This window comes from Scyliorhinus canicula, chromosome 13 (assembly GCF_902713615.1).
Source record: "Scyliorhinus canicula chromosome 13, sScyCan1.1, whole genome shotgun sequence".
NCBI lineage: Eukaryota > Metazoa > Chordata > Chondrichthyes > Carcharhiniformes > Scyliorhinidae > Scyliorhinus > Scyliorhinus canicula.
Window position 1 is genome coordinate 127,646,194 of NC_052158.1, and position 941,271 is coordinate 128,587,464.

Below are 941,271 nucleotides of genomic sequence, written 5' to 3' on the forward strand. Positions count from 1 at the left end.
GCATCTCCAGAACCATCACGTGTTTGAATGCTTGGACACATGGTGGACGAACCTTTGTTGGCTGTGCTGGACCTATCCAGACCATTGAAATGGTCAAGTACGCCAGTGACCTGGGGTAGGGGCAGTGTTACTAGTCGTTCAGCATTTTGAAGTCTGTGTTTGGCATGACAAAAACCAAAGCTTAGTTTATACAGACTATAATCCACTATGTTTATACGAAAAGTTTAAAACATGGAATGTGAGATTATTCTGTTGGTGTTTATGATTACAACGGTTCAATGTTAAAATTGTGTACATTCCTGGAAAGGATAATGTTATTGTGGATGCTTTGTCACACTTTCAAGAGCTGACTAGTTTCCAATGTAGAGACTGGGAAGGGAACTATATGATGGGGATGGATGGATAGATATGTGTTTGTGATTAATGTCTTGCAGTCTTGCAGCAGGGTAGCATGGTGGTTAGCATAAATGCTTCACAGCTCCAGGGTCCCAGGTTCAATTCCCGGCTGGGTCACTGTCTGTGTGGAGTCTGCCCGTCCGCCCCCTGTGTGCGTGGGTTTCCTCCGGGTGCTCCGGTTTCCTCCCACAGTCCAAAGATGTGCAGGTTAGGTGGATTGGCCATGCTAAATTGCCCGTAGTGTCCTAATAAAAGCAAGGTTAAGGGGGGGTTGTTGGGTTACGGGTATAGGGTGGATACGTGGGTTGAGTAGGGTGATCATGGCTCGGCACAACATTGAGGGCCGAAGGGCCTGTTCTGTGCTGTACTGTTCTATGTTCTATGTTCTATTCCTCATAATGAAACGTCCATTCCCTGATGTTTCATTCCTTTTAGGGAGGGAGTAATGTAAGTGCAATGAACTCCAATTGGCTTTATTGGTTGGCCAATTGGAGAATGAGCTCCCTCCTAGTATGGACTGCTAGCAGCACTGTTTGTAGCTGCTCCTGTAATATCGTTATTGTAAATAAATATTGGTGTGGTGACGGAACTCCTGCCTCCCGTGGATTACTACAGTGGCGAAGAGGTAAACTACGAATTTTGCGGAGACCAACTGCCGCACTCGGAGGGTAAGACTTGCCATTTTTAAAATGCCGTTTTTTGGGAGGTTAGAGGCATTTGGCCCAGCTATTGAGGACTGGTCCCAGTATGTGGAGAGAATGTGTTACTTCTTCCGGGCAAATGATATACTGACGGACGAAAGGAGACGGCTTATCCTGCTGTTGGCTGCGGACCCTCTGCTTTCACCATTATACGTAGTCTGACTTATCCCGATGCGCCGGACACGAAAACTTTCCAAGAAGTAACGGAATTCGTGAAAGAGCACTACGACCCAAAACCACCCCTCATTTTGCATAGGTACAGATTCTACACAGCGAAGTGGGAAGACAGGGAGTCAGTCACAAATTTCTTGACCCTCCTGAGAAGGCTGGCGGAAACGGAGCTAGACTGCAGGCAGGCGTTACAGCTCGCACTGTCCCTAGAAAAGACAGCAAGTGAGGCCCAATGCAGGGGGCATGATAATAGTCGGCAGCAGAGACATTTCCAGGTGGGGGCACCGGTTTGGGTCAAGAATTATGGGAATGGACCAACGTGGGTCAAAGGCACGGTAGAGTCCCAAACAGGGCCCATATCCTATGAGGTTTCAATAGGAGGTAAGGTGCTGAAGAAACACCTAGACCAAATAAGGGCAGCGGAACCACACCTGGAGGCAGGCGAAGCAGGACCGCCTCAAGCTGGGATAGCCCAGACGGAAAGGATACCCACACACCAGCCACGAGCAATTTCTCCAGACCCCGTCATCCAGTCATCAGAGTCGGAGATGGACACACTCGACGAGGCCGCCGCGACACCTCTCCCCGGAGGAGGAAAACAACTTCCAAGAACAACTTCCAAGGAGGTCGTCAAGGAAAAGACGGGCACCTATAAGGTACCACTTCGGAGAACGACCCGGCGGACAACACAGAGGTGACAGACCCAGACATGAGGAGCAGGAAGAAGCTGAGAGGAATGCCAGCTGGCAGGAATTCCTCGGACCTTGGGGGGGAGGGGTGTAATGAACTCCAATTGGCTTTATTGGTTGGCCAATTGGAGTATGAGCTCCCTCAATGATAGCTCATTGAGGGGGCCCATATAATCACCTGTGTAGGCTTTGTGAGCCAGTCTTGAGTTGACTGGACTGCTAGCAGCACTGTTTGTAGCTGCTCCTGTAATATCGTTATTGTAAATAAATATTGGTGTGGTGACGGAACTTCTGCCTCCCGTGGATTACTACAGTAAGGATCCTTCCTGTTGATTCCTTTTTACCCCTTTCTTTATTTTTGCCATTATCATTTTTGATCCATGGATGCTTAATGGACATGTATCTTTAAATCAAGTGGCAGAGAGAATAAGGTATTCAAGAAGTTGCACCATTGTATATGGTGCTGCTGGTGATGAACAGAAGAACTCCGACTTCTCGGCACCCGAGAGATGGGTGGGACTTGGTTCGATTGGCCAATTAATTGGTCAAAGTGGCGTATTCTGTCCAGTAATAGCTGGTAATTGGGTCCTGCTTGAGTGGGATGATTTCCAGAGAACAAAGCAGAGCAGAGTTTGACTCCTGAAAGCACAGGTTCAAGGTCTCCCCTGTATCTGCCACTGCCTCTGTCTCTGTCTCTCTCTAGCCCCCAGCAGATTGTACTCTGCCTGGTGTTAAAATGCACTCATGTCCTAATTGCTCTTGAGAAGGTGGTATGTGAACAGCTTTCTTGAGTTGCTGCAGTTGACATGGTGTAAATACATCCATATTGCTGTTAGCTAGAGTGTTCTGGGATTTTGATCCAGCAACTGTGAAGGAATGGTGATATGGACCAGCAACTTCCACGGAGTGACAATTACCAGTGGATTCCCACTCTAGAGACACTTAGCCTCATTGAAATTCCAAAACCCCTGCAACAATGCGGTGTAACTGGAGCACAGAGAGGAAACACATGCATATTTTTATGGCACTAAAGGACAATTTAAAGAGAGAAAGTAAATGATTGTTCAAACATCGAAACATCGGGGGGGGGGGAGACCAGGGTGGGGCTGAGGTGGGGGAGTTGTGTGGCAGAGGAGACCCAGTGGAAGGGGAGTCAGAACGTGGGGAGAATTGGAATGGCGGAGGAGATCCAGTGAGAGGTGGGAATTGGAATAGTGGGCGTGACCCAGTTCATTAGGGAAGAGTCGGAACGGCGGGGGAGACCTGAGAAGGATGGAATTTTAGTGGTTAACACTATGGCTTCACAGCACTAGGGTCCCAGTTTTGATTCCTGACTTGGGTCACTGTCTGTGCAGAGAATGCACATTCTCCTCGTATCTGCGTGGGTTTCCTCCAGATGCTCCGGTTTCCTCCCACAAGTCCCAATTGACATCTATTACGTAATTTGGACATTCTGAATTCTCCCTCTGTGTACCCAAATAGGCACCGGAATGTGGCGAAAAGGGGCTTTTCAAAGTAACTTCATTGCACTGTTAATGTAAGCCTACTTGTGACCATAAAAATTATTATTATTAATACTAGGTGGAGTTGGACCAGGAGTGGAACAGGGGTGGGGTCAGACCGGTGAAGGGGCATGAGGGGCAAACTGGTAAGGGGAGGGGGGGGGGGGGCGTTGTTTCGGACTGGGAAAGTGGGGGGCTGGGAGAGTGGGTTGAAAGGGTCTGACTGGGAAGGTAGATGTCGGATCGGGGTGTCTGCTTGTTGGGGTGGGGGTTGTACTTTGGGAGTTGTGGGTGTGTGAGTGTCCTGTATGGACCGCGGTCTGGGTTGTTAAAATAATTACTTTGGAGTTAGAAGTGCTTTTTTGCCTTTTAATTCTTTTAGAACATATGAGTAAAACTGGCAGAACCATCCAAAATACTTTTTTTTAAATTTAGAGTAGCCAATTATTTTTTTCTAATTAAGGGGCAATTTAGTGTGGCCTGTCCACATCTTTGGGTTGTGGGGGTGAGACTCACACAGACACAGGGAGAATGTGCAAACTCCGCACAGACAGTGACACAGGGCTACGACTGAACCCGGGTCCTCAGCGCCATGAATCCAACCGAAATTAGCGATTTAAATCAGGCTCCATCTTGGTCCATGGGTGCTTTATTCTTTTTTTCATTTTGTGGTTGTTGCCCCCCTGGTTTTGCCGCGGGGACTCTCTGCCCACCCCGACTTCACTTCCTGATACTTCCCTGGGTACCTTCCTTGCCGCCCTCCCCCCTTGTTCATATCAGTTCTGTGTGATCATATTTGCCCTTGTTGGTCCCCCGACGACCACCCTTCCTATCTGCTAATGGCTTCGAGCAGGTCTTGGACCAGGCTGATGAATTGCCTCCACGCTTTGTGGGAGCCCTCGTCCAACCCTTAAATGGTGTACTTGATCTTCTCCATTGGAGAAATTCCGACAGGTCTGCCAGCTGGTGCTGCTGATTGTCAGCCAAGCAGGATTTTCCGGTGTGCAGTTGAAGGAAGCAATAGCCAGGGCATCAGCTCCCTTCCCCATGTGTTTCTGGCTGGTCCGATGCCCCGAACACTGCCATTCTCGGGCACGGTTCCACCCTCACCCCACAACCTTGGACATTGCCTCAAGAAGGCAGTCCAGACCCCGACAAGTCTGAGGCAGGCCCAGAACATGTGGATGTGGTTGGCCTTGCCTCCCTGACACTGTTCACATTTATCTTCCACCTCCGGGAAGCAACTGTTTATTCGAGTTCTGGTTGGGTGCGCTCTGTGCGCTACTTTAAACTTCATGAGGCTTAGCCTTGTGCAGAAGGAGCTGGAGTTCACCCTACTTACTGCTTCACTCCAGTCTGCACCCTACTTTTGTCCCAAGTTCATCCTCCCATTTGTGACTTGCTCCGTCTAATGGTGCTCTCGCCCTTGCTAAAAGTTGTTTGTAAATGTCCTCACAGTTCCCCTTCTCCATACTGTCCACATCAGTAATTCCTCCAGCAATGTGCCTCTTGGGGCTCGTTGTCTCCTTGCTGGATGTTCGGGCTGGTTTAGCACACTGGGCTAAATCACTGGCTTTTAAAGCAGACCAAGGCAGGCCAGCAGCACGGTTCAATTCCCGTACCAGCCTCCCCGAACAGGCGCCGGAATGTGGCGACTAGGGGCTTTTCACAGTAACTTCATTGAAGCTTACTCATGACAATAAGCGATTTTCATATCATTTTTCATATACCACCTTCAGTTGTATCAGCCCCAACCTCGCGCACAAGGTGGAGGTGTTCACTCTCCGGAGCACCTCCCAACTCTTCCTCTCACTTTGCTTTGAACCCTTCCAGTTGTCCAAAATAGCCCCGTAAACCGCCAACACTACCCCTTCTCCAGTCCCCCTGTCGTCAGCACCTCCTCCAGCAATATGGAGGCCGGCTCCACCGGGAAGCTCTGTATCTCCTTTATGGCAAAATCTTGAACCTGCATCTATCTAAACATTTTCCCTTGCTCCAACCCATACTTCCTTCGCTTCCAGCTGCTTCAATCCTGCAAACCGACCCCCAAGAAAAAAATCTTTTAGTGTCTTAATCCCCTTCTCCTCCCATTTCCGAAAATTTCTGTCCCACTTTGGCCCTGAACTCTTTCAAGAGCCTCATGTTCTCCTTCAAACCATTCCGTGGGTCAGAGATGTAGATGAGCAGGTCACCCACATAGAGTGAAACTTTGTGCTCTCTGCCACCTCTTTGGATGCCCTTCCAGCCTCTAGCGTCTCGCAGAGCAATTGCCAGGGGCTCATTTGCCAGGGCGAATAGCAGTGGGAATAGCGGGCATCCCTACCTTATGCCTCTGTGCAGCTGAAAGTATTCAGACTTGATGGCGTTGGTCCGAACGCTTGTCTTGGGGGCGTTGTACAGGAGTTTCACCCACGTGTTTTTTTTGGTTCGACTACCAGTCTGCCTCTGTTGTCCTTCACCTGCTATCTCTCTCTCGTGGCTGTCTGCTTTCTCAGCTGGTGAGCCAGCAGGCGGCTAGCCTTCTCTACATGTTCATAAAAGGTCCTTCCCCCACTTAGGGCGGCATGTGGTGCAGTGGTTAGCACTGGGACTATGGCGCTGAGGACCCAGGTTCGAATCCTGCCCCTGGGTCACTGTCCATGTGGAGTTTGCACATTCTCCCCATTACTGCTCTGTTGTGGGCAGCACGGTAGCACAGTGGTTAGCTTAACAGTGGCAGGGTCCAAGGTTTGATTCCCTGCTGGGTCACTATCTGTGCGGAGTCTGCACATCCTCCCCGTGTGTGCGTGGGGTTCCTCCGGGTGCTTCGGTTTCCTCCCACAGTCCAAAGATGTGCAGGTTGAGTGGATTGCCCTTAGTGTCCAAAATTATTCGGAGGGGTTGTTGGATTGCGGGGATAGGGTGGAGGTGAGGGCTTGAGTGGGTCGGTGCAGACTCGATGAGCCAAATCGCCTGCTTCTGCACAGCATGTTCTATGTGTCTGTTTCGGTTTCACACCCCACAACCCAAAGATGTGCAGGTTAGGGGGATTGGCCACGCTAAATTTCCCTTAATTTGGAAAAAAAATAATTGGGTACTCTAAATGTATTAAATACATAAACAAAAGGCCCCCCTTGTCTGCCGGAGTTGGTGCACTGCCTTCCTGGTGGATGGCAGGTTAAAGTCCATTTGCCGCTTTTTTCTCTCCATCAGAAGCTCCACAGTCAAGGCCTCAGCCTTTTTTCTGTTGACCTCCAAGATGTAGTCGACCAGTTGTTGCCTCGCCACCCTCTCTTCCCTATCTCTACGAGCCTTGTAGGCTATCATCTCTCCCCGAATCACAGCCTTCAGTGCCTCCCAGAACGTGGACGGTGAGAGTCACCTGTGATGATTTCTGGCAGAAAACCTTGTCGGCCAAGAGGCCGTGTCCAACCACCAAGTAGGGCATTGTGCCTGTCCCGTCTCCAATCCCACACTCATAAAATGTGGAGTCTGGTCTGAGATGACTATTGTGGGAGGAAACCGGAGCACCCGGAGGAAACCCACGCACACACGGGACTATTCCTGGAAGCACCGATTTCCCCACTGCAAAGACGACAATATAGGTGTATACTTGTGCACTGGAGAGAAGAATGAGAATTCTTTCTCACCAGGATTAGGAACTGCCATGGGTCCACTGCCCCCATCTGCTCCATGAATGCTCCCAATTCCCGAGCTATGTCTGTCTTTTTCACCGTTCTGGGATTTGATCGGTCTGTCAGTGTGCCCTGTACACAGTTAAAGTCCACCCCCATGATCAGTCAGTGTGTGTCGATGTTGAGGACATCCGCCATGGTCTTTTTTATAAAGTCCGTGTTGTACCAGGGAGAGTACACATTTACCAGGCTTACCAGTGCCCCGTCTAGCGCACTGCCGACCATGAAGTACTGTCACCTTGTGTCCGTGATCGTCCTTGTCGTCATAAACACTGTCCTCTTACTAATCAGTATTGCCACACCTCCGGCTCTTGTTCTGTAGCATGAATGGTATGTCTGTCCCAACCATCCCTTCCTTACCCGAAGTGGGTCTTTTTCCCTCAGATGCGTTCTTGGAGGCAGACTATGTCGGCTTTCCAACTTCTTAAATGGACAAAGACTCTGTATCTTTTCACTGAGCCGTGAAGTCCCCTGACATTCCAGTAACAATCCTGGTGGGTTTTATTTGTCCCCCCACTTACTGCAGAATCAATCATACTTACCTGGTGGAAGCGGCCCTGCACTCCGGGGTTACCCTTTGGTCGCAGGCTCTCCAAAATGGCCATGGTTGCTGCTCTCACCATGAGGCCGGGCCCCTGTGCTCCGGAGTTTCCCTTTGTCCAGGGGGCATCCAACATGGCCGCCAACTGTGTGTACGCCAGGTCGGTGCGCCCCTGCACACCGGGGTTTCCCTTTGCTCAGGGCCCTTCCAAAGTGGCTGCTTGCACCATCTTGTACCATCAACCTGCACCTTCCCTTTTGAAATCAATCTGAGACCCTTACCATTCTTCCTCTTGTGTTCCTTTTATGTTCCTTCTCCCACCCGTAGCACCTTGGCAGTTCTAACCTGGCAATTCCCATGCCAGCGCTGGTAGTGCCACCTGGGCGCTTGCAAATGTCAGGCTGGCACCCAGGTGGCAATGCCAGGGTGCAAAGTTGGCACTTCCAGAGAACCCAGATGGCACCACCCGGGCATGCAGCTGAGGGCCTTTGATCCTTTTGGGAGACCACCACAAGTGCCGTTGTGTCTGGTTCCTGTTTGTGGGGACCAGCACGAAACAGCACAAGCCCGAGGTTTCTGAGGCGAAGGTTGAATCCCAAAGCCTCAGGTACATCGGCACATTGAAGAAAAGCTTACTGCTTCGCTCTAATATGCAGATTTGCCAAAAAGTGATCCCACCTATTGTGGGAAGGATTCACCTCACAACGTCCCGCGAGATCGCGCTGAAGCACGCGAGGCATTGCAAACCAGGTAGATCCAGAGAGCAGCGTCTCCCGGCTTTCAACCACCATATCCAGTCCCATTGTGTAGGTGTGCTGGTGGTGCTGTGCTGTCGTTTTTGGGCTGTTTGGGCCATTTACATTTTAACACATAATGCCAATGACAATCCCTGCAACTATCATACAAAAAATAATCAGAAAATGTATAGGATTACATATTTCTGTATTACAACAATATGTCCAGCCCAATATGAGCAAATAAATTGTACCTTTCTCAATGACTTATAGTAACAAATGAGTTAAAAGCAGCGTGAAGACCTTTTTGTTTAGGTCTCGCCAAAAAGAAAAAGGAAGCATTTGTCAGGGCTAGAAGGCTGGGAACAGACGACGCCTGTGTAAAATATAAGGAAAGTAGGAAGGAACTTAAGCAAGGTGTCAGGAGGGATTGGATTGGATTGTTTATTGTCACATGTACTGGGGTACAGTGAAAAGTATTTTTCTGCAAGCAGCTCAACAGATCATTAAGGACATGGGAAGAAAAGGGAATAAAAGAAAATACATAATGGGGCAACACAAGGTATACAATGTAACAACATAAGCACTGGCATCGGATGAAGCATACAGGGTGTAGTGTTAATGAGGTCAGTCCATAAGAGGGTCATTTAGGAGTCTGGTAACAGTGGGGAAGAAGCTGTTTTTGAGTCTGTTTGTGCGTGTTCTCAGACTTCTGTATCTCCTGCCTGATGGAAGAAATTGGAAGAGTGAGTTGTCATAATATACACATAAGTATATGATGGTGCACAGACACACACTGACTGACACACTGCAAGACCAATCAACACACACAACACAGCAGCCAATCACCAGATAGGGCACGGTCACTATAAAGCCAGAGGGCACTAGTTTTCCCGCTAATTCGGGATACAGCCTCTGAGACAGACAGAGCCTGCAGTCAGTAGCACAAACCTCTACCATGTGCTAGCAGTATAGGCTGGTCAGGTTAGGCATAGGTCTTCATTCATCCTAACATAGTGTCGACCCACAGTGCAAGTATGTTGAACAGCTCATAGTTAAATAAAATAGAGTTGTACTTCTACAAGTGTTGATAGCCCGTCTATGTTACTGCTCTGGTAAACGCGGTCTTCACAGATCCAGAGTACCCAACACATCATGAGTAAGCCGGGTGGGAGGGGTCTTTGATTATGCTGCCAGCTTTCCCCAGGCAGCAGGAGGTGTAAATGGAGTCAATGGATGGGAGGCAGGTTCGTGTGATGGACTGGGCGGTGTTCACGACTCTCTGAAGTGTCTTGCGGACCTGGGCTGAGCAGTTGCCATACCAGGCTGTGATACAGCCAGATAAGATGCTTTCTATGGTGCATCTGTAAAAGTTGGTAAGAGTTAATGTGGGCATGCCGAATTTCCGTAGTTTCCTGAGAAAGTATAGGCCCTGTTGCGCTTTCTTGGTAGTAGCATCGATGTGGGTGGACCTGGACATATTTTTGGAGATGTGCACCCCAAGGAATTTGAAACTGCTAACCATCTCCACCTCGGCCCCGTTGATGCTGACAGGGGTGTGTACAGTACTTTGCTTCCTGAAGTCAATGACCAGCTCTTTAGTTTTGCTGGCATTGAGGGAGAGATTGTTGTCGTTGCACCACTCCACTAGGTTCTCTATCTCCCTCCTGTATTCTAACTCCTTGTTATTCGAGATCCGGCCCACTATGGTCGTACCGTCAGCAAACCTGTAGATGGAGTTGGAACCAAATTTTGCCACGCAGTCGTGTGTGTACAGGGATAGAGTATGGGGCTAAGTACACAGCCTTGCGGGGCCCCGGTATTGAGGACAATTGTGGAGGAGTGTTGTGGTTCATTCTTACTGATTGTAGTCAGTTGGTTAGAAAATTGAGGATCCAGTGCAGAGTGGGGCCAAGTCCTAGGTTTTGGAGCTTTGATATGAGCTTGGCTGGGATTATGGTATTGAAGGCAGAGCAGTAGTCAATAAATAGGAGTCTGATGTAGGAGTCCTTGTTGTCGAGATGCTCGAGGGATGAGTGTAGGGCCAGGGAAATGGGGTCTGCTGTGGACCGGTTGCGACGGTATGCGAATTGCAGTGGATCAAGGTGTTCTGGGAGTATGGAGGTAATGCACTTCATGATAAACCTCTCAAAGCACTTCATTATGACTGAAGTCAGGGCCACCGGATGGTTTGGCATTGAGGCACGTTGCCTGGTTCTTCTTTGGCAACGGTATAATGGTGGTCTTCTTGAAGCAAGTGGGACCTCGGAGTGGAGTAGGGATAGGTTAAAGATGTCCGCGAATACCTCTGCCAGCTGGTCCGCGCAGGCTCTGAGTGCACGACCAGGATCCCGTCCAGGCCCGTTGCCTTCTGAGGTTCACTTTCAGGAAGGCCGATCTGACTTCGGAAACTGTGATGGTGGGTATGTGTGAGTTATGGGCTGCTGGGGCACTCAACAGCGGATTGTTGGTTACCTGCTCGAACAGAGCATAGAATGCAGAGTTCATCGGGGAGGGGTGCGCTGCTGCCAGAGATACTGCTCGGCTTCACTTTGTAGCTCGTTATGTTGTTTAGTCCTCGCCACAATCGCCGAGAGTCTGTCTGTGACTCGAGCTTGAGGCTAAAAGAGTCACGAAAAATCATTGGCAAATCAAGTTGAGGAAAGTCCCAAGGCTTTTTCCACGTACGTAAAAAGCAAGAGGGTAGCCAGGGAAAGGATTGGCCCACTGAAGGACAGGGGAGGTAATCTATGTGTGGAACCAGAGGAAATGGGCGAAGTACCAAGTGAATACTTTGCATCAGTATTCACCAAAAAGAAAAATTGGTGGATGTTAAGTCTGGAGAAGGGTGTGTAAATAGCCTGGGTCACATTGAGATCTAAAAAGACGAGGTGTTGGGCGTCTTGAAAAATATTAAGGTGGATAAGTCCCCAGAGCCTGATGGGATCTACCCCAGAATACTGAAAGGAGGCAAGGGAGAAAATTGCTGAGGCCTTGACAAAGAATCTTTGGATCCTCACTGTCTTCATGTAATGTCCCGTAGGACTGCAGAATAGCCAATGTTGTTCCTTTGTTTAAGAAGGGCATCAAGGACAATCCAGGGAACGACAGGCTGGTGAGCCTTAGGTCAGTGGTAGGCAAATTACTGAGAGAATTCTTCGAGACAGGATCTACTCCCATTTGGAAGCAAGTGGACGTATTAGCGAGAGGCAGCATGGTTTTGTGACGGGGAGGTTGTGTCTCACGAACTTGATGGAGTTTATCGAAGAGGTCACAAAGATGATTGATGCAGATAGGGCAGTGGATGTTGTCTATATGGACTTCAGTAAGGCCTTTTACAAGGTCCCTCATGGCAAACTGGTGCAAAAGGTGAAGTCACACGGGATCAGAGGTGAGCTGGCAAGATGGATACAGAACTGCCTAGCTCATAGAAGGCAGAGAGTAGCAATGGAAGGGTGCTTTTCTAATTGGAGGGCTGTGACTAGTGGTGTTCCGTAGGGTTCAGTGCTGGGGCCTTGGTTGTTGGTGGTATAAAAAATGATTTGGAGGAAAATGTAACTGGTCTGATTAGTAAGTTTGCAGATGACACAAAGGTTAGTGGAATTGCGGATAGTGATGAGGTCTGTCAGAGGATACAGCAGGATTTAGATCATTTGGAGACTTGGGTGGAGATATGGAAGATGGACAAATGTGAGGTAATGCATTTTGGAAGGTCTAATGCAGGTAGGGAATATACAGTGAATGGTAGAACCCTCAAGAGTATTGACAATCAGAGAGATCTAGGTGTACAGGTCCACAGGTCACTGAAAGGGGCAACACAGTGGAGAAGCAAGTCAAGAAGGCATGCGGCATGCTTGCCTTCATTGGCCGGGCAGTGAATATAAAAATTGGCAAGTCATGTTGCAGCTGTATAGAATCTTAGTTCGGTCACACTTGGAGTATAGTGTTCAATTCTGGTTGCCACACTACCAGAAGGATGTGGAGTCTGTAGAGAGGGTACGAAGATATTTACCAGGATGTTACCTGGTATGGAGGGCATTAGCTATGAGGAGAGGTTGAATAAACTTGGTTTATTCTCACTGGAACGAAGGAGGTTGAGGGGCAACCTGATAGAGGTCTACAAAATTATGAGGAGCATAGACAGAGTGGATAGTCAGAGACTTTATCCCAGGGTAGAGGGGTCAATTACTAGGGGCATAGGTTTAAGGTGCGAGAGGCAAGGTTTAGAGGAGATGTACAAGGCAAGTTTTTTACACAGAGGGTAGTGGGTGCCTGGAACTCGCTGCCGGAGGAGTTGGTGGAAGCAAGGACTATAGTGACGTTTAAGGGCATCTTGACAAATACATGAATAGGATGGAATAGAGGGATACGGACCCCGAAGTGTAGAAGACTTTAGTTTAGACGGGCAGCATGGTCAGCGCAGGCTTGGATGGCCGAAGGGCCTGTTCCCGTGCTGTACTTTTCTTTCTCTTTTTTCTTTATACCATGGACCCTATGTAAGAATCTAAGTTTCCATGTCTGAGATATTAGTTTACAGAGTTTTGAGCCTGAGAATGTAGGATATTAAATTAATGAACGTAATTCAACCAAATAATGCAGAATATCAGTTAAGTGTAAGAAATTAAGTTCAGGTTCATCAACTTTAATATTAACAAGTATTACACTGTTAAATTCAAGAAGTTTATCTATTTATACCAATGTTTTGATATCATTCTGTGAAAAGAGTTACTTGGACAAAAGGTATTATTCTGAAAGGGAATAAAATAAAGTGAACTCTTTAATAATGTTTCTGGCTCTGTCATTACAGCTACTGAACGTTGCACACCCGCAGCTGCACAAATGCGAAATGTGTCATTATCTCTAATCAACCTAAATGTTCGTGTACTACAGGATACAAAATGGATGACTCAGGCGAAGTCTGCAGAGGTGGGTTATTATATAATACTATTTTTACTGGTTGTAAATGTATAAGGCATGAAATGGACTGGTGTTACAAAACCTTTCCTGGGTGCACTGCAATGCTGGCTGCCTCTGGCACTGTGCATGTAGTGTTCTGCGAGGAGAAAACCACATATGGTCCTCCTTGTATGCAGAGCAGGACTTTCATCAATGTAATTCTGCCGTCACCCAGTCCAACCATTTTGTGACCCTCGAACCCCAAATTTGGACTGCGGGGGACAAGGCCACAAATTCATAGATCACTCTGAAAACAATAAGCAGCTACTTCAAGACAGGTCTTGAATGAATGTTCTTCCAGGCATTCAGTTTGCAGATAAAGTAACTTTTTAGAATCATTCTCTGTTGCAAATTATCTGAAAGGGTTCTGGAGTGATTTTGGAAATGCTGCAATGCCTGGATTTGTGATGGATTGCCGCTGCATCCTCAGAGGGAGAGTGGACCAGTAGTGCAGTGCCTCAGGAACTTCTGCACAAGGAAATGGACAAGGAAAGGGCAAGTTATGCATCTTTATCACTGCCAATTTGAAGCTAGAATCGTCTGAGTTCCTTGGCATTGACAGGAGGCTTCCAGGTTGGCCAGCCAATGCACCCAGTATTTTAGTGTGGATGTCCATCAGCACACTTCTATATGGAACCCTATCCAAGTTCTCATTTGATTCCCCTGTGGCAGATCTTACCCTCCAATGATCTGCACATGAACCATCCATTCCCTTGGCCTGGCTGCGGCCCATTCAATCACATGTGGCTTACCAGATGCTGAACCCAACTCTAAACAAATCTCCAAGGAAGTATCAGTGATTGGGAAGCAAGTATCAAATTAGGTTTTTGTGGCTTTGTTGTAAGTGCCTGGGCTCTCTTGGGCTGTTGTTCCTCGGTATCTCGGTATGACCACCTCTGAAAGATAATTAGACTTTCTGTGGCATTGCTGAAGATCCAGACTCTAATTGACCTCTGTCCTGTGGCCACTAGCTTCCACACCTCTCTGAAAGTGATCCTTGAGGGCATCCGGTGTCCCCCAATTCTTAATGAGGAACCATATGATCTCTCCTCCTGACCATATCCATGCCTTCAGCACTGCATCCACCAACTGGAATCCTTTCTCGTCCCTGGTCTTTACTTTCCCATCATTTAAATTACAGTAACATTTTTATTGCTGCCTCTTTTTAAGAGGCACAGGGCGTGATTCTCCGAGGCTGCGCCGGAGCAAACTCGCCGTCGTGAACTCCGTCGAATTTCACAATGGCGCGAAACGGCTCCAATCGCGATCGATTTTGGCCCCGGAAAATGGGCTAGTATCAGGGCCGCGAGAAACACGGGGGGGGGGGGGGGGGGGGGGGGGGGGGGTGGCGCGAAATCAGTGTTGTCAGCGCATGACGCCGCACCGCATCCTAAAGGGCAGGATCCGCGCACGGAAGGACCCGGGAGCAGAAGAAGGAGGAGAATGGCTGAGCCCGAAGAGCCGCCCCGAGGTTCCAGGACATGGACCTGGACCACCCTCCTCGATGAGGTGGAGCTAGGTAAGGCCATCCTCTGCCCAAGACGTAGGCATCGCCAGCCGTCCAGCACAGGGAGACGACCTGGCGTGAGGTTGGCACCGCAGTGAGTGCTGTGGGGCACCACCCCCCCCCCCCCCCCCCCCCCCCGGCCGGGGAGCAGTGCAGAAAGAAGCTCCACAACCTCACTATGGGCTGCCAGGCTAAGTGCCACGAGTGTACCCCAGGTCACAACCAACCCCGCCCCCCCCCATGGCCCTCAACAACCACCCCCCCCCCCCCCCCCCCCCCCCCCGGGCACGAGGGAGAGGGGAGGCGAGGGTGAGTGGAGGGGGGTGAACAACATTGTACCCGACCCACATGAGCACCGTGACCCCCTGGAGAGATGCCATGGTGTGGTTCCAAAGTACCCCCCACCCATATATCTGATCGCCCTTGATGATACCCACCTAATTGTGATGCGTGATGCTCTATCCATGCCCCCCCCCCCCCCCCCCCCACCTCCCAACAGGACAAGACAGCTCACAACAACAGCGAGCGTATGAGAACCGGAGGGGGTTCGCCTGTGCTGCACCCCCTAACCGTTTACGAACAGAGGGCACTGGACCTCGCTGGGGGATCAGCCACCCAGGAGGTCACGCAATGCGAGGTTGGAGGCACAGAAGCAAGTGAGACAAACCTACATGCCCCCCAGCCCATCATCGCCCCCCTCAGACTCTGCCCACTGTACCACCCATCCTCTCCCCCTCACACTCTGCCCACTGTACCACCCATCCTCCCTCTCACACACTCTGCCCACTGTACCACCCATCCTTCTCCCTCACACTCTGCCCACTGTACCACCCATCCTCTCCCCCCTCACACTCTGCCCACTGTACCACCCATCCTCTCCCCCTCACATTCTGCCCACTGTACCACACATCCTCCCCCTCATCACATTCTGCCCACTGTAACACCATACACCCGCCGAGTGTGTCTAACGAACCTCGTATCATTGTGTTCCTCAGGGCCAGCCAGGGTCGTCTCGGCCAACACAGCGCCGACCATCCGCAATGTCACCCGCACCCTGGGTCGCACGCCAGAGGGTGGCAGGAGGTTGGCCAGGAGGGCCATCCTCTCATTCCGGGACTCTGGAGGGGGACGCACAGAGGACGGACAGAGACGATACTGCTGCCCATAGGATGGACAGTGACGATAGTCATGGCTGTGCGTTGCCCAAAGGTCGGGCCATGAGCCATGACAGTGACGGGGACAGGACGGGGACAGTGGACGTAAACGCACAGAGGGCGGCCACACAGTCAACGGAGTTACCCGGTGCGGAACATTACATGGGCCGCGTGCGCCCTGCGCTGGGCCATGTGTGGGAACAGAACACACCGGACTTCCTAACAGACGATGATCTAGAGCTTGCGGCACTGCTGTCTCCCACACCATCCACCATCACAGAGACACTCACATCGTTTGGGCAATTAAGTGATGAGGCTCCTGGGTCACGGTCTGGTGTGCACCTCACAGCTGAGCCGGTACAGCAGGTGGAGTTCGGAACAGCCGAGGAGCTGGACGGTCAGAGGGCAGCCCAGGACAAGCATCCAGCTGCTGCCCAGATGGTTCCTGGGTTCCTGGATGTACTTGACCCAGCCGGACACCCGATGAATGTGGAAATCCAGGGACACAATAGCGGGATGAGGGCCATCTTCCAGCAGTTGCAGATGCAGTTGGTGGAGTCCATCCACATCCAGGAGCAGGGATTGGTGCCGCTCATTGCAGCCACCCAGGCTGACAACGCACATGTGGCGTCCGCGGTCGAGGCAATGGGTGAAAAGGTTTCGGCCATGGGTCGGGTTCTGCAAGGCATTGGGCTTCACGTGCACGCGTCATCCATGGCCCTGGAGAGGGCTGCCCTCTCACAGGCAACCATGTGCCAGAGTCAAAAACGACATTGCCGCCACACTCCGGGCCCTGGCCGAGTCTCACCGGGCCATGGCACAGTCCCAGCAGTCAGTCGCGGAGAGCATCAACCGCCTGACGCACGTGCTGGATGGCGTAGCGCACTCATAGGTTGAGGTCGCACAGTCCCTGGCGGGAATGTCTCACTCCCTGGGCTCCGTCTCTGCGAACATTCGGACCCTGGTCGATACCGTTGCAGGATTCCAAGACTGGCAGCGCCAGGTGTTGGTGATGCGACAGGGCATGGCTCCATTCGCACCTCCGTCCCACAGTGAGGCCCGGGGGCCACAGAGCTCCCCGAGGGAGGAGAAGGTTCTGGGGCACGTCCCATTAACTCCATCACGGGGCGTCCCTGAACACTCGGCCTCCCTCCTTTCCGTCCCTGGCGCATCTGGTGGGCAGCGGGCAGAGCAGGGTGGCACCATGTCATCCAGCACGCCCGCCAAGCAGCCTGGCCCATCGAGGCCGGGTCGCCCCGAGAAACACGTGCCGACGGGGAGCCATGTCGCAGGGCGTGATTCTCAGCAGTCCGCCTCACCCCCGTTGTACCATCTGGGGATACACCTAGGCGTAGTGGTAGGGCCCGTAAGGCAAGGAAGTTGCACACATAGTAAGTTGGCACGGGTGCAGGGCACAGTTTAGTTGTAGGGGCTAGGGCATCTGTATGTTACTTTCACTATTAAACTCACTGTTGCACCTAACTTGTAAGACTCTGTGCTATGTCCAGTGCCACGGGACTCCTCATGGTGACCGAGTGTTGCTGGGTTTGACGAGCGGTTCAACGTCGGTGTCGGGTGTGCAGTCCCCCCCCCCCCCCCCGCGCTCCCACAGTCGGACACTGTAGTCCTCGGCACTCCGACGCCAGCTACCCACCACGTGCACGTGATGGAGTGTCCGTGACGAACGCAGTGACCACCGAGATGGATGGTTCAGCTATTGCCATGAGTCAGACTTTGTCTAACAGATCTGAGCTCACAGCTCATTGCACATCGGGCTGTCATCATATAACATGGCACTGATCACGCCTGCTTACACAGTCATCAATGTAGTGCTATACCGTAGTGCCACAGTGGTAAGGTGATATGGATTTGGTGCCGTGTACGCGGAGCGGGGGTGCGGGGCGGGTAGTGGGGGCTGTGTAATGCCCGTGTGCATGACTGGCTATGCAAGTGGTAGTGTTCAGTGAGCCCCTCCCACGCGGTGCGTGAACCTTGCGGCCATCAACGTGTCGCGTGCCCGCTGTCCTCGACGTGCCGCCGTTCAGCTTCCTGGACATTACCGGCACCCGGGTTGTGTCTGTGTCCTGCGCCCCACCCTGCTGTATGCCATCCTCCTCCTCCTCTTCGTTAGTGTTAGCACCGCTGCCATCGGCTTCTCCCTCTGACTCCTCCACCAGGGCATCTCCCCTCTGCATAGCAATGTTGTGCAGCGCACAGCATACCGCAACAATGCGACCGACCCTGTCGGGCCGGTACTGCAGGGCCCCTCCGGAGCGTTCCCCGCATCTGAATCGCATCTTCAGCAAGCCAAAGCACCGCTCCACCACACCTCTGGTTGCTGCATGGGCCTCGTTGTATAGGGTCTCCACTGTGGTCTGAGGCCTCCATATCGGCGTCACCAGCCATGATCTCAACGGATAACCCCTGTCACCTAGCAACCAGCCCCTCAGAAGGGGGGAGGGGGGGGCGTCCCTCGAACATTGCGGGGATGAACGACTGCGCACGAATGTAGGCGTCATGCATACTCCCGGGGAACCTTGCACACACATGATCGCAGACCACCTGGATGTTCATGGAGTATGTGCCCTTTCTGTTAGTGAACACTTCTCTGTTGTCTGCAGGCAGGCGCATGGGGATGTGAACACCATTGATCACTCTCTGGACCATCGGTATCCCGGCCACCTTGGCGAATCCACGGGCTCATGCTTCCTGATGTGTGTGGTGGTATGATTAGCATAGCTGCCTGCCATTGGTGCAGAACACCGGCTTACCATTGGCCCTGGTCGGTCATGTGCCTCTCGACCGGTTGGTTGAGACCAGTCATGTGACGGCTCCCCGATTGGTCGAGAGGCTGAGTTAACCCCGCCTCCAGGGTGGGGTTTAAATACCCAGTACTGCCAGCGGTCGTCCTTAGACTGTAATCGACTGCAGGGCTAACATCTAGTAGATTAAAGCCATACTTTTGTTCAGCAACTCGTCTCACGTTCAATTGATGGCACATCAATTTAATCTACTAGAAATTTGAAGATGGAGCTCCGGATCAAGCCCGAATGCCTCCGCATCAGCCCGCAAACTCCGAACGCATCGGAAATCTTCAAGCATTGGCTGGCGTGTTTCGATGGCTACCTGGCGACCGCAAGCAGCCCCCCCCACCGTGGCACAGAAGCTTCATATTCTCCATTCCAGCATGGGCATGGCAGCCTACGCGATGATAGGGGAAGAAAAGGAATACGACGTGGCCATGGATACGCTAAAAGGACAATTTCTTAAGCCGGTAAACCGAGTGTTCGCCCGACATCTGCTGACTACCAGACAACAGTTGCCTGGTGAGTCCTTAGATGATTTTCACCGGGCCCTCGCTATTCCTGGGGTGGAATTGCACCTGCCTCCAAGTTTCAGCCACGGAGCACATGGAACTTTTAATCAGAGATGCTTACGTAGCTGGGATGCAGTCCGCCGCAATCCGCCAGCGGATGCTGGAAAAAGATGACCTCAGCCTAACTGAGGCACAGACTCTCTCCACCTCCCTGGAGGTCGCCGACTTAAACGCCCGCGCCTATGTCCCCAGCCGCGCTGCAGCGCCCTGGGCCTCCTGGCACGCTTCCCCACCGCCATCCGCCGCTCCCGACCCCCCTCAGGCCTGCACCGCGGGATGCCCCGACAGGTCCGCGGGGCCCTGCTGCTATTTCTGTGGGTTTGCCAAACACCCTCGCCCGCGCTGCCCGGCCTGTTCCGCCCTTTGTAAGAGCTGCGGGAAGAAGGGCCATTTTTCGTCGGTCTGCCTGGTCGCTGTTGTGCCACGCAGCGACCGGCGATCTCCTCCTCTGGGCCCTTCCAGGCCCTTCCAGCGCACCGTGCCAATCTCTCCCCCCCCCCCCCCCCCCCCCCCCCCCCCCCCCCCCCCGCCCCCGGACAACAACGCAAATCCATCTTAACAGGCACGAGACGGGCTGCCTGCTGGACTCCGGGAGCACGGAAAGCTTCGTACACCCTGACACGTTAAGACGCTGCGCACTCCCTGTCCACCCTGTAAAACACAAAATAGAGTTAGCCTCAGGTTCGCACTCCATCCGCATCACCGGGTGCTGCATCGCGGACCTCACGGTCCAGGGGAAGGTTTTAAAAAATTATAAACTCCTTATCCTCCCCGACCTTTGTGCACCGGCACTCCTAGGACTGGACTTCCAGTGCAACCTGCAGAGCTTGACCTTCAAATTCGGCGGCCCTATACCCCCCCTCACTTTCTGCAGCCCCGCGTCCCTCAAAGTGGACCCCCCTCCTTGTTTGCTAATCTCACCCCCAATTGCAAACCCGTTGCGACCCGGAGCAGACGGTACAGCGCCCAGGACCGGACCTTCATCAGGTCCGAGGTCCATAGGTTGCTGAAGGAAGGGGTCATCGAGGCCAGCAACAGTCCCTGGCGAGCCCAAGTGCTGGTGGTCCGGACTGGGGAGAAAAACCGGATGGTCATCGACTACAGCCAGACCATCAACCGGTTTACGCAACTGGACGCGTATCCTCTCCCCCGTATTTCCACCACGGTAAACGAGATTGCGAAATACAAAGTCTTCTCCACGGTGGACCTTAAGTCTGCTTATCACCAGCTCCCCATCCGCGCGAGTGACCGCAAGTACACCGCGATCGAGGCAGATGGGCGCCTCTACCACTTCCTCAGGGTTCCATTCGGTGTCACAAATGGGGTCTCGGTCTTCCAACAGGAGATGGACCGAATGGTCGACAAGAACGGATTACGGACTACCTTCCCGTATCTCGATAATGTCACCATCTGCGGCCACGACCAGCAGGGCCATGACACCAACCTCCGAAAATTCCTCCAAACCGCAAAATTCCTTAACCTAACTTACAATAAGGATAAGTGCGCGTTTAGCACCGACCGTCTAGCCATCCTCAGCTACGTAGTGCGTAACGGAGTGATAGGCCTCGACCCCGAACGCATGCGCCCCCTGATGGAACTCCCTCTCCCCAATACCCTCAAATCCCTTAAACGCTGCCTGGGTTTCTTCGCTTACTACGCCCAATGGGTTCCCAATTACGCCAACAAGGCCCGTCCCCTCATCCAGTCCACGACCTTCCCACCGTCGTCAGAGGCCTGCCAGGCCTTTAGCCGCATCAAAGCGGACAGCGCAAAGGCCACGTTGCGCGCCATCGACGAGTCCCTCCCCTTCCAGGTCGAGAGCGACGTATCAGATGTAGCTCTGGCGGCCACCCTGAACCAAGCGGGCAGACCCGTGGCCTTCTTCTCCGGAACCCTGCAGGCTTCCGAACTCCCCCACGCCTCTGTGGAAAAGGAAGCCCAGGCCATAGTCGAAGCTGTGTGACATTGGAGGCACTATTTGGCCGGCATGAAGTTTACCCTCCTCACAGACCAACAGTCAGTAGCCTTCATGTTCGATAATGCACAGAGGGGCAAGATTTTAGAACGACAAGATCTTGCGGTTGCGGATCAAGTTGTCCACGAACAACTACGATATCTTGTATCGTCCTGGGAAGCTCAATAAGCCTCCTGGCATCCCGCCTCTTCGAACGTCTCAGCATAGACTTCAAGGGGCCCCTTCCCTCTAGCAGCCGCAACATTTACTTCCTGACGATGATCGATGAATACTCCCGCTTCCCCTTCTCCATTCCCTGCCCCGACATGACCACATCGACCGTCATTAAGGCCCTCCTCTCCATCTTCTCCCTGTTCAGCTACCCTGCGTACATACGCAGCGATCGGGAGTCCTCCTTTATGAGCAACGAGCTGCGTCAATTCCTGCTCAGCAGGGGCATTGCCTCTAGCAGGACGACCAGCTATAACCCCCGGGGTAACGGACAGGTCGAGCGGGAGAATGGTACCATCTGGAAGACCATACTACTGGCCCTCCGGTCCAGAGATCTCCCTATTTCCCGATGGCAAGAGGTTATCCCCGATGCCCTACATTCTATCCACTCATTCCTCTGTACCACAACTAATCAGATACCTCATGAACGTCTTCTTGTTTTCCCCCGGAAGTCGTCCTCCGGATCCCCTCTCCCGACGTGGCTGGCCGCCCCCAGACCCATCTTGCCCCGGAAGCATGTGCGGGTGCACAAGTACGACCCGTTGTTGGAACACGTCCAGTTACTCCACGCTAACGCACAGTATGCGTATGTGGAGTACCCCGACGGTCGGCAGGACACTGTCTCCCTCCGGGACCTGGCACCCGCCAGCGTGCGGCCCTCCTCCCCCTTCACTACAGACCCCCTCCCCCGTCCCTTTTCCCCCAGCGCCCCACCCAGGCCACCCCTCCCCCATCCATTGGCCCTGGTCGGTCATGTGCCTCTCGACCGGTTGGTTGAGACCAGTCATGTGACGGCTCCCCGATTGGTCGAGAGGCTGAGTTAACCCTGCCTCCAGGGCGGGGTATAAATACCCAGTACTCCCGGCGGTCGTCCTTATACTGTAATCGACCGCAGGGCTAACATCTAGCTGATTAAAGCCATACTTTTGTTCAGCAACTCGTCTCGCGTTCAATTGATGGTACATCAATGTGCTCGGTCTTCGGGGAATATAATGTAATGGTCCGCGATGGCGAACAAGGCGTCGGTCACGTCCCAGCTGCACCTGTGGACCGATGCCTGTGATATCCCAGATAGGTCCCCGCTCGGAGCCTGGAAGGAACCGGCAGCGTAGAAGTTTAGGACCACCGTCACCTTGAAGGATACCGGTATAGCGTGTCCTCCTCCTGTTCCACGTGGTGCGACCGTCTCCCTGCTAAACCGTAGTCTCCTCCTGCAGGTGATGTCCGGTAGGGCCTCGAACGACATTCGGTCACGGTACACCCTCGGCTTTGATGGCCGCCTGTGGTGCCCTGGCTCCACCATCAGTGGCTCCTCCTCCTCCTCCTCCCCCCCATGCTGCTCGACATCAGTGCCCGCATCCTGTGCCTTCCTCACCGTTTGGGGGTCAATGTTCCCCTCGGCATCCCCCTGAACCTACCGGCCATGTGCGCCTGCGGCCTGCTCGGCGACAACAGGCCACTCCGCGGCCATCCCCTCTGCTGCAGCAGCAGCCCCTGCATCTGCATCCACTGTGGGCTGTTGCAGTCGACGCTACTGAATGGCCAACTGCACTGCAGCGGCTCCAACCACTGCGGTGAACATCGCTGCCTGGTTGGCATACATGGTGACCTGCAGAAGGGTGGTGGGGGGCAGATAAACAACATGTTACATTGAGGTTCTTTGACACCTCAGCAGCCGGCTGCCATGGGATACCTGTGTGCCCCGGTAGCCTGGTTGCTGTGCTGGCATGCGGCCAGCCTAACCTCTGGTCACTGTCTGCGTCCAACGGTCAGTTAACACCATCCTGCTCACCGGTGCGGCAGTCGGCTCTGCCCATCAGCCACACGACAACCTGCGGGTGTGTCCTCATCACCGTCCTGCCATGGCAGGGTGGCTGACATATGGCATCTGCGGATGGACAACCCCCTCCATCCCTCCCTCTCCCCCTCCCACCTCTAATCCCTCCCTCCCCCCTCCCTTCCACCCCCTCCCACCTCACTCCCCCAACTCCCTCCCCCCTCCATTTCCTCCCACCCCCCTCCCACCTCCACTCAATCCCTCCCTCCACCCTCACTCCCCCCCCACCTCCAATCCCTCCCTCTCCTCCTCCCACCTCACTCTCTTCCCCCCCCTCCCACTCCCCCTCCCCCCTTCCCCCCCTTTGGCCACAGCGCTCTCAGGGAAGCTTTCCCTAGTCTGCGGAGACTCCGGGACAGTCCGCTCACCTCCTCTGTGCTCAGCGTCAGCCAGCACGACTGGCTGATGACTGTATATAGCAGGTGTGAACGGCTATATATCAGGTGTGTATATGGCAGGTGTGACCCCAGTTCACGTCGTCGGGACTTCGGCCCATCCGGGCCGGAGAATAGCGGGGGTACCGGAGAATCTCCGTTTTGGGTGTTTCGGGCGATTCTCCGGCTTGCGCCACGCGGAACCCGACGGGACTGATTTCGCCTCTTGGGAGAATCGCGGGAGTGCGTCGGACCGGTGTCGCGTGGAAAACTGGAGCGGCCGGCGATTCTCCCAACCGGTGCAGCCTCGGAGAATCGCGCTCACAGTCTTCTGTTAAGAGGAGCAGGTAAGCTGCGTCATGTCTGAGAAATTCTATTGATCCCTACTGCTGAGTGCAGAGGCAGCTGACACCATTAAGGAGAAGCCAGCAGCATGGGACCTACCTGGCCAAATGCTGCAGCCATTCAGGTCATGTTGATGCCCCAAATTTACACGCTGCACATCTCAACTTGAATGGGCATTGGTAAGTTACGAATTGTGATCTTGTTCTGAAAAAATGGCATAACCCAATTTCTAGCCCATAAATATTTAATGCTACAAAACATTTATTCCTAGGTCTGCATAATATTACCTTTGCGATTTTCTGTCTGTAACATTCTGAACAAGAGTCTGAATAGGTGGAAAGCACTGAAGTTTGGGAAAGTCAGAAGTTTGGTGAATTTTATTGCCCTAGTGTCTTTGACAACTATTAACTGTGCTGTATTTGTGTTACTGTTTTAAATATATAGTTCATAGTTTACAGTAATATCTTAGAGGTAAATCTTTGTTCTGCTCAAATTAAAGTTAACTCTCGAAAATGGGATAAGTACAAGGCAGCTATCGGCTATTATACATAAAAGGTCGGGGCCATGTTAACTTAAGAGGATAACAGCCAAAAAAGATATGGTCAACCTCACCATGGAGATAGGTGGAGCTTAAAAATCTCCAGTTTGTCAATTTACCTGTTTGTTTGCTGAGGGAGTAAGTTTTCTACAGCAAGCAAAAATGCCAAACTGAAAAGGTGTTACTGTTCCTGGGTGCCAAGCATGAAAAAGCTTCCTTGCTGTTAGCTGGCTCTGTGCAGTTGGGGCTCATAAGAAGTCTTGAGAACTGAGAAGGTGGCAGAAGGTCACTGGCTCTGGGTTGGAAAGGGTAGGTGTCAGAAGAGTAGGCGTCAGAAGACGTCATTTCTAGCTTGGTGCAGCTGGAAAGATTCTAACTTAGCGAAATCCAGCAAAGCCAGCCAGGTACTAAAGAGCTGAAATTGTGTCAGTTAGTAGAGACTGGTGTGCACACTGATTAATCAAGAAGAATGAAGACTCAGAAGACGAGGTTGAAACAAGTGCACAGTCATTGAAGGAGTTTGAGTCAGACCGGCCTTTGAAGGAATTCAGTGGTTTGATCTTCAAAACTGAAAGTTTTGGACTCCCTTATGAAAGAGACGTCCAAAGATATGCAGGTTAGGTGGATTGGCCATGTTGAATTGCCCTTAGTATCCAAAAACGTTAGGAGGGGTTATTGGGGTAGGGAGATAAAGTTGAAGTGAGGACTTAAGCGAGTTAGTGCAGACTCGATGGGCTGAATGGCCTCCTTCTGCATTGTATGTTCTATGTCTACCAGACAGATCTTCAATTAAATTTGTTGGCTCACGGTGTTTACCTACATTTGGATGGATATTGAAAAATCTTTGCACACTGTCACCATTGCATTTATTATTTATTGTACAGTTTGTTTGATCAAAGTCTGCCTTTACTTCACATGTGCTCATGGTAGCACAGTGGTTAGTACTGTTGCCAGGGACACTGGTTCGATTCCCAGCTTGATTCACTGTCTGTGAGACATCTACACGTTCTCCGGGTGCTCCAGTTTCCTCCCACAAATCCCGAAAGACATGTTTGTTAGGTGTTGGACATTCTGAATTCTCCCTCAGTGTACCCGAACAGGCACTGAAGTGTAGCGACTAGGGGATTTTCACAGTAACTTCATTGAAATGTTAATGTAAGCCTACTTGTGACACCAATAAAGATTATTATTAATCCTGAATGTTAGAGTATGATATAGATATTGTGGATTGTTTCAGCATCTAAATCTTTGTTCAGAAAACAAAAGTAGATTTAAGGGACTTAGATCTGTATTGATAAACATTAGAAAGAATGTTTCTGTACCTCGAAGGGTGAAGCCTGTAGTTTGATTCATGCTGGACAAAGGTGTTTGTATGTGTGTGGGTTTGTTAAGTTTCTACTGTGCTCACTGAGAGCTAAGTACATAAGTAAATGGTTAAGGAAATAAGTGCAAAGTTTGAAGCGCTTCCATTAAGAATCTAGAGAAATGAAGACAAGTTTCCAAGACTTCTGAGGTTAAAGGTGCTACAACAGGGATCTGTTCGGTAAAGTCATAGGGAGTTGAAAAGGCAATGGATCATGAGAGAAAGCTATCTGAAGTGATTTCAGGTTTGTGAGATTTTACTACAGCCTGTGGAACATGCGTTAAAAGTGAATCGGTGTGAAACTATGTGAATGGATGGCTGGAACTCGGAGTTTCTGTAAAAGGAGTTAAGGCAAAGAAAACCTAAAAGGGTGTGGATAAAATCGTGGACTGGATTAACTCTTAACATTGGATCAGAAGCATTGTTTAAAAGTGGACTAGGTTTTGTTCATTAGAGGATTTTAAAGTGTGTGAAAGTGGACTTTGGAAACTCTCATAGAAGCATCATCTGGGGGAGGTTAAATCCTCAGATTCTAACTTGGGTTCAGAGCGGCATTTGACCACATTCATCTTATGTGCTTAACATAGGACTTTTTGTGTTAATGAAACCATTCTAGCTCAAGATGTACTTTGTATACCATGTTAATCTTTACATCTGCGTGCATGTGTTAAGCTATATGGGGAGTAAAGGAATTTTGTATAATATTCCAACTTTTTGTGTTTAATAAATGTTATTTTCTTCTTGTTAAAACTAATTTGCAATCCTGTAACTCTGTTCCTCCACATTTTGTGAAATGTTATTGCTAACACAGTATTACTAAATTTATCATAAAAACACATAGGTTTTAATTACCAGTTAAACAATGCTTAACAACACAATGAGACAATCCTAACCACTGTCTTTATCTCTCCTCAAAGATAAGATCTCTCCTCGTCTCGGGACAAAATCCACTTTTAAATACAGTTAGCAGACTCAGGAATGTTAGTTAAATATAGGATAGAAATCTTTTTAGACTGCTTGGTGAGAAACATAGCAGAATAATGCAGAATCTCTAGCTGTATTCTACAGAAACTGCTTCTGAGTTTGCCTTCCAGCCAAAAAACTAAAGCTGAAAAAAACACACTTCCTGACTCCTTCAGCTCCTATCTCCTCCGTTTAACTGCATCACCTTATTAAGCTGAATACTTTGGGCATGAGCCCCATTTTGAGCACAAATAGCTGGGTGTCCTTTGGAGCCTGCGGCACCGAAAACAACCCCGCTACCAAACTGGACTTAGTTTTTTTCGGCTCGTCAGTGCAGGAAGAAATCGGGACGCTATTTTTAGTTCCGCCCCGATCTCTAGACCCCCCAACCCCGGCCTCCTGACTCCCCGCCCCCCAACTCTCCAATTTACCGATTAGGGGTCCTGGAGCCCCTACCTCATGCCAACTCATAAGGGGCAGGGCACTCCCTAGACCAATCCCCAGCATGGACACCCAGGCACCTCAGCACTGCCAGCCTGATACCCTGCCGGTGGCACTGCCAGGTTGCCCAGTTGGCATCAGGGTGCCAGGGTAGTATCGTGCCCAGAGCCTCACCATCCGTTGCTAAAGGGCGCCAAGGCAAGGTCTCCCAGATGCGGGTGTTTGATTCCGGGTTTGGGCTACTCTGGCGTAGACATATCTACGTGATGCTAACTGTTCACTTAATTATGCAAATCTGGATCCCGCCTGGGAGACCTTGTTAGATTTCATGAAGCATGCCGCACGACGTAAACCTCACGAGAGGTTCAGGGCCTCATCATGTCACCATGTCAGGCATGACGCGGCCGTTCAATCGCATCCAATGTCTCTAATTATCTACTCCCCAGAGAGCCCTCCTGATATGAACAGAAGTTTAAAGAGCCCAAACTTTTACAATGCTTGAATTGCAACTCAGTCTCCAAAACGCGTAGCTGTCTTTCCAACCAAGATTTTAAAAACACTACTGCAGCAGTCACACACACTAACCCAGCTGGGCAGCACGGTAGCACGGTGGTTAGCACAGTTGCTTCACAGCTCCAGGGTCCCAGGTTCTATTCCCAGCTTGGGTCACTGTCTGTGCGGAGTCTGCAGTTTCTCCCCGTGTCTGTGTGGGTTTCCTCCGGCTGCTCCGGTTTCCTCCCACTGTCCAAACATGTGCAGGGTTAGGTGGATTGGCCATGCTAAATTGCCCTGAGTGTCCAAAAGGTGAGGTGTGGTTACTGGGTTACGGGGATAGGGTGGAAGCTTGGGCTTAAGTAGGGTGCTCTTTCCAAGGGCTGGTGCAGACTCGATGGGCTGAATGGCCTCCTTCTGCAGTGTAAATTCTATGAACCCAGGCATTTAACCCTTACTGCACCAAATACATATAATACAACGTCTGAAATTCCTACATTAATCACAGTATATCCAGTTTTTTTTCTCTCTGCTGACTGGCTTATTATTCATGCCAGCCTGTGCACTGAAATGGAGGATTAACTAGCATTAAACAAATTATATGAAAGAATAATCACTCAGATTTTATCTCACAATAGAAGAAAGTAGATGTGCAATAGCTGCACGAATACTGACAACGTAAAAATAGAATTAGTTACCAATAAATGCACCTTTTCTTTCTGCGAAATATGTCATGTGACTTAAAGCAACAAGAAGCCTGTTTGATTTTTTTCCTTTTTGTTTCACGAAATTATATTAGAAAAACACTAATATTTAGCTGAATGCAGGAATTTTACAAAACAATCTTATTCTATGCTGTAACCAGCTGTCAAATGATATTTCTTCTTTCTTTACACAGATATCAATGAATGCAAGTCACAATCAAACAATTGTAGCCAAACTTGTAAAAATTCCCTTGGTAGTTTTGAATGTTTCTGTCAGTTTGGTTACCAATTGAATCAAGGAGACAAAAAAAGTTGTGATGGTGAGTTTTAATTTCACTGAAATATATGGAAAAGACAAATGTCACATAGTAATTTATGAGACAGTATATTTTTTGACATCAAACTGAACCTTAGTTTATTCTATGACTCAATTGTTCAATCTTAATCAGAGAATCTCTGATAAGAGTGTACTAGTATTTTTTCACTTGTGTGTCCCAAATTACTGTGTGGTCTAATAATCATTAAGGGAAGATATCTGATTTTTATATCATTTTTAATACTTCCCAATCTATGGGAATACATAGTCCCAGATATCCAAAGAAAGCTTTAAAATGCTGGGTAGTTTCACCAGCCATTTCTATATTGCAGTAATACCCATGTAGTAAGTATCAGCAAGTCAGTATATAACTCTTATTCAGATTAACAATCATAATTGCAGAGGACAAGTGATCAATACAATGAATGTCGAGTTGTCAAAATGCAATAGAAATACCTGAAATATTAAATGTTTTTAAGGAACAGTCTTTGTCAGTAATTATGATGCAAAACTCTAGAGATCTCTTTAGTAATACCATTTATATTTGATCAATGCCTGTTGCAATTAAAAGTCATTACATCAGTTAGTACAACTGACCAAAGCTTTCTCCACATTTTCATGCATTCCATGGGTAAAGTCATACATTTGATAATTGTAGCTCTTAACTATATGAAGACTTCTCTAAACTTACATTCAGTAAAAATAATATAGAAATCCTTTTTCACAGCTATTTTTGTCAGTAGTTAGCAAAGTTAGACTATACAAATTGGTACTCACAGGAATAACTCGTACAATTTGCCCTATACTAGCAATACTAAACTTACCCATAGGCAGAACCATTTTTATATGAATAAATTATTTTAACATTCCTGTTCAAAAGACACACCTTAAGTATTACATATGATATTTTAGTTTGAGTCATATTAAAAAGTGTGAAATGATGTTGCTATAAGATTGTTAATGTATCAAAAAGAATGGTGATTGGCATAACTTACAGAATATTTATGAATTTAGGAACTGAGTGTCAAAGCATAATGAAATCAGAGCATTTTTTGTGACATTTTCGTTTTACTAATTGATATTCATGAAATCACAAACAAATACTTTGAATATTCTTTGGAACAATTTTTTTGTTGTTTTAATTGTAAAAGATCTCCCTGTGTCAACAGAGGATGTCTCAATGCTAATAATTATTATTTATTGAATTTGTATAGTAATAAAGTTCCAGTATTTATCTGAATACAAGAATCTTATTGAGCAATCTTACTCTATTCTGCAAACAGGTGTCAAATTGTATCAATTCTTTTTCTCTTTACTCAGATGTCAATGAATGTGGTGATTCAGGATTAAACAATTGTGACCATATTTGTCAAAATACTCTTGGCAGTTATAATTGTTCATGCCAACTTGGTTATCTATTGGATAAAAGCGACCAAAGAAGTTGCCATGGTGAGTCTCAATTTCACTACAATGTATGGAAAAGATATAAACATCACATGCAACTTAATTTCACACTTCCCTGCTGACGGGTTTTGGGTGGACGGGGGTGGACGGGGGGGGTGGGGGGGGGGGTGATGGTAAAGAGTGAAATGGGATGAATGGGCTTTCCACTAGATTCCCACCTGGCACAAGCTTTGAGCAATTTTACATTGGGTGGGCAAGACCATGAATGGACCACTTGTCCTTACCCAATTGAGATTCTTCTCTGGAGATTATTGACCACTTAAGGTCCGTTTCCTGCTCAGCCTCAATTTTTAGGCTAGCGGGAGGATTTCCTGGGGAGGCCAAAAACACAAATCCCTGGGTGGGTAAGTAAAGGGTGATGATGTCTCAATCAGAAGCCCCCTTCTAACGTTTCAGGTGTTGCCTCTTTGTGGCTGCTGGACCGACCTCCCTTCTCTCCTGGCCTCTCCGCTGACACCTCCAGCCCTCATTATCCATACCCTCGGCCTTCCCTACCATTCCTGCCCTGAAATCCCAAAATCTAACCTTTCCACCCTGTCCAGGACTTAGGTTCCATTTTATCTTGAAGCTCCTTGTGGTGAATGTATAAGCACTAGTAATTCTCCAGTATACTGTGTTGCATGATGCCATGCCAATAACCTTGTGGGCTCCATCTATGGGCCACTGTGTGGCTTCACCCACAGGGGGAGATGTGGAGCATGTACAGGCTCCGCCCATGGCTCCACCCCTTATAGGAAGTATAAGAGCAGCTGACCTGTGGGACCGCCTTCAGTAATGTACCAGTCACAGGCAGGCAAAGTTGTAAGCTGATTAAAACCACTGTTTACTTCGACTGGAGTCTCCGAGTGAATTGATGGTCGTATCACTCCTTTTCTGCCCACTGCAGGCTCTGTCACTACAGAGACTGATTTGCTGGCAGTTCACTAAGGTGAGATTTTCACCGAAGTGAAATGGCTGATGGGCAGGCAGTGTTGGTGAGGAAAAGAGCAGAGGATGCTGGAAAAAATTAGCAGGTCTGCCAGCATCTATCAGGAGAGAAACCAGATATATTCCCCACCAACTCTTCAGATGGTGGAATAGGAAACCCTGACATCCAAAATATCTTGGTCACAGTAATTTGTGAATGACAGTGAATGGTTTTGACATCAAAACTGAAGGTTGTAATTGTTGGACTGGTTGGAAAAGAATACAGTGTGATGAAGGTTAGTTTATACACAGTAGGAATCAAAAGTAAAGTGAGAGCAGTTTGTTAAGTCCTTTTTTTCAGTACTTCAAGGTATGATTTCTCTAATTAAACTATGTTGAATAATAAACCTCCCAGAAAACAAAACACTTAAACTAGCCAAGAATTACTTCAATGTAACCGTTCTACCCAATAACACAGTTCCACATAATATTTGATCAAGGCGTTTTTATTGATTCGTATTGGTTAAAACTGAAGACAACACAAAGGCTATTGGTCCCATTTACCATACAATAAAATGGGAGGGATTTTCAGGCCCAGTCCCACCAAAGGCAACCCCAGGCAGCAGGTTCCCCGGTGGCATGGCTGCGCTACGCTAATAGCCATTGACCTCAACAGGAATGGAAAATGCTGCCAGCGGCCAACGGTGAGTTTCCTCTGACACTGGAAAACCCGCCGCAGGGGAATGCCGAAAATCCCAGCCTGTGACTCAGCAGATTTATCAAGCAAGTATTTCAAGCTGACACAATCATTACACATTTTAATCCCGATTCTGTGTGACTCATTGATCAACCATGATCTTATTGAATGGCGGTGCAGGCTCGAAGAAGGCCTACTCCTTTTCCTAGTTCTTATGTTCTTATTTCAGTCAGAATGGTAGGAGAGTTGCAAAAATTCACATCAGCATTATATGGAATGGCAAAGTTGGCTGGAGTTGTTGTAATTGGATACTATCTCGCAATATGTGTTGGAACTATTTTAGTATATTTGTATGGATGTCAAATGAGGACAAAATTAGATTCTATTCCTTTTCTTAAATATTTTTATTCTCCTCATTTTCAACATTTTCATCAAATAAACAATAAAAGAAAAAGAAACAAACACAAATACAATAACAATCCCCCAAACAAAATCAACACTCCACTCAATATACAGACCAGAACATCCACCCGTACATGCCAGGTAAAAAGAAAATGAAGTCAATCAGTAAACAGTGTAATCAAAAACAACAATAACCCTAACCTCCCCTTTCTCCCTCCCCCATAATGTTCGATGGCAACCAATTCTCAAAAGTGCATAATAAACAGTCCTCATGAATTGTGGAACCCTTCCTTCATCCCCCTCAAACTTCACCTTCTCAAGTGTCACAGGTTCAAGTAAATTCCCCCCCGCCAAGCTGAAGCACAGGGTGGGGAAAGGTGACCTCCACCCCAACAGGACCCCCCTCCGGGAAATCAGCGTGGCAAAGGATAAAACATCTGCCCCCACACCCGCCTGCAGCCCGGGCCGGTCCAACACCTCGAGAATGGCTTCTAGGGGCTCTGGTTCCAAGTTCACGTACACTACCCCCGAGATAACACTGAAAATCTCCCTCCTGTACATCTCCAGCTTTGGACAGGCCTAAAACATATGTACATGGTTTGTGAGGTTCCTCCAACAACGCTCACATGTGTTGTCCACTCCCTCAAAGAGTCAGCAACTCGCCCTTGTGAGGTAAACCCTATACACGACCTTCAACTGTATCAGCCCAAACCTTGCCTATGAGGTTGAGGCATTCACCCTCTGGAGCAACTCACACCACAAACAATCTTCCATAACCTCCCACAACTCTTTCTTGGCTTGGCTTTGTCCCCTCCATGGACACGCCGTCCTCCCCCAAATCCTCCCATTGATCGCTGACACCACCCCCTTCTCCATTCTCCCTGCTGTCAATACCTCTTCCAACAATGAGGCAGTCGCATTATCGGTAAGCTCTGAAAGTCCTTCCTAGCGAAGTCCCGGAGCTGCAAGTACCTAAACCCTTCCCCTTGCCCAAGTCCATATTTTTCTCTCAACTCTTGCAACCTCGCAAAACACCCCCCAGGAACTGGATTTTTAGTTTCCTGATCCCCCTCTCCTCCCATCTTGGAAACCTCCCGTCCAGCCTCCCTGGCTCAAACCTATGGTTCTCCCTAATCGGCATCTCCCCTGGCCTCAACTGCCTCCAATTCTTCTGTGTTGCCGCCACCATCGGACTCCCAGAGTATTTACCCGGGGCCATCGGGAGCTAGGCTGTTACCAACACCCTCAACCGTCAACCCTGACCCCCCTATACAGACGCTCCTCCATTCTAACCCAGTGAAACTCCTCCCAACCCCTTCAAACCCACTCCTCACCTTTTCAGCATTTGCCGCCCAATATTCATATCAATTCGGGAGACCTAACCCCCTCGCCTGCCATCCTCTCTGCAGGACCACCTTCCTAACCCAAGCTGCCTCCTCCCCCTAAGTAAACAAAGTGATCGACTTGTCCACTTACTTTGGCAAAAAGACAACAGAAATAAAAACAGAAATCACGGGAATACTTTCATTTTAATCGCCTGCACCCAACCTGGCTGTGACAGAGTGAGGCTATCCCACCTTGCCAATCCACTTTCACCCTTCCCACCAAGATAGTAAAAGTGTACCTACGGAGCCCTCCCTGCCCCCCGCCGCCTGCACCCCGAAATACCTGAAGTGGGTAAATGGCAGTCCTCCGACCCCCGCATCCTCTCCCGGCCAGGACACCACAAAATATTCACTCTTTTCCAGGTTTAATTTGTTTCCTTAAAAATACCCAAAATTTCGGAGAACACGTAGCACAGTGGTTAGCACTATTGCTTCACAATGCCAGAGTCCCAGGTTTGATTCTAGCTTGGGTCACTGCCTGTGCGAAGTCTGCACATTCTCCCCGGGTCTGCGTGGGTTTCCTCCGGGTGCTCCGGTTTCCTCCCACAAGTCCCGAAAAACGTGCTGTTGGGTAATTTGGACATTCTGAATTCTCCCTCCGTGTACCCTAACAGGCGGCGGGATGTGGCAACTAGGGGCTTTTCACAGTAACTTCATTGTAGTGTTAATGTAAGCCTACTTGTGACAATAAAGATTATTACTATTATGTTTCCCATCGACGCACTCAGCTCGGATACATATAACAATATATAACAATAAATCATCTGCTTACAGAGACTTTCCTACCACAGAGCTTCTTAAAGCGGTGGCTAAAGGCTCTATCGCTAATGCAAATAACAGAGGGGACACAGGACACTCCTGCCTGGTCCCCCGCTGCAGTGCAAAGTACTCGAAACTCATACTGTTTATGCAGATACTCGCACTCGGTTCCTCATATAATAGCTACTCTGTGAATCTCGGCCAGATCCCAAACCTCTCAAGAACCGCCATCAAATACCCCCATTCTACTCGATCAAATGTCTTTTCCCCGTCAGGTGCAACCACCACCTCCGTCACCTTTCCCTCAGTTCCCTCAGCCAGCGTCATGATTACATTTAATACCCTCCTAATCTTTGAGAATATCTGCCTTCCTTTCATGAAACCTGTCTCGTCCTCCTCTATCACCTTTGCTAAGGCCCCCTCCCATGAAGCTGCCAGTACCTTCGCCAGTATCTTTGTGACAACATTCTGTCGCAATATCAGCCTGTTCGACGCACACTTTGTCGGGTCCTTCTTTAACAGCAAGGAGATTTAAGCCTGCCCCAATGTTGTGCTGGCAACCTCTTCCCCATTGCTTCCTTAAATATTCCCACCAACAGCGGCGCAAATTTGACCTTAAATTTTTTGTGGTACTTCACTGGGAGCCCATCTACCCCTGCCACCTTCCCCGGTTGCATCCGCCCAATTACCTTCTTTGCCTCCTGTTCCCCCACCAACTGCTCCAGTGTGGCCCTGTCTTCCTCCTTCAACCTTGGATACTCAAATCCGTCCAGGAACTCCCGCATCCCCTGATCCTCCTCTGGTGGCTCCGACTGATGTGTTGGGTGCTCTGGATCCATGGAACACATACAGGCCACCAACACTTAAAATAGTACAACACTATTTTATTAAACTATAAACAGTTGAACATACTCTCACTGTGGGTTAACACGATGTTAGATTAACTAAAGACCTGTGCCTATCCTAACCAGTCTAATCACTCAGCGCATGGTGAGGGTCTGTGCTGTAAACTATACGCTCTTGTACTTCTGAAAGGCTGCATCCCGAATGAGCGGGAAAAGTGATGCCCTCTGTCTTTATAGTGAGTGTGCTCTAACTGGTGATTGGCTGCGGTGTTATGCATGTTGATTGGTCCTACTCTATGTCCATCAGTGTGTGTGTCTGCACCATGACACACTGGTGTATATTATGACACCGACCTATACAAATTTTCATAAAACTACTCAAACACCTTATTAATCTGATCTGGGGCCATCATGACGTTTCCCCTCCTATCCAGCACCTGGACAATTTCCCTCTCCGCCACCTCTCTCAGAAGTTGGGAAAGGTTCCAGCATTCTCCAGACACTCATAAATTGCTCCCCTCGCTCGCCTCAGTTGGCTTAATACCTTCCCCAAGGACAACCGATCAAAGCTAGCCTGTAGCTCCCTCCTTCTGCTCAAATGGGCCGGATTTGCATCCCCTGTGTACCTCCTGTCCACCTCCAACATCGCATCAATCAGCCTTTGACATTCTCCCCTCTCTTTATCCATCTTGGCCTTAAATAATATCACCTCCCCCCTTCAGGGCCTCTCATGCTACCGCATGTGATACTTCCCCCTGCCCTCTGGGCTTGACCTACCCCATCCCTTTGTTGCCATTAAACCTCTTCCCCGACCCCCTCCCCCCCAGAATCCCCTCATCTGCTTCCTCTCGAAAACACCTTATTCCCCCCCAATTTTCACATCTCCGAGCCCATTGAAACCTGTTCGACCAGGTTCCAATGGCTGCAGCCCCTCCCCCCACCACACTCCCGTTCACTAGCCAGCTTGAACTTACTGGTGTGGGGATCCCTGCCCAGGCTCTACTCCCCTCCAATCCCCTGCCCCCACATGGTCCCAGGAAAACAAAGATATTCCCTTCAAACAAACAAACCCAGTGTAAACACACAAACCCCAGAAAAACGTCATTGCATAAAATCCCAACCCCTACCTTATCCAAATGGGCAATTTCACCCCATTGAACACAAATAACAACATTAAATAAAAAATAGAACTATATCCAATCTTCCATCCCCCAGACCCTCAGTCCAAGACCAATCTTCAGTCCCATTTCTCACTTCTGCCCCAGTCCTTCTGCCTTCACAAACACCTCTGCCGCTTCCACAGTCACAAAATAAATGTCTTCAGAGGTGTAGGTCGCCCTCAACTCAGCTGGGTACACAACGCTAAACCGCACATCACTGTTCTACAGTGCAGTCTTCACTCGGCTGCCCATCTCCACAGTTAAGTCCTGGGATATACGTAAACTAGCTCCAACCCACTGCTCCTCCCGCTTTTGCTTTGCCCAACTCAGGACCTTTTCCTTCACGTGGTACCTATGGAAATAAATATTCACTGCATTTGGTGGCTCATTCACATTTGGTTTAGGCCTCAACGACCGATTAGCCTAATCCAGTTCGTACTGGGATCTTCCCCCTCCCCCAACAGCTCTGCAAAGACCTTGGTAAAGTATTCTGTTGGCCTCGGGCTCTCCACCCTTTCGCGCAGACCCACAATCCTCAACTATTGCTGCCTTGATCTGCTTTCCAGCTCTTCTATCTTGGCTCACTGATCTTTGTTGGCCTCCACCATCCTCTGCAGCTCCTCACCCATCGAGGTGAGCTAATCACTGTGTTGCGACAAGGCCTCTTCCACTCCCTTCAGTTTCTCACCCTGCTCCCGCACCTCAGCTGATGTTCTCGACACCGCCGCCTTCACCGGAGCAATCACCTCCTCCACCAGCACCTTCAATGCCTCCATCATCTCCTTCCTCATCACCTCCATGTGCTTTGCAAACTGTTTTTCAAATTGCAAAACCATGACCTTGGTCACCTTTTCTGCTGTGAAAAGTGCAGCCCCATCCAGCGACCCAGCCTCAGCCTTCTTTCCAGTTGCCGAGCTGACCTTTTCGCTCAACAGCGAACCTTCATTCTCGCCCTTCTTCACGGCGGCTTTCTTTTTGTTTTTGGACATCCTCCTCATTCCTTATGTCTTCCTGAACTTATTTAATGAAAAATTGTCCCTGGGACTGGGCATTAAATTCTAAAAAGTCAAGCCTCGAGCAGGAGCCACCCAACGTGCGACTTCCTCCGACATGCCGCCACTGGAAGTCCATTCGTTTCTATTCTGATGTCATGTTTCCTCTTGCCTCCTGGAGTCAAGTCTCTTGCCAATAACGAGCCTTGTGTGTGAATAGGCACATAGACCTTGTACTGGAGTGATCATTGCCTATATCATAGCAATTTTTTAATAATTAGGAACAGGACAAAAAAAAGTTGAAAATGAATAAGTTTTGTTTTAAATGTCATTATATTTTTCATATGTTGTAATTTCCCCCCAGATATCGATGAGTGCGCATCAAATCCATGCAATGGGAAAGGTTCCTGCATCAATACACAGGGTTCCTATAATTGTAAATGTGTAACTGGCTGGACTGGGAAAACATGTTTAGAAGGTAAGATATTCCATTGAGGAGACTGTGGATGGAATCATACTATGTTTTTTCAAAGTGACAAGCACAGACCGAAAACTGGCATCTTGTTGGTTTTCACCCCAGATCTTGAGACTCTTTAAAGAAAAAAATGAGTGGGAATGGGTTTATGTTGTTACTCTAGCGGGTCAGGACCTGATGGAGCCGGTAACAAACTCTACCGAGTTCAAGACACCGGGCGCGATTCTCCAACCCCCATGTCGGGTGGGAGAATCGCGGGAGTGCCGGGTGATTCCTGCCACGCCGCCTGGCACCCGCACGCGATTCTCCCAGCCCCCCCAAAATGGCGTGCCGAGTTTTACGACAGGCCGCTCAGAGAATCGCCACTCGCCGTTTCCAACGGTCAAGCGGCGATTCTCCGGCCTGGATGGGCCGAGCGGCCTGCCCAATCTGACCGGTTCACACCGACGCCAACCACACCTGGTCGCTGCCGACGTGAACAGCGCGCGAACGCTGTGTGTGCGATCTGTGGGAGGGGGGAGGGAGGATCGAGCACCAGGGGGGTGCTCAGTGGGGGTCTGGCCTGCGATTCGTGCCCACCGATCGGCGGGCCGCATCTCTGAAAGATGCACTCTTTTTCCTCCGCCGCCCTACAAGATCATTCCGACATGTCTTGCGGGGCGCCCGCGGGGAGGACGGCAACCGCGCATGCTTTACTTGCTTGGGTGCCCTTGGAGGGAGTTCTCACACTGAATCTCATTTTTAAAAAGCTGTTGTAAATCTTGCCGACGTGAGAAATAAATATTTTGTGAGTAGAGTGGGGGGGGGGGGGGGGGGGGGGGGGGGGGGGGGGGGGGGGGGGGGGGGGGGGGGGGGGGGGGTCATATTGCAGGGACATTCCTGTCCCTTGGGAGCACGAACTTGTGAGGTCTCCAGTGAGGAGCCGGGAAAATCGTGAAAAACAACCTCCAGATTTTCCACCCGTGTCACCGTTCTCTCTGATGGTGATCGCAGGCTGAAAATTACACCCTGTATATCAAATACAGATTTTCATATTTCTTTTCCCTTCCTCAGAGTAGAATTTTGGTTAAAAAAAACATTATGAAATACCTGCTGAAGATAACTTTCCACTTTTAACAATCTAACGCATGCAAAAGACTGTGGTTGGCCAGGCTGCACTTTTATTATGATATTTGTGGAAGAAAATTACAAATGAAATGTCAATTATAAATATTGCCTAACTCAGCAGACTCCAAGTCAAAGCTGACTCAATGGTGCATTGTTATCTTCTGCCCAATATCCAAATCGTGACTGATTTTGTGGTGTCGTTTTTACTTGATGTGGCTGAGTTTCCAGTCAGCTTTGAGCCCGGCATTTGAGGCTGCTCAGAGTGATTGATGGGCGAAATTTAAAGGTAGTGGCCACTTTAATAAAGTGGCTGCTCAAATTGGAACAACATGTTGCTTTTGCAAGTGCCTCTACTATTTGATTGCCACTCCCAAGATTACAACCCTCCCCCAATTGTTTCCTCTATAGAGGAACATATAGAACACAACGTGTACAAATACCATTATTATTGAGTCAATTGATAATCACATATAATACAGAATTTTACTTTTAAATAGTATTAGATTTGTGACATGGACACTAATTGTGACTTTTGTTTTTAGATGTCAATGAATGTTTGTCGAATCCATGTATGAATGGAACATGTTTGAACAGTCGAGGAAGTTACCAATGCCAATGTTACGGAGGCTTCACAGGAAGGAACTGTGAAACTAGTAAGCAGTACATTCTTAACTTTTTTAAAGACCATGGCCAAAATGTTCCAGCTTATCAAGCTGTCCTGCTGATGTGAATGGTGACACACGAGAGAACCAATGGTATGGGGCTGGAAATACCGGCCATCATGATTCAAGATCCTGCCATACAACAAGCATACTAAGAATTCAGCATTTGGGAACAATCCAGTGACAGTCAAATAAAATTATCTGCACTTGATATGCACATACAAACATATGAATCTCTTTAAAGTTCCGTGTGGAGTTTGCACATTCTCCCCGTCTGCTTGGGTCTCACCCTCACAACCCAAAAGATGTGCAGGGTAGGTGGATTGGCTATGCTAAATTGGCCCTTATTTAGAAAAAAAAATTGGGTACTTTAAATTTTTAAAAAAGATTTGACCGAGTTATAATTATGTTCCTTTTACTGTTTTTCATTGTATTGTCTTTTTCTATTGATGTAGAAACAAAACTAAGAATTTATTTTAGTAGTGAATATTTTTGTATATTTTATTTTGTTTATCTTATCAGATATTGATGAATGTTCCAGCCAACCATGCTTTCATGAAGCCACCTGCAGAGACTCCATAAATGACTTTGTCTGTGATTGTTCACCTGGATATACTGGTCGACTCTGCCAAGAAAGTGCGTTATGTATCAATTTTCCGTTGAGTGGACTAGAGAAATGGTTCATTATAATATATAGAGAGAAGAATAATACTTCATTGTACAATTTGATTGAGGGTTTTGTATCTTCTCCATGACTATATTTTTATTTGACTTTAGCACCATGTGTCTTTCTCATCCCTCAATATTTCCTGGGGCCGGTTTAGCTCAGTTGGCTGGACAGCTGGTTTATGATGCAAAGCAAGACCTACAGCTCGGGTTCAATTTACTGAGGTTATCCACGAAAAGGCCCCCCCCCCCCCCCGACCCCCCCCGGCCCCCCCCCCCCCCCGGCCCCCCCCCCCCCCCCCCCCGGCCCCCCCCCCCGGCCCCCCCCCCCCGCCCCCCCGCCCCCCGCCCCCCCCGGCCCCCCCCCGGCCCCCCCGCCCCCCCGCCCCCCCCGGCCCCCCCCCGGCCCCCCCGCCCCCCCCCCCCCCCCCCGCCCCCCGCCCCCCCCCCCCCCCCCTTTTACCCAACCTTGGCCCCTCGCCTGTGGTTGGGTTAAAACACCACCATTCAGCTCCCCCCTCAGAGCAGAAAGCAGCCAATGTTCAACTGGGATTACGGCAGCTTTACTTTAGTATTTCCTGCCTCCTCTTCTGTCTCTTAAAGGGTCTCAACCTTAGTGGTTACATTAGTTTGATCACCTGATTTCAGGAAATCATTTAGTTGATGAGCGGCTAAATTAAAATATTCAACATGAAGCCATGGCACCCTTAGACTTCAGCTCCACATTTAACAGAAATAGGGCTTTTGTTTTCAAGATACCGGAAACAGAATGGTAGCTAAAAGGCCTTTCATTGATTGCTGACTCCCCATAGCTTAACTACCACCTATAAGGTACAAGTTAGGAGTGTGATGGAATTGTCCCCATTTGTCTGGATGAGGTGCAGCTCCAACCAAACTAAACAAATCTCAGTGCCATCCAGAAACTGCAGTCCACTTGATCAAAACCACTTCCACTACCTTAAACATTCACTCTCTCCAGCACTGACACACAGTTCTAAAAGTCTGTTTCATCAATAAGATGTATTGCAGAAACTGAGCAAGGCTTCTTTAACAACACTAGCTCAACTACCTGAAGGACAAGGGGAGCAGGCACATTCACTTCTATGTTACACACCATTATGGCTTAAGAACAAAAGAACATAAGAAGTTGGAACTGAAGTTCCATTGTTCAGTGCGATCATTACTAGTCAACTTCACCTTCCTGCATTATCCCCAGATGCCATAATTCCTTTAAAAACACAAACTATTTTAGACATTGCCATGAAAACACTCAACAACTGAGCATCCACTTGAAATACTTTGAAATATAATGTTGCCCCTCCATTGTTGTAGGGTCAGCTCAGGAATTCCCTCAGCAGTATCCTCCTCACGGTTTGCATTCCCACCTTTCTTTGTGCTACTTAGCAATTATAGCCCAGTTATGAGACAAGCATGATGAAGAGAAATATGAGGAGAAAGGGAGGAAGCAACCAACATATATTTTCTGGTCGGGCTATCAATTATTCTATAATCCGATTCCGATAAAAGTGAACATTACCCCAATTTCTCATTCTACACACCGTGGGCAAAACTTTGTGCTCTAACTGATGGTGGGTTTGGAAGCAGGAAGGGCAGATCCTTACGCAGGATGGTGACCTACCCAAACCCCACGACCTCTTGCCTCCATCCAAATTGCGTTCTGGGCAAAAAAGCCTGTTGTCAATTTCCTGTCCCACTCCTATTTGAGGTCCCAAAGTAGCTAATTGAGGACCTTTTCAAGGCTACATCCTACAACCGCTGGGATTGACCCAGCTGCGGGTGGACTGGTCACCATGTTGTGCCATGATTTAAAAGTAATTTGAAGAAAATTTAATTGTAACACTCCCCTAACTGTATTAAAGTCTGATAAACTTTTCCTTTGTTTAAATACAGTAATTAATAACTGTGCGAGGAAGCCATGCCAACATAATGGGTTCTGCCAGAACCTCATTAATGACTATTTTTGCATATGCCCAATCAATTGGAAAGGCAAAGACTGCAGTACAGGTACAATGTATTTCACTTCATTCATTTTGTTTTAATACTAAAACCAAAGAAACAAGATCATCGATGCAAAGAATCAGAAAATGAGAATTATATCAAAGCAACTCAATAATTGGTTGATATGTAGTTTTACCAGGTATGAGAATTGTTGCCCTCCTAATTATTTGTCCTCTTAATTATTGAACAAATAATTAAGTATATCTAGAACTTATTGTGTGGCTATCAAATAGCGTTCATTGATAATCAGCTGAAAATTCCTCTGATTAATGTTGACTGGTGTGAGCACAATGGAGCATAACCCTCTCTCCCAAAATCAGTGACCTTGAAGTAGGTCATTTTCATGGCAGGGGATTGTAACTGGTATCTGCAAGAATGAATCAGTGCCAGCTGTCCAAATCAGTCCACCCTTCAGAGGTGAGTGTCATCATTCAGAGGTCCAAATTGGCCAAGGATTAACAACAGCAACATTCTCAGCTCCCAATTGGAAATCCTCTCAGCTCCCAATTGGAAATCCTCTTGAATTTAGTTTATTAACAATTAGTTAACAAATGATTTAGAGACTTCAAAATGCCTCAAATGGAATCACATTCCAGGCCCAAATGGTACAAGTTCTCCGAAGGCTTTACAAGCTGCAATTGGAAGAATTTGCCTTGTAAATTTGGTAACTCAGCGTTCCTCTTTGTTTAAAAGATGGGTGGAAGGTGCACTGATAGTTCGCTGTGACCCTTCAGAATTTAAAGGTTTGGTCCAAATGGGGCAGAATTGCAATGGAGCCTGGATGAAATAGAACATATCCAGTGAGACCACTCTATCAGAAAGTTTTAGTTGGATCCAGGATTTGGAATGGATGAGTTGCCAAAACCAGCTCCATTATTTGGGTCAGAAAACAGGCTTTTGCTGTTGGTGTTGCAAGAGAAGGAAATAGCTTAATACACTTGCCACTGATCTATCTGTTCAGCATCAGATCCCATTAGAGCGTGGTTATATCTGAAGGGAATGAAATAGAAAACTGGTACTTTGCAAAAGTTTATTTTCAGTTTGTTTCTGTCTGAAAGCAGCTTAACACAAACGCATTTGATTGCTTTAGCACATCACACAATGATTACTCCCATAAATGTTAATTTTAATTTAGTTTTAATCTTTGTTGTCACAAGGAGGCTTGCACCAACATTGCAATGAAGTTACTGTGAAAATCCCTGAGTCGCCACACTATGGCGCCTCTTCGGCGACGCAGAATGTCTAATTCACCTAACAAACATCACAATCTACATATTATATAGATAGTTGTGATACAGAGCAATTCCTTTCAGATTGTTATTTTTTGTTGCTTATTAATAGATAATATAAAACAAACTCTTTTCATGTTATCATCTTTCTGATTCAGATGTGGATGAATGTTCCACTGGCAGTCACAATTGTGACCGGCATGCTGGAAACTGTACAAATACAAATGGATTCTACACATGTTCCTGTAAGGATGGGTATGAAGGTGACGGCATCATTTGCCGAGGTATGATTACATGAGAGAATTAGCGTGATCAATATGGTAATAAAGGGTGGGATTCTGCGGGAATCGGCGGGGTGGGCAACTCCAACGCGAAGGAATCGTGTGAACCACTCCGCCGTCGGGCCGCCCCAAAGGTGCGGAATCCTCTGTACCTTCAGGGGCTCGGCCGGCGCCGGAGTGGTTTAAGCTGTGCCAGCCGGCGGAGAAGGAGCTTGGCGCCATGCCAACTGGTGCGGAAGGGCCTCTGCCGGCCAGTGTGAGTTGGCGCATGCGCGGGAGCGCCAGTGTATGCTGGCTCAACCCCGCACATGCTCAGGGGAGGTTCATCCCCGCGTTGGCCATCGCGGAGGACCACAGCGGCCAACGGGGAAGAATAGAGTGCCACCACGGCATAGGCCCGCCTGAGGATCGGTGTGCCCTGATAGCGGGCCAGGCCACCTTGAGGGCACCTCTCGGGGCCAGATCCCCTTGCGCCCCCCAACTCCGATGATACCAGAGGCCGCCCGCACAGCCAGGTCCGGCCGGCAAATACCTGGTATAATATACACTGGCGGGACTGGCCAGAAATGGGAGGCCACTGAGCCCATCGCCGGCCGGAGAATCTCCCTGGGGGCCGCTGCTAGTGGCCGCCGACCAGCGCGGTGAGATTCCCGCCCTGCCAAATACCCGGCACTAGAGAATTTGGCAGCCGGCGGGGGCAGGATTCACCCCCCCCCCCCGGCAATTCTCCGACCCATTCCGCCCAAAATGTGCTCACAATTTAGTCTCTGGATTTCACATCTTTGTCCGTAAATTGCAAAGTCAATACACAACAGAATTCATACATCCACATTATTATTTTTTTATAGTAATCTTTGGGATTGATCATTTGAATGATAACTTATTAAAGCATAAAATGGATTATAATTTCTTGAAATAGCTCAATTAATTTTAACTCATCAATATTAATTTTATGAAAATTCAAAGTACCATGCAATCATCTGCTGCATTATACAGGTTTAATAACATTCCTATATTAATCTTAGAGTGAGATGTGCATAATTTTTATTGGTTCTATCTTTCACATTTATCCTTCCAACATTGACTGTGATTTTGCGCTTTCATTCGCATTTTCCATAAATGGCGATGAGAATGGGAAATCCTGCGAAATGGCTAAATAGTCTTTCATGCTGATGTAAAGGTGTGACACGATTGATCCTGCTCCCCAATGACCTAACGGAATTCACCACATTCATTGACTGGAACCCATCATATTAAATTTGAAACTAATTATGGGCCTCTGATTGGCCTCCCATGGCATGCACCTGGACGTTTTATTAAAATGGCACGCCTATTTTTAAAAAATCTAAGTTGTTGGTGGGGCAACCCATCCCTTGGCTTTTTTTCTATGTCGCTAACATATTGGCAGAGAAAGTCGGCACAGCTTTTCCAGCCTGGTCCAACACACTGCCTGAAAAAGTGAAAATTCTAGCCATTGCTTTTAAAAACACTGTCAATATAATAAATATTCACCAAACAAAACTAATAAGTACGTAAAAAAAGAACTGACCCTATATTGTGGTTGTAAACATGTATAAGACGCGTCCACACCCTGGGGAAGAAATTAATTCATGTATTACCCCTTCAAAGCTGCGATAAGTAGACTACATAGATTCTCAAGGGCAGACAACACCTTCAGTTGCGACCTGCACAGCCCATGCACATGGGCCATGCAGGTAGAAGCCCACAGCAGTGTTATCCTCTGAGGAATCTGCACAGCAACACTTTAATCAGTGCTATGCAAAATAATTTTCTTCCACAAGTTTTCACTATCCCTTGCAACAATTTTTTTTCTGACCAGTAACAAAACCCTGGAGAGAACAAGTTTTAATTAAAGTGTTGAACAACCAGGAGAACCCGTTTACTCTTTCATTTATAAGCTGCACAGAATGGCTGAAGGCTGTGACTTCAGTGGCCTTAGATTAGAGGTTATAAGAGACATAATTGTTATTGGAGTGGCAGATAATATTCTTGTCAGACATGCTTCAAGTAAAGGAAGGTTTGACCCTTGAAAAGGCCACTCAGATTGTCAGGCAATCTGAAATCTGTTTACAGTAGAGATCCGCCTTGAGGAGCCAAAACAAAATCAGATAAACAGAAGAGGAGCTGGGACACTCCATACCCAAGGGAAACAATACTCTTAACTAACCACAAGAAGCTGGGCAACCATGCCAGCACTATGGAGCCAAGTGACTCCCAGGCATGATCAATGCCCAGCACTCTGTTAATTGCAACCATATGGGGTACTTCAGAAAGTTATGCAAAGCTAAAACAGCCAGACAGAGGAAGGCAAGATGATTCATGAGATTGAAGTACCACCCAAAGAGGAAACACACCAATGTTTCTTGAATACGATGAAAGATCCTGGATTTCATAGAATCATTGCAGAGCAGAAGGAGGCCATTCAGCCCATTGAGTCTGCACCAATCCTCTGAAAGAGCACCCTACTAATGTCCATGCCCCACCCTATCCCAGTAACCCCACCTTACCTTTTGTACACAAAGGAGCAAATTATCATAGCCAATCCATATTTTTCAGTTGATAATCAGGTGCAAAGACAAATGAAACCAGAGACCTCGCTCGTCGTCCACAATATAGAACGTTGCCTTTTAAGTCAAAGAGCCTGTGTTGACCTCAACCTCCTACAGGAAACTGATGAGGTGTATCAGCAAGAGCCTGGTTCCAGATTTAGAAAGGAGTTCCCAAATCTCATTACCAGATTGGAGTGATGGAAGACCACGTACTGAATTACATTGAATGAGGATGCTGGGCCCCTGTACCTGTTCAAGCCACATAAAATAGTCCACTCTCTCATGAAATAACTGCAGAAACAGATAGACAAGATGACCAAAATGGCTGTCATCTTCCCCATTGCTCAGCCAACCGAATACTGTCCCCCAAGAGGTTCCAGGCCCAAAACAAAACGGGTCAACCAGAATCTGCATCAACTTGATGCAGCTCAATAAAGCCATGGTGAAAGTCATCCAACCACGTCCTTGGTGGACAACCGGCTGATCAAACCTCAGAAGAGCACAGTGTTTTCAAAGCTCAATGCTAACAGCAACATATGGCAACTTCAAATTGATGGAAAGTCCAGATTTCTGACCACATTCATCACCCACTTTGGTGGCTTCTGTTTCAACTGCTTGCTGTTCAGAATTACTTCAGCACCAAATATCTTTCAACGTATGATGTTGGCATTCTGCAAGGCCTAGAGGGTGTCACCTGCCATAGGGATGATGTTTTGGTCAATAACACAGCAGTGTAATAATACGACAAAAGACTCTCAGAACTCGTGCTTGCAGGAAGCACCGAATGAGAAATGCCGATTCGCCAAGACTTTGGTTCTTAGGATACATCGTCAGCAACAAAAGCATTACAGGCGACTTATGGGAAAACAAAACCTTCCAGCAAGTTCCCAACCCCCTCCTTGATTCTAGGTCTCCAGAGTTTCCTGGGTATGGTGAACCATTTGACAAATTATTTATCTAATCTCACACAGGTCACCGAACCCTTGTAGCATCTTTTCAAGAAAGACCAAGCATGGTGCTGCGACTGGTACCAGGAGCAAGCATATCATTGTATAAATGCCATGCTGCTCTTGATTGAAAAGCTCTTGTCGCCACAAGGGCACGGGAGATATTTTCTGACTATCTTAGCCTGAAAGTCACCATTGAAACAGACGATAACCCAATATAATTTCTTTGCATTTATATTCTATCCTCAATGTTGTTATGGGCCAGGGTTTAGAGAACCCAAAGTGTATCATGGAGTTCACCTGACCCACAACTTTTACTAGATTGTGGTATGGGGTACAAACGTCCCACTCTACAGGGGTGGTACAGCAGAAATGGAAAAGTGTTTTGCTTTAAAAAATAATGTTTATTCTAGGAACTTAAGTTAACCTTTTTAAAACATACAGTGAACATCTTAGCAACCATTAATTCAAATATAACCCCCAAAGACTACAACACTAAGTAATCCTTTAAACTTTCCTTTTAACATCCATATGACTTAAAAACAAAACCTTTTAACAGAAGCGCACATCAGGTTAAAGTCACGACTGAAAACATTTATACTTCTGAATTCAGCAAATGATCAAGAGATAGTCTTTTGATGGCAGAGAGAACAGCAGTACACCTGCTTGGTCTGGCTTCAGCTCTAACACTGATAACGAAACTAAAACACACCCTGCAGCAAACAGCCTAAAACAAAAGTACCTCTCGCCCTCTCTGCTTACCTCTCTGTTAAGAATGTAACCTTGTGGAGTTTGGGTCCATTGTTGGTTTCCCCAAAGTTACATTCCCATATTGTACTAACCAGCAAACTATTCAAACACAAAAGGAAGTTACATCTTTTTTAAAAACTAAGATCAGAAGTCAAATACACCTGCCCAAAGATTTAGATTTCTGGAATAAATTACCTGGAAATTAGTATCAAAATAAAACTGAACTTTTATTTTTGCAACCCTCCCCCTCCCCAACTCCACCTAACCTGTGCATTCCCTGAACACTAAGGGGCAACTTTATCATGGCAGTCTACCTAACCTGCACATCTTTGGACTGTGGGAGGAATCCAGAGCACCCGGAGGACACCCATGCAGTCACTGGGAGAAAGTGCAAACACCACACAAACAGCCACCCAAGGCTGAATTTGAATCCGGATCCCTGACGCTATGAGGCAGCATTGCTGACTACTGTGTTGACATGTCGCCACTTGTTCTTCTTTTCCCGACTTAGACATTAATATTGTCAACAATTGAAAATGAATGAATGCAAAATTAGGGTTTACTCTTCAATATGATTTTGTAACAATTATATGATTGCATTTGATTTTAAATGACGTAATTGTGCTTTTTCCTTTATAGAGAAGCGACTATTTAACTATGGAACAGAAGTTAACGATGTACAACTCCAAGGAAGAGCAAATGATATCATCTCCCCAGTCATCAGCATCCCAACTGGCTTTCCTTTTGATGATGCATTTTACTACAGATTATATGTAGGTTTAAGAATTTTATTTTGAAACAGTTAATTTTACAGTAGTAGCATTAAAAATTTCTAAGGTGCTTATTTATACTACAGTGAGTAAACCACTTTTTAAACCTTTTATCATGTATTTAATACACAAATTCAGCAATGTTTCATATTTAAAATGTTGGGTATCAGGAGTTCACAATGATTCATTTATTGTGTGCAGTGATTCAGGTGGAATTAAGCCACACATGGAGAACAAAAGACATAGGTTTGGTTCACAATCAGGACAGAGGATAATGATAGGGACACGAGCAGTCTAGGCTGCAGAGCAGAAAAATCGACAGAGCTCCCACTCTTAAGTATTTTGGGAATGTATGCTTGTGGATATTCACCAAAGATACATTGGTCTTAGACTTCTGACAGTCAGTGTGTAAGCTGTCATAAAACTATAAAGCACAGGAGGCATCTAATCAAATCTGCTGTGTCTGTGTCCAGCTCTGAAATAGTTGTCCAATAATACCCACTTTCCTGCTCTTTCCCTACAGCCCTGCAAATCTCTCATTTTCGAGTAAATATCAACTTTCCTTTAGGAAATTATGATTGATTATGATTTGTTACGGGCCAAGTTTTAGAGAACTCCAAAGTGTATCATGAGTTCACCTGACCCACAACTTTTAATAGTTTGTGGTATGGGGAGCACACGGCCCACTCTACAGGGGTGGGACAGCAGAAATGGAAAAGTATTTTTTAGAGCAAAACAATGTTTATTCTATGAACTCAAGTTACCCTTTTGCAGTGAACATCAAACGGGAGTGCAACATGGCTAGTGGGTACAGTGAACATCTTAGCAACCGTCAATTCAAATACAACCCCCAAAGACCACAACACTAAGTAATCCTTTAAGCTTTCCTTTTTAACATCCATCCAACTTTAAAACAAAACCTTTATCAGAAGCACATCAGGTTAAAGTCACTACTGAAAACATTTATAATTCTGAATTCACCAAATGATCAAGAGATAGTCTTTTGATGACAGAGAGAACAGCAGTACACCTGCTTGGTCTGGCTTCAGATCTAACACCGAAAACTAAACTAAACTAAAAACACAACCTGCAGCCTGCTCATAAACAAAAGTTAAAAGCTGACAGACAGCCCAGCTCCACCCACTCTGACATCACTGCAATAGTAAACACCCATTTCTTAAAGGTACTCTCACATTACAGCTTCTATCACCCTTTTAGGTGATGCATTCCAGATCTTAGGAATGTGTTACAGCCAGTTAAATTTGCTTCTGCTCAGCAGGAAAGCCAGTGTGGCTCTCTCACTCGGGTTGTAATTGAATTAGCTGCTTTAATGGTTTGATTGATACAATTTTAATGATAACCCTAACAGATATAGACCATGACCAAAATTTTCCAGTCATTCCCACTTGTGGGATCTTCCTGTCTTGCCGACAATGACCCCCCCCCCCCCCCCCCCCCCCCCCCCCCCCCACCCACCGTGTGTACCTCGGCAGGAGAGGGTGAGCACATGGAAAATCTCATTGACAGCAGCGGGACCGGAAGTAAAATCCCACCCCGTGGTTTTAACACCACATGCGGGATTTTCCGACTCGTCACATCGGGTGGGAAGGGAAAACCTGTAGAACTGTGGTCAACAGCTTTCCGAATTTCTCCAATCCGCTCACAATTATGACTGCCAGTGTCAGAGCAATAAAATCCTGTCTTTTGTTAGTTTGGATGGGTGAGAAACAGACCTAGAGCTCCAAAGTTGAGGCCCTGAATTAACTCCAAAGCCTTATTTGCCACCTGTCCGCTGATTGTCTGATCCTTCGAAGCAGCTTTTTAATATTCATGGAATGCAAGTGTCACTGGTCTGAATCATAGAATCCCTACAGTGCAGAAGAAGGCCATTCAACTCATCTGGTCTGCACAAGCCCCTGCTCCGCAGAGCACCCTACCTAGGTCCAGTCCCCTGCCCTATCCCTACAACGCCGCCCAACATTTGGACACTAAGGGGCAATTTAACATAGCTAATTCACGTCACATAGCTCGTGTTCCATTGTAACATTTGCTTTGAGGCCAGAAGTTCTTGCTTTGTGGTCGCGGCAGGAAGTGGCTGCAAAATTCCACTAGCAGTAATTCAGATAAGATTTTATGGCAAAAAGAGGCCCGAAAAGACTGAGGGAGCGATCTAATGGAAAGGTTTTGAGGTGTCATTTGTGGCAGGACCTGCACAGCTTTGGACTGTGGTAGGAAACTGGAGACCCAGAGGAAACCCATGCAGATACGGGGAGAAACTCAAAAACTACACATAGACAGTCACCCGAGGTCAGAATCGAACCAGAGTCCCTGGAGCTTTGAGGCAGCAGTGCTAACCACTGTGCCAGCCAGCATTTCTTTGTCCATCATTAATTGCTCTTGAAAATGTGCTGGTGTGCTGCTTTGTTGAACCGCTGCAGCCCATGTGTTGTAGGAAAACCTACCGTGCTGTCCAGAAAGGCTTTGACTCAGCAACAGTGAAGGACTTGATGGGAAGTGACAGGCAATCACGTGCCATCTGACAGCAGCAGGCAAGTGACGGTACTGTTGGGGCGAGATATACCGGCATAATTGCCTTCGAACGGGAATGCAACGTGGCTAGTGGGTGCAGGGAGAAACCTCCCTCTGGCTTCCTGGCAGCCATTATGCCTCACTGGATCTACCCAAGTCCCGCAAGGAGTCAAGATCAGGGACCTACCCACAGTGGGCGTGACCAAACTGCGCTCACGCAAGTCGGCCTTAAACCTACTAAGGTCTACACATCCAGGATCTACCAGCCTCCTAGCATCTAACGGCATCCCCTGGGAGTCCCCAGCCGGGTGCTGATCCACACAAACGTGGATCAGGTGGAACAGCACCCGGGGGGGGGGGATCTTCGAGGTTATTGGATGGGCGGTCAGGGATAGGACAGGGTGGCCCTCTTCCTATAACGCGGCCATCTTGGCTTTGCCAGCCTGGGTCAGGGCCCAAGGTAAACCATGCCCAATAAAGGAGGGTGGAGTGGAGGTATGGAGGGTGGTGAATTCTGGCAGGTAAGATGGGGCCTCTTTGAGGCTGGGGTGGGGGTCCTGGAAGAAGTGTGCCTGTAGGAGTTGGAGCTGAAGAGGGAGCCTCCAGGGACCCATAGCAGGGCATCCTCACTTGGGGGGGGGAGAGACATTGCCCATGGGTGGGTGTTTGGGGGATCCAGAAGCTCTTTTAGAAGTGGGGCACCCTTTCCAAACGGCAGCCCAATGTCTTGAGTTCAGCACCCCAGTTATGAACAAAATTCTAAGTGTGCCCTGAACTTCCCAGGGCCACAAAAAGTGACTTAAGTGTTGGGTGGATAACGATGCGGAACTCGGGGAAACTCCCAGAAAATCCTGCCACAAATGACACCTCGAAATATCTCCATTGGATCGCTCCCTCAGTCTTTTCGAGCCTCTTTTTGCCATAAAATCTCATCTGAATTACTGCGAGTGAGAATTTTGCAGCCACTTCCTGCCACGGCCACAAAGCAAGAACGTCTGGCCTCAAAAAGCAAATGTTACAATGGAACACTAGCCAGATGGTGTTCTTATCTGAGCAGCAACTTGAAGGAATTTTTATGGGTCACCATTTAAGGTTGAAATTGCTCCTGTAGCAATTTAACTTTTATCTATCATTATTCCAGGCAATAGCATTGCTGGAAATTCCACAGGAATCATATCCAAATTAATCAAAAGCACAGAGGAAAGATTTGCTCTCTGTTGAAATTAAACCAACATGATTGTATAATAAACTGTCTTCATTTAGTTTTCAGATAATGGACTGATTATATTTCAAAGACAAAATGAGTACTTTCAGTATGTATACCCAAGTCCATTCTGGGCATTCGGGCGCAGCTATTATTTCCTACCACCAATGATTGCTGTTTTCTGGGATGATGCAGACTTGACAAGAGGAACAGGACGCATTTATTACCAGGTACAGAGAATCATACTTCACCTTTACCGCAGATATTATTTTATAACCATCCGAGAATATATGAATAAAAAAAGCCATAAGTTGAAACTAGCTTTCAAATTGGAGATGTTGCTTGCAAAACTTTACCAGTGTTAAAATTAATGAAAAGTTAAACTTGATTTATAACCTGTTCCGACTTGAAATTTAATTTGGATGTTCTTTCAAGGCCAAATCTTAACACAAAAGCTTCTCTCGCTGCTCTCGATACTGTCAACAGAAATCTGTGTGGGGGAGCTATTTCTACTCCCTTTTTTTGGGGGGGGGGGGGGGGCGATAAGACTGGAGGGGACAGAGAATCAAATTGGAGACCCAAAACAGCGGATGCGATCTAACAAATGTTTTGAAGTGAACTTCTGGCTGGTTTTGCTGGGAGTTTCCTACCGGCTCTGTCCATGGGTTCTCCAACAGTATTTAACCTCATTTTTGGGGGGCTCTAGGGAGTTCTCCCTGGTTTAGCCCACACTTAAGGCGCAATTTAATGGCCGTGTTACACTTAAGCAAGAGCGCAACGAACCACAGGAGAGGCCAAAATGGAGAACCGTGGCAGGCACCAATCTGTTTGAGATCTAACTCGCCTGCTCACGTTGGCGAAATCGGGAATCCATCATGATGTTATGAGAAACATGGCAACCCCAGCCCATTTGCCTCACCATCCACCCATATCTCCCACTGGCCGTGAATGTCTGGTATATAGGGTGTGGGGCTTTGGGAGCAGAGACCCCCCACTTCAGTCGGAGGATGCGTGAGCAGGAGGTTTTGGGTGGCAGGGGATAGGTAGAGCATTGAGGGATGTGGAGGGACCTGGGGCGGAAGACACCGCTGGTTGTCAGTCTCACACCCTCTCCAATTCTGACAGTAATGAACGATATCTTGGAGCCCGCAGAAGCTACACTTGGTGGTGCTACTGGCAGGCCGGGCAGTGTAGAAGGCGGCAGCAGCATCATTGACAGAGGCTCAAGGCAGCGGCCCATGTTCAGGGCTACCCCCCACACCCTGAGGACCCGACTGCCCATCAGGCCACAGTCGGGCCCAGAGGGGGAGGCCAGCGATGGCACAAGGAGTACAGGTGTCGCTGGTCTTTGAAACAGACCATTGAACGCACATGGAGTTGGAGGATGAAGATGGCGGCGCCCATGGTGGGGCGGCGAAAGATGGCGGCGCCCACTGATCGCACGTGGAGTCGGGGAAGGAAGATGGCGACACCCACTGATCGCACGTGGCCCCGGGAGCAGCGGATGGCAGGGCCCATTGCGCGATCGGCTGAGGCGAAGGGGAGAGTTCGGGCGTGATAGCGGCAACGGCGCGGGCCTGACACACCGCTGCAAAGTGGCCTTTCGTGCCACAGGATTTGCAGGTCACAGAATTTGCGGGCCGGGCAGCGCTGGCAGTGGTGCTTCTGCTGACCGCAGAAGTAGCAGCGGGGACCCCCAGGGTGTGCTGTGCGGCGAGCAGCGCGGGCATACTGCATGGGAGCAGCCCCAGTCGGGGGGGTCGATTGCAGGGTCCACGAGGGGTAGGATGGGTGGGCCGTGCGGAGGGCGGGGTAGGATTGCATATTACGGGAAGCAGCCATCATTGACAGTCTTTGTTGCCGCAAGGTCGAGAGTGGCCCCTTCCAGCAGCCGTTGCCAGATGGAGTCCGATGCAATACCCGTCACAAAGGCATCCCGCATGAGGAGATTCGAATTTTCCATGGCCGAGATGGCCTGGCAGTCACAGTCCAGTACCAGAGGGATAAGGGCCCGCCAGAAGTCCTCAATCGACTCACTGAACGCGAGTGGCGAGTACATGTCTCGTAAACAGTGTTCGTCGACTGGCTGTAATTCTCTTTGAGAAGTTCCATGGCTCGGGCGTAGTTAGGCGCTTCTTGAATCAGCGGGAACACGCTGGAGCTCAACCTTAAGTATAGGAGTTGTACCTTCTGAGCCTCCGATGGTGATGGGTCCGCTGAGGTGATGTAGGCCTCGAAAACAGCCAGCCAGTGGTTAAAGTCTTTCCTGGCGTGCGGCGACTGCGGATCCAGCTGCCGGTGATCAGGCTTAATTCTGATGACCATGATGTTGGAAAATCTCACTGTAATAAATTGTGGTGCTAACAATTGCACACAGACTCGAATCGGTACAAGAGAGGCTTTATTACAGTGAGATGCTATTCCTTCGGCTGCAGCTGTAGAATGGCATCTCAGGGAAACTTATGAATATTTATACTGCTCCCTGTGGGCGGAGCTACCACAGTCCGGCAATCCCGGAGGGCAAGTGAGCCCTCATCCTCACCCGCTTTACATATCACGTGGCCTCATCCATCATTTCCCTCCTGGCATCGAGCACCTCCATGTCCAGGAAGCTGGGGCATGGCATTGGTGCCAGAGGCATCATATTTCTCGAGGCAAATGTTTCATAATGTTATAAACACGTGTCCCCAACTGCCCCAATCTCCAGATAGTGCTGCCCCATTCTTTCCAACCCTCCCACAACGCAGCCTCCCCCTTCCCCCCCCCCCCCCCCCCCCCCCCCCCCCCCCCCCCCCCCAAGTGCCCTCTGTGATCCTCGTCCTGCTTAGCCTTCCGTTCTCTACTGCTGTGTGTCTGTGTGTCCTCATTATGCACATCAGTGGTGGAGGCAGCCTGCTGCCTACCACATCCCTTGACCTTCGGTGCTCCTGGCAGTCATCCTGTGGGGTCCTGGGACTGGTGAGCCCCATCGCATTACCGGAGAAACATGCCCCACTATGTCACCCTGTTCCATGTGCTAAATACGAGATGTGCCGTTGTCACTCCAGAGGGTGGCTCTGGTTGGCGCCCAGCGCTCCCTCTCGGTCTGTGCCCATATTGCCCTGGGATTTCCCTCGGGACAGATGGATAAAACCCCGGCTGCCCTTGCACCATCTGCCAGTCCTGGCGGTTCCCAATGTCTGCAACACAGTGTCAATGCCCTCTGCGATGCTCCTCAGTGACTGGGACCTGCTCTGGAGCATCCCGGCAATGCTCACCTGCGACTGGGACATACTCTACAGCGCCCCAGCTATGCCTATCTGACATGGAGACATGTTCCGCAGTGCCTCAGCTATGCCCACCAGTAACTGGGACATGCTGTCAAGGCACTCAGCCATGACCATCGCTGACTGAGCTACGACGCGGACACTTCCACTCATGCTGCCGACGTTGTGCACCAGGTTCTCCACTGCAGTCGCCAACCCAGCATTGTTAGCCTCGAGGCCAAGCATTGCTGGCACAAACTTTGTCGCCCATAGCCTCTGGAACTCCTCCAATCGGCTATGGACCTGCTGGAGTGTTGCTGACATCCCCTTTTGAATCTCTCATGCACACCATAGTGTCTGCCTCAGCTCTTGGTAAACCTGGTCCAGAGGCTCAGCATCTGACTGGGACCTAGTTGGGTCCTGGGATCCAGCAGATCAGACCGATGTGTCGCCTGGGCATTCCTGCCTCCACCTGATGTACATCAGCAACTTTGTGATGTTCAACAGAATGTGCAGCAGAAGCCTGTCCACTATTGTCACCCACCGAGGTGTGTGTCTCTGCACTGGTGCAGGGTGAAGATGATAGCTGTGCCTTGAATGCAGTTCAATGTCCTCTGAGCCCCCGTCCAAGGTGTTCTCATGGGAGTCATTGGGGGAAGGGGAGGGGTGACCTGATAGAGGTCTACAAAATTATGAGGGGCATAGACAGAGTGGATAGTCAGAGGCTTTTTCCCATGGTAGAGGGTTCAATTACTCAGGGGCAAGGTTTAGAGGAGATAGAACATAGATATACGAGGAAAGTTTTTTACACAGAGGGTAGTGGGTGCCTGGAACTCGCTGCCGGAGGAGGTGGCGGAAGCAGAGACGATAGTGACATTTAAGGGGCATCTTGGAAAATACATGAATAGGATGGGAATAGAGGGATACGGACCCAGGAAGTGTAGAAGATTTTAGTTTAGATGGGCAGCATGGTCGGCAAAGGCTTGGAGGACCGAGGGGCCTGTTCCTGTGCTATATATTTCTTTGTTCTTTGTTCGATTATTTATTTTATTTTTATTTTTTTTAAATCAGGCGCTCCTTTTTGCCCCACCAGCATGACATTGACAGGAAAAGCTGATGGGCAGCCCTCTGTTTTATCTGCCCAAGCGAACATTTTGGAAAAAAATCAGAACATTTTGGCTTGGAAGCAATGGCTTCGGAAATAAAGTGAGCCCAATCCCGAGTCCTAGTGTATCTCATTTCCACCCTGAGAGGACTCCAAGAATCATTCATCCTGAGTTAATTTGCAATCTGACACAACAGGATCCTTTTCACAAAATATCAGCTCCATAAGCACTGAAGGGTGACCACTTTATAAGGCCCAAGCTGTTTCGCTAAATGGCTTCATCAGGTCTTTAACAATTGCTGTTACACACCTTGCAATAAATGAACAACTAGCCTAATCCAGTTGGTCAGATGCAAGTGAAACTGCTTCACCAAATCACATAAGGCTAGCATACCAATGCAAGCTGGTTCCAACTGCTCCACCTCATGATTGTAAAATTAGCCATCTAAACTAACAGGTAATAAAGAACAAAGAAAAATACAGCATATGAACAGGCCCTTTGGCCCTCCAAGCCTGCGCTGACCATGCTGCCCGTCTAGAATACAATCTTCTCCACTTCCGGGTCCGTATCCCTCTATTCCCATCCTATTCATGTATTTGTCAAGATGGCCCTTAAACGTCACTGTCGTTCCTGCTTCAACCACCTCCTCCGGCAGTGAGTTCCAGGCACCGACTGCCATCTGTGTAAAAAAAAACTTGCCTCGTACATCTCCTCTCAACCTTGCCCCCTGCACCGTAAACCTGTGCCCCCTAGTAATTGACCCCTCTACCCTGGGAAAAAGTCTCTGACTATCCACTCTGTCTATGCCCCTCATAATTTTGAGGACCCCTATCAGGTCGTTCCTCAACCTCCTTCATTCTAGTGAGAACAAACCAAGTTTATTCAACCTCTCCTCATGGCTAATGCCCTCCATACCAGGCAACATCCTGGCAAACATTGGGGCAGCACCGTAGCATTGTGGATAGCACAATCGCTTCACAGCTCCAGGGTCCCAGGTTCGATTCCGGCTTGGGTCACTGTCTGTGCGGAGTCTGCACATCCTCCCCGTGTGTGCGTGGGTTTCCTCCGGGTGCTCCGGTTTCCTCCCACAGTCCGAAGATGTGCAGGTTAGGTGGATTGGCCATGATGAATTGCCCTTAGTGTCCAAAATTGCCTTTAGTGTTGGGTGGGGTTACTGGGTTATGGGGATAGGGAGGAGGTGTTAACCTTGGGTAGGGTGCTCTTTCCAGGAGCCGGTGCAGACTCGATGGGCCGAATGGCCTCCTTCTGCACTGTAAATTCTATGTACTATGTACAAATCTCTTCTACACCCTCTCTAAAGCCTCCACATCCTTCTGGTCGTGTGGCGACCAGAATTGAACACTATACTCCAAGTGTGGCCTAACTAAGGTTCTATACAGCTGCTTGGAACATGACTTGCCAATTTTTATACTCAATGCCCCGGCCACTGAAGGCAAGCATGCCGCATGCCTTCTTGACCAACTTCTCCACCTGTGTTGCCCCTTTCAGTGACCTGTGGACCTGTACACCTAGATCTCGCTGATTGTCAATACTTTCTGCCTTCTATGACCTAGCCAGTTCTGTATCCATCTTGCCCGCTCACCTCTGATCACGTGTGCCTTCACCTTTTTGTACCAGTCTGCCATGTCAAAGGCCTTACTGAATTCCATATACCTGCATCAATCATCTTTGTGACATCATAAATAAATACTGAGCAAGTGCTCAGAAACGCTACAAAAAGTAAGGAACTTGGAATCATCTATTGATTGCATTATTTGCCTTTTACTGTTGGTGAGTGGAGGGCTTATAGCCAACAGGCCGTCTCCTATAAATGTTCCTTCATCGTCCAGTATCCAGCCATTCTGGACAGTAGTCCAGGAGAGGATGATGTCGCAGAACAAGCTTTGTCACTTTTACAAAAAAAAGCTAGGGTTTAGAGAACACAAAGTATATCACTGAGTTCACCTGACCTACAACTTTAATAGATTTTGGTTATGAGGAGTACAAGGGCCATTTTCCAGGTGTTATGCAACAAAGATCTTAATTATTTTTAAACAAAACAATGTGTATTCTATGAATCCAGTTAACATTTTATAAACACACAGTAAACATCTTGTCAACTGCCAACACAAATATCCCCCCAAAGATACAGTAGCCTATAGGTAATCCTTAGTAACTTTCCTAACAACATTCATAAGCCAAACACCCTTTTCTCCCTCCAAAACAGTAGGTTTGCATTCCTTACAGAAACAGGTATTACTTTGGAGTTATTACGTAGTCTGGAGACATTCTCTGGCATGCAGAGGAGAGAGAGACCAAAATACACCTTCCTGGTTTGAATGCAGCTCCCCAACTGAAAAACGAAACCAAACAAAAACTCAGAGCCACAAAGCAGCTTCCAGCTCAAAAGAAAGTAAAAGACAGAATCACAACCAGCTCTACCCACACAATGACATCACTGCAGCCATTTGATAAAACATCCTTTTCTTAAAGGCACCCTCACATGACACCAATCAGTTTTTTAAAAAATGGAGTTGACTGTAACGGATTCAAGAATAGTTATGTAGTTACTGTAAGAGCAAAATACTATGAATGATTATTTCTGGTGAAAGGTCATCAACGTGAATAATAACTTTGTTTCCCTCTCCATGTGGGAGTTATGTCTGTGGGACAAATGTCTGTCCTGCAGAGTATTTCCAGCATTTGATGTTGTTATAGTTACTGCATTTACTGACTCTCATTTGCTGTACCATATACGAGTTGTTAATTATAAATTTCCTATAGTGAGCAGTTTTACATAATTAGTTACATAATACATTTTCTCTCGGGAGGCAAAGTAAAGGTGAACTAACAACAGCACTTTTTTTTTCAGGTGTTTGATTTCCAAGACAGGACTGATCTTCATAGTCGGAATTTCCAGAATGATCTTAAAACACAAGTGAACGAATACTATGGGTCAGAACAAGACATTTCAAGCTTCACCCCTAAATGGGCACTCAAGATCACCTGGGAAAATGTCCTGCCATTCTCTGGATATCGAAATGCAGATCCTGATGGTGTATGTATCCCTTACCTCCCCATTGCTGTGCCCAAATTCTTGTTGGCTATCTCTTTGCACCCTAAAAGAAGTCTGCCTATCGATTAATGCCCAAATGTCTGGTACCTACTAAACCCTATACCCAACCCCGAACATATTCTCCGAAGCCTCCTAAGCTGATCAGGTTAAATTAAGAAGGTTAAAATCTTTGGTGGGGTCCATATTTGCCTTACTGAAGGCCTTCACATCCCCACTCTTCATGCCAGCTTTCCGGTTAAAATCAAGGCATATGGCCGATACCATAGCCTCCTAAGCTGATCAGGTTAAATTAAGAAGGTTAAAATCTTTGGTGGGGTCTATATTTGCCTTACTGAAGCCCTCCACATCCCCACTCTTATTGCCAGCTTTCCAGGGAAAGGTCAAACCCCTTTCCGGTTAAAATCAAGGCATATGGCCGATACCATAATTATATGATTCATGTGGAATTTTAAACCACCTAAATTAATTTCTACAACATTCAGCCAAACTCTGTCCACTTAGTTATGTTGTTTATTTCTATGTATGTTAATAAGTCACACACTCTAATTGCCCTTGCAAGTGCAGCATAAAGCTAACCAAAGTTAAAAGCAAACTAGACCATGGCCAGAATTATATGACCCCTTACAAGTTCTGACCCATGTTTCAGCATTTAGATGTGAATGAATATAAAAATACAGAGGACTGGATTCTCTGGTCCCCAGTCACGTGTTTCTTGGCGGCGGGGCAACGCACCGTTCACTGGTGATGGGATTCTCTATTCCTGCAGCTGTCAATGGTATTTCCCATTGAAACCACCCTACCCAGCCAGGAAACCTGCGGGTGGGGGCGCACTGCCAGCGGAGCCAGAGCATCCCGCTGCCAGTGATCAGCCACAGAATTCCAGTTGCAGTATATTGTGTCGAGTTAATACATATGCAGCTGCTTTTAACATAAACATTTATTTATTTTCATTAACATTCCTAAGTTTATGTTATTTCTTATGATAGCTTTGGCACAATAGTTTTTTTCTACTGAGTCGGATTTTTCTTTGAAATTTGAAATGTACCCTTTCACTTTAATTCCACGTTAATAGAATGACAAATGTAACATTTTCTTTTTCAGACCAACACTTACCAGGCAGTTCTAACAACTGATGGCATCTTCTCCTTCTGTTTAATTCAATTCAAAGATGGTGGAATGAACTGGAAATATTACCTAAGGCCTTACTACATAAACTATGCTCTCATGGGATATTATAGGTATTTGCAACTTACAGTCTGTGATGTACTTCAAAACAGTGATTTCCAAGCGATTGGTTAACTATTCTTATTTGATTATAGCAGAATGCAATATTTCTTTGTAACACCCAAAGCAATTTCTGCTGCAGGCCTGTGGATATGATCTTTAATCAATCTCAACACCACCCACTTGACAGATTTTCTAAACCCCAGTCCTTCTTGAATTTATTTAAACATTCCGATGAATGCCCTTCCCTGTGAACATATTCCACAACTGAATTAGTCTGCATTAGTTTTGGGACAAAATAAAACTGAAGCTGGAATCTCATTATTCAAATTTGTAACTTGTGTTTCTTGGTATTCAAATTTTCGTCATGATGAATTATTTATCTATCTAGAACTTTTTCATTGTTGCAATGTCCAGTCTCTGCTTGGCTCAGGTACCAGGGGCTGTTTAGCTCACAGGGCTAATCGCTGGCTTTGAAAGCAGACCAAGGCAAGCCAGCAGCACGGTTCGATTCCCGTAACAGCCTCCCCGAACAGGCGCCGGAATGTGGCGACTAGGGGCTTTTCACAGTGACTTCATTTGAAGCCTACTCGTGACAATAAGCGATTTTCAGTGTTGAATTTTAGTTCATTCATTGTCTTACAAATTGATACTATTTCACTTTTATTTAATTTGCAGCGGATCGATAAGCTCATCCGAAGATTCAAATGCATTTCCAGCATTTAATGACCCTCACACCAGATTTTCTGTGTCATCTTATAAAATTTACCACCCAGATCAATACCCAGGATTTAAAACAGGTTGGTCATGTTTATAGCAATATAACAAAAATCCATGTTGTTTTAAAGGGCTTGCATTCCACAGAAAATATCCCCTTGAAAATGGCAGTCGACAAAGTTTGCGCTCCCCCTTTTTGAGAGAGAGCTGACTGGTGATGATTTAACCCGAGGGCCACCACTCCTCAGATGAGGGGCAAGGTTGAGAAGGCGGGACCTTAATGAATAACTTCAGCGTTACACTGTTAGCGTCGCTCCGCCTCAAAAAACAGCCACAAGCCAACTCAGCTAACCGACCCGAATCCCCTTGAATAGCGTAATGTAAATTGGGAAAACCAATTGATATTCAAGACTTTCAGCATTTAATACAATTTAGTTTTAGTGACAATGCTTGCAATGATCATTCAATTGTAATAATAAATCTGGTTCTTTCACAAGTTGCAACCCAAGGGTAACTGCATGATGGCATTTATTTATAATAATGACAACGTTCAGAATTTTAACCGGGTTTGCATCTGCTCCAAAGGCCTCTTTGATTTCCAACAGTCAAATAGATTTTTTTCCAACTCACTTCAAACTGGCTGTAGGGACAAGGCCAAGGCAGGCTGGGTTTTGAGGAATGGAATTGAGAACATTGATGTTGTTATGTGTCTTTAAGGGATAACATGTAGCATGGACAGAACTACTATCATTTCATTGCAAATCATTTTCAGGCTGTGTTTATTTGTGCTGCAACACTAGGGGAACACTTTCTGCACATGTGCAGTGTCAATCTGAGGCCGAGACTTTCCGATTCCATCGTGGCAGGATGCGCCACCTGAGATTCGGCAATGGGTGGGGTGAAGGGGGGCACAGGAAACCTATAGGCGTGGGGGCACAGGGCGTGGGGGTTTGGGTGGGGTGTAGTGTGAGGGGTACCTCGGCGGTGGTGGTGGATACTGCAGGCGCTAGGTCCCGGAGGGAAACGGTGTCCTGACGGCCGTTGGGGTATTCAACAAAGGCGTAGTGTGGGTCCAGGTGTAGCAGTAGTACCCTCTCTACTAGTGGGTCCGTTTTGTGTGTCCGGACGTGCTTCCAGAGGAGAACCGGGCCCGGTGTCCTCAACCAAGATGGGAGCGAAGCCCCCGTGGTAGTGCCCCTAGGGAAAACAAATAGTCGTCCGTGAGGGGTCTGATTGGTGGCAGTGCACAGGAGGGACCTAACTGCATAGAACGCGTCGGGGAGGAACTCCTGCCAATGGGAGGTCAGGAGATTCCTGGACTGGAGGGTCAGTAGGACGGTCTTCCAGACCATTGCGTTCTCCCTCTCCACCTGGCCGTTCCCCCTGGGGTTATAGCTGGTAGTCCTGCTCGAGGCGATGCCCTTGTCGAGCAGGTACTGACGCAACTCGTCGCTCATGAAGGACGAACCCCTGTTGCTGTGTACGTAGCTGGGGAAACCGAACAGGGTGAAGACACTATGCAGGGCTCTGATGACTGTGTGGGGGGTCATATCGGGGCACGGGATTACATAGAATTGACAATGCAGAAGGAGGCCATTCGGCCCATCGAGACTGCACCGGCTCTTGGAAAGAGCACCCTACCCAAGGTCAACACCTCCACCCTATCCCCACAACCCAGTTACCCCACCCAACACTAAGGGAAATTTTGGACACTAAGGGAAATTTATCATGGCCAATCCACCTAACACAGACATCTTTGGACTGTGGGAGGAAACCGGAGCACCCGGAGGAAACCCACGCACACACAGGGAGGATGTGCAGACTCTGCACAGACAGTGACCCAAGCCGGAATCGAACCTGGAACCCTGGAGCTGTGAAGCGATTGTGCTATCCACAATGCAAAGGGGAAGTGGGAGAATTCGTCTATGACATTGAGGAAGTACACATTTCGATTTGTCGAGGGGAGCGGCCCTTTGAAATCGATGCTCAGGCGTTCAAAGGGCCGGGATGCCTTTACCAGGTGGGCCTTGACTGGTTTATAGAAGTGCGGTTTGCACTCAGTGCAGATCGGGCAATCCATGGTGATGGCTTTTACCTCCTCAGTGGAGAAAGGCAGATTTCAGGCTTTGACGTAGTGGGGGAGCCGGGTGACCCCCGGGTGGCAGATGTCATTGTGGATAGCCTTTAGGTGGTCGTCTTGCGCGCTGGCGCATGTGCCACAGGACAGGGCATCTGGGGGCTTGTTGCACTTTCCCGGTCGATATATGATGTCATAATTATAGGTGGCGAGTTCGATCCTCCACCTCAAGATTTTATTGTTTTTTATTTTGCCCCTTTGCGAGTTGTCGAACATGAAGGCAACCGATCTTTGGTCGGTGATGAGGGTGAACCTCCTACCTGCGAGGTAGTGCCTCCAGTGCCGTACGGCTTCCACAATGGCTTAAGCTTCTTTTTCGACTGAGTATTGAAGTTCCGAAGCAGAGTGGGTTCAGGAGAAGAAGGCTACTGGTCTCCCTGCCTGATTCAGAGTGGCAGCGAGAGTGACCTCTGAGGCGTCGCTCTCCACCTGAAAGGGGACGGATTCATCCACTGCCCACATGGTGGTTTTGGCGATGTCCTCCTTGATGCAGTTGAAGGCCTGGCGGGCCTCAGCTGACAGAGGGAAGAGTGTGGTCTTAAGTGGGAGGGCTTTGTCCGCATACTGGGGGACCCACTGAGCGTAATAAGAGAAGAATCCCAGACACCTCTTGAGGGCCCTGGGACAATGAGGGAGAGGGAGTTGTAAGAGTGGGCATACGGTCTGGTTCGGGGCCCAGGACTCCGTTTTCCACGACATAGCCGAGGATGGCTAGTCTGGTAGTGCGAAAAATGCATTTTTCCTTATTGTAGGTGTGATTGAGTTTCTGGGAGGTTTGGAGAAATCGGTGGAGGTTGGAGTCGTGGTCCTGCTGATCATGGCCACAGATGGTGACATTGTCCAAGTACGGAAACGTGGCCTGCAGCCTGTACTGGTCCACCATTCGGTCCATTGCTCATTGGAACACCGAGACCCCATTCGTGGCGCCAAATGGGACCCGGAGGAAATGGAAGAAGCGGCCATCTGCCTCGAACGCCATGTAGTGGCGGTCCTCCGGGCGGATTGGGAGCTGCCGATATGCGGTACTGGGCGATCTGGTTGACCATGTCTGCAATTCTGGGAAGGGGGTGCGTGAACCAGTTAATGGTTTGGCTGTAATCAACCACCATCCGGAACTTTTCCCCGGTCTTGACGACCACAACCTGAGCTCTCCAGGGGCTATTACTGGCCTCTATGACTCCCTTACGTAGGAGCCGCTGGACTTTGGCTCGGATGAGTACTCTGTCCTGCAGGCTGTACCGCCTGCTGCGGGTGGCTACTGGTTTACAGTTAGCCGTTAGGTTAGCGGAAAGTGGAGGGGGGTTGAGTTTTATATTTGCTAAGCTGCATATAGTGAGAGGAGGTAGGGGTCCGCCGAAGCTGAGTGTGATGCTCTTGAGTTTGCATTGAAAGTCGAGCCCAAGTAAGAGTGGGGCGCAGAGGCCGGGGAGTACGTACAGCTGGGAATTAGAGTAGCTGGCACCCTGAATCGTTAGGGTCGCAATGGTGCGCCCTTGTATTTGGCCCGTGTGCAAGCCCGAGGCGAGGGAGATACGTTTGCCGTGCAGAGAAGATAGGGAGCGAACAGCGTCTTCCCAGGTCAGGATGTACGAAGCTCTCGGTGCTCCCTGAGTCGATGAGGCACGGTGTCTTGTATCCGTTGATTTGAACGGACGTCATTGAGCTCTGGAGGTGCTTCGGTCGCGACTGGTCCAATGTAACTGCGTTGAGTTGCGGGTAGTCGGCGGACCGATCAGCAATGCTGGATTGGCCCCATGAAGACTGTCCGCGGAGGTCGTAGTCGTCGAGGTGAACAGCGGGTGATGGCCAAGATGGCGGCCCCCGTTGATCGCACGTGGCGGACGATGAAGAAGATGGCCGCACCCGTGGGTTATACATGGCGGGTAGCGATGAAGATGGTGCCCAAGATGGCGGCCCCATTACTCGTACATGGCCGGCCACGTGGGAGGGAATTGCCAAGATGGCGGCCCCCATGAGTCGCACATGTCAGGCGGAGTCGGCAGACACGCTGCAACGTTGCGGGACCTGCGGGCCTGCGAGTTGGAGGAGCGATTGCTCTGGACTGTGGGGGAGTTAGAGGGTTTTGATTTCGCCAGGCAAACTTTGGCATAAAATCCTTTTCGACCGCAGCTGCTGCAGGTCGCGTTGCGGGCCGGGCAGTGCTGCCGTGGGTGTTGGGGCTGGCAACAAAAATGGCAAGCTGGTGCTCCATAGTGGGTGGGTGGCCGTGCGGCGCAGGCCTGGGCAGTCGCTGGTCGGGGGTCCACGATGGGGTCGCTTGGTCTGCGGGGAATGAGTTGAGACTTTGAAACGCGACCTCCATTGTGGTTGCTAGTGTTACCGTGACCTCCCAAGTTCTGGGCCCCTTTTCGAGTAGTTTCTGGCGCACATAGTTAGACCGGACCCCCGCAACGTACAAATCACGGACAGCGAGTTCCAAATGCTGGGAGGCAGTTACAGCCTGAAAGTTGCATTCCCGAGCAAAGGGCTTTTAAGTCGCACAGGAAGTCCTCTAGCGACTCTGCGGGGCGCTAGCGGCGGGTAGCGAAAATGTGCCGCACGTAGACCTCGTTTACCGGCCGCACGTATAATCGGTCAAGCATAGCGAGGGCCTCGGTATACGAGTCGGTACAGTTGAGTTGCGTAGAGATACAATGGCTCACCCGTGCGTGCAGTAGGCTGAGTTTCTGCTCCTCTGTAGTCTCGGAGGTGGTTGATGCAGCCAGGTAGGCCTTGAAACACCGAAGCCAGTGTAGAAAGATTTCCTTCGCCTCTGCAGGCTGCGGGTCGAGTTCTAGTCGATCAGGTTTGAGGGCTGATTCCATAGCCGATTTCTTAAGTCTATTAAATTGATGTGACCATCAATTCACTCGAGACACGATAGGAAGTAAACTGTGGTTTTAATAGACTTACAACAGAGCCTGCCTGCGACCAGAAGAACTGAGGGCAGGCTCACAAGGCTGCAGCACTTTATACTTCCGGTAGTAGGAGGGGCCATGGGCGGAGCCGAGGGTGGAGCCTTGTACAAGCTCCTCATCTCCCCCTGTGGGCAGAGCCACGCAACGGCTCACAGACAGAGCCCACAAGGACACCATACTATACAGTGTGAATTACATGAAGTACATTCACCACAATAGAATTCCTACCTTCCAATGATCTCAGGACTATAGAGAGTTGATGGTAATTTATTCTTGGTATTCAAAACATTTCCCTTGGAATTAAGAGTTCAACTATCATTCAACTGAGCAACCTGGACTGTGAAGGATTCCCTGCACAAACCCTCAACAGGCTGAGGTGAAAATAGCATTTTAATAAACTTATTTATGTTGTTTATTTTTATGTTCCGATTCCTTATGTATTGTGGTAAATTATTTGGAACTGGCTGAATGTCTTGAATTCCACCACCTCAATCGATGGAATTAATCCCACTGTCGATGCAGGTCTGATGCAACAGAATTCCATTCTGTCGCCAGCATTAGGAACAGTTGTACATATGATGTCAGGCACAGTGGGGGTCGAGTGCACATATGTAAATGTAGCTTTTGTACACAATAATTGCACTTTGCTGCTTCAATGCACTGTTATTTTGTTCCGAAATTCTGGCTCATTAAATCGTTTACTATCAGGTGACTGAAGTCCATGTCTATTCCAAGTCTTCGCCATCACCTTAGTTGAATTGAATGTCATTTTATTTTGAGCATTGTCCTTTATGTTGAATTACTGTAATTTTTATATTATTTATAGGCAAAAATGGACGTTGGGCTTACCGCTTGGAAAGAAACAATCAATTTACAAGAAACCCAAGACAAAAATGCTTTGATTGGTATTTGAGTGAACCTGTGCCATACTGGAGATTCAACGCTCCCCCTTGTCCCTGCTCGATTTGGCAGGCTATTTTTGATAATGCCTTTACATGGGGAAACAACATATATTCCTATGGATTTGATGTGAAACAACCTCAAGGTAATGAGCGAAAATGTGATAGCGTCCACTTTGGACCCAAGAAAGCCAAATTGGAACTTTCATTAATAGCAAGTGACTTTGGAGTTGCAAAGAAATTGGAGTATTTATTCGTGTCCCATTGAATTTTTCTCTTGTTGTGCGTGGCCTGTTCTTTTACAGAACCTGTAATTTTTTTGAGCTACTGTATGCATTGATGTCATCTTAAAGAGGATGACCTGAGCATGATCTGCATGATAACCTCCCAGGATCACACTGCCTAGACGAACCTTAAATAAAATCATAAAATACTGAATGAAGCATTTTATTTGCTCCACCCCCCCCCCCCCCAACCACTCCACACGCAATGGGATCATCCAATTTTTATTTTAGAATTCCAGTATTTGCAGTAATTTATTTTAATTACTTGAGGAAACCTTTGTGCCGTTGTACAGAAATTATTAAAAGCTAATGCACAAAGTAATGAAAAGGGTAAAGGAATTGAGGCTCTGATAGAAAAGGAAATAAGTAATGCTGCCCTGGACAGAGCCTTGGTCCTACACCATCTGTAGTAGTGTGTACTTTGGGCGCATCTCCTCGGGAAGAATACATTTGGTTTTGGTGATGATACAGCACAGATTCAGCAGAATGAAGCCCGAGTGAGACGGTTGTGTGAACATGGCTTTATTCCCATAAGATAAGAATGCTAAGGAGTGGTGTTCAAAAATTATAAATGGATATGATTTGGAGAAACTATTTCACTTGATGGAGGCATCCGGAACAAGAGGACACAATTCAAAATTAAACTCAGCCATTTATCAACAAAAGCAGGACCCACCATTTCCCACAAAGCCAAGTAGAAAATTGGAACTCTTGCACAAAAGGCTCTGAATGTGGGGTCAATTGTCAAGACAGGAGTAGATAAATTTTTGTTAGGCAAGGTTGGCAAAGGATATAGAGTAAGTATGGTTAAATGGAGTTGAGATGTATATCAACAATTATCAAATTGAACGGGGAAACATGCTGGAATGACCTATTCTTTTGGGTATATTTTCTTGTTAATTCAAGAGATGTGGATGAAGCTGTCTCGGCCAGCATTTATTGCCCATCCATAATTACCAAAGAGAAGGTGATGACATCTGCCTAATTTGGGATGGTGAACAGTTTGGAGGGGAACTTCCAGGTGGTGGTATTGCCGAGATGATATTCTGCTGCAGTCAAATAGCTTCCTCCGAGCAGACTGCAGTGAAAGAAAGTAGCTTCTCCATGTGTCTGTGGGGCGGGAAGAAATTAGTAAGAATAATAAAAAGTTGAGTGAAGCATGTTTTGAGGAGGTTTTAAAGGTGTAATATTGAAGAGATACAGATAGGAAGCTACTGGAGGTAGTTAGTTATCAGACAGTTTAAGGCTCTGCCTTCAATGGTGATCTGAGTGACAAGAGATCCAAGTCAAAGATTAGGCTACGATTTAGTGGCCCGTGAGCTGTGGGTGCAAATCCCATAATACCCAGGAAGGGCACAAGCCCGATTAGCATAGATTATATTTAAATATCATTAATGGGCTTAACGCTGTCATTCCTACCCTCAAAATATTGTTCCACCCAACCAGTGTGACATGCCAGCACAAATCGCTGCTGATTTTCATAAGCAAAAAACAGTTGTCAAGACCACTTCAGGGGCACACATGTTAGTATAACCCTCGGGTGGTGAGGGACATCTTGTGTGGTTGGGGTGAGGGGGGAATTGCACTCCAATGCCTGTGAATGGAGGGAATGTCTGAGAAGGTGGGGGAGGAGTGCACCCATGTTTGCATGCCGGGGGTGGGGGGGGGGGGTTAATGCTCTGATGCTTGTATGTGAGAGGGGCAGCAGTTTGGGCCTATCCCCCATTAGTGTGGGAGGAGTTTATTTGTAACACTGATCGGGGTGCATTTTAGAGATGGTGCCCGATCTCTCTGGAGTAGCCTTGCCGGTTCTATCTGGCCCTGCCCAGCCAGAGTAATGCCACAAATCACTGAGTGGCAGATAATCTGGAATGAAAACACGGCTGTACATCTGGAAAAATACATGCTGGTATTCAGTTTAAACTGACGCTCTGCGAAACTTTGGGAAAATTCCACCCATAGAGTTTGGAGTTGGATGGAAATAATGTGGGCGTGCTATGGTGGAAATTGAGGACAATGTCACAAAAAGATTTAAAAGTTGGATTGAGAATTATAAGCTTGAAACATTGAGGGATCAGGAACCTATGCAAATCAGAGATGCCTGGACTGCTCGACAAATCGGACTTAAAGTTCACTTACAGAATTCTGCTGCTCAATATTTTTGTTGGTGAAGATCATAAGAAAAGTGAGGAGATTGAACAACAGACAGCAAATTAAATGTGAAAAATAATTACTTCTTTCCCCAGCGTTTTACCTCACAATGCAAAGCAGATTTCCTCGGAGAGGTTCTGGAGTGAGATGTTACTATTCGTTCAATGGCGGTTTAATCTATGGTGAAAAAGAAAGATTCCTCCCAACACCATGGACTAGCTACAACTGGTGGTTTTGGTGGTGGAGGGGATTCTTTTATTATAGACAGCAGAGGAACCATTTTTTACAAGTTCTCTTACCATCCCTGCAAAAAGAATACAAAGGTAAGAAAAATACCTTCTGCTTAATGTACTGTTTTAAGTTACTCAAAAAAAATCCAAGGAAAAGTATTGTACTTTTGAAATAAAAACAGAAAATTCGAGAAATACTTTGAGTGCCATGATGAATCCTGCAAGCAGCATTTCCACCTTACCCACTCATGGGCACCAAACTACAGTGGTAGCATCTGTTCCTCCATGATCGCAACCAGGAATCTGACATTTCTAAATATGTGAAATGCTGACCTTCACTCCTCCTCCATCACTAATTTGTAGCTTGCATTATGGCCAATAAGGTGCTGATTTGCCAGTGCTGGAGAGCCTCTCAGTGACCCTCTAGCTTTGGGAGCCTACCTGCCATCCTTAATTGGAGGGCAAGTCTCCTTTCCCACCATTATCTGGCTTATTCCTTTAAAAATCCGAGTTTAACACCCTGGTTGTCGTGCTGAACACCTTCACAACAAAATTAGTTAATTATACCAACAAATGGCACTTATTTACCAAGCTTCCCACCAATGGTTAGTTTGGTCACCAAAACTACCTCCAGACCTTGTCACGGGATTCATTCAGATAAATATACACGAGTGAAAAGCTGAAGAGGTGATAACAGAAACAGAAAATGCTGGACAATCTCAGCAGGTCAGATAGCATTTGTTGAGAGAGAAGTGAGACACCATTTTGAGTCTAGATGACTCTTTTTCAAAGCTAGAGAGAGCTGAACATAGGATCCAATTTATATTGTAAATTAGTGGAGGATTTGTGGGTTGCTTATCAGTCCATTTGAAGCATATTATTAATGCTCCTTCTGTGACCAACAAGTCCTGACAGGGACTTGAACCGAGACCTTCTAGCCAAGGCGGAGAGACGCTGCCACAAGACCTCTGGAGAGTCAGATTGAAGGTCGAGGTTTTTCTGGAGCATCCGTTCCCCAACAGTAGAAGTCTAATCACGAGGGTCATTGACAGATTGTGATGGACCAGGAGAAACACTTCTGCCCACCTGGCTCACAAGCAATTCTGGAAAAACACTTGGCTTTTCCAACCAGCATTTCTCACCTCCCTTCAACCATCAAGATTCCAAAGGCCTTAGAAACCCAGTATTAAGGCTGAACAGACATAAAAGGTGGAATCTTACCAGAATTTGGTAAAGTATCAGGTTCAGACTGAAAAGTCTGAAGACACACTTGTTAGATGAATTGGACGTTCTGAATTCTCTATCAGTGTATGCGATCAGGTTCTGGAGTGTGGCAACTAGGGGATTTTCATAGTAACTTAATTACAGTGTTAATGTAAGCCAGCTTGTGACACTAATAAAGATTATTGGGCGGGATTCACCAACCCCCCCGCCGGGTCAGAGAATCGGCGGGGGTGGGGGGGGGGGGGCGTGAATCCCGCCCCCGCTGCTCCAATGCCGGCTACCAAATTCTCGGGCGCTGATTTTCCGGCGGGGGCAGGAATTACATTGCGCCGGTCGGGGGCTGTTGGCAGTGCCCCCCCCCCACAGCGATGGGCCAAGCGGCCACTCATTTTCGGCCAGTCCCGCCAGCGTAAATCAAACCAGGTCCGTACCGGTGGGACCTGGCTCTGCGGGCGGCCTGTAGAGTCCTCGGGGACAGGGGGGGGGGATCTGGCCCCGGAGGGTGCCCTGGCCCATGATTGGGGCTCACTGATCTGCAGGCGTGCCTGTGCCGTGGGGGCACTTTTCCCTCCGCGCCAGCTGTAGTCAACCTCCACCATGGCTGGTGCGGAGAAGAATCCCCCTGAGCATGCACTGGGATGATGCCAGCACACGATGGCACAGCACCAACCCTGCTGGCGCCGACCTAGCCCCTGAAGGTGCAGAGGATTTCGCACCTTCCGGGCGGCCTGATGCCCAAGTGGTTCATGCCACTCCTCAGCGCCGGTACGGCCCACCCCGCTGGGTAGAAGAGAATCCCGCTTATTAGTATTATTATTAGTATCATTATCAGTATTATCATTATCAGTATTATTAGTATTAGTATTATTAGTATTATTAGTATTATTATTAGTATTATTATTATTTATTGAAATGAAAATCGCTTATTGTCACAAGTAGGCTTCAAATGAAGATACTGTGAAAAGCCCCTAGTCGCCACATTCCGGCACCTGTTCAGGGTGGCTGGTATGGGAATTGAACCGTGCTGCTGGCCTGCCTTGGTCTGCTTTCAAAGCCAGCGATTTAGCCCTTATTACATTTACTACACTCCAATCTGTCAGAACTTCTCCAGAGTCTATAGAATATGTGAAAGTGACCACCAATGCACCCAATATTTCCAGGGCCATTTACTTTAATAAACTGGGATGTAGCTTATCAGATCCTGGGCATTTGTCAGCCTTTAACCCTGTTAATGCATAAACAACAATGAACAAGTGTCCCAATGTTACAGCACATTTTCATCCAATAAATACAAAGGCTATTGAAAGTAATAGAATGGGGTGGGTCTGATTAATAATCAACACTTGCTACTATGTAATTCAAAATATGATGTCTTAAATATTAAAATGGAAATATTAAAACTGGCATGTAATTCTCCAGTTGCACAGACTAGTTTTTTCTCCGAATATTGAGCCTCTTGGGGAAAATAAAATGAGTGGATGGGGTTTATGCTGTCACTCTTCTGGGGCAGAGCCTCAGACCAAGCGACCGGCGCAACAGAGGTCAGGGTGCCCTTTATAAAGGATGTCCCTATCATAACAACAGCCTTATGCCTCCAGTCCCCATCATGGAGGTATTGGGGGCTTACCCACCCTCTACCATTCCCTGTATATATTTCCACCACAGAACTATAGTCAGCGCTCTTTTTCTCCCCCCACCCCCACCACTAGACATTTAATACACCCCCCCTCCCCACCACCATCCCCCCCCCCCTCCAACCCCCACCATATTGGGGCTCCCGCATGGCACCGCTCCACACTTTTTAACTTTTAATTTCCAAACCAGCCCAAGGAATTGTATAGGTTCAAATTGGCAACATTATTATAGCCCTGGGATTATGCTACAATCTGACCAGGCATTGGCCAGTTGAAGGATTTCTGATACTAAGGGGTCCACAGTCTGCCTTGAGGATCATAAATAATCAGTAGGATAGTGAAACTAAATGCTGACTGGTCTGCTGTCAGTTTCTGGCAAATATTCTTTTCATTTCAATATGTCCAGTTACCTATGGATATTAATGTAATAAAACATGAATGGTGTTTTGCTTAGGATAAGGCAACCTTTTTGGGAAAAGCTCCTTTCTTACTCGGGACATACCTGGAAACTAAAGTGGAACAGGGAATTTGAGGATTATTCTCATATCTAATACTAGTGTAGAACATGTTTCCTGTTAATCATGATTAGTTATTTTTGTCAAATTATTTTTCTCTGTCACTTTTCAGAAAAGGAAGTTGAGCCATACCATGACTGCTGCAGAGATTCTGGTGATCCTTATTACTGTAATCTTTTCCGATCGCGGAGACCCCTGGACTACTGCTTTGGATACTTTCCTCCACGGATAGGTATTTTATTTAAAGAATACGATCACTTTGAGTACATTTTTCTATTCAGCAACTACTTTCCATCTGTATTTCATCCACCTTAATTTACCAGTTTTATTCTCATTGTAATTTATATCACCTTTTTCACAATAAAAGAGATTTCTAAAGTGTTAGAACATATCCAATTGACTTCATATAACAATGTGCATGTCAGAATTTATGTTTGAGTAGATTATAAGCAAATTATTCAATCTTGACCATCAATTCTAATCTGCATCAGCCCGAATAGGGGAGTGGTAACATGGAGTCCAATTTGGGTCCCATTTCAAATGCATTATAGATCCTATTGCTTTCATTGAACTTTCGAGTATTTATTTATATAGGAGAATTCTTATGGAGTGTCGCAGGTTCCTCATCCAACCCAAAGCCAGCAATGGTAAAATGGGAAGGAATCGGGCAGAAAATTGAGTCCCTCAATTTTAATTACATGCTGAGTCCACTCACAGCCAGCAAGGATGGTTAGACTTTCCCCCAAATGTTTCCATTTTAACTTAAAGAAAAGATTTGTGAGGTGATTTCTTGTCAACTTTCCAGGTTGTTTCTATGGGGATCCTCATGTCGTGACCATGGATGATGTAAAATATACCTTCAATGGCCTGGGAGAATTCATCCTATTGAATGTGAAGGATGATAATGATACGCTGACATTCAGCTTACAAGGACGAACCCTCAGGGCTGGAGAAAATAGAACATCACAGGCGACAAGCTTTGTAGCATTGGCAGCGCAAGGATCAACTGGAACAAAGGTAATTGGTGCTGGATATAAGAAATTCACATTTGTACTGTGCACGGCATGATGTAAATTACTATGATGTGGTACTAACCTCAGTGATATCACTCATACCTTACAGTTAGAAGATCTATAGGTTCAAGTCCAACTTAAAAAGAACAGAGAAACTCTTCTGGTGTTCTGGCCAGCATTCCTCTTCGCAGGCATCAATAAAAATAGATTAACTGGTTACTTTGTTTGTTGCTTTTTCTGGGATGTTGCTGTGAAAAGATCAGAGGCTGGATTCTCCTTTCCTGAGGCTAAAGTGTTGACGCCAGTGCAGGATTCATGGAGTTCCATGACAGCAAAACTTGCGGCGCCCCTGGACCGATTTAGCGACTGTGGAGGTGCTAGCCCCAACACCACGTGGGACACAATGGATTCCAATGAAAAACGGTGGCAGATTTGCAATTAACACTCTGGAGTCTGCCAAGATGCAGTCGCACATATACACTTCTCTCCCCACAAGATGGCACTGGTCGTGCTACAGCACGCCCATCTTGTTGATGGATTGCTTGGGGCCAGAAGGCACCTCGGGAGGTGGCCTGGGGGCGACACCATACGATCCATGGCACAAAGTTCACAGTAGGCAGTCAGCCCATGCACAGCTGCATGGTTGCCTTTCCGGCTACGGCAATGGTGTTCTGTGCCCGTCCACCCCAACCCCACTGCCCACTTCCTGGCCGCTCCTCGTTACTCTACCCAGCCCTGGAAGAAGCATCCGGCTAGTGGAACAACGGTCAGCACACAATGACAATGTTGACACATTCCATACCTCCTCTCTCTCTCTCTCCCTCAGCAGTCACGACACCTGTTTCACAATTTTTAAAAGCACAAGTGAACCACACTGTCGGTAATTTAGCCCATCGGAGGTGGAGAATCATGGAGGCCCTGGAGAATACCGGATCAGGCCCGAACATTATACAGTATGTGCATTCCAGAACACATTGAAACCGCTGTCGATGCAACAAAGAATTGCGATTTGCCGTCAAATTGGCACCCACCGCAATTTTGGTGTCTGAACTGATTCCCCGCCCAATTGCATTTCCCAATTTTGGCATGGGCCAACTGAGAATCCTGCCCGGATTTTGCCTACTCAGGAGCAGTGACTACACTTGAAAATTAATTAATTAGTTGTGAGGAGCTGGAGAAATCCCAAGGAATTAAAATGTGCCACATAAATGCAGTCCCTTTTTTTTTTACACTTTTTACTAACTAGAAAACTAACCCTTGAATGTAAATGTGGTCAAGACCCATCCCACCAACATCCTGAGAAAAAATAAAAGAATGACTTGTATTTGCACGGTGTCTTTCATGACTACTTGCTATCCCAAAGCTCTTTACATCAAATAAAGATGTAAGTACTGTTGCTATGGTAGCAAGTTCCCTCACAGAGCAACATGATAGCTAGATAATCTGCTTTGGCAATGCTAATTGAGGGATGAAAATTGGCCAGGACAGAAGGGATAAAACCTCTACTCTATTTCAAAAAGATGCAATACTCGCTTTCACATTCTCAGGAGAGAGCAGACCATGATTTAATGTTTCAATAATGCAAGGCAGCACCTTCGACAGTACAGCATTCCCTCATTTAAGCACTCGAGTGTGAACCTTGATTTTAGTGCTCAAGTCCTAACTAACTGAATGATTACTAAGTCTGGAAGCAATGTTCTATTTTATGCTGTTGAAACGGTAATATGCAATTCAATGTTTATTTGGCTGCGATATGCCTGGGGTCAGATTTTTGTCTGCAGTTCGGGAATCACAGTTCCGGTCATTTCCTGATGTTGAGGTTCGGACACCTAAATGTCAGCCCACACATCTGGTGCTTTGATTCCATGGTATTGGGTGTGGGCTGGAATTGTGTCCACCACTTCCCAAGACAGCAATAGAGGTGGGGAGATGGCGAGGCATTCCGGTTAGAAAGAAAGCCCGCCGCCGTTTACTGAGAAATTAGCACTTCTTTTATTTAATTTATGGGATGTTGGCATTGCTGACTGGGCCAGCATTTATTTCCCATCCCTAAGTCCCCTGAGAAGGTAGTGGTGAGCTGTCTTCGCAAATCGCTGAAGGAATAGCCACAGTGCTGTTCGAAAGGGAGCTCCAGCATTTTGACCCAGCAACAATGAAAGAAAAGCGATATAGTTCCAAGTCAGGATGGTGCATGGCTTGAAGGGAAATGGCTTCCCTTATCCTCTTAGGTAGTAGAGCTCACAGGTTTGGAAGGGTCTATCAAAGGAGCCTTGGTGCATTGCTGCAGTGTATCGTGTAAATGTGGTGGAGGGAGTGAAAACACAGTCGGGCATTCAAAATTTCCTCTGAAGAAACCTTTCATTTCATCCATATAAACACATAAACCGCTTCAAATAAAGATGTCTATAGTCATTCTTGGAGCTCAGTGAAGCATTCATAGGGGATGCCATCATGAAACTCTATCAATAGAATCAGGTTGACCAGGTAACCAGACATCGTTTTTGTCAGATGGCAGACTATGAACATTGGCCAGGCTTGAAGACTGATTAAAGGACTTGGCCCAGCAAGAGTCTATTTACACAGTTTCAAAGGAGAGTCTGAGCTCCATTTGACAAGTTTATTATCTTTTAATAACTTGATCTGTGTTTGAAGTGGTTTAGCAATGCATATGTGTTAATTTAGACATAATTTTTTTCAAAGGGAATGTTGAATGCCTGATTGTTATTTTTTAAAGTTCATGAGCATTTCAAATACTTGCCAGCGTGCTTATTTTGCTCATTGGTTCTGTACCTAGTGGATACTGTAAGAATGCTACAAAGGCACCACAGATGTCAAGACAGTAAATCAATTTGAAAATCAAACCACTGCATTGAAAGCAGATTCAAATCATTGTAAACCATTACATTGTGACAACTGAAGTTGCCAAGAGCTTTTAAATTTACCTATAAATAAATTTGCTGCTTCCACAGCATCTTCCCACAAGATTCACTCACTGGTATGGTTCCCACAGCCCTCTACTTACCTACAGAAAAAGACCAAAGGAACAGCAAACCCGAAGCCACTTTTTTAAAAAAAAAATTTCATTCTCCTCCTTTTACACATTTTCTCCAGAATTTACACCCACCAACAATAAACAATAATCAGTAACAGATATGTCAATCCCCATAACAATAACAACGATCCCATCCTAACACCAACCCCCAAACATCAGCCCGCATGTTTACAGAAACAAATGACAAAAAGGAATCTGGGATTACCCATAGTCACCCTTAATATACAGAGCCCCCCATCCACCACCCAACTAATGTTCGATGTTATCCAGTTCTTGAAAGTGCATAATAAATAATGCTCATGACTTGTAGAACCCCTCCGAGCTTCCCCTCCGTTCAAACTTAACCGCCTCAAGGGTCAAGTATTCCAACAGGTCCACCCGCCATGCCAGGGCACAGGGTGGAGAGGCTGCTCTCCATCCCATCAGGATCCGTCTTCGGGCGATCAATGAGGCGAAGGCTATGATATCTGCCTCCGCACCCGTTTCCGACCCTGGCTGGTCCGACACCCCGAATATAACCTCCTGGGGACCCGGGTCTAGCCGCCCCCCCCCCCGCTATGCTCACACACATCTTCTACTCCTTCAAATAATCGGCTCATCCTCACCCTTGTGAGGTGCGCTCTGTATACTACGTTCAGCTGTATCAGCTCCAACCTCGCACATGAGGTGGAGTCATTTACTCTCCGGAGCACCTCAAACCAGACCTCCTCCTCTGTAACCTCTCCCAACTCTTCCTCCCACTTTGCTTTGATCCCTTCTGGTGGTGCCTTATCCTCTTCCAAAATAGCTCCGTACACCGCTGACACTAGCCCCTTCCCCAGTCTCCTTGTCGTCAGCACCTCCTCCAGCAATGTGGAGGCCAGTTCCTCCGGGAAGCTCTGTATCTCCTTCCTGGCAAAATCCCGAACCTGCATATGTCGAAACATTTCTCCCTGCTCCTACCTATACTCCGCTTCCAGCTCCCTAAATCCTGCAAACCAACCCCTAAGAAACAAATCTTTTAGCGTCTTAATCCCCTTCTCTTCCCATTTCCGAAAACTTCCATCCCACTTTTCTGACTCAAATCTGTGCTTCCCCCGAATCAGCATTTCCCTTGACCCTGCCCCAACCCGAAATCGGCAGGCATTGAAAAATAAACAGAAATCGCGGCAACACATTCATTTTGACCACGTGTACCCGACCTACCAGTGACAGAGGGAGACCATCCCACCTCGCCAGGTTGGCTTTCACTCTCCCCACCAAACTAGTGATGTTGTATCTGCGAAGCCTCCCCCACTCCTGGGCAACCTGCACCCCAGATACCTAAAGCGAGTCCCTGCCCTACGGAATGTCAGCCCCACCCACCCCCGGCCGAGACACCACAAAATACTCACTCGTCCAGGTTCAGCTTGTATCCCGAGAACAACCCAAATACTCGCAGTAGCTCCAATATTCCCCCTATCGATCCAATCAGTTCCGACACATACAGCAGCAAGTCTTGGCACATAAGGACACCCTATGCTCCCGAACTTCTTAATGCAATGGCCAACGGCTCAATCTCAAGTGCAAACAGCAGGGGGACATGGGACGTCCCTGCCTCTGCCACGGTGGGGAGAAAAGTATCTCGAGCTCTTATTGTTCGTACGGACATTGGTCTTTGGCTCCTTTATATAATAGCTTTACCAAGTTCACAAATCTTGGTCCAATTCTAAACCACTCCAGGACTGCCATCAGGTACCCTCATTCTACCCAGTCAAATGCCTTCTCGGCGTCCAATGCCACAACCACCTCTGTTTCCTTCCCTTCCGCCGGTGCCATAACGACGTTCAAAACCCTCCTAATGTTCAAAAACATCTGCCTCCCTTTCACGAACCTCGTCTGATCCTCACCTATCACCTTTGGGAGGCACTCCTCCAGCCTGCCCACCAGTACCTTCGCCAATCTTTTGCAAACCCGATGTCACTCTACGTATGTGTTGGTTGCAACCCACCATAATTCACAACCCAAGAAACTGGCAAAAATCAGAGGGTAAATTTTAAATATAATGGCAAATGCCTCCCATTTTGTCTTCAAAATTTAGCCCCGGATTTTGCTAATTACTAATTTAAATGGGAATATGCTGGATACAGTCCTGATAAATACCATTGACATCCATTTGGTTGATCCAAGCACATACAGGCATTCTTCGGACTTACAACACAATTGGTTCCTGAAAACAGTGTCGTAAATCTAAACATCGTAAATTGGAACTGGTTTTCCCCATAGAAATAATGTTATAAATGAGAGATTGGTTCCTGAACCAAGGTGTGATATCCTATATTCACTGAATAGTCAAAGATTTGTGAGATCTTGATTCAGTGGGCTCGATTATCCAGTCCCCTGGCCTCTGCTTTCTCGGGCGGTGTACAGAATTCTATACTCCCGCTGCTTGTCAGTGAGATTTCCCACTGAAGCCACTCCACACCACCAGAAAACCCACATGCGGGGGTGCGCTGCCACTGGGAAAAACGAAAGTCCGGTCAGTATAACGGTAGTGTAATTCACAGAATACAACAGTGCCTAAAATTTCTATACTGTATCAGAGAAGCAAATTTATTTGTGAAAGGTAGAACATAACAGTTGGTAACGACCAACTGCTCCCTAATGTGGCATTATAAAGTTAAAACCAGCGTTGTAAAGCCAAAATGGAGACTAAGTGTTCCCGCCGTCATGGACAGCGCCGCGTTTCACGATGGCGCGAACAGGGCCTGGGCACGACCTATTCTGGCCCCCATAGGCATGTGTGGGGAACTTCTTATGCACGCTGGCCCCTCACCTACATGACGCCGGTGTTCTGGGGCAATCCGCGGAAGGATGTAGACCCGGGAGGGGGGGGAGAGGCCGGACCTCGTCAGACGCCAGTCCCAGTGAAGGAGCCCCCCCTCCCCGCCCTCCAGAGTTCCCGCCGGCAGCGACCAGGGTTGGTCGGCGCCGGTGGGAACCTGTCGTGTCGTCACGGCCGCTCAGCCCATCTGGGCCGGCGCATCGCCGCTCGCCGTTTGCGGAGGCTCTCCGAGCGGCCCACCGCGAATCACGCGGCGCTGGTTTTGGGGGGGTGGGAGAATCGCGTGCGGGGGTTGAGGCGGCATGGTGCAATTCGCACGGCGCCCCAGGGATTCCCCCCCCCCCCCCCAGTGTGGGGGGTAGAATCCCGCCTGGGGTGTCGATTATATAAACGTCGTAAGTGCTGTTTGGTTAGTGTCCTCCCCCTGTGTGCGTGGGTTTCCTCCGGGTGCTCCGGTTTCCTCCCACAGTCCAAAGATGTGTGGGTTAGGTGGATTGGCCATGCTAAATTGCCCGTAGTGTCCTAATAAAAGTAAGGTTAAGGGGGGGGTTGTTGGGTTACGGGTATGGGGTGGATACGTGGGTTTGAGTAGGGTGATCATGGCTCGGCACAACATTGAGGGCCGAAGGGCCTGTTCTGTGCTGTACTGTTCTATGTCTATGTTCTATAACTCAAATGTCAGAAAGTCGAGGACTGCCTTAACCAGCAAGCTGCAGTTGGGAAATAATTTTTCTGGCTCCTCTATTTGTTAGAAACCCAGTAAAATAGTAACGTGTTTCTCTTTAATTGTAGGTACTTCGAATTAATTTACAATTTCACTGGCAATCGTGGTGGAAATCATTCTGCTCTGTTTAGAAGTTAACTGATTCACAGTGAACAGAATGTATCCTCGTTCTTTATTTTAAATCCAATTCTGATATTCCTTACCAGGCTCCCTTTAATGCAAGCTAACATTTTTTAGCACACTTTGGCAGCAAGGAATCCAAATTGCAAAATTACAGACATTTTAAAAATTTGCATTTGAGAAACTCCTGGTCCACATGTGAACTTCTCTTCCATGCCGTCAATCCAAGTCCTGGCAGATGATCTGATGGAGAAGCATCACTGCTCAGGCCTCAGATTAAAATTGTAAATCAAACCATCATGAAGTCATTTGTGCCTGATCTGAATGTTTAAAGAGGCCCCGACAGCTTAGGGAAGGTTTCATTCCCATCTGCATTATAAAATTGTGTTCAGTCAAATCACAGTGGGAAAGGTATGGATAAGTTCCCAGCTCCATTTTAACTCTTCCTCTCCATCCCACTTCACCTCTGCTTAGTTTCTGTCAAACGGAGGGTAGTGAAAATGAATATAGGCTCAGAAACTTGACTCCAGATGACCAAAGGACATTTTACTTTTTGTTCTTCAATTCCTGCATGAGTCGAAACTTTACAATCAAGGTTTTTTTTTAAAAAGAGTGCACACGATTGTATTTGCAAATCTTTGCTAACCATCAGTAGTTACATACAGGTAGTGAAATTATTTTCTTATTACAGACTCAGTGGAACATCAATGATAACGATGAAATAATTGTCAGGGTCGATGGAAATATTGTAAATGTTACAGGTGAGAGTGAATAATTGTTCTTTGACTTAATTCATTCTTATCTGTGCCAGCCACAAGCTAATTGCCTAAACTTGTAAGGAATCTAAGGTGGTAATAAGAAAAATCAAAGCAGATATTTGGTGAAATGTATGGGATAGACACTTAATTCTGGTGCAGAATGAATGTGAAGTTGTTGGCAGGCCCACAGTGCCTTCCCAACTCTCCATTGGAAGGCACAGACTTCTTTCAAGTTGAGGACTGATTTAAATATTTTCTCTGGGCTGCTTTATTGAGTCAGAATATTGGCACTGTTCAGTTTGCTGTTCGAAGGGTGCTTTGGGGGATGGTGAGAATGGGAAAAATAGAAGATTATGGGGTCCCAAGGAGACACATTCTTCTGCCCCACAAAAATCTTTGATGGATACCCCCACAAAAGGGGTAAAATCCTTCTCAACATAAGTATATTCATCACATTTCTATAGTTTACAGAACTATGACGTTGATTCTATTCACAGGAAAATGATCCACAGCAGGATTTGATTTTCATACATCGATTGCAGTATCTACTCCGATTGTCCTTTTTTACAATGTTTTGTTTTTATGTGGGATTTAATTTAAACAAAATATATTCCTTATGAAGGCCCTGCTAAAATTATTCACAAAACTGTAAATATTTTATATTTGTACTGGCCAAAATATTAGATAAAACATTAGATTTTTGTGATCATTCTTTGCTCTAGAAAATACTACCTTTATAAATCAAGTGACCCTACAAAAGACGGACAACAATGAAACAGTGGCTACTTTTGAAGATGGAACATCCGTCACTGTCTCAGGAACAAAAGGGACGTTGTCTTTCATTGCGACATTGGATAATTCTCTAAAAAATAAAACAGAAGGTCTCCTGGGTGAGTAATGATACCACTTTGAAACTCTGTCTTCATAACTTCACAATCCTAAAAAATGTTGCATTTGTTACATTTCTTAATCCAAAGAACAGAGTAATTTTAATGCTGGAAGTCTTAATTAAAAAAAGAGGCTTGAAACTACTCAGCAGGTCTGGCAGCATCTATGGAAAGAGAAACGGATTAAGCCCAATTTTAACACTGCAAGTGGCTGATGTTTTGAACGAGTTAAAATTGCATCCATTAACTTCAGGTCCATTAACTGTGTTTTTCTATCTGTACACCTGACAGACCATAGACCATAAGATATACGAGCAGACTTAGGCCATTCTCCCCATCAAGTCTGCTCCGCCATTCAATCATGGCTGAAGATGCTATGATTTTATGTTCTTTAAAGAGTCAAGATCAATTATAATATAGGTTGTCTGGTCTGTCGGTTATTAGAAAGAGGCAGGAACCCTTTATCTCCAACATTAAGGGCGGCACGGTGGAACAGTGGTTAGCACTGCTGTCTCAGCACTAGGGACTCGGGTCCAATTCTGGCCGTGGGTGACTGTCAGTGTGGAGTTTGCACATTCTTCCCATGTCTGCATGGATTTCCAGTGCTCCGGTTTCCTCCCACATTCCAAAGATGTGCAGGTTAGGTAGACTGGCCATGCTAAATTGCCCCTTAGTATTCAAAAGGATAGGTGGGGCCTCACGGTAGCATGGTGGTTAGCATCAATGCTTCACAGCTCCAGGGTCCCAGGTTCGATTCCCGGCTGGGTCACTGTCTGTGTGGAGTCTGCACGTCCTCCCTGTGTGTGCGTGGGTTTCCTCCGGGTGCTCCGGTTTCCTCCCACAGTCCAAAGATGTGCGGGTTAGGTGGATTGGCCATGCTAAATTGCCCGTAGTGTAAGGTTAATGGGGGGATTGTTGGGTTACGGGTATACGGGTTACGTGGGTTTAAAGTAGGGTGATCATTGCTCGGCACAACATCGAGGGCCGAAGGGCCTGTTCTGTGCTGTACTGTTCTATGTTCTATGTTCTATGTGGGATTACTGGGTTACGGGGTTAGGGTGTGGGACTGACCCTATTGGGGCGCTCTTTCAGAGGATCTGTGCAGACTCGATGGGCTGAATGACCTCTTTCTGCACTGTAGGGATTCATTATTCTATGATTCCATGATTTATGTTCTTCAAAGATTCAAGATCAATTATAATATAGGTTGGTTGGTCTGTCAGTTATTAGAAAGGGACAGGAATCCTTTCCCTGCAAATAAAAAATGATACACTTGTAGACTGAGCAGAGGACGGCAACTATGGTTTTTCCAGGCCTACGACAGCATAAGAAACAAATACAAGGGGTAAATTTAAATTTCAGCAATGGTTTAAAATGGGCGATGTCCATTTGGCTTCCCTTTATACACCCCACTTGAAATTTGCCAATTTGTGTATAACAGATGCTTGATCCAAAAATATCACTGAAAGCTAAAATGGCCCTAAGACAGGTAATTTTTGATTGATTGATATTTATTGTCACATGTAACGGAGCATAGTGAAAAGTATTTTTCTGCGGCCAAGGGAACGTACACAGTATGTATATAGTAGACAAAAGAATAATCAACAGAGTACATTGACAGTGGTGCATCAACAACTAGTGATTGGTTACAGTGTGGAACAAGGCCAAACAAGAGCAGCATAGGGCATCATGATTAGTGTTCTTACAGAGAAGAAATCAGGGAGTCATTGAGGAGTCTAGTAGTTGTGGGGAAAAGCTATTCCTATGTCTGGATGTGCGGGTCTTCAGTATTCTGTATCTTCTGCCTGATGAAAGGGTCTGGAAGAGAGCAAAGCCTGGATAGGAGTGGTCTCTGACAATGCGGCCTGCCTTTCTGAGGCAGCGGGAGGTGTATACAGAACCAATGGGAGGATGGCAAGCTTGTGTGATGCGTTGGGCTGAGTTCACCACACTGTAGTTTCTTGTGATCTTGGGCTGAACAGTTGCCATACCAAGCTGTGATGCAGCAGGATAGGATGTTCTGGCACATCTGTAGAAGTTTAACTTTAATCTTCGGGCAAAAGAAACAAGCAATAGCAAAACAGGCACTCATTTTGCACCCAAACAATTTTTGAAACCAAATGGTTGATTCGCTACAACTCATTGCGAGCTGCTGAAATTATCCCAACCAATTTTTCACCAGGTGACCTAATTTGTAATACCATGGCCCTTTAAGGACAGTGAATGTATTGTGCAGACTATTTATGGTTGCCAAATCTGCAGCATAGTAACTCTGTTAACTTTCTCAATTGAACAACGTACGCAGACTAAGACAAAGGTTTTCTCAGAATTAGTAACAATTCCACACATTTGAAAATGGCACATGAATAATGTTGTACCATGCAAACATTTTCAATGAAACATGGTCCCATATGAATCATAAGTTGAGCTGAAAAATTAAATTAGTATCATAAAATATTAGAAAGCTCTGGGTAAAATAATTTTATTACTGATTGATGTTGTTGACTCGACGTGTGTAAAATAGAACTGAACAATCCAGACATTTCAACAGAGAGTTAAGATAAGGCTCAATCAAGGCTTTTCTTTAATCTTTGAGATGAAACTCAAGTGCCAGTAAATAATCCATTGGAAGAAGTGTATGTAAAGTTTCCCTGGTGACCTGGCCAATATGTTCTCCCCACCAACATCACTAAAAACAGTTTATCCGCTCATTATCACTTTGCTGGTTGGAGGAAACTTGCTATATTCAAATTGGCAGCCATGTTTCCGACATGTGACTTTACATTTGAAAGAAGTACTTAATTAGCTGTAAAGCACTCTGGAATGTTCTGAGGTCATGAAAGGGTCTATATAAATGTTTGATTATTCTTTCTTTTAGTGTCTAAACAAATGCTGTCAATGAGATGGAACTGAGAGGCATTAGTTTTGACATTCTATCTCAACACTGGCTCGGGTATTACTTTACCTTTTTATATATTTATGCGATCCAGATTTAAGTGGTAATATGAGTTAATTAATATAGCAATCCAGAAGTAGAATTAACTGTAGAATTTAGTCCTAGTTTTCTAGGTACTACATCATTGTCTACAATATTGTTTTCCATTTCTACATCTAGGTGTCTGGAATGATGATAAAACGGACGATTTTAAAGCTGCCAATGGAACATTCCTCGACTTTGATGGAACAAATTCGCCCAATGAAAGTCAGATATTCTTTGACTTTGGCCTGACGTGTAAGCCATATATTTTACATATTTCAAAATCTTGTTGCTAAGTGATAAGTAATGAATAATATGAATAACTGGCTCAGCATCTACCCAATTGTATGACAATATCATTCTTGTTACATTTATTTCTTGTTTGTGTTTTTTTAGGGAAAATAACTGTGAACAACAGTGTGTTCACATATAACACAACCCCAGAAGAGTCTTGGTACACCTATAACAACAATAGTTTTGTACCTAAGTTTTATGACCAGCTTTTGCTAACCACAGCACCGGAGAAAATCGACAAAGCTAATGAAACTTGTCAAGGAAATGATGACTGCATATTTGATGCTTTAAGTACAGATGATTTATCTTTTGGAGCAGCGACATTACAAAGTCTGACAACGTTCGTAGCACAGAACAGCACAATGAGTATGTATGCACATTGTTAAATGTTGAAGTATTAGTGACACAATCATTCACAATGTTCGATAGAGCAGTGGTTCTCATGCCTTTTTGGTTGAAGGACCCCTTTTCAAATGGATGAATATTCACAGGCCTTCTATCTAAATTATACAACTAAATACTACTCAGAATATGAAATCACTGTATGTAAAGACTATTTAAATAATGTTTCAAGAAAACACTTATTGACTTGAAGGGCTTACCTGCATCCACCACCAGACTTAGTACCAGAAGTTTTACCTGGTAAACTTCAAGCCACTCTCAGCACTCCTGTATGCATGCTCTGCTCCAAGGCAAAATAGTCACCCTGCTCTGCACTGCATGTTGTAGCCACATTGTACTCCAACATCCTGGCTCTCATCAAGCCCACCACCATCCATTGCTCATTTGCTTGTGCTCTGGGCAGTCGGAGACACCAATCACCCATGTAGCCACCCCTGCCTGATAAACACTTCCACATTATTTTGTTGGGTCTCCACAGACCCCAGCTTGAGAACTGCTGTGACAGGGGATTGCTAATAACAAACTATGGACCCAGATTTTGCTGTGGCAAGACATCTAATGGCATCTGCTGATTATTAAACTTAACCTTTCAGATTTAATTTCTTAGAATGTTTTGTGTGGCAAGTTGCTGAAAGTATCAATTGCTAACAGCACAGTTGGGAAAATGGGCATCAGCAACCTAAGTGAACAGGACAAGCAATTGTTTATCTCCTTAACAAATCAGATCGAAGGATTGTGAAATAAATAGCAAAGGACTGAGAAGGAATTGTAAATGTTGAAATTCCGTGTCAAAACATCCACAGAAGTAAATAGGAAAAAAAGAGGGGTTACATGACAGAGAAAAAATAGACATAAAGGAATATTAATTCTTTTTTTTAAATTGACGTATGATATTATTAAAATCCTAACAACAATTAGTACCCAATGGAATGAGACTGTGCATTTGCAGTGGTTAATTTCTCACTGCCACAGAGTTTGAAAAACAGTAATTAACCCATCACATAAATTAAAGACTAGTTAGACTTGAAATAACAAGATTTTACTTTCTGTTAATTTGTGTGCACCCCACAAGTACAGCAACCTCATGCCATTTAATGTATTTCAGTAATGAGGCAGGCGTTGGAGAAGTGCATCCTGGGCAGTAACGTTTGGATATTCCTGTTCACTGGCATCAATTTTTTGTTTCAAGTTGTTGTACCATTTGTTTGCCAGAAGAACTCTGGGATTTGACACAAACAGCATGGCTGTACCTGATGAGAGGATTGACCTTTAATTGAAGGGCCTGGCACAAGCCCAGCAAAGCACCAACCCAAAACCATTCCACTCGGACAGCTCTCTGCAAGGGAGAAGTGACAGAATCAGAGTGAGATACATGAGGCGGTATTCCCCCCCCCCCTCCCCCCCCCCCCCCCCCCCCAATCAGCATGATGTAAGCCTGAGTGGCGGCAGGCGTGGCTTATGGAACCTCAGTCTGAACAAAGGCTGGATTTACTGGAAGCTGAGACAACGCCACCAGATGCTCCTCCACAGCTGGGTCCATAAGCGTTTTCATAGTAAACCACCATTTCCACCATGAAAGGATTAGATTCCACACTGCACAGTGCCCTGTGCTACTTTAGAGCTGGATTGCACCATATTCCTTGACAGTGACAAGAGGCCATCTGGCAGTCCTGCGAATGTAGCAAACATATTAAGAGTGCCTGCTCAAGGGACAGATCTTCTTCCTTAGTGGCGTGGTGGTGCTTTCACCTTTCCTGTCAAGGTTTCTGTGATGGACCACTGAAAGCAGGAAAAACAGAAGTAGATATTTAGGGTGAGGAGAGGAGTATTAAGATGTGAAGCAAGAGGTCCATCGTTCCACCAACAGACTGCTTTTGTGACCTGGAACACATGCTACCCTTCCACATTGTTGGAACATCTGTTCCCTGTTCAATCAGACAATAGCACAGGAATGAGGGAGGAGCAAAAGGTTTGTGTGTTGTCTGCCTCCATGGGACCAGACATGGGCAGATAACAAATTGTAATTCCCTGAATGTGAGGAGACCAATTTTTAGCTGTCCCTCTTTTAATATATTTTAATTTCTGATGTCTGAAAATAATGCATCATGGTGTACATTACCTTAAGTTTGTTTGTAAATTAAAAATGACTTCACACTGAGGGCTTTCAGTAACATGGGCTTTCAGTAACATTAATGTGACATTCACAGATAATTTTCCACCTAACATCACTGGCACGTCAACTATTCAAACTCGTCTGAATGAATCGATATTCTTTCTTTTCACGGCAACTGATAAAAACAATGATGAGGTGACGTTTTCAGTGTTGACTGATTCTCCAGATATCACAATGACAGGTAATGTTGGACTAACAATGTTTTTTTTCGGGTGCATTTACAGCCCTATCTAATTACTATTTTGGTATTAAATAGACTAAAAATTATACTTTGAATATGCATTGATGTTTTACATGGCATATTAGTAGGAAGGGATAGTCAAGAAACAGTGAGGAAATAGGAGAATATTGGGCAGGATTCTCCATTGGCTGTCGGCAAAATCGTTAAACATGATTCGGCGCGAATAGATTCCAATGCTAAAATCGCGGCGGGCACCGATTTGATGCCAAAGCGCAATTCTCAGTATCCGGCCATCTGCTCTAACTGCTGCCCAATAGCGGGATTCCAAACAGAATCCCAGTGACCTCCCCTCCTTGCATAGATTTACATGGCAAGGGAGAGTGAACTCTCCTGGGCGCTCCGGTTGAACGTACAGTAAACACCGTTTGCAAGTCATTAGTGGGCCCAATCCAGTATTCCTCAAAGTCTCCATATTGCTCAGCCTCTGATGGGCCGAATTCTCGATGCCTTGGTTCACTTGTGCTTTTAAAAATCATGAAACCGCATCGTGGCTGCTAAGGAAGAGAGAGAATATGGAAAGTGTCCAACATCACCACAGTTTTCTGACAGTTATGCTGCTGGCCGGGGGACTTCTGCCAGGGCCAGGGGAGTAGCGGGGGGGGTAACCAGGAGGTGGGCTTTGCGGTCAGGATGGATCGGTATGGAACACTCTTATTGGAGTCGGCAAGGCAGCCATGCAACTGCACACGGCACTAACAGCCCATTGTGTACTTAGGGCCACGGTTCGTACAGGTGCCCATCCCAGGCCACCCCCTAGGTGCCCTCTGGCCCCAGCCGACCCATCAGCTGTATGGGTGCGCTCCAGCACAACCAATGCCATCTTAATGGCTGGGGTGAGTGTGTGTGGGGATTGTAATGTGTATTTGCGGCTACAGCTTGTCAGCTTCCCGAGTGTCAATCATGGATCCCACACTGTTTTTCATTGGACTCGATTGTGTTCAATGTGGCACCATTGCTAGCCCATCCACAATTGCTGAATCAATCCTGGTTCGACGCCAGTTTTGCTGTCATGATAATCCATGAATTCTGTGTTGCCGTCAATACACAGTCTCAGAAACTGAGATTCCCGCCCAATAAATGTGTTTTGTCTCAGTTTTCACAAAAGAGTTGGATATTGAAATGTAGAACTGCCAGAGGTGGGTGTTGAATGTGTGAAATATTGGGTGAGAGTCTCCGACCATTCTCTGGCGGGATTCTTTGATCCTCTGGCAGCACACCCCACCCATGGGTTTCCTGACCCATCAGGTGGTTTCAGTAAAGAATCCCACCGCCAGTGAATGGCACGCCAAATTCTCCGCTCCCATGAGCAGCAGTCGCAGGCCATTATTATCTTTATTATTCAAACTATTGATAACAGCAACTCCTGGCAGATTCCGAAATGAAGAATCCTGCCCAGGGAGAACAACAGGGAATCTAAGTTCTCATGCCAGCGCAGAATGGTTCCTGGTCTGCACTGGTGCTAGGAGGAGCTACCAGGAGAGTTTACTCTCCCTTGGCATGCAAATCTGTGCATGGTGGGGTGGTCACATGATTCTGTTTGGAATCCCGCTATCGGGCCACCATTTAGAGCAGGTGGCCGGATACTGCAGTCCAATGGCTCACCTGCCTCCTCGCCTCAATGCAAATCCTGCTCCCCCCCACCATCAGTGATTACGGGTCAACCCCCTCTTCCCACCACACGCACGGTGACCTGACCTCTCGCTGCCCCCCCCCCCCCCCCCCCCCCCCCCCCAGTAATCAGAGACCCCTGCCTGGAAACTAAAGAGCAGTACAGGCAGAAACAGTGAATAATCTCAGTTTTTTCTCTCTCGCCAGCCCCTTACACCTGCTGCCTCAGACAGAAGTTTTGTTTTATATTCGTTCATGGGATGTCTGCTTCTCGGACTGTGCCAGCATTTATTGACCATCCCTTGATTTGAACCTGGGTTCCCAGAGAATTACTTTAAGTCTCTGAGATGTATTAGCGATAACACAACTGTACCACAGCCTCCCCCAGTGTTGATAGAATCTGGTGTTACAGGTGTCCTGGGCGTCATGGAAAGCCAAAACACATCACAAGGCTTTAAACCCTCTCAAATCCTTTTGCATGGATTTCTTTTCACTTTCAAGGCTTCTTTTCACTTTCAAAGTGAAATAGCATCTGGTATGTTGTACCTGGCAGGGTAATAGACATTCAGGCATCTGGATTGTTTATTTTAATTTCCCTTGATATTTGAATGCATCTCAAGCACCCTGCTGTTACACTAACCATAATGTTTATAAACATCTCAGAGATAAGTGCCTTAATTTCCTCTTTCTCAACAGAAAGCCTTGACTTCCTTTGACGTGGTTAAGGCCTGTCAATCATAAGCAGATCTTTAGGAAAATTGTTGGGGGTCTGATGGGGTGGGGTGGGCAGGATTTGTGTTGTTGGTGGGACGGGGCCCCTCCGATAGACTTTGGAGGCACCAACATAAGAACATAAGAACATAAGAACTAGGAGCAGGAGTAGGCCATCTGGCCCCTCGAGCCTGATCCGCCATTCAATTAGATCATGGCTGATCTTTTGTGGACTCAGCTCCACTTTCCAGCCCGAACACCATAACCCTTAAACCCTTTATTCTTCAAAAAACTATCTATCTTTACCTTAAAAACATGTAATGAAGGAGCCTCAACTGCTTCACTGGGCAAGGAATTCCATAGATTCACAACCCTTTGGGTGAAGAAGTTCCTCCTAAACTCAGTCCTAAATCTACTTCCCCTTATTTTGAGGCTATGTCCCCTAGTTCTGCTGTCACCCGCCAGTGGAAACAACCTGCCCGCATCTATCCTATCTATTCCCTTCATACTTTTAAATGTTTCTATAAGATCCCCCCTCATCCTTCTAAATTCCAATGAGTACAGTCCCAGTCTACTCAACCTCTCCTCATAATCCAACCCCTTCAACTCTGGGATTAACCTAGTGAATCTCCTCTGCACACCCTCTAGCGCCAGTACATCCTTTCTCAAGTAAGGAGACCAAAACTGAACACAATACTCCAGGTGTGGCCTCACTAACACCTTATACAATTGCAACATAACCTCCCTAGTCTTAAACTCCATCCCTCTAGCAATGAAGGTCAAAATTCCATTTGCCTTCTTAATCACCTGTTGCACTTGTAAACCAACCTTCTGTGACTCATGCACTAGCACACCCAAGTCTCTTTGAACAGCGGCATGCTTTAATATTTTATCGTTTAAATAATAATCCCGTTTGCTGTTATTCCTACCAAAATGGATAACCTCACATTTGTCAACATTGTATTCCATCTGCCAGACCCCAGCCCATTCACCCAACCCATCCAAATCCCTCTGCAGACCTCCAGTATCCTCTGCACCCTTCGCCCCACCACCCATCCCAGTGTCATCCGCAAACCTGGACACACTGCCCCTGGTCCCCAACTCCAAACCATCCACGCAAACTGTGAACAACCGTGGGCCCAACACGGATCCCTGAGGGACACCACTAGCCACTGACTGCCAACCAGAGAAACACCCATCAATCCCAACTCTTTGCTCTATCCTCTATCCATGCAACGTTAAATACTTACTTCCTTGACCCACTGGGGTGTCCACGCCATGCTTGAAAACACTTGTACCAATCCATGCCCAAGTGAATCCTGGCCGAGAGGAGGGGAGCATCACAGGGGTGTAAAGAATCGGGCTTCCAACCCGTTAATCAGATGCAAATGGTTTAAATTATCTATTTGCATCCTCCCAACAGTACAAGATGTGTAGCTCACTGCCGCCACTAGTGGGTGACCAGAGCATCGGAACAGGGGGTGTTGATCCCGTTTATAGCCCGATGCTTGATTATCCAATAGATCGGGAAACCCAGTACCGGCAGCAGATAACCCACCCCCATATATAACCTTCTATGAAGTAGTGGCTGTTCTCCCTAAAATTCAAATTCCTTCTGCTGAGATAAATACATTTCTGAACGAATATATTTAATTAGGTGCCTGAGTGGCAGAATATTGTGATTGACTCTTAGCCACGGTCCTGGGCTACAACATAGTCACAATATAAGAGGGATGAGAAACAGGCAGTCAGATTTGACGTACAGACACAAACAATATGATTAAACATTCAGCCACTTATATTTGGCAGTTTGATTATTATTATAATATGGTGTTTGGGGGAACTTTTCATATGGCAAAAGATATCCAACAATCATCATCACGAGGGCATCACGTTGGCGCAGTGGCTAGCACTGCTGTCCCACAGCACGAGGTCCCAGGTTCAATCTCGGCTCTGGGTCACTGCTTGTGTGGAGTTTGCACATTCTCCCTATGTTTACGTGAGTTTGGCCTCCACAACCCAAAGATGTGCAGGGTAGGTGGATTAGAACATAGAACATAGAACAGTACAGCACAGAACAGGCCCTTCGGCCCTCAATGTTGTGCCGAACCATGATCACCCTACTCAAACCCACGTATCCATCCTATACCCGTAACCCAACAACCCCCCCCTTAACCTTACTTTTATTAGGACACTACAGGCAATTTAGCATGGCCAATCCACCTAACCCGCACATCTTTGGGTTAGTGGATAGTGTGGGTAGATTGGGTAGTGTGGATTGACCATACTAAATTGCCCCTTAATTGGAAAAAATGAATTGGGCACTCTAAAATTAAAAAACAATCATCATCAGTAAACAGATTATTTGCCATGATTTCAAATTTGTTTGTAGGACCCTGCAAATTGGTTGCTGTATTTTCTGACATTATATCAGTAACTTCAAAATTACTTCATTAGCTGAAAGTGCTCTAGGATTTCCTGAGATCATGGAAGACACCACATAATGCCATTTCTATTCTCGTTTGTGCCAATCCTGGATAGAGGGTATAATATCACAATATCACGTTATATATAGAGCCCTTTGATCCAACTGATGCTATCTTTTGAAATGACTTCAAAATCTTAAGAGGAACTTAGGAGGAATCTGAGGAAAAACATCTTCACCCAAAGGATCGTGAATCAGTGGAATTCCCTGCCCAGTGAAACAGTTGAGGCTACCTTGTTAAATGTTTTTAAGGCAAAGGTAGATAGATTTTTGAACAGTAAGGAATAAAAGATTACGGTGAGCGGGTGGGTAAGTGGAGCTGTCCACAAAAAGATTAGCCAAGACCTTATTGAATGGCGGAGCAGGCTTGAGTGGCTAGATGGTCTATTCTTGCTCCAGTTCTCATGAGCGCGATTCTCCGATCGCGGGACTAAGTGTCCGCGCCGTCGTGAACGCCTTTGCCTTTCATGACGGCATGTTATGGGCGCGGGCACTAGCGATTCTGTCCCCCACAGGGGGCCATCACGGCGCTGGAGCGGTTCACACCACTCCAGCCTCACTTCCTGCCATGCACTGGGGGTGACGCCAACCCGTGCATGCACAGAGGCGACACGCCAACCCGCGCATGCGCGTTGGCTTTACAGAATGTACCGACGCCTACGCAACATGGCGTGGGAGTTCTGGGGCTGGACGCGCAACAAAGTAGGCCCGGCGTGGGGGAGAGGCCACTCCCCGATCGATGGGTCCCGATCGTGGGCCAGACCCCATCGGACCCCCCCCCCCCCCCAACACACAGGCTGCCCCCCGACCCTTCGCCCAGAGTTCCCGCCGGCAGCGACCAGGTGCCAGCGAGACTCTGCTCTTTTCCGCGCAGTCGCTCGGACCATTCAGGCTGGAGAATCGGCGGCCCAGCCTCGTACACCAACCCAGCATGCGCGGGTTGGCGTGTCGCCTCTGTGCATGCACGGGTTGGCGCCATCCCCAGTGCATGGCAGGAAGTGTACAGCAGCCCGCGTCCGGCTCCTCGCCAAACGCGCCGGCACAAATGGTGCCGATTCTCCGCACCTCGGAGAATCATGCGCCAGCATCAGGGTGGCGTGGCGCGTTTGCGGCGATTCTCCGCCCGGCGCGGCACGGGGCTGGGAGAATCGCGCCCCATGTTCTTATGTTATTCCATTGGATATTAATATCTACATTAGTTCCTTATAAGGTCTTCCAGGTTGGCATGAATATTGTATTATCATAAACGTGTGAATAAAATTGTGTTCTGTGATAGCATTGACCAAGAAAAAGATTAAGATTAATCCATTAACTTAAAAACCTATATATAACTGGGAGGTGATAGTGTAAAGGTTAATATTGAGCCAGAATTGTGCATATGGTACCTCACTAGCTACAGAATGGTGAATTATTTAGATTGTACTTTAGTGAGAATTCAATGGTCATCATCATTAGACCTTTCATTGCAGATTTTTCAAATTCAATTCCGCTACATCACCACCTCCCCTTAAAATAATCTCTTGGTTCTAGTGTTCTAATGTTCTTCAGAGTATTTTGTGTTTGAGAGAATTGGCATTTTGTAATTTTAATAAAGAAAAGTATTTAGATATGAATGCATTGCATTTATAAAAAACATCTATTTTATGCCTATAGAAAATGGAAACTTTTCTTGGAATCCAACAAGCTCCACTCCTGTGTTTGCCATTGTACAAGCTAATGATTCCAAGGCTGTTTCTGTGTTAGGACTGACACTTACATTGTGCAACTGTAGCATCAATTCAACCTGTGATTATTCCAGAACAACTTTAAGCATAGACAAAAACAATTCCATCTTTACGGTAAGTGAAATCAAAGTCATTGCTTATTTCATGTTTTAGTTCTGTAATTAGAACACGGAGAGAAAGCCCAAAAGTTTTGCTCATCTATCTTTATCTGGAAATGTTATGAGGGGAGGGGGAAGTCGGCACGGAGTAAAGACTTTCCATTGACAAGCGGCTCAAGTAGAGAATCACAGCACCAGCGAACATCGTGCCAATTTCTCCGTCCTTGCTAGCAGTAGTAGCAGGGCAGACTTGCAGTGGAGAATCCCGGTATTCAAAGGCATCCCATGCTAGAAAAGAAAACATTTCCCTACCCAAATCGCATATCCGTCTAAATTATGTTTGTGTAAAATTTAGATACCAGCATGTAACTGTACCCCTGCTTACACGGGCGTTTACTGCACTGAAAACTTTGATGCTTGTCAAGACAACCAATGTTTCCTGAATGACACTTGCAAAGACAATCCTGCACCACTGGAAGGCTACGAGTGTGGTCCATGCCCAGACAATTTGATGGGGGACGGACAAAAATGTTTTGGTAAGGAACAGTTTTTTCTTCTTATCTCCTTAAATTACCTACAGAACAATCATAGAATCACTAAAGTGCAAAAGGAGTTCATTCGGCCCATCAAATCTGCACTGACCCTTTGAAAGATCACCCGACCCAGGATCCTGCCCTACCCCACAACCCCACCTAACCCGCATATCATTGGACACTAAGGGACAATTTAGCATGGCCATTCCATCTTTGGACTGTGGATGGAAACCAGAGCACGCAGAGGAAACCGACACAGGCGAAAGTGCAAATTTCACACAGTCACCCAAGGCCAGAATTGAACCCGGGTCCCTGGCCCTGTGAGGTAGCAGTACCACTCGCTGTGCCATAACAAAAATTAAGAATAATATAACAATCCGTCAACAGAAAGCAAGATTCTGTTGAGATACATAGAGGGGCAGTTGGGTTACGGGTATAGGGTGGATACGTAGGTTTGAGTAGGGTGATCATTGCTCGGCACAACATCGAGGGCCGAAGGGCCTGTTCTGTGCTGTACTGTTCTATGTTCTATATATCCATGCTATGGATATGTTCTGAATATCTGTTCTTGAATGTAGTACTAATGTTCATAGAATTTATGGAATACAAGGGACCAGATTTTCATGGCCGGATGTGGGAACTCAGAAGTGGGACTAATACTACCATTGCATTACTACCTCTGTCTCGAGACTGCTAGTGGGCAGGGTCGTTCCGTGGTACAGGCCTTTAGTGGCCTAAAGTGCCTATCCCTAAAGGGAGCACACCCAAGGCAAAAGTAAAAGTGGGCCATGTTCAGAGAAAGCAGATTGAATGGCCGGAATTCCTATCCAAAACGCCTCACTGGTGCTTCCAAGGTAATCGGCAACTTGATATAGACAATTGACAACTTTAATCTTCCCTCACACAACACCTAAACCCTTTTTTCCCCTCACCCATTATGAACAGAATTCACCAGTCCAATTATAATAGTTGGAAGCCATTGAATATCCCATAACTTTCCATAAGTAGAAGATTGAAAGTAGTTGTATAAGAATTGTGAAACACTTGTGAAATTGTAAGAGTTCAATTGCAACCAAAAACCAATCGAACTCTTGAGTAAACAAACAGATTTCAGAACTGTCATCTTAAAGATATCGAGACTGACTACATAAAGACAATGGGAAAAGATGCAACATTTACACGCGGCCATCATACCAGACTACCCTTTCAATAGTGTGAAATAAATTCTACCTTTGCATCCACGAGATGTATTATTTTTAAACTCATCTGAAATCTATGTTGACTTTTTGTTTGACAACTTGCCAGTTGACTATAAACACATTTGCAAACACATGTTTAAGTAGTTACATCTTCCAAACACAGCACTGCCACAGCTCACCTTAATAAACACACACCACTCATGCTACAGCATTTAATGTTGAACTGTAAAGGAGGCAAAACCATTTTATTTAGCTTTTACTCTCTTCCCAACTCTAATCAGTATTTATGCCTCTATTCAGGAGATGTTGGATTTCCGCCACTCCATGATAATTAAAAGAAACCTACTGGGGTGGGTTCTCAATGAACCCACACGCTGTCAGCTTCAATTATCATAGGAGCAAGAATTTTCCAGGCCCAATTCCCCCTCTGCTCTCTCAAAAATGGCTGAGGGAGGGCTGCTTGGTCCACTTGGGAGGGGGGGGGATTTTTTTCGGTCCCATACCTGATCAGTCCTGATCAGGACTGCGAAAATCTGGCTCAAGATATTTATTCAAGGTATCCTCATTCAAGTAGTATTAATGTCACAGCCGGAACTTACAGCATCCACTTAAAGCTAAAAATGTTTCTTTCTGGACTGGGATTTGCAGAACACATATAACCCCCCCCCCGCCACCCCAACGGAAACGGGGTAGAATCCAATCTGCCAAAACCTAGCTGCCCGACAATCTTTCCAGACTTGGAATAGTTTTAATTACTCTGTAATGCCACTGTTGACTGTTGGAAATATCGCCACTCACTACCAAGGGAACATTATGGAGCAGGACTCCAGAGTAATTCAAGGATACCGACCAGGCCTAATTGGCATTCCAAGAAGGGCATGTGGAGCCTGGTTGGAGAAGCTGTTAAAGGGTGGTGGGGGGATAATTACCTTGGGAGGAGTATGTCTGATGGGAAGAGGGGACCCCAAAAGGAAGCCCAGCCCTCTTGAGCAACATCGGCCTGCACAGTAAAAGTGGCCGGGCCACCTAGGGAAAATAATGAGGCAATTGAATGGCTACTAGTTGGCCAATTAAAAGACCTCAAGAGGTCCACGGGCAGGCCGGCTGGCCAAAGCCACCACCACTCCTGTGAGATGGTAGACAGGTCGAACCAGATGGGTAACCAGCAGAAAGGCAATGTGCTGGACTTTATGAAACCCCCCGCTTTGCAACACACCAGGAGGGTCCTTAAAATCCCACTAATGATCTTCATAAAAACCCATTTTGGTGAAATGCAAAATGCATTTCAGTAGGTCTAGCATAAGAGGGTAAATGGTAAAACTCTTAGGAATATAGACAGTCAGAAATCTGGGCATGCAGGTCCACAGATCTTTAAGTGGGAGCACAAATGGACAAGATAGTCAAGAAAGCAAATGGAATGCTTGCCTTCATTGGATGCAGCATCGAGTGTAACAAGTGGCAGGTCATGCTATAGTTGTATGGAACCTTAGTAAGGCCGCAGTTGGAGTATTACGCACAATTCTGGTCGCCACACTACCAGAAGGATGTGGAGGCTTTGGAGGGGGTGCAGAGGAGGCTTACCAGGATGTTGTCTGGTCTGGAGGGTGTTAGCTATGTGGAGAAGCTGAATAGACTCAGACTGTTTTCATTAGAAAGACGGAGGTTGAGGGATGACCTGATAGAGATCTACAAGATTATGAGGGGCATGGACAGAGTGGATGGGCAGGCACTCTTTCCCAGGGTGGAGGGGTCAGTCACCAGGGGCATAGGTTTAAGGTCCGTGGGGCAATGTCTAGAGGAGATGTGCGAGGCAGGTGTTTTACGCAGAGGGTTGTGAGTGCCTGGAACGTGTTGCCAGGGGAGGTTGTGGAAGCAGATCCATTAACGGCCTTCAAAAGGGATCTTGATAAGCACGTGGATAGGATGGGTATAGAGGGATACGGCACAAGGAAATGCTGAGGGTTTTGGCAAAGATTGGTATCATGATCGGTACAGGCTTGGAGGGCCAAAGGGCCTGATCCCGTGCTGTATTGTTCTTTGTTCATTTCTTTCTTTATTTGTCTGTCGGTATATTTATTTTATACAGTTGAATATATCACAGTTCATAAGGTTTTGTTCTTTTTGCTTCTATTCTCTTCATTTCAATTCACCATTTGAATTTATAAATAGAACACGTAACGTTCTGTACCGTGCCTGTATTGTGAACTACTGTAAATCTATAAATTACATTATATCACAATTTGAGCAAACGATCTGCAAAATTATTTTGAAAAATAATTGAAATTTATTGAATACTGCCAGTCAATACAAATTACTGTGCAGAAGCAGGAATTAATGTGTAGGAAATCTGTTTAAAGAGCTTGACTATTCTAATTCAAACCCAATAATTGTGATGACACAGCACACATACTTTAAGAACCTTCCATATTAAAATAGAATCAGTAATTATTTTAGATGTACCTATTTATTGCTTTGTGTAGCATTAACAAATTATTAATTCTTTAATGATATTCATTCTCACCTTTTAGTAGATCCCCTCATTAAAACTGACAGATAATGAATTTATGCTTAGTGAGAAAGATTCATCATATTACATTGAAATATTGATGCCGACCAAGGAATAGGCCCATTTGGCTCATCAAATCCGCACCACCTCTGAAGTAGAGTTTATTTCTCCCCTCGTTTTGATTTCTCCCAAATTGAATCCCCTGTTTCTTCCTCCTCCTAAATATGATCTTCTTCCAGACAGAAAAGTTTCCTTTTTTCTCAAAGTGGTCTTGTAGCTCCTGCACAGGGAAGCAAAGCCAAGAAAATCAATGTTTGGAATACATCATACATTTTACTTCAGTGATATACAGAAGGCGCAATTTATCCGAATGGGAACACAGTCCTGTAATGAAACCCCACACTATCGAACGGGACTCTGATCCCATTAGGGTAGATTTGGGGCCTCAGCGGGGAACTCCCCGATGAGGCCACACTTAGTCCCTTTTTCTGCACTGTAGGAGTTCAGATAGCCGGAACTCCTCAGTGCACAAGGAGATCGGGACATCATTTTTAAATGGCGTCCCAATGCGCCCCCCCCCCCACCCCACCCCCAGACGCAACCACTGAACCCCCCCTCCCAAAAGCTCCAGCTTACCTATATGGGGGTCCTCAGGCACCTCCGCACCTCCTGAACCCACGCAAGGCGGACCCAGGTCCCAATCCCATTGTGAGAAAAATGCTGGCTTGGCACCTTGACAGTGTCCCTGACAGCTGGAAGTGCCACATGGGCAATTTTGCAGTGCAAGGCTGGCACCCACATGGCACTGTCAGGGTGCCACCCTGCCCAGAGGGCAAGCAACCAGGGGCATTCAATCCCCTGGGAGACCCCACGAGTGCCATTCCATCTGGTCTCCATTTGTGGAGGCCAGCTCTGAATGGCACTTATCCAAGATATTCAAGACGAAGCGGTTTGATCGTGGCAATGCATATTAGAGCGAGATGAGCCATTTCGCTTGAATGTGCAGATTAGCTAAAAAGTGATTCACCTACAATGGGTGGGATTCACATTGTGAAGTCTCGCAAGATCGTATTAGAGCCGGCGAGCCGGGCAGATCCCAGAAAAGGGATCTCTGGGCATCTACCAGCCGTATCGTGCCACGCTGCCTTTCGGGCGTAATGTGGCCAGTAAATCGCATGCACAATTATTATGTGAGGAATTGTCGTCATTGTTGCTGCATTAGTGGAACTTGGATAGGGTGGAAAATTTTAATGATGCAATATCTATCATTTAACGTGAAGAATACGTAATGATGGTGAGGCGGCACAGTGGTTAGCACTGCTGCCTCACAGCACCAGCGACCCGGGTTTATTTCTGACCTTCAGTAACTGTTTTGAAACAAAATAGTCAAGTCGTCAGAAGCTAAGTTCCATCACAATTAACAGATTTTGTTTAGCTGCAAAGAAAGTTTTTTGATACAACTGATTTACATGTGTTTGTTCGGCATTCTAGACGTTGATGAGTGCCAAAATGAAACGGACTCTTGTGAACAGATTTGTACAAATGTTTTTGGAGGATTCAACTGTAGCTGCAACAAGGGTTACACAGTAAATCCATTAAACAGCTCCCTGTGCATTGGTAAGCAGCAATATTTATTTTGTGACTTAAATATATGTTTTGTACAAGAAAACAATGGCTCAGGCAAAAAAAAATATCAATTTTACAATTTAAAATTAGCTTTATTCAAATTACACTGTCGTCGTTAATTGTAAAAGTTGCTGCCAATAAATTTGGTCCGTCATTTGATTGGACCATGAAACCATTTTGTTTTTAAACACGATAAAAGGTGGTCAATAGACCGTTACATGGTCTGTGTCCCGTCCGTGACGATCCTGCGGCGGGTGCCAGGAACAAGAAAATTGCACCCAATACCCAAAAGACACGCTGAGCTGGATTCTTTGGCCGCACCCACCGCAGGATCATCACGGACAGGACGCAGACCATGTAACAATCCATTGACCGCGGGCGGGAATTTTGGGCCAGCGGGCAGTCGCGACCGAAAAATCACAAAATATTTTGCCCTTCCCTCTGCTTACTTTTTGAATCCAAATCACAGACTTTATTTTACTTGCATTTTATGATTTTATTTCTTCAGCCATTGTTTACATCAGCGTTTTTGCCATTTGGGGAAGCTGCATATTTATAAAACTATGGCTGGGGTTTTGTCAGAACGATGGAGTCTCGCCTGTTGTTGAAGAACTAGCGGGGTGCCCAATCATTTCCCTAGGGATGTCCCAATGGAATCAATTGCCCTCAGTCACTTGTGTGGTCACATTGGGCCCTCCCCATGAGGTCCCAGCAACACAGGTTTGCGAGCTATTGGCCAGTCAGAGGCTAGCAACTCCAATTGGTCCCAACAAATGCATTGACTGTTGATGGCAATGCATTCACCAGGGACCCAGGAACATCAGGGCACCCTGGACGAAAAGTGGGTAAATGTGTAATGGGGGGGTTGCAAGGTAGGGGGACACTGGACGAGGGATGGGGGAAAGTTTCAGAGGTAAGGGCATGGGTGGCTTTCAGCAGCTACCTCCAGCCTAATGCCAGATTCCACAGGGGACTTTGCTGGGCAGCCTTCCAAGTGTACGGTAAAACCATGTGGCCTCCATTTAATCCCAGTGCCAGAGCTAAATGACGTGGAGCTCAAGGGTAATGGATGCAGCCAGCTGACATGCAGCCACCAACCAGGAATCCTTCATCAGCTCCTTTCACTCTCTGACTTAATCAAGGGAGGTTTTACTGCTGCTGCTGGATGATTGATGATAGGACTATCCTGCAATTAAATGGGCTTGGCCACCATGATCCAGCCACATTAAATCTAACACAACTTCCTTCTCCTCCAGAGAGGAAATCAAGCATTCCTATTAAAACTGTTGAAGTCTTATATTCTGTTCAAGTGAAAGGAACTCCTTATAAATCCTGCACATAAAAATACAACCAATGTGTATTAAAGAGGAACAGGAATCTATGAATGTGAGCATTGACTTGATGGTCATGATTTCAATCCTATTTCAGACATTGATGAATGCAAAAATTCTTCTGCGTGCCCCCAAAATGCAGTCTGTGTGAATTCAGTGGGGAACTACTCATGCATGTGCAAGTCTGGATATGAAGGAGAGCCATACAGGTTCTGCGTGGGTATGTTTTTTATTTCACTAATTAAGTATATGACTGTGAATATTTTAAAAAATTACCAATATAGTAACATTTAAAAAATATGTTAAATGAGTTACTTCACCCTTTGTCTCACCATTGCCAACAACATTAAATTCTGCCCATTGGAAACACAAAACTCTCCCATTGGACTTTTGAGATACAATCTATTTCCTCTCAAGTAGGTAGAAGTATTATAGTTATTGCTTGAATGCTTAATACAAATACTCCTACAGGAGATTAAAGTCATTTTTATATTAATCATAGCAGTACAAATAAAACGTCTTAGATTATTAAAAAATATTTGGAGCACAACAGACTTCGGAGCAAAGTAATAGCTCATAGAATAAAAGGGACAGTAGCAACATGGATACAAAATTGTTTGAGTGACACGTAACGTAGTGTAGGGATTATTAGATGTTTCAAGGCTGGTTAAAGGTTTGTAGTTCCCCAGCATTCATTGTTGGGACCCTTGCCATTTCTGATATATGTTAATGATCTAAAATTTGCGGTACAGGGCAGAATTAGTAGACAAAACTCAGAAGTTTTGTGAATTGAGCAGAGGATAGTATAAAGCTTTCAAAGAAATAGACAAGTTTGTGAAATGGAACAAGTGAAGTTCAGTGTAGAGAATATGAAGTAATTCATTTTGGCATAAATAACATGGAGAGACAATATAAAATAAAGGACACAACTCTAAAGAATGTGCAGGAACAGAAGGATCTTGGTGCATATACACATATCATGGTAGTAGGCAGGATTGGTTGAGCATGATTAATGAAACAGAGTATGTTGGGCTTAGGCGATTACAAGAGTGTAAGAGTAAGGAGACTATGTTGAACTTGTACAAGACACCTGCTTGGCCTTAGTATTGCATCCAAGGTATTGGCAAGAGAGCAAACAAAATTCACTGGAATAGTTCCAGGGATAAAGACCTTCTGTTGTGAAGATAAATTGGAGATGTTAGGACTGTTTTCCTTGCAGAAAAGAACACTGAAAGGAGATTTGACAGAGACATTCACAATCATGAGGAATCTAGACGGAATATCTATGAAGAATCTGTTCCCATTCAAGAACAAGAGGTCACAGATTTAAAGTAATTGGCAAGAGAGTAAAAGTGATGAGAAAAATAATTTCTTCATGCAGAGTGGTTAAGGTCTGGAATGCACTGCTTGTGACTGTGATGGAAGTAGGTTCAACAGAAGCATTCAATTGGGCTGATCACAGAATTGTTACGACGCAGAAAGAGGCCATTTGTCTGCACTGGCTCGCCCAACGTGCATCATGGCTCAATACCATTCCCTTGTACCCCTGCACATTACATGGTTATCTGAAAAGGAAGAATGCACTGGGTTCCAGGGAAAAGGTGGGAGAATGACACTAAAGTGAATTACCTTTTCAGAGAGCTGGTACAGACACGAGGAGCCAAATGCCCGCCTTCTGAAGTGTAAAGAAATTAATGGGAATGTTAGTTAGGGCTTGGCTGTTCACATGCAAGTTATTATTTTTACATAGTGATAAGTCTTAATTACAGTTAAACTACATTGCAGGCAGTGAAAATTTACATTATTGCAGATTTTTATTCCTGTAATCTTGCTTTTATCTCTCTTAATTCCATCTTTCTTTCCCCTTTTCTTTCTGTATAAATCATTGAATTAATTATTCTCGGAACAGTTGCTGCTCTGGACTGTACATCCTGATACTATAATGTGCCATTATTTGCTCAATTCACCCATGTTCCAGATTCACCAGCTGTTTTGATTATCTGGCGATCATAAACTGTGGCACAAAAGTCCACAGAAAGCCTGTGGTAAATAGTGGAATTAAATGTAAGAACCCTCCCTTCCCCATTACCTGGTCAAAATGTGGTCAAAATTATTTTTTAGAATTTTGCACTGTACAAACTTCTATATTAACATTTTGTTTCAATGTTCTTATTTTTGCAGACATAGATGAATGTCTGAATGCTAGTTCGTGTCCAGGCAATTCCTTCTGTACTAACACGAATAGCTCTTTCAACTGTACATGTCAAAGAGGATATGAAAAACCCAATTGCATGGGTAAGGAATTCATCAGGTTGTGCCCCTGGAAAAATGGATCTCATAATAGTGGATGTTCATACTGTTGGCCTGCTCAAATTGAAATGATTAATCTCGTCACTTTTTAGAGGTCTTATGGAACAAAGAGTAGCATCCCTGCTTTAGTTCGAATGATTTTTATTAGTGTCAGAAATAGGCTTACATTAACGCTGCAAAGAAGTTACTATGAACATCCCCGAGTCGCTACACTCCGGCTTTTCGGGTACACTGTGGGAGAATTCAAAATGTCCAATTCACCTAACAAGCACGTCGTTCAGGACTTGTGGGAGGAAACCAGAGAAAAATACAATTCCATTGTCACAATCTTTACCCGCACTTGCCGTCCGTGGGATCACTGGCGTGGGCAGAAAATATCTTGAGAATCAGGAAACATGATTCTTGCCATGTGTTTCTCAGCAGGGTGCCGTTCATTGGCGGTGGGATTCCCTACTACCGCTGCTTGTCAATGAGATTTCCAGGAAACCTGCAGTCGGGGTTATGCTGCTGGCGGGAACAGGGAATCACAACGGCCGGAAAATCCACGCCCATGTTTTCCAATTTTCCCTGCCCCTTGCCAGCGATGTCACGAGATTCACGACCACAAACAGCGCAAACCTAATTAATAAACTTGAATGCATTTAAGTGCTATTAGCGTCCCCTTCAAATTATCCCCCCTCACTAAATATTCAGACCTCACGTCAGGAGGTTTACAACAGCCTTAATCAGGCATGAAGCAGTTGAAATGAAATGAAATGAAATGAAAATCGCTTATTGTCACGAGTAGGCTTCAATGAAGTTACTGTGAAAAGCCCCTAGTCGCCACATTCCGGCGCCTGTCCGGGGAGGCTGGTACGGGAATCGAACCGTGCTGCTGGCCTGCTTGGTCTGCTTTAAAAGCCAGCGATTTAGCCAAGTGAGCTAAACCAGCCCCTGGCAGTTGAGGGGATCCCTCCAAGAGCATAGAGGTAAGTATAGCCCCTCAGGGCTAAGAGTGACATACTCTCACACAGCCCCTGACACAGGTTGGCACTGCCTGGCTGACTCCACTGGGAGCCCCATGGAGGGAGAGGGGTATCCAAGATATGAATATCTGAGGGTGGGGGTGAAAGAGTTACTGGTTTCCGGCTAATGTTGGGAAGGGGTGGGGGGGAGGGGCAGAATAAGCCCCCGATACATCCATGATGGGGACTGGGAGCCGTTGGACTGCAGCATTGATCAGGGCGCGCTTTAAAGATGGAGCCCCGATCAGTATGGAGTTGGTTCCTGACTTTAATGAAGGCCCACCCCACCAGAGTGAGTGTAAACCATGCCCACTCTTTTGTCAAAGAGGCTCAAGATTGTGTAAGAAAACTGGCCTGTACAACTGGAGAGTTATATTCAAGTTTTCTGTCTGAGCCTGCCATTTCCAACATTCTGTTAAGTTTTCTCCCTAAGTCTTGATGGCCAGGAAAGGTGCATTCATAATGTAGCCAAATAGGTTCAGTATTAACTTGTAATTGCCAATAAATGCCAATGGCTTGGAGCATCTACAATCAGGCTGAACCAGGTAAAAGTCACAGCAACTCGGTGCGGGAGTCAGGAATCCCCCCCACCCCTCGCCCCACCTCATGGCCTCTCCCATCCCCCATCCCAGGAGCGGACGTTCCAGTCCCACCGATGTCAACGGTTCTATGGTTCACATCTTCTGCTTTCGGAGAATCAGACGCAGGGATTGATCAGCAGGAACTGAAGATATCACCTGTGGGAAGGGCAGGAAATTGTGGCCTCGGACATCTGGGTGCAGCAGTTGGAGTGGATCTGATCCCTGTTCGAACAGGGTGAATTCGGGACCTCAGGGTGATTTAGACCTTATGGGGTAGATTCTCTAGGGCACAAAAATAGAAATAAAAATTGGACAAGTTTCAAGAACAGCTGGTTAAAAATCAATGTGTTTCCAGTGGGATATATTATTTACTTCCTCTCATTTATTCCATGCAAACTGTGCTCTTGCAGGTTCTTTTATCTGACTCTACCCATGTTTGACAAGGCTCCGTCCCCTTTTACATGTAGGGAGACAATATTGTTGGCAACTTTATTCTAACCTTAGTATTACTGTCCCAAAGGACTCTTTGCTATTTCAATTAACACATGCATTTTAAGTAATTAATCAATACTTCCATCAAAATGGTGTAAAGTATGTTTGACACAAGCTCACAAACGTTACATTGTCATAGCTCTTAAATTCGCCATTGTTTTTGGAATCAGGAAATATTGTGCATATGGGGGGGAACAAAGTGCAGAAAGGCATTTTTAACTTCCAGCAGATTTCTATGAGAACTGTAACATTATAGTTAGATTCCCACCATATGCAGCAGAATTAAGTCATGATGATTTTAGTCATGAGTATTTATTAACATGCTGCTGGCTGATTTCTTGCTTTGAACAGGTGAATTTACTGCCAGCTGCAGAAATGCCAGCACTGGTTCTAATATTTCTGGGAGTCCCCTGGTCCAGGTGGTGGGATGACTCTGAGGCCTGACCCTTAACCATTATTAATGACATCCACATTTATGCTGAATGGTCACTTATACTTTTTCTCACTTAACTCTATGGGGCAGGAAAGCCATAGTGACCTCACCACAATTTCAGTCAGTCGTAGGTGTTTAAACCCTGTGGTGAGTTTGGTGGCAGAAAGTAATTTAATCAGTAGCTGGTGTGTGCATGTTGGAGGAGGGGGGGGGGGGGGGGGGGGGGGGGGGAGGGGTGAGAGCCATTCCCTTGCCCTTACTGTTTCATCCCACTTCCCTGCAATTCCCACATTGTGACCTCCATTCCCATCATCACTCAACCAGTGACCTGGAATCCAGCAGTTATACTAGGTCTTGGTGGGTGTAATACTACAGCAGCCATGACTTCCCAGTGGCGCTGCTATTCAGGAGACCTGCAAGCCTACAATTGGCCAACAGCCTCAGTGGGAGGACTTTGGGGTCCTTGACCCTGGGGAAGGCCCCGCCCGTGAACCGTTTTGTGTCTTAATGATGCCAAATTCGGCAGGTCTTCCCTGTAAGGTTCTTGGTTCTCACTGTTGTCCAGCTGGCAGGTGAGACCCTCCTCATCTCCATTAAATAATGCCCTAATCTTCATATATTAAAATGAGTAGGATTAAATTGAAGACAACTGAATATCAGTGTGTACGTCACCTGGCCAATTTTAATTACCTACTTTCCTGACCTCCTGTGGATAGGTACAGTTAAAAATCAGTATCCAAATCCCCCATTTGTTCCTGGCCCATGAGATTTTCAGCCCTCATGTATTTTCCGGGTGGTCAATATCCATTCACAATATTTCAGAGATTCCCAAGTGTTTTCTTTCATCTCCCATTGACCCAAGCCCCATCATCTGAAGCGCAGCATCCTGCAAGGTTACAGACCGAGTGGCACATTGGTTAGCACCACTGTCTCACAACACCAGGAACCCAGGTTCAATTCTGGACTTGGGCAAGTGTGTGTGAAATTTACATGTTCTCTCTGTGTCTGCATGGGTTTCTTCTGGGTGCTCCGGTTTCCTCCCACAGTCCAAACATGTGCAGGTTAAGTGGGGTTATGGGGATAGGGTCTTATTCGGGTGCTCTTTTCATAGAATTTACAGTGCAGAAGGAGGCCATTTGGCCCATCGAGTCTGCACTGGCTCTTGGAAAGAGCACCCTACCCAAGGTCAACACCTCCACCCCATCCCCATAACCCAGCAACCCTACCCAACACTAAGGGCAATTTTGAACACTAAGGGCAATTTATCATGGCCAATCCACCTAACCTGCACATCTTTGGACTGTGGGAGGAAACCGGAGCACCCGGAGGAAACCCACGCACACACGGGGAGAATGTGCAGACTCCGCACAGACAGTGACCCAAGCCAGAATCGAACCTGGGACCCTGGAACTGTGAAGCGATTGTGCTATCCACAATGCTACCGTGCTGCCCACTTTTGGAGAGTTGGTGCAGACTTGATGGGCCAAATGGCCTCCTTCTCCATTGCAGGGATTCTATGATTCTAGGTGCTGGAAAATGGGATTTAAATGAACAGCTAGTTTTGTTTTTCTCTTTTTTTGGCGACGCACAGTTGATGGGCTGAATGGCCTCTTTCTGTACTGTAATGTTCCATGGGTCTATCTTTTGAGAATGCCCAACACTTCCATTCTTTTCTATTTCATATTTTCTAAAACACATCTACTACATCCTTCCACATGTTTCCCCTGCCCTCCACTCTTCTTGTCCCTGAACATTTGTACATTCTGCACAAATGCATGAAGTAACTGCTGCTGATAACTCATGTCTTTTCAAAAAATGTTATTCCTTTCTCCAAAGCCAATGTGATTGATTGATTTATTGTCACATGTACCGAAGTACAGTGAAAAGTATTTTTTTTGCAGCCAAGGGAATGTACACAGTAGACAAAAAGAATAATCGACTTAGTACGTCAACAAATAGTGATTGGTTACAATGCGGAATAAGGGTCAAACAAAGCAAATACATGAGCAAGAGCAGCATAGGGCATCGTGAATAGTGTTCTTATAGGGAACAGATCAGTCCCAGGGAGAGTCGTAGAGGAGTCTAGTAGCTGTGGAGAAGAAGCTAGTCCTATGTCTGGATGTGCAGGTCTTCAGACTTCTGTACCTTCTGCCTGATGGAAGGGTCTGGAAGAGGGTCTGTGTGTGAAGGGTCTCTCTCAATGCTGTCTGCCTTCCTGAGGCAGCTGGAGGTGTAGACAGAATCATTGGCAGAGTGACAAGCTTGGATGATGCGTTGGGCTGAATTCACTACACTTTGAAGTTTCTTGCAATCTTGGGGCGAGCAGTTGCCATACCAAGCTGTGATGCAGCCGGATAGATGCAGACATGACAAATTTCTTTAACTTCCGTAGGAAGTAGAGAAGTTGTTGGGCTTTCTTGACTGTTGCATCAACATGAGTGGACCAGGACAGACTGTTGGTGATGATGGCCCCCAGGAACTTAAAAGCTATCGACCATCTTCACTTCAGAGCCAATGATGTAGATGTAGATGTGGGTGTGTATCGTGGTATACTTCCTGAACTCGACGATCAGTTCCTTGGTTTTGCTGACATTTAGAGAGGTTTTTTTTTGGTACACCATGCAACCAAGTGATCCATCTCCCTTCTGTTGTCTGATTCATCGTTGTTTAAGATATGACCTACCATAGTCGTATCATCCGCAAATTTACAGATAGAACTAGATTGATCCTTGCCACACAGTCGTGTATGTACAGGGAGTACAGTAGAGGACTGAACACACATCCTTGCGGGACCTGGTGTTGAGGACTATTGTGGAGGTGGTGCTGTTACCTATCCTTAGGGCGGTCTGTTGGTGAGGAAGTCAAGGATCCAGCGGCATAGCGAGGGGTCAAGTGCAAGATTGCAGAGTCTGGTTATTAATCTTGTCGGGATAATGGTGTTAAAGGCGGAGCTATAGTCTATGAACAGCAGTATGCCGTAACCCAACCTCACCGCCCCACGAGACCAGACTGGCCCACGCACAACCCTCTCCAGTGATCCTGACACTGTCACCATCTAACCCCTCCGAACGCAATCACCTACCTTACACAAAGCCTGCCTTACAAGCCGAGAGCCGCCGTCGACCCAGGGAGAGGGGAAAACACACTGGCCTGAAGGTGAAATTTAAATTATGCGGCTTCAAGACTCCTCTCCCCAGCGTACTCCTGGCGAACGTCCAAGCGATTGAGAACAAGCTGGATGACCTTAACGCTAGACTTACCCCCCAGAGTGAAGTAAGAAACTGCAGTGTGCTTTGCTTCACCGAGACATGGCTCACTCCAGCCACACCAGATTGTGCGATCCACCGAATGAATCGCACGAAGGCCTCCGGCAAGTCGAAACACCCTGGACCACTGCTACACAAGTGTTTGGCTCTTGATCAACACCTCCTGGTGCTCTGATGTGGTGTCCCTAGCGGGCCATTTCTCCCCAGACCTAGAATACCTAACCGTGAAGTGTTGCCCCTTCTACCTCCCACGTGAATTTACCTCTGTGCTCATCACAGCAGTCTACATCCCACCCCAGGCTGAAGTGAAGAAAACACTTGATGAACTACATTCCACCATCAGCAACCAAGAAACAAATCACCCCGAAGCCCTGACAATCGTGGCTGGAGACTTCAACCAGGCCAACCTCAAGAAGGACCTACCCAAACTCTATCAACATATCTCCTGCTCCACCAGAGGTGGAAACACCCTGGACCACTGCTACACAAGTATCAAAGGAGCCTACTGCTCCATTCCCTGACCTCACTTTGGCAAATCCGACCACAAGTCGGTATTCCTACTTCCGTGTTACAAACAGCAACTCAAGCGTGCTGAGCCAGTCAAGAAAACCATGCAGTACTGGTCTGAGGAATCCTCCGTGACTGCTTGGAGACTGTGGATTGGTCCATATTCAAGGCCGCAGAAGCTAACCTGGATGAGTACGCAAACATCGTCACAGACTTCATTAGTAAGTGTGTCGAGAACTGTGTACCGAAGAAGGCAATACGGGTGTTCCCCAATCGGAAACCCTGGCTCAACCAAAAGGTTCGCTCCCTGCTGAAGTTCCGGACGGAGGCGTTCAAGTCTGACGACCCTGATCTATATAAGAAATCCAGGTACAACATACGGAAAGCCATCAGGGATGCAAAAAGACAATAGAACATCAAACAAGAGTCCCAGGCCAACGACACTAATCCACAACGACTATGGCAGGGCCTACACAAGATCACAGGCTATAAAGCAAGGTCGGGCGGAATATCTGTGTCTGGAGCATCCGCTCTGAGGGCCCCACCTCCTTCAAGAAGACCACCATAATACCAGCACCAAAGAAGAACAAGGTAGCCTGTCTCAATGACTACCGATGGGTGGCCCTAACGTCTGTTATCATGAAATGCTTTGAGCGGCTAGTCATGAGACGGATCGCTGCCAGCCTCCCAGATGGTCTCGATCCACTGCAGTTTTCCGCAACCGGTCCACAGCAGACACTATCTCACTGGCTCTGCAATCAACACTCGAACACCTCGAGAACAACGACACCTATGTGAGACTGCTGTTCATAGACTACAGATCCGCCTTCAACACCATTATCTCAACAAGACTAATAACCAAACTCCATAATCTTGGACGTGACCCCTCCCTATGCAGCTGGATCCTCAACTTCCTCACCAACAGACTGCAATCTGTCAGGATAGGCAACAGCACCTCCTCCACAATAGTCCTCAACACCGGAGCCCCGCAAGGTTGCGTGCTCAGTCCTCTACTGTACTCTCTGTACACCCATGACTCTGTGGCAACATTTAACTCCAACTCAATCTATAAGTTTGCAGATGATGGGGCTGCATCTCAAACAACAACGTTTCCGACTACAAGAGGGTGTAAAATCACTTGGTTGCATGGTGTACCGAAAACAACCTCTCTCAAAATGTTGGAAAGACCAAGGAATTGATCATCGAATTCAGGAAGCGCAGCACGACACACACTCCCGTCTGCATCAATGGCTCCGAAGTGGAGATGGTCGCTAGCTTTAAGTTCCTGGGGGTCACCATCACCAACCGTCTGTCCTGGTCCACTCACGTTGATGCAACAGTCAAGAAAGCCCAACAACGTCTCCACTTCCTGCGGAAGCTAAACTCCTCAGCGACACCCTCTCGGACTGATCTGTTCCCTGTTCACAACGCCCTATGCTGCTCTTGCTCATGTATTTGCTTTGTTTGGCCCCTTGTTCCGCACTGTAACCACTGTTTTGTCAATGTACCATTTGTCAATGTTCCCTGTTGATTATTCTTGTGTCTACTGTGTACATTCCTCGGCCGCAGAGAAAAATACTTCGGTACACTTGACGATAAATCAAATCCTTGTTGTCGAGGTATTCGAGTGTTGATTGTAGGGCCAGGGAGATAACGTCTACTGTGGACCGGTTGCAGCGATAGGCGAACTGCAATGGATCGAGACCGTCTGGGATGCTAACGTTGATTTGTTTCATGACTAGCCGCTCGAAGCATTTCATGGTCGCAAATGTTAGGGCCACTGCTCGGTAATCATTGAGGCACGCTACCTGATGTGCAGAGTGGCCCAGGGCACTTCCTTGCTCCAAAAAAACAATTCAAATTCAAATTTAATCCAATTGATAGTCTGTGCAAGATGAACATACTAGATCCAAGCTGATAAGAACAGTACGCATATATCGTCACAGACTTCATCAGTAAGTGTGTCAAGGACTGTGTGCCGAAGAAGACAATACAGGTATTCCCCAATCGGGGATCAATCCAGTTTGATCCTCCACTTAATCTTAGCCAAAACATGATACCCCATGTCGCCACCTACTCATTGTCTTCAAGGTTTCAACTATCATTCATATTTCTGAAATGTTTTTGCCCTTTCGGATCTTTTTGTCCACATGTTTTCAATATTCCTTCACACCTTCAGCCTCGTGCATTAAATTGGTTATGTCACAAGCCATTTGCACCTGCTAATCCATATTCAGTTATTGCTTCTGACTACCTTTTTTGTTGCCAAGAATCCTCTCCCACATTCTTACTGCCCTAACATGAGCATTAACCAATTATTTTTAACCATATCACTGGCATTTACAATGCTGGGATATCCCTGTCCCCATAATCCTTCATACAAGTGAAAGGAAAGGTCAATATGGGGCATTAATAGGAACCAAAGAGAGAACTGCAGTGGTAGGTGGTAGGATGAAGGGGCTGATCCAAATGTCTTGAAACTTTTACTACTGCGCTTTAAGCTCGTCATATTTTTTCTTAATTTTGAGAGATTTAATATTTTCTGCTTTCCCTTTTTAAATGAATAGATATCAATGAATGTGCACAATTTCCACACAATTGTCCCTTGAATTCTGTGTGCAACAATACAGTTGGATCATTCACGTGTCAGTGTAATAAAGGATATGAAGACACTAACTGCACTGATGTTGACGAATGCCAGAAATTTCTGTTTGATTGTCCTAATCACGCTGGCTGTCAAAACATACCGGGTTCATTTACATGCTCCTGTCTGCCTGGATATAAAGGAAATGAAACATTCTGTGAAGGTATGGACTGCAAAATCATATTCGTTACCATATTACAAACAACTTTAATGAATAGTTTTTTGTTGTCAAGAATCCTCTTTCACATTCTATTGTAAAGAGGTTAACACGTTTTTAAAATAATGTGCAATAGAATATTGTACAAGTGTTGAAGTTCTGAATCAAGTCATTATGCATTCTAAACCTTTTTATACAAATGTAACCAACTAAAAAAGTCTGTCAAGTACAGATGCAGATATTGAAATTTGAAATAAAAACAGACAATGCTGGAAACGGTCTAGCTGTATCTGTGGAGAAAAGAAATAGAAAACAATTCAGGTCATCGCCTTTTGATCCGTTCTGATGAAAGGTCAGCAACATAAACAGTTGGGTTAAATTATTATTTGTGGATCCCATTCCTGCCATTGGGAGGGTTGGTGGATCAGGAACTCACCTGCCAGTACTGGGGCGCAGAGGGCAACTTTTGTGGTGGTGGCTATTTAATTAGCAGGTGCGTTTCCAAGGCTGGAGGACCAATAGGAGTTCTTCTGGCATTGAGAAATCAGGAGTCCCAACAGAGATGGAAGCTTTCGACATAGGTAGGAGAAAGAGAGAGAACCTCAAAATTAAGGTCTTGTTCGAAGAGATTTAACATTTTAAAATCAACGGTGTGAATTTTTATTTTCTGGGATTAAGTAGTTGGAAGTAATTTAAATGTAGTGAATAAGTTTGTATCAATGAGCGTGCTTTTTGTAAATAGTTAGGACGAATAAACATTTTGAACTTTATATCAGCTAGATGTGATAGCATGAAAGGTGCAAGAGAAAAGGGTGATGGGTGGGGGTGGCTAGGTTGTCATGAGGTTGCACTAAGTTGGCTTAGGGCTAGAGAGATTCATGGGAAGTGTGTGGAGGGCTATAATGGCCAAGAGCCAATTAGAGACCATAGGTTGGCATGGAAGATATGAGGAGTACAGGAGTGGGGGTGGAATGTTAAGAGATTGTAAGGGTGAGAGCCAAAGGCCTGTGTTTTTTTCCCCTCTGTCTTACAAGTCTTGGAGAACCAAGGAGAGCCTCTACACCTATACCCAGCAGCCCATGTGGCTGCCTCCCATGGGGCTGTTTCTCAGACGTCAGTTGTTTGTGGAGTGGGATCTTTTCCCGATTCTGTCCTCTGTTCGGAGAGTGAAAAATCCAGGGCAAAGATGCCGCTGCTTCCGTTATTGTGAAGGAGCACCACTCCAATGGATGGTCAGCGACCACAGCTGTGGCCCTATGGCTATAGCAGCGTGTGGTAGTAGGGGAAGGGAGGGCCTGTTTGTAGTTAGGTGGAGTGCTGTCACCACATCCCCCAGCTCTGTTAGTTGGGTTGTCACCTTCAACTCTCAAGCTGTATTTTGGTCTCAGCAGGAGCCCTGTACTTCGAAAGCAAAATTCCAGTCTATGTCCACAGAGAGACTTTTTACAAGCCCTTTCCTTGGCCTAATTGGCTACCCACTACTTGCAGGATATTCATGCTGCCTCCATGAAAATTGCCTGGAGACACTTGGATCCATGGTGGCAGACCTGCAGATCACCTTGTAGTCAGAAATCATGGCTTCAACCACCTCCAGTCCTGCCTCCACATCCGAGTGAAAATTCAGTCTGTTCAATTTGTTTCTCCCTGCACAGATATTGCCTGGCCTGCTAAGCACAGACTAACCAATAGCGATTCACATTTTTAAGAACAAAGCAAAATCTATAAGGCTACATCAACGCAACTGCAAAAATAATTATGCTAAATATAAAGCAGTTTCTTCATCTTAACAGTTGTAAATACCCAGAGAATTAGAAAAGATTTTCCTTCTGTCAACTTCGAGAGAAAATCAGGTAGGGTTAGTGAATATGTACTTCTCCACACCCAATTTTCCTCCGTTTGCTGCAGTCAGCCAATCCGTTAGCCTCAGTCACACTATTTGGAACATCTGCCCCTGAATATCCTCGAAGTAGCTCAGTTGTGGATTTAATATTGGCAAAATCAAATTTGTTTTAATAATGTGCATCATCTAATGAACCGTCTTTGTTGCAGATATTGATGAGTGTGCAGATGGTACTGGAATGTGTCCTTCAAACGAGGTCTGTGAAAACACGATGGGAAATTATACTTGCAATTGCCCTACGGGATCTGAAAGGATAAATGGTTCTTGCCAAGGTAAATGTCAAAAAGGTTGTTAATTTGTGCCTTTAAAATGAACATATGACATAGGTACACAATATGGTACAAAGATTCCACGTAGGACATTATAAGGTACCTGCAGCTGATCTCGAAATAAACTAGGACAGGCTTTACAACCTTTATTTGCTCATAAGGGGACACATTTGCTTATTTTTCTCACTCAAGCGGCTAATGAAATCCTTTTGAAAAGACAAGGGCCGGGGGTCGGAGAATCCCCGGGGAGGGGCGCGAGAATAGTTTCAGGCACCCACGGGATTCCTGCCAACGCCAGTCGGGGGGCCATTAACAGATTGCCCCCCCCCCCCCCGGCGATTCTCAGGGCCCTGATGGGCCGAGTGGCCGACGTGTTTGGCCGAATCCCGCAGGTGTGGATTACTCACCTCCCACATGGCAGGACTTGGAAGGTGAGTGTGCGGGACCATCCTGGAGGTGGTGTGGAGGGATCCGATCCCGGGGGGCCCCCCACGGTGGCCTGGCCCGCGATCGGGGCCTACCGATCGGCGGGCAGGCTGGTTCTGTAGGGCCCTACATTACTCCGCGCCGGGGCTCTGTAGTGCTCTGCTATATTGCCCAGAATGCGCGGAAATACCTTGGCCGTTCTGCTGATGTGTGGAGTCGCCCGGGCCGTTCCCCGCCGGATGGAGCTGCAGGGATGACGCCGACGACAACCTAGCACCCTAGAAAGTTGAGAATTCTTCACTTTCTGGGACCGTTGACGCCGGAATCGGTGGCGCCGGTTTTCACGCCGACGTGGGGACAAATCCCCATTATTAGAGAATCCCGCCCGCCCAAGATTTGGCACAACAGTGAACTGAATTTCAAATAAATGTTGGAGGTTTTAAGGAAAGAAACAATTGCTGAACACAAGTAGAGTAATGCCACACACACAGCCTCTGTGCATGTGGATTTCCCTAGATCTGTCATGTGACTTCAGACAATCCTTTATGTATAAAGGGTTGAACACCTGGAAGTGTCAGGAGTGTGCAGCTGGAATTGGGTGGTGTTTGATAGCTATAAAAGAGAACTAGACATTATAAGAAACAACAGAGAATAATTTAATTGGGTGTCTGGAAATTTGTATAGGATAAATCCAGTGGGTGGATTAGTTTCTCTTTGAATATTCCACTACCTGCTCCTGTAGAGATGAGGGGAGATTTGGAAATAATTGGTCATTCTTCCAGTCTCAATGGTAGAACTATGAAATTCCCACAGAGTTAAATCACAAACATGAATAAATAAGAATAGCAAAGAGTGCTACACGCTGTATTGCACCCAAGACCTCACTGAGGAGTGGAAAATTGACCAGTATGACTGCACCGAGATGTCTTACTGAATCTTGAGAGTTTTGGGAACTGAATGATGATCAAGGACAAGAGAGCCAACCATAGAGCACATCTGCTCAGAATCTAGGCCGGAAATCTCTGGCCATTCATTGGCGGCGGATTCTCTGGTCCCACCTGCAGTGCAGCCTCACCTGCAGGATTCCTGGCAGCTTTCGGTGTCTTCACTGGGAATTCCCAGTGACAACGGCGGGAACAGAGAATCTCTTATTGTCATGAATCCGTCTAGCAACAGCAGCAAAACAAAAGTGAAAAACAGAGCAGGATACGAGATGTCCACCAACTGGTAGAAATCTGCCTCGATACAGCAATAAACAGTCTTCAAAAGGCCCCATTAGAATAGAACAGTACAGCACAGAACAGGCCCTTCGGCCCTCAATGTTGTGCCGAGCAATGATCACCCTACTTTTAAACCCACGTAACCCGTATACCTGTAACCCAACAATCCCCCCATTAACCTTACACTACGGGCAATTTAGCATGGCCAATCCACCTAACCCGCACATCTTTGGACTGTGGGAGGAAACCGGAGCACCCGGAGGAAACCCACGCACACACGGGGAGGACGTGCAGACTCCACACAGACAGTGACCCAGCCGGGAATCGAACCTGGGACCCTGGAGCTGTGAAGCATTGATGCTAACCACCATGCTACCGTGAGGCCCCGTGAGTTCATGAGAATTACTCCAACAACAATAATGTTTTGGAAAATTGACAATTGATCAATAATACTACATTCCAATCTATCCCAGTTCAAATTCAATTTTTAAAACCAAACTTATTGCACAATTATTTTGTTGTGTTTTAATTTCAGATATCAATGAATGCCTAAATCCAATCTATTGTCCAAAGAACGGGCAACGTTGTGTCAATACTGAACTCTCATTTAAATGTGAATGCAAGAATGGATTTAAAAATGTCAATGGAACATGTCAAGGTACCTAAAAATTGTAAAATTGCTTCACCTGAAATTATTGACAATTAGAAACTTATGGTAAATGCCAAGTCAGTATTGCACTAGTGTAATGGGATCTTTGAATCAATAGGTCAATCACAGTACAGTAGTTCTAAAATTACCACAACTGTTATTTTCAATTCATTCAGCTACTTATTTGATTTAACCTTTAATATTAAAGCAAAAGTGGCAAGTAATTTTATCTCATCACAGTTTATCAGCTGGGAGGACAGGCGACGAGGTGGGAGACCTTGTAAAATAATGGTAAATGTATTTGGAGGGAAACCAGAAATCTTCCTGAAACAACAGAATATTATTAATGCCTGGGATGGCAGCGGATTTGTGCAGCCAAGTAATTAGTCAGTTAATGGCCACTTCCCAGTAAGCCCACTACGTATATTGAGATATCCTTCCATCGGGTTCCTGGAAGTGCCATTCCATTATGGCCGGCCCATAGCCTATGCAGGCGGCCTCCTGTGGCTGCTCTTTGTTGCTGGAGAGTTCATCCTCCAATTGCGAGGGCCTGCCTACCTGCCAAGTGAAAAACAAAATGTCCTGGCCTTGGACGGCACTTCATCTAGGCATCAGCATCTTCCCCCTTCAGCCTCACTGTTGATGGTGCTGCTGAGACTGTGAAGCCACTGGCCTCCTGCCTGTGCTGACAGCTCTGAGGGGCAAGCCACCTTCCTCAATTGGATGGCAGCCCTGGCATCAGCCTCTTAATTGGCCCCCCGTATCCTACTGTCCTTCTATGAAGGCCCCGGATGCAGCTGTTGTCCCAGTGATGGGAATCCCTAGTTTTTGGTTAAAAAAAATAAAGCCTGGACGTGCATGCTTGAAGAGTGAAACTGGCTATGATTTCACGAGAATCATTCAGCTAAGCCCATATAGAACTTTCCATACAATAATGTATGTGCACACTGAGTAGGAATCCTGAAAAGTTTTCCTCTCAATAACTTTATGCGGAACTCAACTATAGAGCCAAGACCGGTCATTGTCTTTGCTGAGAAAGCAATAGCAATAAACAACAAATTTGGACTTTTCTATGTTTGTCTGAGCTGATTTCTTTGGGTGGGAGGGGGTGGTGGTGGTAGAAATATGTATGTTGTTGGTGCAGAAATGTGGAAAATTAAACCCATTTATTTCTGTTAATTTTTAAAAGTTTAATAAAGTCACATAAGATAGTTTTTTTGAAATTAAATGACCCACTGCCACATGAGGCCTATATGAGTGGATGCCCATTTACTAATATCAGAAATTATACTCTGCAGATATAGATGAATGCCTTAATGAAGAATTAAATAACTGCTCCAAAAAAGGTCTCTGTGCTAACCTTGACGGTACATACGATTGCCAGTGCAAGACTGGTTATTCTGGAAATGGCACTACTTGCGATGGTAAGCATAAAATCACTCAAAAGTATCATTTTGCATGTTAGCTTTGTTATGGGAAAATAAATCGGGCCCAAACTAAAATTGGCTCAAATCTTCTCATGACCAAGTCATCAGGGGAGGGTTGAGTGTGCCAGGACACACCTACGGCCATACTAGTCTGAAAACGCCCAATCTCGTCCGAGTGTGCCAGGACACTACGGATATCCTGATAAATTGCCTGAGAACTTCAAACTTCTGATGGAGTGATTTACACTGTGCAGAACCCTCGAGGAATGTCTCATTTGAGCAAGATAACCTACCTGCATACTTACCTTGGAAGTAACACATAATATACCTGGTTTAATTCCAGTGGTCAGTCAGCGTAACACAACTGGGCACCGTATCCAATCCACTCCACCCCCCCCCCTCCAATCACCTGACAATGCCCCAAATATACCCCCATCACCTGACTATTCATCTGACTTGATCCAAGATCCGGCCACCTGCTCCGACCATGCCCTTCTGCCTACTCTATTCTGACAACCCAACTGCCCCACCAACCTAACAAACGTCCCCTCTAATCCCGCCACCCATTTACCCACCTCATCCACTCAGCCACCTACCCGTTGATTCAATCAGTTACTGAAAGACTTGGACCTTCAAAAGAAAATCTTACCCATAGATAGCAGCCACTGGTAGTGAAAAGTGGAGTGTCTTTCTTCTTCCATCTCTTCATGCACCTAAATGACCTCCTCCTAGAGAAAGGCTGCAATGGACCTTGAGACTTCAACGAGGATCAGAAGACATGGCTGAAAAATCATGAAAGAGTTGTGTGCCACAGAAACCTTTGTGGGCAATATGAATGTGCTCAGCATTGACAGACTGGAAGATTTAGGCCATCAATTGTATCTTAACTCCATGGATAATTATCCAGGACAAGCAATCAAATTAGTTATTTTTGAAAGCAATTTAATTCATCATTTGGATGAACATTTAGGTTTAGTCCATAGCCAACATATGGAAAAGCAGGGATGGTGGATATTTATCAGATGTGAATCTTTGACATGTTAAGAGCTGTAATTTTCTATATGTCTCAGGAAGAACACAGAGAGAAATACTATTAATATAACCTTAGATTATCCAGATTCTCTTGGGAGTTAATAACTTTATATTCTGCACTATTCCATTAGATAACAATGAGTGTCTTGACAGCAATGTCTGTTCAGAGAACAATACCAAGTGTGTCAATTCTGAAGGCTCATTCAACTGTATTTGTTTAGAGGGACATGAAGGGCACAGCTGCACAGGCGAGGAATTTAATTATATATAGAAATATCTTTGAAACAATTGGTCCCACAACAGCTATTGTTTACAGTAGTCTGTCAACGCTGAATATGATGGCAAAATTAGTCAGATAATATCACAATGTTTTTAAAAAGCACACAGAAATGCATTAGAATGTGGTCCCATGCAGTCATGTTGTACAAACACACAGGCAACATTACTGTCACCCAGTGTATTAACAGATGTGTTATCCATTTAGAAAACTGAACAATGGTTACTTTGAAAGTGTGGGTAAAAGGAATTTAAGAATTTTAGTATACCTACAGTAATACTTTCAAGAGTAACGCTGAAATACTGACCCTGATATTCCTTAATTTGGTACTCGGGAAAGATTTGTTCGAACATTATCCGACGCATGATCTTCGGGCCTCTCCACATCAACAAGTGCAGAGCCCACGGCAGCAGGAACGGAAGCTGGAGCACTGTCATGTGAACAATTGGAGATGTTACCAGGCATACTGCCTCAGCTTTCCTCTGATCAAGGGCATCCACATCCAGCAGCACCTTTGGTATTGGTGATCCGATGGATGATGGATGATAAGACTACCAGGCTTAATAACAGAAAGGTTATGAGGACAGTGTCATGTGAGAGTACCTTTAATAAATAGGTGTTTATAAATGGGTGTATATATAAATATCTGTAGTGAGAGTACCTTTAAGAAATGATGTTTATTAGTGCAGTAATGTCAGAGAGTGGGTGGAGCTGGGCTGTCTGTCAGCGTTTTACGTTTATTTTAGGCTGTTTGCTGCAGGGTGTGTTTTAATTTTGTTTTCAGAGCTGGATAGCTGCAGTCACAGCTAGAAGGTGTGTTGGAGTCTCTCTCTGTAACCTAAAGACTGTAAATCGATCCTGGTGATTTAAAACTAATGACAGTAGTGAATTTTAACCTGATGTACTTCTGGTAAAAGGTGATTTAAGTCTTGTGACCTGATGTGCTTCTGGTAAAAGGTGATTTAAGTCTTGTGGATGTTAAAAGGAAAGCTTAAAGTATTCTTTGGGGGTTTTATTTGAATTAACGGTTGCTAAGATGTTCACTATGTTTCAAAAAGGTTAACTTGAGTTCATAGAATAAACGTTGTTTTGCTTTAAAAAGCACTTTTCCATTTTTGTTGTGCCACACCTGTAGAGTGGGACGTGTGCTCCCCATACCACAATCTATTAAAATTGTGGGTCAGGTGAACTCATGATATACTTTGGGGTTCTCTAAACTCTGGCCCATAACAACAGTCAGAGTTGCTAAATAATGAGGTTTTGGGCTTGCTTGAAAAGTAATAATGCTGCAGGACCAATTATATGACTTTTATTTAGTCAAAAAGATGACCCATCAATATTGAGAAGCATGGCATGTTCTTTTTTTTATTGCATTTCATTAAGTTAATTTGCACAATTGATGAAAGTGAATATGATCATAACTATTACCCCATGAGAAGTAATGCAATCTAAGGTTGGCATCAAGTCTGACCCAATCATTCATCAGAAAATTCTAAATTGCTGATGAAGTAATTATGCTTTTTTTTTTACAAGGGATGCATGAATAAACATCAGAATAAAGGGGGGAGGGAGTAATCCCAGAATAATATCCTGATGAGTTATATACAATTAAAGAGGCCAGTACAATAAAAGAGGCCAGTATTTAAAGATATCTTTGACATTTTTATCACTCTGAATTTGAAAATGTTGTCTCCTCCATGTTCACCGACCCACACCATGTAATCATTTCACTCTGCCTGCTTCAAATATCTGAAGGTCGACCACCTCATCCTTCCAGAATTTGGACACAGCTGCCTCAAAATCCTCTTCTCCCCATCTCGCTATAGTTGAATTCAGATTATCCCAATACCAAGTAATGTGCATCACGACTGCATCCTCACACCCCTCTTCAGGCAGTAGAACGCTCCACACCCAATACTTCCTCCTTAAACTGCCATGTTCATTTTTGAAGTCAAATCTATGATGGAAATTTTCATTTCTAATCGATATATTTTCTTGCAATTTTTACCATGAGCGCAGCAGGAAAAATACAATTTCTATCTATCGATCATATTGAATAGCTTTGGAATTAATAACAATATTCCTTCAGATGTGGATGAGTGCCTTGATGGGAATGTTCATTCATTGAGTGTGTGTCAATACAGAGGGTTTAATTCATTCCGCGTTCAAAACCCAGTGGAGGAATCTTCACTCCTCTGTTAAATAGAAAAAATAATAATTGTACAGCAATGGATAATACCAGTACAAGCACAACAGAAAGGGAGATTAGTTCACAGGGTTTCCAGAATACAAGAAATCAAAGTGCAGAGGGTGTTTCCTTCCTGGCAGGGTTCAGTCCCAATGGGTTTCTTGTTGGAGACATGAACATGAATATTGTTTAACTGAATGGGGCTGCTGCACAAGGAGCTGTGATTATAATATCACCCTCCCCCCGTAGGCCATCCTCGGGTCTGACCTAGCGGCTGCGCTAGATGGGCACAAATTCCAAAATGGCCCTCAAATCTCATGAGTGGCCAAAAACAGGATTTTCGCCGGCAAGATCTCAGTTTGAGATTTTCCCTGCTCCCCAACCCCCTGCGATGGCGAATATACATACTTCAAAATAATTTATTTAAATTTAGAATACCCAATTCATTTTTTCAAATTAAGGGACAATTTAGTGTGGCCAATCCACCTACACTGCGCATGTTTGGGTTGTGGGGGGAAACGCACGCAAACACGGGGAGGATGTGCAAATTCCACTTGGACAGTGACCCAAAGATGTGCATGTGGATTGGCCATTGTAAATTGCCCCTTAATTGGAAAAAATTAATTGGATACTCTAAATTTATTAAAAAAACATTATATACAGAAAAAAGAATATGTAACATCATTCCCCCCCTGCCCCCCCCCCCCCCCCCCCCCCCCCACGAGTTGCTGCTGCTGCTGACATTTAGTGCTCTCCTAGAAAGACGAGGAACGGCTGCCACCTCCAAGAGAACCCCGTCATGGACCCTCTCGAGGCAAACTTTATTTTCTCGAGACTGAGAAACCCAGCCATGTCACCAATCCAGGTCTCCACACTGGGGGGGCTTCGAGGATCCGTCTCCGGACTACCAGGGAGGCAAAGGCCAATATGTCGGCCTCTTTTGCTTCCTGAACTCCCGGATCATCTGACACACCAAATATCGCTATCTCTGGACTCGGCACCACCTAAGATCTTGGACATTGCTTTAGCAAATCCCTGCCAGAATCCCTTCAGAGCCGGGCATGCCCAGAACATCTGGACATGGTCTGCTGGGCTTCCCGCACACCTTGCACATCTATCCTCAACCCCAAAGAACTTGCTCATTCTGGTTGCCGTCATGTATGCCCAGTGGACCACCTCAAACTGGATTAAGCTAAGCCTGGCACATGATGATGAGGAATTAACCCTGTTTCGGGCATCTGCCCACAGGCCTTCATCCAGCTCCCCGCCTAGCTCCTCCTCCCACTTGCCCTTAAGTTCCCCCACTGGGGTTTCCTCCGCCTCCTGTAGTTCCTGGAAGATGTCCGACACCTTCCCCTCACCTACCCAGGTGCCGGAGACCACCCTATCTTGTATCCTGCGTGGGGGTAGCAACGGAAATGTCACCACCTGTTTTTTAAGAAAGGCGCTTACCTGAAGGCATCTGAAGGCATTTCCAGGGGGCAAATTGAATTTATCCTCCTGCGCTTTCAAGCTGGAAAAAGTCCCGTCTATGAACAGGTCCCCCATCCTTTTAATACCTGCCCTATGCCAGCTTTGAAACCCTCCGTCTCTCTTGCCCGGGAAAAATCTGTGATTGTTGCGCATTGGCGTCCAAACTGAGGCTCCCTCCACCCCCCGTGTCTTCTCCACTGACCCCAGATCCTTAATGTCGCCGCCACCATGGACTTGAGGAGTAGCGCGCCGGCGAGAACAGCAGAGGTGCTGTTACAAGTGCCCCTAAGCTGGTGCCTTTGCATGAGGACACCTCTAACCGCTCCCATGTCGACCCTCGCCCAGTACCCATTTCCTAATCATGGCTATGTTAGCCGCCCAATAATAGCTGTAAACATTCAGCAGCAGCAGCAGCCCACCCCCCTCTCCCCACCCTCCGACTACGCTCTAGATACAGTCTCTTTACTCGCGGGGTCTGACTACAAATCCCGAGATGATCTTGTTCACCCGCTTAAAGAAGGACTTGGGGATGAAGATGGGAAGACGAACAGAAATCTGGGGAGGACCATCATCTTAAAGGCCTGCACCCTCCCCGCTAGAGATAGTGGGAGCATATCCCACCTTTTAAAGTCCCCCTCCATCTGCTCTACCAGCCGGGATAAATTAAGCTTGTGGAGTGCATCCCAGTTTTGAGCCGTATGCCTAGGTACTGAAAGCTCTTCTCCACCATCTCAAGCGGAAGCTCTCCCAGTCTCTTCTCTTGTCCTTTAGCTTGGATCACAAACATCTCGCTTTTCTTCTCGTTTAATTTGTACCTCGAAAAATTGCCGAAGTCCCTCAAAATCTGCATGACCTCCCCCATCCCCTCACGTGGGTCCGAAATGTACAGGAGCAGATCGTTCGCATAGAGCGAGACCCGATGAACCTCACCAACCCCTGCCAGATCTTTGAAGCCCGCAGCGCTATGGCCAACGGCTCTATTGCAAGGCCAAATAATAACGGGGAGAGGGAGAACCCTAAAGTATTCCGACCTCACCCTGTTCGTGCATACACTTGCTACGGGGGCCTGATAAAGTAGCTGGACCCACTCTATGAATCCCTCACCGAATCCAAACCTTCTTAGTGTTTCCCACAGGTACTCCCATTACATCCGGTCAAAGGCTTTCTCTGCATCCATCGCAGCCACTACTTCTGCCTCCCCTCCCTTTGAGCGCATCATAATAATGTTTAGGAGCCTCCGTACATTGGTGTTCAATTGCCTGCCCTTAACAAAGCCTGTCTGATCCTCCCCTATCATCCCTGGGACACAGTCCTCAATTCTAGCAGCCAAAATCTTGGCCAGCAATTTGGCATCCACGTTCAAGAGCGATATCGGTCTATAGGACCCACATTGTAGCGGATCTTTCTCCCACTTGAGGATGAGTGAAATCAAAGCCTGTGACATTGTTGGGGGAAGGGTCCCTCTTTCTTTAGCCTCATTGAAGGTCCTTAGCAGGAGTGGACTCAACAGTTCTGAAAATGTATTGTAGAATTCTACAGGATAGCCGTCCAGCCCCAGGGCCTTGCTCTACTGCATGCTCCCTAGACCCTTAATAATGTCCTCCATCTCTATCGGACCTCCAAGTCCCTCCACCAGATCCTCTTCCACCTTTGGGGAACCTCAGTTGACCCATGAATTGCTTCATCCCTTCCCCTCCCGCCGGGGATTTTTACTCATACAATTTACCATAAAACACCCTAAAGACTTTGTTCAACCCCTCTGGGTCTATGACCATGTTACCATCCTTATCCCGAACTTCCCTGGCCACCTCCCTCCTATGAAGTTGGTGCACCAGCATTCTACTCGCTTTCTCCCCATGTCCATAGACAGCCTCTTTTACCTTCCTCAGCTGTGCTACCCCTGTGGTCAGCAGATCAAATTCCGCCTGCAGTCTCCGGCGCTCTTTCAGTAGCCCCGTCTCGGGGGTCTCCACGTAACTCCTGTCTACTCTGAGTATCTCCTCAACTAGCCTCTCTCTCTCCGCTCTTTCTTTCTTCTCCCTAATGGGATCTGATGAAGATTAACTTCCCTCTAATAACTGCCTTCAGAGCCTCCCAAACCGTTGTCGCCGTTACCTCTCCTGTATCATTAGTTTCCAAGTAATTTTGAATGTTCCTCTTTATCCGCCCACAAACCTCGTCATCCGCTAGTGTTGTATTTTATATTTTCCCCGCGTCTTGACTGTGATAGAGAAATTCAAACAGCATTCATTAGGTAAGCAAAACTGAACTTTATTCCGAATTAGAGCTGACTGCTAGCAGTATATGGCTGATACTTGGAGTCGGAAAGCAGTCAAGTACAAACTGCTGAGTCCGTCTCAAGTCTGCGATAGTACAGAAAAGAAGGCGATTCTTATACATTATAGGATCAAGATAACATGAATACAGCTTGGTCAGGAATTTGATCGAAAGTAAAACATAAGTAATAATCGTTACAATGGCGTCACCTTCTGACCTTTAGGGGACTGGAGTCGCATATCATTATCTTGTCTTTGTTTTAAGAAAGGGAAGAAGTTGTTTACATACAGGCAGAGACTGTTGTTCAGCTTGTTATTTATTGAGACTACATTTAGGCGAATGATGAAAACACCTTATCTTAGAATTTTAGAGTCACTCGGTTCTTAGGTCAAGTCGACCTCGGCTCTGTATATCTGTGTATTTTGAATCTGTGTCTTAGGTTAAATTCAATTGTACCAAGAAGACTTGACTAGTTTTCCCATCATGCCATTATTTGCTTCACACAATACCACACTAGCAGTCCCCCATCTAACCTCCATAATGGGTGCTGTCCTCTCTCTTCACCAAGTCGCAAATCCACCCATTGCGGAGCATGACAGAGACTGCAATGGCCGAGTATTCCGTCCCCTCCAGCCTTGGGATTAATGCCGTGCTCACAACAAAGAAATCTATACGGGAATAAACTTTGTGGACGTGGGAGAAAAAAAGAGATCTCCTACGCCCTCGGCCGAGCGAACCTCCATGGGTCTACACCCCCCACCTGTTCCATGAAGCCCCTCAGTTCCTTAGGAAACCTGGGCTTTGACCTGTCCAATATAGGGTCAATGACTGTGTTGAAATCACCCCCCATGTTCAAATTGTGAGGAGCCGCTAAAGCTCCTTAAAAGGGCCCGTTAGTCTGTTTGCGGCAGGAGCTGCCGATTACGCGACCTACCCGCCACCAGAAGTCTCGGGAGCCATTTAAAAAGTGTGCGCCAGACTTCCGGTGGCGGCTACCGTATGAGCGCCGCACATTTGGTGGCTCCCGCCCGTGGTGGACTTTCTGGACCTTTTCCCTGGCTAATGGTGGAACTGAGAGATTGTAAAAGATGCCGGAGGGGTGGAAGAAGAGAGTATCCCACTGGTGTATGGATTCGTGGACCAGAAGTTGTCGAAAAAGGAGGGAACAATTGTTGAAAGCTGTTGTAGAGCCTGCGACACAGGGGAAGATGGCGGAGGGTCAGGGTTTGAGCCTGCCTGCTTAGTGGTCAACAGATCAGCTAGTGAGTTTCTTCCATGAGAAATTTTCACAGCAGTGGAAGGAGAACTTGGAGGATCTGGCCAGGGTGGTGGACCCAATAAAGACAGGGATCAACCGCTTGAAGATGAGGTTAGATGCCCAGGGCAAGGCGATCCAGAAAGTGGAGGAGATGGTGGGGGAGCACAAGGAGCAGCTTGCCTCGATGGCTCCAGAGATGGGCTTGATGCGAGATCAACAAAGATGGACACAGGAGAAGGTGGAGGACCTGGAGAATTGATCACGCAGGCAGAACGTTCATCAGCCTGCTGACAACCATCGACTTGCCGGAGGGCAGTGAGGGAGTAGAAGTCAGCACATATGTGGTCCAGATGTTCAAGAGCTACTGGGTGAAGAGGCATTTGCTCGGCCCCTGGAGGTGGACCGGGTGCTAATGAGGGAGCCGCAAGGGAACGAGCCACCGAGGACGATGGCAGTGTGGCTGCACCGGTTCCTGGATAAGGAACAGATTTTGAGGTGGGCCAGGCAGATGAGGCGCTGTAGTTGTACTATCAGGACCTGAGTGCAGAGCTGGGATGTTTAGGAACTTTTACTGTAGGTTATAGAAGTCGTAACCTCCAGCCGATGTGCAGGGGATGAGGAGGTTTTTGTAGAGATTGGAGTTTTGGGGGGGGGTGGAAGAAGAGCTGGTGGAGGGCTAGGGGCCCCAATTGAACTGGTTAAAGTGGTGGAGGGGCTGGAGGCGTTGCAGGCGGGCAAGGCCCTGGGGCCAGATGGGTACCCAATGGAGTTCTAACAAAGGTTTTCAGCAGTGCTGAGGCCCATGCTGGTAAGGGCGTTTAAGAGGCTAGGGAACAAGTGGTATTCTCTCCGACGATGTCACAGGCCTTGATTTCTCTCATCCTGAAGCGGGATAAGGATACGGAACAATGTGGGTCGTACAGGCCAATCTCCCTTCTAAATGTAGATGCCAAGCTACTGGCCAAGATCTTGGCCTCGAGAATAGAGGATTGTGTGCCAGGGTGTAAGGGGAGGACCAGAAGGGGCTTGTGATGGGGAGGCATTTAGCAGCAAACATTAGATGCCCGCTAAATGTGATTATGATGCCCTCTTGAGGGAAGGGAGGTGGAGGTTGCCATGGACGCGAGAAGGCCTTTGATCAGGTTGAGTGGGAGTATTTATGGGAGGTCCTGGTTCCTGTTGCTTCACCAGGCACCGGTGGCAAGCGTGCAGATGAACCAAGTGAAAATAATAAAATATTTTCAAATAAATAGAAAGAGAGCATTCCGATATCAGATTGCCAGCATTGCCATCAAGTTTAGACCCATCCCTCCAGCACTTTGAAATTGCAGTGTTGTTAAATCACACAGTTTCACACAGCTGTTCTCAACTGATCCAACACTGCACAACTTGGGAAGATTGTACCCTTGGTCTTGGAACAGTTGTTGTTGTCCGCATTTGTCTTTCTGCTCTGACTTGTAGTCACATCATATACACAATTTTAAAAACAAAAACAAAAGATGGCACAATCTTTGTCATATTATGTCACTTTGCAATTACAGCTGCAGATCATCAGCAATTGTTTTGGAATAAGTAACAATTTTGTTTTCCTGCTTTATTTTTTTCAGATGTGGATGAATGCCTTGACAGTAATGCATGTTCATTGAAAAACAATTCCATCTGCATCAATACCAAGGGGTCTTTCACCTGTACATGTCAAAATGGATATGAAGGACCCAACTGCACAAGTGAGGATCAAATCTGTATTCTAAACTGCAACCTTGTTAGCAATCCTGTCTCAGCTTTGTTAACAGAGGCATTAATAGAATAAATTCTAAATAGTTTCTTCAAAATGCGAGCAAATGAAATGTAATTGCTCCGCTTGAAGAATATTCAGTGACCATGCCTCCACTGCCCTCTGGGGAAAGGAATCTATACCTGAATTTCACATTTGATTTATGTACCGAGGACACCGGTTCCTATATACCTCAGAGCTCTGTGATCTTTCTTCATTTAAAATGTATACTGCTTTTCTCTTCTTCCTGCCACAAGGGGAAAAATTCACAATTTTACACATTACACTCCAACTGCCAATTCTTTTCCCACTCACTTGAGCTGTCCATATCTCTTTGTGGTCTCCTTTGTCTTCTGCACAATGTACTCTTCTGCAGCATATGTTTGGATCAGCAGTGAAGTTAACAAACAGGCAATCTGTCCCTTCATCCAAGTCATTTATTTAGATTGCAAATAGTTGATCCCTGAAAACCTATTGGCTCTGCCTGTTGTGTCAATATATTCTTACTGCTCAATAATAGATTGCAATTTTATCATTTCCCACAAGACAAATGTTCGGCAAACATTTGTTGAATAGAGGGGTTACACTCACTATTTTCAAGTTCAGGGACCATTCCTGAAACTCCGAGAGATTTAAAAAAATGTACAACCAAAGCATCTACTATCTCAGCAGTCACTTCTTTTAAGACTATGATGCAAGCCATCGGGTCCTGGGGACATTTTCAGTTCGGAGTTTTCTCAGTACCCTTTTCCCAGGGATTGTAATTACTTTAAATTCCTCTCTTCCACTCACCTCTTTGATTTGCAAGAATTTCTGGTGATTTCTTTGTGTCCTATATGGTAATGACAGACAGATAGTCTGTTCCATTAATTCCTTATTTCCCCCTATTAATTTCTCAGGTGGTCACTTTAGTTCTGCTTTTCCTTTTTAATTTGTAGAAACATTTTTTGTATTTCTTCATTTCATACTTCAAATTTTTCTCACCTGCTTGTTTAATTATTCTTTGCTGGTTTTAGAATTATGTCCAACCTTCTGACCAAAGTTCCCAGAATTGGACTTTTTTCCAATTTCATACTATCCTTAGATAGGGATTACTGGTGTCTCTTCTCGGTCTTTCTCACCAGTATGTGTCTTTGCAGAGAGTTATGAAATTTCTGAAATGTCTGCAACGGCAACTGTAATACTCTATTCTTAACTTACATTCCCAGTTCACTTTAGCCAGCTGTCTTCATGGACAGGATTCTCCGAACCTCTGCCGGGCCGGAGAATTGGCGGGGTGCGGCATGAATCCCGCCCCGACGCTGGCTGCCGGATTCTCCGACACCTGTTTTTCAGCGGGGTCGGGAATCGCGTTGTATCGTTGGCAGTGCCCCCACCCGGCGATCCACCACTCCGTGATGGGCCGAGTGGCCGCCCGTTTTTGGCCAGTCCCGCCGGCGTAAATCAAACAAGGTCCTTACCAGCAGGACCTGGCCTGCGGGTGGCCGGTGGAGTCCTCGGAGGGGGTGCACAGGGAAGAACCTCCCTGCGCATGCGCTGAGATCATGCCAGCACACGCTGGCACTACCGTGCAATGCAGCAACTCGCGCCAGTTGGTGGAGGCCCTTCGGCACTGGTTGGCACGGCACCAACCCTTCGGCACCAGTTGGCGCGGCACCAACCCTGCCGGTGCCGGCCTGGCCCTGAAGGTGCGGAGAATTCCGCACCTTCCAGGTGGTTCGATGCCGGAGTGGTTCACTCCACTCCTTGCCGCTGGTACGGCCTGCCCCGCCGGTTAGGGGAGAATCCATATCTTTGGAATTGCCTTTATTTAAATTCAAAACACTTGTCTTAGACCCAGACACATACTTCTCACCCTCAAACTGGAAGTGAAAATCAACCATGTTCTGATTGCTGATGGAGGCTCCTTTAAGATCATTAATCAACTCATTTCACCATTTTTGAAAAGTTTGCTCTCTGGTTGGCTCTAAATATATTGCGCAAAGAAACTGTCCCAAATATATTCAATTATCTTCCATGCTACTTTGCCAATCTGATTTGTCCTGTATATGAATTTCCCTGCATATGTAGACTTGAATCACCTCTCTGACAAGGTCCATTACTTCTTTGTGCATATTTTGTCCCACAATGTGGCTATTAGAGGACTTACAAACTACACCATACTTCCTTTGTTACGTTGCAACGACATATCTGTAATGCCCATCATGTCATATATATTTATATCTATTTGTGTTGACAATTTAAATGTGTTACAAATGCCATGCACCAAATACAAAGCCTTTAGCGGCAATTCTTTTACTATTTTGGCGCTCTATGGCCTTACTTTTGTCACCATCGCTTTTATGTTTTGTTCCTTCCTGCCATGCTTAAATTACCATTATCCTTATTTCTACCTTGCTCTACCTTATCCTCGTCATTTAAATTTACAGTATCATCTTCCACATGATTCCCGATACTCTCTGCCATCGTAGTTACATGACTAACCATGACATTGGTCCCAGCACACGACAGGTGAAGACTATTCCAACTGTACATTTCCCACTTTCCCCACTGTTAGTGCCAGCACCTCATGAATTGAAACCGATTCGTCCCACACCAATCTATCAGCCACATATTCAAATTCCTCATCTTATTTACTCCATGTCAAGTTACTTGTTGCTCAGGTAGTAATCTAAAGATTATTCAGAGGGAAGGAGATACAAAGGGCTCAGAACATGCACTAACAAGTTCAAAAACACCTTTTCCCCCATTGTTACCAGACTCCTATTCCTGATATATCTCTGTGGCACAACTCATTGCTTCTTTTAAATCATATCATAGTCAATACATCTCCCTATGGCTGCACTTCTGCCACAGTTTGGTCCAAAGTTTCATTTCTGACTTCCTCCTATTCCTCATCTACATATTCCCACTCAAGAGCATGATCAACAGGTATGTGAGCAATTTCCATGTTTATTGTTCCTGTCCCGCTTACTGCACTGACCTCAACACCAACACCACAATTGTAATTGTGTCAATTCATATCTGTTCACCAATAACTCAGGGGTGAACCAGAACCTCCCCCAGCCCAATGATGGCAAGACTGAAGATATCAAAGAATTCCACACCTTTATTCCTGATTCCAATCCTCCTACCTCAGTAAGATGATTGTGTTGTCAACAATGTTATCAACTGGCACTTCATAATAACAGAGGCTCACCGATGCCCAGTTTAGGTTGTGTGAGGCCTTTTAACTTCGAAGACTCATTACAGCCTTATTCCAAACATGGATAAAGAACTGACTTCCAGAGTTGAGTTGAGTGTGACGCTTGATTGGATTGCGTCCTACCGAACACAAAGAAAGATTGTTTGAAGTCAATCATTCGAGCCACAGGAAATCACAGCACAAGTACTTGAGAATAGTGTCCCAGGCCCAACCATCCTCAGCTGCTTCTGCAATTGTAAGGTTGGAAGTGGGAATGTTCACTAATGATTGTGTAAATGTACAGTACCATTTGTAGCTCCTCAGATATCAAAGCAGGCCATGGCAGCAAGCAGCAAGCTCTGGACAAAATTCAGATTTCGTCTAGTATGTGTCGAAAATTATTTGCCAGATAAGTGCCAGACAATGACTATCCCCAGCAAAAGATAATCTAATCATTTGCCTATGACTTTGAATGGTATTCTATTGCTGAATCCCCCATTATCAACAACCTGGGGGTTACCATTGATCAAAAACAGAACTGGACTAGCCATATAAATATTGTGACTATAAGAAGAGATAAGAAGCTGTAAAACTCACAACAAGTAACTCATTTGCTGATTCCCTAAAGCCTGTCCACTATCGACAAGGCGTAAATCAGGTGTGGGATGGAATACTCTGCACTTGCCTGGATGAATGCAGCTCCAACAACACTTACGAAGCTTGACACCATCGAGGACAAAAGTAGTTGCTTGATTGGTACTCATCAGCCATCTTAAACATCTGATGCACAGCGATAGCAGTATATATTATTCACGAGATGCATTATGGCAACTTGCCAAAAGTTGTTCAAAAGCAGCTTCCAAACCCACAAGGGGGTGGGGGGGAGAACAAGGGCAGCAGATACATGGGAATACAATCACCTATAAGTTCTTTTTCAAGTCAGAGTGTTCAGATTTGGAATTAAGTGACTGAAGGAATAGTAACAGAGGGCCTTGTTGCTCTCGGCAAAACAAGGCTAGAGAATAGCGAGGGGCGAAATCGAGAACCGCACCAGGCTACAAAATGTTTGTGATGTAACTGGCCTGCTCCTGGAGATGAAATCAGGATCCACAGTAGCATGAGGAGAAACTAATCACGACCACTTAAGCCATATTTCCAAACAATTAACTGGAGCCACCCCATCTCCAACAGTCTCCCGTGATCCAGTGGCCTCCCCAACAAGTGGTTACGCTGAAGCCGATCAGTACACCGATTGAAAATCGTGAACCTGACGGATGGGCTGCTGTAGGGAGCCAAGAAGGTGAGCAGCCATCTTCACTCACAGGCAGTCAGCCCGGGTCACTGGGAATGCTGAGACATCTTGCACGTGCAGGTCGTTCACCTTCTTGCCACATTGAAGTCCAGTCCTCCTGGGCTTCCCGAGCTGACGGCCGCTGCCACTTCATCCCAGGCGCCATTGGCTGCCCTGTAGCTCCTTCTCCGCGATCCTCTGTGACCAGGACAACCCTCCTGGCCTCGATTGTATTTATGAGCCTCCCCAGGTCTGTGTCTCCAAACCTTCTGTCATCTTGGCACCATGGCTGCGAGCTGACTGCGGTTGGTTGTGCAAGTGCTGCTCGTCCTTGTTAGCGGGTTGAGGATTGACGAGCGCAGTCCCTGCAAATCGGTCGGCGAGACTTCATTTGCAGCATAAAGTCGGTGAGGCCTCGTTAAGTGGACCAATTAACATTGAATAGCATTGCCAGCCTCGTCAGGCCAAGTGCCAGGTTGCTCGCAGCAGTTCCCGCTCACTAGCACACATGGAAATCTTTCCGGAGATTTGCCCAGAGTCAAAAACCTGGATCTCTCTTCCTAACAGCACTGCAGGTGTACCTACACCAGATGGAGTACAATGTTCAAAACAGCTCATTACCACCTTTGAAAGTACAATTATCACAGGCAATAATGCAGCCCCTACTGGCGAGCACACCCCCCGTGAACAATTTGAAAACTTTGAAACAAAAATTCTCACTGAGACAGAGCCTGAGTGCACAATCTTTGCCATTGCTCTATATTTCAAATGGCAACACATCAACGAGATTGTTTTTCTCCAGCTGCAAAGCTTACATTTTCACAGTAACTTCTTTGCAGTGTTAACATAGAACATAGAACAGTACAGCACAGAACAGGCCCTTCGGCCCTCAATGTTGTGCCGAGCCATGATCACCCTACTCAAACTCACCCTATACCCGTAAACCAACAACCCCCCCTTAACCTTACTTTTATTAGGACACTACGGGCAATTTAGCATGGCCAATCCACCTAACCCACACATCTTTGGACTGTTAACGTAAGCCAACTTGTGACAATAATAAAGATTATAATTATTACCTCACTGAGTTAACCTTTTGGATACTTCAGCGATTTTGATTTTCAGTTCCACTGTTTTTCGTTCTGAACTTCCTCCGGTGCACATTTTCTCATCTGCACATTCCTCTGCATGCCTAATATTGAAACCTTCTCTAGTTTCCTAATTAATACATCCCACTCTTTTGACCGCTTGCTTCAATACCTCCTCAAAATGTACCTCTTTGATCAGAGCCTTAATTTCCCGAAAACCTTGTATTTTGGATCTTTCAAAATTGAAGTAATTATACATTGAAATACTTTACAGGTCTTCCCACCATTTCGACATTGAGTCCTACATCGTCACGTGTACCCTCAACAGACAGTATAATGACAAGAACAGAGGAAACCTCAAAAACAAGTACAACCAGAGCAACAGTTCCTTCAGTTACACCATCTAAGACAGTCAGTCCGACAACCACAGGAATTCACACAACAACTTCAACACCCGGAATTACTTCAAGCAAAATACCCACAACTCCAATTACAACTACTTCAGTTACGTCAACACCCAGAATTACTTCAAGCAAAATACCCACAACTCCAATTACAACTACTTCAGTTACTTCAACACCCAGAATTACTTCAAGCAAAATACCCACAACTCCAATTACAACTACTTCAGTTACGTCAACACCCGGAATTACTTCAAGCAATTTACCCACAACTCCAATTACAACTACTTCAGTTACATCAACACGCGGAATTACTTCAAGCCAAATACCCACAAATTCAATTACACCCAATTCGGATACTGCAATCCCCAGAATTACTTCATCCAATTTACCCACCACTCCAACTCCAACTAATTCAGGTACTGTAGTTGAGGGGGGGGGATGGGGGGGAGGGGGGTGAGGGTGGGGGGGGGGTGTGCAGCCCCGGTTGGGGGCGTGCGGACATGCACCGGTCTGCCATGCCAACACCTGGACTGTGTGTTCCTGCACTGGGGGCAACATCAGCCCCTGCCAGTCTGCCCCACTGACCACCCATCACTCAATCTGACTGTAGAGGCCTTTGAGCACGCGGCTGAACTCTATTGCTAATTGGATATTGGCAATCATGGTTAAACAGAGCACTTCACACATCCCAAGTGGATCACCGTGGGTGGCCGTCCCATGTAACATGGGGGGCTCATTTCAATCACATCACAATCGCAGCTTGTTCCATGGACACTGTTCTTGAGCACTGCGGAAGGCTGCACCACAAGACGCAATGGTCAACCTTCGATCACCCAGAGGATGGGACCCAGGCACGAGTTCATGGCCGGATGTGTATGGGCCAGGCGTGTTGGGTGGAGGGGGGGGGGAGGGGGGGGGGGGGGGGGGCATGTTTGCGGGATGGGGCATAGGATGGGTGGTTGGCCGACATCGCGGAAAAAAGAGCCAGAGAGGCTATGCTGGTTGTGGTGAGGTTATTTTAATGTTCCTCATACAAGCGTACACCACTGCTCCACTATTCCCCACCCCACTATACCCACCCTCCCTCTCTTGCCCCCTTCCAACACATGTTCCCCTTACCCCCAAAGTACACACCCCCTCCCCTCAGTGATGCTCGATGTACTTGGCCGTCCTTGCTCCACCGCTATGTCTAGTTGTGTCCGCAGGAAGCACATCAGAGGTGGAGGCAGCCAACTGCTTACTACGTCCCGTGGCCTTCAATGCCCGTGGCAGCCGTCCTCTGGGGCCAGAGGCCTCCTCCACACTTGTCGGTGGCACATGCACAGACATGCCGCCCTGTTCTAGGTGCAAGACGCTGCCTCATAAGAGGGGTGAAATGCAGGGTAGCTGGTGCCCACCATCACCAGTGCATAGGATGGTACCTGGGCACCAATTAGCGCCCCCTTCTCCCAGCCAGTGTCAATAGGGCCCTGGGGTTCACCACGGGAAGGAGGGGCAGCTGCTTTGAGCCCCGTCTGCCCCTGCGTCATCTCCCCAATGTCTGCATCATGGTGTCAACGCCATTGGCAATGTTCCTCAGTGATTGGGCCATGCTCTGTAGTGTCTCGACAATGCCCACCTGTGTCAGGAACAACTTTGCACCGTCTCGGCCATTCCCATCTGAGAATAGGACATGTAAGTTGTACATTCTGCCAAGGCCCTCAGCCATGGCCTTCTCCGCCTGCGCGATGCCTTGGAGACCTTCACTCGTGCTGCCGACATAGTGCACCAGCTGCGCAACTGCAGCTGTTTACCTAGCAGTGTTGGCCTCGATGCAATGTATAGCCGGTGACATCTCCTGCGCCTGTAGTCTCTGGAACTTTTCCAAATGGCCAATTGGACCTGGAGTGTCGCTGACATCTCCCTCTGGCAGTTCCGACCGCTCCCCAGCGTCTCCATCAGCCTCCATTAAACCTGTTGCAAAGGCTCAGTATCTGACTGGGACCCAGCTGTGTCCTGGGATCCAGCAGCCCTCCGACTGCTGTCTTGCCTTTGCATTCCTGCCTGCGCCTGATGTACATCAGCGACTGTGTAGTGCTCACCAGAATGTGTCCCAAAAGCATGTCCACTAACGTTTCCCACTGAGTTACATATTTTTGAGCTGGGGGTGACAGCTGTGATGCATAGGCTGTGGCATCCTCGGAGCTCTCCTTTGAGTTGGTCACATGGGAGAGAGTGCAGGGGACCACGCCGGATGGCTCGACGCCGTCAGTTGGAGGGCCTGCCGGCAAATGAATATGTCAGTCGGAGAGATGGGTGAGTCTGTATGGCAATAACAATTCACATGAGACAGGCCATCCGGGTGGGGTCCGGTGGATCCTCACCTCTGCGGCATGCGTCGAGCTCCGCATTGGTGACCGCACTATCCTCGACCACCCCCTGTAACCTCCAGGGCCCGTTCCGCCAAGGTTGTGAGGATTCTCACATCCAGCACCCTTCTGCCGGTATGGGCGAGTGATTTTGGGAGAGCTTGTCCTGCACAAACACAGAGGGGTGTCACCTTTCCCGTGCTTATAGGTGTAGGTCATTAACCGTCTTGTCACACTCAAGTCCAGTCCTTATTGGCTTCCCGAGCTAATGGCCACTGCCACTTCGTCCCAGGCTGCCCTGTACATACATCAACAAGATTGTTTTTCTCCAGCTGCAAAGCTTACAATTTCACAGTAACTTCTTTGCAGTGTTAACGTAAGCCAACTTGTGACAATAATAAAGATTATAATTATTACCTCACTGAGTTAACCTTTTGGATACTTCAGCGATTTTGATTTTCAGTTCCACTGTTTTTCGCTCTGAACTTCCTCCGGTGCCCATTTTCTCATCTGCACATTCCTCTGCATGCCTAATATTGAAACCTTCTCTAGTTTCCTAATTAATACATCCCACTCTTTTGACCGCTTGCTTCAATACCTCCTCAAAATGTACCTCTTTGATCAGAGCCTTAATTTCCCTAAAACCTTGTATTTTGGATCTTTCAACATTGAAGTAATTATACATTGAAATACTTTACAGGTCTTCCCACCATTTCGACATTGAGTCCTACATCGTCACGTGTACCCTCAACAGACAGTATAATGACAAGAACAGAGGAAACCTCAAAAACAAGTACAACCAGAGCAACAGTTCCTTCAGTTACACCATCTAAGACAGTCAGTCCGACAACCACAGGAATTCACACAACTACTTCAACACCCGGAATTACTTCAACCAATTTACCCACAACTCCAATTACAACTACTTCAGTTACTTCAACACCCGGAATTACTTCAAGCAAAATACCCACAACTCCAATTACAACTACTTCAGTTACGTCAACACCCGGAATTACTTCAAGCAATTTACCCACAACTCCAATTACAACTACTTCAGTTACGTCAACACCCGGAATTACTTCAAGCAATTTACCCACAACTCCAATTACAACTACTTCAGTTACGTCAACACCCGGAATTACTTCAAGCCAAATACCCACAAATTCAATTACACCCAATTCGGGTACTGCAATCCCCAGAATTACTTCATCCAATTTACCCACCACTCCAACTCCAACTAATTCAGGTACTGCAGTTGAGGGGGGGGATGGGGGGGAGGGGGGTGAGGGTGGGGGGGGTGCAGCCCCGGTTGGGGGGCGTGCGGACATGCATCGGTCTGCCATGCCAACACCTGGACTGTGTGTTCCTGCACTGGGGGCAACATCAGCCCCTGCCAGTCTGCCCCACTGACCACCCATCACTCAATCTGACTGTAGAGGCCTTTGAGCACGCGGCTGAACTCTATTGCTAATTGGATATTGGCAATCATGGTTAACAGAGCACTTCACACATCCCAAGTGGATCACCGTGGGTGGCCGTCCCATGTAACATGTGGGGCTCATTTCAATCACATCACAATCGCAGCTTGTTCCATGGACACTGTTCTTGAGCACTGCGGAAGGCTGCACCACAAGACGCAATGGTCAACCTTCGATCACCCAGAGGATGGGACCCAGGCACGAGTTCATGGCCGGATGTGTATGGGCCAGGCGTGTTGGGTGGAGGGGGGGGGTGGGGGGGGGGGGGCATGTTTGCGGGATGGGGCATAGGATGGGTGGTTGGCCGACATCGCGGAAAAAAGAGCCAGAGAGGCTATGCTGGTTGTGGTGAGGTTATTTTAATGTTCCTCATACAAGCGTACACCACTGCTCCACTATTTCCCACCCCACTATCCCCACCCTCCCTCTCTTGCCCCCTTCCAACACACGTTCCCCTTACCCCCAAAGTACACACCCCCTCCCCTCAGTGATGCTCGATGTACTTGGCCGTCCTTGCTCCACCGCTATGTCTAGTTGTGTCCGCAGGAAGCACATCAGAGGTGGAGGCAGCCAACTGCTTACTACGTCCCGTGGCCTTCAATGCCCGTGGCAGCCGTCCTCTGGGGCCAGAGGCCTCCTCCACACTTGTCGGTGGCACATGCACAGACATGCCGCCCTGTTCTAGGTGCAAGACGCTGCCTCATAAGAGGGATGAAATGCAGGGTAGCTGGTGCCCACCATCACCAGTGCATAGGATGGTACCTGGGCACCAATTAGCGCCCCCTTCTCCCGGCCAGTGTCAATAGGGCCCTGGGGTTCACCACGGGAAGGAGGGGCAGCTGCTTTGAGCCCCGTCTGCCCCTGTGTCATCTCCCCAATGTCTGCATCATGGTGTCAACGCCATTGGCAATGTTCCTCAGTGATTGGGCCATGCTCTGTAGTGTCTCGACAATGCCCACCTGTGTCAGGAACAACTTTGCACCGTCTCGGCCATTCCCATCTGAGAATAGGACATGTAAGTTGTACATTCTGCCAAGGCCCTCAGCCATGGCCTTCTCCACCTGCGCGATGCCTTGGAGACCTTCACTCGTGCTGCCGACATAGTGCACCAGGTGCGCAACTGCAGCTGTTTACCTAGCAGTGTTGGCCTCGATGCAATGTATAGCCGGTGACATCTCCTGCGCCTGTAGTCTCTGGAACTTTTCCAAATGGCCAATTGGACCTGGAGTGTTGCTGACATCTCCCTCTGGCAGTTCCGACCGCTCCCCAGCGTCTCCATCAGCCTCCATTAAACCTGTTGCAAAGGCTCAGTATCTGACTGGGACCCAGCTGTGTCCTGGGATCCAGCAGCCCTCCGACTGCTGTCTCGCCTTTGCATTCCTGCCTGCGCCTGATGTACATCAGCGACTGTGTAGTGCTCACCAGAATGTGTCCCAAAAGCATGTCCACTAACGTTTCCCACTGAGTTACATATTTTTGAGCTGGGGGTGACAGCTGTGATGCATAGGCTGTGGCATCCTCGGAGCTCTCCTTTGAGTTGGTCATATGGGAGAGAGTGGAGGGGACCACGCCGGATGGCTCGACGCCGTCAGTTGGAGGGCCTGCCGGCAAATGAATATGTCAGTCGGAGAGATGGGTCAGTCTGTATGGCAATAACAATTCACATGAGACAGGCCATCCGGGTGGGGTCCGGTGGATCCTCACCTCTGCGGCATGCGTCGAGCTCCGCATTGGTGACCGCACTATCCTCGACCACCCCCTGTAACCTCCAGGGCCCGTTCCGCCAAGGTTGTGAGGATTCTCACATCCAGCACCCTTCTGCCGGTATGGGCGAGTGATTTTGGGAGAGCTTGTCCTGCACAAACACAGAGGGGTGTCACCTTTCCCGTGCTTATAGGTGTAGGTCATTAACCGTCTTGTCACACTCAAGTCCAGTCCTTATTGGCTTCCCGAGCTAATGGCCACTGCCACTTCGTCCCAGGCTGCCCTGTACATACATCAACAAGATTGTTTTTCTCCAGCTGCAAAGCTTACATTTTCACAGTAACTTCTTTGCAGTGTTAACGTAAGCCAACTTGTGACAATAATAAAGATTATAATTATTACCTCACTGAGTTAACCTTTTGGATACTTCAGCGATTTTGATTTTCAGTTCCACTGTTTTTCGTTCTGAACTTCCTCCGGTGCCCATTTTCTCATCTGCACATTCCTCTGCATGCCTAATATTGAAACCTTCTCTAGTTTCCTAATTAATACATCCCACTCTTTTGACCTGCTTGCTTCAATACCTCCTCAAAATGTACCTCTTTGATCAGAGCCTTAATTTCCCTAAAACCTTGTATTTTGGATCTTTCAACATTGAAGTAATTATACATTGAAATACTTTACAGGTCTTCCCACCATTTCGACATTGAGTCCTACATCGTCACGTGTACCCTCAACAGACAGTATAATGACAAGAACAGAGGAAACCTCAAAAACAAGTACAACCAGAGCAACAGTTCCTTCAGTTACACCATCTAAGACAGTCAGTCCGACAACCACAGGAATTCACACAACTACTTCAACACCCGGAATTACTTCAAGCAAAATACCCACAACTCCAATTACAACTACTTCAGTTACGTCAACACCCGGAATTACTTCAAGCAATTTACCCACAACTCCAATTACAACTACTTCAGTTACGTCAACACCCGGAATTACTTCAAGCCAAATACCCACAAATTCAATTACACCCAATTCGGATACTGCAATCCCCAGAATTACTTCATCCAATTTACCCACCACTCCAACTCCAACTAATTCAGGTACTGCAGTTGAGGGGGGGGATGGGGGGGAGGGGGGTGAGGGTGGGGGGGGGGGGGTGCAGCCCCGGTTGGGGGCGTGCGGACATGCACCGGTCTGCCATGCCAACACCTGGACTGTGTGTTCCTGCACTGGGGGCAACATCAGCCCCTGCCAGTCTGCCCCACTGACCACCCATCACTCAATCTGACTGTAGAGGCCTTTAAGCACGCGGCTGAACTCTATTGCTAATTGGATATTGGCAATCATGGTTAACAGAGCACTTCACACATCCCAAGTGGATCACCGTGGGTGGCCGTCCCATGTAACATGTGGGGCTCATTTCAATCACATCACAATCGCAGCTTGTTCCATGGACACTGTTCTTGAGCACTGCGGAAGGCTGCACCACAAGACGCAATGGTCAACCTTCGATCACCCAGAGGATGGGACCCAAGCACGAGTTCATGGCCGGATGTGTATGGGCCAGGCGTGTTGGGTGGAGGGGGGGGGGGGCATGTTTGCGGGATGGGGCATAGGATGGGTGGTTGGCCGACATCGCGGAAAAAAAGAGCCAGAGAGGCTATGCTGGTTGTGGTGAGGTTATTTTAATGTTCCTCATACAAGCGTACACCACTGCTCCACTATTTCCCACCCCACTATCCCCACCCTCCCTCTCTTGCCCCCTTCCAACACACGTTCCCCTTACCCCCAAAGTACACACCCCCTCCCCTCAGTGATGCTCGATGTACTTGGCCGTCCTTGCTCCACCGCTATGTCTAGTTGTGTCCGCAGGAAGCACATCAGAGGTGGAGGCAGCCAACTGCTTACTACGTCCCGTGGCCTTCAATGCCCGTGGCAGCCGTCCTCTGGGGCCAGAGGCCTCCTCCACACTTGTCGGTGGCACATGCACAGACATGCCGCCCTGTTCTAGGTGCAAGACGCTGCCTCATAAGAGGGGTGAAATGCAGGGTAGCTGGTGCCCACCATCACCAGTGCATAGGATGGTACCTGGGCACCAATTAGCGCCCCCTTCTCCCGGCCAGTGTCAATAGGGCCCTGGGGTTCACCACGGGAAGGAGGGGCAGCTGCTTTGAGCCCCGTCTGCCCCTGCGTCATCTCCCCAATGTTCTGCATCATGGTGTCAACGCCATTGGCAATGTTCCTCAGTGATTGGGCCATGCTCTGTAGTGTCTCGACAATGCCCACCTGTGTCAGGAACAACTTTGCACCGTCTCGGCCATTCCCATCTGAGAATAGGACATGTAAGTTGTACATTCTGCCAAGGCCTTCAGCCATGGCCTTCTCCGCCTGCGCGATGCCTTGGAGACCTTCACTCGTGCTGCCGACATAGTGCACCAGGTGCGCAACTGCAGCTGTTTACCTAGCAGTGTTGGCCTCGATGCAATGTATAGCCGGTGACATCTCCTGCGCCTGTAGTCTCTGGAACTTTTCCAAATGGCCAATTGGACCTGGAGTGTTGCTGACATCTCCCTCTGGCAGTTCCGACCGCTCCCCAGCGTCTCCATCAGCCTCCATTAAACCTGTTGCAAAGGCTCAGTATCTGACTGGGACCCAGCTGTGTCCTGGGATCCAGCAGCCCTCCGACTGCTGTCTCGCCTTTGCATTCCTGCCTGCGCCTGATGTACATCAGCGACTGTGTAGTGCTCACCAGAATGTGTCCCAAAAGCATGTCCACTAACGTTTCCCACTGAGTTACATATTTTTGAGCTGGGGGTGACAGCTGTGATGCATAGGCTGTGGCATCCTCGGAGCTCTCCTTTGAGTTGGTCACATGGGAGAGAGTGGAGGGGACCACGCCGGATGGCTCGACGCCGTCAGTTGGAGGGCCTGCCGGCAAATGAATATGTCAGTCGGAGAGATGGGTCAGTCTGTATGGCAATAACAATTCACATGAGACAGGCCATCCGGGTGGGGTCCGGTGGATCCTCACCTCTGCGGCATGCGTCGAGCTCCGCATTGGTGACCGCACTATCCTCGACCACCCCCTGTAACCTCCAGGGCCCGTTCCGCCAAGGTTGTGAGGATTCTCACATCCAGCACCCTTCTGCCGGTATGGGCGAGTGATTTTGGGAGAGCTTGTCCTGCACAAACACAGAGGGGTGTCACCTTTCCCGTGCTTATAGGTGTAGGTCATTAACCGTCTTGTCACACTCAAGTCCAGTCCTTATTGGCTTCCCGAGCTAATGGCCACTGCCACTTCGTCCCAGGCTGCCCTGTACATACATCAACAAGATTGTTTTTCTCCAGCTGCAAAGCTTACATTTTCACAGTAACTTCTTTGCAGTGTTAACGTAAGCCAACTTGTGACAATAAGAAAGATTATAATTATTACCTCACTGAGTTAACCTTTTGGATACTTCAGCGATTTTGATTTTCAGTTCCACTGTTTTTCGTTCTGAACTTCCTCCGGTGCCCATTTTCTCATCTGCACATTCCTCTGCATGCCTAATATTGAAACCTTCTCTAGTTTCCTAATTAATACATCCCACTCTTTTGACCGCTTGCTTCAATACCTCCTCAAAATGTACCTCTTTGATCAGAGCCTTAATTTCCCTAAAACCTTGTATTTTGGATCTTTCAACATTGAAGTAATTATACATTGAAATACTTTACAGGTCTTCCCACCATTTCGACATTGAGTCCTACATCGTCACGTGTACCCTCAACAGACAGTATAATGACAAGAACAGAGGAAACCTCAAAAACAAGTACAACCAGAGCAACAGTTCCTTCAGTTACACCATCTAAGACAGTCAGTCCGACAACCACAGGAATTCACACAACTACTTCAACACCCGGAATTACTTCAAGCAAAATACCCACAACTCCAATTACAACTACTTCAGTTACGTCAACACCCAGAATTACTTCAAGCAAAATACCCACAACTCCAATTACAACTACTTCAGTTACTTCAACACCCGGAATTACTTCAAGCAAAATACCCACAACTCCAATTACAACTACTTCAGTTACGTCAACACCCGGAATTACTTCAAGCAATTTACCCACAACTCCAATTACAACTACTTCAGTTACGTCAACACCCGGAATTACTTCAAGCCAAATACCCACAAATTCAATTACACCCAATTCGGATACTGCAATCCCCAGAATTACTTCATCCAATTTACCCACCACGCCAACTCCAACTAATTCAGGTACTGCAGTTGAGGGGGGGGATGGGGGGGAGGGGGGTGAGGGTGGGGGGGGGTGCAGCCCCGGTTGGGGACGTGCGGACATGCACCGGTCTGCCATGCCAACACCTGGACAGTGTGTTCCTGCACTGGGGGCAACATCAGCCCCTGCCAGTCTGCCCCACTGACCACCCATCACTCAATCTGACTGTAGAGGCCTTTGAGCACGCGGCTGAACTCTATTGCTAATTGGATATTGGCAATCATGGTTAACAGAGCACTTCACACATCCCAAGTGGATCACCGTGGGTGGCCGTCCCATGTAACATGTGGGGCTCATTTCAATCACATCACAATCGCAGCTTGTTCCATGGACACTGTTCTTGAGCACTGCGGAAGGCTGCACCACAAGACGCAATGGTCAACCTTCGATCACCCAGATGATGGGACCCAGGCACGAGTTCATGGCCGGATGTGTATGGGCCAGGCGTGTTGGGTGGAGGGGGGGGGGGGGGGGGGCATGTTTGCGGGATGGGGCATAGGATGGGTGGTTGGCCGACATCGCGGAAAAAAGAGCCAGAGAGGCTATGCTGGTTGTGGTGAGGTTATTTTAATGTTCCTCATACAAGCGTACACCACTGCTCCACTATTCCCCACCCCACTATCCCCACCCTCCCTCTCTTGCCCCCTTCCAACACACGTTCCCCTTACCCCCAAAGTACACACCCCCTCCCCTCAGTGATGCTCGATGTACTTGGCCGTCCTTGCTCCACCGCTATGTCTAGTTGTGTCCGCAGGAAGCACATCAGAGGTGGAGGCAGCCAACTGCTTACTACGTCCCGTGGCCTTCAATGCCCGTGGCAGCCGTCCTCTGGGGCCAGAGGCCTCCTCCACACTTGTCGGTGGCACATGCACAGACATGCCGCCCTGTTCTAGGTGCAAGACGCTGCCTCATAAGAGGGGTGAAATGCAGGGTAGCTGGTGCCCACCATCACCAGTGCATAGGATGGTACCTGGGCACCAATTAGCGCCCCCTTCTCCCGGCCAGTGTCAATAGGGCCCTGGGGTTCACCACGGGAAGGAGGGGCAGCTGCTTTGAGCCCCGTCTGCCCCTGCGTCATCTCCCCAATGTCTGCATCATGGTGTCAACGCCATTGGCAATGTTCCTCAGTGATTGGGCCATGCTCTGTAGTGTCTCGACAATGCCCACCTGTGTCAGGAACAACTTTGCACCGTCTCGGCCATTCCCATCTGAGAATAGGACATGTAAGTTGTACATTCTGCCAAGGCCCTCAGCCATGGCCTTCTCCGCCTGCGCGATGCCTTGGAGACCTTCACTCGTGCTGCCGACATAGTGCACCAGGTGCGCAACTGCAGCTGTTTACCTAGCAGTGTTGGCCTCGATGCAATGTATAGCCGGTGACATCTCCTGCGCCTGTAGTCTCTGGAACTTTTCCAAATGGCCAATTGGACCTGGAGTGTCGCTGACATCTCCCTCTGGCAGTTCCGACCGCTCCCCAGCGTCTCCATCAGCCTCCATTAAACCTGTTGCAAAGGCTCAGTATCTGACTGGGACCCAGCTGTGTCCTGGGATCCAGCAGCCCTCCGACTGCTGTCTCGCCTTTGCATTCCTGCCTGCGCCTGATGTACATCAGCGACTGTGTAGTGCTCACCAGAATGTGTCCCAAAAGCATGTCCACTAACGTTTCCCACTGAGTTACATATTTTTGAGCTGGGGGTGACAGCTGTGATGCATAGGCTGTGGCATCCTCGGAGCTCTCCTTTGAGTTGGTCACATGGGAGAGAGTGGAGGGGACCACGCCGGATGGCTCGACGCCGTCAGTTGGAGGGCCTGCCGGCAAATGAATATGTCAGTCGGAGAGATGGGTCAGTCTGTATGGCAATAACAATTCACATGAGACAGGCCATCCGGGTGGGGTCCGGTGGATCCTCACCTCTGCGGCATGCGTCGAGCTCCGCATTGGTGACCGCACTATCCTCGACCACCCCCTGTAACCTCCAGGGCCCGTTCCGCCAAGGTTGTGAGGATTCTCACATCCAGCACCCTTCTGCCGGTATGGGCGAGTGATTTTGGGAGAGCTTGTCCTGCACAAACACAGAGGGGTGTCACCTTTCCCGTGCTTATAGGTGTAGGTCATTAACCGTCTTGTCACACTCAAGTCCAGTCCTTATTGGCTTCCCGAGCTAATGGCCACTGCCACTTCGTCCCAGGCTGCCCTGTACATACATCAACAAGATTGTTTTTCTCCAGCTGCAAAGCTTACATTTTCACAGTAACTTCTTTGCAGTGTTAACGTAAGCCAACTTGTGACAATAAGAAAGATTATAATTATTACCTCACTGAGTTAACCTTTTGGATACTTCAGCGATTTTGATTTTCAGTTCCACTGTTTTTCGTTCTGAACTTCCTCCGGTGCCCATTTTCTCATCTGCACATTCCTCTGCATGCCTAATATTGAAACCTTCTCTAGTTTCCTAATTAATACATCCCACTCTTTTGACCGCTTGCTTCAATACCTCCTCAAAATGTACCTCTTTGATCAGAGCCTTAATTTCCCTAAAACCTTGTATTTTGGATCTTTCAACATTGAAGTAATTATACATTGAAATACTTTACAGGTCTTCCCACCATTTCGACATTGAGTCCTACATCGTCACGTGTACCCTCAACAGACAGTATAATGACAAGAACAGAGGAAACCTCAAAAACAAGTACAACCAGAGCAACAGTTCCTTCAGTTACACCATCTAAGACAGTCAGTCCGACAACCACAGGAATTCACACAACAACTTCAACACCCGGAATTACTTCAAGCAAAATACCCACAACTCCAATTACAACTACTTCAGTTACGTCAACACCCGGAATTACTTCAAGCAATTTACCCACAACTCCAATTACAACTACTTCAGTTACGTCAACACCCGGAATTACTTCAAGCAATTTACCCACAACTCCAATTACAACTACTTCAGTTACGTCAACACCCGGAATTACTTCAAGCCAAATACCCACAAATTCAATTACACCCAATTCGGGTACTGCAATCCCCAGAATTACTTCATCCAATTTACCCACCACTCCAACTCCAACTAATTCAGGTACTGCAGTTGAGGGGGGGGATGGGGGGGAGGGGGGTGAGGGTGGGGGGGGGGGTGCAGCCCCGGTTGGGGGCGTGCGGACATGCACCGGTCTGCCATGCCAACACCTGGACTGTGTGTTCCTGCACTGGGGGCAACATCAGCCCCTGCCAGTCTGCCCCACTGACCACCCATCACTCAATCTGACTGTAGAGGCCTTTGAGCACGCGGCTGAACTCTATTGCTAATTGGATATTGGCAATCATGGTTAACAGAGCACTTCACACATCCCAAGTGGATCACCGTGGGTGGCCGTCCCATGTAACATGTGGGGCTCATTTCAATCACATCACAATCGCAGCTTGTTCCATGGACACTGTTCTTGAGCACTGCGGAAGGCTGCACCACAAGACGCAATGGTCAACCTTCGATCACCCAGAGGATGGGACCCAGGCACGAGTTCATGGCCGGATGTGTATGGGCCAGGCGTGTTGGGTGGAGGGGGGGGGGGGGGGGGCATGTTTGCGGGATGGGGCATAGGATGGGTGGTTGGCCGACATCGCGGAAAAAAGAGCCAGAGAGGCTATGCTGGTTGTGGTGAGGTTATTTTAATGTTCCTCATACAAGCGTACACCACTGCTCCACTATTCCCCACCCCACTATCCCCACCCTCCCTCTCTTGCCCCCTTCCAACACACGTTCCCCTTACCCCCAAAGTACACACCCCCTCCCCTCAGTGATGCTCGATGTACTTGGCCGTCCTTGCTCCACCGCTATGTCTAGTTGTGTCCGCAGGAAGCACATCAGAGGTGGAGGCAGCCAACTGCTTACTACGTCCCGTGGCCTTCAATGCCCGTGGCAGCCGTCCTCTGGGGCCAGAGGCCTCCTCCACACTTGTCGGTGGCACATGCACAGACATGCCGCCCTGTTCTAGGTGCAAGACGCTGCCTCATAAGAGGGGTGAAATGCAGGGTAGCTGGTGCCCACCATCACCAGTGCATAGGATGGTACCTGGGCACCAATTAGCGCCCCCTTCTCCCGGCCAGTGTCAATAGGGCCCTGGGGTTCACCACGGGAAGGAGGGGCAGCTGCTTTGAGCCCCGTCTGCCCCTGCGTCATCTCCCCAATGTCTGCATCATGGTGTCAACGCCATTGGCAATGTTCCTCAGTGATTGGGCCATGCTCTGTAGTGTCTCGACAATGCCCACCTGTGTCAGGAACAACTTTGCACCGGCTCGGCCATTCCCATCTGAGAATAGGACATGTAAGTTGTACATTCTGCCAAGGCCCTCAGCCATGGCCTTCTCCGCCTGCGCGATGCCTTGGAGACCTTCACTCGTGCTGCCGACATAGTGCACCAGGTGCGCAACTGCAGCTGTTTACCTAGCAGTGTTGGCCTCGATGCAATGTATAGCCGGTGACATCTCCTGCGCCTGTAGTCTCTGGAACTTTTCCAAATGGCCAATTGGACCTGGAGTGTCGCTGACATCTCCCTCTGGCAGTTCCGACCGCTCCCCAGCGTCTCCATCAGCCTCCATTAAACCTGTTGCAAAGGCTCAGTATCTGACTGGGACCCAGCTGTGTCCTGGGATCCAGCAGCCCTCCGACTGCTGTCTCGCCTTTGCATTCCTGCCTGCGCCTGATGTACATCAGCGACTGTGTAGTGCTCACCAGAATGTGTCCCAAAAGCATGTCCACTAACGTTTCCCACTGAGTTACATATTTTTGAGCTGGGGGTGACAGCTGTGATGCATAGGCTGTGGCATCCTCGGAGCTCTCCTTTGAGTTGGTCACATGGGAGACAGTGGAGGGGACCACGCCGGATGGCTCGACGCCGTCAGTTGGAGGGCCTGCCGGCAAATGAATATGTCAGTCGGAGAGATGGGTCAGTCTGTATGGCAATAACAATTCACATGAGACAGGCCATCCGGGTGGGGTCCGGTGGATCCTCACCTCTGCGGCATGCGTCGAGCTCCGCATTGGTGACCGCACTATCCTCGACCACCCCCTGTAACCTCCAGGGCCCGTTCCGCCAAGGTTGTGAGGATTCTCACATCCAGCACCCTTCTGCCGGTATGGGCGAGTGATTTTGGGAGAGCTTGTCCTGCACAAACACAGAGGGGTGTCACCTTTCCCGTGCTTATAGGTGTAGGTCATTAACCGTCTTGTCACACTCAAGTCCAGTCCTTATTGGCTTCCCGAGCTAATGGCCACTGCCACTTCGTCCCAGGCTGCCCTGTACATACATCAACAAGATTGTTTCTCTCCAGCTGCAAAGCTTACATTTTCACAGTAACTTCTTTGCAGTGTTAACGTAAGCCAACTTGTGACAATAATAAAGATTATAATTATTACCTCACTGAGTTAACCTTTTGGATACTTCAGCGATTTTGATTTTCAGTTCCACTGTTTTTCGTTCTGAACTTCCTCCGGTGCCCATTTTCTCATCTGCACATTCCTCTGCATGCCTAATATTGAAACCTTCTCTAGTTTCCTAATTAATACATCCCACTCTTTTGACCGCTTGCTTCAATACCTCCTCAAAATGTACCTCTTTGATCAGAGCCTTAATTTCCCTAAAACCTTGTATTTTGGATCTTTCAACATTGAAGTAATTATACATTGAAATACTTTACAGGTCTTCCCACCATTTCGACATTGAGTCCTACATCGTCACGTGTACCCTCAACAGACAGTATAATGACAAGAACAGAGGAAACCTCAAAAACAAGTACAACCAGAGCAACAGTTCCTTCAGTTACACCATCTAAGACAGTCAGTCCGACAACCACAGGAATTCACACAACAACTTCAACACCCGGAATTACTTCAAGCAAAATACCCACAACTCCAATTACAACTACTTCAGTTACGTCAACACCCGGAATTACTTCAAGCAATTTACCCACAACTCCAATTACAACTACTTCAGTTACGTCAACACCCGGAATTACTTCAAGCAATTTACCCACAACTCCAATTACAACTACTTCAGTTACGTCAACACCCGGAATTACTTCAAGCCAAATACCCACAAATTCAATTACACCCAATTCGGGTACTGCAATCCCCAGAATTACTTCATCCAATTTACCCACCACTCCAACTCCAACTAATTCAGGTACTGCAGTTGAGGGGGGGGATGGGGGGGAGGGGGGTGAGGGTGGGGGGGGTGTGCAGCCCCGGTTGGGGGCGTGCGGACATGCACCGGTCTGCCATGCCAACACCTGGACTGTGTGTTCCTGCACTGGGGGCAACATCAGCCCCTGCCAGTCTGCCCCACTGACAACCCATCACTCAATCTGACTGTAGAGGCCTTTGAGCACGCGGCTGAACTCTATTGCTAATTGGATATTGGCAATCATGGTTAACAGAGCACTTCACACATCCCAAGTGGATCACCGTGGGTGGCCGTCCCATGTAACATGTGGGGCTCATTTCAATCACATCACAATCGCAGCTTGTTCCATGGACACTGTTCTTGAGCACTGCGGAAGGCTGCACCACAAGACGCAATGGTCAACCTTCGATCACCCAGAGGATGGGACCCAGGCACGAGTTCATGGCCGGATGTGTATGGGCCAGGCGTGTTGGGTGGAGGGGGGGGGGGGGGGGGGGGGGGGGCATGTTTGCGGGATGGGGCATAGGATGGGTGGTTGGCCGACATCGCGGAAAAAAGAGCCAGAGAGGCTATGCTGGTTGTGGTGAGGTTATTTTAATGTTCCTCATACAAGCGTACACCACTGCTCCACTATTTCCCACCCCACTATCCCCACCCTCCCTCTCTTGCCCCCTTCCAACACACGTTCCCCTTACCCCCAAAGTACACACCCCCTCCCCTCAGTGATGCTCGATGTACTTGGCCGTCCTTGCTCCACCGCTATGTCTAGTTGTGTCCGCAGGAAGCACATCAGAGGTGGAGGCAGCCAACTGCTTACTACGTCCCGTGGCCTTCAATGCCCGTGGCAGCCGTCCTCTGGGGCCAGAGGCCTCCTCCACACTTGTCGGTGGCACATGCACAGACATGCCGCCCTGTTCTAGGTGCAAGACGCTGCCTCATAAGAGGGGTGAAATGCAGGGTAGCTGGTGCCCACCATCACCAGTGCATAGGATGGTACCTGGGCACCAATTAGCGCCCCCTTCTCCCGGCCAGTGTCAATAGGGCCCTGGGGTTCACCACGGGAAGGAGGGGCAGCTGCTTTGAGCCCCGTCTGCCCCTGCGTCATCTCCCCAATGTCTGCATCATGGTGTCAACGCCATTGGCAATGTTCCTCAGTGATTGGGCCATGCTCTGTAGTGTCTCGACAATGCCCACCTGTGTCAGGAACAACTTTGCACCGTCTCGGCCATTCCCATCTGAGAATAGGACATGTAAGTTGTACATTCTGCCAAGGCCCTCAGCCATGGCCTTCTCCGCCTGCGCGATGCCTTGGAGACCTTCACTCGTGCTGCCGACATAGTGCACCAGGTGCGCAACTGCAGCTGTTTACCTAGCAGTGTTGGCCTCGATGCAATGTATAGCCGGTGACATCTCCTGCGCCTGTAGTCTCTGGAACTTTTCCAAATGGCCAATTGGACCTGGAGTGTCGCTGACATCTCCCTCTGGCAGTTCCGACCGCTCCCCAGCGTCTCCATCAGCCTCCATTAAACCTGTTGCAAAGGCTCAGTATCTGACTGGGACCCAGCTGTGTCCTGGGATCCAGCAGCCCTCCGACTGCTGTCTCGCCTTTGCATTCCTGCCTGCGCCTGATGTACATCAGCGACTGTGTAGTGCTCACCAGAATGTGTCCCAAAAGCATGTCCACTAACGTTTCCCACTGAGTTACATATTTTTGAGCTGGGGGTGACAGCTGTGATGCATAGGCTGTGGCATCCTCGGAGCTCTCCTTTGAGTTGGTCACATGGGAGAGAGTGGAGGGGACCACGCCGGATGGCTCGACGCCGTCAGTTGGAGGGCCTGCCGGCAAATGAATATGTCAGTCGGAGAGATGGGTCAGTCTGTATGGCAATAACAATTCAAATGAGACAGGCCATCCGGGTGGGGTCCGGTGGATCCTCACCTCTGCGGCATGCGTCGAGCTCCGCATTGGTGACCGCACTATCCTCGACCACCCCCTGTAACCTCCAGGGCCCTTTCCGCCAAGGTTGTGAGGATTCTCACATCCAGCACCCTTCTGCCGGTATGGGCGAGTGATTTTGGGAGAGCTTGTCCTGCACAAACACAGAGGGGTGTCACCTTTCCCGTGCTTATAGGTGTAGGTCATTAACCGTCTTGTCACACTCGAGTCCAGTCCTTATTGGCTTCCCGAGCTAATGGCCACTGCCGCTTCGTCCCAGGCTGCCCTGTAGCTCCTCCTCCGGGACCCTCAGTCAACAGGATGACCCTCCTGGCTGCAATCGTATTTAGGAGCCTCCCCAGGTCCACGTCTCCAAATCTTGGGGCAGGTCACCTTGGCACCATGTCTGCGAGATGAGTGCGGTTGGTTGTGCAGGTGATGCTCGGCTTTGTTAGCGAGGTGGGGATTGGCGAGCGCAGTCCCTGTAAATCGGTTGGCGAGACTTCATTTGTGGCATGAAGTCGGTGAGGCCTCGTTAAGTGGACCAATTAACATTGAACAGCATTGCCAGCCTCGTCAGGCCAAGTGCCAGGAAGCTCGGGGCAGTTCCCGCTCACTACCACACATTGAAATCTTTCTGGAGAATCACGCCCAGAGTCAAAAACCTGGATCTCTCTTCCTAACAGCACTGTAGGTGTACCTACACCAGATGGAGTACAATGTTCAAAGCAGCTCGTTACCTCCTTTGAAAGTACAATTATGACAGGCAATAATGCAGCCCATACTGGCGAGCACACATCCCGTGAACAATTTGAAAACTTTGAAACAAAAATTCTCACTGAGACAGAGCCTGAGTGCAAAATCTTTGCCATTGCTCTGTATTTCAAATGGCAACACATCAACAAGATTGTTTTTCTCCAGCTGCAAAGCTTACATTTTCACAGTAACTTCTTTGCAGTGTTAACGTAAGCCAACTTGTGACAATAATAAAGATTATAATTATTACCTCACTGAGTTAACCTTTTGGATACTTCAGCGATTTTGATTTTCAGTTCCACTGTTTTTCGTTCTGAACTTCCTCCGGTGCCCATTTTCTCATCTGCACATTCCTCTGCATGCCTAATATTGAAACCTTCTCTAGTTTCCTAATTAATACATCCCACTCTTTTGACCGCTTGCTTCAATACCTCCTCAAAATGTATCTCTTTGATCAGAGCCTTAATTTCCCGAAAACCTTGTATTTTGGATCTTTCAACATTGAAGTAATTATACATTGAAATACTTTACAGGTCTTCCCACCATTTCGACATTGAGTCCTACATCGTCACGTGTACCCTCAACAGACAGTATAATGACAAGAACAGAGGAAACCTCAAAAACAAGTACAACCAGAGCAACAGTTCCTGCAGTTATACCATCTACAACAGTCAGTCCTACAACCACAGGAATTCACACAACTACTTCAACACCCGGAATTACTTCAACCAATTTACCCACAACTCCAATTACAACTACTTCAGTTACTTCAACACCCAGAATTACTTCAAGCAAAATACCCACAACTCCAATTACAACTACTTCAGTTACGTCAACACCCGGAATTACTTCAAGCAATTTACCCACAACTCCAATTACAACTACTTCAGTTACGTCAACACCCGGAATTACTTCAAGCAATTTACCCACAACTCCAATTACAACTACTTCAGTTACGTCAACACCCGGAATTACTTCAAGCCAAATACCCACAAATTCAATTACACCCAATTCGGGTACTGCAATCCCCAGAATTACTTCATCCAATTTACCCACCACTCCAACTCCAACTAATTCAGGTACTGCAGTTGAGGGGGGGGGTGGGGGGGAGGGGGGTGAGGGTGGGGGGGGTGTGCAGCCCCGGTTGGGGGCGTGCGGACATGCACCGGTCTGCCATGCCAACACCTGGACTGTGTGTTCCTGCACTGGGGGCAACATCAGCCCCTGCCAGTCTGCCCCACTGACCACCCATCACTCAATCTGACTGTAGAGGCCTTTGAGCACGCGGCTGAACTCTATTGCTAATTGGATATTGGCAATCATGGTTAACAGAGCACTTCACACATCCCAAGTGGATCACCGTGGGTGGCCGTCCCATGTAACATGTGGGGCTCATTTCAATCACATCACAATCGCAGCTTGTTCCATGGACACTGTTCTTGAGCACTGCGGAAGGCTGCACCACAAGACGCAATGGTCAACCTTCGATCACCCAGAGGATGGGACCCAGGCACGAGTTCATGGCCGGATGTGTATGGGCCAGGCGTGTTGGGTGGAGGGGGGGGGGGGGGGGGGGGGGGGGGGGGGGGGCATGTGTGCGGGATGGGGCATAGGATGGGTGGTTGGCCGACATCGCGGAAAAAAGAGCCAGAGAGGCTATGCTGGTTGTGGTGAGGTTATTTTAATGTTCCTCATACAAGCGTACACCACTGCTCCACTATTCCCCACCCCACTATCCCCACCCTCCCTCTCTTGCCCCCTTCCAACACACGTTCCCCTTACCCCCAAAGTACACACCCCCTCCCCTCAGTGATGCTCGATGTACTTGGCCGTCCTTGCTCCACCGCTATGTCTAGTTGTGTCCGCAGGAAGCACATCAGAGGTGGAGGCAGCCAACTGCTTACTACGTCCCGTGGCCTTCAATGCCCGTCCTCTGGGGCCAGAGGCCTCCTCCACACTTGTCGGTGGCACATGCACAGACATGCCGCCCTGTTCTATGTGCAAGACGCTGCCTCATAAGAGGGGTGAAATGCAGGGTAGCTGGTGCCCACCATCACCAGTGCATAGGATGGTACCTGGGCACCAATTAGCGCCCCCTTCTCCCGGCCAGTGTCAATAGGGCCCTGGGGTTCACCACGGGAAGGAGGGGCAGCTGCTTTGAGCCCCGTCTGCCCCTGCGTCATCTCCCCAATGTCTGCATCATGGTGTCAACGCCATTGGCAATGTTCCTCAGTGATTGGGCCATGCTCTGTAGTGTCTCGACAATGCCCACCTGTGTCAGGAACAACTTTGCACCGTCTCGGCCATTCCCATCTGAGAATAGGACATGTAAGTTGTACATTCTGCCAAGGCCCTCAGCCATGGCCTTCTCCGCCTGCGCGATGCCTTGGAGACCTTCACTCGTGCTGCCGACATAGTGCACCAGGTGCGCAACTGCAGCTGTTTACCTAGCAGTGTTGGCCTCGATGCAATGTATAGCCGGTGACATCTCCTGCGCCTGTAGTCTCTGGAACTTTTCCAAATGGCCAATTGGACCTGGAGTGTCGCTGACATCTCCCTCTGGCAGTTCCGACCGCTCCCCAGCGTCTCCATCAGCCTCCATTAAACCTGTTGCAAAGGCTCAGTATCTGACTGGGACCCAGCTGTGTCCTGGGATCCAGCAGCCCTCCGACTGCTGTCTCGCCTTTGCATTCCTGCCTGCGCCTGATGTACATCAGCGACTGTGTAGTGCTCACCAGAATGTGTCCCAAAAGCATGTCCACTAACGTTTCCCACTGAGTTACATATTTTTGAGCTGGGGGTGACAGCTGTGATGCATAGGCTGTGGCATCCTCGGAGCTCTCCTCTGAGTTGGTCACATGGGAGAGAGTGGAGGGGACCACGCCGGATGGCTCGACGCCGTCAGTTGGAGGGCCTGCCGGCAAATGAATATGTCAGTCGGAGAGATGGGTCAGTCTGTATGGCAATAACAATTCAAATGAGACAGGCCATCCGGGTGGGGTCCGGTGGATCCTCACCTCTGCGGCATGCGTCGAGCTCCGCATTGGTGACCGCACTATCCTCGACCACCCCCTGTAACCTCCAGGGCCCTTTCCGCCAAGGTTGTGAGGATTCTCACATCCAACACCCTTCTGCCGGTATGGGCGAGTGATTTTGGGAGAGCTTGTCCTGCACAAACACAGAGGGGTGTCACCTTTCCCGTGCTTATAGGTGTAGGTCAGTAACCGTCTTGTCACACTCAAGTCCAGTCCTTATTGGCTTCCCGAGCTAATGGCCACTGCCACTTCGTCCCAGGCTGCCCTGTAGCTCCTCCTCCGGGACCCTCAGTGAACAGGATGACCCTCCTGGCTGCAATCGTATTTAGGAGCCTCCCCAGGTCCACGTCTCCAAATCTTGGGGCAGGTCACCTTGGCACCATGTCTGCGAGATGAGTGCGGTTGGTTGTGCAGGTGATGCTCGGCTTTGTTAGCGAGGTGGGGATTGGCGAGCGCAGTCCCTGTAAATCGGTTGGCGAGACTTCATTTGCGGCATGAAGTCGGTGAGGCCTCGTTAAGTGGACCAATTAACATTGAACAGCATTGCCAGCCTCGTCAGGCCAAGTGCCAGGAAGCTCGGGGCAGTTCCCGCTCACTACCACACATTGAAATCTTTCTGGAGAATCACGCCCAGAGTCAAAAACCTGGATCTCTCTTCCTAACAGCACTGTAGGTGTACCTACACCAGATGGAGTACAATGTTCAAAGCAGCTCGTTACCACCTTTGAAAGTACAATTATGACAGGCAATAATGCAGCCCATACTGGCGAGCACACATCCCGTGAACAATTTGAAAACTTTGAAACAGAAATTCTCACTGAGACAGAGCCTGAGTGCACAATCTTTGCCATTGCTCTGTATTTCAAATGGCAACACATCAACAAGATTGTTTTTCTCCAGCTGCAAAGCTTACATTTTCACAGTAACTTCTTTGCAGTGTTAACGTAAGCCAACTTGTGACAATAATAAAGATTATAATTATTACCTCACTGAGTTAACCTTTTGGATACTTCAGCGATTTTGATTTTCAGTTCCACTGTTTTTCGTTCTGAACTTCCTCCGGTGCCCATTTTCTCATCTGCACATTCCTCTGCATGCCTAATATTGAAACCTTCTCTAGTTTTCTAATGAATACATCCCACTCTTTTGACCGTTTGCTTCAATACCTCCTCAAAATGTACCTCTTTGATCAGAGCCTTAATTTCCCTAAAACCTTGTATTTTGGATCTTTCAACATTGAAGTAATTATACATTGAAATACTTTACAGGTCTACCCTCCATTTTGACATTGAGTCCTACATCGTCACGTGTACCCTCAACAGACAGTATAATGACAAGAACAGAGGAAACCTCAAAAACAAGTACAACCAGAGCAACAGTTCCTTCAGTTACGCCATCTACAACAGTCAGTCCTACAACCACAGGAATTCACACAACAACTTCAACACCCGGAATTACTTCAAGCAATTTACCCACAACTCCAATTACAATTACTTCAGTTACTTCAACACCCAGAATTACTTCAAGCAATTTACCCACAACTCCAATTACAACTTCTTCAGTTACGTCAACACCCGGAATTACTTCAAGCAAAATACCCACAAATTCAATTACACCTAATTCAGGTGCTGCAGTGCCCAGAAGTACTTCATCCAATTTACCCACCACTCCAACTACAACTACTTCAGGTACTGCAGTTGAGGGGGGGGGGGGGGGGTGCAGCCCCGGTCGGGGGTGTGCGGACATGCACCGATCTGCCATGCCAACACCTGGACTGTGTGTTCCTGCACTGGGGGCAACCTCAGCCCCTGCCAGTCTGCCCCACTGACCACCCATCACTCAATCTGACTGTAGAGGCCTTTGAGCATGCGGCTGAACTCTATTGCTAATTGGAAATTGGAAATCATGGTTAACAGAGCACATCCCAAGTGGATCACCGTGGGTGGGAATCCCATGTAACATGAGGGGCTCATTTCAATCACATCCCAATCGCAGCTTGTTCCATGGACACTGTTCTTGAGCACTGTGGAAGGCTGCACCACAAGACGCAATGGTCAGTCTTCGATCACCCAGAGGATGGGATCCAGGCACAAGTTCATGGCCGGATGTGTGTGGGCCAGGCATGTTGGGTGGGAGGGGAGGGGGGGGGGGGGGGGGGGTGGGGGGGGGGGGGGGGGAGGTGGGTGAGGGGGGGAGGGGAGGGAGGAGGGGGGGCATGTCTAGGGGATGGGGCATGTCTGGGGGATGGGGCATAGGATGGGTGGTTGGCCACCATCACGGAAAAAAGACCCAGAGAGGTAATGCTGGTTGTGGTGAGGGTATTTTAATGTTCCTCATACAAGCGTACACCACTGCCCCCCTATTCCCAACCCCACTATCCACACCCTCCCTCTCTTGCCCCCTTCCAACACACGTTCCCCTTACCCCCAACGTACACACCCCCTCCCCTCCCCTCCAGCTGCAATGCTTACATTTTCACAGTAATTCTATTGCAGGTTAATGTAAGCCTGCTTGTGACAATAATAAAGATTATTACTACCTTGCTCAGTTCACCTTTGGATTCTTCAGCGGTTTGGATTTTCAGTTCAATTGTTTTTCTTTCTGAACTTCCTCCAGTGCCCGTTTCCTCATATGCACATTCCTCTACAGTCTCTAATTTTGAAACTTTCTCTGGTTTCCTAATTAATGCATCCCATTATTTTGACCATTTGCTTCAAAAACCGCCTCAAAATGTACCTCTTTGACCAGAGCCTTAATTTCCCTTAAATCATGTCTGTATTTTGTTGATCTGATTACATTGAAGTAATTATACTTTGAAATACTTTACAGGTCTTCCCACCATTTCAACGTCAAGTCCTACATCGTCACGTGTACCCTCAACAGACAGTAAAATGACAACAGCAGAGGAAACCTCAAAAACAAGTACAACTAGAGCAACAGTTTCTACAGTTATACCATCTACAACAGTCAGTCCTACAACTACAGGAATTCACACAACAACTTCAACACCCAGAATTACTTCAAATAAAATACCCACAACTTCAATTACAACTACTTCAACTACCACAGTGCAGACAAGCACCGCCACCGCAGCTGCAATGACTACTACGCCATCAACAGTCCAAACAACTGGACGGAAACAAAGTAAGTACTTTCATTATCAATGTTAAACTGAAACAAAGTTTGATATAAAAAAACAGGGGGGTTGAGCCATGCCCTTTGAGGCAGGTTTGGCAGCAGGGGAGTAAGCAATATTGGAGAAAAATATTTTGGGCTGGATCCCTAACAAGTTCCCACATCTTCCCTCTTTTCTCTGTGACGAAGGGGACTCACCTTGGGAGCCGCAAGAAGCCAATTAAGTTTGTTAAGTAGACAAATAACAGCTGGTTTCAAAAAGCAATGCAATTTTGAGAGTGTCACACGGGCCTCCTACTGTGTCAGTACCTCAGCTACTCAGAGGGCAGCTTCACAGCGGGAGGTCAGAGTGGCATAACAACAAGATGCTCCTTGACAATTTTATGGTGCACATGGCCTGCTGAAGGGTGTTCACAGCCAGAAACATGCCTTGACAATAGGAACTCCTGGAGACTTTGCTCATATGTAGTTCCAGGGGTGCAGAGATGTCCTCCTATTCCTTCAGTCTTTTCTCACAGCTATTTTATTTTGTCCTGCTTTGAGATTTTCATCTCCGCAGCACATTGATGCACCAGCTACAATGTATGCAGTCAAAGGATGAGGAATGCCTTTGCAGATGCCTTAGGCCTACCAGAGGCAACCCCCTACCAATGTCATCCTACCTTAAAGCCTCTTGAATCTGCCACCTATCCTTCTTGACCTCAAAAGCAATTAATGCTGTTCCCACAGTTTAATTGCTCCAGGAAAGCCATCAAGAAGGTAAGCAAGCTCCCCCTCTCCAATCTTTCAGCCAGGGACATAGACTGTAGTGTTCCATAAAAGCCAGCCCAGTGCATTGAAATTTCAGCCCACCAATTATTTTGCAGTGATGATGGGGTCAGTCTTTTTCTTTAGTGTTCCATGTCACATATCAGAATTCTGGCTGCATGCCTCTCAGCACGCTTTTCCATTTTAATAGATGGAAAATCATGAGGGAGGTGCAACTGTCTTTGAATTATCAATAGGTGTGATTTCACGTTACCGTACCTGTGGTAAATTACCTTGAGAAATAAATCAAAGGTGTCCAGTGGGTGGAAATTCCCCAGCTGCTTGTCTCTGATACCCCATTCTGGGAGTGCCATATCACCAAATGGGCTCCTGCCCACATTGTTCTGAATGAGAAGCATGAAACACCATGGTGGTGAATTTACACCACCAAAACTTTCAGTTTTGCACTACGGTGTGAGACTGGACTTTTAACCCCCTGGTGAATTTAAATCCACAATCTTCTAGCTCAGAGGTAACAAGGGCTACCAACTGAGCCACAGCTGATATTATATACTTAAAAAGGAGAAATCTTAGTGCACTGCTGCCTCACGGCGCCGAGGCCCCAGGTTCGATCCCAGCTCTGGGTCACTGTCCAAGTGGAGTTTGAACATTCTCCCTGTGTCTGCGTGGGTTTCGCCCCCACAACCCAAAGATGTGCAGGGTAGGTGGATGGCCCATGCTAAATTGCCCCTTAATTGGAAAAAATTAATTGGATACTCTAAATTTATTTTAAAAAAGGAGAAATCTGCACAGCTTTAGGGGAAGAGCACAGGAACAGAACAATGTGGATAATTAATTCAAGGAAATGGCCCAACACAATGGAATGAATGGTCCCTTTCTATGCTGTATCATTGTCTGAACTTCCACACCAATATGATTGACTCTTAACTGTTCTCTGAAGTGGGCAAGCAACCCAGATGTATCAAACATGCAGTGGTTCAAGGAAATGCCCAACCGGCACCTTCTCAGGCAATTACAAATGGGCAATTAATGTCAGCCTTGCTAACAAAACCAATAACTTGAGAATGAATTTAAAGAAACAAGTTTCTATCATATTTTTGTGAAAATGTTTCTCTTATTTCACGTTCACATTTTTGCTTTTATTAGATGCCACACTTTTTGAATATGGAACGCACGTTAATGATTCAAAGCTGACAGTAACTGGAACTGATGTCACCTCTCCTGTTTTTAAGCCAGAAATTGACTTTCCTTTTGGGAACACTCGATTGTCTTTGCTTTATGTAAGTATTGGAAGTGACTATAACTAAAAGTTTTCATTCATCACAGATTGAATACCAGCATAAAAATTATTAATATCTAAAGCAGTGGAGCAGGTCAGCAACATATTGCCAGAGAGAATTGAGCTGGCAGGTTTGAAAGTGGACTTCACTGCCTCTCTGTTCAGTATCCCCTCAATCACCATTTTATTAACAATAGGGACACCAGAGGGTAAACTACCTTCTAGTGGACCAATTGAGGCTTCTAACTAGGCAACTAATGTTCACTTAAAGGCCTTTCCTATGACTGTCAGATTTACCTGGTTGTTGGAGAGACCCACACCACGTAGCTGCCCAGCAGATTTCTCTGCATGGGTTATTGGTTGGCAGAGGCACCCTTCCTTAATGCACCCCTTCTGCCATTGGAGCGCCCATTAGAAGTCCCCTACCTATCCCAGCTTCTCACTGTGGCCAGCCAGCTTGACCCCAAATAATTATGCTCCTATTCCTTTGCTGTTTCTGCAGTGACCACCATCACCCTTGGCACTGCCATTAAAGGAGAGCTGCTGGCCTCTGATTGGCTTACACCTTTCTGAGACGGGAACTTTTGCTCCTGAGAGGTGAAAGTCTCCCTGAATGAATGAACAATTGACTCTTCAGTGGTTGCGGGGCAGTTGTGCTTTTGCTGGTTCGGCTCTCCCCCACCACCCTGAATACAGTTTAGCTACGGATGGGGGGGGGGGGTGCATGGCTAAAATCCAACCCATAGAAAACCCAGAAAATGTACAGCACAGAGGAAGCTATTTGTCCCTTTGTCTGTCTCGCTTTGTGTCGACTGAAAAGGTTTTGTCCAGCCAAATCCCACTTTTCAGCTCTTCGAGGTTACAGCACATCAACTATCCATCCAAATAATTTTTCAATATAATTTGGATTTTTACAATACTGCCCTATTGGGCAGTGAGTTCCAGATACCCACCGCACTCCAAATGAAAACATTTCTACTCGACTCTCCTATAATCCTTCTACTAATTATTTTGAACCAACATCTTCCAGTAATTGATCTCTCTGCTGAGGGAAATGGATCATAGAAGCATTGAAAATAGAAGCAGGAGGAGGCTATTCGCCCCTTTGAGCCTATTCGCCCCTTTGAGCCTGCTCCGCCTTCATTATGATCATAGCTGATCATCACGTTCAATACGCAGATTCCACCATTCTCCTACATCCCTTGATCCCTTTATTTCCAAAAGCTATATCTAATTTCTTCTTGAAATTACACATTGTGGCCTCAACTACTTGTTGTGGTAGTGAATTTCGCAAGTTCACCACTCTCTACGTGAAGACATTTCTCCTCCCTTCAGTCCTAAAAGGTTTACCCCGTGTCCTCAAACTATGCCCACTGGTTCTGGACTGCCCCACCATCGGGAACATTCTTTCTGAATCTACCCTGTCTAATCCTGTTAGAATTTTGTAAGTTTCTACTCACTCTCGCTCTCCTAAACTCCAATGAATATAATCCTGGGGATGGGACAATTGGGCGCGGCCGTTTGGGCGCGGCCGTTTGGACGCAGCCGTTTGGGCGCCATGGGACAATTGGGCGCAGCCAATTTGGCGCGGCCGTTTGGGCGCAGACGACAGAAATTCTTGTATTCAGAAAACTATTGTATTTGTTGTTGAAACATTCAATTTACTATTTTGAACTGTCAGTTGTGTCAATTTCAGCGGCCGGCTCACTTTGATCCGGAGAGGGAAGCTGCTCTCTCACTGAAGCAATCAGCCGGCCGCTGAAATTGACACTGCCCACTGCTCTCTCCCTCCAATCCAACTTTTAAGTTTTAATGTTTCTGATTGGAGGGAGAGAGCAGCCGGCAGTGTCAATTTCAGCGGCCGGCTGATTGCTTCAGTGAGAGAGCAGCTTCCCTCTCCAGATCAAAGTGATCTGGCCGCTGAAATTGACACTGCCGGCTGCTCTCTCCCTCCAATCAGAAACATTAAAACTTAAAAGTTGGATTGGAGGGAGAGAGCAGTGGGCAGTGTCAATTTCAGCGGCCGGCTCACTTTGATCCGGAGAGGGAAGCTGCTCTCTCACTGAAACAATCAGCCGGCCGCTGAAATTGACACTGCCGAGGGGGGGGCGGGTGTTGGGGGGGAGAAGAGGGGGGGGCGGGTGTTGGGGGGGAGAAGAGGGGGGGGCGGGTGTTGGGGGGGAGAAGAGGAGGGGGGCGGGTGTTGGGGGGGAGAGGAGGGGGCGGGTGTTGGGGGGGAGAGGAGGGGGGCGGGTGTTGGGGGGGAGAGGAGGGCCCTGCGGGTGTTGGGGGGGAGAGGAGGGCCCTGCGGGTGTTGGGGGAGAGAGGAGGGCCCTGCGGGTGTTGGGGGAGAGGGGAGGGGGGAGGGCCCTGCGGGTGTTGGGGGAGAGAGGGGGGCCCTGCGGGTGTTGGGGGACGGGGGAAGAGAGGGGGGGGAGAGGGGAGGGGGGAGGGGGCGAGCCGGAGGGTGTGGGGAGGGGGCGAGCCGGAGGGTGTGGGGGGAGAGGGGGTCTATTTGGAGGGTGTGGGGGGAGAGGGGTCTAGTTGGAGGATGTGGGGGGAGAGGGGGCAAGCCGGAGGAAAAAAAAAGAAATTGACACTGCCGGCTGCTCTCTTCCTCCAATCAGAAACATTAAAACTTAAAAGTTGGATTGGAGGGAGAGAGCAGCGGGCGGTGTCAATTTCAGCGGCCAGCTGATTTCAGTGAGAGCAGCTTCCCTCTCCGGATCAAAGTGAGCCGGCCGCTGAAATTTTAATTGGATCCACGATGGGGGTTTTAAATTTATTTAAAAATCTATGCTAGCGCTTCCCATTGTGAGTCTACGGGGGTCTGACCTCTCCCCCCGCCCCCCCGTAGACTCTCAATGGGAAGCGCATGCATAGATTTTTAAATAAATTTAAAACACCCATCATGGATATCCGCGGCTCCGATACAACGCGGGTGGCTGTCTTGGACCCCAACACCCGCGTTATAAAGGGGGACTACTGTATCATGTATAAGTAAGAACACTGGTTTTTAAACAAAATGTAACAATGTTTGTGCGACTACTAAATTTGATGAACACACCTCCCTCATGTTGACCCCAAAACGTCCGGCGCCAAAACGGTTGGCGCCAAAACGGCCGCCCCAAAACGGCCGCGCCCAAATGGCTGCGCCAAAACGTACCTAACCCTATAATCCTAACTGACTTAGTCTCTCCTCATATGACAGTCCCACCATCCGAAGAATCAGCCTGATAAACCTTCACTGCTCTCCTATAAGCTTTATACCAATTTCAGCAGATTTACTATAAAGGTATTTGAAATCTTCTATTACTTTTGTTCCAAGCATCCACTGTGCCCTCAGCTCATCTGGTATATTCACAAGAGGTATATTCCTTTAATCACAAATAATGCCATTGTTGTATATTTTCTAGATTTACTTTCCTCGACCTTCCATTCCTACTTAGAATTTCCTTTTATTCCAGCTTTGTTTCTCTCCCTCCTGAATCTACACTCAAGTTTATATACCCTGCCAAGTCAGTTTCAACCTTCGCTAACAGTATGGCATTATTGGTTTCAGCTTTTTTGAGGCACAGCCCTTCCATCTTAAACAGGTCACACTCCTCCCAATGCCTCGGGTACCTAAAACCATCCCTCCTATAAAATCTCTCACAAGAACATAAAGGTTAGGAGCAGGAGTAGATTATTTTCCCCCTTCAAGCCTGCACCACCATTTAATGGCTGATTAATTGTCGCTTTAACAGCACTTTACCATCTTCCCCCAATAACCTTTCACCCTCTTTTCAATCAAAATCTATGTAACTCAGCCTTGAATCTATTCAATGATCTGGCACCACTGCCTTCTTGATAAAAACATACCACATACAAATGACACTCTAACACAAAATAATTATTTTCCTCTCTTGTATTAAATGGGATTATGCTAATTTTTAAACATTGTCGCTTCCTTCCAGATTCCCCCACAAGATAAAACACTCCCTCAACATCCACTCCATTAAGCCCCCTCAGGATCTTATATGTTTCAATAAGGTCCCCTTCAAAATTTCAATGGATACAAGCCCAGCATGTTTACACAGCACTTCAGACATGGCTTCACTCCGGACTTGTGCAACTTTTCTACATATATTTGTGTCATCAGCAAATTAACTCCCTTATATTATGTCAATTAGGAATAGCCTGTAGTTGAAACCCCAGCACTGATCCCTGTGGCACTCCACTAGTTACAGCTTGCCAATCTGAACACATTCGTCAGCAACACATTCATCTCCACTACCCTCTTATTTCTGTACCCAGTTGTGCATGGCACCAAGAGCAAGCTGGAGAGTACCATCTCTGAGGTTCTCCTTTTTAATTTATTTTTTAACTTCCTGAAATCTGCCTTCAGGATCTCATCCCTCTTTTTATCTCGAACTTTAATCTGAAATAGACCACAACCTCTGGTTTCCTACCATGCCCACTCAGAATTCTCTGTAGCCGCTCAGTAAGATATCTTGACCCTGGCATCAGGGAAACAACATATCATCCCGGAATCATGTCTGAGACCACAGAAACACGGTCTGACCACAAACTATAGAATCTTCTATCAAAATTGCTTTTCTGTCCTTCTTTCTCCTGCTCTGTGCAGCTGAGATACGTTTATTGCTATGGCCTTGACTCCGGCTTTACTTCCCTGGAGGAAAACATTGCCCTCACCACTATTCTGAAATGAATACCAACTCCGGCATTGTCTACTTGTCCTCCTTGTGTGTTTGGCAGTCACCCATTCCCTCTCTACTTACGGACACTGTAAGATAACCACTTCCTGAAGCATGCTATCCATGTGGCTCTCAGCCTCACGATTCACCACAGTGACACCAACTGCTGCTTAAGCTCCAAAACCTGCAGCTCAAGTTACTAACACTTCCAGCACGTGTAAATGTCCAGGACATAAGAAGCATTCCTTGAGTTCCTAAATGGCACAGGATGACCATTCAACAGTATTAAGATATCGTGGAAATCTGCAAATAACAAACGGCAGTTTTTGCCTGTCCTCACTCTTTTGAATGGTTGGTAAGTTGGTATTTTGGGAGGAGCCTGGCAAAGGCGGAGGCATATGAGGTGCACTGAGGGCGCCATATAATACACTTATCACAGTTGGCAAAAATTGGTGATAGTGACAGCGATGGGTTGATGGAGAAAAAATGTAGTGGAAGGCAAGGAGAATCCAATAACAAAGTTACCCTCTCCTCCAATACCCCTGGTCAGCATATGTGGCTAGCATTTGGTTGGGTGGCTTGTGAGAGGATGGGGTACATGGGATAGAAAGAATTGTAAGTGGAGAAAGATGGCATAGGTGGGAGGACATTATGGGGAGGTGGAGGAACAATTAGCTGGGGTGGCATTAAAGGGGTGACAGCAGGGGGTGGTGCGATGGGAATGACATGGGAGAAAAGGGATGGTATGGGAGGAGAATTAGAATGTCGAGCGATTAAAGTGGCTTGAGAGGGAGAGGATGTGTGGGTTGAATATGGTGGAGTTGGTTACATTTGCTAATTTGACTGCTGCTGTTTTGTGGGATTCTGCTGGCAATTGTTTAGATCTCCTTGATCCTACTTCTCCCGTGCAATATAATTAAGCCACTAAAAGGTCTTTGTTTTGTTTGGCAGTTCACAGACAATGGCCTGATTGTTTTTCCATCATCAAAGACTGAAATTTTCAATTATACTAACCCACCTGCAAAGTCACCTGCATTTCCTGACGTTTCTCTACCTCCCGTGATTGCTGTATTTTGGAGCGACGCAGACCTCTCGGAGAATGTTGGAACAATTTTCTATCAGGTACAATCACCATTGAACAATGATAGTAATTAAATATTGTGAATCAGTGGAATTAAATTAACATTTTCACAAAGTTTGAGAACAGCTCAAAAAGAACGAAGTTGCAATTAATACAGCACCTTTCTCATGTCTCAATGTCACTACTTGCTTCATGACCAGCCAGTTAGGCATATTGGAAATCTCATAGTTGTAGATATTTAAATATGGAAACCAATATATAAACAGAAAAGTCTCACAACTAGCAACACGAGAATTGACTGTAACACCTGTTTTAATGCTGTTTTGAGAGATAAATAATGACTAAAGTATCAGGAAATTCCCTTAATTATCTTCGAATAGAACCACGGGATTTTTACATTGAGTAGGGAGGGCCACAGTTTAATGTGTAATGCAAAAGGTAACACCATCAGGTGTGTAGCATTTCCCCAATAGTGAACTGAAACATGAGCTTGTATTATAAAATCGATGGGTTGGAAATTGGATGGCTCTGTTGTTCGCGTGCCTGGTACACAAGTCATGAGCTGCTCAAACACATTCAGATCAAGGTGTGCAACATAAAAAATACATATACTCACCTGTCTGAATGATTATCGATCTGGCTGCTCTGCCTCCAGTATTGCAGCCTGCTCTGGTACGCTGCCAGTAAGCTCTACACAAAGCAAGACAATGCTGTTTGCAGTCCACCTCGGACCAGCAGCCTGTTGCTCTAAAAGGCAGGCTGTATTCAAAAGGGGCCCCGCACAAACAGATTGCGGCAATGTAAATTCTTGAAAAGTGAACACAAAGGCAGTCAGAGGGATCCATGGAGACGGTTGTGGCACTGGAGGCATCAGTGATGCAGGTGGATAGAGGAGAGATGCTAATGATCCCCACGTGAACAGGAATCCTGCAATAATCTGATGCTTTTTGGGAAGAACTTGCCTTTTATGTTGGGGTGTTGGTCCTCTGGTTTCAAATGATGTTTCCTCCAAACCACTTCAATGTGGTATACTCCCACTCACACAGCAGCACCTGCAGCACTCAGGACTCATTTATAATCTCCACAGATTATGGGCGGAATTCTCCGCTCCCCACGTGGCGTGGGAGAATCGCGGGAGGACCTCCCGACATTTTTCACGCCCCCCTGGCGCCCCCCGCGATTCTCCCTCCCCCCCCCCCCGGGGCTCGGAAGAATCGCCACTCGCCGTTTTTAACGGCGAACGGCGATTTTACGACCCCGATGGGCCGAGCGGCCGGTTGTTTGCATCCGTTTCACGACGGCGGCAAACACACCTGGACGCTGCTGTCGTGAAACGGGCGCCAGATGCCCGTTTGGGGCTTCTAGGGGGCCGTTTGCGGCAAGAGCACCACGACTGTGCTTGGCAGGGACAGGCCCACGATCGGTGCCCAGGCTGCTCCGCGGGCGTTTCGGATGACTCTGCCCGCTGCCCACCCGATGCACCAGAGATGGGACGGGGGGAGGCCGAGCGTTCAGGGACGTCCTGTGATGGAGTTAATGGGACGGGCCCCAGAACCACCTCCTCCCTCGGTGAGCCCGGTGATCCCCGGGCCTCACTGTGGGACGGAGTTGCGAGCGGGGAGGTGCCCCGTCGCCCCACCAACACCTGGCTCTGCCAGTCCTGGAGGCCTGCAACCGTATCCATCAGGGTCCGAAGGTTCGATGAGACAGAGTCCAGGGAGTGAGACATTCCCGCCAGGGACTGTGCGACCTCAAACTGTGAATGTGCGACTCCATCCAGCACGTGCGTCAGGCGGTTGATGCTCTCCGCGACTGACTGCTGGGACTGTGCCATGACCTGGTGAGACTCGGCCAGGGCCCGTAGCGCGCCGGCAATGTCATTTTGGCTCTGGCGACTGCTGTCTGTGAGAGGGCAGCCCTCTCCAGGCCTATGGATGATGCATGCACATTAAGCCCGACCCATGACCGAAACCGGTTCACACATTGCCTCGACTGCGGACGCCACCCATGCGGTGCTGGCCTGGGTGGCTGCCATGAGCGGCACCACTCCCTGCTCCTGGACGCGGTTTGACTCCTCTAACTGAGTCTGCAGCTGCTGGAAGACGGCCCTCATCCCGTCATTGTGTCCCTGGGTTTCAAAATGCATCGGCTGTGCAGGTGGGTCGAGTAAATCCAGGAACCCGGGAAACGTCTGGGAGCTAGCTGAATGCTGGGCCTGGGCTGCCCTCCGACAGTCCAGGCCCTCGGCTGCTCCGACCTCCACCTGCTGTACCGGCTCAGCTGTGTGGTGCACACCAGACCGTGACCCAGGAGCCTCATCACTTAATTGGCCAACTGAGGTGAGTGTCTCTGGGATGGTGGATGGTGTGGGAGACAGCAGTGCCACAAGCTCTAGGTCCTTGTCCGTCATGATATCCGCAGTGTCATCGTCCCATTCATATCCGGCCACAGAGTGCACGCGGCCCATGTCTGGTTCTCCCTCATGTGAGTCTGCTGACTGTGTCGCCGTCATGTGTGCGTCCTGCTCGACAGCCCCGGGTTGGGAGGATGGCACTCCTGGCTGACCTCCTGCCACCCTCTGGCGTGCGGCCCTGGGTGCGGTGGTGGTGGCGGATGTTCGGCTGTGTGTCGCAGCAGACAGCCCTGGATGTTCGGCAGCACGGCCGAGGGAACAGAATAAGACGGGATTATTTAGACACGCACGGCCGGGTGTTGGATGGTCCAGTGGGCAGAGTGTGAGGGGAGAGAGGATGGGGGGTCCAGTGGGTAGAGAGGATGGATGGTCCAATGGGCAGAGTGTAAGGGGAGAGAGGATGGATGGTCCAATGGGCAGAGTGTGAGGGGAGAGAGGATGGATGGTCCAATAGGCAGAGTGTGAGGGGAGAGAGGATGGATGGTCCAATAGGCAGAGTGTAAGGGGAGAGAGGATGGGGGGTCCAGTGGGCAGAGTGTGAGGGGAGAGAGGATGGATGGTCCAATGGGCAGAGTGTGAGGGGAGAGAGGATGGGGGGTCCAGTGGGCAGAGTGTAAGGGGAGAGAGGATGGGGGGTCCAGTGGGCAGAGTGTGAGGGGAGAGAGGATGGATGGTCCAATGGGCAGAGTGTGAGGGGAGAGAGGATGGGGGGTCCAGTGGGTAGAGAGGATGGATGGTCCAATGGGCAGAGTGTGAGGGGAGAGAGGATGGATGGTCCAATAGGCAGAGTGTGAGGGGAGAGAGGATGGATGGTCCAATAGGCAGAGTGTAAGGGGAGAGAGGATGGGGGGTCCAGTGGGCAGAGTGTGAGGGGAGAGAGGATGGATGGTCCAATGGGCAGAGTGTGAGGGGAGAGAGGATGGGGGGTCCAGTGGGCAGAGTGTGAGGGGAGAGAGGATGGGGGGTCCAGTGGGCAGAGTGTGAGGGGAGAGAGGATGGATGGTCCAATGGGCAGAGTGTGAGGGGAGAGTGGATGGATGGTCCAGTGGGCAGAGTGTGAGGGGAGAGAGGATGGGGGTCCAGTGGGCAGAGTGTGAGGGGAGAGAGGATGGGGGGGGTCCAGTGGGCAGAGTGTGAGGGCACAGACGATGGACTGGTGGGGGGGGGGGGGGGGGGGGGGGGGGGGTTGTCATGCAGGGTTGTCTCACTTGGTTCTGCACCACCAACCTCGCATTGCGCGATCTCCTGCGTGGCAGATCCCCCAACAAGGTCCAGTGCCCTCTGCTCACACACGGTCGGGGGTGCAGAATGGATGGACCCCCTCCGGTCCTGTTGCGCTCCCGGTTGTTGTGAGCAGTCTTGTCCTGTTGGGGGGGCATAGATAGATCATGACAATTCGGCAGGTATCATCAGGGCGTTCAGATATTGGCACAGGTTGGGGGGAAAGTTGCAGCTAAACCATGGCATCTCTCCAGGGGGTCACAGCGCTCATGTGGGTCTGTGACAACTTGGTTAACCACTCTCGCTCCGCGCTCCCCCTCATGCACGGGGGGAGGTGGGTGATGAGGGACATGGGGGGGGGGGGATTGTTGTGACCCGGGGCCACCCTCTTGGCACTTACCCTGGCAGCCCTGGTGAGGTCGTGGAGCTTCTTCTGGCACTGCTCCCCAGACCAAGGGGTCTGCCCCACAGCACTCACAGCCTTGCCCACCTCACGCCAGGCCCGTCACACAACGCTGGCAGGGTAGCGAGGCGCTCTTCTAGGGCAGATGATGCCCCTCCGTTGCTCCACCTCATCGAGGAGGGTCTCGAGGTCAGTCTCACCGAACCTCGGGGCGGCCCTCCGTGGCTCCGTCATCTTCTCCGCCTCACTAGTTTTCATCGCTCATGCCTTTTTACGACGTGGAGTGGCGTCATTCTGTCGTCATTCGAGCGTCGCTGGTTTCTGGTGTCATCCCCCGCGTGGTTCCCGTGGTCCCGCTCCTAGCCCATTTCCCGGGCCTGAATCGCTCGTGAACGGCACCTTTTCGGGCCGTCGTGAAACTCAGCCGAGTTCACGACGGCCTTCCCAATGCCGCGCGGGAGCGGAGAATCGCGCCCATAAAGTATGCGCCTTGCCCTAAATAACCTTTGTGTAGCTTCTGGATCTATGTCACCCTTTCTGTATCTTGTCACCCTTTAATCTCTCCAAGTTCTTCTTGGAACAGTTCTTGATACTTCATCAAGACCTCATTCAGGCCCCCCTCTTTAATCTTTTTTAAAAATAAATTTAGAGTACCCAATTCATTTTTTCCAATTAAGGGTCAATTTAGCATCGCCATTCCACCTACCCTACACGTAGAACATAGAACATAGAACGATACAGCGCAGTACAGGCCCTTCGGCCCTCGATGTTGCACCGACATGGAAAAAAACTAAAGGCCATCTAACCTACACTATGCCCTTATCATCCATATGCTTATCCAATAAACTTTTAAATGCCCTCAATGTTGGCAAGTTCACTACTGTTGCAGGTAGGGCATTCCACGGCCTCACCACTCTTTGCGTAAAAAACCCACCTCTGACCTCTGTCCTATATCTATTACCCCTCAATTTAAGGCTATTTCCCTTCGTGCTAGCCACCTCCATCCACGGGAGAAGGCTCTCGCTGTCCACCCTATCTAACCCTCTGATCATTTTGTATGCCTCTATTAAGTCACCTCTTAACCTTCTTCTCTCTAACGAAAACAACCTCAAGTCCATCAGCCTTTCCTCATAAGATTTTCCCTCCATACCAGGCAACATCCTGGTAAATCTCCTCTGCACCCGTTCCAAAGCTTCCACGTCCTTCCTATAATGAGGCGACCAGAACTGTACGCAATACTCCAAATGCGGCTGTACTAGACTTTTGTACAACTGCAACATGACCTCATGGCTCCGGAACTTAATCCCTCTACCAATAAAAGCCAACACACCATAGGCCTTCTTCACAACCCTATCAACCTGTGTGGCAACTTTCAGGGATCTATGTACATGGACACCGAGATCCCTCTGCTCATCCACACTACCAAGAATTTTACCATTAGCCAAATATTCCGCATTCCTATTATTCTTTCCAAAGTGAATCACCTCACACTTCTCCACATTAAACTCCATTTGCCACCTCTCAGCCCAGCTCTGCAGCTTATCTATGTCCCTCTGTAACCTGCAACATCCTTCCGCACTGTCTACAACTCCACCGACTTTAGTGTTGTCTGCAAATTTACTCACCCATCCTTCTGCGCCCTCCTCTAGGTCATTTATAAAAATGACAAACAGCAACGGCCCCAGAACAGATCTTTGTGGTACGCCACTCGTAACTGAACTCCATTCTGAACATTTCCCATCAACTACCACTCTCTGTCTTCTTTCAACTAGCCAATTTCTGATTCACATCTCTAAATCACCCTCAATCCCCAGCCTCCGTATTTTCTGCAATAGCCGACCGTGGGGAACCTTATCAAATGCATCTTTGGGTTGTGGGGGCGAAACCCACACAAACACGGGGAGAATGTTCAAACTCCACATGGTCAGAGCCGGGAACGAAACTGGGACCTCAGCGTCATGAGGCAGCAATGCTAACCACTGCCACCGGGCTGCCCCTTCCTTCTTTAATCTTAAAGATATCCAGTCAGTTTAATTTTATCTCCCGGAGACAATAATGTTCCATCAAGCTTGGTCCTTAGCCTGACACCACCATAAATGGAGGACCTGCTGACTACTGTCCGTAACTCACAAAGGCTGTATTTGTTCCCACTGGCTTTCTAGCCTCTCCGGTATACATAGCTATTTTTGCTGTAGTGTTCAGAAACTTTAGGTGTTCATCTCCTCCTTTCAGATACCGGTACATATGTTCATTTATAACAGTAGCTGATGTCCCGGTGTCCACCTCCATTTACTATCAGCACTAGTGTTATGAGGGACTATCTTGCCCTCAGCCACATTGTTTAAGGACATCGCATTACACTCCCCAATGGACAATTCCCCATATTATTCATTGATGCTTGATTACTTGCTTTGTTTGTACTGGGCTGGCCCTGCTTGCTTCTGAATTTTTGCCTCAGATGGCCTGTTTTCTTGCACTCTGCTCACTTGAATTTACACATTTCTTGGGAATGGCATCCCCACATCGAAAGCATTCTGTGATGTTTACACTATAAAGATACAAGTTTGACACGACGGGGAAAACCCATGGGACACTATCACAGTATTTGTAGCCAGGATAAAGCAGATTATAAAGTGCTGCAACTTTAAATTATACAATCATATATAGGCTGAATCTTCGGTTTCTGGTGATTCTTGCCGCATCTGCATTCAACTCTCTGCCTGAATTTGATCCCGTGATCTTGCTTCTGGTGCCATTACTTTCAAAGGGGCAATTTAGCGTGGCCAATTCACCTACCCTGCGCATCTTTTGGGTTGTGGGGGTGAAACCCACGCAAACATGGGGAGAATGTGCAAATTCCACATGGACAGTGACCCAGAGCCAGGATAGAACCTGGGACATCGGTGCCGTGAGGCAGCAATGCTAACCACTACGCCACCGTGCTGCCGTTACTACTCATGGTTTCCCACCCTATCTTGTGGATTTCAAAGCTTTGCTCACCTTGATACTCATGAGCTCCCCTTTTGGCAGCCTTGATTGCTGCCGCCAATTCTAACGCTTTCTTGAAAGTCAACTCAGACTCCTCCACGAGTCTGCATGGGTTTCACCCCACAATCCAAAGATGTGCAGAGTAGGTGGATTGGCCACGCAAAATTTCTCCTTAATTGGGAAAAAAAAATGGTTGGCCACACTAAATTTATGGAGAAACAAAAAGGCCCCAACGAAAGGTAAAATGCTGGAAAATCTCAGCAAGTCTGGCAGCATCTGTAGGGACAGAAAAGAGCTAACATTTCAAGTCCGATAACTCTTTGTCAAAGCTAACAGGCAGAGAAAATGGGAACTATGTAAACTGTGGAGTGAGAATGAAAGATGAGTCATAGCCACAGAAACCCAGGGAAACTGGGTGCTAATGGCCACAGGAGAAAGAGTGTTAATGGCAGTCCCCAGAGAGGACAAAAGATGTGAAAGGTCAAACAGCAGGGAAACTAACATCAGAGGATGAACTGTGGGTGTGGGGGAGGGTAAGGGGGAAGCAAAGAGGAGAAAGGTGCAGGAAAGGTGGATAAGATTGGGGGGGGGGGGATTAAATATATATTAAGAAAGAAATGGTAAAAGACCGTTAAAATGAAATGAAAACAAATGGGTCGAGGTGGGGCTGATCATCTGAAGTTGTTGAATTCGATGTTCAGGCTGGAAGGCTGTAGCGTGCCTAACCGGAAGATGAGATGTTGTTCCTCCAGTTTGTGTTGCGCTTCACTGGAACATTGCAGCAGGCCAAGAACAGACATGTGGGCATGGGAGCAGGGTCTTTTGTTAAAATGGCAGGCAACAGGAATGTCAGGATTCTGAATGCGCACAGACCGAAGATGCTCCTAATTTGTACAGAATAATGGAATCCCTCGAGTGCAAAAGGATGCCATTTGGTCCATTGAACCTGCACCGACCCTACCTAGGCTCACTCCTCCGCCTTATCTCCCATACCCCACCGAACCTTTGGACACTAAGGGACAATTTATCATGGGCAATCCACCTAACCTGTGCACCTTTGGACTGTGGGAGATAACTAGGAAATCTGGAGAAAACACATGCAGACACGGGAAGAGCATGTAAACATCACACAGTCACCCAAAGTCTGAATCAAACAAGGATCCATGGCACTATGAGGCAGCAATGCTAACCACTGTGCTACCATGACACCCTATATATAAATATATATTTGTAGAGCCAAGTAGTTGATGACCCACAGGCTTTTGGTGAAAAACTTATTTTATGTTGGAGTTTTGGTCCTTTTAAGAACTAGGTTTCTATAGGAGATGATGAAGATCAGGGCACCATGCTTCCAGAAACTGGTGTGACAAAACCCCACTGCTGTTAAGTGTGGGAGTGTTCCAACCTGAAACACTGGTTTCGCGTGGTGTATTATTTTGGGATATCAGTGAGACACGCCTGTGGAAACATTAAACAACAATAAACGTATTTATTAAATAGAAAAAAAATAATGAAACACTGCAAAGAACAATCTTATACTTCGATACATTAACAATAAGCACTTAGTCCCTCAAAGACTGAAAATCCAAAAGTATCTACTTTCCCCATAGTCTTAAATTCTGCTGAGACCCCTTGATTCCCAAGCAACAACCATAAATCTCTTTGTCAACTCTAGCCAGTGACTACAACACTGGACAGTTTAAATGACCAGGACTTGGAAATGGTCTTCAGTTCAGCAAAGATATTTTGCACAAGCTGACTTTTTGCCTTCAGCACTGCATGTCTAGCTGAGTTGTTTCCTGAGGATAGCTGCCCCTTTCTCTCGCTTTGCTTCTTTAACACCTTGTATGTGACTGATAGGCTTCCTGGCTTAAAGAATTCTGACTACAAAATGTTTCCATTGCAAAGAGCAACCAGTTCCCTATTGTTTCCTTCCTTTCTATTAGCAACATGACATTTTCTACAAAAGAATATGGGCGAGATTCTCCCATATGGGGAGAAATCGTAAGGCTGGCGTCAAACCCGGGCGGGCAGGTTTGACGCCAGCGCGCCCCTTCCCGACCGGGAACCGATTCTGGTCCCCGGTCGGGGCTAGCAGCCCGACGCCGTAAGCTCCGGCATCACGGGCTTAACGAATTTCGTTAAGCCCGCTTGCCGGAGTTAGCGCCGGCTGACGCGTCATATGACGTCAGGCACGGATTGGAAGACTCCAACCCGCGCATGCGCGGATGACGTCATCGCGCATTTGCGCGAAACCCGCGCATGCGCGGGCCGGGTTGCCCCTCAGCCGCCCCACGAATGGATACTGCGGGGCGGCGGAAGGAGAAATAGTGCGCGGGCATCGGGCCCGCTGCCCGCGATCGGTGCCCACCGTGGTACTGCCGTGCCAATCGGTGCCATGGTTATAAAATGCGAGTGTTTACGGCTGTTTTTACGAACGGCCAGATCAGGTGTGTTTGCCGTTCGTAAAAACAGCCGTAAAGGGCTGGGAACTCGGCCCATCTATCAGCTGTGAATCGCTGCCCGCCGTAAAAAAACGGCGGCAGCGATTCGTGTCGGGAGTTGGGCGTGGGGGGGGAGAGAATAGCGGGAGGACGTCGGAACAGCGTGGCCGTAAAATTTTACGAGCCACGCTATTCTCCGCACCGTCGGGAGTGCGGAGAATCTCGCCCTACATTTATTTTAATGTAATCCTACCGTTTTGTGACACTGAACATGTGACCGAGTTACCTGGGAGATAAACAATACAAAAATGATCAGCAAGATGTTAATTATAACGGATGAATGGATTGTGAGTGTAACTGTGATCTCAAGCAGGGTTTTTAGTTTTGGACCAAGCTTACTGCTTGAAATTCTGGATTCTGGTTAAAGATTTTCAGCCTCTTGTTAACTCTTAACAGTGAAGTGAATGTCTTTGATAGTCAAGCTGAGAACGGGGAGAGAGTGAGTTTCAGATGAAAGGCATCAGAGTTAAAGAATATTAGAACCAGAAGAGTTCTGACCATGCATGTGACACCTGGGAATCTACAACTATCGGATGATTGCAGGAGCAACCTGGAGCAGAGAAGGTCCAGTGGAAAAAATGATCAATTATGAAATTAAATTAAATGAAAATCGCTTATTGTCACAAGTAGGCTTCAAATGAAGTTACTGTGAAAAGCCCCTAGTCACCACATTCCGGCGCCTGTTCGGGGAGGCTGGTACGGGAATTGAACCATGCTGCAGGCCTGCCATGGTCTGCTTTCAAATCCAGCGTTTAGCCCTGTGCTAATCCAGCCTTGTGAAAGACCCTTAAGGGTTGAATAAAGTGAATCTTGATGATATGCTCGAGTTCCCACAAAATCTAGAACCAGAAGTCATAAACTCAAGCATAACATATTTCAAATGTAACTACTTTAAGCAAAAGAGGGTGAAAGTGATATTGCAAAATTCAATTTTAATGTGGAAATGTTTAATGAATAAGACTTTGGAGGTGCAGCCCTTTTTCACTGCAACTCCACGACTGACTTGAAAGATGTCAACAATGTTTGCTCATTTTTGGAACTTGCCATGGATCTCCTCCAGGCCTGTAATTTCTTATGTTCCAAATGTAATAATTTAAAACTAGATAATATACATGCTATGATCATTGTACTTTTATCTTGTAGGAATACAAAACATATGGTAATGAATGTTTTAATCTAACACATCAAGTGGAATCAACAATAAACGGGCAAATTGGTGAGAAATATGATGCCAAATGGACTTTAAAGATAACCTGGGAAAAAGTACCTGCATTCAGCAATGCTAAAACAAAAGAACAGGTATTATTATGTAATTTAAGTGAATTATTCTATGATTACTTCACCAATAGCCTTCAGCTCAACCTAATTGGAAACAAGAATAATTTGAATAAACTAAATTTTTGTGTTCAAATAAACTATTAAGAAATTTATTACACCCCCAGTATTTGGTGTTCTCTGTTTTGAAATGCTGTGTCTATTTTTTCTGATGGTTTACGGTGGAGCTTGTGGTATCTGGCTTTGGATTTGTATTCCTTTCTCTGTAATACCCAATTCTATAATTGTTCAGTACCGTTCCACCACTATTTGTGCAGAGAATTTGCAGCATAGGAACAGACTATTCCAATCCAAGTCGGGCTGCGATTCTCCCGAATGAAGACTAAGTGCTCTCGTCAGCGGGATAATGGGGGTGATTCCCGCTGGCGCTAGGAGTGAACCTGATGTGCCATACAATGGTATTTCAAATTGTTTTTATCCGTATGGCATTGTCATGCCATTCTATGGCACTTCATAAATTTTTCAAGAGGACCAAAGTTTTCGATGGACTTCAGAGAGACAGGGTCTAATCTCTCTGATCGATCACACTCCTCAGAGATTGGGGTGCCATTTTTAATGGGTGTCCCAGAGTCCCCCTCGCTGAGGCATCTGCAGCTTCTAGGAAGCTGTTCAGGACAAAAAAACTACAGTTAGAAAAACAGCTACTCAAAAGAGTAAATATTTGAGCATTACTGGAGCCCTGATGTGGTATATGAATAAGCAACCATAATACTTCCTTTGATTTGACCTGTCAATCAAAAGACTTTTAAAAGGCAATGGTTTATGAAATTGAATGTCAACAATGCAATTCAAAGCTTTTCAGCTTCTCGGCAAGTTCACAGACTTGAAACGAATAAAGGGCAATGATGTTGACAGCGAAAAGAACACTTCAAAGGTTTCCACCACATTAAAGGGAATACTTTTACCTTCCTATCACAGAATTCTGAATTTAGCATGCTGACAGACAATTTAAAGGGTTTAAGGCTGCAGATGGAACACTTCACTCTCTTCTCAGAGATCTTTAATTTTGAGATGATGCTTGGGGCAGCACGTTCGCACAGTGGTTAGCATAGTTGCTTCACAACTCGAAGGTCCCAGATTTGATTTCTGGCTTGGGTCACTGTCTGTGTGGCTTCTGCACGGTCTTCTCGTGTCTGCGTGGGTTTCATCCGGGTGCTCCGATTTCCACCCACAGTCCAAAGATGCGCAGGTGAGGTGGATTGGCCATGATAAAATTGGCCTTAGTGTCCAAAACGTTTAGGTGGGGTTACTGGGTTACGGGGATAGGGTGGAGCTATGGGCTTAAGTGGGGTGCTGTTTCCAAGGGCCGATGCAGACTCGATGGACCGAATGGCCTCCTTTTGCACTGTAAATTCTATGATTCTATGACATTTTAACGGGTTTAAAGGCTGCAGATGGATAAGGCAGATGGGAAGGCAAGCCAAATGGCCCCCATCGCAGGGAAGACCTCCGACCTGAGCTCCTCCAGTCCAGCTCAAGTGCCCTCGGCCCCACTTCCCATGAAAGACCCCCTTTAGCAGGTGTAGGGAGGATAGTCATGCCCATGCCACCCCTCGAAATGCAAGCTGCCAGTTCTCCATTTGTCAGAACTAGCACCAAATCACGCCAGCGGGACTCCAACTGTGGAGGTTGGAGCGTCCCAGGAGGCAGGTGCATCAGCTGCCCTTCCTCACAATATTCAAGTTAAGGTTAATCAGGTATTTGCATGTTCTTGCTCGATCTGGGGTAGGAACCTAGTCTGGGTTGGTAGGACGGCGCAGGAGATTCGCAACAGGTTCCAGGACCGGCGTGAAACCTGTTTTCTTCCCAGCGCCTGATTCACCGAACTATCGGGGCTCCTGCTGCTGACTGGTGTCCCCAGAGAATCCTTGCCTTGCTGTTTATGCTGCACATGATCCTACTTCATCCAATCCTGTCCCACTCCTTTCTCTCTCATGTACTTACCTAGCTTCCCCTTGCATGCATCTGCGCACTTAAACTCAACTACTTCACATAGTATTTGAGATGCTTGATTTAAATTCGTAACTAATGAAAAGATTTTCTGCTTTTCCGGTTTCGAAAAATGATCTGCTGCATAGGGGGCATAACCACTTTCAACTTCAAGATTGAAGACAGCAAAACCATATTTTCTTCTGTTCAAGAACCTTTAATAAGCTGCAATTAACCCCTGAAAGTTTGAATTATACACCTGCATTAAAATTTGATATTTTGATATCATCTAAGCACAACAAACTTTACATTATTAACAATATTTCCTGTTCACAATTAACGCCAGAATTAATTTTATTGTTTAATATCAAACTAAAAGTCTAACAATTATATTCATTGCCTTAATTGTAGACCAACACCTACCAAGCAGTGGTAACTACAGATGGCGAAACTTCATTTGTTATAATTAAGTATCAGTCTGAAGAAATGAAATGGAATGTATCAACACTTGGTTCTGACAAAGTTGTTATTGGCTTCGACAGGTAAGTTTAGCCTTTTGTGCACATAAAAATGGCACTTTCAGAAACTGTTCAGCGATAGACTATAAAACCATTACATCACATTTTTGATATAATCAAACATTTTATCACAACTATATTGCTCTTCACAATTTTTTTTTTTAAACGGTAATATTTTACTTAAAGGCCCACCTGTTTTGTTTGGATGAATCAAATTGACAAAGTGGCTAGAGGGTTAGTTCAGAGAGCGTTTCTTCGAACAGTACATTCTTGACCAGCAGCAATGGACTATTTTAGATGTATACTGAGAAGGCACAGATTAATTAATGACCTCACAATAAAGGAAATTCTTGTCAGCGCGGCATGGTGGGACAGTGGTTAGCACTGCTGCCTTACAGTGGCAGGGACCAGGGTTCGATTCCGACCTTGAGTAACTGTCTGTGTGGAGTTTGCACACTCTACCCATGACTGCGTGGGTTTCCTCCGCGTTCTCTGGTTTCTTTCCATAGTCCAAAGATGTGCAGATTAGGTGAATTGGTCACGCTAAATTTCCTCTGAGGGTGTGGTTGCAAGAAAAGGATGGGGAATTGGGCCATGGTAGGGTGGTCTTTCAAAGGGTCTATGCAGACTTGATAGGCCAAATGGCCTTCCCCTGCACTATGGGATTCTATGATTCTCAGAGTGATCATAACAGAATACAATTTCATGTTCAGTTTGAGGGCAAGATACATCTCCAGATGATGTGGTATATCAAATGTGTTAACATGGAGAGCAGTGTGTCATGGTTAGTCTGCTTCTCATGTCTTTCTTTCAGCTCTCAGCACTGCCTAGCAATACAAGTATTGTGAGAAAGAGGTTTGGGTATGCAAGCCCCTCCCTGCCAATACATAGCGTATCCATCAGGGAGCCGTAGTTAGTGCCTCTTGGTGGAAACATACTTAAATCTGGGTGTAGCACAGTCTAAGGCTAAACTACAGTGTACTCAGAGGAGATCTGACCCTCATGCGCATGCCATAAAAGTCCATCAGCATGTGGTTACGCCCTGATGCCCATGAGCCAGAGCTTGGCTAACGGTAAGTTGTCCCACTACCTTGTAGGTATCTCAGGAGAGAAGATGACTAAGGGTGTAAACATTGGCACAGAAAATCCAGGTGGAAACCTATAGCAGGTAACCTGTCATCTGTCAGGTAGCTTTCTGGAAACCCCTGCAGCAGAGCTGGTACAAAACAGGACTGGTTTCATCCTTTTCTGTGAACTGTACTAAAAATGCTGAGAGGATTGCCTGTTGCTTCTGCAACTCAGGGTTGCATACTATGTTCATATATAATGTTGCAAGGGACACTTCAGCTTTGTGGTTTACATTGGTATGATGTGGGAAGCAAAAGTTACTGGTTATAAGCAATTGTTTAATTGGAATCATTTATGAGCCCAAGAAGTTATTTTCGACAGCAAGAGAAATCATCGTTACTCATTGAATCACTACTGCCGATCCAAAGTTGGACAGTCCACAGTCAGTTAGATGCTGTCCTGCCACTGCCTGTTTGCTTCAATGGATACTTGGAGCTTAGAGAGTCATCTCTCAATGGGCGTGCTCTAATCGATATACCAATTGATATACATCAAGACAAACTAGACAAAGAAGACACTAGTTTTTCACATCACATGCTACAAAGTGAGGAACATGCAACGTGGCATTTCCAATGATGCAAGATGGCTGTGATTGACAAAAAACATACAAAGCTCAATGTGAACATTGTTGCACGGCAAAGAATTATACTCTTTCAAAGAGAAACACTACATGTGACAGGGGGATGGGAACCGATGCAGGAAGTGGGAAGGTAGTAAAACAGGGACAGAAACAAAAGGCAGTAAGGGGGAAAAGTGTAAGGCAGAGAAGCCATAGTCAAAAATCAAAAGGGCGACAGTACAAGGTACAGTGACTGAGGGGAGCTCAGTGACTAGGCCCAGTAATACTGAATGGAATAAAACGGGAAGTAAATACATTAATGGTAAGCGACGCAGCAGGTTGTTACATGAAGACATGGGTTCAACGACAAGGAAAATTAGGAGAAATGTTAAGAGGAAATATAACTTAGTAGAGGTTACATATTGAGGTGTTAAGATTCGAAACAGAGGTAATAAAGCCAACATAAGTGTACTTTACCTGAATGCTTGTAGTATTCGGAATAAGGTAAATGAGTTGATGGCACAAATCAGCGTGAATTACTATGATTTAGTGGCCATTACTGAAACATGGTTAAAGGATGGTCACGACTGGGAGTTAAATATCCAAGGGTATCAAACTATTCAGAAGGACAGAGTGGATGGTAAGGGAGGCGGTGTAGCTCTGTTATTTAAGGATGATATCTGGGCAATAGTAAGGGATGACATCGGTACTATGGAGGATAAGGTTGATTCCATTTGGGTGGAAATCAGGAATAGTAAGGTGAAAAAGTCACTGATAGGAGTAGTCTATAGGCCAGCAAATAGTAACATTATGGTGGGGCAGGCAATAAACAAAGAAATAACTGATGCATGTAGAAATGGTACAGCAGTTATCATGGGGGATTTTAATCTACATGTCGATTGGTTTAACCAGGTCGGTCAAGGCAGCCTTGAGGAGGCATTTATAGAATGTATCCGCGATAGTTTCCTAGAACAGTATGTAATGGAACCTACGAGGGAACAAGTGGTCCTAGATCTGGTCCTGTGTAATGAGACAGGATTGATTAATGATCTCATAGTTAGGGATCCTCTCAGAAGGAGCGATCACAATATGGTGGAATTTAAAATACAGATGGAGGGTGAGAAAGTAAAATCAAACACTGATGTTTTGTGCTTAAACAAAGGAGATTACAATGGGATGAGAGAAGAACTAGTTAAGGTAGACCGGGAGCCAAGACTTTATGGTGAAAAAGTTGAGGAACAGTGGAGAACCTTCCAAGCGATTTTTCACAGTGCTCAGCAAAGGTTTATACCAACAAAAAGGAAGGACGGTAGAAAGAGGGAAAATCGACCGTGGATATCTAAGGAAATAAGGGAGAGTATCAAATTGAAGAAAAAAGCATACAAAGTGACAAAGATTAGTGAGAGACTAGAGGACTGGGAAATCTTTAGGGGGCAACGGAAAGCTACTAAAAAAAAGCTATAAAGAAGAGTAAGATAGAGTATGAGAGTAAACTTGTTCAGAATATAAAAACAGATAGTAAAAGTTTCTACAAATATATAAAACAAGAAAGAGTGGCTAAGGTGAATATTGGTCCTTTAGAGGATGAGAAGGGAGATTTAATAATGGGAGATGAGGAAATGGCTGAGGAACTGAACAGGTTTTTTGGGTCTGTCTTCACAGTGGAAGACACAAATAACATGCCAGTGACTGATAGAAATGAGGCTATGACAGGTGAGGACCTTGAGAGGATTGATATCACTAAGGAGGTAGTGATGAGCAAGCTAATGGGGATTAATGGGTGTTTCTCTGGTTGGCAATCAGTAGCTAGCGGTGTCCCTCAGGGATCAGTGTTGGGCCCACAATTGTTCACGATTTACATAGATGATTTGGAGTTGGGGACCAAGGGCAATGTGTCCAAGTTTGCATACGACACGAAGATAAGTGGTAAAGCAAAAAGTGCAGAGGATACTGGGGGCGAAATTCTCCCAAAGGGAGACAAAGTGCTAACGCCGGAGTGAAAACTGGAATGTTTCACTCTGGCATCGGAGGCCGTTCATCGCCCCCTATTCTCTTCCCCCCCACCCCCCCTGGGGGGCTAGGAGCGGCGGCGCGTCAATCTCACACGCCGGGCCTTGACACTTGCGTAAAAGCGGCGCCACCTGAATGACGCGGCCGGCGGTGTCTGAATGACGTCACCCGCACATGCGCGGTTGGCGTCTTCCCCTCCGCTGCCCCGCAAGTCATGGAGGATTGTTTTTGCAGAGTGGCGGAGGGAAAAGAGTGCGTCCTTCAGAGACACCGGCCCGACAATCCGTGGGCACCAATCACAGGCCAGACCCCTCCTGAGCACCCCCTTGGTGCTCGATTCTCCCTCCGCCCCCTACAGGCCCCACACGCAACGGTCGCATGCTCTTTATGCCGGCAGCGACCAGGTGTGGTTGGCGCCGGTGAACCGGTCGGGTTCGGCAGGCTGCTCGGCCCATCCAGGCCGGAGAATCACCGCCCATTCTCCGAGCGGCCTGTCGCAAAACGCGGCACGCCATTTTGGGGGGTGGGAGAATTGCGTGCGGGTGCCAGGGCGGCATGGCATGATTCGCCCGGCACTCCCGCGATTCTCCCGCCCGGCGTGGGGTCGGAGAATCGCGTCCTGGAAGTCTGCAGAGGGATTTGGATAGGTTAAGTGAATGGGCTAGGGTCTGGCAGATGGAATATAATGTTGACAAATGTGAGGTTATCCATTTTGGTAGGAATAACAGCAAAAGGGATTATTATTTAAATGATAAAATATTAAAACATGCCGCTGTGCAGAGAGACCTGGGTGTGTTGGTGCATAAGTCGCAAAAAGTTAGTTTACAGGTGGAACAGGTGATTAAGAAGGCAAATGGAATTTTGTCCTTCATTGCTAGAGGGATGGAGTTTAAGACTAGGGAGGTTATGCTGCAATTGTATGAGGTGTTAGTGAGGCCACACTTGGAGTATTGTCTTCAGTTTTGGTCTCCTTACTTGGAAAGGACGTACTGGAACTGGAGGGTGTGCAGAGGAGATTCACTCGGTTAATCCCAGAGCTGAAGGGGTTGGATTACGAGGAGAGGTTGAGTAGACTGGGACTGTACTTGTTGGAATTTAGAAGGATGAGGGGGGATCTTATAGAAACATATAAAATTATGAAGGGAATAGATAGGAGAGATGCGGGCAGGTTGTTTCCACAGCCGGGAGACTAGGGGGGCATAGCCTCAAAATAAGGGGAAGTAGATTCAGGACTGAGTTTAGGAGGAACCTCTTCACCCAAAGGGTTGTGAATCTATGGAATTCCTTGCCCAGTGAAGCAGTAGAGGCTCCTTCATTAAATGTTTTTAAGACAAAGATAGATAGTTTTTTGAAGAATAAAGGGATTAAGGGTTATGGTGTTCGGGCCAGAAAGTGGAGCTGAGTCCACAAAAGATCAGCCATGATCTCATTGAATGGTGGAGCAGGCTCGAGGGGCCAGATAGCCTACTCCTGCTCCTAGTTCTTATGTTCTTCTGACAATGGAAATCCCAAGGGGAAACGCAGAAGCACAGTGGGTAGCACTGTGTGGAGCACAGGGAAAAGCAAAGGTACCCTCAAGATAGGCACATAGGAAATGCACAAAGTGAAGAATTCATTTTTGTTTTATAAGTGGACATGTTTTTGGATAATATTTTAATGGACTTTTGCTCAAGGATTAGTCGATGGGGCATTGTAATGAGTGCCCTCATTGTGATGAATGGTAAGGTAGGGTATTTGTGTTGCTGAGGGGAGGTTGCCTTTTGGGAAGTGGAGTCGGATCAGGTGCACTCAAGCGCCCCTTTAGACCAATGATGTTCCTGATGGCTCCTCACTGCTTCCTCTTTCTCCTGCTCTTACTACTCCTCATCTTCATTCCCTACCTCCTCCTCCTCCTCACCCCAAGTTGGCTTCAGGATTCCTGGTGGCAGTGGCCGTTGTGGAGTCCCGGGGTCCCGTCGTACCGGAGTGGCGCCAACTACTCCGGCGTTGGGCCTCCCCAAAGGTGCGGAATTCTCTGCACCTTTGGGGGCTAGGTCCGCGCCGGAGTGATTGGCGCCACGCCGACTGGCGCCAAGACCAGCGCCAGCGGCCTTTGAAGTCCGGCGCCAGGGCTGGCCGAAAGGACTTCGACGGTTCGCGCATGCGCCGGCGATGACGTCTGCGTCCAGCTGCTGCTGACATCACCACTGGTGCATGCGTGCTGCGGGCTTCTCTTCCGCCTCCGCCATGGTGGAGACCGTGGCGGTGGTGGAAGAGAAAGAATGCCCCCACGGCACTGGCCTACCCGCCGATCGGTGGGCCCCGATTGCGGGCCTGGCCACATTGGGGGTACCCCCCGGGGTCCGTTCGCCCCGCGCCCCCCTCAGGACCCCGGGGACCCGCTCGCGCCGCCGATCCCACCGCCACCAGAGGTAGTTCAAACCACGGTGGCGGGAGAGGCCCCCCAGCGGCGATACTTCGGCCCATCACGGGCCGGAGAATCGCCGCAGGGAGCTCGCCGCTCGGCGTGGCGCGATTCCCGCCCCTGCCAATTCCCGGGTGGCGGAGAATTTCTGCCACAGCGGGGGCAGGATTTTCGGCAGCCCCTGGCGATTCTCCGACCCTGTGGGGGGTAGGAGAATTTCGCCCCTGGTGTTATTAACATGAAGGATTTATATCTGAGAAAATAAAGCCAGACTATTTGGTAACTTTTAAGAATATTGAGGAGTTTTGGGTAGGTGTACACACTGATAGTACAACAATCATTTATTGCACTCAGCACTTTGAGTGAACCAACAATGGCTGGATATTTCTGTCTTGCAATCACATCAAACAGAACGAATTTTGAACCTTTCATGAAAAGAACATCAATTGCATAACTATTCTGTGCACAATTGGCAGTCTGGCAGGGAGGCTGCACAGAGGGACAGCCTGGCAGGGAGGCTACACAGGGCGACAGTGGCAGGGAGGATGCACAACTGGCAGCCTGGCAGGGAGGCGGCACAGGGCATCAGCCCGGCAGGGAGGTTGCACAGGGTGACAGCCTGGCGTTGAGGCTGCCTGACGGGGAGGCTGCACAGGGTCGCAGTCTGACGGGGAGGCTGCACAGGGTCGCAGCCTGACGGGGAGGCTGCACAGGGTCGCAGCCTGACGGGGAGGCTGCACAGGGTTGCAGCCTGACGGCGAGGCTGCACAAGGGGACAGCCTGACTGGGAGGCTGCACAAGGGGACAGCCTGACAGGGAGATTGCACAGGGTGACAGCCTGACGGGGAGGCTGCACAGGGTGACAGCCTGACGGGGAGGCTGCACAGGGTCGCAGCCTGACGGGGAGGCTGCACAGGGTCGCAGCCTGACGGGGAGGCTGCACAGGGTCGCAGCCTGACGGGGAGGCTGCACAGGGTCGCAGTCTGACGGGGAGGCTGCACAGGGTCGCAGCCTGACTGGGAGGCTGCACAAGGGGACAGCCTGACTGGGAGGCTGCACAGGGTCGCAGCCTGACGGGGAGGCTGCAAGGGGTCGCAGTCTGACGGGGAGGCTGCACAAGGGGACAGCCTGACGGGGAGGCTGCACAGGGTCGCAATCTGACGGGGAGGCTGCACAGGGTGACAGCCTGACGGGGAGGCTGCACAGGGTCGCAGCCTGACTGGGAGGCTGCACAAGGGGACAGCCTGACTGGGAGGCTGCACAGGGTCGCAGCCTGACGGGGAGGCTGCACAGGGTCGCAGTCTGACGGGGAGGCTGCACAAGGGGACAGCCTGACTGGGAGGCTGCACAGGGTCCCAGTCTGACGGGGAGGCTGCACAGGGTGACAGTCTGACGGGGAGGCTGCACAGGGTCGCAGCCTGACGGGGAGGCTGCACAGGGTGACAGCCTGACGGGGAGGCTGCACAGGGTCGCAGCCTGACGGGGAGGCTGCACAGGGTGACAGCCTGACGGGGAGGCTGCACAGGGTCGCAGCCTGACGGGGAGGCTGCACAGGGTGACAGCCTGACGGGGAGGCTGCACAGGGTCGCAATCTGACGGGGAGGCTGCACAGGGTCCCAGCCTGACGGGGAGGCTGCACAGGGTGACAGCCTGACGGGGAGGCTGCACAGGGTCGCAATCTGACGGGGAGGCTGCACAGGGTCGCAGTCTGACGGGGAGGCTGCACAGGGTGACAGCCTGACGGGGAGGCTGCACAGGGTCGCAGCCTGACGGGGAGGCTGCACAGGGTCGCAGTCTGACGGGGAGGCTGCACAGGGTCGCAGCCTGACGGGGAGGCTGCACAGGGTCGCAGCCTGACGGGGAGGCTGCAAGGGGTCGCAGCCTGACGGGGAGGCTGCACAAGGGGACAGCCTGACTGGGAGGCTGCACAGGGTTGCAGCCTGACGGGGAGGCTGCACAGGGTCCCAGTCTGACGGGGAGGCTGCAAGGGGTCGCAGCCTGACGGGGAGGCTGCACAGGGTCACAGTCTGATGGGGAGGCTGCACAGAGTGACAGCCTGACTGGGAGGCTGCACAGGGTGACAGCCTGACTGGGAGGCTGCACAGGGTGACAGCCTGACGGGGAGGCTGCACAGGGTCGCAATCTAACGGGGAGGCTGCACAGGGTGACAGCCTGACGGGGAGGCTGTACAGGGTCACAGCCTGACGGGGAGGCTGCACAGGGTCGCAATCTGACGGGGAGGCTGCACAGGGTGACAGCCTGACGGGGAGGCTGCCTGACGGGGAGGCTGCACAGGGTCGCAGTCTGACGGGGAGGCTGCACAGGGTCGCAGTCTGACGGGGAGGCTGCACAGGGTGACAGCCTGACGGGGAGGCTGCACAGGGTCGCAGCCTGACGGGGAGGCTGCACAGGGTCGCAGCCTGACGGGGAGGCTGCACAGGGTCGCAGTCTGACGGGGAGGCTGCACAGGGTGACAGCCTGACGGGGAGGCTGCACAGGGTCGCAGCCTGACGGGGAGGCTGCACAGGGTCGCAGCCTGACGGGGAGGCTGCACAGGGTCGCAGTCTGACGGGGAGGCTGCACAGGGTCGCAGCCTGACGGGGAGGCTGCACAGGGTCGCAGCCTGACGGGGAGGCTGCACAGGGTGACAGCCTGACGGGGAGGCTGCACAGGGTGACAGCCTGACGGGGAGGCTGCACAGGGTCGCAATCTGACGGGGAGGCTGCACAGGGTCGCAGTCTGACGGGGAGGCTGCACAGGGTCACAGTCTGACGGGGAGGCTGCACAGGGTCGCAATCTGACGGGGAGGCTGCACAGGGTCGCAGCCTGACGGGGAGGCTGCACAGGGTCGCAGCCTGACGGGGAGGCTGCACAGGGTCGCAGCCTGACGGGGAGGCTGCACAGGGTCGCAGCCTGACGGGGAGGCTGCACAGGGTCGCAGCCTGACGGGGAGGCTGCACAGGGTCGCAGCCTGACGGGGAGGCTGCACAGGGTCACAGTGTGATGGGGAGGCTGCACAGGGTCACAGTCTGATGGGGAGGCTGCACAGGGTCGCAATCTGACGGGGAGGCTGCACAGGGTCGCAGCCTGACGGGGAGGCTGCACAGGGTCGCAATCTGACGGGGAGGCTGCACAGGGTCACAGTCTGACGGGGAGGCTGCACAGGGTCGCAGCCTGACGGGGAGGCTGCACAGGGTCACAGTCTGATGGGGAGGCTGCACAGGGTCGCAGCCTGAAGGGAAGGCTGCACAGGGTCGCAGTCTGACGGGTGGCTGCACAGGGTCGCAGTCTGACGGGGAGGCTGCACAGGGTCACAGTCTGACGGGGAGGCTGCACAGGGTCGCAGCCTGACGGGGAGGCTGCACAGGGTCGCAGCCTGACGGGGAGGCTGCACAGGGTCGCAGCCTGACGGGGAGGCTGCACAGGGTCGCAGCCTGACGGGGAGGCTGCACAGGGTCGCAGCCTGACGGGGAGGCTGCACAGGGTCGCAGCCTGACGGGGAGCTGCACAGGGTCTCAGCCTGACTGGGAGGCTGCACAGGGTCGCAGTCTGACAGGGAGGCTGCACAGGGTGACAGCCTGACGGGGAGGCTGCACAGGGTCGCAGCCTGACGGGGAGGCTGCACAGGGTCGCAGCCTGACGGGGAGGTTGCAGAGGTTACAGTCTGGTGGGGAAGTTGCAAAGGGCATCAATTTGGAAGGGAGGTTGCACAGAGTCCCAGCCTGGCAGGGAGGTTGCACAGGGACCCAGCCTGGCAGGGAGGTTGCACAGGGACCCAGCCTGGCAGGGAGGTTGCACAGGACTGAGACTGATGGGGAGGTTGCACAGGGTCCCAGCCTGACAGGGAGGCTGCACAGGGTCGCAGCCTGACGGGGAGGCTGCACAGGGTCACAGTCTGACAGGGAGGCTGTACCGGGTCGCAGCCTGACGGGGAGGCTGCACAGGGTCGCAGCCTGACGGGGAGGCTGCACAGGGTCCCAGCCTGACAGGGAGGCTGTACAGGGTCGCAGCCTGACGGGGAGGCTGCACAGGGTCCCAGCCTGACGGGGAGGCTGCACAGGGTCCCAGCCTGACAGGGAGGCTGTACAGGGTCGCAGCCTGACGGGGAGGCTGCACAGGGTCCCAGCCTGACAGGGAGGCTGTACAGGGTCGCAGCCTGACGGGGAGGCTGCACAGGGTCCCAGCCTGACAGGGAGGCTGTACAGGGTCGCAGCCTGACGGGGAGGCTGCACAGGGTCGCAGTCTGACGGGGAGGCTGCACAGGGTCGCAGCCTGACAGGGAGGCTGTACAGGGTCGCAGCCTGACGGGGAGGCTACACAAGGGGACAGCCTTGCAGGGTGGTCGCACAGGGCAAAGCCTGGTGGGGAGACTGGTTGGAATGCAGCACAGGTGTCAGCAACATTGGGAAATATCTCAGATCAGGTTGCAAAACACAGCACAGCCCCAACAGTGTGGAAACCCTAGAGGAACCAGTGCTTCCAGAATCTGTGAACAAAATATCCCTCTGAATTCCATGCTAAAAGTCTTCCAAAACCAATTTTGAGCTATTTTCCTGAATTTGACACGTGTAAATGACCTAATATATTGTTTCTTTGGTTTATGGCAGTGGTAACGGACACTATAAGAACGAAGAAGATAGACAATCAGCTGCTGAAAACTTTCGTCCTAATAAATATCCCGGATCAAATACAGGTTTTCATTTTATTCTATGTTAACAAAAAATGTTAGTCATGGACTTTTTTCAGACTGCCTAAATTACAAAAAACTCTGCAGTCACATTTTATCAAAATTAAGTAGACATGAGATGATTGAAAGCACTGAGGTTTTCTAATTTGGTGCTCAATGTCTAATGTATTATAGCTTAACTAATATATTCCAATTTCAAAATCAGATCACATAATTTTCTAATATCCCAATACATTCATGACACGTAATACCCGACGTGTATGGGGAATTCCAGTTTCGTCAGTTCCGTCACATCCCTGACCATTTCGCGTCAAGAGCTTGTTTAGCACTTGGTGAGGGGTTTCTGCTCCCAATCAGACCACAGAAATTCCTAAACCTGACACATCCTCCGTCCAGTTTAGTTTACAGCCTTTCCACTGCACTCTTTAATCCAGGAATAGGCCAGGCGATTCAAGCACTTTTGATCCCAAAATGTTAACATTGAAATTTGTAACTATATTTGACAATTCAATTTTAATGCAAGATTATGGGCGCGATTCTCCGCTCCCCACGCTGGGTGGGAGAATCGCCGGAGGGCCGGGCGACTCCGACACACTGCCCTCCCTGGCACCCCCCGCGATTCTCCCACCCCCCGCTCGCAGAATCGCCGCTTGCTGTTTTTCCCGGCGACCGGCGATGCTCCAGCCCGAATGCGCCGAGCGGCCTGACGTTCCCGACCGGTTCACGATGGCAGCAACCACACCTGGTCGCTGCCGTCGTGAACATGGCACCAAAGTTCCGTTTGTGGCTTGTGGGGGGGGGGAGGGGAGGGAGCACCACGACCATGCTCGGGAGGGGACTGGCCCGACGATCGGTGCCCACAAATCGTCGGGCCGGCGTCTCAAAGGGACGCACTCTTTCCCCTCCGGCGCCCACAAGATCAAGCCGCCATGTCTTGCGGGGCAGCGGAGGGGAAGACGGCAACCGCGCATGCGCGGCTGACGTCACTTAGGTGCCGCCGTCGTGTGATTCTCGGCACGCCGCCTTGACGCCAGCGTCAAGGCCCGGCGGCCGAGATCTACGGAGTGCCGCTCCTAGCCTCCCTGGGCGGTGGGGGGGGGGGGGGGGGGGCGGGGGGGGGGGGGTGAATAGGGTGCGAGGAGCGGCCTCCGAGGCCATTGTGAAACTCGGCCGAGTACACAACGGCCTTCTCAATGCCGCGCGGGAGCGGCGAATTTCACCCTATGGGCCTGATTTCAGAGGGTGGCAAATAGAGTCAGATTGCCACTATCCTCCTAGTTTCTTACTTCAAAATCCAGGTGGTCATTTCTGCCTGACATTCCAATTCAGACCACTGGTTGTCTGGGGGAGTAGGTCAGGGGGGAGGGGGGACGGTTGGCAGGTGGTCAGTGTGGGGTAGGTAGGGGGTCACTGGGGGGTGGGGTGGCAATCAGGAGGGGCTGTAGTTGGGGTGGAGGGGGTGCGTGGTGTATCCAGTAGGTCCCATGCAGGTCAGGGCGCCCCCTGGGTGGGAGAATAGTCAGGACGGGTGGAGGTCTAGTGGGGAGGTGAGAGGGTGGGGTGAGCGGCCGTCGGGGATCTTATGCGGGGTCAGGAGCAGAGTGGGAGGAGTCCCAAAGGGGGGTCAGGGTACCTCCCGAATACACTGCCGCAGACCTCTTAACTATATAGAAAACATAAAAGCATTAACTTTTTAAATTTGCACTGAAATTTGCTGACATTTATTCCAATCTACTTTGTATTCCTGTAGTTTTGAATGGCTTACGACTGTATAAATTGACTAGCACTACTCTATCAGAAAATTTCAAAGAAAAATGCCTGAGCTGGTATGCAAAAGAGCCAGATGCATCTTCGTGGAACGAAGGCTTACTTCCCTGTCCATGCACCTTTCCTCAAGGACAAGCAGACAATCGATACCAAACCTCCAGTTCAGGTATGGATTTTTTAGGCTGATCTCGAACTTTTGAATAGAAACCATGGCCAAGTTATTATTTCCTTTAAAATGGAAATGAACAAATTCTTAAATGCTGGGCCAAATTCAATGGAATAATTGCTAAGTTCATTTGTGGCGGGTTTTGCTGGGAGTTTCCCACCGGCTCTGCCAACGTGTTTTCCACCACTATCCAAAGATATTTAGTCACTTTTTTGGGCTCTGGGGAGTTTCTCATCTGTTTAGCACACACTTAAAATTTCTTTCCATGTTGGGAGCTGAACTCAAGAGATCAGGCCACCATTTTGAAAGGATGCACTGATCTCTAAGTATGCTTGCAGATCCTCCACATACCACCCATGGGGACTACCCCCCCCCCCCCCCCCCCCCCCCCCCCCCCCCCACTCCCAAGTGAGGGCACCACACTATAGGGTCCCTGGGCCTCTCCCTTCAGGCCCCCGAACATCTCTTTCAGCACCACCCCCCCCCCTTCCAGGACCCCCACCGGTCTTACCCCTCCCCACCAACCTCCCAGAAGGCCACTTCTTACCTGCCCTGCACACCCTCACCCTTCAACACCTCCCCCCCCCCCCCCAATCCTCTTTCCATGGTCATGCCCCCCCCCCCCCCCCCCCCGGGGCCTGATCCTTGGCAGTGCAACCCAGGAAGTGCTCCTGCCAGTGTGGCAGTGCGTCCTGGGTACCTTGGCAGTGCCATGGTGCTAGCTGGGCAGTGCCAATGTGCCCACATTCCCGATAGAGAGCCAGGGAGCCACCTTACACTAACCCCGACCACCCAGGCGTCTCCATGGACCAGGACTGATCAGCAACTGACTGCAACCTCCTTGGGGTGGCCGGTAGATTGAGGGAGGCTAGTAGATTCAGGTAGGTTTAAATTCTACTTTCGCGAGCGCTGTTTGGTCCTGCACCTTTTCGGCAGTGTTCCAGTTCCGCTGCCTCATGGGACTTGGGAAGATCCCTTGAGGCGCTAATTCTGCCAGAAGGCCGGCGAGAGGCTTCACCCGGGATTTACCGACCGGGTTCTACTCTCGCCCGAGTGCACGATTTCCCAAGACAGCGGGAGGTGTAGACAGAGTCAATGGATGGGAGACAGCTTTGCGTGATGGACTGGGCTGTGTTCACGGCTCTCTGTCGTTTCTTACGGTCTTGGGCCGATTAGTTGCCATACCAAGCTATGATGCAGCCAGATATTTTCTATGCTGCATCTGTAAAAATGTGTACGAGTCAATGTGGACATGCAAAATTCCTTAGTATCCTGAGGACATATAGGCACTGTTGTGCTTTCTTGGTCGTAGCATTAGCGTGGGTGCACCATCTCGGCACCATTGATGCTGACGGGTGTGTACGACACCTTGCTTCCTGAAGTCAATTATTTTTTTTCTTTCTTTGTTCTTGGGCTGTGGGTGTCACAGGCAAGGCCAGCATTTATTGCCAGTCCCCAATTGCCTTTGAACTGAGTGGCCTTTTAAGAGGCAACCACATTGCTGTGGGTCTAGACTCACATGTAGGCCAGGCCCAGTAAGGACGGCAGATCTCCTTCCCCAAAGGACATTAGCGAGCCAGAAGGTTTCACGGTCATCATTAGACTTTTTTTAAATTCCCGATTTGTTTTTATTGAATTCACATTTCACCATTTGCCCTGGTTGGATTCGAAGAAAGATCTCCAGGCAGGACAGCACTGGCTGTCTGGATTTCTAGTCCAGTGACAATACCAGTATGCCACCACCTCTCTAATGATCAGCTCCTTAATTTTGCTGACATTGAGGGAGAGATTGTTATTGTTACACCATGCCACTAGATTCTCTATCTCACTCCTGTACTCTGACTCATTGTTATTTGCGATCTGACCCATGACCTATTGTCGTGTCATCAGCAAACCTGTAGACAGTAGTTCCAATTCATCAGCAAAATTGCAATGAGTTGTGTCATTATATTTAGTGGCCTTTGTTGAATTTACCCAGATGCTTCAACCAAGGTTCTTCGTAGTACCAGTCAAAACGCATTTAATGCTAGTCAAAGATGTATTTACACAAAGAGGAATGCATTAATTGAAGGTTGGCAGGAACGATACTGGAATTCAATCAACAACCAAGGTAGGTTTTTTTATTTGAAATTGTTACAAAATATTTTTCCATTTTGTTTTCCATCTTTACAGGTGCACGAGTGCACAATTCATATACATTATCTATATTCCCTCACAGAATTCGACCTAGATCCATACAGATGGTGCTGCGAAGACGTTGACGACCCATCATTCTGTGAATATTACAGAACTAAAAGACCAAGCATTAACTGTAGAAACTACAGGCCACCAACCAGAGGTAATTTATTTCAGCAACAAAGTTGATAATCTCAATAAAATTGTGACTAAAAGTTATGATTGAGTTGCAACATGCTGCGCCAATATCCATTGTAAACTATCTTAGAGGAGATTTACTAGGATGTTGCCTGGTATGGAGGGAAGGTCTTACGAGGAAAGGCTCAGGGACTTGAGGTTGTTTTCGTTAGAGAGGAGAAGGCTGAGAGGTGACTTAATAGAGACATATAAGATAGTTAGAGGGTTAGATAGGGTGGACAGTGAGAGTCTTTTTCCTCGGATGGTGATGACCAACACGAGGGGACATAGCTTTAAATTGAGGGGTGGTAGATATAGGACAGATGTCAGAGGCAGTGTCTTTACTCAGAGAGTAGTAGGGGTGTGGAACGCCCTGCCTGCAACAGTAGTAGACTCGCCAACTTTAAGGGCATTTAAGTGGTCACTGGATAGACATATGGATGAAAATGGAATAGCGTATGTCAGATAGGCTTCAGATGGTTTCACAGGTCGGCGCAACATCGAGGGCCGAAGGGCCCGTACTGCGCTGTAATGTTCTATGTTCTATTAGTCTCGGTCTATGACAAAAATTAATTAAATAGTACAAATTCCTGAAGACAATGCTGTGATATACTTTTACAATGCTTACAAATGCTATCATGCAATATTAGTTGCACAAACTATAACTGGTACTGACCCAGTGCCACATGTACTACAAAAGCACTTGTGTGGCTATGCTGGATTTGTAAAACCTATCTCAAATGACGTTAATGCCAAGTGCAAATGATCTTGCCTTATTTTTTTTTAAATCGATTCTTCTGAAATTCAAGCCTCCAATTCATTTAAAATTCAAATCAATTGCAGTCAAAGCAGATGGTCAATTTATGTTTCAGCTGAGCACATCCTGACCCCATCACTAAACTGTACATGTATCCTGGCCAGCAAAGTTTATCACTCACAATGGGCGGTATCCCCCCCCCACCCCGCCCCTCCCGGGTGGGATAATCACTGGGGTGCCGCATGGATCGCACCACGCCGCTCCGACACCCGCACGCGATTCTCCCCCCCCCCCCCCCCGAATCCAGCACCGCGCGAATCGCGCCAGGCCACTCGGAGAATCGTCGCAAACGGCGAGCGCCGATTCTCCGGCCCGGATGGGCTGAGCGGCTGCGTGTAAACGGCCGAGTCCCGCCAGTGCCATCCACACCTGGTCGGTGCCGGCGGGTACTCGTCGCGAAGGCTTGGGGGGGGCGGCCTATGAGGGTGGGAGGGAAGAGGGGGGGGTCCGTTCCCGGGGGGGCTCCGATGGGGTGTGGCCCATGATCGGGGCTCACCGATCGGCGGGCCAGCCTCTCACCCCCCGGGCCTACTTACTTCCGCGGCCGGCCCCAGAACCCTGGCATCATGTTGGTGAGAAGCCGAAGCGCTCTGTGAGGTAACCGCGCATGTGCTAGTTGGCTCCGGCCCAACTGCACATGTGGGGGACCCAAGGCGCTGCGTCTTTTTCGTGGCACCGGGTCTTTGACGCCATGCCGAGGCCCCGCCCCTATAAATTGTGCGGCGCCCTGACTAGCCCCACAGAGGGGTAGAATAGGGGTATGGGAACGGGCGCCACGCCGGAGTAAAAGACTCCGGTTTTTACTCCGGCGTCGGCACTTAGAATCTTGGTGGGAGAATCCCGCCCATTAATGACTCTACCATTTTTGAGTTGGTTGTCCCATGCCTCCAGCCACTAACTGTTCCAGCACTGATGTACTTTTGCTGCCTAAGCATCTGAGCAAATTATTCTCAGACAATATTTGCATTGGCTGTTCTCACCTGCAGTGTCTCAATTTTCCACACAAGTTCAATGATTGGGATTCTTCAGGTTGCACCCCCACCCCTCCAACCCCGAACAGAGGGTGGGAATTCTGTTAGCTGCAAGGAATTCACCTGCGTGCTGTAAACTTCCAAAGACACTTCTTTGGAAGGCCCACCAGATCTGATGCCAATCAGGCATAGCCAAGGACGCCAGCAAGCATTCTCCTAATCAAGTCTCCTGAGATAGAAACCACTCATCCAGACCTGCTGCCTAATCAGAGGCCAGAGTCTCCTGTTGACAGCACCACAGAGAACACCATATCTGCTTTTGGTACAGTAACCCCCATTCCCACGATTCTGTAAAGTTATGCCAAGGAGGTTTTTTTGCTTGGGCAAGTGAGTTGCAGGGATGGGGGACTTCAGGTGGGGGCGGGGTCAAATGGACATGGGGCTCATAGGGAAGGGAGTGGTTTTTAGCAGGTATCCCACTTCCTCCTTGCCCGATAACCATGCCCTCAATTAAGCATTTAATGTAGGGACTACCCTATCACCACCCGCAGCCCTGCCCCAACAGGCGACAGGCAAAATGCATTCTTTTACCAGTCATGCAGGTTGCATAGAATTTACAGTGCAGAAGGAGGCCATTCAGCCCATCAAGTCTGCACCGGCTCTTGGAAAGAGCACCCTACCCAAGATCAACAACGCCACCCTATCCCCATAACCCAGTAACCCCACCCAACACTAAGGGCAATTTCGGACACTAAGGGCAATTTATCATGGCCAATCCATCTAACCTGCACATCTTTGGACTGTGGGAGGAAACCGGAGCACCCGGAGGAAACCCACGCACACACGGGGAGGATGTGCAGACTCCGCACAGACAGTGACCCAAGCCGGAATCGAACCTGGGACCCTGGAGCTGTGAAGCCATTGTGCTATCCACAATGCTACCGTGCTGCATGTCGACAAACTGATCCAAGAACTGGGCTAATTCCTTGAGCCGCAGGAAGAGTCCCATAATTGGTCTTTAATTGACCACAAGAATAAAATTTCTAGATGTTGGACAACAAAAAATAGAATTATTAACATATTACAAAACTCAGTTCGGCCGATGAGCTGATTTCGCCCCATGCTGAGCAGAATTTGCAACCTCAAAGGGGGTAGTTGAATCACAATATCGACCTTGCCTGATTCAAAGAAAAGGGTGGAAAATCAATGTTATCCTTTTTCTCATGAAGTGTAAAAAATACCCTGAGTGAAGGGAAAGCAACCTGTCTGCAGACATCTCACTGACTACACCCCACAGTGGACTTACTGCTGCAATGCAAATTGGAGCCTGTGGAAGTCAAGACTAGTTATATGTCACAACTTTCCCATTTAGATAGCTTTCCTGTTCTTGCCAACGTCTAACTCTCCACGCTGCCCTCCACTTGACCCTTGCTTCCCTCCTCCCTTTTTAATTTCCTCAGTCTCTTTCATCTCCTCTGCCCTTCTTCTGCCCCTTCACCACATCCTGATTTTTCATTATCCCATTCTCCCCCATTATCTTCTCCAATGCCATCTCGGTCTACAAATTCCTCCAACTCTAACGCTTCCTCGCCTCCTTGGCCTCAATCAAATAGTTGACATCCAAGATATTGGTTTAATTGTTTCTGTGATAGTTTGTTCTTTGATCATCAATGCAAAAGTTATGAAAAAAATCTGTATTTAATAGGAATGAAGGTTAAGATTGAGGCTGGAGGGCAGCATGGTGGCACAGTGGTTAGCATTGCTGCCTACGGCGCTGAGGACCCGGGTTCGAATCCCGGCCCTGGGTCACTGTCCGTGTGGAGTTTGCACATTCTCCCCGTGTCTGTGTGGGTTTCGCCCCCACAACCCAAAAGATGTGCAGGTTAGGTGAATTGGCCACGCTAAATTGCCCCTTAATTGGAAAAAATAATTGGGTACTCTAAAATTTAAAAAAAAAAAAAAAAAGATTGAGGCTGGAATTCTCCTGCCGTTTTCTGGCAGCGGGATTCTCTGAACCTTCCGGCAGTGCAACCCTGGTTTCCTGACGGTGTGGAGTGGCTTCGATGAGAATTTCCATTCACAGTGGTGGGAACAGAGAATCCTGTATCCTGGTAACAAAGAATCCCGTAGCCAGCGAAGAATGTGATACCTCAACACGCGGCTAAGAGCTGGAGAATCCAACCTAAATCGCATTCTGAATTCAAATCAATTTTGATGACATATGCATTTTAAAACAGTTGCCAGCTATAGGCTCAAAAGGGGGGAAAAAGGCTTAAAATTTCATTTTCTTTTGAAGTCTACTGCATTGTTAAATCTTCACATGTTCTTTTTTTGTGTTAACATGATAGCCATTATGCTTGGCGACCCCCACTTTACCACTCTCGATGGACTTTCCTTCACTTTTAATGGCCTTGGCGATTTTGTGCTACTTAATGTTAATGAATCCAATGGCAACACCACTTTTAAGCTTCACGGTCGCACAATACAAACTGGTACCGCTCTCGCCACAAACTTCAAGGCATTCGCAGCCCAACACACATTTGACAAAACTACCACGGTAAGTAAAACATTTGCTTAAAGACTGAAAAGCCGAAGAATAAATGCAACTTTGCCTTTCCTGGGAATGATATGTACCAGGAATGGAAGTACAAGTTCTGTGACAATTATTTTAATTGACGATGTTCTGTTATTTCTCACCAGGTCCAGATGGTTCTCAAAGGCAACGATTCAATTAATGTGCTATTAATAATGACACGGTGAAGTTTCTACCTTCTACTGAGGGTGAGGCTAATTTATTATTCTTACTGCGTCAAAAATATACAGATTATTTGCAAAATGATTACAAATGTTGCAATTTTTTATAATTTCCAACTTCCATGAAAGTTAAATGTCAAACAACTGTAATTAAACTTACACCAAGGGCATGATCTAACGGTTGCGTCACACCGGGCATGAATCTGCAGGAGCCAGTTAGATTGCAACAGAGTCCGAAATTAGGAACCGTGCCAAGCGCCATTAGTTTCTGACCTAACAGCCCGCTCCTGTTGGCGAGACCTGGATGCCGTCACCACTTGGCGATAAACTAATAATCATCAATTAAGGCTAATCTCCATCCCATTAACGAGAAGGACCATCTATCAAATGGCCTCCCTTAAACTAACCAGCTCCCCAGTGAGCGGTCACGCGGGTGACCTTTAGTACACCTATTTAAAAACGTGAAGCTAGCGCAATGGTTGCTGGGGGGATCGAAGCAGGTGAGTAGCCATTTTCGCAATCAGCCCAGGGGCACCAGGGCTGCTGATCAAGTGCCCAGGCAGCTGGGGGACCCCCTCCATGGGAGGAGACCTGATCAGTGGGGTCAGTCGCCATCGGTCGGGGTCACCCCTGGGCTGTGGGGTGATGTGCTCAGCATCTGCGGGTCCAACATGCCACCCCCTGGAACGTATACTCCCATACCAGAGGCAACTTCAGCTGCTGTCCATAGTTCACCCAAACACACCCAGGACAGAGCCCTGTCCGTGGTAATATGGTGCACGTCAGTTTCACTCCCACTGACTGCGGCAGTCTCTGGCTGCACACTGAATGCTATTGCTAATAGGGCATTGTCAATGTTAATTATGTAAGCACTCCCCAGTCCTCAAGTAGATTCCCATGGTTAGACATGCCATGTCGCAGGCGAGAGTTATTGTCTCAGGTCCCACAAGACCATGAGGCCTGGAGACTTGGCCTGACCACTGGAGGCATCAACACCACAGAGGCAGCAGTCAACAGTCAAACTCCCAAGTGCTGGGCCTCAGCACTGGGGACATCCCTGCCACCATAGGGTGAGTGTGTGGATTGGGTAGCGCCTGGTCCAAGATGTTCCCGGCAGGCGTCTGGGGATTGGGATCTGGGATCCGGTGCCCAGGGGCCCCTGCTATGGCTGGAGGTGTGTGTTCAAGGCAGGGTCCCCCAGCTAAACCAACTTGGTCGATGGCATCCTGAGAAATTTTTTTTGCAATATTTTTATTATGTTTTTGACATTTAAAAAAAAATAACACATCTGACCCCAAGCTTAACCAGTACAAAAAGAAACCCCCACAACAACCCTCCACCCCCACAGGACCCCAATCAGCGAGGCGAAGGCTAATACATCCACCGACACCCTTGTCTGCAACTCCGGCAGATCCGACACTTCAAATATGGCCCCAAGGGTATTGGGCTCCAAATCCATTTGCAAGATTGCTGACATGGTACTGAAGAATGAGTCCTAAAACCTCCCCAGCTCAGGGCAAGACCAGAACATGTGAATTGGCTGGATCCCTCCCTCACACTTGTCCTCCACTCCCTGAAACAACCAGCTCATCCTCGTTAAATGTCCCCTATGCACCACCTTTAATTGAGTCAACTCTAATCATGCACACAAAGTCGTGGCGTTCACCCTGCACAGCACCTCACACCACACCCACTCCTCCAGTGACATTCCCAACTCCTCCTCCCACTTCCCTTAACCCCCTCCGTCGGTACCCTATCTTCCTCCTATTAGTCCCCGAGGCACACCCCTTCCTCCATGCCGACCACAGACAGCACTCTCTAACAGTGAGGAGTGCGACATCACCGGTAGATCTTCCTCTCAAAATCCCACACCTGCATGGACCGGAATGTTTTGGTCCTTGGGATTCCATACTTCTCCATCAACTCCTTCAAGCTCATGAATTACCTCTCCCAGAAACAAAACCCTCATTCCTCCCACCTCATTGCTCTCCCAGCCCTGGAACCTAGCATCTAATCTAGCCAGTTCAAACAGGTGATTTGCACAGATCAGCGCCATCTTCAACACTGCCTTTAACTTAAAATGCTGCCGAAATTCCCTCCAAATCTTCAGAGTCGCTACCACCACCGGATTGCCCAAGTATTTCCCTGGGAAGAACGGGAGTTGGGCCTTCACCAGAGCCCGTAACCCCAACTCCTTACATGAAATCCAACTTAACCCAGATTTACTCTTGGCCCCTATACCATCCCACCACCGTCTCAGCGTTCGCCGCCCAGTAATAATAAATCAAATTTGGCAAAGCCATAACACCCGACTGCCAAACCTTCTGAAGCACCTGTTTCTGAATTCTAGCTATCTGCTTCACCCAAATAACGATGTGATCAAACACTCCAGCCCTTGAAAAAATGCCTTTGGCAGGCATTGGCTTAAGAATACAAAACGTGGTAAAATATTCATCTTTATCATGGAGTCATGGATGTTTACAGCATGGAAACAGACCCTTCGGCCCAGCTTGTCCATGCCATCCAGTTTCTATCACTAAGCGAGTCCCACTTGTCTGCATTTGGCCCCTATCACTCCATACCCACCCTGCCCATGTAACCGTCTAACTGCTTATTAAAAGGCAAAATCGTACTCTTCTCTACCACTGCCGCTGGCAGCCCGTTCCAGATGCTCACCAACCTCTGAAGAAATTTCCCCTCTGATCTCTTTTGTATCTCTTCCTCTCACCTTAAACCGATGCCCTCTAGTTCTAGGCTCCTCTACCTTTGGGAAAGGATGTTGATTATCCACCTTATCTATGCTCCTCATTAATTTATAGACCTCTTGTGGTGACTGTATTATGCCAATAATCCAACATTGTATTTGTATCAGTGCTGTTGCTCTTGTATTTGTATCTGTGCTATGCTATTGCTCTTGTGGGCTCCTCCTATGAGCCATTGTATGGCATTATCCATAGGGGAACATGTTGGGGCATGTATGGGCTCTGCCCATGGCTCCTCCCCTTGAAGGAAGGTATAATGAGCAGTCGACCTGTAGGCGGTTCTCAGTATTGGATCAGTCGCAGGCAGACACTGTTCTAAGTTGATTAAAGCCACGGTTTACTTCTACTCATGTCTCAAGTGAATTGATGGTCACATCAATTTAATCAACTTAAACGCAACTATGGAATCGGCCCTCAAACCTGACCGACTGGAACTCGATCCGCAGGCCGCGGAGGCGAAATAAATTTTTTTGCACTGGCTCCACTGCTTCAAAGCTGATCTCGCAGCCTTCTCGACGTCTTCCGTCACCAATGGACAGAAGCTGAGCCTCCTCCACGCACGGGTGAGCCATCGAATCTCTGTTCAATTCGAAGGGGCCTCCTCCTACGCAGACGCCCTCGCGACGCTCGAACATCTCTATGTACGGCCCGTGAACGAGGTCGACGCACGACACATCCTCATCACTCGCCGCCAGCATCCCGGGGAACCACTAGAAGACTACCTACACGACCTCAAAGTCCTCGCACGCAGCTGCAACTACCAGGCCGTTACGGCCACTCAACATATGGAACTCGCTGTTCGAGTCGTCTACGTGGCGGGTGTCCAGTCCAACTAGGTGAGACAGCGCCTATTCGAAGAACAAAGAACAAAGAAAGAAAAAAGAAAATTATAGCACAGGAACAGGCCCTTCGGTCCTCCCAGCCTGCGCCGATCCAGATCCTTTATCTAAACCTGTCTCCTATTTTCCAAGGTCTACTTCTCTCTGTTCCCCACCCGTTCATATACCTGTCCAGGTGCATCTTAAATTATGCTATCGTACCCGCCTCTACCACCTCCGCTGGTAAAGCATTCCAGGCACCCACCACCCTCTGCGTAAAAAACTTTCCACGCACATCTCCCTTAAACTTTTCACCTCTCACCTTGAAATCGTGACCCTTTGTAACTGACACCCCCAATCTTGGAAAAAGCTTGTTGCTATCCACCCTGTCCATACCTCTCATAATTTTGTAGACCTCAATCAGGTCCCCCCTCAACCTCCGTCTTTCCAACGAAAACAATCCTAATCTACTCAACCTTTCTTCATAGCTAGCACCCTCCATAACAGGCAACATCCTGGTGAACCTCCTCTGCACCCTCTCCAAGGCATCCACACCCTTCTGGTAATGTGGCGACCAGAACTGCACACAGTATTCCAAATGTGGCCGAACCAAAGTCCTATACAACTGTAACATGACCTGCCAACTCTTGTACTCAATACCCCGTCCGATGAAGGCAAGCATGCTGTATGCCTTCTTGACCACTCTATCACCCTGCGTTTCCACCTTCAGGGTACAATGGACCTGAAGTCCCAGATCTCTCTGCACATCAATTTTCCCCAAGACCCTTCCATTGACCATATAATCCGCTCTTGAATTTGATCTTCCAAAATGCATGACCTCGCATTTGCCTGGATTGAACTCCATCTGCCATTTCTCTGCCCAACTCTCCAATCTATCTATATTTTGTTGTATTCTCTGACAGTCCTCCTCGCTATCTGCAACTCCATCAATCTTAGTATCATCTGCAAACTTGCTAATCAGACCACCTATACCTTCCTCCAGGTCATTTATGTATATCACAAACAACAGTGGTCCGAGCACGAATCCCTGTGGAACACCACTAGTCACGCTTCTCCATTTTGAGACACTCCCTTCCACCACTACTCTGTCTCCTGTTGCCCAGCCAGTTCTTTATTCATCTAGCTAGTACACCCTGAACCCCATACGACTTCACTTTTTCCATCAACCTGCCATGGGAAACCTTATCAAACGCCTTACTAAAGTCCATGGTTCCCTAATCTTGCCATTTCTATCTTTCATTTTCACAGGAACATGTCTGTCCTGCACCTTAATCCACCTTTCCTTAAAAGACTCCCACATTTCAAATGTGGATTTACCCTTAAACAGCTGCTCCCAATCCACATTCCCTAGCTCCTGCCGAATTTTGTTATAGTCTGCCTTTCCCCAATTTAGCACTCTTCCTTTCGGACCACTCTTGTCCTTGTCCATGAGTATTCTAAAACTTACGGAATTGTGATCGCTATTCCCAAAGTAATCACCGACTGAAACATCAACCACCTGACCGGGATCATTCCCCAATACCAGGTCCAGTATGGCCCCTTCCCGAGTTGGACTATTTACATACTGCTGTAAAAAATTCTCCTGGATGCTCCTTACAAACTCTGCTCCATCTACGCCTCCAACACTACACGAATCCCATTCAATGTTGGGGAAGTTAAAATCTCCCATCACAACCACCCTATTGCTCCTACATTTTTCTATAATCTGTCTGCATATTTGTACCTCTACTTCATGCTCGCTTTTGGGAGGCCTGTAGTAAAGTCCCAGCAATGTTACTGCACCTTTCCTATTTCTCAGCTCCACCCATATTGCCTCAGTGCTCGAATCCTCCATCGTGCCCTCCTTAATCACAGCTGTGATATCATCTCTGACGAGTAATGCAACTCCTCCACCCCTTCTACCTCCCTCTCTATCCCTCCTGAAGCATCTATACCCTGGGATATTCAGTTGCCAGTCCTGCCCTTCCCTCAACCAAGTCTCAGTAATACCAATAGCATCATATTCCCAGGTACTGATCCAAGCCCTAAGTTCATCTGCCTTACCTGCTACACTTCTCGCATTAAAACAAATGCACCTCAGACCACCTTTGCATTCATCATCTCTTCCCTGTCTACTCTTCCCCTTAGTCACATTGAGTTTATTGTCTCATACCTTACTGGCTTTAGTTGCTGCCTCTTTACTGACCTCTAACTTCCTAATCTGGTTCCCATCCCCCTGCCACATTAGTTTAAAACCTCCCCAACAGTGTTAGCAAAAGCATGTGCTTTTGGTGGGCTTGGACCTGGATCAGACGGTAAAGTTAGCTTCCTCTCTGGAAGTAGCGTTCCAGAGCCTTAACGCGTTCCCGGCTGACCACACGACCCCCTCATGGACCCCCGACCAAAGACTACCCGAGGCCTGTGCAGCGCGGCCGCCCGCCCCTCATGGGGCTACCCTGCTATTTCTGCAGCCAGTCCCAACACCCCCCGGCAGCACTGCCCGGCCCGTAACACGAACTGCAGCAGCTGCGGGAGAAAAGGACATTTCGCCAAAATTTGCCTGGCCAGGTCCAAGAACTCTAACTCACAGGCCCGATCCTCAGACTCACAGGCCCGCAGAACCCGCAGTGTGGCAGCATCTCTGCAGATGCCCCCTGCAGATGCGTCATCAGCCTCGTGCGATCCGTGAGGGCAGCCATCTTCCAGCCCTCACAGCACGTGTGACTCAGGGCGTCATCTTGGCCATCCTCCCCCACGCGGCCGGCCACGTGCGAACCATGGGGGCCACCATCCTACTTTGCACGTGCGGCCCCAGAACCCCTGCGCCATGTTGCGTTGGGGCGGCGCGTTCCGTAAAGCCACTGCGCATGCGCGGGTTGGCGCCGCCCCCAGTGCACGCCAGGAAGTGAGGCTGGAGCAGTGTGAACCGTTCCAGCGCCATGCTGGCCCACGCCCATTTCATGCTGTTGTGTAACGCGACAGCGTTCACGACGGCGCGGACACTCTGTCCCGCGATCGGACAATCGCGCCCCCACGTCCGCGAGCAACCCCACGTCCAAACTCCATGCCAGCCACTGTGGCATCTCACTCTCCAATACTACATCCACCACACATGAAGCATGATCAGAAATGACGATTGCTGAATACTCCGCCCTCCACACTCCCCGGCAACAAGGACCGTCCCATGATTAAAATATCAATCCGAGAATATGCGTTGTGCACCAAAGAAAAGAAAGAGTACACTCTGTGCCCTCCCCCCACCCCCGGATATGGAAATCTCCACTTGTCTAGTCCCCCCATCCCCTTCATTGATGCCGCCAACACCTTTGCGCCCCGATGGAGCCAAAGACCCCGCCTTAGACTCTCGTGTTCAAGACCATATTCATTCCTCCAACTAATGTGTGCCCATGTTGGGGATGGCCACCAACATCTTCTTTGTGAACCCTACATCATCCCAATTGGGGGCATATACACTAAATCACACCACTGACCTAACCTCCAAAGTACCTTCAAATTTCACGTATCTGGCCCTAATCTGCCACCACGTTCTCAATCTGGAATCACACTCCCTTGATAATCAGTATCGCTACCCTCTGGGCCCTACTATCAAAGCTCGAGTGAAACAGCTGAATAACCCAGCCCTTAAGATGACTTACCTGGTCTTTCACTCACAAATAGGTCTCCTGCAACAGCAGCACATTGACCCTCAAGCTCTTCAAGTGGGAGAAAACCCTCGCCTGCTTTACTGGCCCTCCAAATCCATTGTACTAACCGAACCTAGGGGTCTCTCACCCCTCCCCCCGCCCCACCCCTGTATATTAGCCATATCCGCTGTGAGGGATAAACTGAACCCCCACTCCCCGCCCGAGTCCTAAAACCAGAGCCCACCCAAGATGGCCCCCAGCCCCACGCCACGAATGGGACCAAGAACTACTCCCAGTCACCGTCAGCCAACTACCCCCCACCCGATTCCAGAAGCCTCCCAAGTGCTTCCACTAGAAACACTTTCTCTCTTTAATCCCTCCCTCTCCATTCACACCTTTGAGGCAAGCCAAAATCTGCCTCTCCAGATCCGGCCGACTCCTGCCCCACCTCACTCCCATTCACTAGCCAACTCGAATTTGCTCGTGAGGTGGCCCCCCACCAGAGTCCCTGTCCCCCACACCAATAACAAAGGAACTAAAAACAAATACTCTACACCCAAACCATCCACCTCGCGTGTCAAACTCCCCCCCCCCCACTAACTCATCCCAAAACTACCCCGCTCCTCACTCCCCCCCCCCCCCCTCCCACCCCACCTGCATACCCTTTCCAGCCCAAATCAACACCCCGAGAGGAGAATGGCAGCCCATGTCACAAGCATACCTCAAACTGCATTAAACTTTAATGATAACAGTTGTATTCTAAGTTTAGGGAGTGGAGTTGGGTGGATACTTCAGGGACCTGTTTATTGGGATGTTGGAGGTTTGCGAGGTTGGAGGAATTGGAGGCGACATATCAATTACCCAAGGGAAATGGGATCCAGTACCTGCAAATTAGGCACTCTATGAGAAAGGAGCTGGCCTCGTTCTCGAAGCTGCTGCCCTCGGTGCTACAGGATAAGATTTTTTCTGAGGAGGAGATAGGCGAGGGCAGGGTGTCAGACATATGGGGAGGGAGAGAGTGAGAGAGAGAGAGAGTGAGAGAGAGAATGAGAGAGAGAGAGAGAGCTTCGGTGGACGAAGTTAGGCCAACCATGTCCGTGTCTTGTGGGCATGTCCGCAGCTGGAGGAATTTTGGAAAGTGTTTGCAGACACAATGTCAAAGATTCTGGGGGTGAAGGTGGTTCTGAGCAATATTTGGACTGTCGAAGGATCCTGGAGTACAAATGTGAAGAGAGGCCGACTTGTTGGCTGGCCTTTGATTCCCTCCAATATCCTTGAATGGACCAACCCTTTCTCTGGCTTGCATCTTGCTCTTTACATATGTACAAAACGACTTAGGATTTTCCTTAATCTTGTTTGCCAAGGCATTTCATGACCTCTTTTAGCCTTCCTAACTCCTACCTTAAGTTCCTTCCTACTTGCTTTATGTTCTTCAAGAGCTTCATCAGTCCTAAGCCTCTTAGACCTTATGAATCCATCCTTTTTCCTTTTAGAACAGTACAGCACAGAACAGGCCCTTCGGCCCTCAATGTTGTGCCGAGCCATGATCACCCTACTCAAACCCACGTATCTACCCTATACCCGTAACCCAACAACCCCCCCCTTAACCTTACTTTTATTAGGACACTACGGGCAATTTAGCATGGCCAATCCACCTAACCCGCACATCTTTGGACTGTGGGAGGAAACCGGAGCACCCGGAGGAAACCCACGCACACAGGGGGAGGACGTGCAGACTCCACACAGACAGTGACCCAGCCGGGAATCGAACCTGGGACCCTGGAGCTGTGAAGCATGTATGCTAACCACCATGCTACCCTGCTGCCCTGACAAGATTCATAATATCCCTCATTATCCAGGATTCCCTATACTTGCAACCCTTATCTTTCATCCTCCCAGGTACATGCCAGTCCCGAATTCTAATTAACAAACATTTGAAAGCCTCCCATATGCCGGATGTTGATTTTCCCTCAAACAGCTTCACCCAGTCTGATCCTGCCTAATGCTGTTGTAATTAGGTTGCCCCCAGTCTAACACCTTCACCTGAGGACAACTCTTTTCCATAAGCAGCTTAAAACTCACAGAATTATGATCACTGTTCCGAAATGATCTCCTACTGAAACTTCGATCACCTGGCTGGGCTCATTTCCCAGCACCGGGTCTAATATGGCCCCTTCCCGAGTTCGGCTATTTAAGATATTGTTTCAAGAAACCCTCATGGACACTCCTTACAAATTCTGCTCCATCCATGCCTCTGGCAGCAAGTGTGGCCCAGTCAATATAGGGAAAGTTAAAATCACCCACCACGACAACACTATTGTTTATGCATCGTTCCAAGATCTGTCCACATATCTGCTCCTCTATCTCCCGCTGGCTGTTCGGAGGTCTGTAGTAAACCCCCAACATTGTGACAGCACCCTTCCTATTCCTGAGCTCTACCGAGATTGCCTCGCTGCCTGAACCCTCCAAGGTGTCCTCCCTCAGCACAGCTGTGATATTCCCCTTAACCAATAATGCAACTCCCCCGCCCATTTTGCATCCCCTTCTATCCTGCCTGAAGCATCTGAATCCTGAAACACTTAGTTGCCAATCCTGTCCCTCTTTCAACCAAGTTTCTGTAGCAGCAACATCATCATAATTCCATGTACCTGAAATACTCCTCGCATTGAAACTAATACACTTCAGCCCACCAGCCCCGTTACATTGACCAACCACTCCCTGCCTGTTCTTCCTCTTAATCTTACAGACCTTAGTCTGTAGCTCTCCCTCAATTTATTTCTTCTGTTGATCTACTGCTCTGGTTTCCGCCCCCCTGCCATACAAGGCAGTTCAATCTGATTTCTCTACTTACTAGCTTTTTTTTCTGTCCCCTCTTTACTACACTCTGACTTTCTGCATTGGTTCCCATCCCCCTGCCACATTAGTTTAAACCCTCCCCTACAGCGCTCGCAAACAAACCCCCTAGGACATTGGTTCCAGTCCTGCCCAGGTGTAGACCGTCCAATTTGTAATGGTCCCACGTCTCCCAGAACCCGTTCCAATGTTACAAAAATCTAAATCCCTCCCCTCGTACCATCTCTCATGCCACGCATTCATCCTGTCTATCCTGCCATTCCTACTCTGACTAGCATGTGACACTGGTAGCAATCCTGAGAATACTACTTTTGAGGTCCTACTTTTTAGTTTACCTCCTAACTCCCTAAATTCAGCATGTAGGACCTCATCCCATTTTTTACCTATATCGTTGGTGCCTATATGCACCATGACAGCTGGCTGTTCACCCTCCCCCTTTAGAATGTCCTGCAGCTGCTCTGAGACATCCGGGACCCTTGCACCCAGGAGGCAACATATCTTCCTGAAGTCTCATTTGCGTCCGCAGAAATGCCTGTCTACTCCTCTTACAATCAAATCCCCTATTATTATAGCTCTACCATTCTTTTTCCTGCCCTCCTGCGCAGCATAGCCAGTCACGATGCCATGAACCTGGCTACTGCTGCCTTCCCCTGGTGAGCCATCTCCCTCAACAGTTTGGAAGGAAATGACAGCAGGGGACCCCTGCACAGCCTTCCTACTCTTCTTCTGCCTAGTGGTCACCCATTTCCTATCTCCCTCAGTATTCTTTATCTGCGGTGTGACCAACTCGCTAAACGTGCTATCCACGATGCTCTAAAGTGAGACTATCCGCAGCTGCAGAGCTGTCAAGCGGTCAAACAGGAGCTGCAGCTGGACACACTTCTTGCACATGAAGGAACCAGGGACAGTGGACGTGTCGCTGAACTCCCACATCGCACACGAGGAGCATGACATGGGCCTGGGATCTCCTGCCATGTCTAAACCCTTAAGTTAACTTACAACAACAAACTACAATGCCAAGAGAAAAATGAAAGGAAAAACAACTTACCAGTCACCAGCCAATTTCTTACCTGCTGGTCGAGGCAACCAAATCTGACATGCTACCCTCTGGTAAGCGTGAGAACAAAAAACACAAAACAAAACTCTTACCTTACAAATTATAGCTCGGAATGTACTCCAGTGAGTAGCTCAGAATCGACTCTGGTGAGCTTGGGAATGAAATGGTTAAGTACACGAGTAGCCGGTGGTACATTTTAGAATTAGAACAGTACAGCACAGAACAGGCCCTTCGGCCCTCAATGTTGTGCCGAGCCATGATCACCCTACTCAAACCCACGTATCCACCCTATACCCGTAACCCAACAACCTCCCCCTTAACCTTACTTTTATTAGGACACTACGGGCAATTTAGCATGGCCAATCCACCTAACCCGCACATCTTTGGACTGTGGGAGGAAACCGGAGCACCCGGAGGAAACCCACGCACACAGGGGGAGGACGTGCAGACTCCACACAGACAGTGACCCAGCCGAGAATCGAACCTGGGACCCTGGAGCTGTGAAGCATTTATGCTAACCACCATGCTACCCTGCTGCCCCCTATTTCTTATACTACTTGTTTGTTTCTTGTATTAACTTGTTTAGTTACTAAACTCAGTAGTCGCACAACCTTGAATTATTGCAGAGTTTCTGGCTGGAAGCACCCTGCTCCCTCAGCCCATTCTGTCAAATGAAGCCTAAACATATATCCGTTAATTTGTTCTCACAGGTAACAAAGAAATATATCGTAACGGTACCTTCTATATGGAGAAAAACGGAAATTCATCAATAACAGCTTCATTCGGGAGTGGAATCTCATTTTCAGTAAAAGCAAGATATGGGATGTTACTTGCAATCACCAATTTGCCAGAAAAGTATATGAACAAAACAAAGGGTCTCCTTGGTAAGTCAGCTTTTTCTGATGGCAAATGTGATTTCCCTTCTCAACCTTTTGTAAGAATAGGGCCGAATCTTCCACGGAGTAGTAATCACCACGGGCAGTGGAGCTGCACATTTCTCAGCCAGGCGTCCTGGTAAAGGTGCAGTGCAGAACCACCTGGAGTGCTTTCTATGCAATGCAGGATTATGGAGGAAGCCACCCCCCCCCCCCCCCCCCACCACCCTTTTACGGCACTAGCTGCCTTAAAGCAGGTAAGTCTCAGCCACTATGCAAAGCCAGGGAGGAGAGGTAAGTGCATCAGGTAAGGTGGTAGGGGGAGTGGGTGGGGGTGAGGGGGGGGGGGGGGGGGGCATTGTGTAGCTTGTTAGTCGGGGGAGGGCTGGGGTGGTTAGTTGGTTCTGTTCAGGCCATCAGTGGAATGGATAATGGGATGGTATAGGGATAGTCAGGAGTTGGGAGGGCGTTTGGGGGTTATGTGAATAGAATACTGGGGAGTGGGCAGCACGGTGGTGCAGTTGTTAGCACAGCTGCCCCATGGCGCCGAGGTCCCAGGTTCGATCCCAGCTCTGGGTCACTGTCCGCGTGGAATTTGCACATTCTCCCCGTTTGCGTGGGTTTCACCCCCACAAGCCAAAGAAGTGCATGGTAGGTGTATTGGCCTCGCCAAATTGTCCCTAATTAGAAAAAATGAATTTGTTACTCTAAATTTTTTTTAAAAGTAACTCATGAGTTAGAAGTGGTTTTAATTGTTTTTGTTTTCCCTGGCTAACTATTTCACTAAGCGACTTGGAACCATCTGAATTCTCCAGTTTAAATCTGAATTTTGGATGGTTCCCAATGCAGCATAATGGTCCATTGTAAGTTTGAACCTCCCGGGGAATTTCAGTGCAGTACTTACATGGTGACTTCCAGGAAGAACATAGGGCGGAATTCTCCGCTCCCAGGAAAAATCAGGAGGGCCGTCGTGAACTCGGCCAAGTTTCACGACGGCCTCGGAGGCCGCTCCTCGCCCCCTATTCTCCCCTCCCGGCGAGGCTAGGAGCGGCGCTCCGTAACTCTCGGCCACCGGGCGGCGTGCCGAGAGTGACGCGATTGCGGCGCCTATGTGACGTCAGCCGCGCATGCGCAGGTTGGCCGGCTCCAACCCGCGCATGCGTGGCTGACGTCACGATGGCTGACAGCTCAAACCCGCGCATGTGCGGTGGCCGTCTTCCCCTCGGCCGCCCCGCAAGACGTGGTGGATTGATCTTACGGGGCGGCGGAGGGGAAATAGTGCGTCCAAGTGAGACGCCGGCCCGATGATCGGTGGGCACCGATCGCGGGCCTGTCCCCTTCAGAGCACAATTGTGGTGCTCATTCCCCACCAGGCCCCCTACAAGCCCCAAAACGGGCATCTCACGGCAATTTCACGACGGCAGCGACCAGGTGTGGTTGCCGCCGTCGTGAAACGGTCGCGAATGGCAGGTCGCTCGGCCCATCCGGGTCGGAGAATCGCCGGTCGCCGTGAAAAACGGCGAGCGCCGATTCTTCCGAGCAGGAGGTGGGAGAATTGCGGGGGGCGCCAGGGGGTCGTGAAATTAGTCGGGGGGCCCTCCCGCGATTCTCCCACCCGGCGTGGGGAGCGGAGAATCGCGCGCATACTTTTTTTTGGTGGAAGGAAATGCAACAAGTGTAACTTATCCATCACTTTATATTCCATAATTCTATTTGGCAATAACCTGACTTTATTTTTGGGTTGGTTCAACAATATCATAATCGTAGGAAATTTGTATGAAGATCCTGAAAATAATCCAGGGCTCTACCTAAATATTAACCGATACAGGGATTTTGAAGATGGTCTCCCCCAAGCTCCTTTCGTTGCTTCACCTTTTTGGTTCCAAAACATTTTTTATTTCTAACTTTCTGTACCTACCTGTTATTATCCAGAGCTTTTTCATTGCTGTACATGGAAATGCAAATGACTTGGGAAGTTAGTTCAATAGGTAGCTATCTGGGACATTGGTACTGTTAAAAAGTAGAATCGGTTCCAATTGTATTTGGGAAATTTGTGCAGACTTTCAGAGAAACCTTTGTCATATTTTTGTAGCACGGTCAAAATCCAAACCCATTACAAATTTATTTCATTTCTTTGTTTGCTTCTAGGTGTATGGAATGGCAATCAAACTGATGACTTTACAATGCCTAATGGTTCTGTTATTCCAACTAATAGCAAGGAATCTACAATTTTCAATTATGGAAAAACTTGTGAGTTTATTAAAGATTCTGAAGTAACCGTTCAGCTGGGTGAAAACATGGCTGGATAAGACAAAAACAACTTTACGTTTATGTACGAGGGGGAGATTTGATCTGTTGAAGCCAGAAAGTGTTTGTTGTTCAAAACATTTTTGGATTTTGGTCTTTCAGGAAGTTTAACTGCCCATTGTGAACTAAGATTTTGTGAAATGTCATTTACAACATATAATTTGTAATTAATTCATTCATTCATTTATTGTGTAAAACGGTGAGCCACAAAATCATGGGTTGTGGAGGATTTTTAAGGAGGATATTGTATGGGTGGAGAAGTGAAGGCTCTGATAATAATAATCTTTTATTGTCACAAGTATGAAGTTACTGTGAAAAGCCCCTAGTCGCCACATTCCGGCACCTGTTCGGGTGAGCTGGCATGGGAATTGAACCCGCGCTGCTGGCCTTGTTCTGCATCACAAACCAGCTGTCTAGCTCAGCGATAGCAAATCCCAAATAGTTTCTTTGTCATCAAATGATAAAACTAAATTTTCTGTCTGTCATGCTGCATGAAGTTGCATAAAATGAAAACTTCCTTTGACCACAATATTCATTTTTATTATTGGCTGAGGCAGAAAAAGTACAGGATCTCCTTGATTATCAGCTTATGACATACTCTAATGTGGAACATCCAGAGCTCCGACCAGATAAATTGCTATTCTCTGTATATTCAATTCAAAGCAATAAACAGAATTAAAATTTTCTGTTATCTGGCCTATTAACAGCAGTTGGGATGGATATCATCGTAGTACCTTTGATAAAAATGTTCATTAAAATGTACCTGTTCTCAGAATGCAGTGGTTATTTTGTAATTTAATTTTGAAATAATGAGATTGGCTCCACCAATTCCCTCAATTATTAAAGAGGAAAGTAGATGAATCATAAATGACCAGCGAGTGCTGATCTAACCAATCCTAGTTGGGAGAGTCATAATGTCACTACATTCAACTTACAACCACCTGGCTGGGTGGAGTGTGAAAAATTAGTGCTGCTGATTAGTGCTGCTATCCAACAACCCCTAATGAAACATTTGAATAGTGTTGGATTGAATTTGACATGTCAGGCCGTATCATCTATTAACCTGCTAGCACTATGGAGAATAACCATTTGAATGAAATTTTAGAGGCTTTATGGATTTATACATAAACAACAATCAGCGCTTTATGGAGAGAAGAAAATAAAGTATGAAAATAAAATCTTTCTCTCTTTCACTTACTGTTTGTTTTATGTAGCCTACATCACCTATATCTTGAGCTGGGAATTGACTGATTTTTTTTTCAATCATAAATTTGTATGAGTTAGCAAACAGATTTAAGTCAATAGTGGCATGCTTTAGCTTTAAGCTGATGGCTCAAGTTTGAGCTTTCTGGTAAGTGTATGAACTTTTTAATGGGGCTGAAATTAATCCTGTGTGGTAGATGGAAATGGAAAAGCAAATTAGGTCACGAATTGTCCATCACCCTGCTTTGTGCCATGCAGAACACAAATTTCACCCCCAAGTGGCTTTAACTATTAATACAAAATGGATGTAGAAATGTAAAAGAAAATGGATTTCCTACCTTTTATCATGTCTTCTTGTTGGTTTGATTTATTGTCTCGTGTACTGAGGTACAGTGAAAAGTATTGTTCCACGTATAGTCCATACAGATCATTCCATACATAATAAAACATAGGACATTCATAAATACACAATATAAATATGTAGACACAGGCATCGGGTGAAGCATACAGAGTGTAGTACTACTCAGTAGAGAAGATGTATGAATAGATCAGTTCAGTCCATAAGAGAGTCATTCAGGGGACTGGTAACAGCGGAGAAGAAGCTGCTTTTGAACCTTGCGTGTTCTCAGACTTTTGTACAGTATCTCCTATCCGAAGGAATAGGTTGGAAGAGAAGAGAACCCGGGTGGGAGGGGGTCTTTGATTATGCTGTCCGTTTTCCCAAGGCAGCGGGAGGTGTAGACAGAGTCAATGGATTGGAGGCTGTTTCGCGTGATGGACTGGGCTGTGGTCACGACTCTATAGTTTCCTACAGTCTTGGGTTGAGCAGTTGCAATACCAGGCTGTGATGCAGCCAGACAGGATGCTTTCTGTGGTGCATCTGTAAAAATTGGCAAGAGGCAATGTGGACATGCCAAATTTCCTTAGTTTCCTGAGGAAGTATAGGCACTGTGGTGCTTTCTTGGTTGTAGCATCAACATGGGTGGACCAGGACAGATTGTTGGTGATGTGCACACCTTGGAATTTGACTCTGTCAACCATCTCCACCTCAAACCATTGATGCAGACAGGGGTGTGTACGATAGTTCACTTCCTGAAGTCAATGACCAGCTCCTTAGTTTTGCTGATGTTGAGAGGGAGATTCTTGCACCAGGTCACTGGGTTCTCTATCTCCCTCCTGTTCTTTGACTCATCGTTGTTCGAGATCCGACCTACTATGGTCATGTCATAAGCAAACATGTAATTGGAGTTGGAGCCAAATTTTGCCACACAGTTGTGTGTATATAGGGAGTATAGTAGGGGGCCAAGTACGCAGTCTTGTGGAGCTCCGGTGTTGAGGACTATCGTGGAGGAGGTGTTGTTTATCCTTGTTGATTGTGGTATATAGTTCAGGATATTGACGATTCAGTTGCAGAGGGAGGAGCCAAGTCCTCGGTTTTGAAGTTTTGATATGAGTTTGGCTGGGATTATGGTGCTGAAGGCAGACCTGTAGTCAATGAATAGGTGTCTGACATAGGAGTCCTTGTTGTCGAGATGCTTCAGGGATGAGTGTCGGGCCAGGGAGATCGTGTCTGCTGTGGACCCGTTGTGTCGGTATGCGAATTGCAGTGGATCAAGGCTTTCAAGGAATATGGAGTTGAGGTATCTCATGAACAACCTCTCGAAGCACTTCATAAAGATAGATGTCAATGACACCGGATGATAGTCATTGAGGCACGTTGCCTGGTTCTTCTTTGTCTTCTTAAAACAGGTGGGAACCTGCTTCTTTCTTTCGAGTGAAATATTCTTCACGCACCAGAAGAAACTAACTCTATAATTGGTCATTCAGGAAAATTAAATGAGTGACTCGAAGAATGTGACATCATGAGACAATCAGTTGTTCACACCACGATAGTATAACGAGGGCTAGTTCATCATAGTATCTGGATAGTAATATATCATAATTGTAAAGAAAACAATCTAATTTCACAGATTGTAGAAATGCATGGGAGTTTGTGAAATATACTTCACATGTAGAATGTAACACCCCTTGCCAAAACAGATAGCACTTTCTTGCACTTCTCACATCCTCCAGTGGCTAAAATCGGTCATGCCCATCTAACATTGAATATCAATATGGTGTTTCGAACCTTTTTTCAGAATTGGCAAAATCATCATGATTACTTTACTGACTATTTCCTCCTTTTTCTTAAAGGACAAAGCTGATGGGGGGGGGGGGGGGGGGGGGGGGATGAAGAAATAATCATCAGCTTAGCTTGTAATCAGGTTGAGTAGTGTGTGACTTGAAAAGTATGAATGGAAAATTGTTATTCAAACATATTCAACCACGGTAGCATGGTGGTTAGCATAATTGCTTCACAGCTCCAGGGTCCCAGGTTCAATTCCCGGCTGGGTAACTGTCTGTGCGGAGTCTGCACGTCCTCCCCGTGTGTGCGTGGGTTTCCTCCGGGTGCTCTGGTTTCCTCCCACAGTCCAAAGATGTGCGGGTTAGGTGGATTGGCTATGCTAAATTGCCCGTAGTGTCCTAAAAAGTAAGGTTAAGGGGGGGGTTGTTGGGTTAAGGGTATAGGGTGGATACATGGGTTTGAGTAGGGTGATCATTGCTCGGCACAACATTGAGGGCCGAAGGGCCTGTTCTGTGCTGTACTATGTTCTATAATGGGCGGAATTCTTCTGTCTCTGAAGCCGAAACCACGTTCGGCGATTAGCCGACAAATCCCCCATGGTGCCGATATCGGGGTCGGCACCACATTTGTGATGCTCCGCCCCCCCACCAAAATGGCGTACTCGCAGAATACGGCGCACGCCGTTGGGTCGGCTTCCGGACATCACCAGATGCCCTCCACTGATGCTCTGCCCCCGATAGGCCGTGTTCCCAATGGCGTGGGACACGTGTGCTTTTTTTTTGTGGAAACCCACGTGACGTCTGCAGACTGAGTCCAGCGCCGCCTCAGTTGGGTGGGAGCCATTCCGCAGGCAGGGGGGACTTTAGCAAAGGCTTGGGACACTGATAGGGGGTTGCCTAGGGATGGCGAGCCTGAACAAAGGGGAGTATTATTTGGCAGGCCTGGTCTGTACACGGCCGATGCCATGTTGCACGGCACGGACGCTGCAGGCCGCCACCGTGTGTATGCACGGCCAAGGACCCGGCAATTTTCCATCCATATCTGCAGGACCGGGGCTCTGTGCTGCATGCCTGCTAGCCCCCCACCAGACGGCGGATCGGTGAAGCTTTTGCGCTGTTTTTTCAGGTGTAAAACGCCACTGTTCCCACGCCGGCATCAGCACATAGTTTCCCAAACGGAGAATCCAGCCCAATGTATAAATAAAATTCTTGTGTATGGGTTGGAGTTTGAATGTGAAGAATACAACTTTCATTTGAGTTCTTTTCACTAGGTTGTAGATGCAACATCACCTAATCCATTGCTCATGTCGCTCTCTTGACCAACAGGGGAGGTGCCCTGGAACAGTTCCATTTTCACAATTGGAAGAAGCACACCAAACAATTCATTTACGCCTCGCTATCTGGATGATCTCGAACAACAGGATCAGATCTTGTATAACACATTGGCCATTGCGTGCAAGAATAACACTCGATGCATTTTTGATGCAATAAGTACAGGACGAAAAGAGATCGGACTGGCTACAGAAATGGAAAATGAAAACTTTGAGGAAGTCAACGAAAAACTAAGTAAGCAATTATCACTTTCTAAAATAAAGAACCATAGCTTGCTATTTATCTGTTTACGGTAGAAAACAAAAACCTTCCTATTCATATCTGGGCTGACATTTGTTTATCTTGAATAGGCATTATTTAGCTGGAGAGTAGCTAGTTTGTCTGAAAACCTTCTTGTGTTGCGCCAGCCTCGCGTCACTGACATTATACTCATAAAAAATTAACATTCGGAGCATTGTGTGCAATTTTGGTCGCCGCATTATAGGAAGGATGCAGAAGTATTGGAAAGGGTGCAGAGGTGATTTACCAGAATGTTGCCTGGTGTAGAGGGAAGATCTTATGAGGGAAGGCTGAGGGACTTGAGGCTGTTTTCGTTAGAGAGAAGAAGGTTAAGAGGTGACTTAATTGAGGCATAAAAGATGATCAGAGGATTAGATAGGGTGGACAGTGAGAGCCTTTTTCCTCGGATGGTGATGGCTAGCATGAGGGGACATAGCTTTAAATTGAGGGGAGATAGATATAGGACAGATGTCAGAGGTAGGTTCTTTACTCAGAGAGTAGTAAGGGCGTGGAATGCCCTGCCTGCAACAGTAGTGGACTCGCCAACACTAAGGACATTCAAATGGTCATTGGATAGACATATGGACGATAAGGGAATAGTGTAGATGGGCTTGAGAGTGGTTTCACAGGTCGGCGCAACATCAAGGGCCGAAAGGCCTGTACTGCGCTGTAATGTTCTATGTTCTAACATATGGCTATTTTCCAGTGTTTAATCATTCATTTAATATTTCCATCCTATTTTAGATTCATTTCCACCAACCATTGAAGGACCAAATGTGATTTATGCAGAACTGTTTCAGCAAGTAATTTCTTACTACACGGCAACAGGAAATAATGCCACATTTATTGTTCAGAAGAGCAAAGATCTGAATGTAACAGGTAATTGAAGTGCACTGGGGAGAATCCAGGAATTGAGGTTTGGGGAATGTGGTGTAAGGGATTAATTCTAACTGTGTGGTATCTAATGACACACAGCATACACCATCACTGGAAGTGATGCAGTGTCTCATGATCTTGCTCTGTCTTGTTGAATCTCATGGCACAATGACGCTACTGTAAGATGGTTCTCAGCAAAGTTAGTGTTTTCTTTACCTTGACAGACTCTGTAAGTATTCTGAGTCAGCACATAACAAGACCAAAAATACTATGATAATGTATTTTCAAACATGGGTTGATTTCAAAACATTGTAGCTTATAAAAACAAGCTCTGTGTTTACAATTCCAGTTTAGCTCAGTGAGTTCAATGTACCTTGCATGCACTGCTCTGAATAGATTGAACCTGCTTTATTTTAATCACATTAACCAGTAAAGATGAGTTTATAGCATGAAATGTCTCATGAGTTGGACATTCTAGTGCAGAGAATTAGATTGAATACTCACACTGAATACTCCTCATCCAGGACAATTATTATCCTTCAAAAGAGTGTGCTGGTACGCCATCATCATCTAAAACCGAGCCCAATTAGTGTACATTCCATGGCACTTGTAGTAGATAAACTTATGGGTGGTAAATACCTTGATTAAAATCATCCTGCTTTGAATAATAAGTTGTTACCAAACTAGGTAAACTTTACTGTTTGAAGGAAAACTAAATATAAAATTGAGATTTTAATATTTTGCAGATTCTACAAATAAGGTCATTAACTAATTGATAAGAATGTATAAAATTTACTCTAGCTTAATTGATATTGCCTAATTCAGTGGAATAAACTTGTTATCCAGCAACCTTTCATGCAAGTTTATTCATTTAGTCAAAGCCAATTATTTACAAAATGTGCATTTACAAAGTGTGAGTAACCAAGTGAATTTTCTTTTTAAACCCACCTATTTTAACAATGCCTTTAACTTTTTGTTAAACTCAACAGAAAATGGAACATTGACCTGGCATCCGAAGAGCATCAATGCAATAACATTAGAAATTGAAGCAGTCGGGTCCAATAATCTGACCTCAGTTCTTACACCCCGGTTGGTGATATTTAACTGTAGTGAAAATGGAACACGTATTAACAATGAAACCAGTCGAATTAAAGGCTCTTCAGTCTATGTGAGTGTGTAAATAAAAAGTATAGAGATAACTGATTAACAAGTTCAGTAATATCATATTGAGCTGAAATACAAATGGTATTGAATATGAAATGTAATTAAACTGGTGAACGCTAATATTTACAAGGGAATCCTGGAACAGCTAACTCATTCCAGTGTTAGAAAACATAGAATTGTGAGGCATCAGGGGGGCGACTCTCTGTTCCTGAGACGAAGTGTTGATGCCAGTGCAGGATCCGTGGACTTCCACAACAGCAAAAATGGACTGATCCAACGATTGTTAAGGGGCTAGCACCACATGGAACACAATCAATTCCAATGAGAAATAGTGCAGTATTCACCGGATTCACGATTGACACTCAGGAGGCTGACAAGCTGCAGCCGCATATACACACTTCACTCCCCACACACACCATCCTAGCCAACAAGATGGCAGCAAGATGCGCGACCTCACGATTCACGGGCACCGAGCTGAAGCCCTGGCTAGATGCGGTGGGCAAAAGCAAGACCACTCTGTACCCTAGCCCAGGAAGGAGGCTGCCAGCTGCTGCCATTTACCGTGCCTGAGTGGCAGAGGCAGTCAGTGCCGCCAGCAACACCATCCGGAACGGCCAGCAGTGCCGTAGAAAACTGCACAACCTCTTCAGGGCAGCCAGGGTGAGTTGCCAACACTATGCGTCTGACACCAAGCCCGTCCCACACACCATAACTCCTCCCCCCCCCCCCCCCCGCCCAATCCAGTGTGCAGGCAAACTCCCATCCTGCACCACATGTCAGCCACCATAGCCCAGTGTCCTGGCCGCTGAGGCCACTAGTTACCACCCACTGGGCTGCATGCGCCGGGCGGACTGTCTATCACTTGTCGGTTTCCTTTTTCCGCCCCCCCCCCCCCACCCCCCCACAAGGAGAAGGCCTCCCATAACTGCCAGGAGCGGGGTCTGCAGACCTGTGGCCCCTCACCATGGCTGAGCAGAGGGCCCTGGATGTGGTCTGCAGCCCAGCTGAAAAGGAGGCCGTTGAAGTGGGGATCGGCCATGGGCAAGGAAGTGAGACCTCGCTGAATTGCAGTTCCCCGTGATACGTGCATCAACCCCCAATTCCCCCCCGATTCAGTACAGAAGGTGACACTGCTCACATGGACAGGCTTTACATCTCAACATTTCGTAAGATCGCGTTAGATCTCGCAAGGTGTTGCGAGCTGGGTAGATCCCGGGAGGGGGTCTTCCAGCTTCTATAGGGCGCACTGCACCAGAAAAGGAAATCACCACGACACACTGCTTTTTCAGTGTGGCTGTAAAATCGCGGACTGCATACCAAGTTGCTGCGATTCATGATCAAAGACACCCAGATCAGTCTGCCCAGGTGCATCTTGAATCTGGTTTTCATTTCGTTAATAATTTGCCTTTCTATTTTTTCAGCCAAATTGACAACCTCACATTTATCTACATTCACTTCCATCTGCCAAACTTTGGCCCAATCTTCTATCCTATCTATCTCTGTCCGCAAAATCGTTAACTGCTCTTCACTGCCTGCTTTCCCACCTACTTTAGTATCATCTGCAAATTTTGCTATGTTACACTCATTTATATATAAATTGTAAATATATATATATATATCAATTTATATAAAATGTAAACAGTTGAAGTCTGAGGACTGACCTCTGTGGCACCCCACAAGTTACAGTTCGCCAGCCAGAGAAGGACCCATTTATCCCGACCCTCTGCTTTCTGTCACTCAGCCAATCCTCAATCCAATGTAGTACTCTACCCCCAATGCTATCTCACCTTCTGGATCAGAATTTTATGCAACACCTGGTCAAGCGCCTTCTGGAAGTCTATATCACATTCACAAGTTCCCCATTATCCACCTTGCTGTTTACATCCTCAAAGAACTCAAGCAAGTTTGTCAATCATGACTTACACTTTATACAACCATGCTGGCAATGGTGGATTGAGCTTTGTCTTTCCAAATGTTCAGCCATCTCCTCCTTAATGATTGATTTCAGCAATTCTCCACCACAGAGGTCAAGCTAACCGGTCTATAGTTTCCTATTTTTTTGCCTCTCCCCTTTTTGAAGGGGCGTCAAGTTGGGTTTCTTGACTTCAACCCAAGTCTGGCAGATATATCCTTCATGACTTGGTCAGCTCAGTCAATAGCAGTTCTACTGAGCCACCCTTGGTGACGGATGTTGAAATTCCCCAACCAGATTACATTCTGTGCACTTGCTAATCTCAGGGATTCTATGAAGTAGTGTCAAAATTGGAGGATAAATCACTAACAGAAGGAAGATGGTAGGTGGTAATCAGCTCAATGTTTGCTTTACCATGTTTGATCTGATGCGATGAGTCTTGATGAGGTCTATTATTAATGCTGAGGACTCATAGGACCACTCTTTCTCATCTCTCTATTGCTGCCACATCAGGTGGGTCCTTCCTGCTGGTAGAACAGTACATTCTTGTGGATGTTAATGCTGGTGTCTGGAACATTACCTGTGTTATGGGCCAGGGCTTAGAAACTCCACAGCGTATTATGAAGTTCACCTGACCTACAACCTTTATTTTGAATTTGGCTAGGATGAGCACAAAAGCCTCGAAATGGAGAAATTCCAACAGGTCTGCCAGACAGTCTGCAACTGTGGGTAGTGCTGCTGATTTCCAACCGAGCAGGATTCTCCAGCGGGTGATTAGGAAGCAAAGGCATCGGCCCTCTTCCCCAAATGAAGTTCTGGCTGGTCCGATACCCTTACACGGCTACTTTAGGACACAGCTCCATCCTCACCCCACAACCTTGGACATCACCTTAAAGAAGCTGTCCATAAGCTGACAAGTCTGGGGCAGGCCCAGAACATGTGAGCATGGTTGGTCGGGCCTTCCTTGCACTGTTCACACTCGGCCTCCACCTCCGTTAAGAACCTACTCATTTGGGTTATGATCAGTGCATAGGTGCACTCCATGCATCACTTTAAACTGTATGAGGCCTAGTCTTGTGCAGGAGCAGGTGGAGTTGGCCCTACCTAATGCTTTGCTCCAGAGTCCCCACTCTACTTCTGTCCCAAGTTAATTTTTCCATTTCTATCTTGTCCCGTCTAGTGGTGTTCTCGCTCTTTCTAAAAGTCGTCAGCATGTGTCCCCACAGTTCCCTTTCTCCATACTGTCGGTGTCTAGTATCTCCTCCGGCATTGTGTCTATCGGGGCCCTAGTCTTCTCGTCTTCTTGCAGAGAACGTTTTTGACTTGTAAATGTCAGAGCTCCTGTCCGTTCTGTAGTTCCAGTCTCGCTGTCAGCTCATCCAAAGTTACAAGTCTGTCCCCCGTGGAGAAGTCCCTCATCCCTAGCATCCCCCCGTCCTGTCTCCACCTCTTGAAGGTGGTGTCTAGCATGGCAGGTGGGAATCTACGGTTACCACAGGTGGGGGCCATGGTGGACACCTTGTTTCAGCCGAAGTGTTGCCTCATCTGGTTCCAGGGTTTTAGCGTTGCTACAACCACTGGGCGGGATGTGTACTTTGCTGGCGGGGATGGGACTGCCGTTATGACTAGGGCACGGAGGGTCATTCCCATGCAGGAGGACTCCTCCATTCTCACCCATTCCTTGCTCGGTTCCCTTACCCGTCCCCTCACCCTTCCACCTGTGGCTGCACAGTGGTAGTATTACAAGGTCAGCAGGAGCAGGCCACCCATGCTTCTTCTCCTCTGCAGAGTTGTCTTGGGGATTGTTGAATTCTTCCCCCCCACCCCCCCTCATACAAATGCCATTATCATGTTATGTATACTTTGGAAAAAGGCCTTGGGGAAGAAGATTGGTATGGACCTAAACAGGGAAAGCGGGAGTGCAGCACATCTCTGCAGGTCCTTTTTAACTTCCTCTGACAGATTGGTCAGATTCCACTTGTGGATCCGTGTCCAGTTGTGGGCTATCTGAATCCCCAGTTAGTGGAATTTGTTTTGGGCGATTTTGAATGGTAGACCTTCCAGCTCTGTCCCTCTCCCTGTTCGGGTTCACTGGGAATACCTCACTTTTGCCCAGATTGAGTTTGTAGCCCGAGAAGGCCCCAAACTCTTCCAGGAGGTCCAAGATGTAGAGGAACAGGTCATCCACATAGAGTGAGATTCTGTGCTCTCTGCCTTCTCTTCGGATATCCTACCAACCGCTCGCGTCACCCAGGGCGATCGCAAGGGGTTCAATTGCCGGGGCGAGCAGCAGGGATAGGGGGCATACCTGCCTTTTGCCTCTGTGCAATTTGGAAATATTGAGAGCTGGTCATGTTGGTCCAAACGCTTGCCTTGGGGATGTTGTACAGGAGTTTCACCCACAATGTGATTCATCAGACTTCCTACACATTTTAGCAAAACAAGGTTTATTCTTGTTAATAAATGATTTGGAGGAAAATGTAACTGGTCTGATTAGTAAGTTTGCAGATGACACAAAGGTTGTTAGAATTGCGGATAGCGATGAGGACTGTCAGAGGATACAGCAGGATTTAGATAGTTTGGAGACTTGGGCGGTGAGATGGCAGATGGAGTTTAATCCGGACAAATGTGAGATAATGCATTTTGGAAGGTCTAATACAGATAGGGAATATAAAGTGAATGGTAGAACCCTCAAGAGTATTGACAGTCAGAGAGATTTTGGTGTACAGGTCCACAGGTCACTGAAAGGGGCAACACAGGTGGAGAAGGTAGTCAAGAAGGCGTACGGCATGCTTGCCTTCATTGGCCAGCGCATTGAGTATAAAAAACCGGCATGCTTGCCTTTGTTGTCCGGGGCATTGAGTATAAAAATTGGCAAGTCATGTTGCAGCTGTGTAGAACCTTAGTTAGGCCACACTTGGGAGTATAGTGTTCAATTTGGGTCGCCACACTACCAGGAGGATGTGGAGGCTTTAGAGATGGTGCAGAAGAGATTTACCAAGATGTTTCCTGGTATGAAGGGCATTAGATAGAGAGGTTGAATAAACTTGGTTGTTCTCACTGGAACAAAGGAAGTTGAGGGGCGACCTGATAGAGGTCTACAGAATTATGAGGGGCATAGACAGAGTGGATAGTCAGAGACTTTTTCCCCAGGGTAGAGGGGTCAATTACTAGGGGGCATAGGTTTAAGGTGCGAGGGGCAAGGTTTAGAGGTAAGTTTTTTTTTTAACATAGAGGGTAGTGGGTGCCTGGAACTCAATGCCGGAGGAGGTGGTGGAAGCAGGGACGATAGTGATGTTTATGGGGCATTTGACAAATACAGATACGGACCCCAGAAGTGTAGAAGTTTTTAGTTTAGATGGGCAGCATGGTCGGCGCAGGCCTGAAGGGCCGAAGGGCCTGCTCCTGTGCTGTACTTTTCTTTGTTCTTTGTTCTAAGAATGTAGTTGACATCCTAGCCCAAACCGCTCCGGAACCTGAATGAGGTACTTCCATTCAGCTCTTCTGCATCCAGTGAGACTATCACTTCTGGTTTCCGATGGGGTCAGTATCCTACTCAGCAGCAGTCTCATGTTCGCAGTTAGCTGTCTACCCTTAATAAATCCATCTGGTCCTCTGCATCCACTTCTGGTACGCATTTCTCCAGTCTCTTGGCCAGAACTTTGCGAGTATTTTCGCATCTACATTAAGCAGCAAAATGGGTCTATGTGATCTGCATTCCGTCGAGTCTTTGTCTTTTTTGGGTATCAGCGATATGGTGGCCTGTGTTAGTGTAGGAGGCAATGTGCCCCTTGCTAGCGAGACTGCGAACACCTCCTGTCGGTGCAGAGCAAGAGCTGGTGTGAATTTATTATAGAAGTCTGCTGGGAACCCATTGGGTCCCAATGCCTTCCCTGCCTGCATGGAGTTGAAAATCTCAATGTCCTCACTCAGTCCTATTGGTGCTTCCAGCGCCCTCTGTCTTTCATCCCCCAGGATTGGCATGTCCAGTTCGTTAAGGAACTGTTTCATTCCGTGTCCCCGTCGGGCGGCTCGGAAGTGTACAATCTTCGGTTGAAGGCCTCAAATGCTTGGTTAACCTTTTTTATTTCAGCTACCAGTCCGCCTCTGCTGTCTTTTACCTGGACTATCTACCTCGTGGCTGCTGCTTTCTCAGCTCGTGAACCAACAGATGCTATGTTCAGAAAAGGTCCCCTGTGTCTGGCGAACTTGGTGCACTGCTTTCCTGGTGGATAGCAGGTTAAAGTCCATTTGCAGCTTTTTCTTCTCCAGCAATAGTTCTACGGTCGGGGCCTTGAAATATCTTCTGTCGACCTCCAGGGTGGAGCCGGTCCTCAATTGTTGCCGAGCAGCCCTCTCTTCCCTATCTCTACGTGCCTGGTAGTCTATAACCCCTCACCTAATCACTGCCTTCAATGCCTCCCAGAACGTGGAAAGTGAGACTTCCCCATTCTGGTTGTTAGTAATGTCCTTACTTGCCCATGGCCTGTGATGTGATAGGCACTTTGAGAGAGACTTTAACGTGATCCACATTGCTGTGTGTTGGAGTCACTTGTAGATCAGAACTGTAAATTTCCATCTCTACAGAGCAATTAGTGCTCTGGATTCTCCGAAATCGCAATCGGCGCGGAGGGGCAAGAATGGGCGTCAACCGCGAAATCCGGCCCAACGCCACTCCCGCGATTCTCCGGTCCCCGGAGATTCACCACAAATCATGAGCGCGGTCTACGGGGGTGCGCGCGGTCTACGGGGCACGGGTGGGTGACTATTAACAGAGACCCCCGCGGTGGTTCTCTGACGAAAACTGGCACTCTGGACTTTCTTCAGGAAAGTCCAGAGTGCAACTCCCGCGTTTTGACACTGGATTGGGGACATAGTCCCATTATTGGAGAATCCCGTCCCTGGTTTTATCACAAACTTCCTGGTCATTATTGCTGATACCGGCTATTCATTCCATATTATTTAAGTGCTGAATTTTGATTTCCCTTCTCTCATGGTGAAATATGAACCCATATTTTTGGATCATTCATTCAGATCTGTGGATTTCTAGACCAGTAACAGAATCATTGCTGTCATACTCTGTCATACTCTTAAAATCTACCGTAGAGAAACCTGGGGCAAAAATTCATCATGCTTTGGGTACAGCAAACTGTCAAATATTTCTTTATAACTTCCATATAAAACTACTGTTCATTACTGAATTGTAATGTATTCTGTAATGGTATACACAATAGATCTTTACATCCGAGAGCGGCGAAATATTTGAAACATATCAGCCAAGATTGGATGGCAGAGAAAACTCGATGGGCCAAATGGCCTAATTCTGATCCAATGTCTTCTGGTCCTACGGGATTGGATTTAAAAAAAAAATTATAAAGCATGTTATTGTTCTGGTGCTCACAGGGATCCTTCAATGCATTTTAATCCTTCAATTTAATTGGAAGAAGTGTCAACCATGTTATTTTCAGCTGAATTATACTTTCTTCCCTTCGGCTCTAAAGCCGATTGCAGATGTGTGTGTGTAGAATCAGCCAAGATAGCTTGCATTCTATTATTCCAGGAACGTTTCCCGACGGCGTCAACATCGCCTCAGGATTAGCAATTCTGGCCCCTACAGGGGGTCAGCATGGCATTGGAATGGCCCTCACCGCTCGGAGTCAGATGAGCGCCGCAGGTCCACGCATGCACAGTGTGTGCACGGTGTCTCCCTTCTCCATGCCGGCCCCGACACAACTGGTGTAGGGCTACAGGGGCTGGTGAGGAACAAAGGAGGCCCGCAGCCCGAGAAGCCCGCCCACTAATCGGTGGGCCCCCCGGGGTTGGATACCCCTCTCGCCCCACAGGCCGCCCCCGGATTCTTCCACGCTGAGGTCTCACCGGGGAAGACTAGGTTAGAACGGCGCCGGCGGGACACAGGGTTTTTGGTATGGCCGCTCGGCCCAACCCGGGCGGAGAATCGCCATGGGGGCCCCCGTAGAGCGGCCGGCGCCACACCAACCGCGCCGGTGCCAATGAGGCCGATTCTCCGCTCTGTGGAGAATCATGTCCCGCTGTCGGGGCAGCATGGCGCGATTCGCGCCAGTCGCGGTGATTCTCCGGCCCGACCCCGTGGTTAGAGAATCCCGCCCATTAAATGTAGAACGTCATTGTGTTTGACCTAACTGTTAGTCCAGCTTCAGCGGTTTCTGTGCAACACGTTAAATTCATTATTGCTCAGAAAAATACCAGAACACAACTAATCAATTCTGGCATCATTGTTTTTCCTACTTGAGCACATGTATCGAGTGATATGGCTTTGACGAACAAATTAATATATATACTAACTCATTACTGAGTCAGCAAGTTGTGCATTCATGTAAGCCTGCACTTAGTTTTATTTAAAATGCGAACTCTCAATTTCCTCATGAAAGACTTTGTGTTTTACTTTTCTACAGAGGGCTGCTTGTAGGTGTGATTCTCAATTCACTGGCAGCGACTGTCAATTTGCAATTAATCCCTGTCAAGGTGTCAGTTGTTTCGAGGGAGCAAATTGTTCCTCTGATGGGGGTTGTGGTGCCTGTCCCGCTGGATTGACTGGAGACGGCATACATTGCTCTGGTAACCTACATTTAACGACCATTTTTCACAGATATTAAACAAAATGTATACATATATATATTACACAGACAATTTAATTTATATTTCCGAACAGATATTAATGAATGTGAAAATGAGAACTCGTGTTTTCCAAATGCAATATGTACCAATACTGTGGGAAGTTATCATTGTAGCTGCAAAGAAGGATTTTCAGGTATGTGTAATGAGAATTACAGGTGATATAATTACATACATATTTTTGGTGTAATTATTTACATTCCTTAAACAAAATGCAGTAAATTAAGAGGCTGAGAGATGACTTCCGGTGGCGGCCATGAAGGAGTCGGTCGCACATTTGCTAGCTCCCGCCTGTGACGGACTTTTGGACCTTTTCCCCTGTTTTTTTCTGGATTTTATGGGATAAATCGGTGAAGAGTGAGACAGTGAGGAGAAATCCCCCTCCGATGTATGGAGAATTGGACCAGAAGTGGCCGTGTGAGAAGACAAAGTCCTATAAGGAAGACGCTGTCATAATATACACATCAGTATATAATTGTGCAGACACACACTGACTGACACACTGCCTGACACACTGCAAGACCAATCAACACACAAAACACAGCAGCCAATCACCAGTTAGAGCATGCTCACTATAAAGCCAGAGGGCACTAGTTTTCATTCGGGATGCAGCCACTGAGAAGGACAGAGCTCACAGCTTGTAGCACAGATCTTCACCGTGTGCTAACAGTCTAGACTGGTCAGGATAGGCATTGGTCTTCAGTTTAATCTAACATAATGTCGACCCACAGTGAAAGTATGTTCAACAGTTCCTAGCTTCATAAAATAGTGTTGTATTATTTCAAGTGTTGGTAGCCTGTATATGTTACTGCTAAGGTAAACGCAGTCTTCACAGATCCAGAGTACCCAACACATCATGGTACCAGTACGTGATGTTAGAACATATTAGACCTACCTTCAAGTGATCTGCCTTCGACCAGCAATCAGCCATCCTGCAAAATGGACAGCATCCGCCCCCCAACCGCCGCTCCGCATCACCGGAAACCTCGGGGCCAACTGGAAAATCTTCAAACAACGATTCCAGCTTTACCTTTAAGCCACAGATCTGGAAGCTGCTTCAGACGCCAGGAAGATTGCTCTCTTCCTTTCCACGGACGGGGCCCACGCCATCCCACATCTGCAACTCTCTCACTTTTGCTGATGGTGAAGACAAATCAAAATTCAAGACGGTCCTTCTCAAATTTGACAGTCACTGCGACATCGAGGTAAATGAAAGTTTCGAGCGCTATGTCTTCCAACAGCGTTTGCAGGGTAAGGATGAACCTTTCCAGTCCTTTCTCACCCACCTCCGCATCCTTGCGCAGTCCTGTAATTATGGGTCCACCTCTGACTCCATGATACGCGACCAGATTGTTTTTGGTGTTCAGTCGGACCCCTTACTCCAGCAGCTCCTCAAGGTTAAACAGCTCACCCCTGCGATTGCCATCGAGACCTGCGTTCTGCATGAACACGCCACTGACCGATACTCGCACATCCAAGTGGCTGAAACGGCGCAGCAAGGTCCCCACGAGGCAGAACGGGTACAAGCAATCAAACAACTCCAGGGCCTCAGCCTGGATGAGGGCGACCATTTTGTGCACTTTTCACGGCCTCCCACGCATGCGAGCACTGAATGAGGGGATGGCGACGCCGAAGATCGCACCGCGCAGGCGTGCACCACGTGCGACCGCACCGCGCATGTGTGGTGGTGCAATGAGCGTCTTGACGTAACAACATGCGGCAACTGTGGCTCCACCCACTTAAAGCGGCAATGTCCTGCAAAATCCCGACGTTGCCTATAATGTGGCAAACTGGGCCACCAAGCTGCTTTATGCAGGTCTGCTCAGCCTGCCAACTCTTGCCGCTCCAACCAGCTACGCAGGGATATCCGTGCCATCCAACCCCCGGTCACCGAATCCGATTCTGATCTGCTGCCTGACCTTGACACCGAGGACCCTAAAGCACCTTTTCGAGTCGGTATCATTACCAAACACAGGGTGCGGAATTCTCCGCAAGGCCAGACGCCGTCGTGAAACCCGGAGAGGTTCGCGACGGCGTCGGAGGCCACTCCTTGCCCCCTATTCTCCCCCCCCCCCCCCCCCCCCGGGGGGCTAGGAGGCCGTGCCATAAATCTCGGCCGCGGGGCCTTGTCGCTGGCGTCAAGGCCCGGCGCGCCGAGAATGACGCGGCCGGCACGTCTAATGACATCAGCTGTGCATGCGCAGGTTGGCTGGCTCCAACCCGCGCATGCGCGGCTGACGTCACGACGGCTGACGGTTCAAACCCGCGCATACGCGGTTGCCGTCTTCCCCTCTGCTGCCCCGCAAGATGTGGCGGCTTGATCTTGCGGGGCAGCGGAGGGGAAGGAGTGCGCCCCTTTGAGATGCCGGCCCGACGATCGGTGGGCACCGATCGCGGGCCAGTCCCCTCCCGAGCACGGTCGTGACACAAACCAGGTATTGGCGCCATGTTCATGCCGGCAGCGACCAGGTGTGGTTGCCGCCGGCGTGAACCGGTCGGGAACGGCAGGCCGCTCGCCCCATCCGGGTCGGAGAATCGCGGGCCGCCATGAAAAATGGAGGCCCGCGATTCTCCGAGCGGCGTGTCCTAAAACCCGACATTGGGGGGGTGGGAGAATCGCAGGGGTGCCAGAGCGGCCCTCCCGTGATTCTCCCACCTGGCGTGCGAGCGGAGAATCGTGTCCAGGGTGCCCCCGAAGCAAAAAGTCCAGCCCCTCCAGGTATACAGCATTGATCCGGACGACGGGTGGTGTGCCACCCTCACGGTCAACCAGAATTTGTCGCCCACCTCAGAGACTAAATTTATGAACTTTTTGAATTCATAGACTCTCTGAATTGTTTTGTTGCTTTGTTTAGTGGGCTCACTGGTTTGTGTTGCTCTAGTTACTCGTTTGTTGCAGACTGTCCATCTGCACTAGACACCTTCCAATGTAAATAGCTTAGTGTTTATGTACATAGTCTTATAAATATGCTTCCACATACCACACGTAGTTAGGAACATTCTCACCACAAATTATTTATTACACACATTTTTTTTATAAAAGGGGGATGTCATAATATACACATCAGTATATAATGGTGCAGACACACACCGACTGACACACTGCCTGACACACTGCAAGACCAATCAACACACACAACACAGCAGCCAATCACCAGTTAGAGCATGCTCACTATAAAGCCAGAGGGCACTAGTTTTCCCACTCATTCGGGATGCAACCTCTGAGAAGGACAGAGCTCACAGCTTGTAGCACAGATCTTCACCATGTGCTAACAGTCTAGACTGGTCAGGATAGGCATAGGTCTTCAGTTTAATCTAACATAGTGTAGACCCACAGTGAAAGTATGTTCAACAGTTCCTAGCTTAATAAAATAGAGTTGTACTATTTCAAGTGTTGGTAGCCTGTATATGTTACTGCTAAGGTAAATGCAGTCTTCACAGATCCAGAGTACCCAACACATCAGACGCGAGCAGAGCTGGTGATGCAGGAAAGCATGGCGGAGAGCAAGGGCCGTGGGGAGACGGCACAGTGGTCGACGGAGCAGCTGGTGAAGTTTTTCGAAGATTGCTTCGCCAAGCTGAAGAAGGACACGCTGGACCCGATTAAGGCTTCGATTGATCAAGTGGTTCAGAATCAGGAAACCAACGGGAGAGTGATCCAGGAGGTTCCACAGAGATTACATAACCTTGCTGGAAAACAAGGTGGGGATGATGAACGACCACCAGTAAAGAATGAAGTGGAAGCTGGAGGACCTGGAGAATAGGTCCTGGAGGCACAATCTTAGAATTGTCGGCCTCCCTGAAGGCAGTGAGGGATCAAATGCGAGGACTTATGTGACGGACATGCTGGAGAAGTTGATGGGGGCTGAGGCGTTCCCTCGGCCCCTGGAAATGGATAGAGCGCACAGAGTCCTCGCGAAGAAGTCCCGAGCGAACGAGCCACCAAGGGCCATGGTGGTACGCTTTCACCATTTCCTGGATAAGGAATGGAGCAGAAAATGGGAGAACTATGATTTGAGCATTTATCAGGACCTGGGCGTGAATCTGGCAAAGAGGCGAGCTGGGTTTAATTGGGCAAAAACGGCCCTATTTAAGAATAAGGTGTGAAGTTTGGGATGCTGTACCCAGCCCTCCTGTGGGTCACACATGAGGAAAGGGGCTTCTACTTTGAAACAACAGTCAAAGTATGGACTTTTATCAAAGAAAAGAGGCTGGAGGCTAATTAAAAGACACTAAAGCCTTGGAGAAGTACTGTGGCGGCGATTTGTTGTGCTTGGTTGTATAAATTTAAGTAGTGCTGTGTGTAATAAGGGACTGTTTGGATGGCTAAAGGTAACTTTGTCTTGCAGGGAGCTGGTTAGAGGGAGGAATGGGCTTTGGGGTTGGTTCTGCTTTTTGGGTGATTATTTTTCTAAAGTGGCTGTTTCTTCACTGTTTTTTCTGATGTTTGATAACTGGGGACTGTGATGCTTTTAAAATGTTTGTCCATGTGGGGGAGAGAGGAGAGAACAATGGGGAGACCGACTGCTTGGTGCCGGAGCGGAAGCTATCAAGTCAGCATGGGTCAGCTGACTCTTGGAAGCACAGTGGAGGGTGAGCAGGTGCAAGCTGGAGCTTGACTTGGGGGGTTGGGTTTCTAGTGTTGTTGCTAGGGGGAAAGGGAGAGGGGGAGCACATTTGCTGACAGGGGAGAAACTGTTACTAGGGGACAAATGGGAGATCGGGAACGGCGAATGCCCGAGGGCGGCGACGGGGTGGTGGTGGGGGGGTGGGGGGGGGGGGGGGGGGGGGGGGCTCAAGGAGGTGGAGGGTGTGAGTTAGAAGCTAGCCTAAAAAGGATTATGGCTAGTCGGCAGGGGGTGGGGGGCTGGAAGTCCCCTGACCAGGCTGACTACATGGCCATGCAGTCGGGGAAAGCCCCAGGGCCGGATGGATACCCAGTAGAGTTTTACAAGAAGTTCTCAGAGTTAGTGGGACCGGTCTTGACAAGGGTTTTAAATGAGGCAAGGGACAGAGGGACCCTGCCGCCGCCGATGTCGCAAGCCACCATCTCGCTGATAGTGAAGCAGGACAAGGACCCGGAATCCTGTGGGTCATACAGGCCAATCTCCCTGATCAATGTGGTGCCAAGCTCCTGGCAAAGGTCCTGGTGATTCGAATAAAGGACTGCGTACTGGAGGTGATTGGAGACGATCAGACAGGGTTTGTGAAAGGCAGGCAGCTGACAGCTAACTTGAGAAGATTGCTTAATGTGATCATGATGCCCCCGACGGACAAGGAGGTGGAGGTAGTGGTGGCAATGGACACTGAGAAGGCCTTCGATCAGGTGGAGTGGGGCTATCTGTGGGAGGTGCTTGGACGGTTTGGGTTCGGGGAGGGACTGGTGAATTGGGACAGACTACTGTACCAGGCCCCAAAAGCTAGCGTTAGGACGAACAGGGTGCTGTCAGATTATTTCGGACTACATCGCGGGACCAGACAGGGATGCCCACTCTCCCCGTTCCTGTTTGCGCTGGCCATAGAGCCGTTGGCGATTGCGTTGAGAGCTGCAAAGGTATAGAAGGGAATGACCAGGGGCGGGGTGGAACATAGGGTCTCTCTCTATGCGGACGACCTGCTCCTGTACGTGTCGGACCCACTGGCCGGGATGGAAAATATACTGGAAACACCGAGGAAGTTCGGCCGGTTTTCAGGGTGCAAATTAAATATGGCCAAGAGTGAGATGTTTGTGGTGCAGGCAAGGGGCCAGGAGAATAGACTGAAGGAGCTTCCATTTAGGCTGGTTGAGGAAAGTTTCCGGCACTTGGGGATACAGGTCGCACGAGACTGGGGCAGATTGCACAAGTTAAATTTGGCCAGGGTGGTGGAACAAATGAAGAGGGAGTTTCGGAGATGGGATGCACTCCTGCTGTCACTGGCGGGGAGGGTGCAGACTGTAAAGATGACAATCCTTCCTAGATTCCTGTTCATATTCCAGTGCCTCCCGATCTTTATCCCACAGTCCTTCTTCAAAAGGACTGGCAAAATCATCATGAGCTTTGTCTGGGCGGGAAAATCCCCGCGGGTGAAGAAGGCGATGCTTGAGACGAGCCGCAGCGATGGCATTGACAAGGGTTTTTAATGAGGCAAGGGACAGAGGGACCCTGCCGCCGCCGATGTCGCAAGCCACCATCTCGCTGATAGTGAAGCGGGACAAGGACCCGGAATCCTGTGGGTCATACAGGCCAATCTCCCTGATCAATGTGGTGCCAGGGGTGGCATTGCCGAGTCTGATCAACTACTACTGGGCGGCTAACATAGCCATGATAAGGAAGTGGATGGTGGGTACGGGGTCTATCTGGGAGCGGGTGGAGGCGGCTTCGTGCAGGGGCACCAGTTTGGCAGCCCTGGTCACGGCTCCCCTACCGCTGTCGCCAGCCAGGTACTCCACCAGCCCGGTAGTGGGGGCGGCTCTGCGGATATGGGGCCAGTGCAGGAGGCATGTAGGGGAGGTGGGTGCGTTTGTCTGGGCTCCAGTATGTGATAACCATCGATTTTCCCCCGGGAACATGGATGGGGGGGTTTCGAACATGGCAGCGGGCGGGGGTGAGGAGGGTGGGCGATATGTTCCTGGAGGGGAGCTTTGCGTGTTTGCGGGGTTGGCAGGAGAAATTTGGTCTGGTAAGGGGAAATTACTTCAGGTACTTACAGATGCGGGACTTTGTCCGCAGACAGGTCCCATCCTTCCGACGCCTCCCGTCAATAGGGATCCAAGACAATAGTCTCTAGAGGAGGAGGAGGAGAGGTTAGAGTCTCAGATATTTATAAGGTGCTCATGAAGGGGGAAGAGTCCCAGACGGAAAAACTGAAACTCAAATGGGAGGAGGAACTTGGCGGGGAGATGAAGGACGGGCTGTGGGCAGAAGCCCTGAGTAGGGTAAACTCAGCCGCAACATGTGCCAGGCCCAGCCTGATTCAATTTAAGGTCATTCACCGGGCCCACATGACGGTAGCTCGGATAAGCAACTTCTTTGGGGTAGAGGATAAGTGCGCTAGATGGGGGGGGGAGACCAGCAAACCACGTTCACATGTAATGGGCATGTCCTAAGCTTAGGGGGTAGTAGGAGGGATTTGCGGGAATCATGTCCTGGGTGCTAAGTCCAGGGGGTGGCAATATTTGGGGTTTCGGAAGACCCGTGTTTTGCAAAGGCAATTTCCATGGTGCTCAAAACACGGGTGGTGCTGAGTCCGGAGGTAGCGATCTTTGGAGTGTCGGAAGAGCCGGGGGTTCAGGGGGCGAAAGAGGCTGACGCTTTGCCTCCCTGGTTACCCCGAGATGGATCTTGTTAATGTGGAACGACACAAAGCCCCCGAGTCTAGAGACCTGGGTTAGTGACATGGCTGGGTTTATCAATCTCGAAAAGATAAAGTTCGCCTCAAGAGGGTCAATGGTCGGGTTCACACAGAGGTGGCAGCCATTCATCGCCTTTCTCGGGGAAAATTAAAATGTCAGCAGATGCAGGATTCCAAGGGGAGGGGGAGGGGCGGTTTGTTGTTTTATTATTGGGGTGTGTGAAGATTGAGATCGGCTGCGAAATGTTTATTATACCATGTTGATGTCATTGTCTATGATATTTTTATAAAAATTTTCAAATACCTTAATAAAATATTTTTTTTTAAAAGGGGTTGAGATTTCCAGAATGTCAGAGAAAATTAGCAGAAGAACATTAATCACACATACGTATTTAAGATAACATTCCAATACTAAATTCCAATGTTGCATTTCTCATACAATTCTCGGCAACAGAACATTTTGGGAGTGCCATTAGCGGTCCATGATGTTCATCCAATACTGATGTTGGCTGCACATGTAACAAACTCACAGATAAAACCGTCTGATTAGTTTTTACCTGCTTATTCAAATAATACTGCACAGCCCGAGTTGTTGCTTTTCTTCAAGATATTGCAGTTATTGCTCAAAATGTTGTTTATTTTGGAAGTCCAAACATCATTATGCATTAAAGTTGCTAATATTTCAAAAACGTAATAATTTTCAGAATTTATGTTTGATGCAAACAGCTCAATATGAAAATCTAATGCTCCATTTCTCATACAATTCCAGGCAATGGAACGTTCTGCACTGTCATTGATCCATGTGACAATTCATCATGTTCACCAAATGCTACCTGTCAAGACACAAACGGGAACATCACCTGCAGCTGTAAAGAAAGATTCACAGGTAAAATAGCAACCAATCCAATCAGCTTCAGCATGCTCCTGAAAATTGAACTTGCACATAAAAGTTAAGGAACTCGCCAGAGGTGTCCAATTTGAAATGTATTAGTTATTGCTTGAATTTTTATTTTCCTTGATGTATACCCTCAAGTTGTTCACCAAGTACTTGTTATCTTCTATCATTGCTCTGAGAAAATCAGATGCCAACCATATTATTAATGTTTGGAATGTCACAGATTATCACAGTGAACCTGAATATTCTGAAGAGCCGGAGTGTGATTCCAATTAGATGGTTGGCAATTAGATGGCCCGCATTGCTCCGGATCCATCTCCCGTTTCAGGATCACTAAAATTGAGGCCTGCAACATTGTTGGGGGGAGGACTCCCTTCTCTCTTGCTTCATTAAATGTCCTCACCAGCAGTGGGCTCAATATCTCGGATGTCAGCAGATGCAGGATTCCAAGAGGAGGGAATCCCCTGACATCCTACGGTTACAGGCGGAGTTTGGGCTGCTGACCACAGGGAAAGCGGTGGAACAGTTGAGGAAGGCAAGGGTGGCAATTTATGAGTACGGGGAAAGGCAAGCAGAATGTTGGTGCACCGGCTCAAGAAAAGGGAGGCGGCCAGTTAGATAGGTAAAGTAGAGGCGGGAATACTGTCCTTGACCCAGAGGGGGTGAACGAAATGTTTAAGGACATCCATGGTAAATTATGAGTCAGAAGCCCGGCTGGTAGGGAGGGTTTGAGGCAGTTCTTGGATCAGTTGAGGTCCTGAAGGTAGATGAGGTTCTGGTGGAAGGGCTGGGAGCCCCAATTGAGATTGAGGAAATAAAAAGGGGCTGGAGGGCATGCAGTCGGGCAAGGCCTCAGGGCCTGACGGCTACCCGATGGATTTCTATAAGAAGGTTTCAGAGATATTGAGCCCACTGCTGGTGAGGACATTTAATGAAGCAAGAGAGATGGGGGCCTTCCCCCCAACAATGTTGCAGGCATCAATTTTAGTGATGCTGAAACGGGAGAAGGATCTGGAGCAATGCGGGTCATGCAGGCCAATTTCTCAACTGAATGTGGACGCCAAACTGCTGGCTGAGATACATGGCCACAAGGACTGTGTCCCGGGGGTGATGGGGAAAGACCAGACTGGATTTGTAAAGGGCAGGCAACTCAAGGCCAATGTTCAAAGGCTTTTAAATGTTATTATGGTGTCCTCAGAAGGAGTGGAGGTGGAGGTGGTGGCAGCGATGCATGCGGAGAAGGCTTTTGATCAGGTGGAGTGGAATTATCTGTGGGAGGCGTTGGGAAGATTTGGGTTTGGTGAGGGCTTTATTGACTGGTTTTCTGTTGCTCCATCAGGCACCAGTTGCTAGTGTGCTTATGAGCCGGCTGAGGTCGGGGTGCTTTAAACTACACCGAGGGACGAGGCAAGGGTGCCCCCTCTCCCCGTTACTGTATGCTCCGGCCATGGAGCCATTGGCCATGGCGTTAAGAGCCTCTCGGAACTGGAAAGGGCTGGTTCAGAGTGGGTGGATCACCGGGTCTCGCTTTACGCAGATGACCTGCTCTTCTATATTTCAGACCCATTGGAGGGGATGGGGGAAGTAATGCGACTCCTGGGGGAATTTGGTAATTTCCCAGGGTACAAATTGAACATGGGGAAAAGCGAGATGTTCGCGATCCAGGCAAGAGGACAGAAGAGACTGGGAGAACTGCCGCTTAGACTGGTAGGGAACAGCTTTTGATATCTGGGAATCCAGATGGCCCGGGAATGGGAGGCACTGCACAAGTTAAACCTATCCCGGTTGGTAGAACAAATGGAAGGGGACTTTAAGACATGGGACATGCTCCCACTATTACCGTGGCGGAGGGTACACACCTTGAAAATGACGGTCCTACCCAGATTTCTGTTCCTCTTTCAGTGCCTCCCGATCTTCATCCCAAAGGCTTTTTCAAGCGGGTGAATAAGGTTATTTCGGACTTTGTGTGGGCGGTAAAACCCTGCGAGTGAAGAAAGTGTTGCAAGAGCGCAGTCGGGGGGATGGTGGGTTGCCGCTGCCGAACTTTTGCAATTACTACTGGGCGGCTAATATAGCCGTGATTAGGAAGTGGGTAGTGGCGCAGGGGTTGGCATGGGAGTGGATGGAGGCGGCATCATGCAAAGACACCAGTTTGGGAGCACTGATAACGGCACCTCTTCCGTTCTCGCCGGCCTGATACACCACCGGTGTGGTGGAGGCTCTGAGAATCTGGGGGCAATGGAGGAGACATAAGAGAGTGGAGGGAGCAGCAGTTTGGACCCCGATTTATGATCATCGGTTTGTACCGGGTAGGCTAGATGGTGGGCTCCGGAGTTGGCATAGGGCAGGAATTAGAAGGATGGGGGATCTATTTATACATGGGAGCTTTCCCAGCTTGAAGGCCTTGGTGGATAAATTTGAATTGCCAGCAGGGAACGGGTTTAGGTATTTGCAGGTGCGACACTTCCTGAGAAAATAGGTGCCGGCCTTTCCGCTGTTGCTGCCATGGGGGATACAGGATAAAGTTGTCTCCAGTATCAGAAGGCCAGCAGATTGCTAGCGCAACAACTCAGGAAGAGGGAGGCGGCCAGGGAAATAAGTAGAGTGATTGATGGGGAGGGAAGCAGAGTGGAGGACCTGGCAGAACTGAATAAGGTATTTTGGGACTTCTATAGTAGGCTGTATACTTCAGAACCCCCGGAAGAGCCGGAGGAGATGAAAAGGTTCCTGGACGGGCTAACATTCCCAAAAGTAGACGGGGGACTAGTGGATGGGCTGGGGGCCCCAATTAGATTGGAGAAGGTATTGGGGGGCCTAAAGGCCATGCAGTCGGGGAAAGCCCCAGGGCCGGATAGATACCCAGTAGAGTTTTACATGAAGTTCTCGGAGTTAGTGGGACCGGTCTTGACGAGCGTTTTTAATGAGGCAATGGACAGAGAAACCCTGCCGCCGAACATGTTGCAAGCCACCATCTCGCTGATACTGAAGGGGGACAAGGATCTGGAATCCTGCGGGTCATACAGGCCAATCTCCCTGATCAATGTGGATGCCAAGCTCCTGGCAAAGGTCCTGGCGATTAGAATTGAGGACTGCGTACCGGAGGTGATTGGAGACGATCAGACAGGGTTTGTGAAAGGCAGGCAGCTGACAGCTAACTTGAGAAGATTGCTTAATGTGATCATGATGCTCCCGACGGGCAAGGAGGTGGAGGTAGTGGTGGCAATGGACGCTGAGAAGGCCTTCGATCGGGTGGAGTGGGGCTATCTGTGGGAGGTGCTCGGACGGTTTGGGTTCGGGGAGGGACTGGTGAATTGGGACGGACTACTGTACCAGGCCCCAAAAGCTAGCGTTAGGACGAACAGGGTAATGTCAGATTATTTCAGACTACATCGCGGGACCAGACAGGGATGCCCACTCTCCCCATTGCTGTTTGTGCTGGCCAGAGAGCCGTTGGCGATTGCGTTGGGAGCTACAAAGGGATGGAAGGGAATGACCAGGGGCGGGGTGGAACATAGGGTCTCTCTCTATGCGGACGACCGGCTCCTGTACGTGTCGGACTCACTGGCCGGGATGGAAAATATACTGGAAACACTGAGGAAGTTCGGCTGGTTTTCAGGGTACAAATTAAATATGGCCAAGAGTGAGATGTTTGTGGTGCAGGCAAGGGGCCAAGAGAATAGACTGAAGGAGCTGCCATTTAGGCTGGTTGAGGAAAGTTTCCGGTACTTGGGGTTACAAGTGGCACGAGACTGAGGCAGGTTGCACAAGTTAAATTTGACCAGGGTGGTGGAACAAATGAAGAGGGAGTTTTGGAGATGGGATGCACTCCTGCTGTCACTGGCGGGGAGGGTGCAGACTGTAAAGATGACAATCCTCCCTAGATTCCTGTTCATCTTCCGGTGCCTCCCGATCTTTATCCCACAGTCCTTCTTCAAAAGGACTGGCAAAATGATCATGAGCCACAGCGAGGGAGGGCTGGCATTGCCGAGTCTGATCAACTACTAATGAGCGGCTAACAAAGCCATGATAAGGAAGTGGATGGTGGGTAAGGGGTGTATCTGGGAGCGGGTGGAGGCGACTTTGGCAGCCCTGGTCACGGCTCCCCTACCGCTGTCGCCAGCCAGGTACTCCACCAGCCCGGTAGTGGGGGCGGCCCTGCGGATATGGGGCCAGTGGAGGAGGCATGTAGGGGAGGTGGGTGCGTCTGTCTGAGCTCCAATATGTGATATCCATCGATTTGCCCCCGGGAACATGGATGGGGGGGTTTCGAACATGGCGGCGGGCGGGGGTGAGGAGAGTGGGCGATATGTTCCTGGAGGGGAGCTTTGCGAGTTTGAGGGGTTGGCAGGAGAAATTTGGTCTGGTAAGGGGAAATGACTTCAGGTACTTACAGATGCGGGACTTTGTCTGCAGACAGGTCCCATCCTTCCCACGCCTCCCGTCAATAGGGATCCAAGACAGTATAGTCGCTAGAGGAAAAGGAGGAGAGGGTAGAGTCTCAGATATTTATAAGGTGCTCATGAAGGGGGAGGAGTCGCAGACGGAGGAACTGAAAATCAAATGGGAGGAGGAGCTTGGCGGGGAGATGGAGGACAGGCTGTGGGCAGAAGCCCTGAGTAGGGTAAACTCAGCCGCAACATGTGCTAGGCTCGGCCTGATTCCATTTAAGGTCGTTCACCGGGCCCACATGACGGTAGCTCGGATGAGCAACTTCTTTGGGGTAGAGGATAAGTGCGCTAGATGCGGGGGAGGACCAGAAAACCACTTTCACATGTTTTGGGCATGTCCTAAACTTAGGGGGTACTGGGAGGGATTTGCGGGGATCATGTCCCGGGTGTTAAAAACAAGGGTGGTGATGAGTCCAGGGGTGGCAATTTTTGGGGTTTCGGAAGACCCGGGAGTCCAGGGCGAGAAAGAGGCCGATGGTTCTGGCCTTTGCTTCCCTGATAGCCCGGCGATGAATACTGCTGGCATGGAGGGACTCAAAACCCCCGAAGACCGAGCTATGGCTTTCGGACATGTCATGTTTTCTGGGTATGGAAAAAATTAAGTTCACCTTGAGGGGATCTGTACTGGGGTTCGCCCGAAGATGGCAACCATTCATCGACTTCTTCGCGGGAGAGTGAACGTCAGCAGGGGGAGAGTTTACAGCAGAGTAGGAGGGATAAATAGGCGGGTAGTGTCGATGGGAGAGGAGCTGGCTTGTGCAGTATGGTTCGATTGAAGTATTGATTTTACGTTGATGTTTGCACATTTTTGCCTTTTTTGGGTTTTTTTTGTTCTTAACTCTAACTGTTTACAATGCCGAAAAATACATCAATATAATTGTTGGATCAAAAAAAAGTAGTCTCCAGTATCTGGGTGGGAGAGGGGAAGGTGGCTGATATTTACCAGGAGTTTTCGGAGGTGGAGGAAACTCTTGTGGAGAAGCTTAAGGGCAAGTGGGAGGACAAGCTAGGAGGAGAGATAGAGGCTGGTCTATGGGCGGATGCCCTAAGCAGGGTTAATACCTCCTCATCATGTGCCAGGCTCAGCCTGATACAATTTGAAGTAGTCCGCCGGCCACACATGTCAGTGGCTGGGATGAGAAGGTTTATTGGGGTAGAAGATAGGTGTGCAAGGTGCGCGGGAAGCCCTGCAAATCATGTCCACATGTTTTGGGCATGCCCGAAGCTCAAGAGGGTTTTGGTCGGGTTTTGCGAAGGCAATTTCCACGGTGCTAAAAACACGGGTGGTGCCGAGTCCGGAGGTAGCGATCTTTGGAGTGTCGGAAGAGCCGGGGGTTCAGGGGGCGAAAGAGGATGATGTCTTGGCCTTTGCCTCCCTGGTTGCCCCGAGACAGATCTTGTTAATGTGGAACGACACAAAGCCCCCGAGTCTAGAGACCTGGGTTAGTGACATGGCTGGGTTTATCAGTCTCGAGAAGATAAAGTTCGCCTTAAGAGGGTCAGTGGTCGGGTTCATCCGGAGGTGGCAGCCGTTCGTCGCCTTTCTCGGGGAAAATTAAAATGTCAGCAGATGCAGGATTCCAAGAGTAGGGGGAGGGGCGGATTGTTGTTTTATGATTGGGGTGTGTGAAGATTGAGATCGGCTGCGAAATGTTTATGATACCATGTTGATGTCATTGTCTATGTTATTTTTATAAAAGTTTTCAAATACCTTAATAAAATATATATTTTAAAAAGAGGCTGAGAGATTCCCAGAATGTCAGAGAAAATTAGCAGAAGAACGTTAATCACACATACGTAATTAAGATAACATTCCAATACAAAATTCCAATGTTGCATTTCTCATTCAATTCTAGGCAACAGAACATTTTGGGAGTGCCATTAATAGATATAGCGGTCCATGATGTTCATCCAATACTGTCTGTGGTAACATCGCAGGGAATATTGGCTGCACATGTAACAAACTCACAGATAAAACCGTCTGATTAGTTTTTACCTGCTTATTGAAATAATACTGCACAGCCCAAGTTGTTGCTTTTCTTCAAGATATTGCAGTTATTGCTCAAAATGTTGTTTATTTTGGATGTCCAAACATCATTATGCATTAAAGTTGCTAATATTTCAAAAACTTAAGAATTTTCAGAATTTATGTGAATGCGAACAGCTCAATATGAAAATCTAATGCTCCATTTCTCATACAATTCCAGGCAATGGAACGTTCTGCACTGTCATTGATCCATGTGACAATTCACCATGTTCACCAAATGCTACCTGTCAAGACACAAACGGGAACATCACCTGCAGCTGTAAAGAAAGATTCACAGGTAAAATAGCAACCAATCCAATCAGCTTCAGCATGCTCCTGAAAATTGAACTTGCACATTTAAGTTAAGGAACTTGCCAGAGGTGTCCAATTTGAAATGTATTAGTTATTGCTTGAATTTTTATTTTCCCTGATGTATACCCTCAAGTTGTTCACCAAGTACTTGTTATCTTCTATCATTGCTCTGAGAAAATCAGATGCCAAGCATATTATTAATGTTTGGAATGTCACAGATTATCACAGTGAACCTGAATATTCTGAAGAGCTGGAGTGTGATTCCAATTAGATGGTTGGCAATTAGATGGCCCGCATTGCTCCGGATCCTTCTCCCGTTTCAGGATCACTAAAATTGAGGCCTGCAACATTGTTGGGGGGAGGACTCCCTTCTCTCTTGCTTCATTAAATGTCCGCACCAGCAGTGGGCTCAATATCTCGGATGTCAGCAGATGCAGGATTCCAAGAGGAGGGAATCCCCTGACATCCTACGGTTACAGGCGGAGTTTGGGCTGCTGACCACAGGGAAAGCAGTGGAACAGTTGAGGAAGGCAAGGGTGGCGATTTATGAGTACGGGGAAATGGCAAGCAGAATGTTGGTGCACCAGCTCAAGAAAAGGGAGGCGGCCAGTTAGATAGGTAAAGTAGAGGCGGGAATACTGTCCTTGACCCAGAGGGGGTGAACGAGATGTTTAAGGACATCCATGGTAAATTATGAGTCAGAAGCCCGGCTGATAGGGAGGGTTTGAGGCAGTTCTTGGATCAGTTGAGGTCCCGAAGGTAGATGAGGATCTGGTGGAAGGGCTGGGAGCCCCAATTGAGATTGAAGGAAATAATAAAGGGGCTGGAGTGCATGCAGTCGAGCAAGGCCCCGGGGCCTGACGGCTACCCGGTGGATTTCTATAAGAAGGTTTCAGAGATATTGAGCCCACTGCTGGTGAGGACATTTAATGAAGCAAGAGAGATGGGAGTCCTCCCCCCAACAATGTTACAGGCATCAATTTTGGTGATCCTGAAACGGGAGAAGGATCTGGAGCAATGCGGGTCATGCAGGCCAATTTCTCAACTGAATGTGGACGCCAAACTGCTGGCTAAGATACATGGCCACAAGGACTGTGTCCCGGGGGTGCTGGGGAAAGACCAGACTGGATTTGTAAAGGGCAGGCAACTCAAGGCCAATGTTCAAAGGCTTTTAAATGTTATTATGGTGTCCTCACAAGGAGTGGAGGTGGTGGCAGCGATGCATGCGGAGAAGGCTTTTGATCGGGTGGAGTGGAATTACCTGTGGAAGGCGCTGGAAAGATTTGGGTTTGGTGAGGGCTTTATTGACTGGGTGTTGTTGCTCTATCAGTAACCAGTTGCCAGTGTGCGTACGAGACGGCTGAGGTTGGGGTACTTTAAACTACACCGAGGGATGAGGCAAGGGTGCCCCCTCTCCCCGTTCCTGTATGCTCCAGCCATAGAGCCATTGGCCATGGCGTTAGAGCCTCTAGGAACTGGAAAGGGCTGGTTCAGAGTGGGTGGATCACCGGGTCTCGCTTTACGCAGATGACCTGCTCTTCTATATTTCAGACCCATTGGAGGGGATGTGGGGAAGTAATGCGACTCCTGGGGGAATTTGGTAATTTCTCAGGGTACAACTTGAACATGGGGAAAAGCAAAATGTTCGCGATCCGGGCAAGAGGACAGAAGAGACTGGGAGAACTGCTGCTTAGACTGGTAGGGAACAGCTTTTGATATCTGGGAATCCAGATGGCCCGGGAATGGGAGGCACTGCACAAGTTAAACCTATCCCAGTTGGTAGAACAAATGGAAGGGGACTTTAAGACATGGGACATGCTCCCACTATCACCGTGGCGGAGGGTACACACCGTGAAAATGACGGTCCGACCCAGATTTCTGTTCGTCTTTCAGTGCCTCCGCGTCTTCATCCCAAAGGCTTTTTCAAGCGGGTGAATAAGGTTATTTCGGGCTTTGTGTGGGCGGTAAAACCCTGCGAGTGAAGAAAGTGTTGCAAGAGCGCAGTCGGGGGGATGTGGGTTGCCGCTGCCGAACTTCTGCAAGTACTACTGGGCGGCTAATATAGCCGTGATTAGGAAGTGGGTAGTGGCGCAGGGGTTGGCATGTGAGTGGATGGAGGCGGCATCATGCAAAGACACCAGTTTGGGAGCACTGATAACGGCACCTCTTCCGTTCTCGCCGGCCTGATACACCACCAGTCCGGTGGTGGTGGCGGCTCTGAGAATCTGGGGGCAATGGAGGAGACATAAGAGAGTGGAGGGAGCAGTGGTTTGGACCCCGATTTATAATGATCATCGGTTTGTACCGGGTAGGCTAGATGGTGGGTTCCGGAGTTGGCAAAGTTCAGGAATTAGAAGGATGGCGGATCTATTTATAGATGGGAGCTTTCCCAGCTTGAAAGCCTTGGTGGATAAATTGAATTGCCAGCAGGGAACGGGTTTAGGTATTTGCAGGTGCGAGACTTCCTGAGACGTCCGCTGTTGCTGTCATGGGGTATACAGGATAGAGTAGTCTCCAGTATCTGGGTGGGAGAGGGGAAGGTGTCTGATATTTACCAGGAACTTTCGGAGGCGGAGGAAACTCTGGTTGAGGAACTTATGGGCAAGTGGGAGGAGAGACAGAGGCGGGTTTATGGGCGGTTGCCCTAAGCATGGTTAATACCTCCTCATCATGTGCCAGGATCAGCCTGATACAATTTGAAGTAGTCCGCCGGCCACACATGTCAGTGGCTGGGATGAGAAGGTTTATTGGGGTAGAAGATAGGTGTGCGAGGTGCGCGGGAAGCCCAGCAAATCATGTCCACATGTTTTGGGCATGCCCGAAGCTCAAGAGGGTTTTGGTCGGGTTTTGCGAAGGCAATTTCCACGGTGCTAAAAACACGGGTGGTGCCGAGTCCGGAGGTAGCGATCTTTGGAGTGTCGGCAGAGCCGGGGGTTCAGGGGGCGAAGAGGCCGACGTCTTGGCCTTTGCCTCCCTGGTTGCCCCGAGACAGATCTTGTTAATGTGGAACGACACAAAGCCCCCGAGTCTAGAGACCTGGGTTAGTGACATGGCTGGGTTTATCAGTCTCGAGAAGATAAAGTTCGCCTTAAGAGGGTCAGTGGTCGGGTTCATCCGGAGGTGGCAGCCGTTCGTCGCCTTTCTCGGGGAAAATTAAAATGTCAGCAGATGCAGGATTCCAAGAGTAGGGGGAGGGGCGGATTGTTGTTTTATGATTGGGGTGTGTGAAGATTGAGATCGGCTGCGAAATGTTTATGATACCATGTTGATGTCATTGTCTATGTTATTTTTATAAAAGTTTTCAAATACCTTAATAAAATATATATTTTTAAAAAGAGGCTGAGAGATTCCCAGAATGTCAGAGAAAATTAGCAGAAGAACGTTAATCACACATACGTAATTAAGATAACATTCCAATACAAAATTCCAATGTTGCATTTCTCATACAATTCTAGGCAACAGAACATTTTGGGAGTGCCATTAATAGATATAGCGGTCCATGATGTTCATCCAATACTGTCTGTGGTAACATCGCAGGGAATATTGGCTGCACATGTAACAAACTCACAGATAAAACCGTCTGATTAGTTTTTACCTGCTTATTGAAATAATACTGCACAGCCCGAGTTGTTGCTTTTCTTCAAGATATTGCAGTTATTGCTCAAAATGTTGTTTATTTTGGATGTCCAAACATCATTATGCATTAAAGTTGCTAATATTTCAAAAACTTAAGAATTTTCAGAATTTATGTGAATGCGAACAGCTCAATATGAAAATCTAATGCTCCATTTCTCATACAATTCCAGGCAATGGAACGTTCTGCACTGTCATTGATCCATGTGACAATTCACCATGTTCACCAAATGCTACCTGTCAAGACACAAACGGGAACATCACCTGCAGCTGTAAAGAAAGATTCACAGGTAAAATAGCAACCAATCCAATCAGCTTCAGCATGCTCCTGAAAATTGAACTTGCACATTTAAGTTAAGGAACTTGCCAGAGGTGTCCAATTTGAAATGTATTAGTTATTGCTTGAATTTTTATTTTCCCTGATGTATACCCTCAAGTTGTTCACCAAGTACTTGTTATCTTCTATCATTGCTCTGAGAAAATCAGATGCCAAGCATATTATTAATGTTTGGAATGTCACAGATTATCACAGTGAACCTGAATATTCTGAAGAGCTGGAGTGTGATTCCAATTAGATGGTTTGCAGTGGACCAGCAGAGTCAGGTCCCAGACCTGACTCTTAGATCGAAACGAAAACAAGGAAAGTTTCCAGGGGCAGGGAAAATGGCTCAATCCACTGAATTCCTGACTGGTTAGCTTAGTTGTTCTTCACTCACAGCATGTTAAACAGCACGGCGTAACAGTACCTGACATCTTACGCTCCCTGTGAAAATACCGCCATCACACACCAAAAACAACCACCCTCCACATGTCAAAATTAAACCATCCTCCACATATATTTGTGGAACCGCCAAAATTCTCCACTAAGAAATTCCATATTGCATCGATTTAAATGTAGGTTTCTTTCTGACATTTGGTATCTATCTTATTCCCATTTGTAGGTACCAATTATTTCATTCTGTCTTTGTAAAATATGATTAAAAGTGAATGTCAATCACTGCCTTTCATTTACTGGTTTTGCATCTGCGAGAATGCTTCAATGTGATAGGTTGCTTAGCTCTTTGGTGACATTGCAATTGCTGAAGCCTGCGAGCTCCTTGATTGGGCACCAGATTTAAATCAACAATGTGAAAGGCCAGTTTATGACCCCAGCCAGAAAGAGGCTGAGACCCCTCTCCAGAATGTCAGAGAAAATTAGCGTAAGAACGTTATTAACACATATGTAACAAATAGCCCAGGATGAAGCATACAGTTGGTTTTCCTCTTGTGCTTACATTTACTTTTAAATATTCATTTCTAAGTATTTGTAACTCACGATGAAGTTGATAACTTCTTCAATTATCCACGAAGAGCATCATGCACATCAAGGGGGAAAGCAGCTTGTTAAAATTTAAGATAAACATTTCAACACTAAAATCCAATGTTGCATTTCTCATACAGTTCTCGGCATTGGAATGTTTCTGGGAGTGCCAATGATGGATACAGCGGTCCATGATATTCATCCAATACTGCCTTGTTTATTTTTATAATCTTTATTTTCACAAATATGTTTACATTAACACTGCAATGAAGTTACTAGAGGGCCATTGCTCGCTGGCACCAAAACATTAATTTGCATATTTGTGGAATTGCCAAATTTCTCCATTACGAAAAATTTCATATTACGTTTTGTTTTAAGTACCGTTTATTTCTGATATTTGGCTTCTGCTTTAATCCAATGTGTAGGTCACAAACGTGTATTTCCCTCTCTGTAAAATTTATTTAAAGGTTAAGGTTAATGAGTGCCCTTTGCTTACTGCTATGTGATTGGCTGCTTACAATGGCTGAAGTCCTGGTTGGACACCGGAATCAAAGTAACAATGGGAAAGGAGAAAATTAAGCCACAGGCTTCATTCCACCCTGAGGGCAGCTGTCTTTGAGGTCAGCAGTGAACAACGTCATTTCGCCAATGACTGAAAATCCGGTCCAATGTAACAAACGGCAACCCGGAATTTCTTTAATTGGTTTTGCTCTGAAGTTAAAGGTGGGGAACTGACAAAATCACATGAGAAACTGCATTAATGACAGGTTTCGAACACTTACATTATCTCCTTGTATGTTCTGACAGTATCCTGCCAGAGCAATAGGAGACTAAGAAAACCAGTGCAGAATTTCAGGGCCAATTGGTGAAACAACATTATTAATATACACGTTAAGAACTGATCCAGGATGGTGATACAGAGTGTTTACTTTCAACTGATTACTTCTACTTTTAAAGGAATAAAAATGTATCTTAACTCGTATGTAAAAGGAAAAGTAATGAATCAGTTAAAAATAAGTTGAATCCAAGCATTTATTTCACAATGCCCATCTGTATATCTTTGAAATATTTATTTAATTACTTTGGCCTACTTTACTTTAGGAAATGGTACAGTCTGCTCTCCATTGCCTGACCCATGTGGCTCTGACCAATGCCTGCCCTCGTTCTGCAATAATAGAGGAAACTGTAAAACCAACCCTGCCGATAACTGCCGACGATTCTGCGTATGTTCAAGTCAGTACAAAGGAGAGCAGTGCACGGAAGCAGCATCGCAATTCATTGCACAACCTTCGCCAAGTATGTTTAATATCTGATGCTCCATAGCTTTAGATAAAAGGTTGTAGATTCATCTTGTAATTATTCATAGTTGTAAACACAAAGAGGACTGTTCTCATTGCTTTAAACTATGAGTCAGATATTTGACTTTTGCTGAAATAAGAGATAGTTATAAAATGTAACTGAAAATAGAAAGAAGATGTTGCCCTCATAAAGCACATTTCACATATTCAAGTTGCCTTGTCTTGTCTTCACATCCAATTAGTCAGCAAGGTCCCACAAAGAGCAAATGATAGTAATTACTTTGTTAGTGAAACGTGGTAGTCTGGAAAATCCAAAGTGCAACAGAATACATTTTGTTTAGATTAGATTGCACATCTTTTTTTAAATTCTTGTTTAGAGTTACAATGTATTTTAAGGACAGTAGGGGTAAATCTATTTATGAATATGTTTTGATCCATTGAAGCCACCCCATGCTGCTGGTCAGACTGAAGAATCCCAATGGCTTGGGAATTCCAGTCCATATATAAATTATTTTTATTTACATACGTTATCCTACTTAGCAGGAGCAATTCTTCTTGGCCTTTTATATATTTGTCTGATTCAGGCATGTTAGAGTTTTATCAAAAATTATCAGTTACAACCAGCTCCAAGGAACTGAAAAATTGTTGGAATTCTGAATGTGTAGAGAAAATATATTCTAAAAGGGTTATTATTAGAAATGGTATATTTTAATTCCGAAATGGAGCCTTTTTCCTACTAGGCTGATGAAATAAACATTTTTTCAAAGATTTTTTAAAAAGAGGCTTGTTTCATGTCCTGCAGATTGGAGGATAGCTCATGTCACTCCAATATTCAAAAAGGGAGGTAGAGAGAAAGCAGGAAATTATAGACCAGTAAGTCTGACATCAGTGGTGGGGAAAATTCTTGAATCCATTAATAAAGGACTTTATAGCGAAACATTTAGAAAGCAGTGGCAGGATCAGCATGGATTTATGAAGGGTAAATCATGCTTGACAAATCTGTTGGAATTCTTTCAAGATGTAACCAGTACAGTTGACAAGGGGGAGCCAGTCGATGTGGCATATTTGGACTTTCAGAAGGAGTTTGACAAAGTACCACATAAGAGATTATTGTGCAAAATTAAAGTGCATGGGATTGGGGGAAGTGTATTGAGGTGGATAGAAAACTGGTTGGCAGAGAGGAAACAAAGAGTAGGAATTAATGGGTCCTTTTCAAATTGGCAGACAGTAACTAGTGGGGTGCCACAGGGATCAGTGCTGGGACCCCAGCTATTCACAATGTATTAATGATTTGGATGAGGGAACAAAATGTAACCTCTCAAAGTTTGCAGATGATATGAAGTTGGGTGGGAGGTGATGTGTTGGGTGCTCTGGATCGTGAAACACATACAGGTCACCAACACTTAAAATAGTACAACACTATTTTATTAAACTATAAACTGCTGAATATACTATTACTGTGGGTTACACAATGTTAGATTAACTAAAGACCTGTCCCTGTCCTAACCAGTCGAATAACTCTGCACGTGGTGAGAATCTGTGCTGTAAACTATAAGCTCTGGTGCTTCTGAAAGGCTACATCCCGAATGAGCGGGAAAAGTGATGCCCTCTGTCTTTATAGTGAGTGTGCTCTAACTGGTGATTGGCTGCGGTGTTTGTGCATGTTGATTGGTCCTATTATATGTCCATCAGTGTGTGCGTCTGCACCATGATATGCTGGTGTATATTATGACATCCCCCCGCTTTAAAAAAACATTTGTATGTATGTGTCAATAAATAGTGTGAGTGCGTAGACAATGTTCCTAACTATATGTATGGTGCGAAGATGTATTTACAGGACTATGTACAGGAAAACTAAGCTATATACAAGGGAAGGTGCCTGGTGCAGAGAACTGGTATGCAACAAAATGAACGAGAACAATACTATATACAAACCAAGAAAAACGATCAAACAAGGCAGGGAAACAACTCAGAGAGTCCATAAGTTTGTAAAGTTCATAAATTCAGTCTCTGAGGTGGGCGACGAATTCTGGTTGACCGCCTCAAGGGTGGGTCGAGAGCCGCCAGGTCATGAGCTGGTTGGACTGCATCACAGTCAGGAGGAGGCAGAGTGACCGGAAGCTCTGCACCGTCCATTGCAGGCTCAGCAGGGGAGTGACCCGGAGGATCCCGTGGCGAGTGTGGAACGAGGCGAAGGGCACGCCGATTGCTGCGCAGAATGGATCCATCTGGTAGCCAAACCAGGAACGAGCGGGGGGGGGCCACCTGCCTAAGGACAACAGCAGTTGCAGACCAGCCACCATCCGGGAGATGGACGTGAACATTGTCGTTCAGCTGGATAGCAGAGAGATCAGCAGCACATGAATCATGTGTCTCCTTTTGCTGCGCCCGAGACCTCTGCATTTCACGAAGAACTGGAACATGGTCGAGATTTGGTACATGGATAGACGGCACTGTCATCCTCAGGGTGCGATTCATTAACAACTGTGCGGGCGACAGACCAGTGGACAGCGGGGCGGAGCGAATGACCAGTGGACAGCGGGGCGGAGCGAATGACCAGTGGACAGCGGGGCGGAGCGACAGACCAGTGGACAGCGGGGCAGAGCAACAGACCAGTGGACAGCGGAGCGATAGACCAGTGGACAGCGGGGCGGAGCGACAGACCAGTGGACAGCGGGGCAGAGCGACAGACCAGTGGACAGCGGGGTGGAGCGATAGACCAGTGGACAGCGGGGTGGAGCGATAGACCAGTGGACAGCGGGGCGGAGCGATAGACCAGTGGACAGCGGGGCGGAGCGATAGACCAGTGGATTCGGGGTGGAGCGACAGACCAGTGGACAGCGGGGCGGAGCGATAGACCAGTGGACAGTGGGGCGGAGCGATAGACCAGTGGACAGCGGGGCGGAGCGATAGACCAGTGGACAGCGGAGCGGAGCGATAGACCAGTGGACAGCGGAGCGGAGCGATAGACCAGTGGACAGTGGGGCGGAGCGATAGACCAGTGGACAGCGGGGCGGAGCGATAGACCAGTGGACAGCGGAGCGGAGCGATAGACCAGTGGACAGCGGAGCGGAGCGATAGACCAGTGGACAGCGGAGCGGAGCGATAGACCAGTGGACAGCGGAGCGGAGCGATAGACCAGTGGACAGCGGGGCGGAGCGACAGACCAGTGGACAGTGGGGCGGAGCGATAGACCAGTGGACAGCGGGGCGGAGCGATAGACCAGTGGACAGTGGGGCGGAGCGATAGACCAGTGGACAGCGGGGCGGAGCGATAGACCAGTGGACAGCGGAGCGGAGCGATAGTCCAGTGGACAGCGGGGTGGAGCGATAGACCAGTGGACAGTGGAGCGGAGCGATAGACCAGTGGACAGTGGGGCGGAGCGATAGACCAGTGGACAGCGGGGCGGAGCGATAGACCAGTGGACAGCGGAGCGGAGCGATAGACCAGTGGACAGCGGAGCGGAGCGATAGACCAGTGGACAGCGGAGCGGAGCGATAGACCAGTGGACAGCGGAGCGGAGCGATAGACCAGTGGACAGTGGGGCGGAGCGATAGACCAGTGGAGAGCGGGGCGGAGCGATAGACCAGTGGACAGCGGAGCGGAGCGATAGACCAGTGGACAGCGGAGCGGAGCGATAGACCAGTGGACAGCGGAGCGGAGCGATAGACCAGTGGACAGCGGAGCGGAGCGATAGACCAGTGGACAGCGGGGCGGAGCGATAGACCAGTGGACAGCGGAGCGGAGCGATAGTCCAGTGGACAGCGGGGTGGAGCGATAGACCAGTGGACAGTGGAGCGGAGCGATAGACCAGTGGACAGTGGGGCGGAGCGATAGACCAGTGGACAGCGGGGCGGAGCGATAGACCAGTGGACAGCGGAGCGGAGCGATAGACCAGTGGACAGCGGAGCGGAGCGATAGACCAGTGGACAGCGGAGCGGAGCGATAGACCAGTGGACAGCGGAGCGGAGCGATAGACCAGTGGACAGCGGGGCGGAGCGACAGACCAGTGGACAGTGGGGCGGAGCGATAGACCAGTGGACAGCGGGGCGGAGCGATAGACCAGTGGACAGTGGGGCGGAGCGTTAGACCAATGGACATCGGGGCGGAGCGATAGACCAGTGGACAGCGGAGCGGAGCGACAGACCAATGGACAGCGGAGCGGAGCGATAGACCAATGGACAGCGGAGCGGAGCGATAGACCAGTGGACAGCGGAGCGGAGCGACAGACCAGTGGACAGCGGAGCGGAGCGACAGACCAGTGGACAGCGGGGCGGAGCGATAGGCCAACAGGGCTAGATAGAAGTCAGACCCGGCATCGGCAGCCTTGCAGAGGAGCCTCTTGACTATGTGAACCCTGTTTTATGCTTTGCCATTGGACTGAGGGTACAGGGGACTGGATGTCACATGGGCGAAATTGTACCGCCGGGCGAAGCTGGCCCATTCCTGGCTGGTGAAGCAGGGGCCATTGTCCAACATCACCGTGAGCTGGATGCCATGCCGAGCAAATGTTTATTTTCACGCCCGAATGACTGCGGACGAAGTGAGGTCGTGCAATCGGATTACCTCCGGGAAGTTTGTAAAGTAGTCGACAATCAGGACATAGTCCCTACCCAATGCTTGGAACAGGTCAATGCCCACCTTGGTCCAAGGCGATGTGACCAACTCATGGGGCAGCAGAGTCTCCCGTGGTTGGGCCGGCTGAAAGCGCTGGCAGGTGGGACAGTTGAATACTGCGTTGGCAATGTCGTCATTGATACCGGGCCAGTACACAGACTCACGGGCCCGTCGGCGACACTTTTCAACGCCCAGAGGGCCCTCGTGTAACTGTTCCAGGACATGCTGGCGCATGCTATGCGGGATAACAATGCGATCTAGTTTCATGAGAACTCCATCAACGACTGCCAGATAGTCTCGTACGTTATAAAACTGCGGGCATTGGCCCTTGAGCCACCCGTCCGTCATGTGGCGCATGACACACTGTAGCAAGGGTCAGCCGCTGTTTCGCAGCGAATTTGGATCAGGCGTTCATCCGATGCAGGTAAATGGGAGGCTGCGAATTCAACCTGGGCGTCAACCTGGCAAACGAACCCCTCGGGGTCACACGGAGTGGTGACTGACCTGGAGAGGGCTTCCGCAACTATGAGGTCCTTGCCTGGGTGTACACCAGTTGGAAATCATACCGCCAGAGCTTGAGCAGGATGCGTTGGAGGCGAGGCATCATGTCGTTCAAGTCCTTCTGTATTATATTGACCAGCGGGCGATGGTCAGTCTCGACAGTGAATTGGGGAAGCCCATAAACATAATCGTGAAACTTCACACAGGTCAGAAGGCCCAGGCACTCCTTTTCTATCTGCGTGTAGCGCTGTTCCGTGGGGGTCATTGCCCGTGACACATACGCAAGAGGGGCCCATGACGAGGCCTCATCACGCTGCAAAAGCATGGCTCCAATGCCAGACTGACTGACAGATGTCCGTAGAGATTTTTGTCTCCTTTGCCGGATCAAAGAAGGGCAGAACTGGGGCCGTGGTTAGTTTAGCCTTTAGTTCCCTCCATTCGAGCTCGTGGGCAGGGAGCCACTGGAAGTCCATTGTCTTCCTGACCAGGTTCCTGAGAGCCGTGGTATGAGAGGCGAGGTTAGGGATGAACTTCCCTAAAAAATTTACCATCCCCAAGAATCGGAGGACCACTTTCTTATCATCTGGCGTTTTGCCCTCTATCTTTATAGTGAGTGTGCTCTAACTGGTGATTGGCTGCGGTGTTTGTGCATGTTGATTGGTCCTATTATATGTCCATCAGTGTGTGCGTCTGCACCATGATATGCTGGTGTATATTATGACATCCCCCCGCTTTAAAAAAACATTTGTATGTATGTGTCAATAAATAGTGTGAGTGCGTAGACAATGTTCCTAACTATATGTATGGTGCGAAGATGTATTTACAGGACTATGTACAGGAAAACTAAGCTATATACAAGGGAAGGTGCCTGGTGCAGAGAACTGGTATGCAACAAAATGAACGAGAACAATACTATATACAAACCAAGAAAAACGATCAAACAAGGCAGGGAAACAACTCAGAGAGTCCATAAGTTTGTAAAGTTCATAAATTCAGTCTCTGAGGTGGGCGACGAATTCTGGTTGACCGCCTCAAGGGTGGGTCGAGAGCCGCCAGGTCATGAGCTGGTTGGACTGCATCACAGTCAGGAGGAGGCAGAGTGACCGGAAGCTCTGCACCGTCCATTGCAGGCTCAGCAGGGGAGTGACCCGGAGGATCCCGTGGCGAGTGTGGAACGAGGCGAAGGGCACGCCGATTGCTGCGCAGAATGGATCCATCTGGTAGCCAAACCAGGAACGAGCGGGGGGGGGGCCACCTACCTAAGGACAACAGCAGTTGCAGACCAGCCACCATCCGGGAGATGGACGTGAACATTGTCGTTCAGCTGGATAGCAGAGAGATCAGCAGCACATGAATCATGTGTCTCCTTTTGCTGCGCCCGAGACCTCTGCATTTCACGAAGAACTGGAACATGGTCGAGATTTGGTACATGGATAGACGGCACTGTCATCCTCAGGGTGCGATTCATTAACAACTGTGCGGGCGACAGACCAGTGGACAGCGGGGCGGAGCGAATGACCAGTGGACAGCGGGGCGGAGCGAATGACCAGTGGACAGCGGGGCGGAGCGACAGACCAGTGGACAGCGGGGCAGAGCAACAGACCAGTGGACAGCGGAGCGATAGACCAGTGGACAGCGGGGTGGAGCGATAGACCAGTGGACAGCGGGGCGGAGCGATAGACCAGTGGACAGCGGGGCGGAGCGATAGACCAGTGGATTCGGGGTGGAGCGACAGACCAGTGGACAGTGGGGCGGAGCGACAGACCAGTGGACAGTGGGGTGGAGCGATAGACCAGTGGACTGCGGGGTGGAGCGACAGACCAGTGGACAGCGGGGCGGAGCGATAGACCAGTGGACAGCGGAGCGGAGCGATAGACCAGTGGACAGCGGGGTGGAGCGATAGACCAGTGGACAGCGGGGTGGAGCGACAGACCAGTGGACAGCGGGGCGGAGCGATAGACCAGTGGACAGCGGAGCGGTGCGATAGACCAGTGGACAGCGGGGAGGAGCGATAGACCAGTGGATAGCGGGGTGGAGCGACAGACCAGTGGACAGCGGGGCAGAGCGACAGACCAGTGGACAGCGGGGCGGAGTGATAGACCAGTGGACAGCGGGGCGGAGCGATAGACCAGTGGACAGTGGGGCGGAGCGACAGACCAGCGACAGCGGGGTGGAGCGATAGACCAGTGGACAGCGGAGCGGAGCGATAGACCAGTGGACAGCGGAGCGGAGCGATAGACCAGTGGACAGTGGGGCGGAGCGATAGACCAGTGGACAGCGGGGCGGAGCGATAGACCAGTGGACAGCGGAGCGGAGCGATAGACCAGTGGACAGCGGAGCGGAGCGATAGACCAGTGGACAGCGGAGCGGAGCGATAGACCAGTGGACAGCGGAGCGGAGCGATAGACCAGTGGACAGCGGGGCGGAGCGACAGACCAGTGGACAGTGGGGCGGAGCGATAGACCAGTGGACAGCGGGGCGGAGCGATAGACCAGTGGACAGTGGGGCGGAGCGATAGACCAGTGGACAGCGGGGCGGAGCGATACACCAGTGGACAGTGGAGCGGAGCGATAGTCCAGTGGACAGCGGGGTGGAGCGATAGACCAGTGGACAGTGGAGCGGAGCGATAGACCAGTGGACAGTGGGGCGGAGCGATAGACCAGTGGACAGCGGGGCGGAGCGATAGACCAGTGGACAGCGGAGCGGAGCGATAGACCAGTGGACAGCGGAGCGGAGCGATAGACCAGTGGACAGCGGAGCGGAGCGATAGACCAGTGGACAGCGGAGCGGAGCGATAGACCAGTGGACAGCGGGGCGGAGCGACAGACCAGTGGACAGTGGGGCGGAGCGATAGACCAGTGGACAGCGGGGCGGAGCGATAGACCAGTGGACAGTGGGGCGGAGCGATAGACCAATGGACATCGGGGCGGAGCGATAGACCAGTTGACAGCGGAGCGGAGCGACAGACCAATGGACAGCGGAGCGGAGCGATAGACCAATGGACAGCGGAGCGGAGCGATAGACCAGTGGACAGCGGAGCGGAGCGACAGACCAGTGGACAGCGGAGCGGAGCGACAGACCAGTGGACAGCGGGGCGGAGCGATAGGCCAACAGGGCTAGATAGAAGTCAGACCCGGCATCGGCAGCCTTGCAGAGGAGCCTCTTGACTATGTGAACCCTGTTTTATGCTTTGCCATTGGACTGAGGGTACAGGGGACTGGATGTCACATGGGCGAAATTGTACCGCCGGGCGAAGCTGGCCCATTCCTGGCTGGTGAAGCAGGGGCCATTGTCCAACATCACCGTGAGCTGGATGCCATGCCGAGCAAATGTTTATTTTCACGCCCGAATGACTGCGGACGAAGTGAGGTCGTGCAATCGGATTACCTCCGGGAAGTTTGTAAAGTAGTCGACAATCAGGACATAGTCCCTACCCAATGCTTGGAACAGGTCAATGCCCACCTTGGTCCAAGGCGATGTGACCAACTCATGGGGCAGCAGAGTCTCCCGTGGTTGGGCCGGCTGAAAGCGCTGGCAGGTGGGACAGTTGAATACTGCGTTGGCAATGTCGTCATTGATACCGGGCCAGTACACAGACTCACGGGCCCGTCGGCGACACTTTTCAACGCCCAGAGGGCCCTCGTGTAACTGTTCCAGGACATGCTGGCGCATGCTATGCGGGATAACAATGCGATCTAGTTTCATGAGAACTCCATCAACGACTGCCAGATAGTCTCGTACGTTATAAAACTGCGGGCATTGGCCCTTGAGCCACCCGTCCGTCATGTGGCGCATGACACACTGTAGCAAGGGTCAGCCGCTGTTTCGCAGCGAATTTGGATCAGGCGTTCATCCGATGCAGGTAAATGGGAGGCTGCGAATTCAACCTGGGCGTCAACCTGGCAAAAGAACCCCTCGGGGTCACACGGAGTGGTGACTGACCTGGAGAGGGCTTCCGCAACTATGAGGTCCTTGCCTGGGTGTACACCAGTTGGAAATCATACCGCCAGAGCTTGAGCAGGATGCGTTGGAGGCGAGGCATCATGTCGTTCAAGTCCTTCTGTATTATATTGACCAGCGGGCGATGGTCAGTCTCGACAGTGAATTGGGGAAGCCCATAAACATAATCGTGAAACTTCACACAGGTCAGAAGGCCCAGGCACTCCTTTTCTATCTGCGTGTAGCGCTGTTCCGTGGGGGTCATTGCCCGTGACACATACGCAAGAGGGGCCCATGACGAGGCCTCATCACGCTGCAAAAGCATGGCTCCAATGCCAGACTGACTGACAGATGTCCGTAGAGATTTTTGTCTCCTTTGCCGGATCAAAGAAGGGCAGAACTGGGGCCGTGGTTAGTTTAGCCTTTAGTTCCCTCCATTCGAGCTCGTGGGCAGGGAGCCACTGGAGGTCCATTGTCTTCCTGACCAGGTTCCTGAGAGCCGTGGTATGAGAGGCGAGGTTAGGGATGAACTTCCCTAAAAAATTTACCATCCCCAAGAATCGGAGGACCGCTTTCTTATCATCTGGCGTTTTGCCCTCTATCTTTATAGTGAGTGTGCTCTAACTGGTGATTGGCTGCGGTGTTTGTGCATGTTGATTGGTCCTATTGTATGTCCAGTGTGTGTGTCTGCACCATGATATACTGGTGTATATTATGACAGGAGGGTGAATGACGAGGATGCAGGGATCCTACAGCATGATCAGGACAGGTTGACTGAGTGGGCAAATCAATGGCAGATACAGTATAATTTGGATAAATGTGAAGTTATTCACTTTGGAAGCAAAAAACAGGAAGGCAGATTACTACCTGAATGGTTGTAAATTGTGAGAGGGGAGTGTGCAGCGGGACCTGGGTGTCCTTGTGCACCAGTTGCTGAAGGTATGCATGCAGGTGCAGCAGGCAAAGAAGGCTAATGGTATTTTGGCCTTCATTGTGAGAGGTTTCGAGTACAAAAGCAGAGATCTGTTGCTGCAATTATACAGGGCCTTGGTGAGGCCACACCTGGAGTACTGTGTGCAGTTTGGTCTCCTTTTGTGAGGAAGGATGGTCTTGCCTCAAGGGAGTGAGGAGAAAGTTTACCAGACTGATTCCAGGGATGGCGGGACTGTCATATGTGGAGAGATTGACTCGGTTGGAATAGTTCTCACTGGAGTTCCGAAGAATGATGGGGGATCTCATAGAGACTTATAAAATTCTAACAGGACTAGATAGGATAGATGCAGGGAAGATGTTCCCAATGATGGGTGTGTCCAGAACCAGGGGCCACAGTCTGAGGATTCAGGATAAACCATTTCGGACAGAGATGAGGGAACATTTCTTCGCCCAAAGAGTGATGAGCATGTGGAATTCATCACCACAGGAAGTAGTTGGTGTTAAAATATTGAATATATTCAAGAGGCAGCTAGTAATAGCACTTGGGGAGAATGGGATCAAATGCTATGAGGAGAAAGCAGGATTAGGCAATTGAGTTGGATGATCAGCCATTATCGTGATAAATGGCAGAGCAGGCTAGAAAGCACCAAAAAGCCTCCTCCTGCTCCTATCTTCTATGTATCTATGGATGTAAATCATTCTACAGTATCATTTTATAATGGAATTTAATGCATTCATGGCCTTTGAGGATTATGTTTCAGACACTGGACTCTGGATGATGAACGATTGCAATGGGAGGTGATGGTGCAGTAGTATTGTCACTGGACTCGGAATCCAGAGGCCCAGAAAAATGCTCTGGGGACTCAAATCTCAACATGGCAGGTGGTGAAATTTGAGTTTAATAAAAATCTGGAATGGTGAATAATGACCATGAAACCATTGCTGAATGTCGCTAATGTCCTTTGTGGGAAGAAATCTGCTCTCCTCACCTAGCCGCGTCTACATGTAACTCCAGATCCACAGCATTGTGGTTGATTCTTAAAAATGCCCTCTGGCTTGCCAGGCCACTTCATTCAGTTAAAGGGTAACTAGTGATGGGCAATAAATGTTGTTTCAACCAGTGACACCCACGTCACATGAATGAATAAAATATAGTACACTGTAATATCACAGTGGTGTTGCTCAGAGGTTGGAATTACACTGCATTATCTTACAAGAGCTATAAAAGAACTTTCGGCGGGATTCTCCGAGCCTCCGTGCCGAAATCATAATCGGCGAGGGGACAGAGAATGTGCATCGACCCTGAAATCCGCCCGACGCCGCAAATCGCACGCTTGCGGTCTACACAGTGCAAGCACGGGACCATTGACAAAGGCCCCCGCGGTGATTCTCCAAGCGTTACTGGCCGAGTTCCCGACGACGTGGTTCTCTCATGGTCCCACCCGTCGGGAACTCGGCGTGGCGGCTGCGGACTCAGTCCAGAGCCGCCCTGGTGGGGGGCAGGGGGATCCTTCACCGGGCCGAGGCCTCACAGACAGCCAGGCTATCGATCGGGGGCCACCGATCTGCGGGTGCGCACACTCTCGGGAGAGCCTATGTTCTTGGTGTGGGTTCGCCATGTCGTGCAGGGCTCTGTGCGGGAGACAGAGCTGCGAGGACTATTCCGGGGTCCTGCTACACCCCTCCAGGTAGGAGAATCACTCTGGATTTTCTTCAGGAAAGTCCAGGGTGATTCGCCCGCGTTTTCACCCTGGAGTGGGGACATAGCTCCATTATTGGAGAATCCTGCCCTTTATCTTTCCCATCAGAAGTTTGCATTGTGAGTGGGTAGAAACATAGAAACAAATTGTCAATATATTCTTCTTTTACCTCAAGCAGCAATTACATAAACAATATTATAAATTATTGGAAAATATTTTTTGATTTTGTTTTTCAGCTCTACCAAAGAGATCTGTCAATATTACATTGAGAGTAGAAAATAACAGAAACAGCTTAGGCAATCTATCTCAGCCAAATAACATCACAAAAAAGGTAACATTTTTCTAATGCTTGTTAAACATTTGATTAGTGGAAATCAATAGGATTTCACAGACTATGCATATAAATTGTTGCGAGACGAAAAATTCTTACAAATCTTCACTGATGTTCTGAAAATGCTTACTGTAATGCTTATTTTTAATCTTTTAATGTCAGCCGACAGTGGCATGAATTATTTCTCAACATTATAAATGTGGTCCATATTTGGAAGCCAGTGAATAAAGTTGTCACTGGTGCATTTTCACTGACACTAAGCTCAGAAGGGCTGAGGAACAGACAGTAAAATGTAGGTCAATGGGCCATTGCAGTATCCAGATGTCAGCTCTGACAGTGTCAACCAACAATTGGCATCTCAATAAAAGTTGAATGACATCTGTGTGGTAGTATGACTAGAGGTACTACGGTACTGGAAGTGTGAGCTACTATTGGTGGAGAAGGCTCGCTGCTCATTGGCTGAAGTGTTGCTTTCTCATTGGTCAAGATGAAGGTAGCTCCGCCCAATGAGGCGGGGTATAAGTATCCGTGTTTCCCAGCAGCCATCGTTCTTTCTGTACTCAAGCTGCTGGGGAAACATCTTGTAGATTAAAGCCTTCAATTCAGACTACTCCTTCGTTTCAGTAGTTAATGATCGCGCATCAATCTGTTGAGAAAAGTGAACAATAGTTAGAGATATTTAACTCTCTGGGCCATAATGTCCAAGCTGTCACGGTCGGAATTGGAGCACCTTCAGTAAGGGTTTATCTAGGATGTACAAACATCCCCAGGCAATTGTCCTGTGCAGGGAACAATCAGAAAATGCAAAATAAATCACACATCACATGGTTACAAAAAGAGTCACCCTGAAAATGTTAGAAGAATTAAAATCTCTTCTAACTTCCGGTTATCTATTGTAAAGATCAAAACTGAAACCCCTTGCGATTCCCAAGATCTCGATCACAATCCGAACCCATGGGTGTTTCCCCTAACAACTCACATGATATCCACTGTCCCCCACTAACTCTTTGGTATTCCTATCCCCACATTCACCATGGCCCATGGGATTCCCCTGACCCAACCAGATCACCACCCTCGCACCCATACCCAATCTGACCGGACATACCCCCAAGCTCTGACACCCCTCAACCTCTTTCCCTTCCGATCTCAACTCCCCCACCCCTCAGACCTCAAACACCTCCATAGTCTGCAACACCTGGTGGCTCCATCCCCAATTTCCGACCTCTGCAGTAACCCCCTCCCTAAGGTCCTATCCACTCCACTATCCAAGGTCACCCCCCCTGCTCCCTGATGCTTGACCCACATGCAACCCTCAACCCCCTGCCCCTGTCCAGGGTCCTAACCCCAGCTGCCGCTGATGTCCGACCCCCACCCCACCCCTACCCTCTTCCCCCAAGGTCCAATAAATGCCCTTACCCTTCACCCCGAGGTCTGATTGCCATTCCAAATCAGTTACAGGCCAATATGATTAAGCTTTCACAAATCTGAATGGAAGGTAATATCCAGAAAGTCAGAGGTCAACTTGCCATGATAGAATGAAAACTGTTTAGTCGTTTTGTATTCCTCTTGCCTTACTACATTTTTGGAATGTGCCCATTGTCCTCAATAAAACACCTGAGCCGAAATGAAACATAAGCTATTGTCGGGATTTAACTAAATAGGAATAGGAACAAAGTCTCAAAGCAAGCAGGTTTAGCCGCATGTTTCCTGGTACTCAGAGCGCTGAGAAACAATGCTGTTAAGTGGCACTCTGGTTAGACAGGGGCCTTCAGTGGGGAACTCACAGCCGAGGCCGCACTTATCCCCATTTTCTGCATGGAGGAGCTTCACTCGCTGGAACTCCTCAGTGCAGTGAGAGATCGGACGCCGTTTTTAAAAGGGGTTCCCAATCTCTGGATCCCCGGTTTTATTTTCCCAAGCTTGAGTTCACGTACACGAGAGATGAGATCTGGATGCTTGCCAAGATCTATCACAAAACATTGATTAAAAACACATCAATTATACAATTTCCAAAGATCAATAGCCCATCAAAGTTGGACTTGATCCAATCCGTTAAGCTGTCACGTTCAAACTTTATCCAATCAAATTGCGATCAACCCGTGATTGAACCTCATCCTGTTACTTGTTGTTTACCAAAGATTGTTAGGTCAATTTTTTTAAATTTAGAGTACCCAATTCATTTTTTCCAATTAAGAGGCAATTTAGCGTGGCCAATCCACCTACCCTGCACATCTTTGGGTTGTGGGGGGCGAAACCCACGCAGACACGGGGAAAATGTGCAAACTCCACGGACAGTGACCCAAAGCCGCGATCGAACGTGGCACCTCGGCGCCGTGAGGCCACAGGGCCAACCCACTGCGCCACCATGCTGCCCTTTTTATGTCAATTTTAAGTTATTTTCTCCATCATAACTTCCTGCGATCCCTTTGTTCAATAGGGACAGGATGGCAGAATTGGCATCCTCTTTACACCATGGATTGTTTCAGAGGGACAGGATATCAGAAGTGGCTTCCTTTTCACTTCATAGATTGTTCCAGGGGATATTGGAGGCAACTGATAAAACTTATTTACTATATAATCTGCTGACCATACATCTCGTGTGTCTCAAAAACATGGGCAAATTAGCTAGCCTACATCCCATCACGCATTGTGTCCACTGCTTAGCTAGGGTTTACATGATTATCACTACAATGTCCTAAAATACAGGTTTAATGGTTAATAATGATTACCCAGTACAATGTCTATAATTAATCTCAATCCTTAATAAATTAATTTATGTAAAACTACTCTCGTGGCATCCTAGCTATTCAGTTTTAAGAGGTCTCGTCGCTGGACACCCTCTTCAGCGAGAATACTAGGACTTACCTGCAGCTGTCGCCACTGTCCCCGAAAGCCAACATCCCTGTGGCTCAAAACTCGTCCACTTTGCATTCACAGCTGGCAATCTGGACCCAAATGGGGTCCAGGCCTCAAAACTTTGGTTTTGTTGGTCAGTCCAAAAGTCAAAAGCTACCGGGCTGGATTCTCCGCAGCTCCGCGCCAAAATCTAGTTTGGCGCTGGGACGGAGAATCTAATTTCACGCCGAAATCAGGCCCAGCGCAGGTCCAGCGATTCTCCAGGACCTATGAATCGGTGTGTTCGCGGAGTAGTCCAGATTGCGCCCATTGCCAGAGGTCAGCCCAGCGATCCTCTGCTCCTGACTGGCCGAGTTTCCGACGGCGTGGTTCTAACCACCTAGCGCCATTCGGGAAGCTTGCCTGGCGGCTGTTGACTCAGTCCACCGCCGCCCTGGTGGGGGGCGGGGGGGATCAGACACCGGGTGAGGCCTTATAGGTGGCCGTATAGGGGGACAGTTCGGCACGGCCGATCGGGGGGCCTACATTCTTCATCTGCCTCCGCGGTCTGAGTCCACCATGGCGCGGCTGTGTGTATGCGCAGACTCAAAACCAGAAGTGCTGGGTTCCATATCCCCAGCTAAAGCTATGTGAACTACTCTGGGTCCCTTCTGGCCCCCTGCAAGTCAGTGAATCGACTCCACTTTTCTCAAGGAATCTTGAGAGTGAAACGCCAGGGGACATTGTCCCATTTTGGGAGAATCCAGCCCACCAGTGTCTTCTCCATGAAAATATTCAAATAAGAAATTGTTCATACTTTTTCAAGCAAATACTTGGCTTAATGAACTGCTGCATGGTGTACAGAATGTACAGTGCAGTCACTACAGACTGTGATCCAAGATGTTATTGTAGATTATTTCAAAGAATCTGAGAGTTTCTGAAATATTTTACAAAGAATATGTAATACAGTTTCTAATTACAGTATTAATTTACCTGATAATCAGACAATCAGAATATGAAGATAAACATTTAGCCAACTGTTCCTTTAAATTTTTCAGGTGCATGAAATTCTGTCGGGGGTGGACTATTTTTTCAATGATTCAGAATATGTTTTCTGGTTGGTACAATTTTACGTTTTAATTAATATTCTTAGAACACACAATCGTACAATAAAATATTATCAAGTCAAGCATGAGTAAGCCTCCTGATGATTGCCACTCTGTTCCCCCCCCACCCCCGATGTATCAGTAATCCCCGATGTAGAACATCACTTGGAAGAAGCACTGAGACTGGCAAGGGCACAGGATGTGCTTTGATTGGCAGATTTCAATGTCCATCACCAAAAGTATCATTGTAAAATTGAACACACTCCCAGGTTTTTACTTTCATTTCAATGTCTTCCCATTTTTCTCCCCAAATCCTTTCTATCAAGGCGAACAAATTGATATTCCCTTTTATTGGGCAGGTAAGAATCCCAGAATCCATATCATAGAATCATAGAATTCATGGTGCAGAAGGAGGCCATTCAGCCCATCGAGTCTGCACCAGCTCTTGGAAAGAGCACCCTATCCAAGGTCTACTCCTCTACCCTATCCCCATAACGCAGTAACCTCACCTAACACTAAGGGCAATTTTGGGCACTGAGGGCAATTTACCACGGCCAATCCACCTAACCTGCACATCTTTGGACTGTGGGAGGAAACCAGAACACGCAGAGGAAACCCAAGCGCACACTGGGAGAATGTGAAGACTCCGCACAGACAGTGACCCAAGCCAGGAATCGAACTTGGGACACTGGAGCTGTGAAGCAATTGTGCTATCCATAATGCTACCTTGCTGCCCTTAAAACAGGGGTGGGCAAACTACGGCCCCAAGGTCTTTATGCGACCCACCAAGTCATTTTTTAAAAAAAACAATTAAAAAAAAATTTTTTTTATTTAAAAAAATTGTTTTGTTTTTTTAAGGTTAATGGGGGGGTGGGTGGGGGGGGGGGGGGGGGGGGGGGGTACTTACCGGTATAGGGTGGATACGTTGACTTGAGTAGGGTGATCATTGCTCGGCACAACATCGAGGGCCGAAGGGCCTGTTTTGTGCTGTACTGTCCTATATTCTATATGAGGCGCCCAGAATCATAACCGGGTGAAGTAATTATTTTACTTAATATACTATGCGGCCCTTTAAAATTGTGAATTTCTGAATGTGGCCCTTGCACGGAAAAGTTTGCCCACCCCGCCTTAAAATATAGTTCTGCTGCAAAGGGATAGACAGTCAGGGGGCTTGGCACTCCCCAATTTATTGTTTTATTATTGGGCTCCTAACATGCAAAAAGGTTGGGGACAAATGGAGGCAGCAGAATTGTACTCAATCACAATTTATAACCTCATGTCCCAGCATATCTCCCACTCTACCACTAGCACCAAGTCAGGGGGTCAACCCTGGTTGAATGAAGAGTGTAACAGGCAAATCTAAAAATTAGATGTCAACCTGGTGAAGCTACCAAAAGGGATTACTTGCTTTATTATTATTGGCACAGCATGTAATAGTTAGAACCAAACAATTCCACAACCAGCATAAAACAGATCTGAGCCTTGCAGTCCTGTCACACCCAGTCATAAATGGTGGCACAGCTGCACGGTGGTTAGCACAGTTACTTCACAGCGCCAAGGTCGCATGTTCGATTACTGCTTCCGTCACTGTCTGTGCGGAGTCCCGCACGTTCTCCAAGTGTCTGCGTGGGTTTCCTCCGGGTGCTCCGGTTTCCTCCTACAAGCCCCGATAGACGTGCTTGTTAGGTGTATTGGACATTCTGAATTCTCCCTCAGTGTACCAGAATAGCTGCCAGTATGTGGCGACTAGGGGATTTTCACAGTAACTTCATTGCAGTGTTAATGTAAGCCTACTTGTGACAATAATAAAGATTATTATTACTATTTTATTATTATTGTGGTGCACAATTAAACAACTGACTGGAGGAGCAAACTCGACAAATATTCCTATTCTCAGTGATAGGGAAGCCCAGCACATTGGTGCAAACGTCAAAGCTAAAATATTTGCAGTGATTTTCAGATAGAGATGTCATGTGGATGATCCATCTTTGCCTCCTCTTGAGGTCCCCAGCTTCACAGATGCTAATATAAAATCAAAATACTGTGGATGCTGGAATCTGAAAAAAACAGAAAATGCTGGAAAAATGCAGGCGGCCTGGCAGCATCTGCAGAGAAAGAAAATAGAGTTAACGTTTCAAGTCCGTAGGACTCTTCTTCCGAGCTATTGTGAATGCAGAAACGGTTACAAGAATGGCTCCAAGGAGTCACATGGGTAAATTCGAGAAGCTGGGATTGTTCTCCGAAAAGAAAGGAGATACTTTAGATATATTTTAAATGATGAGAGATCTAGACAGAGCAGATAGAAAATGACAATTTTCATCTACGAAAAGATCGAGAACCAGAGATTAGATATAAAGTGATTGGCAAAAGAGTCAAAGGCAACATGAGGGGGAAACCTTTTTTACACAAGGTGTGATTAGAATATGGAACACACTGCCTGAAAGGCTGATGGAGGATGTCTCAATCATGGCTTTCAAATGGGAATGGAATAAGTTTGCACGGCTATAGGAAAAGATGGAGGAGTGGGAGTATCTAAATTGATCTTGCAGAGAGCCAGTATGGGCCGATGGTCAAATGGCTTCTCGCTGTGATGTAATCATTATGATCCTACGATATGTAAACAACTTGACTAATTTATTACTCTGCTGCACACCAACAGGTCAAACGGAGAAAGAGTGACGACTGCTGTTGTTTCATTATTCAGTTACGATGGAAATAAAACTACAATTGATTTCCTTAATGATGATTTGCATGAAGCAATTCAAAATGCTTTTAATAATAGGTTGACTCGGCGTGTTGTGGTGAACATTGAGTTTGACCGTTTAAATGAAACAGACATTGAAGATATAACTAAATGTAAGTGTAAGATTTTGACATTTGATAGTTGATATATATGATAACAATGCTTATCAGATTTATTTCAAATTGGATTTGGTGCCCAGCTGACCCCAGAACTAATACAAAAATATCAAAAGAGAGAGTAGCTGTAATCAACAATATGGATGCAATCATCAATTACCTTCAAACACCCAACTTTTGTAAAACAAATCTTCAGCTGGTTTCGTCAGCTTCTTATTTATAAAGTATGAAAGTAACTGATCCTTCAATAATTGCCACTATTTAAGAAGGCAGCACCCAATCATCTTCTGAAGGGCAATTAGGGATGGGCAGTTAATTCTGGCCGAGCAATGTTGTGACACCCACATCTCATGAATGTAAAGTAAACCGATACTTCAAATGTTTATCTTCCATAACATTACCCTTAATATCGACCATAATCCAATATCAGTACAATATTTCACTTGACACATTGGCTAAAAATACTGATTGATTTATTTTACAGTACCAAACAATGAACTAGTGAAGTACTTCAACTGTAGCAACACTGAATTTGCTGGTTTCAAAGTTGGATGGGATGAGCAAGTTGGAGTGGTTTGCCGATCTCCCTGTGGAATGAATTACTGTCTCAACCAGGGAACGTGCCAACATCTGGTGACTGGACCTATGTGCAAGTACGAAATCCTTAATTTAAAAACATTGGGCACTTACGAAAGTACAATGAAATTGTAAAGTGAAATAAAAATTCCACTCAACATTTCTTCCTCAAAATCTAATCCTCACCTTTTTATAGGTTATTCAAAATTCTAGTCAGTGAAACATGTCCACCAAAATAAAGACCAGAAATTACTGTAAATACTCAGCAAGTCAGGTATTGTTGGAAAGGCTTTCAAATGTTTTTAGAAATTACTGAGGTGACCACAACTTTGTTTCTTTAAACATTGTATAATGAAGCAACTAATATAATGGGACAATAAGGTAATGTAGTTCTGATGTGGACCTCTTAATTTATAGAAGATCTTCAAATATTGGATTATATATCGCTAAACAGACAAGTTTACCTAGTTGGTCAGTCGGCATGGTGCAGGGACAACCTGCCCCAAAAATGAGAATCCCTAGTGGCTATTCATTTCAGTGTGAGGAAGGGAGGTGTCCTCAGGAATATCTATTGTGGTACCCACCTTGGGATCCTGCTAGGATTTAGCCTAAAGAGTCTGAAAGAAAGGACAGTGCTTTTTTAACTTTCAACTTGTAGCTCACTTACAACTGGAGTCATTGTATTGGAAGAGCTGTGGAAACTCCCAAAGTTGGAACGCCTTGTTCAGCTGCATCTCCATCTCCAGTTCCATGTCCTCAGGGACAAATACCTTTTTTGAGGTGGTGGGGACTTCTACCCCACCACCCATCTCTGCAACAAAAGCCATCGGGAATTCTCATGCTTTTCATTTCAAAATTATAATTTACTTACCTATCCATAATCAATAAACACTGAAAATGGAAATAGTAATTATTGTTTTATGGCCAGTGCCCTTGACATGGTTAACCTCAATCTTCCATAATTATAAAATGAGGAGCTTCCAAAGAAATGGTTTAAACCATTAAGTGTCTCACTATTTGGAATTTCAATAACAGTGCCTAATGCTGTTTAGTGTTTATTTCCAGATGTGTTCCACGCACAATTTATTTCAGTGCTGGAGATCGCTGTGAAAACCTAACCTTGAACCTGAGGGCATTTTTTGGCATTCTATTTGGAGCCTTAGCTTTCCTGCTCTTACTGATGTTGGCCATATTTTTCATTGTATGGAAATGCAAGCAATCTGGAAGGGAAAGACTCTTAAATGACACCAGCAGGTATACTATACTGTTTTATATCTCGGAATATTGCAGAGGTTATACAAAATGTTGCTACTTTTCTATCTTAGACTGTGTGCAGAATTAAAACAGAGTTTTCTAACCTAATGGGTACAGTTATTTAATATTTATCACCAAACCATGAATCATAAAATTATGCCGTAAATTAATGTTACACTGCCAAAGTATCTGAATTCAAACTGTTAAAACAAAATCTGAATATAGATTTTATTCATAGAATTTACAGTGCAGAAGGTGGCCATTCGGCCCATCGAGTCTGCACCGGCTCTTGGAAAGAGCACTCTACCCAAGGTCAACACCTCCACCCTATCCCCATAACCCACCCAACACTAAGGGCAATTTTAGACACTAAGGGCAATTTATCATGGCCAATCCACCTAACCTGCACATCTTTGGACTATGGGAGGAAACCGGAGCACCCGGAGGAAACCCACGCACACACGGGGAGGATGTGCAGACTCCGCACAAACAGTGACCCAAGCCGGAATCGAACCTGGGACCCTGGAGCTGTGAAGCAATTGTGCTATCCACAATGCTACCGTGCTGCCCGTCAAGGGATCCCCACCCCACCACCAAAATGAAAAAGGATCATGTCTAAGGGAATTTTCTGGATATCCCAACAATTCTGCTTTTCACATCTGCTGTTTATTTTGACTGTTCTGTACACATTTATATATATTTGTAGATGAAAATGCAATAGTGCCGATATAAAAGTCCACTATAATGTGTGAATAAATTTCAAGTTTTGGGAAGTGAAATACTGGTCCAGTTCAAGACAAAAATAAGGAAGGTTTGCAGTCAAGGGACCTGGAATCCCCACCCCACCACCAAAATGGAAAAGGATCATGTCTAAGGGAATTTTCTGGATATCCCAACAATTCTGATTTTCACATCTGCTGTTGGGCTCAGTAGCCCTTCGGCCATTGAGATTTGTAAAAATTTTCCAAATATTTGCAAGGACAAGATGATCAGTTCCAGAGGAGATCATCAACTTCCTTAAGAGACTTGCATGTTCCATTGGGATCAGAATCTCGCTGGGCTGCCTTTTGCTGAAAATACAAAACAATTGCTGACATACCTTTGCAAGCTTCATTTTGCAAATGTACCCATATCTGAGACCTGGGATGTGGTTTTTAGCCCACGGTAGGGGTTCCAACAGAATGGATTTCCCAACAATTCCTAACCCTTAGAGAATTAAAATGGTCGGAACCATAAGGTTAAATTGAAAATAATTGTTTATTTCTCAGAGTAGTCATTAATAACCCAGAACATGGACTTCCAGTGGCGGCAATGCGGAGCTAAGCCACACGTTCGGCAGTTCCTGCTTTTTTTGGACTTTCGGGCTCTTTTAAGAGCCCGCAACGGCGCTTTTTAAAAACTTTTCCCCGGGGGGAAACACAGCCAGAGTGCCCAGCAGCTGGTGGATGGACTGGACTCGCAGTGGAGCGGTCCAAAAGTCAGCTCTACAGCAGAGGAAGGCGAGAGGCAGAAAAGGCAAGATGGCGGCGGGCGGGGAAGCAGCAGCAGCGTGGCAGCAGTGGGCGCGGGAGCAGCAGGAGCGGCTTCAGCGCTCCTTCAAGGAGCTTGGAGCCATTTAAGGCCTCGCTGGACAAGCTGGTGGTGGCTCAGACGGCCCAGGGCATGGAGATTCGGGAGCTGCAGCAAAAGGCTTCGGACAACGAGGATGAGCTTTTGGGCCTGGTAGTGAAAGTGGAGTCGCACGAGGCGCTGCACAAGAAATGGCTGGCGAGGATGGAGGAGATGGAGAACCGCTCCCGTCGGAAGAATCTGCGGATTTTGGGCCTCTCGGAGGGGCTGGAAGGCTCGGATTTGGGGGCCTATGTGGTCCTAATGTTGAACTCGCTGATGGGTGCGGGGTCGTTCCGTGGTCCCCTGGAGCTGGGGGGCGCCCATCGAGTGCTGCAGCGAAAGCCGAGGCTGAATGAGCCGGCCAGGGCGGTACTGGTCCGTTTTCACCGCTTGGTCAACCGGGAGTGCGTGTTGAGATGGGCGAAGAAGGAGAAGAGCAGCAGGTGGGAGAACACGGACATTAGGATTTATCAGGACTGGAGCGCGGAGGTGGCGAAGAGAAGGGCTGGCTTCAATCGAGCGAAGGGAGTGCTTCATAGGAAGGGGGTGAAGTTTGGCCTTCTACAGCGGGCTCGCCTCTGGGTCACTTACAAGGACCGCCAGCTCTATTTTGACTCTCCGGAGGAGGCCTGGGCTTTTGTCCAGGCAGAGAACTTGGACTCGAACTGAGGACTAGGGGGCTGGGGAAAAATGTACTTTGTTTGGAGGCTTTGCCCTCCTGGGTATCCTGTCGTTTATATTGGCTGCGTTTGCTGATTGATGTTGCCTGTTCGTTTTCGCTATTTTGATTTTATCGGGGTTGTTTTCTGGGCTGTTGTTTATTTACTGTGGTGTTTTTTTTTGTTTTGTCCACTGGTGGGTTGGGAGTAGTTTGGGGTCCCGATGGGTCATGTGTCCGTCTTTTCCCCGCGTGTTGGGTTGAGGGGCGGAGCTCGGGTTGGAAGCGCGGGCTTTCTTCCCGCGCCGGAGGAATTGGGGTCGGAGCCGGTGCTTGTAGGGAGGGATTGGTGGCTGTGTTGCAACGGGGGGAGGCGGGGGGGGGTGTTGTGGTTATGGCAGGAGTAGCCAGGGTCAGCAGAAGTCAGCTGACTCACGGAAGCACAATGTTAGGGGTAACGCAGCTAGGAGGGGCCCTAGCTTTGGGGGGGGGGAGGAAGAAGGGGGGTACCGGGTTGTTGCTGCAGGGACTGTGAGGGAATGGATGGTGAAGGGGGGGCGGCGGGGGGGGGGGGGGGGGTGGGGGGGGTCTTCCGCCGTGGGGAGCGGGCTTGGGGCGTTCCTGGGCGCATGGCGGGTTGAGAAAGAGCTATGGCTGATCGGCGTAGGGGGAGGGGTATGGCCCCCCCGGGTTCGGCTGGTCACATGGAACGTGAGGGGGCTGAATGGTCCGGTGAAGCGATCCCGGGTCTTGGCTCACTTGTGGGGGTTGGGAGCGGATGTGGCTATGCTCCAGGAGACGCACCTCAGGGTTACAGACCAGGTGAGGCTAAGAAAAAGTTGGGTGGGACAGGTATTTCACTCGGGGCTTGATGTGAAGAACTGTGGGGTGGCAATCTTGGTCGGTAAGAGCCTGTCGTTTGTTGCGTCCAAAGTGGTGGCAGATAGTGCAGGTAGATATGTGATGGTGAGTGGGAGACTTCAGGGGGAGCGGGTGGTCTTGGTTAATGTTTATGCTCCCAACTGGGACGATGCGGGCTTCATGCGGCGAATGCTGGACCTGATCCCGGACCTGGAGACAGGAGGATTGATCCTGGGTGGGGACTTTAACACGGTGCTGGATCCGGCTCTGGATCGCTCGAAGTCTAGGACGGACAGGAGGCCGGCAGCGGCCTCGGTGCTGAGGGGGTTCATGGTACGAGGGGCTGTACCGGGCGGTGCCCCCCAGAGAAGCAGGTGGGATGGACCGCTTTTTGGATAGGCTGGAGTTCCCAAGAGTAGGGGACGAGCGGGTGGAGGGTATGGGGCCCCCAATCGAGTTGGAGGAGCTGGTGGAGTCGTTGGGAAGTATGCAGACAGGGAAAGCACCGGGGCCTGTCGGGTTCCCGGTGGAATTTTACAAGACATTTTCAGATTTGCTGGGCCCTCTGCTTGTGAGGACCCTGAATGAGGCTAGGGAGGGGGGCTCTGCCCCTAACGGTGTCCAGGGCAATTATCTCTTTGCTCCTGAAGCGGGACAAGGACCCCCTTCAGTGTGGGTTTTACAGGCCGATCTCGCTCCTTAATGTAGATGTCAAGTTGTTGGCAAAGGTGCTGTCCAGGAGGGTGGAGGATGTGGTCCCGACGGTGATTCATGAGGATCAAACGGGGTTTGTAAAAGGGAGACAACTGAATGCCAACGTGCGGAGGCTCCTTAATGTCATGGTGATGGCGCCGGCGGCTGGGGAGTCAGAAATAGTGGCGCCCATGGATGCGGAGAAAGCTTTTGATAGGGTGGAGTGGAGCTACCTGTGGGAAGTGTTGCAGAGGTTTGGGTTTGGTGAGGGGTTCATCAGCTGGGTGAGATTGCTGTACAGCTCCCTAGTGGCGAGTGTGGTGACGAATGGGAGGAGGTCGGCGGACTTTCGGCTTTCCAGGGGGATGAGGAAGGGGTGCCCCTTGTCTCCCCTGCTCTTTGCGTTAGCAATTGAGCCCCTGGCCATGGCGCTGAGGGACTCGAAGAGTTGGAGGGGGATTGTGCGGGGGGGGGGGGGGGGGGGGGGGAGGAGCACCGGTTGTCGCTATACGCAGATGTTCTGCTGTTGTATGTCGCGGATCCAGCTGAGGGGATGCCAGAGGTGCTGAAGATACTTGAGGAGTTTGGGGACTTTTCGGGCTATAAGCTCAAATTGGGGAAAAGTGAGCTGTTTGTCCTGCACCCGGGGGATCAGGAGAGGGAGATAGGTTATCTCCCATTGAAGAGGGCTGAGAGGAGCTTTAGGTATCTTGTGGTCCAGGTGGCTAGGACCTGGGGGGCCATGCATAGGCTTAACTTTTCGAGGCTGGTGGGGCAGATGGAGGAGGAGTTTAGGAGGTGGGACGCGCTGCCACTCTCGTTGGCGGGCAGGGTCCAGTCGATTAAGATGATGGTGCTCCCGAGGTTTTTGTTTCTTTTCCAGTGCCTCCCCATATTGATCCCAAAGGCTTTTTTCAGAAGGGTGAATAAGTCGATTCTGGGGTCCGTGTGGGCGCGGAAGGCCCCGAGAGTAAGGAGGGTATTTTTGGAGCAAAGAAGGGAGGCAGGCGGTTTGGAGCTGCCCAACCTGTGGGTGGATATTATTGGGCGGCGAACGTGGCGATGATTCGCAGGTGGGTGATGGAAGGGGAGGGTGACGCATGGAAGAGATTGGAGGTGGCGTCCTATGCGGGTACGGGTCTGGAGGCTTTGGTGACGGCCCACTCCCACTCCCCCTGGCAAAGTACTCTGAGTCCGGTGGTGGTTGCGTCCCTTAAAATCTGGGGACAGTGGAGGCGTCATAGGGGGGAAGTGAAGGCCTCAGTTTGGGCCCCGATACGGGGCAATCACCATTTTGCGCCGGGGAGAACGGATGGGGATTTGGCAGTTGGCACAGGGCAGGCATCAGACAGTTTGGGGACCTCTTCCTGGATGGGAAGTTCGCGACTCTGGAGGAGCTGGTGGAACCTACCCCCTGGGAACACTTTTAGGTATATGCAGGTCAGGGCATTTGTTAAGAGGCAGGTGGTGGAGTTTCCGTGGCTGCCGCCAAGGGGGGTGCAAGATAGGGTGCTTTCGGGGACGTGAATTGGTGCAGGAAAGATCTCGGCTATTTACCAGCTGATGCAGGAGGAGGAGGAGGAGGCCTCAGTAGAAGAGCTCAAAGCGAAGTGGGAGGAAGAGCTAGGGGAAGAGATTGAAGATGGAACGTGGTTGGACGCCCTGGAGAGGGTGAATTCCTCCTCCTCTTGCGCACGGCTCAGCCTAATTCAGCTGAAGGTGCTGCATAGGGCCCACATGACAGGGGCAAGGATGAGCCGGTTCTTCGGAGGGGAAGACAGGTGCGGGAGGTGTTCGGGAGGCCCGGCGAACCACACCCATATGTTCTGGGCTTGTCCGGCCTTGGAGAGGTTTTGGAAGGGGGTGGGGGGACTTTGTCGGAGGTGGTCGGGTCTAGGGTCAAGCCGGGCTGGGGGCTCGCGATCTTTGTGGTAGCTTCGAAGCCGGGAGTGCAGGAGGAGAGAGAGGCCGGCATTCTGGCCTTTGTGTCTCTAGTAGCCCGGCGCAGGATTCTGTTACAGTGGAGGGATACGCGGCCCCCGAGTTCGGAGGCCTGGATCAACAACATGGCTGGGTTCATCAAGTTGGAGAGGATGAAGTTTACCCTGAGGGTGTCGGTACAGGGGTTCTTTCATCGGTGGCAGCCCTTTCTCGACTTCCTGGCGAAGGGGTAGAGTGGTCGGTCTTAGCAGCAATTTGGGGCGGGGGGGGGTGGGGTTTGGGGATGGTTGGGGGGGTGGGGTTTGGGGATGGTTGGGGGGTTTGTTTTTGCAGCGGTGGGTTTGCTATGTTGTTATTTTCTTCTTTCTTGTATTGCTGTTGGTTTTTTGTTATTATTTATTTTGGGGGGGTGAGTTCTTTGCTTGTGTTGGTGTGGAAACACGCCTTGTTTGTTTTAAATTGTGGGGAGAAAATTTGTTATTGAAAAACTTGAATAAAAATTATTTTAAAAAAAAACCCAGAACATGATTAACTAGTTATAATGTTTCCTTTGTCTCATTACGATTTACTGACAGCTCAGAATTTTGTTTTACAGCATCGAAGATATCCACACAACATTCTCCATTAAAAATCATCCATGTGAGTATTATAATTACCAGCTTCTTTGTTTATGCCTCAGACTCCAGTTGAGCTTTTTGTCTGTCATCATGTGTAACTCAGCCATTGTAAAGCTGTTTAATTTATTTGATTGTATGTTTGTTTAAGATGTAGAGCCGAATTTTGCATTCCGGCACAGACTGGGTGGGAATGATCCAGTCGGGCCTTTATATGTACCCAATTAACGGGATTCAAAATTATTCCACACCCGCCTCTGGCGTGATTGGCGACCCTCCATGATGTGTGGGTGTGGGGGGGGGGGGGGAGTGGCAGAGTGGAAAATTCCATCTGCAATGTAACCTATAGGATTCATGAATAGTGGGTGGTTAATTTCTGTTACATTTGCAAAACAAGTAATTGTTTTAGTTTAATACTAAGCATTCCATTATCCTTTTGGTAATAAGACCTAATAGAGTACAAACTCACAAGTTGACCAGACCTCCTAACTTGACCATGGGCATGATATTACACTCCCTCTCTGGCAGGTAAGCGGAAAATTTGTCAGCTGACTTTCCTGACAGATTCCCACTCACCCGGACGGACCTCTCCACAGTTTTACACTGAGTCAGCTGAGGCCCCAATTAAGGCCCCCAAAGTCGCCAATTATTGATCATTTAAGGTCTGTTTCCCATCCCAGTTACCCTGGCGACACCCCAATCCCCCTCTGTCCACCAGCTCTGCCCTACCCTGAGACTTCCAAAACTGACCTGTTCCTGAAATCCTGGGATTTGGGCTTCGGGGACTGCTTGCAGTACCAGTCCTCCTTACTGCAGCTTCTGGTATTGCACATACCGTGGAACTGTCAGTTAATCAGATTGTTCGACAGCTCTCTCAGACAAGACTTCCTTTCTAGTCAGGGACAGAAGCCCCTTCTCCTGACAATTAACACTTGTTGGAGCATGAAATCAAAATGGCAGAGTAGGCAGTGTTGGCAGGGATGTGTTCCCTGCCGACTCTTCAGATGGCGGTAAGGAAAACCCTGCCATCCTATCAATCCTGGCCCATGTTGTGAAGTTGACTCTCTCTCTTTCTTTAAATCCTGGTTTAAAATTATCAGGAAATCAACTTAGTCCCATTAACTCAAAAGCCTCTCGTATTCGGAAACTGGATTTAATAATATAATAATAATCGCTTATTGTCACAAGTAGGCTTCAATGAAGTTACTTTTGGGCAGCAGTTAGGAGGTTTGGGGCATGAGATGAAGCAGGAGTTTCCCAGAATCTGCCACCAGTTTCAGAAATTCCAGCTGGAAGTAACAACAACAATGGAAATTGTCTGACCAGAGTTGGGCAGCTCATTTAAATCAGACAGTAACGAAGGAAAAGCATGCTCATGACCCAATCGATCCACCCAGAGGGGTTCTCCCTCCACCTCAAGGGGCCTAACTACTTTGGCCTGAATTATTTAACTTCAACACATGCCTTTGAGAGCGCCTCCATGTCCTGGTTATGCTGCCATGATTACGAAGTTGCTGGTCCTCTGATTGGACCAGCAGCATCGAGAGGCAGCAACAGTGAGTGCAGAGACAGCAATTAGGAGGCTGGTTTCAGGAATATTGTGCCATGGGGCAGGCTGAAAGTTAAGTATGGGCTTGGGATTATCATTTGTTCCCAATGTCAGTGCCCCAAAGCCCATGGTAAAATCCAGCCTGTCAATTGCTAAACAGTAGAGGGAAATTGTAAGCGAAGGAGCTACCTTGTTCAGTGTAGATCAGCTAGTTGTAATGGGCAAGGACAAAGTCAAATCTTAGCCAGCATCACCAACCATACGACAGCAGAAAGAAACGCAATGTCTTTCAGCAACCATTTAAGTTACTGCCAGTAATACTGGCATAATAAGTGATTCCGTTATGCATAAAATACATTGAACATGTGTTCTGAAATTTCTGGTGTTCTTTTTATGTATTGTAAGCGTATTATTTAAAAAATGTCACATTATTATTTTTCTTGGTGCCTTGAGCTTACATAACTGTCCACTGAAACTTAATCATTGCGTAATAAATATAATTTTAATGTCATTTATTTGCCATTTCAGTTTCTTCCAAGATGAAAAGTACCTACATCTTGCCTTCTTTGGGTGATCAGGATCTGACTCCTGTAGGCTGGATACCAAATTTTGATCATGTCAAACCAGCTGCAGAGGTATTAAATCGCATAGAATTTAGCATTGCTTCTCAAAATGATGTGTATAATGTGCAGTTGGAAAATAACAGACATTTTTCTATGGCATAGTTAATTGGAATAGTTTTGAATCCTGTTTCAGGAATATGGTCGTGAAAGAACTAATGCCACAATCCACACTATTGTGCTGATTCTCACTTTCAATCTGACATAAAAAGGAACAAGCACAGTGGAGACTTTAGTGCTCCATATTTAGACTAAACCTAAGGTATAAAAGTGATATTCTTTACTTGAGTGCAAAAGAACAGCTGCCCAAAATGGTCCAGCTTCACTATCTTATTCTACATTTTTATTGCTTCATTGGCCTGCAACATCCACAGAGTCACAATCTCTATTGGATTGGCACTCTCGCTAGACTTAACCATGCTGGGATTCATCAGCCCCTGGGCTGGATTCTTCAGTTCCCCAGCCGCTTGTTTCCAGACAGCGTGCCATTTGCAGGCACGGTGATTCTCTCTTACCCATTGAAACCACCCTACGCTGCCAGAAAACCCGCTGGCAGGGGTGTGCTGCCAGAGAGAAAAGTGAATCACCACGGTCGGAGAATTCCGCCCCCTGTCTTGCCCAACCTTCCTCACTCAGGCTGGGTGAGACAGGAGCAGCGAAGCTCGCCCTTGGCAAGATGATCATGGAGCAACTGGGGCACAGCGAGGTAAGTCACTCCTTTTTATGGCAGTAACTGCTGTAAAGGAGAAGTGTAAAGGGAAAATGTACAGAGAGCAGGTAAGAAAGCTCGGGGGAGGGGGGGTGGGGTGATATCAGTTAGACCGGCTGGTGGGTTGAGGCAGGGGGGGTGTGGCCAGCATCACTAACCATACAACAGCAGAAAGAAACGCAACGTCTTTCTTCCCTTCAATTCCGACGGGTAATCCAGCAACCATTTAACTTATACTTTAACAGTAATACTGGCATAATAAATGATTCTGTTATGCATAAAATACATTGGACATGTGTTCTGAAACTTCTGGTGTTCTTTTAATGTATTATAAGCGTAGTATTAAAAAATGTCACTTATTATTATTTATCTTGGTGCCCGGTCTGGGATTTTTAAATAGTTACTCTGGAGATCGAAGTTTTATTTTCTGTCTAACGGTTTCAGAGTAACTATCAGGGTAAAACTGGCAGAACCATCCGACGTTAGCAATTTAAATCACTTTTGACGGATGGTTCCCAGCGCAATGCCATTGTCCAGAGGATATTAGCATTTCTGGGAAATTGCCAGTAAATCTTTATGTGGGAACTTCCTCGAGGGATTCCCAACACATCATAGGGGCCTAAATACGACGCTGGGGAATGCGGAAGTGATGGGCCATTGTATTTTGCAATTCCATCTCTTTCATTCATGCACACAACAAACTACAAAAGTCTATAATAGTTGAACATTTTTAAATGATTGTTATTATTTAGTATAAATGTGAATAAACTATTATCTGATCTCAAGAAGCTAATGACGGTTTTTTATGATTTTGAAACTGGTATGAATTTCATGAAATTGTCAATGGTCCCCTTCCACTCCTGGGATTACTCTTTCCTACTTACGGCATGTATGCAAGACTTGACCTCCATTCTGCTCGAATGATCTTTGAGATTTCGCTATCTTCATCATATCTTTGAAATCTACCACTGCCTCTGAGGCATTGGAATCCTCGATGTTGTTTGTGACTGTCAACTCCTGTCTGTACCCCTGAGAATCTAAAACACAGGAGTGCATTAAACCATGAAGTCAAGAGTGGTCCCTTGGTGGGATGAAATGGCTGAGAAATATCAGATACAGACAGGCCAGGAACAATGTGAGATAGAGAAAATAGAGAAGTCCAAAACAAAGGATGAGAGATTTCAGAAACAAAATAAGGTGTAAAATTTATCCACAGCAAGTGTAAACAAGCTCATAGATGTTCAATAGTTGATGATTCAATCTGCCCAACCTTCTTTTCATTGAAGTTCTCAAAATGATATTTCAAGCTCTATTTGGAGACTAGGTTTACCATCACTTTTGCTTGGTTTGAAATTCAAAGTTTTGCTAATCCTGCTGATTTGCTTCAAGTATGTTTTGCGCTGCTGACATAGACCCATTTCTTTTCTTTTGAAGATCTCATTGTTTCTTTGCTTTAAATTCCTTTCTCTCACCATGTCTAAAACTGTGACTGGCCTTTGCTTATCTGAGATTTCCAGGGCCTTTCACATTGCCATGTTGCCATGGGTCTGTTCCAAGCTCCACGTTTTCTTTACACACTCCTTCCTCTAGCATTTTAAAGATTTACTCTGAGTCATAAAAACACTCTCTTATTTCCACAACTCTAAACTTATTTCATATGACAGAAGACAAAGGGTGGTTGTAGAGGGTTGTTTTTCAAACTGGAGGCCTGTGACCAGCGGTGTGCCTCAGGGGTCAGTGCTGCATCTACTGTTATTTGTAATTTATGTGAATGATTTGGATGAGAATTTAGAAGGCATGGTTAGTAGGTTTGAAGATAACACCAAGATTGGTGGCATAGTGGACAGTGAAAAAGGTTATCTAGGATTGCAATGGGATCTTGATAAATTGGGCCAGTGGGCCGATGAATGGCAGTTGGAGTTTAATTTAGATAAATGTGAGGTGATGCAATTTGGTAGATCGAATCGGGGCAGGACCTATTCAGTTAATGGTAGGGAGTGGGGAGAGTTATAGAACAAAGTGATCTAGGAGTATAGGTTCATAGCTCCTTGAAAGTGGAGTCACAGGTGGACAGGGTGGTGAAGAAGGCAATCGGCAAGCTAGGTTTTATTGGCCAGAATATCGAATACAGGAGTTGGGACATCTTGCTGAAGTTGTACAAGACATTACTTAGTAAGGCCACACTTGGAATACTTTTGTTTTATAAATTTAGAGTATTCATAATTTTATTTCCAATTAAAGGGCAATTTAGCATGACCAATCTACCTACCCTGCACATCTTTGTGTTGTGGGGGTGAGACCCACGCAGACACGGGGAGAATGTGCAAACTCCACATGGCCAGTGACCCAGGGCCAGGATCAAACCTGGGACCTTGGCGCTGTGAGGCAGCAGTGCTAACCACTGCACCACCGTGCCGCCCACACTGTTGGAATACTGTGAACAGTTCTGGTCACCCTAATATAGAAAGGATATCATTAAACTAGAAAGAGTGAAGAAAAGAGTTACTAGGATGCTGCCGGAACTTGATGGTTTAGGCTGGATCGATTAGGAATATTTGCCCTGGAGCGTAGGAGCTTAGTGGTGATCTTGCAGAGGGGCATAGATAAGGTCAACATCTTTTCCCAAAATCTGGAGATGCCGGCGTTGGATTGGGGTGAGCACAGTAAGAAGTCTTACAACACCAGATTAAAGTCCAACAGGTTTGTTTCAACTGAGGATCATTCACCTGAGGAAGGAGAAGTGCTCCGAAAGCTCGTGTTTGAAACAAACCTGTTGGACTTTAACCTGGTGTTATAAGACTTCTTACCCTTTTCCCCAAAGGTAGGGGAGTCTGGAACTAAAGGGCATCGGTGTAAGGTAAGAGGGGAGAGATACAAAAGGGTCAAGAGGAGCAATTTTTTCACACGGAAGGCGGTGAGTGTCTGAAACGAGCTGCCAGAGGCAGTAGTAGAGGCGGGTCCAATTTTTTCTTTTAAAAAGCATTTAGACAGGTTTATAGGAAAGCTGGGTAGAGAGGGCTATGGGCCAAATGCGGGCAATTGGGACTAGCTTAGTGGTAGAAACTGGGCGGCATGGACAAATTGGGCTGATGGGCCTGTTTTCGTGCTGTAAATCTCGATGACTCTATATCTCCGACACCTTATGATGTGTTGGGTATTCTGGGTCTGTAAGGACTGCGTTTACCAGAGCAGTAACATAGACAGGCTACCAACACTAGTAGAAGTACAACTCTATTTTATTTAACTATGAAATGTTAAACATACTTGCACTGTGGGTCGACACTATGTTAGGTTGACTGAAGACCTATGGCTAACCTGACCAGCCTATACTGCTATCACATGGTAGATGTTTGTGCTACTTACTGCGGATTTTGTCTGTCTCAAGGCTGCATCCCGAATGAGCGGGAAAACTAGTGCCCTCTGGTTTTATCGTGACCGTGCCCTATCTGGTGATTGGCTGCTGTGTTGTGTGTGTTGATTGGTCTTGCAGTGTGTCAGTCAGTGTGTGTCTATGCACCATCATATACTTATGTGTATATTATGACACCTTATTTGCATGTTTACACAATTCATGCAATTTTAGTTTCAAGCTCAAGAGTCCACCCACTCGCTGATCCTATTTGCTCCATTTGTGTTCTTGAACCTTCCTCCTTACTAATTGGGAGAGCTAGCTCACAGACTAGTCAAGCAACAGCCTGACATAGTTATTCTCACGGAATCATACCTTAAAGATAATATCCCAGACATCACCATCTCTGTGTAAATCCTGTCCCACCAGCAGGACAGACACAGCAGAGGTGGTGGAACAGAGGTATATAAGTGGGAGGGAGTTGCCTTGGGAGTTCTCACCATTAACTCCGGACCCCATGATGACTCATGGCATCAAATCAAACATGGGCAAATAAACCTGCTGCTGGTGACCACATACTGCGCCACCTGCCACAGCTGATGAATCAGTGCTCCTTCATGTTAAGTACCACTTGGTGGCAACGGTGCATAATGTACTCTAGGTGGGGCTTCAATACCCATACCCAGTGGCTTGGTAGCACTACTACCGTCCGAGCTGGCCACTGAGCTGCTAGATTAGGGGCCTGAATCTCCGGCCGCGTTGGGCACTCACTTGAGCCGGTGAATGTTGGGAAAGCCCTCCAGCGAGTCTCCCAACAGCCTCTACACCTCGTGAGATTGTCCATCTCCCCACAAGGCGACTGAGTTGGAACGCCACCCCAAATAGACGTGACCTAATGATGCTCACAGAAGTAGGTCATAAACCTATTTAAGACCAACCTGTGTGGGAACCACCGGCCTCCGCAAGGCGGCTGCAGCCGGGTGCTGATCCAAACAAACATGGACCAGGCAGAACGGCACCCAGGGGGTATCCTGGGCCACCAGAGATCCCAGGGTGGTCAGGGTAACCCGGGCACCTTGGCACTGCACCTTGGCACTGTAAAGTGCCTGGGTAGCACTGCCAAGCCAGCAAGAGCACTGTCTGGGAGCCAGGGTGACAATGCAAGGGTGCCCGGGTGTCAGGGTTGCACTTCCAAGGGCCAGGAGGCAAGAGTTGAAATTCCCATGAAATGAGGGTAGAGGGGTGGTATGAAGGGTGAGGGAGTGCAGAGCAGATAAGAAGGTGCCTTCAGGAAGTTGGGGGAGTGATATGTGGGGGGTTCCTGGAAGGGAAGGGTGCTATAAAGGGGCTTGGGGGGGCCTGAAGAGGGGGGAACCTGTAGCGGGTGTCCTCACTTGAAGGTCTGGGGGACCCACAAACTCACTTAGAAATCGGGGCACCCTTTCAAAATGGCGGCCCAATCTGAGTTCAGCTCCCTGCAAAAAATTGTAAGTGTGGCCTAAACCGGTGAGAAACTCCCTAGGGCCCAAAATAGTGACTAAGTGTTATTCCTACTGAGGCTGCAGCTGGGAGACAATCAGTGCTGGTCCAAACAAACGTGTTATTGAATAGCGGTGGGGAACTCCCTGAAAAATCCACCACAAATTAACATAGAAATCGTTTGGGGGAATTGAGCCCAAGTCTGTGGCAGGTGGTGAGGGAACCAGTAGATGTGCAGAGTAGCCATGCTAAATTGCCCTTTAGTGTCCAAAAGTTTAGGTGGGGTTACTGAGATAGGGCAGGAGCATGGGCCTGGGTAAGGTGTTCTTTCAGAGGGTCGTTGCAAACCCGATGGGCCAAATAGCCTCCATCACTGTAATGATTCTATGAGTCAATAAGAGAGAAAAACATACTTGACTTCAATCTATATGTCACAGGTGCATCTGTCCATGACAGTATCAGTAGGAATGACCATCACACAGCACACAGTTCTTGTGGAGATGAAGACCCGTCTTTTGAGACAACCTCCATTGTGTTGTATGGCTCTACTATCGTGCAAACGGGGATTGATTTCAAATAGGTCTAGCAACTCAAGACATGGTTATGAGGCACTGTGGACTATCAGCAGCAACAGAATTGTACTCAACCGTAATCTAATCTCATGGCCTAACCAAACCATGGGATAAACAGTGGTTCAATGAGCAATGTAGGAGGGCATGCCAGGAGCAGCACCAGGTGTAATGATGGATATTTTGACTGGGATGTAAAGAGTTAACAAGTTAATGATGATGCTTCTTACCAGTAGAGGGAAACGCAGTACAGTCATATATATATCCTGTGACTTTGGGGATTCTGGGAATCAGGAGTTAGAAGGCAGCAGGAAGAGGACCAGGCATGGGAGCAGTTGTATTTGAGAAGTCTGTTAGTTAGAGATAGCATAGTTTAATATAGAAACGTTCTACTTTAGGAATGTGAACAAATCTTAGTTAGTACTGTAATAAATTTATAGTTTTGTTTGTCAACAAAGCTTTGTGTTCAAATCCTGGCCTTGGGTCACTGTCCGGATGGAGTTTGCACTTTCTCCCCGTTTCTGCGTGGGTTTCACCCCCACAACCAAAGATGTGCAGGTTAGGTGGATTAGCCACACTAAATTGCCCCTTAATTCGAAAATTTATAATTGGGTACTCTAAATTTATTTAAAAAACAAAAATGAATGTTGGGGGAGCCTAACACATCAGTGTGAAAGATATGGTGGAAGCATTTGCAACAATCTTTGTGGTGATATGCCTGTAAGCAGTATCATAGATGGATGGTGTGCGACCTCCAACCAGTAGGTGGCGGTGCAGCCACACCATGCGCTCTCAAGACCGTGGTCATGTGACCAGGGACTCCCATATAAGTGGACGCACATCTGGCCATCGGCAGATGGTGAAGGAGATGGTAGCAAGACATACAGTCGGGTGAGGTGTAGTTCCAGAGGAGTACAAAGAAACTCCATGATAACTTGCTCTGTAACAGATCGCTATCTTACCACGTGTGATTCAACAAAGACAAGTCAAGGTGTTTGGCAGATTCCTTTGCAAGACATAGGAGACCAAACACAACAAATCTTCAGCCAGAAATGCTGAGTGGATGATCCACCTCAGCCACCCTCAGAGGTCCCCAGCATTACAAATGTCAGTCTTCAGCCAATTTGTTGAATTCCATGTGATATCAAGAAGTGGCTAAAGGTGCTGGATACTGCAAAGGCAATGGGCCTTGGCAATATTCCAACAATAGTACTGAAGTCTTGTGCTCAAGGAGTTGCCAAGCTGTTTCAATACAACTACAACTCTGACATATACCCGGCAATGAGAAAGGATTCTCAGGTATGTCCTGCACATAAAAAACAGGACAAATCCAACTCTGTCAATGATCATCCCATCAGTTTACTCTCGATCAACAGCAAATTGATGGAGTAGGTCATCAACAGTACAATGAAGTGACACTTGTTTAGCAATAACATGTTCACAGACACTCGGGTCCACGGTCACTCAACTCCTGACCTCCCAGCCTTGGCTTAAACATGGATGAAAAGTTGAACATCAGGGGCTGGATTCTCCCCTACCCGGCAGGGTGGGGGGTTCCGGCGGGATGGAGTGGCGTGAACCACTCCAGCGTCGGGCCGCCTCAAAGGTGCCGATTTCTCCCACCTTTGGCGCCACACCAGCCGGGGCCGAAGGGACTTCGCCCCCACGGCACAGCCGATCGCGGGCCAGGCCACCATGGGAGCACCCCCTGGGGCCAGATCACCCCGCGCCCCCCCCCCCCTCCCCAGGATTCCGGAGCCCGCCCGTGCCGTCACTCCTGCCGGTAAGGGAGGTGGTTTGATTCACACCGGCAGGACAGACATTACAGCAGCGGGACTTCGGCCCATCGCGAGCCGGAGAATCGCCGGGGGCCCGCTGACTGGCGCGGTGCGATTCCCGCCCCCGCCAAATCTCTGGTGCCGGGGGGGGGGTTGGAGAATCCAGCCCCAGAGGTGAGGTGGCAGTGACTGCCCTTAACACCAAGGCAGCATTCGAGCATTAGGTGGATTGGCCATGATAAATTGCCCTTAGTGTCCAAAATTACTCTTAGTGTTGGGTGGGGTTACTGGGTTATGGGGATAGGGTGGAGGTGTTGACCTTGGGTCGGGTGCTCTTTCCAAGAGCCGGTGCAGACTCGATGGGCCGAATGGCCTCCTTCTGCACTGTAAATTCTATGAAACTCTATGAGCCCAGCAATACTGCAGTCTGTGGATTGTTGTGCTTGTTGGAGGTCAGTCTTCTCAGCTCCAGGTCATCACTGCAGGAGTTCCTCAGAGTAGTGTCCTAGCCCCAAACATCTTCAGCTGCTTCATCAATGACCTTTTTTCCACCATAAAGTCAGAAGTGGGAATGTTCGCTGATGATTGTGCAATGTTCATCACCATTCACAACTCCTAAAATACTGAAGCAGTCAATTTCCAAATGCAGCAAGACCTGGACAATATCCAGGCTTGGGCTGACAAGTGGCAAGTAACATTCATGCCACACACGTGCGAGGCAATGACCATTCAACAAGAGAAGATCTTGGCTTTGCTCCTTTACATTCAATGCAACTGCCACTGCCGAATCCTCGGCGCACTATCAACATCCTGGAGGTTACCATTGACCAGGAACTGACTGGACTAGTCATATAAATAATGTAGCTACAAGTGCAGGTCAGAGGCGAGGAATTCTGCGGTGGATAATTCACCTCTTGACTGGGCAAAGCCTGCACACAATCTACTAGGCACAAGTCAGGAATGCCTGGATGAGTGCAGTTCCAACAACACTAAAGAAGTTTGACATGATCCTGGACAAAGCAGCCCACATGATTGTCACCCCTTCCCACTAACATTCACTGCTAATACCAGCGCACAGTGGCAACAATGTGTATCATCTAAAAGATGCACTGCAGGAGCTCATCATGGCTCCTTAGATAGCACCTTCAAAGTCCATGATCACTACAATCTAGGACAAGAGCAGAAGGCACATGGGAACAACGCCACCTCGAATTTCCCCTCCACACCACTCACCATCCTGACTCAGAAATATATCGCAGATTCTTCACTGTCTCTGGGTCAAAATCCTGGAACTCCAACCCTAACAGCAAGAAAGGAGCTCACCGTCATCTTCCCACGGGCATTTAGGGATGGGTAATAAATGCTGGCCTAGCCAGTGACATTCACATCCCATGAATGAATTTAAAAAACCCTTCCTCAAGTATGGCGCCCAGAACTCAAGATACTATTGTTTCAATAAATTTCTTTACACCCACATGGCTTTGAAATCTTTCCTAAGGCAAACCACTCACAGTTCAAACTGTAGCTAATCAATAATTTCTACAGATTTAGAATAACTTGTTTGTTTGCTCGATACCCCATTTACATAACATTGCATCCTATACACAAAGTTTATACTGCAAAATTAACTTGCCCTTGTTGCTGACTATTGAATATTTATAAAATGATGTTTGTTAAATTATGTTCACAGCAAAATTGAAAAAAAACATTGAAAACTGAAGATTCAACATAATATATAAATAATTTGCAGGAGGTATATATTTGCAATATGGCTGCATTACATTTAGCAGACAGGAACCAAAAGGTTGGAATTTCGCAGTCAGGTAGCAAAAAGTTGGAATAAATTGATTATTTTCTGATTGGCAGGCAGTGAATAGGGGATAATGCAGAAATCTGTGCTGGGAACCCAACTGTTCACATTATATATTAATGATTTGGACGAGGGAACTAAAAGTATTATCTCCTAATTTACAGATAATACAAAGTTGGGTCGGAGGGTGCGCTGTGAGGAGGATGCAGAGATGCTTCAGCGGGATTTGGGCAGGCTCAGTGAGTGGGCATATGCATGGCAGATGCAGTATAATGTGAGGTTATCTGCTTCGGTAGCAAAAATAAGAAGGCAGATTATTATTTGAATGGTTGTAAATTTAGAGAGGTGACCACTCAGTGAGACCTTGGTGTCCTTATGCATGAGTCATTGAAAGTAAACAGGTGGGTGCAGAAGGCAGTAAAGGTGGCAAATGGTATGTTGGCCTCAATAGCGAGAGGACTTAAGTTAAGGAACAGGGATGTTTTACTGCAATTGTATCGGATGTTGGTGAGGCCACACCTGAAGTATTGTGTGCAGTTTTGGTGTCCTTATCTGAGGGAGGATATTCTTGCTGTGGAGGGAGTGCAGCAAAGGTTTACCAGGCTGATTCCTGTGATGGAGGGACGGTCCTATGAGGAGAGAATAAGTCAGTTCGAATTATATTCATTGGAGTTTAGAAGAGTGAGAGGGGATCTCATAGAACATAGAACTGTATAGCACAATACAGGCCCACGATGTTGTGCCGAACTAGTCTGAAATTAAGATCAAATCAACCTACTCTCAATCATTCTAGTGCACTCCATATGCCTACCAATAACCGCTTGAAAGTTCCTAAAGTGTACGACTCTACTACCGTATCTGGGAGTGCGTTCCACGCCCTAACCACTCTGAGTAAAGAACCTACCTCTGACATCCCTCCTATATCTTCCACCATGAAACTTACAGTTATGTCCCCTGTTACAGCTACATCCACCTGAGGTGACCTGAACTGCACACAATGCTCCAAATGTGGTCTAACCAAGGTCTTGTACAGTTGCAGAATAACCTCAAGGCTCTTGAACTCAATCGCCCTGTTAATAAATGCTAACACTCGATAGGCTTTCTTCATGGCTCTGTCCACTTGGGTGGCAACTTTCAGAGATCTATGGACATGAACTCCGAGATCTCTCTGCTCCTCCACATTCTTCAGAACCCTGCTGTTAACCCTGTAATTCACATTCAAATTTGTCGTACCAAAATGAATCACCTCACACTTATCAGGATTAAACTCCATCTGCCACTTTTCAGCCCAGCTCTGCATCCTGTCAATGTCGCTTTGCAGCCGACAACAGCCCTCCACATTATCCACTACTCCACCAGTCTTGGTGTCATCAGCAAATTTACTAACCCAACCTTCAAATCCATCATCCAAGTCATTGATAAAATTCACAAATAGCAGAGAACCCAGCACTGATCCCTGTGGTACACCGCTGGTGACTGGGCTCCAGGATGAAAATTTATCATCTGCCACCGCCCTCTGTCTTTTATGTGATAGCCAGTTACTGATCCAATCGGACAAATGTCCCTTTATGCCATGCCTCCTATGGCATGAGCCACCCATGGGGCAACTTATCAAACGCCTTACGAAAATCCATGTGTACGACATCAACTGCTCTACCTTCATCTGTGTACTTAGTTACCTCCTCAAAGAATACAATCAAACTTGTGAGGCAAGACTTGCCCCTCACAAATCCGTGCTGACTATCCTGGATTAAGCTGTACCTTTCCAAATGATCATAAATCCTATCCCTCAGGACCCTTTCCAATAATTTACCCATGACCGAAGTGAGACTAACCGGCCTATAATTCCTAGGGTTATACCTATTCCCTTTCTTGAACAAGAGGACAACATTTCCCTCTCTCCAGTCTTCTGGCACTATTCCTGTAGACAGTGAGGACGTAAAGATCAAAGACAAAGGCTCTGCAATCTCATCCCTCGCCTCCCAAAGAATCCTAGGATATATCCCATCAGGCCCAGGGGACTTATCTATCCTCGGGCTTCTCAAAATTTCTAACACATCTTCCTTCCGAATATCTACCTCCTCCAGCCTACCAGCCTGTATCGCACTTTCCTCCTCAACAACATGGCCTTTGTGGACACTGAAGAAAAGTATTCATTTAGGGCCTCTCCTATACCTTCAGGCTCCATGCACACGTTCCCACTACTATCCTTGACCAGCCCTAACTTCACCTTGGTCATTCTTTTATTCCTCACATAAGTGTAAAAAGCCTTCGGGTTTTCCTTGATCCTACCCGCCAAGGACTTCTCATGCCCCCTCCTAGCTCTCCTGAGCCCTTTCGTGAGTTCCTTCCTTGCTACCTTGTATCCCTCAAGTGCCCTAACTGAACCTTGTTTTCTCATCCTTACTTAAGCCCCCTGCTTCCTCTTGACAAGACATTCAATCTCTTTTGTAAATCATGGTTCCCTCACTCGACCATTTCCTCCCTGCCTGACAGGGACATGCATATCAAGGACATGCAGTATTTGCTCCTTGAACAAGCTCCACATCTCAATTGTGCCTATCCCTGACAGTACCTGTATCCATCTGATGTTCCCCAATTTTTGCCTAATCGCATCGTAATGACCCTTCCCCCAGTTATAAACCTTGCCCTGCCATATGTTCCGATCCCTCTCCATTGCTATAGTGAAAGTCAACAAATTGTGGTCACTATCTCCAAAGTGCTTTCCCACAAACAAATCTAACACTTGGCCCAGTTCATTAGCCAGTACTAAATCCAATGTGGCCCCCAACCCTCCTGAACACACTGGATAAAAACAGCCCCATCCAAACTATTCGAATTATAGTGGTTCCAATCAATATTTGGAAAGTTAAAGTCACCCATGACAACTACCCTGTGACTACCGCACCTATCCAAAATCTGCATTGCAATCTTTTTCTCCACATCTCGGTTACTGTTTGGGGGCCTATAGAAAACTCCTAACAAAGTGACCGCTCTTTTTCTCTTTCTAACTTCAGCCACACTACCTCAGTAGACAGATCCTCCTCAAACTGCCTTTCTGCAGCCATTATACTATCCTTGATTAACAATGCTACTGCGCCACCTCTTTTACCACCTTCCCTAATCTTACTGAAACGTCTAAACCCTGGAACCTCCAGCAACCATTCCTGCCCCTGTTCTATCCACGTCTCCGTAATGGCCACAACATCGTAGTCCCAGGTACCAATCCATGCTTCAAGCTCACCAACCTTATTCCTGATGCTCCTCGCATTGAAGTGGACACACCTCAAACCACCTTCATGCCTGCTGGTCCACTCTTCTGACCTTGGTACCTTCCTCAGTACTGCACTACCCTCAACTTCCTGAACTCCTGCAACACTATCTCCTGGGCTACAAATCAGTTTCCCATCCCCCTGCCAAATTAGTTTAAACCCCCCCCCCCCCCCCCCCCCCCGAAGAGCTGTTGCAAATTTCCTTCCCAGGATATTGGTGCCCCTCTGGGTCAGGTGTAACCCGTCCTGTTTGTACAGGTTCCACCTTCCCCAGAATGTGCTCTCATTTTCCAAGTAACTGAAACCCTCCCTCCTCCCTCCCTCCTCACCATCCCTGTGGCTACGTGTTTAACTGCACTCGCTCCCTGTTCCTCACTTCGCTAACAAGTGGCACTGGCAGCAAACCAGAGATGACAACACGGTCTGTCCTGGCTCTCAGCTTCCACCCTAGCTCCCTGAATTCCTGTTTACATCCCCGTCCTTTTCCTACATTTGTCATTGGTACCAATGTGTACCACGACTTGTGGCTGCTCCCCCTCCCCCTTAAGGATCCTGAAAACATGATTGGAGACATCACGGACCTTGGCACCCAGGAGGTAACACACCAACCGTGAGTCTCTCATAGAAACTTATAAAATTGTAACAGAATCAAACAGGATAGATTTAGAAATAATTTTCCCAATGGTGGGCGAGTCCAGAACTAGGGGTCATAGTTTAAGTATAAGGGGTAAACATTTTAAGAATGACGTGAGGAAAAATTTCTACACCCAGAGAGTGGTGAATCTGTGGAATTCACTACCACAGTATGTAGCTGAGGCTAAAACATTGTGTAGTTTCAGGAAGGAATTAAATATAGCTCTTGGGGCTAAAGGGATCAAGGGATATGGGGGGGAAGGCGGGATCAGGGTATTGAACTTCATGCTCAACCATGATCACAATGAATGGTGCAGCAGGTTGGAAGGGCCAAATGGCTCCACCTGCTTGTATTTTCTATGTATCATTTTAGCCACTATTCCAAAGCTATGATCCCTCTGAGCAAATTTTCCCTTTGGAAGCTTGAAAACATCTCATATTCCATGTCTGAAGTTAAACCATACATGACAGCTTGAAATCTTAAGTATAGTATTTACCATACGTAATGAATATAATCTTTTCCAGATGAAAATTGAAAGACCGTCATTCAAGAGAAATGGTACTGAATCCGAAATACCGTAAATCCATCAGCTTGGCATTGAGGAACTTAAGCTTCTGCCGAAAGCTTATGAAGAGAGACACACTGGCATGAAGGAGTTATTGTGCCAAGAATGTACTATTATCGATACGGGTTCATTAGAAATGCATACAGGAATAGTGATTTATTAGAAATCTATACTTGAATCAATTTTCAGTTACCTATACTCTAAATCAACAAAACCATCCAAAATTCTGGTTTCATTAATATATAACACTTGGATAGAATTTGTACAGCCCCTCCTACCAGTCGGTTTTCCCTGTCCAGCCGAAGTCAGTGGACTTCAGAATGGCTCACCGCATCTTCTGGCCTCATCCCCATCAGAACAGGGCTGTAAAATTCTGCCGATTATGTTCGTTCAGAAGCAATACTCTTCATAATAATACTGTCAGTAAATTCCATCGAGGTTCATGTGAATTAAAGGGTATATTGGTGCCTGAAAATATCAGTACCTCACAGTTAATTCCCATTCTTTACAATTTATGAGAGTTATCACTGAGATAAGTTATCATTGAGATATTATCCTAATATATAAAGCCTCAATATTTCTTCCAAGTTGAAACCGACAAATCAAGATTACAATAATCATTAAAACTTTCCATATATATTCACTTAGAGTACTATTTTTATATGAAGATTGGGTCATCAAATTGCACATGCCATGTTAATATATTCGAATCCGATTTCTGTGGTAAGCCACAATATGAATGTATAAGGCCTTTGGTGAAGGGTAATAGAATGTATCTCTGTGAAAAGCACTGGAGCAGTCCTGTAACTAAAATAATCTGAAACATGTCATTTTAAAATTGTATACAAAATTTACATAAGAATTCTATAAACATTTTAAAGATTTAAATAAATAAAACAATTAACTGATCTAATCAATGGTAGTTTTTTATTTGCTACTGATGCAGATAACATTAGCAATATCACATACCTATAGCTGCCCTGGGGTCATTAGAAGTGAACCATATCACAGACGGTTGGGGTCTTGGTTAGTTCAGACAGTTAGGGATGGTAATATCAAGTTAGGATTCTTCTTGTAGCTTCCAATCATTTTTCCTCATGCCACCCAGTAACTATCAGATTTATTGGGTTGGATTTTACGCTCCTGTATCAGTGGGATTATAGGCATTGGAGCGGGGTGGGCACAAAGAGTCCAGAGAGTGACCATCTAACCATACTCGACCACTCCCAACCTGTCTGAAGTTTTATGGTGAGGTGTCCAACAGCCCTCCTGCCCTTGTGCTTATTGCGGCCCACATGCAATCAATGAATGGCCACTTGAAGGCCTCTTTCCACCACCAGCTGCATTTTACCAACAGTGGTGGGTGAGAGCTAAAACATGGGGAAATCCCGGCAACTTTAGCTACATAGACTGGTGTCAGGTGAGGGGTAGCACAGACGAGAGCCTCTTTTGCAAATCCCTGGGCTGATCAAAGGCCAACCCACAGATTATCCTGACCCTTAACACCTCCCCCTTTAAACTCAGTCCCTCCAATACCCACACCTGCCCCACTAAGAACGTCAGTTATGGGCTCTTCAGCATTGAGATGAATGCAAAATACTGCAAATGCTGGAGATACGAGATAAAAACAAAGTGCTGGAAAAACCCAGTACTAACAGAATCCGTGGAGAGATAAACAGAGGCCAGAATGCTTCAGGTTTTCGGTGCTTGCAATCGGCCTGTCGGAAAGTGGTAGCAAAACATGCTTCCGGCCGTGATCAGCCCCGGAACGCGATTTCACACTGGCTGGCCAATTCAGAAGTTCTGAAGTGGAACCACAAACACATTAAAACGTTATGGCACATTGAGGTGTAGCTAAACCGGATTGCATGATGAGAAATTTGGTCACGTAATGAAATAACCTAACTCATTTGGACAATAAAAAATGAACAATGATGGAAACCACAGGATATCAGACACAAGAGACAGGATTTTCAGATCCTGGGGCTAAGTGTTGACAGCATAGTAAACGCCGAAGCGTTTTACAACGGTGTCATCCGGCCCCTAGGAGCAGCGATGCTGGGGGTCAGCACAGCACTGCAGCGCCTCACGCAGCTCCAGCTGCCGATATGGGCGCCAGCACGGCCAGTACAGGCGCGTGCATGCGAGCCACGGCCGGCGCGGGTTCGTGCATGCCTTCTCCACGCCGGCCCCCGAACAATATGGCGGAGCCCTACAGGGGCCCGGCGAGAAGGAACATAGGTCCCCCTCCGGGATACGCCCCCCTGCCGATCGGTAGGCCCCACCCCAGAGTCAGATTCCCCTCCTCCCCCACACCAGGACGTTCCCCTAGCATGAACGGCAAGGTCCCGCCCGGTAGGACCACACGCGAACGAAGCCAACGGGACACAGGCATTTGGCCTGTTGAGCGCAGAGAATCGCTGGGCGGGAGCCACGTTGAGCGGCCCCCGACCAATGCCGAGGCAACCTCTGAGGCGCCAGTGCCACCGATTCTCCGGCGACCGGAGAATCGACCGACCGGCGTCATGTGATTTGTGCCCCACCAGCGATTCTCTGCCCCGGTGCGGGGCCGGAGAATCCCGCCCCAGACCTGCCGTGGTGAACTACAAGAAAGGTCAGCTACAAAAGAACTTCATTGCGAAAAGGAGGAAAGGACATTGAAGCTGGACAACTGCAGACATTTGCCGAGCCTGAGCAGGAAGATCATCAACGTTTTACATAGATTACATAGAACATACAGTGCTGAAGGAGGCCATTCGGCCCATCGACCCACTTAAGGCCTCACTCCTACCCTATCCGGGTAACCCAATAAACCCTCCTGACTTTTTTGGTTACTAAGGGCAATTTGTCATGGCCAATTCACCTAACCTGCACGTCTTTGGACTGTGGGAGGAATCCGGAGCACTCGGAGGAAACCCATGCAGACACAGGGAGAACGTGCAGACTCCGCACAGACAGTGACCCAGCGGGGAATCAAACCTGGGACCCTGGCGCTGTGAAGCCACAGTGCTATCCACTTGTGCTACCGTACTGCCGATTTTGTATTTGCAAAGGGCTGTTAAGGTGGAAACTTCACAGGGATAATGAAACAGATGCATCCTGTTTACTAAACCTTTGAGAAGAATGACCTCAGCCACACCTTCGGGAAGAATGACCTCAGCCAAATAAGAATCATATACATACGTCATTGAACATTCAAGAAGAATGAAGAAATTGGTGTAAAGGTAAGAGAGATCGAAACATCAGGAATAAAAAGCCTGGGAAAAACCATCACAGAAAACGACCCCGAGTGAGTGGCTCAGAGATCAGTGAAGCACTCCACAGAAAAGAACCTGGCTTGCTGTTTTGCGAAGGTGATACTTCTGTTTGCTTTGTGAGTTGGGTTTATTAGCATATTGAGTTAAAGAGTCTGTGTGGCATTCATTGAATTAAGTGACATTCATTCAGTTAAAGATTCTGTGTTACATTTATGGAGTTTCAAATCTGTGTTACGTAAGAGTACAAATAAAGAGTCTTTAAGTGAATACCTATTTAGTCTTCTGTAGATTGTGTAGCGCATCAGTTGTGAAGTCTCAAGGGGTGGAGGGGGAAATATTTTGGTGTCTCTGGGGAAGGCCCCTGTAAAATCAAGTGATTGGATTACAGGCTAAACGGGTGTCCAACCACCGACATGTCACACAGGGATTGAGTTAATTTTTTTTTAATGGAAGAGTGGAAAGATAGCTACTTGCTTATTTGACTATGAAACTACCTTGACTGAGCGAAAGGGAGCTGGGCACCTCGGCAGAACAGTTTTCAGAATAGACCCTGGGGACCTAGAGCAAAAAGTCATCCAAGTTGTCAATGGAGATCGCTACTTGTATTGTAAGGAACTTGTTTACTCTTTGTCTAATCCTTGCGTCATTTTGATGCCTGTCTTGCAGACTGGTTTTAAAATCACAGACTTTTGGCGTTGAGCTGACCTCCCTGCTCCCCCCCCCCCCCCCCCTCCCTGCAAGCTGCTATGTGGACTGATCTGGCAGATCCCCACTGATTCTTCATGCTGTGGCACAGCCCATGGTGTTATTTTGATGGACTTGGCTGACAGCCAATTGGCTACTTTCATTTCCCAGACGTGGTAGATTTTCGATGCAGATTGGCCCCGATTATTCTCGAATGTCCTGCTGGTGACTGTGTTTTTACTTTCAGTTTGTTTGGGAACTGCAGAGCGAAGCAGAATTGTTTTGAATATCTCTCCCAGAAGAGGAGAATTCTCTCTCAAATCTCAATTGGAACTCCCTTCAGGTATACAGAGCAGTCAGTGAGTACTCAAAACTGAAGATAGAGCTGGGGAAGCGGAACTTTCGTATTCCTCTCCCATTAAACGTACCAGATCACTTGAAGGCCTCACAAAAACTGCTGCTCTGATGTCATGTTTAACTGAGACAAGCTGTTGGTGAGTCTGCTGAAGTTAACCACATATCAGAAACTGAGCAGTCCTGAAGTGCAGCTTCCATGTTTAAGGCTCAGCCCAACAATAGTTAGAGTGTGTCCTCAGAGGGGATCCCAAGCCTCAATGTCCGGCCTCAGTGATCCACCTTGACGATCCAAACCTACCGACGGTTCAATACCTCGCATTCTGAAGAGATCGCCTCCTACAAATTCCTCAACCCCAGCAGCGAAGATCCTCAAATCTTTCAATCTGTGTTATTTTGAATCCTTCCCCTACTCCTACCCTATGGTTGTCTTGTGTGTGTCTGGGTGGAGGGTGGGTCGAGGTTTTGGGAATAGGTAGACAAGTAGACTTTCGTTCCATTATATGTTCACCTTTTACTCTTGTTATAAATAAACATTTTTTTCATGTTTTACTTATAAAGCTAGTGCCTGTAACTCATTGGAGCAGTCAAGGATTAATGATCTCCGGAAAATACTCTAATTATTGGTTAATTCACATATATTGGGACTCCAGGGTCTTTGGTCAGGAACTGACTGCACACTTGTAACAGTATGGCATAATGCAATATCAAAAATTAAGAGATTAAATCACTAAAACTTAGAACAAAGGAAGAAATTAGGAACAAGAATGAAGAAATTGAAATACTTCATTTAAGACTTGAGACTGAGCTTCAAAATAAAGATGAGGAAATTGAGTTGTTAAAGGCGTAAAGTAAAAGACTTAATGCTGAGGCAATAGAGTCCCTTAGGTGTGCTCACATTGCCGGCCATAGATATTAAATTAATATGATACATCCAACAGTGTGAGAAAGCTTATAGGGAAAGAAACCATGCCAAACAGGATGGGGAAGGAAAGGATTAACAGATCAGCTCAATTGAGGGAAAATGTGATAACGTACAGGCGGTCCTTATGGTCTTACATCAGACGGTGCTCGACAATGCCAGTACTGGTACCAACCATTCAAAATGTCAAAAGAGATTGATAGGTTAAGACACCAATTGTCGGTCAAGGAAAGGCTGATTTGTGCTTTTAGCACCCAACAGGAATCAGGAGATGGTCGGAATGATGGAGTAGATTAGAGTTTCCTAGGCAACTCTGCACCTAAGTATGAGGAAAAGGAAGAGTAACGGGTAATGTGATTCACCGCCCTCGTCCTATGATGAATCCCCGACCCCCACTTCCCCTTTGCCCATGAACCCCTGAACAACCCAAAGAACTGACCCAAACCATAACCTATTTGGCCCCATATACAGTAGCTTTAGGAAATTGTGAAACAAATTGCTATCTGCCATCCCGTATAAGACCCCAATGAGTTATTTGATCGGATCCACCAGCAGTGGACTCTGCATGGTTTGGACAATGCAGTACAGAGGAAACTATTACTCGTGTGTATTGATCACTTTATACACTTGGCCCTCCTGACGGCTGTGAACACGGGAGGCAGAACGCTGTCACAATTAAAAGCTGAAATCCTAACATCCATAGGTCATTCCCAGGGAAACCAGTTAATGGTATAGAGAAAAGTAAGGTGAGAATCCTATGTCATTCGCAAACCACCTGTGGAACCACTTTGACAGGATTAAAGGGCTAGCTGTCAATCGACACAATCTTGCAGGCCCAAACTGCACGAGGCAGACCCGGACATTAGTATCTCATGCAACACAAGAGGGCCAAAGAGTGTGTGAGGCATTCAACCCCACTGATCCAACCCACACAGAGGCCTAGGTTCTCCGCCATTTAAGGCAGGCACTCAGTTTGGGTTCCGCCCGGTCCACTCAGCTCCTGACCTCTGTGGTGAATGTAACATGATAATTCACACTATATCTTTGTAAGCGCAGTAGCGTTATCCGACCACTAGGGGGAGTAGCTCTGGGAATGCTCTGGAGCTTGTACGGGGCTCCACCCTTGGATCCGCCCATGACTCCTCCCCTTAGTGCTGCTGTATAAATACCCTTGTCCAGAGTCAGCCTGCAGTTCACTGAGAGTTCATCAACGGGTAACAGGCTGTCTCTGTAGTAAATAGATTAAAGCCTATATTCATATCGGAAACACGTGTCTGGTGAATTGATGGTTCCATCAACCTCATAATAGCCTTGGTTCAAACATGGACAAAAGTGCTGAATGCCAGAGGTAAGGTGAGAGTGACTGTCCTTGATATCAAGGCAGCATTTGACTGAGTATGGCATCAAAGAACCCTAGCTAAACTGGAGTCAATGGGAATCAGGGGAAAAAATCTCCGCTGGTTGGATTCATTCCTGGAACAAAGGAAGATGGGTGTGGTGGTTGGAGGTCAATCATCTCAGCTCCAGGACATCACTGCAGGGTAGTGTCTTAGGTCCAAACATCTTCAGCTGCTTCATCAATGACCTGCCTTCCATCATAAGGTCAGAAGGGGGGATGTTTGCAGATGACTGAATCATCACTGAATCCCCCACAATCAACATCCTGGGGGTTACCATTGATAATAAACTGAACTGGACTAGCCACATTAATACTGTGGCTACCAGGGAAGATCAAAGGCTAGGAATCCTACGGCGACTAACTCACCTCCTGACCGCGCCCCCCCCCCCCCCCCCCCCCAAAAAGCCTGTCCACCATCTACAAGGCACAATGGAATACACTCCCACTTGCCTGGGTGAGTGCAGCTCCAACAACACTCAAGAAGCTCTACACCACCCAGGACACAGCAGCCGTTTATAATGATAATAATAGCTTTTTGTCACAAGTCAGCTTCAATGAAGTTACTATAAAAAGCCTCTGGTCGCCACATTCCGGCGCCTGTTCGGGGAGACAGGTACGGGAATTGAACCTGTGCTGCTGACCTTGTTCTGCATTACAAGCCAGCTATTTAGCCCACTGCGCTAAACCAGCCCCTTTTGCTCCTCTTTCCACAAACATTCAAAACCCTCCATCACCAACGAACAGTGGCAGCCTTGTGTACCATCTGCAAGATGCACTGCAGTAACTCACCAAGTTTCCTTTGACAGCACCTTCCAAACCCACACCGCTACCATCAGAAGGACAATAGCAGCAGATACCTGGGAACCCCATCACCTGGAGGTTCCCCTCCGCGTCACTCACCACCCGGACTTGGAAATATATCGCCGTCCCTTCACTGTCACTGGGGCAACATCTTGGAACTCCCTCCCTGACAGCACAGTGGGTGTACACACATTTGAACGACTGCAGCGGTTCAAGAAGGCAACTCACCACCACCTTCTGAAAGGCAGCTAGGGATGGGCAATAAATGCTGGCCCAACCAGCAAAGCCCACATCCCATCAATGAACTAAGAAAAAGAGAAACCCAGTCAGCAGCAGGTCAACCTCAAGGGCACCAGAACCCTCCACCTCAGGGACAGAGACCAGTGTGGAAAAATGAGGGAGGACAAAGAGACCCACTAAACAAGGGGCTGCAACCACCACATCAGGAAAGGCAGGGGCAAGGTCAGGGAAAGGGTCGACCAATGGATAGAGGAAACTTTGCACTCCAGTAGCAGAGCCTAATGGCCAATGATCGATGTTACAATTGCGGTCAGTTTGGCCATTTTGCCCGAGAATGTCATGAGTCCACGCAAATTATTTAAGGTCCCCAAAGGACAACCCCAGCCCTGAGAGGGATCTGGAGGAGCCTGGATGGTACTGGTAACCATAACTGAAGAGTGGTCAAAATGTGATGGTGCAAACCCCTCTGATTCAATATACCCCTGGTCCCGGGTGGTAATCGATGATGGTGTCAGGCCTCTCCTGAGTGGATTTGCAGTGCCAAATGGGATGATGTAGAGCCCCTTTGACAGAATATTTGGGCAGGAGGCACCCAGCTGAATTCCTCTGGGATACTGGAGGGCCCTGCACCACCCTTAACACCAGTTTTGAGTAGATTCACAGGCCACCCCCAACAAAGTAAAGAAACAGGGGCTGGATTCTCCGCTTCCTGACGCCGAAATCGAGTTCGGCGACAGGATGGAGAATCCGTTTTGGCCCCGAAATCAGAAGCTGCGGCGGTTTTCAAACTCTCCGTGCCCAAAAATCGGCGTACTCATGGAGTAAGCCGCGTCCAGTGTCCACCTCCTCAGACCATTGCCTGAGCCCCACCCCGCGATGCTCCGTTACCGACCGGCTGAATTCCCGAGGGCGTGGGACGAGTGTGGTCTCACCGTCCGGGATCCTCGCACGGCTGTCACAGGCAGGGGAGGGCCGATCAGCTGGAGGGGCGGCTTCATTCGGGGCTGGGGGGCAATGTGGGTAGGCGGTCCGGGGCGCGCCAGCAGCTGATGCGGGGCACTATTTTGCCTGTCCCACGGCTGAGTCCGTCATGGAGCATGGCGCAGCCACTGCAGATCACCGCCGTGAGCATGCACGACCTCTGATCCAGATGTCCTGGGGGCCGAATTGACAGCTACAATGACTGCCTGATGGCCCCCAGCAAAACGGTAATCTGTGGCCTTTTGATGCCAGTTTTCCTGGCATAAAAGACCATAGTTTCCACAACGGCATCGGGACTTGGTCCCAAAAACGGAGAATCCAGCCCCAGATATATTTGAGTTTTAAGTCCGGTAGAACAGGCATTCTTGGCATGGGAACGCCACCTACTGGCAGGTTTCAGGGCTGTTCAAAATTTCAGATACATTGTTGGAGTGAGTCTAATAACAATTTTAGTAGTACACACACCGCTCCGGTTAATGATAGACGGACGAATAATAAACAGAACTATTAGTCAAAATAGTATAACCCGGTGGACCTTAATGCCACAAGGAAAGACGTAGCAGTCAAAGGAACCAAAACACCCACTGAGATGTTTATTCAGCTTTACAGTGGCACAGACATGGGTCGGTTACACATTTCCGGATCCTTACTCCTTTCTCTCAGCTACTACAGAGGCTGACCTATTATACAAATGCTGGTTAATTCCCGGTCCAATCAGGACAAGGCAACAATCATCTTCAGCTGGATGAACCTCATGCATGTCCCATGCAGATTATTTCACTTTTCTTGCAGACAACACCAGCTACAGGGAGGAACCACATCAATATCAGCTGGTGTTAGCACCCAATCCCAAAGGACCATTTGTGCCAAAATAAAAGGGGACAGTAGTGACTAAAGGAACAGTAGAAATAAGTGAACAGGGAGAGACGGACATACAAACCCCACTAAAAATGTTTTAGATGGATTCTCGATTGCTGAGGATGGAGTAAGAAAGACGGGATGTGGCATTTATGTGAAAAACAACCAAGGACAAGTGCTGGGAGAAATGGGGCACGATTCTCCGATGCAGCGCCGCAACGGGAAAGCCGTCGTGAACTCAGTCGAGTTCAACGATGGCGCGAAACGGCCCCGATCTCGACCTATTCTGGCCCCGGGAATGGGCTAGCATCGGGGCCGCGCGAAACACGGGGGTGACGTCGGAAGCGTGCGGCCCCCGAATGACGCTGCTCCGCGTCGTAAAAGGGCGCGATCCACGCACAGAAAGGAGGGGGGGGAATGTCGGAGCCACGGAGGACCGCCCCGAGGTTCCGTGATACGGACCTAGAGACCTAGTGACCCTCCTCGATGAGGTGGAGCAGCGCAGGGGCATCATCTGCCCAAGACGAGGGCATCGCCACCCTTCCAGCATTGTGCGACGGGCCTGGCGTGAGGTGGGCACAGCAGTCAGTGCTGTGGGGCAGATCCCTCGGTCTGGGGAGCAGTGCCGCAAGAAGCTCCACGACCTCACCAGGGCTGCCAGGGTAAGTTCCACGAGGGTGCACCCGGATCACAACCCCCCCCCCCCCCCCCCCCCCCCCCATGTCCCTTGGCACGAGGGGGAGAGGGGGGGGGGGGGGGCGGTTAACAAAGTTGTCACAGACCCACATGAGCGCTGCTACCCCCTGGAGAGATGCCATGGTGTAGCTGCAACTTTCCCCCCAACCTGTGCCAATATCTGAAGCCCCCTATGCCCCCCGCAACAGGACAAGACTGCTCACAACAGCCGGGGGCACAACAGAACTGGAGGGGGTTCACCCATTATGCACCTCCTGACAGTGTTTGAGCAGAGGGCACTGGACCTTGCTGGGGGATCTGCCACCCGGGAGGTCGCGCAATGCGAGGTTGGAGGTGCAGAACCAAGTGAGACAACCCTGCATGACAACCCCCCCCCCCCCCCCCCCCCCGCCCCATCCTCTGTCCCCTCAGACTCTACCCACTGGACCATCCTACGAGCGTGTCTAACTAACCATGTATTATTCTGTTCCCTAGGACGTGCTGACGAACGTCCAGGGCCATCTGCTGCCACACACAGCCGAACATCCACGACAACCACCGCACCCAGGGCTGCACACCAGAGGGTGGCAGGAGGTCGGCAGGAGGTGCCATCCTCCAAATCCGGGGCTCTTGTGCAGACGTAGAGGACGGACAGTGACGACTTTCATGGCTGTGCGTTGCCCGAAGGTCGGGCCGTGAGACAGGACAGGACGGGGTCAGTGGACCCAGACGCACAGAGGACGGCGACGCAGTCAACGGACTCACCTGACGCAGAACCAGACATGGTCCACGTGCGCCCTGCGCTGGGACATGACTGGGACCAGGGCACTCCTAAATTTCTGACGGGCAAGGACCTAGAGCTTGCGGCACTGCTGTCACCCACAACATCCACCATCCCAGATACACTCACCTCGGTTGGGCAATTAAGTGATGAGGCTCCTGGGTCACGGTCTGGTGTGCACCACACAGCTGAGCCGGTACAGCAGGTGGAGGTCGGAGCAGCCGAGGGGCTGGACTGTCGGAGGGCAGCCCAGGCCCAGCATTCAGCTAGCTCCCAGACGTTTACCGGGTTCCTGGATTTACTCGACCCACCTGGACAGCCGATGCATTTTGAAACCCAGGGACACAATGACGGGATGAGGGCCGTCTTCCAGGAGCTGCAGACGCAGTTAGAGGAGTCAAACCGCGTCCAGGAGCAGGGAGTGGTGCCGCTCATGGCAGCCACCCAGGCCGACACCGCACGGGTGGCGCCTGCGGTTGGGGCAATGGGTGAAACGGATTCGGCCATGGGTCAGGTTCTGCAAGGCGTTGGGATTCACGTGCACGCGTCATCCATGGCCCTGGAGAGAGCTGCCCTCTCACAGGCAGCAATGCGCCAGAGCCAACATGACATTGCCGGCGCGCTATGGGCCCTGGCCGAGTCTCACCAGGCCATGGCACAGTCCCAGCAGTCAGTCGCGGAGAGCATCAACCGCCTGATGCACGTGCTGGATGGAGTCGTGCACTCACAGGTTGAGGTCGCACAGTCCCTGGCGGGAATGTCTCACTCCCTGGACTCCGTCTCTGCAAATCTTCGGACCCTGGTGGAGACCGTTGCAGGCCTCCAGGACTGGCAGCGCCAGGTGTCGGTGGGGCGACGGGGCACCTCCCCACTCGCATCTCCGTCCCACAGTGAGGCCCGGGGCCACCAGGCTCCCCGAGGGAGGAGGAGATTTCAGGGCCCATCCCATTAACTCCATCACGGGACGTCCCTGAACGCTCAGACTCCCCCCGTCCCATCCCTAGTGCATTGGGTGGGCAGCGGGCAGAGCAGGGTGGCACCACGTCATCCGAAACGCCCGCAGAGCAGCCCGGCCCATTAAGGCCGGGTCGCCCCCGGAAACGAGTGCCGACGGGGGACATGTCGTGGGGCGTGATTCTCAGCAGTCCGCCTCCACTCCTGCTGTACCATCTGGGGATTCACTTAGAATTGTGGTAGGGCCCGTAAGGCAATGAAGAGAGACACATAGTAAGTTGGCACGGGTGAAGGGCACAGTTTAGTTGTAGGGGCTAGGGCATGTGTACTTAATCTTTCCCATTAAACTCACTGTTGCACCTAACTTGTAAGACTGTATGATTTTTCCGTTGCCACGGGGATCATGATGGTGACCGAGTGTGAAACTTTGGTGCCGGGTGTGCAGTCCCTTCCCCCCCCCCACCCCTCCCACAGCTACCCCACGCGGGCACGTGATGGAGTGTCCCTGATGAACTCAGCGGCCACCGAGGTGGATGGTTCAGGTATTGCCATGAGTCAGACTCTCTCTAACGATTCTGAGCTCACAGCTCATCGCAGAGCGGGCTGTCATCATTCCACATGGCACTGATCACACCCGCTGACACAGCCATCAATGTCGTGCCATACCGTTGTGCCGCAGTGGTAAGGGTGATCTTGAAGTGGAGCAGTGTACACGGAGCGGGGGTGCGGGGGGGGATAGTGGTGGGAGTTGTGTGCTGACAGTCTGCACGACTGGCGATGCAGGTGGTAGTGGTAGTGTTCAGCGATGCCGTCGCACGCGATGCGGGAATCTTGCAGCCACCAACGCGTTGCGTGCCCGCTGTCCTCGCCGGTGCCGTCGTGCAGCCTCCTGGACATTACCTGCACCCGGGTCGTGTGTGTGTGCTGCGCTCGACGCACCACCAACCTCCTCCACCTCCTCCTCCTCCTCCTCCGTGTTGGCACCACTGCCAGTGGCTTCTCCCTCCTACTCCTCCACCAGGGCAACTCCCCTCTGCATCGCGATGTTGTGCAGCGCACAGCAGACTGCAACAATGCGAGCGACCCTCTCAGGCTGGTACTGCAGGGCCCCTCCGGAGAGGTCCAGGCACTTGAATCTCATTTTCAGAAGACCAAAGCAGCGCTCCACCACACCCCTGGTTGCTGCATGAGCCTCATTGTAAAGGGTCTCCGCGTTGGTCTGAGGCCTCCGTATGGGCGTCATCAGCCAAGACCTCAGTGGATAACCCCTGTCGCCCAGCAACCAGCCCCTCAGCTGGGAGGTCCGTCTCTCAAACATATCAGGGATGAACGACTGCGCAAGAATGTACGCATCATGCACACTTCCAGGAAATCTTGGGTACATGTGCATGATCTTCATGTGGGTGTCGCATACCACCTGGATGTTCATGGAGTATGTCCCCCTCCTGTTTGTGAACACTTCCCTGTTGCCTGCAGGCGGGCGCATGGGGACGTGAACACAATGAATGACTCCCTGGACCATCGGTATCCTGGCCATGTTGGCAAATCCATGGGCTCATGCTTCTTGACTTGCTCGGTCCTCGGGAAAGGTGATGTAGCGGTCGCCAATGGCAAACAGGGCGTCGGTCACATCCCGGATGCACCTGTGCACTGATGCCTGCGATATCCCGGATAGGTTCCCACTCGGAGACTGGAAGGAGGCGGTAGCATAAAAGTTAAGTGCCACCGTCACCTTGACGACAACCGGCATCGCGTGTCCTCCTCCCGTTCCACGTGGGGCGAGGTGCGACACGAGTTGGCAGATATGTGCGACCGTCTCTCTGCTGAACCGGAGTCTCCTCCTCCAGGTGATATCCGGCAGCGTCTCAAAACTGATCAGGGCACGGTACACCCTAGGCCTCGATTGTCGCCTCTGGCGCCCTGGCTCCACCATCAGTGTCCCCGCCTCCTCCCCCATGCTGCTCGACATCAGTGCCCGCATCCCGTGCCGTCCTCAGCATTTGGGGGTCAGTGTTCCCCTCGGCATCCCCCTGAACATATCGACCATGAGCGCCTGCGGCCTGTACGGCGATGACGGGCCACTCCGCGGCCATTCCCTCTGCTGCTGCTGCTGCCCCTGCATCCACTGTGGGATGTCGCTGTGGACGCTGCTAGATGTCCAACTGCAGTGCAGCGGCCCCAACCACTGCGCTGAACATCGCCATTCTGTTCGAATACATTATGGTCACCTACAGAAGGGTGGTGGGGGCAGAGAAACGACATGTTAGACGGAGGTTAGTCGACACCTCGGCAGCCGCCTGCCACGGGATACCCGTGTGTCCCGGTGGCCTGGTCGTGCTGCTGACACGCGGCCAGCCTAACCCTTGGTCACTTTCTGCATCCAACGGTCAGTTAACAACACGTCCTCCTCACCGGTGCGACAGTGGCCTGTGCCCATCAGCCACAGGGCAAACCGTGTCCCCGTCACCGTCCTGCCATGGCAGGGCGGCTGAGATGCTGCATCTGGGGTGGACGACCCACTCCACTCACTCCCTCTCCCCCCTCCCACCTCCACTCCGCCCTTCTCCCCATCCAACCTCCACTCCCTCTCCCCCCACCTCCACTCACTCCCTCTCTCCCATCCAACCTCCACTCCCTCTCCCCCCACCTCCACTCCCTCCCTCTCTCCCATCCAACCTCCACTCACTCCCTCTCCCCCACCTCCACTCACTCACTCTCTCCCATCCAACCTCCACTCCGCCCTTCTCTCCATCCAACCTCCACTCCCTCTCCCCCCACCTCCACTCCCTCCCTCTCTCCCATCCAACCTCCACTCACTCCCTCTCCCCCCTCCCACCTCCACTCCGCCCTTCTCTCCATCCAACCTCCACTCCCTCTCTCCCATCCAACCTCCACTCACTCCCTCTCTCCCATCCCACCTCCATTCCCTCTCCCCCCACCTCCACTCCCTCCCTCTCTCCAATCCAACCTCCACTCACTCACTCTCCCCCCTCCACCTCCACTCCCTCTCCCCCCTCCCACTTCCACTCCCTCTCCCCTCCCACTACTCGCTCTCCCCCCCCACCCACTACTCCCTCTCTCCCCCTCCCACTACTCCCTCTCTCCCCCCCTCTCTCACCCTCCCACTACTCCCTCTCTCCCCCTCCCACTACTCCCTCTCTCCCCCCTCCCACTACTCCCTCTCTCCCCCTCCCATGACTCCTCTCTCCCCCCCTCCAACCACTCCCTCTCTGCCCCCCCACTACTCACTCTCACCCCCCCCACTACTCGCTCTCCCCCCCCTCCCAATACTCCCTCTCCCCCTCCCACTACTCCCTCTCTCCCACCACCCACTACTCGCTCTCTCCCCCCCCACTACTCGCTCTCTCCCCTCCCACTACTCCCTCTTTCCCCCCTCCCACTACTCCCCACTCTCCCACTACTCCCTCTCTCCCCCCCCCACTACTCCCCCCTCCCACTACTCCCTCTCTCCCCCTCCTCCCAATACTCCCTCTCTCCCCCCCTCCCACTACTCCCTCTCTCTCCCTCCTCCCAATACTCCCTCTCTCCCCCCCTCCCACTACTCCCTCTCTCCCCCCTCCCACTACTCCCTCTCCCCCTCCCACTACTCCCTCTCCCCCTCCCACTACTCCCTCTCCCCCCCTCCCACTACTCCCTCTCTCCCCCCTCCCACTACTCCCTCTCTCCCCCCCTCCCACTACTCCCTCTCTCCCCCTCCCACTACTCCCTCTCCCCTCCCTCCCACTACTCCCTCCCCCCCCACTACTCCCTCTCTCCCCCCTCACTACTCGCTCTCTCCCCCCCCCTCCCAATACTCCCTCTCTCCCCCCTCACTACTCGCTCTCTCCCCCCCTCCCAATACTCCCTCTCTCCCCCCTCCCACTACTCCTCCCCCCCCCCCTCCCTCCACTGGCCGCTGCGTTCTTGGAGATGCCTTCCCCAGTTTGCGGAGACTCCGGGACGGTCCACTCACCTCCTCACTGCTCGTCAGCCAGCACGACTGGCTGACGACTTTAAAAAACAGGTGTGGACGGCGACGGCGTGAACTGGGGTCATCCGGGCCGGAGAATAGCGGCGGTTCCGGAGAGCCGCCATTTCGGGCGTTTCTCCAGGTTTTAATTAGAATAGGTCATACAATGTACCAGTTACTTACGAGCCAATGAACTTACCGTTTTCCTTATGATGCCATTCCTCGATTGTTTTTCAAACTCAGCCCACTAACTTGAAACTTACTAATTGTTTGGCATTTCATTTGATCCCTTTTTAAACAGTGTTTAAACAACATGCTTCCACTCTATCTATTCCCTTCAGAATTTTATATGTTTCTATAAGATCCTCCCCTCATTCTTCTAAATTCCAATGCGCATAGTCCGAGTCTACTTAGTCTCTCCTCATAAACTAATCCACTCAATTTCTCACAATATTTGGTGTTACACACAAGTGCCATTATGCAAGTCTTTACTTGTCCCTTAGTTTCAGGATGTTTCTATAGATACATCTTCCAATTAATTCATGGCAATACACAAATCAACAATCAACTTGCCACACACAAATGCGGAAGCAATTTGTTTATTGCCCAACTGAGAGATACATTTCCAAAGTTTTTTCATTTGCACTCACCAGTGCAAAGGTCAGATGAAAGTGAGATAAAAACCTCGGCGACAGGTCTCCATTTTCCATGTGTTAGGTTTCAGAGAATAGTGCTACGATATGGCGCCAGCAGGGAGGTTGTTTCCACTGGTGGGTGAAACTAGCACGAGGGGGGCATAGCCTTAAAATAAGGGGGAGCAGATTTCGGACTGAGTTGAGGAGGAACTTCTTCACCTAAAGGGCTGTGAACCTGTGGAATTCCCTACCCAGTGAAGCATTTGAGCTACCCTTAAAAGCATACTATTTCCCAAGGTGGTTTACAGACGCATAATCAGACATAGATTGACACTGCACGAAAGGTAGAGACATTAGGAACAATCAAAGAGCTCGTTTTTAAGAAGCATCTTAAAAGAGAAAAATGATTGATTAGATTTTATTAGAATTTCGCAATGACCAGTGTTAGATGAAAGGAAATGTTTGGATGACAATGCAGTATCTGCATCAATTAAGAATTTGACAGCTATTCGTGATTATGAAGCCCAGAAACAGATTAGCCATTTAATATAATTCAATACTTAGCGGGAGTGAAATTCTTCTTTCTTCACGGACATTGTATTAATAGGGCGGGTCTCGCTTGAAATGTATAATTAAGAAGGTGACAAAGCCTTTAAACTGTTAAGACAGGTAACTGCAAGAAATGAAATAAGCTGAGTAAATGAAACTGAAAAAGAAAGCTCAGTCTAAATGTTGGGAATAAATAAAGTTATGGAACAGGAGTTCAAAAAGATGGTTAAAGATAAAGTGAGTGAAACTGCCATTAAAAATGAATTAGACTGTCTGTATGGTAATGCACACAAGTGTCCAAAATAAAACTGGGGAAATGGAGGCGATAATACATTGCAAGGAACTAAAGTAGTTGAGATAATTAAGACCTGACTGCAGAAAAATCAGTGCTTAGAGTTAAACATTACAAAATATAGCATATCTAGAAAAGATAGAGAGGAAAAAAAACAGACGTTGAGTTTCTGTAATTAGAATCATACAATCCCTACTGCACAGAAGGAGGCCATTCGGCCCATCGTGTCTGCACCGACTCTCTGACTGAGCACCCCGGCCCATCCCCGTAACCTAACCTGCACATCACTGGACACTAAGGCCAATTTAGCATGGCCAATCCACCTAACCTGCACATCTTTGGACTGTGGGAGGAAACTGGAGGACCCGGAGGAAACCCACACAGACACAGAGAAAGTTCAGACTCCACAGAATCACCGTGGCAGGAATCAAGACCCACGTCCCTGGCGCTATGAAGCTGCAGTTCTAACCACTGTGCCACCCTAGTATCTTAGAGATACTGTAATTGCCATAGACTAAAGTGAATACCGTAGGATAAAGTAGTAAGATATGATTAGTCATAGTCGAAGGAAGATCTAGGAAGAAATATACAACAAATAAGAAATGTTTCTTTGAATGGAAAATAATTATGGGCGATTTCAACTACCCTGAAGTAAACTAGCCAGAAGAGATAGGTAAAGTGAATAAGGGAATAGAGTTTCTATCAAAGTGTACAGAATCCCTTTATAACCCAGTAGATAAGACGACCAACAAGGATGGGTTTTCTACTGGATCAAATAGTGCAGAATGAACCAGAGCATTTAGCAAAAAGAAAAGTTGCGGTACAGTTAGACAATAGTGACCATAATGTAATATGCATTAAGGTAATAAAGGAAAATTACATAAGCATGAAGGAGACCTGGGGAACATATTGAAGAAAAACTGATTTTGAGGGACAAAGAACCCAAAATAAAATGGACAATAGTGGCAAGCAATAATGTAGAACAGCAATGGAAAATATTTAAATAGTACGTTCAACAGAGGCCAAGAAAAATATATTCCCACTAAAAAGCAAGAATATACTAAGTACTAAGTGACACCATAAACAAATAAGGACAGAAAACATACATTCGGGGAAAGAAAGAGGCATACACGAAGGCTGGGATTGTCTAGATGAGTCAGCAAACCAGTCAGAAGCCTTCAATGGGACTGGAAGATCCCTCCAGTAAGTGGGGTCAGAATATCCCACATCGAGTACATAGAGAGCAGGGGAGAGCGCTGTAGGCCTGCAGTTGGCAATCACTCATTTTTGTCATTTTATTTCTGCTTCACTTTTGATTTTTGACCCTAGTCCCTCTTAGGATCTGGTCTGGGATGGTAATAAAAGGAACGCAATCAATGTGCTGGGAAGCCCCGGACTGAGTATTCTGCTTTTATCTTGTGTAGAAATCAGGTTTTCATTTCAGAATGACAGGAGCACAGATCACCAGCACAAGGAGCCATAGAAAAGGCATCCGGTTTTCAGGGTCCTGCATAGGGCAGTGCCACCCTCTTTGGTCTGTGGAGCGGGAGCTGATGTGGTCACAGGAAGAAGGGATGCGGATGCGCAGGAAATCTGGGGTGTGCAGCAGCTTTCCAAGGGTGCCTTTATGGCTGGGCGTGTCTTGAGCGGTCATTGACCGTGGCTGTTTGGGCTATCTGAGCAAAGGGAGTGGCGCCGGTTAGTCTGCATCTTATTCGGTTACCTGAGTACAGTCCTTTTGTTTGGGGAAATGGGCCATTAGAATGCAAACGAGCGGGGGTTTCGATTGCGTCTAGCTATCTGGGTTGCAAATACACACACAAGCTCTGAGTGTGTCTGAGTCCTGGGTTGGCCATCATTTCCATGGTCCTTTGCAGGTGGCCATCTGAGATGGCTACACCACGTAGACACGGTGAGAATGTGCAGACTCAGCACAGACAGTGACCCAAGCCAGGAATTGAACCTGGTACCCTGGTGCTGTGAAGCAACAGTGCTAACCACTGTTCTACACTTAGTACCAACTCATGCCAACCCTTACCCTTCCACCATCTATGCCAATGTTTCAACATCCACCGTAGGCAGACATCAAGAGCCATGCTGAGATGAAATAAAATAAAGTTCCAAATATTTAATACAGACTTCACAACATCAAAAACCCTCTCTCATTCTTGATAGCCCTGTTCAATAACATTCAAAAAACACTTCTTTACCCAAGGAGCAAGGAAGATGTGGAACTCACCACCACAGGAAGTTGAGGAGAATTGCATTGATGCCTTTAAGGGGAGCCAGATAGGAAAGAATGTGAGGGAGAAAGAAGAAGAGCATTATGCTGACAGAGTCAGATGAGGAAGGAGCGGAGGGTGCTTGCATGGTGTATAAATCTAGCATGAACTGGTTGGGATGAATGGTCTGATTCTGTGCTGTATATTTTATGTAATCCTGTGTAATAGCAGTGTTCTTTCTTTCCACTGCAACTTGCAATTTGTACTTACAAGATCGCAGTTACATGGCCAAAATATTTTGGGAACCACTGAAATGCAGAAGATGCTAATTAGAAGAATCAAAACAGCTGTGTAAGAGGGATTGTCGTGCTGAAGTAGGTGACAGAAATAGAAATGAATCTAAATACAGGAAGAAAAACATTTCATTTGAAGCATTGAAAATGGGGAGCAATGCACGGCAGCAAATAACTGAGTGAATGATTAGCAGGGCTTGGTGCTGGGTAGAATACAGAGAGCACAGCTCATTCCTAGTTAACAATCAAAGGTGTAGGGGAGAGAAAATGGATGTGACAGGATTGAAAGCAAGGGATTAAAAGCAGTAATTCAATCTGGACCTTTCAGCTGTATCAAAAATTCAATTGCTCAAATTTCACTTTAGATTTCCAGTAACACTATAACTCCCTCAATTAGATGACTTCCTTGTACTTTACTCCATTGTCTCTAGTATCAACCCCAACACCACCTCACTCACACCCATACACGTGGAAAACAGTTTTTTCAAAAATGATGAAGGAAAGTACACACACTGTGGCCTGGATTTTAACTGAGTCAAATTGACTCAAGAGACCTTTAAAAATGGCAAGTGGGTCTCGATTACGGGATTCCCGACTCCATTCCCAGCCTGTATAATTTTTGGGAGTGTCTTTAAAGGCTGGGGGCTACTTCCTGTCAGACGCTGGCACTCCTAACTCGGCCGTCTCCATTGCAGAGATGAGCATCTTCTACTCCTGTGCAATTTTCATTGAGTTGGACCATGTTTGAAGGACCATGGTCCAAAGATGTGCAGGTTAGGTAGAATGGCCGTGATAAAATTGCCCCTTAGTGTCCAGACGTGTGAACGTTTGGTGGGGTTATCGTGTTACAGGGAGAGGCCAGCGGAGAGGGGTAGAGTGCTCTTTCAGAGGGTTGGTGTGCACTCGATGGACCGAATGGCCTCCTTCTGCACTGTAGGGATTCTATAATCATGGTCCCTAGAACATAGTATGCATGACTGGGTGATATGAAAGATAAATTCAAAAGCTCTCCCTCATGTCAATTTATATCCTTATCCACCAGGTCCATTCATGCAGTGGCGTGCAGAGGTCTGGTGATGCCCGGGGCAAATCTTGATTGTATGCCCCAAAGCCCCACGTAAATATTTCATTAAATATCACCAAAAAACCTATAGAAAACGTAGTTGCACCCGTTCTAGAGCTATTCACTGATCTCTTTATCTTTAGAACATAGAACAATACAGCGCAGTACAGGCCCTTCGGCCCTCGATGTTGCACCGACATGGAAAGAAAACTAAAGGCCATCTAACCTACACTATGCCCTTATCATCCATATGCTTATCCAATAAACTTTTAAATGCCCTCAATGTTGGCGAGTTCACTACTGTTGCAGGTAGGCCATTCCACGGTCTCACCACTCTTTGCGTAAAAAACCCACCTCTGACCTCTGTCCTATATCTATTACCCCTCAATTTAAGGCTATGTCCCCTCGTGCTAGCCACCTCCATCCGCAGGAGAAGGCTCTCGCTGTCCACCCTATCTAACCATCTGATCATTTTGTATGCCTCTATTAAGTCACCTCTTAACCTTCTTCTCTCTAACGAAAACAACCTCAGGTCCATCAGCCTTTCCTCATAAGATTTTCCCTCCATACCAGGCAACATCCTGTTAAATCTCCTCTGCACCCGTTCCAAAGCTTCCACGTCCTTCCTATAATGAGGCGACCAGAACTCTACGCAATACTCCAAATGCGGCCGTACTAGAGTTTTGTACAACTGCAACATGACCTCATGGCTCCGGAACTCAATCCCTCTACCAATAAAGGCCAACACACCACAGGCCTTCTTCACAACCCTATCAACCTGGGTGGCAACTTTCAGGGATCTATGTACATGGACACCGAGATCCCTCTGCTCATCCACACTACCAAGAATTTTACCATTAGCCAAATATTCCGCATTCCTGTTATTCTTTCCAAAGTGAATCACCTCACACTTCTCCACATTAAACTCCATTTGCCACCTCTCAGCCCAGCTCTGCAGCTTATCTATGTCCCTCTGTAACCTGCAACATCCTTCCGCACTGTCTACAACTCCACCGACTTTAGTGTCGTCTGCAAATTTACTCACCCATCCTTCTGCGCCCTCCTCTAGGTCATTTATAAAAATGACAAACAGCAACGGCCCCAGAACAGATCCTTGTGGTACGCCACTCGTAACTGAACTCCATTCTGAACATTTACCATCAACTACCACTCTCTGTCTTCTTTCAACTAGCCAATTTCTGATCCACATCTCTAAATCACCCTCAATCCCCAGCCTCCGTATTTTCTGCAATAGCCGACCGTGGGGAACCTTATCAAACGCTTTACTGAAATCCATATACACCACATCAACTGCCCTACCCTTGTCTACCTGTTCAGTCACCTTCTCAAAGAACTCGATAAGGTTTGTGAGGCATGGCCTACCCTTCACAAAACCATGCTGACTATCCCTAATCATATAATTCCTATCTAGATGATTATAAATTGTATCTTTTATAATCCTCTCCAAGACTTTACCCACCACAGACGTTAGGCTCACCGGCCTATAGTTACCGGGGTTATCTCTACTCCCCTTCTTGAACAAAGGGACCACATTTGCTATCCTCCAGTCCTCTGGCACTATTCCTGTAGCCAATGATGACCTAAAAATCAAAGCCAAAGGCTCAGCAATCTCTTCCCTGGCTTCCCAGAGAATCCTAGGATAAATCCCATCAGGCCCCGGGGACTTATCTATTTTCACCTTGTCCAGAATTGCCAACACTTCTTCGCTACGCACCTCAATGCCATCTATTCTAATAGCCTGGATCTCAGCATTCTCCTCCACAATATTATCTTTTTCCTGAGTGAATACTGACGAAAAGTATTCATTTAGTATCTCGCTTATCTCCTCAGCCTCCACACACAACTTCCCACCACTGTCCTCGACTGGCCCTACTCTTACCCTAGTCATTCCTTTATTCCTGACATACCTATAGAAAGCTTTTGGGTTTTCCTTGATCCTACCTGCCAAAGACTTCTCATGTCCCCTCCTTGCTCGTCTTAGCTCTCTCTTTAGATCCTTCCTCGCTTCCTTGTAACTATCAAGTGCCCCAACTGAAACTTCACGCCTCATCTTCACATAGGCCTCCTTCTTCCTCTTAACAAGAGATTCCACTTCTTTGGTAAACCACGGTTCCCTCGCTCGACCCCTTCCTCCCTGCCTGACTGGTACGTACTTATCAAGAACATGCAATAGCTGTTCCTTGAACAAGCTCCACATATCCAGTGTGCCCAACCCTTGCAGCCTACTTCTCCAACCTACACATCCTAAGTCATGTCTAATGGCATCATAATTGCCCTTCCCCCAGCTATAACTCTTGCCCTGCGGGGTATACTTATCCCTTTCCATCACTAACGTAAAGGTCACCGAATTGTGGTCACTGTTTCCAAAGTGCTCACCTACCTCCAGATCTAACACCTGGCCTGGTTCATTACCCAAAACCAAATCCAATGTGGCCTCGCCTCTTGTTGGCCTGTCAACATATTGTGTCAGGAAACCCTCCTGCACACATTGTACAAAGAACGACCCATCTAATGTACTCAAACTATATCTTTTCCAGTCAATATTTGGAAAGTTAAAGTCTCCCATAACAACTACCCTGTTACTTTCGCTCTTTTCCAGAATCATCTTCGCCATCCTTTCCTCTACATCCCTGGAACTATTAGGTGGCCTATAGAAAACTCCCAACAGGGTGACCTCTCCTTTCCTGTTTCTAACCTCAGCCCATATTACCTCGGATGAAGAGTCCCCAACTAACATCCTTTCCGCCACTGTAATACTGTCCTTGACAAGCAGCGCCACACCTCCCCCTCTTTTGCCCCCTTCTCTGACCTTACTAAAACACCTAAACCCCGGAACCTGCAACAACCATTCCTGTCCCTGCTCCATCCATGTCTCTGAAATGGCCACAACATCGAAGTCCCAGGTACCAACCCATGCTGCCAGTTCCCCTACCCTATTTCGTATACTCCTGGCATTGAAGTAGACACACTTCAAACCACCTACCTGAACACTGGCACCCTCCTGCGAAGTCAAATCTGTGCTCCTGACCTCTATACTCTCAATCTCCCGTACCCCAAAACGATAATCCAGGTTCCCATGCCCCTGCTGAATTAGTTTAAAACCCCCCCCCCCAAAGAGCACTAACAAATCTCACCCCCAGGATATTGGTGCCCCTCAGGTTCAGATGTAGACCATCCTGTCTATAGAGGTCCCACCTTCCCCAGAAAGAGCCCCAGTTATCCAGAAATCTGAATCCCTCCCGCCTGCACCATCCCTGTAGCCACGTGTTTAATTGCTCTCTCTCCCTATTCCTCGTCTCACTATCACGTGGCACGGGCAACAACCCAGAGATAACAACTCTGTTTGTTCTCGCTCTGAGCTTCCATCCTAGCTCCCTAAAGGCCTGCTTGACATCCTTGTCCCCTTTCCTACCTATGTCGTTAGTGCCAATGTGGACAACGACTTGGGGCTGCTCCCCTCCCCCTTAAGGTCCCGGAAAACACGATCCGAGACATCACGTACCCTTGCACCTGGGAGGCAACATACCAAACGTGAGTCTCTCTCGCTCCCACAAAATCTCCTATCTGTGCCCCTGACTATTGAGTACCCAATTACTAATGTTCTACTCCTTTCCCCCCTTCCCTTCTGAGCAAAAGGGACAGACTCCGTGCCAGAGGCCCGTACCCCATGGCTTACCCCTGTTAAGTCCCCCCCCCTCCCCCACAAGTATCCAAAACGGTATACTTGTTACTCAGGGGAACGACCGCAGGGGGTCCCTGCACTGACTGCTTCTTCCCAGTTCCTCTTACAGTTACCCATCTATCTCCAGTCTTTGGTGTAACTACTTCCCTGAAGCTCCTATCTATGACCCCCTCTGCCTCCCGAATGATCCGAAGTTCATCCAGCTCAAGCTCCAGGTCCCTAACACAGTTTTTGAGGAGCAGGAGTTGGGTGCACTTCCCACAGATGAAATCAGCAGGGACACTGACGGCGTCCCTCACCTCAAACATTCTGCAGGAGGAGCATTGTACTGCCTTCCCTGACATCACCTCTAGATTTAAAAAAAAACAAGAAGAAGAAAAAGAAACGAAGAGCTTACCTGATATTCCCTCAAACCCTGCTCCCGGTGAAAGGTAAGCAAATTTAAAGGCACTCACTCACCTTCACGACAGGCCCCAAGCTGCCTCTAGGTCATCTCTAAGGTATAGGACGGCTGTCTGAGGTTAAATTGCGCTGTAAGAGTTAGTCAATTTCCCCTTAGCGCTGGGATTCTAGGGATATTGTTCTCTTCTTCAGTCATTTTGCTTTGCAGCAATGGGTGAGATGTTGTGTCTCGAACGTTGTGCCTCCCTCCTCTGCAACCCCCATGGAGAAGGATAAGAGCAGCAACGTCATGGAAATACTGTTATGACCCTTGTGGAAACAAACTACAAACAACCCAACTAAGACCAATATACAAGACTTCACTTTTATATTAGCAATCACACCAAAATCAACGTAAATTAAACATGAATTAACAGGAAAATTGCAATAATATGACCAATAAATTACACATACATATCTCACACATTTCTCAGTCAGCCCATTCAGCACGTATCGCATTCATTTCAGCCACAATATCCTTCAAAACGTTGAACGTCTTCAAATCAAATTCCATCTTCATTTCTCTAAAGCTTTCACACCAAGTCTCATCAAACACCGGCATTACCACCCAATTTCCACAAATATAATTTTCACAGTCGACACATTTCCAGATCCCTTCTTCTTCACAAAACCCTGGTCATGTGGGGCCTGTTTGTGCACTATGCCAGTGCATAAAGTGTCCCCAAATCCAGATATAAAGCTCTGTTCAAGATCCGAGCTCCAGCAGCTTGCAGTTAAGTAGAACATAGAACATAGACCAGTACATCACAGAACAGGCCCTTCAGCCCTCGATGTTGTGCCGAGCAATGATCACCCTACTCAAACCCACGTATCCACCCTATACCCGTAACCCAACAACCCCCCCCCCCCCCGCCCAACCTTACTTTTTTAGGACACTACGGGCAATTTAGCATGGCCAATCCACCTAACCCGCACACCTTTGGACTGTGGGAGGAAACCGGAGCACCCGGAGGAAACCCACGCACACACGGGGAGGACGTGCAGACTCCGCATAGACAGTGACCCAGCCGGGAATCGAACCTGGGACCCTGGAGCTGTGAAGCATTTATGCTAACCACCATGCTACCGTGCTGCCCCTGTCTCTGAGAATCTCCCATTTATAGGACCCTGGGCTTTAAGTATAAAGGGTAAGAGGGCAAAAGTTAAGAGGCCATGATGAATCATCATAAAATACTGGTTCTGTCCCAAATGGGTGCCCCTGGCCCAAATGTCAAATTCTGGGCACGACAGTTTAGTAAGTTGACAACTATAGAGAGGGTGCAGAGAAGAGTTTAAAAATGGATCAAAAGATAAAGATAAAGAATAAATAAAACTCACCCATGGTGGCATTGATTGCCGTTGATTCGGGAGAAGAATTTGCGCCCTTTTTGTTCACGCTCCTGCCGCCGAGTGCAAAGCCGCCTCTTCACCAGCGGCGACCGCGGTGCGCAGGCGCGCTCTGGCCGACCACGGTGCGCAGGCGCGCTCCGGCCGACCGCGGTGCGCAGGCGCGCTCCGGCCGACCGCGGTGCACAGGTGCGCTCTGGCCGATCGCGGTGCGCAGGCGCGCTCTGGCCGACCGCGGTGCGCAGGCGCGCTCCGGCCGCCCGCGGTGCGCAAGCACGCTCTGGCCAACCGCGGTGCGCAAGCACGCTCTGGCCAACTGCGGTGCGCGCTTCGTTCTCTTCACGCTGCTGCCCCCATCCAATCGATGCCCGGGGCCAGCGCACCGTCGGCCCCCCCCTCTGCACGCCACTGCATTCATGCCCCCTAAAACAACCTCTGCCTTTCCTGTACAATTTCTAAAACTAATCAATACCAGTGTTCATTATGAAACGATAGGGAAAATGCTGGAAATCCCAGCAAGTCTGGCAGCATCTGTAGGGAGAAAAAAGAGCTAACGTTTCGAGTCCGATAACTCTTTGTCAAAGCTAACAGACAGAGAGAGTGGGAAATATTTATATGGTGGAGTGAGAATGTAAGATAAATCATAGCCACAGAAACCCAGGGAAACTGGGTGCTTATGACCACAGATACCAAGGTGAAAGAGTGCTAATGGCAGTCCCCAGAGAGGACAAAAGATGTGAAAGGTCAAACAGCAGGGAAACTAACATCAGAGGATGAACTGTGTGTGTGGGGGGAGGGGAAGGGGAAAGCAAAGAGGAGAAAGGTGCAGGAAAGGTGGATAAGATTGGGCGGGGGAAAATTAAATGTATATTAAGAAAGAAATGGTAAAAGACAGTTAAAATGAAATGAAAACAAATGGGTCGAAGTGGGGCTGATCATCTGAAGTTGTTGAATTCGATGTTCAGGCCGGAAGGCTGTAGTGTGCCTAACTGGAAGATCGGTAAGAAGTCTTACAACACCAGGTTAAAGTCCAACAGGTTTGTTTCAAACACGAGCTTTCGGAGCGCAGCTCCTTCTTCAGGTGACTGGAGAGGTATGATCCAGAAACATTTATATAGACAAAGTCAGCGATGCCGGACAATGCTTGGAATGCGAGAATTTGCAGGTAATCAAATCATTACGGATCCAGAGAGTGAGATAATCACAGGTTAAAGAGGTGTGAATTGTCTCAAGCCAGAACAGTTGGTGGAAGTGGTGAAAGTATGTTCAACAGTTTCTAGCTTAATAAAATAGTGTTGTACTATTTCAAGTGTTGGTAGCTGTATGTGTTACTGCTGAGGTAAACGCAGTCTCCACGGATCCAGAGTACCCAACACATCAACCCCCCTCCGTTAGGTCTTTCCCTAAATCGCCAACAGGGCAGCAGCTCCTTAGTTCTGCATTATCTATCAGTCTATGTTATGTTGCTCTGGAGTGTTGGTGCAAAATTCACACCCTAGCTTATAACTTGAAATTGTGGGATTCTAAATGGTGAATACTGGTTAATACTGTGAAACACTGTGACTGCTTTTAAAAACAAAGGGTTTTCACAGAATTGAGAGCAACTATCAAGGCAGTTTGGGGAATGAATTAGCACCTGACGTGACTGGGATTTGCAGCTACTAACAACTTGATCTACCAGGGGCACGTATAGCAATTTGAGTTGTTGGAACCATGTGTTAAATTGGTCAATAGAATGGAGCGTGGATGTAAAGGATATTTAAGAGGGTGTTTTAACACACCTTCAAGCTTTGATTTTTTTGTGCCTTTGTTTATTTTCTTGGCTTGTTTGTTTCTCTGTTTCAGAGTATATACCAGGGTGGGTTTAAAAAGGTGGAAGTACAAAGTACAACACTGACAAATGTAGAGCTAGACGTCAGACTGCATGGTCATACCAGGCAATGATCAGCTGATGTAGAAGTGTTACTCTTCTTTTTCACTGTATTTCCCACGCTGCTGTCCACCTTGATGATGCTCTGGACATGGGTGACAAAATATTTCTTTCCCCAGTTTGGAACCAGCAGGTGTGGCTGTGGTGGGCCTCAGGCCATTATTGCAGTATAGGTCCACCATTGGCTTCCAGTATTAGCCCCAAAGGCATCTGTGAAGAACTTTCCCCCCACCACAACAACCACCAGCTCCCCCCTGCACCCCCACAACCCCAGCACCCCCACACCCCCTGCACCCCCACACCCCCTGCACCCCCCCCACACCCCGACCCCTGCACCCCCCGCACCCCCCACACCCCCGCACCCCCCGCACGCACCCACCCCCCGCACCCCCCCACCCCCGCACCCCCACACCCCCTGACCCCCTGCAACCCCCACACCACAACAACCACCAGCTCCCCCCTGCACCCCCACAACCCCTGCACCCCCACACCCCCTGCACCCCCACACCCCCTGCACCCCCCCACACCCGACCCCCGCACCCCCCGCACCCCCCCGCACCCCCCCCACCCCCCCGCACCCCCCGCACCCACCCCCCGCACCTCCCGCACCCCCACACCCACCCCCCGCACCTCCCGCACCCCCACACCCCCTGCAACCCCCACACCCCCTGCAACCCCCAGCTCCCTCTGCACCCCCACACCCCCTGCACCCCCACACCCCCTACACCCCCACACCCCCTGCACCCCCACGCACCCCCTGCACCCCCTGCACCCCCTGCACCCCCACACCCCCCTGCACCCCACACCCCCTGCACCCCCACACCCCCTGCACCCCCACACCCCCTGCACCCCCACACCCCTGCACCCCCACACCCCCTGCACCCCCACATCCCCTGCACCCCCACACCCCCTGCACCCCCACATCCCCTGCACCCCCACACCCCCTGCCCCCATTCCCTGCCTCCCCAAATACAAATATTCAACCTACATGGAGATAGTTTGCAATGGAAGCATTTGGCATATCTCATCAATAGCTTGCCTTGTGAACTCTAATGGAGGACAGAACATTATGGGCAGCAGGTCCCTAACCTTTCCACCTGTATTTCTGTAACCTCCGCATTGGAAACAAGCTGATTACAGAATCAGTTTGATTGAACATTTAAATTCAGCTCAAAGAAACAGTGGCAATTATTAGTGAGCGGTTCTTCAGTAAACTAACACACCAAGGCTAAAAATGCAATTGAAACTCCTCCATTTGCAATGATTAGTATTTTTACTTATGTGATGTAGATCAATGTAATAACTAAATTATTAAGCAGTGCCACATAAGTTCTGCATGCCTCACTTTTTGTTAATTTTACAGCTGGAGGTTCAATATCACAGGAAGGTGCCTTACACATTCAAGAATCATGAAGAAAGAATGTAGCAATAATGCATTCACTAATCAGGAGTATTGACAGCAATAACCTGCTCACATGGATTCTGTAACTGCCACTCAGCTCTTGATCTCATTACAATCTTGGTCCAAACATGGACAAAAGAATTAAACTACAGAGGAGAGGTGAGAGTGGCTGTCCTTGATATCAAGATGCATTTGACCGAGCCTGGTATCAAAGAGCCCTAGCAAAATGAGTCAATGGAGATTGAGGGAAAACTCACTCAGAGCATATGCAGCAAGACTTGGATATTCATCAAGCTTGGGCTATTCAGTGATTAGTAACATTAATGTTGCACAAGTGCCAGACATTGACCATCTCCAACAAGAGAGAATCTAACCCTCTCCCCTTCAATGGCATTATCATTGCTGAATTCCTCCCGCCACCGCCCCCCACCGCCCCCACTATCAACATTCTAGCAGTTACCATTTACCAGAAACAACTGGACCAGCTATATGTAACCACAAGAATAGGTGAGAACCTGGGAATTCTACAGTGCGTAACTAACCTCATACTTCATGGAAAACTCTCAATTTGCCTCCAGCAACATTCAATAAGTTGGACCCCATCTATGACAAGGCAGCCCTGCTTGACCAATACCCTGTTCACCATCTTCAACATTCACTTCCTCTACCACCGATACACAGGTGCAGTAGTGTGTACCATCTACAGGATGCACTGCAGCAACTCACCAAGGCTCCTTTAACAGTATCTGCCAAACACATGACCTCTACCACCCAGAAGGACAAGGGTAGCAGGTGCATTGGAACACCACCACTTGCAAGTTTCACTACAAATTGCAGACCGCCTGGTTTGTAAATATATCGTCGTTCCTTCACAATTGCTGGGTCAAAATCCTGGAACTCCCTCCCTAACAGGACTGTGTCTGTACCCACACCTCATGGACTGCAGCAGTTCAAGTTGGTGGGTTCATCGCCACCTTGTCATGGACAATTAGGGATGGGCAACAAATGCTGGCCTAGCCTGATCACCCACATCCAGTAAAAGGACAAATAAAATAAGAGGAAAAATTGTCTTGCTCTAGTCTTGAAGAAATTTCCTCACATTTACTTATATCACCATAGGCAATGTAGCGGAAACCTGAAGGGTGGAAATGTGATAGCAGCTCTGAAAAAATATTTGGTCAAAATTGTTACAGTACTGTTTATTCGTGCTAATGCAATTGTTGGGATAAGGGTATTCTTTGTTCTTTCATGCTCTTAAATTCTTCAAAATGTTTTTCATTCGATTTCCTGATTTTCTTTTTTAAAGTTATAGGGGATTCAAATACCACCTCTGTCGTTGTGCATGGAGGTGTCTAGTGGTGCCATGGTACCATTCAAAGATACCTATTTTGTAATATATACCTCTCTCCCAAAGGCTCAGAATGTTAAAGATATTTATTTTCTTTCTTTTTTTCTGTGAAGCCTTAACAACAAATTATAGCTGCTTTGAATACCCCAGAAAGAATGCATTGAAAAATAATTACTGCTTGTTCAGTATTTAGAACATGTATGGCCAAGTTTCCAAGCATCTCGAATCAAGCATTGTTATCTACATAAAAACACTAAATTGACCAACGCTTGTTACTCATGCCTGTTCAACCAGTCCTGAAAACTGTTCCCACCCTTATTTGAATTAATTGTTCAAGTCATTATAAGAAAGTCTGGAGTATGTGATTAGAATTCAGTTTCTGCCAGATCTGTGCAAAAACATGTTGTGGATCTACTGTATTTTCTTGATTGCTTCTGCTCATGGCCAAGCGATTTCAGGTAAGAAACAGATGCTCCAATCTTTTCTGTTGACATTATGGTTCTCCTTCTTGCAAGTTTTTATTTAAAAGGTTTGTAAAAGGCAAGAAAATGTAAAAAGATTACAAACATTAAAAAAAATAGTTACAAGCAATAGAATAAAATATTCAATTCCAAGCAGCTACACGCCAGCAAGATTTCAGGTCATTTTCCCCAAAAGTTTCCTTCAGTAGAAAGCTCCTGGACACTGCTTGGGTACAGTTTCTTGCATATCCACATTCTTTAGGTTCTTCACTCAACTCAAGCAGCCATTCTGTATGCATGATCTGAGGCACTGTGTGTCAGCAAGTGATTCACCCAGATGGAACGAAGCCTGAATCCTGTCTTCCACATACAACGACACAGATATGGTTTTCAACGCATCCAGTGAATAATGACAATGAAATGGAATCCTGGCTAATTCTTGAGCCCAAAGTGAATAATAAGATCACTTGCTGATATCCTGCAGAAATCAGATAACTCAACACTGGACCAGAATCGTACCTGGAATCTATTGGTTTGTGCGTTGCCCCATTACTCTATTGGAGAACCTCAAACTTAGAAGATGAACAAAGAAATTAAAATAAGTAGATGTCTCCCAGGCAAAGTTCTCTCCAAGCTGCTAGCCGTTTGGCTATGCAGTAACCCAAAAGTTCCCATACCAAACTGCACATGTGTCGGCCTCTATGATCTTTCTGTGAAAAACAATTTAGCCTATATTCTTCATCAGCAGACTCAGAAATAGAGAAGCTCTTTCAAGTTACCATCCAGGAATTTCACTGCATCGCTAAGCAATATGTTGATTATATTTGTACAAAATTACGAGTACTTAGTCACTATCTTTGTCCAGTGAGCTGGAGAGAATGGAAATAAATTAAGGTTAATTTTGGCGGGACAGCTGAGTGGAGACATGCAGATAAACCCGGTGGTAAAACACCACCTGGGTCGTATGTCTCTGAGGCCGATGAGAATCTTTCCTGCACGCCTGGTTCCTACTCCAAGCTAAGGTTTCAGGCTAATATTGATAGAGTTGTTGTTGTGATTTCTTTTTTAACTTGCATAACGACTTTGATACTTCACAGGTTTTTTTTAAAATTTAGAGTACCCAATTTGTTTTTTTTTCCCAATTAAGTGGCAATTTAGCGTGGCCAATCCACCTACCCTGCGCATCTTTGGGTTATGGGGGTGAAACCCACGCTGACACGGGAAGAATATGCAAACTCCACACGGACAGTGACCCAGAGCCGGGATTCGAACCCTGGTCCTCAGTTCTAACCACTGCGCCACGTGCCGCCCTCTTTACAAGGTTTTTAATGCTATTGTTGCAGTCATGTCCTTAATAGGCTTCTGGTTCCTGATGCACACAGGTTATAATGATCACAAAACAAGGTAGTCAAGTTTGCAGATGACCTATACCCAAGAGCCCATGGTCGTATTCTATCGGGAGCTTAATAACAGCTTGTGCTGTGGCCTGAGAGGGAAAGTAAACCAAATATAAACAAGCTCCCAGTAACCTGCTCCATGAACAGAACAGAACTTACCTAAAGGAAAGTTAAAAGTAATCCTTTTCAGTGAACTCTTGAACATTAATTATAACTTATTGCTGGGGCATCAAAATGGTCTTGCAGATACTTGGTGATAAAATGGTGATTTTAAATCCTTCATGGCATTCTAAAGCTGTACAGCCTTGATTGGATTACATCAACGGAGGTCTGCAGACGGTTCAGGACACTGCAACATACGAGAACAAGCCACGCCACAGACAGCACAGCAGAGCGGGAAGTCTAATACTCAGTCAGAGAAGGTAGAACCACAATTTGATAGAGAACCCAGGAGGAAAACACAGTTCAGAGCAGCATTCTTATTTCCCCGTTTTACTGGTGTTCCATTTCAAAGTATACAACTTGAGTTGAGACCAGTATTCTTCCCTGTTCTACTGGAGGGTTTTTCCTTCTGGGGAGAATTCTTCAGTCTTAAAGAGAAGCATTACGAGTGAAATTTATAGGAATCTTTAAGATATTTGATGAGATATAGAAAGACAACCAAAAACATGGGGAAAGGGTAATAAAATTAGAACTGCTGGAAAGAAGGGCAGCATCTGTGCAGAGAGTATCGCAATTAATGTTTCAAGTCCATATGAGTCTTGAACATATATGAACAATGATGATCTTTAAGGAAGAGATGTTTCAGGTACATTCCAACAAGCAGGAAAGGCACGGGAACCTTGGCTGATGGGAGAAATAGAGAAAATGATAATGCAAAGAGGGTGTATAATACAAGTCGCATCAGTTCTTTAAGTGGAAACCAGGTCGAATGTAATGAATTGAAAGAGGAAATAAAGAGGAAAATAGGACTGGGAAAGATAGAATATGTGAAAAGAATGACAGTTAATGGGCACGATAGCCACCATGTTACACCCGGCGCGTGACTGTGCTCACCGGTAAAATGGTGGGAAAGGCCAAAATCGAGACTCACATCTGCTATCGAACCGGCCCGGACCCAATGGCAAGTTCTGGATCTCTCCCAAATATGATGAGCAGTTCATTAACCCTCATTTGCATTAATCTAAACAGCAAGATTGAAGTTGCATGCAACGGGGCTTTGCATCTATGAGGCCTTCAAGCCATCTTTAAATATTGTGGAGACCCAGAACAGGGACAACAATAGCTGCTGCCTGTCTGTCCCAGCAAACACCTCCAGGACAGAGCCCTGCTCTTGGTTCTATGCTGAAGGTCATTTTAACTCCCTTTGACTATAAGCAGCCTATAGCTTCCTAGCTGAAGGCTATTATCACAGAATCTACAGTGCAGAAGGATGCCATTCGGTCTATTAAATCTGCACTGGCCCTTGGAAAGAGCACCCCACCCAACCCCACACCTCCACCCTATCGCCACACTTCCACCCTATCCCCACACTTCCACCCTATCCCCGTAACCCCACCTTACCTTACCTTTTTTGGATACTAAGGGCAATTTAGCATGGCCAATCCACCTACCCCTGCACATCTTTGGGCTGTGGGAGGAAACCGGAGCACCCGGAGGAAACCCACGCAGGTACGGGGAGAACGTGCAGACTCCACACAGACAGTGACCAAACCGGAATCAAACCTGGGACCCTGGCGCTGTCATTATGCTAGCCACTAGGCTACTGTGCTGCCCCTGTTGCTAATGAGGAATTGGCTTTGTTAGTTGTGAGAGTACATCACAGCTCTCAAGTGGCTTCTAGTGGGCACACATGCCATGTCTCAGACAATGATTAATGCATCGCATTTTAATCAAACTTTGATGCCTGAACAGTGTGCCTAAACTCTAGAAGTGTTAGCACCAGAGAGGCAACAGTCAACAATCAAACACTCAAGAGCTCAGCTTCAGCAATTGAGATATTCTTGCAACCCAAGGGTAAGTGTGCGGAGCAGGGGAGGGCACCTGAGCACTGACTCATTAATGTTCCTGGCAGGAATCTGGGACCTGGGGACTTGTGCGGCATATCACAAGCTACAGCCGACAAGTACATTGTGAGGTCACAGATTCTCTGTATGCCCGAGCATCAGACTATATCAACTATGAGCTGCACCAAGACAACCAAGATACCCGGGCTGCAAGACTTTCTGCCATTGCCAGGATTCCCCACGTACAGGGGGCAATAAATGGCAAGCATGTTACCTCACGTACACCAGGGTATCCCGGAATGCCTTTCATTAACTTTTCCCTGAATGTTCAACTTGTGTACCACCGCCTCCAGATTATGCACGTGTGTGCACACTTCCCAGAGAATAATGTCGGCACTAATTAATACTGATTACATATTTGACTTTTAATCAAAGCATGATCACACGTACTAACTTCAAATATTTAACGCAGGCTTATCTTAGAATCTATAGGCGCAGTGGCCAGCACTGCTGCCTCACGGCGCCGAGGTCCCAGGTTCGATCCCAACCCTGGGTCACTGTCCGTGTGGAGTTTACACATTCTCGCTGTATTTGCATGGGTTTCGCCCCACAACCCAAAGGATGTGCAGGGTCGGTGGAATGGCCACGTTACATTGCCCCTTAATTGGAAAAAATGAATTGGGTGCTCTAAATTTATTTTTAAAAAGGCTTATTTCAGAATCCATACAGTGCCGAAGTCGGTCATTAGGCCCATCGAGTCTGCACTGACCCTCTGAAGGTCCACTTCTCCGTTACCTTACCTAACCTTTTGGACACTAAGGTACAATTAGCTTATCTAATCCACCTAACCTGCACATCTTTGGACTATGGGAGGAAACCAGACCAACTGGAGGAAACCCATGCAGATACGGGGAGAACATGCAGATTCTGCACAGAGCCAAGGCTGAATTGAACCTGGGTCCCTGGCGCTGTGGTGCAGTGCCACTGTGCTGCAGGTTTCTTAAAATAAAGGGCAAAACAGAAATGAAATGCAAAAATATTATATTGCAAATATAATGGCCTCAGGCCTACAGCTGCTCCTTATCTCAACATTAAATCCCAAGACAGCCCTGGTGGAAACATGGACAATAAGGTAAACTCCAGAGGTGAGAATAACTGCTCTTGACCTCTAGATTGGCACTGAAATCTGGAGCGGCTGGAGTCATGTTCAGCACAAAGGAAGATGGTAAGTGTTGTTGTAGGTCAAGCATTTCAACCCAGGATATGACTGCAAGGTTTCTCAAGCACAGTCTCGATCAAACATCTTCAACTACTCATTCCCTCCATGGTAAGCTCAAATGTGGGGATGTTTGCTGATTGCAGTACTCTGTTCCATGTGCAACTCCTCAGATAACGAAGCAGCTTCAAATCATTATTTCTACATATAGATATTTTAGAACAAAAACTGGATCTCTGTATTGAGAATATTCCAAATTCAACTGAATGAAAACAAGCATTTCATTTTTTCAATCCAACTGTCAATATGATCTTTCCTGAAGTGGTACCTACAACTGACAAAGCAGCTATGGAAGAGAAACAGAGTTAACAGTTCAATGCTGATAATATCATCAGGTTGGCCACCTGAAACATTAATTATGCTTCTCTCTCCACGGGGTCTGCCGGACTTTCTGAATCTTTGCAGCATTTTCTGTTTTGTTCCAGATTACGCAAGCAATTTACCTGTTGATATATTAGACAGTACAGGAGCAGAACCAAGATAGGCCGGAAATTATCCATCAACATTACCACCATCAATAGATACCTCACTTCCACTCCGCTTACTACATGTCAAATATACGGCTGTGAATTCAAAAATTAGGGACATCCTTTTTTTTAAAACTAGCCTTGGGCTTTGCAAAAGCAAACACAAGAGTTCACCTGAAAAATCAGAATTAAGCACAGCAACAGGATTCTTGGCTTAGGAATGTCTCATAAATCCAATTGAATGAAAATATCTATTCGATTCTATCGACTCAAAATAACATGTTTCCTTTAGTATGACCAAAAACAACAGCATGTCACAATCCAGGTCAAGCAGAATCTGTGAAAAGAGAAACAAGTTTTTGTCAGTTTTTTTCCAATTAAGGGCCAATTTAGCATGGCCAATTCACCTAACCTGCACATCCTTGGGTTAGAATTAGAATTAGAACAGTACAGCACAGAACAGGCCCTTCGGCCCTCAATGTTGTGCCGAGCCATGATCACCCTACTCAAGCCCACGTATCCACCCTATACCAGTAACCCAACAACCCCCAAAAACATTATTTTTTAGGACACTAAGGGCAATTTAGCCTGGCCAATCCACCTAACCCGCACATCTTTGGACTGTGGGAGGAAACCGGAGCACCCGGAGGAAACCCACGCACACACGGGGAGGACGTGCAGACTCCGCACAGACAGTGACCCAGCCGGGAATCGAACCTGGGACCCTGGAGCTGTGAAGCATTGATGCTAACCACCATGCTACCGTGGTGCCCATGGTTGTGGGGGTGAAAGCCACGCAGACAAGAGGAGAATGTGCAAACTCCACACAGACAGTGACCCGGGGCCGGGATTGAACCCGGGTTCTCGGCGCCGTAGGCAGCAGTGCCAACCACCGTGCAGCCCAAAGTTTTTGTCAGGTTATTGATCTGAAACAATTTTGCTTCTCTCTACACAGGTGCTGCCTTTTCTTTTGAGTCTTTACAAAATTTTCTGTTTTTATTTCAAAAGACACAACTGAAGATGACTCAGGTTTTGATGCAGATGACAACACAGAAACTGAAATATCAGGATCAGAAACCACTCCATCAAGATATGTGTACAATTCCACTCCCGTCAACATAATTCAAGGTATGGCTTTCAATTCAAAATTCATCCTTTTTTAAACTGGCCTTGGTATTTACAACAGCAAACACGATAATACCTCAAACAATTCAACTGTGATGAACAGTGTGAATCTGCTTGGTGCGGATTAAGCAGGATTGACAAACCAAAATATGTTTTACAGCACAGCATCTCATGTCCACTCAGAAGGCCAGTTTGGAGTTGTGGTCCTTTTGATCAAGAGAGGGTAGCAGAGTAGAGATTGAGATACGGAGGGAAGGACAGCGGGCAGGCCTGCCACGCGGAGATAAATTGAAGTCCGTAAAGAGCTGCCCCAGGGCCTCATTCACGTGGAGCTGGTATTCAACCAGTCAGCAAGATCCATGTCACACTCATTAAATTCATAGAACATAGAACATAGAACAGTACAGCACAGAACAGGCCCTTCGGCCCTCGATGTTGTGCCGAGCAATGATCACCCTACTCAAACCCACGTATCCACCCTATACCCGTAACCCAACAACCCCCCCCTTAACCTTACTTTTAGGACACTACGGGCAATTTAGCATGGCCAATCCACCTAACCCACACATCTTTGGACTGTGGGAGGAAACCGGAGCACCCGGAGGAAACCCACGCACACACGGGGAGGACGTGCAGACTCCGCACAGACAGTGACCCAGCCGGGAATCGAACCTGGGACCCTGGAGCTGTGAAGCATTTATGCTAACCACCATGCTACCGTGCTGCCCTGTGCTAAGGTTGCCGAACATGTTTTTGTTACTATCCTTACTTAATGTACCATTTATTTTTTCATTATATGTGCAGCACGGTGTACAGGCAGCACGGTAGCAGAGTGGTTAGCACATTTGCTTCACAGCTCCAGGGTCCCAGGTTCGATTCCCGGCTTGGGTTACTGTCTGTGTGGAGTCTGCACGTTCTCTCCGTGTCTGCGTGGGATTCCTCCGGGTCTTCCAGTTTTCTCTCACAGTCCAAGGATATGTAGGTTAGGTGGATTGGCCTTGCTAAATTGCCCTTAGTCTCCAAAAAGGATAGGTGGGCTTACTGGGTTACGGGGATGGGGTGGGGCTTAAGTAGGGTGCTTTTTCCAAGGGCCGGTGCAGACTCGATGGGGCGAATGGCCTCCATCTGCACTGTAAATTCTAGGATTCTATGCTTCTATATCTGGATTTTATTCATTACAACAAATGAGGCAATTTGGAATTTCAAAGTTTACATAATTTCCATTAAATTCAAAGAGTTTTTATTATTTCAGTACCCTTTATACTATAAACTCCATTATAATGACAGAAACAACAGTAGATTATTTAATGGTATTACTGTCGCTGAATCCCCCACTACCAACACCTGTTGGTTTACCACTGAATAGATACTTAACTAAACCAGCCATTTAAATACAGTCACTGGAAGAACAGGCCAGAAGCTGGGAATTCTACAGCGAGTAACTCACCTCCTGACTCCCCAAAGCCTGTCCACCACACAAAGGACACAAGTCAGGAATGTGATGGAGTGCCCGCCACTTGCCTGGGTGAGTGCTGCTCCATCAACACTCAAGAAGTTCAACACCAATCCAAACGAAGCAGCCCGCTTGATTGGAACCCATCCACCACCTCCAACCCCGACTCCCTTCACCACCGATGCTCAGTAGCAGCAGTGTGTACCACTCACAAGATGCATTGTAGCTACTCACCAATGCTTGTTCGACAGCATCGTCCAAGCCCACCAAGCAGGGCAAGGGTAGCAGATGCTTGGGAACACCAACACTTGCAAGTTCTCCTCTGAGCCACTCAGCATCCCAATTTGGAATTATATCGCCATTCTTCCACAGTCGTGGGTCTAAATCCTGCAATTCCCTCTGAAATAATACTATGGGTGCATCACCACCACATGGATTGCGGTGCTTCACAAAGGTGGCTCACCAATACCTTCTCATGGATGAATAGAGAATAGCAATAAAAACATAAGCCCAGCCAAGGATAAAACAAAACTCACAGTGTGTAGTTCCAAAACACCTGAGCAAACCTGAACTCAGTAGCATCTGCTAGAATCCATAGTGGCACTAGTAGGGTTCAATGCATCTCAATCATCTCAATCCACAGTGATCACTATCAGAGTTTTGCAGGGTAGGGTCCTCGGCCCAAATATCTTCAATTGCTTTCATCAATGGCCTTCCCTTAAACATAACGTCAGAGGTGGGAATATTCCTGTTGATTGCACGGTGTTCAGTATCATTTGCAAATCCTAAAATAACTAATAAAATCAACATCTGTACTTTTTTGAGCAAAAGTCAATATTATATGATCAACTTTTAAAAACAATAACGGCGACTAAGTGTTGATACCGGGCAGGATTCGTGGACTTCCAGGACAGCAAAACTGGTGCTGCACCTGGACCGATTCACTTAATGTTAAGGGACTAGCACTGGTGCCATGTGGAACATAATTGAGTCCAATGAGAAACAGTGCCAGATTCGTGATTGACACTTAGTAGACTGACACGCTGCAGGTGCATATACACATTTCACTCCCCACACACCATCCCAGCCAAAAAGATGGCACTGGTTGCACTGGAGCATGCCAATATGGCTGATGGGTCGGCTGGGGCCAGAGGACACTTGGGGGGTGGCCTGGGGGTGTCTTGTTATGCTTTCGACGTAGCATAAGCTGCTTGCTTGACGTGCACTCTGACAAAGGAAGGTTCAGACGTGGAGATAACTTCAACACGTTTATTAAACTATTAACAATTCTCCTACTCGGCTACTCAGGCTGACGAACCAATCTGCTACAATCCACGTGGTGGGTGTGATGTTCAATGAACCCTGTGTCTGTACTCACTGAATTTCTCCACTGGAAAGAGGAAGATCATGTGTGCTGTGTCCTTTATATATGGGTTGGTGTAATGTGGCAGTGTCACCTCTGTATGTATCGTGAATGCCCATTGGTCGTGTCCTATCTCACTGACCTATTGGTTGAATGTCTGTGTGTCTGGTGCTCCCTCTAGTGTCTAGCTAGTCTATATGTACTTACATTACTTACATTAACCCCTTGTGTATTTGCAGTGATGCATATCACCACATCCCCCTTTTTACGTGTTACAGATTTTCTGTACAGTGTTAAAGAAAATTGAACAAAAACAGATAGATAAGTGATGCTATGTACAAGATATGATAACAGTGATCAGTAAACAATAAGTCCAAATCTTATTCATGAGTCCAAAATTAATTAATTATTATAGTCGAATGTCTTTCTTGTTTGGTTGGTGAGGTGGTGATGTTGATGGTGGCATGGCTTTGTAAATGCCAGCAGTGTCCCTGTGCGCAAGGAACCAAGAAGTGGTCACATCACTTTGTTGTCTGATTTGGAGTATTTTTTTCTTCCGATGCTTGTGGTAGCAACGTTTGATGGAATCTGTCCTGAAAGCCAGGTTGCCTGTTGGTAGTGCAGCAAATGTGAATTGGGAAGATGCATCGTCCTGCCATGGTATTTCATTGTATCGAGCTGAGCAGTAACAGTGTCCCTCATGGGCAGAGTTGTACCATGTCGTACCAGTCGTTGTTCCATTGGCGTTGTGTTTGTCGTGCTTGTTGCCTTTGGTACGCTTCTCGTTATTGTCGTTAATGTGGTTTTCATAGGTTGTGTTGTTGTGTTGGATGGGTCTGTTGTTGTGTTTTCTGCGCTCAAGGACCACACTTTGTGGATAATACGAGTCCTTCACACAGTTACTCGTGTCAGCGTGCTTTGTGGCATCTGCTGTTTCCTTGAGCTTGCCGTCACTGAGTTTGCGGCGCTCCCCGTCTGGAGTCAAGTCCGGCTTACTCGAATCAGCTGTGGCTTGTGGATGCTCCCCATCTGGAGTCTGGTCTGTTTCACCTCAGTCAGTTTTGGCTTGTCTATGCTCCCTGCCTGGAGTCATTACAGGTTCACCTGTGTCAGCTGAGATTTCTTGATGCTCCCCGTCCGGAGTCATTTCAGGTTCACTTGAGTCAACTGAGGTTTCTTGATGCTCCACATCCGGAGTTAAAACATTCAGGAATGCATTTGCTTGTGGAGAGGCTCGAGCGAATGAGGTTTGAAGTAACGTGGTGTCACCGGAGTCACTAGTAGTCTCACTGTGATTGTCGAGTACCTCTGTACACACTAGCTGAGGTCTGTCACATTGCACATCTTGTATGGGAAGTGGGATGCTGTCGTCACTTGTCTCACATACAGTGGGTAGAGCCTTAGTAGCTTCTTGTTGTTCACTTGAGCTGGGTAGACTGTCAGAGTCTTTCTGTTGTTCACTTGAGCGTGGCAGACTTGCATCGTTTGCTGCTCTTTGCTCAGAGGAGGTTGCTGGACCCTCATGGTCTTGTTCATGCAAGGACTGCGCTTTGGAGTCTTGCATTGCTTCTATCGCGGAGGCTGTTCACGAGCTCGCTGTGGAGGCTTGTGCCACTGGAGTCACTTTCTGTGTGGAGACGGGCAGTTGTCTCGCTGTGGAGTCGTTCATCGCTTTCTGTGTGGAGGCTGGGAACCCTTTGCGGTGCGTGGACCACCCTCTGCGTGGCAGCAGGCCGCTCTTTGTGGGCTTGTACCGCTCTGTGTCTCTTGGTGTCAGGCCGCAGCATAATCCTGCACTCATGAGTCGGGATGTCATATATGCTGGGCTGAAGATCCTCAAATCTGAAGAACACATCCGTGTCTGTGTCGGAATCTGCACTGTAGAACACATCTTGTTGTGGTTCAGATTTGGTACTGAAGTCGCCATCTCCAATGATGAAACCTTCGTCTGAGTCGTAGTCTTCTAGGACCATATCATCACTTTGTGTCGGAGCTGGCATTGGGCTCGCGATGTCCAAAGGTGAAGTCAAGATCGGAGTCATAGTCTTCAAGGACTGTGTCATCTCTTTGGGCGGTGCTAACTGCTTGTTGCAGGGTTCTGCGGAGGTTACTTTCAGCTACTGGTCAAAGTTCAGGCATTGTGCTGTCGTTCCAGGTGAAAGAATCGGGTTTACGGCTTTAAATTCTTTTTTCCGCGTTTTGGGACATTTCCCCTTTACGTGGGCGTGGTCTGGGGCCTCTGATGTCATGACGTGTGTGACGTAGGTCGTAGGAAGCGATTGGGCATGCTCAGATCGCTGTTCCTTTACTTGGGGCCTTTTTCTCAACTGCGCATGTGCACCACCTTTACCAAGATGGCCACCAATTAAAATTGTCGTTCTCTGCTCCGGGAACTCGGCCTCGTGTTGAGTACTGGTGCCTCCCTTACCGTTTTCTGTTGGTTTGTTTGTGTTTTCCTTTTTTTTTTAAATTTAGATTACCCAATAATGTTTTCCAATTAAGGGGCAATTTAGTGTGGCCAATCCACCTACTCTGCACATTTTTGGGTTGTGGGGGCGAAACCCACGCAGACACGGGGAGAATGTGCAAACTCCACACGGAAAGTGACCCAGAGCTGGGATCGAACTTGGGACCTCAGCGCCGTGAGGCAACTGTGCTAACCACTAGGCCACCGTGCTGCCCTGTTTGTATTTTCCTGGCAGTATTGTTCGAATTTGTCCAGGACTGCCTGGAAGTCGCTCCTGTTTTCCCTTTGGAGAACTTGAATGTTTTGAAGATTTCGTCTGCTATGGCACCGGCGATGGTGAGCAGAAGCTCTGTCTTTTCAGCATCGGCCACGTCTTGTAGGTCGGCTGCTACCAGGAAGATCTGAAACCTTTGCCTGAATGCACGCCAGTTTGCACTGAGATTGCCGTGATACCTGAGCCGCTGTGGAACCGGAATCTCGATCATCTTGCCTGGGTGTTGTTGCTGGTTGGCACTGTTTGCCGAGTTGTAACTATATGGATTGAAACAGTCACTCACTGGTACCATGTCTTGTTATGCTCTCGACGTAGCATAAGCTGCTTCCTTGATGTGCACTCTGACAAAAGAGGGTTCAGACGTGGCGATAACTTCAACACGTTTATTAAACTATTAACAATTCTCCTACTCGGATTCAACTCTACTGTTAATCCTTCTATAGCTACTCAGACTGATGAACCAGTCTGCTACAATCCATGTGGTGGGTGTGATGTTCAATCAACCCTGTGTCTGTACTCACTGAGTGTCTCCACTGGAAAGAGGAAGATCATGTGTGCGGTGTCATTTATATATCGGTTGGTGTAATGCCCCCCCTGTGGTAGTGTCACCTCTGTGTGTATAATGAATGCCCATTGGTCGTGTCCTATCTCACTGACCTATTGGTTGAATGTCTGTGTGTCATGTCTCTGGTGCTCCCTCTAGTGTCTATCTAATCTATGTGTACTTACATTAACCCCTTGTGTATTTACAGTGATGCATATCACCACAGGGGGGACACCCATACACCCATGGCCCTAAGTTTATACTGGGCAGTCAGCGGCATGCGCAGCTGCATGGCTGCCTTTCAGGCTGCGGCAATAGTGTTCAGTGCCCATCCACCACGACACCACAGCCCACCTCCTAGGCCCCCGACTAGTGGCACAATTGTCAGCAAACGATGGCGATGTTGGACACTTTCCGTACCCCGTCTCTATCCCACAGCAGTCACGACACCTGTTTCACGATTTTTAATAGCACAAGTAAACCTTGCCATCGGGAATTCGGCCCATTGGTGGCGGCGAATCGCTGAAGCCCTGGAGAATACCGGATCAGGCCCACTAATGGCGTTTACTGTACGTGCGTGCTGGAACACATTGACACCGCTTTCGAGGCGATGGAGAATTGTGATTTGGCATGAAAGTTGGCCACAATTTTGGTGTCGGAACCAATTCTCCGCCAACGTATTTCCCGATTCCCGCGATGGCCGTTGGAGAATCTCTGAGAGTATCTTATAAATTTAATTAAATCTAAACATATATTTGATTGTAATTACTCCAACTATCAATATTGGGCAGCCTTCTCCCAAAAAATGATTAAGTGTCATTTATAATAATAATAATCTTTCTTGGTATCACAAGTAGGCATACATTAACACTGCAATGAAGTTACTGTGATAAGCCCCTAGTCACCACACTCCGGCGCCTGTTCGGGTACACAGGGAGAATTCAGAATGTCCAAATTACCTACCAGCACATCTTTTGAGAATTGTGGGAGGAAACTGCAGCACCCTGAGGAAATCCACGCAGACACAGGGAGAACGTGCAGACTCCACACAGACAGTGACACAAGCCAAGATTCGAACCTGGGACCCTGGAGCTGTGAAGCAACAGTGCTACCCACTGTGCTATGTGCTGCCTATTTTGGGTGTGAAAATCGGTGTAAATCCTGCCGACTGTTTCAGCACCATTCCCATCAAGCTCTTTGTGCACTTAGTCATATTTTTGAAGGGGGACATGATTTGCACTAGTATTGAGAGTGGCAAGGTCTAAACATGCCGGCAAGTCTAGCATCACAGAGATTGGGCTGCCATTTTTAAAGGCACCCCAATCTCAAAATGGTAGCAAAGGCCCCTACCCCCAATACCTTCTCTGCCATTGGGCTTCAGTGCCCCCCCCCCCCACCAACAGCGCCCCCCCCCCCCCCCCCCCCAAGGATCACTGGCATCCATTGGCGCCTTCCCAATACATCTCCCTTCAGGCCTCACCCCACCCCCCCCCCCCACCTGCAAAGACCTTCCCTCCTGTCAGCATCAGGCCCCTCCCCCCCAGATCAATGGTAACAGTGGTACCCCGCCCCTGCCAAAAACCGTCTTATTGTCACCTCATACGCCGCACCCTCCTCCAGGCCGTGCCTCTTGGCAATGAAAACTTAGCACTGCCCCTTGAAACCCTGGCTGTGTGCTAGGGGGCACTGCCCTGCCGTGTCCCCGACCACCCAGGGCTACCATGTCCAGAGAGCCACCCCCACCCTGGCATGGTCATCACGTGTGTCCAGTGAGGGAGACCAGCGCTGCCCTGCCATATCCCTGACTACCCAGGGGCTACTACATCCAGAGAGCCCCCCCACCCTGGCATGGTCATCACATCTGGTATCCAGTGGGGAGACCAGTAGTGACTCCATCGGCTTCATGTTGCACTGGCGGTTGGTAGCATAGCCAATTTGAATATGGTAATGCTGCTTTTAATATGCTAACCTGGTTCTCACCCAGTGAGGGCTTGAATCAGCTCCAGTAAACTGCAATGGTCGGGCAACATCGCGCACTATTTGGCACCCAGCGCAGATCCCGTTTTGGGCCTCACCCACCAAAACGTCCTGACTGACGACACAGAAACTTGGTGAAACAAAAGCTATCGAGAGAGAAATATGAACTTTTATTCGGATATCACCTGAAATTATAATTTTGCTTCTCTCCACAGATGCTGGCTAATCTTCTCTGCCTTTACAGAATGTTCTGTTTTTTTTAGATGATACTACGGAGGATAATTCAGATTTTTATATAGAAAACAGTGTAGAAACAGAATCATCAAGAAAAGAAATCCCTTATTCAACATTTCCACCATCAACAGGTATCTACAATTTTTTTCCATTCATTACAGTTCAAAATATGGCGCTAGGTTAATCGACTTCTCCACCTCATATCCTAAGAGGGTCCTCAAGAAAAAGAAGGAAACCTAGCTGATTGAACTTATGAACATTTTGCTTCTCTCCACAGACACTGGCATATTCTCTCTGCCTTTACAGCATGCTCTGTTTTCATTTCAGATTACACCACCAAGGATTATACTGATTTTGATATAGAAAAGAGTACAGAAATAGAATCATCAAGAGCTGAAATCCCCCATTCAACATTCCCACCATCAATAGGTATCTACAATTCCATTCTAGTAATCACACTTCACAATATTGCACTAAGTTAACAATTTGCAGTCATCCTTTTCAAAACTTACAATAGCAAGCACCACAGATATGAAGATCCGGACAGTAAGACTATAGAGCCTGCCCACCAGGAGAGTATTTAAGGACCATGAGGATCCATCTTTTAAAAAAAATAAATTTAGTGTACCCAATTCATTTTTTCCAATTAAGGGGCAATTTAGCATGGTCAATCCATTTATTTATTTTGCACATCTTTGGGTTGTGGGGGCAAAACCCATGCAAACACGGGGAGAACGTGCAAACTCCACACGGACAGTGACCCAGAGCCGAGATCGAACCCGGGGCCTCGGCACTGTGAGGCAGCAGGGCTAACCCACTGCGCCACCGTGCTGCCCCTTGAGAATCCATCTTAACCGTTGCTAGTGTTTGACCAGTGAGCGAGTTACCAATCGCTCTTTAAATTTAAGGAGTTTTTAAAAAGGAGTTGCTTCCAGGGCTCTAAGCTGAGCAGACGATTTTCAGCTCGGTCCTTAAAGAAAAGGTTTCTCTTTCCAAGGACTCTGCACCAAGATAAACAAGAAAAACATGGTTGCTAAACAGCACAGAAGCAGAGAGCACACCTTCAACATCTCCACCATCAACATGGTGGTATTGTCACTGGACTAGTAATGCAGAGACTCAGACTAATGCTCTGAGGTCCTGGGTTCGAATCCCACGTTGGCAGATGGTAAAATTTGAATTCAATAAAAAAAAGGAATTAAAAGTCTTATGATGGCCATAAAACCATTGTCGATTGGTGTAAAAACCCATTTGGTCCATTAATGTCCTTCAGGGAAGGAAATGTGCCATCCTTACCCAGTTTGACCTGCATGTGACTCCAGGTCCAGCGATGCGGTTGACTCTTAACTGCCCTCCACTGAAATGGTCTAGTAAGCCACTCAGTTCAAGGGGAACGAGGGATGGGCAACACATGCTGGTTCAGCTGGCGACGCCTACATCCCAAAAATGAATTTTTATCAATTACAACGCCACTCCAGTTATCTCACGTCAAAACATGGGTGTGAATTGTAAAGTCAGGGACATCCTTTTTTTTTACTGGCCTTTGTCATTACAAGATAGGAAAGCACTGCCTGAATAATCAGATTCGAGCACAGCAACAGAACCATGAACAAATGTCACAAACTCTTCAACCCAAATAAGACCCAACCCAAACCATATCACAGTGGTTGTGATAATTGTTATGGTCTGATTCAATCTGACTGATGCAGATTAATAGGGATTAACAAACCCAAAAGTGGTTCATGGTGCAGAATTTAATGTCCACCCTAGACGCAGTGATTGAACCCATGTTATCCGATGAGAGTGTGAAGGGTGGAAATTAGTTTGCCGGCCTGTAGGGCAAAGGGCAGCCATTTGGCCAGGAGGCTAATTTTGATCTATAAAAAGCCTCATCAGGACCTAATTCCATCATCGATGATACTGAACCCGTGGGCAAGACACCAATTACATTCCTTACATTCCACTCATGAATTTGTCAAATATGCTCGTTACTTTTCTGACTTAAGAATGCATCATTTTCTTTCCATTGTTTGTACTGATTTAGATTTTGTTCTTAACAGCAAATTCGATCCAACTTGGTATCTCAAAAAAATACACAAATTCTGCTGAGTCAAAGATTTTCAATTATTCTAACAAACCCTTATAATATGACCTTCACTGCAATGACAGAGGCAAGAATAGCAACAAAATTGGAAATACCACTTCTATCCTGCTCACTGATGCTCAGTTTGGGTTCCCCTTGAACCATTTAATCTTCAACCCTATTACAGCCTTAGTCCAAAATGGAAAAATCAGATGAATTCCTGAGGTCAAATGAGAGTAGCTGCCCATGACATCTACCAGCCTCCCCGGAGAGGCGCCGGAATGTGGCGACTAGGGGCTTTTCACAGTAACTTCATTTGAAGCCTACTCGTGACAATAAGCTATTTTCATTTCATTTCATCTACGCAGCTTTAGCCAGTGCTTTGCTGCAAGATCCTCAGCAATAATAGCCATCATAATGTTCGGGGCTAAACCTCCATGAGCTGAATCATAACTCGCATAATGGAAGAAGGTAGCTTGTTGTTGTGAATCATTGATTTCAGTCCATGGACATTGCTGCATTGTTCGACCTGAAACAATAATATTATTTCTCTCTCCATAGCCCCTGTCTGACCTTCTTAGTCCCTACAACATTTTCTGTTTTTATTTCAGATTATGTAACCAAGGTATATTCACCGTTCCCCCCTTCACCATCTCCACTTTCAAAAGGTATGGACAATTCCACTCCTGTCATCTCACCTCAAAACATGGATGTGAATTGTAACGTTAGGAATTATCATTGATAATCATAGAATCATAGAATTCGTTTCTTTTACTGGTCTTTGTCATTGCAAGAGCAAATAGGACAACATTCACTGAATAATCAGATCCAAATTCAGCAACAGAATCATTAATAAATGTCACAAATTTTTCAAACCATATAACATCAGTGGCAATTGTTGAAAACGTGTCAATCTGATTGATGAATATTAACAGGGATTAACAAACCCAAATGTGGTTCACATTGCAGAATTTAATGTCCACCGCTGAGGCAGTGATTGAAGACACAGTATCCGATGGGAGTGCGGGTAATCAATCAGCTAGATGGTGGGGTAAAGTGCAGCCATCCATCCAGATCAATTTTTGACCTTTTGTTTTTAAATTTAGAGTACCCAATTCGTTTTTTCCAATTAAGGGGCAATCTAGCATGGCCAATTCACCTACCCTGCACATCTTTGGGTTGAAAATGAAAATGAAATGAAATGAAAATCGCTTATTGTCACGAGTAGGCTTCAATGAAGTTACTATGAAAAGCCCCTAGTCGCCACATTCCGGCACCTGTTCGGGGAGGCTGGTATGGGTTGTGGGGGCGAAACCCCCATGCAAACACGGGGAGAATGTGCAAACTCCACACGGACAGTGAACCAGAGCCGGGATCGAACCTGGGACCTCAGCGCCATGAGGCAGCAGTGCTAACCAGTGTGCCACCATGCAGCCCAACTTTTGACCTTTTATAGATCTTCATAAAGACCTAATTCCACCACCAATGATAATCAACCAATGGGCAAGGCACGAGTCACTACAGTCCACTCATGAAGTTGTCAGACAAATGGGTCATTCCATTCTTTCCATTGTTTGATTTAGATTGTTAAACAATTTTTGCTGCAGTCACAGACTTGCAGCTCCACTTGTCCATTCCTGGAAGGTGATCAGATGTGCATGCACCTGGTTCAGACAGATTGACTTTCTCCTATTCATTCATTGCTTTCGAATAGTGGTTTGTGATGGACAGCTCATAAAAGCCATCTGCCATTTTGATCCCTTTGCACTCCAATGGCTTAAGTGATGGAATCCTAATATTTGTAAACATTGATCACAACCAAAGAGAGGTGAGTGCAGTGCAATCACACGCTTGGGTGATTGGAATGCACTTAGTGTAACTTACAACTCTTTGCAGTGGGCAATGTGGGCAATGTTTACAAACATTGGGATCTCACCACTTAAACCACTAAAGTGTGAAGGGAGATGAATGGATTAAAAGCTGCTCACCTTGGAGGAATGGACACTGCAGCTGCAAGGAACGTTTTACAGCTATAATGCTTCCAACAGCCCCAATCTGGACTGCTCTCTAGCTTCCAGACAGGGGTATTTTTACTGTGATTGTCTTTGTGGGGTGATGTGTCTGTATGTGGGTTCCTTTATATAGTGGTCTCCCTATTACAGGGGTTCCTCTGGGGGCGCAGGCAATCTGGGGGTTTGGGGTTGCTGAGCAGTGAGGGGGAGGGGACGGTGCTGATTTGCAGAGCGGGGGGGGGGGGGTGGCCTTGGATGGTCTCGACAATCATGGCCCTGGCATGGTGGGCCAAGGGGGGGAATGGTGGGCCCCTTGGGCCACTGAGAGGTCACGATTGCTGAGACCACAAGTGAACCTCACCCACGTGATTCCCAGCCATGGGGACCGGAAAATCACAGAGGGAAGAGCATTGGGCATCGTTACCGCTAAATAGATGGAAATGGGTCAGTACGACACATTTGCATTTATTCCCATGCTCCAGCTGGTCTGCAGAATGGAACTTGTTCACAACGCCAGTGAGAGGTTGCAGCATGGCATTTGGGTAGGCACCTGGTGCAAATCCTCATCTTACTCCGACGCCCGATTCTCTGCCCCATCAGAAAATGCACTCAGGGCTCCCATGGACAGAGAATCCCTCCCACAGGATAAACAATGAGGCAGGCAGCAGAGGAACAGAAAGCAGTTTAAGGTTCAGTTGGTGATAATGCTCTTGAGATGCAGGGAATAGTTTAACTCTCTCTCAAAGGACATGAAGGAAGACTGCAAAGAGCAGACCAAAAATTTAAGAACAGAAAGACACCAAAATTCAGTGAGGGGGACTGAAGGAAGATCCCATAGTCAAAGGGAATAAACAGGTGTTCCAGTGAGACCAGTTGGCTCACAATGTGACAAGCATCTGGGGGGGGGGGGGGGGGAGGGGGGGGCGCTGGGGGGGGGGGGGGGGGGGGGCTGGGGGGGGGGGAGAAGAGAAATGGTCTGTGTACTTACTGGGAACACTGAAGTGCAAGATAACACTTGTAACTGGTGTTATCCTTACAACCCTATACGAATCTGCAAGGTATATTTGGGGTGCAGGAACTATGTAATATAATTCCTTCCATGATTATTAAATAAATTTGTTAAAGGTACATTCGCTGGCTCCTGTGACTGTTCATTAACTGCTATTTAGACAAAACATAAAAATTTGGATCTATCAAGCTGGGTTCCATCCTGGGACTTGCAGTGTCCATTGGTAACATCTGCTGGGATGGTAACACATGTCAAAACATGAACGTGAGTAAAAAGTCAGGGACAGCCTCTCTTTTACTGGTCTTGCTCATTGCAAGGGAAAACACAACAACTTTGCCTGAATAATCAGAAACAAGCACAACAGAACCATTAATCAATGTCACAAATCCACTAACCCAAATAACATCAGTAGCTGTGTGGCTCCACGCGTCTTGGCAAAATTTAGCTCAGGAGCATTCAAGGTAAAACTCCCCATTGGCTGGAATCATAGCTCGCACAATGGAAAATTGTAGGGTTGTTGCAGGTCGACTATCTCAGTCCATGGACATCACTGCAAGAGTCCCTTAGGAGGGGGTCCTTGGTCCAACCGTCTTCAATTACATCAATGGCCTACTTGAAGTAAATATGGTTGCTGATTGTTGCACAGTGTTCAGTATCATATATACAATGCTTAAGATAATAAATCAGTTCCAAAGCGCAATTTTCAAATTCATAACAGGATCTCAAATATATAGTTCTAAAATTTCAAAGGAGGCAGGGCTCCTGTCCTGAGAACCTCTCAAAAATTCACCTGGATCAAAAGATGTATTTGGTTCTTTTTACTCCAACTATCCACAGGTACTGACTGTTCTTTGAATCTTTACAACATTTTCTGTTTTCATTTCAGATTATACAACCAAAGATTACTCACATTTTGGTCAGCAAAACAGCACAGGGACAGAATCATCCAGAGAACAGTTCCCTCCTCCAACACCTCCACCATTAACAAGTATGTACAACTCCACTCCGGTTGTCTCACATCAAAACATGGGTGTGAGCTGTAAAGTCAGGGTCATTCTTTCTTTTCCTGGTCTTTTGTCATTACAAGAGTAAACAGGAGAGTATTGCCTGAAAAATCAGATTCGAGCACAGCAACAGAACCATTAACAAATATCACAAATGCTTCAATCCATATAACATCAGTGGCTATAGCAATAGTTATGAATGGAGTCAATATGATTGATGAAGATTAAGAATCCCAAATGTGGTTCACACTGCAAAATTTAATGTCCAACCCGAGGCGGGGGTTGTAGCCATGTAACCCAATGGCATAATGAAGCGTGAGATCACGCTGCCAGCCAGTGGGGTAAGGGGCGGCCATCCCACCAGGAGGGCAGGACACAAATCACTCATTACATTACACTCATGAAGTTGTCAAATATGTTCTTGTTGCATTTCTTACTTACAAATGGATCATTTTCTTCCTATTGTTTACTGATTTGGATCTTGTTCATTACAGTTTAAGGGCCCTTCTGATTGATTCCCTTATTTCACATTTCTTTGTTTATGCTGTTGACATTTTGATCAATGGATGCTTATTGGGGATAGATCTTCAAGTCAAGCAGAGGGAGTGAGGGTCTCAAAAGTTCCAACATAGTCCAATGTACTAGCTTTGAACAACAGAACTTAGACTTTATGGCACCCAAGAGAGATCAGAGAGACTCAGTTGACTTGGTTGGTTGGTGACCAATGAATTTGCCAAAAGGTTGTATTTTGTCCGGTCACAGACGGTGATTGGATCCTACGTGACGATTTTTTCAGAGAACCAAGGAAAGAACAGTGGTGTCTTGGACACTCAGAGGAAAGGAGCTGTTCTCTATCACCACAGTTTTTTCCAGAAAAGCTGTATGGCTGTTGTATTTCTGAAACCTCAGAGACCTGAAGAAAACTACAGTGAAAATCATTGCAGCCTGAAAGTCAAAACTTCAAACTGGATGCCTAGATTGAAGGAAGGTGTGCTAGAGGGCAACCATCACAAACACTTTTATTTTTTTATTTTCATTATTATTCTTACACCACTCTGTGTCTGTTTATCTCCTTTGTGTGTGTGAGTACATAGAGGATGTGGGTGAGTGAAGGAGGGGAGGTAGGAATTAGGTAATAGTTAACCTGTGTAGGTGCTGCATATTTAATTATAATTATTGTCCTTGATAAAATGATTTGTGTTTAACTTTATAAACCTGGTAACTATAGTTATTTTGCAGACAAGGGCCAAAGAGTTTGCCTAATTGCTAAGAATTTTGACATTTTAATTTTTGCTCCTCCAGGTCAAGTCGGGCTGGAATTAACCATGCACCAGCCCAGGGTTTGTAAAAACTGCAAAAAATATACAACTTGACATCTCAGAAAATACACAGTTTCTGCTGAATCAAAGACTTTTAATTATTTTAACGTACCCTTACACTATGATCTTCCCTGCAATTACAGAAACAAGAGCAGCAACAAAATTGGAAAATTCACTTATCTCTGCTCACTGATGCTCAGTTTGATGCTCTGCCTTAGTGCAAAATGGACATCTATGAATTACTGGAGCTGGATTCTCCGAACCTCCACGCCAAAATCGCGTTCGGCGTGGTGGTCGGAAAATGGCCGTCAATCCGGAGATTAGGACTGGTCCCCGGAGAATCGCTTGAGAATCGTGGGTACGCGAACTACGCGGCACGGGTAGGGGGCCATTGACAGAAGCCCCCCCCCCCCCCCCCCCGCACAATTCTCTGCGCGCAACTGGCCGAGTTCCCGACGGCATGGTTCTAACCACCTATTGCCCTCGGGAACGTTGGGTGCCGGCTGCGTACTCAGTCCGTGGACGCCCTGATGGGGGGCGGGGGGATCGTTCACTGGGAGAGGGCCTCATGGAGGGCCAGGCAAGCGGTCGGGTGGCACCGAACCACGGGCATGCACTATCTCAGGGCGGGACCTACTTCTTCCATCACAGGCTGCGGTGCGAGTCCTCCATGTTGCACAGGGTGGCCGCCGCAGGCTACTGCCGTGCGCATGCACGGACTCCCTATCGGAAGTACAGGGCCCCGTATCCACAGTCAGAGCTGCGAGAACCACTCCGGGACCCTGCAAGCCCCCTGCACATGGGAGAATCTAAAGGACTTTCTTAAGGAAAGTCCAGAATGAAACGGCAGCGTTTTTAGAATAGCTGCCCATGACATCTATGCAGTTTTTTCCAATGTGTGGTTCCAAGAGACTCAACAATAATGAACATCAGAATGTTTGGGGCTAAAACCACCACAAACTGGAATCATACCTCGCATAATTGAAGAAGGTAGCTTGTTGTTGCACATCATTGATCTCAGTCTATGGACATTGCTGCAAGAGTCCCTCAGGATAGGTTTCAGGCCCGATCATCTTCAGTTACCTCAATGTCAGCAAAACTAAGGAACTGGTCATCGACTTCAGGAAGCAAAGTGTCATACACACACCTGTCTGCAACAATGGTGCCGAGGTGGAGATGGTTGACAGCCTCAAATTCCTAGGTGTGCACATTACCACCAATCTATCCTGGTCCACCCACATCAACGCTATGATCAAGAAAGCACAGCAGTGCCTATACTGTCACAGGAAATTTGGCATGTCCACATTGACCCTTACCAATTTTTACAGATGCACCATAGAAGCCATCCTATCTGGCTGCATCACAGCTTGGTCTGACAACTGCTCGGCCCAAGGCCATAAGAAACTACAGAAAGTCATGAACACAGCACCCAGTTCATCAGTAAACCAGCTTCCCATCCATTGACTGTGTCCACACCTCCTGCTGCCTTGGGAAAGCAGGCAGCTAAATCAAAGACTAAGGTTATTCTCTCTTCCAACCTCTTGTATTGGGCATAAGATACAAAGGTCTGACAAAGGTCTGTACTTGTTGGAATTTAGAAGGATGCTGGGGGACCTTATAGAAACATATAAAATTATGAAGGGAATAGATAGGATAGACGCAGGCAGGTTGTTTCCACTGGCGGGTGAAAGCAGAACTAGGGGGCATAGCCTCAAAATAAGGGGAAGTAGATTTAGGACTGAGCTTAGGAGGAACTTCTTCATCCAAAGGGTTGTGAATCTATGGAATTCCTTGCCCAGTGAAGCAGTTGAGGCTCCTTCATTAAATGTTTTTAAGATAAAGATCGATAATTTTTTGAAGAATAAAGGGATTAAAGGTTATGGTGTTCAGGCCGGAAAGTGGAGCTGAGTCCACAAAAGATCAGCCATGATCTCATTAAATGGCGGAGCAGGCTCGAGGGGCCAGATGGCCTACTCCTGCTCCTAGTTCTTATGTTCTTATGTTCTAACATGCACCGCCAGATTAAATAAACAGCTTTGCTTTTGCTTTTAAGTTAAGCAAAAAGCAAATAACATCAGTCGTAGTGCAGCTCCACAAGTCTTGGCAAAATTGAACTCAGTAGCATTCAAGGCAAAAGCCTCCATGAGCTGGAATCATACCTCGCACAATGGAAGATTATAGGGTTATTGCAGGTCAATCATCTTAGTCCATGGACATCGCTGAAAGTGTCCCTCAGGATGTGATCCTCAGTCCAACAGTCTTCAATTACTTCATCAATGGCCGGCCTGAAGTAAATATGTTTGTCGCTCATGGCACAGTGTTCAGCACCATTTGCAATTCTTAAGCTAATGAAGCACTTTCAAAGCATAATTTCTAAATTCATAAAAGACTCTCAAATATATAGATCAAAAACTCAAAGGAACAGGGCTCCTGTCCGGGAACCACTCAAAAATTCAAAACATGTTTTTGATTCTTTTTACTCCAACTATCCACAGGTACTGCCTGTTCTTCTGAATCTTTACAACATTTTCTGTTTTCATTTCAGATTATACAACCAAGGATTACTCACATTTTGATCTGCAAAACAGCACAGGGACAGAATCACCCAGAGAACAGTTCCCTCCTCCAACACCTCCACCATCAACAAGTATGTACAGCTCCACTCCGGTTATCTCACATTAAAACATGGATGTCAGCTGTAAAGTCAGGGTCATTCTTTCTTTTCCTGGTCTTTTGTCATTACAAGAGTAAACAGGAGAGTATTGCCTGAATAATCATATTCGAGCACAGCAACAGAACTATTAACAAATCATAGAATCATACAATTTGTACAGTGCAGAAGGAGGCCATTCGGCCCATCGAGTCTACACTGATCTGCCGAAAGAGCATGTTACCTAGGGCCACTTTCCCCGCCCTATCCTTCTAACGCCACCTAACCTTAAGACACTAAGGGGCAATTTAGCATGGCCAATCCACCTAACCTGCACATCTTTGGACTGTGGGAGGAAACCGGAGCACCCGGTGGAAACCCACACAGACAGAGGGAGAACTTGCAGACTCCACACCGACAGTCACCCGAAGGTCAGAATTGAACCTGGATCCATGGTGCAAACCACTGTGCCACCATGCTGTCCTAACGATCCTTCCACAGGAATCTGTCAAATTCTTCAACCCATGTAACAACAGTAGCTGTGGCAACTGGTTTGAACTGAGTCATTCTGATTGATGCAGATTAAGAAGGATTGACAAACCCAAATGAGGTTTGCAGCGCAGGATTTGGGGGCCATGTAATTGGATGGAAATATGCGGGGTGGAAATCAAGCTGAGGGCCAGAGGCATAAATGGCAGCCTTCCCACCAGGAAGTCAATTTTGGCCCTGCGACAAGGCCTCAATCCACTTTTGATAACAGTTAACAAGTGGGAAGACACCAGTCGTGCAAACTAAATTCTGCACATGTTGCCAAATATGTTCTTGATACTTTTCTTAAGGATGAGTCATTTTCTTCCCATTGATTATCCTAGTATGGATGTTGTTCATTACATCTAATGCAAGGCAACTTTTCACTTCAAACATAACACAATTTTTGCTGTAGTCAAAGACTTAATTTTTCTGATCCACCCTTATACTATAACTTTTACCACCATGAAAGAAACAAGAGCAATTGGTAATATTACTTATTGCTAGTACACTGATGTTCAGTACAGATTCCTCATTGACAACTCAAATTTAATCAATGTGACATCCTCATTGTAAAATGGACGAATTAGATGAATTCCAGAGACGAGACAATAATAACTGTACATGAAGCAAGTGGCAATATGGCCTCAAAAATCCTGAGCAAAATTGACCTCTATAACATTCAGGGTGAATCTCTCCGCTAACTGGAATTATGCCATGTGGTGAGATAACCACTGTAGTTATGTGTACTGCAGTAGGGGGATGTATGCCTGTACCTGTAATACAGGTTCCTCCGGTAAGCCCCTGCCGGCTAGCTCCGCCCACAGGGAGCTTATGTATAAATGTATGAGAGCTGCTCAGACCCTTAGTCTACTGTTGCAGATGGAGGGACAACATCGTACAGCAATAAAGCCTCTATTGTACTAGTCTCTCGGCTTTGAGCATAATTGTTAGCGCCACAATTTATTGCTGTACGATTTCCCAGTCACCATGGACATCAGAGTCAAGCCTGACCGTCTGCAGCTGGATCCGCATTCGCCTCACGCCAGAAAAGACTTTGATCACTGGCTCGCAGTCTTCGAGGCCTACATCTCTTCAGCAGACCCTCCCCCGACGGAGGCTCAGAAAAAGCAACTCCTGTACTCCAGACTTAGCTCCAGCGTCTTTCCACTCATTCGAGATGCGACCGACTACACCGCAGCTATGGAACTGCTCAAGGAGAACTATGCACCATCGGCGAACACCCTGTTTGCGAGGCATCAACTTTCTACTTGCGTCCAGCAGCCGGGTGAGTCGATTGAGGACTTCTGGAGGGCCCTTATACCTCTGGTACGAGACTGCGACTGCTGGGCCCTCACAGCCACGGAACATTCTGATTTACTCTTGCGCGATGCCTTCGTTCCAGGCATTGCATCGGACCCCATCCGGCAACGACTGCTGGAAGGGGTCGCCCCCGACCTCGCGGCCGCAAAGGCCCTGGCGCTCTCCATGACGGCCGCCTCCCATAGTGCGCACACTTACTCCGCTAGCCACACGGCCCACCCGTCCTACCCCTCGTGGACCCCGCAAATGGCTCCCCAGGCCCATCCGTCCTACCCCTCGTGGACCCCGCAAACGGCCCCCCCAGCAGCCGCCCCCGCGCACTATGCCTGCGCTGCCCGCCGCACCGCACCCCCTGGGGGTCCCCACTGTTACTTCTGCGGCCAACAGAAGCACCCTCGCCAACGCTGCCCGGCCCGCACAGCGATCTGCAAAGCTTGTGGCAAGAAAGGCCACTTTGCAGCGGTGTGTCAGTCCCGGACGGTCGCCGCTATCGCGCCGCCGGTCCCCACGCCTCAGCCGCTCCCTCAATGGGCCCCGCCGTCCGCTTCCCCCGACCCCACGTGCGATCAGTGGGCGCCGCCATCTTTAGCTGCCCCGCCACGTGCGCCCCATGGGCGCCGCCATCTTCATCCACCACAGCCATGTGCGTTCCATGGGTGCCGCCATTTTGTTCCGACCCCATAATGTGCGCTCCATGGACGCCGCCATTTTACCCACAGGTACTGCGGATGCCGCCATCTCGTCTCCAGGGGCCGCCATCACGGGACACGGGTCGCTACCGCTCCTCGTCGGACTCATCTGACTCAACCGCCGACCAACCACTGCTCGCCTCCGTTACACTCGACCAGTCCCGTCCTCGCAACCTGGCACCCTCTTCCACATCGGTGCTGGTCAACGGCCATGTGACCTCCTGCCTCATCGACTCCGGGAGCACCGAGAGCTTCGTCCACCCGGACACGGTAAGGCGCTATTCCCTTGCGATCCATCCCGCCGACCGGCAGATCTCCCTTGCCTCCGGTTCCCACTCTGTCCCGATCCGGGGTTTCTGCCTGGTTAAACTCACTGTACAGGGTGTGGAATTCGACCGTTTCCGTCTGTACATTCTCCCCGACCTCTGCACTTCACTCTTACTAGGCCTGGATTTCCAGTGCAATCTCCAGAGCCTCACCCTCAAATTCGGTGGACCCCTACCTCCCCTCACCGTTTGCGGCCTCGCGACCCTCAAGGTCGAGCCCCCCTCCCTCTTTGCTAATCTGACTGTGGATTGCAAGCCCGTCGCCACCAGGAGCAGACGGTACAGCACCCAGGACAAGGCCTTCATCAGGTCCGAAGTCCAGCGGCTGCTTCGGGAGGGTATCATCGAGGCCAGCAACAGCCCTTGGAGAGCCCAGGTGGTAGTGGTTAAGACCGGGGAGAAGCACAGGATGGTCGTGGACTACAGCCAACCATCAACCGGTACACGCAGCTCGACGCGTACCCCCTCCCCCGCATTTCTGATATGGTCAATCAGATTGCACAGTACCGGGTCTTCTCTACTGTCGACCTGAAATCCGCCTACCACCAGCTCCCTATCCGTAAATCGGACCGTTCCTACACTGCCTTCGAGGCGGACGGTCGTCTGTACCAATTTCTGAGGGTTCCCTTCGGCGTCACGAATGAGGTCTCGGTCTTTCAGCGAGAAATGGACCGAATGGTTGACCGGTACGGATTGCAGGCCACCTTCCCGTACCTCGACAATGTCACCATCTGCGGCCATGACCAGCAGGACCACGATGCCAACCTTTATAAATTCCTCCACACCGCATCTCTCCTTAATCTCACGTACAACAAGGAGAAATGCGTGTTCCGCACAGACCGCTTAGCCATCCTTGGCTACGTAGTCCAAAACGGACTACTGGGACCCGATCCCGACCGCATGCGCCCCCTCATGGAGCTCCCAATTCCCCACTGCCCCAAGGCCCTCAAACGCTGCCTTGGGTTTTTCTCTTATTACGCCCAGTGGGTCCCGCAACACGCAGACAAGGCCCGGCCACTTATCCAGTCCACACATTTTCCCCTCTCGGCCGAGGCACAACAGGCCTTCGCCTGCATTTGATCTGACATAGCCAGGGCGGGGATGCACGCCGTAGACGAGACTCTGCCTTTCCAAGTAGAGAGCGACGCTTCAGATGTCGCCCTTGCCGCCACGCTGAATCAGGCCGGCAGACCCGTGGCATTCTTTTCACGCACCCTCCACGCCTCCGAAATTTGGCATTCCTCTGTCGAAAAGGAAGCCCAGGCAATCGTTGAAGCGGTGCGGCACTGGAGGCATTACCTGGCCGGCAGGAGATTCACTCTCCTCACTGACCAACGGTCGGTAGCCTTCATGTTCAACAACACGCAGCGGGGCAAGATCAAGAATGACAAAATCTTGCGGTGGAGAATCGAGCTCTCCTCCTTTAACTACGAGATCTTGTATCGCCCCGGCAAGCTCAACGAGCCCCCAGACGCCCTCTCCCGAGGTACATGTGCCAGTGCACAAGTGAACCAGCTCCGTGCCTTGCACGACAGCCTTTGCCATCCGGGGGTCACTCGCTTGTACCATCTGATCAAAGCCCGCAATCTGCCCTACTCCGTCGAGGAAGTACGGACAGTCACCAGAGACTGCCAGATCTGTGCGGAGTGCAAGCCGCACTTCTACCGGCCAGATCGCGCGCGCCTGGTGAAAGCATCCCGCCCCTTTGAACGACTCAGCGTGGACTTCAAAGGGCCCCTTCCCTCCACCGACCGCAACACCTACATCCTTAGTGTGGTCGATGAATTTTCTAGGTTCCCCTTTGCCATCCCATGCCCAGATATGACGTCTGCCACCGTCATCAAGGCCCTGGATTCCATTTTCGCCCTGTTCGGTTTCCCCGACTATATCCACAGTAACAGGGGATCCTCATTCATCAGCGATGAGCTGCGTCAATTCCTGCTCAGCAGGGGTATCGCCTCCAGCAGGACGACCAGCTACAACCCCCGGGGTAACGGGCAGGTAGAGAGGGAGAACGGGACGGTATGGAGGGCCGTCCAGCTGGCCCTACGGTCCAGAAACCTCCCAGCCGCTCGCTGGCAGCAGGTCCTCCCTGACGCGCTCCATTCCATTCGATCACTACTGTGCACCGCAACTAACAGTACACCCCATGAACGTGTTTTTGCCTTCCCTAGGAAGTCCACATCCGGAGTGTCGCTCCCGACTTGGCTCACGACTCCGGGCCCAGTCCTTCTCCGTAGGCATGCACGGCACCACAAGGCGGAACCCCTGGTGGACAAAGTACGCCTTCTCCACGCCAACCCTCAGTATGCCTACATGGAGTTCCCCGACAGCCGCCAGGACACAGTCTCGCTCCGGGACCTGGCTCCCTCAGGTGCCGATCCCATGCCCACACCCCTTCCTGCGCCAACCCCAGCGCCCCCCTATTCGTCCCCATCAGGTCCATCCCTCATCCCCCTGCCCACCCTGGAGGACACGGAAGATTTCGGCTTGCTCTCGGAGTCATCCCGCCAGCAGCCAGCACCAACACCGCCAGCACCTGCACCATCTAGGCCATCACCGCCTGTGCCAACGTCACCACCACAGCTACGCCGATCACAGCGGAACGTCCGACCACAGATTCGGCTCAACCTGTAACCTGCTAACCGGATGGACTCTTGATTTTCCTTGTTGGACCCTCTTGTAAATAGCATCCTTTGTATTAGAGTTACATGTCACCCCCGCCGGACTCATTTTTTACAGGGGGTGAATGTGGTGAGATAACCACTGTAGTTATGTGTACTGCTGTAGGGGGATGTATGCCTGTACCTGTAATACAGGTTCCTCCGGTCAGCCCCTGCCGGCTAGCTCCGCCCACAGGGAGCTTATGTATAAATGTATGAGAGCTGCTCAGACCCTTAGTCTACTGTTGCAGATGGAGGGACAACATCGTACAGCAATAAAGCCTCTATTGTACTAGTCTCTCGGCTTTGAGTATAATTGTTAGCGCCACATACCAAAAACAATGAAAGATTGTCGGGGTTGTAACTTGTCATTCACCTCGGTCCATGGACATCATTGCAAGAGTTCCTCAGGGAAGGAGCTTTGGTCCGACTGTCGTCAATTACTCCATCAGTCGCAATGATTTCTGCACAATGTGCAATACCATTTGCAAGTCCTAAGATAATGAAGCAGATTCAAATCAGCATTACCAAATTAATTAATTCAAAAAAATATATATTTAAAATTTAGAAAAGAGCAAGGTTCCTGTATTGAGAATATCTAAAATTCAATTGGATCAAAAATAGATTTGATGAGATATACTCAACATTTCAACATTGTCTATCCTTTAGTCACAGCAAAAACAACTGTTGATGCTGAATCCATGTCAGGCAGAGGCTGTGGAGAAAGATACTATTTTTTTTCAGTTTGTCGACAGAAATTACAATTTTGCTTCTCTCTCCACATGTGCTGCCTGATGTTCTCAGTCTTTCCATCATTTTCTGTTTTTATTTCAGATTACACAACCAAAGATTATCCACATTTTGATCTGCAAAACAGCACAAGAACAGAATTCAGAGCTGAGATCCCTCCTTCAGCACCTCCACCACCAACAGGTACGTACAACTTCAGTCCAGTTATTGCATGTCAAAACATGAATGTGAGTTCCAACGCCACTGACATCCTCTCTTTTACTTGGCTTGGTCAGTGTAAGAGCCAACACAATGAGATTACCGGAATAATCAGAATCAAGCATAGTTACAGGGTATCTAATTAATCTCATAAATTGATAAAGCCACACAACAACAGTAGCCATGGTGATGTAAATTGAGTTAATCGTACTGATACAGGTTAAGAGAAATTAACAAGGCCGAATATAGTTTTAAGCACAGCATTTAATGTCCAGCCTGGAGGTCAGTCCGAAGGCAGGGATTGGGGTTATGTAGTCGGGTGGGATGGTGCGGGTGTAGATCATGCTGTGGCCAAAAATGCAAAGGGACAGCCTTTCCACCTAGAGGCCAAGTTCAGCCCTTAAAGGGCTGCTAAATGAGTTCCTTCCAGCACTGATGATAGTCAATGGTGGGTAAAGCTCGAATCACAAACATTAAATACCAATTAAGTTATTGAAATAGTTTCTTCTCGCTTATGAATCGGTCATTATCTTTACTATTGATTGCACAAATCTGGATTTTGTTCATTCCAGTAATTAGAAAGAAACTTGGTATCTCAAATGTCACAAGATAACTGTTAGAGTCAAAGACTTTTCATTATTCTGAGGCACATTTATACAATGATAATTTCTTAATGACAGGAGCAAGAGCAGGAAACCAATTGGAAATATCACTGATATTCTTCTCACTTATATTCAGTTTGGGGTCCTCTTGAACAACTCAACTTTAAACTACATTACAGCCTTAGTCCCAAATAGGTATATGAAAATGAAATGAAAATCGCTTATTGTCATGAGTAGGCTTCAAATGAAGTTACTGTGAAAAGCCCCGAAATAGATTAATTCAAGAGGTTAGATGACAATAATTCGGATGACATCTATGCAGTGTATGCCAATGTGTGGCTCCAAGAGCCTTGGCAATATTGAACTTAATAGCATTCAAGGTAAAACTCCCCATTAACTGGAATCATACCTTGCACACTGGAAAATTGTAGGCTTATTGCAGGTCACGAAACTTACCTCAGTCCATGGACATCGCTGCAAGAGTCCCTCAGAATAGGGTCATCAGCCCAACTGTCTTCAATTACTTCATTAGTGACCTACTTGAAGTAAATATGTGTGCTGTTTACTGGACAGTTTTCAGCACCATTTGCTATTCTTAAGATAACGAAGCAGTCTTAAAGAACAATTTCTAAATTTATATTCAGATATATAGATCAAAAATTTCCAGGGACCACTGCCCCTAGACTATCTCAAAAATTCAATTGGATCAAAACAACAAATTGATTCCATTTACTGCATTTATCCACAGCTACTGCCTGATCTTCTGAATCTTCACAACATTTTCTGTTTTCCTTTCAGAGTACTCAAGCAAGAATTATTCACATTTTGATCTGCAAAACAGCCCAAGACCAGAATCATCGAGAGCTGTGATCCCTCCTTCAGCACCTCCACCACCAACAGGTACGTACAACTTCAGTCCAATTATTGCACATCAAAACATGGATGTCAGTTCCAACGGCAGTGACCTCCTTTCTTTTACTGGGCTTGGTCAGTGTAAGAGCAAACACGATGACATTACCGGAATAATCAGATTCAAGCATAGTGACAGGGCTCCTAATTAATGTCACAAATTCATAAAGCCAGACAACATAAGTAGCCGTGGTGACTGTTGTAAACAATGTCACTCTTATTGATACAGGTTAAGAGAAATTAACAAGGCCGAATATAGTTTTAAGCACGGAATGTAATGTCCAGCCTGGAGGTCAGTCCGAAGGCAGGGATTGGGGTGATGTAGTCGGATGGGATGGTGCGGGTGTAGATCATGCTGTGGCCAAAAATGCAAAGAGAAAGCCTTTCCACCTGGAGGCCAAGTTCAGCCCTTAAAGAGCTGCTAAACGGCTTCCTTCCAGCACTGACGATAGTCATCCAGTGGACAAGACTAAAATCACGAACATTAAATACCAATTAAAATATTGAAATACTTTCTTCCCGCTTATGAATCGGTCATTATCTTTACTATTGATGGCACAGATCTGGATTTTGTTCATTCCAGTAATTAGAAAGAAACTTGGTATCTCAAATGTCACAAGATAACTACTGGAGTCAAAGACTTTTAATTATTCTCAGGTACATTTATCAATGATCATTTCTTAATGACAGGAGCAAGATACTTTTCTCTCTGATCCTCACTTTGGGGTCCTCTTGAAGAGCTCAACTTTAAACTACGTTACAGCCTTAGTCTCAAATAGGTGTATTAGATTAATTCAAGAGGTTAGATGAAAGGAATTAGGATGACATCTATGCAGTGTATGCCAATGTGTGGCTCCAAGAGCCTTGGCAACATTGAACTTAATAGCATTTAAGGTAAAACTCCCCATTAACTGGAATCATACCTTGCACACTGGAAAATTCTAGTGTTTTTGCAGGTCACTAAACTCAGTCCATGGATTTCGCTGCAAGAGTCCCTCAGAATACGGTCATCAGCCCAACTGTCTTCAATTACTTCATTAGTGACCTACTTTAAGTAAATATATATGCTGTTTACTGTACAGTTTTCAGCACCATTTGCTATTCTTAATATAATGAAGCAGCCTTGAAGAACAATTTCTAAATTTATAACAGATATTCAGATATATGGATCGAAAGTCTCCAGGGACCACTGCCCCTAGACTATCTCAAAAATTCAATTGGATCAAAACAACAAATTAATTCTATTTAGAACAAAGAGCAAAGAAAATTACAGCACAGGTACAGGCCCATCGGCCCTCCCATCCTGCGCCGATCCAGATCCTTTATCTAAACCTGTCTCCTATTTTCCAAGGTCTACTTCCCTCTGTTACCACCCGTTCATATACCTGTCCAGATGCATCTTAAATGATGCTATCGTGCCCGCCTCTACCACCTCCGCTGGTAAAGCGTTCCAGGCACCCACCACCCTCTGCGTAAAATACTTTCCACGCACATCTCCCTTAAACTTTCCCCCTCTCACCTTGAAATCGTGACCCCTTGTAACTGACACCCCCACTCTTGGGAAAAGCTTGTTGCTATCGACGCTGTCCATACCTCTCATAATTTTGTAGACCTCAATCAGGTTCCCCCCTCAACCTCCATATTTCCAACGAAAATAATCCTAATCTACTCAACCTTTCTTCATAGCTAGCACCCTCCATACCAGGCAACATCCTGGTGAACCTCCTCTGCACCCTCTCCAAAGCATCCACATCCTTCTGGTAATGTGGCGACCAGAACTGCATGCAGTATTCCAATTTTGGCTGAACCAAAGTCCTATACAACTGTAACATGACCTGCCAACTCTTGTACTCAATACCCCGTCCGATGAAGGCAAGCATGCTGTATGCCTTCTTGACCCTCTATCAACCTGTGTTACCACCTTCAGGGCACAATGGACATGAACTCCCAGATCTCTCTGGACATCAATTTTCCCCAAGACCCTTCCATTGACCATATAGTCCGCTCTTGAATTTGATCTTCCAAAATGCATCACCTCGCATTTGCCTGGATTGAACTCCATCTGCCATTTCTCTGCCCAACTCTCCAATCTATCTATATTTTGTTGTATTCTCTGACAGTCCTCCTCGCTATCTGCAACTCCACCAATCTTAGTATCATCTGCAAACTTGCTAATCAGACCACCTAACCCTTCCTCCAGGTCATTTATGTAGATCACAAACAGCAGTGGTCCGAGCACGGATCCCTGTGGAACGCCACTAGTCACCCTTCTCCATTTTGAGACACTCCCTTCCACCACTACCCTCTGTCTCCTGTTGCCCAGCCAATTATTTATCCATATAGCAAGTACACCCTGAACCCCATACGACTTCACTTTTTCCATCAACCTGCCATGGGAAACCTTATCAAACGCCTTACTAAAGTCCATGTATATGACATCTACAGCCCTTGCCTCATCAATTAACTTTGTCACTTCCTCAAAGAATTCTATTAGGTTTGTAAGACATGATCTTCCCTGCACGAAACCATGCTGCCTATCATTGATAAGTCTATTTTCTTCCAGATGTGAATAGATCCTATCCCTCAGTATCTTCTCCAACAGTTTGCCTACCACTGACGTCAAGTTCACAGGTCTAAAATTCCCTGGATTATCCCTGCTGTTCTTCTTAAACAAATTCTTAAACATTAGCAATTCTCCAGTCCTCCGGGACCTCACCCGTGCTCAAGGATGCTGCAAAGATGCCTGTTAAGGCCCCAGCTATTTCAACCCTCGCTTCCCTCAGTAACTTGGGATAGATCCCATCCGGTCCTGGGGGCTTGTCCACCTTAATGTCTTTTAAATACCCAAAACTTCCCCCTTCCATATGACAACTTCACCTAGAGTATTTAAACATCCACCTCTAGCCTCAACATCCGTCTTGTCCCTCTCCTTTGTGAATACCGATGCAAAGTACTCATTAAGAATCTCACCCATTTCCTCTGAGTCCACACATAATTTCCGTTTTTTGTCTTTGAGTGGGCCAAGCCTTTCTCTAGTTACCCTCTTGCTCCTTACATACGAATAAAAGGCTTCGGGATTTTCCTTAACCCTGTTTGCCAAAGATATTTCATGACCCCTTTTAGCCCTCTTTATTGCGTGTTTGAGATTCGTCCTATCTTCCCGATATTCCTCCAAAGCTTCATCAGTTTTGAGTTGCCTCAATCCTATGTATGCTTCCTTTTTCATCTTTGCTAGTCTCACAATTTCACCCGTCATCCATGGTTCCCTAATCTTACCATTTCTATCTTTCATTTTCACAGGAACATGTCTGTCCTGCACTCTAATCAACCTTTCCTTAAAAGACTCCCACATTTCAAATGTGGATTTACCCTTAAACAGCTGCTCCCAATCCACATTCCCTAGCTCCTGCCGAATTTTGTTATACTTGGCCTTTCCCCAATTTAGTACTCTTCCTTTCGGACCACTCTTGTCCTTGTCCATGAGTATTCTAAAACTTATGGAATTGTGATCGCTATTCCCAAAGTAATCACCGACTGAAACTTCAACCACCTGGCCGGGATCATTCCCCAATACCAGGTCCAGTATGGCCCCTTCCCGAGTTGGACTATTTACATACTGCTCTAAAAAACTCTCCTGGATGCTCCTTACAAACTCTGCTCCATCTACGACTCCAACACTACACAAATCCCATTTAATGTTGGGGAAGTTAAAATCTCCCATCACAACCACCCTATTGCTCCTACATTTTTCTATAATCTGTCTGCATATTTCTACCTCTACTTTATGCTCGCTTTTGGGAGGTCTGTAGTAAATTCCCAACAATGTTACTGCACCCTTCCTATTTCTCAGCTCCACCTATATTGCCTCAGTGCTCGAATCCTCCATCGTGCCCTCCTTAATCACAGCTGTGATATCATCTCTGACGAGTAATGCAACTCCTCCACCCCTTCTACCTCCCTCTCTATCCCTCCTGAAGCATCTATACCCTGGGATATTCAGTTGCCAGTCCTGCCCTTCCCTCAACCAAGTCTCAGTAATACCAATAACATCATATTCCCAGGTACTGATCCAAGCCCTAAATTCATCTGCCTTACCTGCTACACTTCTCGCATTAAAACAAGTGGACCTCAGACCACCTGTCCCTTTGCGTTCATCATCTCTTCCCGGTCTACTCTTCTCCTTAATCACATTGAGTTTATTGTCTCGTACCTTACTGGCTTTAGTTGCTGCTTCTTTACTGACCTCTAACTTCCTAATCTGGTTCCCATCCCCCTACCACATTAGTTTAAAACCTCCCCAACAGTGTTAGCAAAAGCACCCCCGAGGACATTGGTTCCAGCCCTGCCCAGGTGTAGACCATCCGGTTTGTAATGGTGCCACCACCCCCAGAACCGGTTCCAATGTCCCAAAAACCTGAACCCCTCCCTCCTGCACCATCTCTCAAGCCACGTATTCATTCTGACTATTCTTGAATTTCTACTCTGACTGTCCCGTGGCACTGGTAACAATCCTGAGATTACTACCTGTGAGGTCCTACTTTCTAAACTTATCTCCTAACTCCCCAAATTCTGATTGTAGGACCTCATCCCTTTTTCTACCTATATCGTTGGTGCCTATATGCACCATGACAACTGGCTGTTCACCCTCCCCCTTTAGTATCTCCTGCAGCCGATCGGAGACATCCCTGACCCGAGCAACCGGGAGGCAACATACCATTCGGGAGTCTCATTTCTGACCACAGAAACGCCTGTCTACTCCCCTTATGATTGAATCCCCTATGACTATAGCCCTGCCAGTCTTTTTCCCGCCCTTCTGTGCAGCAGAACCAGCCACGGTGCCATGAGTCTGGCTACTACTGCCTTCCCCTGGTGAGTAATCTCCCCCAACAGTATCCAAAACGGTATACCTGTTTTGGAGGGAGATGACCGCAGGGGACACCTGCACTGCCTTCCTTCTCTTTCTTTGCCTTTTGGTCACCCATTCCCTGTCTCCATCACCAATTCTAATCTGCGGTGTGACCAGCTCACTAAACGTGCTATCCACGACCTCCTCAGCATCGCGGATGCTCCAAGGTGAGTCCATCCGCAGCTCCAGTGCCGTCATGCGGTCTAACAGGAGCTGCAGCTGGACACACTTCCTGCACATGAAGGAGTCAGGGGCATCGGCCACGTCCCTGAACTCCCACATTGCGCACGAGGAGCATAACACGGGACTGGGATCTCCTGCCATTTTTACCCTTTACCTTAACTGATTACAAATATAGTATCAAATAATTAATAAGTGAAAGGAATAAAGATTTTACTTACCAATCACAATACTCACCAACGCACGAAGAGTTAAATTTCTCCCAGCAACTGCTAACTGGTGCACTCTCCTTGCCAGCCAATCAGGTCACTGCTTTGCTGTGTTGTCACCCTTCAAGGTAAGTTTTTAAAGAGATAAACTTACCTTCCCAACAACCACAGTTGTTTTTTTTTGGTTAGAGGAGGAGATAGGAAGGGAAACACTGAGGAAGTGTTTCGGGTTTAAATGTCACTTGACAACAGCCCCTTCACAAACAACCTTCAAATTACGTTGACCGCTCTGCACGTATGCAAATTTCCTGGAACAGCCAATCAGTAGCTCCACTCTGCTGCCCTCTGCTGGATGCTTGACTTCACTCGAACACCTCGGGCGCGATTCTCCGCAAATGCGGCGAGTCCATGCCCACTCCCGGGACCCGATTCCCCCCCCTCCCGGGCGGTGATAGCAGCAGGGCCCCGTGAAGCACGGCATCGCGGGCTTAGCGACCGTCGCTAAGTTCGCGCGCCAAGCGTCACGCCGGCTGACGCGCATGATGACATCAGCCACGCATGCGCGGGTTGGACGGCTCCAACCCGCGCATGCGCGGATGACATCATCACGCCGACACGTCAAAACCCACGCATGCGCGGGCCGTCATGCCCCTCTGCCGACCCGCGGACTGATCCTGCGGGGCGGCGGAAGAAAAAGTAGTGCGCGGGTATCGGACCCACTGCCCGTGATTGTTGCCCACCGATCGCGGGCCCATACCACCCTTGGCACGGCCGTGGTGTGGTCGTGCCAATCGGTGCCAAGGTTGTCCGGGACGGGCACTTTGCGGCCGTTTTCACGAATGCTGAAAGCAGGAGTGATCGCGTGGAAATGGCCGTAAACGCCACGAAATTCGGCCCATCGGCCTGCGGAGAATCGTTGTTCGCCGTAAAAAACTGCGAGCAGCGATTCGTGTCGGGGGGCGGCCGGAAGAGGGGGGAGAATAGCGGGAGGCTGTGAAAATTGTCGGGAAGGCCCTCCCGCTATTCTCTGACCCGTCCTGGGCAGCGGAGAATCGCGCCCCTTGGGTCTCTTCCACAAGTACACCTTCAAATTACGCTGACCGCGTAATGCAAATCTCCCTGGAACAGCCAATCAGTAGCTCCGCTCTGCTGCCCTCTGCTGGATGCTTAACTTCACTCGAACACCTTGAGTCTCTTCCACAAGTACACCTTCAAATTACGCTGACCGCACTGCACGTATGCAAATCTCCCCGGAACAGCCAATCAGTAGCTCCGCTCTGCTGCCCTCTGCTGGATGCTTGACTTCACTCGAACACCTCGGGTCTCTTCCACAAGTACACCTTCAAATTACGCTGACCGCACTGCACGTCTGCAAATCTCCCCGGAACAGCCAATCAGTAGCTCCGCTCTGCTGCCCTCTGCTGGATTTTCTGCATTTATCCACACGTACTGCCTGATCTGAATCTTTACAACATTTTCTGTTTTCATTTCAGATTACTCAAGCAAGAATTATTCACATTTTGATCTTCAAAACAGCCCAAGAACAGAATCATCGAGAGCTGAGATCCCTCATTCAGTACCTCCACCACCAACAGGTACGTACAACTTCAGTCCAGTTGTAAACAGTGACCTCCTTTCTTTTACTGGGCTTGGTCAGAGCAAGAGCAAACATGATGACATTACCGGAATAATCAGAATCAGGCATAGTGACAGGACCCCTAATTAATGTCACAAATTCATAAAGCCAGACAACATCAGTAGCCGTGGTGAGTGTTGTAAACACTGTCAATCTTATCGATACAGGTTAAGAGAAATTAACAAGGCCGAATATAGTTTTAAGCACAGAATTTAATGTCCAGCATGGAGGTCAGTCCGAAGGCAGAGATTGGGCTGATGTAGTCGGATGGGATGGTGCGTGTATAGACCATGCTGTGGCCAAAAATGCAAAGGGACAGCCTTTCCACCTGGAGGCACAGTTCAGCCCTGAAAGAGCTGCTAAATGACTTCCTTCCAGCACTGATGGTAGTCAACCAGTGGGCAAGGCTCGAAATCACAAACATTAAATACAAAGTAAGTTACTGATATACATTCTTCCCGCTTATGAATCGGTCATTATCGTTATTATTGATGGCCCAGATCTGGATTTTGTTCATTAGGGTAATTAGAAAGAAACTTTAATTATTCTGAGGTACATTTATACAATGATCATTTCTTAATGACAGGAGCAAGATATTTTTCTCACTGATCCTCACTTTGGGGTCCTCTTGAAGAGCTCAACTTGAAACTACATTACAGCCTTAGTCTCAAACAGTTGTATTAGGTTAATTAAAGAGGTTGGATGAAAATAATTGGGATGACATCTATGCGTCTGCCAATGTGTGGCTCCAAGAGCCTTGGCAACATTGAACTTAATCGCATTCAAGGTAAAACTCCTCATTAACTGGAATCATACTTTGCACACTGGATAATTGTAGTGTTGTTGCAGGACACTAAACTCAGTCCATGGACATCGCTGCAAGAGTCCCTGAGAATAGAGTCATCAGCCCAACTGTCTTGAATTACTTCATTAGTGACCTACTTGAAGTAAATATATGTGCTGTTAACTGTACAGTTTTCAGGACCATTTGCTATTCTTAAGATAATGAAGCAGTCGAAGAACAATTTCTAAATTTATAACAGATATTCAGATATATAGATCAAAAATATCCAGGGACCACTGCCCCTACACTTTCTCAAAAATTCAATTGGATCAAAACAACAAATTGATTCTATTTACTGCATTTATCCACAGGTACTGCCTGATCTGAATCTTTACAACATTTTCTGTTTTCATTTCAGATTACTCAAGCAAGAATTATTCACATTTTGATCTGCAAAACAGCCCAAGAACAGAATCATCGAGAGCTGAGATCTCTCCTTCAGTACCTCCACCACCAACAGGTACATACAACTTCAGTCCAGTTATTGCACTTCAAAACATGGATGTGAGTTCCAACGCCAGTGACCACCTTTCGTTTAATGGGCTTGGTCAGTGCAAGAGCAAACACGATGACATTACCGGAATAATCAGAATCAAGCATAGTGACAGGGCTCCTAATTAATGTCACAAATTCATAAAGCCAGACAACATAAGTAGCCGTGGTGACTGTGGTAAACAATGTCAATCTTATTGATACAGGTTAAGAGAAATTAACAAGGCCGAATATAGTTTTAAGCACAGAATTTAATGTCCAGCCTGGAGGTCAGTCCGATGGCAGGGATTGGGGTTATATAGTTGGATGGGAGGGTGCGGGTGTAGATCATGCTGTGGCCAAAAATGCAAAGGGAAAGCCCTTCCACCTGGAGGCTAAGTTCAGCCCTTAAAGAGCTGCTAAATGACTTCCTTCCAGCACTGATGGTAGTCAACCAGCGGGCAAGACTTGAAATCACAAACATTCAATACAAATTAAGTTGTTGAATTACATTCTTCTTAGTTATGAATCGGTCATTATCTTTACTATTGATGGCACAGATCTGGATTTTGTTCATTCCAGTAATTAGAAAGAAACTTGGTATCTCAAATGTCACAAGATATCTGCTGGAGTCAATGACTTTTAATTATTCTAAGGTACATTTATACAATGATCATTTCTTAATTAGAGGAGCAAGATATTTTTCTCACTGATCCTCACTTTGGGGTCCTCTTCAAAAGCTCAACTTTAACTACATTACAGCCTTAGTCTCAAATAGGTGTATTAGATTAATTCAAGAGGTTGGATGAAAATAATTGGAATGACATCTATGCAGTGTCTGCCAATGTGTGGCTCCAAGAGCCTTGGCAACATTGAAATTAATAGCATTGAAGGTAAAACTCCCCATTAACTGGAATCATACCTTGCACACTGGAAAGTTCTGTTGTTGCAGGTCACTAAACTCAGTCCATGGACATCGCTGCAAGAGTCCCTGAGAATAGGGTGATCATCCCAACTGTCTTCAATTACTTCATTAGTGACCAACTTTAAGTAAATATATGTGCTGTTTTCTGTACAGTTTTCAGCACCATTTGCTATTCTTAAGATAATGAAGCAGACTTGAAGAAAAATTTCTAAATTTATAACAGGTATTCAGATATCATGATCGTAAATTTCCAGGGACCACTGCCCCTAGACTATCTCAAAAATTAAATTGGATCAAAACAACAAATTGATTCTATTTACTGCATTTATCCACAGGTACTGCCTGATCTGAACCTTTACAACATTTTCTGTTTTCATTTCAGATTACTCAAGCAAGAATTATTCACATTTTGATCTGCAAAACAGCCCAAGAACAGAATCATCGAGAGCTGTGATCTCTCCTTCAGCACCTCCACCACCAACAAGTAAGTACAACTTCAGTCCAGTAATTGCATGTCAAAACATGCATGGCAGTTCCAACGCCAGTGACCTCCTTTCTTTTACTGGGCTTGATCAGTGCAAGATCAAACACGATGACATTACTGAAATAATCAGAATCAAGCATAGTAACAGGGCTCCTAATTAATGTCACAATTTCATCAAGCCAGACAACATAAGTAGCCGTGGTGACTGTTGTAAACAATGTCAATCTTACTGATACAGGTTAAGAGAAATTAACAAGGCCGAATATAGTTTTAAGCACAGAATTTAATGTCCAGCCTGGAGGTCAGTCCGAAGGCAGGGATTCGGGTTATGTAGTCGGATGGGATGATGCGGGTGTAGATCATGCTGTAGCCAAAAATGCAAAGGGAAAGCCTTTCCACCTGGAGGCCAAGTTTAGCCCTTAAAGAGCTGCTAAATGACTTCCTTCCAGCACTGATGGTAGTCAACCAGTGGGCAAGACTCAAAGTCACAAATATTAAATACCAATTAAGTTGTTGAATTACTTTCTTCTTCGTTATGAATGGGTCATTATCTTTACTATCGATGGCACAGATCTGGATTTCATTCATTCCAGTGAATAGAAAGAAACTTGGTATCTCAAATGTCACAAGATATCTGCTGGAGTCAATGACTTTTAATTATTCTAAGGTACATTTATACAATGATCATTTCTTAATTAGAGGAGCAAGATATTTTTCTCACTGATCCTCACTTTGGGGTCCTCTTCAAAAGCTCAACTTTAACTACATTACAGCCTTAGTCTCAAATAGGTGTATTAGATTAATTCAAGAGGTTGGATGAAAATAATTGGAATGACATCTATGCAGTGTCTGCCAATGTGTGGCTCCAAGAGCCTTGGCAACATTGAAATTAATAGCATTGAAGGTAAAACTCCCCATTAACTGGAATCATACCTTGCACACTGGAAAGTTCTGTTGTTGCAGGTCACTAAACTCAGTCCATGGACATCGCTGCAAGAGTCCCTGAGAATAGGGTGATCATCCCAACTGTCTTCAATTACTTCATTAGTGACCAACTTTAAGTAAATATATGTGCTGTTTTCTGTACAGTTTTCAGCACCATTTGCTATTCTTAAGATAATGAAGCAGACTTGAAGAAAAATTTCTAAATTTATAACAGGTATTCAGATATCATGATCGTAAATTTCCAGGGACCACTGCCCCTAGACTATCTCAAAAATTAAATTGGATCAAAACAACAAATTGATTCTATTTACTGCATTTATCCACAGGTACTGCCTGATCTGAACCTTTACAACATTTTCTGTTTTCATTTCAGATTACTCAAGCAAGAATTATTCACATTTTGATCTGCAAAACAGCCCAAGAACAGAATCATCGAGAGCTGTGATCTCTCCTTCAGCACCTCCACCACCAACAAGTAAGTACAACTTCAGTCCAGTAATTGCATGTCAAAACATGCATGGCAGTTCCAACGCCAGTGACCTCCTTTCTTTTACTGGGCTTGATCAGTGCAAGATCAAACACGATGACATTACTGAAATAATCAGAATCAAGCATAGTAACAGGGCTCCTAATTAATGTCACAATTTCATCAAGCCAGACAACATAAGTAGCCGTGGTGACTGTTGTAAACAATGTCAATCTTACTGATACAGGTTAAGAGAAATTAACAAGGCCGAATATAGTTTTAAGCACAGAATTTAATGTCCAGCCTGGAGGTCAGTCCGAAGGCAGGGATTCGGGTTATGTAGTCGGATGGGATGATGCGGGTGTAGATCATGCTGTAGCCAAAAATGCAAAGGGAAAGCCTTTCCACCTGGAGGCCAAGTTTAGCCCTTAAAGAGCTGCTAAATGACTTCCTTCCAGCACTGATGGTAGTCAACCAGTGGGCAAGACTCAAAGTCACAAATATTAAATACCAATTAAGTTGTTGAATTACTTTCTTCTTCGTTATGAATGGGTCATTATCTTTACTATCGATGGCACAGATCTGGATTTCATTCATTCCAGTGAATAGAAAGAAACGTGGTATCTCAAATGTCACAAGATAACTGCTGGAGTCAAAGACTTTTAATTATTCTGAGGTACATTTATACAATGATCATTTCTCAATGACAGGAGCAAGAGCAGCTACCAAATTGGAAATATCACTTATATTTTTCTCACTGATCCTCACTTTGGGGTCCTCTTGAGGAGCTCAACTTTAAACTACATTACAGCCTTAGTCCCAAATTGGTATATTAGATTAATTCAAGAGGTTAGATGAAAGGAATTGGGATGACATCTATGCAGTGTATGCCAATGTGTGGCTCCAAGAGCCTTGGCAACATTGAACTTAATAGCATTCAAGGTAAAACTCCCCATTAACTGGAATCATACTTTGCACACTGGAAAATTGTAGTGCTGTTGCAGGTCACTTAACTCAGTCCATGGACATCGCTGCAAGAGTCCCTCAGAATAGGGTCATCAGCCCAACTGTTTTCAATTACTTCATTAGTGACCTACTTTAAGTAAGTATATGTGCTGTTTACTGTACAGATTTCACACCATTTGCTATTCTTAAGATAATGAAGCAGTCTTAAAGAACAATTTCTAAATTTTTAACAGATATTCAGATATATAGATCTAATATTTCCAGGGACCACTGCCCCTAGACTATCTCAACAATTCAATTGGATCAATACAACAAATTGATTCTATTTACTGCATTTATCCACAGGTACTGGCTGGTCTTCTGAATCTTTACAACATTTTTTGTTTTCATTTCAGATTACTCAAGCAAGAATTATTCACATTTTGATCTGCAAAACAGCACAAGAACAGAATCGAGAGCTGAGATCTCTCCTTCAGTACCTCCACCACCAACAGGTACGTACAACTTTAGTCCAGTTATTGCACATCAAAACATGTTTGTGAGTTCCAATGTCAGTGACCTGCTTTCTTTTACTGGGCTTGGTCAGTGTAAGAGCAAAAACGATGACATTACTAGAATAATAAGAATCAAGCATAGTGACAGGGCTCCTAATTAATGTCACAATTTCATAAAGCCAGACAACATAAGTAGCCGTGGTGACTGTTGTAAACAATGTCAATCTTATCGATACAGGTTACGAGAAATTAACAAGGCCGAATATAGTTTTAAGCACAGAATTTAATGTCCAGCCTGGAGGTCAGTCCGAAGGCAGGGATTGGGGTGATGTAGTCGGATGGGATGGTGCGGGTGTAGATCATGCTGTGGCCAAAAATGCAAAGGGAAAGCCTTTCCACCTGGAGGCCAAGTTCAGCCCTTAAAGTGCTGCTAAACAGCTTCCTTCCAGCACTGACAATAGTCATCTAGTGGACAAGACTAAAATCACGAACATTAAATACTAAGTAAGTTATTGAAATACTTTCTTCCCGCTTATGAATCGGTCATTATCTTTACTATTGATGGCACAGATCTGGATTTTGTTCAATCCAGTAATTAGAAAGAAACTTGGTATCTCAAATGTCACAAGATATCTGCTGGAGTCAATTACTTTTAATTATTCTAAGGTACATTTATACAATGATCATTTCTTAATTAGAGGAGCAAGATATTTTTCTCACTGATCCTCACTTTGGGGTCCTCTTCAAAAGCTCAACTTTAACTACATTACAGCCTTAGTCTCAAATAGGTGTATTAGATTAATTCAAGAGGTTGGATGAAAATAATTGGAATGACATCTATGCAGTGTCTGCCAATGTGTGGCTCCAAGAGCCTTGGCAACATTGAACTTAATAGCATTCAAGGTAAAACTCCCCATTAACTGGAATCATACTTTGCACACTGGAAAATTGTAGTGCTGTTGCAGGTCACTTAACTCAGTCCATGGACATCGCTGCAAGGGTCCCTCAGAATAGGGTCATCAGCCCAACTGTTTTCAATTACTTCATTAGTGACCTACTTTAAGTAAGTATATGTGCTGTTTACTGTACAGATTTCACACCATTTGCTATTCTTAAGATAATGAAGCAGTCTTAAAGAACAATTTCTAAATTTTTAACAGATATTCAGATATATAGATCTAATATTTCCAGGGACCACTGCCCCTAGACTATCTCAACAATTCAATTGGATCAATACAACAAATTGATTCTATTTACTGCATTTATCCACAGGTACTGGCTGGTCTTCTGAATCTTTACAACATTTTTTGTTTTCATTTCAGATTACTCAAGCAAGAATTATTCACATTTTGATCTGCAAAACAGCACAAGAACAGAATCGAGAGCTGAGATCTCTCCTTCAGTACCTCCACCACCAACAGGTACGTACAACTTTAGTCCAGTTATTGCAAATCAAAACATGTTTGTGAGTTCCAATGTCAGTGACCTGCTTTCTTTTACTGGGCTTGGTCAGTGTAAGAGCAAAAACGATGACATTACTAGAATAATAAGAATCAAGCATAGTGACAGGGCTCCTAATTAATGTCACAATTTCATAAAGCCAGACAACATAAGTAGCCGTGGTGACTGTTGTAAACAATGTCAATCTTATCGATACAGGTTACGAGAAATTAACAAGGCCGAATATAGTTTTAAGCACAGAATTTAATGTCCAGCCTGGAGGTCAGTCCGAAGGCAGGGATTGGGGTTATGTAGTCGGATGGGATGGTGCGGGTGCAGATCATGCTGTGGCCAAAAATGCAAAGGGAAAGCCTTTCCACCTGGAGGCCAAGTTCAGCCCTTAAAGTGCTGCTAAACAGCTTCCTTCCAGCACTGACAATAGTCATCTAGTGGACAAGACTAAAATCACGAACATTAAATACTAAGTAAGTTATTGAAATACTTTCTTCCCGCTTATGAATCGGTCATTATCTTTACTATTGATGGCACAGATCTGGATTTTGTTCATTCCAGTAATTAGAAAGAAACTTGGTATCTCAAATGTCACAAGATATCTGCTGGAGTCAATGACTTTTAATTATTCTAAGGTACATTTATACAATGATCATTTCTTAATTAGAGGAGCAAGATATTTTTCTCACTGATCCTCACTTTGAGGTCCTCTTCAAAAGCTCAACTTTAACTACATTACAGCCTTAGTCTCAAATAGGTGTATTAGATTAATTCAAGAGGTTGGATGAAAATAATTGGAATGACATCTATGCAGTGTCTGCCAATGTGTGGCTCCAAGAGCCTTGGCAACATTGAACTTAATAGCATTGAAGGTAAAACTCCCCATTAACTGGAATCATACCTTGCACACTGGAAAGTTGTTGTGTTGTTGCAGGTACTAAACTCAGTCCATGGACATCGCTGCAAGAGTCCCTGAGAATAGGGTGATCATCCCAACTGTCTTCAATTACTTCATTAGTGACCAACTTTAAGTAAATATATGTGCTGTTTTCTGTACAGTTTTCAGCACCATTTGCTATTCTTAAGATAATGAAGCAGACTTGAAGAAAAATTTCTAAATTTATAACAGGTATTCAGATATCATGATCGTAAATCTCCAGGGACCACTGCCCCTAGACTATCTCAAAAATTAAATTGGATCAAAACAACAAATTGATTCTATTTACTGCATTTATCCACAGGTACTGCCTGATCTGAATCTTTACAACATTTTCTGTTTTCATTTCAGATTACTCAAGCAAGAATTATTCACATTTTGATCTGCAAAACAGCCCAAGAACAGAATCATCGAGAGCTGTGATCTCTCCTTCAGCACCTCCACCACCAACAAGTACGTACAACTTCAGTCCAGTAATTGCATGTCAAAACATGCATGGCAGTTCCAACGCCAGTGACCTCCTTTCTTTTACTGGGCTTGATCAGTGCAAGATCAAACACGATGACATTACTGAAATAATCAGAATCAAGCATAGTAACAGGGCTCCTAATTAATGTCACAATTTCATCAAGCCAGACAACATAAGTAGCCGTGGTGACTGTTGTAAACAATGTCAATCTTACTGATACAGGTTAAGAGAAATTAACAAGGCCGAATATAGTTTTAAGCACAGAATTTAATGTCCAGCCTGGAGGTCAGTCCGAAGGCAGGGATTCGGGTTATGTAGTCGGATGGGATGATGCGGGTGTAGATCATGCTGTAGCCAAAAATGCAAAGGGAAAGCCTTTCTACCTGGAGGCCAAGTTTAGCCCTTAAAGAGCTGCTAAATGACTTCCTTCCAGCACTGATGGTAGTCAACCAGTGGGCAAGACTCAAAATCACAAATATTAAATACCAATTAAGTTGTTGAATTACTTTCTTCTTCGTTATGAATGGGTCATTATCTTTACTATCGATGGCACAGATCTGGATTTCATTCATTCCAGTGAATAGAAAGAAACTTGGTATCTCAAATGTCACAAGATAACTGCTGGAGTCAAAGACTTTTAATTATTCTGAGGTACATTTATACAATGATCATTTCTCAATGACAGGAGCAAGAGCAGCTACCAAATTGGAAATATCACTTATATTTTTCTCACTGATCCTCACTTTGGGGTCCTCTTGAGGAGCTCAACTTTAAACTACATTACAGCCTTAGTCCCAAATTGGTATATTAGATTAATTCAAGAGGTTAGATGAAAGGAATTGGGATGACATCTATGCAGTGTATGCCAATGTGTGGCTCCAAGAGCCTTGGCAACATTGAACTTAATAGCATTCAAGGTAAAACTCCCCATTAACTGGAATCATACTTTGCACACTGGAAAATTGTAGTGCTGTTGCAGGTCACTTAACTCAGTCCATGGACATCGCTGCAAGAGTCCCTCAGAATAGGGTCATCAGCCCAACTGTTTTCAATTACTTCATTAGTGACCTACTTTAAGTAAGTATATGTGCTGTTTACTGTACAGATTTCACACCATTTGCTATTCTTAAGATAATGAAGCAGTCTTAAAGAACAATTTCTAAATTTTTAACAGATATTCAGATATATAGATCTAATATTTCCAGGGACCACTGCCCCTAGACTATCTCAACAATTCAATTGGATCAATACAACAAATTGATTCTATTTACTGCATTTATCCACAGGTACTGGCTGGTCTTCTGAATCTTTACAACATTTTTTGTTTTCATTTCAGATTACTCAAGCAAGAATTATTCACATTTTGATCTGCAAAACAGCACAAGAACAGAATCGAGAGCTGAGATCTCTCCTTCAGTACCTCCACCACCAACAGGTACGTACAACTTTAGTCCAGTTATTGCACATCAAAACATGTTTGTGAGTTCCAATGTCAGTGACCTGCTTTCTTTTACTGGGCTTGGTCAGTGTAAGAGCAAAAACGATGACATTACTAGAATAATAAGAATCAAGCATAGTGACAGGGCTCCTAATTAATGTCACAATTTCATAAAGCCAGACAACATAAGTAGCCGTGGTGACTGTTGTAAACAATGTCAATCTTATCGATACAGGTTACGAGAAATTAACAAGGCCGAATATAGTTTTAAGCACAGAATTTAATGTCCAGCCTGGAGGTCAGTCCGAAGGCAGGGATTGGGGTGATGTAGTCGGATGGGATGGTGCGGGTGTAGATCATGCTGTGGCCAAAAATGCAAAGGGAAAGCCTTTCCACCTGGAGGCCAAGTTCAGCCCTTAAAGTGCTGCTAAACAGCTTCCTTCCAGCACTGACAATAGTCATCTAGTGGACAAGACTAAAATCACGAACATTAAATACTAAGTAAGTTATTGAAATACTTTCTTCCCGCTTATGAATCGGTCATTATCTTTACTATTGATGGCACAGATCTGGATTTTGTTCAATCCAGTAATTAGAAAGAAACTTGGTATCTCAAATGTCACAAGATATCTGCTGGAGTCAATTACTTTTAATTATTCTAAGGTACATTTATACAATGATCATTTCTTAATTAGAGGAGCAAGATATTTTTCTCACTGATCCTCACTTTGGGGTCCTCTTCAAAAGCTCAACTTTAACTACATTACAGCCTTAGTCTCAAATAGGTGTATTAGATTAATTCAAGAGGTTGGATGAAAATAATTGGAATGACATCTATGCAGTGTCTGCCAATGTGTGGCTCCAAGAGCCTTGGCAACATTGAACTTAATAGCATTCAAGGTAAAACTCCCCATTAACTGGAATCATACTTTGCACACTGGAAAATTGTAGTGCTGTTGCAGGTCACTTAACTCAGTCCATGGACATCGCTGCAAGGGTCCCTCAGAATAGGGTCATCAGCCCAACTGTTTTCAATTACTTCATTAGTGACCTACTTTAAGTAAGTATATGTGCTGTTTACTGTACAGATTTCACACCATTTGCTATTCTTAAGATAATGAAGCAGTCTTAAAGAACAATTTCTAAATTTTTAACAGATATTCAGATATATAGATCTAATATTTCCAGGGACCACTGCCCCTAGACTATCTCAACAATTCAATTGGATCAATACAACAAATTGATTCTATTTACTGCATTTATCCACAGGTACTGGCTGGTCTTCTGAATCTTTACAACATTTTTTGTTTTCATTTCAGATTACTCAAGCAAGAATTATTCACATTTTGATCTGCAAAACAGCACAAGAACAGAATCGAGAGCTGAGATCTCTCCTTCAGTACCTCCACCACCAACAGGTACGTACAACTTTAGTCCAGTTATTGCAAATCAAAACATGTTTGTGAGTTCCAATGTCAGTGACCTGCTTTCTTTTACTGGGCTTGGTCAGTGTAAGAGCAAAAACGATGACATTACTAGAATAATAAGAATCAAGCATAGTGACAGGGCTCCTAATTAATGTCACAATTTCATAAAGCCAGACAACATAAGTAGCCGTGGTGACTGTTGTAAACAATGTCAATCTTATCGATACAGGTTACGAGAAATTAACAAGGCCGAATATAGTTTTAAGCACAGAATTTAATGTCCAGCCTGGAGGTCAGTCCGAAGGCAGGGATTGGGGTTATGTAGTCGGATGGGATGGTGCGGGTGCAGATCATGCTGTGGCCAAAAATGCAAAGGGAAAGCCTTTCCACCTGGAGGCCAAGTTCAGCCCTTAAAGTGCTGCTAAACAGCTTCCTTCCAGCACTGACAATAGTCATCTAGTGGACAAGACTAAAATCACGAACATTAAATACTAAGTAAGTTATTGAAATACTTTCTTCCCGCTTATGAATCGGTCATTATCTTTACTATTGATGGCACAGATCTGGATTTTGTTCATTCCAGTAATTAGAAAGAAACTTGGTATCTCAAATGTCACAAGATATCTGCTGGAGTCAATGACTTTTAATTATTCTAAGGTACATTTATACAATGATCATTTCTTAATTAGAGGAGCAAGATATTTTTCTCACTGATCCTCACTTTGGGGTCCTCTTCAAAAGCTCAACTTTAACTACATTACAGCCTTAGTCTCAAATAGGTGTATTAGATTAATTCAAGAGGTTGGATGAAAATAATTGGAATGACATCTATGCAGTGTCTGCCAATGTGTGGCTCCAAGAGCCTTGGCAACATTGAACTTAATAGCATTGAAGGTAAAACTCCCCATTAACTGGAATCATACCTTGCACACTGGAAAGTTGTTGTGTTGTTGCAGGTACTAAACTCAGTCCATGGACATCGCTGCAAGAGTCCCTGAGAATAGGGTGATCATCCCAACTGTCTTCAATTACTTCATTAGTGACCAACTTTAAGTAAATATATGTGCTGTTTTCTGTACAGTTTTCAGCACCATTTGCTATTCTTAAGATAATGAAGCAGACTTGAAGAAAAATTTCTAAATTTATAACAGGTATTCAGATATCATGATCGTAAATCTCCAGGGACCACTGCCCCTAGACTATCTCAAAAATTAAATTGGATCAAAACAACAAATTGATTCTATTTACTGCATTTATCCACAGGTACTGCCTGATCTGAATCTTTACAACATTTTCTGTTTTCATTTCAGATTACTCAAGCAAGAATTATTCACATTTTGATCTGCAAAACAGCCCAAGAACAGAATCATCGAGAGCTGTGATCTCTCCTTCAGCACCTCCACCACCAACAAGTACGTACAACTTCAGTCCAGTAATTGCATGTCAAAACATGCATGGCAGTTCCAACGCCAGTGACCTCCTTTCTTTTACTGGGCTTGATCAGTGCAAGATCAAACACGATGACATTACTGAAATAATCAGAATCAAGCATAGTAACAGGGCTCCTAATTAATGTCACAATTTCATCAAGCCAGACAACATAAGTAGCCGTGGTGACTGTTGTAAACAATGTCAATCTTACTGATACAGGTTAAGAGAAATTAACAAGGCCGAATATAGTTTTAAGCACAGAATTTAATGTCCAGCCTGGAGGTCAGTCCGAAGGCAGGGATTCGGGTTATGTAGTCGGATGGGATGATGCGGGTGTAGATCATGCTGTAGCCAAAAATGCAAAGGGAAAGCCTTTCTACCTGGAGGCCAAGTTTAGCCCTTAAAGAGCTGCTAAATGACTTCCTTCCAGCACTGATGGTAGTCAACCAGTGGGCAAGACTCAAAATCACAAATATTAAATACCAATTAAGTTGTTGAATTACTTTCTTCTTCGTTATGAATGGGTCATTATCTTTACTATCGATGGCACAGATCTGGATTTCATTCATTCCAGTGAATAGAAAGAAACTTGGTATCTCAAATGTCACAAGATAACTGCTGGAGTCAAAGACTTTTAATTATTCTGAGGTACATTTATACAATGATCATTTCTCAATGACAGGAGCAAGAGCAGCTACCAAATTGGAAATATCACTTATATTTTTCTCACTGATCCTCACTTTGGGGTCCTCTTGAGGAGCTCAACTTTAAACTACATTACAGCCTTAGTCCCAAATTGGTATATTAGATTAATTCAAGAGGTTAGATGAAAGGAATTGGGATGACATCTATGCAGTGTATGCCAATGTGTGGCTCCAAGAGCCTTGGCAACATTGAACTTAATAGCATTCAAGGTAAAACTCCCCATTAACTGGAATCATACTTTGCACACTGGAAAATTGTAGTGCTGTTGCAGGTCACTTAACTCAGTCCATGGACATCGCTGCAAGAGTCCCTCAGAATAGGGTCATCAGCCCAACTGTTTTCAATTACTTCATTAGTGACCTACTTTAAGTAAGTATATGTGCTGTTTACTGTACAGATTTCACACCATTTGCTATTCTTAAGATAATGAAGCAGTCTTAAAGAACAATTTCTAAATTTTTAACAGATATTCAGATATATAGATCTAATATTTCCAGGGACCACTGCCCCTAGACTATCTCAACAATTCAATTGGATCAATACAACAAATTGATTCTATTTACTGCATTTCTCCACAGGTACTGGCTGGTCTTCTGAATCTTTACAACATTTTTTGTTTTCATTTCAGATTACTCAAGCAAGAATTATTCACATTTTGATCTGCAAAACAGCACAAGAACAGAATCGAGAGCTGAGATCTCTCCTTCAGTACCTCCACCACCAACAGGTACGTACAACTTTAGTCCAGTTATTGCACATCAAAACATGTTTGTGAGTTCCAAAGTCAGTGACCTACTTTCTTTTACTGGGCTTGGTCAGTGTAAGAGCAAACACGATTACATTACTAGAATAAAAGAATCAAGCATAGTGACAGGGCTCCTAATTAATGTCACAATTTCATAAAGCCAGACAACATAAGTAGCCGTGGTGACTGTTGTAAACAATGTCAATCTTATCGATACAGGTTAAGAGAAATTAACAAGGCCGAATATAGTTTTAAGCACAGAATTTAATGTCCAGCCTGGAGGTCAGTCCGAAGGCAGGGATTGGGGTTATGTAGTCGGATGGGATGGTGCGGGTGCAGATCATGCTGTGGCCAAAAATGCAAAGGGAAAGCCTTTCCACCTGGAGGCCAAGTTCAGCCCTTAAAGTGCTGCTAAACAGCTTCCTTCCAGCACTGACAATAGTCATCTAGTGGACAAGACTAAAATCACGAACATTAAATACTAAGTAAGTTATTGAAATACTTTCTTCCCGCTTATGAATCGGTCATTATCTTTACAATTGATGGCACAGATCTTGATTTTGTTCATTCCAGTAATTAGAAAGAAACTTGGTATCTCAAATGTCACAAGATAACTGCTGGAGTCAATGACTTTTAATTATTCTGAGGTACATTTATACAATGATCATTTCTTAATTAGAGGAGCAAGATATTTTTCTCACTGATCCTCACTTTGGGGTCCTCTTCAAAAGCTCAACTTTAACTACATTACAGCCTTAGTCTCAAATAGGTGTATTAGATTAATTCAAGAGGTTGGATGAAAATAATTGGAATGACATCTATGCAGTGTCTGCCAATGTGTGGCTCCAAGAGCCTTGGCAACATTGAACTTAATAGCATTCAAGGTAAAACTCCCCATTAACTGGAATCATACCTTGCACACTGGAAAGTTGTTGTGTTGTTGCAGGTCACTAAACTCAGTCCATGGACATCGCTGCAAGTGTCCCTGAGAATAGGGTGATCATCCCAACTGTCTTCAATTACTTCATTAGTGACCAACTTTAAGTAAATATATGTGCTGTTTACAGTACAGTTTTCAGCACCATTTGCTATTCTTAAGATAATGAAGCAGACTTGAAGAAAAATTTCTAAATTTATAACAGGTATTCGGATATATAGATCGAAAATTTCCAGGGACCACTGCCCCTAGACTATCTCAAAAATTCAATTGGATCAAAGCAACAAATTGATTCTATTTACTGCATTTATCCATAGGTACTGCCTGATCTGAATCTTTACAACATTTTCTGTTTTCATTTCAGATTACTCAAGCAAGAATTATTCACATTTTGATCTGCAAAACAGCCCAAGAACAGAATCATCGAGAGCTGTGATCCCTCCTTCAGCACCTCCACCACCAACAAGTACGTACAACTTCAGTCCAGTAATTGCACGTCAAAACATGCATGGCAGTTCCAACGCCAGTGACCTCCTTTCTTTTACTGGGCTTGATCAGTGCAAGATCAAACACGATGACATTACTGGAATAATCAGAATCAAGCATAGTAACAGGGCTCCTAATTAATGTCACAATTTCATCAAGCCAGACAACATAAGTAGCCGTGGTGACTGTTGTAAACAATGTCAATCTTATTGATACAGGTTAAGAGAAATTAACAAGGCCGAATATAGTTTTAAGCACAGAATTTAATGTCCAGCCTGGAGGTCAGTCCGAAGGCAGGGATTCGGGTTATGTAGTCGGATGGGATGGTGCGGGTGTAGATCACGCTGTGGCCAAAAATGCAAAGGGACAGCCTTTCCACCTGGAGGCTAAGTTCAGCCCTTAAAGAGCTGCTAAATGACTTCCCTCCAGCACTGATGGTAGTCAACCAGTGGGCAAGACTCAAAATCACAAATATTAAATACCAATTAAGTTGTTGAATTACTTTCTTCTTAGTTATGAATGGGTCATTATCTTTACTATCGATGGCACAGATCTGGATTTCATTCATTCCAGTGAATAGAAAGAAACTTGGTATCTCAAATGTCACAAGATAACTGCTGGAGTCAAAGACTTTTAATTATTCTGAGGTACATTTATACAATGATCATTTCTCAATGACAGGAGCAAGAGCAGCTACCAAATTGGAAATATCACGGATATTTTTCTCACTGATCCTCACTTTGGGGTCCTCTTGAGGAGCTCAACTTGAAACTACATTACAGCCTTAGTCCCAAATAGGTATATTAGATTAATTCAAGAGGTTAGATGAAAGGAATTGGGATGACATCTATGCAGTGTCTGCCAATGTGTGGCTCCAAGAGCCTTGGCAACATTGAACTTAATTGCATTCAAGGTAAAACTCCCCATTAACTGGAATCATACTTTGCACACTGGAAAATTGTAGTGCTGTTGCAGGTCACTTAACTCAGTCCATGGACATCGCTGCAAGAGTCCCTCAGAATAGGGTCATCAGCCCAACTGTTTTCAATTACTTCATTAGTGACCTACTTTAAGTAAGTATATGTGCTGTTTACTGTACAGATTTCAGCACCATTTGCTATTCTTAAGATAATGAAGCAGTCTTAAAGAATAATTTCTAAATTTATAACAGATATTCAGATATATAGATCTAATATTTCCAGGGACCACTGCCCCTAGACTATCTCAACAATTCCATTGGATCAAAACAACAAATTGATTCTATTTACTGCATTTATCCACAGGTACTGGCTGGTCTTCTGAATCTTTACAACATTTTCTGTTTTCATTTCAGATTACTCAAGCAAGAATTATTCACATTTTGATCTGCAAAACAGCACAAGAACAGAATCATCGAGAGCTGAGATCTCTCCTTCAGTACCTCCACCACCAACAGGTACGGACAACTTCAGTCCAGTTATTGCACATTAAAACATGGATGTGAGTTCCAACGCCAGTGACCTGCTTTCTTTTACTGGGCTTGGTCAGTGTAAGAGCAAACACGGTGACATTACCTGAATAATCAGAATCAAGCATAGTGACAGGGCCCCTAATTAATGTCACAAATTCATAAAGCCAGACAACATCAGTAGCCGTGGTGTAGCCACCGAAGTTGGCCACTGCCCGCCACAAAATGGGAAATTGAAATGCATGCAGGGAAAACAGGAAATTGTAAGGAAAACAGGCAGGCTGCAGAATCTCCCTGTGTATTCTGTCTGCAAAGAAACTAGACAGCACTCAAACTAACAGTTGCGCATATTAATTGAGCGATTCCCGATGATTTCCGGGCACAATGGACACAATCGAGAATATCAATGGTCAAGCCAGACTCTTCAGGCACTAGCAGGAGGCCCGGACAATAAGTTACACACAGTCCCAAGAACCGCCCAGAGATCGAGAAACAGCCCCAGTACTGGGGAATTCAAACCAATCGATTGGTATGAGGTCCAATCGATTGCAAGCAGGTATAGGGTCCGCCCAGATGGGCGCGAAGCCCCTGTGACCTATGAAGGACAGATCCCAAGTTTAGCTCGCTCTCTTAGCCGGCCCTCCCAGCAGAACACCTTTGCAGCAGCTCTCTAAGAACTTGAACGTGAGAAGGAGAAGCCTGGCCAACAGCTACACCGACAAGTAAGTGTCCAACCAACGCTTGCTACGAGAGTAGACACTCCTGACCCATTAGCCCGTACCAACTGGGAAGCCTGGAGTCTCAGGACAGGACAAGAGGCCATTGTTCCCTGATCCAGTGGGTTTCCTTATCGAAGATAAGTATTGGCTTATAGTGGTAGGAATAGTTTAGTCCGGTAGTATTAGTTGCATGAGTATCGATTTACTGTTTAATAATAAATGTGTTTGATTGAACCTTACTAACTGGTGTATTGAGTCATTGATCTGAAATTGAACTTGAACCTCGTGGCGGTATCATAAGGATACCTGGCGACTCTAGAGCTAAGGAATAAAACAGAGCCAATTGAGTGTTAAGCACACTCACCAGAACGAGCAACAGTTGTGGCTGTGATAAACTGAGTCAATCTTATTCATACAGGTTAAGAGAAATTAAAAAGGCCGAATACAGTTTTAAGCACGGAATTTAATTTCCAGCCTGGAGGTCAGTCCGAAGGCAGAGATTGGGGTGATGTAGTCGGATGGGATGGTGCAGGTGTAGATCATGCTGTGGCCAAAAATGCAAAGGGACAGCCTTTCCATCTGGAGACCTGCGGGATGGGATGGTGTCACAAGATAACTGCTGGAGTCAAAGATTTTTAATTATTCTGAGGTACCTTTATAGGATGATCATGTTTTATGACAGGAGCAAGAGCACCAATCAATTCGAAATATCACTGATAGTCTTCTCTCTGATCCTCAGTTTGGGGTCCTCTTGAAGAGCTCAACTTTAACTACATTACAGCCTTAGTCACAAATAGGTATATTAGATTAATTCAAGAGGTTGGATGAAAAGAATTGGGATGACATCTATGCAGTGTATGCCAATGTGTGACTCCAAGAGCCTTGGCAACATTGAACATAATAGCATTCAAGGTAAAAATCCCCATTAGCTGGAAACATACCTTGAACACTGGAAAATTGTAGGATTCGTGCAGGTCACTAAACTCAGTTCATGGACATCGCTGCAAGAGTCCCTCAGAATAGGGTCCTCAGCCCAACTGTCTTCAATTACTTCATCAATAACCTACTTGAAGTCAATATGTTTGCTGTTTAATGTAGTGTTCTGCACCATTTGCTATTCTTAAAATGAGGAAGCAGTTTCAAAGGACAATTTCTACATTCGTAACAGACATTCAGATATATAGATCGAACATTTCCGGGACTCCTGCCTCAAGACTATCTCAAAAATCCAATTGGATCAAAACAACAAATTGACTCTATTCACTGCATTTATCCACAGGTACTCCCTGGTCTTCTGAATCTTTACAACATTTTCTGTTTCCATTTCAGATGACTCAACCAAGAATTATTCACATTTTGATCTGCAAAACAGCACACGAACAGAATCGAGAGCTGAGATCTCTCCTTCAGTACCTCCAACACCAACAGGTACAGTACAACTTCAGTCCAGTTATTGCACATTAAAACATGGATGTGAGTTCCAACGCCAGTGACATCCTTTCTTTTACTGGGCTTGGTCAGTGTAAGAGCAAACACGATGACATTACCTGAATAATCAGAATTAAGGATAGTGTCAGGGCCCCTAATTAATGTCACAAACTCATAAAGCCTTACAACATCAGTAGCCGTGGTAACTGTTATAAACTGAGTCAATCTTATTGATACAGGTTAAGAGAAATTAACAAGGTCGAATATAGTTTTAAGCACGGAATTTAATGTCCAGCATGGAGGTCAGTCCGAAGGCAGGGATTGGGGTGATGTAGTCGGATGGGATGGTGCGGGTGTAGATCATGCTGTGGCCAAAAATGCAAAGGGACAGCCTTTCCACCTGGAGGCTAAGTTCAGCCCTTAAAGAGCTGCTAAATGACTTCCTTCCAGCACTGATGGTAGTCAACCAGTGGGCAAGGCTCGAATCACAAACATTAAATACCAATTAAGTTGTTGAATTACTTTCTTCATACTTATGAATGGGTCATTATCTTTACTGTTTATGTCACAGATCTGGATTTTGTTCATTACAGCAATTAGAAAGAAACTTGGTATCTCAAAAGTCACAAGATAACTGCTGGAGTCAAAGACTTTTAATTATTCTGAGGAACATTTATACAATGATCATTTCTTAATGACAGGGGCAAGAGCAGAAGCCCAAATGGAAATATCACTGATATTCTTCTCACTGATCCTCAGTTTGGGTTCCACTTGAAGAGCTCAGACTTAAACTACATGTCAGCCTTCATCCCAAATAGGTATATTAGATGAATTCAAGAGGTTGGATGAAAATAATTGGGATGACATGTATTCAGTGTATGCCAATGTGTGGCTCCAAGAGCATTGGCAACATTGAACTTAGCACTCAAGGTAAAAATCCCCATTAGCTGGAATCATACCTTGAACACTGGAAAATTGTAGGATTGGTGCAGGTCACTAAACCCTCAGAATAGGGTCCTCAGCCCAACTGTCTTCAATTACTTTGTCAATGACCTACTTGAAGTCAATATGTTTGCTGTTTAATGTAGTGTTCTGCACCATTTGCTATTCTTAAAATGAGGAAGCAGTTTCAAAACACAATTTCTAAATTCATAACAGACATTCAGATATATAGATCGAAACTTTCCGGGACTCCTGCCTCTAGACTATCTCAAAAATCCAATTGGATCAAAACAACAAATTGACTCTATTTACTGCATTTATCCACAGGTACTGCCTGGTCTTCTGAACCTTTACTACATTTTCTGTTTCCATTTCAGATGACTCAACCAAGAATTATTCACAATTTGATCTGCAAAACAGCACACGAACAGAATCGAGAGCTGAGATCTCTCCTTCAGTACCTCCACCACCAACAGGTACAGTACAACTTCAGTCCAGTTATTGCACATCAAAACATGGATGTGAATTCCAACGCCAGTGACCTCCTTTCTTTTACTGGGGTTGGTCAGAGCAAGAGCAAACACGATGACATTACTGGAATAATCAGAATCAAGGATAGTTATAGGGCCCCTAATTAATGTCACAAATTAATAAAGTCATACAACATCAGTAGCCGTGATGACTGGGGTAAACTGAGTCAATCTTATTGATACAGATCAAGAGAAATTGACAAGGCCGAATACAGTTTTAAGCACAGAATGTAATGTCCAGCCTGGAGGTCAGTCCGAAGGCAGAGATTGGGGTTATGTAGTCGGATGGGATGGTGCGCGTGTAGATCATGCTGTGGCCAAAAATGCAAAGGGAAAGCCTTTCCACCTGGAGGCCAAATTCAGCCCTGAAAGAGCTGCTAAATGACTTCCTTCCAGCACTGATGGTAGTCAACCAGTGGGCAAGGGTCGAATCACAAACATTAAATACCAAATAAGTTGTTGAATTAACTTTCATCTTAGTTATGAATGGGTCATTATCTTTACTGTTTATGGCATAGATCTGGATTTTGTTCATTACAGCAATTAGAAAGAACTTGGTTTCTCAAAAGTCACAAGATAACTGCTGGATCCAAAGACTTTTAATTTTTCAGAGAGCTTTATACAATGACTATTTCTTAATGACAGGAGCAAGAGCAGAAGCCCAAATGGAAATATCACTGATATTCTTCTCACTGATCCTCAGTTTGGGGTCCTCTTGAAGAGCTCAAACTTAAACTACATTTCAGCCTTCATCCCATAAAGGTGTATCACATTAATGTCAGAGGTTGGATGAAAATAATTGGGATGACATTTATGCAGTGTATGCCAATGTGTGGCTCCAAGAGCCTTGGCAACATTGAACTTAGTAGCACTCAAGGTATAAATCCCCATTAGCTGGAATCATACCTTGAACACTGGAAAATTGTAGGATTAGTGCAGGTCACTAAACTCAGTTCATGGACATCGCTGCAAGAGTCCCTCAGAATAGGGTCCTCAGCCCAACTGTCTTCAATTATTGCATCAATGACCTACTTGAAGTTAACATATTTGCTCTTTAATGTACAGTGTTCTGCACCATTTGCTATTCTTAAAATGAGGAAGCAGTCTCAAAGCACAATTTCTAAATTCATAACAGACATTCAGATATATAGATCGATAATTTCTGGGACTCCTACCTCTAGACTATCTCAAAAACCCAATTGGATCAAAACAACAAATTGACTCTATTTACTGCATTTATCCACAGGTACTGCCTGGTCTTCTGAATCTTTACAGCATTTTCTGTTTTCATTTCAGATTACTCAACCAAGAATTATTCACATTTTGATCTGCAAAACAGTACACGAACAGAATCGAGAGCTGAGATCTCTCCTTCAGTACCTCCACCACCAACAGGTACGTACAACTTCAGTCCAGTTATTGCACATCAAAACATGGATGTGAGTTCCAACCCCAGTGACCTCCTTTCTTTTACTGGGCTTGGTCAGTGTAAGAGCAAACACAATGACATTACCGGAATAATCAGAATCAAGCAGAGTGACAGGGCACCTAATTAATGTCACAAACTCATAAAGCCATACAACATCAGTAGCCGTGGTGACTGTTATAAACTGAGTCAATCTTATTGATACAGGTTAAGAGAAATTAACAAGGTCGAATATAGTTTTGAGCACGGAATGTAATGTCCAGCCTGGAGGTCAGTCTGAAGGCAGAGATTGGGGTTATGTAGTCAGATGGGATGGTGCTGTGGCCAAAAATACAACGGGACAGCCTTTCCACCTGGAGGCCAAGTTCAACCCTGAAAGAGCTGCTGAATGACTTCCTTCCAGCACTGATGGTAGTCAACCACTGGGCAAGGCTCGGATCACAAACATTAAATACCAATTAAGTTGTTGAATTACTTTCTTCTTAGTTATGAATTGGTCATTATCTTTACTATTGATGGCATAGATCTGGATTTCGTTCATTCCAGTAATTAGAAAGAAACTTGGTATCTCAAATGTCACAAGAAAAGTGCTGGAGTCAAAGATTTTTAATTATTCTGAGGTACCTTTATGGAATGATCATTTTTTATGACAGGAGCAAGAGCACCAATCAATTGGAAATATCACTGATACTCTTCTCTCTGATCCTCAGTTTGGGGTCCTCTTGAACAGCTCAACTTTAACTACATTACAGCCTTAGTCACAAATAGGTGTATCACATTAATTCAAGAGGTTGGATGAAAAGAATTGGGATGGCATCTATGCAGTGTATGCCAATGTGTGGCTCCAAGAGCCTTGGCAACATTGAACATAATAGCATTCAAGGTAAAAATCCCCATTAGCTGGAATCATACCTTGAACACTGGAAAATTGTAGGTTTCTTGCAGGTCACTAAACTCAGTTCACGGGCATCGCTGCAAGACTCCCTCAGAATAGGGTCCTCCGCCCAACTGTCTTCAATTACTTCATCAATGACCTACTTGAAGTAAATATGTTTGCTGTTTACTGTACAGTGTTCCGCACTATTTGCCATTCTTAAAATGATGAAGCAGTCTCAAAGCACAATTTCTAAATTCATAACAGATATTCAGATATATATGGATCAGAAATTTCAGGGAATCCTGCCTCTAGACAATCTCAAAAATTCAATTGGATCAAAACAATAAATTGACTCTATTTCCTGCATTTATCCACAGGTACGGCCTGGTCTTCTGAATCTTTACAACATTTTCTGTTTCCGTTTCAGATTACTCAACCAAGAATTATTCACATTTTGATCTGCAAAACAGCACACGAACAGAATCGAGAGCTGAGATCTCTCCTTCAGTACCTCCACCACCAACAGGTACGTACAACAGTCCAGTTATTGCATGTCAAAACATGGATGTGAATTCCAACGCCAGTGACTTGCTTCCTTTTACTGGGCTTGGGCAGTGTAAAAGCAAACACGATGATATTACCGGAATAATCAGAATCAAACATAGTGACAGGGACCCTAATTAATGTCACAAACGCATAAAACCATACATCATCAGTAGCCATGGTACTGTTATAAACTGAGTCAATCTTATTGATACAGGTTAAGAGAAATTAACAAGGTCGCATAAAGTTTTAAGCACGGAATGTAATGTCCAGCCTGGAGGTCAGTCCGAAGGCAGAGATTGGGGTTATGTAGTCGGATGGGATGGTGCGCGTGTAGATCATGCTGTGGCAAAAAATGCAAAGGGAAAGCCTTTCCACCTGGAGGCACAGTTCAGCCCTTAAAGAGCTGCTAAATAACTTCCTTCCAGCACTGATGGTAGTCAACCAGTGGGCAAGGCTCGAATCACAAACATTAAATACCAATTAAGTTGTTGAATTATTTTTACTGTTTATGGCACAGATCTGGATTTTGTTCATTACAGCAATTAGAAAGAAACTTGGTGTCTCAAAAGTCACAAGATAACTGCTGGAGTCAAAGACTTAATTATTCTGAGGAACATTTATACAATGATCATTTCTTAATGACAGGGGCAAGAGCAGAAGCCCAAATGGAAATATCACTGATATTCTTCTCACTGATCCTCAGTTTGGGTTCCTCTTGAAGAGCTCAAACTTAAACTACATGTCAGCCTTCATCCCAAATAGGTATATTAGATTAATTCAAGAGGTTGGATGAAAATAATTGGGATGACAATTATGCAGTGTATGCCAATGTGGGGCACCAAGAGCCTTGGCAACATTGAACTTAGCACTAAAGCTAAAAATCCCCATTATCTGGAAACATACCTTGAACACTGGAAAATTGTAGGATTGGTGCAGGTCACTAAACTCAGTTCATGGACATCGCTGCAAGAGTCCCTCAGAATAGGGTCCTTGGCCCAACTGTCTTCAATTACTTCATCAATGACCTACTTGAAGTCAATATGTTTGCTGTTTAATGTACAGTGTTCTGCACCATTTGCTATTCTTAAAATGATGAAGCAGTCTCAAAGCACAATTTCTTAATTCATAAAAGACATTCAGATATATAGATCGAAAATTTCCGGGACTCCTGCCTCTAGACAATCTCAAAAATCCAATTCGATCAAAACAACAAATTGATTCTATTTACTGCATTTATCCACAGGTACTGCCTGGTCTTCTGAATCTTTACAGCATTTTCTGTTTTCATTTCAGATTACTCAACCAAGAATTATTCACATTTTGATCTGCAAAACAGTACACAAACAGAATCGAGAGCTGAGATCTCTCCTTCAGTACCTCCACCACCAACAGGTACAGTACAACTTCAGTCCAGTTATTGCACATCAAAACATGGATGTGAATTCCAACGCCAGTGACCTCCTTTCTTTTACTGAGCTTGGTCAGTGTAAGAGCAAACACGATGACATTACCGGAATAATCAGAATCAATCAGAGTGACAGGGCCTAAATTAATGTCACAAATTCGTAAAGCCATCCAACATCAGTAGCCGTGGTGACTGTTATAAACTGAGTCAATCTTATTGATACAGGTTAAGAGAAATTAACAAGGCCGAATATAGTTTTAAGCACGGAATTTAATGTCCAGCATGGAGGTCAGTCCGAAGGCAGGGATTGGGCTGATGTAGTCGGATGGGATGGTGTGGGTGTAGATCATGCTGTGGCCAAAAATGCAAAGGGACAGCCTTTCCACCTGGAGGCACAGTTCAGCCCTTAAAGAGCTGCTAAATGACCTCCTTCCAGCACTGATGGTAGTCAACCAGTGGGCTAGGCTCGAATCACAAACATTAAGTACCAATTAAGTTGTTGAATTACTTTCTTCTTAGTTATGAATGGGTCATTATCTTTACTGTTTGTGGCACAGATCTGGATTTTGTTCATCACAGCAATTAGAAAGAAACTTGGCATCTCAAAAGTCACATGATAACTGCTGGAGTCAAAGACGTTTAATTATTCTGAGGTACCTTTATAGAATGATCATTTTTTGTGACAGGAGCAAGAGCACCAATCAATTGGAAATATCACTGATATTCTTCTCACTGATCCTCAGTTTGTGGTCCTCTTGAACAGCTCAACTTTAACTACATTACAGCCTTAGTATCACATTAATGCCAGAGGTTGGATGAAAATAATTGGGATGACATCTATTCAGTGTATGCCAATGTGTGGCTCCAAGAGCCTTGGCAACATTGAACATAACAGCATTCAAGGTAAAAATCACCATTGGCTGGAATCATACCTTGAACACTGGAAAACTGTAGGATTGGTGCAGGTCACTTAACTCAGTTCATGGACATCGCTGCAAGAGTTCTCAGAATAGGGTCCTCAGCCCAACTGTCTTCAATTATTGCATCAATGACCTACTTGAAGTCAACATATTTGCTCTTTAATGTACAATGTCCTGCACCATTTGCTATTAAAATGAGGAAGCAGTCTCAAAGCACAATTTCTAAATTCATAAGACATTCAGATATATAGATCGAAAATTTCCGGGACTCATACCTCTAGACTATCTCAAAAACCCAATTGGATCAAAACAACAAATTGACTCTATTTTCTGCATTTATCCACAGGTACTGCCTAGTCTTCTGAATCTTTACAACATTTTCTGTTTCCATTTCAGATTACTCAACCAAGAATTATTCACATTTTGATCTGCAAAACAGCACACGAACGGAATCGAGAGCTGAGATCTCTCCTTCAGTACCTCCACCACCAACAGGTACGGACAACTTTAGTCCAGTTATTGCACATCAAAACATGGATGTGAGTTCCAACGCCAGTGACCTCCTTTCTTTTACTGGGCTTGGTCAGTGTAAGAGCAAACACGATGACATTACTGGAATAATCAGAATCAAGCAGAGTGACAGGGCCCCTAATTAATGTCACAAACTCATAAAGCCAGACAACATCAGTAGCGGTAGTGACTGTTATAAACTGAGTCAATCTTATTGATACAGGTTAAGAATAATTAACAAGGTGGAATATAGTTTTAAGCACGGAATGTAATGTCCAGCCTGGAGGTCAGTCTGAAGGCAGACATTGGGGTTATGTAGTCAGATGGGATGTTGCTGTGGCCAAAAATACAACGGGACAGCCTTTCCACCTGGAGGCCAAGTTCAGCCCTGAAAGAGCTGCTAAATGACTTCCTTCCAGCACTGATGGTAGTCAACCAGTGGGCAAGGCTCGAATCACAAACATTAAATACCAATTAAGTTGTTGAATTACTTTCTTCTTAGTTATGAATTGGTCATTATCTTTACTATTGATGGCATAGATCTGGATTTCGTTCATTCCAGTAATTAGAAAGAAACTTGGTATCTCAAATGTCACAAGAAAAGTGCTGGAGTCAAAGATTTTTAATTATTCTGAGGTACCTTTATGGAATGATCATTTTTTATGACAGGAGCAAGAGCACCAATCAATTGGAAATATCACTGATATTCTTCTCTCTGATCCTCAGTTTGGGGTCCTCTTGAAGAGCTCAACTTTAACTACATTACAGCCTTAGTCACAAATAGGTGTATCACATTAATTCAAGAGGTTGGATGAAAAGAATTGGGATGGCATCTATGCAGTGTATGCCAATGTGTGGCTCCACGAGCCTTGGCAACATTGAACATAATAGCATTCAAGGTAAAAATCCCCATTAGCTGGAATCATACCTTGAACACTGGAAAATTGTCGGTTTCTTGCAGGTCACTAAACTCAGTTCACGGGCATCGCTGCAAGACTCCCTCAGAATAGGGTCCTCAGCCCAACTGTCTTCAATTACTTCATCAATGACCTACTTGAAGTAAATATGTTTGCTGTTTACTGTACAGTGTTCTGCACCATTTGCTATTCTTAAAATGATGAAGCAGTCTCAAAGCACAATTTCTAAATTCATAACAGACATTCAGATATATATGGATCAGAAATTTCAGGGACTCCTGCCTCTAGACAATCTCAAAAATTCAATTGGATCAAAACAACAAATTGACTCTATTTTCTGCATTTATCCACAGGTACTGCCTGGTCTTCTGAATCTTTACAACATTTTCTGTTTCCGTTTCAGATTACTCAACCAAGAATTATTCACATTTTGATCTGCAAAACAGTACACGAACAGAATCGAGAGCTGAGATCTCTCCTTCAGTACCTCCACCACCAACAGGTACGTACAACAGTCCAGTTATTGCACATCAAAACATGGATGTGAGTTCCAACGCCAGTGACCTCCTTTCTTTTACTGAGCTTGGGCAGTGTAAAAGCAAACACGATGACATTACCGGAATAATCAGAATCAAACATAGTGACAGGGACCCTAATTAATGTCACAAATGCATAAAGCCATATATCATCCGTAGCCATGGTGACTGTTATAAACTGAGTCAATCTTACTGATGCAGGTTAAGAGAAATTAACAAGGTCGTATAAAGTTTTAAGCACGGAATGTAATGTCCAGCCTGGAGGTCAGTCCGAAGGCAGAGATTGGGGTTATGTAGTCGGATGGGATGGTGCGGGTGTAGATCATGCTGTGGCCAAAAATGCAAATGGACAGCCTTTCCACCTGGAGGCACAGTTCAGCCCTTAAAGAGCTGCTAAATTACTTCCTTCCAGCACTGATGGTAGTCAACCAGTGGGCAAGGCTCGAATCACAAAGATTAAATACCAATTAAGTTGTTGAATTACTTTCTTCTTAGTTATGAATGGGTCATTAACTTTACTGTTTATGGCATTGATCTGGATTTCGTTCATTCCAGTAATTAGAAAGAAACTTGGTATCTCAAATGTCACAAGAAAAGTGTTGGAGTCAAAGATTTTTAATTATTCTGAGGTACCTCTATGGAATGATCATTTTTTATGACAGGAGCAAGAGCACCAATCAATTGGAAATATCACTGATATTCTTCTCTCTGATCCTCAATTTGGGGTCCTCTTGAAGAGCTCAACTTTGACTACATTACAGCCTTAGTCACAAATAGGTATATCACATTAATGCCAGAGGTTGGATGAAAAGAATTGGGATGGCATCTATGCAGTGTATGCCAATGTGTGGCTCCAAGAGCCTTGGCAACATTGAACATAATAGCATTCAAGGTAAAAATCCCCATTAGCTGGAATCATACCTTGAACACTGGAAAATTGTAGGTTTCTTGCAGGTCACTGAACTCAGTTCACGGGCATCGCTGCAAGACTCCCTCAGAATAGGGTCCTCAGCCCAACTGTCTTCAATTACTTCATCAATGACCTACTTGAAGTCAATATGTTTGCTGTATAATGTACAGTGTTCTGCACCATTTTCTATTCTTAAGATGATGAAGCAGTCTCAAAGCACAATTTCTAAATTCATAACAGACATTCAGATATAGAACATAGAACAGTACAGCACAGAACAGGCCCTTCGGCCTCGATGTTGTGCCGAGCAATGATCACCCTACTCAAACCCACGTATCCACCCTATACCCGTAACCCAACAACCCCCCCCCCCCCCCCCCCCCCCCCCCAACTTTTCTTTTTAGGACACTACGGGCAATTTAGCATGGCCAATCCACCTCACCCGCACATCTTTGGACTGTGGGAGGAAACCGGAGCACCCGGAGGGAACCGACGCACACACGGGGAGGACGTGCAGACTCCGCACAGACAGTGACCCAGCCGGGAATCGAACCTGGGACCCTGGAGCTGTGAAGCATGTATGCTAACCACCATGCTACTGTACCGTTCGATATAGATCAAATATTTCCAGCGACTCCTGCCTCTAGACTATCTCAAAAATCCAATTGGATCAAAACAACAAATTGACTCTATTTACTTAATTTATCCACAGGTACTGCCTGATCTTCTGAATCTTTACTACATTTTCTGTTTTCATTTCAGATTACTCAACCAAGAATTATTCATATTTTGATCTGCAAATCAGCACAGGAACAGAATCATCGAAAGCACCCTTCCCCCCTTCACCATCTCCACTTTCAAAAGGTATGTACAATTCCACTCCTGTCATCCCACCTAAAAACATGGATGTGAAATGTCAAGTTAGGGAATAATCATGGATAATCATTGAATTGCTTTCTTTTCCTGGCCTTTGTCATTGCAAGAGCATACACCACATCATTCACTGAGTGATCAGATCCTAAATCAGCAACAGGACCATTAATAAATGTCACAAATTCTTCATGATGTGGAGATGCCGGCGTTGGACTGGGGTGAGCACAGTAAGAAGTCTTACAACACCAGGTTAAAGTCCAACAGGTTTGTTTCAAACACGAGCTTTCGGAGCACGGCTCCTTCTTCAGGTGAATCTTCAAACCATATCACATCAGAGGCGGTGGAAATTGTTATGAAATAAGTGAATCTGATTGATGGAGATTAATAGGGATTAACAAACCCAAATGTGGTTCACAGTGCAAAATTGTATGTCCACCCCTGAGTCGGTGATTGAAGATATGCCATCTGGTGGGAGTGCGGGGTGGAGATCAATCTGCCAGATTGTGGGGTAAAGTGCAGCCATCCATCCACAAGTCTAAATTTGACCTTTGATAGATCTTCGTCAGGACCTAATTCCACCACCGATGATAATTAACCAGTGGGCAATGCACGAGGCACACTCACTACACTCCACTCATGAAGCTGTCAGATAAATGGGTCATATTCTTTCCATTTTTTGTACTGATTTGGATGTTCATTACTGCAATGAGTTGTAAATTAGTATCTCAAAAGTTAAACAATTTCTGCTGCAGTCAAAGACATTTAATTATTCTAAATATTCTTAGACTGTGATCTTCGCTGTAATAACTGAAACAAGAGCAGCAACAAAATTGGAAATACCACTTATATTCTGCTCATTGACGCTCGGTTTGTTTTCCTCTTGAACCATTCAATCTTCAACCCTATTGCAGCCTTAGTCCAAAATGGACAAATCAGACGAATTCCTGAGGTTAAATGAGAAATGCTGCCCGTGACATCACAGCAGCTTTTCCAAATTATGGCTCCAAGGGTCTCAGGAATAATGACCATCATAATGGTTGGGGCTAAAACCTCCACGAGCTGGAAGCATACATTGCATAATGAAAGAAGGCACTTGTTCTTACGCATCATTGATCTCAGTCCATGGTCATTGCTGCAAGAGTCCCTCGGGATAGGTTTTCAAATACTTCATCAATCACCTTACCTGAATTAGCGATGTTTGCTGCTGATTGCACAATATTCAGTACCATTTGCAATTTCTCAGATGATGAAGCAGTTTCAAAGCACCAGGTCTAAAATTCGAAACAAACTCTCAAATATATATATTTACAATTTAACCTTCACCGTAATGAAGTAGTTTCAAAGCACAATTTTGAAATTCATCATAAACTTTCAAATATATATATATATTTACGATATGCAACAACAACAGGATTCCTGTGCTGAGAATCTCTAACTATTTCAATTCCATCAAAATACATATTTGATTCCATTTACTCTTCCCTCTGGTAGCACCAAAACCAACTGATGAGGCAAAATCCATGTCAGGCACAACCTATGGAGAAAGAAACTTTTGGAAAGCGATCAACCTGAAATGATAATATTGCTATTGCTTCCCTCTCCATAACCATTGCCCACCCTCCCAAGTCTTTACAGCATTTTCTGTTTTATTTCAGATTATGCAACTAAGGAATATTCACATTTTGATCTGCAAAACAGCACAGGAACAAAATCATCAGGAGTAATGATCACTCCTTCAGCATCTCCACCATCAGCAGGTCTGTACAATTCCACTTCTGTTGTCACATGTCAAAAACGTGCAAAGTCTGTGACATCACTAACTGATGTCAATGCAAGTGCAAACGTTAGAGAATTTCCTGAATAATTAGAATCGAACAGAGCAACAGAATCTGTGTTGTTCCTTGTGTCTTAATAAAGCTCGTAGTCTCAAATGTGGAGAAGATGCTTTATTGTGAGTTCGTTCTCTCTTCAGAGCTGTTTCCTAAGGTTACCTTCAGTGTTCCTAGCTGGTATGTGTGGGTGTATCTGTGTTGCTCCAAGTTCTGCCCTCTGTGAAGTGTGTCCTCACTTCCTGTCCCCGTCTATTTATATGGCTCTCCCGTGCCCCCTCTAGTGTTTGCTCAGTTGTATTGCATCTAGTTAACTTGTGATCACCACATCCCCCTTTTTCTCTTTACATATTTTCTGTACATCGTTAAAGAAAATTGTACATCCTGTCCCGGTGTATTTATAGCTCTCCCTCTGGTGTTTGCTCAGTTGTTTTGTATCTAGTCAATCTACGATCACCACATCCCCCTTTTTCTCTTTACATATTTGCTGTACATCGTTAAAGAAAATTATAGAAAACAGTTACTTATGATATGAGTATCTATACAGGTGATGGTGCTATTGCATATTTTACAAAGCCAATGTAGTTATATGTCCAATCTTAATAAAAACATTTATGAGTCCAAACTTGATGAATTTGTTCAGAGCTTTTTTTCTTTTTGTTGTTGATGATGTGGTGATATTGATATTGCAAGTCCGCTGTGAATGTTGTTGGTGTTCCTTGTTATTTTAAGTACCCAATGCATCATCCCGAGGTGTTTGCATGGTCACCTCACTGATGTTGACTGGCATGGACTTTTTTTTTTTCTGTGCTTGTGGTATTGATTTATTGTCTCATCCGCCTTGGATGCTGGTGTGCTTGCTCGTTCTGGAGCAGACGTGAGTTTGTGCGATTCGTTGTCATCCCATGACATGTTTGTGGTCTTGTCATCGTTTTGCAGTGTGCTGTGGCATTGTCCTTCATGTGCCGAGTAGTACCATTGTGTACAATTCGTTGTTTCATTGCTGTTGTTTCTGTCGTACCTATTTTTGTTGTTTCCGTTGCCGTACTTGTTGCTGTTTTTGTCGTTTCTGTCTTTGGTGTTGGCACTGTCGTTGGTCCTGACTTTGTTGTTTTCGTTGCCGTTTGTGTTGTTGTTTTTGTCGTTTCTGTTTCTGTCGTTGTCGCTATCTTTGTGCCTGACTTTGTGGTTTGTCTTGTCGCGCTTCATGTTGCTTTTGTTCTTACTGTTGTCGTTCTCGTTTCTGCTGTGCTTCTTGCTATTGTTGTTGGTCTTGTTGCGCTTCATGTTGCTTTTGTTCTTGCTGTTGTTTGTCCCGTTTCTGCTGTGCTTCTTTTGACTTTTGTTTTTCTTGTTATACTCTATACGTGTCCCGAGTGGATAATTTGAGTCATTGAGAATTTCGTCTCGAGAGTGGTGCGAATGATCTGATGTTGCATCGGTGCAGGTGACATCAATCATTTGTGGAGAATTGGATTCCTCATCTTTGCTTTCTTGGTGCTCCTCTTCCGGAGTCAAATTCTTCTCGATTTCATTTGACGTGGTGTCTCTGGATTCTTGGCGCTCCTCTTCTGGAGTCAAAACCTCCATGATTACAATTGACGTGGTGTCTGTGGACTCTTGGTGCTCCTGTTCTGGAGTCCAAATCTGCATGATTTCACTTGACGTGGTCTCTCTAGACTCTTGGTGCTCCGCTTCTGGAGTTGAAATCTTCATGATTGCTGTTGATGTTGTCTCACTGGACTCCAGCTGCTCCTCTTCTGGAGTCAAAATCTGCATGGTTTCTTTTGGCTTGGTCTCTCTGGACTCCAGGTGCTCCTCTTCTGGAGTCAGAATCTGCATGGTTTCTTTTGGCTTGGTCTCTCTGGACTCCAGGTGCTCCTCTTCTGGAGTCAGAATCTGCATGGTTTCTTTCGGCTTTGTCTCTCTGGACTCCAGGTGCTCCTCTTCTGGAGTCAAAATCTGCATGTTTTCTTTCGGCATCGTCTCTCTGGACTGTTGGGTGGCCGACTCTGTGCTTCTGTACAGACAAGCTGAGAACTGTCAGTCTCGCTGTGATCCTGTACGTCGAGTGCGATCACCTTGTTACTGTTTTCGCTCTGTGCTTCGGTACAGACAAGCTGAGAACTGTCAGTCTCGCTGTGATCCTGTACGCCGAGTGTGATCACCTTGTCACTGTCTTCGCATGCAGTGGGTAGAGGTGCATTGTCTTCTTCTTGTTCATGTGAGCTTGTTAGACTTTCATAGTCTGCTTGTGGTTGCTCAGATACGGCAGGTTGACCTTCATGGTCTTGTGCATGCATGGTGTCAGTGGTTAGATGTACGTTGTCTTCTTCCTGTTCCTGTGAGCTTGGTAGACTTTCATAGTCTGCTTGCGGTTGCTCAGATACAGCGGGTTTACCTGCATGGTCTTGTTCATGCATGGTGTTCGCCAGGGAGTGTTTGCTTGCATCCCTTTTGGAGTCTTTCATCACTCGCACTGTGGAGCCTGTCATCGCTCGCTCTGTGGAGTCTTCCTGTGCTCTCTGTGTGGCGTCGTCGTCGTCTAGGGTATTGCTGTCATCCAATGTATCGACAAGCTGCCATGGCATCATGATGTTGGATTCATCTACCATGAGTAGAGTCGTGTTGAGCTTTGCAACGGTGTCGCTGATGCTGTGATCAGCATGTCCAAATAACTCCTCCATGTCTGAGTAGTATTCTTTGAAACCCATTTCATCTTCGTTGGCTTCTTCTACCACGAGTTGATTCGTGTTGAACTTTGCGACCGTGTCGCTGATGCTGTGATAAGCATATCCGACTGACTCAGCTGTGTCTGAGTAGTATTCTTCGAAAACCAAATCATCCTGGTTGGATTCTTCTACCACGAGTTGATTCGTGTTGAACTTTGCGACCGTGTCGCTGATGCTGTGATAAGCATATCCGACGGACTCAGCCATGTCTGAGTAGTGTTCTTTGAAAACCAAATCATCTTGGTTGGATTCATCTACCACGAGTTGGTTCGTGTTGTGCTTTGCGACCGTGTCGCTGATGCTGTGATAAGCATATCCGACTGACTCAGCCATGTCTGAGAGGTAATCTCCGAAAAACAAATCATCTTTTGTTGTTTCGGAATTCTTTTTGTTCTCTTCACTTTGGGTGGTGCAGACTGCTTTTTCCAGGGTGTTGTGCAAGTTGTTTTTAACTGTTGGTTTAAGTTCAGGCGTTTTTCTGTGTTCTGAGGCAAGAAAATTTGTGTTTACCACTTTAAGTGTCTTGTTTGCAATTTTCGGGCATTTCCCTTTTAAGTGGGCGTGGTCGGGATGCTCAGATGTCATGACGTCACGCGCAGGAATGCATTGCGCATGCGCAAATCGGCCTTCCTCCTTCACTGTGCGGTTTTGTTTCCATTGCGCATGCGCGGCGTGCGCATGCGCATTACGATCCGCGACCAAAACTTTTTTTTGACTGCGCATGCGCGGCTTGCGCATGCGCATAACGATCGGCACCGCGATAATTTTTGAACTGCGCATGCGCGGCTTCCGGTTCCGGCGCATGCGCAGACGCAATTTGTAGTTCTTTGCTTACCGGAGACTGCAAAATGTGCTCCGACGCCATTTTTTCGCGGATTTCAGCGATTTTTCTGTCCCATCTGGACTGGATTTCTAAAAGTTGTAAGTTACCTTCTCTTCCCGATCTGGACTGGGTTTCAGCGTTTTGGCTTTGTGATAAATTCGTGTTATTTCTTCTTTTTGATCTGTACTTTTCATTCGCGATTTCTTGCTCTTTTCGTGATTTTTTAAGTTTTGCATCACTCAGTCTCTGTGCAGTTAGGACTCTGAGCATGTCTTGCTGTTCAAATTTCTCACAGTACTCTTCAAATTTGTTTAGTAACGTTTGTAAGCTGTTTCTGTCTTCATCTTTTGAGTATTTAAATCCATTATACACTTTCCTATTTACAGGCCCTGCTGTGAGAATTGCTATTTTAATGTTGTCGGAGGCGTCTTGTACCTCATTAGCTACGAGATCCAAATCAAACATTTGTTTAAACCTTTTCCAGACACCTCTTACATTGCCAGTCAGGTCTAGCTGCTCTGGGTGTCCAAGCCACATCCTCGAATTAGCGATGTCTTCCCAAGTCAAATGTCCAGTAGGATATTTCCATGCCATTTTGAGCTTTCTGTATCTGCAGCTGAGTTGTCCTGTAGTAAGCGTCTGAAGCCACTCCTGGGTACCATGTGTTGTTCCTTGTGTCTTAATAAAGCTCGTAGTCTCAAATGTGGAGAAGATGCTTTATTGTGAGTTCGTTCTCTCTTCAGAGCCGTTTCCTAAGGTTACCTTCAGTGTTCCTAGCTGGTATGTGTGGGTGTATCTGTGTTGCTCCAAGTTCTGCCCTCTGTGAAGTGTGTCCTCACTTCCTGTCCCCGTCTATTTATATGGCTCTCCCGTGCCCCCTCTAGTGTTTGCTCAGTTGTATTGCATCTAGTTAACTTGTGATCACCACAGAACCATTAATGAATGTCAAATTTGCTCAACCAATGTAACATCAGAAGCAGGGAAAACTGTTCTTAACTCCGTTAATCGGACTGATGCATTTTCAGAGGAATTAACCAGCTGCAATGTGGTTTACAGCGCAGAATTTTATGTCCAACCAGTGGCAAGACTGAGGCCAGGATTGGGTTCTTGTAACCGGGTAGGAGTGTGCGGGGTGGAAATCAAGCTGCAGGAAGAGCAAAGGGCTCTTTTGGCCCTAGTGAAGCTGCTTAAGGACCTCCTCCCACACCAATAATGTTTAACCAGTGGAAAGACGCCAGTCATCCACCTTAATTTTAGCCCATAGATTTGCCAAGCAGGCTTTTCTTACTGAAACAAGGATAATTAACTTTTTTAATGTTGGTACAGAGTTGGATTTTTTCATTACAGCAAATAAGGGGCAACTTATTATCTCAAAGGTTACATAATTTCTCTCTAGTCCAAGTCTTTTTAATTATTCTAACGTACCCTTATAGTATGATCATCACTGTAATGACAGAGAGAAAAGCAGCAACATAATTGGAAATAACACTAATTATCTGCTCAATGATGCTCAGTTTGGGTTCATCTTGAACCACTCAAATTCAAACCCATTCCAGCCTTTGTAATAAAGATGAATTCTAGAGGTGAGATGAGATTAATTGCGCATGACATCCCCTCAACGTATGTCAATATGTGGCTCCAAGAGCCTTAAAAAAGTTAAACTCAACAGTATTCAGGGTGAAACTCTCCAGTAGCTGGGATCATACCGAACACAATAGAAGATGGTCGGGTTTGTTGCACGTCATTCATTTCAGTCTATGGTAAGGATGTTTGCTGCTGATTGCACAGTGTTCAGTGCCATTTACAATGCTTAAGATAAAGATCCTTTCAAACCAAATTTAATTTCATAAAATACTCTGAATAATACATTTAAAATTTACATCAAAGGCGAGGTTCCTGTGTTGAGACTATCTGAAAAATCCAACTGAATCAAAACACATAGTTGTCACATTTACTGCAACTTTGTCTTTCCTTTAGTGACACCAAAAACAGCTAACAATGCACACCCACGTCAGGTGGAAGCTGTGCAAAGAGAAAAAACCCTCTCAGGTTATCAACCTGAAACAATCATTTTGTTTTTCTCTGTTCTGCTGATCTTCTGAATCTTTACAACATTTTCTGTTTTTCTTTCAGATTACCCAACCAAGAATTATTCACATTTTCAATTGGAAAACAGCACAGGAATAGAATCAGCGAAATCCGAAATACATCCTTCAACATCTCCAAGATCAAGAGGTATGTGCAATTCCACTTCAGTTATCAGAAGTGTTACGAAATATAGATAGTTTCAAGGAAGTAATATTTCTATTTGTGGATGTTATCAATAAGATGTGCCTTTAAACATCAGTTTAATTTATACTTGTGCAGTTAAATGTTAAGGAAACCGCTGTTTTAGTGTCACATTTAAAGATGCCTCTGAAGTAAACACAGGGCATAAACAACTAGGCAAGCGACAGCGGAACAGAAAATAGTTTGAGGTTCAGTTGTGATTATGTTCCTGCGATACAGGGAGTAGTTTAAGTCTCTCTCTAACAAGACATGAAGGGAGACTGCAGAGAGCAGGCCCCAAACTAAAGAACAGAAAGGTCCCCAAAACAGTGACAGTGACAGAAGGAAGATGCAATAATACCTTCGAGTCAAAAGGAAGGATCAGGAGATCCAACCAGTTGGCTCAGTGTGGCAAGATTCTGGGGGTGGGTGGGGAGAGGGGTGCGCGGGTGAGAAATCTGTAATGGTTGGTTTGGGTGGCATATGTCACTTGGTTTCAGAGTGTGGGGTGGCTGACCATAGGTCACCTCTTAGTCTACTGGTCTGTGTACTTATTGAGAACTTTGAAACGCAAGATAAATTTTGTAACTGGTGTTGTCCTTACAAATCTTTATGAATCTGTAAGCTTTAGTTCGGGTGAAGGAACTGTGTAATACAATTGTTTCCTTGATCGTTATATCAAGTTGTTCGCTGGCTCCTGTGACTGTGTTCATTAGCTGCCCTCAAGATAAAATATAAAAATTAAGCTCTGTCAAGCTGGGTTCCACCCTGGGACCTGACTTGTCCATTGGTAATATCTGCTAGGGTCATAACACTTGCTAAAACATGGAAGTGAGTTAAAAGCTCAAGGCCATCCTTTTTTTTTACTGGACTTGGACACTGCAAGGGAAAGCCAGACAGCTTTGCCTGAATAATCAGAAACAAGCACAACAACAGAACCATTAAACAATGTCACAAATTCTTCAACCCAAATAACATGAATAGAAGAGTGGCTCACGGGTCTTGAGAAAATTGAGCTCAGGAGCATTCAAGGCAAAAGTCTCCATTGGCTGGAATCATAGCTCGCACAATGGAAGATTGTAGTTGCAGGTCAATCATCTCAGTCCATGACATCGCTGCAAGAGTCTCTTAGGATGTGATCCCCAGTCAAACAGTTTTCAATTACTTCATCAATGGCCGGCTTGAAGTAAATATGTTTGGCGCTCATTGCACAGTGTTCAGCACCATTTACAATTTTTAAGCTATTGAAGCACTTTCAAAGCACAATTTCTAAATTTATAACCGACTCTCAAATATAGATCTAAAATTTCAAAGGAAGCAGGGCTTCTGTCCCGGGAACAACTCAAATATTCAACTGGATCAAAACGTGTATTTGATTCTTTTTACTCCAACTATCCACAGGTACTGCCTGTTCTTCTGAATCTTTACAACATTTTCTGTTTCCATTTCAGATTATCCAACCAAGGATTATTCACATTTTGATCTGCAAAACAGCACAGGGACAGAATCATCCAGAGAACAGTTCCCTCCTCCAACACCTCCACCATCAACAAGTATGTACAACTCCACTCCGGTTGTCTCACATCAAAACATGGGTGTGAGCTGTAAAGTCAGGGTCATTCTTTATTTTCCTGGCCCTTGTCATTACAAGAGTAAACAGGAGAGTATTGCCTGAATAATCAGATTCGAGCACAGCAACAGAACCATTAACAAATGTCACAAATTCTTCAACCCAAATAACACAAATGGCTATGGCACCGGTTATGAATCTAATTGATGCAGATGAAGAAGGATTAACAATCTCAAATGTGGTTCACAGTGCAGAATTTAATACCCACCACTTACCCATGATTATAGCCATGTAACCCAATGGGAGTATGCAACGTATACTGTTGGCCAGTGGGGTAAAGGGCAGCCAACCCACCAGGAGGGCAAGACACTGGTCACACTCATTACATTCCACTCATGAAGTTGTCAAATATTTTCTTGTTACGGATGGATCATTTTCTTTCTATTTGTACTGATTTGCATTCTGTTCGTTAGTGTTAGGGCACTTCCTGTTGATTCGCTTATTTCACATTTCTTTGTTTTTACCGTTGTCATTTGCATCCATGGATGCTAAATGGAGATATATCTTTAATTCGAGCCGAAGGAGCGAGCATCTCAAACGTTACAACATACTATACAATGCTAGCTTTGAAGAGCAGAACCCAGACTTTTTGGCACCCAAGGGAGATTGGAGGGATTCAGTTTGATTAGTTGGCTGGTGACGAATGAATTGGCCAAAAGGCTGTATTTTGCTTAGTAACTGGCAGTGATTGGATCCCACTGTAGTGGGATGATTTTTTTTCCAGAGAACCAAGGAAAGAACTGTAGTGTTCTGGACACTCAGAGGAAAGGAGCTGCTCTCTCTTGCTCTTCTTTCCTCCTGGACAGCTGCATGGCTGTTGTTTTTTCTGAAACTACAGAGACCTGAAGGAATCTACAGTGGAAATCTTTGCAGGCTGAAAGCTGATATTCAAACTGAAAGTCTACATTTAAGGAAGTTGTCCCGGAGGACAACCATCAGAAACAATGTAGCCATCTCAGGTGGCCACCTGCAAAGGACCATGGGAATTATAGCCAACCCAGGACTCTCACACACTCAGAGCTTGTGTGTGAATTTGTAACCCAGATAGCTAGACGCAATCAAAACCCCCTCTCGTTTGCATTCTAATGGCCCATTTCCCCAGAACAAAAGGACTGTACTCAGGTAACTGATACAGATGCAGACTAACCGGTGCCACTCCCTTTGCTAAGAAAGCCCAAACAGCCAAGGTCAATGACCACTCAGGACTCGCCCAGCCATCAAGGAACCCGCCCCTTTATTGGCCAAAATCGAAGGCAGTGATCGAAGCCTGTCGAATTATTGGGTCCAAAGCTAAGGACCGCCCCAAAGAGCGCAAAATCCCAGAGGGATAAAAAGAGACACAGCCATGTGTTCGGTCTCTCTTGGCCCTGGCGTACGCCTACAAACAAATGTAGCATTACAACCAGAAGACAAGTTCAAGACCAACGATCACTACCAGATGGATGAGCCCAGGAGAAACAGAGCCATTTCTTCTACACAGCCACGCAAGATCCGAACAAAGGCCTTGTTCATCTGCACAGAGCCGGTTGCCCTGAAGTTCAGTACAGGTTATTGTAGTTGTTAGGTGTAGTTTAACTTGTAGTGGTTTATGTTGCATGTCGAAGCTATCCTTGTGTGTAAATAAACTATCTTTGAACTTGAACTGACTAACTGGTTGTTTGGTCCTTTGATTGATATCTGGTAAAGCCTTGTGGTGGTATCATTTGATACCTGGCGACTCTGAAAAGCAATATCATTAATAACTGCCATATCTAGTTTAATTTGGCAACATTATTGGTGCCGATTGGTGGGATAGTATTCCACTGATTAAGAACAGCAACATTATTGGTGACTCAGGTGCCGATTTGGCAACCACAATGATGCTTATCTTTTTATATTCATCATTATTTTTACAGCCCTCTTTTCCCCTCTGTATCTGTTTGTCTCTTTGTGTATATTTGTGAGTGTGGGTATATAATGTATATAGAGGATGTGGGTGAGTGAAGGAGGGGAGGTAGAAATTGGATAATAGTTAACCTATTACATTTGCTGAATATTTACCTATAGCTTTGTTCTTGAAAAAATTAACTGTGTTTGACTTTACAGACCTGGCAGCTATAGTTATGGGGCAAAGAGTTTGTGTGTTCTTCTAATAATTGTTTATTAATTTCAATTGTGTTGTGACCCTGGGTCAAGTGGGGCTGGAATTAACGGCACATAGGCTCAGGGGCTGTACAAATGGCAAATAAGATGCAAAGTACAAGTGTGCTGAGTCAAAGAATTTAAATTATCCTAACATACCCTTGTATTAAAATCTTCACTGCAATGACAGAAACAAGAGCAGCCAGAAAATTGGAAATATCATTTTTATCCTGCTGACGAATGCTCAGTTTGATGCTCAGCCTTAGTCCAAAATGGATAAATTAGATGAATTCCAGAAGTTAAATGAGAATAGCTGCCCATGGAATCTATGCAGCTTTTTTCCAATGTGTGGTTCCAATCGACATAGCAATAATGAACATAATGTTTGTGGCTAAAACCTCCACGAGCTGGAATCATACATCGCGCAATGAAAGAAGGTAGCTTGTTGTTGCACATCATTGATCTGAGTCCAAAATCCCTCAGGGTAGGTTTAAAGGCCCGATCATCTTCAGTTACTTCATCAATGACCAAACTGAAACAGAGACGTTTGCTGCTGATTGCACAGCATTCAGTACCATTTGCCATTTCTCAGATAATGAAGCAGTTTCAAAGCACCTGGTCTGGTTCTAGAACATATTTGGTTCCATTTATCCAACTATCAACATTGCCTTTCCTCTAGTGGCACCAAAATCAACATACGATGCAGAAACCCACATCAGGCACAATCTATGGAGCGGGACAAAACACTTTGGCAGGTTATCGACGTGAAACAATGATATTGCTTCTCTCCCCATAGCCCCTGCCCAACCTACTGAATCGTTACAATATTTTCTGTTTTTATTTCAGATTATGTAACCAAAGAATATTCACAGTTTGATTTGCAAAACAGCACAGGAACAAAATCATCAGGAATAAAGGACCCTCCTTCAGAATCTCCACCGTCGATAGGTCTGTACAATTCCACAATGCCAAAACATGGATGTGAGTTCCATAATCAGGGACATACATTCTGTTATTGACCGAGGTCATTGCAAGTGTAAACACAAGAGATTTTCACGAATAATCAGAATCGAGCACAGCATTAACCATCAACAATTGTCTAAATTAATTCAACCAATGTAACATCAGTAGCTGTGCCAATTGTTATTAACTCTGTCAATCGAACTGATGCACATAGAGAGGAATTAATGAGCCCAAATGTGGTTTACTGCGCAGAACCTATTTGGCAAGACCTGAGGCCAGTATTGGATCTTGTAATCGGGTAAAGTGGACGGGGTGAAAATAAAGCTGCAGAAAGGGCGTCCTCCCCACCATGACGCCAATTTTGACCCTAATGAAGCTGCTTAAGGATATCCTCCCACAATAATATTCAACCACAGTCCTTAATTCTTGCACATAAAGTTGCCAAATAGGTTATTTTCTTCTTAAAAATGGATCATTAGCTTTTTTAATGTTGGTACAGATCTGGATTTTTTTCATTACAGCAAATAAGAGACAACATGGGATCCCAAAGGGCACATAATTTATGCTGTAGTCAAAGTAGTTTTAATTATTGTAACCTACCCTTATACTATGATCATCATTGTAAGGACAGAGAGAAAAGCAGCAAGATAATTGGAAGTAACACTAATATTTTACTCACTGATGCTCAGTTCAGGTTCACCTTGGACCACTCAAATTTAAATTCATTGCAGCCTTAGTCTAAATGATGAATTCCAGAGGTGTGATAAGATTAACTGCCGCTGACATCCCCTCAGTTTATATCAATATGTGGCTCCAAGAGCCAATAGGTTCATGCGGGTCACATGTCCCATGAAGGATCGTCCCATTAATAGGCCAAGCTACAGTAACACATGTCAAACAAGGCCACGAGTTGAAAAGGTAGTGGCATCCTCTCTTTTACTGGTCTTGGTCATTGTAGGAGCAACCACAACAGAATTGCCTCAAAAAGCAGAATCGAATACAGCAACAGAACTATTAAGAAAGGTCATAATTTCTTCAATCTATGTAACAACAGTAGCTGTGGCAACCGGTATGAACTGAGTCAATCTGATTAATGCAGATTAAGAGGGATTAACAAACCCCAATGTGCTTTGCAGTGCAGGATTTAATGTTCACCCGGATCCCAGTCCAGAGGACTGATTTGGGACCATATAATTGGATGGGAATGGGTGGAGTGGAAATCAAGATGTGGGCCAGAAGCATAAATGGCAGCCTTCCCACCAGGAGGTCAATTTTTGCCCTTAAGGGGCAGCGACAAGGCCTCAATCCACTACTGGTAACAGTTAGCAAGTGGAAAGATGCAAGTCACGGATACTATGATCTTTGCCGCAATGAAAGAAAGCAGAGCAGTTGGTAATATTACTTATCGCCAGTTCACTGATGTTCAGCATGGATTCCTCTTTGACGACTCAACTTTAAACAACGTGATATCCTCATTCTAACATGGACAAATTAGATTAATTCCAGAGATGAGACAATAATAACTGTCCATGAAGCACGTGGCAATGTGTGCCTCCAAGATCCTTAGCAAAATTGACCTCTATAACATTCAGGACAAAACTCTCCACTATCTGGAGTCACGCCTAAAGCAATGGAAGATTGTCGGGGTTGTAATTTGTCATTCACCTCGGTCCATGGACATCATTGCAAGAGTTCCTCAGGGGAGGGGCTTTGGCCCTACCGTCTTCAATTACTCCATCAGTGACCTCCCCAAAGTCGCGATGATTGCTGCTCACTGCACAATGTGCAATACCTTTTGCAATTCCAAGATAACGAAGCAGATTCAAATCAACATTTCTAAATTCATAACAAATTCTAAAAAATATATTTTTTAAATTTAGAAAAGAGCAAGATTACTGCTTTGAGAATATCTCATCAATTCAATTGGATCAAAAATAGATTTGATGAGATGGGCTCCAAATTTGAACATTGTCTTTCCTTTAGTCACAGGAAAAACAACAGCTGATGCTGAATCCATGTCAGGCAGAAGCAGTGGAGAGAATATATAATTTTTCAGTTTGTCGACTGAAATGACAATTTTGCTTCTCTCTCCACAGGTGCTGCCTGATGTTCTGAGTCTTTACATCATTTTCTGTTTTTATTTCAGATTACGCAACCAAAGATTATTCACATTTTGACCTTCAAAACAGCACTCGAACAGAATCACCTCGAGCTGAGATCCCTACTTCAGCACCTCCACCATCAACAGGTATGTACAGCTCCACTCCAGTTATCGCACGTCAAAACATGGATGTGAGTTCCAACATTGCACCTCAAAACATGGATGTGAGTTATTTTCCTGGGCTTGGTTATTGTAAGAGCAAACACAAAGACATTGTCGGAATAATCAGATTCAAGCATAGTTGAAGGACCATTAACTAATGTCACAAATCTTAAACTCATATAACATCAGTAGCTGGGGTAACTTTTATGAACTGAGTCAATCTTATGAATTCAGATGAAGTGGAATTAATAAGGCTGAATATGTGCAGAATTTAATGTCCAGCCTGAAAGCATGTCCCGAGGCGCGGATTGGGGTTATGTAATTGGATGGGACGGTGTGGGTGTAGATCATGATGCAGCCAGAAATATAAAGGACAGCATTCCCACCTGGAGGAAAATGTCATCCCTTAAAGAGCTGCTTAACAACTTCCTAGTCAACCAGTGGGCAAGACTCCAATCACACACTTTAAATTCTACCCATTAAGTTGCCAAATACTTTCTTCTTTCTTAAGAATGGATCATTATCATTATCTCAAATGCCACAAATATCAGCTGAGGTCTAAAACTTTTAATTATTCCGACATACTGTTATTCTATGAGCTTCATTGTAATGACAGGAAGAGGAGCAGGAAATATCACTGATAACCTGCTCGTTGATTCTAGTTTAATCCCAAAGAGGCAAATTAGATGAATTCAAGAGTTGGATGAAAATAATTTCCCATGACATCCATGATATGTATGCTAATGTGTGGCAACATTGAACTTAATAGAATTCAAGGCAAAAATCTCCATTAGCTGGACTCATACTTTGCACAATGGAAGATTGTAGGATTGTTGCCGGCCACCTATCTCAGTCCATGGACGTCGCTGCAAGAGTCCCTCAGAATAGAGTCCTCCTCAGCCCAACTGTCTTCACTTACTTCATCAATGACCTACTTGAAGTACCATTTGCAATTCTTAAAATAATGAAGCAGTCTCTTTCTAAATTCATAACAGACTCTCAAATCTATAGGCCTAAAATTTTCAAGGAAAGCAAGGTTCTGGTCCGTGCAATATCTCAAAAATTCGATTGGATCAAAACACATTTGGTTCTATTTACTGCAAATATCAACATTCTCTTTCTTTTAGCAACACCAAAGAACAGCTTACGGTGCAGAATTAACATCATGCAGAAGCTCTGGAGCGAAAAACAAACTTAGCTCAACCTGAAAGAATAATTTTTCCTTTCTCCACAGATGCTGTCTGACCTTCTGAATCTTTACAAAACTTTCTGTTTTTATCTCAGATCACACCACTAAGAATTACTCACATTATGATCTGCAAAACAACACAGTAACAGAATCATCCAGAAGAGAGAACCCTCATTCAACATCCCATAGATCAATGAGTATGTACAATTTCACTGCGGTTATCACATATGTGAGTTCTAAAGTCAGAGGCATCCTTTACTTTATTGGCCTTGGTCACTGCAAGAGCAAACACAACAGCATTGCCTGAATAATCAGAATCAAGAACAGCAACAGAACCATAAATGTCAGAAATCTGTCAACCCATGTAATATCAGTAGCTGTTTCAACTGTTCTGAACTGTATCAATCTGATTAATGCAGATTAAGAGGATTAGCAAGGTGAAATATGACTTGCATGCAGATTTTAATGTCCACCCGAGAACCAGACCCGAGGCAGTGATTGGGGCTCGATAATTGGAGGGCATTGTGTGGATGGACATCAAGCTATGGCCAGAAGTGCAAAAGGCAGCCTCCCCGTCAAGAGGCTCAATCTGGCCCTTAAAGAGCTGCTTAACGATCCCCTTCCTCCACCAATGGTATTCAACCAATTGGCAAGGCGCCAATCATACATATTGCATTCTACCCATAAATTTGCCAAGTATGTTCTTACTTAAAAATGGATCATTATATTTGCCATTGTTTATGCAGATCCCCATCAGTGACCTACCCAAAGTAGGGATGTTTGCTGCTGATTGTATAGTGTTGCGCACCATTTGCAATTCCTAAGATAATGAAGCAGTTTCCAGTGAGCATTTATAAATTCAGACCAAACTCTCAAATATATGGAATAAAAATTTCCAAGGAAAGCAGAATATCTGAAGCTGTGGAGAGAGTAACAAACACTCTCAGGTTATTCACCTGAAACGATAACTTTGCTTCCTATGCACAGGGTTTGCCTGACTTTGAGTCTTTACAACATGTTCCATTTTTATTTCAGATTATGCAACCAATGATTATTCACAGTTTGATCTGGAAAACAGCACAGTAACAGAATCAAAAGCAGAAATCCCACCACTGACGTTTCCATCATCAACAGGTATGTACAATTCCATTCTATTTTTCACATGTCAAAATATGGCTGGAGGTTTTAGAAACCGGGGACATCCCATTTAAAGCTGGCCTTGGTCTTTGCAATAGCAAAGACTACCGGGAAGGTGGGGGGTGGGGTGGGGGAGGGAGGGAGGAGAGAGATTTTCCGGACCTCTTTGCCACAGGCGCAAATGCCGTTATGGTCGCTAACTCTCTGGAGAGGGCCATAACGGGTTTTCAGATGGCGAGAACTCAGAATGCAATGTTCCCAGCTCTTCCTGCTGACGTAATCAGGTTCACAGCCAGTGAGGGCATGAACTTGATTTTTACAAATTAAAATTCATTTAAATGTGCTTAAGCGGCTTAACGCTGTTGCTTGCAGAAACCAGTAATGGTGACCATGCCAGGGGCTCAGAGGTTGGCACTGTTAGGGAGGCCAGGGCTGGGGTCTCCATGGGACTCGATTGCTGGTTTAGCACAGGGCTAAATAGCTGGCTTTTAAAGCAGACCAAGGCAGGCCAGCAGTGCGGGTTCAATTCCCATACCAGCCTCCCCAAACAGACGCTGGAATGTGGCGACTAGGGGCTTTTCACAGTAATTTCATTTGAAGCCTACTTGTGACAATAAGCGATTTTCATTTTCATTATTGGGGGTATTCTCACAATGCGGGGATGCGGCGATGTGCGGGGTGCACTGAAACCCCGATGAAGAACTAGGGGCCATAGCCTCAAAATAAGGGGAAGTAGATTTAGGACTGAGTTTAGGAGGAACTTCTTCACCCAAAGGGTTGTGAATCTATGGAATTCCTTGCCCAGTGAAGCAGTTGAGGCTCCTTCATTAAATGTTTTTAAGATAAAGATAGATAGTTTTTTGAAGAATAAAGGGATTAAAGGTTATGGTGTTCAGGCTGGAAAGTGGAGCTGAGTCTACAAAAGATCAGCCATGATCTCATTGAATGGCGGAGCAGGCTCGAGGGGCCATATGGCTTACTCCTGCTCCTATATCTTATGTTCTTATGTTCTTGTTTACAGCATGAAAACAAGCCCTTTGGCCCAACCTGTCCATGCAGCCCAGTTTTTACCACTAAGCTGGTCCCAATAGACCACATTTGGCCCATATCGCTCTATACCCATCTTATACATTTAACTGTCTAAATGCTTTTTAAAAGACAAAATTGTACCCACCTCTACTGCTGCCTCTGGCAGCTCATTCTAGACACTCACCACTCTTCTGGATCCATTTGTATCTTTCCCTTCTCACCTTAAACCTATGCCCTCTAGTTTTAGACACCCCCACCTTTGGGTAAAGGTGTTGACTATCTACCTTATCTATGTCATTCATTATTTTATAGCCTTCAAAAGATCATCCCTAAGCCTCCTGCTCTCCAGGAGAAGAAAGTCCCTGTCTATCCAGCCTCTCGTTATAATTCAAACCATCAAGTCCCGGTAGCATCTTAGTTAATCTTTTCTGCACTCTTTCAAGTTTAATAATATCCTTTCTATAATAGGGTGACCAGGGGCTGGATTCTACGCAGCTCCATGCTGAAATTACGGCCGGCGCTGGGGCGGAGAATCCAGTTTCGGGCTGTCATCGGGCCCGCTGCTTGTTCAGTGATTCTCCAGGCACCGAAAATCGGCGTCGCCGTGGAGTGCGCCGCGCCACCAGGTGGCCATTGCCAGAGGCCTACCCAGTAATCCTCCGCTCGCGACGGGCAGAGTTCCCGACGGCGTGAAACTAACCACCTATTGCCAGTCGGGATGCTGGCATGGCAGCTGCGGACTCAGCTATTGCTGAGGCTCCCATCCCTTTAAGGGACAAGAGCCCTCCCTCAAAGAGCTGTGGGCCAAGTGAAGCTCTGGCAACAGGAACAGTGGCCACTCCTGGAATTCCACCAGCACAGAGATGCAACATGGATGCTGGCATCAGACTCGGCTAGGGCCAGTCAAGCAGGCCTTGGCAAGAAGGAAGGATAGTGAGTGCAGGAGGAGATGTCTCCATGGTTTCAGGACTTGGTGCTGTGGAGGGCCCATTGTGAACAGAGTTTCTGGATGAGAGGAACGATCCAACCAAATTCAGAGGGGCAAACGGTAGGTTTTAGTGGAGAATTACTTTGTGTGATAAAAGGCCCAGCAGCCATTAGTCAATAGCCAGCAATGGCAGGAAAGGACTCTTGCGTAGTCACTTAAGTTCCATGATTGGCCTCACGATGGAAAAAACATCCTTCAGCTTGTGTGCCATTAACAAAATTCCATGACTTTAGAAGGCAGTGAGCAACAACCTCCACCAACCTTGCTCCTGTTTTCTCTACTATCATGCCCACACACCCATCTCCTCCATCCCCAAACCCCTCCCCGCATATTCCAATCAATTCAAGAGCCACATTAAACTCTGCCCATGGAGTTACCATTTATATTTGTATGCTACTATTCTTGCTGAAGAATATTACTTTTACATTTTCTATTGTTTGTAACTATGTGGATTTTTGTTTATTACGAATGATAATATGAGGAACATTGCCACACTGGCTAATTATTTATTTGTTGTTTCTGTACAGTTATGCAAAATATAACCAACTCCAAAACAACAGAATCTTCCACAATACTTCCCCGGAGGCTTAATACCGTTTCACCCACCATGATCCAGACCATAAATGCATTAACCAACAACCATACAACAAAAGTAACCACAGCTTTATGCCCTGCATTTACTTTACAAGGTATTGTACTATATACAGTTTTTATAATAGCCTATAAATCTAGGGATTAGTTAATCAACTAAAATGGATTTTTCCGTTAATATTTGTTGTTGGGAATACAGGCAATATTTATTTATCTATTGTCCATCACTTGTTCCTGAAGAACGTGGAGGCTGCAGTCCTCTTGGTGATATTGTTTTCACAGAAGTGTTAAATAGGAAAGTTCAACATCCTGTTCCAGCAAAGATGAAAAAATGCCGTTATATCTCTGAGTATTGTGTTCAGTTTTGGTCTCCTTTCCTGAGTAAGGACGTACTGGCGCTGGAGGGTGTGCAGAGGAGATTCACTAAATTAATCCCAGAACCGAGGGGATGGATTATGAGGAGAGGTTGAGTAGACTGGGACTGTACTCGGAATTTAGAAGGATGGGCTGGGATCTTATAGAAACGTAAGAATTATGAAAAGAATAGATCGGATAAATGCGGGCAGGTTGCTTCCACTAGCGGGTGAAAGCAGAACTAGGAGGCATAGCCTCAAAGTAAGAGAAAGTAGATTTAGAACAGACCTTAGGAGGAAATTCTTCACCCAAAGGGTTGTGACTCTATGGAAATCCCTGCCCATGAAGCAGTTGAGAATCCTTCATTAAATGTTTTCAAGATAAAGATAGATAGTTTTTTGAAGAATAAAGGAATAAAGGGTGTTTGGGCAGGAAAGTGGAGCTGAGTCCACAAAAGATCAGCCAAGGTCTCATTGAATGGTGAAGCAGGCTCGAAGACCAGATGGCTGACTCCTGCTCCTAGTTCTTATGTTCTTAGTATTATGAGATGGCATGGTGTTCAACTTGACAGGGAAATTGCAAGTTGATTATGTTTCCACGATATTGCTGTTCTTGTCCTCCTCAATGGTCGAGGTTGCAGAAGATGCTAGTACTGTTGAAGTAATCTTAGTAGCTGCTGGAGAGCACCTGTACATATTACATTCAATCTTCATCCTCCGTGATGAAGTTTTGCAGAGATTCAAATGGCAGCGATGTCAATCAGGTGAACTGCACTGCCTTGGATGGTGTCAAATGTTTTGAGTGTTGGGGCAGCTGCACTGATCCAGGTGTGTAGGAAGGTACTGAAGTGGGAAATTAGCAGGGCTAGGAGGGGTACTGAAAAGTCCTTGGCAAGTAGGATTAAGGTGAATCCTAAATCTTTTTATTCACATGTAAAAAGCAAGAGGGTGGCCAGAGAAAGGATTGGACCACTTAAGGACAGTGGGGGGAATCTATGTGTTGAACTAGAGAAAGTGGGCGAGGTACTAAATGAGTACTTTGCCTCAGCGTTCTCCAAAGAAAGGGACTTTGTGGAAGATAATTCTTGGGTAGGGTGTGTGGACAGTCTGGATCATGTTAACATCGTAAAGGAGGAGGTATTGGGTCTATTAAAAGATATTATGGTAGATAAGTCTCCTGGGCCGGATGGGATTTACCCCAGAATACTGAGGGAAGCAAGGGAGGAAATTGCTGACATCTTTGAATCTTCATTGGCTACAGGTGAGATCCCAGAGGACTGGAGAATAGCTAATGTGGACCACTGTTGAAAAGAAAAGCAGGGATAATCCTGGAAACTATAGGCCGGTAAGCCTCAAGTCAGTAGTAGGTAAATTCTTGGAGAATTCTCAGGGACAGGATTTATACCCATTTGGAAACAAATGGAATCATAAGCGATAGAAAGCATGGAATTGTGAAGGGGCGTCGTGCCTCACTAACTTGATCGAGATTTTGAGGAGGTGACAAAGATGAGTGATGAGGGGATGGTGGTGGATGTTGTTTACATGGACTTCAGTAAAGCCTTTGACAAGGTGCCTCATTGCAGACTGGTACAATGGTACAAAACCTGAAGTCACTCAGGATCAGAGGTGACGTGGTAAGATGGTAAGATGGATACAGAACTGGCTCAGTCACAGAAGGCAAAGGGTGGCAGTAGATGGATGTTTTTCTAAATGGACGGTTGTGACTAGTGGTGTTCCACAGCGATCTCTGCTTGAGCCTCTGTTGTATGTAGTGTGCATAAACAGTTTGGAGGAAAATGTAGCCAGTCTGGTTAGTAAGTTTGCGGATGACACTAAGGTTGGTGAGTGGTAGATAGTGTTGAGGATTGTTAGAAGATACAGCAGGACGTAGCTAGGTTAGAGACTTGGGCAGAGAAAGGGCAAATTGAGTTTAATCCGGACAAATGCATTTTGGTAGGTCTAACATAGAGGGAAAATATACTGTAAATGGCAAAACTATTAGGGATATAGAAAGTCAGAGAGATCTGGGTGTGCATGTCGTCAGTGGATAGGGCATCGAGTATAAAAATTGGCAACTCCAGCTACAGTTTTATGGAACCTTGGTAAGACCCATTTGGAATATTGCACAATTCTGGTCACCACACTACCAGAAGGATGTGGAGGCTTTGGAGAGGGTGCAGAGGAAGTTTACCAGGATGTTGCCTGGTCTGGAGGGTGTTAGCTATGTGGAGAGGTCGATTAGACTCGGACTGTTTTCATTAGAAAGGCAGAGGTTAAGGGGTGACCTAATAGACGTCTACACGATTTTGAGGGGCATGAATAGAGTGGATGGGCAGGCACTCTTTCCCAGGGTGGAGGGCTCAGTCACCAGGGGGCATAGGTTTCAGGTCCATGGGGCAAAGTCTAGAGGAGATGTGTGAGGCAGGTTTTTTACGCAGAGGGTGGTGAGTGCCTGGAACACGTTGCCAGGGGAGGTTGTGGAAGCAGATACATTAACGGCATTCAAAAGGCATCTTGACAAACACATGGATAGGATGGGTATAGAGCGATATGGCACAAGGAAGTGCTGAGGGTTTTGGCAAAGGTTGGTATCATGACCGGTACAGGTTTGGAGGGCCGAAGGACTGTTCCTGTGCTGTTTTGTTCTTTGTGCAGGAAGTATTCTATTGAAATGCTAATTTTTAAGTCTTGCCGATGTTGGAAATAATGTCAGAGTCAACAGATGTCCCACTGATCACAGAATAACCAACTTCTACCTTGATATAGTAACCACAATGTTGATATGACTGATCTATTTAAGTTCCTGGTGGATTGGTTACTCCCAAGATGGACTGCCAAGGTTCAAGAAGGTGGCTTACCACCACCTTCTGAAGGGCATTTAATGTATGGGTAATAAATGCTGACCTTGCCAGGCTCACATCCCAAAAACAAATTTCCAAAATGTTGCAGATGATTGATTCTGCAGTGTTGAAGATGAGGGAGATAGCTATACTTTCTCTTATTTGAGGTGCTCACTCCCTGATACTTTTAGGTGTGATGTAAATATGATCTCTCAATCATCAGCCCAAATGGGGACAATGTTTGTTTAGGTTAGGATGTCATGGCATGCTCCATTATCAAAGAAATTGTGAGTGGAAATGAACCCTATGAAATCATTAGTGAATAGTGCTACTCATGACTATGCAGTCACTAAATATGACAGACATAATAATTAAGATGGTTAGACTGAATTGTTACTTCCCCAAGGAACATCTGCATCACTAATCTACAAATCTGAATTCTCCCTCTGTATACCCGAACAGGAGCCGGAATATGGCGATTAGGGGAATTTCACAGTAACTTCATTGCAGTGTTAATATAAGGCTACTTGTGACAATAATAAAAGATTATTATTATATACACTGACTGGCCTCTATCAACTCGCATAAGTTTCGCATTCCAGTGGATCTAATTGGCAAGCAACAAGTATGGGAGATGTCTCCGTTTTACTGAAAAATTACATCATAAATAGACTAGCCATAAATGAAACAGGATAGTTTAGCACATTTATTTGTTCTTTTAAATGAAAGTTAATCTCCAGTCATGGAAAGAGGGAAGGTGCAGAAGATGCTCAGCGCAGATTGATTATGGGGTCTTGAGTTGCCAAGGAAATCCCCGGTAGGTGATGGATCAAGATTGCATTTTTAAAATGATAGCAACATTTGACATTAAGAAAAATTAGCTGTACATTTAGGGAAGAAAGGATTTTTGATTTAGCCAACATTCTTGTTATGGTGGTCACAAAGGACATGGGGGACCATCAACAGATCTCCCTATGGGTTTCGTGGAATATGAATTCCCCTATTAAGCAGATACAGATAGGAGCTCGCCTAATGGTGAATGCGCAGCGTGAGTTTAAAACCCACAGCTTTGCCAGCACGGTGGCACAGTGGTTAGCATTGCTGCCTCACGGCGCTGAAATCCCAGGTTTGATCCCGGCTCTGGATCACTGTCGTGTGGAGTTTGCACATTCTCCCTGTGTTTGCGTAGGTATCTCCCCCACAACCCAAGAAATGTGCAGGCTAGGTGGATTGCCGATACTAAATTGCCCCTTAATTGGAAAAAAATTAATTAGGTACTCTAAATTTTTTTTAAAACGCGGCTTCAACCCGGGCCGTTATTCCGAAGATCCCTGGACTTGGACTTGTGTACTGTAAGCGGCAGCAGCGACCTTTTTTTCGTTGCTTTAATAAAAGGTTATGGTCTTGGCCTTGGCGAGGTAATTACAATTCTTAATTTGGCAGATTTTGCGACAGGAAGTACTGTAGCCGTAGCATAGTAATGTGATAGACAAATGAAGGGGAAGGGTGCATCCACAAACATTAAATTTGGCATCTCATGAAAGATTTTCAAACATTGCAACAATTCAGCATAGCATCATATGGCGGTTTTGGGAGGGAAAAAGCCAGCATCATAAGTTTGGTGTGATTGGTTTAGTTAATTGGTTAAAAAAAATATATTGTGTCAGACAACCTGAAGTTAAGAAACGTGGTTCCCTGTAATTTATGGAGTGTTTAGCTGGACAGAAGGACCAGTGACATGCGATATCTGTCATCAAAATTAAAGTTAGATCTCTGATTATGCAATGTGAAAATATTCAATGTACAAAGCTTCAGAAGATAATATTGCCAATTATGGGATGATTGTCTCATATTATAATCTTCGTTGCCTACATTACATTTTACTTTAGATCTTGGAGTCATCTCTGCAGAAAACATCAAAAACAAGAGTTTTACCTTGCACTGGTCAGACAATACCATTGGACTATGTGGAATCTACAAAGTTGAGAAATTATCTGAAGATGGAATTTTACTTTGTACTTTCAACTTTAACAACAACACCTGCAACTTATTTGAACTAAGTCCAGGTCAAACCTACACAGTGAATGTTCACTTCGTCAACACAACCAATGCAATTCTAACAAGATCTTTGAATGTTACAACAGGTAAAATTGTCAAGTAAAATTAAAACAAGTCTATTACTTCCTGACTTTAAGTTCGAGATATTTGCCATACAGTAAAATGATAGCTGGTGCGATGTATGTGAGGTTACCAAAAGAACAATCTATCAACAAATCAATGAGCCAACAAAAACAATTGTGTTTGGGACAGGGTTTCTGTGTGAGCATTCAGGTGGCAGAGAAAAGTGGGGTGGAATTTTACAGCTCCTTTTCCTGGCGGGAATTTCCATTCCCACCAAAGTCAATGGACTCTTGAATGTCTGGTTGAATTTCCTGGCCCCGCTCCCCAACGGGATCGCAACCTTCCAGCCCTCATTTCAAGCCAACTCTCGAACAGAGGCTAATGACACAAATTCTGCTGGAAGACACTATTAACTCCATGGCTAATAATATTATTACAGTTCCAATTTACTGTTAGCATTGTATCAAAATTAGAAATTCCTGAATTAACTTATATTAATCTTTTCAATAGTCACATTCGGGTTGATTCCAAGAATAGAATTCACTGATTTTTTAAAACTTCATTGATATAGTTAGTATGATATTTCAAAGTGCCAAATGAAAAACAGCAACGTTTACCACAGGCCATTTAAGAACAATCGTTTGATTAATGAAATGTATACAGCAGGACTTTCTTCCTCTGATCTATATTTTAGTTTCAGCTTGTTTGATGTTGTATTTCAAACGATATATTCAAGCTGCATATTCCTGTGAGGCAAACAAGCATCACTGTGATGCTGTGAAGAAGCATTTATGGCTCCAGGCTACATATTTTAGCCAGGTCTCTTTTTTCAAACAATTCCTGAATGCTTTGTTAACCTGTCTGTTCTTGGGCAATAAATACCATAAGTACATTAAGGGCAGCATGGTAGCATAGTGGCTAGCACAGTCACCACAGCTTCAGGGTCTCAGGTTCGATTCCCGGGTTGGGTCACTGTCTGTACAGAGCCTGTACGTTCTCCCCGTGTCTGCGTGGGTTTCCTCTGGGTGCTCTGGTTTCCTCCCACAGTCCAAAGATGGGCAGGTTATGTGGATTCGCCATGCTAAATTGCCCTCAGTGTCCAGAAACATTAGGTGGGGTTACTGGGTTATGGGGATAGTGTGGCGGCGTCGGCTTAAATAGGGTGCTCTTTTCAAGGGCTGGTGCAGACACGATGGGCTGAATGGCCTCCTTCTGCACTGTAAATTCTATGATTATACAGCATGATAAAGCTCTACAAGTACTTGTCTCCACTTCTGTGCCTGAAGAGGAGTTTTTTGACATTATTTCCAAGCTTATGTTTTACTCATTCGAATTGTGGCCCCTGTCCTATTCCCACAAAATAATTTAAATTCAGACAGCTGAAAAGGAGCTCACCTACCCAAACACCAGCTTGGACATTAACACAGAAAAGCTGGCTCAGGATTACAGTAAGAAGTGGTGAGAAACAGAGAGCAGAAATTACTGCCCGCAGATCTGTTACAGGATTTCAGCACCTGTGGCTTTTTCTCCCAATCAATCAAAAATTACTAACATGGTCCGCCAGCTTGTGTGTGCTCCTCCAGCTCTGAGCTCTTGCACATCTCTAATTAAAATCATTTTACAGGTGGCCGCCATACCTTCAGCTGCCTGGGCACTCAGAGCTGCAATAATGTCCCTAAGCCTCTTCATCTCTCTTTCTTCATTTACATGTCTTGTTAAAACCCATCTCTTTGACCAAGCGTTTGATCAAACTTTGGTAGCGCTTGTGTGAAGAACCTTGGCACGTTTTAGTATGGTAAAGGTGATGTATAAATGCAAGTTGTTGTTTCTGTTGTCATTACTATCTGGTGTTAGAGGATTTCTTTGTTTCTCCAATAACCTCTTTAAAAAAAAAATGTGTTGCTCGTCCAGTGACAATATAACCCCTTATTATTCACATAAGGGTTGGCACAGTGGCACAATGGTTAACATGGCTGCCTCACAGCGCCAGTCACCCAGGTTCGCTTCCGACCTTGGGTGACTGTCTCTGTGGAGTTTGCACGTTCTCCCCATGTCTGCGTACGTTTTCTCCGGGTGTTTCGGTTTCCTCCCACAGTCCAAAAATGTGCAGATTAGGTGGTTTAGGTCTAAAAGAGATAGCTGAGGAGATTGTGGAGGCATATGTGGTGGTCTTTCAGGAATCACTGGAGGCAGGAAGGGTCCCAGTGGACTGGAAAGTGGCTAATGTTACACCAGTGAGGGGCAGAAGTCCCACTGTCGGTAATTTAACCCTGCCACTTTGTGTTATGGCTGTGGGGTGAGCTGGCGTGGCTCACCCCACGCCAGCTCACCTGGCTTTTAGCCAGGTGGGGCGGTTGGGGGCATTTCGCCCATCCTGCTCGAGGGTCGGTTGCTCCTGTCCCTTGAGAATGCCCTGCCTTAAAGGGGATCCAGTTCTATTCTTGTATTATAATACAACTGTTGTGTATTTATAGTGATTTCCTACCAGCAACATTGAAATTGAACAGGGCACTTTAAGATAATGCAAACGGGATATCATCGGAGGTGATGTCATCGACCGTTTTCAAGGGTAAATGCGCAAATTAGGTCTTCAGCCTGTAATGAACACGACTCCTTAATAAAGCTCCTTAGTTTGTTGAACCTCTGTAGCCTCCATTCTGCAAATGCGAATACACAAAACAAACTGATAACGTGGGAGCCGAACAACACTCGCAGCCGCCTGGGAAAAATAAAAACTTTGAAGAGGTTCTCCAACCCGGAATGAACTTGGAACAATTGCCGTATGTAACAGTTACTGCAGCAACAAATCTGCAGCGAGCAGTGTTTTAAAACAAAGAAGACAGACTGAAGCTCGGGTTGTGCCTTGTTTTAAGAGAGGAAAAGCAAGGTGGTGCTAAAAAATCATGGCACACTGTGCATCAGCAGGTCCTTCCATGCAGAGAAAATGTGAGAGGTTTTAGCGCCATGGGAACGTTTGATGAGAATACAGAGCGATGGAGCTCATATGCCCAATGGTTTGACCATTTTGTACAAGCTAAAAAGATAGCAGAAGGTATAAAATTTCCCACATTCCTGAGAATAATGATGGGGGGTTTGATGAACCATCATTTGAACGCGAGACGAGTTGCTGTACAAAAGTTAGGCTTTAATAAGCTAGATGTTAGCTCTGCAGTCGACTACAGTAAATGGACGACCGCCGGGCGTTCTGGGTATTTATACCTCGCTCTGGAGGCGGGATTAACTCAGCCTCTCGACCAATCGGGGAGCCGTCACATGACTGGTCTCAACCAATCGGTCGAGGGGCACATGACCGACCAGGGCCAATGGTAAGCCGGTGTTCTGCACCAATGGAAGACAGCTATGCAAATCATACCACCACAGGGTTATTTAACCTTTTCAGGAGTCTGGTGCAGCTGGCAAAGACAGACAAAGAAATAGTGGCAGTTTTGCAGAGCCACTATTCACCATAACCTTTTGTCATTGCAGAAAAGTTTAGATTTGATAAGCACAATCAAGAAGAGGTGGAAACAATTACACAATTTGCGGCTACACTGAAAAGACTGGCAGAGCACTGCGAGTTCGGGGATGTATTAAATGATACAATCTGGGAACATCTGGTCTCTGGTTTGAGAAATGAAGCAATTGTTAACTAAAAGCAACCTAAAGCCATGGGAGTGGCTGTACCAATGGAGCTAGCAGCCAAAGAAGTGCATCATTTGAGTTCAAACACAAAAGGATTCACAAGATGTCGGCCGAAACCTGAACACAAACACAGACTCATAGTTGCCATAGATGTGGGAAGACCACAGAGACTTGGCAACAGATTGTTGATGCAAAGTTACCATGTGCAGAAACTGTGGAAAAGGGGCCACACTGAGCGCCCATGTTGGAAAAAGAAGCAAGCTTCATTAAAAGTAACAAAATGCCAGAGCCAAATTAAATCCCCAGCAAGCAGAACAAAGAGATAAGTGTCTATGTAGTACAACAAGAATGAGAGAAGAGACTTAATTCACAGTCTGAGGACAAGTTTTTAAAAATAAATTTAGAATATCCAATTAATTTTTTGCAATTAAGGGACAATTTAGCGTGGCTAATCCAACTAGCCTGCACCTCTTTGGCTTGTGGGGCAAAACCCACGCAAACACGGGGGAGAATGTGCAAACTCCATATGAACAATGACCCAGAGCCGGGATCGAACCTGGGACCTCGGCGCCATGTGCAGTGCTAACCGCTGCGCCACCGTGCTGCTCTTTCTGAGGACAAGTTATCCTTAAATGTGTTAGCCATTGCTGGTGATACAAATAGATACTGGGTCACTCCACTGCTGGATAGAGAGCAGGTAAAGATTTTTTTTGTTCTGTTTTTTGATAAATTTAGAGTGCCCAATTCTTTTTTTTTTCCAATTAAGGCGTAATTTAGCGTCACCAGGCACATCTTCATGTTGTGGGGTCTGACCCATGCAGACACAGTGAGAATGTGCAAAGAATGTGCACAGGTAAAGATGGAGGTGGACACTGCAGCAGCAGTTTTGCTGGTGCTTGAAACTACAAAGAAAAGCTCCGACATATCTCTTGGAGACCCTCAAAAACTGTGTTGAAAATCTACACTGGAGAAGTGTGTAAAATAAATAAATTACACATGACAGATTTGCCCTGACATAGAATCATAGAATTCCTACAGTGCAGGAGGCCATTCGGCCCTTGAGTCTTCACCGACCCTGTGAAAGAGCATCGTACCTAGACCCACTCCCCACCCTATCCCAGTAAACACATAACCCCACCTAACCTGCATATCTTTAGACTGTGGGAGGAAACCAGAGCACCTGGAGGAAACCCACACAGATACAGGGAGAAAGTGCCAACTCCACACAAACAGTCACCCGAGGCCGAAATTGAACCAGGTGTCCCTGGCATTGTGAGGCAGCAGTGCTAATGACTGTGCCACCATGCCGTCCAAAGTCAAAGGAAATTATCCGTCACTAATAGGCAGAAATTGATTGGAAAAGATCCGACTAAATTAGTTGAAGTAAACCCAATGATTGATTCAGATGCAGGCCTTAAAAATCTTGAAGTTGTTGTTTTTATCAGGGAACTAGGAAATATGAGGGATATCTTAGTTCTGCTGAAGATCAAAGAAGGGAATCAGGTGAAATGCTTAAAGGCACACTTGGTATCCCACGCAATCCTACCAAAAGTAGAGACAGATTAGGAACGATTGGTGAAAACAGGACTCCTAGAACCTGTCTACGTTCGTGAATGGGTTCCTCAATCATACCAGTTATAAAAAAAGACGGATTCATACAGATTTGTGGTGACTTGAAAGTAAATATTAATCCTGTACGTTGGCCATAATACCCTCTTAGCTATTATCAATGGATGGCCTGTTGGCAAGTTTGGCTGGATTTCAGCAAGATCGACCCAAGTCAAGAATACCTGAAAATGAACGTAACTCAGGAGGTGATTGTGACACATAAAGTGTTAATTTAATATTGGCAATTACCATTTGGCATCACTTCAGCTCCGGCATGGTTCCATGCAGCAATGGACCAAATCGAATGCAGGTTAAGCGAAGTCCAGTGTTGGAGTCTGGAGTGTCCAGACATTCCGGTTACTGGGAAAGACGAGGAAGAACATCTACGCAATTTAGATGCCACAATACAAAGATTAGAGGATTATGGATTAAGAATCTGAAAGGACAAATCTGAATTTTTCCAATCTTTAATCGAATATTTAGGACATGTAATCAATGCCAAGGGACTTCATAGATCTCCTTTGAAGATCAAGGCTATTACCGAGGCACCTGCACCTCAAACTGTTAACCAACTTTGATCCTTATTATGCTTACTAAATTGCCATGGCATGTTTGTCCCAATTTGGAGACCATTTTAAAACCCTTGCATAATCTACTGTGTCAAAATAAAAAGTGGAAGCCTCACAGTGCCTCGGTTTGATCCCGGACCCGGGTCACTATCCGTGTGGAATTTGCACATTGTCCCCGAGTCTGCATGGGTCTCACCCACACAACACAAAATGATGTGCAGGGTGGGTGAACTGGCCATTAATTGGAAAAAAAGAATTGGGTTCATGCAAGCCAAGGAGGCTCCACTCAAGTCCGAAGCCCTGACACATTTTGATCCAAACCTATCTCTACAGTTAACATGTGCTACATCACCTTAAGTATCCCACATCATGCCTTCAAAACATTTGAGTAAATCCGAAAACAACTATGTACAAATCGAAAATGAAGCTTTAGGAATTACCTTTGGGATAAAAGATTCCCTTGATTCTCCCCACCAATAGTTGATCTGCATGCCTCCTCCAGATGAGGATTATCACACCTCAGGCGAGGAGCAAGATTGCAAAGACAGGGCCTTCATGAATAACCTCAGCTGGTACCTGAATTGACCCTGCACTGTTGACCTGGCTATGCATCACAAACCAGCTGTCCAGCCAACTGACCTAAACCAGCCCATATGAGGTCTGCACCATACCATCCTACACTAAACGGATTATCAGAAGATTCCTTGCAAACAATGAAGCACACATTAAAGGATAACAGGGAAAAGGTTTGTTGAGCAAACATTAGTGTCAAATCCTGCACCTGTGAAGCAACACTGCTCACTCAACAACAAATATTTAACTGGTGTTACCAATGAGTAAATGACAATTGCGGCTTCAACTTATTAAAATTGCCCTAAACAAAATAAATCATCCAGAAAAAGAAACTGGATCAGATCCTATGGTGGGACAACAAAGCAAAATGCTGTGTCTTCTGCCAGAGACAAGAAGTTCTGGCAAGACGCTATACTACAGGAGAAAAATAGGTTCCTGCCACGATCAAAGCTCAGGCCGGATCTGTCGCCTGCACCATCCAAATACCCGACAATGTCATCTGGAGGAAGCATGAGACCAACTGTTGATGGGGAGAACCAATCCATCAGAGCAGAACCTGAAGAAAATCCAAAATCATCTGTGCTGAGACACGACCTGGACCTTCCAGAAAACCTGACACTAACAGAACTAATTGAAGGAAACAGCACCTCATTGCAAATCAGGACCAAGTTAACCTCAAAGCATGACATTGACTCTGGTTAAAGCAGCCACTGATGATGTTCACATTAAGTCAAAGACACCAGAGGTCTCTGTAGGTGGTAAGAAGCAGATGCATGAGATTCGCCAATAACCTTACAGAGAAAGACCAAATCATCTGATTTATTGACTGTTGTTGTTAACTCATTGTTCGTGTTATACTTGTTTGATGTGTTGAAGACGTTTGATTTAAAGGTGGAAGGAGTGTGTATTAGTAGTGATTTCTTGCCAGCAGCTATAAAGCTGAACAGAGCACTTTAAGATAATTCATGCATGACATCACGGGAGGTGACGTTATCAACCGTTTGCACGAGTAACTGCACAGAGTAGGTCATCAACCTGTACTGAGGGGAAGAGAGAATAAGAAAAAAAATTGATGCAGGTAAAATTGGGATAATAATGTATTAAACTTTCAGATTCAGATGAATGTAGCAGTGGAGATAATCGATGTGAGCAGATCTGCATTGAACGTTTCAAGTTTGAAGACAGACGAGGCTATGAATGCAATTGTGAAAGAGGATTTGTATTAAATTCAAATAGAGAAAATTGCACAGGTGAGTGGAAAGCTACAATAAGTGATATTCTTTTTCTCACTATTAATGGGTCAGGAAAGTAGGCAAATGCAGAGTTGAATATTTTTATTGGTTCCATAGTTCAAGCAGTTCTATATTAGTGTATCATTGATTACATTTTTATATTAAATCACTATAATGATGTAATCATCAATCTTTAAGTTTTAATTTTCATGTTATTAATGCTGATTTTATCCAATCCTGCCTGGAATAGCAGAGGGCATTTGAGCCATCGCTAAAATTAATCAGGGCCTTTATTCGGATAGTATTTTGAAATATGGCTCCTGCAATAATTTCAGACCTGAATTATTAAATTTGTCTGGTTTTCCAGTGATCCATCTTTGGTCCACTTATGATTACTCAATAAATGGTCACAAAATGTACCCGGCCTTTGTGCCGTTAGAAGGGGCACAAAGTGTTGAGAGGTGATGGAGTGGTCGGGTAAATGGACCTGTGGCAGGGGTACCTGTCAAGTTAACTACCCCGAGGGCAGCACGGTGGCCTAGTGGTTAGCACAACCGCCTCACGGCGCTGAGGTCCCAGGTTCGATCCCGGCTCTGGGTCACTGTCCGTGTGGAGTTTGCACATTCTCCTCGTGTCTGCGTGGGTTTCGCCCCCACAACCCAAAAATGTGCAGAGTAGGTGGATTGGCCACGCTAAATTGCCCCTTAATTGGAAAAAATAATTGGGTAATCTAAATTTATAAAAAAGAAAAAAAAAAGTTAACTACCCCTTCCCAGGTGATGCAGACCTTCTTGAGTATTGGTGCAACTGAGAGATAAAGATTCCATCACGCGCTTGACAAGCCTTGCAGATAGTGGAAGGCGTTTGAGGGTTCAATAAACAGTACACCTCACTGTTATTTTAACTGAACATTTTGGGCCATTTGGATTTGAGCAGGGTCTTTTTAATTGACTTCTACGTTGTTGGGAAATATTAGCGTTATGTGTCCAATAGAGGCAGATGTCTTTGCATAGTGTAAGTGTGCATTGTGTTTGTATTCTTAAATTAATTTTACAAAATTAATGTTTTAATTGTTATTTTGTTAACTTTCAGACATTGATGAATGTTCCAACCAACCATGTTGGAATGGAGCCACATGTATCGAGTCGATCAATTCCTTTGCTTGTACCTGTTTGCCTGGATTTACCGGCAAACTCTGTGAACAAGGTGATGATATATTACATTTCAATATATTAGACAAGACATATGGGATATTACATTACTGATGAGGGAAGGGGAACATTTAATTATGTCATCTGGTCAAGAGTTAACCATTATAAAGAGACCCCTCCGCAGACCCTCCTGAAAAGAGACCCTGAGGGGCAGCACGGTGGCGCAGTGGGTTAGCTCTGCAGCCTCACGGCGCCAAGGTTCCAGGTTTGATCCCGGCTCTGGGTCACTGTCCGTATGGAGTGTGCACCCCGCAACCCAAAGATGTGCAGGGTGGGTGAATTGGCCACGCTAAATTGCCCCTAAATTGGAAAAAATGAATTGGGTCCTCTGAATTTATTTTTTTTTAAAAGAGACCCTGGTCAAGAAAGCCTCCAGAAGAGAGACCCCTGTCAAGAAGCCCCCCCCCCCCCCCCCCCCCCCACCCCCCCGCAGAAGAGAAACCCCTGATTGGAAGCTAGAGGGCAGGCACAGAGAGGCAGCGGGGGGAAAAAAATCACTGCTTTAAAACTCACCTGTGCAATACGTCTGTTGGCTCAGGCAGAGGAAGCAGCACCTGTAAATTCCTAGAAAGAGAAAACCAGGCAGCTGGGTTTAAATCCCCTCAGATCTTTGATCGGCAAGCCATTTGTTTATTTCTCTTTCATATTGATTTTACGAGGCTGTGATTGACAGCTTCTGCACACCCCAGCTGTCACCATTGTTTCATTCATCTTCCTTCATGATTGAGTAACTCTGAAGTGGTCTTTACTCAGTGTTTATAAACATCAAGCTTTGGTTGACCGCTTTTGGACAACTTCAAACAGAATTAAGTGCATTCCAAACACCTCCCTTCACAGTTGAGTGACTTTGACGTGGTTAGCTAGAGACGGACAGTGCTGTTTGCCCAAGTGAAGGCTCTTTTCTGGTTGCGTCCCAGTGGTTGTGGGGGGTTCTGTATTTAGGTTTTCTATGTGGGCGATCTCTTTATTTACCGGGTCTATGTGGGGAGGGGGGGGTGGGGTTGGAGGGCCACTTCTGTACTTGGGAGGGGGGGCAGAAATCCCAGGGTTGGGGGTCTGAATAGTGAGACCTCGCTATTGGGCCACTCACTCACAATGGTGGCCTGATAGCAGAAATCCCCTGGGCATTCCTCGCAATCATTGCCATGCATAAATTTGCATGCCTGAGGAGTGGGAGCGCAAATCGGGTGCAACTCAACTGCAGCGAGAGAACATATTTTCCCACATGGAGTACTTATTCCAACAAGCAAACAGACTTATTATAGCATATGGTTTGGGCAGCAGAGTTTGGGAGCGTGCACAGTGAAAATTCTTCTGTGTGGAGGTGACAAAAACATGGAGGACAGCCTCAGCAACAAATGGCAGAGGCGAGTAATGTTACATAGGTGAAAGGCTGTCTTTATAATTAGGGAAGATATTAAAGGGACCAGGTGGGCAATTTTTTCACACAGAGGGTGGTGAGTGTCCGGAACGAGCTGCCAGAAGCAGTAGTAGAGGCGGGTACAATTTTGTCTCTTAAAAAGCATTTAGACAGTTATATGGGTATAGAGGAATATGGGCCAAATGTGGGCAATTGGAATTAGCTTAGTGATAAAAACTGGGCACATGGACAAGTAGGGCCGAAGGGCCTGTTTCCATGCTATAAACCTCTATGACTCTAAGATATGGGGCGTGATTCTCCGCCCCCCACGCCGGGTGGGAGAATGGCGGGAGGGCCTCCCGACATTTTTCACGCACTCCCGCTATTCCCCCCCCCACATCTCCCCCCCCCACGCCCGACCCACGCCACAAATCGGCGCTCGCCGTTTTTTACGGCGAGTGGCGATTCTCCGAGGCCGATGGGCCGAGTGGCCTGGCCTTCACGCCCGTTTCAACATGGCAGCAAACACACCTGCTCGCTGCCATCGTGAAACGGGTGCCAGATGCCCGTTTGGGGCATCTAGAGGCCCGATTGGCACGGGAGCACAACGACTGTGCTCAGGAGGGGACAGGCCCACGATCGGTGCCAACCGATCGTTGGTCCAGCGTCCAAAACAGACGCACTCTTTCCCCTCCGCCGCCCGGCAAGATCAAGCCGCCACGTCTTGCCGGGCGGCTGAGGAGAAAGACGGCAACTGCGCATGCATGGGTTGGCGTGGTCCAACCTGCGCATGCGAGGCTGACGTCATCGGCCGTGTCAGCCGCCGTGACGCTTGACGTGCGGCCTTGACGACTGGAGGGAATTGTATCTCATCCAAGACTGCATGATGGCCAGCATTCCAATAACACAGAGACATTGGCGGAAGATGCATCAAAATAGGTTAGAGTAGTAGGATTGGGTGTTACTAGCATGCATATGGAAGGTTACTCGAGCCTGTGAATGATGTCACCAAGGCACAGGATAAAGGCGAGGATGGAGAAAGGATAGATCAACTGCATCTTGTGAAATCATGAATGTGTATTTTTCTACAAATAGTAAACATACTGGGCGGAATTCTCCCATCGGGAGACAAACAGCCGATTTCACTCCGGCGTCGGAAGCCGCTCCTCGCCCCCTATTTTCCCCACCCCGGGGGGCTAGGAGCGGCGGTGCGTGAATTCCGTGCACCGGGCCTTGACGCTTGCGTCAAAGCGGCGCGCCGGGAATGACGCGGCCGGCGGCGCCGACGTGACGTCAGCATGCGCGGCTGCCGTCTTCCCCTCCGCTGCCCCAGAAGACATGGCGGCTTGATCCTGCGGGGCGGCGGAGGGAACAGAGTGCGTCTTTTAGAGACGCCAGCCCGACGATCGGTGAGCACCGATCGCGGGCCAGACATCTGCTGAGCACGCCCGTGGTGCTTGATCCTCCCTCCGCCCCCCACAGGCCCCACACTCACTGGTCACGCGCTGTTCACGCCGGCAGTGACCAGGTGTGGTTGATGCCAGCGTGAACCAGTCGGGTTCGGCAGGCCGCTCGGCCCATCCGGGCCAGAGATTCTCCGAGCGGCCTGTCGCAAAACGCGACACGCTATTTTGGGAAGGGTCAGGCGTGGCGTGATTCGCCTGGCCCTCCAGCGATTCACCCCCCCTGGCGTGGGGTGCGGAGAATGACGCCCTATAAGTTCCGACGCCGGAGTGAAAACCGGAGTGTTTCACTCCGGCATCGGAGGCCGCGCCTCGCCCCCTATTCTCCCATTCTCCCACCCCCGCGTCATTTACACGCGCCGGGCCTTGGCGCCGTGTGAAAGCGGCACTGTGTAAATTACGCAGCCAGTGCCGCGTAAATGACGCCACGCATGCGCAGTTGCCGTCTGTTCCGCGGGCGCCCCGCAAGAATTGTCGGATTGATCTTGCGGGGCAGCGGAGGAAAGAAAGGCCGGCCCGCCGATCGGTGGGCAATGATCGCAGACCAGACCCCTTTTGAGCGCCCCCCCCCCCCCGCTGCTGGATCCCCCCTCCGCCCCCCCACAGGCTGTTCCCCCCCCCCCCAGCGTTCCCGCGTTGTTCACGCCGGCAGCAACCAGGTGTGGACGGCGCCGGCGGGAACCCGTCGTATTGGGCAGGCCGTTCGGCCCATTCGGGCCAGAGAATCTAGAAACGGCGAGCGCAATTGTCCAAACAGCCAGCCGTAAATCTCGCCGCGCCGGTTTGTGGGGGGGGGGGGGGGGGGGGGTGGGAGAATCACGTGTGGGTGCCGGGGCAGTGTAGCAGGACTCGCCCGGCGCCCCAGCGATTCTCCCACCCGGCATGGGGAGGGGGGAGAATTGCACCCACTGAGCGCGATAAACTGGCCGCGCTCCTTCGGAATCGGGACACGACTGGTATATCCCGGGCCAGCCTGGCTGCCAAGGTGCTCAGGTTGCACTGCCAGACTGCCAAGTTGGCATTGTCAAGGTGGCAGTGCCAAGGTGTCCAGGTGGCATCAGGATGCCAGGGTACAACCATGCCCATAACCCAGCCACAGGGGGTCCATGATACCCTGGGAGACCTCCCCCAAGTGCCAGTACTCCTGGTCTGGTCCTCCTTTGTGGAGATCAGTATGAAACGGCACTTGCTCGGGGCCTTCAAGCCTCGGTGGGGCGTTCCCTGCTAAGGCCCCAATATAAAACAAAATCCCGTTTAATAGCGGGATCTTTCTCAGCGCTGCGAGTTCCAGGAAACACCCAGCTAAATGCGCTTGACACAGGGCTCTGCTTCATTTCCGTCAGATCGTGCCTAATATATGACATTAACTGATGAAGACCAGGCAAAACATATAGTCAACTTTGAATCCAGAGAAGGAAAAATGGCATTATGGTAATCTTAAACAGGAGTTTACTTGTTAACTGAATGGAAGGTTTGTTTGGTAAATTTTTATTAACGTAGCATCAGTTAACAACTTAACAATTTCCCTCAAAAAACGCCAATATATTTAGTCTGATTAACCTTTTCTTCCTTTAAATATAGTGATTAATAACTGTGCCAGTAAGCCATGCCAGGATAATGGGTACTGCCAGAACCTTATTAATGATCACATTTGCTGGTGTTTTTGGAACTGGAAAGGCAAAAACTGCAATGAAGGTACAGTTTGGGAAATATTTTATTTAAGTTGCATGTGGTTTAATAAATTAAATTAAAAAAATATAGAAACAAGTAAACAGATTGAATATACGGTCCAAGAATTTGTGATGGTAACGGCAGTGGAAATACCAGCACTCACCGTTTTTATTATGTAAAACTGATAACATCTCACCACAGTTAAATGCAGAAAACCAGAAGTTGCTGTCAGTGATACAATCTGCACAGGTTTAATAAACTTCAACTTTCTATACCTTATTCTCACTCTAAAAAACAATGAAAATTTCAATCTTTGTTGCAAAGGGATTTTTAACAGTTTACTAAATCATAATTGCTGATGAATAACCTCCCTGGCCCTGGAGAAGTGATTTTACAAGTGTGGGGTAGCATTCACTTGAAAGAACATTTAAAAATGGAATAATATTTTAAAAAATAAAAAATAATTTTTACTTTTTAAAAGGTTTTTCAAAGGACTACATTTTTATTAGTTACACAGAATTACATATTAATCAATAATCATATACAGGCAGGCGTTGGTATAAGCTGGTGTGACAATGCAACATGTTGTTACTCCAATGCATGATGATAAAGCATGGCATGAAGAAGATTTGTAACCAAAATTACAGACATGGTGACTTTCAAATGTAAAATCCTATCCTGGGAGGGGAGGAAATGGAATTGACATTTGTTTCACAAAGCCAACGAGAAAGGAAGAGAAAGTGATGTTATCGTTTTGATTAACTTATTTGAAGAGATCGTAAGAGCAGAAGGAAATAGCAGCCTAATATATTGGAAATAGGTCATTTCTCATGTTTTTAATGCTAAAATACCTTGTCACAAATATTGACTGATTTGGTTCACTGCCATCTTGGCACCCTTATTCTGTAAATTAATAACTGCTATTCCAAATCTATTTACTTATCTGAAAGGATGCAATGTACAAATAGCATTTTAATGTTCAATGACTCATTGTCGAAGAGCACCGTGCCGCCCATGTTGCCACAGACCTTGATCTCATTGATCCCCAAGAAGGACAAAGACCCGACAGAGTGTGGATCATACAGACCCATCTCTCTCTCTAATACTGACATGAAAGTTTTAGTGAAAGCACTGGTGAGGTGACTGCCGAGTTGCCTGCCAGAAGTGATCGCGGAAGATCAGACCGGGTTTGTCAAGGGCAGACAACTAACAGCGAACATTAGATGCTTTCTGAACGTAATAATGAGCCATTTCGGGGAGAGGACATTTCCCTGGACGCTGAGAAAGCCTTCGATTGAGTAGAATGGAGGTACCTTGTGGAAATGCTTAAAACGTTTGGGTTCTGAGCAGGGTTTACCACGTGGGTAAAGCTCCTGCACTCCTGATGCAAGCACATAAACAAATGCAACCAGCTCCGAGTACTTCTGGCTGTACAGGGGAACAAGGCAGCTCCTGTTCACACTTGCAACTGAGCTGCTTGCCAGCGCCCGTAGATCGACAGATTGGTGGGTGGGCATTCGAAAAGGGAGCAGACAGCATAGAGTCTGACTCGATGCAGATAACCTATTCCTCTACGTGTTGAACTGTCTAGCCAGCATGGGAAAGATAATCCAAATCCTGAGGATGTTCAATGCATTCTCAGGCTACAAACTGAACCTGGGGAAAGAGAGAAATCTTCCCGGTAAACCCCGAGAGGGAGTTGTGGAGCTGGAAGAACTGCCATCTAAAATAAGCCAAACCAAGTTCAGGTACCTGGGGATCCAAGTGACCCACACCTGGAAGAGGCTCCACAAATGGAACTTCTCCAGCCTGATGGAGGAGGTGAAGAGGGGCCTGAAAACATGGGACCCACTCGCTCTTTTGCCAATCGGAATGGCACAGACTGTCAAAATAAACGTGCTGCCTAGGTTCCTCTTCGTATTCAGATCACTCCTGGGGCGGGATTCTCCGACCACCCAGTCGGGTCAGAGAATCGCCCGGGGCCGGCGTCAATCCCACCCCCGCCGTGTCCCGAATTCTCCGCCACCTGAGATTCGGCGAGGGGGATGGAATCGCGCCGCGCCGGTCGGCGGGCTCCCCGCGGCGATTCTCCGGCCCACGATGGGCCGAAGTCCCACCCCTGACAAGCCTCTCCCGCCGGCGGGAATCAAAACACCTACCTGACCGGCAGGTTTGGCGGCGCGGGCGGGCGCCTGGGTCCTGGGGGTGGTGATCTGACCCTGGAGGGGTGCCCCCACGGTGGCCTGGCCCGCGATCGGGGCCCACCGATCTGCGGGCGGGCCTGTGCCGTGGGAGCACTCTGTTTCTTCCGCCTTCGCCATGGTCTTCATCAAAGGCCATTCACGCCAGCCGGCGGAGCGGGAACCACTCCGGCGCAGGCCTAGCCCCTCAATGTGAGGGCTTGGCCCCTAAAGGTGTGGAGGCGTCCGCACCTTTAGGGCGGCTCGACGCTGGAGTGATTCACGCTACACCAACACGCTGGGACCCCCTGCCCCGGCGGGTGGGGGAGAATCACGGCCCTCGTCTGGAGGTGCGGGGATGGAGAGGGGGGGGGGGAAGAGTTCCAAGGGTACGTAAGTCTATTTCATAAAAAGGGTGGCACATGGAAGTTCTGGCCTTACTGAATTTTCTGTTCTACCACTGGACAGCCAATGCAGAGGGGGTGGCTAAGGGAGCCAGAGGTGGACTGGGTCCAAATGGAGGAGGCCTCCTGCACGAGGACATCTCTCCAGGCACGAGTCACTGCATTACTCCCCCCCCCCCCCCCCCCAACACACACACACACACACACACACACACACACACTCCAGGAGCCCATTGCTAGTAGCCACCCTTAGGATGAGGAACCAGTTTACAGAGGACGCTAACAGTAGAGAACTTATATGTGGACGACAGACTGGTGACTCTGGGGGAACTTACAGAGAGATTCCAACTTACGAAAGGGAATGGACTAGATATCTGCAGCTGCGTAATTTTCTCCGCATGGAGACAAAAATGTTCCCCCAGAGAGCTAGACACACATTCCTGGACACAATGATAGGGCTGCAATAGTTAAGAGATGACAAATGCGGTGACATTTATAGACAACTTATCGAAAAGGTCAGGACTCCACTGGACAAAGTGGGGGGAGGAAATATCAATGGAGATAAGGGAGGACTCTGGAACGAGGCAATGCATAAAGTCAACTCCACCCCCTCCTGAGCCAGACTAAGCCTGATGCAGCTCAAGATAGTACACAGAGCACACCGTACCAAGGCACGTATAAGTGAATTCCTCCCGGAGGTGGAGGACAATGCTGGGGTTGACAGGGGGGCGCGGCCAACCTGTTCTGGTCCTGCCCCAGACTTGGGGAGTTCCGGACAGCCTTCTTCGAGGCTATGTCCTATGCAGCGGGAATTGGAATGGAACGGAATGTCGGAGTGCACATTTGTGGCGGTCTTCAGGGTGTCGGGCATCCAGATCTCTGGACATGGAAGGGGGCGGATGTCCTGGCCTCCACCTCATTGATTGCCACGAGGAGACTTCTACTAGGGTGGAGGCAGTTGGGGGAAAGAAAAGAGGTGGCAGGGAGGTTGCCTTGAGGGAGGGAGCTTGTGAGGAACAGAGAAAGAATGGGGAGAAGATCCACCCGCTGGAGGGGTCACAGACCTCACCTACACAGGGAGAAATCGGGAAAGTGAATGGACCCATCGTCCTTGGAAAACTCAAACTCAAGGGGGGAACGGGACCTCCCTACCCCACCAGTGGAATGGAGTCCCAACTATATCTATATAAATGTGGGGAAAGCTGGGTGAAACCTTAACGCCAAGCAGTAGGAGCCCCAAATGAAACCCCTCAACTCACTGTAACAAACAAACACTACTGTAAAGTTGTAAATGTAAATTAGTAAATTAGTATTGGAGCACCAGCCACGGTTATGGTAACAGTGAGGGGCTCAAATCTTGTCTTGATTTTTTGTTGTTCTTATTGTTGCATTGTATTTTACATGCAAAACCCAGTCTTTTATATTTAACTCCAAACATCAATAAAAATATTTTTTAAAAACACAAATATCATCTTAGACTGACTATTTTTGCTATAGATTAGGACATGGAGAAATGATTTTATATATTTAAAACATTTATATTTGTGTTTCTGACCAGATGTTGATGAATGTGCACTTGGTAAACACGGCTGTGATCAGAATAATGGAATATGTAACAATACATTGGGATTCTACACATGTTCCTGTAAGGAAGGATATGAAGGTGATGGCTTCATTTGTAAAGGTATAGTACTGCATGGTACTTATGCTTCCATCACACACAATGGAATTGTAACAAAGATGGCTGTTTCTTGCTTGCGGAGAGTCTGTTGTGCTGTGTAGCCCAATTGCAGAACTGCACAAAGTTCCACACTGCTGGCAAGGATGAATTGTTAGACTTTGTTGCGACTCCCCAACTCTTCTAGCTTACCTTTTGTTCTTTGCTGCCTGTATTTTTTGCTGTTTGAAAGAAACGGTGCAACTACTTTAGACCGTCCACCAGGCAGCTCGTTCTTGGGCATTTTTCTAAAATCTGTGCTGAACATACCACATTTCCTGAGGTTCACTTTCGAGGGGTCCCGAAACTTAATCTTGGCCTACCTTACAAACGCAATCCAAGTTGTGAATATATAGTTACCTTAGGGATTTTCCCAAGGAGTCTGGAAATGAGCGCTTAAGTTGAAGTCATTTCTGCTTTTTGAAATACCTGCGTTCGGCACTTTGTCATCATAGCCCATCTCAGGCGCATAATAACCCAAATACATCGAGTGTGGAACCTGCCCAACTGTTCAGTATTTCTGCAGCTGGCAGTCCATATTTCACATGCATATAGGGCAGCTTTGTACACAGCGCAGTTTCTTGTGTAAATGGACAAATTCCATTTGGTACTTCCCCGTAAATGCAGAAATTTCTGCAAGTTGTCCTTCCGAGCCAGGTGAACTTATCTTCAGGGTTGTGGCATTGATAGTTCTAGCAGGTAGGGTATAGTCAGAAATTGAGGGTGATTGGTGAAGCATCTCAATCTTCCTAAAACTGATGATTTCAGTCATCTCAGGTGGATAAGATTATCATCCACTCTGAATTTTATATATATGCCACCAACATTTTTATTAAGTGCCCCAGAAAAAAAGGCAGAAAAGAATACACTGAAGAGCACTGGGGCCATGATACGCCCCTGCTTCACACAACATGTTACATCAAAGGGGTCAGTTCATTCACCACAGTCAGCCATCATTCCATTCTGAAACTGATGTATCAGATTTATTGCTCTATCAGGACATCCAAGCTGGGCTAAATCTTTCCACACAGCCTCTCTAGTTACTGTGTCAAAGGCCTTTGTTAGGTCAACAAAGGCACAGTAAAGTCCATTTGCTATTGGCGGCATTTCCCTTGTATTTTCTGTAAGGTAAAGATCAAGTGCCTTTGCTCCTGAATCACTTTGAATTTCTGGCACTACACATGAAGATATGTGGCTCACCAGTCTCTTGAGCAGAACATTTGCTAGAGTCTTACAGGCCTTCACAAACAGCAAGATTCCTCTGTGGTTGTCACACACAGCATTTTATCCTTTTCTTTTGTAGAGGTGAACTGTGGCATCCTTGAACTTCTGAGGAATGATGTATTCATCTCACATTCCGTGCTACAATTGTGTTTGTTTGATGGCTAGATGGGGTCCCCCAAATTTGTAAACGTTTCCTAGGATCCTGTCTGAGGCTGGAGCTTTCCTTGAGGGTTCAGATCAGGTGGCTTTGTCAATCTTCACAACAGAGAATTTGCTGTCCAGGTTTTCATATTTAGGCCAGTTTGAAAGCTTGTCTGTGGCTAAACCATTTACACTGTATGGGCAATTAAGCATATCCCTAAAGTACTCAGCCCAGCTCTTTTGTTAACTGCCCTCTCCATCAGGAGAGATTCCCCATCAGTGCTGAGAACAGGTAAGTAGTCCCATGAGGGAGGTTCATACACAGTCTTCAGGGTTTTATAGAAATTTCTCCTGTCGTGCTGATCATTGTGGTTCTGTTGTTTGGCCGACAATGTGTCTGGCATCTATGCAGCTTCTGTTGCACGTGTCTTTTTCTCTCCTCAAGTAATTTATTAGCACTGGATGTATCCTTGTTTCCCAGCATGTACTGCCCTGTAGGAGTTTCTTTATTTGATTTGGTTACATGTAGGTATTTTACAAATACAACTTATTGTGTTTGAGTAAGAACTAGCTGACTTGCCCTATCATCGCTCACAAACAAAAATTAAAAATTGAAATTGAAGGCCTGAGCTTGGTGGAGTGGCACATGCCACAATGCTTCTTTACACCAAACTGGCCTTTGATTTTCCCTGTGACAATTCATTAACCTTACCAATAGAGAAGGAGTCAAATAAAAGTTTTTAAAAATAGAAAAGAAGGCGGGAGGGCAGTGGAATTATTTTTAGACTAATGATAATATGTTTGTGAAATAATTTACCGGGAAGATGCTCATAAATGCCACTTATGTCAACAAACATATTTATATTGGTGCGAATATTTGAACTTCTTTTTGATATAGTTACTTATTTGTCATTGAGTATTCATTCTCTCAACTCACACCATGGGTGTGAACTAAAAATACAGTCTTCTCTTCAGCCTAATCTTTGTTAAAATATATTAATTGTGTTGAACTTTAAATTACACAGATATTCTGATTTATGTTTTTAACAGCGAAACGGCTATTTAACTATGGATACGATGTTGGTGATACACAACTCTTTGTAGAAGGACGTGACTTCAACTCTCCAATTATTAGGATCCCACAGGGCTTTCCTTTTGATGATGCATTTTACTACAGATTATATGTATGTCTATGATTCTCCTTTTTAAAAATCAGTTTTAAAATAAAACCTTCTTGAACGCATGTTAAATCAGCCTTCCCAGAAATCTTATTTAAACCTTTCTTGATAAGCGCATTTGACTGTTAAACGTAAAAGTTGTTTCAAAAGGACAAAGAAAAGTAGAGCACAGGAACAGGCCCTTCGGCCCTCCAAGCCTGCGCTGACCATGCTTTCAATATTAAATTGTTCAATAATAAATAGTTCATTGCATTACTGCTACTTTCCCATAGAATATATCAATGAATCATTTATTTTATATTTAAAATATGCAAGGATCACATGATCCCACCTGACAGTATTTCTGAATATGCATTGAGGGAAACAGAACGGGGAGGAGCCAGCTTTGATCTGTCCTTCTGCCTTAGCTGATTCGAAGTTGGGTTGTAATTGAACTTTTGTAACTTATCACAGTTCCCATCATAGGACAGGGGAAATATCAACAAATAGTCCTGTACCTGTGCACTGCCAATGATTTATGCTGAAAATTTATTTTTTGGTCCAAATGAAGTGTGAACAGGATTCTGATTCCTCCCCCCTCCACCAAATGGAAGATTATTAGTTTCCTAACACTCATTGCCTGAAGTAAAGCTTGATCATTTGGAGAAATTTTAACGCACACTTATGAGTAACATAACTCAGCATGATGATGGCAAAGGACAGCATACAGCTGTAAAATAGAATAAAACTAAAGTATTTTTTGTTGACTCAGATGTGCTACTTCTGTTATGGTAAATTAGTACAGTTCTGAGAAAGAAAGAAAATAATACAATAATTTACAGGATAAGTAATGTTCATTTAATACCGATGTACCATCTTATCCTGGTAAAAAGAACAGCACAATATGAAACTCAATGTAACGAATCACCTTTATATAGTTTTCAGATAATGGCCTGATTACATTTCAAAGACAAAATGATTATCTGCAGTATATGTACTCAAGTCCATTCTGGGCATTCAGTGAATACTTTTCTTTGTGGACACCACCAATGATTGCTGTTTTCTGGGATGATGCAGACTTAACAAGAGGAATAGGATCCATTTACTACCAGGTACAGAGGTTCATACTTCATCTTTTTAAGACAATAAATGGTCAGACATATATATATTTGAGAATCATAATTTAAACGGTATTAAAATAAATATTTTATACGGTAGCTCCAACACAATGAGGACCTCTCAGAAACTAGTATGGATTTAAAGCCTGAAAAAGAAATGGCAGATACTCCAAAACATTATAGTTGTCGCCTTTTCAGTGGCTAGTTAACAAATTCTAGCATCCGCAGTCAACCTGTTCTACTATTGGTCACCAGGAATGCTCTGAAAAACTAAACAGAAATGTTGAAGAGATTGAAGGTTTCTCAGCGGTGTCTAACATAACTCTTAAAGACAAGGGGCACCCATTGATGTTGTGAAGTGTATTGCCTCACACAATAAAGTTGTAATGTACCACCAGCTTTGGAATTTTGCAGAATTGCTATAAAATCTGAGCCAAATCTACCAATTGACTCAATTATTCTGAAAAGGAAAAAACAATTGGCCAGGGTACTGCACCTGTAAAAAGCAGCATCACTGCACAGTTCGTTGGTACTAAGTCCAGGATACCAAGGGATAAAAATTCATCTCGGTCTATATTTGGACCCAAACATGCATCTGGACAGGTCCCACATTGCCCACATGACTCACTCAAGGCAGTCCCAAAATTGGGATTCTAGACTTGAGCATAATTTTAATAGTAGTTGACAAGAACTTGAAGTCAGCCCTGGAAGGCAGATAGACTGGGCAATAGGCCAGGACGACGCTTGAGGAGGGATTTTATTGTGATGATTGTGGAGTTCGGGAAACAGTCATGCTGTTCCTGGCTCCACAGAAAAGTTTTTCTAAAAACTTAGCTGAAAAAGTAAAGAGTTGTTGGTATTAAATCAGAACCTTCTGGGTAAGCTGGGAGTGGGTTCCTTAGAGTGCCCCCCCCCCCCCCCCCAACCACCACCATCCAGCATTAACTCGGTGGCAAACCTGCCTTTGGTTCACCAGCTCACACCAAAGCATTTAACGGTTTGAAGTGGACCTTCTGCACCCTTCCAGGTGGATGTTTTATCTTTGAGGTTGCCAGCAATAAAGTGCCAGCAGTACCACTCAGAGTTGTGGCCATTGCTGGGACTGCAGCAAATCCCCAATCGAGACATGCCAACGGAGCCCAGACTGCGAGGTCAGTGCAGGAAGTCACTGGGGACAGGCTAGCAGGCCCTGGTAAGGGTGTTTGGGGCTGGGATTGTCAGGGTGAGGGGTAAACAGAGTGAGGGGAAGACTTATCTTGGGTTGGGCCTCCAAAGGGCATAGGAGACTCAAAGGTGAAGCATCCTTCCCTTGTCCAGTCACCAGTCCAGTGACTGGCGGGCTGGACTCTTGGTACCAGCCTCCCCCACTGTAGGTAAAGTCACAATGGTGGTGGGAGAAGGCCCTTCTGTGGCCATTAATTGGTCACCCAAAAACCTCAATTGACCCACAGACGAGCCAGCAGCCCGACACTTCCCTGTCACTGATACAATCGCAGCAGGAGTGGGTGGGGTGGTGCCATGTTGCCCAATTTTACCCAACTAGCAGCCGCCCAACCCTGGGGAGGCACAGCAAAATTCCAGCTATTTGGACAATAGTTATTAAATTACAATTATTTTAGAATAGGGTTAAATTTATGAATAATCAGTTTCAGCTTTATATTGCTAATTTCACAAAATAAAAGTCTCTCTGGGCTTGTGCAAATGAAAGATTAACTAAAAAGAGGACATTCTATATATTTTTTCATCCATTTCAGGTATACGACTTCCAAATAAGAACTGATACCCATGGTGAAACATTTGAGAAAAACCTTAAGGAGAAAGTCAATGAATACTATGGATCAGAACTTAACATTTCAAGCTTCAAACCAAAATGGGCACTCAAGATCACCTGGGAAAACGTCCTTCCATATTCTGGATATCAAAACACAGACCCTGAGGGTGTATGTATTGATTAACTTCCAATTATTGTGCCACGTCCACCATTCTACAATTTTAATATTTTTACCCTTTGCTGCTACCTTCTTACGATTACAGAATTTGATTAGTTCTGAACGATACTGTGAAGAGTGTATTCGCAATGCCAAAGGAAACACTAAATTTCTAATTTATCATTATAAATTGAGTTCTTGTGACTTTTAACTTTTTAAAAAATCAAACATGCATGAGCGGATGCATTTACAACCTTGAGAGTTGTAAACATATTTCTTCAATTCATTGATGAACATTTTCCAAATCCATAGTTTTTTCAATGAAGGTGATGCAATCTATCGTGAACTTTCATAAACAATAATAAGCTCTGAAAACGTTGTGCTTGCTTCTGCAGAATGCTTAATGATATAATGTTTTTGCTAAGTTCAATCAAATACTGTCTCATACAGTATAGTGTCCCAAAACCTACTATCCCAAAACCAGCCAGGACCAAGCCATGCTGAATTTCAGACCTTGCTGGATTTTGGCTTGGGCAGTTCGGATCATCGGCGACGGTTCAGGGCAAGCCAGGTTGGGCAAGCCAGGTCGGGTAGGGTAGGGTAGAGTTGCTCAAAGTGTGGGAATGGTGTAGGGAGATAACCAATTGGGTGTCACACCGCTCTAATGCAGCACCTAGACACATTGTCTAGGTTAAGTGCTTTTTGTAGTATTTCACACAATTAAAATTGATGCATGGCACATTCCAAAGATGTCCAGTTTTCAGACAACTCTGATTTTTGGACGGCCGGAATTTGGGGCACTGTGCTTCAGATCTATCTAAAATACAGATGACACATTTGCCTTGAAATTCACTTCTGCATTTCCCATTTTAAAAAAAACAGGTACTGCAGCAATCAGGTGCCTAACATTTGTTTCTAGCCCCTGTCTGAAATTGGTAGCCAACTGACAGCAGCATGTGCCTGGCTCCATATTAGAACCATGGACCGCTGTGTGCCCACAATCAACCTCCACCCTCCCCCTTCTAGCCCCATGCACACACCAATTCCCTCGTACTAGTATAGTTTAAGATCCATAATACAACATGTTCAGATTTAACTTGGTCAAACATAGCTGAAAAGTTGTTTCTCAAGTGTTCCTTACTTTACTTTGAAATTTACTAATAGTTTTACATTAATGGAATAACAAATGCGACTTTTTCTTTTTCAGACAAATACGTACCAGGCAGTTCTAACAACTGATGGCATCTTCTCCTTTTGTTTAATTCAATTCAAAGACGGTGGAATGAACTGGAAATATGATGCAAAGTCCGACTATAGTAACTATGCTCTTATGGGCTATTATAGGTAAGTACAACTTACAGTTTGTAATTTAGCCTGGGTGGGATAGGTGGTTTAGTTCAGTTGGCTAGACAGCTGGTTTATGATGCAGAACAAGTCCAGCAGTGCAGGTTCAATTCTTGTACCGGCTGAAGTTATTCATGAAAGCCCGTCTTCTCAACCTTGCCCCTCGCCTGAGGTGTGGTGATCCTCAGGTTAAATCACTTAGCTCTCCCCCTCAAAGGGGAAAGCAGCCTCTGGTCATCTGAGACTATGGCTACTTTACTTTAAGAAAGATTTCCAGTAGAGAAGTTCATTGTCAATGGTACTGCTACAATCAAACAACAAATGTTGGTCTTACACAGTATCCATGAGGTCATTTTACTTTCTTTTATGCAAGTCCCCTTTCTCATTCCTCTCCTATTTTTTCAGGCTTCACTCTTAAATTTTACTTAATTGACTGATCAATTAATTATTGTACTTCCATTCTTTTTAATTTATAGTGCATCTCTGAGATCATACCTTGATTCAAACATGGTCTTTAATGACCCTCACACCAGATTTGATGTGCCACCTGAAAAGATCTACCATCCAGATAGGTATCCTGGATTTAAAACAGGTTGGTTCTTCTTTAAAGATCAAGAATAGTATTGTTTTAAATGTTACCTTGAACATAACACAGTAAAGCAAATCAAAATTTAGAAAAATCTTTAAAATATTCCAGGATATATCAAATGTCTTCAAAAGATTTTCAAATTCCAGTTTTTTTAACAGTTATTAAATAAGCATGATTCATTTTGGTTAGGAGAAAACTTGGATGGTTAGGAATTTAAAAATAACATCCCTACCTCTCACTACCTCAAAGGATTCATTTATACCAAGGACATTTCCACATTGCAATCAGCTTCACAATTCTCTTCAAGTGAGGTACCTGACAATGGGTTATTGACAGGAATATACAACTCCAATCCTCTGAATACTGGATAACGAGTAGGAACATTGATAATTTGCTTCCACCTCTAACAAGCTGCAGGCATTACAGAAACACCCTGGCTGAAATGAGCACATTTGGCACAAATCAGGAATTAAATCCTCAACATTTTTCAGCTTCAGCCCCACAACATTTGGTGCACTTACCGATTGGAGGAGTACCTGCCTTCAAGGGGCTAAAGATCCAATGATAATCCGATATTAATTTCAGAACTGAACTTACCTCAATGAGAAGATAGGTTAGTAACAGACAAGTTTCATAGTTGTGAAACATTACCCTTTTAACAGGTTAATGGCAGAATTTTACTTTCAAAGATATGGGGCGCGATTCTCCGCAACGGCTGACGCCGGAGTGAAACCCGGAGTGTTTCACTCCGGCGTCGGAGGCCGCTCCTCGCCCCCTATTCTCCCCCCCCCCCCCTCCCCCAAGGGGGCTAGGACCGGCATTGTGCGAATCTCGGGCGCTGGGCCTTGACGCTTGTGTCAATGACGCGGCCAGCGGCGCCTAAGTGATGTCAACCGCGCCTGCACGGTTGCCGTCTTCCCCTCCGCTGCCCCGCAAGATGTGGCGACTTGACCTTGCAGGGCGGCGGAGGGGAAAGAGTGCGTCTCTCAGAAACGCCGGCCCGACGATCGGTGGGCACCGATCGCGGGCCAGTCACCTCACGAGCACGCCCATGGTGCTCGATCCTCTCTCCGCCCCCCACAGGCCCCACGCTTACCTGTCGCGTGATGTTCACGCTGGCAGCGACCAGGCGTGAACCGGTCGGGGTCGTCAGGCCGCTCGGCCCATACGGGCCGGAGAATCGCCAACCGCCGGGAAAAACGGCGAGCGGTGATTCTCCGAGCGGCGTGTCGCAAAAGGTGACACGCCATTTTGGGGGGGGTGGGAGAATCGCGGGGGGGTGCCAGGGCGGCGTGGCGTGATTCGCCCGGCCCTCCTGTGATTCTCCCACCCGGCATGGGGAGCAGAGAATCGCGGACATGGATTGTCTAGCCCACAACGTTCTGTTGGTAGGACAAAACATTTCAAACAACTTTTCTGACAACATGAGCTATCAGCAAATAAACGTGTCTCTTAAAACATACAAAATAATAATATCCTTTTTATTGTCACAAGTAGGCTTACATTAACACTGCAATTAAGTTACTGTGAAAAGCCCCTAGTCACCTCATTGCGGCGCCTGTTCAGGTACACAGAAGGAAAATTCAGAATTCTCAGCTGGTACGGGAATTGAACCCCGGCTGCTGCCCTTGTACTGCATCACAAACCAGCTGTCTAGCCCACTGAGCTAAACCAGCCCACCATTTAAGTGGTTAAATGTGCCTTTTGTGGATTGCAGGATTTACATTTTAATCTCTGTTACCTTATAATTCTAGGTAAAAATGGACTGTGGGCATACCGACTAGAAAGAAATAACCATTCCACAATAAACCCAAGACAAAAATGCATGGATTGGTATTTGAGGGAACCCGAGTCTTACTGGAGCAATGACACTTCCCCTTGCCCCTGCTCATTTTGGCAGGCGATATTTGACAACGCCTTTACATGGGGAAATAGCATATATTATTATGGATATGGTGTTAAAGAGCCTCAAGGTAATGGTTTACTTCCAGGTTTTGCAATCAGAAATGCTAATGTGAGAAGATTAAACATTTCTTTCTCGTAGCCCACTGAAAGCTGCAAGACCTTCCACTTAATTGATTTCATTTGTCAGTGAAAAAAAGATGATGCAGGCAACTTGATAATTCTGTTTTACAGTAGATTCTCAAGAAGAAGAAAGAGTTTGAATCTCTGCCTCAAATAAAACCATCTTGCAGATAACTTTAATAGCCAAAATTGGGCTGCTGATTTTTCAAGTCAGTTATTACTAAATTTACAGCACAGAAATGAGCAGTTCCACGCCAGTGTTGAGGCTTCATCTAACATTGTCAGCCTGCACTTCTGGGATCTGTCTCTTGCTATTAATCTTTTTTACTACAAAAGCAAAATGCTGTGGACATTGAAATACTCAGCACTTGAAGCAGTATCTTTGGAGAGAACAGATCAGTTAATATTTCACGCCATTGATCTTTTATGGCAATTTGATAATTTTCTGCCTTGGGTGGCTGTCAGGAATGAGGAAATAAATTTCTGCAAAATTAAGGGATTTTCTGGGACATAGCACAAGGAGACAATTTTCTTTTAGATACTCTTTGCCTTCTCCCTGGATGGTGAATGTAATATTTCTCCGTTCACCAATTAGGTAAATAACAGATGTGATGTTTATTTACATATAACTACAATGCAGAGGCTTGTACCCTTGTGGCTGCGAATCAGCTGCCAGGAACAAACTGATACAGAGACTCATGCGAGGTGTGATGTCCCCCATCCTGGTCCCTGATTGGTTACCTGGGCCCTGTGACTTTCTCGACAGATCACCCCTTAAAGGTGACAACACCACATCCCACCCTCTGAGTTCTTTTATACGTTGATAATAATTAAGTTACTTAGTCTCCAACAATCAGAACATTAAACACAGGCAATTAATCCATCATAAATTGAGTCTTTCAGGTGGTTTCTGATTTCTAGTGGGGTGGCGCAACTCCTCTGTGGCGGGTGCTGTCACAGGGGTGTTTCTGCAGAAACCACTACAGCCTGCATCTCCTCAGGTACTGGTAACTCACCTTCATCCCTCTCCATGGTGAGGACAAACTTGCCTGTCACAGGCTGGCTCAGTACTTCACTGCTTTGGTCGTCAACAATGTTTCTTGCTGGCAACATGGCTTCAGGTGGCAGTACCAGCTGCTGGGACAACTCTCGTCCTCATAAACGGTCCACATGTTTCAGGACGATTCTTCCTTTTCAATCCACTTGGTAAGACAAAGGTCCTGTTTTTATACAATGACTCCTGGGATCTAACTCGAGCCGCTTCCAAAATTTCTAACATAACAATCATTGATTCACCTGAATAATGATTTTTCTTCTGATTGCACTGACTTGCCTCTACCCTCCCTCTCTGCAAGCAGCACACCCATTGTAAAGTGCAGAGTGGTTCTATAGCCCAGAAGGAATCGTGAGATTCTGGTTTCCAGGGTTGCCTGATTGCTTCTTAAGGCCTCTCTTGAAGGTTTAGACTGCTTGCTCAGCCAGCCTGTTAGAATGCGGGGTGGTAAGGTGTACGATTATAACATTTAAGGAATTCAGCACTTGGGAAAGCTGTTCAATAATTCAACGCTAAGACTTCAGTGGGTAGAAAAACATGGACAAAATTTCTCAATTGTGACATGCAATGTCGTAGACTTTGTTTCAAACACTTCCATCCACTTTGAATGGGCATCAACAAAAAGCAAAAACCTTGTCCCTTATATGATCGGCATGAAATCGTACCCATGGCCGTCCCTGCTATTCCCAAGGATGCAGCGGGGGTGTAGTAGGCAACCTTTGTTGTATTTGGCACTATTCACAGAGCTTCACCAGATGCTCAATTTCAGCACTGATGCCAGCCCATTATATGTAACTCCTGGTGAGTATCTTCACTTTAGATATACGTGGATGGACATCATGCAATTCAGCCAGGAGCAACTCTCGTCCTGGTGCAGGGATGACTACTCTGGTTCCCCAATGTATGATGCCATCTCTTCAGAAACTGGCTCACTGACCCAACCACTTTGGAGGCGATTCCCAGGCTGTGTTGCACACGGTGCAAATCCCAGGAGAAGCCCAAAACAGGATTTGCACCGGGCGCAAAATAGTTTCCGCTGCTCCAGCTAGGGTGATAAAGACCTTGCCCAGAAAGGGCAATAAACTAATAACAATGCATTTGCATTCATTTTAATCTTATTAGAGAAATCAAAGTCACATTCAGTGGCCTCCCGGTGTTGTCCCAGCAGGAAGGCAGCAGGGTAGCATGGTGGTTAGCATAAATGCTTCACAGCTCCAGGGTCCCAGGTTCGATTCCCGGCTGAGTCACTGTCTGTGTGGAGTCTGCACGTCCTCCCCCTGTGTGCGTGGGTTTCCTCCGGGTGCTCCGGTTTCCTCCCACAGTCCAAAGATGTGCGGGTTAGGTGGATTGGCCATGCTAAATTGCCCGTAGTGTCCTAATAAAAAGTAAGGTTAAGGGGGGGGGGGGGTGTTGGGTTACGGGTATAGGGTGGATACGTGGGTTTGAGTAGGGTGATCATGGCTCGGCACAACATTGAGGGCCGAAGGGCCTGTTCTGTGCTGTACTGTTCTATGTTCTATGAAGTCATCTGGGTGTGAATCACTTCTGGTCCTTAAAAGTGGGGACCAGGTGCCACAGACTACAAGGGCGAACAAGAGTAGAGTACCCCTACCTACTCACCTCCGGGGAGCAAAAGAACATAGCAGCCATTGGCCAGATGTCGTGAAGGGAGGCGGGGGGGGGGGGAGGGCTGGGCTAGAGGAGGCCAGGCCGTGGGTCTCCCCTGGGATGGGGGTCACTTTGGGTCGGTGAGGCTTGCTTTGCTTCATGTTTAACATCCCATAACAGGACAAAGAACAGCTACAGCCAGTCTGTCCTAAAATCACAGGACAAAGCCATTCTGTACCTTGTTTCGTGGAGAAGCATTTCACTCCACTTGAAGTTTCAATAGATTTTGTGGTTTCACTGTTGCAGTGTGCCTGCATTTATCCCTTTGTACTTGATTGTTTACATTCAATTTCACACCCCATTGACTTTTACAAGGCTCTGCAGGTTCATTGCTGCATTTGCAAGTTTCCGAACTGACAACTTAAAGCTATCTCAAAATGGGTTTGCTTTGTTTGTTTTTATATCGCTTCACAGTCCATTAACTCTGAAGCTCTTCCTGCCTGACCATATTTTTTCTATGGTGGATTTTTTCTATTCTGAAGTGCTCTTGGAAAGAGCAGATGCTCTGTCTGGGTGCTTTTTGTCACGGTGTATTTTTTTCTACTCTTGAATTGCTCCTCAGAAAGATCTGGCGCTCTGTCTGACAGCAATTTTTTTTAGACTAGATCTTTTTTCAACCTCTGATGCCCAAACATCATGCCTGCACCATAATGAGCTTTGCAACATTTTTGCGGGGCGGCGGAGGGAAAAGAGTGCATCCGTCACGGACGCACGGCCCGCAATCGGTGCCCACCGATCGCTGGCCTCTGCCCCCCTTGGCACGGCCATGGTACTGCCGTGCCAATCGGGCCCCCATGTGGTATTGTGCGAAGCAAATAATGGCATGATGGGAAAACTAGTCAAGTTTCTTGGTACAATACAATTTAAACTGACTTCGCATAACCTAAGGCACAAATACAAGCAGCCAAGGTCAACTTGACCCGAAAACTTGCTGACTCTAAACTCGGATAAAAACTCAAGTCGTCACACCCCAGAGCAGTCTAAATACACAAGATAAGCTAGAAATAGTTATTTTCGATACTTAAATAAATCTGCTCCATTTCTTAAACATGCGAGCAAAAGACAAGATAATGATGAGACCCCAAGTCCTCTAAAGGTCAGCAAGGTGACGCCAGTTTAATGATTATTACTTATGTTTTACTTTTGATCAAATTCCTGACCAAGCTGTATTCATGTTATCTTGATTCTATAATGTATAAATATCGTCCTATTTGTCTGTACTAGCGCAGACTTGAGACGGACCCAGCAGTTTGTATTTGACTGCTCTCCGACTCCAAGTTTCAGCCAATTCTGCATGCAATTGTAATTCGTAAATAAAGCCTTGTTTTGTTTTCTTAACGAGCGTTGTTGAATCTTTCTATCACAGTCCAGAAGCGGGAAAAATATTGATTACGACACTCAGATGCCCCAAACGATTGTACTTGTGAAGGCCCGGCCGCTCGGCCCATCGGCCTCGGAGAATCGGCGCTCGCCGTAAAAAACGGCGAGCGGCGATTAATGGCGTGGGTCGGGCGTGGGGGGAGAACAGCGGGAGGGCGTGAAAAATGTCGGGAGGCCCTCCCGCTATTCTCCCACCCGGCGTGGGGGGCGGAGAATCGCGCCCATAGACACAGGTATCGGGTGAAGCATACAGGAGTCTAGTACTACTCAGTAGAGAAGATGTGTGAAGAGATCAGATTAGCCCATAAATCCATGTCCATAAAATGGTCGTTTAGGAGTCTGGTAACAATGGGGAAGAAGCCCATTTTTGAATCTGTTAGTGCTTGTTCTCAGACTTTTATATCATGTAAATATAAAAGGTATATTTTTTTTCCCCCAGCATCATACCTCACAATGCAAAGTAGATTCCCGGACCAGCAAGGTGCTGGAAAGAGATGTTACTATTCATGGAATGGTGGTTTAATCTATGGTGAAAAAGAAAATTTCCTCCCAACACCATGGATTTACTTTGACTGGTGGGCTTGGTCGGAGTACGATTATTCATATTACATTGAGCAATGGTACAACTTTTGGAACAATGTTTTACCACACCTGCGGAAACAATACAAAGGTCAGAACAAAATACCTGCTAGATCTATGCCTGCTACCTGCTGACCCCCTGCAAGGCTAGGTATTTGTGGCCCTATCACGACAGTCTTTCTGGCGTGAAACTCCACAGTTTTGACGCTGGCGTAGGGACATAGTCCCAATAATGAGAATCCAGTCCAAGCTCTTCATTGAGGCTGCCACCTGGGGCACGGCGCTGAGGGAAAACTGCACTGCCAGGGGCATGCTCTGCACACGAGTTAAACTGAGGCTCCTTGTGCCTGCTCACCGGGCTGTGGAATCATAGAATCACACAGTAAGGAGGCCAGTCAGCCCATCGAGTCCGTGCTGTCCCTTTGACAGAGATACACGCAAGTCCCATTTCTCTCCAGACTTCAATCCCTCTTTTGCAAGGTATTATTGAATCTGCTTCCACCGCCTTTTCAGGCAGCATCTCCCACATTATACTAACTCACTGCTTAACTCGGCCCTTGAAAAGAGCACACTACTTAAGACCACACCTCCACCCTATCCCCTTAACCCAGTAACCCCACCCAACCTTTTGGACATTAAGGGCAATTTAACATGGCCAATCCAACTAATCTGCACATCTTTGAACTGTGGGAGGAAACAACCTCCCAAAGGAAACCCACACAGACACGGGGAGAATGTGCAGACTCCACTCTTTACCTTAAACTTTACCGCCTGGAAGATTTGCAAACATGACCAAAGATCCAGTCGTGGTGGAGTTTGTGATTGTGTTGAGTCCTTGAAGAATAGCCTGGCAATTTGTGCTTCACTGATCAACAGTGAATCCAGCCCCAGGTTACTGCCTGTGTGATGTTTGCACATTTTCCCCGTGTCTGCGTAGGTCTCAGTCCCACAACCCAAAGATGTGCAAGCTAGGTGGATTGGCCACACTAAATTGCCCCTTTATTAGAAAAAAAAAGGAATTGGGTACTCTAAATTTATTTTTAATAAAGGTAATGTTCATGAATTTAGTTCCTTTTTTCTGTCATTGTTTAGAAAAGGAAGTTGAGCCATACCATGACTGCTGCAGAGATTCTGGTGATGATTATTACTGTGATCTGTACCGAACAAAGAGACCCCTGGACTTCTGTTTTGGATACATTCCACCACAGATAGGTATGTTTACTTCTTTAAAAATGTTGTGGACTTATTTTCAGCACAATGACAAATACAGTATGTGGATGTTATTCATTCAAGCTTGAAAATTTTGTGTAGGATATTATTTTCAAAATAAATGTTTTCAAATAGTTAAAATAAAAGATCGTAAATTTGATATCGACATGTTAAGTGCTTAAGTTGTGCGTCACAATTTTCTGTCCTTGTTTTTTTAATTTGAAACCACATGATGACTGCTGATCAAGAAATCAGAAGAACCCCTAGTGCAAGATTGTTTCATGAATACTTAATTGCAGATGAGCAAAGTTAATATAATCAGACACATTTCATGTAATCTGATAATATTCCCTTATTACACTTGGGTAAGGCAATGAAAGGTTACATTTATATAAGTGCTCACATGCTGGTGTGTTTTGTAGAGCAATCGATAGAAGCACTACGCAGGAGGAAAATGGAAAAAGGGTGAGGAGCAAAATTATCTTTGTAAAGGTAGATATTGAGGATTATTTGACGAGGTTAAAATGCTGATGGAGGGTATTCCAAAAAATAGCAATATAACGACTCAAATGCTGAAGGAGCTGCCACCAATGGAGAGCGAAGAATAAAAAGGTCACTTTCAGAGGAATAGCATGCAGCAATAAAGTGTTGCAGGAGATTATGGGGGGAGTGAGGAGTGAAACTATGGAAGTATTTGGTGGTGTGGACAAGAATCTTAATGTGAGTTCCGTGGGACATTGGGTGCCTGTGAGGTTTGATGAAAGTGAAGGATGATGGGATGTTATCACAAATACCACTGAGTGTTGTTTTTTATATTTATTCCCAGGAGCTGGCCATTTCTGGCAACGCCAACATTCATTTTCAAACCTTATCCTTTGAACGAGTAATTGTGGGCCTTCTTCAGCCACTGCATTCTTCACATTGTTAAATAGGTAGTTCCAGGATTTGGATTCAGTGGGCCATAAAGCAACGGTGAAATGTGTATGTCATAATTATCTATGCCCAGGCAATTTGAAGGTGACAGTCTTCCCATGTAGCTGTTGCCCTTTCCTTCTAAGTGGTAAAGGCAGTATTTTTGGTAGCGAGGACAAACTAGAGCTATGGTATGTGTTGATGTAGGGAGTTAAGGTTTTAGCTGGTCCGGGAGATGTGCATCAAGCAGACTGCATTTTCCTGGATAGTGTCAATTTTGGATTTTAGTGGGAAAAACATATCTGGGCAAATGTCTACATTGTTTGGTAGATGTTAGTGTTTAGGCTGTACTGGAACAACCTGGCTCAAGGCTTGAATTGAATTAGAGTACAATCTTTTGTTGCTGATTATGCACATTTCCTCATGATGCCCAGTTTCAGAACGCTATGTATCTATTCATCTGTCCACTTAGCATAAAAGAAGCACATCATGATGTGAAGGACTATGCAATGGCAATACCTACTGATACTGTCATGAGTCTGTTTCAGGTAGATTAATAGGGACAAAGTCAAACAGGTAAGTCACTGAAATCCCCCACCCGAGTGTTTTCTGCGCTCTTGCTATGCTCGGTGCTTCTTTCAAGTGGTGTTCAATATGGAGGTGGAGGGCTGATTCATCAGCTGAATGAAGGCTCGAGCTGGTTATCAGCAGAAGGTTTGACCATGTTTGACATGAAGCCATGAGAATTCTTTGAGGTCAAAATTAAATGTTGAAAAGCAGCAGAACCAGCTCATGCAAATATATATCACTGTATCTCTATCTCTGATGCATTCCTTGAGCTGGTGGGACAGGACATACCCAGAAATGGCGATGGAAGATACCATTCCATAACTATGACTATGTCATGCTGTTGTTTAATTAGTCTGTGAGACAGCTTTTTGTCACCAATCCCCAGATGTTAGTGAAAAGGATTATACAAGGTTGACTGGGCTGGTTGTATCTTTGTCATCTCCTAATTTGATGTCTAGGTCTCAGCAATGTGATCCATCCAGTTTTATTATTTTTGCTGTTTAGTGCAACTGAGTAGCTTGTTAGGTCATTTCAAGACTCATTCAAGAGTCAACAGGCACAGTCAATAGATATAAAGGCAACATGTACCTAATTTTCAAATAAATTATTTATCAGAAATAACTTCTCTCTGAACTTACCAGGTTTCGTCTTTGGAGATCCTCATGTGGTGACCCTGGATAATGTAAAATACACTTTCAATGGTCTGGGAGAATTTATTCTATTAAATATAATGGATGATGATGATGTACTTACATTCAGCTTACAAGGACGAACCCTCAGAGCTGGAGAGAATAGAACGTCACAAGCAACGAGCTTCGTAGCATTGGCAGCACAAGGACCAAGTGGAACAAAGGTGATTAAGTGCTGGTTTTTGAAGAGATGACTATACACAATGACTATGCTGAATAATTTTAGTTGGATAAATACCAACAAAACCCCATTTCACACTAGGAGACCACTAAGCCTTTATATTGGCCAATCGCTCATGGCGCTGACCCGGGTTGGATCCCGGCTCCGGGTCATTGCCCGTGTAGAGTTTGCACATTCTTCCTATGTCTGCGTGGGTCTCACCCCCACAACTCCACAGCATGTAATAATAATCTTTATTGTCACAAGTACACTTACATTGCAATGAAGTTAGTTTGCAAAGCCCCGAATCGGCACACTCTGGTGCCTGATCAGGTATACAGAGGGAGAATTCAGAATGTCCAAATTACCTAACAGCACGTCTTTCGGGACATTTACGTGTTCATCTTCCTCTCTGCAGTCACTAATCTGCTGCACGTCGTTGGTGATTATAATGTACCTGGTTGCATGAATATAGGACTCATTACCTCCTCAGTGGATTTTTACATCACAAAACAACAATACTCAGTTACTCCTTGCGGTTACTTCGAAATTCCCTGTAGCATAAAAGTAATGGGCTCCATTGTAACTTCCTGCGATTCATCACCACCTTCTCCAGAGAAATTAGGGACAGACAATAAATTCTGGCCTAGCCAATGATGCCCACATCCCATAATTGAATTTTTAAAAAACTTTCTATATTCTGCAAACAAATAGCTGGGTATTGAGGTCCTTAGAGACAGATGGCATTCTCCAATTACAACCCCTGTGTCTAAACATCTTCCGGAACATCTCCTTCATCATGGCCAGGTAGCTGACACTTCTGCAGTCAATATTTTTATAATCTTTTATAATCTTTAGTAGTGTTACAAGTGGGCTTACATTAACACTGCAATGAAGTTACTGTGAAAATCCCCTAGTCGCCACACTCCGGCGCCTGTTCGGGTACATTGAGGGAGAATTTTGAATGTCCAATTCAACTAACAAGCACGTCTTTCGGGATTGTGGGAGGAAACCGGAGCACCCGGAGAAAACCCACGCAGACATGGGGAGAACTTTCAGACTCCGCACAGACAGTGATTCCCAAGCTGGGAATCCTGCAGTTCAGGTAGTATTTTCCTCAATGTGAAAGCCTTCCCAATGTCCTTCATGTTCCAGAACTACCAGCTCCTCTTTCAGCATGATATACCTACCTATCTCCCCTGTGATGATCACTACTCCCAATATTCAGAAATCTTCTTATTTGTAAGATACACATGCAGTATATCATCTAAAACATCCTTTTTGATCTACTTCCATAGTAGTGGAATGCCTCCTTACTGTATCTGTATAGAATATCTGAAAATGTCCTTGCCTAATGATAATTATATGTTATGAAATTATTTTCTGTTGCAGGTTCAGTGGACCCTCAATGACGATGATGATGAAATAAGTGTGATGGTTAATGGCAGGACTGTTGAAGTTACAGGTCAGGACAACATGTATGATTTTAAGTTCCACCAATCCATTTTGAGGAAACTCCTTTGGGACATTATGATATCCATTTCAATTTAGATGATAGTGAACATGTTATCAATGACGATGAGGATATTTTCTATCAAATGAAAATATGGTAGAACTCTTCATTTTGTTTAAATCAGTAGCTGCAAAGTTCAAAAGTGTTTGGCTACAAAGGAATTCCTGTTTACTTGAAATATTTGCATATTATTCCATTGCCTATTAGTCATTACTTTAATGGGTTTATGTTGTTTGCTTAAGGGAATAGATATAGCAGCAATATGGGCTGGAATTGTATGCCCCATCCTGGGCAGAATGGCATGGGGAACGGGGGTAAGCCACAAAATTATTTGCCATGTCAATGGGGCAGCATGATGGCACAGTGGTTAGCACTGCTACCTCATAGAGCCAGGGATCCGGATTCAATTCCGGCCTTGGGTCACTGTTTGGAAGCGCCATCAGCTCCAGGGTCCCAGGTTCAATTCCCGGCTTGCGTCACTGTCCGTGTGGAGTCTGCACGTTCCCCTGTGTCTGCGTGGGTTTCCTCCTGGTGCTCTGGTTTTCTCCCACAGTCCGAAGATGTGCAGGATAGGTGGATTGGCCATGAAAAAATTGCCCTTAGGTTAGGCAAGGTTGCTGGGTTACGGGGATAGGGTGGAAGTGTGGGCTTAAGTAGGTTGCTCTTTCCAAGAGCCGGTGCAGACCCGATGGGCCAAATGGCCTCCTTCTGCACTTTAAATTCTATGAAACATTTGCCAGCTTGGCCCCAGAAAGAGCCCAGACTTGTATTCAAGTCCATGCTTCAACACATATCAATTCTCTTTGGGATTCACCAGAGACTTAGAAAACTTCCACCATCCAGACATACATGGGACAGTCAAAACACATGCTTACATTTTCCATAGACAAGTTGGACGGATCTGAAGGTTGATGATTAACATGTTTGGTGCATTATGAATATGCCTTCCATGGGCATCAAGTCCTTTAGTGAGACTCAAACCCAGAGTTTCTGGCTCATAGGAGGGATGCTACAGACTGTGCCACAAGACCTTATACCAGAGAACTGTCAGCCATTTGATTATATGACTTGGAAATATATTTTTTTTTTGATTATGTTAATGACATTGATGTATGAGTTTATTTTTACAAAGAAATATGTAATAATTCATAAAGCAGTTAAAATATTTCTGTATTAGATAACTAATGTAAAACAAGATTCACTCTTACAATATGTGTTAGAATTGAGAACAATGCTAACAAATTGATATACTACAGTGTATTTCTTTCAAAATTTGCACCTTCAAAGAGTTTCGTTAAAATAGCATTTATCAAAATGTAAAATTTGTTCATTCAGAAGGTCCAACTTTATATTTGTTCACAAAATTCTAAATATCTTGTTTACCTGAGCAGACCAATATAAATAGTTGGCTGGGAAGTTCAGAACTGCTGGAAAAAAGAGACATGGGCTGGGATTCTCCCCTACCCGGCGGGGTGGGGGGTCCTGGCGTGATGGAGTGGCGTGAACCACTCCTGCGTCGGGCTGGCCCCAAAGGTGCGGAAGTCTCCGCACCTTTAGGGGCCAGGCCCTAACATTGAGGGGCTAGGCCCGCGCCTGAGTGGTTGGCGCTCCGCCGGCTGCCGTGGGCGGCCTTTGGCGCCACGCCAGCCGGGGCTGAAGGGACTTTGCCGGCCGGCGGAAGTTCACGCATGCGCCGGAGAGTCAGTGGCTGCTGACGTCATCCCCGCTCATGCGCAGGGGAGGGGGTCACTATGGCGAAGGCGGAAGGAAAAGAGTGCCCCCACGGCACAGGCCCGCTCGCCGATCGGTGAGGCCCGATCGCGGGCCAGGCCACCGTGGGGGCACCCCCCGGGGCCAGATCGCCACCCCCCCCCCCCCCCCCCCCCAGGACCCCAGAGCGCGCCCATGCCGCCGGCTCCTGCCGGTAAGGGAGGTGGTTTGATCCATGGGAGAGGCTTGACAGCGGCGGGACTTCGGCCCATCGCGGGCTGGAGAATCGCCGGGGGGGGGGGGCCCGCCGACTGGCGCGGAGAGATTCCCAGCCCCGCCGAATCTCCGGTGCCGGAGAATTTGGGACATGGCGGGGGCGGGATTGACGCCGGCCCCCGGCGATTCTCGACCCGGCGTGGGGTCGGAGAATCCCGCCCATGCTGTCAAAGCTCTTCACCTTGCACACATCAGGACAGATTTGCAAGAATACCAAATCTCAAAAGAGCAACAATTTATACTGCATGGAAAGAGGGTGTCGATTGTTAGGCAAGTGGATTCTGGTTGGTACACGTATTGCCATGGAGAATGCTCCAGGGAACCGTTAACTGCCAAGCTTTTTTCTAGTTTGAAACCAGGCAGGTCAACTCTAAATGGAATGAACAGGGAATGAACCAGGGGTTTGAGTATAGGAATTACACTGCCAACCAATTTAAGATTATCAGTCAGGCTCCTAGTATGGTTCAATTATGCATGCTTGAAGCTACACATATTGACACACATGGCCATGTCCTTTTCAAATAGAAAGAACATGTCCATGTATTTCATCCTTTGCAACTAAACAAAAGCTTTTGGGACAGCTATTCCCGGGTTCATTCCCGATGACCAACCAGAGTTCACCTTCTTAGTTTGTTCCCTTTGAGGTTCGGTATTCTTGTGAATCTGTCCCGATGTGTGCAAGTAGAAAGGTTTCAGTAAGACTAATACAACATGGGATAAACACTAATTGAATTAGATTTTTGTAATCATTCTTCTTTACAGAAAATTCCACCTATACAAATCAAGTGACCCTCCAAAAGACAAGCAACAATGAAACAGTGGCTACCTTTACAAGTGGAACATCCATTACTGTCTCAGAAACAAAGCGGACGTTGGCTTTCACCACCTCATTAGCTAATTCTTTAAAAAATAAAACAGAAGGTCTCTTAGGTGAGTGATCACGCTACTTTTAAAATATGTCCTTGTTAGAACTTAAGTAAGGTACAGTCTATAAAATAACCTGATTGTTGCTTTTCTCAATTCCACAATTTCTTTCCACTCCCTTTGTTTCATAAGTTTATGATACTAAACATGGATTATTTGGTATGTCAGTGGTTAGACAGAAATAGTGATGTATCTCGCATTGCTTGCAAATAGAAAATACAACAATGACTGAGCAAAGATCAATTACAGTGGCTGTTCCAGCTCGACTCCGTAAGTGTGTGTACTTAAACCTCCAGCAACTGAACAAAATAAATGTTACAGTTAATTCCAGTTGGCCACGCATGTCTGCATTGTAGGTTGTTAAGTTCAGTCAATTTACTGTGGATTCTCAGTCTAAACCAAAGCAGTCACAGTTCTGACATTCAGTAATTGGTTAGATTGAACACCATAATATTTAATTGCATATTTAGTAGATCATTTGTAAAAAAACAGTCAGGTCACCCACACTATAGTAATGCTATATGGTTATCATTAGTCCCAAGTATCATTAGTCCCAAACATTTATCACTGTAAGTGTTTTTTATTTCAAGACCATTTTATGAGTGTCTTAGATTGCTGGATAAGTCTCAAGCCGAGCTGAGCAATCAAGACATGTCGGCAGTCAGGTAAGGCAATGCCTAAAAAAAGTCTCTGAGCCAACGCAAGTCAGAGCTGGTGAGATGCATTTTTAAAATTCCAGATTGGCAACAAAAAACATTGGCATGGCCTTTCTTATACATTTAAGACTAAATGGTTCCAGACTAAAACTTGATTTATAGAAAAACGGAAGCAGATTAAAGTATAGGAATTAGCCCAAGCTTTCCATGTACTATAACATAATTTTCCATTTTTACATCTAGGTGTCTGGAATGATGATAAAACAGATGATTTTAAAGCTGCCAATGGAACATTCCTCGACTTTGATGGAACTAATTTGCCCAATGAAACTCAGATATTCTTTGATTTTGGTCTGACATGTAAGCACAGCTTTCACATATTTCAATGCATTACTGATAGGTAAATAATTAATCGATAATCTGGATAATTTACGAATGACTTCGGGACAAGCTTAATGGACCAGTTGGTCTTTTCATGCGCATACATTTTGCATATTCATACTTCTGGAACAATAACAATATGGTTCTTATTACGTTTATCTGTGTTTTTTAGGGAAGACATCTGTAGACAATAGTGTATTCACATACAACACGACTGCTGGAGAGTCTTGGTACACCTATAACAACAACAGTTTTGTACCTAAGTTTTATGACCAGCTTTTGCAAACCACGGCAAAAGAGAAAATCGACAAAGCGAATGAAACTTGTCAGGGAAATGATGACTGCATATTTGATGCTTTAAGTACAGATGATTTATCTTTTGGAGCAGCGACATTACAAAGTCTGACAACGTTCGTAGCACAGAACAGCACAATGAGTATGTATGCACATTGTTAAATAACAAAAGTATTGTTTACACATGGTCATTCACAATGTAAGAAGATTGTTGATGAGAAATGATTAAATGTAAAGGTGTCTTTTTTTCTTAACTCTTTGATGGGATGTGGTCATCACGGGCAAGGCCAGTACTTGTTGCCCTTTCCCACTCAGTCCTTGAACTGAGTGGCTTGCTGAGATATTGTAGAGGGCAGGTAAGTGTCAGCCATATTGCTGTGGGCCTGGAGTCACATGTAATGATGGTAGATTTCTTTCCCTAAAGTATATGAGTGACTCAAATGGGTTTCTAAGAGAATTGGTGACAGTGTTTTGATCACCATTGCTGAGACTAGCTTTCAATTCCAGATTTATTAATTTATTTTAATTCCACCAGATGCCTTGGTGGGATTTGAACTTCTGTCTCCAGACTATTACCTGGGCCTCTTGATTACTAGTCCAGTGATATCAGCATCAAGAAGAATTGGAATTGTTCATGTCAGTTCGACATTCAGTGCCTGTTTTATGCTAATTACTGATGTGTAATTTTTTTTTACATGGCATTGAAAAACTGGTCCCTTTAATCTGCACTAACTTTATTTGTATCTATATTATTGCTAATTTAGAGAGCACATTAAATTCTCATTTTAAATGTCTTTGAATTTATTACGTCTGAATGAGGTTGCAAATTAAAAATGACTGAGGGCTTTCAGTAACATTAATGTGATGTTCACAGATAATTACCCACCTAACATCACTGGAGATTCAACTATTCAAACTCGTCTTCATGAACCAGTGTTTGTTCTTTTCACGGCAACTGATAAAAACAATGACGAGGTGAAGTTTTCAGTGTTGACAGATTCTCCAGATATCACAATGACAGGTAATGTTGGACTAACAATGGTTTATCAGGTGCATTTATTGCTCTAGCCAATTGCTATTTTGACATTCAATCTGGAATAATATTTTGAATTTGTGCAAGGAGTCATACTTTGATTTTTGGAATACCATATTTAGGTGAATTGCTGGAGCATTTGGATTTAAATGGAGAGAAGGCTGAAACACAATGGTCTGGATTCGCCGATTTTGTGTCTATGTCAGGAGGAAGCCCCCGGCTTTACTTGCAGATACAGATGCATATGGCTAGTTCTGAGGCCGCACAGGCCCGCCGTGCGGACCTGGCCTGCCAGATAGTGCCCCACTGAAACACCCTCGCCACCCCAGGACCACCCCCCACCAGTTCCCCCCAGTCAGCGGAATGGCACCCCACCTCACCCCGACTGTGGCAGTGCTGGACACAGTCCGCAGCCGTCATGCCAGGTCCTGGAAAATCAAGAGGACACGCAACCGACGACATTGGGAGGGTGGCCCATCGGGGGTGGAGCATCGGGAGAGGCATTCGGGTGACGTTCTGAGCCGTCCTGACCGTGTGTGACGTACTCTCGATCAAAGCTCGATGTTTATGAACATGGCGGTCCAATAGCGGGATTCCCTCAGGAGAGATCCAGATTTAAATTTTTAAGTGAGCCATAAGGTTGCATGTGCTAGGCATCGGGCCCTGGGGCCCCTGCATTTATGAGATGGGGTAAGGAGGGGCTTGAGGACCCTCCCAAGAGGTAGATTGGCATGTTGAGGGGGTCCGAGACCAGGGTGGGGTGTCTGAAGGGAGTCGAGGGTTAGGGATAGCATTTAAATATAGCACCGCGATCAGAGGACGTGAGGTAAATGCAGACTTCACGGGGCATTTCCCCAAGACCAGAGAAAAAACAAGAGTTCCCACCACAGGCACCAAGAAAGACCCTGCTATATGTGTCCAAAATGGGACTCTGTTTTTGCATATTAAATCACGCCCAATACGACATGCAAAATAACTCTGTAGGTCGCTATTGAAATTGCTTTTCTTTTAGTAAGTTTATATTGCTTATAACTTAAATAAATATATTGGAACATAATATCTAAAAAAAAATGTTTTTTTTATAAATATAGAAAATGGAAACTTTTCTTGGAATCCAACAAGCTCCACTCCTGTGTTTGCCATTGTACAAGCTAATGATTCCAAGGCTGTTTCTGTGTTAGGACTGACACTTACATTGTGCAACTGTAGCATCAATTCAACCTGTGATTATTCCAGATCAACTTTAAGCACAAAAAGAAACAATACTGTTTTTAAGGTAAGTTAGAGACAAGAATTTGTTTACTTTTTAAACAAAAACTTGATGTGGATAGATTGGATTATTAAGAATTGATGTTTATTCAATAGGCAGCCCAGAACACCTGGGCTGCGATCTGGCGCCCAGATTAGCCTCAGGCTCTAATCCTGCAATGGACCAAAAACTCACGAAAGGCCAGAAATGGCATTTGTGCCGGCGACATCTTAGTTTGGAATCAGCCTTCTGTTGCACACCCCCACCCCCCCCCCCCCCCCCCCCCAGTGATGTACTCGGGTTCATGCCCAGAAAGGCATGAACCTGATTTCAATATATGTTAATAAATTGAAATGTATTTACTAGGCTTGGTGATGTAGAGAGCATCCACAATGCATCCTCCGCACCAGCGGCATGGTGTCACGCCAGCGCAAATCACTACTGGTTTTCAAAATTGAAAACCAGTCTTGATGACCATGCTAGGGGCATGGAGGTGCCCGAAGGGCAGTGCAAGGGGGGGGGGGGGGGGGCTCTGGTAGGGGTTGCCCTGATCTTGGTGTTGTGTGGGAGGTTGAAGGGGTGGTGCCCTGATGCTCGGTTGGGTGGGGGTGGAGGTCCCAATCTCTGTGGAGGGGTGGCCTTAAATTTAACTTTGAGATCTGGGCGCCCTTAATCTCAGAATCCCGGACTGTGCCGGTGCGTAGGCCCTGGTCCTCCAGCTGGCTGTGATCTTTGCCAGCACTTTGGAATTGCAGAGTGCTGGAAAATCAGGTGAGAAAAGGTTTCTGTGTAGCTGATGAGTTTCACGCAGCTTTTGGGTGCGATCCTCCTGCTATGCTGCGCCAGAAAAGCAGCTCGCATGCCACAGCGTGGCCGGTGAAAGCCGGGAGACCCCCGCTCCTAGCATCTACCTGACTTGCAAGATTCAACAATACATTTACAAATCCCTGAAACATATCGCTGGTTTACTGATTTGTCCAGACTTGGTTCTTTCTTAGCTGATCTTTGCTGGAGGCTGCTGTACATTTTCAGAATGCTGGTCAGAGGGTTGCTTCATTGATGGGAGTGCAGGACAGTCCTGTGTCGATGAAAAGGAAAGACAGGAAAGGTAGGATTCAGGAACCGTGAATGACCAGGGAAATTGCGAGTCAAGTCAAAAAGAAAAAGGATGCATACATGAGGTCTAGGCAACTAAAAACAGATGAAGCACTTGAAGAATATAGGGAAAGTAGAAAAAAGCTCAAGCAGGGAGTTAGGAGGGGAAAAAGGGGTCACAAAATGTCCTTGGCAAATAAGGTTAAGGAGAATCCTGAGACATTTTGTACATTTTATATATTCGGAACAAGAGGGTAGCTACAGAAAGAGTTGGTCCACTCGAGGACGGAAATTATGCGTAGAACCAAAGGAAGTAGGTGAGATCCTTAATGAACATTTTGCGCCGGTATTCACAAAGGAGAAGGACATGTTCATGGGTAGTGTCTCAGAGAGATGTGTAAACACTTTAGAACAGGACATTATTACGAGGGAGGAAGTGTTCGGTGTGTTAAAAAGCATTGAGGTAAACAAACCCCCAGGGCCAGATGGCATTTATCCCGGATTACTGAGGGAGACAAGAGATGAAATCGTTGGGTCTCTAACAGAAATCTTTGTTTCCTCGTTGGCCACAGTTGAGGTCTTAGAGGATAGCCAATGTTGTCCCATTGTTTAAGAAGGGTTGCAAGGATATGCAAGTAATTATAGGCTAGTGAGCTTGACGTTAGTGATAGTGAAATTATTGGAAAAGATTCTCAGAGATAGGATCTATGCACATTTGGGAGTGCATGGTCTTATTAGTGACAGACAGCATGGTTTTGTACGGGAGGTCATGTCTCACTAATTTAATTGGCCTTTTTGAGGAGGAGACAAATAGGATTGATGAGGGAAGGGCTGTGGATGTTGTTCACATGGACTTTAGTAAAGCATTTGACTAGGTCCCTCATGGCAAGCTGGTGTAAAAGACTAAATTACACGGGGTCAGAGGTGAACTAGGTAGATGGATTCAGAACTGGCTTGGCTATAGAAGACAGACGGTAGCAGTGGAAGGGTGATTTTCCACATGAAGATCTGTAGCTAGTGGTGTTCCGCAGGTATCAGTACTGGGACCTCTGCTGTTTGTAATATATATGAATGACTTGGAAGAAAACATAGCTGGTTTGGTTAGCAAGTTTGCAGATGATACTAAGATTGCAGGAGTTGCGGATAGTGGTGAAGATTGTCAGAGAATACAGCAAGATATAGATAGGCTGCAAAATTGGGCGGAGAAATGGCAGATGGAATTTAACCCAGACAAATGCAAGGTGATACATTTTGGTAGATCCAATTCAGGAGGGAGCTATAAAATAAATGGCAGAACCATCAGAAGCATAGACGCACAGAGAGATCAGGGCGTGCAGGTCCACTGATCCTTAAAAGTAGCAGCACAGGTGGAAATGGTGGTAAAGAAAGCATATGACCTGCTTGCCTTCATTTGACGGGGCACCTAGTATAAAAATTTGCAAATTATGTTACTGTTATATAGAACATTGGTTAGGCCACATTTGGAATGCTCTGTCCAATTCTGGTCACCACACTACCAGAAGGACGTGGAGGCATTGGAGAGAGTACAGAAAAGGTTTGCCTGGTATGGAGGGTATTATTTATGAGGAGAGTTTGAATGAACTGGGATTTGTCTCCCTAGAAAGACAGAGGCTGAGGGGCGACCTGATAGAAGTTTATAAAATTATGAGGGATATAGATATGGTGCACAGTTGGAGGCTTTTCCCATGGTGGAAATGACAATTACAAGGGGGCACAAGTTCAAGGTGAGGGGAGTTGGGTTCAGTAGAGATGTGCGGGGGAGATGTTTTACACAGAGGGTGGTGGTGGTGGCCTGGAATGCACTGCAAAGTGAGGTGGTTGAGGCAGATACATTAATGACCTTTAAGACTTATCTAGATGGACACATGAACAGAGAATATAGAAGGATACAAGCAGTTGGTCTAGATAGGACGTGTGATCGGCGCAGGCTTGGAGGGCCAAAGGGCCTGTTTCTGTCCTGTCCTGTTTTTTGTTCTTTGTTTGTTTGCTTCGTTTGGGTTATGTCCTCGACTATGTTCTCATTGCAAGAGGGCTACTTGGTGTTTCTGGTTATGATTTGCTCTAATTTTGCATCTCTTTCATTGTACTGTCATGCCATTTGGTGTTCATATTTGACAAAATCTTGATTCTGGGAATGTGCTGACGATTTCTGCTGAATCAAATTTTCAGCCCTATGTTTAGGTTGGCTAATTTGGTACCCACCAAATTGCGGGCATCTTTTATCTTCCCATTTTTTCCGATCAAGGCATCACGTACTCCTGTGAGTACCGACAGTGATGGTTGGAAAGTATTGTCCACACTTATCTGCTGAATAGCAGTTCCACAATAGCAATGTGATGAAGTGTACACAGTTGAAATGAGCATACCTATTTGGTTCATTTTATGCTGCCCAGCCAAAGTAAGTGATATTATCCCATTGTTAGCATTGTTTTTTTATTGGTGCTCCTTGTGGTCTTTGTCATTGTCTTGGTGAAACCATGGATGGTGACCAAGGACAGGTCTTTGCAAGCCAGTAAGTCAAGGACCACTGGACCTTTGGTGTCCATAATACAAATTTCTGAAGTGACCATGGTGAGTTGTTTTGCAACACTTGAGTATGTGACGAGTTTACCATTGGTTTGTTAAATCATCACTTGCCACTTCTGTGGGTACATTCATTTCAGTGTGCGAAGTGAAGTATGTTTGCATCTGCACCAGTATCTGGTTTTGCTTATGGATCAGCTCACCCTGCATATAATTTGAATGTTGGGAAAGGTTTCTGTTGGTACCACGATGCCAATATATTCTTTATTCACCATGTTGAATGTCAGCTCACTTTGTGTGCCGATGATCTGATCATCCTCATCATCTGACTGCATAGCTCGGCTCGACATTTCAGGATCTTGTCTTGATGCTTTTTGATATGCACTCTTGGTTGGTTAATGCTGTACCTGTCTGGCCTGTGGTTGTGGCTTCTCATGATGTTGAACCACTTGTGCTGGCCTTCCCTTTCTGCATTGGCTCTTCCAGAGTCTTGTGCTTCACAAGCCTTGCAGACATTAAAATCTGGGCAATTTCTGTGTGCATATTTAGGGCTGCACTGCCCACATTGTTTGCAAGGCTTGCCTGCATTGGCTATTGTACTATTGATGGATGAATTGTGCATAGCTGCAGGTTCATCCATTGGTATGACTTCATACTTGTATCTCTTTTGTGGTATTGCTTTCATAATGTAACTTTGGGTTGGTCAAGCATGTCTTTTTTGGAACACTTCCATTGGAATAGGTGCTTGATTATTCTATTGGCTAGTTTTACTGCTGTGAAGTCAAAATCATGCTTCTTGTCTCTGCATCCTCTTGTAATTTGGTCAAAGGTCTCTGTCAGTTGTCGCCTAAAAGACATGAATTCCAGATGGTATATTCTGAAGCTGAGCTTCACTTGGAATTGATGAGTGTTCATCGTATTTTTTCTGGATTTTTATGATCATTGGACTGACATGTTCAGCATGTGCAGACCTTCATTGCCTATACCAATTTTAATTTTAATGCCTTGTGCTTTAGAAATGTTGATGTCCAGAAAGCATAGCTTGACATGCTGTTGGAATAGAGCAAATTCAGGCAGCACGGTCACGGCGCCAAGGTCCCAGGTTCGATCCCAGCTCTGGGTCACATTCTGTGTGGAGTTTCCACATTCTCCCCGTGTCTGCGTGGGTTTCGCCCCCACAAGCCAAAGATGTGCAAAGTAGGTGGATTGTCCACACTAAATTGCCCCTTGATTGGAAAAAATGAATTGGGTAACCTAAATTTTGAAAAAAAAATGAATAGAGCAAATTCAGATAGAGATTTGTTACCTTCTGCTTGAAATTTTATCGTGAAATCTTGTGGTCATTTTTTAGTTTTTTTGCAGGATTTTGAATGCTATCTGGAATTTTTAACAGAAATTAAGTTCTTCAGAGTTTTTTTTTTTTAAATAATTTTTATTGAAATTTTTCGATACAAACATTTACCCCTACTACATTTTAAATTATAACACAACAAATTCCCCCTGGAAAATCCTCCCCACGCCCTCCCCCGCGCGCACCCCCCCCACCCTCCCCCCCCCCCCCCCCCCCCCGCGCTACCAGTCTAGCAACCAAACCGTTTTTCCCTTTCTACTGATGGCCTCGGGCAGTCATTGCCCGCGACCCCCCGCTGACGTGCTCCCTTCGTTGCTATCCCCCCCCCTCCCTTCCCCCCCCCCCCCTTTCTCCCCGGGTTGCTGCTGTTTCGGCCTCCAGTTCCTATCTCTGATCCAGAAAGTCAAGGAAGGGCTGCCACCGCCGGAAGAACCCCTGTACCGACCCTCTCAGGGCGAATTTAATTCTTTCCAATTGGATGAAGCTTGCCATGTCGTTTAACCAGGTGTTAACACTTGGTGGCCTTGTGTCCCTCCACTGAATCAAGATCCTTCTCCGAGCTACCAAGGACGCAAAGGCCAATATTCCGGCCTCCCCTGCCTCCTGTACTCCTGGCTCCACCCCAACCCCAAAAATCGCTAGCCCCCACCCTGGTTTGACCCTGGTTCCCACCACTCTCGATACCGTCCCCGCCACCCCCTCCCAGAACTCTTCCAGTGCTGGGCACATCCAGAACATATGTACATGGTTCGCAGGGCTTCCCGAACACCTAACACACCTGTCCTCACCCCCGAAGAACCGACTCATCCTAGTCCCCGTCATATGGGCTCTGTGCAGCACCTTAAATTGGATGAGGCCCAACCTTGCGCACGACGACGACGAATTGACCCTCTCTAAGGCATCCGCCCATGTCCCATCTTCTATCTGCTCTCCCAGCTCCGCTTCCCACTTGTCTTTCAGCTCCTCTATCGATACCTCCTCCACCTCCTGCATTATTTTGTAGATGTCCGAGACCTTCCCTTCTCCGACCCAGACCCCTGACAGCACCCTATCACTCACCCCTCTATCGGGAAGCAAGGGAAATCCTTCCACCTGTCGTCTGGCAAATGCCTTCACCTGCAGGTATCTAAACGTGTTCCCCGGGGGGAGCTCAAATTTCTCCTCCAGCTCTCCCAGGCTCGCAAACCTCCCCTCTATGAACATGTCCCTCAGTTGCCTGATGCCCGCCCTGTGCCAGCTCTGGAATCCCCCGCCAGTGTTCCCCGGGACAAATCTGTGGTTCCCTCTCAGTGGCGCCGCCATCAGACCCCCCACTTTCCCCCTGTGTCGCCTCCACTGCCCCCAGATTTTAAGGGTGGCCGCCACTACCGGACTCGTGGTATACCTTGTGGGGGGGAGCGGCCATGGTGCCGTTACTAGCGCCCCCAGGCTTGTATTGCCGCAGGACGCCCTTTCCATACGTTTCCAAGCTGCCCCCTCCCCCTCCATCACCCACTTGCGCACCATCGATGCGTTCGCCGCCCAGTAGTATCCGGAAAGATTGGGTAGCGCTAATCCTCCACTGTCCCTACTCCGTTCCAAGAAAATCCTTCTCACTCTAGGGGTGCCATGTGCCCACACATAGCCCATAATGCTGCTAGTTACCTTCTTGAAGAAGGCCCTGGGGAGAAAGATGGGCAAGCACTGGAACAGAAACAAGAACCTCGGGAGGACCGTCATTTTGACTGACTGCACCCTCCCTGCTAGCGACAGCGGTACCATGTCCCACCTCTTGAACTCCTCCTCCATCTGCTCCACCAGCCTTGAAAAGTTCAGCTTGTGGAGGGTCCCCCAGTTCCTTGCCACCTGTACCCCCAAGTACCTGAAGCTCTTTACTGCTCTCTTAAAGGGGAGCCGCCCAATTCCCTCCCCCTGATCTCCCGAGTGTATCACAAAGACCTCACTTTTACCCACATTTAATTTATATCCCGAAAAGTCCCCAAACTCCGCTAGTATTTCCATTACCTCCGGCATTCCCCCTTCCGGGTCTGCCACATACAACAACAAATCATCCGCATAGAGTGATACCCGATGTTCCTCCCCTCCCCTTGTCAGTCCTCTCCACCCCCCTGAACCCCTCAGTGCCATCGCCAACGGTTCGATCGCTGATGCAAATAGTAAGGGGGATAGGGGGCATCCCTGCCTGGTACCTCGATGGAGCCCAAAATACTCTGACCTCCTCCCGTTTGTAACCACACTCGCCATCGGGGCCGAATACAGCAGCTTCACCCACTTGATAAATCCCTCCCCAAACCCAAACCGTTCCAGCGTCTCCCACAGGTATTCCCACTCCACCCTATCGAATGCCTTCTCCGCATCCAGTGCTACCATTATCTCAGCCTCCCCCTCCACTGCTGGCATCATAATCACATTCAACAGTCTCCGGACATTTGTGTTAAGTTGTCGTCCCTTTTACGAACCCCGTCTGGTCCTCATGGATTACCCCTGGCACACAATCCTCTATTCTGGTTGCCAGGACCTTTGCCAACAGTTTGGCATCTACATTCAAGAGGGAGATAGGCCTGTAGGACCCGCACTGTACAGGGTCTTTGTCCCGCTTCAGGATCAAGGAGATCAGGGCCTGTGACATTGTCGGGGGCAGAACCCCCCCCTCTCGCGCCTCATTGAAGGCTCGCACCAGCACTGGACCCACCAAGTCCACATACTTCTTATAAAATTCCACCGGGAACCCATCCGGCCCCGGCGCCTTCCCCGCCTGCATCTGGCCTATCCCTTTAACTAGCTCCTGCAGCTCTATCGGCGCCCCCAGCCCCTCCACCCGTTCCTCCTGGACCTTTGGGAACCTCAATCTATCGAGGAAGTTCTCCATTCCCCCCCTCCTCCTGGGCGGTTCAGACCGGTACAATTCCCTGTAGAAATCCCTGAAGACCCCGTTCACCTCTTGCCCCTTCTGCACTACGTTCCCTCCCTTCTCTCTCACTCCCCCAATCTCTCTGGCTGCATCTCGCTTGCGCAGCTGGTGTGCCAGCATCCTGCTCGCCTTTTCCCCGTACTCATAGACCGCGCCCTGTGCCCTTCTCCATTGCGTCTCCGCCTTCCTAGTGGTCAGTAGGTCAAACTGGGCCTGTAAACTGCGCCGCTCCCTCAACAGCCCCTCCTCTGGTGTCTCCGCATATCTCCTGTCCACTTCTATAAGTTCCCCCACCAGTCTCTCCCTCTCCTGCCTCTCCTTCCTTTCTCTGTGTGCCCTTATGGAGATCAGCTCTCCTCTGATCACTGCTTTCAGGGCCTCCCAGACTACCCCCACCTTCACCTCGCCCGTGTCGTTCGTGCCCAGATATCTCTCAATGCCCTTCCGGACCCTTCCGCACACCTCATCGTCCGCCAGCAGCCCCACATCCAGGCGCCACAACGGGCGCTGGTCCCGTGCTTCCCCCAGTTCTACCTCTACCCAGTGTGGTGCATGGTCCGAAATCGCGATGGCCGAGTACTCCGTGTCCTGCACTCTCGAAATCAGCCCCCTGCTCAGTACAAAAAAGTCTATTCTGGAGTACACCCTGTGGACGTGGGAGAAAAAAGAATACTCCCTCGCCCTTGGCCTGCCAAATCTCCAAGGGTCTACCCCCCCCCATCTGCTCCATGAACCCCCTTAGCACCTCTGCCGCTGCCGGCCTCCTATTCGTCCTGGAACTCGATCTGTCCAGCCCAGGGTCGAGCACTGTATTGAAGTCCCCCCCCATGATCAGGCCCCCTGCCTCCAGACCCGGAATGAGGCCCAACAGGCGCCTCATAAAACCCGCGTCATCCCAATTCGGGGCATACACATTCACCAGCACCACATTCTCTCCCTGCAGCCTACCCTTCACCATCACGTACCTACCCTCCTTATCTGCTACCACCTGCGCCGCCACGAACGACACCCTCTTTCCCACCAAAATCGCCACCCCCCGGTTCTTTGCGTCCAAGCCTGAGTGGAACACCTGTCCCACCCACCCCCTTCTCAGGCGTACCTGGTCTACTACTCTCAAGTGAGTCTCCTGCAACATTGCCACATCCGCCTGCAGTCCCTTTAGGTGTGAAAAAACCCTTGATCTCTTGACCGGCCCATTCAGCCCCCTCACGTTCCAAGTAATCAACCGGGTCGCGGAGCGACCCGTCCCTTTCCCCTGTCTGTTAGCCATGTCCTGTCCCCTGTTCGCCCCGGGTCGACCCTCCCCTTCTGACCCGTTCCCCATGGCGATGGCCCCTCCCCCTCTCTCCTCCCGTTCTTCCCTTCCCGTCCTCGGCCTTTCCAGCAGCAACCCGGTATCCCCCCCTAACCCCCCTTCCCCCCCCCCCCCCCCCCCCCCCCCCTGGCTAGGACCCCTCCTAGCCGCGGTGTATCCACCATCGTACTCCCGAGAGTCAGCTGGTTTTCGCTGACCCGGCTGCCCCTGCCACACTCCGACTCCTCCCGATGTGGGGGGGGAGGGGCCTCCCCCCCCCCTTGCCATCCCTCTCTGACCCCGCTTCAGCGCGGGAAAAGCCGCCATTGCTGGCCACACCCCACTCTTCTCTCCTCCCCCTTCCTCCGTCCCGCGCGCGGGAAACAGGGGAAAGCCCGCGCTTTCGCCCGGCCACACCCTACCCCGCCATCTTCAATTCCACCCCCGTCCCCATCCAAGCCCATAAAAAAGCCCCCTTAAAACGAGAGGAAGAAAAAAGAGAAAAAGAAAACACGCATAACCAACTTGCACCCCCCCCGTCCCGCCTCCCCAACTTAACAATATAACAATATAAATAACAAATCTCAAATAAATACATAAATACATAACTATGCCTGCATAACTAAATAACTACCCAATAATAACGTATTTAACCATCACCCTCCATCGAACAGAACAGTAACCATAACCCTTAAAGAACAGATCAAAAAACAGTAAAAAAAAAAAAAAGCCCCCCCTACAACAACAATAATTAAGGGAAGTTGGCAACGGGAAGAGACACACAAAAAGGAACAAAGAAACCCCCCATAACACAAGTTACAAAGAAACCAAACGATCCATCAACTTTAACCAAGTTCCGACCTGGCCTAAGAAACACATGGGCCACTTGATCAGTCAAGGGTACTCGGGCGGCCTCGACCGCCGGCGTTCCCAAGTTCTAGTTCAGGTCCAGCTTTTCCTCCCGAACAAAAGTCCATGCCTCCTCTGGGGTCTCAAAGTAATGGTGCTGGTCCTTGTAGGTGACCCACAAACGCGCTGGCTGCAGCATTCCGAACTTGATCCTCTTTGCGTGCAGCACCGCCTTCGTCCGGTTAAACCGGGCCCGCCGCTTTGCCACCTCCGCACTCCAGTCCTGATATATCCGCACCGTCGAATTCTCCCATTTGCTGCTTTTCTCCCTCTTGGCCCACCTCAGCACTTTCTCCCGATCACAGAAACGCTGGAATCGCACCAGCACCGCCCTCGGGGGCTCGTTCGCCCTAGGCCGCCTAGCCATGACCCGATATGCTTCTTCCAGCTCCAGGGGCGATGGACCGGCCCCCTCTCCCATCAGGGAGCTCAGCATCTCCGCTACATATTTCGGGAGATCAGGCCCCTCCAGGCCTTCTGCTAGGCCCAGGATCCTCAAGTTCTTCCGCCTCATTCGAGTGTCCAGCTCCTCAAAGCGGCTCTGCCATTTCAGGTGGAGTGCCTCGTGCACCTCCACCTTTCCCACGAGGACCGTGGCTTCCTCCTCCCTCACCGCCATCTCCTGCTGCAGCTCTCTTATCGACGCCTCTTGGGTCGCCTGAGCCCCCATCAGCCTTGTGGTCGTCGCGTTCATGGACTCTAAGAGTTCCACTTTCAGCTCCGTAAAACACCGGAGGAGAGCGGCCTGCTGCTCCTCCGCCCATTTTCTCCAATCTTCTAGCGCGCCACCGGCCGCCATTTTGGTCCTCTTCCCCCGCTTTTTTCGGGGAGCTGCTGCTGCTTTTTTTGTCGCCCCACTCCGAGTACCGACCATAAAGTTGGTCTCACTCTCCTCAGGGAGCCTTCCCCCACCGGGATTCGTCCTTACAGTACCGTCGGGGCCCTCCAATCGGCCCTTAAACACCTTTGTCGCAGGAGCTGCCAAATGTGCGACTTAGCTGGTCATAGCCGCAACCGGAAGTCAGTTCTTCAGAGTTAATGAACGCTGTTGCAGTATATTTAGTGGCCACTATCTTAGCGGATTGTAGGTTACTTATTGACTGCAATATTGGCGCTATTGAGCTTTCAGATTATTCACAGGTTTAGCTCTAAACTCCAGTAGGAAAATTGCTGCAGAATTTCAAAGGTGAAAGCTAACAGTGAAAAAAATTTGCGATCGGGCTTTTTCTCGCTGTTTTGCATGAATCATTTTTCTCAGCCCAGTCTGCAGCATTTTACTTTTCCAGAAGGAGGAGTAGTGGACTGTGTCCTGTCTGTGTTCTGCTTAAAATGAGATCCTCCAGAATCTGCTATTTAATTTCTGTTTCTGCTTGCACTTTGCAGCAGGAAGTCTTTAGTGCTCCCAGATTCAAATAATTTTACTGGGATCTGATTCTGCTGGTTGGAGTGAGGTGCAATCCCAGAATGGAGATATGGGGCTGGATTCTCCGCACCCCAATGCAGAAATTGTGTTCGGTGACGGGGCGGAGAATCCAGTTTCCCGTATGAAATCGGGATCTGCACCTATTCAGTGATTCTCTGCCCCCACAAAAGCCGATTACCCACAACCAGAGGCTATTGCTTGAGGCCCGTCCCCGACCAGCTGAATTCAAGACGGCGTGGACCACTCATGATCCCACCCTTCGGGATACGGCTGCGGACTCAGTCCACAGCCACCACAGTCGGGGGCGGGCCGATTGGAGGGCAGGGGGCCGCATTCGGGACTGGGCTTTTGTGGACAGTACAGGACGGGCATGCGGCCAATCGGGGGCACTATTTCCGTGATCCAGGTCTGCGGTCTGGGTCCGCCGTGGAGCACGGCGTGGCCGTTGGAGGAGGCCACCACTGTGCACATGCGTGGCCTTTGACCCGGAAGTGCAGGGAGCCGTATCGGCAGCTGGAGCTGCGAGCTCCACGACAGCTGCCTGCTAGCCCTCTGCAGGGCTGTGAAGCTGTGGCCTTTTGACTCCAGTTGTTCTGGCGTAAAAGATCACAGTTTGCACGACAGCGTGGGGACACAGTCCCTGAAACGGAGAATCTAGCTCATGATATATAGAATCCCTGCAAAGCTGCAGAATCTTTTACACATGAGGCTTGATAATTGTTTCACGTTTAGACCAGCTTTTCTGTTGGATGTGAAGGGATTGAGGCTTGCATTCTGCTCAGTCAAATCTTCAAAACCATTCTGCCACCCTGCCATGATATTACGTTCTTCTTTATTATTACATGAATGTACCAATCATACAAAAAGGTTGGTGAAATAATAATGTGGGGTCATCATTTGAAAATATGACAATATGCAGATAATTTTCACTGGGAGACTATAAGACTGAGAGACTTTGACCACTGATGCTTGCAAGCTGACTACAGGTCACGGGACTAATATGTCGCACCCTGTCAAGATCGGTGATGATTGACCGTAATTTAAGATGCACCTCACTCCCTTAAAGGTGCAAGAGATTTAATGGTAACTTTATTATGTTCTGTTGTTACAAAATGTGACGCTTGTAGGTGCATCCGAGACAGATATAATAGTCGAAACAAAAATATCCACAGCAACCATATAAATCTAAACCCTGTCTGTGCTTAATTAGGTTACAGGGTGTATCTGTTCTCTTGCCTACACGGGTGATTACTGCACTGAAGATTTTGATGCTTGTCAAGATAACCAATGCTTCTTGAATAACACTTGCAAAGACAAACCTGCTCCACTGGAGGGCTACACCTGTGATCCCTGCCCAGGTTATTTAAAAGGAGATGGGATAAAATGTTTTGGTAAGGAACACCTTGATGACTTACATTTACTAAAATTCATCCTCACAATATGTGCACTAAAATGCAAAGTAAAACATTCAGACGGATCAAAAATGAATATCCAGGAAACACAAATTTCTCTGAAAACCAAGTTTGTTAGGTTGCATCTGTGGAGAGAGAAACAGGAGGTAACAATCGGCAATGATCTTTCGACACACCTGCAAACAGTTGGGATATTCTAAATTTAGAGTTTTTAGCAAGTACTGGGACAGGCAAAGGGGGAGGATAGAAAGCACACAAGGACTATTATAATGGACTACTACAAGGCCACCACCCCAACTACCAACCTCTTTTCCCTTGCACTATCATCCGTTTGGTCATTTAATCTCTCTTGCCTCCCACACCTATCTCAGACCTTCTCTTTGGTCCTCTTCCCCAAATCCCCTCCCTCTCTTAGTACTTGCTCACATCCTGTTGCATCCTTCACTTTACCTAGTTCTAATGAAAATCTAATGGCCTTAAACATAGGCCAGGATTTTCCAGCCTCTTTTCATCACCGCTCCCCTCTCTCCCCACTCCCACATGGTGGATTTTCCGGCGGCTTTCCATTGGTCACTGGCAGGATCCTCCAGTTGCGCCAAAGTCAATGGCCATTTGCACTGCTCCCCCATCCCACTGCTGGGAACTGGCGGAGACGGTCGACTTCTGCACCACCAGAAGATTATGCTAGCAGGGTGGGCTGGAAAATCTCACCCATTAATTCAGTTTCTCTCTCCACAGGGGCTGGCAGGCATTTCCTGTTCAGATTTAAGATTTCAAGCATCTGCAGTATTTTCCTTTTATAAGTAGCACAATCTCAACATTGAAATTCACAAACAGTTGTCTTGTTTCATTACAATTTCTAGTTGTTTAAAAGTGAGCCCTGAGATGGAAATAGAAATGCAGTGTACACATCGGATGTGAGCCTATTCTTAAATCACAGGGAAATTATTGTCGAAGCTTTTTTCTGCAGCCAAAAAATAATTGACCAAATTATATCAGTTTTCGGAAATATCGGTAGTAAAAATGGTGTCATTTGCACATTGAAGAAATTTTGAATGTGATGAATACGCCCACTGAGAGTGGCGCGCACCCCCCCCCCCCCCCCCCCCCCCCGCAGAGTAAGAGGCTCAATCACAAATGCTGAATGTTTGGTTTGGTACACGCAAGTTTCTTGAATTGATGTACGTGTATATTTGTTTGGCATTCTAGACTTAGACGAGTGCCTAGAAAATGTATCCTCTTGTGAACAGATCTGCCTAAATGTGTTTGGAGGATACAACTGCAGCTGCAATGAGGGTTACACAGTAAGCACATTGAACAGCTCCCTGTGCACTGGTAAGTTGACAATATTTACTGTCGGAATATAATCTACTCTATAATAGCAATGTGGAATCTATTTCAGAATATACTAAATAAACACATTCCAATGAGAAAGAAAAATTCCATGGGGAAGAAACATCATATGGGTTTTGCTAAAAAAGTTAGCATCCCAGAAATTGTTGTAAATTAGGAAATGGTGGAAGGAGAGGAGGAACGTCATAAAATTAAAAGCATCAGGAAAGAGGTATTGAGCAAATTGTTGGGTTGGCAGGCGGATGGTCTGGATGGACTTCACCTTAAGGTCTTGAACAAAGTGGCTAATGTTAGGAAAACAAAGGTAGTTTTAATGGGTTTATATTTGTATTGGTAAACATTAGAAATAAGGTACAGTTTTAAGTGTGTTTAATTTAATGTTTCTGTGCCTGGAAGAACAAAACCTATAGCTAGATTCATGCTGGACAGACACGTGTATGCTTTTCTATGTGTGGGTGTTGGTTAAGTTCTAACTGTGATTCTATTGTGCTTCGAGAGGCCAGCCAGAAGTATGCGGTGTTGCTGAGCAACTGGGGCCTTGTAAGATAGAGAAGCTTGAAAGTTTTAGTTCAAGCTGGATACATTGCAGTTGGAGACAGGATACCAGGGAATGAACATATCTCAACTCTGCCCGAGGAAACACTGGACAGGTTGGGGGCTACGTACAGTCCAGATAACCGGGGAATTGGGACAGAAAGAATGTCTTAAGACGACTGAAGCTAAGAAAACAGAGACCTAAATCATGAATTATATTGTGAATAGCTGGGGCCCCAGCACCAATCCCTACGGCATCCCACTAGTCACTGCCTGCCATTCAGAAAAAGACCAGGGGCAGGATTCTCTGCCCCGCCGCATTTCTGTTTCAGTACGCCAGCGGGATGTTCCATTATGCCGGCTGGTCAATGGGGTTTCCCATTGTGGGGCAGCCCCATGCTGTCGGAAAACCCCCGACTGCCGGCAAAACGGAGCAACCGGCCGACGGACAATTTATTCCTACTCTTTCCTGTCTGACAACCAGTTTTCTGTACATCTCAAGACACTACCACCAATCCCATGTGTTTTAATTTTGCACGCTAATCTCTTATGCGGCGCTTTGGGGAACATCAATCCTTCATTATGCATTGCTTTCATCAATAAGTACAAATTATGGTCATGTTTTTGTTTTTTCTTTGCCCACAACAGCAATGTTAGTGGAAATACAGATACATCCTGGTACAATACATGTCTTTTGGAATTTCAGGAATAGCATGTTGCCAATTGTCCAGTGTCAATCTTGTTCATTATCAACTTTCCGAGGGAAGATCTTGGCAGCCAATTTGGATGGCATAATGGCAGTTATGTTTTCCATGAGATTGACGGCGTGAAACCGTGTAACCGCTTTTCATCTCGTCGTGCACATCATCGTAATTTTCTGTATATTGTTTAATCATTTCGAATTTGGATAGTTGGTCAGTTGCATCCAAATTCAAACTGGGAAATTTGTGAACATTCTAATACTAACCCTCTGAGCTTCCTTGTTCTGTAGTATTGGGGGGGGGGGGGGGGGGGGTTGCTGCTGTTGATGTTCTTGCATGCTTTTTAGAGGCTCCAGCCACAAAGGTGAGTTGTGGCAGGAACACACAATGGAGTAAAACAGTCTTTGCTTTTTACTCAATTTATTTTTCAGCAACTCCCAAAGCCACCCGTTACAATTGCAACCTTCCGTTGCCTAATTTTCTTTTGTTTGAATCTCCCTTGCTTGCTATCAATCCAGGCTTGAAGAGCCGAATGGTCTACTCCTGCTCTTAGGTTCAGTGTTTTGCCAATTCTGCATGGCAAGTGGACGAAATGGGCATTGTCAGTGGCAGTGCTCGCAAGACAAAGTTGATGCAGCTACAAAAAGCCGTGCAATGGTCTCAACTGATCATACACAATGGGGGGTACCTTCAAGCCATTAGAATAACCATCCAGTATCCTGTCAGAAACATTTGCATGACAATCCAGAAAATGCATACCTTGAAATCATTTGCTACACTGGACACAAGTCACCAACTGTTCATTGGGGATGTGGTAAACATCCTGTAAGTTTCTTTATTAAGATTAGGACATGATAACAGTTATATAGGTATAAAGTTGAAGGCATGAGATCTAGGAGTGCTCTGCCCAAAGCAAAAGTGTAACTAAGACTGGATCAGATAACATATTTCCCTTCTAATGATGTCACGCTGATAGACCTTAAAAGGTATATTACAACAGAGACAACAAAGAACAAAGAAAAATACAGCACAGGAACAGGCCCTTCAGCCCTCCAAGCCCGTGCCGACCATGCTGCCCGACTAAACTACAATCTTCTACACTTCCTGGTTCCGTATCCCTCTATTCCCATCCTATTCATGTATTTGTCAAGGTGCCCCTTAAATGTCACTATCGTCCCTGCTTCCACCACCTCCTCCGGCAGCGAGTTCCAGGCACCCACTACCCTCTGTGTAAAAATCTTGCCTTGTACATCTACTCTAAACCTTGCCCCTCCCACCTTAAACCTATGCCCCCTAGTAATTGACCCCTCTACCCTGGGATAAAGTCTCTGACTATCCACTCTGTCTATGCTCCTCATAATTTTGTAGACCTCTATCAGGTCGCCTCTCAACCCCCATCGTTCCATGTGAGAACAAACCAAGTTTATTCAACCGCTCCTCATAGCTAATGCCCTCCACACCAGGCAACATCCTGGTAAATCTCTTCTGCACCCTCTCTCAAGCCTCCACGTCCTTCTGGTAGTGTGGCGACCAGAATTGAACACTATACTCCAAGTGTGGCCTAACTAAGGTTCTATACAGCTGCAACATGACTTGCCAATACTTATACTCAATGCTCCGGCCAATGAAGACAAGCATGCCATATGTCTTCTTGACTACCTTCTCCAGCGGTGTTGCCCCTTTCAGTGACCTGTGGACCTGTACACCATGATCTCTCTGACTGTCAATACTACCATTCACTGTATATTCCCTACCTGCATTAGGCCTTCCAAAATGCATTACCTCACATTTGTCCAGATTAAACTCCATCTGCCATCTCTCCGCCCAAGTCTCCCAATGAGCTAAATCCTGCTGTATCCTCTGACAGTCCTCATCGCTATCCGCAATTCCACCAACCTTTGTGTCATCTGCTAATTTACTAATCAGACCAGTTACATTTTCCTCCAAATCATTTATATATACTACGAACAGCAAAGGTCCCAGCACTGATCCCTGCGGTACACCACTAGTCACAGCCCTCCAATTAGAAAAGCACACTTCCATTTCTACTCTCTGCCTTCTATGACCTAGCCAGTTCTGTATCCACCTTGCCAGCTCACCCCTGATCCCGTATGACTTCACCTTTTGTACCAGTCTACCATGAGGGACCTTGTCAAAGGCCTCACTGAAGTCCATACAGACAACATCCACTGCCCTACCTGCATCAATCATCTTTGTGACCTCCTCGACAAACTCTATCAAATTAGTGAGACATGACCTCCCCTTCACAAAACCATGCTGACTCTCACTACTACATACATTTGCTCCCAAATGGGAGTAGATCCTGTCTCAAAGAATTCTCTCCAGTAATTTCCCTACCACTGACGTAAGGCTCACCGGCCTATAGTTCCCTGGATTATCCTTGCTACCCTTCTTAAACAAAGGAACAACATTGGCTATTCTCCAGTCCTCCGGGACATCACCTGAAGACAGTGAGGATTCAAAGATTTTTGTCAAGGCCTCAGCAATTTCCTCTCTGGCCTCCTTCAGTATTCTGGGGTACATCCCATCAGGCCCTGGGGACTTATCTACCTTAATATTTTTCAAGACGCCCAACACCTCGTCTTTTTGGATCTCAATGTGACCCAGGCTATCTACACACCCTTCTCCAGACTCAACATCCACCAATTCCTTCTCTTTGGTGAATACTGATGCAAAGTATTCATTTGTCCCTTGCTTATCCTTCAGTGGGCCAACCCTTTCCCTGGCTACCCTCTTGCTTTTTATGTACGTGTAAAAAGCCTTGGGATTTTCCTTAACCCTATTTGCCAATGACTTTTCGTGACCCCTTCTAGCCCTCCTGATTCCTTGCTTAAGTTCCTTCCTACTTTCCTTATATTCCACACAGGCTTCATCTGTTCCCAGCCTTCTATCCCTGACAAATGCCCCCTTTTTCTTTTTGACGAGGCCTACGATATCTCTCGTTATCCAAGGTTCCTGAAATTTGCCATATTTATCCTTCTTCCTCATAGGAACATGCCAGTCCTGAATTCCTTGCTACTGACACTTGAAAGCCTCCCACATGTCAGATGTTTATTTACCCTCAAGCATCCGCCCCCAATCTAGGTTCTTCAGTTCCGATTTAATATTGTTATAATTAGCCTTCCCCCAGTTTAGCACATTCACCCTAGGACCACTCTTATCCTTGTCCATCAGCACTTTAAAACTTACTGAATTGTGGCCACTGTTCCGAAATGCTCCCCTACTGAAACTTCTACCACCTGGCCGGGCTCATTCCTCAGCACTAGGTCCAGTACAGCCCCTTCCCTAGTCGGAATGCCTACATATTGTTTTAAGAAGCCCTCCTGGATGCTCCTTACAAACTCTGCCCCGCCTAAGCCCCTAGCACTAAGTGAGTCCCAGTCAATATTGGGGAAGTTGAAGTCTCCCATCACAACAAACCTGTTGTTTTTACTCTTTTCCAAAATCTGTCTACCTATCTGCTTCTCTATCTCCTGCTGGCTGTTGGGAGGCCCCTAGTTAACCCCCAACATTGTGACTGCACCCTTCTTATTCCTGATCTCTACCCATGTAACCTCACTGCCCTCTGAGGTGTCCTCCCGTAGTACAGCTGTGATATTCTCCTTAACCAGTAGTGCAACTCTGCAACCCATTTTACATCCCTCTCTATCCCGCGTGAAACATCTAAATCCTGGAACGTTTAGCTGCCAATCCTGTCCTTCCCTCAACCAGGTCTCTGTAATGGCAACAGCATCATAGTTCCAATGAAGACTTCAATGAAGTCTTTGCATTTGTCTTCATGGTAGAAGACACAAAAAATATTATTAAATAATAGGCAAACAAGGGTCTATAGAAAATTAGGTAATCACAATGGGGTTAAAAGATTGTAAAAATGATGAATATGGGGGAAGAAATAACTGACCTCAAGAAAAAATGTGGGGACAATTATGAAGAAGGAATAATCTTTAAATATTTGACTTGAAGAAGCAATGTATTCCCATAGATTATGGTTTAAATTATCTTTGAGAAGCTGGGAAGAATTTCAAAAATTAAAACTGGAAGTGGACAACATAATAGCCACTGTTTTAATTTTTATCTTTCAGACTTTGATGAATGCAGTAATACTTCTATATGTCTAGAAAATGCAGAATGTCAGAATGCAATAGGAAACTACTCATGTATGTGCAAGACTGGATATGAAGGACAACCAGACAGATTCTGCATTGGTAGGATATCATCACTTTGAAACTTCATTACCAGTTGATCTTTCGTGGCATTAAAACTAAACTAAAATTGTGTCTCCCTTGCTCTCTTAATCAGCCTCCATTTTTATTCTCTCTATGTTCTTCTGGTCCTTCTGCTCGTCTTCCTCTCTTTTGGTCTCCCTGTTTCTCGGTGTATCTTATTTTCTCTTGTTAAAGCCGTCTATCATTTTTTTCTTTCTCTTTTTCTGCATATCCCTTTCTAAGGAAGTCTATGTGGCTATGTATTCTAGTTGAGTTGCAATGGCTGTTAGCTTCTTTTTGGCAAATACACAAGTACATTTACTAATGTTAATTTTTGCCTATATTTGTCTTTGCCTATAAAGTAGTTGATGGACTCCAAAGTTAACCTTGTGAAATATTTTCAAATACTTTTCTATGGGTCACACTGGGGTGAATAACTTTTCTTTTAATATTTAACATGTTTCTTGAGGAAGCAATGTCCTGAGGAAAGACTGAAGGATTCTTGTTCACCCATGCCACCAATCAAGATAGAGTGCAGAGCCTCAAATTCTCCATCCCTCATTACCAATGGATTTCGTGCAAATTTACCCTGCATTATCTAAAAATATGGTTTAATGTTTATCAAAAAAGTTAAATATACCAAACTAGCATTTTTAAGAGATTTCTCATTATGTATTGAACTTGATGTACTTGTTATGTAAAGTATCTCCGTACTGGAGGACTATTTACACCCAATGTTTGCATTAAAATCCAAGTATACCAGAGATCAGAAATATATTAAATATCCTCCTTTAGTATCAAACAATGTGGCTCAGTCCAACTCAGTAATGTATTCCTCAGGGTAGAGTCTGGCAGTAATTCAAAAGTTCCTAGTCTAAACGTTTTCGTTACCTTAATAAGACTCTCAATTAACGGCGCTGAGTTCGATCCCGGCCCCAGGTCACTGTCTGTGTGGAGTTTGCATATTCTCCCCGTGTGTGCGTGGGTTTCACCCCCACAACCCAAAGATGTGCAGGGTAGGTGGATTTGCCACACTAAATTGCCCCTTAAGTAGGAAAAAAATAATTGGGTACAATAATTTTTTTTTTAAATGACTCTCAATTAGTGTCAAGTTGGAAAGAGATTTAAACCTACTCACAGGCCTGCTCCATTGAGGCAATGTCTGCCCTTTCATCCTGAACTGAGCCAATCCAAATTCTCATAACTGAAAGGAGTGTTCAAATCTACTCGTCTACCCAAACCCCATCTTTTATCTCATTGAATCATGGAACCCTACGGTGCAGGAGACACTAAGGGGCAATTTAGCATGGCCAATCCACCCAACCTGCAAACCTTTGGAATGTGGGAGGAAACCGGAGCACCCTGAGAAAACCCAGGTAAAACGGGGAGAGAGTGCAAACTCCACACAGTCACCCAAGTTTGGAATCGAACCCGGGTTCGTGGTGCTGTGATAACCACTGTGCCGCCCCTCTTAAAATTTATATTTTTCAATCATTTCGCCTAACATAATACAAGATTTCAATCAAATAAAATAGGCTATACCTTGAAATTTTTGAACCTTCTCCTAGTAATATAAATGTCAATTCTTCTCATTTTAATGAAATTTCAATTATCGGCAATCTGTTTCCTTCAACAATTTAGCACTGTACAAATGACTGTAACCAAATGTCTACATCTTTTATAATAATTACTCTTTTACTTTCCAATATTCATCAGATATAGATGAATGTCTTGATTACACAGCCTGTCCAAATCGTAATTCGATTTGTATCAATACGGAGGGATCTTATATCTGTATGTGTCGACAGGGATATGAAGGATCCAATTGCTCAGGTGAGAAATACACATACCCAAGCAAAGGCCCTTGGAAGAAATGGCCACATAGTAATTGTTAATAAATACCCTGTGACTATATCATCAGTTTGCTCACTCATTCAACAAAGTGTAAAAATATGTAAAAGATGAATTATAAAAAAGGTTTTTATACTAGCAAGATGTAGGTTTGATACAGAGGAGCCACGAGTATAAGACAGAATATAATTAGCCACTCTTTTGTGCTCAATGTGATCATTTTTGTGTAGAATTGTAAGTAAAATATGTTAAGTGCAAATCACACTGACATAGATTCACAAGCTGAATCCCAAGTGTGAAATGGCTGCTGCAAGTTAAGCCCTCTATAGGAGCTATCTATTTTTAAATTAAATAGAAATTGATGACCATGAGAATTGGGTAGCTTCTATAATGGGTAGCTGATTGTCAGTTTCACACTCAAGCAAGTTGAAAATCACTCACTGTAATTATAATGTTATCCCTGATAGTAACAAACTTAACACGGGAACAAAAGGACAGGTCTCTATTGCAATGCTTCCCATTCTTTCACCTCACGATGTTGGTGTAATTTTAAGGGTAAGACAAGTGATCATGGGAAAGGGACAGGTGCTGTGGAGATTTCTGTGGAAGCACACGAGGAGTTTGTTTCTTGATTCATTCATGGGATGTTTATGTCACTATCAAGGCCAACATTTGTTGTCCATCTCCAATAGCCCCAAGTACAATCGCGTTTGGAATCCTTCTTGAACTGCTGCAGTCCATCCGGTGTAGCTATAACAATAATGTGTTGGAGAGGAAGTTTCAGGATTTTGACCCAGTGTCAGCGAAGGAAAATGATGTAGTTTCAAGTCAGGATGGTGTGTGATGTAGAGGGGAATTTCAGGTGGTGATGTTTCCTAGCACCTGCGACCTTTGTTTTAGGTAGTGGAGGGTATGAGTTTGGAAGGTACTGTTGAAGGAGCCTTGATGAACTGCTCCCACTACTGTGCATCCGTAGTGTGGGGAATAAGACCATAAGACCATAAGACATAGGAGTGGAAGTAAGGCCATTCGGCCCATCGAGTCCACTCCGCCATTCAATCATGGCTGATGGGCATTTCAACTCCACCTCCCAGCATTCTCCCCATAGCCCTTAATTCCTCGCGACATCAAGAATTTATCTATCTCTGCCTTGAAGCCATTTAGCGTCCCGGCCTCCACTGCACTCTGCGGCAATGAATTCCACAGGCCCACCACTCTCTGGCTGAAGAAATGTCTCCGCATTTCTGTTTTGAATTTACCCCCTCTAATTCTAAGGCTGTGCCCACGGGTCCTCGACTCCTCGCCTAACGGAAACAGTTTCTTTGCGTCCATCCTTTCTAAGCCATGTATTATCTTGTAAGTTTCTATTAGATCTCCCCTTAACCTTCTGAACTCCAATGAATACAATCCCAGGAACGCCAGCCGTTCCTCATATGCTAGACCCGCCATTCCAGGGATCATCCGTGTGAATCTCCGCTGGACACGCTCCAGTGCCAGTATGTCCTTCCTGAGATGTGGGGCCCAAAACTGGACACAGTACTCCAAATGGGGCCTAACCAGAGCCTTATAAAGGCTCAGTAGCACATCGCTGCTTTTATATTCCAACCCTCTTGAGATAAATGACAACATAGCATTCGCTTTCTTAATCACGGATTCAACCTGCATGTTTACCTTTAGGGAATCCTCGACTAGCACTCCCAGATCCCTTTGTACTTTGGCATTATGAATTTTCTCACCGTTTAGAAAGTAGTCTATGCTTGGATTCTTTTTTCCAAAGTGCAAGACCTCACATTTTCTCACGTTGAAATGCATCAGCCATTTCCTGCACCACTCTCCCAAACTGTCTAGATCCTTCTGCAGCCTCCCCACTTCCTCAGCACTACCTGCCTGACCACCTAACTTCGTATCATCAGCAAACTTCGCTAGAATGCCCCCAGTCCCTTCATCCAGATCATTAATATATATGGTGAACAGCTGCGGCCCTAACACTGAACCCTGTGGGACACCGCTGGTCACCGGCTGCCATTCCGAAAAAGAACCTTTTATCCCAACTCTCTGCCTTCTGTCAGACAGCCAATCCTCAACCCATGCCAGTAGCTCACCTCGAACACCATGGGCCCTCACCTTACTCAGCAGCCTCCTGTGTGGCACCTTATCAAAGGCCTTTTGGAAATCCAGATAGACCACATCCACTGGGTTTCCCTGGTCTAACCTACTTGTCACCTCCTCAAAGAATTCTAACAGGTTCGTCAGGCACGACCTCCCCTTACTAAATCCATGTTGACTTGTTCTAATCCGACCCTGCTCTTCCAAGAAATTAGAAATCTCATCCTTAACGATCGATTCTAGAATTTTACCAACAACCGAGGTTAGGCTAATTGGCCTATAATTTTCCATCTTTTGTCTTGATCCTTTCTTGAACAAGGGGGTTACAACAGCGATCATCCAATCGTCCGGGACTTTCCCTGACTCCAGTGATTTTTGAAAGATCTCAACCAACGCTTCCGCTATTTCTTCAGCCACCTCCCTCAGAACTCTAGGATGTAGCCCATCGGGGCCAGGAGATTTGTCAATTTTAAGACCTTTTAGCTTTTTTAGCACCATCTCTTTTGTAATGGCAACCATACTCAACTCAGCCCCCTGACCCTTTATAATTTTTGGGATATTACTAACGTCTTCCACTGTGAAGACAGACGCAAAGTACTTATTAAGTTCTCCAGCCATTTCCTCATCTCCCATCACTAGCCTTCCAGAATCAGTTTGAATTGGCCCAATGTCTACTTTGGCCTGACGTTTGTTTCTTATGTATTGAAAGAAACTTTTACTATCATTTCTTATATTACTGGCTAGCCTGCCTTCATATTTGATCCTCTCCTTCCTTATTTGTCTCTTTGTTAACCTCTGTTTGTTTTTGTAGCCTTCCCAATCTTCTGATTTCCCGGTGCTTTTGGCCACTTTATAGGATCTCTCTTTTTCTTTGATACATTTCCTGACCTCCTTTGTCAGCCATGGCTGTCTAATCCCTCCCTGGATAATCTTTCTTTTCTTGGGGATGAACCTCTGTACAGTGTCCTCAATTATGCATACAAACTCCTGCCATTTTTGCTCTACTGTCTTCCCTGCTAGGGTCTGCTTCCAGTTGATTTTCACCAGTTCCTCTCTCATGCCCTCGTAATTACCTTTATTTAACTGTAACACCATTACATCCGATTTTGCCTTCTCTCTTTCAAACTGCAGACTGAACTCAACCATATTATGATCGCTGCTTCCTAAGTGTTCCCTTACTTTAAGATCTTTAATAAAGTCTGGTTCATTACATAGCACTAGGTCCAGAATAGCCTGCTCCCTTGTGGGCTCCATGACAAGCTGTTCCAAAAAGCCATCTTGTAAGCATTCCATGAATTCCTTTTCTTTGGATCCACTGGCTACATTATTTACCCAATCCACCTGCATATTGAAGTCCCCCATGATCACTGTGACCTTGCCTTTCTGACATGCCTTTTCTATTTCCCGGTACATGTTGCGCCCCTGGTCCTGACCACTGTTAGGCGGTCTGTACATAACTCCCATTATGGTTTTTTTGCCTTTGTGGTTCCTCAATTCTACCCACACAGACTCCACATCATCCGACCCTATGTCGTTTAGTGCCATAGATTTAATTTTGTTCTTAACTAACAAGGCAACCCCACCCCCTCGGCCCACCTCCCTGTCTTTTCGATAGGTTGTATATCCTTGGATGTTTAACTGCCAGTCCTGAACCCCCTGCAGCCATGTCTCTGTGATGCCTACCACATCATAATCATTCACGATGATCTGTGCCATTAGTTCATCTACTTTGTTACAAATGCTACGAGCATTCAGGTAAAGTGCCTTAATGTTAACTTTCTTATCAGTACAGATATTGGAAGTCCTAAGATGTCCAAAGTTATCCTTCCTTTTGTTGCATTCCTAGTCTGCCTCAAGCTTAAATCCACCTGCCTACATGTTATCCGCCTGCGTATCTTGCCATTTAACTCCCTGCTCCCTGTCGCTTTCACTTTCCCTTCCCCCCAACTCAGAAGTTTAAAGTCCTACTGACCACCCTATTTATCCTCTTCGCTAGAACACTGGTTCCAGATCGGTTCAGGTGGAGACCGTCCCAACGGTACAGATCCCCCCGGTTCCAAAACTGATGCCAATGTCCCATGAAGTGGAATCCCTCTTTCCCACACCAATCCCTTAGCCACGTGTTTACTTCCCTAATTTTCCTATCCCTATGCCAATTGGCACGTGGCTCGGGCAGTAATCCAGAGATTATGACCCTTGAGGACCTGTACTTCAATTTTCTTCCTAGTGCTTGATAGTCCCCGAACAGGTCCTCCACCCTAGCTTTACCTATGTTGTTAGTCCCAACGTGGACCACAACAACTGGATCCTCCCCCTCCCGCTCCAGTATCCTTTCAAGCCGGTCAGAGATGTCCCGCACCCTGGCACCGGGCAGGCAACACACCATGCGAGACTCCCGATCCGGCTTGCATAGGATACTATCTGTCCCCCTAATTATAGAATCCCCTATAACAACTACTTGTCTTTTTACTCCCCCCTCTTGAATGGCCTTCTGCACCATGGTACCGTGGTCAGTTGGCTCATCCTGTCCAGAGCCCCTTTCCTCATCCATACAGGGAGCAAGAGTCTCATACCTGTTGGACAAGGTCAAGGGCTGAGGCTCCTGCACTCCTGAACTCAGGTTCCCTCTGCCTGCCTCACTTACAGTCACACTCTGATGTCCCTGATCAGTTACTGAATGTGAATTACTTAATCTCCCAGGTGTGACTGCCTCCTGAAACAAAGTGTCCAGGTAACTCTCCCCCTCCCGGATGTGCCGCAGTGTTTGAAGCTCAGACTCCAGATCATCAATTCTGAGCCGGAGATCTTCCAGCAACCAACACTTGCTGCAGATGTGGTCATTGCCATTCACAAGGGGAACAGCCAGCTCCCACATCATACAGCTACAGCACATCACCTGCCCAGCCATCTCTGATTAGTTAATTAATTTATTACTTTGTATAAATTTCAGTTAAAAAAACTTGGAGACCTCTGCTATAGTCTTTTCCAACCTAGTTCTGGTTAACAAATAAGAAAAAGAGAAATAATAATGTAATAAGGCACTCACCTGCTCACCCCAATGGGTCTTATTATTAGGTTAGAGGAGGAGGGCGGGTGGGAGACACTACACGTGTAGTGTCTCGGGTTTCCTCTCCACCAGAATTTATTAACTAGGGAGGGGTAAACCTTCCCAGAAGTCCACGGGACAAACTTCCTGTTCCCTGCAAAGGTAAGTAATTTAAACTTACCACTCACCTCCCGATAGGCTCAGCCCCTGCCGGTATCCAATGGCTGGCTGCTGCAATTGGAATTGACAAATCTACTCACCAGCTGAAGTATCCCAGCTCCCGCCGAAATCCAACTGACTGCAACCCCTGCAAAGGTAAGTAATTTAAACTTACCACTCACCTCCCGATAGGCTCAGCCCCTGCCGGTATCCAATGGCTGGCTGCTGCAATTGAAATTGACAAATCTACTCACCAGCTGAAGTATCCCAGCTCCCGCCGAAATCCAACTGACTGCAACCCCTGCAAAGGTAAGTAATTTAAACTTACCACTCACCTCCCGATAGGCTCAGCCCCTGCCGGTATCCAATGGCTGGCTGCTGCAATTGAAATTGACAAATCTACTCACCAGCTGAAGTATCCCAGCTCCCGCCGAAATCCAACTGACTCTAATCCATGGAATCCATGGAAAGTGATGGATAAGGTGCCAATTAAGCAGATTGTTTTGACCTCAATGATGTTGAGCTTCTTGAGTGTTGCTGTAGCTGCACTCATCAAGAAACATGGAGAGTACTTATTCACATTCTTGACGTGTGCCTTGTTACATAGTGGACAGGATTTGGGAGTCAGGAAGTGAGTTACTCACCACAGAACATTCAGCCCCTGACCTGTTCTTGTAGTCAGAGTATTTAGATGCAGTTAAGCTTCTAGTCAATGGTAACCCCCAGGATGTTGATAGTGGGTGATTCAGAAATACCAATGATGTTGAACATCAGGGAAAAATGGTAAGAATCCCTCTTGTAGGAGATGGTCATTGCCTGGAACCTGTGTAGCATGAATGCTATTTGCCACTTGCCCAAGCCTGAATATTGTTCAGGTCTTGCTGTATGTGGGCACAAACTGCTTCAATGTCTGAGGAGTTGTGCATGGTACTGAACTTTGTGCAATCATCAGTGAACATCTCTACTTCTGACTTTATGCTTGTGGGAAGGTGGTTGATGAAGCAACTGAAGGTAGTTGGGCCGTGGACACTATCCTGAGGATCAACTGCAGCAATTCCCTGGGGCTGAGATGATTGGCCTCCAACCACCACAACTATCTTACTGCGTGCTAGGTATGACCCCAACCAGGAGAGAGTCCCCATCCCCACCAGCAACACCACTCCCCCCCCCCCCCCCCCCCCCCCCCCCCGCCCACTTCCTCTCATTGACTTCAAATTAGATAGGGCTCCCCCATGATTATGACAGAGGTTATTTATGGAGCCTTCCCCTCCAGTTAGATGCTTAATTGTAGTCATCTTGCTCCTGGCATCACAAAAAGTGCTTCAAACATGTATACTCAACAGTAAGAGCAACAGGATAAACTCACCCATTCATTCTTTCAGAAAAGTTTCTATGGAATCTGAGCAACTAGAAAACTTAAAGTCAATGCATTCATTTTGAACCAAGAGAAGGACTGTCTGCACTGTACAGTTTTTGTTCACTGTGGTAGTTAGTATTATGTAATTGCACAAAAAGAAGAGGTAACTTTGGAACTGTAGGTTTAAACACCTGTGAAACTTTGGTAGACTAATCAAAAGTCAAAAGTGAGGAGAAATATATTTTCATAAACACACAAACACACCACACACATACACTATTCGATCTCCAGTGAGGTTACATCTTATTTTAGTCAAGAGAATAAGGATGGAAACTAATTGGAGCACAGCTTATTTGGACTGTGAAGTCGGGGCAAGCACACTGTGATGGGCAGGTTTCAGACAGTCAGGAAATAGATAGAATAGGGTTATGGGTTGAAAATGGGGTCCTGTAAAGTGAGAGCTTGTGGAAGAGAATCCGAGAAAGAGAAAAGGGTAATTTTGTTTAATTCATTTTGACGTGATGTGGGCTTTGCTGGCGAGACCAGCATTTGTTCCCATTCCCACTTCCCCTAAGTGGTGGTGAGCTGCCTTCTTGAACTACTGCAGTCAATGTGGTGTAGGTACACCCACTGTGCTATTAGGGAGGGAGTTCCAGGATTTTGACCCAGCGACATTAAAGGTATGCCTATATATTTCCAAGTCAGAATGGTGAGTCACTTGGAGGGGAACTTTCAGATTGTGGTGTTCCCAGGTATCTCCTGCACGACCACTACCTTCTAGATTGTAGTGATCATAGATTTGGAGGGTGCTGTCTAAGGAGCCTTGGTGAGTTCCTGCAGTGCACCTTGTGGATGGTACACACGGATGCTACTGTGCATCAGTGGTGGGGGATGTAAAAGAGGTGACAATCAAGTGGGCTGCTTTGTCCTGGATGGAGTCGAGCTCCTCGAGTTTTGTTGGACCTGAACTTATCCAGATAAATGGAGAGCATTTCATCACTCCCTTGACGTGGGCCTTGTTGGTGGTGGACAGGTTTTGGGGAGACAGGAGGTGAGTTACTCTCTGCAGGTTTCCTAGCCTCTGACCTGCTCTTGTAGTCACTATTTATATAGTGAGTCCAGTTCAGTTTCTGGTAAATGGTAGCCCCCCAGGATGTTGATAGTGGGGGATTCAAGGATGGTAATGTCATTGAATGTCAAAGGGCGATAGTTTGATTCACTCTTATTGGAGATGGTCATTGCCTGGCACTTGTGTGGTGCGAATATTACTTGCGACTTGTCAGCCCAAGCCTGAATATTGTCCAGGTCTGGCTGCACTTGCACGTGGACTGCTTCAGTGTCTGAGGAGACACAAATGGTGCTAAACATTTTGCAATCATCAATGAACATCCCCACATCTGATCTTATGTTGGAAGGAAGGTCATTGATGAAGCAGCTGAAGATGGTTGGGCCTGGAAGGCTACCCTGAGGAACTCCTGCACTGATGTCACAGGACTGAGGTGACTGACCCTGAGTAACCACGACCATCTTCCTTTATGCTAGGTATTATTCCAACCCGAGGCGACATAGACAATGGTCAGAGAAACGAAGGAAACACCAGGCATGTCAACATCACAATGCTGAACATATAGGACTAATATAACACTTGCACAGGAAGAAAATTTATATTTACAGCTGCTGGCATCCATTTTCTCAACAAATGAGACAGTTTTTGCAATAGTACATGTCTCTCTCACTCATTTGTGGAATACTGATATTCCTCTCACTGCTCAAAATGGGACAAGTGGTTTAGCAAAATTATGCTGATGCAGAAAATGGGGGAGTATTAAACACTACTTACCCATTCATTTTTTCAATGGTCGTGTCACTGTCTGCCACCTTGCTTTATAATTGAAAATTTACTCCGCAGATGTAGACGAATGTCTGAATCCAAAATCAAATAACTGCTCTCAAACTCGAGGTATCTGTACTAACCTGGAGGGTTCATATGCCTGTCAGTGCATTCCTGGGTATTCTGGAGATGGCATAACATGCAGTGGTGAGTACATAGCATCTTGATTCAAGTGTTTAAGGTTATTATCTCAAAGATTGCGATTCCCCCTAGAAAATAGCAAAACAACATAAAGTTCTAACTCTATCAACTGATTTTTTTCAATATAACCTCTGAAGATTAATAGCTCAGTATAATCCGTCAACTGATCCGGTGTGTACAATGTTTACAATATTGTATTCATTATATTCTCTGATACTACTGGCAACGTCTAAGAAAATACTGTCAAGGTGACATTCTATGAACTTTCTTACAGGCTCTCATCACTTTTAAAAATTGGAAATATACAACACTTGTATTTCAATAAGTCATATTAGTGCACAATTTGGCTTTCCTGTCTGGCATTATAACAGCAATATCATTTTTAAATAGATACTTTAAACCTTAAAATTTCTTTCCTGGACTCTTCTGGCTCACAGTCTGCCTTCTCACGGTTAAAACATGACAGAGAAGTTGTCAGATTGGCCTGCATTTTTAAATAAGACCCTGCTGGCCTGAGGCAAGTGCCCTGTTCACCTACTCAAAAGAACAGGTTAATACCAGGATACAGTGAGATACACAGCTGGATCAGAGAGAGTAGACCATTGCCTTCATTTTATCGAGATAGGGGCTGATATGACAAACACCACCTGAGATCTATGTTACTTTCTATAATGATCAGACCAGCATAAAAGACAAGGCTGTGACCAATGATTGCGAATTGGCTTTATGAAAAAACTAAACTGTTTCATTGACAAGTTCAGTCTTCACCTATCATTGTTGGTAACACACGAATGATTTAGATTCATAGTGTTTTACTTTTCCCAACAGATATCAATGAGTGTAAATCATGCTCTCCAGATTCACAATGTGCCTCTGATGGGGAAAGTTACAACTGTACTTGCAAACCAGGATTTTCAGGTAAATATATCAGAATTTTCTTGTACGGCATTAAAGGTTCCTTAAGTGTGGTTCAGCTAAATAATGATGTATAAAAGTAATCATTGTTCACAATCTCATCATAATGAATATTGTGTTTAGTTTTTATGTACTTTATTTTTCAAAGTGCATATTATTATGTCATTCCAGAATTATTTGTGTGTAACTTGGTATATTTATTCAAGACCACGATGTGCAATTGCTGTTCTTTCCTTTGATAATTAGAGGCTTATTGCCCATTGTAGGTCTTTTGGGTCAGGAGGACAAGCTGATTTCCTTCTTATTTCTGAAGTCAATTAGAATGATGGGAATCAAAAAGGTAACTAACAGGAAATAGTTAGATCCTTAGAAACCTCTATTATGTTGGAGCCCTGCCCAAGAGCACAAGGTTAAAGTCTAAAGATTGCAAAGTCTTCTGCTTCATGCGTCAGGTGGATGATCCTTCTCAACATCTCCTCCTAAGGTCCTCAGAGGAATTGACTTGGTCAACATGCTGGTGGTAATGCTCAAGACCTGTGCACCAGAGCTAGCCACTCGCCTAGCCAAGGTGTTCTAGTACAGCTGTGGGGGCTGATTTAGCTCAGTTGGCTGGACAGCTAGTTTGTGATGCTAGAGCAAGGCCAACAGCATGGTTCAATTCCTGCACCGGCTGAGGTTGTTCATGAAGGTCCCACCTTCCCAACCTTGCCCCTCGACTGAAGTGCAATGATCCTCGGGTTAAATTACCACCAGTCAGCTCTCCCCCTCAAAGGGAAAGTAGCCGATGATGCAGACAAATCAAATCCTAAAAATTACTCCTATCAACTTCTTTCCAATTCAGTGCAGTGATTGAATCATTACTAGTGGCCTCACAAAACATTGAATCACTAATAATCTTCTCACTACTTCTCAGCTCACAGTTCCATCAGAGCCACTTGGCTTCCAACCTATTCACAGCCTTGATCAGACATGGGTGCAACAGCTCAATATATGAAATGAAAGAGAAAATGCTGGAAAATCTTAGCAGGTCTGGCAGCATCAGTAGGAAGAGAAAAGAGCTAACTTTTCGAGTCCGATGACTCTTTGCCAAAGCTACAGCAAATATATACAGCTACAGCAAAGACTACAGCTCCATATATGGGATGTGTAAATGCTGCTATCAGGTTGAGGGAGCATTTGAATTGGGGTAGCAAGGAGCCTTATCAAAACTGACATTAATAGGGATCAATGCTAAGATCCACTAATGGCTGGCAAAACCTAATACGTGAAATGCAGTCACCACAACCTTGTAACATTACTGCAGCAGTTCTTCAGTGAAGCATCCTTTCCTATCAATGAACTTTCCTCCACAATATGAGTAGGAAGGGAGTTACTTGTTGACAATTCCAGAATGTTCAGCTGCATTCACAAATCCTCTCACAATGAAGCAAGCCATGTCTGTTCACAATAGGATCTGGATAACATGCCTACTTGGGCTGTTTCTTGACAGGTAACATTCAAACCATGAGGAGAAATTCGGAAACATTTCTCAACACAAATGGCACTTAATGCTGGATCAATTGTAACTTTAAAATCTGAGAGTGATAGATTTTTGTTGATTACATTTATTAAGGGATGTGGGACAAAGACAATTTACGGAGTTAGGTCACAGATCAACCACTTCAATTCTTATTGAATTGAGGAACAAGCTTGAGAGGTTAAATTATACTATGATCCTATAAAATGCCAATTAATAGCCATCACAAATTTAAAAAAGAAGCTGGCCACCTCTCCTTGATCTTCCATGACACTGAGGTTTTCAGCATCAACACCGTTGGCCAGAAGCTGCACTGGATCAACACCAACAAGGGCAAAATGGAGACTGGATACTCTGCAATGAATGGTCATCACAAGACTCCCAAAGCTTTCAAGTCAGGAATATGATAGAATAATCTGTACCACTCATTTGGATAGGTGCAGTTGCAACAATGGTCACAAAGCTCATCATCACCTAGAACCAAATTTGTTTGATTGGTGCCTCTACCACTGGATTCAATGCCCACTCCCATCATTATCCCACTATGGATCCTTTATATACGATACTGCAAGAGCTCATCAATGTTAGCTGGACAGTAGTTCATTCTTCTTTGGCCTCTAACACCAAGAAATCAATGCTATGGAAACAGAGCCATGTCCATCATCTCCACATTCCCTTCCAAATCACACATCAGCCTCAAAGGTTTACTGTTCAGTCTTCCTCCAATATTACAGCAGACATTTGGTGGAACTCCTTAGAATGTTTACCCCATAATTCTTAATAATGATGTGTAATTACTGCAAGACCTCTCACTGTTTATTTCAGAAAATAGAATATCATCATGCACGTCCCAAGCTGTTTTGCGCAGAGCTCCATTGCTATAGTGTAATATTCTTCCATTGTACAAAATGAACATCTATGCAGTTTGTTGACCTGGAAGTTACCTGATATCTTTGGATAATTCATTAATTACACACTAACATAACAAATATTAAGAGAACTTATGCAAAGAAAATTCATATAATTCAGTGCATAACAATTTGTACGATTGAATTGCTCTACTTCAGGAAATGGTACGACCTGCATTCCATTGCCAGGCCCATGTGATTCTGCCCAATGCTCTCCTTCGTTCTGCAAAAATGGAGGAACCTGTGTAACCAACCCTGCTGATGATTGCAAACCATTCTGCCAATGTCCACGCCAGTACAGGGGGGAGTCGTGCACACTTGGAAGACAGCAGTTCACTGCAGAACCACTGCCAAGTATGTTAGTATGCTTAATATACTGTTACTTTAGAAGCAAGCTTGTGGCTAAGCTTGTTTTCCAGTTCTGTTAGTAATGAATTATTGTAAACACAGATAAAAGTGATTTCCAATATTCTCACTATATATCCCTGCATTCTGTTTTCTTGTTTAATTGCCTCACCTTGTGATGTAGACTGTTATGGGCCAGGGTTTAGTGAACCCCAAAGTGTTAACCTGACCCACAACTTTTAATAGATTGTGGTATGGGGAGCACACGGCCCACTCTACAGGTGTGGCACAGCAGAAATGGAAAAGTATTTTTCAAAGCAAAACAATGTTTATTCTATGAACCTTTTTAAAAACATACAGTGAACATCTTAGCAACCATTAATTCAAATAAAACCCCCAAAGAATACTAAGTAATCCTTAAGCTGCCCTTTTAACATCCATAAGACTTAAAACAGAAGCACATCAGGCTAAAGTCACTACTGAGAGCAGTTATTAGTTTTAAATCACCAGGATCGATTTACAGTCTTTAGATTACAGAGAGAGAGACTAATACCCCTTCTGGCTGTGACTGCAGCTATCCTGCTCTGAAAACTAAACTAAAACACACCCTGCAGCAAACAGCCTAAAACAAAAGTAGAAAGCTGACAGACAGCCCAGTTCCACCCAAACTCTGACATCACTGATAAACACCCATTTCTTAAAGGTACTCTCACATGACCAGGACATTGAAATTAATGAATCCCCAGTGGCTTTCCAAGTCTCCATCTGTTAGTATAGTCCCATTCATTTTACTCCTCTATGTTTTCAGTCAATGTGCATAAAATATCTATCAGTCTTTACTTTTGTTTGCTAAACTGCACAGCTAATCAAAACATTTTGTAGCACAGTGACTCTTTCACTGCATCCACTGCTCTCCTAGTGTCTACAAATCTGATGAACATCCAATAGGTTGGAAACATGAGAAAAATAACAACTGACTCCATTAAAGAACATCTACAGAGTACACACACAATGGTTACAGCACAAAAGGAGGTAATTCAGCCTATCATTTCTCCCTCTGAAAGCGCATTTCACCTAGTGCTGCTCCCTTGGACTTTCCCCCACTGCTCTACAAATTTTCATCTTCAGATAATGATCCAATTCCCTTTTGAATATCTCAATTGAACCTGCCTTCATTACACTCTTATTCCAGAGCCTAACCACTCATTGTGCAAAGTTTTTTCTTCATGGAGTCTTCACCAACCCTCCAAAGGAGTATTCTACCCAGGCCCATTCTCCCCTCTATCCTGCCCCTTAACCTGCACATCTTTGGACTGCAGGAGGAAATCGGAGCACTCAGAGGAAATCCATGCAGACACTGAGAGAATTTGCAAACACCACAGAGACAGTGAGCCAAGCTGGAATTAAACTCAGGTCCCTGGGATTGTGAGGCAGCAGTGCTAACCACTATGCCGCCGTGTCGCCCCATGGTTTTTGATTATTCCACCAATGGTAAAAATTGCTCCTTATGAACTTTGTCCAGACCTTTCACGATTTTGAATACATCTATGAAATCGCCTTTCTATTTTCTTTTCTTCAAGGAGAGCAGTGCTAACTTCTACGTAACTGAAGCTCCTCATCCCTAAAACCATTCTCATTAATCTTTTCTGCATGACCTCTAATTCTTCACATCCTTCCTAGTGTGGTGCCCAGAACTAGAAACAATATTCAAGTGTGTTTTATACATGTATAGCTCATCTTCCATACTTTTGTACTCTTTGCCCCATCGGAAAAGCCCCGGATGCCATTTACTTTATTAAACACGCTCTCAACCATCCTGTCACAATCAATGATTTGTACATATATATACTACGGTCTCGCTGCATCTGCACCCTCTTTCGAACTGCAATCTAAATTTTATATTGTCTCGCCTCGATCTTCCTACCAAAATGAATCACGTCACACTTCTCTGCATTAAATTTCATCTGTCGCTTGTTCGTCCATTCCACCGACTTGTCAAAGTCCTTTTGAAGTTAAACACTATGTTCATGTTTCACAATGCTTCCATGTTTCACATCATCCACAAATTTTGAAATGATGTCCTGTGCACCAAGATCTAGGTCATTAATATATATCAGGATGAGCATCAATCCTCAAGGTGCTCCATTTTAAACCTTCCTCTAGTCTGAGAAACAATCTTCACCACTAGTCCTGTCACTCAGCCAATTTTGTGTCAATGTACTACTCTTCTATTTCATGAGCTCTAACTTAGCTCATATATCCATTGTGCAGTACTTTATCAAATGCTTTGTGTTGTCCTCATTAGCATTCTCCATTATTTAATCAAAAAACAGTTGGTTAAACATGATGTGCCATTAACCATTAACGATGTGTTCTTAATTAATTCACATTTTGCCAAGTGACTATTAATTTTTAAGAACTAGATTTTCATTGACCCATTAAAAGGTATAAGCAAGATCAAAATGTATGTATTTATGTATGTATCTAGATAGCTGGTGAGTGAAGGACGTAATAGGGATGGAGGAGACAGAATCTTGGTGAATCTCTAAGTCAGATGAAAGTTCTTTACTGCAGTAAATATAGATTAATTTTGGGGAGAAAAAATTACATATCCACAAGAAATTTGTTTACATTTTTTTAGTACTGTCATGGTATACATTAATCAGTAATTACATATGATAAAAGAAAATGGCAGTGCATTTTTTGTTTCTGTTTTAAGCTACGCCAAAGAGATCAGTCAACATTACATTAAGGATAAAAGACATCAATGTGACTGTCTTAAGTAACAGAAGCAGCACAGATTTCATCTCTCTGACTAATATCACCACAGCAAAGGTATGTCCTAATCTATCAGTTGAGTAGATTAACACTTGTTTAGTGATATTCAGGGGCTGATTTAGTACAGGGCTAAATCGCTGGCTTTTAAAGCAGACCAAGGCAGGCCAGCAGCACGTTTCAATTCCCGTACCAGCTTCCCGAACAGGTGCCGGAATGTGGTGACTAGGGGCTTTTCACAGTAGCTTCATTTGAAGCCTACTTGTGACAGTAAGCGATTTTCATTTCATTTTCTTTTCATATTCTATTTCATATTATACTATTGCATCACAGAGCATAAATGTAAGTTACTCCCAAAAGAAGCCTGTGCAATATTTCCTATTATTATAAAAATGAGGGAATATATTTTCATTAATCTGGTGAAGCACATTATCTGCCTTTTATAAAACTGCCCAATTCCCAATCCATGATATTCTAAAAAAGGCAGATCATAGAATCATAGCATAGCATTTACAGTGCAGAAGGAGGCCATTAGGCCCATCGAGTCTGCACCGGCTCTTTGAAAGAGCACCCTACCCAAGCCCAAAACTCCACCCTATCCCCTTAATCCCGTAACCCCACCCACTGTTTTTGGACACTAGGGCAATTTAGCATGGCCAATCCACCTAACCTGCACATCTTTGGACTGTGGGGGGGGGGGGAACCAGAGCACCCAGAGGAAATCCACGCACACACAGGGAGAACGTGCAAACTCCACACAGACAGTGAACCAAGCCGGGAATTGAACTTGGGATCTTGGAGCTGTGAAGCAATTGTGCTAACCACCATGCTACCGTGCTGCCCAATGATCCTATCTGTCCGACTGCTACCCAAATGGTGAAAATAATCATTTATCTCTTGTAATTTAATTTGTATCGATGCAAAATGATTTTAGAAACACTAGACACAGAACCAAAAGCCATTTAACCGTGCATCACAAGATGGTAAAGTGGATTAAGCTGAACCCCTATGCAAAGTTTCATAATGCTTGGGCTTCATATAGAATGCATTCTACTACAGAACCAGGTTTATAAGTTCTGAAGGTTGTAGATGCTTTATTTTCAATGTTTTGAATCATTAGATGTTGAACTTAATGTCAAATAACAACCAATGAAAAGCCAAGAAATGGTTTTTTTGTGCTGGGGCAAATCTGTTGATGGCAGGATAACTAGGGTGTACTTCACTGTACACAGAAACCTGCCTGCATAATCAAATCAGAAAAAACAATAATTTATGATAATAGCCAACAGGTGTCCACACCATTCTTTTTGAATACCTTGATGCATACAATGGGGTGGTAAGTGCCATGTATAAAGTTTGAATCCATATTCTTATTAATCTGAATATATCTTAAAATACTGATATTGCTGATATTGATGGACTCATCCACAGAATCAACAGTGCTAAAAAGGACTGTTCCAAATATTATGGGCCAGGGTTTAGAGAACACCAAAGTGTATCATGGAGTTCATCTGACCTACAACTTTTAATAGATTTTGGTTATGGGGAGCACTACTTTATAGGTGTGATGCAACAGAGACTAAAAGTATTTTAAAACAAAAACAATGTTCATTTTATGAATCCAGTTAACATTTTATAAACACACAGTAAGCATCTTATCAACTACCAACACTGAACCCCCCAAAAGATACAGTACTCTATAAGTAACACTTAGTAACTTCTCTAATAACATCCGTAAGCCAAGACACTTGTTAACAAAGACAGTAGGTTTGCATTCTCTACCGAAACAGGTATTACTTGGAAATCATCAAGTGATCTGGAGACATTCTTTAGATTGCAGAGAGAGAGGTCAATACACATCTGCTTGGTTTGAATGCAGCCCTCCAACTGAAAGCGAAACTAAAACACAGAGCCAAAAAGAGCTTCCAGCTCCACCCACACAGTGACATCACTGCAGCCATTTGATAAAGCACACTTTTCTTAAAGGGATATTCACATGACACAAACCACAAACTCAAAAAATTCAAAAAAGGCGAGTCAGCTAACAAAGCACACAAGTGAAAACTTTACATGTAAATAATGCCAGAGAGCCGGGCGCAGTTTCCAGGCTCCAGGTTTCAACCAGATTTTGTTCTATTCCACCTTGGGACTGCCATTTTGAGGGTGGCTACGGTCGATTTCTCCCAGTGCTTGCAGAAGGTCATGGAGTGATCATCTTTCTTTCCATCTGGTTCTAGACATTAACTGATGAGGTTGAGGCCTTTAGTGGGAAACTTCTTTCCAACCTTGGGGGCAGTTCTATCCCTTTAAGGACAAACTTCTTCAAGTGCAACACCACTGTGCTTCTTTGTTTGCACTGGTGGCAACCTGGCTGGGATTTACTATGTATGTGTATATATATATAATGAGCACTGACACAAGTAGATACAAAGGGACAAGTAGTGGCACCCTCACACGTGCAACTCAGCAAACAGAAGGCTTCTGACACTCATGTCTATATGTTATCAGCAGTCAAATAATTTGTAGCAACATTGTGAAAGCATTTCCCGCTTTTCGACTGAAATCGGGAACAGAGAATGTTTATGTTCATAGAATTTCTGAAAAATCTTAATGTAATACAAAGAATATATTTTATTTTGTAATTAGACTTTGAAATTACTAATGCATTGTATCTGAATGAAATTCCATTTTAACTCTTTTAGCAAAGGAATTAATATTTTTATTTAAATAGATTTTCATCTCACCTTCATTTGCATGCATCTCAAGAATGCATTGACATGTTTATATTATTTAATTCAGAATTTTAAAGTTTGCCATGGAAGATACATTTCACTATTCTTTCAAATTTCTTAGGTCTTGGAAATTATGTCTGGATTACAAAGATTTGCTGGCAATTTGAAGCCTGTTTTTGGGTTGGTATTTTTAACATTTTGATCAATAGATTTGCTTGTTTATTTTCAAACTGCATGGTATATTGAAGAAAAATATTTTAAAGCATGATTTTTAATATTGGAGTTCAAAAGCAATGAATAGTCAAGAACAAACAAGTATAAAATCTGTAAAAAGCAAAATACTGTGGATGTTGGAAATCTGAATTGAAAACAGAACATGCCAGAACTCAGCATATCAAGCAGAATCTGTGGAACAAGAAACAGGGTTAATAATTCAGGTCAATGATCTTTGATCTGAACTGTGAGAAGTTGAATATTTAGTAGTTTGTAATCAAGAATCGTGACAAGGAAGAGGGGGAAGGCGGCAAAGAATAGCAGGAACATTTTGTAATAGAGTGGAAAACAGGAGTTGATTCAGTTACCAAAGAGATGATGGTGCATGGCAAAATGAGATGGTGATGGGACAAGTAAAGAGACAAAATATTGGTCTAGAGGAGGTGTAAATGGCAGCAACATAATTATTAACAACACCTGTTGTCCAAACAAATGGGAGAAGTGATTATGATCGGAAGTCACTGAAATCTATGTTGTCTCCAGCAGGCTGTAACAAGCATTGTGAAAGGATTTTGTTTGCTGTGTTTTTCTCTCTGTAAAGTACACCGCAGGGCAGGCTTGCATACTATTGAACAAGTAAGCAGACTGGTTTTTTCAATCACCACTCTTATTTTTCTGAAATGACATCTATCCCCAGGAATGATACTGCCATTATCCTATTTTCTCACAGAATTGCTTTCCTGAAGTACCTCATTTTCTAACATTCTTGTTTGAATTCAATTCACTGACTTTGTTTCTTCCAAATTTTGAAAAATCTGGTTGATATGCTAAGACCTAAACAATGATGGGCATGGAGTTCATGGCAAGGCTATAATTAAAAATCTTCAAACATATGATGAAAGTGAAAAAAATCTGTTGTTATGTACTACCTGTCCAACTTCCTCTTATCCAAGTTCAAGAAGACAGACATTGGGCTGTTAAATTGTGTCACTGCCTGTACTTTGTGAAACTGACAGAATTATTGGCACACTCATCTTAGACAGCATTTTATGATTTCACTTCTTTACAGGTCATAACAGACCTAACTGAACTAACTTAAAGTAGCATATACTTTGCAATGTTTCTACATCATTTGTACTGGTTTCTATACTGTTGTTATGGTCCTGGAACCACACCTTCCCCCACACCCCCACAGTTATTTCTATTCCACCAGCAATCATCATATCACCATCAGGTTTGTCCTTCCATCACATCCAGTTATGTAATTTTATCACGGCACTCAATGTTTAAATAGAATACAAGGGCAGCACTGTTGCTTCACAGCGCCTGGGTCCCAGGTTCGATTCCCGGTTTGGGTCACTGTGCGAAGTCTGCATGTTCTCCCTGTGTCTGCGTGGGTTTCCTCCGGGTGCTCCAATTTCGTCCCACTAGTCCCGAAAGACGTGCTGTTAACTAATTTGGACATTCTGAATTCTCCCTCCGTGTGTCCGAATAGACACCGGAGTGTGGCAACTGGGGGATTTTCACAGAAACTTCATTGCAGTGTTAATGTAAGCCTACTTGTGACAATAAAGATTATTATTACATTATAAAATAAAACATCAATTATTGAATTAACAAATTAATAAGCTACATGCAAGCATTGCTAATTTCTTTTGTATGCGTATTATCAACAGGTCACAGGGAGAAACAATAACGGTTGCTGTTGTGTCATTATTCGATTACAATGGAAACAAGGCAGTGATTGATTTCCTGAATGATGGGTTATATGTTGCAATTCAGAACGCCTTTAATAATTTACAGCGGTTCAGACGTGACCTGCGCTCAGTTGCTATTTCTTTTGCGTATTTAAATAGAACTGACATTAAAGATATGAATAAATGTAAGTATTACATTTTAACATCATTTTTCACAAACGAGGACCAAAACCTACCAGAAATTGACAACACCAAGTGATAGAATGCTTCATTTACTTCCTGCTTGTTTCAAAATGTTCAGACATATTTAAAATGGACTTTCTGCTATCGAGCTAATCACAAGATTAATGTAATTAACCCCAGACAAGATAAAGCACATGCATGGCCCAATAAGATCCCATTTTTGAGTTTACTGTGCAGCAGTTTAACTTGTCGGAGAGATTCTCTGCTGTGTGTGAAAAGCCAAATCATTTAGTCAATAATTCTATACTTCTAAAGTAAACTTCTACCTTGTAGCTATTTAAAAGTATAAGGAAAAGACTTCCGGTGACGATGATGTGCTGAGCGGATGCACATCAGGTTGCTCTCCTCCCAACCAGAATCAAAAAAGGCATTTTTAGGTGAATTTTGCCCGAAATATCAATGACAAAGTAATCCCAATGGAAGAAAGAGAATGACTGCAAAAAAATGCCAACGAACGGGAGCTCAAGGGGCCAAAGGGAAGGCTAAAGTGGCGGAAAGGGCCACGAGGAACTGGAAGCACCAATAGATCTGGGAGAAATCATGGAGAGCATCAACTCCAGGCAGACGGGGAAGGCTCCGGGACCTGAAAAGTCCCTGGCAGACTTTGATAACAAATTTGTGCTGGCCCTTTCCCCACACCGAAGGGATATGTTCGCAGACTCACCAGCAAAGGGACGCCCTGCCTCCTATGCTAACACAGGCCACAATATCGCTGATACTCAAAAATTACAAAGACAGGACGGAATACGGATCGTACAAACCCATTTCGCTGCTTAGTGTAGACAAGAAGATACTCGTGAAAGTCCTGGCCAAAAGACTGGAGAGCTGTGTGCCAGAGGTGGCCACAGAGGACCAGATGGGCTTTGTCAAGGGTAGGCAGCTAGCTGTGAATATCAGGCAACTTATGAATGTAATAATACGGGCAGCACAGTGGTGCAGTGGGTTAGCCCTGCTGCCTCACATCGCCGAGGTCCCAGGTTCGATCCCAGCTCTGGGTCACTGTCAGTGTGGAGTTTGCACATTCTCTCTGTGTTTGCGTGGGTTTTCCCCCACAACCCAAAGATGTGCAAGGTAGGTGGTTTGAACACGCTAAATTGCCCCTTAATTGGAAAAAAATGAATTGGGTACACTAAATTTTTATTTTAAAAAATGAATGTAATAATGACCCCCCCCTCCCCCCGGGGAGGGAACACCAGAGCGATCATCTCCCTGGATGCAGAAAAAGCCTTCGACAAGTCGTGTGGAAGTATCTCTTTGAAGTACTGGAGAGGTGAAAGTACTGGGTGAAACTCCTGTACAACGCCCCAAGGTGAGCGTTCGGACCAACACCACCAGCTCTGAATAATTCCCACACGGCAGGCTGCACACAGTCCCCACTCCTGTTTGCCCTAGCAATTGAACCCTTGGCGATCGCTCTGCGAGATGCAAAAAGCTGGAAAGGCATCCAAAGGGGAGGCAGAGAGCACAGAGTCTCACTTCATGTGGATGGTCTGCCCCGCGGCGTCTTGGAACCACAGAAAGGCCTGAGAGGAATCATGCAGCTCCTGAAAGAGTTTGGAGCCTTCTTGGCTACAAACGTAACCTGGGCAAGAGTGCGGCATTCCCGGTGAACCCAGACGGGGGAGGGACAGAGCTGGAGGGACTCCCATTCAAACTAACCTAAAACAAATTCCGCTACTTGGGGATCCAGATAGCCCATGACTGGACACAGATTCATAAGTGGAACCTGACCAGTCTGGCGGAGGAAGTTAAAAAGAAGGGTGCAGATGATCAAAATGAACGTACTGATCTTCATCCCAAGGCCTTCTTCCACAGCATAGATAAAATGATCATAATGTTTGTGTGTGTGGGGGGGGGGGGTTGTTAAGAATACAAGAATCCCCAAATCAACACTACAAAGGAGGAACATTATGGGCGGTCTGTCACTGGTGAAATAGGACAAAGAAAGTTAGGAGATGGACATGTGAACTCACCATGGAATGGGTGAGGATGGAGGAATGCTCCTGCAAGGTAACGACCCTATGGGCCCTCGCCATGGCAGCGCTCCTCTCCCCCCCCCCCCCCCACCCCGACGAAATACACATCCCAGCGGTATGAAGTGTGAAACTGCCACCAGCCATGCTCGAGTCGACACCACCTTTAAAAGGTGGAGACAGGACGGGGGGACGCTAACAGTTAAAGACTTTTACATGGGAGACAGAATAGCGACGCTGAGTGAGCTGACGGACAACCTGGAACGACTGACAGGACATGAACCCAGACTCCTCCAAATCAAACACTTTCCCTGCAAAAAGACGGTAGGATACACCAGGGCTCGAGAGATACACTATTCGAAGAACTGATAAACAGAGACAGTAAGGAAGGGGGGAACGGCGGGAACATTGTGGACAGTTATTGGACAGGGCAAGACTATCACTGGATGAAGCCAGACGAAAATGGGAGGATGAACTGGGGACGGAAGTGGGTTGGGGACTCTGGAGCGAAGCACTGAGCAGGGCCAACTCAACCTCCTCCTGCGCAAGGCTCAGCCATATGCAGTTCAAAGTGGTGCACAGAGCGCACCTAACCAGAACCCGAATGAGCATGTTCTTCCCAGAGGTGGAAGATAGATGTGTACGGTGCCAGGCTGGCCCGGCCAACCACACCCACATGTCCTGGGCCAGCCTCAGACTTATACGGTTCTGGACAGCCTTCTTTGAGGCAATATCCAAGGTTGTGGGGGTGAGGGTGGAGCCATGCCCGAGATTGGCAATCTTTGGGGTATCAGAACAGCCAGAACTACACATGGGAAGAGGTCCGACGCCCTAGCTTTCGCTTCCCTAATCGCACGTCGGAGAATCCTGCTCGGCTGGTGACCAGCAGCACCACCCACAGCTGCAGACTGGCTGTCAGACCTGGCAGAATATCTCCATCTGGAGAAGATCAAGTACACCATCCGAGGGTCAGAAAAAGGCTTCCACAAAGCGTGGAGCCAATTATTCGGCCTGTTCCAAGACCTGTTTAAGGTCAACAGCGACTAGGGAAAGAGGGGGAGGTGGGGAGAACAGACAATAACACAAACTACAAGGAGGAAGTGGGGGAGGAGATGGGAGGAAACATAGCGTGAAGCATGGAGGGGGGGAGGAGCAGGGGCAGGAAGCCCCCCCCCCCGCCCCTCACTGAACCCTCAAGACCTGCAACAAAACCTGCAGGAACAAAAGGCAGGAGCTCAGCAATAGAACACCCAGGATGGAAGAGAGAGATACCAAGGATGGGAAGGGAGAGAAGATATACGAAGAAAGATTTATGTAAATAAGAAACCATACAAAATGTTAAATATCGGACACAAAAGTTTTACTTTGTAAAATCGAAAAACACCAATAAAAACATTTTATTTCTAAAGTACGAGGAGAAAGCATGTGGCCATTTCCTTTCTCACATTCTTAACTTATATGCCATGGACCTTGACAAAAATATTCCGGAGCTTTTGAATACATTCTCAATTTAAAGGAAACTGTAAACATTGAAACAAACTCTCTGTCATCTAATTTTACTGAAAAAGTATACAAGTGCTAATTATGACACAATAATACAGAAAACGACAACCCACTATTCTTACATGTCCAGCACCATTGAGAGTTGTTCCAGTTGAAAAATATTTTCCATAAATTTTACAAGAAAAAAAGAACATGGGCGGGATTTTACGACCAACCCCCCCCCCCGCCGGGTGTGAGAATTGCCGTGGGTCGGCGTGAATCCCGCCCCCACCGTCCTCCCAATGCTCCCGCCCCCCCCAAAAAAACGGCCAGGCGTGAGTCACGCCGCACGCCTCGGAGAATGGCGGGGTCTCGTGTGACTCAAAGGGGCCGCCCGAATAGTCCGGCCCGTGATGAGGCCGAAGTCCTGCCCGCCTGTAGACGGTCCCGTCGGTAGCCGGTCCTGCCGGCATAAATCAGAGTAGGTCCCTTACTGGCGGGACCTGGCGGTGCGGGGGGGGGGTTCCTGGGGGGTCGCGCGCGGGGGCATCTGGCCCCGGTAGGTGCCCCCACGGTGGCCTGGCCCGCGGTCAGGGCCCACCGATCCGCGGGAGGGCCTGCGCCATGGGGGCACTCTATTACTCTGCATCGGCCGTTGCGGTCCTCCGCAACGGCAGATGCGGAGACGAATCCTCCCGCGCATGAGCGGGGATGATACCAGCACATGCTGGTGCTCCCGCATGTGCGCCAACTCCCGCCAGCCAGCAGAGGCTTTTCGGCGGCGGTTGGCGTGGCGCCAGGCCCCTATCCTGCCAGCCAGCGGAGCGCAAACTACTCCGGGGCGGGCCTAGCTCCTGAAGTTGCAGAGGATTCCGTACCTTTGGGGCGGCCCGATGTCGGAGTGGTTCATGCCACTCCGTCCCGCCAGGACCACCCGCCCCGCCGGGTAACGGGAGAATCTCGCCCCATGTTTTCCATTATTAACGGATTACTGAAGACAATTCAAGTGAAGGTTATGGAGAATTACACAGGGAATACAAGTAGAAAATGAACTTGTTCTGGACTTAATGAAGGTCAACACTTGAATCACCGCAGCTCTTGCAGAAGATTACAATAGGTAAAATAACAAGGCTTTATGATCATCATTTTTATTTTTAAAAATTTGCAAAAGCAAATCTTTTGATCTGCTTTAGGTTAGAAAATTACTGTCTACAGTCCGTATATAGATTATTGATTACTTCAGCCTTCTTTTAGTTTGTTGATCAGATTGTCACAACAGTTTTCATTGTACTCCAGATTCTTGATCATTGCTACATCATTCAGGTACCAAAGGCCCATACTCAAAAGGAGAGTTTGAGTTTCAAATCTGACGAGAAAACACTGTTTGTCTTTATATGTTACATGTGTTGTTTAATTCTTCATATACAATATATTGTGGATTTTAAGAAATGTTTGCACTTTATTATATCCAAACTATCAGCCCTCCTTTCCTAAATAAATAACTTCAACTTTTCTCGCAACATTACTAGATTTTAGTATATTCTGATTTCCAAGAAATTAGTGACTTAAAAAATAAATCTGATTGAGAACACATTAATTTATCAAGCCTAACCCACTGAAATGTTATTTCAGAAATATGAACATTAATTTGTTCATAAATCATAACCATAACAAATTGAGGACTTAACTTGCTTCAGCTTCACTGCAACCACAGTCTGCCAGCACAATGTTCCCAAACATGCAAAGATCTCATCCCCATTTTCCATTTCTTCAGGAACCCTTTTATTAATCAGCGTTGTAATCATTGTGTTCTATAACCAATTTATTTGGTGAAGCTACTCAAGAACCTTGAAATTAAAGGTGATATACAAAGTCAAAAATTATGTCCTATTTCTATTAATGCCAGTACTCTGCCCTCAATGTTCCTGTCTGTCTGGCTGTAATGGATTATCTGGCCGCCCAGCTGCATGTTTATTGGCAGCAGGAGGGGCTATGCCGTTCACTGATGGCGGGATGCTCTGCTCCTGCCGCTGTCAATGGGAATTCCCAATGAAGCCACCCCTTGGCACTGGGAAACCCACAGGAGGGGTGCGCTGCTGGCAGTACCAGAGAATCCTGGTAAATGATGGGAAAATTCTGGCAAATGTCTGGAATTCCTATACTTCCGATTTGTCACTCCACCCTTCTTTAAAATGCCCCTGGGGCGCCACAGTGGCCAATGGTTAGCACTGCTGTCTCATGGCACCAAAGACCCAGGTTCTATCCCAGCCCCGGGTCACTGTCCATGTGGAGTTTGCACATTCTCCAAATGCGTGGGTCTCACCCCCATAACCCAAAGATGTGCCGGGTAGGTGGATTGGCCACGCTAAATTGCCCCTTAATTGGGGAAAAAAAATGAATTGGGTACTTTAAATTAAAAAAACTGCCCCTAAAACTTACCCCTTTGGCCAAGCTTTTTGGTCGTCTAAAGGTTAAGTCTGGGATCGAAATGGCCCTATTGACCACTTAAGGGCCTCAAATTGGGGTAAGGGCAGGTGTCCCGTCCGAGGCCTTGCGCGGCCCAGTGTAAAATCACTGCAAGGTCAGGGTGGGCGTTACCCCAGAAGGAAAGCCCGTTCCTTCAATTTCGTGCTCCCTGGCGCCTAAAAACCTACCGGCGAGGGATTGGGAAATTTGGCCCATGGTCATTCCTTACTGATCTCAAGACCAGGATCACAATGTAACCTTGTCTCTGCAATCCTAACAATGCTGCCGCCTCTATAATGAAATGAAATGAAATGAAAAATGAAATGAATGAATGAAAATCGCTTATTGTCACAAGTAGGCTTCAAATGAAGTTACTGTGAAAAGCCCCTAGTCGCCACATTCCGGCGCCTGTTCGGGGAGGCTGGTACGGGAATATACTGAAACGGATATACGGGGCTATACTGAAACTTCCAAATATTTGTTATATTCACACATGGCAGGTCAGACTGATAATAAAGGACCTGATTTAACTACAATCAAAGAATGGACAGGTGGTGGGCATAACTTGATTACCAGCCACCTGATTTGGATTGCAGTAGCCCAGAACCATATTGAAACCCAGGCCTAATTTACATTCTGTTAGCTTGCAATCTGGACACCACTTATGAGAGAGGATCTGATTTGCATACTAATATGATTTCCACCTGAAGCAGGCACAAAGTGACCCAATTACATTTTTGGGCTGCTACTAGCCAGAGGGGGATAAATTTTGATTTGAGTGAAAGCTGCAGAATGTGATTCCATAATGAGGCATGGACAAGCAAACTTAAACTTTTCTCTGAAATCTTTATTATGGGCAACTTGTTTTTGCATAGGAATAACACTGCATCACCTTAATCTCAAATCAATCTTGTTTTGTTTCAAATTGATGGAAAGCATAGCCTAAAATTCTCAATTTTCTCCTTACAGTATCATATAATGATTTGCTGAATTTCTTAAGCTGCAATGACACTGCCTTTGTTGGGTACATGCTTCAATGGGATGATGAAAGTGGAGCGATTTGCCAATCCCCCTGTTACATGGGTCATTGCTTGAATGAGGCGGAGTGCCAGCATCTGACCACTGGACCTGTGTGCAAGTATGAAATACATCAATTATAATGCTTCAGTAAATAAAAGTCACAGTCCTTACAAAGTTATATGGAAATTCATTTCCATATGGTCCTTTGCATGCAATGTTATGTCAGTGCAGTCGCACTCCAATAATAGAACATTCTATTATAAGCAGAAATCTCAATGTCTTCAAATTACTTATATTTATAAAGTCAGGTTATTTTCTCTTTTCAAAATTTCTCCAGATTTGCGTGATTCTTCAACCCCTATTTTCCTTTTTGTTTTTGTCATTTCTTACATTTCAGTATTTCCTTTAACTTTCTTTTATTTATTCCTCTATCAACTGTTTCATTTCTCTTGCCATGCCTTGAACTGTTTTATTGTCTTTGAGTGCAACAGAACATCTAAAATGTCTGATGGACTTGGGAGTAAAGGCATTGGCTGAGTAAATCAGTGAGCCATTCAGACTGGGAAGTCTCAGGTTCCATTCCCAGTTTTGTTAGCAGGATGGCTTCTCTCAGCTGAAGCAACTGTTGGAGCACCAACATTGAGCTCAATGAACCTGGACAAGGAAAAGGTGGCAGAAGGATGCAAAAAAAAAAAGCCAAGGAGCTGAACCTTGATTGATCAATGATACTACTAAATGGAGTGAGAAGTGGACCAGATTTAGACAAGTAACCTGTTAATGGTCATACAAGATAACAACTGCTGAATCCAGCAAGAGTTGGCATGTTCAGAGTGAAAAACTTTGGCATGTCAGGATAAAGATAGGAAAAAATTGAAAGTAAGCAAAATAAAGTTAGGAAGGCATGGAACATGAATTGAAATATTTTAAAAATATAACTTTAGAATAATTATTTTTTCTAATTAAGAGACAATTTAGCGTGGCCGATCCACTTGCACAACTTTTGGGTTGTGGGGGTGGAACCCACGCAGACATAGGGAGAATATGGCAAATTCCACACAGATTGTGACCCAGGGCCGGGATTCAAACCCAGGTCCTCGCGCCGTAGGCACTGTGCCACAATGCTGCCCATGAATTGAAATTCATGTCCATGATTCTCTAAACAGTGAGATGCCGGCAATGGCTGTGCAATCGGTTATATTACAATTTGATCAGAAATTTGCCCATAGAGAGAGATGAACGAGAATTTAACAGCACAACAGATGTTCATAGTGGTAAGTCATAGTCATAGAACATACAGTGCAGAAAGAGGCCATTCGGCTCAGCCCTCACTTTCACCCTATCCCCATAACACAATAACCCCTCCTAACCTTTTTGGTCACTAAGGGCAATTTAACATGGCCAATCCACCTAACCTTGGAAATCCGGAGGAAACCCACGCACACACGGGGAGCGGGGAGAACGTGCAGACTCCGCACAGAGTGACCCAGCAGGGAATCGAACCTGGGACCTTGGCGCTGTGAAGCAATAGTGCTATCCACTTGTGCTACCGTGCTGCCTGTTTTTTTAAAATTCAAGTTTCACCATCTCCTGTGGTGGGATTTGAACCCAGGTCTCCGGATTGCTAGCCTAGTGACAATACCAATACACCACCCCCAACCCTGTAAAGAGACTGTGCTGAATTTTATGTGGTCCCCATGGGTGTGTTTCCCACAGGGAGGGGCATATGGGTATACATCCCACCACCTCCCAAACTCCTCCCCATAATACAGGGGTGGTGCCATATTTAAATTAACAATCAAGTGTCAGTTAGGTTTGTTATCACGCAAATTGACTCTAATAACATACCGCCTACACCATAAAATGTTTGGCGTGGGCAGCAGGACAGGTGAAGGAATCCCAATTTATTTCTTTGTTGTTAAAAACAGGAACAAAGTGGGGATGCTTTCTGGGGCTGCCCTGCCAACCGTGGGTGGTTCCCCTTAAATTGAACCATCCCCTTCCTTCTTACCTCTTACCCACTTCCTCCCTTAAACCCACCACCTCCTGCCCCATCCCTGCCATTGCCCTTCTCCCTCACCTACCAAACCCTCTCAGCTCAAGACCCCAGGATTACCTGCTTCAGGGATTCAAGGGGGGTCCTCTCTACACCAGCAGTCATGGTAGCTGCCACTGCTGCTGATATCGATGGAGCTGCTGGCCAATCCAATTGAGTGGCAGCTCCAGAGGGCAGCATCTCTTCCCTAATTAGCAAGTAAGTGCTGCTCAGCCCTAGTTAATCTGCCGTGCATTGCTTTATAGCTACAGAATAGGATGGAGTTGACTATGTTGTTTCAACTCCAACGTTACTATGTTGTTTCAACTCCACTGCAGCTGAGTCTGCACCCACCCGATTCCACCCCATATTATTCAGCCCAATGTCATTGGCAAGGGCTTCATCAACTGATGAAGGAGCTGCGCTCCGAAAGTTTGTGATGCGAAACAAACCTGGTGTTACTATTAACTTTCCTAATTGCTTGCTGTACCTGCATACTGACCTTGGCAATTCATGCACCATAGAACTCTGCAATCTTTAATGAAGGAAAGGAATATATAAAAAATACAAATTGAAAAAAAATTAAAGATGAGACCATATCTGTTATTTAAGTTTCAAAAGTGGATATTGCAAAGATTTTGCAGCTACGTATGAGACTTTATGATTAAAATGATTAATCAATATGGGTGGCACGGTAGGACAGTGGTTAGCACGGTTGCTTCACAGCACCAGGCTCCCAGGTTCAATTCCCGGCTTGGGTCACTGTCTGTGCGGAGTCTGCACGTTCTCCCCGTATCTGCGTGGGTTTCCTTCAGGTGCTCGGTTTCCTCGCACAAGCCCCAAAAGACGTGCTGTTAGGTGATTTGGAATGTGGCGACTAGGGGCTTTTCACAGTAACTTCATTGCAGTGTTATTGTAAGCCTATTCGTGACAATAAAGATTATTATTATATAGGTTATAGATCCTGTAGAGGTATGGAACCGGGTGAATTCAGTTCCTCATGCCATTTGTATTTATTTCCAGGTGCGTTCCACGGGCAATATATTCCAGTTATGGCCAACGCTGTGAACACCTATCCCTGAAGCTTGGAGCATTTTTTGGCATTCTGTTTGGAGCTTTGGGGTTCTTGCTGATAGTATCATCCATTGTCATATGGAAGTGCAAACGATCTAAACGGGAAAGACTCATAAATGATGGTAGCAGGTATGTTATATTGCTTTGCATTGCAGAATCTTCCATCCTTACCCAGTCTGATCATACTTCACTCCAGAGCTACAGCAATGTGGTTGACTCTTAACTGTCCTTTGAATTGGGTTACAGAAAAATACTCAGTGTAAATTTGCTACAGAAAAAAAACACTGTATCTACAGCACATAGACAGCAATGGCTCACCACCAGCTTCTCAATGTCAATTAGAGCTGGGAAATAAATGTGTGCCTTTCCAGTAATGTTCACATGCCATGAATGAATGAAAAATACGGGTTTTTTTTGGTTGTGTTAAGTGTCTTAAAGTTTACAGCCAGAGATTGATATCCATCAAGGCTTGATTTTGAGACACTGATGAACACTTTAATCTTTCTAACTGTTTTTTAATTTGTTCTTATGATATACATGTCACTGGCAAGGCCAGTATTTGATGCCCATCACTCTTTGGGAAGGTGGTGGTGAGCCAACTTCTTGAAACTTTGCAGAACAAGGTACTTTTCCAGAATTTCAATACTAAAGGAACAGCAATATGGTTCCAAGTTTAAGGTGGTATGTTACTTGGAGGGGAGCTGCCCATTGCAGCTGCTCGAGCATGATACATGCCTCGATACTGGGGATATCAGCCTGAGAGAGGACATTCACGTTGATACTCCTATCCTGCCAATGGATTTGCAGGATTTTGCAGAGGCAACTTTGATGTTATCGATCTTCAAACATTCTGTTCCTCGTGCGTCCGAAGACTGCACTGGCACATTGGAATCTATGATGGATTTCATCGTTGATGTCTGCTCGTGTTAAGTGGAGGCTCCCGAGGTATGGGAAATAATCCACATTGTCCAAGGGCTCACCATGGATCTTGATTGCCGGGGGACAGTTTTGTGCAGCTAGAGCTGGCTGGTAGAGAACCTCTGTTTTCCGAATGTTTAGTCTGAGACCATTCTCTCATATGCCTCGGTGAATGCGTCAGTGATGGTTTGTATCTCGGCCTCTGAGTTTGCGCACACAGAGATGTCATCTGAATACTGCAGCTCGATGACAGAAGTTGGAGTGGTCTTGGTTCTGTTTGGAGGTGTTGGAGGTTAAACATTTTCCAGCTTGTCCAGTAGGTAGTTCCATTGCAGAAAGGAGCTTCAGAGTGATGGGGTGGAGTGTTGCTGCAAGGAAGATGGAGAAGAGCATTAGTGCAATGATGCAGCCACCTTTGACCCCAGTTTGCACAAATATTGGGTCGGTGGTGGTTATGTTGATGAGGATCATGGCTTGCATGTTATCGGCGGAGAATGGTGAGGAATTTCTGTGGGCAGCCGAATTTGAGGAGCATGCTCCCACAATCCTTCATGGTTGACAGAGTCGAAGGCCTGCGAGATTGAAGGCGGCCATGTACAGAGGTTGATGCTACTCCCTGCACTTTTCCTGGATTTGTCGCACGCTGAAGATCATGTCCATTTTGCTTCTTGATGGATGGAAGCCAAACTGAGCCTCGGGAAGGAACTCTTCAACCACTGGGAGGAGGCGGTTGAGGATTTTCACGCTGACCTTTCCCATGGTGGAGTTAACCCACGTATGACTTTGAAGGCTTGTTCAGGCCTACCAAATTCTAACCAACATTCTACAGCATATGGAACAACCCAAGACCTTTCAGAAAATGCAGAGAAAAATAGAAAAATTCAGCAAAGAATTCTGAACTGAAAAGAGGCTAATGAAGAATTGCAAAGAAAAAGCTCCAAATAAAGACTTAGAAACTAAGGTACCCCCTCTTTCAGCAGTAGACCCCATTGAACCTCCTTTGGAATTCTAGTTTCTAATCCAAGGACCAGGCAGGGGTGAGCTAAATCTTTTAAAGCTTCAGGCCAAAGCAAGTTCTGAGAAATCTTTAAATAATTCAGAGTCAAAAGTGCAGTCTGAAAAAAAGTGACTTCATGCCCAATCTGAGTTAGTGGTTGAGCATATAGCACCAGAATTTGCTTTAAAACAGAAAAAAAACATAAACTAAACAACCCGAGAAAATTGCAGCTTCTAAACTCATCGGAGACCAAGCAAAAACCAGGATTAGACAAATTTGTGACTTTAAAGTAAAACGTTGAGCAAGAGAATATTGTGGAAAACTAAACAGCCCCTTAATTCCTCGTTTTGGACATTTCAGTCAATGGCCATTTCACAAATTTTTAATTTAACAAAGGACCCAGCATAGTAGTCCTATCTTACCAAGAACCATGGCTTAAATATTTCTGCCTTTATATAACAGACAAACCACCTATGGGACCGGAGGAATCCGATTCCCAGACATAGGCATAATTCAGGAACCACTAAGATGGTGAACAAATCTTTAAGCTGATGTACGCTATCAATACCCACCCTTTCTCTCTCTTCAGCAAAGATGCCTGTGTCTCCTTGGATCTCCTCAAAATGCAGAGGATATTATAGCAACCACTGTTGTTAACCAAACAGAACTGCATGTTTGCAAATACTCAAAGAAGAGTTTCCTGGCTGGGACTTTAGCCTTCTGCCTTTCTGGAGGAGGTTTGTCCATTCTCATCACAGAAAACCTTCAATGGTCAGACCAGCCAACCACCCTGGAGATAACGACACTTCAGTAGGGGATGTAAAAGCGAGAAACCAGCAATCTGATGAGCTTCAGCATGTGGCTCAGATAGAGGTCAGCAGGTTAACACGACAATCACTAATCATACATTGCAACTCCTGGCCAGTTGTGAAAGCCACAAAACATCCTAGTACCTGGTAGCTGCCACCCATTGCTGACAGCAAAATGCAGCGATGAACACATCACTAAATCTTATTCTCGTCACAAGAATGTCCATCCTCCACCAAAAAGGTCATAGTGATGATCCACAGGATGATGGAAGAAGCAAAAGAAGTTACAAGATGACCACCAAGTTTGTCTTCACCACAAGAAACAAGTTAGGGCAGCAACCACCAGCCAGTGCAACAACTGAACTGGCCAAGCATGTTTCAACAGGAGAAAATGGAAGAGCCAGCAGCAGCAGAGGCTACCACTCTTCCGACAGTAATATGAACAAGATATGGAAAGGTAATAAGATCTCCAGACAATGCGACCCTTTGAATTCCAGGACTGGAAGGGGGAAGATAAGGCAGTGAAAATGTAGTAATCACAATGTAAAAGTATGATTGCAATAACAATATAAGATATAACGTAAACTAGAATCACTTAAAATATATTAGATAAAGACTTGGGGGAGGTGTAGTATAAGGGCATATATAGGACCTATGGGGGACTGAGTATCATGCTGCTCACACTGATGTAAGACAACACATGACCCTCACCCAGGGTTAGTCGAGTGTTTCACAGAGCTGTGTGTACCTGCAAGCAAAGAGACAGCTCTTGGCTTAGAACCTTTACGGTATATTTGTCAATAAAGCCTTACAGTTAATCTATTTGTGACTATGACAGCTTCTTTAGACCGACTGAACCATAACCAACACCCTACAATGGGAAGACTAAAGCCATTAAAATAGTGCAGCAATTTGACACACTTGTCAACAAATTTGCTAAACAGCACACAGAGGCATTTGAAGATTTGGTAGGATTTTAGAATGAAGCGACCAATGACTAAGAAATTGATAAAGAGACAGAGTTAGAGTATGAAAGTAATCTACCTTTTGTAGGTAAGCAAGAGAAATGAGCAAAAGTTAATGCGGGCATAGAAAACCCAGAAACTAGGACCAGGAGCAGGCCATTTGGCCTTTCGAGCCGCCATTCAATATGATCATGGCTGATTCTTGATCCCAAGCCATGTTCCCATTTTCTCTCCAGACGCCTTGATGCCATTAAAATCAAAAAACCTACGTGTCTCTTTCTTGAATACATTCAGTGACTTGGCCTACACAGCCTTCCGTGGTAGAGAATTCCACAGGTTCACTACCCTTCGAGTGAAGAAATATATCCTCAACTCAGTCTTAAATGGTCTACCCCATATCCTGTGGCCTCTGATTCTAGATTCCCCAACCAGTGAAAACATCCTCCCTGCATCTACTATGTCCTGCCCTGTCAGAATTGTATACATTTCAATCAGATCTCCTCTCATCCTTCTAAACTATAGTGAATATAGGCCCGATCAAACCAATGTCCTCAGAGGACAGTCCCACCAACCCCGGTATCAGCTGAGTACACTTCATGTTTGCCAAGTATATTCTTTCTTAGGGAGGGAGACCAAAATTTCACACAATACTCCAGCTGTGGTCTCACTAAGACCCGGTATAACTGCAGTGAGACCATATTCTCTACTTTGATTTGGGTGACACAGTGGTTCACACTGCTGCCTCACAGCACCAAGGACCTGGGTTTGATCTTGGCCAAGGGTCACTGTCTGTGCCGAGGTTGCACATTCTCCCCCTGTCCATGTGGGTCTCACCCCCCACAACACAAAAAGATATGCAGGTAGGTGGATTAGCCATGCTAAATTGCCCCTTAACTGGAAAAAAATAATTGAGTACACTAAATTATACCAAAAAAAGTTTGTTCCTTTCGGGAGACATTTAAAAAAAACTACAGTAAGGCATCTCTACTTCCGAACTCAAATCCTTGCAATAATAATAATAATAATAATCGCTTACCGCCACAAGTAGGCTTCAATGAAGTTACTGTGAAAAGCCCCTAGTTGCCACATTCCGGTGCCTGTTCGGCAAGGCCATTACGGGTATTGAACCCGCGCTGCTGGTCTTGTTCTGCATTACAAGCCAGCTGTTTAGCCCACTGTGCTAAACCAGCCTCTAATGAAGGCAAACATATCATTTACCATCCAAATTTCTTGCTGTACCATACCTCTCCACTTTTATTGACTGCTGGACAAGGACACTCCGTTCCCTTTACACATCTAGACTTCGAATATATCACCATTGTTTTTCACACTGAAGTGTATAATTTCATATTTAGCCGCATTGTACTTGATCTGTCATGTGTTTGCCCACTCACTCAACTTGTCTAAATTACCTTGAAGCCACCTTGCATCCTTCTCACAGCTCACTATTCTTCCCAGGTTTGTGTTTTCAGAAAACTTGTAAATGGTGCATTTGCTCCCCTCATCCAGGTAATTTATATCGTGAATAGCTGAGACCCAATTACTGATCTCTGCGGCACCCCACTAGTCACTGCCTGCCAATAGGAAAAAGATCAATCTATCCCACGCTCTGCTTCCTGTCTGCCAACCAATTCGCGATCCATGCCAATACATTACCCCCTATTCCATGTGTCTCTTACTAAGGGATACTATCAAAAGCCATCACATCCACTGGTTCTCCCTTATCTATTCTGCTAGTTACATACTCAAAAAACTCCAGTAGACTTGTTCAGCATTATTTGCCTTTCATAAACCAAAGCCGGGTTTTTACAATCTCGTTAATACTTTCCAAATGTTCTCTTATCACATCTTTTATAATAGACTCTAGCATCTTCCTCACTACTGATGTCAGGCTAACTGGTCTGTAATTCTCCTTATTTTCTCTCCTTCCCTTTTTAAATAGTGGGGTTATATTTGCCATCCTCCAATCTGTAGGAACTGCTCCAGAGTTTATAGATTTTGGAAGATGACCATCAATGCATCCAATATTTTCAGGGCCACTTCCTTTAATACACTGGGAAAATTAATTGTAAGGAAATGATCAATACTTTAAACAAACGCTTTTACCTGTCTTTGTGGGTTTCCTCTGACAGTCCAAAAATGCGTAGTTTAGGTGGATTGGCCATGCTACATTGCCCCTTAGTATTACTGGATTATGGGGATAGGGTGGAGGTGTGGGCTAGGGCAGGGTGCTCCTTCCAAGGGCCGGTGCAGACCCGATGGGCCGAATGGGCGCCTTCTGCACTATAAATTCTATGATTAAATGATTCATGGGAGAAAACACGAAACAAATTTCCACCAAAACAAATAGCAGAAAACCACGAATGCAGTGAGAATAAGGAACTTAAAGAAATGATTATTAATAAAGAAATTGCACAAGAGAAAGTAATGGGACTACAACACTGCAAATCCTCTGGACCTGATTACCTGCATCTTAGGTTTGTAAAAGAGGTGGCTGCTGAGATTCTAGGCATACTTTTCTGCATCCCGCCGTCGGGGAGACAGCCCACCATTGGCCAGCAACGGGATTTTCGGAACCTGTCGCTGTCAATGGAGTTTCCCATTCTATGCACCCCTTGCCACCGGCAACCACGCGGCAAGGGTTCACTGTTAGCGGGATCAGAACTTCCCGCCAGTGAGAACGGCCAGAAAATTCCGGCCGAGATGGATACACCAGTTTTGATCTTCAGAATTCCTTGGATTTTAAAATGGTTGCTGTGATTGGAAGGTAGTAAACATAACCTCACTATTTAATGAAGGAGGGAGAGAGAAAACAGTGAACAAAGATTGTTGTAAGTATTGCATCAAACCGAATTGAGCTGAATTTCAGAATTGCATCCTCAAACTGTATATTAATCATCTCGACAAGTAATTAGTCATACAGTTTCAGTGTCACGAGGCACTGTTTTTCAGTAAATAGATTTGTAGATGTTGTTCAACTAGCTCTGTAATGGAATAAGTTAATCTTTCCCATTTGTGATTCCTGGGAGAAATACATAACTGTGAATAAATGTGGTTGAAGCATATCACACTGTTTGAGATTATTTGCAGATTAAATGTAAATTTTCTTTCTTATAGCGTTGGGAGTATGGAAAATTATGCAAGATACTATTCACAACCGAATATATGGTAATGTAAGTATTATAGTCACAACCTTACAGCCATGACTGACCTAAGGCCCAAGTGTGAGTTGACTTCACTCCATGGCAGTCAAACCTTGACCTCAGAATCAGGCTAAATTTACACTATTGTTGTATCTTGAATGGGGCCTAATATCCTCTGATTCTGAGATAACATTCCTTTTTCATTTCTTTATCAATTTTGGAGACCCTTTTGCCCTTCTTAGAGTCATAGAGGTCTACAGTACAGGGAAGGCCATTCAGCTTATTACGTCTGTGCCAGTCAAAAACAACCTAACTATTCTAATCCCATTTTTCAGCACTTGGCCCCTAGCCTTGCATTCCTTAGCATCACATGTGCGCACCTAAATACTTCTCCAATGTTCTGAGAGTGTCTCCCTTTCAGGCAGTGAATTTCACACTGGGTGAAAAAGTTTCTTCTCACACCCCCTCTAAACCTCCTGTCTCTTACCTTCAATTTATACCCTCTGATCTCTCCATCAAGGGGAAATGTTTCTTCCTGTTTACTCTATCCATGCCCCTCATAATTTTATGGATCTCAATCATGTCCTCCCTCAGTCTTCTCTGCTCCAAAGAAAACAACCCCAGTCTGCCCAATCTCTCGTTATAACTACAATTCTCCAGCCCTGCTGTCACATCCCTCCTAAAATGTAGATTCTAGAACTGCACACAATACTCTAGTTGTGGCCTAACCAATGTTTTATACAGTTCCAGCATAACATCTTTCCTCTTAAACTCTATGCCTTGGGTAATGAAGGCAAGAGTACCGTATTGACTTTTGTACAAGGACACTCAGTTCCCTTTGTACGTCCACACTTTCCAATATCTCACCATTTAGATAATACTCTTCCTTTCTATTTTCACACTGAAGTGTACAATTTCACATTTAGCCGCATTGTACTGCACCAGCCATGTGTTTGCCCACTCACTCAACTTGTCTAAATCACCTTGAAGCCTCCTTGCTCCTCCTCACGACTCCGCCTAGTTTTGTGCCATCAGAAAACTTAGAAATGCTGCATTTGCTTCCCTCAACCAGGTCATTTATATATATCGTGAACAGGTGGGATCCAAGCACTGGGCCGGGATGCTCCCCTACCCAGCGGAACAGGGGGTCCCGGCGTGATGGAGTGGCGTGAACCATTCCGGCGTCGGGCCGCCCCAAAAGGTGCGGAAGTCTCCGCACCTTTAGGGGCCAAGCCCTCACCTTGAGGGGCTAGGCCCGCGCCAGAGTGGTTGGCGCTCTGCTGGCTGGCGTGGACGGCCTTTGGCGCCACGCCAGTCGGGACTGAAGGGACTTCGCTGGCCGGCGTAAATCCGCGCATGCGCCGGAATGTCAGCGGCTGCTGACGTCATCCCGCGCATGCGCAGGGGAGGGGGTCACTTCCGCCTCTGCCATGGTGAAGACCATGGCGAAGGTGGAAGGAAAAGAGTGCCCCCATGGCACAGGCCTGCCCACCGATCGGTGGGCCCCGATTGCCCCGCGCCCCCCCCCCCCCCCCAGGACCCCGGAGCCCACCCACGCCGCCTGCTTCCACCGGTCAGGTAGGTTTGATTCCCGCTGGCAGGAGAGGCTTGACAGCGGCGGGACTTCGGCCCATCGCGGGCCGGAGAATCGCCGGGGGGGAGGGGCTGAGTCTCTGGTGGCGGAGAATTCGGGACACGGAGAGGGCGGGATTGACGCCGGCCTCCGGCGATTCTCCGACCCGGCGGGGGGTCGGAGAATCCTGCCCCTGATCTCTGTTGGCCTCCACTAGTCACTGCCTGCACTCAGAAATTATTCATTTATTCCCACTCTCTGCTTCCTCTCAGTCAACCAATTCGCGATCCATGTCAATGCATCATCTGCGATCATATGTGTTTAATTTTGTCCACTAACCTGAGAGATATTATCAAAAGCCTTCTGAAAGTCTAAATATACTGCATCGTTTGGTTCTCCCTTATCTATTCTACTAGTTACATACTCAAAAACCTCCAGTAGATTTGTTCAGCATTATTTGCCTTTCGTAACTAAATCCATGCAGGCTTTGTCCAATCGCGTTAATGCTTTCCAAATGTTCTGTTATCTGTCTTGTATAATAGACTTTAGTATCTTCTCCACTACTGATGTCAGGCTAACTGGTCTATAATTCTCCCTTTTTTCCCTTTTTCCCTGTGCCTTAACCATTGCATCCACCTGCTTTGTTACCTTAAAGGGCTGGTGTACATGCACACCAAGGACACTCTGATCGTTGGTACTTCCCAAGGTCCTCATCGTTTATCATGTATTCCCTTGCCTTATATGTCCTGCCTAAGTACATCACCTCACACTCATCCAGTTGCCACTGATCAGCCCACCTGACCAGCCTCTCTACATTCACATGTAATCTAAGGCTAACCTCCTCATTATTTGGCACCCCACCAATTTTCCTATCCGGAAAATTACTGATCAACCCTCCCACATTCATATCTAAATCATTTATATAAACCAAAAACAGCAAGGGCCCCAACACTGATCCCTGTGGGAACCCACTGGACACAGCTCCAGCAAGAAAAACACCACTCGACCATCACTCTCTGCTTCCTGCAGCCAATTCTGGATCCAATTTTCCAAATTTCCTTGGATCCCATGGGCTCTTATCTTCGCTATCACTCTCTCATGTGGGACCTTTTCAAAAGCTTTGCATTTCCCAAATGCATTCTACACACCTGGTCACCTCTTCAAAAAATTCAATCAAGTTAGTCAGACATGACGTTCCCTTAACAAAATCATGCTGCCTGTTCTTAATTAATCCCTGTCTTTGGCAACAACATTCACCTTCACATCTCCAAACTATCCACAGCTTAATGATCTCTTTCTCTGTGTCGTTTAAGACCTTACTCTTACGTGTGCTTTCTATCCTGCTAGAATCGCTCCATCCATTCTCAACTAACTCTTCCTCAGCATCCATTTTTTTGCGTCCAATATCCATGCATTACAACAATGCACAACCATCTTAAATTGATTCACTAATTAGCATATCTAGTGATAATTCCAAACTCTTTTCACCAGCTACAACTGCAAAGAAGTTCTTACCTTTTAATCCAGACTTTCTCCACCATTTTTCTGTTCTTCCCAGTTTGCATTTAAGATGACCTGTGACATGTATATCAATTATTATACAGGTTTATTTAATTTAATAATAAATGTAGAGATCATTTTTATTATTTTTCTTTCATGTGTCACTGGAGCTCCTTCAAGCTATTGTTTAATAGAAAACTTGGGCCTTCATCCGTGAAGATTCGCTCCTCCAATGTTGCTTTGGCACCTCTGGCCCAACTGCACAATCCACATTCTCCCTGGTGCTGATGTTCCCATAATGCTCCACAGTTCTGTCACTGTCTTTGGGCTTCCTTCTTCCAATATTACTGCTTTTGCTACAAATTCACGATCCAGGTCTTCATACTACTCTTTCCTGTTTGCACTCTTCTGGTCACTTCAGTTCCAATTGCTCACAGCATTATGATGATGAAGAAGGAAATTGGTCCTGCTGAGACTGCCTCTAAGTTAAAAGCTAAGAATGTTGTCTTGAAGGGAGTTTATAGTCATTCCAAAGATCCCAGTGGCTCAAGGATAACATTCACCACCTTTTGGCAACCAAGGCTAGGCAATAAATGCGGCCTGGTTGGCACCACCCACATACAAAGAAGAAACAAAAAAATAGTCTGGAAAGAATGATTCCAGGAGGACTATTATGGTGTTAAATTCCATCAGGTCTTTCATTTACAATGTTTGTACCCCATCCTGAGCGCTCTCCGTCAGATCCTCTCATTACCTTTTAAAAGAAGCAGCCCAACCTTGGCACGTACAAAATGATGGGAGATTAATTAGCTATTTCCGTAAGTATTGGCTGTGTCTGACAAGGACGCACTATTAATTTAGATGAAATTAAATCAAAGCACTTCAAATGCTGATTTTAAAAAAAACATTCAGATTGTTCTTTCATTCTGTTCCTGGCATCTTAATTCAGTTCTTTGTCACTTGCTGTCAAACCCTATTATCTTTAGCTGCTCTGCCTGTTCATTCTCTATTTTTATAGAAATTTGGTAAAATGTAATCTCCATGCCTGGTTATATGCACTTAGCTATTGAATATTTGATTAGTCGAACACAAAGTATTGTTAAGTTATTTTTGTAGCAAAACTACATAAACTCTAATGGTGTACTGGTAACTCTCTGATCCCACACTCAAAGAAAATATAGTTGGTGACAGGGCTACAACAATGTACTTTCTTCTATGACTGTACTCCTCAGGGTGTACTGTAATGAAACTGCAAGTGCTGTATCAATTATACTTAGACGTGTATTCTCTTGTTTAGAAGACTGAATAAAAGGTCATCGAAAATGGATACTGTTAACCCATCAACATAGCGCTGAGGAATTCTGTCAAGTGCCAGTGTTTTGATCAAAATTAAATAAGAATAGAAAGGAAATGGTGGAACACATTTACATACTTGTGATTATCAAAAAATATTTATATTAATTCTGTCAATTAGTGTCTAAATCAACAATATTTTACAATTTTATTTGGCAATTTTTTTGCATGTATTGTTATTTCTTGGAAACATGTAATCAAATGTTATGCACATTTAATATATTAGCACCTTAATTTGTGAAAAATAAGAATTTTAATGTATGAGATTTTATTTAACAAAGCAAAAATGAAATGCATTTTATGGAGGGGATTGAAGAAATTGTTCATTTAATGTATTTGAAAGCAAATCATGTAAAGTTATAGTTTGTATAATAAATTCTATACAAATTTATATGTCAAACATCTGAAGTAATCATTCATGTCCCTAGTGAGAATATTCAAACTGCTTGCAATATCAGACCTAATAGCAAAGCCAATACCTGCCTCTCACCTCTTTTTGGTTTGGTGCTCCATTAGGTGGCTCTCCTCTGCTAGGCGAGACTCACTTAAAGAATCAATGTTAATATTGTATCGTGATGGTGCCCTGTCAACAGAGCAGGTCTGCACTGGGCTAGGGAGCTGTTGCCTTTGTCAAGTACAGCTTGCATGTTCCAAGAAGTAAAGTCCTGTTTCTTCTTTTTGTCTTTCCCGCAATATACTGTGTGTTGGTAAATACTAAAAGAGTGCATTTTGGGATGTAACGGAGCTAGTAAGGTGTGCACACAAAAACATCTGCGTTGATTACAGTGGACATGAATTGCATTTGGCCAGCTCCTCTGTCTCGACCTTGCACAACTTTTCCCAGTGACGTGCTAAGTCAAGATGACTGGAGATAATGGTTGACTGCAGTGGATGATCTGTAGCACCTTCTGCACCCATGTCAAACTTTACAGCTGTCCACACAGCTGTGTTGTGATGCTTTCAGTATCAGTAAAGGAAAACCATTTTGGGCAGCATGGTGGCACAGTAGTCTGTGAGAAGTTTGCGCATTCTCCCAGTTTGCGTGGGTTTCCTCCTACAGTCTAAAGATGTGCAAGTTAGGTGGATTGGCCATGCTAAATTGTCCCTTAATTTCCAAAAAAATTAGATGGGGTTACAGGGATAGGATGGGACGTTGGCCTAGGTAGGGTGCCCTTTCAGAGAGTTGGTGTAGACTAGATGGGCCGAATGGCCGCCTTCTGCACTGTAGGATTCTATGATTTTCATTGTTACAACCATCAAGGCAATCTTTATTGTGCACCTGAAAAAGGGTGGTTGGTGACATGCATTGTCCCTCAAATATGGACCACATGCTACCCTCACTTGGTTTGGTCTGCAAACTGCTGGGGCATGGCCTCTCTGCCATGCACAAGCAGCTACATGGAACTACATGTGACAGCTGGGTGAGTATGGAGGACTAGCTGCCATTATCCATCCAGCTATGAAGCAGGGTGCAGCTGACTCTTGCAGAAGGGTTTACCTGTGACACATACCCGTGCATAATTTTAGAGCATTACAAAATCCATGGGTAGGTGCATATAATTTACATATCTCGATCCCTCGGATTAAATGGAACTTACATGGTGTTTTACTGCACTACTGTATATCCTATATACCCAAAACTATTGACCGATATAAGTGAATTGATATACTCACCAGCGATTATACTCCAATTTACTATTGTAGTTGATAACTTCCATTAAATCACTCCTGTTAAAACTGAAACTTAAAAAAAATAGAAATAAAACAACAGTTCTCACCATTCAGACATGTGTTACTATTAATATGAATCAAAGTGACATGATAAAACAATGGTAAATTATAAGATTGTTCCAGCTAAATAATATACTGCCCTTTGGTTCAGTTCCACTTCTTTGTTATTTGGAGGATTTCCCAGCCAAAGATAGGGAGGGACAGGTTGGATTGACTGCATCCTTTTTAACTACTGTTAAAGATATTTCTCTGTTAGCCTACAGCCCTGAAATTTTAACTTGAATGAAATGAAAATCGCTTATTGTCACGAGAAGGCTTCAAATGAAGTTACTGTGAAAAGCCCCTAGTCGCCACATTCCAGCGCCTGTTCGGGGAGGCTGTTACAGGAATCGAACCGTGCTGCTGGCTTGCTTTGGTCTGCTTTCAAAGCCAGCGATATAGCCCAGTGAGCTAAACAGACCCTGTGCCAGAGGAGACCACTTTGTGCAGTACAGGAACTCAAAGGGCATTTCATCCTGAATCATGGTGGCAAAAATCTATAAAGGAAAATCACCAGGAGAATTGGATATTCCATTTTTATCAGATTTATGAATTCATGAATATGAACTGAATCTTCCATTCAGAAATAAAGAACAAGTGCTAATACCAGTGATACAAAGTGGAATCTCACTCGTTCTCTCAGGAATGTGACTTTCCTGAATCCTAATCAAATGTCGCTTGAAAAACTCCCACATTTCCGATGATGATTTACCCTCCAACAACCGCACCCAATCCAAATTATTCAATTCCTGTCCAATGTTATCATAATTCCCCAGTTTAGCATTTTAACGTGAGGATTACCCTCATCCCTATCCAAAAGTACCCTAAAATCTTTTTTTTTAAATAAATTTAGAGTACCCAATTATTTTTCTTTTCCAACTGGTTCCTAGTGCTTGTGCTTTGTGTTAGATGAACAATTTTTATCTTCATATTGTTGGGTTGGCCCCATTCATTTAAAGTTGACAGAGACCAGAATAATTTCAAGTCACCAGAAACCAGAATTTTATGATGAGGCACCATACTTGGAAGAAGTGGAAGCTGATTTAATTGGCAGGCCAAGTAGGAGAGAAGTAAGAGGATTCCCTACTTTCTGTAACTACAAAGAACTAAATAGAAAAACAAGTTTGAAAATTAGATGGTTCACTGAGAGGAAGCTAAGAATGACCCAGGTAACTTACTGTAAAACTATTGCTGATCAAAACTCAACAGATCCTCCAAATCTTCTTGCACTTCTGCAGCTTCTGACTTCTTGCCGTGTGGAAAATATTCTGATCAATCTTTCTTAGGCCCTTTCCCACAATGAATCCATTCTTTGAATGCTCAATCTGTCAATATCCTTCTGCAATCTTCTTCTACCATTATCACTTCTGTACCACTTAACATAATGCCATCAACAAACTTGCTTATACAGCCTTCTAATCCTTTATCTAAATCTTTGATAAATATAGTGAAAGTCTAAGACCCCAGTTCAGATCCCTGAAGTGGTCGTGGGTGGAGAGGGTATCACAAGTTACATCCTGCCAGTTGGAGTACACATCCCTACTCTCTCTCCTATCTCCTACCCAATTTACAAACCACATAAATACATTACTTCTGAACATCTTTTATTTGGAACCTTATTGAGCACCATCTGGCAGCCCATATAAATAATAACCATAAGCATCCCATATCTCTCATGTTAGTAATCTGTTCAGAAAAATATAACTAGATTAGTTGGACATGATTTACCCTTTACAAATCCATGCTGGTTCTCTCTGCTCAGCTCGTATTTGTCCTCGTGCTCAGTCACTCTGGATGCCTGAAAACTGAAATAAAAACAGAAAATGCTGGATCAACTCAGCAAGTCTGGCAGCATCTGTGGAGAGAGAAACAGAAAACTCCACAGATGCTGCCAGACCTGCTGAGTTTATCCAGCATTTTCTGTTTTCAAAGAAAATTCTGGTAACTTCCCACAACTGATGTGAAACGAAGAGGTCGACAATTTCCTGGAGTTCTCGTCCATTCTTCTTTTTTTTACAAATTTAGAATACCCAATTCATTTTTCCAAATGAGGGGCACTTTAGCGTGGCCAATCCACCTACCCTGCACATCTTTGGGTTGTGGGGGCGAAACCCACGCAAACACGGGGAGAATGTGCAAACTCCACAAAGCCAGTGGCTCAGAGCCTTGAACAAACCTGGGACCTTGGCGCCCTGAGGCAGCAATGCTAACCACTGTGCCACTGTGCTGCCCCTCGTCCATTCTTCTTAAGTAGTGGATTAGCTAATAAACATTTAGCTTAAAATACCTCAGGCTTGACTTCTCCTTTCTCTGCATTGACTATTACATCAAATTTTCCAAATATTTCTCTCCTTCAGTTTTACTGCCAGTAAATAGCAAAACACTTAGGAATATAGAAAGTCAGAGAGCTCTGGGAATGCAGGCCCACAGATCTTTGAAAGTGGCACCACAAGTGGACACGGTAGTCAAGAAAGCATACGGAATGCTTGCCTTCATTGGACGGGGCATCGAGTATAAAAATTGCCAAGTCATGCTACAGTTGTATAGAACCATGGTAAGGCCGCACTTGGAATATTGCGCACAATTCTATTCGCCACATTACCAGAAGGATGTGAAGGCTTTGGTGAGGGTGCAGTGGAGATTTACCAGGATATTGCTGTAGCCACCTGGGGTGGCCACTGCCCAACACAAAATGGAAGATTACAAGGAATGCAGGGAAAATGGACATGTTGCAAAAGCAAGCAGCTTGCAAAAGCGCTTGTGTATTCTGACTGCTGCAGAAACCAGTTCTGACTGCTGCAGAAACCAGACAGCACTGTGAAAGAAAACAAGTTAGTATACTAATGAAGCGATACCGGGCGATTCCCAGGTACAATGGAAACAAGTTAACTCAAATCGATACATTGAATGGAAGGCCAGACTTCTCGGCGCCAAGAGAAGTCCAAAACAATAAGTCCCAAGAACCGCCCAGTGATCGAGGGACTGCCCCGTTATTGGGGAATTCAAATCAATCGATTGGGAAGAGAGCCAATCGATTGCGAGTGTATAGAGGGTCCGCCCAGGTGGGCGCGAGACCCTAAGAGAAGTATAAGACAGAGACCCCGACCCCAGCTCTCTCTCTCTGCCAGCCTCTCCTTGACCAGCTCTCTCAGCCGGCCCTCCCAGCAGAACATCTTAGCAGCTCTCAAAGAACCTTGAGGCGAGGCCTGGACAGCAGCCGCCATCACGTAAGTGTCATATAACGCACGCTAAGAGTGTAGACACTCCTGACCCCCTTTAGTCCATAACTACTGGAAGCCTGTGGACCCAGTGCAGAGCAAGAGACCATTGATCCCTGATCCGGCAGTTCCCTTATTCCAGATAAGTATTGGCCTATTAGTGGTAGGATTAGCCTAGCCTTGTAGTTTTATATGCATGATTAGTAGATAACTGTATTATAATAAACGTGTCTTGTTTGAACTTACTAACTGGTGTGTGGAGTTATTGGTTTGAACTTGAACTTGAAACTTGTGGCGGTATCTTAACGATACCTGGCGACTCTAAAGCTAAGGAACAAAACAGAGCCAAATTGAGTGTAAAGCACACTCACCCAGAACGAGCAACATTGCCTTGTCTGGAGGGTATTAGTTATGCAGAGATGGGGAATAGACTCGGACGGTTTTCATTAGAAAACCGTAGGTTGAAGGGTGACCTGATAGAGGTCTACAAGATTATGAGGGGCATGAATAGAGTGGATGGGCAGGCACTCTTTCCCAGGGTGGAGGGCTCAGTCACCAAGGGGCATAGGTTTCAGGTCCTTGGGCAAAGTTTAGAGATGTGCGAGGCAGGTTTTATACGCAAAAGGTGGTGAGTGCCTGCAACGGGTTGCCAGGGGAGGTTGTGGAAGCAGATACATTAACGGTGTTCAAAAGACATCTTGACAAATACATGGATAGAATGGGTATAGAGGGATATGGCACAAGGAAGGGCTGAGGGCTTTGGCCAAGGTGCAGGCTTGGAGGGCCGAAGGGCCTGTTCCTGTGCTGCATTGTTCTTTGTTCTTCACTAATTCTGACATCTGAATTTGCTCTGTTCCACAGTCCTAACTTTCATATCATCCCTGAACTTATAGACCACTCCTCTAACATCTAGGTCGATTATTTACGAAAATGGTAAAAAGCTGTATGGCTGTCATACCAATTCCAGTGGACCAACTGTAGTTGACAACCAAGCAAATCCCCCTGAGCTACTGGTACAATGAGACATCATCTTGCTTTAACATTGCATCTGATGGACATCAGTTACACAAATATTAATTTTAGAATTCTAGCCCATATTGTCCATATAACAATCCCCTATGTTTATAATTGTACATGTGCAATCGCAAATTATACTCCCATTCTCCCAGATTTGAACAGAAAATAGGTTTAGGAAATATATTTCCATGTAAATAACCCATACAATCACTTTATTTCAGAAATAAATGTAACTTTTTTATTTTATGAAAACAACACAATTTATACAATGCTTTGAACATGCTATTGTGTTTCTCGCCATATTATAAATTCTTTGGACTGGCTAAAGCAAATGAATGGCTGTGCTCTGCAGCAGTAAATTATTTTCTCCCCTTCCTTGCACACATCACATTTTCCTGATATGGTTGAAACTCTGTTACCAGTATTGGGGAGGGGTAAAGCCATGGCGATACCATTATCACTTTCATTATTGAAATACCAGTACCTATACAAGGAACATTCTGTAGAGTGATACAAATGTTATAGATATTGATATAGGATTGTATTTATACCTGTTTTCTGGGTATCGGGGTATCATATCCAACATGTACCCTCTTTTCAAGAAAGTGCTCCTCAAACACACGAGTGAAAAAATGCAATCCAAAGAGAAAAGTGGAATGGGAGAAACATAGCAGCAATGCACTAATGCCCTTTCTTAATTGTGAGCGTTAGTTTCATTTTGATGGATGCTACAGTGAAATTGTACAGACCTAGTCGATCACTCATCGTACAGTCTTTACAGTCAAGGAATTCAAAGGATGACATCAAAACAGTTCTTATATTACAGAGGGAATTACCTCAGGTTTCAGTATACACAAGTTTATTTTTGCAAGGATCCAACGAGACCTGAGTTAACACTAACATTTTTTCTCAAATGTAGCATTATGACAATGTTGCAATCCAAGCAATGTTGATCACAAGACATGCAACAACCAAGCTTCTACAAAACAGGTTGAAAAATAAACTTTATACAAATGTGCAGTGTTCAGTTTCTCAGAAATCTCTGGCACCAACACAATGTCTATACATAATGTTACTAAATTTAATCTTTGCTGGCTTGTCTGTTTTAAAACCCATTCAGAGTTAATTGTGGTAAGAGGTTCTCTTTAACTCACTTACACAGGCCATTTTCCAACTGATTCTGTTCAGCATTTTTCTGAGCAGGACATTTGGTGGCAGTTTTTAGGCCCAGACTGACCAATTTGCTATCATTCTTCAACACCACTTCTGTTGGGGATTATCAGGTCTAGCTTAATCGAGGAGGATGAGTAAATGCATGAAAGTTCATTTTCTCATTCATACTACTTGCACTGTTGGTTAAGGAGTTTTAAATCTGGTTACCGAGAAGGCCATTTTAGTAGCTGTGAAAAACTTGAATTTCAGAATACAAACAAACTTGGTCAATTTGATTTATTCTTTTAAGTTCTCAATAGACACTACTGTGCAGAAGACTAGCTTAATCTTGGGTGGATAGTTGTATGATGACACAAAAACATTCATGATTGTGCCAGAAAAAGTTTGTGATCAAGACTATCCTGCCCTAACCTCCTTGGTGAAGCAAAAACTGGAATGACAAACGGAAACTGATAGTTGCAAAATCAGGGGAAACTTTATAAGTGCTGTCCCATATGATGTCTTTCCCCAATTCTCTGGTCCACACGCTTTTGGTTATGGTACTTTGCTGGGACTGTGGAATCATTCCTATGTAATTGAGGATTATTTAGTTAAGGAAGCAAATATCGTTTCCTCAACCATCCTTTGTCCTGATGGATGATGACCCTTTCAACAAAGCAAGGTCTTTTCCCATTTTCAAAATGTAGTTTTCCTTAACAGAGTAGTTAGAAAAGTGACTCGCTACAAGTTGTTGATGGCAAAAGCATGAGGTAATTCTACTAAGTATAATTATCAAAATATGTAACGGTAGAACATATTTTAATTGACTTTATCTTGAAACATTAAAAACTATAAGCTTGCTCTAGTTTTGATTCAAAAACTGAAATGTTACTGCAGTTCTCAGAAAGAATAGAATGCCACATATTTCAGTTTGAATCCCCAATTCAACAAAGTTAGTTTCACACTGTCAACACAAACTATAATTTAGGTTTACTCCTACTTGCAGAATATGCAAGTTAGATTGAGTTGTGAATCTTCTCTCCCAGCTAATTGGCAAATATAGTGGGATTAAAACATTGGCCTCCAGCCTCCTACCTGAGAATGGAATATAACCTCAGCAGACATTTTCCTCTAGCCCACCCTCTCTCTCTCAGCCAAATAGCATACTCTTAAAAAACTGAATCGAGCCATCCAATTTTCTAACTAAATGATGTTTGTACAAGATGAATTCCTTGTTCTAATGGTATAAGAAAGGTGTGTGAAGATCCTAATTTCATCGCCCAGTTACGCTGCACCTGCAACATGTACCTTTGTAAACTGAACAAATCTAAACATCAGGGTGACTTTGCAACTTCCTTTATTACTGGAACAGTTGTCTTTTGTCATTTATACAGGTTGCCAAGATGTTTTGTTGCAGCACTAATTAGAATTTGCATTTTGTGGTACAGGACCACATTTTCAAGTTTAGGCTAAATTTAAACCAAGGGCAGCGAGGGAGGACTGCCAGCCTAATAAGTGAAAAAAAATCCTTTGAAAGGCAACTGTACAGGGAGGAGGGACTGTAAGTTAATGTAGATTATTGAGAACGGGGGAAATGGGTGAATAAGACTTGGTACAGGCAGCAGAGTTTGAAAATGAGCTACCATTTATGGAGTGGAAGACCAACAAAAGAGCACTACAATAGTTGAGCCTGGAGATAATAAAAGCATGGGCAAGCATTTCAGTGTCTGAAGGGGATGATACGGAGCTGGAAATATGCAGGCTTTGTGATATGGAATCAGAACACCAAGAATGAGAACTTCACCCTTTAATAACTCAAATAGCTATATACTGATTACAATAAACCACTTAATTTGTATGGAAGGGGGTGAATGATTTAATAAAACTGATAGACTCAGAGTCTTAAGAAATTTTTCTCAGTGTTACGCAGATTTAATCTGTATATGTCAGTGCCTGTGGCCTGATTTTCTCAAATAGATGTGTCAATTTGAGCCATGTTTCTCCTCTAACACAATTATTAATTTTTCATAATAAAATCAAGTTTATCATGTTCCTCTTTATTTGCAACACATAAAATTGACCAGCTCCAAAATTTAATCCATACTCCCTAATGTTCACCGAGGCTTCATTGCCATCTTGAGCTAGTGGGGCAGGACAGTAAAATGCAGTACAGATTTCTCCACAATTACTGCCAAGGTTTACTTGTATAGCTTTGGTTGGTTTGTTGAAAGTTTATGTTGCTACTGCGACAACATCAGCTATGTCAGTTCCTTTCTCACTCATCACTACTATCCCTGCCCTAAGGGAGCACCAATGCTGCACCTTATGAACGGAATTTAGTCCAATAAATTCCTGTTTTGGGGAACTATAGAACTTGAAATTATGATTTGAAAATTCAGGGTGTTGCCCTTCTACTGATGGGGATAGTGAACAAATCCAAAACTTTATTGTAATTATGTGAGGCTTTAAATCCACAGTTCCAATTTGCAGGTTTGATTAACACGGCCGCAAAGAGGAGGAAATTAAGCATATTGAAGAAGATAAATACGTTGACAAATTTAGCACAAATACAAATGTGTATACAGACTCAGTACAAATTTTCTTTCAGTAAACTAGTGCCGATGGCTTTTAAAAGATCACATCTCCTGAATTTAGCTAAACTTTACCTCGATAGGAAATTCAGGACATTAAACTGAACCATTCAACTGTCTTTTAGGAAAGCAAATTAAATAATTATTAGAATATCCAATATGACAAATTCAATGCAAAATATAAACACAACTGTAATCTACTGTCAACAAGTTATCAAGTAAAATTTATATTATATATTTATATATATATTTATATACAGCAGACTGTTGGGTTATGCCATAAAATTACAAATATTTTCACCAAGAACAAAACAAATAACCTGTTACTTTTGAAGAATACTGTCATTTCAGAAGCTGACTCGCACTTCCCAGTAGCACCACAATGCACAGATAGTGCGAGAGTGGGTTAGTGATAGTCATTTGATACCCTTTGCTTCGAGAATTTTACTCTGGAAAAAGCTGTCTGGGAGTATGTAGGTAGACTATTTCGCAATCCCTGCATGATAAGAAAGGTACTAGGACAATAAACCAGTAATGTCTTGAGGTCTCTCTTCTGTTGAGAAGCTGATCATCGCCTGTAGGTCAACAAAAAAAAGTTAGTTTGTCTTGTGGACACTTTGGTTGTTCTCAGTTGTGTAGACATCACACACTGAACCACTGTTTCATTTAAAGAATCTGACACTTTTTCATTATAACTGACAAGACTGGCTTTGTGACAGAAAATGCAGATAAATAAGCTTCAATAATCTATCTATCTGCATTTTTGGGTTTATTAAAAGTGTGGAGAATAATAACCTTGAGTGGAACAAAGTTTAATGGGGAACTTTGCTCACTAGTCATATTATTACATCCCCTCACTGCAAAAAAAATGGTACTGCAGTGGGCATAGAAGCATTACTTGGTGCATCAGATTGTGTAAATCAGGCATTGTCAAACTTGGGGGCGTGACCCACGGGTGGGTCGCGGGCGGGTGTCGGGAGGGCCACGGAGCCGTTTGTCGCAGCCCTCCCAATCGCGCAAATCTGCGCGCAACAGCTGCAGCAGCCAGCTGTTAATAACGCCGGCTGCAAGCGACCTTCAAAATAGCCGCGAACATATACAAAAAATGCAGCCGCACTGCGCATGCGTGCCAGATCATCGGCAAAACTATGTGCATGCCCGCCGATGATCGGGCACGCATGCGCAGTGCGGCTGTTTTTTGTTAAACGGTTGCAGCTTTTTGTTTTACAAGTTCGGGAGGGTTTTATTCATTTATTTTATTAACTTAATTTTTATATTTTTTACAAGTTCGGGGGGGTTTTATTTGATAAAATTTTAAAGGAAAAAAAAAGCAGAACTTTGGACAGATGGAGACTCCATATTTTCCCGCCCCCGCCAAATCCGAAAGGGCGAAGGAGATTTTAGCTTTTGTGACTCCAGATGGTATATACCAATTCAAAGTTATGCCATTTGGCATGAAAAAAGCACCAGCCACATTTCAACGGTCAACTAACAAAGTCGTTTCAGGATTACCCAATTGTGCGGTATACATTGACGATCTGGTAATTTTCAGCCAGACATGGGCAGAACATTTGACACATCTGATGGAGTTATTCGATCGACTCCAGGAGGCGGGTTTGGTGATAAACATAGCCAAAAGTGAATTTGGAAAAGTCCAAGTCACTTTCCTTGAGGAATTTCCAATACCCTCAAGACAAAGGGAAATAATGCGATTTCTTGGCATGAGTAGATTTGATCGAACATTTGTGCAAAGGTTTTTTGGTTGGTGCACAGATAGACTTGCAGAAGAAACGGCGAAAATTTCACTGTACTGTGGACTTTCAACAGGCATTTGACTGCTTGAAAGCTGTGACAATCAATGTTCCCGTGTTGTAGAATTACAAGGGACTCTGTGATCAGATTGAACTAAAGTATCTGACTTTAAAGAGAAATGCCGAGGCGTAGAGGAATAGATGGATCGTGCAGAGACCTTCTTGTTCAATGAGACTGTCATTTGAGACGGATTTCAGTTGGAGTAAGAAGAACGAAAAGAAAAATTGACTATATTATTACACCTGTTTGCGTGTGTTGCTTTTAGAAACAAAAAAAGTATATTTACTGTGTGCATTTCTTAAAGGATAGTGAAAAGGTGAAAAATGAAACCATCTTGAAGTCGATGGTTTATTTTTTTTCTTGGGGAGAGGTGTCATGTAAGAGTACCTTTAAGAAATGGGTGTTTATCAGTGATGTCAGAGTGTGGGTGGAGCTGGACTGTCTGTCAGCTTTTTACGTTCGTTTTAGGCTGTTTGCTGCAGGGTGTGTTTTTGATTTAGTTTTCAGTGTTGGAGCTGAAGCCAGACAGAGCAGGTGTACTGTTGATCTCTCTGCCATGAAAAGACTATCTCTTGATCATTTGGTGAATTCAGAATTATAAATGTTCTCTGTATTGAATGTAAACCTAATGTGTTTCTTTTGTCTTCTGGATGTTGTTTGGGAAGTTATTAAGGATTACTTAGTGTTGTATTCTTTGGTGGTTGTATTTGAATTGATGGTTGCTAAGATGTTCACTGTATGTTTTAAAAAGGTTAACTTAAGTTCATAGAATAAACATTGTTTTGCTTTAAAAAATACTTTTCCATTTCTGCTGTACCACATCTGCAGAGTGGGCCATGTGCTCCCTATACCACAATCTATTAAACGTTGTGGGTCAGGTGAACTCCATGATACACTTTGGGGTTCTCTAGACCCATAACAAGACTCAACATGGTTTTGTGAACAGGAAATCGTATTTCACTAATTTGGTGGAGTGTTTTGAAGAAGCAACAAGCAATGTGAATATAGGGGATGTACGGTGCTTAGATTTCCTGAATGCATTTGACAAGATGCCACATCAAATATTACTGCACAAAATAAGAGCTCATGGTATAGGGGGCAATATATTAGCATGGTAGAGGATTTGCTTTCTGATAGGAAAAAGAATGTTCACATCTAGGTCATTTTCAGGTTGGCAAGATTTTACTGTAACAAGTGAAATGCCACAGGGATCTGTATGGAGGCCTCAACTATTTACAATCTATATTAATGAGTTACATGATGGTACCAAATGTATTGCTGCTAAATTTACTGATGACACGAATATAGGTAGGAAAGTAAGAATGAAGAGATAATAAGAAGTCTGTAAAGGTTTATAGATAGGTTAAGTCAATGGGAAGAAATTTGACAGACTAAGTAGGGTGCTGGAAAATGTGAACTAGTCCACTTTCACAGGAAGAATTAAAAAAACAGTATACTATTTAAATGGGGATGGGTTGCAGAATTCTCGAGGTACCACAGCGGGGCCTGGGTGCCCTGTACATGAATGACAAAAATTTTGTATGCAGGAACAGCAAGTGATTGGGGAGGGAAATGGAATGTTGTTGTTTATTGCAATGGAAATTAAATATAAAAGTAAGGATGTTTTGTTACAGTTGTCTGGGGTATTGGTGAGTACGGTGTACTGTTTTGAACTCCTTATTTAAGAAACACCAAAAAAAATTAGGAGCTGTTCAGAAAAGGTTCTCTTGAGAAGGGGTAAATATTGGACAGGTTGGAACTGTATCCATTAGAGTTTAGAAGAATCTTTGTGAAATAGTTAGATCCTGAGGAGAGTTGACAAGGTGGATGCTGTAAGAATGTTTTCCCTTGTAGGAGAGACTAGAACTAGGGGACAATGTTTTAAAATAAAAGATCTCCCATTTAAGACAGAGCTGAGGAGAATTTTTTCCTTTCGGGGGGTCATGAGTCTGTAAAAGTGTCTTCCCCGTGGGGTGTTGGAGGCAGGGTCACTGAATATTTTAAGCTCGAGTTAGACTGGCTCCCTTGCCAACCAAAACTCTGAGGGTACAGGGGGCAGAAACGATTCAGATCCGCCATGTGTGAAGCAGGTTCAAGGGGCTGAAATGCCTACTCTTGCTCCTAATTTGTATGCTTTTAAGTTCAATCTTTCATGTTCGTTTTGTATAAAGAACAGTATATTACAACACAAATGGCCCTGTATTTTGATAGTTCACATTAGTATGGCAATGAATTAAAAACCACAATGTAGATGAAGATAGGGTTAGAATGTATTACAGTAGTTCCCCTTTTCGACCCAAAGGACAGGATCATAGACATGTCCTTCCTTATCTCTTCACATCAATAACTAGAACAAGCAAAATCCAAAGAAGCCATATGCCGTACCACATACCTGTGTCGTGCTGTACTGTAAGTGTCTAACAGGTGGCAACTGGCTAATTCCAGATTCCAATTAAACATTTCCAGAATTTTCTGACAATCACTTCTTGTCTTCAATCCCAGACAGAATAATTGCTCAACCTAACAGGGAAACAATGCAGGACGCAACAGTAAAATCTCCGATCGTCACAGATCATTTTCTATCATATAGGGTTCAGAACTGGAGATAAACATTGCTTTCCATTGTATACAAATAACTTCAATTCCCTTCTGCTGCTTCAAGACAAAATCTGCTTATGTCAACATGATTTGTATTGTACTCAATCAAATACCATGCCACTGTGCAAACATCTAAAGCAGCTCTGAAGGCCAGAGCTTCATATAATAGCCATACAAAAGTAGTTGCAGCTCATGACAAGAATACATATTTAGAGTTGAGCCAGTAGGAATAAACTACACAAGCTTGGTCTCAAGATTTGCAATGTGGGCTGAATGCTCAGGTGCTTGTCTGCAACCCTCCATTAATTCCATCATATCTTTGCATTTATCATCTGTGGATCACCATTGCAGTTTTCTGGACTGTAACCAGAACAAAACTCCCTAAAATCAGTGAACTGAGCTTTATCGGGTCTTTGGTTAAAGTAAATCTTCCTGTCGGAACAAAATACCTAGTGAGGAAGGGCAGAATATAGCAGGGCAATAAACAATAGAAAAGAGGATGTGATTCTTGACTTTCACGGTCATTTCCCAGTGTTGTCTCCCAACTTACTAGATTGCACATACGCTCTGTTCCGCACCATATCATCAGAGCTCTCCAAAAATTGGAGTAATTTCTACTTTACAAAGATTGACATTGTAGTAGCTTTATAATAGTGCAGCTGTTAACACCAAAGAAATAGTGGGAACAAAATTGATTACTGTACATCACTGAACCCGATGAAATAATGTTTACTATTTAAATGCAATCCACGATGGCCAGTTACATTTTTAAAAGTCAGCCATGGCTCAACTCAACTGTCAACAGAACATATATAGCATGATAATGGTTTTCAACTTTCCAACGTTTGTGAATGGGTGAGTTTTGCCCCCTTTTTTTTAAAAGGAAGTGCTTGTAACAAGCTTGGTTGAGCCACAATTGGCCAGATGCCTTTATCTATGTTTCTACTCACTTTGTGGATATGTGGTTTGATTACAAGTTAATTTTCATACAGTTCAGCCTGCAACAAAAAGTACAGCCACTTTAACTGCTGTCAAATCATGGTCAGCAGATAAAGTAAAACACACATCACAGGGTTAGCTCAGCTTACATTAATTTGTGTGTGGCTGAGAATATGGCTGAACATTGGCCTGGTATGATAGCACACAATCCACATTTTAAAAGTTTAGTTTCTCTTCACCATAATCATGTTTGAAGAGGATCATCCATAAGTTGCAACACCAGGGCACTGACACTGCACGAGTTTGAACAAGAGTCATTGTGTCCTATTTGGCACAAACTCCTTCAATGATTACAAACTATTCCCAGGTGAGCAGGGACAGCCAGGCCCAACACCTAGTGCCATTAATCCTTTGACTACTGATAGCTTTTGCTGCTTCCCAAATTTGTGCTCGTTTGCTGACACAAGAGTTGATATTAGAAAATAAATACACGTAATGAAGCACAAAATATTAAGTAACCAGAAATAGTAATTCACTCTTCAAAGAACTCAAGAGGACTGTCGCTATTAGGGGAGAGTGACAGGAAGTAGTTTCAACTAACAATATTCTTCAATATGTATTGTGTTAAAATGTATTTAGAAATCTACTATCTAAAAGGATGAATTCTTACCTCCTCAGTGAGAAAGAAGTCTGCTGTAACATGCCACAATACAACAACTGACTGGTAAAACAAGGCCATCTACATTAAGGGAAGTAGCATCCTTTCTTTGGAGTATAATGCAATTCAAAGGTTCAGGCCTGGATTATGGCCCACTAAGTGCTTGACTTGTTAACAGCACCAGTGCAGGTATCAACATGCAGGGAAAGCAAGGAATTTGATTTGACACTGAACCCAATAAGAACTATGCAAAAGAGAAACTACCTGGCAAAACCTGTCAAATGATAGGCTTTCAGAGCAGCAATTTTTAACAATTAACAGCTAGAATCTACTTTATTTGGCAGTGCCTCCACAGCACTGTTCTCATTTAGGGTTAGTGCAAATAAGATAAAGGATGGATCCGAGCTCATGGTTACCTTGAGGTACTGTACGGCTTTTTGAACGTTCCAGGTGTGATTCTGAAGCGCAGTCTGACTTTCCTCTGTCGTAACGCCATGAACATTCTCCTGAACCTGAACATAGAAACATTTCTGAACGTCTGATTTATTACCACACCATCTCTCTGGTGTAAAGAGTCACTACCTCTATAGAACCATTGTGTTTCTGATGGAGCTGGCGAACAGAAAGTGTCAGTGTTTACATCACGTATGCAGTGCCAATACTGATGGTACAATGTCAAGATTTAATTGCTTACAGCATTGGGAACTATACCACCTCCCATGAAAGTTACTTTATTTATTTTAGACCTACTGCAGTTTATTTACTCTTTCATAATCTTTTTAATGACTAAAATATCACAGATGATATCAACAAATTTCACAATGCCCACCATTAGTTTATTGACCATCCTTATTTGTTCGCAATCTTCATGAATGGTATGAATAGTTGGGAACTGTATACTTTCTACAAATTTGTATGCAAATCTGGATCTTGGTAAATTAGGCACCTTTACACAGGTTACCTGTGTGCATATAACAAGTAACATACAGTTCACACTACAGATATAGAGATGGCTTTCATGTAATCAAGTGTAAATGAGTTCTATCTGTAACTTTAATTAATTCGGATATGCAAAAGCAAACTGCAAATTATTTTAAACTCTTGAATGTAAGGGGATGGATGGATCAAAATTAACCTGCTCTATTGTTGTTGTTTCTCTTCCCAAGCCTAGTGTTGCTCAAGGCAGACTTTCATCTGTCCTCACATAAAGGTTTTTCCTGGAACAGGTCACTGGGACTGTTACCAAAGGCTAAAAGCTTGAGGGGCGCCACTCCATATTAGGCATGGCTGACGAGGAGTGTCTCTGGCTTTTACCATCAGCCATTGGCACATTGGAAGGATTTTGCAGGTTGATACTCAACCCATTGGCCTCGTTATGAATGCACTTTCCTTGGCTATCAAGCCCTGAGTTGGGACTCAAACCCAAGGCTTGTGGCTCAGAGACAGGGACATTACCCAATGTGTCACAAAACATCAACCAACTCTGTACTGTGTTAATAAGTACAAGTAGAGCAGTCTACTATTTTTAAAATAGTTACTTTTCTCTGCTTCTGTAACAGTTTTCATCCAGTGTCAGAATGTTCTGAAAACATGCAGCCCTTTCTGTTACATAATATAAATAAATCTGTAACAAAGGTATTTTTAAATATTTTCTTAGTTTACTGTGATTCAGGCCGTGCTCTCCAAATTACAGAATTATCAGATTTAAAATGTTACATGAGCTCTCAAGACAGAGGGATGAACCGCCATATTTATGTATTTTACACTTTAGGTACTCTAACATCATTCATGTTGAATTACAGTTGCATAAGATTCCTTAGTAATAGAGCTCCATCTAGTGGTGAAGTGGACATTACAGCTAATTTGAATTTAATGCACAGGCTCTATGGCAATTAATGGGCCCAGATCTTCCAGACACCTGCGGAGTGCAAGCGCACGCCAATGGCCATGTTTTAAAAAACTATTTTCACACTGGAGCCTTTGGACCTTCCAGTCTTGCATTCAGCTTCAACCAACAAGCAGACTGGGGAAGTGGGTTTGTGCACCATCACAAACGAAGCCATGCCCCCTTTTAAATTGAAGACATGTCTTTTTAGGTCTGTCTTCAGTTTATTGACTTGTGGAGTTTTTAAATGGACATGTGCTGGGGGAGTGGATTTTTTTAGGCTTTTCCATTACAATTCCCACCGTAAATCATAGTCCTATCTGTGAGTTTAATAGCAGAAGGGTTGGATAAATACAAAGGTAATGGGTTTCCTCCGGGTACTCCGGTTTCCTCCCACAGTCCAAAGATGTGCAGGTTGGGTGGATTGGCCATGAAAAATTGTCCAAAATTCTATGATTCTATGACAGAAGTTCGGCGCTTCAGAATTTGTGCTTCAAGTGCTGTTACCTACAGAGCTACAGATCATGGGCTGGAAGGTGGAATTAGACAATTTAGCCTCTCGAGCCTGATCTACCACCGTTTAAGCTGAATTTGGCCTTCAAACGCAAGTGTTTCATTTATTATGGTGTGTGAAATGTATATTGCTATACAGGCAGTTTAATATTTTTCATATTTCTGCTTTATTTTTAACTGATTATTTCATGACAAAAGCTATATTTTTGCTATATTTAAGCTATATTTAAATTGGGCAATTAGTTATGTTGGGGCAATAACAAAACAATTTCTACTCTACTAATGTTAATTACAAGTCATTGCTCACAGTGTGCTCAGTGTATTGTTTACTTTGAATAGAGTAGAAGTCTTACAACACCAGGTTAAAGTCCAACAGGTTTGTTTCAAACACGAGCTTTCGGAGCACTGCTCCTTCCTCAGGTGAAGGAGCTGCGCTCCGAAAGCTCGTGTTTGAAACAAACCTGTTGGACTTTAACCTGGTGTTGTAAGACTTCTTACTGGGCTCACCCCAGTCCAATGCCGGCACCCCCACATCATTACTTTGAATAGAAGCAGAGGTCGATTGAGTAGCTGGTTGAAGGCACAATCAATCTCAACTCTTCTTGGTTACGGAGCTACATGGAAGGTTCAGCTGAAGGAAAAGTTGGCTGATCTTGACAGACAGCAAAAGTATGGAGCAGCACGAGAGGAGTTCAGAGCTAAAAGTGCATCAAACATCACAGGGTGTGCACAGCAAAGTATGAGGTCAGAATTTGAGGGAAGGGGTGAAAACAATGTTACTTTTGAAAGCCAAGTACTTCATTTCAATGGCCTGACTGAAAATTTTTTATGATTCATCATGTATAAATGACATGCTGAGTCACCAATCATAAAATATGTTGCGCTAGCCTGCTACCAACAAATACAAGTTTGTGACAGCACCTTGAGAGTTGCATCAGTCTGCTGTTCAGAACTTTTAATCAGTTCGACAATAATGGACACTGTGTGCATGACATGTTTTCCTCAATCAGGCCGGGGAGGGACACAGCGGGGGAAGGCTGATTACGGCCCAAGGTGTACAGGCATCACTGGTCTTTCGAGGAGATGTTGAGCACAGTAAGAAGTCTTACAACACCAGGTTAAAGTCCAACAGGTGTGTTTCAAATCACTCTCAGGTGAAAGGAGCAGTGCTCTGAAAGCTAGTGATTTGAAACAAACCTATTGGACTTTAACCTGGTGTTGTAAGGGGTACCCACTGAGGTCCTGGCTAATGACACCAGGCCGGAGGCCAATGCAGAGACCTGGTATAATGAGGCCCATGTGGCTACCTGAGTTGTCATTGAGCAGTGCATTGGACTGCTGAAAATGCGGTCCCAATGCCTTGACCGCTCTGGTGGCAGTACATCCCTCGGAGGATTGCCCCTTTTGTGATGGTCTGCTGTGACGCCCTAGCACAGCAGAGGGGGGACGTGCTGGATGTGGAGGAGGAGGAACATTCAGCCTTGTCTGAGGAGGATGATGATGAGGAGAAGCCAGTCCAGGAGGGGCTGGGGAATAAGCCCTGGGAGGACACACAGGAACAGCCAGAGGATGGATGACAGGCAGCGAGGATTCAGCATGCCCAGAGGACCAGGGAGGCCCTCATCCACACCTGCTTCTCATAGGAATTGGCTTTGTCCATCATCTCACCCCCTCCCCACCTTCTACCTATCATTCCCCCACTCATTCTCTCCCCCCACTCCCCAATTGCTCTATTCCATCCTCCCAGGGTCTGTGTTACATCACTCTAGCGTGATGGGCCTGTGTAGGCACCGTCAGTGGGTCAATAGACAAAGGAGGAAGATGATGATAAACCGCTGTGAGCTGAGCTCTGATGTTCCTCAATCTATGCCATAGTCTGATTCCTCTTCGTCTGTTGACAGGGCCCTCACACCCATCACCTGCAAAGGGGGTGCGTGTCCAGGACACTTAAAATAACTCCTCTGCTCTTATTTGATACAGCGCCGTAAGATCTTTCACTGTTATCTGGAAGAGCAGGAGGGCCTTGGCTTAAAGTATCATCTGATATAAGACATTCTGACGGTGTAGTATTCCTTCAACAATGTACTGAGTGTCACCCTAGATTTTGCACTCAAGTCTCAGAAGTGAGATTTGAATCCACAATCTTCTAACTCAGAGGGGAAAGTGAAATGCCTGAGCCATGGCTAACATTAGGCTAAAGGTAGAAAACTGGAAATTTCCAAATACCTGAAATCAGGATGTTAACGGAAATGGAGCTGACTTTAATATATATATATATTTTATAAAATTTACAGTGCAGAAGGAGGCCATTCGGCCCATCGAGTCTGCATCGGTCCTCACAAAGAGCACCCCACTCAAGCCCACACATCTACCCGAACCCCACTTAACCTTTTTTGAACACTAAGAGCAATTTACCATGGCCAATCGACCTAGCCCGCACATCTTTGGACTGTGGGAGGAAACCAGAGCACCCGGAGGAAACCCATGCAGACATGGGGAGAATGTGCAGACTCTGCATAGACAGTGACCCAAGCTGGGAATCAAACCTGGGACCCTGGAGCTGTGAAGCAACTGTGCTAACCTATATGCTACAGTGCTGCCCCTATAAATGTATTAGTATAATTTATTTTGAAATTTTGTAGCTGAACTTCAGTCAAAAAAAATAAGGGTTGGTAGGACAGGTCTTGTGGCACAGTGGGTAGCGTCCCTGCCTCCAAGCTACAAGCTCCGGGTTCCCTCCAGAAGTTGATGGCTATGGAAGGTGTGTTCATAACATGGTCAAACAAGTGGAGTATAAATTTGTGAATCCTTCCAACATACGCCAATGGCAGGCAGTGAAAGTCGGAGAGATTGTTGGTCAGCCAAGTGGAAAGAAATTGGATCTTCTACCATAGCTCCACACGACAACATGCATGTAAAAAGTATATGTTGCCACAGCAACTTGGGCTCCTATTGGGGTGTCAGGGTTTGGCTCAGTTGGCTGGACAGCAGGTGTAGATCAGATCAATGCCAACCGCACGATGCTCAATCCATGTTCCAGAGGAGGTGGATTCAGAATCTGCCCACTTGCCATAACTATAGTGGAAATTGCGGTGCTGTGAGCTGGACCTGTCTTCGAGCAAAGAACTCAAGAAAAAGAGCTGGTGGCTGATGGGTGGTTTGAATAGAATTGCAGTAGGTGCTAGAAGATCTGCTGAATGAATTGGATAAAAATATGAGTGGCAGAAGAATGGCTGGTAAAAATTAATACATGGCATAGGGTAATGTTACTGGACAAGTAATCCAGAACCTGTGGAGATGATTTTGAATTCCACCACGACAGCTAGGAAATTTAAAAAACCTGGAATAAAAGGCTATTATCTGGTTCACTGATGCCCTTTAGGGAAGAAAATCTGCTGCCTTTGCCTGGTCTATGTATGTGACTGCAGATCCAAAACAATATGGTGTAGCACAGTGGTTAGCACAGCGCCAGGGTCCCAGGTTTGATTCCTGGCTTGGGTCACTGTCCGTGCAGTGTCTGCACATTCTTCCCGCGCCTGCGTGGGTTTCCTCCCCCAAGTCCCGAAAGACGTGCTGTTAGGTGAATTGGGCATCTGAATTCTCCCTCAGTGTACCCGAACAGGCGCCGTAGTGTGGCGACTAGGGGATTTTCACAGTAACTTCATTGTTAATGTAAGCCTACTTATGACACTAATAAAGATTATTACCTGCCTTTGAAATGGCTTGAAAGTTAATTCACCTGTGTCAAACTGCTACACAAAGCTGGTTACCAACAGCATCATAATTGCTGTCCTTCACAATCTATAACCTCATGACCAGCCATGCCTCACTCTATCATTGTCGTCAAGGTACAGGATCAACCCTGGTGCAATGAGGAATGAAAAGCATGCCAAGAGAAATAACAGCAGGTACACCGAAAATGAGGTGCCAACCTGGTGAAGCTACACACAGGATTACAATGCATGCTGCATAGCGGGAGCAGCAATCCCCTTTCGGGCAACCACCAATCAACAGATCAGATCAAAAGCTCTCCAAGAGCTGCCATATCCTGTCGTGAATGGTGGTGGAAAATCAACAGACATGAGTAGGAGGCTACATGAACACATTGTCACGCCGAGTACCTGAGTTCGATCCCGGCCCCAGGTCACTGTCTGTGTGGAGTTTGCACATTCGCCCCGTGTTTGCATCAACCTCACCCCCAGCAACCCAAAGATGTGCAGGGTAGGTGGATTGGCCACACCAAATTGACCCTTAATTGGAAAAAATTAAAAATAAATAAATAAACAACGAATGAACGGCAGCATCCTCAATAAGGGTGCAGAACAGCATGTGAGTACAAAAGACAAGGCTGAAATATTTGCACAAGCTTCAGCCATAAGTTCTTTGTAGATGAACCATCTTCGCATCCCCTTGACGTTTTCACCAGCATAGATACCAATCTTCAATCCATTCAATTCACTCCATGTGATATCATAATAATAAGCTTTATTATTGTCACAAGTCGTCACACTCCGGCACCTGTTCGGGTACACTGAGGGAGAATTCAGAATGTCTGATACACCTAACAAGCATGTCCTTCTGGACTTGCGGGAGGAAATGCAGCACCTGGAGGAAACCCACACAGACACAGGGAGAACGTGCAGACTTCACACAGACAGTGACCCAAGCCAGGATTCAAACCCGAGTCCCTGGCACTGTGAAGCAACAGTTCTAACCACTATGCTACCGTGCGATATTGAGAAACATCAGCAAGCATTGGATACAGTGACGGTTTGGTCCTGGCAACATCCAGACCCATTCCAGAACTAGACACATGACTATGCAAGCTGTTTAAGTATAGCTATAACTGCTATTTATCTGACAAAACCCACATAAAAAGCAGAAGCAATGAAATCCAGAAAATTATCATGCCAACAGTTATCAGCAGAGTGCTGGAGGGTGTTGTCAATGGTGTTATCAAGTTGCACCTACTCTGCAACAACCCCATTCAGTATTCCCCTCGGACCACTTGGTTCCAAACCTAATCACAGCCTTGGTCCAAACATGGATGAAGGAGATAAATTCCAGAGGTTAAGTGAGAGTAACTGCTCCTGACATCAAGGCAGCATTTGGCCACTGTGATATCAAGGAGCCCTAGCAAAACTGGAGTCAATGGGAATATGGGGAATCTCTCCACTGATTGGCGTCAGATCAAGCAAAAAAATAAAATGGTTGTAATTTTTGGAGGTCAGTCATCTCAGCCACAGGGCATTCTTGCAATAGTTCTTTAGGACAATTCCCACAGCCCACCTCTAGCTGCTTTCTCCCATCATGAGATCATAAGTGGAGATATCTACAATATTCAGTTCCATTTGTGACTCCCCAGACAATTACGCAGTCTGTACCCACATGCAGAAAGATGTGGACAACATTCAGGCTTTGCTAAGTGTGTCATTTATGTCCTGCAAATGTTAAGCAATGACCATTTTCAAAAAGGGAGATTCTAACCACTTCACCTTGACATTCAATAGCATTATCACCTCTGAATTCTCTACCATCAACATCCGAGGAGTCACCATTGAACAGTACCTTAACTGGACTGTCCACATAAATACTGTGGCTTCAAGAATCGGTCAGAAGCTGGGAATTTTGCCATACGTGGCACCTTCTAGCTTCCCAAAGGCTTTCCACCGTCTATAAGGTACAAATCAGAAATATGTTTGAATAGTCTCCATCTAGGCAAGTGCCGCTTCAACAACACTCAGGGAGATTGACATCTTTCAGGAAAAGACATCTCACTTGATTGGCATCCCATCCACGAGCTGAAACAATTACTCCCTCCACCACCAGCACATCTATAAGATACACAGCAACAACTTGCAACTATTTCTTCAACCGCGCATCCCAAGGTTATACCACCCAGAAGAACAAGGGGAGACGACGCATGGGAACACTCCACCTCCAAGACACATGCGATCCTGACTTAGAAATATTTCATTCTTCCTCATTGCTGCCGAGTCAAAATCCTGGAACTCTAACAGCCTACTTCATATGGACTTCAGTAGTTCAAGATGGTAGTTTACCATCAGATTCTCATAGATAATTAGGGATGGACAATAACTGCTGACATTGTCAATCAGGCCCACATCCCACGGATTAATCATGAGAAATAAGCAAAAATAGTACTGTGCAAGTCAGGCAGAAGTTGGCAATGTAATTACTCCACAACTGGTCTTAAACTTGACATCTTGGTGATGTTGAAAGACATTTACTAGGCTCACCATTAATCACTGTGGCAAAGCAACCAACAAGCCAACTGGAATGCTAAATATCGATTGCAGAATGATAAAGTGAAACTTGCAGGAAATTATTCTCAATGTCAAAATTGTTCTGTCAAACCATACCCTAAGCAGCATGTCCTGTTCTGTCTACTGAGACAAGAAACACATTCAGGCAGCAAGGTAGCACAAGTGGCTAGCACTGTGGCTTCACAACAACTGGGTCCCAGGTTCAATTCCCCGCTGGGTCACTATCTGTGCGGAGTCCGCACGTTCTCCCCGTGTCAGTGATAAGCAGTTTCACTTTCCTTTAGCTTAAAACTCACCTCACAGCTCAGAACCATGAACCAGAAGAATACCTACCCACTATTGTGCAGAGATTACTTCTTCCCATTAAACTGGTTCATTAAAGTTTGCTTACATTGCAGTAACGTTCATAGGTTTTCCAACCTTCATGCAATGGTAAATTGATTCAAACATCAACACATTTAATTGGTCCCTCCACACTGAAAAGTTCTTCTCACTTGTTTGTCGTCTGAGAAAAACCCTCCTGGTCCACAGTTAATGACATTTAGGATCACTTTGTATAATTGCATGTCCACATGGTGAATGCAACCTAATCATATTGTTTCATGTACCCAAAGATCCTTCTGGCATCACAGTGCACGTTCTTCAGCTATGGAATATTGCCTCCATTAGATTATCCCTTTCAATCCTTCTCTAAACAATGTCTCTATTGTATTTGCATAGGAATCAAAACCTAGTTACCAATACTAATTGCTCTAAGTTCAAATATTATTATTAGACATCAACTTGCGTGAATTCCCATTGATTTGCCTCTTGTTAATTCCCACGCATTTCTCACCAGCACATTTCATCTGCAAGCACAGTGAAATGCCAGCAATGACATAATCCCATTGCTATCAATTATGTGGAAGGTTTAACAGACAATTGGTTGAATATCAACCAGCCAAGCCAAGTGGGTTTCTGTGCGGACAGCAGGTTAAAACACCATAAACTTCCAGTATCCAGGTAACCCCATGGGTCAAGCGGGTCTGATATTTACACATGCTAAAAGGCAATTAAGTGGAGTTTTAACCTAGGATTATTTCTTCAACTCAGAGAGCGTTGACTTCCTGGGCTTCCTGGAGATTGTCAAGTGGAACAAGGCAAGAGGAATTGACAGGACCGAGCAGAGGCTGCTTCATTCCCTAAGATTCCCTTCATCCTCTTTGCTCACAGAACGAGTTTTGAGAGTTTTCTTTTATTTGTTCTTGGAATCTGGGTGCTATTAGCTGGGCCAGCATTTTTTGCCCATCCCTAATTGTCCTCGAGAAGGGTGTGGTGAGCTGCCTTCTTCAAACACTGAAATCCATGGGTTGTCAGTACACTCGGAGTACTGTTAAAGGAGCTCCATTGCGGAATGGGACCGGCTGCATAAATTAAATCTGGCCCGGCTAGTAGACCATTTTCGGAGATGGGATGCGCTCCCGTTGACATTAGCTGGGAGGGTGCAGACTGTCAAGATGACGGTCTTCCCGAGATTCCTGTTCGTGTTTCAATGTCTTCCCATCTTTATTCCACAGTCCTTTTTTAAACAGGTCAACAAAGTGATCTCTGGCTTTGTTTGGCGGGCAAGACCTCGTGGGTAAGGAAGGTAATGCTTGAGCGGAGTCGGGGAGAGGGCGGGCTGGCACTGCCAAATTTTAGTAACTATTACTGGGTGGCTAATATAGCCAGGATCAGGAAGTGGGTGGTGGGGGAGGGGTCGGCATGACCTGGGGGCAATGGAGGAGACATGTCGGAGCAGAGGGAACATCGATCTGGTCCCCAATTTGTAAGAACCACCAGCTTACCCCGGGATGTATGGAAGGGGGGTTTGGGATATGGCGGAGAGCAGGAATTGAGAGGATGTGGGATATGTCTGTAGAGGGGAGCTTTCCGAGTATGAGGGCGCTTGATGAGAAGTTTGGATTGGCACGGGGAAACAAATTCAGGTATCTGCAGGTGCGGGAGGATTCAGGACAGGATAGTTTCCAGAGGGTGGGTAGGAGAAGCGAGCGTCTCTGACATTTACAAGGCACTTATGGGAGGAGACGCAGACCGAAGAGCTGAAGTGCAAGTGGGAGGAGGAGCTGGGAGGAGAGACTTAGGATGGTCTATGTGCGGATGCATTGAGTAGAGTCAATGCGTCCGCAACATGTGCCAGGCTCAGCCTGATACAATTTAAGGTCGTTCACCGGGCTCACATGACAGTGGCCTGGATGAGCAGGTTCTTTGGGGTGGAAGACCGGTGTGCAAAATGTGCGGGAGGACTAGCGAACCATGTCCACATTTTCTGGGCATGTACGAAGCTTAGGGGATTTTTGCAGGGGTTTGCAGATGTCATGTCCACGGTGTTAAAAACAAGGGTGGCATTGAGTACAGAGGTGGCAATTTTCGGGGTGTCAGAAGACCTGGCAATCCAGGAGAAGAAAGAGGCAGATGTTCTGGCCTTTGCTTCCCTGGTAGCCCGGAGACGGATGTTATTAGCTTGGAGGGGCTCAAAGCCCCCGAAGTCGGGGACCTGGCTATCGGACATGGCTAGCTTTCTCTGTTTGGAGAAAATCAAGTTCGCCTTGAGAGGGTCACTGTTAGGGTTCGCCTGGAGGTGGCAACCGTTCGTCAACTTCTTTGCGGAAAATTAATCATCAGCAGAAGGGGGGGGGGGGGTAGTTTAGCTTAGTGTAGGGGGTTAATAAAGGTGGGACCTGTAAGGGAGAGAGGCGGCTTTTGCACTATGTTTATAGTTTCTTGCACATTGTTTATTAAATGTTTACTTAAAAAAAAGAAGGGAACTCCTTGATTTTAACCCAGTGACAGCGAAGGAACAGCGATACAGTTCCATGGTCAGGATGGTATGTGACATGGAAGGGACACTTGCAAGTGCTGGTGTTTCCATGTAACTTCTGTTCTTGTCCTTCTAAGTGGTAGAGATTGTCCACGGGATTCTCCGACCTCCCCCCCGCCAGGTCGGAGAATCGCCGGGGGGGGGGGGGGGGGGGGGGGTGAATTCTGCCCCGCCGCTCCAACACCGGCTGCCGAATTCTCCGGCGCCAGTTTTTGGAAGAGGTGGAGATCATGCCGAATTGGAGGCAGGCTGTCCATTCCCATGCTCTGACAGCTGAGATGATCTTGGCTAACGTACTCTGGAATTTGGAGCTCGTAAACATCCTGCCATCTGCCATGACAGCGCCACATGCATTAGTGCATCACGGCAGGAGCAAACATACAGAGCTCTGACAGACGGTGGGACCAAAGGGCTTGGAATGGGAGTGCTTTGAGGCAGGATCTTCACTTTCTGTTCCCTGTCTCCATCTTCGCCCTCACATCCCATTTGCACCTCCCTCGTAACCTAGAGGACAGCACTTTGCTGCATTGAGGGAGGTGGTGGAGTAGTGGTATTGTCACTGGACTAGTAAACCAGAGACCCAAAGTATTGCTCTGGGAACCCAGGTTCAAATCCCGCCACAGCAGATCATGAAATTTTAATTCAATAATTAGAAGTCTAATGATGACCATGAAACCATTGTCGATTGTCACAAAATCCTGTCTGGTTCACTAATGTCCTTTAAGGAAGGAAATCTGCCGTCCTTGCCTGGTCTGGCCTACACGTGACTCCAGACCCACGGCAATGTGGTTGACTCTTAATTGTCCCCTCAAGGAGCAATTACGGATGACCAAAAAATGCTGGCAGAGCCTGTGACGCCCACTTCCCATGAACACATTTTTAAAAACGTCAACGAGACGCTGGATAAATGGCTACAGCATTGTGTAAACCTATCCTATTTAAGTATTCAGGACATTGTTGAAGCTCAGCATGCATTCAGTTGCCTGCTGCCTCTGAACCTACAGGCAGATGGCCACTTCTTCCCATTGTTGCTTGCCAAGTGGTATTCAACCTTGTTTTTACATGCAGATGGCCACTTCTTCTGCAGAGGTGAATTTAGTGCAAAATCCTGACACATCCTGGCACTCATGCTAGGGATGAACTCTCCAATTGCAGGTGTGCTTCCAGGAAGGCTTACAGGACTTCCAAAGTTGCTCCAAAATTGCCCTCATCAATGGCCTCACCATTATGCAGATCATCATTTTCCACTGCCTTATTGACATCAAATCAACATCAGTGAGTGTTGTTTGCCACGTGGCTGTGTGATATTTAACTCTTGCCACCATGCAGCTGGGTGGACTTCATTGCCGATGGCCAGGCATAGACTGGCTTATCTGGGCTACCTCCAGTCCTCTGCCTCTCCCTGTTGTTCTGTGTCCTCTTCTCCTGCAAGGAGACTAATGAGTGTGAGAAGTGGAATGTTTTAAGAGAACAGCATTTGTGGAAGATTGATTATGATGTAGTAAGATGTGGGTATGTGTCAGTGGTTGCTAATCAAATGTGGATGTGAGGAGGTGTCATAAGAGAGGGCGGGTGCACCTGCCCAGATAAGCCAGTCTATGCCATAAGTGGCATGTCATTGAATGAGACATGCCACTCATTTACCTGCCCTGACCAGGCCATTAAACCTCTTACAGCACTGTATCCAGGGACAGGGCATCACACTCACACGGCTGGCCTCTTCAGCAACTTGCAGCACGTCTGCTTGTTCTCAGTGGCAGGCTTCTTCCTCCACTTAGCATGGAAAGGGATCTCCGGGTCAGCCCTTGTGGAATGTAGTATATCATTTAGAAACACATCTGAAAATTCAGTTGCAACTGTTGCATGCTGACACACTACTCTTAAGTTGTAGGTTCTGCTTTGACACTTCTGGAACACCTCGTTCTGAACTATGCAAGGTCCCTTTTAATACAGTTGAAACATAATACGGTGGGTCATCATCACACCCACTCTCTCTAATTGGTCAAGAAAAAAAGTCAGGTGCAAAGCCGTAATTGAGTTAGAAGGGCAAGTGACAAAAGTGCTGCTGAAATTTCTGGGTTTGCAACATGAAGCCAGCCTCCCCCGCTGCGAGTGGATCTGACAGTTACAATTCACCCAACAGGTATAGGTTAGCAGGTTAGGGAATGAAAAGCAGAGATTAACAAATTGCAGATCAATGATGATTTGAAGATGGATGACGATAGATATCATTCAGCTCAAGTTCATCAGGTATTGGTACAACAAATCGGGCAATGGTGGTGGAGTGGTAATGTCACTATACTAGCACTCCATCGGCCCAGGCTACTGCTCTGGGAACAAATCCCACTACAGCAGTTGCTGGAATTTAAATTTAATTAATATATCAGGAAGATAAGTTAGTCTCAGTAATGGTGGCCATGACAACTGTCATACATGGTAAAAACCTATCTGATTCACATGTCCTTTAAGGAAGGAAATTTGTCATCGTTACTTGGGACTGGATTTTATGTGCCTAGCCAGGTGCGTTTTCGGAAAGCCCTTGCCCGAGCTGACTTCCATAATGCACTAAGTGGGTGCCGGCCAAAACCAGCAGCCTATTAACAAAGCATTTTGCCAAAACTGATGACAGGTCATCAACGTGAAGCACTAACCCTATATTACGTTCTCCACAAGTACTGCCTATCTACTGAGTGTAGATTTGACCAGATTGGACCAGAGTGCTGATATTTTATTTTCTAATTGTACAGCCCATTTCTCAACATTAGGTGTGAGTGTTAGCTCAGAAACTTATATTATACTCCTTAAATATCAAGGAACTTCTAAAATGCCTTGATAACAAAAGCTTAAAATTATGGGCTTTTGTAGGCAGATTAGGTGGGGGGGGGGGGGGGGGGGGGGAGGGGAGGGTGGTGCGGGGATCCCAATGCTGTGAAAACACAAGTTTACAGACCATTTTTATGCAGTTGATTTACACTGTAACTGTATCATGTTAGCACTTGATAACTGTAAGCATGGGTTTCATGTTACAGGGTGAAGTGGTCTCGGCCCCTGGCTAAAATGTCAGGGGGGGGGCCTGAAGTGAAGAACAGTGGCCCAGCAGCCTTTAACGGCCAATTTGATATTAATAAAGCAGAGGCCAGACTTTTTGGCACTTGGAGGCAGGAAGTGACACCTCAGAGTACTGTCAGCGAACTGCAGGCCAGGAGATCTCAAGTTCAGGCAACACCACCAGGAACAGTTGCCACTGCCAATACTGCACTCAGGTCTGGAGGAAGTGAGCTGTGCCAGATCACAACTTTGCAAGTGTTCGGGGGGTCCTGCCGAGTGCCAGACGGCAGGCCCAAGTAAGGGAGGTGGAGGGGCAGGGTTTGAGAGGTTAAGAGGAGGAGAAAGTAATAGCTTGGGGGGCAGGGGATCTGATAAGGAGACCAGCCACCCCTCCATCCGCCACCAGCCCATGCAGACAAACCTGGCATGGGTCTCACTAACTATAGCAGGATGAGTCCCTTAAGTGGACATTAACTGCTCACTTTAGGACTTTTGGCCCAGTGGCTGGCTGGCTGGCGAACACCGTCACTGGTAAATGTTTGGTGGGGCAGGAGTGGGCAGGCACATCACTCACTGGATTTTACACATACTCCACCTTCAAACTTGCTTGCAGGGGTGTGTATAATCCAGTTCTATTATACCAATACACTTTGTCAGTAAATTTTTCGGCTTCAGGTCCAGGCCTGAACAAATTGAAAAGTGCATTTACACCATCTATAAAACAAACTGAGCAGAAATGGATTCTTAAATCCAGCAAGAACACCGGCCATTCAGACTGAGGAAGATAAAAATGAACATGTTTTTGTCTCGTCTTTAAATCCATTCCATCCATTGTGGAATCATATTGTACCAAAAACAATACTGATCTGCTTTAAATTCTCATTCTGTTCAGCATTTCACCAGTAAATTTGCATTGTACTACTTACTATTTTTATTTTGTCCGAAGGTGTAATACTGTCTGTCTTGCCACTTGAAATCTCATAAGACATTTTTTGCAGACTATGAGAACTTTTCATTGTTGCAACACAGGACCCAGGATTACTATTGTTGGATGAAAAGTTAGTTTTATACTCAGGATGTTGCACCATAGGCCTCACTGTAGCTGTGGTCACAGTTTTTTTGGAACAGTGTTCATCCACACTCTCAGCCTCTTTGAAAAATTTTTCATATTTGTCTAGATAAGGAGGTCTCTCTGGAAGCAAATAGTAATGGGTGCTGCTGACCTTTTTGCCATCTTTTACTATTGGCAGGATGCAAGGTCCCTTTGTATTGTCCTTTCCTTGTGCTTGAATGACTTTGGGTGAGGCATATTTTGGGTCAGAAGCGAAACTCTGAGTGGTGGGCATTAACTTGTTTGGAGATGTTGAGAGGTACGCACCTACAGTTAGTGTTGGCATTGAAGATGCAGTTGTCCTTGGTTGGGGAGAACTGACAGGAATTGCCTTAGGACTTGGAGTTCTTGAGGATGGTTGTGACATTGGATCCCTGGGAGGAAGTTGTGGAGGCTTGTCCTCTTCACCTCCAGATGCGGGCGACATCTCACCAGACCATCGGCCTAGCTCATTTCTCCTTAAAGGCCGAGGAGGAATGGGGATCCGTGGTGGAATCTGAGGTTTATCATCAGAAATAGTTGGAGATACACATGCTGACAAGATGGGACTTGGTGTAGAGGCTGGTGTTGAAATGACAGGGACATTAAGTCTTTTCATGCATTCTTGTTGAAGTTCCTCAAATATCTCAGCTGACTGAGAGAAGCTGCTTTGTTTCATGTGTCTGGGTGGTAGAAACAAATTATCCTCAACTTTAAGCTGTCCTTTGCCATTTGTGTCAAGCACAAATGCATAATTAGTTTCTCCTGCTTCTCTATTTCTTGGCAATTGAACAGTTCCATATTTTGATACTTCACCAATTAATCCAGTATCTAAACTATTAATGGAGGAGACTTCAAAATCATCTTCATCCTGAGTAACATCATCATAGGCTGGAGGTGGAGGCAAGGGTTTGGAATCCCAGTCAACAATAGGGACAGGGTGCAGAGGTCTGGGCAAAGTTCTGGTTGGACTCTGAGGTGGTGTTTTGTCCAGAAGTGAATAAGAATCCAATACTAGCTTGGCCAGTGTCGGAATTGTGTTCTCCAGTACTGGGGATGGAGTCTGACTTGCCTGTTCATCTCCAAAGTCAATCAGAGCCACTTCGTTATTTGTAAGACCTGAAAATTTACTCCAGTCTGATGGTTTCTCACCCAACTTTGTGGCAAAAACACGAGCAGCAGGTTTGTTGAGCTTTAAAGACTTCACTGGGCCCTGTTTCTTCAGACTGAGCTTTTTTGGAGGTAACGAAACTGTAGCTTCCTCTTCGATCACAGGGTCATAGACAGGTTCTGAAATATGTGCAAGAACAGAATTATTTAACTCGGAATTTAGAAACAAAATTATTTTTAAAAAGTCACAACAATCCATTCCTTTTGTGCATTTTCCCTGCTGTCATTTGTGTAATATATTTGCTATGAAAATGCATCAGAGCCAAATTCATCAAGTTGCTTGATTTAGAATATTTTACTTTTAGCAAAAAAAATTTCCAGCACACAAGGAGGCCATGTGCCTTATTTTGCTGACATAATCCAAAACTATTCTACTGCCCTGCTCTCTTCCCACAGCCCTCTATCTCCCTCTGCTTCAAATATTTATCAAATTTCCGTGGAAAAGATGCAATAGCCTCTATCTCAACCACTTATTTTGACAAAGCACCCATGTTCCAACAACATGTCACGTTAAAAAAAGTTCCTGACAATTTTAAATCGACACTCATCATGTACCAAAGGAAATAGTCTTTCCCTATTACCATCATTCCTAAATTTACAAAACTCCATGAAATCTGTCTCACTTATATCTGCTTCAATAGCCCCTGCATCTCAATTCTCTCCTCATAACTATTGCTTCCTACTCCTGGGGCTCGATTCTCTGCACCCCACGCCGGGGGGGGGGGAAAGAGAATCGCTGGAGGGCTGGGCGAATCACGCCATGCCGCTCTGGCACCCCCTGCGATTCTCCCACCCCCCCCAAAATGGCGTGTCGCATTTTGCGACAGGCCACTCGGAGAATCGCTGCTCCTCACGGCGACCGGCGATTCTCCGGCCCGGATGGGCCAAGTGGCCTGCTGAACCTGACTGGTTCACGCCGGCGCCAATCACACCTGGTTGCTGCCGGCGTGAACAGCGCGCGACCGGTGAGTGTGGGGCCTGTGGGGGGCGGAGGGAGGATTGAGCACCACGGGCGTGCTCAGCAGATGTCTGGCCCGTGATCGGTGCCCACCGATCGTCGGGCCGGTGTCTCTAAAAGACGCACTCTTTTCCCTCCGCCACCCCGCAAGATCAAGCCGCCATGTCTTGCGGGGCAGCGGAGGGGAAGACGGCAACCACGCATGCGCGGGTTGGTGCCGGCCAACCTGCGCATGCGCGGCTGACATCACTTTGGCGCCGCCGGCCGCATCATTCCCGGCGCTCCGCTTTGACGTCAAGGCCCGGCGTGCGGAATTCACGCGCCGCCGCTCCTAGCCACCCCCCCGATAGCAGGGGCAGCAGGGTAGCATGGTGGTTAGCATAAATGCTTCACAGCTCCAGGGTCCCAGGTTCGATTCCCGGCTGGGTCACTGTCTGTGTGGAGTCTGCGCGTCCTCCCCCTGTGTGCGTGGGTTTCCTCCGGGTGCTCCGGTTTCCTCCCACAGTCCAAAGATGTGCGGGTTAGGTGGATTGGCCATGCTAAATTGCCCGTAGTGTCCTAATAAAAGTAAGGTTAAGGGGGGGTTGTTGGGTTACAGGTATAGAGTGGATACGTGGGTTTGAGTAGGGTGATCATGGCTCGGCACAACATTGAGGGCCGAAGGGCCTGTTCTGTGCTGTACTGTTCTATGTTCTATAGGGGGCGGGGAGCGGCCTCCGACGCTGTAGTGAAACACTCCGGGTTTCAAGCCGGCGTCGGCTGTTTGTCTCCCGATGGGAGAATTCCGCCCCAGGTACTTTCCTGGAGAATCTACCCTGTACATTCTCTATGGCTGCAATGGCCTTTCAGCAATGGGGTGCCTAAAACTGCAAACCCCACTCACTGGCCTAACAATGTTCTGCACAACTTTAAAAAATCGTTTATATCCGTGTGCTCTATGCTCCCTATTTATGTACTCCAAAATGTAGCTGGTCTTTGCTTATGTCTTTATCTATCTGAAATTGCAATGAATTATGGATTTAAAACCCTGGCTCTTTCTGTTCTTTCACATCCTTCAGCATCTTTCTACTGAAGATGCATTTCCATCCAATTAATTTGCTAATGTCTTCCTGAAGTTAAATACTCTATTAACAGCACAGTTTTATGTGAAGCTATAATATGTGTAGAACTATGAGCTAGTGGAGGATAGTATTCATGTGACATCTGAAATGTTCTAATTTAGTGGCCTTTTTTCTGCATTGTTATTTTTGCATTTATTTTTAGAAGGAACTAGCATCTTTATTCCTTTATGCCCTCAGAGTATTCCACAGCTAAATAATTAATTTTGAATGTAGTCACTATGCATGCACAAGGTCCCACAACAAAAGATAAGGGCCACAGTTTATTTATTTTTTGGTCATGTTGCTGGGGGATAAATATTGGCCATGGTATTGGAAGAATTCTCCTGTTCATCATCAAAGATATCCATTTAAACAGACAGATGAGTCTTCGCTTCAACTTCTCATATGAAAGATAGTGCTATACTTTCAACAATACAGCATTCCCACAATCAGAAACTGAAATATATTCAAGTCTTGACCAGCAGCATGAAACCAATCTTTGGACATAAAGACAGCAGTGCTCCTCAGTCCCCTGACAGCTAACATTTTAAAATTGAGTTTCACTAGTTTTTACATTAAGCATTATGGCCACATATTTGGAAAAGCAAACTTTCAGCCCAGTATAAAAGGTTTTCTCACTTTCAGCATCAGAGAAACAACCTTTCAAAGACAGTTGCATGTACTGATGGGAAAACCAGTCGAATGACCAGAAATGAAGTAATTAGCTTCAGGGCAAGAACTCGTAGGTTAACATCACTGAATAATAAAATAAAAACATTTGCCCAATGATAAATGAAGCTGATGTAAATGTGAATAGTGTCGATGGCATTTAGCATTCCCAGACTATATTCTACAAGCAGACTTGTCAAGTTGGACTCTGGTAAGTGACAAAAACAATGAAGCTCCCAGATAATCTGTACTTAGCATATTTTACTGTACTGTGTTATGAATCATGTGAAACCTCATCTTATTTAACTTCTACTTTTCAGCTTGTAGAAATCAACTACCAGTTAATAAAGTGAAGACTAAAATCAGTTTAGAGACAGTAGCATCGAAAATTGTTTTCTGCCAAAAAGATTAAATGCAATTTTAAAGTAGATTATTGTGTCTGTAGAGGTTGATAAAAGATAAGGCGATGCATTAACCTATTCATGGCTATATGGCTCCCTTACAACCAGCTGAAATGGTGATATAATGCAGGATTATACTTTCTCCCTCCCCCATGCTGCATATTTGAAGGCAGGCAAGCTCATTATATTCCCATCACCTATCTGTTTGCTCCGACCCATCTCCCATTTTAAGGGGAGCAGTGGAAATGTGGGCAGCCTGCCCATCCTTAGGCCAATTAAGGGAATAGGGGCCTACCCAAAAGTCATACCTCCCTTTAATCTCCCACCTTCCCCCACACCTTCTAAACCTGGCACCCCACCCTGATCCCTGTCGCTGTAGCATGTCAGCCTGGCCCCAGTGAAATCTGGGACGTAGCTGAAGTTTGGCTTGCATTAGCTCTTCCTCTTTGAGGGCTGCCTGCAATTCCCACAATGGCCACAGCTCGAACCTGGTACTGCTGGCCAATTGGATTGGTGGGTAAATCTTTAAAGTGGGACTTCCTCCCCAGATGGGGGTGGAGGTTACACTATGAACCAAGTGGTAAATGGCTTTGGGCAGTCAACTTCTTCATGGGCAGGTTCCTGACCTTTCAGCCTGGAGCACAGGGAACACGGCATCTGTAAAATCCAGCCCTTGGTCAAAAACTGTTGATATTTTGGACCAGAAATTACAAGATGTACCTTTAAGGAATGGACTGTTTAAGTAAGTTATAAGAAAACATAAATAAAAAATGTAAACATTAAAACCATTCTAAACTCAGTGTAACACCCCTTGGAATATTAAACTCTAAAAAGCAAAGACTTTAAAAAGTCAATCTAATTGAGGGATAACTGAAAAAAATTCAATCTAATTGAGGAATAACTAAAAAAAAAACTTTTCCCTCTTGTAGCAAAGCCGTACAATTCATGCATCAGTGTCTTTATCTAGTCTTCGCTGGTCAGCATCTAATACCAAATGTTGCCAGGTTGCCACAGTGGAATGCCAGGTAAAGAATCTGCAATGATTGTCATTGTAGAATGCAATGACAGGGAAACATTACATGACATGAACAGAGATACGGTGAGTGACTACAAATTGAATGGTCTTTAAATTGTCAGATTTCTTTAAAGATACATGAAAACATATGCACTCATAAGCATGCAGGAAATGGCAGAGTGATGGTTAGTAAAATTGAAAAAACAGAAACCTGCACAGACATTTCCTACAATCGAGACACTCGGGAACTATTTAGGATTAAAAGTTCACAACATAGATACAGAAATGATTGAAAGCCTAAAACTTTCAAATACTGGAGATGATAACAGCGAGTTTAAATTCTGCTGTGGTGTCATATGCAGAAAAGAACAGAACCAGGGTTCTTGAGGCATTTTTTGTTTCAATTCAATCCCAACAGCTACTATTTTGTACTTTAAGCCACCTTTCACTCTTCCAGTCAAAAATGTACCAAGTGTAACTAAAACCCATTTATGGGAAGTGCTGTAGCCAATTGTTTGAACTTGATTTTATTGAAGGATTTATGTACTTCACCACAGACCATCGTGGTAGAACTGACACCGTGTGGGAAGAAAGATTTTTGGTGTTAAAGAATGCACTATGTTCCTGCTATAAACAACGAGAATGCGTACTGTTCAGCTCAGTGGGCTAGACAGCTGGTTTGTAATGCAGAACAATGCCAGCAGCGCGGGTTCAATTCCCCTACCAGCTTACCCGAACAGGCGGCAGAATGTGGCGACTAGGGGCTTTTCACAGTAACTTCATGCTTTTGACAATACAAGATTATTACTATTATTACATTTTGACACAGTATCAACGCTTCAAGGTCAGGAATAGAAAGTGATTCACCAACCTCAGAAGTACGTGCCATTTTTCATTAAAGGTGTCAAATCTGGGGAAAATTTGTGTTGTGAGCCCCTGTCCAGAGCCCTTGCAGCCAGCAGACAAAGATACTTTGATCTTCAACAGTTCAAGCTGAATTTTAATTTACATTGTTAAAGTGAAAGGCTAGTGTCTAACTCACTGGCCTACATGATCCATAATTTGTGTATTATGTATAGAACATACTTTATGTTCGTAGTGTATTCAGCATTGTTCACTAGGTCAGGTGAAGGTTTGTTTCGTGGCTGTAGCAAGTTTGAGTGGGATTTCTGGAGACATTTTCTTAAATTGGTCCCAAGTTTTACTTTACCTCTCCTAGAGCACTGTATGATTAGATTGATGGGTAAACAGATGGGTGCATTGATGGAGTGGATGTGGAGAGGATGTTTCCACTTATAGGAAAATCTCGAAGCAGAGGACACAATCTCAGACTAAAGGGACAATCCTTTAAAACAGCGATGAGGAGGAATTTCTTCATCCAGAGGGTGGTGAATCTGTGGAACTCTTTGCTGCAGAAGGCTGTAGAGGCCAAATCACTGAGTGTCTTTCAGACAGAGATAGCTAGGTTCTTGATTAATAAGGGGATCAGGGGTTATGGGAAGAAGGCAGGAAAATGGGGATGAGAAATATATGAGCCATGATTGAATGGTGGAGCAGACTCAATGGGCCGAGTGGCTTAATTCTGCTCCTATGTCTTATGAACTTATGATTGGATGCTCTCTCACATAGTGTGTCAGCCTAAATTATGTGTTCAAGTCTTGAAGTGGGGCATGAAGTCACCACCTCTTAGTCTGATGTAAGAGTGGGACCACTAAGCAAAGCTGGGAAAATTAATACACTATAAAATAAAATCCACACTTAGGTCAGTAACTTTAGCAGTAAACGACATGGTTCTTGCATTCTCCTCATAATTCATGACATCAGGCAAATATCTATTCTATTCTACTGTCAGTGGTAGAGCTGTAACTAGCTGTACTTTACCAAATTGTTGTATGGGTCAAAACTACCCTCTCCAGATACAATCTAAGTGTGGAAAGTCAAAATCCATAAAGGTAATGGTGAGCATTTTCCACAATTACAGGGGACACAAGAATTTCCCACATTATGTATTATGGAGATACTAGTTTTAGAAAATCTCCAGTAAAACAGATTGTGACAGTAGGTAAGAATAAGAGGTGCATGGGCAAAATAGAAATAAGAAACAAATATTAGTAAGTATACTGGGATTTAACAGCATTGTGTTATCCCAATAAAGTTGTAATATGCTCCACAATGCAGAACCCCTAGGCCTAGTTTGAAAGTAGTGACTGCCAAAGAATTTCTAAAGCACTTCGGCAGCCAAGTTTAAATACTAATGGAATATAATAGAATAGACATGAAAGGGAATTATTGTTTTACGAATCTCTGTCTATACAAATGATCCATTAAATATCTCACATTTACAACACAATGCAACGGCCAGAATGAATTCAACCATAATTTAATGATAAATCAGTTCAACAGTATTGTTTGTTCAATAGAGTGTCTCAATATCAGTTCTGTGCAGATCTCCCATCACACAGAAAACCCATGCCTCAAGTGTAGTGGTACATGACAAAATACCTTTGAAAAGAGGGGCTAAAATGGAACATAGTGGGCAGGAACACCTTTTAAACTGGAGAAAACGCCGTAACTTACTCTTGCCAAACACATTCGGTTGAGGAGGGCGTGGAGGAGGCTCCTCTGCAATTTTTTAAAGAGGCAGCACAGGAAGAAAAGGCCAAAATCATTAGCTCAGTCACACCACAGTGCATCAATAGACAATATTCATAGCACCATTTAACCCTTAAAGAGCTAGCTGCTGGATATCCATGGAGAAAGAATTGGCAGTAAACTGCACTACCCAAACAGGCATCGGAGTATAGCGACTAGGGGATTTTCACAGTAGCTTCATTACAGTGTAAGCCTACTTGTGACACTAATAAAGATTATTATTATTATTACAGTATAATGTTTTTCAACACGAGCTTCCTAGTTCATGGGTTAGAAGTTCAGATTTCAACTACCTGCATTTTCACCATATTAAACGTGTTTGTTCTGACTGGATGATAATTTTTGGCTAAGATATCTTGTCTGCATTGCTCCTTCAGAAGCAGAAACACATGTTCCACCAGTCACAGAAATACACAAATCCAATCTCTTTGGCTATATGGTGTAAAGATACATATCTACAAATATACATACACGCGGCAGACAGTAGTAGTTTAATGGATTCTAAATGGAAAGCAACAAGTTTAGACCTTCTCCCCGCACCTCATCTTGCAAGTCTGTATTTACTAGTTCACTTTCTGCATCCATCACTCTTCTGAGCTTAGCCATCTTGCAGGCAGACCACATAGAGTGACATCACATGCAAACAAGTTATTTTATGTGAGAATGAGAAGGGAGCCTGACCTCATGTTCACTCACACCAATTTTCCAAGCAGAAGTGCAGGCATTGCTGGGAATGGAAAAGTTAATTTTGTCATTAATTACAGGTGCAGTGACAGCCATCTAATGGTCACCAATTTAATTCTCATAAACAACATTGTCATTTTCCTCAGGTTATGTGCACATTTAAGTGCATTAGATGTAGATACATGTTTGTATTTATTAGGATACAAGTGCAATTGCATATTGAAATATTAAAATCAATAAAGCCAGATAAAGCAGAGAAAGCAAAATTTGCATAAAGCACACAATCAAGATTTTGTTTGACTATGAGTTCTTACTTTTTGATCTTCCTGGTAGCTGGGTTGCCCTGATTGCTTTCATATCAAGTCCAAGGACATCTGGAGGATCCATGGGATTGCCCAGGTACAATCTGTGAGAAGACAAACCAACCACCATAAAATGTGGATGGTCAGTAACACCTTGGGAATCAAAACAGCTTTGTATTGGCTTACAATGTAACAAAGCACCGACTAAGTAAGAAGTGGACATTTGTATTGATCCAGATGTTATAAATATACTTGTTCCTTTTATAGTTGATATTCTTGTCAAGGTCCAATGTTATTCCTAGGTAGATGAAGTCAGCAACTTGTACTTTCAATATTAATAAGCAACTGCTGTAAAACTTTCACAGTATTTATCTAACTGGGGCATGTTTAAGTGCAACTGATTTAAGATTGTTGCAACAAAAAAGTTACCATGGAAAAGTGTCTCTTCAATGTAATGCAGAAACGAGTGGCACAAAATAAAAACACAGGAATGTACAGGAATATAAAGGACCACTGTCATCCGACTGTCTGTTCCTAGTGTCTAGGAAGTAGGATATCCAGCATAATACTTGGGTTTCTACCATTTCTTTATTTTTAAAAACTGAATTTAAGAAAATTATACTTAAAACTTTTGAGCTGGCTCTTCCAGCAGCTAAGCCGATCAATAATTCCTATGTCTGACTTGTAAGAGGAGGGTGTTTCTGTGTATTCAAGCCAACAGAGAAGACAGGCACGTCGTGGAGCTCTTCTATTGAGTCACATACACTGCAAACTTGAAAGGATTTACTGGACAACATGTTTTGCGACTCACTGTGACAACAGGGTCCTGCTCTTGACTGTTAAAACTGCTCATCCTGGAATGCAAAGATTAAGTTCTCTACTGCAAATTGTCATCTTAAACCCCTCTGCTCCACCCTCACCTGCAACACTAAGTATGAAGAACTCATGAACTTCTTTGTCACTAAGATTGGGACATTCAATCGGTCGCTTATGCCATGTCCCTCCTTTGCACTAGCCCACATGTCAAACTTCCTCTAAAATTCCCCCTATCCTAGTTCTGAACTAGCAAATTTCTCTGGTTTCTCTCCTACCGCCCCTCATGCCCTTCAGAGCTCATCATGCTCAGCAGATGCACGTCCTGCTTCCTCAACTTTATTCCCACCAAACTGTTAAACCACTCAATTTCCCCTTCTGATCCTCATTTCAACAATATTGTTAATGGTTCTCTTTTCAAATGTTGTTCTTCTCTGTAAATCTGCTGACAGCAATGTACCTGCAAAAAATCAATCCTTCACCCAATTGTCATTGCAAACCTTGCTCCATCTCCAACCTCACGTTCCTCTCCAAAGTCTTTGAAGATATTTTCATCTCTGAAATCTGTTCCCACTTTACCTGGAATTCCATATTGGAATCTTTCCAATCAGGTTTTTGTCCGTGCCACAGTACTTATCAAAGTCACAAATCACATTTGACTGGGGGCTGGTTAGCACAGGGCTAAAGAGCTGGCTTTGAAAGCAGACCAAGGCAGGCCAGCAGCACGGTTCAATTCCGTTACCAGCCTCCCCGAACAGGCGCCAAAATGTGGCGACTAGGGGCTTTTCACAGTAACTTAATTGAAGCCACTTGTGACAATAAGCGATTTTAATTTTCACTGTGACAAAGATTGACTTTTCCTCCTCATCCTCCTCGGCCAGTCTGCAGCCTTTGACATAGTTGGACACAGGACCCACTTCCAACACCTTTCCACTGTTATCCAGTTGGGTGGAGCTGCTCTCAGCTGGTTCCATTATTATCGATCTAACCGTATGCAGAGCATCACTTTCAATGATTTCTCTTCCTATACCCTCAATGTTATCTTTTGTTCTCCCCCACCCATCTATCCTTGGTCCCGTCCTATTTCTCATCGGCATGCAGTCCCTCAGCAACATCATCTAAAAACACAGCATTTGTTTTCACATGTAAGCTGATGACACCCAACTCTACCTCACCACGATCCTTACCTCACCAGCACTTTTACATTCCTCCATTGTTGCTATATTAGCAGACTGCTTAGCCAACATCCAGTACTGGATAAATAGAACAGTCATCCAATTAAATTTTGAGAAAACTGAAACGATTGATTTCAACCACTGTTCCAAATTCCTGTGCCCTAACTATCGATTCAATTCCCTTCTTGACTGAAATCCGAGATTAAGCAAATCTCTTTGCAACCTTCATGTCATATTTAACTCTGAGGTGAGCTTCTGGCCAGATATCTCTTATTTCCACCAACTTCACATCTGTATCAGCTCATCTGCTACACATTTATGCCTTTATTACCTATCAATGTCATTATTCAAATCTACTCCTGGCTGATAGCTCACAGTCTAACCTCCATTAACTTGAAGTCATCAAGAATTCTGCTGCCCTTGTCTAAACTCCCATCAAGTTCCATTCCCCTATCCCCCTTCCTTCTCGCTGACCTAAACTGATTCCCAGTCAAGCAACGTCTTTATTTTAAAACTCTCATCCTGGTTTTCAAATCTCTCCATGGTCTCTCTCCCTCCTCCCCCACAGCAACCCCCCCCCCCCCCCCCCAACCCTCCAAGGTGTCCATGCTTAACTCATTCTGGGATCCCTGATTTTTATTGCTTTACCATTGGCCAAAGCTTTAACAAAGAGTCATCGGGACTTGAAACGTTAGCTATTTTTTCTCCTTACAGATGCTGCCAGACCTGCTGAGATTTTCCAGCATTTTCTCTTTTGGCTCCTTCAAACCTACCTCTGTGACCAAGCTTTTTGTCATTTGACCTAATCTCTTCTTATGTGGCTCAGTGTCAGATTTTGTTTTATAATGCCCCTGCGAAGTGCCTTGGGACATTTTATTTCCTTAAAGGCCCGACATAAATTGCTATTGTCTAAACAATCAGCCGTATTAATTCTGTCCATGCAGGTCTACCATCAGGACATGCATATAAAATGTTAACTCCAAAAATACAAAACAAGCATTTTATAAGAGAGACTCCAGAAAATCAGTTCAAAAAGTGCAAACTAATATTAAACCTTAGAATTCTCAATCATTCAGAAGTATAAAAGCCCAATTTCTGAATATGAAATCAATAATTCTCCTGTCCAATATGCAATCCAATCCCCATTCTACGTATGATTGTGTTGCACTCCATTATTCGGAGATCATTGCACTTCACCCCAGCATTAAGAACTCAGTATGCAAATCTGTCAATCGAGTCAGAAAACCAAAATATAAGATCGTTATCGCGACAGTTTCAGTGCTTAACAATTTCATTTTGAAGTTAATAGCGTTAGGTGTAATGATTGGTAATGAAAAAAATGTAATAAATATATTATTTATTTGTAATTGGGGGACCACCACAATTGGCTTCTGAACATGGGAAAATAGACAGGGCATTCAACAACACAGTTTCTGATCATTAATAAAAATGGAAGCACACATGTAAGCATTTGTGAAGACAGGATGTTACTTGGTTCTTAACTGCCCCTGATCAAGTCACTTGTTGAAACTCATTGTCCAAGTTCATACACGAATAGTCATGGGCAAAATACCAGATGCTGCCAGCACCACAACTCAGCATTTTCTTTTCAAAGGCAGTGACTAGAATGGTTGGCAGAATCAAGAAACATGTTTGGTACAAGTGCAAGTTGTTGTCGCAAAGGCAATAAGGGAGGTCAGCAACTTAATGCTCAAGTATGGATTGTGTAAAATTAACAATTAACCCTTCAAATATGGAGTATGTTTCGTATGTCTATAGAAGCAGCCCTTCTCCATCTAAATTAAATTGGAAGTAAAACTGTTTTTTATGAATATCTATACTTAAACTGGTCTACGGTTCAGTGGAGTAAGGTGTATCCCGGCGTATATGCAAACTCCTACATACTCATCTATTTTGTCAGGAAAGCCCCAGCAGTGCTCAAGTTTGGTGTCTCCATGCCCCGTGTGAATAAAGCTGTTCTTGAGCGGATGGCTGATGTCATGGGCTGAAAGGCCTGCGACGGATGTCACTGTGTTTCGTGGGAACTGTCCCACCTTCAATGTGCGCTTGTCCTGACCTCTCCACCAATAATTTTCAGCCCTGCAAAAAGGGAGGTAAAATGTTTATTAAAATTCTAAAGTTCTATGACTCGGATCTGATGGCTATTTAGGCAGAAAGCGAGCAGCCTATTTTGTTAGTTGCCTTTTCTTTAAAAAATGCAATCTAATTAGCATGTGTGTTTGTACGTTCTTGTTGCGAGCATTAGCAAATACACTCACACATTTCAGGAGTGGGAAAAGTATATTTGTATTATGCATACCAAAATTAGTGACAATCGGAATTGAGCTAAAATATTTGTTTTACTACAAGAAAACATACACTCTAAAATTCACATTAATTGAGGAGGTGAGTTTTGAAATATTGACAAATGTGGAAATGCTCGTGTTCTAAGTGCATACCTAACAGGTTATATTTTGTAAACTTTAAATGTGGCTTACAAATGGTTGTAATAAGAACAGAAAAATCTCTTATTCCTTAATATGCAGTTAGTTGTTTGATATTTGGGTGCTGAAATTGACAGGATGATTTTCATGAAAACATTGAAAAAAATTACAGCACAGAAAGAGATCATCTGGCTCAATGTATCCATGCTGATTGTAAGAGTTATCTGGCCTAATCCTATCTTCCAGCTCTTGGTACATAGCTCTGCAGATTACAGAACTTCAGGTACACATCCATTCTTTTTTTTAATGTAATGATAGTTTCTACCTCTACCAACCTCACAGTGAGTTATGTACATGTTCTGGGTAAAAAAACATGATTCAACTTTCCTCTAATCCCTTTCTCTTTTATGGAATGTGGCCTCACTGGCAAGGCCATCATTTGTAACCCATCCCTAATTGCCCTTGAATTGCGTTTTAACTCTCAGCCGTTTTGTCCGCCCTGCTTGAAACCCTGAGCTGTCCTGGAGCCGCTGAATGGAAGATACAGGCTCACTGCCAACATGGGCCACTTGCCCCAATATTAGAGAGATGCTACACTTTTTTATTTGTTCCTTTATTTTTTGGTCTAGCTGAGGCATGAGATATCGGAAGACATTTTTTTTGGTAGGTTCATGTTTCATATTATTAGGGTTTAGCATTTATAAATAGGTTTAAAATGCAAATAAAATGAAAGGAAGTTCTATCTTTATTTTTTTTTAAACTTTGGTTCGTTATATGGTTCTATCCATTAAAGGAACTATAATGGATAGAATGCGGTGATCACTGTATGATTGTCCACTTAAGATACTCCGTGTTACTGGTCATGGGTTCTGTGGGTTCGGGCGTAGCTGCTGAGTCCAATCTTAGAGCCACGTTATCAAGCACACATTTGGCAGGAGTTTCCAAAAGGTCGGATCAGTCCTTGGACGCAAAGTCGTGGGTATTTGTTTCTCAGGTTCTTTCTCCGGGCCTCCTCTTGCCATCAAGTGTTCTTGAAGAATTGTGAACCTTCAATCAAGAGGGTCCTCCAAGTAGGTTTCTTCTGAGCAATAGTCATCCAGGTGATGACGTATATGTTCCATTTCTTGAGGTAAGCCTTCAAGGTGTCTTTGAAGAGCTTTGCTTGTCCTCCTCTTCACCAGGATCCTTCCTTGAGCTGAATGAAGACAATTTGCTTTGGCAGTCAGAACTCTGACATCCTCAGCATATGGGCGGCACAGCAGAGTTGGTGTCAGATGATTATGGCCTCGATACTGGTGCTATTGACTCCTTCAAGGACACTAATGTGCCTGACCTCCCAGGTGATTCAGAGCTAAAGTACATTTGGATTTTGCAATGTATTTTAAGCTGTGTTTATCAAGAGTCTTTCTGATGTTCATCCTTACAAGCTTCAGTGACTACTTCAAATGCTTTAACAAGGTTTAATGCCATAGTTGATATATGTAAGCCTTCTATAAGCTAATGAGAACAATCTCTCTGACAGATATTGCAGAGAATCTGTTATCCACACCTAAGACTATACTGCCAAAGGACATTCCAAAATGATTTCAGAGGAGATTTGTGCCAGGATACTACTCTTCAGCAGCTGCTGCTTTCGGACTTTGAGCTGTAACATTCAAATTGAAATGTCAAAACCTTCCCCTTCCCCAGCCTTTACAAAGACAGAACTGTTGTGTTTACGCGGGGAAATATATTTTATTAACTGCTGAGTTTAAGTTAGAAAATACATTTTATTGCAAAAAAATTGTAAATGTTGGGGTAGTTTAATGTCATTTTTCAGCTGATAATGTTAAATAAAAGCTAGTTTCAAAGTCTTGTATTTATAAATTATTTTTGTTACATTCAACTTTACAAGTTTCTACAAATGTCTGACTGAAACATCAAAACATTAAATTATGAGATAATTATAAATGAATAAGATAATTGAAGTAAACAAGGCAGAAACATAATAAAATAGGTAACAAGCCGGCACACTGGCTGGCACTGCTGCCTCACAACACCATGGACCGGTGTTAAATTCCCATCTTGGGTGACTGTGTGGTGTTTACACCTTCTCCCAGTGTCTGCATGGGTTTCCTGGAACCATGGAACAGAACCATAGAATTCCTACATGCAGAAGGAGGCCATTCGGCCCATTGCATCTGGACCGACCCTCTGAAGAGCACCCTTTCTGAGCCCCACATCCGTGGACACTAAGGGGAAATTCAGCATGGCTAATCCACCTAATCTGAACATCTTTGGACTGTGGGAGGAAATCAAAGAATCCGGAGGAAATGCACACAGACTGTGGAAGAACATAAAAGTCCACACAGTCACCCGGTCGGAATTGAACCCGGGTCGACGGTGCTGTGAGGCAGCAGTGTTAACCACTGTTCCACCATGCTGCCACCATTTCCTCAGGGTGTTGCTGTTTCCTCACACAGTCCAATGATGTGCAGGTTAGGTGTATTGGCCATGCTAGATTGCCCATTCGTATTCAAAGGTTAGGTGGGATTACTGGGATAGGGCAGAGGCATGGGCCTGGGAAGAGTGCTATTTCGGAGTGTCTGTGCAGGCTCAATGAGCCAAATGGCTTAATTCTGCACTGATTCTATAAACACAGGACAAAAAAAATCAGATATTACAAGGACAGTGACAGCAAAAAGTCCTGGGGCGCTTTTAAAAACTTACGACCACAATCTAAACTAAAACATACAAACACTTTTAAGCATGCCACATGCAAAATTTTATATAGTTCAGATTTAAATAGTTTCACAGATTTAAAATAAATAACCAAACCTATTTTCACTTATAAATAATCACTTTAAATCATTAAAAAAATTAAATTACTTTGAAAGAATCAATAACAACAGCAATGCCTGTATAAAAAAAAGCACAAAACAATTGTCAAAAAACTTCTACATGGGCAGCACGGTGGCGCAGTGGTTAGCACTGATGCCTCATGGCGCTGCTGACCCGGGTTCGATCCCAGCTCTAGGTCACTGTCCGTGTAGAGTTTGCACATTCTTTCCGTGTTTGCATGGGTCTCACGCCCTACCATCCAAAGATATGTAGGGTAGGTGGATTGGCCATGCTAAATTGCCCCGTAACTGGAAAAATTGGAAAAAAACATTTTAAAAAAACTTCTACATATCTTTAAACACTTGTTAAATATGCTGCCTGTTGCCTTGAATATAAATCTGTTTAAATTTCACCCCTCAATAGGGGTTCCTAAGCTGGCCCCATCATAAGGAGGTGGGGCTGCACCATCCTGCGTCACGCTGGAGTCTGTGCAGGCCGGGGCGCTGGAGGCCCGAAGCTGGGCCATTACTGTGGATTTGCAGTCACATGTCAGGTCATGCCAGGTAAGGATTGTAGGTTTCCTTCCATAAAGAACTTTAGCGAACCAGATTGGTTATTATGACAATCAACCATGGCTTCATGGTCACCATTACCGATACGAGCTTTATATTCCAGATTGTATTAATTGGATTTCAAATTCCATGATGAAATTTGCAGATTGTAGCACCACTACTGACCATGCTGGCCGAGCCCTGAAGGACATCGCTGAGCTGAATCTGTGGCAAGTGGTGAGGGAACCATTATGTGGTAAATCCTACTTGACATCGTCCTCACCAACCCACCTATTGCAAATGTTGTCCATGACCGTACTGGTAAGAATGGGCACCGTATAGTCCTTGTGGAACGGTATTCAACCACAATCTGCAACTCATGGCCCGGTATATCCCCAACACTAATATGACTGCCATGTCCAGAGATCAGCCCTGATTCAATGAGGAGTACAGGATGGGGTATCAGGAGCAGCACCAGGCACACCATAAATTTAGGGAGTTGAATGCCTGGCTCAAAGTTTGACGTGGGAGCCCATTACGGGAAAGTGGGAGCTGTACACTTGCGACAGTCCTTACCTGAACTATGCTGGGACCATTGTTCTGGAAAGTTGCATAACTAGGGTGGTCGAGATGGCTTTAAAGTATAGTGGTGACAAGGAATTAAGTGTGGGAAGAGGGAACATCATCCCTGCATCCAGTCTGTCCAGCCCGGTCAGAATTTTATACGTTTCAATGAGATTCCCTCTCATTCTGCTAAACTCCAGTGAATACAGACCTAGTTACCTAATATCTCCTCATACACAAAGAGAGAAGACAAGACTAGAAAGAAAGGTAGCAATAAGAGATGTGATAATCAGAGCATGACAGGAAGGAACAGGTCTACAAACATAAGAGTGCACTGGCAGATAAGGCCAGAAATAGATTGCAGAAATGGTAAAAACACAGCATGAAAGGCTCTGTAATTGAATGCATTCAGCATTCATTGCAACAGTTCAAGAAGTCAGCTGAGGCAATTAGGGATAAACATGTAATGCTGACCTAGCCAGCGATGCCCACATCCCACGACAGAGTAGAAAAAAAATCTTCCCATGCCTGCATTTTACTTTCAAATGATATCTCTGCAAATTAAATAACGAATAAGATGCTTTGAAGTAACTTGCTGTCAGTCTCTACCATCACTTTCTGTCTCCAAAACAGGTACTAGTTGAAGCGTTCACAAGTAAAGGCAACAGCCAGACACTCTTTCTCAATCTGTGCGTAATATCATTCAGCTTATGTTAATCCATCACAACTGATTTTCCTTGCTGCGTTGTTGTTCCAAATTTCGCTGGTATTGCACTGCAGGGTGATTTCATCATTGACAGTATTGTACATCAGCACTGGCATTGTCATTACTACTTGTTTGATACAAATCAAAGCTGTTTCTTTTTGCGTGCCCCAATACCACTGAACATCCTTTGAAATGAGCTTGCATAGAATTTCACATACTGAAGACAAATTGGGCAAGAGCCTAGCTAGGCAGTTCACAAATCCAACAAATCATTGAACCACCTTCCCATCTTTTGGATGCTGCATTTCCATTACAGCTTGCATCTTCACAGGATCAGGGGAAAGTCCTTTAGCTGTCAGCACATGACCTATGCACTTGCCTTCAGTCGCAGGTCTTTCTTGTTCAGCTTCAGGTCTGTCTGACTCACCCTCTTTCAAGCAGTTTTATTAAATCCTGATCTTGGCCTGCGATGCATTTGTCATAATATACACACACGTATATGATGGTGCATAGACAGACACTGACTGACACACTAAATGACCAATCAACACACAGAACACAGCATCCAATCACCAGACAGGACACGGCCACTATAAAGCCAGAGGGCACTAGTTTTCCAGCTCTCTTGGGATGCAGCCTCTGAGACAGCCAGAGCCTGTGATCAGCAACACGAACATCCACCATGTGCGAGCAGTATAGTCTGGTCAGGTTAGCCTCAGGTCTCCAGTCAACTCAACATAGTGTCAACCCACAGCGCAAGTATGTTTAATAGCTCATAGTTCAATAAAATAGAGTTGTACTTCTACAAGTGTTGGTAGCCTGTCTCTCTCACTGCTATAGTAAACACAGTCCTCGCAGACCCAGTATACCCAACACATCAGGATTCTTCCATTGTATCTCCACATCCATAGACTAGCACGTTATCCATGATTGTTTTGACTCCTGGTGGACCATTGATTATTTTCTGCCGTCTGCATTAATACTCTTTTGGAGCAGAAAAAATGCCAAATGACAAGCTCAACCATCTGTACCAGCCAAATGGCATCCAGAAGTAATCAGACAGATAATGTTGCTTTCACCCAATTTCACTTGGCTGTATCCATCCTTAACATCTGGGGGAGGTGATAGAAGGAACTCTGCCATCCTCACTGGTCTGGCCGACATGTGATTCCAGACACACAGCAATGTGGTGGACTCTTAAATGGTCCAGCAAGCTACTCAGTTGTATTCAACCGCTACGAAAACACAAAAAACAAATGGAATGCGACGAACACAGCAGAGGTGGCAGCAGCACAGTGGTATACAGTTGGTAGGGAGTTACCCTGGGAGTCCTCAACATCGACTCTGGATCCCATGAAGTTTCATGGCTTCAGGATAAACATGGTCAAGGAAACCGGCTGATTACCACTTACCACCACCATAGCTGATGAATCAGTATTCCTCCATGTTGAACACCACTTGGAGGAAGCACTGAGGATGGCAAGGGCACAGAATATGATCTGGGTGGGGGACTTCAATGTCCTTCATCAAGAGTGGCTCGGTGGTACCACCACAGACCGAGCTGGCCGAGTCCTAAAGCACATAGCAGCAGGTGGTGAGGGAACCAACAAGCGGGAAAATCATACTTGACCTCATCCTCACCAATCTGCCTGCTGCAGATGCATCTGTCCATGACAGTATTGGTAGAAGTGACTACCGCAAAGTCTTTGTGGACACAAAGTCCCATCTTCAGATTAAAGATACCTCCATCGGGTTGTGTGGCATTACCATCGTGCTAAATGGAATAGACTTCGAACAGATCTAGCAACTCAAGATAGGGGCCACGATTCTCCCAAAGGGAGACAAACAGCCGACGCCGGAGTGAAACCCGGAGTGTTTCACTCCGGCGTCGGAGGCCTCTCCTCGCCCCCTATTCTCCACACCCCCCCCCCCCCCTCCCCGGGAGGAATGGGAGCGGCAGCGCGTCAATCTCGGGTGCCGGGCCTTGACGCTTCGTCAAGACGCTTGCGTCAAAGCGGCCGGTGGCGCCTAAGTGACGTCAGCCGCGCATGCGCAGGTTGGCCGGCGCCAACCCGTGCATGTGCAGTTCCCATCTTCCCCTCCGCTGCCCCGCAAGACATCGCGGCTTGATCTTGCGGGGCGGCGGAGGGAAAAGAGTGCGTCTTTTAGAGACGCCGGCCCGACGATCGGTGGGCACCGATCGCGGGCCAGACATCTCATGAGCACGCCCGTGGTGCTCGATCCTCCCTCCGCCCCCCACTCACCGGTCGCGCGCTGTTCACGCCGGCAGCGACCAGGTGTGGTTGGCGCCGGCGTGAACCGGTCGGGTTCGGCAGGCCGCTCGGCCCATCCGGGCCGGAGAATCGCGGGTCGCCGTGAGAAACGGCGATTCTCCGAGCGGCCTGTCGAAAAGCGCGACACGCCATTTTGGGGGGGGGGGGGGGAGGGGGAGAGAATCGCGGGGGGTGCCAGGGCGGCGTGTCGTGATTCGCCCGGCCCTCCTGCGATTCTTCCCCCCCGCGTGGGATGCGGAGAATCGCGCCCAGGGCATCTATATTGCGCTGTGGGCCATCAGCAGCAGCAGAATTATATTCAACCACAATCTACAACCTCATGACCCGGCCTATACCCCACTCTACCATTGCCACCAAGCGGGGAAACAACGCTGGTTCAACGAAGAGCGCAGGAGAGCATTGGATTGGATTTGTTTATTGTCATGTGTACCAAGGTACCGTGAAAAGTATTTTTCTGCGAGCAGCTCAACAGATCATTAAGTACTTGAAAAGAAAAGGAAATGAAAAAAAATACATAATAGGGCAACACCAAGATACGCAATGTAACTAGATAACACCGGCATCGGGTGAAGCACACGGGGGTGTAGCGTTAATGAGATTAGTCCATAAGAGGATCGTTTAGGAGTCTGGTAACAGTGGGGAAGAGGCTGTTTTTGAGTCTGTGCGAGTTTTCCGACTTTTGTACCTCCTGCCCGATGGGAGAAGTTGGAAGAGTGAGTAGGCTGGGTGGGAGGGGTCTTTTATTATGCTGCCCGCTTTCCCCAGGCAGCGGGAGGTGAAGATGGAGTCAATGGATTGGAGGCAGGTTCGTGTGATGGACTGGGCTGTGTTCAAGACTCTCTGAGATTTCTTGCGGTCTTGGGCCGAGCAGTTGCCATTCCAGGCTGTGATGCAGCCAGATAGGATGTTTTCTGGAGTGCATCTGCAAAAGTTGGTAAGAGTTAATGTGGACATTCTGAATTTCCTTAGTTTCCTAAGGAAGTATAGGCGCTGTTGTGCTTTCTTGGTGGTCGACGTGTGTGGACCAGGCCAGATTTTTGGAGATGTGTACCTCTAGGAATTTGACACTGCTAACCATCTCCACCACGGCCCCATTGATGCTGACAGGGGTGTGCACAGTACTTTGCTTTCAACAGTGCTATCAAGCGGCACGTACTCAGCAATAACCTACTCGTGGATGGTCAGTTTGGAATCCGCCAGGGTCACACAGCTCCTGACTTCATTACAGTCTTTGTTCAAACATGAACAAAAGAGCTGAATACCAGAGGTGAGGCGAGAGTGACTGCCCTTGACATTAAGGCAACATTTAGCCAATTATGGCATCAAGGAGCCCTGGCTAAACTGGAGTCAATGGGAATCAGGGGGGAAAACTCTCTGCTGGTTGGAGTCACACCTGGCACAAAGGAAGATGGTTGTGGTGGTTTGAGGTCAATCATCTCAGCTCCAGGACATCACTGCAGGAGTTCCTCAGGGTACTGTTCTAGGTCCAACCATCTTCAGCAGCTTTATCAATGACCTCCCTTCGATCATAAGGTCAGAAGTGGGACTGCACAATGTTCAGCACAATTCATGATGCCTCAGATAATGAAGCAGTCCATGTCCAAATGCAGCAAGACCAGGCCAATATCCAGGTTTGGGCTGACATGTGGCAAGTTACATTTGTGCCACACAGGTGCCAGGCAATGACCATTTCCTACAAGAGAGGATCTAACCGCCACCCCTTGACATTCAATGGCGTTGCCCTCGCTGAATCCCCCACAATCAACATCCTGGAGGTTGATCAGAAACAGAATTGTGCTAGCCAAATTAATAATGTGGCTACGAGGGCAGGTCAAAGGCTACAAATGCTACGGCTGATAACTCACCTCCTGACCCTCCAAAGCCTAACCACCATCTACAAGGCACAAGTCAGGAGTGTAATGGAATACTCACCACTTGCCTGGATGAGTACAGCTCCAACGGCATTCAAGAAGCTCAAGACCATCCAGGACAAAGCAGCCCGCTTGACTGCTTCCCTTTCCACAAATATTCAAACCCTCCACCATTGACAAACAGTGGCAGCCATGTGCACCGTCTACAAGATGCACTGCAGTAACTCAACAAGGTTCCTCAAGCAACACCTTCCAAACCCACGACCACTACCATCTAGAAGGACAAGAGCAGCAGATGCCTGGGAACCCCAGCACCTGGAGGTTCTCCTCCAAGTCATTCACCACCAAATATAACGCCGTTCCTTCACTGTCCCTGGGGCAACATTCTGGAACTCCCTCCCTGATAGCCTAGTGAGTGTATCTCCATCTCAGGGATTGCAGCGGTTCAAGGAGGCAACTCACCACCAGCTTCTGAAGGGTAACTAGGGATAGGCAGTAAATGCTGGCCTAACCAGCGATGTCCACATCCTGTAAATTAATTTTTAAAAATCTAGGGTAGTAAAGAAAAAGCCATGTTATGCTGAGGCAGAATTTCTTCAATGGCTGGCATTGGATCTGAAATATTTTCAAACATTATTTTTTTAATAATTACATTTTGTTTTAAATTTAGAGTGCCCAATTAATTTTTTCCAATTAAGGGGCAATTTAGCGTAGCCACTCCACCTAGCCTGCACACCTTTGAGTTGTGGGGGCGAAACCCACACAAACACGGGGAGAACATGCATACTCTACACGGACAGTGACCCAGAGCCGGGATTGAACCTGGGACCTCGGCGCTGTGAGGCAACAGGGCTAACCCACTAAGCCACTGTGCTCCCTCTTCTCAAACATTATTAAGGTCCTATACATAGTCTCATCTTTCTAGGTTTTTTACTGCTACCTTGCTGCTGTAGAGCTATCACTTTGTTCATTACTTCAATCTCTGCAATATCCTCGATCTTTTGTTTCAGGCTGGACTTGAGGTCAGCTGGAACTCTCCTTGGAAGAAATGTCATTAGCCTCACACTCATCTACTTCAAGATATTACTCACCAGCAAGGTATTGACGGCCTGTGAAAACATCTTTATAATTGGTAATTGATCAGGATCTGTTCAGCAGTCAATAGCTTGGTGTCATGCAAAATATTACAAAGCTCTTGCGTTACATTGCGGGTTACCAGTCAAAATATTTGAGTTGTTTCAGCTGAAATGAGGGGATTTGGATTAACGTCCATTATCTAAAACTCTAGATTTTCTTTCTTCCTGTTGCTGAGTTTATCCTCTTGGGGTGAGCATCATTCCATCATCGAGCCTCAACTTCAGGTTCAGGTCACCATCTTGAGCAATTTCACAAGTCTGCAAAGCCCATTATGTTGCAAATGGAACCAGTGTCTATCTGACACTTCACATTAAATTGATGCTCTCCTTCTACAGTCACCAATCTCTGACGGTCACAAACTACTTTCTACTTCAAGACTTGACGGCATCATCCCATTCTCAGGTGCAGAGGTGATTTGTCTTTCTTGGCTTGCATTTCTTTTCTTTCAGCCAAACACTTGTGGGTAAAGTGCTTTGGCTTCTTGCAGTTAAAGTCCTACTTTCCCTGTACTTCCTTTTTTCCCGTGGTATGCACCACAATATTTACATTTCTTCTGTTATCCCTCTGTAAGTTGCCCTTTCTTTGCATCATTGACTTATGCTTGAAAGACTTGAACTGCCTCTCAGCATAGTTAAAAGTCTTCTCCTGTCAATACTTCTTGACTAATGATTAGTTTCTCTTCTCTCAGACCTATTCTCACAGCAGGATCTCTTGTGACCAAGGCAATTCTATCTCTGATGAGATCATCCTTCAGTTGCCCAAACCCACAAGATTCAGTTAGATGTCTCAGTGCAGTCACTTGCGGATCAGTATTCTCCCGCTCTTCCTGAGCTGTTAAGAAATTATATTAGTAGTGGGTTCAAAGTGGGTCTTTTAGGCGTCCAAAACTTCACAGATCTTGCTTTTCTGCTTCTCGGTGATATCAACATATAGCACTCTTTTCCCATCACTGATATCAGAGTTGTTACTCTTAGGAGTTCAAGTTTCTTATTCGACTCAGTGGCAATCTGATAATTATGCCATTGAGACTGTAAAAGTCGTGAATTCCCTCTCAAATCTCCTTTCATGCCCATAGGAGCAGGTACTGAAAACTGAATTACATGACTCACCTATCAGTAGATGTTCTGTATAAAGTTGCAGGCCAAAGTTTTAATGATTCTCTGCTTTTTTTTACATCTGCAAGCTGGTTTAGCTCACTGGGCTAAATCACTGGCTTTTAAAGCAGACCAAGGCAGGCCAGCAGCACGGTTCGATTCCCGTACCCGCCTCCCCGGACAGGCGCCGGAATGTGGCGACTAGGGGCTTTTCACAGTAACTTCCTTTGAAGCCTACTCGTGACAATAAGAGATTTTCATTTCATTTAATTCTCTCACAGCTGTTAAAATCCACTCAATCCTGGCTACTCACTTCTGACACCATGGTCCGTGTGGTGTGCAAAATGGTTACTACCCAAAAGCCTTTATTTACATATCATTACATTAGAAGTCACATCAATATGGCAACCACAGTACATAAATATATTTGTCTAAACAATGCCCCATGAAAACTTTTGTTATGCTCTTGACGTAGCATAAGCTGCTTCCTTGATGTGCGCTCTGACAAAGGGAGGTTCAGACTTGGAGATAGCTTTAACACATTTATTAATCTGTTAACGATTCTCCTACTTGGATTTGACTCTCCCGTTAATCCTGCTATAGCTACTCAGACTATCTAACCAGTCTGCTACAATCCACATGGTGGGTGTGATGTGTTCAATCAACCCTGTGTACTCACTAAGTGTCTCCACTGGAAAGAGGAAGATCATGTGTGCTGTGTCCTTATATATGGGTTGGTGTAATGCCCTCCTGTGGTAGTGTCACATGTGTGTGTATCTTGAATGCCCATTGATTGTGTCCTATCTTACTGACCTATTGGTTGAATATCTGTGTGTCATGTCTCTGGTGCTCCCTCTAGTGTCTATCTAGTCTACGTGTATTTACATTAACCCCTTGTGTATTTACAGTGATGCATATCACCACAAAAACATTCTTGCAGTCACAAAAATATCAGTTGACCATTACCCGTTGCTTCTTGCTACTGAGCCAATTATGGGTCCAACTTGTCACTTTCTCTTGCACTCCATGAGTTTTTAATTATCTGACCAGTCTATGTTGATAAAAAGACTTTCACTATTCTTTCACTACTCAATATTGTTTATGGAAGCTGTCAGGAAAGTTGTAAATGTTCAAAACCGGATTCAAGACAAAACTAATAGTTTGGGATTGTTAAGATGCATTGAAGATAATGCAATGAATATTTCAATCAGAATATATCTAGTGTTGCCGGTGACTGACAGCTCCTTGCATAAAGCCTTTCTGACAAAGGGGCCTTTTTGGAAGTGTACTTGCTCTCTATTCACTGTTCACACATGGGTGAAGATAAGTAGAAGAGTTTACATGTCATGAATACATGTTACCTAAATCCCTGATAAGAACTGCGAGAGAATTTTGGGCTTTTATTGTTTTGGAATAGATTTATATTAAGTTCTATGAACTTCTGTAATTCTGTTGTTTGATCCTTGCTCCTGCTATATATTAATAAACCAAATTCATAGTTATAGCTATCAATCAATCAACATCATTGTGCATTTATACAGCACTTTTAATTTGAACAGAATTCTTAAGATGCTATGCAACTAAGTATAAGAAAATCCGGATGCTGAGCCAGGAAAGAACATTAATCTTTCATACGTCTATCGAATTTCTAAATACAGAGAGAAAGAGATGGGATAAAGGTAGTTGTGATGGAAATCCACATTATTTTAACTGTGTACCTCATTAGTAAATGGATTGATTTTTCACTAAAGGCATACTAATTCAGAGATTACTTCTCAAACAAGACCACAAATTACTTCAAAGCTAGCAGAGCCTTTTGTTTTGTGCACAAATTAAGACACCGAAACCATAATAATCACATACATGGCATATCCTCAAAGACACTTCAGGGGTTTCATATACCATGGATAGAGGGGAAAATGCACATTATTTGTCACAATTAAAACTGCCTGATGTCTGAAGTTATGGCAAAATTTCAAATGCTCAAAATGAATGCCAGATTGTTGTTGACACCTATAAAGATTGCATAATATTAAATTGCCATCTCACCATTCTGAATAGTGAATTTAACATAGTATGAGTAACACTCAGGATGAAGAAAACAAACTAGCATGCGAACAAAACCCATCCCACATTTCTCTGGAGTAGAAAAGATCTTATTGGGATCAGGAATCTGGGGCTGGATTCTCCGATCCTGTGGCTATGTCCGCAGGATCCATCTGGTCTTATAACCAGAAATTCGGTGCCGTCCCCGCAGCAATCCTCCGTCCGGTGAGGTGCTAGCAGCCGCGCACGTAAAGACCCCATCTTTACATGCGGATATGGCCGCAGAATGGCTGGGTCCGTTGACACACATGCGCATGGCAGAGGCAGCGCCGTGCAACATGGCGTCAGCTGCGTTTGGACCCGGCCTTCCAAAAACTGCCTCCTTGTAACCCCCCCTCGCCTCCCAGGACCACCTGTACCCCCCGCCTCCTCTGACGACCCCGTGCCAGTGGAACGACTCCCCCCCCCCTCCCGGACTGTGGTGGCCCTGGACAGTCCACAGCCACCAGGCGAGGTCCCCGAACATCGTGAGGACAAGCGTCTCATGCCGTCGGGGACTTGGGGGCGAAGCATCGGGGGAGGGCCTCAGGGGACGTCCTGAGGCCATCCAGAAGCCACTTTTGAGGGGGCAGAGCATCGCAAAACTGGCGCCATCCCCAATTCCAGCGTAAACGTGGATTCTCCGGCTAATTGCCGAACATGATTTCGGCATTGGCAATCGGAGAATCCCGCCCTGGCATTTTAATCTAGACAAGCAACATCTACAAGTACACTTGGAATATTATTGAAGGAGTCTTTCCACTGTTTGAAGGAAGGAAATAGATCAGAATAATTGCATCTAATTTCCATCAAAATGAAGTAAGACATGACATAGCAATACTTCTTGGCTAACAATAACTAATTTACTAACAATACTGGGTCATCAAAGAGTTGATAAAAAGGAAAAAAATAGAATAAGAGAAACTAGCCAGAAATATAAAAACAGATTGTAAGAGCTTTTATAAGTATATAAAAAGGAACAGAGTAGCTAAAGTAAATCTTGGTTCCTGAGAAGCAGGGACAGAAGAAATTATAATGGGGAATATAATAGGTCATTTTTTTTGTCTGTCTTCACAGTAGAAAATACAAGTTTCATACCAGAAACACAAGGTAACCTGGGGGCTAAAACGTTTAAGGAAATTAACACCAGCAGAGAAAAAGTATTGGAGAAACTTAAGGATCTAAAATTCTAGAAATCCCTGGGACCTGATGACCCTGAAAAAAGAGATAGCTCCAGAAATAGTGGACGTGCTGGATATAATTTCAAAAAATTCTTCAGATTTAGGAACAGTCCCATTAGATTGGAAGTTGTCAAATATTGCAACACTTTTCAAGAAAGGAGGGAGAGAGAAAACAATGAACTACAGTCTTGATAGACTAACATCAAATCAGTTGTTGGGAAAATACATTCGCTTAGATGCCACAGAAAAGGTTATGGCAAAATAAGGGCTCATGAAGTTGGAATACAATTTTAGCATGGATAGAGGATTGATTAATGGATAGAAAGCCGACAGTGGGCTTAAAGGGGGCTTTTTCAAATCGGCTTGCAGTGAATAGTGGAATGCCACAGGGATCAGTGTTGGGGCCTCAGCTATTTATAACCTAGGTGAAGAGAGAGACTAACGTATCTGAATTTGTTAGGAGTTCCCAAGTTAGGTGGGAAGGTCAACTGCAGGCAGGACACAGAGGCTGCAAAGAGATATAAATAGGCTAATTTAATGGGCAATTCATTTTGGTCATTAAAAATAAAAAAAACTGAATAGTTTTAAAAGGTGTGAAACCTGGAGGTGTTCATGTTCAAAGAAACTTTGGTGTGTTCATACAAGGAACACAGACAGTTATCATGCATGTCCAACAGGCAATTAGGAAGGCAAATGGCATGGTGGCCTTAGTGCAAGGGGTTTGGCATACAAAAATAAAGAAGTTTTACTACAATTGTAGAGGGTTTTACTGAGACCACATCAGGAATACTATGTGCAATTTTGGTCCCCACATTTAAGAAATGATATACTTGCATTGGAGGCAGTACACCAAAGGTTCACTAAACTGGGCCCTGGGATGAGGGGTTGTTTTATGGTAAGAGGCTAAGTGAATTGGGCTTATATTCACTAGAGTTTATCAGTATAAGAGGTAATATTATTGAAAGCTACAAAATTCTGAAGGGGCTTGATAAGGTAGATACTGAGAGATTGTTTCTGCTGGTTAGGGAGTCTAAAATAGGGAGGTACATTTTCAGGATAAGGGGCTGATTATTTAGGACTGAGGCGTAGAGAAATTACTTCACTTAAAGGGTTGTGGATCTATGAAATTTTCTACATTCAAGATTGGGATTGACAGTTTTGGTCTCAAGGGAATTAAGGGATATGGAAAATGGAGCTGAAGCCCAAGATCAATCATGATCATGCTGAATGGCCATATGGTCTATTCCTGCTCCTATTTCTTGTGTGTTCTTTCTGGTCATAGAACATAGAACATAGAACAGTACAGCACAGAACAGGCCCTTCGGCCCTCAATGTTGTGCCGAGCCATGATCACCCTACTCAAACCCACGTATCCACCCTATACCCGTAACCCAACAACCCCCGCTAACCTTACTTTTATTAGGACACTACGGGCAATTTAGCATGTCCAATCCACCTAACCCGCACATCTTTGGACTGTGGGAGGAAACCGGAGCACCCGGAGGAAACCCACGCACACAGGGGGAGGACGTGCAGACTCCACACAGACAGTGACCCAGCCGGGAATTGAACCTGGGACCCTGGAGCTGTGAAGCATTTATGCTAACCACCATGCTACCCTGCTGCTTGTGAATTTTAATACATTTGTTGAGGTAACAATTTACAAGACCAACAATGTCCTAATGACATGGAACCTTGATTTTTTTTGTTTGAGGGCAGTCCTTGGAAGAGTTGGCATGTGAATTTTAATACATTTGTTGAGGTAACAATTTACAAGACCAACAATGTCCTAATGACATGGAACCTTGATTTTTTTTGTTTGAGGGCAGTCCTTGGAAGAGTTGGCATGTTGTAAAAGGCCAATTAACCACAAAATGCTGAAGTGCCCTGCACATGCTCAGAGTTCAAAACCAAGTCGATAATTTTCAATTTTCTTTTTATTTCCAGCCAGCAGATGGAGTACTTTGTAGAAGGGAAATCAATAAAGGTTGAAAGCAATGGTTCCATTTCACAGACTTCTGCTTGCTAATTGTTAAGTTGTCTTGATAAAGCCCATTAACACACTGTGTCTTAGCATCTTGACTGAAGTATAGAAAAGTAGCATGCAATGTGATTAGGAAGAAAGGACAAAGTAACTATGGAAACTTTAAGGATTACAACGTTCTGTTGACTGAACATTGACAATTCAGAAAGTACTCAATTTCTCATATAATGGAAAAATTAAATATCAATTTGACAACCTGAAATCAAATTGATTACAATGTGCTTGCTTTGCCGTCACTGCACCATGCAGGACTCTGTCATGAACAGCAGATCTAAATACAGATCAATAAAGTCCCAGTTTATAATGCTTGAGTACAGAAACTGTAAACCAAAAACGATCAGAGGAAATTAAATGTTTACCTTCAATAAATTGTTTCATCGAGTCTGCTGCAAAATTTGTTTTTCTTTGTGGAGTGAGAAAGGCACTAAATAAATGCAGCATTGTTCATTATTTCCTTTCTAACCCTTACCTGGAGATAGAATCCGCTTTGATCTTGGTAGAGCTAATGAGTATCATTCATTCAACCACTCACCACTGAACTTATCAATGTTTCTTGAAGACAGAAACATACTGAGAAAATACACTTCCTTACAGAAACAGCCTTGCAGTTATTGTTTATAGTCATCATGGACTGCCTTTTATCCTCATTAGATAAATAATTTTCCAAGTGGGGATCGTGTCTTGCAACCACATATTTGAGCACAGATCGACTGGCCAAAACATGCCACATACACAGAATAATATCCATGATAGGCAGTGTGCCGAAAGGTTATTGGAGGTTCTTCCAGGGATCAGCGAACATGAGGAACATTATTCAGAAACTCTACACCTTAACCCGCTTCCAGAATTCATTTCAACATGCCAGAGCCACACAAGTGGAAAATTACTCATGAGTGGGTGGATAGAGACCAATGCCAAGTTTCACTGAACAAATATATAGTCAAAAGAAACCCAACTGCTGGTGTCAATCTATATTGAGAGATTCATGGTATCTAATGGAGCTATAAGAATATAATTAGCTTACAGAAAAAATCCTCTTTATCACAAATGATTCACAACCCACATACAAGCATATGTGAATTTCCAGGACTGTGCTCGATGCTAGAAGTACCCAATTCCAAATAAATGGTTGTTTGCTCCCAGCAAGAGCATAAAGGTTCCTCGCAACTTCTCTTTCACCACTCCCAATTTTATTTGCTCTTTTCCTGAAGCACCAAATTCGTACTGTAGTAAAGATTTCAGAAGCATCGGGAGCCCTTTACTATGCTGCACAGATACCCAATCCTCATGTCTGAGTCTGGAAAATGTTGCCTGACAGGCTAATCAACTGTCTTGGGCATCACAGCAGAGTCAAATCGTATCCACTTTTGATTTCCAAACACTAGCATTTCCCTCCTCAATTGATTGGACTCTAAACTGGCACAGTATTCCTGGTGGATTTGAGGGGGAATTTGTATTTCAGAGTTGCTTTGATGGGTTTTCTGTGTGGATGCAGAAGACTACATTTTCTGGCATGGCGAAGATTCTGAACTTGAGCTGATGTTGCGGGAAATCAATGGACAGATACTTGTAAGAAATGAGTTGAATCCTTTGTGAGTTGACAGAGATTTAAAGAGTTTTTGTGACACACAGTGATCACTGACATCTGGGTAGGTTGCTGAGGAATTAAGTGTGGCCTGTCATGGTTGGGTCTGCCATTTAATGTGCAGTTTGAAGTGTGTTCAACAACAGTTCGTCTGTTAATTCATGTTTACCTCATTTTAATTTTGTATATTAGAGTATGGTAGAGTACTGAATGTATTGTTGACTCTTGTACAGTAAAATATATTCTGTTTGTTTAGAACTGTGGAATCTTGTGAATTTATTTAAGAAACTGGGCTCTCAAGTTTCATCTACTTTAAAATAAAGGTTTCTGGACCCAAACTTTCGAGGTCTGGACTGGGTTCGTAACACTTTGTTAAGTGCATCGCAGACCAAGATCAGCTGCCTCAGCACAGATCAAATCTTTAACTTGGCAGATATATTTCATTCACTGCCATTAAACTAATCAGATATATGGGGACTATTTTCATTGGCGCAGTTTCTTCAGCAAGAAAGGAACTGAGGTTCAACATACAGTGGTGACCTCCAATTTCCTGTCTTGCCACAATATGAACCTGCTCTAAGGGCCCTTCCTATTGATTCCCTTAGTTCCTATTTCTTTAATTTTCTCTATATCACTTTTGGTCCATGGATCATTAATGGACACATCCTTTAAGTTGAGCAGACGAAGTAAGGAACTCAAAGTATCAAAATATTACACTGTGTTATAATGTTTTGTATTTTGGGCAGAAGAACACAAGATATTGGAGGGGTTTGTTTCGATTGGTTGAATGGTGATCAATGGATTGGCCAGGGACAGTATTCTGCCAGGCAACCAACGGTTGCTTCCTGTCAGGTATTTTTTTTCAGAGAGAACCCAGGAGAAGCCACTGGACCCTCAAAGTGGAAGCATCTCTCTCTCTCTCTCTCTGCTCTGCTACCTACTGTCTGAAGGCAGAAGCTTCTAGACTCTGAAAGAAGCTGTTTTTTTCTATCTTGCTAATGCTAGCTGCCTGCTATTTCTGGGAGTCAACAACGAAAACCAGCACAAGCTGAAAGGAAATATAACATATATCTGAAAGCCTAGACTGAAGAAGAAACTAACTGGAAGATGTTCTTCTGAAACAAAGACTCTTATACTTTTACTTTCATTGTTATTTCACACTCCTCTGTGTTTGTTTGTCTGTGTGCTTGTGTGTGTGTGTATAGAGGGTGGGGGGAGCTAAAAGGAGGAAGGTGGGGGGTGTTCGAGATTAGGTAGTAGTTGACCAGTTGTATTTGATGCATATTTCATTATAGTTACTGTAAATAATAAAAAGTTAATAGTGTTTAAATTTACAAACCCGGTTATTGTATTGGGCAGCCAAAGTCCTTGAGTATTTTTAAATAAAAGTTAATTTCAACTGTGTTGCGACTTTGGATCAAGTAGAACTGGAATTGACCGCGCACTGGTCCAGGGTATCGTAGCACTGTAGATAGACCCCCTGGGATTCAGTTGGTTGCATGTATTTGTCCCATTTAGTGCAAAGTTTAAGTTCACAAAGTTGTGCTTGGACGGGAATTAAGTTAATCCTTGTTAATTTGTTGTCTAATACAATAGTTGCATTTCTATTTTGTCACAAAAAAACAAAGAAAATAATCACAGGACTTGCTCCTTACAAATGGAAAAAAGGCATGCAATCTTGCTGCTCCTTTAGTGTGTTAGTGCTTGTTTTTATGTAACAAAAAAAAGTTTCTCCCTTGTCACTTGCTCTGGCATGTTTCTTCTTTCTTTTCCTGAAGGCATTAACTCCTTGCCAGGATAATTTCACACATACCCATTGGAACCATGCCCAATTTTACATCAGTTACGTATGAGCTTCGACAGAAAGTGTTGACATGCTATTCAACTCTGCTGTACCACACCTGTAGAGTGTGCCGTGTGCTCCCCATACCACAATCTATTAAAAGTTGTGGGTCAGGTGAACTCCATTAAACACTTTGGGGTTCTCTAAACCCTGGCCCATAACAAATTGGGGGCTCTAGGGGGATAAAGTCAATCTATTGGATTGGCTGAGTGAATTTAAAGACAGTGAGCATTTTGTGGTTGTTTTTCAGGTGTGGTATTCTAGTTTAAGCAGGGAGTGTGTTGTAGACAATGGGTCTTTCAGAGGCTCAGAAGTTTTTGGAGACGGTGACACGCAGTACCTTACGGACAGAGTCTAAAAGCAGACTGTTAGATTTGGTAAAAACATTGCAGTTAACATTACCTGACAAAATGCAAAAAAATGAGGTAATTATGGCAGTGGCTAAGCATTTAAAGTTGCCTGAGATCAGTTTGACTCATTGGAAATGGCATAAATTCAGTGACAACCTAAACAAATGGAACATGAGAAAGATTTAAAGCAGCTTGAATACGAAAGAGGAGAAAGAAAGGGAAAGGGAGATACAGAGGAGGGGAAAAGATAAAGAGAGAGTTTGAACTTCAGAAAAAGGCCATGAAACATGACAGTCAGTTAAAATTGGCAGGCGTAAAGGGAATCGTACAGTTGGATGATAGTGATGAGGATAGTGAGAAAGAGCGTCATAGTCAAAGGCTTGGTGAGAATCTATTTAAATGTGTCCAAGCATTGCCAAGGTTTGATGAGAAGGAGGTAGAAGCCTTTTTCATTCAATTTGAGAAGGAAGCTAAACAAATGAAATGGCCACAGGACATGTGGTTATTACTGATTCAAACAAAGCTGGTAGGTATAGTGAAGTGTTTGCATCACTACCGGAGGAGGTATTTGAGTCGTATGAGGAGGTGAAAAAACTCCATCCGAGGTGCATATGAACTAGTGCCTGAAGCCTACAGACAAACATACATGGAGTTTGAAAGGATCACACAGAGTAATTATGAAAGGTGGATAAGGGCTTTGAAAATAGACCAAACGTATGAAGCTCTCAGAGAAATTATACTTCTGGAGGAGTTTAAAAATTCAATTCCTGATGTGGTGAGAACTCATGTGGAAGAGCAGAGGATTAAAACAGTGAGATTAGCAGCAGGCAGATTATTAGGAATTTGTTCATAAATCAAAGTTTGGTTTCTGATATCAGTTTCACCCTGTGAGGGATAGAAACTGGGGACATGAGAAATACTCAAGTGGTAAAGGTAAAGGTGATCTGATGGGAGATAATAAGGAGAGTGTACCTCAGATTAAAAAAGAAATCCAGGAGGGTGGAAAAGAAATGAAAAGTTTCAAATGTTTTCACTGGAATAAACTAGGCCATGTAAAGTCACAGTGTTGTTGGTTGAAGAAAAGCAGTGTGAAGGCTCATGTGGTAAAACAGGATAAGACAGTGGGGTTTGTTAAAGTGGTAAAGGAAAGCCCAAGTGAAGCGAAGGAGGTGCAAAAGATTGTACAGCCTGATCAAAAGGTGATTGATAAGAAGGTGCCAGAACTCTTTAAAGAATTTACTTGTGTGGGTAAAGTTTACTCATGTGTATCAGGAGGAGCAGGTAAATAAGTCACAATTTTAAGAGATATGGGAGGTAGTCAATCTTTAATGGTGAGAGATGAAAAGGTATGTAGTTTGGGATGAATGTTGCTAAAAAGGTGGTAATATGTGGAATTCAGGGTGAGAGGAGTAGTGTTCCATTATATAAGGTAAGGTTGGAAATTCCAGTGAAGAGTGGTGAAGTGGTAGTAGGAGGAACAGAGAAATTATCTTATCCAGGAATACAGTTTATCTTGGGTAATGATATAGCTGGATCGCTGGTGGGAGTGATGCCTACTGTGGTTGATAAGCCAGTGGAAAATCAGACAACTGAAGTGTTGAAGGACGAATATCCTGGGATTTTTCCAGATTTTGTAGTAACAAGGTCGCAAAGTCACAGGTTAAGACAAGAGGAGAAATCAAAGAGTGAAGATGAAGTTGAAGTGAAATTATCAGAAACAATTTTTGATCAGATGGTTGAAAAAGAACAAGAACAGGTGGAGGATGAGGCGGATATTTTTAGTTCAGGAGAATTGACAGAGTTACAACAAAAAGATGTAGAAATAAAACGGATGTATCAGAAAGCATACACGGAAGAGGAATCTGCGTGTATACCAGAGTGTTATTACCGTAAAAGTGATGTCTTGATGAGAAAATGGAGACCTTTACATATGCAGGCGGATGAAAAGTGGGCAGGTGTTCATCAAGTAGTATTGCCGGTCGGGTATAGAAAGGAGGTGTTGCGAGTTGCACATGAGGTACCAGTGAGAAGTCATTTGGGAATAACAAAAACTCAAGCTAAAATACAAAAACATTTTTATTGGCCTGGACTACATAAAGATGTAGTTAAATTTTGTCAATCATGTCACACATGTCAAGTGATAGGGAAACCTCAAGCAGTGATAAAACCAGCACCCTTAATACCCATTCCAGCATTTGAGGAACCTTTTAGAAGGGTCCTAATTGATTGCGTCGGACCACTTCCTAAAACAAAAAGTGGGAATCAATATCTTTTGACTATAATGGATGTGTCTACTAGGTTTCCAGAGGTCATTCCAGTATGTAATATTAAAGCTAAAAATATTGTGGAGGAGTTACTTAAACTCTTTACTAGATATGGACTAGATATGTAGTCCATATCTAGTAAAGAAAATACAGAAATACAATTGGATCAAGGATCAAATTTTACCTCAAGGTTATTCAAAGAGGTTATGGATAGCTTAGGAATAAAACAATTTAAATCAACTGCGTACCGTCCAGAATCGCAGGGAGGGTTAGAAAGGTGGCATCAGACATGAAAGACAATGTTGAGGGCTTATTGTCAAGATTATCCAGAGGATTGGGATAAAGGAATTCCATTCGCACTGTTTGCAATTAGGGATGCACCTAATGAGTCAACCAAATTCAGTCCTTTAGAACTAATTTTTGGTCTTGAGGTAAGAGGACCACTTAAATTGATTAAGGAAAAATTGGTGAGTGAGAAATCGGAAATTACATCATTGGATTATGTGTCAAATTTTAGTGAACGATTAAATAGAGCAGGTGAATTGGCGAGACAACATTTAAAAGTTGCACAAAATGTGAGGAAACCGGTAGCGAACAAGAAATCCAAAGTTTGTTGTTTTGCCAGTGGAGATAAAGTTTTAGTGTTGTTACCAGTGGTAGTTGAGCCTTTAAAAGCAAAATTTTGTGGACCTTATCAGATTGAAAGGAAATTAAGTGAGGTGAATTACGTGGTAAAGCACCAGATAGAAGGAAGACTCACCGAATGTGTCATGTGAATATGCTTAAAAGGTACTTTGAAAGGGAAGGAGAAAAAAAGGAGGAGGTTTTAATGATTCTAACTCAAAGTGACGAACCAAATACAGATGACTGTGACATACCTCAAATTAAATTGAAAAATGAGGATGTTCTTAAAAATTGGGATAAATTGTTGAGTTGCCTTCCAGTGGAAAAACGGACTGACCTGAAGGAGTAATTGATATCACGTGGGCAAGTTTGTAGAGATAAATTGGGAAGTACTAAAATGGCTATTCATGATGTAGATGTGAGAAAGGCTGTTCCAATCAAACAACATCCATACAGACTTAACCCTTTAACATTGGCACAGGTTAACAAAGAGATTGAGAGTATGTCTAAAAATGGCATAATTGAAGTGGGTTCCAGCCAATGGAGCTCACCCATAGTGATGGTGCCAAAACCAGATGGTACCAGATGGTTGTGTGTGGACTATAGAAAGGTTAATGCAGTTACAAGAACGGACTCTTATCCTATCCCACGTTTGCAAGATTGCATTTAGAAAGTGGGACAATCAGCTTTTATTTACAAACTGGATTTACTTAAACGTTACTGGCAGGTACCTTTATCCGAAAGGGCAAAGGAGATTTCAGCTTTTGTGACTCCAGATGTTATATACCAATTCAAAGTTATGCCATTTGGTATGAAAAACGCCCCAGCTACATTTCAACGGTCAACTAACAAAGTCGTGTCAGGATTACCCAATTGTGTGGTATACATCAACGATCTGGTAATTTTCAGCCAGACATGGAAAGAACATTTAAAACATCTGATGGAGTTATTCGATTGACTTCAGGAGGCGGGTTTGGTATAAACCTAGCCAAAAGTGAATTTGGAAAAGTCCAAGTCACTTTCCTTGGCCATACAATCTTACAGGGTCGAATGGTCACACGGATGGGAAACCAACAGTTATTGAGGAGTTTCTGATACCCTCAAGTCGAAGGGAAATAACCCGATTCCTTGGCATGAGTGGATTTGATCGAACATTTGTGAAACTTTTTGTAGCATGGTTGCTCCACTGATAAACTTGCTGAAGAAACGTCAAAAATTTCAGTGGACAGCGGACTTTCAACAGGCATTTGACTGCCTGAAAGCTCTGATAACCATTGCTCCTGTGTTGGAGAATTACAAGGGACTCTGTGATCAGATTGACCTAAAGTATCTGACTTTAAAGAAAAATGCAGAGGCGTAGAGAAATGAACGGATTGTGCAGAGACCTTCTTATTCAAAGAGACTGTCAATCGAAAGGATTCAGTTGGAGGAAGAACAAAAAAAAGGACTATATTATGATACCTGTTTGCGTGTGGTGTTTTTTGAAACAAAAAAGTATATTTTGTGCATTTCTTAAAGGATAGTTGGAAGGTGAAAAATGAAACCATCTTGAAGATGATGGTTTATTTTTTTTTCTTGGAGGGAGGTGTCATGAGAATGTCACTTTAAGAAATGTTTGGCTGCTCATGTTACTGCAGTGATGTCAGAGTGTGGGTGGAGCTGAGCTCGGCTCTGCTTTTTAGTTTCACTTTGAGAAAAGCTTGGGTGTGTGTGTCTTTTTGGTTTAGTTTTCAGTGTTGGAACTGAAGCCAGACAAAGCAGTTGTACTGCTGTTCTCTCTGCCATGAAAATATTATCTCTTGGTCATTTGGTGAATTCAGAATTATAGATGTTATCAGTAGTGACTTTAACCTGATGTGCTTCTGTTAAAGGTTATGTTTTTTGTAAGTCTTCTGGATGTTAAAAGGACAGAGTAAGCATTACTTAATGTTGTATTCTTTAAGGGGTTGTATTTGAATTAATGGTTGCTAAGATGTTCACTGTATGTTTTAAAAAGGTTAACTTGAGTTCATAGAATAAACATTGTTTTGCTTTAAAAAAAATTGATTTCTGCTGTACCACACCTGTAGAGTGGGCTGTGTGCTCCCCATACCACAATCTATTAAAAGTTGTGGGTCAGGTGAACTCCATGATACACTATGGGGTTCTCTTAACCCTGGCCCATAACATATTGCAAACAAAACCAATCCTGTACTCACACAATGTCTACATGTGTATTTCCCACGAGGGTCGCTGGATAGTGAATAAATCATTAGAGGCTTTTCCTCACCTACCCCAGGACATCAAAGCCAATAGCAGGAACCTTTTGCCATGCTGGATGAGATCAGCAGTATGCCATTGTTTTACAGACAATAAAATACTGTTGCAGCTGCAATTTGCAGACACACATACCTGCCCTCAATGACTGTGATAACATCATTCATCTGAATCTGCAGTTTGTCCACTTCACTGAAGTCTTGCAGTGCTCGCATGTCTGTGGGCTGGGCCTGTTCCATAAATACATCTTTTAGCATTGTAGACACAAAACATAATCTCTTAGACAAAGTATTACTTTGCCACTGGTGTGATAACTCAAGTAAATGAATTGTGAGAACCAGGACAGCTTAACACCAAAAAATAGGACTAATTTCTATCTGCACGTACTGGGACACCAAAACCAGTCCAAAACTCCTAACAGAAACCTGGAATTGTGTTCATTTCTCAGCAAGATGAGATTGAAAGCAAGAAGTTCTGAACATTTGGGAACTATGTAGAAAATTCTGTATTTAACTTCGGGAGGCACGGTAGCACAGTGGGTAGCACTGTTGCTTCACAGCTCAACGGTCCCAGCTTCGATTCCCGGCCTGGGTCACTGTCTGTGCGGAGTCTGTATGTTCTCCCCGTTTCTGCGTGGGTTTCCTCCGCGTGCTCCGGTTTCATCCCACAAGTCCTGAAAGACGAGCTGTTAGATGAATTGGACATTCTGAATTCCCCCTCTGTGTACCCGAACAGGCGCCGGAATGTGGCGACTCGGGGCTTTTCGGGTAACTTTATTGCAGTGTTAATGGAAGCCTACTTGTGACGATAAAGATTATAAATAAAAGTTATGCACAGATTTTGAACATCCGCAATCCAGATTCAAACTGTATTCAGTCGGCCCACAGCCTTGATACAGCACTCTAGTAGCGTATAACCTCTTGGCAGTTTCATGTATTGATGGACCTGGGTTGCTTATTTCCACCTATGTTTTCTGAAGTTTAATCCTGTGTTTAGACAGCTAAACCATTTTTAATTGAAATTTCTGCCATTTCTTGACATAGGTTAAGCTTAATTCCTGTTTTTCATCTGTCCTAGCTGTGGCACGTCTGCACCTTGTCCCTAATTCAATTCCCAACACGCCGCAACAACTTTGAAGTTTCCAATTCACTTCAGACTGAGTGCTTCAGCATAAGAGCTCCCTGTGGATATGTTATCTATATTAAGAACACAGTGGCCATTAATTTCAATCTCTATAGCACTATCAATGCAGTAACACTGTATCCTGCATTTCTTCAGCTGTTTAAAAGTAGCTCTGGCGTCTCACACCTCTCACTCACTGGCTATCCAGTGGGGTAAGTGCTACTAATTTTACTTGTTGGACCAGATCCGTTCTTCCAGATTTAAATGCCACTGTCTATGGTCACCTCTACAAGCTTAGTAACCAAAATTGACAGAATCAATGCTGATATAGTCATCGATGTACCCCCCAACTCTGATTCATTTCATCAGAAGGCTTCATGTGCTCTTCAGCAAATTCAAGTAAATTATACTTCTCGTTTGAGTTAAACATCTGAGATTATCGTTAAATAACGGGCTGGTTTAGCTCAGTGGGCTAGACAGCTGGTTTGTGATGCAGAACAAGGCCAGCAGGGTAGGTTCAATTCCCGTACCAGCTGAGAATTCTAAATTCTCCCTCTGTGTACCCGAACAGCCGCAGAATGTGGCGTCTCGGGGCTTTTCATAGTAACATAGAACATAGAACAGTACAGCACAGAACAGGCCCTTCGGCCCTCGATGTTGTGCCGAGCAATGATCACCCTACTCAAACCCACGTATCCACCCTATACCCGTAACCCAACAACCCCCCCTTAACTTTACTTTTTAGGACCCTACGGGCAATTTAGCATGGCCAATCCACCTAACCTGCACATCTTTGGACTGTGGGAGGAAACCGGAGCACCCGGAGGAAACCCACGCACACACGGGGAGGACGTGCAGACTCCACACAGACAGTGACCCAGCCGGGAATCGAACCTGGGACCCTGGAGCTGTGAAGCATTTATGCTAACCACCATGCTACCGTGCTGCCCCAAATCATTGCTACATCATTGCAGTGTTAATGTAAGCCTACTTGTGACAATAAAGATTTTAAAAAATAATAATTCTTTGCCATCTTTAGCTACTGCCTTTCAAAACTGAACTGGTGGTTTGAACAATGGCTTTGATCAATCATTTTGACAATTGTAGAATATGTTTGATGCCTTGTTATTTTCAGTTTTTAAAAATAAATTTAGAGTACTCAATTCTTTTATTTCCACTTAAGAGGCAATTTAGCTTGGCCAATTCACCTACCCTGTACATCTATTTTGGGTGTGGAGATGAGACCCACACATGCATGGGGAGAATGTACAAACTCCACACGGACAGTAACCCGGGACCGAGATCGAACCCAGGCCCTCAGTGCCGTGAAGTAGCAGTGCTGCCCACAGGGCCACCATGCTGCCCTGATGATGCCTTGTTATTTTCAATGGTCAGATTTACCTGCGGGAACACCTGGGCCCAGAAATAGCTATTTTAATACTGATTTGGATAATACTTAATTTGTTTTTTTTTAGAAAAATATGCTCCATTGTTGCTCCACACATTAAATTTCCTATTTTCACTCACCTGGGCCGGGATTCTACCCTACCAGGCGGGGCGGGAGGTCCCGGCGGGAAGGAGTGGCGTGAACCACTCCGGCTTCGGGCCTCCCCAAAGTTGCAGAATTCTCTGGCTGGACTGGGTCCCGCTCTGCCAGACGGCGCGAATGGTCTTTGGCGCCCAACCGGGGCTGAAAGGCCTTCGCCGGCCAGCGGAAGTCCGCGCATGCGCCGGTGCGTCAGCTGCTGATGTCATACTGGCGCATGTGCAAGGGGAGGGGGTCTCTTCCACCCCCGCCATGGTGAAGGCCATGGCAGGGCGGAAGAAAAAGAGTGCCCCCACGGCACAGGCCCACCCGCCGATCAGTGGGCCCCGATCGCAGGCCAGGCCACCGTGGGGGCACCCCCCGGGGTCAGATTCTCAGACCCCCCGGGGGGTGGGAGAATTCTACCCAAGGTCTTCAATTCTATTCCAGTTTCACTACATCAACCTTGACTTTAAATTCATTTTTTATCCACTTGTTAGCTCGTAGCTATAACCCATGTATTTCAAAGCTTAGCTATCTTGATCTCGCTACAAACACAGCTTAATTTTTCTGTGTCCACCTGTGCATTTTAACTACCATACTAGACCTGAGCCCACCACTTCTATTTCACCTCTTCTCTCCATTCTCTACTTTTCTCTTTATCTCTCACGTTCTTTCCTTTTCTCCACCCTCAGGTAATCCACCCTCACAAACCCCAATTCATAGAAATTATTCAGTACTCATTGTCTTTCCTACTCTCATGCCACATTCCAAGGCTTCACTCCCTCCTAAATGATTTTATAATTTCATCTATCTTTCTCTGGAAGGTCCATCAAAGTACTCATCAATGCCTAATAAGCAGCAACCTCAATTGCTTAATCTTAGTCTCTCCCTGTCCTTCACGACCTATGCGCCTGCTTGGGGCTGGTCTTGCAAATCTCCTTCTTATCCCTCTCTTTACTCCCAACTCTGATCCTACGAATTCTACTCATAGGCCAGCCCCTCTCTATTTCCCTCCAGAATGTATGGTCAATTGTTAATAAAACCTCATCTTCCATGGCCTCACTGTGGATGATGACAGGATCAACAAGAGAGCTTTAACCGAAACAAGGCTGAAGGCTGATGATGTCTCTCTTCTTAATAAAGTTTCCACGCCGGGCCTTCATGTCCAAATCACAATTTAAGCTGCCCCTGTACTCTTCAGGCAACTGCTCTTCTTTTGAGTATCTCACCTTGTTCCACCCTTCACATGTCTCATTCAAAAATCCTTGTCCTGGATCACCCATAAGACCATAAGACATAGGAGCAGAATTAGGCCACTTGGCCCATCAAGTCTGCTCCGCCATTCAATCATGGCTGATATTTTTCTCATCTCCATTCTCCTGCCTTCTCCCCATAACCCCTGATCCCCTTATTAACCAAGAACCTATCTATCTCTACCTTAAAGACACTCAATGAATTGGCCTCCTCAGCCTTCTGCGGCAAAGAGTTCCATAGATTCACCACCCTCTGGCTGAAAAAAATCCTCCTCATCTCTGTTTTAAAGGATCGTCCCTTTAATCTGAGATGGTGTCCTCTGGTTCTAGTTTTTCCTACAAGTGGAAACATCCTCTCCACATCTACTCTATCCAGGCCTCGCAGTATCTTGTACGTTTCAATAAGATCTCCTCTCATCCTTCTAAACTCCAACGAGTACAGACCCAGAGTCCTCAAACGTTCCTCATACAACAAGTTCTTCATTCCAGAGATATTTCTTGTGAACCTCCTCTGGATCCTTTCCAAGGCCAGCACATCCTTCCTTAGATATGGGACCTAAAACTGCTAACAATACTCCAAATGGGGTCTGAACAGAGCCTTATACAGCCTCAGAAGTACATCCCTGGTTTTGTATTCTAGCCCTCTTGACATGAATGCTAACATTGCATTTGCCTTCTTAAATGCCAACTGAACCTGTGCATTAACCTTAAGAGAATCTTGAACAAGGACTCCCAAGTCCCTTTGTGTTTCTGCTTTCCGAAGCATTTCCCCATTTAGAAAATAGTCTATGCCTAGATTCCTCCTTCCAAAGTGCCTAACCTCACATTTTTCCACATTGTATTTCATTTGCCACTTCATTGCCCACTCTCCTAGCTTGTCCAAGTCCTTCTGCAGCCCCCTTGCTTCCTCAATACTACCTGTCGCTCTACAGATCTTTGTATCATCTGCAAACTTAGCAACAATGCCTTCAGTTCCTTCCTACACATCATTAATGTATATTGTGAAATGTTGTGGTCCCAGAATCGAACCCTGAAGTACACCACTAGTCACCGGCTGCCATCCTGAAAAAGACCCCTTCATCCCCACTCTCTGCCTTTTGCCAGTCAGCCAATCCTCTATCCATGCCAGGATCTTACCCTTAATACCATGGACTTTTAACTTATTTAACAGTCTCCGATGTGGCACCTTGTCAAAGGCCTTCTGGAAATCTAAATAAATCACGTCCACTGATTCTCCTTTGTCTAACTTGCTTGTTACCTCCTCAAAGAACTCTAACAAATGTGTTAGACACGACCTCCCTTTGACAAAGCCGTGCTGACTCAGTCCTATTTTACCATGCACTTCCAAGTGCTTCGTGATCTCATCCCAAGTGCTTCGTGATCTCATCTTTAATAACAGACTCTAGAATCTTACCAATGACCGAAGTCAGGCTAACCGGCCTATAATTTTCCGTCTTCTCCTCCCTCCCTTCTTAAACAGAGGTGTTACATTAGCCACCTTCCAGTCCTCTGGGACCCTTCCTGCCTCCAGTGATTCCGGAAAGATGATCACTAATGCCTCCACAATTTCCTCAGCTCTCTCTTTTTTGACCCTGGCGTGTAGTCCATCCGGTCCAGGTGACTTATCTACCTTCAGACCTTTCAGTTTCCCCAGAACCTTCTCCTTAGTAATGGTTACTGCACTCACCTCTGCCCCCTGGTTCTCCTGGAGCTCTGGCATCCCACTGCTGTCTTCCACCGTGAAGACTGATGCGAAGTAACTATTTAGTTCATCATTTCTTTGTTTCCTATTATTACTTCTCCAGCCACATTTTCTAGTGGTCCAATGTCTATTTTTGCCTCTCTCCTACCTTTTATATGTTGAAGAAAATCTCTCCCTATCTTCCTTTATAAGACCATAAGACATAGGATATAGGACAGAGGTCCTATAATAGATATAGGACAGAGGTCAGAGGTGGGTTTTTTACGCAAAGAGTGGTGAGGCCGTGGAATGCCCTACCTGCAACAGTAGTGAACTCGCCAACATTGAGGGCATTTAAAAATTTATTGGACAAGCATATGGATGATAAGGGCATAGTGTAGGTTAGATGGCCTTTAGTTTTTTTTTCCATGTCGGTGCAACATCGAGGGCCGAAGGGCCTGTACTGCGCTGTATCGTTCTATGTTCTAGGAGCAGAATTAGGCCACTTGGCCCATCGAGTCTGCCCATGCAATTTAAATTTCTCAGATGTCCTCTTTATTTTCTTCCTTTTTCTTCAGTTTCTTCCTTTCACTGAGCAACTGATCATCTTCAGTTATTTCAACCTCTAACTCAACATTTGTTCTAATTTCTCTGAGTTTACTGTCCTCCTTTATCCCTATTTCTTCCTCAATATATACACTCCCACCTACATACATTGCAACCCCCTCAATCTCATCATCTCATGCAGCCTTGTCACCGCTATCTTTACCATCACTGATAAGATAATCCTGATCATTTCCTTGCATTGCCCACTCCCTACATTCCCCAGCCCCTCCCAAGTCTATTTGTTTCTGTATCAATTTCTGTCAACAAAAAAATTCCCTCAAGTAACTTACAATTGCATTCTCAAATTTCCAACTATCTAGTCTTTGGCCTCGCATTCATTATGACATCCTGCAGTTACTGATTTGATAAGTCTTACTTTCTCCGTCACATTTGTTGTCCTGGTCCCTATTCTTTCTCAGCCCATCATTCCCCAATATGCCCTTTATATCTTAAATTCAAGGGATACGGACTTGAACAACTTTGACAATAACTGGATAGCCATTGATTACCAGACCTGTTTAGACTACTTTGATGCATTATCAGGCAATTCTTTTCATCACTCTGGCAAAAGTAATCTATTTTTGACGCAGCCAACTATCCAACATTTCTCCACTGTTGTCCAGATCAGTAGGAATATACCTGCCTGGTTTTATTTTTATCTATCCATTGCAGCTAGAGGGTCAAGTGCAATGAGTTTGCTTCCTGCTCCCACACCATTACCTGTGATATTTCCCCAAGTGGCTGTCCTAGGCCCCCCCTCCTTTTTTTTCTCATTTACATGTTGTCCCTTAGCAACAATATCTGGAAATGCATTGTCAGTTTGAATGTGTAGGCTGAGAATATCGACCTTAACCTTTCCCCTCTCTTGACACCCCAGCCCAAATTGTCAGACTCATTGTTCGACATTCAGTATTGATGAGCAGAAATTTTCTTAACTTAAATATTGAGAATACAAAAGCCATTATCTTTGGTCTCTGTCACAAACTCCCTCTTCACCAATATCATCCTTCTCCGTGGCAACTACCTAAGGCTGAACCAGACTGTTCATAACCTTGGAGTTATATTAATCCCCAAGATTACCACAATCTATACTATCATTAAGTCTGCCTATTTCCAACTCTGTGACTCCACCCTATCTGCTGCTGAAATCCTCACCCATGCTTTTGTTACCTCTGGACATGACTATTTTGATGCATTCCTGACCAACTTCTCATGTTCTACCATCTGCAAACTGCTGCCCATATCCTATCACGCACGCACCAAGCCCCAATCACCAATGTTCCCTCTAATTTTTTTGTTGTTACACGCAGCCTGTGCATCTTAATTTTATATGTTTTGTCCTGGGCGTGCACATTATCTTAAACGGGTCAACCTGAGGATTTGTGCAATACCTTTGAACTTTTTGCACATCTGTGCACTCGCACACTTTAGAGGGGACATTACCCATTTCCTCTGTGCCCCGTGATCTACATTGGTTCCTAGTTAAACAACATTTTGATGTTAAAATATTCAGCCTTGTTTTTAAATCCCAATAAGTCCTTGCCACCCACCTCATCTCTGTCCTCTCCACCAATCCCACAAACAGCCCCCACATCCTCCTCCCCCCACCACCCCCATTCTCCACCACCCGCCCCTCCCCTCCCACCCTCCTCCCCCCCACTCCTTCAATTCTGGCCTTAAGCATTCCCAATTTTAATTGCTACACTACTGGTAACCAGGCCTTCAGTTAAGGCCCTAAACTCTGGAATTCTGTCCCTTAATTTCTTTCTCCTTTTCAAAAAATAAATTTAGAGTACCCTATTAATTTTTATCCAATTAAGGGGCAATTTAGCAAGGCCAATCCACCTACCCCGCACATCTTTGGGTTGTGGGGGCGAAACCAACACAAATACAGCAAATAGGAAGAATGTACAAACTCCACACGGACAGTGACCCAGAGCCGTGATTGAACCTGGGACCTCAGCGCCGTGAGGCAGCTGTGCTAACCACTGTGCCACCATGCTGCCCATGTTTCATTTCTTTCTAATTCACTTTCCCTCTTGTGACAAAGTTTTTGGTTATCTGGCCTACTATCTCCTTCTGTGACTCTTCGGAAATTTTGTTTCAATACTACTCCTGTAATGTACCCCGGGAAGTTTATTAGTCATAGAGTCATAGATATTTACAGCATGGAAACAGGCCCTTTGGCCCAGTTTGTCGATGCCACCCAGTTGCTATCACTAAGCCAGTCCGATTTGGCCCATATCCCTCTATACCCACGCTGCTCATGTAACTGTCTAACTGCTTTTTAAAAGACAAAATTGTACCAACCTCTACCAGTGCCTCTGGCAGATCGTTCCAGATGCTCACCACCCTCTGTGTGAATAAATTTCCCCTCTGATCTCTTTTGTATCTCTCCCTCTCATATTAAACCTACACCCTCTAGTTCTAGACTCCTCTACCTTTGGGAAAAGATGTCGACTATCTACCTTAACTATGCTCCTCATTATTTTATAGACGTCTATAAGATCACCCCTTAGCCTTCTGCGCTCCAGGGAAAAATGTCACAGCTTTTCCAGGCTCTCCTTACAACTCAGACTACTGAGTCCTGGTGGCATCCTCATAAATCTAAATTACATGACATATATATGCTGGTTTTATGTTAACTAACCTCAATCAGAAAATCTCGGAGTGCCACAAATGTGGGCCGATCTTCTGCTTTATGAGCCCAGCACTGCAACAGCACATTGTAAATATCCTGAGGACAGTCTTCAGGCCTTTGCAACCTCTCACCCTCCTTGTCAATCTTGTGTAAGATCTGGAAGAAAGAAAAATATTACCATGTTTCAACCTATTAAAATAATGGGCCAAGTGAAAGATAAATCATCATATGCGCACATATTCACAGATACTCATACACAGACATGGATTACTTATTACTAAGATTACTGATTACTGAGTAAAATAACTACTTACACAAAATGAATGTCATCTGTATTGTCCTGCATAAGGCAAAAGGTTTCTGAGACAGACCAAATTAGACAAATAGATGTGTTCAGACACTTTTAAGTCACATACAGGTATTTGATTGGTGAAACATACACTGACATTCAAAACTCCATATGCACACATAGTTTGAGTCCACTACCTGACTTCCATTGAGACCTATCCAAGGTTCCTGGCCGTAGGTATACATTTCCCACAGAGTGACACCAAACATCCAGGTATCACTGGCATGTGAGAATGTCCTAGTCTTCAAACTTTCAGGGGCACACCTACCAAATAAATAGACCAGAGAAATTTATTATCAGTTATAGAACAGGTTTCTAAACAAGCAATTGAGATGACCTTTTGGTTTCGTCAATAGAAATAAAACCAAGGTGGATCATACAGCAACAGATGATTTATGGTTGCCAATGATAAAATCAAGGCGGTGATGTTTAATGCAAGTTCTTTCATGATTGTGAGGAACTACACTTTTCCGAATGTGTCTGATCTGTGCAGGTTCCAGTTCTGTCATGGTGATATAATTTCAATGCAAGTAACTTTGCACACATACCAGGCAAAAGGGACCTTGCGATGTTCCTGCATGACATAGTGATCATCATTCTGTGGAAGAGCTCTCATGAGTCCAAAATCTCCAATTTTCACTAACTCATTTGAGGCCAGCAAGATATTCCTGGCCGCCAGGTCCCGGTGAATGAAGCGTTTGGACTCGAGGTAAGCCATGCCATTTGCTATTTGTATTGCATACTGGCACAATGTTGAGATGAGAAAGTAACCTTGGTTTTTTCGTAAACGATCCAGTAAAGAACCAAGTGGAGCCAGTTCAGTAATCTGGGGAAGGCAAATTAATATTGTTAAAGGAATCTGAAAGTAGTGATAAAAAGCAAGTGAAATCATCCTGTTAAGATGGGTATTCTTTTTGAAATAATACTTCAGCTCTGCCAATGTTCCACTTAAATGAGATGCTCAGAAAGAATATACAGTACAATTTCCCTGAGAAATCTAGTGTAAAATCAGACTGAACAAACGTTTGTGCAGTTTTCTCCCTCTAAAAGGGGACTGGATTGCTTGGGAATGAGAAAGAAACTGTAGGGTAGAACCTTTTAACCTATGTAACTTGCATTTTATTTTATTCCAAACAGTAAGGATCAATGTTCCCATCATTTTGAAAATACATTTAGAGTACCCAATTATTTTTTTTCCAATTAAGGGGCAATTTAGCGTGGCCAATCCACCTAGACTGCACACCTTTTGGGTTGTGGGGGTGAAACCCACGCAAACAAGGGGAGAATGTACAAACTCCACACGGACAGTGACCCAGAGCCGGGATCGAACCTGGGACCTCGACGCTGTGAGACAGCAGGGCTAACCCACTGCGCCACCGTGCTGCCCTATGTTCCTATCTTAAACTGACTATCAGGTGAAAATGTTTGGCAGGCCCATTCCGTTCTCAAAGGACATAAACCCAACACTGCTTCAAATTAAATGCGACAGGTATTTGGCAGCTTCACTCAGAAGAGACCACAAACATTGGAAATTGATAGCCATGATGTGGAGATGCCGGCGTTGGACTGGGGTGAGCACAGTAAGAAGTCTTACAACACCAGGTTAAAGTCCAACAGGTTTGTTTCAAACACGAGCTTTCGGAGCACGGCTCCTGATTCACCTGAAGAAGGAGCCGTGCTCCGAAAGCTCGTGTTTGAAACAAACCTGTTGGACTTTAACCTGGTGTTGTAAGACTTCTTATTGGAAATTGAAACATCACACTACTGAATTTTCAATTAAGACACATTATCAGAGTACATAAGTGGGAGCATAAATTGCAGCTGCTTTGTGCTGTTATCGATCATAAGGCAGAAAGAGGCACATTTCAGAGGTTTTCCTGTAACTTCTCTGACATTTTGCTTACCATTTTCATCGGGTGGGTCAGTACGACACCATACAAGCGAATAAGGTTGAGATGGTCAAGAGAATGCATGGCATTGACTTCTCGTATAAAATCATCAAGAGCATCAGGTTGATTTAATACATCGGTTTTCAAGCACTTCACAGCCACATTCATCTGGCAAAATGCAAGTGAGAATTAGCGTTAAGTTCCAGCTACGCTCCAGATGCGGCCAGAGCACCTATTGCACAGGGTTATATACGATATGTGATACAGAAACAGGCCATTCCACCCAACCAGTGCAGGTAGGTGTTAAGCTCCACTTGAGCATCCCCACAGATTTTCTCATCTAAATTGACCAATGTAACCGCCTATTCTATTCTTGCTCATATGTTTGTCCAGTTTCCCCTTCAATGCATCTATACTATACATACAAAATAGGTGAAGTAGGTCATTTAGCTTCTCGAGCCTGCACTGCTATTCAATAAGGTCATGGTTGATCTGTTTGTGTTTCTAATTCTACACCACCGTCTACCCTCGATAACCTTTGATTCCATTGCCTAACAAGAATCTATCCACCTCTGCCTTAAAAATATTCAATGACACCTGCCTCCACCACCTACTGGAAGAGAGGTCAAAAGTCGGACAACCCTCATCTCTGTCCTAAAAGGTTGACCCCTAATTCTAAAACAGTGGTCCCTAATTCTAGACTCTCAGAGAAGATGATCATCCTTTCCACATCCACCATGTCAATACCATTCAGGATCTTATATACTTTAATCAGGTCACCACTCACTCTTCTAAACTCTATTGGAAACACGCCTGCCCGTCTAACACATCCTCAAGATAACCTGCTCATTTCAGGTACCAACCTAGTAAACTTCCTCTGAACCGCTTCAACGCGTTTACACCCTTCTTTAAAAAAGGAGACTGAAACTGCTTGCAGCATTCTAGAGGTGGATTAGAGAAGTGGTCTTGCCAATGCCCTGTATAACTGCAGCATAATTTCCTTACTTTTCAATTTCGCTCATAATAAAGAATAGCATTCCATTAGCCTTCTTAGTTACTTGCTGTACCTGCATTCTAACATTTAGTGACTCATGTACGAGAACACCTAGACCAGGGGTGGGCAAACTACGGCCCGCTGGCCGCATGCGGCCCGCCAAAGGTCTTTATGCGGCCCACCAAGTCATAAAAAAAAAAAAATTAAAACATTTTTTTTTTAAAAAATTTTTTAATTATTTTTTTTTACGGTTAATGGGGGGGCTGTTGGGTTACTTACTGGTATAGGGTGGATACGTTGACTTGAGTAGGGTGATCATTGCTCGGCACAACATCGAGGGCCGAAGGGCCTGTTCTGTGCTATACTGTTCTATGTTCTATATGAGGCGCCCAGAATCATAACCGGGTGAAGTAATTATTTAACTTAATATACTATGCGGCCCTTTAAAATTGTGAATTTCTGAATGTGGCCCTTGCACGGAAAAGTTTGCCCACCCCTGACCTAGACCCTTTGCCCCTCTCTGCAGGCATTCTCTATTTAAATAATAATCTGCTTTTTTGTTCTTCCAGCCAAAGTGAACAACTACACATTTTCCCACCTTATACTCCAACTGCCAGATTTTAGACCACTCACTCACCCTAACTGTGCCCACCTCCGACCTCCTTATGTCCTCTTTACAACATATTTTTCTACCTATCTTTGCGTCATATGAAAGTTTAGCTACCATGCCTTAACTCACCTCATCGAAGGCATTGGTATAAATTGTAAAAAGTTGAGACCCAAGCACAGACCCCTGCAGTATTCCACGCATTACAGTCTGCCAATCAGAAAAAGACCCATTTATATATACTCTCTACATTTTGCCAGCCAGCCAGCCAATCTTCGATCCATGCTAATATATTAACCCCTGTACCATGAGATTTTATTTTCCACACTAACAATTGAAGTGGCACCTTATCAAATGCCTCCTAGAAATTCAAGTGCAGAATGTTGACAGGCTCCCCATAATCCACAACGCACATTACTCTTCAACCAAAGCCTGTGCTGGCGAGTTTCACATTCTCACCATTCTTTGGAGGAAGAAGTATCTTCTGAATTCTCTATTGGATTTATTAGTGACTACCTTATATTATTGATGACTTCTATTTATACACTTCCCCACAACAGGAAACACTCTATTAAAACACAATTTTAAAGCCCTCTTTAGGTCACTCCTTGGCCATTTTCCATGACAGAAGAGACCCTGTCAATCCTTTCCAGATACATAGTGCCAACCTTTCTGGGATCAACCTTGTAAATCTTCTCTATATCCGCTATAGTTCCTCTATATCCTTTTCATAATATGACAACCAGAACTACACACAGTACTCCAAGTGTGGTCCAACCAAGGTTCATTACAGGTTCAGCACAACTTCCTTACTTTTTAATTCTATCCCTCTAGCTAGAGCTTGGTTTGCTTTTCTTTTGGCCATGCTGACCTGTGGCACAGCTTTTAGTGATTGATAAATGTTACCCCAAGATTCCTTTGTACTTCCACTCCACTAAGACGTGCTGCTTCGAATAATAAGTGACTTCGTGATTCTTCCTATGAAAATGCTCTACCTCACATTTATCTGCATTGAACTTTGTTCGCTAATTATTTTCCCATTTTGCAACTAATTTGGATTGAGAAATTGTGTTTTTGATTCCTGTGATGAATGTAGGAATACATTGATTAATATGTATTTGGTGCAGTAAAGTTTAAAATTCTGGGTTAGTGTGTGTGAGTGCTGCAGAAGTGTTTTTAAAAATCCTGGTTTGCCACGCAGTCAGGGTTGGTGGCTATCAGAGGTGCAATTAAAGCATCGTAAAAGTCTGGAATAATGGACTTTTGTTTCCTAGATAATTAGAGACATTGTGTTCAGCTTAGTGAGATGAGGTTGGTAATGGGAGGAGTCAGGACTGAAGTAGTCAGATGTTAAAATTTCAGTTTTGCTCTGAATTTGAATGTGAACAGAAGCCAAGCAGCTGCTCTCAATTCAGTTCAGTTAAAGATGTAGACAGACTAGCAGTTTCTTCCCAAACATTTCAGTTAAAGATTTGATTGGGGACAGACCAAAAGCAGCTGATCTCAAGGCAGTGAGTTAAAAATTTGCCTGTGAACAGGATAGGCAGTTTAAACAGCAAGTTGAGACAGGCAAGACCCTGCAGCAGGTTCCTGAAGGATATCGCTTCCTCAAAATGATTTATCCAGGTTGTCTCTTTACATTAAGTATTCCTGACTCTGCTAACTGTATTTAAAAGTGGATTTTGGTTTGAGATGGGTGATGTTTGAGTGGAAATTAAGATAGCAGTTAAGGGTTATTGTGTCATTATATTGATAGGCATTGCTTAACTGGTAATTGAAAGCTATTTGTATTTATACGGTTAAAGTTATTAATACTGTGTTAGTAATAAAAGTTTGTTTTGATATACCATATCCTTATTTGTGTGTCAAATCACTCCTGGGGTGAAGTATCCTTTCCTTATAGTCTTACAAATTATCCTAGCAACTTTTGGGATCTGGATTGTAATAATTCCAAATTCTAAATATTTAATATAAATTGAGAATATAGTGGTCCCAGCACTGATCCTTGTGAAACATCACTCCCCACCTTCTGCCACACTCAATAACTATCCTTTACTCGCACTATCTACTTTCTATCTTGAAACAGTTATCAATTATTAGTATTAACATGAACATAGAACATACAGTGCAGAGGGAGGCCATTCGGCCATCGAGTCTACACCGACCCACTTTAAGCCCTCACTTCCACCCTATCCCCGCAACCCAATAACCCCTCCTAAACGTTTTGGGACACTAAGGGCAATTTAGCATGGCCAATCCACCAAACCTGCACATCTTTGGACTGTAGGAACATGAATGATGTTCCTGCAGAAAGTCTTTCAGGATAACAAAAAACCAACAGCTTAAGGCAAAGGGATTCAGTTCTATATTAGAATTCACAGTTCTTACAACACCCACTTCCTAAAGCAGACTAATAATGAAATTCACCCCCTCCAGTTCTCGAAACTCTGTCAGAATGTACAATATTTTTCTAGCATAATAACAGGCCATTAGGCTAACTGGTGCCTGCTGAAGTTTTTGATTCAAATCAGCCTCCTCCCACTCTATATAATATTTCCTTTTCTTTTATCCCTCATGTGTTTATCGTGCATTCCCTTAAATTCACCTAAACTTCATGCCTCAACTATTCCTTGTGGTAGCGAGTTCCAAATCTAAATCACGTTTCCTCTAAATTCACTATTAAATTTCGGAATGATAATATACAGCAAATAGAAACATCTTCTCCAAACCAGTCGTAAAGACCACAATCAGGTCACCCTATAAAGTACTCTTTCCCGGCCATGTTCAATCCTTCCTGACCTGTATACCATCTCAATTCTAGTGAATTTGGAATTTGATGACTAGGTCCGCAACATTACTGTGCCAGTTTGGACGGACAGTTGATGGAAAATAAACACGGTGTTGAAACTTCAGTAATGGGCATGAAGCGATCATTCAATAGTCATGCTTCCAAAAAGGATGTGATGCCCATGCAATTCTTTACAGTAAAGTTGTGAATGGAAAGGTTCTAGTCCACAAATTAATGTGATGCACAAACCCACTGGCTTGCAAGGAATCAGCACTAGAAGGGCTAAGTGGGATGGGGTGGCTGAAGAGATTACATCCCAGAGGGTCTACTAGCACATCAGATATCTAACACATCAGAGAGAGAGAGAGAAAAAACAGGATGGGACTTCTATAAAGGCAATGGCTCAATGGGCCCTTAGAGAACATCAAGCGAGGCACCAACGGAGGCTGTGGGCTTATCCAAGAAGGTATTCAGCCTCGGAGAGCAGCAAGAGAGAAGAAAAACAGTGTAAAAATTAAGGACTGATGGAGGGAGGGTGTGTGGTATCAAGTATCCTAGAAAGGGGAAATGAAACGTGACATGACTGGGTGACAGGAAGGGGAGATAAGAGAGGAGTGTGAGGGATAAAGAGAAGAGGAAAAAAAGTGAAATAAAACTAACATGCTCAGGTCTGACAGCAGAACAATCATGCATATGGACACAAAGGAAATTCATGCTTAGACATAGTAAAGAATAGAATAAATACATCTTGGTTATTTAACAAAAGAATAGGAGGATTTGTTTCAATAATGGTAAATAGACAACTTATAATTAGCTTCAATCAGTGTGCTTTGTTTGTAATTTTAATCTCGTTTTCAAGTGTCATCACCCTATGAACATGTACTTACAATTTTTCCAGAAGGTGACTGCCATTCACCTCGCCTCACAACTCCAAAGGACCCATCACCTAGTTTCTCGTGAAGTGTTAAATCTTTCTCGGTAATCAGACACGTCAGTGTCTGGTTCCCTTCAGCCGGTGGTGGTGGAGGAGTTGGTAGTTTGCGAAATGTTGCTCCTGGCTGAGGCTGGAATTCAGATTCAGGACGTTTTCCACTAAACACCTGGAAAAATACAAACCACTGTGAACAACCCAATGTCCCCCTGATTCAAATCCCTCAGCTAATTCAACCAACTGTAGCAAAAATGTCCCTACAATGCTAACATGACATACTATTTCCCATATCAAGCATTCATGAAATCAGATGGACAGTTCAGTGCCAACTTTCAGTTCAGGGCCTTGGGAAAACAATAATACGTTTAACAAACAGTCGATTACATGCTATTTCCTCTCTAATTGGTGGGAGTGGGATGATGCAAATGGATGTACTTAAAGAAATTAACAGGAGAACACAATGAAATTCAAATGTAAAGGAGGCTGAATTGAGAAGGAACGTATTCACTCACAGAATCAGGAGGCTGCAAAATTCACTTTGAGTTAGTGGCCAACGATGAAACTCTGGCAACATTCAAGTGCAGATTGGGCAAATAAAAAAATAATAATAATAATCTTTATTGTCACAAGTAGGCTTACATTAACCAAAAGAGAAAATGCTGGAAAATCTCAATAGGTCTGGCAGCATCTGTAAGAGCTGTAAGAGAATGTTGGAGTCCAGATGACCCTTTGTTAAAGCTAAAAGGCATATAAAGTGGGAGATATTTACACTGTAGGGTGAGGGAATGAAAGATAAGTCATAGCCACAGAAACCAAGGGAAAAGAGTGCTAATGGGAATCCTCAGAGAGAATAAAATGTGAACGGCCAAACAGCAGAGAAACTAAAATCAGAGGATAAACAGGCTTACATTAGCACTGCAATGGAGTTACTGTGAAAAGCCCCTGGTCGCCCACTTTCCCAGTTTTTAATGTCACACGATACACAAAATTATCAAGCATTTTCAGTAACTGGGAAAGCACTCCTTTTCATTTCTAAACAATAAACAAATTTGGGTTGTCTGTTCACAACCATCTGGGTCCAGGTGGACTTCATCCTGGGGTCTTAAAAGAGCTGGTTAATGAGGTAGATGTGTTGGTGCTAACTTTTCAAAATTTCCCATATTCTGGAAGGATTCCATCAGACTGGAAAGTAATAAATATAACCCCTCTGTTTAAGAAGGGAGGGAGGCAGAAAAGCAAGTATAGGCCAGTTAGCTTGTTGCCTGTCATGGGCAGTTGTCAGAATCAATAAAAAAAAATTATAGTTGGGCACAAAGAAAAACTCATGGTAATTTGGAAGAGTCAACCTGGTTTTGTGAAAGGGAAATCATGTTTAATCAATGTATTCAAGCTCTTTGAAGGTGTCATGAGAATGTCCCTTTAAGACGTGTATTTATCAAATAGCTTCAGTAATGTCATTGTGTGGGTGGAGCTGGGCTGTTGTTCTTTTACTTTCATTTTGAGCTGGGAGCTGTTTGTGGCTCTGTGTTTTACTTTCGGTTTAGACAGTTGGGAGCTGCATTCAGACAAAGGAGGTTTATTTTGGTCTCTCTCTCTATATGTTAAACGGTGTTCAGATCACTTGATAAGTTAAAAGTGATACCTGTTTTCTGTAAGAATTCAAACCTACTGTTTTGTGGGAAAAGGGATTGTATGATTTATGGATGTTGTTACCTGAGTTAATCAGCAAAAGGGAAGTTATTAAGGGTTAAATATAGAGTACTGTAGCTGTGTGGGGGATGTATGTTTGTAGTTGATAAAAATGCTTATAGAGTATGTTTATAAAATGTTAACTGAATTTGTAGAATAAACTTTGTTTTTGATTTAAAGTGCTTAAGGCCTCTGTTACATAATACCTGAAGAGGTATTGTGCTCATAACCAAAATCTATAAACAGCTGTAGGTCAGGTGAACTCCATGATATACTTTGGTGCTCTCTAAACCCTGGCCCATAACAAGGGGTAACACATAGAATTTCAACAGCGCAGAAGGAGGCCATTCGGCCCATCAAATCTGCACCGACCCTCTGAAAGAGTACCCTACCGAGGCTCACTTCCCCACATTATTATTATCCCTATAACCCACCCCACCTAATCTACACATCCTTGGACACTAAGGGGCAATTTAGCACAGACAATCTACCTAACCTGCACATCTTTGGACTGTGGGAGGAAATCGGAACACCCGGAAGAAACCCAAGCAGACACAGGAAAAGTACAAACGCCAGATAGACAGTCATCCAAAACCAGAATTGAACCCTGGTCCCTTTCAACCTGAGGTAGCAGTGCTAACCACTGTGATGCCCTGTGTGCTGTGCATAAAGGGGAGCCAACAGATGTACTGTGTTTGGATTTCTAGAAGTCATTTCATTAGGTGCCTCATCAAAGGTTACTGCGGAAAATTAAAGTGCATGGTGTAGCAAGTAACATATTAACATTGATAGAAGATTGGCTGTCAGAAAACATAAATGTGTCTTTTTGCGGTTGTCAGAATTAATTACTGGAATTCCGCAGGTGCCTGCGCTGGGGCCTCAACTTTTTACAATTCATTTTAGCAACTTAGATGAGGGGAGCGAAGGCATGGTAACAAAATTTGCAAACAACACTAAGGTAAGTAAGAAAGCATATTGTGAAGAAGACATAAGGAGTTTGCAGACGGATACAGATAGATTGAGTGAGTGGTCAAAAGTCTGGAAGATGGGTGTACAATGTGGGAAATTGAAGTTTACTTAAGAGTATTATTAAATAGAGAACACCTGCAGAATGCAGAGGTGCTGAGGGATCAAATTGTTCTCGCCCATGAGTCACAAAAAGTTAATATGCAGGTACAGAACATAATCAAGAAGCTACTGGAATACTTTCCTTTAGTATGAGAGGAATTGAACATAAAGGCAAGATTCTTCCACGTCAGTTATACAGGGCATTGGTTAAACCTGGGGAGGGATTTTCCGACCCCCCAGGGGGACAGAGAACCGGCGGGCCGCGTCAACCCCCCCCCCCCCCCCCCCCCCCCCCCCCCCACCCCACCGTGTCCCGCATTGCGCCGCGCCGGTCCCCCCGCGGCGATTCTCCAGCCCGCGATGGGCCGAAGTCCCGCCGCTGACAGGCCTTTTCCACCGGCGTGGATTAAACCACCTACATGACTGGCGGGATTAGCGGCGCGGGCGGGCTCCGGGGGGCGAACTGACTACGGGGGGGTGCCCCCACGGTGGCCTGACCCGCGATTGGGGCCCACCGATCGGCGGGCGGGTCTGTGCCATGGGGGAACGCTTTTTCTTCCGCGCCCCCAACGTTTGCATCCAAACCTCCCGGTCCTCGGGTCCGCCTGCAAGGTCCAGTGCCCTCTCTTCATGAACGGTGAGGGGGTGTACTTCATTTGGACCCCCTCGGGTCCTCTGATGCTCCCTGTTGTTATGAGCGCGCTTCTCCTGCATGGGGTGGTGTGGTGGGTGGGGGGGGGGGGGGGGGGGGGGGGGGGGAGCAGGGATAAGGGTCAACAGTGTTTGGCCGACATATACATGCGGACCAGCGGTTGTGTGTATGCTAGCAGAGGTTTTACACCCCATCGTGCCCCATGCAGCCTGCATGGGTGGGTGCAGCAATGTCGGTTTCAGCTAGGACTGTCCCGCCCATCGTGGGGTGGGGGTTACTCACCCTGGCTGCCCTAACTAGGTTATTGAACGTCTTGTGCCTGTCCTGGCTGTTACGGCCAGGGCACTGACGGCCTCTGCAGGCACCGGCTGAGGTGTGGAGTGACCCTGTGGCCGTGTCCGGGGTACAGGGCCTCCCTCCTCTGCGTCTAGGAGCACCTCGATGTCGCGCTCCTGGAACCTCGGCGCTGCGCGGCGAGCGGCCATTTTGCTGGGTCTCGGGCGGAGGCGTCAGTTATACTGTGAGGCCGCGCAGCGCCAATGACGTCGTGCGCGTCAATGAAGGGTGACGCTGTCGCGAATGGCGTCACGCCGCTGCTAGCCCCTTCCGGGTCGGAGGTTTTCCGACATTCTGGTTGGCCCGACACCGAAGTGGTTCGCGCCGTTTTTGACACCGGCGTCGGGCCATCACGCCCCATGCCTTTAACCCTGTATTTAGCATTCAAATTTGACCTTCCAAAATGAACACTTCACATTTATCCAGGTTGTACTCCATCTACCACTTCTAAACCCAGCTCTGCATCCTGTCAACGTCCTGTTGTAACCTGCACATTTAGGGCAGCACGTTGAGCTTGGTGGTTAGCACTGTGGCTTCACAGTGCCAGGGTCCCAGGTTCGATTCCCTACTGAGTCACTGTCTGTGCGGAGTCTGCACGTTCTCCCCGTGTCTGCGTGGGTTTCCTCCGCGTGCTCCGCTTTTCTCACACAGTCCAAAGACGTGCAGATTAGGTGGATTGGCCATGCTAAATCGCCCTTAGTGTCCAAAAATAGTTAGGAGGGGTTATTGGGTTAAGGGGATAGGGTTGAAGTGGGGGCTTAAGTGGATTTGTGCAGACTCGATGGGCCGAAGGACCTTCTGCATTGTATGTTCTGTGTCATGTCTATGTGCAACAGCCCTCAGCACTATCCACAACTCCACCAACCTTTGCGTCATCGGCAAACTTAGTAACCCACCCTTCCACTTCCTCATCCAAGTCATTTATGAAAACCACAAAGGGCAGAGGTCCCGGAACAGATCCCTGCGGGACACCACTGGTCACCGACCTCCATGCAGAATACTGTCCATCCATTACCACTTCCTGTCTTCCTTCGGTCATCCAATTCTGTATCCAGACAACCAAATCATGCCCCCAACATTCTGAATGAACCTAACATGGGGAACCTTAGCAAATGTCTTACTGAAATCCATATGCACCACATCCACTGCCCGACCTTCATCAATGTGTCTCATCACATCCTCAAATAATTCAATGAGGCTTGTGAGGCCTGACCTGCCCCTCTCAAAGCCATGCTGACAATCTTTAATCAAACTATGTTTTTCTAAATAATCATAAATCCTGGCCGGGATTCTCCCGCAATTTGCAGAACGGCCCGGCGCGGAAGGAAGGAGTGCCCCCACGGCACACGCCCGCCCACAGATCGGTGGGCCTCGACCGCAGGCCGTGGCACCGTGGGTGCCCCCACCCAGGTCTGGATCCCCCCGCGCCTCCCCCCCCCCCGGGTCCGGATCCCCCCGCGCCCCCCCCTCTGGGTCCGTTCCCCCGCGCACCCCCCCCCCGGGTCCGGATCCCCCCGCGCCCCCCCCCCCCCACGAGGACTCTGCTAGTCACCCTCCAAGCCAGGTCCCGCTGGGATGGACCATCTCCATTTCATGCCGGCGGGACTAGCCAAGAACGCGCGGTCGCTCGGCCCATCAGGGCCTGGAGAATTGCCCGGGTGGGGGGGGGCAACGGCCCCAGACCGGCACGACGGAAACCGAGCCGCCGCCTGAAAACAGCGCCGGAGAATACGGCAGCCGGCGATGGAGCGGAAGGGCGAGATTCACGCCACCCCCGGGGATTCTCTGGACCGGCGGGGGGTCGGAGAATTCCGCCCCCTGGGCGCGATTCTCCACTGCCCACGACGGGTCGGAGAATAGCGGGAGGGCGTCCCCGACATTTTTCCCGCCCTCCCGCTATTCTCGCTCCCCCCCCGGCCGCCCCACGACACAAATCGGAGCTCGCCGTTTTTTACGGCGAACAGCGATTCTCCCCAGGCCGATGGGCCGAGTTCCCAGGCCTTTACGGCCATTTTTACGGTCGCAAACACACATGCTTGTTGCCGTCGTAAAAACGGCCGCAACATGCCCGTTCTGGGCATCCAGGGCCCCGATTGGCACGGCAGTACCACGGCCGTGCCAAGGGGGGCAGTGCGTCCGTGACGGACGCACTCTTTCTCCCTCCGCCGCCCCGCAGGATCAGTCCGCGGGGTGGCCGAGGGGGATGACGACCCCGCGCATGCGCGGGTTGGAGCCGTCCAATCCGCGCATGCGCGGCTGATGCATCGTGCGCGTCAGCCGGCGTGACGCTTGGCGCGCGGACTCAGCGATGGTCGCTAAGGCCGCGATGCCGTGCTTCACGGGGACCCGCTGCTAGCCCCGCCCCGGGGGGGGGAGAATCGGGTCCCGGGAGGGGGCGCGGAGGCTGCCGTGAAACACGGCCCGTTTCACGGCAGCCTTGACGACTCGCCGCATTTGCGGAGAATCGCGCCCCCTATCTCTCAGCATCCTTTCCAGTATTTTGCTGCCCACAGATGTAAGACTGACTGGTCTGGAATCCCCAGGGATTTCCCTATTCCCTTCCTTGAACAGGGGAACAACATTCGCCTCCCTCCAATCATCCGGTACTACTCCAGTGGGGGTGTGGACGCAAAGATCATTGCCATCGGCACAGCAATCTCCTCCCTCACTTCCTGTAGATACCTTGGGGATATCCCGTCTGGCCCAGTGGACTTCTCTATCCTGATGCTTTTCAAAATTTCCAGCACATCTTCCTTCTTAATATCAACCTGTTCGAGCCTATTAACCTGGTTCACACTGTTCTCACGAGCAACAAGGTCCCTCTCTCTAGTGAATACAGAAGCAAAATATTGATAGATAGATCCCCACCTCATCAAACTCTAGGCACAAGCTCCCTCCACTATACTTGATCGGCCCTACCCTCACTCTGATCATCCTCTTATTTCTCACATAAGTGTAGAACACCTCGGGGTTTCCCTCAACCTTCCCACCAGAGCTTTTTCAGAATGGCCTCATTCTGCACTGTTGGAATTCTATGGATTCTAACAGTAAGGTCTGGACAATATCCAGGATTTGGCTGACAAGTGGCAAATTATTTTTGTGCCACACAAGTACCACGCAATGATTATCTCTAACAAGAAATGATCTAACCATCGTCCCTTGACATTCAACAGCATTACCATCACTGAATCCATGACCATTAGCATCCTAGGGGTTACCATTGACCTGAAACTGAACCAGAGCAGCCACATAAATATGGTTGTTACAAGAGATGAGAAGCTGGGAAATTTGTGGAGAATAACTCATCCCGTGTTACTCCAAAGCCTATCCATCATCTGCAATGCTCAAGTCAGCGGTGTGCTGGAAATCTCTTCTCTTACCTGTGCAATGTTAGCAATACTCAAGAGGATCAACATCATCCAGGATAAAGCAGCCCACTTGATCGGCACCCCTTCCACAAAAATCAGTCTCTGTACCATCAGTGAACAGTGGAAGCATCTTATGCCATCTACAAGATGCACTACAAGAACTCATCAACGCTCTTACACAGCAACGTCCAAACCAATAACCACTACCATCTAGAAGGGCAAGGGCAGCAGACACATGGGAACACCACTGCCTGGAAGTTTTCCTCAAAGTCCTCCTGGCCAGTGACGCTCACATCCTGAAAATGATTTTTTAAAAACATAAAAAGGGTGTTTCCTCTGGTGATGAGCCCAGAACCTGGGTGCACTGTTTAAAATTGGAGTTCATTCTTACAGGACAGAAATGAGGATTTATTTTTTCTCCCAAAGGACAAAGGTGCAACTTTGGAACTCTCTGTCTCTGAAGGAAGTGGAAGCGGGATCATTGAATATTTATGAGGCAGAGATAGATAGATTCTTGTTACACCTTAGAATCCCTACAGTGCCGAAGGAGGCTATTCGGCCCATTGAGTTACGGAAGGGAATCAAAAGTTATTGGGTCGATGGGAATGTCAAAATACAAAAGATCAGCCACGATCTTATTGAATCACCAACTTTAGTTCCTCTTTCCTATTTTTGTATGAACTGACTTCTCAATTCTTAAAGTCCATTAAAATTTGGATAACCTCAGTCAAAAGATTTTCGGGATATAACTCAGTTTTGATGAAGATCCAAAATAGATAGCAGCCATTATTACCCTGCCCAATTTTCTTAGTCATTGATATCAACTCCTTCTTCGGCAGGCACTAACATGGTGGTTAATCTGATTTACACACCTGTCAAGATGTACTTAACCCTTCAGACTGCCTACTCTTCTTGGCTTTAAAATAAATACTAACAATCTCCATATAGCAAAATGAAATGGGCTGCTTCTTATAGAGAACAATTTAAAAACTTTGCTTTTGGAAATTATAATATATTTTAAAACTACTTTCTCTGAATGGCAGGAAATAATAGAAGAATATGGAAATAATGGAAGAATATGGGAGGTAGTGCAGTGGTAATGTTACTGAACTGGTAACCCAGATGCCCATGCTAATGCTGTGGGGACACAGGATCCAATCCAATATAGCAGCTGATGGAATTAAAATTCATGAATGAATAAATATAGACTTGAATACTAGTCTCAGTAATAGTTTCCATTAAACTACTGAATTGTCATTAAAAACCCATCTGATATTCAATGTGGTTTATTCATGCCCTTTAGGGAAGGAAATTACCACTTGACTCCAGACCCACAGAGATGTGGTTGACTCTTAAATACCTCCTGAAATGGTCTTGTATGTCACTCAGATGGACCAAACCACTACAGGAAGTCAAAAAGAAATAAAACCGGACAGGCCACCGAAGCTAGGCACCAGAAACAAAAATGGCACACTGTCCCCACTCAACTCTACAAAGTCCTCCGTAAGAACATAAGGGGATGTGTGTCAAAATTGGAAGAGCTGTCCAACGGACTAGTCAAGCCTCCACATTGAACACCACTTGAAAGTGGTATTGAGAGCAACGAGGTTGCAAAATGTACTCTGGGGGTCTTCTATGTTCATCGCCAAGCTTAGCTCATGAGTACCAACACTGACTGAGCTGGCCAATTCCTAAAGGACATAGCTGATAGACTTGATAGATTTGGTAGGGAAAACCTATCTCAGCTCATCAATCTACCAGTCGCAGATGCACTTGTCATTGATAGTACTGGTAAGAGTCAAACCCAGTCTTCACACTGAGAATACTGCCCATCATTTTGTGTGACACTACCAATATGTTAAACGGGAGTGATTCAGAGCAGATCTAGCAACTCAAAAACTGGGCATCCATGACGTGCTGTCAACCACCAACAGAAGCAGCATTGCATTCACCCACAATCTGTAATCTAACCACCCAACATATCCTCCATTCTTCCATTACTCTTAAACCAGGGAAGCAACCCTGGTTCAATGAGAAGAGCATGCCAGAAACAATAGCAGGCATTCCTTAAAATGAGGTACCAATCTGGCGATGCTGCAATGTGCAATGCCAAACAGCAGAATCAGCATAGAACAGAGCTAAGCAATTTCACAAGCAACAAAGCAGATGAAAGTTTTGCAGTCCTGTCACATGCAGTCAGGAATGGTGGTGGGCAATTAAGCAACTAACTGGAAGAAGAGGCTCCACAAATATCCCCATTCTCGATGATATGGAAACAAAGCACACCAAGCAAAATACAAGGTTGAAGCAAATGTAACCACCTTCATCCGAAGTGCTGGGTGGATGACCTATCGCGGCCTCCTGAGGTTCCCATTATTACAGATACAAGTGTTCAACAAATTTCAGGTGATGTCACGAAACGGCTGACGGTATTGGTACAGCAAAGTCTATGGCCCTACTAACATCCCAGCCATATTATTGAAGTGGCCTGTGCCCTCAGGCAGCAATACCTGGGCAACATCCAGGTTTGGGCTGACAAATAGCAAGTTACTTTCATGCCAAATGAATATTCAATTGCATTACCATCACTGAATTTCCCCCAACATCAATATCCTAGTGGTCATCATTGACCAGAAACTTAATTGGATCAGCCATATAAATACTCTGGCGACAAAGGCGAGTCAGAAGCTGGATATTCTATGGCAAATTGCTCACCTCCTGACTCCCCTAAAGCCTGTCCACCACCTGGGCATAACTGAGGAATATGATGGAATACGCTACACTTGATTAGATGAGTATAGCTCCAATAACACTCGAGAAGCTCAACACCAGTCCACACGATTGGCACCCCACCCACTGCTTAAACATTCCCTCCCTCCATCAATGACAGACAGTGGCAACAGTGTGTACCATCTCTAAGATGCACTCACGAAGGCTCCTTCAATATCACCTTCCAAATCCGTGACCTTCGCTATCAAGAAGACCAAGGGCAGCAGACAAATGGGAACACCATCACTTGCAAGTTCCCCTCAGCCACAGACCATCTTGATTTTATTTGTTCCTTCACTGTTGCTGGGGCAAAATCTTGGAATTCCCTTCATAACAGCACTGCAATTTATGCACACTATAGGACTGCAGCGATTCAAAGCAGCAGCTCCCCATCACCTTCTCAAGGGCAATTAGGGGTGAGCAACAAATGCTGGCCATGCTAGCAAGGCTCAGATCCCATGAAAGAATTAAAACTGAGAATTAATTTTCTTTTTAAAAAAATGCTTAGTTCTAAAACACCCTTATTGATCGTAGAATTATTCCATCTAGAATTTTGACTTGTCAGCTGTATTTTATCTTCACTCTTAAATTGGATATGATTATTTAATTTCTATTGCAAACATGCTGCTCAGCAAATCATAGCAACTAAGAGATATGAAAAAGAGTTCAAAGCCTCAGATTAATCTGGTTGTTCACTCAAAACTGGAAGCAGGTGAAAGGGTTACACTTCCACTGTACTAATGTTAGGTTGTCCATTAGCTAACTATAATTATAGAAAGGAGGATCAGAAGACTCAGTCCTGTTCCAGTAAAAGACTCCTGGTTTAAAAATAGTGTTGTGAGCAGGAGGAACTTTATTTAAAGCTGTTCTTTACCAAAGAATTGCCTGTGGTTTCCTGAATGATAAAAGCGGGTGTAGGTTTTGTCACTGAGAAGCTGTGCTCTGTTGATTGATTGGTACCAGGACCTTGAGCCACTGATTACACTATCACTCACTGCTGCCAAAAACGGCAATATACACATGTAATTTTAGAAGCTACTTAATCTTGGATTTCCTGTTTATTTGCCACTTCTGGCATAGAAAGGGAAGTGGGGGGGGGGGGGGGGGGGAGGAGGAGGAGAGAGAGAGACAGAGATAGACAGACAGAAGCGGGGGGGGGAGGGGGAAGAGAGACAGAGATAGACAGACAGAAGCAGAGGGGGGGGGGGGGGGGGGGGGGGAAGAGAGGCTTCAACCAAGACTCCACAGAGATTCCGGATCACCCAAAATACTATAAAGGAACAGTCACATATTTTATTACAGACCAGGTTGTAACAGCAAATAAGCATTTGGTACGAAGCATAAACAACTGTTGTAAGAAAATTAACTCCCTTTACTTTACGTCAAAACCACTTCACAAACTTCACTGAAACAAATCAAGTCCAGTAATCCACAGAAAAGTTATGTTCAAATGATGCAAAACATCTCAAACTCAGTGAAGTTCACAAGTGACCCATGACTGCAAATTCTAAGAGGCCAAATTTTACAGCCCAATTTGAGCCAGAACGGCCCAAGGTTTGGCCTCCGAACTCGCCCCGCACATTTTAAGAGGCTTAAAGCTGTGGAGGGCTTGGTAAAACCCTGGCTATGCGACCATTTGGAATCTCCTGGGGGGGAAACAGCATCAAGCAACTAACAGAATCGGACCAGCTGCAGGGAAGCCAGGAAGAGACACAGGGAAGAGAACAATTTTAAAGGTTTCCATAACTGTTGAAATTCAAGTTGCACCAGCCCATTCCAGATCAAGAGGGGAACCAAAATTAAATAATTTAGCAGATCAGGGGCCATCACTCTCATGGCATCAAGTGGACATTGGAGCAGTGGGCAAGGCTATATGGACTCCATTTGTGTACCAGGAAGGATGCAGCTGGAAATAGGCACTGTATTCACAGAAATCGAGGCGAGTGGAGAAGAGGAGCAGCAGTCTTCACAGGATATTGCAAAGCACCAGGCATCAAAAGGCTAGAAAACGGTCAGGGGACATGAAGGCGGAGGGGACATGAAGGCGGAGGGGACATGAAGGCGGAGGGGACATGAAGGCGGAGGGGACATGAAGGCGGAGGGGACATGAAGGCGGAGGGGACATGAAGGCGGAGGGGACATGAAGGCGGAGGGGACATGAAGGCGGAGGGGACATGAAGGCGGAGGGGACATGACCCTGACTTATTTAGAATTGAAACTACTTGGACAAAACTGAAAACCAGTGCCAAAGGAAACGTCAACTGTCCAGGCAGATGGTCACAGACTTTGCCAGCCCTAAACCTCTGTAGCATCCCACAGGTGGCTGCACACTTGTGCATCACCCGGGTGATAGATGCCGCCTTTACTGAGGCTGGACATCAAGTGATGGAACATCAATAGCTCAGAGGACATGGAGTCTGGTGTTTAGACTGGTCAGGTGGTATCCTACATACCCTCCTGTGCTCTTCATAACCTGGCCCTGCAGGGATATGTGGACCTTGAGGACTGTGAGATCCTGCAAAGGGATAACTCATCAGAGGGTAGCAGGAGCATGAGGTAAGAGAGGGAGAAATGGAGGTAGTGAGAGATGATGCTAAACAGATAAATACCCTTGCTGCATTACAAGGTTGTGTCCTCCTGCCACCCTCATGGAAAAGGGCTTCGCTCCCTCACAGGTGCCCAGCCTCCTGTTTCCCTGAGACATCTCAATTTCCAATTGTGCAGTGGCAGGTTTGGCACAAACTCTCTCCCTCAGGACAACTAACAGCCTTAGTGATGTTTGCCTTCGGTGTCTTAAACCCACTTTCGTTCTTGCCCCAGCTGGCTTTATTTGGAAGGGAAATCCCTATCAATTAAGGGATTGCACCTGCAAAAATCCAAACCTCAGTCAGTTTCCCATTGGAGTTGGGTTTTTGACACAAAAACATACTTGACTCCTGTTACCCACCTCCTTGGCAAAATTCTGGCCCAAGATGTCTGCGTTCATAGACAAAGTGTGATGATTAAAAGTAAGAATCTTTATGCAACCCCCATCCCACTCCAAAGTCCAGCAGTAAAGTAGAAGCCTCTCAAGAGAAAATCCACCGTTAACAACTAAATCTTATCTGCATCCTATGTTTGTCAAGCTAATACTAGTAAATCTAAGCCTGCGGATCTCAATTGGGAAACTCAAATTTTGTAGCTGCCCAGCATCCAGTCATGTTATGAAGCCACGGTCCTCCAGAAAGTTCAGCACTATAACATCTCTGAAATGGATGCTACACACTTACAGGAAGTGATCCTCAATTGGTGGAAACTTCTGTTCATTTTGGACTGGTGGGAAGCTATAAGACTGGACAATCTTTTTGGACTGATTGAAAATCACATAATTGATTAGTTGGCAAATCAATGAGAGAAATTCTCTGCTCATGCTGTGTCTGGAGCGCATCACGCTATTCCAGGAGTTGGCTGCGAAGGGGCTGGTGCCAAGGGGGGGGGGGGGGGGGGGGGGGGCTGATGCCATCTAGAAGGGGGCAGGGCCTGAAGGCAGATCCTTGGGGAAAGGGTCTGAAGGGAGAGCCTTGGGGAAAGGGTCTGAAGGGAGAGCCTTGGGGAAAGGGTATGAAGGGAGAGCCTTGGGGAAAGGGTCTGAAGGGAGAGCCTTGGGGAAAGGGTCTGAAGGGAGAGCCTTGGGGAAAGGGTCTGAAGGGAGAGCCTTGGGGAAAGGGTCTGAAGGGAGAGCCTTGGGGTAAGGGTCTGAAGGGAGAGCCTTGGGGAAAGGGTCTGAAGGGAGAGCCTTGGGGAAAGGGTCTGAAGGGAGAGCCTTGGGGAAAGGGTCTGAAGGGAGAGCCTTGGGGAAGGGTCTGAAGGGAGAGCCTTGGGGGAAGGGTCTGAAGGGAGAGCCTTGGGGGAAGGGTCTGAAGGGAGACGGGGTCGGGCCTGCATTGAAAGTCTTTGAGGAGGGGGCCTGATGCCCAATGACAGCGATCCTTGTGGGTGAGGGTTGTGCCTGCACTCTCATTTCGAGATCAGGGCGCCCTTTAAAAAAGGCCACCTCGATCCCTGAGAGGCCGGGCTTGCAATTGCATCTTTGGGTCCCATACATCCCTTTTCCGGGGGATTTCACCCCTAGTTTCCAAAAATTAACCAAGTGTGGGAGAATTGCAATAGTAATCGCGGCAAAACAGTCAGCATTATTTGCACCGGTTTTTCCGTGCAAAATGATACATAATTTTAACGGAGAATTCTGCAGCACTATCTGACTCCAATAAAGGAGTTTGAATAATGGCTTGTAACCTGAATAAGGTTTTGATCGCCCAAATCGTCAAGGTTGCAAATCATGTGAAGTGTATTTCCTGGTGACAATAAAAAGCTTTGTGAATCACTGACATTGCAGATCAACTGCCAAGAGAATGATACTTTAATCTGAGAAAGTGATAAAAAAAACTTGTTCGGAAAGAAGCAATGCTGTGTTTGCAAAGAAGTAATTTTAATGTTGAACTGGGAACTCGATATACAGAATGGGAGTCCTGCCACTTAAGCTCTGGTACTTCCAATTCAAATCAGCTTTGCATTGTTTGTTGTTACAAGGCCTTCTGAAAGCACTGCTGCCATGGCAATGAAACCTACCATTCTCAAAAAGAACTCTCAAACAGAACTATGAAAATCTTCTCTTAAACAACAATAACTTGTATTTATTGATGCATCATTTTTAAAAAATAAATTTAGAGTACCCAATTATTTTTTTCCAATTAAGGGGCAATTCAGTGTGGCCAATCTACCTACCCTGCACATCTTTTGGGGTGTGGGGACAAAACCCACGCAGACACGGGGAGAATGTGCAAACTCCACACGGACAGTGACCCAGAGCCGGGATCGAACCTAGGACCTCGGTACCGTGAGGCAGCAGGGCTAACCCGCTGCACACCACCGTGCTGCCTACTGACGCATCTTTTAAGGTAACAAAATGTCCCAAGATATTTTACAGGAATGTCATAAAGCAAATTCTGACACCAACCATGTGTGGTGATATCCAAGTAAATGGCCAAACAAGGTAGATTTAAGAGGCATCTTGAGGGAAGAGAGGGATTGTTAGACATTTAGGAAGAGGATTCCAGAGCATAGCATGAAGGCAGCTGAAAGCACGGCCACTGATAGTGGAGTGATTAAAATCAAGGATGCTCAAGAGGGAAGAATTAGATGAACGCATATCTTGGAGAGTTGTGAGAATAGAGATTAGTGATAGGAAGGGGTGAAGTCACAGACTGAGCTGAACACAATTATAAGAATTTTTAAATCAAGACATTGCTTCACCGGGAGCCAATGAGTCAATGAACACCAGGGTGATTGATGAACAAGAATGTGGATCATCGTCCAGGAGTGTTTGGGTACATTCTAGTCTAGAGTAACTAAGACATGGATGGTGTTTTCAACAACAGATTAGTTGAAGCAAGGGTGGAAAAAATGGTTTAAAATTGTATAAGGTGTTAGTGAGGCCCCACCTGGAGTATTGTGTTCAGTTTTGATCTCCTTACATGAGAAAGGACGTACTGGCACTGGAGGGTGTGCAGAGGAGATTCACTAGGTTAATCCCAGAGCTGAAGGGGTTGGATTATGAGGAGAGGTTGAGTAGACTGGGACTGTACTCGTTGGAATTTAGAAGGATGAGGGGGGATCTTATAGAAACATTTAAAATTATGAAGGGAATATATAGGATAGATGCGGGCAGATTGTTTCCACTGGCGGGTGAAAGTAGAACTAGGGGACACAGCCTGAAAATAAGGGGAAGTAGATTTAGGACTGAGTTTAGGAGGAACTTCTTCACCCAAAAGGTTGTGAATCTATGGAATTCCTTGCCCAGTGAAGCAGTTGAAGCTCCTTCATTAAATGCTTTTAAGGTAAAGATAGATAGTTTTTTGAAGAATAAAGGGATTAAGGGTTATGGTGTTCGGGCCGGAAAGTGGAGCTGAGTCCACAAAAGATCAGCCATGATCTCATTGAATGGCGGAGCAGGCTCGAGGGGCCAGATGGCCTACTCCTGCTCCTAGTTCTTATGTTCTTATGTAATGATGGGGAAGATAGGGCAAATACCTGGTCCGAAGCTTACCTCAGGGTCAAATATGACACGAAGGTGCCGACAGGCTGGTTCAGCCTCAGACAATTTTTAGTGACAGGGGTGGAATTGGTAATTAGAGAACAATGTTTCTAGGACAAACAATGGGCACAGTCCTCCGGCCATGCTGCACCGGAAAGTCAGCTCACCGCCATGGCACAGTGTGGCCTGTGAAAGCCGGGAGACCCCGCTCCTGGGATCTGTCTGGCTCGCAACGCCTCGCGAGGCTCAACACAATCTCAAAGATGTTGCAAGGGGAACCCTGCCCACAATGGGCCCGATCACTTTTTAGCAAATCTGCGTATTAGAGGGAGGCAATAAGCCTCATTTTAACGTGCAGATCCCCGAGGTACTGGAGACTTTGGGATAAATTCCTTTGCTTCGGGGACCTTGGGCAAGCGCTGTTTGGTACTGGTCCCCACAAACGTGGTAGAGATGGAAAAGCACACATGGGGGTCTCCATGGGGAATCGGAGGTCCCAAGCTGCATGCCGTTTGGTTAGGATGGTACCCTGGCACTGCTGGTGCCACCTGGGTGTCAGCCTGGCACTGCCAAGGTGCCCAGTTGGCACTGCCAGCTTGCAGGGGGCACTGCCAAGGTGCCAAGCTGGCATATTTTGCACGCGCAATCAGACAGGGGGTGCCTGATGCAGGGCTGGGGGGGGGGGGGGGGGGGGGTTAACCTCTCAGTGTACGTTTGGGCTGAGGGGGGGTTGTTGGGGATTCTTTTCCAGGCCTTGGAGATTGGGACGCCATTTCTTTTTTTTAAATAATTTTTATTGGAATTTTTTACAGAAAATATGACAACAAACAATGAAAAGCAACAATATAACCCCATAATAACTGTAACACCCCCAAGACCGTATCAACGCATGTATCACATCCCCCCACCCCCCCCCCCAACCCAGTAAACAAGATAACTTAAAAATAAATTAAAATTAAATAAGCAAACATCATCATCGTCCCCCACCTTCCCCCCCCACCTTTCCCCCCTCCCCCCCCTCTTCCCCCCCTCCCCCCCCCCCCTCCCCCTCTTCCCCCCCCCTCCCCCCTCTTCCCCCCCCTTCCCCCCCCCCTCTTCCCCCTCTCTTCTCCCCCCCTTCCCCCCCCCTTTCTCCCCTCCCTTCCCCCCCCTCTTTCCCCCCCCTCCCCTCTTCCCTCCCCCCTCTCTTCCCTCCCCCCTCCCCCCTCTCTTCCCCCTCCCCCCCCTCTTCCCCCCCCTCTTTCCCTCCCCCTCTTCCCTCCCCCTCTTCCCTCTTCTTCCCCCCCGCTTCTCCCCCCCCTCCCCCCCTCCCCCTCCCCCTCTTCTTCCCCCCCTCCCCCCTCTTCCTTCCCATCCTCTTCCTTCCTCCTCTTCCCCCCTCCTCCTTCCCCCCTCCTCCTTCCCCCCTCCTCCTGCCCTCCTCTTCCCCCCTCCTCTTCCCCCCTCCCTCTTCCCCCCTACCTCTTCCCCCCTCCTCTTCCCCCCCGGGTTGCTGCTGCTGCTGACCCAGTACCCTATCGTTGAGCCAGAAAGTCGAGGAAAGGTTGCCACCGCCTAAAGAACCCTTGTACCGATCCTCTCATGGCGAATTTGACCTTCTCTAGTTTAATAAATCCCGCCATGTCGTTGATCCAGGTCTCCATGCTTGGGGGTCTCGCATCCTTCCACTGTAGCAAGATCCTCCGCCGGGCTACTAGGGACGCAAAGGCCAGCACACCGGCCTCTTTCGCCTCCTGCACTCCCGGCTCCACTGCAACCCCAAAAAGTGCGAGTCCCCAACCAGTTTGACCCTGGATCCTACCACCCTCGACACTGTCCTCGCTACCCCCTTCCAGAACTCCTCCAGTACCGGGCATGCCCAGAACATATGGGCATGGTTCGCTGGACTCCCCAAACACCTGACACACCTGTCTTCGCCTCCAAAGAACCTACTCATCCTAGACCCGGACATGTGGGCCCGGTGCAGCACCTTGAATTGGATGAGGCTAAGCCGGCATGGAGAGAGTTAACCCTCTCCAGGGCATCAGCCCATGTCCCATCTTCGATCTGTTCCCCCAGTTCCCCCTCCCACTTAGCCTTTAGCTCCTCTACTGACGCCTCCTCCACCTCCTGCATTACCTTGTAGATATCAGATATCTTCCCATCCCCGACCAGACCCCCGAAAGCACCCCGTCACTCACCCCCCTCGCGGGAAGCAAAGGGAATCCCTCCACCTGTCGCCTAGCAAACGCCTTTACCTGCAGATACCTGAACATGTTCCCGAGGGGAGTTCAAATTTCTCCTCCAACTCCCCCAGGCTCGCAAACCTCCCATCAATGAACAGGTCCCTCAGCTGTCTGATGCCCGCTCTGTGCCAACCCTGGAACCCCCCACCAATGTTCCCCGGGATGAACCGATGGTTCCCCCTTAACGGAGCCTCCATCGAGCCCCCCACTTCTCCCCTATGTCGCCTCCACTGCCCCAAATCTTGAGGGTAGCCGCCACCACCGGACTCGTGGTATACCTCATAGGAGGGAGCAGCCACGGCGCCGTTACCAGGGCCCCCAGGCTTGTATCTCCACAGGACGCCCTCTCCATCCGTTTCCATGCTGCCCCCTCCCCCTCCATTACCCACTTGCGCACCATCGACACATTGTCCGGCCAATAATACCCCGAGAGATTGCGTAACGCCAGCCCCCCACCATCTCTACCCCGCTCCAAGAAGACCCTCTTCACCCTCGGGGTCCCATGCGCCCAAACAAAGCTCATGATGCTGCTAGTCACTCTCCTAAAAAAGGCCCTAGGGATAAAGATGGGCAAACACTGAAAGAGGAACAAGAACCTCGGGGAGAACTGTCATTTTGACGGACTGCACTCTACCCGCCAGCGATAGCGGCATCATGTCCCACCTTTTAAATTCAGTGGGGGATCCAGCACTGTGTTAAAGTCTCCCCCCATGATCAGGCCCCCTGCCTCCAGGTCCGGAATGCGGCCCAACAAGCGCCTCATGAAGCCAGCATCATCCCAATTCGGGGCATATACATTAACCAGCACCACCTTATCTCCATGCAGCCTACCCTTCACCATAATATATCTGCCCTCCTTGTCCGACACCACCTCAGCCGCCTCGAACGCCACCCTCTTCCCCACCAGAATCGCACCCCCCCGGTTCTTCGCATCCAATCCTGAGTGAAAAACCTGCCCCACCCACCCCTTCCTCAGACGAACCTTGTCCGCCACCTTCAAGTGGGTCTCCTGGAGCATAGCCACGTCTGCCTTCAGCCCCTTCAGATGAGAAAATACCCTAGTTCTTAACCGGCCCATTCAGCCCCCTCACGTTCCAGGTGATCAGCCGGATCAGAGGGCAACCCGCCCCCCCTCCCCCGCCGGCTAGCCATAGCTCATCGAACTGCTCACCCCAGGCCAGCGCGCCCCGCCCGACCCGTTCCCCATGGCGATAACGCCTCTCCTCTACCCCCCCGGCCCACACCAGCTCTTCCTGGCCATTCCAGCAGCAACCCGTATCCCCCCCCACCACCCCCCCCCAGGCTAGGACCCCTCCTAGCCGCGACGCACCCTCCATGGTACTTCCGTGAGTCAGCTGACTTCTGCTGACCCCGGCAGCTCCCGTCAAAACCCGTCCCCTCCCGACATGGGGTCATCCCCCTCTTGCCACACCTCCTTGGCACCGCTTCAGCGCGGGAAAAAAAACCAGTAGAGGCCACGCCCCCACCGCCAGCTCCATCCCCCCGCCCCGCAGCGCGGGAAACCAGAGGAAAGCCCGCGCTTTCACACTGCCCCACCCCACCCTTCTGACGCAGCGCCCCAAAATCCAGTTTCACCCCAACCCCCAGCCCCGTACAGAAGAGAAAATAAAAAACACAGACCCCCAACATTCCCCACATAACCCAAAACCATACCCAACAGACCCACCCGGAAACAGAGCAAAAACCAGCATAAAAAACACATGTCAAAGTTACAAAACAGCAACAGCAAAAACAGCAACGACCATAGTGTGCCCCCAGACCCTAGTTCGAGTCCAGCTTCTCCACCTGTACAAAGGCCCACGACTCCTCCGGGGACTCGAAGTAGTGGTGCCGGTCCTTATATGTCACCCACAGATACGCAGGCTGCAGCATTCCAAATTTGACCTGCCTGGCATGCAGCACCGCCTTCGTCCGGTTGAACCCGGCCCGCCGCTTAGCCACCTCCGCACTCCAGTCCTGGTACATTCGCACTACCGAATTCTCCCACTTGCTGCTCCTCTCTTTCTTGGCCCAGCGCAGCACACACTCCCGGTCGCTGAATCGATGGAACCGCACCAGCACCGCCCGCGGGGGTTCATTTGTCTTGGGCCTCCTGGCCAGCACTCTGTGGGCTCCCTCAAGCTCCAGGGGCAAATGGAAGGACCCCGCTCCCATCAACGAGCTCAACATCGTGGTCACATAAGACGGAAGATCCGACCCCTCAAGCCCCTCCCGCCAGGCCCAGGATCCTCAAATTCTTTCGCCTCGTGCGAACGTCCAGCTCCTCCAAGCGGTCTTGCCACTTTTTGTGAAGTGCCTCGTGCAACTCCACTTTCCCCACGAGGACCACGGCCTCCTCCTCCCGCTCAGCGGCCTGCTGCTGCAACTCCCGAATGGACACCTCCTGGGCCGCCAGGGTCTCAAGCAGCCACATTGAGTCACGATGTGGAGATGCCGGCGTTGGACTGGGGTGAGCACAGTAAGAAGTCTTACAACACCAGGTTAAAGTCCAACAGGTTTGTTTCAAACACGAGCTTCGGAGCACGGCTCCTTCTTCAGGTGAATGAAGAAGGAGCCGTGCTCCGAAAGCTCGTGTTTGAAACAAACCTGTTGGACTTTAACCTGGTGTTGTAAGACTTCTTACATTGAGTCACATTCAGGGAGTCCAGCAACTCAGCCTTTAGCTCCGCAAAACAGCGCAGAAGAGCAGCTTGCTGCTCCTGCGCCCACTTCCACCAGTCCTCGGGTGTTCCGCCGGCCGGCATTTTGTCCTTCTTCCCCCGCTTTTCTTGGGGAGCTGCTGCAGCCTTTTCTTTTGCCCCACTCCGGGTGAGCACCATAAATTTCGGGGAATACTCTTCCAAACACCTTCCCCCACCGGAATTTGTCGAAACAGCGCCGTTTGGGGCCCTCGAATAGGCCCAAAAGTCCTTTAGTAGCGGGAGCTGCCGAACGTGCGGCTTAGCTCCGCATAGCCGCAACCGGAAGTCCTGGGACGCCATTTTAAAATAGCGTCCCGATCTCTCACTACAAAACAGGGCTCCGCACGCCTCGGCCACACATTCCTGTTCAGGCCCCTAATTCAAAGCGAGTCACATTGAATAGTCATGTGTTTCTCAGCACTGCGACTGCCGGGAAACACGTGGCTAAACGCGCTCGCTCAGGGACTTTATTCTCTTTTGGGAAGATTGCGCCCATTGTTTTCTCAACATTTAACTAGAGGACATCTGCAGACTATAGAAATTGCTTTGAACTTTTTAAATATTTCATTGGAGGAAATTTCTGCTTATCAATTTAGCAACAGTGTAGGATCCAAGAGCAGTAGTGGTGAGTGAGAACTGGGTGTCATCAGTGTACATGTGAAAACCAAGCTGTATTTTTGGGTGAATTTGCCCAGGGGTAGCATGTGGATGAGAAAAAGGAGTGGCTAAGAATAGATCCTTGGGAGATGCCGGGGTAAAGGTGTGGGATCGTGAATAATTCTATGACTAACACTGAATGGATGAGAATGAAACGAGGCAAGTCGTATACCACCTCATTGACAATGGAAAGACTTTGGAGGAGAAGGGTATGCTCAACCACCTCAAAGGCTCTCTGCAGGTTGAAAAGGATGAGGAAGGATAATTGACCTCATATACCAAATTGGATATGTTTCTAAAGCCACAGATTGCCTTCTGTACAATGGCTGCAACTTTCATTCATAATTGAATCTTGACTACAAGTGCTAGCAGATAACTTTACTCTCCTATCAAAAATGAAGGCATCTTTGGCTATTCGGGAGTTGGAAGTGAAGGTCACACACGCCTTTTAATTTTTTTAAAATCATTTTTATGGAATGTGGGCTTCGCTAGCTAGGCCAGCATGTGTTGCCCATCCCTAATTGCCTTGACAAGGTGGTGGTGAGTTGAATTTGTGAACCGCTGCAGTCCCAGTGATGTAGGTACACCCAATGTGATATTAGGGAGGGAGTTCCAGGATTTTGGCTCAGCAACAATGAAGGAATGGTGATATATTTCCAAGTCAGGATGGTGAGTAACTTGGAGATAACTTCCAGCTGGTGGTGTTCCCATGTACTGCTGCCCTTATCCTTCGAGATAGTAGTGGTCATGGGTTTGGGAGGTGCTGCACAAAGAACTATGGTGAGTTCCTGCACTGCATCTTGTAGATGGCACACGCTGTTGCCATTGTGTATTAATGGTGGAGGGAGTGAATGTTCGAGGAAGTGGTGCCAATCAATTGGGCTACTTTGCCTTGAATAGTATCGAGCTTCTTGCTGTTGAAGCTGAACTCATCCAGGCAAGTGGGGAATATTGCATCACATTCCTGACTTGTGCCTTGTAGGCAGTGGAAGTCAGGAGGCAAGCTACTCACCACAGGATTCAGATCACAGGCTCTGATCTGCCATTGTTGCCACAGTATTTACTTGGCTAGTCCAGTTCATTTTCTTGTCAATGGTAACCCCCAGGATGTTGCTAGTGGGGGGATTCAGTAATGGTAATGCCATTATATGTCAAGAGTTGACATTTTGATTCTCTCTTATTGGAGATGGTTGTTGCTTAGAACTTGTGTGGTGCAAAAGTTACTCGCCACTTGTCAGCCTAAGCCTGGATATTGTCCAGGTTTTCCTGCATTTGGAATGGACTGCTTCATTATCTGAGAAGTTACGAATGGTGCTGAACATTGTCTCATCATCAGCGCACATCCCCATACCTTCCCTTATGATGGATGGAAGGTCATTGATGAAGCAGCTGAAGATGGTTAGGCCTAGTACATTACCCTGAGGAACTCTTGCAATGATGTTCCAGGACTGAGATGGCTGACAACCAGTTTCTTTTGTGTTAGGTATAACGCCAACCAGTGGAGCATTTTCCCCGATTCCCATTGACTCCAGTTTTTCTCGGGCTCCTCGATGCCTTACTCGATCAAATGCTGCCTTGATGTTAAGGACAGTTACTCTCACCACACCTCTAAAGTTCAGCTGTTTTGCTCATGTTTGAACCAAGGCTCTAATGAGGTCAGGAGCTGAGTGACCCTGGCGGAACTCAAACTGAGCATCAATCAGCAGGGTTATTGCTAAGTAAGTGCCACTTAATAGCACTGTTGATGACCCCTTCCATCACTTTACTGCTGATTGAGTAGACTGAGAAGGCGGTAATTGGCCGGGTTGGTCTTCTCCTGATTTTTGTGGGCAAGGCATACCTGGGCAATCTTCCACATTGCCAGCTAGATGCCAGTGTTGCAGCTGTAGTAGAACAGCTTGGCTAGGGAAGCAGCAAGTTCTAGAGCACAAGTCTTCTGTACTATTGCCGGAATATTGTCAGGGCGTGTTGCCTTTGCAGTATCTAGTGCCTTCAGCAGTTTCTTGACATCACATGGGGTGAACCAAATTGGCTGAAGACTGGCATCTGGGGACCTCTGGTGGAGACAGAGATGGATCATCCACTCAGCACTTCTGGCTGAAGATTATTGCGAATGCTTTAGCCTCTTTAACTGCACAAGTATGCTGGGCTCCTCCATCATTGAGGATGGGCATATTGATGGAGCCTCCTCCTCCCGTGAGTTGTTTAATTGTCCACCAGCATTCATGACTGGATGTGGCAGGACTGAAGAGCTTAGATCTTTGGTCGTGGGACTGCTTAGCTCTGTCTATCACTTGTTGCTTATGTGGCTTGACAAGCAAGTAGTCCTGTGTCGTAGCTTCACCAGGTTAACAGCTCATTTCTCAGTATGCCTGGTGCTGTACTGGCATGCCCTCCTGCACTCTTCATTGAACCAGGGGTAGATCCCCTGGATTGATGGTAATGGGCCACGCGTCGGCTAGATTATATTAATTGGAGTTCATAAGAGTGAAGGAGATCTCATACAAACTAATAACATTCTAACAGGATTAGACAGGGTAGAATCAGAAAGAATGTTCCCGATGTTGGGGGAGCCCAGAACTAGGGGTCATAATTTGAGGATAAGAGGTAAATCTTTTATGACTGAGGTGAGCAGAAACTTCTTCACCCAGAGAGTGGTGAATCTGTGAAATTCACTGCCACAGAAAGTAGTTGAGGCCAAAACATTGTGTAATTTCAAAAAGGAATTAGATCTAGCTCTTGTGGCTAAAGGATTCAAGGAATATAAGGGGACGGTTGGATCACAGATTGTGGATAAGTACAATTCTGCTGCTGCTGATGGCCCACAGCGCCTCATGATGCCCAGCCTTGAGTTGCTCGATCTATTCTGAATCTATCCCATTTAGCACAATAATGTAGTAATGCCACATAATAAGATTGAGGGTATCCTTAATGTGAAGACGGAAATTTATCTCCACAAGGATTGTGTGGCGGTCACTCCTACCGATACTATTTGTCATGGACAAATGCATCTGCAGCAGACATGTTACATAGAAGCATACATAGAAAAAAATATAAGCAGGAGGAGGCTATTCAGCCCTACAAGCCTCTTCTGCCATTCATTATGATCATGGCTGATCACCAAGTTCAAAACCCTGATCCAAAACCACTGCTTTCTAAATTTTGTGTTATAAAATCCTTGATAATTGACTCCAGCAACTTCCCTTGGTCTATAGTTCCCCGTTTTCTCTCAACCTCCCTTTTTGAATAGCGGCTGAGGATGGGGTCTTGTATGTTTTTCCCACCACCCTGTTACAGACCCAGTCCAGCAGTTATGTCCTCTAGGACTAGGCCAGCTCGGTCAGTAGTACTGTGAACAAGCCACTCTTGGTGATGGACATTGCGGCCCCTTACCTAGACTACATTCTGTGCCCTTGCCACCTTCAGTGCTTCTTCCAAATGGTGTTCAACGTGGAAGAGTACTGATTCATCAGATGATGGTGCATGGTACGTGGCAAGCAGGAGGTTTCGTTGTCCATGAGGTCCAGAGTCGATGATGAGAACTCCCAGGGCAAATCCCTTTCAACTGTATACATTGTCCCACCACTACCTCTGAATCTTGACTATTCTGTGAGATAGCTCTCCCAATTATGGTACAAACCCCCAGATGTTAGTAAGAAGGACTTTGCAGGGTCAACAGGACTTAATTTCCCGTTGTTGTTTCCAGTGCCTAGATCGATGCTGGGTAGTTCATTTTGTTTCTTTCCGTCTACACTTTGTAGCGGTTTTGGTACTACTGCATGGCTTGCTAGGCTATTTGAAAGTCAGCCACATTGCTATGGATCTGGAGTCACTGTAGAAGGGACTTTAGTTGGTGGATTAGTTGCCTTAATATTCTGTATTCATTCTAACCGGCTGCTTGACTATATTTTATGGAAATAGGCACTTGGAAAAGCATGATGGCTATTTAGCCTTATTTTAGTCAAGATGTTCTGTATGAAACAGTCAGAAGGTCATACAATGTAAACAAGCATACAGCTGCACATTGTTTTGCTGACAGCAGACAATTAATATTTTTCTTAGGCGAGGAACTCAAGGCCTGTTATTAAACTCTAACTCTGGTCTGCTTGCTTTTCTGCTAATGTAAAGAACGCCTTTTGTCCTGGATAGAACATAGAACATAGAACACTATAGCGCAGTACGGGCCCTTCGGCCCTCAATGTTGCGCCGACCTGTGAAACCATCTGAAGCCTATCTGACCTACACTATTCCATTTTCATCTATATGTCTATCCAGTGACCACTTAAATGCCCTTAAAGTTGGAGAGTCTACTACTATTGCAGGCAGGGCGTTCCACACCCCTACTACTCTCTGAGTAAAGAAACTGCCTCTGACATCTGTCCTATATCTATCACCCCTCAATTTAAAGCTATGTCCCCTCGTGTTGGTCATCACCATCCGAGGAAAGAGACTCTCACTGTCCACCCTATCTAACCCTCTGACTATCTTATATGTCTCTATTAAGTCACCTCTCAGCCTTCTCCTCTCTAACAAAAACAACCTCAATTCCCTGAGCCTTTCCTCATAAGACCTTCCCTCCATACCAGGCAACATCCTAGTAAATCTCCTCTGAACCCTTTCCAAAGCTTCCACATCCTTCCTATAATGTGGTGACCAGAACTGCACGCAGTACTCCAGGTGTGGCCGAACCAAAGTTATGTACAGCTGCAGCATGACCTTGTGGTTCCGAAACTCAATCCCCCTGCTTAGAAAGGCTAGCACACCATATGCCTTCTTAACAGCCCTATTAACCTGGGTGGCAACTTTCAGGGATTTATGTACCTGGATGCCGAGATCTCTCTGTTCATCTACACTACCAAGAATCTTGCCATTAGCCCAGTACTCTGCATTCCTGTTACTCCTTCCAAAGTGAACCACCTCACACTTTTCCGCATTAAACTCCATCTGCCACCTCTCAGCCCAGCTCTGCAGCTTATCTATGTCCTCTGTATCCTATAACATCCTTCAGCACTATCCACAACTCCACCGACCTTCGTGTCATCTGCAAATTTACTAACCCATCCTTCTACACCCTCTTCCAGGTCATTTATAAAAATGACAAACAGCAGTGGCCCCAAAACAGATCCTTGCGGTACACCACTAGTAACTGAACTCCAGGATGAACATTTGCCATCAACCACCACCCTCTGTCTCCTTTCAGCTAGCCAATTACTGATCCAAACCACTAAATCACCTTCAATTCCATACTTCCTTATTTTCTGCAATAGCCTACCGTGGGGAACCTTATCAAACGCCTTACTGAAATCCATATACACCACATCAACAGCCTTACCCTGATCCACCTGTTTGGTCACCTTCTCAAAAAACTCAATATGGTTTGTGAGACATGACCTACCCTTCACAAAACCGTGTTGAGTATCGCTAATCAACTTGTTCTTTTCAAGATGATTATAAACCCTATCTCTTATAACCTTTTCCAACATTTTACCCACAACCGAAGTAAGGCTCACAGGTCTATAATTACCAGAGTTGTCTCTATTCCCCTTCTTGAACAAGGGGACAACATTTGCTATCCTCCAGTCTTCCGGCACTATTCCTGTCGACAAAGACGACATAAAGATCAAGGACAAAGGCTCTGCAATCTCCTCCCTGGCTTCCCAGAGAATCCTAGGATAAATCCCACCTGGCCCAGGGGACTTATCTATTTTGACATTTTCTAAAATTGCTAACACCTCCTCCTTTTTAACCTCAATTCCATCTAGCCTGGTCGACTGTCTCCTCGACAACATTGTCTTTCTCCAGTGTAAACACTGACGAAAAATATCCATTTAATGCTTCCCCTATCTCCTCTGATTCCACACACAACTTTCCACTACTATCCTTGATTGGCCCTAATCTTACTCTAGTCATTATTTTGTTCCTGATATACCTATAGAAAGCCTTAGGGTTTTCCTTGATCCTATCCGCCAATGACTTTTCGTGTCCTCTCTCGCTCTTCTTAACTCTCCCTTTAGGTCCTTCCTGGCTAACTTGTAACTCTCAAGTGCCCTAATTGAGCCTTCATGTCTCATCTTAACATAAGCCTTCTTCTTCCTCTTGACAAGTGCTTCAACTTCCTTAGTAAACCACGGTTCCCTTGCTCGACAACTTCCTCCCTGCCTGACAGGTACATACTTATCAAGGACACGCAGTAGCTGTTCCTTGAAAAAGCTCCACATTTCGATTGTACCCATCCCCTGCAGTTTCCTTCCCCAACCTATACATCCTAAATCTTGCCGAATAGCATCATAATTGCCTTACCCCCAGCTATAATTCTTGCCTTGCGGTATATACCTATCCCTGCCCATTGCTAAAGTAAACATAACCGAGTTGTGATCACTATCACCAAAGTGCTCACCTACATCTAAATCTAACACCTGGCCGGGTTCATTACCCAGTACCAAATCCAATGTGGCCTCGCCCCTTGTTGGCCTGTCTACATACTGTGTCAGAAAACCCTCCTGCACACACTGCACAAAAACTGACCCATCTATAGTACTCGAACTATAGTATTTCCAGTCAATATTTGGAAAGTTAAAGTCCCCCATAACAACTACCCTGTTACTCTCGCTCCTGTCGAGAATCATCTTTGCAATCCTTTCCTCTACATCTCTGGAACTATTCGGAGGTCTATAGACAACTCCCGACAGGGTGACCTCTCCTCTACTGTTCCTAACCTCGGCCCATACTGCCTCAGTAGACGAGTCCTCAAACGTCCTTTCTACCGCCGTAATACTTTCCTTGATTAACAATGCCACACCCCCCCCTCTTTTACCATCTTCTCTGTTCTTACAGAAACATCTAAATCCTGGAACCTGCAACAACCATTCCTGTCCCTGCCCTACCCATGTCTCCGAAATCGCCACAACATCGAGATCCCAGGTACCAACCCATGCTGCAAGCTCACCCACCTTATTCCGGATGCTCCTGGCGTTGAAGTAGACACACTTCAAACCAGCGTCCTGCTTGCCGGTGCCCTCTTTCGAACTTTTAACCCTATCCCTGACCTCACTACTCTCAACATCCTGTACACTGGGACTACAATTTAGGTTCCCATCCCCCTGCTGAATTAGTTTAAACCCCCCCGAAGAGCACTAGCAAATCTCCCCCCCAGGATATTGGTACCCCTCTGGTTCAGGTGAAGACCATATTGCTTACTGAATCATATAAATTGCTTGCCTTACTTCTGTAAAGCGGGGACATTTGGAATGACTGTGGCCTCTCTAATCCCCCCACGAACTTCGTGTTAAATAAAGGGCCTTTGGCGAAAACTCGAAGTGCTGAATTATAATTTCTTCAACAGTCACATGTATGCCAGGTCAGGTGAGGATTCAGATTTCTTTCCCGAATGGATACTACTGAACAGCTGGTTTTTTTAGGACAATAGCTAATGGTTCCATTTCTTTTACTGGATTCAATTTTCACCAACAGCTGTGGTGGGATTTGAATCCAGTCTCCATAGTATTGCCCAGGGTCTATGGATCACCAGTCCGGTGACAATATCGCTACACCACCACCTCCCATATATGGTTATGGAGTTCCTGAATTTTCAATAAAGGTATAAAGTAATTTTTGAGTGCAGGTGCAATAAAAATGTGAGTTCTTAAATAATATAAAACTAAGACTCAACAAAATTAGCACCCAACTCTGGCCTTTCCCAATGTAAAACACAGCAAAAGACAGTTTGCAGAGTTAATTATCTGTTCAGAAATTAGATTATAATTCAAAATTCCATTCAATATAGATGCAATAATCACATATGCAACAGTTACAGGTATACCTTGCTCATCCAGGATTTACGCTTGCACATTGCTCTTCTTCGTTTTACAGTTTCCCATAACCTCCTCTGGCCTGTGAATACACAATGGATTGTGTCATTGTCTAAGGAGCAGCTTTCCATACAAAATGCTAAATAATGACAGAATCACTGATTTGGACACGGACAAGCATTTTTAGCATGGCCAATCCAACTAATTTGCACATCTTTGGACTGTGGGAGGAAATCGGAGCACCTGGAAGGAAACCCCTGTGGAGTCTATTGATTTAAGATACCAGCATTGCAAATTCATCTGGTTGAATGCAATAATGATAGAAAACTTATCTTTATCTCTCACATAATTCAGATCAGTAACCAATTGGCTATTGAAAATCAAGTGCTCCGTCTAAACATTTCCTCACACACCTTCTCCTTCTACAACATAAATGAACACTGAGCACTTTTTCAATGGTAAAATTAAAGTCCTAAATTAATATACATCTTAACAGAAGTCCCAGAACATAATGATTAATCAGATAATACGGAATAAGCAAGACCAAATTTGCACTGGGGTACTTAAGCACATCATAACGTTTTAAAAAGATAATTGAATTCCCAGTGACCGACTTGAAGGAATTGCATGAGATTTAAAGTTTAAAGACTTTTACCTAACAAACAAATTGTAAGCAACTTCAACTAAACATTATCCAGTAGGTAACTTGTACTATAAACTACAGAAACAATAGCTCTTATTAATCTCTTGACCCGACCGATAACCCAACATTGGAGGCGTATACTTTACAGTGTCCTCGCCATAGGATTATAGTTTTCATAGTAATAATAATCTTTATTGTTACAAGTAGGTGTACATTAACACTGCAGTGAAAAGGAAACAGTCCATAGTTGATCCCAGCTTCCACTGGTTCGCATCTTCCCATTTCACTGATTCATAACGTCAAGTTCCCATTGAAAGGCGTTCCCATCACTTTTCAGAGAATTTCCAAGACCAGCAGTAAGGTCCAGTCTGGTAATTTCCCCACCTGCCCGTGCCATTCTGCCTGGTGGTAGCCTTTTCCACTCTACCACACCAGCTGCATCCCTATGTTTCTGTGAGATTCTGAGATTCTGCCTGTCTCTCTCTCTCTGTCTGTCTCTCTCGCTCTCTCCTTCTGATCAGAGGTCTGTCCACAGTCAACCCAGCTGATCTCATCGTTTATTTTCAGGTATAAACAGTTTATACTTTGCTCCCAGTCAGTCTCAACCTGAGCCCCCCGTCCCCATCGTAACCAAGCCACACATGCTTCATGCCATACAATTCATAACAGATTACATGACTCTCTTCATTCTTCCATTTTACGTTAAATTAAAAAGACAGTCCAAAATATAGCCACATCATCAAACCTCACATTTGTAAAACTTGTTTTAAGTGGGAGCATGGCCATATTTTTCAAGACACCCGTCTCTAAATTGTGGCAGGAGCTGGTTAGATTAGCAATTTTCTTCTTACTTACCAATCAATATCAGCACCTCCATTTTAGATCTTTGTCTACATTATAACAAAAGTAATTCATTAGCTGGGATTCAATTTTGGACGTTCTGAAGTTGTGAAAGGCAACATAAATACAACAAGAAGCATTTCCTTTCAAATTAGACAAATGTGGGTCCATTACAAGTAGAGTTAGGAGAATCTAAAATGGGATATAGAGAAAAAGCAAAGAAATGTCACAAACCATACTGGTGTTATCTGTGAGGGTATCCCAACTTGGAACACCTCTTTTGTGGGGGTGTATAGTTTTGTTTTCGAAATGGTGTGAGGAGCCATGTGAAACCTCAATGAGAATAAGCAGTCCAGTCATCATGTAAAAAGTATTAAAAACTATTCATTAAATTAAAGCAAAGACAAATACACACAAACAGGACTTACACTAATCTAACACAATTAAGTACATGAATTACTAAACATACACCGTTTATTTAGAATGTACCCAGTGTTCCGAAATATATCTACGAACCCCAACTCCTTAAGACTTCCCCTTTCCTCCAGATAACATCCAAATGAAATAGACCCAAAGGTCAAAACACAGCTTACATTTACCACACAACACAGGGAGGACGCTCAAGCCTTGGAAATGTCTTGTGCTGTTCCAGCAAAGATATTAAACTGCCGTTACAAATGTTTTCTACATTGCTTTGGCTCCAAGACTTAGAGGCTGTTAGAAGTAAAACTTGGCCTTCAGGCTGTTCGCTGGAATGTGGCTTGTCTGCTTCCGAGGCTGCTAGAGGTCAATTGATCTCCCTTGCTTCTGAGGGTCCTGGCAGTTATACCTTTGCTCCACTTTGATTCTGCCGTCTGTGTATTTGGTTATCTGCCCTAAAAAATTTCCTTGACTCTAGACATTAGCATGTGTGTACCTCATTGATCTTCCAGTCGTCTCTGTAAGCTGTCTTTACTAATAAGCATCTGATTCTATCTAAATGCCTTCTAATCTCATCTGGCCTTTTGAATACTGACTACTGCTGTTACAAGGTACATTTCTTTCAACCTGTTACTGGGCAGGTCGCATCCTATTATATATCTTGTTACTGCTGTTATTAGGCAAATCAATGACAGAAGCTAAATGATTACTTTGTCTTCATCTTCACTGAGGAAGATATAGGAATCTCCCATAATTAGATATCCAAGGGACTAGGTAAAATGAAGACTTAATAGAAATTAGTATTACTAAGATGGCTGTTTTGATGAAATTAATGGGACTGAAGTCTGATAAGTCCCTGGAACCTGATATGTTACATCCTAGAATGTTGAAAGTAGCAATTCAGAGATAGTGGACACACAGGTGATCATCTTCCAAACTTCTATAGATTCTGGAACAATTCCTGCAGGTTGGAAGGTAGCAAATTTCAAGTCACTATTTAAGAAGACTGGAAGAGAGAAAACAGGGAACTACAGACCTGTTAGCCTTACATAGTAGTAGGGAAAATGCACTAAACCATTATAAAGGAAATGATAAACGTACACTTGGATAACGATGATCTGATTGGGCACTGTCAACATGGATTTATGAATAGGAAATCATGTTTGATGAATCTGTTGGGAATTTTTTGTAATAGATTTGATAAAGTGGTGTTTGTGGACGTAGTGCACTTGGATTTTCAGAAGGCTTTTGATAAAGTACACCACAGGAGGTGAGTTAGAAAAGTTAAAGCATGTGGGTTAGGTGGCAATATACTGGCATGGATAATGGATTGGCTCAGAGATGAAAAAAGAGAATAGGAATAAACAGGTCATTTTCGTATTGGTAGGCTATGGTGAGTGCAGTACCACAAGGATTAGTTCTTAGGCCTCAGCTGTTCACAATATATATCATTGATTTGGATGTGGGGACCAAATATAATATTCCCTAGTTCGCGGATGCCACAAAGCTGGGTGGGAATATGCGTTGTGAGAAAGATGCAAAGTGGCTTCAAGGGGATTTGAACAAACTTAGTGGGCGGGATTCTCCCAACAGGAGACTAAGTGCCGACGCCGGAGTAAAATCCGGAGAGCTTTACTCCAGCGTTGGCGGCTGTTCCCAGACCCCAATTCTCCCCCCTCCGTGGGGCTAGCAGGAGCATCGCGTGGTTTTCAGGGGTGGGGCCTTGGCGTGGCGTCAGAGACCCCGCGGCACCTTGGGTCCTGCGCATGCGCAGTTGAGCCTGCGCTAACTAGCGCAAGCACGGTAACCTCGCGGAGTGCTCCGGCCCCCCTCACCAGCATGGCGCCGGGGTTCTGGTGCCTGCCGTGGAAGAAAGTAGGCCAGGGGGGGAATTGGGGGGGGGAGGGGGGGCAGCCTGCCAGTCGGTGAGCCCCCATCACGGGCCAGACCCCATCGGAGGCCAAACCCCCCCGGAAACGTAGCCCCCTTCCCCCCCCCAAGCCTTCACGATGGGTACCCGCCGGCAGCGACCAGGTGTGGACGGTGCCGGCGGGATCGGCCGTTTACACGCGACCGCTCGGCCCATCCGGGCCAGAGAACCGGAGCTCGCCGTTTGCGGCGATTCTGCCCAGTGAGTGGGCAAGAAAATGGAATATCATGTGGAAATATGTGAGCTTCTTTACTTTGGTAGGAGGAATAGATGTGCTGAGCATTTAATAAATGGTGAGAGAAAAGAAAGAAGAGATGAGCAAAGAAGGCTCACCAAGGGCAGCATGGTAGCACAGTGGTTAGCACAGGTTCTTCACCAGGGTCCCAGGTTCGATTTACGGCATGGGTCACTGTCTCTGCGGAGGACTGGGCCTGTATTCTCGAGAGTTTTGAATAATGAGAGGTGACCTCACTGAAAGCTGCAAAATTCTTAATGGCATAGATACACAGGGGCTGGGATTCTACCTTCTGGGGACTAAGTCCCCACGCCGGCAGGAAAACCGACGCCAACCACTTCGGAGTCAACAATTCTCCGTACTTTCGGGGGCTAGGTGGACACCGGAGGAGTTGGCACCACTCCAGCCAGCGCTGTAGGGACGGCACAAATTCGCACCTGCGCCAAAGCGCCGATGTGGAGACCGGCCGGCGTATTTTGATGCATGCGTGGGGAATTCTCTTCGCGCCGGCCGTGGTGGAGCCTGACAGGGGCCCAGGGTATATGCAGCTAACATGTTTCCCCTGGTTGGAAATTTTAAAACACTGCGGGTTGTGAATCTTTGGAATTCTCTATCCCGATCGGCTGTGAAAGTTCAGTCATTGAGTATGTTTAAAGCAGAGATTGACAGATTTCTAAATACCAATGGCATAAAGGGATATGGGGATAGTGTGGCAAAAGGCATTCAGCCAGGAGCGTATTAAATGACGGAGCAGGCTTGATGGGTTGAATCGCCCGTGTTCCTACGCTATCGGTCCCTAATCTATTTCCTCAGAGTCTGGTCGAGGATCATAATATCCATCATAGATCCAGGCTAAATAAAACTGGAATCTGAACATTTGGGATTACCAAATCCTTTCAGTGCATATTTCTCTCAAAATTTGGTAAACAACGGGACTTCTGCATAAAACGTTTTTTTATAGATATTCATATAAATTTGTACCTGGACAATCAGTTCATTCTTGGAGTTGTTTCTCCAGCTAGAACTAAAACTATAGAATAATCCCTAGTACTTAAACAATCAATGTCTGTGAAGCTACAGCTTTTTAGTAATCTGTGATTAAAGAAAAAAGGTTCAAACTATCCCACAGAATGCTTCTATGTTCTAACAAACAGGTACTCTCAGATGATCTAGTTTCCAAAGGACTGCCCCTCCCATGACCAAATAAAAATTAATATTTTGTGCAAACCACACATGTCCTACTTATTCCAGATCAGTCAGTCAATTTAACTTTGCTCGCTGTTAACTAACCACCAAGCACTCGTTTTGAAATTAAAGAAGTTTCTGTTTATAATTCTTTTTTTAATATATAAATTTAAAGTACCCAATTCTTTTTTTTTCCCCAAGGGGCAATTTAGCGTGGCCAATTCACTTAAAAAATCGAAGAGAACTTCACAGGAACATTATCAAACAAGTCACCTATTAGGATAGATGACCAAATTACCAGGGGTAAGTTTAAATGCACATTTTAAAAGAGGAAAGAGAACAGGGAAGCACAGAGGCTTGGGAGGGATGGGGAATTACAGACCTTAGGGCACGGGTAGCTTAAAACCACTGATGGTGGAATAATGGGGACACAGGATAGGTCAGAATCAGATGAATGCAGTGATCTTGGAGGGTTGTACGGCTAGAGGAGGGAAGAAAGATTGGGACGGATTGTGAACATGTCAGGATTTGAAAACAAGGATGGGAATGATATACTTGAAGCTTTGCCAAACTTGGACTAAAAATAGGTCAGCAAGCACAGAATTGGAGCTAAGATATGAGAAGCAGAGTTTTGGATGCATTAACTTAATGGAGGATGGAAGGTGAGAGGTCAGCCAGGAGAACATTGGAGGCAACAAATGCATGGTTAATGGTTTCAGCAGAAGATGAGCTGCAGCAAGAGCAGAAACAGGGATTATTACTGAGGTGGAAGTCAGCAGTCTTGGTAATGGAGCGACTATGTGGTCAGAGGTTCATCTCATGGCAATATAGGCATCCTATGCAACCTTATTCTACCTTTTGTTAAGTTTGTATACACAGTGATGTACTGACAATGACTGCCTGTTGCATCAAGAAATATATCTGCATTTCCCGATATATCGATAATACAGCAGTCATTACTTTTTAAAACTTTGAATACTTTTATATCCCCTGTGGGATTGTTTTGGCATTACAAGTCCTACAATAGAAAGGAAGATAAAAAATATTGCAAAGAATAACACTTACCAGGACGGCCCATTCCGATTTTCTCAAGGTCCTCATTTTTCACATAGTCAAAGTGGGAGAGCCGAGTAACATTCAGGTCATCGCGGATGCGGAGGAAATACTGCTGCAACTGTACCTCAGTGAGAAGTTCAAGAAGCCACTCTGTTCCCTCATCTGACTGCATGCTCCCACTGAGCTTCTAGAAGAGAAAGAAGCACACAACGGCACTAAAACCTAACTGAATGGATAGTGAGAAACAACAAAATGCCAGAGAATTACAAGAAATGTTTACAAAGTCAAAACATCGTATTTGCCAAACATGCAGTGGTCATAAAAGTGTGGTTTGAATGCTGCAGGGAATGTATTCCCATGAAGAATACTATGCTTCCTCTATTACTCCATTTGATTTAAATTTTGAATTCTTGTACTTTTTAAGGCCCGGAACATTAGTCAGGAGAATAGAACCATTTTACACTTCTGGTACCCATAGCCAATTGGATAGATGCAGAATAAAGTTTGTATTATAACTCTGAGCAATTAGTACCAGTGGACATTTCCATTCCCAATTCATTGTGTATGAGGAATTACTAAGTTTTAAATAATGGAAAGTTTTTGCAGTCAATTTGCTCAGAAGAATTTACTTAAGATTGCCCAGAATCATGTCACAGTAGACTTTGAAGGATTGCAGAGAAAGGTGACTATCATCTGACCCATTCAACTGAGCTGAGTTTGGACCCAAGTTGAGTGTTTCTACACATTGCGCAATCAAGTGCTTCAAATTTTACTGTTTATTTTAAGGTATTGTAAAATACCCCTTTATATTTATTATATTTTACTCCCTCATCCGCTGCTTGTATACGAGTTGTGAGTCCAATAACAGACTTGCTCATCTAAAATCAGAGATGATTGCAGCGTGGTACTGAAGTGGTCTTTTTGCATTCCTTGGAGCTGATCCATGCACTGAACAACCACATGCTGTTTAACAAATTTGTTAGTTATCTGCTGAATTTCATTCTTCAAGTTAGTGCTTCAGATGACATGGCTCTACTGAGTTAGAAGTCCTCCAGCACTTTGGTCAAGTGTCCATTTCTTGTGTGAACCTACAAGTAAGCATTGAATATTGGAATCCATCAGGGCCACATGGTTAAACCCAACCTTGCCAAAACCTAACATCTGCACTCCTCAGGCATAGCAAAGGAGTAGAGGAAACTGGTCATTTGTTTCCTACTCCTCCTGCTCAATCAGATAGTCAGGATGTATTTTGGACAATTAAAATCAGTATTCCCTCATGAACTCAGCAGCAAAAAAACAACAAACCCAGAAATTTCCTTAATGCAATTTGTCCTTATCCTGAATCTATCAAAGCTGCTTTTTAAAATTAATTTTAATTGAATGACATCCAGCAAAGATAGAGGGGGCGATTCTCCGAGTCCCCGCGCCGGGCCGGAGAATCGGCACAACCACGCCATGACATCCCGATGCACGATTCTCCAAGGTGCAGAGAATCGGCGCCATTTGCGCCAGCGCGTTTGGCGCGGCACTAGCCGCAGGAATCGGCGGGGCCGCTGATTCTCCGGCCCATAAGGGGCGAGCCGATACGACAGAGTCCCGCCGGCGCTGTTCACCCCTGGTCGCTGACGGCCTGTGGGGGTGGAAGGGGGCTTCTTCACCGGCGGGGCCTCCGATGGGGTCTGGCCCGTGATCGGGGCATACCGATCGGCGGGCCGGCCTCTCTCTCTCTCCCCCCCCCGGGCCTACTTTCTGGCGTGGCCAGCCCCTGAATACCGACTCCATGTTGAGTCTGGGCCAGCGCACTAAAGTCCCTCGTACATGCGCAGGTTGGCGGGGCCCAACTGCGCATGCGCGGTTGGCACGGTGGAAAGGAGGCTGGAGTGGTGTGAACCACTCCAGCGCCGTAGAATCGGTCGTACCCGGGCCCGGCACGACGGCGTTCATGACAGCGCCATCACTTGGGCTCCATATTGGAGAATCGCCCCCGGAATTTTAAAATGCGGTCTGACCAGAGCCTTATATAGTAAGTAATCTTAGAAGTAATCCTTGCTCTTGTATTCTAGCCCTCTCGACATGAATGCTAACATTGCATTTGCCTTCCTAACTCCCGACTGAACCTGTATGTTTACCTTAAGAGAATCGTGAACAAGGACTCAAGTCCCTTTGTGCTTCTGATTTCCTCATCTTCCCATTTAGAAAATAGTCTATTGCCTCCATTTCTCATTCCAAAGTGCATAACCTCACACTTTTCACAATTGTATTCCATCTGCCACTTCTTTGCCCTAGCCCAGAGGTGGGCAAACTACGGCCCGCCAAAGGTCTTTATGCGGCCCACCAAGATCAAGTCATAAAAAAAAATGTTTTATTTAAAAAAAAATTTTTTTATACGGTTAATATAAAAACCTTATATAAAAATATAACAGTCCCCCGGGCTGTTGGGTTACTGGTGTAGGGTGGATACGTTGACTTGAGTAGGGTGATCATTGCTCGGCACAACATCGAGGGCCGAAGGGCCTGTTCTGTGCTGTACTGTTCTATGTTCTATATGAGGCGCCCAGAATCATAACCGGGTGAAGCGCCATTTTTGAAAAGTAGACAAAAAGTGGGCTAAAGGCAGGATGCCGCCGGGGGAAGCGCTGAGGTATATGCCGCACGCTAATTGGTTACAACCGGGACTATGAATTAATATACTATGCGGCCCTTTAAAATTGTGAATTTCTGAATGTGGCCCTTGCACAGAAAAGTTTGCCCACCCCTGCCCTAGCCTGTCCAAGTCCTTCTGCAGCCCCCTTGCTTCCTCAATACTACCTTCCCCTCTACAGATCTTTGCATCATCTGCAAACCTAGCAACAATGCCTTCAGTTCCTTCCTCCACATTATTAATGTATATTGTAAAAAGTTGTGGTCCCAGCATCGAACCCTAAAGTACACCACTAGTCACCGGCTGCCATCCTGAAAAAGACCCCTTCATCCCCATTCTCTGCCTTCTGCCAGTCAGCCAATCCTCTGTTCATGCCAGGATCTTATCCTTGACACCATGGGCTCTTATTTACCAGTCTCCTTTGAGGCACCTTGTCATAGACCAGGGGTGGGCAAACTTTTCCGTGCAAGGGCCACATTCAGAAATTCACAATTTTAAAGGGCCGCATAGTATATTAAGTAAAATAATTACTTCACCCGGTTATGATTCTGGGCGCCTCATATAGAACATAGAACAGTACAGCACAGAACAGGCCCTTCGGCCCTCGACGTTGTGCCGAGCAATGATCACCCTACTCAAGTCAACGTATCCACCCTATACCAGTAAGTAACCCAACAGCCCCCCCCCCCCCCCCCCCCCCCCCATTAACCTTAAAAAAGAAAAAAAAAAATTTCTTTTTTTTTAATGACTTGGTGGGCCGCATAAAGACCTCTGGCAGGCCGCATGCGGCCCGCGGGTCGTAGTTTGTCCACCCCTGTCATAGACCTTCTGGAAATCTAAATAAATCACGTCCACTGGTTCTCCTTTGTCCAACTTCCTTGTTGCCTCCTCAAAGAACTGTAACAGATTTGATAGACATGACCTCCCATTGACAAAGCCGTGCTGACTCAGTCCTATTTCATCTTACCAATGATCGAAGCCAGCCTAACAGGCCTATAATTTCCTGTCTTCTGCCTCCCTCCCTTCTTAAACAGTAGTGCTACATTAGCCACTTTCCAGTCCTCTGGGACCCTTCCTGCCTCCAGTGATTCCTGAAAGATCATCACCAATGATTCCATAATCTCCTGAGCTACCTCTTTTTAAATCCTGGGGTGTAATCCATCCAGTCCAGGTGATTTATCCACCTTCAGACCTTTCTGTTTTTCAGAAACTTCTCCTTAGTAATGGTCACTTCACTCATCTCTGCCCCCTGGTTCTCCTGGAGCTCTGGCATCCCACTGGTGTCTTCCACCATGAAGACTGATGCAAAGTAACCATTCAGTTTGTCTGCCATTTCTTTGTTTCCTATTATTACTTCTCCAGCCACATTTTCCAGTGGTCCAATGTCTATTGTTGCCTCTCTCTTACCTTTTATATACTGAAAAAACTCTTCCTATCTTCCTCATACGTCATCTTCTCCCCCTTTATTGCTTTATTAGTTGTCCTCTGCTCGCTTTTAAAGGCTTCCCAATCCTCTGGCTTCCCACTAATCCTTTGTATGCTTTTCCTTTATCTTTTATGCTGTCCCTGACTTCCCTCATCAACCTTGGATGCCTTGTCCTCCCCTTAGCATGTTTCCTCCTCCTTGGGATAAATTTTTGTTGTGCCTCCCAAATATCCCCCAAAAACTCCTGCCATGGCTATTCCACTGTTTTCCCTGCGAGGCCTCTTTTCCAATCAACTCTGGCCAGCTCCTCCCTCATGTCTTTGTAGTTACCCTTCTTTAATTGTAATCCCGTTACATCTGATTGCAGCTTCTACCTCTCAAACTGCAGTGTAAATTCTATCATATTGTGGTCACTGCTCCCCAAGGGTTCCTTCACCTTAAGTTCCCTAATCAAGTCTGCCTCATTACACATCACCAAATCCAGAATTGCCTGTTCCCTCGTAGGCTGTCACAAGCTGCTCAAAAAAAAACATCTCTTAGACATTCCACAAATTCATTTTCATGGGATCCACTACCAACCTGATTTACTCAGTCCACCTGCATATTCAAGTCTTCCATGATGATTTTAATATTGCCTTTTTTACATGCCCTTTCAATCGCCTGATTTATTTTCTGCCCACCTCCTGACTACTGCTAGGGGGCCTGTACATAACTCAAGAACAAAGAACAAGAACAAAGAAAAGTACAGTACAGGAACAGGCCCTTCTGCCCTCCAAGCCCATGCCGACCATGCTGCCTGGCTAAACTACAATCTTCTACACTTCGTGGGTCCGGATCCCTCTATTCCCATCCTATTCATGTATTTGGCAAGATGCCCCTTAAATGTCACTATCATCCCTGCTTCCACCACCTCCTCCGGCAGCGGGTTCCAGGCACCCACTACCCTCTGTGTAAAAAACTGGCCTCGTACATCTCCTCTAAACCTTGCCCCTCACACCTTAAACCAATGCCCCCTAGTAATTGACCCCTCTACCCTGGGGAAAAGCCTCTGACTATCCACTCTGTCTATGCCCCTCATAATTTTGGAGGCATCAGGGTCTTTTTACCTTTGCAATTCCTCAACTCTACCCACAGAGATTCTATGCCTTCTGATCCTATAATCCTATAATCGGTCCTTGCTATCGATTTAACTTCATTCCTTACTAACAATGCAACCCCGCCTCCTTTGCCCACCTGCCGGTCCTTTCAATAGGACACATATCCTTGGATATTTAGATCCCAGCCCTGAACCACTTGCAGCCACGTCTCTGTGATGCTCACAACGACGTACCGGACAATTTCAATGTGCGCAAAAAGCTCATTTGTCTTGTTCCGTATACTGTGCACATTTAGCTTTAACACCCTCAATCCTGCATTGACCACCTCCCTTTTCACACTTGTCACCTTTTTTGCTCTGCCTGAGGGATTTGCCCTGCCTGATTGTTCTTTTATTTTGGTTCTCTATTTCCCCCTCAGTTATTACACCTTCTAAGCTCACATTCAGGTTTCCACCCATGCCATACCAGTTTAAATCCTCCCGAGTTAATTTAGCAAATCTCCCAGCCAGAATATCAGTGCTCCTCCTGTTTAGTTGTAACCATTCTTGTACAGGTCCCAGCTGCCCTGGAAGAGATCCCAATATCCAAAAATCTGAAACCCCCCTCCTACACCACCAGTTTAGCCACATGTTTATTTTGCAGTCATTTTATGCCGATACAAAAAAATTGAACTCAAACTAATACAATCATCCAAAACCTTTGCTTATCTAACTGCCCATGACCATTTGCCTTGTGGAGCATGCCAAGACATGCATGCAACTCATTCTAATTTTACATTATCCAACTGTATGAATTTGCCCAAGAATACAATGCATTAAAGGAGTCTTGAAACCTGCTGTACAAAACCTACAGTTAATTTGCTTAGTGCAAGCTGAGCACAAATGGAGGTTAAGAATTTTCATTGAACATGTCCCAAATCACAACTTGCTTCCAACCTCCCACTGTTCAGAGAACACAGAATCAAGGACCTTGGATCCACACTTCTTTTGGCTGTTACAGTTAGAAATATTTCATTGTGGAAAGGAAGCCAAAGTTATGACTAACACATTTTTCCATTTGTTGGTGTTGGCACAAATGGTACAAGCTACATATTTTCTGCGATGTTGCAGAGTGTTTCTTTTTCTTTCAATATATTTTGAAAGAGTTGTTTTCTTTTCTCCATGTAAAGGCCATTCATTACCACATATCCTGCCACCGCCAAAAGGGACTCACTGTCTGGGCCACAGACAAAGTCACAAGAAGCAATACTCTGATTCACGTGTGGTAATCAGAGAAATTGCTTCCTTAAAGGCACAACCATGAGAGAAAAAAACATATTCACCTTTGCCAGCTTGTCAATAAACTAAAACATCTGGTGATCAATCCATTGGGATTGGAGGCTAAAGTGGACTGAATGATTAGTAAAGTAGAGTACAGAAAACCAGAGTGAGGGGAAATGCAACAGCTAAGTCACTGAATGAAAAGCAAAATATGGTGCAGGTTGGAAGAGCAAATTATGATGCAGGTTGGAAGAGAAAAATATGGTGCAGGTTGGAAGACTGAAATAAAAAAATGGGCATCTCCATTGATGCTGCCAGACCAGCTGAGTATTTCCAGCACTTTCTTGTTTTAAGTTATTGTTGAAATCCAACTTCTCTGACCTAAATTTATCAACATCATTCCACTGCACTGCATCTTCTTGTCTATTAAAGTCAAATAATAGGTTCCAGCAAATTTACCATTTACCTTCACTGTATTATTTTTTGGCAGTTTGCTATTTTCAGACAGACCCTGAAAAAAGTGGATAAAATAACTCCAATGAAAGTTAACATATATAAAGAAAGGTAAAGTAACTACAAGAGAGCACAGCAGCAAACAAAAATAAAATTATTTTGAGAGCTCTGGGGCAAGAAAGACGGGTTACATCTAAACAGGAGTGGCACTGATATTCTGGCTGGGAGATTTGCTAAATTAACTCGGCGCCAAGAACGGCGTGAACCACTCCGGGCTCGTGCCAACGGATGTTGCAGAATTCTCCGCACTTCCGTGGGCTAGGCCAGGTGCCGGAGGGCTTGGCGACATGCCAGCCGGCTCCGAAGGGACTGTGCGAGTTAGCGCATGCGCAGAACTGCCGGCGTGATTTAATGCATGAGCAGACCAGCAGGAGTATTCTGTAGCATGCGCGGAGGGGGAGGGGGGTTGTCTTATCCGCGCCGGCCATGGCGGAGCCCTACAGGGGCCAGCACGGAAGGAAGGAGTGTCCCCATGGCACAGGCCCTCCTGCAGATCGTTGGCCCCGATCGCGGGCCAGGCCACCGTGCCCCCCTCCTCCGGGGGCCGGATCCCCCCCGCACCCCCCTGAGGACCGCACCAGCTGGCCTACCAGCCAGGACCCGCCGTGTGGGTCCATGTCCAATCCACGCCGGCGGGACTGGGCAGAAACCGACGGCCGCTCGGCCCAACGGTGCCTGGAGAATTGCTGGGGGGGGGGGGGGGGGGGGGGGGGGGGGGGCAGCCAACGGCCCCTGACCGGCGTGGTGAGATCTTCAACCCCGCCGAAAACTGGCACTGGAGAATACAGCAGCCGTGCCGGAGCAGCGGGGCGGGATTCGTGCCGCCACCCGGGGATTCTCCGCCCCGGTGGATGGCCGGAGAATCCCGCCCCAGATTCTTGACTTCAGAAAATCAGCTTTGCATTTTTCCATCCAAGAATTTTTTTTTTTCATTCATAGGATAGCCAACACTATTGCCTGTCCCTAATCGTACTTGAGAAGGTGGTGATGAGCTGCCTTTTTGAACCAGTGGACTTGCTGTGGTGTCAGTGCACACATAGTGCTGTTAGGGAGGGAGTTCCGGGATTTTGACCCAGCGATAGTGGAGGAACAGCGATATATTTCGAAGTCAGAATGGTGAGTCACTTGGATGGGAACACACAGTTGGTGGTATTTCCATGTGTCTGCTGCCCTTGCCCTTCTAGATGGTAATGGTTGTGGGTTTGGAAGGCGCTGTCTATGGGGTTCCTGCAGTGCAACCATCTTGTAGATAGTACACACTGCTGTCACTGTTCTTTGGCGGAGAGAGTGAATGTTTGTAGAAAGGGGGGCAGTCAAGTAGGTTACTTTATCATGGATGGTGTCAACCTTTTGAATGTTGTTGGAGCTGCTACTCTCCTGACAAGTGGAATGTATTCCACCACACTCCTGACTTGAACCTTGTGGCTTTGGAGAGTCAGGAGGTGAGTTACATGACGCAGGATTTCTAGCCTCTGACTTGTACTCATAGCCAAAGTATTCTATGGCTAGTCCAGTTCAGTTTCTAATAAAAACCCCTATTCAGTGATGGCAATGCAATTGAATGTCAAACCTCTTCATAATCTATTCCACTTTGTGGCTGGCTAGCTGGCAGCAACAGGGAATAGGAGACAAATAAAAGCAGCAAGTGCTGAAAAAGCTCAGCAGATCTGGTAGCAAATTTGTGAAGAGAAAAACAGAGATAAAATTGTTTTGAGTCCAATATGACTTCTTCGGAACTGAACGGAGGTAGAAACGTGATGGGTTTTATGTTGCTCAAAAGGTGGAAGGGTCGGGTGGAACAAGGATCGGTTAAAGGGTGGCGGAGGCTGAATTAGGGTATTCAAGGAAGTACAACCTGCATGCAGTTAATAAAATAATAATAATAATCTTTATTATTTGTCCCTTCTCATCAGCTTTAATAACTGTCCCAGCAATGAATGGAGACTGTTACTTCCAAATGTCATGACAAGCTCTGTCAAGGCAGCCTAATGACTGAAAACCATCTGCCAAGGCAACTGAATTATTCAAAAACAAGGCTTTCATCCATTTGCCACAGTCACGCTTTCACCTGCAGTTATTTGGTTGAATCTTGCACAAAGGATTACTGAGGGTTATTTTTAATTGCTTTTTTAAATCCCTTTTGATTTTCTTTGCAGCTGAGAGGATACAAAAAAAATTCCATGCTGTAAATCAGGAGGTGGAGGGGAGAATGCAGCTCAGTAAAATTATGATCACTTAAGCAGTATTTAACAAACAGATGGAGCTGCGAGCTTGGGTCTAGATAGACTTCATCCGAGGGTTTTAATGAAGTGCCTGCTGATACATTTGTGTTAATCTTCCAAAATGCCCCAGATTCTGGAAAGGTTCCATCAAACTGGAAAGTAGCAACCATAGCCTCTCAATTCAAGAGGGGGGCAGAAAATAGGAAACTGGAGGCGAGTTAGCTTGATGTCTGTCATGCGGAAGGTGCTAGAATTGATCATTAAAATTATAGCTAAGCACTTAGTAAAACCCATGGTAATTGGGAAGAGCCAGCATGGTGTTATCAAAGGGAAATTATGTTTAATCAATTTATGAGAGTTCTTTGAAGGAAGAACACGAACTGTGGATGGAGGGAAGCCTGTCGGCATACTCTATTTGGATTTCCAGAAGGTGTCACCTCAAAAGTTAGTATGGAAAATAAACGTTCATGGTATGGGGGTAACATATTAGCCTGGATAGAAGATTGGCTGTCAGAAAACAGTATTTGTCTGATTGGCACCCTACGACAAGTGGAATCCCGCAGGAGTCTGTGCTGAGCCCTCTACTTTTTACAATTTATGTCAATGACTTAGATGAGGAAGCATGGTAACTGGTGGATACAGATAGGTTGAGAGAATGGGGAACAGTCTGGCAGATGGAGTATAATGTGGGAAAATGTAAAGTTGTTCACTTTGGCAGGAAGAATAAAAATGCAGAGTATTACATAAACAGATAATGGTTTTAGAATTCTGAGATAGAGACGGAGACAAGTGTTCTTGTGCATAAGTCACCAAAAGCTAGCATATAGATACAGCATGGAATTAAGGCAGCTAATGCTATGCTATCCTTTACAACAAGAGGAGCTCAACATAAAGGTAAGGATGCCATGCTTCAGTTACACAGGGCATTAGTGAGACCACATCTCGAATGGTGTGTGCAATTTTGGTCTCCTTATTTAAGGAAGGATGTAAATATATTGGAGGTGGTTCAAAGATGGTTGACTAGGCTGATAACTCGAATGAGCAGGTTGTCTTATGAGGTTAGGTTGAAAAAGACAAGCTTTTTCACTGGGGTTTAGAGGAGTGAGGGGTAACTTGATTGAAATATATGAGAGGGTGTTAACAAGACGGACCTGAAAACGGTGTTTCCTCTTGTGGGTAAGTCCGATTTAAAATTCGGGGCCCATCGTCCTTCTAGGACAGAGATGAGAATTTATTTTCTCTCAGGGGGTTGAGCGACTTTGGAACTCTCAACCTCAGAAGGTGGTGGAAGCAGGGTCAAAACATATTTTTAAGGAAGAGGTAGATTGATTCCCTTGCCTAATAAGAATCTAAGGTTAGAGATCATTGATTCCCTTGCATAATAAGAATCTAAGGTTAGAGACCGATGAGAATCTAGAAATCAAAACACCAATAGATGAGCCATAACTTGGATTTTTGAATCTTATTGAATGGTGGAGCAGGTTTGAGGGGCCTATTTCAGCTCCTATTTAGTGTCGGAAGGAGCAGTGCTCCGAAAGCTAGTGATTTGAAACAAACTTGTTGGACTTTAACCTGGTGTTGTAAGACTTCTTACTGTGCTCACCCCAGTCCAACGCCGGCATCTCCACATCATGGCCTATTTAATGTGTTCATGCGCATCTCCTCACCATGGTGAAGCTGACATCAATGGTTCGACAAATTTTGAATAAAGTCTAAAACAGTAGCCTGTGACTATACAATGTCCCTGTCATCATATAATTCAATGATTTGGACAGCATAATTTGTCGAAAATAAGGTAGATTTCATTAAAAATCCAAGTTACATGTCATTCAGAAGATTCACTGTCCAAATCCATTAGCAGTCTAATTATACACCTAATCACATTATGGGCTTTTTTCATATTTCCCTACCTTCAATTTCCCTACCTTCAAGATTCCGTTCTTTCAGACACAATAAGATGCAACAATATTATAATCTTCTACAACATACACCAGCTAAAGCTGATAATCTACTAGTGCACGTCATACCATATGGTTCATGTATGTTAGAGAGCAAAATGCACTCAAGGAAACTCCTGCACCAACTGCCTGATGCTCAAATTTCTGGCAGTCATCTATTCCTGTTTGCACATTCTTAAGTTGCAAGGTAACCACCTCCAGAAGCGAGCTTTCTATTGAACACTATCTCATGAGTACAGCACAGTGATGTTTGCTGCTCAAGCACTGAAACCCAGAACTTGGATCTCCTGTAACTGACAACACTTCCTGAAAATGTAGTTCCCCAGGACACAAGCAGCATCCTGGAGATCGGATTTGTACTTGGTGGGACTGAGACACCCTGCTGTGCCTATATTTATTAGACTATTAGAAATATACTTAAGACTTAAATCATAACTCAGCAGATACTCACCAATCCGCTCCATCCCTTGTGCTGATCACTGTAGCTATTCTCGTTTACCTCTAGGCTCCTTGATCCAACTTCAGCTTTTTTTTTGTTTTTAAAACTCAATCCAAATTAATTTATAGGCGAGTTCATTTTTACCTGTAAACCTAACTTCATTAGCCCTCCTTGTGCTGTGAAATCATTTTGCAGATTTATTTTCTCCTGCTCCCAAGGTACAGGAGTAGGCCAATCTGCCCCTCGGGCCAGTTCTGCTATTTTAATAAGATGATGGCTGATCTGATAGTAACATTAAATTTTCATCCTGTCTATCCCCGATAATATATGATCCCCGGCTTACCAAGAATCTATCGACCTCTACCTTAAAAATATTTAAAGACTCTGGGCGGAATTCTCCGCAGGGGGCCGAATTCGTGAAGGCTGTCGTGAACCTGGCCGAGGTTCACGACGGCCTCGGAGCCCACTCCCCGCACCTAATTCACCCCCACCCGGGGGGCTAGGAGCGGGCATCCGTCTTTCCGGCCGCGACCTTGTCGCGCGAGAATGCGAAGTCATCCGCACATGCGCGGGTTGCCGGTTCCAATCCGCGCATGCGCGGATGACTTCATCGCGCAGACGGCACGAACCCACGCATGCGCGGTGCTGTCTTTCTCCACCGCCGCCCGGCAAGACGTGGCGGCTTGATCTTGCTGGGCGGCGGAGGGAAAAGAGTGCATCCGTTTTGGACGCTGGCCCGACAATCTGTGGGCACCGATCGCGGGCCTGTCCCCTCCCGAGCACAGTCGCGGTGCTCCCGTCCAAATCGGGCCTCTAGATGCCCCAAACGGGCATCTGGCGCCCGTTTCACGACGAGCGAGCGGCGATTCATGGCGTGGGTCGGGTGTGGGGGGGAGAATAGCGGGAGGACGTGAAAAATGCCAGGATGCCCTCCCGCTATTCTCCCACCCGGCGTGGGGGGCGGAGAATCGCGCCCCCTGCTTTTACTACCTTTTCAGGAAGAGAGTTTTAACGGCTCATTTATAGAAACATACATAGAAAATAGAAGCAGGAGTAGGCTATTTGGCCCTTCGAGCCTGCTACGCCATTCAATTGATCATGGCTGATCATCAAATTCAATACCCTGATTCCGCCTTCCCCACATAACCCTTGATCCCTTTAACCCCAAGAGCTACCTCCCACATGTCCCGAAAGTCGTGCTTGTTAGGTGAATTGGACATTTTGAATTCTCCTTCAGTGGAGATCTGGATGCTCCCACCGTCAGGAACATTCATTTTGAATCTACCCTGTCTAATCCTAGAATTTTTAAAGTTTCTATGAGATCCCCTCTCACTCTTCTAAACTCCTAACCGACATAGTCTCTCTTCAGTTGACAGTTCCTCCATCCCAGGAATCAGCCTGGTAAACCTTTGGTGCATTCCCTCCATCGCAAGAATATCCTTCCTCAGATAAGGACACCAAAACTGCACACAATACTCCAGGTATGTCTTCACCAATGCCCTATATAATTGCAGTTAAACACCCCAATTCCTTTCCTCAATTCCTCTCACTATGAAGGCCAACATACCATTTAGTTTCTTTACTCCCTGATGCATTTACACACTTACTTTCAATGACTGATGCACAAGGACACAAAGATCTCACTGAGTTTCCACCCCTCTCAATTTACACCCATTCAAATAATGATCTGCTTCCTATTTTTGCTACCAAAGTGGAGAACGTTACACTTATCGCATTGTACTGCATCAGCCTAACCAAATCCAGCTGAAGCATCTCTGCATCCTCCTCACAGTTCACCCCTTCTCATGGTTGCGAATTCCACAGATTCACGACTCTCTGATGTTCCCACCTAACTTTGTATCATCTGCAAATTTGAAGATAATACATTTAGTTCCCTCGTCCAAATCATTAATATATTATGTGAACAATTGCGGTTCTAGCATAGATCCCTGCGGCACCCCACCAGTCACTGCCTGCCAATCAGAAAAAGACCCATTTATTCCAGACACTACCCTGCGCTTTAACTTTACATAGTAATACATATTGTATTTTCCCCATCTCAATCAATCCCTTAGTCTGCCTTTATTGAATTTTAAACGGTTTCTAATCCTCAGGTCTATTGCTTTTTCTTGCTATTTTGAATGCTTATTTTTTAAACCGAATACTATATCTATTTTCCCATATAAGCCATGGTTTGGCCACAGTTCCCTTTCTACTCTTGTGCCTGTTATGAAATCCTGGCTTTTGTGTGATCGATTCCAGCATTATAGGCCCTCCAAGTCCCAAAACAAGGGAATTACCCAATAATTCATATACAATTCCTGAAATCTATGGCCCTTGGCAGCCCAATAATTTACAGGCACAAGGGGCGGGAGTCTCCGACCCCCCGCCAGGTCGAAGAAGCTCCGGCGGCGGCGGCACGAATCCCGCCCCATCGCCGGCTGCCGTATTCTCCAGCGCAGTGTTTTGGATAGGGGCAGGATTCCCACCACGCCGTCGGGGGCCGTTGGCAGCTGCCACCCCTCCCCCACCGGCGATTCTCCGAGCCCCGATGGGCCGAGCGGCCTTCCATTTTTGGTCAGTCCCACCGGCGTGAATCACTCAACTCACATACCGGTGGGACCTGGCAGGTAAGTCGAGGCGGAGCGAAGTATCCAATCCCGAGGGTCCTCCACGGTGACCTGGCCCGCGATCGGGGCCCCAATGATCTGCGGGCGGGCATGTTCCGTGGGGGGCACTTCTTCCTTCTGCACCAGCCACTGTAGGGCTCCGCCATGGCCGGCGCGGAGAAGAGAACCCCCCGCGCATGCGGCAAAATACACTGGCTGGTCCACGCATGCGTAAGATCACGCTGGCCCTTCGGTGGATGCGCGAACTCGCACTGTTCCTTCGGCGCCGGCTGTAGCGGCGCCAACCCCTTCGGTGTCCACTTAGCCCCCGAATGTGCGGAGAATTACGCACGTCCGGGGGCTGTTGGTTCCGGAGTGGTTGGCGCCCGTTCTCCTGCCGGCGCGGGGACTTAGCCCCCGGAAGGGAGAATCCCGGCCCAGATTTGTAAGCCGAAACAATTATTGTTGATTTATAACAGAAATAAAGATGACATTTGCAGAAATTACAATGGAATAAAGGCAAGCTAATCTACACCCTCTCCCTTTTACTGTCAGACCCTCTATCCAGACATACAAGACAAACACAGAGGCGTAGAAAAGGGTAAAAAAAAATAAGGATTAAGATAAAATGGATGGTTCTTGCTTTCGATGTTGAATTATTTGCAATAGGCTGTCCTCCCAGCACGCTGTTTGGCCAAAGCTACCCATGTACAGTTGGTGATGGTCTTCTGGCAGGACAGTACTCAAAGGGTTTCTTCTAGAGAGAGATTTCACCCTTTACTAAACTCAGCCTTCAACTCAAGGTCTACCTCTCTCATAAGACTCTGTTTCAACCCAGCTACCAGCCCGAGTTTTAATCTCAATCCTTTGCAGTTTCACTAAAATAACATCCAGCCTTACTGGGGAAAGAAAAGAGTTCCTACACTGAACTGTTTCAGAGATAATTAATCCATCAGATCTTTGAGAGAGAAAATTCAGAGATGCTTCTTCCATCTCCTGAACTGAAAGTGAAACTAAACAGCCCAACCTTACTGGGGAGTGAGAAACTGTCCCGAGGAATCAGAACCAATCACCGCCTATTGCCAGCAAAGCCGGGCATTTTGAGCCTGTTCACTGGACACCAGTCTGTCAGTCAAACTGAGTCATCACTGATCTCTCCTGTCTGAATTAAAGGCAACGTCTGCATTAGAGGCACAGGCCCATGGATAAAAGAGTAAAAAAAAACATAAGAAAGGGAAAATAAGGGAATAAATAGGGTTTCAACAGGAGGATCCTTACATGCGCCCCCCCCCCCTCCCCCCCAAAAGAACGAAACTTCAGGGCACAGACGTTTCATTATGACATAAGACATAAAACACAAACACATACCCATCTAAATCATCCCCATTGTACAAGTACCCTTCCCAGTCTCTACAATATTTTTTCCAGGAATATGTACACCTTTAACATTAAGCTGTTGCAATATAAAACTCCAACAGAATAATCTTACATTCCGGGTATTAAACTTTGCTATAAGTACATGTGGATAATGGTCTAGCAAAATACAGGGCGGCCAGCACCGATGTGTTCTCCAACATGCCTGTCAATCTCCCAAGCTCCCAAGTTCTACTTAGCATTCCGTGGACCATTGTGGTTTCAATTATTTCTACAACATTCCCAACATACATTGTTCTTCAATCTCTAATTGATCCAGTCTCTGTAGTTGTACTCGAGACGAATGTGGCTGTAGTGGTTCAAAGTTTCTTATGTCTACATCATGATTAGTTAACGGACTGTTCCTTGGTGTTTCCCTACAACTCCATTTATACCCTCAGTACCTTTACTTTACCTATCCCTTTCCATCTATTGTGCAATGCAGTCAGTCTTTCCTGAGTATCCAATAAATGTTTAACCAAATTTGGAGGATCTCCTGCAACTAAACTGCAAAGGGATTTGTCAAAGCTGAGGAAAATATTTGGTTCATTTTTAACCAACAGACTCTTTTCACCTCCTCCATCTTTACCTTCTCTCTTGGTCTTTGATCTCCTCATCGGAGTTTTCGTAATCACAGCCTTTATCTCCAACAAGTAATACGGACTGACATGACTTGTGCTTTCCAGATTTCAATTGATCCTCTATTCTGTCAGAATCAGAGGATGGCACATTATTGGCTCTATGAACTTTCCAGTTGTTGTTAACAGATGTGGTTGCAGGATTGTCCCTCCATCTACCTTCTCCTTAATTTTCAAAAGGAATTGATTACCGATTACTTTATTTCCCTTGCTATCTACTTCTTTTACCTCGAAGAGAGATGTGGGTTAACCAGCTGCTCGCTTGGTATCATTACTGTCCTCTCCCTGACTAGCCAATGCCATGCTATCGTGTATACTTTCCTTCAAAGCAAGCCTGCTCTGGGAATTTCTTTCACCAGAAGGGAATGGCAATGGATTTACCTCAAGAGGCTGTAACAAATTACTTTTAGAAAATTCCAATTCATTTTCTTCTTCCGGTTTGCTCTCTTCTTTATTATCTTTGGAAAAATGATTTGCCAATTGTTCAAGATCAATTAGAACGGTATATTCGGTAACACCTGTTTACCATTACTTCATAATCAGAATCGAAATCAAAGTCAAAATTCTCGTCTGACTCTTCATCTCTGTCACTTTTAAATTCAAACTCCTCTTTCTTATAGTCACTGTCGGTCTGCGAATTCCCAGAATCTGGTTCATTTCCACTGTCCTCTGATATGTGATCAACGTCTGTCAACATTTCGTTCTTTGAGTCATTCGCTGCCCAATGAGCTTTCCTAACTCTCACATGCCCTACCGTTGGCATCACATGCGCTATCTACAGTACTTCCTCCAAACTCCAACCTTCACTCCCATTAAACAATTCCCCAAAAGTCAACCGTGGTGCTACAAATTTGGCCGCTGCTGTTATTCTGAGAGGCAATTCCCCTCAACAGTATCTGAAACGGTACATCTGTTTAGCAGGGGAATAGCCACACGGGATTCCTGCACTATCTGCCTAATCCTCTTGCTCTGCCTGGTGGTCACCCATTCCTTCGTGCCTGTGAAATCTGGGCCTGCAGCGTGACAATCTCGCTATACGTGCTACCCCCGAGGCTCATAGCCCTCAGAGGAAAATTTCACCTCATCTCTGTTTTAAATGGGCGACTCATTTTTTAAACAGTGACCCCTAGTTCTAGATTCGCCCCAAGAGGAAATATCCTCTCCACGTCCGCCCCGTCAGGAATTTATATATTTCAATCAAGTCACCTCTTACTCTTCAAAACTCCAGGTCTACTCTCACTGCTTTATTATTTTTAACAGAACTTTCCATTTTAGTTAACATGCTTTGTAATTCTATGTGACAACAGCTCAGATTGCATAGTACAAACACGTTCACTCTTGAAGGTTGACCATGGACTCTGCATAAGTTCAGAAAAAAGACAGAGCTATGTGGTGAATGTATATAGTGATGCATCACACTGATGCTGGTACAGTACAGGAAATGCAGAAAATATCTACAATAGAAATCTGAGGAGCACGCCATCAATCAAAACTGTTAGACCATAGCCATCACACTTAGCAGCATAAACATGAGAGTATGCATAAACCTGTTACATTCCAAAACCAATGCATGTGCCCAGGGCTGAGCTCCCACATGCAAGATGCTTTTTGTGGAGGCTTTTATCAAGCTTTCTTGAGCCCACATTTGCAAAAACAAAGTACACTTAGCAACCTTCCACTTTCTATAAAGGTGGTGGAGTAGTGTTTTTTCCTGCAGATCAGTGATTTTTTTTTTACCAGATTCAACTTCAAATCTAATAACCTCAAAGTTGCAGAATCACAACAAACTCTCTCAATATCTCTAAATGTGGTATCATCATTCCAGAAAAATGTTTCGTTTATTCTTTTTAACCGTTCTCTATTGTTTGTTGCGATTGCTCCGGTCAACTGACACAACTCAGATGAAAGAGGCGATACAGAATATCTAATTAGAGATGATAAATTGTAACACTTTATATCAGAAAAAATGCAACCTACATTCCGAAAATTGGGACTCACTAACTTTCTTCACATCGCAACATGCACTCACAGTACAGAACAAAATAGAAACAGAAAATGCTGGAAATAACAGTCTTTGAGTAACTGAAAAGAGTAACGATTGCAATCTGTCTCCTCTTTTCAGATACTGACAGGCGCAGATGGTCCAAAAAAAAGAAGCAGTCATTTGTCTTCAAAAGGCATCCTCAAAGCCACAACACTGGGGTACTAGCCCTTAATCTGCATTAACACCCTTTCTAGTTTTCAGAACAAAGTCTTGCCCAAAATAAACTTCTTACAGTTCCAGAATGAGCAGAATAATCAATTTTTGAATTTGCAGTTTTGTCTTTTCTCCTATCCATTGCATGAATGTCTCTTTGGGCTGATTTTCCAAAGTAAATTGAGCATATTCTAGAACTATTGGTGCAGAATTAATTTTTGTAAAGTGATTTGTATACAACTAGATTTAGGTTTAATTTTCAATGTATGATAGTGGATGTTACACTGAATATCTAAGCAGTGTGTGTGCTGGAACACAAGTGATTCAAAGAACAGATCAGCATCTTCATACACATTAAAGTGCACAGGTTAAAATGTAATATAGCAGTTCCAGAATAATACTGAGATACTGGTCAATCAGAAGGAAAGGGAGAGGTTAAAGCATTGAGAATGAAATTCAGAGTAGCCTTTTTGCCTTGGTCAGAGCTCCTCCTGCCAAATTAAATCTGTTATATTCCTTGTCTTGTTCTCCAAGATAGCCAGATATGTAGTGTTGACAAAGAATGTAAAACTAAGAAGTTTAAATCAAAACAAATTTATTTTACACTACTAAACTTGATTAGGTTCGCACACTTTACTAAGTAACAGATAATAAAATAATAATACTGAATCTGTAGTACAGTAATCAATATTCTCTTTAATCATTAAACTACACTATAACTCAATCTCATGTTATATTTCCACAATGAAATCTCCCTCAGCTGTCTCTTAGAACATAGAACAGTACAGCACAGAACAGGCCCTTCGGCCCTCTTGTTCTCATCAGCCTGTCATCATCTTCTCCCAGAATTCCTAGAGATGCAGTCTTAAATACAATCATTTAGTGACATAATCTAGTGCTGAATTACGCGTAGCCTCAGTTGTTAACCGATTACTACACTTGTACTATACATATCATTACAAAACCAAGTTGTGTTGACAGCAGTGTGTGGCCACACCACCTGAGAATGTATTAATGGGTGTTCTGCACAATGACTAGACAAAATGGGAGGGAAAAGGGCGGAGAAGGAAGAGGAAAAAGAGGAGGTTGTGAGTAAGGAAAGGATGAAGTTAATGGCCTGACACGATACTACAGCTGGTGTAAATGTAAGTCTGTAACCAGACTCTGAAGCAAATCACCTGCTTCTATAAATTTAAAGAGCCTTGAAATCTACACAAGCTGACACCCAGCAGGATACAGGATTTAAGTTTCAGACACACTATGAAAAAGTCTGACAGATCATGCCCCGTCAGCAACCCAAATACTGAACACGCAACAGCCACAGTAAAGGTCAACCCCAGGACTTGCTTCAAGGTTTCTGAGAATAGGTCAGATACAGTTTTCTGCTTTAAAAAGTTACTTGTAGGTATAAGACCAGAGCTGGACAAGAGATTTTAATTTCTTAACCTTTTTTGGCCTTCAGAAAATTAAATCATTCAACAAACTGAAATAATTAAATATCTTAATTTGTTTGAAGAATGCAAAATACAAACAGCTTCTAGCGTTAATCATGACACAATGAATTAGAAAGTTTGTTGTGCTCATAGATGTCAGAATATTAAAATGTTAAGCCAAAGCTGCCAAAAACATTGAAAGGACAGGGCAGACTGGTTAAAAGAAGTATTGATTAACGGCCAGCAGACACTAAATTCTGATAAATTTCAAGAGACCCTGTATTAAAATCAAGTCTCTAATATCAAGACGATTTGAGATGAATCGTAATTGGATAAAGGGCAAAGGCAGTTGTCTGGAGGCTCTAAAGGCGGTGGTGAGGGGTGAGGTAATTTCATTTAAGGCCAGGGTGGAAGAAGAGGAGAGATTGGAACGGCAGAGGGTAATAGATGAGATGTTGGAGGTAGATAGGAGTTATGCAGAAGACGGGGACCCAACAAAGCTGGAAAAGAGGAAGGAACTACAGGCGAGCTTCGACCGACTGTCTACCAGGAAGGCGGTGCGCCAACTGAGACGAGCAAGGGGTGCAGTTTATGAACATGGAGATAAGGTATGTTAGCAGGTCAGCTCCAGAGGGAAACCGCGCAAGGGAAATTCTTCAGGTGAGGGATAGGTCAGGGAAATTGGTGGTGGCTCCGGAGCTGATTAACAAGGTTTTTGAGGAGTTTTATGAGAGGTTGTACAGGTCAGAGCCACCCAGGGGAGACTGTGAGGTGCAGGAATTCCAGATGGGTTGGAGTACCCGAGGCTAGGGGAGGGGGAGAAAGCTACATTAGAAGGAGCAATGGTGGAGCAGGAGATAAAGGATGCGATTAGGAGGATGCGGTCGGGGAAGGTGGCATGGCCGGATGGGTTTCCGGTGGAATATTATAAAAAATTCAAGGATAAGCTGGCACCCCTGATGGTGGGGATGTTTGAAGAGGAGATAGGGAGGGGGGTGTTGCCACACACCTTGGGGCAGGCATCGATTTCACTGTTGCTAAAAAAAGATAAGGATCCGACGGAGTGTGGGTCGTATAGGCCCATATCACTTCTGAATGTGGACGCAAAAGTATTGGCGAAGATACTGGCGAGTAGACTGGAGAAGTGCCTCCCGAAGGTGATAGGTGAGGATCAGACGGGGTTCGTGAGAACGAGGCAGCTTTCTTCGAACATCAGGAGGGTTTTGAACGTCGTTATGGCACCGGCAGAAGGGAAGGAAATAGAGGTGGTTGTGGCATTGGATGCCGAGAAGGCATTTGATTGGGTAGAATGGGGGTATATGATGGCAGTTCTGGAGCGGTTTGGGATTGGGCCATGATTTGTGAACTGGGTAAAGCTACCATATAAGGAACCGAAGGCGAGTGTCTGCACAAACAACATCAGCTCGAGATACTTTTCTCTCCACCGTGGAATGAGGCAGGGATGTCCTATGTCCGCCCTGCGGTTTGCACGTGCGATTGGGCCATTGGCCATCGCATTAAAAAGTTTGGGAGCATGGAAAGGAATAGTGCGGCGGGGGGGGTGGGGATAGAACATAGGGTGTTCTTATATGCCGACGACTTGCTGTTGTATGTGTCGGAACCGAGTGTATCGATAGGGGGAATATTGGAGCTACTGCGGGTATTTGGGTCTTTCTCGGGGTACAAGCTGAACCTAGACAAGAGTGAGTATTTTGTGGTGTCTCGGCCGGGGGTAGGGGGGGGGCTGCCATTCCGTAGGGCAGGGATTCACTTTAGGTATCTGGGGGTGCAGGTTGCCCGGGAGTGGGGGAGGCTTCACAGGTACAACATCTCTAGTTTGGTGGGGTGAGTGAAAGCCGATCCGGCAAGATGGGATGGTCTCCCTCTGTCACTGGCGGATTGGGTACAGGCGGTTAAAATGAATGTGTTGCTGCAACTTCTGTTTATTTTTCAATGCCTACCAATTTTCCCTGCCAAAGGCTTTTTTCAGGGAGATTGAGGGAAGGATTACCTGGTTCATATGGGGAGGGAAGGTGGTCAGAGTGAGAAAGGTGCTACTGCAGAGGGGAAGGCAGGCAGGGGGTTTGGGTCTTCCGAACCTGGTGTACTACTACTGGGCGGCGAACGTGGAGAAGGTGCGGAGCTGGGTCAGAGGGGTTGATTCCCAGCGGGTCAGAATGGAGGAGAGTTTGTGCAGGGGGTCAGGACTGAAAGCGCTAGCAACAGCGCCGCTCCCGAAAGCTCCGGGGAAATACGCAGGAGCTTCATTGGAAATCTGGAGGTGGTTTCGGGAGAGAGTGCAGATAAACACGTGGCTGCAGGGATGGTGTCGGAGGGAGGGTTTCAGGTACGTGGATAATTGGACAGACAGGACGGTTTGCACCTGAACCAGAGAGGAACCAATATCCTGTTTGAGGGGGATCTGCCTACTGAGGTAATATGGGCCGAAGTTAGAAATAGAAAAGGAGCGGTCACATTGTTAGGAGTTTTCTATAGGCCCCCAAATAGTAATAGAGATGTGGAGGAAGAAATTGCAAAACAGATTATGGATAGGTGTGGAGGTCTCAGGGTAGTTGTCATGGGTGACTTTAACTTTCCAAATATTGATTGGAACCTCTATAGGTCGAACAGTTCGGATGGGGCTGTTTTTGTACAGTGTGTGCAGGAGGGTTTCCTGTCACAATATGTGTATAGGCCGACAAGAGGGGTGGCCACATTGTATTTGGTACTGGGTAATGAACCGGGCCAAGTGTTAGATTTGTTTGTGGGAGAGCACTTTGGAGATAGTGACCACAATTCGGTGTCTTTCACTATTGCAATGGAGAGGGATAGGGCCATACGACAGGGCAAGGTTTATAATTGGGGGAGGGGTAATTATGATGTGATTAGGCAAGAATTAGGGAGCATAAGATGGGAACAGAAACTGTCAGGGAAAGGCACAAATGAAAAGTGGAGCTTATTCAAGGAACAAATACTGCGTGTCCTTGATAGGTATGTGCCTGTCAGGCAGGGAAGAAATGGCCGTGTGAGGGAACCATGGTTCACAAAAGAGGTTGAATGTCTTGTCAAGAGGAAAAAGGAAGAGTATGTAACGATGAGAAACAAGGTTCAGTTGGGTAGCTTGAGGGTTACAAGGTAGCAAGGAATGTGTTAAAAAAAAGGCTTAGGATAGCGAGGAGGGGGCATGAGAAGTCCTTGGCGGCTCGGATCAAGGAAAACCCCAAGGCTTTTTACTCTTATGTGAGAAATAAAAGAATGACCAAGGTGAGGGTAGGGACTGTCAAGGAAAGTAGTGGGAACTTGTTAATGGAGTCAGGAGAAATAGGAGAGGCGTTGAATGTATACTTTTTTTCAGTGTTCACCAAGGAGAGGGGCCATGTTTTTGAGGATGAGAGAGTGATACAGGCGGGTAGGCTGGAGGAGGTAGATGTTCTGAGGAAGGGTGTATTAGGAATTTTGAAAAACCTAAGGGTCGACAAGTCCCCTTGGCCAGATGGGATATATCCTAGGATTCTTTGGGAGGCAAGGGATGAGATTGCAGAGCCTTTGGCTTTGATCTTTGGATCCTCGCTGTCTACGGGGATAGTGCCAGAGGACTGGAGAGTGGCGAATGTTGTTCCTCTGTTCAAGAAAGGGAATAGGAATGACCCTGGTAATTATAGGCCAGTTAGTCTTACTTCGGTGGTCGGTAAGTTAATGGAAAAGGTCCTGAAGGATAGGATTTATGACCATTTGGAAAGATGCAGCTTAATCCGGGATAGTCAACACGGATTCGTGAAGGGTAATTCTTGCCTCACAAATTTGATTGAATTCTTTGGGGAGGTAACTAAGTGTGTAGATGAACGTAGAGCAGTTGATGTCGTATACATGGATTTTAGTAAGGCGTTTGATAAGGTTCCCCATGGTCGGCTCATGAAGAAAGTAAGGAGGTGTGCGTTAGAGGGAAATTTCTGTAAAGACAGTGATTGCAGCTTTTAAAAGAAAAAAATATATAATAATAAAATAACTTTAAAGTTTTAACCTGAAACAGTGGTTATTCCAAAGTCTACTTTACTTAGTTAGCAATGCGGGACCCAGGATCAATGCTACTAAGTGGTAAGTAGATGACATTTTCTGTGAAGGTATGGGTTATACAGGGGGATAACTTGAAAATATAGTTTTACATGAATAGCACCCACCGAAGCCTGCATAGGAGTCAGGGAGAGAGAATCCCTGTTCACCCTTTAGAATGTCGGCCCTTTTTGGTTTTGGGGTACTTCTAAGAATAGTGGTGAGTTTTCAACAACAGGACCCAGGTTCGATCCCGGCCCTGGGTCATTGTCCGTGTAGTGTTTGCACATTCTCCCCGTGTCTGCACGTGTCTCACCCCCACAACCCAAGGATGTGCAAGTTAGGTGGATTGATCACGCTAAATTGTCCCTTATTTGGGTACTCTAAATTCATTTTTTTTAAAGTTAGCAAATTTACAAATGTCATTATAGTGTGCAGTACAGTAAGTATATTAAAATAAGGAAATAGATTACAAATCAATATGCATAGATTGTGGAACTAAGTGGAAAACCAGCAACGGTCCTTTGATGTAGATGACTGGGCATTATGACAAATTTTGAGTGCAGAGTACAACATGGGTGGTTTAAAGGTGACAGGAAGGGAGAGATACTTAAGGGGGTGGTCATTAACCAGGTTCAAACTCAATGTTGGGTGGCTGCAGCTAAAGATCTTGGGTTCTATTGCCTAGACTATTCAGTATAAAGCTAAATCTATAAAAATAAGATTGGAGAATTTCATACAGCATTTACTTTTTAAAAAAGGGACTTCTACAGCTCTCTTATTAAGGTCACTCGAGTCCCAAAGTGATGATCATGTGCAGTCAACTACAAATCAAATTTAAAACTGCCAGGCATGCCAAGGTCAGTGGCTGTGAAGATCCATTTTAAACTAGACTTCCGGACCATTAATCTTATTCTTGGTAGTTTTGCATTTGGCTCACAGTCGATTGCACAGCACCAATGCTTCAGGAATCTGGTAGCATTAACACAATGTAAAAACGTCTGTAATGTCTGTGATGTCCTGGCACAAAGCACACTTTACAACAATCTGCTCCAGATACTCAGTGATGGCATTTCTTTTCACATAATATTTGAAGTGCAGATAGATTTTCCCACCAAGAACAAGGAAACAAACTGAGTATTGGACAAACAAGAACTCCTCCAAAACCTAAAATAGTTTACAGGACTGTTCCGGATATATTTGAATTAAGTTTCAAACAGCTGAGTAATGTGGAGTAGAGCTTTACTGGTACATAAACACTGGAAATGTTCCTGCCTGACCAAAGTCAGAAAATATATCACGCTAAATTTTAAATACTGTATCCATGAACAATACTTCAGCAAACATGAAGACCAAGATCCTTGTTAAAAATAACATCCAATATTCAGAAGCTAGCAGACAAAAACAAATTTGGATGTAGAAAACTTGAGGATTAAACCAACAAAATGGGCGCGATCCTCCGGCCACGCTGCGCCGGTAAAACATTGCACTGCAGCTCAGCATGGCCAGTTAAAGCTGAAAGACCCTGCTCCCAGGATCCACCCAGCTCATAATGCCTCGCGAGATTCCATGCAATCACCCATCATGGTGTGTTCGGGTTGGGGGTGGTCTTGGATTTTATCTGTGGGCCTCAGAGATGGGGGCGCCATTCAAAAATGGCGTCCCAATCTCTTGCTACAAATTGCAGTTCCGGCGAGTGGAGCTCCCTGCTGTAAAAAACAGGGGTATGTGCGGCCTCTTATTCAACATGAGTAGCGTTGAATAGCCATGTGTTTCTTGGCACCGAGAGTGCCGGGAAACACGTGGGTAAATGCGCTCGCTAGGGGACTTTGTTCCTTTATGGGAAGATCGCGCCCAATGGATCCATGTCAACAAGACAATTCATATGTATCGATTTGAAGTTTAACACAAGGATCAATAGGATATATTTGATCAGAGCAACTAGGTGCACTCTTTAACGAATATCCTCAAAATGAGCGGCACTTTAATTCACTGAATTTTCAACTGACAGTGTACCTGATAATCATGTAATATGCCTTTAAGGGCCATCGCCATCGCTTGATCCAGTCTTCGTTTCACATTTACCTGTGAGTAAAACAAACCTTGGCTGCTAATGACTTAAAGCTTTATGTACTGTCATTTATTTTTCGAATGCAGAGCACTGCAGGTTGAGTTGGTGACATCATCCACTCCCAAGGAAGCAGTCCAGCAAAATCTACTAGACAAATCCAAAACATACAGCATCGAAGAGCTACTCGAGGATGGGCGTAAGAACAAAACAATCTCACAAGCATATTAAGCTTATTGGTCCCAAGTACAACCCCTTAATTGCTGAAGCATACACCAGAAGACCCAAACTGAACAAGACATGCAAAAGGAGTGACCTTTCACATGCACCAAGGAAATGGACAGCTTTTCATAAATTTTGCAAAGCATGTGGCAGAAAGGGCCACTGGCAGCGGCAGTGCTCTAGATTAGTGTTTTTCAAACTTTTTTCCCAGGGACCCATTTTTACCAACTGGCTGACCTTTAGGATCCACAGCAGTCGATCTTCATGACCCATGTCGCCCGAACTTCGAGACTCACTATTTTCACTTACCTTTAAAGCAACGGGTGAGCCTGCTTGGTCCTCATGATCTCACTTGGATTGTCATTCAATGTTACATTTATGTATGGGTTGTTCATCAGAGGTCCTGGAGCTCACACCAGCACTGCTTTGTTCTGCCGTGGATTCTCCTGTGAAGCTCTCTCCAGCAGATTCAGTTGAGAGGTCTTGGCCTGTTTGTGTCTGTTTGTGACCCTCTCTTCCGTCTTCCAAAAAAAATCATCTTCAGTTCTTCATACAGTCCTGTTGCTTGCTTGCTGGCATGTTACAAAACAAAGGAAGCTCTCCTCAGTAATTTCGCACCCAGAGTACATGACATCAGTGCACAGGGCACATGACTTGCTCTCTGCCGCTGCTTCTGGCGGACAGACTAATCGATTTTATATTAAAAATTTGCTCCTGGAACAGAGCGCTAGCATATGAATGAGACGGTCTGCCCCTCTGGGCTCCGGGCCTGCGCACTGTTACATCTGGCTGAGGGGGGCATGCATGCGCGGGTCGGACGGCATTCTTGAAAGCCAGTCTAGGCTGGCATTTGTAAAAGGTAGTCGCATCCGTTGAGCACTTCTTCCAATGATCGGGAACGCTACAACCGATCGCTCCATGACACTCCCAAACATCCACCCGTGACCCAATCATGGGTCGCGACCCTGAGTTTGAAAATGACTGCGCTGGAGCAAAGGCTGATTGATGCAGCTACAAGGAGCAGCACATTGATTTAAACAGACCATACACAATGGAGATCTTCAAGCAATAACAACCAACTCATCAAAAACATATACATACCTGAATGAACAGGTTTTTCCCAGAGGTGGAGGATAAATGTGAATGGTGCCAGAGAGCCCCGCCAACCACACCCACATGTTTTGAGCCCGTCACACCAAGACTGGCAATATGTATCTAAGAACCACACATGCTACAAATATTAAATGTAAAGTGTTCCTGTGTATAGTTTGAAAATACCAATAAAAATATATTTTTTGAAAACATATACATGATGTGAGTGACAAACCAAATCATGATGATAATGTGCACAATGAAATGCAGAGCAGTGAACACATTTCACATCGTCAATCTTATGGAAAACTTAAATGCCGTCATACCTGCAAAGCTTTTGCCAAGATTCAAATTATCTACCCTGAGACAGTTAGTATTTGTCTTCATAATAAATGCTGGCTTAACCAATGATGCCCCCACCCCATGAATGAATAAGAAAAAGACTACTTGTTATTGTCCAAGATTGGGACAGGGGAAAATGCCAACAAACTACTTCTGCTAATTCCAAAAGTCATGTATCCAGAGACATGGAGGGCACAAAACATTCAGGATACAATGGTTACAAAATTTAATCGAAGGATGGCCTGATTCAATTCAACGTGTCCATGAGCACGCAAGACCATTTTGGCCTTATCGGGATAAGCTGGGCATCTCCCGGGAAGACAATTTTAAAGGCAGGCAGGTCAACTTTGTGACCTGGTATTAGTCAACAATTTCATCACATAATACATAGATCAGACGAGAAGATTCGCAAAAGAGACCGTTTTGGCCAGGTATGAAGAACAACACTTAGGTCGCCGTTGAAGTGCAAGGCATGGCAAGAATATATGCCAAGTCAATACAAAGAACCACTGATTCCACATGAAGTTCTTACTCATCCTTGGGCAAAAGATTACATCCGCCCTCTCTCATAAGGTGGGCCTCACGGTAGCATGGTGGTTAGCATCAATGCTTCACAGCTCCAGGGTCCCAGGTTCGATTCCCGGCTGGGTCACTGTCTGTGTGGAGTCTGCACGTCCTCCCCGTGTGTGCGTGGGTTTCCTCCGGGTGCTCCGGTTTCCTCCCACAGTCCAAAGATGTGCGGGTTAGGTGGATTGGCCATGGTAAATTGCCCGTAGTGTAAGGTTAATGGGGGGAATTGTTGGGTTACGGGTATACGGGTTACGTGGGTTAAGTGGGGTGAGCATTGCTCGGCACAACATCGAGGGCCGAAGGGCCTGTTCTGTGCTGTACTGTTCTATATCCATGGCACTGACTTCATCATCATCATTGACTACTTTCCCAAGTACTCCATTATTCAACAATTGCACAATACGTCAAATAGAACTGGCATGCATTCTTGAGTGTTATTTTCAGTTTATTTGGCATGCCTTGAGAGATCATTACTGATAGCAGTCCACAATTCATTGGTAAGCTATTTCAGGACTTGTGATAGAAGTGGATCACGCTCTTTCTTCCTTCATTATCACAGATCTAATGGTCCAGCAGAACAAATAATTCACACAGTGAAATCCCTCATCCTCAAATGTAGACTGATCAAGCAAGATCTGCACATTGAAATGCTACATCTGAGATCGTCACAGTACAACTATTTTAGCACTAGCAGAGCTCATGTTTGGCAGACCATTACATATCAATTTACCGACTCTTGCCCATTCTACTCTCTCAGAAACTAGACAGCAACTTTAAAACTGCAAGAGAAGAGTACAAACATGCACGATAAAAATGCAGGTACAGAATTGTCAAGTTTATGGTCGGTACAAGTTCTCATCCAAGATACCTTTGAAGGTATGTGGCAACCAGCCGGGACAAAAGGATTTGTTCGGAACAAAGGTTCTATGAAGTCATTCCAAACAAAGGCACAATGGTGAGATGTAACTGTTCATTTACATGGATTGTAATACGTCTTTACTCTTTGCTTTACTCCCAGAATGGTCTGTTGGTTGTATTTCAATGAAACTATCAGTTTTCAATTTAAAGCAAATAACATTTAATGAATAATGGATACGGACAAATCAGATCTATTCCAGCTCCTCAACCACCATAGAGTCCTATTGCATCTAGGACAGTGCCGAAAATGCAACCAGGAACAATATCCAAGAATGGCAACCCCACAGGTCATTGTGAGCAATTAAAGAAACCTCCAGACAATTCTACCATTACAATATTTGGGCATTTCAGCAGATTCCCATACCAGCCTCCCCGAACATGAGCCAGAATGTGGCGACTAGAGGCTTTTCACAGTTACTTCGTTTGAAGTCTACTTGTGACAATAAGCGATTTTCATTTCATTCATTACCTCTAGGCTTTAGAAACTCATTGATTCATCAATTCCAATGGTAATTTTTTTTTTAAAATAATTTTTATTGAAATTTTTACAAAATATAAACATGTTCTATTAACATACAACCGCGGTAACACCCCATGAACAATACCCCCCCCAGCTTCAAGAGCAACTTCAAACAGAACAAAAAACAAAAAAAAAGAACAACAACAAAGAAAAAGAACAAAGAGAAAAAACAAAAAAGAGAGAGATACCACCCTCCACAAACCCATGTGCACAGTTCTCCCTCCCCCCTATCCTTACTCCCCTGCCGGCCTCTTTTCCTACCGTTCCGCCAGGAAGTCCAGAAAAGGCTGCCACCGCCTGAAAAACCCTTGTACTGATCCCCTCAGGCCAAATTTCATCCGCTCCAATTTAATGAACCCCGCAATATCCGAGATCCAGGCCTCCACGCTTGGGGGCCTCGCATCCTTCCACTGGAGCAAGATCCTCCGCCGGGCTACTAGGGACGCAAAGGCCAGGACCCCGGCCTCTATCGCCTCCTGCACTCCCGGCTCCACTGCAACCCCAAAAATTGCGAGTCCCCAGCCTGGCTCGACTCTGGATCCCACCACCCTCGACACCGTCTTTGCCACCCGCTTCCAAAACTCCCCCAACGCTGGGCACGCCCAAAACATATGGGCGTGGTTCGCTGGGCTCCCCGAGCACCTAGCACACCTGTCCTCGCCCCCGAAAAACCTACTCATCCTTGTCCCAGTCATGTGGGCCCTATGCAGCACCTCGAACTGTATGAAGCTAAGCCTCACACAGGAAGAGGAGGAATTCACTCTCTCCAGGGCATCCACCCACATCCCCTCCACAGTCTCCTCCCCCAGCTCCTCTTCCCACTTCCCCTTCAGTTCCTCCACCGAGGCCTCGTCTATCTCCTGCATTACCCGGTATATGTCCGAGATCCTCCCTCCTCCGACCCACACCCCCGAGAGCACCCTATCCCGCACCCCTCGCAGGGGCAGCAAGGGGAACCCCTCCACCTGCTGCCTGGCAAATGCCCTCACCTGGATGTACCTAAACATGCTCCCCAGGGGGAGCCCAAACTTCCCCTCCAACTCCCCCAAGCTCGCGAACCTCCCCTCCACAAACAGGTCCCTCAACCTCCTAACCCCTGCCCTGTGCCAGCCCAGAAATCCGCCATCAATCCTCCCTGGGACAAACCGATGGTTCCCCCGTATCGGGGCCTCCATTGAGCCCCCCATTTCTCCCCTGTGCCGTCTCCATTGCCCCCAAATTTTGAGGGTAGCCGCCACCACCGGGCTCGTGGTATACCTCGTTGGAGGGAGCGGCAACGGCACCGTTACTAGCGCTTCCAGGCTCGTGCCCACACAAGACGCCACCTCCATCCTCTTCCACACTGCCCCCTCCTTGTCCATTGCCCACTTACGCACCATCGCTGCGTTGGCCGCCCAGTAGTACGCACAGAGGTTGGGCAATGCCACCCCCCCCCATCCCTACCTCGCTCCAGGAACACTCTTCGAACCCTCGGAGTCCCATGCGCCCACACAAAATCCGTGATACTGCTGTTGACCTTCCTGAAAAAGGCCTTCGGGATAAGGATGGGGAGGCACTGGAACAAGAACAAAAACCTCGGGAGCACCGTCATCTTGACGGACTGCACCCTCCCCGCCAGTGACAGCGGTAACATATCCCATCTCTTAAACTCCTCCTCCATCTGCTCCACCAATCTTGTGAGGTTGAGCTTGTGCAGGGCCCCCCCAGCTCCCCGCCACCTGGACCCCTAGGTACCTAAAACTCTTCCCTGCCTGCTTCAATGGGAGCCTACCAATCCCCTCCTCTTGATCCCCCGGATGCACCACAAACACCTCACTCTTGCCCAGGTTCAACTTATACCCCGAGAAACCCCCGAATTCCCCAAGAATCCTCATCACCTCCGGCATCCCCCCCACCGAGTCCGCCACACATAGCAACAGGTCGTCTGCGTACAGCGACACTCGATGCTCCTCCCCAACCCGCACCAGGCTCCTCCAGTTCCCTGACTCCCTCAGTGCCATGGCCAGGGGCTCAATCGCCAACGCGAAGAGCAAGGGGGACAGGCGGCACCCCTGTCTCGTCCCCCGATGCAGCTGAAAGTACTCCGACGTCCTCTTATTCGTTGCTACACTTGCCATCGGAGCCTCGTAGAGCAGCCTCACCCACCGGATAAACCCCTCCCCAAACCCAAACCTCTCCAACACCTCCCACAAGTACTCCCACTCAACCCTATCGAAGGCCTTCTCCGCGTCCAACGCCATCACTATCTCCGCCTCCCCTTCCACCGCCGGCATCATAATGACATTGAGGAGTCTTCGCACATTTGTGTTCAGCTGCCTTCCCTTCACAAACCCCGTCTGGTCCTCATGTATGACCCCCGGCACACAATCCTCTATTCTAGTGGCCAGGATCTTTGCCAGCAGCTTAGCATCGGCGTTCAACAGCGAAATCGGCCTATATGATCCACACTGCAGAGGGTCCTTGTCCCGCTTCAGGATCAAGGAAATCAGCGCCCGTGACATAGTTGGGGGCAGAGCCCACCCCTCCCTTGCCTCGTTGAAGGTCCGGACCAACAGGGGGCCCAACAGGTCCAAATACTTTTTATAGAATTCGGCCGGAAACCCGTCCGGCCCCGGCGCCTTCCCTGACTGCATGCTCCCGATCCCTTTGACCACCTCCTCCAACTCGATCGGCGCCCCTAGTCCCTCCACCCGCTCATCTTCCACCCTCGGGAATCGCAACTTGTCCAGGAAGCGCCCCATACCACCCTCCTCCACCGGGGGTTCAGACCGGTACAGTTCCCCATAGAAGTCCCTGAAGACCCCATTGACCTCTACCCCCCTCCGCACCACCTTCCCAGCTCTATCCGTCACTCCCCCAATCTCCCTAGCCGCGTCTCGCTTCCGGAGCTGGTGCGCCAGCATACTGCTCGCCTTCTCCCCGTGTTCGTACACCGCCCCCTGTGCTTTCCTCCACTGGGCTTCCGCCTTTCTGGTCGTCAGTAGGTCAAATCTGACCTGAAGGCTACGTCTCTCCCCCAGCAATCCCTCCTCTGGGGCCTCCACATATCTCCTATCCACCTGCACCATCTCCCCTATCAGTCTTTCCATTTCCCTCTGCTCCCTCCTTTCCCTATGGGTTCGGATGGAGATCAATTCCCCCCTCATCACCACCTTCAATGCCTCCCAGACCGTCTCCACCTGAACCTCCCCGTTATCATTGGCCTCGAGGTATCTCTCAATACACCCCACCTCCTCATCTGCCAGCAGCCCCACCTCCATGCGCCAGAGCGGACGTTGGTCCCTCTCTTCCCCCAGTCCGAGGTCCATCCAGTGCGGGGCATGATCCGAAATGGCAATGGCGGAGTATTCCACTTCCTCCACCCTCGACACCAGCCCCCTGCTCAGGACAAAAAAATCAATCCTTGAGTAGGACTTTTGTACATGGGAGAAAAACGAGTATTCCCTGGCCCTTGGCCTCGCAAACCTCCAAGGGTCCACCCCACCCATCTGGTCCATAAATCCCCTCAACACCTTAGCCGCCGCCGACCTCCTGCCCGTCCGGGACTTGGATCGATCCAATGGGGGATCCAGTACTGTGTTAAAGTCTACCCCCATGATCAGGCTCCCCGCCTCCAGGTCCGGAATGCGGCTCAACATATGCCGCATGGACCCCGCATCGTCCCAATTTGGGGCATAAACATTCACCAACACTACCCGCTCCCCCTGCAGCTTGCCACTCACCATCACGTACCTCCCGCCACTGTCAGCCAACACCTTCAACGCCTCAAACGACACCTTCTTCCCCACCAGGATCGCCACCCCCTTACTCCCCTCATCCAGCCCCGAGTGGAATACTTGGCCCACCCACCCCTTTCTCAGCCGGACCTGGTCCACCGCTCTCAGGTGTGTCTCCTGGAGCATGGCCACATCCGCCTTCAGTCCCTTCAGGTGCGCAACTACTCGGGCCCTTTTGACCGGCCCATTCAGCCCCCTCACATTCCAGGTTATCAGCCGGATCCGAGGGCTCCCTGCCCCCTTCCCCTGCCGATTAGCCATACCCCATCCCTTGCCCACCCCCGGCCAGCGTCCCACGCTCTGCCAGTTCCCCACGGTGGCAACTCCCCCCCTCCAGCACCCCCTGCGTCCTCCAGCTCCTTCCTGACCGTTTCAGCAGCAACCCGGTATCCCCCCCCCCCGGCCAGGACCCCTCCTAACCACGCCCCCCCCCCCCCCCCCCCCCCCCCCTATAACACTCCCGTGAGCCAGCTATCTTCTGCTGACCCCGGCGGCTCTCGCCCTACTTTCGGCTCCTCCCAACGTGGGACTGCCCCTCCTCCATTGTGCCCATCAACCAGTCCACCCTCCCCCGCTCCTGCGCGGGAAAAGAAAAGAACCCGCCCCCTCCCTCTCCCAGCGCGGGAACCCCGCAGAAAGCCCGCGCTTTCGCCCTGCCGGGCCCCGCCTCCTCCAGGGCCACTCCCATTGTCAGTCCCCCCCACCAGCTCCCCGAACACCCCGTTTACCCCTCAGTCCGAACCCGTCCACCCAACTCCTGCTTGAAAACCCATTAAAAAGAAAACACCTGTACGACATCACCCAACCCACCCTAAGGCCACCCCACATCTTACCCTAAACCCCGCAAATACACATACAGTATAAATAAATACAGTATTCTACAGCATCCCCCCTCCGGGGGACCCTCAGTTTGAGTCCAGTTTCTCGGCTTGCACGAAGGCCCACGCCTCCTCCGGGGACTCAAAGTAGTGGTGTCGATCCTTATAGGTGACCCACAGACGCGCCGGCTGCAGCATTCCAAACTTCACCTTCCGTCTGTGGAGCACCGCCTTCGTCCGGTTAAACCCGGCCCTCCACCTCACCACTTCCGCACTCCAGTCCTGGAAGATCCGCACCTCCGTGTTCTCCCATTTGCTGCTCCGCTCCTTCTTGGCCCACCGGAGCACACACTCACGATCCACGAATCGGTGGAACTTCACCAACACCGCCCGCGGCGGCTCGTTCGGCTTGGGCCTCCTAGCCAGAATTCTGTGGGCCCCCTCCAACTCCAGGGGCCCCTGGAAGGACCTAGCCCCCATCAGCGAGTTCAGCATCACCACCACATAGGCCGCTAGGTCCGACCCCTCCAGCCCCTCCGTGAGGTCCAGGATCCGTAAATTCTTCCTCCTCGACCGGTTGTTCAACTCCTCGAACCGCTCCTGCCATCTTTTATGAAGCGCCTCGTGCACCTCCGCCTTCCCCACCACGGCCGCGACCTCGTCCTCCCTCTCGGCGGCCTGTTGCTGCAGCTCCCGGATCGCAGCCCCCTGGGCTGTCTGAGTCTCCATCAGTTCCCTGTTGGTTACCTTGATGGACTCCAGCAGCTCCACTTTCAAATCCTGGAAGCAGCGCAGCAGAGTCGTCTGCTGCTCCTGGACCCACTTCTTCAGCTCCTCGAAACTTTCGCCGGCCGCCATTTTGTCCTTCGGGTCCCGATTTTTTCTAAGTGTTTTTTCTCCCGATTCTCTCCCTGCTCCGCTCCTGGTCTGCACCATGGGGCCACTGGGGCGACTCCTGGCCTCTTCCCCCGTCGGGATTTGCCTCCTCAGGTCCGTTGGGGGCCTTTAAAAAAGCCCAGAAGTCCGTTGATATCGGGAGCCGCCGAACGTGTGGCTCAGCTGTTCATTGCCGCTACCGGAAGTCATTCCAATGGTAAATTAACCATCAGTACCATTCTGCAGTGGTAAATGAACATGCATTATAAATAGTTCCACTTCTTGGGAAGAGGAGAAAAATATCTTTAAAAAGGGAATGTTGGAACCCTTGCCCTAACCCTACCTCAAGAAATAACAGGATGTTATCACTAGAAGTAATCCAGTCAGAGTTTCATTTTTGCCCATGAGCAGAACATAGCTCAGCTGCTGATTTCTTCAAGCTTTCTATCTGTTCTCATGTGCCTAATCTAAATAAATTAATCCACAACATGTTTACACAATCCCTTATGAGTGATTTGTGCTTATATCATTATAAAACACAACACAGTAAAATGTTTTTATTGGGGTGTTTGCATCGCTAGTTTCCTACAGAGTGGCTCCTCAGCATTGAGCAATCGGACTGAAGTAGAAACTGACAGCTAAAAATACTATTTTGATACTTTCTTTCTAAGGTGATATATTTTACCTTGTGAGAAGCTAATTAGTCAATTTGAAGAATCTGAAGATGGATTCCCCAACTCTTGAAGAATTAACCCTAAAATAGATCAATAACTCTTCATGAATCCCGGTGTCTATACTAATTAAAGTTATTGACTAGTATATCAATACTAGCTTAGTTGTCCTGCAACCCAATTTTAAAACAAAGTAGAAAGAATGAACTGAGTAAGGAGGAGACAGGAAGGTTGAATTCATCCATCAATGGAAGGGGTGTGCTTCTGCATGTTCATTTTCATAGCCTGAGGAGAATGCACTTAATTTGATGCTTTAAAAAGTACAATCTTCATCTAAAACACATTTAGATGAAGATAACAGACAGCTGTTTCTGTCGCTGCTGAATTGAATTGAGAATGGAATGATGCCTTCCTGGTGTCAGGGCCCAAGATGTCGCTGAGCAGCTGCAGAACATTAAGGAGGGAGGGCTGTGATCGATTTTGGTACCAACATTGTGGGGAGAAGAGGGAATGGGGTTCTGTAGACAGATTTAAGGGAGGCAGGAATAAATATTCATAAGCAGGAACACAGAGATAGTAATCTTCAGATTGCTCCCAATGCCATGTGCCAATGAGTAGAGAAATAGAAGGATAGTGCAGGTGAATGTATGGCAAGAGAGATGATGCAGAAGAGAAGATTCCTGGGACTAGTTCTGGGAGAGTTGGAAACTATACAGAGAGGGCAGCTTACACCTTAACAGGACTGTGACCAATGTCCTCATGGGAGGTGTACAAATGCTGTGGGAGAGGATTTAAATGAATTTGGCAGGGGATTCAGAACCAGAGTGTAGCATTAGAAAGGAGAAACAAGGTGCACAAGGATTGGACCAGATAGATAACACTAAAGCAAAAAAAAATAAGGTATTACATGGAATCAGAATAAGAGGAAATTAAGATCAAATTCAGTTTTCTAGTCCGTGTACGTAAATGCATTTAGCATGGTAAATAAAGTGCTATAAGCCAAATGGGACCATGATGTGGCAGTGATAATGGAGGCATAGCTCAAAGAAGGGTAGGATTGGGTACTAAATATTCCTGGATGTAGGAAAAATAAGCCAGGAAATAAATAAAGAGGGGTGGCAGCATCGATTAAGGATAACATTGCAATGTTAGAGAGAGAAGGGATGTCCCAGAGGGGTCAAGGGTACAATCTATTTGACTACAGTTAAGAAACAACTGTTTCTTAAGTGGGTGCCATTACAAAGATTTTAATTTTCTTTATATAGACTTTATAATAATAATATAAAGGGAAGAGAGGGATAAGCGTTTCTTAAGTGTGTTCAGGAGAATTTTCTTGGTCAGTACATTTCCAGCCCAACAAGGAGGCATTGTTGGATTTTGATGTGAGCATTGACGTGGGTCAAATGGATCAAGCATCAGTAAGGGAACATTGAGGGAACAGTAATCATTGTATCAAAAGGTTTAGATTAGCTATAAAAATAGGACAAGGAGCAATCTAGAATAAAAACAATTACCTGGAGGGCCAATTTTAGTGGGTTGAGAATAGGCCTCTCTCATGTAAATTGGAAAAAAAGATTGGCAGGCAAGACTGTAACCGAACATTAGGCTACCTTTAAAGAAGAGGGGCGGGTGTCTCCCGCACTTGGCACGATGGCCTGACGCCGGCTCCAAGAGCGGTGCGAACCACTCTGGCGTCGGGCCACCTAGAAGTTGCGGAATCCTTCGCACTTCCAGGGGCTAGGCCGGCACCGGAGGGGTTGGCGCCGTGCCAACCGGCGCTGAAGGGCCACCATGGTCCCTCACATGCGCAGAACCGCTGGCGAGTTTCTGTGCATGTGCAGGGGGGGGTTCTGCTCCAGCGTCGGGCCACCTGGAAGTTGCGGAATCCTTCGCACTTCCGGGGGCTAGGCCGGCACCGGAGGGGTTGGCGCTGTGCCAACCGGCGCCGATGGGCCGTCATGGTCCCTCACATGCGCAGAACCGCCGGTGTGTTCCTGTGCATGTGCAGGAGGGGGGTTCTGCTCCGCGCGGTCATAGCGGAGCCCTACCGCCAACGCCACCGGCCTAGAACATAGAACATAGAACATAGAACAGTACAGCACAGAACAGGCCCTTCGGCCCTCAATGTTGTGCCGAGCCATGATCACCCTACCCAAACCCACGTATCCACCCTATACCCGTAACCCAACAACCCCCCCCTTAACCTTACTTTTATTAGGACACTACGGGCAATTTAGCATGGCCAATCCACCTAACCCGCACATCTTTGGACTGTGGGAGGAAACCGGAGCACCCGGAGGAAACCCACGCACACAGGGGGAGGACGTGCAGACTCCACACAGACAGTGACCCAGCCGGGAATCGAACCTGGGACCCTGGAGCTGTGAAGCATTTATGCTAACCACCATGCTACCCTGCTGCCCTGCTACCCTGTTGCCTAGCCCCTAGCAACTTCCGGGTGGCCCAACGCCGGAGTGGTTCACGCCATTCTTGGAGCCGGCGTCCGGCCATCGCGCCGTGTGGGAGAATCCTGCCTTTTATCTTTTCTTCACTGCCTGCTTTCCCACCTATTTTAGTATCATCTGAAATTTTGCTGTTACAATCTGTCTCTGTTTTCAGATCATTGAAATAGATCATAATCAGTTGAAGTCCAAGGACTGACGTCTGTGGCACCCCAGTTCGCCAGCCAGAAAAGGACCCATTTATCCTCACACTTTGCTTTCTTTCAGTCAACCAATCCTCAATACAATCTAGTTCTCCATCCCAATCCCCTGAAATCTCACCTTCTGGATCAGTTTTCAGTGGGCACCTTGTAGAAGTCTAGATATACCACATCTACAGGTTCCCCATTATCCACCTTGCTGGTTACGTCCTCAAAGAACTCAAGCACGTTTGTCAACAAGACTTCTTTTTATAAATTTAGAGTACCCAATTATTTTTTTCCAATTAAGAGGCAATTGAGCATGGCCAATCCACCTACACTGCACACCTTTGGGTTGTGGGAGTGAGAGCCACACAGACACAGGGGGAACGTTCAAACTCCACACGGACATTGACCGGGATTGAACCCGGATCCTCGGCGCCATGAGCAGCAGCGCTAGCCACTGTGCCACACCTGTCAAGCATGACTTACCTTTCATGAAACCATGCATGCTGATAATGATGGATTCAGCTTTGTCTTTCCAAATGTTCAGTCATCTCCTCCTTAATGAATGATTCCAGCAACTTCCCCACCACAGAGATCAAGCTAACCGGTCTATAGTTTCCTACTTTTTGCCTCTCTCCCTTTTTGAATGGGAGTGTTACATTAGCGTGTTTCCAATCCATCGGGACCTTTCCAGAATCCAGAGAATTTTGAAATATCATAACCAATGCATCCACTATCTCTGCTGCCACCTCCTTTAATATCCTAGGGTGCATGTCATCAGGCCCCGGAGACTTATCTGCCTTTAATCGAATTAGTTTATTCAATAGCTTCTCCCTAGTGATGGTTATTGCATCAAGTTCCTCTGCATTAACTGCAGATTTTGGAAAATTCTTATCCTCGACCATGAAGACACAGGCACAATATCGGTTCAGCGCCTCCACCATCTCAGTGCTCCCAATTATTAACTCAGCATTATCGGCCTGTCATTCTCTTCCTCTTTAAGTGTTTATGTTTTCTGCGAGTTTCCTTTCATAGTTTATCTTAGCTCTTTTTTGATTTGATTTTTAGTAGCCTTTGGCTGAATCTTAAAGTTCTCCCAATCCTCTAGCTTACCACTAGCTTTTGCACAATGGTATGCCCTAAGTTTTGCCTTTATGTCCTCTTTGACTTCCTTGTTTAGCCATGGGACATTTTTCTCCCTTTTACAATTCCTCTTCCGCTCAGGAATATACTTTAATTGAGAGGTATTTAATATCTCCCTGAACATCCGCCATTGTTCCTCAATTGTTCAACCCTCAATTATTTGTGCCCAGTCTACTTGGGCCAATTCTTTCCTCAGGCCTGTATAATTACCTCTGCCCAACGCTAAAAACCAGTATGGAACTCTGTCTTCTTTCGCTCAATCTGAATTTAAAATTCGAACATGCTGAGATCACTCCTTCCAAGAGGATCCTTAATGACAACACTTTTTATCAACCCTTCTTCATTACATGATGCAAAATCTAAAACAGCCTGCTCCCTGGTTAGCTCCATAACATATTGCTCCAAGAAACAATCCCTCATGCACTCTATGAAATCTCCCCTGAGGCTAAACTTGCCAATTTGATCTTAAATTTGATTTGAATAAGTGACGGAAAATGAAGAGCTATGGTGAACAGTTGTTTATTGAACTGGAGAAAGATGTACACTGGGGTTACCCAGGGGTGGTATGAGAAACAGAATTTTTCTTAATGTATATTAATGACACAATCTCAAAATTTGTAGATGATATAAAACTTCAACATATTGTGAACTGTGGGAATAGTGTTCGGCTTCAAATGCACTCGGACAGGAGGTGGAATGGGCATAGAACTGTGAAGTAATACATTTTGATAGGAAGAAAGAAGCGAGGCAACAGAAACTAAAGGATAAAGTTTTAAATGGAGTGCAGAAGCAGGGGTATAAATCATTGAAAGTAGCTAGGGAGGTTGAGAAAGTGGTTAAAAAAGGCTTTAAAATACTGGAATAGAGTACACAAGGAATATATTGTGAATCTTCATAAAACACTGGTATGGCTTCAACTGGAGTAGTGTGTCCAATTCTGAGCTACGCGCTCCAGGAAGGACATAAATGCTTCAGTGGGATGCGGAAAATATTTAAGAGAATGGATCCAGGACTCAGGGACGTCAATTATGTGGACAGACAGGAGAGGTTGGGGCTATTTTTCTTAATGAAGATAAGATTGAGAGAAGGGACGATTGAAAGGAGATTTGAATGCAAGGAATAAAAATACGAAGAGTCTTGAGGACAGGTAGTGAAAAGCTGCTCCCGCAGTTGGAAAAAGATCCTAAAGCAACATGTGGGTTTTTTTTAAATAATGAGCAGTTAAGATCAGGAATCATAGAATCCCCACAGTGCAGAAGGAGGCAATTCAGCCCATCGAGTCTGCACCAACTCTCCGAAAGAGCACTCAACTTAGGCCCACTCCTGTAACCCCACGCATTGATAATGTGTCAATCCACTTAACCTGCACATCTTTGGACCGTGGGAGGAAACCACATCACCCAGAGGAAACCCACACAGACACAGGAGAAAGTGCAAACGCCACACAGACAGTCACCCTGGGCCGGAATTGAACCTGGGTCTTGTGCTGTGAGGCAGCAGTGCTTACCACTGTGCCACGAAACATCCAGTCTGAGAGGGTGGTGGAAGCAGAATCAATCATGGTTTTCAAAAAGGAATCATGGTCGGGATTCTCCCCTACCCGGCGGGGCGGGGGGGGCGGGGCGGGGGGTCCCGACGGGATGAGGTGGAGTGAACCACTCCGGCGTCGAGCTGCCCCAAAGGTGAGAAAGGCCTTTGGTGCCACGCCAGCCAGGGCCGAAGGAACTTCACCGGCCAGCGGAAGTCGCGCATGCGCCGGAGCGTCAGCAGCTGCTGACATCATGTCCGCGCATGCGCAGGGGGTCACTTCCGCGTCGCCATCGTGAATGCTATGGCCAACGCGGAGGGAAAAGAGTGCCTCCATGGCACAGGCCCGCCCGCCGATCGGTGGGCCCAGATCACGGGCCAGACCCCCGTGGGGGTACCCCCCCCCCGGGGGCCAGATTGCCCCACGCCACCCCTCCAGGACCCCGGAGCCCGCCCACGTCGCCAGTAAGGGAGGTGTTTTTATTTCCGCCGGCGGGTCCAGCATGACAGCAGCGGGACTTCGGCCCATCGCGGGCCAGAAAATCGCCGGGGGAGGGGGGGGGGGGGGGGGAAAGAGGGCGCCGACAGGCACGGCGCAATTCCCACCCCCGCCGAATCTCTGGTGCTGGAGACTTCGGGCGACGGCAGGGGCGGGATTCACGCCGCCCCCCCCGCCGATTCTCCGACCCAGCGGGGGTTCAGAGAATCCAGCCCCATATAAGAACCTGAAGAGATTTTAAAAATTGCAGGGCCTCGGGCAAAGGGTAGAGGAGTGGAACAAGCCAAATGGCTCTTGCTATGAGCCACGACAGACTGAAAAGGGCTGCATGGCTTCCTTGTGGGTTGTAACCATCCTGTGATAATCGGTTTTATGCAACAGGTTTTAAAATATGGATCCCTGGACTTTAGGAAAAATGTTCAGAGAATCTGAAAAATCAGAGTAAAAGTCATCATCAGACTTGTAAATTTTTATTTGCTAATGTTATTTTTTTTTGTTAGATAATAAAAAAGGCTGGAATTTCTGCATGTTCTCTGAATGACCTGTGGTTACAAAGCAGGAAGCATGAAAAAACAACTATTTTTAACTATTCATGCTGCTCACCTTCACCGCAACGGGAAGTAACTGAAGTTATGGTGGAACACCCTGCAGATTTTCAGAGAATGATTCTTTTTGTGAACTTTTTGGCAGCTGAGACACATTTTCAGATAATAGGGATTTATTCAATGTGTCAATTATAGAGAATATTTCAATGTAGAAAAGTTTGAAAGCCACCATTTGCCATCAATAGCGGTGATTTTCAAATAATTACCAAGTAGCCTAACTTTCTTTAGTACAGCTTATTCAATTTAATATATCACACCACTACTTTCCCAATCCAATCAGAATCAAACCAACTTTTCACAAATGCAACTGTAAAATGATACAGCACGTTTTGAGAATTTAATCAAACTGAATATAAGCAACTTACAGTTATATAGCACATTTAACCTAATAAAACATCTTAGGATGCTTCATAAAGGCATTATAAAACAAAATCTGACTCAGAGCTACATAAGGAGATATTAGCTCACATCACCAAAAGCTTGATCAAAGGAGCAGGTTACAAGAAATATCATAAAGGCGAAGAGAGATGTGTGGAGCGCATTTCAGAGCTTAGGACCTAAGCTACTTAAGGTACAGCAATGGTAGACCAATTAAATATTGGGGGTGCAAAAGGGGCCAGAGTTAGAGGAGTGCAGATAATTTCAGCAGGCAGAAAGCAATTATAGAGATAGGAAAGGGCATAAAGAGATTTTAAAACAAGGATAATAATTTCAAAAAAATCAAGGCATTGCCTGATTGGGTGTCAATATAGATCAGCGAGCACTGGGATGAAAAAGAAGGAACTGGGATTTACTCCAATTTTAAGATGTGGGCAGCTGAGTTTTAGATGGCCTCAAATTTACGGTGACCAGCCAGGAATGTAGGATTGTTCAAGTCTAGAGGTAACAAAGTCACAGACAAGGGTTTCAGCAGCAGGTGAGCTGAGACAGGATGGGAGACTGGCAATGGTATGGAGGTGGAAATAGGTGGTCTCAGTATTGGCACGAATATGGGGTCGGAAACTTATCTCAGATCAAATGTGACACAAAGTTGTGAAAACATTGGCTCAATCTAAGGCTGCTGTCAAGGATTCTGCCTGTGGGCCAATTCAATAAGATTGAGTTATTTCAAATTCGCCCTTTTTGGTTCAGTGCGCATATGGAAAAAATCACTTCTCTACCCAAATAAGAAGCTGAGTGAACAATTTAATATTTGGATACAGAGAAGCATCTACCACTTGTTTTAAGAAGCAAATTCACTCAATCTACATTGATGTGAAGACGTGTAAATGTGAAGACACTTGGCTTTAACATACTCAAGAATCGGTTGGGTTTCAATAAGAAACAGAGATTCAATTAATTCTGATTAGCAATCAAGTTATGGTGGGTCAATGGAGTTGAGTTACTGATCAGCCATGACCTAAATGAATTATGTTGCAGGGTCAAGAAGGTGAAATGTCCTGGACATCAGACCACTGTAATCTGCTGCTCAGAAATTATGAAGTCTTGATTTGCTTCTGTAAACATGTCATTATGACTCCTTAAATGGAGAAACTGGTGTTCCCTTTGAAGGTGACTTAGTACTTACCAGGCAGCCAAAATTATAAAAGTAAATGCTGGGCCAGAAAATTCTGCTCGCATTATTAATAAGAACATTTCTGAGGAAAGTTTGCCCTTCACTCCAAACAAAACACTTCCGTCTTCTCCCATGTTTCTACAGCGATCCGTCTGAGGAACTGTGACTGCTCAGGAACAAAAGAAGCAGTGAGACCTTTTCAGATGCTGTTAATCCAGCCTCAGCTCATTTACTCCTAATTGGTTCCTGTAGCCTGAGTTTAAGAGATGATGGCAATCTAGACTTCCTTTCTTCCTTTTTCACGTAGTAACTGTTATTGGTGCTCAGGGGTCAGGAAGGCAGCTCTGCCTGCTCACCAGCCTCCGGAATGGGCCGAGTTATGGATCAGTGCAAGCAAAACAAAACTTTGTATTCAGCTGCAGTCTTTGTGCAACTTCACAGCTGGTCTACAACCAGACTCTTTACAAAATAGATACAATGCACATCCCTTGCTTTAACATCAGAGCTTTCAGAAACATAAATCTCATTACCATGTAACAAATTAAGTTCTGACTTTTAACCCCCTCATACATCACAGCATTCAATGCAAATTTCAAATAAAAGAATTAAGAGGTTAAACCAGCATGAGGCATTTAATTTGTAAAGCAAAATATTCTAAATGGTCAAAAAACTGAACATTCACATTTAATTTTGAATGCAAATATGCACAGGGAACAGTCGAATTAAATGTTTTATTCTATATCAAATTTGCATGGAGCACAAGTTCTAGGAAACAAAATATTTTAGGTGCAGGCTCACTAAGCAATCAAGTGAATCAAGTGCACAAGCCTTAGAGCAGAGCAACCACCATTCAAAACATTCTCCTATCTTAAATGCTGCCTTGCTTTACATCACTGTGCAACCCAGTGAAAGCATCATTGTAAAACCTTCAGACAGACCCATTGGTCACAGCATGAACCTTGGGAAAACCTTCTATTGATTCAGGTAATTGGTTAATGGTTTTCCTCAGGTTGACCCCATTATTAGATCCCATTTATAGAATCCGTAGAATGCCTACAGGGCAAGAGGACATTCGATCCAACAAGTCTGCACTAAACCTCCGAAGACCACTCTACTTAGGCCCACTCCCCCGCCCTATCCTGTGCATTGATCTCATGGTCAATCCACATAAACTGCACGACTTAGGGAGTGTGGAAGGAAACCCACACAAACACGGGGAGAACATGCTAGCTCCACACAGACAGTGACACAAGGCCTGAATCGAACCCAGATCCCTGGTGCTGTGAGGCAGCAGTGCAAACCACTGTGCCACCATGCCAGTTAAGAACATGTTAATCCAAGCTAACGTTTGCTTTAAATGAATAATGGGGCAGTATAATAGCTAGAACTGCTGCTTCACATCGCTAGAGATCCGGGTTCAATTCCAGCCTTGGGTGGCTGTGTGGAGTTTACACTTTCTCCCCGCGTCTACGTGGGTTTCCTCCGGGTGCTCCAGTTTCCTCCCATAGTCCAAAGATGTGCAGGTTAGAAGGATTGGCCATGTTAAATTGCCTCTTAGTGTCCAAAGATTAGGTGGGGTTACGGGGCTAGGCCAGGGAGTGGACCTTGGTGGGATGCTCTTTCAGAACTTCAGAACTAGGAGGGGTTAATTGGTCATTGGGCCCGTCAAGCCTGCTCTGCTATTCTATATGATAATGGCTGATCTTCTTCTTCAATTGCATCTTCCCACATTATCCAAATTTTCCTTAAAAGCCAACATTAGTAAGTAGCTCTATATTTAGAATTCTCTAATTCTGTCATATATACATAATTGCAAGTTCTGTTGGTGCTCTCATTTCTATATTTTATGGAAATCTGTCATCTTGGCACTTTCTAAAGACAAACATTTTACACAGAGAGCTCCCCTGGTGTGATATTAGGAATTTGGAAAGACATCCAAAACTGTCTGTCCACAAGTACTGATTCTAATCCCCATTCTGCATAAATATTTGAATCACAGAATCAGTCTTACACAGTATCAAACAAGGAAGCTCCTACAAGCACCAGTAACTATAATACATCCTCTTTATTATGCTTCATAACGAGTAAATTCTACTTAAATAAATTCATATTAAATGGAAAATTTCAAATGTGTTTATACTTAAAGATCACAAATTCAGCCTATTTCGAGTATGACACAACCTCAAATACTGTTGATTATTGTCATCGTTTCTCCGACAGTGCAGACTGATCACTGAACACACCCAAATAGCCCAGCAACATGCACTACCCTGATTACTGACCTGTACAAACTATACCTCCATCCCATACACAGTGTCCTCAGAGCTGAAACAGGGTCACAAGTCATGACATTGATTCAACTGCACCCTATAGTTTTGTCCATTGCTACTGATAAATAGATTGTAGGACTGTTTCTATTAAAATCAGAAAGCATCAGATTTTACTGGTGGATGTATTTGTAGTGGAGTTAATATCAAATATTTGATGCGCAAGGTTATGGCTGTACAATTGTATGCACTAATTCCAAATACTGACACTGTCCTTCCCCCATCAACATACTTAATAAGCATCTTGCATTTATATAGATACTGCAACATAATAAAACATTCCAGGCCAGACAATCTAAAGGTCAAAGAAGTAGGTTTTAAAGAGCATCTTAAAGAAGAGAGGAATATAAGTAGAAAGATATAAAGATATGTCAGGGGGTAGGGAGGCAGTATACAGGGGGATTTCCACACTCAGAGCATAGGCATTATAATATTTTTAATTAAATGACAGAATATGGGCATCGTTGGTGATGCCAGCTTTTATTGAAAATCCCTAAATGCCCTTGAAAAGACCTCCTTGAACCGCTGGAATCCCTGAGGTGTAGATCATACCACAATGCTGTTAGGGAGGGAGTTCCAGAATAATGACCCAGCAACAGTTAAAGAACAGTGGTATATTTCCAAGATAGGATGGTGAGTGACTTGGAGGGGAACTTGCAGGTGGTGGCGTTACCATGTGTCTGCTGTCCATTTCTTTCTACATGGTAGCTGTCGAGGGTTTGGTCGGTGCCTCCTAAGGAGTATTGTTGAGTTTCTTAGTGGTGTGATTAACATTGGGGATGCTCATTAGGCTAGAATTGGAAGAGCACATAAATTTAAGGAAGTAGTAGAGATGAATAAAATAGGGAAGTGTGAGGCCATGAAGCAATGTGAAAGCAATGAGAATTTTTTATCGAAGCATTGCTTCACCAGGGGCCAATGTAGCTCGGCGAACACAGGGGAAGTGGGTGATCAGGACTTGGTATGAGTTAGGGTACAGGCAGCAGAGGTTTAAATTAGCTCAAGTTTGTGGCGTGTTGTATATCAGGCAGGTGCATGTTGAACAAATCAAGTTTGGAGATAACAGTGGCATGAAAAAAATTACAGCAGATGGGCTGAAGCAAGGTTGAAGTCAGGCACTGTTGTTGAAGTGGAAATAGGCAGACTCTGTATTGATACAGATATGTAGTTGAAAGCTGATTTCAGGGTCATATATACCAAGGATACAAACAGTCGAGTGCAGCCTCAAACATTTGCCACGGATGGAGTCGGTGACAAGGGAACCAGGTTTATGACTGGGACCGAAAACAACAAACAGGTTCTGTTTTCTCAACATTTAATCAGAGAAAATGTATGCTCATTCAATACTGGATGTCAAACAAACAAGAAGACAATGTAGAAATAGAAGGGGGTTCAAGAGGAGCTGAGGAGAGGTCGAGCTGAGGATCTTCAGCATAAATGTGGAAACTGATGCCATGATTTTGGACTGGATGAGATTGCAAGGGGTAGCATGTATCCTTGGGAACACCAGAGGCAATGTGCGGGAATAAGTAGAGAAGCCATTGCAGGTAACTCTGGCTATGACATGATAGATACAAATCAAGCAGGTTGCAGCCCCTTGAAGCCAGACAATGATAGAGGCGCATTAAAGTTGAATTTCAGTATTAAACTTCTCAAAGGTCCCAGACAGATCAAGCAGAATGAGGGATAATTTAACTCTGTCGCAATCAACTCGGATGTCTTTTGTGACTTGGTAAGAGACATTTTAGTATTATAATGGGGGAGGAAGCATGGTTGAAGGGATTCGAACAAGGCATTCCAATGCAGATGGACATGGATTTGCATGGAGACATTACATTCAAGAACTCTAGAGAGTAAAAGGTTTGAGATTGAGTGGTAGTTTTCAAAGACATCGAAGTCAATGGCATTGAATGTGCAGATGGGCCCAGGGAGTGCTCTCTGAAACATGTTGAACTTTCATTTAATAAAGGCTTATTCTTGTTAATATTTAGAGTTCACTATTTCATGGTTGATATAATTTTAATGTCAAAAAAATGAAAAACAAGTGACCACAAGTTGACCAAATTCAATGGGCTAAATAGACTATCACTTTCATAAAAAACTATGTCTTCCCTCCCCCAAGGCAACCACCCTCCACCTCCACCCCTCTCTCTGGAACCCATCTATCTCCTGTCACTGAGGGACTTTCCATCTGGGAAGCTCTCTCCAGAACCCCCCACCTCACAGAGGTTCTGTCCCACTGCCAGAGAAGTTCCCTTTCCAATCCCTCCATGTAAAGGTACTCTATCTCTCCTGTCAATAAAGAGATATTCATCCTCCTGGACATGCTCATTACTGCCACTGCCAGCAAACAGATTCTGGATAACACTACTTCTTCAGTTTGGAATAAGACTCTGTGCTGCAAAACCAAGTTCCAGAATAATTAACAGGTGAGGAATTCCTCCTTTCTCACTTGCAGCACAGTCCAGGATTGGAAGAAGCCAGGTGCAGCGGTATTACAGCTACAGCAATGAAATTGAAATTCGTCATAGTCCACAAGGACCTTAGGCTGCTTTCCCTTTTTGAGAGAGCGCGGACTGATGGTGATTTAACCCGAGCATCACCACATCTCAGGCAAGAGGCAAAATTGAGAAGGCCCCAACCTCAGCCAGTACAGAATTTTGCCACACACTGGTAGTCTCAACTCTCTCAAGTAGGTTTCCCCTCACACATCTTTTCCGTGTCCTTATTCCGTACCTGTCTTCACTCCATCCTCCTTCCCCTCATCATTCCTTCGACCTCTACCTTTTCCTTCCCCAATCTGGGCCAAATGTTCCTGCTGGACCTGAATACTTTGGGGGCGATTCTCCGAGCCCCGCGCCGGAGAATCACCGCAACCGCGCCACACACCCCGACGCCGGCACGCGATTCTCTGAGGTGCGGAGAATCAGCGCCATTTGCGCCAGCGCGGTTGGCGCGGCACCGGCCGTGAGCTGTTGGAATCGCGGGGCCACAGGAACTCCGGCCCGCATGGGCCGAGTGGCCACAATAGAGTCCCGCCGGCGCCGTTCATCCCTGGTCGCTGCCGGCAGGAACTCTGCGCGATCGGTTGGGGGGCAGTCTGCGGGTTGGCAGGTTGGTTCACGACAGCGCAAACACTTGGGCTCCATTTGGGAGAATCGCCCCCCCTTATCTTGAGTCTGCCTGTACCTTTTATATAAGATGGTCGCTGAAACTTTAATAAAGCAATGCAACTTTTGGAGAAAATAATCTTATGTGCCTTGCTACTGACAATATTTGTCTTACACAAATCCCTCAAAGTATTATTATTAGAGAGAACAAATGAAATAGGCACATTTTTTTTTAAAGTAACATAAAATATATATGTTACAGATATAAAGTTGCATCAAATGAATATATCAGATTAGTAACAAAAAACATGGATCATACTTCTCAGCTAGGCATTACAACTGATTAATGGCATTATCAAGCTGAGACGCTAGACCCCATTTTTATAATTTTCTGAAGGTCATCTACCACAACTTGTGCACCTATCCTAACAGTTGGTGGAATGAACTAATTACTGACAAGCCAGCTGTAAGGAAAAAGTGATGTGGGCATTTCATCAAGTTCCTCAACTGACGTCCACATCTGAGCAGATTCCCTGCATCAACTTGAGCATTTTCCAGAGAAAGAAAGCCCATCTCTCCCTTCTTCCATTGAAGAGTAAATAATGGCAATTAAATCCAAAACCCCTGGTCCAGGTGGCATGCCAGCAGAGATTTGGAAGTATAGTACAGAGCTTACAGCTGTCTTCAGAAATGTCAGGGATCAGGAAAACGTTCCTCAGGATCTCAAAGATACCAACATAGCCAGAATGTGGAAGTGGAAAGAATCCAAATATGTATTTTGCTAATACAGAGGAATATGTCTTCTCTCAATCGCAGTAATGATCCTACTAGACGACATGCAGATGACTGTCACGTAGGTGGTGGCACGGTGGCACAGGGTTAGCACTGCTGTCTCACAGCGCCAGGGACCCAGGTTCGATTCCGACCCCAGATAACTGTGTGTGGAGTTTGCACGTATTCTCCGTGTCTGTTTGGGTTTCTTCCAGTTTCCTCCCACAGTCCAAAGATGTGCAGGTTAGGTAAATTGACCATGATAAATTGTCCCTAAGTGTCCAACGGTTAGGTGGGGATAGGGCGGGGAATTGTGCCTAGGTAGGGTGCTCTTTCAAAGGGTCGGTGCACACTTGATGGGCCGAATGGCCTCCTTCTACACTGTACGGATTCTAAGATCATGTCCTCTTGGGATCACATTGTGGTTTCAGGGCTAATTGTGAAACAGCTAATAGTTTTAAGCAAGACAACTCCAAGAAAAGTGCACAGAGCAACATCAAGATCTATATGTGCTGTCCATAGATCTAAGTAACATTTTTGACAATGGGAGTTAACCTGCTCTGTGGCATTTTCTCTTCAAGCTAGGATGTCCAAACAAGTGTGTCAAAATCCTGTGCACACTGTACAAAAGCATGATTGGACATGTTTGCACCTGTGACGGGATGTCTGATGCCTTTGAAACAAACAATAGCAGAAAGCAACTCTTCAATTTCTTCACTGCTACAAAGCTTAAGGAAGCCACCAGGCATCAACATGAAGTCCCATTCAGGAAGGCAGTCATCAGAGAGAGGCAGTCATCAGAGGGCTGTTGATGACATCAGCCTAAAGATCATAGAAAGATTCTCATACCTTGGCAACATGCTCTCTAAGAATGCAACTGTTGATGAAGAGATCAGTACACACATCAAAAATGCAAGTTTTGCCTCTGCAAACTCCATGATCGTGTTTGGAAGTAGCTGAAAACTAAAATCGAATCCCGCTGGACCATAGTCCTCACCACCTTGCTGTATGGCATGGAAGGCTGAGTCCGCTTTAAGTACCACAAAACGCTACCAAAGACACCCAAGCTCCATCACGAGGATATGATGGCAGGACAAAAATTACAAACAACAAGGCCATTCATCATGCTAGGCTGAACATCATAGAGACCATCCTCCAGAAAATTCAACTTACATGGGCTGTCCATGTCTCCCTTCATGGATAATGAAAATTTCCCAAGCAGATCTTTTATGGGGAACTTGCAAACAACATCAACATGATCAGTATAAAGATACGAGGAAACTGTTTTAAAAAAAGCTTTAAAAACTTGTGCATTGCAGATCGCTTCTCTTGGGAAAGCATTTAAGCTGGCTATGTGCAGGCACTGATATTTGATTCAGCATGCTTCAAGAATTATTTACATCAAACTCATAACATCCATCATAACAGGGCTGGCACAGTGCAGAAATTCCCCCAGGCACCAACATCCATGCCAATCTCATACTGGAGTCTTCGTCATGAGAGGACCCACAGAAGACATTGTAGCCATTTGCTGCCTGGACATACTCAGATCATGAGAAGTCTACAATCATCTGATTAGAAAGTGATAAAAATTTACACATTTAAACATTATCACATTTCATCAAATCAGATCTGTCAACATAACCTAAGTCTTTCATAACTAACTGTACGTATGTCTAAAGTCATGATTTGCAATATTACACTTTCATCAGTCAAAGCCATGAAATACAATGAGAAACCACAAAGACGAGAGATGGATCCTCTGTCAGATCAGAGATCTTCCTCATTTAATTTCATGTGACTCTAATTTCAATATTGTTATACTAAGAATACACAGCATCATAGACTTCCGTCATCTGTATTAACAGACTTATTTAGTCACAGGAGCGGCACAGTGGTTAGCATTGTTGCCTCACAGTGCCAGGTTCAAATCCGACCTTGGGTGACTGTGTGGAGTCGGCACTTTTTCCCTGCATGGGTTTCCTCTGGCTGCTCCGGTTTCCACCCACAGTCCAAAGATGTGCAGGTTAGGTGGATTGGCAATGCTGAATTGCCCCTCAGTATGCATGGGTGCGTAGGTTAGGTGGAGATATTGGGATAGGCCAGGGGAGTGGGCCGAGGTAGGATCCTCTTTCAGAGGGTTGGTGCAGACTCGATGGGCCAAATGGCCTCCTTCTGCACTGCAGTAATTCTATGGTTTTATGGAGGGGATGAGAAGCAATCACTGTGCGAAAGCTGCTCTGTTTTACGGGATAAATGTTGTAAACAAAAGAAAAGCTCACATTTATAAAGTCCAATACCTCACACGACTTCAGAATATCTCGAAGCAGTTTGCAACCAGTTAAGTTGTTTAAAGTGTGGTCCCTGTTTTAATGTAGGAATCATACGTGTACAGAATATCCCACCCCAATACTGAAATTTGTTTTAGGAGTTGATTTAAGAATAACTGTTGGCCAGAATATTAGGGCATCCATTGTTCTTCGTTAAATAATGCCGTATGATATTTTATGCACACATAATGGGGAAAACAGAGTTTCAGTTTAACATTACATCTGGAAGATACCACTTCTGATACAGTATTAGGTTTATGTGCCAGCCTAGATAACGTGCATGGTTCTCTGGATTGGGTTTGGAATATACAACGATCTGACTCATGGGCGAAAATGCTGCCACTGAGCTGTTAGAAAAAATATCAGACAGACTGTCTCATTGCAACCTATTTGTGTTTTACTAGTGGTACACTGTGCTGTCATTCTGGTCTACACAGCAAATATGGCAGGTGGAATTCTTTTAAACCATTTGAAAATAATTTGGACCACAATATTCCTCTTGATCATTGCCAAAACAAGCATAGCATTTCTAAAGAATTTTAAATTCCAGCCCTTCCAAATCGAATTTCATGCAAGGTACTGGTGATTCTTTTAGTCATGAAAAATTCCTTCACAAACTTGACACAATTACAGAGTTTGTAACAAACAGCCTTTCCCGCAAAATAAAGCCAAAAGTCACGTAAACAGGAAGGGGGAATTATGTGTCCAACTCTGCAAAATGATTAAAGTTCAACCTGAAAGCATGAGAATGAAATGATTAATTATAGGTGCAGTACCCTCGGGATCCTTGCAGACCCATAATGCTGAATATTATAGATGACAAAGAAAACAATTCTATTTGACATGCAACTCTGTAACTCCTATTGGATAATGGATTTCTGTATGACCGCTATTTATAGTTCAGGTGCTAATGAACTTCATTTGGGCTGTATGAAAAACTTCACTTTTCCCCCAAATCTCCCAATTCCATACACTGCTCATTCTGGTGGTTCAGAGAAAAACACAGCACCAAAAGCTCAGTTCGCCTGGCAATCAAAAAATATTCTATTTTGTCGTGAAGATGCTATTTTAACAGTTAGCTATAAATTTGACACGGACAGAAGTCCAGACCAAAGCCCAAAGAAATGTGTTACTTTACATACATTGCATAACAAGCATGTCAAATTGAATTGTTTACACGATCATGAACGGAGTGGTGCAAATTGCAATACAGGCTACATAAAAATATTTTGTTTAAGACATTCATCCACCTTCAGTTTGGGCCCCAATATACAACTGGTGGGTTCCGGGGACGGCAGAGAGCAGGAATTGTGAAGATGGGAGATCTATTCATAGACGGGAGCTTCCCTAGCTTGAAGGCTTTAGAGGAGAAATTTGAATTGCCAGCAGGGAATGGGTTTAGATATCTGCAGGTATGAGATTTTTTGAGAAGGCAGGTTCCGACCATCCCGCTCCTGCCACCACAGGGTATACAGGACAGGGTAGTTTTCAGAACATGGGTGGGAGAGGGGAATGTATCAGATATCTACCAAGTACTTATGGAGGTGGAGGAAACTCCGATAGAGGAACTAAAGGGCAAGTGGGAAGATGAGCTAGGTGGAGAGATAGAGGCAGGTCTGTGGGCAGATGCTTAAGCAGGGTTAACACATCCTCATCATGTGCCAGGCTTAGCCTGATACAATTTAAGGTAGTTCACCGGCACACATGAATGTGGCCCGGATGAGCAAGTTCTTTGGGGTAGAGGATAGGTGTGTGAGGTACCCGTGAGGCCCAGAAAACCTAGTCCACATGTTTTGGCCCGAAGTTTAGAGGGCTTTGATAAGGCTATGTCCAGGGTACTTAAAACACGGTGGTTCCGAGTCCAGAGGTGGCGATCTTTGGAGTGGCGGAAGAGCCGGGAAACCAGGGGGCGAGAGAGACATTTTGGCCTTTGCCTCCCTGGTAGCCTGGAGACGGACACTTAATGCGGAGGGACTCGAAGCCCCCGAAATTAGAGACCTGGGTTAGTGACATGGCTGGGTTTCTCAGCCTTGAGAAAATAAAGTTCACCCTAAGAGGGTCAATGTTGGGGTTCGTTTGGAGGTGGCAACCATTCGTCAACATTCTCGGAGAAAATTTAAATGTCAGCAAAGGCAGAAATCTAGAAGGGGGGGTTTGGCTATTGTTTCATTATTGAGGGTGCGAAGCACGGGATAGGGATGGAAATGTTTTATGTACCACGTTTATGTTGCTGTTATTGTTATTAGTATAAAAACTATAAATACCCGAATAAAATGTTTTTTAAAAAAAGGACATTCATCAACATGAAAAATTCACAGCGAGAGTGACTAGAAGGAAAATGGGAACAAGGGGCGCGATTCTCTGAGCCCCGCGCCGGGTTGGGGAATTGCCACAACTGCGCCACGCCGCCCCGAGATTCTCCGAGGTGCAGAGAATCGGCGCCTTTTGCGCGGGTGCGTTTGACGCGGCGCCAGCTGCGGGCCGGTGGAATCGCCGGTGCTGCCGATTCTCCAGCCCGGATGGGCCGAGCTGCCGCGGTGAAAAAGCAGAGTCCCGCCGGCGCCGTTCACCCCTGGTTGCTGCCGGTGGGAACTCTGCACGAAGGGTCGGGGGGGGCGGCCTGTGGGGCGGGGAAAAGCGCTCCTTCACAGGGGGGGCCCTCCCATGGGGTCTGGCCCGTGATCGGGGCCTACCAATTGGCAGGCTGGCCTCTCTCTCCCCCCCCCCGCTGGGCCTACTTTGTTGCACAGCCGGCCCCTGAACCCCCACGCCATGTTGCGTCGGGGCCGGTGCACTTAAGAAGTCCCCGTGCATGCACGGGTTGCCGGGGCCCAACTGCACATGCATGGGTTGGCGCCACCCAATTGCGCAAGCGCGGATTGGCGTGGCACCCATTTGGCGCCGGGAAGGGAGGCTGGAGCGGCATGAAACGCTCCAGCGGCGTGCCGCCGTCCCCGCACCTGTTTCACGGCGTTGTGTCCCTTCTCACCAATATTTAAAAGTAGGTGGAAAACAGGAAGCCAGCAATGGAGTTAGGAGTGTGGGGGGTGTGGTTTAATGAAGAGAAATGGAAAGCTGGGGGCTAGGAGGCAACAGTAATTACTGCAACCAATTTTTTGATGCCATCCCACCCAATTGCAAAGGAAGGGTCCAATGAATATAATCATCCAATAAGGTTACAGGTTTCAGCCCTCACAAAGGTTACCTACCATTTAAATTAATGCTGCAGAAGGGTCATGTTAAAACAAATATTGACAGCATTTTATAAGAGAAAGGTAAAGTCACCATAGTCCCAGATGACCATAGGCTGCTTTCCTCTTTGAGGGGAGAGCTGACTGCTGGTGATTTAAACTGAGGATCACCACACCTCAGGTGAGAAACAAGGTTGAGAAGGTGGGGACTTCATGAATAACCTCAGGCGGGAATTGAACCCATGCTGCTCATCACAAACCAACTGTCTAGCCAACTGAGCTAAACCGGCTCCCTTATAAGCTTATAACTGGCACCTTACAAGCTGTAGATAATAAACAGCCTACCCATTCCCATCAAAAAGTATATGAAATTAAATATGCAATGTTCTTATCCTGTAACACAGTCACCGTCAGATTTGTAACCTTTTGAGACAATAACTTACACTAGAGGGCTCAAGCACAGTTGGCAATCATACATTAAAAAAAACAATCACTCCTACACTACACTGATTATGAACGAGTGAAAGAGTCAGTTTAAATCCGGATGCACTAATTTTTTTCACAATATAGAGCTTTAGCCACAAATAGATCAATCCAGACCTGGAAAGGAAATCAGTTTGCAAAGTGCAAACACAAGGATTTCATCTTTCTTTACAATTCAGTTTTTAATATGAAGCATTGAATTTACAAGAACATAATCCACTTCTGTGCAGGCCATCTTGAAGTATGAATGATGCAGCTTGGAATTGAGTGCTTTCTCTCCAAAAGCACAGTACTGTCACTGTTCTGTAAATGGCTTTAAAGGAGCTGTGCTCTATGTGGCATATTTCACACCGGACAAACGAATTTGATTTTGTGAGCATCAAGCAACTTTGTTATCTGCAAGGCTCACATTCTACACAAACAACGTTACAGAGTAAAAATTACTGCACCAATTACAGTCTGTCCAGCAGGAAACAGTGGTCACAAGCAATCATCTCTTGAAGTGGGCGATTCAACGCCTCCTCTGGCTAAATATTTTTTATTATGCAGCTGGTTAACAAAACAGAACATCATTGGCTGCTGGTGCACTCAACCACATTTTTACTGCGTTTGAAGCACTCAGAACAGATGTCTGTCATGCTCTTATTCTGAAATGGAAGGCAAATCTAGATAGGTTCTTGTTTGCATGAAAGGGTCAGAGAAAAATTTTCCACTGTATTTTTTCCTTCATTATACCTTTTTTTCCCTCTTTTCCTGCAGCAATATTACATGCCTTCTGCTGGGAGGGGGGGTGGGGAACCTGGTGTGAGTGTGTGTGTTACATATGCATGTGTGTGGAAGAACTCATGGTGCTACGGTCATTGTGAGTGTGCAAATGGCTTAATGGACCAGTCGGTCTTTCACAAGCAAACATCTATATTCATAAGTACATGCTTGAGCCAACTGAAAGATTGTGTTTTCATTCCTACTAAAAGTCCAGTCATAGCAGGAAAAAACAGACTGAAGAGACAGTAGATTTTGGATTAAATCTATTAATGAGGCAGGACATAGCTTCAAATTTGGCCATATAGTTCATAGGCTTGTTACCAGCCCAAAGTGAGCATTCTGCAGCACAAAGCTCTTAAATGTAGAGCACATAGCATGAGTTTAACAATTTTTATTGGACAGATACTGAGCATACAGCGTACAGGAAATGAAATGTCACACAGTGGTGGACATGTGTTTGAAGGGTGACGGTGCAAAGGAAAGAATGCATATCAGGTTCAAAGTTCAGAATAAAGGAATCTATGTTCAAAAATTTGCACTTGAAATAAAATATTCCCCAAGCCCCAATGAGAAAAATATGGCCTCTTTTATATTTAACTGAGTTTTAACTTCTCAAAAATATACATAGAATGAAATTTTATTAATATTTAATGGAGATATGAATGATGTGAAAGCACTGGGATGCAAGCTGCATGTCAGTGCTGACTCTCTCTACAGGAACATGGAGATCCATCCTACCAGATTGGTAAAATACAAGAATTTCATCTGCTCTTTTTTAAAAAAACACTTGCAACAGCTGCAGCCGCAGCCAGAGACAGGGCACTCAGGGAGAACTGGCAGAAGAATCATTCCAACAAAACAGACAAGGCAAATAAATTGATTTAATGCAACACCCTTTTGTACAAAAATGACCAATTCTAAAAGAATTTATTACAGTTATTGAAGTCCTTAAATAATCAGAATTTACTGTTTTTCTCCTTTTCGATGGTCACCTCACATCTGCCATTTTAAGACAGCCCTCAGATAAAAGTCCACACTATCAGCACAACATAAAGGACCTGCCCCAAGCTACACCTAAACATACCAAAGCTTAGTGCAATTATTAAGAACTAAGTGCAACCATGAGCTTACAATGGCACTCTGACTCTTGCACTTCATTACTGCTTCAATATGGATAATACTGATGCAAAGTTTGTGCTTCTTGTTTTTTATCAATATACTCCTTTTATATTCCTGTTTTAGTGAGAAGCAATCCTAAACGATGTGCATACATCATTATTCCATTCCTCATAACAAAGAAATCAACCGCATAAAAACTATAAAAATTCCTTTCAAATCCAAACAGATGCTACAGCCTATAATCATACAATCTTTTCCACTTCTTGCTATTCTTATTCTCTTCCAGTTCAATGTCTGCCTCAAACGTTGTTCTTCTATTTATACGCTTCCTCCCATCTGTTCCACACCTGCATCTTATGGTTTCATTTACTCCAAAACTCCGCTTTGCTCTGATCTCCTTGCTCTCCTGCTTTCCTTTCCACTTCTTTTCGCTAATTCATCACCCACATCATCTGCATCCCAGATGTCACTGCATTTGTATCACATGTCCTCATCCACCAATTATTTGAGTTACTCCATAAACCATTAGCTTGGATAGAAGACTGGCTAACTGACAGAAGGCAGAGAGTCGGGGAAAATTGGTCTTTTTGTGGTTGGAAAGATGTAACTAGTGGGGTCCAACTTAGTACGGTCCTTGGGCCCCAACTATTTACAATATATATTAATGACTTAGATGTAGGGTTGGAAGGTGCTATAGCCAAATTTGCAGATTACACTAAAAGAGGTGGGTTAGTAAGTTGCAATGAGGAAATAAGACATTTACAAATGGATACAGATAGGTTCGGTGAGTGGGCCAAAATGTGACTCATGATGTTTAGTGTGGGAAAGTGTGAGGTTGTCCATTTCGGCGGTAAAAATGGAAAGGAAACTTATTTAAATGGACAGAAGCTTCAGAGTGCTTCAGTGCACTGTCCTCATGAATGATTCACAGATAATTAGCATGCAGGTACAGTAGATAATAAGGAAAGCAAATGGAATTTTGGCATTTATAGCTAAAGGAATAGAATATAAAAGTAAGTTGAGATTAGGAGCAGGATTCTCCGGGATTGGCGTGGCGGGCAGAAACGGCGCATTAGAGTGGCGGGCCGCCCCACAGGTCAGGAATCCTATGCACATTCAGGGGCTAGGCCGGCGGCAGAGTGGTTTGCGCCCCGGCAGCCGGCGTGGAAGGCCTTTGGCCCAACGCCAGCCGGGCCGAATGGACTCCACCGGCCGGTGCAGGTCCGCGCATGCGCGGGAGCATCAACCTGCGCATGTGCGGGGGGGTTCACTTTGTGCCGGCCATCGCGGAGGCTTACACGGCCGGCGCATAGGAATAGAGTGCCCCCACGGGACAGGCCCGCCCGCGGATCGGTGGGCCCCGATCACGGGCCAGGCCACCGTGGGGTCACCCCCCCCCCCCCCGGGGGCCAGATCGCCCCGCGTGCCCCCGAGGACCCCGGAGCCTGCCCGCGCCACCAGGTCCCGCCGGTAAGGGACCAACTCCAATTTACGCTGGCGGAACCTGCATAGAACAGGCAGGACTTCGGCCCATCGTGGGCTGGAGAATCGCCAGGGGGAGACCGCCGACCGGCGCGGCAAGATTCCCACCCCGCCAAATCTCCGGCGCCAGAGAATTCGGCAGCCGGCGGGGGCGCCCCCCGGCGATTCTCCGAACCGGCGGGGGGGGTCGGAAAATCCCGCCCCAGATCAGCCATGATCGTATTGAATGGCGGAGTAGGCTTGAGGGGCTGAATTTGAATTGCCTACTCCTAGTTCTTCTGTTCTTATCAGGAGAACTGTAACCTGCAATCCTAGCTGGTACTGGGGTCAGATAGTTCCAAATTAATTCATAGCAACAACAATTGGTGTTTATTATAGCACCTTTAACAAGGTAAAACATCCCAATGTGTTTCACAGCAGTGATATCTAACAATGTGGCACCTAACCCGTGCATAAAGATATTAAGGCAAATTATCAAAATCTTGGTCAAACAGTAGGTTTTAATGAGCATCTTAATGGAGAAGAGGAAGGTAGAGAGATGAGATAGAAAGGTTTAGAGAGGAAATTCCAGATCTTTGGGCAGTTACCAATGCTGGAATCGTCCATTTCAGAGATGCTCAAGAGGCCAGAATTCATAGAATTATAGAATTTACAGTGCAGAAGGAGGCCATTTGGCCCATTGAGTCTGCACCAGCTCCTGGAAAGAGCACCCTACCCAACCCCACACCTCGACCCTATCACCATAACTCAGTAACCCCACAAAACACTAAGTGTAATTTTGGGCATTAAGGGCAATTTTCATGGCTAATCCATCTAACCTGCACATCTTTGGACTGTGGGAGGAAACCAGAACACCCGGAGAAAACCCACGCACACACGGGGAGAACGTGTAGATTCCACACAGACAGTGACCCAAGCCGGGAATCGAACCTGGGACCCTGGAGCTGTGAAGCAATTGTGCTAATCACTATGCTGCCCTTAGAGGACTACATATATCTGTAAGGAGGCTGGATGAGATTATAGAGATAGTAGTAACTACGATCACAATAAAAACCATCCTGGCCAGGGGGTGGGCTGTGGGGTCACGGCGCCATGTTGTACGGCGCGACCGATGCAGGTCGTGCGCATCCATGGCCCAGCCATTCTCCAGCCCTTTTCGGCGCAGGCGGCGGGGGTTTAATTCGGCCTCGTGCTAGCCCCTTCCCCGTACCAGATCGGTGAGGGATTGGCACCAAATTTCCTGTCGTGAAAGTCAACACATTCTAAGCTGGCGTCAGCACTTAGTCTCCAGAACGAAGAATCCAGCTCAGGGTTTATTTTTCTAAGTCTGCAACAAGGAGCCTTGCTTGACACCAGTGTGCCTTGGAAAATGTTGAGCACATTGCCTCCGATTTTCTGTTCTGCATTGGAAAATTGTGGGTAATACGCTTGTAATTTTCCAATATAATCCAGGGCAGGTGAGATAGCTTGCTGACACCATTGACACAGACAATTATATTAGTACGCACTTAGTGAGTTAGCAAGGGTAGGTTAAAAATTAGGCAGGGCGTCCATTCCTGATTGTTTAATGGCTGCTGTTGGAAAGAACATCTGTGGAGGTTTTGTGAGGACAGGGTAGACCTCGTTCCTTGCTGAAAAGCCTGAGGAGAGGGCAAAATAATCGAGAAGCGATAAACAAAAATAACTGGAGCTCAAAACCTGCAAACTCCTAAAATGTCCATCAACATCTGAAACGAGAAGATGGATGTTTCAGGTATAGATCTGACTGGATAAGTGAAATATTTAGTCGTCTTTTCTTTTTAAAAAAGGACAGTCCTGCTGTTAATTTCCGACATTTTGTGCCTTTATTTGAAATTTCCAGCAGTTGCAGCTTTTTTCATTTCAGCCGCAACCAGCTCATCCCAGACGATAACTGTTGAAACATGATCAGACCAATTGGTTGCTGAAATGTTTTTGTATCAAATCAGTATTCCACCGCTCATGGGATCAGTTGTTCTGGAGTTGATAACCGTTACAAGGAATGTTCACATTTTAAAAATTTCAAGTTGCTTCGAAAGAAATTATCCTCAATGTGAGCAAAAATCATACATGGATTAACTGGGAAACAACCTTTCAGAAAACAAACAAAAAAAGTAAGAACCCTTTTTGGTCATTCTTTGAACTAAGTCCACAGAATGTCATGCAGCTGCTGATGTGCCTTTTAATAATAATAATTAATAATCGCTTATTATCACAAGCAGGCTTCAATGAAGTTACGGTGAAAAGCCCCTCGTATGACACTAAGATATATAATTTCCTTTGATTGCTAACATAAATGAAAATGTCGGAATAACTTCAAGACAGAGAAAACCATCTTATTCTTGCACTGGTGACCAGATAAAATTGCATTCCTAAATGTGTAATGCTTCAGAGCATTGCAGAGGTACCCACACACATTGCAATAATATGTTCATTGTGGCATTGCCATGACAATATACAGAAAATTAGCACACATCCAGGTGTGGGAAACTGAAGCTTTACATGCTCTGGGTACTCATATTCACTCATGTCAGGTGCATGCGTAGCATTAGTAAATACTCTTTGATTCTCAACAGTCTTAGGAAAAATTGCACATTTCCACTGTTTAAAAATCTAGGCCTGTCAACAAATGCTGTTCTTTTACTAGTAACAGTATAAAAAACTAATCAAAAACACCACATAACTTACTTTATAAACATGAAAACGTGCCAGAAAGGGAAAGGATCTCTTCAGTTTGTCAAAGCGACGCATGCCTGTGCCGTGTTCTGTATCCCTTAGTTATCAAGTTTATACTGTTCTCCCTTTAAGCAAGTTCAGAATTCCAACTTAGCCATTCCACTCTCTCTGGATAAAAATTCTTCAACTTCCCATGACTTAGAAAAGCTGCCGCTTTTTCTCAGGGGCACAATCCTACATCCCAACATTTTCCGTTTTCTTTAAATTATAAAAGTAGAAATTGTTTTGCATGTTCACTGTTTATGGCTCAAGTGATTTCTTGTCGATGGGATAAATAGAAGCTTTCTCCAATAACATTCGTTTCAAAGCTGCAATACGCTGTAGGAGTCGACCAAGTACTGAATGGTAAATCTGTGCTGCTTTGCTAGTCAACTGCAGCACAATTTGGACAGAAGCCAGGAGGTCAATATTAACTGGAGGATGGAGAGTTCATTTCCTGTGGGCCCCTCAGCTGATGGTTTAACAAGGCAATTCTCCACGCCTCCTCACATACCGCCAATCTCCTCCCCCCACTTCCACACCCCCTGTCCAACCACCACAGGAGCATACAAGATAAAGCAGTGTTGTGCTCAGTCCTGCAGTTAAAGCTGAAAAAGGCAAACCTGTGGTTTCTTGTATAAATTCCCAGTGAAATCAGTTTGAAATGGAGAAAATCTCATCTGTGCACTCTCTGGGAAACCATTCCATTTAAAGGGATACTGCTTTTAACAGTAAAGGTCTGATGGTAATTTCCTTTTATTCTTTAAAGAACCAGCAGTGAGGTGCGTAATTTTCACCGAATCATTTGTTATCACATTCAAATGATAATGTTTATGTAATAAATACCAAGCTGTGCACCTGTAAACAGATTGGAGGGGTGAGCGGGAGTAATTGCCTTCCACTTTATAACATGATTCAAGACTTCCAGTGATTTCACCATAGATAAGGCTGAGAAAATTATACAAGTTTAAGGCCAACAAACTCTCAAGGAAGAAAATATAGATTCTGCAGCTCAAATCACTTTCTTTGGTGTTTTATGGAGTTGTCTATTCATATTTATATTGTGCGCCAGGAATAATTTTTGGATGAAATATAAATTCAATCCACTTGATCCAAACAAACAATACTTGGAGTAGAAGGGAACAAGGCAGCAGGGCAGAAGCTGCAACAGGGACAGAAACCGCAGCAGGGAACAGAATTCTGAAGCAGCCAACCACTCTACAAGAATAATCAAGAAGCCACGCCACTACATGCATTAAGGAATGGGAGCTGTGGCATCAGAACTGACAAAATAAGCACTCTGATTGGGAGCAGGAAAGGCAATACTAATACAATGGGACGTTATGGTCAGCTTGTTAATTGATGTACAATCTTCACAGGAACAAAAAGACTCGGGGCCAGATATTTTCAGTCAGGCTGGCTCCAGTGCTCTAGAAATGGCAAATGGGACTCGATTCCCCAATTTCCACTCCATCTGCGGTGCTGACAATTTTTGCTAGTATGGGATAAGGGTGCAGATCTTGAGCACTCACCCTACACTCCCGACCTGGCCAGTTTGATTGCAGGGTAGGTATCCCATAAATACCACCACCACCCCATGCTCACCCCCGCAATTTGTATGGAGTTAGGTCAACTACTTGAGGACCCGTGTTTAATGACTCCTCAGAGGAGTCGTGAACCATAGTCTGGAATCAGGGACCTTTTGAAAGGGTATGTTTGAAAATGTCTCACCAATGTCCCTTCTCTGGCCACCACGCTACCTCCCCTCACCCAGTATGCATGATGTACACTACTAATGAGCCATAAAATAACAATGGCAAGTCTTGAAATACCCATTCAAAAATCTGCTTTTAAAAAACTGCTGCTTTTACAACCTTGAATATCAATCAAACCACCATTCATAGGTCTGAATTTCTAAGATGGTTAGGGCAGAGTGCCTTAGTCAAAATGGCACCCAAGACCCCAAATTCAGAAGTTCCCACCCCCATATCCAGCACCCACCATTTTCACCAGGAAGGTGGTGGTGGAGATGAGAGACGGTGGGATGCACTTTCCACATTTGTGATTTATGGAGATACCGGCACATTTCAAAGTGCTCCTGCCTTCATTCAGGAGCAATTTTTGTTACTGGGATTTCCAAAACAACGCCTGTGGTATTAAGGATTAGAGGAAAAGATCTAACTCTGCCGGAGTTCTTGTCAAGGTCAGCTTTTGAATGCCACATCTTGGAGTTCATGTACCTCTTTGAGATTGTTCGGAGTAGACATGTATGTGCATACAAAGTGGGTAAGGGGTGTGGAATAGTCAAGCTCTCATATCATTTAATTCCTTTCTCTTTAAATTCAGAAAAAAAGCCTGCTGTTGAAAATAATTGGCTCTTGCAACTTCAATATGTTGCAAATGTCTGTTCAAATAAGCCTGAGGGTTATCATTGTAATATTAGTGTTGCTTGAATGTTTCTATAACCTACGATTATCACAGTCATGGGTTTGTAAGCTCACATTTTATTGATAGCTCCAAGTGGTCTTAAAAGGATTAGTCTAATGTGCGACTATAATAATAAATGTTTATTTAATAATGGATTAAGTACTTGAAGGGATTTAAATGTATTGAATGAGTTGGCATAGGAGTTATGAAGGACCCTGGGGATGAGTGGGTGACACGGGATTGCATGGAGGATATGAGGGGCCATGGGGGTTTGGTAGAGGAGAAAACGGGGGCCCAGGAACTATATGGCCATTGGGATGGGTGGAGATGCATGGATTGACATGAAGGGTATACAGGGAGCCATTGGGGGTGGTTAGAGGAGCTTAAGTTTACATGGAGGTTATGAGGAGCCAGGGCATTGGCAGAGAAGCACTGGTGGCATTGCAGCTATGAAGAGCCATGGAGATAAGTGAGGAGCATGGGTTGGCATAGAAGATATAGGGGCCATGATGGTGGGTGGGGCATTAGGTGACATGCAGGTGGCATTAGGTGACATGTGCAGCAGAAGGGTGTGGGATGATGGCTAATGAGTCTCACCATTTTTAATTATAACTGGTGTAACATCTCAGAGCACCAAGGCAGGCCTTTTAATCAGCCCAACACTGCATTTGGCAGCCCTTGAGGCTATCTCTGCACAGTTCCAGGAAGTTCCTCCTGAACCGGGTTAGCGGAGTCCGACAATTCAGGAGCTAATCTTCAGCTCAGATTAATATTAACAAAAACTACTCTTCACATCCCCTCATCCTGTCCAAATAAAATACATTGAAAAAACATATGAAAGAAATCACTGATTAAAATCTCAAGGTTGTCAATCAAAGCTAACACACCCCCTCAACCTGTAAACAAATCCTCGCTGAGCTAATCCATTCATGTGGTTCGAGTTCAGTCAAGCATTCATAAGGGGGATATCTGAGAACTATGTGAATAGAAACAGATGGCCAGCTCGAATGAAACGGGGCAGCACGGTAGCATGGTGGTTAGCATAAATGCTTCACAGCTCCAGGGTCCCAGGTTCGATTCCCGGCTGGGTCACTGTCTGTGTGGAGTCTGCACGTCCTCCCCGTGTGTGCGTGGGTTTCCTCCGGGTGCTCCGGTTTCCTCCCACAGTCCAAAGATGTGCGGGTTAGGTGGATTGGCCATGCTAAATTGCCCGTAGTGTCCTATACTAAGCAGTAAGGTTAAGGGGGGGGGGGGGTTGTTGGGTTACGGGTATAGGGTGGATACGTGGGTTTGAGTAGGGTGATCATTGCTCGGCACAACATCGAGGGCCGAAGTACCTGTTCTGTGCTGTACTGTTCTATGTTCTATGTTCTATGGGGCAACGTCCCAGAGAACGAAGGCAGGTCTTCTCACAAGCTCATCTTGCACTCACCCACCTCCGTGGCTGTCACATCCAAACTGCTCCAGGATCCTAAACCTAATTATGGGGTCTAATTTTGCAGCCATTTTCTTCAAAATACAATTGAGCAGCAATTCTGAGGAGAGGAATTCTCAGGTAATTTTCAAGACTATGAAAATCAGTCGCCTTGATCAGAGATCGGCATCCATGAGTATCGAGAAAGCCTTTGTGAAAATAGATCTCTAAATCAAGTCCATTAAACCTCATCGGACACGATCACAAATTTCTCTGAAGTGATTAAAGAAAGACATATGCTGAGCTTGTAACCAGTCTGGATCACTTGAAGATGTCAGCAACACATCCCGATCATTAGGTTATTAGACAAAGATAGATAGGCCAATACGAATCTGTTCCCATTCAAATTAGATACTCAGACTCCTTCCAAAAGCAACCAATTCCACTGAACGCAAGAACATAGCAATAGCTAAGCCACACTGTAACAATGGTATAAAGAGTAAGACCGAGTGAGAAAAACAGGCAGAGTTAGAGATAGATGGAGTTCGACAGAACCAAAATTCCAATCTCACAAAGGCCTGGATTTTAACCCAGAGATAAATCCGGTGCAGGGGGCTGTTGGGGTGGGAAAATCTGGGAGAACAGAAAATCCTACACAACGTAACTACAGAGCTCCTGTAAAGGGGGTTTCCATCGACAGACAGGCTGACAATCAGGAGCCCTTCCTAGCTGGAAACCTGCTTCACAGAGCTGAAAACTATGACAGCAGGTATTAGGGGAGTGAGATAAAGAAATAGGAGGGGTTGCACAGGGAGTAGGTGTCCTAATTATATGGCCAGGGGGACTGGTGAAATGAGGTTTCTGTTAATAATATTCTGAGCTGAATGTTTGCTCCGAAGTTCCATGTACAGAATCAGGAAATTTTCTGACTCCACAAACCCAATTCAGGGGGAACTTCCTGCAACATCATGGAGATAGGATCCAGGGCTGTCCTGGCCTATAAACAATTTTGTAAAAGCACTTACCTCATGGATTCAGGCCTACTCATTCCCTTTTCAGCTACCATATAGTCAGGATACTGTGACTAAAAATATAATGGGCTGAATTCTCCATCAGCAGATCCTACATTTTGCCGGCAGTGCATTCACACACCCCCATTTCCATTTCCTGACAGTGTGGGGGTGCCCACAATGGGAAACCTCATTGGCCGGCTGGCGGGACGGAGAATCCTGCTGCCAGCGGGGCCACGCCGCACCAGGAAACGGGTGCGGCGGGATGGAGAATGCCGCTCAACAACCGTTTGGGTAAGAATATAACTGTGGTGGGGGGGGGGGGGGGGTAGCTGACTTCAATGGGGCATGAACAGAGCAGGGCCATTTGGGCTGGAACAAAGGTTTGGTGGGAAAACCTATCGCTAAACAATTGGCCACCTTCAAAAAAATAATGATTTGGGCACAAGTCAAAGTATATTCCCTCAAAAGGAAAAGGTAAGGCAAACAAATAAAGAGCATCCTGGATGAAAAAGAAGATAGAAATGAAGATAAGAAGAAAAGGTATGTTTATGACAAGTGTCAGGTAGAAAATACACTTGAGAACCAAGAGAAATATAGAAGGTTCAAAGAGGAGGTGAAAAGAAGCATATTAGGGAAGTGAAGAGGGATCATTAGAAAAGCCAAAATAAAGGGTAATCCCAAAGTTCCATCGGCATATAAATAGTAAAAACATGGTTAAAGGAGTAGGACCAATTTAAGGATCTAAAAGGGAATGGTGACAGACGAGGAAACTCTGTAGCTAGGTGCGTTCAAAATTGATGAGGAGGATGTGTTGGACAAACTGTCGTTACTTAAAATTGTCACCGCACAAGGACTGGATGGGGTGCATTCAAGGGAGTGAGCGTGGAAATTGCAGGGGCACTGGCTACAATCTTTTTGTCTTCCCTAGACTCAGGGGAAGAGCCAGAGGAGTGGAGAATTTAAAATATTATGCCGTTGTTCAAAAAAGGTTATAAGGATAAATCCAGCAATTACAGACCAATTAGTATAACTTTAGTGGTGGGGAAACTTCTAGAAACAATTATTCTGGATATAATTAGTAGTCATATGGAGAAAAGTGGGCAGATTATGAAGAACCAGCATGGATTTAAAATGGGGAAATCATATTTAACTAATTTGCTGGAATTTGTAGAAGAGGTAAAGAAAGGGTCGATGAGGGTATGTTATTGATGTGCTGCATACTTTCAGAAGGCATTTAATACAGTACCACACAACAGACTTGTGTGAAAAGTTACAGCTCACGGAATAAAAGGGCCAGTAGCAACGTGGATACAAAATTGGTTAAGTAATAGGACACAGAGAGCAATGGATATTTTTTGGGCTACAGGAAGGTTTGTAGTGGAGTTCCAGAGGGATTGGTATTGCTTGCTTTTCCTGATATATATTAATAATCTAGACTTTGGTGTGCAGTGGCATTTTTCAAAGCTTACGGATGACAAAACACGTAGAAGCATTGTAAACTGTGAAGAGGACAGTGTAGAACTTCAAAAGGATATCGATAAGTCGGAATGGGCTGATAGGTGGCAAATGATGCTCAATGTGGAGAAGTGTAAAGTGATACATTTTGGTAGGAAGAACATGGACAGACAATATAAAATGAGGAGTACAGTTCTTAAAAGGGAGCAGGAGCAGAGGGATCTGTGTATGTGCATAGATCATTGAAGGTGGCAGGACACAGGGGAGAGAGCAATTAACAAAGCATACAGTATCCTGAGCTTTATTAATAGGGTATAGAGTACCGAGCAAGGAAGTTATGCTGAAATTCTACGAGACCCTAGGCAGGCCTCAGGTGGAATATTGTGTACAGTTCTGCGTGCCACACTACAGGAAGGATGTGAACGCATTGGAGAGAATGCAGAGAAGGTTTACAAGAACGGCTGCAGTGATGAGAAACTTTAGTTATGAGGATAGATTGGAGAGGTTGGGACAGTTCTCCTTGGAGAGAGGGTGGATATAGAGATGTTCAAAATCATTAGGAGGCCGGACAGAGTAGATAGGGAGAAACAGTTCACCTCAGGTCATCAAAGGATAAACTTTTTCACACAATGAGTGGTTCAGGTCTGGAATGCACTACCTGGAAGTGTGGTGGAGCAGGTTGAATTAAGGCATTCAAGAGAGCATACAAAGATTCTTTGAATAAAAACAAAGTGCAAGATTATTGGGTAAAGACAGGTGAATGGCTCAGTCATAATGTTCACTTAGAGAACCAGTGCAGATGAGATGGGCCAAATGACCTCCATCTACTCTGTAACATTGCAGTGATTCTGTGAAGTGAAGGCATGCAACTTCATTATAAGATTTAATAGACCAATCTACTTTCACCGGCGAGCGGTTTGTCGCCCATCCTTCAAGCCTTGTTAATAAAAACCGGAAGTGTACGAGTTGATTCAGCTTTTGATATTTTGCATTTGAACTGCTAACAGAACCCCAACGCACTCATTTTTGGGAGTCAAAATTATTTTTTAATATAAATTTAGTGTACCCAATTCATTTTTTTCCTTTAAGGGACAATTTAGTGTGTTCAATCCACCTAGCTTGCTCATCTTTGGGTTGTGGGGGTGAAACCCATGCAAACACGGGGAGAATGTGCAAACTCAACACGGACAATGACCCAGAGCTGGGATCGATCCTGGGACCTCAGCGCCGTGAGGCAACAGGGTTAACCCACTGCGCCACCATGCTGCCCTGGGAGTCAAAGTTTAACCCGGAATGTCTAATTTGGTATGAAGCTCACATTGGTAGAACCATTGGATGTGTTTTAGAGCTCTTTGAGAGTGTAACAAGCCTGGTAGGTAAAGGGGTGCAGTAGATGCAGTATATTTTGACTTCCAAAAGTCATTCAATAGGGTGCCACATAAAAGATTACTGTACATGATGTTAATGATGATATATTAGCACAGATAAGAGAGGGTTGGCAGGAATCAAGTCAGGATAAATGGGTCATTTTCAGGATGGTAAACTGTAACTAGTGGAGTGCCATAGAGATCAATGCTTTATCTATTTACAATTTTCAGCCCCACCTCAACCCATTTGTTTTCATTTTATTTTCACTGTCTTTTACCATTTCTTTCTTTCCTGCACCTTTCTCCTCGTTGCCTCCCCCTTCCCCTCCCCCCACACCTACAGTTCATCCTCTGATGTTAGTTTCTCTGCTGTTTGACCTTTCACATCTTTTGTCCTCTCTGGGGACTGCCATTAGCACTCTTTCCCCTTGGTGGCCGGACGCTGGGCAGGGTGGTACCATGGCACTCCCACTGCCAGCCAGGCACCTTGGTACTGCCAGCCTGGCACCCTGACAATGCCACCCTGGCACTACCATGTGGCACTGCCAGGCTGTCGTGGCACTGCCAGGTTGTCAGAGGCACTGCCAGGTTGTCAGAGGCACTGCCAGGCTGTCAGGGGCACTGCCAGGCTGTCAGGGGCACTGCCAGGTTGTATGGGGTACTGCCAGGCTGTCAGGGGCACTGCCAGGCTGTCAGGGGCACTGCCAGGTTGTCATGGGCACTGCCAGGCTGTCAGGGGCACTGCCAGGTTGTATGAGGCACTGCCAGGCTGTCAGGGGCAATGCCAGGCTGTCAGGGGCACTGCCAGGCTCTCAGGGGCACTGCCAGGCTCTCAGGGGCACTGCCAGGCTGTCAGTTCCAAGGTGCCCGTGCGATGATGAGGGGCCCTCACATCTATAATTCTAATTTCTCTCTTCTGCTCCCTTTGTCCTTAATCTCTTTTCTACCACATTCCTCCTCTCATCACTCTCCTTCCATTTTTCCCATTGCTCCTCTCTTCCCCTCCACCTCTCCTTTGCCTATCTGTTTCCCTTTTTTACAGACCTGTATGTTTTGCATTTATGATTCTCATTGTTTATTTCTTTTGCAGTTTTTTCACCTCTCTCTCTAGAATACCTATTTTATGCTATAATCAGCAGAAGTTAATTTCACAGGCAACTCTTCATAAAAACTGCAAAAACATTTTATAACCAGAAACCAAGATTTTGAAAAAAACAACAAACTGACAGTGGTTAGTGTTAAAGCATTTGGCAGCAGGATGTGACAGAAGCAGTCACAAAGACAGCATCAACAATGCAGCAATTAAGTTTATAATTTATAAAGCTCACTTGATGGTGTTGTATTATCTCTCATCAAGCTTTACTTCAATTATAAAGTAAGATATAAACTCAACAGTTCAGACTGTAGAAATTATATAATACAAAATACATTACACATGTGTAATCTTTATTATAAACATTGTGCGTCTTTCACCTACACAGGAGGAGAAAGGAGAATTGAAGAGATATGAGAAAGATGGAGAGGGGAGAGGGGAGAATTTGGGGGAATGCGAAGGGAGAGGAAGAGGGAATCAGGAGCAGGAGAAGAGAATGAAGGGGAAGTGCAGAGAATGAAGGGAGAGAGGATTGTCAAATTTGTATGTCAACTGAATAAATTTCCCTCTTTCTCGTCAATTTTCTTTTCTTTCTGATTAGCCTTTTTTATTATACCCATGATTCCTCAACAATATTGTGCAAAACCTTTTATCCACATTTCAATTTCCTTCCTGAACAAATTCCACTGTGCTGCAGGCTGCAGGGATTTTAAAGGTCAGACAGGCCTTGGAACTATTCTGCAGAAAAAGAAAACAAGGGATGGAGCTCCAGTACAACCGGAAGATTTGACCTTTTGTTTATAGCCTACCTGTTTTGCTGCACCCAACCTCCAGGTGAGGAGGAATTTGATAAGTGGGACCAAAGATGGGTTTGGTATAGTATTGTAAATCAGTCCATGCATTTGTTGCAACGAAAGATTAAGAGAGTTTGTCCACACAATTCCTTCCCATCAGTAAGCAGAGTGCAGATACTTCATAAAGAGTATATTTTCCTTTGAAAGCCAGGCAACTAATTTAGCATTAAAGTTAAGCACTGTACGATGCACATGGTGCCGAAAGTAAAGCCTAACCGAAGCCTTAAACATCCAATCAGTATTGTGAATTAGAATATTTAAAATTAATTAATCTGAAACAGAGTAAGAGTTTTGCTTGCGCCCAATTATTCTTTTCATATTTTATTTAAGGAAACTTGTTAGCTACCTCATACCACTGTGGGTTAATTTCCCTGTCTCTTTGCTCCTCATTCCCAGCTGTTTAGTATTCCTCTATATTTTCTTCAGTTATTCCCCTTTCAGGAGTTATTTCCTCTCCTTGAACCCAGCTAATTTCCTTCTCCTCTGCCACACCTCCACACCATCCCTGCAGAAGTTCAAGATGACAGTTCACCGTCACTTTTTCAAAGGCAATTAGGGATGGACAATAAATGCTGGCCTAGCCAGCAACACCCACATCCTAAGAATGAATATTAAAAAGTCATTGGCTACTTGTTGTCTTCCAAGCATTCAGAGTGCATTGGCCAGGTCAGAGTTCCAGGCACTTGCAATTTATTTTGTAATCAGCCAGTAGATGGCAGGATTCCACAAGGCAAGCAAGCAACTATCTTTTCCCCACCTTTGAGATGGAATATCATACTTTCAGTTAAGGTTCATTTGCTGAGGTATTAAGAACCAGAATGGAGTTGGAATGACGAGCAGTCCAGTCATGGCTTTAAAATAGTAAATTATATACTTGACTATTTGACTTATAAGGCTGTGTCGTGACATACAGGGCGCGTGACATACATACTCCCCGGGGACGGAGCCCACCTGCCCCCCCCCCCCCCCCCCCCCACCCAACCCAACACGTAGAGTTCAGAGTTCCCGCCGGCAGCGACCGGGTGTGGACGGCGCCGGCAGGACTCTGCTTTTCCGCGCGGCCGCCCGGCCCATCCGAGCCGGAGAATTGGCGGCCTGGACGCGTGCAACGGCCCTCGACTGGCGCCATGCCAAACGCACCTCGGAGAATTGCGCATCGGCGTCGGGGTGTCTGACTGCAGGTCAAGAACGATAATCCATGGTTTACCAATCTAACCTCAGTTACCAACACTGGCAGCCTCTTCCATGCTCTTTAATTGTAAGTAACAAGATCCAAAATGAGCCTCATTAAAAAGGATTTTGAGTTTCTTAAACCAGGCTCTTAACTGATTCTCACTGCCCCATCAGACCAAGAGCAGTTGGGTGTCTGTGCTGCAATGACTACAGGGTAAAATAACTTCAGTAGTGGCGCAAATTGGATGGCCGATCTGCTAGACCAATAATGCTTCCCCTTTGAAGTAAAAATGTACCGTCTACGTCTCACATGCGATTTAAGTTGTCTTCCTGGCTTGGTGATAGCACTAAATAATGTGTGGGATTAAACCATACTCTTGAGCATATTCTCAGCGAACAATTTAGTTACGTTGTCAGAAATTTTAAAATGGTCACTGTTGTGTTATGTACTCTGGGATAACACAGGCTGCAACTGGATGCAGCTTTAACCAAATGATACTCCAGACCTTGAAGTTAGTTCAATCTGATTTATTGAACCAGTAGCACAGTTAGCACAATTCTCTATGAGTTCGACTCTCTGCTAACCTAAGTGTGGTTACTCTGTCTGACTGAACCAGACTAGCTCTCAGCCACGTGCTGGAGGGGTGATACTGTAAAACGATCTGGTCTCTGATCAGGGAGTCAGCAATATCAACAAAGTTGCAGGACAGCGCTATCAGGCGGAGGTTAGTTAAGAAGGAGTTCCAAGATTCATCTTTGCCTTGTAGACGCTGTTTGAATATGTAGCGCTCGAAGATTTCATTGGTGTCCACTTCACAGTGACTGTCAAACTTGTCCAGGATGGTCTGAAACTTCGTCTTGTCCTGGCCTTCGGTGAAGTAAAAAGAGTTGAAGAGTTCGATGGCTTTATCACCCACTGTTGAGAGGAGAAGTGCGATCTTCCTTGCATCAGACCCACCCACGAGGTCTGAAGCTTCAAAGTACAGCAGAAACTTTTGCTTGAATGTCCGCCAGTTGGCACTGAGATTGCCGGAGGTCCTGAGCTGGTGAGGAGCCTGAATATTCTCCATGGTGCCGGGATACATTCGCTGGTCATCACGGAACGGACTAAGGTAAAACACCTAGATTAAGCAGTCTCCTGGTAGCATGTTGTGTTATGTACTCTGGGATAACACAGGCTGCAACTGGATGCAGCTTTAACCAAAAGATACTCCAGACCTTGAAGTTAGTTCAATCTGATTTATTGAACCAGGAGCAGTTGGCACAGTTCTCTATGACTTCGACTCTCTGCTAACCTAAGTGTGGTTACTCTGTCTGAATGAACCAGACTAGCTCTTAGCCACATGCTGGAGGTGTAATACTGTACATACACCCTGACTCACTCTGTATATGTTCATCAATGGAAAGAGGTGGAGTTTGAGTGCCTCGTGCCTTTTATAATGAGATACCACCCCTGACTGCCTTGCCTGCTCATTGGTGATGTCCTGTTCTCTGTGTTCAATAGCTGCCTGTCTGTGCCTGTCTGTATATCATTATCTGCATTACATGACAGTCATCTTCTGAGTTTGTAACTTTATAATTATTTTGTGACATGGTGGATAAGTACGCTTTAAAAATATCAACTCAGCTTAAATGCTACATCAAAAAGGAAGCAAGTCAAACTTCCTTTTCACTTGCCGCATTTTGAATTTGTCAGTTCCTTCCTTCAGCACGCACATTGGTGGATTTTTCTTTTCTAGTTTTACTGCCATTTCCAACCTCCTGAAAGTTACAGGCCCTTTGTTGCTGCAGCATGGTTTGTTTTAATGTACTCTAAAACAAGTAGGAGACCAATGGCAACAATTAAAGACTGTTTGGAAGAGAACATGTGAGAAAGATGAATTGGTATTGGGACGGAAGAAAAGATTCTTCCTGCTTGAATTAAAGATACAGGCTGCTTGACTTAAAGTAGCATGTCCCTTAATCATGGACCAAAAATGTAACGGCAAAAATAAAAGAAAGCGGAAATAGGAATGAACAGGGAATAAACAATAAGGACCCAGAAACTAGCGACAAGAGTGTTGCTGTTGTTGGCAGCAAACATCGCTGCTGTGCAGCACTTTATCGTATATTTCCCCCGATCCGGCTGGAGGGGATTAGCAATTTGCTAGAATTTTTGAAGAAGTTAGTGGATAATGGTATTCCAATAGATATAATAACAGAAAATGATGGAAATACTCAGCAGGTCCAGAAGTGAAGAGAAAAATAGAATAAACATTTCTAGTTGTGACCTTCCATCAGAAAAGTTAGAAAATGGAGACGTAAGGAAAAGAAAACAAATGGGAAGGTCTGGTATAGGGCAGAAGGTGGGAGAGAGGTGTGAACAAAGAAAAATTACAGTACAGGAACAGGCCCTTCGGCCATCCAAGCCTGCGCCGATCCAGATCCTCTATCTAAAACTGTCTATTTTCTAGGGATCTGTATCCCTCTGCCCCCTGGCCATTCATGTATCTGTCTAGATACATCTTAAATGATGCCATCGTGCCTGCCTCTACCACCTCCGCGGCAATGCGTTCCACCCTCTGCGTAAAGAACTTTCCACGCATATCTCCCTTAAACTTTTCCCCTCTCACCTTGAACCCGTGTCCCCTAGTAATTGAGGCCCCCACTCTGGGAAAAGCCTTCTTGCTATCCACCCTGTCTATACCTCTCATGGATTTTGTAGACCACAATGAGAGAATAACAGAACAATGAACAGCTGTCTTCTGAAAACAAAAATGAGAAAAATACAGCTATCACGAACACAAGCAAAGAAATGGAGTCAAAATTGGGGCAAGGCAGGGGGTGTTTGAGAATCCAGAGATTCAGTCAACAATTTTGACCCACAATGTTGAGTTCAGAAATCTGTAAAGTGCACTATTGACAGATGAGGTATTGTTCCCCATGCTTACAATCAACTGCAATGGAACACTGTAGTAAGTCAGAGATGTCAGCATGAGAGCAAGATGGAGAATTAAACTGATGGGCTACGGGAAGCTCAGGGTCATGCTTGTGGACCAACCGAAGGTATGTTACAAAGCAGTCATCCAACCTCCGTATGGACATGGAGGAAACCACACAGAGAGCAGCAAATTAAATTGAAAGTAGTACATGTAATTCACTACTTCTCCTGGAAGGAGTATTTGGAACCTTGGAAAAGTCTATTTTCCAAATATTTATTCTTTCTTTGGATATTCAGAAAATCTTTGATAAGGTAGCTCATAACAAGTTACTCAGAAGCACAGAACCTTGTGAAGTTTGTGGGGAATTGCTACATTGGTTTAAAAATTCGCTAGATTCGTGTTTGCAGAAATTTGTGTTGATTTAACAGCGTTAGAGTAATTGTTTTTCACCACCTTCAGAAATTACCCAGACATAAAGGTTTGGGAAATAATCTGCAAGTTTGAAAATGATATAAAAGTACAGAGTCTTTGCCCTCGGCCACAAACAGGATATGTTGCAGCTGTGTACATGTAGGTAGGTTGACGGACATTCTCCCACTACTTCCCTAATTAGGTTCCATGGGAATTCCTGGAAACAATAGAGTTCATTCGGACCATGCCATTTTCCAGAGGAGCTCACAAACGTTCCACTAAGGCATCTACTTTAGAATTACATGTGCCCTTTATTTTGTATTGCCTCTCCTTCCTACCAAGTTGTATCATTTCACACTGCTCCACATTAAAATTTCCACTGTAACATAATCTGGGGCGGGATTCTTCGGAAACCGGCGGGGCGGGCAACTCCGACGCGAAGGAGTGGCGTGAACCATTCCAGCGTCGCAACCGGCGCCAAAGGGCCTCCGCCGCTGCCGCAAGTTGGTGCATGCGCGGGAGCGCCAGCGTGTGCTGGCTTTACCCCAGCGCATGCGCAAGGGGGGGTTCATCTCCGCGCTGGCCATCACGGACCAGTACACCAGCCGGTGCTGAGGAATAGAGTGCCCTCACGGCGCACGCCCGCCCGCGGATCGGTGGGCCCCGATCACGGACAGGCGCGGGTGCGCCCCCCAGGACCAGACCCCCCGCACCCCCCCCCCACCCCGGAGGCCGCCCGAAGAGCCAGGTCCCGTCGGTAAATACCAGCTCTAATTTATGCTGGCGGGACAGGCCTAAAACGGGCGGCCGCTCGGCCCATCACGGGCCGGGGAATTTGGGCAGCCCTGGGGCACAAATCGTCGCACCGGTCCTCACCATTCTCCGAGGCGGGTGGTGCGATTCACGTCAGCGGAATTTTGGGGGGGGCCAGAGAATTCGGCAGCCGGCGGGGGCGGGATTCATGCCGACACCCAGTGATTCTCCGACCCGGTGGGAGGGGAGGGGGGGGGGGGGGGTCAGAGAATCCCGCCACTGGATTTTTTAAAAATTCATTTACGGGATGTGGGCATCACTAGTTAGGCCAGCATTTATTGCCCATTCTTCGTTGCCCTTCAGAAGGTGGTGGTGAGTTGAGTTCTTAAACCGCTGCAGTCCCTGAGGTGCAGGTACACCCACTGTGCTGTTCGCGAGGCAGTTCCAGGATTTTGCCCCAGCAACAGTGAAAGAACGACAATATATTTCCAAGTCAGGGTGGTGAGTGACTTAGAGGGGAACCTCCAGGTGGTGGGGAACCTCCAGGTGGTGGGCTTCCCAGGTATCACTGCTCGTCCTTCTGGATGTAATTGGTCATGGGTTTGGAAGATGCTGTCTAAGGAATCTTGGCGAGCTACTGCAGTCTATCTTTTAGATGGTACACATGGCTGCCACCATTTGAAGGATTTGAATGTTTATAGAAGGGGGAACAATCAAGGAGGCTGCTTTTTCCTGGATGGTGTTGAGCTCTTTTTTATTTTATTTTTTCAAAATTTAGAGGACCCAATTATTTATTTATTTTTTTCCAATTAAGGGCAATTTAGTGTGGCCAATCCACCTAACCTGCACATGTTTGGGTTGTGGGGGTGAAACCCACGCAGACATGGGGAGAATGTGCAAACTCCACACGGACAGTGACCCAGGGCCGGGATTCAAACCCAGATCCTCAGTGCTGCAGTCCCAGTGCTTTGTTTTTTAAAAAATTTAGAGTTGCCAATTATTTTTTTTCCAATTAAGGGGCAATTTAGCATGGCCAATCCACCTAACCTGCACATCTTTGGGCTGTGGGGGTGAAACCCACGCACACAGAGAGAATGTGCAAACTCCACACAGACAGTGACCCAGTGACCGGGATTCGAACCCGGGTCCTCAGTGCCATAAGCAGCCAGGGCCGGCTCAAGGCACCGGCAACTCGGGCAGTCGCCCAGGGCGCCATGTGCTAGGGGGCGCCAGAGACTCTGGTCCCGCGCATGCGCAGTTGGGCCGGTGCCAACCAGCGCATGTGCGGTGGCCGCCCTCCCCCCGGTCCGCCCCCCCGGCTCGGTCCGCTCCCCCCGTCCCCCCCCCCCTCGGTCCCCCCCGCCCCCCCTCGGGTCCCCCCTGCCCCCCCCTCGGGTCCGCCCCCCCCCTTGGGTCCGCCCCCCCTCGGGTCCGCCCCCCCCCCGCGGCCCCGCCGCCTCCTCGGCCCCCCCCCCCTCGGTCACCCCCCGCCCCCCCTCGGGTCCGCCCCCCCGCCCCCCCTTCGGGTCCGCCCCCCCTCGGGTCCGCCCCCCCTCGGGTCCGCCCCCCGCGGCCCCGCCCCCCTCGGGTCCGCCCCCCCCTCGGGTCCGCCCCCCCGGCCCCCCTCGGGTCCGCCCCCCCCGCGGTCCCACCCCCCCTAGGCCCCGCCCCCCTCGGTCCTGCCCCGCCCCTCGGCCCCATCCCCCCAAGGGCGCTGAAGCTCAGCTTGCCCGGGGCGCCAGCAACCCTAGGGCCGGCGCTGTAAGCAGCAATGCCATGCATTGTGCCACGTGCCACCCCCGCAGTCCCAGTGCTAACCACTGCATCACATGCTGCCCTGGTGTTGAGCTTCTTGACTGTTGTTGGAGCTGCACTCAATCAGGGTATATTCTATTAGACTCCTGACTTGTGCCTTGTAGATGGTGGACAGGCTTTGGGAGGTCAGGTGGTGAGTTACACGTCATACGATTCCTAGCCTTTGCCCTGTCTCGTAGCCACCGTATTAATATGGCTAGTCCAGTTCAGCTACTGATCAATGGTTACCCCCAGGATGTTGATTGTGGGGGATTCAGCGGTGATAATTCCATTAAATGTCAAGGGGTGGTGGTTAGATCCTCTTTTGTAGGAGATGGTCACTGTCTGGCACTTGTGTGGCGCAAATGTAACTTGCCACTTGTCAGCCCTAGCCTGGATATTGTCCAGGTCATGATGCATTTGGACTTGAACTACTTTATTATCTGATCTGAGTCGCAAATGATGCTGAACATTATGCAGTCATCCGCAAACATCCCCACTTCTCACCTTATGATGAAAGGGAATTCCTTGATGAAGCAGCTGAAGATGGTTGGGCCTAGGACACTACCCCGAGGAACCCTACCATGCTGATTATGTCCTCTTGAAGTCCATTATCCTCTGACAGAGTATTTTGAAGTGACTTGAAATAACCAATGGTGAAGAGCAGGCTGAAACCGGTGTTGTGTTACATTTCCTTGCAGTTATATAATCTTTGACTTTTGATCAAATCCAGACTCACAGGCCTGGTTAGCGCAAAGTAAAATTATTTACAGAAATGTCAGATTAGGTTAAATTGGCAGACATTCCCATTGAAAAGGTCCTGTGAAGCAAAATCTTCTGCCCTTTCTCCAAGTAATTCTACAAACCATGACAATCAGTATAATAACTTATAGTGATAGACACTGAGTCAGAGAGAAAAACATGGGAAAAGGAAGGAAAGCAAGATAGAGCGGGTGTAGAGAAAGAGCAAAACAGAAATATAAATCATGATTTAGGAAATAGGCAAAAAAAGCCAGACCGATGTACACACAGAAATAGATAATAACAAAAAGAGCGAGGACCAAATTAATTAAAGTAGAAGAAAAATGCAAACAAAGCAGCTATGAAGAACAGGTTTAAAAAGAATATGAGAGAAAATAGTTGGAATTGCAGCTTTTCCTTCAGTAGAAATTCAAGGGAAAATATTTCAAAACTTGAGAGAATATTAACACTCAGATTCAGTTTGATCATAAAGAACGTCAGAAGTAAATATTTGTTCTCAATCAAAAATAAATATTCACTATCAAAAATAGTACTAAAATTGCACTCACAAATACTTCTCACAGGCAAACAACACAAAATCACACAGCTATGGTTTTCATGCTGCAGCCAAAACTATCACAGGCTTCAGTTTGACTCCAAATCAAAACATTAACCAAGAAAATCTTAAATTCTGGCATAGAACATTCCAATTACTGCTGCAACTCTACATGAAACAGTAAAGAGTAAGATTACACTCTAAATATATCTCAGGCATTTTTCTGAACACAAAATTACTTTCACATTTTCAGTATTGAATGTCTCAAGTTCCTTTTGCACACTTGATATAAACCATTGTATCCCATATGAAAACATACAACAGGATGCTGATGCCACGTGGAGACAAAAAATGCAGATATCTTTGTGAAGTTCACCATAAAGTTTGGCTTTCATTTAACAGATAAGAAATAAGCACTCGATAGGGCTGTCAAATAGATAGAAATATGAAAGTTACCTAATGTTACCTTTAAACAATATTTTAAAAATATTTTCTCTACAAAAAAACTAACAATTACCCAAATGCAATTTTTTTTTAACGGGGTAAGGGGGTATTCTGTCCTTCACAGGGAGTACTGTTAGATTAAAGTCTACCCTAGTTCACAGCTTAATTTGCTTAATCTCCAAGCTTGAACCGTGAAGATGTATTCTTCCCAAAGGGGCCACTAATTTATTGCACAACAGGGACCATTTTCCAATTATAAAAACTGACCACAGGAGTGTACACCTTTATATTGATGTTGCAGTCATGCTACAATGCAGCACATGCTTTAAGTTTGTAATTGAGAGCAACTGCCACCAATTGGGAAAAAATTCAGGAATTATTGCAAGTGCGCAAAATACAGTTCACACTGGGTTGGGGGGTTACAATAGAAATCTATGCCGGTACTCTGCACTTTTGTCAATAATTCTGGATTAAGAATAAGACAGGCTTCAGATGAACCATTTTCTCTACATATGAACTGTGACTTTAACAGTGGATACCATATATTACCATCCCAATCCAGACCTGCAATATTTATTACGATCCCCAATGGCAAACCCAAATTTTACTATGATTGGCTTTCAGACCAATAACTTCTATTTTAAAGTAGACATTTTCTTACTAAGAGGATAATGCCACCCGGTCCAATGTTTCTAAAAAACAGAAGAACCTTTAGTATATAACGGCCAGCAAACCAATAACACTATTTATCTTATGCTCTAACGTCCAGAATTAACATGAGTTAAACATGAATTAACAGGCAAATTGTGGTCTCACACACACCAGAAACTGCACATTAAATGGCAAACAAAAGACGGGTCCTCCAAATCTTCTCTGAAACCCACCCAGACGTCAATGATCCACAAAAATTCTTTAAAGCTCTGAATTCCTCCTGAGGGACTCAAGCTCCTGTCTTTTGAAAATCGAGCCTCTGGTTTCCCTCAAAAGCTGCTCCAACTCAGACCCCTCCAATGACTGCTACTGCTAGTTGTTCAATCTCATCTCCCAAAACTGCATCCCACTAGTCTTGATCCACAAGGCTGCATCCAGCATCTCGTTACTAGCAAAGTTCGAGCCCTCTAGCTACTCTGTTCAGAAACCACTACTTATGGCTTTTCCTTTGTCCCAACTCCCAGCTTCATGGAGCTAATGACTGTTGTCCACTTCAGCTTCACTGGGTTGATAACTGCCTTGGCTTCTCTTAACCCCAATCACCACACCACAGTTGTTCACTCTGCCTCTTGAACTGATTTGTGTGACCTGTTAATATTTTGCAACAGGGTTCTTCTGTCCCTGCCCTTAGGCAGGACCCAATGTATCCAATCAAGGTACATTCTCCCCCTGGGTCTCACCCCCACATTCCAAACAGATGTGCAGGGTAGGTGAATTGGCTTCACTAAATTGCCATTTAATGAAAACAAAAATTGGGCACTCAAAATTTTTTTTTAAAAGCCCCACATCAGTATAATTTTCACTAATGAGGAATAATATGCTTTGGCTTTTAATTTAATAGTGACATGATTTCTGATGGTAAACAACTAGAAGGCACAATTTATCTCACAAATAGGCCCTCATCTATTTCGGCTCAGCAGTCACATAACAAATCCATTATAAAAGCTGGTGGTCATCAAATGAATGTTGCAATAAATTAAACATATCAATAAAAGCATTGCTAAATAAAGCGTTTGTCACAATAATTCATGCCATTCTACAAAGTTGCATTTTTATTTATCTGTTTTACTTGTGTTAGTTACTATAACTAACCACTGAATTAAGTATTAATTTGAGTAATCTCTGAGGAGGTGGTCCCTTTGGAGAAGGGGAGGAATGCTAGGAATGCACTCTAGACATGTCTGCACAAAGAACACTCTGGATGGCAAGAGAAACATTCAGTGGGCAGTGAAATTACCAACACAATATTCAGAAAAGATTTGGACACCATGTCCTGGTGAACTATTTGTTGAAATGGCACACTACAGGGCACTAAGGGTCAATTTACGTTACAGAACTGAAGATGAAGACTAATTTAGATTATTTGATAAATTCTAGTGATTCAGGAATGTTGCTTGGATCTAGAATTAAGTTGCACCCAAATGTTAGAAATTTACATTTTCCGAAAATGAACAGTAGTTACAAAGGACAACACGGGCGAAAGCAGAAGAGACAACTGGGCTCATTATTCATTTTAGGGAGGGGAAACTAAAAATAACACTCCTGCTCCTACTCCTGATTACTATATACTTCGCCACTTGACACAAACTGCACATTTTCAGTTATGATGAAGCTGGCAGTGATGCCAATGCTATTTGTGTAGTCTCACGCACGACAAATAGGTATTTGGATAAAATATATCAGGTGCTTGGATAAGTATATTAGATGCTTGGATAAAGTATATTCATCAGCACTCCCACAGATTCTCCCAATGCATTTTACATCAAGCCCTTACAGCCAGCAGTCTGAAAAGACTATTATCACAACAGCTTAGAAACGATTTGAACGAAGATGAAAACCCGGGTAGGATTCTCTGATCCTGAGGCTAAGTGTTGACGCCGTCGCGTTTCTTGACGGCGTCAACATGGCCTCAGGATCTGTGATTCTGACCCCTACAGGGGGCCAGCACTGGAGCGACCTACGCCGCGCCAGCTGCCGATCACCAGCGTCAGTCGGGTGCCGCGGGTCTGCGCATGCACAGTGGGGGCAGCGCCAACGCGAGCATTTACAGTGGGACTGGCACGATTGCGCACATGCGTTGTGGCTCCCTTTTCCGGGCCGGCCGCTACATGGCGGAGGGGCCAGCGCAGAACAAAAGAGGCCCCCAGCCAAGAGGCTGGTCCGCCAATCGGTAGGCCTTGATCGCGGGCCAGGCCACAGCGGAGGCCACTGAGTGGCAGGCTGGATCTTTGGTTTGTTAAGAAACAGAGGCCTGGGAACGAGTAGAAGGCGAATGCAAAACATGCGAGAAAGATGGAGCAGTAAAGAGGAATGGGCATATTAGGGCCAAGGTGGTTCTAATAGTAGGAGGACCAGAAATCTGCAACTGGTGTTACAGAAGTAAATTGAAATTTAGCTCTTTCTTTTTTGCATGTTTGTTGAGGTGCAAGCAAGGAGGTATCATATGTAACTGAAAGGAAGCCAACACTTTCTTTGTCCAGTTTCCTGATGTGATTTTCTACACCAGAAGCAGTGAGCCAATCAGAAAAAAAAGTTATCGCCCACATTTCAGGTTGGTTTAGTGTTTCAAATGTGGTTGAAACAGACAAAAAACTGGGGCATATATTCTATTGTGAACCACCAAAAACGACCAAGTGAAGATTGTTCAGAAAAAGAGAGGATTTTATATGTTCACATGGAGACAGTTGAATAATAATCATCTTTATTAGTGTCACAAATAGTCTTTCATTAACACTGCAATGAAGGTACTGTGAGAATAATGATAATGTTATAATAGTAATCCAAAGGCATGGATTAATGCTTCAGAATACCCAGGGTGGCACAGCGGAGCAGTGGTTAGCACTGCTGCATCACGGCGCCAAGGACCCGGTTCGATCCTGGCCCTAGGTCATTGTACGAGTGGACTCACCCCCACAACCCAAAAAGATGTGCAGGATAGGTGTATTAGCCATGCTAAATTGCCCCTTAATTGGGAAAGAAAAGAATTGGGTACTCAATTTTTTTTAAATGCTTCAGAATAGTTATACCATCCCTATGTAGGTTGTCACCAACAAGTTATTACACCACTGCTTAACCCAATATTGAGGCGACTGCATTCTGCCAACTCTGCAATGAACAATTACTGTTCCAATTCAATTTCAATCATCCCTAGGTAATTAGATCAGAACATAGAACAGTAGAGCACAGAAGGAGGAACAGAGCAATTTCACAACAAACTGCTTTCTTCCAATCAAGCTAATCCCTACTAATATGTCATGATAATCGCATTCTGATAAAATATTGAATAAGGAAATGTATTATTTTCCACCTTTTTGTTTTAACCTGGAATGATGATTGAGGGTCATTTTGAATTTCATTTGACTATCTATATGAACATTGAATGGAATTCCGTGTGTCTGAATTAAACTAAATTTGCAGTGACAATTTCTATGGCAACAGGCTTACTGCTGCCCTGGAGTAATCATTAAAATTGAAGAATAAGTGGGGAGGTAGTGGGAGAAACAGTTGGAATAATTTAACTCTTTCATGACAATGAGTTCTTCAGAATTAAACTTAACATAAATAAACAGAAGGCCAATGATTTTTGATCAACCAACATGTTTAACTCATCGATTTATTTTTCTGGAGACAAATATCTTTACTCACTATAGTCACTAAACTCGTATGTATTTCACTCAAGCTAAATGGGGGAAAACAAATTAACCAAAGCAAATTATCACGCCATACTCGCGAGCTGTGAGAAGAACATCAGAGTTTATTTAATAACAAAATAATCAGTGCAAAATAGAAGCAAGTGACTAATTTCTCAATCATAAAACAAACTTAATGGAAGTTGATTCACGTGATCTGTCCCTCAGGACTTTTCTGCAGAGAGCAGTAGAATTTATTAACCTTTTGAAGTGCAATGTTGGCCAGTGAATTACATTCATGTTTTAAAAATCAATCAGAAGTCAAGCTCCCAATCTATCTAATGTACAGGACAGTGTGACACAAACCAGCCCCAAAATCAGCCAGTTTTAAATTTGCTAGAGCCAAATAATTGGTCACAAAAATCTAAATGGACACATCTTAAACTGCAATATTTCCTGAATAAAATAAAAATTGTATTTTTGTTTTATTTGGAGGTATAGTGGTTATGTTACTGAGCGAGCTAGTAATCCAGAGGCTTGGACTGATGATCTGGAGACACAATTAAATAAATCTGGAATAAAAAGCCAGCATCAGTAATGATGGCCATTAAACTATCAGATTTGTCAGGAAAACAACCTCTCTGGTTCACTAATGTTCTTTTAGGAAGGAAATCTGCCATCTTTACCCAGTGTGGCCTGTATATGTGTTCAGACCCACAGCAATGTGATTGTCTCTTAGCTGTCCTCTGAAATGGGCACTCAGTTGTATTCAAGAAGGCAACTCACCACCACCTTCTCAAGGACAATTAGGGATGGGCAATAGATGCTGATCTTGCCAACAACCTTACATGCCATAAACATTTTATAACATTCCAGAACAAAAATCTTCTTACATAAAAATAAAATGTTCAAATTGAAAATTCAAGTTCGGTTTTGCCTTTTGTCAAGTGCATCTCATCCCAATGACCTGGGACTAGAATATTTCCAAAGCATGAAAGACAGTCAGCGTATTCCTACATTGCTGCAGAATTTTCATTTAAAAATACACTTTTTGCAAGGGTATAAAATTATTTTATAATAGTTTTACCTCTTCTTCCTCACTTGATAGCCGCTGGTATTCTGACTGGTCGTTCATATCTGGGTGATTTATTTCAGTTCTCCACAATGACATGAGAAAATGCAGCTCCTTTCAAAGATGCTGTATTAAAAACGCATTGCTCACTTTCCAGTTACTGTCCTCCACCACTCTTTTCCCTTTGGGTTTCTCCCTCAGTGCTGCAATTGTAAGTCCCCAAATGTTTTGCACAACATTTACTGACACAGCGCCACAAACACACACTGAATACGTGTGCCCCTCTCCCACATACACAACCTCTCGGGCTGCATCAGCTGCTTTTAAACCATTCAGCTTCTGCTTTACTGGTTTAGAGATGCTGCATTAAAAACACATGATCACGCCCTCTGTCGATCCATCCTTTTGTCACTCTCACACATAACATAGACTCTCTCACTACATATTCCTGTGTCATAGTCTCGCTGTCATTACCTCAATAGATCTGCTTCTCTCTTTTTATAATTATAATATTTTATTGCCTATCACTCTTCGATTTTCTGTATCAATTTATTTTCAGCTCGTATGCATTCTGTAACTAGCTCTGTCCTTTGCGAAGCAGCTGTGAGTGTATGCCATACACTTGAACACGGATGAACACACAGCCTGCAGTGTCACTCCGTGCTGAGTACCGCCTAGCTCACTGGGAAAATTACTATGCTTGATTAATGGCTTGATTGGAAGGAGCAAAATCAGAAATGAGGCCATTCCATTGTACAAAACAGTAACAACAATTCAATCAGAGCTTATTAAACCATAAAAAGACACTGTTTACAGTTCAAACTGCTAAATCAGCCATTCTTCTAGAATAGTGAATTTCTTCAATGCCACTTGTGCCTGTTTAGTTTGGTTACCAGCAACCAAAAACTGGCTGCCAATGTCTATAGTGCTAATCTGGGTCATTTACCCAGCACAGCAGCATAATTGCTGATACAAGAAAATAATCTTTCAACATCTTGGCACTTGAAGCTCTTAATTTACCTTTGCTAGATGATTTTAAAAAGTGAACTCAAAGCATCATACTCCTACAACATTCTGTACTTCGACAACATCGTCACTCATCATCACATCAAAACTACACCATCAGCCACCACATATACAGGAAAAAAAACTCAAGTCCCTTGCATTATTGAGAGTCACCTTTTGTGGTTTTGTAATGAGACCTGCTGTGGACTTGATGTTTGAAATTAGGACTCGTTCTGCGCAATTATTCCAATAATCTTGTGAAAATATATCAACTAAAAAAAATAAGCTTTTCTCTCCTCTTATCAACCTTCGGGATTATCAGATGAATGTGACAGAGCAGAAAGCCTGGTCAACTAGAGATGCCAGCTTCAAAATAATCCTCTTGGCTTACATACACTGAATTGTTTTAAAAAATAAAGGTTTTACAAATGAGGAGTGCTTCTAATAGGTTTAATTCAGAAAATCAAGACAGCCAGCTGCACATTAATAATAATAAACATTGATTAAAGCTAATATTTTACATTTCGATATTGGTAGCTTAGTCAGAGATTGCACTTGAGCAGTTAAATTCAAAATATCCAATATGTGTGACATAGCATTACACAAATGTCCATGGGGAGGGACAGTGCAGAATAAACTGTGGTTACAATCCATGTATTTACATAATTGCCGATTTTACACAAAGTTATGTACCACACAAATCACAGTCTCAGCTCACCCTTCCATGCTCCTGAAAAAATTTCATTTCAATTTGAAACACAATTAGAAGAGCTTTCTTGGAACACTGTGCGGAGTCTGCACATTCTCCCCAAATCTGTGTGGGATTCCTCCGGATGCTCCGGTTTCCTCCCACAGTCCAAAGATGTGTGGGTTAGGTGGATTGGTCATGATAAATTGCCCTTAGTGTCCAAAAAAGGTTAGGTGGGGTTACTGGGTTATGGGGAGGCATGGGCTTAAGTAGGATGCTCTTTCCAAGAGCCGGTGCAGGCTTGATGGGCCGAATGGCCTCCTTCTGCACTGTACATTTTACGATTCTATGATTGCCATGTTTTCATTTTTGCTAACTTTTCCAAATGTCCTCATCTAGCAGAGTGGGTGGATCCATACATTTATCCCAGATAATGTTAATACCAATATGGACAGCAAACATGCAATTGAGTGAGGATGTTTCTGTCGATTCTTTCTGCCATCTGCGAGGAAGTGCCTTATTTTTTGATCAATACCTCCATTTGAACTTTCTCTGCTGCACTGTGTACAGATGCACACAGTATTATTGGACTACTGCACCCTTCTGAAGTTTTATTTAGCAGGCTTATGCCAGATGTATATCCATCTTCGAGCCAATCTCTTTCGCTGCACAGGCTTTGGATAATTTTAATATAATAACCCAATCGCAATACCTGCTTTACATGTGCTTCATTCATCCGTTAACATTGTTGTAAAATATCATTGACAAAATAAAGAGACAGAAATAAGTTCAGTAGGTCTGGCATAAAGAAACCTACTCCAACCTAAATTGTGCCCTGTACCAATAAATAAAGATGACCCACAATTATATGGTTTTAACAGATTCAGAAATTGAAGTTTTCTTTCCATTTCATACTTCAACTCACTGTAACGAGGACTTTTAGTAGCCCTGAGCATCAACATTTAATCCTAGGTTGTGTGCCAACAGAGTCCCTAAAGATAGTCATGCACTGAAATGCATCTGCAAGAAGCATTCTAGAGGTTAATCGGAAGATAAAGTCAGTCATCAAACACAATAGCAAAAATGTCATGGGCTCAAAGAAAAAAAATCAATGCGCACAATCCTGGCTGAACTCATGGAAGAATACATTAAGGCAAACATTCTCATTGGGTTCGTGCAGACTGTTCTGAGAACTGCAGACAGATATTTTTATGTCATTATACATATTATAATACGCACATATTCACTTCACTTTATTCCCTTCACTAGCCTAATGAAGCCGAGCCTAGCTGCTACTGAAGCTGTGCTGGTGATTATCATGTGCTGATGGCTTGTTTGAGAGTCTTTCACGTCTATATATAGGTATGTGCCAGCTGTAGAGTATTATTTTCAGCACTAAATATAGGTTAACATCAAAGGGTTTATGATTAGTGTGTTTTTCCTTAAATAGAAAACTTTTCTTACCTGTAATAGGTGTTACAGTAAAATCATGGCAGCATCACTGCAGTTACAGAGACAATTAACACATGTAAAATCTTCAGCACATATTCCTACACACAACTCTATGAAAATATCTTCTCTGTGTTAGAAGTATGCTCACACACACTCATACATATTAGCCCCTTTGATCCTTTTTGCAATTGCAAGTCAAGTACCCATTTTATCTACATAATATGGAGGTTTATTGCAAGCAACATGTACAACAGGATCTCAGCTCACATGGTAATGTGTATAGTACTATGCAGTTGCATAGCCAGACTGCTGGGATGCCAGCTCAAAATGAGTAAGAATCAATTAGCACTTCCTGAAAAGACTTGCACTGTACAGCCAAGCATGATGCTGTGTTAACAAGTGACTCCTCAATGTTCTCATCTTCAGTTTCCACACAGACAGAAAGCAGCCACTTACAAAGTGTAAAGGGATAGACTTTGTTAATTACTACATTTTATAAAAGTTGGCATCCAAAATTGCCAGGGCAAAGAACTTGCCTCTATAGTACAATATGAAGAACATGAATAAACTGCCACAAAAGAAAAGTGTAAATAATATAATGTGATTCAAAAAACAAATATAATTAGGAAAATAAAACAATAAACAAGAGCATACAATATTCAATATTTTAAATATATTAAACTTGGCATGAGGGACATGTATTTCATTGTCGATTAATTTTAAGTATCTTCAGTACCTGTTACTCCTGAAAGTGATGCCATGATAGCTATTTCAACGTTCACAGTGTCACACCATGTTTTTACACCAGGGTTTCCCAAACTTTGAGCAACAAGGACCCTAGTGGCCACCCCAGAGCATCAGAGAACCCCAAGTATCCTCATAATGTCGATGCCTCTTTTCTGCCACGAAATAGGTGCAAACACCAAAATCAAATATTAACAAGTCTTTTCTAGATATATCTATGCATATATTAGGAATTAGGAAGAGGCATGCACTCACAAATACATGTGCCAGCTACATGTTCCCCTCAAATTATCCCTAGCCTAGCCAAGCCACCCCCCCCCCCCCCCCCCCCCCCCATGGCCTCTTAACATTAACCCCTGGAAGTAACAATATGTAAATGTCACTGCAGTCCCAGAGGACCATAGGTTGCTCTCCCCTTACAGAGAGAACTGACTAGTGATGATTTAAGCTGAGGGTCACCACACCATGATTGAGAAGGCCTCCTGAATAACCTCAACCTAATTGAGTCCATACTGTTGGTGTCACTCAGTCCCGAGATCCCACCGGCACCTGTAGGCCACACCATCACCTCTCCTCGCTGCTGGTTCTCGCCTCAGAATCAATCCTCACTGTTGGCTGCAGGCCTTTATGCCCAGCAACAGTGAGATGAAATAAGTAAAATGGGCCAATCAGCATCCAGCATTCCAAGAGGCTTTGTTCTAATTCATCTAGTTCATTAATGTAATTATATTTTAAATTGGTCGATTGCTCCTTTCGAACCAGCGTTTGTCGGTCACCGGCGGCTGCCAACTCCACTAAGCCCCTGTAAACCCTTCGCCGAACCCCTGCATTACACAATAGCAACTATTTCAGAGTGCCAGTATGGCACCTTGCAGTTGCACACTGACCATCAGTGATGGGAAGAGTGAAGGGAAAGCTTGCCGGCACTGCATCCAGTTTTGGGGGTTATCTCAATTCATCAATACAGGAAAAAAAGATTTACCCCACATCATCACATTTGAAGGAACATTTGGGCCAACATGTAAATAAATATTCAAATAGACTCTGATTAAGTATGAATTGGACAGGGTTGTTACCTTCTTCAATAGAAAATTAATCATAGTCCCTGAACAGTCTGTCCTACTAAATGGCCCTGGCAAGAAAGCCCATTCTAGAAAACTGTACTGTGTTGTGTTTGACAACGTCTTATTGTCTCAACACAGAAGCAATATGAAAAAAATAATCTAAATTGGGTATGTTCAGTAAACTTTGTGTTACCCGACACCCAGCCATCAGAATTCTCTCCTAACTGGAATTTCTGCCAGGTCTATTTTTTTTTTGGAGATGCCTCTCATCCCTCAGCAACACTTATCCCTGATCAGTCCTATTCTCACACAACCACTAAATTTTGTCAAACTCATGAGTAATTGTTATCTTCAGCCTGCCCTCAGTCTGGTCTCAGCCTCCCACTGTTCTGCAGCACCATGTTCCCTTGATGCAGCATACTTGATTCATACATTCCCAACACCTCTCTTGGGATCTCAACACCCACATCATTAAGAGAAGCTTTCTGACTGGTTTAAAACATGGAACTCTTAGATAGCCAGCATTTTTTTGGTTAACTGGCACCACACATTACCCATGCACGCTGACTAATAGAAATAACGAGCACTCTTACTAAGCAGCATTACAACATCAATTAATTAAATAACATTACTAAAACCGAAATCCCATTTCATCAAGCAGGTAAAAATTTCAACATGTTCATTACAATTATGATAGGGTAAGTAGTAAGATGTTGCTTTACTGATTAGTGAGAAGCTAATTTAAGAATATCGCAAACAAACCTAAAGTGAAAATAGTAAAGAATTCTTCAAACTAAGGGTGGTAGAATATAAAACTCTTCATCCACAAACTGTTAAGAAAGTAAGATATATAAATACTTATTGAAGCTAATTACATCATTTCTTGAAAAATAATATTAAACAATGAAAGAAATTAAGAGGTTTAGAAGGCATATGCTCAGCACTTCCACTTGCCAACCCATAACTTAACTGTTCATTAAAATTTATGGAGGAAAATAACATGCTGGTGACGTACAAATAGAAGACCCTGACCCTGGACTCCTAAATTACATGCCATACTTCAAATACTGACAGGAAGTTTGAATCATACATAAAGTGTAAATTTAAAAATTATGAACAAAATGTAGTAGAAAGGTGTGCTTTTTTAAAATCATTAAACAATTTCATTATCAAAAAGCTGTTTAGACTGTGGGCCACATGGTGGCGCAGTGGTTAGCATTGCTGCCTATGGCACCGAGGACCATGTTCGATCCCGAACCCGGGTCACTGTCAATGAGTTTGCACATTCTCCCTGTGCCTGTGTGGATTTCATCCCCATAACTCACAGATGTGCAGGGTAGGTGGATTGGCCATACTAAATTGCCCCTTAATTCGAAAAATATTTTTAACAGTTGTTTAGACTTTGATCTGTGACTCTTGCAACGTACTATCAGCTGGTTAGAACAAGGAGAGACTACCAGATGAGGATTCTACAAACTTGTTTTATCTCATCTAAACCTCCATTATTCAATCACCCTGCATGAAATTCAGGGTCGCAGAATATATCTCCTGAAGGAAATATTGAAAGCGAGCAGATCCTGGGCAATGCCCAGAAATAATAAACAATGGGCTAGAAAAACACAAATAAACATTTAAAATAAAATCTGGTTTGTTGGACATAATTTAACCTCCTCATTATTTTAAATGTCTTAATCATATCCCCTCAAAGTCTGCTCTTTTTCAATGTAAAAAGTCACAGGTCTCGAAGACAGACCCAATAACAAAGGGTCCTTCAACTAGGTATCAATCAAATGGCCCAGCTATGGATTTCTTCCTGAGGCCTAAGCATTCTTCATGTCAGACGACCAAGCAGAACACAGTACTTTAGACGCAGGCAGAACAATGCACTGTACAAACAAATGATTGTACTGATAAGCTTCAAATCTAAAATAATTGAGTAAAAAGCTAACACCCTATTCTGTTTCATGCAGCCTCTTAACAATAGTCATGGGCTTTCAATGATTCATAAACTACAACCATTGATCCTTCTTCCATTCAGCAACCTTAACAACTCAACTCTGCTTTGAAATCCATGCTTGGAATTGCCTGTCAAACTGCATCAATTTGCTGTTAAACTGAAAGTCATTGGCCAGACATGGGTTCATTTTCCTATACTACTAGTCCCACCTATAAATTATTTTATTCATCCAAAGCAATGGGCTGGATTCGCCTCAGCCCCGCGCCAAAATCGCGTTTGGTGCGGGGGCATAGAATCCAATTTGGTGCCGAATCACCGGACCGTGCCGGACCCCTGAAATCGGCGTGTGTGCGTAGTTGAGGAGCCATTGCCAGAGGCCCGCCCAGCGATCCTCCGCTCCCGACCAGCCGAGTTCCCGACCGCGTGGAACTGACATGCTATGGCCGGTCGGGATGTTCGCGTGGCGGCTGCGGACTCAGTCCGCGGTCGCCCTGGTGGGGGCGGGGGGTGTTGTCAGACACTAGGGAGGGACCTTATGGGCGGCCGGGGGAGAGATTGGACTGGCAGAATCTTGGGGCACGCAGCCGGTCGGGGGGGCCTACATTTTGCAGCTGCCTCAGCGTTTCAAGTCCACCATGGCGCTCAGCCCAGCCGCTGGAGGCCGCTGCCGTGTGCATGCGCAGACTCGAAACCGTAAGTGCAGGGGCCGGTATAAATTAATCGGGGTCCTTGCTAGCCCCCTGCAGGGCATTGAATCAGCTCAAACTTTCTTCAGGAATCTTCAGAGTGAAACGCCTGGGGACATGGCCCTATTTTGGGAGAAATGGTTTTCACTTTTTTCCCCCAGGGACCCACCTTTGCCAACTGGCTGACCTTCAGTACACACACTGGCCGACCTTTGAGACACGTGCCACATTCACTTACCTTTAGTGTAAAAGGGAAGCCTGCTTTGTCCTCACAATCTCACTTGAATCAGGTTCAAAGGAGGAGAGGGCAATACACATATTAGGTGCAGACTTTAGTCGAACCTTTGTGTCATTTGCATCTTTCTGAAAACAGAAAATCCAACCTCGCAGATGTAGACCGTCGTAAGGGCAATAGCAACAAAATGCTGGTTTTACTCAGCACTGGATACTCCTGGGAGATGCTACTCCAGAATGCTGACAGCCTCATGGGTTTTTGCTGTGTTTTTAATGTGATATCACAGGTCACGTACAGCAGCGCCATCTTTTAATTTGAAGTCCGCCGTAAGTTATTAACTGACTCTGGTGTCTCAACCTCAAAAGGAATTTATTACTCACCACTACTCTTTCAAAATCTTAACTTTCTCCTCTCATTGCCTGCATATAACACACATGGCTTTCGCACCCTTATTTGCACTGGCACAATTGAAAAAAAACATACCTCAAGAAATCATGGGCGAAATTCTCCGCCCCCCACGACGGGTGGGAGAATAGCGGGAGGGCCTTCCCGACTTTTTTGACGCCCTCCCGCTATTCTCCCCCCCCCCGCCGAAATCCCGACACGAATCGCTGCCGCCGTTTTTTTTACGGCCGGCAGCGATTCTCAGCTGTTAGAAGGGCCGAAGTCCCAGCCCTTTACGACCTTTTTACGAACGGCAAACACACCTGGTCCTGCCGTTCGTAAAAACGTTGTGACAAACTCGCAAAAAATAACCATGGCACCGATTGGCACGGCAGTACCACGGCCGTGCCAAGGGTGCCATGGGCCCGCGATCGGTGGGCACCGATCACGGGCAGCGGGCCCGATGCCCGCGCACTATTTGTCCTTCCGCCGCCCCGCAGTATCAATACGCGGGGCGGCTGAGGGGCAACCCGGCCCGCGCATGCGCGGGTTTCGCGCAAAAACGCGATGACGTCACCCGCGCATGCGCGGGTGGAGTCTTCCCACCTGCGCATGCGCGGCTGACGTCATATGACGCGTCAGCCGGCGCTAACTCCGGCAAGCGGGTTTAACAATTTTCGTTAAGCCCGACTTGTCGGAGCCTCCGACGTCAGGCTGCTAGCCCCGACGGGGGACCAGAATCGGTCCCCCGTCGGGAAGGGGCGCGCTGCCGTAAAACCCGCCCGGGTTTTACGGCAGTTTTACAATTTCTCCCGTTTTGGGAGAATCTCGCCCTATCTTTATACTGTTTTGTTCCCAAGTGAAGTTTCTTCTTTATAGGCTGTTCGCCAGAGGCCCTGGGGCTTTGTACAGAGCTAACATTAGCACTGCTCTGTCGTCCCCTGGACTCTGCTAAGCAGCTCTCTCCAGCAGATTCAGTTGTGAGATCCTGTCTGGTAGGTGCATAGGTGCACTGCCCATTTGTGCCTCTGGCCATGTCTTACTTGTATCCATCTTCATAGTCTCCTTGCCTTGCTTGCCAACAGCTAGAAAACGGAAGCATCACTCCTCTGTGATGTTGTACCAAAAGCACATACAAGGCGCTCAATGTTAAGTGTCTGTGCAGGCTGCTGACCTGCTCACTGCTTCCTTTTCTGGCCAGAAGACTCCATACAGCTCCATTTCATTTACAAGGTGGCAGTGGCCACCATTCTCAATTTAAAAGTCAGTAGCGATCATTGGGCGCTTCTGCCATGATCAGCACCACCACTGGAACGGGGTGACCGTTTGCTCGACAACCCTCCCGACACCCGCCCATGGTCATGTTACCATGTTATCTGCTAGCTTGTGGATTGGGACCCTTCCCCAACCAATACCTTAATCTAGATCATTGATAGATGAAGGACAATGACCTCAATATCAATCTCTGCAGGCACTTCTGATCAACCCCCACATAAACCTTTCACTTTTAATAACTAGTTACTGTGTACACAAATGGAACTAAATGTTCATTCCAGCATAAGATTAGCCCATCAATTCCAGAAAATGAACTACGCTTAACAGTCTTTGTGCAGCACTTTATCAAAGGCTTTCAGAGACACAAAATCTGACACGGTTTTCACCTCCTTAAAAAGATTTGATGATATTAATGAAATGTGACCTTTTTCAGAAGTCATGCTGCAACTGCCTAATAGCTCCTCAGTTTCATGTACATACAACATGTCTCTAATTATACCTTCCAGCTACGTACCTGTAACAGATATTCGAATAATGAGCATAGAGTTACCTGATTTTAACTTTCTCCCCTTTTTTTCTATAAATATATTTTATTAAAGTTTACATTTTTACACTGTACAAGAGATGGATGAAAGAGTTATTATTTACAATTTACACACTGCTCCTTTTTGGCACCCTTTCTCCACCACCCCTCCTTTGATCCCCCCACCCCTCCCATTTTCTACTGTCTCCGGGTCCTATCTTAGGCTCTTCCCTTCACCGTAGATGGTTTGTTTTGCCCTTATGGCTTTGTGAGGGGCCCTCTGGCCCCCGTGTAGTCTCTCCCGGGGTTCCCTCAGCATTTTCTTGGGTCCCGTCCCCCCACCCCGTTGCCCGCCTCCACCCCTCATTCGGGTCTGCTTATTTCTCCCCTTTTAAAATACAGGGAGTGCATCAGTCTCTCTAGTCCATGGAAACAACCCCTTATATTTAGCAGCTTGCTGAAGCCACAAGCTACCACATTAGCACACAGGAACATTTCTTCATTCTGGCACTAACATTAAGAGGCCTTACACTATGATAGTTACATTTAAAAAGTAAAATAGATTCCAACTTAAATTGTAAGCCACATGCTAGACAAATAATACAAGAGAGGTCTTTGTAATCTATACTGAAATTATAATGCATTTTAAACATTGCACCTTTCTAGTTGCAGTAATAATTAACCGAGGACAACTACTCACAACCGCCTGCAGCCACGTTCTAGGCAGTGAGGAAGTGTGTTCCAGTTGTTATTTTTTACTCTGATTTCCTGTCATGCTGCAGCTTCAGTATCATTAAAAATTCTGTAACTAATTTGTCAATAATGAACTTGTAATAACTTTCAGCTCACCAGCTAGGTATGAAACAACTAACGTTTATTTACAAAATACTATCTTACAGTCTTGCAGCTTTGTGGCTGCCAGTCAGCATTCAGAATTGATCCGAGGCAAACCGCACTGGTTGAGACGAACCCCCACCCGGTTCCCTGATAGGGTCATATGACCTGGTAAAACCAATCAGCCGATTGCCCCTTAAAGGGGCAGACACCATATCTCTCCCCCTCCAAGTCCTTTTATACAATGATAACAATTGAACTATAAAGTCCCCAATAAATTTAACATTCAACCCAGCAAACCAGACCATCATAGATTTAGTCTCTCTGGCAGTTTTCGTTTTGCGGCAGTGACTGCTGCACCTGCTAGCACATCCGGTACTGGCAACTCTGCCTAATCCATTTCTGTGGTGACGGCAGGCTCTCCTGTCAGGTTAACTCAGTACTTCACTGCTCGGACAACCCACAATGTTTCCTACTGGCAATATTAGGGGCTGGTTTAGCACACTGGGCTAAATCACTGGCTTTGAAAGCAAACCAAGGTAGGCCAGCAGCACGGTTCGATTCCCGTACCAGCCTCCCCGGACAGGCGCCGGAATGTGGCGACTAGGGGCTTTTCACAGTAACTTCATTGAAGCCTACTCGTGACAATAAGCGATTTTCATTTCATTTCATTATGATTTCAGGCTATAGTATAGACTGTTGAGACAATTCTCATCCACGTTAAGTGGTACACACGTTTCCTGACAATTCTATCTTGTACATTCACTTCATAAAACCGTAGTCCTCTTTTAGTTACAACAACTCCTGGGACCCAGTTTGGTCCACTTCTGAATTTTCTGACGTACGCTTGTTCATCTATTGCAAACAACCTGGCTGTTTTGCCGGAATCATTATTTTTCTGGTCCCTACCTTCCGGCAAGTTCGGAAATACAGACTTAGTCTGGTCCTCAATAATTCTGTTGGTGACACTCCTATAGTGGAATGCGACACTGTTGGGTATCCTAGAAGAAATGGAGATATTCTTGTTTCCAGAGTCATACCTGACTGCTTTTTAAGATCTTCCTTGAAGGTTTGGACTGTTTGCTCAGCCAGTCCGGGCGGCACGGTGACCTAGTGGTTAGCACTGCTGCCAAATGGCACTGAGGTCCCAGGTTCGATCCCTGCTCTGGGTCACTGTCCGTGTCAAGTTTGCAAATTCTCCCCGTGTTTGCGTGGGTTTCGCTCTCACAACCCAAAAGATGTGCAGGGTAGGTGGATTGTCCATGCTAAATTGCCTCTTAATTGTAAAAAATGAATTGGGTACTTTAAATTTATTTTTTAAAAGGACATCCGAGGAGACATTTAACGACACGTGGAAGATGTCCACAAATCTCTTTACAGACCTGGTCGCAACCAACTGGGCAGGGCGGGTGGGGAGAGATAATTGGAAATGGGGGGGATGGGGGGATAGAAAGTGGAGGAAATGGATGAAAGGGAGCCCGCATATAGAAGTGAAGGAACGGGGAGGAAGGCCATTCGCAGGAGGGGACACGGATCCCTCCCATGTGTGCCAAACTGGGAGGACGAACCAATCTAACCGCCCCCAAGAACTCAAGGTGGGGGACCAGGAAAACAAACATAAATGTAAAGAGTCCTGGCAATAATTGTAAATACATATGTAAAGTTGTGTGTAACTCTTACTGCTAAATATTAAGGGCGCGATTCTCCGCCCCTCACACCGGGTGGGAGAATAGCGGGAGGGCCTCCCGACATTTTTCACGCCCTCCCGCTATCTCCCCCCCCCCAAACGAATCGCTGGTCGCAGTTTTTTACGGTGAGCGGCGATTCTCCGAGGCCGAGCGGCCGGGCCTTCACGCCCGTTTCAACACGGCAGCAAACACACCTGCTCGCTGCCGTCGTGAAACGGGCGCCAGATGCCCGTTTGGGGCATCTGAGGGCCCGACTGGCACGGCAGTACCACGGCCGTGCCAAGGGGGGCATAGGCCCGCGATCGGTGGGCACCGATCGCGGGCCGTGCGTCCGTAATGGACGCACTCTTTTCCCTCCGCCGCCCCACAAGATGAAGCAGCCACGTCTTGCGGGGCGGCTGAGGGAAAAGACGCCAACTGCGCATGCGCGGGTTGACGTTGTCCAACCTGCGCATGCGCGACCGTCGTCAAGGCCGTGCCACTGTAACGCCGGGTCACGGCCTGTCCCACGGCAGCCTTTACGATTCTCCGCATTTGCGGAGAATTTCGCCCTAAGAGTCCCAATAAGAACACTAGTAAAAAAAACTATATGACGCACACTGATGTAAATAATATAGGGAAAAGACAGAACTGGGACCACTGTCAGAGACGGGTTGACAGCTCGTGATACCTGCATTGGTGTTGATATTGTGTTGGCTATTATTGTTGTTTCTGTACGGTTCTGCAAAGTTTGGATATTAAGTACAAAAATGGCAATAAGTAATACTTCTTTAAAAGTTGTGTGCTTCACTTTTGGCAATTGCAGGTCTCTGCTGGTCCAATACTTGACTTGCTGCGCTATAACTAGCAACACATCTCGCGGTATTGGGGCGGGAGGGGGGGTGCTTCACTCTCAGGCACTGGTAGGCGACTCAGTGCATCCTCCTTTGCTCTCTGCGTTGCAGGCCGGTATTGGAATGTATACCCATACGCTGATAAAATTAATGCTCAAAAGTTGAATCCTTGCTGATGTGATTGGCGGAATAGCCCTACCTTCCTTAAAAACGCCCAAAAGTGGTTTGTGGTCCATTACATAGTAAAATACCTTCCAGGCACAAACTGGTGGAACCTCTTTATTCCATACACAACAGACAAATTCTGCAAAAAGTGATAATAATTCACCATTCCTAAGGAGGACTTAAGTTCAGATGTGTTTTTGGGGCCCAATGTCTCCTTTATTGCTCTAACCTGGTCTTACAACCCAGGTGCATCTACCTGGTAACCCATTTCATTGACCTGAAAAGTACATTTCTTCCTTGCAAAAAAAATTCTATAATTCTCTGGAATATGGCACAAGCTGATGACACGTCGAAAGGCAGACGTGTCTACTGAAACAAAACATTGTCTGTGTTAATTCTAGCATAATTTTGGGAAGCTGCTGATAAGTGTGGCTCATATCTAAATTCGTATATTATTGGCCCCTGGCCAGTTTTGCATACAAATCTTCTATCTTTGGAATGAGTACATGTCTAGCTTGGCAGCCTGATTCACTGTGAATTTATAGTCCTCACAGATGTGGTCGGTCTTGTCTGGTTTTATCAAAGGGACAATGGGGTTGCCCATTCTGCAAACTGGACCAGCTGAATGATTCCCATTTCTTCCAACCTTTTCAATTCTGTCTCCACCTTCTCTAACAAGGCACAGGGCACGGGTCCCATAAAACCGTGTGGCTGCCCCTGGGTCTACATAGATCTTCCCCTGCAGGCCCTTAATTTTCCCTAGCTAAACGCAATGCAAAATATATCTTCATACTTGCTACTTAATTCTAGCAGACCGCCTTCTTTTATTTGAAAAGTTTCTGTCCCATTTAATTTAGTTTCTTTGAGCCAGTTGCTGCCCAGTAGATGTAGTCCTCAACCTGATACAGCTATTAGTGGGAGTTTGGCAGATTGCTGCCGATATCTCACTAGTACATTATACAATCATAGAATCCCTGCAGTGCAGAAGGAAGCCATTTGGCCCATCGAGTCTGCACCAACCCTCCTAAAGAGCGCACTACCTAGGCCCACTCTCCTGCCCTGTCCCAGTAACCTCATCTAACCTGCACATCCTTGGACACCAAGGGACAATTTAGCATAGCCAATCCGTCTAACCTGCACATCTTTGGACTATGGGAGGAATCAGAGCACCCGGACGAAGCCCACATCGAGTCGGGAAGAATGTGCAAACACCACACAAGTAGTCATCCAAGGCCAGAATTGAACCCTGGTCCCTGGTGCTGTGAGGCAGCAGTGCTAACTATTGTGCCCCATGCCACAATGGTAGTACCCATGATTGATGGCCTCTCTCATCCAAGTCGACAATTTTGCTGATATATTCCTTATACCCAAAGGTTGAACCCCTTCTCGCAAGTACCTGTATGTGTCTTCCACTATTACAGTAGCAGACACTCCAGTGTTGACTTGCACCTCTATAGATTTACCATCAACCAAAAACACCACTGTGATGGGAGCTAACCTTATCCACTTTCACATTGTTGAATGAACATTCAAATCATTTTTAGGGAAATCTTCCACACTGTGTACTTGTGATGTGCTACTGCCTTTACCGCTGAGAAGGCGTTGCTTGCTCTTACATCAGTGCCCCTTCCTGTGGCATGAAGAGCATTCTCCTTCCTTAAAACTACAAGTTTCTGGGGACTGATTACCCCGCATCAGTAACACACTGCTTTGATCCATGGTGTGGCATTCAGGCTGCTTAACCTTCTCACTCTACTTGCTGCTACATTTGCTTCCCATTTAAAACTAGCGTCTTCACTTTGGGCATCGCTGCTGACTGCAGCTTCCTACCCTAACTGATGAACCGCGCCATCATTTTGCATGCTCTGAATCTCCTGTGCATCCTTCTCAGCGCTCTCCATCACGAACGCCATTTCCAGTGCCTTTCTAAAATTGTATCTGTTGGGGGGGGTCACCTGATGTGAGCGCGGGAGCAGATGCGTTTTCGCGAACTCTGGTTCAGCTGCTCTTTTAATCCTTCATTTCATCCAGGTGCACATTTCATACATGTTTTTTCTCGGTTGGCACTGTGTCCCTGGATGTTCCCAATTTTCTTTTTTGCAAGAAGGAGCCGAAATAAAATGTTAAAATCTTTGTTTGTTTGTGGTGGTTTGAGTGGGCTGGTACGGGGCCCAGTTTGTAGTGGTGAAGTTGCTGCAGAGCGGGTGGTGGTGCTGTGTGCATCGGATAATGGCCGCCATCAAAGATGTTGCCTTGGCTGAGAATTTTGGCTCTGCGGTGCAGGTCATTAAAGCTCATTTTGAAGGTTTGCGGGCTACTTTTAGAACAGTGGAGGTGCATGAGAGGGTTTGTGCACTCAACAGAGCACTGGCACTGATTATGAGCCGCCTTTGTGTCGTCGACATCCTGCAACATGGTGTGTCGTTTACCCTGATAAATTTGGCAGAGGAGCCTGGCTAATCACAAATAACGTTTTAGTTTTTGTGTCTTATAATCCTTGTGGTTGGGGGAGGGGAATGTTTTTCATCATCCCCTGTCTCGTTTGTGAAGAGGATGAATGGAGCTGGGACAAGGTGAATGGTGAGTGGATATGGTTGTAGGGTTAGTTCAGTTCTCAGAGGTTGAAGATGACTTCCAGTGGTAGCATGTAAAGAGAAGTCCCACCAGGGCACTTGATTTTCGGCCCTTTTTGCTCGGTCCGGGGGAAAGTTTGGTGAAAAAAACACACAGGTTGCCTGCATCAGAAAAATGCCACGGCTGGGAATAAAAAACCGCCGGACGGAAATTTGTTGACATACTTGGCTCCTCTGTGGGGCAAAAATGGCAGATGCTGCTCCAGTGACTGCGGCAACTCTGATATGGCAGACAACAGAGTTTGATAAGCGGTTTGAAAAGCAGCGGAGAGTGATGTCTGAGGGCCTCCAAAAGTCAATCAAGGATCGAAATTGGAAAAGACCTCCAAGGCGGTGAAGGAGCATTGCAAGGTGTTAGAGGGAGAGGAGAAGACTTTGACCAGCCAGTGAGCAATTGCATTGTTGGAGGCTGAGATCACCATAGTAGCGGATGAGAATAAGTTGCTGAGGGCTAAAGTCAATGATCGCTTTTTAAAATAAATTTAGAGTACCCAATTTTCTTTTCCATTTAAGGGCCAATTTAGCACGGCCAATTCACCAACCCTGCACATATTTGAGTTGTGAGGGTGAGACCCACGCAGTTACGAGGAAAATGTGCAAACTCCACACGAACAGTGACCCAGGGCCAGGGTCGAACCTGGGTCCACGGTGCTGTGAGGCAGCATTTTATTTCGGCTCACTGCTCCACCATGCTGCCATAAGTCGATGATCATGAGAACCACGCGAGGAGGCAAACTTTGAGAGTTGTGTGGCTGCCAGAGGGTATGGAAGGTCCGACTCCCACTGCTTATTTTTCGCAGCTGATGGGAAGATAATGGGAGAGGGTGAACTCAAGTCACCTCCGGAGTAGGACAGGGCCCCGACCAAACGAACTACCACGGACAGTCATCGTTTGGTTTCATAGCTATCAGGATAAGGAACGGGTCCTAAAGTGGGCCAAGAAACACCGGAACTAGGAATGGGAAAATAACCGCTGGAACTACCAAGACGTTGGTGCTGAGATGGGGATCAAGCAGGCAGCCTTCAATAAGGCCACGTCTTATACAAGAAGGAAGTTTTGTTCAGGGAGGCTGCGAGTCGAAAGATTATTATTTTGATGTGCCAGAAGGAGACGCCTTTGTAAAAAAGCAACGGCTTGACTCAAGTTAACTGTGCTGCTCGTGATGTCTTTGATTGTTGTGGTGGGGAATTTTGTATAAATCTGGTGGTATTTCTTTGTTCTTGGGCAAGGTGGTTTTCTTGCATGTTGTTTGTTTATTGGCAGGGGGGGTGGTAACTGGTATGAGGGGTGTTGTGCTACCTAATATTATTGGAAATATGTAGATCCCGTTGGGAATTTGTTTTTTTGTATAGGGACTGGTTTTACGTAAAATGATTGTCCTCGGGGCGGGTGATAGTGTTTTCTTTTTTCTTTACCCTGAGTGGAGGCTGCATCGATAGCAGTAAAGTTAGCAAGAGTGAGGGGGAGGGGGGAAGAGATGAGAGAGAAGATCTGCAGTTCATTGGACCAGTTTTGTGGGGTATAATGAGCTTAGCGTTTTTGTTTTGTTGGGAGTTGGGGTTGGTTGAGTGGTGGTATTGTTCATTTTCATTTGATCAATATGTACATTTGGGAGAAGTGTTGTTTGGGGAAAGGGAGGGGGTGGGGAGAAGGGTTAGTTAACGGACAATAATTACAAACTTTTCCTTGTTTAATTTAGTGGGTGGGTTTGGTAGCCATCTGCCATCTTGGGTGGGCTTTCTGCCTGTACTTTCTGCGCAGTTGCTTGATAATCCCTTTCAGTGGAAATGGCTGACTCTGAGATTGGAGTGGGTAGGCCCCTGATTCACTTGTTCACCTGGAACATATGGGGGTAGGGCAGACCAATGAAAAGATCAAGAGTATTTTATCACTTCAAGAATCTGAAGGCTGAAGGGGTATTTTTGCAGGACACCCATTTGCGGGTAAGGGATGAGACCAGATTGCGGAAGGGGTGGGTGAGCCAGGTATTTGATTTGAGCTTCAACAGTCGGACATAGGGGAAGGCAATTTTGGGAAACAAACGGGTTCCTTTCTCAGCTACCAAGACCATGGCAGACACAAATGGCAGATACTTGGTCAGTGGATCCTTGGCAGAAACGTTGGTGGTATTGGTCAATGTCTATGTTCCAAATCGGGATGCTTCAGCATTTGTGAGGAGCTTTTTCATGGGGATTTAAACTGTGTACTTGATCCTCAGTTGGATCGATCGTCGGCTCCATTGGAGTGAACTATGATGCTGTTAGCTTTTATAGAGCATATGGGGGGGTATCGTTAGCTGTTTTTGCACCCAGACGAAAAAGAATTTTCATTTTCCTCAGGTCCACAAAGTTTATTCTAGGATAGACTTTTTTCTGATGGGTAGGTCTCTTCCCTTGTGGGTGAGGAAGGCGGAGAACTCAGCTATAATTATTTTGGACCATGCCCCACATTTCCTGGACTTGGTTCCAGAGCCGGACCCCACTCAACGCCCACCGTGGAGGTAGGGCAGCACTGTTAGCGGACCAGGGGCACTGTGGCCGCATGTTTGCTGCTATTGAGGAATATGTTAGGTCGAACAAGAATGAGTTTGTCCCCACCTGTCAAGCTGTGGAAAGCCCTTCGTGATTATTAGAGGGGAAATAATTTCCTATAAAGCGCATCTAGATAGGGCCGCAAGGAAGGAATGGCAGAGGCTGGTGGAGGCTACCCTTGAGGTAGATCACTGGTACTTGTGTGATCCTACCCCGGAACTGCTGGTGAGCAGGAAAAAGCTGCAGATGTAGTTTGACCTTTCTACAGGAAAGGCGGTGCACCAGATGTGGAAATCGAGGGGGATATCTTATGAATATGGTGCGAAGGCCAGCCGTCTTTTAGCCCACCAGCTGAGGCGGCAGGCAGCTTCCCGGGAGACCATTCAGATTAAGGATTCGGGTGGCAGGGCGGCACAGTAGTGCAGTGGTTAGCACTGCTGCCTCAGGGCGCCGAGGTCCCGGGTTCGATCCCGGCCCCAGGTTTACTGGCTGTGTGGAGTTTGTACATTTTCCCCATGTCTCCATGAGTCTCACCCCACAACCCCAAGATGTACAGGGTAGGCAGATTGGCCATGCTAAATTGTCCCTTAATTCGAAAAAAAGAATAGGGCACTTTAATTTTTTTTTAAAAGAAAAAAAGGGAAAAAACAGGATTCGGGTGGCAGCTTGGTCTCCGTCCCAGTTAAAGTTAATGCGGCTTTTGAAGCATTCTCTAAGAGTCTTTATAGATCAGAGCCCCCGGTGAGGAGTTAGGGCATGTCAATATTCTTCGATGGGTTGTCCTTTCCAGTGGTGGAGAGGGAGAGACTGGGGGAGTTGGAGGCTCTGTAAAGACCCAAGGAGATGCTAAAAGATATGAATTGATGCAAACACGTAAAGCTTCTGGCTCCGATGGGTTCCCTATTGAGTTTAATTGAAATGAAAAATGAAAATCACTTATTGTCACAAGTAGGCTTCAAATGAAGTTACTGTGAAAAGCTCCTAGTCGCCACATTCCGGCGCCTGTTCGGGGAGGCTGTTATGGGAATCGAACCGTGCTGCTGGCCTGCTTGGTCTGCTTTCAAAGCCAGCAAACTAGCCCTGTGCTAAACAGCCCCTAGGTCTAGCTTCCGTTCTGGGTATCCAGGTGTCCCACGACTGGGCCCAACTCCATAAATTAACTACCTTGGTAAAGGATAAGTCCAACTTGTAAAAGTGGGAGAACCGTCCCCTGTCCTTAGCGGGCAGTGTCCAGACTATCAAAATGAATATCCTCTCGAGATTTTAATATTTCTTTTTCAGTGTCTCCCCAATTTTCTCCCATAAGACATAGGAGCAGAACTAGGCCACATGGCCCATTGAGTCTGCTCTGCCATTCAGTCATGGCTGATATTTTACATCCCCATTCTCCTGCCTTCTCCCCATTACCCTGATCCCTTTATTAATCAAGAACCTATCTAACTCTGCCTTAAAGACACTCAGTGATTTGGCCTCCACAGCCTTCTGCGGCAATGTGTTCCACAGATTCACCACCCTATGGCTGAAGAAATTCCTCCTCATCTCTGTTTTAAAGGATCATCCATTTCATCTGAGAGTGTCCTCTGGTTCTAGTTTCTTCTGCAAGTGGAAACATCCTCTCCACGTCCACTCTATCCAGGCCTCGCAGTATCTCGTATGTTTCGATAATATCCCCCCTCATCCTTCTACACTCCAACGAGTACAGACCCAGAGTCCTCAACCGTTCCTCGTACGACAAGTTCTTCATTCCAGGATCCCTTTTCCTCTCAAAATCCTTTTTTAGGGTCATTAAGTTGGCAGCTTCCTTTATATGGATGGGGAAGACCCAAAAGATTCTTAAGGCATTTCCTCAGAGGGACAGACAATTGGGGATGAAACCCACGCAGACACGGGGAGAATGTGCAAACTCCACACAGACAGTGATCCAGGGCTGGAATCGAACCCTGGTCCTCAGTGCCATAGGCAGCAGTGCTAACCACTGTGTCACCGTGCTGCCCAGCTGGGCAGAGTTTGTATCCTAAGGAGGACTGATTCTTTCCGTTTCATTCTTGAGGTTAAGATTTTCCTTTCCTCTGTTTGTATCTCTCTTCCTGTTCCTCCCGTGAGCTGTTGATGTTGAGGAGGGAGGTTGCGCTGGATATCCTTTCTGTGACGGTGGCCACCTTGAACTGGCTGGGTGGCCCCTCTTCAGGGGTTATTTTCTTTTTTTCCCTCTTCATCTGGGTGAGCATGATGTTAATTCTTGCCCTGATCTGGTCAGGTGCGTTTTTCTTTGAGGGGGAAGGGTGGGTACAGGTTCAGGTTCGACATGCAGGTTCCTGGGATGCGCTGGAGGCACTGGGGGTATAGCTTATTGTGTGTCTCTGGTAATACCACTGTACATATATGTGTGTGCCTCTATTAGGGGATGTACAATAGTACCGGCTATTACAGGTTTGTCGGTAAGCCCCTGCATAGTGTTTCGGTAAGCCCCTGCCGGCTAGCTCCGCCCACAGGAGCAGTATAAATATCCATGAGGTCTCCTGAGCTGCCATTTTACACCTCCACTTGAGGTAATAACATCTCACGGTAATAAAGCCTCTTTTGTACCATTTCGTGTTTCTGTGTGCAATTGTTAGCGCAAACGTTAGTTGCTATTGGGCAAGGCCAGTCCCAGCTATGTAGCTAGCCGTGGCCAGCACGGTAGCTCAGTTGTTAGCACTGTTGCTTCACAGCGCCAGGGTCCCAGGTTCGATTCTTGGCTTGGTCACTGTCGGTGCGGAGTCTACACGTTCTCCCTGTGTCTGCTTGGGTTTTCTCCAGTTGCTCCGGTTTCCTCCCACAGTACAAAGATGTGTAGGTTAGGTGGATTAGCCATGCTATATTTCCCTTTGTGTCCAAAAGAAAGAATGGTTCAGTGGGGTTACTGGGTTACGGAGATAGGGTGGAGGTGTGGGCTTAAGTAGGGTGCTCTTTCCAAGGGCTGGTGCAGACTCAAGGTCTGAATGGCTTCCTTCTGCACTGTAAATTCTATCCTGTTACTCCTCGGGGTTCAGGATCTCCCATTTCGAGGGTATTGCGAGGAGCTTCCTGGGAGGCTGTGTTTTGTTTCTTTGCCACTCTGGTACAGAGGCCTGTGGATGGGTCGGGCTCTGGGCCTTGTAGATACCTTATTATTTACCCCCTGGGGGCATGGGCCACCCACCTGCTGATTGAGTGGCCTGTTCTCCTCTTCTCCTCGTCACTGATAGGTGTTGTCATCTGGTCAGCAATGCCCACATCCCAAGGACGATTAAAGAGCCAGTTGTGGTGTAGTTCGCCTGTTCTATTCTGTACTCATGTAGGTTAACAGGTTTCTGTTTTTTCCCTTGCTTATGGTGAAGATTTTGTAACTTTGTTGCATTATTTTTAAAATGTAAAATCACAAGAAACATACTTGAAAAAAAATTGATATTTGCCTCCGCTAACATCTTTCTCTGGATGCTCATTATTGACTCCACAAACTAAGTAATCACTCAGCATATCGTTCTGGGCGGCGCCAAAGTCTGTGATTTACCTTTGTTTCGTAATGTAGGTTGCAATGGTCTCTCCTGGGGCTTTTAAACTTAAAGTGCTGCAGATGACTGAGGGTTTTGGATGACATCTTACCATAACCAAATTCACAATCTCCATGAATTAATTAATCTGGCGCATTCAGGGATGTACAGTTGCGAATTAGCCTGTAGGTCTGGATCCCACATGTGCTTAAAAGGATTTCCTTCTTCTTTCCCAACTCCTCTATTCCATAGGCCATAAGTAATAACCCATTCATTCTATATACCTCAATGGAGGCAACAAAGAGATTTAATCGACCAAATAGAGGCAATTTTCCTCAGCAAACTTCTGTTTTGCAACCGGACTTCAATCTCAACGGGTTCTGTACTCACAGACTTTGGACTAGTCCTCTACATTATCCTTGTCACCAATTTAATAACTTTGGCTCACGAGCTAGGTATGAAACAACTAGCATTTATTTACAGCAAACTATCTTAAGAGTCTTGCAACTGCGTGGCCGCCAGTCAGCATCTGGAATTGATCTGAGGCAAAAGTCCACACTTACTGCGGTGAATCCCCCATCCTGGTCCCGATTGTTTTTTCCGGATCATGAGCAACACGGTGGCACAGTGGTTAGCACTGCTGCCTCATGTTGCAAGGGACCCGGGTTCGATTCTGGTCTTGGATGACTCTCTGAGTGGTGTTTGCACTATTTCCCTGTGTTTGCGTGCATTTCCACTGGATTCTCTAGTTTCTAACCACAGTCCGAAGATGTGCAGGTTAGGTGGATTGGCCATCATGAATGTGAGGGGTTTGGGGGATAGGACCGTGGAGTGGGCCTAGGTAGAGTGCTCTTTCAGAAGGTCGGTTCAGACTCAATGAACCAAATGTCCTATTTCTGCACCGTAGGATTCTATGAATGTGACCCTCTCATCACTCCTTAGAGGGGCTAGGCACCACAAAATTACAACTGAAAATGTGGTTTTGTATCCACATTTCACGTAAAGAATCTGCATGGAAAATGATACCATACCGTGAAAGCAAGTAGAGATGGCCACAATGAAAGCATGTAATCGTAGAATCACAACATATACAGTGCCAAAGGAGGCCATTCGGCCCATTAGGTCTGCAGCAGCCCTTCGAAAAAGCACCCAACTTAAGCCCAGGCCTCCACTAAGGGACAATTTATCGTGGCCAATCCACCGAACCTTCACATCTTTGGACAGTGGGAGGAAACCAGAGCACCCGGAGGAAACTCACGCAGACACAGGGAGAACATGCAAACGCCACACAGTCACCCGAGGCCAGAATTGAATCTGGGGCCCTGGAGCTGTGATGCAGCAGTGCTAACCAGTGTGCCACCGTGCCGCCCTAATATTTGATGACAGTAGATTTGTAAAACTTTACCCAAACAGTTTTTTAAATTGAAACATGCAAAGAAAAAACTGGAAGGTGTATACTGGAAACAAATGGATGTCTTACAGCTGTACAAATTCAACGTTTAGTCATCACTGGGGCATGGAAGGGAGTTTCAGAACAGACAGTCCCGAGGACACAAACCACCACAGCACCACACCTCGCCCAAAAATGCTTTTTTCACAAGAGGGCTTGCCAACAACTTGCCCTGAATTATTGGCAGTTTTGCACTGGGTCCATGCATATCAGAAACTAAATTGATTGTCATTTCCAACAGATTTCAGACAAAGACCACTTTAATCTAATCAACTCTAGCAGAGCTAGGGCTACGGGGAGAATGCTGGTAGGTGGAGTTGAAATGCCCATCAGCCATGATTGAATGGCGGAGTGGACTCGATGGGTCGAATGGCCTTACTTCCACTCCTATGTCTTATGGTCTTATGGACTGCTATCAGATGTTAATTATGGATGTTATAATCTAACAGAGTGTTTTAACACACATGATGTTGATAATATGCTAAAATAGATGAAAATGCTTCTGTATTCATCAAGCAAATAAACATCCAGAGCTGGGGAAGACTGAAGTTCCTTCTATTCATTCCTTTCAGTGTCTCATCCCCAACCTCACAACATGATGTTTTCCCATTTCTCACATTAGCTATCCCATAGCCAGCAACTGGGGTTCATAGTTAATTGATCATTGATGCAGATTCTTCTTGGAATATTCTTCCCAACCCCCCCCACCCCCGATTCAGTAACCATATCTAACTCAATCCTTCACATTCTCTCACGGGTAGTTACTTTAATTTTAACACAGAGTACAGTGATCAGTACTAAGTGCAATACTTCAATTGGTGTAATGTGCTAATGTGGTGGGGTTGGATTAGAAGAAGTGTGGCTGTCTCTTATTGTTAGATCAACTTTGGCATCACAACCCAATTCATAATCATGGTAATCCCCTGGCTTTGATCTAAGGAAATACCACTCAGTGCATGACCTCATTGCGTACCACCTTTCCATCAAATTGACAGCCAACAAACAGACCAAAAATGAAAACTGACTCTAGCAATAACCCTGTGGAATCCATAACATCGCAGGAGAATCTGCACACCAAACGCACTGTCACTTCAAATACAACCCGCATGACAGTGTAAATTACTCCCAATTTTGTTTCAACTCCAAATAAAGGGCGCGATTCTCTGCACCCCACGCCGGGTGGGAGAATCGCGGGTGGGCCGGGCGAATCACACCACGCCGCCCTGGCACCCCCCGCGATTCTCCCACCCACACACACACACAACCCCCCCCCCCCCCCAAAATGGCGTGTCACGTTTTTCAGCAGGCCGCCCGGATGGGCCGAGCGGCCTGCCGAACCCGACCGGTTCACGCCGGCACCAACCACACCTGGTCGCTGCTGGCGTGAACAGCGCGCGACCTCTGTGTGTGGGGACTGTGGGGGGCGGAGGGAGGATCGAGCACCACGGGCGTGCTCAGGAGATGTCTGGCCCACGATCGGTGCCCACTGATCGTCGGGCCGGCGTCTCTAAAAGATGCACTCTTTTCCCTCCGCCGCCCCGCAAGATCAAGCCGTCATGTCTTGCGGGGCAGCGGAGGGGATGACGGCAACCGCGTATGCGCGGGTTGGCACCGGCCAACCTGCACATGCACGGGTTGGCACCGGCCAACCTGCGCATGCACGGCTGACGTCACTTAGGCACCGCCGGCCGCGTCATTCCCGGCGCGCCGCTTTGACGCAAGCATCAAGGCCCAGCGGCCGAGATTCACGCGCCGCCGCTCCTACCCCCCGGGGAGGAGAATAGGGGGTGAGGAGCAGCCTCCGACGCCGGAGTGTTTCACTCTGGCGTCGGCTGTTTGTCTCCCTTTGGGAGAATTCTGCCGAAAATCTTTGTGACAAAACACAGTTCAGAAGAATTTAATCAATATAACAATGCAGAAGTCATGCTGAACAATGTCTTTTGATGTTGATCACTGAACTCCAAATCGAGAAGGTTGTAACCTTGAGCCCCCTGCCTGCATAGACATTTATTAATACTGTGAAAATCCCCTAGTCGCCACATTCTGGTGCCTGTTCGGGTACACAGAGGGAGAATTCAGAATGTCCAATTCACCTAACAGCACATCTTTCGGGACTTGTGGGAGGAAACTGGAGCACCCGGAGGTGCTCGTTCTTCCGCATTCAGTGAGTTTCGGTAGTTTTACCAGATGGAGCTTGTGAGTGGGGTCTTATTCCGATCAAAGAAAGCACGATACAACTAAACCTGTTTTACTTTGACTGCACATAGTTATGCCTTAGAGACTTGATAGCATCCACTGGAGAGATTCACAAACAGACCATATTTTGAAGAAACATGTTGTATTTAGATAGTATCTTCCACATCCTCCAGACATCCCACACATTTCACTGACATCGAGTAATTTTTGAAATGTAGCCCAAAACAGCCAAAATTGCATGGAGCAAAATCCCACTGACAGAAATGAAATAAATGACCAAGTCACCTGTTTCAGTGGTGTTAGTCAAACAATTTTTCAATTGAAAACATGCACAAAAAGCAGGACAAAGATTTGCACTGGAGACAAAGATGTCGTACGGCTGTACAAACCTTTTTGGGTCATCATCGGGGATAAATTTTGGCCTGGACACAATTCTTGACAAATTGCATCAGGATGAGATCTTTAACAGACAAACAGTGCCTCGATTTAATGTTTAATCTTAAACAATATGAACTTCAAAAGTGGAGGATTCCCAGAGTATACATGGCAATCCTTCAGTACTGCTTAGTTTAGATCACATGCTGACATCCTGCAATATGGCTTAAACTCGCAATCTGCTGGCTCAGAGCCAAGAGTTGTACCATTAAATAAACTGACAAAAAAAGAAGGGGATGAGGATATATCAGTCTGCATCCTATTTTCCAAATAAGAGGGGCAATAGAAACAATGGGAAAGAAGATGATGCAGGTGAGAAAAAAGGTTTACAATTCGAAGCATCAGAATCTCCTTTACTGTGGGATTTTTGTAAACTCCCCAAATGATTTGGAGTTTAAAAACAATGCAGCAGGCATTTGGGAGCATCACCATTAACACATATAATGTCTACAGCATATAAGGAGGCCAGTCAGCCTGTCATGTCTGTGCAAGCTCTCTGCAAGAACAGCTCAACCAGCCGAACTCCACTCCCAAGTTCCCAGAGGCCTACAAATCATCTTATTTCCGGTTATTATCCAATTCGATTTTGAAGGTCACGACTGAATCTGCTACCATCATTCTCCAAAACCATCCATTCCACATCCTAACCACTCGCTGCATCAAAATGTTTTTCTTCATGTTGCTTTTGGTTCTTCTGATATTCACTTTAAATCAGTGTCCTCTGGTTCTCATCCCTTCTGCCAATGGGAATTGTACAGTTTCTTCCTATCCACTCCATGAAGACCCCTCAGTTTGAAAACTAGTATCAAATCTCTACTCCAAGAAGAACAGACATTCTATCACCAATCTATCTACTGAATACTCATAGGAGAAATTCTGTAAATCTTTTCTGCACTCAATCCAATGTCTTAACACCCTCTCTAAAATGCAGTGCCCAGAATTGGACACAATATACCAGTTGAGGCAAAACCAATATTTGATAAAGGTTCATCACACCGTCCCTTATTTTGTACCCTATTGCCCAAATCTTCCAAAGAGTGGCAATCACTGGAGCCTCACATTTCTTGCCTAGAATTCTGGAGCAGGCCTCATCAGAAATACAGAGTGCACCTGTTCTGAAAGTCCTTCCTCGCCGTGCAGAATCATTGGGGAAGCCAAACTACGTCCACTTTTTTAACGACACTAGTTGCCATTTCGGTACGTCTTTATTCACTAACGCCGCAAAAAGCTTTGGGACATTTAAATAGCTTTTCATAGTGTTAGTGAATGTGTGTGAGGTAAGTGTGCAGGCTAGCTCAGTGGCAGGGTGACAGGGTGGGTTAGGGGTGGTGGGGGACGCGATGGGAATGGTAAGGTCGGGTCTAAGGGGAGTCAAAGGCTCGAAGGGAGAGTCAGAGGGCCGAGGAGGGAGGAGTCGGAGGTTCGAGCGTGAAAGAGTCAGAGTTGGGTGAGGGATCAGAAGGCCAGTTATTTACATATGGATTTTCTTGTCTAACTTTTTTTTAACTCTTTAATGAGATATGGGTATTTCTGGCAAGGCCACCATTTGGTACCCATTCCTAACTATCCTTGAAATGAGTGGCTTGCTGGGTTGTTTCAGATTGTTGTTAAGAATCAACCATATTGCTCTGGGTCTGGAGTCACATATCAGCCAGACACAGTAAGGATGGCAAATTTTCTTCCATAAAGGGTATCAGTGAACCAGATTGGTTTTTACAACTAGTGATGATAGTTTCATGGTTAGCATTAATGAGGTGGCTTTCAATTCCAGATTTATTAATTGAATTCAAATTCTACCAGCTACCGGAATGGGATTTGAACTCATAGCATCCCTGCCTCTGTGCATTAAGCTCTGGATTCAAGGACTTGCTGGACATGGAAGGAGCATTTATGCAGCAGCGTTCAAAACATAATCAGCTTGCTAATCCTTCCAGCACTTCCCCACCATTCCCCAACAAAACAAACTGGTATTTGTTTCATGATAGGTAAAAACAGATTAAAAAGAACCATACTAATAAAAAAGCAACAGCTGCTCCTGCTGGAACATCAGTGAGAAACACTAAATATTCAAGTAAACCTTATACACATCTCAGGCATAATATTTGCACAATACAATCAGCGTCAAGGTCAGGCCACAGGAAACAGTGAGAATCTGTAACCTATGTATATTACAAGTTTACTGAGATGACTAAGACTATGGTTAAGCTAATTATTTACAATCAGACACAGGAGGTTATTATTTTTCAGTGACCATGTCTGGAAGTAACTGAGACATGCAGCTTGCACAATATTCTTATTTCACAGTGAAAATGAAAGCCTAACCTAACCACCTTCTGAAGTCGCTGAGAATACTGCAAAGTCAGTGAGGCTCTGTACCTTTGGCACTGTAAGTTACAAGTTACTGCTGACAATGATGCAATTTCTATTAACGAAGATGCTAAATGCTCACTGGTGGGAGTGAGAAGAGACCACAATGAGTACATTACTGATTTGGAGTATGCTGCAAATACAAACTTCCCCACAAAAAAGGAAAATATTGTAAGGACAGTAAATTCAGCATATTCTCAGATAGTATTTCCAAAAGTGATGCATTGGAGTATGTGCCTCAAGCAGTATCATACCAAGCACCATATTTGGACAAATAGATCCCCACTATTCTTCCTGAGTATGCCAACATCAATCCTAAATTAATCGATTACCTGCTTGATCCATGTCTCCTTATCCTACTCCAGCAATTTAATGTGAAATAAAATGTGGAGTTCATCTTTTCCACTCCCTTAACTACTTTATATCTTTCAGGCTGTCTTTCCACTGCGTCCTTTCCAGTTGAAAAGCCCAACTTTACCCAGCTTTCCTCATTACCCATAACTCTAGCAATTGTGATTATCTTGTGGCTCTTCTCTGTCCTGTTTCCAGCACATAAATGTCTTATTTTGCTTTGGTGACCAGAATTGAACGCCGTATATGTGGTTAGAGCAATATATAGTTTGGTAAAGACATTTTTTGACTTATTCACACTGTTACACCTATGTTGTTGAACATTCGATTGACTTTTTTTTAAAATTCTAATTAAGTGGTAATTTAGCGTGGCCAAACCACCTGCCCTGCACATCTTTTTGTTGTGGGGGTAAGAACGGGAGAATGTGCAAACTCCACACGGACAGAATGCAACAAATGTAAGATATTGGAAAACCTGCAGGATTGGGTTGTGAGGGGGGGGGGGGCTAATGATTACGTTTTAAGAGGTATCATCACTGAAGCACCCTTCAGGCTGTAAGTCACAAATTAACTTTAACATTGCTACTTATAGAACATAGAACATTACAGCGCAGTACAGGCCCTTCGGCCCTCGATGTTGCGCCGACCTGTGAAACACCTCTAAAGACCATCTACACTATTCCCTTATCGTCCATATGCCTATCCAATGACCATTTGAATGCGTTTAGTGTTGACAAGTCCACTCCTGTTGCAGGCAAGGCATTCCACGCCCTTACTACTCTCTGAGTAAAGAATCTACCTCTGACATCTGTCTTATATCTATCTCCCCTCAATTTAAAGCTATGTCCCCTCGTGCTGGACATCACCATCCGAAGAAAAAGGCTCTCAATGTCCACCCTATCTAATCCTCTGACCATCTTGTACGCCTCAATTAAGTCACCTCTTAACATTCTTCTCTCTAATGAAAACAGCCTCAAGTCCTTCAGCCTTTCCTCGTAAGATCTTCCCTCCATACCAGGCAACATTGTTGTAAATCTCCTCTGTACCCTTTCCAATGCTTCCACATCCTTCTTATAATGCGGCGACCAGAACTGCACACAATACTCCAAATGCGGCCGCACCAGAGTTTTGTACAACTGCAACATGACCTTATGGCTCCGAAACTCAATTCCTCTACCAATAAAAGCTAACACACTGTACGCCTTCTTAACAGCCCTCTCATCCTGGGTGACAACTTTCAGGGATCTATGTACATGGACACCGAGATCTCTCTGCTCATCCACACTACCAAGAATCTTACCATTAGCCCAGTACTCTGTCTTCCTGTTATTCCTTCCAAAATGAATCACCTCACACTTTTCTGCATTAAACTCCATTTGCCACCTGTCAGCCCAGCTCTGCAGCTTATCTATGTCCCTCTGTAACCTGCAACATCCTTCTGCACTGTCCACAACTCCACCGACTTTAGTGTCATCTGCAAATTTACTCACCCATCCTTCTGCGCCCTCCTCCAGGTCATTTATAAAAATTACAAACAGAAGCGGCCCCAAAACAGATCCTTGTGGTACACCACTAATAACTGGACACCAGTCTGAACATTTCCCATCAACCACCACCCTTTGTTGTCTATCAGCTAGCCAATTTCTGATCCAAACTGCTAAATCACCCTGAATCCCATGCCTCTGTATTTTCTGCAATAGCCTACCATGGGGAACCTTATCAAACGCTTTACTGAAACCCATATACACCACATCAACTGCTTTACCCCCATCCACCTGTTTGGTCACCTTCTCGAAGAACTCAATAAGGTTTGTGAGGCACGACCTATCCTTCACAAAACCATGTTGACTATCTCTAATCAAATTATTCCTTTCCAGATGATTATACATTCTATCTCTTATAAACCTTTCCAAGACTTTTCCCACAACAGAAGTAAGGCTCACTGGTCTATAGATACCGGGGTTATCTCCACTCCCCTTCTTGAACAAGGAGACAACATTTGCTATCCTCCAGTCTTCTGCCACTATTCCTGTAGACAAAGATGACTTAAAGATCAAAGCCAAAGGCACAGCAATCTCCTCCCTAGCTTCCCAGAGAATCGAGGATAAATCCCATCTGGCCCAAGGGATCTTATCTATTTTCACACTTTCCAGAATCGCTAACACCTCCTCCTTATGAACCTCAAGCCCTTCTAGTCTAGTAGCCTGTATCTCAGTATTCTCCTCAACAACATGGTCTTTTTCCTGTGTGAATACGGACGAAAAATACTCATTTAGCACCTCTCCTATCTCCTCGAACTCCACGCACAACTTCCCACTACTGTCCTTGGCTGGCCCTACTCTTACCCTAGTCATTCTTTTATTCCTGACATATCTATAGAAAGCTTTAGGGTTATCCTTGATCCTAACTGCCAAAGACTTCTCATTCCTCTCCTGGCTCTTTTTAGCTCTCTCATTCGAGCCTTCCAAGCTAACTTGTAACTCTCAAGTGCCCTAACTGAACCATCATTTCATCTTTACATAAGCCTCCTTCTTCCTTTTGACAAGTGTTTCAACTGCTTTAGTAAACCATGGTTCCCTCGCTCGACCACTTCCTCCCTGCCTAACAGGTACATACTTATCAAGGACACGCAGTAGCTGTTCCTTGAACATGCTCCACATTTCCATTGTGCCCATCCCCTTCAGTTTTCCTCTCCAGCCGATGCATCCTAAGTCTTGCCTCATCGCATCATAATTGCCTTTCCTCCAGATATGACTCTTGCCTTGCGATATATACCTATCCCTTTCCATCACTAAAGTAAATGTAATTGAATTGTGGTCACTATCACCAAAGTGCTCACCTACCTCCAAATCTGACACCTGTCCTGGTTCATTACCCAGTACCAAATCCAATACGGCCTCACCTCTCGTTGGCCTATCTACATACTGCGTCAGGAAACCCTCCTGCACACATTGAACAAAAACGGACCCATTTAAAGTACTCGAACTATAGTGTTTCCAGTCAATATTTGGAAAGTTAAAGTCCCCCATAACAACTACCCTGTTACTTTCGCTCCTATCCAGAATCATCTCTGCAATTCTTTCCTCTACATCTCTGGAACTTTTGGGAGGCCTATAAAAAACCCCTAACAGGGTGACCTCTCCTTTCCTGTTTCTTAACTCAGCCCATACTACCTCAGTATTCGAGTCCTCATCAAATGTCCTCTCAGCCACCGTAATACTGTCCTTGACTAACAATGTCACCCATCCCCTCTCTTACCACCTTCCCTGAGCTTACTGAAATATCTAAAGCTAGGCACCTGCAACAACCATTCCTCGCCCTGCTCTATCCATGTCTCCGAAATGGCCACAACATCGAAGTCCCAGGTACCAACCCAACTTGCAAGCTCACCCAACTTATTCCGGATGCTCCTGGCATTAAAGTAGACGCACTTTAAACCACCTTCCTTCCTGCCGGTACACTCCTGCAACTTTGAAACCTTACTCATGACCTCACGACTCTCAAATTCTTGTGTACTGGAGCTACAATTCAGGTTCCCAATCCCCTGCTGAACTAGTTTAAACCCTCCCGAAGAGCATTAGCAAACCTCACCCCCAGGATATTAGTACCCCTCTGGTCCAGGTGTAGACCATCCAGGTTGTAGAGGTCCCACCTACCCCAGAGTGAGCCCTAATTGTCCAGGAATCTGAAACCCTTCCTCCTGCACCATCCCTGCAGCCACGTGTTCAACTGCTCTCTCTCCCTATTCCTCGACTCGCTAGCACGTGGCATGGGTAACAACCGAGAGATAATAACTCTGTTTGTCCTGGATCTAAATTTCCACCCTAGCTACCTGAATTCCTGTATTACATCCCTATCCCTTTTCCTACCTATGTCGTTGGTACCTATGTGGACCACGACTTGGGGCTGCTCCCCCTCCCCCCTAAGGATCCCAAAAACACGATCCGAGACATCGTGGACCCTGTCACCTGGGAGGCAACACACCAACGCGAGTCTCTCTCGTTCCCACAGAATCTCTTATCTATCCCCCTAACTATGGAGTCTCCAATGACTAATGTTCTTCTCCTCTTCCCCCTTCCCTTCTGAGCAACAGGGACAGATTCTGTGCCAGAGATTGTACCCCTTGGCTGACCCCTGGTAAGTCGGTCCCCCCCAACAGTACCCAAAGTGGTATGCCTGTTACTAAGGGGAACGACCACAGGGGATCCCTGTACTGACTGCTTCCCCCCAGCCCCTCTCACGGTCACCCATCTATCTTTATTCTTTGGCGTAACTACCTCCCTGAAGCTTCTATCTATGACCATCTCTGCCTCCCGAATGATCCGAAGTTCATCCAGCTCCAGCTCCAGTTCCCTAACACGGTTTTTGAGGAGCTGGAGTTGGGTGCACTTCCCAGAGATGAAATCAGCAGGGACACTGATTGTGTCCCTCACGTCAAATATTCTGCAGGAGGAGCATTGTACTGCCATCCCCTCTAGATAAAAAACAAGAAAAAGAAAGGAAGAGCTTACCTGATATTCCCTCAACCCCTTAGGTTAGAGGAGGTGGAAGGGTGGGGGACACTACAAGTCTCCCGCTGAAAGGCAAGCAAATTTAAAGGCACAAACTCACCTTCACGAAAGGCCCCTGCTCCCGCCGAAAAATCCGGAGGCCGCTCCCGCTGAAAGGCAAGCAAATTTAAAGGCACACACTCACCTTCACGACAGGCCCCTGCTCCCGCCGAAAACCTGGAGACCGCTCCCGCTGAACCACAAGCAAATTTAAAGGCACACACTCACCATCCTGACAGGCCACTGCTCCCGCCGAAAATCCGGACGCCGCTCCCGCTGAAAGTGTAATACTTTTGTAAAAGAAACAGAAACAATGCCGATACTTTAGAAAATAAACTAAATCAATAGAAAGAGCAAGAAGTTCTAGGGATACAAGTGCACAAACCATTAAAGACACCACATCACAAGGCATCAGAGCAGTTTAAAAATGCTAACAAAGCACTGGGATTGATTTCTAACAATACAGAATTCAAAAATAGTGAAGCTATGTTAAATTTCTATAGCACCCTTGATCAGGCCTCATTCAAAGACGACTGCAGTTCTGGTATCCATTCTGCAGAAAGAACATAGGAGAAAAATGTTTTGAAAAAATTGCAAAGATAATCCCAGGATAAGGAGACTATGGGCATGATTTAACGGAAAAAATTTGAAGTGTCATTTTGGGCGCAATTGGCAGGGTGTTTTTCAATGGCCATGCGACGAAAACGACACTTAGTGCAGGAAATGAGCCCTCACGAGCTTCTCGCCATTACTGGCTGTCAGGGGGCGGCACAGTAGCATAGTGGTTAGCACTGTTGTTTCATAGGACCAGGGTCCCAGGTTTGATTCCCAGCTTGGGTCATTCTCTGTGCAGAGCCTGCACATTCTCCCTGTGTCTCCATGGGTTTCCTCCTGAAAGACGTGCTGTTAGGTGAATTGGACATTCTGAATTCTCCCTCTGTGTACCCGAACACCAGAATGTGGCAACTAGGGGCTTTTCACAGCAACTTCATTGCCTACTTGTGACAATAAAGATTATTATCTCGCCTTCGGATTCGCCAGACTCACACCTCAGCGTCTCACCGGTAACAAGGGAGAGCTGCCTTTAAGTGCTCCCTCACCACTCACTCCAGTCAACGCAGCAAAGCATGGCAGCGTGCAGATCTGCTCCTCGCTTTGGGGGTGTCAACCTCGTCAGAACCAGCAACAGGGTCATCAATACCGCCTGGGAGACAACATAACCAGGAGGACCGCCATACCAACGAAATCCACGGAGCTGCAAGGGTAAAGTTACCACCTACCTCCTGGCATCAGTTTTGCATGCCATCCCTCAAATTCCCAACCCCCATCCCACAAATCACTCGCATCCTCCTCACTTCAACCTTTGTGCTTGCTCCTCATCACCACCTGGCATCCACCAGCCCAATCCTTTCAAGTTCAGTTGCCCAAACATGCAACCTGCTCACAACGCTTTCTCTTTTTCCCCCCTAGAGAGGATAGTCCATAATAAGCGGAAAAGAGACAAGGCGGGGTTGGAATACCAGAGATCCAAGTCATTACCCGCTATGAGGAATGGGCCCTGGAGGAGATGGCGGGGCTGACAGAGGAGAGAGATGTCACCGACAGCGAGGTTGGCCTGCACCACAGAGGTAAGGATCCACTGCCCCTTCACTCAGATGGACTATTACAAGTGAGTTGTTCATGTCAGAGAAAATGATTTTCCCTCTTACTGCCCACGGGGGGGATTCTCCGAAACCCCCCCCCCCCCCGGGCCGGGTCGGAGACTCACCAGGGGGCGGCGTGAATCCCGCCCTGCCGCCCCTTCGCCGGCTGCCGAATTCTCCGGCGCCAGGATTTTGGCGGGGGTGGGAATCATGTCGCACCGGACGGCGGCCGCTAGCCGCGCCAACCCCACCGGGGATACTTCAGCCCGCGATGACCCGTTATCAGCCGGTCCTGCCGGCGTAAATCAAGCCAGGTCCGTACCGGCGAGACCTGGCTCTATGGGCGGTCTGCAGAGTACACGCGGGGGGGGGATCTGGCCCCGGGGAGTGCCCCCCATGGTGGCCTGGCCCGCGATCGGGGCCCACCAACTCCACCGGCGGGCCTGTGCCGTGGGGGAACTCTTTACCTCCGCACCAGCCTCTGTCAACTTCCGCCATGGGCGGCGCGGAGAAGAACCCCCCTATGCATGTGCTAGGATGACATCAGCACACGCTGGTGCTCCCGCGCATGCACCAACTTGCGCCAGACGGCGCCAAGCCCTTCCACGGCAGCTGCGCAGCGCCAACCCCGCTAGCGCCAGCCTAGCCCCTGAACCCCTGCAACTTCCGGGTGGCCCGACGCCGGAGTGGTTCACGCCACTCCTCGGCGCCGGTACGGCCCGCCCCGCCAAGTAGAGGAGAATCCCGCCCCACATGTCCATTCTCTCGCAGGAGCTCCACTTAATGGGGCTGAGCCTTCCAGAGTCATTTCTCCCACCCTGCCACCCAAGAGACCATCTCAGAAGAAAGTTCCAATGAGACCACAATCGAGGCATCACAGCTACCACCCCACTTTCACCAGCACAAAGACACACCTCAGTGGACAATATTAGTGGAATGGCTTCTGGGGCATAAACAGCTGGGTATCACACAGTTACTGATGCACATCAGGTGGAGGCAGGAACATCCGAGGGAGTCAGCAGTCAGAGGTCTGATGGATCCCAGAACACGGCTGAGCCCCATTCAGATGCAAAGTCTCTGGACAAGGTTATCCCGGAGCTGGTCCAGATGTTAGAACATGGTTGTGAAATTCAGGAGGGGATATCAGCAACATTCCATTGATTGCATAGCCAATTGGAGGACTCCCAAAGGCTATGGGTGCAGGAAATGATGCTGACAACGTGTAACACCGAGGCCAACATTACTAGCTTAGAAACCACAGCGGAAAACCTAGAGCACAAGGTCAGCATCTTGAGCGGTGGTACCCAAGGCATGGCTCAGTCTGCGACCACCATGGCTGAGGGCCTCGACATCATGCTCCAGTCGCTGAGGGACCTGTCCCGGACACAGGTGGATAATGCCAAGGCACTGCAGAGCATGGCCCAGTCACTGAGGAGCATCACTGAGGGTGTCGACACCATGATGCAGGCAATGGTGAGCCGCCAGGGATGGCAGAGGCCTCTGGAGCTCACTCCAGCTGCCCCTCCATCCCATAGCGATTCCTAAGGTCCTACGGGGTTTGTCAGGGAGGAGGAAGTGCTGGAGACCTTGCTGGGACCTGCCATCAAGGTGACGATGGCAGTCTCCAATCCTTCCGAATCCCGTCCTCCTCCTGATACCAGTGCACCTCAAGTGCAGGGTGGCTCACTGTGCCAGTGACACCGGTAAGTGGGCTAAGACCTACAATCTGGAGCCAGGAGGAATGGAAATGTGCAATGTTCACTATTAAAACATGTTACATCCGATACTATCACATTTATCTTCACAGTGGGCCTGTCTGCACCTCCACTCCCCCACCCCCAGGGCACAGTGATCCAAAATTAAACGCCCCCGATGCAGACTCTGTTCAGAGGATGGGTGTGAGTGCACGGTCAGAAAGACAGGAGTCAGACTTTGGAATAAACTCAAGAGCAAACCTCACAGTGAGGTATCATCATTCTCCTGCCATCTATATTGACCTGCTGACACAGGCCCATCACCCTAGGGTGATGTTATCCTAGGATGGTGAAACAGTGTACTTGGGTGGGGGGGGGGGGGGGAGGAAGGGGATGGTGGGGGTGGAAGGAGGGGGGGAATGGTGGGCACGGGGTATAAGCTGAGCTGCAAAACCTCATCCTATGAGAAGCGGGCGAGGGTTTCCCTCACCCTTACGTGTCCCACCTTCTCTCAAAGTGTCACCTAGTGAGCCAGTTGTGCTGGAGAACCTCACTCTGCTCACTCACCCCCAGCCACAGCAGGAGCCCTTAGACCCCAGACCCTTGTTGGGGGCATTAGGGAGACTGTGTTCAGGTGCCCTCCCCATGGATCCACACACATCCTAGGGCAGGGGTGGGCAATCTACGGCCCGCGGGCCGCATGCGGCCCGACAAAGGTTTTTATGCGGCCCGCCAATGAGGTGCCCGGAATCATAACCGGCATTTTTGAAAAGCCGCCGGGGAAAAGCCGCTGAAGTAAATGCGCTTATTGAATAAGCGCATTTACTTCAGCGGCTTTTCCCCGGCGGCTTTTCAAAAATGCCGGTTATGATTCCGGGCACCTCATTGGCGGGCCGCATAAAAACGCGCGTAGTGGGGTGGATGAGTGGGGCTGTCTCATTGGTCGGTTTAGTTGGGTGTGCGACCAATAGGAGTCCAGGTTACAAACAATAAGCCTTATTATTGTTTGTAACCTGGACTCCTATTGGTCGCACACCCAACTAAACCGACCAATAAGGCAGCCCCACTCATCCACCCCACTACGCACGTTTTTATCGTTGACTCGGCTAGGCTGTGCTTCTGTCAGTGTTAAGGATCAGCACAAGCAACTTGACACCTGATTTCAACAAACTGGTAAATGACTGCAGTCAGATGCATCATTCTCATTGACATTGTTCTGTTACTTACTGAGTTACTTTGTTTTTCAAATAAATGTGCTTTTTTTTCTTTAAAGACCTTTTATTTTGGCTATTTAAAATATTAATTATTTTACTTAATATACTCTGCGGCCCTTTAAAATTGTGAATTTCTGAATGTGGCCCTTGCATGGAAAAGTTTGCCCACCCCTGTCCTAAGGCTATAAGAATATCCCTAGTGTTTGATTGTTGGCTGCTGCCTTTGTGGTGCTGATGCTTGAAGAGTTCAGGCAAAGTGTCCAAGCTTCACTGTTTGATTGAAATGCGATGCAATAATCATCATATGAGACATGGCACTTGTACACATGAAAAGCCACTTGAATAATATTTTATTGGCAAAAATGGTCAACATCAACAAAGAGTCGAAAATTATCTACATAACATTTTACATACCATACCAACAACTGATCAACAAGGAAATGTCACCATTCCATATTGGTACCAATACAAAGCTATATCAGCTCATTTTCAGAAACAAAAACTCATGATATCATCCCTCGCAGGTTCCTCAACAGAAATGGAGGATAAGCCTGAGAATGTTTTATTGATTGATTTATTTATTGTCACATGTATAGAGATACAGTGAAAAGTATTGTTTGGTATTCCATACATGAAAAAAACATAGGACATACAGAGTGTAGTACTACTGAGTAGAGAGGATGTGTGAAGAGATCAGTTCAATCCATAAGAGAGTCATTCAGGAGTCTGGTAACAGCGGGAAGAAGCTGTTTTTGACTTTGTGTCACCTGCCCAATGCAAGAGGTTGGAAGAGAGAATAACCCCTGTGGGAGGGGTCTTAATAATGCTGCCCGCTTTCCCAAGGCAGCAGAAGGTGTAAACAGAGTCAATGGATGGAAAGCGGGTTTGCATGATGGACCGGACTGCATTCACAACTCTTTGTAGTTTCTTACGGTCTTGGGCCAAGCAGCTGCCATACCAGGCAGTGATGCAGCCAGATAGGATATTTTCTATGTGCATCTGTAAAAATTGATAGAGTCAGTGAGGACATGCCGAATTTCCTTAGTTTCCTGAGGAAGTATAGGCGCTGTTGTGCTTTCTTGGACGTAGTTTTGACATGGGTGGGTCAGGACAGATTGGTGGTGATGTGCATACCTAGGAATTTGAAGCTGTCAACCATCCCCACCTTGGCACCATTGATGCAGACAGAACTCATGCCTTTGTCGTCGAAATGATCTGTTCATCAATTCATCACGTGTTGGTTATTCAACGTATCAGTGCCATTCCCCGTCCATGAGTCGCAGCTGTGCAGGTCCCCCCAGACGGCCCAATCTCACTAGAACCAAATCCTGGCATCCACATATTCCACTGGCGCTTAAGGTGCAGTTGAAAATCCTCGACTTCCAACGTGATTTTAAAACATATTTATATTGAAATTTTGCAGATTTTAAATAGTTTACAGGACGAGATAATTGTGTATTCACATATGAATAGTTCCTTTCCTCCCACCCTCCCCCTCCCGTGTTTGGATGTTCCCTTGGCATCTTAATTTATTTACATTTTGGTCGGGTTTTACTTGTTTACTGTGCTGGCCCCAGCAGGGCCCTAGGTCATATAAGTGGTTCTATTTGTTTGTCGGTTACAATGGACTTTTCCACACATGCGGGTCCCTGCTCCAATACCCTTGAGCTGCATGCCTGAAAATTGAAATAACTACTCACCTCCTCAGTTCCCCTCAGCAGCCATTGCACCAGCTTCACATTTTTAAAGACGAGTACGAAACGACACCCACACGATTTCTTGCTGGGAAACCGGTTAATTCCCAGGGGCTGGTTTAGCTCACCAAGCTAAATCGCTGGCTTTTAAAGCAGACCAAGCAGGCCAGCAGCACGGTTCGATTCCCGTACCAGCCTCCCCGGACAGGTGCCGGAATGTGGCGACTAGGGGCTTTTCACAGTAACTTCATTGAAGCCTACTCGTGACAATAAGCGATTTTCATTTCATTTTTTCATTTTCATTCGACTTCAATCTCACTAATGAGATGGAAATGAATGCAAACTGGGGTTAATTATTGATGCACAATCAATAACTCCTGAAGGACAATTGAAGGCTTTATTGAACTAGATGTTTCCCCCAGCAGCGCAAGTACAGAATGAAGCAGCTAGGGAAACACAGACTCTTATACTCCGCCTTACTGGGCGGAACCAGCAAGCAGGCTTCACCAATGATCTTACAGTATCAGGTACCTCCAACACCAATGATCTTACAGTATCAGGTACCTCCAACACCAATGATCTTACAGCATCAGGTACTTCCAACCTAGGTACCGTAATACCACTAATACCGAATACGACATTCACCCCCTGTTAAAAAAAAGAGTCCGGCGGGGGTGGTGGTCACGCGTTATACAGTGGTGGAGGTTATGGCAGTACCCGTCGGTGGTACAGTGATTTGCCTTTTACATGTTACACAAATTATTTACAGGTATTTATTTACAGGTACATTTCATAATGAAGCTATTAGTCGATCAGGAGCCCTGGTCGTCCTCTGTGATCGTCACAATTTCGGCGGTGATGCAGCGCCGGCTCGGGTCCATAACTCCGGGAGCGTGGCTTCTTCAACTTCATCACCCCTGGGTGGGACCAGTGGAAGGACCGATCCCCCTGGGAAGGGGGCAGCCGTGGGGTGTGCTGGTGGGAGGGTGGGTGGGGTTGGTGAGGGGGGTGTGGGTGGGGACCCAGCGGGCGGCAGGTCCCGGAGGGAGACCGTATCCTGCCAGCCGTCGGGTTACGCCACGTAGGCGTACTGAGGGTTAGCATGAAGGAGGTGGACCCTCTCGACCAATGGGTCCGACTTGTGCGCCAGCATGTGTTTGCGGAGCAGAATGGGTCCAGGAGCTGCCAGCCAGGCTGCAAGCGAGGTCCCGGAGGAGGACTTTCTAGGGAAGTCAAGGAGACGTTCATGAGGTGTTTCGTTGGTCGTGGTACACAGTAATGATCGAATGGAGTGGAGTGCATCAGGAAGGACCTCCTGCCAGTGGGAGACTGGGAGATTCCTGGATCATAGGGCCAGTAGGACAGTCTTCCAAACTGTTCTGTTCTCCCTCTCCACCTGCCCGATTCCCTGGGGGTTATAACTGGTCATCCTGTTTGAGGCAATGCCCTTGCTGAGCAGGAATTGACGCAGTTCGTCGCTCATGAAGGAGAACTCCCTATCGCTGTGGATGTAGGCGGGGAAACCGAACAGGGTAAAGTTGCTGTGGAGAGCTTTAATGATAGTGGCGGCGGTCATGTCGGGACAGAGGATGGCGAACGGGAATGGGGAGTACTCGTCAATCACATTCAGGAAGTACGTGTTGTGGTCGTTGGAGGGAAGGGGCCCTTTGAAGTCCATGCTGAGGCGTTCAAAAGGGCGGGAAGCCTTCACCAGGTGCGCTTTCTCTGGCCGGTAGAAGCGTGGCTTGCACTCCAGGCAGATTTGGCAGTTCCTGGTGACGGTCCTGTCCTCCTCAATGGAGAATGGCAGGTTGTGGGTTTTGATAAAAATGCAAGAAATGAGTGACCCGCCCGGGTGGGAGAGATCATCGTGGAGGGTCCGGAGTCAGTCCACTTGTGCATTGGCACATGTTCCACGGGACAGGGCATCAGGAGGCTCATTTAGCTTCCCGGGACGATGCAAGATCTCGTAGTTGTAGGTGGAGAGCTCAATCCTCCACCCTAAGATTTTATCATTCTTTATCTTGCCCCGCTGTGCATTATCGAACATGAAAGCTACCGACCGTTGGTCAGTGAGGAGAGTGAATCTCCTGCCGGCCAGGTAATGCCTTCAATGCCGCACAGCTTCTACTATGGCTTGGGCCTCCTTTTCAATGGAGGAATGGCAGATTTCGGAGGCACGGAGGGTGCGTGAGAAGAAGGCCACGGGCCTGCCCGCTTGGTTGAGTGTGGCCGCCAGAGCTACGTCGGATGCGTCGCTCTTGACTTGGAAGGGAAGGGATTCATCGATTGCGTGCATCGTGGCCTTTGCGATGTCTGCCTTTATGCGACTGAAGGCCTGGCGGGCCTCTGCCGACAGGGGAAAACCGTGGATTGGATTACTGGGCGGGCCTTGTCCGTGTAATTGGGGACCCACTGTGCATAATATGAATAAAACCTCAGCCAACGTTTCAGGGCCTTGGACCAATGTGGGAGGGGGAACTCCAAGAGGGGACGCATGCGTTCGGGGTCGGGGCCTATGACTCCATCGTGCAGTACATAGCCGAGGATAGCTAGACGATCGGTGCTGAATACGCATTTCTCCTTGTTATAGGTCAGGTTAAGGAATCTGGCAGTATGGAGAAATTTGCAGAGGTTGGTGTAATGGTCCTGCTGGTCGTGGCCGCAGATGGTGACGTTGTCGAGGTACAGAAACGTGGCCCGCAAACTGTTCCGGTCAACCATTCGGTCCATCTCCCATTGGAAGACTGAGACCCCATTTGTGACACTGAAGGGAACCATTGGGAAGTGGTAGAGCTGCCCATCTGCTTCGTCTGCAGTGTACTTGCGGTCGTCCGGGCGAATGGGGAGCTGGTGGTAGGCGGATTTGAGGTCCACCGTGGAAAAGACCTTGGCGCGGTTCTCTGCACCTTTTGGGGCTAGGCCTGCACCGGAGTGGTTGGTGCCACGCCGTCGGGCGCCAAAACCGGCACCAACGGCCTTTGACGCCCGGCGGCTGGCGTCGGGGCTGGCCGAAAGGCCTTCGCCGGTTCGCGCATGCGCCGGTGCGCCAGCTGCTGCAGACGTCACCACCAGCGCATGCACGGTAGCGGGGCTCTCTCCGCCTCCGCCATGGTGGAGGCCGTGGCGACGGCGGAAGAAAAAGCGTGCCCCCACGGCACTGGCCCGCCCGCCGATCAGTGGGCCCCGATCGCGGGCCTATCCACCGTGGGGGCACCCAGGACCCTGGTGGCCCGCTGGCACCGCCAATCCCGCTGCTACCAGAGGTGGTTGAAACCACGTCGGCGGGAGAGACCTCTTAGCGGCGGGACTTCGGCCCATCGCGGGCCGGAGAATCGGCGCAGGGGGCCCGCCGATCGGCGCGGCGCGATTCCTGCCCCCGCCAATTCCCGGGTGGCGGAGAATTCCGGCCACGGCGGGGGCAGGATTTTCGCCGGTCCCGGACGATTCTCCGACCCTGCGGCGGTCTAAGAATTTCGCCCCTAAGGAGACTGGCAGTATGGAGAAATTTGCAGAGGTTGGTGTAATGGTCCTGCTGGTCGTGGCCGCAGATGGTGACGTTGTCGAAGTACAGAAACGTGGCTCGCAAACCGTTCCGGTCAACCATTCGGTCCATCTCCCGTTGGAAGACTGAGACCCCATTTGTGACACCGAAGGGAACCATTGGGAAGTGGTAGAGCTGCCCATCAGCTTCGTATGCAGTGTACTTGCGGTCGTCCGGGCGAATGGTGAGCTGGTGGTAGGCGGATTTGAGGTCCACCGTGGAAAAGACCTTGTATTGTGCAATCTTATTGACCAAATCAGATATGCGGGGAGAGGGTACGCATCAAGATGCGTATACCTGTTGATGGTCTGACTATAATCGATGACCATCCTGTGCTTCTCCACGGTCTTTACAACCACTACTTGAGCTCTCCAGGGGCTGTTGCTAGCCTCGATAATACCTTCCTTCAGTAACCGCTGGACTTCCGACCTAATGAAGGTCCGGTCCTGGGCACTGTACCATCTGTTCCTGGTGGCGACGGTTTGCAATCAGGGGGGAGGTTTGCAAAAAGGGAAGGCAGGTCGACCTTGAGGGTTGCGAGACTGCAGACAGTGAGGGGGGGTATAGGCCGCCGAATTTAAAGTTTAAGCTCTGGAGGTTACATTGGAAGTCCAATCCCAGGAGTGTGGCAGCCCAGAGGTGATGGAGGACGTTGAGTCGGAAATTCTTAAACTCTCTTCCCTGGACCGTGAGATTAGCTATGCAGTACCCCTTGATCTCTACAGAGTGAGACCCGGAGACCAGGGAGATTCTCTGGTTAACTGGGTGTACAGCGAGGGAGCAGCGCCTTGCCTTGTTGGGGTGTATAAAGCTCTCTGTGCTCCCGGAGTCGATCAGGCAGGATGTCTCGTGTCCGTTGATGAGTACCGTCGTCTTAGCGGTCGAAAGAGTTCGGGGCCGAGACATGTCCAGAGTCACCGAGGCAAGTCATGGCAGAAGCTGGTGGGATTCCTCAGGCGGTGTGCGGTCATCCGAATCAGGGTCTTGAAACTCCAACCAAGATGGCGGCGCCCACGGGTCGCACATGGCCGGGGGTGGGAAAGATGGCGGCGCCCATGAATCGCACGTGGTCCCTGGGGAATAGGAAGGCAGCGCCCAGGGTCCGCACGTGGCTCGCGGTATTGAAGATGGCGGCTCACACAAGCTGCACGTGGCCTGCGATGAGAGTAATGGCGGTGGCCAAGGTTCGCCCCCGGAGACAGCGGCGACCGTCCGGGCCTGGCATACCACCATGAAATGCCCCTTTTTTCCAGAGCCATTGCAAGTTGAGGAGCGGGCCGGGCAGCGATGCCAGGGGTGCTTGCCTTGCCCGCAAAAACAACATCGGGGCCCCCCCGGGGTGTGCCTGGCAGCACACGCTTGTGGGGGTTAGGGGATGCGTCGGAATCGGCTGCGGGTGGGGTCCACGCTGCCCATGGGGCTGTCGCACAGTCGGGCATTGCGGGAGCCTACTTTTAAGTAGCTTGCGAGGACCAGTGCCTCCTTGAGACTTAGCGTCTCTTTTTCCAGCAGCCGCTGGCGGATCTGAGAGGACAGCATACCTGCAATGAAGGCGTCCCGGATTAAAAGTTTGGTGTAGTCGTTGGCTGAAACTTGCGGACAGTCACAGTTCCTACCTAGTACCAGCAATGCACGGTAGAATTTGTCTAGCGATTCCGCCGGAATTTGCTGTCTGGTAGCTAGAAGATGTCGGGCGTAAACTTGATTTACTGGGCGGATGTAGTATTCTTTCACCAGGGTCATCGCGGCCTCGAAACCGTCCGCGTCTTTGATGAGTGTATAGATTTCTGGGCTCACCCTTGAGTGGAGAACTTGCAGTTTCTGGTCCTCCGTGGGTGTAGTTGTGGCCATCCTGAGGTATCCGTTGATACACGCCAGCCAGTTAAAGGTCGCCGCTGAGATTGCCGCGTGGGGGCTAAGTTGCAGACACTCCGGCTTGTTGCGGAGCTCCATTCTTCAAATCTAGTTCAATAAATTGATGTATAATCAATAACTCCCGAAGTGAGATTGTAGGACAATTGAAGGCTTTATTGAACTAGATGTTTCCCCCAGCAGCATAGGTACAGAATGCAGCAGCTAGGGAAACAAAGACTCTTATACTCCGCCTTACTGGGCGGAACCAGCAGGCAGGCTTCACCAATGATCTTACAGTATCAGGTACCTCCAACACCAATAATCTTACAGCATCAGGTACCTCCAACCTCGGTACCGTAATACCCCTAATACCGACTACCACAATGATATGCTTGCCATATTTTGCATTACTCGCTGTCATCTGCGGGCCCGTTACATAGCAAAGTATTCGCGCCTGGCATGAATCGATTTTGGCCTTTCCCGCTATTTAACCAACGTGCCCAGATCCGCACCGGGCGCAACGCGGTGGTTCAATTGCGCCCAGTGGCTATCAGTAAAAATTGAACAGGTTGGGGATGTTTCTCTTTATAAATGGGTTCAATTAGAATTGACCTGATGGAGGTCTATGAAATCATGAAACAGGGAAGGTGAGAGAAAATGTTTCCATCGAAGAACAATGTAAAACTAGAACCAAAGAGAAAATGCTCGAAAATCTCAACAGGTCTGGCAGCATCTGTAGGGGTAGAAAAGTGCTAATGTTTTGAGTCCTGATGACCTTTTTTGACAAAGGATCACCTGGACTCGAAACGTTAGCTCTTTTCTCTCCCTACAGATGCTGCCGGACCTGCTGAGATTTTCCAACATTTTCTCTTTGGTTTCAGATTCCAGCATCCGCAGTAATTTTCTTTTATCCAATGTAAAACGAGGCACCATAAGTACAAAGATAGCTACCCAAAGGGAAATTAGGAGACATTAAGAGGGATTAGAATGTGGAACTCTCTGCCACAGAAAGTGAGTTGAGGCAAATAACTTTGAAGCTTTCAAAAGAAAAGGCTATGAGAGAAAAGGAAACAGAAAAATATGCCAAAAGATTAAGATAAGATAGATGGAATGGGAGGAAACTTGCACGGATCAAAAATGTCAGCATGGAACAGGCAGGTCAAGTAGCCTGTTTCTGTGATATATATTTTGTGTAATTCTATATACTTGGCTGGGTAAACTGAGTTTGAGAGTCTTAAGTCTCAGTATCATCTTCAGCTGTTTCAAAAACATTAATTGAGTACATGCGTCACTTACTGTTACTTCCTATGTGCTATACATTTTCCCATATTAAATTGCATCTGTCATTATCCTATCCACTTACATATTCAAGACAACTGATTCTATATGAGTTCATTTCTCTGCATCCACTTTCCCTCCTTGTTTTCCAAAATCTGAAAGCTTGACCATTGTGTGTTTAGTTTTAGAAACCAAGTCATGTGTATAGAAATGGTGTGATTCTAACACCTAGACCATAGGAATCCTACTCAGTAGTCTGCTTCCAAACACCCCACACCTTGAATTTATCATACTACTAAGTGCTTACTGTTCACAACCCTTTAGCCAATTTCTTACTTAAAATGCCTAACACTGAGTTTAACAAATACCCTTCCTCTGTGTTGAACTCGCTAAGATCCCTCAACACATACAGTGTTTGTCAGAAGAACAATGAAAGTGATACACAAATTGGCGTAAGTACGAAACACTGAGATAACTTTTAACTGGATAACTGTCTGCATCTTTCTGTCATTCATGAAAATATTTACGTACCTGACCACTCGTGTTCAACATTTTTCTTCTTTTCCAGTATTAAGGCTAGCAAGCCTCAAAAGCATTCTCCCATGAATATAAAATCAACTTTAAAGTAGCCAGATTCACTCTTGTGCTCTTAAGTACACAATTAATTTACAGATGCCAAATGGAAATATAGGCCACCACCCCTGCACCACATCTGCAGAAGCTCCAATGAAAACACACAAAAGTGACATCACCATTTCTCCCCCTCACAGCACCACATTGATTTAGTTCTTAGCTCACTTTCCTCATTTCCACCCTTTAAAACCACATGCGCTAGGATGATGTCAAAACAAAGAATGTGGGATGTGGAGGTGGAAACTGTCTGCAATGTCATTCAGCTTGTGGCTAGAACAGAAACCTTTCAACCAAGTGAATTTTCCCTCAATTTCATAGGTAACTGAATGTTAATCTCTCAATAAATATTTATTAAGTGTCTCAGATTACATCTCTGTATGGTAGGGCAGCATGGTAGCATGGTGGTTAGCATAAATGCTTCACAGCTCCAGGGTCCCAGGTTCGATTCCCGGCTGGGTCACTGTCTGTGTGGAGTCTGCACGTCCTCCCCGTGTGTGCGTGGGTTTCCTCCGGGTGCTCCGGTTTCCTCCCACAGTCCAAAGATGTGTGGGTTAGGTAGATTGGCCATGCTAAATTGCCCTTAGTGTCCTAAAAAAGTAAGGTTAAGGGGGGGGTTGTTGGGTTACGGGTATAGGGTGGATACGTGGGTTTGAGTAGGGTGATCATTGCTCGGCACAACATTGAGGGCCGAAGGGCCTGTTCTGTGCTGTACTGTTCTATGTTCTATCTCCAGTTTTGTGGGTAGGGTTTGTTTTCATATCAAGTTCATTCTCGCAGGGCAGCACGGTGGCACAGTGGTTAGCATTGCTGCCTACGGCGCTGAGGACCTGAGTTCGAATCCCGGCCCTGGGTCACTGTCCGTGTGGAGTTTGCACATTCTCCTCGTGTCTGCGTGGGTTTCGCCACCACAACCCAAAGATTAGGTGGATTGGCCACGTTAAATTGCCCCTTAATTGGAATGGCTATGGGGAAATGGCACACAAAATAGTTAAGGCCGGCATAGATCAGCCATCATCTTGAATGTCAGGGCAGGCTTGAAGGGCCTGGTGGCCTACTCCTGCTTCAAGTTCTTGTGTTGAGTTCTCAGAGGGAACCCTCACTAACCCAGCTCACATGGGCTGCAGATTAAACCAACTAAAACAGCCAGTTTCAATCCCTGACAGCCTAGCCTCCATAACCAGTGGCGTTGATCTTCCATACAGCTCTTGCCCTCTGGCTTCACAGTGGTGTCTGAGTTTGGGTATTCATTCCCACTGCAGTCGTCCTCCTCTCTCCCCGCCTCCCCCCGCCCCCCCCCCCCCTCCCCCCGTGTAAGGTTTTCAGGCCTCATGAGGCTCGAAAACACTCCTTCTCAAAGTCCTCCACTCTACCCGTGCAGCCTGGCCTCTCATGGGACCCACCCAAGAACCTCACAATTGTCCCCAGTGCTGACCCTATGAATTCTTCTGCTCCCACCCACTTTCCAGCTGCTACTGTGGAAGGACAATCCCTCAGTGGTTATATCACTACAAGTACACCAAGGAGGACTCAGAAGCGCTGCGTCCATACCAACCGCCAGACCCCTTTACTCCGAGAAGCTCAAAGGCATGAAGGGCCTCAAAGACCTGCAAGCAACACCCCCTATCCCCCCCCCCCCCCCTCCAGCCACGTGTTTAACTTATCTGGGTTTCCCGTGTTCTTTCCAATGTGACTGGAACCCTGGATGGCAATGGCAACCTGAGCACTCATCTCCTATATCCCCTTCAGTGGTGAGCTCTCCAGGTTCTCGTTTTCATACAGTAAATCATGCCGGCTTGCATCACACTGATTACCGATCAATATTCAGTGAGTGGGGAAGTACAGGACGCAGGGCTCGCTAATGATATAATAATTTATTAATATGAGGTGCAGATTTCACATTATGCCATCAGCGAGAGAGGAGCCTGGAAAAATCGGAAATCACTATCTCGTTGGTGAGAATCACGTTTTCTGAATCTTACCGAATTTTCTGCCTGTGTCACCATTCTCACTGGTAGCTAACACAGGCTCAAAATCACCCCAGTACCCAGTTGGGCCGGAAAAACTCTTTAGAATGATTCATGATAACCTCCTTGCTTTTGTACTGTCTATTTTAACTACCTTCTAAATCTCCCCAACAACCTTCAACGATTTGCATATATAACTCCATGCCTCGATCCCTGCACCCCCTTTAGAATTGTATTTTCTATTTTATTGTGCCTCCTTATTCTTCCTATCAAAATGCACCACTTCACACTTCACTGCATTAAATTTCATTTCCAACTTTCCCACTATCCTCCTCACCATTCACAATATTTCCCAAGTTTTTACATTTTGCCCTGCACACCCAAGTCTAGGTCATTAACATATATTTAACTGGGTGTACTTATACCCTGCAACATTTCAAGAAGGCAGCTTGTCGCCACCTTCTCAGGAGCAATACGCCAATAAACACGTTCTTTCCCAGAGTCACGCCAATCTCATGAAGAAGTAATTTTTTTTTAAATCAAGAAAACAGTGGTCTTATTAACAATCCCTGGGGCACCTCACCCTAGACCTTCCTCTAGTCAAAAAAAAAACATCTACTCACCATCATGCTCTGCTTCCTGTCACTCAGTCAACTTAATATCCATTCTGTCACTGCCTCTTTTATTTCATGGGTTTCAACTTTGCTGGCAAGACTATTATGTAGCACTTCATAAAATGGTTTTTGGAAATCTATATACCCATTAACTGCATAATCATCCACCTCTGTTACTTCACCAAGAAACTTAATCAAGTTAGTTAATTATGATTTACCTTTGACAAACCCATACTGGCTTTCCTTATTCAATCCATACTTATCAAGTAAGTGACTTACTGTTTCTAAAAGCTTTCCTACCTCTTGTGGTTGCTGGGTTTATCATTCCAACATTTTTAAATCAAGGGTGTATCATTTGCAACACTTCAGTCATTTGGCATCACCCTTGTAGCCAAGGTGAATTGAAAGATTATGGTCTCTGCAATTCAAACCCTTATTTCCCTCAGCAACCTCAGTCTCCAATTAGGTACTGGAGACTTACACAATCACAGCCTTTCTAATAACCCCTCAATTAATATTTAGCCATCCTGTGTCTCAACAACCTCCTCTTTCACTGTGGCTTTAGCAGTATCTTCTTCCTTGGTAAATACAGATGATAAGTACTCATTTAGTACCTCAGCCATGCCCGCTAATTCCATGCATAGATTTTCTTTTCGGTCCATAACTGGCCACATCCCTCCTCTTACACCCTTTTAGAACATAGAACAGTACAGCACAGAACAGGCCCTTCGGCCCTCGATGTTGTGCCGAGCAATGATCACCCTACTCAAACCCACGTATCCACCCTATACCCGTAACAGACCCTGGAGCTGTGAAGCATTTATGCTAACCACCATGCTACCGTGCTGCCCACTTTTAGTATTCATGTGCCTCTGAAAAACTTTGGATTCCTTTTTATGTTAGCTGCCATGGGTAAGGGGGGGCATGTGGCACAGTGGTTAGCACTGCTGCCTATGGCGCTGAGGACCCAGGTTCGAATCCCGGCCCTGGGTCACTGTCCATGTGGAGGTTGCGCATTCTCCCCGTGTCTTCGTGGGTTTGACCCAACAACCCAAATATGTGCAGGGTAGGTGGATTGGCCATGCTAAATTGCCCCTTAATTGGAAAAGAAATAATTGGGTACTCTAAATTTATATTTTTTAAATGTTAGTTGCCACTCGCCTCTCATATTCTATCTCTATGATTATCTTTTTCACTTCTCTTCTGAACTTTATTCAGCCTGGTTCTCACCTGTATTTTCAACCAGGCACCATTATTTTCAGCATATGTTACTCTCCATCTGCTTTGTCTTCCAGTGAGTTCTGGCTTCATTTCCCCTACCTTCTCCCATGTGTGAATATACAGTAAAGTCCCATCATTCGTGACTTAATTGTTGGTATTGTCACTTTCCCATAATTTGTACCACGCATCGCCCATCGCATGAGCAATGTTTGCTTATCCACATTTGATGTGTCCAAATTTTGCAAAAGATCAGTTATTTTACTGTAGCAAATATGCAAATCAAATTTGTCTCACAATGTAATTTCATAGTTTATTCCTGGCTAATGGGTTTGGGAAAAATAGTGATCATTAGTTTAAACTCTGAGATAGGAGGAATAGACTGGCTGTTAGGTGATTCGTCTTTTCTGAGTTGTGACACTCTGGGGGTTAGGTACGTTTTGGCGCAGCCATTTGGGCGCGGCCATTGTGGCACGGCCATTTTGGCGCCTGCCGTTTTGGCGCTGGACGTTTTGGCGCCAAAATAACATTTCTTTATTTGTAAATTAGCCTCAGTTGAGTTGGCTGCTGGTGCGGGTCCGCTGTCATAAGTGTATCGTTCTATCACCATCTTTTTATATATTTTTTAACTAAACCAATTCGCATAACCATATGATGGCTGATGAAGTATCAACGAAACGTGGTAAAGAAAAATTTGTTCATAACGGATTCCTTTACGTCTTTGATTAGCTTATTGATCATGTATATGGAGCATTGCCAATGAACACTGACCTATAGTTTTGATTGAGCCAAATATATCACCCAGGAAACTGCAGGCTAATTGAAGCTGTCTAGGCTAATGGAAGAGACATCAGATTGTACATATTTCATTTCACTATTTAGCAAAAGGATTGGACATTAAGGTCCTTTGTTATCTAAACCCTGACTTTCAAGCTATATGCATCCTCCCCATTTGTTCCTTTCACATCTCATTCACTCTCCTGAAAGGACGAGCTCTTGTGTCGGAAATGGAGAGCTAACAGTCCAGCTACATGTAGAATGGGAAATGTTGAAAGGATTGTCACGTGTGACAGTAGTACAAGAGACCTACTAGAAAAAAGGTGGATTGGGACCAGTGAGATTATGAAGGTCAATGGAAACTTTGAGGAGGGAAAGAATAAGACAAAGAGCAATAATCCATTTAAAGTGTGTGGCCACGCAACAATCAGGAATGTTCCACACATTGAAATAATGTGAAATGTCAGAGTCTTTTAAAAAGCAAGCTACCCATGGACAACAACATTGTGCTCAGAAGTGTTTGTAACCTGCCCAGGACAAAGAGACATTTGAAGGAACATGCCTAATGACGTAATTTTCTAGCAATAAAAAACAGGTGTAGATTACATTACAATGTGTGAGCTTTATCTGACTAGTCAAACATTTTACCCAGCAGACTGTTTACAGAGTTTCATGTTGCTTTACTGAAACATCATTGGAGTGTAAGTGACAAGTAAACATTGTTTACATGCCAGACTCCTGTTTTTACATCGCCAAGATAGATTTACTTCTTCCAATGGGGGAATCATGGACCATTTCTTTATGTTAAGAATTATGACATTGGGATAAGGAAACCAGTTCAAGGAATGCAGCACAAGGAGCTGATGCATAGTCGCTGTCGCGTGTTCAGAATTAGATACATCAAATATTAATGGGCTGTGATTCCAACAACGCTATACTGTTGGCAGTCAGTCCCTTTCAGGTAGCTCCTGTTAAACAGGAACATTCAGAAGCAGGACACTTATTTTTTTCATTTTTGTTTTGAAGCTTTCAATTCCGAATTCAGTCAAGTAATCAAGTTAAGGGGCGGGATTCTTCAACCCCCCCGTCGGGTCGGAGAATCGCCCGGGGCCAGCGTCAATCCAGCCCCCACCGTGTCCCGAATTCCCCGCCACCCGGGATTCGGCAGGGGCGGGAATCGCGCCGCGCCAGTCAGCGGGCCACCCGCGGCTATTCTCCGGCCCATGATGGGCCGAAGTCCCGCCACTGACAAGCCTCTCCCGCCAGTGTGGATTAAACCACCTACCTGACCGGCGGGATTGGCGGCGCGGGCGGGAGCCGGGGTCCTGGGGAGAGGGGGGGGGGGGGGGGTCTGACCCTGGAGGGATGCCCCCATGGAAGCCTGGCCCGGGATCAGGGCCCACCGATCGGCGGGTGGGCCTGTGCCGTGGGGGAACTCTTTTTCTTCCGCCTTCGCAATGGTCTTCACCATGGCAGAGGTGGAAGAGACCCCCTCCCCTGCACATGCGCCGGTATGATGTCAGCAGCCGCTGACGCTCCGGCGCATGTGCGGACTTACGCCGGCCAGCGAAGTCCTTTCGGCCTTGGCTGGCGTGGTGCCAAAGGCCGTTCACGCCAGCCGGCGGAGCGGGAACCACTCCGGCGTGGGCCTAGCCCCTCAATGTGAGGACTTGGCCCCTAAAGGTGCGGAGACCGCACCTTTGGGGCAGCCTGACGCCAGTGTGGTTCACGCCACTCCAACACACCGGGACCCCCCCGCCCCGCTGGGTAGTGAGAATCCCGGCCAAGACATATAAAAATGGCTCCCAAGGTCTTTGCACTTGATCCCTTTTACCAGTTTCTCCCAGAGCTTTTGGTGCCCAAACCTAGTATGTCAAGGAGGAAAACATTTTTCTAACGGGATTATGCCGAAATTGTTGACAAAGAAGTCTATTCAAAAGGCTCAGGAGGGGAACCCATCGAAGGAAGGTGAAGGGAGGGAGGGGGTGGGGAAGATGGCTGCTTTCCTACAAGAAACTCACCTGCAGGTGCGTGACCAGATCAGGTTGCGGAAGACATGGGTGAGCCATGTTTTTCACTCAAGGTTTGACATGAGGGCATAAGGGGTGTCGATTCTGATCTGGAGGGTTCGCTTTCAGGCAGGAGCGTTGGTGGCTGATTCAGGGAGTCAATATGTGATAGTCACAGGTACGTTGGAGGGGAGGGCTATGGTGATCGTGAATGTATATGCCCCGAATTTGGACAATGTCAAGTTTATGAGACAGTTGTTGGCTGTCATTCTACAACTGGACACACGCTAGCTAATTTTAGGAGGGGATTTGAATTGTGTTTTGGATCCAAATTTGGACTGCTCCAGGCCCAGATCACTATTCCCTTTGGGGATGGTGAAGGCGTTAATAGCATTTATGGAAGAGACAGGAGAGGTAGATCCATGGCAGTTTATACACCTAGGAGGTAAGGAGTTTTCATTTTTTGCCCAGGTACACAGGGCGCGATTCTCCCGAGTCACGAAGACTCGGGAAGCTGGCGTCAAAAACAAGCGGGTTTGACGCCAGCCTCCGCTCCCCCCCCCCCCGACCGGGAACCGATTCTGCTCCCCGGTCGGGGCTAGCATCGCGCGGCCGTGACCTCCGGCATAGCGGGCTTAACGTATTTCGTTAAGCCCGCTAGCCAGAGTTAGCGACGGCTGACGCGTCAGATGACGTCAGCCGCGCATGCGCGGCTTGGACGACTCCAACCCGCGTATGCGCGGATGACGTCATCACGCATATGCGTGAAACCCGCGCATGCGCGGGCCGGTATGCCCCTCAGCCACCCCGCGAATGGATACAGCGGGGCGGCGGAAGGAGAAAGAGTGCGCGGGGTAAGTACCCGCTGCCCGCGATCGGTGCCCACCGATCGCGGGCCCATGGCACCCTTGGCACGGCCGTGGTACTGCCGTGCCAATCGGTGCCATGGTTCCCCAGATCGGGACTTTACGGCCATTTTTACGAACGGTCAGACCAGGTGTGATTTACGTTCATAAAAACGGTCGTAAAGGCCTTGGAAATCGGCCCATCGGCCAGGGGTGAATCGCTGCTCGCCGTAAAAAAACGGCGGGCAGCGATTCGTGTCGGGAGACGGGCGTGGGGGGGGGGGAGAATAGCGGGAGGGCGTCGGACCAGCGTGGCCATAAAAATTTACGCTGCCTGCTATTCTCCGCCCCGTCGTGAGTGCGGAGAATTCCGCCCATAAAGTGTATTCGTGTATCGATTTTTTCGTTATGTGTAGGACCTTGCTACCTGGGGTGAAGAGTGCGGCGTACTCGACAGTGGTTATTTCAAAATCCACATTTTGTGGATTTATGGTTGGTGTGGGAGACATTAAAAGCAGTGATTAGGGGGGAGATTATCTCGTATAAGTCATATATTGATAGGATGAGCAGGCAGGAGTGGTGTTTAGGGTGGACCTCAGTAGAATCAGGGTGTGTCAACTTTTTTTAGTGAGTCAAGTATAAGTGTGAGTGGTGCTCGAGTGGGCTTGCTCACCATACTCACATGTTCTGATCCTGTATCAAACTATTGGGCTATTGGAGGTCCTTTTCCTGCACAATATTGACAATCCTGAATATCGACTTAGGGCCCTGCCCGTTAGTCGCTATATTTGGGGTGTCGGATCAACCAGAGTTGAGGATGGGGGCAGGGGCAGATACACTGGCAGTCGCATCGCTGTTGGCTCGGCAACGGATACTGCTGAGCTGGAGGTAGGTGACGCCACCCAGTGCCAAAGCATAGATGGGTGACTTCATGGAATTCTTCTACCTCGAGACAGTCAAGTTCACAATAAGGGGGTCGATCAATGGATTCCATCAGAGATGGTGGCCTTTTATATAGCCCTTAAAATAATTGGTCGCTGTTGGCTGTAGTGGGGGATAAGGGAGATTAGTGAGGGGGAATTATTCCAGGTAGTATTACATTATTTTTTTAATGTTTTTTAAAATTCATTTACAGGATGTGGGTGTCGCTGGGTAGGCCAACATGTATTACCCATCCCTAGTTGCCCTTCAGAAGGTGGTGGTGAGCTGCTATTGGGGTGACTGTTACTTTTGTTCCTGTATTTTCTGATATATATGTGTTGGTATAGTTGTGTTTTGTAAACCTTTTCATATAAAATGTCAAAAGTTTAATATAAATATTGTTTAAAAATTGATCAAGTTGATCACAAATTTGAGTCATTGAAACCAATGGTGAGGCAGAATGTTGAAGTGTATCAGTGCAACGGAGCTTTATCTTAGAACATAGAACAGTACAGCACAGAACAGGCCCTTCGGCCCTCGATGTTGTGCCGAGCAATGATCACCCTACTCAACCCCACGTATCCACCCTATACCCGTAACCCAACAACCCCCCCCCCCAACCTTACTTTCAAGGACACTACGGGCAATTTAGCATGGCCAATCCACCTAACCCGCACATCTTTGGACTGTGGGAGGAAACCGGAGCACCCGGAGGAAACCCACGCACACACGGGGAGGATGTGCAGACTCCGCACAGTGACCCAGCCGGGAACCGAACCTGGGACCCTGGAGCTGTGAAGCATTTATGCTAACCACCATGCTACCGTGCTGCCCATCTTAGCCTCACCATTGTTCGGTGGCATGGATCGAAAATTTCCCACCATGCAAAATGCAGCAAATTATCTCCAAAGCAATTATGAGCATATCAGTGGCTTCATAGCACCACTGGCAGATAGGAATATCTGGTATCCTGAAGACATAAGCAGCCCAGAGGGATGGGCAAGTTGGGGGGTTATCCTGAAATTCAACTGGGGGGACTCTCCGTAGCCCAACGCCGAAATCGGGATTAGCGATTGGGTGGAGAATGGCTTCCGACGGCGGATTCGGGGCAGGTGCCAGTTTGACGCCAGTTGCCGATACTCCACCCCCTCCAATTCAGCATCATCGGGGCGCGCACCCCGAGCAGTCGCAAGGCCGGTGCCGCGTCATCAGCTGGCCCACCCGCGATGCTCCGCCACAATGGGCTGAGTTCCAGACGGGGCGGATCACGTGTGGTCCCAGCGGTCGGGTAACCTGGCGTGCCAGCTGCGGACAGTGTCCAACGCCACCACACTCATCTGGAATCGGTGCTGCTGGCAAGAGGCTTCTGCTAGGGCTCAGGGAGTGGTGGGGGTTGTCCAGGGGGTGGGTTGTGGGATCGGGTGGGCAAGTTAGGGTTCCAGCACGGTTGGCGCCATGTTTTCCTGCCTGACCGGTGCTGCTCGTCAGGCCTGCGCTGTGCATGCGTGGCCTGGGACCTGGCGATTCTGCGGCCATTTTCCACGCGATCTGCGGGTGTTCCACGCAGCACCAGTACTAGCCCTTCACTAGTACCGGAATCAGTGAGGGGTTTGCGCCGATTTTTCCATTGTAAAAATGATTCTCCGTTGGCACCAGAACTTAGCCTCAGGAACAGGAATTTCGCCCAACATTTTTTTCAAAAATGAACAGAAAAATAGCTAATTTTAAAATAAACTGAAATAAGGAATTTCCAGGTCATTGAGGCAATACAACGGTCATATACACCAGTGTGAGCCACTGAAACATCATCTGTCAACTATTTTGGAGGCATTCATTATGGGGAAAACCTGGTAGCTATATCTGCCTTGGACAACTCAACTGAACATCATTGTTACGTGCATAATGATTAACAAAATCAAAAGAAATGTTCTTCATAAGCACAGCTTACATAAAGCTGAGGAACACTTGCCCAACTTAAGCTATGCTCCAATCAATAATACTATATGCTTTTACTTTTTAAAAATTGTTCTCAGAATTTGAGCATTTTTTGTCCAGCAATGGTTGCCATGAGGTGGTACTGGTGGGTTGCTTTTCAAAGCAGTTGCAATCCTTCTGCTGATAGTTTTCCAATTATAACACTAAGTAGGAACATCCTGGGTTCTGTACCACAGTCAGGATATTGTTCCGTTTGGAGAGGAATTCAGAAAAATTATGCACCTATAAAAATGATGTTGTAAGTGGTAGCTGTCACAGAAATGGGAAGTGCAGTTAAAGTTAACTTACTGAGTTAACACAGTGCATCTACCTATTAAGGTCACAATGCAGTGATGGTGGAGCAGGTGGATAATGTCCAATGGCAGAATTGCTGATCGAGCGACCCTCTTTGGCCTGAATAATGCAGAGCATCCTGAGCATTGTTACAATTGCATTTCAACTATGATAGATCCGGAGAAACAGCAAATCTTTTTTTAAAAGATTTTTCTTTACCAATTAAGGGGCAATTTAGCATGGTCAATCCACCTACTCTGCTCATCATTGGGTCATGGGGGTGAGACCCACGCAGACACGGGGAGAATGTACAAACTCCACACGGACAGCGACCCAGGGTCGGGATCGAACTCGGGTTCTCAGCGCTATGAGGCAGCTGGGCTAACCACTGAGCCACCTGTGAAATAGCAAATCTAACTCCGCAACTCCAATGTGTCAGAAATAAAAAATAGTTTTTGGAAAGAATTATCAATGATGAGAACTGAGATTAAAAGTAGTGTACAGTGCCTATATATTTTCATGTGAAAAAATTGCACACCAGATTATTATGGAACATGAGACATTAAATAGTTTCCATGTGTTTTGGTGTTAGTTGCTTAAGGTTCTGTGGCTTGTATCCTGGGCTGCTGACTCGGTTGGAGGAGATGGTGGTGGAAGAGGGGCTAATTACTGATTAATCTATGACTACTGTGTTCGGGCACTGGACCAGACCCCAACTTTTGCTCGGACACCAGATGAGAGACCTCAAAGAATTTTTTATTTGTAAAACTGTATGGGAAGGATATTTCACCTCAGGAGGGATAACGCTTACCAATAGGTACCATTTATGTAAAAACAAACTTTAATTTAAACACAGAATTAACTATATTGACATCAAAAAAATTACTTTACAATTAACAGTTAAAATTCTCAAATAAAAGGAAAAACTTTAACTTACTACCTACACCTGCCACTATATTCCAATTAAGCAACCCAAAACAGTTCACATGCCACTAATAAATAAAGCTAACAAAACAGGTTACTTGCTTATCTGTGTAGATCTTTGGAGAGAGATATCTTTTCAGGAACAATCTGAAACTAACATACTATAACAAACTGCTGTTTAACTTAAAATTGTCTAGTAGACTGCCAAACTACAGACAGACCTGGTTCCTCCCATTAATTACATCATCTGTATCTCACTAAGATGTCTCATGACCTGCTTGGCTGGGATTAAAAACAATTCCTTCTAAATTATCTGCACCTCAGGGAATCTCCAGCAACCAAAACAATATCCTATTAGCCATCTATAAGTAAACAAGTAACTTGCTAGAATCAATCATTACCTCATATTTATGACACCTTAATTACAGCTTTAGTAGACACACTGCCTGTATGTATTTTAAACCAGCGTTTTTAATAACATTGATGCCATAAAATATATAACAATTTCTACATTCAACAAAACTGCATATTGGGAGAGAGGGGTTTCACCAAATCTTCTGTCACTGGGCAATTCGAGGAGCTGAGATGTACGTGTGTACATGCACATGCGTACATAAAATAACATTTTAACAAAGTATGTTAAAAATACATTTTCATATTTATGTGATATATTTTTACATGTCGATCTATAATACGCCCACCAATAATTACATTTGGCCGAATGTCACTATGTTGCTTTATTGCTGTTTTGTTTTTGTTGGCATTTCGGGTCACATTAATTTTCAAGTGTTGAATGGGTCATTTTTGAAAATATTTTGTGATGCGTCGTTTTATTTTATATTGCCTCTCTACATTCTTCCTGACCAAATGTATTTATACTTCTTTGCATTAAATTTCATCTGCCACATATCCACGCATTTCACCAGCCTATTTACCCTCTTGAAGTTTATCACCATCCTTCGCACAGTTCACAATACTTCCAAGTTTTGTGTCACGTAGATCATTAATATAGTTCAAGAAATGCAGTGATCCTAATAAAGACAGCTGGGGAGCCTCAGGGCATATCTTCCTCTAGTCCAAAAAACAACTGTTCACCCCTTGGGCATTCTGCAATGAGTGGCGCTCATCCTGACTCCTTAAACAGTCTACACCAAATCAACTCAGATTTATCAAGTCACCCCTTCACCTCAGCCATATATACAGATTTTGCTCAATTTCCCAACAGAGTTTCAGTTTCACAAGTAGCAACAAAGAGGGTTAACTAATTAGTGATATACTTTGAAAGGCAGTACAGTAATCACAATTGTAGGAGCTATGGCTATTCAATATATACTGCCAGAGTTTGTACTCCACAAATCTAAAGTCCCCACCCCGACCGGCACACCCTCCCCCACCACCATCTCCCAATGTTTCCTCATTCCCTATAATATTTATCAGGTCTCCTTCGAAATTCTTCTTAAATGTCAATAAGGGGCAGCAGGGTAGCATGGTGGTTAGCATAAATGCTTCACAGCTCCAGCGTCCCAGGTTCGATTCCCGGCTGGGTCACTGTCTGTGTGGAGTCTGCACGTCCTCCCCCTGTGTGCGTGGGTTTCCTCCGGGTGCTCCGGTTTCCTCCCACAGTCCAAAGATGTGCGGGTTAGGTGGATTGGCCATGCTAAATTGCCAGTAGTGTCCTAATAAAAGTAAGGTTAGGGGGGGGGGGGGTTGTTGGGTTACGGGTATAGGGTGGATACGTGGGTTTGAGTAGGGTGATCATGGCTCGGCACAACATTGAGGGCCGAAGGGCCTGTTCTGTGCTGTACTGTTCTATGTTCTATGTTCTATGTTCTAATAACAGTTTGCAGAATATATTCATTTATTTTCTAATCAGCTTATGTTGTGCAACAGGTAGATAGGAGAAGTAAGTTAGTATGGTTTGAATCAGCCACTCAGCATGTGAAGCCAGCTCAGCCGCATGACATCCCAGTTTTCCCTGAACTGAGTGACTACGTTATGCTTACCACAGTGGTAAGCACTGCTTCATTTTGAATTTTGTTTCTCTCAATCCAATCTTTCTGAACCTCGACTTTTTTTTATCTGGTCATGAACTGTAGATGTTACTAGCTGGGCCAGCATTTATTGCCCATCACTAATTGCCCTCGAGATGTAGTGTGCACCTTCTTGAACCGCTGCAGTCCATGTGTTGTAGGAACACCCACGATGCTGTTAGAAAGGGAGTTCCAGGATGTTGACCCAGCAACAGTGAAAGAACAGTAATATAGTTCTACGTCTTAATAATGTGCGACTTGTGCATCCATGGTAGAGGGATTGAATGTTTAAAGTGGTGCATGTCGTGACAATTAAGCAAGCTGCTTTGCCCTGGATGGTGTCAAACTTCTTGAATGTTGCTGGAGCTGCACTCATCCAAGCAAATGGCGAGTATTCCATCACATTCCTGACTTCTGATTTGTAGATGTTGGACAGGTTTCAGGGAGTCAGGAGTGGAGTTATTCTCTGCAAAATTTGTAGCCTTTGACCTGCTCTTGTAACAACAGTATTTATGTGGCTGCTTCAGTTCAGTTTCTAGTCAATGGTGATCCCCAGAATGATGATAGGGAATTCAACAATGGTAATAAAATTGAATCTCAAGACGAGATTGTTCGATTTTCTCATGTTGGAGATGGTCATCGTCTGGCACTGTATGAATATTATCCAGGTCATTCTGCATAAGGACACTGACTGCTTCAGTATCTGATGAGTTTGCAAATGTTGCTCGATATTGTACAATAAGCAAGCATCCCCATCTCTAAACTTATGATGGAGGGAAGATAATTGATGGAGACCACTATCCTGAGGAACTCCTCAGTGATGTCCCAGGACTGAGATGATTGGCCTCCAACAACCACAACCATCTTCTTTTGTGCTTGGTATGACTTCAACCAGCAGAGAATCCCAGATTCCAAATGACTCCAGATTTGCTCAGGCTCCTTGATGCCACACTTGGTCAAAAGCTGCCTTGACGTCAAGGGCAGTTACTCTCACCGCACCCTCGAGTTCAGCTCCTTTGTCCATATTTGGACCAACGTTGATATGAGTTAAGGAACTGAGCAGTGAACAGGTTATTGCTGTCTAACTGCCGCTTGATAGAGCTGTCAACTACACCTTTCATTACTTTGCTGATAACCGAGAGTAGACTGATAGGGTGGCAATTGGCCGGATCGGATTTGTCGTGCATTTTGTGGACAGGAAATATCTCGGCAATTTTCCACATTGCCGGTAGATTGGTTTCAGCTCTCCTGGAATGGCTTGGTTAGGGTAGTTCTGGAACACAGGTCTTCAGCACTATTGCCAAAATGTTGTTAAGACTCATAGGGCGCGATTCTCCGACGCCCACGCCAGGTGGGAGAATCGCGGGAGTGCCGGGCGATTCACGCCACGCCGCCCTGGCACCCGATTCTCCAACCACCCCCCCCGCCGCTGAGAGAATCGCCGCTCGCCGGCCTGGATGGGCCGAGCGGCCTGCCTAATACGACCGGTTCACGCCAGCGCCAACCACACCTGGTCGCTGCTGGCGTGAACAGCACACGACCGCTGCGTGTGGGGCCTGTGGGGGGATAGAGCACCAGGAGGGTGCTCAGGAGGGGTCTGGCCCGCGATCGGTGCCCACCGATCATCGGGCCAGCGTCTCTGAAAGACGCACTCTTTTCCCTCCGCTGCCCCGCAAGATCAATCCTCCATGTCTTGCGGGGCTGCGGAGGGGAGGACGGCAACCGCACATGCGCGGGTTGGCGTCGGCCAACCTGCGCATGCGCGGGTGACGTCATTTAGGCGCCGCCGGCCACATCATTCAGGCGGCGCCACTTTGACACGGGCGTCAAGGCCTGGCGCGCGAGCTTGACTCGCCGCCGCTCCTAGCCCCCTGGGGGTGGGAGAATAGGGGGTGAGGAGCGGCCTCCGATGCCGGAGTGAAACACTCCGGTTTTCACTCTGGTGTCGGCACTTTGTCTCCATTTGTGAGAATCGTGCCCATAGCCTTTGCTGTATCCAGTGATTTCAAGTGATTTTTTAATATCTTGTGGAGTGAAAAGAACTGGCTGAGGACCAGCATCTGGGACCTCACTAGGAGGTTGAGATGGATCATCCACTCGGCACTTCTGGCTGAAGATGGCAGCAAATGCTTCAGCCTCGTCTTTTGAACTGATGTATTGGGCTCCCCCATTGATGGAATGGGGATATTTGTACAGATTCCTCCTCGAGTGAGTTATTTAATTGTCCACCATTCACAAGGGGATGTAGCATGACTGCTGAGCGTTGATCTGATCCATTGGCTGTTGGTATTACTTAGCTCTGTCTAGCATATTTTGCTTTCACGGTTTGGCCTGCAAGTGGTCCCATATTGTAACTTCATGAGGTTGACACCTCATTTTTAGTTATGATTTTTCCGGCTCCTACATACCCTCCTAGCCTCTTCATTTGGCCAGTATTGATCCATTGGCTTGATGGTAATGGTAGAGTTGGGGATATGCCAGGAGATGAGGTTACAGATTGTATTCAATTCTGTTGATGGCCCAAAATGCCCCATGGAAGCCCAGTTTTGAGTTGCTAGATCTGTTGAAACCTATCCCATTCAACATGCCAGTACTGCCACACAAGGCAAAGGAGTGAAGAAGGGACTTTGTCTCCAAAAGGAATTTGCAGTGGTCACTCCTGCCAGGACAGTTACATCTGCAACAGATAGATTGGTGAAGGCGAGGTCAAGTAGGTTTCTCCCTCTTGTTGGTTCTCTCATTATCTGCTGACGATATAGTCGAGCAGTTATGTCCTTTCGGACTTGTTAAGTTCGATCACTGTGTTGCTATCAAGCCACTCTTGGTGTTGGGCATAGAAATTCCCCACCCTGGGTACATTCTGTGCCCTTTCCACTCTCAGTGCTTCCTCCAAGTGGTGTTCAGCATGGATGAGTACTGATTCATCATCTGAAGGGTGGTAGGTAGTAAGGTAGGTAGGTAAGAAGGAAGGTAGGTAGTAATCGGCAGGAAATTAACTTGCGCAAGTTTGACCTGATGCCATGAGGCTTCGCGGAGCCAAGGATCAATGTTGAGGGTTCCCAGAGCAACTTGCCCCTGATTGTCTTCCAGAGTGCCACTGCCTCGTGATAGTCTGTCTAGTCAGTGGTACAGAACATACCCAGGGGCAGTGATGGTGGCATTGTCTGTAAGGTATAATTAATAATAATCGCTTATTGTCACAAGTAGGCTTCAATGAAGTTACTGTGAAAACCCCTTAATCACCACATTCCGGCACCTGTTCGGGAATTGAAGCCACGCTTCTGGCCTTGTTCTGCATTACAAGCCTGCTGTTTAGCCCACTGTGCTAAACCAGCCCCTGCAAATTAGTCAGGCTTTTTTTTGACTAGTCTATGGAACAGCTCTCCCAATTTTGGAACAAGTCCCTAGCTGTTAATAAGGAGGACTTTGCAGGGTTGAGAGGGCTGGGAACGCTGTTGTCATTTCCAGTGCCGAGGTCAATGCTGGGTGGTCCATCTAGTTCAGGGGTGGGCAAACTACGGCCCGCGGGCCGCATGCGGCCCGCCAAAGGTATTTCTGCGGCCCGCCAAGTCATTAAAAAAAAAAAAAAAAAAAATTTTTTTTTTTAAATTTTTTTTTTTTTTTTTTTAAATTTTTTTTAAGGTTAATGGAGGCGGGCTGTTGGGTTACTTACTGGTATAGGGTGGATACATTGACTTGAGTAGGGTGATCATTGCTCGGCACAACGTCGAGGGCCGAAGGGCCTGTTCTGTGCTGTACTGTTCTATGTTCTATATGAGGCGCCCAGAATCATAACCGGGTGAAGTAATTATTTTACTTAAAATACTATGCGGCCCTTTGTGAATTGTGAATTTTTGAATGTGGCCCTTGCACGGAAAAGTTTGCCCACCCCTGATCTAGTTTGTCCTATTTAAGTTGTAACATTGAATTCACCCACTCCACACTTCCTTTTCAACTCTTGTAGTGTTCATTTCACCCTTGTAGTGTCCATTTCACAGTACTTCAATCTCACTGGTCCAGAAAATACATAGTAACATTCACATTCATTATGTCATTTCCCTCACCTTTACCTTCAACAGATTGCCTTTTCTTGCCACCTACTTTGCCTTATAAAAAGTGAAAAATTAGTATGCAGAGGCGAGTCTAACTAACAGCAATCACAATTACATTATACGGTTAAATAAAGCCATTAGATCACCTTAATTCATCTGGAACACTGATGTTTTTGTGGCTACAACTTGTAGGTACATATCGATTCGGAACTGTTACATTCATCAACACTGTTCACTGGCCAACACTGACTCCCAGTCCTGTGTGCCTCAATTTTAAAATGCTCAGAAATTTTAAAATTCCTCCATAGCCTCGTGCCTCCATATTTCCACAGTGTTCCTTCAATTTTCCCCTCTATTGCATTCCTGATTCATTTCATTCTATTACTGGTGGCATTGCCTTCAGCTACCTTCCACCTGCCTAAACCTTTCCACCTCTATACCATGATTTCCTCCTTCAACCCACAATTTTGACCAAGCTTCTGGTCATCTGTCCTAATATCCCCTTATGTGGTTCTGTATCAAAGTTTGTTTGATATTCAATTCTGCAAACACATTGAAATGTTTTACCATATTAAATATACTGTATACACATTGTAGCTTTTGTTATCTCAAAAACAAGTAATTTTCACACAAGTCAAACATTATTATTTTGACAAATTTCTTTGAACAATAGTTTATGTCCATTTTTGTTAATTTTTTCCACACTTTCCAATCACAAACTATTCTATGACCAGGGCAGCTGATCTGTTCTTTAATGCTTTTATCAATGGCCTAGTGCCACTTGTCAATCAACTTGCACTCCCTTTGTGGCCTTTGATATTATTCCTTTGTTAGATGACCCAGTTGAATTGCTTCTCAGATTTTTGAATTGCTAGTAAAGTCTCTTTACACTACACAATTCCATTTCCATCACCATACCCAAACACTTCAGCTCTGTAACATTTTCTTTTAAACTGAGAAATCTACATGAAGAGCCAAGGCCATTAATACCAGAAACCACAAAAGCTAACGAAAGTGGTCGTAGAAACAGTGAGTAGAATAGCGTGTTAGCCGTGGCACAGTTGATGGTAAATTCACCTCTGATTCTGGGTCATGGTTTAAAGTCCCATTCCAGGACTTGGAGCACAAAAATCTAGGTTAACACTCCAATGCGGTGCTGAAGGCGTACTGCACTGTCAGAAATACAGTTTTTCGAGGGCGGCACGGTGACCAGTGGTTAGCACTGCTCCCTAGGCGCTGATGACCCGGGTTTGATCCTGGCCTCGGGTCATTGTCTTGTGTGGAGTTTGCAGATTATCCACGTGTCTGGGGTCTCACCCCCACAACCCATATATGTGTAGGAAGGTGGATTGGCCACACACCACCCTTAATTTAAAAAAATAAATGCCGTTTTTCAGATGAGACGTTAAACCCCTTCAGATGCACATAAAAGATCCCATGGCACTATTTCGAAGAAGATCAGGGATGTTAGCCCTAGTTACCTGGTCAACATTTATCCCTCAATCAACAGATTGTTTGGTTATTATAATATTATTGTTTGCAGGAGTTTTCTGGCTGCTCAGTTTCCTACTTCACAACAGTGATTACTCTTCAAAAGTATTTAAGTAAAAGCAAAATACTCTGGATGCTGGAAATCTGATTATATCAGCTCTAAAAGAGTTATATGGACTCAAAACTTTAACTCTGTTTCTTTCTCCACAAACACTGTCAGACTTGCTAAGTTTATCCAGCATTTATTGTATTTACTTATTTGGCTGCAAAGCGTTAGGGACGTTTTACAGTTGTACAAGAAAATATTTATTTAAATATTAAGCCATATTCACTTTAAAAGCCTGAAGGTTATAAAGAAAATAAACTCCTGTGGAAGATAAGGAAGTTTGGATATTCTGAGGTAGAATGAGAGAAAAAGAAACAGTAAAAGTTACCAAGCACTTTTATATTGTGACTAAGAACAAAGAACAAAGAAAAGTACAGCACAGGAACAGGCCCTTCGGCCCTCCAAGACTGCACCAACCATGCTACCAATCTTCTACACTTCCGGGTTCCGTATCCCTCTATTCCCATCCTATTCATGTATTTGTCAAGATGCCCCTTAAACTTCACTATCGTGCCTGCTTTCACCATCTCCTCCGGCAGCGAGTTCCAGGCACCCATTACCCTCTGCGGACTACAGAAATCACAAAGTCCTATTTCCACATATTGATTTCCCCTACTTACATTACTGAAAGCGATCCTGTTTAGCCCAATAGCAGAATTATCAATTTATGGAAATGTTAGCTGACAATTGTGTTGTCTGGATTAAGAAGCCAGGTTTAGCAAAGTTAATGTTGGGAGTCCACATGAGATTCAGGTTCCCATAACCCGGGTTACAGAGCATTAATTGTAAAAGTGCCTAAACAAGCAACAATTTAAACATTTTCATGGAAGAGTGCAGCACATCAAAACAGGGGCTAGGACACTAGCTTAGACCTATAATTTCTCATGCAACAAATGAGCTCCCACCTTCTGTCATGCCTGTCTGAAAACACAGCAAGCACTTACTCACAAGAAAAGAACATTAGAGAATTTTATTCCCAGAGAGCCTTTCCTTTCCTCCCCAAGTCTGGCATGACGGCAAGTTACTGTCTCACCAACTCAATTGGACAGTCGGGCACAGTGCAGTGAAATTTTTTGGAAGTATAAACTATTTATGACTGTGCAATGTATGTTTCTGCAATGCAGCTTAATGTTCCATACATAAAGGAATTTCTGTGCAACTTGCAATTCTAGTCAAGAATAACTTTATGCTGACAAAATCTAACCATGCTGGCATGCCTGGGTCACCTTTGCAGAACAATAAGAATACTGTCTTGCATAGACATAAAAATAAAAGGATGAACCAATGCCCAGGTGACAGAAGAAGTGCTAGGGTACCACCCTGCCCAGAGCCCAGCCACCTGGGGCCTCCGATGGCCTGAGAGACACCCACAGGTGCTGTTACACCTGGTCCACGTGCATATGGACCAGTGCTAAATGACGCCATGGTGAGGTCTCCCAGACGCGGGCTCATTTAAATGTGATCATCTGGATCTCGCTCAATGAGTGTGAGACTCAGATCACAACATCTTTCGCGATTTCGCTGTACCTCGTGAGACGGTCAGAGTATCGAAAATCTCCCAAGAGGCCTCTCACGAGATTTAATGGCCTCATTTCGTCGCTGAGTCGGGCAAAACAAGGCCATTCAATCGCGCCCATTAACATTTATATTAAAATTATCGTTTTGGGGTTATGTTTCTCAATGTTTTCTCTGATTGTACTGCTGAATACACTGAGATAGCTTACAATTATAACGATAAACGCTACAATAAACACTTACTGTTGTATACAAACAGAAAAACCACAATGTTGTCACTGAATGCTCAGATTAGCTAATTAAGTGTTAATTAGAAATTAGAAATGGAAACACTTAGTGCTTTTCCATTCCTGCTTTAACACTGCAACTTGGGTTTTTGAGCAGCTCTAGCATATTTGTGCTGTGTGCTTTTACACTGCATTATTGCACTGAGTCCCAAAGCAGAATCTAATCCAGGTGTGGCAGGGTGGCACAGTGGTCAGCACTGCTGCCTCACAGCGCCAGGAACCCTGGCTCGATTGCAGCCTTAGAAGACTATCTGCATGGAGTTTGCAAGTTCTCCCTGTGTCCACGTGGATTTCCTCGTTTCCTCCCACAGTCCAAAGATGTGCAGGTTAGGTGGATTGGCCATGCTAAATTGTCCCTCAGTGTCATGATCAATGCGCGTGGTTGCAGGGATATAGCACGAGAGTGGGCCTCGGTAGGGTGCTCTTTCAGGGGGTCGGTGCAGATATGATGTGCCAAATGGTCTCCTTCTGTACTGTATTATTCTATGAATTATATGTCTGAAAAGTAAAAGCAAAATTTCTGGAACTTGTCAAGCCCGTAAGACTCTCTCTGGATAAACCTCCCAAATTTTTAGGAGAGTTCTGGAAGTTTTGTAATTGCTTGGAACCAGTGAACAAGTTCAGAAATGCGGAACAATAATACAGTTCTTGTAAATGTACCATTTTTTGTCAAAATACTTCAAATTTCATATTTTCCCAATGATGTCTTTAGAAACACAATAGGTTCCACATCCATGACTCCCATTTAGGATGGATATAAGGAGATTTTGTTTCTCTCAGAAGAGTCATCAGTATATGGAATTCTGTTCCTCAGAAAGCAGTGGAGGCAGGATCATTGAATATTTTTAAGACTGAGCGGGTAGGTTCTGGATTGACATGGGAATCAAAGGGCTGGTAGACAAGAAAAGTAGAGTTTAGGCCACAATCAGATCAAACCTTATCAAATGGCAGAGCACGCTTGAGGGGATGAATATCCTATTCCTGCTCCTCATTCATGTGTAAGTACATTTTGTTCTGCCATTCCATTTTCAGATAGACTGAATGTACATATAACAACAAAACAAGCTGGGGATTGTCGACACAGAAATTTTTCCAGCCTCACATGAGGGCATTGTGAGTTTGTCTACTACCGAGATTAGCCCTTTAGTCAAGCAAAGATCAATACTTTTTGGAAGCTAAGAGTCAAAGCAGCAAAGAAGGCAGCCATTTGACCTATCAAGTCCAGTGCTATGCAGAGCACTCCAATCAATCCATTCCTTGCTCAATCCCCATAGCCCTGCAAGTTTATTTCCCTCAAGTACCTATCCAAATTCCATGCGATATCATTAATCACCTCCACTTCCACCACCCTTGTAGGCAGTGAGTTCCTGTCATCTTTTTTCATTTGTTCACCTGAAAAATGAAATGAAATGAATGAACCTAATATGGGCATCTCTGGGAAGTTCAGCTTTTATTGTGCATCCCTAATTGTCCTAGAGAAGGTGATGGTGAGCTGCCTCTTGAATACAATTGGCTAGTTTGCTAAACCGTTTCGAAGAGCTGTTAAGAGTTAACTATATTGTCGTGGGTCTGGAGACGACATACAGGCCAGAACAAGTAAGGATGCAGATATCCTTCTCCGAAAAATATTCGTAAATCAGATGAGTTTTTAATGACAATTTGATAGTTTCATGGTCACTATTACTGATAGCAGTTTTTTATTCCAGATTTCATTGATTAACAGAATTTCAAATCCTCAGCTTCTTAAGTAATGTATCATGAATTCAAAATTTAGGTTTTCAGAAGGGGACAACAACAAATGGAAATAACTGTTTGGCACAACTTGAACATATAATATATCAATTATATTTTTATGCTTCCATGGGATGAGTGTTATTCATCCCTAATTGCTCTTGTTAGATGGTGATGATCCATCTTCTTGAACTCTTGCAGACCATTTACGAGGAAGCTGCCAGGACTTGATGGTCTGAGTTATAAGGAGAGGCTGGGTAGGCTGTGACTTTTTTCCCTGGAACGTAGGAGGTTTACGTGTGATCTTATAGAGGTCTATAAAATAATGAAGTGCATAGATAAGGTAGATTGTCAACATCTTTTCCCAAAGGTAGAGAAGTCTAGAAATAGCAGGCATAGGGAAAAGGTGAGAGGGGAGAGATACAAAAGTGACCAGAATGGAAATTCTTTCACACAGAAGGTGGTGAGCATCTGGAATGAGCTGCCAAAGGCAGTGGTAGAGGCGGGTACAATTTCTTCCTTTAAAAAAGTTAGAGTTACATGGGCAGGGTGGGTACAGAGGGATATGGGGCAAATGCAGGCAAGTGGGACTATCTTAGTGATAGAAACTAGGCAGCATGGACAAGCTGGGCTGAAGGGCCTGTTTCCATGCTGTAAACATCTATGACTCTATCTATCTGTCTGGAATAGGGCTGTTAGGAAGGGAGTTCTAGGATTTATACCCAGCGAAGGTGAAGTAACAGTGATAGATTTCCAAGTCAGGATGGTGTGTAGCCTGAAGGGGAACTCACAGGTGGTGGTGTTTTCATGTGCTTGTTGACGTAGGTGGTAGAGATCGTGGGTTTGGACAATGCTATTGAAAGAGACTTGGAAATTTGCTTTACTGCATCTTGTATATGTTATACACTGTTGCCACTGTTTGGCGATGGTGGAGAGTATGAATGGTTAGGGTAGATGGTATCCCAATCAAGCAGGCTGCTTGGACTTGGGTGGTGTCGAACTTCTTCAGTGTTGTAGGAGCTGCATTGAACCAGGAAATCTTAATTCCATCATATTTTGTAGATGGGGGCCAAGCTTTGGGGAGTCCCATTTAAGTGAAAAAGATTCTTGACTCTCCAGAAATCAAGGTTTACAGCTGGGTGACTTTGAACAAAAAATATTTCTTTACTGAGTTACAAAATAAGAGAGATCTCATGATTCCATAAGACCGTAAGACATAGGAGCAGAATTAGACCACACAGCCTGCTCCGCTATTCAATCATGGCTGATATTCTTCTCATCCCCATTCTCCTCCCTGCCTTCTCCCCATAACCCCTGATCCCCTTTTTAATCAAAAACCTATCTATCTCGGTCTTAAAAGCACTCATTCATTTGGCCTCCACAGCCTTCTGCGGCAAAGAGTTCCACAGATTCACCACCCTCTGGCTGAAGAAATACCTCCTCATCACTGTTTTAAAAGATTGTCCCTTTAGTCTGAGATTGGGTCCTGGTAGCTGGAGGAATTTTGCAGACAGGCAGGGGAGTTCTCCTTGGCTCGCTGCAGGAAATGTATCCCTCCAGCAACAACTCTCAAACAGAGGACGTGATCTTGTATTCTAGCCTTCTCGACATGAATGCTAACATTGCATTTGCCTTCCTAACTGCCGACTGAACCTACACGCTAACCTGAAGAGAATCATGAACAAGGACTCTCAAGTCCCTTTGTGCTTCTGATTTCCCAAGAATTTCCCCATTTAGAAAATAATCCTTCCCTCCAATTCTCCTTCCAAAGTGCATAACCTCACACTTTTCCACATTGTATTCCATCTTCCACTTCTTTGCCCACTCTCCCAGTCTGTTCAGGTCCTTCTGCAGCCCTCCTGCTTCCTCAATACTACACGGCCCTCTACAGATCCTTGTGTCATCAGCAAACTTAGCAACAGTGCCTTCAGTTCTTTCTTCCAGATCATTAATGTATATTGTGAAAAGTTGTGGTCCCAGCACTGACCCCTGAGGCACACCACTAGTCACCAGCTGCCATCCTAAAAAAGACTCCTTTATCCCCACTCTCTGCCTTCTGCCAGTCAGCCAATCCTCTATCCATGCCAGGATCTTACCCTTAATACCATTGGCTCTTAACTTATTTATCAGTCCCTATGCAGCATCTTGTCAAAGGCCTTCTGGAAATCTAAATAAATCACGTCCATTGGTTCTCCTTTGTCTAACTTCCTTGTGACTTCCTCAAAGAACTCTAACAGATTTGTCAGACATGACCTCCCCTTGAGGAAGCTGTGCCGACTCAGTCCTATTTTATCATGCACTTTCAAGTACTCCACAATTTCATCTTTAATTTTTTTTAATAAATTTAGAATACCAATTCATTTTTTCCAATTAAGGGGCAATTTAGTGTGGCCAATTCACCTAGCCTGCACATTTTTGGGTTGTGGGGGCGAAGCCCACGCAAATACGGGGAGAATGTGCAAACTCCACACAGACAGTGACCCAGAGCCGGGATTGAACCTGGGACCTCGGTGCCATGAGGCAACAGGGCTAACCCACTGTGCCACCCGATTTCATCTTTAATAATGTACTCTAAAATCTGACCAATGACCGAAGTCAGGCAAACCGACCTATAATTTCCCGCCTTCTGCCTCCCTCCCTTTTTAAACAGCGGTGTTACATTAGCCACTTTCCAGTCTTCTGGTACCCTTCCTGCCTCCAGTAATTCATAAAGGATCACCACCAATGCCTCCACAATCTCCTCAGCTGTCTCTTTTAGGACCCTGGGGTGTAGTCCATCCAGTCCATGTGATTTGATTTGCTTTGCAATAGCACTGTAAAACACAATTTTAATATCTTTCTGAATTTTGTTTTTGTTTTTGTTGTGGTGCAATCTTTACTTCCAATACAAATGTTCAACTGAGTAGGAAATCAAAATAGCTTTTCAAAAACATTTGGGGCGAATTTCCACAAATAGAAAATATATGACTGTTTTTGTTGGTGTTGATTCAAGGAGTATTTTTGACCAGTACCCCGACGAGAATGAAAACAAAACCACAAACCGCGAAAAATATTCTTAGCAGGTCAGGCACAGCTTGTCTGGAGAGAAGTGACAAGTTAACATTTCAGGCATTTACATCAGAATTAAAAAGTTTCAGCAACTGCAGTATTTATTCTTAATTCCACTAAGAAAATGACCTGCTATTCAAATAAAATTATAGCTCAACCTGTGTGAGATAAATCATTGGTTACACAACCTACATGAAAGATGGCACCCACAACAAAACATCACTTCCTCAGTACTCTGCTGACCTTTCAGCCTAGTATCATGTTGATACTGGAGAGTAAACTCATTATAAAGGCAGATTAAATTGTCAAATCGCAATTTTGTTCTATCAGTTAGCATCATAAACCAAAGAAGTTCCTTTTGTTGGTTTTGCACGTGCATCTGGATAAGCAGTAGCACCATTTTGTTTACTTAACTGCTCAAATGCAAAGCAGTTGGCAACAATAAAGGTGCTATTACAATACTTAAAGTGGCAATTACTATCGTTCAGTGGTGATAAAGAGCCTATTTAATTTTCATTGTGAGGATATTATTATTGTAATCTATGCTGTTTATATTGTGTATCTGAATTACAGAACCAACGAATTTAAACAACTATTGCTCAGTTCGCACATGTTTCCAAAGAACTAAATGAAAGCAGTATAAAGTGCTACTTTGACCCTGAGGGGTGGTACCAGCACTGATTCCTAAATGCCAACCCCTCCACAGCCAGTGGCCACACCCTGTCAAATTCATCAAATTAGTTCTTGAAAACTTGTACAGGTATTCTATTTTAAAAAGTCATCTTGTTGGATGAATTGAACATGTCTGGCAGCTGGCTGCACAAGCTGTGTGCTCCAGGAACTGCCAATGTTACATGCAATGACACACATTTAAAAGACACTTTAAAGCAAGATACCCAACATTACTTTTTGATAGCATTTAAAAACCTTCCATCAAATAAAAGGCAAGCCTCATCTTTAACAATAAGTGCATGAAGCTCACCATTGTTACTAAGATTGAGACCACATAATCAGCTGCTGCTGCAACCTTCCTTTCCAGTCATCGGCCTGGTCAAACTTCCTGTATTGCTCCCCTTGCCCTAGCCCTGAACTCGCATTTCTGTAGTTTCCCTCCTCTCAAGCCCTGTCACAGAACACCTTGTCTGGAAGATTCACCTCCTGATCCCTCAACCCTATTCCAACTAAATTGCTGACTACCTCATTTCTTGTCCTGATCCCAATGGTAGCTCAAATTGTTAATGATTCTCTCTTCAGGTGTTGTCCCCATCTCCTTTGAATCTGCCATCATCACATTTTACTAATTTTGCCTCTTATTTCCACTTGAGCACTGGTCAAATTTGCCTTGCTTCAGATTATTTGCGCTGAAACACTCATTCATACCTTTGTTACGTCTATACTTGACTACTCTAATGCACTCCTGGATGGTCACGAACCTTCTTCCTTCTGTAAACTTGAAGTCATCCAAAGCTCTACTGCACATGTCTCAACTTGCACAATTCAACCCTGTACTCACTGACTAACAGTGACGCTTGGACAAGCAACAACTTTTCAAAAAATTCTCATCCTAATTTTCAAATCCCTCCATGACCTCGCCATTCCCAATCTCCTCCAGTCCCACAACACCCTGAAATATCTGGACTTTTCAGCATCCCTAATTTTAATCATTTCCCCATTGGTGGCCGTGCGTTCAGTTGCCACGGTCCGAAGCTTTGGAATTCCCTCCTAATACCGCTCCATCTCCCTAACTCTCTTTTCTCCTTTCAGACACTTTTTTAAAATATAAATTTCAAGTACCCAATTATTTTTTTTCCAATTAAGGGGCAAATTAACGTGGCCAATCCACCTAAACCATCTTTGGGTTGTGGGGGTAAAATGCAGAAATGGGGAGACTCCACACAGACAGTGACCCAGGGTCGGGATCAAACACCGGGTCCTCGGTGGTGTAGGCAGCACTGCTAACCACTGCACCACCGTGCCGCCCCGACCTTTCAGACACTCTTAAAATCTACATCCTTGACCAAGTTTTTGGTCATCTGATCTCATAAAGTGGCTCAATGACATTTTGTTGACTAATGTTCCTGTGAAATGCCTTGGGATTCTTTATTACATTACATTAAAAGGTGCCATAGATTGTTGATATGGTTAACATCTGGCACTTAGTTGCATAATGAAACATGAAAATAAAAACTGAACTCATCCCACAATCCCAAACCTACTACTATGCACACATGCTTGCTAAATCAAATCGACAAAATAAAAATAGAAAAATTAGAAAACTGAAAACTAAAAACTGGTTTTCAGTTGCAGCTTTGTCCTCACCTCTCTCCATTTCTGTAACCTACAATCCCCCAAGAGATTTTCATTCCTTCAATTCAGGCCTCTTGAACATCCTTGATTTTAATCACTCCAATCCTGTGATGAATGTAGAAATTTCAGATATATTTTTAAAAATAAATTTAGAGTACCCAATTATTTTTTCCAATTAAGGGGCAATTTAGCATGGCCAATCCGCCTACCCTGCACATCTTTGGGAGTTGTGGGGGTGAAACCCACGCAAACACGGGGAGAATGTGCAAAGTCCACACGGACAGTGACCCAGGTTCGGGATTCGAACCCAGGTCCTCAGCGCCGTAGGCAGCAATGCTAACCACTGTGCCACCGTGCTGCCTGAAATTTCAGATATATTGGGCGGGATTCTCCAATCCCGCGGCAGAGTGTTCACGCTGTCGTAAACACTGTCGCGTTTTACGACGCTGTGAACGAGCCGCTCCCAGGAGTAATTCTGGCCCCTATAGGGGGCCAGCACGGCGCTGGAGTGGTTCGCGTCGCTCCAGCTACCGATTTTGGCGCAGTTGCGCACATCTGCAGTGGCGCCGGTGCCAGCACGCACATGCACAGTGGCCTCCTTCAACACGCCGGTCCCGACTCAACATGGCGCCGGACTACAGGGGCTGGCGCATAGGAAACGAGGCCCTCAGCCACAGAGGCCAGCCGGCCAATCAGTGGGCCCCGATCGCGGGCCAGGCCACATCAGAGGCCCCCCTCAACTCCCCCGGGGTCGGATCCTCCCTCCCACCCACAGGCCGCCACCCGACCCTTCAACGCCGAGGTCCCGCCAGACCAGAGCAGATTAGAACGGCGCCGGCGGGACTCGGCCAGAGAATCGGTGGGCCGGCCGCGTAGAGTGGCCCAGGACCGGCGTCGCGCCAACAACGCTGGCACCAATGGCACCAATTCTCTGCTCTGCGGAGAAACACGTGCCGGCATCAGGGCGCCGTGGCCCATTTGCGGGGTTCTCCGGCCCAGAATCCCACCCATTGTATTATATGCATTTGGTGGAGTAAGAGTTAAATGCCTGGATATATGACTGCTGCAGCAGCGTTTTTAAAAATCCTGGTTTACAAAGCAACTGCGCTTTTTGGATGCCAGAGGTGCAAGTCAAGCACCGAAAAGTTTGGGTTAATGGATTTTTGTTTATATTAAGAGGGTTTCCTGCGGCGTAGTGAAATACATTGTGCTCAGTTCAGTGTGAGGATATGGTTAATGGGAGGAACTAGGGGTTGAAGCAGTCAGGTGTTGAGGTTCAGTTTTAGTTTGTGGCTAGAAGGCAAGCTGAGACGTTTCTAAATAAATACAGCCAGCGATTCGGCATTGTTCTGACATGGCTCAGGTCTATCTTTTCAAACAATCTCAAAAGACATCTCTGCACAGCAAGTATTCCGGAGTGCTAACTATATTTCAAAGTGGATTTGGAGCGGAGATGGCTTTGTTGTTTGAGTGGAAATAAAGATTGCAGTTAAAGGTTATTGTGTCAGTGTATTTATTAGCACTGTTTCATAGAATCATAGAACTTACAGTGCAGAAGGAGGCTATTCGGCCCATCGAGTCTGCACCGGCCCTTGGAAAGAGCACCCTACCTAAGCCCACACCCCTACCCTATCCCAGTAACCTAACCCAACCCAACTTTTTTGGACACTAAGGGCAATTTAGCATGGCTAATCCACCTAAACTGCACGTTTTTGGATTGTGGGAGGAAACCGGAGCACCCAGAGGAAACTCACGCAGACACGGGGAGAAAGTACAAACTCCGCACAGACAGTGACCCAAGCCAGAAATCGAACCTGGGACCCTGGAGCTGCGAAGCAACTGTGCTAACCACTATTCTACCATGTCCACCAATTAAGAGGCAATTGAAAACTATTTTCTCGTGTGAGATTTTTAAATATTGTGTTAGGAATAAAGTTTGTTTTAATACACCATGAAGAATGCTTATCAAATCTCAACTGTAAGGAGAAACATTTGATAAGTATTCTTCATCAACCAAGTAGGTATCAAAGAGAGGAGAAAAGGGAAAAAATAGGAAAGTGATTAACAGTGGCCAGCATGGATTTCTAAGGGGCAAATCATGTTTAATTAACTTACTGGGGCTTTCTGAGGAGGTAACAGAAAGGGCTGATGAGGGTAATGCTGTTGATGTGGTGTATATGGACTTTCAAAAGGCATTTGATACAGTGCCACACAAGAGACTTGTGAGAAAAGTTAAAGCTCATGGAATAATGGGGACTGTAGCAATATGGATACAATATTGATAGAATAATAAGAAGCAGAATGGAATGGTGAATGGACATTTTCCGGGCTGGAGGAAGGTTTGTTGTGGTGTTGCCCAGTGGTCGGTATCGGGACCCTTGTTTTTCCTGATATATATTGATGATCTAGATCTTGGTGTGCAGGGAATATTTTCAAAAGTTGCAGGTGGATTGTAAACTGTGAAGAACAGTGTATAACTTCAAAAGGACATAAACAAGTTGGTGGAGTGAGCAGATAGTTGGCAGATGAAGTTCGATGAGGAGAATGCGAGGTGATGCTTTCTGGCAGGAAGAATATGGACAGTCAATATAAAATAAGGTGTAAAATTCTTAAAGGGATGCTGGAGCAGAGAACCTGGACGTATATATGCATATCAATTAAGGTGTCATGATAGGTGGAGAGAGCAGTTAATAAAGCATATAGTATTCTGGGCTTTAATAATTGGGGCCAGAGTACAAGCAAGGTGGTTATGCTGAATTTATACAACACAGTAGCTATGCCTCAGCTGGAGTATTATGTACAGTTTTACATGCCACACTATAGGAAGGTGAGTGCATTGGAGAGAGTGCAGAAGAGGTTTACAACAATGGTTCCAGGGATGAGAAACTTCAGTTGTGAGGATAGATTGGACAGTTTTAGATTGGAGTCCTTGGGAGAGAAGGAAGCGAAGAGGAGATTTGATAGAAATGTTCAAAATCATTCGGGGGCTGAACAGAGTAGATAAGGAGAAACTGTTCCCACATATAAAAAGATCACGAAAGGGAGGGCACAGATTTTAAATGATTTGTAAAAGACGCAAATGTGTTGTGAGAAATATATTTTTCATACGAATAGTTTGGGTCTGGATTGAAGTGTGGTGGAGGCAGGTTAAATTGAGTCATTCAAAAGGGAATTAGACGATTACTTGAAAGAAACAATTTGCAGGGGTACGGAATAAAGGCAGGGAGCCGATTCTCGTGCGCCCATGGGGTTGCTACCGTGCCGGTCGGGGGCCATTGAAAGTGGTTTCCCCCCCGGCGATTCTCCGGGCCTCGACGAGCCCAGTGCCCACCGAGTTCGGCCGAGTCCCGCCGGCGTGGGTTATGTATGGTCCCAGCCTCGGAGTTCTGGCTGCGGGGGCCGTCCTTGTGGGTGGGCGGGGGGGGGATCCGACCCGGGGGGTCCTCCAAGGTGTCTTGGCCCGCGATCGGCACCTACCGATCGGTGGATAGGCTAGTTCCGTGGGGGCCTATGTTCCTCCCCGCTGGGCCCCTGTAGGGCTCTGCCATATTGCCCGGGGTCCGGCCAGAGACGGGAACCCACGCGCATGCGTGGACTTGCGCCAGCCATGGCGCGCATGCGCGGACTCGCGCTGGCTGTGGCGCGCATGCGCGGACTCATGCCGGCTGTGACGCACCGGCTTTCAGGCGCCGGAGCTGCGGGCATCACTCCGGCGCCGTTGATGGCCCCCTAGGAAGGGGTGGATACCTGCCACTTGAGGCCGTTGACGCCGGAGTGGCTCGCGCCGCTTTTCACACTGGCGTCAGAACTTGGCCGCAGGATTGGAGAATCCCGGTCATGATGTGCCAAATGGCCTCCTTCTACACATTAACAATTCTGTGATTCTGTGGTGGCATCATCAGAGAGCAGCCGAGAGAAGTTACAAAGCCTGACACTGCAGGCTTAATATTCGTAGCTACAACATTAACTTAAGTTATTCAAGATCTTTGAACTACTGAGGTTAGCAACTGTTTCCAATAAATTCCAATCTGTTTCCTCTTTTTAAAAAGCCTGACAAAATGCTTTTTTGAGTATATATCCAATTTTACAATTGAATTTCCTTCCCAGTTATAACTCACTGTGTTAAAAAAGAATCTTAACATCTCCCCTTTGGTTCTTTGCCATTCTCAATTTGAGCAAGCATCAACTGAAAAAAACAGGTAAAAAAATAAAATACAATAAAATATGCTTTTTCATTGCAACCTGGAGGAAGAAGCGATACCCCTGCATTTAGTTCGCAATGTTCAGCTGATCTTCCTATAAATCAATCACTGGGAGTTTTAATCCCTTAACATCATTTCAAAAATAATGGTTAAGGTTGTGTCGCACCATGGGAGTTGTTGGTCAAAGAGCAATGTGAAGGCAGTTGATGTGGATTTCAATGTGGTCACATCTTGAGCCAGGATACAAATCAAATCAAAGTGTAATTGAGCTTAGTGGTTCTAAGAATCCCAAGTAAAATTATTTTTGACAGTTTCAATTCACCGATAAGCATTTGCATCGAACTTTCAAAAATTGAATTAAAAAGTTAGTGAGCAGCACAGTAGCATGATGGTTAGCATAAATGCTTCACAGCTTCAGGGTCCCAGGTTCGATTCCCGGCTGGGTCACTGTCTGTGCGGAGTCTGCACGTTCTCCCCGTGTGTGCGTGGGTTTCCTCCGGGTGCTCCGGTTTCCTCCCACAGTCCAAAGATGTGCGGGTTAGGTGGATTGGCCATGCTAAATTGCCCGTAGTGTCCTAAAAAGTAAGGTTATGGGGGGGGGGGGGTTGTTGGGTTACGGGTATAGGGTGGATACGTGGGTTTGAGTAGGGTGATCATGGCTCGGCACAACATCGAGGGCCAAAGGGCCTGTTCTGTGCTGTACTGTTCTATGTTCTATGTTCTAAGTTATTTTAGTAATGACAAAATCACTTTCACAAAAGGAAAATCCTCCCTAAAAAAATTTCTTGAACCAAATTAAATATGCATCAATGGGCAACATTCTCCTCTGTAAAATTTCATTATCCTAATTGGGACTAAATGGAGGTGGGACTGGAAGAAAATTTCTGCCAAGCAGGGCATCCTGAAGTCCTGCCTCCAATCCCATCTTTGGCCATTATCATGAGGGTGGGGGGGGTAAGCGGACCCCAGAACCTGCCCACTCACATTAACTAGGCATGCCACAGCATTGTGGGTTCATTGAGAGCCCATCCCGGGTAGTTTTGTTTCATTTTCACCGACACGACTGGACTTTTATAGCAGCTGCGTGAAGGCGGGAGTCAGCGTGGAGGCAGGAAGAGTTTAAAAGGTAAGTTAAATTAAGTTTTCCTTTACAGTTCATCATCATAAGCTATAGCGCAAGCTATATCTATGTTCATTAAAATGAGTTATGATAGCACTGTAATTGGAAGATGTAACTACCCTTAAACGGTGTTGATCAGTTGTTGCTTTTGCAAATTGGCAAGCTGTCAAAGTAAAAAGACCAGCAATGTAAATGTAGAAAAGTCTTTAGCTGAATTAAGAAAGCTCACCTAATGGATACCATTGAAAGGGCAGCTTTGCATGATAACAGTGTATATATGTTTGATAGTTTCCCATCGCTTTTATGTATTCAGTCTCAACATATGCTGAGACTGCAGTTCTGAAGTCTGTTCGTTTACTCGTTTTATTGGCTGCTAGCTCCAATCCATCTGCCTAAATTCTTTTACAAGAGCTTGCAAAGATGGTTTGAAAAATCTATTTGCTTACTCGGAGTTTAATGGGCTAACCAATGGCTTCCAACTGTTAGAATAGAGCCCATGAGTTCTGTTCACAAAGTGCATACTGGATGAGGGGGCGAGTGCAGGTTTAAAGTGGTCAGAAGGTTCAACTGTATACAGATGAGACATTAATTGCATTGGAAGCACTGGGCCAGGGCTTTTTTGGGAATTGATGCAGCCCTTTTAATCTGCCCATTCTGGAGTCAGTCTGCCTCCATTTCCGCTTCAGCGGCAGGCCCACCTCCAGACACTAATATGGATTCAGATTTTAATCCCCATTCGGCATCCTACCAAGTTGAAAGCCTTCTGATGTTATTTTATTATTAGATATCAGAATATACTTATCAGAATATACTTAAGGGTAGAATTTCCACTTTGGGCATAATTGGGAAACTGCCAAAAATTCTCTTGAATATGCACTACTTAATTGAAAGTTAAAATTTCCACTAAAACTAATCTGCATCATCAGAGAAGCATTCCAAAAAGCAGCACAATTGGACAGAGTAACAGACTGTATTTGTTTTGTCTTTCTTGTTCCATTTAAAAATGATTTCTTTATGTATTTAAGAATAATAACCTGGTGCAGTTTTATTGAGAATGTGTGGCTTTAAACTAGTGTGGCAGGGGGATGGGAACTCAAACAGTAGGCCCGTAAGTGTAGAGACTGGGGGGGAAAGTGAGACTGAGATAAAGAAAGAGTAGAGTAAGAGCAGGCAGAGGGAAGCCACAAAGCTCAGCAGGACTGTACGTCTGGAGTGCGTTTGCTTCAATGCAAGAAGTATAACAGGTAAAACAGATGAACTGAGAGCCTGGATTACTGCATGGAATTATGATGTAATTGCAATTACGGAGACATGGTTGAAGGAGAGACAGGACTGACAGCTTAACATTCTGGGATATTATTGTTTTAGACGGGACAGAAGGGGAAACAAGAGGTGGGGAGTTGCATTGCTGATTGGAGAGCACATCACAGCTGTGTTGAGGGAGGACACTTTGAAGGGATCTTGTAGTGAGGCATTATGGGTGGAGCTCAGAAATAAGAAGGGTGAAATCACAATGTTGGGAGTGTACAATGGAGCCCACAGGAGACAGAGGAGCAGTTGTGTAGTCAGATACCGAAAAGGTGTGAAAAAAGCAAGGTAGCTGTGATGGCCGATTTTAACTTCCCCCATATTGACTGGGAATCCCTTACAGCCAGGGGCTCTGATGGAGAGCAATTTGTTAGATGTGTCTAGGAGGGCTTTTTGATATAGCATGTTGACAATCGAACCAGGGAGGGGGCTAAAGTAGACTTGGTATTAGGGAATGAGCCAGGCGATTGATGTTTCAGTAGGGAAGCATTTTGGGCTCAGCGACCACAATTGCATAAGATTTTGAGTAGTCATGGATAAGGACCAAGAGTGGCCCACGGATGAGGATGTTTAATTGGACGAGGGCCAATTACATCCAAATTAGACAGGAACTGGGGAATGTGGATTGGTAGCAGCTATTTAGGGGCAAATCCACGTCTGACATGTGGGAGGCTTTTAAAGGCCAGTCGACTGAAGTGCAGGACAGGCTTGTCCCCACAAAAATCAAGGATAGAAATGGCAGGATTCGGGAACCATGGATGACAAGGGAAATTGTAATCTTAGTCAAAAGGAAAAACATACGATAGGACTAGGCATTTAAAAACTGACAAAGCCCTTAAGGTGCACACTGAAAGTAGGAAGGAACTTAAAAGTGGAATTAGGTGGGATAAAAGGGGCCATGAAATGTCTTTAGCAAACATGTTAGGGAGAATCCCAAGGTCTTTTATGCATATACTTGGAGCAAGAGAGAGCAAGAGAAAGAATAGGCCCACTTACGGACAATGGAGGAACCACAGGAAGTGGGTGAAATCTTTAATGAGTACTTTGTATCAGTATTCACCAGGGAGAAGGACATGACAGATGTTGAGGTCAGGGATAGGTGTGTGAACTCTCTTGAGAATGTCAATATATCAAAGGGGGAAGTGTTGAGTATCCTAAATTGCATTAAGGTAGACAAGTCCCCAGGGCCGGATGGGATCTATCCGAGGTTACTACGGGAGGCAAAGGGAAAAGTAGCTGGGGACTTAACAGATATCTTCACATCCTCTTTGACCACAGACGAGGGGCGCAATCCTCCGCCCCCTACGCCGGGTGGGAGAATAGCGGGAGGGCCTCCCGACATTTTTCACGCCCTCCCGCTATTCTCCACCCCCCCCCACGCCCGAACCACGCCACGAATCGACGCTCGCCGTTTTTTATGGCGAGCGGCGATTCTCCGAGGCCGATGGGCCAAGCCTTCACGCCCGTTTCAACACGGCAGCAAACACACCTGCTCGCTGCCGTCGTGAAACGGGCGCCAGATGCCCGTTTGCGGCACCTAGAGGCCCGATTGGCACGGTAGCACCACGACTGTGCTCGGGAGGGGACAGGCCTGCGATCGGTGCCCACCGATCGTCAGGCCAGCGTCCAAAACAGATGCACTCTTTCCCCTCCGCCACCCAGCAAGATCAAGCCGCCACGTCTTGCCGGACGGCTGAGGAGAAAGACTCCAACTGCGCATGCGCGGGTTGGCGTTGTCCAACATGCGCATGCGCGGCTGACGTCATCGGCCGTGTCAGCCGCCGTGACGCTTGGCGTGCGGCCTTGACGACCGTCGTCAAGGCCGCGCCACCGTAACGCACGGGGCCGCGCTCCTAGCCCCGCCCGGGGGGGAGAATCGACCCCGGAAGTGGCCGTGAAGGCTGCCGTGGGTCACGGCCTGTCCCACGGCAGCCTTTACGATTCTCCGCATTTGCGGAGAATCTCGCCCGAGGTTCCAGAGGACTGGAGAATAGCTGATGTTATTCCCTTGTATAAAAGAAGGGAACCAGGGAAAATCCAGCAAATTTACAGAGGGTGGTGAGTGCCTGGAATGCGTTGCCAGGGGAGGTTGTGGAAGCATGTACATTAACGTCGTTCAAAATGAATCTTGACAAATACATGGACAGGATGGAAAGAGAGGGATATGGCATAAGGAAGTGCTGAGGGTTTTGGCCACGGTAGGTATCACGGCCGGTACAGGCTTGGAGGGCCGAAGGACCTGTTCCTGTGCTATATTGTTCTTTGTTCTATAGGCCAGTGAGCCTGACATCAGTGGCGTTGAAGCTTTTGGAAAAGATACTGAAAGACAAGGGGGGTGATTCTCCAACATTGGGCCCAAGAGTTTGCGCCGCGGCGTGGGGCTCGTAGAAATGCCCCCAAGATTTATGCACATTTGGAGGAAAATGGACTGGTCTGTGACAGGCAGCATGTACGGGGAAGGTCATGTCTCACCAACTTGATTGAGTATTTTGAAGAGGTGACAAAAAAACTTGATGAGGGAAGGTCTGTGGGTGTAGTTTATGTGGACTTAGTATGGCGTTTGACAAGGTCCCACATGGCAGACTGGTACAAAAATCACATGGGATTCGGGGTGGGCTGGCTGTTTTGGATACGAGAAGTGGCTTGGTGAGAGAAGACAGAGAGTAGCGGTGGAAGAGTGTATCTCAGAATGGAGATCTGTAGCCAGTGGTGTTTCGCAGGGATCAGTGCTGGGACCTCTGTTTTTTATAGCATATTTAAATGATCCGGAGGGAAATGTGGATAGTCTGATTAGTAAGTTTGCGGATACACGAAGATTGACGGAGTTGCTGATAGTGCCGAGGATTGTCAGAGGATACAACAGGATGTAGATAGATTGGAGACTTGGGCACAGAAATGGTAGATGGAGTTTAATCTGTAAAAATGCGAGGTGATGCATTTTGAAGGATCAAATCTAGGTATGAATTATACTTTAAATGGCAGAACCCTTAGGAACATTAACATGCAGAGGGATTTGGTCCTGAAAAGTGGCAACACAGGTGGCCAGGCTGATTAGGAAGCCATATGGCATGCTTGCATCCATCAGCCAGCTTTTGGGTACAAGAGTTGGGGAACCATGTAGCAGCTATATAAAACCTTGGTTAGGCCGCATTTGGAGTATTGCATGCAGTTCCGATCACCACATTATCAGAAGGACGTGGAAGCTTAGTAGAGAGTGCAAAGAAGGTTCACCAGGATGTTGCCTGGTCTTGAGGGTGTTGGCTATGAGAATCAACTAAGATTGTTTTCACTGGAAAGATGCTGAGTGGAGATCTGATAGAAGTCTACAAACTTATGAGAGGCATAGACAGGTTGGGTAGTCTTTTTCCAAGGGTGGAAGTGTCAATTGCAAGGGTGCACAGGTTCAAGGTGAGAGGGGGAAAGTTTAAGGGAGATGTGCGGGGTAAGTTTTTCATGCAGAGAGGTGGGTGCCTCTAACATGCTGCCAGAGGATGTGGTGGAAGCAGGTACATTAGCAACATTTAAGAGGCATCTGGATGGATACATGAATAGGGAGGAAATAGACGGATACGGACCACGTTAAGGGCAGAAGTTTTTTGATTTAGTTAGGGCAGCATGATCAGCACAGGCTTGGAGAGCCGAAGGGCCTGTTCTTGTGCATGTAATTTTCTTTGTGGTTCTTAATACAGCTAAAATTGGTTAATCAGCAAAAATAAGCATTTGAAATAAGGGTGAGTTTTCATAATTAAAAATCACTGAAAATTACTTAATACTATACTGAACATTCAGTGAGTTAGTTGGTGCACACAAATCAGTATCTTATCAAATTAGATATTTTTTCATACGACTTAACTTTTAGAACAGACCTACTAGTGCCTGTCACCTACGAAAATGAGTGCAATTTTAAGAACCTTCCCAAACCAATGCAATTGCTGGAACTTCAACTATTCAATCTGGAGGCAAGGCCAGTTTTTGGGCAAGATCTGGACCAGGCAAACTGAATCTTAAGCCAATGTAAAAGATCACTGAAATACCATAACTCACCAGGTCAAAATTGCCAAAACATTTGCGCTGGGTTAGCTGATTTTGCCTGAATTGCACTCATATTACTGGAGGAAGCAAGAGGAATCTTGACTCTCAATCAGCATAATCAAAGACCCTTCCCACTGTGGTTATTCTCTCTTCCAACCTCTTCCATCGGGTAGGAGATACAAAAATCTGAGAACACACACTAACAGATTCAAAACAGCTTCTTCCCTGCTGTTACCAGACACCTGAATGGCCCTCTTATACACTGAACTGATCTCTCCACGCATCTTCTCTACTGCGTAGTACTGCACTCCGCATGCTTCACCCAATGTCTGTCTACTGTGTCTATATATTTATTGTGTCTCTATCGTATGTCCGATGTTTTTTTTCATATTTGGAATGATATCTGGACTGTACGCAGAACAATAATAATAATAATCATTTACTGTCACAAGTAGGCTTCAATGAAGTTACTATGAAAAGCCTCTAGTCGCCACATTCCGGAGCCTGTTCGGGGACACCGGTACAAAGAATAAAGAAAATTACAGCACAGGAACAGGCCCTTTGGCCCTCCCAGCCTGCGCCGATCCAGGGGCGAAATTATACCCTACCTGGCGGGGCGGGGGGTCCCGGCGTAGGGGAGTGGCGCCAATCACTCCGGCGTCGGGCCTCCCCAAAGGTGCGCACCGGTGTGGCTCCCGCTCCGCCGACTGGCGCCAACCAGCCACGCCGCCTGGCGTCGGGGCTGGCCGAAAGGCCTTCGCCGGTCGGCGTGAGTCCGCGCATGCGCCGGAGCGTCAGCGGCCGCTGACGTCTCCACTGGCGCATGCACGGTGGAGAGGGTCTTTCTGCCTCCGCCATGGTGGAGGCCGTGGCGGAAGAAAATGAGTGCCCCCACGGCACAGGTCTGCCCGCCGATCGGTGGGCCCGATCACGGGCCAGGCCATCGCGGGCCAGGCCACCGTGGGGGCAGCCCCCCCGGCGATCGGACCCCGGGGCCCGCTCGCGCCACCTGTTCCCGCCGGCACAGAGGTGGTTTAAAACACGTCGGCGGGAGAGGCCTGAAAGCGGCGGGGCGCGATTCCCGCCCCCGCCGATTCCCGGGTGATGGAGAATTCCGGCCACGGCGGGATTTACGTCGCCCCCAGGCGATTCCCCGACCCTGCGGGGGGTCGGAGAATTCCGCCCCAGATCTTTATCTAAACCTGTCGTCTATTTTCCAAGGATATACTTCCCTCTGTTCCCCACCCGTTCATATATCTGTCTAGATGCATCTTAAATTATGCTATCTTACCCGCCTCTACCGCCTCCGCTGGCAAAGCGTTCCAGGCACCCACCACCCTCTGCGTAAAAAACTTCCCAGGCACATCTCCCTTAAACTTTCCCCCTCTCACCTTGCAATCGTGACCCCTTGTAATTGACACCCCCACTCTTAGAAAAAGCTTGTTGCTATCCACCCTGTCCATACCTCTCATAATTTAGTAGACCTCAATCAGGTCCCCCCTCAACCTCCGTCTTTCCAACGAAAACAATCCTAATCTACTCAACCTTTCTTCATAGCTAGCACCCTCCATACCAGGCAACATCCTCTGCACCCTCTCTTAAGCATCCACATCCTTCTGGTAATGTGGCGACCAGAACTGCACGCAGTATTCCAAATGTGGCCTAACCAAAGTCCTATACAACTGTAACATGACCTGCCAACTCTTGTACTCAATACAGGCAAGCATACTGTATGCCTTCAAATCAGCATACGGGAATTGAACCTGAACCCTCGCTTGCTGGTTTTGTTCTGCATTACAAGCCAGCTGTTTAGCCCACTGTGCTAAACCATCCCCTACTTTTCACTGTGCCTTGGTACATGTGACAACAAATCCAAATACTTGATGTTAATGCTTTGAAAAGAGTATGTGCGAAAGGGTATCAGAAAATACTGACTTCTAAATAGGTCCGAAAAAACAGTACAATGAACAAGTGGGTCACAAATAAACTCTAAAAAGGATCACGGGGCAGCACAGTGGCGCAGTGGGTTAGCCCTGCTGCCTCACGCCGCTGAGGTCCCAGGTTCGATCCCGTCTCTGGGTCACTGACCGTGCAGAGTTTGCACATTCTCCCCGTGTTTGCAGTTTCGCCCCCACAACCCAAAGATATACAGGCTAGGTGGATTTGCCACGCTAAATTGCCCCTTAATTGGAAAAAAATAATTGGGTACTCTAAATTTTAAAAAAAGGATCGCATCAATGATCAAATTCACAATTATAAAAGAATGGCTTTTATAAACGATATTCTGAAAAAGAGTCCCAACCCAAAAGTATAATCCACTTTACTCTTTTCAGATGTTACAGTATTTCCAGCATTTTGTCTTTTTATCTTGATTTTCTATCATTTGCTGCTTCTGTTGGATTTGTTCAGCTCTTCTGCCGCACATCTTCCTCGTTGATTGGTACAGTACTAAGGTGATGCCACATTGCGAATGAACATCCCAGAATACTTTTCTTTTAATCCAATTCACAGCAAATGATAAATCTTTGATTTCAAGGGATAGAATACAGAGAACATTCTTGTAAATTCATGCAACATCCGCAAACTTCCGAATACATAGCTACAATATAGTTTATCTCAAAACTGCCCTATTGACTGCTTAGCAAGTCATTGCTGAACATTTTCTTGAAGTATTAAATTATCAGTCACATTATGCAGAACATGTTCAGCTTATTAACGAGGAGATAATTCTACTAAACTAAGTGCGGTCACTGTGTACCAAACAACATTTGCCTTAGTTAAAATAAAACAAACCCTATTTACTAGTAGAATCCACATATAAGCCTTTCAACCAGCTTTCAAAATTATTCTGCCCAAAGAATTTTGACGTCAGTTTGGTAATTGCATAAATGTTTTTTATGATGGGTGATGAGAGAAGCGAAGAGGCAAAAAGCATGGTCAAATTCCAGAACTGTGTCTTGTGGGTCTGGTCCAAAATCTTGTGACAAACTGCATGGTTATAATTACATTTACACAGGTGGGGGCCAGTTTAGCTCAGTTAGTTGGACAGCTGGTTAGTGATGCAGAGCAAGGCCAACAACGTGGGTTCAATTCCCGCACCGGCTGAGGTTATTCATGAAGGCATCACGGTGGCAAAGTGCCAGGGACCCATGTTCAATTCCCGCCTTGGGTGACCATCTGTGTGGAGTTTGCCCATTCTCCCTGTGTCAGTGCGTTTCCTCCTGGTGCTCCGGTTTCCTCCCACAGTCCAAAGATGTGCAGGTTAGGCGGATTGGCCATGCTAAATTGCCCCTCAGTGTCCAAATATGTGTAGGTTAGGTGGGGTTATGGGGCTGCGGGGATGGGGAGTGGACCTAGGTAAGGTGGTCTTTCAGATGGTCCATGTAGACTCGATGGACCGAATGACCTCCTTTTGTACTGCAGGTACTCTATTCTACTCTAAGGCCTGCCTTCTCAATCTTGCCCCTCGTGATGATCCTCAGTTAAATCACCACCAGTCAGCTCTCTCCATCAAAGGGGAAAGCAGCCTATGGTCATCTAGAATTATGGCAACTTTAGTTTTTACATTTACATAGCAGTACTTTGTTATGCCTGAATTATTCAATGGAAAATGGTTTTAAATAAGCATCCAATAATCAAAAATAAAGCATATATTCTTATATTCTCATACCTTATTCTTTACCACTAGATGCTCACTGATTGAGTCTACGGTTGATGGCAGATCAGCATGAATCAGGTCTCCACAGGGGTGTGTTACAATCCTTTATGAAAGCGGATGTATGCAAACTGCTCAGGCATTTTTAATAAATTATACCCAAGATGCAAGACAAAATGATCCACATTCAAAACACTTCCGTACACAGCTCCTTTCCACCTCAATTATTTCCTTCTTGCTATGTCAATTGTTTAAAAATAAATTATAAATCCGTCAACGACACCTGCATCTGTGAAAGACAATGCCATCGTAGATTTTCGCTGCTAATGTTTAGGAGAGGGTGTGGAGCTGAAATTTACAAATTCATTGGGCTCTGGCCTACTCCGAATAATTTGCTTCAATTTCCTCGATGCTTGGTATTAGGTTGCAAGACACGGATTTCCTTACAATGACTGCTGGGGGTGGCTGAGATCATCATCCTTCAGATAAAGCACCGTAGGACCGACTGTCATAAAAAACAGCCATTGATAAAAGGTTGTTGAATAATTGCAAATCATCGCCGATTCCAACCTATGTAATTTAGTTGTGTTCATGTCTGTATAAAAGAGCTGAAAGAAAAAGGAAAATATTCACAGGTTACAGGCAGAATAATTGTCCGACATCACCCTGTACGTGTACATAACAAGGCAGGCTATATCAAGTCTTAAGACAGCCAAATCACATCAGATTACTGCATTATATTTGCATACAAATATCCATCATTCAGCATTCAAATGCCTCAAAAAACGAGGAGAATAAATTACATGAATAAAACACAGTATAGAACTAACACAACTAGTCAATCTTCTCCGAACATAGCTACTTTCTATGTATATGGTCAACCATACCAGTACATAATGAAACTCCAAGTGCAGTAAGGGGCAGTGAATAGCCTAGGTTAGAATTCTTCTGAGGGTCCAAAGATGATGAGATGTTCCCATATTGTATAAACAATCTGGTGATGTATCTGAATCCACATAAAATATTAATTTACATTTAAATACTTAAATGTAAATAGCACCTTTAACGTAATGAAACATCCAAAGGCATATCACAGGAATATTATAAAACAAAGTATGAATCCAATTTACAGAAGGAGTTATTAGGGCAGATGGCCAAAAATCTTGATCCAAGAGGTAGGTTTTAAGGAATGTTTGAAAGGAGGAAAGCAAGGTAGAACAGAGAGGTGGAGGGAAGGTATTTCTGAGCTTGGGATCCGGGCAACTGAAGGTACAGCCAACAATGATGGAGCAACTAAATTTGGGAATGCAGAAGAGGCCAGACTTAATTGAATACAGATATATCAGAGTGTTGTGGGGCTTACAGTGTTAAGGAGGGACAATGACGTGGAGGGATTTGCATACAAGGATGCATTGTGTGGTCATATGAATTGTAATATGATATGGAATGAGATTAATATTTCAACAGTAGGCTTGAATGATGGGAGTTAGTAAACAAAAACATTGGGTGCAATTCTCCAGAAAAATTTCTAAGTGTGTTTGCGAGCGGGAATTGCCGTGAGCTTTCCTGCACTCAACCCAGCAACCCCACTCAATGCTAATTTGTCAATTTAACGAGGCCTCTCGGACTTCTCATTACAATGAAGGCTCGCCCACTGATTCACCGGGACCACACTCACCAGCCCCCCCCCCGCCAAACAGGTTTGAGCAGCACATAAGCTGCACTTGTTCAGCCAACCCCAGCCAGCTGACAATAATGCTGCCAAGGAGACCAGCCCCAAGATTCGGGGATGGTGACCTGGGGAGGCTGCTCGACGCCGTGGAGGCCAGGATGGGTGTCATGTTCCCCTGAGGGTCCAGGAGAGTCAGCCACAAGGCTGCCGGTGCTGCTTCGGATGAGGTGACGGTAGCTGTCAGCTCGGGGACTGTGACCAGGAGGACTGACCTCCAGTGCCAGAAAAAGGCCAAGAACAACACTGGGCAGCACATGTGAGTAGACATCAATGCCCCCCCTCTCCACAAGAGACCACCCAACCCCCATCCGACCCCCAGCCCTTCCGTCAACCCCCTCCCCCTTCAAACACCCCCCCCAACCCCTCCTTCAAACCCTTTTTCCCACCACTGTGAACTATATGTGTGGTTAACGATGTCTTCTCTGTGTCTCCTCAGGAAAAGCTCCCCATACCTGTCTCTGAGGGCCCAGACTGGCAGAGGAATGCCGGACATAAGAATCCTCACATCCTTGGAGGAGCATGCCCTGGAAGTGACTGGGATGGCCGAGGACAGATTGGTCACCCACACAGAGGCTGACGGATGCTACAAAGGTGAGGACCTGTCAAACATGAGTTGTTATTGCCTTACTAGCTGACCCATCTCTCACACTGACAAAAAGTCCATTCTCCAGCAGGTCCTCCAGCCGACGGCGCCGGCCCATCCCAAGTGGCACCCCCTCCTGACTCTGAGGACAACACCTCTGAGCGTGGCTCTGAGGATGCAACTGTTATAGTCACGGCACAGCTGTCATTCCCACCCTCCACCAGAGCAGATACACGCACCTCGGTGTGACATGTTAGTGGACAGGCCTCGGGGGCACATCAGGTGGAGGCAGGAATTGCCAGGCGAGACAGCGGTCAGTGGGCTCCTGGATCCCAGGACCCAGCTGGGTCCCAGCCTGATGTTGAGCCCATGGTACATAGGTACTCGGAGTTGATGGCGACATTAGGGAGCAGCCGGGACATTCAGAGGGAGATGTCAGCATCACTCCAGCAGATCCACAGCCACTTGGAGGAGTCCCAGAGGCATGGGGAGTAGAGGATTGCTCCTCATTGCAATGAGTGGCCAACACGGTTAGTGTAGCGACCGCAGTGGAGAGCCTAGTGCAAGTCGCCGGCAGCATGAGTGAGGGTGTCCAAGACGTCGCACAGTCAGTGATGGCCATCGCTGAGATCCTCGGCAGAATGCCCGACTCGCTAAGGGATGTCACCCAGTACCAGGCCGACCTTGAAGAGGTTCTGTGGGACATGTCCTGTTCTCAGATGGGAATGGCTGAGGTACTGCGGAGCTTGTCCCAGTCGCAAGTGGGCATTGCTGATGCGCTGTGGAGCATCGCTGATGGCGTTGACACAATGGTGTGGACCATGGGGAACTGCCAGAAGTGGCAGAGACAGATGATACAGGGAGCCCTGTAAAGCCCCGAGAGGAGGCCCAGCAGGGACATCGAAAGCCACGGGACGAGGCATGCAGCTGGCTGCCTCCACTTCAGTCAGATGTGCATCCTGGGTAAACACCTGGACCTAGTGTTAGAGCTAGGAGGGCAAAACACATTGAGGATCACTGAGGGCACCGGGGGAGGGGTGCGGATATAGGGGATGTGGCACCATTGAGAGTGGGGTATTGTATCGTACATTAAACACCTTTTCAAACAACCATTATAATGCCTCCGTCACTTGCTTCCGCAATGTGAACTGGCCACCAGACCCTTTGCCCATCTCTCCAGACACCGCACCCCCCAACCGGCGCTCACCCACCCTCCGGCCATGGAAATGACCCCAGAGCTGTGTCCCATCCCCTAGGTGTTCGGATGTTACATGTGTGGTGTTGCCTCCCACAGTGTTCAAGCACAGTGTCCAGGCATAAAGGTTTGATTGGGATGCTGGGCAATGACTTCCACACGCCACATATTCCACCCACCCACGGGAATCCACTTGGCATCAATGAAGTGCTAACTTAATGACGATTGCCAATTCCCAGAGGCCTTGGCAGTCGGTGGGGGTTATGGGTGGTCATTAGGGCAGACAGGCAGGGACAGGGTATGCAGGGTACGCACAATCCAGGGGTTGGCAAGGTGGTGCCATCAGCGGGTGCTCCCCAGTTGCCACCCCCCCAGCGCACCCCCCACCCCATGGCAGTCCACCCAGCCGAGGGTCCCCCACCCCTAACCAAGGACCTCCCCACCCCAACCAAGCATTGGGGTGGTGAGCCCACCACCCCGGCTTCGTTGCCTGTGAGCAGAGATACCTACTCACCTCCTCGGCTCCCCACAGAAGCCCTTCCGCCAGGTTCACGTTTTTCAAAAGGAGTACTAATCAGCGTCAGGTGAGCATTTGCTGTCATTCAGGGGAGGCCGCTGAATGACAGGAGGTCGTTGGATATAGGGTGGCTCTTATTTATTATATGGAAATTGGGCTTAAGTGGTAATAGTTGGTTTCTCGCCACGCTACGGTGAACTCCCGATTTCGCCTACGGGAGCGGTCCAGCTGCATCGCAAATTGTTTGCCGCCTGCTGCGGATCTTGTTTTTAACATCTCCTGCTATTCTCTGGCCTCGTTATGCTTGAGTGAGAACACAACGAGGCCGGAGAATCGCTCCCATTAACAACATTTAGTCAAAGATATAAAGATTGAAAACAACTGGAAACCATAAATAGATTTTCCAAGAAACTTAAAAAGGCTCTGTTAACATTTTGCAAGTTACGTATACCAGAAAATAAAGTCTGTATTTCTCATTGGTAGCAGATCTCTCACTCAAACGCCCTCACTGCCCCTGCCTGTAAAATCACAACCAATACATTTTTCTTGATGTAAACAAAAAGAATCATGTTCTGTCTAGTCAACAAGGATTTCAAGAGCTATTGTAACAGTTTCTCTTCGTAGTCAATCCCCACTTATATTACATATCTAAATGGAGATCATCATTCGATCAATGACAGTAACAAAACATGTTCCAATGAATATTAAAAGCAATTTTGAAATACAGTTTAGTGCTCTTTTACCACAAATTGGATGATAACACACTCTGGTTACGTATGGTACATCACCAGGCACCAGCAAACACACTTCGGTTACGTATAGTACATCACCAGGCACCAGCAAACTGAAAATGAGATATTTCAGGATGGCCCAACTCCTGTCCTGCATGTTCAGAAAGTTCCCTCAAAAATACACCATAATTTTATTTTTAAATTCTCTATGGCACAACCCTCACTATAATAATAATTAGCAATGTCAGATTTATTACAATCTCTGAAGCAAGACAATTTTGCTTTATAGCTACTTGATAAACAACAAGCATTCAACATTACAGCAACCGAGGGATCATCCAGCGAGGCTTTGGGGGTGGAACTAAGAAATAAGAAGTAAATGGTGACCTTATTGGGGTTGTACTATAGGCCCCCAAATAGTCAATGGGTATTAGAAGAACAAATAGGCAGAGAGGATGGGGAGACTTGCAGGAGTAACAGGGTTGTTATCATAGGGGATTTTAATTTTCTTATCATAGAGTGGGACTGCCATAGTGGGATGAAATTTGTTAAGTATCTCCAGAAAAGTTTCCTCAGGCAGTGTGTGGATGTAATAGGGCCGGGCAAGTGACCGAGGTGACAGTGGGGGACCAATTTGGGACCAGAGACCGTAGTTCTATTAATTTAAAAAGAGTTTTAGAAAGGAACAAAACTGGTCCATAGGTGCAAGTTCTAAATTGAGGCAAGGCGAATTTTAATGGAATTAGACAGGAGCTTGCAAGGGTTCATTGGAGTAGCTTGTTTGAGGGCAAAGGGGCCTCCGGCAAGTGATATAGGTCTATATGTTCCTGTTCAGGAACTATATGTTCCTGTTAGGGTGCAGGACATGCTGGCATGAGTAGGGAACTCTGGATGACAAGACATATTGAGGTTTTGGCCAGGAAAAAGGAGGCATGGCTCAGGTACAAGCAGCTGGAATCAAGGGATTCCCTGGAGGTGTACAGGGGATTCAGGAGTATACTCAAGAAGGAAATTAGAAGGGCCAAAAGGGGGCATGAGGTAGCTTTGGCTGAGAGGATTAAGGTGAATCCAAAGGCATTCTTCAAGTATGTTAAAGGAAAAATATTAACTGGAGAGAGAATAGGACACCTCAAGGATCAAAGTGCATACATATGTGTGGAACCATAGGAGATGGGCAAGGTTCTCAATGAATATTTCTCCTGTGTTTATTGTGGAGAAAGACATGAGGACTTAGGTACCTGGGAAGGTTAGTGGCGATATATTAGGGACAGTTCGCATTACAGTAGATGAGGTGATGGACGTATTAAAATGTATGAAGGTGGATAAATCTCCTGGCCCTGACCAAGTATATCTAAGAATACTGAGTGAGGCTAGAGAAGAAATTGCAGGAGCCCTGGCTGAGATATTTGCATCCTCGTTAGCCACGGGTGAGGCTGAGATATTCGCATCCTCGTTAGCCACGGGTGAGGTACCAGAAGACTGAAGGGTAGCAAATGCTGTGCCCTTATTTAAGAACACTAGGAATTATAGACCGGTAAGCCTAAGATCTGTGGTCGGTAAGTTACTGGAGAGGATTCTGAGGGATAGGATATACAGGCATTTAGAAAGTCAGGGTTTGATTAAGAGTAGTCAGCATGGTTTTGTGCATGGAAGATCATAGAACATAGAACAATACAGCACAGTTTACAAATTTGTAGAGTTCTTTGATGAAGTGACCAGGAAGGTTGATGAGGGCAGGGCAGTAGACGTAGTCTATATGGACTTCAGTAAGGCCTTTGATTAAGTTCCACATGGTAGGCTACTCTGGAAGGTTAGATTACATGGAATCCAGGGAGAGATGGCAAATTCGATTTACAATTGGCTTGATGCTCGGAAGCAGAGAATCATGATGCTTGTCGGACTGGAGGTCAGTGCTGGGCCCATTGCTGTTTGTTATCTATATCAACGATTTGGATGAGAATGTACAAAGCATGATCAGTAAGTCTGCAGATAACATGAAAATAGGTGGTACTGTATTGTAGACAGTGAGGAAAGTTATCAAAAATTGCATCAGGATCTTGATCAGCTGGGGAAGTGGGCCGAGAAATTGCAAATGGAGTTCAATACAGATAAATGATAAGTGTTGCATTTTGGAAAGTCAAATCAAATCAAGTCAAATAAGGCAGCACGGTAGCATGGTGGTTAGCATAAATGCTTCACAGCTCCAGGGTCCCAGGTTCGATTCCAGGCTGGGTCACTGTCTGTGCGGAGTCTGCACGTCCTCCCCGTGTGTACGTGGGTTTCCTCCGGGTGCTCCGGTTTCCTCCCACAGTCCAAAGATGTGCGGGTTAGGTGGATTGGCCATGCTAAATTGCCCGTAGTTTCCTAAAAAGTAAGGTTAAGGGGGGGTGGGGGTGTTGGGTTACTGGTATAGGGTGGATACGTTGACTTGAGTAGGGTGATCATGGCTCGGCACAACATCGAGGGCCGAAGGGCCTGTTCTGTGCTGTACTGTTCTATGTTCTATGTTCTATGTTCTAAGGTAGGACTTCCACGGTGAATGGTAGGACCTTAGGCAGTATCGTGGAACAGAGGGACCTTGGAGTTCAGGTGCATGGTTGTCTAAAGATGGAGTCACAGGTAGATAGGGCAGCGAAGAAGGCTTTTGGCACGCTGGCCTTTATCAGTTAGGGCATTGAGTATAGAAGTTAGGAAATTATGTTGCAATTCTACAGGTCATTGGTGAGGCCGCACCTGGAGTACCTGGAGTACTGTGTTCAGTTTTGGTCGCCTTGCTATAGGAAATATGTTATTAAACTGGAGAGAGTGCAGAAGATTTATAAGGATGTTGCCCGGATTCAAGGGACTGAGTTATCGAGAGAGATTGGACAAGCTAGCACTTTTTTCTTTGGAGCGTAGAAGACTGAGGGGCAATCTTATAACGGTGTATAAGATCATGAGATGCATGAAATGCACTCAGTCTTTTTCCCAGGGTTGCTGAATCGAGAACTAGAGGGCATAGGTTTAAGTTAAGAGCGGAAAGAATTAATGGGAACCTGAGGAGCAACCTCTTTTACACAGAGGGTGGTACATATGTGGATTGTCCTACGAGAGGAAGTGGTTGAGGTAGGGACATTGACAACATATAAGAACATAAGAACATAAGAACTAGGAGCAGGAGTAGGCCATCTGGCCCCTCGAGCCTGCTCCGCCATTCAATTAGATCATGGCTGATCTTTTGTGGACTCAGCTCCACTTTCCAGCCCGAACACCATAACCCTTAATCCCTTTATTCTTCAAAAAACTATCTATCTTTACCTTAAAAACATGTAATGAAGGAGCCTCAACTGCTTCACTGGGCAAGGAATTCCATAGATTCACAACCCTTTGGGTGAAGAAGTTCCTCCTAAAAGGCATTTGGACAGATACATGGATAGGATAGGTTTAGAGGGATATGGGCCAAATGCAGGATAATGGGGTTAGCTCAGATGGGCTTTTTGGTTGGCATGGACCAATTTGGGCCGAAGGGCCTGTCTCCATGCCAGAGATTCTACGATTACATCCCAGCATAATGTACATTTAATAATGCAAGCACATTGTAAAAAAATGTATGGCTTCCCCACAAAGATAAGAACCATCTAAAAGACATCCTTCCAATAGAATAGGTCCGATAAAAGTTTGTTACAAAGATGCAGGAAATCATTTTGCATAATATCTGGATTAATTTACAATGTTAGCAGCAATCTCACTCAAATACACATATGCAGTCAAGCTGCTTCCACATTAAAGGTCAAATCAGGAAAATTACCTATTCACTGTGGACAGCATTTAATTGTTCATAGTGGAAATACTAGCTTCAGTTTGAAATATTATACCAATATTCCTCAGAAGCAACAAGTGTAAGGTGGCGGTGATAAAAGCAAAAGCTTGCATCTGCACAGTCAAGATATAACACCAAGAACAGGTTCACTGTGGCTACAGGATCTTCTTTTCATTTCATTCATGGGACGTGGCCATCGCTGGCTAGGCTAACGTTTATTGCCCATCCCTAATTGCCCTCGAGAAGATGGTGGCGAGCTGCCTTTTTTAACCTCTGCAGTCCATGTGGTGTAGATGTATCCACAGTACAGCTAGGGATGGAGTTCCAGGATTTTCACCAAGCGAGTGAAGGCAAGATATTTCCAAGTCAGGATGGTGAGTGTTTGGAGGGGATCTTCCAGGTGGTGGTGTTCCCACGTGTCTGCTGCCCTTGTCCTTCCAATGGTAGTGGTCATGGATTTGGAAGGTGCCACAGAAGGAACCTTGGTGAGTTCCTGCAGTGCATCTTATAGATTGTATACACTGCTGTTACTATGCGTCGGTGGTGGAGGGAGTGAATGTTTTATGGATGGGGTGCCAATCAAGCGGGCTGATTCCTGGATGGTGCCGAACTTCTCAAGTGTTGTTGGAGCTGTACTCATCCAGGCAAGTGGGCTGGCTTTGGCAGTCAGGAATTAAGTTACTTGCTGCAGGATTCCTAGCCTCTGACCGGTTCTTGTAGATCAGGGGTAGGCAAACTTTTCCGTGCAAGGGCCACATTCAGAAATTCACAATTTTAAAGGGCCGCATAGTATATTAAGTAAAATAATTACTTCACCCGGTTATGATTCTGGGCGCCTCATATAGAACATAGAACAGTACAGCACAGAACAGGCCCTTCGGCCCTCGACGTTGTGCCGAGCAATGATCACCCTACTCAAGTCAACGTATCCACCCTATACCAGTAAGTAACACAACAGCCCCCCCCATTAACCTTAAAAATAAATAATTTTTTTTAAAAATTTTAAAGTTTTTTTTTTAATGACTTGGTGGACCGTATAAAGACCTTTGGCGGGCCGCATGCGGCCCGCGGGCCGTAGTTTGCCCACCCCTGTTGTAGATACATTGGGCAGGATTCTCCATTTCTTTTTTAAAAAATAATTTTTATTAAAATTTTTACAAAATATAAACATCACAACAATATTAACAAAACAACCGCGGTAAAAACCCAAGAACACCCACCCAACTTCAAAAGCAACTGCAAACAAAAGAAAAAACAAAAGAACACCCAAACAACAAAAGGGAAAGAGATAACACCCGCCACATCCCACAAACCCATGTACACAGTTCTCCCTCCCACCGAACCAAACCACCCCCCCGCCCGGTTGCTGCTGCTGCCGGCCTATTTCCCTACCGTTCCGCCAGGAAGTCCAGGAAAGGCTGCCACCGCCTAAAGAACCCTTGTACTGATCCCCTCAGGGCAAATTTCACCTTCTCCAATTTAATGAACCCCCGCCATATCATTGATCCAGGCCTCCACGTTTGGGGGCCTCGCATCCTTCCATTGGAGCAAGATCCTCCACCGGGCTACTAGGGACGCAAAGGCCAGAACACCAGCCTCTTTCGCCTCCGCACTCCCGGCTCCACTGCAACCCCAAAAATTACGAGTCCCCAGCCTGGCTTGACCCTGGATCCCACCACCCTCGACACCGTCCTTGCTACCCCCTTCCAAAACTCCCCCAGCGCTGGGCACGCCCAAAACATATGGGAATGGTTCACTGGGATCTCCGAGCACATAGCACACCTGTCTTCGCCCCCGAAAAACCTATTCATCCTCGTCCCAGTCATGTGGGCCCTATGTAGCACCTTGAACTGTATGAGGCTAAGCCTCGCACAGGAAGAGGAGGTATTCACTGTCTCCAGGGCATCCGCCCAGGTCCCCTCCTCAATCTCCTCACCCAGCTCCTCTACCGAGGCCTCGTCTACCTCCTGCATTACCCGGTATATGTCCGAAATCCTCCCTCCTCCAACCCACACCCCCGAGAGCACCCTGTCCTGCACCACACGTGGGGGCAGCAAGGGGTACCCCTCCACCAGCCGCCTGGCAAACGCCCTCACCTGCATGTACCTGAACATGTTCCCCGGGGGGAGCCCAAACATCCCCTCTAACTCCCCCAAGCTCGCGAACCTCCCCTCCACAAACAGGTCCTTCAACCTCCTAACCCCTACCCTGTGCCAGCCCAGAAATCCGCCATCAATGCTCCCTGGGACAAACCAATGGTTCCCCCGTATCGGGGCCTCCATCGAGCCCCCCACTTCTCCCCTGTGCCGTCTCCATTGCCCCCAAATTTTGAGGGTAGCCGCCACCACCGGGCTCGTGGTATACCTCGTTGGAGGGAGCGGCAACGGCGCCGTTACCAGCGCCTCCAGGCTCGTGCCCACACATGACGCCACCTCCATCCTCTTCCATGCTGCCCCTTCCTCGTCCATTACCCACTTAAGCACCATCGTTGCGTTGGCAGCCCAATAGTACCAACAGGTCCACATACCTTTTATAAAATTCCGCCGGAAACCCATCCGGCCCGGGCGCCTTCCCCGACTGCATGCTCCCTATCCCTTTAACCACATCCTCCAGCTCGATCGGCGCCCCCAGTTCTTCCACCTGCTCCTCCTCCACCCTCGGAAATCGCAGCTTGTCCAAGAAGCGCCCCATTCCACCCCCCTCCACCGGGGGTTCCGACCGGTACAGTTTCCCATAGAAGTCCCTGAAGACCCCATTAACATCTACCCCCCTCCGCACCACCTTCCCAACTCTATCCGTCACTCCCCCAATCTCCCTGGCCGCGTCCCGCTTTCGGAGCTGGTGTGCCAGCATCCTGCTCGCCTTCTCCCCATATTCATACACCGCCCCCTGTGCTTTCCTCCACTGAGCTTCCACCTTTCTGGTAGTCAATAGGTCGAACCTGGCCTGAAGGCTACGCCTCTCCCCCAGCAATCCCTCCTTCGGAGCCTCCGCATATCTCCTATCCACCCTCACCATCTCCCCTATCAGTCTCTCCCTCTCCCTCTGCTTCCCACTCTCCCTATGGATTCGGATAGAAATCAATTCCCCTCTAGTCACCGTCTTCAATGCATCCCAGACCGTCCCCACTCGGACCTCCCCGTTGTCGTTGGCCTCAAGGTACCTCTCGATACACCCCCGAAACCTCTCGGCCACCTCCTCGTCTGCCAGCAGCCCCACCTCCAAGCGCCAGAGCGGACGTTGGTCCCTCTCTTCCCCCATCCCGAGGTCCACCCAGTGCGGGGCATGATCTGAAATGGCAACGGCGGAGTATTCCACATCCTCCACCCTCGAAACCAGCCCCCTGCTCAGGACAAAAAAGTCAATCCTCGAATAGGCCTTATGCACGTGGGAGAAAAACGAGTACTCCCTGGCCCTTGGCCTCGCAAACCTCCAGGGATCCATCCACCCCCCCCCCCCCCCCCCCCCCCAATCTGGTCCATAAATCCCCTCAACACCTTAGCCGCCGCCGGCCTCCTACCCATCCGGGACTTGGATCGATCCAATGGGGGATCCAGTACCGTGTTGAAGTCCCCAACCCCCCATGATCAGGCCCCCCACCTCCAGGTCCGGAATGCGGCCCAACATACGTCGCATAAACCCCGCATCGTCCCAATTTGGGGCGTAAACATTTACCAACACCACCTGCTCCCCCTGCAGCTTACCACTCACCACCACATACCTCCCGCCACTGTCAGCGACCACATTTAACGCCTCAAATATCACCTTCTTCCCCACCAGGATCGCCACCCCCCTGACTCTCCTCATCCAGCCCTGAGTGAAATACTTGGCCCACCCATCCCTTCCTCAGCCGAACCTGGCCCGCCACTTTCAGGTGTGTCTCCTGGAGCATGGCCACATCTGCCTTCAGCCCCTTCAGGTGCGCAAACACCCGGGCCCGTTTGACCGGCCCATTCAGCCCCCTCACATTCCAGGTTATCAGCCGGATCAGAGGGCTCCCTGCCCCCATGCCCTGCCGATTAGCCATACCCCATCCCCTGCCCACCACTGGCCAGCGTCCCCCGCTCTGCCAGTTCCCCACGGCGGCAACTCTCCCCCTCCAGCACCCCCTGCATCCTCCAGCTCCTTCCTGACCGTTTCAGCAGCAACCCGGTACCCCCCCCCCCCCCCCCCCCCCAAGGCTAGGACCCCTCCTAGCCGCGCCCCTCCCTCCATAGCACTCCCGTGAGCCAGCTAACTTCTGCTGACCCCGGCGACTCCCGCCCTACCTCCGACTCTTCCCCACGTGTGACTACCCCTCCTCCATCGTGCCCATCAGCGGGTCCTTCTCCCCCCCCCCCCCCCCCCCCCACTTGTGCGGGGAAAGAAAACAGCCAGCAACGGCCCACGCTTCTCAGCCCCCACCATCTCCCAGCGCGAGAAACCCGAGAAAAGCCCGCGCTTTCGCCCTGCCAAGCCCCGCCTCGTCTAGGGCAACTCCCATTGGCGGTCCCCCCCACCAGCCGATCCTTATAGGTGACCCACAGATGCGCCGGCTGCAACATGCCAAACTTAACGCTCCGTCTGTGGAGCACCGCCTTCGTCCGGTTGAACCCGGCCCTCCGCTTCGCCACCTCCGCACCTCCGTGTTCTCCCACTTGCTGCTCCGCTCCTTCTTGGCCCACCGGAGCACACACTCACGATCCACAAACCGATGAAACCGCACCAACACCGCCCGCGGCGGCTCGTTTGGCTTGGGCCTCCTAGCCAGAATTCTGTGGGCCCCCTCTAACTCCAGGGGCCCCTGGAAGGACCCAGCCCCCATCAGCGAGTTCAACATAACAACCACATAGGCCGCCAGGCCCCTCCAGCCCCTCCGTGAGGCCCAGGATCCACAAATTCTTCCGCCTCGACCGGTTGTCCAGCTCCTCGAACCGCTCCTGACACCTTTTATGGAGCGCCTCATGCATCTCCACCTTCCCCGTGACGGCCACGGCCTCATCCTCCCTTTCGGAGGCCTGCTTCTGGAGCTCCCGGATCGCGGCCCCCTTGACTGTCTGAGCCTCCATCAGCTCTCTGGTGGTAACCTTCAACGACTCCAGCAGCTCCACCTTAACTCCTGGAAGCAGCGCAGCAGAGTCGCCTGCTGCTCCTGCGCCCACTGCCTCCACTCCTTCGGGCCTCTGCCGGCCACCATTTTGTTTTTCTTCCCCTGCTTTTCCAGGGGTGCTTCCACTGTTTTTCTTCTTACCCCACTCCTGGTCCGGTCCATAGGACTGTAGAGATCGACTCCTGTCCTCTTCCCACGTCGGGATCTGCCGACAAAGTTCCGTTGGGGGCCCTGAAAAGAGCCCCAAAGTCCATTTTCAGCGGGAGCTGCCGAACGTGCGGCTTAGCTCCACATTGCCGCCACCGGAAGTCAGGATTCTCCATTTCTGAGACTAAGTGTTGACGCCAACTCAGAATTCGTGAACTTTCACGACAAAGAAACTAGCAACAACCCTGCTATTATTAAGGGGCTAGCACTGGTGCCGCGTGGAACACAATTGATTCCAATGAAAACGGTGTGGGATTCGCCGGGTTCATGATTGACACTCGGTAGGCTGACAAGCTACAGCCACACATACACATTACACTTCCCACACACTTATCCCAGCCAAGAAAGATGGCATTGGTTGTGCTGGTACACATCCATACAGCTAATGGGTCGGCAGGGGGTAGAGGGCACCTAAGGGGTGCCTTGGGGGTGTCACCTATATGACCGATGGCACTAGGTTCAATGTGAGCAGCTGCATGGCTGCCTTGCCGGCTGAGGCAATGGTGTTCCATGCCAGTCCACCCCGACCCCACAGCCCACCTCCTGGCCACTGCCCGCTATTCCCCACCCGGTCCTGGCAGAAGCTCCCCATGCCAGCAGTATAACTGTCAGCAAACCATGTCAATGTTGGACACTTTATGTACCCCCTCTCTCTCTCCCTCAGCAGCCACCACGCCGGTTTCACGATTTTTAAAAGCACAAGTTAACTGCGCCATCGGAAACTCGGCCCATCAGAGACAGAGAATCGCGGACACCCTGGAAAATACCGGGTCGGGCCCGCTAATGAAATGTAAATAGTGTTTACTGTGCGTGCATTCCGGAATGCACTGACGAAGTTTTTGAGTTGCTGGAGCATTGCGATTCGGCGTCAAACCGGCGCCTGCCACGATTTTGGCGTGGGAGCTGATTCTCCACCCAATCATCTTTCCTGATTTAGGCGTCGGCTAATGGAGAATCCCACCCATTATTTACATGGCTAGTCCATTTCCGTTTCTGGTCAATGGTGACCCCCAAGATGTTGCCAGTGATTCTCTCTTGTTGGAGACGATCACATCCTGGCACTTGTGCTGATATTAATTGCCACTTGTCAGACAAAGACTGCTGCGTATGGGCATGGTTTTCTTCAGTATCTGAGGAGTCACAAATGGTGCTGAACATTGTGCAGTAATCACCAAACACCCTCATTTCTGATTTTATGATAGAAGGAAGGTCATTGATGATGCAGCTGAATATGCTTGTGCCTAGGACACGATCCTGAACAACTCCTACAGTAATCTCCTGGAACTGAGATTATTGATCTTCCACAAGCACAACCATCTTCTTTTGTGCCAGGTATGTGTACTTTGTGTCCAGTTTTCCCCTAGTTGCTACTGACTCCAGCTTTACCAGGGTTCCTTGATGTCACACTCAAGTCAAATTCTGCCTTGATATCACTCTCATCTCACCTCTGGAGTCCAGATCTGGAGTCCATAATTGAATGAAGGTTGCAATAAGGTCAGGAGCTGAGTGGCCACGGTGGAACCCAAACTGAGCATCAGTGAGAAGGTAGCACTATTGGCACTATTGGTGACCCCTTTTCCATTATTTTACCGGTGATCAACAGTAAAATGATAGGGTGGTCATTGGCCAGGTTGGATTTATCTTGCTTTTTGTGTGCAGGACTTACCTGGACAACGTCCTGGAACTCCCTCCCTAACAGCACAGTGGGTGTACCTACACCTCAAGGACTGCAGCGGTTCAAGAAGGCAACTCCCCACGACCTTCTGAACGGCAATGAGAGATGGGAAATAAAGGCTGGCCTAACCAGCGACGCCCACATCCCGTAAACTAATTTTTGAACAAATTCCACATTGGTGGGTCGAAGCCAGTGTTGTAGCTGTACTGGAACAGCTTGGCTAGAGGCGTGGAAAGTTCTGGAGCACAAGCTTTCAGTACTGTAGCCAGAATATTGTCAGAGCCCATTACCTTGTATTATTCAGTGTCTTCAACCATTTCTTGACATCACATGGAGAGAAATTGGCTGAAGACAGGCATCTATGATGCTGGGGACCTTAGAAGGAATCTAAGATGGATCATCCTCGCTGCACTTGTGGCTGAAGATTGTTGCATGTGCTTCAATTTTACCTTTTGTCCTGATGTGCTGGGCTCTCCCATCATAGAACATGGGAGGTCCAATTGGAATACCCATGGATTACAGAGTAAAAGCACCAAGGAGGGGTTCTTGACCACCAGTAGTTTTTTAATGTTTGCAGTCATTTAAAAGTCAGAGCCACTCACTTCCGAATGCACTACAGCCAGCCGGATCCCGGACTTGGCGCTTAAAAACGTGGTGTCCGAGCTCACTCCAAGAAGGAAATAAAAATTAATTAATTGACTCGGAAAAATCACAACAAAAGAATCAGCTTTGAATATCAGCAAAGGTCAAGATTTAGAATTTTCGTAACCCTATGGCATAGTGCTGAATTGGATGATCCAAGGAGCCATTGTCTAAAATCTTTCAAGACTGAGCGCAAACACAACTGCAACAGGTACCCACTAAAACTAGCAATTACGGGTAAACCCTTTGTCCTCAAACGAACGGCGGCATGATCTTGAATTTCAGCAATATTTTCAAGCTGATCCACTTTTCCAGATCAATTTGGACTTATCCAAGGCCCAGATAAATCCCAGAATTAGGACTTCAGAGAAAAAGATTCCTTACAAACAGGATTGCGTCAGGCTTGCGTAAATATACAGAGGCTCAGCAGGTTAACACACTGCTTTATTCGGTAGGCCCAATAGTGGATGACATTACTGCGAGGCAAGGAATCAATGAATCATCTGCTAAATTTGAAGTACCACTAAAATCATTCAATGTTCATCTTAACACAAGAAGTAACAAAACCCCCAAAGGGGCTAAATTTAATAAGTGCACCCAGCAGCCAGGAGAACATGTAGACTCATGTTAAGAAAACAAAGGTAATTTTACGGGATTTATATTTGCATTGGTAAACATTAGATACAAGGTATACTTTTTAAAAAATAAAATTAGAGTACCCAATTCATTTTTTCCAATTAATAGGCAATTTACCGTGGCCAATCCACCTATCCTGCACATCTTTGGGTTGTGGGGGCGAAACCCACGCAAACAGGGGGAGAATGTGCAAACTCCACACGGACAGTGACCCAGAGCCGGGATCGAACCTGGGTCCTCGGCGCCGTGAAGCAGCAGTGCTAACCACTGCACCACCGTGCTACCCTGCAAGGTATACTTTAAGTGGGTTTAATTTAATGTTTCTGTGCCTGTGAGGGTAAAATCTATAGTTTGATTCATGCTGGACAAAGGTACTTTGTATGTGTGGGGGTTGGTTAAGTTCCAACTGTATTTCTAGTGTGCTTAGAAGGCTATGGCGTGAAAAATAGGCCAACAGAGGAATGCCGATTGTTAGCAATTGGGGCTCTGTATGGTAGAGAAGCTTTTAAGTTTAGTTTTGGCTGAATATGTTGGCAGGTGGAGATAGGTAATGAGAGAGAAGGCAGCGCTCACAGCTCTGCTAGAAGCAGTTTGTTTAGAAAGTTAGAGAGCGAACATCTCTCTCAGCTTTGCTACCAGAAAAGCCATACTATGGAGTAATGGTTAAGAAAACAAGTGCAGAGATCTGAAGAGCACCTAGTTAAGGAAACTGGAGAAATTAATGACAGTTTCCAAGAAGTCTGACCTTAAAGATACTAGAACAGAGAACTGTTCAGTAAAGATAGACAGAGCTGAGAGGAAGGCTGTGGTGCCAGAAAAATAACTGAAGCATTGTAAGATTTTATTTGTAGCCTGTGGAACGCAAGTTGAAATAACTATAGAAATTGATGGCTGGATCTCTGAGTTTGTCTAAAAGCAATAAAGACAACGGAACCTAAAAGGGGGTGGTGTAAAATCCTAGACTGGATTCACTGTTAAAAGTGGAGTGGAAACGTGGGTTAAAAGAGTAATTTTGTTACACCTGGACTGGATTTCAGAATGTAAACCACTTAGGGAAAACTTTATACGAGAGGTTTGTTTTTATGGGAGTGGAGTTTGGAAACTCTCATGTGATCATCAACTGGAGGGAGAAATCCACAGACACTAACTTGGGTTCAGGGCAGGGTGCTTGGGCTGGATTCTCTGTTTCAGTGGCTAAGTGCCGGCTCGAACGGAGAATATGCATACGTTTTACGCCCAAAAAATCGGATTCAACCCCTCATTGATTCCGAGACCGATGAGGGGCTAGCAGCGGCACTATGTGGAAACACATGGCTCCTGTGCCAAAAACGGCAGGAAAATGGGATGTCCCTGGCTACGAGTGCGCATGGCTGATGATCTGCAGCGGTCGTGCCATACAACATGGCGCCGGCCGTGCACGGACACAACCCGACATCCGCGACCTCATAGGGCACATCCTGGCCACCCCCCACCAGTTCCCCCAGCCCTCACGGAAGCCCCCCCCTCCCCGGTCAGCGGGACGCATCCCGGCCGAGTGCCACAGTCCGCAGGTGTCACGCCAGGTTCCTGACCGCTGAGACCACGTGTCCTGTGCCGTCGGGAATTCGGCCCATCGGGGATGGAGCATCACGGGCGGGCCTGCCGATTATGTGCCAACACCGTTGCAATGGCACGCGGCCCAATTATGCCATTTGTGAGGAGGCGGAGCATGTACTGCCACGAATCAAACACCTCACGAACGTCTTCTTGTTTTCCCCAGGAAGTCTTCCTCTGGGACCCCACTCCCGACCTGGCTGGCCACCCCCGGGCCCATCCTGCTCCGGAAGCATGTGCGAGTGCACAAGTCTGACCCGTTGGTTGAAAGCGTCCAGTTACTCCACGCGAACCCGCAGTATGCGTACGTGGAGTATGGCCCTGATTTGGGCATCGGAGTCGATTCTCCACCCAATCGCCAATTACGATATCGGCGCCAGGCAACGTAGAAGCCAGCCTCTTGTATTTGACCACAGTCATCTCGTGTGCTTAAAAGGGACTGTGTGTGTCAATGAGGTCATGCAGTTTAAGATGTTCCTTGTAATCTGGGTTCATCTTAAAATCGGTGTGTAATTGTTAAGATACAGGAGAGAAAAGGAGCATTGGATTATAATCCATTTTTTTGTTTAATAATTTTATTTTTCTTGTTGTTAAATCTAATTAGCGATCCTGTGACTCTATTCCTCTACAGTTTAATAGAAGTCTTCTGTGTCAGGGTCCATTCTGAGAACTTCCCTTCCATTTATTTTTATTTTTTTTTTATAAATTTAGATTACCCAATTATTTTTTCTATTAAGGGGCAATTTAGCGTGGCCAATCCACCTACTCTGCACATTTTTTTTTTGGGTTGTGGGGGCGAAACCCACGCAGACACGGGGAGAATGTGCAAACTCCACACGGACAGTGACCCAGAGCCGGGATCAAACCTGGGACCTCAGCGCCGTGAGGCGGTTGTGCTAACCACTAGGCCACCGTGCTGCCCCCTCCTCCCTTCCATTTATCACATCAACTGGGATTGTAACTCCATGCAGGATGGCTGAACGCTGCAAATACGGACCTATCAAGGATAGAGCAGTTGCAGAGGTAGCCGAGAATGCACAATCAGACATGCTGCAAGAAAAGGAAGATCTAGCCACTAGATCTAGTGAGTTGAACGGCACTGAAAGAGGGACAGCCCATGCCAAGGGAAACAGTATAGCGATGGCAACACCTTGGAGCAAAATGACACTCACAGGCGAGCTCAACGTCCTGTAATTTCAGCCAAATGCTTTCAACAGAGCAGCATTGGGCACTTCGGCAAACTGTGCAAGGCCAAAACACTGAAATACGCAGGAGATCTAACGATTATTTATGAGGTTAAGACTGAACACCAAGAGGACACACAGCCATGCTTTTTGGGGGAGGACAAAGATTCTGGATTTTCGCATTGGAATGTGAAAATTTTAGGTTTCTTAAAATAAATTTAGAGTACCCAATTATTTTTTTCCCAATTTTGGGTTGTAGGGGTGAGACCCAAGCAGACACGGGAAGAATGTGCAAACTCCACACAGAGAGTGACCCGGGGCCTCGATCGAATCCGGGTCCTCAGCGCTGTGATGCAGCAGTGCTAACCACTGTGCCACTGTATCGCCCCTGTGGAAATTTTAGTAAACGGCATGTCACAAACTTTAATTGGACACGAGCCAGTGTTACGATCCAATCGGACAAAGAACCTCTGGCTTTGAACAACAGACACACTGCTCATTGGGCCTGCAGGAATCTGACTTCCGGTCAGAGACAATGTCAAGACAACCACTGTCATAAATCATACAGAATTGCAAGTTCCCGAGAGCGCAAACAAGAATGAGCATCCTGACTAAGACTTCAGAAGTGTTTTCTCGCTTTAATAATAAAAACAGAAAATGCTGGAAAGATTTAGCAGGTCTGGCGAAATCTGTGGAGAGAGAAACAAGAGTTAATGTTTCGAGTCCGTATGACTCTTGTTCAAAACTAAGAGGGGTAGAAATATGATGGATTATATAGTTGGAAATGGGGTGAAGATTGAGCAGAGTAGAAGGTCTAGGATAGGTGGGATCTCAGGAGAGATTGACAAATAAGTCATAGACACAATACAAAGGGTTAATGGTAATAGAAAGTCTAAAGAATGTGCTAATAATGCATAAAGGTATGGTAACAGAATATGTTACTAGCAGAACAAAGGTCAGCACTCTGTGAAAGCAAAGTGACAGATGGCCCTGAAGGAGAGGAGCTTGGGGGGAAAAAATCAAAATGGAAGAGGGAGCTCATGGTCTGTGAACTCAATGTAAACTTCACAGGCTATAAAGTTCCTAATTGGAGGATGGGATGTGGTTCCTCCAGTTTGCATTGGGCTTCACTGAACATTGCAGCAGGCCAAAGATAGAAATGTAGGCGTGGGAGCAAGATAAAACGGCAAGCAATGGGAAGGTCGCATCATGTGAGTAGACTGAGTGACAGTGTTCCATAAAGCAACTACCCAGTCTATATTTAGCCTCCCAATGTCTTCTCTCTTTGCTGAGCAGGTTAGTCCATATTTGTTACTGGTGCCGAAAGTCCTCCTTGGTCAGCCCAGCTAACCACTCAGATAGTTACCACGACTACTCCAGTGGAAGATGGACAAGAAAGCAAACAACAACCACAAGAGCTTAAACATCCAGCTCCAACAACTGTTGGTGACGTCAACACTGCGACCACAGAGCAAACACTCCAACTCCCAGCAGCATTTGTTTTATAAATTTAGAGTACTCAATTAATTTTTCCAATTAAAGGGCAATTTAACATGGCCAATCCACCTACCCTGCACATCTTTGGGTTGTGGGGGTGAAACCCACGCAGATACAGGGAGAATGTTCAAACTCCACACGGACAGTGACCCAGGGCCGGGAACGAACCTGCGACCTCGGCTCCGTGACGCACCAATGCTAACTATTGCGCCACTGTGCTGCCCTACTCCCAGCCAGCATGACAGTGCCAGAGATGATGCCAGAAACAAAGAACAGTCATTCATTGCTGAGAACCCACCACATAGCCAAATACAATGGTGAGGTTACTAAAAAAAACTACATCCTCACAGCAGGAATGGTCAACTTCCATCACTTGAAGAGATCGCAATGGCCCACACCACAAAAGATGAGGACGAAATGCTATGTGGACGAAGATAGCATTCATCCACCCGAGGAAAATGGGATACCTGTGAAAGGAGAGTGGTTCAATACAAAGTAATGGAAAAAGGATGAAAGGATACCCAGATGCCAGAACAACCTCCAAATTAACAGCGTGTACCACTTTTCCAACAGCAGTACGGATACGATATTGAAGGGCTATAAGCCTCCAGACCGCCTGAACCTCTAAACTCAAAGACTTGAAGGGGGGGTGGGACAATGGAGTAGTAATAACGATGTAAATACATGGGGTCAATAACTGGAATTGCATTGGATAAAGACTTGGGAGGAAATATAGTACAAGGATTTGGCACATACGGACAACTCCAAGCTTGAACCCTTTGCTGTATATATGCACATAGTTCTTGTAGTTAATAAATAGACAGTTGACCTACTTAAGACTACAAAGACTTCATCAAGATCTACTAAACGGTAGACTTCCGATGGCGGCTATGAGGGAGTAGGTCGTACATTTGGTGGCTCCCATCTCGGTCGGACTTCTGGACCTTTTCTCCCGACTTTTTTGCGCTTTTGAGCGCGGAACTGGAAAGCAATAGTACTCAGGCACAGGACCCATACAGAATTGTATGGACCTAAGAAGCTGGAGGGTCCGTAAACAGCAGAAGAAGCGGTCGAATAAGGGCACAGTGGAGGCTGTGAGAGGGACCAGCATTGCTGGTGTTCAGAGCAAGGCGCCGACAGCCCAGCCCACAATGGAGCAGCTGCTGCAGACTATGCAAGAAGGTATTTTGGCTCTGAAGCGTGACAACTTGGAACCGCTACAGAAGTCGATTGACCGGATGGAAAAAAGGCTAGATGATCAGGCTGAGAAGCTCCAGCAGTTGAAGAGGTCAGTGGAGGAGCAGGCTGACTTTCAAACGGTGGCGGATGTGGAGATTCGGAAGTTGAGGACTGGAGGACCTGGACAACAGATCTCGTCAGCAGAACGTGAGAATCGTGGGCCTCCCGGAGCGGGCAGAGGGGCCAGACGCTGCCACGTTTGTGGAGGGTATGTTTCAGAAGTTTCTGGGGAACAAAGTGTTCCCGCGCCGGCGGTACACAGAGTGCAGGTGAGGCAGCCGCGACAAGGGGATCCCCCATGAGCGATGGTGGTATGCTTTCACAGGTACCTGGACAAGGAACGGATGCTGCAATGGGCAAAGAGCACACGAAGCTGCACTTGGGACAATACCCTGCCTGTTTACCAAGATTTGAGCGCTGAGGTGGCCAGGAGGAGGGGAGGCTACAGGCAGGTGAAGGAGATACTGGATAAAAACAAGGTGAAATTCAGGCTGCTTTTTCCAGGGCGACTGTGGTTTACGTATGAGGGTCAGCATCACTATTTTGAGGAACCCGAAGAGGCGATGGACTTCGTTAAGAAACAAGGGCTGGCCCTGAGCTGAGGGCGTTTGGACTCTTGTTCGAACTTTTAAATATATGTGGTGTCTCTCCCGTTTTGAAAGTTGCCTGCACGTTTGGGTCCGTTTTTGTTGTTTCTTTGCGTGCTTTTTGTGTGATTCACCTGAATGTTTCCTTTTTGGGCTCTTTGATTAGCTGGAGCTTGGCTGGAGGGAGAATAATAAAGAAAACAGTTAAAAGGGTTGGGTTAAGAGGGATGCTTCAGGGGAACTTTGTGCAATCTTTTCTGTGTCTGTATGGGAAGGACTGAGAGTGCCTGTTACTTCTTATCTTTCTTTTTTTTGTCTTGTTTAACTTGAATTGTGCTATTGTGGGGGCTGTTTATGACTTGTGTAGAGTGTTTGCTTGAGTAGGGCTGATCTGGGGAAGTGGTATGGATGGGTCAGCGGAGGGGTGACTGGGAACTATGGGTGGGAGACGCGCTGGCGCCGAGGCTGGGAGCCCCAGGCTAGCTGAGTGGGGCTAGTCAACGGAACCCGAGGTGGGGTGTGTGCATATAGTTAGATTACAGCAGGGGTTAGGTGATAAGATGGTGTTGCTTGGGGGGGGGGGGGGGGGGGGGGGGTCATTCTGCTGACGGGGATGGAAACTGGGCATGGCAACAGTGAGGAGGTCATGGGTGGAGCTGGTCAGGAGAAGATGAAGCGCGACACATGGCTGGGGGGCTGGCCAAGGAAAGGGGGTGCTGATCGGTAAAGGGAGGGGGGGGGCAAAGTGCCCCCCAACCAAGCTGATCACCTGGAATGTTAGAGGGTTAAACGGGCCAATGAAGAGGGCGCGTGGGTTTGCGCATCTGCGGGTTCTGAAGGCGGACATAGTCATGCTGCAGGGGACGCATCTGAAAGTGGCAGACCAGGTTAGGTTAAGGAAGGGCTGGGTCAGTCAGGTCTTTCATTCGGACCTTGATTCTAAGATGAGGGGGGTTGCGATCCTGATTAAACAATTTGAGGCGGAGGTCACAGTCGTTGATGGGGGTTGCAGGTTCGTTATCGTGAGGGGTAAGCTCGAAGGGGTGAGAGTAGTCCTGGTCAGTGTGTATGCCCCTAATTGGGACGATGTGGATTTTATTAGGAGGATGCTAGGGAAGATCCCCGACTTGGACTCGCGTAAGCTGATCATGGGCGGGGACTTTAATACAGTCCTGGACCCAAGCCTGGACCGGTCATGTTCAAGAACGGGCAGGTTGCTAGCGATGGCAAAGGAACTGAGAGGGTTCATGGAGAAAATGTGGGAGCAGATCCATGGAGATTTAGCCGGCCGACGGCGAGGGAATTCTCGTACTACTCCCACGTCCACAAGGTGTACTCCCAAATTGACTACTTTGTTGTGAGTAGGGACCTGCTGGCCGGAATGGTGGGGGCAGAATACTCGTCAATTGCCATATCGGATCATACTCAGCACTGGGTAGACCTGCAGTTTTGTAAGGACAGCTTTCAGCGCCCACCATGGTTGCTGGAAGTTGGATTACTCGCGGACGAGGCGGTGTGTGAGAGGCTGAGGAAATGCATGCAGAATTACCTGCAGGTGAACGATACTGGAGAAGTCTCGGCAGCGGTGCTCTGGGAGGCGCTGAAGGCAGTGGTGAGAGGGGAGCTGATTTCAATCCAGGCGTACAGGGACAGGACAGACAGGGCAGAGACGGACCGACTGATTAAGGAAATTCTACGGACGGACATGAATTACGCGGAATCCCCGATGCCAGAGTTACTCAGGAAACGACAGAGGCTGCAGGCCGTATTTGGGATGCTGACCACAGGCAAGGCTGTAGAGCAGCGTAGAAAGGTAAAGGCGCAATTTTGAGCATGGGGAGAAGGCCAGTAAAATGCTTGCGCAACAACTAAGGAAGAGGGAAGCGGCTAAGGAAATAGGGAGGGTAGTGGATGGGGAGGGTAATCTAGTGGGTGACCCGGCAGGGCTGAACAAGGTCTTTAGGGACTATTATAGGAAGCTGTACACTTCGGAACCTCCTGGGGGACCGGGGGGGATGAGGCGATTCCTGGACGGACTGACATTCCCAAGAGTGGGAAGGGGGTTGGTGGATGGACTGGGGGCCCTGGTCAGAATCGAAGAGGTATTGGGGGGCCTGAAGGTCATGCAGTCGGGCAAAGCCCCAGGGCCGGACGGGTATCCGGTGGGGTTTTACAAATAATTTGCCAGGATAGTGGAGCCGGTGCTGGTCAGGGTGTTTAAAGAGGCAAGAGACAGAGGGAGTTTACCCCCGCGATGTCGCAGGCCACCATCTCACTTATTCTGAAACGGGATAAGGTCCCGGAGGCTTGTGGGTCATACAGGCCGATCTCTTTGATCAGCGTAGACGCCAAGTTACAGTTCCTCGTTAGTATAGTGGTTAGTATCCCCGCCTGTCACGCGGGAGACTGGGGTTCAATTCCCTGACGGGGAGTTTGTACCTCTAGAGAAAAAAACTGGCACATCGGCTGCCAAATGCGCCAAGGCACATCGTCCAAGAGATGCACTCAACGGTGCGGACTTGACACTGGTCAGTGGGCAGCACGGTAGCATTGTGGATAGCACAATCGCTTCACAGCTCCAGGGTCCCAGGTTCGATTCCGGCTTGGGTCACTGTCTGTGCGGAGTCTGCACATCCTCCCCGTGTGTGCGTGGGTTTCCTCCGGGTGCTCCGGTTTCCTCCCACAGTCCAAAGATGTGCAAGTTAGGTGGATTGGACATGATAAATTGCCCTTAGTGTCCAAAATTGCCCTTAGTGTTGGGTGGGGTTACTGGGTTATGGGGATAGGGTGGAGGTGTTAACCTTGGGTAGGGTGCTCTTTCCAGGAGCCGGTGCAGACTCATTGGGACGAATGGCCTCCTTCTGCACTGTAAATTCTATGATCTAAGATCTTGCCGACCAGAATTGAGGACTGTGTACCGGATGTAATTGTGGAGACCAAACCATGTTTGTAAAGGGGAGGCAGCTGGTAGCCAACATAAGAAGGCTGCTCAACGTGATTATGATGCCCCTGGAGAGTAGGGAGGTAGAAATAATGGTAGCCATGGGTGCTGAAAAGGCTTTTGACCGTGTCGAGTGGGATTATCTGTGGGAGATACTAGAACGGTTTCGGTTCGGGGCGGGGTTCATCGACTGGGTGAGGCTATATCAGGCCCCGGATGCGAGTGTAAGGATGAACAGGACGACATCGGACTACTTTAGACTGCACCGTGAGACAAGACAGGGTTGCCCTCTCTCCCCTCTGCTGTTTGCGCTGGCCATAGAGCCACTGGCAATTGCATTGAGAGCTTCTAGGGGCTGAAAAGGGCTGGTCCGGGGGGGAATGGAACAGAGTCTCATTATACGCAGACGATCTAATGTTATATATATCGGACCCAATGGTGGGGATGGACGGTATTATGGAAATCCTGAGGGAATTTTGCTGGTTCTCAGGATATAAATTGAACACGGCTAAGAGCGAGATGTTCGTAATTCAGGCGAGGGGGCAGGAGAGTAGGCTGAAGTGGTTGCCGTTCAGGCTAGTGGGGGAGAGTTTCCGATATTTGGGGATTCAGGTGGTACGGGACTGGGGCAAGTTGCATAAGCTCAGCCTGTCCTGACTGGTGGAACGAGTGAGGGAGGAGGTCCGGAGGTGGGATGCGCTCCCGCTGTCATTGGCGGGGAGGGTGCAGTCTGCTAAGATGACGATTCTCCCGCGGTTTTTGTTTGTTTTTCAGTGTCTCCCCATCTTTATCCCGCGGTCCTTCTTTAAGAGGCTGAATAAAATTATTCTGGGATTTGTATGGGCAGGTGAAGAGGGTGATGCTTGAAAGGAACAGAGAAGAAGGGGAGCTGGCGTTGCCGAACTTCAGCAACTATTACTGGGCGGCCAACATCGCAATGATAATGAACTGGATGGTGGGTGCGGGGTCGGTTTGGGAACGGATGGTGGCTGCTTCGTGCAGGGGCACTAGCTTAGCAGCCCTGGCCACGGCGTCTCTGCCGCTTCCGCCGGTACTCCACCAGCCCGATAGTGTGGCGGCTCTTCGGATCTGGGGCCAGTGGAGGAGGCATGTAGGGGAGGTAAGAGCATCAGTGTGGACCCCAATCTGCGGCAACCACCGATTTGCCCCGGGGAACATGGACGGGGTGTATCGACTGTGGAGGAAGGCGGGGATTGTGAGGGTGGGGGATCTGTTCCTAAAAGGGAGCTTTCCGAGCATGAGGGCGCTGGTGGAGAAGTTTGGGCTGGCGAGAGGGAACGACTTTAGATACTTACAGGTGCGGGATTTTGTACGCAGACTAGTGCCGTCCTTCCCACGTCTCCCACCGAAGGGGAGGCAGGACAAGGTCGTTTCTAGGGGAGAGGTGGGAGAGGGTAGAGTCTCAGACGTCTACAAGGAACTAATGGGAGCTGAGGATACGCAGACTGAGGACTGAAGCTTAAGTGGGAAGATGAGCTCGGGGGGGAGATGGAGGACGGTATCTGGGCAGAAGCCCTGAGCAGAGTGAACACGACTGCAACATGTGCCAGGCTCAGCCTGATCCAGTTTAAGGTCGTGCACCGGGCCCATATGACGGGGGCCCGGATGAGCAGATTCTTCGGGCTGGAGGACAAGTGTTCTAAATGCGCCGGAGGGCCGGCTAACCATGTACACATGTTCTGGTCGTGCCCTAAACTCAGGAGGTATTGGCAGGGATTCGCAGGTGTCATGTCCCGGTATTGAAAACTGGAGTGGTAATGAGCCCTGAGGTGACAATCTTTGGGATTTCGGAGGACCCGGGAGTCCAGGATGAGAGAGAGGCCGACGTTCTGGCCTTTGCTTCCCTGGTAGCCCGGCGACGAATACTGTTAGAATGGAGGGACTCAAAGCCCCCGAGGACTGAGGTATGGCTATCGGACATGGCAAGCTTTTTTGGCCTGGAGAAAGTCAAGTTCGCCTTGAGAGGTTCGCTATTGTGGTTCGCCCGAAGGTGGCAGCCATTTATTGACTTCTTCGCAGAGGAGTAAGTGTCAGCAGGAGCGGGGGTCTAGGGTAGAGTAGAGTAGAGTAGGGAGATATTGAGGCAGGTCCATGCGTGAACAGAGCCGTGGTTTGCACTATGTTTAATTTGTGTCTTGACTTCTTTTTTTTTGTACTGTATAATGTCACTTTTTCTATATGCCTAAAATACCTCAATAAAATTGTTTGTTAAAAAAAATCTACTAAACGGTGTACAACACCTTACAACACTAATACCTGCTTCTTCTCTGACCTTTGCCTTCAAACCTCACATAAACTTTACATTAACTACATCACCCATAACCAAAGTGACCCAAGTTAACTTTGCCATCTCTGGTGAATTCTTTTCCCCAGGATTTTGATTACCAACACGGTTATTGCAGACTGCTTAGTCTCCCTTACCACATACCTTACAGACACCTCGTTCACATCCACCATCCTCAGTATCTCCCCAAACTGCACCACGACTTCAATCTGAAAACCAACGTCCTCCAAATCCTTACACTTTGGCTCTCCATTCAGCAAGATATCATTGCTTTTGTTGACGTCCTAAACTACCGTATATACTCGCGTATCCTTCGATCTCGCGTATCATGCGACCCCTAAATTTTCGGCCCAAAAACATGCTTTTATGGTATACCTCATGTATCATGCGAGTCACTTTTTTGACATGACAGCTGACACTCAGGTAAGCTTTCCGCCTAAAACTCCCAAATGAGAAACAGCTGTTTTGCTGTTTCTAATCACGGAACTAAACCCGATAATAAATAGTCACGGTACCTAACAGGTGACACAATCGACCCTTAGCAAAAATGGAGAAAAGATCAGCGAAGAAATATACAGCCAAATTGAAACTGCAAGTTGTTGCCGAAGCGGAACAAAGCAACAATGTTAAAGCTGGAAACCTGTTTGGTGTCGGAGAAAGCTGTGTCCGAAACTGGAGAAAGCAAAAAGAACAATTGATGGCAAGTGCTTCCTATAAATGCGCAAATCGCGGGTCGAAATGTCATTGGCCGCAGTTAGAAGATGAAGTCTCAAAGTGGGTGTCCGAAAATCGGGCAAATGGTTACATAATAACACGATCTAAAATAAGACTTTATGCTTTACGAGAAGCTAGAAACATGGGCATTCATGAGTTTACTGCAAGTCCCGGATGGTGTACGCGGTTCATGAAAAGACATGACTTTGTGTTAAGAAGAAAAACAAAAATTGCACAGAGACTCCCAAAAGAATTAGAAGAAAAAGTGTTAAGTTTTCATAGATTTGTTATCAAACATCGCAAAGCTAACAGCTATAATTTATCGTGCATTGGAAACATGGATGAGACACCCGTGAATTTTGATATGCCATCAAACTCAACCATTAATAAAGTCGGCGAAAAAAGTATCTTTATCAAAACTACAGGGCATGAAAAGACACATTTTACGGTTGTACTAACGTGTATGGCAGATGGGACGAAACTTCCTCCAATGGTCATCTTCAAACGGAAATTAATGCCCAAGCTAAAATTTCCAAGTGGTATCATTGTCCATGTCCATGAAAAAGGTTGGATGAACGATAATGGCTGCATGATTTGGCTGAAGAGAGTTTGGGAATCAAGAGCAGGTGGTTTACTATGCCAAAAAAGTTTACTTGTCTGGGATATGTTTAGGTCACATCGAGTGGATGCCGTTGTGAAAGCTGTTCGCAAAGCGAACACCGATATAGCGATCGTTCCAGCTGGCTTGATTAGCGTCGTTCAGCCACTTGACGTATCCATCAATAAGCCATTTAAAGACAATCTAAGGAAGAAATGGAATGACTGGATGATGGAAGGAGAGAAATCATTTACGAAGGGAGGGAATGTGAAGGCTCCGGATTTGGCTCTATTGTGCTTGTGGGTAAAAGAGGCATGGGCTGGGATAGATGGCGATTTGATCGTTAAAGCATTTTAAAAATGTGGAATAGCAAATGCTTTGGATGGAAGTGAAGATGATGCTTTATTCGAAGATGTAGGAGAAGAGGATGAAAATATTGAAGACCTGGAAGATGATCAGTATGACGACTGCCTCGATGAAGAAGAATTCCAAGCTTTATTTGACGATGACAATGACAATGAAAGCGAATTCGAAGGATTTTAGTTCACCTGCATTAGTTTGTTTTAATTATGTTTTTACATTTTCTTTTTACAGGTGATCATTATATAAGAAAGGGAAACATATTTGCAATTCACTTATACCAGTGGCGTAAACATCTTCTGTAACAAGGCAAAACACAAACACTTCACTGCTGAGGGACAACATCATTACCCTTCGGTTGAACAGAAGCTTGTTACATTATGTTGAATGAATATAAACACCATAGTGGTCAGCTGGGTCTCAGTTGCAAGCACTCATGCCTCTGAATCAGACGATCAGTTAGAAATAATAGATCCCATGTCACTATTTCAAAGAACAGAATTATCCCCTGTACCTGGCCAATATTTGGGTTCAATCAATGTCACTAAAAAACATTATCTGGTCATAATCACACTGCTGGTTGTGGAACCTTTATGCGCAAAGATTGACTGTCATGTTTCCAATAAGAGAGTGACTACACTTCAAAAAGTACTTATTTGGCTCAAAAGTATTTTGAGATAACCTGAAAGACACCACATTTAAATTTATATTTTTTTCATATACTAAGATTTTAATATATGGCCTTTAATCATTGAAACTTACATTTTAAAGCAGTAAAATCGAGAACATTCACATAAGTCACAATGGAGACATTACTTGAAAGTTGTTTGGCATTTCAGGTTAACAGTTTTCTTCGAAGGAATAGCAAGTTGATATTTAAAAATTAACATTGTGTTTACTGCCACCTGGTGTAGAGAATTTTGACTCAGCTGAAGTACTCAAAAAACATTGAATTCAAGTGAACAACCAGATAAGGGTCTGTAAACAAGGCCATGGAAGCTGAGAGTAGTCTGAACACTTTCTGAACATAGATACAAACAAAGCAAACCTGGGCAATTGGATAGCCATACTGTCTTTTTATTGTTCCTAACTGCTGATGTTTTGACAGACAACAGTAGAACAAAGTCAGAACTAATTTAATTCACATTTGTATAGCAATCAGCATCAACCAAAGCAACATCATGCTTTTCCATATACCATGTTGGCAAATATACTGCACAGTTCACTATAGAACTTAGCCACAGACTCCAAATTGATCTAAGCCAAGGACAGAGGGAAGTTATTCAGCCAAGGTTCACAATTCTCATTGCTTATCTATCAATTCCTGCTGCTGTTTCAATCCTCATAAAGACCATTAAGGTTTAAAGAGAAATAAAGAGAAATTTGAATATCCAGCAATTAAATGAAAGAACTATGCCAGAAGATTTTACATTTTTAAACAAAAGCAAACTTTGTCCATTAAAAAATTAAATAAAGTAAGCATGGCTAATTTAACACGATAGTGTGTTATGTTGCAAGATTGTGAAGGTTCTCCTGGGAACAACCAAAAGTATGCCACAGCTCTTCAGAATTCACTTTTATTTCTCCTAAGTTGTCCAGCTACTGCAGCTACTGGTACGGGGTTTCACTGAGATTTTTACATTAGCTTCTGGCTGAATGACCCTCCAATTCCCTTTAAAACATCAACTGTGAGGTGCGATTCTCTGGTCTCATTTTGCTCGAGCGAGAGTGCGACAAGGCTGGTGTATTGCAGGAGAGGCCAAAACGAGAACATCTCCGGGTGCCAAACCGTTTGCGATGCATCTGGCCTGCTCACGTAGGCGAAACTGAAGGGAGTAGTCAGCCGGGGGACAACCATACGCAGCTCCTCCATGCCATGTGGATCGTGCGGACCCGTACCAGGAGTAACCCTTGTCCCTCTCTGCCCCACCAACCACCCATAACCCCCACCGACTGCGATGCCTCTAGTTGTGCAGCTGAAGGCTATTGCTGAATTGGCTATTGTGGATAAGTGAGCACCTCACACAACGCAAGTAGATAGTGGATTCCATGGGTGGGCAGGCCACATAGCCTGTGAGTCATTGCCTAACATCCCAATCAAACCGTGATGCCTGGACACGGTGCCTGAACACTGCGAGAGGCAACACCACACACACAGCAGCTGAGATCCAAACACCCAGGGTATCGATCCCAGCACCAGGGACATGTCCACGGCTGGAGGGTGAGTGCAACATGGAGGATACCAGCGCCGGTCCAGTTAACATCATGTGCGGGTGTCAGGGATACAGGGTCTGGGATACAGTGAGCACTGCGGCCAGAAGTGCGTGGGTAGGGTGTACCGGGTGTGGGGATCAATTAGGGAATGGAGGGTCCTGGGGTGAGAGCCACCAATGTTTGTCAGTCTAACACCCCCTCCCAATTCCTTACAGATATTGAATATAGAAGGTATTTTAGACCCCGCAGAACAGGCCTCAGTGGTGCTGTTGGTAGGATGGATGGCCAGATGCTGGGGATGGCAGCAGCAGCGTCTACAGAGTCTCGAGGCGGCAGTCCATGTGCTAGACCCTGCCCCGAGGACCTGGCTGACCATCAGGCCAGGGTGTGACCCAGAGGGGGAGGACTTTCAACTGTCCAGGATGTACAAGCGTCGCTTCAAGAGGGATGACAATGGCATGTCCCGCAGGAGGCTCCGCCTCAAACAGGAGACAGTGCGGTACCTGTGCCATGTCCTGTCGAACTTGAGAGCTCGTGACCTCTGTGGCTGTCAAGGTCACTGCAGCGCTGAATTTTTATACCTCGGGATCTTTCCAGGTCTCAAGCAGGGATCTGTGTGGCATCTCTCAGGCCACAGCCCACAGGTGCGTCCGACAGGTCACGAATGCTCTGTTTGCCCGGGCAGAAAACTAAACCTGGCCACGCCCAACAAGATGCCCGGGTATCAGAATTATCCGTCATCATTGGGATGCCCCAGGTACAGTGGCAGATGGACGGCACGCATGTTGCCTTGCGCTCACCAGGCCATTTGGGAGTGCCCTACGTTAACAGAAAGAGGTTCCAATCCATGAACATATAGCCCATATGCGACCACCACATGAAGATCATGCATGTGTTGCACACTTCCCAGGGAGTGTCTACCACAACTACATCCTGAGGCTGTCAGACATCACTGGTCTCTTTGAGGACCACCCCAGCATGGCCTGCTGGCTCTTGGGGGATAAGGGGTACACGCTGAAGACCTGGCTAATGACGCCAGTACGGAGGCCAGAGACCGATGCGGCGGCCCGATACAACGAGGTCCATGTGGTCACCTTAGCTGCCATTGAGTTATGCATCGGACTGCTCAAATGCGGCTCTGAGTCCTCAATCGCTCCGGTAGTGCCGCAGTATCCTCCACCAGGCCATGTCTCACAGCACCTCAACAAGGTCCTCCTGGTATTGGGTCTGCTGTGTCCTCCACAACCTGGCACTCCAGCGGGCTGCTATGCTGGAGGAGGGGGATGAGGAACATGTGGCTACCTTTGAGGAGGAGGAGGATGAGGATGATGAAGAGGCGCCAGACCAGAAGGGCTGGAGGACGACCCCAGGGAGGAACTGCAGGATCAGCCAGAGGCTGCAGGATAGACAGCAGTGGCAAGGGTCCGGCAAGCCCAAAGGTCAAGGACGCCCTCATACTCGTCCGCTTCACATAGGACGTGGCCTGGTCCATCATCATTACACCTTCCCCCCCATTTGCAACCCTCCCAGGGTCTGTGTCACATCAATCCAGTGTGCTGGGACTGTGTCTTCACTGTCAGCGGGTCACTGTTGAGGGCAGGGAAGTGATGATAACCCGCAGAGAGCTGAGCACTGGTGCTCCTCAATCTATGCCATAGTCTGACCCCTGCCTGCCGAGTCTTCGCTCACACCTATCACTTTCAGATCGTATGTCCGGGGGATGGAGGAACATGACTGGCGAAATGGGCCAAGGGTTTGGAAGTCGGTCCGCATTGTGGAGGAAAGTGACAGAGGTGTCATAGAACATAGAACATAGAACAGTACAGCACAGAACAGGCCCTTCGGCCCTCAATGTTGTGCCGAGCCATGATCACCCTACTCAAACCCACGTATGCACCCTACACCTGTAACCCAACAACCCCCCCTTAACCTTACTTTTATTAGGACACTACGGGCAATTTAACATGGCCAATCCACCTAACCCGCACATCTTTGGACTGTGGGAGGAAACCGGAGCACCCGGAGGAAACCCACGCACACAGGGGGAGGACGTGCAGACTCCACACAGACAGTGACCCAGCCGGGACCAGTGTCATACTGGTTGTGTTGAAGGGCTTTTAATGTTTCACAAGTGTCCACTAATGCTCCACTCTCCTGATGGTGCTGCCCCCTCATTTTGCTTGACCCCCCCTACCTACACCACCCCCCACCCCCGAGTACCCGCAGTGACGCTCAACATGGTTAGTCTTCCTTGTTCTACTGATACATCTAGGTGTGTCCCCGGGATCCACATCAGAGGTGGAGGCAACCAGCTACTTACCACGTCCTGTGGCCTTCAATGACCCTGACAGGCGTCCTCCGGGGTTGGAGGGCCCCGGCATACTTGTCGGCAGCACATTCACAGCCCTGCCACCATGTCCCATGTGCTGACTGGGAGATGCGCCGTCCTCAGAGGGGTAGGACTCGGGGGTGCTGCTGTCCACCATCCCCACTCTGTGGGATAGGTCCAGGTTGGCACCAAGCGGCCCTTTCTCCCGGCCAATGCCAATAGGTTTGAGCTCCTGCTGCCCCTTCATCAAATAGCTCTGCCAGCCCTGGCGGCTCCCCAATGTCTGCACCATGATGTCGACGCGCTTGGCGAGGCTCCTCAGTGATCGGGCCACGCTCTGCAGCACCTCGGCCATTCCCATCTGAGATCGGGGCATGTCCCACAGCACCTCAATAAGCTCCTCCTGGTATTGAGTCACCTTCCCCTGCGGAGGCCCTAGGCCATGGCCATCACTGACTATGCCACGCCTTGGACACCTCCACTAATGCTGCTGACACTGTGCACCAGGCTTTCCACTGCTGTCGCCATCCTAGCAGTGTTGGCTTCAGTGCCACGCATTGCCAACAACATCTCCTGTGCCCATAGCCTCTGGGACACCTCCAACTGGAAAGTATAAACATTGGTTCAATGGACAGCATTCAGGGGAGGGAGTCAAGGCAAGGGATTGGGAACACGAAGTTCAAAAATGGAGGGCACAAAAACGCAGTGCCAGTTCAGCTAGTACATTGGATAGTGAACAGGTCCACAGGAAAAGGTTGAGAACTATTGAAAGAACATCCCACAGCAGAATGGAAAGATCAAGCAGTAGCAGTACAGAACGAGTACCAGGTGATAGAGGGGACATAGTTTATCAAGATCTCGGAAAATGAGTAACACTACAAATACTAAGGAGTAGAAGCCCACATGCACGTGAGATTTTGGTGGCTTCCAATAAATTAGATGAAAAAGTTAGCAAAGATGCCAAACAGCAAGAACTGCATAGTTGGAGTGAATTTGGGATATACACAGAAGTACCAGACAGGGGACAAAGAGCTCTATCCCACAGATGGATTTGCACGGAAAAGGTTCTTCCGGATGGAACTTATAAGGCAAAGGCCAGGCTTGTGGCAAGGGGATTTGAAGAAAACTTAGAAGATCAGGATATAAGGGTAGGTTCACCTATGGCAGGAAAGGTTCTTTTAAAGATCTTCTTGGCTCTATTAGCCACAAAGGCATGGGAATGCAAATCTATAGATATAAAAGCTGCCTTTTTGCAGGGGCATCAGCTCCAGGGAGATATTTTTCTCGTCCACCTAAAGAGGCAGCTAACACAGAAGGGGGTACTCTGGAAGTTGAACAAATGTGTATATGGATGTAATGATGCGTCTAGAGTCTGGTACTTTTCGGTAAGGTCAGTTTTGTTAAAGTTAGGCTGTTGCTAGTTGAAAGCAGATCTGGCAATGTTTTACTGGCACTATAAAGGAAATCATTCTGGCATCTTTATGATGCATGTCAATGATTTTTTGTGGGGTAGGACTAGTTATTTCGAAGCTATTGTAATCTCTGGTAGGAAAGAATTCAGGGTTGGAAGTCAGGCTTTCGGTGCATTTAAATATATTGGACTAGAAATCGGACAGACTAAGTTAGAGGCAACTTTACATCAGCAATCTTATTTGGAAAGCATCAGCCCAATAGCAATTAGTCATGGCCTGGTTTCACAAAGAGATGCAATGGTTTCAAAGATGGAAAAAGAACAACTGTGAAGTTTAAATGGGCAACTGAATTGGTTAGGTAGACAGACTAGACCGGATGTGAGTTTTGATGTCTTAGAGTTGAGTACAAAACTTAATGATCCCAAAGTAGAAGACATAATAAGAGCAAATAAAGTGTTGGTCAAACAGAAAATGCAGGAGTGTGTTCTGAGGTTCCCGGTTTTAGGTGACCTTAGGCACTTGAAACTCATAGTTTATAGTGATGCGTCTTATGCAAATTTATGTGATGGGGTTTCAAGCGCTGGAGGTTTTATAACTTTCCTTTTGGGGAACAATGGTAAATGTTGCCCTCTTGTGTGGGGAACAAAGAAAATAAGGAGTGTCAAAAGCACTTTGGCTGCTGAGACATTAAGCCTTGTAGAGGCGGTGGATATGGTCTTTTATATATCTCAGATATTGATAGAAATTTTGGGATTAGGGCATTTGGGTAATATACCTATTGTATGTCACATTGACAATAAACCCCTGTGGGAAAATGTGCACTCTACAAAAAGTGTCAATGAAAAAAGGTTAAGGATAGACATCGCAAGTTTGAAGCAGATGTTGGACAGAGGGGAAATAGCAAAAATTAAATGGGTCGACAGTAGCTATCAATTGTCAGGATGTTTTACAAAAAGAGGGGCTAGCTTATAGAAATTTTTGGGTATTGTTAATGAACGACGCCTGTTTGTGTGACTTTTTTTTCCAAAACAAAATGGAAAAAAAGAGACGGGGGAAATTGCGTGTGTGTTTTTGAGTTTCTTGTAATTTTGTTTTCACCGAATTATTTTTTTTCTCCAAGGAAGGAGAGACTGTTAAGTAATGGGTTAAGAGACATTCCAATTAGTTGTCTCGTTTATGTTCAGTATCCAATAATTGACACTGATATGTAAAGAGGCTTCAGGTGGCCTTTGTGTCAGGTGATGTGATGTTAAGAGTTTTGTGCAGAGTCTGAAGAGGTAAATTACAGGTGTTTGTTGAAAAGGAGCAGAACCTTTGACTCTATATAACAGCAGCTAAACGTCGAACACAGTAAGCTATAGGGGAGATGTCAAGGGTAGGTTCTTTACAGAGTGTGGTGGGTGCGTGGAATGCACTGCCAGTGGAGTCAGAGTCATTCGGTACATTTAAGAGACTCTTGGATAGGCACATGGACAGCAGTAAATTAAAGGGGTGTCGGCTAGGTTGATCTTAGATTAGGATAAATTGTAGGCACAACATCGTGGGCCAAAGGGCCTGTGCTGTACTGTTCTATGTTCTATAATTTATCCAGCTTGTTTGATTTGCATTCACTGCAGATGTTTCCCAATTTCTCAATGTAGATAAATGAAAAACCTGGGGCGGGATTCTCCGAGCCCCGCTCCGGGCCGGAGAATCGACGCAACCGTGCCACGCCGCCTCGCTCTGACATGTGATTTTCCAAGGAGCAGTGAATCGGCACCATTTGGCGCGGCGCCGGTCGCAGGCCGCCATCCGCGGCCTGGCCGCCGATTCTCCAGCCTTGATGGGCCGAACGGCCACGCAGAAACGGCAGAGTCCTGCCTGCGCCGTCCGCACCTGCTCGCAGCTGGTGGGAACTCTGCATGCAGGGTCGGGGGCCGGCCTGTGGGGGGGTGGAGGAGGCTCCTTCACCGGGGGGTGGGGCCTCCGATGGGGTCTGGCCCGCAATTGGGGCCCACCAGCCCCGGCCCTATTATGTTACGCAGCCGGCCCCTGAACCCCCACGCCATGTTGCGTCGTGGCCTGCGCGTTGAGGAAGTCCCCCACGCATGCGTCCCCCGCGCTTCAGCGTCATGCTGGCCCCCACATTGGTAGTGCCCGTGCACGTTTCACACCGTCGTGAAATGCAACGCCATTCCACGGACACTCCATCGCGGAGAATCCCGTCCCTGATTTCTTAAAAATCTAATTCCTGAACAAAAGCTATATTTCTAAAACATTGGATATAATGTCAAAACTTAAATTTTAGCAAATATGTACACTCATACAACATGAGGAATTGGCGAAACATCGGGTCATGGCAGTATTTGATCTATTCCATTTTCTGACCACACAAGCACGTAAAATGCCATTCTTTCATAGTTATGCTTGAATAAGAAATACCTAGTGATTTATTTCCTTTTAAAAATATTAACAGTTATTATAACAAGGAATACAGCAAGCATTACAAGAATAGTCTCTTCATCAGAAACAAGAACCAGATTACATTTTTTCCTGCCTCTTATGCTTTATCAACATTTATGTCTGATCCTATTCAAAATTTACTGTGGCGTATGCTGCACATGGCAGTTGGTAAACGTAAAAGAACATTCATTGTTTAGAAGATTGAATTCAATAAGCCCCCACAGCTGAATTTGGCCAATAGTAGGGCTTTACAGCCACAGTTGGAAGAAACAACAGGTCAACAATCCTGCAGTACCGTTCCTCCTACCCAAATGCAGGTTTGAAACAGTTAACACTAAATCCAGACTTCCCTTCGTTGGCAGTGCACCAAATATCCACTGCCAAAAGTATTGTGTTGTTTGGCAAGTGGCGCACTATTTCTGCTACAACTGGGAGAGGTTGCTAAATTTGTAGCGGAGATAACAGGTAAAACTAATCTGAGTGACGCAATTTCAGCAACAGGATCTTCTTATTGCCCAATGTGTGATTTTATGACTTTACCTAATGATGTCAGGTGACCTGAGCTTTGTGCTCCAGCCTGTTTTGATTAGAAGACATTTGATCTTCTGATAAAATAAGACATACTGGCAATTAGTGCAACAATCCAGATATGGAATATGGCTTGTGCACGTTGAGCACATCTTGTTTACTTCTAAGAACTAGTGGTTTTAGTTCCAACACCTCCCCACCCCCATCAAGCCCCTCAGGAAATTGTGCGCAGCAAGATTCCACAAATAGCTATAAGAAATGAACAAGTCATTTTTCCCCCCCTTATGGTTTGGACTGAGTCATAAATGTTGGCCAGGACACAAGAAGAACTCCTTGAGTGATTGACTGATTGATTTGATTTATTGTCACATGTACCGAAGTACAGTGAAAAGTATTTTTCTGTGGCCGAGGGAATGTACACGGTACGCACATTGTAGTCAAAAGAATAATCAACAGAGAATATTGACAAATGGTACATCGACAAACAGTGATTGGTTCCAGTGCAGAACAAGGGGCCAAACAAAGCAAATACATGAGCAAGAGCAGCCTAGGGAGTCGTGAATAGTGTTCTTACAGGGAACAGATCAGTCCGAAGGGGAGTCGTTGAGGAGTCTTGTAGCTGTGGGGAAGAAGCTGTTCCTATGTCTGGATGTGCGGGTTTTCAGACTTCTGTACCTTCTGCCTGATGGAAGGATCTGGAAGAAGGTAATGCCTGGGTGGGAGGGGTCTCTGATAATGCTGCCTGCCTTCCTGAGGCAGCGAGAAGGGTATACAGAATCAATGTGGGGGTGGCAAACTTGTGTGATGCGTTGGTCTGAGTTCACCACACTCTGCAGTTTCTTGCGATCTTGGACCGAGCAATTGCCATACCAGGCTGTGATGCAGCTGGATAGGATGTTCTCTATCGCACATCTGTAGAAGTTTGTGAGAGTCGATGCAGGCATGCCAAATTTCTTTAGCTTCCGTAGGAAGTAGAGACATTCTTGGGCTTTCTTGACTGTTGCACCAACGCGAGTGGACCAGGACAGACTGTTGGTGATTGTGACCCCCAGGAACTTAAAGCTATCGACCATCTCCACTTCGGAGGCATTGATTCAGACGGGAGTGTGTGTCGTGCTTATGCTTCCTGAAGTCGATGATCAGTTCCTTGATCTTTCCAACATTTAGAGAGGTTGTTTTCAGTACACTATGCAACCAAGTGATTTATCTCCCTCCTATAGTCTGATTCATCATTGTTTGAGATACGGCCCACCACAGTTGTATCATCTGTAAACTTATACCTCTGCTCTCCTTCAAATAGTGCCGTGGGATATTTTACGGCCACTTGAATAGAACTTCAAGTTAGCATCTCATCCAGAGGACAGTTGCACCTACAGTGCAGCACTCCCTCAGTACTGTAATGGTGTCACCCTAGATTATTTGCTCAAATCCTTGGAGTAAGGCTTGAACCTTGAGTCAGAGGTGAAGGGGCTAGCATTGAGGCAAACTGGCATGATAATATAATCACTATCCAGGGCAATGGTGGAGTGCTCAATGTGGCTCAACATGAAATGGGCTAAGACATGAAGCTGCAGATGAAAATCAGCCAGAGTTCCTACTCCTGATCATTACCAACTGACTGCAATTGGAGAATACATCTGTGCAGATGCTGGATTGAAACACATTACATTTGGTGCTGATGCCTCCACTGTTTAACTCCAACACACCTGGATATTGAGAGAGCAGCTGGTGTCCATGGAACAATTCACTGACACACACATTGCAATTTGACTGTTGTACACTGGATATCAGGGCAGAATGGTTTCAACTCTGCTCTTGCCTCATCCTGCCACCTGTCTGAACGGCCAGGCATTCTAGCTAACCCTAGATTACCGTAGGACAAGGTAAGAAAATGACCCACCTCAAAAGCACTGTTCAATATTTTTAACTGAAGTCCTTTGTACAGGTAAATGTGCCACGAGTGAGTTATGTTAATCTCGTGCAGTTGGTGAATTCATATGAAACCATTTCAAATTAGATATAATTGATCAGATTTAAAAATCTAGCAGCAGTGCTTTTTTAAAACATGGTTATACTGGGGTGGCAGGAACACCATCTTAGTCATGAGCCTCTGAAATGTAACATCCTCTGTCTCTCATCAGGCACTTAAACTTTTTTTCTACAGTTCCTTTTAAATATGCATTTGAGAAGAATAAACTCATTGGAACCAGCAAAATGCCTGTTTACCGAGGCCTATTTCATTGTCGACGGTAAACAGTTTTGGATTCAAATATGAAGCCTGCTGAACTAGGGGTAAGTGAGCAGTAAGATGACGCGTTATCAGGTGGGACAGCTGGGGTTCAGTTGGTAGCATTCTCACCTCCAATTCAGAAGGTCATGGGTTCAATGCTGCTCCAGAGGATTGAGCACATTACCCAGTGTAATACACAGGAAGGGCTGCCAAGTTGGTGCTACCATCTTTCAGATGAAATGTTAAGCTGAGACTCTGACTTCCCTTTTTAGGTGGGTGTAAAAAGATCCAATGGCATTATTTGGTCTTGACGATAGTTATCTCTCAATTAACTTTACTAAGAAGTGACACATTATCATCTCATTATTGCATTTAAGACATTTCTGCACATGGATTGTCTGCTGCGTTTTCTAACAGTGGGGCGGCACGGCATACAGCGGTTAGCACTGCTGCCTCATAGCTCCAGGGACCCGGGTTCAATTCCGGCCTCGGGTGACTGTGTGTGGAGTTTGCACTTTCTCCCTGTGTCTGCGTGGGTTTCCTCCGGGTGCTCCAGTTTCCTCCCACAGTCCAAAAATGTGCAGATTAAGTGGATTGGCCATGCTGAATTGTCCCTCAGTGTCCAAAAGGTTAGGTCAGGTTACAGGAATAGGGTGGAGATGTGGGCTTAAATAGGGTGCTCTTTCCAAGGGCCAGTGTAGACTTGATGGGCCGAATGGCCTCCTTCTGCACTGTAAATTCTGATTCTATGAAAGTACTCCAATGTCTGGAAAGCAATTTGCGGCTACCTGAGGGGTGGTGCCCTCCCTCGCTGTACCTTATTTACACCACTCTGCTAAAGCCAGGGGCAGACTTCATTGTTCCTGTCTCACCTGGCCTGAGTGAGCCAGGTCAGGTGAGACAGAGCTTTGCAATTCCAGTGAAGGCACCTCCAGAGTGGCAACGCGCTGGTGATTGCCATACCGGGTTACTGGTCCAGTGTTTCTTGCTCCAACAAATCATTTTTTTCTTGGGGGCAGCACAGTAGTTATCACAGTTGCTTCACAGCTCCAGAGTCCTAGATTCAATTCCCAGCTTGGGTCACTGTCTGTGTAGAGTCTGTACGTTCTCCCCGTGTCTGCGTGGATTTCTTTTGGGGGTTCCAGCTTCCTCCCACAGTCCAAAGACATGCAGGTTAGGTGGATTGGCCATGATAAATTGCCCTTAGTGTCCAAAAAGGTTAGGTGGGGTTACTTGGTTAGGCGATAAGGTGGAGACATGGGCTTAAGTAGAGTGCTCTATCCAAGGGCTGGTGCAGACTCTATGGGCCATATGGCCTCCTTCTGAACTGTAAATTCTATGATTCTATGATTCATGCTGTAGCCACCTGGGGTGACCACTGCCCAACACAAAATGGAAGATTGCAAGGAATGCAGGGAAAATGGACATGTTGCAAAAGCAAGCAGCTTGCAAACCGCTTGTGTATTCTGACTACTGCAGAAACCAGTTCTGACTGCTGCAGAAACCAGACAGCACTGTGAAAAGAACAAGTTAGCATACTAATGAGGCGGTACCGGGCGATCCCCAGGTACAATGGAAACAAGTTAACGCTAATCAAAACATTTAATAGAAGGCCAGACTTCTCGGCGCCAAAGGAAGTCCAAAACAATAAGTCCCAAGAACCGCCTAGTGATCGAGGTTCTGCCCCGTTATTGGGGAATTCAAATCAATCGATTGGGAAGAGACCCAATCGATTGCGAGTGTATAGAGGGTCCGCCCAGGTGGGCGCAAGACCCTGAGAGGAGTATAAGACAGAGACCCCCGACCCCAGCTCTCTCTCTCTGCCAGCCTCTCCTTGACCAGCCAGCCCTCCCAACAGAACACCGTTGCAGCAGAAGAACCTTGAGGAGGAGAGGCCTGGACAGCAGCTGCCAACACGCAAGTGTCATACAACGCACGCTATGAGAGTAGACACTCCTGACCCCCTTTAGTCCATAACTATTGGAAGCCTGCGGACCCAAGACAAAACTAGAGGCCGTTGTTCCCTGATCCGGCAGTCCCCTTATCCAGATAATTATTTGGCCTATTAGTGGTAGGATTAGCCTAGTCTTATAGTTTTATATGCATGATTAGTAGATTACTGTAATATAATAAACGTGTCTTGTTTGAACTTACTAACTGGTGTATGGATTTATTGCTTTGAACTTGAACTTGAAACTTGTGGCGGTATCTTAGCGATACCTGGCGACTCTAGAGCTAAGGAACGAAACAGAGCCAAATTGAGTGTTAAGCACACTCACCCAGAACGAGCAACAATGCTCCTTCATGACACCACTTTCTATTAGCCTCCAGAGCATCGCAACCACACATAGCATAGCTCTTAACAAATGTATCTAACGTATGTCATCATAAGGGACACTGGGACCATCTGAAAAGAATGCAATACACCAGCATTTGCAAGATTGTGCACCAGATCCTAAATGACAGAAACAGTCATAATTAGATCTACACGAGTACATTGAATACAGCTATTTCAATGACATGACAGGCTTTCTGTGACAGAAGAGGGCAAATTTGTTTCTTTGCAGAATTTCCTTTGCCAGAGAGCCAATGGCCCGAGCTGGATTTTAAAAGCAGAATGGGTCAGTAGAAAGCAGACAAAAGACTGGCTGCCTTGCCAGATGGTCAGTGCATGCTCAAATCCAAAAGCTGTTTTCCGCTTGAATGCATTTGTTACAGTTTTGACGTATGTTTAATTAGCTCTTGGTCAAGGCACTGGGAGAAATATCTTGTCTCAGCCATTTTTAGGAGTGTGAAATAAGAATGATAACTCGTTTACACACTTGCAACATTTTTAAATACAGTGTAGAGCCAATAAATGGAAGCTTTCCTCTTTTAATCAGAAGGGTACATCAAGCCACACTCGCACCACACAATTAAACGCATAAGAGCTGCTGTAGCTAGGAGGAATGCAAATTATATTTCTAATTCCTAATTCATAGCATAACACATTGTGTGGTCAGCAATTTGAAGCAGACAATGAACAAAAAGCTTGCATTGATGACAAGCCATGAAGGACACTTTCATTTACTTTCTACATTTAATTTGAGTGTATAATCATTTGGAATCTGAGACAAGAGCATTAACTATTACAGCACCATCTTGTACCTTTCTAAACACAAAAACAATATGCATAATGCATGCTTCTCAAGCACAAATACCTGAAAAATATTTATTCAAGTTTTATTACAACCCCAGACCAGACCCCAACAGGCTAGGATACTTGTCCGAAAGCTTAACTATTTTGGTTTATTTGGAAGACTGTGCAAAAGAAATTACTCACTCCAGGAGTGATTGCATGAAGAAAAGGATTTTGGCATTTTTAAAACCAAACTTTATTATCATAGAATCACTGCAGTGCAGAAGGCGGCCATTCGGCCCGGCCCATCGAATCTGCACCAATCCTCTGAAAGAGCACCCTACCTAAGCCCATGCCCCCACCTTATACCCATAACCAAGTAACCCCACCTAACCTTTTGGTCACTAAGGGGAATTTAGCATGCCCAATCCACCTAACCTGTACGTCTTTGTGATTGTGGGAGGAAACTGGAACACCCTCAGGAAACCCAAGCAGACAAGGGAAGAAAGTGCAAACTTCACACAGAGCCAATAAATGGAAGGCTGGAATTGAACCTGGGTCCCTGGCACTGAGGCAGATGTGCTCACCACTGTGCCTCCATGCTGTCTTAAGAACACAATATTAAACTCTTTAAATTCACACCCGAAAGGGCTTACAATTGGCCCTTAAACATTAGTACCCACTTTTCCATTAAACAAGAAAATAAACATACAGACAGATCTCAATTTATCTTAAAATTAGCATGGCATAGCGTAATACTTGCTTCACAGAACAGATTTGGACTCCTATTAGAATCCCTCCGGACTCTGGCTGAATATGTTCAAAAGGCTCGTTCACCTGGTATGTTTCAGTTTTTTTCCTCGTCCTCAAACAAGACTGCTTTGCTTTAAATATTATTATTTTTATAACAATCCTAATGTGAGAGAATTGTGAACTCCGTATCAGACAGACTTAACCTTCTCCAAAGCTTTTTTCAAAGAGTCTCTATAAAGCTTTCTCAATGTCTCCCTTTATTCCTTGGCTTTACCCAGCATTGACATCATCTTCTCAAGCTTAAAAACAAATCAACTCCCCAGGGACTTTCCCCAGTCAAAACACAGTGCATTAGCCCAGAATGAAAAGCCACATTCATTTGGTCAATTGTACCTCTGGCTTCTAAAAGCTCCCAGGTCTCTACAAAACAAAATCCTTTTTAAAAAGATGACCATTGCAGTCAAACACACTTTAACCCCATGTTTTTAACCCTTAAATTGTCCAAATATTTAGACGACAATATTCCTAAAATCCTTCATTTGTCACATTTTCAGGAAAAACCTTCTTCACCCAGAGAGTGGTCGGCCTGTGGAACTCGTTACTCCAGGAAGTAGTTGCGGCCAAAACATTGCCTGTTTTCCAGAAGTGGTTAGATATAGCGCTTAGGGTGAAAGGGACCAAAGGATACAGGGGGAAAGCAAAATTAGGCTATTGAGTTGGATGATTAGCCATGATCATAATGAACGGCAGAGCAGGTTCAAAGATCAAATGGTCTCCTCCTGCATATATTTTCTATGTTTACTCACAGACATATCCGAAATCATTTACTGTTGGCATTACTTCAAATCTTTGTTTTTTTCAGTAAATAACTTGTCGTGAACATAATAGTGCAATAAATCTTACAATTAAAAACAACAAACTCAGCATGTTGCCTCTTCAAATGATCTGCATCAAAAAATATTCCCAGTACAATTAAATAGAAATTTCATCAATGCAATCAGGATCAAGGACTGAGTGAAGGCCGAGCAGCCCTGGACTAATTTAGCACAAGATAAGCTAGAAGATGTACAAGTGGAACATTGGAACATGTTTAGGCACAGATTAAAAGTCCTAATGACCAAAGAACTGCAGGTCAATGGGAACAAGTACAGAAATAGCTGTTAGGTTCAACAAGTCACTCCACTCTTTTTGTCATTGATTCCAACCCTATATACGGTGGCATAGTGGTTGGCACTGCTGCCTCACAGCACCAGAGACCTGGGTTCAATTCCGGCCTTGGATTCTATGCGGAGTGTCATGATATGCAGACATACACATAATGAGATAGACAGGCAGCTAATGAACACAGAGAACAGGACATAATCAATCAGCAGGCAGAACACTTGGGGGTGGTTTCCCACTATAAAAGGCACGAGGCTCTCACACTCCGCCTCTTGGGACATCTACAGAGTGAGTCTGGTGTATATATCACATAACGCATACAGCGCGTGGCTAAGAGCTAGTCTGGTTTAGTCAGACAGAGAGATCAAAACTCAAGTTAGCAGAGAGTCGAACTCACAAAGAACTTTGCTAACTGTGTGACAGGTTCAATAAATCAAATTAAACTAACTTCCAAGGTCTGGAGTCTATTTCAGTTGTAGCTGCATCCAGTTGCAGCCCGTGATATCTCAGTGTGCTTAGCACGACATGCACTTTCTCCCCGTGTCTGCGTGGGTTTCCTCCGGGTGCTGAGGTTTCCTCCCACAGTCCAATGATGTGCAGGTGAGGTGGATTGCCCCTTAGTATCCAAAAGGTCAGGCGGGGTTCCTGGGTTGCACGGATAGGGTGGGGGCATAAGCCTCGGTGCTCTTTCCAAGAGTCAGTGCAGATGTGATGGGCCGAATGGCCTCCTTCTGCACTGTAGGGATTCTATGATATTGATGTATTCTCTTCATATCCTACAATCCTTTCCATGAAGATACATAATTGCCTCTTTCATCTCCCAGTAACTTATTCGGCAATGTGAAGTAAATTAGACCCAAGACCAATCTCACTTCCTACTCTCAACTGTTTAATTCATTACCAACGCTATTGAGTATTTCCCATGGGCAACCACATTGCAGAATGACAACTGTCAATATTTTTCAAAGTATTTTTTTAGGAGACAAGGTCCCTCATGGTAGACTGGTATAAAAAGTGAAGTCACACGGGATCAGGGGTGAGCTGGCAAGGTGGATGCAGAACTGGCTAGGTCATAGAAGGCAGAGAGTAGCAATGGAAGTGTGCTTTTCTAATTGGAGGGCTGTGACTAGTGGTGTTCCGCAGGGATCAGTGCTGGGACCTTTGCTGTTCGTAGTATATATAAATGATTTGGAGGAAAATGTAACCGGTCTGATTAGTAAGTTTGCAGACGACACAAAGGTTGGTGGAATTGCGGATAGCGATGAGGACTGTCAGAGGATACAGTGGGATTTAGATAGTTTGGAGACTTGGGCGGAGAGATGGCAGATGGAGTTTAATCCGGATAAATGTGAGGTAATGCATTTTGGAAGGTCTAATGCAGGTAGGGAATATACAGTGAATGGTAGAACTCTAAAGAGTGTTGAAAGTCAGAGAGATCTAGGTGTACAGGTCCACAGGTCACTGAAAGGGGCAACACAGGTGGAGAAGGTAGTCAAGAAGGCATACGGCATGCTTGCCTTCATTGGCCGGGGCATTGAGTATAAGAATTGGCAAGTCATGCTTCAGCTGTATAGAACCTTAGTTAGGCCACAATTGGAGTATAGTGTTGAATTCTGGTCGCCACACTACCAGAAGGATGTGGAGGATTTAGAGAGGGTGCAGAAGAGATTTACTAGGATGTTGCCTGGTATGGAGGGCATTAGCTATGAGGAGCGGTTGAATAAACTCGGTTTGTTCTCACTGGAACGACGGAGGTTGACGGGCGACCTGATAGAGGTCTACAAAATTATGAGGGGCATAGACAGAGTGGATCGTCAGATGCTTTTCCCCAGGGTAGAGGGGTCAATTACTAGGGGGCATAGGTTTAAGGTGGGAGGGGCAAGGTTTAGAGTAGATGTACAAGGCAAGTTTTTTACACAGAGGGTAGTGGGTGCCTGGAACTCGCTGCTGGAGGAGGTGGTGGAAGCAGGGACGATAGTGACATTTAAGGGCATCTTGACAAATACATGAATAGGATGGGAATAGAGGGGTATGGACCCAGAAAGTGTAGAAGATTATAGTTTAGTCGAGCAGCATGGTCGGCACGGGCTTGGAGGGCTGAAGGGCCTGTTCCTGTGCTGTACTTTTCTTTGTTCTTTGTTCTTTGAGACAATAATGACAATTTAAAGTTACAACTTCCAATAAAATGCATAATGTTTTGGACAGTAAAGTTGTACTATTGAATGAACTGTATATTATTCAAATTATAGTTTCCATTCAGCATACGTCGATGGTTAGCTTCAGTAATAAGATACACTTCAAAACACATTGTTCCATCCATGTTTGTTCCGCTATTGATACACGCTCAGCTTTGCAGAGCTTCTGAGCACCTGCACTGACGCACTGTTCTTTGCTGTGTACGTACTTGTTTGCTTAACACCAACCTGATGAATCAGTGACCTTTAGCATAATGCTTTTGGGAGGGGATCAACATATTTTTCTCATTTATCTGCTCTTCATTTTAAGTGTTCTCTTCATATTTTATCACAAGTTTGATTTGCAGTAAGTTGTTGAATCATTTCTAGGCAATGCAAATGAGCCATGGAACTTCCATGGCTGCCTTGCTCTGATATATTAACATGCCAATCTAAACACTAGTCATGCATTTATGATCTGCAAGAAAATATCAATTAGGATGTCCTGATCCGCAAATCACAGATTAAGATAGCAATCATTTTATTCATTCAGAGTTCCATTATTTTCACCTTGATGTGAATTATTGATTTTAAAATGTTAAACCTTTTTGATCAAATCCCTCCTCCAATGCTGGCCTCTTACACAATTTTCATCACTGTATCATTGCCAGCTATGCCTTCCCTTCAGAAGCTAAGACCCCTAAACTCTAGAATACTCTCCCAAATCTCTCCATCTCTCTTTCTCCTGAAGATATTCCTTAAAACCTTTCTAACCAAGCTTTTGTACACCCAGTGTTAAATTTGTTTCCTAACACTGCATGAAATGCCTTGGAACATTTAACTACATTAATGATACTACATAAATGCAAGTTGTGCTGTTCCATAAGACAAATTTGACTTCAACAGAACATTGACATTGTAGTATAGAGCCCTTTAAGATAACTGAATAATCAAATCGTAGATACCCCTAGATGCTGCCTGAAAACAAAATTATGAGGAAAAACTGAAACTTTTCTTTGCATGTTTAAGGTTTTTTTTTTACTTACAAGCAGCAGCACATCTACTCTAGGCACAGCTTTTGTTTCATTTTTCTTGCCCATCACCATTCCCATTGGCTCTGTCATATAGAATTTACAGTGCAGAAGGAGGCCATTCGGCCCATCGAGTCTGCAGTGGTTCTTGGAAAGAGCACCCTACTTAAGCCCACACCTATCCCCACAACCCAGTAACCCCACCTAACCTTTTTGGATACTCAGGACAATGTAGCATGGCCAATCCACCTAACCTGCACATCTTTGGACTGTGGGAGGAAACCAGAACACCCGGAGGAAACCCACGCAGACACGGGGAGAATGTGCAGACCCCAAGCAGACACGGGGAGAATGTGCAGACTCTGCACAGTAAATTAGGCCCTCTAACCCATCACACCATGGTCGCTCATAGCCTCCATGCCAATCCAAAGTCAACTCATGTGCCCCATCCACCTCCTCTGGTCCTTCATGCCTTCCATTCCAACTCCATAGGCACTCACCCAGTATCCATAAAGGGACGACCTCAGGGAGACATGAGGAGATGAAAAAAATAAACTTTACACATTTAATAAAGGGAAATAAACTCCCATTCATAACATTCATTCAAAGCTTTTAAATCTCAACTGGTTGAGCTCTTATCAAAATTAAACTTCTGAGGACTTCCGTGTGGTTAAATGCCTGTGGGCAATAGATGGATGGTGTGCGATCTCCAACCACCAGATAGCAGTTCAGACTCACCAAGCGGCTTCAAGACCGTGGTAATGAAATGAAATGAAATGGAAATAAAAATCACTTATTGTCATGAGTAGGCTTCAAATGAAGTTACTGTGAAAAACCCCTAGTTGCCACATTCCGGCGCCTGTTCAGGCAGGCTGGTACGGGAATTGAACCATGCTGCTGGCCTGCCTGGTCTGCTTTAAAAGCCAGCAATTTAGCCCAGTGTGCTAACATGGTACCACGAGTGCTTGAGATTTAAAGATGGCGATGGCAGTGACAACGTTAGACATTTGGCTGGAAGACCGATCTGGTAAACTGCAGCCTGAGGCGGCTCAATACGTTAGAAGATGCTGAAGCTCGAGATGGACGGACTGAGAGCCCCCCACCAGGTTCAGATGTCCGAAAAAGTAGATGAGATCTGGTGGCTGTTCAAGCAGCAGTTCAAACTTTATGGGCGAAATTCTCCGCCCCCCACGACGGGTGGGAGAATAGCGGGAGGGCCTTCCCGACATTTTTGCCGCCCTCCCGCTATTCTCCCCCCCCCCCCCCCCCCCCCCGCCGAAGTCCCGACCCGAATCGCTGCTGCCGTTTTTTTACGGCCGGCAGCGATTCTCAGCTGTTAGATGGGCCGAAGTCCCAGCCCTTTACGCCGTTTTTACGAACGGCAAACACACCTGGTCTTGCCGTTCGTAAAAACGGCGTGACTAACTCGCTATTAATAACCATGGCACCGATCGCGGGCAGCGGGCCCGATGCCCGCGCACTACTTGTCCTTCCGCCGCCCCACAGTATCCATTCGCGGGGCGGCTGAGGGGCAACCCGGCCCGCGCATGCGCGGGTTTCGCGCAAAAACACGATGACGTCACCCGCGCATGCGCGGGTTGGAGTCTTCCAAACTGCGCATGTGCGGCTGACGTCATATGACGCGTCAGCCGGCGCTAACTCCGGCAAGCGGGCTTAACGATTTTCGTTAAGCCCGTCTTGCCGGAGCCTACGGCGTCGGGCTGCCAGAATCGGTCCCCAGTCGGGAAGGGGCGCGCTGCCGTAAAACCCGCCCGGGTTTTACGCCAGCTTTACGATTTCTCCCGTTTTGGGAGAATCGCGCCCTATGTTTCGGCTCAATGCCTTCAGAACCGGCCGAATGAAAGGTAAATTTCAGCCGGCCTCCACATTGCTGGAGGAGGTGCTGACGATAGGGGGACTGGAGAAGGGGGTAGTATCAACGGTCTATGGAGCTATCTTGGAGGAGAAGGCACCACTGGAAGGGATCAAAGCAAAGTGGTAAGAAGAGTTTGGAGAGGACACGGAGGAGGGGTTCTGGTGTGAGGTGCTCCGGACAGTGAATGCCTCCACCTTGTGCGTGAGGTTGGGGCTGATACAGCTGAAGGTGGTATACAGAGCACACCTCACGAGGGCGAGGCTGAGCCGGTTCTTTGAAGGAGTAGAAGATGTGTGTGAACGGGGGGGGCATGATCCAGATGGGATGGAGGGCAGCCTCTCCACCCTTTGCCCTGGCATGGCGGGGGGACCTGTTGGAATTCTTGACTCTTGAGAAGGTTAAGTTTGAACTGAGGGGAAGGATGGACGTGTTCTACAATTCATGGGCATTATTCATCATGCACTTTCAAGAACTGGATAATTAATTTGGGGGGGGGGGTGGGAGGGCTGGGGGGAGAGGGTTGGTGTGTGTTGATGGTGACTATGGGTGATTCCTGATTCCTTTTTGCTATTTGTTTATGTGAACATGCGGGCAAATGTTTGGGGTTTGGTGGGAGGATAGGATTGTTGTTATTGATATGGGGATTGACATATTTGTTACTGAATATTGTTTATTGATGGTGGGTGTAGATTTGGGAGAAAATATGAAAAAAGAGGCGAATAAAGAAATATTTTTTTAAAAATGAAAGGTGAATCGCATTGCTACTAACAGTGGTAGCTTCACAAGCGCTTGAACTGTATAACTCGTTTGCGTTCGATGAGGAGGATCGCAAGAAATATGACAAAGTGATGAGGCACTTTGATAAACATTGTTCCCCGAAAAAGAATGAGACGTTTGAACGATACATGTTCCGCATGTGTACCCAAAATTTCGGCGAATCATTTGACAGTTTTGTCATTGACTTGAGGCTGAAGGCTCAGTCATGCAACTTCAGCAACCTGAAATCTTCTTTGATCCTCGACCAAACTATCTTTGGTGTAGCTGATGATAAACTTCGGGAAAGATTATTGCGGGAAGATTTGGTGCTGGAACAGGCAGTGAAGATTTGCCAGGCGAGCAAGATAACTGCACAGAGAATAGGCGCACTCTGTTCGAAAAATGTTGCCGCCAACTCGGAAGAAGAAGCCACCGCCATTAGTGCTATGACGCACATCACAAAGAAATATGGTCTCGGTGTAGGCGGCCATTTTAAGCAGCCGCCATCTTGTGCCAAACGTGTGGCACCCAACATGCCCCACGACAATGTCGGCCTTTGGAAAGGTTTGCTTTGCTCCAGGTGTGGTCATATTGGGCATTTTTCAAAACAATGTTTTTCGCATTCTACAATGGACCATGCACGAGCGGTGCGTAGCAGTTGATGAGATAAATACTTAAAAACAATTTTTCATCAATCTCATCGCAGCGAGGAACCAGAATAGTCCGCACAACAATGATGAAATCGAAATCGTAAAGAAGACTGAACCTAGTAAGAACTTTCCGAAGACTGTTACATCTAAATTGAAATCTATGGTGATACTGAACAATTCTTTAATATGTTGGGACTTTGACCCAAAGCGACAGCCAACCTCGTAAGTTGGTCTGCGTTGCAAAAGCTGAACATGCGGCGGACATTCGCTGATCAACCAGGCCTGTTGATAGACTTCGGAACAAGAACTATGGAGACCTTTGATGTTTGCGAACTTATGCTCTCCGTGGCTGACATGAAGCACACACTACTTTTTCGTATTGTAGACATGGACATTGACTTCGTACTTGGAATAAAATCATGTGAATCCCTGAATCTAGTCAAGCGACTATGTGTCTGCAGGACATTACCATGTGCACAGTGTATGAGGATTCAGAAGAAATCCTAGTGGAGGATGACAAATCAGACGAGGGGACGGAATTGCAGGTGAGCATTCCGCAATTCTGGTTAACAGTCTTCAAGAACATGCAGAAGCTCAATGGAATGATACGAGATTATGACGGAGCCGTATTAAAGCATCTGCAAGATGTGAGTGTTAAACGGACAGATCATGGGAAGCCGTGGAGCTTCACTCTGGAGTTTACGTTCGAGCCAAATAAGTAGTGATCACCTCATTCGTGAAATAAAGTATATCAGTTGGACTCACGGCCGCGTAAATCATTCTTTACTGAGCCACATCATCGGTTGCACAGACTGCACAGTCGACTGGAGGGAGGGCAAAAATGTAACTATGTAAACAATCCGAACAAAACCAAAGCACAAAGATCGAAGCATTCAAGAACAGCGACAAGAACTGTACCAAATGAATCGTTCTTCAATTTTTTCAGTCCCACAGAAGTTCCACACCTTGGAATGTTAAGTCAAGGTGCAGCAGCCAAACTAAAGGCTGACTTTGAACTTGGCACCCTACTGCATGAACAAATATTTTTCAGGATAAATCATTGCAAACGATGCTGAATCCGGTGATGACAACTACGAATATCTGCTCGACGATATCGGCCATAATGCAGAAAGTGATGGCATGCAAGGTAAGGCAGATGACGACCACTGTAGTTCAATGTGTATTCCAACAGCACAAATGGGCTTACAGGCAAGGCTCCAGAAGCACTGCTCCGTAGTCTGGAAGAAATCACTAGGTGGTCACAGGGGACGCCCAGACCATGCTGGATTCTGTGGAGAGCGGGAGTTTGGATATGGCACATTTAAAAATTGAAGCTGCTGATACAACAGAGGATCAGCCATTGACTGAGCCAGAGACGGAAGAAACCATCCCGATATTAGAAAAACTGGCCTTGGAGGTATTTGGTGACTCATTCAAGGTCTTTAAAATGGTTCCTACATTTCACTCCCAACAACACTGATGACGAATGGATGGACATAGATAATGGCTGTGATGGCAGCAACTTGGAGGTTGCAGTAGTTGGCAACTCTGAGAGTGACCCTGAGGAAGAGCTGATGACAATCTCAATATGCAGCTCCACCGACCACTCACACATTTTGTGTGTTTGACCAAGATGACCCAGTAGCTGGATCCTGTTATGCGCCAGGGTTTAGAAAACTGTTTCTAGATTTTGGTTACGATGAGCACAAGGTCTTGTCTCTCAGGTGTTATTCAACATAGGCCTTAAGCACTTTTAATCAAAAACAAGCTATATTCTACAAATTCAGTTGACATTTTTATAAACACGCCTGTGAGCATTTTTATCAACCACAAACCTAAATACCCCACACAGCTACAGTAATCTATGTATCACGCTTAATAAATTTCTCCCTTCAGCTGTTCCAATTTCATAACAAGATCTCATAAACCAGTACCCCCTTTTTAAAGGCGTGGCCCAGCACACAAGACCTTGTATAGGTGCTCTTGTTTTCTTTCCAAAGCAGCAGGTTTGAATTCCTTCCAGAGAGCTATTATTTCTTTAAGTTATCAAGCAGTCTGGAAACAGCTTTTAAAATGAGGATAGAGATAGGACAAGACTTCTTCTCTGTCTGAATCCAGCAGCCAAATGTGAAATGTGAAAACTAAAGGAAAAACTCAAGAGCCACAAATGAGCCCCAAACCAAAGAGAAAGTAAAACTCAAGAGCCACAGCCCAGCTCCTGGTTTGGACAAATCAAGGTGTTTGGTGGATTCCTTTGCAAGACATAGAAGACCAAACAACATTCTGGTGGCAGTGTGTAAGGGGAAGACCTGCATAAGGTGGCTCCCGCTAAGGTACTGTTCTTTTAGCCCTGTTCAACCAGCTTTTGGTGGTATTTATTTTTTTTATAAATGTTTTTTATTGAGTTTTCATATTTTATATCCAACAAATTACAAATTATTAGAGAGAGAAAAAGAAAAAAAAAGAAAAGAAAAAATACGCAAAAATTAACATGTACATTTACAGGTAAGCATCTTCATAATAACAACTGTGGCCGCCCCCTTTAGCCGGCATACATATTTTACATTCCCCAATATGGCCGAGGCACATGTTTATAGGCATTTATTTACAGTTTGGTTTTGGGCCTTAGCTAGCCATCAAACCCCCATAACGAACCCGTAGCCCCCCCCCCCCCCCCCCAGCTACCTTCCCCCGATTCCCGTCCATTTTCCCCTGATTCTTGGCCACCCGACTATTCTTCCTCTTGTACGTTGGCCACAAACCGGTCCCGGAACAATTGCATGAATGGCTCCCACTTTCTGTGGAAGCCGTCGTCTGACCCTCGGATGGCGAATTTGATTTTCTCCATTTGGAGATTCCGAACGGTCGGACAGCCAGTCTGCAGCTCTGGGCGGTGCTGCTGACCGCCAGCCAAACAGGATTCTACGGCGGGAGATCAGGGAGACAAAGGCAAGGGCGTCCGCCCTCCTCCCCAGGAATAGATCTGGCTGGTCTGAAACCCCGAAGACCGCCACTATCGGGCATGGCTCCACCCTCACCCCCACCACTTTGGACATAGCCTCGAAGAAGGCTGTCCAGTACTCCACAAGTCTGGGGCAAGACCAGAACATGTGGGCGTGGTTGGCCGGGCCTCTTTGGCACCGTTCACATCTGTCCTCCACCTCCGGGAAGAACCTACTCATACGGTTTCTTGTTAAGTGGGCTCTATGTACCACTTTTAGTTGCATCAGGCTGAGCCTTGCACATGTGGAGGTGGAGTTGACCCTATGCAGTGCTTCGCTCCAGAGTCCCCACCCTATCTCAATCCCCAGGTCGTCCTCCCATTTCGTTCTTGTTGCGTCCAGTACGGTGTCGTCCCTTTCTACCAGTCGGTCATACATGTCGCTACAGTTCCTCTTCTCTAGGATACTTGCGTCCAGTAGGTCTTCAAGTAGTGTCTGTCGTGGTGGTTGTGGGTACGTCCTTGTCTCCTTTCGTAAAAAGTTTTTGAGCTGCAGGTACCGTAGCTCGTTCCCCCCGGCTAGCCGAAATTTCTCTGTCAGTTTGTCCTGTGTTGCGATCCTGTCGTCCGTGTATAGGTCCCTGACTGTCAGTGTCCCCCCCGTCCTGCCTCCACCTTTTGAAGGTGGCGTCAGTCAGTGCTGGTGTGAACCTATGGTTGTTGCAGATGGGAGCTTTGTCCGACATTTTGGTCAGGCCAAATTGCTGCCGCAGTTGGTTCCAGGATTGGAGGGTGGCTGTCACCACTGGGCTGCTGGAGTGTTTTTTGGGTGGGGATGGGAGTGCTGCCGTGGCGAGGGCCCGGAGGGAGGTCCCCATGCAGGAGGCCTCCTCCGCACGCACCCACTCGGATTCTTGCTCCTGGATCCATCCCCTTACTCGCTCGGCTGTTGCCGCCCAGTGGTAGAATTGTAGATTCGGGAGGGCTAGCCCCTCCTGGATTTTGTTTTTTGTAGGACCTTCTTTGGTATCCTAGCATTTTTACCCCTCCCATACGAACACCATGATAAGTTTGTCCAGCACTTTGAAAAAGGCCTTGGGGATGTAGATCGGAATGGATCTAAACAGGAAGAGGAACCTGGGCAGTATGTTCATTTTGATCGTCTGGGCTCTCCCCGCGAGGGAGAGTGGGAGTGTGTTCCATCTTTTTTGGTGGCATTTATGTTTAAAAACCCACTTTGTTTATTGGACAGAAGCACTCGCATAGAGGAAATGCCCAGGAAGCCCAAGGAGAGAAAGTCTGAAAGATGAAATTCGTCAACTGAATTCGGCTGCTCGGGACCCGTCAGTGGAGAGAATGGCAGTGACAGATTCCGGCAACTCCACCAACACCCAAGATGCTTATCGGCACTTTGGTGGCGAAATTGAGAAGCAAAGGTGGATAGTGTTGGATGACCTCCACAATTCGACAGAAGAGGCTCTGGCTCCCATTCAATTTGCGTTGGAGAAGATCCACAAATTGGCGTCGTGATACAAGACACAGAGGTGTCTTTTGCAAGTCGCAGCGACCAGATTGCCCTTCTGGCAGCAGAGGTGGCTCTCATGGCTGAGGGGAATAAATTGAACAATCTGGAGAATCGCTCAAGGAGGCAGAATATCCGAGTGACTTTCCAGAAACGGAAACACTATTTCGGCCAGAAGAGGCGATGGAATTTATGAGAGACAATGGACTGGAAGGAGATTGAGGACATTGACCGTTGGAGGAGTTTGTGCGTGTGTTTGGTTTTAAAACATTTTTGGTGGCGGATTTTGTGAAGGGCAGGTTTTTCATGGGGGAACATACAGGGTGAGTGCACCTTTTGTTGCTCTTTAGGGGGGTATGGCTGGGGGATGGGGGGAGTGGGGGTGGCAGGGAAATTTGAGGTCTTAGGTAGGGGCCACCATGATGGCTGGGCGAGCTAGTTAATGGGAGTGGAGAATTATCAGGAGGTAGGCCCCGGGGATGGGCGGGGGGGAGGGGGGGTCTCCTGACCAGGCTGGTCACATGGAACTTGAGGGGGCTGAATGGGCTGGTCGAACGATTACATGTGTTCGTGACCCTGAGGAGTCTGAAGGCAGACTTGGCCTTTTTCTAGGAAACGCAATTAGAGATAGGGATCAAACATGGTTGTGGAAAGGATGGGTCGGGCAGGTGTTCCATTTGGGACTGGATATGAATAAGCGGGTAGTGTTTGAGGTGGGGAACATTGTGGCAGAGTGGGAGGGGGGCAGTGCCCGCAGTGGAGGCTGGATGTGGGGCTGTTAGTGGATGAGGTGGTGAGTGAGCGGGTGAGGGCTGCCATTCGGGGGTACGTGAATTTAAACACCGGGGAGGTCACGGTCGCCATGCTGTGAGAGGCTGAAGGCGGTGGCTAGCGTATATTTCATCTCAATTCGGGTGCATAAGGAGGAATTGGAACGGGCGGAATGGCAAAGCTGGTAGATGAGATCCTGAGGTGGACAGGAGGTATTCGGAGACCCCAGAGGCAGGGCTGTTGAAGGAAAGACAGGCTCCAGATGGAGTTTGGCTCGTGTCCACAGGGAAGGCGGAAGGGCAGCATTCCACTACAGGGAGAAGGCAAGCAGGATGCGGCCCACCAGTTGAGGAAGCAAGAGGCAGCGAGGGAGATTAGGATGATAAGGATATGGTGGTGTTGGACCTGGAGGGGGTTAATGGTGTGTTTGAGGCATTTTACAGGAGTATACGACTCGGGGCCGCTGACCGGAAACGGGATACAGCAATTTTTCGACGAGCTGGAGTTTCCCAAGGTAGTGGAGGAGCTGGTTCAGGGATTGGGCGCCCAAATTGGGTTGGGGGATATGTGGACAATATAGGGACGATGCAGGCAGGGTAGGCCCCAGGTCCGGATGGTGGGTTCCCAGTTGAGTTTTATAAGAAGTCTGGGGGGTACCTGCGGCCACTGCTGGTGATGGCGTAAAATGAGGAGGAGGAGGGGGGGGGGGGGGGGGGGGGCACCCCCACCCCCCACCCACACTGGCGCAGGCTTCCATCTCCCTGATATTGAAAAAGGACAAGGATCTGGAGCAGTGTGGGTCGTACTGCCCGATAATGTTACTGAATGTAGACACCAAGTTATTGCCGAAGGTGCTGGCCTCACGAATCGAGGACTGCGTCCCGGGGGTGAGGGTCAAACGGGTTTTGTGAAGGGGAGACAGTTGACGGGGAATGTGAGGCGGCTGCTCACTGTAATTATAATAATAATCTTTATTAGTGTCACAAGTAGGCTTACATTAACACTATAAGTTACTGTGAAAATCCCATCGTCGTCACACTATGGCACCTGTTCGGGTACACTGAGGGAGAATTCAAAGTCCAATTCATCTAACAAGCACGTCTTTTGGGACTTGTGGGAGGAAACGGGAGCACCTGGAGGAACCCATGCAGACACAGAGAACGTGCAGACTCCGCGCAGACAGTGCCCCAAGCCAGGAGACAAACCTGGGTCCCTGCCGCTGGGAATCAGCAGTGCTAACCACTGTGCTACCATGCCACCCAATTATGATGCCTTCGAAGGGGCAGGAGGTGGAGGTAGTGGTGGCAATGGACATGGGGAAGGCGTTCGATCAGGTGGAGTGGGATCATTTGTGGGAGGTGTTTTTTTAATTTGTTTTTATTAAAGCTTTTTTCAAACAGAATTTTTACATAACCAATAACAGAAAAATAAAAGGAAAATATTTAACAAAACTAGGTGGCTGTTATCATTATACAAAAAGAGAATATACACTAAATAAACAGTTCCCCACCTAAACGCCCCCCCCCCCCCCCCCCCCCCCCCCCCCACTGCTGCTGCTGCTGACATTTTAACGCTCTCCTAGAAAGTCGAGGAACGTTGCCACCACCAGGAGAACCCCAGCAAGGACCCTCTCAAACTTTATTCGCTCCAGGCTGAGAAACCCAGCCATGTCACTAACCCAGGTCTCCACAATCTGGGGTTTTGAATCTCTCCACATTAACAAGATCCATCTCCGGGCTACCAGGGAGGCAAAGGCCAAAACCTCGGCCTCTTTCGCTTCCTGCACTCCCGGATCCTCTGACACCCCAAAGATCGATATTCCTGGACTTGGCTTCACCCTCGTGTCCAAAATCCTGGACATAACCCTCGCAAAGCCCTGGCGGAATTCTTTAAGCGCCAGGCATGTCCAGAACATATGGACATGGTTCGCTGGACTCCCTGAACATCTCGCACAGCTGTCCTCCACCCCAAAGAACTTGCTCATTCTCGCCGTCGTCATGTGTGCCCGATGTACCACCTTAAACTGAATTAAGTTGAGCCTGGCACATGATGAGGAATTAACCCTGCCTAGGGCATCAGCCCACAGGCCCTCATCTAGCTCCTCACCCAGCTCCTCCTCCCACCTGCCCTTCAGTTCCTCCACTGGGGCTCCCTCCGCCTCCTGCAGTTCTTGGTAGATGTCTGACACCTTTCCCTTTCCTAAACAGATGCCAGACACCACCCTGTCCTGAATCCTACGAGGGGGTAGCAATGGAAATGTCCCCACCTGTTTTTTGAGAAAGTCACGGACTTGGAGGTTTCTGAAGGCGTTTCCAGGGGGCAGGCTGAATTTCTCCAGTGCCTTCAAGCTAGGAAAAGTCCCATCTATGAACAGGTCCCTCATCCTTTTAATGCCTGCTCTATGCCAGCTTTGAAACCCCCCGTCTATCTTGCCCGGAACAAATCTATGATTATTCCGTATCGGGGTCCAAACTGAGGCCCCCTCGTCCTTTCTGTGCCTTCTCCACTGACCCTCAGTGCCGCCGTCACCACCGGGCTTATGGTGTATCGTGCCGGCGTGAACAGCAGCAGTGCCGCCCCTAGACAGGTGCCTTTGCATGACGCCGCCTCCAGCCGCGCCCACGCCAATCCCACCTCCATTGCCCATTTCCTAATCATGGCTACATTAGCCGCCCAGTAGTAGCTACAGAAGTTCGGAAGCGCCCCCCCCCCCACTTCGACTGCGCTCCAAAAACAGTCTTTTAACTTGCGGGGTCTTGTTGGCCCACACAAATCCTGTGATAATCCTGTTCACCCGCTTGAAGAAGGATTTGGGGGTGAAGATGGGAAGGCACTAGAAAACGAACAGGAATCTGGGGAGGACCGTCATTTTCACGGTCTGCACCCTTCCCGGGTCCCCTGGAGGCCCTATTCGGGGTGGCGGACCAGCCAGGGTTGGCAACAGATGCGGAGGCAGATATCATAGCCTTCGCCTCGTTGATCGCCCGAAGGCGGATCCTGATGGGATGGAGAGCAGCCGCTTTAACCTGTGCCTGGCGTGGCGGGGGGACCTGTTGGAATACTTGACCCTTGAGAAGGTTAAGTTTGAACTGAGGGGAAGGACGGAGGGGTTCTACAAATCGTGGGCATTATTCATTATGCACTTTCAAGAATTGGATAACATCGAACATTAGTTGGAGGGGGGCTGTGTGTATTAAGGGTGACTATGGGTAATCCCTGATTCCTTTTTGTCATTTGTTTATGTAAACATGCGGGCTGATGTTTGGGGGTTGGTGGGAGGATGGGAACATTGTTATTGGGATTGACATATTTGTTGCTGATTATTGTTTATTGTTGGTGGGTGTAAATTTGGGAGAAAATGTGAAAAAGGAGGAGAATAAAAAATATTTCTTTTAAAAACTACCGTCACTGACTCCAGTGAGTCTTCAAACATCTTTTTATACTTTTCCAGAAGCTGTTATGGGTCATTCTTTTAATCTACCAGTTGATTCACCACTCCCCAGTTGAGTTTGATTTTTCCCAACCATGCTCCATCAAATGAAGCAGTAAAGTTTCCATGGACAACATGGAGAGGCAACCCTGCTGTTTGTTCATTTATTTCTACTCTTACCATAATGTAGTCTTTTAATGATTCGGCCTCTTTTGGGTATGTCCGTGTGATCACATTTGATGGTTTTAATTTCTGATTAGAAACTGTCTCAGGTATCAATGATACAGCTGCACTTCCATTTCCATTTTGACTTGGTAACCATTAGGTTTTGGGAATACCCAGAAAACCTGTTGATCACCCCGTACCATCAAGATGGTGGGTTTCAGCTACTGAAGTTGTTCATGTAAGTCATCTCCTAAGGGGTTGAACTTCATCTATTAACCTATAGACTTGACTAATATGCTTGGATGTGTTTTCTTTCTTGCATATCTTGGTTGCTTACGTTAGTTGTGCTCAACATGCTTTGGTAATATGACTCTTTCCCCTCCTACAGTTCTTGCACTTATTTTCTCTACTCCAGTATTTCCCCCCGTTGAGTGTCCAACATGTGTACAGCGATGACACAGTTGCTGACCTGTTTCTGGCGATCTTCATTTTATGGATCTTCACTCCAGCTCCTATCTGTGAAGCCCCTTTTGTTGCCAGCTCCATCAATGTGGCAACATCTACAGCAACTTTGAAAGTTAAGTCGCTCACAGTAAGCACCTTCCTCTGAACAGCTTTATTGCGGAGTCCACATATCAGCCTATCACAAAGGGTGTTGTGTAGCGTTGCAGCAAAGTGCAAGTATTTTGATAGCCGTCTTAATTTTCATTAATTTGTTGTAGATCTTCTCTCCCGGCTTTGCTGGATGGACTAAATTTTGCAGTACCATAAGAGCTTTACACCCTACCCAACTAAGAAGTGTTGCAACCTTTAGGTCCTCCGGTGTTTGATTCGCTATGAGGTAAAGTTGAAATCGCTGTATACGAGTTCCAAGTTTCTCAGGCTTCCAGGGTGTCACTTTTTCCTGCCATTTCAGATACTGGCTCCTAGGTCTATATTTCGAACAACCTTCCTCCCTTCTGTTCCATTTTTATGCATGAAACAAGGGGTCTCCTTATCCACAATTCCCAATAAAAAATGTTCTTTTGCCTGGTGTGTATTTGTCCTTATTCGGTGCACAAATTGGAAAGATTTTTGAATCCCCATTCCCGCAGCCCGTTTCACTTCGCCATGTGCAGCCTAAAGTCTGCCCACTCCCAACACAAGCAAGTCTTCTTCAAACTGTTGTTCTGTTTACTGACAGCTGTGCTTGGAATTTTTTTTAAAAATCTTTCAACATGGGCGGCTTTTCCTGCTATCAACCAGTCCTGAGAATCTTCTCCACCACTCTCGTCACAACCTCTACATCTTTATCAACGATTTTGTGCCTCAATCCTCGTCACCGGTTTTCTCTTTTGTTATATATATATTCTCTAAGTACTGCAAAGAGAAACAGTAAGGAGGTGCCACACACTTAGATTACTTACAAACACGATGCAAGGTTTATTAGATGTTACTCATACAATATGAGATGGAGAACTGAAAGCCCCCGCAAACACTCTGCTGACATCACACAGATCCCGTGAGATTCCACCGGCAAGGTGTATTCTTTGACAAACAGAATAAAACATTTTAAAATCTGGAATAAGTCTAATGATGACCAGAATGCCATTGTAGAATGCCGTCAAAACCCATCTGGTTCACTAATGCCCTTTAGAGAAGGAAATCCGCCTTCTTTACCTGGTCTGGCCTACAAGCAACTCAGATCCACAGCAATGTGATTGACTCTCAAATGCTCTCCGAAATGGAGGGCAGTTAGGTGGGGCAATAAATGCTGGCCCAGCCAGCGACGCCCAGATGAATGAAAAAAAGCTAACTGTCTCTCTCAACAGATGCTACCAGACTTGCTGAGTATTTCCAGCATTTTCTGTTTTTATTTCAGACAATTTACATAGCTCCTTTCACTGATTTCCCAAAACACTTCACAACCACTTGATTATATTTGAAATGCAGCCATTGTTATGTACGGCAGACACTTTGCATACAGCAAGGTCCGACAAACAGGAATGAGATAAATGACTGGTAATCTGTTTTGTCGGCAACGGCGGAAGGAGAAATGCAGAGCTCCCCTGCTGTTCTTCACACAGTCTCATGTGATCTTCAGCCACCAAGACAAACAGGTATGTCCCCCCTCTCTCGCACACGAGCTCTCTCCCCGTGCTCTCCCCTCTCTTTCTCTCTCCCCGCGCTCTCCCCACTCTTTCTCTCTCGCGCGCTCTCCCCTCTCTCTCTCTGGCGCTCTCCCATCTCTCTCTCGAGCGCACCTTGCTCCCTCTCCCCCACGCGTGCGCTCTCCCATCTCTCTCGCGCACGCTCTCCGCTCTCTCTCTCTCTCTCGGGCGCCTTCTCCCCTCTCCCTTTGTCGCGGGCTCCCTCCACTCTCTCTCGCGCATGCATGCCCTCTGTCGCGCGCGCATGCATGCCTTCTCTCTCACTCACGCGCGCATGCCCTCTCTCTTGCACCTGCGCCCTCTCTCTCCTCTCTCACGCACTCCCCTCTCTCTTCCTGTCGCGCGCGCCCCTCGCCCACTGTCACGCGCCCTCTCCCGTCTCTCGCGCCCTCTCCCCTCTCTCACGCAACCTCTCCCCTCTCTCGTGCGCCCTCTACCCTCTCTCACTATCAGACACACATATAAAAAAAGCACACTTTCTCTCTTGCTCCGTGGCCGCTTCCCCCTTCATCCGTCACCTGCATTGTATTTACTTTATCACTTTCCTGGGACTTTAAATACTGACTGTGCCGCTGTTTCCAGCTCGCTAATCAGAGGGTGGCTTCTCAGTGCATTGGCTGCCGATTGGCTGACCAGTGCACCTATCAGGGCTGGTTTAGCACAGGGGGCTAAACAGCTAGCTTGTAATGCAGAACAAGACCAGCAGTGCGGGTTCAATTCCCATACCAGCCTCCCCGAGCAGGCGCCAGAATGTGGCGGCTAGGGGCTTTTCACAGTAACTTCATTGATGCCTACTTGTGACAATAAGCGATTATTATTAATATTATTATTATTACCACAGTGTGAAAAACATCTCCAAACTAGAAGGACAGCTTCTTTTCAAATTTACAATGGCCAGACCTACCAGAGGATCCCTAGATGTCTCCTATGAAACCCAATTTGGTAAATGCTGCTCTAAATAGTTATAAAATGTGGGAGGATGGAAATAATAAAAGCACAATTAACCTGTATGCTCTGTATCTGAAGTTTCCTCACTGGTAAACACAATGAATTTCACTGACAAGGAATCATTTGACTTGAGAACAATTCAATCAACACCCACTGATTCATTCCTTTTTCATGAATCATTTTAATTGGACATTCCTGGTAACTCAATGTCCGTCTATTTACAGCCTTTGTAGTATATTCAATATGCCTGCTGCTCCTAGTTCTCTTGCTAAATTTACCAGAATTAAGCATTTTTTTGTGCACCGTATTATAACTAATCACAGCCTAAAACGTACAGAAACAGGACAATAGAACATTATTTTAATTAGAACAATCAGTACTGAAAAACTACCTTGGGCTACAGGCAAGCTCATTGACCCAGTTCTTTGGCCAAAGTACAGAAGTGTTCATAAACTGAATAAAATTAGTTTGCTTTTTTATTCCATAAAAAGAATTACAAATTCTATTTTATAAGAATTCATCTACTCCCAAAGTACATATTCACATATATACAAAAGCTGGTTTGGATTTTAATGAATGGAACAACTTCTGGCACCTATTGATTTTCCTCTCTCCGTGGCTGCTTAAGGTGATTAAACAGGAGCAGCTTATCAGCATTCCTAGCTCCACCTCCCCGGCTGGAACAGATGCCTCTTGTTGTTAATAAAGTGAATCATCAAAGCACTGAAATTAAACTGCTTCCACCATCCACCCACATCGATTACATAACCAGGCGAGTGTCAAAGTTTATAATGATTCTCATCCGGCGTGGCCCAAGTGCACTGGAAACATTCAGTCTCCAATCTGTTCCCTACGCTACCTGTTCTCACATGCATTTCAGCAATACACCCACCCCACCCCCCAAAAAAACAACCCACACGCATACCATGAAAAATATACAACTGTGGGCGTCTTCTTCATGCAATAACACTCAGTAGAGTGAATTCAATCCAGATCCAATCTCCTTTGAATGGAATGGCTTCAGGGAACTAATAGAGGCAATTTTGTTTGAACTGATTGTTAACTGTTTCGAGTCCACAGTTACATAGGTAAAGGTACCACAGTGCAAAATAAAAATGGAAAATGCTGGAAAGCACTCAGCAGGTCAGGCAGCATTTTTATACAAAGAAACAGCATTACAGTTTCACCTTTCATCAGAACAGAAACATAGGAAATGGGATGTGGTGAATGTAATATAGAGATGTATATATGTTAATTCTTTGTAAGCGCAGTAGCGCTATCCTACCACTAGGGGGAGTAGCCTGGGAGCACTCAGGAACTTGTACTGGGCTCCACCCTTGGCTCCGCCCATGACTCCTCCCCCTAGTGCAGCTGTATAAATACCCTCGTCCAGAGTCAGCCTGAGTTCACTACGAGTTCATCAACGGGTAACAGGCTGATTAAAACCTAGATTCATATCGGAAACACGTGTCTGGTGAATTGATGGTTCCATCAATTTAATCGACTTAAGAACAGTAAAGATCGATTATGGAATCGGCCCTCAAGCCTGGACGCCTGGAACTCGACCCGCAGGATGCAGAGGCTAAAGAAATCTTCTCCCACTGGATCCGGTGCTTCAAGGCCTACCTGGCAGAAGCGAGCACAGCCGAAACGACAGAGGATCAGAAGCTAAGTCTACTGCACGCGAGGGTGAGCCACAGAATCTCTACGCAACTAAACTCGGCCAGTTCATATGCTGCGGCGCTAGCAGTTCTCGATAAAATTTATGTAAGGCCCATTAATGAAGTTTACGCTCGCCATGTGTTCACAACTTGCCGCCAGTGGCCTACAGAATCACTCGCCGAATTCCTAAGGGAACTCAATAATTTGTCCAATGACTCTAATTACCAAGCGGTTACCGCGGCTGAACACAGGGAATTGGCGGTACACAATGTTTTTGCAGCGGGCCTCAGGTCTAACTATGTGCACCAACGCCTACTGGAAAAGGGGGCCCAGGACTTAGAAACGACTGTGGAAGCTGCTACCACGATGGAGGTCTCCTTCCGCAGCCTTAACTCGTTCCCCGCGGACCCCGCGACCCAATCATGGGCCCCCGACCAGCGAATGCCCCAGGCCTGTGCCACGCGGCCGCCCAGCCACCATGCTGCCCCAGCCAGCCAGCCACTATGCTGCTCCAGCCTGCCATTTCTGGAGCACAGCACAGCTGATCGAGCCGCCGACTACCCGCAATTCAGCGCGGTCACCCTGGACCAATCACGACCAAAGAATCTACGAAACTCGATGGCAGAGGTCCATATCAACGGGTACAAAACGCCATGCCTCTTTGACTCCGGGAGCACGGAGAGCTTCATACATCCAGACCTGGTAAGACGCTGTTCGCTCCCCGTTTTCCCCGTGCAGCAAACTATCTCGCTCGCTTCAGGCTCCCATTCGGTCCAGATCCAGGGGCGCACCGCCGCGACACTCACAATCCGAGGTGCTAGTTACTCGAAATTTAAACTCTACGTTTTGCCCGAACTCTGCGCGCCACTCTTATTAGGCCTAGACTTCCAATGCAACCTCAAGAGCCTCACCCTCAGCTTCGGAGGGTCCCTGCCCCACTCACGATCTGCAGCCTCACTACGCTGCGAATCCCCCCCTCTCCTCTCTTTGCCAATCTCACTAAGGACTGTAAACCCATAGCCACTCGTAGCAGGCGGTATAGCCTGCAGGATAGGGTATTTGTCAGAGCAGAGGTCTGAAGGCTACTCAGTGAGGGGGTTATAGAGGCCAGCAATAGTCCCTGGAGAGTTCAGGTGGTGGCCGTTAAGACCGGGGAAAAATTCCGTATGGTGGTCGCCTACAGTCAGACCATAAATAGATTTACGCTCCTCGACGCATATCCCCTCCCCAGGATTGCAGACATTGTAACCCAGATCGCCCAGTACCGGCTCTTTTCCACGGTGGATCTGAAGTCTGCATACCACCAGCTCCCAATCCGCCCGGAGGACTGCCACTACACGGCATTCGAGGCCGATGGCCGCCTCTTCCATTTCCTCCGGGTCCCTTTCGGCGTCACTAATGGGGTCTCGGTGTTCCAACGAGCAATGGACCGACTGGTGGACCAGTACGGGCTGCGGGCCACGTTTCCGTACTTGGACAATGTCACCATCTGCGGCTATGACCAGCAGGACCACGATGCCAACCTCCACCGTTTTCTCGAGACGGCATAGAAACTGAACCTCACGTACAACAAGGAGAAATGCGTTTTCCGCACAACCAGACTAGCCATCCTCGGCTATGTCGTGGAAAACGGAGTCCTGGGCCCCGACCCGGACTGTATGCGCCCCCTCTTAGAACTCCCCCTCCCCCATTGCCCCAAGGCCCTCAAACGGTGCTTGGGATTTTTTTCTTACTACGCCCAGTGGGTCCCTCGATATGTGGACAAAGCCCGCCCACTTTTTAGGACCACACGATTCCCCCTGTCAGCCGAGGCACGCCAGGCCTTCGACGGCATCAAGGAGGACATCGCCAAAGCGGCCATGTGGGCGGTGGATGAATCCACCCCATTTCAGGTAGAGAGCGACGCCTCAGAGGTAGCTCTTGCAGCCACGTTAAATCAGGCAGGGAAACCAGTTGCATTTTTCTCCCGTACCCTCTCCACTTCCGAACTCCGACACGCCTCAGTCGAGAAAGAAGCACAAGCCATTGTGAAGGCTATCCGTCACTGGAGGCACTACCTCGCAGGTAGGAGGTTCACCCTCATCACCGGCCAAAGATCGGTTGCCTTCATGTTCGACAACTCACAAAGGGGCAAAATAAAAAACGACAAAATTCTGAGGTGGAGGATCGAACTCTCCACCTACAATTACAATATCAAATATCGACCCAGGAAGCTCAACGAGCCTCCGGATGCCCTATCCCGCGGGACATGCGCCAGCGCGCAGATTGACCAATTGAAAGTCATCCACAATGACCTCTGCCACCTGGGGGCCACCCGGCTCGCCCACTACATCAGGGCCCGAAACCTGCCTTTCTCCAACGAGGAGGTAAAAGCGGTCACCAGGGACTGCCCGATCTGTGCGGAGTGCAAACCGCACTTCTATAGACCAGACAGGGCTCACCTGGTCAAGGCTTCGAGGCCCTTTGAATGCCTCGCGATTGATTTCAAAGGGCCATTCCCCTCAACTAACAAGAACGTTTACTTCTTAAACGTCGTAGACGAGTTCTTCCGTTTCCCATTCGCTATCCCGTGCCCCGACATGCCCCTCCCACACAGTCATTAGGGCCCTACATAGCATCTTCACCCTGTTTGGTTTCCCCAGCTACGTACACAGCGACCGGGGTTCGTCCTTCATGAGCGACGTGCTGCGTCAGTACCTGCTCGACAAGGGCATTGCCTCGAGCAGGACTACCAGCTACAACCCCAGGGGAAGTGGGCAGGTGGAAAGGGAGAACGCGACGGTCTGGAAGACCGTCCTACTGACCCTCCGGTCTAGAAAGCTCCAAGTCTCCCAGTGGCAGGAAGTCCTCCCAGACGCGCTCCACGCTATTAGGTCCCTTTTGTGTACGGCGACCAACCAGACCCCTCACGAGAGGCTCTTCATTTTTTCCAGGGGCACTACCACGGGGGTCTCACTTCCGGCATGGCTGAGGACGCCGGACCCCGTACTTCTGAGGAAACACGTCAGGGCGCACAAAACCGACCCCCTTGTTGAAAAGGTGCGCCTGCTCCACTCCAACCCCCAGTACGCATTCATCGAGTTCCCTGACGGCCTCAGGACACAGCATCCCTCCGGGATCTGGCACCCGCCGGATCCAGCGCCCCCTCTACCCCCACAGAAGGACCTCTCACCCTACACCCCATGCTGCCGCCCCCTTGCGCTCACGAGCCCACGAGCTCGCTCCACCAGTTCCGCGACCCCGCGCCGGCCAGCCCCCAGTCCCCAGTCGAACCAGGAGAGTATGAAGCTCGGATACAACCCTCCCTGGAGTCCGCCATCGTACCCCAGCACACAACCCCCATCCAGCCACCGCAAGAGGTTGCAACCCCGGTGTCCGCAGATCACAGCGGACAATTCGACCACCGGACAGACTGACTTTATAGACCACTACCCCCACCGGACTTGATTTTTTTGCCGGGGGTGAATGTGGTGAATGTAATATATAGATGTATATATGTTAATTCACACTGTCTTTGTAAGCGCAGTAGCGCTATCCTACCACTAGGGGGAGTAGCGCTGGGAGCACTCAGGAACTTGTACTGGGCTCCACCCTTGCTCCGCCCATGACTCCTCCCCCTAGTGCAGCTGTATAAATACCCTTGTCCAGAGTCAGCCTGAGTTCACTACGAGTTCATCAATGGGTAACAGGCTGGCTCTGAAGTAAGTCGATTAAAGCCTAGATTCATATCGGAAAGATATGTCTGGTGAATTGATGGTTCCATCATGGGAGTAGTCCATTCGGCCCATTGAGCCTCCACCATTCAGTGTGATCATGGCTGATCTCCACATTATATACTTGCTCTCTCCCCATACCCCCTGGTGCCTTTACTGTCTAGAAAATCCATTTCTTTCTTAAATACGTTCAGTGACTTGGCCTCCACAGCCTTATGTGTTCGAGAATTCCACAGGGTGACCACCCTCTGAGTGAAGAGATTTCTCTTCATCCCAGTCCTAATGGTCTACCCTGGATCCTGAGACCGTGACCCCTTGTTCTAGCCCCACAGCCAGGGGAACATCATCCCTGCATTCAGTCTGTCCAGCCCTGTCAGATGTTTCAATGAGTTCCCTATCATTCTTCTAAACTCCAGTGAGTGTTGGCCGAGTTGACCTAATCTCTCCTCACATGACAATCCTGCCATCCCAGCAATCAGATGATCATTTGCGCTCCCTCTGTGGCAAATATATCCTTTCTGAGGTAAGGAGACCAAAATTACACACAGTACTGCTGGTGTGGTCTCACCAAGGCCTTGTACAGCCACAGCAAGACATACTTGTTGTGATACACGAATCCTCTTGCAATGAAAGCCAACATGCCATTTGCTTTCATCACTGCTTATTGCACTTGCATGCTTGTTTTCAATGACTGATGTACATTGTCACCCTGGTCACTTTGTGCATAAACATTGCCTAATCTGTCAGTAGTTAAATAATATTCTGCCATTCTGTTTTTCCAACCAAAGTGGATAACTTAAAACTTATCCAAGTTATACAGCAGCTGCCATGCTGCTCACGTTGAAGCCTCTTTACTTCCACCTTATTATTCCACCTCGTTCTGTGTCATTAGCAAACGTGGAAAAATTGCATTTGATTCTCTCATCCAAATCATTGATGGGTATTATGACTCGTTGGGGCCCAAACTCTGATTGCTGTGGTACCCCACTAGAATGGATGAGGGCGAGGGTCAAGAGCAGATGCCGGAGAGGGGGAGAGCTGAAGTCGGCGAGGGGGAGCAAATGCCGGCAAGGGGGAGCGGTGGTGGGCGAGCGGACGGTGGTGGGCGAGGGGAGAGAGGGAGGTGGAGAGGGGATGGTGGGGTGCGGAGAGTGTATGGTGGGTGGCAAGAGGGGATTGGTAAGGGGGAAGACAGAGTGGAATGTTGGGGGGGGGGCAGAGAGAGTGGAATGGTTGAGTGGGAAGAGATTAGAATGATGGGGAGGTGTGAGAGTGGTACAATGGGGGGGAAGAGTGGTATGATGGGGGAAAGAGAGTGGAATGATGGGGGAAGAGAGCGGTATGATGGGGGAAGAGAGCGGTATGATGGGGGGGAAGAGAGTGGTGTGATGGGGGGAAGAGAGTGGTATGATGGGGGAAGAGAGTGGTATGATGGGGGAAGAGAGTGGTATGATGGGGAAGAGAGTGGTATGATGGGGGAAGAGAGTGGAATGATGGGGTAAGAGATTGGAATGACGGGGGGAAGAGAGTGGTGTGATGGGGGAAGAGAGTGGTATGATGGGGAAGAGAGTGGAACGATGGGGGAAGAGATTGGAACGATGGGGGAATAGAGCGGTATGATGGGGGGAAGAAAGTGGTAGGATGGGGGAAGAGAGTGCAATGATGGGGGAAGAGATTGGAATGATGGGGGAAGAGAGCGGTATGATGGGGGAAGAGAGTGGAATGATGGGGGAAGAGAGTGGAATGACGGGGGGAAGAGAGTGGTATGATGGGGGAAGAGAGTGGTATGATGGGGGAAGAGAGTGGAATGATGGGGGAAGAGATTGGAATGATGGGGGAAGAGAGCGGAATGATGCGGGGGAAGAGAGTGGTATGATGGGGAAGAGAGTGGTATGATGGGGAAGAGAGTGGTATGATGGGGGAAAGAGAGTGGTATGATGGGGAAAGAGAGTGGCATGATGGGGGAAGAGAGTGGAATGATGGGGGAAGAGATTGGAATGATGGGGGAAGAGAGCGGAATGATGCGGGGGAAGAGAGTGGTATGATGGGGGAAGAGAGTGGTATGATGGGGAAGAGAGTGGAACGATGGGGGAAGAGATTGGAACGATGGGGAATAGAGCGGTATGATGGGGGGAAGAAAGTGGTAGGATGGGGGAAGAGAGTGCAATGATGGGGGAAGAGATTGGAATGATGGGGGAAGAGAGCGGTATGATGGGGGAAGAGAGTGGAATGATGGGGGAAGAGAGTGGAATGACGGGGGGAAGAGAGTGGTATGATGGGGGAAGAGAGTGGTATGATGGGGGAAGAGAGTGGAATGATGGGGGAAGAGATTGGAATGATGGGGGAAGAGAGCGGAATGATGCGGGGGAAGAGAGTGGTATGATGGGGAAGAGAGTGGTATGATGGGGAAGAGAGTGGTATGATGGGGGAAAGAGAGTGGTATGATGGGGAAAGAGAGTGGCATGATGGGGGAAGAGAGTGGTATGATGGGGGCGGAAGAGAGTGGTAGGATGGGGGAAGAGATTGGAATGATGGGGGAATAGAGCGGTATGATGGGGGGAAGAGAGTGGTAGGATGGGGGAAGAGAGTGCAATGATGGGGGAAGAGATTGGAATGATGGGGGAAGAGAGTGGTATGATGGGGGAAGAGAGTGGTATGATGGGGGAAGAGAGTGCAATGATGGGGGAAGAGAGTGCAATGATGGGGGAAGAGATTGGAATGATGGGGGAAGAGAGCGGTATGATGGGGGGGAAGAGAGTGGTATTATGGGGGAAGAGAGTGGTATGATGGGGGAAGAGAGTGGAATGATGGGGGAAGAGATTGGAATGATGGGGGAAGAGAGCGGAATGATGCGGGGGAAGAGAGTGGTATGATGGGGGGAAGAGAGTGGTATGATGGGGGAAAGAGAGTGGTATGATGGGGGAAAGAGAGTGGTATGATGGGGGAAAGAGAGTGGTATGATGGGGGAAAGAGAGTGGCATGATGGGGGAGAGAGAGTGGCATGATGGGGGAAGAGAGTGGCATGATGGGGGAAGAGAGTGGTATGATGGGGGCGGAAGAGAGTGGTATGATGGGGGGGAAGAGAGTGGTATGACGGGGGGAAGAGAGTGGTATGATGGGGGAAGAAAGTGGTATGATGGGGGAAGAGAGTGGTATGATGGGGGAAGAGAGTGGGATGATGGGGAAGAGAGTAGTATGATGGGGGAAGAGAGTGGTATGATGGGGGCGGAAGAGAGTGGTATGATGGGGGAAAGAGAGTGGTATGATGGGGGAAGAGAGTGGTATGATGGGGGAAGAGAGTGGTATGATTGGGGAAGAGAGTGGGATGATGGGGAAGAGAGTGGTATGATGGGGGAAGAGAGTGGTATGATGGGGGAAGAGAGTGGAATGATGGGGGAAGAGATGGGTGTGCTGGGGGAAGAGAGCGGTATGTTGGGGGAAGAGAGTGGTATGATGGGGGAAGAGAGTGGTATGATGGGGGGAAGAGAGTGGAATGATGGGGAAGAGAGTGGAATGATGATGACGAGATTGGAATGACGGGGGGAAGAGAGTGGTATGATGGGGAAAGAGAGTGGAATGAGTCGGGGAGAGAGAGGGAATGGTGGGTTGGTGGGTGGGTAAAAGAGGGGCATGGTGGGGGTAGAGGGGCATGGTGGGGGTAGAGGGGCATGTTGGGGATAGAGGGGCATGGTGGGGGATAGAGGGGCATGGTGGGAGTAGAGGGGCATGGTGGGGGTAGAGGGGTAGATGGTGGGAGAGAGATGGGTGGATGGTGGGGAGAGAAGGGTAGATGGTGGGGAGGATGGGCTAGATGGTGGGGGAGACAGGTGGAGATGGTGGGGGAGAGAGGGGTAGATGGTGGAGGAGAGAGGGTATTTGGTGGGGGAGAGGCTGGATGGTGGGGGAGAGAGGGGGAATGGTGGGGGAGATGGTGAGGGAGAGAGGGGTAGATGGTGGGGGAGAGAGGGGTAGGTGGTGGGGAGAATGGGGTAGGTGGTGGGGAGAATGGGGTAGATGGTGGGGGACAGAGGGGTAGATGGTGGGGGAGAGGCTGGATGGTGTGGGGGAGAGGCTGGATGGTGGGGGGGGGAGAGGCTGGATGGTGGGGGCGAGAGGGGTAGATGGTGGGGGCGAGAGGGGTAGATGGTGGGGGACAGAGGGGTAGATGGTGGGGGAGAGAGGGGTAGATGGTGGGGGAGAGAGGGATAGATGGTGGGGGAGAATGGGGTAGATGGTGGGGGACAGAGGGGTAGATGGTGGGGGACAGAGGGGTAGATGGTGGGGGACAGATGGGATGGTGGGGGACAGAGGGGTAGATGGTGGGGGAGAGAGGGATAGATGGTGGGGGGGGGAGAGGGATAGATGGTGGGGGAGAATGGGGTAGATGGTGGGGGACAGAGGGGTAGATGGTAGGGGAGAGATGGGTAGGTGGTGGGGGAGAGAGGGTAGATGGTGGGGAGGGGAGAGGGGTAGATGGTGGGGGAGAGCGGGGTAGATGGTGGGGGAGAGAGGGTTAGATGGTTGGGAGAGAGGGGTAGATGGTGGGGGAGAGAGGGGGAGTTGATGGGGGAGAGAGGGGTAAATGGTGGTGGAGAGGGTTAGATGGTGGGGGAAAGAGGTGTAGATGATGGGGGAGAGAGGGAAGGTGGGGAGAGGGAACGTGGGGGAGAGGGGGAAGGAGGGGGAGAGGGGGTGTCTAGTGGGGGAGAGAGGGAAGGTGGATGAAAGGGGGAAGGTGGGTGAGGGGGGAAGGTGAGGGTGAGGGGGTATATGGTGGGGGAGAGACGGAAGGTGGGGGAGAAAGGGAAGGTGGGGGAGAAAGGGAAGGTGGGCAGAGAGACGGAAGGTGGGGGAGAGAGGGAAGGTGGTGGGGGAGAGGGGAGATGGTGGGGGAAAGAGGGGACGTTGGTGGGGGAGACAGGGGTAAATGGTGGTGGAGAGAGGGTTAGATGGTGGGGGAAAGAGGTGTAGATGATGGGGGAGAGAGGGAAGGTGGGGAGAGGGAAGGTGGCGGAGAGGGGAACGTGGGGGAGAGGGGGAGAGGGGGTGTCTAGTGGGGGAGAGAGGGAAGGTGGATGAAAGGGGGAAGGTGGGTGAGGGGGGGAAGGTGAGGGTGAGGGGGTATATGGTGGGGGAGAGACGGAAGGTGGGGGAGAAAGGGAAGGTGGGGGAGAAAGGGAAGGTGGGCGGAGAGACGGAAGGTGGGGGAGAGAGGGAAGGTGGTGGGGGAGAGAGGGGGAGATGGTGGGGGAAAGAGGGGAAGATGGTGTAGGAGAGAGGGGGAGATGGTGGGGGCAAAGAGGCGGAGATGTTGTGGGGAGAGGGTGAGATGGTGGGGAAGGGAGGGGGAGATGGTGGGGGAAAGAGGGGACGATGGTGGGGGAGAGAGGGGGAGATGGTGGGGGGAAAGAGGGGGAGATGTTGTGGGGAGAGGGTGAGATGGTGGGGGAGGGAGGGGGAGATGGTGGGGGAGAGAGGGGGAGATGGTGGGGGAGAGGGGGGGAGATGGTGGGTGAGAGAGGGGGAATGGTGGGGGAGAGAAGAGGCAGAGAGAGGATCGCACATGCGCGAGAGGCACGCGCGTGCTCCTCTCTCTCGCTCGATCGTGTCTCCCTTGCCAGCGCGCGGGCTCCTCTCTGTCGCGCGCGAGCTGTCTCTCTATCTCTGTCTGTCTCTCTCTTTCTCTCGTGCGTGCGAGCTCATCTCTCTCTCACGCGATCTTGACTCTCTCTCACGCGCGCTCTCTCGTGTGTGCACTTGTCTCTCGTGTCCACGCGCTCGTCTCTCATGCAAGCGCTCGTCTCTCTCTCTCATGCACTAGTCTCTCTCTCTCGCCTCCCATGCCTGTGTTCTCGTCTCTATCTCTCTCTCACACATGCTCTTCTTTCCCTCTCCCATGCGCTCGTCTCCCTCTCGCGCACACTTGTCTCTCACGCCCTCGTCAGTCTCTCTCGAGTGTGTCTCTCTCTCTCGAGCGCTCATCTAGAGCATAGAACAGTGCAGCATAGTACAGACCCTTCGGCCCACGATGTTGTGCCGGTCATTTATCCTAATCTAAGATCAACCTAACCTACACTCCTTCAATTTACTGCTGTCCATGTGCCTGTCCAAGAATCGCTTAAATGTCCCTAATGACTCCACCACCTCTGCTGGCAGTGCATTCCACACACCCCACCCCGCGTCTTTCGCGCGACCGATCCTCTTCCCATCTCTCTCGCACATGAGCCCGATCCTCTCCCCGTCTCGCGCGCGCACTCGATCGTCTCTCGCGTGTGTGTGTGCCCGATCCTCTCCCATCTCTCGCGCGCGCCCGATCTTCTCCCCGTCTCTCACGTGCGCCCGATCTTCTCCCCGTCTCTCGCACGCGCCCGATCTTCTCCCCGTCTCTCGCGCGCGCCCGATCTTCTCCCCGTCTCTCGCGCGCGCCCGATCTTCTCCCTGTCTCTCGCGCGCGCCCGATCTTCTCCCCGTCTGTCTCGCACGCCCGAACCTCCCCCCGTCTCTCGCGCGCGCCCGATCTTCTCCCCGTCTGTCTCGCACGCCCGAACCTCCCCCCATCTCTCGCACACAACCGATCCTCTCCCCGTCTCTCGCATGCGCACGCCCGATCCTCTCCCTGTCTCTCGCGCACGAGGTGAGAGAGAGAGAGACAAGTACGCACGAGAGAGACGAGCACGCATGAGAGAGAGAGAAACGAGCGTGCAAGGGAGGGAGCAGCACTCGTGAGAGAGATGAGCGAGTGAGAGACGAGCACGTACGAGAGAGAGAGAGACAAGCACGCACGAGAGAGACGAGCATGCAAGGGAGAGAGAGGAGCACTCGTGAGAAAGAGACGAGCGAGTGAGAGAGCTTGAGAGAGACGAGCGCGAACGAGAGTGAGAGACAAGCACGCACAAGAGAGATGAGCGCACATTAGAGAGACGCGCGCACATGAGAGAGACGAGCACGCACGAGAGAGACGAGCGTGCAAGGGTGGAGCACTCGTGAGAGAGAGAGACGAGCGAGTGAGAGAGAGAGAGATGAACACGAACGAGAGTGAGAGACGAACGCACTCGAGATAGAGGAGCTCGCACGAGATAGAGAAGAGCATGTGCGAGGGAGAGAGATGAGCGCACGAAAAATAGAGAGACATGAGCGCACGTGCGATAGAGCAGTGCGTGAGAGAGAGGAGCATACGTGAGAGTGAGCGAGACGAGCGCGCAAGAGAGAGGAGCGCTCGTGGGAGAGACGAGCGAGTGAGAGAGACGAGCGAGTGAGAGAGACGAGCGAGTGAGAGAGACGAGCGAGTGAGAGAGACGAGCGAGTGAGAGAGATGAGCGAGTGAGAGACAAGCACGCACAAGAGAGAGGGGTGCGTGCGAGAGAGAGAGAGAGAGAGGCCAGCGCACAAGAGAGAAGAACGCTCGTGAGAGACGAGCAAGTGAGAGAGAGAGAGCGAGAGAGAGAGAGAAAGACAACGTGCACGAGAGAAAAAGAGAGACGAGAGCGTGCGAGAGAGAGATAGCTGAGCACGCGCAATAAAGAGAGAGATACGAGTGTGCATGAGCAAGAGTGAGCCGAGCGCTCGGGCACGAGAGACAAGTGCACAGCGCTCGAGAGCCGAACGCTCGAAAGAGAGAGACGAGTATGCAAGAAATAGAAGAGCGCGCGCTCAGGAGACACACGAGCACGCGCTCGAGAGACACAAGCGTGCACTCGAGAGACATGAGCGTGCGGGAGAGAGAAAGAGAGCGGAGCACTCGCAAGAGAGAGGAGCGCAAGAGAGAGAGTGAGGAGCACACGAGAGAGGAGCGCGATAGAGAGAGTAGTACGCGCGAGAGATAGAGTAGCGCGCGTGAGAGTAGTGCGCGCGAGAGAGATGAGCGCGTGCGTGAGAGAGACGTGTGTGTGTGCACATATGACAGAGGGATGTGTGTGTGTTAGTGAGGTGAGTAAATGTGAGGGAGAGATGAGAGTGATGGGGAGAGATGGGAAAGATGAGAGTGTGAGGGAGAGAGTGTGAGTGTGTGAAGATGAGTGTGTGCATCCGTGAGTGAGGGATGAGTGTGTACGAGAGAGAGATGAATGTGAGTGTGAGAAAGAGAAGTTGCTGTGTGAAACAGAGAGATGAGTATGTGAGAGCGGGGTGAGTGTGTGAGAGAGAGATAGATAGGGGTGAGTATGTGGGAGAGGTGTGAGAGGGAGAAGTGTGAATGCGCGAGAGAGGGGATAAGGTGGAGGCATGGGTCTTAAGTAGGATGCTCTTTCCAAGGGCCGGTGCAGCCTCGATGGGCTGAATGATCTCCTTCTACACTGTAAATTCAATGATTCTATGAAATAGAGTAGCTACTCTATTTTTTAAAATTTAGAGTACCCAATTATTATTTTTTCCCAATTAAGGGGCAATTTACCGTGGCCAATCCACCTAATCTTTGGGTTGTGAGGGTGAAATCCACGTCGACATGGGGAGAACGTGCAAACTCCACACGGACAGTGACCCAGGGCCGGCATTCGAACCCAGGTCCTCAAGCGCCACAGTCCCAGTGCTAACCACTGCTCCACATGCCGCCCACCAGATTAGCTTATCATAATGTGGGTGCTACTTTCAGGGGCCATGGGAGGTTGGCTTGGCCACGGGTTAATGTGAGGGACCATGTAGCCGGCAAATGTATTTGTGACTGTGTGACTTTCTAATATATGCTTGATATAACTCAGAAAGATTGTTAACATTCAATTTCTGTTGCACCAATTTCATGGCAGAAAAGGACATCGACATCATGAGAACGTTTGGGATTCCCCGGTGATCTTGGGAGATTACCAGAGATTCTGTGCCTCAAAAGGTTTATGAAACCCTGGATGAGACTGAGCCCATTGTATCCAGGTAGGCATTATTAGGATACCAATGCAGACCCCAACTGTTAAAATAATGGACGAGAACCCCAAACTATTTTTTAATTTGTAAAACTGTGGCAAAACTCTTAGGAATATAGAAAGTCGAGATCTCGGCGTACAGGTCCACAGATCTTTGAAGGTGGCAACACAAGTGGACAAGGTAGTCAAGAAAGCAACGGAATGCTTGCCTTCATTTGATGGAGCATCGAGTTTAAAAATTGCCAAGTCATGCTACAGTTGTATGGAACCTTGGTAAGACAACACTTGGAATATTGCACACAATTCTGGCTGCCACACTACCAGTAGGTTGTGAAGGCATTGGAGAGGGTGCAGAGGAGGTTTACCAGGATGTTGCTTGGTTTGGAGGGTGTTAACTATGTGGAGAGGCTGAATAGACTCCGAATGTTTTCATTAAAACGAAGGAGGTTGAGGGGTGATCTGATAGAAGTCTACAAGATTATGAGGGGCCTGGATAAAGTGGATGGGCAAACACTCTTTCCCAGGGTGGAGGGGTCAGTCACCAGGGGGCATAGATTTTCACATTCACCACTTCATGAATTTTGTGAACTCCTGGCTGGTGAAAATCGATTCATTATCTGAAACTAACACCTCCGGGATACCATGGCCGCGATTCTCCCAAAGGGAGACAAACAGCCGACGCCGGAGTGAAACCCGGAGTGTTTCACTCCGGCGTCGGAGGCCGCTCCTCGCCCCCTATTCCCCCCCCCGGGGGGGGCTAGGAGCGGCGGCGCGTGAATCTCGGGCACCGGGCCTTGACGCTTGCGTCAAAGCAGCCCACCGGGAATGACGCGGCCGGCGGCGCCTAAGTGACGTCAGCCGCGCAGGTTGGCCGGCGCCAACCCGCGCATGTGCGGTTGCCGTCTTCCCCTCCGCTGCCCCGCAAGATATGGCGGCTTGATCTTGCGGGGCGGCAGAGGGAAAAGAGTGCGTCTTTTAGAGACGCCGGCCCGATGATCGGTGGGCACCGATCGCGGGCCAGACATCTCATGTTTCACAGAGACATGGCTCACCCCCGCCTCACCGGACTGTGCCATACAACCTGAAGGCTTCTCTATTCACCGGGCGGACCGCACGGCATCTTCAGGCAAAGCGAAGGGTGGAGGTGTTTGCCTCCTCATCAACTCCTCCTGGTGCTTGGATATGGCGACCCTGGCGACCTACTGCTCCCCAGACCTGGAATACTTGTCCGTAAAGTGCCGCCCATACTATCTTCCACGCGAGTTCACTTCAGCCATTATCACAGCGGTCTACATCCCACCCCAGGCAGAAGTGAGGATGACGCTGGATGAACTGTACACAGTCATAAACAACTATGAAACAGAACACCCGGAGGCCTTGTTCATCGTGGTCGGAGACTTCAACAAAGCCAACCTCAAAAGCGTACTGCCAAAATTCCACCAGCACATCTCCTGTCCCACCAGGGGCGACAACACTCTTGACCACTGCTACTCAAAAATCAAGGGCGCCTACCGTTCCATCCCCCGACCGCATTTTGGGAAATCAGACCGTAAGACTGTGCTCCTTCTCCCGGCTTACAAGCAGAAACTCAAACGGGAAGATCCAGCTAAGAAGGTTGTGCAGTGCTGGTCCGAGGAGACAGAAGAGTTCTTACGTGACTTCTTAGAGACAGTGGACTGGTCCATATTTAAGAACTCAGCGACTAACTTAAATGAGCATGCCACCACCGTCACAGACTTCATCAGCAAAAGTGTGGACGACTGCGTGCCAAAGAAAGCAGTATGTACGTTCCCCAACCGGAAACCATGGCTCAACCACGAGATTGACTCGCTACTGAAGGACAGATCTGAGGCGTTCAAGGCAGACGACCCTGTCCAATACAAGAAATCCAGGTACGACCTCCGCAAAGCCATCCGAGATGCCAAGAGAGAATATTAAACTAAGCTAGAATCACAGACAGACTCTCGGCGGTTGTGGCAAGGACTAATCAACATAACGGGCTACAAAGCGAAGCCAAGCAGTATCTCTGGCAGCAGCGCACCCCTCCCTGATGAACTTAATCCATTCTATGCTCGGTTTGAGCAGGTAACCAACAAACCGCTGTCGAGTGCCCCAGCAGACCATAATTCACCCATACCCACCATCACAGTTTCCGAAGTCAGATCGGCCTTCTTGAAAGTGAACCCATGGAAGGCGACGGGCCCGGACGGGATCCCTGGTCGTGCACTCAGAGCCTGCGCAGACCAGCTGGCAGAGGTATTCGCAGACATCTTTAACCTATCCCTACTCCACTCCAAGGTCCCCACCTGCTTCAAGAAGACCACCATCATACCGGTACCAAAGAAGAACCAGGCAACGTGCCTCAATGACTACCGCCCGGTGGCCCTGACGTCAGTTGTAATGAAGTGCTTAGAGAGGCTGATCATGAAGCGCATCACCTCCATACTCCCGGAACGCCTTGAACCACTTCAATTCGCATACTGTCGCAATCGGTCCACATCAGACGCCAATTCCCTGGCCCTACACTCATCCCTAGAGCATCTCAAAAACAAGGACTCCTACATCAGACTCCTATTTATTGACTACAGCTCCGCCTTCAACACCATAATCCCAGCCAAGCTCATATCAAAGCTCCAAAACCTAGGACTTGGCTCTCCACTCTGCAACTGGAACCTTGATTTTCTGACCAACAGACCACAATCAGTAAGAATGAACACCAACACCTCCTCCACAATAGTCCTCAATATCGGTGCCTCACAAGGCTGCGTACTTAGCCCCCTACTCTACTCCCTGAACACACACGACTGCGTGGCAAAACTTGGTTCCAACTCCATCTACACGTTTGCTGACGATACGACCATAGTGGGCCGGATCTCGAATAACGACGAGTCAGAATACAGGAGGGAGATAGAGAACTTAGTGGAGTGGTGTAACAACAACAATCTCTCCCTCAATGCCAGCAAAACTAAAGAGCTGGTCATCGACTTCAGGAAGCAAAGTATTGTACACACCCCTGTCAGCATCAACGGGGCCGAGGTGGAGATGGTTACCAGTTTCAAATTCCTAGGGGTGCACATCACCAGACATCTGTCCTGGTCCACTCACGTCGACGCTATCACCAAGAAAGCACAACAGCGCCTATACTTCCTCAGGAAACTAAGGAAATTCGGCATGTCCACATTAACCCTTACCAACTTTTACAGATGCACCATAGAAAGCATCCTATTCGGCTGCATCACAGCCTGGTATGGCAACTGCTCGGCCCAGGACCGCAAGGAAATTCAGAGAGTCGTGAATACCTCCCAGTCCATCACACGAACCTGCCTCCCATCCATGGACTCCATCTACATCCGATGCCAATGCTTATGTAGTTACATTGTATATCTTGTGTTGCCTATTATGTATTTTCTTGAATTTTGTTTAATTCCCTTTTCTTCCATGTACTGAATGATCTGTTGAGCTGCTTGCAGAAAAATACTTTTCACTGTACCTCGGTACACGTGACAATAAACAAATCCAATCCAATCCAATCCAATGAGCACCCCCGTGGTGCTCGATCCTCCCTCCGCCCCCCACAGGCCCCAAACACAGAGGTCGCGCGCTGTTCACGCCGGCAGCGACCAGGTGTGGTTTGCGCCAGCGTGAACCTGTCGGATTCGACAGGCCGCTCGGCCCATTCGGGCCGGAGAATCGCCTCGCCGTGAGAAACGGCCAGCGGCGATTCTCCAAGCGGCCTGTCAGAAAACGTGACACGCCATTTGGGGGGGGGGGGGGGGGGTGGGAGAATCGCGGGGCGTGCCAGGGCGGCGTGTCGTGATTCGCCCGGCCCTCCCGCGATTCTCCCCCCCCCCCCCAGCGTGGGGTGCGGAGAATCGCGCCCCATGTGTTGCAAACGAGGTGCAAAGTTTTTCGATGGTTGCTGTTGTATTTGCCACGTTCACTTTGTAGACATCCAGCCATTTAGAATGGGCATCTACCATCACAAAAAACATTGAACACATAAACAAGCCTGCAAAATCGTCATGAAGTCGCGATCATGATCTACCCGGCCATTCCCATGGGTGCTACGGGGCTGCCAGTGGCACCTTCTGCCCTTGTTGGCATTTTTGGCACCAACCTACCAATGCCGCTATGTCTGTGTCCAGGCCTGACCACCAGGCATAGCTCCTGGCCAAAATCTTCACTGATGTAGTTCAGCCAGAATGGCTCAACAGCCTTGACTTGGGAACTATTACTCGATCTCTCCAGAGCCGTATCCCGTCTTCCACAGTGATTTGCTCTCTTCTGCTCCAGTAGGGGTGGAATTCCACCTGGACCAGTCTTTCCATCTTCTCGGTTTGCACCATGTGTTCTATTTTTGCTAAAACCGGATCCCTTTGTGTCCACAAACTAATGTTTTGTGCGGCCACTGGAAGGGTATCCAGAAAATGCAGTGTCATCACCATTTCTTCTATTCTGGGTACCAATGATGGGGTATCTGGTAATGGCAGCCAGCTTCATGCATTGGCGTTTGCTAACCGGGTTCCCGGCCGATGCTCCAGTTGACATTGGTATGCTGCCAGTTGTGTTGTATCCCGGCCAAAGCTATTGGTGGCACCACCTTATCTTCTTTCAACAAACCCAGCAATGGCTTGTGGTCTATGATTATTGTGAATTGCGGCCCATACAAGTACTAGTGAAATTTGTTCACCGCGAAGATCACATCCAGACCTTCTTTTACAATTTAGGGGTACGTTCATTCTGCAGCTGCTAATGTCCTGGCAGCAAACGTTATAGGCTGCCCTTGTGTGCCAGAATTGTACCAACACCATATGGAGACGCGTCGCAAGTGAGCACCAATTTTTTCCTGCGGTCATTGTGTGCCAAGACGTTTTCTGATCTTCTTGAAAGCCCTGTCTTGGCCGACAAACCATTCCCAGGCTTGCCCCTTTTTTTAGTAATTGGTACGGGGGTCCAGGATGGAAGCGTTGTTCTGTATGAACTTTCCATAGTATGTCACCGGTCCGAAAAAATATCTTAACCCCTGGACTGTCGTGGGGGCAGGGGCATCTTTAATCGCCCTCACCCAATCCTCCAAAGGATGTAACTCTGACTTTGTCAACCTTGTACCCCAGATAAGTTACTTGAGGTGCTAGAAAAACACATTTCTCCCTCTTTCCGCGCACTCCCGCTGCTGAAAACCTCCTATGGACTTCCTCCAGGTTTTGCAGGTATTCTGCCCCTGTTTTTCCCGTAATGAGGACGTTGTCCAGGTAAATGGCGAACTGTGGTAACCCTTGTCATATATTCTCCATTGGGGACAGCACGGTGGCACAGTGCGTTAGCCTTGTTGCCTCACGGCGCCGAGGTCCCAGGTTCGATCCCGGCTCTGGGTCACTGTCCGTGTGGAGTTTGCACATTCTCCCCGTGTTTGCGTGGGTTTCGCCCCCACAACCCAAAGATGTTCAAGGTAGTTGGATTGAACATGCTAAAATTGCCCCTTAATTTGGAAAAAAATGAATTGGGTACACTAAATTAATTTAAAATATATATATATTCTCCATTGTCCTCTGGAATATCGCACAGGCTGACGAAGGGTAATCTTGTATACTGAAAAAGGCCCTTCAGGGTGTTTATCGTTGGGAAGTTTTGCAACTCTTCGTCCAGCTACAGCTGTAGATATGCTCATATCTAGCTTTGAGAATAAGGGTCCTCCAGCCAGCTTTGCATACAAATCCTCAAGAGATCTTGGTAATGCTCCAAGTCTTAAAAATATGAAAAGCTAGTTTATTTGCTTTGATTTGCTTTTCCTGTGTTTGTATTGTAGTCAAGAGCAAAACAACAGAGAGGCAGGATGCTAGGAATAAAGTTTTCCTCCCAGTAAATCAGACAAGCCACTGCTCCCTACAGTCCCAAACAATATCTCTTTATCTCAATCTCAGAGCACCATACAAATATGCAAATGCAGCATTTTCAGATTCCAAAACATTAATAATTCACATGGCATCAACGAGTTTCCCACATTGCCAGCGCTTTCTTCCTCCAACATGGGACTGTATGCACAATTTTCATTTCATTCTGCACTACATCTGAATCCAAACTACGGGAGGCAAGAGGATGGCTTTGACTGAGTGGGATATTTATTAAAAGTGAAATAACCAGTTAATTATTCCCAATTATGTGCATTTTAAGTCAAATGTAGCAATGCACTATACAATTATTGCGCTCCCAAAGTCCTAAACAATCGCCTTTACAAAAATAGCAGTAAGCGTCAATGCAGATGACCTCCTGAACAAACAGTTTCTCAAAACTAAAACAGTAAAAAAGTGAAACTGTTGTGTTGCCAAATTCAAAACACAAAGATTTGCACAAGAACATACTCTCCCAAGCTCACCTCCAACCCCCCACCGCCCCTCACAACCACTACCCCATCCACTAATTGTAGGCATTGCCTCTTTATGGGATAACAGTGCAACTGGTATCTCATCCAAGTAATCCTACAGCCAGATATTCAATCATGAAGGGCATCAGAGTTCAGCATGATCTTCACATTTTCACCCACTATTTGCACACAAACCTATTCCTGTATGAACTTTCTGGTAGAAATCACTTGAGAATAGGGCAACACGGTAGCATATTGGTTAGCACAGTTGCTTCACAGCTCCAGGGTCCCAGGTTTGATTCCCGATTGGGTCACTGTCTGTGCGGAGTCAGTACGTTCTCCCTGTGTCTGCGTGGGTTTCCGCCGGGTGCTTCGGTTTCCTCCCATAGTCCAAAGATGTGCGGGTTAGGTAGATTAACCATGTTAAATTGCCCTTAGTGTCCAAAAGGATTTGGTGGGATTACTGTTACAGGGATAGGATGAAGGTGTGGGCTTGGGTAGGGTGCTCTTTCCAAGGGTCGATGCAGACTCGATGGGCTGAATGGCCTCCTTCACTGTAAATTCTATGAACTATGAATATTTGGGAGCAGAAACTCTGTCCGTCCTTTCCTCTTCATTAAGGGTCCATGCACTGCTTGGCTACACCCAGAGAACCAAGCACAGACACAAGAGCAGCGGCCAGGGACATTCTGGCCTCAACAATTGAATAATCTACAAATAACTTACTACTTTAGGCCGATACACAGTAACTGACCTGCAGCCTCCACTTCCTCACCATCCCGATATATCATGACGTGTTCACCTAAATTGACAATGTGTATGTACTACTTTGTGACGTTGCCTCCATAAACACTTCCACTTCTTCACCTTTAAAAATTTTCTGAAATCTCAGCTTTTGAACTAAATATTTGCTCATGTCTCTTAATATTGACAATAGCTCTTGATATACATCCCCATTTCTTTTATTGTTTTTCCTCTCCCCACCTCCCACCTGTAGGATAATTTTCTGACATTAAGGGCTTCATATGAACTCAAATTGCCATTGCTGTAAATGCCTTGTGTTGTGAATTGCTCACACATACAAAGATTAGGAAGTTTCCTATGCTCATATCTTCATGTCATCTTTGGCAGGCAAAGCTGTAAGAACATCGCTACTGGCCTCAGAATTCCTGGGTTGGAAAGAGAGAAATTAAAATAAATCACACCTGCTCCAGCTTACTATCCAGTAACACCACTGGAAACAGAAATGAGTTTATAAAATCCACTCACATTCAATATGTAGTTAATACATGAAAAATTGAATCCTGAGCAAGTTATAAGGTGGCTGCTCACACCCAGGGAACCACATCGTAGAATGAGGCACTGAACAAGAAAGATATGGGAACTGATCTGGAGCCCCAACTTCCCAAGTAACCCCCATACCCACACGTGCGGACTTCAAAAGCAGACATCACTGACAGATTGCACTTACTTTATCACCCTTGGGCCTCCGTCTTAGCACAATTGCGGACTCTCTCACATGACTGCTGCCAGTTTCCCATCTCTGCGGGCCTCACCGATCTTTCAGCAACGTGTGCAGGAAATCCACAAGATATCTGAGTACTCTTGCAAGATCTCAAGAGGGACATAATTTTACCCAAAAATCATAACTCACGCAATGTAACCTGGAAAGTCGGCGTGTCTGCATGCTCTCTGCCATAATGTTTTTAGACAAATGGCCATTTTACCACTACAATTCTTGCTTTACAGTCAGATATCATATGCAGTATGCAGTGTTATTATTTTTTTTACAGTGTTGATGGTGCCTTAGTACGCATCAACCTCAGAGGACAACTGTTCAAGAAAAAAAACCCTGATATAGCAAGACTCCGTGAGTGTGTATGTGAGAAATGCGAAGGAAGAAGAAAAGAAAGTGAGAGAGCCAAGGGGAGAGAGTGAAAAGACTTGAAATGATGGGGGGCTGCGGGGAATCTGCACTTGGTCATCTATATGCATCATATAGATGCATAAATATATAACCAAGCCAAGGTTGCAAACTGCAATTTGCCACACTATCACCCTTGCATTTATTTGATCAATATTATCTGGCAATTACATTCATTTCACAACAAAAATAAATAAACCCAAGTGTATTAGCACTGCACCCATGACAATATTTTTTCATCATTTTTAATGAGCTAAACATTCATTCTCACAGCAATACTGAAAACTTTATGGCAGATCGTATTATAGTCATGGATTTCCACATTTCATCACATCACATTATTTTGTAGCTGGTGCTTTCTGGTACTTCAAGCTGTTGTTCCTCACATTTATTCTGTGAAGTGAGAAAATGGTTTATGGTCAATCCCCATTGTCACATCCTGATCCAAGCAAGAGTCATTGGACAGTAATTGGGAACAGGATGTTTGGCTGATTTTCCTGTTCCTTGTTTGGACCAAGGTCAAATCAGCACTGTTTCCAAAGAACTTAAGAGGTATTCCATAATTCACAGTCATACTATTGCAGCAAACACAATTAAAAACGAAGAAACCATGAAAATATTTGAAACGTTTATGAATCCTATTTTCTAAATGCCAGGACTCACACAGCACAATTATTTGCATCATACAACACATAAAACACTTAACTATCTAAACAATAAAACTTAGAATTAGACAGGCATTAGTATCACATTCAAAACGCTACCTAGTTGTACCAAGTATAAAAATAGATCCCGAGCACCAGCTAGTTACCACTTTCTAATGCATAATTTAAGAGGTACTTCCATACCAAATAGAGCCTTGCACTGTTGAAGATGTCTATGTGTCTGCGGTATGTGTAGTATCACTGTCATTATTTCCTTTCAAATGGTATTTATGGGCCGCACGGTGACACAGTGGCTAGCATTGTTGTCTCACAGCCCCACAATTCGGGTTCAATTTTGGCCCTGGGTGACTGCACTTTCTCCCCGTGTCTGCATGGGTTTCCTCCGGGTACTCCGGTTTCCTCCCACAGTCAAAAGAAGTGCAGGTTAGGTGGATTAGTCATGCTAAATTGCCCCTTTGTTTTCTAAAGGTTCGGAGGGGTTCTGGGTTATGGGGACATGGTGGCGGCTTGGGCTTGAGGGGGGTGGTCTTTCTGAGGGCCGGTGCAGACTCGATGGACTGAATCATCGAGAATAAAATCATAGAATTTACAGTTCAGAAGGAGGCCATTCGGTCCATCGAGTCTGCACCGGCTCTTGGAAAGAGCACGCTACCCAAGCCCACACTTCCACTCTATCCCAATAGGCCAGTAACCGCACCCAACACTAAGGGCAATTTAGCATGGCCAATCCACCTAACCTGCATATCTTTGGACTGTGGGAGGAAACCGGAGCACCGGGAGGAAACCCACACACACACGGGGAGAACGTGTAGACTCCGCACAGTGACCCAAGCCGGGAATCAAACCTGGGACCCTAGAGCTGTGAAGCAATTGTGCCAACCACAATGCTACAATGCTGCCCAGATTGGAGACACTAAATTGCCCCTTAATTGGAAAAAAATTATTGGGTACTCTAAATTTTTATTTTTTTTAAAAGAAATAATAACTGACATTACTTCACAGCTCTTTACATTTGATATATCTTCACGTTTCTCTTCCACCTTTGGTTTACTGACTCTGGGGGTGGCGGGACTGACGTACTAGGAGAGATTGAATCGGCTAGAATTGTTTTCGCTGGTGTTCAGAAGAATAAGGGGGGATCTCATAGAAACGTATAAAATTCTAAAAGGACTAGATAGGGTAGATGCAGGAAGGATATTCCCAATGGTGGGTTTGTCCAGAACCAGAGGTCACAGTCTGAGGATACGCGGTAGACCATTTAGGGCAGAGATGAGGAAAGTGGTCGGCCTGCGGAATTCATTATCACAGGGTAGTTGAGGCCAAAACATTGCATGTTTTCAAGAAGCAGTTAGATACAGCACTTAGGGCGAAGGGGATAATAGGATATGGGGGGAAAGCAGGATTTGCTATTGAATTGGATGATCAGCCATGATCATAATGAATGGTGGAGCAGGCTTGAAATGGCCTCCTCCTGCTCCTATTTTCTATGTTTCTATTGCTTTTGTAGTGATCATATCTAATTTCAGTCTTATTTTTTGGGAAAGATGTAAGCAGTTATCTATCTGTTAATTTTACAATTACTTATTGATTCTGCAGGTTAAGTGAAAGGAGTTGTCCCATTTCATTTTCGACTGTGGCTTTGCTGATCTCTGACTTGCTTCCAGCAATGAGAGAGACATTTTTTTCCTGCAAGCACAGGGATACTAGTGGATGTCACCTTCACAGCACACACTAGCACAATGGAACTGAACATCAGACGAGAACACAAAAACCAGGGTTGCAGTGGGTTTTTAAACCCATTTTCTTATATATTCCTGGAAAGGGAAGACACATACATATCTCTCAGCCAGACTACTTTCTTTCAATTCACATCACATCCACCATATGAGATCTAGCTCACAGGAGATGATTTCTGCTGAGATGATAATCAACCTCCATTTTTTGCATTGCATCTCTTGTTTTGAAGGGTCCCTGTCTGAAAATAAATGACATTTTGTTCTCTCTGGACTAGTTGGTCAAACATAACCACACAGGAATTCTAGCAAGTGGTTACAGTCTCAGCTAGTTTTTGCTTGTATGTCCTTTGTTGAAGACTCATGTCTTACTTAAAATTCAATATGTCCGTAAGTAATTTAGGCTTATGATCTGTTGTCATGACAATTGACAAGTTGCGTTGGTTGGAGAATCACAGAAGCAAATCCAGACCTGCCTTTTAGCTCAATCCCAACGTGTAACTGTCTTGAAATGCATTCTAGATTGTCTTGTGCCTCAATATTCAAAACGTTAATGACCTGCGATTGTTTTTACTTTCTTATCAACAGGAATTACCATCATAGATGATGGTTAGCGAACAATGACAGATTCCCATGTGGGGGTTTTGTGACTGAGGGAAATTAAGGGTTAATATCTATCTGAAGTCAAGACTTACTTTTATTTAGTAAATTAACTTAAAAGTTACTGTTTGGGTCGGAAGAAGTCAAGTTTTAAACCAGCTTTATAAAATGTTCACTCAGGCTCTGCTTGCAGTTGCAATTTGTTAATTAGTTAACTGGATTAAGCCAGTTTCCAGAGAATGGAGTCAGACAGTATAAAACTGTGGGAGTTTAGTGACTGAAGAAAATTAAGGGTTAATTTCTATCTAAAGTCTAGATTTACTTGGATTTAGTAAATTAACTTAAAAATTACTGTTTGGATTGGATGAAGGTCCGGGCGAGATTCTCCGCAGTCCCACGGCAGCTTTCACGGCCACTTCCGGGGCCGATTCTCCCCCCCCCCCCCCCCCGGGGGCTAGGAGCGCGGCCCCGTGCATCACGGCGGCGCGGCCTTGATGACGGTCGTCAAGGCCGCACGTCAAGCGTCACGGCGGCTGACGCGGCCGATGACGTCAGCCGCGCATGCACAGGTTGGACAACGCCAACCCGCGGATGCGCAGTTGCCATCTTTCTCCTCAGCCACCCGGCAAGACGTGGCGGCTTGATCTTGCCGGGCGGCGGAGGGGAAAGAGTGCATCTGCTTTGGACGCTGGCCCGACGATCGGTGGGCACCGATCGCGGGCCTGTCCCCTCAGTCGTGGTGCTCCTGTGCCAATCGGGACTCTAGATGCCCCAAACGGGCATCTGCCGCCCATTTCACGAAGGCAGCGAGCAGGTGTGTTTGCTGCCGTGGTGAAACGGGCGTGAAGGGCCAGCCGCTCAGCCCATCGGCCTCGGAGAATCGCTGCTCGCCGTAAAAAACGGCGAGCGGCGATTCGTGGCGTGGGTGGAGGGGGGAAGAATAGCAGGAGGGTGTGAAAAATGACAGGAGGCCCTCCCGCTATTCTCCCACCCGGCGTGGGGGGGGCGGAGAATCGCGCCCGGTGAGTTTTAAACCAGCTTTAAACAGAGTTCACTCAGGTTCTGCTTGCAGCTGCATGTTGTTAATTGGTTAATTGGATTAAGCCAGTTTTCAGAGGCTGGAGTCAGACAGTATAAAACTGGGCCATCTTACAATACTGACTTCAGGCTGCATGAGAGTGCTAAAGTGGAAGTTTTGTGATGGAGGGAGCTTGGTGAGGAGGGAGCAAGGTGCTCCTTTCATTTCCTCAAAGAGCATGTGGGGAACTGGGGGTTTACAAAGTGTGCAGCTGACTGATGAGTAAGTCCTGGTGGGTATTTTTCAAACTAGACTGAATTGCAAGTCATTGTTTTAGTGAGGTTAGGGACTTAATTGATTGATTTGAGGAAGCTGAGCAGTTCAGGGGAGAGCAGCATAGGAAGATAGGAGATTCTCTCTCTTTTACTGATTCACTGACTGAGTTTACCAACTGGGGGAAAAACTGAAAGGTTACATCACAGGAGGGCTGTGATTTGATTAGCTCACAGGAAAACTGTGCTGGATTTACAAATCCACTTCAAATTACAGGTAATAAATTGCTTTGAGACTGAGGTAATAGGAGAAATACAATGAAAAAATTTTTTAGAAGTTTTAAAAATAATTAAACAAGAGATGGAGGGTTAGGCGATGTGTTATTCGTGTATGATGTGGGAGCTGGTGGACCCCACTCTATTTCCCAGTGACCACATCTGCAGTAAGTATTGGTTGCTTGAGGAACTCTGGCTCAGAGTTGATGAGCTGGAGTCTGAGCTTCAGACACTGCAACACATCCAGGAGGGGGAGAGGTACCTGGTCACTGTGGTTCAGGAGACAGTCATACCCTGTAGATTAACTACCTTGAATCAGACAGTGGTCAGGTGCAGGAGGATTTGGCTGTGAGTGAGGCAGGTTGAAGAATCTAGTTGGTAGGGTGGCAGGAACGTCAGTCCTTGCCTCTGTCTGAGAGGTTTGACATTCTTGCTCCCTGGATGGACAGGAACAGGGACTGAAGCGAAGAGGAGGAAACTGACCACGGCATCGTGGTACAGGGTGCCATTCAAGTAGAAGGAGAGAAAGGAAATGTAGTTGCAATTGGAGGCAGTACAGTTAGGGGCATTCTCTGCGACCAGGATCAAGAATCCCGAAGGTTGTGTTGCTTGGTGCTCAGGTTTTCGATATCTCATCTGGGCTGCGGAGGAATGTGGGGCGGGATTGTCCTGCAAGTGGCCGGATGGTCTGACACCGGCGCCAAGAGTGGCATGAACCACTCCGGCGTCAGACCAACTGGAAGGTGCAGTATCCTCCGCACATCCAGGGGCTAGACCAGCGCCAGAGGGATTGGTGCCGTGCCAACCAGCGCCGAAGGGCTGGTGCATGTGCAGAACCACCGGCACAGTTCTGCACATCTGACCGGCCGGCGTGTTTCCTGCGCGGGGGGGGTTCTTCTCCACGCCGGCCATGGTGGAGCCCTACAGAAGCCGGCGCGGAAGGAAAGAGTACATCCACGGCACAAGCCAGCCTGCAGATCGGTGGGCCCTGATCGCGGGCCAGGCCACCGTGGGGCCCCTCCCCCAAGGGCTGGATCCCCCGCGCGTCCCCTACAAGCCAAATCCCACCGTGATGGACTATGTCCATTTCACGCCGGCGGAACTGGCCAGGAAACAATGGCTGCCCGGCCGATCGGGGCCCGGAGAATTGCCAGGGGGGCTGCCAACGGCCCCCGAACGGTGCGGCGTAAATCCCGGCCCCGCCCTAAAACCGGTGCCGGAGAATACGGCAGTTGATGTCGGAGAGGCGGGGCAGGTTTTGTGCCCCACCCCCTCTCCGAAGTCTCCAACCCGGTGGGGTCGGCGAATCCTGCCCATGGAGTGGAGGGGGTAAAGATCCAGTTGTTGCGGTCCACGTAGGTACCAATGACATTGGTAGAACAATGATGGGGTTCTGCTAAGGGAGTATAACAGCTGTCGTGTGAGAGTACCTTTAAGAAATGGGTGTTTATCAGTGATGTCAGTGTGGGTGGAGCTGGGCTGTCTGTCAGCTTTTTACTCGTTTTAGGTTGTTTGCTGCAGGATGTGTTTTTAGTTTCGTTTTCAGAGCTGGATAGCTGCAGTCACAGCCAGAAGGGGCATTAGTCTCTGTAATCTAAAAACTGTAAATCGATCCATTGGTGATTTAAAACTAATAAATGCTCTCAGTAGTGACTTTAACCTGATGTGCATCTCTTAAAGTTATTTTTGAAGTCTTATGGATGTTAAAAGGACAGCTTAAGGATTACTTAGTGTTGTAGGCTTTGGGGATTGTATTTGAATTAATGGGTGCTAAGATGTTTGCTGTATGTTTATTAAAAAGGTTAACTTGTGTTCATAGAATAAACATTGTTTTGCTTTAAAAAATACTTTCCCATTTTTGCTGTACCACATCTGTAGAGTGGGCCATGTGCTCCCCATACCACAATCTAGTAAAAGTTGTGGGTCAGGTGAACTCCATGATACACTTTGGGATTCTCTAAACCCTGGCCCATAACAAATTGGGGGCTCCGGGCTCGAGGGGGATAAAAGTCTATCTATTGGATTACCTTGGTGAACTTCAAGACAGTGAGGGGTGAGCATATTTCACTGCAGTATTTCAGTTAAGTAGGGAGTATGTTGTGGACAATGGCTCTTTCAGAGGCTCTGAAGTTTCTGGGGGTGGAGATGGTCACACAGTACCTTGTGGACAGAGACTAAAAGCAGACTGTTAGATTTGGCAAAAACAGTCGCCAGTGGCGGCTATGGCTATGAAGGAGTAAATCGTACTTCTGGTGGCTCCCGCTTGGGTCGGACTTTTGGACTTTTCCCCCATTTTCTACCGGAATTGAATTGTAAAACTGATGACGGAGGCAACTGTGTACTGAATTCCCACATAAGAGAGAAGGCTGGGGCTGAAGCTGCAGCGGGAGACAGCATAGCAGAGAACCGGGCCTCTGGTTTGTCGACCTAGCGGTCAACGGTGCAGCTGATGCAAGTTGTTAAGGAAGGCTTTGCTGAGCAGAAACTGGACTGTTTGGAACCAAGTCGATTGAGCGGCTGGAGCTTGGATTGGACGCCCAGGATCGGGCGATCCAGAAGGTGGAGAAGGCGTTGACTGAGCAGGCAGAACATCAAACTGCGGTGGAGTTGCAGGTGGGGATACTGAGAGACCAGCAGAAGAAGCTACTGGAGAAGGACCACTAGAGAATAGGTCCCGCCAGCAGAACTTGAGAATTGTTGGGCTCCTGGAGGGATCCGAAGGGGCGGACGCTGGGGCATACATCGCAGATGTTTGAGAAGCTGTTGAAAGATGGGGCATTCTCCCAACCCTTGGAGGTGGACAGGGCTCCCAGAGCACTCGTGAGGAAACCGCAAATGGGAGACCACTCTTTTCTCCCCCCCCCCCCCCCCCCCCCCCCGAGGGCAACGGTGGTGAGATTCCACAGGTACTTGGATAAGGAGCGCATTCCCAAGCAGACACAGCTGTAAGTGGGACAATAGTATCTTGCGGGTCTACCAAGACCTGAGTGTGAAGCTGGCCAGGAGAAGAGTAAGCTTCACCTTTCTTAAAAAGGATCAAGCTAGTCTGGTTGCAGTTCGGATTGTTGTATCCGGCCTATCTCTGGGTCATGTACGAGGAACAACACTTTTATTTTGAGTCGCCTGAGGACACACTGGACTTCGTGAAAAGGAAAGGACTGGTGGTGGACTGAGAACTTTTGAACTTTGCGGCAATGTTCATGTTTTTTTTTTCTTTTTGTTTCTCTGTTCTTTTTTAAAAAAAAAAGTTGTTTGTTTTTCGTTTTTTTGTGGAAGCTGTTTGTAATGGCTTCTGGCCTTCGGTCTTGACTTGGGACCAGTGGCAGAGCTGAGTGAGTTAAAGTTTTCATTTGCACTGTTGGGGGATGGAGGTGTGCTTGTTTAGATTTTGGTGTTTTTCTATCGGGCAATTGTGTGGGGATTGTTTGTTGTGGAATATGCTTGTATGAGCGGGGGAGGGGGGTGTCTAGCTCACGGACGCACAGTGGGGGGTGTGCATATGTTCGATTTATCAAAGGGGTTGGATTACAGAGTGTTACTAGGCGGGAGGAGGGGGGGGGCAAATGTTCTGCTGACGAGGGAGGGATTTGGGCCAAGGACAGAAGGTTGGGGGCGGGCTGGTGGAGCATGCGCTGGAGGCGGGCCCAAAAAGTGGGGGGTGGGGGGGGGGCTGATGAGCTCCCCCAACTAGGCTGATCACCTCGAATGTTCAAGGGTTAAATGGGCCGGTCAAGAGGGCACGTGTGTTCACGCATCTTGGAGGACTGAAAGTGGACGTGGTAATGATGCAGGAGATGCACCTTAGAGTAGCTGACCAGATTAGATTGAGGAAAGGCTGAGTCAGTCAGGTCTTTCACTCTGGACTGGATTCAAATCCGCACTGGGTTGACCTGCAAGTTAGTAAAGACAGTAACCAGCGCCCGCACTGGAGGTTAGACGTGGGGCTTTTCGCTGACAAAGGGGTGTGTGAGCGGCTGAGGAAATGTATTGAGAACTACTTTGACAAGATGCCACACAAGGTTGCTGCATAAGATAAAGATGCATGGCATTAAGGGTAAAGTAGTAGCATAGATAGAGGATTGGTTAATTAATAGAAAGCAAAGAGTGGGGATTAATGGGTGTTTCTCTGGTTGGCAATCAGTAGCTAGTGGTGTCGCTCAGGGATCCGTGTTGGGCCCACAATTGTTCACAATTTACATAGATGATTTGGAGTTGGGGACCAAGGGCAATGTGTCCAAGTTTGCAGATGACACTAAGATGAGTGGTAAAGCGAAAAGTGCAGAGGATACTGGAAGTCTGCAGAGGGATTTGGATAGGTTAAGTGAATGGGCTAGGGTCTGGCAGATGGAATACAATGTTGACAAATGTGAGGTTATCCATTTTGGTAGGAATAACAGCAAACGGGATTATTATTTAAACGATAAAATATTAAAGCATGCCGCTGTGCAGAGAGACTTGGGTGTGCTAGTGCATGAGTCACAGAAGGCTGGTTTACAGGTGCAACAGGTGATTAAGAAGGCAAATGGAATTTTGTCCTTCATTGCTAGAGGGATGGAGTTTAAGACTAGGGAGGTTATGTTGCAATTGTATAAGGTGTTAGTGAGGCCACACCTGGAGTATTGTGTTCAGTTTTGGTCTCCTTACTTGAGAAAGGACGTACTGGCACTGGAGGGTGTGCAGAGGAGATTCACTAGGTTAATCCCAGAGCTGAAGGGGTTGGATTATGAGGAGAGGTTGAGTAGACTGGGACTGTACTCATTGGAATTTAGAAGGATGAGGGGGGATCTTATAGAAACATTTAAAATTATGAAGGGAATAGATAGGATAGATGCGGGCAGGTTGTTTCCACTGGCGGGTGAAAGCAGAACTAGGGGACATAGCCTCAAAATAAGGGGAAGTAGATTTAGGACTGAGTTTAGGAGGAACTTCTTCACCCAAAGGGTTGTGAATCTATGGAATTCCTTGCCCAGTGAAGCAGTTGAGGCTCCTTCATTACATGTTGTTAAGGTAAAGATAGATAGTTTTTTGAAGAATAAAGGGATTAAGGGTTATGGTGTTCGGGCCGGAAAGTGGAGCTGAGTCCACAAAAGATCAGCCATGATCTCACTGAATGGCGGAGCAGGCTCGAGGGGCCAGATGGCCTACTCCTGCTCCTAGTTCTTATGTTCTTATGTACCCTGCAGGTCAACGACATGGGGGAAATTTCAGCAGCAATGGTTTGGGAAGCACTGAAGGCAGTAGTCAGAGGGGAGATGATCTTGATACGGGCCCATAGGGAGAAGTGGACAAGGCAGAGATGGACCGACTGGCAAAGGAGATACTACAGATCGATGAGGTATGCGGAAACCCCAGAGGCAGGGCTTTTAAGGGAACGGCAGAGGCTTGTTAACCACAGGGAGGTTGGTGGAGCAGCTGAGAAAGGCGGGGGGGGAGGGGCACGCAAGATCTAGGAGTATGCCGCACAGCAGCTTAGAAAGAGGGTGGCAGCCAGAGACGTAGGGAAAGTAAATGACGGAGATGGGAACCTGGTTGGAGATTCAGCAGGGGTAAATATGGTGTTTGGGGATTTCTACAATGGGCTGTATAGGTCGGAACCCCCTGCAGGGCCAGAGAGGATGAGGCACTTGGAGGGGTGGAATTTCCCAAAGGTGGACAGGGAGCTGGTAGAAGGGCTGAGGGTCCCGATCGGGTTGGAAGATACTAAAGGGTCTGAAGGCCATGCAGGCGGGTAAAGCCCCGGGGCCTGACGGGTACCCAGTGGAGTTTTATAAAATGTTCTCTGGGATATTGGGGCCTGTGTTGATGATGTTCAATGAGGCAAGGGAAAGAGGGGTACTGCCCCCGACTATGTCACAGGTCATGATTTCGCTGATTCTGAAGTGGGACAAGAACCCAGAGCTGTGTGGGTCCTACAGGCCGATATCGCTGTTGAATGTGGACACCAAACTGCTGGCCAAAATTTGTCCTCCAGGATTGAGGATTGTGTTCTGGATGTTATTGGGGAGGACCAGACTGGGTTTGTTAAGGGTAGGCAGTTGGTGGCCAATGTAAGACTGTTGTTAAATGTGATCATGATGCCCCGGAAGGTAGGGAGGTGAAGGTATTGATCGCAATGGATGCAGAAAAGGCTTTGATCGGGTAGAATGGGATTATCTGTGGGAGGTACGAGGACAGTTCGGATTTGGGCGGGGCTTTATTGACTGGGTCAGGTTGCTGTATCAGGCTCCTGTGGCAAGTGTACGGATGAATAGGACAACATCGGACTATCTTTAGACTTCACTGGGGGACGAGAACAGGGATGCCCCCTCTCCCCACTGTTGTTCGTGCTAGCTATAGAGCCGTTGGCAATTGCTCAGCCTCAAGGGGCTGGTCGGGGGGGGAAGCACAGAGTCTCGCTCTATGCAGAAGACCTTCTCTGTATGTATCAGACCCATTAGAGAGGATGGAAGAAATCCTGAGGATTCTAGAGGAATTTGGCCAGTTTTCGGGGTATAAGCTAAATATGGGGAAAAGTGAGATGTTTGCGGTTCAGACGAGGGGACAGGAGAGGCGATTGGGGAAGCTGCCATTTAGAATAGTAGGGGGAAGCTTTGGGTACCTAGACATTCAGGTGGCGTGGGAATGGGACCAGCTGCATAAATTAAACCTGGCCCGTAGTAGACCAAATGAAGGACGATTTTTGGAGATGGGATGCACTCCTGTTGTCATTAGCTGGGTGGGTGCAGATGGTGAAGATGACGGTCCTCCCGAGATTCCTGTTCGTGTTTCAATGTCTCCCCATCTTTATTCCGCGGTCCTTTTTTTAAAAACGGGTCAACAAAAAGTAATCTCTGGCTTTATTTGGGGAGGCAAGACCCCACAGGTAAGGAAAGTAATGCTTGAGCGGAGTCTGAGAGGACGGGCTGGCGCTGCCAAATTTTAGTAACTATTACTGAGCAGTGAATATAGCCATGATCAGGAAGTGGATGGTGGGGGAGGGGCCGGCATGAGAGCGTATGGAGGCGGCAGGGGTTTGCAGATGTCATGTCCACAGTGTTTAAAAACAAGGGTGGCGCTGAGTTCGGAGGTGGCGATTTTCGGGGTGTCACAAGACCTGGGAATCCAGGAGGCGAAAGAGGCAGACGTTCTGGCTTTGTTTCCCTAGTAGCCTGGAGACGGATACTCTTGGAGGGACTCAAAGCCCCCGAAGTCGGAGACCTGGCTATCGGACACGACTAGCTTTCTCTGTTTGGAGAAAATCAAGTTTGCCTTGAGAGGGTCATTGTTGGGGTTCGCCCAGAGGTGGCAACTGTTTGTCGACTTCTTTGTGGAAAATTAATCGTCAGCAGAAGGGGAGGGGGGGGTTAGTTTAGCTTAGAGTAGAGGATTAATAAAGGTGGGATCTGTAAGTGAGGGAGGGTGTAGCCACTGTAGCCACCTAAAAATGGACACTGAACCAAACAAAATGGAGAATCGCTAAGACTGCAGGGAAAAAACAGTTTAGCCAAGGCAAACAGCCTGCAAACACTCATTAGCATTTTTGCAAGCAGCAAAACCAGTTTCTGGCCAGGTGGAAGATCTCCAACCAAAGGTGATAATGGCAGAACGTTCTACATACTAATGAGGCAGTCCAGATCTAGGCACACACAATGGCAACATTTGGGTTTGAATAAGATACTTTAAGTGGATGTCCAGACAGAGCGGCACCAGAAGTATCCACTATAGAAACCGCCCCCCACCATCGAGAAAGACCCTCACATTGGAGGAATTCAAAAGATATCGATTGGAAGCGATCCAATCGATACCTGAAGGTAAGCCCGCCCAGGAAAAAGGCAAGGACATTGGGGACCCCTATAAAAGTAGACCCCACACATGGTCCTGTCTGTTGTTTCGTGCTCCGGCTTTGACCAAGAACTCCAACGTGTATCCTGACTCCAGCCGTTGAGCACCAGCCGCCGAACCGTAAGTGCCAATACGACGCTCGCTACGCGAACCAAGCCCGCTAGACCCCCAGTGACCAGCACACTTTCTGAAGGTTGCAGACCAAGACCGGACAAAGGCCTCGCTCCCTGACCTTGCCTGTTCCTGTGTAGTTAAGTATTCTGTTTGCTTAGTTTAGTCATAGCTTAGTCCCCTAGTGTGTGCATGCGTATTTATTATAATTGTATAATAAATATTGATCGTTTGGAACTTACTAATCGGTGTATCGTTTTATTACTTTGAACCTGACCTTGGAATATATGTGAGTTGTCTATACGGCAACTGGCGACTCCTGAGCTGAAAGATACATAGACAGAGCCTAGTGGTGTTAAGCACACGGCCTTTAACAGAGGCAAGTTAATACACCCCAAGAAACGCGTTTTACACCCATAGCAAAACGTGCAACAAGGGAGATGGCTTTTGCACTATATTTATAGTTTCATGTACATTGATTATTGTGTTGTTATACCAAAAAATATTTCAAATGTTTATTTTTTTTTGGCAAAAACATTGCAGTTAACTTTACCTGGTCAAAAAAATGCGAAACAATGAGGTAATTATGGCGGTGACTAAGCATTTAGAATCGCCTGAGATACAGTTTGACTCATTGGAAATGGCAAAAATTCAGTTTGGGCCAAAGTTTGTTGCATGGGTGTGGTTGTTGTATGCGCCCCCCCCCCCCCCCCCCCCCCCATGCCAAATATGCAAACGAATGATACAATCTCTGTATTTTGGGCTGCATAGAGGAATGAGGCAGGGGCGTTTGCTATCCTCACCACTGTTCGCGCTGGCAATTGAGACCTTGTTTCACAAAAAACATCAAAGCAGGTTACAGCCAATAAACACCCCGGGAAACATACTTCCCAACAATCAACTGATTTTTCACCGTCCTCCCCACCACCCTGCGATGAACACCTCCTCAAACACGGCCACAAACATCCCCCACCTTTTCTCAAACTCCCCTGCTGAACCCCTTACTCGTACTTTATCCAACCGCAGGAAGTCATACAGGTCACCAACCATGCCCCGACCACCACTGCTGCAAAATTCGCCTTCAACACTGTGCAATCAGAGGCAAAGGCCACGACATCGGCCTTCCTCCCCTCCATGAGCTCCGACTTCTCTGAAACCCCAAATATTGCCACCAACGGGTCCGGGTCCACATCCTCCTCCACTACCCTGGCTAAGACTGCGAACATTCCTGCCCAGAACATGTGCGCATGATTTGCTGGCCCCTGCCCACACCTCTCGCATTCATCTGCTACCCCCTGAAAGAAGCCATTCATTCTCGCCTGAGTCATATGCACCCTGTGCCCCACCTTAAACTATATCAGGATCATCTTGCACAAGAGGTCCCAGTTGCCCTTTGAAATGCCTCACTCCATGCTTCCCAATTGATCTCTCCTCCCAACTCCGCTTCTTATTTCTCTTTTGATCTTCACCACCCGCTCACCTCTGTGCTCCCCCAGCCACTTGTGTATATCCCCAATTCTTCCTTCCCCTTCCACATCCAGAAGCAGCAATCGCTCCAGCAGGGTGTATCCCAGCAACCTATAAAACTCCCTCCAAACCTTTCGTGCAAAGTCCCTAACCTGTAGATACCTGAACTCGCTACCCCTCAGCAACTCGACCCTCTCCCTTAGCTCCGTCAGACTGGCAAATCCTTCCTCCAAATACAAATCTCTCGCCCTGACCAGCCCTACTTCCCTCCTCCTGCATACACTATCCATCCCCCCCCCCCCCCCCCCCCCCACCCCAGCTCAAACCTATGGGGCGCGATTCTCCGCCCCCCACGCCGGGTGGGAGAATAGCGGGAGGGCCTCCCGACATTTTTCACGCCCTCCCGCTATTCTCTTTCTCCCCACCCCCCCCCCCAATGCATCGCCGCTTTTTGCGGCGCTTCTCCGAGGCCGATGGGCCGAGCGGCCGGGCCTTCTCGCCCGTTTCAACACGGCAGCAAACACCTGCTCGCTGCAGTCATTAAACGGGCGCCAGATGCCCGTTTGGGGCATCTGGGGGCCCAATTGGCACGGCAGTACCACGGCCGTGCCAAGGGGGGCATAGGCTCGCGGGCCGTGCGTCCGTAACGGATGCACGCTTTTCCCTCCACCGCCCCACAAGATCAAGCCGCCATGTCTTGCGGGGCGGCTGAGGGAAAAGACGCCAACTGCACATGCGTGGGTTGGATTTGTCCAACCTGCACATGCGCGGCTGACGTCAGCCGGCGTGACGCTTGACGTGCGGCCTTGACGACCGTCGTCAAGGCCGTGACGCACGGGGTCGCGCTCCTAGCCCTGCCCGGGGGGGAGAATCGGCCTCGGAAGTGGGCGTGAAGGCTGCCGTGGGTCACGGCCTGTCCCACGGCAGCCTTTACGATTCTCCGCATTTGCGGAGAATCTCGCCCATGATTCTCGCACAGCGGAATTAGCACCGACATCCCTTCCATCTTAAAATGCCTCCACAGCTGATCCATATCTTCACCGTGGACTGCACCACTGGACTCCCTGAATACCTACTCAGCCATTGGTAACGCTGCCGTCACCATAGCCCTCAAACTCTACCCCTTACAAGATTCCTCCTCCATCGTAACCCACTACCCTTTCTCCTTCCCACCACTGCCGCCCCTTGTCCACGTTCACCACCCAATAATGAAGCAAGTTTGGCAACGCCAACACCCTCCCCCACCGCTGCCTCTGTGTAGCAGGGTCCTCCCTCCCCACCCTCGGCACCTCACCCGCCCATACAAAGTCCAAGATGATTGTGTCCACTTGCTTGACAAAAGGCCTTTGGTATAAAGATCGGGAGAGCCTGAAAGACAAACAAAACCCTCAGCAGAATATTAATTTTCACCGCCAATCTTAATGCAGTTTATCCCACTCCTAAGTTCCTCCCACCAGCTTCGTTACGTTCCACTAATGGAGCCCCGTCCATTCACTCACTACCCGAATCCGCAAATACCTAAACCTATCCCTCGCTACCGTAAATGACATTCTTTCTTCCTCGCCACCCCCCCCCCCCCCCCCCCCCCCCCAATTAACCCACTGTCACAGCTCATTCACCAGGAATGCCTCTTTTCCCTACATTCAGTTTGTACCCCGAAAACCCTCCCAACCTCCCCAGCAGGCCCATAATCCTGCCCATACACTCTAATGGGTCCAAAACATACAAGAGGTCATCGGCACAGAGCGACACCCAATGCTCTCTCTGTCCACTCATAACCCCCGCTACTCCTCCGACCCTCTGAGAGCCATCGCCAATGGCTCTATGGCCAGCGCAAACAGCAGCGGCGACAGTGGGCACCCCTGCCTCGTAAGTCAAAGCTTTGTGAGCTCATATCACTCATCTTTCGCCCTTGGCACACCCATGCCACAAATCTGGGCCCAAAACTTCGAACAAGTTCCACCACTCCACCCGATCAAATGCCTTCTCTGCGTCCATGGACACCACCACTTCCGGTAACACAGCTCCCGACTGATTCACCAGCACATTCAATAGCCGTCTTATATTACTTGCGAGCTGCCTGCCCTTCACGAAGTCTGTATGATCTTCTGCAACCACCCCCGGGACACCGTCCTTCATCCTCCCCGCCAACAACTTAGCCAATACTTTTACATCCATGTTCAATAGTGACATGGGTCTATAACGACCCACATTCTACCGGATCCTTCCTATTTTGGGGGGATTAATGTGATTCTGCCTGCGTCATCGTCTCTGGCAACTCCCCCTTCTCAGTGCTTCATTATAAACGTTCAACAGATGTGGTGCCAGGTCCGTCGCAAATTCCTTATAAAATTCCGGCAGGTACCCATCCGGCCCAGGGGCCTTTCCCGACTTTATACCCCTGATACTATCTAGCACCTCCCTCAATGCCTGCCTCTTTGCTTCCTCCACCGAGGGAAATTCAAGCTCGTCCAGAAACCACCCATGTCTCCCTCTTTCTTTCCCCCCCCCCCAGGTCCTCTTCGTAAAGCCCCTGGTAGTACTCCCTAAATGCCTCATTTATCTTCCCTGGCTCCGACACCACACCCCAGCCCCAGTTCGTATCTGCAATATTTCCCTGGACGCAGCCTGCCTCCGCAGCTGGTGTGCCAGCATGCAGCTTGCCTTCTCCCCATACTCATATTGCACCCCTCTTGCCCTGCGCAAATGCCCTATTGCCCTCCCTGTTGTCAAACTGCCCCTGCAACTCTTTTCTTCCTCACCAATTCCTCCACGGTGGGCACCCTCTAATATTCCCAGTCCACCTCCACTATCTCGCTCACTAGACGATCATGTTCCGCCCTCCTTTCATTATCTGCACAAGCCGGAAACAAAATAATTTCTTCCTGGACCACTGCCTTCAGTGCTTGCCCAAAAAATGGCCGCCGACACCTCCCCATTCTATCATTCTGATTCAACTCCTTAATCACTGCCCGCACCTTATCACAAAAAACCTCCATCTACCAACAACTCCGAGTCGAGCCTCTGCTCTCTTCCCGTTCTAAACCGAATCTCCAGCCAGTGGGGTGCATTGTCCGAGATAACTATCCCGCATACTCTGCCCCCTCCACCCCAACCAAAATCTCCCAACTCATTACAAAATAGTCAATCCTCAAATACATCTTATGAACATGTGAAAATAAGGAATACTTTCTTGGCCCGGGTTCTGAAAATGCTATGGGTCTACCATACCCATCCTCTCCATGAACACCTGCGCCCACCCCCTCACCATTCGTATCTGACCCATCGGCCTATCCACTCTCGGCTCCAGGACAGTTAAAATCTCCTCCCATAATCAACTGGTGCATGGCCAAATCCAGGATCACTGCCCTCATAAAGCCCACATTATCCCAATTTGGGGAATACACATTTACCATCAGTAATGGTGCCCTTCCAATACCCCACTCACAATCGCGTATCTCCCACCCGGTTCCCTCCTCCTTCCCACTCTCAAATCCTTTTTTGTTTCTCATTAAAATCGCCACTCCCATCAATTTCAAATCAAAATCCGAGTGGAAAAACCTGCCCGACCCATCCCTTCCTTTAACCTAGCCTGGTCCTTCACATGGAGGGGCTTCTCCTGCAGAAAAACAACCCCTGTTTTCAATCTCCTGAGGTGTGCGAACACCCGTGATCTTTTAACCAGCCCATTCAGTCCCCGGACGTTCCATGTTACCAGCCTTACTGGCTTATGCCTCCAATCCCCTCTACTGTCCGTCATCTTCCCTACTTAATTCCTGCTCCCTTAGCTCTATCCTATATCTAGCCCATCCCAGATCACCCCTTTCTCCGCCCCTGACCATATCCTCTCTCCCCCACCGGCCACCCCTCTTGGCCTTCTTCCCCACCACCTCACTTCCGTTCACCAGCATAACCTGCTAGCGCGGCAGCTCCTGCCCAAAGGCACTTCTCAGACTTTTTTTTTTCCCACCACCCCCAGTCCTCAGCTCAAAGAAGGCTCCCTGCTGACCTTGCCCTCCCCCACCCAAACAAGGACTTCTCCTGAACTCCAGGCAGCCTTCTCCAAAAGCAAACAAACAAATGTTAAACACAAACACTCCTATAACACAGGAGGGGGGATGGGAACATCCATCACCACAAAAATTTTCACCCCTACAACTCCTTACAATCTCAACATTAAACAGTGACCTTTCCTAATTCTGGGGTCTCTCCTGCCCTCCGAATATAACCCATAATTTTGCCGGGTAGAGCACCCTAAACCCACATCTGCCACTGGTACAGCACTGCTTGGCCTTGATGAAACCTGCCCGCTGCTTTGCCAACTCTGCTCTTATGTCCTGATAAATTCAAACATTATTTCCCCCTCCCCCCACTTACAGGTACTCTTTTTTTTTTTTCCCTGGCCCATCGCAGAATTTTCTTTCTCCACAAATTGTGGTCTGAATGAGCCCATGGTTATGCCACTTCAGGCCTTGGCTATGTGGCAGGGGGTTGAGTGGGAGGGCAGCACTGGGTGTCACTGTTCATGATGGACCTGTTAGAAAGCATGGGCAGAATCATGAGTTTACTGGAAAAATTTGGGGCCTTGGGCTAAAATTGAATATTGGAGAAAGTGAGGTCTTCTCGGTAAATGCTTCTGGGGCTTGGAGCTCTAAAGTTTAAGGTGGCATGGGAGAGGTTCTTGTATTTGTGGATCCATGAGTGGGCCACAATGCACAAGTGGAACCTGACAGGGCTGTGGAGGAAGTGGAGACCTTAAAACAGTGGGATAAACTGCATTTGATATTGGCGAAGGGTACAGGTGGGAAAGATTTTTATGTTTTAATATATTTTAGAGTGCCCAATTCATTTTCCAATTAAGGGACAATTTTGCATAACCAATCCACCTACCCTGCACATCTTTGGGTTGGGGAGCGAAGCCCATGCAAACACGGGGAGAGTGTGCAAACTCCGCACGGACAGTGATCCAGGGCCGGATTCGAACCTGGGACCTCGGTGCCATGACACAGGGCAAACCACTGTGCCACCGTGCTGCTCCTTCAGGTGGAAAAGATGATCATACTGGCAAGGTGCAGTTTGTTTTTCAGTCCCTCCCGGTTTTCCTTCCCGCTGACTTTTTTCGTAAAGTATATGCATTAATCTTGTAATTTTTGTGGGCAGGGAAGGGGCTGAAGATTAGTAGCACTGGTGCAGAGACTGGTGCTCCCGAATTTGCTGAATTATTATTGGAAATATGGAGAAGGTGAGATGATATGGGGAGGATGGATGGATTGTACAGGAGATGGTGGGAGGAAGGGCTAGGACTGGTCAGTCTTGTGGAGTGCAAGTTTGCTGGGCTAGAGGAACTGAGATGTGTTTGAGTTACCACAGGGGAGTGAGTTCAGATACTCCCTTTATGCTTTTGGAGAAAATATTGCTCCTGGATAAAGGGGGGGCTGGTAGGATTGGGGGCACATATGATTGTTGAGAGAACAGGGCACGACCTTAGTGAAAAGGATCAAGCAGAATTGGTAAGAGGAGTTTGGGAGGGAGATAGGATGGGGACTTTGGTGTGAAGTCATGCGCCGAGTGAACTCGACCTCCTCTTGCGCAAGGATGAGTCTTATACAGTTTTTGAGGTGGTCCGCAGAGTCCACATGACTGGTCCAGATGAGTTTTTTTTTGCCAGAGGTAGCGGACGTGTTCGATAAATGTGGGAAGGGTCCAGCGAACCATGTCCATATGTTCTGGGGGTGTGTGTGGAGTTAGAACTTTTGTGCGGTGGTGTGTAGGAACCTATCAAGAATTGTAGGGTTCAAGATGAAGCCAGACCTTCATCTGGCGATCTTTGTGGGTATCCATGGGGAAGGGGGCCGATGCTGTGGCCTTCGCCCCTCTGGTTGCCTGGAGATGCAGTCGCAGCATAGTTGGGAGACTTGAGGTTTCTCCGGTTGGAGAGAATCTGATTTGACCTAAGGGGATCAGAGTACGGTGGAGACCCTTCATGACTATATTAGAGGAGCGGTTTGTTGCGGGGGGGGGGGGGGGGGGGAAATACTCTGTTGGATGTTAACGTTGTGTTTACTGAACATGTTTGGAATAAAATACCTTTTTATGGGAAAAAAAAAGAAAATTCATGATTTATTCCTATTTTCAAAACAAGTGACTTATTCTCACGAAAGCAACACAAAATACCCACAGGCTGGCCAAATCAGTGATTAAGGACAATACATGGACTCCACCAGTAACTTGTGTTCAGATTCAGCCTTTTTGCATGTGTCTGCACACACCAGATAAGAGATATTATCCACTGCGCACACAAAGCAAAAGCTGAAGCGGAAAAATAGTGGCAGGAAAATTACGACATGTATTGGAGGCTTTACATTGTTCCTGTCCAGTGACAAGGCTGCCTTGTTTTGTTTTGATTATTCTCTGGAATATCTCCATGAAAATGAGTCAGAAAATGTGAGCAAATAGCACATGAATGTGCCTCATACATTTCAACAGCATTCACATAGTTGTTAATTCAATATAAAGTTGTTAATTCAATATAAAGTATGGAATTCACACAGTAAATGTTTTTGTTATGTTTAGTAAAGCCCTCCTATTCTGACAGGTGGCTCCTTTTTTTTTACAGGCAGCATGGTAACAGTGGTTAGCACAGTTGCTTCACAGCTCCAGGGTCCCAGGTTCGATTCCCGGCTTGGGTCACTGTCTGTGCAGAATCTGCACATTCTCCCCGTGTATGTGTGGGTTTCCTCCGGGTGCTCCGGTTTCCCCCCACGGTCCAAAAATGTGCAGGTTAGGTGGATTGGCCATGCTAAACTGCCCTTCTGTCCAAAAAGGGTTTGGTGGGGTTATGGGGATAGGGTGGAGGTGTGGGCTTGGGTAGGCTGCTCTTTCCAATTGCCAATGCAGAATCTGGGCTGAATGGCCTCCTTCTGCACTGTATGTAAAGTTTATGATCTAGATCACCATGTTCAAGCAGGGGATGTTTTTAAATTCTCCATTGTCCTCCTCACAATTACACAACGCTGTCCTGCATGGGACAAACTGGTCAACATAACTGCAATCAGCAGTGTAGCAAACTTGCACCATGAAAAAAAAACAAGTTGCATATCAAGGCTGAAACACTCGACCATCCAAGAAAGCAACCACTGATACAAATTTGCCAAAAGGAACTCTGGATGAAAATAAACAGTTTGTCCCTCCCTAGCAAGGGGCACAAATTTCAATTTTAACCCTCAACCCAAGTAAGAACATGGACTATAATTGTCCTTCAGATTAAGGTGGTTTGCTGATGTAGCAGCTATGCAACAGCAATACAATTTTATGCAATGGATTTTTTACTCCAGCTTCTGGAGTGGGACCTGAACCGATAACGTTCTGACCTAAGAGGACTGAAGGGTGAATTGCTCATCAGGTATGCCCCCACAAAATGTGTTGGAAATGTGCCTTTATACTAATTGCTACATTGTATGGAAATGCAAACACATATTAGCAACCTTAAGACTAAAAACTCTAAATGTTGCAACACTTGATCTGTGTGCAAACTTGTCCAGAGCCAGTTATAAAGAAGGGTGCAGACCCGAATGTTAACTCAATATTAAGTACGGAATTCAGACTAAGTAAGTAAGTAAGTAACTTAAGTATTTCCATCATTTGATATATTTTTTTCAGATTTCTAGCAGCAAATTTAATTTCTTTGCCTTTTGTCTTTATACAAGCAATCATTGTCTTTATACGAGCAATCATTTGTTGTGGGACGGTGAGAAAGTGCAGGGAAATATTGATTCTGGAGACTTGAGAAGCTCTTGAACAATCAGAGTTACCATGACATTGAAATGCTCAGCATTCTACAGCATGCAAAAGAAAACCACATTTCAGAAAGCACTCTGGTCTACTCATTTCCAAATGTGCTTGCTCTTACTAGAATAACACAATTTTTACACCAGATTTAATTGTTCAGAAGAAAAGGCCATGACCTGAAACATTAACTCTGTTCTCTCTCCACAGATACTGCCTGGCCAACCGAACATTTCTAGACTTAATGAAAGTATAACTTCAAAATGGCATTGGCTGAAAAGATTTATTTGATCTAATAAGTGACATTCGGAACAACATTAATGTATGGATTACACAGAATTAGTGAAAAATTATAATACATAATGGGTTGTTTGGGCAAAGAACAGTACAGCACAGGAACAGTTCCTTCAAGCCTGCGCCGACCATGCTGTCCATTTAAACTAAAATCTTCTACACTTCCAGGGTCCGTATCCCTCTATTCCCATCCTATTCATGTATTTGTCAAGATGCCCCTTGAACGTCACTTTCATCCCTGCTTCCACCACCTCCCCCGGCAGCGAGTTCCAGGCATCCACTACACTCTGCATGTGAAAAAAAAATTGCCTCGTACATCTCTAAACCTTGCCCCTCGCACCTTAAACCTATGCCCCCTAGTAATTGACCCCTCTACCCTGGGATAAAGTCTCTGACTATCCACTCTGTCCATGCCCCTCCATAATTTTGTAGACCTCTATCAGGTCGCCCCTCAACCTCTGTCGTTCCAGTGAGAACAACTGAGTTTATTCAACCTCTCCTCATAGCTAATGCCCTCCATACCAGGCAACATCCTGGTAAATCTCTTCTGCACCCTCTCTAAATCCTCCACATCCTTCTGGTAGTGTGGCGACCAGAATTCAACACTATACTCCAATTGTGGCCTAACTAAGGTTCTATACAGCTGAAGCATGACTTGCCAATTCTTATACTCAATGCCCCGGCCAATGAAGGTAAGAATGCTGTATGTCTTCTTGACTACCTTCTCCACCTGTGTTGCCCCTTTCAGTGACCTGTGGACCTGTACACCATGATCTCTCTGACTGTCAATACTACCATTCACTGTATATTCCCTACCTGTATTAGACCTTCCAAATGCATTACCTCCCATTTGTCCAGATTAAACTCCATCTGTCATCTCTCCGCTCAAGTCTCCAAACGATCCATGCTGATGTTTATCCTTCACATGCGCCGCAGTCCTTATTTTATGTGCCCACCCTGTTCTATGGAATCATAGAATCCCTACAGAAGAGGCCATTCAGCCCATTTAGTCTGACCAACCCTCTGAAAAAGCATTCTACATAGGCCCACTCCCCACCCTATACTCTTAACACCAGTTAACCTGCATATCTTTGGCCAAGAGGCATGTTTTTAGCATAGCCAATCCACCTGACCTATACATCTGTGGGAGGTGACTGGAGCACCTGGATGAAGCCCACACACACACGGGGGTGAATGTGCAATCTCCACACAAACAATCACCCATGGCCAGATTCAAACCCAGGTCCCTGGTGTGGTGAGGCAGCAGTGCTAACCATTGTGCCACCATGCCGCATACTTTCCCTCAATTGCCTTTCAAAGCTGTTCTTAAATGTTGTCATGCTCTCTGTTTCAATTAACAACTCCAGTAGTGTATGCCAGACACAACCCTGCAAGATAAAGAGTTTGCACCTTTAGCCATTGTGAAATGTATACACAGATACAATACCCAAACTACTCTTTACACCAGCAGGCATTTATTGCTTGACTTACCCATCACTTAACCTGCTTATATCTAAATAGAGATGGCTTTTGAGGGAGTTTCAGGGATACTTCAGGAACCTGTGAAAATAAATGAGTCAAAAGACCAGGGGTGTTATTTTCCGTTAGCCGACGCCGCAATCGCGAAATGTGAGTCGGCGGAGAATAGTTTCCAAAACCAAAATCGTGTTGGCTGCTAATCTGATGCCAAATTGCGATTCTCCATCACTTTGAAACCGGCGGCAATGTACTTCACTCCGGATGTACAGTAGGCAACGTCTGCATATCATTAGTGGGCCCAATCCAGTATCTCCAGGACCTCCCCTCCGATGGGCCGAGTTCCCGTCGGCCTGGTTCACTTGTGCTTTTTTTTAAAATTGTAAAACCGGCGTGACGACTGCTCCGGGAGAGAGAGGGGTTATGCTGACATAATGTGCTGACAGTTGTACCACTGGCTGGGCGGGGCTTCTGCCGCAGGCGCGGGGGGGGGGGGGCTGGCCAGGAGGTGGGCTGTGGGGTTAGGGTAGACAGACACTGAGCACCATTGCCATAGCTGGCAAGGCAGCCATGCAGCTGCGCACACTGCTAATAGCCCACTTTGAACTTAATGCTGACGCTTGTATAGTTGTCTCCTTGGGGCACACCCCTGGGTGCCCTCTAGACATCAGCTGTATGGGCGTGCTACAACTCAACCAGTGCCATCCTTTTGGCTGGGACAAGTGTGGGTGGGGATTGTAATGTGTATGTGCAGCTGCAGCTTGTCAGCCTCAGTGTCGATCACAGACCCGGCGGATCCCACACCATCTTTTAGTGGAATCAAATGTTTTCCATGCGGCACCAGTGCTAGTCCCTCAACGATAGCGGAATTAGTCCAGGTGCGGCACCAGTTCTCCGTCATAAAAGTCCACGGTTTCTCTTTTGGCATCAACACTTAGTCTCAGAAACAGATACTCCCACCCATGATGTATCTGCTTCAGTGACATCTAATGGAGTGTGCTATTTTTGACATTTAAAGGCTGAATTCCCCACTATCAATATCCTAGGCTACAGAATACCATTGACCAGAAACTGAACTGGAACAGCCATATAAATACCACGAGAGCAGGTCAGAGCTGGGAATTCTGCAGAAATTAACTCATCTCTTGACATCATAAAGCCTGTCCACCATCTACAACGTACAAGTCAGGAGTGTGCTGGAATAGTCTCCACTTGCCTGGATGAGTACAACTCCAACAACATTCATGAAGCTCAACATCATCCAAGACAAAGCAAGCCTGCTTGATTGGCAACTCCATCCAACACCAACCACTGTGACAGCAGCATGCAGCATTTACAAGATGCACTGCTTGCGAGTCCACCAGGGAAAAGCCAGCACCTACAAATTCATCTCTAAGACACGCACCATTCTGACTTGGAACTATGCCGCCATTCTTCAGTGTCACTGAGTCAAAATCCTGGAACTCCCTCCTTAACACCACATAGAATAATAGAAGGTTTACAGCACAGTAAGAGGCCACTTGGTCCATCGCGTCCGCACTGGCAAATAAATCAGCCACCCTTCCTAATCCCACTTTCCAGCATTTGATCCACAGTCTTACAGGTTATGGAACTTGAAGAGGTTAATATTCAGACACCTTTTAAATAAATTGAGGGTGTCTGCTCTACTATTGCTGAGTAGAGACAGACACCCTCAATTTATTTAAAAGGTGTCTGAATATTAACCTCTTCAAGTTCCATAACCTGTAAGACTGTGGATCAAATGCTGGAAAGTGGGATTAGGAAGGGTGGCTGATTTATCAGCCAGTGCGATTTATCTTGCCTTTCAGGCAATGAGTTCCATATCCTCACCCTCTGGGTGAAAATAATTCCTAATCTCCCTATAATTTTTCTCTCAATCATTTTAAATACGTTGTTGAGTCACTGATCTCTTAAAGTAAATAGGCCCTTCCTAGCCACACCATCCAGGCCCCTCACAGTTTTATGCATCTCAATCAAACCTCCCTTCAGCCTTCTCTGTTCCAAAGGGAACAACTCCAGCCTATTTAATCTTTCCTACAACTGCAATTTCCAGCCTGGCAACATGTTTGTAAATCTCCTTTGTGCCCTCACTAATGCAATTACACCATTCCGTAATGTAGGTGACCAGAACTGCATACAGTGCTCAAAGCTGTGGCCTAACTCACATTTTATACAGTTCCAGCATAACCTCCCTGCACTCTAATCTGTGCCTCAACTAATAAATGGAAGGTTTGCATAGGCCTTCTTAAACCCCATCATCTATCTGGTTCTGCTCCCTTCAGGGATCTGTGGACATTCACTCCAAGGTCCCTCACTTCCTCTGCATCTCTTGGTATCCTCCCATTTATTGCGTAACCCTTTGCCTTGTTTGACCTCCCGTCCTCTGTACCTCTTGGTAGCCTCCCATTTATTGCACAATCCTTTGCCTTGTTTTGCCTCTCAAATGCATCACTCACTACTTCTTTGAGTTGATTCCTTTTACTACTTGTCTTCTCACCTGACTGGTCCATTAACACCATCCTGCAGTCTACAGCAACCCTCATCGCTATCAACTGTACTGCTAATTTTTCTGTCGGCTGCAAACATTTTTTTATCATTCACCCTACATTTATGTCCAAATTACATGGACAGTAACAGTTCACGAAGGTTGCTCTTCTCAAGGTGTATTAGGATGGGCAACAAATGCTGGCTGTGCCAGTGACGGCCACATCCTGTAAAAATAATAAAGGGAGGCCATTTCTCTGCTTTACAATTTTGCAATATTTTCCATTCAAGGATATAGCCATTTCCCTTTTAAAAGTTCTACTGAATCTGCTTCGGCCATCCTTTCGGGCAGTGCATTTCAGATCCCAGCCACTCTCATCCCTTCGCTCACTTAGTCCTGCATGTTAGATTGCACATAATTATAGAGTTGGCACATGGACAAGTAGGCACTTCAGGAACACAAATATGTCATCACAAATCATATGGGGGGGGCACGGTAGCACAGTGATTAGAACTGTTGCTTGACAGGGCAAGGGCACTGGGTTCGATTCCCAGCTTGGGTCACTGTCTGTACGGAGTTGGCAAACTCTCCTCGTGGGTTTTCTCCGGGTGCCTCCCACAAAGTCTCGAAAGACATGCTTGTTAGGTGAATTGGACATTCTGAATTCTCACTCAGAGTACCCAAACAGGCGCCGTGTGGCGACTGGGGGATTTTCACAGTAACTTAATTGCAGTGTCAATGTATGCCTACTTGTGACACTAATAAGATTATTATTATAATATAATTGTCCACAAATCTTCAATTCAAACCTAGTAATATATCAAAAGATCCACAGTGAAGTGAAACTTTGGAAAACACTGGCCCTAACAAAGATGCTAAATTTGTAAAGGCAGCCTGGGCACTGATACCATCTCACAAAAATAAAAATAACGACAGGTCTGGCCAAAGCTGCAATCACACATCACTGGAGCAGGGGGAATGTTTGAATAAAACTTAAACAACTACATAGCTGTAGAATGAATGACAGTAAAAATCATGTAAACAATTGCCTGCCAAATTAGAAAATCACATGATCCTTGCCCGAAAACATTAATTAAATTGAGTTTGCCCAAGCAAAACCTGTAGAATCTTATAAAGCACCAACAAATAATCAATGGGAACACATATCAACTTAGAATTATTAGACCTTTCCAGGTATCCGACCAACAAAGAACTCCTCTGCCAGGGAGCGCCAGCCACTAGTTGCTGGGACAGGCCCGACAGTTGGTGCTGCCAACTTTAAATAAATAGCCTTCGATGCCCGACACACACAAGACTGGCGGTGACAGAACACGGACCCGGGTCAAGGTGTGTTTGCACTACAAAGAATGAAGATCCCAATTCTCACCTGTTCCTCGGGCGCATTCTCTCCAAATGGGCTCCAAGCCGCGGCTATTTATTGTTTTTGTTGTTGTTGTTGCTGCAAACTCCAGCACGGAACACTCACTGCCGACTCCTCCTGCTCTCCGGTACCGGAGCGGCAGCGCGCATGCGGACTCCCAGCTCCTCTGGCTCCCCGGCAATGCGCATGCGGGCGGGTGCCCGCTGGCACTGGCACCAGTGCGCCTGCGGGAGTAGCCGCTTGCCCCGCGCTGTGGATGATCAGCCGGCTCAGGGGGGAAAAAACTGAGCTGACAAGCCCACCACCCGAAGGGGGAAGCCAAGCTAATGTTTCTGTTGGAAATTAACCTCCTATCAGCATTGGGCTGCTTAAAG

General features: G+C 46.3%; 3 protein-coding genes and 1 non-coding gene across 12 annotated transcripts; 3 read left to right on the forward strand and 1 right to left on the reverse strand.

The window, feature by feature from the left end:
* Positions 1–28,897: 28,897 nt before the first annotated feature.
* Positions 28,898–214,533, forward strand: LOC119975648 (mucin-4-like). Its single transcript, XM_038815430.1, has 52 exons — positions 28,898–28,963; positions 30,280–30,408; positions 37,934–38,047; positions 39,694–39,804; positions 40,336–40,449; positions 42,391–42,504; positions 43,886–44,011; positions 48,915–49,048; positions 52,838–53,008; positions 60,002–60,187; positions 61,307–61,443; positions 62,108–62,229; positions 68,028–68,246; positions 70,631–70,858; positions 74,251–74,370; positions 74,944–75,155; positions 82,542–82,611; positions 83,331–83,498; positions 86,611–86,727; positions 86,869–87,132; positions 89,376–89,522; positions 96,040–96,224; positions 96,564–96,744; positions 101,938–102,063; positions 103,501–103,623; positions 105,585–105,698; positions 114,564–114,803; positions 116,847–116,969; positions 119,148–119,270; positions 120,560–120,685; positions 121,852–121,968; positions 130,801–130,920; positions 136,805–137,350; positions 139,983–140,528; positions 143,151–143,570; positions 146,187–146,732; positions 149,349–149,831; positions 152,449–152,931; positions 156,157–156,702; positions 159,927–160,346; positions 161,488–161,802; positions 163,708–163,841; positions 169,489–169,659; positions 180,291–180,446; positions 182,823–182,953; positions 193,638–193,723; positions 195,468–195,650; positions 197,629–197,760; positions 197,869–197,988; positions 202,139–202,347; positions 202,491–202,571; positions 214,389–214,533. The coding sequence occupies exons 4-51, from the start codon at positions 39,723–39,725 to the stop codon at positions 202,548–202,550; spliced, it is 9,996 nt and encodes a 3,331-aa protein (XP_038671358.1). The 5' UTR covers positions 28,898–28,963; positions 30,280–30,408; positions 37,934–38,047; positions 39,694–39,722; the 3' UTR covers positions 202,551–202,571; positions 214,389–214,533.
* A 199,238-nt stretch (positions 214,534–413,771) lies between these two features.
* Positions 413,772–529,183, forward strand: LOC119975649 (mucin-4-like). Its single transcript, XM_038815431.1, has 36 exons — positions 413,772–413,775; positions 414,614–414,712; positions 417,260–417,421; positions 422,406–422,673; positions 429,353–429,726; positions 430,142–430,279; positions 431,354–431,467; positions 440,109–440,234; positions 442,683–442,816; positions 443,728–443,901; positions 445,662–445,847; positions 447,043–447,179; positions 447,656–447,771; positions 449,523–449,741; positions 455,567–455,686; positions 457,807–458,018; positions 459,407–459,479; positions 462,276–462,443; positions 463,337–463,453; positions 463,647–463,910; positions 464,643–464,789; positions 465,893–466,077; positions 478,788–478,968; positions 480,199–480,324; positions 485,681–485,803; positions 487,520–487,636; positions 496,232–496,360; positions 497,183–497,272; positions 499,853–500,047; positions 502,758–502,873; positions 505,667–505,725; positions 507,435–507,640; positions 514,589–514,757; positions 517,695–517,874; positions 524,552–524,607; positions 528,948–529,183. The coding sequence occupies exons 1-35, from the start codon at positions 413,772–413,774 to the stop codon at positions 524,604–524,606; spliced, it is 5,283 nt and encodes a 1,760-aa protein (XP_038671359.1). The 3' UTR covers position 524,607; positions 528,948–529,183.
* Positions 529,184–535,219: 6,036 nt separating this feature from the next.
* Positions 535,220–941,056, reverse strand: tnk2b (tyrosine kinase, non-receptor, 2b). Of its 9 annotated transcripts, none has more exons than XM_038816361.1 (17): positions 940,904–941,056; positions 827,006–827,166; positions 651,148–651,325; positions 644,841–644,911; positions 615,439–615,651; positions 610,178–610,330; positions 608,822–609,099; positions 608,411–608,537; positions 607,934–608,080; positions 599,229–599,323; positions 573,286–573,480; positions 569,405–569,496; positions 568,257–568,376; positions 560,278–561,731; positions 545,175–545,270; positions 542,956–543,083; positions 535,220–539,326 (listed from the first exon to the last, which is right to left on the reverse strand). In XM_038816361.1, exons 3-17 carry the CDS (start codon positions 651,308–651,310, stop codon positions 539,320–539,322), a joined length of 3,339 nt encoding a protein of 1,112 aa, XP_038672289.1. In that variant the 5' UTR covers positions 651,311–651,325; positions 827,006–827,166; positions 940,904–941,056; the 3' UTR covers positions 535,220–539,319. The 9 variants fall into 9 exon arrangements, with proteins under 9 accessions (XP_038672289.1, XP_038672288.1, XP_038672290.1 ...); XM_038816360.1 differs by having other exon boundaries at positions 826,574–827,166; XM_038816362.1 differs by lacking the exons at positions 827,006–827,166; positions 940,904–941,056 and adding exons at positions 746,450–746,451; positions 747,932–747,949.
* trnad-guc lies at positions 851,825–851,896 on the forward strand. The gene has a single exon. It is a non-coding gene; the product is annotated as a tRNA-Asp (tRNA).
* Positions 941,057–941,271: the final 215 nt, after the last annotated feature.

What these genes read in the sequence shown, in the direction of transcription:
- LOC119975648 (XM_038815430.1), top strand. Translation starts at nt 39,723, where the DNA reads ATGAATGGAACATGTTTGAACAGTCGAGGAAGTTACCAATGCCAATGT. An exon ending in TCCAACTCCAACTAATTCAG is followed by an intron (nt 140,529 to 143,150) that starts GTACTGCAGTTG and finishes AATACTTTACAG; the next exon opens with GTCTTCCCACCATTTCGACA. An exon ending in TCCAACTCCAACTAATTCAG is followed by an intron (nt 156,703 to 159,926) that starts GTACTGCAGTTG and finishes AATACTTTACAG; the next exon opens with GTCTACCCTCCATTTTGACA.
- LOC119975649 (XM_038815431.1), top strand. An exon ending in AAGGACCAAGTGGAACAAAG is followed by an intron (nt 458,019 to 459,406) that starts GTGATTAAGTGC and finishes TTTCTGTTGCAG; the next exon opens with GTTCAGTGGACCCTCAATGA. An exon ending in TAAAACAGAAGGTCTCTTAG is followed by an intron (nt 462,444 to 463,336) that starts GTGAGTGATCAC and finishes TTTTACATCTAG; the next exon opens with GTGTCTGGAATGATGATAAA.
- tnk2b (XM_038816355.1), bottom strand. Translation starts at nt 737,120, where the DNA reads ATGTCATTGTGGAGAACTGAAATAAATCACCCAGATATGAACGACCAG. An exon ending in AATCGGAATGGGCCGTCCTG is followed by an intron (nt 644,912 to 651,147) that starts GTAAGTGTTATT and finishes GTGTATTCACAG; the next exon opens with GCCAGAGGAGGTTATGGGAA. An exon ending in GCTACCAGGAAGATCAAAAA is followed by an intron (nt 568,377 to 569,404) that starts GTAAGAACTCAT and finishes AAAAAATTGCAG; the next exon opens with AGGAGCCTCCTCCACGCCCT.